Raw genomic sequence first — 1,086,701 nt, 5'->3', positions numbered from 1 at the left:
AAAGGGATTAGATTTAAGTTTACCTTTGATCCAGTCTGTATACTATTTCTATGGATTTTCTGCACGTGTGCAAAAACTACACTAAAACACTATTGGTGGGTTCATACAGCCAAATAAAATAAAATAAGAATAAAATAAAATAAAATAAGAAAGTTGGTTATATGGGATACCGTACATGCGTTCATACTGCCAAATAAAATAAGAAGTCTTTATCTTTTAACTTCTTGTTTTATTTTATGTGAAAACGGCTTTGCGCACGCTTAATTCTAACCTACAAATATTTTCAGTTTGGATTTAATTTATTTTATAATTTCACATAAGTAAAATGTATAATATAGTAGGCAACGAATAAATAAATATACTATAAATAGTAAAATTACTATAAACAATCGTAAAAGTTAACTTTTATCCAGCCTCATCGTTCTGCGCATGAGCAAATATATATTTCTTATTTTATTTTATTTGACTGTATGAACGCACACAAATAAGAATTCCTTATTTCTTATTTTATTTTATTCTTATTTTATTTTATTTGGCTGTATGAACCCACCATATATCTTATAGAAAATAAAATATTGTGCCTTGAATTTGAGGGATTTCATCTGAAAAATTATTAATTTGGAAGAAAACCGGCAACAAGCGACAGAAAACAATAATATTTCCGTGCAGTCTTCTGGTCGCAACGACCAACGGACGGCCAGGACGTTAGTGTGCGCTATTTCATTTGATTTAATGGTTTTAGAGGTAGGTGCGGCCTGGCCGGTGCGACCTGGTCGTCAGTGTGTTTGAGCCCTTAGTCCCACCCTGATGATGATGTAAACGAAACGTCGTATCCAACTTTGCAGGGTGGGACCGTGTGCATCGCCTACCCACCAAATTTGGTCACGATCGAACGACATCACCATTTGAAGTTTTACGTCAAAACTAATTCTCACAGTGACACGTGTCGTACACGATCAAATCGCTCTTGGTCAAATATATAAACATACCTAATTTCATTTAAATCGAACTATTTTTGCGCCATTGATGATGGGGTACCATAGTGCACGAAACGTCGCCAAAATACCATGAAAAAATATTTTGGGTCCTATCTTTTCGAGCCCCATCTACATTACGAGTTTCAGCCCCTTAGCTCACATAGAGCTTGTAGCATTCAAGTAAGTTGGAAGCCAGTCTACTTACTTCGACGTTAAAAGTCTTCCAACTTGACTTTAATAAAACAGTCAACACTATACAAGCAGCGTACAAGTGAGACGCGCGCAACATTATTATAAGTACTGCAGGTATATGGCAGCATCCACTTGAACCAAGTACACTTTGACCGTTTCATCCCGCTTTTACCAAAATAAGCATATAGAAACGTCATTAGTAAATTTCTACACAGTAGTCTTGAAACCTGACAAGAGAGCCAATACGTAAATAGGTAAGAAAAAAGTCTCTACAGAAATAAGAGGCCAGCAAAAAGCACTGAGACAGTGCAAGGGCTCAGTGACAGTGACGAGAAATTATTCTAGCAAATGTAGATACACTAATCAGTTCATAACGTTCTTTGAAGTTTTCTGATTTCCAGTCTTCATTGGCCTCTGTCTGTTCAAAGGTTTCCGTCAATTCCTCTTGTTCCGATGTCCCCATGTATTTCTTCTCTCCTTCATTCAACCCCCCTCTCACTCATTCTGCTCCATCCTGTGCGTACCATTTCTTACTCCATTTATTTCCCGGCCGCGCGCCTCCAAATGTTCATTCCTGTAGCCGCGAGTGACTTGAGGGTTATATATCCATCCAAGCAACACAACATAAAGTGGTCGGAAGTGCAGGTTGTTTACAAGGAACTTCATTGGAAACAGTATAAAACTAAAAAACATCTTTAGCAGTAATAATATAACATCATTAGTAATTCATGTATGGAAATATCGACAATATGGTTCTGACTTGACTGTAAACAACTCCTACAGGTGAAGGCCTTGCTCGACTATTTGTATAAACTCATTATAAGCTCAAGTTTTAGGATTTAGACTAGTTCATACTTGATGACGTGATACATATATGTGAAACATTGAGTAAAAAAATCCAAGAAGATATTGTGCTTTATAATTGTCTACTCCTTTCAATCTTCTAGATCTAATTTTTATTTAATTATATCATTCAGCCTATTTTTATTGTACTAAATTATTAAGTAAAGTATTGTAGTATAACAACTCAGGGTCGTTCAACAAAGTTGAAAAGATAATATTTTAGCTCTTATGAATTATTTAAATGAAATAAAGGAACCTACGTCGTGTTAAAAAATAAAATATTTTTATTCTGACTTACCTCGAGTGCGCTCGACAGAAGCAATAATAGGGAAATTTGAGGAGAATAGGTTGTGTAAATGAAACGCTAAATTTGTAAACAGCCCTACTTAATTTATTAAATAAAATGAAGGAGTGCCGTACTCTGCCTGGAATTCATAAGTAAAAGAGCACGGCAGAGAAAACTTTATCACTATTCCAAAGATTCCAAGCTGTTCTGAACTTTAATAAAAGAGAAATAATAATAAATCAAATACTGTCTTCATACCAAGGTTTGAGCTTTAACACACTTATTACAGTTGAGGGTTGGAACCTTTGGTGTTACACAGCAAAATAAAAACACTAAATCACCACAATACACCAATTACAGTAGTTTATAATCATCTGCTGATGATGGTAACATGGTTAGCGAAACGCGCGTCCAGTGTAAAAGTAAAAGTGTTTTGGTGTATTGTGGTGATTTAGTGTTTTTATTTTGCTTTAACACACTTAAAACATTCATAACATTTGTTTTGTGCCAGTATCTTTAGACTATGAGTTATACCATTCTTTGGCTTTGATTGCTCACTAGTTTGATAAGATATTGGTTCAAAATTATTTATACACTCAACAAGGTCTTTATTGTTACACTATACTGAACCATAAACATCGGCACGAATGGACAGTAAACGATTGGATTAACATTTAATTTTAAACTAGAAATTATTCACAGCATAAATCGAGTCCATTAAATACACACACACATGTTATACAATATAATTCTCAGATGAAATAAATCAGAAAAATCTTTAGCACAGAATATTACAACAGAAAAATAAAATATATATGTAAATGCTTTAGATAACGTTAGTTAAATAATGAGGAAATATTTACTTTATCTTTAATAACCTTCTTTGTTTCAATAACCAAAACTGACAAACCAAAAATAACAACAACGTATCTCGAACGGTAGTCTTAAAGCTATTATTTAACACCTATCATCTCTGTTTGTTGTCTGATTTCCCCCTCCCTAGTTTGCGAATAATATTTTAAAAATCAATAATGATTTTATTTATGTATACAGACTGTCTTAAAACTGAATGTTTTGAATTTAAAGAAATATATGTTTATTTTTAAATAGGCGGTTTATCTCATTATATTGAAAAAGGTTATTTTAAAAAAGGTTTAGATCCGGACCTGTAATCAGCCCTTTTGTCCCTTATACGAGGAGGGACGCTTGCGCCATTGGCGACAACCCCTTCTAAAAGCGACCGCCATTCATATGTCTTCATTTCATTTCAGATCATGACGATAAGGAATAGTTTTCTCTTTATCTATTACCCAGAAAAATGTTTGCATAGTAGGAAAGTTCAAGGGGCTAGTGTAATAGACTAAGTTTTCATTCACTGGGTTAGTGGTGCAAAAATTCACAAAAGGAGACAACTATTAATCTAGTTGAAATTTTTTCTTGGGTATTTACTAGTACATACAATGTTCAGTATGTTCAGACAGCTAGCTAGCCGTCAATCTTTTTATCATAATAATTTTTTTGGTGTTTAAATATATAATGTTTGATTTAATTATTATATATATTTGCTATTTTTGTCAGGAAATATACTATTTTTATTCATTCTCTAGAAATCAATCTGTATTGTATTTGTTATTTTATGTTATAGTACTCTTATATCTTTGTATATTCTTATTAATATTCCTATAATAAATAAAAGAATTTAGTTTTCTAAATATACAATATCTCATTTATATTTTTGATATATTTCTCTACGATATTTTACATTTACAATGGCCACAAAACAGCGTACAAAATGGTGAAGGAATGTTTTTAGAAGATTTTTTTTTATATTCTGCCGAATGCGACAGGCTATTTTAAGCCATTAAAGGAAATATAGTATATTGTCTGTGGAAATATCTAATAACGTTTTTATTCTTTATTGACTAACTAAATTTTTTTACACAAAATCTCCTTTTATTTACTTGCTTATTAGAACATCCAATTTAAAATCTGATTAAAGGAATGAAAATGTTTTTATTTTCTAAGATATTAAGGAATACTCAAAAATCTTGTTAAAACGTAAAACTTACTGTAAAACTAATCTACAAATTAGAATTATATATTTCTTGTAATCATTCGTTGTATTGATAATATACCAGTTGTAGTATTATACAGGGGGTTTCAAAAAACATGTGCCATCTCTCCTGGGAAATTTTCTCTCGTAAAAATAAGATTTATTTTTCATATCAACATAGGTCTGATTCTGCTTTGTTTCGTAGCTACAGGGTGTTAAAGTCTTAATATTTTTTCGATTTATAATAATTTTCTTCCAAGTGCTTTTAGCGATTCGTATGAAATTTTGAGGGTAAAAGTTACTATAAATGCGACATATTTTAATGCTAAAAAAAGTATCGACATATTTGCCAGGAACGTGCATATGGGTTATTACTGGAATGTTTTTCTAAAAATAATATGTGCGCCACTCACTTTTTTTCTCTTGTTAGCAAAATTGTGTAGACCGTTAAATGCTGATTAGAAGTGTGATTGTCTCTTGATATTTTATAGATTTCTCCTTGATGAGATAAACGCAATTTAATTAATTTGCCTTAATCCAATTAATTCTAATAGCAACCTTTAAAAAAATTATTGCCATAAGTACTCATTGATTTCTCATCAAAAAAATATGAAAAAAAGTTCCAATAAACATGAATGCATAGTTTTAAAGTTACAATATGTTAAAACTTTTAAAAAATAGGTCTTTTATTGTAATTATCTTAAATACCATTATCTTTGGGGAAAATTTGCAGTAAGTAGCACTGTACAGGGTGGATCAAATTGGACGCTTTTAAAGGGAAACACCCTTTTCTATAGGAGATTGACGAAAACTAATATAGGTGTCTGGAGTTCAATTTTTATCAAAAACATGATGGTGAAACCCGCATATCGATATTTGTTACCGTTTCGGAGTTACTAGTTGTTTTTCAAAAATATGAATTTTTAACAAATCGCTGTTCTTTTGCTATGGAAAATTTTTGTATTTATATGAAAATATTTCCAAAGCACCTTTTTACGTAGAATTTAATGGTTTAAGTATAATTTTTTAAAATTAATAATTTAAGAGTTATCAACAGAAAAATTGATTTTTTGCTTTGGGACACTCTGTATATTTTTAATTAGCTGAAAAGAACTTAAAATTGCCTTTCCAAAAATATAGCACATTGATATTTTGTTATAATTCCTTTTGAAATACAGGATTTTTAAAAGTTCGCCACTTTTAACTAGTAGCAAAGAATATTATAGTTAACACAGTAGTAGAATTATCTTTGCTAGTAGGCTTTGGACCTCTTATTGTTGTTGTCTCTAATGGAACTCGAAAACATATTTTTCCAGCAAGACGAGGCATCGCCTCAGAACGCTGAAGTTATCAGCAAATTTTTGCAGCCAATTTCAAGAATAATTGATTAGCTAACCAAGATCCCAGCCGTTGGCCGTCGAGGCTACCGGACGTAGTGCCTATGGATCTAATTCTATGGATATCTTTGCGGACGAATAAAGATTTTTATTTTTAAATTGCACTTATAATCTAGACAATAATTAGAAATAGTTAGAAGTTATGAAAGGGTATCTTTCACCCCCACTGGTTTCTTTCGCCCCCATTTTCCACAATAAATTTTTATGAAAGCCACCCAATGATTTTTCTCTGATATTTTACCATTGAAAGCGCCATATGAAATAATACTGCGTGTATCCGGAAAACTATTAAAAATTTTGAAATACTTTAAATACAAAAAATGTTAAATTTTTAATTCTCCATCAAATAAAAAATAATATACAGGGTGTTCCATTTAAAAAAAACGAAGTAAAATTATTTTATATTTTTGAAAATTTGGCGTAAAATATTGAACATCCTGTATGATTTACGATTAGCATATTTATAGTAAAGTAAGAACAGGCCATCTAAAGTAAATATTTAATATAGTTTGATTTCAGAACAGTTCTTGTATTTTTAATATTTTTTTAAGAAGGGTTGAAAAATATATATTTTTTATTTATTTTTTAATATCTCTGAAACTATTGAAATAGATTTACTCATATCTTAGGATTATGTAAAGTAATCTGAAAGGAAGCCAAAAATGCTATAATATACAGGGTGTTCCATTTAAAAAAAGTCATCCAGATCTACTCACACTTTTTTGAGCCACCCTATAGAAGTTAAAATATTTTCCGGAAATACATCCTGGTACATACTTTAGGTTTGCACTTAAACAAAATTCTCAAGTTTTTTATTCTAGGAGCACTATTGCCGGACCCTGTATATTTATGTTAACCAGAAATCCTGAAAACATCTAGAAGTGTGGATTCCTCTTCTAATATACAGATTGACTTTCCTACGATGTTCTCTATGGGTATTTTGGAAACTACTGGAGATAGAGAGTCGGTTAAATGGGGAAAGAATTGCAGTTTTGTGGGGTCATAAATAGGCACCTTTCAGATTTTTGAAAAAGTGCATGGCTTACTAGATATTACGAAAAAAACAAATTTTGGCTATTTGGAAAATAGTCCCTAATTCCATTATAATCTATTTTAGACAAGATGTTTTCAGATAAAAGTTGTAGATAATCACATCCTTAATGAGATTGTGTCCTCCGTTTTTCTCTAAAGCCTGTCATTTTTGACATATGATACAAACATATGTTTTTTTAAATGGAAACCATAGTTGGCCATAACTTCATAAAAAGCGCCATTTTTTAATCTTTTCAGTGATATAAGCTATAATATGTTTTCTTCGAAAAATTACTGAGTTATAGCCAATTCTTATGATTTTTAAACAAATTCACTTAGTTAGCCATGGAAACAAGTTCAATCGCCATTGCTCTCAGAAATGTGAAGCTGTCACATCCAAACTTTGTAAATTAAAATAAACAAAAATTGTAAATAGAAATTTTTCAAATGAAGAAAAGCGTGTAGATACTCGCGCATCAATAGAGTAGTTCCAACATGACTTTCATTATGACCCCCCCCCCATAATGAAAGAAATGTTAAACATTATTTATATCATAATTGTGTACTCAGGGATAGAAAGAGGTGGATGAATTATTGCATGGGCCTCCTCGATCACCTGACCTATCCATTTTAGATTTTTTATGCGGTATGGTTAACAAGAAACCAACGAATTACACCAATCAACGGTTATAGAAAAACCTTATGAATTAAGAGAGGCACTCCAAATGGCGACACGAGAGAAGTTTAGTTAAGTCGACCGGTCCTTCTGTGAGAATAGGTAGTAATTCAGTTTTAAAAAGATGCAACTCAAAATAATGGCGGATTTTTTGAACATTTTCTAAAATAACTTAAAGTGTATGTAGTGATATTATTTTTTTAAGTTTTAGTTTGTGTAATGTAAATTGCAAAGAACCGTTTAATAAAATATTCTGACTTTTTATAAGTTATAAATCATAACAGAATAAGAATACCATGCAGTCTAAGTGAAATTAGTCAAGAAAGATAAGAATTTGGCAATAACTGATTTAACTTTTCTAATACGTCTTGAAACCCGTTCTCTAAAAAACGCAACATTCACCGGTCAACGTATCCTCGAAAATGTATGGTCAAGAAAAGTTGAACCAATAATCCTACACGTTTTTCTTCAGTTGAAAAATTCATATTTACAATTTTTGTTTATTTTAATTTACAAAGTTTGGATGTGACAGCTTCACATTTCTGAGAGCAATGGCGATTGAACTTGTTTCCATGGCTAACTAAGTGAATTTGTTTAAAAATCATAAGAATTGGCTATAACTCAGTAATTTTTCGAAGAAAACATATTATAGCTTATATCACTGAAAAGATTAAAAAATGGCGCTTTTTATGAAGTTATGGCCAACTATGGTTTCCATTTAAAAAAACATATGTTTGTATCATATGTCAAAAATGACAGGCTTTAGAGAAAAACGGAGGACACAATCTCATTAAGGATGTGATTATCTACAACTTTTATCTGAAAACATCTTGTCTAAAATAGATTATAATGGAATTAGGGACTATTTTCCAAATAGCCAAAATTTGTTTTTTTCGAAATATCTAGTAAGCCATGAACTTTTTCAAAAATCTGAAAGGCGCATGTTTATGACCCCACAAAACTGCAATTCTTTCCCCATTTAACCGACTCTCTATCTCCAGTAGTTTCCGAGATACCCATAGAGAACATCCTAGGAAACTCACTCTGTATACAGTATGATCGATTACGAAATTAAAATAAGAAAATATTGTAATCGATGGCTAATAAATGGAATATTTGTTATCTAATTATCATATAACTTTATTTTCTGTCTGGTGTTAAGAACTTTCTGAGATAAAATTTTAAATTGCTAATCAGCTTCCGAACTGTTTTATAGCATATTTATTATAATGGATTAAGTAAGGTCGACACCTTTTTGCATTAATATTAAGAAAGCAATCACAAGTAGTGATCAGAGAAACGTGTTTGAAAAATGATTAAAAGAACTAATAACCTGGCCTGCAAGATGTAGATCGGTATGAAAACAAGTTAAATATCAAACAAGTTATTCAATGAAATTTATAAGATTTGCGCGAGGAATATGGCGTATGACGTATGATCGAAAAGATAACAGCGTCCAGTTGGCTGGGAAATGACGATCGATGAAATTTCCCATATATATTTATCGATCTTCATTTCATAGCATTTTCATATATTTAGCGATCTTCATTTCATAGCCATCGCTGAAGTTTTTTTTTTCGATCATACGGTACATATACATATTATGTATTTACTTCACCATCATCATCATCCTTTTAATTTTTCAATACTTTTATTAGTCATTAGTCCTAAATACATTTTGTTCAGACTTAAAAAATCATTAGGTTGTAGGTATTTGAAACATTATGAACAATATTATAAACATTTTATTATGTTAAACAACGGCTTAATAAAATTAGATTAGAGAAAAAAAATTAGTTAAAATCGACAGTATAGTCGATCATATTTAGAACATCCTCCACAATATTGTCGAGATGTGAAAGTTTAGAATAACGCAATTCCTAATAGACCATATTCAGTGAATCGTCTGGTGGATTTGAAAATTCACATACCACTTTCATCTGTTTTGATTGACAGACGGCACTATTGGTGCATTCTACAGATAATGTGATTTCTTCATTTCATTGCATAAATTTATTAATATAAATGAGTGTTAGTTAAGAAGATGATTGCCATCTTCACACGCAAATTAAGAAATATATAGAATTCTAAATCAAAAAACGTATTAAACAGTACCTATTATAAGTATTTCAAACAAGTTTTAAATTACAAAAATGTATTTTGGGCACATTAACAGTAGGTACCTAATATAACGTAGTAGCATAGATAGCACAACAAATTGCATTTAACATTTAACGCGTTTGCTCTTTATTGCTTATAAACCCACTTTACGAATGTACCACTAAATTTAGCAAATATTTTTGAAAAAAGACGTTTATATTCTAAAAATATCATTTCAAACCGCACCCTTCTATCTTTACTAATAACGGAGATACCGTATGATTTTAACAAAAATGGGACACTCTGCACACAATTACATACCGGCAAAGTAATATTTAAAAAAAAACAGCATACCACTGAGTTCTCCGTCATCTAACATTTCTTGAAGATTTTGATGTTAAAATATATAAAATTCTAATATTTATATTTCTTTAAAGTTGTTAGTACTGTGCTTTCATGTTTTTTTTTACATTTTCTCCAATATTTCTTTTATTAATATTCTTATTTTCTTCCACGTGAAGTAAATTATCCAGATATCAACAATAATAATGATCCTCGGTCCTTCGTTTTTATTCTCGAAAGCTCGAATGGCTTAAGTCATATCTTGGCAACAGAAGGCAGCTTGTGAGGATTGATACGTCTGTCTTCTTGTAAGCCCATAGAATATGGTGTCCCTCAGGGTTCAGTACTTGGCCCAATTTTGTTTCTGGTGTTTATCAACGACATTGCAAATCTAGACATTAGCGGTAAAATCTGCCTCTTTGCGGACGATATACGATACTAGTTTCTCTTGGAGCGGCACTATATAATACTTATAGATCCAATAACTTACGCACCATTAAATCTTGGTCCGATTCTAATCTCCTATGCCTCAACCTATCAAAAACTAAAGTTTTGTCATATAAAAGTGCTATACCTTTGTACTTAATAACACCACTGTTGACGTCGTGGACTCTGTGAAATTCTTAGGACTTGTTGTAGACAACTCGTTAAAATGGGACTTGCACATCGAAGCTTTATCAAAGAATCTAAGCGCTGCCTGTTTTGCGCTAAGATCAGTTTCTGAGGAACTTAACTTATCAATGTCTAGAATAGCCTATTATGCCCTTTTTGAGTCACATCTTTGTTATGCGCTTCCATTCTGCGGTACTTGCTGCGCGACAAAATTTGATCGTATTTTCAAACTTCAAAAGAGAGCAGTTCGATATTTATTGGGACTGAACAGTAGAACTCACTGCCAGAATTTCTTTAAAAATTTCAAAATAATGACTCTTCCTTCTTTATTCATTTTTGAATCCGTTTACTTAATCCCCAAGCACATACTATCTGCTATTCCTGAAAGGCCATCTCACAACTATCCACTTAGGAATGCGGAGCACGATCTTTATCTGCCAACCCGCAGCTCAGAACTAGTTAAAGGCTCAATATTGTACAATGCAAAAAAAATCTACAATCATCTGCCTTTAAATATCAAGTCTCTTTCATTCTTCCCCGCATTTCGCAAAGCTCTGAAATCATACTTACTGGAGAGAGCCCTATATGCGGTAAACGACTTTTTTGTTGATGTTTAATCATGAACAATTTTGAATTTTAAAATTTTGACCATATCACATACTGGTCAAAGGTCGAGTATTTAATATTTTATAACTCTTAAAATTATATCCATTTACTTTGATAATTGATACGCCATTTTTTGTGTTCTGCAATGTCCATGTATGTTCTATTTGTAATTTTAATGACTTAATTTTTTTTGAATTGTATGTTTTGTATTGTATATTTTTTATTATTTGTATATTTTTTGTGCTTTTGTTTGTTTTGTAAATGCTTTGTCGATGAAGCTATTTTGGCTTATTGCACAATAAAAGCGTTATTTATTGTTTATTGTTATTTACTTTTACTTGCCACTTTTTATTAAGGATTCTTTTGCTTCAAATATCAATAACTTTTTGTATTGGCCACCTCAAAGGAATTGGTTACTCAAGAAAATTAACCGAAAATATATCAGATACACTTCCTATAATTTTCTGATATAGTAGAAGAAGATAGATGAAGATATTTTCTGGCATAGTAGTATTTTATCATGGATAATTTTTTCTTCAGTTATTGTGTAGGTATCTCATAATATGTATTTACAATATAATATGAATCACCCCTATATTAAATAGAGCTTTGAGCTTTATTGAAACTTCGTTTTAAAAAACTATCAAAACTGGTGCAGTGCCTGCTGGCATATGTCTATGAGACTATGCGCAGTAGGTGGCACGTGGATAATCGAAACTGGATGACCAGCTGATACCAAATAAGTTGTGATTATTATTAATAAGCAGTATTTAATTTTTGTTTACATAGATTTTGAATGTGCTCTAAAAATATGTTAGAACATTCATGAGAACATATATAAATATATTCAATATGTGGGTGGTATAGTGGTATAGCACAAAATAGATACCTTACTTAAGAACTAACTAGACTGTAAAAAGAAAAAGAACATTTCAGAAAAAGAAACATTACTACCGCTTAACTGTACACAGATTTCACTCTTACGCAATACATATTTAATTATCTTCCTTATTTAATTAATATAGAATGGAAATGTTTACGTTATTGCCAGACAAAAGTTAACACATTTCCTTCTTATAGATGACGAAATGATGTTAGGAAAAATGGATTATTATAATTCGTTAAATCTTTTCCATACACAAAAAGAAACTAACTAAAATTGATTATTCATATAGACCTGAAAAAAACAAGATTATCAAAGATATATTTAATATTTCTCAAAAAATGTCTCTAGTTACACAGTATACCAGTTATTATCAGGTTTTTAGATTTCCAATATTTCTTAACAGTTTTTTTTTTAAATCCTCCATCATTCATAATATGTATACCTACCATGTGTTTTCCAAAAGTAGCTCATCCCTACCACGTTTTGATTTTCTCAGAGATTTGGTATGTTAGTATATCACATAAATTAGGGTTGACCAGAGAATAGGTACATTAAAGAAATGCTAACTTCATGTTAAAAAATGGAAACAGACGCCACCTGGTGTCGCCTGGCAGTACTAGCTGAATTGAGGGGAATTGGAGGGGCGGGGCTTAAAAGAGGGGAAATTTTTTAAAAAATACTTTTATAAGTATCACTGACTTACTCTTTAAAATTAATAAACATATTTTTTATTACTTTAATATAATTTAATGTATTAAAAAATATGTCTATTAACTTTACACAGCAAATCAATGATATTATTAAAGACTTATTATTTTCAGAGAACATTCATAGTAAATAAATTACACATTAGTAAACAATATCATTTATTTTTTAGAGCTGCGATTTATATTACAATAATATTGAAATATATATATTTTTTTACAATGAAAAAGAATATCCCGGAACCTGAAAAAGAAAGATGACCAATTAATGACTTAAATTAGTTCAAAATACATTTTGCAAATAACTAGTGAATTGGAAAGATAAACATACTATTAAAAAGACATTTTAGTAGTATATTATCATCTATTTACTGATAATACATTACATAAGTATATAATAGGTAAATAACATGCATAAGGCACTATGATACAACTACCTGTATCATGATAACACACTAATATGACAAAAAAAAATGCTAATTTAAATTTCTTTAATGGTCTAATGAAACACTATCTAGCCTCAATGCATGCCATTCCAAAGGCAAAAAAAACTGTTATACAAATAAATATAAGCTGAATAAAACATAAACCAAGCCAACGTGCATAAAAAACCAAAAAATGCATCAAAAAATACTTTTATCAGATCATACCCTTGGATATATTATGTATTTTATATATCGCACATCCCGTTCAAAAGTTTACTAACTCAAAATAGAGAATATAGAGAACATTGTCAAGAGAAGTAAAAGAAAATTTAAGTTAAGGCAATATGCTCCTTTTTGGATATTAATGGCCAAATAATATAATGTTGATTTAATAAAATTTTACTGGCATCCTTCTGAGGTATAAATCAGATTAAAAGGACATTGTTTTTGTAATAATTGTTTGTTTTGTAAACATTTTTTGAAGACAATACAGTTTTGAACGGGCTGTGCGATATAAACAAGGATCTTACTATTATTTGAGGTTAGAAAGTATTTAAATAACATAAAACATAATCAAAATCATTTGTCATCATAAATTATAGAGGTACTTACGTGTTTTGATATTATTATCAGGAAATAATACGTTTAGTTAAACAGGTACGCTGCCAGGCAAGTTCTATCGGCGGGTCTTTGCAAAAGTTGAAATCTAAAAATACAAAACTACGTTTACATCTTAGTTGTATTTACGAATAAAGTATTTGTGTGTAATTTCTGACTTACCAGTTAACTGAATAATCGCATTAAATACATCCAAATGGTAATTTAATATTGTAAAAAAGCAAAATTGTTTTAAATCACGTGCCAGGACAGCCCGGCCAGCTTCTTTGTTGACAAAATGGCCGCGGTATCATGATTTAAGCAATGCGAGTGACAAAGAAAGCCAATGCCTGGCAGATGTTGCTTTCTTTGTCGTTGGTCCTGGCACGTTTAAATTTGATTGTTGCCTGTTTTCCCATACAAGTGACACCCCCGTGGGGTTGACTGACGTATTCAATTGTTTTCTGTCACTTCCTGTTTCACCGGAAATGACTACAACTTTTGATTTTTAAATGACACCGCCGGTATTTTTTTACTTCATTCGATAGAAAATTACATTCTAAATAGAAAAACGGTAACTTTGACACTTTCAATTAAAAAAAAGTATTTTAGATTTCAATATAGTGGATCTAGACAATGAAATACCATGATCATAAATGTAACAATTTGACTGGATATACCAAGTATGCTGTACCAAATTATTCGTAAAAAATAATAATTCTTTTTCCAGTAGCGTAATTTGAAATGTGAGACCCCCCCGCAAGATTTTTTTGGGGCCCTTATATGAAAATAAAAAAACACACTAAAACATAATATAGCTTTATGGAGGTACCTATATCAAGTCATTTAAAATATAAAAACGAAAAATAAACTTATTCCACATAAGAAAAATAATAATAAAGGAACATAAAAAATAAAATTGTTAGTCAAATTTAATAATACATAATTAAATTAACTTGGTTAAAAAATATGTATTTAAAATTAAAATATACTACATTAACAATGTAGCTTAAAAATTAAATTAAGTCAAAATTTAAATATTAGTTAAAAATTTTTCATTTTTTCCCTTTTATTTTTGGAAACTGTAAGGGACACTGTTCATATACCGGGTGCGTCTCAACAGTGGCTCACCCCTATAACTTTTTTATTTTTTCAGATAAAAAAACGAGATTTGGTATGTTAGTATATTCATAAATTAGGATTGATTTGTGTATTCAGTTGTTTTTGGTCACTTCCTGTTTCACCGGAAATGACTACAACTTTTGATTTTTAAATGGCACCCTCGGTATTTTTTTATTTTATTTGATAGAAAATGACATTCTGAATAGAATGACATATCATATGTCAACTTTTGACATTTTCGCTTAATAAAAAATTGTATTTTAAAATTCAATCTAGAGTGCCATGGCTATGTTAAAAAGACTAATTCTTCATCAAGGAGCCTTGGAAAAATTGATTTGTTCGTCTAATGTTTTTAGTGTCTTGTCCTGGCGTGTTAGAAAATGCTCAAATCGTATTTTTAATCATATCTTGATTTTTTCAAATGGAACGAGGGTGGCTCATTAGCATAGGTATATGGAAAAAGCATTTTTTTTTACGAATAATTTGATACCACACACTTGGTATTTCGAGTCAAATTTTCGTTACGAACCGCAAGTTATAATTTCAAATAAACCATATGCGAAAATGTCAAAAGTTGACATATCATATGTCATTCTATTCAGAGTGGCATTTTCTATCGAATAAAGTAAAAAAATACCGGGGGTGTCATTTAAAAATCAAAAGTTGTAGTCATTTCCGGTGAAACCGGAAGTGACCAGAAACAATTGAATACGTCAATCAATCCTAATTTATGTCATATACTATCATACGAAATCTCGTTTTTTTAACTAAAAAAATAAAAAAGTTATAAGGGTGAGCCACTTTTCACACTGACCCGGTATATAAATGTATTTAGTAAATAAAATTGGAGGACCCTGCGGGGCCCCCAAAATCACGAGGCCCCCCCGCCGTTGCGGGTGCTGTGGGGCCTACGCTACGCTACTGTCTTTTTCCAAATATGTTAATGAGCCGCCTTCATCTCATTTGAAATATTTGAGTTTTTATTAAAGATACGATTTGGCGATTTTTTTAACCGGCCAGGACAATACACTAAAAAGAATAAATCTACCGTATGATCGAATAAAAACGGAGTCAGGGATGGCTATGAAATGCAGATCGCTGTCATTTTATATGTAAAATTATATGGGAAATGTCATCGATCTTCATTTCATAAGCTCAGCGATCGCCGTTTTTATCTAAGGTATTTTTCTCACTCTAGATTAAAATTTAAAATATTTTTTTTAAGCGAGAGTGTGAAAAGTTGATATGTGATATGTCATTCCATTCAGAGTGTCATTTTCTATGGAATAAAGTAAAATAATAGCAAAGGTGCCATTTAAAAATCAAAAGTTTTAGTGATTTCCGGTGGTAAAACAGGAAGGGACCGAAAACAATTGAATACGTCAATCCATCCTGATATATGTCCCATACTAACGTATCAAATTTCATTAATTTATCTGAAGAAATAAAACATTCATAGGGGAAAGCCACTTTTGAGAAACACCCGGTGTACAGGGTGGCGCCTCTCATACGCCGCGGAAGCTCCCAGGAGAACGCTGGTTTACATCGAAATGAAATTTTGGCAGCATATGTATGTTAACTGAAAGCATTTTATAAAAATATATACAATTATACAGAGTGTCCTCAAAAAAAGTTACACATCAAGTTGGTTTTTTTTAATGGAACACCTGTATATTAATTGATTTTCGGGTTCATGGAAAACAATAAAGGTGAGTTTTATTAAAGGATTTTATACAGTAAAATAAGTTTAAAAGTATAATAGTTAATTTAACTATATACATATTAAGCTATACCGGGTAAATTCCAATTTAGTTAGCTTTTATTGTAATTTAAAAATTGTTCTTTATTTCTAGAAAACGTTAAATATGACAAAAACCTTACATTTTAGTCCTATACTTCTCTTATAACTCACCTCTATTTTTCTCCCAGAATCTAAAAATAACTCTGCTATACCAGTCCTGGAGCTTTACCATGCAAGAGGTAAGGAAAGAGGAGGGATCGAGGAGTAACACCTCGCTAAAAAACCGGGGCTCATCTGGCTCCGGTTGATAGAACCCTGTAAGGGCCCCTTGTCCAGGGTTACGGATGAAGACCACACCGGCAAAGAAGGCGGAGAATATTATATTCGGCACGGCGAACTTGGCGCAAGTGGTACTCTTTCACAGAGGAACCTAAAGGAGGGATAGACAGAGTCCCTGAGCCCAGCAAGGCAATCGTCTAGTGGAAGAAAACCACAAATAAAAAAAGTATGGTGGATACTTGGGAAGACAAGTCTCTTTAGTCGTAGAGAAGACAACTTGTCTAGGAGAGAGACACTCCGAAAGCAAAGCTCTGGCCCTCCTGGATGGGGGTTGAGGCATCGGGCTAACCACTTGGTACTCGTTAAAAAGATAAGGGTTAAAAATTCCAGAAATTCCAGAAAGAAAGACGACACAAGCTAAGAAAATGGATTACGAATATTGGTACTTGGAACGTCCAAGGTCTCTCTCAAAAAAATAATGATATTCTATCAGAATTAAAGAACGCGAACATGGATATTGTGGTGCTGTCCGAGACAAAGAAGAAGGGACACGGTTCAGAAAATTTGGGACAGTACGATCACCTTTTTTCAGGAGTCTAAAAAGATAAAAGAGCTCAACAAGGAATATCTATTCTGGTTAGGAAAAGTCTGAGACGATGTATCACCTCCTGGGAACCAGTTAGCCCACGCCTCATCAAAATGAATTTGAGTCTGCATGGAAAAAATATCACGATAATAGGAGTATATGCAGTTAACGATGATACCCTAGTTAAAGACAAAGAGGAGTTCTTTGAGCAACTTTCCTATGAAATTTCAAAAATAGGACAATCCAGAGAAATAATACTGACAGGAGATCTAAATTCTAGGATAGGAAAGAAACTACATGATAAAATAGTAGGCCAGTTCAGAGAAGCAACTCTTAACGATAATGGAAATAGACTTATCAATATATGCGACCAAAATAACCTCCGTATTTTGAACGGATTTTTTCAGCACCGTGACATAAGTACACCTGGATACAACATTCTAGAAATTTGAAATCCGTCATAGATTATGTGATAGTCCGACAGTATACAGCGTTAAAGATTCAAGACCTACGAGTCTACAGAGGAGCGACATGTGGCAGTGACCATCATCTTGTCAAGTCCAAAATATTACCCTTTCGAATGGTAAAAAAGAAAATAGACGAAAGAGAACAGGAAGAAAAGACAACAGAAGTAAAATATAATTTAGATAGCTTCAACCACGAGAGCGTGAAGGATTTATACAAACATCGACTGGATGAAAAACTTGTACAAGAAAATTTTGAAAGTACAGAAGAACAGTACAATTATATTATAGACTGCATGAGAAGTGCATCAGAAGAAGCTTTGGGAAAATACGCCAAACCCAAAAGAAGAGTACCATACTGGTGGGATGAAGAAATTGAGGAAATGATAAAAGCTAAACGAGAAAAGTACAACAAATTTCTAAATATAAAATCGAACGAAAGTAAGCATGAATTCAAAACAGCACAAAGAATTGTACCGACAGCTATAACAAAAAAGAAAAACGAAAGCTGGGAAAGAAACTGCACAAGAATTAATACATATATAGGAGGTAGTAGAAGTACCGAAAGCTGGAGAATATTAAGGTCCCTTCGAAAAGAGAAGACTAAAGATATCATCTCACCAATTACATTACCAAAATGGGACGAATACTTTGCTAAACTGTTGACCGAAGAAAGGGCCGAATATCAACAAACATTTCAGCCACAATCCGACATTCAAATAAGAACCGCAGCTTCTCCACTGAGGATCAATACCAAAGAAGTAAAACAAATTTGCCAAACCCTGAAAAATAGAAAATCGCCTGGTCCAGGTGAAATTCCTTCACAATTACTCAAGTACGGCACGGATAAATTATATAAGCAGCTCGCTAGTCTTTTCCAAAAGTGCCTTAATGGTGAAAATATACCGAAAGAATGGAAGACATCATATATAACAACAATACACAAGAAAGGAAGTAAAGACGATTGCGATAACTATCGAGGAATCTCCGTGCTGAGCTCTGTTTCAAGGGTCTATGGAAAATTGGTCAAAAAGAGAATTGAGGAAGAATACCGGGATATGGAGGCTGAAGAACAAGCGGGATTTAGAGCTGGTAGATCCACGGTCGGCCATTTATTTACACTAACACAGATAATTGAGAAAAAGATGGCAAGAAATCAAGAAATACATCTCCTCTACATAGACCTCAAGAAAGCATATGATGTGTACCCCAGTCTAAATTGCGGGAAGCCCTCGAGAAAACGAATATCAGCATAACATTAATTAAGGCTGTCCAAGAACTTTATAAGAACAACATTAGCCAAGTAAAGAAAGGAAAAACAATATCAAAGGGATTCAGCATAAACAAAGGTCTTAAACAGGGCTGCTGTCTATCGCCCACACTGTTTAAAATCTATTTGGAACAAGCTCTGAAAACGTGGAAAAGGAAGTGTGAACAGATGGGGATACTATTAAACGACTCGATACTTTACACTCTTTGTTTCGCTGATGATCAAATAATACTAGCTCAAGACTACGAGGATCTGGAATATATGACCCGCAAACTAATTGAAAAGTATAACAAGTGGGGGCTGGAGGTAAACCTTAAGAAGACGGAATATATGTGTATCGGCGGCGAACAACAGAACATAATCCTAGAACAGCAACAGCAAGAAATAAAACACTGCCAAAAATATAAATACCTTGGCATGCACATTACCACCCTTGGTAGCCTTGATGAAGAAATTAAGTGCAGAAACAACCATGGAAGACAAGCAATTAGACAACTCAACAGTATTTTATGGGATAAGGCCGTATCAAAAGAAAACAAACACAAAATTTATAACAGCATAGTTAAAAGTATCATTAGTTATGGTAGTGAAGTATGGCCTTTGAAAAAAAGAAACCTTAAGTTACTCGAAGCTACAGAAATGGACTTTTGGAGGCGCGCGGCCGGAAAATCGAAACTGGATAGAGTTAGAAATGAAAGAATTCAGAACATCATGGGCGTTAAACACCGAATATCAGAAGACATCAAAATTAACCAACTCAGGTGGTACGGGCACGTACAAAGAATGGAAGAGAACAGAATCCCGAAAAAAATACTCAATTGGACACCACAAGGCAAACGCAATAGAGGTAGACCTAGACGGAGTTGGAGAGGGAATAGACGGGGACATCAGAACAAGAGGAATAGACGAAAACCTCTGGACAGACAGAGACCAATGGAGACTGGAAATCAGAAGACGTCGAAGAACGTTATAAACTGATTTGTATATATATCTAAAAATATATTAATATATAGGGTGTTCCATTACAAAAAACACAACTTTGATATGTAACTTTTTTTGGGGACACCCTGTAGAACTCTCTATATTTTTAAAAGTGCTCTGAATTAACCTACATATGCTCACAAAATTTCATTTCAATACAAACTTTCGTTCTTCTTGGAGGTTCCGCGGCGTATGAGAGGCGCCACCCTGTATAAAGTTGATATTATTATGATCAGAGAATCTTTAGAATATTTTTTCGAGATTTCAGAAAATTATAAAAAATTCGTTAAATGCACAACTATCAGTCAACTTAAAATCAGTGCTGACTTCGCGATCAATAATTAGTTGATCATTTGTAGTCAGGACATGGTCAGGACCTGGTATTTTAAAAAATGTATTTAGGTCTTTATGTCAAAAAAAAAAACTGAACACCCTGTACCCTGTATATATATATATATATATATATATATATATATATATATATATATATATATATATATATATATATATAAGTTTTAATTTTCAAGTGACAATGATATTTCTTCTTAAAGGAAAAATAAATATACCAACAACCATCGAACCCGTCCTTAGCCCATTTAACGTGTGGTTGAAGACGCTCAATCGATAATTACAGTGTGTCGGTTTAATTATAGTTGTCACTGCAAAGAGCTTTACAATGTGGAAATACGCTTTCTATTTCCCAATCACTGCAGCATTGAAAAAAAAAACATCGTGCAAGAATAAGTTAATGGCAGATAATAAATACCATTTAATACGATTTTCGTACAGGAAATTTGATATAATATAATTATTGTAATTAACCTTAAATTTGCTGTTATATCAGTCACTGGAAAACACTGAAATTTTTATCTAAACTACGAATCAGTGAACAATAGACATATTAATCATCGGATACTATAGTGATGATATCTATCAACATATATAGGGTGAGCGAGAGAGTGAGTCTTCAATAAGTGCAAATTTTTTTAGGGGTTGTATATTTCGACCCCAGAAACACGTCCATGAGGATTTATTTTGCGAAAAAAATTTTTGAAAAATTTGAAATTTTTTTGAATTTTTATTTAAAAAGCAGAATATCTTCATAATATGGTAAAACATAGATAGTAGATTAAATTTACAAGAAAGAAAACTCATAAAAGATCCAATGGGTCTCAAAATATAAGCGGAAAATCATTTTTTTTATTTAGTAAAATACACACAACCGAACTTATACGGAATCATCAATAATTTTTCATAATTTTTGAGACGTATGAAAATTTTGTGTTTATAAATAAAACACAGTCCTTACCAATGACTTTTAATGAAAAATAATCCTAGCTATAAAAAATCATCAGATCCCAAAATAAACACATGTTTTTTTTTGGTTTTTGAAACGAAATTAAGATTTAAGCAAAAACCAAAAGAAAATTGATAATTTTAATAATCCTTGTTGCCATCTCTAGCCCTTATACAAGCTTCTATCCTCGATGACATGCTTCTTATTAAATTATCAACGTTGTCTTGCAGTATGTCCCATTCTGCTAATGCTGCATCTATAAGTTGTGCGAGATTTCCTGGATTTTTTCGACGTACTCTAACCCTTCTTTTGAGCTGGTCCCACAAGTTTTCGCTAGGGTTTAGATCTGGTGAACATGCAGACCAATCCAAAATTATGCCACCTTCCGTTTCAAGACATTCTCTAGACACTCTGCTGATATGGGGAGGTGTACCATCGTGCATGAAGGTAAGGTTGTCCCCAATTGTAGCTCTCCAAAGCCTAACGATTGGTCTAGCACTAAATCAACATACCTCCGACCCGTTAAAGTTTGTTGAAGTGGTAACAATGGAGTTTTTGCTCTCAGCATAATTTCATCATTTCTCCCCAGAACATTACATTTCCTCCTTTATATATTGGTACAGATTTGGCAGCCTGGAGTCTCGCTCGTGTTCCTGAAGCTTTGAGAACCCGAATTCGATGGTCATCTGATTTTAGGCCAGTTCTAGCCTCATTCAAAAAAATAACATTTCGCCAGTTCTCAGTTGTCCAGTTTTGATGTTGAAGGCATCAATTTAGCCGGTCAATTTTATTTTGCCGAGATAACCGTGGGATCCGTAACTGTCTCCTGCTATAAGACCCTCGAACACGAAGCCTTTTTCTTATAGTTTCAACTGAAATGTTCACACCTGTAGCTGCCAGAAGTTGTCTTTGTAGCTCTGGATGAGAAACGTTGGGATTTCTGCTAGAAATTTGACACACAAAGCGGTCTTGTTGTTCTGTTGTGACTCTTTGACGACTTTGTCTGGGCCTGTTCTTGTGTGTTCCTAATTACAAGTACCTTACTAGCTTTGCTACGTCTCTTTGGGACATATTCTTTCTTGAATAAGAGCAATAATTCTTCCCCTGTATACATCTGTTAATCCAACATAAGGCATTTTTTTATTTTTTAGATTAAATGAAAATTACCGGACAATCGTGATTTTACCACTGAACACAAAATTCAAAATAAAATAAATCGCAGCAGTCGTTTATTCTTTACTATCATGTTTATTTACAACAAAAAATCTTATCTTTAAGTTGTATACCAATTTTTATCCTTGCAAGAAATTTAGTCAGAAATAAAGAGTGATTCCATATAAGTTTGGCTGTGTGTCGGTTATTTTGGACTTATTTGAAAAACGATAAAGAGAAAATATGTTTCTTTTATCGAGATCTACAAGATCAAATATTTGCGCTTATTTCATACTAACCCTGTACAGTGCTTTTAAAAATGAACTGAGATTTATATTATTTAGGAAATTAGCAGGAATAACTAATGCAGTAATTGTTGTTTGCACAAAGGATATTAAATTAGGGGTGCACTGCACAATGTGCAGTGAACCGCAAGTAAGCAAGAGAAGCTCTGGATCAGTCCTGGGCAACAAAAAGGAGACGTTAACTTAAAATACTTCACTTTTTCAAGAATACTATTATTCGTACACAAATAATGCTTGTGCGAAACCGTCGTAATACAGTGCTATTTAATTTTTTTAATAAACTTATTTATTGTTATGTTAGATTATTTTCGTTAAAAGGCTTTTACTTGATATTTGGCTAGCTTGTTAGAAAACAGATTTTTAATCAAACTTTTAATTAGTAAAAACTACTCATCCCTGTTGATATTAGTTGCATTAAGCAGCAGTTATTAAAACTTACAGATTGACATTTATTTAATAAATGTATTATTAATATAACCAGTCGACTTTTATAATCTAGAACCTAAAACTTATTTCAAAATCACACCGTCAGCCCTGACATTCTATCATTAACAATGATTAATAGCAGTATAGCAGGGTTGTCAGATTTTAACTGGCTGACCAAATTTTAAATACCGCGCTTTATAAATATATTATAGATTCTAAAAAATAATTGCCGAATTTAATAATGAAACAATAAAAAAAGTATTTTAATATTTTGAAATCAATAGGTAATCATACATCTTATAGTGAATATTTTTAAAGGTTCTGGATCTCTACTACCAAAAATCAACAGAAGAATTAAGATTGCAATGGAAGAAACTCAATCATATTGAAGTCTAGGATGTCACTTTATCCAAAGAAGAAAACATTGTACTTCCCGTCATGACCTGTGCATGCGAAACCTGGACACTTAAAACGTTTTATAAGGAAAATGCAGGTCGCACAACGCTCAATGGGACGAATAACCAAGAAAGACCGTAAAAAATATAGTGGATACGACAAATATCCAGGTAGTAGATATCATCCACAGAATCAAATTCCTCAAATGGCAATGGGCAGGACACCTGGCAAGAAGAACGGACAACAGATGGACCTTAAAAATTACAGCATGGTACCCACGAGGAATTAAGAGACCTGGAAGAAAAGCCAAACCAATCCTGAGATTGGACCATGATATTAGGAAATTAAAAGGGGTTACTTGGGCCCGCATAGCCAACATTACAGGGAGTTTCGACAATTTATTCTTTACCGTTGTTTGGTTGGCTTTCTGCCACCAGGCAACTGCACCATACGTGATAATAGGTCTGATGGCTGTCACGTATTGTATTTGACTAAGAGTGGGTCCCATAGGGGACCCTCCACTGAGGCCGCGAGGGCCTATTGTGGCTCAGTTTCTACAAGCTCTAATTTACAAGAGCGTCAAAGGTCATCCTCAAGACCCAGCCTCTTAATATAGGCCGTTATGTCTGAGGGCGATATGTCTCCTAGGTCTGATAGGTCTAGCATGGGTTTGCCAAACATCTCAAACCTGGTCCTGCTCCCAGCGGGGCAGGTACACATAACGTGCTTCATTGTTTCATCATCTTCCATACAGAGTCGGCATTCGGCGTCTTCCACCAGTCCCGTCCTCTGTAGGTGAGATCTCAGCCGGCAGTAGCCCGTGTACACTGCAGTGAGCACACGCGTTCCATTCCTACCGGCCTTTAGGAGTTCTCCTGTTCTATGTTTGGATGGCCCTGCTAGGATTTTCTTGGCATGCTCCATTCCGGGACTGTCATTCCAGTCTCGGAATGTCTCACCCCTAACCCATTCACAGAGCCTGTCTCTTGCGAGATTTTTGGGAACGCTAAGTGTTGGTTCTGGGCCCACGAATGGCGAGCCTGCACCAGTTTTGGCGAGGGAATCAGCACGTTCATTTCCCTCTAGGCCGACATGTCCCGGTATCCATATTAGCGACACTTTGTTCCTATCTCCCAGTATATTGAGTAGTTTCTTACAATGAAGAATCGTCATAGACGTGCTTTTCGTTGCCTCAAGTGCTTTCAGCGCAGCTTGACTATCCGAAAATATGCATATTGTTTTCCCGGTGTATTGCTGTTCTACCAGCAGTTGCACACAGGTTTCAATAGCATATAGCTCAGCCTGGAAGATCGTGGTGTGTTTTCCAAGACTGTGGTAGATCTCAGTCTTTGGACTGCTGCAGTAAATTCCTGCGCCAGATCCTTTTTCGTTTTTGGATCCGTCCGTGTACCAACACATTTCCGCATGTAATAAGCCGTTTCCCGGCTTATCCCACTCGTCCCTGTTCGGAAACAGGACGTTGTAGGTGCGTCAAGAGTTGGACTGGTGGTGTAAGATCCGAGATCATTCCCATAATCTCATCCGACTGTAGTTCTTCTACTAGCCGGTTTTGTATGAACATAATTGTTCCTTGGCTTCCTCGTGCTATATTTAGAAACCTATATGTAGCCCATCTCGCCTCTCTTTCCAAAAGAATTTGAAGAGGAGGTAGATCGAGTAGGGTTTCCATAGCTTTTGACGGCGTGGAATGGAAGGCGCCAGTCACCGCTAAGCAGCTTGTCGTTGTAGTTTCGACAATTTATTCTTTGCCGTTATTTGGTTGGCTTTCTGCCACCAGGCAACTGCACCATACGTGATAATAGGTCTGATGGCCGTCACGTATAGCCAGTACATATTTTTGGGGTTTAATCCCCAGTTTCTACCACAAATTCGGCGGCATGCCCATAGAGCATAGCAAGCCTTTTTTGATGTTTTTTCCAGATGAGAGGTCCAGCTAAGTTTTTTGTCCAGGTTTAATCCCAGATACTTAACTTCCTCCGCAAACGGAATTGTCTCACCAAGAAGAATGGGCGGTTTCAGTTTGTCTGTTTTCCTTCTTCTGGTGAATGGTATGATCACGGTTTTCTGTGGGTTTACACTTAATTGTTCCAGTGTGCACCAGCCGTGAATTGCATCTAGGATTTCCTGTATTTTTGAGGAGATGTCCTCCTCTTTGTGTCCTTTTACTAGGATCACCAGGTCGTCCGCATATGCCTGTGCTTCAACCTCGTATGCATCGATGATTGCCATCAGGTCGTCCGCTAACAGGGTCCACAGAAGAGGAGAGAGAACTCCTCCTTGCGGGCATCCCCTGCCCGGAACAAACCTAACGGACTCACCACTGAGCGAGGTCGTTGCTACTCGATTTTTGAGCATTTGCTCAATCCATTCAGTTATGGTAGCTTCGACTCCTCGTGCTTTCACAGCGCCTAGGAGCGATTGAGGGGTGACATTGTTGAATGCTCCCTCAATATCTAGGAATATCCCTACCGCAATTTCTTTGCGATCAAAGGTACTCTTAATTTCCCCTACCAAATTGTTGAGGGCCAGTTCTGTTGATTTTCCCTGTTGATAAGCATATTGTCGGACATTCAGGGGATTAGACGTAAGAATCCTCCCCCTAATGTGTCCATCCAATATCTTCTCCAGAGTCTTCAGCAGAAATGATGTAAGGCTTATTGGTCGATATGAGCCAGGTTGTAGGTTTTGTTTCCCCACTTTCGGTATGTATACCACCTTTGCTCTCGTCCAGTCAGCTGGCAGGTGTGACCATGCCAGACTTGCCCTAAAAATTCTTAATAAGCGAGGGACGATAATGTTCTCAGCCTTCTGCAATAAGGCCGGAAACACTCCGTCCTCTCCTGGGGATTTGAATGGGTCGAAACTTTCGATCGCCCCTTTAGTCTCCCTATAGGTGATTACTTTCTTCGCTATCTCCCAATCCTCTTTTTTGGGCCGGTTTTTACGACGCATGAGTATCGGGGGGGGTAGCTCTTCATCACCTAGTATCAAGCAGCCTGGGAAGTGTTTTTGGGCCAAAATCTGTAGCGTTTCTTTCCTGGACTCTGTGAAATTACCGTCGGGGCGCTGTATCGTCCCTAGCTCATTCACTGGTTCTTTTGAGAGAATCTTGTGAATTCTGGTGCTTTGAGGTAGATCGACCAGACTCCCACAGAACCTTCTCCAGGACTCTCTCTTCGCCCGTCTTATTTCCTTATTGTACTCCGCCAACGTCGCACGATAAGTTTCCCAGTTACCTGACACTTTAGCGCGGTTAAAAAGCTGCCGCACTTCTTTTCTTCTTTTGTCCAGTTTGTTGTTCCACCAAGAGGACTTTCTATTATCCTTCTTTGTTTTAAGTGGACAGTTTTCACTATAAGCCGTTATAATTGCACATCGCAGTTGCTCCGCTGCAATCGCGATCTCTCACTTTTGCAATTGTGGGTTCCAGCAGATGCACGAGTGAGCGGTTGTATCCTTCCCAATCTGTGCACTTAGGATCCCTATATTGCAGGAGAGTTCTTTCACCTACGCTTATTTCAAACTGTATGTGTCTATGATCCGAGCACGATGGCTCAGATGATACCCTCCAATTGGATATCCCTGTCACATATAGCCAGTACGTATTTTTGGAGTTTAATCCCCAGTTTCCCAAAGAGAGTATCTAAATATGTGGAATGGTTGAAATAGGTATAATTAGAAATGGTTGAATAAGCTGAAAATGATGATGATGAGTTCTTAAAGAATTTAAAAAGATATATGAATCAGCCGCCAGTAACAGATTTGTGAGAATCAAGTTTATTGAAATAAACTTATAAAAACTTAACAGCATTATACTTAGCTTCCAGGTTGAGTTTTAAATATTTATTGTTGAATAAAATACTTGTCTGTAGTTACATTCGATGGAAAACTAGCTTGTAGTAACTAAGGATAAGTCAGATTCACCACCGGTCCAGCTTCAGTTAATAAACTTGACCCAATGTGAATTCATTATCAATAACTATTCTCACTTGGGGATATCTTCTTCGATAACAAATGTTTAAAACTCAACCTAGAACCTAATTATGTTGCTGTGAAGATCTCAAAACATCAGATAGATTTTAAGGCTTGACGATAAGATGTAATGGTCTCGAAACTTGTCGCCCCCTTTGTATTTTTTTATAGAATATTGTAAGAATATATGCATTTTATTCCCTTAATTGAGGCTAGTTATTTATATTGAACTCCCATTGTATCAATGGACGTTTTTTAACTGAATGTGTATTCTGATCTGATGCCTTTAGTTATTAAAAGATAGCTTTCCATCGAATGAAACTACAGTTAACTGTAGTTTACTAAGGTCGTTACTGACGATTGATTCAAAAATTTCAAAATACTGACTGTTCCTTCTTTATTCATTTTTGAATCCGTTTGCTTAATCCGCAAGCACAAATCTGCTATTCCCGAAAGGCCATCTCATAACTATCCACTTAGGAATGCGGAGCAAGATCCTTATCTGCCAACCCCGAGCTCAGAACTAGTTAAAGGTTCAATACTGTACAATGCCAAAGAAATGTACAATCATCTGCCTTTGAATATCAAGTCGCTTTCATTCTTTCCCGCATTTCGCAAAGCTCTGATATCATACTTACTGCAGAGAGCCCTATATGCGGTAAACGACTTTTTTGTTGGTGTTAATCATGAACAATTTTGAATTTTAAAATTTTGATCATCTCACACACTGGTCAAATTTAAAGTAATTAATATTTTATAACTCTTAAAATTATAGGTATCTATTGTATCTTCCTATTGTAAAATTTTATTGATACGCCTTTTTTGTGTTCTGCAATAATTGTCCATGTATGCTCTATTTGTAATTTTAATGAATATGCAAATTTTTTTGAATTTTATTATTTGTATTGATATTTTTTATTATTTGTATATTTTTTTTTTGCTTTTGTTTGTTTTGTAAATGCTTTGTCGATGAAGCTATATAGGTTTTTTGCACAATAAAGCGTTATTTGTTTGTTTGTTGTTGTTTGAGACGTAATGGTCTCGAAACTAGTCGCCCCTTTGTAAAAATAAAAAAACATAATATTAGATAGTGAGAATACGTTCCTTTTTTTGTCCTCGATTAAAGATAGTTATTTAATTAAAAATATTTTTTGTAGATTAATAATATAATCACTAATTAATTTCAAGATTATTTTTTAAACTTAAATAAGCTAAAATATTGTATACGAAAAATAATTACAAAAATGTTTGTCAATCCTAATTAACCGATATTTGTCATATTTTTAGTCATTGCCAAATCCAAAAAACGGAAAAAACAGAATTCCGAATACCTTGTGATAATGACCTCAATATTAAACAAAACACGAATATCTATTATTCCATTGTTTTCTCTCTGAAAAGATCGTTTTAAGAGTTTAATGATGCTAATTAAAATAATCCTCGACAGTTTACATGCCACGGTCCAGTAACAAATAATACATCACATCAAATTATTAGGTCGTAAAAAGATCTTTTCTAATTTCAGAAAAGAGAAAACACTCTGACATATACTTTTTAGGATTCATTGATATTGCTCCATAGTTAATATAGCTATGCAGGGTCTCCTAGAAATAAGTATTTCAACTGGTAGCATAGTTCGTAAAAAAATGTTGAAAATTTTATATTTTTCTTGACATTTTCGCGAAAATATGGAAAAACTTTTGAGTGCCTCTGGTTCAGTTTTCGGAAATTTATTTATAGCGAGAGAATGCAATGTTGCTACCTCGTACGTAATCCACAATCTGTGTTTTTATAAGTTATAACTTCAGATTTTTAAATTTCAACAAAAGTTCACTTGAAATTTTAAGAGATGTAAGGCAAGTCTGTAAAAACACTTTTATTATTCAAATAGAAATATCAATTATTTTGGTGTTTATTCACAAAAACAAGAGTGTAAAAATAGAAAAACAAAGGAGTTTAAATGCTCAAAAAATAATCTTAAATAATTCAGATGTCATATGAATGTATTTTGTGCTAAATACACATGGGTATTTTATTTTAGTGTTGTCAAGAATCGTAGTGAAATGAAGTGTTGTTAAGTGGGAAGTTGCGATTTTAGGTAAGGTGGTAAAACGACGCTCTAAGCTAATTACATCGATCTGCTATCTATCGGAGTCCAGTTGTCTAATGTTAGATTGCCATTATTTTTTAAAATTTTCAAAGTTAAATAAATCGGTTATTATCAATTCAGTTTATAAATAGTAAAGTGAAAATATGTTTTTTTTGGCCAGATCGACCGACCCTTAAAATACTTGCAATAATTTCTGGGACACCCTATATAGTACCTATTTTGATTATATCTATAAAGTTAATATCAGTTAATATGATTATGATCAGAAACAACAAGAAAGTTGATGATGGTCGCCAGAAGCCGAAACGTCAGAGTCAATATTTAATCACACAGAGTTATAGAGCAGAAGAAGTGGCCATGAAAATGTGTATGTGTATCTTAACAAATAAAGCCAGGAAACAATAGAAAACAAAATTGAAAATTCCGGTTTTTTTTTCGAATATATTCCGAAGCATTCGGAACTTTTCAAAATGCAATACGGCATTTTATTGCGCAACTTTGCCTCCATTTAACCGATCCTCTATATCTCTTACGGTTTCCGAAATCTCAATGATGAGCGTCGAATTCGAGCCACCCTGTACATTAAATGCTTAACTATCAGTTAAGTCAGTTAAATCACCAAAAAATCTCGGATAATAAGCCTAAAAACATTGTTGTGTAGCTGGAAAAAGTGGCAATAAAAGTGTACAGGGTGGTCGGAATTGGTCTGTTTTAACAAAGAAAAAACCCATTTCCTGACTAGATAGAGCAAAACCGACATAGATGTCATGGGCTCGATTTGTGAGACACGTTTAATGGCATAAACCGCCTGTTGATATTTTCACTGCCAACTGACATACGGGGTCTTTTTGAATTTTTTACCATTTTGAAAATTGCCCATAACTTTTTTATTTCGCGGAATAGTAAAATTCTGTAAAGACGTTCTTAAGGCACTTTTTTAAGCACAATCCAGTGGCGTAATGCGTTTTTTTTCTGTGCTTGCTCTTTTTGTCAGAAATAATAAAAAATAAAATTTTTTAAATAGAAATCATAGTTGGCTATGAACTTAAAAAAATGCTGGCATTTAACAATTTCGAACGATATAAAGTTATGGATACCTATTTCTAAGAATCAGAGAAATATTAGGTTTTTTATCTTTGTATCGAAGTGTACCTTGATTTTGTGTTGACCTAGTTGTCTAATTATTTTTTATCGCAATTTAATATTCTATATTATTATTTATCTGCACAATTAAAGACTTTTTAAAAGGCAAATTAACATTCTATATTAGTTTTAGTAATTACAATTGAAATCGATACAATAAACATAGAACAAAGCTAAGAAACGTATTTTTTGAGTGACGAATATAGTTTTCTAAAGAAAATCATTTAAGGTGTTCAAACTGAGCACCTCCTTGTTGAATACATAATAAACATCTTTTTCGCACAGAGTTACAGCGATTTATTAGGCGAACTTGTGTAACAAGTCCAAAAGCTTGCCTAGTAGCCTTCTGCAATTCATCTCTCGTCCCAATGATTCTTCCCTTATATATAAGGTCTTTTAATTTTCCCCATAAAAAAGGCGAAATAAGTTAAATCACAGGACCTATCAGGCCAAGATATGGGACCCCTTTTTCCAATCCGATTCTCTCTAAATTCTCCATTCAATGGCGTTTTGATTGTAATTGGTAAAACTAATATAGAATGTTGATTTTTCTTTTCAAAAGTCTTTAATTTTGCAGATAAATAATAATATAGAATATTAAATTGCGATAAAAAATAATTAGGCAACTAAGTCAACATAAAATCAAGGCCCGCTTAATATTTCTCTCATTCTTAGAAATAAATACCCATAACTTTATATCGTTGAAAAGAGTTATAAAAAAAGAGTCATCAGCATTTTTTTAAGTTCATAGCCAACTATGATTTCCATTTAAATAATTATATTTTTTATTATTTCTGACAAAAAGAGCAAGTATAGAAAAAAACTGACTACGCCACTGAATTATGTTTAAAAAAGTGCAAATAAAAAAATTATGGACAATTTTCAAAATGGTAAAAAATTCAAAAAGACCCCGTATCTCAGTTGGCAGTGAAAATATTAACAGACGGTTTGTGACATTAAACGTGTCTCAGAAATCGAGCCCATGACATCTACGTCGGTTTTGCTCTATCTAGTCAGGAAATAGGTTTTCCCTGTTAAAACAGACCAATTTCGACCACCCTGTACATACTTTTAGTTTCAGAAAAAATGAAAGAACTTTTTAATTTTCGGTTTTGTCCAATATCTCCGGAACTACATAGGTACTGTGAATTTCAAACATTTCTAAAGGGCATATTATTTGGCACAACCTAAATGAACCATCCACGTACCTTTTATAGTCAAGTGATCCCATTGATCCTATTCGAAATTGAATTACCCTGTATAATTCATTTAAGATACCAACATAGGTCTTTATTTTGCAAAATAATGTTTAAATCGTCTACGAATATAAATCATTCAGAAGCAGATAATTAGATTAAGTTAGTCATATTTCCTCAGGGTTAACTACATTACTTTTTGTTCATTTCAAAAGTGACATAATAATTGCAACAGGTTTATAACAATAAATGGCTAATATTTGTTCTTGAGCTATATTTTGTATCTATTGTTACCTCGTGAACATAACTAGAACAAAGCTGACGAGTTAAAGTAGCCTATATTACCAAAAAAAATGAAGCTGTGACCTTTTAGTTTCTGCTACAAAATTTATTGTTAGCAGAAAAAACATATAAATTATGTTTGTTAAAAGTTGATTAATTCAGTTCTTAAATTTATAACAAAATTAGGACAATATAACTACTTGTTCACCAGTTATACTTGCTTTTTTGAAATGCTGGGCCTGATGAATAAAGAGAAGCAATTGCTTTTTCTATAGAACTATCTTTGTTGGTTGTTTACAAATTGTATAAGTCTATTTCAAGAAATTTAAGTAAAAGCATTTGCTTAACTTTTATTCATAAGACCCGCTATCTTGAGTCAGTACACCGATTAAATGTATGACCTAACAGTTGTCGTCAAACATTTTAATTCAAAAGTAAATTGCATTTTCTGTCAATTTTTGGAGGTCTCCATCATTTCGTCGAAATCGTCTCTAACTACACTCATTGGACCGACTTTAAACTTTTAAACTAGTAATTCTGATTTTAATTTAATGAGCAAATCTTTATGTATACCAGGTGGCCCATTAGTGCGAGGAAGACCAATATCAACTGTTGTTGTCAAAGATATCAATAAAAGTTTTATAAAGATGTTCTTCTTCTTCTTCTAGTGCAAATCCATAAATGGATATTTGCGATAACATTTTCCATCGCTTCTCTCTTCCTGACGATGTTTATTAACGAATGAACATCGTGTAGGCCTGTCCACTGTCTACCATTCCTCAGCCAAGACATTTTCTTCCTTCCGATACCCCTCCGGCCTTCGATCAACAGATGCAAGAATTGATATTTGGGGTTTCGCATATGTGCCCCAGGTATGCGGTTTTTTTCTTTTTAATCAATTCAAACAATTCTGTTGTTTGTTGACACGTTTCAGAACTTCTTCATTTGTTAACCTAGGCCATCCAAGGTATCTTCAGGATTCTGCGATATAGTCACATCTCGAAAGCATCTAGTTTATTAATGGCAGCTGCTTTGGGGATATACAGGCAGCTATTTGGGGGCATACAGATGTTACAGGGTCCATAATGCTGCATATCGTAAAATTATTTTGTTGTATACAAGGTGTCACAAAAAAAGTTATGATAAAGTAAAGTTTTTTTAAATTGCAAAAAATGAAATATAGGATTTTAAATATTAGGATGTTGGTGACACAACATTAACTCTATATAGGAAATATTCGAAATATTTTAAAAAAGACACTAACATTCCTTCGTAATTTTTACATTAAAGTCATGTCTTTGTTTTTGGTCCTAGTCAACAGAGCTAGTAAGTTGTGACCCCGAAGCAGCCTATAAGATTTGCTTCGTTTAAGCTTCTTCTTGCAGTTCGTTCGCTTACATGTACGTTCTTTAGATTCCATTTGAAAATCTGGTAAACGAGGGTTTCTCAGCGATAAACTCACAATAAGTCGATCGTATAGCATATGAACTTGTCTTGAGGAAGCGACTTCACTGTACTTCGTACACATCTAAATCTGTTAGCGAAATCATTTTGATCTCTACCATCTTCAGTTAAAGCAACTATAGCGGATACAACTTCTGGACTTTAAACCATCTCTGTTAGAATAATTTCCAAACAGCCAACAGACATTAGTAATATAATTTTTTCAATAACAGTGACATTACATAAATCATAAACACTATTTCATAGGTCTCTTGACTGGGATCAAAAGCAAAGGCATGGTTTTAATGTAAAAATTGTGAGAAATTGTTAGTGTCTTCTCCAAAAGCGAATATCTCCAAAAAAATAAAGCTACTGAGATGAACCAAAAAATAAATTATCGAAAAAAGACGCACTTAGATGATAAAATGATTTTCAAATTCCTTGCTTTTTTAACATCAAACATCAAAAAAACATCAAACGACTTACATCAAAATAACATTTTAAGCTCCCTCGTCTAATTGACAGATAGGAACTTTCATTATTAAATTAGAAAAAAGTACAAAGAAGCTAAATAATGTAGCTACAAATTGCTTAAAAGATCATCAAACTAATTCGGTCCCACTAGAACTCGATAAATAAAACTTTAAAATGCATAAAATTTTTAAGGTGGTCGTTTTTCGTACCGGTGTGGTAAGTGTATAAAGAAAGTATCATCTGTAGTCAGTCTGTATAGGAACCATATGACGGTTCCAAATAAATAGGTAATTTAATTTTAATGGTTTTGAAAATATGCTACAGTAATATTTCTTTCTGAAAGATAATGTACAAAAGTTTCCACTACGGTTTTTGTGTTTTGATATATTTAAAAGTAATATTCGTCAAAACCGATTGTTTTAAATTATTTTTCGATTTGAAATTGTAATTTTAAATATAAATATTAAAATGTATTGCAGCCTTGCATAACAGTTCCTTAAAATAGAACCATTAGTTGGCTATTTCACAAGCCTTATAATAACATTCGATACATATGTAAACGATTTTTTATTAGATTAATTTTAAAGTTTATATGGTTTGTGTGCTTGAGAGACGTCTTTAGAATACATAAAATTGTTTACTCGCATACTGACTCAACTTTAGTTTTGTTTGATAGGTCTAACCACGTAGCAGAATGTATTTTAGTCCAATACATTTCCAAAATAGAAATGTTTATAGGCTTGATTGTTATAGATTACTGTATTGCCGAAACTGACTGGGCTAACACCAAATCATTTAGGCCTATTAGTCTCACATCGTTCATATTAAAAACGATGGAGAAAGTAGTGGACCACCATATTAGAGTAAATCATCTACCGGTTAAACAACTGCACGATAGTCAGCATGCATATAGAGCGGGCAGATCCACAGAAACTGCTCTGTACCAGTTAACTGAGCTAATACAGGCAAGCCTGGATAGCAAAGAAACAGCACTTTGTGCCTTCTTGGACATTGCAGGGGCGTTTGACAATATACCTCACAAGGTGGTCAAACGATCTCTTGAAACAAGAGGGGTGAACAGTACGATAATTCGCTGGTTTTGGAAAATGCTCTCAACACCAACAGCAGAGGCTGAGATAGGTACCAAAACTGTAGTTGTTAAAACAACGCAAGGAACTCCACAAGGTGGAGTGACCCCCCCCCCCCTACTGTGGAGCTTGGTAGTGGATGAACTACTGGAAGAATTAACTCTAGAGGGAATACACTGCATAGAGTATGCAGATGACATAATCATCATTACACGGGGGAAGTATGAAGGCACCCTGTGTGATATTATCCAAAGAGGACTCCGCATCATTGAGAGATGGTGCAGGACTGTCGGGCTGAGTATTAACTCAGATAAAACCGTAGTAGTGCCATTCACCAGAAGGCGAAGTTTGAAAACTTAAAAAGAATCCATCTAGATGGAAAAGAAATACTGCCATCACAGGAAGTGAAATATCTGGGAATAACCTTGGATAGTAAACTTCTCTGGAACAGGCATATTAAGAACATTACCAGCAAAGCCACAAAGGCTCTCATGATATGTAGAAGACTGGCGGGAAATAGGTGGGGCTGCGCCCCTAACATTTTGCGCTGGATGTATACTATGATAGTAAAGCCCATGATTACTTATGGAGCAGTTGCTTGGTATACAAAACTAGAGCAACGTACAGCAAGGCAAAACATGTGCAAAGTACAGAGACTGGCATGTATCTGCATCACAGGTGCCATGAGAACATGTCCAACAGCAGCAATGGAGGTCATTCTAGACATAACACCACTGCACATTGTCGTCGGTAGCTATGCCAATGCGACAATGATTAGAATGGTCATTGACGAAAACAGTACTGGGAGAATTTTCAGGTCAGGGGCTTGGAACGCCTCCAACATACCAAGAATTTACAACTTTGAGAAACACCTCACTGTAGTATTGAGTAATAAAAAGGATTGGAAGAAAGAAACGCTTACTCAGCATATAAAAGACCATATCATAACGTGGTATACTGAGGCTTCCAAAACCAAAGCAGGGACAGGGATAGGAGTATTTGGGCCGAAAACTAAATACTCCGAACCCAATGGGCACCTACCCCAGTATCCTTCAGGCAGAAATTTACGCTATCGAAAGATGCGTACAATTTATCTTAGATAGGAACTATCGAAAACAGGAAATTGCCATTCTATCCGATAGTCAAGCAGCGCTTAACGCGATCGACTCAGTAACCATCAATTCGAAGTTGGTCAAAAAATGCCTAGAAAAGCTCAACAAATTAGGCAAAGAAAATAAAGTCCTCCTACTCTGGGTGCCTGCTCACCAAGGGATAGAAGGCAATGAAAAAGCAAATGATCTAGCTAGAAAAGGAGCGAACACTCCACTAACTGGACCAGAACCGTTCTGTTTTCCAAACGGGAACCAACTGAAAGCGGAACTGAAGAATCTGGAAGACTCCATCCGTAACTTGGAATGGGTGTCCTCCAACGGTCTAAGACACTCGAAAAAGTTCCTCAAAACTTACGACCGAGAAAAATCAAAGGTTTTCCTTGATTTAAGTAAAAACAATCTTCGGATTTTCACGGGGTTTCTAACAGGACACTGTCTCTTCAACGAACACCTCAGTAGGCTGAAACTGAGAAACAACGGCGAATGCAGATTTTGTAGTGAAAATGGGGAAACACCAGAACACCTTATCACTGACTGCGCCGAGATAACGACCATTCGCGCTATGAACCTTGGTACGTCTGATATCGAGGATGGAGAGCTGGCCTCAGATACTGGCTTTTATTAAAGCCCTGAGACTGTATGATGAGTTATAACTCGTTATAACTCAAGAAAGGGGAACACACAATAGTGCATAAGGTCGCGGTGATTAACTCCCCTCCTAAACATTCTACATTCTACTGTATTGCCAGGAAGGCAATGATTTGAGAAAGCACTAGAAGCGCGTTTCTTCGCACTTCTAGGGCATTCTAGGGCGTTTAGCCGATCTCCTACCATCTGGTTTCTCTCAGTATACGGTACTCATAAGAACGATAAAAAGGGCACTGTATAAATCTAAATTTACATATGTTGCCCATAAATCATCATCATAATACTCATTTTCAGCTTATTCAACCATTTCCAATTATGGTGTAGCCTCCAGGTACTCCCTTTGTAGATGGGCCCATTGTTGTCTATTGTTGGCTATGCGGGCCCAAGTTATCCCTGCTAATTTCCTAATATCATGGTCCCATCTCAGGTTCGGTCTTCTTCTAGGTCTCATAATTCCTTGAGGATACCATGCTGTAATTTTTCTGGTCCATCTGTTTTCTGTTCTTCTTGCCAGGTGTCCTACCCATTGCCGCCATTTCAGGGATTTTACTCTCTGGATAACATCTATAACCAGGGTCTTTTGTCGTATCCACTCTATTTCTTTTCTAGGTCTCTCCTGGTTATTCCCAGCATATTTCGTTCCATTGAGCGTTGATCGACCTGCAGTTTTCGTGATGATGCAGTTTTAAGTGGCTAGGTTTCGCATGCATAGGTTAATGGCTGGTAGTACACATTGGTCGAATGTTTACTTCTTTAGATAAAGTGGCATTCTAGATTTGAATATAATTGAGTTTCTTCCATAAGTACTCCATGCCAAATCCATGCTAACTTAATTCTTCTGTTGATTTCTGGTAGTAGATATCCCGAGGTGTGTATTAGTTGTACCAAATATATGTACCATAAATATACTGTTTTATATTTTTTATTATTTTGCAATAATAAAATTTTGAGCGATATGAATTTAATTTCGTTACTAATTAATTAATGCATTTTCTCGATTTTCAAATGACCTTGCTCTTTAAAATTCTCAGTCAATAATGTATTACCAAAGAATAATATTTGGAATTACTCATGCACGTTACGATACAATATATCTCCCACATAAAAAAGAAAGTCGATGGTGCCAAAAACAAACAAAAACAATGACTCCGAAGACAAAGTGAAAATACGTTCATATGTATGTATATTTTGAAACTCTCTTTTTCTTGGAATCTTTCTAATAGAAATAAATACCTTATTATGTAATAATGCTAAACCAAAAAGTAAATTTATTAGAAACAGTCAATATGGTTATTCATACTGAGAGACAGAATTTTTTATATCTAGATTATTTTAGCATAATAATAGATGATACTTCTTGTAGTGAAGCTGTACGTTTGACATTACAGGGGAAACAAATAGTTATTTTTTATACAAGACGATAATGCAATTTTATTATTGTGTATAAAACAATATTTTTTTCCATAGCGAGTTACGTTTTAAAAAATATTCAGAAATTAAAAATTATTTCAAGGAATTTATTACGAGTAGAAAAAATATTGTGCTGGGTTGGCGTTGGTTTCTATGTAATTTGACAAATTAATAAAGCTGTCTCTTTAGTAGTCAGTTTTGAGTCAATATTTTTTAATTCTCTTTCGTGTCGATTGCTGATTGAATTGGAGCAAAAAAATTCACAGTCCTTTACAAAGATGCAACCGGGGGGGCATTGAAAATGATGAATAAAAACGTAAAAATATGACTAGTGTTAATATGAGTGTATTACATACATATATTTAAATAACGAACTTAACAAAAAACAACAGATTTAAAGATTCACTGAAAAAGTAGTAATGTTAACATTAAATATAACATTATCAATAATAATTATGCGATCGCACCTATCCGTAAAACAAGCAAGCAAAAAAACCTCGAAAAAAACAATATAACATACAAAACATCAGGTTAACATGATGACAGATCATGATCAATGACAAATAAAGAATTCTTACGGAAAGTTACACTTTACGATATAACTTTTTACCTGTTAAAGGCAAACCCCATTTAAACACAAAACTTTTTAATACCTACTACTTATCTAAAAGACTTTTTTTTTAAATTACTAAATTCTTAGCCACGCTTCTGTTTTTCTTGGCTGTTGTGCGTCACGTCACAGATTAACAGGCCCACGTTTGCACCACAAGGCGATGCTGCAGACCACTAGGTAGACCGGTCGTTTATATCGTTTATGCATTGATTTAAATGATTTTTTACTTCTTTATAGAGAGCTAGTGAGCATATAGATGTTTTTTATTTTTCATCTTTTTTTATTTATTAAGAGCACTAATACTCTCTTTATAGGTTATTTTTTATTCTTTGAAGGATAATTGAGGAAGATATATTTCGTTATGATGTCACTAAATAAACCTTTGTATAAAATTTTATACTGTCTGGTTTATAATGTTATAGTATTGTATTTTCGTACAGCAAACTTTCATTCCCTATTCTACTCCCCAAGGGTATAAATTTCATAAATCCGCTTTACCTTTGTGCCAATTTTTCTGTGTATAATCCAGAGGTCACCAAGTTTTATATAAATTTTTACTAACTTTACCCATTTGGTTGATGAGTTTCAAAAATTTCTTCTAATTCTTTTTGTAGGATTTCATTCTTCTAGACCAAATAGTAAGGAATTTTCATACAACAAACTGTTCGGAGATAATTTTACTCTCTAAGAGGATGAATTTCTTAAAATCGCTTTGTGTAGCTAATTCACTAATGTCGTTTAAACGAACCTTTGTGCTAATATTTATGTATCTAAAGCTGGCGGCATGAACTCACTCTAAAATATCTAAAAACGTAATATATAATCTAACTGACACACCACTAACATTGACAAATAATTTATTTCTGGAGGTATTGAGTGTAGGTGTTTTTCAGGTATGTTTTAGTATTTAGTCGTTTTACACAAAGAAATAGCCATTAAGCACTATAAAAATACTTCATAACAAATCTACACATATACACCTTTCATTTAAAAAAAGAATCATCAAGATTGGTAAAGCGGTTTCGGCGGGATGGATGCAACAAAAAAAAACCTTTTGAGCTTTTATGTATGGATTTATTATATGTATGGATTTTATGTTTGGATTAATTATTTTTCCAACATATTTTACTTTGCAAATTTTTATAAATATCGTACTCCACCGTGTCCAGCCTGTTTAGCCAAACGTAGGCCGATTCCTCTTCGACGGCGTCGTGACCCTGGCCGAAGGAAGAGTCTTGAAGACGCTCATCTGCGCATAGGAATAAGTTGACTGCGTAGCGTATTGCGTATTAATCGATTCTGAAACTTTCTATCTCGTGTATAACATGTTACGCAAGTTTATTATTTTAATCTCGATTTTAATAGATAAATGTGTGAAATGCCACCTGAATATCTTCCATGACATGTTTTTACTTTTTTGTTATGGTAAAGTGATTTGTATAAACTTTATTCAATAAGGTATATTTTCCTCCATTTGTGATTTTTTAATTATAAGCGAAAATTAAGTATAACATTTAAGGAAAAAGAAACACTGTAATATTTAAAAGAATAAGAAGAAATTAGTCTTATTTTGAAAGAAAAATATAGAAAAAACTCTTTCTATAGAAAAAAGTCTTTATACTAACCAGAATCCGGTGACATATACGCGGTCTCACCGGAAACATTACTTATTACTTCACATAACTTGAAGAATATCTACTTTTAATAATGAACACTTCAGAAATACACCAGTAAAAACATTTATTATTTGAGATTAAAACTCGAATGACATTATAAATATTAGTTACCTATGTTGTTATAGCTTTTATAGGCCTGTTTAACGACTTAAAAAGTTACCTAGCGAAAAAATCTGTGCGCGTACCTACCACTATTGTTACAGGTTAATTCGTTAAAGAAATATGTTACACAAGTTAAAAACGCTAAAATTTTAATGGTATTACTTGTGCATTATTGGCCTTATAATGTAATTTGTTGGAATTATATCTTCTTTAAATATAATTAGACTTTTTAACGACTTTTAAGTTACCTAGGAAAAAATCTGTGCACGTACCTACCAGTATTGTTACAGGTTAATTCGTGAAACAAATGTGTTACATGTTATTCGTAGTATTAGTGGTATTATATTGAAATCAGCTTGGCATTAGTGGGGCATTATATGAGAAATTTTTGTATTTAATTTGTATTTTTGGCATTACTTTGGCATTAGTATACAGATATTTGTCAGCGGTTTACTCCTTGTAGATAATCAAAAAGTTTTTTGATAAAATTTGCTTTTTATGTCAGATCATTTCTATGAAAAATTACATTAGATTTTCATTAAAGACGCTGGGTAATTAAAACATTGACTAATAAAGCTTGTCCACTTTAAATAAGGGGTCACGAAATATCCTTTTTGGAGTGTTTGGGTTAAGGGGTGTATAATAAATTAATCGTTGTTTTATAATAAAAACCATAAAACATTTATTTATGAGTAAAAATAATGCAATGGTTGGATATCTCTCCTTTATAATTAGGTGACTAAAAATACACTAAAATAATTAGAAAAAAAATCTTGTACTTATTTAGTAATTACGTCAATATTAATTAATTGACTTTCTAGTCTATTTTATTTTATGTACAAATATATTATTAAATTTTAAGCATTAAGTAATAAAACACTTTGTGCCCTCTTATATCGTAAGAGGTTACGAAATATACTCCTGGTTACGCCCCTTACAGAAAACAGTGTAAGGGGTGTAAATAAATTGTATAATCACTGTTTTTTATAATAAAAACTATAAAACATTTCTTATTTGTGAGATTAAAAAAAACAATGCATTGGTTAAAATAAGTACATTCAATACATATGTATGTGTTATAACATAATATAGCCATTACTATTATACTATTATTATTAAAATAATATGTGTGTAACATATTTCTTTAACGAATTAACCTGTAACAGACATTTATATGCCCAGTATATTTGTTTAACAAACCAATCAGGAAAAATCCAAAACCTACCGTTATAGGAGGTATAAGATGATTAAAACTTATATAATGACAACTACTTATCGGATAACAAATTAATTACTACTGTCAGCTAGTTCAGCTACTGTCTAGGTAGAATATACCTAGAGTACCTACACCTACCTATGATGTAGGTAGATTAAAGCTTATTTTGACGTTACCTCTCACTTCGGTGTCACAAGCTGAATTTTTCAGGGATGGAAGTACAGTACATTTGCAGTACATGATATGGGGACCCTTATTCCGAAAGTAGTACAAAATTAGACCGGGTAAAAGGCACTATCATCAAAAATCGATATATTAATACCACCGTATAGAGAAAACAAATACTTATTTTTTGATCCAGTACACAATAAAGTCTTCGTAGGGAGTAATTTTTTATAATTATTTACAAAAAAACATTTCCATTAGCGGTTATGACCAAAAAAACTTTAAACATGAATAATCATTTCAATCATGTGAAAATTTGGTTTAAAAATAGATTTTTTAATATAACTTTCATTTAACGAAAAACGAAGGCCTAAATGAAAAAAAAACAATTTAAAAGTTTCGCTTATGTCTTGACAAGGTATCAAAGCAAACCCCATATTTTTTGCTTTTAAACTAATAAAGATATATCAATAAACAATTAGCGATGTAATGGTTTTTGCGCGCGCTGGCCGACTGCCGCCGCTGCGCCGAGATTTCCTATACCCTTGTATATATGACGTCACGGTGTGGCAAATGTAGCATTTTAATTCGATTTGGGCTCCCTTATATAGGATAATAGAAACATTTTCAATGTTAAAAACGAAATAAGTAAATTACCAACAGATATTCAGGCTGAGGCGACAAACGCCATATCCAAAATACTTCCATTTAAATCCCGAATAACTTATGAAAAGGAATACAAAAATTTTCAAAAATGGAAGCAATTAAAAAACGTGCGAGAAGAAATAAAGTTTTTAACCTATGAAAATGCTGTTAAAGTATCATGTAATCTACCCTTGCGGTTAAAATATATTTTGTCTACTATTTTTGATAGATATAAGGCAATTTTAACAGTTGCTATGGGAAAAAGGCATTTTTACTTTGAATAGAACATGCTATTTGTTTTCACATGTCACAAATAACTTTTTAAACACATTTAAACACAAATTAGAGATGGACCATTAGAGATTATACACAAGATGAAATATACTGGGAATCATATATTAATTCTGAGAAAAAATGTCTAGACCTATGTGGCGGATACATTACATTCTATAAAAAAATAATTCTAAGTATTTTAAATTGCAGATTTTCATTTAGCAACTGCATATATTCCTCGAATTTAAAAATGCTGTTACAAGATTCTCTCAAATTGTTACATAATACGTTTCTTGACTTATTTTGATCAGGCTCTTCTCAGAAATGATTGAAAGTTTTTTCTTAAAACTGAAAATATTTTATACAAATTAAAATATGAAATGCATGTAATGAATATATAAATATCAATGAACTGGATATACTAGAAACAATTTAATTTAAAATTTGGTTGGAACATACAGAATGTTTCAGAATTAAGCCATAAGATATTTTTCTCTTTCGAAACAGACATATTAAGAAAATTACCAGCAAACCCACAAAGTCTCTCACATATGCAGAAAACTGGTGGAAAATAAATAGGGTTGCGCTTGTAACATTTTGCGCTGGATGTATACCATGATAGTAAGACCCATGATTACTTATAGAGCAGTTGCTTAGTGCACAAAACTAGAGCAACGAAAGTACAGAGACCGAACATGTGCAAGGTACAGAGAGTGGCATGCATCTGCATCACAGGAGCTATGAGAACATACCCAACAGCAGCAATGGAGGTCATTCTAGACTTAATACCACTGCACATTGTCGTCGGTAGATACACTAATACGGTGGTCGAAGGCTGGTAAAGGATCTCAAGGAGATACTCTAATGTCGAGTAGGAGTATTTCATCAAAAACTGAGAAATGTCCACTGTTAAGAAGCTCTGCCAGCAAGTCCTATGTCCTACGTCCTCGAAGGCTCATGAGAGCCGCGTGACCACTGGTAATGTATGGCATCCAATGGATGAGAGTTATGCAGCTAACAGGAAAAGGGCGAAGGCGAGATTCCGGCGCCTCAAAACCGGTTCTCTCGGCTAAGGATGGGCATCCCTACAGAAAGGCCCCTGGTCCTCCAGATTGGGGGTTGAGGCAACGGGCTAACGACCTGTTACTCGAAAAAAAACTTAATTGCTCAAAGAACTCTAAAAACGCCTAGGAATTTGGACAGATTTTCTTTACGTCGACAAACGAGCTCAAGCGGGTGCTCGGTACTGATAGCGAAAAAGTTATCTAAATTCTACAAGAATTACAACGCTGTCAGCGAAAGAATAGTAACTGTCACCTTGACTATTTTCAGTTTGGAAAGAGTAATAATAGGTACGTATGCGCCCACAGATGATTCGAATCAAGCAGAAAAAGACTCTTATTATGCCACACTCTCAAAAGTTTTTACAGAAATAAAACCGAGTCAAGAAGTTCTAATCATGACCTTAACGCAAGAATAGGCAAGACAGAAGAAAGTAAAGTGGTTGGAAAACACGGAGAGGATGTCCTTAACGATTCCGGAGAGAGGTTAATTGACTTTTGCGAACTGAATGGTCTGCGGATACTTAACGGCTTCTTTCCACATAAATTGATTCATCGATACACCCGAGAAAGGCCCTCTCTGCAACAAAAATCTATAATTGATTACGTAATTGCTAAACAAATATCGAAACTGAAATTCAAAGACTGCAGAGTTAAGAGAGGAGCAAATTGTGGATCCGACCACCGGTTGGTTGTTGCAGAATTAGTAGTACCATTCCAAATCAGAGCCAGGAGTTTTGAACATACAGAATCACAAGAACTGGAAATCGAGGAATCTGAACGTGTTAAGTACAAGCTTCACTTACTACACGATGCCAGTATTAAATGGCTGTACCAAAGAAGATTAGATGGAGCCCTAGAGGAAGTGAATGCCTGTAGTGATGTAGAAATAGAGTATACTAACTTAAAAACCTTAATTAAAAAAGTAGCCTTTCAAGTGTTAGGTGAACAGAACATGCAGAAGAAAAGGGATGAACCAGCCTGGATAACTGACAACATAAAGACCTTAATAAATGAAGAACAAAAATTCTATCAAAAATGGCTCTCAGACAGAACAGAGACTAACTGGGGTCATTACAAGCAAAAAAAAACAGAGAGGTACGAGCCGCTATTAAGGTAGGAAAAACGGATATGTGGGAAAGAAGATGTCAGCAAGTGGAAAGTCTACTAGGGGGCGCACGGAGCACTGTGGTCTGGCGAACAATCCGACAAATGAAAACCAGTCAAACGGACAAGCTCTTGAATAAAATTGATATAGAAAATTGGCGCAACTACTATGCAGAATGACTAACAGAAAACCGACCAGAATTCCAATCTGCAGAAGAGGAAGACAACCTTGCGGGCACTTTAACGATCAGCGAAAGAGAAGTACATCTAAGTCTCAAAAAAATGAAAAATGGACGGTCACCAGGTCCTGGTAACATTGCAGTAGAATTGTTAAAGTGTGGGACCGAGAAATTGCGCTGGCGCCTGGCAAAGCTGTTCAACCAGTGTTGTCTGCAAAATAAACTACCCCAAGAATGGAGAGTGGCTCATATAGTGTCTATTTTTAAAAAGGGAAATCGCAACGACCCCGGTTGTTACAGAGGCCTGAGCATTAACAGTTCAGTGAGCAGGCTTTTTGAAAAAGTTCTGCAGGGTAAGCTCAGGGATAATATTGGTGACAAAATCTCGGAAGATCAAAACGGATTCACACCGGGGAAATCTTGCACAGATAATCTCTTTGTCCTACAGCAGGTGATGGAAAAAAAAGATAGCAGTAGATCAAGAAGTCCATCTAGCGTTTATTGATTTGAGGAAAGCGTACGACTCTATTCCTCGCAACAAGATATGGGAAGCCTTGAATATTTTAGAAGTAGATAGATCCCTACTTAAGATAATAAAAGAGCTCTATAAAGAAAATAAAGCGTACGTTAAGATAGGACACAGGATATCCAATCCAATAAATACCACAAAAGGGTTGTGACAAGGATGCAGCTTATCACCTCTAATCTTCAATGCTTACGTTGAAGTAGCCCTTAGGGAATGGAAGAGGAGATGCCAAGGCATGGGAATACCCAATGGAGAAGATACACTGTTTACTCAGAGCTTTGCAGACGATCAGGTCGTGATTACGCAGGACTCTTTCGATCTGGAGTTCATGACTAAGAGGCTTTACCAAGAATATAACAAATGGGGACTTCAGGTTAGTCTAAAAAAGACAGAATACTTAGCTGTCAATTCCAACGCTTGTTTTGAAATCTTCATAGATGATAACGTCCAGATTCAACAAGTAGACAAATTTAAATACCTGGCTGCTACTATCAACAAAGAGGGTTTGGGCAAAGAAGAAATACAAACCCGAATTCAGAAGAGCAAACAAGTTATTGGATGTCTTAACAGCCTCTGGTGGGACCGAAACTTGTCTGCAACAACTAAAAAGAGACTTGGACGAACATTGGTGGAGTCAGTTCTTTGCTATGGTTCAGAGCTATGGACTTTGAGTGCAGATACGAAGCGCAAAATCCAAGTTGTTGAAATGGACTATCTTAGAAGGAGCGCAGGTATATCTAGGATGGAAAAAAGACAAACATCGAGGTCAGGCGTATCATGAATACATCGGAGGAGACAGTGCTAGATCGAATTGAAAAATCCAGCTTAAAGTGGTTTGGACATGTTCTACGTATGTCGGAGAACAGGTGGCCAAGAAAAGTTTTTCAATGGACTCCCCAGGGTAGAAGAAAGAGAGGCAGACCTAGAAAATCCTGGAACGGAACGGTTAAAGAAGCAATGGAAGCTCGTAACCTAGAAGCTGATGACGCACTAAATCGAGACGTGTGGCGTAGGGTAACGGGAAGGCAGCAATAGGCTCTAGTTGGAGAAAAGTATCATATACTTATACCAAATCCCGTTTAATATATATATATATATATATATATATATATATATATATATATATATATATATATATATATATATATATATATATATATATATATATATACAGGGTTTTTAACAAGACACTAACTCCTCAACGAACATCTCAGTAGATTGATGTTAAGAAAGAACGACGAATTCAGATTTTGTGGGGGAAATGGGGAATCGCCAGAACATCTTATCACTGAGTGCGCCGAGACGACAACCATTAGTGCTATAAATGTTGGTACGAATGATATCGGAGATGGAGGAGAACTACCCTCTGTAAAACCGTCTCAGATACTGGATTTTGTCAGCGCCCTGGGACTGTGTAATGAGTTATATATAACATTTCTTATTACTCAAGAAAGGGGGACACAATAGATCTGTAGGGTCGCGGTGATTAACCACCCTCCCACTCATTCTACATTCTACCTGGAATGGGTATCCTCCAACGGTCTAAGACACTCGAAGTAATTTCTCAGAACTTACGACCGAGAAAAATCAAAGATTTTTCTTGATTTAAGTAAGAACAACCTTCGGATTGTCACGGGGTTTTTAACAGGAGACTGTGTCCTCAATGAACTGTAATGGAGAACTAACCTCTGTAGACCGCCTCAAATATTGGCTTTTGCTGAGACTGTATGATGAGTTATAACTCAAAAAAGGAGGACACAATAGATCTGTAAGGCTGTGGTGATTACCCTCCCCCCCCCTCCCCCAATACATACGAAAGGTAAAAGTAATAAATTCATTTTCTTTAAAATACTCATACTACTTTCCAAATTTTCTGTCTTACACCAGTGAAACAGATTTTGCGACAAAATTTGAACTCTAGCTGCTTTCGCTTATGCTCTACATACGAATTTAATTTTTATTACTTAAATATCAGTTACTGAAGTGAGTCACGATTTCACGACTACTTTAATCTAGATCCACCTACAGCTAACGACAATAGTAATTGTCAAGCCTAGTTTAACGCATGCCAGTTTTTATATATCAGGTCTTTAATGCGAACCGTCTGATTTTTACCGCTTAAGTCATCCGCTATTTGCCAAAGTCACTAATTATTTACTTTTATGAAAATATTTTTTTTATTTTTATTTTCAATTGTATGGGATTATTAATTTTGGCATTCTTCTTCTTACAGTGGCATACTCTATATAGAGCGTCGGCTACCTCTCGCATGTACTTGTGATGTGTGTCATCAGTGTTTCACAAGTACACGGGACCTACAGTTTATCGCAGAATCCGAACGGCACTATTTGAGAGGCTGTACAAGGCAAATATACTCAAGGTGGTTTGCCATTGCCTTCCTTGAGGTGGCGGCTCGTTGGTCGCTCTATTTAGATAAATAAATATTTATATTTAAATAAATAAAGCGACCGTCCTGGCTGGGGATCGAACCCAGTACCTTCCGCTCTGCAGATCGACACACTACCGCTGGAGCTACGGCCGGCCACAATTTTGGCATTAAGAGCCTCTTTAATAATTATCTTTGCTACAAAAAAATCGATTTGCTCCAACTTGTGGCTCCAATGTGGTGGATTCATCAAAAATCGATTTGCTCCAATGTGGCGGATTCATCTCTCCAAAAAATCCTTTAAAATCGTTTTTTTTATTTTTTTTTAATTTTTTAATTTTAATTTTTTTTTAATATTAAATCTTTTTAAATCGTTAAGCATTTTTTTCTTTGCTAGGCAAATTTTTATAACTGTAAACATAACTTCTGACAAGAGTGTCCGTTTAGGTTTAACGCAGAAGTGTTTACAGAAAATAACTATTTTATTTTGTAGATTTTCTTGCAGTGTAGTAGCGAAATATCCATAAAGGATTTTTTCAGTTATGATGTGTTGAAAAAATAGTCAATTTGTCTATTTTTATTTCTTTGGTATTTTGTAACTGATATCGACTTTAAGATGATTCAGTAATTATGAGATCAATCGACTTACCTGTAAGGAAGAGTGATCCTAATTATACGAGCAGCCTCGTCGAAAGATTATAAACACCCTGTAGTAGCAGCGTGACTATCCTATCTACGACGTTCAATGAAAAATAACAATTTTTTGCTTCCCTGACTCAGCGCATCGGGCCACGTCGAGCCTCGCTGCTGATAGTTTATTCATTGTAGGAAAGGTCTAGATTGCCAAGGGTAGGGATCAACTCAACATGTGATGTCAATAAGGGCTGGGAAGTTTATAATCTTTCGACGAGGCTGCTCGTATAATTAGGATCACTCTTTCTTACAGGTAAGTCGATTGATCTCATAATTATACTTCGCAGCCTCGTCTCAGATTATAAACACCCTGTAGATGTTTAAAGAATATGGCAATCTAGACTGAGAATCCCTATGTTGAAAATAAGATATATTTATTTTATTCAAAGGAGAGTTTACATCCTTTGTATTTTCTAACAATATGATATCAAATAATCTACATAAATATTGATGATAGTATAATAAGAATATAACAGAACAATAATAATAATAATAATAAAGATATTACAAACGAACGTACTATATGACTATGTAGTAAAGACATTTGTAATAATAACATAACAAATGAACGTATATCTAGGTAGTAAAAAACACTTATTTTCTATTTTTAGTAAAATTATGTAAATAATCCCTGAACTTTTTAACATACTGTTTGTAAGGTCGGAAATGTTTGGCAATATTAGTTTATTGTAAAAGAAAGCATTTTTGACCGTTCAGTCCTCCTACTGCTTTTCTTATGGACTCAATATTCGCACCGCCCTTAAAAAGACGCAGATGTGGATGCATGTCTCCACCAATAGGCAGAGAAAATACTAGTGCCTATTCTACAGATACCTAAAATATTCTTAATCCAATAACCAATGGTTTGACTAGAGACCGATCTATTATTTTTTATCTGGTCGTAACGATATAGTTACTTTTAAATATTCAATAATTACAGAAGCTAAACAGAGTTCTGGCTTTTCCTTAAAAACAATGGTAACATTAAAACTGGTCGAGGTTTGTCTCACCCCGATATTTTAATATTTTCTATTACAAAAACTTGTAAATTATCTTTAATCTTATTAATATGTTTAATATTGATTTTTGTCAAGGTCTGTAACCTTTGCCCGGATATTAAGGCCAACAATACTACCATCTTAAAATATAATTGTTTAAGGGGTACCATTTTGCCATTTTTATTAAAACCGGGTGTGGATCCCATGTAAAATTGTATTTAGGTTTTTGGGGATTACCATTATACATTCCTTTTAAAAATATTTTTATGATATACTGATCTTCTTCCTTGAAGGCAAGTATCATTCCTATGTATTAATATTAGATTAAAAAATTCCCGAAATGAACACCTCAAATGAACACCTCAGAAATTTTATAACTATGAAAACTATATGAAAAATAATTATGAAGACTATATGAAAAACAGTCAAATATATTATTACCACAGTAACTCCATCATATTCTAAAGATACACTCTTACTGTCGGTATGTACTTTCATTTATTGAGACAAGAATGGCTTTTATACCAACATCAGGAACGGATCTCTTGAGAAAAGATGTTCTAATAACCTCCCTGCAACCCCGATAAGCTCTTTGTCCAGAGAGTGAGGTTTTCTGAATGGAGACAACCTAAGTTTTTGTTGGACACAAAATAAAGCCTTTGAAACAAGGGATACCAGGATTGACTTTAGGGCCATATAGGAACTGTTAGAATTCCAGTTGCTTTATAATGCTAGTTGCGTTCCTTTTTTTTTTGTATATATGTCTTTGTAATAAGCATAAAATTAACGATCTGCCAATAATACAAGAAAGGCACCAACTGCAATGGAATGGTTCAGTTTCCATGAAATATATAAATTACATTTTGTATTAAGTCTCTCTAAGCATATAAATCTATTTATGGAGGCTTAAAAATACTGACATACTTTAGCATTCTGGATTAAGACTTGGTTGGGCTTCCATTGTATTATGATTTCTGTTGATATAGGATGCGAAAACATATATATTTCGAATCACGCCCATTTCCAAATATCCTGTGCAATCTTGTTAAAGTTTTTATACATATATATATATATATATATATATATATATATATATATATATATATATATATATATATATATATATATATATATATATATATATATATATATCGCTTCTTGCCGTAGTGTTGTACTACCTTTAACATAACTTAAGCAAAGACTTAAAGAGCGTTAAATACAGCCTTTAATTCCAAAATATGTTATGATAATTTTTCATTAGTGTTCCAATATCCTCTAGTACGCGTAGAAGTGCATACGGCCCCCACCTATCCCGAGAAAATTTCTAATTGATATTTTATTTCATTGATATTATTCATTGATATTAATCAATTAAGCCACCACGAAATATCCTTGTTAATAGATAAAGGAATTTCAATCTTTTTATTATAATTATTTATAGCGCTAAATATTTTGCCCGTTCTAAGAGTTTTACGGGTGCCCAACCATATTGTGTTGCAGGACATGCTGCCACTAGCACACCAATATAAGTTGCCATTTCACGAACAGAACAGGACTTTCGATTAAGCATTTCAGCAATTGTACAACTTTATTAGACATTTTTAATGCCCTGCTCATAAGTTGATGATATTAATAGAATATCATCTAGGTATCCCACACATACAATACCTAAATTTCTTAAGTATGTAAGAACTGGTCCTAATAGGTTGGTTAAAATATAAGGTGCAATAGAGAGCCCAAATGGTAAGCGATTAAAGAACAACTGTCCATTGTATTCAAATTTAAGATACTTTTTATATTGATTGTCAATCTTCACTGAATATTAAGCATTCTTTAACTCAATTTTGCACAAAAATGTATTTTGATGAATAAAAACTTCAACACTTCTATAATCCTCTAACGTAAAGTATGGTGGGTTTACCAAATAGATGAACTTTTTAAGATTTAGTATAAACTGTAATGACCCATAGGTTTTTAATTATAAAAAAAAACTTGAAATAAATTAATCTGTCTCAAGGTGAGACTTAGATATAGCAACAATATCAAGAAGATCAGCAATAGTCTACTGAATTCTTGATGTGAAAATTGAGTAATGGTATTTCGACCCAAACTATCCTTGTAAAGGTGTTTTACGGATAGGAAGTCTGTAACTTTAATCCATTCTAAGACTAGAGGATTTTTGGTAATATTTTGCCAATTACTATAAAACTAACTATAGATAACCAATATTATTTACCTCAACTACTTCCTGAAATCCATTCTCTTCCAACTCTTCCTCAGCTTCTGGTCCCTCCTGCTCACCTCCGACTTTTTCCGGTGACTGAATTTGAACCGCTTGACTTTTTTAATTCTTGAGCAGATTTAATGTGACAGTTCATTCCCAAAAAAGAAGGCTCGCAATGGGTCTGTCCATAAAAAACATTTTAATATTTTATTTAAATAACCCTTTACTCATAGGACAATAACAATGTTGCCCGCCTATGAGCTGACCTAAAGAAACTGCATATTTTAATTTATTCTTTATTTCAAACTGCGATAAGCGTTTGTTTATTTTTTTTCGTGCCTGCCGAAAATATTTATGGCTCCTTTGGCCCTTATTTACAAGAGACAAGCATGAAATGTTTCAGCTTGATTCTCAAGGCCATACTGAAAAATCCCATATTGGAATTCGGGAGAACAATAATCATATAATATTCCTTTGTAATATTCTAATAATTTAAACCACACAGGTGTGTGATTAAAATCTATAAGTATACTTATAGAACAATTAATAAAAAGTATAAAAAGTAAATAGTTAAAATAATTATATCCACAAATTACTTTTCTTAATTATTCGTTATCCATAGGCATAAACAAGATTGGCTGCCTATAGATTAACCCAAAGAAATCGCATATTACAGATAAAACACTGCCGTGTTTTTCTTTTGTTCCTGCCGTAAAGATTTACGGTTCCTCTGATCTTTGCCTCTGCGAGATAAGCATGAAATCTTTCAGCGTTAATCTCATGGTCATACAGAAAAAACCAAGATTGGTATGAGGGAGGAAATAATACTTGCTATTATTGCACTAAGATGTTTTTATTCTGTTCCTGCCGTAAAGATTTACGGCTCCTCTGACCCTTGCCTCTGTGAGATAAGCATGAAATAGGTAGGTGTCATTAATCTCAGGGTCATACCGAAAAAACCAAGATTGGTATTCGGGAGGAAATAATACTTATTATTATTGCACTACGATGTTTTTATTTTACACCTGCTGTAAAGATTTACGGCACCTCTGACCTTTGCTCTTTTAGATAAGCATGAAATAGGTATTTCAGCGTTAATCTCAGGGTCATACCGAAAAAACCAAGATTGGTATTCGGGAGGAAATAATACTTACTATTATTGCACTACGATGTTTCTATTCTGTTCCTGCCGTAAAGATTTACGGCTCCTCTGACCCTTGCCTCTGTGAGATAAGCATGAAATAGGTATTTCAGCGTTAATCTCAGGGTCATACCGAAAAAACCAAGATTGGTATTCGGGAGGAAATAATACTTATTATTATTGCACTACGATGTTTTTATTTTATTCCTGCTGTAAAGGTTTACGGCACCTCTGACCTTTGCTCTTTTAGATAAGCATGAAATAGGTATTTCAGCGTTAATCTCAGGGTCATACCGAAAAAATCAAGTTTGGTAATCGGGAGAAAATAATACATATTATTATTGCATGCCACTTCTAATCATCATATAATAAGGCAGATAAGACATCAATAAATTAATGATTTTAAACACAGAGAGCATGCGTTTAAAATTTGTATTAAAAAGCTGATTATCAAATCGCCTTTTCTAAAACAAATGGAAGCGTTAGTATAACTCATATACTTACCACTGTTATACGCCTTAAGCTTTTTATTAAGTTTTCCTCAAAAACTCATCACTTTTACGTTTAGGCATTTTGAACGCACTCTCCGATAGGATACGACACGATACAAATGAATAAACTATCAGCAGCGAGGCTCGACGTGGCCCGATGCGCTGAGTCAGGGAAGCAAAAAATTGTTATTTTTCTTTGAACGTCGTATGGTGGGTTCATACAGCCAAATAAAATAAAATAAGAATAAAATAAAATAAGAAATAAGGAATTCTTATTTGTGTGCGTTCATACAGTCAAATAAAATAAAATAAGAAATATATATTTGCTCATGCGCAGTACGATGAGGCTGGATAAAAGTTAACTTTTACGATTGTTTATAGTAATTTTACTATTTATAGTATATTTATTTATTCGTTGCCTACTATATTATACATTTTACTTATGTGAAATTATAAAATAAATTAAATCCAAACTGAAAATATTTGTAGGTTAGAATTAAGCGTGCGCAAAGCCGTTTTCACATAAAATAAAAGAAGAAGTTAAAAGATAAAGACTTCTTATTTTATTTGTTATTTTATTTGGCTGTATGAACGCATGTACGGTATCCCATATAACCAACTTTCTTATTTTATTTTATTTTATTCTTATTTTATTTTATTTGGCTGTATGAACCCACCAGTAGATAGGATAGTCGCGCTGCTACTACAGGGTGTTTATAATCTGAGACGAGGCTGCGAAGTATAATTAATATTTATTTTTATAAAACGTATTGCCATAAGGAGGTTCAAGCAGTAAATAATACTTACATCACTACTTGCGTTTCTTCATAATTAGCTATTAACCGTAATAATAACGACAATTGCTGTATTGTTCTTGTGTTTTCAATTGTATATTGTTACCTTTCTTTCCCTCGTTCTGTCTTTCTCTATTTCTATTAATTCTTAGGAGACGATTAATATATCAACTTCGAGAGGGTTAATATTGTTGCGGATTATATCTTATATCTGCAGAATGTGCCTAACGTAAAACAAATGCTTAATGTATTCTATTAATATACGCGATTCATAAGATATAGACAACTCTTTGTAAAATCCACCCAACGCAACGGGTCATATAAGATTTGAATAGACGACATTCGCAAAGTAAAAAAGAAATCAATAATTTTCCCTGCATGACATCCTTTTCAAATTCAACAAGACAGAACACATAAAACAAATCGTTTTGTTTTTGAATGTTTTAGTAATTTAAAACTCACTCATCAAGAAAAAAACTAGCCGCAAATTTGAAATGTAATAATCACATTTTCTTGATATGCACAGTAATTATTGGGACTTAGAGCTGCTTAGTACTCGTCGTATGCATGCATAACTGAATAGTCGCAGAGCTTACAGCAACCTGTTTAATAGCCTCAATAATTCTTAGTCGTTAAGAGAGATAAATCAGTAAAGACCCATAAAACGTGACCACCCAGAAAAAAGAAAAGCAGAAAAGTACTTTACCAGAATGGCCCTGGCAGCCTAGGAAACGCAACTCTCTCCTGAAAAGAGTGAAAAGGAGAGTTTGAGAAGAAAGAAGAAGAAAAATAAAACAATTAAAATGACAGATAGAACTGTGACTGGCATGTATCCACTTGTTGTATAGACTATATTCCTATTTCATCTATACTCTGTTTTTTTTTCTCAGGTAAGATTTCGACAGACGACAGAAGAAAAGCAGATGACGTCCTATACCAATCTATTTATTTTACTAAAAAAAGTTTCTAATAATTAAGTTAACTATGGACGGGTTTAAATTAAAATATAAAGTTAAAAATTAAATATAAATCCGTCATGCGTCGTCTCTTGTTGTTTTTAACCAGTTTTATTGGTTTATTTCAAAAATGACAGATCGTATTTCAATTTTATTAGTTTGACGGAACGATGAACGACAAACTGACGCCGATGCGTATGAACTTGCCTTTAGATCTTTGACGCTTGTCAAAGTCTTGCCAAATTATAGGTTATAATTTTGTGTCAAATACCCAGCGTTTTGGAAGATGATGCATTTTGATTCGTGTTATTACGTGTGTTTTGTGTCTTTTGAAGTCAAGTAGAGGAAAAATCGAGTGAAAATTAACTGTAGACCCAGAGCACAGTTTATGGTTAATACTCGCTGCTCAGGCAGAAAGTCTTATACACCAATAAAGTTACAAGTTACCATCAATAAAGTTTGTATACCATCTCGTCGTAGATAAGTGCATCTCGAATATGGTAGGACCATATACTAAACACATACTAAAAACTAGAGTAGTAGTAAATAATGGATTTTAGTACTGCAGAAAAATAATGTCAAAAGGTACTGGTTTAAAAAAATTAAGATTAAAGGCCAACCTTTCAGATTCAAGATTAAAGTTCAACCAAAAATCAACCTTTAACCCTTAACTGGTCCGGTATTAGATATGTATCATACACGGTCCGGCGTAGTCTGTGGGACTACGCTTTCTAAAAAGTGAAAAAAAAACACTAAAAAATAACACATTTTTATTTTATTATATATTATATTATGCATTATTGAACTAATATAGACAAAAATGGGTTCAATTAACATTAACTTTAAGAAAATATAGTACAAAATAAAATAACATACATATAAATTTGAAAAAAAACAATTAGATTTTTACTAAGCTAAAAAATAAAACCAAATTACTGTCATTACAATATAGAAATATGTTTTTAGTACTATATATAAAAAAAAATAAGCTATAAAACTGAAATTAAAGAAAAGGTTTTTAGTTACAGCATGAGGCAAAGTTCATTCTTTCCCTGAACATGTTTTACAAAATGAATTCGTACATTCTAGGCATTAAAAACAATTAAACTAGGGCATAACATTGTCTTTAACTAGGATAAGAACTCTGGGATAAGAATATCTCCGTGGGCGTGTTCTGGTTGTACAGGAATTGCAAGTATTCTACCAATTGTAAAGTATATTTCTCTTGGAATATTTGACATTGTCAAACGCATTTGTCTGACAGATTGTCATATTGTCACTGTCACAGTCCTCATCATATCATTTTAATAGAGTTTCTTCATAACTAGAGTCTCGTAAACACACTCTTTTCGAAGGCCCGGCCATATTTTACAAAAGTTTGTCAAACACAAAATCTTACGCAAACGGTCCGGCGTCGTTTGAGAGACTACGACTTAAGTAACTTCTGCCATAACTTCTAAAAACTTAATCCAGTTTGGGCATAAATATGGCTATCAGTATCAAATTGACCGAGAGGGGGAGGATTAGCTGGAACGCCAATTGTGTGGGCGGTCCCAGTAACTAATGGGAATGAGTTAATTATTTGGCGTAGTCTGTCAGACGACGCCGGACCAGTTAAGGGTTAAGGTATAAAATTTGGTAAGTGTTATTATTAATAAAATAGTTTGTTTTGTTGATGTTGTTTTATTTATTCCTGTGGAATATTACAAATTTATATTTGTACATAAGTTATATTGATAACTATAATCATAACTGCGGGAAGTTTCATAAAGTTAAACATAAAGTTTCATATACCTTTACTATACTGTCTTGTTCTTATTTGTTTTGTATTAACACATACCGTTTTTATTAAATAAAATAACTCGATTACATTTTTTCAGTTTTATACAGTTTTTTTCACAATATTTGGAAGTAATCACTTGTCAGTCAAATTTTAAATATTTCCTGTTATGCGTTCCAGTTGTACCAACTTATTTCTTTGTAAAATAAAATAAACTACTTTGAAATTAAAATGACAGACATATCTATCACTGTCAAGGATCTTCTCGTTGGACAGGCTATAACTCTAGTTTGATCATTTTTGCATTGAACAACACCATTATCTGAAATCAAAATACTTATATCATCTAACAAGTGTTGTGGTAGGACCTTAAAACACTTTGAATATTATGTTCCAAATGTAGGTAGATATTTATTTTGACGCTCTTAGGATATCGATTTTGTTTTGATACAATAATGTTTTTACTACATTATTTAATAAAAAATACAATCATTAGAATTATCGACTAAGGCTAAATACTGTGTGTAAGGTATTTAAAGCCTAACGTTCTCTTAATTAATTATTTCCTCTTATGGCATCAAAAATGTCATTATTTCCAGTTAATTACTTTATGATGCAACTGTCTGTTTTAAATTTATGATAATAGAAAGAGATAACTGCTGGAATGTTTATATATTTTCAGTTGCTCATTATTCCCTCTCTTCTTATTTCTGATTCCCTCCATTTCTCATAAGATTATTCACATTAGCCTCGAGGGTGCTAAAATTCTATATTATCAAAAATATGCACCAATGAATAAATCTGGCGATTGTATCTGGCCCCACAGTAAATTAGCAAAACGTTCGTTCCAACAACTGTATCGAAAAACGGGGTTTTCAGTATGTCATATTCTTCGAATTTTTATATTTTTATAATATTTTAATTTTTTATTTATCCAGATTTAAGTTTGAAGAGAATGACCTAAAAATATTTTTGAATTTACATCTAAACCAAATGAAGATCTCTATTAAATGATTAAAGCTGAAAAAATTAAAAACAGCGAGATATACTTTTGCTATGTTGTGGGCAATGATTTGAACTAAATAGTAACTCTAAAAAATCGTACTCGTATAGTAAAAAGACTAAATAGTTAAGTAGCCCATTAATCGGGTATTGAATTGTCGCTTGCTGTAATTGGATTGTTAAATAACAATGGGCTAATGCTTAAATTGATTTTGATGAGTCATTGGTTTCTTTCTTAAAATAATGACGGGTAAAATGGCGAGATTGTAAGTAATTTGCCGTTACCTTCAAATTATCTTATAGGAGCCTTCGATAATTTAGGAAATCAAAAGTAAAAAGTAAAGTGGTTCTCTAGCTAAATTAAAGTTAACTTTGTTAATATTTTACTTACGTGTTCGTGTTAATATTATATTATTTATAATTTTTTCTTCTAAAATGTTTCTAAAGATTTTGCACAAATAGAAATATTTTATTTTAAACCCTTTAAATCTATATCATATTAAAAAATCAGAACTGAAATGTTTAGCAGGATTTTTTCTTATTTTAGTTTCTCGTTTTTGAGTAGAATTACAAAGATGCGGTTTTCTATGATTTTATTTTCGATTACTACGTAACTTACATAACCACGACCTAACAGCGCTTTCAGATGGAGCGGAGCGTCCGCGACGGACCGTCCGCAACTTCGAGCAAGTACCATGAGCTTATATGAACAATTTCACATGGGTCGCGTATGCTCCGTCCGGATGAGCTATATTGAAAAAACATACGCGCTGACGCTTCGCTCCAGCTGAATGCGCTGTAAAAGGTTCCCCTTTCTTGAGTTATAACTCAGCATACAGTCTAACAGATCATATATGGGGATTTTCTTGTTGTAGGAGAACAAGGGATTTCCCATCCTCCTCTGTTCATCTGAGCTTTCATACAAACTGTTCATCCTCCGAAGAATGGACATTTATTTCCTACAAGGGTATACATCCTTCCACCGTTGGAGTTTAGCCCTCCATGCTCTTAACAGTCGAGGAGCTTCTCTTCGGCTGCGGTACCCTTGAGCTGGAGGATTAGTCTCCATTTTCTCCACTCTTTAACTTGGTCTCTCCTTAGACCTGATACCGGTGCCGGTGTTGTCCCGGATCTATAATAGAGGATATATATCTTTTTCCTTATTGCCCCCTTGGATTTGAACTCGCCAACTCGATCTACTGACATTAGAGTTTTGACAAAGGTGGTGATACAGCGCAAGGATTAGTCGGTCCACTTCTACAGAGCCCCGCATGGTAGAAGTAAGGAAGACGAGAATACAATGGGTTCCTAGTACCGCAAGGTTGAGACCAGTCTTCTATCTAGCCACGCATCCCTTTGACCTGGTCCCGCCATCATGTTAAAGTTGTCTCCTGTTGGTCCCGGTGGTTAAGCCAAGATCCCCACACCCTCTGCCCGTGATACATGACCATAGACAGTAGGGGGTGTAGTCCAGACAGGGTAGTCCACGGGTAGATGGACAGGGTAGTCCCATCCGGCATCGTTATACGTCTTGGTGTAATTCCCTGGACACGACATTACAGCCAGGAACAAGAGTAAAATTGCCAGAGGGGCCAGAGGGGATTCCCCTTACACCTTACTAGGAGCTTCCCCACCAACGACAAGGTCTCGCATCTCCTAGAGGAAGGAATACTATGTTACTTTTTTATGAAACTAGTTCTCTTAATTCCTGAAATACAATGTGACATTGAAAATATTGCATTTTTCGATCCTCTTCGTATCTGATGCGTACATTGGTGTGAAAATCGCATCTTGGTATCTCTATTTATAAACAAAAAACCCTGTAAAACACACGAAAATGGGACACCTTGTAGAAGGTTCATAAAGACCGTGAAATAAAAATATTCTTAAGTATAATCGCCTATTTATCTATTATAACCAAAAACAGCGAACTGCTTTAGTTAATACGATATTGTCCTTCAGGGTCCACCGGATTTATTTGTTTTTTTTTTACTTCTTTATAAGTGCAAAGGAACACCATTAGCATAAACAAAAAATAAATCTTTGAAAAATTAAAGAAGCAGGAAGTCAATTAAGTCACATAAGATAATACAAAATAGCGTCTGGCATTGACATTTGTTTATTTTCCCAAAAATAGGGTAGGTACAATTATTAGAATATATACAATATGATCGAAAAAAAAAACGGTGTTAGCGATGGCTATGAAATGGAGATCACTGTCATTTATTTATACGTAAAATTATATGTGGAATATGTCATCGATGTTCATTTCCAAGCTGGAGGCCGTTTTTTTCGTTCACACGGTACTATTATAAATGTCTAAAAAGAAATTATTTTAAAATATATAGGTATTACCAATAATTCTTTACAACAAATAATATTTCATTTCAAAACAAGTTTGATGTTCCCTAGATCACGAAATTTAACAGCGCTGTGGAACTAAGTTATAATATGGATAATGATGCCTTGGGAAATGGAAATTACATAAAGAAAAAACGGAAACCCTGTTTGTTAGGCCTGGTTATTAAATTTCAGCTAATAAGTTGACAATTAAAAAAATATTTTCAGCAAACAATATATCTACAAGGTGCCCCAATATTCTCTGAATATAGAACTATTATATTATTCTTGTAAACAACACATTTTTTCGAAGCTCACTAAGCTGACTTACAAAAAATGTTTGTTGCCACATCTAGCTATATAGGCCATAAAATTTCTAGTAGGTATGCGCTATTAATTTAGTTGGGGATAATATGAAATTTTATGCTAGTATTACAAATGGGTATTTGAAAATAAATAAATTTCAAATTAATTAATGTTCGGATTTATTTTTGATCGATGCCCTCTAACGGGCAAACGAAGCACTTTTGTATAGAAGTAAATTGTGTCCAATTAACTTACTTTGACTCAAAAAATACTTAGTTGTTCTATGTCCACGGAATATGGGAACTCCCTGTATATTCTATAGATCTGCTTTGGGAAAAAAATCTCCAAATTTTTTTTCTCAAAAACTTTACGATATGGAATTTTTTACAAAAGACAGAAAATGTAGTAAATACTACTTCATTTATCTTTCTTTTGCGAAAAAAAGCCTCATAGACGTGTTTCTTTAGTCGAAGTATACCACCCACCACCCCTAAAAATATTTGCACTTATTTAAGACCCACCCTGTATAACTGTTTCTTTAATTATAATGTTGAAACCACAGAGCAAAAAATATAAGTTGAAACATTCGTTGAATTTTAATACTATATATTTGTTACAATTAACTGCAATTTTTGTACTTTCCGAAATAAAAAAAATACGTATTTTAGATTTAATAGAGTGTAAATGTATTATTTAAAATATATATTATATAGGTAATTATGAGAATACTATTGTTTTAGATACTAATAAAAACAGAATATTCGTCATGAGATGTCTTCAATCGCTAATCAAAAAATGTACATAATATTGTGTAATTTAAAATAATAAACTAATAGTCCAGTCATCTTAGTCGAAATTGAGTAGGAATCTCGGAATTCAAGATAACCGGCTGTGAACTCGTATAAACCTTTATTTTAGCATAGAATAAGAGACCTTTTTTATGTAAAAAAAGTTGTAAATGTATATTTTTTTACTCAATAGTTTTATACAGGTATGGACGAAAAGTTATTACTCTTCAAACCAGTTAAAACATATGTGGCGCCCTCTACAAGTAGGAGTCATATTGACATGAAAATCAAATTTCTCACGTCAAAAAACTCCCAGACACCAATTTTCATCCAAATATTGATATTACTTCAGAAATTATTTGAAAAAAATCGAAATAAAAATGAAACTTCTACACCCTGTATCTCCGAAACTAAGCATTTTAAGACATACATTTATTCGAACTTTTTTACATATTTTTATCTACAGAATATGCTGCCGAAGTTTCCGGAATACAGTTCGGACCACCCTGTATAACGTTATTTAGGTCGTTTTTATGACTTAGGTAAGTCAATATTTTTGACAAATCAAGATGATCCGCAAGCTAAGTCAATAAAGTGACTAACATTTTATTTGCTAGTGGTATTGAGAATTTTTTATTCTGCTGCTTGGTTGCCACCGAAAGGTACATTCAGGGTGAGAGCGGCGAGCGTCGCGTCACTTCTTGTTTCACCGGAAATGACTACAACTTTTGATTTTTAAATAACACCTTCGGTATTTTATTACTTTATTCGATAGAAAATGACATTCTGAATAGAATGGCATATCATATGTCAACTTCTGACATTCTCACTTAATAAAAAGTCGCATTTTAAATTTCAATCTAGAGTGCCATGGTTATGTTAAAAACACTAATTTTTAATCAAGGAGCCTTGGAAAAATAGATTTGATCGTCTAATGTTTTTAGTGTCTTGTCCTGGCCGATTAAAAGATGCCCAAATCGTATTTTCAATCATATCTCAATTTTTTCAAATAGAACGAGGGTGGCTCATTGTCATATTTGGGAAAAGCATTTTTTTACGAATAATTTGATACCACACACTTGGAATTTCGAGTCAAATTGTCGTTACGAATCGCAAGTTGCGATTTCAAATAAAGCATATTCGAAAATGTTAAAAGTTGACGTATGATATGTCATTCTATTCAGAGTGTAATTTTCTATCGAATAAAGTAAAAAAAAATCGAAGGAAAAATATCAAAAATTGTAATCATTTCCGGTGAAACAGGAAGTGAGCGAAAACAATTGAATACGTCAATCAATCCTAATTTATGTCGTATACTAACATACGAAATCTCGTTTTATCTCAAAAAATAAAAAAGTTACAAGGGTGAACCACTTTCGAGACGCACCCGGTATAAAGACTTAAATCTTTTTTTTATGACTTAAGTTTTTTCTAAAAATATCTATTTTTTTTTTCTATTTCGGAATGAAGATTTAAATCACAAGTCATTTTGAAACAGACTCAAATTTAAAGTCTTAAGTCAGCTTTCGAAAAATAACTTAAAATCAAGTCAATAAAATGATTTAAATAAAAAAAAGACTAAGCGTAGTTTACACGGGCAAGTAAATTATCGCAAGTATATGTCTGAGAGCACTCCTACCAAACTTGCATAATGTAAACAGTATCCGAAAGCACTCTCCCAGCAAGTCACAAAACTGGCGGGGAAGTGGTTGCGACGAAAGACGCTTGCAAGTGTAAACAGGTTGGGAGAGTGCTCTGGCAAGTTAAAATTAATTTCCGTCTTGTTGAAAGTTTTTGGTGCAAGTGATTTTCGAAGGAGTGTTAAATATCGATATTAAAATGGAGAATGTGGTCGAAAGAAGAAACCATCACTTTGATTAATTTATTTGAAGGATTTCCGGAATTGTGACAAAAAAATCGAAAATTTACAGAGATAGAGCTAAAAAGCAAAAAACAATCAAATTTATAGCTAACAAATTCAACACAACTGAGGCTGAGATTCAGCGGAAGCTACATAATATTCGTACCCAAGCAAATCAGGAGTGGAACAAAATTATAAAAAGAAAAATTAAAATCAACTTCTGACATTCGCAGAAAATTGTTTAAATGCTTTGGGTCTTCATTTCTTATTTTTTTTTAATAACATCGCGTAAGCTCCAAGACTATGTCTTCTGGCAATCCATTCTTTAACCCATACTCTTTTTCTAGATTTTCTTGACTGTTTGCGTAAAATTGCAACAAGAAGAGCAGTGGCTGCTCTTTTTACGGCGCGACATTTTTCTACTAAACAATATACTTGTGCAATATACACCATACCGTGTATACGTGCATGCAATTTCTTGCTCAAAGCACATGCTTAGAAAGTACTTATTGCAAGGAATTGATTTAAAATTTGCTTAAATGTAAACAAGTTACAATTATTATAGTTAACAATCGCAAGTTACTCTAGCGAGTTCTATCGCAATTTTCTATCCCTATATAAGTTTTCTGTGAGCTTGCAGCTATGGACCCAACACACCCATACACTGACGTTTTTAACTGTCTTGTCCGTTCGGTTAAAACCGGGCAAAATAACCGAACTGTATGGGGGATTCTTTACGATTCCATCCCGCTCTCACCCATGCTACTACCTCTCACCATCACACGCAAACACACGTACCCACACACCGACGCACAGAAGCTATAAAAGTGACGGTGGCGCGCTACCGATTCAGTTGGTATAACAAAAACCTCAGTGGTCAAAGAGACAAGCGGGTTCCAGTGGTGGCACTCATCCGACCGAAGAGAATCACAAAGACCGTCCAAAAGTCGAAATAAATAGGCAAAATGAAGAGCTTCATCGTTTTCGGGCTTCTGGCTGTTCTCGTGTTCGGTGCCGAAGAGAAGAAGAAGGACGATGCGGCGGCCGCGGCTCCTGCAGACGAAGATAAGCAGAAGACTTACAAAAGATTGATCCCAGCTGATGTATTGAGAGGTACGTGAATTTTTTAGAGCAAAACTGATTCAGAAATATTTATGGTGTTTCTTAGCTTAGAACCTTATAAGAAAAAAATTATATGAACATTAGATTTAAAGTGCTTTCTTTTTGATCTAGAGGGTGTTAAAAATTTAAAATTTAAAAGAAGTCGAATTTAGTTAACTTAAAAAAATAGTACGCCATTGAGTTTTTTTTAGAATACAATTTCTGTTTATTAATTGTCAATACTTTTGTAACAAAATTGATCTCTTGAGTTTCTATTGTGCGTTGAACGGTTTTCGAGAAAAAAAAAGAAAAAAAATTAAACCCGCTTCGATATTAAAGAATAGGTACTCGTTTTCCGCTATTTTGAGTTACGCAATGTAGTTGATTTTTTTTTCTCGAAACCCGTTCGATGTACAAGAAAATTTTAAGAAATCTAACTTGTTAAAAAAAGATGAGCAATCAGAAAAAAAATTGTTTTCTCGAAATTAATCAATAGCGTACCATTTATTTTAATCAAATAATCCAGGGTTGTATATGCACAGACGCCATTGGTTCAAGAAGAAAAACAAAAGTTAATGGAAATGAAAAGGAAGTTCGTTTCTCTCTCTCTCTCTCTCTCTCCCATTTAGGGTATCACTTTCCATTAGGGTAGAAAGTACTACTGGTGGTACTTCTTTTATCCCTATAGATACAGTAATTTCAACAAATGACATAAAAAGCTAGAACTTTTTTATGTAAAACAGGTGCTCTTCGTTTAGTTCGAAACGGTGAAAGGTTGTCAAGATATTTGCGTTTAAAGATTACGATGTTTCAATTTTAGTATTAGTGAAATGATAAAATGTAAAGAAATTTTAAATAAATTAACCTGAGAGGGGCGCGCAAAGGTGTATTTTTAATTAACACCTCCAAACTGTTTTCTGAAGGCTGAAAATTTGTAGATAACATTCGAATGCAATATAAAACAAAAATATAAGTCAGACAAAGCAGTATAGGGGACACAAACCGTCAGCGCTACCTCAAACACGCTGTCAAAAAATTTGGTCACTCAAAGTGATTTCTGAATACTGAATACTTTGCAAGGTAATAGTGAAAACAATATATTTATTAATAAAAACAGTCAGACTCGTCGATAATAGAACCCCGTCAGTCAGCAGCTGATGGAAGTGAGAATAGTGATAGCGCTCGTATAGGCGGGTCTTTACTCAACAATATACAGGGTGGTTCAAACTGTATTCCACTTCAGCACTATAATTTGCAGATAAAAATAAGTATAAAAGTATGTCCTAAAACGATTGGTTTCGGAGATACAGGGTGTAGAAGTTTCATTTTCATTTCGATTTTTTCCAAATAATTTCTGAAGTAACGTCAATATTTGGATGAAAATTGGTGTCTGGGACTTTTTTGACATGAGAAATTTGATTTTGATGTCAATATGACTCCTACTTGTAGAGGGGGCTACCTACATATTTTTTAATTGGTGGGAAGAGTAATAACTATTCGGCCGTACCTGTATTAAACTACTCAGTAAAAGAATATACATTTACGACGTTTTTTACGTAAAAGGTATCTTGGTAAAAATCGCTACGAGTAATGCTTTTCAAGACATTTTGAATCTAAATTATCAATACCTGTCATCATTGACATAAATTAAACCTACGCGTTGACTAAATAGTTATTAGACTGAAATCATAACTTTGAAAGTTTGTGTACCAAAAGTTCAACAGAAACTGTTTTATCATCATTTTTTCGAAGAAAAATTTATGATTAATTTACAAAAATAAAAAGTTCCCAAATATATCATTTCAGTCAAATAACTATCTGATCAACATGTTTATTTTATGTCAATAACGAAATGTATTGACTATTTCCACTCGAAATATCTTGAGACCTACCTATTCCTCGTAGCGATTTTTACCAAGATACATTTTTTACTGAACGGAAATGTATATGTTTTTTCTCAGTAGTTTTATACAGGTACGGACAAAAAGTTATTACTCTTCAAAACAGTTAAATCACATGTAGGTGGCTCCCCCTACAAATAAGAGTCATACTGACATCAAAATCAAATTAGTTATGTTAGTTTAGCGACAGTTGTTAAAATTTTTGAAAAGGATAGGGCTGAAAAGGTTACAGTAAAACACAAGAACAGTTAACCTAATAGGACTGCTCATTCAGCCAAAAGTGTCCGCCAGGTGCATGCGAAAACTACTCGCTATGTGACGTCATTGTAGTCCTTGTCATGGTTATTAGTCCTTATCCGGCAACCATTAATACACACACGTGCATTATTGGTTGCCGAATGCAAAACGTTTATTATTTAGTTTATTTATTTAAACACCTTATATCTATGCAGTATAGAAAATTAACTGTATAAATCGTATTAAATACTCGGATAATGCATTTTTAAGAACAGCAGTTCCCAGCATCACCTTGTGCAAGCATTCTTTTTAGAGTACTTTCATATTTTGCTTTAAAATAATTAATAAACAATATCGTAGGCACTTAGTAAGCACTTTGTCACAATCCACAACACAAAATGAACGTATTTATACACTTTATAGCTCTAAAAACTTTATTGACACCTTTTCACTTTTAAAATTGACAAAATGATTAACTCAACATTTCTCAGCTGTTATTTTTATAAGTTTACCATAGGCAACTAATAATACACACTATCATGACAAGGACTACAATGACGTCACGACTGTCAGCTGAAGCGCGGGAAGAGGCGAACGTACGTCTTATGAGGATGAGCAATCCTATTCATAGATCCTATTAGTTTACAGTTCTTGAGTGAAACAGTCCTATTGACCCTCAAAAATCTAATGTAATGTGTAATGTAATCACTGTCCACCTGTGTTTAGCAAGTTTTTTTGACCCAACTCAAAGTAATAGAGCAAATTCCAAATTATATATGGAACAAAAACACTTCACTAATAAAAAACTTGACTAATGCAATTCTTTTCAAAGCTGTTGACTTTTCAACACTTCTGGAATTTTCTAAACTGCTAGATACATCATAGATATTTCATTAAAGTGCCAAACCTGAAAATACTCACCTATTGATCTAGAAAACAAACAATTTTTAACGCAAACAGTACGGGCGATATGCCGTTACGTTTGCCAACCACCCACACGTCTTGAATCAGAAATTAACCATGATATGAACTTAATTGTTTCTTCTTTATTATTGTCATTTTCAATTTAAATGCGTCGTTGCATTTATATGATCCGATTGCGAGATAGGTTATTAAAAGAACTTTTATTTTATGTCTCAAGGTGGTGGGTCGGCTCATTTGCATTTATTCCTCTGCAATAATAACATTCCTGGAATTATAATGTTTAGTAAGCAAGTGCGTGTTGGTGCATTTTATTCGTAGTAACTAGAGCAATTAAAATAGAAGCTAACATTTGCTACATTGTTAAAATTAAAATAAAAATAATAATCTTCTTTTATTTTTATTTCTAGAATTATATTTTTATTTCTTTAGTTATTTTTATTGTTGATTCATTATTTTTGTTATAAAATTTTTGGAGAATATGCAACGTTATGATATAAAAGTATAAAATGTACTTTTGATTTATAAAATTTATACATTACATTTTTTTAAATTAATTAGGTCTCTTACCTAAATGTTTTTATCCAAAACAATACTAATATACCAGGTGCGTCTCAAAAGTGGCTCACCCCTATAACTTTTTTATTTTTTTTTCAGATAAAACAACGAAATTTGGTATATTAGTATATGACTTAAATTAGGAATGATTAACATATTTAATCGTTTTCGGTCACTTCCGGTTTCACCGGAAATTACTACAACTTTTGATTTTTAAATGGCACCCTCGGTATTTTTTTATTTTATTCGGTAGAAAATGACACTCTAAATAACATGACGTATCATATGTCAACTTTTGACATTTTCACATATGGTTTATTTGAAATTGTAACCTGCGGTTCATAACGACAATTTGACTCGAAATACCAAGTGTGTGGTATCAAATTATTCATAAAAAAAATCTTTTTCCAAATATGCTAATGAGCCTAATGCTAATGCCACCCTCGTTCCATTTCAAAAAATTGAGATATGATTAAAAATACGATTTGGACATCTTTTAACCGGCTAGGACAAGATACTAAAAATATTAGACGATCAAATCAAACTTATAGACCAAACCAAAACAGTTCTACTGATTTTAGTCCTTTTGTAGTACATGTTGCATAATAGTTACTATATTGTTGTAATTTTTTTTTATACTACAAATAAATGATATATTATTATTATATTATATAAATCTATTTTTTCCAAGGCTCCTTGATTAAAAATTAGTGTTTTTAAAACATGACACTCTAGGTTGGAATTTAAAATACAATTTGTTTTTGAGCGAATATGTCAAAAGTTGACATATGATATGTCATTCGATTCAGAATGTCATTTTCTATCGAATAAAGTAAAAAAATACAGAGGGTGCCATTTAAAAATCAAAAGTTGTAGTAATTTCCGGTGAAACAGGAGTGACCGAAAACAAAACAATTATTGAATACGTCAATCAATCCTAATTTGTGTCATATACTAACATACCAAATCTCCTTTTTTGTCTGAAAAAAAAATAAAAAAGTTATAGGGGTGAGCCACTTTTGAGACGCACCCGGTATATTCGATACCAATTAAACTTTTAGTTACGTATTCGAGGGCGCGATTTTTAAGTTCATTATTGCTAACCATGGGCACATTCGGCGCCGGGCTGACTAACTGATGTGGTAGCTCTGCCGTAAAAGTTGCCAAAAGATTAATAGCAACTTTATTGGATTATTTTTAACGGGAAAGCGGTAGTAAAAGCCCTTTATGTCCGTTAAGTGCTGTTAAGGGGGTGAATTTTTTTATGTAAATAATAGCTGTTTTTATATTTATAATTAATTTATTTTTGTTTCCTAAAATATTTTGATTAAAAGAAAATATGTAAAAGTGGGCAGATCAAGTTTAATCACGTGACTAAAAGTTTATTAATAAATAAATAATAAATAAACAACGCTTTATTGTACAAAAAGCCAAAATAGCTTCATCGACAAAGCATTTACAAAACAAACAAAAGCACAAAAAAAAATACAAATAATAAAAAATATCATACAATACAAATCAATTCAAAAAAATTTACGTCATTAAAATTACAAATAAAACATACATGGACATTGCAGAACACATGCGTATCAATAAAATTTTGCAAAAGGAAAATTGTAAAATATGGGTAAAATCATGTAAGAGTTACAAAATATTAAATATTAAATACTAGAGCTTTAACCAGTGTGTCAGATAATCAAAATTTTAAAATTCAAAATTGTTCATGATTAAACATCAACAAAAAAGTCGTTTACCGCATACAGGGTGCGTCTCAAAAGTGGCTCACCCCTATAACTTTTTTATTTTTTCAGATAAAACAACGAAATTTGGTATGTTAGTATATGACATAAATTGGGATTGATTGACGTATTCAATTGTTTTCGGTCACTTTCGGTTTTACCGGAAATAACTACAACTTTTGATTTTTAAATGGCACCCTCGGTATTTTTTTACTTTATTCGATAGAAAATGACACTCTGAATCGAATGACATACCATATGTGAATTTTTGACATAGCCACTCAAAAACAAATTCTATTTTAAATTTCAATCTAGAGTGCCATGGCTGTGTTAAAAACACTAATTTTTAATCAAGGAGCCTTGGAAAAATCGATTTGATCGTCTAATGTTTTTAGTGTCTTGTCCTGGCCGCTTAAAAGATGCCCAAATCGTATTTTTAATGATGTCTCAGTTTTTTCAAATAGAACGAGGGTGGCTCATTAGCATATTTGGAAAAAGCATTTTTTTACTAATAATTTGATACCACACACTTGGTATTTTGAGTCAAATTGTCGTTATGAACCGCATGTTACAATTTCAAATAAACCATATGCCAAAATGTCAAAAGTTGACATATGATATGTCATTCGATTCAGAGTGTCATTTTCTATCGAATGAAGTAACAAAATATCGAGGGTGCCATTTAAAAATCAAAAGTTGTAGTCATTTCCGGTGAAACCGGAAGTGACCGAAAACAATTGGATATGTCAATCAATCCCAGTTTATGTCATATACTAACATACCAAATATCGTTGTTTTATCTGAAAAAGTAAAAAAGTATAGGGGTGAGCCACTTTTGAGACGCACCCGGTATATAGGGCTCTCTGCAGTACATAAGTATGATTTCAGAGCTTTGCGAAATGCGGAAAAGAATGAAAGTGACTTGATATTCAAAGGCAGATGGATATGAACATATTCATTTAGAAAGGCATATTGGATATGAACTATAGATAGATTTTTTCAGATATATTTACTGCAATACCTGCAGGCTCACCTCTTGGAATTAGTAAAATTATTCGTATTTAAATGTAGGACGATCAGAAATTTAGATAAAATGTATTATTTCATGTTTTTTTTTTAATTTCTCTAAAACGGTATGGAAATTTGGAAAAGTATAAACGGGATTAGCCATTTTAGAACAAGCAAAATTTTTTATGAAGAATGCATTTTTCTCAAATTGTCAATAATAAAAAGTTGTTTTCCTCTTGTAAAGACAATCCGGGGACATACTGTATAAATAGAATTTTCAAAAAAGCTTAAAAGATACAGGGTGATTTATTAAAAACAATAACGTTTAAACTTTTATTTAATAGAAATATTTTTAACACAGATAATAGATATTTAAATAATTATTTACAAATAAATTAATATTGATTATTTAAAACAAAAATAGTATAAGAAAAGATTCAAACAATAATCCAGCAGATTTGTTCTACCTTGCATTATCTTTTAAAAACAATGATATTTCGAAATATATTACCATCATTACTCAATACCAAGATCAGTTAGTAGCTTTAAAACCTTATAACTAAAAATAAACATATCCTTTTGCGGTTGATTACCGTAGCCGTGTCGTACAATCATTATAAGTAAGTTTTTCTTGAAAGGTGTTAAATGCACAAAAAATGCTTATGATTCAATCGAGAACAAATTACACAGTCTGATGAATATGACCTTAACTTTTTTTGTAAATTCATTTTCCACATTTTTTAAAGCCTCCTTCTCTTTAATAACATATAGTTTTATGGCTAATAGTGTTATGAATCAGATTTATCCGTAAAAAATGTTAAATTACATTTTAAAACCGCTGTCAAAGTACAGACATATAGTTCATACCAAATAAACTTTTAGCCGCGTGATTAAGCTTGACCGGCACAGCGTTGCCCACTTTTATATAAACAAAACCGCAAAATCTAGGGATATTTTTTCAAAATTGCCTCTAATGGCACATTTTTCTTCGATTTCTTCTTTTTATAAAATTTAATGTTTTGTGGGATAAAATAAAATAATTTTATATAAAATATTGTTTTATTCTAATCCAAAACCAAACTTTTGAAAAAAAAACATAAAATATTAACTAATTAAGTAGCAAAAACATTATTTATTGTGTCACAAATGTTTATTTAATAAGTTGTATGACCTCCTCTGTTATTCACAACTGCCCGACATCGCCTGGGCATGCTCAAAATCAAGTTATCGATGTCAGGCTGCGGTATCTCAATCCAGGCATTTTGTAGAGCTAAAAAAGATTTCTTCTGTTGTCCCTTGGTATTCCCATACGTAAAACCCTTCGTTGCAACATATCCCACACCTGCTCAATGGGATTTAAATCTGGAGATTGCGGTGGCCATGGTAAAACATCGATATTGTTGTCTTCCAAGAAGTCTATTGCAATCTAAGCTGTATGAGGTCTGGCGTTGTCATGCATGTATAGGAAATTGGGACCCATAGCTGCCGCATATGGAATGACAACAGGTCCAAGTATCTGATCAACATATGACCTACCCGTTAAAAAGTTCTCCAATAAAATGAGGCCAGTTCTCCCACCGGTGCTTATTCCACCCCAGACCATTATTGTTCCTCCTCTCTAAAAGTGAAACTCTTGAACATTTTGAAGGCGAATCAAATTACCATCAGGCTCTCTCCAGACACGAACCCTCCTTGAATCAGGATGTATGCCAAACCGAGACTCATCCGTGAAAAGAACTGTAGCCCAATTTTAATTTTACCAAATTAAATGTTCCTGTATACACTGAAGTCGAGTACCTCGATTGCCCCAGGAAAGAGGTTGAACTCTCAAAGGGCGTCGACTACGAACGCCATTCACGTCTACGCCCAGTATCATCCGAAATGACAATGCCATGAACTTGTTGCACCATTATTTGTAGCTCAGGTGCCGTAATATTGGGATTTCTCAGAGCATTAAGTTGCAGAAATCGGTTATGTACTGGGTTGGTAATACGCCCACGTCCCCTGTGCCTTTCTGCCACAGCACCCTCTTCTCGATATCGTGAGCGAATATGTGATATCACGCTTTGTGAAGTACCCATTTCCCGCTCAACATCAGTTTGTCTCATACCACCGTCCAAAAGACCAACCGCTCTAATCATTTCTTCTCGAGTTAAATGCCTACGCTGCATGGTTAACTGATGTTTCAAAAATAAAAATTGAGGGACTAGCTTTCAAGTTATGTTGGAAGCTCAAAAACAAATGGCCTCTAGTCCCGGGCAGACCTTAAGTGGTCAAGAGGTGCGAAGAATCCCCCGGTTCCAACTAGATAAGATAACAAAAATTGCGACTTGGAATGTGAAAACATTTTTTGCAGCTGGAAAATTTGACAATTTAATACAGGAGATGAACAGGATGGAGGTAAATATCCTTGGAGTCAGTGCAGTCCATTGGCCTGGCACTGGAATGATTAAATCGAAAGGTAAAGTCTTTTACTATTCCGGCAATGGCAGTATTGATCAAAATCATCAGCGAGGTGTTGGTATTTTAATGGATGAGAATTTACAAAAGTCAGTGAAGAATTTTATTCCTCTCTCAGAAAGGGTAATTCTAATTCAGTTACTGGGCAGGCCTATTAATATCAATATCATCCAGGTCTATGCTCCAACAGCAGAAAAGGCAGAGGACGAGATTGAAGACTTTTACAGACAACTGATCAGGTGCTAAGACTCACAAAAGCTAATGAAATAAACTTGGTTTTGGGAGATTTTAATGCCAAAGTCGGTAAAGGCAGGTTAGGCAGGCATCTGTGGTCGGAAATTATGGTTTAGGTGAAAGAAATGACAGAGGTGAGAAATTGATACAATACTGTGAAGAAAATAATCTTACAATCACAAATACATGGTATAAACTCCCATCTAGACGACTTTATACCTGGAAGTCTCCACAAGACAATGATTACCATATTGTTCGTAATCAAATAGATTATATACTAATTAATAATAGATTTAAAAACCTGATAACAAAAGTAATTACAATGCCAGGTGCCGATATTGAATCGGACCATAATCCATTACGTGCCAACATCCTATTGCGTTTTGCCAAACCTAAACGAAAAAGCTTGAGAAAGAACTTGGATCCAAAACTTCTCAGAGACCAGCAGGCAAGATCAATGTATGAAAACCATATAAATAGAGAATTGGAAAATATTGTCAGTACAAATGACATTGAGAAACATTGGCTGGGCATTAAGCAAGCTTTTAAGAACACAAATGAAAACCTCCTCACGGCTAATCGAACAACAGCGAAAAACGAGTGGATGAGTGAAGATATTTTAAAAATGATGGAACAACGAAGACAATTTAAAATCCAGAATAATCACAACGAATATAAATCTATGTAAAGAAAAATTCGTAATAAAATAAGAACGGCAAAAGAGACATGGTTGAAGGAGAGATGTATAGAGGCCGAAAATCTCAGTCATCTTGGAGACAGTTTCCATCTTCACAAGAAAGTGAAAGAGATAGCTGGGTTACACTATAATAAATCAATAACCCTAATTAAAACTGACGAAAATAAAATTAGAACGGAAACAGAAGAACTATTGCAAACTTGGAGAAATTATACCATTAATCTTTTCAACGACGAAAGATCAGAAAACCCTGCAACTGAGATTCCCATGCCATCAGGACCAAGCATATTGGAAAGTGAAATTATTCATACGATTAGATTAATGAAAAACGACAAAACTCCAGGCCTGATGATATGTATTCGGAAACGTTCCACTTAATTAATGAACAAAACTTAAAAACTATAGTACAGCTTTTCAATAACATCTATGACACCGGTTACATCCCTGAAGACTGGCTTCGTTCTACGTTTATCACGCTGCCCAAGTCAAGTAACGCAACTTCATGTAAAGAGTATCGTCTTATTAGTCTAATGAGCCACTTTCTTAAGCTCTTTTTACGGGTACTGCATACAAGACTCTACAAAATATGTGAGGAAGTAAGTGGAGAAAGTCAATTTGGATTTAAGAACGGCTTTGGTACTAGAGAAGCCATATTCAGTCTTCAAACTTTAGTACAGAATTGCCAAGATCAGAGAAAAGATGTCTTCATGTGCTTTATAGACTATGAAAAGACGTTCGATAATGTTAAACATAACCTCCTTGTATCATACCTCAGAAACTTGGGACTTGATGGAAAAGATATAAGGCTCATCAGTAATTTGTATTGGAACCAAAAAGCTGAAATTCGTATACATAGCGTAGGAGTAACAGAAGATTTTGAAATAAAAAAGGGGGTAAGGCAAGGGTGTATTCTGTCTCCAATGTTGTTCAATTTATATGTGGAAAGAGCATTCACTGAGTCAATCTCCGATAGTCTCATTGGTTTGAAAATAAATGGCATTCCAATTAATAATATCCGATATGCGGATGACACAGTGATATTGGCAGACAATGCAAATGATCTCCAAATCCTTCTAAATAAGGTTAACAGTGAAAGTCAAAGACTGGGTTTAAATATAAATACTATAAAAACTAAATTTATGGCTGTTAGCAAAAACAATATTCCGAACACTAGAATTTACTTAAATGGAGAGGTCATCAAGCAGGTCACAAAATTTAAATATTTGGGATGCATGGTTAACGAAACGTGGGATCCGGATCAGGAGATCAAATGCAGGATCGAACAAGCAAGATCTACTTTTCTGAGACTGCGAAGATTTCTCACAAATAGGAATTTGAACTTCGGCCTTAGATACAGAATGGTGAAGTGCTATGTCTGTCTGGTCCGTTTTGTTATATGGTGTGGAAGCATGGACACTGAAGGTAGCAACAATAAACCGAATTGAAGCCTTCGAAATGTGGACCCTACGACGAATGCTAGGAGTGCCCTGGGTCGACCGTGTTAGGAACGAATACATTCTCAGAAGAGCTGGTCTGGAACAACGTGAACTCTTCGAAATCATCAAGAAGAGGAAAATAGCCTATTTGGGACACATACTACGTGGAGAACGCTATCACTTTCAGCGTCTGATTCTCCAGGGTAAAATAGAAGGGGGCAAAAGGGGGATAGGACGAAGGAGGCTATCCTGGCTGAGAAATATTCGTCATTGGACAGGCATACAGGACTTCCAAGCACTCCAAGTCGCGGCAGTTAACAGAACCATCTGATGAGGAAGAAAAAGATGAACGCCTACGCAGGAATCTGCACGGCACCTTAAGAAGAAGCTTTCAAGTATGCGTACACAAAAGGTACCATAACTTTTACTTAAAAATATTTTATTTATGTTTTGCAAAAATACAGCAAAATAGACGCACTTAGTAAAGGTAAACGAACTGAAATATCGATAAGGTGTTCTTTTTTATATTTGAAAGAATTCATGAATTTTCGCAGCTACAAAATAAAAATATAGGCAAAAATTAAAATATCCCTAGACTCTGCGGTTGTGTTTATTTTCTTTTAATCAAAATATTTTAGGAAACAAAAATAACTAATTATAAATATATAAACAGTTATTATTTACAACAACAAGATTCACCTTTTCTTAACAGCACTTAAAGGGACATAAAGGGACATTACTACCGCTTTCCTGTTCACAATATTCTAATAACGTTGCGATTAGATTTCTAGGGCTATTAAACTATCTTGTACACTTTGCACTAAAGAGGTTCTAAAAAGAACAATGTTCGACTGAAAAGTCTGCTAGTAAACATTTTCATGCTTAAAGTATCAACAAACACTATTTATTTAAACCAAAAACTCGTTATACAAAACTAAAGTGACAATGTGGGGAAATAAATAAATAAATGCGGCAACTTGGCATTTTTTTGCAGCAGAGCTATCACCTGAATCTCCAGCGCGAAATTTAAATTCCAGTAAGTCTGTGACCATTTATCTGTGACTCATTGGATTGGACACACTTTACTTCGATATATTAATAATTCGTAGAAAGTTCTTTCTTCTATTAAATCTTGTATTGTTTGTTTTTATTTTCTCTATTTGCTTATTTCTTTTTTGTGTGTTAAATAAAATAATACAGGGTGAGTCAATTTGGTATGTGGTATATTTCGACCCCAAAAACAGGTCTATGAGAAAACGGTAAAGAGGAAATATGTTTTCTCGAGATCTACTAGCCCTGAAAATATGTTCACTTATTTAAAACTCACCCTGTATATCAAATGTAAGTAGAATACGACAAATTCAAAGTGATGTTTCTTTAGAAATGGTATATAGAAATTGGCGGATGCCAGTGATTGGAAACAGTTGGTTCTTCGCTATTACTTAAAAGAATTAATTATTTCGAAACGTAATCGCTTTGATATAACGATGATATTACTATTTCTACTTCTAGATTGTTCGTTTGTTTTATTACACTAACATATTATTGCGAAAAAGTTAAATGCGCTTTTTAGTTTTCACTTTTACAATTACACTCTAATGTAATACATATGTTAAGAATTCTTGAAGCGTGTTATAGTAAGAAATAGAGGATATTAATAATGCATTGCTATAGTGATATGAAATGAATATTAGCATTCGCATTCGCAAATATGTTGGCAAAATTTACGCAAATATTTTGCTTGAAGATCAATTTTATTTTTTCCTGTCGGTACTTTTTAGAAAATCAAAAAACTAATTGCACATTCTCATAGCCGCTTAATAAAAAAATACTGTAAGATAGCCCTAATCTTACAGTATTTTTAGACCTGCATGTTTTATTTCGCTTTTTGAAAGTACTCGGTGTCCTAAGTACAATGATAATATGCCACACTTTATACTTTTTTTTGTTCCGGACATTTGAACACAATTTATCTCTGGCTCTGTTTTTTTTAAATATTTTATCTATTCATCGTTACAATATTGATAAGCCTTCAAACTAAAACAATGACGTGGGGTAAAAAATTGAATACGGAAAATGACATGCAATAAATCAATAAAAAATAAAAAATATAAATATAATGTAATATAAACAATCAAATCATCTTCCCGGAAGACGAGTTGGAAATGGTAAAGCTGTATAATGGCCAGCGAGGCTCCTGGACCTATAGCCAAGGGGGGGGGGGGGCATTACTTGACGTCATTTGTAAATGTAAAATCAATATTTTTCAACATTTACAATAAAGAGTACAAAATGCATTCGGAAATATAAGAAGAAGATATGTTCAAAGAGCTATAAACAAAATTGTACGAGTAATAAATTTGTGCAATAGGGAAGGTGGTAACCCTTTCGAACATGTAACTACGATTAATATTATGCATATTATTAGATCGTACACTGAGATTTCAAATTCACAATAAAAATAATATCTTTAAATTACTGACCTGGATATTATTTATTTGAATCTTTCAATTGGCTCGATTTTCTTTATTTAATGTTAATTAGCACTGATCAATATTGTTGCGATGATTATAATCAGATTAAATATTTAAAAAACAGAGTCGGACTTGAAAATATTTTAAATAATAATTAAATAGTTTTGTTGTTGTTAAGGTATCCAAAACAAAAAAAGTATTAAGTGTGGCATATCATTGTACTCAAGAGACCACGTTCTTTCAAAACGTGAAATAAAAAATGCAGGTCCGTATTTAAAAAAATTAAGTCGGCTTCTGTATTTCACAAACTATCAGCTCATTTGAAAATCTAAAAATACTATCAGAAAACCCTAATAAAGTGGCTATGAGAATGCGGAATTAGTTTTTTTAATTTTCTAAAAAATAACGACAGGAAAAAATTAAATTATAATAATAATAGCTCCCGTGTATAGCATTTAACGCCTTGGGAGTAGCAAGGTAACAGCTTGCTAAACTAGAGCCGTTCGGTATACAAGGAAGGTAATGTGGCTAGCACTACGCTTCAACCGCCTATTATCAAAATTGATATTAAAAAAAATTGATATTCAAAAAAATCCGATTTTTCCAAAAAAACTCAGCAATCCTTGAAATTTTTAAAACATTTTTGATAGCATCTTGATGAACATCTCAAGGCACAACTTTGCCCCAATTTAACCATCTTCGTATCTTTTACCTACAGTTTTCGAGATACCAATGCTTGTACCTCGAATTTGTAGCACCCTGTATCTATATAACTCTGTATTATTTATTCTAAACTATGGTTTCGTATGGATTTCAACTAAATTTTTATTAAAATTTAAAACAAATTAAAAACCTAATTTCTGTATGTTTTAAATGTCTGTTTATAAAACGCCAAAAAAATATATAGGGTCTGAATAATAGTCAAATATTTTTCAAAATGCCAATTTCTTAAACTAATTTATTAAAAAGTACGACTTATTGCAGAAGGTTGTATGATTAATTGATCTAAATAATAAAATAATTATATCGGTAACACGGTGTATGAAGCAATTACTTTTTTCTTCTGCTCCTAATAAATTGTGTATTTTGCAATATTGGTAATAAAGGATAATAAAACAATTAAATATTGACATTGAGGTTGAACATTGCATAACTATGGTTAAAAACTAAAGTTTTTTTACCATTTAAAACTTTTATATTAAAACCACAGCTCATTTGCTACCAGCTGGTCATCTTCTCCAATTTTCTCGTACACATCTTTATATCAAACACCGTTATGCTCCTGTTTTATGCGATTTATCTTTTGCATTCATAAAATAGTCCCCAGGTACATCTAGGCGGGTTGACACTTGGATGCTACCATATACAGGATGTCCCAGAAATAAGTGCAAGTATTTCAAAAACTAAAAAAATTCCAAAAATTTTTTCAAAAAATTCCGAATTTTAATTTTTTTTTTCGCGAAAAAATTCTTATATGCGTGTTTCTGGGGTGGAACTATACTAACAGGGAATAATGCTATACTAGCATTATTTCTGGGACACTCTGTATAACTGTACTTAATAATGCTTCGCGCATCTCACTTGTACGCTACTTTTATCGTATTGTTTTATCCAAGTCAACTTGGAAGGCTTCGTAACATCTAGAATATAGAATGTAGAATGAGAGGGGGGGGGGTGGTAACTGTGCCCCCCTTCCTTGACTCATTACACAGTCTATAACCCATCATACCCCTGTTGTAGAGGGGCAGGGACTTTCCAGCCTCTTCTGACAACAGATGTTCTTCCTTCGAGGGTGCACACCCTTCAACGGTTGGAGCTTGGTCCTCCGTGCCCTTCACAGTCGAGGAACTTGCCTCCGGCTGAGGTACCCGTGAGGTGTAGGCTGGAGAATCTGTCTCCATTCTCTCCACCTCTTTAACTTGGTCTCTCCTTAGACCTGACACCGGTGTTGTCCCGTATAGAGGATAATATGTCCCTCTTTCCCTATTGCCTCCTTGGATTTAAGGTCAATTCCTATTGTGAGGACCTGACCATGACCCTCCTCCCTCGAGTTAATGACTCGCCAACTCGATGTCCTTACATTTAAGTTCTGACCCTGGATAAGGTTCAGCAGGTAGGTGGTGTTTCCTCTTGCTCCTCGGCAGAAAAACCTTGATGCCTCTTTAGGGATGTTTTATCCCTTCACTGCAACCAGTTCCGGCCCTTGCCAATTTTTAAGCTTAGGTGCGATTTCCACCAACCAATTCGCCGATTCTTGAGATACACAATCTATAAGGATCATGCCCACTAGAAAGTGTATCCCCGCAAAACGAAGCAGCCACTACTTCGTCCAGTATAGCCTCTTCTAGAGACGTTTGCTGGTCAGTGGTCAGAGCAACCTCTGGGAAATCCTTTGGTAGCACCGCCATTTTCACTTGTCCAGCAATGTCCCTGCTTGCCTCCCAGTGTTGGACGGCTTTCCATCCTGGCTTTTTTCTCTCCCGCCGGAGAAGAGGTGAGAGGTTTTCACTCCTTCTCTTTCCCTTTGATAGAGATGAGTCATGTTGTTTCTTGGTTTCTTTACTCTCCCCTTTTCGGAGGAGTGTTTTCGCTTTTGCTTCCTCTGGAGCAAGTCCTTCGTGGAGCAGTCGGAGGTATCTCCGCTAAGACCTTATAATATAGACCTTATATTATATTATCTATAAGGTCTATACTAATATATAAAATTCTTAAGTGACTGACATACTGATTAATCACGATCCTGCTCAAACCACTCAACGTAAGAAGCTCAATTTTGGCATACAGGTTGATTCTAGGGTGTAGAGGTTTGATAAGAAGGGATTTTTCGAAATTCCAGTTCCAAGAGGGTGAAACCACCCCTCAAATATTACAATATTTTTTATTTAAAAAACGGTCAAGTGTCCGAAAAAACGCTTAAACATGTATATTTTATTTTGTTTTTTTTTACATATTTTAAGATATTTATAAAATGTATACAGGGTGTTTCGAAAAATCTGGTCATTGATTAATCACGATCCTACTTAAAGCGCTTGACGTTCAAAGCTGATTTTTGGTAAACGGATTGACTGTGGGGTGTAGAGGTTCGATAAGGAGGGGTTTCTCGAATCTCAAATTCCAAGAGGGTGAAAACGCCCCTCAAATATTACAATATTTGTTATTTAAAAAACGGTTAGTCTTTCGGGAAAACGCTTGGACAAGCATAATTTATTTGGTTTTTTACATATTTTGAAATTTTTTAAAAAATCATACAGGGTGTTCCAAAAAGTTGGGAATTTCTTTACCACGATTCTGCTTAAACTGCTTGATGTAAAAAGCTTATTTCTGGCAAACGGATTTTTCGAAAGTCAAATTCCAACAAGATGAAACTACCCCTCAAATATTACCAAGTTATATAATAATCTCGCCATATTGTTTTTTCTCATGCTGACATAAATGTGAGAAAATTTATCCAGTTTGTATGTTAATGGAAATTCTTGCTTTGCTTTATCATCACCTTTACGAATGATTAATTCGACGCGAACGAAGTCGCTGGTACACGCTAGTATAATATATAAGACTATTATATAACCCTAATATAATAGGGCTTAAATATTATTCATCATAAAATTTTTATTTTTTTCTTCACAGAATTGAAAATTTCGTGAGGAAAAAGATGACACAAAACGAATTTGATAACACTAATAATTAGTAAAGATTTAAATAAATATTACATTCCCGTATTGAATAATCCGCTTGGAAATTTACAGTAGGATGAATTTTTAATTAAGCAACCAGCATTTTATTGGCAAATTATTCATATCAAACAAGTATTATCTGAAATAACGCATCGTTCCTATTAAACGACTGTCTGCTTCCAGTCCATATACAATGGCTTCATTTTCGTTTCGATGAACGCTTTCACTTATAAACTTTTACTTTAAAAATCGCACGCTTTCGAATGTGGGACGATTTCGCCCTACGGTCTTCTTCCTTTTATGTAAGCTTCGTTCTATACAAAATAATACGACAATAAAGAGAAGAGAATGAAAATAACTTAACTGAAAAGTTACAGCATCGTATACAACTAGGTGGTTACATAGTGGCAAAAGAATTATAACATAAAATAGTGGATGATTATTTCAAAGGCGTAGATTATACCGTGTGATAAAAAAAACGGCGTCAAAGACTGCTGGGGAATGATAATCGATGATAATTTTAGCGAGGTCAATCTCTACAAGCCATTTACTAAAAATTGGCATAAAACTTGTGAAAAATTGACACTATTTATAGAAAGATTCCTAACACAGGCTTTAAGTGGCCGCGGACTGGGTGTTAAGGTAAATGGGGAGAACTCAAACAACATAAGTTACGCTGATGAATGATGATTCGGTTCTATTAGCTGCCAGCGAAGATTCCTTACAAAAGCTGTTGAATAATGCACGGAGCTCAAACTCCCCTTGTTTTTATTGATGGCACAATGACAGGTGCCTCATATCTTAGAGGCGTTTTAGAGCTTATTATTGTGCGTCCATTTCGAGGGGCAGTGGGGGATGAATTTGTTTACATGGACGATAATGCTCCTCCCTATCGCACTTTAGCGGTTCGCGAATTTTGTGAGGAAGAGGGTATAAGAAAACTGTGGTGGCCACCGATGTCTCCAGATATGAATGTGATCGAGCATGCTTGGGACATGCTGAAACACCATATTGCCAAAAGGCATGATGCCCCCCGTATTTTAAATGAGTTGAAAATTGCTGCGCACGAAACATGGGAAGCCATTCCTCAACATCTTCTGGACAACTTAATTGAGAGCATGCCACGTCATCTCACCGCTTGCATTGAGGCTCGAGGAGGCAATACAGACTATTAGTTGTGAGAAATAATTAAAATTGTTTTCAATATTTTTTGTTTAAAATAAAATTTGTTTTTGTTGATTTTCACTCATTATGAAATAAAATTATTATAACAGCTAGTTGCAATTAGATTTTTAATTTTATATTAGTTAGTCGTGTAGTAAGCCAATATGTCCAAAAATATAAAAAGAATCATATTAGGATCCAAATAAAATAAAAATATAATAATAATTGTAATATAGCAATAATTTTGGCCATGTGTGTATGTGTGACTGTGATCATTTCAATTGACTGGTCGATTATTCATCATGTCAAATTGACTGATAGATGTTATTTAAGACTTTAATATCAATGTAGCGTATATGCAAAATTTTGAACTACCAACGTTTATACGTTGCTTTATAGCAAAACAAAGAATTGACCAACCAAACGCTAAAAATCGAAAGTGAAGGCAATCGAGTAGGGTGAGGCTGAATTGCATTAGGTCGATAAACCAGTTCGGTATGGCAGATAGGCTACTTTTGTAACAACTGCATTATGGACAATGCAAAAGAGGAACTCGTTTTTATTTTAAGGCATTTAAACATGTTATTGTGGATACAGCACAGAATCTTACAAAAATTTTAAGAAAGCATTATTTTACCAACAATTTAGAAAATTTGGAATACGTAACTGAAACAGAATAGTTAAATAATGAAAATACGTACAGGTTGTCCCATTTTCGTGTGTCTTATGTCCTATGTCTAGTCTCTTTTATAAGTTGAAATACAAAGATGCGGTTTTCTTAAAAATAATAAAAAATTAACAATTAACGATAAATGTAATAGTCAAAACAAAATACAAGAGAAAACATAAATAGAGAATAGATCCAAAAATACAGGGTGTCCCAGAAATAAGTGCAGATATTTTAAGGGGTGCTAGATCTGGTCAAAAGAAACATCTTTTCTCTTTACTCAATTGTAAATATCCGAGTTATTTAACTTTTAAAATTTAAAAAAAGAATGGCAACATTTTGAGAACCGCTGGCGATAGCCGGCTATTAAGGATTTTTTTAAGAGGTTTTTAAGCTTATTCGACGACTCAAGTGAATAAACAAGTGGCACTAAAAAGTTTTTTAAAATTTCTCGGAAAATTTAAAGAAAAATATAATTTTCGCAAAAAAACCTCATAGGTGTATTTCTTGGGCCGAAATATAGTTAAAATATTTGCACTTATTCCTGGGACAGCTTGTATAATGAAGACATTTTGAATAAATTAAAATTACGTAGGACACGAAAAATGAACCCAAGGCAATGGAATAATATACCCCATGCGGATATCACTAGATGTAATAAAATAACTGGTCTAATTTTCATTGTTATAACATGGCATTTAAACAATTCTAAAGCGTACTTCCTCTTATTCTCACATTTAGTTCATTAATTTTTTGGCGTCAGGACTTGGCAACATTTCTTTATTGTGATTTTGACAATTTTTGGTTGTAATAAGTTTATATTATCGGTAATAACTATCATTACTATTTAAAAAAGATAATAGATATTTACGATACAAGTGAGTTAACAGCATCATTAAGATACGCGTGTAAAAGTTGCACGAGTGCGTAGCACGAGTTGTGTAACCACACAAGTATCTTAATGGAGTTAACTCGCGTGTATTGTACAATATTTTATCTACGTCTATGTAACTATAAAAACACAAAATGAATTTTAAAAATTATTGTACTTATTGTACTATATACCAATCCTAAAAATCAATTACCTTATTACCTTTGTTCAAATAACACCATGCATGGCAATGTCAATATGACAGTAAATAATATTGATGTCACTAGTTTAAAAAATGAGCGATTCGAAAAGTATTCCCTCTGACATTGAAGAAGAGGCATTCAGAGCCATTTCTGGATTGCTTCCAGCAAGATCGAAACAAAAGTATGAATATACATACTCTAAATATGAAAAATGGTGCACCGAAAAAAAAGTACACAACTATGGAAATGAAAAGGTACTCATAACATATTTTTCCAATTTAGTGCAAAATAAATGTTTTACAAAATATTTTTTCTCTTTGGTAGTCATCTAAACAAGGAGTGCGGTAATGAAAATGCGTGTTTTTGCGAATTTTATCACTGGCGTGGATAAAAGTATTGACGGATTTATTTCCGGAAAAAAAAATTAAAAAAAAACAAGAATGCTACAAAATTTAAAAGTTTTTTTTTTATGAAATGAAACTAGTTTTTTGAAGGAATGCGACCCGCATCAATGGAAGCTTCGCCGCAGTGTGCGACCCTGATTAGTGTTCTGTATTTTTTTGCTATTTATTTCTATGATGAGTAAACCATAAAAACGACGGTCTATGGTCTGGCTGAAAAAAATATTGAAAAGGAAGTATGATTCAGGGACCGCTACGTTTCCATTCACGGATTAATCACGCGGTAGCGTTGAAAAATCCCCATTGTCGGAAAGCACCCATTGGAAAATTCTCTTTTTTTACTAAATCACTATGATTTTTGATTGTGTATAGGTAGTACTATATCGCTCATTTTCTGGGAGTCGAATTTTCATTAAATTATCGGAGAGATTAAATTAATATAGATTTATTTTAAATTTGATTAATAAGAAGAATAATTAATTTAATTAATAATTTTATTATTATCATTATTAGGGTGCACCAAAAAATTCAATATTTTTTTTTCTTTTAATTAACCGTGAAAATATTGTTCAGGATGATAATGCAAGCTTTAATAATAAAGTACAGTTGAATCACTGTAAGTAAAGTAAATTTTAAGTTAACGTCTCCTTTTTGCTGCTATTGCTACAACCCTGAAATCGAAATCAAATTTTTCATTTTAAAAAAGTTCCAAACACCAATGTTCGTCCAAATATCGACATTAGTTCAGGAATTATTTGGAACAAATTGAAAGCAAAATGAAACCTACACCCTGTATCTCCGAAACGAAACATTGTAGGACATAAAGCTTCATGGAATAAATTAGTAGTTTCAATTAGCCGTAGAGGTTTGTTCACCTAATTTTAATGTAAGCATTCAGAACGTCATAATTAGTGGTAGTAATTTTCAATTATTGGAAAAAATTAACAAACTTTTGACTTTTCGTCTAATTATACTTCAAAATTTGCGAGGAATGTAATTTTGGCTTTTGATTATCACCCGTCATGATAAATTTTGGTTAGAAATCAGAAGTTTTTTATTTTATAAGCAAAATATTAGGATTTCTCTATATTATATACAACAAACTACCATCGTAGAATATCCTAGAAACAGCTTGCGTGTAGCTTGCGTTAGCCAGTTGCATCCATAGAGAGAGCCCAATATTCATCAGCTTATAAAACAATCAACTTTAGATTTCTAACCACAATTTCTCTAGACGGATGATAATCAAAGGCCAAAATGACATTCCTCGCAAATTTTAAAGTATAATTAGTGGAAAAGTCAAAAGTTTGATAACTTTTTCTACGAATTAAAAAAGACTACCACTAATTTTGACGTGCTGAATGCTTACATTGAAACTAAAGCAACAAACTTCTGCGCTAATTGAAACAACTAATTTATTCCACTAATTGCGAGGTTCGGAATGAATCTTAAATGTGTATACAAATTTTTTAATTACTTTTACATGCATAATATGCTTCTGCAATCTCCCGAACACAATTCGGACCACCCTGTATATTTTCTTTTACTGTAAACACTTTTATCTATTTTTTTAAGAGGTCTTTAACATATTTAATTAGGAAAAAATCTTTTATGTTCTAGATTTCCCTGGAATGTGCTTCGCCTCCACCAAATGCGCCACCGTCGAGCCTGGTAAAACTTGGGACTTGACCCCATTCTGTGGTCGCTCCACCTGCGTGGTCTCCGAAGACCAACCCCCAAGACTTTTGGAACTCGTCGAAGACTGTGGTCCACTGCCACTCGCCAATCCCAAATGTAAACTGGACGAAGGTAAAAAGCAACAAATTAAAGAAGATACTAATGCCAAAAACTAAAGGGCTTCCACAGACTTCGCTCTTTTTTGTCATATTTAATCTCCGCGATTAACAACGACGATTAAAACTGATAGTCTGTGGCACAACACGGATATCATCATCGTCGGTTCGTCCATTTTCGTGAAAACTGATAATGTGTGCGCCGTTCCTTTTAATCGACGGTCTTTCACATTGGTGCACGTGTACATGTTGCATTTAGTATTTGTTATTGTCTTATTTGTATGGTTCATTCTATTCAGTTCGTAACTTTTAAGTTCGTAATGGTTGGTTCTATTCAGTTCGTAACTTTTTTTTAACCATCATGAACTTACGGTACATAAATAAAGAGTTTTTAATACAGTTTATAAACGTCTATAGGTACTTGCCTGGTTATGGAAAATTAAGACTGATGATTACAAAAATCGCGATAAAAAAATAAATCTCATGAATTCTACTTGAAAAAATTGGCGCCGGGAGGCACGTATAGCCGCCCATAATAATATGTTAATAAAAAGTTGGTAGGCAGTTATTTTAGTTTCAAAGCAGGTAAAGGAATTTTTCCATTTTTTTTTATCTCAAAAACTGCGACTTTGACTGATTTTGTTGTTATTACAAATTTTGTTGCAAATATTATTCCTAATCTTAAATTGAACACAGCGTTTCGCTAGCTACTGTAATTTAGGAGTTACGATTTTTTAAAATTTTTAACCCCCTCCAATCCCCTTACCAATCCCCCTCCCCCACCAAAAACTAATGGCCAGATTCTCGGGTGCCACAGTATTTTTGTGCCAAATTTGGTTAAAATCGGTTTAGCGGTTTTTGGGTTATCGTGTTACAGTCAGACGTACAGACGGACAGGCGGACTAACGGACAAATAACTCATTTTGAGTGAAATTAAAAAACTTTTTTTTGCCGATCTTAATAGCCTACCATACCTATTGGTATGGTCCTACCTGTTGGTATGGTAGGCTAAAAATGAAGGAGGTGGATGTGGAAGCTTCTCTACAAAGGGTAAAAAACAAAATATACTCTTTTCGTAGCAATTTCCGGAAGGAGTTAAAGAATATGACAGATTCTGATATATTTTAAATAAACTATTTTTAGCCCACTTTTATCTATTTTTCTTCTTTTTTACTTTTAATGTTGCTATCGTTGCCGCCACTGCAAGTAAATCGACGCGTTTCATGTTGTTACCGTTTTACACTGACGTAGTGCGTGTGCAAATACAGTTTTACTTGTCTAGTCCAGCAGTGGTCATCGACGATTAAAGGATGCTTCACGCTACACCGTAACGGGTCCGAGCCGTGCGTCGGTGAAGACACGGCCAAACATTGTCAAGTGTTCTTTACACATAAACATTCATGCCAGGCCGAGCACGATCCGAGCTTCGCCGGAACTCGTCCGTGCCCCGTCCCAGAAATGTCGGCGTACATTTTTTTCTCGGATCCGGTCCGTTCCCGCCACATTGCGGAAAGCATGAATGTATTTCTCCCGGTGCCCCGACTGCAATCTGCAGTCATGATATAAACAAAGTACACTTTTTATCATGTCTGTAGTAAGTATTAGTGAATCTTACAGCAGTATTTGACGACAGGCGTAAAACTGGACAATGAAAGGATGTAATGAAGAAGATCGGTCCTTCATCTTTTCCTTTGAGCAGGTGTTTCCTCTGCAGATGTTGTTCTTTATTCATCAACTGCAATTGGTACCAATTCCAATTGCGAGAACTTTGGCATTGTTCGTATTAAATCTTCGTGTGTCTATGGGGCTGTGTTTTATAATATACTCAGAACTAATACGAGCCCCGTTATCAACTCGATGTAGCATAAACAGAAGGCCCGGACGTGGCTCGGTGTCTATTTCACGAAACGTGCCCGGCTCGGGTACGGTCCGGTGTACCGTGAATCATCCTTACCACTGCTAAAAAACAACGAGCTCTGTGGCTGCTTTAACAGAGCCTGAATTCTGTTACTACTATGTTAATTAGTACAATATTGTTACGGATTCCGTGGGTCCACTATTTAAACTCACGATAAAATACTTAACGAATTTATTTGTTTCACTCTGTACACACAACTTATACTATTTACAACACAACTTAGGCAACTACTATTACTCTAACGGTATTTCGCGGTATTTTCAAACTTTAGACTTCAAACTTCAAACTTTTAAAACTTCCAACTGTCAAAGCGCGGGCCTTATATACCCCCTGGCGGTTGTTTCTAGATTTTTCTAAAGAATTCTATAATTTTCTTTACTTTCTGGCGAATGCGCCAGGTTCCTTAAAGCACATTGCGATTTTAGCAGTATGCAGTTATGCAACCAGTAATACACCTTGACAATATGATCGAAAAAAAAACGTTACTAGTGATGGCTATGAAACGAAGATCGCTGGCATTTTATTTGTAAAATACAAAGGTAAAATAATATGGGGAACGTCATCGATTGTCATTTTCAAGCCACCTGGGCACCGTTTATTTTTCGATCATATGGTACTTATTACTCATTCGACATAATATTGCCATAATAACACTAATTTCATAATTTAAATTTGTTCCAGAAAAAACTAACAAAACTGCACCATTCCCAAACTGCTGTCCAGCTTTCAAATGCGAAGACGGAGCTAAATTGGAGTATCCCGAAATTCCAACTGTCGCTCCAGTTCCAGCTGATGCAGCTGAAACTACCACTACTACTGCCAAAACTTCTTAAACTCAATAACAGCAACAAAAAAACATATCTATGTGTTTAGTTTCAATCTTGGTGTTACTTTACATTTTCATCTAGCTCTCTATTACTTATTGTTTTTTTAAGTTTCTTTTATTTAATTTTTTTTATATTATTTTCTCAAACTTTTTCTTCTTCTCCAAAAGGATTGAATTGTTTGTAACGCCTTTCTAAATGTGATAATATGTGACGTATTTCATAGTGTAAATGTATTTGGCAAAAATATAGTTTATAATAAGTTTTTGTGTACACTTTGAGTTTTTATACCAATTCAAAATTAAATTAATTTATTTAATACTGCATTGTTTTTTTTATTAGTATTTTTTTATTCGTGTTTGAAATATTAGAAGGTCTTCTTCCATCATCAGACTAACTGAGGAGCAGACTTACTAAATGCATTTAGTCCATTTTTTAAGATTTTCAACTGGCATCGCACACTACACACACATACTATTTTTATGTTTTTTTTATCAATTTTTCAAGTAAGTATATACTAGTTTTTCGGTAAGTTTCTTACAAAAAGCGTGGCAGTTTTTCTTTGTTTGCCAAAATTCTAAAAAATGGATAAAATGCATCTAGAAAGTCTGCTCCTCAACTATTATAGTCTGTCCAACGACAAATCCTTTTGACAGGTGTTTGTAATTTTAATATTTAAGTAGTTCAATTTATTTAAAAAAAATAAGTTGGTACAATTGGAATAGGTACCTAAGCAAATAGAAAAATTAATATATTTAAAAATTTAATAACAAATGATTACTTCAAACATATTAAAAAAAAACTACATTTATGACATCTAAAGCTGAACCTCGCTAAAATTATCATCCATTGTTATTCCCCAGCCGTCTTTGACGCCGTTTTTTTCGATCGTACGAATTTATGTTATCTTTTTATAGGTATTTGCCTTTTTAGCTGAAAATGTTTTTTTCAAATTTAGTTAAATTGGTTTATCTTGTTTGATGTATATTTTAAGCTACATTATGATTTTTTTTGTTTTTTTTTTCGCTTGTGTTCATGTTAATTTTCTCATAACTGATTACTTAATAATTTCATATTATTTTCATAAATCTTAATTTCTATCGATTTTAACTTTTGAAAACCATTCCTTCCTACACAACAATACTGATTGACGAACTGCACCATCAGTGAACGAATATTTGCTAGGACCAAAAGTACCGAAAAAAAAGGGAAATCCCGGTTCTTTAGAGGCATGGTACCGAAATTCCGGTTCCGGAAACTCTAATCCAGGGACACTGAATATTTATCTAAAAATTAATTAGAATTAAATCTTATGTGGTGCCATCTCGTACCTCAACGGAAATTTATCTTAAAAACGTAAAGATATCTATGTAACATATATCTCGCCTTCCGCCATCTCTTGAGATGCTTTAAAATTAAGTTGTGTTGTGTTTGTTTTTGTCAAATTTGTGGTTATGTTTGATTATATTGTGTTTTGATTTTGTTCATAATATTTTGTTTTATTTCAAGATTATGTTTTGTTCAATGGTCTAATCAGTGAACTTGATTTATACCTAACAGACGAATTTTATTTGGATATGAGTTCTGCCCATTTCCTAGTAATTTCAAAAGTTCTTACAAACTGAAAAATGGAAAAAGCAAATTCTAGTGTTCCTAAACCAAGGAAAACATCAGTTCTCTCCAATTATGAGATTTCAGTTTCAATTGCTTTTAAAAGAGACTGTGAAGTATTTTTAGTAGAATTTGCCAAACAAAAAACCTTAAGTTATGCTAAATTTGCTAATATCTGGCAGTTAAAAAATATGTCTTATATATTTGCGTAAGTATTCCAGTTTTTGATCAAAATATGGCCTAATTAAAAAGCATATATATTACCGTGATTTCTCCAAAAGAGAATATCTAGAGATATGTAAATTTTTTTCAGGGACCAAACCTATGTATCACTCTTGAAAACTCTCTGCGAAGAATGTTTTGCCATTTTAACACAATGTATTATTCATCAAAAAAATGTTTATATGAAGATAGGCGCTCTGTACTTATTATATGGTTTATATTATAAACAACCGATTGAGTAAGTTTTATAATCAATTTTTATGTCCTATTACAACAATATTTCTTAGAGGAATGGTTAAGATTCGTGTATCATATGATGAATATACTATAATAAAGGATCTCATGGATGAAATGGCCAAGGAGAAATATATGGAACCTTTATTTATATTTGCTAAATTAAAAGCAGATGTAGCTTTTAACTACGTTGGATGCTCTATGCCTAGATGTAATGAGTTATTGCAAATAATATATTAATCTCTAATAAACTTCTTTCTTTATACAGTATGTCCCCGGATTGTCTTTAACAAGAGGAAAAACTTTTACATTTTCAGAAATTTCTATGGTGATATAATTTCGTTTGGATTCTTCGATTATTGATAGAATTTTAATTGATGTCATTTTTTTTCTGTTTTATAATTAAAGAAGCACAAAATTTATATAGTTTAAGGTTTTTTTTATATAGTTTTTTTTTTATTTTTATTTTTTTTTTATATCCTTTCCTTAGGGAAAGGTGATAATAATTATCGGAAAATGTGATGCTAACAACAGCAAAAAATATGACGTTAATCAAAATTAATAATAACCATCTATCAAAGAATGAAATTGACATTATTACCACAGAAACGCTTTTCGATTTTTAGGACTTGAAAAAAAGTCAACCATATTTTCATGTTTTTTTTTTAATTTTCTCTAAAACGGTATGGAAATTTGGAAAAGTATAAAAGTATAAAAAAAACACTTTTATCAAAATGTCAATAAAAAGTTTTTCCTGTTGTAAAGACAATCCAGGGACATACTGAATACATTATACACAAACAAAATTATACGGTATGATCGAGAAAAAACGGCGCCAGCGTTGGCTATGAAATGAAAATCCCTGTCATTTTATATGGGAAATGTCATCGATCGTCGTTTCCCAGCCAACTGGACGCCGTTTTTTTTCGATCATACGGTAGTTTATACCGAGTCTCAAAAGTGGCTCACCCCTATAACTTTTTTATTTTTTCAGTTAAAACAACGAGATTTGGTATATTAGTATATGACATAAATTAGGACTGATTGACATATTCAATTGTTTTCGGTCAGTTCCGGTTTCACCGGAAATGACTACAACTTTTAATTTTTAAATGTCACCTTCAGTATTTTTTTACATTATTCAATAGAAAATGACACTCTGAATAGACATATCATATGTCAACTTTTGACATATTTTCGCATATCATTTATTTGAAATTGTAACATGCTGTTCATAACGACAATTTGACTCAAAATGCCAAGTGTGTGGTACCAAATTATTCGTAAAAAAATGCCTTTTCCAAATATGGTAATGAGCCACCCTTGTTCCATTTGAAAAACTTGAGATATGATTAAAAATACTCTCCAAAAAAATCCTTTATGTTAAGAAAATCTACAAAATAAAATAGTTATTTTTTGTAAACACTTCTGCGTTAAACCTAAACGGACGCTGCTTGTCAAATCCGCCACATAGGTAGACATTTTTTATTAAAAATACTATTTGGGCATCTTTTAACCAGCCAAGACAAGGCACGAAAAACATTAGACGATGACATCTATTTTTCCAAGACTCCTTTTTTAAAAATTGTTTTCAACACAGTCAGGGTGCATCCACATTATCCTAAAAACGGCGTATCGGCGTCACGGCGTAACGATCTTGAATTGATTTCCAGTAATTCTATTGGCTGAAATTTTTGACAGATAAATTTTTCCGCCAATAGAATTACTGGAAATCTATTCCAGGTCGTTACGCCGTTACGCCAATACGCCGTTTTTAGGATAGTGTGGATGCACCCTCACTCTAAATTGAAATTATAATACATAATTTTTTAAGCTAAAATGTCAAAAGTTGACATATGATATGTCATTCTATTCAGAGTGTCATTTTCTATCGAATAAAGTAAAAATATACCGGGGGTGCTATTAAAAAATCAAAAGTTGTCATTTCCGGTGAAACAGGAAGAGACAAATAACAATTGAATACGCCAATCAATCCTTATTTATGTCATATACTAACACACCTTTTCTCGTTTTTTTATCTGAAAAAATAAAAAAGTTATGGGGGTGAAACATTTTTGAGACGCGCGCACCCGCGGTATGTATTGTATTGAAATGTATTTATAATTTAATTAAAAACGATTTTTAGCAATCCGATTTATTAAAAATACAAAAAAAGCTTTCACAGCTCATACACTGAATGCTAATTTTGGTGAGAATCCATTATCAAAATTTGAGGGCATATTGCAAGATGAATCGGTTGTAAAACTCCAGGATACCTGTAAGAGATATGAAATGGCTTTGAAAAAAAATTCAAGTAAGTTATTCAATTTCTGTGTATGTTGATATCAAAAAAATATGTTTTCCTTGTATCAAAGGCTGATATCTGACTAAATATTTAAATACTACAGATACATATAAATCATACAGTAGCAAAATCGTTATGGAAACGAAAATATAAAATGACACCAACGTATATCCAATATATAAACGGAGGCATGCAAATGCAATAAATTTAAAAGCTGCGTTATTTTCTAACCAATCAAAGTCTTTAAATTCTACCAATAAAATTAATATCGCATCAACGTATCGTCGGAAAACGGATGCATGAAAATCAAGCTTATAACTCTACACAAGACTTATGTATTACAATATCATATAGTCCTGATAAAAAGAACATACTAACAACGTTTTCAACATATTTCTCAATTGTTTTTTAGGTATATATCCAAATATAGATCAATTTAAATCAACAATTATGGACGACTTAAATGCAGCACATAAAAAACTGTTTTCAGAGGACCATAGTACACCCAGTGAACAAATCGAAACAGACTTGAAAATACTTAATAGCAGACAAGAGATCAAGCTTAGAGCTTTGAAATCGGAAAACGCTACGTATAGGGGTGCAAAACAAGTTTTAACTGCAATTGATTTAGAATGATAAAATTATGAGAACTGTTTAAGTTACATATCTGTACCCCAGAAGCAAACAATATTAAGTCACAAAACATATAGTTTTGAAAAAAAAAACAGATTTAAGGTTCTTTTTTGAAATTATTTTCTAATTACTCGGTTATTTTTAAACCTATAATTGCAATATTAGGTTACTTATTTTGAACTTAAATGAATTCTAAACCTTTTTTGAGTGACAACATAATTTGTATATTAGAAATAAAGTTACCAAAGTTTATGCCCAAATGATTAAAGCAAAACAATTTTAAGTCCAAATAAAAGTATATTACTGATATAATAAGAAAACATTTAACAGGAAACTGTAAAACAGGAATTTGTGTTGTAATTTGGAACTAATTTACCATCTTTATTAAGTTTAAATCATGTTTAAATCGACTAACTTATAATGTCTGCAAAACTGTCAAATCAGAGGGAACCAGAGGCCCGATTCTGTAAACATATTTCCTCTCTAGTGAATCATCAATTGTATACAAATACCATAGGCTAGACAGGAAATTTCTTGCTACGGAGCTTTACCCACTGCAGATAGAACATAAAAAGTTAAGTAACTTGACGTATATTTCTCAAATAATCTATTCATTGTTTGCTTATAGGATACAGATATAGATATCATAAGTTATAACCATTGTGATATTATGTACAGGGTGGGTCAAATTCGACGCTTTTAAATGGGAACGCCCTTTTCTATAGGAGATAGACAAAAACTAATATCGGTGTCTGGAGCTCAATTTTTGTCAAAAACATGATGGTGAAAACCACATATCGATAATCTGTTACCGTTTCGGAGTTACGGAGTTATTATAGTTTTTCAAAAATATGCATTTTTAATAAATCGCTGTAACTTTTTTGCTATGGAAAATTTTGTATTTTTATGAAAACATTTACAAAGTACCTTTTTACGTAAAATTTAATGGTTTAAGTATAATTTTTTTTAAATTAATAATTTAAGAATTATCAACAGAAAATTTGAAAATTTTTTATATGGGACACCCTGTATATTTTTAGTTTGAATTTGAAAATATACAGGGTTTGAAATTGAAAAGAATTTAAAATTACCTTTCCAAAAATATAACACACTTGCTATTTTGCTCGATTCCTCTTCGAGATATAGAGTATATAAAAATTTGCCCGCTTTAAATAAGTAGGCTTTGAACGGCACCGGCTATAATGCAAAAAATTCAAGCTGTGAGCATCAATTAAAACGAAAATAATATTTGTTATGAGAGATGCAGAATTTTATAACAATTTAAAATATATTTAACCAACATCAACACATTTAAACTATATCTAATAACAAGAAAAATAAATAGCAAACCAAGACATGAGATTTTGCTACAGGTGTTCGACATATCGACCGTCTTCTGCTATGGACAGACGGGGCAGTTTTTGAACATTTCTCGCGGAATTCATTAACTCAGTGAAAGATACCCTCTCATAACTGCTAAGTATTTCTAATTCTTGTCTAGATTATACAGAATAAGGAACCTTTATTCTTCCGCAAATATATCCATAGGATTAGATCCATGGGCACTAAGTCAGGCGGCCTCGACGGCCAACGGCTGGGATCTTGGTTAGCTATTCATTATTCTTGAAATTGGCTGCAAAAATTTGCTGATAACTTCAGCAAATTTTTACAGATATAGATAGTTCAGAGGCGGTGCGTCGTCTTGCTGGAAAAATATGTTTTCGAGTTCCATTAAGGGCATATCAGCAAAAATGGGTTCAAAGCCTACTAGTTAAAAGTGGCGAACTTTTAAAAATTCTGCATTTCGAAGGGTATTATAACAAAATATCAAGTGTACTATATTTTTGGAAAGGTAATTTTAAATTCTTTACGTTAATTAAAAATATAGAGGGTGTCCCAAATAATCAATTTTTCTGTTGATAACTCTTAAATTATTCATTTAAAAAAAATTATACTTAATCCATTAAATTCTATGTAAAAGGGTGCTTTGGAAATGTTTTCATAGAAATACAAAATTTTCCATAGCAAATAAATAAGCAATTTGTTAAAAATGCACATTTTTGAAAAACACCCCGTAACTCCGAAACGGTAACAGATATTGATTTGCGGTTTTCATCATCATGTTTTTGATGAAAATTGAGCTCCAGACACTGATATTAGTTTTCGTCTATCTCCTATAGAAAAGGGTGTTTCCATTTAAAAGCGTCGAATTTGACCCACCCTGCACTTAATTTGAAAAGAAATTATTATAATTTCTTTTTAAATTAAGTACAGGGTGGGTCAGTACAAAAATAATTTGAAAAGAAATTATTATAATTTCTTTTTAAATTAAGTAGAATATGAAGGGCCCAGGGAAAAAAACATGATAAGCTTCAATTTCTTAATTTTAGAGTTTAAAATATTGTAGTAGGTCCAACTGTTCCATACAAAACGAATAAAATCTATAGTGCAATAAGCTGTTAAATGACTTAAATGCTATATTATATGCTGAAAGATCTCCTGTAAAATTGCGCTTATCATGTTTTTCCCCTGAACACTTCATATAATTTTAATTATCATATAAATAAACTATTATAATATAGCAAAATAAAATATTAATTTAATCACAATATATATTTTGAACTGAAATTATAGTAAAAACAAGTAAAAAAACTATTTTTACGTGTCTTCAAGCATGTTCTTCAAATCCTTCAATTTAATAGCTGTAGTAAGAAGTTGCAATTTAAATATGCGCACATAGTGCACACACAATTTTTTACGTAAATTTATGTATAGAAAAGCAATTAAGTCATTTGATGATTAATAAGTTTTTATTAACGTATTTAATATGATACACATTATAAGTCTAAATTGAAATGGTAAATAATCTTTTGTACCAAAGATGTTACAAAAGCAACGTACACAATTCTGGAAAACAGAATACTACACACTTAAAACATTAAACCAAAAACATCGTCAACAAAAGTGTAAAATTTAAATTGTATAGATGTACCAATATATTATCATAAATTTAGAAATACATAAAAATTATGAGATTATTACTTACTTACAGAACCATAAGTTTTTTCACTGTGTACTAAAAATAAACCCACAACCATAAAACTATATCTTAACTAACAATTAATAAATTTTAAAACAAGGAGCAAATGTATCGTGAGATCTCAACAATAAAAACTCCACTTCAGTCTTACCAAAATTTAGATTAGCAACATAATTTTATTTACAAATGTCAAAATATGTGGAAATATGTTTATGCTTTTAGAATTTTATATAGAATAAATTTATTATAGACCTAAATTTAAAATCTGTGTCATTCAGACTTTGAACTTTAAAAATAGTCATCTGTCCATATAAAAACAAGAGTTTTTAAATTAACTTTTGTATCTATATTTAATACACAATGAAAATACCTTTCATGTACACCAAAAGAATTTAGCAAGTATAAAAAATATAACCAACGCAATGAAGCCTAAATAATGTTTTTTTTAAGTTTTTACTGTGGTATTTTTAAGTTGTGATCATATATATTTATTTAATTTATATTTTTTTCTCTCTATATAGACACATTAATTCTATTGCAACAAATGCTATCACAGTCTTAACAGTATAAACCTACTGTTTGAAAATGTAATTGTTATATTTAATAAGTTTTAGCATATTTTACATAGCAGTTAGAACATAATATATTCCAGAAATAAAAAAAGATAGTTATAGAATTATGTATCTTAGAAGAAAAGTTATATTTTTCTAAAAATTATAGTAATCTTAATAGAGTTGTACAATGGCAAGAATAACTTTTATGAACAACGATATACTGTATTATCAAGGGGACTCTAGCTATGACAGTTAAAAGAATTCTAATGCTATTTACTGCAAAATTTGTTTTTCTGTCATCATATAAAGCAAAATTGATACTATAACTTTTTGATTGCATTGTTGGAATTTTAGTTGCATTTTTTTCTAAATAGAATAAACTTGAAATAAATAAAACATATAAACTTGAAATCTTGATAAACTTATTGGTAACTAGCTTGTAAAGTCGAATATCTTTTACTGAAGGATATGCTAAATACTTTCTTACATTTTTCTATAAATTTGTTAATTTTATATATAAACAAATAAAGTATTTCAAATAATAGGACTTTCATTTTGTTTTAATAATTAAATTTATTCTAGGTCTTTGAAATAAGTACTCGAAATGGTATGGTAAATTACTCATTAGTACTAATGAGTCACAGCATTTACTGTTCAAGGAAAGATGAACAAGAAATTATTTTTTGATATTCTACAATGTGTGGCAATATTGGACAGCCTTATAAAACAATGCATAGCACATACAAAACATTACTTATCTATTACATGTAATAAAGTAACCAGAAATAAACTAAAATTATATATTTTCCTGTCATGAAACAGTACTAATGAATCCATAACTATATATGGTTTTAATAGTCTAGTATTTTATTCCATAGTTAATTTGTAATTTGTGGGAATATTAAAACATCAAATATTGCCAAGGACATTGCAATAATGTCCTAATTGCACATTTATGTTACAAATTTGACACTATGACTTTTTAAATAACTATTTGAAAAGCACACAATAGTTTTTGCTATTTTCTACAGTTATCACAGTAAAAAGAGAATATATTTAAGAATAAACAATGCCAAATTTATAAGAGGTTGTGGTGTGTGATATTAATAATTACAAAAAAAAATTAACATCTTATAAATTTGAAACAGTTCTCAGTCTAATGAATTAATATCACACACTTTCAACATTACTATCAAATCTTTCCTTGTAAATCTTGTTCCGATGCTGCAGATCAAATATATATTTTATTTCTTTTTCGACCCTGTTAATTCTATCTCTGAACCTAGATCTATCCCTTGCATACATTTCCCAGGGGCCTTTCCTTGCAGCTTGATAGGCAAAAGACCATTTTATCATAGGATGGACCTCACAAAGGCTGTTATCAGGAGCAAACTGGACCTGCAATCATATAAAATACCCAGTGAGTGATATCTTTAGTATCTAACAAAATGTAGAAAGAAATCATTATATATGTTAGAGGACTTAACTAGGAATAATTAGGAACAAAAGCTCTTTACTGTTATACCTTATGTTCGAATAGAAACGGCGTCAGCGATGGCTATGAAATGACAATCGATGACATTTCCCATATAAAATGACAGTGACCTTCATTTTATAGCCATCGATAACGCCGTTTTTATTCGACCATACTGTATATTATATATATCCAATAATAAATTATATTGCCTGGATATAATAATTATAATATAAGGGTAAATATGTGGAATGTGATAAATAAAAATTAATAATTAAAACTAAAAGTTTAAAAGGTAATTACCAATTTATTCCTTAAAAATAACAAAAATTTACTTTAAATATACTGAGTAAAATTTCAGAGTAAAATTTTAGTATTTTAGAGCAAAAAACCTTTTAATACCTATATAATATATAGAAAACAAAAATTTATGTGTTGGACAAAATAATTCGGACTAATAAATGTTAATGCCTGGATGTGATTACTAATCTAAATGTGAAGTACTTAGTTGAAATTTATGTTCAATTATGATTATATATGGCAGAACAAATAATAAAATAAATAATTAAAACTAAAAGTCAATAGGATACCAATTTGTATGTAGAGTAAAATTTTTAATATCTAACAAAATATAGAAAAAGATGTATACATATTAGAATAAATAACTGGGAATAATTAAGTAAAAAAATGTTTGCTTTTATATGTAAGCAACAAACTTTAATGCCTAAATACGATAAATAATCCTATATCAGTTTAATTATAAGATAAGGGTCTACCCTTATCTTATAATTAAACTGATATAGGATTATACCAAACCAAGCCACCCTTATCTTATAAAACTGATATAATAGTGATCTTTAATAATTTAGAATGGAATATAATAAATACTCAAAATGGGAATATTCTGAAATTATTATATGGGACAGCAAATAATAAAATGAATGACTAAAAGTAAGTCAATATTTACCAATTTGTTTCTTAAAGGATGACAAGAATCTACTTCTGATATGTCATCATTTTGATTTTGTAAACTTGTGCTTTCGTCACTGTCATATTCACTGTCAGAACTACTATCTTCATCTGAGGATTCATCATTATTGTAACTTTCATTATCACTCCCTTCAAAAACAATAAAACTATCCTCGCTCTCACAAACTGATGGCATTTTAGTCCTACGTGATCGTCCTTTTGTTTCACTCCTATCCAGCTTATCAAGCATACATCTATCAAAATTATCAAGAGGCAGCTTTTTAAAATTTAATAGTTTAAAATCCATTTTGTCTGTTTCCCCTTGACTTTCATCCACAAAATCAGTCTGATGTTGATCTGAAACAATCTCTTTCTCCTGCATATCTCCCAGATATTGATTTCCTGTATGGTTTGTTGTATCTTTAACAGCCATTATACCATTTTTCATATCTGTATGAGGAATAACTTTTGGACAATTTTCTTTTATTGATGTAATTAAATTTGGGCTTTGAGACTGTTTATAATTCTTGGTTAACGAGTCTGTAGGTATTCTGGTACAGTGTGATGTATTGTTGACGAAATTCGGATTCGTAAATGCTTTTCTTGGTACTATCGATACTGTAGGAACCCACGTTCGAAAAGGTCTCTCAGACTGCTTCAAATGGGGGGCGGGATATGGCCCTTTATCCGTTATATTAATCCACATTGTTATGATATATTTATGGTCAGATTATATACCACAATTTCTTCTGAAACCTGTTGTAAAAGACCAATTTTTGTAGTTTGTACCGTGTAATCTCAATTTTTTTTTACAATGTCCTTGAGATTTTAAACAGAACGTGACTTTTGTATTACCTCTTCTGCTCAAAACTGTTGTAGCACAAGAACTATTTTTCACAAATTTATTTGCATTAAAACCACTTGAAATTATTACAGCCATTTTAACAATATACACGAGAATTTATCAAAAACAATTCACTTTAGACGGCCATTTTGTACATTAATAAACGATTGGAGAGGGGCAAAATTGCTTTTATAGTACAGTTTGCATTGATGCCAAATCAGTTAATAATATCCAATAATATCTTTGAGTGGGTAATCATGTATGTATAACGAATTATTTTTCTTTTCTAATATTTTTAAATTATAAAGAATAAAGAAAATGCATGAAAGTATGTACAAAAATATTGATAATTATTAGTATTCTACAAATTAAGAGAAGTATAAAAAACACAGAGAAATAGAAGGGATAGAGAATGAGCGTCAACATGCGCAGAAGGTCTAATCAAGTTGGGCGCCATATTCCAGGTCTTCCTGTCATTTTGTATATAGGTGGTAATCTATAAGTAATCAAATATCAATTTGCTGTTTTCAACCATACGGGGGGCAATTTAAATTTAGTGAAATTCTATCATTTATATGGTTAGTTAACATTAATATGATTTATTTAATTATCAGTTTCAAAACTGCGTACAATATTGGTATATAATACACTAAATATACGAATATTCTGACAAAAGACGCTACGGACAGATGACCTTTTCGTCGTAAAACACTCGAAATGATATTAAATAAGTATTTACAATATTTCATGTTTACTTGTACTGAATTACGCGTTTCAATTTAAAATTTTTGCAAATTTGGTAAAAATTGTTCTAAACAACTTTTTGTTCAAGTTGTATATTCATAAAAAACATTTGGTTCATAATTATTTTTGATGATTATCTACCTTGTATTTTTAATATAAACCTAGAAAAAATATGTTTTTGTTTTATTTTTTTTATTCGTCCCTTCAAATTATGTTTCAAAAACTGTTACATAACATGTCCTCTAACAAATATTTTCATAATACATAAACATCATTGATTTTATTAAGGGTATTATTATTAGTATTTATCCTGGTTTTTGTCGACAATAAAAACTCAATCTTGTAATAGAACATCAATTTTATATTTCGTAAAATTATTTTGATACAAATTCGATTTGTCAAAATTCAAGTCATTAATATATTGATAAACAACCCAAATTATTCCTAAATATTTTATTATAAACAAAAACTGTTACCGGTAAGTTTGTAAAACACATTATGGTTTGTCGTAATACTAGAAAAAATCATTTATTTTTTGCACAAAAGAAGCTTGTCGATCCTTATTTGTCCATAACAAAATTCTGTATGTACATATACCTAATTTATTATTAAGAAAATTAGATTATATGATCTCAGAATTTTAAGAAATTTTTTTTTAAGATAAAATAGTTTCTTCTCAACTGTAATATTGTCAACTTTGGCCTGTATTTTATCTATTTAAAAACATGGGATTGACAATCCCCTTACTAAAATACATACTGGAAGGTACCGATTAAGTTTCATTGCATCAAATACCTTTACTATAAATCCTGGCTCACAACTCACAATTTAAGGCCATTGCAAAATGCTTTTGAACTTCATCATAGATTTTACAAGAATAAAAGTGTAATATTGAAACAAAGTAACACTGTAAGCTTCATGACTAATAGTCTCATTTTTAACACTCTTTAAATATCATCTCGTTAACAATTATGAATATTATATGATTTTTCTCAGTGATTTGTGGCACAGATACAAATTAATATATGCCCCATAACAGTTTTTAAATAAGAAACTTCTGCCTACAGATTTAATTTTCTTATTGGCATAATACCCTTTCTTCTTCCTTGTTTTTACAGTTGTAGGAATACTAAAAATGTTGACTATAGAACTTGATACTATGTTTGAAAAAACCTTCATACCTGTAACTGTGCATAAATCTAATTAACTGAATTCTCCTCCTCTTGACACTCTGAACACTGCTGCTGCTGTTAGAAATATTTAGCACAAAACTACAACTACCTACAACAAACTTTACAATAAAAATGTTAAATTTTCACTGTTCGATTAAAATACCCTATCTTATGTTTTCTTTTCCTCCAAATAATCTTCTTGTCAAGTGGGACCAATCTTATTTGACATATTGGTACACTTGAACTTGTGCTTTCATGGACACTATAAGAGTGCACTGTTTTACAGAAGCACGAACATTGATTCCAAGTATCTTCTTCCTCCACACGTAATAAAAACATCCTCCTTAAATGGCCACATCATACACTTATTTTGACCATTCCCAATTACAATCACGATTTTTACAAATCGCCTTTAGGAAAACTAAAAATAAACAGTTTTGGATCATCTGTAAACACGATTATTTTGTATAAACTTACACATGAAAACTAATCATTTTTCCCGGCGTATTAGCTTTCTTAGAATGACTATGACAATATACAATAAGCCTTTTTGAATTAGTGTTTAGAATAATTGAGACTCTGATTGAGATAATAGGTAATAAATTTTAACTAGATAACAACACGAACGAAAAAAAAACAAAACAAACAGATGTCAATTAAAGAGGGGAAGTGACAGCGAGACCTGGAAGATGTCTGCCATCTTGCCGTCGACAAAAATTTGGATGCGCACTCGTCGAAGCTCATTCTCCCACTTCCATATCTCTGAAAAAACACAACCTGCCTTGTATTTTATAATTTGGCAACATTGCAAATGTAATGCTAAATGGGAGTTGCCAAATGCTACAATATGTTTGAAGGTTTAATAATTTCTGAAATCCGCCTGACAGAAATAAGAACATTTTTTCTTTCATACACATTCTCTCGTCAAATAGACTATATAAAAAAAGCTCCTGTAATTACTATTGTGTATATATTTTGTATTCAATACAAGTTTCTGGATATTTTTCTATGAAGTATTCCTATGAATCAGAATACTTAAATCTTGAAGGATTTTCTTTAGCACGCACTTGGCAACGCTGCTCGATATACTGGGAACAGTGGGAACTTTAAAATTTGGAATCCAAACAAAACACTGACGTCATGGAATTATTGTTTAATGTTTAATTTTATAGATTCAAATAAATAGATACTTGACAAATATTTTTATGTATTTTAAATAGAGAATTAGGCTCTTAAGATAAACGTTATCATTATAACAATGTAATTTAACCGTATTTTAAAAATACATGCAAGTAGGTACCTAATTTATAATTTTATAATAAGCAGGTATAAATAGGTACCTAAGTACATCACGTAGGTAGGTACCCACCTAAGGTACCCACCTAATAAACTCAATAAATGACTAGACTGGACAATTATAAATGAGGAATAAAGCCAAACATTTCCAGGAAATATAAAAGCTTATTGCCTTTTTATTATTTTTTTTTCATCATTACCTATACAGGGTGGCGCACCTCATTCGCCTCGGTTGATTATACGAAAATGGAAAGATGTAGAATCAAAATATTTTATGGCTATATGTGGGGAGGTAATGTGCACAATTTAAAATAATTTTGAAATGTACAGGGTGTTTCAGAACTAAGATCCATACCAAAGTTATATTTTTTCTTATGGAACACCCGGTATTTTATTTCATTTTTGGATTCTTGGGCCCAAAAAAAGGTATTTATTATAAGGGTTAAATATGTTTAAAATCTTTGGTTTTTAAGATATTTAAAATTGCATGCTACAATAGAATAGTAATACCCTGTACATTACTTTTCAGAATTAGATCTTGTACTGAGTAGAGAAATAAACTTTACAGAAAAATTTTATTCCTTCCTTAAATGTATACAGAGGTATCAAAAATTGCTGGTATATTTTAAATATTTATTTTACATAAAAACTTCGTTATTTCTAATGCAACACTATGTATTTTTTTAAATAAGTCGAAGCAGATTTAAATGCTCTTTCAAACTATATTAGGGTTTCCTATACCTATCTAGCTCAGATTTTGAATAAAAAGCGATTTTTCAATAAAATTGTAATCAAGATGGCTAGTGTTGTCATGGCAAGTTTCTAGTGACAGTTAGTAGCTATTTTCAAAATCGAAATTAGTTTATGGACTTATTTAAATTTATACCAGTTTACTTTTATTTAATTTACCTAAAATAGTTTAATAAATAATATTTATTAAATATGTGTATATTATTCTGTTAAGAAAAACGAAGAAGTAGTGCTTTGAATTATTTTACGATGACTTGTAGATATATGGATTTTCTATAAAATAGCCAATTACGAAACATTCATTTTATTCACTTCCAATGACAGGTTTCTGCCTAATACGTTTTTTTATAAACCACACGCTCTACCAGCTCTGCGAAATATGACAAGAAGTTTTTCAAAGAAACGCTTATCAGGAAGATTCCTATTTGGACATCTTTGAGCATAAGCCCCTGAGGCCAAGAAGCAATTTTCTTCACAAAATAATATCACTAGTAACATAATCTATTCGTTCCGCCAGCAGATACTGCTTTTTATTTTTCTTGATAAAATAATGAATACTTGCTTATTAAACTATTGTAGGTAAATTTAAATAAACTGTTTTAAATTATAAATAATAATGTCCATAAACTAATGTCGACTTTGAAAATAGTTACTAACTGTCACTATAAAATTGCCATGGCGTCACCAGCCATCTTGATTGCAATTTTATTTAAAAATCGCTTTTTATTCAAAACCTGAGCTAGATAGGTATAGGAAACCCTAATATAGTTTGAAAGAGCATTTGAATCTGCTCCGATTTATTTAAAAAAATACAGGGTGTTGCATTTGAAATAACGAAGTTTTTATATAAAATATATCCTTAAAATAGATCAGCTACTTTTGATAGCCGTGTATAAATTTAAGGAACCAATACCATTTTTCAGTAAAGTTTATTTCTTTACCTTTAAACTCAGCATAATAATTCATTCTGAAAAGTAATGTACAAGGTGTTAATAGTCTATTCTATTGTAGTATGCAAATTTAGATATCTTTAAATATCTCAAAAACTAAGGATTTTAAACATATTTAACCTTTATTAATATATACATTTTTTTGGGCCCAAGAATCCAAAAATAAAATAAAATACCGGGTGTTCCATAAGAAAAAATATAACTTTGGTATGGATCTTGGTTCTAAAATACCCTGTATATTTCAAAATAATTTTAAATTGTGCACATTGTCTCCCCATATATACCCATAAAATATTTTGTTTCTATATCTTTCCGTTTTCGTATAATCAACCGAGGCGAATGAGGTGCGTCACCCTGTATACAGGGTGCTACAAATTCGAGGTACAAGCATTCGTATCTCGGTAACCGTAATAGATACGAACACGGTTAAATTGGGGCAAAGTTGCACTTTGGGAAGTTCACCAAGATGCCATCAAAAAAGTTTTAAAAATTTCAAGGATTGCTGAGTTTTTTGGAAGAAATGGATATTTTTTCCTGTCTTTACTTTTTAGAAAATCAAACAGCTAATTGCACATTCTCATAGCCACTGTTAGGGCTATCTGATAATATTTTTAGATTTTCAAATTAGCTGATAATTTGTGAGATACATAGACCAACTTAATTCTTTTAAATACGGACGTGCATTTTTTATTTCAGATTTTGAAAGAACTCGGTCTCCTGAGTACAATGATGTACTAAACCTTATACTTTTTTTGTTTTGGGTACCTTAACAATAACAAAACTATTTAATTATTATTTAAAATAAGTCCGACTTTGGTTCTTTTAAATTATTTAATCTTATTATATGCATCGCAACAATATTGATCAGTGCTAATTAACATTGAATAATTAAAATCGAGCAATGGAAATATTAATCGTAGTTATTATAAATAAATCAACTTCTACAAACTAGTTTCTAATGCTCCACATGTTCAGGGAGGATTACCACCCTCCCTATTGCTCAAATTTATTTTTCGTTCAATTTTATTTATATTTCTTTGAACTTTCTTCTTGTGCTCCCGGATGCATGTTGTACTCTTTATTGTAAATTTTCAGATATGTATTGATTTCACTTTTACAAATGACAAATATCTGTCTTTTGGCGTCAGGTCCAGGAACCTCTCTAGCCATTATAGGTACTGCTCTACCATTTCCAAGCCATATTCCGGGGAAATAATTTGATTGCTTATATTATATTATATTTATATTATTTATTTTATTATTTTATTGCATTTTAATTTCCGTATTCAATATTTTATTCCATGTCATTATTAAGTTCGAAAGCTTATCAATATTGTAACGATAAATAGATTAAATATTTATAAAAACAGAGCCGGACTTGAATTTAGTTTAAATAAATTGTGTTCAAATGTCCAAAACAAAAAAAATATTAAGTGTGGCATATTGTTGTACTCAGGAGGCCGAGAGTCTTGAGAGATCTTGAAGAACATCCCAAAGCGCAACTTGGCTTCAATTTAACCATCTTAGTATCTATTACGGTTTCCAAGATACCAATGCTGGTACCTCGAATTTGTAGCACCCTGTATATAGGTATATGCGTATTATATTGATTAATTTCTAGTCCACGATATATCGGTTTTTATCTTTAGAAAGTAGCAGGTGTTTTGTATTTTTATGATTTGTAACAATAATGACAATAAAAAGCAAATATTAAAGTGGATAAGACAGATTTTGCTGCAGTAATGTAATTTGTAGTGAATTTTGATATAGGGTCCACTATTAATATATGTCATTAGGCCATTTTTTTAAAAAAATCGATAAGGCGGGTTTTTCAACTTGACGATGACGCCTCAATTATTAGTTAGGAAAAGGTTAGTGTACTTCAAACATTTTTGAGAAATTACTCATAGTATATAATGAAAAATTAAAATTGAAGATATTAAACCACCCTTCGTTGGCGAACGATCTGTAAGCGGGGGTGTTTGAATTTTTGAAATATAGGTACCTGGATCTGAACAACACTCTAACATGATTCATTGTAAATAGGTATGCCCACGCGAGGTATTCACTTATATTATATACTTTTCTGTTCAGCTGTGGTACCCTTTCAATTCTTTGAAATATACCGTGTGGCAGGTACACAGTACCCGGTACTTCAGTACTTCATGCACACACTCTATTTTCGTTAATACTTTTATTAATACCTATTATTGTCAAAATCGACAAATCCAACCTACACTATGTAACATATTGAGTAAAAAAAACAACCCTATAAACTTTTTCACACTACTTATACTGTATGATCTAAAAAAACAGCGTCCAGTTATTAGCTTATAAAAGAACATCGATGACATTCCCCGTATAATTTTGCATATAAAATGACAAAGATCTTCATTTCATAGCCATCGCTGGCGTCATTTTTTTATTATTATAATATTGAGTAGTATATCTTTTTCTAAAGAATTGATATTGTAAAATATAAGAATTGTTTTTAACAATTAATACAATAATACATGGATTATTATATATATATAAACTAAATGATATTGCCTTAACCGGCATTTCTCTGATACTATAGTCTTCGGGCTTGTGGCAGTTTTTAACCTCTTACAACAAACGCTAAGAAACACAAAACCCATGTCCGCAGCTGTATTTGAACCAGCGACCCTCCTGTTCAAGGAAGGACTGTGAACCATGTGGTCAATTTATTTAGCTATATATTTCTCCTTTAGGAGTCTTAGGTATATAACTATAATGTACTATACCGGGTGCGTCTCAAAAGTGGTTCACCTCTATCACTTTTTTTATTTTTTCAGATAAAAGATCGAGACTTGGTATATTAATATATGACATAAATTAGGATTGATTGACGTACCTATTCAATTGTTTTCTGTCACTTCCTCTGTTTTACCGGAAATGACTACAGCTTTTGATTTTTAAATGGCACGATCGGTGTTTTGTTGCTTTATTCGATAGAAAATGACACTCTGAATAGAATGACATATCATATGTCAACTTTTGACATTTTCAAATATGGTTTATTTCAAATTGCAACATGCGATTCATAACGACAATTTGAGTCGAAATACCAAGTGTGTGGTACCAAATTATTCATAAAAAATGCTTTTTCCAAATATGCTAATGAGCCACCCTCGTTCCATTTGAAAAAATTGAGATATGATTAAAAATCCAAACCAAACCACAAGACACGAAAAACATTAGACGATCAAATCTATTTTTCCAAGGCTCCTTGATTAAAAATTAGTGTTTTTAACACAGCACTCTAGATTGAAATTTAAAATTCAATTTTGTTTTAAGCAAAAATGTCAAAAGTTAACATATGATATGTCGTTTTATTCAGAATGTCATTTTCTATCGAATAAAGTAAAAATACCGAGGATGCATTTAAAAATTAAAATTTGTAATCATTTCCGGTGAAACAGGAAGTGGCCGAAAAGAATTGAATACGTCAATCAATCCTAATTTATATCATATACTGACATACCAAATCTCGTTTTTTTATATGATAAAAGTTATAGGGGTGAGCCACTTTTGAGACGCACTCGGTATATGGACATATTCACCAACTTTCTAATATTTTTTGCTCTGCATGCACTTCAGCACGTTTGACTTGATTTGAATATTATCATATTGCCAAGTCGGGTGCGGTGCTTTGGATTTTATTACCAATAGTACAAAGATAAAATAAAATTGAATAAAATGAATGAAAATATTTATGAACTGTTGTGGCATGTGGACTTGTCCTAGTTAAATATATATTTAATTTCTTATGAAATATTTCATTTACATTACAACAGAGAACATAACTATATATTAAGATCAATTATTATACGTTATAAATAGCAATAGCAATATAGGAATAAATTAAACAATGTCGAATAGCAACTAAAATTAAGATGCTGTATATCATTAAGTAGAGGTAGATATAGGAAAATAGACTATGGTATATAGAGGTTAAAGAGGCTTTTATAGGGTTTTTATCAACACTTTAATAAACCCAATGTAAATTGTTTGAATAAAAACACAGACGTTCATTTGTCCCCAAGTTAATACAAAAATACAAATAGAAACAATACCAAAACATAATTCAACTACTACATTTTAGTAGTATTTTTTTTAAATTATAAATATTAAAAAAATAAATTATAAAATATTAAATATTTTAATTTATATTTATTTAAATTTATATATTAAAAATTTCGATCATACGGTATTAAAATATAAACCTATACCCTTGTGTGCCCTTGTCCTATACCCTTGTATATGACCTATACCTACTATTTATATACAGGGTGGCGCACCTCATTCGCCTCGGTTGATTATACGAAAACGGAAAGATGTAGAAACAAAATATTTTATGGGTATATGTGGGGAGACAATATGGGCGTAATTTAAAAATATTTTGAAATGTACAGGCTGTGTCAGAACTAAGATTCATACCAAAGTTATATTTTTTCTTAGGGACACCTGGTATTTTATTTCATTTTTGCATTCTTGTACATAAAATAAGGCATTTATTATAAGAATTTGATATGTTTAAATGCTTTGGTTTTTGAGATATTTAAAGATATTCAAATATGCATGCTATATTAAGAAAGTTTGTCGACACCCTGTACTTACTTTTCAGAGTTAATTCTTGTGCTCACTTTGAAGCCAGAGAAATAAACTTTACTAAAAAACTGTATTGCTTCATAAATGTACACAGGGGTATCAAAAATTGCTGGTCTATTTTAAATATTTATTTTACATAAAAATTTCGTTATTTCAAATACAACACTATGTATTTTTTTAAATAAGGCGAAGCAGATTTAAATGTTCTTTCAAACTATATTAAGGATTTCCTATACCTATCTGGCTCATATTTTGATTAAGAAGCGATTTTTTAATAAAATGGCAATCAAGATGGCTGGTGCCGCCATAGCAATTTGCTAGTGACAGTTAGTAGCATTTTCAAAATCGACATTAGTTTATGTACTTTATTTAAATTTATAACAGTTTACTTTTATTTAATTTACCTACAATAGTTTAATAAGTAAAAGTATTTATTATTTTATCAAGGAAAATAAAGAAGTAGTTCTTTTTGATTTATATTACGATGACTTGTAGATATATTGGATTTTCCATATAAGAACCAATAAAGGCAAGTTCATGTTCTTCACTTCCAATGACAGGTTTTTGCCTATAGGTTTTCCATATACCGCACTATCAGCCCTTCGAAATAGAAAAAGTAATTTTTCAAAGAAACGCTTTTCAAGAATATTCCTATTTTGATATCTTTGAGCATAAACCCTTCAGGCTACATAAAATATGTGTCCCCACAAAATGTTTGTGTGTTCTCACAAAATAATATTACTAGTAGCATATCCATTCCTTCCACCAGCAGATACCGCTTCATTTTTCTTGATAAAATAATAAATACTTACTTATTAACCTTATTGTAAGTAAATTAAATAAAAGTAACCTGTTATATAAATTTAAATAAAGTCCATAAACTAATGTCGATTTTGAAAATAGCTACTAACTGTCACTAGAAAATTGCCATGGCGACACCAGCCATCTTGATTACAATTTTATTGAAAAAATCGCTTTTTATTCAAAATCTGAGCCAGGTAGGTATAGGAAACCCTTATATAGTTTGAAAAAGCATTTAAATCTGCTTCGACTTATTTAAAAATATACATAGTGTTGCATTTGAAATAACGAAGTTTTTATGTAAAATAAATATTTAAAATAGACCACCAATTTTTGATACCCCTGTATACATTTAAGAAAGCAATCAAATTTTTAAGTAAAGTTTATTTCTCTAGCTAGAAACTCAGCACAAGAATTAATTCTGAAGAGTAATGTACAAGGTGTTGACAAATTGTATTATTATGGCATGTATATTTAAATATATTTAAATATCTCAAAAACCAAAGCTTTTAAACATATTAAACCCTTATAATAAATGCCTTATTTTATGTCCAAGAGTCCAAAAATGAAATAAAATACCGGGTGTTCCATAAGAAAAAAATATAACTTTGGAATAGATCTTAATTCTGACACACCCTGTACATTTCAAAATAATTTTAAATTATGCACATTGCCTCTCTACATATATCCATAAAATTTTTTGTTTCTACATCTTTCCGTTTTCGTATAATCAACCGAGGCGAATGAGGTGCGACACCCGGTATATTAACATTTATTTTTCACACTACAAACCAGAGCTACAAACTATATAAATAACCACCACAATAACCACCTAATATCCTTTAATATGTAGTATTAAAACAAAAAATATTATAAAATAGATATCTTTTTAACATTACCATTACGCATTACAAGGCATTACGCTCAAAACTTTACCTTCACCATATTGTCAAGATTTTATTTTAACGACAGTAAATTGCGAAAAAATATCAAAGCACACACACACACACACAGGTTATTCAGAGCCTCCTTTTCATCTGGTCGGGCCCTCTTTTCCAATAAAATTCAAAAATTCTCTTGTTAGTTTGGGTTAAAAAATAACAACAAACAATTATTTTAATTTTTTTAATAATTTTAAACAAAGTTTACAAACAAAATTAATAATGAAAAAAAAAACAACAATTAATTAATTCTAATTTTAAAAAATAAATATTTTTTTAAAATTATCAGCCCCCCCAGACAACCGGGCCCAAGACCCGGACCTTATGAGCCTTATGATAAAATAGGCCCTGAGGATGTAATGTATTCTACGACATAAACCTTCTAAAAGTAAAATATAAAACATAAAGCTGATTTGAATCCTATTACTATTCTTCGATAAAATATGTGCCTATAATAAAATCACTCCTTTCAAAAACGACATAAGTCACGCAATTTTACAGGAGAGCCAAAAAGTAGATAATTAAATAAAATGGATAAATAATGTACCTACACTACTGTAAATTGATTTTTAAACATATTTTTAACATACATAATAATATTGTCAAGAAAAATGGCGCATCCGCCAGAAATTAAAAATGTATTACTGGTTGCCTGCACAACCGCAACGTATCCGCCAGAAATTAAAAGACTTTTTCAGGCGCCATCTTTTAGTCAAGTCGAGAAGTAAGGGAATCAGACAATAGAATTGTCTGGTATGAAGAAGTACGCTTTCCGAGAATTGGGGAAATTTCGAGAAGCAGTCAATAGAGTATATAAGCCGGAGCCATCGACAACTGGGACAGTTTTTGAAATTTGAATATACCGCGTGGAAATTGAAAATCGGACAATTTGGTGAAGGAATAGTTAGTTTGTTGTGTATAAGTTAGTAATTGTAGTATAAAGTGAGAAAATAAATTCGTTAAGTATTTTATCGTGAGTTTAAATAGTGGACCCCACGGAATCCGTAACAATTGGTGTCAAGAAGGGATCTGGGTGAGGATTTTAAGAAGAAATTGCGGATTGGACGATTTTTACACCGAATTTGGGAATTTTCATGGTTGGTACGAGACAGCATTCAAGAGGATTTTAAGAAGAAATTAAGTGGATTGGACGATTTTTACACCAATTTGGGATTTTTATGGTTGGTATGAGACAGCAAGCGAGGAAAATGGAGGAAGTAAACAAACTATTGGGCGATTTTATGGAGAATATGAGAAGAGAGAAAGCTGAAGAACAAGAAAGACTACGTAGAGAAAAGGAAGAGGAAAAATTACGACGTCAACAAGAACAGGACCGGCTTGAGAACATTTTCGAAGACTTAAAAATTCAACGACAACAAGATAAACAAGAAGAACAGGACCGGCTTGAGAAAATGTTGATAATTTGGAAATTCGTTTGAGGAGCGACGTCAGAGAGAAAAGCAAGAAGAACAGGACCGGCTTCAGAAAATTTTAGAAAATCAGGAAATTCGACTTCACAAAAACTTCGAGGATATGAAAAATGAGCAACAAGCAATGTTGGAAGTACGTTGTCAGGAACAGCAGAACCACTTCCAAGAAGCCGTAGAAGATCTTGAGGAACGCCTTCAGCAGAAGATAGAAAGATTGGAGATGGACCTACAGAAAACCAAGGTACAAGTAAGGGACACCTGGCGTTCATGGAACTGCGAACCTCAAGGCCCCGACCTACGATGGACAAAACCACCTGGACGATGTACCACCGCCAGTTTGAAGCAGCGGCTGCTGCCAATGGATGGACTGACCAGGAGAAAGCAGCGGCACTCGTCATCGCGCTGCGTGGCCCTGCCCTGAATTGCTACAAAACTATTCCTGCAGCCCAACAGCAGGAGTACGAAACCTTGGTTACTGCATTGGACCGAAGATATGGCGACCAACATCGACGTCAACTTTACCAGGCCCAGATCAAGACACGCATGCAGAGGTCGGAGAGAGTCTGCAGGAATTTGAAGCAGACTTACGTCGGCTGGTACACCTGGCATATCCAGAAGCACCGGAAGGATTTAGGGAGGAACTCGCCGCTCAGTGCTTTATCAGCGGACTGAGGGACAACGAATTACAGAGGGCGCTGCAAATATCCCGATTTTCTACCAGCAGCGAAGCATTGGTCAGGGCGCTGGAAATAGAAGCTGTTTTAGCGCCATCCCTAGACCGAAAATAAGATCAGTAACAGTCGAGGAACAGCCCGAGAGTACCCACAGAAGTTTGGAGGAGATGTGTAAAAAGTTCGACAAACTATGTGAATTACTAGTGAACAAGAGAGTCAACAACACCCAGACAGAGAACCAAAGAAGATTCCAGGATATGAGGTGCTATGGATGCGGCAGGAATGGCCACATCAAACGAGATTGTCGCATCCAAATGCGATTCCATTCACCATCCAGAGAACATCGGCACATCGGAAGATCCCAGGACATAAGTTGCTATAGATGTGGCAGGAATGGCCACATCAAACGGGATTGCCGCGTCCAAATGCGATTCCGTTTACCATCGAGAGAACATAGGCACCAGGAAATCAACACTAATGAGCGAGTATTGGCTGAAGAAAACAGAGCCCTAGGATGTTTTCCGTTAGAGTTCTAGGAAAACCGCTGACAGTTTGGTGATCAACGGAAGGTCAATGGTAGAAGAATTCGAATGACTGTGGACACAGGCGCTATGGTATCGTTGGTGCGGACTAACTCGGTGCAAGGATTGAAGATGATGCCTCTTAGAAGAAGAGTGTATTTACGTACAGTTACGGGGGGAAATGGCTGCTGTACGGGGAGAGGCTTTCATGGAATTGGAGTTAGGGAATTTGAAGTTTCGGCATAGCGTTTTAGTGGCTGACATTGAAGATGATTTTATCATGGGGATGGATGTGATCAGTCAACATGGTTTTCGTTTGATCACCATAGAAACATCCTGAAAATCGGAAATGAGGAATTTTCTGTATCTAAAGAGAAGAGACCAGAAATATGGAAGAAAGATCATCGAAAATTGTGATGATACCTGGTGATACCAAGAAGACTGTGTTCGGGAAACTAGAGAAAACCGCTGGGTGCCGTGTAGGACGGGTACAAATTATCGACAACGAGCCAGATCGACGACGAGCTACTTTGGGCAAGAAAATGAAACATCGCGCAAGCACTATCAGAGTAAGGAATTTTAAACTGAGAACTGACGAACAATGGACGACGATACAGTTGAGGAAAGATCAAATGGAAGATCCAGCCATCGGAGCAATACTACGGCTCAAGGAAGGTAACGGCGAGAGACCACCGTGGCAGGATATTGCGGACAGAGGGCTCGTTTTCAAAGCTCTCTGGGCTCAGTGGAATTCACTGGTGATTGAGAATGGATTGATAAAGCGCACGTGGGAAAGTGCGGATGGCAGGACAGTAACAACTCAGTTACTGGTACCAAGGAAGAAAGTCACCCAGGTATTGGAAGAAATTCACGGTGGTAAAACTGGAGCCCATCTTGGAGTAAACAAGACCTTGAGTAAGCTGAGAGACCGTTTTTACTGGGTGGATTATTGCGAAGATGTTAAGAAATGGTGTCAACGTTGTAAGATTTGCGCAGCTAGACAAAGACCAAGTACTCGATCTGGGGAAGAAATGGAACAGGATAGCGTTGGACTGTCGTTCGAAAGAATCGCTAGGAAGGAAAGATTATTGGACATTCATAAGGCCGTTAGAAGTAAGATTGCGCTAGCCAGTGACCGGATGAAAGCTCATTACGACCTCAGAGCTAATTCTACGGGATTTCAACAGGACGATAGGGTATGGTTGTATAACCCACAGCGCAAGAAAGGAAGGTCCCCAAAGTTAACTCCAGCATGGGAAGGTCCTTATACAGTCATCAAGAGGATAAATGATGTTGTGTACCGGATTCATCGCAGCCCTAGAAGTAAGATGAAAGTAGTTCATCTGGATCGATTGAAGAGATACCAGACAGGAAACCTTGATCGGGAGATCAAATTTGAGAAGGGGCAATGTCAAGAAAAAATGGCGCATCCGCCAGAAATTAAAATGTATTACTGGTTGCCTGCACAACCGCAACGTATCCGCCAGAAATTAAAAGACTTTTTCAGGCGCCATCTTTTAGTCAAGTCGAGAAGCAGGAATCAGACAATAGAATTGTCTGGTATGAAGAAGTACGCTTTCCGAGAATTGGGGAAATTTCGAGAAGCAGTCAATAGAGTATATAAGCCGGAGCCATCGACAACTGGGACAGTTTTTGAAATTTGAATATACCGCGTGGAAATTGAAAATCGGACAATTTGGTGAAGGAATAGTTAGTTTGTTGTGTGTTATAAGTTAGTAATTGTGTATAAAGTGAGAAAATAAATTCGTTAAGTATTTTATCGTGAGTTTAAATAGTGGACCCACGGAATCCGTAACAATATATATATGGTCTTTCTGCTTTCTGCCAAAGACGTTTTTAAAAATGATATTTTTAAATATTGACTTATGCAGTGTAGTTTCACTTCAAATATGCACACATAGTGCACAGCCCCCCCCCCCATTTTTTTAACAGTTATTTCGAAAACAGTATAAATCTTGATATTTACACTTTAATTTTGCTTGTTGGGTATAGCAGATAGTATACCTACTATATGTATACAAATAAAAATCTTGTCCCTAATTCGTGGTACGAAAATTGTTTTTTAAGACTATGAGCCTTGTATGAGCAAACGAGTAAAATTTCTTGTGCGCAAAAATAAATTCGCGTTTAAAAAGGCGTAATAACTGGGCCGGTCAGGCGCTCTGCACAATTTTAGAGGCCATAAATGGGCGTGCTATGTACGCAAACTAGCAACCTCACTAGTGCGCGACTCCAAAAATTGGAACCACCAAAGCAATGTTTTTGACGATAAGTTCATAATCTGGTATAATCTGTGGTATAACCATATTAAAACACATTGTTAATTAAGCTAATATTTTTTATTTTGAATAATCTTATATTTTACAAATATATTACAATTTTACACTGACTTATAAATATTATAGAAAGATATATTAAAAACTGTATAAGATTCGTAACGTGAAATTAAAGAAAGAATTCGTTATTATACACCATCCACGTTTCACTTTAATTAGGCTCATAAAAAAATCACAAGCACATTTTTATATTAGGGCAAATAAAATATACTCAAATCGATAATGCAAATGTCAAGAAAAACTGTAAAAGCACAAATTCACTTTGAGTATATTTTATATTACACGATTTATTAAAAAAAAATATATAGGGTACTATACATAAAGGATATGGAATGTTTTAACATTGTAAGTACAAAATACAGGGTTTATATTAGATTAGCCATGTAAAAACGAATACATTTTAGATTTGTATTAAAAAAATTTATACTGAGTTTTCTTAGTGATTATTTGTTTTTAGGAATCTGAAATTGTGGAAATAAGCAATTTTATGGCACTGTGATTTTAGAGTTTTCGAAAATGTACTTGTTTTTAACATCATACTCAAAAAAAACTTCAAGCGATAGGCATATTACAAACATTTTGAGCAGTATAAGTAAATTATATAAGTATAGTTTATACAAGTGACACTGAATAATAATAAAGACAGGATAAATTTATTCACTATATTTTTCGAACGTTATCGAAGAGGCAGAAATTTACGAAAGAAATGAAAAAACATCGATTTATTGCTATCCGTTTTATTTTTGGTTAAACGCTTACTTTTAGAATTATATTTTAGACAACAGTCTCTTTATATTTTAAATCTACGGACAGTTAGTTTTACATTAAATTGAACTATCTAATATTTTTTCTTTATAAAACGCAAAACTTTACAATAGGAGAATGTAAATGATGCTATCAAACAGTGGCGTAGCGTGAGTAAGGGGCGCCCGGGGCGGAGAGCAAGTTTTCCGCCCCTACAGAATCAAATCCGCCGCCTTTGTAACAATTTTTTGCCACCTTGCCTGTCCATGGGGGGTTGCCGCACGGGGCGGACCGCCCCCCTCGCCCCCGCCTTGCTACGCCACTGCTATCAAAGAATATTTTACTGTATTTAAAGGAGTAGGAGTTGTTTTGATTAGTTGTTATGTTGATTTAACTATTGTTTTGATTTAGAACTTTAGTACTTGACCTTACTTTGAAAATTATCTAGGATTGTACTTACGTAGTATTTTGATTTATTTCACATAGGAAGACTTAACTATTGACAATACAGGGTGACAATTTGAAAACGAACAGTATTTAATATTCCCTCTACCGATGATACCGTATGATCGAAAAAAAACGGCGTCCAGTTGGCTGGGAAATGACGATCGATGACATTTCCCATATAAATTTACATATAAAATGACAGCGATCTTCATTTCATAGCCAACGCTGACGCCGTTTTTTCTCGATCATACGGTAGTATGAACATTTGGCGAAATATGCCAATTTACATATCAAGGGGGATAATTTTTGAGGCATTTGTTGTCGTGTTACTTTCAACCCCTTGACCCCCAGGGCACCTACCCCTAAAATTTTAAATAGCAACCCCTATTTCTTTTACCATTTTTGTGTTTCTTATAGAATTCTACATAAACTGCATTATTTTTTTGAAAATTTTATAAGGAACACAAAAATGGTAAAAGAAATAGGGGTTGCCATTTAAAATTTTAGGGGTAGGTGCCCTGGGGGTCAAAGGGTTGAAAGTAACACGACAACAAATGCCTCAAAAATTGTCCCCCTTGATATGTAAATTGACGTATTTCGCCAAATTTTCATACTATCATCGGTAGAGGTAATATTAAATACTGTTCGTTTTCAAATTGTCACCCTGTATACCAAATACATAAATTATTTGATACAGATAATTATAATAACAATAAAAGACAAAAAATGATAAGGTGTTTTAAATTAAGACACGTAAGTTATTATTGAAAAATACAAGCCATGACATGAGCTTCCGACTGGCATATTCTGATTAAATTTTTAATATTCTTGCAGTGTACCTAAAAAAAATACTTTGATATTGTACACGTATTATTTGTTGAATTTGTAACATTATAACATAAAGTTATGCGACAAAGTAAGGTCAATATTTTGATATTTAATATATGAAATCATATTTTTAGTCAACATTAATTATTTACCTACAACACTTATTTAAAACAAAGAAGACTTTTTGATTTTAATGTTAAGAGCCACACACATATTTAGTATACTTTTTGATTATTTTATTTCGAGATGCCGCAAAATCAACAAAATATCCTCCAATAAAACATCTGCTATAAACATCTTATTTATTAACTTGATATGTGAAAAAATAATGCTTTTTATTTTTCTTTAGTTACATCTACGTACGTTTGGTGTTTTGCCTTATTTTACTTTGTTCCGTACAAACATGTAGTGCAGGGGCGTAGCCACAGGCGGTCATGAGGGCTCAAACAATACACACTCAATTTTTTTGACAATTTGGTTTTTAAAAGTAGAAGAATATTAGGTTATTATATTTCAAGAATGTAATTAATTCAATACCCCTCCTCAAATTCCTTTTGGCTACGCTCCTGATGTAAGGGGTGACAAAGAACATTTAAACAAATCAAAAATAAAAAAAGTCTCTGTTATAATATTCAGCCATATACATACATATATTGATAGGTATTTAAAGTGCTTCATTTTAAACTATATTTCAGACAAAAATAGTTCCATAAATATACAGGGTCGTTTTTATGTATGGAAACGGTCGATTATTAGGTAAAATATAGGAGGTACCGCAAAAAGTTTAATACAAAAGTTATAGGATTTTTAAATACCTATTAGCGAGTAATAAATTTAAGTATACAGGGTCGTTCATAAAGTCGTGGCACATCAAAATAATTTTTTTTTAAATAGAACACCCCGTATATTATTACATATTTCAATTTTTCCTTCAATTCTAAGCAAAAATCGAAATAAACATAATGTACTTCAAATCAACCGTTTCCTAGTTATTGACTTTTGAAAATATCACTTAAACAATTCGATTTAATTAATTTCGATGTGTTTGGTTTGATTTAATGACGCCATTCTGCCGAAATTGTGATGCTGTTGTAATGGGTTTTTAAATTCCTATTAGCTACTAGTAAATTTAAGTATACAGGGTCGGTCAAAAAGTTGTGTCACATCATTTTTTTCTAATGAAATCCCCTGTATATTAATGCATCTTTCAATTCTTCCTTCAATTTTAAGCAATAATTGTAATACACAATGTATATAAATTGAAGAATTGAAATGTTAAACCAAAATTTTGTAATTTCCAGACTTGATATACTCTCGGAAACGGTTGGTTTGGGGTGTATTTTTTTGTATAACATTGTGTGTACCTATTTCGATATTTGCTTATAATTGAAGGAAGAACCAAAATATGCAATAATATACACGGGGTTCCATTTAAAAAATGAAACTTTGATGTGCCACGACTTTATGACCGACCCTGTATACTTAAATGTATTACCCGTTAATAGATATTTATAAACTCTATAACTTTTATATTTAACTTTTTGCGGTACCTCCTATATTTTACCTAATAATCGACCGTTCCCATACATAAGAGCGACCCTGTATATTTTTTCCTCGAGCTTACATCTTGAACTCAACATCCAATTAAACGATTTTATAAGTGAGATAGTTAATTATTCAAAAATATCTTCCCTCCATACCATGTCTATTACATTCAAGTGGTCTAAAATGAAACACTTTATATATTACATTTTTAAGATATACCTAGGATCTATGACAGTAGCGATGAAAAAAGTGTTAAACATAATATAATTAATCTAATATTTAAGATCACATTAAAATCTCGTAATATAAACGAAATACGTCCGTTATTCGAATCAGTCCAAGAGATGTGGTTTACAATAAATTAAAGCGCAAGCTGCCGCAATATTATCTTATAGTTACAAGAAAATAATATATTGATTAATAAGTCCATAATAGTTTAATATGCGGCACAGTATAAATACAAATACATATAACCACTTAACGAGGTTATTACATATTATAGGAATGTAGAGTAGTTTATTCCTAGGTATTAAAAAAATCGAAAATATTAAAAAACCAAATAAATTATAGTTTCAAGTCTTAGTTTAATTTTTCAATAACTAATTATTTACCTAACTAAAACGTATCAATGGTGAAGCTAAGAAATAATGCATTTAAATAATTGAAGGGTCCAGGGGAAAACATGCTAAGCGCCATTTTACTAATTTTACAGGAGATCCCTGGACGGCTGGTGGTTACCAGGCTCTTTCCTTGTATGTATTATTTTGTGATAATTTAACAGCTTATAACAGCTACTAGCCCTGCAGAGCTTATAGGTACATTTTGTAGGGACCAGTTAGACCTACTATAATATTATAAAACCCTAAAATTAAGAAATTGGAGCTTATCATGTTTTCCCCTGGGCCCTTCAATTCTATTTTTAAATCTATAGGTTTAGTAACTACAATATTGCTGTCCTCCATTCGCGAATTTCAAGTTCCAGAGCTTTACACCCTGGGCTACTCGAGAACGGTTCTGAAAGGAGCTGTGCGCAATAGCCTGGTGCCGCCATATGGCGCGGAACAGTTCTGAACTTTATGACTCAATTGAATGGAGTGAGAGTATCGTATTCTTGAACAGTTCAGAGCTGCACAACTGCGTGAATAGAGGACTGTAAATGTAGCACAGTTTGGTAAATGTGTTTTTCTCCAAAACGATTTTTTCCTCATTTTTTTTATACACACGTTTCTCTATAAATTTAGCAACTATAAAGTTGAGAATTTTGTTTTTGCCCGATTGGCTTCAAGTATTAATTTTAAAAATTAGGTTTCTTAGATGTCTCACTGTCCAAACCTCTAGAGATAGAGAAAATAATATATGAAAATTGTTTACAAAAAGTGGATGGCATGAGTGTGGAAATTCCGATGATATGGTTGTGAAAATATACAGGGTGAGTCTTCAATAAGTGCAAATAATTTTATGGGTAGTATATTTTGACCCCAGAAACACGATAATGAGAATTAGTAGAAAAAATCAATTCAATGTTTTGAAAAAAAAATTGGAATTTATTTTTGTTTTTAGGCAACATTGGTGGTAGATTAAGTTTACAAGAAAGAAAATCCTGAAAAGATCTAGTGGTTCTCAAAATTTTGACAAAAAGTTTTTTTTGGAAATTTTTGAAGTAAAATAACTAGGTTATTTTGGATTTATTTGAAAAATGGTAAAGAGAAAATACGTTTCTTTTATCCCGATCTACTAGCCCTAAAAATATTTGCACTTATTTCAGACTAACCCTGTTATAGTTTTAATGACGTCACATTGTGTAAACTTTTCGGATTTGTTATTGTAAAAATTGTAGAGATAGAGAACCGAGTAAAAAGAACAGTTTTATATAAAAGTTGTTTAAAAATGTGTCCCTTCAGATTATGATCAAATATGGTATGGCTTATGGCCCAAGAAAAAAAATTGATGACGAATCGTCAAAAAGACTTTTTGGCAATTGCAAAATTGCAATTGTCCAAAAAAAGTTTTTAGACAATCCTTCAATTTTTCACCACAATTAATATGATCCAACAAAACCCATATATTTTAATCTGCAATCAAGAATCTGAAGTCCAATGAATATTCGATGTTCTATTCAGTATTTATACTATGCCGTCATATTTCTATTCATATTTAAATTAAAACCGAAACTAGAGAGTCAGAGTTCTTTACACGCATTACGTCACTCTATGCTAAAATTTGACACAAATGAGATTTGTAACAGGTGTCCGCGTTGAGCTCCTCGACCGCCTCATCTTACACTAGGAACCCTTCGTTACCGTTGACGCGTATCTGCGCCCGAATGTTCTGTACACTATTCATAATTTTCTTCTGGTGGCCCACCAGGGTGATGCCCAGCTCCGTCAGCTCCTTCACCGTCAAGTTGACCACGGCGTCCATGCTGTTGATGCCGCCCGCGTGGAAGTTCTCCAGGTAGCGGGTCATCTTGATGGAGTTGAGCCATTCCTCGACGGAGGTGAACTGCGTCAGGTCGGGAGCGTCGGCGGACAGGGGATTGGCGGAACTGCAAAAGGTCAAACCGTCCGATTAGATGGACCTAGAGTAAATTATATTAATACATTCGTTTAATGGTACGGTTTTGTATATTGGTAGGAATGACACGGGAGTTATTTAACATACTGGATGACCAATTAGTGCGAGGAAGTCCAATATTGTCGTCGTTTTCGAAGATAGGAAAAAAAGTTTTATATGCATGATGCATGGTTTATAAAGGGGCATATCCTAAAAATATCTTATTTTATAGAGCGATAGGGGGTATCCGAAAAACAAGTTATGATAAAGATTTTTTATCTCTCCAAAAATATCCTTTATGGGTATTTTGCCACTGTACTGCAAGAAAATCTATAAAATAAAATAGTTATTTTTTGTAAACACTTCTGCGTTAAACCTAGACGGACACTGCTTGTCAGAAGTTATGTTTACAGTTACACAAATTTGCCTAACAAAGAAAAAAATGCTCAACGTTTCGGAAAGTTTATCACTTTCCGTTGTCGAAAGCAAAAAAATACAAAGAATAAAGAAAAAAACTAATTAAAGTATTTAAATTTAACTACTCGAGAACACTTTACTTTTTTAAAACAGATACGTCTACAAGAAACCGTTGACGTTCTGTTAAAATGACGTTATATCCCCCAAGTTAAACTTCAAAATTAAAATTAACAAACCTGATAACAATTACTTAATATGATAAAAACAAAAAGCCCAAACTTTCTGTATGATTATTTTTAAATTTTACGTATGTTATGTTTATTTATGTTATGTTCTTTAAAATCAAAGAAACAATTGCCATTCTACTGCATTTTAACTGAAACTTTGGTTAAAAACACTGTATCCCAAAAGTGGTTAAAAACTAAAGTAAACCTAACTTTTTATTAATACTTAAGTAGATTTTTCTAAACACCAAGAATAAAAGAATAAGCTTCAGAAGAAAACTTTATATTACCATATGGCCATTAATACTACCCTGTATAAACACGTGGATAAATCAACGCCATAAGTTTAGCATTAAAAAATATGTCTCCAACATCACGATATGCAATTTTCAAACCTTCTTTATTGCACTTATGAAACGTTCAGTAGGTTTGTCTTTCTCAAGGACATTACTTTGCGCCATGCGCATGAAATGTTACTTCCAAAATAATCACAATTTTATACGGTTTAGAAAGTACAAATTATACATTGTTATGGGTTATGGAAACCAACTTTTCATTATCATCATATTGTCATAATCATATGCATAATCATATGTCATAATCTTATTCCCATTGTGTAATGACGCTTGTTTTTTGTTTTTTATTTTAAAAGTTGTATTAATTACTATTTTATCAACTGCTTTTATATAGCCAAGGATGCAAGTGTTGTCAATGAGAAGTTAATTTTAAGTTTGTGCAACTATATTTCTATTTTTCGTTGGGCTTTCTAAATATTCGTAAAAATGACTAGAAAGTGTTTAGTGTGTGAAAGTTCTAATATAAAGGTCCCCAAATTATCTTTTCATAGGCAAGTAAAGTATTCAGTTGTTATTTTATTTATATTAAGCCACATGCATACTTTCTGGTTATAGATTTCCTAAGAATATTGATATTCATACAAAGTAGCTAAATGTATTTTTTATATAATTTAATTTTTGTGACAGTAAACATTCAATTTATTGTTCAAATATAAGCATTATATAAATTAATTTTTTAAAATTAATGTTCAAATTTGGCGCGCGGACGCTAGGTCCGTGACAAGGATAGATAGAGTAGAAGCACCGAGTGTGCAGCAAAGAAAGAAGATAAATGGAAGACGTTGATATGTTTGCGCCAGTTTCCATAGTGATTACTTATCCATGTAAATACATATTATATGATCTAGGGTATAAACAGGGTAATATTTATGGCATCTCCAATATTTAAAATGTCATATCTCTTTTTTTTAAATGCAATATCTAGAATATTATTTTTCTTTTAGATACAAAATTAAAAAATGAACATTTTTTGTATTTAAAATGTTATCTACATTTTCAAAAGTTTCGCAGATATTCGCGGGATTATATTACTTATGGCTCTTTCACAGTAAATTTTTATCAAAGTCACCTAATGATCTTTGTCTAGCAGGGTTGGCATGATTTAAATCAAGTGATTTTTTTAATTTTAGTAATGTGATTTAAATAAAAAAAAATAATTTTATTGAAACTTTATTATAAATCAAAAAATAACTGTAAAAGTTATAAAAATGTGTCCTAGAAAACTATAAAAAATATTTCTATAACAGATATAACAGATAATAAATCGAAAAATAATTGTAAATGATATAAAACTATATAAAAATATCTATTCATCAATTTAATTGTTAGACCGATTTTTGAATTAATTTCGTGTGAATCCATTAGACCGCTAAACGCAGGGATTTATTTTAAAAGTGACACAAATTCGCTGTTCGAATACCTATCATTCGCAAAGTCTAGTGCAGAACTAGGTTCTTCTGATGTAGAGAATATATCTTCATTTCCGAGAATCTATAATCGTTGTCAGAAAATATATTGTTTTATATTTATTTTGAAACGGTTGTATGTTTCCAAATTCCTATTGACATTTTGATCTGCAGTAAGCACTTTGACATTAGATAGATAATACATACTAATTTCATTCTCGACTTAAGACTATTTCCGAACAATAGTGTATTGTTTTATTAGGAATAAAAGTTATACTTTTTTGACGATGTTGTATACCTGTGGACCTCATGGTCCTTATGAGACAAAAAAGTACATTTTTACTCCAAATAGAAAATACTATTTTTTTAAACATTGCAAAAAATAATTTTTTAATAAATTTTAAACATTGCAAATAATATAAACAGTAATCGAGCAACAATTTGTACACTCGTTGAATTTGACACCTAATAATCAGTTTTCTCTTCCTTTTGACTTGAAGCGAACGACTTTTTTTGCGGAATATATTGGTGACCGATGTGGAAAAATCACAACGCCCCGTAAAATTCTTAATGTTATCGGTATCGGGGTATAGATTTAGCCATTTAGGATAGGAGTTTAATTGGAAAAAAGTCCTAGTCATTTGGAAATCCGATTTAAATATTGTTTTGAATTAAAATCAAAAAAATCTGATTTAAATAAAAAAAATCTGATTTTTTTGATTTTTTAAAAAAAATCATGATTTTTTCCAACCCTGTTGTCTAGTATTAACCTAACTGTTAAACCTAACCTAACTGCTAAAAATTTAGGAACATTTTAAATGAAAAAAATGTATATTTTTTAATGCCGGATCTAAAGAAAATATAATATACAGGGTGTTGGTTAGGTTGCCATAAATAATACCCCGTATAGGATAATGTAATTTTTCCTACGTGAATTAATTCTGTTATTCCTGATGGTGTTTAGGAAAATTTAGCTAAGAACTAATAAAGTTATATTCACTCCAATTTATATCCACTTTTCGGATATAGTGCTGAATCCAATTATGCACAGTTGGATATTACCACCATTGCACCATTATAAACCATACAATATCTGTCTAAATTTTTTTTTCATATATCTTTGTCAACAACGACGATATTGCACTAATGGGCCACCCTGTATATTAAAAGAACACCATTAATAAAAAACAGCTCTACTTTTACGAGAATATGAAATCGAGAAAAATACTAAATAAGAATATACCGCAATGTCGACTCTTAAGTTTTAACATTTTAAAAATGTATTTATGATATATTCTTTATAGATATCTCAAACAAGTATTACCTGTATGGCAACGTCGACCTGAATATACCATATGATCGAAAAAAAAACGGGGTCAAAGATGGCTGGGGAATGACAATCGATGATAATTTTGGCGAGGTTCTTTTAGGGTCCCTAGACGTCATTTACTTGATCCGTACTCTTCTTTATTTATAACGGCGTTTATATTTATTGGCCTTAAGAAGGTTGGAATTATTTTTATACTAAAAATTATTTTTAAATGGTGTAGTTTAAAATTCGAATTTTTTTTGAACTAGTTTTGGTGTGTCTGGAAAAGTTTTATTCATTTTTAATCTTTCTATAAATAGTGTTAACTTTTAACAATTTTTATATAAATTTTTAGAAAATGACGTCTAGAGATTGACTTCGCCAAAATTATCATCGATTGTAGTTCCATAGCCGTCTTTGACGCTGTTTTTTTCGATCATATCACAGATTACAATATCTACTATGTTATCTGTGATCATACCGTAGAAAATCTCATGTAAATTTTAAAGATGATCAATAAAAGTTTCCCATTTTATTTTATAGAAAAACTTATTTAAAACATTTTAAAGAAAATTCAAATGAAGAAAAACGATCATTTGGAAAAATGTATACGAATTCGTTTTTGAGTTATAGGAGATACAAAAATACTAATTTAACCAAAAATAATCTGGTCCTAGTCATATAAACATAACAATCACAAATTATGTCAGAATATGAGAAATTTATTATGATTTTCTTCTAAAGGATCTGCCAATATCCTAAATTATATATTATCCATGAAAAGTTATAAAAACTACACAGTAAAAATAATAGTATAATAGAAATACACTACTTCATCATTTATAAATTATTTTTGACAACAATACCGTCAATTTGACATTAAAATGTTGAATTTAAAGGTGACCTGGGTGACATGTTTGTTATTCCAATCAGATTAGGATAATCTTTTGTATGAATTTAGATTTTTTTTTGGAACTAAAAAGAAAATTCGTAGAAACTATCGAAAATAAAAAAATTGCTACTAAATAGTTCTTTAAAAATAAAAATTTATAATAAATCCTTGTGTAAAATAAAATGTTAAACTTTTATCATTTCAAAAATTTACGTGGGATTCCCTACATTCAGGTCGGTAATGCAACATACTGTATATGACATTGTGTAATACAAAAATAAACTCACCTAGAACAAATAAAGATTAAAAAAATCTCGCAAACAAAATTAAGTATTTAAAAGATATTTAGAAAGATACATTTTCTACACATATGAAAAACCTTGTACCAATTGAAAACCTAAGTTCTAAGATTAATAGGTGATAAGTGATAACAATTCGGATTAGTACAAGCAAGCAAAAGTAAAAAGCAAACAAATACCTTAGATACAGGTGGGACCCAAAACAAAAAAAGCATAAGATACTAATTGTCAAAATCGACCCAAGATTTTGACTGATATGTGGCTCCGCCTTCCCCATCTTTATGTTTCTTGAACAACTCTGTCGAACTACCAGCAGTAATGTCTATGTTGTCATCAAAGTTGCTAGATACATTGTCGGAATTTTCAAAAATCATCTCTAAGTTACTTTCGAAGCTTTTCGAAGTTTGCTGCTTGATTTCTTCTCTCGGCAGAATCTTCTCATAGATGTTTTGTACGAATACCTCGTCTGGTCTCTTATTAAGAATAACATCTTTGTGATTTTGCAAGAAATTGGGATCTAGGTTGGGATAATAATTTGATCTTTGATTGAAGTAATTTGAAGACAGACTACTAGCCGCTCCGCTGTAAAATTGCGTATCGAACGAACTATTGTTAATCCAATTCTCTGTATTGATATCTTTCATTTGGTGACAGTCAAAAAATTTATCCTCGTGTATATTTAGTAAACTACTGAACCTCTTCTTCATTTCATGATCTGCAATTGAATTTCGATAGTGCATCTGATTCTGCCTGTCCACGTCTTCTTGAGTGAGAGTATAAGGAGCAAACGTATAATTCTGTAGAAGAATTACGTCGGGTAGATACTGTGAGGAACGGTTGCTATGACCGACAATTTGTGGCTGCGAGCACCTTTGAATCGAACCAAAATAAGGATTACTGCTGGTTAATTCGAGAGCTGACTGGGGATGCAACAAATGGTGTTGGGTGTTTAGTTGCCAGGGATTTGGGTGATTAAGCAGTGGTGGATTTCTAAAATGTAAAGTTAAATACGAGTGTAAGTGAATGGTGCGTGTGTTAAGTGCATTTATCTAATATTCTTGAGCTATTTTTTTTTGTAATGGGTGATTATGCTCTAACTGTGCTAGTTTTATTGATATTCGTGTTTTAATTTTATATTTAAACTTTTCTTTTCCTTCATGCGTATTTTTATGCTATTTTATACCAGAAATCAAAATGAAAAATTATTTACCGCCGTGCATGCTTTATGCCGTGGTTTTACTGCAAGTTTCAAATTTTCATAACGCTACGGTGATGAAAGAAGTATGAAATTGATAAAATAATAAAAAAAATATGTCTTTTAAGTTTAATTATACCAAGGTGAGCCTTCAATAAGACTAAATACCGTATGTTCGAATAAAAACGGCGTCAGCGATGGCTATGAAATGAAGATCGCTGTCATTTTATATATAAACTTATATGGGAAATGTCATGATCGTCATTTCATAGCCATCACTGACGCCGTTTTTATTCGATCAGACGGTATTTTTAGTGACGGTATATTTCGATCCCCAGGAGAGTTTTGTTTTGCAAAAAAATGACTTAGAAAATCGTGTATTTTCTTTTAAATTTTTCTATATATTTTATAAAATTTTTTAGAACTGCATGTTCACCGCAAATTTTACCACGGCATAATTTGTTAATCTTTGATATTACCATAGTTACGGCATTAAAAGGGATGCAAATACATCAAAGCCAATACAGAAAAAATCCCGCGGCTCACAATTTTTTTACAAACAAATATTTTTTTTTAATTTTCAAACTTGAATAACTCGGCTATTTTGTACTCATTTGAAAAACAGTAAAGAGAAAATATGTTTCTTTTTGTGGAGATCTACCAGCCCTGAAAATATTTGCACTTATTTAAGACTCACCCTGTATATTATAGGTTTAATCAGTCGATTAGTTTGAATTATTCATTACGACCAAAAAACAGACAATTTACAGAAAACCCATAGAAAAAAGCATAGTATAGGTAAATAATGGAACATTGTACGGTCCTGACATGGTACGGTGACATTTATGTAAAATTCGAGTTACTTATTCTATGAGAAAAATATTGCGAGTTTTCTTCGACTGCAAGCTATATTATACAAAAGAAGTGATGAAATATGTTCTTGAGAATTGAATTGTTACAAAAATACTAATACATTTAAAAATCACAGTTAAAATGGAATCACCCGGCGAAAAAATAACTCAAAAATACTAAAACTAACAATAATTACAGCATGAAAATATTGTTACAAGTGTGGCCAATAAACCATAAAATAGGTAAAGCAATGATAGGTGTACATATTTACGGTTACTATGAGCTCTAGAAGCATATATGAATGTGCAAAAAAACAGAAGCAAAAACATGAAGGCGGGCAAAAATATGATGAAATAAAACTTACAACATGTAAAGCATAGAGTTTCTCATGCTGCAAATAAAGATGTCGAAAATTATTAAATAAATCGAAATATATATTTTTTTAGTTCGAAAGTAGAAATATAGATAATTAAATTGTGAGCTAAGTTTGACAGCGAAAAAAATCAAATTATTCAATAATATTTGAGAAACATAACTTATACATTTATTTGGAGAATTAATGATGCAAATGTCAAAACATTTAATTACTTACCGATTCTGAGCAATTTTTCTTAAAGTATCTGGGACGCGAATTAACTTATCTAAAGTTTTTACGATGGATTGGAAGGAAGGCCTGTGGGTTCTTTCTTTTTGCCAACAATCTAACATTAATTGATAGATGGCTTCTGGACAATCCATAGGGGCTGGCAGTCTGAAACAATAAATAATATAAAGTTCATCATTGTAAAGTGATGTGTTTGTGTTAAGTGTAAAATTAATGTTATAAAACACTTTGTAGTATGACGTATACAAAAATATCATGTTTTGAATTTAGTAAACATCTCGGCTTCTAAGTGTCCTTTAAATTCGTTATTATCAATTTTCTTCTCTATTTTTTTTTCTTCCTCTATGCTTATAATTAAAAAAATTGTGTGTGCAACATGTGCGCATATTTGAAGTGGAACTTCTTACTCGCAGATATTAAATTGAAGGACTTTTGAAAAAGTATAGTTTGAAGTGTTGGCCTACCCAGAAAATTTGGTCGCTATCGGACGACATCAACTTATGACATTTCTTACATCAAAACTATCACAGTGACACGCGTCGTACACGGTGAAGTCGGCCTTGGTCCGAACCAAAGTCCGAACTACGGACATATCAAATTATATTTAAATTGGACGATTTTTTCTGACCGCTAGGCTGTCCTTAAGAGTTTGCCTTTTGCGTGTCGTGTCTCGTGTCGTGATACGGTCTTGAATTTTTACTACCAGCTCGCGTAAAGTTTCACTTCAAAAAATAAAGCTTATAAAAAGAAGAGAGAAGTTGATTTTAGTATTTTTTTTTGAAATATTAAAATAATTAATGCCTTTTGACATAAATCAATCCCCATATAATCAAACCTACCAAATAAAGCATCATTTATCAGATATTATTGTATACGTAGTATATGTATTTGTAGAGATAATCTCTTAAAAAGTAATGTTATGTACCTGTAGCCCTTTTCTATGCTCTTGATGACGTCTTGATTGGACCAGTTCCAATATGGCCGTTCTCCATAAGACATAACCTCCCAACACACAATACCCATCGACCATACGTCACTGGCAGATGTGAATTTGCGGAAAGCAATAGCTTCTGGAGCTGTCCATCTTACTGGAATTTTACCTCCCTAAAAAGAATACATAAAATGTGAAAATAAGGAAAACATATGTAAAACTTTAAAGCTGTGACGATGATATTAATGACAACAAAACAACAAAATGTCAATAATAAATAAATAAATGCCTTTATTGTCAAAAAAAAAATTTCAATTTGTAGACAAAGGTAAACTAAACAAACAAAGTAAACAAACAAGGTACACAAACAAACAAACAAAAGATAATACAAAACATTATACAAATAATATTGTCAGTCTTATTGTTTAAAATAAATATTTATAAATGTTTACAATGTCAACGAACAAAAAAATAAAAATAATATTCAAAAATATTTAGTTAGTTTATAGTAAATATCAATGACATCTAAATAAATTTATTTCGATGTCATTAGTAAATATAGCAATAGCAAACATTAGACCAGTCTTTACAAGATCAAATTCGATTTTCAAAATATAATTCATTTACGGCGTAGAAGGACCTAGTACGCATAATTGTAGGTGTCGTCACTGGAAACTGTCCCACGGGGGTAAACCTCGTAAGATGGAAGGTTTCCGACGACGACTACTGCAGAGAATGCGGAGAGAAAGAAGAAACCATAGAGCACCTGTTGTACCACTGTCCGGCACTGGAATACCGACGCTTTAAAACTTTAGGGCAAGGTTTTTTGGAGGGGCTAGAGGAAGCAGCAGAAGCCAACATCAGCGACATCGGGAACTTTGCAAAGAGCTGGAAGTGATTTAACGCAAAGAAAGAATGAGAGGAAGGTTTGGTAAAACAGGGGTATCGCAATGGGCCCAAGACCACCGAGTGAGGGATCAAATATGATCCCAAACCCCAGCAACCTAACTAAACCTAACCTACGGCGTAGAAAGCCTTGTCTAGTAAATAAGAGTTCAATGCTTTGCGAAATGAAGAAAATGATGTTATGGATTTGATTTCAAATGGCGGGTGATTGTGCATTTTTTTCGAGTTGTATAATATTGAACTTATAACTAACTCTGAGCGTGGGGTAGGTAGATAAAGATCTTGCTCCGCGTTCGTGAGTGGATAAGTGTGAGATGGCCTTTCTTGAGAAGCTGATACATGCTTACGTATTAGGCAAACGGATTCAAATATAAATAAGGAAGGAAGAGTCAATATTTTTAATTTTTTAAAAAAGTCCTGGCAATGAGTTCTGCTGTTTAGTCCCAGTGAAATATCGAACAGCTCTCTTCTGGAGCTTGAAAATGCGGTCAAACTGAGTCGCACAAGACGTACCCCAAAATGGAAGGGCATACCTGAGGTGCGACTCAAAAAGTGCATAATAAACAGTTCTAGCCACTGACAAGTTAAGCTCCTTAGAAACTGACCTTAATGCAAAACAGGCAGAGCTCAGTTTTTTCGACAAAGCTTCGATATGTATGTCCCATTTCAGAGAATTGTCTACAACAAGCCCTAAGAATTTTACAGATTTTACGACGTCAATGGTGGCGTTGTTAAGTACAAAAAGCTGCAGCGAGTTTTTATACGACAAAGCTTTAGTTTTAAAAATGTTGAGAATCAGGAGGTTCGAATCGCACCAAGATTTAATGGTGATTGAGTCATTTGATATGATCCTATAAAGTGTCGTGACGTCTTTGTTGCTCCAAGTGAAGCTAGTGTCGTCCGCAAAAAGACATATTTTGCCACTGATGTTTATGTTAGCAATGTCGTTAATAAAAAGAAGAGACAAAATATAGGGCCTAGTACTGAGCCTTGTGATACTCCACATTCTATTGGCTTGCTAAAAAACAACGTGGTATCCACCCTCACAAGTTGACTTCTGTTGCTCAGATACGACTTAAACCATTCGAGAGATGATCCCCTGAACCCATAGTGCTGCAGTTTATTAATTAGGATATTATGATTTACACAATCGAACGCTTAGAAAAATCACAGAAAATTGTTGCTGTAGAATGATGGTTATTTAGGTTGGAGTAAACTTTATTAAGGAGGGAAAACATAGCGTAATTTGTGGACTTGTTGCTTAGAAATCCAAATTGATATTCAGTAAGTATTTTGTATTTAAACAGACAAGATACCAGCCTTCTTTTAACCAACCTTTCTATGATCTTAGATAGCGTTGGAAGGAGTGCAATTGGGTGATAGAAGCTTCATCTTTGTCTCCTCCTTTATGCAGAGGAATGATTATTGCCGTCTTAAGACATTTTGGAAAAATATCATTTTGGAATGACATGTTTATTAAAGTAGTCAGGTGATTCAGAGTGCTTTCTGGCAGATTCGAAAACATTTTTAAAGTTAGCCCGTCGGTCACAGAAGAGGATTTATTTTAGATGGTATTAATTGTACTGCGAAGCTTTTCTAAAACTACGGGCGAAAAAAAGTGTGTACTTACTCTTGTGGTGTAAGCTCCTTCAGTAGCGCTTTCTATTTCCCTACTTAAACCAAAATCAGCTATCTTACAGACTAACTCCGAATTTACTAATACGTTCCTAGCCGCCAAGTCTCTATGCACATAATTCATCTCACTAAGATATTGCATTCCTGAAGCTATGCCTCTCAGCATACCGACCAACTGTATCACTTTGAATTTGCCATCATTTGCCTGAAAATAAAAAGAAAATTAAAATGTGCGAATTATGTCCATTCTCGAAGGAAAGTTATTGGACTGAAATTTATAATTTAATATTTCATATAAGTAAACTACAATATATCCATATGGATGAAGTAAAATATCTCCAGTATGGTACCTACACTTAGATAAAATACAAGATGCAAATATTATGGTTTTCAGTTTTAAATAAAAGTCCGTTTCTAACCCTATTTTTGTAACTTTGTCAGCAGAGCATCGATTGCCCTTATTTACACAGCGCAGCTTCATGAACCCCACATTATACTTACTGTATTCTAGTTCACCTTCAAAAGAGTCTCTAATATTTAAATTAATTAAAATACAAAAGCATAATTTCTAATTGCCAATTTGCTTCTGCAAGACCTCATCTCCTTTGTCAGTGCTATAACCTGGCAAATGTCCAATTCTTTGTTAAAGAGAAATAATCAACTGTTATACCGTATGATCGAAAAAAAACGGCGTCCAGTTGGCTTCGAAATGACGATCGATGACATTTCCCATATAATTTTACATATAAAATGACAGCGATCTTCATTTCATAGCCATCGTTGACGCCGTTTTTATTCGATCATACGGTATAAGTGTTTTAGGGTATTGTGGTTATTTAGTGTTTTATTTTGCTGTTATAACATTAAAGCTTCCAACCCCCAACTGTAATCATATTGTTTTATCTATGGTAATCGCAAAACATTTTCCGATGCACGTGATCAACTTTGAGTAACAAGCGATGGCGATAGCGCTGTCAGATTGTGATGGATTTATGAGATGAATCTTAATTTAAAAGTGACAAATAATATATTTATTATATCATTTTTTAAAGATTTTTACGTTTTATTTTTAATTTAATAACTAATATTTTAGTAATTAATTGATTTATTTGTTTTATAGATTATTTTAGTTATTACATATTGGCAAAAACTAGCCTATTATGAAGATTATTCTAAGCGTTATTATGACTTATTTATTTATTTGTAAGTATATCTTATAATACCATAAGTGGTAATAACAAGTAAGACGGTGCTATTAATGCACGAACTAATAATCACAGAATTTAATAAAAAAATAACGTAGAAATAACTTTGAAAGTGGTGTAATGTGCTTATCAATCAAACTTACTTCTCTGACTGCAGTCAAGGGTAATAAAGGACCTTTATTGTCACATTCTCGTTCAAAATAGTTTATCAGGGAAACTCTTTGCTGACTGTTTAAATGCTTCGGCATATTATCGATAATTGACCAACCAAGCGATAATAAAATTCGGTTTAAACTAATTTTTGCAGCTTTAATCTAAATAAAATATCTGTTACAATCATTTGATCTATAAAGTAAAATGAAGAACTGCTCGGTATCTTAAATTATGCAACAAACCCAAGCAGCATTTGGACGTCAGGACAACGCTGTGTCACGAGACCAAACATCGGGGCGCATCGTCGGCACAACCTCGTGCCAACCCTAGTCTGCACTAGTTTGGAGAATAATTTTTGGGTCGAGACGACGTTGGATACCGACGTTGGCTAGCAGCCTAATTTAGTACAAACTGCAACGTTGTGTAAAATCCTAATTCACAGAAATACAAAACTATAATAATATGGCGTCTAAGTCGCGTTTTATCCTAAATTGGGAAAATTATAGTAAAAATATTATTTTTATGATTTAGTTAGAGACATATGCCAGATGGCAGTAAAGGAAAACAAAACAAAAGTATTTAAGTGTGGAGGATGTTTGAAGATCATAATTATTGAAACACTTTAACCGATTCTGTAACTCGTTATCCAAGGCAAAAAAGTTAAACGCAAACAACTTTATTGATACATGTATTGTTTCTACTTTGAAAAATACTAATGGGCCTTAAAATTAAAGAAGTTTTAAAAAATGTCTTGAATTTTTTTTAGTAAAATGAGATTAATTTATTCGCAGTCGAGAAAATGTTTCTGCGTGTTGTTTAGGGTCAAATATTTCAAGTTAATGTATTCAAAAAGCAGGAATTGCTATTTTAGGAACGAAACATTTTCTTATTCAACAACATGGCGGCTTTCACTTTGTTGTTTTTGAGATTAAGATGGAGTAGTTCGAGTAGTTGCATACTGGACTAATAAAGTTGCAGTTCAGCGTTAACAGGTAGTATACTAGTCGCAAGATTGCCTAATTTAGTCATCCTAGAGTCTAGCTTGTGCCGCCCTCTATATTCTAAATAAACGAGGAAGTGGATAAAGTATCGGTAATATGTCGATGTATATTTAAATTTAGTTTTATATGTACCTTTCTTATGTCCCATTTTAATTCAGTTTTTTTTATAAAAACAAAAACAGCACTGAACTGTCTGACTGAACAGAACAATGAAGTGAAAATTTAAGATTTAAGTTTATGGTTCAATACAGTTGCAAAAAGGTAGTGGCTCGACGTCCTACGGAAATCTAAACAACGTTGGGATTAGTAAAACAGACGACGTTTGCATAACGTTGGAATAGGTCCTGAAAGTGACGTCGGAAAACTTTATTGCCCAACATTATAACTACGTTGTCCGAATCACCTAAAAAACACTTAAGCAAAAAAGGTTACAAGACAACGTTTATTCGATGTCGCAGAAGCTTTTACTTTGTTGCAGTACTAGTTCAACGTCGGCACAACGTTACAACAACGTTTACATTTATTTTAATACCCAAGGTACGGAGCTAACTATTTTTTGTAACTAATCCACCGTTGTGTTTAGTAACCATGTGGTCGCAAGTCGTGAAAATGCTACTTGGGAATATAAACATTTTTGTCAAAATTTTATTTAGTCAGGTTTATAGACTTAGTGTCAATGTCGATGTGATTGATGACATGCATCGGAAAACATTTTGCGATTACAATATACCCTAATTACACATAATGTCAGTTCTAAGAACAAAAAATGAAAAGTTCTTCATAAAACCATAGAAAGGCGTATTTGTATCTGGAATAAAATATCGCTTACCCTTAAAAACGTGTCCAGAGATCCGTTCTCCATATATTCGGTAATGATCATGACCGGATTGGATTTGGTGACGACCCCTTGCAAAAATATTACGTTCGGATGTTCGAATTGGCCCATTATGGACGCCTCGGTCAGGAAGTCGTTCCGGCTCTTGTCCAGCGATCCGGCCTTGAGCGTCTTGATGGCCACGTCGATTTCCGCCCCGTTCATTTTCAGTTTGCCCTTGCACACGTCGCCGAACTCGCCGCCACCTTGAAAGTAACAACCTTTGAAGTTTGAAGAAAATAAAATAGAATTATTGGCAATTATCGCAATTGGTTGAAGAGAAACGAACTAGTGTGAAATGGTGTTAATTGAAAAGGTTCAAACGGTGCAACAACTAAAGTGTGATATTTATTTAAAATTCTAATTTACGTACGTATATATTACGAGCAATAAGAATATAGTATTTCAATTAGTTTACATTTGATCTAAAATAGTTAAAGAACCACATACGTATAAAATAATAAAACCACAAATCATATTTTATAACGAAGTAGAACGAAAAACGTATTTTATTATGAGCTAACAGCCCCTACTAGAGATGGCTGGATCCGGTATTTTAAAAGAGTAGGATCCGGAGTTACATCAAGCTTCATGGACCTGCATCCAGGTTCCAGTTCCGCCGGATCTATATCATTCTAACTTTTAATTAATTTTCCGCGTTCAAAAGTTTTGTAGTCCGTTAGGGAAATCTGTTGTTTGCGTTTTACAAAATCCTTATTACATGATATTTGTTGTTCTATTTATTTAGTAAAAGTATCTTAAGGTTCAAATTTATGACTACGAGGCAAAGCATTACGATGTTTTTTTTTTACGAAGGAGGCCGAAATAGACAAAATATCAAGAGACAACTTTTAATCGGTATTAAACTGCTTACACTATTCCGCTAACAAGAGAGAAAAAAAGTCAGTGGGGTACATGCTTTTTTTAGAAAATATTCCAGTGATAACCCATATACACGTCCCTGTTCAATATGTCGACACTTTTTTAACTTTAAAATATGTCGCATTTATAGTAACTTTTACCCTCAAAATTTCATTCGAAACGCTAAAAGTACTTGGAAGAAAATTATATTAAATCGAAAAAATATTAAGACTTTAACACCCTGTAGCAACGAAACAACGCAGAATCGGATGTATGTTGATATGAAAAATAAATTTTATTTTTACAAGAGGAATCTACACACGGGACATGGCACATGTTTTTTGAAACACCCTGTATAAACCTTTTTTAATTTTTTATTAAATACTTAAAATACTATACTCATTCATTTTTTCAGGTACGTAAATTAGTTTTTAGTTAATTATTCTACCATAGCTTCCATCTCAAAGTGTTAAAAATATGTTTGTATAAATAATGTTATTTTATATAATATTATATTTTCAATTATATGTATATAAATAAATATTGCAATATATGTACAATAATTCTCAGCTCTTTTTTGCTATATTTCTTCTAATTTAAGTGTAATTGGTATTCATTATTAAATGATAGAAACTTTTGAAAAACATAATAATAATTATAAAAATTTTTAAAACATTTTTTGAAATTTTTTGAAATAATAATAATTAACTTTCAGCTTAATCAGCTCTAAGAATCTTATTAGATGTTTTTTAAACACTTTGGTTATGGAAAATTCATATTAATACTATTTTGAGGCCAGTACCAGGGGGCTACTTTATAAAGGTTACCTACGTGCACAGACCTTTCTATTAAAAAAAACGAGAAGAAATATATAAAATAAAAATTCACAATTTAGAAGATTTTTTTATTGAACCCTTCCAATTAATCAAAGAAAAAAAGAAAATAAACAATAATGTAAATTTATAAATTATCATAATTTAATATATTATGATTCGCTTTTTATTAACTCACATTGTGTTTATATTAATTTCGATTTTACCTTACAACTTCCTTTAGATAGACCTGCTACAGCTCATAATAGATCTAAATTTAAATTCCTTGCCTTTTTTTTGTAATGAAGAATATTTAATGTAATAATAGAAATCAATAAAAGATATTTAAATAGTAATATAATAAAAATTAATGAGAAAAAAATTAAAAAAATAAAAACGAACGAAAGAATACAACAGACACTAAATAAACAGAATGTGATTAGGTGCTCTTGTAATAATAAAGTGAATTTCTAAACATCTTTAGTAACAAAAATTTGTTGAGTTTTACAGAAAAATATTCAAGACATGTAAAAATTCACTCAGTTCTTCACATCATGTATGTGTACTATTACTAGCTAACTTTAATAATTACGCTATGGGAAAGAATTCTAGAAAAATTAATCTCTTCTATTCATATCGTTCCTCTATCATTTCCATCTAAAACTAATTATCTTGGTAACTTTAATTTCAAAAAACCCTTACCTATTATAGCTTCGATGGTAATGCATTTTGCATCAATTTCCCGAGCAAATTCTCTAACAGCTTGGTTAGGATCCTCGTACGTATGAGGATCGATATATGTTCTTGAAGAACCACTAATTCCAGTGAAAAGTGGTGTAGTCACTAGAAGCGAAACCAACATTAAACTTTTCTCAAAAACGAATAATTAAACTATTATATTAAATGAGATCTTATTATCAAAACAACCTTTTTAACATTACCGAGATATAATTTCTATATATTTGGGTAACATAATTAAATTAAAAAAAGAAACAAAAAAGTGAATTACCGTTGGTATGGGTAGTGACAATTGGGGGATTGTCCAAGCTGGAGTGATGAACTAAAAATAATTCGAAAAAAAAATAAAAAAATAAAACTAAATTTTTACTGAACGAGTTAGATTTTCTAAACTAAACCCACACCAGAGGTAATGTTAAATACAGAGAGTTTTGATAGTGGTAACTACCTTGAACGAGTATGGCAATTTTTTTATAGAATATAAAATAATGTTATTGACCTGTCTATAAAAAAGTGGCAAAACTTATTCAAGTAAATATGATCTCACTCTCTGTATATGTATATTAACACCACTATAAGTAGATTAAACAAATATAATTTCAATTTATGAGCGACTTGGTAATATGAAATTATATTCACATATTAAAAAAAAACATAGTAAAGTTTTCCTAAATAGGGGTGTTAATATGTTAAATTAAACTAGTGTTATATGACTTAATTCCTAAAAACTACTTACTGTAAGTAACTACCAGTCCTGGGTTAGGGGGTAGCGTGAAAGTGCATTAAAAGGGGTGTGTTAGAAATGGAGTTAGGGAACTGTGTGTGATATTATGCATTTATGTAGTCTCTAAAGGTATGTGACTAAATAATGCTCTCGTTAAACTTTTACATGAAGTTGTTTCCACTACATAGTGGTAAAGTAATTTTCGAAGTAAGATCTTTATTTAATATTATTTTAAGGTACATACAGGTGTGGAACAGACTTATAACTAAATAACTTGTAAGTAAAATGTTTAATTGTAAATCCAAATTAAAAATGGTTTAGATTTTACTTAAAAAGGGTTAATACTAAATTTGCAGTCCACAATAAAGGTTATAAAAACATTACATATTTATAACTCACGAACGGCTGAATCTATTTTTTACCTTAACTCACTTTTACCTTTTAACTCTTATTAAAGTAGAGGAAAATGTACTAATACTAGGGCGACTTTCAACGTTGTTAATATACAGGTTGTTAATTTGTTTATTACTCGCGGCAACAGCTTTATGGTTGAAATATGGCAACCTCGGCCCGCTCGTCGAGAGACGACGCGACGCGACGAGTCGGCAGCTTAGCTTAGTAATCATTTGGAATGTAGGCATTGTTGCCATTCTGTTCCCCAATAAGTAACCGTCCAGTTAACAATCTGTATATAATAAGCTCCCGCTTTATCAACAAGCCCTGAAACTAATACGGACTAGGGTATTCAATTCAACTCTGCACCAAACAAAGCAACTGAAGGATTATACAAAGATTTCAAAACAAAATACTATGAGGTATTTTTGATGCACTGTGGTACATTCGCAATGACAATGTACATAAGGACTTAGAAGTGGATGATGTCGACAAGATCATCAGGAAATATGCCTTAAGACAGGAAGAGTGGCTCCATCAGCACATCAACATCGAGGTACACCACCTCCTAGATAGGGATGGCAAAAGATCGAAAAGAATAAAACCCTTTCAACTAGTGGAGTGAAAAGTGTTACTACAGCCCAGTGCATTATAAAATAGTGCTAAATAAAACCGATAGAATCAAAATTACTATAATCGGATTAGTGTTTTGTATTTTAACCGCAGCAAATTAAGTCAGACACAAATAACTTATTAGGGTAATTTTACTAGACTGCCTATTAAATTGTCGAAAAATATCTTTCGCAAATGACACGTCACACACATGCTTATAGCTTATTTGTAATAATTGATATCCACCGCAAATCAGTGACATACTGGAGACATTACAGAAACCATTATATTCAAAGCATGGAGAGTTTTATTTTAAGTCTGTTTGTACCTTGATAATATATTAAATATTTCTCAGATTATTATTATGATGCATTATTATCTATTATAATTAGTTAAACTAGTTAGTGCAAAAAATTGATCTATTTTTACCTCTATTTCTGTCTAGCATTTAAATTCTACTAGTATGTGCACCCTAAAACCCAATGTTTCGTGAAAAACCAGCTTACCTTCTCCATTTCTGTATTCGAGGGTATCGCAATCGCTGGGTTGCTTCTTGTTGCATTCGTCGTTTGATCTGGATCTGACGAATACGACGGTGAGTACAATAACCGCTACGAGGACCACTACAATAACGACAATTGCTCCTGCTACTAGCTGTAATCTGAATCCTTCTTGTGGTCCAACAAAAGCTAAAACACAATCAATTTGAAATCAAATATATAACATTTTAGGTAGTGTCTATAGTTTGTCCTAGTAACTGTAACGAATATTAATTTTTAAATAAAAAATACCGCTGATATTTGTGACTACGAATTTCAATGTGTTGTTAAAAATATTATACACGTGCTTATGGATGTTATAATTAAAAAAGAAAAGTAACTTTTAAATGAACATTTTCTTTGTAATTCAAAGTTCATATACCATCTCTTGATGGACAGACTTTACAATTGACTCTTTATTCAGAATTAATAAAACTTTTAATTTGGATATCCGTTCCAGCTTTCGATTACTGTTTCCAACGAATAAAATGTATTTTGACAGATAGATATGTCAATAGAAGCACTAATAATCTATCGAAAGACAAACATTACTAACAGTTGTCTGTAATTTTAATTCTAAAGTGCGGTGATACTTTCTGTATTTTTTTTTAAATTTATTACGAAATATTTAAATTGTTTTGCGTTTTTCCTAATTGATATTTACCTGGATTTAAAACTTGTCCAGTGGTATGGAATATAACTGGAGACCATGCTCCCCATCCTCTTGGTGTTTTGGCTCGAACTTGGAATCCATATTCTGTTCGTTGCTGCAATCCGGTGATAGTTGCTTTTAAAGTCGTTATTAGAAAACTAGTGGAATTGCTGTATTCCTCATTCCTGGGGAACCACCTGCAGGAAGAAATATTAATGATATATTTTCGAAAGATGTATTATGAAAAAGTTTGAAGTGATGATCAGAGTAAACAGAGTACACATAATCTGTGTTTATTTTTTGAAAATCAGACAGAAATTTGCGATAGATGTTTTTAATAGTCGAATTATTCTAGTATCAAAACAACATATTAATATTATAATTGAGGAAACTTGTAGGGCTTCTTTAATATAGGATGAATGGTAAATATGTGCAAATATTTTCAGGGCTGGTAGATCTCGTTAAAAGAAACATATTTTCTCTTTACCGTTTAATAATTCCAAAATAACCGAAATATTTTACTTCAAAAATTACAAAAAAAATATTTTTGGCTTAAATTTTGTTTTCTTTGTTGTAAATTTAATCTATTACCTATGTTGCCATATTATCAAGAAATTATGTATTTTAACTAGAAACTAAAAAAATCCAAAACCATTTTTCAAAAAAAGTTATATTTTTGCGAAAAAAACTCATAATCGTGTTTCTGGGGTCGAAATATACTACCCCTAAAAATATTTGCACTTATTTAAGACACACGCTGTATAATACAGCCATACATTTATGATTACCACACGGGCATAATTAAATTGAAAAGAATATTATGGATTTTAAAAGTTATTCTCTATGATGGAAGTAGATTTAAAGAAAGATAAATCATAGATTATTGAATTATGCAGATAACTGATCACCACACAGGCATAATTTAAAAAAAAATGGAAAGAATATTATAGTTTTTAAAATTTGAAGAGTCCAAGGGAAAAACATGATAAGCGCCAATTTCTTAGTTTTAGGGCTTTACTATATTGTAGTAGATCTAACTAGTCTCTACAAAATGTATAAACTCTGCAGGGCAATAAGCTGTTAAATCCTATAATATAAACATACCTAGTAAACATATTCATACATGCAAACAACATAATAACCACAAGCTGTCCAGTGCTCTCCTGCAAAATTAGTAAAATCGCGTTTATCATGTTTTCCCCTGGACCCTTCGGTTATTAAGTTATGCAAGTAGACTTTAAGAAAGGTAAATCAGAGAATATTGAATTATGCAAATAATTGATGTAATAACAGATAGTAACATTTTTTGTTGATATTTTTACAAATAATATTAATTAATTTCAGAAAATATATACATTTAGTATGATATGTCAATAGTGATGTTGCTGAAAATATGACTCAATTGTTATTATACCAATCAATTTTTCCACATTTTTAATTTGAATGTTTTGACTTTCATAAAACTCGCTCCACCGGTCACCAAATCGAACGTTATTTATGAAGAACTATCTTACCTGACTTCATATGTCTCCACTTGATCGCTTTCTAAATCCCCATCCGTAATGGGCGCGTCCCATTCCAAAGTAATCTCCGTACTTTTAACCGAAGTTACCTTAATATTCGATATACTACTAACCACCGAGGCTTCGGTCGTAACAACTATATTAGCATATTCGGCATTGGGCCTCAAACTGAGATGAGAGACGCCGTTTTCGGCAAACACCTGAAATCGGTACGTGGTGACCGCGTTTAGGCCGCTAATCTGGATTCGTGTTTCGTTGAAAGTTTCCTGGAAAATACATTAAAATAAGGTTATGTAATTTAGAAAGTTAATGCTACTTGATTGGATCGTACCGTTGACGGATTATACTGTACGAGACCTCCGCTACAGGCGTCGCATCTTAATCTGTACACTGTATCGTTTCGGCCACCTTGATTTTCTGGAGGCTGCCACGTCAAAAATACGGTGGACTGGTCGACGAAATTTACAGTTAGATTTAAAGGAGCTGAAGGAGGTTCTGAAAATTAAAAATAATTTAATCTAACATTATAATACGAAAAGTGGAACATTATTTATATACAGATTTATTCTGTGCAGTCAAGAAATATATTTCAACATGTGAAACAGACATTTTTTTTCAACAAACGTCACAAAAGTATTAATTTTTGCGACGTAATTGACTATATAAAAAAGTAATTACATATGACGCCTAGGCACAAAACTAAAGCACTTTTACGCCTAAGCATAAAAGTACGAAAATATATTATTAAACTGATATAAAGTGTCAAATTCAACGGGCGTAACCATAGTTTCTCTATACAGGATGTTAATTTGTTTATTACTCGCGGCAAGAGCTTTATGGTTGAAATATGGCAACCTCGGCCTGCTCCTCGAGAGACGACGCGACGGGACGAGTCGGCAGCGTAGTTTAGTACTCATTTGGAATGTAGGCAGTGTTGCCATTCTATTCCCAAACAATCAACCGTCCAGTTAACAATCTGTATATAATTACATACAAGATATGTCTTTTAAATCTTTTTATATTATTTGAAATGTTTGAAATTGTTTAAAAACTTATTTCGTGGCGTTTGAAAAAAAAATAGCATAGTCTATTCGGAGTAAAAATTACTTTTTGTGCCTCAATTGTATGCGGGACTCGCTAATGCTCGTCCGTCAAACATATAGCCGAGTGTTCATTTTTACACATAATAATCTAACCTATACTATATATATTAGATTTAGAAGGAATACAGAGCATCAAAAGTGGAATATGTATAGCAGTAATGAAATAATAGTTTTAATAATTAAATAATTTTAATATTTAAATCATTTTTCGATACACAAAAGCTATTTAGAGAGCAAAAATAAGATAAGATATTTAGAAGATTATTATTTTAATTTTATATTTAATATGTTTTTTTTAACACAACAAATTACAAAATGTTCTATTAAAAATCCTCTTGAATGACACAACAATTTTGTACATATACAGCATAATCGAAAAAAAAAACGGCGACGAATGACGGCTTGGGAATGACAATCGATTATAATTTTGGCGCGGTCAATCTCTACAGTATGCTCTCTACAGTATATATATAAAAATTTTCACTTGTTCCAAAATGGTTAATCCCGTTTCTTAGTAAACTTTAGAAACTTTAGATAAAACTGTGAAAATATGGTTATGGAAATTTGGAAAAGTATAAACGGGATTAATCATTTTGGAACAAGTAAAAATTTTCTCATAATGTCTGCAATAAAAAAGATTTTCCTCTTGTAAAGACAATCCGGGGACATACTGTAGACGTCATTTTCTAAAAATTCACATAAAAATCGTCAAAAATTAACAATAATTATAAAAACGATAAAAACGGATATATCGATTTCAGACACACAAATCTATTGACAAAAAACTATTTTTTCCCGAATTGTAAACTACACCATTGAAATAGTATTATTAATTACAATTTTTTTAAGACCAATAGGCCGTAAGCGCCATTTAAAATAAATAGTACGGGCCAAGTAAATTACGTTTAGGGTTTGACTTCGCCAAAATTATCATCGATTGTCGTTCCCCAGTTGTCTTTGACGCCGTTTTTTTTACGAAGAACATTTTAGAGCTACTTACGTGTACATGACATGTTCTTCGGATCAGTAGGTGCCCTGTAATATCCCTGATTGCATCGACATTCGGACAATCCATAATCTTGTCCTTGCGAATGTTTTGGACATGCAAGACACGGTCCGTCTCCTACCTCGGACTTGTAAGTTCCTGGTTGGCATACTAAAAAACAAATACGCCAATTATTTATGCTAATATTATTGAAAAAGTAAGCAATACGTACAATTACAAGTTTGTTTTTCCAAGTCAGGCTGAAATCCGGACTTGCACTTGCAACCACCAGTTGGTAACGTCCACTTGCCATCACCTTTGCATAAGTAGATTGGGGCTCCCCCAACCACCTCGGCGTTGTCCACGCAAGTGCCTTGAGCTTGTTCTATAATGGTTATTTCTTTACCAGTTGGAGTCGCTGGAAACCTGGCGAAGTTGATAGTCACTTCTGGGCAGGTAATATAATATACCTAAATAAAAACAATGAATATTAATAATCGGAAATTTAAATCAACTATGCCTACTATTTGAATTTTTTTTTTCGTATAAGAGTGATTTTAGCCTCATTGTTCTTACTTTATAATAAAACAATCAATTACGTTTTATTTCTATTTACTAAGAATTCACTGCGGCCACGAGCGGATATTGTGGCTCAGTTCGTAACTTTGTTTTGTTTTGCTTTTTATTCAGTAATTTACCTTTTAATCCAGTTAATTAATTACCAACTTTTTATACAGTAAATAATGAATTTGAATAACTTTAGGAAGAATCGGAAATACGAATGCTACTCTAAAGACTATTTACATAGTACTTTACTTGTTACTATAGGCAGTATATTCCAGAGATAAAAATTAGTAAAAAAGTTCGTATAAATTTATGTCCTAAAATTGTTCGTTTCGGAAATACAGGGTGTAGAAGTATGATTCTTATTTCAATTTTTTCCAAATAATTTTTAAGCTAACGCCACATCTAACGCTTTCATCTAAATGAAAATGGAGCCTGGGTGTTTTGACACGACAAATTCGATTTCGAGTCAGTATGACTCCTACCTGGAGAGTAATAACTTTTCGTCCGTACCTGTATAAACCTATTCAGTAAAAAAATATACATTTCCGTCATGTTTTACGTAAAAAAGGTCTGTTGGTAAAGATATATGGTTGTCAAGATATATGGAATCTAAATAGTCAATAGATTACAAAAATTATACATATTGACTGAAATGTTATTAGTCTGCTATTAATAAATTTAATATGTTTTTGTGCGAAGGATTCAACAGAAACTGTTTTATCGTATTTTTTTCCAGAAAAATTCACGATTAGCTTAAAAAAATAAAAAAATTCTCAAATTTATCAATTCAGTCAAATAACTATCTAGTCAACGTGTTTATTTTTTGTCAATAATGCCATGTATTGACTATTTCCATTCCAAACATCTTGAAAACAGTTGCTCGTAGCAATTTTTACCAAGACATATTTTTTACGTAAAAAATTACGAAAATACATATTTTTTTGTAGTTTTATACAGGTACGGATGAAAAATCATGACTTTTCAAATCAATATAAAATTATGTAGGCGGCGCCTCCTACAAGCAGGAGTCATATTGACAGCAAAATCAAATTTCTCATGTCCAAAAGACATCAATTTTCATCTAAATATCGATGTTACTTTAGACATTATTTGGAAAAAACCAAAATAAAAATAAAACTTCTACACCCTGTATCTCCGAAACGAAGCATTTTAGGACATACATTACTATTTAATACATAAACTTTTTTCCTTATTTATTCCTTTTATCTGTAGAATATATTGCCGAAGTTTCCGGAATACAATTCGTACCACCCTTTATATGTGGGATATAAACATTTACCATACCGGTACAAAAAACAAGCTCAAATAATTTATAGATATCACAATTTCAACTTACAAAAAAATCTATATTCGTATTATTAATAGTTTCTTTTATGCGCTCAAAGTTATTTAAGCATGTTAGAATTTATACAGAACCATGGTCTATCAGCTTTGAGAAATTAAAAATGTACTGATATTTATTTACACATAGGCTAAGTACTGTATGCTTACCTTAATAGCTAAAAGTGATATACAGGCACCCTGGTCTCTAAAAGCGATGTAAACTCCTCTCTTAGTGACTGGAATGCTTTTGACCTCGGTGTTTATGTTCACTTCGCTGTTGGAGTTGAATCGACCTTCTCCAGCTGCTATACGTCCTGAAAAAAAAGAAAACAAAATCAATCTTTGACATCCTTAAATAATCTGACAAAATATAGTACTAATACGTGAGAATGAACCTTAGAGCGGAAAAGATAAGCGGATCCGGAATCGCACACTCGGAGGCTACCGCTTCGAAAATATTGAAGATGTTGCCGGGAAGTTAATAACGTAAGTCAGCCGTTACCACAAAGTTACCGAATGGTTATAAACACTTAACAATCTAACTTTACCATCCCTATAGATAAGGTTTCAGAGTGAGTGCACTGTATAATTTACATTAATAATAATACTAAGAGGAAAGAAAATTGTATGAAAAAAAAAATAAAAATTGTGTTCGAAAAGGGAGAACCAAGCAACAGCCTGGTGTATCCTCATCAAAGGGCAATAGAGTACCAGGATGGAAAGCCGTCCAACACCGAGAGGGTCGTGTCACGAGCTTTGCCAGAATCCCAATGTAAGGACATCGAGTTGGCGAGTAATCAACTCGAGGGAGGAGGGCCATGGTCAGGTCCTCACAGTAGGAATTGACCTCATATCCAAGAAAGTGAGAAAGAGATATCCTCTATTATAGATTTGGGATAATAGCGGTATTAGGTCTATAGAGAGACCAAATTAAAGAGCCAGCATTTGCCTCACGGGTATCTTAGCCGGAGACAACCTCCTCGATTGTGAAGGGCACAGAGGACCAAACCTCAACCGTTGTAGATGTCCACTCCTTGGAGGAAGAATATCTATTGTCAGAGGAGGATGGGAAATACCCTGTCACCCCTACAACAAGAAAATACCCATGTATGATGAGTTATAACTCAAGAAAGAGGGACACGATAGATCTTTAAGGTCGCGGTGATGAAAACCCCCCTCACATTCATTCTACATTCTACATTCGAGAAAGGAAATTGCTGATATCTGTCTGTAAAATAGTTTCATTCTTACATGTAATTCGCAAACAAATACATACACTACGAATTTTGTTACCCTTTGGGTATGTATTGTTTGTGAAAATCTCATCGCTAGGGAGACTAGAGTTCTCGTGTTTTCAACGAAATCGGGCAATTTGATACGAGGAAAAATGCAAAATTTAATATTCAACCCTCCGGGTCGTTAAAGATTTTGTTTACTTACACACACGCGAGAGTATAAAGGATTTATCGCCACTGATTTGCTTCTTGAAAGCTTTTTTCCAATAAACCGGGCGATTCGTAATGTTTGAAAGTGTTTTTATTAGAAACAGAAAATAATATTTTTATTTGCCCGACGACGGAGCAGCATATAAATCTCCGACCATTTCTATTTGCATAGTTCGATTATAGGAGCTCTCAGACAGTAAAGTTTTATGGTGCCCTTTATAAAGTCTTATAAAGGCGCGCCGCGTATAATAAAACCTCGCTGAAAGAATATGGAAACTTCACCACAATAATAATAAAAATATACATAGTTCCGATAGAGTTCGGCTTCGCTATAGCTGCTTCGAGAAATTATTGCCGAATTTCAATATCACTGAAAGCCACGGTCTGTCTACTGAAAGTCAAAATTTATGTCGCATATTTGAATAGAGCTATAGAAACTGATCACAATAAATTTACTTTAGAAAGTCTTCTTATTTCGAATTAGCACCAAAAATATAGTAACAATATTTTTGGTGTATATAATAACAATACAATTTGCTACAAGTAGTCATGGGGTCACTTGAGCTAGACAGACAGCCAAATATCCGATATGGATAAATAGGAGTGTGACGTAAATCAGGTAAGAACGGTTAAAATACGCTAATAAACAAGAATAAACAGGTTTTAAAAAGAAACAACTGCTTTAAAACAGAAATAATCAGGTTTGAACAAAAAATGAACAGGTCTGTTGTTTTAAGCTAAAAAGCGGTTCAAAACAGCTCAAAAGCGGTTCAAAGTGGTTTAAACCTGTTGATTCTTGTTTATTAGCGTATTTTAACCGTTCTTACCTGATTTACGTCACAATCCTATTTATCCATATCGGATATTTGGCTGTCTGTTTGCCTCAAGTGACCCCATGCCTACTGCTACAAAAATATTACTAATTCCAAGTACTTAATACAGAAAACTTATAATTGTGTTCGTCGTTTCTTCTTCAGATTGACAGAACCTGCACCAAGCTTCTTACAATGCCCTGTTAGTAAACCCACTACAGCTTTGACCCTCTTTCTGTCTTGGCTTTTCAGGTCTGTTGTGAATTTTGGCCATTGTTCTATGAACTTTACACACACGCGTTTAAACACCCACCGCTTTCTAGCCATTCTCGTGAGTGCTTTTGCAACTTCACAGGGGGGTTCTGGGCATTGATGAACCTTGCTTGTTTTTTTTGTCTACTTTCAGTTACCGCCATTTTGTCTGCCTTTTTGTTACCCTAGTGACCCTGGTATACTGGTACCCAGGCTAACGTAACATTTAGGTTTCAGAACCGGAAAATCCCGGTTTCGAAAGTTCCGAAAGCTTCCGGTTCTTTTAAACCATCAAAAAAACGGAATTCGAACTTTCGGTACATTGGTCTACACCTATGAATGCCATTGAGTCTTGTTTGGCCATTTTGTCCGGCTTTTTTGTTACCCACGTGACCCTTGTACGCTGGTACCCAAGTTAGCGTAATACACACAACCAATTATATGGAAAATCATCTATTATTTTTCATAATTTTTGAGACGTATGAAAAAATGTTGTGTTTAAGAATAAAACTCAGTCCTTACCGAAGATTTTTAATGAAAAATAATCCATCTAGTAATAAAAAAAATTAATCAATTCCCAAAATAAACACACTGGTATTTTTTTGTTTCTGAAACGAAATGAGATTTTAAATTTTAATCGTCAATAAGCAAAAACAAAAAGAAAATTGATAATTTTAATAATCCGTGCTGACACCTCTAGCCCTTATGCAAGCTTCTATCCGCGCTCGCATGCTTCTTATTAAATTATCAACGTTGTCTTGGGGTATGTTTTCCCATTCTGCTAATGGTGCATCGATAAGCTGTGCGAGATTTCCTGGATTGTTTCGACGAGCTCTAACCCTTCTTTTGAGCTGGTCTCACAAGTGTTCGATAGGGTTTAGATCTGGTGAACGTGCAGGCCAGTACAAAACTATGATACCTTCCGTTTCAAGACATTCTCTAGCCTCAATTGCAGCTCTTCATCAACATACCTCCGACCCGTTAAAGTTTGTTGAAGTGGTAACAATGGAGTTTTTGCTCCCAGCATAATACCTCCCTAGAACATTACAGTTCCTTCTTTATATTTTGGTACAGATTTAGCAGTCTGGAGTCTGGCCAAATCTTTTTTTTTTAATTCATCTTAGGCCAATTCTGGTTTCAACTGAAACGTTCGCACCTGTAGCTGCTAGAAGTTGTCTTTGTAGCTCTGGATGAGAAACATTGGGATTTCTTCTAGCAATTTGGTACACAAAGTGGTCTTGTTGTTCAGTTGTGACTCTTTGACGATTTTGTCTGGGCCTGTTTTTGAGAGTTCCTAGTTCCAAGTACATCGCATAAATTTTCGATATAACACCCTGGGTAACGCCTACTATTTCTGCTACGTCTCTTTGGGGCATCCCTCATCCAGTGAAAGTAATAATTCTTCCCCTCTGTACATATATTAATCCAACATAAGGCATTTTTAATTTTTTTTGATCGAATGAAAATAACCGGACAATCGTGATTTTACTACTGAACACAACATTCGCAAAAAAATACATCGCAACAGTCGTTTATTCTTTATTATCCTGTTTGTTTTCAACAAAAAGCCTTACCTTAAAGTTGTATACCAATTTTTTCCGTCTGCAAAAAGTTTAGTCAGAAATAGTGATTCCGTATAAGTTTGGTTGTGTGTATTTAGAGCTCAGAACCGGGAAATCCTGGTCTCGAACATACCAGGACTTCCCGTTTCTTTGGAGCCATCAAAGGACCGAGTCTCGAAATTAAATCCTGGTACTGTCGGAACTCGATTACAATAATTAAAAAAAAATGGCGTCGGGAGGCACGTATAGCCGCCCATACTAAAATATGTTAATAAAAAGTTGGTAGGCAGTTCTTTTAATTCCAAAGTAAAGGAATGTTTCCATTTTTTTATCTCAAAAACTGTGACTTTGACTGATTTTGATGTTATTACTAATTTTGTTGCAAATATTATTCCTAATCTTAAATTGAAAACCGCGTTTCGCTAGCTACTGTAATTTTGGAGTTACGATTTTTTAAAATTTTTAACGTCCTCCCATACCCCCTTATCAACCCCCCACCACCACCATAAACTAATAGCCAGATTCTCGGGTGCCACAGTATTTTTGTGCCAAATTTGGTTAAAATTGGTTTAGTGGTTTTTGAGTTATCGTGTTACAGACGGACAGACAGACAGACTGACAGACAGATAGACACCAAGAAAATATTTTGTATTTAGGTCATTTATAACTCAAATAACTAATTTTGAGTGAAATTAAAAGATTTTTTTTTGCTGATCTTAATAGCCCAAGAACGGTAAACTAATAGGATTGCTCATCCTCATAAGACGTACGTTCGCCTCTTGCCGCGCTTTAGCCGACAGTTGTGACGTCATTGTAGTCCTTGTCATGATAGTGTATATTATTAGTTGCCTATGGTAATCTTATAAAAATAACAGCTGAGAAATTTTGAGTTAATTATTTTGTCAATTTTAAATGTAAAAAAGGTGTTTTTAAAGTTTTTAGAGCTATAGAGTATATAAATACGTTCATTTTGTGTTGTGGATTGTGACAAAGTGCTTACTAAGTGCCTCCAATATTGTTTATTAATTATTTTAAAGCAAAATATGGAAGTACTCTAAAAAGAATGCCTGTTAGAGGTGATGCTGTTCTTAAAAATGCATTATCCGAGTATTGAATACGATTTATACAGCTAATTTTCTATACTGCATACATTGGTCGGCTAAAAACATAATAGACGTCTTCCTGGGGTTCAAATATACCACCCCTAAAATATTTGCACCTATTTAAGACTCACACTATTTCTCGCTAAAACAATAAAAATAGTTCGTATTAAAACTTAAGCGACTAATCCGCAGTTGTGTTGTTTGTTTCATCCAAGTTTAGCCAGAATAATGTTATTAGTTCACCCACCGCCCCCGCCACAAACGATCGCTCAAATTTTCCAACAAATAAATTCCCAATGACAGCGTAATTAAACAATTATTTTGCGCATAAAACGATGTCAACGTTTATTTTCGGTAAAATTCTAAACCGAAACGTTAACTCTTCGAAACACGCGTGGTAACTTCGTTAGAGAGCAGCCGGCTTTCCCGTTTTGCTACTAAGCGCAATTTTCAATTTCCATTCGCTGTTCTCGTGCACAGTATGCTTTCCCTGATTAATTCGACTGTATAGCCCGTTCCCGTTCGTTAATTTTTGTTTAAATATTCACCAATTTAATATATATTTTCAAAATTATTTGTATACAAAAGGCTCGCTATTCATTTAATTTAAACAGAAAGAATTAAATTAATTTTTATATAATGAAAATTCCGTTTTAAGATTAATAATTTTATTTTCAAGCTCATATGCGTATTATTCCATTTGGATAGACCGATACTGCAGAACATTCTGCAATGGAATACTTAGTTGTTGTACCCAAATTTTATACTGCGATTTTACGTAAGCCAATATTATTATTTGTCCTCAGATATAAATGCTTAGTGATAAATTAAAACTCTTCTTGGGATAGTCAAGAGTGCTAGTAAAATAAAAGGATACGTTTGGGTTACGTTATATTTCAATAGTGAGTGTTCGAAAAAAATAATTCTACATTCCTCAGAAACATTCTCGATATTCATTTTATATTGATTATTTTTACTACAGTTTAACAATTTTTTAACTCTTTCCTAAATTTTTGTTCAAAAATATCTCCATTTTTATGTTGTAAAACCCGCCTTATCCATTTTTAAAACAAAATGTGTAGTGACATATTTATATTAATAGTGGATAAAAAATTCCATTATAACCGAAATAGTCCCAATTATGACCCCACTAGCAAAACCAATGCGCAAAACCATTGATTATTAATAGATAATGATAAATTTATGCTCGCTACCGTAGTTGAACTCTTCTAAAGAGTTTTTTAGCTGGAATAATAATTTATAATACAAGTTATCATATATTTTCCGTAACATTGAACTAAATAAATTTGGTCCTCCTAAAAATTTTGAATCAAAATTAATAGTACTCATTGTCCAAAGACTAAAAACGAAATGATATTACCATAGAGACGTGTTTTGATTTTTAGGACTTTTTAGATTTCCTTTTCAGTGGTGAAATGAACTGAACTTACCGCAAAGGTTGTATAATAAACATTTAAAACACATTTTGCAAGAGTACTTTACTTTACTGTCTTCCAAAAATTCGGAAAATATCTATTTTAATCCGTTAATAATGCTTATCGAAAAGAAGCAGAAACATGAAAAACAAGAAAAACAGATATGCATTATTTACAATTTCTTACAAGCGGCAAGCGTTTCAATTGACATTATAAAGGTAATTTCTTTTTCCTAGTTGGAAACTTCAATTATCCATACAAAGAAAATTTTTATCGACCGCAAAACAGGCCTTAATCCGCCCTTGATTGTTACTTAACACGTCAGGAATTATTGAGTTATTAGCCAGGCGGTAACTGGAAGAGGGAAAAATACGTCGGACGCCAGGCAAATGGCCATTTACGTTTTTACCTGCATAATAAACGGGGGTGATTTATTCCAGGGCATGAGCCGGATTCCAATTTTTTAAATCGAAATTGAAGGAGTAGTTTTATAGAACAGTAAACATAGTCGAGTATTGTCGGTAAATGTTGCTAAATGCAATACTATTAAAACGTTTGTGGATCAAACCAAAGTCTCCAAAGGAGAACGAATCAAATAAGTTTTTGTTGTTTCTGTTTATTTTTATATTTTTTATTAGATTATACTCATAATCGAAAAAATGGTTTATAAGCTATCGTATCTTTCTTCATTATAGTTATTGTGTTGTTAAAATCTACTCTATGGTCTGTCAGCCACTGTTCCGTATTCATCATCCTCCTCATCATCAATTTCAGTTTAATTAACAGAAACAATAAACAATAAACATCAACAAACAACACACTTCTATGCAACTGCTTCAGTTTGTTCAACCATTTCCAATTATGGTATGCTGTAGTTGGACCACCCATCATTGTTGTCTATCGTTGGCTATGCGGGTCGTAGTTATCCCTGCTATATTCCTAATATCATGGTCCCATCTCAGGTTCGGTCTTCTTTTAGGTCTCTTAATTTCTCGTGGGTACCATGCTGTAGTTTTTGTTCCGTCCTTCTTGCCAGGTATCCTGCCCATTACCACTTGAGGGCTTTGACTTTGTGGATGACATCTATTACCTGGGTTCCCCCTTTTGTCGTATCCACTCTGTTCCATATTAGGAAATTCAAATAAAATATCTCGTTAAAATCCAGACTAAAATCTTGATAAAGGTTTCACATCATACATAAAGAATATTATTATAATATAATTTTTTCGACACGTTTGGAATATCGATATTAGTATATTATAGTTTCGAGTATTTCTGTTTGAGAATCGTGAAAATATTTCCCCCTTTTATTGTGAATTTAAAATCGACCGTTTTAATAAAAAGGCAGTTCAGAAACAGAGAACAATAAATTCAGACATTTTGCAATATTCAATACGAAGTCGTTGTCACATGCGCTCAATTTCGTGTGACATAAATAAATAAAATATATGCGAAACGGGTAGAGGACGCAGTATAATTTGAGTCTATTCAAATAAAATTTGTTATATGGCATATGAATTATTGAAACATGTGATATAACGAGACGCAATAACTGAGATTCGCTTGAAATATTTATAATGTTATATACTCGTAGTGCCTCTTTATTTCTATACTACAAATATTCATGTAGAAATCTTTTTTCGATAGTGTAATAATCAAATAAATATACCTATAGTATGTATGTTTAATAGTAATCAAAAATCAAAAAATGTAGTCAAAAAATTAGCTCTTAATTGATTTCAGAAAATAATTATAACCATAGACTTAAAATAAAATATAGACTACACTATTTACATCTCAACGCGGTCAAACAATCTTTTTTGTACACATGCTTACTTCTGGGTACGGTCGACCGAGCCTTCCTCATCCAGCCTATGTTGTCACGTCTTTAATATTATCAATATTTTTTTTCTTGTTATACACATATATTGAGATATTAATACTACAGTTTAATAAAGTAGGTTTTAATATTCCATAGATGTATTAAATAGTCCTTATACTACTAAATTATAAGTCGGATACTGTTTAAAAAGGATAAGTTCTTTACAATATGACAACACCGATTAGAGGCGAGGGAGTCTATTCATTCATTTATTACCTTGTAGTACGTGTCGCACGTGTGCGGTAAAGCTTTGTTGCCGCTATGTCCCCGGCTGTATTAACGCATTTTCTTAGCTTGTAGTCCTTAAGTGTTTATTATTACAAGAAATTTGTAAAAATAAGATATTTTTGCGTAATTTCCCAAAAAAAATAATTTTGCAAAAGTTTTTTATTTAATATTAAATGATTATTACTAAATGATATTATTTTCTCAATGAGTTTAAAAATGTGTGAGTTTAAAAATTAAATTTAAATCAGAAATACAATCTTGTAGTAAAATTGTATGTCTCTAAACATATTCACAAAACTTGTGTGAATTTACCATAATATATTTTGTAAAAAAATGATGCCACATCACGTGACTTCTTGTGAAGCTAATGCGTATTAAGTAATCGACGTAGTTAGAAGAAACAACGAACGACGAAGAACAATTTTTAAAAGGTTCGATTAAATTTATATCTCCGAAACTAAAGTTTTAAAAAAAAGTCATACTATATCTACAAATTCATTTACCCAGTTGTAGATATAAAAAAAAACGTTTTTGGTAAACTCTGTCTCAAATAGTTTCTGAAATAAAAATAATGTTTTTAAAATGTCCGATTAAATTTATATCTCCGAAACTAAAGTTTCAAAAAATGTCATACTATATCTACAAATTCATTTACTCAGTAGTAGTTATTTTTTCTCGATCATACGGTAAGATGTGTATGATACAAATTTATATTAATCAGCTCATATGCAGGGTGGTCCGAACTGTATTCCGGAAACTTCGGTGACATATTCTGCAGATAAAAATAAGTAAAAAAGTTCGTATAAATATATTTCCTAAAATGCTTAGTTTCGGAAATACAAGGTGTAAAAGTTTCATTTTAATTTCGAATCGAAATTATCAATACCTGTCATCATTGACATAAATTAAACATGTTCATCATAAATTTGAAATGTTTTTGTGCCAAAAGTTCAACAGAAACTGTTTTATCATTATTTTTAGCAGAAAAAAATATTATTAATTTAAAAAAATAAAAATTTATCAAGTTTATCATTTCAGTGAAATAACTATCTACTTCCATTCTAAATATCTTAAGAACGGTTGCTCGTAGCGATTTTTACAAAGAGATATTTTTTACATAAAAAGTCACAGAGATGTATATTTTTTCGCTCGGTAGTTTTATACAGGAACGGACAAAAGGTTATTACGCTTCAAAACAGTTAAAACACATGTAGGTGGCGCCCTCTACTAGTAGGAGTCATATTGACACCAAAATCAAATTTCTCATGTCAAAAAACTTCCAGGCACCAATTTTCATGCCAATATTGACGTTACTTCAGAAATTATTTGGAAAAAATCGAAATAAAAATGAAACTTCAAACCCTGTATCTCCGAAACTAAGCATTTTAGGACATACATTCTTACGAACTTTTTTACTTATTTTTATCTGCAGAATATGCTGCTGAATATTACAGTTGAGAGTTGGAACTTTTGATGTTACACAGCTAGTGATGGGCAAAACTGATATTTTTAGATAACAGTTGAAACTGTTATAGTTATTTATAAAAAACAGCTTAAAATAACAGCTTAAAAATAACAGGTTTCTTTATTTTACTGCTAAATATCTGAAAGAGTATGAGACGGTCATCGCCAGGCGTATTAACGCAGTTGCAAGTTGCAACAATGACGTGCTCGGTGGTAGTATTTCCAGGGTGTCAAAACATTTCTAAATATCGATTGTTATCTAAAATACCTCTCTAAAAACGGTGGTTATTTACAAATAAGAGCTGTTTACAAATTGCGATATAAAAAAAGCCAAAATTCCGCCACTCGTCTATACCTACACATTGCGATCTACCTACGCCCTGCCCCTCGATCCGCGTAGATCCTGAATTGCGTAGCAGTGTACAGGGTGCATCTCACTCGACGGGCGAGAAGCTCTTAGTTATGATTTTACCATTTGCGGTCAAAAAATAGCAATATAAGAAAATGAGTAGTATATTCTTCATAAGTAAACCAACTGCACACTAGAGTTCGAATTAATTTTACACTTAAACTAGCGTGTACCCGCGACTTCGCGTCGAATTAATAATTTCTAATGGTGATGATAAAGCAAAACAAGAATTTCCATTAACATACAAACTGGATAAAATTTTCTCACATTTGCCAAAAATAAGCTTTCTAACGTCGAGCAGTTTAAGCAGAATCGTGGTTAATCAATTACTCAACTTTTTGGAACATGCTGTATGATTTTTTAAAAAATTTCAAAATATGTAAAAAAAACAAAATAAATTATGCGTGTCCAGGCATTTTCCCGAAAGACTAACCGTTTTTTAAATAACAAATATTGTAATATTTGAGGGGCGTTTTCACCCTGTTGGAATTTGAGATTCGAGAAACCCCTCCTTATCGAACCTCAACCCCACAGTCAATCCGTTGCAAAAAATCAGCTTTAAACGTCCAGCAGTTTAAGCAGAATAGTGATTACTCAATGGTCATATTTTATGAAACACCCTGTATATATTTTTAAAAAATCTTAAAATATGTAAAACAACATAATAAAATATACGTGTTTTAAGAGTTTTCCCGAAAAACTCACCGGTTTTTAAATAACAAATATTCTAATATTTCAGAGTAGTTTCACCCCCTTAGAATTCGAGTTTCGAAAAATCCCTTCTTATCGAACCTCTACACACTAAAGTCAATCCGTTTTCCAAAAATCAGCTTTTTACGTCAAGGGCTTTAAGCAGGATCGTGATTAATCAATGACCAGATTTTTCAAAACACCCAGTATACATTTTTAAAAAATCTTAAAATATTATTCTGAAAATTTTTCTGTCCGTTGTCTCGCCGCCTGTATCGATGGTTGACGAAATAACATGTTTTCCATCCATACTAGTTGTTTTTTGGAATTGCTTCGAGCAGCATAGAATTTTGTGATGATGCAGAGCGCCGACTTCGTTTTTCCTTTCACGAGCGGCCGATCTCTACGTGTCGTTATTTTATATCTGTTATTTTTTAGAAGTAGTAACGGTTGCGTTATGTTATTTATAAATAATTGTTATAAAATAACAGATAGTTAAATAACAACCCATCACTATACACAGCAATATAAAACACTAAATCACCACAATACACCAAAACACTTTTACTTTTACACTGGACGCGCGTATCGCTAACCATGTTAGCATCATCAATGTTTATAATCATCTGCTGATGATGCTAACATGGTTAGAGAAACGGGCGTCCAGTGTAAAAGTAAAAGTGTTTTGGTGTATTGTGGTGATTTAGTGTTTTATTTTGTTTTTGATGCTGCTGAAGTTTCCGGAATACAGTTCGGACCACCCTGTATATTGGTCGTTACAAAATATCAAAGAAAATCATTCGTTTCTACGACATCTCATTAATTATTTATTCGTTCATAAGCACTCTTGAACATCTACCGTCAGTTAAAGGTGGTTAAGGCTAACAAAATAACATAAACGAGTTTCGAAAAATGCTCTCGTATTTATTTAATCCGCTACCGGCAAATTAAGAAGCGAGAGCCGGAGGCCGACCGCGACATTTCCAAGTTAAGACATCAGAAGCGGTAGTAGCGAGGCAAGGCCCCCGCCGCCGTAAAAATAAACGCAAGTGTTAAGTCGAAAGATAAGAGTCGCTCTAACGACCAGTTAGCGAACGCACTGTTTACCACCGTCGGGCAAATCTAACGAATGAACCCGCAGCGGAAATTCGAAAAAGGCCATTTTCCACATGGTTTCATGCCGGCCGCGATCGCGATTATTTGCGATAGCGACTCTGTAATTGGTCGAATTATTATAATTACGCCTCGAGAAAAAGAAAAGGAAGGAAAGAAGTGAGCTGGCCGGGGCTAGTTTATCACATTTTTATGGCCGGCGCGGTAAAAATGGCGATTTTATGCAATGTCGCCTCGGCTGGAGCGCCGCTTTTTGCCGCACACAAGAACTTGACGCGATAATGTGATTGGTATTATAAGCTTAGTAATTATAGTTGAAAACAAAAGTTGAACACGGTTACATAAAATAAAAGATTTATCGTATCCGACCTGCAGTATAAGAAATATAGATATACACACGATCGCGTATACAAAAGCACATAAATAGTACATGACAAAAAATACAAAGAAAAAAAGTACAAATTACTCCAATGTCGCAAGTATAATAATTGGGTTAGTGTCATTATGCCCTAGGCACTCAATGGTAATTTTATAGAACTACAAATTTAGTTTCTTCTGCATCGCCAGACGGCGCAAAAGACATAGAAAAAATATTGTGCGACTAGAGATAGAAAAAATATTGTGCTGGGTTGGCGTTGGTTTCTATGTAATTTGACAAATAAATAAAGCTGTCTCTTTAGTTGTCAGTTTTGAGTCGATATTTTTTAATTCTCTTTCGTGTCGATTGCTGATTGAATTGGGGCCAGAAATGGCTCAAAACGAAATAAGTAAATTACCAACAGATATTCAGACTGAGACGACAAACACCATTTGCAAACTACTTACATTTAAATCCCGAATGACTTATGAAAAGGAATACAAAAAAATTCAAAAATGGAAGCAATTAAAAAACGTGAGAGAAGAAATAAAGTTTTTAACTTATCCTCGCTGTTAAAGTATCATTTAATCTACCCTTGCGGTTAAAGTACTATTTTATCTACTATTTTTTAAAGATATTGTTACGTTTTTCGTCGGTTCCGTGTGGATAGAAAGTCACAATTTATTTAAACACTATTTATTTAACACTAATTAACAAAAATAATAACGATAAAAGACTTATAGAACTATTTACAAACGATTTATAACTAAGAATTTATTTTGAATTTTAGCGCGTCAACTGTATATTTATAACTCTCTACGGAACAGCATACGGCCAGTACTGGCTGCTGATACCCGTTGCGTTCACTACTGCGCATCGAAAGAAGATCCTATATTTTTTATTAATTTAGTCCTATAAATTCTAGTATTGAATATAAATCGAACATGTCTCCATAGCGCAGCGTGTAGAGTTTCCGACCACGAACCGAAGATTCAGAGTTCGAATCCGGGTCAGGTCAAAGACTTTTATTTTATTTTCGTTTCTATTCTGATAGTAAAGTATTAAATAATTCTGGTAATTAAAAAAAAACAATATTTAATACTTTACTATCAGAATATAAACGAAAATAATATAAAAAAGTCTTTACCCTGACCCGGATTCGAACTCTGAATCGTCGGTTCGTGGTCGGAAACTCTACACACTGCGCTATGGAGACATGTTCGATTTATATTCAATACTAGAATTTATAGGACTAAATTAATAAAAAAATACAGGATCTTCTTTCGATGCGCAGTAGTGAACGCAATGGGTATTAGCAGCCAGACTGGCCGCATGCTGTTCTAGAGAGCATAGTAAAATATATATAAAATGGCCAGACGTCTTAAAATACTTGTTTTTCCGACGTTGCTAGCTCTCGTACTAATATAACATTCTATAAACGTATAAAGACGATTAGCTTAAAATAGTAGAAAACTGGATTTGATCCATTTTAATTCTGACCACTCCATATGAACTTTGATATAAAAATTTTAAATTTCAATATTATTGATAAAACTGACAGTGAAAAATATAAAAACACGGAGGACATGTGATATTCATGTAAAATTTACAAACCTATCGAAATTTAAAAGTAAAAAAAAATCCATGACATTTTTTAATTCGAGTACATGCTTCCAATATGTATATTTCCGATATCGAGTTAGCTTATCCTTCGCCTAACGGTTACACAGACAGCGACTACATTTGTACATTATTCAAAAGAAATAAATACGAACGCGCTGGATGTTACAAATACACTTTACTTATCTAAATAACACTCTCTGTTTATTCTTCCGACATTTCCTAATGCATTATTAAGCGTCGGGACAATAGGTAGCTAAAAGATTTATGGATGTTTTAATATCTCACTGTTGTAGCCTCGTAAAAATACACAAAACCTTCGTTGCCTTTCTTGTTCGTTTTGCATTTTACGAGGCAACTGAAATTTGTCGTTTGAATACGACGCGTCTTGTCATTTATTTTACAACCGCTAATAAGAGTGTTTATTTTTCGTAAAACGAACACTATCTTCGGACATAAGACTAGATAAGATGTTTGTTTCGAACTTAAATTTTCTAATTTAGAATTTAAGACATACTTTCTGTGTAGATGTTCTTTTCCAACATGGTTTTCACTAATGATAAAAAAATATTTCTCTTTTGGCGACAATTTTGTAAGTATTTAAAATCGAAATTTAAGTAGCTTTTCTAAATATTAGTAACAATTTATAGTCAAGTTGCCGTACCCGAGAACATGTTATAAGAATTAAAAATTAAATTGATCAACAGACAATAAAGTGAGATGAAAGAAATTTCAAGTTTAAGAGTCCATTTCACTAGTCCGAAAAAGTAGCAAAATAAGCGTTCGGCATTTAACGTTTTATATAAAACTGACTAGGTATTTTTACACAAATGAAGAAGGAAATTAATGATAAAGGATTATACTATATCCGTATTGTAGCACATTTTAGACAACTTCCTTATTTTTAAGATTTTGATGGTCAAACATCATCAAAATATTCCTTATGTTTGGACTAAATCTTCTCGAAAATAAAACCATAATTTTAAATTCAGTTACAATACGGAAATAGATTGAAGTTTTGTGATTACGATATATAATTTATATGGTTTTGTAACAAATTGCTCGCTATATATTATGGCAAATGCTGAAGCTCTGCAAACCTTAATCAAGCCTTAATCCAAACACGTGTGTTTGGAATATTGGGTGTGGTTTAACACGACAGGAACGGGCTAAGCCTTAGGCAGATTTATGAAATATAATGGTATGTATACATTGGTGCGCTGCGCCGCGAACGCGCAGAGCGCGCGCCGAGCGTTGGCCGCGTGTTACTTTTATTGTTTTAACGAACATCCCGCGATCCATAGAAATCCCGTGAACATTCGTTTAGTCGGTAATCATGTTTCTATCGTCCGAGAAGAACTACGCAGTTTTAGTGATGAGTAGTGCAACTCTTTAAACACACCATTAACAAATAATGTACAAAGAAAAACACAAAAAAAGGTAATTTATTCAAAGAAAACACACATAGCCACTGATAAATGCGCGCGGTGTCTTCACCGGCCGTCTCAATTGAACAACGAACATAGAAAGCGAAGCGTCGAAAAACCGACTGGAGATGGTTCGCGGCAAGCTGTTTGCGCGCAGAGCGCGCGCGAAAGGCGAATCGGTGCGCGCGTGCCGCGCGTTCGTGGCGCAGCGCACCAATATATACGTACCATAATATATATTTCCTTCAGCCGCACAACCGCTTTACCCGACCCCTGAGAGCAACCCGAACAGTACAGCGTAATAGACTCTTAATACAAAAAACAGGTACAATAAAAATTTACACATAAACCCAAGTTTTATTGTTCAAGTCAGGAATAGGTTAGTAATAGTAGTACCCGGACAAAATTATGGCATTACAGTTGGAACTGTTGGTGTTACAACAGCAGAATATAATACTAATTCACCACAATACACCAAAACATTTTACTTAAATCACTGGACGTGCGTTTCGCTAATTATGTTAGCATCATCGGCAAATGATTAAAACTAAACTAATATCTATAAATTACATAGACACTCGGTTGATACTGGACCAAGCGTGACAAAATTAACCAAGCAACTCAAAACAAATCCATCGTAACAATTTAATTACCGAGTCTAGAGTAATAGGGACACAGAACTGGAAAGAATGGGACCATTACTTTAGTTCATACTATCAATACATTTATTTATTTTGACGCTCTCATCTGCTCTACCTTATGTTATTTGAGCCATATATTCTTTAAATCTAGTTAAAATAATATATCTTCCAGTTAATTATTATGTAATTTATCAGTGTACAATCAGGATTTGCTTTTATACCGGGTGCGTCTCAAAAGTGGCTCACCCCTACAACTTTTTTTATTTTTTCAGTTAGAAAAACGAAATTTGGTATGTTAGTATATGACATAAATTAGGATTTATTGACGTATTCAATTGTTTTCTGTCACTTCCTGTTTCACCGAAAATGACTATAACTTTTGATTTTTAAATAGCACCCTAGAATTTTTTTTACTTTATTTGATAGAAAATGACAATCTGAATAGAATGACATATCATATGTCATTTTTTGACATTTTCAAATATGGTTTATTTGAAATTGTAACAAGTGGTTCATAACAATTTGAATCGAACTACCAAGTGTGTGGTATCAAATTATTCGTAAAAAATGCTTTTTCCAAATATGCTAATGAGCCACACTCGTTCCATTTGAAAAAATTGAGATATGATTAAAAATACGATTTGGGTGTCTTTTAACCGGCCAGGATAAGACACTAAAAACGTTAGACGATCAAATCTATTTTTCCAAGGCTCCTTGATTACAAATCAGTGTTTTTAACATTGCCATGACACTCTAGATTGAAATTTAAAATACAATTTTTTATTAAGCGAGAATATCAAAAGTTGACATATGATATGGCATTCTATTCAGAATGTCATTTTATATCAAATAAAGTAAAAAATACCGAGGGTGCCATTTAAAAATCAAAACTTGTAGTCATTTCCGGTGAAACAGGAAGTGAACGAAAACAATGGAATACGTCAGTCAATCCTAATTTAAGTCATATACTAACATACCAAATCTCGTTTTTTATCAGAAAAAATATAAAAGTTATAGGGGTGAGCCACTTTTGAGACGCACATATGAAAGGGGAAATGAGCAGATTTATTGCAATCTTTGAATCCTTGTAGGAAAGAAACAGTAAAAAAATAGACATGAGTAAGGTATTTTCTGGCGCAAATACTCAACCGTATTTCAGGCAGAACTCTTAGTTATTCTATAATGATTAAGAGAAAACAACAGAAGAGGTTACTGAGGATCAGGAAAGCTCATCAACATATGCTCAGACAGTCAGGTGGCACTTGAGGCGCTCATGACCTCATGAAACTCAATCTTGGAATTTCCAAGGCAACGAAAAAGCCGACAAATTAATAAAACAAGGATCCTTCGAGTCTAATCTTCCAGAGCAAGTACTGGGAATACCTAAATGTAAAACCCGACTGGATCAGAAACACTGGCGAAACACGCAAGAGCACAGGCATAGCAAGGTCTTTATCCAAGATTCAGCAAAAATAAAGTGCTGATTACAAGAGGTCTGTTGACAGGACACATGGCTGTCGTAATCGTTATCATATATAAATGGTCACATTATGTATGTTCGAACATATAATTAAAATACAAAATCAAAATTTGAACAACCAGAGTGTCAAACCTAATGTATTTTGCTTAGCAAGATAGATATTAATATGGCCTTGACAATTAGAATACTAAAACAAATTAAAAATAACAAAAGTATCCTTTCTTCTCAAGGTAATAAATACACGGTTAAGAATGTCGAAATACCTACAATAAATCCAGATAATAAAAGTTTCTATTTCAATAAATTGGAAAGTACCCCCAATAAAGTCGGATTAGCGTCTAATTTGAAACAACAATTTACACAAGGCAATTATTTAAATTTATCGCTAAGTATCTACAGGCACTTGGCAATTATGTATTTAATGAGAACGCGTAAAATATATACTATTATGGTATTTTTATCGCTTTAACTGTGGGTATTACATCCCGTATTTGAACAGTATAGCTATTATTAGATTAAGTTTGTAATCGAGAAAACAGGCTAAGATCTATGTAAATACACCCCCAATAATTACTGTATTTCACTTATATAGACACTTTTACGAGGGGAGTTCAATATTATATAACTGAATTTTTAATTTGTCTAAAACTTTAAAGAATTAAAAAATATAAAGATAGACAATGATTTCTGGGAGCATTAACAATTTAATAGAATATCTAGATAGTAAAACTCTACTTTATATAAATAAATACGTAAAATTGTTGATTATAATTTATAATTAGTAATGAAATTTTTTAATGGGCTAATCGAAAACAACACAAATACTCAAATCACAGTTATATTTGGTTTAGTGTACTAAAAAAAATATTGATACGACTACATAGTCAAAACGAACAATTATCACTAATGGAAATAACACACATTACAAACCACTTAAACAAAATTAAATTAATTTAAATTAATTATATTAATTTAATTTTATTTTAAGTACCACAAATTATTATATCTTTATGTTTTTATCATAATAGCATTAATTATTGTGAATAAACTTCAGAAGATGCTAACATGGTTAGATAAGCATATTTGTTGCAAATTGTATTTTTTTGTTGTATTTTTTTAAATTAGAATTATTAGTAAATATCTATTCAGTGAAAATATTCGGGCAAGCCACTGGTGGAAGCACACTAAGCTCGTTCAAACTAAAATTTGATATAAACCAATTCCACTTGGCAATAAAGGCGGTAATAAAAAACGATGAGGCCGGAAAAAATCCATCTGGCGTTTTCTTGCCGAATTTAAAAAAGGGAAAAAAACAGTGACCGGGGACGCGTAATAAATCTATAAAAATAGAGAAAGCCGAAACGGTGTAAAATTCATCTTTTTTATCTCCGTTTTGGAAAAGGAAAAGCGGCAGGCAGCTCTTTCAGATAACTGGATACAGCTGACACAATATAAATTTCGTGAGCTCGACGTGGGGTCTCCATAGCAAAAAGATCCAAAGAGAACCTCGATTTGGAAGAGGTGGAAAATGGAAAAATCTATATTCTAGGAAACATGATTTTTGCTTCAGCGGTTAAATTTAAATTCAATGTGTATCATGGACTTATTTGTTTCCGAACTTTTAGCTGTTATTATAATTATTGTATTTCACAATGAGTGAAAATCAACAAAAACAAATTTCATTTTAAACAGAAAATATTGAAAACAATTTTAATTATTTGTCACAACTAATAGTCTGTATTGCCCCCTCGAGCCTCAATGCAAGCTGTGAGATGATGTGGCATGCTCTCAATTAAGTTGTTCAGAAGATGTTGAGGAATGGCTTCCCATGTTTCGCGCACAGTAATTTTCAATTCATTTAAAGTACGGGGGATCATTCCTTTTGGCAATATGGCGTTTTAGCATGTCCCAAGCATGCTCGATCACATTCATATCTGGAGACATCGGTGGCCACCACAGTTTTCTTATACCCTCTTCCTCACAAAACTCGCGAACCGCTAAAGTGCGATGGGGAGGAGCATTATTGTCCATGTAAACAAATTCATCCTCCACTGCCCCACGAAATGGACGCACAATAGGCTCTAAAACGTCTCTAAGATATGAGGCACCTATCATTGTGCCATCAATAAAAACAAGAGGAGTTCGAGCTCCGTGCATTATACCTGCCCATACCATAATGCTTCCCCCTTGAAATGAGATACGGGGTTGAGCTGCATTTAAGCGTGCTCGTCTTCCAGATGCTCTCCAGACTAAAGTTCGTCGCGAGTCTGACACTAGGCCTATTCTTGTTTCATCACTAAACATGACGAAATTCCAATTAGGTCCATTTGCTCTCGTCTCCTCAGCCCATGGTAGTCGTGTAATTTTGTGCTGTAAATTAAGCTTCGGAACACGTAGAGGCGTCCTTAAATGTAATCTTCTGTCATGAAGTCTTTTTGCTATGGTCTTTCTTGAAACATTTACTCCTGCAAGGCGAGCTAACACATTTTTTTTAATAGCAGTACTAGAAAGCAGGGGATTGCGTCGTGCAATTAGAGATACTTCACGGTCTTGCACGGCAGTAGTAACTCCCTTTCTACCTTTTGCAGGCCGGTCTGTAACCTCGTTTGTCTCCCTGACTTTTTTTAATATTCGCGAAACATCGCTGTGGTTAACTCCTACAATTTCATTCAGCTATTGCAAATTGCCGGTAGCCCCGTTGAGACAGTGTTACTATTCTGACTCTATTAAACTGTGAAATAATGTTTCTAGGCATTTTAAGACCAAAAAAAATGGTCAAATTTCTTCTGGAACCCAAGGGACTACAAATCGAAATGTGTAAGAATTTGTAATAATATTGGGTCTGAACGATAAACATTGTTCACCACATCCATTTTAACAAAAAATGTTTATTACAGATTATCAAAGCTATTTAAAAAAAAAAGGTTTTTTAAATTCCTTTCCATATATTTTTAAACGATATATGCAATAATTTTGGCCATGTGTGTATAAGTATGTATACCTATATGTATACCTTGTAATATACAAGGATTTAAGTAATGTATTGTACTTTTAGTCGTGTAATAAATAAAGTAATAAATGTTTTTATCGTGTGTGTAAATCTTGTTTAAATTAAGGATCCACCAATTCCGCAAAAAATTAACAATTTATAAAAATGACCTTTATTTTATTGCTTAAATCTAGCAACTAAAAACCTTCGCACTTTTCTAAATTAGCACGGTACTGAAAGAGAACCACCCAATAAATCTAATCGAACGGTACCTATTTGTAAGCGTTCAGGAAAATATTTTTCCACGTGTACCAACCGAACAGGCTATATTTTCCAATTAGTTTTTATCGTACATAGTCGCACGTAGGTACTTCCCGAACGCCGACACACACCATATTAAGCATCTTAGTGGAATAAGCCTAAATCAATGTTTAAGTGCACTTAAGAGTCGTGCATTTTTTAGCTCTCTGTTTCGGCTCAATAGAATTCCTGCCCCGATTGGTTAGTCGAGTTCAGACAGCAGATACGGATATAATTACCACATTTTAAATGGAAAAGGATGATACAAAGCTCAAAGATGTTCTAAATGAAACTAAACCAAGAAATTGATTGTTATCAGCAGTGGCGGCTCGTGGTTATTATTGTAGGGCGGTCAATACCTAAAAATATTGCGTCGATTTTTTTTAAGATGCGACCAAATTTAATTGGTTTCTTACACGTGTAGTGGGTACTTGTACGTGTAGTTAAAGGAAAATAAATCTCAAAATAAATAAAAATTATGTTAAAATGAAACCTACCCTTACATTTTTAAACAGGTGGTCTAGTGCCATTTCACTAAAAATCCAGTCAATGTTCTTTACACAAATTTTCCACGGTAGGATTTAAAAGACACTTAAATAATAATGTCACAAAAATATAAATACACATACACGTTTCTAAAAGTTTTATTTCACATTTTTTTATATTTTAAGTCATTTCTTTCTCTAAACGTTTTTCGAAATTTAAGCAATAATTGTTTTCTTTTAACCGCACGATTTTACAAACTAAACACCATTTATGTTGTCTATATGAAAATTATCTATTACAGTATTTATCCAGAACCAGAAAATTATCAGTTATTACCTACATAAATTTCGCGCTGATCTCAAACCCTACAACAAAACTCCAGCAACTAAAACTAAATTTTTTTTCGATATTGAAATTTAAATATTGATTTATACTGACTAAACCAAACATTATACGCGATACGCGATAAACGATACAAAAACCTAGGTTGTTTATAATTTGAGTTTTTATAAACACCCAAACTGCCCAAACGGCGAGATTTTTCCAGCGATATGACTGAAATCCTGTAATATATTTATATAGCAATAAAGACTCGATATTTCTTAATCAACTCTATTGATTCTCACTAATAAACAATATTACAAATTAAAATAATATCGCCCTGGTTTCTAGACAAAGACTAAAACCGCCACTATTTATATCGTCTGTCAGTAAACTACCAAATACAAGTGTATATAAAGTTGCCTAGCTTAGAAATCATTCTATGAATGACGCGGTCTATGGCCAATATAAACATTATAAACTATATATCTAAATATCGCACCTTAACCCTTAACCCATTATATTTTCTATACGTAGTATACCTTACTTTGTTGGCGTCACGAGTCGTAGCACTTGGAGTTTAATACGTGTAAAACATAGCGGGAACGAAGGACAAAATGAAACTTTGACAGGCAGTAGAGAAAATGGATAAAATAAAATGTTTTCAAGCGACAATTGGATAAATTGGGAATAGTTTTGAATATTTTAGGATGAAAAAAAGTGATTTAAAAAAGTATAATTTAAATAAGTTTTTCTAATTTTCTCCTGATTTTTTTTAGGGGGCATTGACCATTTGACATCATGGTTAAGCCGCCACTGGTTGTCAGTTAAATTTATAAAATAAATGCTAAAAACTGTGGAAGCCTAGCATCAAGGGATTACAAGCAAAATAATAGTAATGTTTATGTCCAAATGCTTAATGATGAAAACTGCTTACATTATGAATAATTAAATTATCGTCGTCGTATCCTTTTTTCGGTTTAGGCACAGATAACATAATCTGTTATCTGTGGTTTAGGTTTAAAAAAACCTGTTTCGCTTCACTATCTATGTATTGGTCGTCCAATACTGTCATTCTTTCTACATGTCCCTTCCATTTGTTTTTATATACTTTTACTTTCTCTTCTAATGGTTGTATTTTTAGTTCATTTCTTATTGTGTCATTTCTTATTCTATTTTCTCTACTTATTCCTGTAGAAGCTGAAATGAGATATTTGCTGTAGTGGTTTATTTCTTAAAACTATTTTTGTGTGGATTCCGTCTTTGTCCCAGTGTGCCACCACTTTCGTTTTTTCGGTAGATATTTTTCCATCATATTTTATTATTATCTTGTCTAGGAGATGAACCTGCATTTGTGAGGTATCCTCGTCTTGTCCAAACAGTAGTATATTCAGAAAATATTGTCGGTCTATTTGGATACCTCTTGGTGCTATATCTTTCCATTCTCTTATAACTTGGTCCACATATACAGGGTGTCCCAGAAATAAGTGCAAGTATTTTAAGCGGTTGACGCTCTCGATAAAAGAAATATATTTTCTCTTTATCGTTTTTCAAATAAGTCCAAAATAACGGAGTTATTTTACTTTGAAAATTTCCAAAAAAATGATTTTTTGCTCAAATTTTGAGAACCACTGGATCTTTTCTGGATTTTCTTTCTTGTAAATTTAATCTACTACCTACATATGTTGCCATATTATCAAGAAATTATGTTTTTTAACTAAAAACTAAGAAAACAATCAAAACATTTTTCAAAAAATTCCGAATTTTCAAAAAAAAAATGTCGCGAAGAAACCCGCATAGGCATGTTTCTCGGGTTGAACCACTTAAAATACTTGCACTTATTTCTGGGACACCTTGTATATTAAAAAGTGTAGGGGAAAGGGGACATCCTTGTCTTGTATCTCTATTAACTTCTATTGTATTATCCTCTTTTACCATCTTAATATAAGTTTTATGATAACAGCTCTTTAATACATAAATTAAGTGCATGGGGATTCCTTTTTTTATAATTAAATCACGTTAATAAACGTTGAAAAACAAATTTCAAGCAAAGTTTCTGGAATTTTCTCATGACTTTAATTATTTATGGTAAGTAAATCTATCAAATATTATGTATATTAATAATGTGTGGTTACTTGAGTGTAGCCTAATACTGCATAGTGACGACTGGGTTAGTCAATATTATAGTAGGAATAAAATAAACGAACAAAAGAATAAAAAAAAAAAGATAAATAAAACGAAGAACCGGCAACAATTTAAGCCGAAGCTTTCGACTGTTTTATGGGCGTAAAATATCGCTAACGTTCTGAATTTTAAAGTAGAAATGAGACTTTTTATTGGCGCAGACACATAGGATCTGTATCTCAATATCGATTCAGGTGCATTTAACGATTACTCCATATTATCCGTATGAAGTCAGACGGGTACAAAGGAAAAATAACGGATAGACATTCAAAAAACGTCTCGTTTTAGACGGATATTTAGATGTGGAACTTAATATTTGTTCCGCTGCTAGAGATATGATTTAAAAATCTATTCTGCTTTATACAAACCTCATTTATTATGTATTAACTTTCAATATGGGTAAATAAAACAACATTTTTGTTCTTTACTATCGAAACCAGATACATTTTCGTGGACCCACACTTACAACTTGTAAACCCCCGTCGAGTCTCCCGTGGACCACTGGTTTCTACGGGGACCACTTTGGAAATCATTGGTTTAATGTTTTTTTGAATTTGAAATTTTCATCTTCTGTCAAATTATTAACATTATCCTACTTTAAAGCATTTTTTTCATCTAGCTGATATATTTAACGCTCATTTCAATATTTCTTGCTTTATTTCAATATTAAATACATTGATCATATACGAATCATTGTTAGTGATTTCGACAATCATTACTGGAATGTAAGTTAGCAGAAAACTTTGTCGGCACACCAAAAATGACATTTATATATATATTATAATAATAATAATAATAATAGCTCCCGTATATAGCGTTTAACGCCTTGGGAGTAGCAAGGTACAGCTTGCCATACTAGAGTCGTTCGGTAGGATGGTAATGTGGCTAGCACCGAGGCTAGCACTAAGCTTCAACAGCCTATTATTACCTCAGGATTGTGAATCCCAAGTACTCATTTAAGGCTGAGTCGTACTTACCCAAACTATTTTTATTTAATTAAAAATAGTCGGCTGTAGGATTCGAACACACAACCTTTGAATTGGTAGACGAGAGCTGTACCTCTACGCCACCAGGCACCCAAAATGACAGGTAAATTAGTCATTAAAAGAATATATTGACATCATAAATTTACTAGAAACCATAAAAATGATCAAATCTCAAGTCATATGCAAAAAAAGATATAAGACGTTACAGTTTCGACATTTAAATCAGAAGTTACTAGTTCTCTTCAAAGTGAATTTTAAATTATACCAAAAAGTGATAACACATGTTCGCAATATTGTATTGGTATGAAAATTCTACTAATAAGTTTATAATGTATCTATAGTTCATATGAAATAAACTTTTAAACACGTGATTAAGCTTGACCGGCACAGCGTTGCCCACTTTTACATATTTTCTTTTAATCAAAATACATATTTTACGAAACAAAAATATATTAATTATAAATATATAAACAGTTTTATTTACATCAACAAAACTCACCTTCGTAACAGCACTAAAGGACATAAAGGACGATTACTACCGTACAACATATTCTAATAAAGTTGCTATGAGTTTTCTACGGCTATTAAGCTATCTTGTACACTTCACACTAAAAGAGGTTTTAAAAAGAACACTGTTCGACTGCAAAGTCTGCTAGTAATCATTTTTAAGCTTAAATTATCACAACACTATTTACTTAAACCAAAAACTCATGTCATATATAAAACTAAAGTGTCAAAAGGAATGACAATGTCAGGAAACAAATAAATAAATGAGGCAACTTGACATCTTTTACAGCAGAGCTACCACCTGAATCCCCAGCTGGAAATTTAAATTCCAGTTAGTCAGCCCGGCACCGAACATATTGGTTGGCAATAATGGATTAAACTATATAAAAGTTCAATTGGTATCAAATATATCGGGTGGTCCGAATTGTATTCCGGAAACTTCGGTAGATTATGCTGCACATTAAAATAAGTAAAAACGTTTCTATAAATGTATGTCCTAAAACGATTAGTTCCGAAGATACAGGGTGTAGAAGTTTCATTTTTATTTTGATTTTTTCCAAATAATTTCTGAAGTAATGTCAATATTAGGATGAAAATTAGTGCCGGGGGGTTTTTTGACATGACAAATCTCATTTTGATGTCAATATGACTCCTAATTACAGAGGGCGCCATCTACATATTTTTTAACTGGTTTAAAGAGTAATATTTTTTTGTCCGTACATGTATAAAACTACTGTGTAAAATAATATACATTTACGACGTTTTCTACGTAGAAAAGGTATCTTGGTAAAAATCGTTACAAGTAATAGTTCTCGAGATATTTGGAATCGAAATTATCAATACCTGTCATCATTGACATAAATTAAACGTGTTGAGTAAATAGTTATTACACTGAAATCATAAATTTGAAATGTTTCTGTGTCAGAAGTTCAACAGAAACTGTGTTATTATCATTTTTCTCGCAGAAATATTTATAATTAATTTAAAAAATAAAAATTTCTCAAATTTAATTTTTCAGTCAAATAAACATTTTATTGCCAATAATGACATGTATATATTTTTTGCCAATAATGACATGTATTGACTATTTCGATTCTAAATATCTTGAGAACGGTTTCTCGTAGCGATTTTTACCAAAAGACATTTTTTACGCGAAAAGTAACGGAGTATATTTTTTCTCTCACTAGTTTTATACAGGTACGGACGAAAAGTTATTACTCTTCAAAACAGTTAAAACACATGTAGGTGGCGCCCCCTACAAATCGGAGTCATATTGGCATCAAAATCAAATTTCTCATGTTAAAAAACTCCCAGGCACCAATTTTCATCCAATTGACGTAAATTCAGAAATTATTTGGAAAAAATCGAAATAAAAATGCAACTTCTACACCCTGTATCTTCGAAACTAATGGGGCCAACAGACGATACAATCGGTTGTACAACTGATCGTACGATAGGTTGGACGAAAAATCGTTCAGACAGACTATAGATACTTTTGGCCACAAACGTAACAACATTCTAGAGCGACTTGTAGTACGATTAGTTAAATGTTTTAATGAATTAGTTCAATGACTCAGTGTATGTTTGACTATGCCACAAACCATGTAAAAAACCGTAGCTGCTTTAGTAGTCGCTCTTGATATTATCAATTTTCTTTTTAAGAAGTGCTAAAGTTGCATCTGGATTTATTTCTTTCATTTTTCTCAGCAACACTTCGTAGCTGGAGTTCCGTTTGTGTTTATTGGAATATTCCTCACTTTTAACATTCTATAAGCACGAATGATCTCGATAAATTTCAATAAATTCTGTCCAAAACTGCCTATTTACCTCCATGATGAAACACCACAATCTCACTACACGATGTATTTTTGTATTAACATAGTAGCAACAAGTCGATGAAAAAGCCACAAACGTTAAAACTTGTCGTTGATCCAACCAAGTTGTACGACATATTTTTAAACATGCTGAACTACCAAACGATCCAACCGCGTCTTAACGACAAGTTGGACGACAAGCCCACAGACGTTACGATTATCGTTCAAACAGTTGGATCAAACCAAATCCTCCAACTTGTTGTACAACAGATTGGATCGTCTGTGGGCCGTTTAAGCATTTTAGGACATACATTTATACGAACTCTTTTTTACTTATTTATATCTGCAGAATATGCAGTTCGGACCACCCAGCAAGAGGAAAACTATTTACAACAAAAATCACAGTTAGGAATAGAAAATAGAATGACCCTTAGCTGTAAAACCGTGGCTGTTAAAACCGGGTGTTAGTGTGACATAGTTTTATTTTAATACTAGTGGTGTATGTTAGCGACTGTGGTTTGTTCAATTGATACCTCAATTTGCGTCACCATTAAATTCTACTGGAAGCACGCTATAACTAGAAGCGATAATATAACGTTTGAGGTCTCTTTGATGTTTTGGATGCTATTTTCTGTTTGTCCCCAAAGCTGTGGAATATAGGCAGTTAGCCAGACAATTTAAACGGTATATGATCAAACGGAAAATATAAATTTCAAAACAAATACTATTTAGCGTTAATTCATATTGTTATGAGGGAGTTTCTAGATGCAAAGAGATATATTTGAAGGCTTATGTCCCAAAAAGAGTTTTTTATGAATTGGTTATGGCAGATTTGATAAAAGAATTAAATATGTCTGCATATATTCAAAGTAAGAACAAATTGATGTTTGATTATTTTCGCTTTAAATAAGACTTTTGAGAGTTGAGAGTTTGAAAGAAGCATAAAGAGCTCGATATAAAATTTTGAATATGGATTGGCTGTTGAGATGTTGCTCTAAATTGTCAACATCTTATAACCAGGTACTTAAATCAAATTTATTTAAGTATTATTTAATTAGGTTCTGTCATAAAGTCGTGGCACATCAAAGTTTCATTTTTTTAAATGGAACACCCTGTATATTATTACATATTTCGGTTCTTCCTTCAATTCTAAGCAAAAATCGTGATACACACAATGTACCTCAAAGGCTCAAACCAACCGTTTTCGAGTTATTGACTTTTGAAAATATCACTTAAACAATTCGATTTAATTAATTTCGATGTGTTCGGTTTCTTTTAACGATGCTATTCTGCGGAAACTGTGATACTTAATAATATTTGGCATTAGTTTTCAATTTAGCATTTATAAGTGTAAAAAATGAGCCTGAAAAAAAATGGAAATTACAGTTATTGTAGACAATGAGACTGGAAAAAAAGTCTGGAAATTACAAAATTTTCGTTTAACACTTCAAAATCAAAACTTCATAATTCGGAAATGGTTGAATTTAAGTACATAATAGTAATATACATAGCGTACTTAAATTCAGCGATTTCCGAATTATGAAGTTTTGATTTTGAAATGTTAAACGAAAATTTGTAATTTCCAGACTTGATACAATCTCATTTTATCTATACTAATATATAAAATCCTTAAGTGACTGACATACTGATTAATCACGATCCTGCTCAAACCACTCGACGTAGGAAGCTCAATTTTGGCATACAGGTTGATTCTAGGGTGTAGAGGTTCGATAAGAAGGGATTTTTCGAAATTCCAGTTCCAAGAGGGTGAAACCACCCCTCAAATATTACAAAATTTTTTTATTTAAAAAACGGTCAAGTTTCCGAAAAAACGCTTAAACACGTATATTTTATTTTGTTTTTTATTTTACATATTTTAAGATTTTTTAAAAATGTATACAGGGTGTTTCGAAAAATCTGGATTAATCACGATCCTGCTAAAAGCGCTTGACGTAAAAAGCTGATTTTTGGAAAACAGATTGATTTTAGGGTGTAGAGATTCGATAAGAAGGGATTTTTCGAAACTAGAATTCTAAGGGGGTGAAACTATCCCTCAAATATTAAAATATTTTTTATTTAAAAACCGGTGAGTTTTTCGGAAAAACTTTTAAACACGTATATTTTATTTTGTTGTTTTACATATTTTAAGATTTTTTATAAATTTATATAGGGTGTTTCATAAAATATGACCATTGAGTAATCACGATTCTGCTTAAACTGCTTGACGTTTAAAGCTGATTTTTGGCAAACGGATTGACTGTGGGGTGTAGAGGTTCGATAAGGAGGGATTTCTCGAATCTCAAATTCCAAGAGGGTGAAAACGACCCTCAAATATTACAATATTTGTTATTTAAAAAACGGTTAGTCTTTCGGGAAAACACTTGGACAAGCATAATTTATCTGGTTTTTTACATATTTTGAATTTTTTTTAAAAAATCATACAGGGTGTTCCAAAAAGTTGGGTAATTTCTTAACCACGATTCTGCTTAAACTGCTTGACGTAAAAAGCATATTTTCGGCAAACCGATTTTTCGAAAGTCAAATTCTAACGAGATGAAACTACCCCTCAAATATTACCAACTTATGGGGAAATTAAAATAACTTTCGTTGCACATCATAATACGACCACCAGCAAACTCCATAAGACGACGCATGGTGTCATTGATGACGTGCAACGAAAGTTGTTTTAATTTCCTTTTATATAATAATATCGCCATATTGTTTTTTCTCATGTTGTCATAAATGTGAGAAAACTTTATCCAGTTTGTATGTAATGGAAATTCTTGCTTTGCTTTATCATCACCATTACAAATGATTAATTCGACGCGAACGAAGTCGCTGGTACACGCTAGTACATTTATAAATGCTAACTTGAAAACTAATGTCAAATATTATTCACATAATATTATCACAGTTTCCGCAGAATGGCATCGTTAAATGAAACCAAACACATCGAAATCATTTAAATCGAATTGTTTAAGTGATATTTTCAAAAGTCAACAACTCGGAAACGGTTGGTTTGAAGTACATTGTGTGTATCTCGATTTTTGCTTAGAATTGAAGGAAGAACCGAAATATGCAATAATATACAGGGGGTTCCATTTAAAAAAATGACACCTTGATGTGCCAAAAGATATGATGGTGCTAATAGATATAGGTATTTGAAAACCCTATAACGTTTATATTTAACTTTTTGCGGTACCTCTTATATTTTACCTAATAATTAATCAACCGTTCCCATGCATTTCAGCGACCCTGTATAAATCATAATGTGAAAATAGAATTATTAAAAATGCTTTAAGCTTCTCTAGTTCAGCTAACCCTCGTATATTTGAGTACAATAAAATATGGCAACTGAAGGAATAAATAAATAAATTTACATGGCTTATCGGTGAGGTCGTGGAACGGCAGCGCCAGTTGATTATTAGCGTATTAAAACAGCCTCCGGTATTAATAACGAATGAAAAATATACAAATAATTTTTACCGGCTATTAATTTTCATATTTATTTATTAGATCGAGGTACCGAATTGATTTCGGTAAATAAATCTAATTTGCAATCTGTTAATTTATGTACGTATTTGAATGTTTTTATGTATGATATTGATATTTTTTACCTCTATTTTGTAGTTTATATTTTATTTCTACAGGATATTACCATACTCTACTCCGATTTAAAATTCGCTAAAATTGTAAAATATTTATTTGACAAATTATTGAAAATGCCCTGTTTTTGTGGTTCATCGAAATATTTATATCATATCTGTTAAATTTAAAAGTATCGATTAAATTTGTAATATACATAAATTTTAAAAAACATATAAAAATTTATACACACAATAAACTTTTGAACTCTAAAGAATATTTAATCGATTTATAGAAATTAAACTTATCCAGCTACAAGAACGGTAAACTAATAGGATTGCTCATCCTCATAAGACGTACGTTCGCCTCTTCCCGCGCTTCAGCTGACAGTTGTGACGTCATTGTAGCCCTTGTCAAAGCCTTCGTGGCCTTGTCATGATAGTGTGTATTATTAGTTGCCTATGGTAAACTTATAAAAATAACAGCTGAGAAATTTTGAGTTAATTATTTTGTCAATTTTAAATGTGAAAAAGGTGTCTTTAAAGTTTTTAGAGCTATAGAGTGTATAAATACGTTCATTTTGTGTTGTGGATTGTGACAAAGTGCATACTAAGTGCCCACGATTTTGTTTATTAAATATTTTAAAGCAAAATATGGAAGTACTCTAAAAAGAATGCTTGCAAAAGGTGATGCTGGGACCTGCTGTTCTTAAAAATGCATTATCCGAGTATTTAATACGATTTATACAGTTAATTTTCTTTACTGCATACATATAAGATGTTTAAATAAATAAACTAAATAATGAACGTTTTGCATTCGGTAACCAATAATGCACGTGTGTGTATTATTGGTTGCCGGATAATGACTAATAACCATGACAAGGGTTTGACAAGGGCTACAATGACGTCACAAAGCGAGTAGTTTTCGCATGCACCTGGCGGATACTTTTGGCTGAATGAGCAGTCCTATTAGGTTAACTGTTCTTGATCCAGCTATATCAGTTTTTGCAATGAATTGGACGTTGGAGGGGGGCTTCCAAACCGGGATCCCGAAATCCCTAATTTCTTAATAATTTCTGAAGTAACGGCAATATATGGATGAAAATTTCACACCTCTACTTTTCAACCAATAACATGCTTTAATGTTGACTAGTTACCATGGCAACTGAAAAAATTTCCGGAAATTTTTTCGAGGCGCCACGAAACTTTAGTGGAAATTTTTTGACAGTTGAAAAGGTAAACATAAGATCTACAATCATAATGTGAATGAACTACAATGTCTATATATTGAAATATTACCCATTTGAGTTTTAGCATTTGATGTAACTAAGGTTGGAAATATTTTTTATTTAAGGAAATATGTTAGATATACCTACATATGAATTTCTTCGAAATTGCCATGTTCTAAAAAATATAGTTCTGCCGCCTTTATTTAACTAAAGCTGGTATTTTTCTATTTAACGAAATATGATGGATATACACTTGATTTTGATTTTCGGGTGTTATCTGGTTTTATATTTTCAATTTCTTCTTTAATGACTTGTTGGTTTACTTTTCCAAATCGCGACATTTCGCTATACACTTCTTACTCTACGTACAGACGTTTTAAAACTAGTAATAGCTTAATGACAGAATCGCAAACAAAAATGACAAAACACATAATATGTCAAAAACATCAATACCTTGGCCAACTTAACAAATTGAAATTATTTTAAAATGTCATGTTGGATTAATATTTTTTTCAAATTTAGGTGTGAAATTTTCTTACCGAATACCACGCAAGCTTAAATTATTCCTGGAAATTTTCTTTCGGGCACGAATATTTTAGGAAAATTATCCCTCGTCTTCGACTCGGGATAATTTTCAAAATATTCGTGCCCTCAAAAAAATTTCCGAAAATAATTTAAGCTCTTGTGATATTATAAGTGAAAATTGTTGTCTGGGAGTTTTTTCATATGAGAAAGTAAAGTAAAAGTAAAGATTTCAGTTAACGTCTCCTTTTTGCTGCCAGGGCTAATCTGGACTGGGCCTACTTTGTTTACGCGGAATCCGAACCGCGGTCCCCGGCCATATCATGGTCAGTGCCTACCGACTTAGGAAGTGTCTAAATGAACTCTTACTCGCGAGATATCTGATCTCATCCGACCTCGAACCGGCGTGAATGAGCAGTGTGTATCAATAGATTTTACACTTTTCCCTCGGACAGCACGATACAGAGTTTCGAACCGGTCACCCGTCCATCCACCAGTATCGCCTTACGTCGCTTAACTTCGGTGTTCTAATGGGAACCGGTGTTTCAACGTAGCTAGGCCGTTGTCTTTCACATGAGAAATTTGAATTTTATGTCAATATAACTTCTACTTGTAGAGGGCGCCACCTTCATATTTTCTAACGGGTTTAAAGAGTAATTTTCGCCACTTTTCATCCCTATCTGTATCGAACTTATCAATACCTATCATCCTTGACATAAATTAAATATATTGACTAAATAGTTATTAGACTGAAATCATAAATTTGAAATGTTTTTGTGTCAAAAGTTTAACAGAAATTGTTTTATCATAATTTTTCCAAAAAATATGATTAATTTAAAAAAATAAAGTTTCCAATTTTATCATTGCAATCAAATAACTATCTACTCAACATATGTTTATTTTTTGTCAAAAATGACGTGTATTGACTATTTTTGCTCGTAGCGATTTTTGCCAAGAGATATTTTTTACGTAAATGTATATTTTTTCACTCGGTAGTTTTATACAGGTACAGACGAAAAGTTATTACTCTTCAAATGAGTTAAAACACATGTAGCCCTCTACAAATGGCAGTCATATTGACATCAAAATCAAATTTCTCATGTCAAAAAACTCCCAGACACCAATTTTCATCCAAATATTGCTGGTACATACTTCAGAAATTATTAGGAAAAAATCGAAATAAAAATGAAACTTCTACACCCTGTATCTCCGAAACTAAGCATTTTAGGACATACATTTATACGAAATTTTTTTCTTATTTTTCTTAGTTTCTTCTTCATGCTAATTCTTCTCATCTTACTAATTTCTACTTAGTTTCCGGAATACAGTTCGGACCACCCTGTAGAACAGACAGTATATGATCAGGCTTGCCCAAAAATATATATCACTCTATATTTATTTTCGCTATTTACTGCCATATTTAAAATTTTTCATTAAAAGATTGTAATTTTAAAGTATATAATTTTATTATTCATAAAAGAGTTTTGCATATTGTAAAAGCTTTAATTTTGAATTAACTATTAGGTTAGCGTAATTCTATAATAAAAATTAGGTTTTAAGTTAAATCAATTTTTTGTCAAAGCGGCTTCTAGTTACGTATGCATATTAGCGACAAATAATGCGCGTATTAATTATACGCGCGTATGTAAATAAAGGCCATAGATCAGATCGGCCTAAAAGCCAATAAAAAACGCCATATATGGAATCGACTTCCAAAAACTAATTATTTATTTAAATTGATTTCTGCGGTCGTCGCCGCTTCGATAAAGAGTAAATACGAAAATTAATAACGTTGCCGCCGTTATTTGTATATTTTTAATATTCTTTTAATAACTCGATTAAGACGCTGCGCGTTTAATGTTACAGAAGTTTTCAGAGCTAATTAAGGTAGAGAAGTAATTAATTTTTTTATCTCTTTGGTTCATCGTGCACTTGTTAACAGCCCGTTTACGTATGCCTGTCGGAGGAAGATTGATACTTCTTCACAGAAGGGGTTTTTACCTCTCTAAATAATTCAGGCGGGCCGGGCTGGCGATCCTAAGGCCGTTCTTCAAATAATTTAATAAAAGAAGATGTTTTTTTAATATATACGAAACCCCCTGTAACTTTTTGGAAATTAAAATGGAATGAAGATTAATGTATATTTTTAGAACTTTTCCACTGATATGATTGACCCCGCTAAATTCGTACCGTTAAGGCGCGTTTACACGATTATTCTCAATTCACTTGACTCGTGTAAAAGCACCTTAATAGTGAATTGAGTTTTTTGTAAGTCTTGGTACAAATAAACTAAAATGATTGAGACTACTCGATTTAATAGTTGTCATTATTTGTTCTATATATTTTTGTTTACATTTCGATTCAAGTATTTTCTATATAGGATGAGTCTTAAATAATTTTTTAGGGGTAGAATATTTCGACCCCAGGAACACATCTATCAGTTATTTTTTTTTTTTTTTGAAAATTTGGTATTTTTTCCACAGCAACTGTTAAATTTACCTTATATCTATCAAAAATAGTAGATAAAATAGTACTTTAACAACCGCAATGGTAGATTAAATGATACTTTAACAGCGAGGATAGGTTAAAAACTCTATTTCTTCTCGCACGTTTTTTAATTGCTTCCATTTCTAAAAATTTTTGTATTCCTTTTCATTTCGTTATTCGTGATTTAAATGGAAGTAGTTTGGATATGGCGTTTGTCGCCTCAGCCTAAATATATGTTGGTAATTTACTTATTTCGTTTTGAGCCATTTCTGGCTCAAATTCAATCAGCAATCGACACGAAAGAGAATTAAAAAATATTGACCCAAAACTGACAACTAAAGAGACAGCGTTATTTATTTGTCAAATTACATAGAAACCAACGCCAACCCAGTACAATATTTTTTCTACTCGTAATAAATTCCTTAAAATAATAATTTCTGAATATTTTTTAAAGCCTAACTCGTTATGGAAAAAAATATTGTTTTATACACGACGATAAAATTGCATTATTGTCTCCCGAAATTAATTCACTCGCGATTTCGTCGCTCGTGAATTAATCTTTTCGGTCGACGATAAAATACCATTTTATCGTCTTGTATAAAAAATAACTATTTTCGTATTGATATTTCGATATTATGGTAATATAGGTAGTAGATTAAATTTACGAAAAAGAACACCCAGAAAAAATCCAGTGGTTCTCAAAATATGAGCAAAAAATAGTTTTTTTTGATCTTCAAAGTAAAATATTTCGTTTATTTTGAACTTGAAAAATAGCAAAATGTCTTTTATTGAGAATATGTTTCTCTTATCGAGATCTACAAGCCCCTCTAATGAGCATCTCGCTGTCTCGTTGTCGATGAAAAGCTGTCCAACACCGGGTGGCAAGCGGGACGTATCACCAGATTTGCCAGAACTCTAATGCAAGGATATTGAGATGGCGAGTCATCAACTCGACGGAGGAGGGCCATGGTCAGGTAATCACAATACGAATTGACCTCATATCGAAAACAGTGAGAAAGAGAGATATATCCTCTAGTATAGATCAGGGACAACACCGGTATCAAGTCTATGGAGAGACCAAGTTAAAGAGGTGGAGAAAATGGAGACAGATCCGCCAGCCTCCACCTCTCTTGAACCTCAACCGGAGACAAGCTCCTCGACTGTGACGGACACGGAGGGCTAAATCCCAACCTTCGGAGGGTTGCGAGGCTTTATACCCTTGTAGGAGGTAGATGTCTACTCCTCGGAGGATGTACATCTGTTGTCAGTGGAGGATGGAGAATACCCTGTCCCCTCTACAACAGGAATATTCCCATGTATGATGAGTTATGGACTGTATGATGAGTTATAACTAAAGAAAGTGGGACACAATAGATCTTTGAGCTATCAATTGTGCAAGATGGCGAAGTTCCAAACCTAATTTATTTAAAGATTAATTTTTTAAATATTTTTCCGATATTTTAATAACAATTATTACCTACTAATACTGTTAATAATCATTACTGATGTCCTCTTCAAAAGCGAATATTTCCAATATAATAACAGCTACTGAGATGAATAAAAAGCTATCGAGAAAATATACCTATACCTTGATGATAGACTTGTTTTTAAATCCCATAGATTGTTAAACCATTCCACAGGGTTGTTCAAACTTTCGTCAAAATAAAATTTTAATTTTCGCTCGTATAATAAAAAGATCAAGTTAAAAAATCAAACAATTTGACTAAAAATGGGTTAGATAATAGCCAAAATCGGCCAACTAGGACCAAATATATTGAACTTTAAAAAACTCAAAAATTTTACGGTTTTAAAGAAAGCAACGAAAAATTGTTTAAAAATCAAGGCGCAATTCAATCTAAACTGGAGCCTCTGTTTGATGACGTAACAGATTTGCACGTCATAGCTGTTTGGCCCTCTATTAAAGCCGGGTTGCGGCGTGGGTGGTACTACGAGGTAGGTTATGTAGGCAGATATTTCAATGAAAAAGCTCTATTTTTAGAGACTGTAATTTAGAAATGTTGTGTTTCCTATCGCGCAATAATAGCCAGAGACCCACTTTCTCCTTTGCTTCTCATCCCGACCGCGATGTTGATTTATCGCTTTTCGTACCCGGCTATCCGACGAGGAAAACGTGAATTTTCATACATATATTTAGCGCGTTCGCTTAGTTTTTACCTGGGTTAATTGAGTGGCCTCTGGCGATCGTTAGATGAACGACTTCGAAACAAGTTCCGCGGGAGGATAAATGACAGTGGCGCGCTCTCGAGACCCGGCGAAAAAATCGCCAACTAAATCAAACAGAACGCCTCGGAGCATCTGTTCATCAGGGTTGTTCGGTGCAGTAAAATTATACTGATTTTACCACAGTTACGTGTACTCTAGTACATTAATACAACAAAGTTACAGTTGATTTTCGTATGTACGAAAAATACAGTCAATGTGTTTAGTTAGTTAGTTGTTTCAATAAGACAAAAAGATGTACTGAACAAAGAAGAAAAGCAGGTATTTTCCCAAGCCACGGATTAAGGCTTTTAATTACATACTTTGTAATACATACATCGCATTTTTTTCTCTCCGGCATACAAGTTTTGCATAGCAATTCACTCTTGCGAACATGTAAATCCGACCCAAGACTCTGTGTTGCCGACAGTGTATAGTAAACTTTTATATGTCCGTTAGGTTAGGTTAGGCAAATTTGTTTATTAGTGAACCACTGCTGATAGTTAAGGCGGAATTACATTACTGTCACGTCACGTGAGTTCACATTCTATCACAGTAAAAGTAAGTTCACGTGTGGTTTAAAGGAAACACATTAAGGCGGAATTACATTACTATCACGTCACGTGAATTCACGTGAACACACATGAGCAGTAAATTTAATGAGACCGATGTTTTGCATTTATTTTATTAATCAACATATCAAGGGTGAACACATTATTGTCACTTGGGGGATTCATGTGAAATCACGTGATATTGCGAGTTGTTTCGCGCTCAAATATTCTGTTTTAACATCAATTTCGTGAGGCGTGAGAACGTGAGGGTTGGAAAATGGAAGAAATTCTAATAGAAAAAGTGCGTTTACACGAGGTGCTTTATAATAACCGATCAACAAATTACTCCCTTTTCAAATTAATGTCATGAACCCATTGCCTAATTTTAATATTATCAGCAACCACAAGTAAAACACATGCGTTTTGTAAATCTTCTTCAAACTCAGAAGATGAAGATGAAGAACTATTTATTTGATTCATTATTACGTTAAGTATAGGACCTAAGTTGTTAAACTTGAGAAGAACGCTGAACGAACGAGAAATGGCTTTCGGTCCGTTAGGTTAGGTTAGGCAAATTTGTTATTAGTGAACCACTGCTGATAGTTAAGGCGGAATTACATTACTGTCACGTCACGTGAGTTCACATTCTATCACAGTAAAAGTGAGTTCACGTGTGGTTTAAAGGAAACACATTAAGGCGGAATTACATTACTATCACGTCACGTGAATTCACGTGAACACACATGAGCAGTAAATTTAATAAGACCGATGTTTTGCATTTATTTTATTAATCAACATATCAAGGGTGAACACATTATTGTCACTTGGGGGATTCATGTGAAATCACGTGATATTGCGAGTTGTTTCGCGCTCAAATATTCTGTTTTAACATCAATTTCGTGAGGCGTGAGAACGTGAGGATTGGAAAATGGAAGAAATTCTAATAGAAAAAGTGCGTTTACACGAGGTGCTTTATAATAACCGATCAACAAATTACTCCCTTTTCAAATTAATGTCATGAACCCATTGCCTAATTTTAATATTATCAGCAACCACAAGTAAACCACATGCCTTTTCTAAATCTTCTTCAAACTCAGAAGATGAAGATGAAGAACTATTTATTTGATTCATTATTACGTTAAGTATAGGACCTAAGTTGTTAAACTTGAGAAGAACGCTGAACGAACGAGAAATGGCTTTCGGTTCATAATAAAATGCGCATAATATGAAAGAACGACGTGACACTAATGTGTTTCCTTTAAACCACACGTGAACTCACTTTTACTGTGATAGCATGTGAACTCACGTGACGTGACAGTAATGTAATTCCGCCTTTAGTATCACGTCGTTCTTTCATATTATGCGCATTTTTATTATGAACCGAAATTGAATATTTTTTTGAAATCCGTTATATCGATTGCTTTGATGAATACTTGATGATGCTGATTTTTTTATATCGTTGAAATTACCACCAATATTAAATTAAATATAGACACTGAAATATGACAGAAAAGTTATACAATATAATTTATAATTTATTCATCAGCTGTTTATTTAAATTGATATGTATCCATTCAGTAGACTACAGATTTAGTGTTGGACTAAAATATACTTGATTTTTATGTCGTGTGAGTATTTGTTGTTTTGTTCAACATTACATCTTATGGGACTTTTAGATATAAGATTTGAAAATAGCTACAATTCTGATAAAATGTGAATATATCCCTTTTTGAATGGATGCTCTATGCTCCCACACAACAAGGACTCCAGTTGCTGTAAATCCATTATCAAATGTCATCGGCACAACCAACGCGGTTTGGCGATTTGTACCAACTTATGTAATTAAACTTTTGCGCTAAGGTTTAGCAGACCGTGTTACCGTGAATATTCGAACACCCATAATATGTTAAATGGATGTGTTAATATTTTTTTACAAATATGAATAGTTAAAGAACTTAAATTTGAATTATGTTTCAAAATTATTTTGTTGAACTTTTTCGATTTGTGATTTTTTTTAAATTAGCATTGTATTAAAAGGAAATATATAAATTTCTTAAAATAAATATCGATTAAATGTACTATATTTCTAATTTATATAAGGCTGCACCATAATGATAAATTTTGTAAATAAACCAGTTACAGGTTTTGCGTGCATTTGGGACATTTCCCTGGAAAATATGGCCAATTACACAGACTGATATTATAGGTACCCGTTTTAATATAACCAGTTTCTAAAATTTATGCGAAATTATCCTTATTTAACCTTTATTTATTGATTCAATAAGTTATAAGTACTACAATAAGTTATAAGTACTCAATCCAATAGTAGTAATAGTACAATCTAGAATCTAAAAGGATACGAAAAATGAGCTGGTTCTATTAAAAAAAACAAGGAAATTGTTGACACTTCCGGTAATAATATTTGTAATTAAATATAAGCAAAAAAAATCTCGTTAACCTAAAACTTTCAAATTTGTATCAAAATAATTATATCCTAAAATACTTTATACAGTATACATATATATATATATATATATATATATATATATATATATATATATATATATATATATATATATATATATATATATATATATATATATATATATATATATATATATATATATATATATATATATATATATAGGTTGAAATTAGAGTCTACAGATCAATCAAAACTAACGAAAAAAAAAGCTTAAACTTACCAATTAGCTTGTATCGTTCGGCGTCCCAAGGTGGGGGTTCGCGCGTCGCAGCGTCGAACTCGTAGTACAACAGGCTGAACGTTTCTTTGCATGACAGGGCGTTTCCTGTAAATACAATTAAAATGTTATTTTTAACAATCGTCTGGGTCCTAATAAACGAAACGCAGTTAGTAGGGATACAGATGAATGGTTTTAATTTCTCACGATTGCCAAATCTCTAAATGTGTTTCTCATTTTCTTTACAGTGAAAAATTTAAGTCTCTGACGAAAAACATTTAGATTGTTTGTGATTTTTAGTGCAAGTGGTGTAAAGAGGGTATTACTTGTCAAATTTCATAGTTTTCGCTTGAGAATGTCGAAATAGTCTTTTTTGTCCGGTATAAATTATTGTCGTATCTTTTTTTACGTTAACTGAGAAGTGTGAATTTTCACAGCTTCATACCCCAGTCAAATTAGGTAAAAAAAGGCCAATCGGTGGAAAAAATTCCCACAGTTTTGAAAATGGTTTTAAACGATTCCTCTATATAACTGATAATATGTGTTAAAAGTCCCCGAAGATAGACGATGAGCTCGAGGAGTGGGGAGGAGTTAAATGTGAATTTTTTCACTTTTTTGCTTATATGTTGGAAACTGTGATATCTACCGAAAAACGCTCTATATATAAAAATAAAGCTAACAAAATTTTCTATAAAAATGATTCTGTACATTTTTGTTCCCGGACTTATGGTTTCCGAACTGTACCCTTTATAAATTTGAACACTAAATCAAATGGCCTATTCCAAATCCATACAAACAAATTTCATTTCATTGCACGTTTTTCGATCAAATAGCGTTGAAGAAGTACGATATCATAATTTTTAAGTATTAAAGATAACTTTTAGTATATCCTGTGGTTTTATAAATTTTAGACGTAATGCTTTCACACATAAATCACTCCTTGACTGCGCAAGTTATTTTATGTTAGTTATAGTTAGTTTAGTTATTTTATAAGTTATTTATGAATGTTTTCTGTTCATTTATTTTGCTTTATATTTCTTTAATTTAATTTTACTTTTTTATAATTATTATTGTACACAATATATTAAAGAAACAAAATAAATAATAATATATTTATAAAATAATAGTGAATTATTATGTTTCTAAATTAATTTTTTGTGGTTTGGTCGGAAATAAGAAATACCTTCATAAAATTCTTCAATTCAAAAGACCTATAATAAAAATGAAAGCACCTTATCTTTAATAACATAGATTTCTTGTAATTTAAATCTCTTAATATATTATACAAAATTAAAAAAGAATTTGAAAGATTTACAAAATTAAAAAAGTAAGCGATACATGCATTATTATAAATAGTAAATTAAAATCACTTTTTTTATTGAATACAAATTACTTACCTAAAACGGATAATGTGGAATAACATAGATAATTTTAAAGTCTGGGGACTCATGTTATATGTATGTGGATATCATTATTGTATTCAATTATTGGTAGGTTGAGAAGATTCAGAAATCACACATTCATATGCGTTTATAAGACTCTTTGAAATTCTGCGAGGGGATTCTATATTGGCGAAATGAATTGGATAGTGCAGATACGCAAATATTACAGTTACGTTAACTGTATCAACAGGAAGAAATCATGTAGAATATCATCGCAATATACAACCTCAGGGAACCAGACCTCAAATGATAAAGCCTCAAACGATTCATGCTACTTTAACATTAGAAAAATCTACTACAGACAAGGATAGAAATCTTTAACTCTGAGCAATCATGGACCATAAATCACGATTTTTGGTTTTCGTATACCTTGTAGAATATTTGGAGCTGCGCTAAATGCCGTGGTATACTTTTTTTACCGTAAAGCAGGCATGCATTAATGTTTAACTTTCAGTTATTGGTTAAGTCCTGTCTGGCACTAGTGCACTCCAACGGAAGACAAAGAGTCACGATGCAATGAAGACTTGAAAGATAACATAAGGACCCCTTAATATTAATATTATTAATATGAAAGGTTAAATTTAGACTTTAATTAGATTTTAAATGCGGAAATACAATATGATAAACCGTGTTAATTTTGTAAACCCTATAACTCTTAAAAAACTCATAAAAGTGACATTTAACCCCTCCCCTCTCCTCGAGCTCATCGTCTATCTTCGAGGACTTTTGACACATATCAACCAGTCTAGAGAAATCATTTAAAACCATTTTCAAAACTGTGGGATTTTTTTCCACCGATTTCTCTAATTTGACTGGGCTATCAAGGGATTGTAGTCATAAGAATATGGTTTTAATTTGAACCTGATGCCTCCACGCGTTCCCGAGATAAAGGATCTTGACAAGCGGACGGACGAACGGACAAACAACAAACTGATCCTATAAGACTTCCGTTTTTTCCTTTTGATGTACTGAACCCTAGAAATTACCAAATAAAAATTCTTAGATTAATTACAACACATTTTTCGTGTTAAGTCATTGGGAGCGGTGTAGTAGTGCACGCCTGAGCCGAAATTGAGCCAGTGTAAATTACAGGCCCATACATTCGAGCAATGCACAATCCATTAAATAATCTCGGGAAACGGCGTCGGGGAATTATAAATTTTCAACGCTACCGCATAGCGGCCTCACCTGCATCACACGGAGTTCGAGCCGACTCCGTACCAACGCTTCTATTAACTAACGCGAAAATTACCAACAATAAGGAGGACGCGTACCGTGAAGGCACAACTTTAAATTGCCACGGATGTTTTCAAAATGTGTACGTTACTGAATAATGCCGCCAGACGTAAGTTGGAAAACTCGATAACACGCTATTTTCACATCGAATTCCAGAAATACAAAAGGACTATATTGTAATCGCAAAACATTTTCCGATGCACGTCATCAATCATATCGACATTGACACTAAAGTCTATAAACCTGACTAAATAAAATTTTGGCAAAAATGTTTAAATTTGTTGTATAATTTAAGATACAGAGCAGCTCTTCATTTTACTTTATAGAGCAAATGATTGTAACAAATATTTTATTTAGATTAAAGATGCAAAAATTAGTTTAATTTTATTATCGCTATGTTGGTCAGATTGCGACGATCAGCAATGTCGTCCTTTATTATTTGACAATTATCCTAGTGTCAGTCATTATTTTGTATAATATTGTATTGTTGTTGAATCTTTCTGAGTAATTCTCACGTTCATTTAAATTGCACTTTAAATTTTCGAGTTTTGTATGTACTGCATTTCTTGAAATTGTGTGTTGAAAATATGCCGAAGCATTTAAACAGTCGAAGCAAAGAGCTTGTAGCTTCCCTGTTTTTTGAAAACTATTTTGAACGAGAACGTGACAATAAAGGTCCTTTATTGCCCTTGACTGCAGTCAGAAAAGTAAGTTTGATTATTAAACTCTGTGATTATTAGTTTGTGCATTAATAGCACCCTCTTACTTGTTATTACCACTTATGGCGTTGAAAGATGTACATCAATAAACCATAAATAACCCATAATAACGCTTATAATAATCTTCACAATGGAATAGTTTTTACCAATATGCAATAAGTAAAATAAGCTATAAAAGAAATAAATCAATTAATCACAAAAATATTAGTTATTAAATTAAAAATAAAACGTAAAACTCTTTAAAAAATGATATAATAAATATCTTGTTTGTCAATTTTAAATTCAGATTCATCTCATAAATCCGTCACAATCTGGCAGCGCTGTCGCCATCGCTTGTCACTCAAAGTTGATCACGTGCATCGGAAATTGTTTTGCGATTACCATATGTATATGGCCTGATGTAAGACTAAAAGTCGACACAAAATGGTTGATGATTACGGAAAAGGGAACAAGCTCCATTTTATGGTTCTGAGTAAGCGACTGGGGTTACCTGATTTAGGATCATTTATTTTTATGATGATCTTCTTAATAAACCAAAAAATATCTGAATAAAAAAAAAATGAAATAACCAATGTGAGATAAGTGAAGTGTAGATTATTTAATAAGCAGCTGTCATTTGCCTTATCGATTACAACTAAGCATTTGACTGGCTAGAATCTTGCTTTATTTGTCAATTGCTTTTGCATTTTGGTTTGGTGTTTTTTTGGGGGGGGGGGCATTGACTATTTGACCTTATGGTGACGCCACTGGTCATTTGGTAAACTTATGCTTTTTTTTAATAAAAACGCATTACGATATGAATGTTTTATACCTTTTGAGAGTAATAAAATAACGAAAAGATGGACATAAGAACAATCTTAGCCTGTCGTCAACTGTTTTCATAGAAGCATAAAATCGAATATTAATTTTATAGATACTTAACTGTCGCCTGGGAAATTTTACATAGAAAAATCTTCGAAAAATCTAAAAAATGCAACCGACACACGATACTTTGGCGATAATAATCTTCAGCCGACAACATATGCAATGTATGCGGATGCAATTTTTGCATCAACGCAGCCGCTCAACTTTATGTGCGATTAAACATAAAATTTTAAATATACCGTTAAAAGTTTATATTCGTATATTGGGTGTATATTGCCATATCCTTATTAGTTGATACTGAAAAGTGGCAGAGTAATAAAGCTATAATTAACCCGCATATAATTATACGTTGTAGTAAAAAAGTATACGTACAAAACGAGTACTAAAAATATGAATATACATACACACATGGCCAAAATTATTGCATATATCGTTTAAAAATATACGGAAAGGAATTTAAATAATATTTTTTTATACATAGCTTTGATAATCTGTAATAAAAACATTTTTTTGTTAAAATGGATATGGTAAACAATGTTTATCGTTCAGACCCAATATTATTACAAATTCTTGCACATTTCGATTTGTGGTCTCTTGGGTTTCAAAAGAAATTTGACCATTGTTTTGGCCTTAAAATGCCTTAATATTTCACAGTTTAATAGAGTCAGCAGTCCTGTCTCAACAGGGCTACCGGCAAGTTGCAATAGGTGAAATTGTAGGAGTTAACCAAAGCGATGTTCCACGAATATTAAAAAAAATCAGGGAGACAAACGAGGTTACAGACCGGCCAGGAAGAGGTAGAAAGAGAGTCTCACTGCTGTGCAAGACCGTCAAATATCCCTAATTGCACGATGCAATCCCCTGTTTTCTAAGAATTGCTATTAAAAATGAGTTAGCGAAGGAGTAAATGTTTCAAGAAAGACCATAGCAAGAAGACTCCATGACAGGATTACATTTAAGGAGGCCTCTACGTGTTCCGAAGCTTAATTTACAGCACAACATTACCTAACTGGAATTTCGTCATGTTTAGTGATGAAACAAGAATAGGCCTAGTGTCAGACTCGCGAAGAACTTTGGTCTGGAGAGCATCTGGAAGACGAGCACGTTTGAATGCAGCTCAACCCCGTGTCCCGTTTCAAGGGGGAAGCATATTATGGTATGGGCAGGTAATGCACGGAGCTCGAACTCCTCTTGTTTTTATTGATGGCACAGTGCCAGGTGCCTCATATCTTAGAGACGTTTTAGAGCCTATTGTGCGTCCATTTCGAGGGGCAGTGGGGGATGAATTTGTTTACATGGACGATAATGCTCCTCCTAGGAAGAGGGTAGAAGAAAACTGTGGTGGCCACCGATGTTTCCAGATATGAATGCGGTCGAGCATGCTTGAGACATGTTAAAACGCCAGATTTCCAAAAGGAATGACCCCCCGTACCTTAAATGAATTGAAAACTACTGCGTGTGAAACATGGGAAGCCATTCCTGAACATCTTCTGGACAACTTAATTGAGAGTTGTGTCATGCCATGTCGTCTCACAGCTTGCATTGAGGCTCGAGGAGGCAATAGAGACTATTAGTTGTGCGAAATAATTAAAATTGTTTTCAATATTTTCTGTTTAAAATGAAATTTGTTTTTGTTGATTTTCACTCATTATGAATAAAATTATAATAACAGCCTAGTTGCACTTAGATTTTTAATTTTATATTAGTTAGTCGTGTAGTAAGCCAATATGTATAAAAATCTAAAAAGAATCATATTAGGTCCAAAATAAAATAAAAATATCGTTATATGGCAATAATTTATGCCGGTATTTAATAAACGGCATCATGTACCTAGTAGGTCAGAATTTCCAAAAAGATAAAATAACTTTTTGTAACTTTAACAGACAATTATAAAGAAAAAAAAATCTGGAAATAACTTTGAATTTATTTCGCCACTAAACCAGAAAACAAAAATATAAAAATATTTTATTATTGCAAATAACATAATTAATTTTTAACTCTTAAACTAGATAATTTGACTAAGAAATAAAAATTTGACACTTTCGCAAGTTAATGATCTTAAACATGTTTAAAGGTTGCTTTAGACTTGGATTGGAAGGCAAATTAATAAAATTGCGTTTATCACATAAAGGAGGCCAAAATCGACAAAATATTAAGTGACAACTTTTAATCGGCATTAAACGGCTTACACTATTTCGCTATCAAGAGAAAAAAGTCAGAGGCGTACATGCTTTTTTTAGAAAAATATTCCTTATATATCATAATATATAACTCAAAGGCACGTCCTGGTGAATATGTCGACACTTTTTTAGCATTAAAATATGTCGCACCTTTACCTTCAAAATTTCATTCGAATCGATAAAAGTACTTGGAAGAAAATTATAATAAATCGAAAAAAAAGACGTAGATACGAAACAATTGACATAAAAAACAGTTGATATAAAAAATGAATCTTATTTTACATGAGGAACCTCCCCACGAGAGATAGCACATGTTTTCTGAAACAGCCTGTATATTTTGTAATCTGTATAGGCTAAAAAACTTTCGCAAACTGATGTATAGAACAGCATACCATAAAATAGGCATCAAGGCAATCGTGTACTAATATGGTAACACTATACGAAGTAAAAAAATATATTTACAATATGTAACTAACATAAAATACTGCGCACCACTGAACCTTATCTCTACAAAAGTAGGAAAACCTCTTTCCACGTGGATTCGGTTACATTAGACTAAACACAAAATCAGATAAACCCTGTAATTACTGTCTCTAAGTGAAGAAATTAAAACACTATAATTTTCCCCGTATCTACAGAACAGATTGGCTCGATTACAATTTATTTATTTTGCTAAACTACCAGCGTTCCGTTTTAGTTCCGAACTTGATTCAAACTACCGCGAGTATAAAATAATTGCTGTTTTAGAACTACATTTAGCTTTGAGTGTTCGAATATTGAAATTCAATAATGCGACATTAACGATCGTTGGATGCAAATGGAAATTAATTGCCATATCATTTTGATCGCAGGTTTTGCAGAAAAAGAAAAAGTGGAGTAACTAATTAGATTAGACAACAGAAGAAAACAAACACCCCAAAAACGTTTGTTTACCAAAAACTATTGAAATAATTCTTTTTTTTTCCATAGCAACTGTTAAAATTGCCTTATATCTATCAAAAATAGTAGATAAAATAGTATTTTAACCGCAAGGGTATATTAAATGATACTTTAACAGTGAGGATAGGTTAAAAACTTTATTTCTTCTCGAACGTTTTTTAATTGCTTCCATTTTTGAAAATGTTTGCATTCCTCTTCATAAGTTATTCGGGATTTAAATGGAAGTAGTTTGGATAATATGGCGTTTGTCGCCTCAGCCTGAATATCTGTCGGTAATTTACTTATTTTGTTTTGAGTCATTTCTGGCTCCAATTCAATCAGCAATCGACACGAAAGAGAATTAAAAAATATTGACTGAAAACTGACAACTAAAGAGACAGCTTTATTTATTTGTCAAATTACATAGAAACCAACGCCAATCCAGCACAATATTTTTTCTACTCGTAATAAATTCCTTGAAATAATAATTTCTGAATATTTATTAAAACGTAACTCGCTATGGAAAAAATATTGTTTTATACACGACGATAAAATTGCATTATCGTCTCCCGAAAGTAATTCACTCGCGATTTCATCGCCCGTGAATTAATCTTTTCGGTCGACGATAAAATGCCATTTTATCGTCTTGTATTAAAAAACAATTATAAAGCTCCGTCTACACATAACAGGAGATTTTGGGCGTCTATGTTTTGCTAAGGACTCAAGTAGTCAAAGTATATTTAAAAAGTAACTTTAAACGTTATAGATTTTGATTAAAAAATAGGAACATTAAATTAAAGCTTTAACACCATGCATCTCAAAAACAAAAACTATAAAGATCATGTAGATTTTTAGGTACTTATGTTTATTTTTGGGTGCTGATATGTATTCTGTTTATATAGGTTGTCCCAATATTCCGTGGACATGAACTACTACTTATTTTTAGAATGAAAATAAGTTTATTTGGCACAATTTACCTCTATACAAAAGTGCTTCGTTTGTCCACTAGAGGGCATCAAATTTTAAGACGGGAAGACTGAAAACTATCCCTACAATTCTACAAACAATTTTTCTCCAAAAACTATGCGATGTGGAGTTTTTTACAAGAGACAAAAAATGTAGCAAATACTAGAGGGACCATTTCAAGAAAAGAAAATCTGTCGTCATTGGAGTTGGAAAATATTTATACTAAAATGTATATTTATGTGTGTTAGGTGTGTTAGTTTTCACCTTTCCAGTACTGTTTCTTGATTTTTTGTAAAAGTCAAGTGTTAGCAAAACATAGACACCAATCTCATTCAAATCAGAATAAATGTTCTTAAAATATCTGAAAAAATGTGTTAATTTTTTTAAAGTTTGATGCCCTCTGACGGACAAATGAAGCACTTTTGTATAGAGGTAAATTGTGCCCAATGAACTTATTTTGATTCGAAAAATAAGTAATAGTTCTATGTCCACGGAATATTGGGACATCCTGTATATCTTTTTAAATGAAAAATGCTGAATTTTACTCTAGAAAGAAGTAAATGAAGATTTTTTGACACCAATTTGAACATAAAATACTGTGTATAACGTTTTACCATAAAACAGAAGCTTTGCGGGTTATCTTATGAATTATAAACTGAAATTTGGCAACTGCTAGCAAATTGCTAATTCCTTTAACAAACTTACCTGGGAACAAGCTGCAGTCTCTGATTGTAAATTTAATTTCGATGTAAATCCTATTTGCGTCCCCTCGATCGATGAAAGGTGTCCACAGCCAATTGTTGGCGTTGTTATAAGCCACATCGCAAACTACGTACGATCGCCAGTTAATGCCTTTTTGGAAATTGGTGAAGGATTCTTCGACCCACTGAAAAAAAAAGAAATACAAATTATAAACATTTACATATGTATATAGGTAATACTATCATATATAGATTAAATATAATCACATCGCATATCATTACTCCAGTACTAGCTCCAGTAACTAGTAACACAGGAGTATTTTTTTCCTTATAATATTTAAGTAAGTGAATTATTAATAAAATGACTATTTAATAGTCATATAACTTCAATATAAATATTATTCATATTATTTGTTTGTAGTATATTATTATTATTTTTCCGTCAAAAATTATCGTTATTCTTGGCTAGACTAGAAAATGGCGATCAGAGATGGATAAAACTAGTAGTGGGAACTATCGAATGAATACTATCGAAACATTCGATAGTTGCAATTCATTCGAATAATTCGATAGTAAGAAAACATTCGTTGAAAACTATTCGAATAAAAATTATCGAATAGATCCGTCATCTGCCTTGAAATATTGTATTCTAGTAATTCGGCAGCAAAAACCATTCATTTATAAAATTCATTCATTTATGAAATTCATTTATTCGTCAGGATCGATTATAATAAAATATTAACTGAATTTTAGTTGTCGCCCGGCGACGTAGGTTTCTTTCCGAGAAACCCGACAGCGGTCGGTGGCAATGCTATGAAAGAAGCCGGCATCTTTGATTTTTTGCGGAGTCAGATATAGATAAAGACACATTATTTTTTTTATTGAGGTGCTAGTATTTACACAGAAAATACCATAGATTTAAAATAAAATATAGACTACACTATTTACATCTGAACGCGGACAAACAACCTTTTTTGTACACATGTTTACTTCTGGGTACAGTCGACCGAGCCTTCCTCATCCAGCCTATGTTGTCACGTCTTTAATATTACCAATATTTTTTTTCTTGTTATACACATATATTGAGATATTAATACTACAGTTTAATAAAGTATGTTTTAATATTCCATAGATGTATTAAATAGTCCTTATACTACTAAATTATAAGTCGGATACTGTTTAAAAAGGATAAGTTCTTTACAATATGATAACACCGATTAGAGGCGAGGGAGCCTATTCATTCATTTATTACCTTGTAGTACGCGTGGCAAGTGTGCGGTAAAGCTTTGATGCCGCTATGTCCCCGGCTGTATTAACGCATTTTCTTAGTTTGTAGTCCTTAAGTGTTTATTTTATTGACTTTTTCTGTTCAAGAACTATAAAATATGGTTCGCCAGTGCCAAATTTGCAAGAAATTTGACTTAAATAATCCATTTAAGTCTTGAAACGACTTTCGACCGGTAGACAACTCTCAATTTGCCCATTGGGAGCCAGTGGCGTTGTTGTAGAAAGGCGCTTATTTAGATAATATTTTAGTAAAATGTAAAATCTGAATTTTTTCTCATTACATTATTTACTTACTTACATTGTAACAAAGTCATAATTATAACCCTGTTAATAATTAATAATGATTTTATTAAAAATATGGTTTATTCTAAAATTATCTTGAGCATATAAAATAACATACAAGAATTTTAAATTGATATTACATTATGAAACAATATTTTTTAATATACCGGGTCGTCTCAAAAGTGGCTCACCCCCTATAACTTTTTTATTTTTTCAGATAAAAAAAACAGATTTGTATGTTATAGGTATATGACATAAATTAGGATTTATTGATGTATTCAGTTGTTTTTGGTCTCTTCCTGTTTCACCGAAATGATTACATCTTTTTATTTTTAAAGGCAACCTCGGTATATTGCTACTTTATTCGATAAAAAATGACACTCTGAATAGAATGACATATCATATGTCAACTTTTGACATTGTCGCTGAAAAACAAATCGTATTTTAAATTTCAATCCAGGGTGCCATGGTGTTGTTAAAAACACTAAGTTTTAATCAAGGAGCCTTGGAAAAATAGTTTTGATCGTCTAATAGGTTTCGTGTCTTGTCTAAGTCGGTTAAAATATGTACAAATCGTATTTTTAATCATACATATGTCAATTTTTTCAAATGGAACAAGGGTGACTCATTAGCATATTTGGAAAAAGCATTTTTTTATGAATATATGATACCACACACTTGGTATTTCGAGTCAAATTGTCGTTATGAACCGCGTGTTACAATTACAATTAAACCATATGCGAAAATGTCAAAAGTTGACATATGATATGTCATTCTATTCAGAGTGTCATTTTTCTATCGAATAAAGTAGAAATATACCGAGGGTACCGTTTAAAATTAAAAGTTATAGTCATTTCCGGTGAAACAGGAAGTGACCAAAAACAATTGAATGCGTCAATCAATCCTAATTTATTTCATATACTAACATACTAAATCTTGTTTTTATTTCAGAAGAAGTTCAGAAAAAGCCCTACGCGTTATGTTAGGCATGAAAATTAGGGAATCATGTAGAAATAAGTTTAAAGAGAATAAAAAAAATTATGGGGATGAGCCACTTTTGAGACGCACCCGGTATAATAAAGACAGTACCGAGTTAAATAAATGTAGTTTTTATTTTATCCACTTCCTATCACCTTCCTTGCTTTAATGGAACATATTTATGTTTTCTCTAATTTACATAATAAGAAATCCTTAACCAGAAAAAATTACAACAATCATATTTTTTTTTTCTCTCCTGTCACCGATTCTATTATATCTGTGGAATAGACCCTGTTTTGATTAATATTAGAGGGGTTGTAAATGTTTGACTAAAATTAATAATTTATTATTAATTTCAAAAAATTACCTAATTTCGATTATAAAATTTCTTCTATAACGTGTATTTTATTATTTTTATCCTTTTTGGACTCTAAATTGTTTTTTCTAAACTTTTATTTAAAAAACCTGTCCTAAATCTTAATAAAATATAAAAAAGTTTAAATACGATATATTTTTAATTTAATTATAGCTTCATTAAAATAAAAAAAATACCCGGCTATGATACGGAGAGTTCAGGCACAGAATATACACCATACAGAAGCGACAAAGAGCTTTGAATAGCATTGGTCAAATGGGAACTAATTGCGTGACGTCACGTTTGACATCCGTGCGCCTTGAACAGCATTTCACACTGAAAGAAAATTGTTAGATTTTAATAGAAAATGATGAAAGGCAGGTTTATTTAATTTTTAAAAACTAGAGGGATTTAAATCAAGTATTTTTATTTAGAATTAAAATAAATAAATAATTATGAAATATATTTTTTAGTCTTTTATGCATAATATCTAGAAATAATTATACTTGCGGTCGTGAATTTTTTTTTGGTGTATAATTCTTTGACGTCACGTTTGACAGTTAACCAGCATTACCCCCTCCTAAAAATTTTGAAGCAAATCTCTTTGTCGCTTCTGTATGGTGTATATTTTGTGGTTCAGGTGTACTTGAGAAACGAAAGACAGTGTTGTGTTTCTCGGCAGAGTCGTCAGGGAACGACCGTTACCACAGACACAACCTATCTATCGCTCGTGTCGCACTCGTTATAACCTAAAACAATAACACAACAATAACAAGACAGTGTCTGACCGCATGTTCCAGCTATTTATGAATAATGAGATGCTCAGTCTATATTTTATTTTAAGTCTATGGAAAATACATTATGAAGGGCGCTGTTGCCATATTTTGTTGTTAGTTGATATTAGCAAAGAATATTATTGTTTGGCTTTAGTTAGTTAGGGATAGTATGTCTATATATTCTGCATTTTTTTATTAATATTCTGTTGTTACACTGCAATAATACTTGTTATTTTGGATGTAAGAAAATGATTTTTAATGTTTTTAAGCAAAGACTGGTTTAAAAATAATAATAACAATAATAATTTGTTATACCTATTAACAACAAAATTTAAAATGATTTAATATAAATATTTTTTTAAGTAGTAGCAAAATATAAACAACAAATTAGATGTCAAAATTATTTATATTAGATCCTATTTAGAAATAATATAGTCTCTAAATTTTTTGTGTGTGGCAACGTTGGTTTATTAAATAATAATAATTACAGAACTAATTTGTTATATTAACAACAAATTTTAAAATCATGAAATATAAACATTTATTAATTTTCTAAGCATGCAGTGTAATGGAAGGAAAATATAAATAAAAAATTACAAATCAAAATTATTTATATTAGGTGCTTTATATTACTATTTAAAAATTATATTTACTTTTACTGGCATTTACTTTAAAAAATAAATGAAATATTTCTTCGCAAAAAACTACATGTAAGAAAATTAGCATAAACAAAATACAAACATCGTTAACTTTTTTTTTTAAATTGGCACGTGTAAAACTTTTATTTTAATTTTCTCACCCCATAGTTTGAGTTCGATAACCATTTACTTAACCACATTACTTAAATATGATTATTAAGTTCAACTAATTCATATTATTAAAACATCTAAAATACAAATATGTATTTTTAAAATTAATTGTAAGTTCATCTCATCTCTCTTAAAAATTCTACTTCTCAAAATTTCCCATTAAAAAAAATAAATCATATACCATATAAAATTAAATAATTGAAAGATCGGACTACGGAAAACCATACAAATTTTTCGGAAAAATTTTGACCACCTGCACATGCACACAATCGTCAATAAATAAAATTAAAAAATAACTACTATTTTAGTATTTTAACTATTTTAATAAACGCAAAAATAGCACAGTATTTATACGGCGAAGTTATAAAAATTTGGAAGAACTAATAATGCACTGACGCATACAAAAATCAAACGAATAGTAAATTTCATTTTTCATTTATCAAAAGCATTCGATCGTGGCGCAACGATAACCATTTGGTCGCACGGCGAGGTTTTCACATATGCTTTAGTATAAAAATAAATGAATGATTTTATTCGAATAAAACCATTCGATAGTTGAAATCATTCATTCATTAACCATTCGATAGTCTAATTCATTCGATAGTTCCCATCGCTAGATAAAACATTTGTTTCGGGTAAAAATAATATGTTCAGAAAATAATTCACTAAACAGAGATATAAACCACATAAAAATACATTAATAAAAAACGACTATCCACCATTTTTTATTGACAAAACATTAAACGAAATACAAACCCCAAATCATAGACATAATACACTCAATGATAACAATATACAATATACTCGTATACAACTTACAATTCCATACATACGAGGCGTTTCGGAAAAAAATAAGAAGGATAGAAAAACAATATAGTATACAAACATCCCTCAAAACATAAAATACACACACTTAGATCCATTTTAACCCAGACTAAACCAATGAACATTGGGCAACAAACAAAAATTGTAATATACAAAATACCATGTGAATGTGATAAATTTAATATTGGTGAAACATCTAGGCCCTTAAATGTTCAAAGTAAAGAACATAAAGATTATTTAGGAAAGGGCGATTTTCGCAGATCTAAGATTTGTCAGCATTCGTTGGACACAGGACACTGAGTAGATTTTAACAACGTAAAAATTATAATGAAAGAAGCGATAGCCTCTAAAATAAAAATAAAAGAGGCTTTTTTAATACAATCTAATAAAAATAATTTTATTGCTTATAAGTAAAAATTAAAAGCAAATTAAAAAATAGCCATACAGAAAGTTTGAAGTATTTTTTTTATTAAGTAATTGTTAATTTTGAAGTTTAACTTGATATAATGTCATTTTAACAGAACGTCAACGGTTTTTATAGTTCTTAAGACCACACACGCTTTTAAGTCCAAAATATATCCTGGATGTTTATTTTTTATTCATTAGGATTATCTTCTATGAACCAATCCAAATGTTAGTATTTCATTAATTCTGTATCTAATTATTCTTCGGCATGAATCTGAACGTACATACTCGTAAGTATGGTGCCGATATGCCTGCAAAAATATTTTTACTAATTTCCAGATCTTAATTGGAAATCTGCCCGAGGCTCTTTGTACAGTCGGAGACAATCCCATTCTAATTTGCCATTATACCTAGAGGATACGATAGACGAAATTATTACTTTGAATTATTTCTCTTTAATTTCGCCCCTGCTTTGGAGAATATAACGAAGAGGAGATGCGAATATCTGGATCGGATTGTTGTTCCGTTTTTATTGTTCTTTTAGATTTGCAGGCAGCATCGCTTGTTATTTGTTTTGAAAGAATTAATAAGGTTTAAGAAAAATTAATTGGATCTTTTTAAGCGACTGTTGTTATAAAAGAATGGTTGTGCGGTTGAAAAAGGAATAATTATTACAATACCTAAATGGAATGGTAATCCGGAAAAACTATAGATAGAATTTTTTTTTCCTTTTGGATATCTGATTACACTGTTAATAGTTATAATTACTTTGTTTGTAAAATAAATGTGAACAATATTGTACATAGTGGTCAATTTCAGAAATCGTTCAGCAACCGATAATGATAGATGCTAGAGAAAAACTACTAATACTGCCATTACTCGCTGGCGAGTATTTGACACGCATCAGAAGATGGTTACGCAAGGCGTTTTCTTTCATGAGCTTTTCTGTGACTGAAAAGCCCGATACGTGATATTATCTCTCTTCCGCACTCCGGGCATTCAAAAATCTCATTAATTTTTTGTTAATTTAGTTTGTTTCCTCTTTACTTTTTGGTTGTGGTTGTTAACTGAGTTTACAATTCTTTTCCATTGCGTTCTATTGTGCGCTGCTTCCTCCCACTGATTCTAGAGGTGGTGTAAAATTTTATATATGTAACATCCGGTATGCTAAAAATAGTTACTATGTATTCTTCAAATAATTAGGCACTTTTTTGCTTCAAACCATGTTTGTCTATTTTCAGAAATAGTGATGGGAGAAGCTCATACCTTTTTATTTTTAAATGTTGATCTCTTTGTTTTAACTGATTATATTCAACTGAGAGTAAAAAAACGCTTAATTGCTTTACATATTATAAAATGTATTAAAATTAGTTTGTTAGTGGTCACCAAATCGTGATATTCCAGAACTAACCATATATTGCTGCTTTTCTCCAAAAATTAGTACGTATAACATTTTAATTCAGTCAGGGGCCTTATTCCGGAAGTTTCTCAAAAATCCTGATTGATTGACGTATTCAATTGTTTTCGATCACTTCCTATTTCAATTCAAAGGAAATTACTATATTTTTTTTTAATTGGCACCCTCGTTTTTTTTACTTTACTCGATAGAAAATGACACTCTGAATAGAAAGACATGTCATATGTCAACATTTGACATTCTCGCTTAAAAATCGTATTTGAATTTCAATCTAGAGTTTTGTATGTAGGCTTTGTTAATGTAGGTTTTGTTATTAAAGCTTCATTTAGAACCTCGAAATCATTGGAATAAATTAGTAGTTTCAATTAGCCGAAGAAGTTTGTTCACCTAATTTTAATGATTCAGAACGTCATAATTAGTGGTAATAATTTTCAGTAATGGAAAAAGTTAACAAACTTTTGACTTTTCCACTAACTATACTTCAAAATTTGCGAGGAATGTTATTTTGGCCTTTTGATTATCACCGGTGCAACAGAAATTTTGGTTAGAAATCAAAAATTTATTGTTTATAGGCTAAATATTATGCTTTCTTTATGGATACAACAGACTACCGCAAGCTGTTGCTAGGATATTTTATTAATTTTAATTGGGTTTTTTAGACATTGTGAATGATCTTAAACTAAAAAGTATAAAGTGTAATTGAAACCACTAATTTATTCCACTAATTGGCAGATTCAGAATGAAGCTTTAGTTGTTTGCAGGCTTTGTTAAAAATACTAATTTTTAATCAAGGGGCCATAGAATGGTTTAATATTTTTTAGTGTCTTGTCCTGGCCGGTTAAAAGATTCCTAAATTTTTTCCCTAGTATTTTTAATTATAACTTATTTTTTTTAATGAAACAAGGGTGGCTCATTATTCGCATATTTGAAAAAAAAATTAAGAATAATTTGGTACCAAATACTTGGTATTTCGAGTCAAATTGTCTACATTTATGGCCATGGCACTTTAAATTGAAATTTAAAATGCTATTTTTTTTAATTGAAAATGTCAAAAGTTGACATATATTATATGTCATTCTATTCAGAATATAAGTTTCTATCATAACTGAAGTAAAAAATACCGAGGGTGTCATTTAAAAATGAAAGGTTGTCGATGACGATGTTGGATATGAATCCCGTGAAACAGGAAGTAACCGAAAACAATTGAATACGTCAATCAATACTAATTTAGATTATACCCTAACATCCAAATCTCGTTCTTTTATCTGAAGAAATAAAAAAGTTATAGGGGTGAGCCACTTTTGAGAAACACCCGGTATAAATTAATAAAATTGACGATGCTTTCTAGAAGTCATTGAGTAAGTTAAAACAAAGTTCATCACAGTTAAAACTTCTGATCACTAATTATAAAATAGTATTGCCAACTATTTCAACCATTGTTGATCACTCCATATTATTCACATTATTACATATTTTCAATTATCTACAAGATAGTTTTATACTTAGTTTTATACACTCTCTTTATACTCGTTATTGCTTCAATTACTTCTCTAACGCAAGAAGCAAATGTTCCTTTATAACTGTGAAAATAGCAAATTGCTGAAATTTTTGTTGGTTCAATTCCCAGCAATAAATGTCAGAGCGTGGTGGTAGCGCCGGATTTTACACAAAATTTGCTGCTGTGTTTAACGGTAAGCACCAGACGACGGTATTTGCTAATTAAACCGACACATTTCCTCCATAAGATCCATTCGAAATTAGCAATTAGTTTTTGCGTGGTGGTGCTAGTAACACGTCCGAAAGAATTTCCTTTAAATTACCTTTGCCATTACCCGGCGCGATTGATTTCACTCGGCAGCAGGAATTTCTATCGTTTAGCCGAGCCGATAAATTTCCAATGTAAATAATCGACGAAATGTCAAGCTACTTAATGGACATTTATTATTTGAAATACTGTCTAAGTATAAGAATTTTTATTAATAATGTTTTTTGGAGACGACCGACTGATATGACTCATGTATTTTTAGATACATTTTGTGTGCAAAGTGCAAAGTACAGAGACTGGCATGTATCTGCATCACATGTGCCATGAGAACATGTCCAACAGCAGCAATGGAGGTCATTCTAGACCTAACACCACTGCACATTGTCGTCGGTAGTTATGCCAATGCGACAATGATTAATTCCTTATGGATCGTTGACGGAAACAGTACTGGGAGAATTTTCAGGTCAGGGGCTGGAACACCTTCAAAAAGAAAATTCCACTTCCGCAACTCCCAGTGGATGACATACCAAGAATTTACAACTCTGAGAAAAACCTCACTGTAGTATTGTGTAATAAAAAGGATAGGAAGAAAGAAACGCTTACTCAGCATGTAAAAGACCATACCATAACGTGGTATACTGATGTTTCCAAAACCAAAGCAGGGACGGGATAGGAGTATATGGGCCGGAAACTAAATACTCCGAACCAATAGGCACCTACCCCAGTATCCTTCAGGCAGAAATTTACGCTATCGAAAGATGCGTACAATTTGTTGCATTCCTTATTAATTCCTTATGGAAATTGCCATCCTATCCGATAGTCAAGCAGCACTTAACGCGATCAACTCAGTAACCATCAATTCGAAGTTGGTCAAAGAATTCCCAGAGAAGCTCAACAAATTAGGCAAAGAAAATAAAGTCTTCCTACTCTGGGTGCCTGCTCACCAAGGGATAGAGGGCAATGAAAAAGCAAATGATCTACTTAGAAAAGGACCGAAAACTCCACTAACTGGACCAGAACCGTTCTGTTTTCCAAACGGGAACCAACTGAAAGCTGAATTGAAGAATCTGGAAGACTCCATCCGTAACTTGGAATGGGTGTCTTCCAACGGTCTAAGACACTCGAAAAAGTACCTCAGAACTTACGACCGAGAGAAATCAAAGGTTTTCCTTGAGTTAAGTAAAAACAATCTTTGGATTGTCACGGGGTTTCTAACAGGACACTGTGTCCTCAACGAACACCTCAGTAGGCTGAAGCTGATAAACAACGGCGAATGCAGATTCTGTGGAGAAAATGGGGAACACCAGAACACCTGCATGTTATACGCATGTTATACGAAAAATGGGTAACTTGTAAAAAAAATAACTTGTAATAAAAAATATAATATATATATATATATATATATATATATATATATATATATATATATATATATATATATATATATATATATATATATATATATAAATATAGTAATATAAAATATAACTTGTAAAATAATAACTAAGTTTATAATCATCTGCTGATGATGCTAACATGGTTAGCGAAACGCGCGTCCAGTGTAAAAGTAAAAGTGGTTTGGTGTATTGTGGTGATTTAGTGTTTTTATTTTGCTGTGTAATACCAAAGGTTCCAACCCTCAACTGTAATATTGTAGAATTAAAATAATATACATCATGTTTTGCGCATTTTTGCGATTTTTGTTAATTTTCTATTTTTATACCAAAAATGCCAAATATTTATTTTTAAATTTATAATATATTTTTTTAAGTTTCTAGCACATTTTCAAAAATACGTCAAATGTATTAAACCATAGCAAATTCTTTAACCCTCTAAGTGGGGGTATCATCCCCCAATTTATTTCCAATGGAAATAGGAGTCAAGTAATATTTTATTAAGAGGACTTTAATTTATCTATATAATGCTGGTTATTTTTTGAAAATTATACAACCCCTTAGGAAAATAGTGGGGTTTGAAATTGGGGGATGATACCCCCACTTGAATGTTGAAGATTTCTCTATGGATTTTACCCTAAAATAACGTATTTTTAAAATTTGTTTAAAAAATCTTCCAAATTTCTTGATATAATTTATTTTGCATTTTTTTCCTTATTATTGATATTTCAAACCTCCATATTTTCAATAGGGGCTTATCGATTTTGGAGAACTATACACCAATATTTAGGTAAATAAAAGACCTTTTCAATAAGGTATAAATTGGTCCCTCTTTCCATGTGAAAAATTTTGGGGGATGACACCCTCGCATAGGGGATGACATTTTTGCAATCATTTTTGGAGCAAAAGTTGGCTCTCTTATAAACAAAATAAATAAAAATAGTCGCAATAATTAATTTTAGTTTGTTTTCAAAATATGAATTTTGACCCAATTCCCCTATAAGGTGCAACACTGTGCGACGACCATTCGTGCCATGAACTTTGGTACGGCTGATGTCGAGGATGAAGAGTTGGCCTCTGAGGAGCCGTCTCAGATACTGGCTTTTGTTAAAGCCCTGAGACTGTATGATGATTTATAACTCGATATAACTCATGAACGGGGAACACACAATAGATCTGTAAGGTCGCGGTGATTAACTCCTACATTTAACATTCTACATTCTAGATATATTTTTATACGATTTGGACTTTTATTACACATACAGCAGCTTAAAAAATACCATAACGATATTATGTCAAAAGTTAGGTAACAATTACTAGGTTTTCAAAAAATGATTTTAAACATTTATATCTGATATACTAATTGTATCTACGATTTAGGTAGTGCTGTTAACCGTCCTCTATTCCAGAAGACAGAAGACAGTCCTTTTTTTGATCGTACTGTACTCATTTCTCTCGCGTGTTGAAAAAAATCCTTTTTTTACCACAACAAACTCAAAATCTATAAAATAATCGTCACGATGCTTAATATAATTGTTAATTAGGGAACAATGAGTATTTTACTACTCCCACTTGAACGTTCAAAAAAAAAATATTTACGTACAAGACATTTGTGGATGTGATAAATTTATATGTTTAGCTTTTTTATATTTACTTACTGTTAGATTATGTTTTGAAATAAAAGTTTTGTAAAAAATCGTTGTTAAGAAAGATCATTATCCGCATAATCTTTATATACTTTTAAGTAGTGATGGGAAAAACCGATTAATTTCAATAATCGAGTATTCGCGTTTCAAGCGATTGCAATAACCGAGCGAACGCTCGAACGAAATATCGCTCATATTTAAAGATACGGTTTTTCGTCCGTCGCTTGTTGTAAGTACTCGTTAATGCCAAGCGCCAAGCAGTAAGTTGCGTGCGCAGGGCAGATATTATTTCGGTGATGAATGGCAAGTAGCAAGCGATGATCCATTCGCTTGATCGCTTGATTTAATTTATTTCAAAGCATTGTCGAAACGGATATATATATATATATATATATAGGTCGTATAGTTATATGTCCCTATAGATACGCATACGGATATATATATATATACAGCATCGTATAAATTTGCCACCTGCAATGTATGTAGAAAATTCGCTCGGCTTTTTATCGAGTATGTCATATTAAAATCGGATTTCAATTTATTTCATTCTAGGATCGCTTGCATTCGTCGCTCGTAACTCGTCACTTGCATCGCTCGTTCATAATCGAGCGATGTCGGTTATTTCAATAACCGAGTACTCGAGCAAATTTTCTCGTCACAACTCTCGTCCTCTATGTTGGTGGCCATAGATTTAGGCCTGGTCAAGCATATTACTTACAAGACTGGTAAATTGTATAAGGTGTAACTTTTCATACACTTAAAGCATAATGAATATAAATATGCACAGCGCACAGCTACATGTTCATTTATTATGTCCCCTTTACCTTGGCAATAAAATCAAAATGAAGAATAGAGCGAAACGCCATTATAGTAATCAAAAATACATAATATAAAAATAAAATCAATTTTAAGAATAAAAACTAAAATGTAGATAGATATATCGGCAAAATATAAAATGTTCGTTTCGTTTGTTCCTTTTAAATATTATTTCTGCTTAAAGCAGAGCTGTAACAAAACTACCAAAAACTTCTGTCACTCGTTACTCGCTGTTGTGTCATCTCTAGAGACGGCAGTACAAAAAATTGTGTTTACTCTGAAATCTTAAGGTAATGGTTCTGTTTATTTGCATCACCCATCTTTCTGAGAAGAATAATAATGTTGATGGTATTTTTCGTACCTTAAATTCTTTAGGCATAGCCGTAGAATAAGGGTAAAAATAATATTTTATACAATTTGTCGAATATACATATACATATAACCATATTAAATGTATGTTCACAACAGTATTGTTTTATTGGGACAGGGGAAAATACATAGCATTTTCTTTATATACCGAATTTTAGAAAAGAATCGTTTTATGTATTTTCAAACTTTTATTCAAGTAGTATATTATGGTACAGGGTGTCCCACTAAGAATAGCTCTCGGCTGTATCTCGGAAACTATTAGCCGTAGGGGTTGCGGAAAAAATATTTATAACTAAAGGGGCTATGAGAAATTGCTGGAAATTATTTGCAAGTTTGTAAAACGGCCGCTAGAGGGTGCAACTGCTAAAAAAAATAAGAAAATATAATTTTTACAGAATTTTGCCTAGATAATGGGTACTATAAATAATAGCTTCATAATCTTCAGTAAATTTTGGATTTTTTTTTGTTAGAACCATTTTCCCCTATCTGCTAAAATAAAGTGGTGGGGCAAGGTTAGATCTGTCTTTATTTAAATGTTAATAACTGGATGATCAGAATCCAAAAAAGAGCGTTTCTTACTCTGTATTATACCATAAAAATAAAAATAATAATGTTTTGAATGTAGACGCTAGGGGGCGCTTTCTTACAATTTAACAAACAAAGCGCGTTTTTTCGCCTACCATGACTTCTGAACCGAATCATCGTTTCTTCTTCACTGTTATTAATATCTTAATTATTAGATATTAATACATCTGGTATTATGGTATTCTGGTATTTCGTGGATTTTAAAATAAATTAACTGTTTCTATCTTATTTTTTTGTTAGAATAGGCATAATCAAGAGGGCTACTGATACCGTGTTGTAAAAATAAGGTAATTAAGGGCTTATTTTTTGGTATTTATTATAATTTTGCTAATATCTTCGATTTGAAAGAAGATATCACGATGCGGTTTTCGCTGACTTTTTAAGCTTTTACTACTCTTTACTATCAGCTAAAATTACATATACTATCGTATTTAATTTTTTTGAAAAAACGCGCTTTGTCTGTTAAATCGTAAGAAAGCGCCCCCTAGCGTCTACGTTCAATACCTTATTATTAGTATTTTTATGGTATAATATAGAGTAAAAAACGCTCTTTTAAACGAGCCCTCGCCTGTTGGATTCTGATCATCCAGTCCGGAGTTATTAACATTTAAATAAAGATAGATCTAACCTTCCCCCACCACTTTATTTTAGCAGATAGAGGAAAATGGTTCTAACAAAAAAATCCAAAATTTACTGAAGATTATGAAGCTATTATTTATAGTACCCATTATCTAGGCAAAATTCTGAAAATATTCTATTTAGCCATATACATTATATTCCATAGCAGTTGCGCCCTCTAGCGGCCGTTTAACAAACTTGAAAATAATTTCCAGTAATTTCTCATAGCCCCTTTAGTTACAAATATTTTTTTCCGTAGGCCTTACGGCTAATTTCCTGCTTTTTTTAAAACTTTCCGAGATACAGCCGAGAGCTATTCTTAGTGGGACACCCGGTACAAGGAACTCGATAGTTAATGGAAAATCGCGAATGGTAAACGAAAAAGAATATTTAATTTTAGCAGTATTGGAGATCAATTTTTGTTAAAAATTTAATACGCTCTATTTTATTGTACAGTGTTATTTTATTATATCCACTGAATAATTAATATGCATGTAAGGTATTATTAGCCTAGATTAAAACAATTTATGTCTTCCGTTTAAAAACTTTCGATCTCACTATTCTATTATTTTCCTCAGCTAACATGCCGTTTCACTTTCGTGTTTTTAAAGATATTTTCGATGGCAAGCACGGCCTAACAGGTGTAACATATCGACCAATAACGAATAATGACGCAGTCTATACGGCTCTAAAGATATTAACAAGTCCATTAGTTACGTATGTCGCTCATAGCGAACGAAACTGGGAAAAAGTAATCTGAAAAACGAAAATAGGTTAGCAACACAGTCGCGTTTCGTAACTCTGTGAACAACAATGCCTGTAACTTGTTTCCCCCTTGTCTAAACCCATAAATTTCAAAGAAAAATATATAATACCTATTGGCGAACGTACAAGGCTAATAGCTCTGCTTTGAGTACCGGACATTTGTTAATTGAGAGGCTGATAGCAAAAGTGGGTTAAAATTTTACTCTCGGCAAAAACGGTTTGCGTTTTTCAGAGGGCAAAAGCGGTTTAAGTAGCAATGAGAGCAAAAATGAGAGAAAGAAACTTTACCGTAAAAATGGGTTATAATTATATGCCACTTTTACTCTAAGATTAAAAATATTCCAAATCTGTTTGCGTATTTGCCAGTCAGTTTATTCATGTTCCTCTAGTTTTCTATACAAAAATAACATTTGCACCATATGCAACAAGTAGTGTAAAAATCAACTTTTTATAAGCTTTTATTTAATTTGCTTTGTATGTATGTTTGTTCGGGGCAAATCTTGTAAGCTAAATTAGAACCACTTCCTTTGATTGTAGGAAATTATACATTTTTTACAAGGCATGACCAGAATTTTTGACAGCTGTTAAAATGGCGGCCAAAATGGCGCCATTTTGAGGTTTTGATTTTTAAAAAATCTATTATAAAAAAATTTATTATAATATAGGTATATTGTGGGTATATACATATGAAAAAAATATGTGGGCGGCTATCTTGAAAAAATGACAGTTTAATGACATGTCAAAATTTCGAAGTGAACCGATTTTGATAAAATCGACATAATATATATATATATATATATATATATATATATATATATATATATATATATATATATATATATATATATATATATATATATATATATATATATATATATATATATATATATATATATATATATATATATATATATATATATATATATATATATATATATATATATATATATGGATGGCCATGGGCTAAAATGAAAGAAGAAAAAATTCAGCTGTCAGAATTGACAGCTGTCCAAAAAATTTTCAAAGTTGTCCGATTTTGATAAAATCGATATATTGGATGCCCCCTACCCCATAGTCGGTTTTCGTTTTATTTGTCTCACATTTGAACTGTCAAATTTGACAGCTGTCGTTTTTTTAAGTTCTCCTTTGTTAATGAAAATCGATATACATATTATTAGGATGCCCATAGAAAGTTATTTAAGAAAAACCAGCATAACTAAAAGTAAAAAATAAATTTTAAGAAAAAGAACTTTTTAAAAACAAACAAGCTTTTTATTTAAATACACAAAAAAGAAAAAAAAAGCTTTCTCTTTAAAATTTTATTATGAACTTTATAACGTCATTACATAATTTTAATATTATATTAAATCTTGTCGCGAGATTTGAGTGTACAGTTGCACTCATAAAAATCTGGTACGACAACTTTACTTTAAGTATATACAACATACATGACAATCTAAAACCTGTGTCTACCCTGTCTCATTTTGAAAGTTTGTCTTATGATACACCACTAGAAAAGGAATTACAAGATAAAGTTGTCGTACAACTGTACACTCAAATCTCGCTACAAGCTTTTATATAATATAAAATTATGTAATGACGTTATAAAAGTTCATAATAAAATTTTAAAGAATTTTTTTTTCTTTTAGTGTATTTAAATTGCTAAGGGCATAAAATCAGTTCTATGAATTGATTTTTACAACGTTGTAGCTGGGGGGGCGTTGTGACTCCGCCCCATAAAAGTATAAAAATATTATATTCTTCCGTATTACACGTGCGGACACAATCAATGCAAATACGTATGTGGTCCCAGTCCGCATTTTCTTTTCGAAAATCGCATAAAAGAGGGAGTAATTTAATTTTTCTATGAAATATATTTTTCTTCAAATGGCATCGGCGGCGGCGGTCCGTGTGTGATATCAAAGCGCGTGCCGAAGTCAAAAGGTGCCGACCAGATATAAACTAAACAAGTTATATTCGGAAGTGCACATCTAGACAATGGAAATAATTTTTGTATAATTATATTCTTCACTTTTGAAAATTTCCGAGCCGTTAGGCTTTTATATTTTCCTATAACTAAAATACTGTGTTTTGTAATATCAAACTCATTATCTTATAGGTATAAAAATGTGTGTGAAACACAAAAAAATTATATAAACAGCAGTACAGCAGTGTGAAGCAAAAAATATAAATAATTACTATATCAATAGGTATATACCGTATGATAAAAAAAAAACGGCATCCAGTTGGCTTGGAAATAAACATCAATGACATTCCCCATATAATTTTACATATAAAATGACAGCGAACTTCATTTCATAGTTATCGCTGACGCCGTTCTTTTTTCGGTCATATTGTATCTTTTAAAAGATTTAAATTTTTTTTAAAATAACTTAAGTCGTTAAAAAAAGATTTAAGTATTTTAAGTCATCTTTCGAAATAAATGAAATGACTTAAGTCATTTGATTTATCGACTTAAAATCAAATGACCTAAGTCACTAAAATGATTTAAGTCAAAAAAAGACTTAAGTTTTCTGTGAGCTTGCAGCTCTGCTAGAGATGCTTTGCCATACTGAACAACACCATAGACAAGAAAGATAAACAACACACTAAAATAGGTGCAAAAACACGAAATAAAATTTAGTATGAAGTGCAGTTTTACACGGAGCGGAGCATTCGCTCAAACCGTCCGCGCTGATCGTCCCTGTTGTGCCGTTTCACATGGAGCGGGCCGTCCGGCGTCCGCGCGGACCGTCCGTTTATTGAAGAGGTACTATGAGCTTGTATGAGTATTTTGACATGGGCGCGGATGGTCCGCCCGTATGATTTCGTCAACAGCCATCCGTCGATCCCTTGCTTCGACGGATCATCCGCGCTCTATGTGAAAGTATTCATACATTCAATACTCATGGTACTTGTTCAACCAATGGGCGATCTACAGGTGAAAGTACTCCGTCAATTCTTAAAAATACACACAATGGTCTACGATGGTCCGCACGTCCGCTCCATGTGAAACAGCACTCAATACTCAATAGTATTATAAAAACGTCCCTTCGATAGTACATAAATACGGCAGCGCGCAGAGGTAAAAAGAACCATTTTCTTATCGTCTATCGAATCTACGTATTATTTTCTTAGCGCAAAAACGGGTTAATATTTTATAGCTTTTTTGCCCTGAATATTTTGTCGAACCATTTTTGCGCTGATTAATATTCGATTCACTTTTGCCCAAAGTTGTGATGTATATGCTATTTTTGATCTTAGAGAAAATTTAAACCCACTTTTGCTTTGAACAAAATTTTATCCCACTCTTACTTTCGACCTCTCAATTATTGTTTATATTATAATAACTTTAAAAGAGCCATAACTTTGTATTTACGTCGGACTGGATCTGGATGGAATTAATTTATTCGGTACGGAGAGGGAGATGAAGAAACAAAATGTAGCGTGTAGTTGCAACGGAATGTTCGTATTTTACGTAAAACGATAAATTTGTGACAATGCGACTTGGCAAGGTTGGTGTAATGTTACATTGGAGATAGCGTTGGCGTTCTCCACTTCCATTTTCTTAGTTCAGTTTTGGTTTCTCAGATGACTAAAACAAATTAAAGGGTCTTGGGTAAATAACTAAATTTAAAGTATTATACACAAAAACATCCTTTTTAAAATGGCTATAGCACGTTTAGATGATTAAAATTAAATTTAAGAGCATAATTCAAATCATTGAGGTGTTTTATACAGCAAAAACTAAATTACATGTAGGTTCCTTGTACTTTTGAAATATTACATAAGTAGGTACATCACAAGTATATTTCATACCGAGGGGTGTCTCACTTGGGTAAAAAAAGTACAGCTGGTTCCAAAAAAAATGAATACGACTCTTTACACATTTTTTTCGAATAGTTGGGCAGTGTATATTTATGTGTCAGTATTTGTTGACATGTTAAGGTTATTGTGACATTGTATAAAACAACTTTGCTTTTGACAAAGTGGCAAATAAATTTTTCAGAACGTCAGCATGATATGAGTAGGGAAATGGGGGAGTGGTATCATAGAATATACTGCCCGAAATAATAAAAATATGTTTTAAATCGTATTCAATTTTATTGGAACCAGCTGTACATGTACTGCCAACATATCGTTTTACTGCCAAGCGACTGCCAATGACTGTGAAGAAGACTGCCTATGACTGCCATGTAATTATTATAGGCGACTGCCGTAAGACTGCCAATGACTGCCAGCGACTGCCAAGAAAATGTACAGGTAATTCCAATAGTGATACACCCCTCGTTTCATACCAATTAAACTTTTAGTTACGTAATCGAGGTCGCAATTTCTAAATTCATTGATGCCAACTATGGGCATATTTGTCGCCGGGCTGATTAACTGGAATTTAAATTTCCCGCTAGGGATTCAGTTGGTCGCTCTGCTTTCTGCTAAGCGCAAAACAGGCAGCGCTTAGTTTCTTTGATAAAGCTGCGATGTGCAGGTCCCATTTAGCGAGTTGTCTATAATAAGTCCTAAGAATTTCACACAGTCCACGACGTCAATAGTGGTGTTATAGTACGATATAGTAAAGGTTGTATAGTACCTACTTTTATATGACAAAACTTTAGTTCTTGATAGGTTGAGGCATAGGAGATTAGAATCGTACCAAGATTTAATGGTGAATATGTCACTGGATATAGTAAAGTAATATGCACCAAGCCTATAGAATATGATAGTAAAAAAGAAAAAGGAGAATGTCCTGCTAACATACCAAATTAGTGATTTTTACAACTAACTGGCGAAACGATAGTACACTTTGCAAATGTACTCGTATTCGCACAGCTTTCAACTTGGCCTTCACCATACACGAACTCCTATTTCGAAAGCGACAAATTGACAGTTATTTATTTGCTTTCGGACCGTGCCCGCCTCTAGGGCAGATTTCCACCCTCGGCGGCCAGTGCGGGGCGTCGATCCTTCGTTAGTTCCCTACCTCGCTTGTTTGGACGTCTCGGACGTTTATTAGGTCCACTATTAAATTTACGCCCTGTGCAAACATGTGCGGTGCGCCAGTCGTCGTCGGCGGCAAGCAAACACGAGATAAAAATACTTGTTCGGGAAAGTACACATGATATACACAATACAAGGCAAACATAGATAGGAGCCGAGAAAACGGTTGAACGTTGAAGCTGGGGTTATTGGATTTTGAGATTTACTTCGGACATGAAAAATAAACTTTCTCTAAAAGCGTCTTGATATTTTCAATATAATTATAAAAAATTGGCACCGGGAGGCACGTATAGCCGCCCATACTAAAACATGTTTATGAAAAGTTGGTAGGCAGTTCTTTTAGTTTCAAAGTAAAGGAATTTTTCCAATTTTTTTATCTCAAAAACTGCGACTTTGACTGATTTTGATGTTATTACAAATTTTGTTGCAAATATTAATTTATGCGGGAAGTTTCTTGAAGCTTGAAAGTAAGAAATAGTTCTTTTTATATTTTTTGGTATGTGGTGTTTTGTTCTTGTTTGTTTTATATTAACACATACCGTTTTTTTAAAATAAAATAACTCGATTAAATTTCAGTTTTATACAGTTTTTGTTCACAATATTTTAAACTAACCACTTATCAGTCAAATTTTAAATAGGTACATATCATGGTACAAAGAAAACAAGGTATGATCGATAGCGGCTCCCAATTTCGTTCAGTTCGCGCATACCACCTGTGACGTCACTAGGAAAATAAGGAATAATTAAAAAATAAAGTTGACAGGAGATCTGCATTTTTTGGGGTTATGGTTAAGAATTGTTTATTTTTAACGCTTTTTAGTTCGTTTAATTTAATAATTACTAAAACCAGCAGTTCCGAAAATATATTTAAAAATAAAATACAAAAATCCAAAATATTAATTATCTATTAACATGGATTTGGACGATAATAGGTAAAAATACTAAATTTATTTCTATATTCGGTATAAAATTGTTTATTAGGTTTTTAGTTTGCGATGTTTATGGTAAATAATTTTCAAGTTCATTGTCTCTGAATTCACATGAGGACAGAGATGAGGATATCTATGGAAAAGTAACCACGGGGAATTGTTACATCGTTTAAAAAATGTTGGAAAGTTGATTGTTTCCCATCGAAAAGTAGAAAATGCCAATGCAGATGAATGTATTGTAATTGTGATAGAAGTAATTCCAAGGGTGAAGTTTATTATAATTAGTGGAAGTAATTCCAAGGGTGAAGTTTATTATAATTAGTGACCTAATTTAGAGGAAGTATTTGCATACCCAGAATATGCCCATCAAGAATTATAGCTCAAATTTCCTTTAATGGTAGGCAATTATTCAATGCAAATTAACTTAAAAATAACACTTTTACCAAAACACTTTTACTTTTACACTGGACGGGCGTTTCGCTAACCATGTTAGCATCATCAGTAGATGATTATAAATATTATAAACTAAAGTACAATCTACAAGTTGAGCGTTTATATATTCGCCCAGTAGGCACCGAGTGGGCGTGACAAAATCTAGCTAACCGAGTCAGAGCCCACTGAACCACTGAACAATTATTAGGTAATCCAAAGGATAAAACACCTCCACTGGAAAGGTCGGGTATTTATGAAATTTCTTGTAAATATTGTAATCAGAAATATGTTGGGCAAACTAGATGATCAATATTAACTAGATTTAAAGAACATTTAACTCAGATAAGATATGGTAGACCGGATAAATCTTGCGTTGCCGAACATATTGTTGATAAAGGTCATTGTATAGATCTTAATAATTTAAAATTAATTAAACAAGTCTCAAATTACAGGCAAATAGATGCATATTAAAGCATCAGAATTAATAAATATAAAGATAGTATGAACAGAGACAACGGTCCAATTCCTTCAAGTTCTTTGTTCCTACTACTCTAGTGGCGGAAATAACTGTTACGCTCAGTGGGCTCTGACTCGGTTGGCTAGATTTTGCCACGCCCACTTGGAGCCTACTGGGCGAGTATATAAACGCTCAACTTGTAGATTGTACTTTAGTTTATAATCATCCGCTGACGATGCTAACATGGTTAGCGAAACGCGCGTCCAGTGTAAAAGTAAAAGTGTTTTGGTGTATTGTGGTGATTTAGTGTTTTTATTTTGCTGTGTAACACCAAAGGTTCCAACCCTCAACTATAAGCAAATTAACTTTTTAAGTGACTGAAATATTAAATAGTTTACAATATGGTATACCACTGTAAAAATATATTACTTTTAGGTACAATTAGAGCCCGATACATTTCAAAAAGTAGATTATTATTTTATATTAAATGAGGTATTGTACCAACAATCAATTTATATTAATACCGGAGATTAAAAAATAACAGAATAAATAGTTCTTTTTTTATATATTACAAAAATAAACTATAGAATACAACAGTATTTAAAAAATTAAATAAAAAAGTTATGACCCGACCGAGATTCGAACTCCGCTCTCTCGCTTCCTAGCCTGACTCTTTACGCACTGCTCCACAGTAACTTGCTTAGCGATAGTTCAATGACGGTGTGTAAACAAAAAAACAGGTTTATTACAATAGCCTGACGATTTGAACTGGCGCGCGGAGCGTGCTGACCAATAACGCCTGTTATCACCTGTGACGTAGTGACCAACCTGCGCAATATCATACCTTGTATTCTTTGTACCATGGGTATATATTAATTTCTTTTTTTTTTTTTTTGTTTCGTTTCTTTGACCTGTATACTATATATTTTTTTGTTTTTCACTCTTGGCTTTAGGTCGTTGGGGTTGCAAAGATGTTTCTAGATTTTGTTCATTATTTTTTTATTTTGTGACGACGTTTCGACAGTATATGTCTTTTTCAAGCCTCTTGAACGTAGATTCTTACAGAGTTAAAATTTGTTAAACTGGACAACACAATAACACATATTAACTATTGTTTTTAATTGTTTTTGGACATTACACTTTACTATAGAGCACGTACGTATTTCCTTGCAGATCGCTCTGTATATTAATTTCCTGCTATGCGTTCCAGTTGTACCAACTTATTTCTTTGTAAAATAAAATAAACTACTTTGAAATTAAAATGACAGATACATCTATCACTGTCAAGGATCTTGTCGTTGGACAGACTATATTAAAATATTACGGACATCTCAACAAATTTAAAAAAAAATCGCAGATACCAACTAATTTTTTTTTCAATTTTCATTCCCGGTCACGTGCCATTTAATTTTCAACTGCCAAAACCTGTCCAAGCGGACATAAAAAAATAATATCCACGTTCTACCGACTGAAATCTGTCCTCAAACAAAGCTTTCCAGCTTTTACAACCTTTTTCGACCTTTCTGTCTCTTCCTTCCCGCTCCCCTATTGGCGTCAGTCCACCCTTTCGTGCACAGCCTCAACTTTTTACCCAATTTCGGACGTTTTTGCAACCCCTCTGTTTCCAACTGTTATTTACTGTTGATTTTTTGTCAACGAGCGTAGACGCTTTTGTTACAGAGGGCGCCTCTATTAACGATACGTCTTACTCGGATAGTTTTCCAGGCAATAAAGCGAAAGATGGCCGTTGTTTTATAGGCAAAATGACAAAATTTACTGGGGGGCTTCGAAGTATGTGCAATATAGTCGGTGGCGGCTAATCGTTTTATATGGTATTTTATATTATGTTAGGAAATCTCTCGCTAGTAAAATAACTTATAAAAAATTAAGGATCGCTTTAATAGTATTCGAGGAAAATAAATTTTATAGTATAATTAAGTGGCGATTTCTGCTTTGGCTATATATTGAAATTTATTGCCGAGTTTCGAATGGCACTATCATCAAATAATCGTTTTGTTTTTTAGCCGACCATACCAATAGGTATGGTAGGGTTTTAAGATCGACAAAAAAAAGTTTTTTTAATTTCACTCAAAATGAATTATTTGGGTCATAAATGACCTAAATACAAAATATTTTCATGGTGTCTGTTTGTTCGTCTGTAACAGGATAACTCAAAAACCGCTAAACCGATTTTAACCTCGATTTTAACCAAAATGGCACAAACATACTGTGGCACCCGAGAATCTGGCCATTAGTTTTTGGTGGGGGTGGGGGGTTGGTAAGGGGGTATGGGAGGGGGTTAAAAATTTTAAAAAATCGTAACTCCAAAATTACAGTAGCTAGCGAAACGCGGTTTTCAATTTAAGATTAGGAATAATATTTGCAACAAAATTTGTAATAACATCAAAATCAAAGTCGCAGTTTTTGAGATAAAAAAAATTGGAAAATTTCCTTTACTGTGAAACTAAAAGAACTGCCTACCAACTTTTTATTAACATATTTTAGTATGGGCGGATATACGTGCCTCCCGGCGCGCCGATTTTTGGTATCTATAATCACTTCGGGACATCGATTAAAGAAATAAATTTAAACCTAATAAAAATCTATAATTATTTTTCCTTTTTTGAGAACCCCTGGATATGTTCTGGGTTTTCTTTCTTGTAAATTTAATCTACTACCCATGTTGCCATATTATGAAGATATTATGTTTTTTAACTAAAAATTAAAAACATATCCAAATTTTCAATTTTTTTTACGAAAAAACGTCATAGAAGTGTTTCTGGGGTCAAAATAAACAACCCCTAAAAATATTTGCATTTATTTAAGACATACCCTGTATGATAGATACCATAGTTGTGATTGAAAATCTGACGTGAGACATTCAATTTCTATTAGTAAATTGGTATAAATAAAAAAATATACCAGAGTATTCAAAACTCATTTGTTCAACTTTGTGATGATCGATAGCGATAGAAATTAAGTATATATGCAAATATTTTGATTTGGTACATTTGGTACTAACGGGTAGTATTATATATTACTGTTACCACAAACTTCTAACGATTACGTGTAAAGCTTCATTTTGAACCTCCAAATTAGTGGAATAAATTAATGGTTTCAATTAATGTGGAAGTTTGTTTCTTTAATTCCAATTTAAGCATTCAGAACATCAAAATTAGTGGTAGTAATCTTCAATTTGTAGAAAAAGTTAACAAACCTTTGACTTTTCCACTAATTATACTTCAAAATTTGCAAGGAATGTAACTTTGATTATTTCTTGACGTTTGATTATCATCCGTCAAGAGAAATTATGGATAGAAATCAAAAGTACATTGTTTTATAAACTAAATAATATTCTTTTTTGCTTTCTCTATGAATACAATTGATTATCGCAATCTGTTGGTAGTACCGCAATCTGCAGAATTAGACATTGTGAATGATCGTAAACTAAAAAGTATATAAAGTGTAATTGAAACCACTAATTTATTCCACTAATTGCGAGGTTCTGAATAGAGCTTAAATGTGGACAAGTTTCTATAAAATTTGACATTCGCTGTTCCAGTGCGTAATTGTGAACTCTGTCAGCATTTACTCGATTTACTCGATGCAAAAATGCCAAGCTATATTTTAAAGAACCCAGTTTATTTCTAGGTTAATATGGAAATAGAGACAATGTCCAAAGTAATTGGCCAGTCAGAATAAAACGAATCTTATATACCGAGATATATGGGTATCCCAGATCACAAAATTGATGACTCCATTACCAAAAATAAGCCAGTCTTCTTTTCTACATAACCAAAGCTGCCATTGGTCGCTGTTGTAAGCGCCATTGTCAGAATTACCAGTGTCGAGATTAAGAGAGTAAATTGATCAAACTTAAAAAAAATTAAGGCACTTTACATGTCTCCAAACAGAGTACTATATATATAGTCCGCCTAGAAAGTATCGGGAACTTTATATTTTTCCTAATTTTAATGTATTTTTTTTCTGTAACACTCTGAGACAACAGTAATCCATCACGTAGGTTATGCCGATAGTAGGCTATGACCAAAATTGCATGGCAACACCATGTGTCAAATATTGTTGATTGTAAACCGGCTTAAGATTTGAGAAATAATGTCGCAAGTAAAAAAAAGAGAAACGGTGGAATATTTACACAGAAAAGGTGTCCAAAACGTTAAAAAATTAGTGCAATTGACTGAACTCGGAAAAAGTGCAGTATATGAGACAATAAAGAGGATAAAAAATGGCACAGATATAAAGCATGGACCAGCTTCAGGAAGACCGCGTAAGATTCGCGAAAACAATTTAAACGCTTTAGTGGCATTAGGACGACAGAATCCGCGCATAGGGTTTCGCAAATTGGCTAACAGATTTGGAAGTCAGCGAAAATTAAAAGTGTGTCCAGAAACCGTCCGCATGTCACTGAAAAGACAAGGCTACATATCAATGCAGCCAAAAAAAAATCCCTGCAATAACACTTTTACAAAGGCAGCGAAGAATGGATTTTTGTCAACGTTTTCAAGATGATAATTTTAATATTGTTTTTATTTCTGACGAAAGTTGTTTCCACCTTGGTAGAAACCACCTAGAAATCCTATCAAAAGAAAATGTTACCGTTCAAGTTTCAAAATTTCCCACTAAGATAATGGTTTGGGGAGCAATATCCTAGCGTGGTGCTACACCTCTATGTATAGTTGATGGAACTGTTAATAGTGCAAAATATTGTGATATTTTAAATGCTTTTCTTCTTGAAACGGCTCATGTTTTATATCCAGAGGGGTGGCGTTTTTAGCAGGATAATGCAAGATGCCATACGTCTGCATATACTAAAGCTTGGATGCAAGAACACCATTTGGCAACAATTCCATAGCCAGCAGCTTCACCAGACCTTAGTCCCATTGAAAACATATGGGGACTCATAAAGATTGAAGTGGAACGAGCAGCTCCACGAAATAAACAAGATTTGATTCGCTCAGTTTTACAGGCCTAGACTACCGCCACTGAATATTATGGTGTGGACCAGTTTCGGTGTATCTGGACGTTTAGTTAAGTGTTTGGAGTTAAATGGAGGTTGTATAAGTAAATAAAATTAATAATTTGTTATATTTTGTTTAACTCAAGTCCTAAAAATATATATCGATAATTGTAATTTTGCTTTCTTTTTTCCGGATACTTTCTAGACGTACTATATTTGGATATTACCTGAAAAAATAAAAGCTACAACAAATCCTTGTTCATTTCTAAAAAGAAATGCAAAAGCATTCTTGCAAATAAGAGGAGCCCCAGTTTTGGAGCCGACAAATCAAAGGAAACGGAAAATGTACGTGCGACGCGCTCTGAAGGGCCCAACGATCACCTATTGGAGGGTTGATCTATCGGTCGGTTCGATCGGAAAAGGGCGAAAGCGTCGCCCGCCGAGGCGGCAGAAAAATTAACTGTGCCGGTACGTGCCCAGTGTGTGCGATATGCCCTACACTGCTCTCCGGTCCTGCGATAATATTTGAACAAAGCAGGCTGATAAATTGACGTTCATTTATTCGATTTATATACTCTTTTAATGAAGATTAACAAGCTATAGAAATAAATCAATTCTCTACTACTTGTCTTCTTACTGAATATGGAACATTAGTCAACTTTTATAAGCAAGTTACTTCTTTATTTTAAATGGAACACCCAGTGTATTTTTCCGTGGTTCAATGGGGAATTTATATATCTTCAAAATATTATTTAGGTTGCCTACCCTTCAGACAAAGATTTTCCTAGATATTTTAATTTTTATGATTTTGCGTCAGTAAATCTTTTTTATTTGAAAAAATCTAGATGGCTGTGTGATATACATTTGGTTAATTTAACAAAAATTAAAGATTGTAGAGTAAAATACTCAACGGTAATAAAAAGATACACGTTTAAAACATATTTTAATTATTATTACAGAATTAAAACTAGATATAAACCTATAATTATGTGAAAAAAATTAGCTAGATGAAATCACATACTCAAAATGCTTCCTTTCCTTTTAACTACATAAAATGATTGTCTTTTCACAAGAATATTTTCATTTTAAAAGGCATATGTGGAGTTCTAGCTCGAAAAGCAGCTATGATAATTTCTCTCATGTTGTCGACAATAGTTGGTTGTGTTTTGTGAAAGTGTTTTAAAATATCCCCATAAAAAAACCAGACTAGATAAAATCAGGAGCATTTAAGTATTTTATTAATTGGTGAATGCACACTGCATTCACCAACTAATAGAATCATATCAATTCTTTCTGATGTAGGATAAGTTTGCATTTTCGGCAAATTTCTGAGAAATGTTTTTGTTTTAACCGACACAAAATGATAACTAGTTGTTAAAGTTGGACTAATTAGACACCTATGTTGAACTAACGTCAGACATATCACAGCCACCTAGATTTTATCCAATAATAAAGATCTACTCAGATCAAATCATGTAAATTAAAATATCTAAGAAAATATTTGTTTGAGGGGTGGGCAACCTTACTAGTATCTTGAACAGATATGAATTCTCCATTGAATATCGGAATAATATACTGGGTGCTGCATTTAAAATAAAAGAGTAACATACTTTTAAAGGTGACAAATGTTCAATAACTTTTAGGATCAAGTTTTAATTTGATTTAAAGTACAATAGTTAGTTTAACTACATATTACACTATACCGGCTAAATTATAATTTAGGTAGCTTTTATTGTAATTTAAAAATTGTTCTTTATTTCTGGAAAATGTTAAATATGTCAAAAACCTTACATTTTAGTCATATACTTCTCTTATAAAACTCACCTTTATTTTTCTCACAGAATCCGAAAATGAATTAATATATAGGGTGTTCCATTACAAAAAACACAACTTTGATATGTAACTTTTTTGGGGGACACCCTGTAGAACTCTCTATACTTTTAAAAAGTGCTCTGAAGTCGCCACCCTGTACACTCTTTAATAATACAAATATTGTCCTGGAATATTGTACGTAGGTGTATAAATAAAAAGACAAAAACAAGGGAAAAGCCTGCCTATGTATAGACAATCACTCCCATGGTTATTAAGTTTATTACAAAAGCCCTGCATCTCATCTGCAATAACAAAATAAATCAGGAGCTAAGCTCCCCGACGAAATTAGATTCGGCTTAAGAGCAGATATTGACACGTTGCTCATGGCGGCGCACTTAATCCTATTAACTTATAATCGAAACCAATAAATTCTCATTACCCCCGAGGCCGATGCCGCTGCTTGATGCATATACGTTTCCCCTAAAAACGGTGGAAGATTACACTCGGCCGTAACAATGGCCAGATTATCCCAAAGTCCGAAATAAGTTGCGACCGAATGTATGAGGCGCATTATTATCGCTCGGCCTTTTGCGAGATGGAATAAAAATCGAGGCCGTGTTGCCATGATTTATAGCTTTTACGATATGTAGTCGTTAAGGTAAATATTTTTTGGGTTTGAAAATTTAAGCGTGGAGTATATAAAAAAAACGCAACGGAAAAATTTTTGCTCAAATTTAAAGTGTTATTTTAGCCCCATTTCATGAATATTTTAGTAAGCTGTATATAAATTTGTCAACTTTAATTCGTAAACTCAGTTTTTTATAAACTTTAGTATTTGGCATATTATACAGGGTTAATCGAGGGGTTGTTTTTTACCCTAACTTTAAAACACCCTGTGCAATAATTTCGTGTGTGTAAATTTTTCTAAAATATAATTGTACGGTGAGAACCGTGTCTCCTGAGCATTTTGTTTTTTGGATCATGTCAGTACAGGCCTTAGATAATTTTTAAGGGCAAAATGAACTTGGCAACAAGAATTTACATTTTTTTCAATTATTATTTCTTTTTGAAGTTATTTTTCAATATGACAAGGCAGCTTTGGTGATTATTGTGAACTATATACTACTATGAACTACCCATAATGTTCGACGTTTGGAAAACGCTTGGCAGAAGGGTTAGAGGTCGCAAAGCGGTACTAGCTTCATTAATTATTGAACTTCACTTGGTCCTTAAAGAAGAATTTTTGAAATGCAACACAAACAGGGTATATATGTATATTATAATATTTAGATATAGTTTAGATGCAGACTTAAATGATAAACATTTTTTTATTTGAAGCATTCCTAAATTTTTAGCGGCTTTGCAGATATTCGCTGTATCGTATTATGGTGTTTTCAGCGGTAAAATACTAGATAAAGATAATATTAGGTGTCTTTGATAAAAATTAACTATTGAAAAATTAAGAAAAAAAGTCAAATTAACTCCAATGTTCAACCACGTTAAGGATTTCGTGTTTTTAATAAAAATTTTAGTAAATATGAAATAGAGTTGCAACACCACATAGTGCTTGAACACCGCTTTCTGCTGAATTCTATTCTGGACTTTTATATTTGGGACACCCTGATACAACAAAATATTTTTAGGATATGGACCTTCATAAACTTTGCAACATTTATATAAAAAATAATATCTTTTATAGCCCTCTACACCCTCATAGTAATAATACCAGGTGCGTCTCAAAAGTGGCTCACTCCTATAACTTTTTTATTTTTTAAGATAAAATAACGAAATTTGGTATGATGGTATAAGACATAAATTAGGACTGATTGACGTATTCAATTATTTTCGGTCACTTCCTGTTTCACCGGAAATAACTACAACTTTTGATTTTTAAATGGAACTGGAAGCGTTTTTTTTTGACTTTATTCGATAGAAAATGACACTCTGAATAGAATGAAATATCATGTGTCATCGTTTGATATTTTCGCCTAGGAAAAAAAATCGTATTTTAAATTTCAATCTAGAGTGCTAAGGCTGTGTTAAAAAAAACTAATTTTTAATTAAGCAGGCTGGGAAAAATAGGTTTGATTGCCTAACGTTTTTAGTGTCTTGTCCTGGCCGGTTAAAAGATGCCCAAATCGTATTTTTAATCATATCTCAATTTGTTCAAATGGAACAAAGGTGGCTCGTTAGCATATTTGGAAAAGGATTTTTTTACGAATAATTTGATACCACACACTTGGTATTTCGAGTCAAATTGTCGTTATGAACCGCATGCTACAATTTCAAATAAACCACATACGAAAATGTCAAAAGTTAATATATGCTTGGTCATTCTATTCGAGTATCGAATAAAGTAAAATGATACCGTGGGTGTCATTTAAAAATCAAAAGTTGTAGTCATTTCCGGTGAAACAGGAAGTGACAATTGAATACGTCAATCAATCCTAATGTATATCATATACTAACATACCCAATCTCAGTTTTTTAACTAAAAAAAAAGTTTTAGAGGTGAGCCACCTTTGAGACGCACCCGGTATACTTATAAAAATATGTTTTAATTGTAGCCCTAGCGTCAAAACTCACGATTTCTAAAAATATAATCATTCAGTTTCAACACCCCGCTTCAACTGACGTGAATATTTTTCATACTGTAGATTCAAAAACGATAAGTAAAATATAAACTCATACAAACCTCCTATGCTATGAAAAAGTAACTTCTTTGTTATACTGACTACTTAAACATACCTTTATATTAATTTGTTTGTGTTTTCGAACGAAAGCAAACACGATACGTATCTGTAAAAAATGTTTATTTATAAATGTTTTAATTAATGACCACACACATGGCGGTACACCCGTCACGTCAGATGATTAATCTGTAGCCACGTATTCGTGTAGAAAGAGTTACAGAAAGTGCACTTCACCAAGCACATTTTATCATTCTTACCGTAAATAAACACTTCAATGGACGTTCTCTTGTACATTGAGGATAATTATATCAGACAAATAACCTACTGTTTTTTTTTCAATTTTTATTCATTTGTTAAGCATACGTCAATACTACAATGACAATGTTAGGAAACAAATAAATAAATGTGCCAACTTGACACTTTTTACAGCAAAGCTATCACCTAAATCCCCAGTAGGAAATTCAAATTCCAGTTAGGCAGTTTGGCGCCGAATATATCCATGGTTGGCAACACCGAATCTAAAAATCGCGCCCTCGATTACGCAACTGAAAGTTTAATTGGTATCAAATATACCTTCTGATATGTTAAGCATTTTTTCTCGGTTAAGCAAATTTGCTTTTTGAAGCCACTGATCAGTTGGTTTACATTTGTATCCAAAGCAGTAGTGCTTAAAAAAACTTTTTTATTTTATAGATTCCCTTCCATTGGTGTAAAATCCAATTATTGAAGTTTCTTAAATGAGTCAAACAATGATCAAGAAATGCAAGACCAAAACACCATTGGTCTTCGTCTTGTTGCAAGACTTCTGCAAAGTCTTGAGATTAAGTAGATTAACACTTTGTGTTTATGGAAGAAGCTGTGGCTGGTGTTAGAAAATATGGGAGTACCAAAACATGTTATATTTCTACTTAAAAATCTTTACGAAAACAGCTCAACAACGCTCTCTCTAAGTCTTTTAGTCCGAAACGTGGTGTGAGAGAAGGTTATATAGTATCACCCATACTCTTCAACATCTATGGAGAGTACATAATGAGAAAAGTCTTACAGGGCTGGCGAGGCGGACTAACGAAAGGTGGAAAAAAGATCACAAACCTTAGGTATGCCGATGACACCTTAATTCATGCATGCCCTGAGGAAGAACTTGTTCAAATAATGAGAAGGTTGAGCAAGATCAGTGCGGAACATGGCCTTATGCTAAACAAAAGGAAAACGCAAGTTATGATAATAGACCGAAATCCTACTAACATCTGGGAGATTGATGGTTTTGAGGTGGTTGAAAAGTTCAATTATCTCGGATCCCTCATAACAAACAAGGGAGGTTGTGACGAGGAAATCAAACGCAGACTAGCAATAGCTCGTAACTCGACTATAAAACTAACACGAATATAGAAAGGCTCTGCAATGTCCCATCACAACAAATTAAAATTAGTAAACGCATTGATCTTTCCTATCGCTACTTATGCATCAGATACCTGGACTTTGAAAACTACAAATAGACGAAAAATAGATGCTTTCGAAATGTGGGCCTACAGGAGAATGCTGCGAATTTCATACACAGAACATCGGACCAACGTATCAATTCTAAGGCAGTTAAAAGTTAACACAAGACTCTCAACCAAAATAAACCAGTCATACCTTAGGAACTTCGGGCACATTACGAGAAGAACAGATGGACTGGAAAAAAGATCAAGATAGAGAGGGATGGAGAACAACGATCCGAGCAATTGAGACATTATGTCACCATACTCTTTCGAGAGTTAACGGGACGAGAAGAAGAAGAAGATTAACCCTTTATAGGTTGCTGGTCGCTAAATCGACCACTTGAATTTAACCAACTAATCAGCGGTGTGGAAGTGTATTATCGCCCAGTCTGTTTTGGCCTATGCTTATTTCTATGCGCGGTTTGGCCATTTAATCAACCATATCTATACGTTGGCCGAATTAGTACGAAAAGTTAACGTAAGCGGTCGTATATTCGACCAGTGAGCATTTGGTGACACTGAGTTTGCTGTGTATCATATAGGTAATAATTGTCGTCTAAGCATTTTCTATGCAAATTTCGTGTGATAAAAATTTAAAAATACAGAAACAATTGTATCTGCGACGTTTATTTCTTTTTATTTAGTGCACCATATTTACGGCTCGGATGATATTTTCTAAAATCGATAATATATCCTGTATATTTCCGATCATTTCTCATAGGATGTGAGTTTCTCGAAAAACTGATTACCTCAATTTTTTATCGATTTTACTTTTGACAACCATCCCTTGCTTGCTGTTTAACGAACTGCACCATCATTGAAAAAAATTTGCTAGTACCGAAAATACCAAAAAAAAACTGGAAATCCCGGTTCCTTAGAGGCATGGTACCGAAATTACCAGTTCCGGTTCCGGAAACGATATAACGTACCATAACCGTCAATCGCCCTATACAGGGTGAATCTTAAATAAGTGCAAATATTTTTAGGGGTAGTATATTTTGGCCCCAGAAATATGAGGATTTTTCTGCGCAATTTTTTTTTTGAAAAAAAAAATCTGGAAATTTTTTTAGTTTTTAGTTAAAAAACTTAATTTCTTGGTAATATGGTAACTAGGGTTCAGAACCGGAAATTCCCGGTTCTTTTGAAATATCAAAGAACCGGGACTCGAAATTATTAACTCCTGGTTCTTACGGTACCTTTAGGGCTCGGTAACAATAACTAAAAATTATTCTTTTATTACGCAAGGAAGTAGTGATGCTATTTCTCATTGTTCTTGCTTCTTTTCTCTTTTGAAATTTCTGTAATGTTTATTAGCAATTATTGAAATTTAAATATGTTATTTTATTATTTAGTACAATGTGTTGTTCAATGTATTAGTTATCCAATGAAAATCAACTAATATATTACTACAAAACAAACACATTAATGTTAAAATTAAACTTGTTTTAAATAAAAAAAAAGTTGTAGAAAATCTTTCAAATAGATAATAATATAAAAATATGTTATTATATATTTTTCCGCATTTCTTCCCAGCAGAAGATTTTCAGATACAGAAAAATTGTTACTTACACGAAATGTGAAAATATTCTGTTTTCAAGCAAATTTTTACTCGATGATCATTTTTTTTATTTTATGTATTTTATTGTGAATTCATATTTTCCTAAATACATATTTGTGAAACTATGGCGAGTGCCACGACTATACTTTGCCTAGTTATAAATCATGACTATACAGCTAAGTCAGTGATCACGGGATGCGAGAACAAGGTCATATAAAGTGGCAGAAAAAGAACAAAGGATTTGACAAGAAGTAAAGCTACTAGTTTCCTTTATAGTATGTCTCTACTGTCACTACGCCTTACTTGTCACTGATACCTTTTTTAAACTCGTTTTATTCCAAACAAGCAATCAAACATTTTTTGGTTACAACTCCGGTGATTAATAAAAATGTGATTGGTGCACCTGCGTCTCTGCTGCAGCTACTTTCCGATTGGACAGTTTGCCCAGGGGCGATTGCTGATAAATGCTCTCGGATTTAATTGCAAAAACAAATCTGGTTCTGTGGCCGACTCGTTGCTGCCTGAAAAATCGAACTGCGCAAAAATAAACAGACGCCGTGTGTGCGTGCGTGTATGTGCGTGTAAATTACGCCGGTAACTCGACACACTTTGATCGATTCCGATTAACTTAATGGCGAATTAAAGTAAAATGGTGGAACAGCGACAACTATATTTCGTTGGGCTATTTATTAGCATGCGTTTAAGCGTTATTTATTTTCTCAAAACACGTCTTCATAATCCCGGTTTGCGTTTTAATGTCACCAAGAAACTGAAAAAAAGTAATCGAGGTGCACTTTAACTTACCTTTTCGTAATTTACTTTCACTAGATTAATCAGAGAATCCAATCTGTGGAACCAGATCAACTATGGTCACTCGAGGATATTGACGATAGGGAAAATCATGATGAATACGAGTCCACATCTGCTAGAGCAGAAAACGGACATATGGACATCACCAAATATGATTTTGTAGAAAAGATAAGGATACTGCTGCTAAATATAAGATACTACTGCTTCTGTAACTTCAGGAGGCACAGGTATAGGCATGTTCTCAGAGGAACTAAACATCCGACGATTTTTAAGGTTATTGGATGGCTATAATGTTCTACAAGCAGAGGTTTACGCAATAAAGGGAGCGGCCAGTTGTATAACAGAGAAAATCACTGATAGACGAATAGGAAATATCGTGATATACTCTGAGAGCTTGGGTGCTTTAAGAAGCATCACCATGCAATCAGTGAGATGGAAAACTGTGATGGACTGGTGAAGCCACAGCAAAGGACTCGCCAAAGAGGGGACCAGGGGAGAAGCCGTGGCAGATAATCCACCATTTGTGACGATCAATACACTGAAGGAAGCCAGAGAAACTACCATTAAGATCAAACAGCAAGAGACGTGGCAACGCCGTGAGGACTGCGCACAGTTCAAAGACTGTGGTCAGTGGTAGACAGCAAAGACGAAATAATTACTAGAGCACAAAAAGAACCTAGTACGCATAATTGTAGGTGTCATTACTGGAAATTGCCCCACGGGGGTAAATCTGGTGAGATAGAAATCTCCAACGACGACTACTGCAGAGAATAGAGAATGCGGAGAGGAAGAAGAAACCATAGAGCATCTGCTGTGCCACACAAACTTTAGAGGGCAACACTTTTTGGAGGGACTATAGGAAGCAGCAGAAGCAAACATCAGCGACATCGGTAACTTTGCAAAGAGCTGGAAGTGCATTAACGCAAAGACAGGTTTGGTACAATAATACAGCAGATCTCAATAGGCCCAAGGAACCAGAAAATCCCATGTAAATTTTGAACTGTCCAAATATTGGCTCCCTTATTTACGTTACAGCGAAATCCTAAATAAGTTTTTTAAAGGTCTGCGTATGCTGAATACGCATACCATATTTGATCGATATTGTACAGGCTGATTTAATCTATTTGACAAAAAACTGCATCTATTGTGAGACTGTATATTGAAATGAAAACTAAACTACACTGACTTATAATAAAGTGTTTATCTTTCCTGCAAACCTGTGTTATAAGATTTTATGTATACATTCAGTGGAGTTGAATTAATAAAATCTAACGATTGAGAATTAAAAACTACGTTTATAGAGCTTTGAAATCTACGTTACGAAAAGGGTAACTATCGCAAATTTTGCATTTTCAATGGAGCTAATATTTACAATTCAAATTTGCTAACAAAGAATCCTTTGAAAGCATTTACCGATATTAATACACGTATACAATGTGGAGCAGTTCAAGCATAGAACTAACGACTCCATTGTATTCGACATTTTCCGAAAAAACAGGCGGCGAGCAGTTTCGATAGATTTTCATTCTTCTTAACAAACTAAACAAAGAACGTGTAAACTTAAGGAAGAATACGGTTTGTTCGATGTTAACATACTGTACAAGGGAGAAAAAAAACCGCTACAGCATTATCTCTTTATATCGGGTTAGTTCTTTTGTAGTTTTACAGAAAATCATTATCTCCGCCTATTGTTTGTTCATTTTATGTGGTCGTAAGTTAGAGAAGGTTTGGCTTCTTTATATTCAGACAAAAAAATGAGAGGATACGTAGGACAATTTAAAAGTTTGTTTATTTTTAAAAGTACTTTCATCTAAGAAGTACACCAAAAAAATTATAAATAAATATAAAAAAATGTAAAAATGTTATATAAAATAACCTTATTGTAATATATATGATTATTATATACAGGGTGAGTCTTAAATAAGTGCAAATATTTTTAGCGGTAGTATATTCGAATTACGACCCCAGAAAGACGTTTATAAGGTTTTCTTCGTAAAAAAATAAAAATTTCGAATCTTTTGAAAAAACGTTTTAATTTTAGGTTAAAAATCATAATATCTTGATGATATGGCGACATAGGTAGTAGATTAAATTTACACGAAAGAAAACCCACAAAAGATCCAGTGGTTCTGAAAATTTAACCAAAAAAACCTTTTTTTTTGTAAATTTTCAAAGTAAAATAACTCAATTATTATTTTTTTGTTATTTGAAAAACGGCAAAGAGAAAATATATTTCTTTTATCGAGATCTACCAACTGTGAAAATAGTTGCACTTATTTAAGACTCACCCTGTATATTTAATAATTAACTTATTCTTATCTAAATCATTAGTGGTGTATGTTACAGAAATACTCATGTGGACAACGACTACATACTAAAGATTTTTAATTATTTGTTTGGTTTGCAAGAAAGAGCAAATCTAATGGAAAAGATTACATCCAATGTCTCTTCTAATTTGCTCAATAAAGTTGACCGGGTGGCTGAAACAGTTATTCAGCCAATTTTCATTATATTACCGTTTTTCGGCAAGGGAGGGGTGACTTCTGATTACTCACTGTACCATTTTGTGCGAATCTTGTAATTTCGGCTTTTATTACACTCTGGGGCAACTTGGAAATAGAGGTTAATACCAAGGGGGAGTTTTCGAACACGAAGCTTTTTTTTCTCCACAAAAACTAGTTATATTTGGATGAAAGTTTACGCATTAATTTTATATGATGTACTATCAATATTTTTGAATAAGCTCCATGTTAAAAATACCGATTGATTTTTCTAACTAGTTGTATTAGTAGTATTTCATATTAAGGTGCGTATACATATGTGTTGTGCTCGTTGTTCGCCGTGAGCAGCAAGAACAGTGAGATCATAGTCCGAGCCAGCAACGATCCATATGAAATGTAAATGGCTCGCGAGCAAACAATAAATATTCTTTTTTCAGTGTCAGTGCAGTTTTTGACGCGACTTGGTTCAGATGTTCAGATAAATAAAGTTAAATATTTTAATATAAATTATATGTTATTGAAAGTACAAACGAATATTATGTAAATAATATGTAATGTACTCTGTACCTACAGTCAGTACAAAAAGTCTCCGTACGCCCCTTTTTTTTCAAGCAAATTTATAGCCTTTTTTTATGTTTAAAAAAAAACTGAAAAACATTTTTTTTAGTGGGTTTAGATAAAAATGGTTGGTACCATTCAAAAGAAAGGCAAAAATTATAAACCTCCTAAAAATTACACAAGGGTTCAACAAAAAATAGTCCAGATATAAAATTTTCAATTTGGCAAAAATAATCATTTTTTTTGCAAAATCTTAAAAATTTTATTATTTTTAGCAAATTTAAAAGATTTAAAATTGTATATTTAGATTATTCTTTGTTCAATCGTTGTGTACTTTTCAGGAGGTATATAATTTCTGCCCCTCTTTCGAATAGTACCAACCATGTTTACCTAAAACCACTCAAAACATTTTCATCTTTTTTTTTAAACATGAAAAAAAGGAGCTATAAAATTTTTTGAAAAGAATTGCAGACCCACGTGAACTGAGAAACGTATTGAAGATTTTAAATGTACCATTAGTTTTTTTCGAGTTTTTTTTTAATTATGGTAAAAAAGTCGCTACAAGAAAAAAAAAGGGTGTACTCAGACTTTTGACGAACTAAGAGAACTACGCACTAATATGTTGTTCAGATGGTAGTTGAATAAATGTCATTCTATAAATAAACATACTTCTTTTGCAAAGCACACCTTTAGAATAGAATAGAATAGAATAGAATAATTTATTGATGTCAATACCATACAAATAGTGGCGTACATAAGTCAAAATATAAAATAAAATACATATATAAAACACAATTAACTTAAAAATTAACACAAAAGACATAAAGTTAAAACCATCATATTAGATGGGTATACAATGACATATATTCTAGTTAATACATCCTATTGAAGTGGCGATTTCCTTCCAGGCATCTATTATTTTGGTTTTTTAAAATCATTTTCGTCTTTGGGGCCCCACAAAATAGTATGCGTCCTATACAACTCAACTAATTGAAGCAAAATATCCTCCGATTATGTAGGCTCCATGCTCGCCGATCGGACCAGAACGACGAACCTGCGACAACTCCGTCCAAATCATAACTGCGAGCTCCTTTGTGTTCGTCGCAAAAACCGATAAGAAGTGGATCGCGACGATCACACTGTGAACGGCTCGCGAGGCGCTCGCGGGAGGCGTACACATATGACGAATTCAGCTTGTGGCTTTTATGTCTGCCTTTTTTGCAAAAGAGCATTGTTATAACTCACAAAGCGTTAATACTCTTGATTTTAGTTGCAAAAAATCAACTGTCATCTGAAAAGAGGAAGCAAAAGCAGCCACAAATACACCATTAAGTTGACATCGGCCGTAAATCCGACAAGAAATCCGGGATCTATCACGACAATATCAACAATAGCGAACGACGGTTTAGATAAAGCGTTTCAGTACCTCACGAGAGGCGACAGCGACACTTGACTCCGACAGCGACTAGGCTCGAGACCTTATCGCGCCTGGCGAAAACTCCTCATTATTCTCGAAATAGTTCCGAAACCGATGATGGCGCTCTTGGGGAGTATTGGGGAGCCATTGTTTTTGCCGCCGCCGACAATAAAGGCCCGATTGTTATGGTAATTTTTTAGGCGAACGACTGAGGAGACTTTGACCTTTCGCAGATGATTTCTGTATTGTTTATATGCAAAACTGTCACCGATTTGTTTTATTTTTCTCTAATAAATGACTAATATTTACGGTTTGTCTACGAAGAAAAACTGTTTATTTACATTACATTAGCGCATAAAATAATAAAAAACAGTTTTATAGATACATAGCAATAAACCAGTGCCTTCCCATAAGATTACAGAAAGAAAACAATATTAAAATTCAAAAAGCGTTAATTTTCTGGATTTTCGTAGCAGGAATTAAACCTTTATCTGAATAGAGGAAATAAAAACAGTCACAAACACACCATTAAGTTGACATAGGCCGTAAATCCGACAAGAAATCCGGGATCTATCACGACAATATCAACAATAGCGAACGACGGTTTAGATAAAGCGTTTCAGTTCTCACGAGAGGCGACGGCGACACTTGAGCCCGACAGCGACTAGGCTCGAGACCTTATCGCGCCTCGCGAAAACTCCTCATTATTCTCGAAATAGTTCGGAAACCGATGATGGCGCTCTTCGGGATTATTGGGGAGCCATTGTTTTTGCCGCCGCGGACAATAAGGCCCGATTGTTATGGTAATTTTTTAGGAGGACGACTGGGGAGACTTTGACCTTTCGCAGATGATTTCTGTATTGTTTATATGCAAAACTTTCTATCAATTTGCTTTTTTTTTCTCTGGAAATTGACTAATATTTATGGTTTGTTTTTATGGGTTGTTTTGTTTTAATTACGTTAGAAAAAGAAGAGTTTTCGCTAAAGAAAAATTTGACTTCTTGCAGTGCAGTGGCGAAATACCCATATTGGATTTTTTTGGAGAGATATACCTATATATGATAATACCCAGAAAATTAAAACATTATATGGATATTTATGTACCTTATTAGTAGAATATTGTATGTAAATATAGATATTGCCCCTCATAATCATAATAATATATAAACAGAACATTTAAAATTTAATTCTATAGCCATCGGCGACAACAAATACTCATAATCGAAATTATATAAATAAATAAATTGGTAAAATTATTGGATAGTAATGATTGCATATATAATTGCTTTGCGATATGTCAATTCAGATAGTTAAAGCATAACAACTATTATACCGTATGATCAGAAAAATTAGTAACCTCTGAAAAACTTTGAAATTATTAAAAACTGAGAGTCGAGATGACATTCTTTTAGGTACTAGTATCTAAAAGTGACACCTGTTTAGGCACTAGTGCCTAAAAGTAAAAAATGGAACGTTAGAAACAATGAAAAGTGGTCTCGTATAAGTTTTTCGACTTCTCGGGCACTAACGTGGATAGCGCAGTTTCAGCAGCGTGTTGAATATCCAAAGACTCGTCATTATCAGTGGCGTAACAACAGACTCACGGGCCCCCTATTACACCTACATATTTCAATGCTTCTATACTAATCTGATTTTCTCATCTGAATCACTCATATTTTAGGTCAGAAATAACATTATCAAATTAATTTTTATATAGTATTATTTATTATTGCAACACAGAATATGTAACCCAAAACATATAAAATATCAAATAAAAATATCAAAAACAAAACAAAAAACAACAACAAAAATAACTAAATTAAAATAAACAATGTAAATAGGAACATGAACATGTTAAAATTCTTTTTTACTTGCTTTAGCATGGGCGAAAGTTGACACAATATTACCAATGTCTATTGTTTGTACGAATAACTTCATTTTCTATTGAAATAATTGAGTAATCACTGGTGTCGGTGTAAAGTAAACACCGGTGTCGGTGTTGACACCGGTACACCGACTGAAACACCGGTGGTCATCAACACCTAACACCGGTGTTCAAATCTCAACACCGAAGAGGTCTAGTTTCGGGCAGCTCTCGTAACTCAGCTACCTCATCGTCCCCTTAATACAACCATTAGGTAACTAGAGTTTTTGTGATTTTGAGTTAACTAGTTTTGCCAGTATAATTTTTCATGCCCTTTTTGATGCTACAACTAGTTTAGTTCTATTTCTATTCGATGGTACAGAAGTCCAGTGACAATACAGCAAATTTCCTTTTTTGTCAAATTTAATGCTCTAATGACAAATCACATATTTCCAGTTATTTTTATTTTGCAAAATAAAAAGGAAAACACAGCTACAAAATGCTGGTAAAAGTAATAAAATATTTTCGCGATAGCGTGTGCTAGTTAAGTAGTTAAGAAGACATGTGATAGATAAGAACTTAGTTGGGGATCGCCCGATTCTGCTTGATTCGCGATAGCATGTGATAGATATGGGAATGCTTGCACACACGGCACATCGATAGTTACGCCACTGGTCATTATCACTCATTTTTTTTACAAAACTTTGTAGGAAATACGGCGACGTTTGAACCTGACAGAACTTTGTCATTAAACAATGCATATTTAACACATTTTAAAAAATGTTTAAAAATAAATAATAATAATAGCATGAAAATCTCAAATTATCCGCTTTCACAAAAAATGTTGTATGAAATTCGTTGCGAAAAGAGCGTTTTAAGCACTCGATGCATTGTACAATTTTGCGTCCCGTGCTTAAAACATTCATTTTGCAACTTGTTCCATAAATAGCTATTTCACTATTAAACATAAATTGATTTATTATCTAGGTGTTGTGCTTTGCTCGTTGCTTCTGACAAGCGACATCAGAGGAACTGAAAACAAAATAGGCCGTTTCTGTGTGTCGTTACTACAAATGCCTCTATTAAGTAATATTCCGTTGACGTTATCAAGAAATTAACGCTCGTAGCGCTGCTCAATTGTGTTATGGTGTCATCAGCCGATGTATGCAAATTAGGCAATAATTCGATTTCTGATAAAACGTGCTTTATTAACAATTATGCTCGCTTGAACAATGCCATCGCAATTTTAAAGGCTTTATTGGCAAAAGCTTTCTTTATTAATTGAAGCTTTTAATTAACAGGCCTTATTTTAATTTAAGCGAACTCAAGTGCTTTTAGTAAAAATAAAATAATTAATTACTTTTAGGGTTCTCTTTTACTTAATAATAATTAGTTTACAATAATTAAACTATGCACTATCAGAATATTTTTTTTATACATATTTCCCTATCAAATTCACATTATTTTTTCAAGCGACTCTGAAATTATGTGAAAATTAGCAATCTCTGTATAATTAAAATTTATCTTTTACAGTGGGTTTAAAAAACTATTAATATTACTTTAAGCATGCATCAGAATCATACACACATTTAATCGAGTGAAATCTTGGTAAGTTTAATGAACTGGAAAAAAACAACTGTATAGAACTGATATGCGTGTAAGTAAAAAGTTAATGCAGGTAAATCACGCCAATCAATTTTCCTAATGTAATGGTAAGTTAAACTTTACAGTGCAACTGGAAAATAGCTTTAACTGTAGCTCCGTAGAACCACCATCTGAACAGTTTATAACGATGTCGTGTAGTAATATTAATCCTGGTTGTATTAAATAAAATTTATATAAAATTGACTATTAACTATGATAATTTGCGTTAAGTTCAGGTGGTAGCTGGTTTTACATTTTCTTTTCAAATAAAACTACACACACTGGCACGAAAAGTTTGGCGCAGAATTTTGAACACCCTGTATGATCTTGTATTATTAATAATTTTTTTAAGGAAGGCTATAAAAAATATATATATTTTTATTTATTTATTAATATCTCTGAAACTATTGAAATATGTTTATATTATAATATAAAATAAAATATATAAAAATCATAATAAATAATAAAGGGACTTTTAATTTTAATATAAGGGATAAATATACAGGGTTGTTCACCACATACGACACGGGGTATTGTAGCTAAACGATTAGATTTTTACAAAATGTAAGTTTGGGGTTCGTTGAAGGAATATTAGAGCTACCATTTAAAAATATTTTTGCAAGATACAGAGTGTCCCAAATACATAAAAATATCAAAGTTGTATTTTTTTACAATGGTATATTATGTATATTATTACATTTTTAGTTCCTATATGATTAAAATAAGGATAAGTTTGATTAAGGTTTATCACACTTAAACTTTACCGTTTTTGAAATATTTTTACGAAAAATGAAACGCATTTTCTACGAAAACTTAAAAAGGTAGGTAAAAAATGGTATAATACAATTTGATAGACAATTAAATTGGGCATCTGATTCTCATAAAATATACAGGGTGTTCCGTTTAAATTAAACAAGTTATAGCCTTTAAAGCTAGTATTTATTTAAAATAAAATTTTAGACACTCTGTATGAGGTAGTATTATTTTTATTATTGCAACACTATAACTGATCAATAAATAAACTTCAGTAAATATTTAGTATTAAAAACTTTGATACCCTTGGAGAAATGAAGCCTCAAAATTTTTACTGTAATTTTACAAAATTAGAAATATTTCAGAAACGTTAAGGTTTAACCTTAATCAAATTCACCTTTCTTTTAATCATAGAAAAAAAATGTAATAATATACAGGGTGTTCCATTTAAAAAAAAATATAACTTTGATATTTTTTATTTATTTGGGACACTCAGTATCTTGTAAAAATATTTTTAAATTGTAGCTATAATAGTCCTTCAACGAACCCAAAACTTACAATTTGTAAAAATCTAATCGTTTAGCTGCAATACTCCGGGTCGTATGTGGTGAACATCCCTGTATATTTTACATGTCAATGTTAGTTTTAGTAAATACGTTTTGAAATTAGACTTTATCTTTAATTTTTGATCTTTTATATTAAGATAATCACATTTCTAGGGTCTGGGAGGTGCTAGATGTAGGTGGCATTCGAATGAATAATTTGCACTGTCGGTTGAGGTTAGATAAGAATCGAAACTGATATAATTGAATCCAGTGGAAGAGGGTGAATATAATGGAGTATGTAAATGTGACTAAATTGTCTAGTTCGAAGGGAACATACATATTTATTATTGTCTACAGTTTCAATTATAATGCAAAACTGTTAAACTCGGTGGTATTTCATCACGCATTATCTAAGAAAAAAAAGTCTACATGTTTGATTTTGAATTAATTTATATTAAAAAAATTGGTGCCGGAAGGCACGTATAGCCGCCCATACTAAAATATGTTAATAAAAAGTTGGTAGGCAGTTCTTTTAGTTTCAAGGTAAAGGAATTTTTCCAATTTTTTTTATCTCAAAAACTGCGACTTTGACTGATTTTGATGTTATTACAAATTTTATTGCAAATATTATTCCTAATCTTAAATTGAAAACCGCGTTTCGCTATCTACTGTAATTTTGGAGTCGCAATCAAAAATTAATGGCCAGATTCTGGGGTGCCACAGTATTTTTGTGCCAAATTTGGTTAAAATCGGTTTAGCGGTTTTTGAGTTATCGTGTTACAGACGGACAGAGGGACAGATGGACAGATGGACAGATGGACAGATGGACAGACGGACAGACAGACAGACAGACAGACCCCATGAAAATATTTTGTATTTAGGTCATTTATGACCCAAATAACTTACAACGGCTAAACAACGGCTAAAAAAAGAAATCAGAGAAAATACAGAAAATAAATTTCACTTTAATTTTCAGGTTTCTCTACGGTTTCAGTTATACGGTAGTTTAAGCAAAAATATTTAGTTAACACAAATTATCTTTGGTTTAAGTTATGATTTACAGTTCATTTTTTTTGTTAAAACGATTTGAAAAAAAAATATACAATATATAAATATACATATACAAGATGTGCACTAAATTTTTAACATTTTTCTAGTTTAAAAATCATTATCTTTTAGATTTTGGCATATAAGTAAAAATGTATAGAAATATTAAAATTATTAAAACAGATTACACCCATAAAAGACTAAAGTTACAGTTTTTGAAAAGTAAAATCAGTAACATTTATGCAAGAAGTTGTACTGACATATCACAACTGAGGAGCAGACTTTCTAGATGCATTTTGTCCAATTCTGTGAATTTTGGCAAACAAAGAAAAACAGTCTTTTTGCAAGAAACTTACTAAAAACTAGTACCTATACTTGAAAAATGGATAAACAAATCATAAAAATAGTACACCGACATGTAAAAAATGTAGTTTTAATGATAAGCGGTAGCTGCGGGATGGATGCGGGACCAAAAAACCCTTTGAGCTTTTATATACATATATATTGACGACATAAAAGTCACAACCAAAAGGTAAAGAGGCAACAAAGCAATGAGATTTTTAATTGTCAGGAGTTCGGAAGAGAGATAACATCACGTATCGGGCTTTTCAGTCAGCTCATGAAAGACAGAAAAGCTCATGAAAGAAAGCGCCTTGCGTAACCATCTTCTGATGCGTGTCAAATACTCGTCAGCGAGTAATGTAACATATTAGTATATATTGTATGGATTGCGTTTGTTGTTATGGTAACAATGTTATGTAGTACCATGATACAAAGAAAACAAGGTATGATATTGCGCAGCACTACGTCACAGGTCATAAACGGCACCATTGGTCGGCAATCTCTGCGCGCCAATTTCAAATTGTCAAACAGATGACACATAATAAATGTGAAAATAATTTTTCAAATGTCAAGCTCGATGATTTGACAATACATAACTTTTGAGGTTAAGTATGTCCTAATTCTTCCCTATTTTAGTTTTTTTTTATTAGTGGCAATTGAACAATATGGATATTTTTTATATGGCATATAACGTCACAGGTGATATGCGCAAACTGAAAGAAATTGGTGCCGCTATCGACCATACCTTGTTTTCTTTGTACCATGATGTAGTACTGATAAAAACAAAAGCTTGACAAAAAGTAAATTCGAAGCTTGTGTCATAAGAATTTGCAAAGGTTTTTTTTTTAAATCAACTAGAAAGTGCAAGGAAGATTATTACAAAAAAGCGCATTACAAAAAAGCGTTGAATTGTTTTTTTTTATCCATTAATGTTAAGTTAATAAATAAAATAAAAATTTCTAGTTGCAAACACGTCGAAAAGTTATTTTAACACACCAGTCGATAAAATATCACATTAAGTGCTTCATATGAGTGGATAATACCCCCATTATCGTATGATTGTGGATAAATAATATTATGTTATATTCAAAGAACAATAAATAATTTTAAATTGGCGCGCCCGGAAGTAGACTGCAAAGGAAGTCATCATTTTTGGCAGTTGAAATGGCCCTATAAACAATTGCACCTTTTTCAATCACTCGTTAATACTTTCCTGGCAATATTTCGCCAATCAGTCAGTTTATTACCAAATTTCAAAGGCTTTTCGCTCTATTCGATTTTTGTCGCCCGTCTAGCCGCAAAATCGAAATCGAATTACTTGCGGCTCTGTTGAAATTTTGACGCAAAAGCCATCGGACAATTTTCGGACCAGATTCGATGGCCCCAAGGCAGACGACCGAATCCGCCAAATTGGCGAAACCGCCGCCACTGACCAGCGGCGTTGCGTAGATAAAAGCGACGCGGGCGAACGATAAAACTTTTATTTCCGGGGGCTGTTTATCAGGACCGGACTTCGCGCGCCCGTTCAAACAAAACAAATTAATCGTTGTCAAATATTTGCTTTCCAAATTATTATCGGAACGGACTATCGGGCAAATAGCGCTGCTCCGCGCCATGTTAAATAATGGCACACCCTCCTTGGCAGTTCTAAATTTAGAACGATTTCGAGGGGTTGATTTCTGTTATTCCTTGTTTTTTTTTTCTGTTTCCCGTATTTTGTTTGTCCTGTTTGGTTATGTCGAGGTTGCTAGTAATTACAAGAAATTGACATAAAAATTATAAATTATACTTCCTGGTCCGTTCCTAATAGAACACCCTGTAGTTGCTGCAAAGCGCTGACAGTACACTAAGTTGAAAGAGAGAGAAAACATATACCATATCCACAGCCCACACAGCGGGTCCATTCATTACGCTTCTTAGTGTCGACAGTGCAGTATATATTTTTTGTGAACTTTTTACTTGGTGAAAAATGAAAGTTTCCGGGTTAAAAAACAAGAAAAGAGAGAAGGTGAAGAGAAAGTTGGAAAAATTGTTACAAGTGTTTTCTTCAAGTTCTTCAGGTTCTTCAAGTAAGTACATAGATAATAATATGTAGATTTTTTGTTAGAAAATAACGCCAGATAAAGGGATTCATTCGTCTCTTGATATCACATCTTGAGGTTAAATCACCTCTTACGTTTCTTAACAATTTTATTATTCTCATAAAAACCGAAAAACTTCAAAGCATTGCGGGGTTAAATCACCCCAAGGCCAAAAAATGTGCTTTATGTAATATAAGTGCGGGTTTACTCACCTCACAATGCCAAATTATGTAATATATGTGCGGGTTTATTCACCCCACAAGGCGAAATTATGTAATATAAATGCGGGTTGAATCACCCCATAAGGCCAAATTATGAAATATACGTGCGGGTTTACTCACCTCACAATGCCAAATTATGTAATATACGTGCGGGTTTATTCACCCTACAAGGCGAAATTATGTAATATAAATGCGGGTTGAATCACCTCATAAGGCCAAATTATGAAATATAAGTGCGGGTTTATTCACCCCAGAAGGCGAAATTATGTACTATAAATGCGGGTTTTAATCACCTCACAATGGCAAATTATGTAATATAAGTGACTGTTCAATCACCCCTCTCATTTTCCCTAATATTATATTTTTCTTTTTTCAATACAAAACATACTTAAAAAATCATACTACAAAAATCAAGCTTTATTAAATCTGTCTTCAAGCCGGTGTTATCTCGCGTTCGGCGCTGCGTCTCGGTTAAAAATATCATATTTCAACCGTCGCGTCGTCGGTTGTTATTATTTAGTCTGGAATTGACTGAAGTTATTGTTACAGGCGAAAGTGATTCGGACACTTCAGCTAGTTTATCACCTCCAGTAAGGAAAAAAAGGCGTCGCATTATTTCATCTTCTGACTCAGCTTCAGATAATGAAGCACTAAATATTTCGCAAACTCAACCCTTGAAATATGCCAACATTTTGGGCCTTACTCCCGAACAAGAAAATCCGAAAGGTGTACCACTTAATAAAGAGATCATGTTAAGGTGGTCAAGTTACTTATCTGAGGGGTTATCTAGCGAAATTAAACAAGATTTAAAGAAAAAATGGGCCATACCGGAAGACTTCCCTATTTTAAATGCCCCGAAAATTAACCCAGAAATTCAGCCTTTGCTCAACGCTACAGAAAATACCAAGGACTCAATTTTTTCGCATATTCAAAATGAGTTGGGCTTGGGTTTAGCAGCTATGGGCACAAGTCTAAACAAATTGTTAGACAATGATTTTTCAAATGTTAAAGACGACATACTGCCTGGTCTGATAGATTCTGCAAAACTAATTTCTCAAGCTCATTTCTTATTGACGCAACACCGTAAACATCAGATCTACCCAATATTAAATACAGCTATGCAAAAAGTTGCACGAGAATGTCAGTCAGACAGTATCTTGTTTGGTAAAGATTTTGCCGAAAGATGTAAGTCTGCTACAGTACTTAAAAAGTCAAGTTTGGAGTTAAAAGCTGCAGCCAAGCCAGGAGACACATTTCAATCAAAGCAATTTCGCAATAATTTAAACTGGAAGCGTCCCTTTACCAAAGCTCGGTTCAAGAAAGGTCAAACATACAAGTACCCGCGGAATCAACGGGGGGGGCAGGACCGTCCTCAGTGGAAGTATCGGAAGGGCTCTTACAACCAACCTCGTCAACGTCCCTTCAATCCCTAAAGGTAAAAGGGAAATATGCTGGTAGGCTTAAGAAATTTTCTGATAGATGGGAAGATATTACTAATGACCCATTTATTTTACAATGTGTTCAAGGCTATTATTTACCATTCACTTGTACTCCAATTCAAAGAAAGTCTCCAAAGCCAAAGCTTTTTACTAGCATAGAAATATGTAAAATAAAAGAAAGTATTCAACAATTGGTAACAATAGGCGCGATACAGCCCTGTACATCAAAAAAGGGTCAATTTATCTCACCTTATTTTTTAGTTCAAAAGCCTAATCAACAGTATCGCTTTATATTAAACCTAAAGGGTTTAAATAAATTTATTTTGCCACCACATTTTAAATTAGAGGATTACAGGTCTGTTAAAAATATCATTTCTCCAAATGTTTTTATGGCTGCGATTGATCTTAAAGATGCCTATTTCCTTATTTCAATTAATAAAAAACATCGTAAATATTTACGATTTAAATTTGAAGGCAAACTCTATGAATTTCGTTGCCTCCCATTTGGTTTAAATACGGCCCCTTTTTTGTTTACAAAACTTATGAAACCACATATAAAATACTTAAGATCAAAAGGTCTAATGTCAATAAATTATTTGGATGATTTTTTGTTGTTAGGATCCACAAGGCAAGAGTGTTTAACAAATGTAGCGACTACCATTTCTTTGCTAGAAGGCCTAGGCTTTATTATAAATTATGAAAAAAGTAATTTAACACCTGTGAGGCGCTGTAAATATTTAGGTTTCTTATTTGATAGTGAGAAAATGACTATCGAATTACCTTTATCAAAAAGAATTCAGGGTTCAGAGGCTATTATTTCTTTCTTAAAATTAAAGTCATGTAAAATAAGAACCTTTGCAAAACTAATTGGAAAACTAATATCATTTTGCCCTGCCACCAAATATGGTTGGTTATATACCAAGATATTAGAAAGACACAAATTTGTGGCTCTAAAAAATAATGGTGGGGATTATGAAAAGAAATTAATTATAAATACACTTATAGTTCAGGAATTACATTGGTGGTTAGCACATATTCCTCTTAGTAAACATAATATAAAAATCGAAAAATATGAATATGAAATCTATTCGGATGCATCTGCTACAGGTTGGGGTTTATGTTGTAATGGAGAAAAAACGCACGGGTTCTGGAGTACCGAAGAGTTAAAGTATCATATCAATTATTTGGAATTATTAGCTGTGTTTATTGGCCTTAAATGTTTTGCGAAGGACAGCACTAATTGTGCCATATTGCTTAAGGTAGACAACACCACAGCAATTTCGTATATAAATCGCATGGGCGGAATAAGATACAAAAATCTGTCAAATCTTACTAGGGAAATCTGGCAATGGTGTGAGGCCAGGAATTTATGGATTTTCGCTACATATATTGAATCAAAAAATAATGTTGAAGCGGATTTTGAGTCTCGATCTAAATACATAGAGACTGAATATAGTTTAAATGATAAAACGTATCAGAAAATAATTTCTTTACTTGGTTCTCCGGAAATTGATTTATTTGCAACACAAATAAACGCTAAATGTAGTCATTATATTTCTTGGAAGAGAGACCCAAACTCCATTGCTATAGATGCGTTTACAATTAGTTGGAAAAATATAAATTTTTACGCTTTTCCGCCATTTTCCCTAGTGGGAAAGGTTCTTAATAAAATAATTGCAGATCAGGCCGAGGGTTTGGTAGTTGTTCCATATTGGGAAACGCAACCTTGGTTTCCGGTTTTTAAAAGACTACAAACCTCTAGTCCTCTTTATTTCCGTCCAAATAGAAACTTATTAACCTCCCCTTTCAGGTGCAGCCATCCTCTCTGGAAAAGGATTACCCTGGTGGCAGCGAGGTTATCAGGGAATCTTTTTTACAACGCAACATCTCAGGGGAGGCATGTCTAATATTACAATCCTCCTTAAGCAAAAATACTTTAAAACAATATGATACAGCATTTAAAAAATGGTGGGTTTTTTGTAAAGATCATAAGATAAAGTTATACCAGCCATCCACTGATAAATTTGTGGAGTTTTTAAACGAACAGTTCAAGAGGGATGTAGGTTACTCAACGTTAAATACATATAGGTCTGCTATTAATTTCATTCTAAATACGAAAGTAGACGAAAAAATAATAAACAGGTTCTTAAAGGGTGTTTTTAAACTTAGGCCCGTCTTTCCTAAATATAAAACCACCTGGGATCCTTCAGTTGTGTTAAAATATGTAGGTACGTTTTTTCCTTTGGACTCATTATCTTTAAAACTTTTAACTTTTAAATTGGCGACATTACTGGCACTTTGTACTGGTCATAGGCTTCAAACTTTGTCTAAAATAAAAATTAGTAACATTGTAAATCTTAATAATAGAATTGAAATATTGATTTTTGATATTTTAAAAACATCTATGCCCTCAAAACAGCAACCTAAAATAATAATACCTTTCTTCCCAGACAAACCTGAACTCTGTATAGCATCAACACTTTTATGCTACATCGAAAAAACTAAAATAATTAGAGATCAAGTTTCCAGTCTTTTTATTACACATAAGAGTCCACATAAATCTGCTTCAGTACAAACAATATCAAGATGGATAAAAACTACACTAAAACGAAGTGGGGTCAATACAGATGTTTTTACAGCATATAGTACACGACATGCTTCCACTTCGGCAGCCTTCAAGGCAGGTACTAGCATTGATACTATCAGAGCTACAGCAGGTTGGTCTGAGGAGTCCGAGATATTTTTTAAATATTATAATAGACCCATTGTAGATCAGGGTGATTTTGCCAGAAATATCATAGGATTAAGTTAACTGTTTGGTTTTTTAAATATTATTACCATTAGATTAAGGTATATATGTTTTTTGTTTTTACTATTATTGTTATTTTTATTGATTATGATTATTATTTCGCTTCAAAAAATATATCTATTTTTAATAAAAAGATATTCCAAGAACAACATTATATCATTATTTTCCATAGCATATTATGCTATTGTATTTTGCCCATCGTAAATCGCTAAATAACTTTAAACAACTACAGGGTGTTCTATTAGGAACGGACCAGGAAGTATAATTTAAGATTAAACGACTTACCTGTAAGGAAGTTCAATCGTAATTATACGACTGGTCCGTTCCGTATAGAACACACCCTCCTCTTATTTCTTTTTTACATCTACTTATATTATTATTTTGAGTTGCCCACCCATTTACGCGATTTCCTCTTTTACACGAAGCGTAATGAATGGACCCGCTGTGTGGGCTGTGGATATGGTATATGTTTTCTCTCTCTTTCAACTTAGTGTACTGTCAGCGCTTTGCAGCAACTACAGGGTGTTCTATACGGAACGGACCAGTCGTATAATTACGATTGAACTTCCTTACAGGTAAGTCGTTTAATCTTAAATTATTTGATTCTAGTTTAAAATTCCTCTAGACCACATTGTTATTGTTTTAAATATACACAGATTTTAAGAATTTCGTAGAAGAAAATTACTTACAAGTGTTGAGTCTATTTCATTTACGCAAATTCATGTTTTAGACATATTATACACTCAGATGCAAAAAAATGCAACGAAGAAATTTTTGGTCAAATTTAGCATAATGCGCATTTCATAGTTCATAGTAGTATATGCCGGGTGCGTCTCAAAAGTGGCTCACCCCTATAACTTTTTTTTTTCAGATATAAAAACGAGATTTGGTATATTAGTATATAACATAAATTAGGATTGTGATTGGTGTATTCAATTGTTTATGGTCACTTCCTGTTTCACCGGAAATGATTACAATTTTTGATTTTTAAATGGCACCCTCGGTATTGTTTTACATTATTTGATAGAAAATGACATTCTGAATAGAATGTCATATCATATGTCAACTTTTGACATTCTCGCTTAATAAAAAATTCTATTTTAAAATTCAATCTAGAGTGCCATGGCTATCTTTAAAACACTAATTTTTCATCAAGGAGCCTTATCAAATAGATTGGATAGTCTAATGTTTTTACTGTCTTGTCCTGGCCAGTTAGAAAATGCTCAAATCGTATTTTTAGTCATTTTTTCAAATGGAACGAGGGTGGCTCATTACCATATTTGGAACAATCATTTAGTATTTCAAGTCAAATTTTCTTTACAAACCGCAAGTTATAATTGGAAATAAACCATATGTGTAAAAGTCAAAAGTTGACATATAATATGTCATTCTATTCAGAGTTACATTTTCTATCGAATAAAGTAAAAAAATCCCGGGGGTGCCATTTAAAAATCAAAAGTTATAGTAATTTCCGGTGAAACCGGAAGAGACCGAAAACAATTGAATACGTCAATCAATCCAAATTTATGTCAAATTCTAATATACCAAATCTCATTTTTTAACTAAAAAAATAAAAAAGTTATAGGGGTGAGCCACTTTTGAGACGCACCCAGTATAGTTCGAAATAATAACCAAAGCTGCCTTGTCATATTAAAAATAACTTCACAAAGAAATGATAGTTGAAAAAGTGGCAAATTTATCGTGATCAGTTTGCAACTGTTGATCAACAACCCCTCGATTAACCCTGTATAATATGCCAAATATTAAAGTTTATAAAAAACTTAGTTTACGAATTAAAGTTGATATAAATATATACCGTTTGCTAATGAAAATAGGGCTAAAAATAACAAAAATATAACACTTTAAATTTGACCAAAAATTTCTCCGTTGCGTTTTTCTTGCATCTGAGTGTATTTTAAGAACCATTTACGATAAAAATTACTAGAATAAAAGTATATTAGTGATATGTAAATACAGGGTGAGTTTCCTACGATATTCTCTATGGGTATCTCGGAAATTACTGGAGATAGAGAGTCGGTTAAATGGGGAAAGAATTGCAGTTTTGTGGGGTCATAAATATGCGCCTTTCAGATTTTTGAAAAAGTCCAAGGCTTACTAGATATCTCGAAAAAAACAAATTTCGGCTATTTTAAAAATTGTCCTTAACTCCATTATAAGCTATTTTAGACAAAAAGTTTTCAGATGAAAGTTGTAGATAATCACATCCTTTAGGAGACTGTGCCCCCCGTTTTTTTTAAAGCCTGTCATTTTTGACATATGACACAAACATATGTTTTTTTAAATGGAAACCATAGTTGGCCATGACTTCACAAAATGCGCCATTTTTTAAGCTTTTTAGCGATATAAGCTATAATGTGTTTTCTTCGAAAAATTACAGAGTTATAGCCAATTCTTATCATTTTTAAACAATTTCACTTAGTTAGCCATGGAAACAAGTTTACTTGTTTTTTGTCTAAAACAGCTTATAATGGAGTTAGGGACAATTTTTAAAATAGCCGAAATTTGTTTTTTCCGAAATATCTAGTAAGCCATGAACTTTTTCAAAAATCTAAAAGGCGCATATTTATGACCCCACAAAACTGCAATTCTTTCCCCATTTGTAACCGACTCTCTATCTCCAGTAGTTTCCGAGATACCCATAGGGAACATCGTAGGAAACTCACCCTGTATATTGTTTAATTATTAAATGCTACATTATATTACCAAAACCTTCTGCTTCTCCACATTGACACTTTCCAGTAGCTAGTACTCACCTGCAACAAAAAAACAATTAAAATAATGAATGAGCTAACTAAACTTAGTGATAAAATATTATTAAAATGGTTTAACATATTTATTATTAAATAATTACTAAATTTTAAGGTAAAGTTTAATAATTAAATTATTATTAATAAACTATAAAAAATAGAAAGAGGACGTGCTATAAGAATTATGACTAAAATTTTGCAAAGAATCCAAAACTTGCATAATATACCGGATATTATATTTAAAATATGAAAATTAGTATCAATCATTGACACAGGACACAGAACATACAGGGTAGTCCGAACTGTATTCCGGAAACTTCGGCAGCATATTCAGCAGATAAAAATAAGTAAAAAAGTTCGTATAAACATATGTCCTAAAATGCTAGTTTCGGAGATACAGGGTGTAGAAGTTTCATTTTTATTTCGGTTTTTTACAAATAATTCCTGAAGTAACATCAATATTTGGATGAAAATTGGCATCTGGGAGTTTTTCGACATGAGAAATTTTATTTTGATGCCAATATGACTCCTATTTGTAAGGGAATTTTCGGAAATACATGTGTTTTAACTGTTTTGAAGAATAATAAATTTTCGTCCATACCTGTATAAATCTACTGAGTGAAAAATATACAGTTCCGTGACTTTTTACGTAAAAAATGTCTCGGGGTAAAAATCGCTACGAGAAATCGTTCTTAAGATAAACTCTAAATATAGAGTGGAAATAGTCAATACATGTCATTATATTGACAAAAAATAAACACGTTGACTGATATAATAAATTCGGGAAAGAAGAATTTTTTTTAAATTTATCATAAATTTTTCTGCGAAAAAATAATGATAGAACAGTCTCTGTTGAACTTTTGGCACAAAAACATTCAAATTTATGATTTCAGACTAATAACTATTTAATAGTCAACATGTTTATGTCAATGATGATATTGATAATTTCGATTCCAGATATCTCCAGAACCATTACTCGTAGCGATTTTTACGAAGGAATCTTTTTTATGTAAAAAACCTCATAAATGTATATTTTTTTACTCAGTGTTTTTTTTACTCAATAGTTACGCCCTCTACAAGTAGGAGTCATATTGACAGGAAAATCAAATTTCTCAAGTCAAAAAACTCCCAGACGCCAATTTTCATCAAAATATTGAAGTTGGTAGAGAAATTATTTGAAGAAAATCAAAATATCAAATGATTCATATCAAAATAAAACTTATACACACTGTATCTCCGAAACTAAGCATTTCAGGACCTACATTTATACGAGCTTTTTCATTTATTTTTATCTGCAGAATATGCTGCCGAAGTTTCCGGAATACAGTTCGGACCACCCTGTAGAAAAGGATTTTTCTTGAAAAAGAAACGCAACTAAAAATACAAATCGACGGCGACTTGCCCTTGTTGTGAATTTACTTTATTTGGCTGATGACTTTACGATAGATCCCAAAAGGTATTCAGTCCATTGAATCCCAAAATCAATCTAATTTAATGCCCTAAGTCATCGGCCATCAAAACGAAATAATTGCATCGCTTTGAGGGCACAGTCAATGGACGCAAAAAAATATTTTTTCCGATTTGAAGTTTTTCTAGTACATAAAACTGATCGGCGAGACGAAATAATTTCCGGATTTTCGGTGGAATTCTTATGCGGGGAATCGGTTGCGGCTAAATAATAGCCTTGAGGGAGGTTTTGCACGCTTGGAGAGGATCCTGCGTGAAAATTGGCCTCCCGAATTATGTGCCACATTAGGTATCAATATTAACCGAAATTAGTTTCCGAAAATTGCCAATTTGCCACCAGAATGTAGGAGAAGAAACGTTTACGACTATAATTGTGATTTCTATATGCTTTTATTGATTTGTATCTTCTGTTTCTATATCTATAGTTATATTTATTATATATGTAAACCTAAAATGATTACCTGACTAGTTAACTAGTTAATGAAACTAACCAGTAATTATGTAAACTACCTAAAACGCCCATTCTTGGAAAATAAACGGTAACCAGTAGCTAGTTTAAAATCTAGCTGGTTAGTATGCAAGCTAAAAACAAAATTTGATTAAACTGTTTTTTTAAATATGTCACTTTATTAAAATTGCTGTTAATTTTGATACAGGTAGTTTCCTGATAATCATTGAGTTGGATATTAATTAGTTTAATCTACTGTTTTCAAAACAGTAGATTAAATTATTTAGGGTGGCTGCAACGACGTCCTGTCGATGTCGTCCTGCTGTTAAAACTTAACAGCTGGTTTTAATATATAAAAATCAGTTGTTTTATTTTAACAGCAGGATTACGGGATGTCGTTGCAGCCACCCTTAATCTACTATTTACTGACATTTTTCAATTTTTTAGGAAGATACTTATACAGACTTACTAGAGTAAGTACAGTAACACACAGTAGACACTAATCAGTATTAAGAGAAACAGTAATCAGTATTTCCACTAATGTTACTCATTATGTCGCAAAGTGAAGTTTCATAAAAAATTGCTAAATACCAAAGAACCATATTATAAATAATTAGTTTAAGTTGACAATAATAGTTACTGAATAAGTGCACCAGCACAGGCATCTTTACATGACCTCACACTTACATTGCAAGCAAAGTTGCATGTTGCTAGTATGCTAAAAAAGAGCTGGTTTTAAAACTATAGTCAAGTAACTTGGCTAGTTTTAAACTCAAGATTTCATTCATTCTATTAATACATTCTTTTATACAGGGTGTCCCAGAAATAAGTGCAAGTAGTTTAAGGGCTGGTAGATTTCGTTAAAAGAAACATAGTTTCTCTTTATCGTTTTTCAAATAAGTCCAAAATATCGGAGTTATTTTACTTTGAAAACTAAAAAAAATATATTTTTTGCTAAACTTTTGAGAACCCCTGGATCTTTTCTGGATTTTCTTTCTTCGAATTTTAATCTAATACCTATGTTGCCATATTATCAAGAAACTATGTTTTTTAACTAAAAACTCAAAAAATTTCGAATTTAAAAAAAAAATTCGCGAAAAAACCTCATAGGCGTGTTTCTGGGGTTAAACTATACTACCAGTTAAAATACTTGCATTTCTGGGACACCCTGTATAAGAGGTAGACAAAATTTGGTTAATTATTAAAATCGTTAGTGTACTATAATATCATAAATCAATCTCACCCAAATGAAATATATAACGTAATTTCCAACGTGCGTGGTTCTTGCGAAAACTGCCCCATTACCTTTATAAGGCCTATTTAACATACATAAGGAAACATTCCGAAGAAAGCGACATCTTTATCGTGTTTTTTATCTTGATTTGGAAGTTCGAAAAGGCTGGGCCGGCCTTTCAATCTCCAACGCCAAAATTTATGGTGTTTTTGTTGTTAGTCTTTTTTCCTCTCCGGATGCCCTCGTGCCGCATTAATATTGTATAAGAAAACCGTTTTGTGCTGAATGGGGAAATTCTTTGATTAAATAAATGTAAGGCACAGCAGGGACAAAAATTACTCTCTTTATATTTCCACATCGGGAAAAAAAATCTTCGTCAGTTTTTGTAGCTACGTATAACAAAAGACAGAATACATTTTAAAAAAAAATATTTTATACTGGATACTCGCTATAGTAAATAACACATCATTGTCGTCCACATTAACATTTAAAGCAAAAAATACAAATTTACAGGCTTCAAGTTCTAGATACTGATTTTTAAGTGAGATATTGTAAACTTTCTTTCAAAAGCATGCGACGAAAAATATAATATTTGGTGAGCATTATGTTGATACAAAAATTCCATGAATATATTGAAAATGTACAATCAGTATGAGCAAATCATATTATAGAACATAAAAAAATATACAGTTAGAATGGAATCATCTAGGTATATAACAAAAAACTGAGATCTAACCTAAAACAAAATAGCATTACATACATTTAAACATTAATAAAAAAATCAAATTGTTAAACTTTGACCCCCCCTTAAACAAGGGATACAATTACTCTGTTGACTATCAGAAATCAACAGAAGAATTAAGTTAGCATGGAGTACTTATGGAGGAAACTCAATCATATTCAAATCTAGAACGTCATTTTATATAAAGAAGAAAACATTCGACCACAACCAGTCATGACCTATCCATGCGAAACCTGGACACTTAAAACGGACGTTATAAGGAAACTGTAGGTCACACAACACTCAGTGGAACGAAATATGCTGGGAATAACCAAGAGAGGCCGTATAGAGCCGTATAGAGTATATATGTTAGAGGCAGATTCGGCCTATGTCCGAAATAATTAGACACATGGCGATTATAATTAAATATACCTACCTATATCCACAAAGTTACGCGAAAGAATTTTGATTGCATTGGTTTCAACTTCTATGCGGAGGGTGTTAATCTTTTGTTGTTATATTATACCAAAAAAAGATTAACCCCCTCCGCAAAGAAGTTAAATAAAGACTATTTATAACCACGAAGTTGCACGCATCTGGCAAGTTTAGTATGGACAAATCGCCATATATCTAATTATTTCGGACAGGCCGAATTCGGCATCTGCCTCCAACATATATACATAGTAACTTATGTCATCCACAGAATCAAATCCCTCAAGTGATGGGCAGGTCATCTAGCAAAAAGGACGGACAACAGATGGGCCACAAAAACTACAACATGGTACCCACGAGGCATTGAGAGACCTAGAAGAAGACTAAACCTGTGATGGGACGATGATATATTTGGGTCTTACGAATAAAAGTTAAGCAAATGCTTTTACTTAAATTTCTTAAAATAGACTTATACAATTTATAAACAACCAACAAAGATAGTTCTATAGATAATCAACTGCGTCTCTTTATTCATCAGGCCCATTAAGAAATTAGCAGGGATAAATTGGGCCCGCAAAGCCAACCATAGACAACAATGGGCCCAACTATAAAGAGATGATAGATATGGTTGAAAAAGTTGCAAATGATGATGATGATATATAAGGGAAGCTTCAAAACGTAAAATTCATTTTGGGAAACGGATATTGTGGTCTAATTTTACAAAAATTACCCTGTAACAGTCTTATTAGTAGTTTAATATGAACAAGTATTTTTATACAAAAACTTTTTCTTCATGTGTATCTATATATTTTGGACAAATAAGCATGATTGGGTAGTTAAAAATAATTTATCTATATTTACAACATACAATGGAAAAAGATCTCCAGCATGGTTCTAGTTTAATGCTCTAGTGGATCAAAGGAAAAGTAATAAATGTCTTGACAAAACCAATTTTGTACGTAAATGAAAGAGCTCATACATTTCAAGTAAACGTTTCAAAAATTTAAATGTCAAGTAACATTACATAATAAAACTGACTATGCATCAAAACATTCCGGCATTTACAACTTGCGTCCTTTAACATCAAAGAAACGTACGAAAAAGATATTTAATTAGAAGTGATATGACTGATGCAGGCTTCTTGTTTCCTTCAAAATATCTTCTATTTTATATTTAGAACTAGCATACACCGTATAAAAGTAAATCGACAGAATTTGTCATAAATTAATTGTTTATTAATCGGTTTTGAAATCGTTGCAGAATTCCGTGTACAAAATTCTCAGATTTAGACATTACCATATCAGAAACTACCATAAATAAAACCTACAATAAGAGTCGTAATTATTAAAAGCTTCTGACGTTAAATACTTCAATCGCCGTCTTGTATGCATGATACAGTAGTATGTTCAAAGTTGAAACATGTGGCAGGCGATCACTTAAAGCACCTACACAACAAGAAATGTGTTCTTGAGGTCGCAATAAATAAATAAAATGGCAGATAACCGCATAGTCTTTAATATTAACTAGCAGTAATGTAGTAGCATAAAATCTTTACATATGGCTTACACAGTTTTGTGATTTTATAGCTAGATAATCATGTAAGAAAAATAATCGATTTAATAATGTATAATATATTCTTTATAAAAGTAAAATAATGAGGGTAAATATTTATAATATTTTTGATTTATAATATTGGTCAGCATGGAGTTTCCTTATTTGTGGCGTTTTAGCAAGCATTAATAAATATTAACAACTATTATACACTTTTTATTTCATTAAATAACACAACCGTAAGTACCAAAAACTTTTCTTAGAATCATCCACACGCGAATTTACCAGAAGTGTGAAAATCAGATGGACAACATCCAGTTTGGCTTCAGAAACGGACTCGGAACGCCTAAAGCACTATTCTCCCTAAATGTAATGACACAGAGGTGTAGAGACATGAATGTGAATGTATTTGCATGCTTCATAGACTATCGTAAGGCGTTCGATTGTGTTAATCATCAGAAGATGATCAAAATTCTAAGAACAACCGGAGTTGACGAACAAGACCTACGTTTCATATCAGAACTTTATTGGCATCAAACGGCGGTAGTTGAGATGAAGCAGTCAACATCGGAAGATATACAAATCAGACGGGGTCTTCGGCAGGGTTGCGTCTTGTCTCCGCTCCTGTTTAACCTCTACTCGGAGATTATATTTAGAGAAGCACTGGATCGAATCCAGGGCGGAATCAAGTTCAATGGAATTCCAATAAATAATATCAGATATGCCGATGATACGGTTATAATAGCCAACGATATACAAGAACTGCAAAGCACTATAGATTCCGTAGTCCACTATAGTGAGATGTTTGGACTGCATCTCAATGTCTCCAAGACCAAAGTATTGGTCTTTTCTAAGACTCCAATAAATGCACACCTGCGTGTCAAGGGACAAACAATCGAACAAGTAACCTCAAAAGAGTTTTTAGGAGCTAACATCAATAGTCAGTGCGACCCGAAAAGAGAAATATTTTCAAGGATTGAGCAAGCGAGAAAAATCTTCGTGAGAATGAAATTATTTTTTACAAGACGAGACCTCAGTGCGGAACTCAGAACTCGAATGGCCAGATGCTACGTATTCTCTGTATTACTCTATGGATTTGAGAGCTGGACACTGGATTCACAGACCGAAAAAAGAATAGAAGCCTTTGAAATGTATCTATACAGACGGATGCTGCGAATCTCATGGGTACAAAGGACCAACGATGCGGTACTCCAGCGTATGCAGAAACAAAAAGAGATACTGAACACCATCAAGGGAAGAAAAATGCAATACCTGGGTCATGTGATGAGAGGTGGTAGATACGAAAAACTGCGCCTCATAATAGAGGGCAAAGTGCAAGGGAAAAGATCAGTAGGAAGACACCAGAACTCATGGCTAAAAGATTTGAGGAGATGTCTGCAGACGCTCGTCTGCAGAAATCTTCCGGGCTGCAGTTTCCAGAGCCACAATTGCCATTTGGATCGCCAACCTTCGACAGGAGAGGGCGTGATAAGAAGAAGAAAGTACCAAAATATTTGCTTTTCTTAATAAAAATGGTGTCTAAACTTGGCTAATGTATTTACTTACCAAGGTTGTGACTTACTAACTTTAGGTTATAGTTGATAATTCTTAAAAAGATGTTTAGTTTTACTCAGGGTTGTAGTGGAAAATCACAATAATTATAGACTGGAAATTCTACGTCGCTAGTTCCAATAATATTTTCTTCATAATGATTCCTTAATATATTGCTAAAACTTCCAATAAAAATAAGTAGGCTTTATACATTTTATCAGTACCAAAATGTAGAAATATAATAGTTATTTTTTATACAAGACGATAAGAAGGTATTTTAGCGAGTGAATTAATTTCGGGAGACGATAATGCAATTTTATCGTGGTGTATAAAACAATATTTTTTTCCATGCGAGTTACGTTTTAAAAAATATTCAGAAATTATTATTTCAAGGAATTTATTACGAGTAGAAGAAATATTGCGCTGGGTTGGCGTTGGTTTCTATGTAATTTGCCAAATAAATAAACCTGTCTCTTTAGTTGTCAGTTTTGAGTACAATGTTTTTTAATTCTCTTTGTTGTCGATTGCTGATTGAATTGGAGCCAGAAATGGCTCAAAACGAAATAAGTAAATTACCAACAGATATTCAAGCTGAGGCGACAAACGCCATATCCAAACTACTTCCATTTAAATCCCGAATAACTTATGAAAAGGAATACAAAAATTTTCAAAAATGGAAGCAATTAAAAAACGTGCGAGAAGAAATAAAGTGTTTAACCTATCCTCGCTGTTAAAGTATCATTTTATCTACTATTTTTGATAGATATAAGGCAATTTTAACAGTTGCTATGGTAAAAACAACGTAAAATTAATTTAAATCCATCAATTTAATGTTATCAATCAGGAAATATTATAATAATAGTTTGGTATATTTTATTGGTAGATGGTCACATTCCCGAATGATGCATTTTCAGACGCATTCAGAGGCTCCTAAAATTCCTCTAAAGTCAAAACAAAACAATTATTAAGACCATAACTTTCTCTATAAACAGAAATACTATAAACATCGGATGAGTAATTAAATTACAATTTCTCTAGTTGTCAATGTAGAGAACGCCCTGCCAATTTGTCATATTTACTTTTTGCTCCCAACTTGAACGCCGAGTAAACACACTAATACCGAACATTCCTAAGTTTGCCGAAAATTTCGCCATCAACGCAGTCAATTTGAGCGTTCGCTCATTCGGAATATATTAAGCAACAAAAGGGCGACTGTACATGTTGCTAACTGAGTTACAACTATTTGAACCTTTCAATTTCGCTAACAACTTAACCCTCCTCAACGCCATTTTGCCGAATTTCGCGTAGCATTGCGGTAAATAAGGAGATACTAAACTCATCAAGGCTGGGGAGAGTTCCTCCTTGTCTCGAAGCCTTCAAGACGGTGTAGCCTTTGGCGGCCGCTAATTCTCGCTGGAGGGGGATCTGGACAGAAGGGGAGAGGGATATAAGATGGGGAAGACGATGGTGAAGAAAAGTTAGGGTATGCGAGGGGAAAGGGGTCGAGTTCACGTGTTACACCGGTGGAATTTCCCCAAGCGCAGAGCTGTTATTTGCTATTATTTACCATATAAATCAACGTCAGGTACCTAATCATATTATCGTCTACCCTCGTGTAAAGAGGGCGCGCGAATTACATCGGGATGCAGGGTTTTGTCAGGATCAAACCAGTGCCGGCGTTCCAAAATAAACGCTAAATTCAGAAAAAATATAGTAGTGCTAAACAAAAAAATATTCATTTAACCATATTGATTGTTTCAAGTCTATACCGGACGCGTCTCAAAAGGGGCTCACCCCCTATAACTTTTTTATTTTTTCTGATAAGAAATCGAGATTTAGTATGTTAGTATATGACATAAATTAGGATTGATTGACGTATTCAATTGTTTTCGGCCACTTCCTGTTTCACCGGAAATGACTACAACTTTTGATTTTTATTACTGATTTTTGCTACCCTTGGTATTTTTTTACTTTATTCGATAGAAAATTCCACACCTGTAATTTTTAACCAATCAAAACGTGTTTTTTTGGCAAATCACCATGGCAACGGATAAATTGTAGAGAACATTTTTTCCTTGTGGTCACCCAACAGCGAATTATAATGGAAGTTTTTTGACGTTTATAATGACAGAATATCTTTTTGAGAGTCTGGTTTTTATTTGTTTACATGATCATTTTGATACATTTCAATTACAAAGCTGAGATAAAAGTTTGTAAACTGCTTCCATACGCTTGAGTTCGATTTCCTAGTATTCGCGGGTGTCAACTGCTTGATCTCTTGGCGAATATTTTCTTTGCTTTCATGACCGAAACGAAACATTTTTTTAAGCCGTGTTTTTTTTTGCTTGACAGCTTCAAAACTGAAATAGTTTTTAGGTTTGGGTGTCAATTAGTTATCATAGTAACTAAATAATCAATTCGACCAAAAATCGAAAAATACATTTTAATTATTTGATTTTCAGACACAATTTGGTGTGGAATTTTCTTACCGAATACCACACGAGGTCAAATTAAATCCAATCAATTTTTTAGAAAATTATCCCTCGTCTTCGACTCGGGATTTCAAAATATTCATGATGTCGAAAAAATTTCCGGAAATAATTTGACCTCTAGTGGTATTACTAGTGAAAATTATTCTCTGAATAGAATGAGATGTCATATGTCAATTTTTGACATTTTCGCTAGAACAAAATTGTATTTTAAATTCCAATCTAGAGTGGCTATGTTAAAAATACTAACTTTTAATCAAGGAGCCTTGGAAAAATATATTTGATCGTCTGATGATTTTAGTGTCTTGTCTAGGCCGGTTAAAAGATGCCCAAATCATATTTTTAATCATATCTCAATATTTTTAAATGGAACGAGGGTGGCTCATTAGTATATTTGGAAAAGGCATTTTTTTACGAATAATTTGGTACCCCATTCTTGGTACTTCGAGTCGTAATTGGTAAATTGTCGTTATAAACCGCATATGTTATAATTAAAAGAAAACATATGCTATAATGTTAAAAGATGACATCTGATATGTCATTCTATTCAGAGTATCATTTTCGATCGAATAAAGTGTAACAAAATACCGAGGGGCCGTTTAAAAATCAAAAGTTGTAGTCAATTCCGGTGAAACAGGAAGTGACCGAGAACAATTGAATACGTCAATCAATCCTAATTTATGTCTAACATACCAAATTTCGTTATTTTAGAATTATAAGAATATTATTTTTTTGAAAGTAGTGTTCCAAAAAAGTGGTTTCTGGTTATAATACATTTTTTTATAGGTTGTTATCTTTTTATTTATAATAATTATAAAATAATAATTATAAAATTAATGTAGAAAAAATTAATGTAGAAAGAAGAGATAATTTGGTCAGACGACCTCCAAAAAATTCAAAACTTGTCAATCTATCTAGTTTTGTTGTGCTATTAAGTCAGTTACAGAGATATACATATATTTCGTAGCTTTAAGAAAGAAGAAGATTTATAAAAAAATATATTTTAAATTATTTTTATCATTTCAGATCTTCGTTAAATACTCTGAGGCTGACATTTTTTACTATTTTAAAGTAATTTTGACTTAAAGGTATACTTACTATTCCCACATTATTAAAATTACGCCTGGGAATAACTTTATACAATATTCAACTAAATAATTTAATGCTACAGTAATTTCGACAGTATTTTTCATGATAGTACAGTTATGTATGTCAACAAAAAGGTAGAAAGTAAAATTACCGGCCCATTACGCGTAGTTATTGACGTGAATTAAATATTTCCAGGACTCATTCAGCATTTAAGTGCTGAAAGTAGCAGCTCTTAACTACTATTATTTACCACTCGACCTATTTAAAATGTCAGTTAATTAGGAGCACTATACTAACGAGCTCAGCTTTGTCACTTGCAGGTAATGCAATTTTATTTAAGATATTTCATTTAATGTGTGTGTCTTACATGCTTTTTACTGACCTATTCAAGTGGTTGTTCTCATATTATTTGATTTATGTACTTATACTGATCTGGTCATTGAAACTGCGTGGTCTGGAATTTAAGGCGTAAGACAGTGATGTAGACAGCTTAATATTTCAAAAAAAAAGTTGGGTTGATATATTTCTCCTAAGGATTTTACCGGATTTTGAATCAAAATTTCAAACTGCACAAGGAGGCGTTTACGAGAAATGTTGCATCTAGAATTGGAACCTTATTTTTAGCAATTAGTTACTCATTTTACCACAGCTGTAATTGATTATATTTAGCTTAGATATATTATTGTCATTTCAGTAGTATATATAGGTACATGAAAGTTTTTAAAATAGTTTTATTTTTTTTCTACGCACATTTTTCTACACCCGCAAAAACCGGCAACATTGTATGCCGCTTTTTATTTTGTCTCTCTGTCTGTCAACCGGTCATTTATATTTATCTCTGTCCCATGCATTAAAATACAGACCACGTAGATAAAGAGTCCAGGATGGTATATATTTTGACATAACTTTAGAAAACCTATATTCATTTCCATCATTAGTTAAATTCGTTAAATATAACTAATTATGAAAGGAGGTACGGAGGATGTAATTTTTAGCTAACAATGCTAACTGAAGATGTAAAGAAACGTATTAAAAGGTAGGTAGACAAAGATCTTGCTCCGCGTTCCTGATTGGATAAGTGTGAGATGGCCTTTCTTGAGAAGCTGATACATGTTTACGTAACTATTAGGCAAACGGATTCAAATATAAATAAGGAAGGAAGAGTTAATATTTTTAATTTTCTAAAAAAGTCCTGGCAATGATTTCTGCTGTTTAGTCCCAGTGAATATCGAACAGCTCTCTTCTGGAGCTTGAAAATACGGTCAAATTGAGTCGCACAACACGTACCCCAGAATGGAAGGGCATACCTGAGGTGCGACTCAAAAAGTGCATAATAAACAGTTCTAGCCACTGACAAGTTAAGCTCCTTAGAAACAGATCTTAATGGGACCCCCATTTTTTGTTCACGCCTACGTAGACCCCCAGCAAGTCTCCCGTGGACCCCTGGGGGTCCACCTGGACCACTTTGGGAATCACTGGTCTACAACAAGCCCTAAGAATTTTACAGATTTTACGACGTCAATGGTGGTGTTGTTAAGTACAAAAGGCTGCTGCGAGTTTTTATACGACAAAGCTTTAGTTTTAGAAATGTTGAGACTCAGGAGGTTCGAATCGCACCAAGGTTTAATGGTGATTAAGTAATTTGATATAATTCTATGAAATGCTGTGACGTCCTTGTTGCTGCAACTGAAGCTAGTGTCGTCCGCAAAAAGACATATTTTACCACTGATGTTTATATTAGCAATGTCTTTAATAAAAAGAAGAAACAAAATAGGGCCTATATACCACCCTTAAAATGATTAGCACTTATTTAAGACTCATCCTGTAAATCATTAAATTAAATTTTGGTAATAATCTCAAACCTTATTGAAATCAAATTATTATTCCATTCGATAACAATTTTGAAAATGTTTTTTCGTAACATTAAACCTTATGTGTGCCGATAAAAACTGCGAAATAGATTGCAACGATGAAAAGAAACGCGTGTGTAATCGTTACATGTCGCTTATCGCCCTCCTTCCTAAACCGTCCCCTTTTCCTTTATTATCTAGAACATCTGTTGACTTTGGATCATTATATTCGCATTGTCCTTTCTTACTTTGCACCGTGACAGATGAAATATTGCCAGTGCAATCTATGCACCAGAACGTCAAACGTAAATAGGAAAAAAAAACGATAAAAAGAAATATATTATGCAGCAAACGTTTCCCTAAGTCTAGGAAGAATGACACTCGTAATGAAGTATTTGGGGATAAACGTATCAGAGTACATGTTTAATGTATTTATTAATTAGTTTTGTACAGTATGTTCCCTAATCATCTGTTGATGGCATTCTCTAATGAATGAGGATTCTAAAAATTCTTTTTTTTTAAAGTCATAAAAGTATTAATTTTGCGACGTTATTGACAATATAAAATAGTATACTAAACAACGAGTTTCGAAAACGACGTTTTGCACACGAGTTCGACAGTTTGTTGGCTCGGGCCGCGGGCAAGAGCCACTAGTCGAACGAGTGTACAAAGAAGTTTTCGAACGAGTTTTTTACGCTATTTTTTCTACTACTACAATTAGCAGCAGACTCACTCAGTTTTTGCCAGTTTTGTGAAATAATTTGCGACGTAATGATGACACTTTTCTGACGGCTGCGTTGCGTTTGGCGTTTCAACTAAACATTGGAGGTTAAAAATGTTAAAATTGGAACATGTCGAGTGCAAAATGACACATGTCGTGCGCTAAATCCTTAGCACACAACAGTTTGCAAAACGCCAATTTCAGATCGAGTTTTCCGTGTGTCAAACTACATTTTCTAGGCTAGTCGTAGAAAAAAGTCATTTTAACACATAAGCATAAAAGTAAAGCACTTGTACGCCTAAACACAAAAGTACGAAAATATATTAGTAAAATGACTCGAATTGTTAAATTCAACGAGTGTAATCATAGTTTCTCCATATATAATTACTTACAAGGTATTACTTTTAAATATTTTTATATTATTTGCAACGTTTGAATTTGTTTCAAAAATTATCTGTGACGTTAAAAAGAATAGTATGTTCTATTCTGAGTAAAAATGACTTTTTGTACCTCGCCTGCAATGTCAAAGGGTACGGCTTTGCTACAAAAAGGATCACTTTTACTCCTAATGAAACAATACACTATTGTTTTAAGAAAAATACAACACTACTAGAAACTGAAAAAAATGTCTCATCATCAAAAAATGCACTTTGCTATATGAAAAACAAGTATCAAATTTTATGGAGAATATCTATAATAGTACAACAAAAGAGTTTTTCGTTACTCATTATTTTACTACCTAATATCTTACACGTTAAGGACATTTATGATTCATAGGAAGTTTTCTACCTCAAATTAACCTAGGAATCGTCCTCTTAAAAATTAGTAAACCCTTAAAAAGCTTGTATAGTTATTAAAAATTTATTCTAATATTTCATCACATAGGTCAACAAAGTAATTAAAAATTTTACTCTTCATAATAATTCTACATCATTTCCAATTGTGGTGTAGCCTCCCTCACATATTTAGTTACTACCTTTGTAGTTGGGCCCATTTTTGTCTATTGTTAGCTATGCGGGCCAAAGTTATCCCTGCTAATTTCCTAGTATCCATCTCAGGTTTGGTCTCCTCCTAGGTCTCTGAATTCCTCGTGGGTACTACGCTGTAATTTTTGTGATGCATCTGTTGTCCGTTCATCTTGCCATGTATCCTGCCCATTGCCCCTTGAGGGATTTGATTCTGTGAATGACATCTATTACCTGGGCCTTTTGTAGTATCCACTCTATTCTTTCACTATCTTTGTTGGTTATTCCCAGCATATTTCGTTCCATTGAGCTTTGTACGACCAGCAGTTTCCTTATAATGTCCGTTTTAAGTGTCCAGGTTTCGCATGCATAGGTCATGACTAGTAGTACACATTGGTCGAAAGTTTTCTTCTTTAGATAAAGTGCATATTATAGTTTTAAGTAAATGCGATATTAAAAAAAAACATTAATTACAGCAAAAAATATTAAAAACACATTAACAACGATATTATAAATAAGATTGTAGGCAGGAAAAGACAATTAACACAATATAAAAATCTAAGGATAAGTTAAACAACTAACACATCATGTCTACTCAGTGTTAATACTGTTAACCATCTGCTGATGATGCTAATATGGTTAACGAAACGCGCGTCCAGTGTTAAAAGTAAAGTGTTTTGCTATATCGTGGTAAATTAGTGTTTTATTTTCACTTTTTTTGCACATGAGTTCAAGATAAAATAACTTTGACTGTTAATCTAGAGTTTCTAATCGTCTTGATCCTAAGGCAGATTTAATAAAAATATAATGTAATTATTTTTATTTGCTATCTACTTAATTGCATGCAAATAATACAATAAAAATCGATTTGGCAGGTACAAAAATAAATTTTAAAATATAATGAAACCTAAAGGATGTCACACAAGGCGATATTGTTGGTAATCGATGCATTGTCTTTATTGGTGTAGGATATCATTAATCTATATATCGGTGTATTGGGGAAGACACTAGTACAATAAAGCTGTCACGTGACAATTTACTGTTTCATATCTACCAAATAATAGGAGAGTATGGTGAGGTATATCGGTACGAGGAGAATAAACCGACAGTTTTATCCAATCGATAGTTTTTTTTCAAAATAATCAGTCAAATATGCAGAAATAAGAAAAAAAACATATAATTTATCTTTTGTTATCAATTACTAAGTTCATTTTTAAAGAAAAAATAATAAATTACACAAAAGGTTAAGTAACCGAAAATTACTTAATTTGAAAGGTTTTTAGAACGTTGCCTGCTCCAGACGTTTCTATTATTTAAAACAATATTAATTGAAACTACGAAATATACTCCGCACAATCCCATTGAATTAACCTACGCTCCTGAATTCGATCTAATGCCTTAAGACTTCCATTTGAATTATCCGTTCGAAATACAATTTGCAAATTATTTCAGTTTAACGGGAAAGGACCTCGACCGAATTAGTTAGTATATTCGCTTGCTCTGTTCCTGTGTTGTTTCTGTCTCGCTTAATCGTATTTCAACTGTATTTACAATATTATTACTTGAATAATATTGCTTTCCGTATACTGCTTCCCAGTACTTCATATTTTGATTACTATATCGCTTCCAGCGTAAGAGTAGTTTTTTACTGTTACCATATATCAACTCTACTCTACTCTACTATATATATATCAACCTCTTAATTTGAATAGTAAAGTGATGATGACAGTATTAAAATGTCATAAATGAATTGGTGAGATTAAAAACAGTATCTATTAGGGTGTAGTCCGTTGCTTACCTTGATTAAGGTTTTATGTTCTGTTTCTATCGGTTTCATGAAAGTTTTCTTATTACGGAACACGGTTCCTGAAAAATTCGGTTACAACTGTCACCAAACTAACCAGCGTGAGAAGGCTGGGTTTTTCTGGTTTTGTTTGTCAATCAATATCTTTTATGTGACAGAAATCAAGCGAATATTGGAAGTTCGAGTGAAATTCTCATTTAATTTCTAAAATTTGTAATAATATTTTGTATTTACATCCAAAAGCAATGGAGGTAGGCAGTAAAGGTAAATAAATATCATTAACTAAATAGAATTACTTTTTAGGACCACTTAAACTTATCATGCAACCATTGTTTTTTAAAGTTAGGAACATTTAAAGAAAACATGAAAAACAAGAAATCGTGAATGTTTTGTAAGCTATAACCATATAAATATTGATTAGGTTTGTTTATTTATTTTTGATCTCTCTCAATATTGGACCTGCAAATCTTCACTTGAGCTGTGTAACGAGTTTAACAGTTTATTAATAAAGTACTTTTCAATATTAAACTGCACTGAAAAGAAGAAGCAAACGTAAAAGCTTTAATAGATATATTAAAAATGCATAAAAAATAAATTTTATAACAGAGGTATTGAAATTTAGAAAACGTCAACATTTGACGTTTCCTGTATTTTACCAAACCGTTCCGTATCAAACCGATATTTTTCAGCAACCGCTCTTTACCGTAGTTTACCGGTCTGGTTCGCCTGGTTTTGCAACGGAATACAGCCTGAAGTTCAAAATTTGACGTTTTGTGTTAAGATATGCCAACTATCTTAAAATGTCAGTCCACATCGAATGAGTCTAAAAATCGTATGTTAAAAATTGCCTGCTGCAATGTAGAAACTTGTCCTTGTAAAAAAGAAAGTTAGAATACTCATAGAAATGTGTTCAAAAATAAATTCAACTTTATAAAAAAATCTTTCAATAAATAGGGTCTTTTGTCATATCCACTCTATTCCTTTACGGTCCTTTTTGGTTATTCTCAACATAATATTTAGTTTCACTGAGCGTTGTGCGACCAGTTTCCTTATGATGTCCGTTTTAAGTGTCCAGGTTTCGCAAGCACAGATCATGACTGGTAGTACACATTGGTCGAATGTTTTCTTCTTTAGATAAAGTGACATTCTGGATTTGAATATGACTGAGTTTCTTCCATCAGTACTACATACTATTATACATTATCAGTATACATACTATTTCCTACTAGTATGTTGTAGATTACTTTAATGTTTGCTAAATTCATTTTGAGGTCTACTTTATTGCTGGTAGTGTTTAGTTCATTAATTTGTGCTTTTATGTAGTTCTTCAGGACTATTGGCAATTAGGACTATGTCATCAGCCAATCTTAGATGGTTAAGATATTCTCCATCTATTTTCAACCCTTGGTCCAGTCCAGTCGACGGAAGATTTATTCTAGCGTTGCCTGTAAACAACTTTGGGAATATCGCGTCTCCCTGTCGTACTCCTTTGCCAGTTGGGAACTCTGAAAATTTTACATAGTTACAAGTTAGGAATTTTACATATATTAGATACCAAATGATTACAATTTTCGCCAACCTTAAGAAACGTTAGAATAACGTCTCGGCTTTAGTTCTTGCTTTTATCTGAAACAATCCCATTAAAGCTGCGTTCACGTACGCTCCTGAATTCCATTTAAAGCCTTAAGACTTCCATTTAAATTATCCGTACGAAATACAATTTGCAAATTATTTTAGTTTAACGGGAAAGGGCCTCGGCCAAATCTAGCCCGGTCCTTCCATCTCCCTCTAGCCCATTTATTCCGTCCCATTCTAACTCATTCGGACTGTGTTTATTTCGTTTTGTGCATAATTTTCCGAGTCGCTCGAATGGAAAATATGAATATGACGCGAAAAGCGGCGGCTACGGCAACGGCGGTATCTTTTGAGGTAAATCCGTAGTCGACACGCGATTTAATTTATTTTTGTCCAATGCGGTGAACGATTAGATTTGTCTTAGTCGTTGGGGATTTTGAACCGACGCGGTGCGCTCTTACTCTTACTGGCGTTGAAACTGGTTTATCGAACGGAAAATGCGAGTCGATGTTTTCTTTCCCAAGAATGTTTCCTTCCATTTTCAATCATCTATACTTCATATGAAAGTGAACATTAATAATTAACAGTAATTTTTTACGTTATTTGATAGAAAATCATATGTCATATTTTGATATTTTCGCCAAAAAAAAGAGCATGTTAGATTTCAATGTAGAGTGCCATGGTTGTGTTAAAACTATTAATTTTTATTAAAAGAGTTTAGGTTAGGTTAGGTTGCTTGGGTATGGGATCTTGTTTGATACCTCACTCGGAGGCCTTGGGCCCATTGCGATAGCCCTGTATTGCTGTACCAAACCTTCCTCTCATTCTTTCTTTGCGTTAAAGCACTTCCAGCTCTTTGCAAAGTTCCCGATATCTTTGATGTTCGGTTGTGCTGCTTCCTCTAGTCCCTCCAAAAAACCTTGCCCTAAAGTTTTAAAGCGTCGGTATTCCAGTGCCGGACAGTGGCACAGCAGGTGCTCTATGGTTTATTCTTCATCTCCGCATTCTCTGCAGTAGTCGTCGTTGGAAATTTTCCATCTCACGAGGTTTACCCCCGTGCGACAGTTTCCAATGACGACACCTACAATTATGCGTACTAAGTTCTTTTTGTGTTCTAGTAGTTATTTTGTATTTTTGCTATCTACCAGTGGCCATAGTCTTCGAGCTGTAGCGCAGTTCTCACGGTGTTGCCACGTCTCTTGCTGCTTGGCACTGATGGCAGTTCCTATAGCTTCCTTCAGTGTGTTGATCGTCACAAGTGGTGGGTCGTCTGCCACGGCCTCTCCCCTGGACAATCAGGAAGCAGGCAGACTCGCCAAAGAGGGGACTTTGGCGAGTCTGTCTGCTTCCTAATTGTCCACCACATTGATGTGGCCTGGCACCCAGCACAGAGTAGCCCAGCCACGACAGTAATAAAAGAGCTTTGTGATCTTTAATTAGATTTATTCTACATACCGTATCATTTCACTCATTGGTCAATGGAATAGTGGATCCTATTGGTCAAACCCTTACCGCCGGCACCCTTTGTTACCAGCAACACTTTAGTGACGTTCAATGTATTAAGCTGGCTTGTGTGCACATTGCACATCTAATCCGTGCATTTTTTGGATAGCTTGCGATTGGAATTATCAGCGTCGTAATGAGTCATCTGATTTCACGAATTAAAAAATGACAATTTATTATTTTTTTCAAATAAGAGATACACTAAGCGAATTGATTGAATTGCCAAGTGGGCTAAAACACACACAAGCCAGAGACAAGACGTCCAGTTAGTCGGCCCCCAAAGCGTTGGTATGACAGCTAAACTATTTTTTTAAGTGAAAATTACAAAAGGGTAATAATTGACAGAATTGACAGGACCTCGTCCTATTACAAGAAGAAGAAGAAGACTAAGAGAATTCGGAGTATAGGACATGTGTCAGATGCGTAAGAACAAGACGTCGGCGTCGCAAGGATAGGTCCAGAACGAATTGCCATTGATCGAAAGTGGGCCAAAACACAAAAACCAGGAACAAAAGACGCCCAGTGGATATCAACGTCACACGAAGGAAATTGACAGAGTTGACAGGACCTCGTCGTATTAGCAGGAGAAAAAATATATAAATAGAAACAAAACGCATCGTCAGAAAAAAAGGAAGTGATTTCTTTTATTACTGTTTAATGCGTAATTAGATTTATCTCATCTGTTTATCCGATTTTGGAGCAGCGGTTTATCGAACGGAAAATGTAAGTGGTGCCCGAGGCCGACGTTTAGTTGGTAAAGTTCGTCAGCAGTGCGCACTTCTTTGGCCCGTATTCACTGCAGATATTGCCAGTGGAAAGTTTGTATATTTAGTGCTATAGAAGAGCACTTAAGCTAGTTTGGATAACAGTTTTATGCCCTATTGTGTAACGAAACCGGTTAGTTGCAAACTCCCGATGCTTATTTATGTAAATTTCGGATCGCTGCTGTTGCGTTTTATTTCTTTTCCGAAACACATTTCGATTTTGGTTTAACTAAATTACTAAACTTAATTAGTTACTAGTAGATAGTATTTGGATATAATTACATTCATATAATTTATTATATTACCTAGATATTTTAATTATAAAATTCGAATAATTATTAGGTTCGTTCCAACCGGACCGAGTACCGATCCTGGGACGGTAATTTCTAGTCGCCCACTTATTGTTTGAAAAGTTTGATCGTTTGTCAAGATTAATAAATGATTTGACTGATAGGAAATTACCGTTCTAGGACGGTGCTCTCGTCCGGTTGAAACAAACATATTATTTTGCGAAACTCGTCAGTAAAGTCAATTGAAGTTCAAAATCTGTCTTTTATTACCCAAAATTTCAGGGGTCAAGTCCTCACAATAGGAATTGGTCTCAAATCCAAGGAGGCAATAGAGAAAGAGGGACATATCTTCTATTATAGATACGGGACAACACTGGTATCAGGTCTAAGGAGAGACCAAGTTAAAGAGATGGAGAAAATGGAGACAGATCTTCCAGCCTACATCTCTCGGGTACCTCAGCCTGAGGCAAGCTTCTCGACTGTGAAGGGCACAGAGGGCCAAATTCCAACCGTGGAAGGGTGTGTACCCTCGGAGGAAGAACATCTGTTGTCAGAGAAGGATGGGAAATACCCTGTCCCCTCTACAACAGAGGTATGATGGGTTATAGACTGTGTGATGACTCAAGGAAGGTGTGCACAATAGATCTTTAAGGTCGCAGTGATTAACCCCCCCTCTCAGTCATTCTATATTCTACAACTAAAATTTATATTCTGTCTAAAACATTTTTTGTTTACAACCTAAATTATGCTGTAGTCTTTCTACTGTAAAATTCAGGTACTAAACATTTTTATACCATTTTTTTTACTAGTCAGTCAGCAGCCTTTACAAGGAACTATTTTTTTTCTCACTGATGGTATTGAAATATTTTTAAAACACATCTGCTGTTGATACTATATTACTATACTATTTTTTGTGTATACTAAGGGTCGGCATTTCTGGTCTTGGGTGCCGGTTTTCATGTGTACGAAGAGTACGGTCAACATGCTTAGTAAAATAAGATGTACTGAATAAAGACAGAAGGCGAGTATTTTCCCAAGCGCATGGAATCTAGCATCAGATTAAGCAGTTATGTAATAAATACTTCGTATTTTTGCTCACTCCGATTTACTAGGTTGCCATAACCACTCACTCCTATACATGTAAACGCCGACCTAAAGGTTCGCTTGCCAGCAGGGTATTTGTATGTATGTATGTATACTGGTTTTTACGTTCAAAATATATTCCTTATAAAAATCTGACAAAAATCCTTTTGTCTCAACATATGTATTTAATTATAAAATTTTCATTTGTATTTTTAGGCAGGGTCAAGGCAAATTAAGAAATTTGGTTAGGATCAACGGCTTAGCTACCTCGAAACATCCTGAAGACGATGACCAAAGTTAAGCGACGTCATACGACTTGGGTATTTAGACAGGTGAACGTTTGAGAAACTTCCGTCATGTTGTTGTGTCAAGGCAAGAAGAGCGGATATCTAGCTAGCCGATTTGGACACTCGGTAAGCCTGTAGGCCATATGGCTATGAATTGTAGTTTGGAAACCGGGCTGTCAAAGTAGGCCCGCCTAAATTAGCTTTGGAAGCAAGAAGGTGACGTTTAACTTGAAAGACTTTAGTTAAAATTGGTTAATAAACAATCAACCGAATTCATTTAATATGCCTGCTTTTACCAATAAACTAAGTACAAACTGTAGGCTCATTGCATAATTTAATTTTTATGATGGGAAACTCGGGCATTATAAACTTATCTCCTTCGCAATAAATCTAAGGAATAAATTGCTCCACCTAGGATATACCCCTGAGAGGAACATTAACTAAAGCTCGGAAGCGGCTACTATACCTCTCGGAAAATAAACGAGAGTGAATTTTAAAGTAAATACGGCATTATCTCAGATAACATTTCCCCGGGCAGAGAAAATCTTAATTACCTATTTATTAAATTAAATTTTATCAGCGAGAGGGCAAAAGGAATAATGCGACCCCGGCACCAGCACAGACGAAATCTTCAAACGAGAAATCCGACAAAGAATATAAGCTACTTAAACAACTTTCGGCGATAACAAACCTCCAAAGAGCCCAAAAGAGATAGTTTACGGGGCGGAAGAGTGAAAGGGACGAGCCGAGGGAGATTATTAATGACAAAAGGCAGTGGCAGCTCATCAAGGTTTGCAGATGGGGTACAAAAAGTCTAAAATTTTGGTTTGGTTTAAAATACAGGTTCATTGGCCAATTTGAATAGGAACAGAACGTAGTATCTAGAATGTATGGGAGGCCGGTTAATCACCGTGACCTTAGAGATCTCTTGTGTCTCCCTTCCTTGAGTTATGACTCATCATACACTCTCAGGGTTTTGACAAAAGCCAGTAACTTAGACGGTTTTATAGAGGTCAGTTCTGCATCTCCGACATCAGTCGTACGACAGTTTATGGCACGAATGATTGTCTACTCGGCGTACTCCGTGATGAGGTGTTCTGATGTTTCCCAATTTTGCCCACAGAATTTGCATTCGCCGTTGTCTCTTAGCTTCAATCTACTGAGGGGTTCATTGAGAGGAGTCAAAAATCCCGTGACAATCCGAAGATTCTTCTTAATTAAGAATCAAGGAAAATATTCTATTTTTCTACTTGGGAAGTAGAACGGTTCTGTTCCAGTTAGTGGAGTATTCTCTCCTTATTGCCTACTCTTGGGGTGGTACCCAGAGTGGGAGGATTTTATTTTCATTGCATAACTTCTTAAGCTTCTCTAGTCATTCCTTGACCAAATTCGAATTGATGATTACTGAGTTGATCGCTATATTTAGTATCTAAGCCGCATCAACATCTAGGTCTATTTAGCGGCGTTTCATCAATACCTTTTTATAAAAATAAATAAATTAAAATGATTCTAATTATATAAGTACCTATATTTAAAGATAAAATATTGATTAGATTAGAACAGATTACTGAGGATACTAGGTATCAGATCTTTGACATAATCCGGACATTTCAAGAAAGTTTAATAAGATTTCACGTTCTCGTCTGAGGAACATCATGTACAGATCAGGAACCAGATTACAAATATTTACATATTAGTCAAGGATCAACAATCTAGCAAAATATGCCAAGACACTTAGATTTCACAGACAGGGACAGAATGGCATTTGAGCAGGAATACATGAGAAATGTTGGCAGGAATGTAAAATGGTGAATTTTTACATGGATAGACCACACTTAAATTGTTGGTTCAGTCAAGCATTTCGGATAAACTGATTTTATTCAACTTAGTCTCTAATAAAAACGTTTTGTTTCTTACTTCTGGAGTCATAAATTGATAGTGGCCACTGGATAGTTTAGATATAATTCAAATACCTAATGCAATTTTTCACAAAAAAAAACAAATGGTAAGACTATTATATCACAATTAATATTATAGTTATGATTCGCAATGCATAGTGAAATAAGCAAAATGCTGGTGCGTATTAAAATTTAAAAAAAATTATGATGCTCTTTTGATGGTGGAAATATCAAACGATTGATTGGAAAATTTACTTCGCTATTTTAAAATTTCAAGATTTGAGATTGTCACATCAGTCATGATGTCTTAGAGGCTTCCTCATTAAAAGCGAATACAACTAATTTAGAGCCACAAGACATTGGCATATTTATTTATTACTTTTCACTTCTGTTATGATATATTTATTTACTTATTTATTATTATTCCAACGGTAAACCATTTTACATTCATAAATCCAAAAAGTAAAAAATATAAATATAAAGTAAAAAAATAAAATAATATAGACACTTCAACACTCTTAAAAACATTCAAAAATGTATACAACAAGATGTAATACATATACTTTTAAGACAAGAAAAATATACTTTTACACATTGCACTCAGAGGATACTTCCTCCCAATCTGATTTTAAATGTATTTAAGGACACCCCCCAAAAGTCAAGGTCTTCTTTGGCATTTACATATGAAATAAGCCGATTAAGAGGCATATTCTGGGAATGCCTCGTGTTAAATCTACCACTAGCCAACACATCATTATGCCTAATTTCTTAGGTTAGCTGCAAAGTTTATTCGCTGTAGTAAGTGAGGAGAAATTATAATATTATTTAACAATTTGAACATAAAACACATATCTAAAAACACTCTCCTGTCCTCCAACGAACTCAACCCAAAGTGCTCTCTCAATGCACCCACCCCCATATCTGAATGTCCTGGCCCACATCTATATCGAAGATGTCTCAGAAACCTGCTCTGCACGGCCTCAATGCGGCTTTTATGTGTAAGACCATAGGGGCACCAAATGGTTGAACCATACTACAACACTGAGCGCACCTGGGAAGTGAAAAGCACAACCAAAGAGCGCAAATCCCTAAAATCCCTAGATATTCTAATAATTAATCCCATTATTCGACATGCCTTAGCAATAATATGCTGGTAGTGGTCCGAAAACTTAAACTTACTGTCTAAGAAAATGCCCAGATCCTTAATAAGATTTACTCTGAGTAGCGCAAAGTCACCCATTCTATATTTGTACTCAGTGTAGTTTCTATGGCGAGTGAATACAATATATGAGCACTTGTCTCTATTCAGCTTTACATTATTCAAGTCGCACCATTCCATTAACCCATTTATATCTTTCTGGAGTAGTTTACAATCCTGACTTGATCTTATACATGTAAAGAGTTTTAGATCATCAGCAAAAAGCAAATAATTCGAATTAAAAAAGTGACCAATATCATTTATTAAAACCAGAAACAGTCTAGGGCCAAGATGAGATCTCTGTGGTATGCCTGATTTAACGTTAAAAGTTGACGAGAGGTATCCATCAACCTTCACTTGAAGAGAACGTCCTCGCAAGTAGAACGCCGACCATGACAACAATGAGCCACTAATACCATAATTCTTTAGTTTATTCAATAAAATGTTTTCATCTAAAAGATCAAAAAATCTTGCCTTGCTAAAATCGGTATATATGGAATGCATCTCACAACCTTGATCCAAAGCGTTGCTAATAAAATCAGTATATACAAATAGATTTGTCACAGTTGACCTTCCACTCACGAAGCCATGCTGATGTTCAGTTATAATATTCTTAAAGCTATTCTCAAGAACAGGCATCACCATCCTCTCGAGCACCTTCGATACAGAAGATTGAATGCACACAGGCCTGTAATTTACTATATTACACTTATCCGCGCTTTTAAAAATGTGAGTAACAAATGAGTGTTTCCACCTAGTAGGAAAAAAGCCTTGCTTAAGTGATCTATTAGAAATAAAAAATAAAGGGTCACAGAGGGACACAGCACACTCTTTAAGCATCAAATTTAGCAACTTATCAGGGCCCGGTCCCTTTTTAATGTTGAGAGATAATAACAAATTTAACAATACCTCATATTTCAATTCAGTTCAATAATGTTGATTCCATCAACAAGACCGCCACTCAAACCGGTGACAGAAAGCGCCCATCAAACCTCAAAAGCTTCGTACACAGAACCAAAGTGAGAAGCAAAAAGATCGGCTATCTGCTCTCCACCATTTCCTAGTTGTTCCGCTGAAAACATTGTCTGGGGAAAATTGCCGTGTTCCGCTTTTTATCCCTTATAAAATTCCAAAACCGACTCGTGTTTTCATTTATCTCTCTTTCGATATTGATACATAGTTTTCATAACAGATACGAGTCAATTCCTTACATTCTTGCCGCAATGAGTCAAAGACACTATAACCCTTACCCGCGACTCTGTACCTCCTGTGCGCACTCTCAACAAGACAAGTAATCGTGAATGTTTTGTTAGCTATAAAAATATAAATATTAATTAGATTTGTTTATTTATTATTGATCTATTTTAATATTGGACTTGCAAATCTTCACTTGAGCTGTCTAACGAACTTAACAGTTTATTAATAAAGTACTTTTCAATATTAAACTCCATTGAAAAGAAGAAGTAAATGTAAAAGCAGAGAACAGGTACATTAAAAATGCATAAAAGATAAATTGTATAATAGAGGTATTGACATTTAGTAAACGTCAACATTTGACGTTTCCAGTATTTTACCAAACCATTCCGTATCAAACCGATTTTTTTCAGGAACCGGTCTTTACCGTAGTTTACCGGTCTGGTTCGCCTGGTTTTGCAACGGAATACAGCCTAAATGAGATATTAATATTATGGTTTTAATATATTTTGTATTTAAAATTATACGAGCCTAGAATAAATTTTAATATAATTACTCATAAGATTTTTTGTGTTATCGTTTCTGCTTGATCAAACAACTAAAAATCTTATTAAAAATATTGTTAAAGTAATAAAATGATGTATTCATCCACTCCGTCTTTAGATAAACCGAAGGCAAGCTAATATATCTGTATACTTCGTGTAAGCAAACTATATAAGATTTTATACAGGATTTTAATATCTCTATTAGTTGTGAAGCGTATAAAGGGGGAGCACGTGCGCCGGCACCCGTTACGACCAGCCGCCACTGCAAGAGACGGAAAGGCTCAAGGAAGAAGAGACGGGCTGGAGATAAAGAGGAGAGGAGAGGAGACGAGGGATAGATGCTGCATATCGAGGGTTTTATGTTCACAATAAACTTGCACCACCGTCTAAACAGATTAATAAGGCTTACTGGGAGAGAAAGAGGAGGAACGGGCAAGAGGGAAGAATAAGCTATTTGGCCGTTTAAAATTGATCGGCGCTCGAATTTACTTCGGCAGCGTTACACGATTTGTTTCGGAGATTTAATGGAAGTTTAAAAAAAGAATACTAACGTGTACCAACAATAGAAATAGATAAAACAAGTATAAGACATAAGAACATTTTTTAAAGATTCGTTGTATATGGTGTTCGGTTTTATATTAATTGACAGACTTTTTTTATTTAAACTTGTATATTATCACTGTTTACGTAATTTTCATTTTATCACTGTCATTATCACTTATCCAAGATTCATCCACTGGTAAGTATGGTTCTGTATGGTCATTACCGAGTTTGTGTTACATGCAGAGATATAATACAAACTGGTTAATAACCATTCAGACCACATAAAGATTGTTAGTCCATCTAGTAGGCGGCCGATTTTTTTTGGCCGTTTCAAGGTTGATTCTCACTATACCTTCCGTTTCCATTCCATATCCCTTCCATATCCGTTCCGTATTTTTATTGTATTGACGCTATATGTAAGCTTCCGTTCCGTATCAGTTCCATAGTTTTTATGGTACAATTTATATCATTACAAGGTGGTCTGAACGGTATTTTAAAAAAATTGTATCTTTTGAACAAGGTAATAGATTTAATTAAGAGGTGAAAAAATAAAAATAAATATCAGTAAAATTTTAACAGGGCTGGTATAAATGTAAGAACTTGACAACTCTGTTTCCGATACGCTTCAGTCTGAGAGTCCGCCAAAAAAATGTATGGAAGGAAAGGATATGGAACGGAAGGAAAATGGAACGGATAGTGTGCATTGTCCTATTCATTTACATGATGTAATATTTTATGTAAGCGGAAGGGAAACGGAGGGGAGCTGATATGGAAGGTATAGGAGACTCAAACTTTAAGCTGATTTTCATGCGTCCATTATCCGTTGATCCGACGGCGCTCTGATTGGCCATAGCGTTTTCGCGCCACTTTTCGTAAATTTTTTACTCCTGCCCGTCAACGGAGAAAGATCGTACGATAACCCTGACACTTTTTTGACAGGTTTAATCTAATCTTAATATAAATATAATAATACAAGAGCTAGCACCGTCGGGAAAACGAGAATTTTTAATATATATTTTGCTATGCTCTCCTGACCAAAGTGCGGGCCGTCTGGCTGCCGGTAGACTAGTGGGGTTCACTACTGCGCATCACATCTGTACAGGGTATCCCATTTTCGTGTGTTTTATGGGATTTCTTGTTTATGAGTAGAAATACAATGATGCGATTTTCACATTACTTTGCTACTTTTTTATGAAACTAAATATGCTACACATTAATGTTTGTCCTAGCCTCCTTAGTTCCTGAAATACAGGACGAATTTGTGACGCGCAGTAGTGAACAGATGTTGAATACAGATTGATGCACAGTTAGTAGTGAACGCAACGTCTACCGGCAGCCAGATGGTCAAAAAGATATAATAAAAAACCAGCTAAAAAAATAAAACTTAATATCGACAAATATCTTATAAATAATAGGTTCTCATTAAAAAAATTGTATACAAAAATTGCACGACCAAAAAAGCTGCAGTTATACTCACGAGATATTCAATCCCATTCGACCTATATCCCGAGTGGAGAGTTAGTCTCTTTCTAGAGAAACTTTAATTAAGAGGGGGGGAAGTTAAAAAAAAGAATACTAACGTGCACCAACAATAGAAATAGATAAAACAAGTACAAAACGTAAGAACATTTTTTTATTAAAGATTTGTTGTATATGGTGTTTTGTTTTATATTAATTGACATTATCGTTGTGATTACATAGTGTAAATAAAATTATTTAGTGAGACAAAATGATATTTGCAGAATGAATTGCAGTGAATTGGTATTATTTGCAGATATAACTCTGATTATAGCATATAGATACTGCAGATATACATTAATATATGCGAAACAATATTCAGTTTAAATATACCGAGTTGAATATTGCATACATGAATATCATTTCTATACAGCAGCAAGTTAGAAAATTTTAATTCAGTTTCTTTTAACTATGATATCTTAAAACAAGTTATACTAAATGCTAAATGGGACTTGTGTCGTGACTAATTTTAAGACTGATTGATCAAAGACTTTTTTAAAGAATGGATGTTATTGGTAAATACTCATATATTAAATAACATGCAATAACATATAATTCAAATATTATAATAAATATTTTGAAAGTCCTCCCCATCAGTTCCCACCTATTACTGTTTTAATCAAATCCGTTCAAAATCCACGGATCTCTCTTAACAAATCCGCACACAATTTTCCCCATCGCCCATATACAAGCGAGACCTCTTATATCATCTCGTTCCATCCTAACGACAACACCGTCCCATCTATAGCGAGCACATTCCACCCTCAGATTTCGAAACGCGGGGTGGGTGGCTTTAGACGCAACGCGGGCTGCTAGTGACAGTTTGTCAAACGTCGTCGCCCCGATCTAATCCCGATGACGATCTGGCGACGCAGACGGTTCGAACGGGACAGACCCCGATTTTAATTCCATTAAAAAAATGGAGGATTAAGAGGGTACAAACGACACCCGACGTTGCTACGGCACTAAGATAGATAAGTTTGACAAAGTCCGTTCTGTTGATAATAAATAATTGAAACGGCCTAACTGGCATTTTTTTTCACCTAAGTAATTATCGCACCAAACAGAACCGCACTCGTAGAACACGAGTACTTACTTAGGTTGTATATAGTTCATTTTCACCTAAAATGTCACTTAGGCTGTATTCCGTTGCAAAACCGGGCGAACCAGACCGGTAAATTACGGTAAAGAGCGGTTCCTGACAAACATTGATTTGATACGGAACGGTTTGGTAAAATACTGGAAACGTCAAATGTTGACGTTTTCTAAATTTCAATACCTCTATTATAAAATTTATCTTTTATGCATTTTTAATGTACCTATTCTCTGCTTCTACGTCTGCTTCTTCTTTTTAATGGAGTTTAATATTGAAAAGTACTTTATTAATAAACTGTTTAAACTCGTTAGACAACTCAAGTGAAGATTTGCAGGTCCAGTATTAAAACAGATCAATAATAAATAAACAAATCTAATCAATATTTATATTTTTATAGCTTACAAAACATTCACGATTACTTCTTGTCTTGTTTTTCATGTTTTCTTTAAATGTTCCTGACTTTAAGAAACAATGGCTGCATGATAAGTTTAAATGGTCCTAAAAAGTCATTCTATTTAGTTAATGAAATTTATTTACCTTTACCGCCTACCTCCATTGCTTTTGGATGAAAATACAAAATATTATTACAAATTTTAGAAATTAAATGAGAATTTCGCTCGGGCTTCCAATATTTGCTTGATCTCTGTCACATAAATGACATTGATTGACAAACAAAACCAGAAAAACCAGCCTTCTCGCGCTGGTTAGTTTGGTGACAGTTATAACCGAATTTTTCAGGAAACCGGTAGAAACGGAACATAAAACCATAACCAAGGTAAGCAACGGAATACACCCTTGTCACTTTTGATTCTGATCCCTTCAGTTATATAAAATCTTTAATGCTAGAAAAAAAGCTAATTAAATCCTTGTCTCCTCTCTGTACTTCGACGTCTTCCGATGCCATTGCTCTCTATCTAGGCAAATTTCGTCTTCGAGCCCTCTTTCTTTCATCTCCTTATCTATTCCTTCTCTCCAGCTCTTGCGTACTGTACCCCTTTTTCAGCTGGTGCCCAGTTGAGGATCTGTTGAGGATCTCCATCGAATTCTGTTGCTCGTACATCTTTGTCTTCTGGATTTACTAGCAGTCCGTTTCCATAAATCCATTTCTGTCGCTTCCAGGGCGCGCACAGACTTATTTATTAGCTGCCATACCTCGCTGCCATATCAAACGATGCTTTTAACCATTGTGCTACTTGTATATTTGATGTTTGGTTTGGTTAGGATTTAAGATTGTTAGATTTAAAGATGTTACTATCCCACAAGACCGATTAACATAGAGATTACGTTTCTTCCCGGGGCGTTTCTGTCTCGAATGGCTTCATCCAGAGTGACATCATTTGAAATTTTGGCTCCCAAGTATTTATAATTTCTGCAGCCGTTAATACTTTTACCGTTCTCAAGTGAGTTTTTCTTGGAGTCCGACGCACATATATTCCGTCTTAACTAAGTTCACTTCCAATCCCCATTTGCTGTATTCCTCGATTACCTTTCTGGTCATATATTCAAGATCGTCAAGGTCTTGCGCCAATACTACTTGGTCGTCTGCAAAACTTAAGGCATAGATGGTGTTGTCGTTTAGTAGGATACCCATGGGGATACATTTCCGTTTCCATTGTAGCAGCGCTTTCCCTAAAAATATTTTGAAGAGCCTTGGGGATAGACACTTGCTTTAACCTTTTATTTTTTATGAACCCACTGGAGACTGAATGTTTAATTTTTATTTTAATATGAGAGTTTTTCTGAATGAAATTCTTTTTACACTAATAAAAGTGACTTAGAAAATGATAAATTAAAGTATTCTAGACACCAATCATAATGCAGAATTTATCACACATCACATTTGTGTTCACTCTGTTTCAGTATATTTAATTGTGATTCATTCAACCTTATATTGGATTTCTCATTATGCTCCTCATAGGCCCAATAGGTCCAAAACCGTAGCCGAAAAACAGTAGGTGGCAAAAAAATCCCTAAAATGGTGGAGACATTCCCCAGGACAAGAACAGGCGAAAAAGTTCACAGTAGAACATAGTAGAAAAATTTACGGCGGACCTAAGAAAAGACAGAAACAAGTGGTTTATCTGATCTATAAAGAATAATATAAATTCTACTTTATTTATATAAATTAGTCTGTCTAGATGGCAACACTGGCAGCCCGTCATCTATCAAAAAACCCAGCTCGAAAGCTTTAAGCCTTCACCTAAGACATATTAGCGCCGAAGATTTAGTTCGGAAATCAGGGAAAGCTCTTAAGGTATCTGGTTATTAAATCTTTGGGGTCGGCCGACGACAAATTCGACTTTATTTCGGAGATGTAGTCGTTAGAACGTATTACTGTCACCGGCGTTTTGTCATTATAATTTGAGAGATCTAATATACCGTTTATTAGAAGATTATGGGTCAGATAAGAGGATAGAAAAAAAAAACTGTTAAATTTTAAGCCGTTAGAATTAGAGAAGAATATTTAATATATGCGTTGATATGCATCTTTATTTATTTGTACCATTACTAACAATGTCAACGATGTCATGTGTCTACATATATTTTTCACAATAGTTTAAAAAAAAAATAACAAAGTACAAAATATCAAACCGTAACCTATTAAATATAGCCCATTTATACTTCAAAGTAAGAGAAAATAATTTTTATAGCAATACGAATATGCCGTTTAATTAAATCTTATAACTAGGGTAAGAGCTAAACCAGAACTCGCTTTTTGATATCAGATTATATATATCTACGTTAATTGACGAGGCTTAGCAAAATCCTAACTGACCGTGACAGTTCGTCTTTTCTATACTTCAAACGGCTTAAAAATAATTGGTCATAGCTATTTAATTATGCGTAGAAAATATCTCCGCATGAATTCTTAGTGTATTTTTAATTATAATATAGTATATAGACTTTTATCGGCAAGGGAAGTCTTGGGTCGGTACTGTCATGCCTGGGAAAGTCGGAGAAAGAAAATGCGAAGCGTTTATTACATAACCACTTAATCGAATGCTGGATTTCATACAAAACACTTGCTCTTCTTTCTTTATTCAGAACATCCTATTGTAATGAGCGTAAATACGAAAATCGGCATCTAAAACCTGAAATGCCAACACGGTATACACATTCGTAACAAAATAAAGCTACAAATTTAGCATAATATACCGTATGATCGAAAAAAATGGGGTCCAGTTGGTTGGGCAATGACGATCGCTGACATTTTCCATATAATTTTACCTATAAAAGGACAGCGATCTTCATTTCATAGTCATGGCTAATGCCGTTTTTATTTGATCTTACGGTATAATATTCGTTAGAAGACTAGTCAATAAAACCCACTGTTTTTCCAAAAGTTCCAGATCATCTTTTTAGCAGCATCAGCGGATGATTAAAACTGATATTGTAATTATTGTAAATAATGCATGAGTACAACTGTTGCGTGTTGATTGAAGAAATAAGAAGATGCGCTAAATCAAACCTTATGGGCCATTTCGTGGAACAAAACCTGTCAGAGATGTATCTGGCGTTACCGTCAGCCTGTCCGAGAATTCCGAGATTTAGTTTAGCTCTGTGTTGCCAGAACTACTGATTAATCCGTAGTTTTAGGGATTTTGGATACAGTACGTTAATAATACGGATTTTCTATCATTAAACAATTTAATATAATATTTTATGATAAAACAAATAACGGCGTCAGTTGACTTTGTAAAGTAGTATGGTAATATTATAAAATAGTATAGTAATATCAACAATCATCATTTCCAAGCGAACTAAACGACTTTTTTCGATCATACGACATATTCAGTACCTATAAAAGAATTTTTATTTTTGTTGTTTATTATACGGTTAACACGAATAAATGTTCAATACATAAACGCGGATTTTTCGTCCAAAGTTATTTTCGTAAAAACGTATTACAGATATTACACATCTTAATATGGCAACACTGTCGTTTTCAGATCCACACCCTTTTCGATATGCCTTCCCTGGTCGAATTATTGAAAATAAGTGTTATATGCGTTGACCGCACATCGAATGGTGTCTCCACCGTACAGCACTAGAGACGTAAGGGGAAATCAAATGAGCCTTGTCACGAATTCGCCCATTAGGTTGTGCATCTTCCCAATTCTTTCAAATAATTCTTAAAAACTTAAAAAAATCGTAACTCCAAAATTACAGTAGCTAGCGAAACGCGGTTTTCCATTTAAGATTAGGAATAATATTTGCAACAAAATTTGTAATAACATCAAAATCGGCCAAAGTCGCAGTTTTTGAGATAAAAAAATTGGAAAAATTCCTTTACTGTGAAACTAAAAGAACTGCCTACCAACTTTTTATTAACATATTTTAGTATGGGCGGCTATATGTGCCCCCCGGCGCTAATTTTTTTATTCTAGGATCTACAGATGCCCGACGCGACGCACTATTGCCGAACCCTGTATATAGAAAATTTAGTTAAAAAAAATTATTGAAGCAAATTAATAAATCCGTTAAGTACAAAAATGATACGTAGGGTCTCATTTCCGGTAGATACATATCCGATATGCCGACATTAAATATTGACCAATTTGGAAAATCAGTAGAGGCTTCCCGGATATTCTGGATATTAAATCTTTTGGGCATTGGCCGGACGTTTCTGGCTTTATTTGGGAAAACTGGTCGTTAGGAGGTATTAGACTAAATGTACATTTTGTAGTTCTAGACTAAATTATGGCCGGTACTAAGCGTATTAGACATTTACGTGCATTATACGATACATTTAACGTCTAATATAGTTTAATGTATATTTAATTGTAGTTTTAACAAGCCGAAGAACTATTGATTTCTAAACCTATAAATGTCAATAGCTAATAGCTTACAGTAAACCATTAATACTGTATCACAAATAATGACATTCCAATTCAAACAAACGGTTATTGTTTAAAGTAGTTGCTTAACTAAATAAATGTAAATATTTATAAAGTTGTTCCATGCAGTTATATATTGTTGGGTATAGGTATTTAAGTCCATTTTGAATAATTTGAGTTGTTTTTCCTCGTTTATCGTATTTATTGTACAAGAATGTATTACAGGATATACAGGGTGAGTTTCCTACGATGTTCTCTATGGGTATCTCGGAAACTACTGGAGATAGAGAGTCGGTTAAATGGGGAATCACATCCTTAATTAGACTGTGTTCTCCGTTTCTCTCTAAAGATTGTCATTTTTGACATATGACACAAACTTATGTTTTTAAATGGAAACCATAGTTGGCCATGACTTCATAAAAAGCGCCATTTTTTAAGCATTTAAGCGATATAAGCTATAATATGTTTTTTTCGAAAAATTGGCTATAAATTCTTATCTTTCTTGACTAATTTCACTTAGTTGGTGTGGTATTCTTATTATGTTATTTATTTAATTATTATAATTTATGACTTATAAAAAGACACAATATTTTATTAAACAATTCTTTACAATTTACATTACACAAACTTGAACTTAAAAAATAATATCACTACATACAGTTTAAGTTACTTTAGAAAATATTCAAAAAATATACCGCATAAAAAAATCGAAAGGTCAGGTGATCGAGGAGGCCCATGCAATTGGTCCGTCTCTTCCTATCCTTGAGTTTAAATAATTATGATATAAATAATTTTTAACACTTTTTTCATTATGGGGGGAGTGTCATAATGAAAGTCATGTTGGAACCACTCTATTGATGCGCGAGTCTCTAAATTTAACTTTTCTAACAAGTCTTGAAAACCGTTCTCTAAAAAGCGTATTGAACGTATCCTCGAAAATGTATGACCAAGAAAAGTTCAACTAATAATCCTACACGCTTTTCTTCATTTGAAAAATTCATATTTACAATGTTTGGTAATTGTAATTTACCAAGTTTGGATGTGACAGTTTGACATTTCGGAGAGCAACGACGATTGAACTTGTTTCTAGGGCTAACTAAGTGAAATTGTTTAAAAATTATAAGAATTGGCTATAACTCAGTAGTTTTTCGAAAAAAAAACATGTTATAGTTTATATCACTGAAAATCTTAAAAAATGGCGCTTTTTATGAAGTCATGGCCAACTATGGTTTCCATTTAAAAAAAAACATAAGTTTGTGTCATATGTCAAAAATGACAGACTTTAGAAAAAAAAGTAGAACACAATCTCATTAAGGATGTGAATATCTACAACTTTTATCTGAAAATATTTTGTCTAAAACAGATTATAATGGAAATAGAGACCTTATATTACAGTTGAGGATTGGAACCTTTGATGTTACACAGCAAAATAAAAACACTAAATCACCACAATACAACAAAACACTTTTACTTTTACACTGGACGCGCGTCTCGCTAACCATGTTAGCAGATGATTATAAACTAAAATACAATCTACAAGTTGAGCGTTTATATACTCGCTCCCAAATAGGGACCATTTTTAAAATTGCCAAAATTTGTTTTTTTCTAAATATTTAGAAAGCCATGAACTTTTTCAAAAATCTGAAAGGCGCATATTTATGACCTCACAAAACTGCAATTCTTTCCCCATTTAACCGACTCTCTATCTCCAGTAGTTTCCGAGATACCCATAGAGAACATCGTAGAAAACTCACCCTGTATATATAAATGTACAGTGTATCCCAATATTCCGTAGATAGAGAACTATTAAGTGTTTGTGGAATCAAAATAAGTTCATTGGACACAATTTACCTCTATACAAAAGTGCTTCGTTTGTCCGTTAGAGGGCATTAAACTTTAAAATAATAAACACATTTTTTCAGATATTTTAAGAACCGTTATTCAAATTTGAATGGAATTTTGGGTGTCTATGTTTTGCTAAGTGCTTTAATATTTGGCTTTCACAATAATCAAGAAAAAGTACGGCAACGGTAAAAACTACCCTCACCCCTACATAAATTTTAATATAAATATTTTCGAACTCCACCGACGACCGATTTTTATTTTACGAAAAAATTAAGTTGGTCTCTGTCTCTGTATCTCACAAATCATCAGCTAATTTGAAAATCTAAAAATACTGTCAGATAGCCCTAATAAAGTCGTTATGAGACTGTGCAATTAGTTTTCTAATTTTCTAAAAAGTAGGTAACGACAGGAAAAAAAAAATGATTTTCAAAAAAATCCGTTTTTTTTCAAAAAAACTCAGCAATCCTTGAATTTTTTTTTATTAAAACTCTTTTGATGGAATCTTGGTGAACATTCCAAGGCGCAACTTTGTCCCAATTTAACCATCTTCGTATCTATTACGGTTTCCGAGATACCAATGCTCGTACCCCGAATTTGTAGTGTATATTCCACGGAATATTGAGACAACCTGTATAACCACAGTTTTTGCCATTTTGTTTTTGCCCTTTTTTAAAAAAGCTGCAAAGTACAAGAATAGATAAGCTTTAAGCCAATAACAATAAATGTTAAAGGAATGATTGTAAACATTCGCAGGAAATTTTTCTATTATAATTTTTCCATTAATAATAATATTCCAGAGTCTTTAACTAAGATTTTCTAGATTTTTCAAATCTATTACCTTCATAAATCTATAACTTTATTAAATGCGTTTTAAAAGAACCACCTTAACTGTGATATGTTTAGATTGTTAAATGGTAAGATGTCATAGTTTCATTAAACTTTAGTTTCAAGCATTATAGCTGTTTCTGTGTTTTGAACTAAAATTTTTCGATTTTTCTTTGTTTTCCTATTATTCGCAAGTCGAGTAAACTTTTCCTATTTTCAAGGAATTATTGTTTCAGTTTATAAAATTACATTCGGCGTCCTAAGTTAATAAAACAATTCCCAAGTTTGATAAAATTTTAACAATTCAATTTTGAAAAACATAAATAACTCGATAATGTTTGGAATTGAAAGATAACGTACATACTAATACTAACTGAACAAAAAAGAAACGACGTCACGGTGGCTATTGAAATCAAAATCGAGCTAAATTCTGTTTTGTCATAAAATATTTTCAAAAAATAATATTTAATCATAGGGTATCACTGTTGGGTTTTATTCCAGTTACGTAGATATTTATTAGTAAGTCTTATTACTAAGTAGTCTTGGCTACAAAATAATATCTATCTAGAACTAATCTAATAAAAATAAAAAATTGGTCAAGTGCGAGTCGGACTCGCGCACGAAGGTTTCCTTACCATTCATTATCTATACAAGATTACAGTTGAGGGTTGGAACCTTTGGTGTTACACAGCAAAATAAAAACACTAAATCACCACAATACACCAAAACACTTTTACTTTTACACTGGACGCGCCTTTCGCTAACCATGTTAGCATCATCAGCAGATAATTATAAACTAAAATACAATCTACAAGTTGAGCGTTTATATACTCGCTCAGTGGGCACCGAGTGGGCGTGGCAAGATCTAGCCAACCGAGTCAGAGCCCACTGAGCGTAACAGTTAAATTTTCGCCATTAGAGTAGTAGGAACAAAGAACTTGAAGGAATTGGACCGTTGTCTCTGTTCATACTATCTTTACATTTATTAATTCTGATGCTTTCATATGCATCTAATTGCCTATAATTTGAGACTTGTTTAATTTTAAATTTATTAAGATCTATACAATGTTCTTTATCAACAATATGTTCGGCAACGCAAGATTTATCCGGCCTACCATATCTATACAACATTAGACGCTATATTATTATACACGTTTTCTCAGATTTAGCTGAAATTTTGAATGCGCGTATAAGTAATTTAAAAAAAATGAAGAAACACGTTACTTAAAATTGTATTAATCAATAATAAATATGTAAAAAGTAAAAAAAAAACGATTAAAAAACATCGACTTGACTAGGATTCGAACCTGCCTTACTACGGCTCCAACGTCATAGCAGCGTAACGTCCTAATGTTTTAACCACGCGGCCACCGAGGACTTGAAGGATTCTATGTAAAATTCTTGCTTAAAAGATAATGTTTAGTGAAAGTACTTTTTTATTTATAAACATTTATTTAATTCTGTTTTTAGTATTTGTTCTTATAGCGGCAACATAGATACATTAGCTGTGAAAATTTCAACTGTCTAGCTATAACGGTTCATAAGATAGACCTTTGTGACAGAGGGACGGACGGATGGATAGCGAAGTCTTAGTAATAGGGTTCCCGTTTTTACCCTTTGGGTATGTAACCCTAAAAACATTTGGTCCATTATACACTTTATTAATAATGGTGCAGTAGATTTGTGTTGTATATCCATAATATGTAGTTTTGAAGTTCAATACCGTTTATAATACAACATATTGAACAACTATATTAGGTAGACTAAAAACTTGTATTAAAAAATGTTAACAATTAAAGTCACCCATATTGTAAGCTTGAAAACGTAACATATTCATTCTGTAGCAATATCAGTACAAGAAAACGCAATAAATTTGAAATTGGCACATTCAAAAATATGTTATGGTAACATTTTTACAGATGTATTTTCTCAAAATTTGCGGTTTACGTCCACAAGCATTTTCCTTTTAAAGTTTCCATATTCCACTAAATTTCTAGAATTCCCCAAATATATTACGCCAATAAATCTTAACGCCTTATAAAATGCGTTCAGAAATGACCAATTGAACTCTACACTAAAATATTATAGCATTTTATGCTATCCACTTAGGACATTTTGAAAAATTGCATCCACTATAAATGTAAATATTCTCATTATATTATATGGGGTGGCAATTTCAAAAGCAACAATCAGTAATATTCCATTGACTATACATTCTATGAGGAAATACCATACGATCGAAAAAAATGGCGTCGAAGACTTCAGAAAATCAGCATAAAAATTACAAAAAATTGTTAGTGTCTTCTTCACATGCGAATGTCTACAACAAAAATAAAGCTATTGAGATGGACCAGAAAACAAACCATCAAGAAAAGACGTACCTAGGTTATAAAAGGAGTTTTAAATTCTTTGCTTTGTTAACGTATTCTACCGGGCTTTTCAAACTTTCTCCAAAATATCAACATTTTGGTTTCCCTTGTATAATTAACAGATAGGAACTTTCATTTTTAATTTAAAAACATATACTAAAAAGTCAAATAATTTAGCTACAAATTGCTTAAAAAATCATAAAAATCGGCCCACTAGAACAATATACAGGGTGGTGCGAATTGTATTCCGGAAATTTTGGCAGCATATTCCTCAGATTAAAATAAGTAAAAAAGTTCTTATAAATGTATGTCCTAAAATGCTTAGTTTCGAAGATACAGGATGTAGAAGTTTCATTTTTATTTCGATTTTTTCCAAATAATTTATGATATTTGGATGAAAATTGGTGTCTAGGAGTTTTTTTTGACATGAAAAATTTGATTTTCATATCAATATGACTCCTACTTGTAGAGGGCGCCACCTACATATTTTATAACTGGTTTGAAGAGTAATAACTTTTCGTCCAAACCTGTATAAAACTACTGAGTAAAAGAATATACATTTACGACTTTTTTTAGATAAAAAAGGTCTCTTGGTAAAAATCGCTACGAGTAATGGTTCTTGAGATATTTGGAATCAAAATTATCATCACTGACATAATAAATATGTTGACTAAATCGTTAATAGACTGAAATCATAAATTTGAAACTTTTTGTGCCAAAAGTTCAACAGAAACTGTTTAATCATCATTTTTTCGCAGAACAATTTATGATTAATTTAAAAAAAATAAAAATTTATTATTACATTCAAATAACAGTTACTATACTAACCGTGTGCTTATTTTTTGTCAATAATGACATGGTATTGACTATTTCCATTTTTAAATATCTTGAGAACGGTTGCTCGTAGCGATTTTTACCAAGAGACATTTTTTACGTGGAAAGTCATGGAAATGTATATATTTTCAGTCAGTAGTTTTATACAGGTACGGACAAAAAGTTATTACTCTTCAAAACAGTTAAAACACATGTAGGTGGCGCCCTCTACAAATAGGAGTCATTTTGACATCAAAATCAAATTCCTCATGTCACAAAACTCCTAGACATCAATTTTTATCAAAATATTGACGTTACTTCATAAATTATTTGGAAAAAATCAAAATAAAAATGAAACTTCTACACCCTGTATTTCCCAAACTAAGCATTTTAGGACATATATTTATACGAACTTTTTTACTTATTTTTATCTGTAGAATATGCTGCCGAAGTTTCTGGAATACAGTTCGGACCACCCTGTATATTAAACTTAAAAATACATCAAAATTTTAAGGTGCCCGTTTTTCGTGCCCGTGAGTGTATTTATTAGATTACGATGGTTGAAACGTTACATTCTCAATGTTTATCTATACCTATCTCAAATTTTATCACATTTTATTAAACAAATAACTTTTAAACTTTTTATTAGCTCATTAAAGTATTATTTATGTTAACCAAAAACCGAACGCTGTAGATAAATTGTTAATTACTAAATTAAAATATATTTAAGGGTACTTGCCTCGACGAACTTCACATCTCAATTTAAATAAAATAATAATATTGCATAATATAATACCATTCATTACAATTATTATTAAATGAAAATCAACAAAATGCACAAAGTAGACCTAATACGAGTTTAATGCTGTAATTCAGCCAGCATTAATTTGATTAATTTATATTTTCGCGTCCGCAGAATTATTTTAACGTGAAAATTGTTCTCTGCAGATCCATATATAACGCACAATAATTGTAGTTAAATATCTGCGATAATTGTTTTATTGTAAATGGCATCGGCAACTTAATGGCAAATGCAGGTTTCAAATGCCTCATAAATTTTGTATAAGGCTTTGTTGGACCCGAACAAAAACAATTTATAATCTATTTTATGTTCGAGTTCTGTAAAAACTAGTTTTTGATTAATCGATATCATTCGCGAAATATAAATTCTCTAAATGATTTATTTTATCAATGGTAAACTTGAAACATCATAATTAGAGAACATTTTGCTATGAAAAATCTTGTATTAATATGGAAACATTTCCAAAGCACATTTTTATTTAGAATTTAGTGGTTTAAGTACCTATATTTTTTTTAATTAAAAGCTTAAAATATAATAATAGAAAAATTTATTTTTTATTTGGGACACCCTGTATATTTTTAGTTTATTAAAAAGAACTTAAAATGATTTTTAAAATTGGCACACTTTGAATAAGTAGGCTTTGAACGGCGCTGGCCGTAATGCAGAAAACAAATGCTTACCGGTAGCTGTGAGCAGCAAATAAAACGAAAATAATATTTATAATGCATTACAAAGATGCAGAATTTTATAATAATTTCCAACTATATTTAACAAAAACAACACATTTAAACTATATACAGACGGGACCGTTTCTGAACATTTCTCGCGGAATTCATTAACTCAATGGGGTGAAAGATACCGTCACATAACCGCTGAGTACTTCTAATTCTTGTCCAGAGTATACGGGCAATTTAAAAATAAGACTGTTGCATCTTCTTCAAAGATAAAAATTCATAGGCGCTAACTCCGGTGGCCTCGACGGCCAGCGGCTGGGACGTTGGTTAGCTATTCAATTATTCCCGAAATTGGCTGCAAAAAATTGCTGATAATTTCAGCATTGTGAGGCAATGCCTCGTCTTGCTGGTAAATATGTTTTAAAGTGCCATTGGGGGAAGATTATCAATAAGGGATCCAAAGCCTCCTAGTTAAAAGTGGCGAACTTTTAAAAATTCTATATTTCGAAGGGGATTAGAACAAATATCAAGTGTGCTATATTTTTGGAAAGGAAATTTAAGTTCTTTTCTGTAAATTAAAATATACAGGGTGTCCTAAATAAAAAATCAATTTTTCTATTGATAAATCTTAAGTTTTTAATTAAAAAATATATTTAAACCGTTAAATTTTACGCAAAAAGGTGCTTTGGTAATAATTCATAAAAAAATTTCAATGCAAAAAAGTTATAGGAATTTATTAAAAATGCACATTATTGAAAAACACCCCGTATCTCCGAAACGGTAACAGTGTATATGTATTTTTTACTTATTTTTCATGGCATACTTCAAATATATATTCCTAGTAACTTGGATGCTCTGTTCTATTTCTATTTAAGTGTATTTTTGCAATAATTGTTTAGCTTATTACCGCACACATTTATCATGATCATCAACTTAGGCAGTTTTATTCTATCGCTGTTTTGGTTAAGGATCCTATTTACTTATTGTTCCTTCATTTAATGCCAGGTGGGTCGATGTTTTAGATGTTGATGCCATTTTGTCCCTATTCTCTAATGTATATTAGAGCATTGTTTTGGTCTTTTCCGTCTCTCGGGTACCACTGTGTAATTTTGGTCAGCCCCCGCACATTACTATTTGAGGGATTTAATTCTGTACTGTAGATGGACATCGCATGTGCAAAACCATACCATAACTTGGTATACTTATATGCTTCCAAAACCAATGCAGAGACAGGGATTGGAGTATTTGGGTCGATAATCTATATCATCTGTAGAACACCTTAGAGCAAAATTTATTACCTACATACTTATAAAGGTAACAAAATTTTTTTGCACCAGTAACTAAATACCAGTAATTATGTAATTTACAGATTTATGTGAATAATGCAATTAGTATTTTTTATAAAAAATATTAACACGCTTTTGCAAAATTGAGCCGTTTTTTGAATAATAAATAATTGAAGACAGTAAGTTGAATGAGTCTGAATGACATTAGTATAGTAAAAGTTCCTATTATGAAGCTTAAAAAACTAGAAGCTACATAAAGCATAGTATAAAAGGACTTAAGTCATTAGCACTTCCAATAAATTCCGATTATGTTGGATAATGTGATTTATTGAAGGATTTTTCAAATGTATTTTATCGGGAAAATCTATCTGCCTGTTAAGGAGAAAATACAAATTAAAACATTCCTTTTATTTAGAAATTTTAAGAACAAGAACGAAAAGATATTAATAATAAATTTTCAATTTCAAGTCACTATAAATTCCTCTCTTCGATGCGTGATGCATAATGTAATATCATGTCGTAGTTGTTGTAGAAGAAGTTAAAGAATTTTATTTCTATCAAATATGGAACTTTATGTGCTAATTATTGATTAATTAATGTGCGACAGAGAATTTCATTAATAATACATGATGAAGTAGATAGATATATTTTGTGTTTCTGGAAAAGTCTTTATAATAAATGTTTATTAACAAGTTTTGTTTCCCGTGCAACTGGTTTAAGATATTATTGTTTTTTATATGTATTCTTTGTAAAAATTATTTATGAATAAGTCCATTAACAGAAATTACAAACGGTAATACCATGGCATTATTGGCTGGTATATTATCTTTAATTCATATAGAAGATCTTGATATTTCTATTTTTTTCTAATGGGGTTTGTACCTCTTCGGATTGTCACGGGGTTTCTAACAGGACAATGTCTCCTCAACAAACACCTCAGTAGGCTGAAGCTGAGAAACAACGGCGAATGCAGATTCTGTGTGGAAAATGAGGAAACACCAGAACACTGGAAACAATGACCAGTGTATTCAATGGCGTTGGAGAGTCCCAGAAATTCCTCTATCTTTTTTGGCATACCTCCAATAATTGTATTGATTCCAACTGGCAGGGTACAGCATTGATTTTTTCGATACGCCAAGAAAAATCGCTGATGTGTCACATTGAGTGGTCGAAGTTTCGAAGTTTTGCGTACTTACGAAATACATGTAAGAAATTGATACCATCTATTGGTCCCTCAGTAATCGTAAACACTCTTGAACTTTTTGTATTCGGAATCTTCACACTAATAAATGACTGACAATCTATAGTGGCATTTCTACGGTCAAAAACGTGATTTCTTCCCTCCTACATGCTCCAAATACTCCAACGATATTGACAACTTTAACTAACAGGAATTCTTTGTCATCGACTTATTTCATAAAGCGTTCTATTTCCAGTTTTGTAAATAATTTTCATTTCTTTGCCTGATATCCGGAAGTTTTTCTTTTTAAAAATGCTTGTGAATTTGCTAATATCTACGTTTCTGTTCAGATAAATCATGGTGCGCAGAGCATCGAATATTTACTCCACAGAGTTGACGGCTTTAAGGTAGTGGATAACTTCAGGAAATAGGCTAGCAATACCTTTTCTGTGAAATTCTCGAAATGTTTTTCTTTGATCCAGGTTTCAAAGTTGTTGTAGGCGGTCTCCTATAAGTTTTTCGACTTCTCGGGCACTAACGTGGATAGCGAAGTTTCAGCAGCTTGTTGAATATCCAAAGACTCGTCATTATCACTCATTTTTTCACAAAACTTTGTACGAAATACAGCGACGTTTGAACCTGACAGAACTTTGTCATTAAACAATGCATAAACAATGCCTTAGAAACAGATTACCAAAACATTTAAAAACAAAATTAAAAATAAATAATAACAATAGCATGAAAATCTCAAATTATCCGCTTTCACAAAAAATCTTGTATGAAATTCGTTGCGAAAAGAGTGTTTTAAGCATTCGATGCATTGTCCAACGCGGCTTGGACAATTTTCCTCGTTGGACAATTTTGCGTCCCGTGCTTAAAACACATTCATTTCGCAACTTGTCAAATAAATAGCTGTTTTATATAGTCAACCACGTCGCAAAAATTAATACTTTTGTGACATTTGTTAATACTTTTTTTCAAAAAAATCGAATAATTTAGTTATTTTTTAACCCTGCTCGTTTTTCAAAAATAATTTCAACCATAAAGAATAAATTGAATAACAGGAATTTATTTATAATTTTATCAAGTATATTTTCATTGTTAAAAATTCACCGATCAGTGTTAAATTCCATTATTGTTTAGACCCCTGCAAATAGTTTTATAATCCTCCAAACCAAAATCAATTTAAACTCGTTACATGGCACCATTATCAAGTATTCCTTAATTTTATTTAAATGCATTTCGAACCGCATCGATATATCAGCGCTATATTTATTTCAAAACGAGCGGCTTTCGTAAACTAGGATTAGTTTAATTACCACCAACGACAGCTTTATGTAATTGTATGTTTTGGGAACCGCCTAGGAACGAGGCGGAAAAAATAATCAACCGACCATTTTAATATAAACTGAGGCTAATAGTACCGACGATATCGGTACAACAATTTGATTTATTCCCTCAGATTGGACCCGAGCGTAAGTGAAATACGAGGTGTTAATGGGTCTTTAACAGGGCAGTTTAGAAGTGCTCCTAAATGAGTCGTTCTAAGCATTTAAACGGAGCAATAGAAGTTAAAAGAAAAATGCGTTTATCCAGTTTATAGTATGTCCTTTATGAGAAATTCTTAAGAATTTTTAATCAATTCCATCATAAAGTATTAAAGTAAGTGAAATTTTATGGGTATTAATGACATAATAATGATGAGATTAATGCAGTTTTAATAATTCATAGTCTCGAAATGCATATTTTCAATTACTACTTAAATTTTTTTTCAATTTGAAAAATACCGGGTGCGTTGTCTCAAAAGTGGCTTACCCCTAAAACTTTTTTAATTTTTCAGATAAAAAACGATATTTGGTATGATAGTATATGACATAAATTAGTTTTACCGGAAATAACCACAAGTTTTGAGGTTTAAATGATACCCTCGGTATTTTTTTACTTTATTCGATAGAAAATGACACTCATATTAGAATAGACATATCATATTGTCAACTTTTGACAATTTCGCATATGGTTTATTTGAAAACATGCGGTTCATTACGACAATTTGACTCGAAATACCAAGTGTGTGGTATCAAATTATTCGAAATTTAATGCCTTTTCCAAATATGCTAACGAGCTACTCTTGTTCCATTTGAAAAAATTGCGATATGATTAAAAATACGATTTTGTCATCTTTTAACCGGCCAGGACGAGACACGAAAAACATCAGATAATCAAATCTATTTTTCCAAGGCTCCTTTATTAAAAATTGTTGTTTTTAACACAGCCATGACACTCTAAATTAAAATTTAAAATACAATTTTTTAAGCGAAAATGTCAAAAATTGACATATGACAATAAAGTAAAAATATACCGAGGGTGCCATTTAAAAATCAAAAGTTGTAGTAATTTCCAGTGAAACGGGAAGTGACCGAAAACAATGGAATATGTCAATCAATCCTAATTTATGTCATACACACATGGCCAAAATTATTGCATATATTGTTTAAAAATATACGGAAATGAGTTTAAAGAATTTTTTTTTATACATAGCTTTGATAATCTGTAAGAAACATTTTTTTGTTAAAATGGATCTGGTAAACAATGTTTATCGTTAAGACCCAATATTATTACAAATTCTTGCACATTTCGATTTGTGGTCTCTTGGGTTTTAGAAGAAATTTGGCCATTGTTTTGGCCTTAAATTGCATAGAAACATTATTTCACACTTTAATAGAGTCAGAATAGTAACACCGTCTTAACAGGGCTACCGGCAAGTTGCAATAGCTGAAATTGTAGGAGCTAACGAAAGCGATGTTTCCCGATATTAAAAAAATTCAGGGAGACAAACGAGGTTACAGACCGGCCTAGAAGAGGTAGAAAGACTGTTACTATTGCTGTGCTAGACCGTCAAATATCCCTAATTGCACGACGCAATCCCCTGCTTTCTATAGTACTGCTATTAAAAATGAGTTAGCTCGCCTTGAAGGAGTAAATGTTACAAGAAAGACCATAGCAAGAAGACTCCATGACAGAGGATTACATTTAAGGAGGCCTCTACGTGTTCCGAAGCTTAATTTACAGCACAAAATTACGCGATTACAATGGGCTGATTGGAATTTCGTCATATTTAGTGATGAAACAAGAATAGGCCTAGTGTCAGACTCGCGACGAACTTTGATCTGGAGAGTATCTGGAAGACGTTTGAATGCAGCTCAACCCCGTGTCCCGTTTCAAGGGAGAAGCATTATGGTATGGGCAAGTATAATGCACGAAGCTCGAACTCCTCTTGTTTTTATTGATGGCACAATGATAGGTGCCTCATATCTTAGAGACGTTTTAGAGCCTATTGTGCGTCCATTTCGAGGGGCAGTGGGGGCTGAATTTGTTTACATGAACGATAATGCTCCTCCCCATCGCACTTTAGCGGTTCGCGAATTTTGTGAGGAAGAGGGTATAAGAAAACTGTGGTGGCCACCGATGTCTCCAGATATGAATGTGATCGAGCATGCTTGGGACATGCTAAACGTCATATTGCCAAAAGGAGATCCCCCCGTACCTTTAATGAAGTGAAAATTGCTGCGCGCGAAACATGGGAAGCCATTCCTCAACATCTGGACAACTTAACTGAGAGCATGCCACGTCGTCTCGCAGTTTTGCATTGAGGCTCGAGGAGACAGTACAGACTATTAGGTGTGAGAAATAGTTAAAATTGTTTTCAATATTTTCTGTTTAAAATGAAAAAATTGTTTTTGTCCATTTTCACTCATTATGAAATAAAATTATAATAACGGCCTAGTTGCACTTAGATGTTTAATTTTATATTAGTTAGTCGTGTAGTAAGCTAATATGTCCAAAAATATAAAAAGAATCATATTAGGTCCAATATAAAATAAAAATATCGTTATATGCAATAATTTTGGTCATGTGCGTCTAATATTTGTTTGTTGCTAAGTATGTAGCATGGGGACTCTTCTTAATTAAAACTATTTCAGTTTGTTATACATTCCATGCAATTACTATAAAAGCATCATCTGAAGAGTTAAAAATGATAAACTATGTATAATCAGTGTATATGTAAATTTGCATATACCCATTTTATAAATCCGGTTTAATTATCCGCACATTCCACAACGAGAACTTAATTTATTCATATAGGAATATGTGTTTCAGCAAAAGTAATAAGTAATACTCTTGTTTTTCATTAGTAGCAAATATTAGCTCTAAACGTTTGAACATATTATAAGTGTTTGAAAGGTAAACTCACCAGATATTTAAACTGTTAATAAAGTAAACTTCCGCCATGAAATTTAATTTTCTCATATATAATTTCTAGAATATAGCATTTCTAGGATATTCCGACACTAAAAGTGAACAAAATACAATTACTGCGCTGTTATGTAATATCCAAAATATATTTTAAGGGTCTTTCGAACTTGTGGATGGACTTTTTTTAAGTTTTTTAAGTATTAACCCATTTTTAATATTGATAGTAGATATTTATCTCTAAATAACTTATCTATCACAAAAATTACATCATGGTACCCACGAGGAATTGAGAGACCTGGAAGAAGACCGAACCTGAGATGGGACCACATGATATTAGGAAATTAGCAGGGATAACTTGGGCCAACAATAGACAACAATGGGCCCAAGAACAAAGAGAGTATGTATGGGAGACTACACCCCATAATTGGAAATGGTTGAATAAGCTGAAAATGGTGATGATTTCTCTATATCTAAATGAAACTCAAATAGTCAAGGACAGTCCTGTCTTCTAATGTATAAAATATGTTAGATTACAGTTTAATTGCCGTACTCCTCCGAAACGGCTTGATTTGGCCGATATTGATGAAATTTTATATGCATATTCAATAGATCTGAGAAACATTTTTTCCCCATTTTTAGCCAAACCAAACTAAACCTGAAAATTAAAGTGAAATTTATTTTCTGTATTTTCTCTGATTTCTTTTTTTACCCGACCAGACCAATAGGTATGGTAGGCTATTAAGATCGACAAAAAAAAAGTTTTTTTAATTTCGCTCAAAATGAGTTATTTGGGTCATAAATGACCTAAATACAAAATATTTTCTCATGGTGTCTGTCTGTCTGTCCGTCTGTAACACGATAACTCAAAAACCGCTAAACCGATTTTAACCAAATTTGGCACAAAAATACTGTGGCACCCGAGAATATGCTCATTAGTTTTTGGTGGGGGTGGAGAGTTGGTAAGGAGGTATGGGAGGGGGTTAAAAATTTTAAAAAATTGTAACTCCAAAATTACAGTAGCTAGCGAAATGCAGTTTGCAATTTAAGATTAGGAATAATATTTGCAACAAAATTTGTAATAACATCAAAATCAGTCAAATTCGCAGTGTTTGAGATAAAAAAAATTGGAAAAATTCCTTTACTTTGAAACTAAAAGAAACTACCCACCAACTAACTTTTTATTAACATATTTTAGTATGGGCGGCTATACGTGCCTCCCGGCGCCAATTTTTTTATTATTTTTTTTATTTTTATTTTTTTGTTATGTTGTGGCATTAATAAATGCATACAATCCTAAATTTTCACCCTCCTACCATCAACCCCTATTTTTTAATAGTGATATCAATAATTTTAAATTTCACATAAAAAATATTTATATGGCAAAACAACGTTTGCCGGGTTAGCTAGTTATTTAAGAAATTCAAAGGTCTGTTAGTTACTGATAGACTAAACCTGTAGATATTAACAGGAACCAAGTATTGTGCAACGTCTACTATACTGTAAATACTTTTTTACAGTTTTGTAAACTGAAATAATAAAACTAAATAAGTTCAGAATCAGCGACCTCTATTGGTTATGTAAATAACGTCATGTCAACGATTGACCTACATTTAAACAGATCAGCTGATTGAATTTTTAGATTATATAATTCATTTGAGATTTTATTCAAAACAGTAACCTCTGACAAAACTAAAAAAATAGGCAAATGTAAGATAAGCCTGTAAAAATACTTTTATTATTCAAATACAAATATCAATTATTTGTATTTGAATTGAACAAGAGTGTGAAAAAACATGAAAAACAAAAGTATGAAAAACAGAGGAGTTTAAGGTCTCAAAAAATGATCCTAAATAATTTAGATGGCATATGAATGTATTTTGTGCGAAATATACGTGTAAGAGTAATGCTGTTAAGAATCACAGTGAAATGTTTTTAAGTGTAAAGTTGCGGTTTTAATCTAATTACATCGATCTGCTATCTATCGGAGTCCCGTTCTCTAATGTTAAGTAAGTTTTTGACGTTTAGTCTGAATTTTCCAACTTGTTTTTAAATCTTTCTAATTGATGTGCCAAAACTGGGCGGCGAACAAGCTGAGATTCTGGTAATTGCTTGGTATTTGCGGTTGATTATCGATCGTTGCCGATGCGCGGCGGCTCTTAAAATGTTCCCATAATTTTTTTAAATTTTCAAAGTTAAATAACTCAGATTCCTTAGTCCATATAGTGAGATGTTTGGACTACATCTCAATGTCTCCAAGACCAAACTATTGGTCTTTTCTAAGACTTTAATAAATGCATACCTGCGTGTCAAGGGACAAACAATTGAACAAGTGACCCCAATAAAGTATTTAGGAGCTAACATTAATAGTCAGTGCGACCCGAAAAGAGAAATATTTTCAAGAATTGAGCAAGCGAGAAAAATCCTCGTGAGAATGAAATCATTTTTTACAAGACGAGACCTCAGTGCGGAACTCAGAACTCGAATGACAGATGTTACGTCTTCTCTGTGTTACTCTATGGATGTGAGAGCTGGACACTAGATTCACAGACCGAAAAGAGAATAGAAGCCTTCGAAATGTATGTATACAGAGGGATGCTGCGAATCTCATGGGTACAGAGGATCACCAACGATGAAGTACTCCAGCGCATGTAGAAACAAAAAGAGATACTGAACACCAACAAGGAAAGAAAAATGCAATACCTGGGTTATGTGATGAGAGGTGGTAGATACGAAATACTGCGCCTCATAATAGAGGGCAAAGTGCAAGGGAAAAGATCAGTAGGAAGCCGCCAGAACTCATGGCTAAAAGATTTAAGGAGATGGTTTCAACGCTCGTCTGCGGAAATCTTCCAGGCTGCAGTTTCCAGAGCCACAATTGCCATTTGGATCGCCAAACTTCGGCAGGAGAGGGCGTGATAAGAAGAAGAAGAAGAAGAAATAACTCAGTTATTATTAATTAATATTAAAAATGGTAAAAAGAATATTTTTAAATGCCGGTACTGTTCCCACGAATACGTTCTAAACTAATACCTAATTGCATATCTACGAATGTGGAAGTGCAATTAGTTTTCAGGTAAATTTCGTTAAAAAAAGCACCCGTCATAGTGGAATCGTTTTTTTTTTCATACCGGAAGTGATAAATTATTTTATAATAAACAGGCAACACACAATTTATGCCGTAAATCAAACGGTAAAAGGAGTGAGTCGCATGGCGTATGCCGACTGCGTGTCGCGCCTTGTGTTCAATTATACGCGCGAAATACGTTTTGCGGTGAAATTTATGTCCGCGCGGAATCATTCGCGTTTCGCAAATAAATTTTGCTTTTTATAGAAAAAAGAAAACTTGTACTAACGAGTCGAGAAGAATGGATTAGCCGGGGTACGCGAATGAATAGGCCTTGCCGCGGCAAACTGTCAACGGCTTATTATTGTCCCTACCCACTCCTACGGATATTACGGACTGGATATGTAGTGATTTCAATTCTGTGAAGTCATTACGCTAATAAGGTTTCCGTTGATCATGTACTGAACCAGTAGAAGACTCTACCAGACTATGAATACTTACTGGTATTTCATAAATTTTTCAATTATTTATCGAATACTGGGTACTTTTCAGATCAATCTTTCTCTAAATCAATTTTCAATCTTTTCTCGAGATGTCTTCTTATATGAATTAATCTGCACATGGCTTTGTCTGGTAAACCCACCAGCTTTAAAAGTACCTATATTAAGCTTGCAGTAGTAGATCGACTATTAGATTATATTTTTTGACACAGGAAATACCCATCTTATCCGATAGTCAAGCAGCACTAAAAACGATCAACTTAGTAACCATCAATTTGAAATTGGCCAAAGAATGCTTAGAGCACCTGAACAAATTATGCAAAGAAAATGTCCTGGCTGCCAGATCACCAAGGGATAGAATGCAATGGAAAAGTAAATAATCTAGTTTAGTCTCGAATGTTGACTAATTGGACCAGAACCGTACTGCGTTCCAAGTGGAAACCAACATAAATGTCTAATTCGCCATTCTAAGACACACGAAGAAATTTCTCAGAATTGGATCGAGAAAAATCAAAAATTTTCCTTGATTTAAGTAAGAACAATCTTAGTAGATTGAAGCTGAGAAACAACGATGAATGCAGATTCTGTAAGGAAAATGGGAAAACACCAGAACACCTCATCACTGAGTGCGCCGAGACGACATAGATACGACTCCCCACATAGATAGACCTCTTTTGACAGTTTTCCAACCTTCGCTTATCAGGTCTACCATAAATTTTAGCGAGTGTTCTAACTGTTCTAACCCTCCTTAAATTTTTTTTAACATATTCATCAGTGTATTAGAGAAATTGAGCTAAACAATTTTGGAACTGATAAAAATAAAATAGAAATAAAAATAGCGATTTTTTATCGAAACTCAACCATTACAAGATTTGTAAGGAAAATAGATATATACATAGACTTAAAATAAAATATAGACTACACTATTTACATCTCAACGCGGACAAACAACCTTTTTTGTACACATGTTTACTTCTGGGTACAGTCGACCGAGCCTTCCTCATCCAGCCTATGTTGTCCGTCTTTAATATTATCAATATTTTTTTTCTTGTTATACACATATATTGAGATATTAATACTACAGTTTAATAAAGTAGGTTTTAATATTCCATAGATGTATTAAATAGTCCTTATACTACTAAATTATAAGTCGGATACTGTTTAATAAGGATAAGTTCTTTACAATATGACAACACCGATTAGAGGCGAGGGAGCCTATTCATTCATTTATACCTTGTAGTACGTGTCGCACGTGTGCGGTAAAGCTTTGTTGCCGCTATCTCCCCGGCTGTATTAACGCATTCTCTTAGCTTGTAGTCCTTAAGTGTTTATTTTATTGACTTTTTCTGTTCAGGAACTATAAAATATGGTTCGCCAGTGCCAAATTTGCAAGAAATTTGACTTAAATAATCCATTTAAGTCTTGAAACGACTTTGGACCGGTAGGCAACTCTCAATTTACCCATTGGCAGTCAGTGGCGTTGTTGTAGAAAGGCGCTTATTTAGATAATATTTTAGTAAAATGTAAAATCTGAATTTTTTCTTTTACATTACATTATTTACTTACTTACATTGTAACAAAATCATAATTATAACCCTGTTAAAATTAATAATGTTTTTATTAAAAATATATTCCGGTTTATTCTAAAATTATCTTCAGAATCTAAAATAACGTACAAGAATTTTAAAATGATATTACATTATGAAACAATATTTTTTTAATACACCGGGTCGTCTCAAAAGTGGCTCAACCCTATAACTTTTCTTATTTTTTCAGATAAAAAAACAGATTTGTATGTTAGTAGGTATATGACATAAATTAGGATTTATTGACGTATTCAATTGTTTTTGGTCTCTTCCTGTTTTACCGAAATGATTACATCTTTTTATTTTTAAAGGCACCCTCGGTATATTGCTACTTTATTCGATAAAAAATGACACTCTGAATAGAATGACATATCATATGTCAACTTTTGACATTGTCGCTTAAAAACATATCCTATTTTAAATTTCAATCCAGTTTTTTTTCAATCCACTAAGTTTTAATCAAGGAGCCTTGGAAAAATAGTTTTGATCGTCTAATAGGTTTCGTGTCTTGTCTAGGCCGGTTAAAAGATGTACAAATCGTATTTTTAATCATACATATGTCAATTTTTTCAAATGGAACAAGGGTGACTCATTAGCATATTTGGAAAAAGTATTTTTTTATGAATATATTGATACCACACACTTGGTATTTCCAGTCAAATTGTCGTTATGAACCGCGTGTTACAATTACAATTAAACCATATGCGAAAATGTCAAAAGTTGACATATGATATGTCATTCTATTCCGAGTGTCATTTTCTATCGAATAAAGTAGAAATATACCGAGGGTGCCGTTTAAAAATTAAAAGTTATAGACATTTCCGGTGAAACAGGAAGTGACCAAAAACAATTGAATGCGTCAATCAATCCTAATTTATTTCATATACTAACATACTAAATCTTGTTTTTTTATTTGAAAATATAAAAAAATTATGGGGATGAGCCACTTTTGAGACGCACCCGGTATAATAAAGACAGTACCGAGTTAAATAAATGTAGTTTTTATTTTATCCACTTCCTATCACCTTCCTTGCTTTAATGGAACAGATTTATGTTTTCTCTAATTTACATAATAAAACATCATAACCAGAAAAAAATTACAACAATCATATTTTTTTTTTCTCTCCCTGTCGCCGATTCTATTATATCTGTGGAATAGATCCTGTTTTGATTAATATTAGGGGTTGTAAATGTTTGACTAAAATTAATAATTTATTATTAATTTCAAAAATTACCTAATTTCGATTATAAAATTTCTTCTATAACGTGTATTTTATTATTTTTATCCTTTTTGGACTCTAAATTGTTTTTTCTAAACTTTTATTTAAAAACCTGTCCTAAATCTTAATAAAATATAAAAAAGTTTAAATACGATATATTTTTAATTTAATTATAGCTTCATTAAAATAAAAAATTACCCGGCTATGATACGGAGAGTTCAGGTGTACTTGAGAAACGAAAGACAGTGTTGTGTTTCTCGGCAGAGTCGTCAGGGAACGACCGTTACGACAGAGACAACCTATCTATCGCTCGTGTCGCACTCGTTATAACCTAAAACAATAACACAACAATAACAAGACAGTGTCTGACCGCATGTTCCAGCTATTTATGAATGAGATGCTCAGTCTATATTTTATTTTAAGTCTATGGATATATATGTATAGTCGAGATTACCACTATCACATATATATGTATATGTAATATATACTGTATATTACATATACAAGTGTTTATGCTGCTAAATGTTATTTTTTATAAGTCTTATATATCAAGATCCAACTCAAATTAAAGCAAAAGAAAGCGCCCTTATTATAAGCGATTTTTTGGTCCATAGCACAGCAGTAATAGACCCAATAAATTATTTTTTCCCATAGAAACTGTTAAAATTGCCTTATGTCTATCAAAAATAGTAGATAAAATAGTACTTTAATCGCAAGGGTAGATTAAATTAATGATACTTTAACAGCGAGGATAGGTTAAAAACTTTATTTTTCTTCTCGCACGTTTTTTCATTGCTTCCATTTTTGAAAATTTTTGTATTCCTTTTCATAAGTTATTCGGGATTTAAATGGAAGTAGTTTGGATATGGCGTTTGTCGCCTCAGCCTGAATATCTGTTGGTAATTTACTTATTTCAGCCATTTCTGGCTCTAATTCGATCAGCAATCGACACGAAAGAGAATTAAAAAATATTGACTCAAAACTGACAACTAAAGATACAGCTTTATATTTATTTCTCAAATTACATAGAAACAACGCCAACCCAGCACAAGATTTTTTCTACTCGTAATAAATTCCTTGAAATAATAATTTCTGAATATTTCTTAAAAGGTAACTCGCTATAGAAAAAATATTGTTTTATATACGACGATAAAATTGCATTATCGTCTCCCGAATCATCGCTCGTAAATTAATCTTTTCGGTCGACGATAAAATACCATTTTATCGTCTTGTATAAAAAACAACTATTAGACTATATTATAAAATGATGTAATATTTCCGTACAAAAAAGAAAACATTCCCCTATGACGGGCGCTTTTTAACCGAATTTATTTGGAAAACTAATTATTACGTTTGCACATAGTTTGTAGTTTCGGCGCTTGGAAATGCTTGGCAGAGAAACAAACACACGCACGCATACACATGCTGATGACGATTCGCATGGCGGACGAAAACCATATTTTACGTCCGGTGTTCGCTACAAGTTTGTATTCGAGCGATCGACACAAGCTGGAGTCGGGCTGCGAATTTAAATAGGTTCTTGTTCCGAAACTCTGTCACTGTCGGGACACAGCAAATATTCACGATTATACGATACGCAGGGTATCTGATAATTTCTCACAATGAGAACAACCAACATGAGAGTCTTAAATAAGTGCAAATATTTTTAGGGGTAGTATATATTTCGACCACAGAAACACGATTATAAAGTTTTTTTCGCAAAAAAGAAATTTGAAATATTTGGAATTTTTCGAAAAAAAATTTGGAAATTTCTTTTAGTTTTTAGTTAAAAAAACATATACATAGAAAACCGCCTACCGAAATCTCTTCTTTACGGTGAACTTGTAGAGGGTAAGAGGAAACCGGGTGGACAACTCAAAAGATACAAGGATGTTTTCCATGAAAACTTAAAGGGGATATGTATGCAGCATCAGTGGGAGGAAGCAGCGCACATTAGAACGCAATGGAGGAGAATTGTAAACTCAATTAACAATGACAACCAAAAAGTAAAGAGGCAACAAAGTGATTTGATTTTTGAATGTCCGGAGTGCGGAAGAGAGATAACAACACGTATCGGGCTTTTCAGTCACAGAAAAGCTCATGAAAGAAAACGCCTTGCATAACCATCTTCTGGTGCATGTCAAATACTCGTCAGCGAGTAATGGCAGTAAGTAAATAAGTAAAAAACATAATTTCTTACAGAAAAAACCAGCGGTTATCAAAATTAAGGAAAAAAACGATTTTTTTTGAAATTTTCAAAGTAAAATAATTCGGTTATTTGGACTTATTTAAGACTCACCTAATAGTATAGGAATTTAATTAAGACCACCAGTTTAAAATAAACACGGAAAGAGATTAATAATAGTGCTATTTAGAAACTTTGGCCCAACTTTAGATATAAGAAAATACTTTATTCTGGAACATAGTGCGAAGTATTTCATTAAAAAGTTAAAATTAAAAAACTTATTTCGAATTAAATAATGAAAACCCTCGGTCGGAAAACACTTGTTAATCGTCGGCAATTTACTTGAGGGAATTTTAAATATTTTGCATTTACTTGAAGAATTTTCAATCGGCTCCTCTTGAAAACATCAACAAACTTTCAAGGGAATTTCTTTGAAGTTCTTGTTTACATCGCATCGTTTGCGAACTTGCCCCGCTATTTTAGAAAATTTCTTTTTAGAAGTCGATAATTTTGAAAGTGCCCCAGCTTGATTTTATTGAAACGAACGGTTCTAACGTTTGATGCTAAATAAATTATATTAAAATTCGCTAAAATATTTAATATGAATTAGAGTAAATCACACGTCATTTTTGATACGTGTTCCTATAAAAAAAAACAGCGCTTTTTTATTTATGCATGGTATCAAAAGATTTCAGAATTGTATCATTAACATTTATAATAAATAACTTTTCATGTTTTTATAATTATTATCAATAGAACAGTTTATTTGTATTTAGTAGATATTTAGTGCAAAATAAATATTTTGCAAAATATTTTTTCTCTTTGGTAGTCATCTAAACAAGGAGTGCGGTAATCAAAATTCGTGAGTTAAGAAGCTCTTAACTCACTCAAAATGCGTGAGTTAAGAGCTTCTTAACTCACTGACGTAAAGTAAAGATTTGAAGTTAACGTCTCCATTTTGCTGCCAGGGCTAATCTGGACGGGGCCTTCTTTGTTTACGCGGAATTCGAACCGCGGTCCTCGGCCATATCATGGTCAATGGCCTACCAACTTGACAAGTGTGTAAATCGACTCTTACTCACAAGATATCCGATCTCATCCGGCCTCGAACCGGCGTGAATGAACAGTGTGTGTCAATAGATTTTACACTTTTGCCTTTTTTTGGACAACAGCACGATACAGAGTTTCGAACCGGTCACCTGTCACTAGTATCGCCTTACGTCGCTTAACTTCGGTGTTCTAATGGGAACCGGTGTTTCGACGTAGCTAGGCCGTTGCCCTCACTGACGTAGATAAAATAATTGTTGTTGTAAAAGCGATAGAAATACCAATCCAATAGAATAAAACTAACAAGAAAGTAGAGGATGACATGACGACGTCAATAAAATTTCTACTCATAAAAATATCACTCAACTTCCAAAAAGTTAGAGAATCATTCTAGTATCCGGCGTCCTTATAATATATTCTGTTTCCTTCATCGTCTTCATTTGTAGATGACAAAGTGTGTGTCTGTGTGTGCCTTACATGCCGGTGCGTCGCTTTTTCCGAAGGGCGGAGGGGATCAAAGGGGGACCGACGAGGATTTATGTAATATTTCCATGGGCCGTCTGAGGGCGCGCGCGTGAGCTGCATATCGCCGGGCCCCAATTTAAAATACCGCAAATAGTAACGAGACGCTGACGGAATTTAATTTCGACTCTTTGTTTGACTTGGCGTCGCCGTAGCTAGCGTTCGACGTTTTTTCCAAAGTGAAATTCGTAACGGAACGGGGTGGAATTTGGGGGGCGAATTGCTTTGGTGTCGGTTCGGGATTGGCGGGCTGTATCTGGATAGTAGTATTTATCGATTTCCAAATATATCGGATACAATTAGCGCATTTAAAAACTAAATCGGTTGATGGTATCTAAGATATAAAGGGTGGCGCACCTCATTCGCCTCGGTTGATTATACAAAAACGGAAAGATGTAGAAACAAAATATTTTATGGGTATATGTGCATAATTGCAGCAATGTGCATAATTTAAAATTATTTGGAAACGTACAGGGTGTTCCAGAACTAAGATCCATACCTAAAGTTATATTTTTTCTTATGGAACACCCGGTATTTTATTTCATTTTTGGATTCTTGGATATAAATAAGGCATTTATTATAAGGGTTTAATATGTTTAAAAGATTCGGTTTTTGAGATGTTTAAAGATATAAAAAGCGATTTTTGAATAAAATTGTAATCAAGATGGCTGGTGTCGCCATGGCAATTTTCTAGTGGCACTTATAAAAATACTTTAAAAATCGAAATTAGTTTATGGACTTTATTTAAATTTATAACAGGTTATTTTTATTTAATTTACCTACAATAAAGTTAATAAATAAGTATTTAATATTTTATCGATAAAAATGAAGCAGTATCTGCTGGCGGAAGGAAGGGATATGTTACTATTTATTTTATTTTGTGAGGACAATTGCTTGTTGGCCTAAAGGGTTTATGCTCAAATATATTTAAATAAGAATTTTCTTGACAAGAGTTCCTTTGAAATACTACTTCTCCTATTTCGCAGAGCTGATAGTGTGGTATGTGAAAAATCTATTAGGCAGAAACCTGTCGTTGGAAGTGAAGAAAATAAATTTGCCTGAATTGGTTCTTTTATAGAAAATCCAATATATCTACAAGTCATCGTAATATAAATCAAAGAACTATTTTTTAATTTTTCTTGATAAAATAAATACTTCTAACTTACCATAAACTAATGAAGATTTTGAAAATAGCTACTACCTGTTACTAGCAAATTGCCATGGCGACACCAGCCATCTTGATTGCCATTTTATTGAAAAATCGCTTCTTATTCAAAATCTGAGCCAAATAGGTAGAAGAAACCCTAATATAGTTTGAAATCTGCTTCGACCTATTTTAAAAAATACATAGTGTTGTATTTGAAATAACAAAGTTTTTATGTAAAAGAGATATTTAAAATAGATCAGCAATTTTTGATATCCCTGTATACATTTAAAGAAGAAATTATTTCTTTTAGTAAAGTTTACTTCTCTGGCTTCAAAGTCAGCACAAGAACTGACTCTGAAAAGTAATGTACAGGGTATTGACAAACTTTTTAATTATATCATGCATATTTGCATTATGATATATCATGCATGCATATTAAATATCTTTGAATATTTCAAAAACCAGAGCATTTAAATATATTAAAACCTTATAATAAATGCCTTATTTTATGCCCAAGAATCCAAAAATGAGATAAAATACAGGGTGTTCTATAAGAAAAATATAACTTTGGTATTGATCTTAGTTCTGACACACCCTGTACATTTGAAAATAATTTGAAATTATGCACATTGTCACTCCACATATACCCATAAAAAAATTCTTTCTACATCTCTCCGTTTTCGTATAATCAACCGAGGCAAGTGAGGTGCGCCACCCTGTATATGGTATACAGATAATTTCGATTTATTTTAATTTAATATAATAATGGATACATCTACATCATAAACCTGATAATAATTTATAATTGAAAATTAGTCTTAATTAGGCTTTCCTATTTTCGAGATCGGGATCCCGTTTTGAAATCCTTGTATAAGAACCTATAATCCAGGGATCCCGGGATTGACTATCAGAATGAAATATTAAGTCTAAAGAAGTATTTAATAAAAATGCACCCCTAACTTTTTTATTTTTTCAGATAAAAAACAACATTTGGTATGTTAGTAGGTATATGACATAAATTAGGATTGATTGACGTACTCAATTCTTTTCGGTCACTTCCTGTTTTACCGGAAATGATTACAACTTTTGATTTTAAAATGGCACCCTAGGATTTTTTTTTACTTTAACCGATAGAAAATGACACTCTGAATAGAATGACTATCATATGTCAACTTTTGACATTTTCAGTTAAAACAAAATAGTATTTTAAATTTCAATCTAGAGTTCCTTGAAAAAATAGATTTGTTCGTCTAACGTTTTTAGTGTCTTGTCCTGGCCGGTTAAAAGATGCCCAAATCATATTTTTAATCATATTGTCAAGACTTAAATATAGGCCAACTTGGGTTTGTATCAGATTGGGAAAAATTATGTAAAATATAATTCCAGTGAACCAATTTGATGTAGATCCAAGGGAATCGTTTACGTATACGTTGACCTAGACATGTTCTTATAGTAAACAAGAGAGAGAACCTGGTATATAGCTACCCTAGCGAACAACCCCCAGGTAGGTCGCGACAATATCTCAATTTTTTCAAATGGAACTAGGGTGGTTCATTAGCATATTTGGGAAAAGCATTTTTTACGAATAGTTTGGTACCACACACTTGGTATTTCGGGTCAAATTGTCGTTATGAATTGCTTGTTACAATTCCAAATAAACCGTATTCGAAAATGTCAAGTTGGCATATCGTCCTATTGCTGCCAAAAGTCACTAACTTACTTTTTATTACTTCCGAAAAAAATGCGTCTAAAGATAAATTGCATTGCATAAAGATGTTATAGTTAGTAACTATTCGGTATTAAAATAAAACATAAATAGCCAGAAATCGTAGTTAATGACTTTTGCAATCGATTCTCCGCTTCAAAACATAGTTAGTGATTGAATTTGGTTATTCGGAAAAATGTCAGTTAGTGACTTTTGGCAGCAATAGGACGATATGATATGTGGCTTCAAAGACAGTTCTGATAATAGATTGTCTCCCGATACAGCGGATTTGCTCACAAATAGCTTTAACGCAAAATTTTCATGAGCAAAAATTGAATTAGTTGTATTCTTTACACTGCTTACCACCAAATATTTCAAAATATAGACAGAAATTTAAAGCTTTAAAAAACTATTAGCAAACTTTCTTTTTGTATTTTAAATTGACGATTTGAGGTCTTTGGTTACTACTCCATTATACCCGGGAAAATATTAAAAGAAGTCAAACAACATTATACCACTATAATAAAGAGAGATACTAAATAGCACATTCAGTGGTAAGAGGTTAGAGTTGTTGTTCATAGGAAAACACATTAGGTAGTCATAGCCGCACTTGAGTCCAAGGTCCACCCCTATTTTTTCCCTAAATTTAGGCAAATTTTCCCGTCCATCAGGTAAGAACGGTTAAAATACTCTCATAAGCGAGAATAAACAGGTTTGAACCGCTTTGAACCTCTTTAAAATAGAAATAAACAGGTTTCAACAAAAAATGAACAGGTCTGTGGTTTAAAGCTAAAGAGAGGTTCAAAACAGTTCAAAAACCTGTTAATTCTTGTTTATTAGCGTAGTTTAACAACAGTTCTTACCAGATGGAAGGGAAAATTTCCCTAAATTTAATGAAAAAATAGGGGTTGACCTTAGTCTCAAGTGCCGCCATGACTACTCACATTGAAGGAACGCAAAAATTGTTGATGTGAAAATGGTTGATGATTTTTTTACTCTTGAATAGTTACGTCTTGAAGTCTTCTATTGTGAAGCTTGGCTCTATGATAACATGCCATACGAAATTTCGTAACTGAATAAATGAAAGTAAAGACAATAGACAATAATTCTAATTGAACATTTCCAAACAAGAGAATATATTGCGTAGAATACTCGTCATTTTAAAAAGATAAATAATTGTAAAACAAAAAAAGATTAAAAACATCATTCTAGCGTAAATGTTAATTAAGTGTTATTAATATTTGAAAAATTGTACATTTTATAAAATGAATGTTTGTCTTGCTCTCAGAGTTTGCTTGGCAAACAATTTAAATATTATATTCGAAATGTACTCGACAAATTTGCCCAAGCTAGATACAAAACTAATATTTGTTATGTTCGCGGAGAAATTATTTTATATTTAAAGAGAGGCGTTTTGCCAGCCTCCCTCTCTGTTGATTTTTTTTATCTGAATAGTTTATTAAATTAGTTTTATGAATAATTTTAAATTATTTGAACTTTTTATTCAACCAGGGCAAATAGTTGTTTTCAAATATTCTTAATATACAGGGTTGGCGCCTCTAATACGCCGCGAAGCTCCAAGGAGAACGGTAGTTTATATCGAAATGAAATTTTGACAGCTTATGTAGGTTAACTGAAAGCATTTTATAAAAATATATAGAATTATACAGGGTGTGCCCAAAAAAAGTTACACATCAAAGTTGTGTTTTTTCTAATGGAACACTCTATATATTAAGTGATTTTCGGATTCTAGAAAAAAATAAAGGTGAGTTTGATTAAAGAAGCATATACCTAAAATCTAAGGATTTTGACATATTTCACATTTTGTGAAAATGAAGAGTAAATTTTAAAATTTCGATTAGGTAGCTGTTACCTAAATTTTAGTTGACCTTGTATAGCCTGATATTTAATTAAAGTAATCATTGTATGTTAAACCAAATTGAAATTTTAAACCGAAAAGTTATACAGGGTCAGACAAAATTTATATGGAACATTAGTCACATTTAAAAGCAAGTTACTCCTTTATTTTAAATGGAACACCCAGTATATTTTCCGGTGTTCAATGGGGAATTTATATATCTTCAAAATATTATTAAAGTTGCCTACCCCTCTGACAAAGATTTTCCCAGATATTTTAATTTTTATGATTTTGCGTCAGTAAATCTTTATTATTTTAAAACATCTAAGTGGCTGTGTGATATCTTTTGTTAATTTAACAAAAATTAAAGATTGTAGAGTAAAATACTCAACGGTAATAAAAAGATACACGTTTAAAACATATTTTAATTATTACAGAATTAAAACTAGATATAAACCTATAATTATGCGACAAAAATTAGCTAGATGAAATGAAATGCTCAAAATGCTTCCTTTCCTGTTAACTGCATAAAATGATTGTCTTTTAAAAGGATCTTTTCATTTTAAAATGCATATGTGGAGTTCTACCTGGAAGCTACAATAATGTCTCTCATGTTGTCGACACTAGTTGGTCAAGTCTTGTAAATACTGTCTTTAACATATCCCCATAAAAAAAAAAACATATTAGGTAAAATCAGGATCATTTAAGTATTCTATTAATGAAAAACTAAACTAATAGAATCATATCAATTCTCTATATATTCTCTCTGATGTAGGACAAGTTTGCATTTTCGGCAAATTTCTAAGAATTTTTTTTTGTTTTAACTGACACAAAATGATATCTAGTTGTTAAAGTTGAACTAATTAGACAGCTATGTTGAAGGTAACGGCAGACATATCACAGCCACCTAGATTTGGTCAAATAATAAAGACCTACACAGATCAAATCATGTAAATGAAAATATCTAGGAAAATCTTTGTTTGAGGGGTACCTTAATAGTATTTTGAAGAGACACGAATTCTCCATTGAATATCGGAATAATATACTGGGTGTTCCATTTAAAATAAGAGAGTAACATGCTCTTAACGGTGACCAATGTTCAAAACTAATTTTGTCACACCCTGTATAACTTTTTGGATCAAGTTTTAATTTGATTTCAAGTACAATAGTTAATTTAACTACATATTAGGCTATACCGGGTAAATTTCAATTTAGGTTGCTTTTATTGTAATTTAAAAATTGTTCTTTATTTCTAGAAACTGTTAAATATGTCAAAAACCTTACATTTTAGTCATATACTTCTCTTATAAAACTTATCTGTATTTTTCTCCCAGAATCCGAAAATCAATTAATATATAGGGTGTTCCATTACAAAAATGACAACTTTGATATGTAACTTTTTTTGGAGACACCCTGTAGGACTTTCTATATTTTTAAAAAATGCTCTGAATTAACCTACAAAGTTTCATTTCAATATACTTGGAGCCTCCGCGGCGTATGAGAGGCGCCACCCTGTATATATAATAATTATAGATGTTCTTGAAAAAATTACAATAATTATAGAATTGAATAATTTTATGAATATAAGACATAAGAAGTGCATAAGACGTACAAGGGATTCCTGGTTCGTTGGATACCTGCTGGAAACGTGCATAGGAAGTTTTCATAATATTATAATATCTAGAATAAAGAATTTTCTTTTACAAGATGTGACAGCAATTTTCTGATATTACATTTCTCCAATTTAACTTCTGGATTTAAATTACTTGAATAATACGAGGAATTTTGATATGAAACATTCTATATCCGATAAACAATCTATGAGAAAGAAGTTTTTGAAGCTAAACGAAACGTCATAATATCCATAATAGATCAATCTAAAAAAATCGACTTAAAGACAAGGTTTAATAATGACTTGCTAAATACCCGTAAAAATTGCATATTATAATTGATAGGTTAATTTTACGTTAGTATTACTCTAGGAATGAATGTCCCTGGGGTATGACAATAAGAAAATATACCAGATAAAACCGCTGCAGGATATCTCTTCAAACTCTGACGGTATCATCAAGAATATTACGCCGAGCAGCAAGTCGACTCCCTACGCAACAATAAAACCAGTCGACAGATCGTTTTCATTACTCCAACTTAAATTACATTATTATTTTTCCCGTGAAAGATTCTACTTAACTATCCTGTAGTAATAACTGGTTTGTGTTTGATATCCACAACGCTCTTCTGTTTATTTGTGAAATAAGGAATTATATAATTATAATTAAAATTCAAAAAATTTGAGGTCATTGTTATATGACGTTTATATCATAATGTTGAGACGACTAAATTATTTTATTAAGCAAATTTAGCAACTAAGTAAACATTAAACATGACCCATGTAGAATGTAGAATGTTTAGGAGGGGAGTTAATCACCACGACCTTACAGATCTATTGTGTGTTCCCCTTTCTTGAGTTATAACGAGTTATAACTCATCATACAGTCCCAAGGCTTTAACAAAAGCCAGTATCTGAGACGGCTCCACAGAGGCCAGCTCTCCATCCTCGACATCAGCCGTACCAAAGTTCATGGCACGAATGGTCGTCGTCTCGGCGCACACAGGGATAAGGTGTTCTGGTGTTTCCCCATTTTACCCACAGAATCTGCATTCGCCGTTGTTTCTCAGCTTCGGCCTACTGAGGTGTTCGTTGAGGAGACAGAAATAATAGAAACCCCGTGACAATCCGAAGATTATTTTTACTTAAATCAAGGAAAACCTTTGATTTTTCTCGGTCGTATGTTCTGAGGAACTTTTTTGAGTGTCTTAGACCGTTGGAGGATTTTATTAAGTAAGTTTTTCTGTATGAATTCTCCCTTTAAATATTTAAAAGCAGGGTTGGAAAAAATCATGATTTTTCTTAAAAAATCAAAAAAATCAGATTCTTTTTATTTTAATAGAAAACATTATTTAAATCGGATTTTCAAATAATTAGAACTTAATTCCAATTAAAGTCCTGTCCTAAATGGCCAAAACTTCATAACTCTGTCCAATACTAATAACATTAACAATTCTACGGCGCGTGTCATTTTCCCACATCGGTCACCAATATAGTCCGCAAAAAAGTCGCTCGCTTCAGATCAAAAGGATTTTTTTTTGAAACGTCATAAGAGTATCGATTTCAACGAGTGTACAAATTGTTACTCGATTATTTACAAGGCATTACTTTTTATATTATTTGCAACGTTTGAAATTGATTAAAAATTATTTGTAATGTTTAATTTGTAAAATTATATAAAATGTACTTTTGTGCCTCCTTTTTGTATCATGCGTCAAACGTACAACCTTGTCAAAAAAAGTACAATTTTTACTCGTTACACACTATTGTTCGGAAATAGTCTTAATTGGAGAATAAAATTAGTATTATCTATTGTCAAAGTATAAAATAAAAAGATATAAAACAGCATATTTTCTGACAACGATTTGAAGATATAGTCTAACATCAAAAGAACCATTTTCTGCACTAGAAGTTGCGAATGAAATGTATTCAACAACAACGAACAACATTTTTTTGTCACTTGCACATAAATTTCAAAATAAAACCCTGCCCTTTAGAAGTCTAATGGATTCACACGAAATTACTTCAAAAATCGGTCCAACATTTTAATTGATGAATGGATATGTGTAGGTATATGTGTTCTACATTTTTTATATGGTTTTATAACATTTACTATTTATTCTAGATTTATTAAACGTATTTAGACGTTAAAATGGCAAGTGTAACATTTTATTTAATGAATAGATATAGGGTATATCTGGTTATAGAAATATTTTTTTATAGTTTTCTAGGACACATTTTTATAACTTTTAAAGTTATTTTTCGATATATTGTAAAGTTTTAAAAAAGTTGATTTTTTGATTTAAATCGCATGATTAAAATTAAAAAAATCACTTGATTTAAATCACGATTTAAATCATGATTTAAATCATGCCAACCCTGTTTAAAAGTATTAGAAACTGAATTTCAATCATCAATCAAAACATTTTCAAAGCACTCAAATAGTGGTTGTCAACACTTTATTTAAAATGATTTGATGACAGCGTCATCACCATTTTATTTTATAAAGGTGTCTCTAAAATGGCACCAGGTATGAGGATATAAAAAATAATGAATTGACAACATGATGATATTTCAAAACAGCACAATATAAAGTGGTCGGAAGATTGGGTTGTCCAAAGGGAACTTCATTGGAAAAACCGTAAATTTAAGGAGTCCGTTTTTATTATATAGATATGACAACCACTCATAACGCACCAGTGCAGATATTAGCTTACTTTGGGTTTTTCTTATTACTGATTCTGAACCGTCCTAGAACTGTGATACGCATGCGCAGAAGGAAATACGGAGAAATTATTTCATTAGCGCATGCACGGCAGAATTCTAGGACAGTTGAGAATCGGTAATAATATGAACCCGAACAAAGCTATTCTAAGAGGATAGCCTCACGGTTAACTGCACGTAACTGCACTCAACTTCAAAACTTGTCAAAAAACACAACACTAATTATAAAAATATTAAAAAAGTATATGACGTTTCCTTACACACAACTCTATATATTATATCTAAAAAATTATGTTTTCTCGATAAACTATACCATTTAAAAGCAGGGGGCAATGATTTAAATCGTGATTTAAATCAAACGGATTTTTTTAATTTAATTATGGATTTCTTGTTTAAATCAAAAAATAACTGTAAAAGTTATATACACTTTTCCTATAAAACTATAAAAAAGTATTCCTTTAACAAATATACTCTATATCTATTCATCAAATAGAAAGTTTGACTTGCTGTTGTAATGTTTAAATTTAAATACTTTAATAAATCGAAAAATAATTGTAATAGATATATAACATATAAAACATATATACCTACTTAATATCTATTCATCTATTAAAATGTTGCACTGGTTTTTGGGGTTATTACGTATGAATCCAAATGGCAGAGATTTATTTTGAAATTATATTTTTATTCCCGAGGGCCATGATCGACTTCAAAAAATATGCAGGTGTCAAGGCTGTTTTATATCTTTTTTAAAAAAGCTCAATGTTGATCCAGCTAACTTCTGCCATTTTCATTCCTCAGCTGCATTTGAAACCGTTTTTTTTTCGATCGTATGGTCTTTCAAAAAAGACCTCAATGGGCATGTTCCAAAAAATATAAATTCGCAAATAAATCATTGTATTGCATAGATTAAGTTTTCATTACTCACAATACATAGGAAATTAGGAAAAAAATCATGATATATCATTTTAGAAATTAAATTATAATTTCAAACTTCAACATTCCCGGTTGAGTTGTGACGTACATAGCCTTCACCAATCACGTTTCAGATCGTAGAAAAGGAAGTTTCATATCATATGTTGGTATGACTGATTGCCTGGCTGATGCGTATCGGGCGCAGTCATTTTGGATTTTGTTATTGTTTTTCTTCGTGCTTTTTATCCAACAATAGAACAATTAATTTTTCAGCATTATTGGAAATAGTTTAAATGCAAATTTAATTTAAAATCAAAAATAAACAATTGTAAACAATGTCATTTTGACATTGAATAAACAGCAATGCTGCCAACATCTTAAAATTCACCAAGTTTATTTCGAGATGAAAACCAGCCAATCATATTGGCGAGGGCTACATACGTCATCGCAGCGCGCGTAACTGTGAAATTCAAACTTTTACCCCATTTTTTGGCATAATATTATGTTTTATATAAAAAAGGCTAAGTAGCAAGCACTAATTAGGTTGAAATCTGCATAATTACGTGGAAATTGAAAAACATGAAACATGCCCATTGGTCGACAGGATAGGACACCATCTGAAACGACTACAATATAGGAATGCAGACTCTAATGGGCCGAGAAAAATGACGAAAGGGTACTAGTCGAAACGACTCCACATTACATCTACTACTATAATAGTAATTAAACTGTGCTTTAGTTTCGGTAATATAGCAACCTAACTTTAACTCCAATCGACGTATTAATGAACCCTTCATCGTAGTAGACTTAGAGGGCTACCCGACCACCTCGCTCCCGCCCAATTCGCGGCGTATCCCGAAATTCTCATAAATCAAAAAGTTTGGTTTAATTGACCCGATGATGTATCGAGTTTCTAATTAAAGCGGATGTTTGAGATTTCGATGACAAATGGTGCGCGGGGAATTAGGGCCCGAATTATATTACGTCGTCGGTAGAGGGAGCTGCGAGAGCGCGGCGCGGCTCCCGGGAAAAGGCAATTAAATGTGAGAAATAAAAGAACTTTTCATTCTCCCACCTCCTGCCTCCCCTTCTCCCCTCCTTGCTTCCTTTTGGCCCGTCGAGATAGTTAAATTGACTCTTTCGCAGGAAAAATAATAACGTAATTTAAGTTGGAGAAGGGAGGCTGAAAATGATCCGTCTTGTTATACCGCCGCCGAGCCGTCGAAATGGCCAATTTAAAAAAGGCGGTTTGTTCTGTTTTAATGGAAGTTTCTCAATTAGTCGCTGATAGAGAAAGAAACAGAGGTCAAACGGTATTTGAACTGCGAAGTCTCAGTTTCACCTTTTAATTGAAAAAGTCGGGAAATAAAAAAAATTGTGTGCGCGCTATGTGCGTATATTTGAAGTGACTTCTTGTTAACAGCTATTAAAGTAAAGGATTTGAAGGACATGTTTGAAAAAGAGTAGTTTGAAATGTTGAAAATGTAATAAATTAAAAATTAATAAATATGTTGATTCACTTTCACAAAATTTGTATTAAAATGACTATCTGTCCCTCTGAAAACTCCATTCGAGTACCTCTATCCACGTGCCGAGTTTAGTTTAAATCGACCCATAATTAAGAAAAATCCTGACGATTCCGTCCAAATTATGCCTAAATCGACCCACGTTTTGATGAAGATGTAAACGAAACGTCGTATCCAACTTTGCAGGGTGAGACACTGTGCACCGTCGCTTACACAGCCTACTGAGCCTACCCACCAAATTTGGTCGCGATCGGACATTAACTTTTGAAGTTTCTTACGTCAAAACTAACTGTCACATTGGCACGTGTCGTACATGGTCAAGTTGGCCTCGGTCCGCTCTACCGACAAACAAAATTTTATTTAAATCGGACGATTTTTTCTTAGCCGTAGGCTGTCCTTACCACTTTTCCTCTTGTTAATAATTTTTTCCATAAAATTCGATGCTCTAGATGAACAAAATAACTTCTAAAGAAATATATGTTCAGCAAAAATTCACTCATCTCTAAAAATAATAATTGTAGTAAAATCTCATTTCAAATCGAAACTTGAAGGATTATGTCAGTTTTATCATCCGGTATTAAGATGTGAAATTTGTTTCCCTTGCAATAATTACAGTACTTTTCCCATTTATACATTTTGATATTATCTAAACCACATTAAGTTAATTTTGGTACTTAATGAGACTGTTCACGATTAAATGAAGTAATTTTTATGCTAATAATAAAATATAATTTCTGGAAATTTTATTATTCAAACAAGGCGCACCGTCTGCAATGGGGGGTAAGTAGGCAACCAAGCAGATACTCGAATTAACGCAACCGGCACCACCGTCCGTAAAAAAGTATGATTTACGTCTTTAAAACGCGTTGCAGGGGCTCATAAAAACCTGTAATAATCCGCAAATATCTCGCCCTAATTCCAAATTACCTCGTCGTCCAGTAAAATAAGGGGTTAAAAAAAACTTGATCGGTGTTGCCAGTTATTTTAACTAAGAAAATACACTTATATAGAAACAAAATTTACAAGAAAATATATTTTCTGCTTGTAAATTAGATACCAAACAATTACGTGTTAACATTAAACAGATTATTCTTAAATAACACTTGAATCAGTTCCGTGTTAACTAAGTCATTGAGGTTAAATGTTGAGATTTTTTATAAGTGAGTCAGAACTCAAACTCCTCTGGTATCCTTATCAAATGGGATTTATAGCAGTAATCGAAAAACTGAGCTCTGATCATGACACTGGGCTGAGATCACATCTGCTCAGTTATTTGACTTTTTAGTATCTCTATATAAATTAAAAACGAAAGTTCCTGTCTGTGAATTATACGAGGGAAAACAAAATGTAGATATTTTGGTGAAAGTTTGAAACACCCTGATTCATCTCAATAGCTTTATTTTTATTGGAGGTATTCGCTTTTGAATAAGACAGTAACGTTTTACAGCAATGAAAGCATGCCTTTGCTTTTCAGCTACTTTGCTAATCAAACATACTTATAAAATAGTGATTATTGTTTTTGTACACAAGTTTACTCTAGTAAAGATCAGTTTAAGTTCTGAAGTATGGATATTGCTGTTTTAATTGATCATGGTAGAGATCAACTTATGAACTTAAAACCATCTCTGTTAGAGTAACCGCCCGCAATAACTATAAACAATATGATTTTTCAAAGTCAAACATTACATAAACCATAAACACTATTTTATAGGTCTGTTGACTAGGACCAAAAGGCAAAGGTATGGTTTTAATGTAAAAAATACGAAAAAAAATTTGGTGCCTTTATTTCCTAAAAAGTGAATATCTCCCAAAAATACAGTTATTGAGATGAGTCAAAAAGCAAACTATTGAGAAAAGACGGCAAAACTGTTTTTAAACTCCTTGAATTGTTATCATACTCCACAGGGTGTTGTAAACTTATACTAAAATTTTAACATTTTGTTTTCCCTCGTATAATTGACAGATGAAAACTTTATTTTTAATTTTAGAAAGAGATAATAAAAAGTCAAATCATTTAACTACATATTGCTTAATAGTCTAAGAGCTAGCAACGTTTTAGAGAAAGTATTTTAAGACGTCTGGCTCTATGATATATCTTTTACTATGGCTCTCTGGAACAGCATGCAGCCCGTCTGGCTGCCGATACCCGTTGCCTTCACTACTGCGCATCGGAAGAAGATCCTATATTTTTTTATTAATTTAGTCCTATAAATTCTAGTATTGAATATAAATCGAACATGTCTCCATAGCGCAGTGCGAGTTTCCGACCACGAACCGATGATTCAGAGTTCGAATCCGGGTCAAGTCAAAGACTTTTTTATTTTATATATTCTGGTAATTAAAAAAAAAACAAATATTTAATACCTTACTATCAGAATATAAACGATAAAATGAAATAAAAAAGTATTTGCCCTGACCCGGATTCGAACTCTGAATCATCGGTTCGTGGTCGGAAACTCTACGCACTGCGCTATGGAGACATGTTCGATTTATATTCAATACTAGAATTTAAAGGACATATAAATATATATAGAATTTTCTTTCAATGCGCAGTAGGGAACGCAACGTTTACCGGCAGCCAGATGGGCCGCATGCTGAGAGAGCATAGTAGAGAGCATCGTAAAGAGAGAGAAATAGAGAGCATAGTAAAAGATATATCAAAGAGCCAGACGTCTTAAAATACTTGTTTTTCCGACGTTGCTAGCTCACGTACTATAAGAAATCATTAAAATCGGCCCACTATAACAAAATATATTAAACTTTAAAATACATCAACATTTTAAAGTGCCCGTTTTTCGTGAATAGTGTATAATAATAGTCAACTTAGTTACAACTCAACAATCACAATTAAAGCCAAAAGTGCTCATAATAAAAGAAGAAAACTATAATCTGGCAGCGTCGGCTCCCCCCTCTCCGTATTCCGGTACGCCATGACGGCGCGCTGGTCTTTTCATTCTCCGCCGCTATACATACAAATAACTCTATAAATTTTCCGCTAAGGAGTTTTCCGTGTTTCATTATAAATTGGAAAACGAAACGTAGCCGAGAATTAATTAGGGCTCTCCTACTACGCCCCAGTCCTAAGAGGTGAGATAAGGTACATAAGCCGAAAGGGAGTAACGTGAAATATTAGGGCGGGAAGGGATAACTCGCGGCCCTAATATAAATTTGAAGCTTGGTTAAATGTAGAGGCTTTTGAGGCCTATTACGGCCATGAATAAATTCGTACACTTCCGCACGTTGTTTTTAATATATCGAGAAAAAACATCACTGAAATAACAACTAAATTATTTAAAAGTTAATACTATTAGTAATTAGTTAGTAATTAAAAGTTAATACTATTAGATCTGCACCAACAAAGGATTAAAAATATTGTAATCGCAAAACATTTTCCGATGTCCGTCATTGACACTAAAGTCTATAAACCTGACTAAAACAAATTTTGGCAAAAATGTTTAAATTTGTTGTACCGAGCAGCTCTTCCTTTGACTTTATAGAGCAAATAATTGTAACAGATATTTTATTTAGATTAAAGCTGCAAAAATTAGTTTAAACCGAATTTTATTATCGCTATGTTGGTCACATTGCGCCGTGTTCAGCAATGTTGTCCTTTATTATTTGAGAATTATCTTAGTGTCAGTCATTATTTTGTATAATATCGTGTTGTTGTTAAATCTTTGTGAGTAATTCTCGTTTTTTTTGCCTATTTTCATAGTACTTTTTTAAAAAATGCACTTTTAAGCACAAACGGTTCTTTAGAAAACTAAATTTTCGAGTTTTTGTATTGCATTTCTTGAAACTGTGTGTTGAAAATATGCCGAAGCATTTAAACAGTCGAAGCAAAGAGCTTGTAGCTTCCCTGTTTTTTAAAACTATTTTGAACGAGAACGTGCCAATAAAGGCCCTTTATTACCCTTGACTGCAGTCAGAAAAGTAAGTTTGATTGATAAGCACATTATACCACTTTCAAAGTTAGTTTTTATTAAATTCTGTGATTATTAGTTTGTGCATTAATAGCACTCTCTTGTTATTACCACTTATGGCGTTGTAAGATGTATACATCAATATAAATAAATAACCCCATATTAACGATTATCTTCATTATGGACTAGTTACTAGTTACTACTAGTGAACCATGCTGGTCATTGTAGTCAAAATAAAAAAATATTACATTATGAACAATGTAAATCATATCATAAATAATCCTATTTCTTTTGAAAAAGATCGACTATATCGAGCAATATTCTTCTTTAAAAGAGAAAAAAATGTTAAAACATTTTGAGAACTGCCATATTTCGGAGCCGGCAAATGGATGTAACGGTATAAAACACTGTTGATTTAGAACCAACTGGCTGTGGGTATGATTACTCGCTATCACGGCATGCTATTTGGGTTTGCCGTTTTTTTTTTTATAATAATATAGGTACGTTTATTAGCGCAAATTATTATTTGTAATGTTAGGAAATGCAGTATCATTAAGCTAGTTACCCACAGAAGTAGAAAATACCCCAAATTGGCATGCCCTTCCAAGAATGTGTCGATTATTATGTGGCAGATGATGGTCGCAAGACGCAACGAATAATAATAATTAGAAACAAGTTGATTTGTACCTATCATCATGATCACTTTATCATCAGCTTATTCAACCATTTCCAATTATGGTGTAGCCTTCCTCACATATTTAGATATTTTCTTTGTAGTGGTAGTATACATTAAACCCAAGAAATACGATTGCACATTATGCATGACTTTTTAAAAAAATATCTTTCTTAAAGGAAGCTGCCGTGAGATTATAAAATTATTATGTTGAACTTCCATTGTTTTTACTGTAACAAGAACCACTTAAATCAATCCTAAATTTTAAACCGTTATCAAGTAGTGTCTCGTAGACATGGTAAATTTCTTGTTGAATAGACTTATGATATAGCAGCTCCCAAAATAAACTTTTTGGTGCAGTCTTCTTGTGTGAATATTGGCTATTCTGAATGTAATTGTTTATTATTTTTTTGGTTTCTCTGACTCTTGTCAATCACAAAACAGCTGCGTTTTGTTTCATCAACAGACATTTTCAGAAATACTTGATCCAAAGATCCTTTTAAAATTAAAATTTGTAACTACAATTCTGATAATCCATTTGATAGTACTTTAATATAATAGATAAGCAACACACAATTGAAAGAAGATATTTTAATACATATATCTGATAACAGTTAAACTTTTCGTTACGTAATCGAGGGCGCGATTTTTAAATTCATTGTTGCCAACCATGGACATATTCGGCGCCGTTTTGACTAACTGGTATTTAAATTTCCCTCTGGGATTTCAGGTAGTAGCTCTGCTATAAAAAATGTCAAGTTGTCGCATTTATTCATTTATTTCCTGACATTGTCATTCGTATTGACACTTCAGTTTTGTACTACGACTTTTTGGTTTAAATAAATAATGTTATGATTTATTATGCTGTAAGTTTAAAAATGTTTACTAGCAGAACTTGCAGTCGAACACTGTTCTTTCTTGAACCTCTTTTAGTGTGAAGTGTATAAGATAAGCTTAATAGCCGTATAAACTCATCTCAACTTATTGAAGTTGAATATTTTGAACGGGAAAGCGGTAGTAATGGCTCTCTATGTCCCTTAAGTGCTGTTAAGATGAGTTTTGTCGATGTAAATGACAATTGTTTATACACTTATAATTAATTTTTGTTTCCGAAAATATTTTGATTAAAAGAAAATATGTAAAAGTGGGCAACGCAATGCCGGTCAAGCTTGATTACGTGACTAAAAGTTTATTTGATATGAACTATATTTTGTAATTTTAATTTCCTAGAGTGTAAGTAGGTGAGTAAAACATTTCGTTCTGATATTAGAGGTTAAATAAATTCTTATTCCTCGAATTATTGTTATTACAAATTTTCGTTTCTCTCTCATTAATGCCCTACAAGACAAGACAACATTAAATAGCGAGTTTGAGCATTTATAAATAAATTTATAATTTTTTTTATAAAAATTGATAATTGCAATAATCAAAATGACTGTAGGTGACTTCTCATTTTTCGAATTTCTGGATATTTTTTTAAGATATAAGGTACGAATGAAAAATTGGATGTCGAGGACCCCCTTTCGCAAACAGTGGTGTAATTAAAAGTTAAAAATTCAACCCTTTTGTTGGAGCATTCGTGATAAGCAGATTTATGTTAATAACGCTATAAGCCGATAAAGATAACTAGCCTCATAATAAATCGACTTAGAAATAATTGCCGTCTAAATTAGACCTAAGACTTTTTATTTGTCCTTACTTTGCATCGTATATACGTATCACGAAACAAAGACCGGCCCCTTTCTTTGATATCCCTCTGTTTAATTTAATTCTGTTAATACGACTACAAAGAAAATTATCTATCTTGCTTGTAGACGAAGACGGACGATCGGGGTATTGCCCTTGCGAAAGCCTTGCGCCTTTTTAATCCATCGCGGGCTTTTTTAATGAGATCTTACTTTTATTATGCCGAGTACATACATTTCTGGAATCTTGTGTACGCCAAGAGTCGAAATAACCTTACTTGAAAACATAAGGAACGGAGTAATAAAACGGCTTTCTTTTTGCCCTTATTTTTATAAAACATTAATGCTTCAGTTCTTCTAAACGATAAAAAAGAAACATTCCAGGCCCAGGCTCACCTGATGATGGAGTAAGGCTCCGCAACCGGTAGTGAGAGCAGGTTGATCCACATTATGACAAACACAGCGTAGAATTAAACTTCTATATCAGCAGTTAAGTGGCAAGAATCCTTATATAATTTTATTATATACCTATACTGCAAGAAATTTGTTTTCTATTTTATAATTTGGCTCGCCTGAAAAAAAGCCTTTTACCATCCTTTTACTATCGATAGTTGCGCCTCGGTGGTACGAAAGTACTATCATTGCACGCAGGCCGCTATCTCCCGTTCGGGACTTAATATTTAACCGACACTTTCCGACAAGTCGGAATTAACTATCTCTGCGCTGTGGTTGTCATTTTGCGGATCTGCCCGGGCTCACCTGATGATGGAGTAGGGCTCCGAAACCGGTAGTGAAAGCAGTTTGATCCACATTATGACAAACACAGCGTAGAATTAAATTTCTATATCAGCAGTTAAGTGGCAAGAATCCTTATATAATTTTATTATATACCTATACTGCAAGAAATTTGTTTTCTATTTTATAATTTGGCTCGCCTGAAAAAGCCTTTTACCATCCTTTTACTATCGATAGTTGCGCCTCGGTGGTACGAAAGTACTACCATTGAACGCAGGCCGCTATCTCCCGTTTGGGACTTAATATTAAACCGACACTTTCCGACAAGTCGGAATTAACTATCTCTGCGCTGTGGTTGTCATTTTGCGGATCTGCCCGGGCTCACCTGATGATGGAGTAGGGCTCCGAAACCGGTAATGAGAGCAGGTTGAACCACATTATGACAAACACAGCGTAGAATTAAATTTCTATATCAGCAGTTAAGTGGCAAGAATCCTTATATAATTTTATTATATACCTATACTGCAAGAAATTTGTTTTCTATTTTATAAATTGGCTCGCCTGAAAAAAAGCCTTTTACCATCCTTTTACTATCGATAGTTGCGCCTCGGTGGTACGAAAGTACTACCATTGCACGCAGGCCGCTATCTCCCGTTCGGGACTTAATATCTAACCGACACTTTCCGACAAGTCGGAATTAACTATCTCTGCGCTGTGGTTGTTATTTTGTGGATCTGCCCAGGCTCACCTGATGATGGTGTAGGGCTCCGAAACCGGTAGAGAGAGCAGGTTGATCCACATTATGACAAACATAGCGTAGAATTAAATTTCTATATCAGCAGTTAAGTGGCAAGAATCCTTATAGAATTTATTTTTTTTTAATAGAAACTAAAAAAAAATTCAAAAAATTCCGAATTTTCAAATTTTTTTTTCGCGAAAATACTTGCACTTATTTCTGGGACACCTTGTATACTAAATATATTAAGTTTAAATTTCATTTGAAAATGATAAAAATGGAAGACAGTACTTTAAAAGAAGCTGAAGATGTTTAGATTTCTACTAATACCATACTATCAAAAAGAATGGCGTCAAAGATAACAAAACTCACCGAATAAAATCTGTTTCCTAAATAAACAAAAGGTGATTAAACTTAAAACTATATATTGAGTGTACAGTGTACAGGGTGCCCCAGTGTGTTTTATAGGGTTTCTCGCTTATATGTAGAGGTACAAAGATGCGGTTTTTACATTACTGTGCTACTTTCTTTATGAAACTAAAGATGCTATACACTGATTTGTCCTCTTAGTTCCTCAAATATACAGGGCGAATTTGAAAATGTTGCATTTTCGACCCCCTTCGTATCTCAGTTATCTTATAAATTATCGAAAATCTGAAAGCTGAGAGTCCCACAGTTTTTCACGTCAAATCAGTTGCTATAGATTTTTGCTGAGAGCTGTCATACTTGAAATATGACCCCAACTTATACATATTTTTTTTTAAATGGATTTCTTATATATTATTTTTTTAATTTTATTTGTCCTATTTTTGAAGCTTTCTAAATGTAATATCCCCTAAACTTATTCTCATAAACAAGGTCAAAAATGCATTATTTAACTTTTTAACATAGGCGGCCTATTTAAATTATGTAATCAAAACAATAAAATAATTTATTCCACGTCAAATTTTGGTTATTAGCTATTCCACGTTAGTGTCTGTGTGTAGAAATTATAGAACAAATGCATAAAAAATATCAATTACTCACTTAAATATCTCTACTCATAAATGAGAAATCCAATAAAATACACGAAAATGGGACACCCTGTACAACGAAGATGCTGTATTGTCTTTAGAAGACGGTACTTAGTTATTACCGATACCGATACTATATTTACCTTTATACAAATAAAAACAAAATTTTTACTACGATCTTCTATGAAAAATTAGTTTAAGGAAGTGACTAAATAAGAAATTGTTAATAAAACATTTTATTATGCATGTATACCTATATTCTTTACTTCATGATTTTCTTCTTGAAGACTTACCTGAAACAAAAAAAAACATTAGAAATGTTATTATGTTGTATCAAGAGAAACCAAAATATATCTATCACTATTCCTAAAACAATCAAGAGAATATAGCATTTTTCAGTAGGAAGATATTATGATTACCCTGATTTATAATACATAACAATGCATTTTATAAGGACTAAGTATCTTTAGGCTTCAAAAAAAAGATCATTACATGCCTAGTATAACATCAAAGTTACGTTGTAGGCCAAGTACATGTGACAACTGACGACGTTCATCACAAGTGCAAGCGAGAGTTCACCGCTTAAAGAAAAACGTCTCCTTCGTTCTAAAAGCATTGCTTAAAAGTTAAAAGCGAGATTATTCTAGAAAAAGTTTGACATTATCTGTATTATTCGCAAGTGGAGTCGGACGAGACCCAGACTGTCTTCGTCGTGAACGCCGCCTTTTTTCTTAATCGAACACGACCTCTAAAATGAGTTTTCTGCTTTTTTGTATCGAGAACAAACATCCTCGTTCCGATTTCGTTCACACTCGACTAACTTTAACATCATCTCCACTTTCATGCTCTGGCCCGGAAAATTAGAGATGTATTTTGTCAAAAAAATATCGATAAGCGGGTTTCTTTGTACACAGCAGAAACAATTATTGTTTTCAAATAATATACTAATAAGTAAGTGCAATTTTTTGCAAATTAGCACTTCAATTAAAAAAAAAAATTAAAATGTATACATTGTATACAACGCAAGTGAGTTCCTGATACAGTAGAAACATTTCAATCAATTTCATTTACATATTTACAGATATACATAAGCAACAAAAACTTTTAGTCATGAGCGAGACTGGGCCCGTAGTCTGTAACTTTGAAAACGCTAAGCGCTTCTAGACGCTCAGCGTATATGACGTTAATTTTCGCTGAGCGCGCTCTTAATTAACGATTTCGGTATTCTTGTCTGACGCGCTTAGCGTCTTTACTAATTGCGCTGAGTGCTTTGAAGACGGTTGCCTTAAAGGATCGTTTTGCTTGTCGAACTGTCAGTGAAAATCAAAAAACTTGTGATTTTGTGCGTTACCTTGCTCTTTAGTGAAAATTACTACTTCTTCTATAAATTCCTCAATAAATAATTGATAATTTACGACTTGGCAGCTATAAATATTGTTCAAAACATCGAAAATGCTGAGAAGCGTCTTCAACACCTCCCTTGTATAATAAGAATAATGACATATCCATAGAAAAATAGCTTGACTTAACTCAACAATAGGTTATAAAATTCACGTAACATTGACATTTTTCATTGTTACATCCGTCAGTTATCACTTTTGACTATTACCTACATTAGAAATTGTGCTGTTGCCAATATGTGCTCAACGCGTATCCAGAACACGATTCGCATGGCAACGAGAATACCAAAATCGACTGCCTTGCGTTTCGCTGATCGAATACTTGCGCTCACCGCTTTGAAAGCGTAACGTTTTTATGTCAAAGTTACAGAATACGGGCCCTGGTCTTGCTCTTGGTCTTGGTTTTGCTCTTCGTGTAAGACTAGCATTAGATCTGCAAAACCAAGAACGAAACCGACCAGTGCAAGCTTTGCAGAAAATCAACGCTCAGCATGCAAAACTCTCGCAGTCTTCCATTTTTTAACGTTTTTTTTATTTATATTTCATTTTTCATAGATAATAATTTAAAAAAATATATTTTAATTTACTTACCCCTCCCTCAATAAAAAAGTTATTGTTTTAATTTATTGCAACTAGTGTTTTCCCGACTTTTGCGTAAAATTTTAGAGGAAGCAATGCTGATAATAAAAAAAATCAAACGAATTATGTTTCTTTAAAGTTTCATTTGCATTAAATTACTTAAAATATTATTTATTGAAAGATTTTCTCTACAAAGAAATTCTTTGTAGAGAAAAGTGCTTCTAGTAAAATATTTTAAAAAATATTCTCGCGAACAATACCAAGAGAACTTATCCTGAAAGACCAAGACCAAGGAAGTATTGATTTTGCATTTGCTTATCATTATTCAAGAGATGTGTCTACTGGATATATGTATCCAGGTAAAATCATAGTAAGCCAAGCAAGATTTTTTTTTATATAAAAAGAATCAGATATAATTCCAGATATTGATAATAATTTGCAAAACTTAATTTTACATGAATCCCCAAGTTATATTCGAATCAGTATATACTGCCATCTATTCTTCTACGAAAACAAATAGTATATTGTTTTATTAGGAGTAAGACATCATTTCTTAAGCTAAATCATCCATATATATAGTATAAAAAATCGATATTTTGATACATCGATAGTTATTAAACATCCCTATAGTTCATTCCCTTTTGTTTAAAAGCGAGCCGGGTCGCACCAGATCGGTGTGACGTAATAAAAAGTTCATCAACTCTGAACACACTGAGAGCCAGCCACGTCGATAATTGGTCAATTATCCCCTGGAAATTATAGTAATGTGTCTCCTTAATGAGCCTTAATAAACTTTCCGATCGCTTTACGGATGGAAGACTACTTTGGTCGACGATGACCCGAAACATGGCTGCGCCGCGTATGACCATTACGGCTTGAAAGAAAATAATAGTGCCTCTATTCATCGGAAGGTGTGAAATAGGCAATGCGCCATAAGATGTTCGTATATGTGTAACACATCGAGATAGTGTACGATCAAGGGACTGAAACCGCCTTAAAATAGCTTCTACAACAGAAAAAACAGTGTGTATAAGTTTATTTGGTACACTGATTCGATCATACAACAATGACGAATTGTCATCGATTATTAAGCCGAGGACAGACCTGATGACGAATGTTACCATTTGTTCGCATTCGTTCGCATTGCAACCATTACTACACGTTTACGGCGTTTACACGGTGTGGCGAGAGAGACCGTAAAAGAATAGAGTGGATAAGGCAAAACATCCCCCGCCCCTGGTTATAGATGTCATCCACAGAATCAAAGCCTTCAAGTGGCGATGGGCAGGACACTTGGACAGAAGGACGGTCAACAGATGAACTACAAAAATTACATTATAGTACTCACGACGAATTAAGAGACCTAGAAGAAGACCGAACCTGAGATTTCCATGATATTAGAAAATTAACAGTGATAACTTGGGCCAACAATCGGCCCAACAATAGACAACAATAATGGGCCCAACTACAAAGAGAGTATCTAAATATGTGAGAGAGGCTATACTATAATTGGAAATGGTTGAATAACCTGAAAATGGTGATGATACATTAGTAGTCTTTGACTTAACTACTTAAGTATTATCGCCCCGATAGGCAATAAACTGGAGTAGTTGAACCAAATTAAAAATATTAATAGGTTATTCAATTACTTCTTATCGTTGAACTTAGATCAAAAATTTGGTATCTAACGACTAAAATATTGCCAGCCCTTTTCCAGAATGAAACTGGTTTAAATCTACAAGAAAAATATACCTAAGCAGAATTGCCGAGTTCAGCGTTTCTCAGAGTTCACTTGAATTCGAGTTTAAGCTATGTTTGTACAACAACAACAAACAAACAACAATTATTCGGTTTACGACGTTCTACGACGTTTTCCGATTCTTAACCGCCACTCTTCTCTGTCTTGCCACATGTTATCATTAAGCTGTTATCCTGTGATTTGGTCCATTTTCTTCCTTATTCCTTCTCTCCTGGTTCTTGGTCTTCCTCTTCTTCTACCTTGGGGCATCCATTTCAGCAATTGTTTTGGAAGCCTGTCGTCTGACATCCTTTGTACATGCCCGTACCATATCAACTGTTTTGATATCATCAACAATCGTAGATTTAGCTCCCATTACTTCCCGTATTCTTTCGTTCTTTAGCATATCTCTTCTTGATTTTCCAGCGTCTCTTCTCCAGAAATTCATTACATTTCTGTTGTTAACATAATTTTCCATACTTCGCTACTATATCTAATTATAGTTTTTACTATAGTATTATAAATTAGTCTTTTATTTAACTTAGATATATTTTGGTCCCATAGAATTCCGGTCATCATGGATATATCTTTTCTACCTTGTGAATTTCGATCTTTGATTGCTGTATCGAAGACTCCTTAAACCTAAATATTTATATTCTCCGCAATTTCTAATTTGAACGCCATTTTCTAAAATTATATCTTCTGGTGTTCCTCCGATACACATACACACTGTTTTTTTTAATATTTATTTCTAGGCCCCATTTCGTATATTCTTCGATTAGTTTTCCTGTTATATATCTTAGGTCATCGTGATATTGAGCAATTACAACTCGATCGTCAGCTATGTTTGTACAACTAAATGTTATGGCTGGTGTTGTTAAGGTGTCTGTTCCTTTAACATGTTAAAACAAAGTTAAACTGATCCTGTATGTTTAGTTTTCTATTGACCATATTTTACTCTTTTATCTAAAATTCAGAGCAATGTTTGAGTTTGAGTTCTCTTCTATAAACTTTCACTTTGATGTCACTAAAAAGGAATATTTTCTAATGCAGAGGAAACAGCTTATTTCCCAAATCCTCCTTATACTACATAAACATAGGACAAATTTTCTTTATTCTAAAGAACAAAAGTATTATTTTTCTTCGGAGAAGCGTCGTTTGATATGCGAAATCGAAAGACTTTTTCACCAAGATTTTTTTCCATTCTTTCTTTTTGGGCTAGAATAAATATTCATCAGTAATTCCGTAACATTCGATTCTTTTGCTTGGGAAAAGATTAATGCTGGGCGATTTAAATAAAATCCGTCAATTGAGTTTCCTCAATGTGCCGGCTTAGCTCCCTCCATCTGTTAAGGAAAACACGATAAATTTCCCGGGTTTTTATCGGTTCAGGTCTTAGGTGGTACATAAAAATCAAATTATCGTTTGTTACTTCAGCGAAGTTGGCCGAGTTCTCTACAAAGTACCGTAGAATTTATACGATAATAATGCTAATTGTGCATTAAGGGTTGGAGCTAAATACATTTATATTTTTTCACGGATCCGGTAGAAAGGAATACTCTATACAGGGTGATCCGAATTGTATTCCGGAAACTTCGGCAGCATATTCTGCAGATAAAAATTAGTAAAAAAGTTCGTATAAATATATTTCCTAAAATGCTTAGTTTCGGAAATACAGGGTGCAGAAGTTTAATTTTTATTTCGATTTTTTCCAAATAATTTATGAAGAAACGTCAATATTTCGATAAAAATTAGTGTCTGGGAGTTTTTTGACATGAGAAATTTGATTTTGATATCAATATGACTCCTACTTGTAGAGTGCGCCACCTACATATTTTTAACTGGTTTGAAGTGTAATAATATTTTGTGCATACCTGTATAAAACTGCTGAGTCAAAAAAAATATTCATTTACAAAGTTTTTTACGTAAAAAATGTCTCTTGATAAAATTCGCTACGACTAATGGTTCTCGAGATATTTGGAATCGAAATTATCAATACCTATCATCATTGACATAAATTAAACATATTGATTAAATAGTTATTAGACTGAAATCATAAATTTGAAATGTTTTTGTCCTAAAAGTTCAACAGAAACTGTTTTATCATAATTTTTTCGCAGAAAAGTTTATGATTAATTTAAAAAAATAAAAATTTCTCAAATTTATTATTTCAGTCAAGAAGTATCTACTCAACGTGTTTATTTTTTGTCAATAATGACATGTATTGACTATTTCCATTCTAAATATCTTGAGAACGGTTGCTCGTAGCGATTTTTACCAAGAGACATTTTTTACGTAAAAAGTCACGGAAATGTATATTTTTTTACTCCATAGTTTTATACAGGTACGGACGAAAAGTTATTACTCTTCAAAACAGTTAAAATACATGTAGGTGACGCCCTCTACAACTAGAAGTCATATTGACATCAAAATCAAATTTCTCATGTCAAACCAATTTAGACACCAATTTTCATCCAAATATTGACGGTACTTCAGAAATTATTTGTAAAATATCGAAATAAAAATGAAACTTCTACACCCTGTATCTCCGAAACTAACCATTTTAGGACATACATTTATATGAACTTTTTTAATTACTTTTATCTGCAGAATATGCTGCCGAAGTTTCCGGAATACAGTTCGGACCACCCGGTATAATTGATAGAACGTTTAACATTTTGAGAGATTAAAAACTTTTTGCCATTTGAAAAATATAAGTGGCGTATTTCATATAAAATGTTTCCATTTGTTTGCAATTTCTCCTACAACGCTATAGGGCCAATCCAAATCATAATAATCATAATTTCCAAAAATTATTAAAAAAAATTGTAGGACTTATTACCGCTTATTTTTTAAAGTCTGTCACCTCCTGAATAATTTAGCACCGATTCAAACTTTGTTTATGTTTGTGTATACAGAATATCCCAATATTCCATGGACACAAAACGATGTATTTTTCAATAATAACACTTCACTGTTTATTTAAACAAACTGATAACACACACCGATTGGTCTTCGTTTTTAAATTCAAATGTCATATTGACATTTAAAATTGGATACTTTTATGACATTATATTACTTGTTACGGTTCTGCATCGCGCCAAATAAGGATTAAATAAGATATCAGATAGTGCAAATGATACTATTTAACTCTGTATTATTTTCTTGTTAATGTCTAACGATTTGATATATATTGCAGATATCCAATTTAGTACTTGTATATGTATATTTAATACTTGCTTTCTTCTAAGCAAAAGCATTTAATATATGATTAAACAACCTGAACTAATAGCTGTTAGCATTATTTAAAATACAACATTTCAGAAAACTCTTCAAGCGTTAAGTTATTTAAAGTATTAAAAACGTTTTATTTTATATTATATCCTTAATATCTCACAATAATTATTACTTACAATTACAGTAAATCTATTTATAATTAACACACGATATTGATTTGATTTGACATACATAAACTGCTAAATAGATAATTATGTGAATATGCATATTCTGAACTTTAAGATGTGATGTCTCTAAATAATTCATTTAAAAAACGTGGAATTTCTATAGATATCCAAAATTTGACGTAGGTATTTGACAGTGTTTAACAGTGTCCTAATATATTCTAGTCCTAATATATTTTTTGTATTTAAAGTATTTCAAAATTTCTAATAGTTTTCCGGATACACGCAGTATTATTTCATATGGCGCTTTCAATGGTAAAATACGGGAGAAAAATCATTGGGTGGCATTGATAAATACTATTTATTGTGGAAAATGCCATATGAAATACAAAACCGGGAATATCTGCGAAACCGTTAAAAATTTTGAAATACTCTGAATGCAAAAAATGTTCATTTTTCAATTCTCTATCTATTGAAAAAATAATATACAGGGTGTTCCATTTAAAAATACAAAGAAACATTATTTTATATTTTAGCAAGTTTGGCGTAGAATTTTGAACATCCTGTATGATTTACGATTTCCATATTTATAGCAAAGTAAGTACAGACCATCTAAAGTAAATATCTAATATAGTTTTCATTTCAGGACAGTTCTTGTATTATTAATAATTTTTTTAAGAAAGGCTGAAAAATATATATTTTTTATTTATTTATTAATATCTCTGAAACTATCGAAATATATTTAGTCCTATCTTAGGATTGTGTAAAGTGATCTGAAAAGAAGCCAAAAATGCAATAATATATAGGGTGTTCCATTTAAAAAAAATCATTCCGATCCACTCACACTTTTTTGAGCCACCCTATAGAAGTTAAAATATTTTCCGGAAATACATCCTGGTACATACTTTAGGCCTGCACTTAAACAAAATTCTGAAGTTTTTTATTCTAGGAGCTACAGATGCCCGACGCACTATTGCCGGATCCTGTGGGGATAATAGGGAAAAAAGGACTAAAAATATCTACCTTCTAATTTCTAATACTGGCCGTCTCTATTCCTGCCCGAGTATAGATTTGATCACGTTCAGGTCCGAAAGTTCGGCAATTTGATTTCCATCAACCCTCCCTCATCTTCTCCAAAAGCAAACTCTCCGACATTTTTGTTCTATCCTGACAGACCGGCCGGAAATAACAGAAAAATACATTATACGCGGGCCGAAAATAAGTAATTCTTCAGTCGCCCCGGCAACTAATCATTCTTCTTGATTACTGCGTAACCATTTTTCCACAAAGTTCGCCCTCCGTACGTGACCGACCCTTTCAAATGACCGTCGTTCGTTTTTCACTGTTAGTATGTGACGGTGACGGCCCTTCTACGCTGTTCCAGACTTTTTTTAGCCCGAGACAGATATAATAGAATGGGGAGAGAGAAATAAATTTGGAATTTCTCACAGTTAAAATAATTCTTTTTTTTTCGAATAAAAGGTCGATAAAACATTCTTGAGTTATAAATGGCAAAATGTATTTTTTTGTTATACACATTTTAATACTTGTAAGTTTAGTTTTAGATAAGCTATTATAAAAATGTATCTCTTCAAAAAGTCCTATGGATTGTTCGTAAGAAAATTTGTCAGTAGTGATTTACTAATAAATAAATTGGCCTAACGGACAAAAAAAAGGCTTAACGTTTCGGGAGGTATATCTCTTCCCGTCGTCGGAAGCAAAAAAAAACATAAAGAACAAAGAAAAAACTACTTAAAATACCTAAATACAGGGTGGCGCCTCTCATACGCCGTGGAGGCTCCAAGGAGAACCACAGTTTGTTTTGAAATGAAATTTTGTGAACATAATATGTAGGTTAATTCAGAGTACTTTTTAAAAATATAGAGTTGTACAGGGTGTCCCCAAAAAAAGTTATATATCAAAGTTGTTTTTGTAATGGAACACCCTATATATTAATTGATTTTCGGATTCTGGGAGAAAAATAAAGGTGAGTTTTATAGGAGAAGTATATGGCTAAATTGGTATATGACTAAAACGTAAGGTTTTTGACATATTTAACATTTTCTAGAAATAAAGAACAATTTTTAAATTACAATAAAAACTACCTAAATTGGAATTTACCCTGTATAGCCTAATATGTAGTTATATTAACTATTATACTTTAAATCAAATTAAAACTTGATCCAAAAAGTTATACAGGGTGAGACAAAATTAATATTGAACATTGATCGCCTTTAAAAGCATGTTACTCTTTTATTTTAAATGGAACACCCAGTATATTATTAGGATATTCAATGGAGAATTCATGTCTCTTCAAAATACTATTAAGGTTGCCTACCCCACAAACAAAGATTTTTCTAGATATTTTCATTTACATGATTTGATCTGAGTAGATCTTTATAATTTGATAAAACCTAGGTGGTTGTGATTTGTGGAAATCTGGTTGTCAGTTAAAACAAAAAAATTTCTCAGAAATTTGCCGAAAATGCAAACTTATCCTAGATCAAAGAGAATTGATATGATTCTATTAGTTGGTGAATGCAGTGTGCATTCCAATTGTCAGATAATAAAATTGGTGAATAAGGTCTAAACATTTGTGGAGGGTTCATTTCTTGAAGAGAGGTCTTTATTCCTCCTGTTATACTGAAAATACCTATATTTTGAAGAGATATACAGTAGAATTATATTTGGATATACCTCCTTAAACTTTAAGCATTTTTTAACCATTCGAAAAATTTGTTTTATCAGTAACATATCGCTGACAAATTGGTCTCTGTTGGATAAACTCTGGTGTTTATAAAAAAATAACTATTGGCTTGGTGCATTTCAGTTGATTTCAACAAATTCCGACCGCAGCGCACTCTACGACAGCAATCATAAATTATCAATATATAGTTCACGGCGCCGTCGCGTCGCGTCATATCAATCACATTAAAATAATATTGAAATCGGGGTTTTGTCATAATATTTAAGTATTTTAGTTTTTTGCTAGTGCAGTTATTGAGACTATAAAACACTCGAGGTACGATGTTTGTGTGATGTAACGCTGTTTCGGCTGGTTAAAAATAAGTGAAAAAGAATTCGAACTAGGCGTCTTGTTGTGTTGTGACAATTTCAAATGTTAATAAAATTGCCTAAAAAAATGTTAACGCGTAAAGGAGAGCGAAATTAGGGCGTTGTGGGGTGCAATAACATTCAATAATTTAACTTTCCCGGATACTCTTCCGAAACAACATTTTATAGCTTCATAATTTCTTACACAGCACCGATCTGATCCATAGCAAAAATGGATTCAAGCAGTTCGACGAAACAAGTGAGTAAACAAAGTGCTCGTTACAAAATCAAAAAATTAAATAGACATTATTATATTAATGGTAGATATATTTTTTAATCAAAATCTTTTAACCAAACTAATGATTAAATATTTTATGAACATCTTCTAAAATTATAATTATGTACCTTTAAAATTTTTTGTTATAGCCGAAAGAGCTCCAATTATGACCCACTAGCAAAACCGGTGATAACCCTGAATAATAAATTATAATGCAAGTTAGACCTTCTGAAGATAAAAATATTTACCTTTTTATTTTTTTGTTTAGAATTTCCACAAATTTTACTTTCTAACAGTTTTAGAATAATCATATACTAATTTTTTCGTTTACTCGCCATTTAAACTCGTGTATTCGTATGTATTCATTATTTACTATATTCTCCGGCAGTGGCAGCACCGGCGGAGAATGCACCAAGTCTATACTGGACGATAGAGCCTATAATGTAATGTTAAATAACATTAAATTTCAACTTTTTGTCCTAATCAGACAGAATATTAAAAATAACTTTATTCTTCAGATACGATAATTTTTAATCCTAATGCTCCCATTTCCACCTTAATCTTCAACTTTCAATGATCTTTTAAAGCCGATTTTATAGTTTTTATTTTTATTTCAGGCACTTATCTTAAAAGCAACTCATGGTTTTTAGACGATAGACAAGAAATAAAAACCTCATTTACTATCATCGATAGTAGTTACAGGTTTATATTTATTTTATCTTTATTTTGTATTTCTGACTAATTGATGATAGACCTAAGCTGTGTGTGTGTGAAATTTTAATTGCTTTAGAAATATAAATTTGATGTATTTCACAAAATAGAAAGAACTTTTTTTATTTTCATAGTTTGGTTTAATATATTTGACGTTGCTCATAAGGTTTTTCTATGCATTTTTGTAAGTATTCTTCACATGCAACACACACAAACGAGTCAAGGTTCAATAATACACACAAAGAGTTAGTTGATTAATGAACTGTTTGAGGTTAAAACTAACTCCAAACTCGCTTTTTAATATGCAAATAGCATCTATCGTAAACAAATTTCGATGTTGGCGATAACTAATTCATGCTAATGAAGAAAGGCCGTAATATATCATTCCGGTATTGTCGGATATGTTACATGTTGATTTTTATTTACATGATATTCTAAAGTTGGTATACACGTCATTCATTATATTATTTCCCAGTTTATCGATGAACATGAAATTATTAATATCCTTATCTTTTATCTCTATCAAACAAAGATATATCTTGAGATACCTTGTAACTTTTCGTATACGTTTTATAATATATTAACAGTTTAACTACTAACACCTTTTTTAATTCAATGCATAATTTAAATATCCCCTAATAAATCACCAGCTCCTAAGAACTTGCCTGACTGAAATATACTATTCTAGCTTCATTGGATAGTGATATAGAAAATAAATCTATAAATCTTGATAGACAAACATTAAAGTCAACAATTAGGGAAAACACTAACAATTTTCTTCAAAAGACTTCTGGATTTTTCGTCACTAGAGGAAAATCTACAAAATAAAAATCCCTTGACGTTCTAATATGTTTATAATAGACATATCTGTTAAAGAAACTATAAAGTGTTCTTCAATAGTTTATATATTTTAAATAGTTTTTTTTTCTGACGATGAAAAGAACCTCCTAAAACGTTAAGCATTTTTGGTATTTTTTTGTTTTATTAGTAAAATACCACTAACAAATTAGACTCGTAATAACGTAGTGGTATTACCTCTTTATCAAAGTTTCAGGCTTTAACAAAGTTATTTTCTACAAATTTTGAAATACTAAAAAATGCTAACCATATAACCAGCCTTATTATTAAAACTAACGAACTGCCATTATTACCATTATTTATTTTTTAATATCTATCTTATTCTATATCGTATGTGTATGTACTCTTCTTATATACAAACAGTACAAAGAAAAACGATGATATTAATCAATAATAGCTCCGTCCTTAACCTACAAACGACAAAGTACACCAAATTAGAACAATCGGCAGCAACAAAGGATATTCCTCTAAAGCCGATATTATTGCCCATTTACTCCCCCAATTTCGACAATTCCATTCATAGCGGAAATCTCCAAAGCTCCACGAAATGCCTATTTCAATCGTTGGCGGTGTTTTAAAGAGCGACGGGCGGTAAACTTAAATTTTTAAAATCTTATTCCATTTATTATAGGTTCGAATGTGCCCGAAATGCAGAGGGTGGCTTATATCACCAACGGCGTTTCAACTAGACGTAACGCATTATTTAAATTGCTGGAATCATTTCGCATCTTCCAAATCTAGACGGATGATGTTACTGCTACTGCTGTTGCTGAACTTTTATCCTGTTTTCCCTTCCAAGCACGCCAGTCGTCAGGAGGGGTTAAGACGGTAAGAAATGATAACCAGGGGCGGTCATATCTACTGTGAGAGGAAGGTGTAAAATATTGTTCACTAGGTATACTCTCAATTATAGCTTGGTTACAAAGGAAAAGCAAAATCATTAAGAAAAATTACATTAGGTATTCAAATATTCGAGTTTTTCAACTGCTAGATAACCAGAGTTAAGTACAACTCAACAGGTTATTAAGTATTTTATCTTGTATAATAGGTTTAAGGTTCGTCAAAAACAGAACAGTGTAAGTTCACTAGCAACACGAAGAGAGTGGGCAACGATTAAGAAATACTATTCCACAATGACCCAAGTCAAACACATCAAATTTTTCATAAAACAAAACAAAAACACGATAGTTAAATAATTCCTCAATGAATCTGTTAAATATAATAATAATAGCTCCCGTATATAGCGTTTAACGCCTTGGGAGTAGCAAGGTACAGCTTGCTATACTAGAGCCGTTCGGTATACAAGGAAGGTAATGTGGCTAGCACTACGCTTCAACCGCCTATTATTACCTCAGGATTGTGAATCCCAAGTACTCATTTAAGGCTGAGTCGACCTAGGTACCCAAACTATTTTTATTTTAATAAAAATAGTCGGCTGATGAAATGCCGGGTGTGGGAATCGAACCCACACCTTCAGATTGGTAGACGAGAGCCTGTACCTCTACGCCACCGGGCACCATCTGTTAAATATATTAACAATTAATACCGTGCATGTTATAGAAACAGTAGAAGGAAGACGTTAAAAAAGTATGGCAAAAATTAAGAGCTTCAATTTTTGTTTTAATATACCGGGTGGTGCATCGTCTTTGGAAACATAGGAAATCCAATGCAAATTTTGAATTGGCCAAATATTGGCTCCCCTCTTAATTTTATAGCTTCGTAAATAGGTTTTTTTAAAGGTCTGCATATGCTGAATACACATGCCAATTTAGAACAATTTTGGAGAAGCCGATTTTAGCTAATTTAAAAAAAAACTGTATCTATTTTTCTATTTATTAAAACTGAATAGGTAACAATGGAAAACCAGTCAAATGTCAATATATCTTAAGTTGTGAACCTATGATTTTATCATTTTCAAATATAATTTGTTATGCTGTTACTACTACGTTATAATACCTATGGTTAGTGTCCCTGAAATGCATTTTTGTAATTTAAACTGGTTCGAATGAGGCAAAAGCCTAACGTTTAGAAAATACAATTTGACATTGACAAAATTATAGCATGACAACTTAAGGGACGTTGGCATTTGCCTGATTTTCCATTGTTACCTGGTCAGATTTAATTTTAAAATAGGTGCATTTTTCAATTTTCAAAATAGGTGCAATTCAAATTTAGAATGTTTTCATTCAGCATACGCAGACCTCGAAAAACCTATTCACGACTTAGCTGTAAAATTAAAATGGGAGCCAATTTTCGACAGTTCAAAATTTGCATGAGATTTCCTATGTTTCTAACGACGATGACACTCAGTATACAATAAATCTACTGGGATAAGTTTGTTTATTTGTCTTTTATGAAAGAAAAAAAAAACATTTACCCAGGCTTTAGATTCGCTTTACTGTTTGTTGCGATGTGTGGTATTGTTTAAATAACAAGGGCAATTTGGCATATTCCAAGTTTTAACGTATGATATTACCGTTGCTGCTACATCTGGAGCTGAAGTTTCCTCCTGTTTTCTTTTCCAAGCACGCACGTCAAGAGGGGTTACGGCGGGGAGAGGGTTCGGTTGATAACTAAAGGGCGCTGAGCATTGTGGCGGAAAGTTGAATTTTATTTGGTTTGAGGATGGATTAGAAAGAGAGTTGTTTCCTAATGAGCTATATATACACAGCATATTTAAGCTAATCCAATAGCATATTTAAATTCGGTAGAAATTTAATTTTAGTCTAAATCAAGCTATAATCAAACACTTTGAATTATATTGTTTTCTAAAAAGGTAAAGTTTTTAGGCAGAATTTCTATATGCGTTAAGTTTTGTTTTTTGGTAACTGGTTGAAAGGATAATGCATTATATAAATAACTAAAATCAGCTCAAAGTTAATCGATGATGTACTAGTTGTTGCAACCGAAGTTGAGAATCTGGGTAGAAACCGGGAACAACTGGGTAGAAATTTCACTAAGGTACTCACTATAGGCATTGAGGTTTAATACTGAGAATTTCAACTAAATATAATGTATGTTTAATATATTATTATCTAAATTACCACACAAAATCATTTATATTTCTTCCAATTTGAACGTATGATGTAGTTATTGTTGCTACTGAAGTTCTCTAATATTCTAGTACAAACCCCAATTTTCGATGGCAGCGGAGTGCTTGTCCGCTAATAGATTAAAAATGTTTAAAAAAAATCTCTCAAAATCGGAAACCAACTTAAAGAGGAAATCAAGAACCTGGAAGAGTCCATCCGTAACTTGAAATGGGAATCCCCAACGGTCTAAGACACTCAATTTCACAGAAGTTACGTCCAAGAAAACTCAAAGATTTTCCTTGATTTAAGTAAGAACAATCTTTGGATTGTCACGGGGTTTTTAATAGGGCACTGTCTCGACAATGAAGTAGATTGAAGCTAAGACACAACGGTGAATGCAGATTTTTTGAAGAAAATGGGGAACACCAGGACACCTAATCAGTGAGTCGCCGAGACGACAACCATTCGTGCCATAATTTTTGGTACGACTAATATAGGAGATGAAGAGCTAAATTTTATAAAACCGTTCCAGATACTGGCTTTTGTTAAATCCCTGAGACTGTGTGATGAATTACAACTCAAGAAAGCTAAACTCAAGAAAGCCAAACCAACTCAAGAAAGCCAAACCAAACCAAACCAAACACAATAGATTTATAAGGTCGCGTTGATAAACTTCAACCCTTCCATACAACTACAATCTACAATCTAGTTTTAATTAAAGGAAATTACAGCTAAGATATCATTAAAGACAAAGAAGAGCCATAAAACCGTCTATACGTTAATCTTCATCAACATCGACGGAGATCAGAAAGGGAAAAATTCAAAGCTGCATGTCCTCCATTAACTGGAAAGCAACGAAAGAACGCACAGTTCTTTTTTATTGCGACGATAAATATTTAAAAGCTCGTACAACACATACATACACAAGGACATACGTACATATCCACACACACACGTAGGGAGAGACAAATCGAGAAAGAGCGAGAGAACCGTTTTAATTCGACGGCGTATCTCGGAACGGCGCGACGATATTCCGCAAAATATTATCGCCTTTCGCAACAGTTAAACGCTTTTGTGTCATCGTATACCACCCGATCCTGCCAGCTAGCCCGCCCGTGTGCCTCGTCCGTTTCGTCGTTTTTACCGTTCGTCCGTTTAAGCGAAATAGCAGGGGCGTGCCCTTCGCTCACCGGCTATACGGTTTCCAGAAAGTTCAGGCCATTGGTAAATTTGGAAAAAATGCAGCGCTAAAAATACCAAATTTCCTTTTAACATAAATGACAAACAAAGAAACAAAAGAATAAGAAAACTAAGTGGAAAGAGATCCCTCAAAGATGATGTAGGTCATCGAAACCATAAATTCTCTTAATAACAGCTCTAATTTGATAATTTCGGTTTAAATCAAGCATAAGTTACGTGCATCAAAACTGAAATAATTTGAATAATGTTCTTTTCTAAAAACGTAAAGTCTTCAGACAGAATTTCTATAAGCGCTAAATTTTGTTTTTTGGTAACTGCTTGGAAGAAAGGATTGTAAACGCTTCGACCAAATATGATGCATTATATAAACTACTAGTAATAGATGTCATACACACAGTCAAATCCTTCAAATGACAATGGGCAGAACACATGGCAAGAAGGACGGTCAACAGATGGACCAAAAAAATTACAGCATGGTACCCACGAGGAATCAAGAGACCTAGAGGAAGACCAAACCTGAGATGGGACCATGATGTTAAAAAATTAGCGGGGGGCTGCATAGCCAACAATCGGCAACAGTGGGCCCAACTACAAAGAGAGTATCTAAATATGTGAGAGGGGCTACACCATAATGGGAAATGGTTGAATAAGCTGATAATAATGATGATGATGATGATCAAAAGATTTCAGAATTATCCAGTACTCCTCTACATAATTTGATAAAATTCTAATACAATAACCATCTTTGCTACTTAACTAACCCAATTTACACTATACATATTATAAATATCTTTCTCTAAAATTTCAGTGTAATAATTGTATGAACACTGGTTATAATGTCGAAACGACCTTCTAATAAACTCACCGGCAAAAAAACCGGCCACTAAAAACTAGTCCGAATTTCAAAGTTGGATTTGTCGCGAACCACTCATTAGATTTTGATGACTTTTTTTTAAATTGTAAATTAATTCCTTCTTAACGGATGCTACGTCAGAAATTTCTATTCCGAATTTATTATGAGCATATACAGGGCACAACAATAAGACGAAGTTTTTTGCCCGAAGTTTGTAACACCCTGTAGGGTGTAGCAGCTGTAGTAGCTATTGCTTTGCTATTGCTAAATCAAATCACATTGTAGCCTCGTATTTTGTGAGCATTTTGTTTTTTTAATCACGACATTATCTCTGTTTTTATTGGAGCTACGCTGCTTTAAAACGAACGTCTCGGAAAAATGCTTCGCAGGCAGAAAGTTTTATCTATAAATGATCAAGGCGACATAGACGAAAAGGGATTTATGAATATTGGCAATATATGACAACGACGGTTGTCAAATTCAAAAATGTTATTATCTGTGACGGATGTTGCTCGAATTGTGGCTTTAATTGAAGATGGCCGAAGTCAAACGTTATGTGTCCGATACCCTGGGTATACCTACAGTCCAGGATGCCTGGAATCGGTATATGGAGACGGGAAATTTCACCAGGCAAGTGGGTTCTTGGAAGAAAACGGAAGACAAATGCAATTAACGACCGCTTTATTGTCCTGAATACTTTACGAAATCGTAGAGCATTTCATAATCAACATCTGTTACAAGCCGTGCGTAGAACTCAAGTCAGTGAGAGAACAATCCGACGAAGACTCAAAGAAAACAGCTTGTCTGCAAGGAGGCCTGCCACAGGACCTCAACTACTTCCAAGACACCGTCGAGTACGTCTTCAGTTTGCGCGTTTACATGTGAATTTGAATATTGAGTAATGGACTAAATCTTTTTTCGAGGCATTTGTTTTAAAGCAGCGTAGTTCCAATACAAACAGAGATAATGTCGTGATTAAAAAAAACACAATGCTCACAAAAGATGAGGCTACAATATGATTTGATTTAGCAATAACTACTACAGCTGCTGCACCCTACAGGGTGTTACAAAGTTCGGACAAAAAACTTATTGTTGTGCCCTGTATATGCTCAAAATAAATTGGGAATAAAAATTTCTGACGAAGCATCCGTTAAGAAGGAATTAATTTACAATTTAAAAAAAAATCATCAAAATCTAATGAGTGGTTCGCGAGAAAACCAACTTTGAAATTGGGACTAGTTTTTAGTGGCCGGTGAGTGTAGTAAATATTGAAATATACCTTTGTGCCGGGTTCCTTGATATCATTTCTAGAAACACAAACATGGGACAAAACAAAGAAATACAAACTCATGGGACACAAGCCATAAAGAAAACTTTCACAAGATACCGATAACTTCAAAAAAAAACTTCTAACACAGCGGAATTTTGTAATTTTTTTGCGATTTCCGGTTAGAACCACACTTCTATCATAGTTTAAGGAAAAGAGTAGTTGCACTCTCGCAAATATTTTCTGCCAGTTTTTGCAAGCTGTCGAATATCGGCAGGTTGCAAAGCGTTTCAGTTGAATTCTGTCCGTCGAGCTGCGAGGTTCGAGCGTTGCGTTCCAGCACAGAGACGGATTGATAAAAATTGAGTGCATTACTGTGTGCTGCTATTAATTGTAGTAATAATTCAAAAAATTGTTCTTTGAGTTTTTTTAGATTTCCATCGGATATAAATCGGCAAGCTGATAGTAATTATCAATTAACATTTAATATTTGGTTATTTTAGAAGCTGAGATATTATGTAATTAATTAAATGTTATTATTTTTTTAGCATGTGGGCAGATTTTAAAAATAGTTTTTTAGATATACAGGTTGTCTCAAATATGCGCATGAAAATATTTTTTGGTCAGGGGATTTGCCATAAAATTTTCATTCCAATAATAGTTTACGAGATAATTTATATAGATTTATTTTTGAAACAATTTTAGAGTAAATATTTTGTACATCTAAAGTCTCCGCAAATTATTCATATTTTTTAATTGAAAGAATTTTATAATAGCATAATCTCTTATAAATTTAGTGGACTGTATTTTTTTATGTTTTTTTGTTTATTTTTTATTATAAGTGGTCGTAATATAACAATATTCAAAATATTATAGACAAAATATTGAGTTTATATTTGAGGGAAGAAAAGTGCCACACCTAGCTTTAAACCACCTTAAATATACAGGGTGGCCCATTAGTGCGAGGAAGCCCAATATCGTCGTCGTTGTCGAAGATGTGAAAAAAGTTTTATTCATATGTTTCAAGGCTTATAAAGGGGCGCATCCTAAAATATTTTGTTATATACAGGATGTCACAAAAGAGTTATGATAAAGTTAGTTTTATTTTTTTTAAATTATTTTACATCATTCTATATACATTATTCTATTTCGCACTCATTTTACCGTTGAAAGAGGATTATTTCACCGGATAGCATAGCTGCTGTGTTGGATTGCTGCACTCATTTCTGGGACACCCTGTATAGGGTATTTTTTATGGCATCACCAAAATCGGAATACTTAAAATGGTATATCTCATTTTTTTTTAAATGCCACATTCTGTATATTATTTTTCTGTCAGATGCAGAATTAAAAAGTGAACATTTTTTTTATTTAAAGGGTTTCTAAATTTTTAACGGTTTCGCAAATATTCGCAGTATTATATTACATATGGCTCTTTAAACAGTAAATTTTTATCAAAGCCACCTAATATGATCTTTGTCTGATATTTTATCGTTGGAAATCCCATATATAATGAAATACAGAAAATATTTGCAAAACGGCTAAAAATTTAGGAACACTTTAAATACAAAAAATGTGTACCTTTTAATTCTACATCTGAAAGAAAAATAATATACAAGGTGTTGCATTTAAAAAAAATGAGATACAATATTTTAAATATTACGACTTTGGTGACGCCTTAAAAAATATCCTGTATACGATAAAGTAAATTTTTCTACACGAATTTATTCTGGTATCCTTCGTGTTTAAGAAAACATAGCTAAGTATTAATAAAGTTATATTCACTCTAGTTTTTTACCACCTTTCGTATATAATGTTTTTAACCAAAGTTTTAGTAAATAAGAAATAGAATGGCCACACCGCAGTGTGCTTTAAATAAAGACGGTGTACTATTTGCAGAATTTTATACCGAATCCAGTTATGTACAGAAAATTAAACTTGTTTTAAATCAAAAAAAAGTTGTAGAAGATCTCTGAAATAGATAATAATATAAAAATATGTAATTATATATTTTTTTCCGCATTTCTTCCAATCAGAAGATTTTCAGATACAGAAGAATTTTTACCTACGCGAAATGTGAAAATATTCTGTTTTCAAGCAAGTTTTTACTCGATGATCAATTTTTTTATTTTATTTTATTGTGAACTCATATTTTCCTAAATACATACCTGTGAAACTATGGCGAGTGCCACGACTATACTTTGCCTAGTTAATAGACCACGACTATACAGCAACGTCAGTGGTCACGGGAGGCGAGAACAAGGTCATATAAAGTGGCAGAAAAAGAACAAAGGATTTGACAAGGAGTAAAACTACTAGTTTCCTTATACTATGCTTCTATATACTCGTTTTCCTTGCATGTTTTTACAAAAAAATCCATAGGAACTTGATCAGGGATTATTTCTGTTTGTTTTTTGTCTTTTTTTTTTCTTTTTTTATAATATTGTGTTTGTAAATTTCTTACCCAATATCCATAAAATCGAATGAAACCAAGATGCAGTTAGCAGAAAACCGTATAAAACAATGGCAATGACTTTGGTACCGGTACCTGCATGCGGCCTACGCGCCACTGGCAATACAATTTTGTATAATAACGTATTTTTATTGTTAGCTCATTTAATGAGAAAACAAGCGCGGACATTCCGTATGTTTTTAAACGAAAGTGTTTATGTAGGCCCGTTCTTGCACCAAGATAGTCCCATACGCGAAATGGCGGTGTTAAAATAGTTTGTTTTAGTTTTTTTCTGCGGTCGACAACAGTATCGCCTTCATCGCGATCTTTATCGACATTCTTGAATAATCTCGCGATAAAAGCAAAACTTATAGAGTATTTACCTCGGGTAGCTTTAAAATGTTAATGCAAAGTGTTAATCCTAAAACTCTGTTTTTACTGCGGACTGTCTTCCTTGAAGTTCCTAATTAATTCCCATAAATGGGAAATTAACTAGCGCCATCGTCCTCTAAAACAAGTTACCACCAAGGGGCGAACAATTAAATTTAAATCAGCAGATTCCGATTTACATATTTTCGATTTTTTGTTTCGGATTATTCATCTATGAGCTTTCCAAATTTTCGAATAAGAAATTTACAGATTGGATCAAAACTATTTTTTATATGCAGGGTGGTCCGAACTGTATTCCGAAAACTTCAACAGCATATTCTGCAGATAAAAATAAGTAAACAAGTTTGTATAGATGTATGTCTTAAATTGCTTACTTTCGGAGATACAGGGTGTAGAAATTTCATGTTTATTTCGATTTTTTCCCAATAATTTCTAAAGTAACGTCAATATTTGGATGAAAATTGATGTCTGGGAGTTTTTTACAATATGATTCCTAATAGTAGGAGGCGCCACCTACATGTATTTTAACTGTTTTAAAGAGTAATAACTTTTCGTCCGTACCTGTATAAAACTGCTGAGGAAAAAAATATACATTTCCGTGACTTTTTACGTAAAAAATATCTCTTAGTAAAAATCGCTAAGAATAATGGTTCTCGAGATATTTGGAATCGAAATTATCAATACATGTCATCATTGATATAAATTAAACATGTTGACTAAATAGTAGTAGTGGGAACTATCGAATGAATACTATCGAAACATTCGATAGTTGCAATTCATTCGAATAATTCGATAGCTAGTAAAAAAACATTCGTTGAAAACTATTCGAATAAAAATTATCGAATAGATGCGTCATCTGCCTTGAAATATTATATTCTAGTAATTCGGCAGCAAAAACCATTCATTTATAAAATTCATTCATTTAGAAAATTCATTTATTCGTCAGGATCGATTATAATAAAATATTAACTGGATTTTAGTTGTCGCCCGGCGACGTAGGTTTCTTTCCGAAAAACCCGGTCGGTGGCAATGCTATGAAAGAAGCCGGCATCTTTGATTTTTTGTGGAGTCAGATAAAGATAAGGACACATTATTTTTTTTATTGAGGTGCTAGTATTTACACAGAAAATACATTATGAAGGGCGCTGTTGCCATATATTGGTATTAGTCTCGGTATTAATCTATGGTATTAATTGATATTAGCAAAGAATATTATTGTTTTGCTTTAGTTAGTTAGGGATAGTATGTCTATATATTTTATATTTTTTTATTAATATTCTGTTGTTACACTGCAATAATACTTGTTATTTTGGATGCAGGAAAATTATTTTTAATGTGTTTAAGCAAAGACTGGTTTAATAAATAATAATAACAGTAATAATTTGTTATACCTATTAACAACAAAATTTGAAATCATTTAATATAAACATTTTTTTTAAGTAGTAGTAAAATATAAACAACAAATTTGATGTCAAAATTATTTATATTAGATCCTATTTAAAAATAATATAGTCTCTCAATTTTTTGTGGCAACGTTGGTTTATTAAATAATAATAATTACAGAACTAATTTGTTATATTAACAACAAATTTTAAAATCATGAAATATAAACATTTATTAATTTTCTAAGCGTGCAGTGTAATGCAAGGAAAATATAAATAAAAATTAGAAATCAAAATTATTTATATTCGGTACTTTATATTACTATTTAATAATAATAATATTTACTTTTACTGGTATTTACTTACTAAAAAATAAATGAAATATTTCTTCGCAAAAAACTACATGTAAGAGAATTAGCATAAACAAAATACAAACATCGTTAACTTTTTTTTAAATTGGCACGTGTAAAACTTTTAATTTAATTTTCTCACCCCATAGTCTGAGTTCGATAACCATTTACTTAACCACATTAATTAATATAATTATTAAGTTCAACTAATTCATATTATTAAAACATCTAAAATACAAATATGTATTTTTAAAATTAATTGTAAGTTCATCTCATCTCTCTTAAAAATTGCTACTTCTCAAAATTTCCCATTAAAAAATAGACCATATACCATATAAAATTAAATAATTGAAAGATCGGGCTACGGAAAATCACACAAACTTTCGGAAAAATTTTGACCACCTGCACACGCACACAATCGTCAATTAAAAAAACTACTATTTTAGTATTTTAAATATTTTAATAAACGCAAAAATAGCACAGTATTTATAAGGCGAAGTTTAAAAATTTTGAAGAACTAATAATCACTGACGCACACAAATGAAAATTGATGTCTGGGAGTTTTTGAAGAACTAATAATGCACTGACGCACACAAAAATCAAACGAATACTAAATTTCATTTATCAAAAACATTCGATAGTCGTGGCTCAACGATAACCATTTAGTCGCACGGCGAGGTTGTCACATATGCTTTAGTATACAAATGAATGAATGAATTTATTCGAATAAAACCATTCGATAGTTGAAATCATTCATTCAGTAACCATTCGATAGTCTAATTCAATCGATAGTTCCCATCGCTACTAAATAGTTATTAGACTGAAATCAGAAATTTGAAATGTTTTTGTGTGAAAAGTTCAACAGAAAAATTTATGATTTCGCAGAAAAATTTATGATTAATTTTAAAAAAAAATCCCAAATTTATTATTTCAGTAATAATTATCTATTCAATGTGTTTATTTTTTGTCAATAATGACCTGTATTGACTATTTCCATTCTAAATATCTTGAGAACGGTTACTCGTAGCGATTTTTACCAAGAGACATTTTTTACGTAAAAAATCACGGAAATGTACATTTTTTCACTCAGTAGTTTTGTACAGGTACGGATGAAAAGTTACAACTCTTCAAACAAGTTAAAACACATGTAGGTGGCGCCCCCTACAAGTAGGAGTCATATTGACATCAAAATCAAATTTCTCATGTAAAAAAAACTCCCAGACACCAATTTTCATCCACATATTGATGTTACTTCAGAAATTATTCGGAAAAAATCGAAATAAAAATGAAACTTCTACACCCTGTAATCTCCGAAACTAAGCATTTTAGGACATACATTTATACAAACTTTTTTTCATATTTTTATCTGCAGAATATGCTGGTGAAGTTTCCGGAATACAGTTCGGACCACCCTGTAGAATATGTTTGTAATCGCAGTTGGGGGTTGGAACATTTGGTGTTACAACAACAAAATAAAACACTAATTCACCCCAATATACCAAAACACTCTACCTTTACACTGAACGCGCGTTTGGCTAACAATGTTGGGAGTTTAGTTATTGGGGGTATCATCTGTGCTGCTGAAATGTTTTGGTGTATTGTGGCGAATTATTGTTTTATTTCGATGTTTGTGATTAGTATACAATATTTATTGTATATTTTGTTAATGGCTCAAGGAATTTAGACTGTCGAATTACAATGTTTACAACTCTATTACCTAATTTATAATATCTTGGAAAAAAAATTGGCGCCGGGAGGCACGTATAGGCGCCCATACTAAAATATGTTAATAAAAAGTTGTTAGGCAGTTCTTTTAGTTTCAAAGTAAAGGAATTTTCCCAATTTTTTTTTATCTCAAAATCTGCGACTTTGATTTTGATGTTATTAAAAATGTTCTAAATATTATTCCTAATCTTAAATTGAAAACCGCGTTTCTCTAGCTACTGTAATTTTGGAGTTACGATTTTTTAAAATTTTTAACCCCCTCCCATACCCCCTTTCCAACCCCTCACCCGCACCAAAAAAACTAATGGCCAGATTCCCGGGTCCCACAGTATTTTTGTGCCAAATTTGGCTAAAATCGGTTTAGCGGTTTTTGAGTTATCGTGTTACAGACGGACAGACAGGCGGACAGACGGACAGACAGACAGACAGACAGACACCATGAAAATATTTTGTATTTAGGTCATTTATGACTCAAATAACTCATTTTGAGTGAAATTAAAGAAACTTTATTTTGCCGATCTTAATAGCCTACCATACCTATTGGTATGGTCGGCTAAAAATTAGTAAAATTATCACAATCATAATTTTAATTTCATTTACATTTCAGTGGAGAAAAACTTTATCCCAAATGATATAAAACGCTTGTTTCACAAATTATACATTTTACAGTTTCCTCATTAAGAAAATCACCTTTTGTTTTTTTATCAAGGGTCTTAACTTAATTAATTGCTAATTTAGAAAATGATGCTCAAAGGATTATTTTTCGTCGTTTCTCGCCTAACTCAAAAAGAGCTCTTTTTCTTAAAGAAAATATATATCTAAATTTCTTATTTTTCTCATGATGAATCGCGATCAATGCAAGCAAATTAAAAATGTCAATGAAAAATTATACCGTTTGATCGAAAAAAAAGGGGTCAGCGGTGGCTATGAAATGAAAATCGCTGTCATTTTATATGTAACATTATATGAGGAATGTCATCGATATTCATTTCCAAGCAACTAGGGGCCGTTTTTTTTTCGATCATACGGTATATCAAGAGTAGTCACCATTTTCTAAGTGATGATCTCCACTGACCATTTATGTAATGTTAGAATAATATTACGGTCATTTTGCTTAATAGTATTGTATTTTCAATTTAGGGGTGAAACGATACAAATAAATACATTTTAGAAATACTAAGCGTAGGTACTATAACGTAGTACTGTAGACAGTACAACAAATAAATCGATAAAATCATAGATTGACAACTTAAGGTGCCTATGCCTATGTTGACATTTGATGGTTTTGCATTGTTCAGTTTTAATTTAAAAATAGATGCAGTTTTTCTTAAATTACTACTTAAAATTGGCTTGTTCAAAATTGTTCAAACTGGCATGTGTATTCAGCATAGGCAGACCTTTAAAAATCCAATTTACGACTTGAAATGAATAAGGAACCAATATTTGGACAGTTCAAAATTTGCATGGGATTGCCTATGTTTCCAACGACGGTGCACCACCCGGTATATAATTTGAATTTTGATAGAGAACAACATAAAATTCCATAATCAGCGAGATCATCACATTGCAAGTGATTACTTTACACTTTTTTCTTGTAAGCTCCTTTAATATCTGTGAGAACTGCAGATGCAGTATTTATATTACATGTAATAAAAGAAGCAAAGAAAAATACGTTCCGAAACAAATCTTTTCTTCGAGAACGGCAGCTTTTCTCTTATCAAAATCAGTTTTAAATGACCAGACTTGCGGGTCGTTGCTGATAATGCGCCAAGTTCGGAGAATCGCCACATTAAAACGAACGACTATTGCATTTTACGCTTCGCTAGACCACCGAATATGCCACCTTTTTCTTCTGTATATTTTGCGGCTTTTGTAAATTTAAGGCTAACTGTCAGTTCTAAATGGTATTAGCTTCTTAAAATGGACTCTTTTTATTCAATTATTCTATCCTGTATTAACAAAAATATTAAAATTATTGTTACTGGTGTAACACTACAACTTAAAATGTACAGTCCTATTAGTTAACTGGTTTAGAAGCATATTACTAGACTATTTTTGACAAGTTTTATATCAGGTTTTTTATAAGGTCAGTGACCTAATTAAAGCTAGGTTCCCAATTACGTCATTCGCCATTTTTGGCGATTCTATAGTAAAATTGTAAAAAAAACAGTACATTACAATTTTGTAGATTCATATCAGAGAAAACCACCAGATATATAATTTTTTTCTACGCTTGTTGCATTATTTTGCCGGTAAAAATAACTACAACAATACTAATAAGACTATTTCTATTTAATTACCTTTAAAATTCGGTTTTGTGACATGAAGGTACCCTCTGGCAAGTTCGCAACATTACTTTATAATAGTTTTAATGAAAACAGGACAAAATTATTCCCACTCAATAACAGATCATTTTAAATCACTGGCACCTAATAATGCCAGATGTCAGTGAAAAAATCTTCCATTGGCGTTGTTAGGAACTAAACTGAATTAAATGAAAACAAAATAATATCCAAGAAATTTGATTTGGCTTCATTTATCAAGACCATGTCCTCGACATGCGTCGTTGTAATGTTGTATGTTGTATGAAATAATTACATTCACGAGGGATGTGTATGTGTAGGACTATCTAAAGGCTATAACTTTTCATTTGGTTGTTTTGAATATGAATGTTAATTTACAAACTCGTGTTATTGAATTTTTGGGATCAGTAGGTATTATATCCTTTTTTTATTCTGAAATTTAATAAAAACAAAACTTGTATAGCCTCCTGGTGTGTTTTTCTTGATCGAAATTACAACCGGCGTTATTTGGGACAAGATGTTCTTAATAGTGCCAATAATTGCAACCAAATTTTTTTTCACCAATTCACATTCTTTAAAAAGATAAATCAAAATTGAAACTATTTTGAAGAATATTTAAAAGACTACGGCCGTTCAAACTTTAATATGACGTTAATTCGGTAACTGACCTTAAATGATATACAGGGTGGTTCGAACTGTATTCCGAAAACTTCGGCACCATATTCTGCAGATAAAAATAAGTGATATGGAAAATTTGATTGTGATGTCAATATGACTCCTATTTGTAAAGGGCGCCACCTACATATGTTTTAGTCAATACATGTCATTATTGAGAAAAAAATAAACACACTTTGTAGGGTAGATAGTAGTTATTTGACTGAAATAATAAATTTGGGAAATTTTTATTTTTTTAAATTAATCATAAATTTTTCTGAGAAAAAATGATGATAAAACAGTTTCTGTTGAACTTTTGGCACAAAAACATTTCAAATTTATGATTTCAGTCTAATAACTATTTAGTCAACATGTTTAAATTTATTTATATCAATGATGATAGGTATTGATAATTTCGATTCCAAATATCTCAAGAACCATTAGGTACTCCTAGCGATTTTTACTAAGAGACCTTTTTTACGTAAAAAAACATAAAAAAAATTATATTTTTTTTACTCACAGTTTTATACAGGTACAGATGAAAAGTTAAGCTCTTCAAACCAGTTAAAAATATGTCGGTGGCGTCCTCTACAAGTAGGAGTCACATTGATATCAAAATCAAATTTCTCATGTCAAAAAACTGCCAGACACCAATTTTCAACCAAATATTGACGATACTTCATAAATTATTTAGAAAAAATCGAAATAAAAATGAAACTTCTACACTCTGTATCTCTGAAACTAAGCATTTTAGGACATACGTTTATAAGAACTTTTTGACTTATCTGTAGAGTATGCTGACGAAGTTTCCGGAATACAGTTCGGACTACCCTGTATATAGGGGATAAACTCCACAGAAATTATCATCGACTATAATAATTTCAAAAACCACTGAGAGTCCGTTTTATTCATAGATCTAGTACAATTCCAAAAAAAATGGTTAATGAAAAAAGAACATCTGAAGCTATCAAATGAAGTTTTTGAATATTAATTTGATAAAATACAATATAAATCTAAATTTACTAATATTAAGGTAAACATCTCGCAAGTTGCCTCTTTGAACTCCACAACCACCGATATTCATGAAGGAGACTCTTCTCATTACCTCATAACTAACTCCACAAACTTTTATTAATATTCCCATAAAACTGTTATAAAAATCTGAGATCAAACTTTGGCCACTTTAGCCTGTTTACGTTGCTTTTTTAATTTCTTTTTAAACCTCATTAAAACTTTAAAGTTTTATATAAACTAATTATAAAAAAAATACTGCAAAATTGAAAAACGAGGTAATTTTAATTATTAATTTAATAAGTTTATAGCAAGTTTGAAAATCTACAAAGTAATTTGTTTAGTAATCAATACTGTTATTATTGTAGAGGCATGCGTCGCGTCGGACCATCGTATCAACCGATAATGGACGCATGAAAATCTAGCTTTACTTCAAAAAAAGCAGAAATCATCTTCCCGTCTGGTGGCAGAAGCACAAAAAACGAAAACGAGCTCTAATGGTCCAAGTATACACTAGGCGAGGCGACCCGAGACGCTACAAAATTAACGATTTGTACATTGTTATTGGTTAGGACCGTCCTTATTTGTCATTTCTCGGGTCGCCTCGGCGAGTGTGTACTTCCAGCATTATAATTTCTTTATTTATTTTTAATAGCTAATATGTTGTAGCAATATTAACAGTTTATTACGCTGTACTGTTCGGGTCGCTCTCAGTGGTCGGGTAAAGTTGGTGTGTGGCCGAAGAAAATATATATTATATTTCAGAAATCTGCCTAAGGCTTAGCCCGATCCTGTCATGAAGCCACACACAAAATTCGAAACACACGTGCTTTGATTAAGGCTTGATTAAGGTTTGCAGAGCTTCAGTATTTGCCATAAAATAGCGAGCAATTTGTTACAAAACCATATAAATTATACAGGGTGGTTCGAATTGAATTCCGGAAACTTCGGCAGCATAATCTGCAGATAAAAATAGGTAAAAAAGTTCGTATAAATGTAGGTCCTAAAATGCTTAGTTTCGAAGATACAGGGTGTAGAAATTTCATTTTTATTTCGATTTTTTCCAAATAATTTCTGATGTAACGTCAATATTTAGATGAAAATTGGTGTCTTCTCATGTCTTTTTTGACATGAGAAATTTGATTTTGATGTCAATATGACTCCTACTGGTAGAGGGCGCCACCTACATGTGTTTTAACTGTTTTGAAGCGTAATAACTTTTTGTCCGTACCTGTATAAAACTACCGAGGGAAAAATATACTCTGTGATTATTTACGTAAAAAATATCTCTTTGTAAAAATCGCTACGAGCAACCGTTCTGAAAATATTGAGAATGGAAATAGTCAATACATGCCATTAATGACGAAAAATAAACACGTTGAGTAGATAGTTATTTCACTGAAATAATAAATTTGGGAAATTTTTCAACATATTTTTCTGCAAAAAATGGTGATAAAACAGTTTTTGTTGAACTTTTGGTACAAAAACATTTCAAATTTATGATCTCAGTCTAATAACTATTTAGTCAACGCATGTTTAATTTGTCAGTGATGACAGGTTTTGATAATTTCGATTCCAAATATCTCGAAAACCATTACTCGTAGGGATTTTTACCAAGAGACCTTTTTTACGTAAAAAGCGTCGTAAATGTATATGTATATGTATATTTTTTTACTCAGTAGTTTTATACAGGTACGGATGAAAAGTTATTACTCTTCAAACCAGTTAAAAAATATGTAGGTGGCGCCAAACCTCTACATCTCACAACCAAACCTCTACTAGTAGGTCTCATATTGACATCAAAATCAAATTTCTCATGTCAAAAAACTCCCAAACACCAATTTTAATCCAAATATTGACGTTACTGCAGAAATTATTTGGAAAAAATCGAAATAAAAATGAAACTTCTACACCCTGTATCTCCGAAACTAAGCATTTTTGGACATACATCTATACGAACATTTTTACTTATTTTTATCTGTAGAACATGCTGCCGAAGTTTCCGGAATACAGTTAGGACCACCCTGTTTATTACTGTAATCACAAAACTTCAATCTATTCCGTATTGTAACAGAATTTTAAATTGTCTTTATTTTCGAGAAAACTTAGACCAAGCATAAGGAATATTTTGTTGATGTTTGATCTTCAAGATCTTATAAATAAAGAAGTTGTCTAAAAATGTACTACAATACGGATATAGTACCTATAATCCTTTATCTTTAATTTCCTTCTTCATTTGTGTATGCCATAATGATGTTAGAAATAATTATAAGCTACCACCAAATAAGAATTTCGTGAAAGGATCTCCACCGATCTTAAGATTATATTCCCGATAAAGTCACAAATCGATACTGTCCATATACAACGACGTCAATTTTTCAACTGGATATGTATATTCGGCAACTATAAATTTAGTCATATTGTCGAGCGTTTTCGAGAGGCACTACAATACAAAATAATGGCACTCGATTCGCTTAAGAAGGCAAATAAAATCGAAAAGCGTTCAGAGCCGGCTCCACCGTCCCTTTATTTATGGCCCGTAAGTTTTCCGAGTCAACTTGAAATTTTAAAGTTTGCTAAGCAAAACAGCGAACCGGACGGATCTTTTAGATTTGTACCGTCGATAAAAGAAGTGGAGGATAACGTACGGATGTTTTTATTGGGGAAACGGGGTAGGGATGACTACTTCCCGCTGGACATCGTCAATTTATGATGTTTTCATTCTGGTAATAAAAGTTTATGAGTTTGCTCGACTTTAGGTAATAATTTAATGTTCGTTTTATTTGTCTTTCCATGAAGATTACTAGTTATTTCCAGAATTATGAATTATGTTATTTTTATTGTTTGCTGTTCATAATATTCAGAACAATCACTATCCAGACGAGGAAGTCAATAGTCAAACAAACAAGTACGAGCTAACAATTAAACTAGCCATCGTAAATTTTGAAAAATCAGCCAAGTGGTGCATCGTCGTTTGAAACATACGAAATCGCATGCAAATTTTGAACTGTTCAAATATTGGTTCCATTGTGTAAATAGGTTTTTAAAGGTATGCTTAATACACATGTCAAATTTGAACAATTTTAAACTAGCCAATTTTAGCTAATTTACGAAGAACTGCATTTATTTTTAAATTGAAATTGAACAGGTAATAATACAAAACCAGGGAAACGCCAACATACCTCAATTCAAGTCAATCAATGATCTTGTGAATGTCAAATTATATTTTCTATACGGTAGGGCTTCTGCCTAATTTTATCAAGTTTTTATTTACAAATTTCGGGCACTAATCGTCAGTGTAACGTAGTAATGTAGACAGCACAACAAATTACAAAATTATAAAATCATAGGTTGACAACTTAAGGTATATTGACATTTGACTGATTTGGCATTGTTACCTGTTCAGTTTTAATTTAAAAATAGATGCGGTTTTTCTTATATTAATTAAAATCCGGCTTGTCCAAAATTGTTCAAATTTAGCACGTGTATATTCAGCATTTGCGGACCTTTAAAATACCTATTTACGACTTATAAATTAACAAGGAGCCAATATTTGGACAGTTCAAAATTTGATTGGAATTTTTTGTTTTCAACGACGATGCACAACGCGGTATACCAACACAACAATTCAAGCTCTTAGAGCCCAAGGAGATTCTTGCTTGTCAACATATACTGAAAAGCCATAGTAACTAATACATTACTTAAATATTGTCACTAACCCTTCCAGAGTCCATAATGTTTAGAAGCGCCACTGTTATCAATTAGTATTAATAATTTAAAATTATATATTCTATAGAACTTTTAGGGTGCTATTCGGAGCTCTAATCAGAACTGTTTCTAAATATTATATATATAGGGTGTTGACAATTTCGATGCTCAACATTGATTATCTCAGAAACTACGGGAGATACGAATTCGGTTAAATGGGACAAAAGTTGCGTAATTAGAAGTTTGACAAACACCTATGAAGAAAACCCAGGTATCTTGATTAGTTTCGGATTCACGTCAAAAAAATGAAAATAATACGTTTATATTAACTGGCAATATCTTCAGAACTATTGTATCTATTGGAACTTAAGTTGGTAGTTTTATATTTTTAACCACGGCCACTTTTAAAAAATGCCCGGTAAATAGAAATTAAAATTACTGGAATATATTCTGTCATAAAAGAGTCGAATTTGAAAAAAAATCAAACCGAATAGAATGAGCGCAAAAACGGGGCATTTTTTATTAACTTACATTTCCAGCGTTCTTATTTAATTATGACTGTTCCCGTATTAAACAGTTTTAAAAACTCCGCCTCTTGACAAATACAAAAATTCAAAGGAACTACTCAAGCGACTATGTAAAGAAAACACAGTTTTTCAATTATTTCCATAAGAAATTAAGTCCTGAAAGAATAATCCATTTCATTTAAAATTTTGGCTGCCTCTTTTCAACGTTCTCTCGGAATCTTTTTTAATAATATGGACCTGTTAAAATTTCATGATGTTTGACCTGGAAAGGGCGCAAATCTTTAGAAATATTTTGTGATTGTTCCATTTTAATGCATTTTGAAAAAAGGCTCTCGTTTAAAGCAATGAATTATTTTAGATTTTTTTTAGTATAAAATAGATTGTTTTTCAAACGTCATAAAAATATTAATTTTTGCGATGTGATTGACAATATAAAAAAAGTAATTTTAACGCCTAGGCCTAGGCATTAAAGCAAAGTACTTTTACGCCTAAGCATAAAAGTACGAAAATTATTATTAAACTGACATCAATTTAAATCTTGGACCCATTTTTTAAGTAATTTCGTGTGAATCCATTAGACCGTTAAACGCAGAGATTTATTTTAAAATTTATGTATAAGTAACAAAAATTCGCTGTTCGAATATATATCATTTGCAAAGTCTAGTGCAGAACTAGGTTCTTCTGATATAGAGACTATATATTCATTCCCGAGAATCTATAATCGTTGTCAGGAAATGTTGTTTTATTTTTTTTGAAACGGTTGTATGCACTGCAGCTGCAGTAGTACTTTACACTTTGACATTATAGATAATACATACTAATTTCATTCTCGATTTAAGACTATTTCCGAACAATAGTGTATTGTTTTATTAGGAGTAAAAATTATACTTTTTTTGACGATGCTGTACCTTTGAAGAACCATCGTAAAGCTATTCCAACGTTACAGGGAGGTACAAAAAATACATTTTTACTCCGAATAGAACATACAATTTCTTTTAAAACATTACAAATAATTTTTTAATCAATTTCAAACATTGCAAGTAATATGAACAGTAATCTAGCAACAATTTATACACTCTTGAATTTGACACTTAATATCAGTTTAATAATATAGCTTAGGCGTAACATTGCTTTACTTTTATGCCTAGGAGTTAAAATGACAAAAGTTAATAATTTTGAGATGTTTGGAAAAAAATCCTTTTGATCTAAAGAGAGTGATTTTTTTGCGGAATATATTGGTGACCGATGTGGAAAAATGAGACGGCGCCGTAGAATTGTAGAGTTATAAAGATTTAGCCATTTAGGATAGGACTTTAATTGGAAATAAGTCCTAGTCATTTGGAAATCCGATTTAAATATTGTTTTGAATTAAAATCAAAAAAATCTGATTTAAATAAAAAAACTGATTTTTTTTATTTTTTTTAAATCATGATTTTTTCCAACCCTGCGAAATACCCATAGGATTTTTTTGGATAGATGAACCCGCCACATAGGTATAGACATTTTTATTAATGTATATTTAACATTAATATATTTAAAATGCCAATGAATAAAATTACCACACAATTACTTAATCCATCTACAACATTAAAAAACCTATATTAGAAGTAAACCTAAATATTAGAATCAAAGAGTTAAAACTAATTACGAATATACGAAAGACGTAAACAAAAATTAATAAAGTCAAAACAGATGAGTGAAAAAAGAGAAGTGGAGACGGCCAGTGAAAAAATTACACGGTAACGTTCGCATTTAAGTCAACAGAGGGCTGATGTAATATGTGTTTTTTCGCGTGCGAGGTCTTGAAACGTCCGACGTTCCGAAATGAAATATTTAATTTCTTCTGGAAAACGATGTATCTGGCCGAAATAGCATTTCGGTCCGTATACGAGCAATATCGCAAGCCGACCGAAAATAATTACGAAAATATACATCCATGCGCCATCAAATTGATGATAAAGCAACGGTATATAGGACGGTCTAAGTATAACCGGATAAACATTAAAAGATATTGAGAAAACTAATTTTGAGAAAAATTTTACCAAATCTTGGTCTCTGGATTGTCTTTACAAGAGGAAAAACTTTTTAATTATTGATATTTTGAGGAAAGTGCATCTTGTAAGTCTGGAAGGAAAAAATGGCAAGTTTTTATTACATAACCGCTTACTTTGATTCTATATTTCATGCGTTTGCTGTTGTTTCTTTGATCAGTATATCTTATTATTCTTATTGTGCTGGGCGTATTGATTCTACTCTTCGTACAAAAGAAAATCGGCACTCAAAGCCAAAAGCCTGACCTCGCCGTACCAGAATGGATATAAAATAAAACATTGCATACTAATGTAGATGACAATATTGTTTTGTGGATACAAAATGTGACAACACAGCTATGGATAGGTCATTAACATTTATCCTCAATGAATCAATCACTGCAATGATTTTAATTAATTACTGAAACAAACTAACAAGACATGATAAAATAAATGTCTTAACAAACGTTAGTTTAAAAAAGAAAACAGTGTGTGCACTATGTGCGCATATTTGAAGTGACACTTCTTACTAACAACTATTAAATTGAAGGATTTGAAGGACATGCTTGAAAAAGTGACATAATGCTGTTTTAATATAAATGTCACTGTAAATGTCCGAAATGCGGTAAAACCTAGGATAAGCGCGCTAAACCTAGGATTTACCAAAAGCAAGTGGTAAAAGCTCGAAAACTTCTTCATTTTGCTTCCATTTCGGACTTTTACCGCACCCAAACAGTAAATCTTATGATTTACCACACCGCATTGGTAAAAGTACGAATTATTTTTCTTATAGCAACAATATCGACCAATTAATGCATTGGTTAGCCCGGTTATCTGGGGGGTGTTAATGCATTGGTTAGGTGGTTATTTGGTGGGGTTGTTTGGTTTTTACTACCACTTGCTTATTCATACTTTTACCAATGCGGTATGGTAAATCCTAAGATTCACTATTTGGGTCCGGTAAAAGTCCGAAATGGAAGCAAAATAAATAGTTTTCGGGCTTTTACCACACGGTTTTGGTAAATCCTAGGTTTAGCGCGCTTATTCTAGGTTTTACCGCATTTCGGACATTTACAATAACATAAATATTATTTTCAATTTATTTCTGCCCTTTTTCTGTTTCTCAATAGCCTACAAATTTTGTGAACTACCACCCAAAATACAAAATACACACTTTTATGCAAATGCCTATAATAATGTTAAACCCTTAAATTAATTTAAGAGGAGAAAAAGTTTGAACCTATCTTCGTCGGCCGGATAGCCCCGGCAGCTGTGGCCATTAAACCAATATACTACTACTAACCTAACTTCGTATTGTAGCGTTTTTTATAAAACATTACCACTGCGAACGGCAGCTTTTCATTGGAGAGCAGTCGTGGATACGGTATTTCACTAGAGAGAATCAATAACAATAAACAAAAAAAATATAGATATTGGGCGCCAGGCATGTACAGAGAAAGAAAACACAGTTATATATTACTTAAAACTAATGACTATATTTATTCATGATGTTCTTTGCTGATACATGACATTATAGAGTTCTAGTGAATATATAGTGGTTATATGTCAAAGAAAGTGGTGTTAAGAGTTGTACTAAATATCTATAAAAGTAATACCATTACAAGACGTAATGTAATGAAACCTAAGATCTAAATCATATTTTAAATATTAAATCGACATGAATGTTCTTAACAATCTAACAACTAAACATAGTCTGTACGATATTACTTAAGATGTACGTTACTGTTTAAGACTGAAAATGTTTTAAATGTTAAATGTAAAACTATAACTTAAATCTACACTTAGCTGTTCTTTAGGTAATCTTGCTTCAAACAGTAACAGCATGAGGTGGGCTTGCATCTCTGTACTCGGCCATCCAATACAACAAAAGGGGTCAGAATGAGGACACCATGAAATGATACAGCCGTAACTACTAACTAGCTTAAAGATGGGAACGAATCAGCATGGGGCTCAAGCTACATCCACGCTGGGGCACTTTATATGTAAGAAAATCATTCCTACTGGGGACACTCGTCCACAGGACATCCGTACATACGATAATGGTACAGGGGAACACTACCCGTACCTTGGATACTACTAGGACCTTGGATAATGCCCGTACCTTGTAAATAGTCCATACCTTGGACAATGTCTGTAACTTGGACCATAACCTTGGACACAGTCCGTCTATAAGACCCTCGAAATACTTCCGAGGGTTCAATAATAAACAAAGAGACTGTCCTTTCTTCTATGTAACATTCTGGAGGACAAAAACAGAAGAACACCAATATGCCAGCAAAATACAAATACGAGTTAAGGTGGGTCAATCCAAAACTCTACCCTGTTGCTTCGAAATAGCAGCTGATTCAGATTTTGCAGCAAGATTTAAATTATTACCATTTCTAAAAGCCGGGTGAACAAAAGTGAGGTTAAGCGCGGAGAGCGACCTAACCTTGGAGCGATGTTGACAGCGCCTCTAGAGAGCAGTGAAACGATAGCAGGGTTGCTGACTAGAGAACGTAAAAATTACGCTAAGCGCGTCAAATAAATTATCCGGCCTGAACGATACGGAATCCGATGACGATACGTCAGACATCATATATATCATATATAAAAAATACATGTAACGAACTAAAAACGTTACAGTATTTATAGTGGTTTACAGTAATTTAATAAATTATACGAATATTCTCGTTGATTATTGGTTTCAAATAAATATGACAATGTCCTCCAATGAAAATGCGAGTTACTAACTCTAATAGTTATAATTCTAATATGACAAATGAGCTAGATACTTTACCTAGACCGTTATTCAGAAGTTACAAACCTATCGATGAAAATATGCATGAAAATTTACTTCCTAGCACACTAGCACACAACTAGAGGATATTAGTACCAGTGCCGGACTTAGACATCCAGGGCCCCTAGGCACTTGACATTTGCCCCCCCCCCCCATGTCATAGCCAATTTGGAGTTTATATATAAAAGTTGCGCGCCACTCATTGCATGGGGCCTCTAGGTTGGCTAGGCCCATAGGCCCGGGCCTTGCAGACCTAGGCGGTAATCCGGCCCTGATTAGTACACAGGTACAGTATCAAGTTTATTATAGTGATATTCTTATATATTTCAATAAAAACTGTCTCGATCGTGGATTAATAAATGTTTTAACCGATATTCTACATTTAAAACAGATATTCGCACAGCTTCGTATGGCACAGATCGATACCCAGTGTTGCCACAAACTTATTTTTCATCGGGGTAGATTATAACGAGATAGTGGTGTTAAATTATTTTACGAAGGGGTAGTTCTACCCCGAATTAGGTAGATGTGCCAACACTGCCGCTATCACTTTTCTTCTCGTTAGCTCATGCATCACGGGCGTCATTCAAGGCCGCGTAAAGAAATTTCACTTCCAAAATATATAATATATTTTACAAGATAATAATAGCATAACTAACAGATACTATGTAGGACTCTTAAATAAAAGTATCTATATCGGTGTCGGTTGAATAATGTAATTATTGATAGCTGAGCGGCGGCGGCGGGCTTTGCCGTTCTTTGTACTGTTTATGTTTATGTTACTGATATGTTTTGGAATGAGTAAAATGCGAAGTTGTTAAAAGTGTCAAGTTAGGAGTTTGGGAATAATGATAACTAATATGTAGATTATTCTTGCAGGTGCAAGTTTTGCAGGAAAGTAAAAAAGGATTGAGTCAGTCTGTTTGTAATCGTTGTCGCATATACATTTAAAGACTTATAATAAAATAGTGTTTTGAGAAACAGACGAGTTTAATTTCTATTTTCTAACAACTATAACGTGAGTTTATTTTCCCAATAATATTTCTTTTAACATAGGTTTTAAAACGACACATATTAAGAGTTTGTGCCTGTTAAGTATTTCTGCGTCTCAAGCATGTCACGCCATATCTGATTTATGGGCGTCCTGCGCTCCGTTTTAGGGGTAAAAGTATTCCTAGAAAAGCGTTCAAAATCGAACGATGATTGGTCGAAACAATTCTGTTTTAAGAGCAAACGAGAAAGATAGAGTCCGATGAATACGAAAACGTGATACTGCGAGTTTATGCACTGCGTACGTTCGTTTGCGATGCTCGCCGACAGATAATAACGATGACAATTATATATTGTAATTTGCAAAACTACTGAATTATTGTGACCCGGGTCATAGGGCTTAAAAGAGTATATTTTCAAAATGTTTTAAAAATAAAAGTTATATTAAATGGAATAGAAAACTTTTCAAGCAATTCTATATGTTCAATATATCATTAAATAATTGTAAATCAATTATAGCATAAATATAAGTAGTAGTAATATCTAAGCCGACTCATTTTCTTGTTTTAAAAAAACAGACTTCAATTTATGAAAGGTACGTCGATATAGACGTGTTGAGAAATCAATTTAATACAATCAATCAAGAAAAATATAGAATTTTGTGTCCTCTTCAAAAGAGGAATCTAAAGGTACGCGCACACTGACCAGCGCCGCACTCGCCGCACGAATCGCACTTTTTCTTCTTGTCGCGCACACTGACCCGTACCGAACGCGCCGCATTATTCTCTATTTTGTTTCTTTTTACCCCTACTACACCTGTATTTGCCAATCGAGTTTCTCATCACTCCTGTCTGCGGTGATAAGCGTGTTTTTTAATATTTCTCGACAATGAATGACCACAAACAAGAAATAATTATGAGCTCCTTGCTAATAGAAGAAGAAGAAATCACGAGAAAGAATCGAAATTTATAGGTTCACAATATTTGCAAAAATTCACATTATTTCCATATTTAATTGAGGATGAACTAAAAATGTTACAATAGGAGCCATGAAAACTTTCTTAGCATATTAAATGTCTAATCCCGGCTACCTACGTAGAGTGGAAGGAATTGCGTGTGACGTCAGCAGCACTACCTTTACGAGGGGAATTCCACATATTATTACCATATTTAATTGAGGACGAACTAAAAATTTTTCAATATTTCAAAATTAGCCATAAAAAACTTGCAAACTTTCTTAGCATATTGAATTTCTAATCTCCTCTTCGGCTAGATCGATTCGGCTACCCGCGTAGAGTGGAAGGAATTGCGTGTGACGTCAGCAGCACTAGCCGCATTTACCTAAAATCATTCTGGCCCAACAATGCTGGCCGCATTTTCGTCGATGCGATTCGTGCGGCTCTGGCTAATGCGTGCGCACCTTCATTGAAAGTAACACAAACAATATTTTTCTTCGGTCGATGAGGCGCGTGCGGCTCTGGTCGGTGTGCGCGTATCTTAAAAGCTCGCTCGGTACGCGCACACTGATGGCACGAAAAATATTGTTTGTGTTACTTTCAATGAAGGTGAGCACACACTAGCCAGAGCCGAACGAATCGCATTGACGAAAATGCGCCCAGCATTCTTGGGCCAGAATGATTTTCGGTAAATGCGGCTAGTGCTGCTGACGTCACACGCAATTCCTTCCACTCTACGCGGGTAGCCGAATCGATCTAGCCGAAGAGGAGATTAGAAATTCAATATGCTAAGAAAGTTTGCAAGTTTTTCATGGCTAATTTTGAAATACTGAAAAATTTTTAGTTCGTCCTCAATTAAATATGGTAATAATATGTGGAATTCCCCTCCTAAAGGTAAAATTTTTACAAATATTGTGAACCCATAACTTTAGATTCTTTCTCGTGATTTCTTCTTCTTCTATTAGCAAGCAGGACATAACTATTTCTTGTTCGTTGTCATACATAGACGAGAAATATATTTAACAGATAATACTTTTTTGACAAGTTGTACAAAGTATTACTTGAATAATTAAATTAATCCTTGTAAATTCATCTAGTTACACCAAATAATTTCATCGTTGAGATTCTTGTCCTTATCCTAAGATATCCGATCGGGGATATCACAACCCCGAGACGACCTTGTCATCCTGATCCGAAGTTAATTTCAGACACCTCTCGTAGCGAATTTCATCTCACAGTCCGAGGGATATCGCTTCGACGTTTTGTTACGAAAACTTTCAAGCCCCGCACAGATAGATGGTGAGTCGAGCCGAGTCGAGTCGAAAGGGACTCGAAACTCAATTATACGAACCCTCCATTACGGACCTGATTTAAATTCAAGAACGGCCGTTAGTCCTTCTTCCCCGACTTTCCTTTTCTGTGGTGAAACGCAGGCCCGTTTTCAGAAAAGAAAATTCGGTTGTATTCTAGAAGTCTGATAAGAATATAAAAATGTAGTGATGATAAACGATCTTAATTGAAAAAGCTTAAAGAATATTACACAATATCCAAAAAAATCCTATGGGTATTTCGCCACTGGAAGAAAATTTACAAAATAAAAGTGTTATAAAAAGTTTATATAATATGGCAAAAATAATATGTTCAGACGACATTTCACTAAACCGAGATATAAACCACATAAAAAATACATTAATAAAAAACGACTATCCACCATATTTTATTGACAAAACATTAAACGAAATACAAACCCCAAATCATAGACAAAATGATAACAATACACAATATATATACAACTTACAATTCCATACATTCGAGGCGTTTCAGAAAAAAAATAAGAAGGATAGGAAAACAATATATCATGCGAACATCTTTCAAAACGCAAAATACACTTAGATCGATTTTATCACATACTAAACCAATGAATACCAGAACAAACAAAAAATGTAATATATAAAATACCATGTGAATGCGATAAATTTTACATTGGTGAAACATCTAGACCCTTAAATGTTCGAATTAGAAAACATAAAGATTATTATTTAAGAAAGTGAGATTTTCACAAATCTAAGATTTGTCAGCATTCATGGGACACAGGTCACAGATTAAATTTTAATAACAACAAAATTATAATGAATGAAGCGATAGCCTCTAAAATCAAAAATAAAAGGGGCTTTTTTAATACAATTTAATAAAAATAAATGTATTGCTAATAAAAAACAAGTTTTGCTATAACAGTGTATGTTCAAATGAAAGATTGTTTCTAATCGTAAAACATATTTAGAACCACTTTCATACCATCTTCGGGTTGATGATTTTTTTCTAGTAATTATCATATTGCTCAGGGGTGTTAGTTGAAAACAAAGTTTTATATGTAAAGTAGAAATTTAACGCTAAAACGTTTCACTTAATGTGCATGATTTAATATTTCTGCATATTCGGATCTGATCGTTAGGAGATGGGTGATACCCACTTATGGTAGGGTAAAATACCATACCACAACGTGGTATACTGATGCTTCCAAAACCACAGTAAGAACAAGGATAAGACTGTTGGGGACAAAAACTAAATATTCCAACCCAATAGGGTCCCCAGCATCCTTCATGCAAAAATCTACGATATTGAAAAATTCGTAAAAATTATATTAGATAGGCACTGTCGGAAACAAGAAATAGCCAACTTATGCGATAGTCAAGCAGCATTAAAAGCAAACAACTCAGTATCATCAATTTGAATTTGCTCAAAGAATACCTTTTAGAATTAGGCAAAGAAAATAAAGTCCTCCTACTCGGGGTGGCAACCCACCAAGGGATAGAAAGTAATGAAAAAGCAAACGATCTAGTTAGAAAAGGAGCGAATATTCCACTGAACCGTTTTGCTTTCTAAGTGGATACCAACTTAAAGCGGAACTCAAGAATCTGGAAGACTCCTTCCGTAACCTGGAACCCGAATCCTCTAACAGTCTAAGACACAGGAAGGAATTTTTCAAAACTTACCTACGTCCGAGAAAAATCTAAGATTCTCCTAGATTTAAGTAAAAATAGTATTCGGATTGTCACGGGGTTTTTAACAGGATACTGTTTTCTCAATGAACATCTCAGTATATTAAAGCTAAGAAACAACGGCAAACGCAGATTGTGTAGGAAAAATGGGGAAATACCAGAACATCTCATCACTGAGTGCGCTAAGACGACCATCAATCGTGCCATAAACGATTACGATTGATATCGGAGATGGAGAACTAACCTTTGTAAAGCTGTCTCGGATAATGGCTTTTGTCAAAGCCCTGAGACAGTATGATGAGTTATATTGGAGGAAATTGTGACAGACTGCATATTCTTTGTAACTGCCATTCCCAATCTCAACGAGTAATAATCTAATAGTCTTTTGAGATATCTAGATGGGAGATTGTAGTGGACTCTGATGTCAGGTACTCTTCTTTCGAGATGATTGAGTTTTTTCGGACTAAGGCAGGTCAGAAGTGTGAAAACCTCTTTACATTTATTTCGATTGCGATTATAAGTCGTTATTATGAATGAAAAAATATTACTTTTGAAAAATGTTAAGTGAAAAATATTGCAACACAATAAACAACCCAACCGACAAGTCCGACCCTGTCAACTCTGGTTCTTCTTTGAAAAAAACTTCCTACTATGCGAGTTGTAATCGGCGAATAAATATAATTGAAAGCCGCATTTGAGGCGCGTATCTACCGCTCGCCACATCGCAAGCATTCTTTTCTTATCGCGTCCCTTCCTCAATTATTTATTTACGATTTCGACGCCACTCTCCGCCATAATCCCTAAATATGGTAATTTGTAACGACTCTTCTTCCATTTGGGGGTAAAAAAGATGCAGGAAGTGAGTTTTTTATTCGGCGCGTGTATCGCAGAGAAAAATAAATGCCAATTCTGGAACAGTTTTCGATGACGACGACAGTTTTCGTTCGCCCTCTGCTACTTTTCAGAATTCGCATCGGATAAAATGGCTCTTTTTGTGCCCAACAATCGGACCCATTTAAGAAATGAGAATTGAAATTTATATGGTTAAATTCTCAACAGAAAATTGGATATATCTCCTGATAAGAACTTTTTGTCATCTAAATAAGATAGCTTTCTGATAAAAGATATACAATGGTTTTATGTGGACTGTAAACATATACGACATATGATTTATAACAGTATTTTTAAAATATGTACCTTTAACCAGATGTATCAGGACAGGAAGAAGTCACGGAAAAAATACCGGGTGCGTCTGAAAAGTGGCTCATCCCTATAACTTTTTATTTTTTCAGATAAAAAAAAAACGAAATTTGGTATGTTAGTATATGACAAAAATTAGGATTTATTGACGTACGTATTTAATTGTTTTCGGTCACTTCCTACTTTATTCGATAGAAAATAACGCTCTGAATAGAAAGACGTATGACATGTCAATTTTTGATATTTTCGGATATGGTTTATTTAAAATAGTAACATGCGGTTCATAACGACTCGAAATACCAAGTGCGTGGTATCAAATTATTCGTAAAAAATACTTTTTCCAAATATTCTCGTTCTATTAGATTTGAATAGAGATATGATTAAAAATACGATTTTGGCATCTTTTAACCGGCCAAGACAAGACACGAAAAAGACTAGACGTTCAAATCTATTTTTCTACGGCTCCTTGATTAAAAATTAGTGTTTTTAACACAGCCATGGCACTCTAGATTGAAACTGAAAATACGATTTTTTTATTTTTTGAAGTAAAAAATTTACGGCCGCGACACTCGGCCTTGAATGACGGCCGCGAGACGGCCAGACAGTACGTGTCATGTGCGAGCTAGCGAGAGGATGCGAGGAGCTAGTGAGGAAGTGACAGCGCATCGTTGTCACAGCTACCCCATTCGGGGTAGATCTACCCCTTTGTAAAACAATGTAACACCGCTATTTCCTGATAATCTACCCCGATGAAAAATAAGCTTATGGCAACACTGGGTAACGATCTGTGCCATACGCGGTTAAAAAATCACTATAATAAACTTGGTATTGTACCAACCTTGTGGCTAGGAAGTAAATTCTCATGCCTATTTTTATTGATAGGTTTGTAGCTTCTGAATAACGATCTAGGTAAAGCCTAGCTCATTTGCAAATGAATTGCTTGTAACTAAACTATAATTTCTGGATTATTAATCCGATAAATGATGGAGAAAAACAATTGTGATTGATTAATGTGAATTCGAATAATGAATTAAATTATGACAAGACAAGTGACATATGTCTAAAAAAGACAGCGATTTAGAGTGACAATTTGTTTATATAAAATTTAAAGTGACAATTTTAATTAAGCAAAAGAAATACATATTCTATGAGTTTACTGGTTACCTGATGATTAACATTAATTTAAAAATAGATCCCTTACATGAATAATGAACAAAACGTTTAAACAAAAACAGACCACAGACAACAACACAAGTTGTTGGTTAGCAGCTATTAGCTATTCGTTTTGGAAAATATATTAGTACTGGAAAAATAGCATTTTCAAATGTAGAAAGATATTGAATTGTATATAGTGCCGAAGTAAACACTATGACAGGCATTTTTTGGCAATCTCTACAAAAAAAACTTTTTAGAAAAATTAAATTTTTGAAAATGAAATGTATTTACAACCAATAATAAGTTTTTATATAGAAATTTATATTTCATTAATTCCGCAATATCCCTTATAAATTTCTTGGAAACATTGTTCAATATAGTAGCTCTCTATCCCCGTAAAACTACGATAGAAACGTTGAAATCAACTTTTCAATTTCAAATACGTCGAAATATCTCGGATAAAAAGCAAAATGATTGCATAAAAATAAGTTTCATCTTTATAAAGGCCATATAAAGTTCTCAGGCGCCTCTATGTACCGCTGATAACTTAAAGCTAAACTTCTAAAACTTCTAGAACGAAATATATTACTTTCGGCATTACCGCTGACATGCAGCGCTTTTTACCCTGGTGGCGTACGTGTACATCAAAATTAACCTTTTCCGGGCCCTTTATATTGGCCGTAAAAGTTGGCGGAATATTATAAAAGTTAACTTCTCTCCTTTGTAGCAAAATTAAATTAAAGAAGTTTTTAAAGACCCTTAAATATTCGTTTTATACTCTTTTTTAGTAATAATGGGCAAATATGTCGCTAATTAAAAACTTCGATAGTTATATATGTCATAGATAGGTATATATGCCAGGCGGCAAATATCATGGCTGTAAATTAAGAAAATTCTCGGTCTCCTTTACAAGAAAAAAAGAAATTCCCAAAATTGAGAATAAAACTAAACTAATTTGGGAGTTAAAAATAGGTTAACAGATTGATGTCTTGTATGAAATATGGGCTATGAAGTCAAAAATAACCGACCTGAGGTCATAACATGGTAAAATTAGAGGTGAATTTTACTAAAAATAGTCCTAATTTGTACTACCTACATTTTAACATGGAAAAGAAAGAGAAAGAATAAGGTATTTTTCTTTTTAATATGCATGTGTAAATGAATTTCCCAATAATGAACCAGGAAGACAAATAAGTGTAATAATTGGCATGGCCGTTTGAACATTAATCCAATATGGATGAAATCAAACCTATATATGTATATGCACTTCCTAGTAAATAGTAAATGTAAATAAGTCATTGGTAAGAAGTGGATTACTGGATTCTCAAGATAATTATGTCTGTGGAGAAAATTTTTCTGTGAGATGTAAATATGATAGGCCCTAAAAAATTATGCGCCAATAAAATTTTATGTATTGTCACCTATTAATTTTAGAATAAATCGTTATTTTCAAGGTTCTAACATAACTTTTTTTCAGCTAACTTCCTTGGTACACTTTTAAAGTTCTTAATTAGTTAATTTAACTTGTGGTAGGTAGTATTATTCATAAACGTCTGTTTATTTTTCTCAATAGTTTAGAACAATATCACAAAAAAATATTTTTTGAAAACAAATTGGATAAGAAAATGGCCGTTAATGGCGTTTTTAACTATTCGTCTATGAAGTTAGGTTTTTCCATAACTTTAAAGTCCGTTTTCTTTGTATAAGGTTAAGATTTCTTTAAAGTAATAACCTCAAAGGTCAAGATTTCTTGCTCAAGGTATTTTTCCTTCGAGGTGCAAGTTAAAAATGGGCTAAGGTCGAAGCTCATTTCTCTTGACTACATTGTTGGAGTATCGCCGGTAAAATAGAAAACTTTTGAAATAGTCTAATTACAAAAAAAAAATAATTTTTTAATTCTCCCTCTAATAAAAAAAAATAAAATACAAGGTGTTCCATTAAAAAAAAAACAAAGAAAAAATGTTTTATATTTTAGAAATGTATGATTAAATATTACGATATTTATAGCAAAGTAAGTACATTTAAAGTAAATACCTAATACACAGTTTTGATTTCATGACACTTCTTGTATTTGTGATAATTTTTTTTTAAAAGAGGCTGAAAAATACATTTTTTATTTATTTATTAAAATCTCTGAAACTATCAAAATATAATTAGAATATCTACTCATATCATAGGATTATGTAAAGTAATCTGAGAGGGAGCCAAAAAATCCAATAATATACAGGGAATTCCATTTAAAAAAAATCATCCCGATCCACTCACACTTTTTTGAGCCATCCTATAAAAGTTAAAATATTTTCCTGATATAATCCTATAGTACATACTTTAGGTTAGCACTTAAACGAAATTCCTATGTTTTTGATTATAGGAGCTACAGATGTCCGACTCACTATTGCCGGACCCTGTATCAAGAGAACATTTTTTAATTTGACGCCATAATAGTTGTCATATCAGATATTATATCAAAATGTTTTCTTCTGCTATTGGGTATGCTGAATTTGCACATGCAAGAACTGACAGATTTCTTAAAATTTTACTTCCAATTGAAAAGTTACAGAAGAACGCAAAAAGAACATAGATAGAATAGCACATAAAGTTTATGCAATTCTATCGATGTTTTTTGCCGAAAAAAACATCTCTACAACATCAGGGAAAAAAATAATATAAAGAATTAATAATGACTTCGCAAAACGAAACTTTACGATATTGTTTTACAACTTTTTTTATGAATCCGAGCGAAACTGCTATCCGATGTCAACAATAAGAAATTTACAGTTTTATCAAAGCGTCTTACGATTAGACTGCTGTTACTCTTGCTAAGGAAATTCATCTAGCGCAGTCTTTATCTGAAGCAGGTTCTGTTAGCTAATGGTGTTAATTAATTTATCCAAAAAATACGAGTTCCCGAGACATCTTAGAATACTAAACCGGCTTCTGATAATTTATCTACTTCAGTGCTTCAAAGCGTCTCTGATTAAAAAGACTTTAGTTGAAAAATAAAGGTACAGCTCAATAAAAAAGAATCTATCTTTGTTTAAGACATTTATTGGGTCATAGAAACCAATCTGAATATACATACTGGTTATACTGAGATTGCGAGAATTAATTTAAAAATACGAAACGATGCAGTAACCAGAAATTCGAAGTTGGTCAAAGAATGCCTAAGAAAGCTAATAATAATAATAATGCTAACAAATTAGGTAAAAGTCCCCCACCGCGGGATAGAAGATAATGAAAATGCAAACGATCTAGCTAGAAAAGGAGCGAACACTCCCACTAACTGGACCAAAACCGTTCTGCTTCCCAAGTGGAAACCAACTTAAAGCGGTCCTCAAGAACCTGGAAGACTCCATCCGTAACCTGGAATGGGAGTCCTCCAACGGCCTAAGATACTCGAAAAAGTTCCTCGGAACTTACGACCGAGGAAAAAGAAATATTTTCCTTGATTTAAGTAAGACCAATCTTCGGATTTTCACAGCAAGCCACAGTCTCTTCAATAAACAACAGTGGATTGAAGAAACAACGGAAAATGTACCATTGGTCCAAGAATAGTTAACCTAATAGGACTGCTCATTCAGCCAAAAGTGTCCGCCAGGTGCATGCGAAAACTACTCGTTTTGTGACGTCATTGTAGTCCTTTTCATGGTTATTAGTCCTTATCCGACAACCAATAATACACACACGTGCATTATTGGTTGCCGAATACAAAACGTTCATTATTTAGTTTATTTATTTAAACACCTTATATGTATGCAGTATAGAAAATTAACTGTATAAATCGTATTAAATACTCGGATAATGCATTTTTAAGAACAGCAGTTCCCAACATCACCTTTTGCAAGCATTCTTTTTAGAGTACTTCCATATTTTGCTTTAAAATAATTAATAAACAATACCGTAGGCACTTAGTAAGCACTTTTCACAATCCACAACAGAAAATGAACGTATTTATACACTCTAAAGCTCTAAAAACTTTAAAGACACATTTTTCACATTTAAAATTGACAACATAATTAACTCAAAATTTCTCAGTTGTTATTTTTATAAGTTTACCATAGGCAACTAATAATACACACTATCATGACAAGGACTACAATGACGTCACAACTGTCAGCTGAAGCGCGGGAAGAGGCGAACGTACGTCTTATGAGGATGAGCAATCCTATTAGTTTACCGTTCTTGCCCTTGAAAGAACCATATGATTTTCATATGCCGATAATGTTCTGATATATTGCTTTAAAATTGATTTGTAACTTCTAAAAAGAAGTATCATGTTTTATTCGGAGTAAAAATATACTTTTGTGCCTCGCCTGTAACGTCTGGCCCTAATGCTCGTCCCTTAAACCTATGTAGAATGTAGAATGTTTAGGAGGGGAGTTAATCACCGAGATTGACCTTATAGATCTATTGTGTGTTCCCCTTTCTTGAGTTATAATGAGTTATAACTAATCATACAGTCTCAGGGTTTTAACAAAAGCCAGTATCTGAGACGGCTCCACAGAGGCCAGCTCTCCATCCTCGACATCAGCCGTAACAAAGTTCATGGCACGAATGGTCGTCGTCTCGGCGCACTCAGTGATACGGTGTTCTGGTGTTTCCCTATTTTCCCTAAAGAATCTGCATTCGCCGTTATTTCGCAGCTTCAGCCTACTGAGGTGTTCGTTGAGGAGACAGTGTCCTGTTAGAAACCCCGTGACAATCTGCTGTACGTTGCTCTAGTTTTGTATACCAAGCAACTGCTCCATAAGTAATTAAACCTAAAAATTACCGATACATTAGTTCTGTAGTCATTTTAACAATATACTACTGTATATGTATGGGCCTTTGTTTAGACGTTAGAGATACCGCCAGAATAGAAAAAGTTCAGAAATCTTGTTTGCGTTATATATATGGTATTCGGAAATATGATAGAATATCTCATAAACTTAAGGAGACAAAATGGATGAACATTGCAACTAGGCGTAGACTGCACTCTCTGACTCTGTTCCATTCAATTATAATAAATAAAAGTCCACCTTACCTTTATGAAAAAATACAGTTTCGTACTGCTATTCACAATTTGAATTTGAGGCAGAGGGGTCTCATTTCACCCACTCCGCACCGATCTGCATTGTTTGAACGATCTTTTACATTTAATATTTATAGTATGTACAACAATCTAGATGTTAAGTGTAAGAACTGCTCTTTGGGTGAATTTAAGATAAAAGCAAGAAAAATACTTTCTGAATATTGATTAGGTTGCATGTTGCGTGTAGGTGCTGTTTTCTATCTGATTTTTGTGGCAAATTTTAGATTGCCTTTTAGTTGTTTTGTTTTTTATTATATTTAAATTATTATTTTTTATATTACTTTTTTAACTTTGAGGCTGGAACTTGATCAGCAACTGTTGTTTATCCAGCCTTTTTGTAGTTTGTAAGATTATATTGTTGTTTTTTGTATGATAATGTTTTTAAACTCATCTGTATAAATTTTGTTGACATTGTATATATACAAACTTCAATAAATATATGATTATTATTATTATTATAGTTTCGTCTCTAAAAGTATAATCTGTACTCCTAATAAAACAATATACTACTTTATATCAAAGAAAACCTTTGATTTTTCTCGGTCGTAAGTTCTGAGGAAGTTTTTCGCGTGTGTTGTTTGGTTCCATTGGTTTGGTTGTGTTCCGCTTTCAGTTGGTTCCCGTTTGGAAAACAAAACGGTTCTGGTCCAGTTAGGAGTGTTCGCTCCTTTCCTAGCTAGATCATTTGCTTTTTCATTGCCTTCTATCCCTTGGTGAGCAGGTACCCAGAGTAGGAGGACTTTATTTTCTTTGCCTAATTTGTTGAGCTTCTCTAGGCATTCTTTGACCAACTTCGAATTGATGGTTACTGAGTTGATCGCGTTAAGTGCTGCTTGACTATCGGATAGGATGGCAATTTCCTGTTTCCGATAGTTCCTATCTAAGATAAATTGGACGCATCTTTCGATAGCGTAAATTTCTGCCTGAAAGATACTGGGGTAGGTGCCCATTGGTTCGGAGTATTTAGTTTTAGACCCAAATACTCCTATCCCTGTCCCCGCTTTGGTTTTGGAAGCATCAGTATACCACGTTATGGTATGGTCTTTTATATGCTGAGTAAGCGTTTCTTTCTTCCAATCCATTTTATTACTCAATACTACAGTGAGGTGTCTCTCAAAGTTGTAAATTCTTGGTATGTCATCCACTGGAAGTTGGAGAAGTGGAATTTTCTTTTTCGGGGTGTTGTTCCAAGCCCCTGACCTGAAAATTCTCCCAGTACTGTTTCCGTCAATGAAGTTCTTTTTGCATTGTCTTTTGAATCATCGCATTGGCACAACTACCGACCACTATGTGCAGTGGTGTTTGGTCTAGAATGACCTCCATTGCTGCTGTTGGACATGTTCTCATGGCACCTGTGATGCAGATACATGCCAGTCTCTATACTTTGCACAGGTTTTGCCTTGCTGTACGTTGCTCTAGTTTTGTATGCCAAGCAACTGCTCCATAAGTAATTAAACCTATAGTTTCGTCTCTAAAAGTATAATCTGTACTCCTAATAAAACAATATACTATTTTATATTATTGGGTTACGTATGGAAATCTGGACAGTATGGAAAACAATGGAATTAAGTCAATATTTTGAAGTCATTTCCAAATAGAAAAAAAAACACTACATTTTTATGGAAACAGATTGATGTATATTGACGTTATTTTGCGGCAAAGTGAGCATACATCAAACGATTTCAATAAACTCGTTGCGTAATTTTTTTCGGTATAAAACAAAGTAGGAACATTTATCTCGCCTATGGGCAAAAAATCGCGATAATCATTTGGCCAATAGTTCATGATTAAAAAGAACAGCAATTTGGGCATGACGATCGAAAAAAAAAGAGGAGCTTATAATGCCGCCGGGATTGGTTTTCGCAGTGATTTTCCAAAGCAACCGATTTTCAATTCGAAAATGTAAATTTTTGTAATTGACGCTGCCAGATATGGGACCGGATGGAGAGGCTCTCTCGCTCAACGCGTAAATCTAATTTTCCTACGAATCAATAGTATGTCTCCGATTTTTAATATTAAAAATAAAAAGAATCACTTGTGTTAAATATATACAGGGTTATTCACCACATACGACACGGAGTATTGTAGCTAAACGATTAGATTTTTACAAATTGTAAGTTTTGGGTTCGTTGAAGAACTATTAGAGCTACAATTTAAAAATATTTTTAAAAGATACAAGTGTCCCAAATAAGTAAAAAATATTATAGTTGTATTTTTTTAAATGTCTACCACCCCTGTATGTACAAATACATTTTTTGTATTATTCTTTAAGATCTCTAACTTTATATCAAAAAAAAAATTGATATAAAGAAGTAATAAAATTCTTCATAATATCTCTTCATTATTATTTTTTTCTATGCTGTCAGTTAACATGATTTGACGTTAAGGAGTATATTTTTTTCAATTTTCTGCTATCACAGTCTCTCACAAAATATATTTTTTTGTTGTTAGGCATGTTGAATTGTCACAAAAGCTTTTTTTCCATAATTAATTTTATTCCATTTCTTACACATTTCTTTGAGATGACATATTGTAGGATACTTACATTTGTCGATTTATTTTCTTTTTTCCACAGCCACTGTTAAAATTGCCTTATATCTATCAAAAATAGTAGATAAATTTAACCGCAAGGGTAGATTAAATGATACTTTAACAGCGAGGATAGGTTAAAAACTCTATTTCTTCTCGCACGTTTTTTAATTGCTTCCATTTTTGAAAATTTTTGTTTTCCTTTTCATAAGTTATTCGGGATTTAAATGGAACTAGTTTGGATATGGTGTTTGAGCCTCAGCCTGAATATCTGTTGGTAATTTACTTATTTCGTTTTGAGCCATTCTTCTGGCTCCAATTCAATCAGCAATCAACACAAAAGAGTATTACATAGAAATATATTGACTCAAAACTGACAACTAAAGAGACAGCTTTATGTATTTCTCAAATTACATAGAAACCAACGCCAACCCAGCACAATATTTTTTCTACTCGCAATAAATTCCTTGAAATAATAATTTCTGAATATTTTTTAAAACGTAACTCGCTAAGGAAAAAAATATTGTTTTATACACGACGATAAAATTGCATTATATTCTTGTATAAAAAATAACTATTGTTTCAAAATGTAAAGCTATTTTCCGCTATTTAATTTCTTAAGACAAGTAAAAAAGAACGAGTACATTTATATAGATCGGATTAAAAAAAATGATATGGAAATGAATGCCGAATTTATCAACTTCCTCATGACAATATTAAAAAATAAATGGCTGATCACTTTTGAATAATTAATACCGTATATTGCGTAACGCATATCGTATGCAAAATGCAAATCCTACGGCTATATGACAAATTGCTCAACCTTGCAAGCAAACACAAGCAATAAGCGACTCGACTATATATAAAAAAATAAAACGCAAATAAAATGATAAACTAACCAGCATAGAAATGAATATCTTTCATCTCTAATCGTAAATTATAGGCCCAGATATAATCTTCGCAATTTTGCAACGTGCATTACGCATTCGAGTTCCTTAAGCAACTGTCGTTTTTCTTCGTTCGTTTAATTACGTTTACATAAATTTTATTTGTAAAAAAATCTATTATAATTAAATTCCTGAAGTAACACTAAAATATCATCAAGGTAATGTTTTTAATTAATACTTGCATTTTATGAAGACATAAAAATCCCGTTAGGTTACATCTCAGAACATAATTCATAATAGATTACGAAATCAATGAATGAGTATGCGAAAAACTACTTTTATGTGGCAGAATGTCGAACACAGTAATCGATTTTGAAAGTGATTAATACAATGAGAAAAGATTGAAAACTAAACGCATCAAACATGCATTGATGCAATATCAATTTAAGAATATATGAATACTAGCGTGTACCCGCGACTTCGTTCGCGTCGAATTAATCATTCGTACCATTACAAAAAAAATTCTCGCTTTGCTTTATCATCACCGTTTTCCAAAAACCAGCTTTTTACGTCAAGCGCTTTAAGGAGGATCGTGATGAATCAATGACCAGATTTTTCGAAACACCCTGTATACATTTGTAAAAAATCATAAACTAATTTTTACGTATATTTATGTATAAGAGAACACACTTTTCACAGGGTGCCATCAAGAAGCTGCCGCAACTATATGCTTAATGAATAAAAATAATAACTGATTTTGGAGACGACATTACGCTCATAAAATGTTTTGTCATCATGGATTTGATTTTCCTTGTTCAGTGTTTTACCCCACGTCATTGTTATGTTTGAAAGCTTATCTCAATATTGTACCGATGAATAGATTAAATATTAAAAAAAACAGAACACAAATTATTGTGTTCAAATGTCCGAAACAAAAAAAATTAGTGTGGCATATCATTGTACTCAAGAGTTCTGTCAAAACCTGAAATAAAAAATGCAGGTGCGTATTTAAAAAAATTAAGTTGACCTCTGTATTTCACAAATTATCAGCTAATTTGAAAGTCTAAAAATACTATCAGATAGCCCTAATAAAGTGGCTATGAGAATATGCAATTAGTTTTTTGATTTTCTAAAAAGTAACGAATGGAAAAATTAAATTAATTTTCAAAAAAATCCGTTTTTTCCAAAAAACTCAGCAACCTTTAAAAATTTTAAAACTTTTTTGATGGCATCTTGGTGAACTTTGCAAATTTCGCTCAATTTAATCATGTTCGTATCTATTATGATTACCGAAATACCAATGCTCGTAGTACGAATTTGTAGCACCCTGTATAGCACTTACTTAAGACCCTGTATTATATGAAGTTGATAGAATTATCATGTAAATATACAGTATGTCCCCGGATTGTCTTTACAAGAGGATACACTTTTTTATTATTGACATTTTGAGAAAATTGCATTCTTCATAAAAATTTTTGCTTGTTCTAAATAAAATGTTAGAGAAAATTTGAAATATAACATGAAGATATTGTTGATTTTTTTCTAACTCCTAAAAATCGAAAGGTGTTTCTATGATAGATGGTTATTATTAATTTCGATTAACGTCATATTTTTTTTGCTGTTGTTAAAGTATCACATTTTCCAATAACTATTATCAGTCTTTTCATAGCATTGAACTAAATAAATTTTGTGCTTCTTTAACATTTTAAAACAATAAAATAACTTATTTTTGCTTGTAAAACATATTTAAACACAGTCTGAGTAATATGCAAAAAAAATATCATGCAACTCACCCCTGGTGTGCTCGATAGTGGTCCATATGGATATCTCGTCCAGTCTAACATTACTTCTTCGGCCGTGGTATCCAAAAGAACAACTGAAATAAAGAAAAAATGTTGTAATGATACTACAATAACGGTCATAGCTGTAAATAACCATTTGTTACAAGTATAAACTTTTATTCTAAAATAATAAAACTAGACGATAAATGACAATCATAAAACACAAAATTGAATTATCGCTTGATTGATCTTCTTTTGAGTTTTAATGAGGGACTCCGATATTAACCTAAAAAAGGTTTCTTTTACAGAAATAAAAAAGAACAATGGACGACCACTGGATTAAAAAAGACCCATTAAAAAAACACCAGGATTAGAAACAGTGCAGGTGCAATAGCACCGTATCACTGATAGTCACGCCACCGTAACAAATTGTATAAATAAAATCAGACCCTCGCCTGGCTTAAAAGAGTTCACGCAAGTTTAACGGATACAAAGTAAAACGACATAATGGCTTTCTTCTCTAATAAAAAATAAAGAAAACAGTTCTCTATAGACTAATTTTAATATCAAGCAGTTGTTGCTGTTTGTATAACGTAGAATTATCCTTAAACGACACATGTTATTCAAAAATTAACAAATTCACCAACTTCAAACACATTTGTGTTCTAAAAAATGAGCGTATTGTATTGTAAAAAAATTAGATTATTATCTGTTATATATGATATATGTATTTTATTGTAAAAATCAATATATACCGGGTGCGTCTCAAGCTCACCCTTATAACTTTTTTATTATTTCAGATTAAAAAAAGAAGACTTGGTATGTTAGTATATGACAAAAATTAGGATTGATTGACGTATTCAGTTCTTTTCGGCCACTTCCTGTTTCACCAGAAATTACTATAACTTGGAATTTTTAAATGGCATCCTCGGTATTTTTTTTTACTTTATTCGATAGAAAATGACCCTCTGAATAGAATGACATCATATGTCAACTTTCGACATTTTTGTTTAAAACAAAATTGTATTTAAAATTTTAATCTAGAGTGTCACTGCTGTGTTAAAAACACCAATTTTTAATCAAGGAGCCTTGGAAAAATATGTTTGATCGTCTAATGTTTTAGTGTCTTATCCTGGCCGGTTAAAAGATGCTCAAATCGTATTTTTAATGATATCTCAATTTTTTTAATTGGGACGAGGGTGGCTCGTTAGCATATTTGGAAAAAGCATTTTTTTGCGAATAATTATATAGGTACACACTTTTGGTATTTCGAGTCAAATTGTCGACTCGAAAATATCAAAAGTTGACATACGATAATACGTCATTCTATACAGAGTGTTATTTTCTATAGAATAAAGTAGAAATATACCGGGGATGCTATTTAAAAATCAAAAGTTGTAGTTATTTCCAGTGAAACAGGAAGTGAAGAAAACAATTGAATACGTCAATAAATCCTAATTTATGTCATATACTAACATACCAAACCTTGTTTTGTAATCTGAAAAAAATAAAAAAGTAATAGGGGTGAGCCACTTTTGAGACGCACCCGGTATACTTGTAATTGTTGATTTTCCATTTAATCGATTCGACTGAAAGTTACTGAAGGTTAAAGTTTAACTTAAAATCTTATATGGCAACTTTCACAATATTTCATATTTTATCACAAAATAATGGCTCAAAAACATAAAATACCCCATCTTTCGTCAAGATCATCAAGTGGTGTTCTTTGGTAAAACATTGAAATTACAAAAATTACTAATTATCACTAATTACAATAATTTGGAATCATCTTCATTCAATATAGTTATTTATTTTTAACTATGACTGTATGTTTTTTTGAATCTTGTCGGGCGCCCAATACTTTTAGTTTTAGTGTAATTTGGGTACCTCCAGTGAAATACAAATTCATCCATAGAGCAGAAAAGCTGCCGCGCCGTACACATGGGACACAACATAGCTTTTTAGATAATAATTTTTTTGTTAACTAAATCTGCTACACCTTCAATAACTCGGTGGTTTTACCGTAAAAGGCACTATGTCGAAATCTTATTGCGATATTATTGTAACACGAAAAACGTGTTTTCGGCAAAATTTCGAATTCTATAAAAATTATATCGTTTCACTTGGCTTAAAAAGACTCCATTGGGACCATTCTATGGAACCTTTTTGCCACAAATTCCCCACGATGCATGCATCAAAAATCTACATATGGTTAGCGAAACACGCGTCCAGTTTTTAAGTGTAAAATGTTTTGGTGTATTAGTGTTTTAAAGTAAATTAAAGTAAAGATTTTAGTTAACGTCTCCTTTTTGTTGCCAGGGCTAATCTCGACGGGGCTTACTTTATTTACGAGGAATCCGAACCGTGGTCTTCGGCCATATCATGGTCAATGGCCTACCGACTTGGCAAGTGTCTATATCGACTCTTACTCACGAGATATCCGACCTCATCCGGCCTCGAACCGGCGTGAATGAGCAGTGTGTGTCAATAGATTTTACACTTTTGCCTTTTTTTGGACAACAGCACGATACAGAGTTTCGAACCGGTCACCCGTCCATCCACTAGTATCGCCTTACGTCGCTTAACTTCGGTGTTCTAATGGGAACCGGTGTTTCGACGTAGCTGGGCCGTTGCCCTATTAGTGTTTTATTTTATTATTATAATCTTAGAATAAATTTATACTAAACTAAAACACTTAAAATGGAAATATCTGTTGCAAATAAAATCAAGTATAGCTTCAAAATTGAGGTTGTTAAATATCTACACACAAATTTGTTTAACAAAATAAGACAATTTTTTTAACTATTTTAACTTCCTTTTAGTTTATCTCTTGGGTCACATGAGTGTTAGCACATAAATTATTTAATAGTCTGACACAATTTTCTTTCAAGTTTTTTAACGCTACATTTGTATTTCTGACTATTTTTCTATAACATGCAAACAAGAGAATTAGCATTATATTTTTTTCAGCCAAGTAACGCAGAGACCGTAGTATAGTCGGTGGTACTAAAACCCCAGGTGTAAGTAGTTTTGATACATATAATTATGAAATCATACCTGCGGGACATACGATACAATTGCACCGCTACCAGTTTTCAATGGTGTTATTACACAGCTTAACGCTGGCTACTAGAAAAAAGCTGCAACTGACTGTTGTAAAACTGCCGTGACTGACACGTTAAGTAGTCGCCATTAAAATGCATAGTTATTTAACAGAGTAGCTCGTTCCATTTTCTAGAATGGGAAGTATATAGATTGAAAAATTGCATTATGAATAATTATTAGAATTTTATATTTATTTGAAAGAAAATATGTTTCTGGTTTTATTGGAGTAATATTTCAAGTATGTTTATGGGGGTGATTTTGTGCTGTCGTGTTTCTATACTGATAAAATATATACAGGGTGGTCCGAACTGTATTCCGGAAACTTCGGCAGCATGTTCTGCAGATAAAAATAAGTAAAAAAGTTCTTAAAATGCTTAGTTTCGGAGATACAGGGTGTAGAAGTTTCATTGCTATTTCAATTTTTTCCAAATAATATCTGAAGTAACGCCAATATTTGAATGAAAATTAGTGTCTGGAAGTTTTTTGACATGAGAAATTTGATTTTGATGTCAATATGACTCCTATTTGTAGGGGGCGCTACCTCCATGTGTTTTAACTGTTTTGAAGAGTAATAGCTTTTTGTCCGTACCTGTATTAAAGTACTGAGTGAAAAAATATACATTTCCATGACTTTTTACGTAAAAAATGTCTCTTGGTAAAAATCGCTACGAGTAACCGTTCTCAGGATATTTAGAATGGAAATAGTCAATACATGTCATTATTGACAAAAATGAACACGTTGAGTAGACAGTTATTTGACTGAAAAAATATATTTCGGAAAATATTTTTTTTTAAATTAATCATAATTAAATTAAATTATTTTTTACGAAGAAATGATGATAAAACAGTTTCTGTTGAAGTTTGGTCAAAAAACATTTTAAATTTATGATTTCAGTCTAATAAGTACTTAGTCAACATGTTTAATTTATGTCAATGTTGACAGGTATTGATAATTTCGATTCTAAATATCTCGAGAACCATTACTCGGTAGCGGTTTTTCCTAAGAGAACTTCTTTACGTAAAAAATGTCGTAAATTGATATTTTCTTACTCGGTAGTTTTATACAGGTACGGACTAAAAGTTATTACTCTTCAAATCAGTTAAAAAATATGTAGGTGGCACCCTCTACAAGTAGGAGTCATATTGTCATCAAAATCGAATTTCTCATGTCAAAAAACTCCCAGACACCAATTTTCATCCAAATATTGACGTTACTTCATAAATTATTTGGAAAAAATCGAAATAAAAATGAAACTTCTACACCCTGTATCTCCGAAACTAAGCATTTTCGGACATACATTTATATGAACTTTTTTACTTATTTTTATCTGCAGAATATGCTGCCGAAGTTTCCGGAATACAGTTCGGACCACCCTGTATATATTAAATAAAAAAATTTAAATACTATAACTGGTACAGTATGGTTAAGGTACGCGCACACTGACACTGACCAGCGCCGCACTCGCCGCACGCGCCGCACGAATCGCACTTTTTTTTCTTGTCGCGCACACTGAGCCGTACCGAACGCGCCGCATTATTCGCTATTTTGTTTCTTTTTGCCCCTACTACAGCCGTATTTGCCAATCGAATTTCTCATCAGTCGCTTCCGGAGTCCTGTTTGCGGTGATAAGCGTGTTTTTTAATATTTCTTGACAATGAATGACAACGTACAAGAAATAATTATGAGCTTGTTGCTAATAGAAGAGGAAGAAATCACGAGAAAGAATCGAAAGTTATAGGTTCACAATATTTGCAAAAATCCACATTATTCCCATATTTAATGAACTAAAATTTTTCAATATGAGCCATGAAAAATTTGCGATCTTAGCATACCTAATTGAATTTCTAATCTCCTCTTTGGCTACCTACGTAGAGTCGAAGGAAATGCGTGTGACGTCAGCAGCACTAGCCGCATTTAGCGAAAATCACTCTGGCCCAACAATGCTGGCCGCATTTTCGTCGATGCGATTCGTGCGGCTCTGGCTAGTGTGCGCACCCACCTTCATTGAAAGTAACACAAATAATATTTTTCTTCGGTCGATGCGGCGCGTGCGGCTCTGGTCAGTGTGCGCGTACCTTTAGTGTTTTATTTTGCTAGATTTTGAGAACCACTGGATCTTTTCTAGAAGAAGCTGCTTTCGGTTTGGATTCTAGACAGTGGCGTTTTACTAAAAAGAAGTTGTTGTTTAACTGTTGTTATAATTGCATTCCCAAATAAAAGTAAGCTATAATAGTCATTGGTTATTAATGTTTTAATTAGCCTTCGAAATACATATAAAATTTACGTTAATAACAGGCATGAGCCTCTATCTAACGATTAACAGTTACTAAAAAAGATATACTCCCGTTAAACGGTTTAATACCATAATATACATATCTTCTTATTAACACTGAACGCCTCATTAAAATAGTTTAAGATTCCGTTACCTACTGAATAAATTTCTATAATATGCTATTGACTTATTACTGACGCATGATAAATGTTGCTAGAAAATAGACGTTTCTATTGTATAAAACCATTAGCATTAATAAAACATTTTTCATATTAGGGTAATTTAAATAATTGTACGGTTTTTGTGCACAGTAAATATTTTAGAAACTAAAAGAGCCTTTGCCTAAAAAAGAGATAAAAAATAGGACGATAAAGGCATTCTTCAATTTCCTGTTAATTATAACGTAAACTATGACGAATCACTAAAAGAATCCCGACAAGAAATCCCAGTAAAAATAATTATTAAGTGAAAAACAGAAAAGGCTTTCTACTAATTCATCACGATGTAATTTAAGATGGGCTTTTAGATTTTGCTTTTTTATTTCGGATTTAATTAATAAAATGTAATGAGTACGAAAGTAATGGTGAAAAAGTTAACCAGATGAATGTATATTTATATTTTACTATTAAATCTTATTTTAACACAACACATTGTATGCTTCATATTGGAATTTTTTTATATTCAAAATGAGTTTAGTGAAATTATACAGGGTGTTTCAAAAAACATGTGCCATCTCTCGTGGGGAGATTCCTCACGTAAAAATAAGATTTATTTTTCATATCAACATAGGTCCGATTCTGCTTTGTTTCGTAGTTATAGGGTGTTAAACTCTTAATAATCTTTCGATTTATTATAATTTTCTTCCAAGTACTTTTAGTGAATCGAATGAAATTTTGAGGATAAAATTTACTATAAGTGCTATTAGTACATATTTTAATGTAAAAAAGTTTCAATAAATTCATTTATCACTGGAATTCATATCACTGGAATATTTTTCAAAAAAAAATTGTGCGCCACTGATTTCTTTTCTTTTGATATGAAAATTGTGTAGACCGTTTAATGCCAATTAAAGGTTATCTCTTGATATTTTGTCGAATTCGGCCTCATGAATGAGATAAACGCAATTTTCTAAATCACTATAATTAATAAAATTAAAATTAAAATAAAATTAATAAATGAAAAATTTTATCTAATTTATTAATAAATATTATTATTACTATTAGTCCAACCTACAGCAATTTCAAATAAAAAAATAATGGTATTTAAGATAATTACAAAAAACCTAATTTTAAAAAGTTTTAACATCCTGTAACTCTAAAACTATGCATTTCCATACCCATGTTTATAGGAACTTTTTTTCATATTTTTGATGAGGAATCAATGAGTACTTTCGCAAGTTAATGATTTTAAATTTTTTTAAAGGTTGCTATTAGACCTGGACGGAAGAGACAACTTTTAATCGGCATTAAACGGCTTACACTAACAAGAGAAGAAAAAGTCAGTGGCGTACAAGCTTTTTTTAGAAAAATATTCCAGTGATAACCCATATGCACGTCCCTGGTGAATATGTCGACATTTTTGTAGCTTTAAAATATGTCGCATTTATAGTAACTTTTACCCTCAAAATTTCATTCAAAACGCTAAAAGTAAGAAAATTAAAATAAATCGAAAAAATATTAAGACTTTAACACCCTGTAGCTACGAAAGAAAGCAGAATCGGACCTATGTTGATATGAAAAATAAATCTTATTTTTGCGTGAGGAATCTCCCCACTAGAGAGGGCACATGTTTTTTGTAACACCCTGTATAAATTCAATCTTCACACAATAGATGGCGCTACTAGCACAGAAACATTTTTCAGTGACGCAGTATTCCTTATTTTTTAAAGTGAAACTTCTTTACCCGCGCTGCGAATAAAAATACAAGGCCGTGACACGACACGCGACACGACAGGCGAGACAAAAAGTGGTAAGAATAGCCTACGGATCGTTCCATTTAAATGAAATTTGGTATGTCGATTTGTCGATAGATTGGATCAAGGCCAACTTGAACGTGTACGACCCGTGTCACTGTGACAGTTAGTTTTGACGTAAAAAACGTCAGAAGTCGATGTCGTCAACCAAACAATGTGTATGTTACATACCATATAAAAAAAATTATACAAAAAACATATACAAAAAATTTAACATAAAAAATATTGATTTTTAATAAAAAAAATACCTAATATTTTTATCTACAATATGTTTAAAAAAACAGTATAATCTCAAATAAAATTATAAAAAGCAGATAATAGTTATGATGTTAAGACACGATCTGGGCTAGGCTTATGCGCATACAAACCTTGACTATAAGCCAACACATAATAAATACTTTTGCGTAAATCCGCATCGTATATTACATCAAAGACCAAGATAATTGATTAATGTATTCGATTAAGAAAATCCATAACAATAAACAACGATTTCGATAAGAATCAACAAAATGAATAAACAATTCACTTTTAAAATTTTCCTATTTCTGTAAAGTAAATTTTAACGCAATTTAAGCGACTGCCGTAAAGCAAATTATTGTTTTTCTTCGTTTCTTCGCTTTAAATATTACTTTGTTTTATTATTTCATTAAACGAGGAAAAGGGAGACATTATAGCGTATTGAAATCGTAATTACGATTTTGAATTGTTAATGCAATTAGGCATTTATTGATTTCTTAAACGAAACGCCTGAATAAAACAGATCCGTCTTTAGTAATTAATAAAACTTATTACCAAAGTAATGAATTGCACTGAAGCCTTTTGATTACGGTATAAAAAGTTTTAATGATCTGAGTGTTTTTAAAAAAAAATCTTAAGCGTCCATTCCACTAGTGCGAAAAAGGAGCAAAATAAGCGTTCGGCATTTAATGTTTTATGTAAAATAGGCTATAGGTATTTTGACAGAAATGAAGAAGCAAATTAAAGATAAAGGATTGTACTATATCCGTATTGTGGCACATTTTTAGAGATAACTTCTTCATTTTTAAGATTTTGATGGACAAACATCAACAAAATATACCTTATGTTTGGACTAAATTTCCTCGAAAATAAAGACATAATTTAAAATTCCGTTACAATAGGGAAATAGATTGAAGTTTTGTGATTACAGTGATATACAATTTATATAGTTTTGTACAAATTGCTCAGTCTTTTATAGTAAATGCTGAAGCTCTACAAGCCTTAATCCAGCCTTAATCAAAACACATGTGTTTGGAATTTTGGATGACAAGATCGGGCTAAGCTTTAAGCAAGTTTCTGAAATATAATATACCCGAACAGTATAGTGTAATAGACTCTTAAGCAGGGTTGGCATGATTTAAATCAAATGATTTAAATCAAATGATTTAAATCAAATGATTTAAATCATGATTTAAAACGTAATTTAAATCAAGTGATTTTTTTAATTTTAATCATGTGATTTAAATAAAAAAAAATAATTTCATTGAAACTTTATTATAAATCAAAAAATAACTGTAAAAGTTATAAAAATGTGTCAATTTAATTGTTAGACCGATTTCTGAACTAATTTCGTGTGAATCCATTAGACCGCTAAACGCAGGGATTTATATTAAAAATAAGTGACAAAAATTCGCTCTTCGAATACATATCATTCGCAAAGTCTAGTGCACAACTAGGTTTGTCTAATATAATCTAATGTTAATAATAATTATAATCTAATCTTCATTCCCGAGAATCTATAATCATTGTCAGAAAATATGTTGAGACATTTTGATCTGCAGTAAGTACTTTGCACTTTGACATTAGATCATAATACATACTAATTTCATTCTCGACTTATTTCCGAACAATAGTGTATTGTATAGAAGTAAAAATTATACTAGCTATAACAGGGAGGCACAAAAAGTACATTTTTATTCCGAATAGAACATAGGTACTATATTTTTCAAACATTACAAATACTTTTTTAATCAATTTCAAACATTGCAAATAATATAAACAGTAATCGAGCAACTATTTGTACACTCGTTGAATTGGACACTTAATATCAATTTAATCATATATTTTTGTACTTTTGTGCTTAGGCGTAACAGTGCTTTACTTTTATGCATAGGCGTTAAAATGACAAAAATTAATACTTTTGAAGCGTTTGAAAAAAAATCCTTTTGATCTGAAGCGAACGATTTTTAATGCGGAATATATTGGTGACTGGTGACTGATGTGGAAAAATCCGATTTAAATATTGTTTGAATTAAAATCAAAAAAATCTGATTTAAATCAAAAAAATCTTATTTAAATAAAAAAAATCTGATTTTTTTTGATTTTTTTAAAAAAATCATGATTTTTTTTCAACCCTGCTCTTAAGTTATATTAAAAATACTTTTATTGCTCATGATATGATGAAATATAATTACGAAATTTTATAACAGCTACTAATTTAATTTGAATTCTTAATTATTTGTGGCCGAATCATATTATTAAAACTATTTTCAAATTTATTAAACAAAACGAATATGAATAACAAATTACTTTATCAATATACATCTTAAAAACAAATATCATTAAAACAAGTCCTACTGGACGATTGGCGATCAGCCTGACTGTGACTAAACTAACTATACTAATTTGCATTAAAGTATCACATGAAAACACATTTAGTCAAAAAAGTTTTTGACTACGGTTTTGCTCTTCTGTCTGTGTTCGTGTAGTGTTTTCTTATAACTGAGACCTCATTTATATACCCATGGAATATTGACATTTTAGATTTTTTAAAGCAACAAATGTACAAAATGTACAAGTGCTAAATATGATAATATTGCTAGAAAGAGACGATTAAGATAACTATTTAAATATTTGTAAAAGAGTATACCAATTATACCACCATTATATTTCCAACCAAATATAAATTAATTACTACTAATTTTGTTTGTTAATAAATTATTCTAAATAAATGTGGATTTGAATCAGAAATCTCAATTAAATTAAAAATAATTAATCAATTAAATAAGTTATGAATGTGAACGTCTCTGTTGTTATAAATAAGCAAATGCTTATTTATAATAACAGATGTTCGCATTAATAACTCATTTCTTTTAAATAAAAGGTATTACTTTTTACCACACTGTCTAATACACATACAACATTCTGTTTTTTTAGTATTTGAAGCAATTTTTAAAAATAAGCAAACTATATTGACAATATTAGTATCTGTACTCTTTAAAAATGTGTTACATGTTTAAAAATAATCTAAAATGTCAATATTCCATGGATATATTAATAAATGAGGTCTAAATTATAAGAAAATGTATTTTCTACGAAAACTTGAAAAGATAGCTAAAAAATTAGGGGAAATTAAAATAACTTTCGTTGCACATCATAATACGACCACCAGCAAACTCCATAAGACGACGCATGGTGTCATTGATGACGTGCAACGAAAGTTGTTTTAATTTCCCTTTATATAATACAATTTGATAGACAAGTAAACTGTGAATCTGATTCTCGTCAAATATACAGGGTGTTCCATTTATATTAAACAAATTATTGCCGTTTAAACCTAATAATTATTTAAAATAAATTTTTAGACCTTCTGTATAAGGTAGTATTATTTTTATTATTGCAACTCAAAATTTAGTAAATAGAAAAATTTCAGAACAATATTTGGTTTTAAAAACTTTAATATGCATAGAAAAATGAATCATTAAAACTGTTACTGTATTTTCACAAAAACTGCGGTAAACCCTAATTAAATTTACCTTTATTTTAATCGTAGAAACTAAAAATTTAATAATATACAGGGTGTTCTATTTAAAAAAAATAAAACATTGTTATTTTTTATTGATTTGGAACACTCTGTATCTTTTGGGAATAATTTTAAATTGTAGAAGTCCTCATACACACTTATTACTCACAATTCCTAAAAATCTAATCCGCGTCGAATGAAGTGAATAACCCTGTATAGTTAAAACTTTAGGTAAATTCATTTACATTGAACACTCGTAAATGCGATATAGATAGCAGAAAAAAACATAAAGGGTTGATACAGTTTTTACCTCTTTTCTAAATGAGTTTGATTGGTAGATAAACGTCTGTGCGTTTTCCAGGATAGGATGCACAAAGAAACTAATGAGACCAAAGTGCGGGATTTCTTTTGGATTATACTCCCTCAATAAAATATAACAGAGCGCGACAAAGAAATAAAAATGGTATTTGAAGGTTTTCTCACTGCCACCGTGTATATAGTTGAAACTTTATGTAAATTCATTTGCATTCAACACTCGTAAATAAAAAAGAATAAGAAAAAACGTTACGCAGCGCCTGCATAAAGCTGCCCCTTCTTCAGTTTTATTGCGGCAAGTAGAAGGAGCCTTTTCGTTGTATGAACATTACTGTCTCTTGTACGTTTTAGTTCGTAAATACAATGACTAAACGCAATATCTCCGTACCGGACTTTACAGTCATTATCTTCTTCTTTTTCTCCTTATTTACTACCGAACACCGTCGTTCATTCCGTAGCTCTGCTCCACAGAGGCGAAAATCAATTCGTTCCGCTGCTAAAATAAACCCGCGCCATCGCTAAAACTTCATTCGGAATTCCCCTTTTTCTTATAAATCGTTTTCGTCGTCGTCGTCGATGCTCGTCCTGAGGTACGCCGTAACTTTTCTTTTTGGCATATTTTTCCCCGTACGCGTCGTATGATCAACGACTGGTTGGCTGACTGGATGTCTGGCTGGGTTGGCAAGAAAAACCAATTCGAGGAATAATGAATGCCGCGCTCGCTCGCGGTACATCCAATATAGGGCAGCCCACGCAACATTTTACATATTATTATAATGTTCAGTGATGGTATTATTTGTAGGATTATTCCAATACTTTGAAAGCTCAAAATAAATTTGTGGAAATCTAACAACACTAATTCAATAACTTAATTAAATTTGCTTTTTTATTATAGTCTGTCCTGTATTATAGAATTCTGAGAGTGACAATTGAGGGGTTTCTGACAAAAACCCCTTTAGTCGAAAAATGAGTAAAATTATAATAATTTTTATATTATTAAGATTAATATTTTAATGGCCCTATCCGACAGTAATTTGTTAGTCATAACGTTCCTACCAAACGAACTCGAGAAAAGTGCTACAAGTCAGCCCGTGCATACGATCAAAAATACCGTAATTCCGCAAGAACCCCACAAGTCTCAAGTCTTAACGGCAAAAACCCCACTAGTCCGCTACTTGTTGTGGTTTGGTCGTTTGTCGTTCGTAATCGTTCGAACAGTTGCTAAGAGGACTTGGTTGTTTCCACGGTTTTTGCCAAAATTCCAGCAAAAACCCCACAAGCCAAACAAATTCACGCCCTTCCTAACTTAAAAATAAGAAATAAATACAGAAAACTAGTTTTCTGTAATTTCAGATTATAACCAGAGCTCACACAAAAAAATGACAATTTAAATTTAAATGGGAGCAAGATATACATTTTTATAGTTTTTCCAAATTTCGAAATATCTGAATAATGGGGTTTTTGCCAGAAAGCCCTCAATTGTTTTCGGTCACCTTAATTCGAGGCAGGGAAAGATATTTTTGTGAATTTTGTATAGGGTCCGTCAAAATCATCAATTCTCCGGTTGAAAAGAAACTTTATATTGTTCCAATTCGATTCAATACACCAAAACATTTTGTATTTTAACAGGGACACATGTTCCAAATGCTGCTATCACAACTAGCAGATGATTACAATTATAATCATCTGTTGACGCTAACATGAATGTATGGGAGGCGGTTTTATCACCGCGGCCTTATACATATATTTATTGTGGCCCTCTTTCTTGAGTTATAACTCTGTCTATTATAACTATACTGTCTCAGAGCTTTGACAAAAGTCAGTATCTTGGATAGAAGTAAGTTCTCCATCTCTGATATCTGTAGTACCAAAGTTTATGGTACGAATGGTAGTCGTCTCGGCGCATTCAGTGATGAGGGTGTTATATCTATTAAACACAACAGATTGTTATATCTATTAAAAATGTCGGCTTATACTAGTAACGCCTTGTAGACAGTACTTTACGATTTAACTGTTTTGTAAACCTTTGGGCTCTGAAGCAGGGGTGGATGGGGAAGTGGAAACCGGCCCGGGAATAACAGGCCACCGGCCCGAATCCACAAAAACAAAATGACCATAACGAAGAAACATATTTTATTTATTAATATACAGGGTGTCCCAGAAATAAGTGCAAGTATTTTAACTGGTAGTATATTTCGGCCTCAGAAACACGCCTATCAGTTTTTTTTGCGAAAATTTGGAATTTTTTGAAGAAATTTTTGGAAAGCTTCACGATTTAATTACGTCTCATGATATTTTATTTGTTTATTTATTAACGAGTCGTTGTAATTTTCCCTATAGCTTGAAAATTTTTAAGTGCAAGTTATAAACACTTGCATTTTTGGTAAAAATAAGGGGAATTGAGTTGGTGTTCGACAGTGATCGCGCTATTAGAACTCTGGATTCAAAAATCGTTATCCCGAAATCTATTAAAAATAATTCATTGTAGTTTTTCAAAAACTTTCTTCGTAGACAGTATGTAAAAATCTTTCTAAATTAAAAAGTTACACGATTACTGAAAACTGCTATGCACTAAAAGTAAATGGATGGGTTGTTTAAAATTTTAGCATGGAAAAAACAACCTTATCGAATTTTTCTTATGTAAACATATTGTAAATGATCCGATCAAAATAAAAAAAATCTTCAATATCTAAAGTGGTTCTTAAGTTATAGCGTGTTATGTGTTTTTAAATTATCGCAGTTACTGACGTTTTTTCGTTATTAAAAAAATGGACACCCTAACGATAATATCCTTATAATTCCATTTCAGATGCCCAGAAACATATCTAATGATTTTATCTAGTTATCTTTTCGAAAAAAAAGTCTTTTAAAAATAAGCGGTTTGCCATCGTGATTTTACTTTACTTGATAGGGAAAGGCTGCCGGTACGCCGCAACAGCACCCCGTCGCATTACCCTCAATCTGACTTAATAAGATCCCTATGCGATTTACTTCCACACATGTAAATACCGACCCAAAAGTAACAGTTGCCAGCACGGTATACTCTCGTAGGTAGTAGATGTCCACTCCTCGGATGATAAACAGTTGATGTCAGAGGAGATGGAAAATATCCTGCCCCCCTACAACAGAAGGATTGCCATGTATAATGAGTTATAGACTGTATGATGAGTATAACTGTATAACTCAAGAAAGGGGGACACAATAGAACCCCCTTCCACTTATATTTATTATAAATTTATCAGGGAATAGAGAAGATCTATACAATCGATCAACAAATAGTATTGCTTCTGAGATTTCTCGTTAGCATGGCTCGATCTCGTTAGCATGGCTCCAAACCAAACTACACTAGACATTAAAAAAAGACAACGAAAAAAAATCAAAGGAATAAGGAAGAGGAATAAGGAAAAGTAGAAAGGAAAGCAGCAAAAAAAAGAAGAACAAAACATTAAAATATTAGAGCAGTCCAAGCAGTTACCTCTGCATCGATTAGAGTACCGAAACCATAAACACAGATGGAATAAATTGTGGTCAACTAGTATTTTAAAGAAATATTTTAGAATCTCTCTAGGTTTACTTATTTCCCTGAGCCGCTCTGCGGCTTCCACACGCAGCCAACGGCCAGGAATCTGCATATAATTACGATGTTATAACTCCATCGATTTTATGAATCCAGAGTCCGCATCGGGCGGGCCGCAGCCTTTCCGAGGCCGTTTTGCATAAAAATAAAAAATAAATAACTTGTCGCGAGTGACGGGGCCATCTAAATAAGTCTTATAACTGTCAGGCGAAGCGCGCGCTCGATGCAGGGTGACAAATGACCTTTATCTCGGTCGTCCGATGACGTACGTCCGTGCGGATGCGGTCTATACGTCAATCCGAGCACAGTTTTGTTTTAGGTTGGTATCGGTTACGAGACAGCGCGATAGTTCCTAACTTATGACGTAATTCGTAAGACTTCTGGTTTTCGACATTTGTATAGATTACTTTTATTTGTATAGATTTAAAATAAATTAGACTATATTTCAAAATTAGTTCCTAAAAAACATCTATGTATTTTCTTGCTTGCATCTAAAGGTGCGTCCATACTGCTCGTGATCCTGCTCGCGCTCTTGCTTCTGATTGTGCTTGCGTTGCTTGCGCTTCCTGTTTTTCGTGTTTCTCAAGATCCTTCGGCTCGCAAGCAACGGCGCCGGTGTCCACCTTGTAATGTAGTGCTTGCGTTCGTGCTGTCCGGACATGGATGATACCGAAGCATTTTTAATAGCGGCTGCTAGTGTGATCATTATTGCAAAACGAAGGAGACAAAGAGAAAAAAAGGCGATGTTGGATGTCTAATAATTTCAAAAGTAGATTCCAGATCAGTGAAAGTAAACATCTACAGATTTACAAACAGACAGACTGTTTTTTAATATTTTTTATCTACGTCAGTGAGTTAAGAAGTTCTTAACTCACGCATTTTGAGTGAGTTAAGAGCTTCTTAACTCAAAGAGAAAAAATATTTTGTAAAACACTTATTTTGCACTAAATTGGAAAAATATGTTATGAGTACCTTTTTATTTCCATAGTCGTGTACTTTTTTTTCGGTGCACCATTTTTCATACTTAGAGTATGTATATTCATACTTCTGTTTCGATCTTGCTGGAAGCAATCCAGAAATGGCTCTGAATGCCTCCTCTTCTAGAGGGAACACTTTCCGAATCGCACTAGCTACATCAATATTATTTACTGTCATATTGACATTGCCATGCATGGTCTTATTTGAACAAAAGTATTAAGGTAATTGATTTTTAGGATAGGGATATAGTTAAGTACAATAATTTTTAAAATTCATTGTGTGTTTGTATAGTTAGACGTAGATAAAATATTGTACAATACACGCGAGTTAACTCCATTAAGATACTTGTGACACGTGGAGCACCGCGAGCGTCGCGAGCATCTCGCTCCGAGTGTTTGCCATGTTTTTCGTGTTTCACGTGTTCGCCTGCTCGCGAGCTATGTGGACGCAGCTTAAGACAAACCACCATTTTGGTGTTTCTAAAAGCAGTCCCAACAATATACAGGGTGTCGAAAAAATAGTGTAAATATATAACTTCGGTGGGTGATATTGGTAAATTAAAATAACATATTTTGATATTTTTAAGAATATTGATAAACCGTTTTTCTTGAAATTTGGTACTATTACATACATTTTAATGCCAAAGCGAATAGCGATACTGTAAAATTCCGTAGCGGCACTGAAAGGGTACTTTCCATCAGAGTAGAAAGTTCTACTGGTGGTACTTTTTTATGTTTATAGATACAGTAATTTCAACAAATTTCATAAAAAAACTACCACTTTTCTACATTAAAAAGGTGCTCTTCGTTTAATTCGATATGGTAAACAGTTTTCAATATAATTGCATTTAAAAGTAATCACAGTAAAATAAAACACTAAATCACTACAATACACTGAAACACGTTTATTTTTGCACTGGACGCGCGTTTCGCTAAACAGGTTAGCATCATCAGCAGATCATCAACGCATCCTAACCTTTAAACGCAAATATCTTGAAAACTGTTCACCGTTAAAATTACTTTTTTATATGTTGTCAATCACGTCGCAAAAACTAATACTTTTGGGACGTTTGAAAAAAAAATATTTTTTTTATATTATTGTCTTGTTGATATTATTTTTTAATGTCCTTTGTATGAACCACGCTCGTATGTCACATCCCGTTTTTTTCCGCAGTCATTGTACTTTTTAAATCTGCCCTTGTACAGCAGTTGTTAATTAGTTAAATGAAATGCATTAACAAGTGCCCTCCTTTTCGCATTTTACGCGTATACAACGGAATTAACAGGAATATTCCCATTTATGGTGATTAATCATGAACAAAGCCATAACTGGAACGCGGAAAAATATTCGCTTGTCTGTACCAAAATGTTAATCAAAACGTTGTTCTAATTATTCTGTGGCAGTAATTCGACAATACTTTGATTTGAAGATAAGCTTGTTCGTAATAAACAGATTATTATTTTTTTATAATATAATCATTGTAAAGTTGTTATTATTAGACATATTAGTTTATATCAAATAAACTTTCAGTCACGTGATTAAGTTTGACCGGCATCGGCATAGCGTTGGCCACTTTTACATATTTTCCTTTAATCAGAATGTTTCAGGAAACAAAAATAAATTTACCTCAACAAAACTCACCTTCTTAACAGCACTTAAAGGACATAAAGGACCATTACTATCGCTTTCCTCTTCAAAATATTCTAATAAATGATTTTTTATGGCTATTAAGCTATCTTGTACACTTCGCAAGGTTCGAGGTTCTATAAAGAACAATGTTCGACTGCAAGATCTCCTAGTAAACACTTTTGAGCTTAAATTATTAAGCGATACGCTTGCCTAACTTTGCTCATACTGTACTAAATCGAATATACAGGGTGTCCCACAAAATTTAATTTTAAATTTCAATCTAGAGTGCCATGGCTGTGTTAAAAACACTAATTTTTAATCAAGGAGCCTTGGAAAAATAGATTTGATCTTCTAATGTTATTCGTATCTTATCCTGGCCGGTTAAAAGATGCCTAAATCGTATTTTTAATCTTATCTAATTTTTTTCAAATGGAACGAGGGTGGCTCATTAGCATATTTTGAAAAAAAATTTTTTTACAAATAATTTGGTACCACACACTTGGGATTTCGATTCAAATTGTCGTTATGAATTGCATGTTGCGGTTTCCAATAAACCATATTCGAAAATGTCAAAAGTTGATGATTCTATTCAGAGTGACATTTTTTATCGAATAAAGCAACAAAACACTGAGGGTACCATTTAAAAATCAAAAGTTGTAAGCAATTCCGGTGAAACAGGAAGTGACAGAAAACAATTGAATACGTCAATCAATCCTAATTTATGTCATATTATTGTCGTTATTATTATTGTCATTTTAATTATTGTCATATATTAAAATACCAAATCTCGATTTTTTATCTGAAAAAATAAAAAAGGTATAGGGTGTGAGCCACTTTTGAGACGCACAAAAAAAAGTTCCAAAAAAATGATTTTTTCCTCAAATTTTAAGAACCACTGGATCTTTTCTAAATTTTCTTTATTGTAAATTTAATGTTCTGCCTATGTTGCCATTTATTAAGAAATTATGTTTTTAAGTAAAAAGTAAAAAAATTCCAATATTTCAAAAAAAAAATCATGAAAAAAAACCCTTATAATCGTATTTCTGGGGTCGAAATATACAACTCCTAAAATATTTGCACTTTAAGACTCACCTTGTATGGTATTATTAGACATTGAATAATTCTTCGAGCGTTTAGGTCCTGAAATTTAAATAAGCCTAGCTAAGATTTAATAATTATGAATTATTATATCTTATATTAATATGGACTTTTACTACTTCCCATGTCACGCCACTGAACAGTACATAGACATAGACCGAGTCCTACCGGTCCGTCCAATCAAGTACTGCCCACGCGTGGCAGCACTTGGTTAAGAGAGCACACATTCTTCTACACAATGCATATCATTACGCGTATTTACAATGTTGGCTTTGTGTTCAGATTGATTTTATTGATTCTGACAAAACATTTTATGTAAAACCGAAACTTTGTCCGTCCGTTACCATATTACCATACAAAAAGTTTTTGTGGGAGTCGAAACGATTGAATTCACGCAGGGAACGTATATTAGATTTTTTCTCTTTTCTTTCTATCTCTTTCGGGCGCTATGGGATGTTCGCCGAAGAAAAATATCGGTGATTGGATTACGCTTGCTATGATAACGAAGTAGATAATAAAAGTCCTGTATGTATATTAGTATTAAACGTCGAAAAGCTATTTATACGAGTGAACATGTGTAAAGAGCTTAAAGTAACGGTTAGGAGATGTTGGAGTGTTTGAATAAAGGTCTTTGATGACATTATCATAAAAGTGGTTTATTATAGATGTTCATTGAATATTTAATTAACATACGAATAGTTGGATGCACTTCCTTCTAAAAGCTTTGACAGTACAACAAAACTTTAATTGTTTTTTAAAGATAAATAACTAAAAAGAGATTTTGGAATTTTGAATATGATTTATATATTTATACATTAACTATATAGGTAAGCTTCATTCAGAACCTCTCAATAAATGGAATAAATTAGTGGTTTCAATTACACTTTATACTTTTTAGTTTACGATCATTCACAATGTCTAAAAAAACACAATTAAAATTAATAAAATATCCTAGCAACAGCTTGCGTCAAGTATTATATTTTTTTTATCTTTAGCCTTATTTTCATAAATTTTAGCAAACTGTATATAAATCTGTGAACTTTAATTCATATACTCAGTTTTAATAAACTTTAGTATTTGGCTGATTATACAAAGTTAATTGAAGTGTTGTTTTTCACCCTGAATGAACCCTGTGTAATAATTTCGTAAGTAACTTTTCCTAAAACATTATTTTTCGATCAGAACCATGTCTCCTGAGGATATTGTTTTTTGAGTCATGTCAACACATGCCTTGGTTAATTTCTAAGAGCGAAATGAACTTGCCACCAACAATTAACATTTTTTTCAACTATGATTACTTTATGATATTTTTAAATATCACGATATCTACACCGCATTAAAACTCTATATTAAAATTTAAAAAACGTTAAAATGTACGTTAAACGATGCAGGCTTAGTTTTAATAAATATGCTAACACTAACATAATTAAGGATAGTAAAAAAGCATAACCATAATAAATAAGTGTACAAACAACCAAAAAACTTGTAAAAAATACTCTAATACTTTGTATTACATCCCCCGACTGTTATGACTGTCTGTAGACGTTGGTTCATACTGCCAATGAGGCTGCAAATATATTGTGTTATGTTTTCCCATTCTTCGAATTTTATGATTTCGGTCATTTTCAACAAAATCAATGATTCTTGCACTATCTTCGACACTAAGTCCCATATTCAATCGTACACGACAATAGTTATCAAAGCCACCTTGTCATTATGAAGAACAACATCAAAACGAAACGATATTTGAAAAAATTGCAAAATGTTTGTGTCAAGTTCATTTTGCTCTTAAAAATTAACCTAGGCATATAACGAAATATTCAGGAGACATGCTTCTAATCAAAAAATGATGTTTTAGGAAAATTTGCTCACGAAATTATTGCACCAGAGTGTTTTAAAGATAGTATAAAAAGCAACTCTTCGATTAACCCTGTATAATAAGTAAAATACAAAAGGTTATAATAAACTGAGTTTACTAATTAGTATATATAAGTATATATATTTATATTCAGTTTGCTGAAAAAATTCAAGTACAAATCAATCAAATAAAAATGATTTTTTAAACTATGAAATCTGCTAACTGATGACATTTTTTTCTCTGTTTTAATGTCGATTCAAAACCCACCTAATTGCAAATTGCCTTCTATTATTTACGTCTTTTTATTTCGCAACTTCCGCCGGTTATTTCCATTTCTATAAACGATCCGAACGGTCCGTATTTATCCAAAAATCCAGTCGGACGATGGGTAATTTGGCATTCTGGCAAAAATTCGCGTTGTTCGCTCCACGATGACCCAATCATAATTGTAAATTTTGCCGAAATTAAAGAACAACACTGGCGGCAATAGAACGCACGACTAGCGGAGAGGGAGTTGCCAGACCAGGCAACTGGTAAATTAAAAATACACAATATTGAGTCATTTTAGAATCGTCGAACAACAGCCAGCAAAGTAAATCAGAAATGCATTTCAGACTCTAAATAAAAACGACATTGCTATTAATTTAAAAATTTATATGATTACATTTATATTATAGACACCGACGTTTATGAAGTGTGAACAGTTAGTGATACAACTGTCCAAGACGTTATCTATATATCAAAATTATTTATATTAAAATCCCCACCATGTTATATGGAAGCGAAACCTGGATGCCGTACACCCGGCACACGAACGCATTAAACAAGTTGCAACAGAGACACCTTCGACAACTGTTAAGAACATCGGTCTTAAAAAAATAGCTGCGGGAGCGCTGAATTCATGATTACTAAATCCCATTTAAGCTGGGCTGGTCATATATATATATAGGATGCAAGAAAAAACATCCTACCAAAATCTCTCCTTTACGGTGAGCTTGTAGACGGTAAGAGGAAACCATGTGGAGAACCCAAAAGGTACAAGGATATCTATATAAATAAAAATGATAAAAACTTAAAGGGGATAAGGCATGCAGAATCAGTGGGGGAAGCAGTGCACAATAGAACGCTATGAAGAAGAATTGTAAACTCAATTAACAACGATAACCGAAAAGTAGAGTCAACAAATTAATGAGATTTTTGAATATCCGGAGTGCGGAAGAGATATAACATCACGGATCGGGCTTTCATTCATGCAATAAAAGCTTATGAAAGTAAACACCTTCCGTAACTATCTTCTGATGCCTGTCAAATACTAGTCAGCGAGTAATGACAGTAAGTAAGTAAGGAATATCAAAATTAAACAGAATGTTTTTCAAAGAAGATATATTATTTCATCATTGTCTCTCACTGTCAAACTCTATATAAAGTACTAAATGTAAGAAAAATATTTATTTTATTCAATTATTCAAGTGAGATATTTCTCAGTAGTTTGTTAATTTAATACTGGTATATTTAGGTCTGTCACACCATGGTGAAATTATAAAACTGATTGTTTTCTTGTTATTTGATTAATATTAGTCCAACAGTTAACACCAATATTTTATTGCTTTCAAAATAAGCCAGTGTATGTAAGGTTTGTTTTATTACTCTATGATTGTAAAGAGATGGTCATCACTGAAACATATGCAAAAAATGCATATAAAACTCGATCTACTAATGAATAACAATAAATTAAATTTAATTCAATCTGCATACCATCATTAAAGAAGCAGATAACTATTCAGTGTAAATACCAACTTTAGGTTCAAAAGCGGACAGAAATTAGTTAAAAAAAGATAAGAATTGGCTATGAGTCAGTAGTTTTTCGAAAAAAAGACATCTTTTAGCTTATATCGCTGAAAAGCTTAAAAATGACGCTTTTTATGAAGTCATGGCCAACTATGGTGTCCATTTAATAAAACACATATTAGCGTCATATGTCAAAAACCACAGGCTCTAGAAAAAACCTAACCAACACCGCCTCATTAAAAATGTGATTATCTACAACTTTTAACTGAAAACTTTTTGTCTAAAATATATTATAATGAAATTAGGTAGCTTTTATAAAATAAAAATTTTGACATTTGTTTTTTACGAAATATCTAGTAAGCCAAAAACTTTTTCAAAAATCTGAAAGGCGTAGACGTTTTTCTTCACAAAACTGCAATTCTTTTCCCATTTAACCGTCTCTAATTCAAGAGTTTTCGAGACAACCATAGAGAACATCGTAGAAAACTCTATATATAAAATTCTTATTAGATATCACTAAAAATTCAATTTAAAATTCAAACAATTCTTGTTTGCTTTTACTCTAAGCTGATTTTCCCTTTTTGCCCATAAATCTTTTCCATTTCTCCCAGCTAGAGTTTGACGCCGCGCGAACGAAAGAAGCCTAAGAAAGATAGATGATGTAATTTGTTGTTTTTAATTAGTCAATTAATTAGCGGAATGAATGGCGTCAAAAGAATTCCGGTAGTGTATAAAATTTAATGCGAAAGCCATTTAAAATGCTTTCACAGGTCTAGCGACATTTTTTTCAACGGTTGGCGTGCCATGATTTTATATCGGCCCAAATGGAATTCTGATTTATCTCTTAGATGACCGTCAAATGGGATGGACTTTTAATGACTTAATATTGCGTATTTGTAATATGTAATAATACGTCAATATATAGTTTAGTAGGTCGGAATGCTCTGATGGTTATGCATATTGGTATGAATAGTAGTGAAGATTGTATTGAAAAATGTTTATCCTCTCATATATATTTAATTTTTTGATTATGTAACGAGCACTTTGTTTACTCACTTGTTTCGTCGAACTGCTTGAATCCATTTTTGCTATTGACCAAATCGGTGTGAGAAACTATGAAGCTATGTTGACTAGCATTTTATGTGGTTTCGGGAGAGTTGAATATTCGGGAATGAAGTTGAGTCATTGAATCTTAATGTACCCAACAACGCCCTAATTACGCTCTCCTTTACGCGTTAATATTTTTGCGGCAATTTTATTAACATTTGAAATTGTCACAACACAATACAACGCCCAGTTCGAATTCTTTTTCACTTATTTTTTACTATTCGAAACAGCGTTATATCACACACATCTCGTACCTGAGTGTTTTATAGTCTCATTAACTGCACTAGCAAAAAACTAGAATACTTAAATATTATGACAAAACCACGATTTCAATATTATTTTAATGCGACCAACATGACGGCGGCGCGGCGCGGTGGCGTGAACTATATATTGATAATTTCTGATTTTTGCCGTTGAAGCGCTGCGGTCGGAATTTGTTAAAATCAACTAAAATGCACCAAGCCTATATATTATTATGTCACCAACAAATTATTCTTCAATGACTAATGTTTAATAATTTTAATGGATACAAAGTCCGTATCCTCGATAAACTCAAAACTACTAGAATTTATTAATTGATGGTATATTAATTATTTTCTTTCTCTTTTGCTTCAATTACAGCAAACCCTTTAGATATCAATATCGTTTAAAGCGCAGGTACATAAGTTGCCACTGTCGCCTGGTAATTAAAGCTCTAACATTGTCTGGTAAAAAATCGTCTTCTCGAACAAAGGTAAATGGAATTATCGATCTACCGAGAACAAACCGCCGCTGTGCCACCGACGGACGGACCAACCAACCGATCTTCACACAAATCTATCAGCTTATCTTTTTCTTGGACGTGAATAGGAAGAGAACGAACCGACCTGCCGATAACAGAGCCTATTCATCGGCCGAACTAGTCGCTTTTATCTAGACGCGACCTTAGTTTTTCAGCGCGGCGGCCCTCGTGTAATTAAGAAGTTAGACTTTTACGTTATCTGGGCTCCTGATCGCTGCCGGACAGACCGCTCCGTCGACCTCCGCACAGTAATGGCACTACTTTTTTATAATTTCGTCGTTATTTTTTACGGTTTCGGACTGCTTTGATGATAACCACCGGACTAAATGGCTTTTGCCTCTTTCGATACGAATTAAGAGGCCGGAGATGGTTGCAACTGAGTGACGGTTTCGATTTTTCAGAATTGGGTTAAGATGGCCAATTTTAAACGGTTTCGAATGCCTTCTTCGACATGTTTGTACAGTTAGGTTAAACGTTTAAATGGTTCAGACGGCTTTATGTCTCTTCCATCATTTAATTTATAAATAACTTCTGTTTCTTTTACGAGTAATTGGTTAGAAGAATTTTGTGTTAAATCTGCTTGAGGTGGTCCTAACAAAAATTGGCATTATGGATTTAATGTTTTGTAGTATTTTCGAAATATTCAGTAGTTAGCTACTTTTCCTATGGAGTTAAACATAATGACACAAATAATATGACAAATATGGATCTAAATTAAAAAAAAAAGCATAAAATTCAACTGAAATAAAATTCAATGCATCTTACGGGCAAAATTGCGGCAAAACAGAGACCCTTTCTTCAACAAAATATCAACTGGAGTTCCAAAAATGAGAAACATTTTTAAGATTTTCGATTGCCAACGACTACTTGACTAATTTGTTAGTGGTGAAGTACCAATGACTAATTGCTCTCCGTTGGATCAACGCACTGGTGTTGACGAAAAATAATATTTTTAGTTTGTAAAGTTACTTCTAGTGGCAAAAAAACCAGGAAACTTGTCAAGGAATGAAGTATGATGTATAGTTTTGACGGCTGGTAATGTTTAGAAAAAAAAAAGTTTTTTAAAAATGTATCATAAAGAATAAATACATATAAAATATATACAGCTCATATTTCATATTAAATAAATTTTTAGTCACGTGATTACGCTTGACTGGCACAGCGTTGCCGACTTTTACATATTTTTAATCAAAATATTTTAGGACACAAAAATAAATTAATTATAAATATGTAAACAATTCTTGCTTACATCAACAAGACTCACCTTCTTAATGGCACTTAAGGGATATAAAGGGCCATTACTATCACTTTCCCGTTCAAAATATTCTAATAAAATTGCGATGAGTTTTTTTACGGTTTCATGTACCATATATCATAGAACAATGTTCGACTGCAAGGTCTGCTAGTAAAAAATTTAAGCTTAAAGTATCACAACAAAATTCATTTAAACCAAAAACTCGTAATACAAAACTAAAGTGTCAAAACGAATGACAATGTGAGGAAATAAAGGTAATTATTAGGAAAACTGGAAATCGTCAGATTTTCACCAAAATTGGTATACACCTTTTTTTTTTCTTGGCGGTCTCTTACCGTTTCTCAGAAAAACGGAAAATTATTTCCACATCGAATTTTTCTTAATTTCTCATATTTTTAAGGTTTTCTAGCATATATTTTGTTAGGTATTCAATAAACAATGATGTTATTGCTATTTTTTGTTACTTTTTTAACCAATTCTATGCATAATAGAGGAAAATTTGCTAAAATAAATTTGTAAACAATCTGAAAATGTTAGGTTATGTGTTTCTGGCATTTAAAGCAACGTTGCCAATGCTAAACCTAAATTTAGCGTGTTTTTTTCGTTCATTCTGGGATTACGAAAGGCGGTCGCCAGAAGAACGGCTCTTTCCCATAATTGCTATTTTACCAACGAGATCTTACTATTTATAAACACGAAGTTGCACGAAAGAGTTTTGATTGCATTGGTTTCAACTTCTATGCGGAGGGTGTTAATCTGTTGTTATATTATATCAAAAAAAGATTAACCCCCTCTGCAAAGAAGTTAAAACCAATGCAATCAAAACTCTTTCGTGCAACTTCGTGATTATAAATAGTCTTCATACCGTATGATCGAAAAAAAAACGGCGTCCAGTTGGCTTGGAAATGAACATCGTTGACATTCCCCATATAATTTTACATATAAAATGACAGCGATCTTTATTTCATAGCCATCGCTGACGCCGTTTTTATTCGATCATACGGTATAACTTCTTTGCGGAGGGGGTTAATATTTTTTTGATATAATATAACAAAAGATTAACACCCTCCGCGTGGAAGTTGTAACCCATGCAATCAAAACTCTTTCGTGCAACTTCGTGGTTATAAATATAATAAATATAACAAAAAAAACGATTAACCCCCTCCGCATAGAAGTTGAAACCAATGCAATCAAAACTCTTCTGCGTAACTTTGTGGATATAGATAGGTATATTTAATTATTGTCGATCTCATAATAAGTAATTTATTTAAAATCCCTAATCACCTGAAAAAATAGAAGATATGGCAACGTTGTAAATTTTCAAATTTCTAGATTAGGTCTAGAATATATTTGCCTGTCTCATTACATAGGAGAGAGAAAGAAGGATATATGAAATGTCAAACTTCAATTTTCTTTGTTATTTTGTTAAGAAAAGTGTTTTTCAGTAAAATTTTGGACATTTTTCTATCCCCAATAAAGTTTAACTTTTAGATAAACAATAATATAATGAAAATATAGTGAAATTATTACTTTATAGGGCCGAAATAAAGAAAAATTCAATGTTGAAAGAATTTTCCGTTTTTCTGAAAAACGGAAAGAGGCCGCCAAGAAAAAAGTTCAGATTCGTAATCTACGACCTCAAAATAGTGTGTATACCAATTTTGGTGAAAATCGGACGATTTCGAGTTTTTCCAATAATTACCGAAATAAATAAATAAATGTGACAACTTGAATTTTTTTAAGCAAAGCTACCACCTGAATCCCCAGCGGGAAATTTAAATTCCAGCTAGTCAGTCCGGCGTGGCGTCGAATATGTCCATGGTTGGCAACAATGAATTTAAAAATCGCGCCCTCGATTAAGTAACTAGAAGTTTAATTGGTATTGAATATACTTAAAATAAATCGTTTTTTAGTTAAGTTCATTCAAAAAATATATAAGAATTGCATGAATAACAATTTCTAACGCGAATTCTACATTCTGTTAGACTAGTATGAAACAAATAATATAATAGGGGTCTATACCTTAGTGACGGGTTCAATTCTTGAAAATACTTTTGGGTTTTTCGCAACTAGAAGAAAATCTACGAAATACAAAAGTTATTTTTTGTAAACACCACTCTGCGTTGATCCAACGTTACTATAAACGTAAATTAGAACGGCAACGGTTTATATTAGCTTTATCTGCCTAAAAAAATTAAAGTGTTTTTGTATAGTTGTTTTTAGATATTTTAACAGTTTTTCCCTTTTAGTTTTTTTTTTGTTTTTTTTTGCTTCCGACGATGGGAGTTGCTATACCCCCTGAAACGTTAAGCATTTTTTTAATTAGGTAAATTTGTTTTATTAGTAAAATACCACTGACAAATTGGTCCTCGTTGGATCAACGCCCCAGTGTTGTTTACAAAAAATAACTTTTATATTTCAGAAGATTAGATTTTCGCCTTCTATTGACGAAAAATAACAAGTCTTTTCCCGTAATAAGACATTCTTCTTACAGTGCCATACTCTATACAGAGCGTCAGCTACCTCTCGCATGTACTTGTGATGTGTGTCATCAGTGTTTCACAAGTACACGGGACCTACAGTTTATCGCTGAATCCGAACGGCACTATTTGAGAGGCTGTACAAGGCAAATATACTCAAAGTAGTTTTCCATTGCCTTCCTTGAGGTGGCGACTCGCTGGACGCTCTATTTAGATAAATAAATATTTTTACTTAAATAAATAAAGCAACCGTCTGGCTGAGAATCGAACCCAGGACATCCCATCTCTTGCACCGCAGATCGACACACTACTGCTTGCGCTACGGCCGGTCACCAATGTCAATAAGGCACAATTGGATATAATAAAGACATTTTAGATATAATAAAGAAAAAAAATAGTTCAGGAAAGCCACTTTGAAAAGAATTGATCATGCTTCGACTACGACTAGTCGGTATGTGCAATATCATTTTTAACTACCCTCATCTTAATTTAAAATTTCAAAACGGCTTCTTTTGTGTTTCGGGCGAACAAGACTCGGCACGATTTTGGAATTTCATTATTTTTGTCGCCGCCGTCGCTTCGCATCGACCGACCACACACAGGTGCTCATTTTTAATTAAAAGGTGCCACAACCACAGCAAACTAAATTCGACAGATGTCTCGCCTGCAACTTGACTAAATAAACAAAAAATAATAAGTAACGGTGATTTTACATGCACTTCTTTTATTTTTGTCTTCTTGATTACTTACTTTGGGTTTTAACGAATTCAGGGTCCAAGATAGATAATAACTGGAACCATTTGGGTATAATATTTATTTTAATTATTATTTTAAAGAAAATTACTACGAGTAATAAATAATTATAGCAATAAAGATCAGTCGAAGGTATATATAGGCACCTATCATCTGAAAATAATAACGGTTTTTTGTTACTAAGACAAATTTATTTAATTAAAGAGTAGAAAGCCATTAACAAGCTGGTTTCTACTGAGATTTTATTCCGTTCTAAAACTGGGTTACCCAGGATGTTACTGCGGTAAGGAAACCACTCAGTAGCTCCTTAAAAGTATTAGTAAAATATGGAACAGTTTGATAAAATTGTAGAAATGTCAATGTATTACCGTTTATTAAATAATATCAATATTCTTATTACAGAGTTTTTATTTCAAGCGTGATTCATTTTCAATGGAGTTTATGTCGATAAAATAATTCGTAAATCACCTGTTACACATCCTCTACACTATTCCGAAAATAGTTCGAAGCTGGTCAAGGTCGTGTTTTGTCGCCTAACTGTGTTGTGTTTAGGCTTATCTCCGGCTGTTTTGACCTATTTCAGTTTGTCTTAACCTAATTTCGTTTCTTAAAATCACCTCGAAACCACTCGTGAAATTGGCGAGGTGTCTCATTCAATTTCGTTTCATCTCCAACTGTTTCCACGACTTGTCGGTATCTATACCCGAGGCAAAGGACTTTTTTTCATAAATCTCAGTGAAATAATTAAACCGAGAGGTTTTTAAAATATTTGTTGTTGCGATGATGTTACGTTAATACATCTCATTTTATGTTGATATATATTCCACAAGATACTTACTTTGAACTTGATATATTATATTCCACAAGATACTTACTTGATACATACTATAAATGCGTTTAAACACGCGTTTATAGTATGTATACGTAGTAGATATTTAATTAATTATTAAATTTCATATTATTTCTTCACCCGTCCATCCACTAGTATCACCATACGTCGCTTAACTTCGGTGATCTAAGGGGAACCGTTGCTTCGACATAGCTGGGCCGATGCCCTTTGCGCTAGTTAGTTTAGGGACAATAATGACAGATATTTTCCAAAAACCGTGTTCCATAATAATAGTGTATAGTAATAATAGAAAATTCCAGTAAATCTTATAAACGAAACAAGTGAGTAGCATTTAATAAAATATACCTAATATTTTTCATTATTAGGGATTTTTTCAAGAAATGTATTCATTATAACAACAATAATCCCCTTTAATTTTCCCACTTTAAAATATTGAAACTCTTTAGTAACATGAAAAAAATACTAGTGATGTCTTACAAAATTAATAAACCTTGCTAAAAATATTTAAACATTTAAAAATTAAATCAATTTTAATTTGAATAAGTCTATTCATATCTCGCATAATTCTTAATACTATGATACACAAATTGTTTATTATTCTTTAAATGAAATAGAATACGAATCAATAATACACGTGGATTAAATATTTTACAGCAAAAATATCTCTCCTTGTGAGATATAGTGGTAATCAATTAATCAAGTGAGACTTGATATTGATATTTCCTTTTCAAAAATCCTCTTTTTAAAATTATTTGTTTATTAATGAATCACCACCCTTCATAGCCATAATGCGATGAACTATACCATTGCTAAATCTTAAACAGAGAAATAAATATACCTAAGTTCTTATAGTATGTCTCGTATAATATGTCTATGTTTTCAAATTTAATAAATCCGTCAATATCTCATTAAACTGTTACAAAAATACAATACAAAATAAGATACTTTTGTAAAATAACTTATCTATAAGAAACTAAAATAAGTAAAAGGATTGTTTCGTGCTTGCTTTTCGCCCTTTTTCGTTCTTTGGGGCAACAGGAAAGATGCTGAAATATTGTTTTCGTATAAAAAGTTCCATTAAAGAGGGCAACGAAGGAAGAATCGATACTGCTCGACCGGGACCATATGGCTAATATTTTTCTTTCTATATTAGCCTCTTCCAATCTCAACTAGAAGATTACGATTTGCCGTTCAAGAATCGACAAGAAAAACAATCGACACGTGTTATTGACAACGATCTGACCTTTAGTAGAGATAAATTTTATCTAACAATTTTAAGAATGCTATTAGAATTAGTATTTATGTCAAAGTATAAAGAATATAATCACTACTAAAATACCGTATGATCGAATAAAGGCGGCGTCAGCGATAGCTATGAAATGAAGATCGCTGTCATTTTATATGTAAAATTGTATAGGAAATGTCATCGATCGTCATTTCCAAGCCAACTGGACGCCGTTTTTTTTCGATCATAGGGTATTACGAGTGTTTAAGCTATACAAAGTCAGCGATTTGTATCCAGAATTGGTAAAATTAGTAGATATGCTTATGCAAACAGCAGATAAAAAACTTGCGTAAGTATGCCTACGAACATTCTGGGTATCGCAAAATAGACAAGAGATCTTCTTATACAGGGTGGCGTCTCTCATACGCCGCGGAAGCTCCAAGAAGGACGGTAGTTTATAACGGTAATTTTGGCAGCATATGTAGGTTAGGGTAGGTTAGGTTATATAGGGCTATAAAACTTACCTTTATTTTTCCATTACAAAAACACAACTTTGATATGTAACTTTTTTTGGGGACATCCTGTAGAACTCTCTATATTTTTAAAAAGTGCTCTGAATTAACATACATATGCTAAAAAAATTTCATTTCAATACAAACTATCGATCTCCTTTGAGCCTCCGCGGCAGTGGCGGATACAGAGGGGGGCCCTTGGGGCCCGGGCCCCCCCCAAAAATCTGTAAATTGTGTTAAATATTAGGCTTTTGGGATAAAAATGGTGCCCTAAAAAGCATATTCTACATTACTTTTTATCAAAACAAAATTCAAAAGATCTGATTCGATATGTTAATAATTATAAGGATAGAAACATTTTTTCTTTCCCTTAAAAAATAGAACTTAAAAAATCTTTCACTTACGAGATACATTCATTTGATTTTCGGAAAACCATTGGTCTTACATTGGTTTATCACTAGTTTTACTACGCAGAATCCAGCGGATTTTAATGACATAATACTAGATATATAATGTAATTGATATAACATTCCTTTTAAAATTTCTGACTCAAATTTTAAACTCTTTACGATGTATTACAGCAAAGGTAGATGCATGACTTTAATTATTAAGACTTATTCTTTAACCTCAAATAGCTTAAACACTACAACAGTGCTTCCGATTACCTCGTTAGAACTTCAATTTTAAGCCGTTTTCTATGCTAATTACTACTTTTACAAAGCAAAAAACAGTTCCATTGTGTCTCAAAGAAAAAGCAATTTACCTGAACTTAAAAGAAACAGATTCTTTAAACAGAATTTTTTAATTTTCGTTCGTTAATAAAAAAACATATTAGTTAATTTGCAAAGGCTTAATTACGAAAGGAAATATAATAAGCGTAAACATCCGCGACAATAGCATTTTAATAAGGGAAAAAGGCGGTGCCCCGGATCAACAAAACCGAAAATGAGCTAAACTCGCAAGTAATATTCAAATCAGAATCAGACTTTCCCGTTGTCTGCGGAGACGCTAAACAAAAACACTTTCAGCAAAAAGAAAATGCAAAATCAGCGTCCAACGAGTACGAATTTCCTATTTTATGGCCAAAACTAACATAACATTGAGGAAATTGTTCAAGTAACACTACCTGTAGTTATTAGAATATTTATAATAATAATAGCTCCCGTATATAGCGTTTAACGCCTTGGGACTAGCAAGGTACAGCTTGCCATACTAGAGCCGTTCGGTATACTCATCACTACGCTTCAACCGCCTATCATTACCTCAGAATTGTGAATCCCAAGTACTCATTTAAGGCTGAGTCGACCTAGGTACCCAAACTATTTTTATTTTAATCAAAATAGTCGGCTGATGAAATGCCGAGTGTGGGATTCGAATCCACTACCCACTACCTTGAGATTGGTAGACGATGATTAGAATATTTTAATTGCTAATAATGTCTCTACATTTGCGGCGGATTTATTTTTGAAGTGAAACTTCTTTACGCGCGCTGGGAGTAAAAATTCAAGGCCGTGACACACGAGCTATCTAGATGACACGCGAGACGAAAAGTGGTAACGATCGAAAAAGTGGTAAGCCAATGTTAAGCGAGTGTTTGGAGCGTCGTAAAACACGTAAGTCGGCTCCTACGTGAACAAGGGGGCTGAAACTCGAAATGTAGATTTTGATTTTTCATGATATTTTGACGATGTTTCGTGCACTACAAAACCCCATCATCAATAACGGAAAAATAATTTGGTATGTCCATTAGCCAAATTATTTAATTTGCTAGTAAAAAGCCACTGGCAAGCTGGTTTCCGTTCGGATTCTACGCAGTAATGTTGATAAAAAATAACTTCTTTATTTTGTAGATCTTTTATAGTGGCAAAAAACTGACACTCTTTTCAAGAGATTTTATAAATCTCCGATTTATATATTTTTAAATATCTTTTTACAAACATGAAACTTATCGCCGCCAAGCCTTAGTATTCATTTGTTATAACTCATATCTAATTCACGTATCATTATTTCACAAAATTACTACATAAAAATGTTGGTATTACAAATATCTTTCCCTCAAGCATGTTGTTCATCTGTTAAATCTTAAAATTGGCGTTAAATTAACCGATTAGAGGACGTATAAAATATGAAGAAAAAAGTACTTTTGTCCAGCCAGACTATTACACCAACCACCCGCGATTTGCGGCGCGCGATGTTAGCCGAGAAACCTCCAATTATCCTCTTTTCTATTACACCTAATCACGACCGTAGCTCCTTTTGTATAATATCGCCCTGGTCGACCGATCACTGTGAACCATCTTTTGCACTCGTTCCTGTGAGCAATGAAGAGTGACGTCGAAAATGATGGGAGAATAATTTTCTCTCGGACGACTTCGAGAGAAGAGTGCAAGTGTATTTATTGGCGGCGGCGTTGCCAGGTTCTTGACATTGTTTTCTCTAAGTTTATTCGAAATATGCAATTTTTTTTTAAATATAAAATATATTAATGTAATTAACATAATTTTAATTTCTTTCAATTAATGCTTTTCCTCCATCATCAAATATCATTAAATTTAAGATCTAAGAGATAATTCTTAAACTTGGCATCACCGATTCCAACAGAATTTATGGTTCTCATTGACGTCTGGTTAAATGAAAAAGCGCAACCAAAGATGACGATTGCTTCGGAATTTGTCGGTTTAAATGTTGCGTTTTCGTGCCGTATCGCGGCGTTATTGGGCCGTTAGATTTTTAGTATTGGGCCATTTATGTCTATTGATCGATAAGCAGTAAAATTTTACTGTTTTATGTTTCTTTATCTATCCTAAAACTAATATACAATTTAGTTTAAAATGTTAGTGGTACCAATAAAAATTTTCAAAAATTATCACAAACTATACCAAAATATCTATTTATTGAATATACTTCTGGAACTCTGGATCACATTTGCGATATTCAGAGTCTTAAATAAAACTTTTTATATTAAGATATTTGGCAGGATACTATACTAGCATTTTAGTTCTAGTTTCATATAGGTTAGTTCTAAACTAATGTGGGGTCGTGTGCGTGATTAAATACACTGAGTAAGTGTAGCAATGTTACGTTATCCTGGATACCAGGACACGAAAAAAATAAAATGCTTAGTTTTGGAGATATGGGGTGTAGAAATTTCATTTTTATTTCGACTTTTTCCAAATAATTTATGAAGTGACATCAATATTTGGATGAAAATTTATGTCTGGGCGTTTTTTGACACGAGAAATTTGATTTTCATGTCAATATGACTCCTACTTATAGAGGGCGCCACCTACATATTTTCTAACTTGTTTGAAGAATAATAACTTTTCGTCGGTACCTGTATACAACTGAGTAAAAACTACTGAGTAAAAAAATATACATTTGCGACATTTTCTACGTAAAAATGGTCACTTGGTAAAAATCGCTACGAGTAACGGTTCTCGAGATGTTTGGAATCGAAGTTATCAATACCTGTCATCATTGACATAAATTAAACATGTTAACTAAAAACTTATTAGACTGAAATCATAAATTTTAAATGTTTTTGTACCAGAAGTTCAACAGAAACTGTTTTATCATCATTTTTTCGCAGTAGAATTTATGATTAATATAAAAAAATAAAAATTTCCCAAATTTATTATTTCTGTTAAATAACATCTACTCAACGTGTTTATTTTTGGTCAATTATGACATGTATTGACTATTTCCGTTCTAAATATCTTCAGAACGGTTGCTCGTAGCGATTTTTACCAAGAGACATTTTTTACGTAGAAAGTCACGGAAATGTATATTTTTTCGCTGGGTAGTTTTATGCAGGTACGGACGAAAAGTTATTACTCTTTAAAAGAGTTAAAACACATGTAGGTAGGCCACCTAAAAATAGGAGATATTTTGACATCAATCCCAATTTTCTCATGTCAAAAAACTCCCAGACACCAATTTTAATCCAAATATTGACCTTACTTTAGAAGTTATTATGAATAAATCGTAATAAAAATGAAACTTCTACACCCTGTATCTCCGAAACTAAACATTTTAGGACATACATTTATATGAAGTTTTTTACTTATTTTTATCTGCAGAATATGCTGCCGAAGTTTTCGGAATACAGTTCGGACCACCCTGTATATTGTTTTCCTATCCTAATTTTTTCTGAAACGCATCGTAAATGTTTTTGAAGAGATGAATCCGTTACAGAGGTATAGAATTTTTTACAACATAAAATCCTCACACCTTCATAAAATTATAACCACATTATTTTTATGAAATTCTTTGACCTAAAAGAAATATGAAGATGCACCACTGTCCCGATAAATAATATTTTTAATTAAGCCTCTTTATCAAATTTGTCAAACCTCATTTTATTGGAGAAACAAACAAGTTACGCGCCGACTTGGCCAGATTTTTCACGGTTTTCTTTCGCCGCCGATACGCTCATGGATGCGCTTATTACTTTTTGCCGCTTCAATGGTCGCTAAATTTTTTACCGATTTCCGGAACCATTAGACACGCTCGAACTTTTTTCATAATTTCGCTTTTAACGCTTCAAGATTCATCGTTCGTCGCCTCGGTCGATCGCGGTGACAAAACGACTTTTAAAAAGTGGCGAAGATCAAAGTACGGTCGCGAAAAAAGAACGGTCACAGTCGAGAAGCGAAAAGCTTCTGCTTTTTATCGAAGTTTACCAAAATTGTACGGTAATATACCTTCATCAGCAGTATTAACTAAAAAGTCTTCAAAGTATACCGCTCAACGAAAACATCATCAATCAACAATATCAGATCGTGTTTGTCCTTTCAATGAACTTGCCATATAATAACACTGAATTTCTTAAAAAATGTCTGTACCTATGTGGCGGATCCATCTCTCCAAAAGATCCTATATGGGTATTTCGCCATAGGATCCATAGGTAGTTACTTAGCTGAAAAATTAATAGGGGAGCCAATACCAGTTCAAAATATGCATGGGATTTTCTATGTTTCCTACAACGATGCATCACCCAGTGTACGTTCTTATAAGCGAGTTCCGTTTTTTCAGCATTTATCCATTTTTTCTTGAACTCTTTATCAATTACGATCCATTTAATTCCAATCCTTTGGATTGTTGAAATTCCTATTTTTAAAGCATCAGCAACTCGCTATATAATTAAAAAACGCTACCCTCAGATGTACCCTCGAAAACTTTTTTTTAATGATGGAGAATATAGGTGCAACACTGTAGTCTGAAGATTTATGACTTATCAGTTCCTCATTAGCATACGGGTTATTTTTATACCGTTGCAAATATAATACTACGTCTCAAAAAAACAATCCTTCCTAAGCCCTCTAAGAATGGCCTCTATGAATACCACATGTAAAGAATTTTCTTTTTTCTAAATTTTAACATGGGCAAAGATGTAACGATCAAGAATACAAGATTCAAGTTCAAAATAAAAAAAATAAAATAAAGCAGCTCTGGCGATGCAAAAAAACCGAAGCAATTTCTCCAGAGATATTTTAAATTTGTCTCGTAGTAGGTAGACAAAGATAATTTGTCTGAGGTAATTGCCCGTCCTCTCCGATCTGGCATTAACGCCATATATCAAAGCGCGCTCGCGTAAAACACCATGCTGTTTTTGTCAAGTTTACAAACATAACTTTCCCAGCACGATACTTGTACAAGTGCATGTTGGTACAGCGCGGCGCAACCTTCACTTTCACGTATCCACTGCCCGGAGTACTACTACCGACCGAGACGTTAACCTACCTACCATTAGCTGACAACAATGCAGAAAAGTAAATCGTTTAATTAATGGCGAGTAATTGCTCAAACAGCCGCCACCGATTAATTGCTGGTAAAATTTAATTGTAAAAATTCCTAAACGGTTTCAAAACACTCGAGACTGTACCTCGACAGTCTAAAACTGAAAAATTACTAGTGCGCTTTTTGAAATATGGCTCTGTCATAATTACTCGAGGTGAACCCACACTTGAACAGCCTATTGTTGTTCTGAAATGTTTGATTAATTCTGAAAAGTCAGTGCAGCATTTTATATACATAAAGAAATTATTGTGTGTGCACTATGTGTGAATATTTGAAGTAAAACTTCTTACTACCAGCTATTTCGACCCACATTTTTCTTCAATATCAAATCCTTAGTGCCACCCTGATGAAGATGTAAACGAAACGTCGTATCCAACTTTGCGGGGTGGGACCGTGTGCACCGTCACGTCGCGTCGCGTCACGTCGCGTCGCGTCACGTCGCTCACATAGCCCACCCACCAAATTTTGTCGCGATCGGACGACATCACAAAACTAACTGCCCTAGCGACAGGTCTCGTACCAATTTTTTCACCATTGATGGAGGGGTTTCATAGTGAACGATAGTGATCTACATTCCAAGTTTCAGCCTCTTAGCTCGCATAGGGCCAGAGTTACGGCCCTCCAAAGACCCACCTCAACTTCCTCAGTAGCTTAACACTTTTTCGATTGTTACCACTAGCTCGTATGTCATGGCCTTGCATTTTTACTCCAACCGCGCGTAAAGAAGTTTCATTTCAAAAACTACTTATTTGTTAGTTTTGTATATTACGTAAAAAATAAGAAAGATAATGATAATAATGTAAACATTACAATTTCACAATTTTTACATGATAGTTCATCTCAAAATCATTCTTCGTTGTTCTACCACCTCAAACAGAAATTTACATAAATAATTTCGAAAGAAAATTTACATAAACTAGCACTACAGTGTGTGTTATGTGTAATTAGCTGCTATGCCATTAAATACTTTACTGATGCAAATTAATGATTTAGTATGAAATCTAATCTAAAGATATAGCAGACGTTTTAAACTGGACTGCAAAAAGCCACTGGTGAAGCATATGATATTAACTTTGAAATACCAATAATTAAGGATGAATATCAAAAAATCTCACTATTTGCTTCATATTTTCTGTATGATTATTTTTAATTTGTTTTTAATTTTTACGTATATTATGTTTATTTATGTCTTATTTATTTATTCTTTAAAATCAAAGAAGCGATTGCCATAAATTACTAACAACTACATGTGCATGAGAAATAATTTATTTTTATCAGGCTATACAGGGTGGTCCGAATTGTATTCCGGAAACTTCGGCAGCATATTCTGCAGATAAAAATAAGTAAAAAAGTTCGTATAAACATATGTCATAAAATGCTTAGTTTCGGAGATACAGTGTGTAGAAGTTTCATTGTTATTTCGATTTTTTCCAAATAATTTCTGAAGTAACGTCAATATTTGGATGAAAATTGATGTCTGCGGGTTTTTTGACATGAGAAATTTAATTTTGACGTCAATGTGACTCCTATTTGTACGGGGCGCCACCTACATGTGTTTTAACTATTTTGAAGAGTAATAACTTTTCGTCCGTACCTGTATAAAACTACTCAGTAAAAAAATATATATTCCCGTGATTTTTTACGTAAAAAATGTCTCTTGGTAAAAATCGCTACGAGCAACCGTTCTCAAGATATTTAGAATGGAAATAGTCAATACATGTCATTATTCACAAAAAATAAACACGTTGAGTAGATAGTTATTTTACTGAAATAAGAAATTTGGGAAATTTTTATTTTTTTAAATTAATGATAACTTTTTCTGCAAAAAAATGATGGTAAAACAGTTTCTGTTGAACTTTTGGCACAAACATTTCAAATTTATGATTTCAGTCTGATAACTATTTAAGTCAACAAAAGTAATTTTACGTCAATGATGACAGGTATTGATAATTTGGATTCCGAATATCTCGAGAACCATCACTCGTAGCGAGTTTCCAAGAGACCTTTTTTGCGTAAAATACGTCGTAGAATGTATATTTTTTTACTCGTTAATTTTACAGGTACGGACGAAAAGTTATTAGTCTTCAAACCAGTAAAAAAATATGTAGGTGGCGCCCCCTACAAGTAGGAGTCATATTGACATCAGAGTCAAATTTCTCATGTCAAAAAACTTCCAGACATCAATTTTCATCTAAATATTGACGGAACTTTAGAAATTATTTGGAAAAAATCGAAATAAAAATGAAACTTCTGCACCCTGTATCTCCAAAACGAAGCATTTTAGGACATACATTTATACAAACTTTTTTACTTGTTTTTTTTTTTGTGCAGAATATGCTGCCGAAGTTTCCGGAATACAGTTCGGACCACCCTGTATATTAAAAAGTCCCTTATATCCTATTATTATAGAACTAGCCTCTTATTATAGAACAGATAATTACCGTTCTAGGGACAAATTATTGTTAAACATGGTTCAAGCTAATAAAAAAATGTTAATGACATTACGATAAAAATTTGTAATATAACTTAATTCACAACTCTGACTTGTAATTATTACTTCTACGTGTTTATTTAAAGAAAAAAATACCATAATTGATTACTTAATTAAAATGGTAGCTAATGATTCAGGTGGCTATAATAAATCAATAAATGCTCAAACAGTGCAAATTAAGAAAAAAAAAATAAACAGCCTGAAACACTCAAGACAACCAAGGTAATAAAGATTGGAAAAGTACTTGCAAGTATTTAAAATATGACAGTGCAAGTGGCTTTATTTACTTACTGGTTTAAGTGAGTTAAGACCCCTCCATTTGCGAGACAATTTATTGGTAGATTTCATGTTGTAATTTTCAAGCGACTCGCTTAGTTCCAAAGTTTATTTTTCACTTAAAACGGGTTTAAATTTATTTAGAAGCAAATTTGAATAAATCAGTTTTTTGCTCTGCCTATATACTGGATAGTTCTTCAAGACCAACAGATTTTCTGTTTGAATGTCAAAAGAATTTACTATTTTCACAGCTATTTTTCAGCATTATGATATTCCATTACAAACATTATTAGTCCAATAATTGGTCATGCTAATATTAACAGCCATATTGTTTTACTTCATTGCACGGGAAAAAATCGAGCAGAAAATTTTGCTACACAATTGTAGCACGGTAAAGGTATTATCAACTGATTATCAACTGCTGTTACTTAATTTAATCAAAAAATTCATGTTTTGTTATAGCAAGAGCCTTATATATTATTAAACAACGCTAGACTGGTTAATGTTTTTACGAAAATAGAAAATTCGGTGTCGACATCATAAGAGCGAGTATCCCAGTTGGTTGTTTTACATAAGTGGCTGAATTTTTGAGCATTCTTTTCGGAAAAAATACGGCATAATTTAGGAGGGGCATCTTTGATTTTGAAATTTACCGAAAATTTAGTTAAAACTGCTTCATGATCAGAGAGACCCGAGCTAAAGACGTTGCAGGCGATGGAGTTAGGATCAAAAGAAGACACAACTTAGTCTATAGTACTAGAACTGGTTTTGGATATTCTGGTAAGTGAGCATCTTGATGTATGGCTATTCCAAAAGAATCAAAAATAGACTGAAGAAACTCCTGAGCAGCACATACACTAAGAAAGTCACTATTAAGATCACCACATAAAATTAATTTGCTTTTTAAGGGTAGGGACTCAAGCAAGCTTAGTAGATTATGACAGAATAATTGCACGTCAGAGTCAGGTGTTCTATAACTACAAATAATGTAAAGGTCATAAGCATTATGGTGGACAATGGAAAATTCGAATACTTATTCAGATAACAAATCATTGTACTTAGTTACATCGGAATAGTCGTTGTTTAGAGACATTATCATAGTACCTCCATGAGATAAATTTGTTTTGTTGATGAGATAAAATTGTCTTACCATCACCTTAACGCTCTTTCATGCTGTGTCACTTTTAGTTACCTGAAACAAATAAAAATACATTATTACAATTAAAAATAAATAATATTGCAATAGTACAGAGCACCATAATGAAAGCTTAAACAGTTGCATGACTCAATTAGAGTCTATATAGAACATTTTCCAGTGTCGTGATGGAAAATTTAGTTGATATTTATTTCGTAAATTTGAATTTAAAACTGACATTTAAATTGCCCTCTGTTAAAGTTTCAAATGTTTAAACTGTCCTCAGGATTTAATATAATTTCTAAAGTACTAATATAACATCAGTATGAAAATTGCTGCACGATATGACCAATAAAATTATTAAAAACTAAATTAGAAAAATTATAATATAATAAATATATTAGTGAGGGCATAAAATATTCTAAAATTAGCACAGCCAAACAATTAATTCCGTTCAATATTTTTAAAATTATAATTTCAGCCACATGGTACACGGAGTGATGAATATTATAAAAGAGAAAATCGATAAGAATAAAAAATTAGTAATTGCCAACAAGGCAATAGAATAATTTTCATGTTAAAATTATAATTTTCAATGATTGTGTTAAATTTTATATTTATATGTATTGATTATTTGGATCATAAATCTTGCATTTAACTTCAAAATGAAGGAAATGTATCACAAATATTTTTCCTTCGGTTTTTATAAATATATTACTTGCTATATTGCATAATACAAATTTTTACCACACGAATATTGATTTTTACTAGCTTTATTTCCATTCCATTAGTTAAAATAATATTTATTTAGACTAATGATGGGATAACTCGAGCGAAAATTCGCTCGAGTACTCGATTATTGAAATAACCGATTTCGCTCGATTATGAACGAGCAATGCAAGTGACGAGTTACTAGCGACGAAAGCAAGCTATCGTAGAATGAAATAAATTGAAGTCCGATTTTAATGTGACATACTTGATAAAAAGCCGAGCAAATTTTCTACGTACATTGCTGGTAGCAAATTTATATGACGCGGTATATATATTTATCCGTTGAGTATCTGAGGGACACAATTTTACGACCTACATCGACAATGTTATGAAATAAACTAAAGCAAGCGATCAAGCGAATCGCTCGTCGCTTGCTACTTGCCATTCATCACCGAAAGAATATGTCCCTGCGCACGCAACTTATACTGCTTGGCGCATGGCGTTAACGAGTACTTACAAGAAGCAACGGGCGAAAACCGTATTTTTAAATACGAGTGATATTTCGCTCAAGCGATCACTCCTTTATTGCAATCGCTTGAAACTTGAGTACTTGATTATTGAAATTAATTGTCTTTCCCATCACTAATTTAGATTTTCTATTTCTATGTAGCAAGTACCTCTAGTGAAAATTTATTTAAAAAGTGTGACTTGTGAAGCAAGACCACCAATGTTTATAAACTCCAAAACCAAGACCAAAGGGGCTTTGTTCTTGTATTTGCTCATCACTGTTTAGGTGTATTAAAAGTAATAAAAATACTGTAAATATATTCCTGCACATTAAACCAAAAGTTTTCTCATTAAATCTCTACTGTTTTTAATACATTTGTGTTGATTCTTGAAAAATAATTATTTACTAATAATCCTATTTTTGACACACAGTATTTCTTTCCAAGCATACAAATAAATGGTTAAAATACTTATTCTTCAACTTACACAAGTCCTACCCTTCAAAGTTTGCCCCAAAAACATATTAAGAAATCCTTAACGTTAATAACACGGAAACTTCCCTAACTATTGACACCATTATACTCTCACAAAAATTAATATACCAAGTTCCATTTCTTCGTCGTAAAATTTTCATTAGAGTCAGAAATTTTGTTTGTGTGCGCTTTAATAGTAAATAGTTTTCCGGGGGCCATTGTGGTCGAGGGGAAGCGTTATTAACCCCGTTGACATGCTCCAGTACAATGGGTTAGTTGGTTCTCGCATTATATTCCCTTTTCCTTAATGCTATTAAGAGCGCGGTGCTTAGTCATTTGATAATATCGTTGGTTAATGAAGAGCAACGTCTCTATTTTGTCGTTGCGTGCAAAAAATATGGATCGGATTGAGGCGGGTTTATTAAAACATATCATCAGGGGGTGAATAATTATATTATTGTACCCTATGATCGAAAAAAAAACGGTATCAAAGACTGCTGGGAAATGACAATCGACGATAATTTTAGGAAGACCAATCACTAGACGTCGTTTACTAAAAACTAACATAAAACTTGTCAAAATTGAAATAATTATAGAAAAATTAAAAAGGACAGAAGTTTCCAGGCACACGAATCTGTTTCTTATTTTTTTTACTCTAATTTTAAACCACTCCCTTTAAAACCATTTTTACAAAACACTTTTACAATAAAAAACAGCGCCGTTTTTAGGGTTCCGTACCCAAAGGGTAAAAACGGGAACCCTATTACTAAGACTTCGCTGTCCGTCCGTCCGTTTGTCACAAAAATCTATCCTATGAACCGTTATAGCTAGACAGTTGAAATTTTAACAGATAATGTATCTATGTTGCCGCTATAAGAACAAATACTAAAAACAGAATTAAATAAATGTTTATAAATAAAAAAATACTTTTAAGTAAAAAAATTACATAGAATCTTTCAAGTCCCCGGTGGCCGCGTGGTTAAAACGTTAGGACTTTACGCTGCTATGACGTTGGAGCCGTAGTAAGGCAGGTTCGAATCCTAGTCAAGGCGACTTTTTCCTAATCGTTTTTTTTTTAATTTTTACATATTTATTTTTACTTTTTACATATTTATTATTGATTAATGCAATTTTTAGTAATGTGTTTCTTCATTTTATTTAAATTACTTATACGCGCATTCAAAATTTCAGCTAAATCGGAGAAAAAGTTTATAATAATATAGTGTCTAATGTTGTATAGATAATTAATGGTACACTGATAAAAAAGATAGACTTGAACTAAAGTCGTCATGGTTCTTGAAAAAAAAATAGAATAGAATTTATTTTAGCGTAAAAGAAAATATTTTGCCTGAAGAAAAACTCTCTTAACTCAAGAAAACTGGTTCTCTTGAAAAATTTGAAAATTTCTCTTGAATCTATTTTCATTCAACCAAGTGCAATTTACTTTGTTTTAAGATAATAAGAAAATACGCTTGGAAGTACTTCATTCAAGAAACATGGCCATTTTTCCAATAGCTAAATCCTCTTTTGATAAAAAATAATAACGACACGCAAAGACGATGACGAAGGACGGTATATACAATCAGTCGGCAGTCCGATCAGTCGTATGTCGCATTTTATAGGTCGCACATCATAGTACGCACGGGTTTTGTTGCTTGGAATTTTCCACTTGGAATTTTGCATAATTTGCTTTTTAAGCGCATATCGTATAACAAATGAAAAGTGATCGTTATTAACATGCATTTGTCATTTTTTATGGACAAATTTTAGGATATATGGATTCTTTAAAGGAGTTTCTGAAAAAAAATAGAAATTAGAGCATTTATTTGCTATATTTGAAGGTAAGATACATTTACCTAATGCACCTGTTTAGATAATGCATGCGTGACTATAGATAGAATAAGAATAATAAATAAGCAAATAATTACAAAAATTTTAGAATTTCAAGTCGTCGTATTATAAAATTCAAAATGTGACCAAAGCTTATAATTTTAATAATTTGTTTGCTTTACTTTGATTAATCGTGATGTAACATTTTTTTAACATTCGCTATTGGTTTAAGAAAAGCGTCTCTTTAATCAAGAAATGTCCCTTTTCAATCAAGAATTTTTGCATGAATCAAAGAGACTATTGTTCTTGTAGCAAGAACTTCTTTGCATATTCATTTTGGGTCAAGAGTGAAATACTTTGGGCAGATAGATTCTTCTATTCTCTAAAGTAATTTATTAAAGCTTATGAAAAGATAGTTAATGCTTTGGGCAAAGAAACGTCGTTCTTGGCCCTATTGAAAAGCGCCAATCTTTTGGGTCAAAGTCATATTCATTTCGACTGAGAGATCCTTTTTTTCAGTGTACGGAACCATTCGTGCGCGAGTCCGACTCGCACTTGACCAATTTTTTTTCCATAGTATAGGTACAATTATTGTATACCCTGCTGGCAAGCGAAAGCTTGGGTCGGCGTTTACATTTATAGGTCGAGTTTACTTACTAGTTTGCCATAGCCAAATACGTTTAAATAAAATATACGACGGCCTCCCCATAAGAGCAATGAGAGGATTTACGTCCCAGTATTGAAGGAGGACAGAAAATCGAGTCGAATGGTTTCAAGACAGGTTCATCCTTGTTTAGTCAAACCTCCTACAACACAAGGATAGACTTATGTAGGAAATGCATTGAAATTCTATAGCCATCCTTCAATATCGGGACAGGAATTTAAGCGGTACCCTCCGTATACTTTATTTTAAACGTATTTGGCCATAGCGAATCGCCATTTGCTTTGCCATTTGAGGGATTTGACATCTATTACCTCGATCTTTTGTCGTATCCACTCTATTCTTTTACGGTCTCTCTTGGTTATTCTCAGCATATTTCGTTCCATTGAACGTTGTACAACCTGCAGTTTCCTTATGATGTCAGTTTTAAGGGCCTAGGCTTCGCATGCATAGGTCATGACTGGTAATACACATTGGGCGTATGTTTTCTTCTTTAGATAGAGTAGATAAATTATAAATATAAACATTGTTTGGTCAAGTAAAGTATATCGAAATATAAATATCCTGTCATTAGTTAAAAAGAACAAAGCCAAACTTACACTAATAAATTTTATAAGACTTTCCTTGTTGGTCAAATTTCAATAAATTAGCATTTTAATTTCGTCCGTAATATCTATATAGGAATATCGTAAAAAACAACAAAATATTTTTAACGATCGCGAAAAACAAGGTAAGCGATGCCGACGTAATAAATTCTTTATGTCGTTTTTGTAATTTGGCTGTGAAATTTTTACGAGAGGCGGCAAAAATTGGTGTCGGGAAACTTCCATACACAAGTAAACCGTAAAAATACTAGCTTCTAGAAGTTTTTTACGAGCTCGGTGCTTGCCGTTAAATTTGTCTATCCTATGTAATCAGGTGAGTTTTGAACAAGAGCTTCACTAAGTTTATCTCCTGCATCACTTATTTATGTAGGTATTTTGCTCCTAAAACAGACATCTAAAGAAAAAAAGATATTATGTGTTAAATGCTACTGATTTTTTGAATATTATTGTTGACATTAGATTAGATTTGTTGAGGTGGCTTGTGCAAGGTACTGTGACTCTTTTCTGATTCCTCGGTTACATTATTCAGTCTTATTCTTATCAACAAATTGGAGACTATATCCTCCATATAGCTCTTTAGCAATGGTTTAACAATATCTAATACAAATAGCCGCACATTAGCCAAGCTATACTTACATAAAAAGGGTTCTATCGATTCTTCTTCAGATTGATAAAATCTGCGCATGGCTTCGCTCGTCAATCCCATCACTTTTAGATATATATTAAGCTTATAATGATGTGTTAGTAGATCTACTAAATCTTTGAAAGTCTTTCTGCCTTTGCTTATTAGATCTGCAGTAAATTTTGGCGAATGTTCTACTATGAAACTTTTTGCCTGTAACTGCAGTTGTAAATTTCTTCACCGTTTTAGAGATTTGTTTTTTTTGCCATTTAATCTACCGTTTCATGACAATTGTAACCCTCGTGCTCCGGTACCCAGGCTAACGTAACATTGCTATGCTCATCCAATGTAGTTAGAGCACGCAAGCAATCCCACACTAGTCAAAAATTGACCTCTGAATTGTTGCTATGATGATAGCTTTGTTGTCTAGTAAGCCTACGGTCATCCACAGCGAGTAAAGCATTTTAGCGCGCTAATGATTTAAAGCGTCTTTTGCGACTAAACGCTTTACACGCTAAAGCTCTTTACTCGTTTTCTGTATGTCTGTAAACTAATGTATTTTTCGTGCTTCTTCTTCTTCATCTTTCTCAGCCTGGTTCCATCCAGTGTTGGATATAGGTTTATTCTCTAGGTTTTTGCTATGCGATCTCTAGCCAATCTCATCCATTGTATTCCTGCCACTGTTTTGACGTCATCGATCCATCTTTTTTTTGGTCGGCCCACACTTCTTGTAGTTCCTCTTGGTCTCCAAAGCATGAACTTTTTGGGTCTAGATACTGTCGTGCCACATGTCCGATCCATTGCCACTTCAGACTTGCCACTCTTATTGAGCAATCTTTATTACTTTTGTTTTTTACGTATGTATGTGAGTGTTCCGTGTTTTTGGTTTGGGTTGGGTGACTTCTAACTCCATGGCTCTTTGTGCAATTGTAGTTCGCAATCTGCTGTTTTTCATGTAATTGCCATAGTATTGCCTTTTTCCTTAGGTTGATGGGCACCTTTTACGTTTTGCTTACCTATGCTAGTATGTTATAAGTAATTTTGTTCACGGGTAGATCCGTAGATCCTGCTTTTTTATCTTTTTTGCATATACAGGGTGGTCCGAACTGTATTCCGGAAACATCGGCAACATATTCTGTAGATAAAAATAAGTAAAAAAGTTCTTATAAATGTATATCCTAAAATGCTTAGTTTCGGAGATACAGGGTGTAGAAGTTTCATTTTTATTTCGATTTTTTCCAAATAATTTCCGAAGTAACGTCAATATTTGGATGAAAATTGGTGTCTGGGAGTTTCTTGACAAGAGAAATTTGATTTCGATGTCAATATGGCTCCTATTTGTAGAGGGAGCCTCCTATGTATTTTTTAACAGGTTTGAAGAGTAATAACTTTTCGTCCGTACCTGTATAAAAATAGCTAGTTAAAAAATATACATTTACGATGTTTTTTTACGTAAAAAAGGTCTCTTGGTAAAAATCGCTACGAGTAAATGGTTCTCGAGATATTTGGAATCGAAATTAATCGAAATACCTGTCATCATTGACATAAATTAAACATGTTGACTAAGTAGTTATTAGACTAAAATCATAAATTTGCGATGTTTCTGTGCCAAAAGTTCAACAGAAACTGTTTTATCATCATTTTTTCGAAAAAAAAAATGATTAGTTTAAAAGAATTCAAAGTTCCCAAATTTCTCATTTCCGTCAAATAACTATATCTACTCAACATGTTTATTTTTAGTCAATAATGACATGTATTGACTATTTCCATTCTAAATATCTTGAGAACGGTTGCTCGTAGCGATTTTTACTAAGAGACATTTTTTACTTTAAAAATCACGGAAATGTATATTTTTTCACTCAGTAGTTTTATACCGGCACAGACAAAAAGTTATTACTCTTCAAAACAGTTAAAACACATGTAAGTGGCGCCCCCAACAAATAAGAGTCATTTTGACAATAAAATCAAATTTCTCACATCAAAAAACTCCCTGATGCCAATTTTGATCCAAATATTGACGTCACTTCCGAAATTATTTGAAAAAAATCGAGATAAAAATGAAACCTCTACACCCTCTATCTCCGAAACTAAGCATTTTAGGACGTACATGAACATGAACTTTTTTACTTATTTTTATCAGTAAAGTCAATGTCGAAGTTTCCGGAATACAGTTCGGATCACCCAGTATATTTATAGTATACCTGTTGTTAATCTCCTATTAATTTAAAACTTATTATAGCAAATAATTTTTGTCATTTTGTCCGATTTTTGGTGTCCCAAATTGCGATATATTAACACACGGCCAGCCGAAAAAAGGACCCTCGACTCGTTTTTCGTCGGCTATTTCATATTTTCCACTCAATTTACAGCTCTTCACCGGGGCGAATGTGAGTTTTCCGTAACAAATAAGCAATAAATAATAACGCAATTGCAAAAATAGCTCGTATTTTAGCCGGAGAATAACGAAACACGTCACAGATGTAGAAAACCCTTGATAAATGTAACCGCAGCTGTGGCGTCAGCATGTTGAAAACTGAAATTTCAAACGGGCGAAAATATTGAAAATTCCCTCGTACCCTCTTTCACTCGTTGCCGTTTCCACTCTCCTTTTTTAATTCGGTTTGTTTTGAGGAAAGAGGAAAATATATATGTATGTGTGTGAGCCGGGCTTCGGAGATGAAAACTTGTTGTCTTTTGAAAACCTTAAGGAATATAAATTTTCGGGAAGAGGAGAAAAAACAAGACAATTTTTAGCGCGGTAAATCATTTTGCATAACACGTCTGATTTATATTCCTATTCCGTAAATTAATACACGGATGCTATGTGTATTCCATAATTTAGAAGCTATAATAAATTCTAGAAATAGGTAGGTACTAGAAATCGGATGAGGAATATTTCGATTCTGTAATGATTAATTTCCTTTAAAGCTCTAGAGAAGACAGTACCGGTGTCAAGATGGTTTAGAAAATAACGATTAACGACATTCCCATTTTCATTTTTTAAAAAACGAAAATTTTTTATACTTTATTAAAAATGTAACTTGCAAATTAATTTTAAGCAAGTTGCTAAATTTATTAATTTGAGACTGTAAATTTTAAAATCACTAAAATAAATTGTGATCCTTCTAAATAAATGAATGGGATAGAAAGTACACTCAAAGGATGGGATTGTTTAAATATTATTGAAAAATTACTCGAAATATTATTGAAATATTTAAAGCTAAGTTCGTTTTCATAATGTACCCATATGGGTCTATTCCTTATTAGCTGACTCGAAATTAAGAAATGCTTTATAAAATATACTAGACAGGGTGGTCCGAACTGTATTCCGGAAACTTCGGCAGCATATTCTGCAGATTAAAATAAGTAAAAAGTTCGTATAAATGTGTCCTAAAATGCTTAGTTTCGGAGATACAGGGTGTATAGAAGTTCCATTTTTTTCGATTTTTTTCAAATAATTTATGAAGTAACATCAATATTAGGATGAAAATCGGTGTCTGAGAGTTTTTTGACATGAGAAATTTGGGATTTTCATATTAATATGACTCCTACTTGTAGAAGTCGCCACTTACATATTATGTTTTAACTGGTTTGAAAAGTAATAACTTTTCGTCCATACCTGTATAAAACTAATGAGTAAAAAAATATACATTTACAACTTTTTTTACATAAAAAAGGTCTCTTGGTAAAACTCACTACGAATAATGGTTCTCGAGATATTTGGAATTGAAATTATCAATACCTGTCATCATTGACATAAATTAAACATGTCGACTAAATAGTTATTAGACTGAAACCATAAATTAGTTTTTTTTTGTGCCAAAAGTTCAGCAGAAACTGTTTAATCATATTTTTTTCGCAGAAAAATTTATGATTAATTTAAAAAAATAAAAATTTATTATTTCAATCAAATAACTATACTTACTCAAAGTGTGCTTACTTTTTGTCAATATAATGACATGTATTGACCATTTCTATTCTAAATATCTTGAGAACGGTTGCCCGAAGCGATTTTTGTCAAGAGACATTTTTTACGTAAAAAGTCATGGAAATGTATATTTTTTAGTCAGTAGTTTTATACAGGTACGGACAAAAAGTTATTACTCTTCAAAACAGTCAAAACGCATGTAGGTGGCGCCCCCTACAAATAGGAGTCATTTTGACATAAAAATCAAATTTCTAGTGTCACAAAACAGACACCAATTTTTATCCAAATATTGACGTTACTTCAGAAATTATTTAGGAAAAATTGAAATAAAAATGAAAACTCTACACCCTGTATGTCCGAAACAACGTATTTTAGGACATACATTTATACGAACTTTTTTACTTATTTTTATCTGCAGAATATGCTCCCGAAGTTTCCGGAATAGAGTCCGGACCACACTGTATATTACGTTTTTATAACAAAAATATAGCTTAAGGTGAGAGAAAATTTAATTTTTCGTGAAATGAAAGAGATTTTTTTTTAAAATCAAACCAAAAAAAATCTACTAAAAATAAACGGTGAGCTTACCACATTCATCATTTTTCGAATGCTTTTATTATTACATTCATTATTCCATTTCTTCCAAAAATGTTATAAAGAATATGAAAACTGGGAGGAAATTTCATTTCCCCCATCCACAACAAAATCAGACTCGATTTCGATTACACACAAAAAATTACCAATAAAGCAGAAAGATCGGCCAGATTTTCGGAATATAAATACGAAAGAAGTCGTCATTATTTTTATTCGTTTACTTGGCCCATAATAATAATGTCATAAGCATTTTCGGAATATCCGTTTCCATATTTTCATAAATATACTGTGTTGCTTTGTGAAAAAAATGATAGTGGAGTCACAAATTAATATAATACATGTTAATTTGTGATAGAATAAATTATAATATAAATATTATAAAAAGAGAAGAGATATAAAATAAATCATTCAATAAAGATAGTATCGTCTTATTTCGTTTTACAGGAACCTTAGCACAATATCTACAGATTGTGTGTCAACCTTACGGATGTTGTTCAATGATTCATGTAGAACGAAAAAATATGATATTTATCTTCACTGCCTGCTTTATTGCCCTTCTGGTTCATTTACAATATCTATATTTTAGTTGACATTCTCTAGATAGGTTTTATGTTTCTTTGAATGTGGTAGGACAACGACTCAGTATTGAATCTAAAAGAATTTCGGTCTTTTGTCTTTACTGATTTTATCTTAACTTACATATCGTTTCGGTTCAGATGTATCACTGAGCCTTATCAAGTATAAATTAATATAAAACGCCAGCCCACCGAAGGATAGATGGCAATGGGAAAGCAAACGTTCTAGCTAGAAAAAGAGGGAACACTCCCACTAACTGGACCAGAACCGTTCTGCTTCTAAAGTGGAACACAAGAATCTGGAAGACTTCATCCGTAACCTGGAATGGGAATTCCCCAACGGTTGAATGAAGTCCAAGAAATTTCCCAGAACTTACGACCAAGAAGAATAAAAGCTTTTTCTTGAAATTTAAGTAAGAATAATCTTCGGATAGTTACGGGCATTTTTAACAGGACACTATTTGCTCAATAAACACCTCAGTAGATTGAAGCTAAGTAACAAAGGCGAATGCATATTCTCTGGGGAACTGAGGAAACACCAGAACATCTCATTACTGAGTGCGTCGAGACGATAACCATTCGTACCACACACTTCAGCACGACTGATATCGAAGATGGAGAATTTTTGCAAGACCGTCTAAGATACCTACTGGCTTTTGTCATAGCCCTGAGACTTTTTTTTTGATGAGTTATAAATCGAAGGGGAACACAAAAGATCTGTAAGGTTGCGGTGATTAAACCTCCTTCCATACATTCCACATCCAAAAATGAAACAAAAAAGAATCAGACTAGACCTTATTCGTGAAAAATATAAAATTTTCTCAATTTCCGCCAATACCGTAACAAAAAGCTGGCAATATAAAAGTAGAAAATTCGGAAGGGACGGTGGAAGATCCGAACGAAAATAATGGTGAGTCATTCATTAGGGCCGTGATTCCGCGACGTTATCTGCGTAGTATTCTCGTCAGGAACGCAGCGGCGGGCGGCTGCCTCTCGGTGGTGGTGGTGGTGGCGGCGATGGCGGCAGAAACACACTCGTGTCCCCAGGGCATTCCGGCGAATCGATACGCGGGCGGCAGTTTTGCGCCGCCATCGTCTTTAGCGACGCATTTCCGCTTCCCGAATTCGTGTATTTTTGGACAACCAAAACTCTGCCTCGTCCATTAATTGTTATTTCCCGTCGTTCAGTATTAATGATAGTATGCGTTTTATCTCCAAGCGTAAGTTTAAATTTATGATAGAACCAAAAAAGAGTGTAAATTCAGCCGATATGATCTTGATATATTTAAATATTTAAAAAAATTGAGAAAAAAGAGATCGTGAAGCAAATGAAATGTGCTCGAAGATCTCGCAATTATTTCCATTGTTTTAATTAATTATCAATCTCTCAAGCCTATTTTTTAATTTAATTTTTAATGAAGGTTTTTTTATCAGGTTGATGTCCTGAGGATGGAATAAATAAATTCCGAAAGCTTGACTATTAACAAAGCGTATTAATTCTAGTCCAAACCCTTCCGACTGCAACCCCACTAGTTCCTAGATTTTCTTTCTCGCTAGTCAGTCGATACTACCATAGATTAGGTATACTATATGTATACAGATAAAAATCTTGTCCCTAATTCGTGGTACGAAAATTGTTTTTTATGACGATGAGCAAACGAGTAAAATGTCCTGTGCGCAAAAATAAACTCGCGTTTAAACAGCGTAATAACTGGGCCGGTCAGGCGCTGTGCACAATTTTAGAGGCCATAAGTGGGCATGCTATGTGCGCAAACTAGTAACCTAACTAGTGCTCTACTCCGAAAACTGGAACCACGAAAAATAATGCTTTTGACGATAAGTTAAGAAGATATTTTAATATCTATGTATTCCGGAAACTTCGGCAGTATATTCTGCAAAGAAAAACAAGTAAAAAAGTTCGTATGAATGATACAAGGTGTAGAAGTTTCATTTTAATTTCGATTTTTTCCAAATAATTTCTGAAGTAACGGCAGTATTTGAATGAAAGTTGCTGTCTTGGAGTTTTTTGACATGAGACATTTGATTTTGATGTCAATATAACTCCTACTTGTAGATGGCACCACCTACGTATTTTGTAATTGATTTGAAGAGTAATAACTTTTCGTGCGTACCTGTATAAAACTACTGGGTAAAAAGTATACATTTACGACGTTTTTTAAGCAAAAAAGGTCTCTTGGTAAAAATTGCTACGAGTAATGGTTCTCGAATTATTTGGAATCTAAATTATCAATCCCTGTCATCATTGACACGGTTTTAAATGTAGAGTCTTGCCGGCGATAACCCGGAACCTACCAGGTTTTTATATGCCACGTAAAACACGGTGTGCGTTGAACAGAATAAGGACAAATCATGGGAGGTGTGCTGATTCTATGTTTAAATGGGGAAAAACAGCTTTCCAAGATTGTGACTGCAACACCGACAGACAAACTAACTGGCACATAGTAGAAGCATGCCTATTAAGATCCTATTCCGACCCCTTTAATGATTTCCTGGAAGCTACAGACAGTGCAGTCAAATACACCCGTAATTTAGTTGTTATTATCCGTAATTTAATTATTATTATTATTTATTTGTTTGTGAAATTGGTTATATTGTCAAGGATGGAATTATTCGATATATAAAATAACATATTTAATATTAATATATTTCGTAAATTAATAATTCGATTGAAAGGAAGTATAAAATAATTAAAGTTCATTGGCATTTACGCAACAAAAGTAAAGTTTTAAAAATCAAAGTTATAAGCATAATTGGCAATTGCGAAAATATTTCCTTTCAATACTACGAATTTGTAAAATCATCAAATCAGCACTAACGCGGTCATCGCACCGGTCATCGCACCGATAGACCAATAATGCTGATTCGATGATTCGACGTAACGAACCAATAAATACAAAAATGTCACCTGTTGGGGGCACAGTCGACAGTCGATAGTCGATAATAAGTTCGATAAGGTCGCGGTCGAGATTCCGGCATTGGCGTTACACTACCCTGACACTACCCCCGAGCCAGTGATGATGTTCGTCCATAAATATAATATGTAAGTACACATTTAGTTTTATAATTATTTTATTATTCGTAGATTAATTAAATTGATTATTAAGTTAAATTGAAGTATTTATTATTTGCTATGCCCCTAGTCATAACCCACAAAATGGGCCGTGACATATGTGGTGGAGGCGCCGGTTTTTATTAAGTAACAATTTCTTACACATCTCCATATATGATGGAGGCGCCGAACCCGGCGATAATATGTAATTTTTTCTATAAAACTATTAAAATAAAACTATGCTTTTTTAATAACAACTTTTTATACACCTCCATATGTGGTGGAGGCGCCAAGCTCTCTTTTTGAATAATTATAATAAAATAAAAATTATATAATTAATTAAATAAATATTATGACTATTGATGTTAGTTAATTTACGAATAATAATTATGTTTATGTTTATTGATTTACAAATGCTATTCTTTCCAAATTATAACTATAATGTTTTAAGATAATTTAATTACAGTATACTACTCCAGTTTTTCTTATATATTTTTTTTTAATTTTATTTCTAAACACGTATTTATAACTTCATATTATCTATGGCAAAAATAAATAAAATTAAGGCTTTAGAATATCTCCGAGATAAAATTACCTTTTATATAAATCAAGGGAATGAAAAAAGAATAGTTAAAATTCTCAAGAAACTCTTAAAAATTAAAATAGATATACAATGTTTAGAAAGAACGTTAATAGGAAAGACCGTATACAAACTGAGAAAATTAAACGGAGAAATTAAGTATTATGCTGACATTTTAATTGTAAATTGGAAGGAAATAGCACGAGCCGACTTCGAGTTAGAAAACTTCATTAATACAACTGTGCGAATCAGGGTATAATATCTTTTTTAGGTTCCTCGAATCTTATTTTAATTTTTTTTTTACTCCATATTTTTACTGTGTGTCTATTTTACTATGTTTCTTGAATATTTTTTACTGTTTATTTTTTACCATTTATAAATTCAATGCGTAGGAACATTTTTTTTTATTAAATGTCCAGTATTTTTTACACTATTTAGATAGAAAATGCTGTCGAATCCTTATTGTTTAATTTTTCTTTACTGCATATGGTAATAATCACTGCATATGGTAATAATTTTTGTGAAGGTTGAGAATTTTTATTATTGAGAATAATTTATTTATTTTTATTCTATACGAAACATAAAACGACATCCAGTATATTGATGATATATATTTTAAATTATTTTTAGTGTTGCTATGATAAATATATAATGATAAACATAATTTTTTAATGAGAATTTTATTATTTCAGTTATTTTTAAACTGTACAATTTAACCTGTTGGTTGAATATCATTATCAAGGATGACACTGACCTAGAAAATATTATTCTTGTTAGGAATATTTTGAAATATGAGTGCTGAAGGAGGCGACCATATTTATTTAATTCGTGTTACAAATACTGCTGACTTAGTTGGAACTGCATAAAAAGTATATGTCTGTGTGTGTTAAAAAATGTATTTCATTACATGATATACTGAGCGATAATTATTTTAATGATAGTTTAGAATTTATTTATTTTATTATTATTTAAATTGATTTTTTTTAAATATATTTATGTCTTTTGTAAAAGCACCTGTTCTACCGGAATTTATACCGCCACCTACTTTTGACCCTACAATCGACTGCCCAATTTCTTTTATTCGAGAATATGATAAAATAACTAGTAAGAATGGCTGGAATTATGCTTTTAAGATAAAATATTTAGAATGCTACTTAGAAAACGCTGCTTTTTATTGGTATAAGGAATATTTAATGACAAAAATAATTTTAATAAAGTCTGGAGCGATATCAAAAAAGATTTTATTTTAGAGTTTGGAAGTGAAATATCACTACGCAAACTAAAATCTAAATTCCGTACACGGAAACAGGGAAAAAATGAAGATATAAAATCTTATTATTACGATTTACTATCAATTGCACATGAAATCTATGGTAAAATAAATTTTGAAATATTTAAAGATCAATTCGAATATGGTTTACATGAATCGTATGATTATCATTATTATCTTCTGCTTACTGAAAATATGAATTTCCAGAGTTTGAAAAATATAATCTATAAAATAAGCGATTTAAAAGATATATTATTAGAATCCAAAACATCAGCATATTCCAGAAATTCTTATCATTCTCAAAATTCTAACATAAATAAAAGACAATCACAGCAAGTAAATTCAAATATCAGTCAGAGGCGCTATGATTTTCAATACGAATATTTTACTAATCATTTAGATTCGAACTTAAAGGGCAGAACTAGTTTTATAAATAATAATAATAATAATAATTATGGTTCAGATAGAATAAACAATGCAGGTCAATCTAAGTACAGTAATTTTTCACAATCAACTAGGTCGTCAAATAATATATGTTGTGATAATCAGGATACTCTCCCATACGAAATGTATAGTAACCAGGAGGAAATATTTTAATGATGTCAAAAGAGGATATTTTTAAAAAAGAGGATGATTTTGTAAATGACTATAAAGAGGAAACGTTGGATTTCCTCACTTTAGAAAATGCGCAGGCAGAGGAAGATGATAATACCCTCCCTGTAGCGTTGAAATATGCACAGGCAGAGGAAGACTATAATACCCTCCCTGTTGCTGGAGAATATTTGCAGGTAGAGGATGGGGATAATACCCTCCCTAGCAAAATAGAATGTACGAAAATAGAAAATATTCAGAATGAGCTCTTAGAAGTAGAATGCAATTCCTCAAGTTTGCCTATATTAAGTAGAGATAAGGCAAAAAATAGATTTATTTCCTCTGACAATATTCCTGGAAGAAGAAGAAAAAGACAGTTTCCTGAACCTCAATCGATAATTGAGTCAGAAAACATAAATGAAGAACTACCATTTACAAGAAAGCGAAAGGTTTTAGAATATAAACCTGAAACAGATAATACAATGCCATGGAAAGAGCATACATCGAGAAGAAGACATAGGACAAAGATAATATCTAGGAAGCGAAACGTCATGATGGCAAAGGATATTATTATCCACCCTAGCCACCCTCCCTGGAATTGCTGTAGATAGTCAAATTTTACAGTCAAAATTAAATGTAAAATGCGAAGAATAGGTACCCGAAAAAGGAAAACCGATAAAAGTAGAATTTAAGTTTACATTTTCGTTCTAATTATCTAGTCAAAAGTCTGAACATACACAAAATTTTTTTTAGATTTCTTAATTCAATATATAAAATAGGTAAAATCGAGTGATATATTTCTAATTTCTATATATACCATTAGCTGACACAGTAATTTTATGTGACAGAAGTATAAATAATTAAAAAAATCGTAATTTTAATCGTAATTATAATAGGTATAATCTCAGGTTTGAAGTAAAGTTTTATATTCAAAACCGTTATACCACAATTTATAGCAAAAATTAAATTTAGTAGATGAAACTAGGAAACGTAATTCAAATGATTTAAAGTTAAGCTGTGAAACATGATAACGATACGTCTCATGACATACTTTTGTGATAGTTTGCACTTTTTTATTCTTTTCTTTTATGTTTAATTATTTATAGTATTTGGAATCACTTTATAAAGTTAAAAAAGACGAAATAGTAGGCGTTTAAAACATTTAAATAGATGTAATTTTTAAAATGAAAATATTTTTTTTAACTTTCTTGCGTGTCTAACTAATAGAATATTTCACACAAATTAGGTAGGAGTGTTCATAAATCCTACAAATTTGCAATGAAAATATAAGTTTATTGTTTGTTTTACGCCCAATCATATAAAAATTTTATATTCTCTCTTGCCGTCAAGAACAAAAAAAAATGATATTCTGAACTAAGTTGAAAAAAAGAAATTAAACAAACAAACTTAAAATAGGATTAAGTTTGATATACTTTAAGAACTAGTTTATAAGACATAATAATTTAATACAATAAGCTGTAAGTAAGAGCACATATTTACTCTTTGTTCTCTTTTTTCATGTAATTACTGGTCAAAACTGCCAATACCAAGCAACAAGTCAAGGAACACCACTGAGAAGAATCGACGTATAGACTCAACCCCAGGAGAAAGAAGAATGTAGTACCACAACATCATGCCTATACTATGCAAACTGCCTACCCTTGTTTATGAAGCTTTGTGAACAGTACACTATGGTAATGCAGTTCGAAGCAAGTAGTCCAATTCAAAAATGGGTTCAGAACGTGCTGTCGATATTTGGGTTGGTGATATAAGCAGCTACAGGAAGACTTATTGTCTTTAAAAACTGGTCTCTTCTTCGAAAGATGAGTTCGACGCCAATCCAGATGACAAACAAAATCATACTGGAATTTTGTTTCCATTATCAGCCTACACCGATGTCAACCAACAACTCCCTAAGGACGCAAGAATTGAGAAACAGCTTACCAAAACAAAGAGCTTTTCAAAGTGCAGGGAACGGGAGGCATGTGTGCATTCGTTAGGTTTATGATGTGAAGGTGATACTACAATCAAAACTTCAGTTTTCAGCCTCCGTGAGCAGCCGACGAGATTTGTGGGTGGGTGTTTTATGAACGAAGTCAGTGCAAAGTATTGAAACTTAAAAACTATATAGGTATTGTGCAGTTCACGTTAGTGCCAGTATTAAAAGACATTTTTTTTTGTCTATATGTAAACGGCTAATCGCCATCCTTAAACTTATAGAGAAGCTTTTTTTTTATATTTTTTTTAGTTAGTAATTTCTTTAAAAACATTTTTTTAATTTTTTTTTAATATTGTATACTTAAAACATTTTTTTATTATGAAACGTTAAGCACAATTTATTGCAATGTATAATAATTATTGTTAAAAAAGTATAATTTCATAAATCTTGAATTATCGCTGGGTCCAGCTTTAGAGGTGCGGGGAAGTGTCAAGGATGGAATTATTCGATATATAAAGTAACATATTTAATATTAATATATTTCGTAAATTAATAATTCGATTGAAAGGAAATATAAGATAAATAAAGTTCATTAGCATTTACGCAACAAAAGTAAAGTTTTAAAAATCAAAGTTATAAGCATAATTGGCAATTGCGAAAATATTTCCTTTCAATATTACAAATTTATAAAATCATCAAATCAGCACTAACGCGGTCATCGCACCGGTCATCGCACCGATAGACCAATAATGCTGATTCGATGATTCGACGTAACGAACCAATAAATACAAAAATGTCACCTGTTGGGGGAACAACAGTCGATAGTCGATAATAAGTTCGATAGGGTCGCGGTCGAGATTCCGGCATTGGCGTTACACTACCCTGACACTACCCCCGAGCCAGTGATGATGTTCGTCCATAAATATAATATGTAAGTACACATTTAGTTTTATAATTATTTTATTATTCGTAGATTAATTAAATTGATTATTAAGTTAAATTGAAGTATTTATTATTTGCTATGCCCCTAGTCATAACCCACAAAATGGGCCGTGACAATATGTATATTTATCTGTACATTTTAAACTCTGTCCGATTTTATTATTTACACGCATATTTATTTTTTTACTTTTATTTGTATCCATGAGTTTTGTTGTGATGTTTAGCCATAAGATAGATAGATTGACATAAATTAAACATATTGACTAAGAAAAATAATAGTTATTAGACTGAAATCATAAATCTGAAATGTTTTTGTGTCATATTTTGAACTGTCCAAATAGTTGCTCTCCTGTTAATTTTACAGTGAAGTTGTACATAGTTTTTTCAAACGTCTGCGATTGTTGAATACACATGCGAAGTTTGAACAATTTTGGGATGGGTTGGTTTGTGACAAGGCGATTTTAAGTAATTTAAGAAAAACTGCATCTATTTTTAAATTAAAAATGACCAAGGTAACAATGCAAAACCAGGGAAATACCGACGTACCTTAAGTTCATCCTATTTTTTCAATACAAATGTATTTTCGAAACTTTCGGCTTTTGCCTCATTCAAACCAGTTTTAAATTACAAAAATACATGTCAGGAAAACTAAGCGTAGGAATTATAACGTAGTTGGTGCAGACAGCACAACAAATTGCATTTGACAATGATAAAATCATAGATTGACAATTTAAGGTATGTTGACATTTGATTGGTTTGGCATTGCTACCTGTTCAGTTTTAATTTAAAAATAGATGCAGTTTTTCTTAAATTATGAAATCCGGCATGTCCGAAATTGTTCACATTTGGCATGTCTTGTGTATTCAGCATAGGTAGACCTTTAAAAATCCTATTTAGGACTTGCTGTAAAATTAATAGGGGAATCAATGTTTGGACAGTTCAAAATTTGCATGGAATTTCCATGTTTCCAACAACGTATATTATAGGTATAGTAATTTAAATTATAACCTTAAATCTACTAGTGTTATTTCTCTTTATGAACCATATTGCCACGATGTAATTCGAAATATTCCTTCGAGCCACATCCTAACCGACACCCTACCAATCCACCGCATTTTACCGAACAAAAGTGAGCCGTTTTGCTCAAATTATGTCACTTTCAACTGTGCCAGTCATTATTACGCCCAATTCGAGCACAACCGGTTCATGCACCCCTACATGCCCCGGGCCAGACGGGGGCCCTGCACTTATCTCCGCTCCCCTGCCTTATTCTCTTTGGGGAAATTTTGGTCTAGGTCCCTTTGAAGTCGGCCGACGCATTTCTTAGGAGCAATTTGGCTCGGCGAAACTATAAAAGCTACAAAGCAAAACCCTCCAGAATTTTGCGCACGTTACGCATGAGGAATTTCGCTTGTTTCGGGCGCCTCCTGTTTGTATATACAATCGGCCGCCCCTTAACGAGAGATACGAAAACGAAAGAAGAACCGAAATGGTATTATCTCTTTTTAGAGATGGTGTAGGTGCGTCGGTGATTGCCTGTAGGGGAAATCATATCGATTTTAGGCAAGTACGCGAAGAGAATTGCAATTATTTGTAAATGCGTTATGTGACCTAATAACGAATGAAAAATTTTGTTATATTTAAAGAAAAATAGATGACTGGCTTTCACTTGCAATATAATTAAAGGTAGGTTGTAATATACAGGGTGTTTCAAAACAAATGCGAAAAACTTTAGGGGGTGATTCCTTGTTCAAAATAAAGGGTAGTTTGCTTTATAAACGTTGGGTCAAAAGTCAACCATTAGGGAGATATCGCGGTACAAAGATGGCGGAAAAATAATGTTTTTATTTTTTATCTTGAAAACGAAAAGAGATAGACTAATGAAATTTTATGGAAGCATTACTGTTATGAAAACACACTTTCAGGTAATTTTTTTACTTTTTTAAAATGAGTGGAAGGAGTTGAAATAAACTACCCCTATCATTCTTGTTAACGAAATTTAAAGAAAAATCTTATCATTAATCTTATCAACACATGCAAATGCTTTAATTTGGATAGTTTAGTTTGTTTAGAAACTTTTTTACCTCTTGGGTTTTTTTGATAAAACTCACCGATTGGAAATTAAAATATAAAATATTAAGCATTACATGTCAGGACAAAAAACATTTTTAGATTAAGAATCTAGTGAAAATAACGATAATAATAATCATCTAGATAATAACGTATTGCAGTAGAGTAATGTCAAATAAAATAATATTAGGAACATCCTAAAAAAGTAACAGCGGCCGACTAGATTTTTTCCTAAAAAAATTACAGCAGCCCACTAGATTCTTTATCAGAAAATGTTTTTTGTCTGACATGTAATGCTTTATATTTTATTTTTTAATTTCAAATCGGTGAGTTTTATCAAAAAAATACAAGAGATAAAAAAGTTTCTAAACAAACTAAACTATCAAATTAATTTTTTTGCATGTGTTTGATAAGATTTTTCTTTAAATTTCGTTAACAAGAATGATAGGGGTAGTTTATTTCAACCCCTTCCACTCATTTTAAAAAGTGAAAAAATTACCAGAAAGTGTGTTTTCATAACAGTAATGCTTCCCTAAAATTTTATTAGTCTATCTCTTTTCGTTTTCAAGATAAAAAATAAAAACATTATTTTTCCGCCATCTTTGTACCGCAATATCTCCCTAATGGTTGACTTTTGACCCAACGTTAATGAAGCAAACTACCCTTTATTTTGAACAAGGAATCACCCCCTGAAGTTTTTCGCATTTGTTTTGAAACACCCTGTATAAATACACGCAAATTGCGAAACGCGAATTTCGCAAAATAAATCCGTCTATTTTTATGTTTTTAAACAAAAAATGTTGAAAATGTCACCTGATTAAAGAATTTTATTTATAGGTTTATTTTTGTAAGTATATTTTTGTGTAATTGATGAAGCTACTTATTTTTGGCGTAGAAGTCGACCTATTATTGTATATTTATTAATAAAAAAAATAACAACAAAAGTAAAGTACCTACATAGAACAATGGAACATGTGAAATATTTAAAAAGTGAAAACAGCAAAGAGCATATCACAAATTTGTGCACTGGTATAAATGTGTGTTCCTATAAATCAATAGGCAGAAACGACCAATATGTTTTTTTTTTCAAAACAAATCATGAAAAGATAGACCCAATTGGTAACTTTTCTTAAGATTTAATGATATTGAACTGTTTTTTTGGACTTGTTGATTACATTTTTTTAAAAAACATATTTTTCAATGTTCCTTTAGAACTATGTACATGACTACAGATGAAGGAAAGATAGAAAACAATGATTCTCAAAAATTTTAAGCAACACAGAAAGAATGGGTGTGCATTTTTTATAAACGTCCAAGATATGCAGCTAATGCGGCTTTTTTTTTCATACAGGGTGTCCCAGGTTGAGCGTGCATTAGAAGTTTCTAGAGAACTACAATATCTAGACCAGAGATTTTTTGCACATCACTGTTTCACAACGAGATCTATCGATTAAAAATATTTTCAATATGGCGGCACTTCCGAAAATGCCGGAAGTTGACAGCAACTTTCTTATTTTAAATGGGTACCCCCATATTTTATTACATACTTAAATTATGGGTAAAATTTTATGAATTTTGATATCAAACACTCTACACTTAACATTAATTGTTTTTTGAGAAAAAAACATAAATATTTAAAAATTTTAGCGGAAAAAAACTACCTGTCATAAAATGGGAGGGGGGGGGGTTATAGCCTAAACAACAAATTTAGTGATTATCACAGCCACTGGTTTGATACTTTAGGTCAAAAGAAGCTAGATAAAATCAAGAAAAAAATACGCTTTAAAACTAAATCTTAAATAACTTAAAAACGATTTATTTTAGGTATAGGAACATGTATATTCCAAAAGTAACGAATTGGAAAACCTTTTCACTAGTGAAATAAAAAAGGGAGTTTCCATTTGAAAAAAAATTATTTATGATAATTTTTTAATTGCTCAATTCGGCCCCCCGCCCTTCACAGCTATACGGTCAATATTATACAACAAATGATCAATTTAAATTTTTGAAATAGATAGCCACATGTCTTCTCTTTATGCCAGAGTAGCTGTAGTAATCAATAAATTTGTCGTTTAAGCTATACCGATTTTTTTGACAGGCTGTTTTTTCCCCCAAAATTTTTTTTTTCTAAAAACCGGTTAATGTTAGATATAGAGTGTTTAATATCAAAATTTATATAATTTTACAGAGAATTTAAGTATGTAATACCAAACCGGGGTTTCTATTTAAAATAAGAAAATTGCTGTCAACCACCAAGTTGCTTCAATTTCCGGAAGTGCCACCATATTGAAAATATTTTTAATCGATAGATCTCGTTCTGAAACAGTAATGTGCAAAAAATCTCCGATTTAGATATTGCAGTTCTCTAGAAACTTCTAATGCACGCTCAGCCTGGGACACCCTGTATATCACGTACCAGAAAACAGATGAAGCATAGTTGAATTTAAAGAAAGCTCTATATCGTCATACTTTAAAATATGACAAAAGAACTGGAGTAGCATTTTAGTTCTTTCTATGCTACTAGGACCCTGTGTGTTGGGAGACGCGTATCGATTTTAGGGGAGACACGGGTTGGACGTGCAGAGAAACGGAATTAAGTTCAATTGTGGGGATAATTTCTTCACATAGATAAATATTTGAATAGGGAAGTTGGAGTTAGTGTTGTGATAATATGTGCCATACGCCTTATATTATGTACATAAAATAAATATGTTATTGGTGTAAGGATGCGTACTTTGGTCAAAGGTTTTAAAACAACTTTGTGAAAATGCTTCCAGTGAAAGTATACACTAGATTCAAAAATATATTTAGCTTTATATCTTCCTTATTTAATTATTAAAACTTAATAAATTTATCTATAAACATGATGATTCTTCCACGATCTTTGATCATTTATAGAGGAAATGAGCGATGGATAATGAATTTCTCTTTTTTTATTATATTCCGATTTTATTACTTCGTTTAAATTTATTTAATTAATATCCGTATTATTTTTTAACGTCCTAAATAAACCCATGTTGTATTCCATTATGATTATTGTTAGCTCCCAGTAGTTAATATGCAGATTATGGCAAAAACATTGTTTCCTTTCAAGCCCTCCCAAACACCCACGATTTTTTTTTCTGCGTTCTAAATAAAATCGATACCCAAACTATATATACAGGAAAAATAACGCTCTAATCTGAAAGAGACTTATTAAAGTATTTTAAATTATTATTTGTTTAAATTTCAGGTAAATTCACTTATAATACCTACTTTGGGTAAACTTTTCACCCCTGTTTTGTTATTTTTAGCCCTATTTTCATGAATTTTTTAGCAAGCTGTATATAATTATATCAATTTTAATTTGTAAACTCGTGATGTTACGACAATAGTCACCAAAAACCATCTCATCTTTTTAAAAAATTACTTCAAAAGTAATGATAACTGAAAAAATTGGAAATTGATCGTGATCAGTTCATTTCGCTCTTAAAAATTAACCAAAGCTTGCACTGACGTGATCCAAAAAATAAAATACTCAGGAGACATGGTTGTTACCGTAAAATTATATTTTAGGAAACTTTACACACGAAATTATCGTACAGAGTGTTTTAAAGTTAGGGTAAAAAAACAACCCCTCGATTAACCCTGTTTAATATGCCAATTACTAAAGTTTACAAAAAACTGAGTTTACGAAATAAAGTTGATAAAATTATGTACAGTTTGCCAAAAAATTAAGCAAATAGGGCTAAAAATAACAAAAATATAACACTTTAAATTTGAGCAAAAAGTTCTCTGTTGCGTTTTTTTGCATCTGAGTGTATATACTATACGATTGAAAAAAAACGGCGTCATGAAATGAAGATCGTTGTCATTTTATAAGGAAAATTATATGGGGAATGTTATCCATCGGTTATTTCCAGGCCAACTGGAAGCCGTTTTTTTACGGTGTAATGTTGATAAAATCTTTTTTTTGTCAAATATCGGTAGAGTAATGATGATATAGTTTTTGTACTCTAATTTAAAAATTTCAATAATATTTTTCATTATTTTTTATTTGTCTCTATAGTGTTCATTTCTGACAGATTACTGCCATAATATGAAAGAAAATCTACAATATATATCGGATATAATACATTTTCTGTAATATAAAATATCGGTTTACTTTACGTAAAAGATTTTTATTAAAGAATCCTCTTTCGCTTTTCCACCAAAATACAGTGTATTGAAGAAAATCATTATAATTTTTCCACGCGCCGAATAATCTTAAAAGGTCCCTATCAACCCCGACCAGACTGCAATCGCTCGGAAAAAAGCAATTGCGCCAAATACAAAGTTCCTAAAATGAATTCAATATGGCCCGGCCAAACGTTAAGCCCATTACAGATTTAACTTTAACCTTTATTCCACCCGGGCGCTCATCGAACGAGAGAGGAAAAAAACTTCAAAAACGGTTTTCTTTTCACGCGTTTATCAGTGAGATTGGAGGCCGTCGACGAGCCCAAGTTCAATAAAGGGAAAGAACACCTCGCCCCTAACGAAAACTCTTCCAACTTTTTCCCAGCGCCCAAAAGAAAATTGGTCTCGATCAAAAGCGCTGCAGAGAGAATTGCGAATTACCCAACAGGTCGATCTGGACGTCTAACCCCGGCCTAACCTCCGCATTTTTCCACAGAGCGTGAGCCATTAGGGATGAGACTAAAAATCGATATCCTGTAGAGGCATAAAAAACACTGAACGAAAGTCAAAGTTATAGAGAAAAATGCTTAATTGAGAGCTTCTTAACTCATTGACGTACATATTCTAAAGATCTTATTATATGTCCTTAAAATAAAATCTGTGTAAATCATTTTTTACTTAAAAACTTCATATTTTAAAAATAATAGCATAAATATTTCACGATGACAGATAAATCCTAAGAAATTCTGAATGGAAACAAACAATTGCAAATGAGCTAGAGGCACTTTGCAGTATACCAGTAAGGAGACAACAAGGATATTTGTGGCGACAGAGTGAAACATGCTTCAGCTCATTGAACACATTTTCAAAATAAATCTAAAGTGACACTAATGTATCACTGAGATTTACTTAAAAGTTTCTATATTGTACTATGCAACTGCTCCGCCCTGTAGACATTGAGAAAGACATTTTGGATGAAGTCCCAGTTTAGATGAAGAGATACCCTTGAGTCGTTTTGCCACCTTCTTTTGCAAGTTAGGTTGTCTGGTAATAAATGTTTTCGAAAAAGTCCAATAGGGTCTAAGTACCATAGTCCCAACTTGGACTCTTTGTTGGTTCCTTCCTCCACCGATCATATCAGATACTGCCTACCGTTTCTGGGTTTTCCTCTCAGTAGAAGCTGTGGATCCATTAGCATCTCTGTATATAGAGAAACAACACACGGGACAATATGTAAGTTCTTAGTTGAACCATTCTCATTCAACTAAAATAGCAATAGTCAAAATATTATGTCATCGAATAAACATGAAATGCAGTGACCAGGTAAATCTTAATAACATAACATCTCTATAGGCTGTGGTCATACAGCTTGTGTTACATCCTGCATTTATATCGCCATTTCTTCCTGTCCTTCGTTATTCCATTCCCCCTCTTCGATGACTCGAATCTTTCACCTATTTTACACTTTCTTCCATCCAGTATGCTATTGGTCTTCCTTTTCATCTTTTTTTATGTAGTATATACCATGCTCTCTTTGGCCATCGTGTCTCGTCTATCCTCACTACATAAATTGCCATAATAACTGCTTTTCTTCTCATGTCTTCATTTTGGACATACTGTATCCTAGAAATATTACTTGATCTCCTTAGGAAGTCCATTTCTATTGTTTCTATCATCTTCTCCTCCTTTGAAAGTTTCCAGCATTCATAACCATAAATTAATCTACTTTCCACAAAACTTGTGTAAATTTTTATTTTTGTCTGAAATTTTATTTGATACGACTAGAGCAAATACAATATAATCGAAAAAAAAAGCGGCGTCAGCGATGGCCGATCATTGTGGGCGGCCGTAGCGCACGCAGTAGTGCGTCGATCTGCGGTGCGAGAGATAGGATGGTACTGGGTTCGATCCTCAGCTCCGTTTTAAATGTCCAGGTTTCGTATGCATAAGTCATGACTGGTAGTAGGTACACATTGGTCGAATGTTTTTTTTCTTTAGATAAAGTGGAATTCTAGGTTTGAATATGATTGAATTTCTTCCACAAATACTCCATGCTAACTGAATCCCTTATGTTTTTCATTAACAAGTGGTGCAAATACAGATCTGGATCTTCTTCATGCCTGTCTACGTATATTCTGTTTTAGCCATGTTTCTAGCTAAACCCTAAGTTTCGTATTCCTCTTTCAATTTTCTAAGCATACTTATAGTCTGCTTCGTGTTCATCTCCCGCTACAATTACCTGGCCATCTGCGAATATGAGTTCTTCCATTTGACTTCCCAATTCCTGATGCTGTTTTTCTTTTCCACTTATAGATGTGGTAGGGCATGTGATGCGTATTGATAAATATCAACTTATCCAACTAATACTGCAGGGCAAAATAGATAGTAGAAGAGGTCAGGGATTGAAGAATTCAGGGCGGCTGTCAATAGGATTATATGGGCCAACATCCATAGAGGATAGGCACTGAAAGAAGAAGAAGACTTATAGATGGCTTCTTGGATACATAAATTGAACATATAACATATATCTTGATGCTGAACTAAATAATAGTTACTAAGACGGATTTGCTTCAGACTGCTGACTCTAAAAAGTCCCTCGACAAGATTATGTCCAATGGCTCTTCAAAAAATATCAAGTAAATAGCCACACAGTACATACAACATTAAAATTATGTTTTAGCTACTCTAAAACGGGTATAACAAAAACAAAACTGGTAACATCAAATCAAGAGAAAGACTCTGTTTACACGAGAAAAAGTAATCCTGTAAATGTAACAAATTTAATAAAATATGAATATACAAATATATCGAATAATCAAAATAGACACAAATTATCAGAAGCAAAATCCAAAAATTTCAAATGTGTTCTGAACGTTTATTACCTTTGGGTGTTTTTATCGCCCCAATAAACAAAAATGCATCGCCATTCAACGTTTCGAGTGCATCCAGACCGGCTGGAGGGAGTGAAAAAATCGATCCCGTAACAATGCTCCTTTAATAGTTTCTACCCCTTCTCGAGGCTGACAAGTGTGTTTCGTATAAAACGTGTTTTATCTCGGCTTCCCGTCGTACTACACACATGAATTTTCCTCTGGACGGCGCGGCGGCGGCGATGGCGGTGCTTTACGGGAATGCCCGGAAAATGGGGGGCGGCAACCCGGATCGCTGTAGGTGTAGGAGAGACGGAAATACCGACATGGCCTATCGATAATAGGGATTTTAGGGTTAAGTCAATTTCCGAATGGAAGGGTATTTTTCTTTCGATGTTTGACGAGGAATTTCGAAAAATAGAGGAAAAATCTGTTTACATACAATACGATGGAATTGGATTTGGTTGGCGTAGAAAAATGGAAATACTGGCATGGACAATGGATAATAGGGATTTTAATGTTAAGCCCTATTTTCTGAATATCGATGTTTTCGGAATGGGCTCTTTCACAAAAAATAAAATACCCAATTCAAGGACAAAATCTGAAATAGAAGACTATCGCATTTCAGTATATTTATCCAAAAAAAAAATAGTTCCATGACATTGAATAATTTTTTATAGGCCCTCAATATCGCTTTAATTTGGAATAATTTTAAAGTGCCAATTGATGACGTATGAACGTGAAAACCGTGCTCGTGCGCCAGTCAACAACTGGCAACATTGCGATTTGATTTGACGTGCATGTTGAATAATAAATTTGAGGTTAATTTTTTTGTTTACTCCGTTTGTGAAAGCTTGTAATTCAATTTTAAGTTTTAAATTGTTATTTTTAGATAATTTGTCGCATCATGGTCGTACCAGAACCTGGATTCGAAAAGGCGTCATCATCTGATAACCTTACGCAGGTCAGCATGGTGGCCCGACGGTGTTGCCGCTTTTCAACTTGCCAGGTGTGACGTATTAAAAATAAAGTGCGGATTTTTATTCTGGGCTTTTTTGTTTTTATTTATTTTCTTAAGAACGACTTCAAGTTTTTCGAAAGTGAGATAGCAGAACATTCTATAATTATTTGCTTTATTCAATTATGCGAATTCCAAAATATAGTGAAAGAGCCCATTGTAAATTAGGAGAAATGGAAAAAGGAAATCGATAAATATTTGAAGATTGATTTTGTAACTGAGATAATAATTATAAAATAAGTGCAATCGATAGGGCTGACTAAAGTCTGATGAAATGCGACGACACTAAAGTAAAATTATGTACTTACAAACTTGATGATATTCTTGAAAATTAATTGATGCCATTTTCTTACCTGAAACAAAAAATAACATTAGTATTGTGATAAATACATTTCAAATTCATTTCTATTAAGTATTTATTTAGATGATCTTTGGTAGGTTATCCGATACATTACATTTAATAACATTATACATAATAAAATATAGAATATCATTTTTTGTATTGAGTATTTTTTAGCCTGGATATAGTTAGGTCTGTAGTCGTTAAAATGCAGTTAAATCCCATTTTCTAAGTTTCTACATCCTCTCATGTTAAATTTTGTTTTATTAGATTATACTTCAATTGCAAATATGCAAAATTAGTTGGCTTTGAGCTTTAATTCAGAAGTTTCTTGTATTTTTTGTGTTGGAAAATTGAATATATCAAATTTATTATTATCATTATTACGAATAAAAAAATAAATAAGCATCTAACAAATTTATTTATCAGCTTATCTATTTGCCTTGAACATCTGTAATATAACCAGAAAAGTATACAATATGTGCTTTCAAATACCTTTATGCAAATTCTAAAGAGCACCTTAAGATCATTGACTTTCAATTTGAAGAGTTTGTTCACAACATACTAATACATTCCTAAACCAATATGCAAAAATATCAAGACAACGGAAAAACATATTTGCTCAGTTATATTTTTTTAGAAAACTATAGAATTACAAGCCAATTTAGAAACAAAAAACATATTTTCTTTCTGCAAATTTTTAGTAAAATAGTTTAATGAAAAAATTTCAGTTATACAGGGTGAGTCTTAAATAAGTGCTAACATATTTGCTATTTGCCGTTTTTCAATTAAGTCCAAAATAACCGAGTTATTTTACTTTGAAAATGTTCTTGCTTAAATTTGGAGACACGCACTGAATCTTTTCTGGGTTTTCTTTATAGTAAATTTAATATACTACCTATGTTGCCATATTATCGAGAAATTATGTTTTTTTAACTAAAAACTAAAAATAATCCAAAAATTTGATAAAAAAAATCCAAATTTTATTTTTTTGCGAAAAAAACTCATAATCGTGTTTCTGGGGTCGAAATATACTACCCCAAAAACATTCACACTTATTTAAGATTCACTCTGTAGAGAATAGAAAATAATATATAATTCAATATATGTTGTTATGCAGTAATCTTTGCTTAGAGTCAGACTATGTATTTCATCGTTCTCGAGTACAAACTACGAAGATACGAGCTTTGGTGAGGTCATTTAAATTTTAGAGCGTTTAATAAGCTCTTAGAGCTGCCTGCAACAGCTCTAGAATACTGTTTAATTATATAAACTGAATTTGTCCAAACCACATACCGTTTGTGCTTGAACATCTCCGAACTCTATAATCCTAAACAGACACACAATGCTATTTTCTTGTTCAAACGTATCCAAAATAAGAAAAGCCATATTTAATGATTAATAGACGTAGTTAAATTAAGGAAATAATGTTTTCCTTTTGTAAAGCTACACTGTGTTACACAAATAAATTAAAAATAAAATTGGTTAATCAGTAACATATATCAATATTTGAATGTAAAATGTTTGACCATTGGCGTAGCAAGTTTTAATTTAGGATGGTACAAAATATGATCAAAGCAGGTACCAAAATCTCTCTTTTTACCCTAACTGTGTCATAACGTTACTCAAACTTCGATTTAAAATTTAACCTGCCAGGGCTAAACCTTAACAAAATTTCGATTCCAAATTTATTCTTCGCTCCTTGAATCAAACTGAATTCCATCTACAGGGTTGTTCACCTCATACGACACGGAGTATTGTAGCTAAACGATTATATTTTTGCAAATTGTAAGTTATGGGTTTGTTGAAGGACTATTAGAGCTACGATTTAAAAATATTTTTACAAGATACAGAGTGTCTCAAATAAATAAAAAATATCAAAGTTGTATTTTTTAAATGGAAAACTGTATATTAATACATTTTTAGTTTCTACTATTAAAATAAAGGTAAATTTGATTAAGGTTTACCGCATTTTAATCTTACCGTTTTTGAAATATTTAAATTTTTGTCAAAATACAGTAATAATTTTAATGCTTCATTTCTCTAGGCGTATTTAAGTTTTTAAAACCAAATATTGTACTGAAATATTTCTATTTACTAAATTTTGTGATGCAATCATAAAAATTATACTACCTTATACAGAGTGTCTAAAATTTTATTTTAAATAATTACTAGCTTTAAACAGCAATAACTTGTTTAATTTAAATATGTATATTTTATGAAAATGAAATGCACAATTTAATTGTTTATCAAATTGTATTAAACCATTTTTACCTATCTTTTGAAGTTTTCGTAGAAAGTGCATTTTCTAATAATTGTGACCTCATTTATCAATATACCCATGGAATATTGACATTTTAGATTGCTTTTAATCATGTAACAAAATTTTAAAGGTACAGATACTAATATTGTCAATATAGTTCGTTTATTTCATTAAAATTAAAAAATAAAAAAAATTGTTTAAATATTTTTTAAAAAGATTCGTCTTTTTTTTAATATAATTCTAGTATTCAAACTACATTAATTGACTATTTGCGTTGATTAATAATATAATAATTGCTCCAAATACTAAAAAACTGAATTTTGTATGTGTATTAGACCTACAGTCTAATACACATACAAAAACAACCTTAAAAATTTGATTTAATTTTTTGACGAATGTTTATTTTTATTATTATATTAATTTCTGATTCAAATCCACATTTAATTAGAATCATTTATTAACTAACACAATTAAGTAAGTAATAAATCAATATTTGGGCGGAAATAATGGTGGTATATTTAATTAATGGTATACTCTTTTATAAAGATTTAAATAGTTTTCTTTTTGTATACAAATGGGCTAGTAATATTATCGTTTTTAGTACCTGTATATTTTGTACATTTGTTGCTTTAAAAACAATTTAAAATGTCAATATTCCATGGGTATATTGATAAATGAGGTCTAAATTATAAGAAAAGGCATTTTCTACGAACACTTGAAGGGATAGGTAAAAATGGTATAATACAATTTGATAGACAATTAAATTGTGCATCCAATTATCCTAAAATATACAGGGTGTTCCATTTAAATTAAACAAGTTATGGCCCTTTAAAGGTAGAAATTATTTAAAGTAAATTCTTAGACACTCTGTATGAGGTAGTACTATTTTTAATATTGCAACACAATAAGTAATCGATAAATAAACTTCAGTAAATATTTAGTATTAAAAACTTTGATACCCTTGGAGAAATGAAGCTTTAAAATTTTCACTGCAATTTCACAAAATTGAAAATAAGTATTTCAAAAACGGCAAGGTTTAAGTGTGATAAACCTTAATCAAATTTACCTTTATTTTAATCGTAGAAACTAAAAATGTAATAATATACAGAGTGTTCCGTTTAAAAAATGCAACTTTGATATTTTTTATTTATTTGGGATACTCTGTAACTTGTAAAAATATTTTTAAATTGTAGCTCTGATAGTCTTTCAACGAACCCAAAATGTAAAATTTGTAATCTAAATCTAATCGTTTAGTTACAATACTCCGTGTCGTATGTGGTGAACAACCCTGTATAAGACTTTGATCTGTTGACTTTAGACTTTGTTAATATTTGTACTTAGGGCACTCTTAAGGCAGGCGGCCCCTGCGAGCGTAACTAAACTAAGCTAAAAATATGAAAACAAACGGTAACTAAATGGGAACTCCACTGGGAACGATTTTCGCGCAGTAGTTAGCTAAGTTTTTGTATTGTGTCTCTGCTATCATAGAACTAACCGCTGCGAAAAATTCGCTGGAACCTGTCACGAACTAAAACGAGCGAAACTAAACTACGATTCGAATCTTCGTTCATATATTTTCGTTTTGTTTCGCTCAAGTAGCCGCTGACGCATTAAAAAGTATGGAAGCTGATTTTTACAAATCTTATTTTCGCTTAGTTTAGTTTTGCTCGCACTCTTCTCTATAAACTATTATATAATTATAATTCTGAAATCAAAACCACTTTCCTTCATTTATAATATAAATCAAATTATCTTTTTTCCATAGCAAATGTTAAAATTGCCTTATATCTATCAAAAATAGTAGATAAAATAGCACTTTAACCGCAAGGGTAGATTAAATGATAATTTAACAGCGAGGATAGGTTAAAAACTTTATTTCTTCTCGCGCGTTTTTTAACTGCTTCCGTTTTTGAAAATTGTTGTATTCCTTTTCATAAGTTATTCGGGATTTAAATGGAAGTAGTTTGGATATGGCGTTTGTCGCCTCAGCCTGAATATCTGTTGGTAATTTACTTATTTCGTTTTGAGCCATTTCTGGCTCCAATTCAATCAGCAATCGACACGAAAGAGAATTAAAAAATATTGACTCAAAACTGACAACTAAAGATACAGCTTTATTTATTTGTCAAATTACATAGAAACCAACGCTGACCCAGCACAATATTTTTTCTACTCGTAATAAATTCCTTGAAATAATAATTTCTGAATATTTTTTAAAACGTAACTCGCTATGGAAAAAAATATTGTTTTATACACGACATACACGACGATAAAACTGCATTCCCGAAGTTAATTCACTCGCGATTTCATCGCTCATGAATTAATCTTTTCGGTCGACGATAAAATACCATTTTATCGTCTTGTATAAAAAATAACTATTAATCCCTATTGTTTATGCTGTCAACTCTTGTGCATTTTTATAACCTTATATTAACATTAGGAAGAGTTCTGTTAGTTCTGTTAATAATATTTCTTTATTTACCTGAATTCAAAACACCGACCGGCTTTACCTTACACTTTATTGGGGTGATTTAACCTGTGCGCCTGTTGTTAATTCTACGCCGCTTTTTTCCTGTTTAGTGTTTTTAACAATTAACGTGATTAAATCGACGATCAAAAGCTCGTCCCGTATGGTTTGGATTAATTCTTGCGTGCAAATCGACGCTTTTTAATCCTGCAAATTTAATTACACTATTTGCAGATGGGCGGCAGCGTATTTGCCTGGGCGAATATTCGTGTATTTTTTTTTCTGTTCGGCCCTTATATGAGAAATGGCTGGAAATTTGGGGGGAATAAGGATCCCCTTCGCCGAGCGTCGAGGGTCTTTGCGGTACCGGTTATCCCGAATTCCGTAATTGAAGAGAGGGATTTAAATTGATCTGAGCCTCTTGGTGATATCGGTTTATGGATTTATTATTGTAAATGGGTTTCAATAATCGTTGATTGATAAAGTCAAAACTTGATAATTATTATTATTTGTATTGATATATTTCTATAATTTACAGGGTTGTTCACCACATAGGACACGGAGTATTGTAGCTAAACGATTATATTTTTACAAATTGTAAGTTTTCGGTTCGTTGAAGGACTACTAGAGCTACAATTATTTAAAAATATGTTTAAAATATACAGTGTTCCGAGTAATTAAAAAATAACAAAGTTGTATTTTTTTAAATGAAACACCCTGTATATTATTACATTTCTAGTTTCTACAATTAAAATAAAGGTAAATTTGATTAAGATAAGATACATTTAAACCTTACCGTTTTTGAAATATTTTCAGTTTTGTGAAATTGCAGTAAAAATTTTAAAGCTCCATTTCTCCAAGGGTATCAAAGTTTTTAATACTAAATATTTACTGAAGTTTATTTATTGATCAGTTATTGTGTTGCAATAATAAAAATAATACTATCTCAAACAGAGTGTCTAAAAATTTATTTTAAATAATTTCTAGCTTTAAACGGCAATAACTTGTTTAATTTAAATGGAACACCCTGTATTTTAGAAGAATGCACAATTTAATTGTCTATCAAATTGTATTATACCATTTTTAGCTATCTCTTCAAGTTGTCGTAGAAAATGCATTTCTTATAATTTATACCTCATTTATCAATATACCCATGGAATATTGACATTTCAGATTGTTTTTAAAGTAACAAATGTACAAAATGTACAGACGCAAAAGACGATAATATTACTAGCCCATTCGTATACAAAAAGAAAACTATGTAATCTTAATAATAGAGTATACCATTAATTAAGTATATCACCATTATTTCCACCCAAATATTAATTAATTACATACTTAATTGTGTTAGATAATAACATTATTCTAAATAAATGTGGATTTCAATCAGAAATCAATATAATAATAAGTTTTGAAAATTAACGTTTCCGTTGTTATAAATAAGCATAATAAAGTTTTTAAGGTGTTACTTTTGACTACACTGTCCAATACAGATACAAAATTCATTTTTTTAGTATTTGGAGCAATTATTATTAATCAAAGCAAACAGTCAATTAATGTAGTTTGAATACTGGAATCCTATTAATTGGCCCTCTTTAACAAATATTTGATGAAAAACGAACTATATCGACAACATTAGTGTCAGTACTCTTTAAAAATTTGTTACATATACTACGATACTTTCTACGATAACTACGAAACATTTTCTACTAACTAAACTTGAAACGATAGGTAAAAATGGTATAATACAATTCGATAGACAATTAAATTGTGCATCTGATTCTCCTAAAATATACAGGGTGTTCTATTTAAATTAAACAAGTTATTGCCGTTTAAAGCTACTAATTATTTAAAATAAATTTTTAGACACTCTGTATAAGGTAGTGTAATTTTTATTATTGCAACACAAAATTTAGTAAATAAGATGTACTTCAGTACAATATTTGGTTTTAGAAACTTAAATACGCCTAGAGAAATAAAGCAAAATTATTACTGTATTTTGACAAAAACCTAAATATTTCAAAAACGGTAAGAGAAATGCAGTAAACTTTAATCAAATATACCTTTAATCGTAGAAACTAGAAATGTCATAATATACAGGGTGTTCCATTTAACAAAATACAACTTTGATATTTTTTATTTATTTGGGACACACAGTAGCTTGTAAAAATACTTATGTTTATACAAAACTTACAATTTGCAAAAATCTAATCGATTAGCTAAAACACTCCGTGTCGTATATGGTGAACAACCCTGTAAACCTTAGAAAAAAATAGTTTGTTTTCATTTCTATGGCTAGAGAAATGAAAACACTGCTGTAAACACCTTACCTTAGTTATTATACATTCAAGTAAATTAGTATTAGTTTCTTCTTTCAGCAGAAGAACATAAAAAAATTTGAATTTGAAAACACAGCTCTAAATTAATCAGTCACAATGCTAAATTTGTTCTCTAAATTCCAACGCCAACAAAACAACACCCGACAAAAGGTCAAGAGGACTGCGTCTAAAAACGACCCAATTTATAGTAGATTTATCGAAGCGGCAAATAGCCCCCTAAAAATGTTTGCACTCCCCCGAATCTCTTCTCAACCGACCCCTCGAGCCGAAGTACAGTTATCCCACACTTTAATTTCGAATTCGCCGTGTCCCAAAAGTTTTCGGAATAATAAGAGATGTTGCCGGTTAGGGATCTAGACGTTTTAGGAGAGAGGTGTGCGTTCTAAATGCGGTAAACTTCAAGATTAAGTTTAAACTAGCGTAGTCGAAACGATATTCGGCCTCGTACAGTTAAGCGGAATGGCCTGGGATCCGACTGTGTTTGAGAGGAAGGGTCTCTGGAGGTAGGAGTTCAATTTGATACACACTTACGCCTGCATATATGTGTAGTTACGTGAAACCCGAATTTGATGCTATCTGTTTTGCAAGCGAAGGGTACGTTTATAGTATATTTATAGGAACGATGTTATCGGAGAATGCAATCTTGAAAATGGGATCCAGACAGATATTTTTTTTGGGTGTGGTACCTTTAAAGAGCTAAAAGAAAAACAGGAATCTGATACACATACTCTGATTCTTTTCTCAGGTAAGATTTCGACAGACGATGACAGAAGAAAAGCAGATGAGGTCCCATACCAATCTATTTACTTTACTAAAAAAAGTTTCTAATATTTTTTCAGTTAACTATGGATGGGTTACTTCACTACTACTACTACCACTCTTAGACAAATACAAATACAATACAATGGATGGGTTTAAATATAAATCCGTCATACGTCGTCTCTCTTGTTGTTTTTAACCAGTTTTATTGGTTTATTTCAAAAATGACAGATCATATTTCAATTTTATTGGTTTACCGGAGCGATGAACAACAAACAGCCTTTAGATTTTTGAGGCTTGTCAAAGTCTTGCCAAATTATAGGTATTTTGTGTCAACTTATGTCAAATATCTGCGATTTAGAAGATGATGCGTTTTGATTCCTGTTATTACATGTGTTTTGTATCTTTTGAAGTCAAGTGGAGGAAAAATCGAGGGAAAATTAACTGCAGATCCAGAGCACAGTTTATAGTTAATACTCGCTGCCCAGGCAGAAAGTCTTATACACCAATAAAGTTACCTGCAGAAAAGTAATGTCAAAAGGTGCTGGTTAAAAAAAATTAAGATTAAAGTTAATTAATCAACTTTTGGTATAAAATTTGATAAGTGTTATTATTAATAAAATAGTTTGTTTTATTTATGTTGTTTTATTTATTCCAGTGGAATATTGTATTTGTATATAAGTTATATTGATAACAGGCATTCTATATGTGGACAATCTAACGGTTGACGGTATACAACTTTTTCACGGGTGAGCCTCACCGCAGTATACAAGCTCAGTAGTTTTATGAATTAGTTTATTTTACTTTATTTATTTTTATCAAAATAAATAAAGACAATGGAATTCCGAAATTCTTTTATTTTCAATACCGAATCATTGTCTACTACATTCAAAGATACTTAGTAATTCTTTTTCCAAATGCAAATCTTAGACAATAAATTTTTCAAAATGCTTAAACTGGTAAATAAAGAGTTATTTGGTCATAAATTCAAACAAAATTTATGCGCCTGAATCCAAAATTGAAACTGGCTCTTGACAATATGTTATTTATATAGTCCTGCCGGTGATTAGCATAATGACAGCCCCATTACCGAAATATTAATTCAAGTTTGCGTGTATCCGATCAACGGCTGTCCATTAATTTCGCTTAGAGCATCTTAGCACGCAATACTAATTAAAATGTGCTAATTTGCACGTTTGTTTTGGCGAACCATAACACCGGCCTGTTATATGTAACGCCAGAAAAAATGACATCGTTTATAAAAATTACTGACAATATGCATGTATTTATTACTCTAGAAAACTTGTATAAAGTGGCTTATACACGTCCAACTTGGTTGACATAACGGTAGGGCTAACAAAATTGGATATTGCTTCCACCTTACTGTAATCAGCAATTGAATTTCATTTCTTGTAGTATGTATGCCCCATATTTTGTTAAAAATGTAAAAATCGGTGTTGCCTTTGCATTGTCGTTACTTATTGTTGTAACAAAAAAAATGAAGACTATGACATTATTTTGTGGAATGTAGAATGAGTAAGAGGGGGGGGGGGTTAATCATTGCGACCTTAAAGATCTATTGTGCCCCCCTTCCTTGAGTCATCACACAGTCTATAACTCATCTCTACCCTTGTTGTAGAGGGGACAGGATATTTCCCATCCTCCTCTAACAACAGTTCTTCCTCCGAGGGTACACACCCTTCTACGGTTGGAGTTTGGCTCTCCGTGCCGCCCTTCACAGTCGAGGAGCTCACCTCTTTAACTTGGTCTCTCCTTAGACCTGACACTGGTGTTGTCCCGTATCTATAATAGAGGATATGTCCCTCTTTCTCTATTGCCTCCTTGGATTTGAGGTCAATTCCTATTGTGAGGACCGGACCATGACCCTCCTCCCTCGAGTTGAGGACTCGCCAACTCGATGTCCTTACATTGAAGTTCTGACCCTGGATAAGGCTCAGCAGGTAAGTGGTGTCTTTCCTCTTGCTCCTCGGCAGAAAGTCCGTGATGGCCGCCCCGTTAGGAATGTTTCCTCCCTTCACTGCAACCAGTTCTGGTCCTTGCCAATTTTTAAGCTTAGGTGCGATTTCCACCAACCAATTCGCCGATTCTTGAGATATACAATCTATGAGGATCATGCCCACCAGAAAGTGTATCCCCGCAAAACGCAGCTGACCCACATTTTGTAGATCGCTGTGTTGCGATCCGATCGCCACTACTTCGTCCAGTACTTCTAGAGACGTTTGCTGGTCGGTGGTCAGAACAACCTCTGGGAAATCCTTTGGCAGCACCGCCATTTTCACTTGTCCGGCAATAACGGCAAAGCTGGACATTTTTCTACATTCTACATTCTACATGACATTATTTTTCGGTCAGAGCCATGTCTCTTTGTTTTTTGACTCATGTCAACACATGCCTGGGTTAATTTTTAAGAGCAAAATAAACCTGCCGAAAACATTTTACAATGTTTTCAAATATCGTTAGTTTTTGATGTTATTCTTCATAATGACGAGGTGGCTTTGGTGATTATTGTTATGTACGATTGAATATGGTTCTTAGTGTCAAATATTCTGCAAAAGTCATAAGTCTTGTTGAGGATGGCCGAAATCATAAATATTCGCATGGTCCTTGAAGAGGAATGGAAAAACATAATACAATATATTAGCAGCCTCATTAACAGTACATACCAACGTCTACAGACAGTTATAGCAGTCGGGAGAGGTAATACAAAGTATTAGAGTATTTTTTGCAAGTTTTTGTTTGTTTGTACACTTGGTTATTACAGGTCTTGTTAATATCCATAGTTTTGTTAATGTTATTTATTAAAACCAAGCCTGTATCGTTGCTTCTTAACATGTTTTAAATTTTAATATAGAGTTCTAATCAGTGGCGATATGACAATACGACAAAATAGTGACCAAAGCCACCTTGTGATATTAAAAAATAACATCATAGAGTAATGATAGTTGAAAAAATCGCAAATTGTTGCTGGCAAGTTCATATCGCTCTTAAAAATTAACCAAGGCATGTGTTGACATGAGTCAAAAAAGGAAATGCACAGGAGAGATGGTTTGAAAAATAATGTTTTGAAAAGTTACTCACAAAATTATTGCACGGGGTGTTTTAAAGTTAGGTTAAAAAACAACTCTTATGAATTAAAGATAATAGATTTATAAAGAGTTTGCTAAAAAATTCATGAAAAAGGGCTAAAAGTAAAAACATTTAACACTTTAAACTTGACGAAAAAAATGTTCCGTTGCATTTCTTTTTGCATCTGAGTGTATATGGGAAATATCCAGTGATAAACCTTGAATCTAAAACCAAAAGCTACAAAAAATACCTATTTCCCAGACGTACATAACGAGAAAAAAGTAAATTAAGATTATTTGTCGTAATAAGAAAGATTTAGGATTTCCAGACTACATTTGCCGGTAAAAAACGAACAAAAAAGCTGGAATAGTTAGGGAACTCTTCCGTAGATATTATTTAAATGCGTTCTTCTCTATAACGGTCGGAGAAAAATTACACTCGAAGAAAAATTAAGTCATTTAAAGGAAATATCGCGTCACGTAATCTAAATAATTTAGTAAGGGGAGAAAAAGTAAAGTTTTTATGGCTTGTGAAAATTTGTTAGGGGTGATATATCGGGGGTGGAAACGTAACTGGCGATATCTTTTTACAAAAACGTGACACGCTTGAATATGACATTTAGAACTGATTGGGTCATGCTATTTTCTTTTTCTAGCTGCGTATTTCTGTTCTTAAGACACAGTTAATTTAATTAATAACTAGCTGAGCAATGAAGGAGAGGTTTTTTGATCAAGATCATTTGACCGGCACGAAAAACGGGCACCTTAAAATTTTCATGTATTTTAATGGTTTATTATATTGTGTTCTAGTGGACTGAATTTAGAAGTCATTTTAACATCTAGGTGTATCTTTTCTCGATTTTTGGACTGATTTTGATGATTTTCTAAGCATTTTTAGCTAACCTATTTGACTTTTTAGTATCTCTTTATACATTAAAAATAAGAAAATTGCCATGTGTTCATTATACAAGGGAAAACACAATGTTGATATTTTGGTGAAAGTTTGAAACACCCAATGGAGTACGTTAACAAAGCACGGAATTTAGAAGTCATTTGTAGAATGTAGAATATTTTGGAGGGAAGCCAATCACCGCGACCTATAGATCTATTGTGCGTTCCTCTTTCTTGAGTTATAACGAGTTATAACTCATCATACAGTCTCAGGGCTTTAACAAAAGCCAGTATCTGAGACGGCTCCACAGAGGCCAGCTCTCCATCCTCGACATCAGCCGTACCAAGTTCATGGCATGAAAGGTCGTCGTCTCGGCGCACTCAGTGATAAGGTGTTTCCCCATTTTCCCCACAGAATCTGCATTCGCCGTTGTTTCTCAGGTACAGCCTACTGAGGTTGAGAAGACAGTGTCCTGTTAGAAACCCTGTGACAATCCGAAGACTGTTTTTACTTAAATCAAGGAAAACTTTTGATTTTTCTCGGTCGTAAGTTCTGAGGAACTTTTTCGAGTGTCTTAGACCGTTGGAGGACACCCAACACCAGTCTAAGACACTCGAAAAAGTTAGAGGAGATAGATAGAAGTCATTTTAACATCTAGGTGTATCTTTTCTCGATTTTCGGACTGATTTTGATGATTCTTTAAGCAATTTTTAGCTAACCTATTTGATTTTTTAGTATCTCTTTATACATTAAATATGAAAGTTGCCACAAGGGAAAACACAATGTTAATATTTTGGTGAAAGTTTGAAACACCCAATGGCGTATGTTAACAAAGAAAGGAATTTAAAAGTCATTTTATCATCTAGGTGTATCTTTTCTCGATAGTTTGTTTTTTGATTCATCTCAATAGCTTTATTTTTTTGTAGATATTCGCTTTTGAAAAGGACCTTAACATCTTTTCAAATTTTTACATTAAAACCACGCCTTTGCTTTTGGTTCTAATCAACAGACCCATAAAATAGTGTTTTTAATTTATGCAACTTTACTGTTTTTGAAAAATCATATTATTATTGTCTGTTGGGCAGTTACTCTAACAGATATGGTAAGCGCAAAAGTTGATCTCTACGATGATCAATAAAATAGCAATATACTTCAGCAGTATTCTGCAATTAAGCAGCAATAGCCGATATTTCAGAACTTAAAACCATCCCGACTAAAGTAAACGTCAATAAACAACAATAACAGATAATAATATGACTTTTCAATGACAGTGACATTACAAAAACAATAAACACAAATTTTATGTATGTTGATGAGGACCCAAAATCAATGCTAAAATTGGTGCAAATCATTACTATCAAAGCAAATATCTCCAATAAAAATAAAGCTATTGTGATGAATAAAAAAACTATCGAGAGAATACTTACCTAGATGATAAAATTATTTTTAAACACCTTGCTTTGTTAACCTATTCCATAGGGTGTCTCTTTTACCGAAATATTTTGTTTTACTTCGTATATAATTGACAGACTAGTAAAAAGTGATACTAAAAATCCAAATAATTTAGCTACAAATTGCTTAAAAAATCATCAAAATTAGCCCACTAGAACAAAATATATTAAACTTTAAAGACATCAAAATTTTAAGGTGCCCGTTATGCCGATGCTGGTGAGTGTATAATAATGTTATTTTAAGTTAAAACAAGCAGTTAGTTTAGACCACTAAAAATCTCTATATAATTGTCGTATAAAGCACCATTTCGCAGATCTGTTGCAATAATATTATTAGATATACTCTTATTAGATTAGATTCTTCAAAGTGTCTATCGGGTTGATCCACTGCGACCACTGCGACTTACATTCTCCAGTCTTATCCTTTTAAAAAAGTCTAGTAACTTGGAGACTTCTCTACTAATGGCCTATCATTGCTTATTACAGAGAACCGCACATTTGCCAGAATCTGCACATGGATCCGTCGGTCAATCCCATGCATTAGCCTTAGATGCCTATTCAGCTTACAATGCCCTGTTAGTACATCCATTTGTTTGACGGTAAGAGGAGGCCGGGTGGACAATTCAAAAAGTACAAGGACATTTTCCACGAAAACTTAAAGGGAATTAACATGCAGAATGAGTGGGAAGAAGCAGAACTCAATGGAGAAGAATTGTAAAATCAGTTAACAGCGACAACCAAAAAGTAAAGAGGCAACAAAGCAATGAGATTTTTGAATGTCCGGAGTGCGGAAGGCAGATAACATCACGTATCGGGCTTTTCAGTCAGAGAAAAGCTCATGAAAGAAAACGCCTGGCATGACCATTTTCTGATGCGTGTCAAATACTCGTCAGCGAGTAATGGCAGTAGTACATCCACTACAGCTTTGACTGTCTTTCTGCTTTTACTTATCAGGTCTGCCGTGAATTTTGGCGAATATACTGTATACTATGAACTCTTTCGCCTATCTCTGCCCTGGTTACTTTGTCCACCATTCTAGAGACTGTTTGGCCATCTATGGTTATGTGCCCATTCATGACTGCTTTTGAAACGCCGCAAAAGGGTTCTGGGCCTATGAATAAGCCTTGTTTGGCCTCTTCGTTAGCAGTGCGATCCTACTATTTATAGTATCATTTCTATCATTTTTAGTTCAGTGGTCTTTCGCTTGTAATTGCCGTAGTAGATAATGACTGAAGCAAAAGTCTGCAAGTGTTCCCCAAAATAGTAGCAAAAAATATATGTCTGGTGAAATATATTTCGTATAAAAAAAAATAAAAAAATACATACTAATCATTTAGTGTAATAGCGAAACAATTAAATAAAAATACATACTAATCATTTAGTGTAATAGCGAAACAATTAACAAGGCAAATAGTCACCAAAACCCGTTCTTTTACATGAAATAAACGCTTATTAAATTTCAATCATTACAACCCCAAAACTCTCGGAAACGTATTAAACCAACTTTCGGTTAACCTTTTGTAATAAATCCCTTCGTTACAATATCCTTCCAAGGATCGATCGGAAATGGTTTGATGTATAAAAGGCCCCATAACTTTTAGAGAGAAGAAAAAAATAGAATAATTATTCAAATGGACGTTTTCCGACGTAGATGTATCGATCCAATAAAAGATATTTGAAGAGAAAGCATTGAGATAATATGAGAATATCGATAAGTGGAGAAAAAATAATATTTTCTGGAAAATATATATTTCTTTTATATTTGTTTCTACTCTCTTTATGTTGCAGTGTTATATAATATGATATATATCAAGTTAGTAGTCTGAGAAAATAACAGTATATATATATATATATATATATATATATATATATATATATATATATATATATATATATATATATATATATATATATATATATATATATATATATATATATATATATTTATATATTTATATTATTATATTTATATATTTATTAAAATATGTATATAATTTCAAAATAATTAGCTTAAGTTTTTTAAATATTAATATAATATATTTTTCTAGTAAATACAATGATCTTTTTTTTGTTTGATTTTAAATTGTGGTAGTATAAATTGAATGAAGTAATTGCTCACAAAATCTCATTTCATATTAATAATAATAAATAATGCTTTATTGTTCAAAAAGTCAAAATAGCTTCATCGACAAAGCATTTAAAAAACAAACAAAAGCACAAAAAATATACAAATAATAAAAAATATACAATACAAATCATACAATTCAAAAAAAAACATTGCAGAACACAAAAATGGCGTATCAATAAAATTTTACAATAGGAAAATTGTAAATGGATATAATCATTTAAGAGTAATAAAATATTAAATACTAGACTTTTAACCAGTGTGTGAGATGATGAAAATTTTAAAATTCAAAATTGTTCATGATTAAACATCAACAAAAAAGTCGTTTACCGCATATAGGGCTCTTTCCAGCAAATATGATTTCAGAGCTTTGCCAAATGCGGGAAAGAATGAAAGCGACTTGATATTCAAAGGCAGATGATTGTACATTTTTTGGCATTGTACAGTATTGAGCCTTTAACTAGTTCTGAGCTCGGGGTTGGCAGATAAAGATCGTGCTCCGCATTCCTAAGCGGATAGTTGTGAGATGGCCTTCTGGGAATAGCAGATATGTGCTGGCGGATTAAGCAAACGGATTCAAAAATAAATAAAGAAGGAAGAGTCAGTATTTTGAAATTTTTAAAGAAATTCTGGCAGTGAGTTCTACTGTTCATTCCCAATAAATATCGAAATGCTCTCTTTTGAAGTTTGAAAATAGATCAAATTTTGTTGCTCCGCAGGTACCCCAGAATGGAACGGCATAACGAAGATGTGACTCAAAAAGGGCATAATAGGTCATTCTAGTGGTTGATAAGTTAAGATCCTTAAAAACTGATATTAGCGCAAAACAGGCAGTGCTTAGTTTCTTTGATAAAGCTTCGATGTCCAAGTCCCATCTTAACGAGTTGTCTACAAGTCCTAAGAATTTCACGGAGTCCACGACGTCAATAGTGGTTTTATTAAGTACAAAGTTATATGACTTTTGATATTTCACTTTTATATGACAAAACTTTCATTTTTGGTAGGTTGAGGCATATGAGATTAGAATCGCACCACGATTTAATGGTGCGTAAGTTACTGATAATCTCTGGCATCTTAACAATACTTTCCGCCATCTTATAAAAAAAGATTAAAAAATAGAAAAGTATTAGCTCCAAAACATTGGTAGATAGAACAATAGAAAATAAGGTGTTAATTCTATAGAGTAAAGAATCAACACTTATGTTTTTACAGAGAACCTCTTTGTATTTAACGAGTTACTTTAAACCAAAAGTGAAGAAATAAAAATGAAAATCTGTTAAGAAAACAGCTTAGCGGTCTAACAGTCGAAATGATTTTGCTTAGTTCGAAGTTACCGTTCCGCAAATGAAAATATATTTCTTTGAGGTAAAGCGGTCGGTTTTAAGCGGAGCATTTAACAAAAAGCATCTTATAATTTCACCTTTTTATCTTCTTCTTTCTCGGCTCTTTCGAATTCCTTCCGCTCCGCGCAAAAGAAACAACACAAAAAAATCGGTTAAAACTTATACAAAACATCCGTAGTCCTTTTTGCCGAGCGGGAGGAAAGTTGTAATCCCCCTCAGAATTTATGATTAAAAAGGTTTTGTAATTACATTTGAAACGGACGAGAAACAAAGATACCTAATTGTGTTTCGTTATGGAAGCTTAATTTAATATTAAAAGAAGATAAAAACAAGTCGGTAGCAAGGAACTTTTCGGTAGTTAGGACTGTCAGTAGCGTACGGAAATTAGACGGACGAAATGCGACTTTTTCGAATTTAAAACTTGTTGAAAAGTTCCTGTGTTGTTAAATTCGTCAACAAAAGAGTAATTTGTTTGCCCTGTCTTACTTGTTCGCGTTTAAGCTTGCCGTTGCGATTCATTAATTTCCTATTCAACTTTCTTTTTAATACAGCAGCATTCTTTAGTTTCTATAAAACTAAATGGAATCTTGATCTCTTTTATTAATTTTAGTGTATATACTGTTTAGATCTCCGAAATAAGAGGCTATTGTAATTTACCACATTGTCCCATTTTGGAGAGATTTGTTATTTTATATTTTAATCAGTGTCGATATAATATTACATCTTTACAGCAACTACAAGAAATGGTGAACACAGGCTTGGGCATACGAGGCGTTGGGCCTTAAGCTGAACATCGATAAAATAAAATCATGTGAACTCCCCCGGAAGATCACAACAATGCTATAAAAATCGGAGAAGAACTATTGGAATATGTAGCGGAATTCAATTACCTCGGCCGTTTAATTTCGGAAAAAGCCAATATCGACTCTGAAATTCAGCACAGGATTAGCAGCGTTTCAAGAGCATTCTGGAAATTAGAATAGAGGGTTTTCTGCAATCATGACTTGAGCACAAAATCGAAGCTTGCAGTGTACCGAGCAATAATAATCCCCACCATGTTATATGGAAGCGAAACATGGATTCCGTACCGCGGACGCGCGACGGCGCCGACACATGAACGCATTAAGCAAACTGCAACAGTGACACCGTAGATAACTCTTAAGAATCAAATGGTTCTACGACGTCTCAAACGTATCGATCCTTGAAAAGGCTAGTGCGATAGCGTTGAAGTCATGATTACAAAATCCCGCTTAAGATGGGCTGATCACGTATGCAGAATGCAAGAAAACAACCTTCCAAAATCTCTGCTTTACGGTGAGCTTGTAGACGGTAAGAGGAAACCGGGTGTATATTTTCAACGAAAACTTAAAAGGGATAAACATGCAGAATCAGTGGGAGGAAGCAGCGCACAATAGAACGCAATGGGGAAGAATTATAAACTCATTTAACAACTACAACCAAAACGTAAAGAGGCAACAAAGCAATGGTATTTTTCAATGTCCGGAGTGCGGAAGAAAGATAATATCACGTATCGGGCTGTTCAGTCACAGAAAAGCTCATGAATGAAAAGCTCCTGATGTATGTAGTCACCAAAGTCACCTCGTGATATTAAAAAATAACATCATAAAGTAAAGATAGTTGAAAAAATTGCAAATTGTTGGTGGCAAGTTCATTTCGCTCTTAAAAATTAACCAAGGCATGTGTTGACACGAGCCAAAAAAGAAAATGCTCAGGAGACATGGTTCTGATCGAAAAATAATGTTTTAGGAAAAGTAACTCATGAAATTATTGCACAGGGTGTTTTAAAGTTAGGGTAAAAAACAACCCTTCGATTAACCCTGTCTAATAAGCCAAATCCTCGAGTTCATGAATTAAGGTTGAGAGATTTAAATACAGTTTAATAAAAAAAATTATGAAAATAGGGCTAAAAGTAAAAAAATACAACACTTCAAACTTGACGAAAAAATTCTGCGTTGTGTATTATTGCTTCTAAGTGTATAAACGTTTAACCATTTTCATCGATACATATACAAAGTAGTAAACTTCCTGATATCGACAGATCGCGATTGTGTCCTCGGTATTATATCGAAACCACTCAATTCGAATGCCATAGAACGTCGGAATTGTTGGCAATATTAACACCGCTCCGCGAACGAAATTAAACACTAAAACGGCAATTTCCCCGCCAAATCCATCCGAAAATCGTAAATCCTCTCTGCCGCAAGCTCGCCTTTAAATAATGCGGTGCCGTGACCTTACGGCGGCGTAGGGCGTTGTTTCAAATGAACCCATCGATTTGGTGAACCCATGGCAACGTGAAAGGGAATACACGGCAGATAGTTATAAGAAAGTGGAGCGTGAACAGAACATTCGTATTTAGCTATTGAACTAATCTGAATATATACGTCTGTTGAACGTATAACACAATGTTAAACAATCATTCACTTGGTTACCAGGCAATGTGGATATTGAAAGTTACAAGTTGGTTGTTTAGAAAAAGATGGTAATATTCCTTTCCGCGTAGACCTCAATCTTTCATAAAAACATTTCACTAAAAACCATTAAAAAAATATACATATTTGAGAAAATGGCTATTTGGAAAACTGATGTTCTTCTGAACCTAGGCCGAAAAGATTACAAAAACCTTCGGTGCAAAATACTAAGATTCTTCTTTTACATTTAAACAAAATCAATTTACGGATCGCACAGACTTTCTAACTGGACACCATCTGAATATCATCATCATCATCATTTTCAGCTTATTCAACCACTTCCAATTATGGTGTAGCCTCTCCCAGATATTTAGATACTCTCTTTGTAGTTGGGCCCATTGTTGTTAGCCCGCTATTAGTGGCAATGCGGGCCCAAATTATACCTGCAAATTTCCTTATGTCATGGTCCCATCTCAAGTTTGGTCTTCCTTTGCTAGTTGAGGGATTTGATTCTGTGGATGACATCTGTTACCTGGGTCTTTTGTCATATCCACTCTATTTTTTACGGTCTCTCTTGGTTATTCCCAGCATATTTCGTTCCATTGAGCGTTGTGCGGCCTGCAGTTTCCTTATAGTGTCCAGGTTTCGCATACATAGGACATAGGTTATGACTGATAGTACACATTGGTCGAATGTTCTCTTCTTTAGATAAACTGGCATTCAATATTTGATTATGATTCAATTTCTTTCATAAATACGACATGTTAACTTAATTCTTCTCTTAATTTCGTTCTACGTTACTTTAGTTTTTGCTAAATTCATTTTGAGACCCACTTTATTGGTGCCTGTATTTAGTTCGTTAAGTTTGTAGTTCTTCACGATTATCGGCTATTAGGACTAAATCATCAGCGAATTTTAGATTTTTAAGATATTGTGAATATATGCCATCTGTTAAATGTGACCTTATTAGAGATGATAGAGATCACTTGCGATAATGCAGTTAAATCAAAGAGGCATCTTCTGTTGGAATGCCTGTTAGTTTTCTGAAAGCTTACTACCTCTTGAAAGTAAAAATCACTAGATTAGAGTTTTTGATTTGACTATCTTCTCACTGCGTCCTTTTCAGTATATAATTCAATTGTAATTCATCTATTCTGGCCCTCTTCTGTTCTCTAGGCTACATTCTCTAGTCCTATCAAAAAGTCTAGCCTGTATTGGTAGACTGAATCCATATAGCTTTTTGTTAATGGCCTATTAATGCCTAGTACAAAAGAACTACATATTTGCCAAGTTGTCGCACCAACTGTGACGAGAAAACGTGTTATGTCGTTTCTTCTTCAGGTTTACAAAATCAACTTTAACTTCACTTTTGGCTTTAGCTTTAGAGGCTTTTAGATGCACTACAGGTTTTCAAAAGATTATAATCCCAATATAAACTAAGTGATTTATTTATAAAATAGATATATTATTGCATAAATAACCTTAGAATGAGACAAGAGTCTATGATAAACAGCTCAAGAAATTGTGTGGTCTGGATTTTAACGTGTAAAACAGTGATGTACACAGATCAATGGAAAATCAAATGTAAAGAGATAAAAGCTGGCTTGATACATTTCTTCTTTGCGGTATTGCCGGATTTTATATCAAAATTTCAAACCGCACAAGTAGACGTTTATGAAAAATGTTTGGTTTGGTTTTTTTCACAATTTTTCACAATTAGTTACTCATTTTACTACAGCTGTATTAGATTACATTTAGCTTAGATATATTATCTTTAGTAGTATCAGTAGTATTTTCCCACAAACGTAAAAACCGGCAACACTGTATGCCGATTTTTATTTTGTCTCTCTGTCTGTCAACTGGTCACTTTTTGGTCATATTTATATCTGTCGCATGCATTAAATACAGACCACGCAGATGAAGTGACCAGGCGTAGTATATCTAACAAATTATTTTTAACTTGTTAATGATCTATACAACAGAATCTCGTGCATAACACCAGTATATTAACCATATGAAGCAGCCAGTTTAAATATCATTATAACTCTAATTCATTGTCTCTCATTGCCTTCCACAGGGATGATAGATATAATTGAAGACATCAAACTGATCTAAAAAACTTGAAGAATGGAGTATGTTTCATCCAAAGTATAATGAAATGAAACAGAGAGTAATAAATGGACAAAAGAAACTTTGTAGTAATCTAATAAGGAATGAAAATGACAGCCCATAAATAGACTTAGTACTGCAGCCTGAATTTTAACCAGATATTGCCAACTAAATAGAGTCCATCACAATATAAAGGTAACATACTACCCTGTAGAAAATGTGAACAGACAGAGGAGAAAATTCAGCATGTGCTACGCGACTGTACAGCTCTGCCGCGTCAATGAGGGAGTCGAATGAAACCATGTGTTTCAGAAAAGTGCACAGGCTTTACTATCTATCCTCTCTATTTTGCTCAATGGTATTGACTAAAAAAATTAGAAACGACAGTAAAGTTAAATCGAAAGCATAAATTCTTCACCAGGTATATTTCCGACTTAAACAGTGACACCCTTTAAACATTTCTATCTTAAACGCGCAAAGAACTCTAAAATGCACTATTGTTACTTCAAATAATCCACGGATTTTATACCGGAGGCAACGTTAAAGAGAACTAGAAAAGATAACGAACGGCAGAATGTGGAAGTAAGAATCGGCGCTCTGTAAACCACTTAGATAACTGTAATACCGGTACGTTCTCTGGGCAATAAATTAAAATACAAATAATATAAAAGCACGCGGCCGCGCTCAGATAAAGTCTATGGGCGAGAGAGCAAAAACGGGCGTGTCCAAAATCGTCCAAATTCCGGCTTATCGTGGGTATATGTGTAGATTATTGTTGAGCAAAATTGTTTCTATTCTCGGGCTAATGGAGAAAAATTGGTTTAGTGTAAACCTACAATGACCTTTCGTAACGCTACATTATTATTTAACCTGAAAAATTCGTTTGAATTGAAACTTGTTCAAGTAGTCATTTATAATAAAACTGACATCTAATTTATTGTTACTTGTGGATAATTAATTAAAAGTTATTCATGTGTATAAAATATAAAATAAAAACTCAACAAGTGAAGTTGGAAATTCACTCTATATTTATTATTATAGCTCCAATTTCCTGTAATTAGATACATGCTTCACTAATTTTAAGTTGTTATCATCTGTGCAATGATTTGTATCAAAAATATAACTAACGCTCTAAATTTATCTATTCTGTCATATACAAACTCGTATTACTAGGGCCATTTGCTTTTTAATCTACTTACAATTAATTACAACACATCCTTTAGTCCAAAGTTTAAAATTTTGCGGTGTATTGTGGTACACTAATGTTATTTTGCTTAAAAAGAATTACAGTTGAGGTTTGGACCCTTTGGTGTTACAATAGCAAAATAAAACACTAATTCACCACAATACACCAAAACACTGGACACGCGTTTCGCTAACCATGTTAGTAACATCAGCAGATCTTTATTTCATGAAGCTCATCATTTTTAACAAACCGTTAACGTTCTATTAAAAACTTTAACAGAACATCAACGGTTTTTATAGATTGTTGTATTAACGCATCAGTGTTTACAAAAAATAATTATTTTATTTTGTACATTTTCTTACAGTACAAGTAACGAAATACCCATTGGACTTTTTGAAGAGATGAATCCACCACAGAGAAGAGACATTTTTTTCATCAGCATGATTAAATCTTATTAGTTTTAATTATCTGCTGATGATGCTAAAATGGTTACCTAAACGCGCGTCTAATGCAATAAATAAAGTGTTTTGGTTTGTTGTGACAAATTAGTATTTTATTTTCCTTAAAAAGAATTATTACATCAGAATCATATCATAATTTAGGGAATCTATTATAATCAGACTGTTACTAAATTTTTATGTAGGTAAACGTAAAGCAATAATACAAGAAAAATTGGTAACATTTTACAAAACTGTAAAATATATTTAACAAAGTAAGATAAATACCATACAGGGTGTCCCAGAAATAAGTGCAAGTATTTTAAGAGGTGGCAGATCTCGATAAAAGAAACATATTTTCTCTTTATCGTTTTTCAAAAGTCCAAAATAACGGAGTTATTTTACTTTGAAAAAATCCAAAAAAAAATATTTTTTGCTAAAATGTTGAGAACTGAAACACTGCATCTTTTCTGGATTTTCTTTCTTGTAACTTAATCTAATACCTATGTTGCCATATTATCAAGAAATTATGTTTTTAACTAAAAACTAAAAAAAAATTAAAAAATTCCAAAAAAATTTTTCAAAAAATTTCGCATTTTCAACTCATAGGCGTGTTTCTGGGGTTGAACTATATACTTGCATTTATTTCTGGGACACCCTGGATAATTAATTTAATTCCTGTGTCACCCTAGATTGTACTTACTTAATCACAATGTTTAGAAAAGTAAACATACCGATATTTGCAGAAGTTTTTTCTTACCTGAAACAAAAAAAAAAGAATTAATTATATTATATATATTCAACAATTCAAAAAATATGAAAAATAAATAAAAATGGATAAATTATATCCATATTTAGCTAAAACATGCATTCATGTTCTAGAACTATAACAACGATCTTTTGCGTTGGAAGAAGCAATTGTAAACTGTAATATAGGTGAACAGCAACAATTCTAGGTACGAATATCGATCCAGTTCCATCCTCGTACCAATCTCCAAATTAAAATTTATCCCGTCGAAAGCCTAGTATGCGGCCGTAATTTGAATCTTAACCCTCTGAGCTTTATTTTGACCCCGCCAGCAAAGTTCAGTGCAATTTAGACAAGCACAAAAGATATAACATTATCTATCCATTAACTACCATGTATAATATTTCATCTTCAGTTCAAATCATCGCATCGTATTGCAAAAATTCACCGTTTATATTAAATATTAAGTGTTGACCAAAAGATACCAGAAATGAGTGCCTGATACATAACTGTTAGTCAGTTTCAAGTTTCGAAATAAGTACCGTAAGTGTTAAAAGTGATAGCTTACTACCTGTCAAGATTTTTGTGCTTTTCTTCGACATATTTCTCTGGCTACCATAGTTTATGGTGGCCTACTCAATTTATATACGTATTTGAAATCACTTAGTATACATACACGTATACATACACGTATTATGATAAAATTTGAGAACGAACGAAAGGTAGAGCATGCGAAACATCTAATTTCGTTCCAGTTGTGTTAAAAGTGGTATTGTACTGGGCATGAAAGATATACTCTGTGGAGATCAAGACTATATAAAACTGTTGGACGACACGCAGAAAATGGATTAACGCCATGGACTGTACTAGAAGTAGGCCTGTTGTACTTGTATCTAAAATTAACGAAAGAAAGAAGAGAGATCTATAATAATACTAAGAAGAAGAAAAGTATTATCACAGAAACTTCATCAAGCTTTATAGATCTTTCACAATCCAATATAACGTATTTGATATTATGATACACACGTCCAATTGTGTGTATCATAATACTGGAGGAATCACAGAAATAATTTTGTTTATTATAGAGATTAGCCATATTCTCATCTCAGTTATCACATCGGTTGTTCCAGATATTTCACAAAGTGTGTTATTTGATGGTATATCTCAGTGATATACCTTTCATTTTCATGACTAAATACGCCATACAAGTCTTTTTGTCGGCAGTCGTAAGTTACTAGAAAATTACATAGAAACACTGATTGAATGATAAAATATGTCTATACATATGTGGCGGATTCATCTCTCCAAAAAATCCCATATAGGTATTTCGCCACTGCAAGAAAATCTGCATAATAAAATAGTTATTTTTTGTAAACTGGCTGCGTTAATACAAACGGAAACTACTTGTCAGAAGATAGGTTTACAGATATACAAATTTGTCTAACAAACAAAAAAATGCTTAACGTTTCGGAAAGTTTATCTCTTTCCGTCGTCGGAAGCAAAAAAATACAAAGAATAAAGAAAAAAACTATTTAAAATATTTATATTCAACTATTCGAGAACACTTTAGCTTTTTAAAACAGATACGTCTACAAAAACCGGTGACGTTCTGTTAAAATGACATTATATCAACTTCAACTTCAAAATTAACAATTACTACCTGATAACAATTACTTAATAAGGTAAAACCAAAAAGCCCCAAACTTTCTGTATGATTATTTTTAATTTTTACGTATGTTATGTTCTTCAAAAACAAAGAAGCGATTGCCATACATTACTAACATCTATAAATGCATGAGCATTACATTTATTTTTATTAGATTGTATTAAAAAAGTCTCTTTTATTTTTCTTTTAAAGGCTATCGCTTCTTTCATTATAATTTTGGCGTTATTAAAATTTATTCTGTGCCCTGTGTCCCATGAACGCTGACAAATCTTAGATTTGTGAAAATCCCCCTTTCTTAAATAATCTTTATGTTCTTTAATTCGAATATTTAAGGGTCTAGATGTTTCACCAATGTAAAATTTATCGCATTCGCATGGTATTTTACATATTGAATGGATCTAAGTGTATTTTTTGTTTTTTTTTGGCATAATATACCTACACAATATTGGCTTTTTTTAATTTTTTTTTATTAACTGCTGACAAGTAGTTTCCGTTTGGATTAACGCAGCAGTGTTTACAAAAAATAACAATTTTATTTTGTAGATTTTCTTGCAGTGGCGAAATACCCACATAGGATTTTTTGGAGAGACTGATTGAATGTTTGATATAGAAAAGTACAGTTTTTCAAAAGCTGTTAAAGAAACTGGAATTGAAATATCCAACCGCTGGCGCTGAGAAGTTTATTGATTCCCGCTGACAATTATACTACGTTTATTAAGATAGACTCTGTTCTTTGGAGCTATAAAAATAATCTATAAAGATTATCAGTCTGTGAGTATCACTGTTTCAATTAGACGATGAGATATATGTTATGCAACTAAGTGTAATCGATATCGTCTAGCCTACCGCAGTTTATGTAAGATTTTACGCCAGACGCTGGATAGGTAATAAAGTGGAATCGTAATAAAAACAACGGGAGAAGCTCAGGCAAAGAAATCGGTCCCTCCCTCTTATACCCATTCTCCAAATTACGCCTTCTCGCGCCGTCGGTCCAGGTGTGTAGTCGTAACCTGAATGTTAACCCCTTGAGCTTTATTTTGACCCTGCCCGTGCATGCACTATGTGGCGACGTTGCCACGTGGCCCGTCCACCGCTGCCGCCGAGAAAATGCCCTTGATCTAGTATTGATTTTTCCACCCGGCGGAGGCCGGAAGGGGCTCTTATAAAGTTTCATTTTTAGTCGCTGAGAGTGCACATCTTGTGTTTTTGAAGAGGGTGCGCGCCAAGCGAGGGACCAGGGATGCAAAATGCATTCCGATTTAGGAAAGTGCAGTGTTTTCCAAAGACGCGATGTACTGCTAAACAGATATCAATATTGCTGGTGATTCAGTGTTAAAATTAATCGTAGAACTTATGACACCAATGAGTCTAATAAACTCACCGGCAAAAAAACGGCCACTAAAAACTAATCCCAATTTCAAAGTCGGATTTCTCGAGAACCACTTATTAGATTTTCATGATTTTTTTTTTATTGTAAATTAATTCCTTCTTAACGGATGCTACGTCAGAAATTTCTATTCCGAATTTATTTTGAGCATATACAGGGCACAACAATAAGACGAAGTTTTTTGCCGGAACTTTGTAACACCCTGTAGGGTGTAGCAGCTGTAGTAGCTATTGCTAAATCAAATCACATTGTAGCCTCATCTTGTGTGAGTATGTTTTTTAATCACGATATTATCTCTGTTTGTATTGGAGGTACGCTGCTTTAAAACGAACGTCTCGGAAAAATGCTTCGCAGGCAGAAAGTTTTATCTATAAATAATCAAGGCGACATAGACGAAAAGGAATTTATGAATATTTGCAATATGACAACAACGGTTGTCAACGGTGAAATAAGAAGAATAACGAAGAAAGAGATCACCATCATAGAGGAAATCCAAAAAAAAAACAATTAATCAGGTATGGGCATGTAAACAGAATGGGAGAAGAGAGGCTACCAAAGAATATAATTAAATGGATCCCAACTGGAAAAAGAAAACGAGGAAGACCCCGAGAGACATGGTTAAAGGAGGTAACACAGGCAATGTCATTGCGCAATTTACAAGCCGATGACTGGAGGGACAGAAGGCAATGGCGGAAAGGAACCGGAAGGCGGATCACGCTGTAGAACCGGACATATATATACAACAACGGTTGTCAAATTTAAAAAAATTCCATTATCTGTGACGGATGTTGCTCGTATTGTGGCTTTAATTGAGGGTGGCCGAAGTCAACGTTATGTGTCCGATACCCTGGGTATACCTCGAACAACAGTCCAGGATGCCTGGAATCGGTATATGGAAACGGGAAATTTCACCAGGCGAGTGGGTTCCGGAAGAAAACGGAATACAAATGTAATTGACGACCGCTTTATTATCCTGAATACTTTACGAAATCGTAGAATTACAGCGTTTCAGAATCAACATCTGCTACAAGGCGTGCGTAGAACTCAAGTCAGTGAGAGAACACTGCGACGAAGACTAAAAGAAAACAGCTTGTCTGCAAGGAGGCCTGCCACAGGACCCCAAGTACTACCAAGACATCATCGAGCACGTCTTCAGTTTGCGCGTTTACATGTGAATTGGGATATTGAGTTATGGACTAAATCTTTTTTCGATGCGTTTGTTTTAAAGCAGCGTATCACCAATTCAAATAGAGATAATGTCGTGATTAAAAAAAACAAAATGCTCACAAATGACGAGGTTACAATGTGATTTGATTAAGCGATAGCTACTACAGCTGTGGCACCCTAGAGGGTGCGGGCAAAAAACTTTTATTTTTGTGCCCTGTATATGCTTAAAATAAATTGGGAATAAAAATTTTTGACGTAGCATCCGTTAAGAAGGAATTAATTTACAATTTAAAAAAAAATCAAAATCTAATGGTTCGCGAGAAATCCAACTTTGAAATTGGGATTAGTTTTTAGTGGCCGTTTTTTTGCCGGATAGTATAAGAACAATAAAATTATTAATTTCGTTATGTTACTTGAAAAAGCTAGATGAAAGTGAAACAAGCAGTTGAAGGAAGAATTCATTTCCTGGATTAAATGAAAGTAAAAATGCTTCCGTTGCTTATCTGCAAAAATAAATTTTAGTTACTACGAGTGCACATCTTGTGATTTCGAATAGGGTGTGCAGTAGGTAAAAGACCAGAAATGCAAATTGAATTCTGATTTAGGAATTAAGTGCAATAAGCCGAGAACAAAATGTATTTTGATTTAGAAATGTGTAGTGTTTTCCAAAGATGCGAAGTAGTGCCAAAATGATATTGATATGCTAGTGATTCAGTGTTAAAATTAGTCTCGTAAAACTTATGATACTAATGAGTCTAATACATACCTATAAGAACAATTATTAATTTCGTCATGTTACTTGAACGAGTTAGATCAATATGAAACAAGCAGTTGAAGGAAGAATTCTATTTTTTGGATGAAATGAGTAAAAATGCTTCCGTCGCTTATATGAAAAAATAAATTTTAGTCACTACGAGTGCATAGGTTACCAGATGAAAAGTTGTCCATCCCGGGCAAGCCTTCCTAAAAATTCGGTCAAAATGATATAAGAGCAAAAATAGTATATTGTTTTATTAGGATAAAAATGATACTTTTGTGACGAGGCTGTAAGACATACAAGCGAGGCATCAAAAATAATTTTTACTAAAAACCATATTACCAAACTAACACCACAGATATATTTTTAAATAATTTTATCTACGTCAGTGAGTTAAGAAGCTCCTTACTCACGCATTTTGAGTGAGTTAAGAGCTTCTTAACTCACGCATTTCCATTACCGCACTCCTCGTTTAGATGACTACCAAAGAGAAAAAAATATTTTGTAAAACACTTATTTTGCACTAAATTGGAAAAGTATGTTATGAGTACCTTTTCATTTCCATAGTTGTATACCTTTTTTTCGGTGCACCATTTTTCATACTTAGAGTATGTATATTCATACTTCTGTTTCGATCTTGCTGGAAGCAATCCAGAATTGGCTCTGAATGCCTCTTCTTCAATGTCAAAGGGAATATACTTTCCGATTCGCTCATTTTTTAAACCAGTGACATCATTATTATTTACTGTCATATTGACATTGCCATGCATGCTGTTATTTGAACAAAGGTATTAAGGTAATTGCTTTTTAGGATAGGTATATAGTTAAGTACATTTTCACACGCGTATCTTAATGATGCTGTTAACTCACTTGTATCGTAAATATCTAAAAACACTAAATCACCACAATACACCAAAACACTTTTACTTTTACACTGGACGCGCGTTTCGCTAACCATGTTAGCATCATCAGCAGATGATTATAAACTAAAGTACAATCTACAAGGTGAGCGTTTATATACTCGCCCAGTGGGCCCCGAGTGGGCGTGGCAAAATCTAGCCAACCGAGTCAGAGCCAACTGAGCGTAACAGTTAGATTTCCGCCACTAGAGTAGTAGGAACAAAGAACTTGAAGGAATTGGACCATTGGTCTAATAACTAATATATCTAGAAATGGTAATCTGTCGTTGTTCTCAATTTCATGCGTAAATTTAATGGAAGGAAAACGATTATTTAACTTAGAAATAAAATCGTTTTCCTTCCATTAAATTTACGCATGAAATTGAGAACAACGACAGATTACCATTTCTAGATATATTAGTTATTAGACCAATGGTCCAATTCCTTCAAGTTCTTTGTTCCTACTACTCTAGTGGCGGAAATCTAACTGTTACGCTCAGTTGGCTCTGACTCGGTTGGCTAGATTTTGCCACGCGCACTCGGGGCCCACTGGGCGAGTATATAAACGATCACCTTGTAGATTATTAGGTATTTATTTTTTCCTCGACAACCGTTTGATGAACAAGAAAAACTCAAAAGACCAATTTTGTTGAAAAAGGATGGCCAGTCAAGAAAAAAAATTATTTTCTTTAAAAAAGCAGTGGTGTACCATTTATGTTAAGCAAAAAAATCGATTTTTTTAAATTTTTAACACCCTGTAGATCAGAAAGGAAGTACTTTAGACCTAATGGTTATATAAAAATTGTTTTAAGAACACATGAGGAATTACACCATAATTTTTTTAGACTAATTCGAAAACACCCTGTATATTGTCAACTTGACAATGACTGCTGATAAATCAAAAGATACATTTTCAGTGAAAAAAGCCTGATTTTCGCAGGAAAAATTTTGATTTTTATTGAATTTGGGCCTGCGTTTGCAAATACTCGTTTGTTTTTTAATTTTCTATCTATCTAAATTTTAAATATCATAGTCAGAAATAGTTTTATTGTTTATTAACTGTAAAAATGGTGTTTTCTTGTTGTGTTGCATCTTGCAAAGAAACTAACAAAACTGCAAAAATGTACGTGTTTCCAAAAGACGATAAGGTATGTATCTTAGATAAAAGAAAATATATGGTATGTATTCGTTGTTTCATTTTGTTTTTCGTCCGCTTTAAAATCTATAAATCTCGGTCTATTCATTAGACAGCCAGTCGACTTACGATCATTTACATGAAACTCTGTAAAATAAATAAAAAAATAAATTGTAAAATATATATATTCTTATGTTTTATTAAAGTTACTCTGATATACTAATATATCAGTGTAACTTTAAAAATAAATCCTTTGAATTCAAATATAAACATAAAAAACATTTACGGCAGAAAAGGCGAAGGCGCTGGGTTAAACGTAGTCTCCATTAAAAACACGGAGGAGCGCTTTGACCCAAAATTTTACTATTAAGTTTCATATCTATCTTAATAGTAGATTATTTTCTTTTATCTATGGTTTAGTAATATATTTTCGTTCTTTTGTGCTTAGGCGTAAAAGTGCTTTACTTTTATTGCTAGGCCTTAAAATTACTTTTTATGTTGTCAATCACGTCGCAACAAATAATAGATAGTTTTTTGACGTTTGAAAAAAAAATACATTTATAACTTCCAAAACTTAAAACGTACGAAGTAAAAGAATGAATTTACACTTTCATGCTTATCTGAAAAAAAATAATCACTACGAGTGCACATCGTGTGATATCGAATAGAGTGTGCAGTATCGTAGACAAAAGATCAGAAATCTGAATTCTGATTTAGGAATTAGTGCAGAATTCTTCGAAAATAAGGTGAAATGTGAAATTTTGTAGAAATGTTTAGTGTTTTCCAAAGAAGCGATGTGGTGCCAAAAAGATATCTAGCCTAAAAAAGTTGGATTGAATTAATTTCACAAATATGAAATATATTTTTTAATAACTCTCAGATTTTTCAGGTAAAGTTTATGTATGCTACCGTCGTACTGTATTTAGGTTCAAAGTAAACTAGTTCAAATATTGATTATTGCGGCATAGCAGCTGTCTAACAGAAAGAGTTAGATAAAAGTTTGAAAAACAATTTATTTACAAATGCCTTATATTAGAGGGTTAAAATACATACATAGGGCATTATAAAACTAAGTTCTTTAACCAAAATAAATATACTTTATAAATAAGATCTGACAATGCTCAGTCACATCCATTTCGAGGGGAGGTCGTCGACTTCAAAGAACTTCCTGTGAAGTGCTAATACTTTTGTAAGCGGTAAATCTGAAAATAAGATAAAAAGCCAAAAGCCGCTCCCACATTACTGCCATTTTACAACCGCATCTAAAGTTCTCAGTGTTTTAAATTATTCCAGTTCCAGAAATAGAGGGTGAGTCTTAAATAAGTGCAAATATTTTTAGGGGTAGTATATTTCGGCCGCAAAAACACATCTATGAGTTTTTTTCCCGAAAAAAAAATTCTTCGTAAGATTTCGCCTAGGAGATATATTTCCGATTACTCTATTAAAACTATGACCCTGTATAGAAAAAAAAATCTGAATGTGTATTGAAACTGTGAGATTCAATTGATTTTGAATTAAAAGAATATATTAATTGCAGAAATACTGCAAAGAGTATTATTTAAAATAAATGGTTCGACATTTAGTTTAAGCTTGGTTGACACGATCCAAGTATACACACATGGCCAAAATTATTGCATATATCGTTTAAAAATATACGGAAAGTAATGTAATGAATCATTTTTTATACATAGCTTTGATATTCTGTAATAAATATTTTTTTGTTAAAATGGATATGGTAAATAATGTTTATCGTTCAGACCCAATATTATTACAAATTCTTGCACATTTCAATTTGTGGTCTCTTGGGTTTCAGTAGAAATTTAACCATTGTTTTGGCCTTAAAATGCCTAGAAACATTATTTCACAGTTTAATAGAGTCAGAATAGTAACACTGTCTCAACAGGGCTACCGGCAAGTTGCAATAGCTGAAATTGTAAGAGTTAACCAAAGCGATGTCTCGCGAATATCAAAAAAAAAATCAGGGAGACAAACGAGGTTTCACACCGGAAGAGGTAGAAAGAGAGTTACTACTGCTGTGCAAGACCGTCAAATATCCCTAATTGCACGACTCAATCCCTTACTTTCTAGTACTGATATTAAAAATGATTTAGCTCGCCTTGAAGGAGTAAATGTTTCAAGAAAGACCATAACAAGAAGACTCCATGACAGAGGATTACATTTAAGGAGACCCCTACGTGTTTCCAAGCTTAATTTACAGCACAAAATTACGCGACTACAATGGGCTGAGGAGATGAGAGCAAATGGACCTAATTGGAATTTCGTTTAGTGATGAAACAAGAATAGGCCTATTGTCAGACTCGCGACGAACTTTGGTCTGGAGAGCATCTGGAAGACGAGCACGCTTGAATGCAGCTCAACCCTGTGTCCCGTTTCAAGGGGGAAGCATTATGGTATATGAGCAGGTATAATGCACAAAGCTTGAACTCTCTTGTTTTTATTGATGGCACAATGACAGGTGCCTCATATCTTAGAGACGTTTTAGAGTCTATTGTAGGTCCATTGCGAGGGGCAGTGGGGGATGAATTGGTTTACATGGACGATAATGCTCCTCCCCATCGCACTTAGCGGTTTATATGGTATCTGACTTGACTTTTATAAAACTGTCAATATTATACAAAAAGCGTACAAGTGAGACGGGTACAGCAGTATTATAAGTACAGTTATATGGCAGCATCCACATGTACTTGGTCCAATTTAAAAAAGGCATCCATTGAACCCAAAGAGACCTGATTTGAAATACAAAAGCCAAAGCAATAAGACTCGAAGTCTCGGTCTCAACATGTTGTTGAGACCGAGACTTAGAGTCTTATTGCTTTGGCTTTTGTATACTTGGTCCAAGTAACTTTGACCATGTTGTCCGGTCTTTAGTGAAAATTATTAACTATTGCATCTAATAGTAATGTTAGAACTCAAATGTCAATATCATAGAAAATAATCATCGTATAAAACAAATATCTTTTTTTACTACATTATTCTCTCTTGTTGAAATTTAGAACTTCGATTGATTGAAAATTGTTCGCACTATAGCGAGAACAGAGCTAGCATCTTGTAGAAAATGGAAAATCAACGATAACTAATTAGGAAAGTTAACCACCTCTCAAAGTATGAAGACAACAAACATTTGTTTCCGTGTCGATTCGACAGCCAAGCTGCGCCGAATATATTAGTTTGCAGAAATTTCCAATTATCGATATGTATTTTAGTCGAAGTTCTATCGAAGAAATACTGAAGATGGTCTTGAAAGTTTAGAATGTTCTCTTTACTTGGATAACTTTTAAAGCAAATCAATAAGATATGCGAATATGGAGAGATTAAGCATACTACCAGTTGTTTTATTGTAAACTTAGTTTTACCAAATCAGAAATCAATAATTTTTGTTTGATTTTTGAAATTTCTCATAGCTGGTACTCATAAAAAACACAAAACATTTTCACAATTTTCGATTTCATGGGAAGTAAAATCTTTACGCAAAAATATTCATTTATTTTTTGTGACTTTTTTAATTTGCGACACATTTTACATATATATGATAATAACATAATATGGTATTCAGGATTTATTAAAATATTGGTTATTCAAATAAAAGAAATTAAAGTTTGAGTGAAAATATTTGCATGTACGAGGAAAACGGAACTTCCAACATCAAAATATTATTCACTAAGCAACCTGAATGTATTTTTACAAAAAAATTAAATTGAAGTGGAAACACGCAGTTCACGCATGCAAAAAATAGTAAACATAGCACGCTAGAATAATCTTGATAACGATACAAAAAATTAAGTCATTTATTATGTATTAATACGTAACAAAAAAAATCGAGTAACTACAAAGATAAAATTTTTCTTGACACAAGACCATATGAATTTCGTATAGGTATACCGATGTTCTGACAAATTTTGGTTTTCTTAAGTAAAAAATACACATTTACCCTTTCCGTTTGAATTCGACGCATCAGTGGTGTTTACAAACAGTAACTTTTATATTGTGTAGATTTTCTTCTAGTGGTGAAAATCCAGAATTCTTTTCATGAAATGAACCCGCCACAAGGCTCCGAGTTTTGGATATGTTACAGTGACAGTCGGAGATTCAGTGAACATTCACTAGGAAATGCTAGCAATTTCGCATTGGACCAGTGAATGTGGTGTTTTAAAGAGATTTGTCGCCTTTTCCTAGTAATTTCTAACATTCCCTAGTGAAAGTAACATTTAGTAAAGGTTGCCAGTAGTTATTCTATTGTACAGGGCGAGTGTGGTGAGGAAGAATGTTGGCAGAAGTTAGAACAAACAAAACTTTTACAATATTGGATCACCTCAATATTCAAGCTGATCCACATATCTTAAAATTAAAATTTATTTCTTTAGTATATTTATTAAAAATTATAGAATATCACGACATATTATAACCTTCTAAATATTAAAAGGAAAAACATAGTAAACATTTTAAATTGTACAAAACAATTAAAAAAAACATTCATAAACATAAGATTACTTATTGGTACAAGGTATTTTTAATAAAGTTCTTCATCCTGGAACAAATAAAGTAGGTATGCCCGAATTTTCTTCAACGTTTTTTCAAACCCGCTACTTGAAGCATATCAAAAAATTTAATAAGTTCATAGTCACTAGGTTCCTTGATATTTCTTTCTCATGCATGCTTAACTTTTGCTATGACTTCATTATATGGCAAAAATAAAAAACAAGCATTATTACATTCTTGCCAGTGCCTAGTTTACCTTAATTTTTCACAGAAAATTTCTTCTATATGGAAAATACTGCACAGCACTTTTTACAGCGATAACAAAACAAGCATACATAACCACAAAAAACAAAGCGAATTTACGCCAGATGTCTGTCAACGTTACCAACGTTTAGCCCAATTTAATGTTATCCTTATATTGCCTATTATTCAACTTATCTTTAGTTATCCATATATTTTACAAGATGTGGAATCTTTCAAACTCACTACTATCGTCCAGGGAATGCTAGCATTCGCTAGTAAAAGTTGGTTTCAAAAGTAGCTGTTGAACTTTTACTGGCGTAGTCTTTGCAAATCAGTGAAGGTGAGCTTTTACTAGTAATTGTTAACAAACACTGATTTCCGACTTTTACTGTAACAGATATATCAATTAATTGAATAAATATTGGTAATTATTTATCCAAATTATAAATCCAATACCTATTTAAGAAGCTGAATTATTATTAAATATCTATTTTATTGACAGTACTAGCGAGTACACCGCAACTTATAATGGTGATGAGAAAGCAAAGCAAGAATTTCCATTAACAGAATATACAAACTGGATAAATTTTTCTCACATTTATGTCAGCATGAGAAAAAACAATATGGTGATATTATTATATAACTTGGTAATATTTGAGGGGTAGTTTCATCTCGTTGGAATTTGACTTTCGAAAAATCCATTTGCCAAAAATAAGCTTTTTACGTCAAGTAGTTTAAGCAAAATCGTGGTTAATCAATTACCCATCTTTTTGGAACACCCTGTATGATGTTTTAAAAAATTTCAAAATATGTGAAAAAATAAAATTATGCGTGTCCAAGCGTTTTCCCGAAAGACTAACCGTTTTTTAAATAACAAATACCTATTGTAATATTTGAGGGGCGTTTTTACCCTATTGGAATTTGAGATACGAGAAACCCCTCCTTATCGAACCTCTACACCCCACAGTCAATCCGTTTGCCAAAAATCAGCTTTAAACGTCAAGCAGTTTAAGCAGAATCGTGGTTACTCAATGGTCATATTTTATCAAACACCCTGTATAAATTTTTAAAAATCTTAAAATATCTAAAACAACAAAATAAAATATACGTGTTTAAGAGTTTTTCCGAAAAACTCACCGGTTTTTAAATAAAAAATATTCTAATATTTGAGGGGTGGTTTCACCCCCTTAGAATTCGAGTTTCGAAACATTCCTTATCGAACCTCTACACCCTAAAGTCAATTCGTTTTCCAAAAATCAGCTTTTTACGTTAAGCGCTTTAAGCAGGATCGTGATTAATAAATGACCAGATTTTTGGAAACACCCTGTATACATTTTTAAAAAATCTTAAAATATGTAAAAAATAAAATAAAATATGCGTGTTTAAGCGTTTTTTCGGAAACTTAGCCGTTTTTTAAATAAAAATATATTGTAATATTTGAGGGGTGGTTTCACCCCCTTGGAACTGGAATTTCGAAAAATCCCCTCTTATCGAACCTCAACACCCTAGAATCAACCTGTATGCCAAAATGAGCTTCTTACGTCGAGTGGTTTGAGTAGGATCGTGATTAATCAGTGAGTCAGTCACTTAAGGATTTTATATATTGTGATATTAGTATAGATATGTCGAAACTTTTTCATGATGAAACTTTTCAAAAAAACGATCACCATCCAAAATCCGTTCGACATTTGGCAACTCTGCGCCGCCAATAAATTAAAAACCGAACGAGCCGCAGAAAAAAGACAGATCGAGTCGAGTGACGTCGTAAATCTTCGGTGGCGGTTATTGTTTAAAGTTATTTTACGTGGGAGCTAATCAAAGTCAATCAGCATACAATGCGATCCGTACACGAAAACTGAGAAGCGGATCTTTTTTGTCGATGAAGGTCCGTTTGTAGTCGATCGCTCTCGATTTATGGCCACAAAAAATTAAATAACTCGACCGTAAGGGTAGAGACGTCCAATAATTATCGATATAACGAAAAATCGATAAAGAAAATATCGATATATTATTGTCAATATACAGGGTGATCCGAACTGTATTCCGGAAACTTCAGCAGCGTATTCCGCAGATAAAAATAAGTAAAAAAGTTCGTATAAATGTATATCCTAAAATTCTTAGTTTCGGAGATATAGGGTGCAGAAATTTCATTTTTATTTATGAAGTAACGTCAATATTTGGATGAAAATTGGTCTGGGAGTTTTTTGACATGAGAAATTTGGTTTTGTTTAAATTAATCATAAATTTTTCTACGAAAAAATAATCATAAAACAGTTTCTGTCGTATTTTTGTCACAAAAACATTTCAAATTTATGATTTCAGTCTAATAACTATTTAGTCAACGTGTTTAATTTATCTCAATGATGATAGATATTAATAATTTCGATTCAAAATATCTCGAGAACCATTACTCGTAGCGACTTTTTCAAATAGATCTTTTTTACGTAGAAAACGTAGTAAACATATATTTTTTCATTCAGTAGGTAGTTTTATACAGATACGGACAAAGAGTTTAAACCAGTTCAAACGCATGTAGGTGGCGCCCCCTATAAATAGGAGTCATATTAACCTCAAAATCAAATTTCTCATGTCAAAAAAATCCCCGACATCAATTTTCATCCAAATATTGACGTTACTTCAGAAATTATTAGGAAAAAATCGAAATAAAAATGAAATTTCTACACCCTGTATCTCCCAAACTAAGCATTTTAGGGCATACATTTGTACGAACTTTTTTAATTATTTTTATTTGCAGAATACGTTGCCGAAGTTTCCGGAATACAGTTCGGTCCACCCTGTATTGGATCTTATCAAAAATACATTTGGCGATGGAACCAGGACCTGATGGAACCTTGTTGGAAGAAAGAAGAAGCAATGATTAACTAAACTAGGCTAAAATTCTGGGATTTTCGTCACTGGACGAAAATTTACAAAATAAAAGGATGCTTTTTGTAAACACCACTGCTTTGAATCTATTTTGAGGACTTCAAGAATAAATGAATCAGCCACAAAGAATTTATTGTTTTTTTTAATTTAATTGCAATTTTTAATTTAATGATATTTATTTTCTTGACTATCAAAAGTTTATTTTTTTTTAGTTGCTTAACATCTGATTAAAAATGAATCTCAATAAGCTTGAATTTAAGCAAATAATTTAAATTATCCATGCTACATAACCTTGCTGTCCATCTTGGCATTGAGAAGTTGCGAATTGACACAGATAAGAAGCTTTCTCGATGCACATGAACTGCTGTAAAAGTCTAAAAACTTGTGACATGTTCACGCATGCCATGATTTTATCCGACTGGCCGTCTGTAATGATTGATGGTCCGACTCATTGTTTAATTCTATTTCATGCGTTCCATATCCGATCAGATAAAAGTCGTGACGTCTATTACTTCATTTTGAACAATCTACATATGCACAAGAAGTGCATTGTTTGTTTAATAAAACAATTATTATACAGGGTGGTCGAAATGGTCTGTTTTAACAGAGAAAACCTACTTCCTGACTAGATAGGGCAAAACCGACATAGATGTCATGGGCTCGATTTCTGAGAAACGTTTAATAGCGTAAACCCCCTGTTGATATTTTCATTGCCAACTGAGATACAAGGTCTTTTTGAATTTTTTACCATTTTGAAAATTGCCTATAACTTTTTTATTTTGCGGAATAATAAAGTTCTGTACAAACGTTATTAAGGCACTTTTTTAGGCACAATCCAGTGGCGTAGTCAGCTTTTTTCTATGCTTGCTCTTTTTGTCAGAAATAATAAAAATATAGTTTTTTAAATGGAAATCATAGTTGGCTATGAATTTAAAAAAATGCTGGCGTTTTACCCTTTCCAATCTAATCTAAAGTTATGGAAATCTATTTCTAAGAATGAGAGAAATATTCGGTTTTTGATCTTTATATCGAAGCGGGCCTTGATTTGGTGTTGACCTATTTGCTTAATTATTTTTTATCACAATTTAATATTCTATATAATTATTTATCTGCACAATTATTAAAGACTTTTAAAAAGGTAAATTAACATTCTATATTAGTATTAGTAATTACAATTGAAATCGATACAATAAACAAAGAATAAAACTAAAAGAAAGTATTTTTTGAGTGACGAATATAGTTTTCTAAAAAAAGTCAAAAGATGTTCAAACTGAGCACCCCCTTGTTGAATACACAATAAACATCTTTTGCGCACAGAGTTACAACAATTTATTAGGCGAACTGGTGTAATAAGTCCAAAAGCTTGCCTAGTAGCTTTCTGTAATTCTTCTCTCGTCCCAATGGTTCTTCCCTTATATACAAGGCCTTTTAATTTCTCCCTTAAAGAAAGGCGAAAGGAGTTACATCACAGGACCTAGCAGGCCAAGATATGGGATCCCTTGTTCCAATCCAATTCTCTCTAAATTCTCCATTTAATAGTGCAGTCGTGGTAAAAAATAATTAGGCAACTATAGGTCAACACAAAATCAAGGCCCGTTTCGATACAAAGATAAAAAACGTAATATTTCTCTCATTTTTAGAAATAAATACACATAACTTTATATCGTTGGAAAGGGTTAAACGCCAGCATTTTTTTAAGTTCATAGCCAACTATGATTTCCATTTAAAAAGTTATATTTTTTATTATTTCTGACTAAAAAAGCAAGTATAGAAAAAACTGACTACGCCACTGGATTGTGCTTAAAAAGTGCCTTAGTCATGACATCAATGTCGGTTTTGCTCTATCTAGTCGGGAAATAGGTTTTCTCTGTTAAAACAGACCAATTTCGACCACCCTGTACATAACTACATACCAGGAAGAGGAAAATCGAAAGGTATTTTTTGTTGCTATAAATAAAATATTCAGTCTATACTGAGTAAAGAGGGAACCGTAACAGGTTTGGATTAATTCTGAATCAGTGGATGTTTTTTATCAAACAAGTCGATGGGAAAAAAGCAATTTTCTATTGTCAAACGCAAATTTTACGAAATAAACAGAATAAACGACAGTCCATTTAGGAGAAATGTTATTTTTTTCATTCTCCGAATTTTTTATGATTATATTGTATACTATACTGGGTATCAAGGTGCACCAAAAAAAGGTTTTTATCTTTTTAGTCACAGTGAAAATATCGTTCACGATCATGAAAAAAAAATCTGGTGAAGTTTGAGCTCTTAACGAAAAACATGGTGGATATTGTTTTAATGTATGGTCCTTTGGGAAAATTTCCATCTGGTTTGGTTGGTAAAATGCATTTAATGAAGTAGTCACGGTAATGGAATGCCATCAGTCATGTCACTTCAATAAACAAAGCAAAAGATTTTGGGTTCTGCTTCTTAAAATGTCTTATAAAATTGATATTCGTCGAGGAGTTTATAATCTTGTTAGGCGAAACAAGATATTGCCGTCATTTATCGGGATCAAAACAGCAAATCGACAATTTATCGCACAATCAAAGAATGTGAAGAAGGGATACCATGTGTAAATTTCTCTAAATCCAGTCGGCTGCGGCTTTTGAACCAAATAAGAGAAGGAATACTAATTGAAGCAGCAAAACACAAAATTGGGATCTCACAGCGAAAACTGGCCAGGAGATTTAATATTGGAAAGACTACGGTGTTTAGAACCCTATCAAGTAACAATTGTCTTCCGAAAAAGGAGGAAAGCTCCAAAATATACAGAGGGCCAGCTAGAGAGAATTCCGAGATGTTGCCGCGCGCTGAGGAGAGTGCATTTCGTCAACAAGTTGATCGTGATGAACGATGAGAAATATTTCACATTGTCCAACTCTGAGATGAAGGGCAATGATGCGTTCTACACGGACAATTATGAGAATGTCTCTAATGATGTGAGATTAAAAAGTAAGAAAAAGTCTGAGGCCAAAATCTTGGTATGGTGTGCCATTTCTGAGGCTGGCTTCATCTCACATCCTTACATAGGCGTTGTTCGGGGTGAAGCCTTAAATGCAGAGCTTTATATCGAGAATTGTCTCCCTAAACTTCTTCAGTTTTTGAACACGCATCATGTGGATGACGAAATAATATTTTGGCAGGATCTCGCTTCATGCCATTACGCGAGAATCACAAGGGCCTGGTATGAAGTATGAAGCGAACAACATCAACTTTGTACCGAAAGTAGACAATCCCCCTAACCCCCTAACCTACCTCAGGCTCGCCCAATCGAAGAATTCTGGGCAATATTGAGTCGGAAAGTCTACAATAACGGGTGGAAGCACAAAACGAAGAACAGAATAATTGCAACGCCGTATATTCAGAAAAATTAGAGAAATCGACGCCGAATTTGTCCAAAGGATGATGCAACGCTTCAGGGTAATTCTTAGGCAAATCGAAAATAACAGTCTCGTGTCCACTGTTTGAATTTTATTTTACAATTAGGATAGTAAACATAGGTTGTTCAAAAATATGATAAAAATATAAAATTATTTTTATAAGAGTTGTCAATTTCCGAATTTTTTCCCAAAACTTTAGAAAACCATACGTTAATAGACGTGTCTGTGCTTAAAATCTAAACGAAACATAAGTTACCTTCGGAGTCGCAATAAAGTGGTGTAAAATCAGTAATTTTTGTCGGTGCGATAACTATATGCGATCACGTATAATCATAGAACCACAGTAATAACCACAGAAGTCACAAGACAAGAAAAATAAATGTTAGCCTTACAAATATCTACAGATGACATTATATCATACTATAACAGATGGGAATTGAAGTATTAATACCACATAGATTCTCAAAGCTGGCTTGACATGAGAAGTCATACGGGAAAGATGGCAAAGGTCAAAGTCATATATCTAAGATTACCTAGGTATCGGGCTTAATACAAAAGTCATACAGACCGACAAGCCTGTCCTTTTTACTGAAGATGCTAAAGAGGCTCTTGGAGACGGAGTACTACATGTTAAACCCCTAAGCAATCTATAGGATTGTATTTCTATTAATAGTTTTAATGTTGCAGATACTTAACATTGTTAACTTACTTTCGCATTTTGATAATATTAAATTATAATAGTCCATTGACCTAAAAAGAACCCCACTAACACAAAGTAATAAGATAACGAAGTAATAAAATAAATGTGTCATATTTTAATGAAACGCCATCCAGACCCCAATTTAAGAAAAAGAAAAGATATCCCGTCAAAAGAAAAAAAAAAGATATACCCAAAAGTTGGGTCCTATAGGATTAAGTTTGAAATTTATGAAAGAAAGTAGCCCCAAATCTGCTTATGTGCTTTCATAAACATCTAGATTTTATCACTGATATATCTCCAAATTGCTACGGTTTATGAAACTAAGCCCATTAAACGCTCTTAAGTCAAACCCTATGTTTTATTTAGGTAGGATTAAATAGATATTAAGAAAGTTTTAATAATACTTTACTTAAATAAACTAATTAAGAGATAAATGATTATTATTATAACGATATATTATAATTAAATAGGATGAATCTTAAATAAATGCAAATATTTTTAGGAGTAGTATTTTTCGACCCCAGAAACACGATTATGAGTTTTTTTGCAAAAAAAAATTAAAATTGGGAATTTTTTTGGAATTTTTTTAGTAATTAGTTAAAAAACAAAATTTCTTGATAATATGGTAATATAGGTAGTAAATTAAATTTACAAGAAAGAAAATCCAGAAAAGATCCAGTGGTTCTTAAAATTTAGGCAAAAAATATTTATTTTGGAAATTTTGGAAAGTAACTAAGTAAGTAAATTACTCGGTTATTTTGGATTTATTTGAAAAACGGTAAAGAGCAAATATTTTTCTTTTATCGAAATCTACCAGCTCTGCAAATGTTATACTTATTTAAGGCACACCCTGTATAATATGTAAAAAAATAATCAAAAAATTAATCTTCAATATTATATTTTCGGCTAATATTCTATTTAATGACATGAAGATAAACTAGGCCTATGTACTACTTTGTATATCACTTTTTTAAACATAAATTTGTTGTGATAATCTGGAAAATCGAGATAATATCAAGATAATATTTTTTTATAAAAAATACTTAATTTTATATAAACATATTATCTTCTTAGGTAGAGGCTAGCCTGCATGATTGGGATTATTAAAATACTTCTGTAACTTTTTTTGTTGATTGATTATGAGTCTATCCATTTTTTCCTCTCCAAAAATTTTCAAGCAAAAAAGTTTCTGTATTTAGCCATATTTATTTTTATTTAACTGGGTAACTTTATTAAAATTAAGAATCCTTTTCAAAAAATTATATTCGTTGGTTGACGTGCAGTTTAAGTAGGTAAATACATTGTAGTTTTGTAGCTTTATTCATAATATAAATAATGACAGTAAAACCTCTGACGAGGGGTAGGGGCAAAAAACTCACAATCTTTTAAGATGTTTATTTCAAATTTAATTTGCTTCAAAATAAGAAGGAGGCGACATGTTTCGGGACTTAATAATTCCCATCTTCAGGCCCAGAAAGCTAAAATAATTACAATCAGAATAGTAAACAAATTCTAATAAAGTCATATAGAGGTCAAAATATAAAATACAATCACAAACAAATTAAAGGGTTAACATTTTTTTTAAAAAGGATAAAAAGTTATTTCTATCACAATTATTCAATCACAGATAACTTATGGCAAGCCTACTTTGAAAATTAAAACAACTAAATTACAATCATAAAGGGTAATAATACTAAATTTAAATTCAACAAAAAACGAAAAAGTTTTTAGAACTTCCCACGTGAGGGGAGCCATATAATCCATTGTAATTAGTTTAAATGACAGAAAAAGAACACAATAAGACAATATTTATATCATATTCCAATGCACAATTTAAAGAAATTTACTTAAACATTAGTCAAATGTATTTTGTAGGATAAATTTTCTGTGTTTAGTTAGTTAGAGTAAGTTAAGAATTATAATTATTTTAATTTGTATATATAGATATTTAATTTTTATTTTAATTTAATTATAATTATGTTATTTAAAATAAGAGCATATTCACACAAACGTCACTCCAAGAAGTCATACCACTCGGAAGAATTAAAGTAGTAAAATAAATAATGACCTTTGTTTTTATGAAAAAAATATTGTAAAATAAAATAAAATACTTAAGTCAAATGTCAATAAAACCAACGGTAATAGTTTCTCTTTTTAGCAATCAGAAATTATCCCTCTAATTGGTTCTAACGATTCCGCCACGAATGACTTCATTGTGCGGATGTTCTACATCATAAAATTTTTACTGGCTAGAAGCGAAATGAACCATTAAATAAAAGATAGAAGATGGGAATCGGTATATTGGGTTAAATAGCGCCATAAAAGAATAATAAAATAAAGCGTTGGGCAATTCAATTCAATTTAACCGTGATGCCTATCTGCGGTTGTAAATATCTCAAGAATGTCAAACGCCAAGATATACCTTCCTACTGTTCTGCGCTGCATAAAATATGTCTCTTGCAAAAGCAGCCGAAATTCCTCGGAAGAATTCCGGGGGCGAATCGTCGCGTCGTCGCGCTCCTGACATGGAAATGTAATAGGGGCTATTGTACGTTTCGTACCGGATCAAATTAGAAAGCTGCTGGCATTTTTCTCGTGCCGGAAAAGCGCACCAGTCTTTTTTTCCCTGCCGGCAACGTTGTAGATTGTATGGGAGGGGGGAAGTTAATCACCGCGACCTTATAGATCTATTGTGTCCCCCTTTCTTGAGTTACAACTTATCATACAGTCTCAAGACTTTGACAAAAACCAGTATCTGAGAAGGTTTTACAGAGGTTAGTTCTCCATCTCCGATATCAGTAGTACCCTTTAGTACCTAAGTTTATGGCACGAATGGTTATGGTATCGGCGCACTCAGTGATGAGGTGTTCTGGTGTTTCCCCATTTTCCCCACAGAGTCTGCATTCGCCGTTATTTCTTAGCTTTAATCTACTGAGGTGTTCGTTGAGGAGACAGTGTCCTGTTAAAAACCCCGTGAAAATCCGATGATCGTTCTTACTTAAATGAAGGTAAATATTTCAAAAATCGGTCTAAAGCCTTAGAAATTTCTTAGAGTATCTTAGACCTTTGAAAAATTCCCATTCTAGGATCCGGATGGAATCTTCCAGGTTCTAGAGTTTTGCTGTGAGTTGATTTCCACTTGGGAAGCAGAACGTTTCCGGTTCAGTTAGTGGAGCGTTCGCTCCTTTTCTAGCTAAATTGTTTTCTTTTGCATTACCTTCTAGGCCTTGGTGGGCAGGCATCTAAAGTAGGAGGACTTTATTTTCTTTGCCTAATTTGTTCAGCTTCTCTAGATATTCTTTGACCAAATTTGAATTGATAGTTACTGAGGTGATCGCTCTGAAGCTGCTTGACAATCGGATAGGATGACTGTTTCTTGTTTCTGGTAGTTCCTATCTGAGATAACTTTTATGCATTTATCGATAGCGCCTGGAGGATATTGGTTCAATTTAGAAGCATCGGTATACCACGTTATGGTATGGCATTTAACTGTTGAGCAAACGTCTCTCTCTCTCCAATTATTTTTTTTGCTCAAATTGCAGTGAGAGTGTGAAAAAAAAACAAGTATAATCTTATTAATAACTCTAATAGCGCCAAATGAAGTTATTTTTGATGGTGGTTTGCCATTGTTGTCGGTGTTAAGCCATCTTAACGGTTTGTTTTAGAGTTTACGTCGTGATATTACTTATATCAGATCTTTGTATATTGTAGGAGACTTTTCTCTAGCTCTATCTTTCTTTTAATTATATTATCCAAATTTTCAGTTGTAACACCTACATATTTTTATTAGGAATTTGTAAAAAGTTATTGGAAATACATAAAATTAACGTAAAAACGTTTATTTTGTACCACTCGGTGGTTTTATGGCAAAAGCTCATATATCGAAATCTTATTGCGATGTTATTATAACACGAAAAACGTGTTTTGGTCGAAATTTCGAATTCCATAAAAATCATATGGTTTTATTTGGACTAAAAAGGTTCCATTTGATATTCTAAGCCAAATGGAATCATATGATTTTTATGGATCATCGAACTTATTGCCATATTAAATGTAACAAGAAAAACGCCAAAATTTCGATATAGGACCTTTTGTCATAAAGCCACCGAACTGTAAAAAAGAGCAACACAAACACGGTGTTTCATATGCAAATGCACACTACAGGAATATACACTCGATAAATTACAAAAGTGATTCAAATACAAAAAAGTTGCGCTTTGCTGAATACGTCAATGTCAAGTTTGGAAATCTTACAAAATCTAATTTCTTCTGAAGATATTTAAGAAAAAAACTCTATTTGATATGACAATCTAAATTTTACATTTGCATTGCTAAATTTCCTGCTTTATATATATAATCTGATGTTTCGTTCATTAGCAATCAGCAAAAATTATATTCCATTAAACATAAACTTAGATTTTTTTAAAAAACTTACAGCTTCTTAAAATCTAAAATATATCACACTTATCCAACTCGATAAAGCAGACAACCAAAATTTAGGAAAACAATAGTATATTTGACATACAAATAAGAAAACGAACATCTAACTATAGTATGGAGTTTTTCTAAGAGTCTGTTACGGCTGTACTGTTCGGGTTACTCTCAGGGGTCGGGTAAAGCGGGTGTGTAGCCGAAGGAAATATATATTATATCTCAGAAATCTGCCTAAAGCTTAGCCCGATCCTGTCGTGTCAAGCTACACCGAAAATGTGGCACACCCAATACACGTGCTTGGATTAAGGCTTGATTAAGGTTTGCAGAACTTCAGCATTTACCATAAAATAGCGAGAAATTTGTTACAAACAATATATAATTATATATCACTGTATTCACAAAACTTCAATCTATTTCCGTATTGTAAGGGAATTTTAAATTATGTCTTTATTTTCGAGAAAATTTAGTCCAAACATAAGTAATGTTTTTGTTTATGTTTGACCATTAAAATCTTAAAAATAAAGAAGTTGTCTAAAAATGTGTTACAATACGGATATAATCTTTTATCTTTAATTTCCTTCTTCATATTTGTGTAAAAATACCTATCCAATTTTACAAAAAACGTTAAATGCCGAACGCGTATTTTGCTACTTTTTCGGACTAGGGAAATTGACTCTTAAACTCCTGTTGTATAAAAACCTCGACCAAATTACTTTGAAGAAACTGTTGTAAAACTTTACAAAACAGAAATACAGAATTTTTAAAAGTTCGCCACTTTTAACTAGTAGGCTTGGGACCCTTATTGATGATATGCCCTTAATGGAACTCGAAAATATATTTTTCGAGCAAGACGACGCGCGACGCGCGACGCACCGCCTCTGAACGCTGAAGTTATCAGCAATTTTTTGCAGACATTTTCAAGAACAATTGAATAGCTAACCAAGATCCCAGCCGTTGGCTGTCGAGGCCGCCTGACTTAGTGCCCATGGATCTAATCCTATGGATATATTTGTGGAAGAATAAAGGTTCCTTATTCTTCAAGAATTAGAAATACTTAGCAGTTATGAGAGGGTATCTTTCACTCCCACTGAGTTAATGAATTCCGCGAGAAATGTTCAAAAACTGCCCCGTCTGTCCATAACGGAAAACAGTCGATATGTCGAACATCTGTAGCAAAATCTCATGTCTTGGTTTGCTATTTATTGTTATTAGATATAGTTTAAATGTGTTGATGTTGATTAAGTATATTTTAAATTGTTATAAAATTTTGCATCTCTCATAGCAAATATTACGTTCGCTTTAATTGATGCTCACAGCTAGATTTTTTTTGCATTACAGCCGGTGCCGTTCAAAGCCTACTTATTTAAAGCGGGCAAATTTTTATATACTCTATATCTCGAAGAGGAATCGAGCAAAATACCAAGTGTATTATATTTTTGGAAAGGTAATTTTAAATTCTTTTCAATAAATTAAAAATATACAGGGTGTCCCATATAAAAAATCAAATTTTCTGTTGATAATTCTTAAATTATTAATTTAAAAAAAAAATATACTTACACCATTAAATTCTACGTAAAAAAGTGCTTTGGAAATGTTTTCATAAAAATACAAAATTTTCCATAGCAAAAAAGTTACAGCGATTTGTTATAAATGCATATTTTTTAAAAACACCCCGTAACTGCGAAACGGTAACAAATATCGATTGCGGTTTTCACCATCATGTTTTTGACAAAAATTGAGCTCCAGACACCGATATTAGTTTTTGTCTATCTCCTATAGAAAAGGGTGTTGTGTCCATTTAAAAGCGTCGAATTTGACCCACCCTGTACACACTGTATACTAAAAATTTACTTTATTTTTATAAAACAGCTAAACAGATAATCGTAAACCCCCCCAATTAGATAAACAACAATTTCTGCCATATTCCGACAATGACGTATCAGTTAGTTTTATTGATTTCAACCTGAAACTTATTAATGATAGACCTTCGTTTAATTTCGATCAGATACAGCTCGCGTCTGATTTATAAGCGCATATAAGTCGCAGTTCCCTCTTTAATATTGTCAATCTCGATCTCTATCGTTTACAGTTATATTAATTTATTACGGAGATGTTATGGGCAGTTTACAGTTTCTAGAAATGCGCAGTTTTTTCCACGCGCGCAGCAATAAAATAATTCAGAGCAGGTTATTTCTTCTACCGCTGGGAAAAAAGTGAACATAACTTTGATTTGTATCTTCGAAGATTTATGTAACAATTTATTTGCGATATATCAGTTAGAATTACGACGAAAAAACGTAGTTTCCTGCAATTTATTTCTTATAGTAAGTACTATTAAAGTTTGTCTTCATTTGGTCAATAATTACATTACAGTTGGAGTTGAAACTTTTAGTGTTACAACAGCAAAATAAAACCCTAATTCACCACAATACACCAAAATACTTGTTTAAACACTGCTAATGTTTTCAGTGTAGTACTTTCAGTGTTTAAAAAAAGTGTTTTGGTATATTGTGGTGAATTAGTATCTTATTTTACTGATCAATACTCAATTAATTACAACCTTTATTTATTTTATTTTTCTCATCATTTCACACTGGAAAATTGGAAAATTTACGTTATCAAAAAGTTATCATGGTTTTAAATACTTTAATCTAGAAAGCCTGAAAAAATCAGCTTAATAGTAGGCATTACCCAGGTTGTTGTAACCAAAACATATGCAAGGTACACACACTTGGAACTAAGAACTCTTAAGAACAGGCTCAGAGAAAGTCGTCAAAGGGCTACAACTACTAGACAAATTGCTAGAAGAAATCCCAATGTTTCTCATTCAGAGCTACAAAGACAATTTCTGGCAGCTATAGGTGTAAACGTTTCAGTTGAAAGCATAAGAAAAAGGCTTCGTGCTCTAGGATTGTACAGTAGGAGAGAGTTACGGGCCCCACAGTCTAAATAGGTCCCTTCAACATCAAAACTGGACAAATGAGAATTGGCAAAATTTTCTTTTTTCAAATGAGACCAGAATTGAACTAAAATCAGATGACCATTGAATTTGGGTTCTCAGAGCTCCAGGAAGACGAGCGAAACTCCAGGCTGCCAAATTTGTACCAAGATATAAAGGAGGAACTGTAATGTTCTGAGGAGGTATTATACTGGGTGCAAAAACTCCATTGTTACCGCTTCAACAAATTTTAACGGGTCGGAGGTCTGTTGATTTAGTGCTAGAACCAATCGTTGGGCTTTGGAGAGCTGCAATTGGGAATAATTTTAACTTCATGCACGATAATGCACCTCCCCATACCAGCAGAGTGGCTTAAAAAAAACGGAAAGTGTCATAGTTATGGACTGATTGCATGTTCACCAGATAGAAACCCTATTGAATGCTTGTGGGACGAGCTCAAAAGAAGGGTTAGAGATCGTCGAAACAATCCAGGAAATCTCGCACAGCTTATTGATGCAGCATTAGCAGAACGGGAAAGCATACCCCAAGACAACGTTGATAATTTAATCAAGCATGCCAGGGCGGATAGAAGCCTGCATAAGGCCTAGGGGTGGCAACACTGATTATTAAAATTATCAATTTTGTTTTGGCTTTTTGACCATTAAACATTTAAATCTCATTTCCTTTCAGCAACTAAAAAAATGCCACTGTGTTTATTTTGGGAATTGATTAACTTTTTTTATTGCTATAAACTATAATATGGATTATATTTTTCATTAAAAGTCTTAGGTAAGAACGGAGATTTATTCCTAAATACAAAACTCTCAAAAATTATGAAAAATAATAAATGGTTCCATATAAGTTTCGATGTGTTTATGCAGGGTGTCCCAGAAATAAGTGCAAGTATTTGAAGGGGTGGTAGATCTCGATAAAAGACACATATTTTCTCGTTATCGTTTTTCAAATAAGTCCAAAATAACAGAGTCATTTAACTTTGAAAATTTCCAAAAAAAAAAAGAATTTTTGCTAAAATTTTGAGAACCGCTGGATCTTTTCTGGATTTTCTTTCCTGTAAATTTAATCTAATACCTATATTACCTATGTTGCCATATTATCAAGAAATATTTTTTTAACTAAAAAGTAAACAATTTTCACTAGTAATACCACTAGAGGTCAAATTATTTCCGGAAATTTTTTCGAGCTCATGAATATTTTGAAAATTATCCCGAGTCGAAGACAACGTTGATAATTTAATCAAGCATGCCAGGGCGGATAGAAGCCTGCATAAGGCCTAGGGGTGGCAACACTGATTATTAAAATTATCAGTTTTGTTTTGGCTTTTTGACCATTAAACATTTAAATCTCATTTCCTTTCAGCAACTAAAAAAATGCCACTGTGTTTATTTTGGGAATTGATTAACTTTTTTATTGCTATAAACTATAATATGGATTATATTTTTCATTAAAAGTCTTAGGTAAGAACGGAGATTTATTCCTAAATACAAAACTCTCAAAAATTATGAAAAATAATAAATGGTTCCATATAAGTTTCGATGTGTTTATGCAGGGTGTCCCAGAAATAAGTGCAAGTATTTGAAGGGGTGGTAGATCTCGATAAAAGACACATATTTTCTCGTTATCGTTTTTCAAATAAGTCCAAAATAACAGAGTCATTTAACTTTGAAAATTTCCAAAAAAAAGAGATTTTTGCTAAAATTTTGAGAACCGCTGGATCTTTTCTGGATTTTCTTTCCTGTAAATTTAATCTAATACCTATATTACCTATGTTGCCATATTATCAAGAAATATTTTTTAACTAAAAAGTAAACAATTTTCACTAGTAATACACTAGAGGTCAATTATTTCCGGAATTTTGAGCTCATGATTTTTGAAAATTATCCCGAGTCGAAGACGAGGGATAATTTTCTAAAAGTATTCATGAGCGAGAAAAATGTCCGGATTTAATTTGACCTCGTGTGGTATTCGGTAAGAAAATTCCACACCAAATTGTGTTTGATAATCAAATAATTAAGATGTATTTTTCGGTTTTTGATCGAATTGATTATTTAGTTACTATGATAACTAAGTGACACCCAAACACAAAGAATATACCTAGCTAGAAAAGAATGGACTCTGCCATACTGAAAAATGGTACTGCAGAAGTGGCGCCATCTATCAAGTAGGGCTTGTTTTAAATGGTTCGAAGCGCGGGCTTTTAAATGAGCGTATTTATTGAATTTTGCTATAAAATAATTAAATTTGCTTATTAAATCTTTAAAGGGCTTAAAAAACTATTTTATTTAATATCGTTGTGATGAGTAAAAAATATGATTTAACAGTATAATTTATATAATTATTAAATAAAATTAAAGCCAAACATGTGTAAATATTATTTATTATTTAAAGTTTTTATTTATAAGTCAAATATTTAAACATCGTTTATTATAATAAAACAAGACCAACGTAATACGCCCAAAGTTTTGTAAATGGACTAAATATAAATAGGTACTTAAATGATGGCAAAAAAAGACTTACATTATATTTTTAGGGCCACAAACAAAAGGAATTGTCTAATAAAAACACATACAACAAATTATAGTTTGAAAAACGTTTTGATAATAATTTTTGATGATTGGCGCTATGACAACGACAATATTTTTTGAGAATTTGACAATAGTATGACAATGGCCGTTGGAAACTATGGAAACTACAAAAAAATCTGATTGAACGCCATGTGGCAATAACTAATAGCAATTTCTTAACCTAAAATTAATTGCACCACCACCTAGCGCCCGAGGCTGGAACTATTTTATTTGAAATTTCCGTGGAAACGGTGGAACCGCTTTTGCTATTTCACTTTCCGGCCCCTGCCCAAACATAAAAACTATTTCAGTTTTGAAGCTGTCAAGCGGCAGGGCTTAAAAAATGTTTCGCTTCGGTCATGAAAGCAAAGAAAATATTCACCAGGAGATTAAGCAGTTGACACCCGCGAATACTAGGAAATCGAAGTCAAGCGTATGGAAGCAGTTTACAAACTTTCACCTCAGCTTTGTAATTGAAATGTATCAAAATTATCATGTAAACAAATAAAAACCAGACTCTCAAAAAGATATTCTGTCATTATAAACGTCAAAAAATTTCCAGTATAATTCGCTGTTGGGTGCCCACAAGAAAAAAAAATTTCACTTATAATATCACAAGAGCTGAAATTATTTTCGGAAATTTGAGGGCACGAATATTTTGAAAATTATCCCGAGTCGAAGACGAGGGATAATTTTCCTAAAATATTCGTGCCCGAAAGAAAATTTCCAGGAATAATTTAAGCTTGCGTGGTATTCGGTAAGAAAATTTCACACCTAAATTTGAAAAAAAAATATTAATCCAACATGACATTTTAAAATAATTTCAATTTGTTAAGTTGGCCAAGGTATTAATAATTGTGTTTTTAATATTAATAAAACCTATAATTACTAAATGTGTTTCTGTTATTATTTTGCTATATTAGTCGATATCATTAAAGATTTGGCATTGAAGATAATTCAACATGAAATAAATTCTAAAAAATCATATAGATATATCCATCATATTTCGTTAAATAGAAAAATACCAGCTTTAGTTAAATAAAGGCGGCAGAACTATATTTTTTAGAACATGGCAATTTCGAAGAAATTCATATGTAGGTATATCTAACATATTTCCTTAAATAAAAAATACCGTATGATCGAGAAAAACGGCGTCAACGATGGCTATGAAATGAAGGTCGCTGTCATTTTATATGTAAATTTATATGGCCAACTGGACGCCGTTTTTTTCGATCATACGGTATTACTAACCTTAGTTACATCAAATGCTAAAACTCAAATGAGTAATATTTCAATATATAGACATTGTAGTTCATTCACATTATGATTGTAGATCTTATGTTTACCTTTTCAACTGTCAAAAATTTCCACTAAAGTTTCGTGGCGCCTCGAAAAATTTCCGGAAATTTTTTCAGTTGCCATGGTAACTAGTCAACATTAAAGCATGTTATTGGTTGAAAAGTAGAGGTGTGAAATTTTCACTAAAATTTATCCGTTGCCATGGTGATTTGTCAAAAAACACGTTTTGATTGGTTAAAATTACAGGTGTGGAATTTTCAAAAAAAATTTCAAAATTTTCGTATTTTCAAATTTTTTTCGCGAAAAAAAACTCATAGGCGTGTTTCTGGGGTTGAACTATACTACCAGTTAAAATACTTGCACTTATTTCTGGAACACCCTGTATATAAAATATATACATCTGTACACGAATTAAGGTGCCACCCGATATAATTCCTATACTGTCGAATTCTACACCGTGAATCTAGAGTTCACATAATACTGCTGCTGTAATATTTTAATACATTTTATTAGCGACATTACCATGTTGCTTTATAATGGCGTTTATTATGGATTGCAACTGGAAAACTCCCCGGATATCTAATTAATTGCCCTAACAAGGTTCCCTGCCAACTATTTCTGACCATTTCACACCTGGAGATCTATTCATGACTGCAGTAAACTATTAAACTGTACGAGTGTCGCAAATAAAACAAATCGTATGGTAGTGCGGTCGGAACCACGGTTGCTTTCGTGAAAATACTGTAGCAAGTATGCAGGGTTGTGATCGTAGAAAACGAAGCTACAGTAACAATTTTTTGTGATTATATGTGTATAAATTTAAGATTAATGTGCGATATACTGTAAATGTTAAAATAAATTAACACTATCTTCAAAAAATCCTATATAGGGTTTTTCGCCACTGCAAGAAAATCTACAAAAAAAATAGTTATTTTATGTGTTATTTTTTTATTTTATACACTTCTGCGTTAATCCCAAACGGAAACTAATATCTGACAAACGAATTAAAACAGCGGAAGGAATTCGGGCAAAAAAAGTCGATGTTGTCACGTTTAATTATAGAAAAGCAAAGTTGCTCGATATTACCTATAAATTGAATATATTTTAGTTCATTTCAGCATACATAATTATATATATGCTAATATGTTGACGTAGTTCTTATTGTAGTAATGTATATTTAGCTAATTAACAGATTTCGTTCATTCTGTCTATTATAAAAGGTAAAGTATTTCCTTAAGATAAAGTCCGCTTAGGGTAAGCTGGCAACGCTGACAAAATTCATCATGGCATCCCGGATTCAACCAGTCTGATTGGTCGAGATTCTCTCACGTCTTGCCGCCATTACCCCCCAACTTTATGCCCCTCTCTAGGAATAGTAGAAACAGTCACTACTATTGAAAAATCCAGTGGCGGTGTTATTGTATTGTGTTTTATATCTTTAACTTGATTTGTGGTTATTGTAATTAGTACACGCGTTTTAACAAATATTACTATATTTGGCAAATGACTAAACAAAATGTAGGTACATTTAAAGTAAAATAATATTATAAACTTTACTGGAAAATATTATAAAAATTCCTGATATATTTTTATGAAACACCGCACGCTCGTGGATATTTTATGAATGAAATCGGTCATGATTTTAGAAAATTGCGATCCCCTCACCGTTGCCCCGTTGTTTCAGATCCGTTTGTGAGACTGTACTTGTCAGAAGTTAGGTTTAAAGATATACAAATTTGCGTAACGAACAAAAAATGCTTAACGTTTCGGAAAGTTTGTCTCTTTCCGTCGTCGCGTCGGAAGCAAAAAAAATACAAAGAATAAAGAAAAAAACTATTTAAAATATTTAAATTCAACTATTATTCGAGAACACTTTAGTTTTTTAAAACATATACGTCTACAAAAACCGTTGACGTTCTGTTAAAATCACATTATATCAAAAGTTAAACTTTAAAATTAAATTAATAATTACTACCTGATAACAATTACTTAATAAGGTAACACTAAAAAGCCCAAACTTTCTGTATGATGATTTTTAATTTTTACGTATGTTATGTTTATTGATGTTATGTTCTTTAAAATCAAAAAAGCGATTGCCATACATTACTAACATCTACAGATGCATGAGCAATACATTTATTTTTATTAGATTATATTAAAAAAGCTTGTATTTTTCTTGAAAAGGCTATCGCTTCTTTCATTATAATTTTGGCGTTATTAAAATTTATTCTGTGCCCTGTGTCCCTCGAATGCTGACGAATCTTAGATTTGTGAAAATCTCCCTTTCTTAAATAATCTTTATGTTCTTTAATTCGAACATTTAAGGGTCTAGAAGTTTCACCAATGTAAAATTTATCGCATTTACATGGTATTTGGTATATTACATTTTTTGTTTGTTGTTCTGTATTCATTGGTTTAGTATGGTGATAAAATGGATCTATGTTTATTTTGTGTTTTGAAAGATGTTCGCATGTTATATTGCTTTCCTTTTTGTCAATAAAATATAGTGGATAGTCGTTTTTTATTAATGTATTTTATGTGGTTTATATCTCTGTTTATATCATTATGCATTAATAAGTATATTTGTTAAATTAGACATTAGACGATAAGAGGGGATGGAATTTTTAGTGGGTGACTGTCTGGAATCTCTGTTGTGCTGTTGTTCCAGGGCAAGAGTTTAGAATCGATTGACACACACTGCTGATTCTTGCCGGTTCGAGGCCAGATGAGACGGTAAAGACGGTCCTACACGATGCGTCCAACGTTGGAACCAACATTTGACACAGTTGTCGACAATATTGCAATTGGCAAATGTGTCTCCTACGCGATGCTTAACTGGACGCACAGAGGGCGCTACATTTATGAAGTCAACTCAGTGTCGTACGTACTCTTGGCTTGAGCAGATATGGATAATATATTAAGTGCTGGGATTGCCGTTGATATGATAGTTTTAAGTTGCGCTAAACTCTTGCAACAGAAGCAAAAAAGACGTATTAGGAGATGGTGGATGCTATTAAAATATTTTGATTTAATAACTTCTTATTTTGATAAAATAAGTGTAGTTTACCACTAGAATTCATCAGTCTTTCTTGTAGTATGTATTATAAAAATCAGGATAAAAATCTATCAAAAGAACTTCAAAATTCTTGCTCAAAACTAGTGATCTATCAGTTATTTTTCAAGCTATCGGAATTAGATTGAACAATAAGTTGTTACGCCTTTATGGCTTATATTTACTACGTAGGAAATAGGTGGTATACGTAAATATAGTAATATAAAAATGACCCATCCCTGGCGGCGAGGCTTAAAAATGGCGACGGCTTTATTTATTATTTAGCCGCGTAATTGGATAAAGCTCAGGCGCTATTTACGGCATACCGGAAGATTATATAATGGTACCGAGATATATATTCGGTATAGGGTCTGCTTTCTGATTGTAATTTAGCGAGTGTTATATATTTTTCTTTCGCGAGTCCGGGAATCGGCTAAAAGGTTGAACATTAAAGGAACCGTTCTTCGACAACGGAATTTATATATGATAAACTGTTTACTTTGTATTTTATTACAGTCGGTGTTCACAGGTACAGAAGTATTTAAAACGAATTGGACGAAGAAAAATATATGATAGAATATGAACTCAACTACTTAGGTATATATTTTTACTCATTCGAATATATAGAATGTCATATTACTAAATAGTGTCAGAGACGGCTGGAGATTGACAATTATTGATGATTATTTTGGCGAGGTCAGGCCCTAGGCGTTATTAGTTGGCCAGTATTCTTCTTTATTTTTAATGGCACTTACTGCCAGTAGTGACCTAAGTGGCCTTAAGTGGCTGTAAGAACTTAATAGTAAGTTATTTTTATATTGCCTAAAAATTATTTTAGATGGTTTAGTTTAAAATTCGAGAAAACCTATTTGTTTGTCTGAAACCTTTCTATCTTTTTTTAATCTTTCTATAATTAGAGTTTATTTTTGACAAGTTCTATGTAAATTTTTAGTAAATGACATTTAGAGATTGACCTCACCAAAATTATCATCGATTGTGATTCCCCAGCTGTCTTTGACGCCGTTTTTTTTTCGATCCATTTAGCTCCAAAGTTTGTTCAAAACAAGTTACCTATACACACCAGGAATGGGTGATACATTAGTATTAGTAACTCAGTTATATTTTTCTAAAAAACTATCTGTCTCCAATATCTCAATATATTCAAAGTTGGTAGATAACATACTTAACGTTGACTTGTTAATTAATCTTATTTTTTTTTTACCTACCAACAGAGTACTGACATAAAGATTACATCAATTAAAAGTCCTAGTTGATCAAAAGAACTTAAGTTGATATTCGTTACAGGTCATTACAAATCATTACATATTTCATGTATTTAACGTATAATGCTTAACTTAAATGTATATACTTATTTTAAGATTTTGTATTGAATAGTATACTCTTTGTAAAAAAAAGTTAAACATTAAAGCCCTTTTTCTTGATAATTTCTTAGACTGAAACCTTCATTTTATATCATTATGAAGGACCATCAGCTTGATGACATTTTAAGTATAGGTTGTGTCGTTTTCAAGTTCAACATCTGAAGCTGTTGACATCGTTAGTTCTTTTTATCGTTAAAGTAATAACAGATAATTGAATTATAATTATTATTTTCCGTACAGAACTTCCACACACCACTCCCACAAATTACAAGAACCACGAATTGAAACGGAGACATTCTTTTGGGATTCGGACAAGTCGAATGTTTACGCAATATCTCATTAGCTGACATATCAAACAGTCATACAGAATGAAAAAGAAAACTGTTCGGTGACTATAATTCCCACAAATGTATGCAGTCGCAGTGAAACATTTGATGGTTGGAAATTTGTATCTAGATTACATCAGGAGAATTGTATTACCTATATCGCATATAACGGTACATTTATGTTCAGCCTATAAAGTTTGATAGAGTAATAGTTATTTAATGAAACATTAGTGTCGTATGTGGTACTTAGAATAATTTAAACCAGTTGTTGAGAATCTCTGATATAATCGATGATATAGGATTTTCCCATCCAGCTTACTTTTCCGTATTCTACAGTATTAAATACACTAACTGGCACGAAAAAGGGGCACCTTAAAATTTTTATGTAATTTAAGTTTAATACATTTTCTTCTAATAGATCGATTCTGATGATTTTTTTTGAAGCAATTTGTAGCTAAATTATTTGACTTTTTATTATCTTTTTCTAAATTAAAAATGAAATTTTTCATCTGTCAATTATACGAGGGAAAACAAAATGTTGATATTGTGATGAAAGTTTGAAACAACCTGTGGAATATGTTAACAAAGCAAGGAATAAAAAAATATCATCTACGTACGTCTTTTTTCGATAGTTTGTTTTTTGATTCATCTCGATAGCTTTATTTTTATTGGAGATATTTGCTTTTGAATAAGACAGTAACGATTTTAACGCAATTTTTAGTAGTGATTTTTGGTCCTAATCAACACACTTATAAAATAGTGCTTATTGTTTTTGTCATGTCACTGTGATTGAAATGGCATATTATTATTGTTTATTGACGTTTACTCTGGTAGAGATGGTTTGAAGTTCTGAATAATTGGCTATTGTTGCTTTAATTGATCATGGTATATAGAGTTCAACTTTTGGACTTAAAACCATATCTGCTAGAGTAACTGCCGTAACTAACAGACAATAATATATGATTTTTCAAAAACAATAACATTACATAAATCAAAACTACTATTTTCGTAGGTCTGTTGACTAGGACCAAAAGCAAAGACATGGTTTTAATGTTAGAAATACGAAAACATGTTGGGTTGTCTTCTTCAAAAGCGAATATTTTCAAAAAAAATAAAGCCGTTGAGATGAATCAAAAAACAAACTATCAAGAAAAGATACTCCTGGATGATAAATTAATTTTTTAATTCCTTGCTTTGATACCTAACGTACTCCACAGGGTGTTTCAAACTTTCACCAAAATATCAATATCTTGTTTTCTCTCGTATAATTGACAGATGGAACATTCATTTTTAATTTAGCAAAAAAACACTAGAAGGAGTAGAAAGTCCAATAGTTTAGCTTGCTTAAAAAATCAGTTAACTAGAACACAAAGTTAAAAAATTGTTGCAATTTTAATAAGTGCTCATCAAGATAAAGTTTCACAAAACTACTGTTTTTACATCAAAAATTTTACTAAAAATTAAAGTTGCAATTATATTATCTGTACTTAAGAGTCCATTTCACTAGTGCGAAAAAACAGCGAAATAAGCGTTCGGCATTTAATGTTTTATGTAAAACTGGCTAGGTATTTTTACACAAATGAAGAGGGAAATTAAAGATGCAGGATTATACTATATCCCTATTGTAGCACATTTTTAGACAACTTTATTTTTAAGATTTTGAATGGTCAAACATCAATAAAATATTCCTTATGTTTGGTCCAAATTTTCTCGAAAATGAAGACATAACTTAAAATTCCGTTACAATACGGAAATATATTAGAGTTTTGTGATTACAGTGATATACAGGGTGGTCCGAACTGTGTTCCGGAAACTTCGGCAGCATATTCTGCAGATAAAAATAAGTAAAAAAGTTCGTATAAATATACGTCCTAAAATGCTTGGTTTCTGAGATACAGGGTGTAGAAGTTTCATTTTTATTTCGATTTTTTTCAAATCATTTCTGAAGTAACATAAATATTTTGATGAAAATTGGTGTCTGGGAGTTTTTTGACATGAGAAATTTGATTTTGATATCCATATGACTTCTACTTGTAGAGGGCGCCACCTACATATTTTTTAACTGGTTTGAGGAGTAATAACTTTTTGTCCGTATCTGTATAAAACTACTGAGTAAAAAATATACATTTACGAAGTTTTTGACTTAAAAAAGGTCTCTTGGTGAAAATCGCTACGAGTAATGGCTCTCAAGATATTTGGAATAGAAACTATCAATACCTGTCATCATTGACATAAAATAAACATGTTGACTAAGCTTATTTTTTTACTCAGTAGTTTTATACAGGTAAGGACGAAAAGTTATTACACTTCAAACCAGTTAAAAAATATGTAGGTGGCGCCCTCTACAAGTAGGAGTCATATTGACAACAAAATCAAATATATTAGGCACCAATTTTCATCCAAATATTGACGTTACTTCAGAAATTATTTGGAAAAAATCGAACTTAAAATAAAACTTCTACACCATGTATCTCCGAAACCGAGCATTTTAGGACATACATTTACACGAACTTTTTTACTTATTTTTATCTGCAGAATATGCTGCCGAAGTTTTCGGAATACAACTCGGACCACCCTGTATATTTCCTTCGGCCAAACACTCGGTTTACCCGACCCCTGAGAGCGACACGAACAGTACCTACAGCGTAATAATGTTTTTCTAAAGTGTTTGATTTTCTTAAAGAAGTAGATTCCTTTCAAATGACTGAATAAACGGTATGTTCATATATTAGCCATCGGATCTTATCATAGCGATCTCCTCTCTACCAGTAATTAATCCGATAGATACTAGAAACAAAAAGGTTTCGCCAAGTGTGCGTACCGTTACACCGCATACATTTCGTTGCCATCTGCCATTAAACATCTAACTTTACTTGGCGCAAATGTATTCCTGGTTATGCTAAATCGAAGCCGGCTCATTACGCGCATATCAAGTTTCAGGATTGGTCGAGGAAAACGAACAACAACGCGCGATTACTTATTTTCCACGGTGGAAGAAAAGCCGCGGAGGAAAAAGAGGCGATGCAAGAACTTACTTGAAGTAATTGTTAATAAATTGGCGTTGATGAATATCGCATACGCTCTAACTGTCAGTAGTAACAAGCCCGTTTAATAGTTTGAAAAGTGAAGTTAATAAAGTGAGATTTAAGTGTTGCGGAATTATTGCAAAGGAAAGGCTGTAGACGCAACGGGAAATGTATAATAATAATAATGAATATAAATTGTGCAGCATTCATAACAAACATTTATTTTGAAATAAGACATTTCGTTATTAACGTTTTTTAACCATCTTTAACTGGCTTTAATAATATTCGTAAAAAAAACAAAAAAAAAACGAATTAAATGTGAACAAAATTAAATGAAAAATGTAAAACTGTTCATCTCTATACCCTGCTGGCAAACAAAACCTTGGGTCGGCGTTTACATGTATAGTAAAGTAAAGTAAAGTAAAGATTTCAGTTAACGTCTCCTTTGTGCTGCCAGGGCTAATTTGGACGGGACCTACTTTGTTTACGCGGAATCCGAACCGCGGTCCTCGGCCATATCATGGTCAATGACCTGCCGACTTGGCAAGTGTCTAAATCGACTCTTACTCACGAGATATCCGATCTCATCCGGCCTCGAACCGGCGTGAATGAGCAGTGTTTGTCAATAGATTTTACACTTTTGCCTTTTTTGGACAACAGCACGATACATAGTTTCGAACCGGTCACCCGTCGATCCACTAGTATCGCCTTACGTCTCTTAACTTCGGTGTTCTAATGGGGACCGGTGTTTCGACGTAGCTAGGCCATTGCCCGTTTACATGTATAGGAGTGAATCGCTATGGCAATCTAGTAAGTTGGGAAGAGCAAAAATACGAAGTATTTATTACATAATCACTTAATTTGAGGCTAGATTCCATGCGCTTGGAAAAAATAATTGCCTTCTGTCTTTATTCAGTACATCTTATTTTACTAAGCGTGTTGACCGTACTCTTCGTACACAGGAAAGTCGGCACCCAAGACCAGAAATGGCGACCCTTAGTATACAGGGTGGTCCGAACTGCACATTCTGCAGATAAAAATAAGCAAAAAAGTTGTCCTAAAATGCTTAGTTTCGGAGATACAGGATGTTTCATTTTCATTTCGATTTTTCCAAATAATTTCGGAAGTAACGTCAATATTTGGATGAAAATTGGTGCCTGAGAGTTTTTTGACTTGAGAAATTTGATTTTGATATCAGTATGTCTCCTATTTGCAGAGGGCGCCACCTCTCTAGTAAAAAAGTTCAGAACTCAGTAGTTTTAGGATTTACATTCGTTTATACTGTTTATACTGCTTGATAATGGTCAGTGATATTTCTGACCGAAACTTTGTGCAAGTTAAAATAAATAAAACAATGGAAGCCCGAAATTCCCTCTTAGTTTCAACAATAATATTTAATATGCTTCAGTAAAGCTTCTATGAAATATGATATATTCTTATTTCTTACCATGACCTTTATGTTCTACTGGACTGTAGTGTTTTAGTTACCTGAAACAAAAAGAGTAAAATTTAAATTATATTTATTACAATATTTAGAAATATACTTAGATAGAATATATATAAAATTGTTCCAAAATACAAGCAGCTAGAAAAAAATATAACAAATAGAATTCTTAGATAGGTACTACTCATAGATATAATAAGTACCATTAGTAATTGATATTTATGATATAAAGAAATACCATACCAACATTAGTATAAAAAATAACTAAATTAAAAGTAATCTGCTTGATTAATATATTTTATGTATGGTAACTTAAAAAAATTGGCGCCGGGAGGTACGTAGAGCCGCCCATATTAAAATATGTTAATAAAAAGTTGGTAGGCAGTTCTTTTAGTTTCAAAGTAAAAGAATTTTTCCAATTTTTTTTTATCTCAGAAACTACGACTTTAACTGATTTTGATTTTATTACAAATTTTGTTGCAAATATTATTCCTAATCTTAAATTGAAAACCGCCTTTCGCTAGCTACTGTAATTTTGGAGTTACGATTTTTTAAAATTTTTAACCCCCTCCCACACTCCCTTACCAACCCCCCACCCCCACCAAAAACTAATGGCCAGATTCTCGGTTGCCACAGTATTTTTGTGCCAAATTTGGTTAAAATCGCTTTAGCGGTTTTTCAGTTACCGTGTTACAGACAGACGGACAAACAGACAGACAGGCAGATAGACAGACACCATGAAAATATTTTGTATTTAGATCATTTATAACCCAAATAACTCATTTTGAGTGAAATTAAAAAAAAAAATTGCCGATCTTAATAGCCTACCATACCTGTTGGTATGGTCGACTAAAAAATATATGTTCTCTCGTTAAAACTCTTAAAAACTAGCATCAGAATAAGTTATACAGTGTGAGTCTTAAATAAGTGCAAATATTTTAAGGGGTAGTATATTTTTAGACCCAGAAACACGATTATGAGGTTTTTTTCGCAAAAAAAAGGAATTCTTTGAATTTTTTTTAGATTTTAGTTAGACAAAAAAACATAACTTGTTGATGAAATGGCAACATATGTAGTAGATTAGTGTGTCTTTTAGTGGGTCTCGAAATTTTAGCAAAAAATATTTTTTTTTTTGGAAAATTTCAAAGTAAAATAACTCGGGCATTTTGGGTTTATTTGAAAAACGGTAAGGAGAAAATATATTTCTTTTATCGAGATCTACCAGCTCTGAAAATATTTGCACTTATTTTAGACTCACCCTGTATAGTTGAGGTTGGAATCCCCCTTTGGCGTTATAACAGCAAAATAATACACTATGAAACAGTATTAAAAATAAAGTATTTCGGTAGAATTAGTGTTATATTTTACTATCTGAATAAAATGATTAGCAATTCAATTTCAGTTATTGGAAGAGAAATTTCAGTTATTTCAGTTATAGAAAGAGAAAAATCTTGCAAATCCTACGAATACCATCGAAAATCAACGATATCTCATTACACAGGACGGCATAACATATGCAGCTTTCGAGAATTTCCGTTTTTTACAGGATTTTTTTCCAACGAAAGTAATAAATAGGCTTCGAAGATAAAATTGACAAGCTGACACTCTAACGGTAAGCACATATGCAAAAGTTGTTGTTTGACTGGTAACATTAGTTTTCAGCTTGTTTATATGCGACAGGAATGGGTAATAAATTAAAATAGACACAGTTTTTTTGCTGAAAAACTGTATAGAGGAGACAATACCCTAAACAAAAGACATGACATTTATATGTTTTCTCGTAGATATAATAGAAACTTTTCAATATTATATCAACCTAAGGCTTTATTTAAAGAAAACATCTGAAGTAGTTAATAATCTTATTTGTTTGTTGATCAATATCACTTATTATTACCATCTTGATTTTTACCATAAGCATTTTAATACCGTTTTTCTATTATGATCAAGTTCTATTGCTTTTTTTTCTTAAGTATATATCAATCCTTTTGTAAGCTGTTAACACCTATGTATACCGGGTGCGTCTCAAAAGTGGCTCACCTCTATAACTTTTTAATTTCTTCAGATAAAAAAACGAGACTTGGTATGTTAGATATGACATAAATTAGGATTGATTGACATATTCAATTGTTTTTGGTCACTTTCTGTTTTACCGGAAATGACTACAACTTTTGATTTTTAAATGATACCCTCGGTATTTTTTACTTTATTTGATAGAAAATGACATTCTGAATAGAATGACATATCGTATTTGACATTTCGTGACATATCGTACTTTTGACATTCTCGCTTAATAAAAAATTGTATTTTAAAATCTAATGTTATTAGTTATCGTCTAATGTTATTAGTGTCTTGTCCTGGCCAGTTAGAAAATGCTTAAATCGTATTTTTAATCATATCTCAATTTTTTTCAAATGGAACGAGGGTGGCTCATTAGCATATTTGGAAAAAGCATTTTTTACGAATAATTTGATACCACACACTTGGTATTTCGAGTCAAATTTTCGTTACGAACCGCAAGTTATAAGTTCAAATACACCATATGCGAAAATGTCAAAAGTTGACATATGATATGTCATTCTATTCAGAGTGTTATTTTCTTTCGAATAAAATAAAAAAAATACCGAGGGTGCCATTTAAAAATCAAAAGTTGTAGTCATTTCCGCTGAAACAGGAACTGACCGAAAACAATTGAATACGACAATCAATCCCAATTTATGTCATATACATACCAAATCTGTTTTTTTTTTAACTGAAAAAATAAAAAAGTTATAGGGGTGAGCCACTTTTGAGACGCACCCGGTATATACATTCTAGAGATGATAAAAAATGTATGCACTTACAATTCCCAAAGCAAACAACAAAGGTGTATAAAGTCAGTGAACTTGAATACACCATATCATATTTAGTGCGATTAAAATATTTTCTGTCGGATTTGACAAATAACTAAATATCTATTGTATGCTAATTAGAAAGAATATTAAAAACAAACTTTTAAGAATACATTCAGCTAGCAAGCTTATTTCAGCTTATTTCTATAGGCTCGATTGCAAAATATGTAGAAAATAATAAAATGAATATCAATTGTTGTTATTTATATTTCGTTTCGTTGTCATTATTTATAAAAAAACAGGTTTGAATGAAAGTTGCGAAGCAATGATTGACGCATAGTATTATGCTTTAATATAAACTGAAATATCTTACAATTTACATAATGGAATTCTATGCAATAGCCTATACCATAGCCTTGCAACTTCAAAGAAAATAATGGTCCAAATTTATTTTTAATGTTCAAAACCACCCACGAATTTTGTGATATGGCGATCAAGTATCATAATTTCGAAATACCGAAACAATAGGTTTAAGAACACAATTCTAGTATACAAGTTTTTGTTAAAAAATCGTGTTCTAATATTACCTTCACATTTTTAATAATCTTGATAATATCTATTTCCAAATTCTCTGCCAAAAAGAATTACCAAGTGAAAAAATATTGCATACCTATATACACTGACCGGCAAGACAAACGGACACCTAAAATTTTCATGTACTTTATATACAGGGTGGTCCGAATTGTATTCCGGAAACTTCGGCAGTATATTCTGCAGATAAAAATAAGTAGAAAAGTTCGTATAAATGTATGTCCTAAAATGCTTAGTTTCGGAGATACAGGGTGTAGAAGTTTCATTTTTATTTCGATTTTTTCCAAATAATCTCTAAAGAAACGTCAATATTTGGATGAAAATTGGTGGATGGGTGTTTTTTGACACGAGAAATTTGATTTTGATGTCAATATGACTCCCATTTGTAGGTGGCGCCACCTACATGTGTTTTAACTGTTTTGAAGAGTAATAACTTTTCGTCGGTATCTGTATAAACCTGTATAACAACTGGTAAAAATCGCTACGAGTAATGGTTCTCGAGATATTTGGAATCGAAATTATCAATACCTGTCATCATTGACATAAATTAAACATGTTGACTAAATAGTAATTAGACTGAAATCATAAATTTGAAATCTTTTTGTGTCAAAAGTTCAAAAGAAATTGTTTAATCATCATTTTTTCGCAGAAAAACTTATGATTAATTTAAAAAAATAAAAAATTATTATTTCAGTCAAATAATTATACTCAACGTGTGCTTATTTTTTGTCAATAATGACATGTATTGACTATTTCCATTCTAAATATAAGACCGGTTGCTCGTAGCGATTTTTAGCAAGAGACATTTTTTACATAAAAAGTCATGAAAATGTATATTTTTTGGTCAGTGGTTTTATACAGGTACGCTCGAAAAGTTATTACTCTTCAAAACAGTTAAAACACATGTATGTGGCGCCCCCTACAAATAGGAGTAATTTTGACATCAAAATCAAATTTCTCGTGTCACAATACTCCCAGATACCATTTTTCATCCAAATATTGACGTTGCTTCAGAAATTATTTGGACAAAATCGAAATAAAAATGAAATTTCTACACCCTGTATCTCCGAAACTAAGCATTTTAGGACATACATTTATAAGAACTTTTTTACTTATTTTTATCTGCAGAATATGCTGCCGAAGTTTCCGGAATACAATTCGGACCACCCTGTATATTTTGTTTACAGTGTGTCCCAGAAATAAGTGCAAGTATTTTAAGGGGTGGTGGATATCGATAAAAGAAACATATTTTCTCTTTACCGTTTTTCAAATAAGTCCAAAATAACAGAGTTATTTTACTTTGAAAATTTCCAAAAAACTGAATATTTGCTAAAATTTTGAGAACCACTGGATTTTTTTCTGGATTTTCTTTCTTGTATATATTATCAAGAAATTATGTTTTTTAACTAAAAACTAAAAAAAATTTCCAAAAATGCTTTAAAAAAATTTTGAAAAGTTAAAAGTTTCAAAATTTTTTTTTCGCGAAAAAAAACCTCATAGGTGTGTTTCTGGGGTTGAACTATACTACCAGTTAAAATACTGGCACTTATTTCTGGGACACCCTGTATAGGTACATACGTATAAAATACACATAGTCCTCATTTCTGTCTATTTGTCAAAGTTAAAAAAATGTGGTTATTTAGCGAAAGTTTGAAATTTGAAACACCATGTGGAATTATTTAACAAGACAAGTCATAAGCACTTAAGTGCCTTTTTTCTCAATAGTTTCTTTTTTGGTGCATTACATTAGCTTTATTTTTATTGGAGATATTCGCTTTTGTTTAATAAGACATTAACGAATTACAGCAATTTTAGCATAGCATGCCTTCATTTTGGTTCCCATCATATGAAATAGAGTTTATATTTTTTTTAGTGTACTTTTTCATGAGTGCTTGAAAAAGTCGCCAACAATAGCCGATACAACTTCTGGAGTTAAAACCATCTCTGCTAGAGTAACTGCCAACTGTCAACAAACAATAATAATGTTATTTTTCAATAACAGTAAAAATGAAAAATAATAAATTCAGAGGTATGTTGATGAGGACCACAACAAGCATCCTTTAAATGCTAAATAGTTATTAATTATTGTTACAGTCTTCTTCAAAAGTGATTATATTCAACAAAAAACTATTGAGTTAAATCAAAAAAGAAATTATCGAGAAAAAAATAAGCCTTAATGATAAAGTATTTCCTTAATTCCTTATTGTGTTCAACCATTCCAAATTTTCGCGCTGGTCAGTGTAGTTATTGTTATTTACATCAATAAGAATATATAACATGTGTAAATTGAATATTTCTTTCTTTCTTTCTAAACTGAACTTTCTCTACACTATAATTCAAAAGTAATTTCTCTAGACAAACTGTAAAGCATTGAGCAATAACTCACCTGATACACATGTTCCTTTAACGTAAATTACGAAAAAAGTCTCGGCAAATTTACTTACTTTGCCACCCTGCAAAGCTTTTAAGCGCGCTTCCGCTGCAAAAACTTGTAAAACGGCAATAAATCTCAACTTTTACTGTTTTAGGTAATTTTAACGCTATACCATATAAAATGGCATTTGTATTAATAGAAATTACTGCCCCATTTTCAACGCAAAATTTACTTAACGCAGTAAGCGATTTCCTTAGTACAAATTTTATTTGAAACAGCTGAAATATTATTGGAATAAGGTTATTTCTAGATTACTGATAGAAATGGATTTTAAAATTGAGTAGAGCTGGAATAAAATGTTTCAACTAAAAATTCGAAAAAGCTAATCTAAAAGCAAATCTACATCTTATAAACGTGAAAATCGCAAGAATCTTACATGCTTGGTTAAAGCTTGGATAAAAGCATATACAGGGTGTCCCAGAAATAAGTGCAAATATTTTAAGGGGTGGTAGATCTCGATAAAAGAAACATATTTTCTTTTTATCGTTTTTCAAATAAGTCTAAAATAACGGAGTTAATTTACTTTGAAAATTAAAAAAAGATTTTTTGCTAAAATTTTGAGAACCACTGGATCTTTTCTGGATTTTCTTTCTTGTAAATATAATCTAATACCTATGTTGCCATATTATCAAGAATTTATGTTTTCTAAAAACTAAAAAAATTTCCAAAAAATTTTTCAAAAAATTTCGAATTTTCAAAATTTTTTTCAAAAAAAACCTCATAGGCCTGTGTTTCTGGGGTTGAACTATACTACCAGTTAAAATATTTGCACTTATTTCTGGGACACCCTGTATTAAAAAAGGGTCTTAATATTCAAAACAATGAGAATAAACTCAACCAACCAATCAGTGTAGTACCAAGAGCTTGGAAAACTTTTGAAAGAAACGATTGGAGCATCTTCTTGCGCAACATTTTTTCACAGTATCCAACTTATGTATAAATTGTGTAGCTTTGGTTATTTATTTTTAGTACTTGCATAACAGAAAAAGTTAAATAACTATCTTGTAATTGTATAAATCAGAAAATAAAGACAAGTTCGACAAAGCACTTGTTTTAAATGAAACATCACCCACCCACCTTCAAACAGTCTAGTTAGTAGTTCAAAACTCTTGCAATGTATTATTGGTTTACATTGTAAATGGAAAATATTATGTATTCTATAAAAATCTGTTTAATTCTATTCAGCACCAAATAAAGTACTATAAGTATAAAAGTTTATGGACACTGCCATTTGGTACATAACACTAAAATATTACCGACAAGGTCGAACAAATAGTATGGAATAAATGTTTCAATTTGAAACACGAAAAGTTGGCTGACTTCAAAGACAAGCTCACAATCTGAAATTCAAATCTATATTCAGTTTGTATTTGTTTACACCCACGATCCTGAATACATACACAAACGTACGGATCGATAATATAAAACGTTTCTTGTAACTATCTACACTCTAGTATTACTATATTGCCATTCGTGACTTTATTTAACATCATTAGTATTTGAAAGTAAGGTTGTTATAATTATAAATAGAATATATTATTTAATTTTCATTACTCAAGTCCGTAAAGACAAAACTGTGGAATAAAGGAAATAAAACTGAAAAATTAGGAAAAACTGCTGCTCATGCTAACCAGATCAGATATACAATACCTGCATTAAACTATTTTTTTATAAGTTTGATTTATAGATACGTGGAGTTCGAAGGAATATTGTAATATTATAAACAAAAATCTGGAACAACAGATGCCAAACAGACTTTCAGAGAGACTAAACAGAGAACTCTTCCTTTAAAAAGGCATTAGAACGGACAGCATTTTCGAAGCCATTTTAGATTTTAGTGAGGTTTCGGATTTTAATATTTCAGATATTTAGACATTATTATTAGAGGCAAGTTTTTTACTAGCTGGCGATTAATTTGCGGAGCTGGAGTCTAATTTTGTAAATTCTTGAGGTTGGAAAATAACTTCGACTTCATACACATGAGGGCAACGGTCCAGCTACGTCGAAACACCGGTTCCCATTAGAACACCGAAGTTAAGCGACGTAAGGCGATACTAGTGGATGGATGGGTGACCGGTTCGAAACTCTGTATCGTGCTGTTGTCCAAAAAAAGGTAAAAGTGTAAAATCTATTGACATACACTGCTCATTCACGCCGGTTCGAGGCCGGATGAGATTGGATATCTCGTGAGTAAGAGTCGATTTAGATACTTGCCAAGTCGGTAGACCATTGACCATGATATGACTGAGGACCGCGGTTCGGATTCCGCGTAAACAAAGTAGGCCCCGTCCAGATTAGCCCTGGCAGCAAAAAGGAGACGTTAACTGAAATCTTTACTTTACTTTTTCGTACACATGAATATGATCAATTTCCCTGCAATTTCCCAAAAAAAGTCCCATTGTTAAGTGTATGTTTTGAATTACTTCCCATCGTGCTTGTTTGAAAAAACATCTCTAAAGCCAATTGCTCAACCCACAAAAAAAATTTGGCATGTCACGCTTATCAAATATTTCAAATAGAAAGTATAATCATCAGTAGATGATCGGCAGAACTTTAAAACTCTGAATCAGTGTTTTACTTTGCTGTTGTAACACTAAATGATTCAACTTACAATTATTGTAAATATATCGAATACTGGACTACAGAGAAAATTTCAAAATTTAACTTCAACACACCTGTATGGAACTGTTGACGTTTTAATATAATCATCATCACTCTCAGCTTATTCAACCATTTCCAACTATGGGGTAGCCTTATTCACATGTTTAGATACTTTGTTAGTAGTTGGGCCTATTGTTGTCTATAGTTATTTTCCTAATATCATGGTCCCATCTCAGTTTTTTTTTCATAACAAGAGGCCGTCCTCTGCCGGAAACACTGCGACCTGTGAGGCCTATTGTGTTTGTCCCCTTCCTATATTTATCCTCACCCATTCTCCTATCCCTGTGCCAGGCACTAACTTATGCAGGTCCTTGATAGGATGGGAGCGTTGTTCCTCCTGTTCTAGACTAGCTTTCCCAAATAAAAAGTGTCACTTGCGATCCAGAGCCTTGCAGTGACATATTATGTGCTCCGCTGTTTCAGGATCTTTATCGCAGAGTCTGCAGCAAAGACTTCCTTGATATAGGTTGAGCTTGTTCAGGTAACACTTTACAGCCATGTGTCCTGTTAAGAGGCCTGTTGTAAACCGCACTTTATTCCTGCTAAGCATTAGCAGTTCTTTTGCGGCTTTCGAGCTAGGTATAAAAGCCTTGCTGTGCCTGTGCCCCTGTCTGTTTCTCCAATGGACATTGTGCTTTTCCCTGATCCAGATTTTTAGTACACTACGGGTCATACATTAGGGTATTCCCAGTACTGGCTCTGGACCAAGATAGGTCGAGAGTTACTCCCAAATATTTTGACAAGGGCGTTGTACATACATTAGATATTGACTACCGAATTTAACTCTCGGCTCATAGGTTGTGTCGTTAGCAATCCAGTTGTAGTTCCAGTGGACATTCTGGTTTTCCCTGAAGTTTCTTAATTATTGCTCGTGGTTACCATGCTGTAATTTTCCATCTGTTTGTGATTTGATTCTGTGGTTGACATCTATTACCTGGGTCTTTTGTCGTATCCACTATATTCTTTTACGGGTTTTCTTGGTTATTTCCAGCATATTTCGTCCCGAACACTTTCCAGCATATTTCGTCGTCGACACATTAGTTGAAAGTTTTCTTGTTTAGATAAAGTGGCATTCTAGATTTGAATATGATTGAGTCTCTTCCCATATGTATTCCATGCTTATTTATTCCAGCCAAGTTAACTCTTCGATTGATTTCTGATAGTAGACATCCCAAGCTGTGTATTAGTTGTCCCAAATATATTTATTCTTCTACTATTTCCAGTTTTGTGTTATATATTAGAATGCCTAATATAGTATCATTATTAATTTTAAAGAATTTATTTCTTTAATCAAAATTAAAACAAATGGAGATTTTTTGCATCTTTTTTATAGGAATCTGTTTCGTTAAAAAAATAGGTTATTCACAACTAGGACGCGCGTTCCGTGTAGGATAAAACCTAGCTAATGACTTTCAGAACGCTTTATGTTGAGTCATATTTTTTTTCTCGATCAATATCGAGTTATTACTGCGAATAAAGCAAAGTTCGAATGGACGTGACTCCGGTCGAGCTGTCGAATCTAATTTGCATCTGGGCCCGTTCGTCCAGAAGACATAATTTCAGACGGTCCTTCGAGCCGATGCACACACGTCGGCGGCGACCGGCTAAAATATTTATATTTGTTTAAGGACGCGGCCGTTTTTTATTCTGCCAATTTGCTGACTTTAATGCGCCAGATAAGGCGTGATTAATACTATCAATGCGTTGCGGCCCGAACACCGTTCGCACAGCGACATGCACCGGACGTGGGAGTGAACAAATCAAAACGGCCCGCAGATTTGAATTTCAGATTGCGATCGAGCTTCTCGGCGCAAACTAACATTTCGTATTTCTCTCCGCTCTCGGACCTTTTTTTCCTATATTATTTATACGTCCTTGTCGATAACATTTTAGGGCTTCGTGTAACGAGCGGTTATAGTTTACTTAATTTCTTACGAGCAAATTCTCGGACTCGTGCTTTAATTCCTCCTTCACGTGCGTATCTCTTGGACACTTATTTATATAGCTGGGTATATAGACTATATAAGCTTTTATTTTTAAAAATGCAATAAGATTTGTGAATTTGCTAATATCTACGTTTCTATTCAGGTAAATCATGGTGCGGATATCTAATATTTCGAAAGAATATATAAGGATCGAATATTTACTCCTCAGAGTTGATTGCTTTAGTCAAAGTTTACAGAATAAAATATAAGTTCGGTCACTTAGCATCGGCACTTTGAAAATCGCGTATCAGAAGCCAGAAGCCGCCTCGTCCGATACGCCGGATTTCGATGAAAACAGGAGTGGAAGCCGGGGTAAATAGAAACCGCATTTTTACCGATCGCAAGGTGCGTCAAGGTGCAGGGGAACGTGGGGTATTTCAAAATTAGTTTATTGGTGTATTACATATAAATATTTAGACATGGCAAGATAAAAAAGATAGCAAAAATAAAATAAATTTTAAAAACAAACACAAAAAATAAAGCTACACAATATCAACAGTAAATAACGTAAAAGTATATTACGTAACGAGTGTTTTGGAAAAAATAATATTACGCACGAGTGCAGTATTTCATGAATGCGTAATATGGTTTTCCAACACGAATTACGTACACTATAAAATTCAAAGCTGAAACTATTAAATGTCAACAACTTTTGATGTTTAAATGGTATCCTCAGTATTTTTTTACGTTATTCGATAGAAAATGATACTCTGAATAGAAAGACATATCATATATCAGCTTTTAACAGTTTCACATATGATTTATTTGAAAGTGTAACACGCGATTTATAACGACAATTTGACTCGAAATATCAAGTGTGTGGCATGAAATTATTCGTAAAAAAATACTTTTTCCAAATATACTAATGAGCCACCCTCTTTCCATTTGAAAAAAATTAAGATATGGTTAAAAATACCATTTGGGCATCTTTTAACCGGCCAAGACAAGACATGGAAAACATTAGACGATCAAATCTATTTTTCCCAGGCTCCTTGATTAAAGTTTTGTTTTTAAAAGAGCTATGACACTCAATATTGAAATTTTAAAAGATTTTTTTTAAGCTAGAATGCCAAAAGTTGACATATGATATGTCATTCTATTCAGAGTGCCATTTTTTATCGAATAAAGTAGAAAAATGCCGAGGTTGCCGTTTAAAAATCAAAAGTTGTAGTCATTTTCGGTGAAACCGGAAGTGACCGGAAAAAATTGAAAACGTTAATCAATCCTAATTTAGGTCATATACTAACACACCAAATCTCGTTTTTTTTTATCTAAAAAAATTAAAAAGTTATAGGGATAAGCCACTTTTAAGACACACCCAGTATATGATTTTTCGTGTAAAAAAATAAAGTGTTCTTGAATAATTATAATTAAATATTTTAAATATTTTTTTTCCAGTGGCAAAAAACTCAATATTATTTTTAAGAAATAATAAAAATAATTATGCTTTTTTTATAATAAACTAATAAATGATTAACTAAGGCTAATGTGATCAGTAACATTTTGCAATGAAAATTAAATAATCACTTGAAAAATAATTCCATATGCATGCGAGACCACTCTGTAATAACGCCAAAATCAGAGTAATACGCCGAACGTGATCCGCCGTGTATGCTGGGTCCAAAGTCCACACAGTGAAACACGTGCGTGAAGCGGCTTTTGATTCCTGCCGCCGGCACAAGTGACGGAACTTATATTTTATTCTGTAAACTTTGCTTTAGTGGATAACTAAAAGTAGTGGATAACTTCAGGAAATAGGCTAGCAATACCTTTTCTGTGAAATTCTCAACATGTTTTTTTTACCCAGGTTTCAAAGTTATTGTAGATGATCTGGTATAAGTTTTTCGACTTCTTGGATATAGTTTTTCGACTAACGTGGATAGCGCAGTTTCAGAAGCTTCTTGAATATCCAAAGACTCGTCATTATCACTCATTTCTTCACAAAACTTTGTAGGAAATACGCCGACGTTTGAACCTGACAGAACTTTGTCATTAAACAATGCATAAACAATGCCTTAAAAATCGATTACTAGAACATTTTAAAAAATGTTTAAAAATAAATAATAATAATAGCATGTCTAGGGTAGATTTTAGACTGCCACCGCGACTTTATAGATCTCTGGTGTCACCCTTTCTTGAATTACAACACATCATACAGTCTCGGGGTTTTGATAAAAAGAGACGGTTTTATAGGGATTAGTTCTCCATCTCCGATATCAGTCGTACCCAAATACGTTAAATTCCTATCCCGATATTGAAGGATGGCTATAGAATTTCAATGCATTTCCTACATAAGTCTATCCTTGGTTTGTAGGAGGTTTGACTAAACAAGGATGAACCTATGTCTTGAAACCATTCGACTCGATTTTCTGTCCTCCTTCAATACTGGGACGTAAATCCTCTCATTGCTCTTATGGGGAGGCCGTCGTATATTTTATTTAAACGTATTTGGTCGTACCAAAGTTTATGGCACGAATGGTTGTTGTCTCTGCGCACTCAGTGGTAAGTTGTTCTGGTGTTTTCCTACTTTCCCACAGAATCTGCATTCGCCGTTGGTTCTCAGCTTCAATCTACTCAGTATATTTCTTCGGGTGTCTTAGACCGTTGGACAATTTCCATTCCAGGTTACAGTTTGAGTCTTGCAGGTTTTTAAATACTGCTATAAGTTGGTTTCCACTTCAGAACGGTTCTGGTCCAGTTAGTGTGAGCATTCCTCTTTTCCAGCTAGATCTTTTCATTACCTTCTATCCCTTGGTAAGCTGGCAGACTAGGAGTACCTTATTTTCTTTGCCGAATTCAGCTTCTCTAGGTGTTCACTGACCAACTTCGAATTGATGGTTACTGAGTTGAAAGCTCTTAAGTCTGCTTGACTATCGGAGAAGATGACTATTTCTTATTTATGATAGTTCCTATCTAATATAAGTTGTATGCATATTTGGACATCGTAGATTTCTTAATGGAGACATTTTCTTAATGACTAATTAGTTCAGAGTATATAGTTTTCGGCTAAAACTCCTATCCCTGCTCCTTCTTAGTTATGGAAGCATCAGTATAGCACGTTATAGTACAATCTTTTAACTTCTGAGCAAACATTTCTCTCTTCTTTTGTTGTCCAATACTACAAGCCTATAAATATTTGCGGTTTTATATTTTATATGACATTTTCCATAGTAAATTTTTATCAAAGCGGTCCAATGATTTTTTTGCATTTTACCGTTGAAAGAGCCGTATGAGATAATACTGCCGTATGAGATAATACGTTATAATAATCCGTGAAACCATTAAGAACTTTGAAATACTTTAAATACAAAAAAAAACAAAGAAAAATTGTTTTGTTTTAGTAAGTTTGGGGTAAAATTTTGAACACTCTGTATGATTTAAGATTATGATATTTATAGCAAAGTAAGTATAGACCATCTAAAGTAAATACCTAATATAGTTTTCATTTCAGAACAATTCTTGTATTTGTAATAATTATTTTAAGGAAGTAATATCTCTGAAATAATCCAAATATATTGCCTTATATTTTAGGATTGTGTAAAGTGATCTGCGAAAGGAAGTCAATAATGCAGTAACATTCAGGGCGCACAATGCTCAATGGAACGAAATATGCTGGAAACAACTAAGAGAGGCCGTAAAACATTAGAGTGGATATGACAAAAAAGATCCAGGTAATAAATGTAACCCACAGAGTCAACTCCCTGAAATGGCAATGGGCAGGACACCTGGCAGGAAGAACGAACAACAGATGGACCACAAAAATTACAGCATGGTACTCACGAGGAATTAAGAAACCTAGGAGAAGACCTACCTGAGACGGGACCACGATATTAGGAAATTAGCAGGGATATCTTTTTGCCCGCATAGCCAATAATAGACAACAACTGGCCCAACAACAAAGAAAGTATGTGAGTGAGGCTACACCATAACTGGAAATGGTCGAATAAGCTGAAAATGAAGATGATGATGATGGCATCCCTGTACATACTTTAGGTTTGCACTTAAACAAAATTCCCAAGCTTTTTCTTCTAGGAGCTATAGATGCTCGACGCACTATTGTACAGAGACAAAGATATTATGAATTTTATATCTGTAACTTTTTGAAATCATGACAAAACGTTTAAAGAAAATTGAATAAAAAAAGAAACAACATTAAAGCTGTATGAAAAGTTTCAAGGCATCCAAGTTTTAATATAATCTAACAAAATATATTTAAACTTAATGTTAGCGGTCATGTTATTTTCCACTCTCTTCGCCAACTTTACCAAAGTAAGTTCATACGATACCACCAGATGCATATGCATACAATGGCAATATAAGTTTCCTCATTTTTCTCGAGGTATCGGTCGGAGTTAGCTTCTTCTCCGCCTAGCGTTTACGCGTGAAACTTTAAAACTTCCATAGTTACGTAATCAGTGTCGGGCGTGAAACTTATTTAGTCCTCGCAACGGCGACAGATTGTTAAACAGAATTTCGCATCTCGGCCGCCCGATGCCGACTACATTCAAGTTCGTTATGTTTAAAGTTAATCCTAAAGTTAGGTAGTTTGCCATTGAGTGTGTTCCCGGGTAACGGCTCTAGTTAGATATTGTCTCTCGGCCAATCCAATGGGGGTGCTAGAGTAGAAAATGGAATACGTGCGAATGAATAATACCTCCTACCTGAACATAAATAGCAATCCGAGATCTAATATAAAAAATTACTCAATCTCATCAAGTTAGCCAGTCAAAGAAGATAATATGTCTAGACCTTCCAATTAGTGATGGGCATTAGTATTCTTTTTATTGAATCGAATCACACGATGCAATTGCCCAAAATGAATTGACTCTTACGATGACTTACGATTCGTCCATTTGAACAAACACATTTTGCCTATGACAGTTAAGGTTGCCAACCGTCCTCTATTCCAGAGGACAGTATTCTTACTGTCCTCTTTTCTCTCGCGTATTGGTATGTAAAAGTCCTCTTTTTTACATACCAAATTCAAAATCTAAAAAATATTCGTCTCTAGCCATATTGCTTTTGTGAAACTTGGAAAATAAGTTCGTTATAATAATGGTTTTATTATTCACTATTCTAATCAAAAATATGCATTCCTTCGGAAACTCCCTATTTATTATGCTAAAACACTCTATTTGAAAGTCGATTAGAGAAAATAGTATGATTCATTGGCAAGCGATGTAAATATTTGCGATCAATTTTGTGATGTGAGAGGACAGGCTTAGCTTGCCGGCGGGTCAGTAGTAGACAGGCCGGCCGGCTGTACTGTACTGTAGTGTAGTGTTGTGTTGTGTTTTGTCACAGAACTGACATTTGGAGGTTGCGAATCTTTTGACTAAGGTTGTGAGTCTTTTTGACTACTACGATGCGAGTCTTTATGATTATTAAGGATGCGAGTCTTTTCACTAAGGTTGCGAGTCTTTTTGACTATTAGGATGGATGCCCGTCTACTACTGACTATTAAGGATGCGAGTCTTTTGACTATTAAGGATGCGGGTTTTTATGACTATTAAGGATGCGAGTCTTTTGATTATTAGGATGCGAGTCTTTAAGACTATTAAGGATGCGGGTCTTTATGACTATTAAGGATGCGAGTCTTTTGACTATTAAGGTTGCGAGTCTTTTTGACTATTAGGGATGCGAATCTGTTTAGCGGCAGATTTGCGTCCGGGGGAAGGCCCTATACATATTTCCGGTGACACCAGCTAGTTGTTGAAAATTAACCAATAGATCCGAACAATATTTGAATTAGATGGAAGATATGGAATGCGGGATATCTTGAATAGAATGTCAGTGGCTAGGGGGCGGAGTACCCCCGGGTGAGTTTTACTATTTAACTATCAATTTTATCCAGATCAGTAAATGTTTGTTTTGTTATTTTCATGTACAATGAGAATCTGCTTGTCAATGACCAACTAAATGGATATTTGAGGTAAATTTGCATTGTGAGACCCGGTTAAGTAAGCCCAGAAATAAGCGATTTTACACTTTAAAAAATTGTTAATCTGTGTCTTTTGCTACTCCCACTCGACAGTTTATTATTTTTGTTCAAATTATTTAAATATAGATAATATAATTTAGAAATATACTAAATTAGAATTAAACTTCTATATGATTGAGAGTACTATGTACTATTAAGAGAATGCCGTAACTAATATTATTTAAGAGTAATTACTGATGATCTAAATTCAATAAACCAATCCTATCCAAATTAGTACAAACCGTAATGGTAATATTGACAATAACACAAATTGTATTGGTTAGTTAATAGCAAATCAACTTAATACTCCCATCTAAAACGATATTGTGTTAGCAGATTTAAGTATAATACGTAATTATAATAAATCAAATATTCGTGTGAAATATGATTGGTAAGTAAGCAATAAATCTCTAAAATTGGAATAATTTCATAGCTATAAATAAGCATTCTTTTCAAAATCGCCAGCTATTAAATTCTGTTATTGTAAAACCAACAATTTTATGATTTAAAAAAATATTCAGTTGAGATAACCTTAAAGCCTTTCTTTCAAAGTTTATATACATATTTTGTTTATTTTTACAGGGTTGGTAAGTATACTTGGTACATTTTAAATGTAAATTTTAATAATTTTATTTATAAATTATTATTATTATTATGTATATATTAAATATTTTATTTTGTTCAATAAATACAATATGAATATAAAAAAGAGCTTGTATGACACAAATAATGTCTAATTTTATTACAACAGCATTTAAATATCAATTCTTACAATTCTAATAAGCTGAATAAATATAGCTCACATTACAGAAAACCCATAATACCAAGAAATCTTCGCAAAAAGTAAATATCCCCATTTATATTAAGCCATCCAAAGTAAATACTAAGTAACTTTTATTGCAATCTTGGTATTATTACCAACACCATAAAAATGTAAGCAAATACTTAAAATCAGTTAGCAATAATAGGAAAAAATACAACTTAAAAATTACAATGTGTTGATGTTTAAATAAAATATATCTAAACTGTGTCGGCAAAACTTGTTTTAATTTAAGGTTTTAATAGGAAATATGATTTCTCTCTCTCTCTCTCTAAATTTCTAAATAATTTCTAAGACTAATGCGACGCCGTTTTTCTTTTGCAATTCAATATCATTACTTCCATATTAAACTGAAATAAACAGATAGTATCAATAACAAAATACCGTAACAATTTACAATACGACCGAAAAAAAAGGGCATCAAAGAACACTGGGGAATGACAATCGATAATAATTATAGCGAGGTCAAGCCCTAGACGTCATTTACTTGGCTCGTACTCTTCTTTTTTTAATAGAGTTTACTGCCATTTGACTTTAAGAAGGTTGTAATTTATTTTTATATTGAGTAATAGTTATTTTTTATACAAGACGATAAAATGATATTTTATCGTCGACCCAAGAGATTAATTCACGAGCGAGTGAATTAATTTCGGGAGACGATAATGCAATTTTATGGTCGTGTATAACACAATTATTTCAAGGAATTTATTATAGAAAAAAGATTGTGCTGGGTTGGCGTTGGTTTCTATGTAATTTGACAAATAAATAAAGCTGTCTTTTTAATTGTCAGTTTTGAGTCAATATTTTTTAATTCTATTTCGTGTCGATTGCTGATTGAATTGCAGCCAGATATGGCTCAAAACGAAATAAGTAAATTACCAACAGATATTCAGGCTGAGGCGACAAACATTATATTCAAACTGCTTCCATTTAAATCCCGAATAACTTATGAAAAGGAATGCAAAAATTTTCAAAAATGGAAGCAATTAAAAAACGTGCGGGAAGAAATTAACTGTTTAACCTATCCTAAAATTTTTAACATATTCTCGCTGTTAAAGTATCATTTAATCTACCCTTGCGGTTAAAGAACTATTTTATCTACTATTTTTAATAGACATAAGGCAATTTTAACAGTTGCTATGGAAAAAAATCATTTTTAAATTATGTAGTTTAAAATTCCAGAAAAAATATTTACTTGGAAATAAGTTCGTGTATCTGAAAACGCTCTATGCTTTTTTAATCTTTTTATAATTAGCGTTAATTTTTGACAAATTTTATGCCAATTTTTAGTAAATGTCGTGTAGACATTAACCTCGCCAAAATTATCATCGATTGTTATTTTCCAGCCATCTTTTTTCCTTTTTATCGTACGGTAAGTACATATTCAAAAGAGTCTTGTTATTTAGAAATGACACATACAATGAGAATATTTAAAAAACTGTAATTAAAATAATATTTAAATTATTTTTTTCAATTTTACTTTGCCGGAATCACCAGGTATAAAAGCAGTATACGTCTTTATATCATATCATATTACCTGAAATAAGGACAAAATGGACAGTGTGAAACGCAGGCGTGATGGCGGTGTTCGCTGTTAAAGTCAACTCTATGCTCCGTACACCTACTAAAATGTTCATCTGTCGACAAGTCTATTCTTTATTCGCCGTGAGTTAGTTCGCCCATAACCGCTGACATGACAAATGTATGTAAATAGGGAGTAAGTATGGAAATGGAAAATTCAAATTTCTTCATTCTCGAAACGGTTGATTTGATGCCAAGATGACATGCGTTGGTGCCGAATTGAATATTGTTATTAACTGATTTTCATAACATTATTGAAATAAAACTAATATTGCCAAATAAAATTATCATAATTGTACAGTGGTGATTGATTGTACAATGGTGATTACTATGATACTAATATGATACTAATTATTACTATTAACTGCACTTGATCTACGGAGATATTTAAGAAATAAACAAGAAAAGATGATACTAGGTAATGAGAAGTTGTCCTATATGTAGACATCTGTCCGAATTGAATAAATGGGAAACATTGGCAGCATGTTCTGCAGATAAAAACAAGTAAAAAAGTTCGCGTAAATGTATGTCCTAAAATTCTTCGTTTCGGAGATGCAAGTTGTAGAAGTTTTATTTTTAAAAAATGTCTATACCTATGTGGTGGATTTTTTTTCTTTGTTAGGCAAATTTCTATTACTGTAAAAATACCTTCTGACAAGCAGCGTCCGTTTGGGTTTAACGCAGAAGTGTTTACAAAAAATAACTATTTCATTTTGTAGATTTTCTTGCAGTGCAGTGGCGAAATACCCATAAAGGTTTTTTTGGAGAGTTTTATTTTATTTTGTTAAAATGATAATGATGCTGACTCCTACTTCCAGAGGGCGCTACCTACATCTTTTTTCAGAACAGTAATAACTTTTTGTCCGTGCCTGTATAAAATTACTAAGTAAAAAAGTATACATTTTCATCTTCTTGCGTAAAAAAGGTCCCTTGGTAAAAAATCGTTATGATAAATGGTTCTCGAGAAATTTGAAATCGAAATAATCAATACATTTCATTAAATCATCATTGACAAAAATTAAACATGTTGACATAATATAGTTGAAAGACTGAAATCATAAATTTGAATTTTTTTGTGTCAAAAGTTCAACAGAAACTGTTTTATCATAATTTTTTCTAGACAAAAGTTAAAATTAATTTAAAATAAAATAAAAAGTTCCCAAATTTGTCATTTTAGTCAAATAAGTACCTAGTCATTATGTTTATTTTTGGCCAATGATGACATGTATTGTTAATTTATATTCCAAATAACTTGAATATTTTTTTGAACGGTTCCTCGTAGCCGATTTAAAAAAAAATACATATATACGTAAAATATTTTTTCACTCGGTAGCTTTATAGAAGTACGAACAAAAATTGGCGCCGGGAGGCACGTATAGCCGCCTATACTAAAATATGTTAATAAGAAGTCGGTAGGCAGTTCTTTTAGTTTCAAAGTAAAGGAATTTTTCCAATTTTTTTTATCTCAAAAACTGCGACTTTGACTGATTTTAATGTTATTACAAATTTTGTTGCAAATATTATTCCTAATCTTAAATTGAAAACCGCCTTTCGCTAGCTACTGTTATTTTGTAGTTACGATATTTTTTAATTTTTAACTTTTCCCGTACCCCCTTACCAACCCCCCACCCCCACCAAAAACTAATGGCCAGATTCTCGGGTGCCACAGTATTTCTGTGCCAAATTTGGTTAAAATCGGTTTAACGGTTTTTGAGTTATTGTGTTACAGACAGACGGACAGACGGACAGACAAACAGACAAACAAATATTTTGTATAAGGTCATTTATGACGCAAATAACTCATTTTGAGAGAAATTAAAAAATCTTTTTTTTGCCGATCTAAAAATCGAAATAAAAATGAAACTTCTACACACTGTTTCTCAGAAGCATTTTAGGACATAAATTTATATCAACTTCTTTACTTATTTTTATCTGCAGAATATGTTGCCGAAGTTTTCCGAATACAATTCGGACCACCCTGTATTATTCGTTTTATTTAATTATATATTTTGAACTGGAGCGCTTTGGATGAAAATCTATTCGTTTTAAATTTACAGGCCATGGAAATTTCAGAATCTTAAAAACTGAGTGTAAATGAAGTACTGGCGCAAGCTTTTTAATCTCGCCGCGTGCAGAAATCTACGACGGGCCTCGAACAAATACAAAGCCAGAGTTCACGACCTAATTTCGGAACTTTCGGTACTCCGACTTGTTATCGTGAAAGCATAATAAAAGTTTAATGTTCCTGTCAGTTTTAATTTGTAAACTTATCCCATATCTGTCCGACTAAGTCGACGATGCAAAAGTAACCAATTTGTTTCTGTTCGAATTTCAAATTAGTCGATCTAAAAACGCAAATTCATTGTCGACCGTTCGGTTCCTGGACAGGGGCGGATCTATAGGAGGGTCTCCTGTGAATTTAATCCTACTAAAACATGAATAAGTAAAGAAGAAACTTGAAAAAGCCATTGAAATTATTGAGAAAACAAACCATCCAGAAAAGATGCACCTTGATAATAGTTATTTAGAGTACAAGTGTGTTTATGAACATGATTATAACAACGAGTGTGACCGATTATAACTGTGAACGATAATTAATCACACGAATGTTGTAATTTGTAATCATGTTTAAACGCACGTGTCATGTACAACGTTTTATCTACAACTGAAAAATAAGAAAATGCTGTTTTAATTTTCGTTTATTGGTCGCCCACCTTTAACACCTTTAACTATGACATTTGTCACATTTGACCTGCTTCAGACTATAGTTACAAACGTCATGGAGATTGGAGAAGTAGTTCAAAAGAAAACAAGAAAATTGTTGGGCAGCACATTTTGGGATCAAGAATCGCTGAGGAAGCATGCCAGCCCGAGTGCGAGCCAAACCGATCAACAGCCCAATCTATTTCATCATCAGCAGCAGGAATTGTTTTGAAGAAGTATAAAAAATGTGTTATTAATATTTATAATAATTGGTAGTAGGAATTTGTATCAAAAATTAATATAATTAGATGTTCGTAGTTGTTTTTCATTATTATAAAAACTATTTGTGTTATGAATCTCATAACGTAACTGAAATACTAAAAAAATAGTGATGTAAAAACGTTATAACTAAACGGTTGTAGATAAAATAGTTTTTATACTCTGTTTTAGGACTCAAGTAATATTTCGACAGACGGTGGACAGGAAAAAGGCAGATGACCTCTATACCAATTCATTTATTTCACTAAAAAAGTTTATAATAATTTTTAAGTTAACTATGGATGGGTTTATACCGGGTGCGTCTCAAAAATAGCTCACCCCTATAACATTTTTATTTGTTCGGATAAAAACGAGATTTGGTATGTTAATATATGACATAAATTAATATTGATTGACGTATTCAATTGTTTTTTGTCACTTCCTGTTTCACCGGAAATGACTACAACTTTTTATTTTTAAATGGCACCCTCGCTATATTTCTACTTTATTCGATAGATAATGACATATTATTAGAATGACATAATTATAAGTCAACCTTTGAATAGAATATTATTAGAATGACATAATCATAAGTCAACCTTTGACATTTTCGCTTAAAAACAAATCGTATTTTAAATTTCAATCTAGAGAGCTATGGGTGTGTTAAAAACACTAATTTTTAATCAACGAGCCTCGGAAAAATAGTTTTGATGGTGTAATGTTTTTTGTGTCTATTCCTGGCCGGTTAAAAGATGCTCAAGTCGTATTTTTTTATCATATCTCAATTTTTTCAAATGGAACTAGGGTGGCTCATTTTACGAATAATTTGGTACTACACACTTGGTATGTCGAGTCAAATTGCCGTTATGAACCGCATGTTACAATTTCAATTAAACCATATGCGGAAATGTCAAAAGTTGACATATGATATGTCATTCTATTCAGAATGACATTTTCTATCGAATAAAGTAGAAATATACCAAGGGTGCCATTTACAAATCAAAAAATTTGTAGTCATTTCTGGTGAAACAGGAAGTAATCAAAATATGTCATATTACTAAACTATTTACTAACTTACTAAATCTTCTTTTTTTTCTGAAAAAAAATTATAGGGGTGAGCCACTTTTGAGACGCTCCCGGTATGCCATCCCTTGTTGTTTTTAACCAGTCTTATTGGTTTATTTAAAAAAAGAAAGACGCACGAATGCAGATACGTATGAATCTGACTTAAGATTTTTGAGACTTGTCAAACTCTGGACAAATTATAGGTTATAATTTGTGTCATATTATGTCAAATAACCTGCGTTTTGGAAAATCATAAACATTTGCAAATTGCTTTTGTATTTTGGTTCGAGCTACTACGTGCGATTTGTGTTTTTTAAAGTTAAGTGGAGGAAAAGTCGAGGGAAAATTAAGTATAGACCCCGAGCACAGTTTACATTTGGTGCCTAGAAAGCTCTATTAGCAAAGATGTTGTCTCTGGTATTAGCCACCAAAAAAGTTGGTATACCATCTCGTATTTAGTACCAAAAACTGGAGTTTTCGGAGTAAATTTTAGACTGTAGAGCAAGGTACTGGTTTAGAAAATGGCACTGGTTAAAAATATACATATAATATTGTACTTAATCGTATATAACTCTCTTATTCAAAACCGAATATCGCCAACCAAAGTTAATACAACTACTCCTATATTATGATCAATATAATTGTGTCAGAAATTGACTTCCACAGAAAAAATCTATATAAATCCATTTATATTTCCCAGAAAAAAAGTAAAACACGTCACTGTCCCTGGCTGTATGTCATTGTTTGCGAATGGCCAGTGACGAATACAAAATAGTATACTTTATATATTCTCTTATTGGTGTGATTAAAAAGGACTTTACGATCCAAAGGAACAATAGAATCGTGCGAATTAGGTTATGTTTGAAATATACGGCCGACGAAACCGTAAAATTCGAACTAATATACCAATCGAAATCTCATTCCACGACAAAAAGAATAATAATGATCCTTATATGTAGGCGATTTAAATGTAATCTAACCAGGATGTAGAATATTATACTGGGTATTTCAAAGGGGGCTCAACCTTATAACTTTTATATTTTTTCAGATAAAAAAAAGAATTGGTTTTTTAGTATAAGACATAAATGAGGATTGATTAATACTAGTCCTTAATACCAAAAAATAAAAACTGTAATCAGACAAATAGTATTTACTTGTTTAAAGTTTAATTTGCAAACAATTTATTTCAAAAATTTCTATTTGAAAAGTGCCTCTAGTAAAAATCTACTAGCAGAGCAAGATCACAACTACTCACTAGATTGCAAGACCAAGACTAAGTAGGCCTTGGTAACGATCTTGCACATGCTCATCACCTTCAAAAATGGTGTTAAAATATACAGTGGCGCTGATATGAATTAAAATGCTGAAAAATACGAGGTACCGCAAAAAAATTATAGAGTTTTTAAATGCCTATTAAAGAGTAATAAATTTAAGGTCATAGAATATAAAAAGTCCTGGCACATCAAAGTTTTCAATTCTAAGCAAAAAACGAAATCACGCAATGTACCTCAAACCAACCGTTTTCGAGTTATTCACTTTTCAAAATATCACTTAAACAATTCGATTTAATTAATTTCGATGTGCTCGGTTTCATTTAACCATGCAATTCTACGGAAACTGTGATATTTGATAATGTTTGACATTAGTTTTCAAGTTAGCATTTCTAGATGTACAAAATGAGATTATATCAAGTCTGGAAATTACAAAATTTTCGTTTAACATTTCAAAATCAAAACTTCATAATTCGAAAATGGCTGAATTTAGTGAATGTGTATTACGATTATTGCTTAAAATTGAAGGGTGTCGTATTTAAAAAAAAGATGTTCCACAACTTTATGACCGATCCTGTATACTTAAATTTACTATTAGATAATATACATTTAAAAACCCTATAACTTTTGTATGTAACTTTTTGCGGTACCTTGTATATTTTATCTAATAATCGACCGTTTCCATACATATCAGCGACTCTGTATACCGGGTGCGTCTCAAAAGCCCCTATAACTTTTTTATTTTTTCAGATAAGAAAGAAAACGAGATTAGGTATCAAAATCAAAACACTAAATCACCACAATACACCAAAACACTTTTACTTTTACACTGGACGCCAGTTTATAATCATCTGCTGATGATGCTAACATGGTTAGCGAAACGCGCATCCAGTGTAAAAGTAAAAGTGTTTTGGTGTATTGTGGTGATTTAGTGTTTTTATTTTGCTGTTTAACACCAAAGGTTCCAACCCTCAACTGTAGAGATTAGGTATGTGAGTATATGACATAAATTAGGATTGATTGCCGTATTCAATTGTTTTTTGTCACTTCCTGTTTCACCGGAAATTACTACAACTTCTGATTTTTAAATGGCATCCTCGGTATTTTTTTACTTCATTCGATAGAAAATGACATTCTGAATAGAATGACATGTCATAATAGGTATGTCAACTTTTGACATTCTCGCTTAAAACAAAATTAAATTTTAAATTTCAATCTAGAGTGCCATGGCTGTGTTAAAAATACTAATTTTTAATCAAGGAGCCTTGGAAAAATAGATTTGATCGTCTAATGTTTTTAGTGCCTTGCCCTGACCAGTTAGAAAATGCTTAAATCGTATTTTTAATAATATCTCAATTTTTTCAAATGGAACGAGGGTGGCTCATTAGCATATTTTTTATTTTATTTTGGAAAAAGCATTTATTTACGAATAATAATTTGATACCACACATTTGGTATTTCGAGTCAAATTTTCATTACGAACCTCAAGGTATAATTTCAAATAAACCATATGCGAAAATGTCAAAAGTTGACATATTATGATATGTCATTCTATTCAGAGTGTTATTTTCTATGGAACAAAGTAAAAAAATACTGAGAGTGTAATTTAAAAATCAAAAGTTGTAGTCATTTCCGGTGAAACAGGACGTGACCGAAAATAATTGAATACGTCAATCAATCCTAATTTATGTCACATACTAACGTACCAAATATCGTTTTTTTAACTGAAAAAATAAAAAAGTTATAGGGGGTGAGCCACTTTTGAGACGCACCCGGTATAGCCATTTCATTTTCAACTTTTTTGTAACTACCAGATAAGCGTTCTGTGAATGAATGACGTACCTCCTGTAATATTTTTGGTTAAAGGAAAAAAAATCAAAATTGTTGTCCAGAATCTCATTATAAGACAAAAATAGAATATTCTCGTAGAATCTGTGACAATCAAATTGAGTTTAAGAATAACATGTTTAAGAACAACAATATATCAAACTTACCCGTTACAGCCTATCTAGTGGCACATGCATAGTATGGTTAATTACCTGAAACAGAAACAAAAAATATTATTACTAATGCAAATCGATCAGGTTATGGTCGGTACTTAATATAATCCCTTTAGAAACGCGCATTTAAAATCTACATTTAAGTAGCTGGCTGTCAAACCGTAATTCAATGTGCGTTTATTTAAAAATATAACTACTCCAGAAGATAAAATTACATGTGGGAACCGAATACATTATATCTGATACATAAAGCATCGCTGTTTAAATTTTTCCACTTTGAAAAATAAACGTTGCATGTAGATTAGCTAACCAGAAGCAAAATGAAAAAAAAAACGGCCGGTTCTACAAATAGAAAGAATATTATGGAACTAATTGATGATAACGGTGTAACAACCCACCAGAACAACTTTGTCGCCAATGTAAAGTCGTACGTTATCTTGTCGTGGCCGATCTTGTAAATCAACTATAAAATTATATTTCTTAGATGTAGCTTTAACTACACGTCCATTAGTCTTTGCAACCAGCTTGCATTAGTATGTAAATGACTGGCGAACAATTATTCAAAAACACCACTCGTTAACTGAAACATCCGGCAGGGTTAATTTAATTTTCTTTTTTTCTTATATATTCGTTTTTAATTGGTGATAATGGCTTTGACTAGATTTTATAGGTTTTTTTATTATATTATTTTAACCATCATTAATAATCGCGCGCCGAACTATTACATCTTTTTTATTCATCGATGCATTATTATTCTATGCATACATAATGTCTTTTGGTTGCAAATAATGCCTCCTCTGTCGTTTTTTTTTTCTAGTAAAAGCATTTAATGCGCTGTAGTTTTGACGTTGATGTTTATTTATTTTGACTCGTTTAGTGGCATAGATGACTTCATTGTATAATTTCCTTCCATAATTTTGCAACGTAAATTAAAATTGTATGATGTGGCCTTTAATATATTCCATTGCAACTTTTTCAGATCTCTTATGGACCTTCAATTTCTAGATTATATTTTCCAGTATCATTTTAACAAAGTCTTAATAACTCGAGACAGAAGTTTCCATATAACTTTTTGCTTATCACAAACAGACTCAAAAATTTCAATTTGTACGTAAAAAGAGACCACTTAAAATTTGAGCTCTTAATATTTATATTAAATAAATGCCTTTATTGTTTAAATTTTTACAATTTGTAGACAAATGTAAAGTAAACAAACAAAGTAAACAAACAAACAACAAAAGAGAATAAAAAACATTATACAAATAACATTGTCAGTCATATTGTTTAAAGTAAACATTATAAATGTTTACAATGTCAAAGAACAAAAAAATAAAAATAAGATTCAAAAATATTTAGTAAGTTTATACTAAATATCAATGACCTCTAGATAAATTTACCTCGATGTCATTGGTTTGGTTTGGCATTAACAAACATTAGACCAGTGTTTACAATATCAAATTCGATTATCAAAATATAAGTCATTTACGGCCTAGAAAGCCTTGTCTAGTAAGTAAGATTTCAATGCTTTGCGAAATGAAGAAAATGATGTTATGCATTTGATTTCAAATGGCAGGTCATTGTGCATTTTTTTCGAGTTGTATAATATTGAACTTTTAACTAACTCTGAGCGTGGGGTGGGTAGATAAAGATCTTGCTCCGCGTTCCTGAGTGGATAAGCGTGAGATGGCCTTTCTTGAGGAGCCGATACATGCTTACGTATTAGGCAAACGGATTCAAATATAAATAAGGAAGGAAGAGTTAATATTTTTAATTTTTTAAAAAAGTCCTGGCGATGAGTTCTGCTGTTTAGTCCCAGTGAATATCGAACAGCTCTTTTCTGGAGCTTAAAAATGCGGTCAAATTGAGTCGCACAACACGTTCCCCAGAATGGAAGGGTATATCTGAGGTGCGACTCAAAAAGTGCATAATAAACAGTTCTAGCCATTGACAAGTTAAGCTCCTTAGAAACAGATCTTAATGCAAAACAGGCAGAGCTTAATTTTTTCGACAAAGCGTCGATATGCATGTCCCATTTCAGAGAATTGTCTACAACAAGCCCTAAGAATTTTACAGATTTTACGACGTCAATGGCGGTGTTGTTAAGTATAAAAGGATGCAGCGAGTTTTTATACGACAAAGCTTTAGTTTTAGAAATGTTGAGACGCAGGAGGTTAAATCGCACCAAGATTTAATAATGATTAAGTCATTTGATATAATCCTATGAAGTGCCGTGACGTCCTTGTTACTCCAAGTGAAGCTAGTGTCGTCTGCAAAAAGACATATTTTACCACTGATCTTTATGTTACCAATGTCGTTAATAAAAAGAAGAAACAAAATAGGGCCGAGTACTGAGCCTTGTCGTGGTACTCCACATTCTATTGGCTTCCTAGAAGACAACGTGGTATCCACCCTCACAAGCTGACTGTCCTCTACATATAGACATAATATATGATAAATTAGAAAATATGCAAAAAAAACCCTCCTATTTTCTAAAATAGCAATAATCACGTGTGAATCTGTGCATTGTGTATACTTTCTGTGTACACTGTATATTTTATTTTTAGACTAGGCACTCCAAGAAACTTGCTTGCTACTGAAACTTGGCCTAATAAATTTTGCATATCGATTACCTGTCGTCTTGTCCCTACACCAGTAATTTTCTAACGTAGTTATCATCATCTTTTGTCCTGATTTGCATTGAATCTCATAAATAATGAATAAAACCGATGTGATTAATTAGTCATTTTTTCGTCTTGTAATTAGCAGTTTAATAATTCAGTGATCGAGTCGAGTATCGAATTAATAATAAGACGACGAGCCAAGACTCGCAATTTAGAACATTAAAAAACATACTTTGAAGAATCAATTTGTATCAAATAAGTTTTATCTTTTCACACTAATGATAAATTACAGATTTTTATAGTGGGTGTACCTTGGTAATTGAATGGAAACGACGTTACGGTAGGCGTGGATAAATATTTCAATTTGAAGTTTACAGTGTCTATCGCTAAGTTCTTTATCCTCTGAAACGTTAAGAGTTTGTTGATGATTTCTGTTTCAGAAATGCCTATTTGATCACGCCACAAAGGTAGGTAATGTATCTAATTTATTATATAATATATATCGTTTATGATTTGAATATGATATGATTGAATTTCTGCCACAAGTACTCCATGCTAACTTAATTCTTCTATTGATTTCTGGTAGTAGAGATCCCGAGCTATGTATTAGTCCGAAATATATGTCGCTGCTTTCCGACAAGAGTGGCAAAACTCAAAATTACTAAATTTTACAGTAGAGGCAAAAGAAAGTTTTTGAATCATGTTATGTTTTCTTACACAACCAATTTTTGACACGGTGATTACCCTAGAATATAGAATGTTTAGGAGGAGAAACATTCTACATTCTATATTCTAGTAAGTATCGGTTGAAAGATCTCGGTAAAATTAGACGAAGATCGGTAAAATCTCGGAGAGATCGGTAAAATACGGAATAGTTTGATAAAATAGTAAAAATGCCAAATATTGTTTTTTTAAAGTTCAATATACTTATTACAGAACTTTTCTTTTCGTGATTGATTCATCTTTTTTCATCTGCCATTTTTTTGAAAATAATTGACAAACAAACCAGAAAAAAAGCATTTTGAGGTGGTTAACTTCACAAACAGTGTTTTTCTTCACTACGTTTAACATTAACACTTTCATTTTTAGCAGGAACACAAAAAATGGAGTATAAATTTTCTATTAAATTAATTATTCATACCGACAATCTGTCATCCTGTCTTATTATTAGCTATTTAAGTTATTTTTCTTGTTCTGTGTGATATTTAATAATAATTACTTATAAATGTAGAATAAAATCAAAGCAAGTCAATTACAAGTTTTTTCCCACATCATAATTGCTGCTTGTCGGTAATTTAGTAATTTTTTGTTTAACCTTTAAAGAGATAAGTTTACGATCACTAATTAAAGAAAGGAGCAAAGAAATGACATAAATTATCGGTGGAAATGGATATAATTACATAGAATTAAACGCCATTAGATCTAATTAGTCAACAAACACATATCCTTTTATATATTGAAAAAAATAGCATTATAAGAAACACTACAACATTAAATCTGGCAAGAAAGTATATAGAAATTATTCACCTTTAGGTATCTAATTTATATATCTTCATTTCTAACTTTTCTGCTAAGTGATATCAGTATTTCAATTACTTCTTTTTCAGCAAACCGATGATATGAAGCTTTCATCCATTTGGAAGTCATTTGAAATTAGTAAAAGCTTAAAAAATTCTACAAAAAGATTTGGTCACCCATACAATAATTATGATTGCGCATACCGTTTCTTAACGCGATGATAATTGACTTACTTTAAAAACTATATTTTTTATGATTTAATTACAAATAAAATAGTAGATTTTTTCCTATATCTATTTGAAGTATAAGACGGAATTACTTGCCAAATTTCATAGTTCTAGATATCTATAGTTACTTGCCAAATTTCATAGTTCATAGTTCTAGACTATCAATGACTGTATCTATTTTTAAGTTTGAATAAAAATATATATATAGTATATCGACTGGGGGCCTGTAAGTGTTTTTCATAACTATCTTTTAAGAGGACGAAAATCAGTGTTTGTTTTTCTAATTTCCCATGTTATAGAATGGAGTTCTTATGGAAGAAACTCATTCATATTCGAATCTCGAATGCCAGTCTATCTAAAGAAGAAAACATTCGACCAATGTGTACTACCACTCATGACCTATGCATGCGAAACCTGGACATTTAAAATGGACATCATAAGAAAACTACAGGTCGCACAATGCTCAATGGAACGAAATATGCTGGGAATAACCAAGAAAGACCGTAAATGAGTATATGACAATAGACCCAGGTAATAGATGTCATCCATAGAGTCAAATCTCTCAAATGGCAATGGGCAGGACACCTGGCAAGAAGAACAGACAACAGATGGAACACATAAATTACACGGTATCCACGAGGTATCCACGAGGAATTAAGGGTAAGACCGAACATGAAATGGGACCATGATATTAGGAAATTAGTAGGGATAACTTGGGCCCACATAGCCAACAATAGACAACAATGGGCCCAACAATAAAGAGAGTATGTGAACATACTGAACCAACTACACCATAATGGGAAATGGTTGAATAAGCTGTAAATTATGATGATGATGAAATTAACATAATATGGTATTTTGACTTAAAATGTCATTTAGAAGATATTGCAGGATACGAGTCGACATAGTAATGTAAATTAACTTAGAAGTTTGATTTTAATTTCCCAACTCGATACCTCCATGATAAAAAATCCAATAGAGCATGAGAGTAATGAAAAATACAAATTAAATTAATCAAATTCCCGGAAATTCATAGTCAGCACTATGTCGATCTGGTGGAAACTATTTTCATTTAATTCACCTTCGGCGCCGCGAAAAGTCGGAAAACATCTCAATTATTTATATTTGTAGGGGCGATGTCGTCACGCCGGATTAGGGGACGCGCCACCGGAAGTTGAGAGCAGTTCGCACCTCTATTTCGAATAAAATACCGCCACCTCCTTGACAGGTTATTAATAATGTAAGATATGAACTTGTTGAATGGAGAACCGCTCCCCTTACTACCACACTTAAAGAGAATATCGAATGAAACGGGAAACTCTTCAGGAAAAAAACTAATCAAAGGTGAGTAGTTTTATTATTAATGGAGCCTTTTTATTCTTTTTAGCACGATATCACTAAATAAATAGGCCGCCTAAAGATGTTTTTGTATTAAAAGGCAGTTTTAAAATAATATGTCAAATGATTATAAAAAAAATATGACAAAGTTTAATTTGAGATTTAAAATTATGTCATTAGATGTAGGTATGTAATAGGTTCTTCAGAAAAAATAGCAATCAAACCCTTTTGTTATTATATTAGTAGAACTATTTGTTCTTTATCCGTATGATCTTACAAAAATCTTCCTAAAACTTTTTAGCATTTGAGGGCAGTTTTAGAATTTGTGTATTATACAGGGTGAGCCTTAAATAAGTGAAAATATTGTTAGTGGTAGTATATTTCGACTCCAGAAACACGTCTATGAGGTCCTTTTCGAGTTTTTTTTTGAAAATTTGGAATATTCAGAAAAAAAATCGTTTTTTTTTAATTTTCAGTTAAAAAACAGTATATCTTAATACTATAGTAGCACAGGGAGTAGATTAAATTTACAAGAGGGAACACCCAGAAAAGATCCACTGATTCTCAAAACTTAAGAGCCTATTACGCTGTACTTTCGGGTCGCTCTCAGGGGTCGGGTAAAGCGGGTGTGTGGCCGAAGGAGTAATATATATAATATATATGTTACGGTTAAAGTCCGATGTCTGGTTAATGTTGACATTAACATGTTAATGTTTGGTTTAGGTTATGTTTTTGGTTGTTTTGTTGTGTGTTATTCTCGAGATTAACCGGGTAATGTCGACATTAACCGGACATCGGACCTTAACCGTAACATATGCATATTATATTTGAGTAATATGCATAATAGTCTAAGAGCTGGCTACATAAAGAACCTTATCATCGTTACATGGCCAATTTTTTGTGTGAAGTATCCTTTTGTATAATCATTATGAAATAGTCATGTGTGCCAGCGCGATCCCGGGGCTTAAAGCGGTGGCGGAAAATCGAAAGGGCGAAATTTGGACACTAAAAATATTATAAGGTACACGAGTTATAATTGCAAAAATAGCTTTTATTTATTATTAAGAAACGTGGAGAATTGTTGGCAGACATTTTTCTGGTCGCTAAAATGCCCACAGACAACGCGAAAGAGGCATGAAATTTTAAAAATTATCTCGATAATTGTTAAAAAATGAAATTTGAAGAATGAAAAAAAGTATGGCATACATGCATGCCGATTGGTGGAATGTCATATTTATTTATTTTAAAAGACGTATGCAAAAGGGCAGACAAAAATATCGTGGCTAAATCAGCTGCAGACAGCTATCAAAAGCGCGATATTACTCTCTAGCGCTTTCAGGGAACGCTAGCAGCCTCATCCATTTAAGTATAGATAAATTATGTATGTATACGACTATATTATAAATATATTTTTTTATTATTTCAAAACAGATATCATACATTTACTCTGATTTTAATTATTCTGTCTCACTATTTGTATATGACTCGTACTGCAGATCCCCGCTCTCACAAACGAGTCTTCCATTATTACGGTGGTTCCGGTCAGAGAATATACTAACGAAAAAGAAGCCCAAGTTCCTTGTAATAAATCGGTTCCATTTTCGTAACGCCATCTCTCGACATAGCTGACATTATAGGTTAGCCAAAGGGGTGCGGGGCCGGGGGGAATTGTAAAATACACTTTTTTATTTTAATTATTTTTATTCGCTATTTTTAAAACATATTATGTGAAACAATCACATAATATGTCTTAAAAAATAAAATTACAAACAAAACAAAAGGAATTAAATAATCTGAAAATCTACAAAGTCTATTGATAAAAAAGTTAGGCTATGCAAATTGATAAGTATATTAAAAGTATAACCTCTTTGGTATAACATTGTTAAACAAACATTAACAAATCATAACATATCAGATCATAGAACTAAAAAAAGTACTATTACATAAAAACAGGTGATACAATACTTCAAAATTAATTTTAACATAATATCAAAACCGAAAAATCAAACTGCAAACACAACCACACTTTTATCACAACAGAAATTAACACACACTTTCGCGGCAAATGTCCAAGAAAGACTGATCATTCTGATTGGTCCTGGTCCGGTCGTAGCTCACGTCGTATTGTCGGTAAGCAAAATCCCTGTCCAAAAATTTTGACGATCAGCGCCATCATCCGTCATAATTGGGAAACTTTTGCTGGAACCATTTTTAATATTTCACTTACATGGCCCTGGTTCCGGTCTTCTTCTGAGTCGATATCTGCACCGTAAAATTTTTATAGACTTATTATGTTTCAATTGATAACGCTTATACAGTGTGAGTCTTAAATAAGTGAAAATACTTTTAAGGGTGATATATTTCGACCCCAGGAACACGTCTATGAGTTCTTTTTCGCAAAAAAGATGTAGAAAATCGTGCATTATTATTAAATTTTCCTATATATTTTAGAAAACTTTTTAGAACTGCCTGTTCAGCGCAAATTTGCCAACGGTACAATCTTATAATTATTTCTTAACCTTTCATGCTTACGGCTTTACTCTATGGTTATAACAACACTAAAATAATGGATGCAAGTACAGAAAAAAAAACAGGTGTCTCGCATAATTATTTAAAAATAAATCAATTTCTTTTTAAATTTTCATACTTGAATAACTCGGTTATTTTGGACTTATTTGGAAAACGGTAAAAAGAAAATATATATGTTTCTTTTATCGAGATCTACCAACTCGAAACTATTTGTTGCTGCGAACAACTGCGAAAATATTTACACTTATTCAAGATTCACCCTGTAGAGTAATATCGCGTTTTTTATAACTGTCTACCGCTGATTGAGCCACGATTTTTTTGTTTGTCCTTTTGCATACAGCTTTTTAAATAAATAAACATGACATTCCACCAATCGACATGCATGTATGCGATGATTTTTTTGTCAAATTCCATGCCTCTTTCGGGTTGTCTGCCGGCATTTTAGCCACGAGAAAATTGTCTGTCAACAGTTTTACACTTCTTAATAATAAATAAAAGTTTTTTTCGTAATTATAACAAGTGTACCTTATAATATTTTTAGTGTCAAAATTTCACCCTTTCGATTGGCCGCCCGCGCCCCCGCTATAAGCCCCGGGATCGCGCTGGCAGACAAGACTATTTCATAATGGCTACACAAAAGGATATTTCACACAAAAAAATAGCCATGTAACGATGATAAGGTTTTTTATGTAGCCAGCTCTTCGTCTATAAGGCTTAGCCCGATCCTGTCATGTTAAGCCACATCCAAAATTCCAAATACACGTACTTTGATTAAGGCTTGATGAACGTTTGCAGAGCTTCAGCATTTTCCATAAAATAGCGAGCAATTTGTTACAAAACAATAACATTATATATCACTGTAATCACAAAACTTCAATCTATTTCTGTATTGTAACGGAATTTTAAATTGTGGCTTTATTTTCGAGAAAATTTGGTCCAAACATAAGGAATATTTTGTTGATGTTTGACCATCAAAATCTTCAAAATAAAGAAGTTATCTAAAAACGTGCTACATTATGGATATAGTATAAACCTTTATTTTTAATTTCCTTCTTCATTTGTGTAAAAAATACCTAGCCAGTTTTACATGAAACGTTAAATGCTGAACGCTTATTTTGCTACTTTTTCGGACTAGTGAACTCAGGAGTGAAATAGACTCTTAATATTATTTTCATTAAAACTGGCTGTAAATTAACTTATTAACTTGATTGATAATATTATACATTCCCAGCTAGTTTTATTTTTTGTTCACGTTATTTTATTGTACTAATTATTCATAATTAAATTAAATGTTCTACAAAATCCCCGCTATCATTTCGAGAAGTATAAAAAGAGAACAGTTTCTTCCCATTTAAATGCAACGCTAATGTGTCTGCGTCAAAATCCACATGTGGAAATAGTTAAAATAATTTGTTCATGTCTACTAAAACGCTCTTTTTTATACCGACTTAAAGTTGTTTCTCATTAACGCAATTTAAAGGAATAACGAGCACGGTAGACGTTTGCCATCTATCCTTTATAAATTATAGCGAAGGTTGTTACATTAAGAAATAATAAGAAGAGTCTAGTTAGACTCGATAAAAATTTCCGACTAATATCTGTAATTTAAAAAATGTAAAATTTTCCGAGTCAAAATTGTTATACGGATTATAAAATATATATTGCAAGGTTAGGTTATAGTTAAATGTTATGTCCTAGATTTTGAAATGGGTAGATAATAATGCATAAAATCAATGAAGTGTAATAATTACTTCAATAAATAATGTCTATACTGTGGCAGATCCATCTCTTTAAAAAAGTCTTCTGGTTATTTCGCTACCTGCACTGTAAGAAAATCTACAACATAAAATAGTTATTTTTTGTAAACACCGCTGCCATCTAACGGAGACCAACTTGTCAGCGGAATTTTATTGATAAAACAAATTAGCCTCTCATTACAACATTCACTAGTGAAAGTAACATTTACGTTATTCTATTGTACAGGGTAAATGCGGTGAGGAAGAGGGTTGGTGGAAGTTAGAACAAATAAAAATTTTAAGAATATTGTATCACCTTAATATTCAAGCTTAAGAGTGTAATAATCCTTCAGGGAATTCCCCCAGCCTTCATTAGTAAAAGTTGTTTTCGAAAGTAGCTGTTGGACTTTTGCTGGCGTAGTCTGAGGCAAATCAATGAATGTGAGCTTTTACTAGTAATTGTTAGCAATCACTGATTTCCGAGTCTTACTGTAACATATACATCTAATTACTGATACAATTTTCATTAATTACATTTAAGTTATAAGTAAAAAAAAATACAAATTCACGGTGGTTTAACTTTAAGAAAAACACCACTCTAATCCGAAAATTTATGACTAGGCGTCCGTTAAAAAGTAAAAGTCGCCGAAAAAATAATAAGCTGCCATTAAGTTTAAGGCAAAACCAACAGAACTCTAGCTCTAGACACAAAGCGCTCGTGTAAAATTAATGGCTGACAATTTTTCAAAACTTCGTGGATAGAAAATAGTTGCGAAAGTCGGGGTCCGTTGCCGGAATAACCTCGATAAAATTAGTCGCCCGGCAATAGATTTATTGTTGCTAGTTTTTTAGACATTCAATTTAATAAATTGGGAAAGGAGTAGTAGCAGACACTTGCTCGATTTGGATAATTTCACAATCAAATCAGGTGGAGATTGAGATAAAAACGTTGTCATGATTTATTTGATCTATAACCATCAAAATAGGCAACCATATATTATATTCAGACGATATATTAGTACAGTATACAGTACACACCGATATGAATGTAGTTGGTTTATAATATAGAAACGAAAAAAAAAACTAAAACTGAAAACTACGATGCTTGTTGTGTTTTATAAATAAAATACTAAAATGTTTACCCATTTTTTTTCGTTGCTTTTAATTTATTTTAGTAATTTTAGTAAATTCTTAGTAATTTTAGTAAATTCTTAGTTATTTTCTTCATAATTTTTTGATTTTTTAGATTTTTTTCTAAGTAAATTTATGGAAATAAATGAATCTAATGCATAAGCTATACCTATTATTCTGCTTATGTTCTAATCATTGAAATTTTGATTGAAATTATACAGGGTGGTGCGTCATACTCGACGCGGTTTTTGCAAGGAGAACAAAAGTTTGTATTGAACTGAAATTTTGTGAGCTTATGTAAGTCAATTTAAAGCATTTTCTAAAATTATATAGAGTTCTATAGGGTGTCCCCAAAAAAGTTACACATCAAAGTTGTGTTTTTTTGAAATATGAAACACTCTATATATTAATTGATTTTTGGATTCTAGTAAAAAAATAAAGGCGAGTTTCATTAGTATATGACTAAAATGTATAGTTTTTGAAATACATTCACCAGCACAAAAAATGGGCACCTTAAAACTTTGATGTATTTTAAAGTTTAATATATTTTGGTCTAGTGGACCGATTTAGATGTTTTTTTAAGCAGTATGTAGCCAAATTATTTGACTTTTTAGTATCTCTTGTTTTTTGGTTCATCTGATTAGCTTTATTAACATTTTTTCGTAATTTTTACAATAAGACCATGCCTTTGCTTTTGGTTCTAGTCAACAGAGCTAGTAAGTTCTGAGTAGTCATTGGGCCACTTGAGCCAGACAGACAGCCAGATATCCGATATGGATAAATAGGAGTGTGATGTAAATCAGGTAAGCCATTAGCCAACAGTTAAAATACGCTAATAAACCAGAATAAACAGGTTAGAACCACTTTGAACCGCTTTAAAATAGAAATAAACAGGTTTGAGCAAAAAATGAACAGGTCTGTTGTTTTAAGCTAAAAGCGGTTCAAAGCAGTTCAAAAACGGTTCAAAGTGGTTCTAACCTGTTTATTCTTGTTTACTAGCGTATTTTAACTGTTCTTACCTGATTTACATCACACTCCTATTTATCCATATCGGATATCTGGCTGTCTGTCTGGCTCAAGTGGCCCAATGACTACTGTTCTGGTCCCGAAGCAGGCTTTCTTGACATAAGATTTGCTTTACTTTTTAGTATTGTTCTTATAGTCCGTTAGTTAATATATACGTTCCTTAGGTGCAATTCATTATAAATTTGAAAAGCTGGCAAACGGCGGGTTCTTAGCGATAAACTTACAATAAGTCGATGGTCTCGATTACAAGTTCTCATACGAAGGTTCATGAACGTCTAGATTGGCTTCCTCATGGACATGGTCATAATTCAAAAACCACTCAGTATACTCTATGGTATTAAGGTATTTTTGGAACCGGAATTTTATAGCAAATTCGCTGAACTAAACAAATATAAAGTATTTCATTTGAAAAACTAAAACTTAAGTGTAAAAATATATTTGACTCACCCTGTATCTCTATAAAAATATTTTTGAAACGTGAAGTATCATTAAACATACCTATATTTTGTAAAAGGTTGGAGTGAAAATCTCAAATAGGAATCCTGATACAGAACTTTTTCGGAACACGGAGCCATCTTGTATGTTTGCATTTGTATATATGTATGTTTATTTAAATACTAAAGTGAAAACAACGAATTTAAATGCAAAAAGTTTTATAAAAATTCGTTCACAGTAAATTAATTCCCAGATTTGTATCCCATAAGGGCTTAAAGCACTCCACTATCTTTATTTCAAACTTTTAATTGTTTATATACTATAAAACCAAGTCAGTTACTTTAGTTGGCGTCTATGCAAGCACCTATTAACAACTTTGTAATAATTTTTTATCTAATCAATTACCTTCCAGCATCAATATTAGACATGTAGAATGTTTGGGAGGTTATAATCAGCTCGACCTTACAGATCTATTTTGTGTAACCCTTTCTTGAGTTATAACTCATCACATAGTCTCAGGGCTTTGTCAAAAGCCAGTATCTGAGACGGCTTCACAGAGACTAGTTCTCCATCTCAGATATCAATTATGCCAAAGTTTATGACACGAATGGTAGTCGTTTCGGCGCACTCAGTGATGAGGTGTTCTGGCGTTAAAACCCTAAATATAATTAACATGTGGCAGTAAACACCTCTATCTCCTTCTGTTTCTAATTTGATGTGAAGCCTATTAAAACTATTTGCAATTATAATAATAATAACTTTTAATTATATTGTATACAACTTATAAAAAAATACGTTTGCGATTGTAATTCAAACATTTTATCCGGTATGACACAGTCAATCAGGTTCAAAGCAATACTAACGGTGCCGATCAAGTGTAGGTTGATAAATATCCCTGGCTGATAGGATTTAAATAATAAATTTAATAATTAGCTATTGTCGGCAGTCTCTAATTCTAAAATATTGCGGTGACTGCAGATGGTAAACCAACCGAATTTAAGGTAATTCTTGTTCCTCATTGAAAACAACTTTTGCGGAATTTATCAATGCAAGAACCAGAATTTAACAGTTGTAACCGTTACTTATACATATAAGTAAGTTATTTACTTACCACATACAATATCACCTATTTAAATTTTGGTATATTATACTATATACCTACTTATAGCTCATGTTCATACCAAATAAACTATTAATCGCGTAATTAAGATTGACCGGCACAGCTTTACCCTCTTTTATACATTTTCTGTTAATCAAAATATATTAGGAAACCAAAATAAATGAATTATAAATATATAAACAGTTATTATTTACATCAACAAAACTCACCTTCTTAACAGCACTTAAGGGACATAAAGGGCCATTACTACCGCTTTCCCGTTCAAAATATTCTAGTAAAGTTGCTTTAAAAAAATATGAAATACATTTGAAGCATATGAACTGCAGCAAAACATATTTTATTAGAGAGAAATGCAATTTACTTGAAATTAAGAGAGATAGAGACAGATAAACTAACGTGACATGACAATATTTCCTTCCTAGATAAACAGAGTATATAAATAAGAGGTTACTATCATGCCAGCAGAAGAATTTGACGAACAAAACTGTTATTCATGCCAGTACACCATTACAACTACATACTTGACGTCAAACTCATCAAGGGTATTCTCAACGAGAATTTACCGCCCATGTTTTATTTACATAAAATCAAACTTTCAAATTTCGGATCGCTCACACATAATCGGGCCGCTCTGCATCTACCAGCGATGGTTTATACAGGGTCAACACAGTTAGGCATAACTGGATGTTCTATTGCTGGTGGATCAGAGTCGTTAATATTTTTTTGTATCCCACCAAAGAGAATTTTCCCTTTTCGAAAAACTTTTAATTTTAATTTTACTTTTTTGTTTCTAACCTACATAAAACATACAATATTTCTTAGTATTCTCAACTTGCGTGACCCTGTATACGCAGATCCTATAACTCAACCGTGCCTACTAAAATAACCACTGATATCGGCCGATTTGAAATTTAAATGAGACGTAGCTTTTCAAATTATCCAATTATCATTGCTAATTTGTTTTATATTGATGCAGTTCGTCTAGTCGCTCGTTTGAGGAATATATTCACGTACGGCAGAGCATCATGTCGGCTATCTAAAATGGGAGAGATTAAGAATAAATTTAAATAAGAGGCTGTCCGGCCGGAGTACGTTAATAGAAACGTCGAAAGCAGTGTTGCCAAAAGAAAAAAATATATGTCAGACTTCAGAATATACCCAGATTTCCCTTTTTAATTTGTTATTATAATGAAATTTCTGATGATTATGAATAATATAATGCTTATAAATAATAACAAATAACAAGAATGTCAATAAATTGATAATATACAGGGTGTCTCAAAAAACATGTGCCATCTCTCGTTGGGAGATTCATCACGTAAAAATAAGATTTATTTTTCATATTAACATAGGTTCGAATCTGCTTTGTTTCGTAGCAGGGCGTTAAGTCCTTAATATTTTTTTTGATTTATTATAATTTTTTTCCAAGTACTTTTAGCATTTCGAATGAAATTTTGATAGTAAAAGTAACTATAAATGCGACATATTTTAAAGGTAAAAAAGTGTCGACATATTTGTAGCGTTTTTTATAAACATTACCACTGCGAACGGCAGCTTTTCGTTGGTAGAGCAGTCGTGGATAAGGTATTTCACTGGAAAGAACTAATTAATAATAATAACTCGAAATTAAATATCGGGCGCCAGGCATGAACAGAGAAAGAAAACACAAATGTTTATTACTTAAAACTAGTGACTATATTCATTCATGATGTATCCTGATGGTAAATAGCATTGTACAATTTTAATAATTATTATAGTGGTTATATGTCGAGTAAAAGCTATGTATGTAAATAATATTAAATATGTTCTATGAAAGGGCTATGAAAAAATACAATGCGTGTAACGTTATAGAAAATATAGGAAAGGTAGCATTACTTTATTTAAATTGTTAAATTTTATGCGGTGTTAAATCTGATATGTTGCAACCTTTAGATTCTAGAATCTATGTCTCGTTATTCATCTGTTAATATAGCGCAATAATAATATCTATAGAAAGTAATACTATTACAAGGCGTAATGTAATGAAACCTAAAATCTAAATCATATTGTAACAACTAAATCGACATAAATGTTCTTAATAATCTAACCACTAAATATAGTATGTACGATATTATTTAAAATGTACGTTAAGTTAAGACTGAAAATCGACTGAAAACCAGAACCTAAATCTACACTTAGCTGTTCTTGAGGCAATCCTGTTTCAAAGAGTAGCAGCGTGAGGTGGGCTCATATCTCTGTACTGTCTGTCGGCGATCCTGTTGGTCAAAACAACAAAAGAGGCCAGAATGAGGACATCATGAATCAATACAATATAAGCTACTGACTAGGCTTAGAAATGTGGGAGCGAAGCAGCATGGGGCTTACGCTGCATCCATACTGTGGCAATATGGGGACACTACCCGTACCTTGGAACACTACTAGGACCTTGGATAATGTCCATAACCTGGACCATAACCTTGGACCATAACCTTGGACACAGTCCGTCCATAAGACCCTAAAAATACCAAACTCTTGTTTAAAATCAAACAATGTCTAATAAACAAAATGAACCTGTCCTTTCTTCCATGTGACATTCTGGAGGACAATATGACCATGTGACATTCTAGAGGACAATAGAAAAAGGACGCCAACGTGCCAGCAAAATACAAATACAAGTTAGGTTGGGGCCATCCGTAACTCTACCCTAAAAATACGCAGTAATAATAACGAATCAAAAAAGATAATATCTCATTTTACCTGTAACTTTGAAATAGCAGCTGATTCAAATTGTACAGCAAGATTTTTATAATTGCAGTTTCTCGAAGCAAGGATTTTTTGATGGTGACAGTAGGATGGTCAAAGCCAAGTGAAGTTAAGCACGGAGAGAGTTGACAGAAGTGATGTTGACAGCGCCTCCACAGTGCGATAACAGGGTTGTGTCAAACGATAACAGGGTTGTGGACTAGAGAACGTAAAAATTACGCCAAGCGCGTCAAATAAATTATCCGGCCTGAACGATAGGGAATCCGGTGATGATACGCCAGTCATCATATATCATAATCAAAGACATGTAACGAACTAAAAACGTTACATATTCACCAGGGACGTGCATATGGGTTATCACTGGAATATTTTTCTAAATAAAAGCATGTACGTCACTGACTTTCTTTCTCTTGTTAGCAAAATAGTGTAAGCAGTTTAATGCCGATTAAAAGTTGTCTCTTGATAGTTTGTTGATTTTGGCTTCCTTGCCTTGGTGAGATAAACGCAATTTTATTAATTTGCCTTGATCCAAGTCTAATAGCAACATTAAAAAAAAATTAAAATCATTAACTTGCGAAAGTCTTAAATAAGTACTCATTGATTTCTCATAAAAAAATATGAAAAAAAGTTTCGATAAACATGGGTATGGAAATGCATAGTTTTAGAGTTACAGGATGTTAATTTTTTTTTTAAATTAGCTTTTTTCTAATTATCTTAAATACCATTATTTTTTTTTTATTTGAAATTACCTACTGTATATTGGACTAATAGTAATAATAACTAATAGTAATAATATTTAATAATAAATTAGGTAAAATATATATTTTTTAATTTTGTTTTTATTTTAATTTTATTAATTAATTGTGATTAATAAAATTGCGTTTATCTCATCAAGGAGGCCGAATTGGAATTGGGATCAAGAGATAACTTTTAATTGGCATTAAACGACCTACACAATTTTGATATCAAAAGAAAAAAAGTCAGTGGCGCACATGTTTTTTTCTTGAAAAATATTCCACTGATAACCCATATGCACGTCCCTGATGAATTTATTGACACTTTTTTAGCATTAAAACGCATTTTTCATTTTTCATTTCACATTTGTTGACATTTTATTTAATGTGTATTAAAATGCGTAGTTACTTAGTATGGATATTGCAGTAAGTAGTAACTGAGTTATTCTATTTCATCTTACCGTTATTCGTTAAATAATTAACACCAAACAAATTCGTAAAGTAAGAAAAATATCAACTGCTCTTTTCTGTATAGCACAAATTTAGTAACTGTCAATAATTTGATTAGTAATTCACCAAAAAAACTATTTTCCCCCTAGTTTAAGAAAATATCGAATGCCAATGTTCTACAAATCTGGTAAAACACTGTCAAACTTGGCAACAATGGTTGTGATGATCGCAGTACCTCTAGGCGTCCGGCATAGGACAGCGCTCTCTTTCACGATTTACAGCTTATCTCTTATTTCCTCGATTGAGCGTCACGACGTTTACTGACCTCTCTCTTTCTCTCTCACTCTCCTCTCTTATCTGATATTCGATGTCGTTCTTTTTGGTAGAAAACGATACAAAAAGATCGGAGTTTTGTTCCTTCTAACTTCAATGGCCTAGGCCACGAGATGAGAACTAGATAGAGTTAAGAAAAACGGTTTTTCTGGGACAAAATCGGACGGTGTACCTAAAACATTGAGTCGACAAGAATTCTTTCGACATTACAGTGTATTACACTCAGAACCGCCGAATGAAATATTCAAAAATACATTATGGTGATGTTGCTTACTGTTAATACATTAAAAGAAATTTGATAGAAGGGTGTAGATTAAAAAAAAACAGTCATAATAAAAATGCTATTATGAAGTTTCCTATATTACATACATTACTTTATAACCTACAACTGTTTTTTTTTATATTTTATCAGCTGCACATTGATATTATGCATCTGAACAACTTCTTAGAAACACACTACTGCATAATAGGTATGTCAACATACAAGGTAAGAATTTGAAATGTATGTCTTAGGATCGAAAAGATATTACATTAGGTTGCCCAATATTTATTTGATACCTTTCCGTCACAATTTATTGTATAAGACAAGTATAAGACAAAGGCAAAATTACTAGTATTTTGCTTACCTTTGAATACATCGACATCTCAAAAACTAATCAGACGATTTATTTTTTTTTTCTAAAACTGTAAAGGGAAATCAGCGATATGCCAAACAAAGTGATTCATATTAATAAAACGCGTTTCCTTCCAAGAGGTAATAGTCGAGGGTTTGGTGTTACCTTGGTTCTTACAACAGTAAAATAAAACGCTAATTCGCCAGAATACACCAAAACACTTTATTTTTGCACTGGACGCGCATTTCGCTAACTATGTTGCATCATCAGCAGATGATTAAAATGCGGTAAGGCTAAAAGTACTTCAATTTGGCTTTCCCTCCAATTCACCGATATTATTTGATGATATTTTTTGTCTAAAAGATATTCTACATTTCTACTTTTCAAATGGTATCTTTGTATATCTAGTTATAATAAGTATTACAATTGAGTTTTAATCATCTACTGATGACGCGCGCGATAACATGGTTAGCCAAATGCTTGGCCAGTGCAAAAGTAAACTGTTTTGGTTTATTGTGGTGAATTAATATTTTATTTTGTTATGGTCTATGGTATGTCAGAATATAACAAAAATGTATGGTAATAAGCTTAGTCATGAACATATTAACAGACTTACTGATACAATTTCAGCGTTTTGTCATGAAAATATATATATATCGTCGGTGAAACGTGATAAACTGCTAACTCAATTATTCCTAATTTTACAGGAGAGCAAAAAAACGGTACAAAATAAATGTACACATGTGGGAAGTATTTTGATGCGTTAATATGATAAAGAGATAAGAATTTTATTTACTGGGGAACAATAAAACTCAATATTTCGTGTTACGTCATTTTTTTCAGACACAATAGGGAGATAGCAGATATTCGTCTTGCAGAAATAAGAAATAAAAATATACTTCTGGAGATAGCAACCTTTATTGTTTGAAATTTTGAAAATGGAAATGAATATTACCCAAACAGATTTATAAATAATCAATTAAATTTAAAAAATGATATTCATAACCATATATTTATAATATCGTCGGTCTAGAAGGAAAACATACAAGTCTAAAACGAATAAATTTTTTAATGGAAATTTTAAAATTTTTGCATTTTTAAAGAACTGTAAGCAAATTTTGGACTTAATGAATATAAAATTAAACTTATTATTCTTAGAAGATATGGTAGAATCCTTCCATGCTTATCCTAATTTTTATACAACGGTAGTAGACCGAGCTTGGAAGACAGTGCGTGATTTTATTACATTTTTATTACTTTTCTCTTTCTTTTTTTAATTTTTATAAAAATTATGTATCATTTACGTGAAAAAACGTTGAAAAAAATAAAACTGATTACAGTACGTCTGTCCGTTCTGTAGCTACGGGGTATCAGTGAGAGGGGAAACGATATTCTCTCCATGTTTTTCGTAAAAAATTGGACGACGCGGCCCATCAATAAAAATTCGACAAATTTGCAAGTAGCCAATAAAATGAGTGGGCGGAGCGATTTGCGGTGACGTACTCGTCAAGTCGACGTATAAAATATATTGTTGTTTATTTAAATGTTTTTTGTCCGCATTCCTTTCATAGACACAGATCCAGCAGACGAGCTGTAGGTATTATGAAAATTCTTGTACAAGTAAGTAATGGTTATTTAAACTATTTATAGCATGCCGATGAATTGCTCGTATATAGAGAATTTCGTTTTCCCCCTTACCCTTTACGGATACCCCGTATTTACAGAACGGATCGACGCACGGTCGGACTGGCCATATTATATAGATAACTATTAGGAGGGGCCTAGCCTTCGCGGGCCCCCTTTATAGTTCATTATTTATTCTTAACAATATTTGCTTTTGCATTGCATTATGGAATTTGCATTGCATTGGTTTACCTTGCATTAGGGTAGTTCCCTGATTTCTATACAGGGTGAGTCTTAAATAAGTGCAAATATGTTCAGGGCTGGTAAATCTCCATAAAATAAACATAATATTTTCTCTTTACCGTTTTGTCAAATAAATCCAAAACAACCGAGTTATTTCACTGTTAAATTTTCCAATTTTTTGCTATAATTTTGAGAATCATTGGATTTTATTTCTTGTAAATTTAATCTACTACCTATGTTACCATATTACAAAGTATGTTTTTAAACTAAAAATTAAAAAAAAATCCAATTTTTTTTAAAAAATCCAATTTTTTTTTTAAAAATCCAAATTTTGAAAAAAAAATTTCGCACAAAAAACCTCGTAATTGTGTTCCTTGGGTCGAAATATACTACCCTAAAAATATTTGCACTTATTTAAGACTCACCCTGTATATAATAGGGAAAAATTGACCAAAACGTAAGGCGAAAAAATACGCCAAAAAAACACACGGGCCTCTTTTTACATTGCCACCCGGGCCCCTTTTACCTAGTGCGACCCTGGATCGACGTACTGTACTAAAAAAACATGCGACTAAAAATCTGTGTGTTTGCTCTAGCGTGATCGTAACGGAAATTATGGAGATAGCAGCATTTCGGTGGCTATTTCAGATCACTAGGAGTTAGCAGATATTATTGAGTTAAAATAAAAATTTTTCTTTAATGGGAAAAAATGTGTTTGCTTTCCCTACTTATAGAGTATTTTTTTCTCTTTCTAATGATATAAAAAAACTTATTAACGTAAAAAATGGAGTTAGCAGGTTATCACGTTTCACTGACGATATTTAGTGGTGGTGGTGGTATTCTTTTGATAATACAAATACAAATAAAACATTTACACACCGTCTAAAAAATAATAAAATATAAAAAGCGACACATTTCTACAAAGTTTTTTAAATAAACAAGTTCTAAAAAAAAGATTCAACAACAAACTATTATAAAATGAAATTGTAACTAAACATTCAATATGACCAATAATATAATAAGCAACGGATGCCTTAAGATGAAGAATAAATAATGTTTCGTGAGGATGTTAGGAATGCAATAGCCAATAGGTAATGCAATAGCTAATAGATGAGGTATTTCTTGCGAACATTTTTTTTTGAAAATTTGGAATTTTTTTAAATAAATTTTGAATTTTTTTTAGTTTTAAGTTAAAAAACATAATTTCTTGATAATATGGCAACATAGGTAGTAGCTTAAATTTACATGAAAGAAAATCCAGAAAAGATCCAGTGGTTCTCAAAATTTTAGCAAAAAATATTTTTTTTTTGGAAATTTTCAAATTAAAATAACTAGGTTGTTTTGGACTTATTTGAAAAACGGCAAAGAGAAAATATGTTTCTTTTATCGAGATCTACCAGCCCTGAAAATATTTGCAGTTATTTCTGGGACAACCTGTATAATAGAACCTAACCTAATAAAGTTTGCGCATTATTATTATGTTACTACTAATAGAGAATATATGTAAACACATATTATTATTTAAAAACAAAATAAACAATTTAAATTGTTTTAATAATATTTCAAAAAACACCAGGGTAACATACAAAAACCTTCATGAATTAAAATACCGATATCCAACCGGTAGACCGAAAAAGATCAGGTCTATTCAATAAGCACCGCTTAAAATCCACTCGGATTAAAAAATAAAGGACACGAACGACATCAGGTAATTAAAAACCGTATTGTACTAAACAATGGTCTTTTGGGCAGACGATAATTCCAAGACGAATTCCCGACCCACCGCTTGTACCATTTAAGCGGACACAAAACCGCCCTGTATAATTAGGGACAAAGTTTCGGCCGTGCATGCCACGTCCATGCAAATTAATAATGGTACCATACGAGACCTGGGCCGTATTGTATGCAAACGATAAAAAACAAATATTGAAAAGAAATTACCGAAGACGCCCCATAACTCATACACCCAATCAAAATGTTAAAGAGGACCGGACCAGTATCACAAGTTCGCATTTGCATTTTCGCTCAAACACAAAATGGGCAATAAATTCCGAACCCGAAACTCATTTCCCCCAACCAGAAAGGTAAAATGGAAAAAGAGAACGTTTATATTTGTTTAAACGGGGCCCATTTTTTAATGTTGTAATTGGCAGGTCTATTTGGAGGCTGCGAGTCTCTCTCCATTCGTGCGGAGGGTCAGAGAAACGCTGCGCCATATGAAACGGGTTGCCAAAATCCGTTTTGGTCGACTCCGACTCCACCCACGAGAAATTAATTAAATTTTTGGTATACTCAACGATATGTTTTCTGAATATTACATTTGTAAAAGTAATTGGATTAATAAATTACAGTAAAGAAGTTTAATTTCTAAATAATCAATAAAAATGTATATGTTAAAGATATTCTTATAACTTCTTAACTCTGTGTTTAAAATGCATACTTAATTCTACCAACCAAAAATGATGTAAAGGTGTGTGTTATAAGCAAAAAGATAATGAGTCAAATTTGACTAGCTGGAAAAATCCATTCAAAATGAAAATTCAAACCCATATAGACTGTATTTCCATCTGGGAAGAATTTTCGGATTACAGGGTTACAAGCGAGGGTACAAGTGAGGTTACAAATTGGTTTACAGGGTTTTTACAATCGGAAATTTCTTTTCAAAATCTATTTTTATCTCTCTAGACAAAAATACTTTCGGAGGAATGGAAGAGAAACATTGGATTCCCCTTCGGGTTTCCCAATGTATATTTGCAGATCTTTACGCAAATTTTTTTCTCCAAGAAAACTGAAAACTTTCTCCAAGATTTTCAGTTTGCAACTGAAGATTTTCAGTTTGCAAAAATGTTGCTGTCAAAATGTCAATAGTTATTTGTGTGACTAGTGCAAAAAGCACATATTTGTTGCACGACGCATGAGTTTGTGAAAGTGATTTGTTGCTCGACTTCGTCTCGAGCTGCAATCATGCTGAGTGCAACAAATATGCTTTTTGCACATGTTGCACACAACATTTTTTCTACGATCGAATTGAAATTCCTATTTAAATTCTAACCATTAATATTACCAGTAACAATGACTCTCTAAACATATATTATTTTAATTTTATTAATTATATAAGTTTTTTTGGATTGATTTTAATTTTAATGTCGCACTTTGAACAATTTACTAAGGTAATTGATGGACATACTTCATTTCCAGTAGTCTTTTTAATTTTATTCTTATTTCTGCTCGTGGAGGTCTCGGGTTCTTGTTCTTCACTTAAAACTCTTTTCCGGAATGTTGCTGCGAGGTATCCAGTACTGGTGCTAGGTTTAACTTCCAGGATTTGACAATTTTTTACGAAAATTTACAATTTTTTTCTCTTTAGTTCAACTCGTTGTTAGTAATATGGTAATAGTGTCAAGGTGTTTTTTGCACTAGTGCAAAATATTTGACTTTTAATACAATAGATAGTGTAAAAAATAGCTACTTTTTGCATGATAGTAGAAAATAGTTATTTATGATATAAGTGCTAAAAGTGGCATTTTATTTCGTGAGAAGGAAACCTTCGAACCTTCGAACAAAATAAAATCACTTTTAGCACACATATCATACACTCTTTTTTCTCCAAACAAGTTTATGCTCGTATATATCACGGTATTATAGTAAACGCCACGAATGTTTGGGAGTGATTCATCAGTCGCTACCATGTGAACTAATATGTTCAAGGTCACATAAAACTTAATTCCAGTGCCGTGGTGTTTCAAGTCATATAATAATCAATATATAATCTGTTGTAATTTGTTGTTTTAACTGTCAAAGTCTTGTCAAAACATATATTTGGTTATAAATATAAAACGGAATGCTCCATTGGTCGCACTGCAAGCACACCAATGGACTGATGCACAAAAACGAATCAATCAAAGAAACGCGATATAGTATCGTCTTTGTTAATCACGCTAACATTTTAGAATAAGTAGGAGGAGCGCAGGCAGATGATTAGACCGGGCCTTTAAAAACCTATGTCTGAGGTAAAAAATTACGTTTTTAATGTAAAAATTATAGCGCGCGTGTCGATTCTAACTTCATCAAGCGATGAATCACTCCCAAACATTCGTGGCGTTTACTATATTACTTTTTACGTTAACGAATAATTCATAATATGTCATTCTGAAATCAAATTAATTATGAAGTTTATGGTTGCTAGGGTAATTTATCGCTTCAATGTTAAAGTAAATCACGTGACTTACTTTTAGCACCAGTGCTAAAAGTAAATGACTTTTACCATCAGTGACATAATGTCACATTTTAGACACTGACAGCATGCGTTAAAAATTACATTTTTACTGACGTTTGTAGAAAAAAGATATTTTCCACATAATGCAGACGGTTCGCATTATAAATGTTGAAGTAGCTGCGATCTAAAGAACGAAGAGAGGTTGGTCAAAAAGTGACTAATTTGTGTTCGCCCTCCAATCCTCCGATATGTATTTGAGGTCTTACTTATACAGGGTGAGTCTTAAATAATAGAAATATTTTCAGGGATGATAGATCTCGATAAAAGAAACATATTTTCTCTTTACCGTTTTTCAAATAAATCCAAAATAACCGAGTTAAAAAGAATTTTTGGCAAAATTTTGAGAACCGCAATGGATCTTTATTGGATTCTTTACTTTACTTAACGCAGTAGCTTTCTTGTACCGTATGATCGAATAAAAACGGCGTCAGCGATGGCTATGAATCGCTGTCATTTTATATGTAAAATTATATGGGAACTGTCATCGATCGTCATTTCCAAGTCAACTGGACGCCGTTTTTTTTTCGATCATACGGTATATTTAATATACTACCTGTGTTGCCATATTATCAACAAATTATGTTTTTTAACTCAACTAAAGAAATTTCCAAAAAAATCCGAAATTCCTCATAATTGTGTATCTGGGGTCGAAATATACTACTCCTAAAAATATTTGCACTTATTTAATAGTCACCCGGTATATTTTGTCTATAAGATATTCCCAATTGCTATTTTTTGTCAAAAAAAGGATATTCCTTCCAAAGCGTGCAGGTAACAAAAAAAACTTTAGTTAAGTGGATTTTTAGTGTGATAAATTATCAATGCTTTGAAAATAATGCTTCAGATTTTCATTTAAATTTCCGCATCTTTCAACAAAATAACTTCATTAACCCTCAACTGGCGTGGTGGGGTCCAGCGGATCCCAAGCACTATTTAAACCTCTGTAAAATGTTTACGTTTAAAAATTAGGCCTTGTCGCGCCATTTACCTTTAAGTTAGGGTACAAATATGCAACTGTTAAAGGCGCACTTGATTGTATCAAGTATGGTTCCTACCAGCGGGGGCTAAAGTTTCATTGGGGTCTAAAAAAAGTGTGCCCCACTGGGACGCTAATTTTGAGGAAGCATTAATTGAGTGGTTTGATGAACTTAAAGAAGCTTAAGTGAGATGAAGACCATAGAGACTGATATACCATAGATTGATTTTTACTGACCATAGATTGATTTTTATCCGAAGAGTAATCATAACTCCGATTCTGAATCTCTTACTTATAGAAGAGAGAAAATTGAATAATCAATACCAGAAAACCAAGAGATGTGGCATATGGCAACCATATGTCAATGAAGGAATGACAAAAAATAAAAATCTCATGAATCAAATGTGCACGATCGGCAAATGCAGATTCTATATTAGCATGAACTGTATTTGAAAAAGTTATGTACATTCAAGGTTTGCAGTTTTGTTGAAAATAATTTATGATTATTACTTTAGCTTCACATTTCAGTTGTTTGTAGGCACTTTTAATAATACGGTAAAACCATAAAATATATATATGTTTTTAATATCATGGGTTTCTTAGCCAATTTATATTTCTGTTGTCAAAAATTCCTAAAAAATGCGTTTTACTTTATTTTTGTGTCCTTTCTTATTAATTTGTTGAAAATTTTATTGTTTGTTCACAAGTTTGAATATATTGTAAACAGTGTTAAAATAACAAGCTTTTTATAAAATCTCTTCATCATGTATTTTAAACTGAAAAAAAAAATTGGGGTCCGGAGGTCCCCAGCACGCCATAAGTGTTAACAAAAATTCACCACGCCAGTTGAGGGTTAAGAAACATCTAATTAAAAAAAATAAACAGAGATTATCAAAATAAATAGTTCCTCCACATCAAAAATAGCATAACTTAGATAAAACTTTTCTATAATAGTAGAACATTTGTTTTAATTAAATAAATTAATGAGTTTATATACAAGCGGCTTAAACTCTTTAAAGCTATTTTAAGCGGAACATTACTGTAAATCTGTCATTTATAGGATGTCAACACACGACGAAACGACTTGCCAAAATCCATTTGGTCTGGTCCCTCCCACGTCAAAATTAATTAATTTCTCCATATGCCACGCGATGTCTCGCCATCAAAGTTGTTCTTCTTTTTTGTGCAGAGGGAAACGTAAAATAATAAACTAACTTTTAATCCGAATGGAATTTAGAGTATTAAAAATCAAATATAAATCATTAAAAATAATCAAAATAGTAAATAAAAAGTTTCAAAAGATTAGTAAATGTTGATTTAAATTCTCTAATCCAATGCCTCTTAAATACCCTCAGCAACACGTTATTTAATATTTATTTACAGGAATAAAACGGAAATAAGATTTCTAAAATTAAATTCGCCTATATATAGGTACATAAATAGTAGTGTAACAGTGAAAATTGAATTTTTAAAGTATTTCTGCGAAAATATTTTCACGAATTTCCGCCTTCTAAGGTAAAATTCACGTAAACTAATTTAAATGTAACTTTATAATCGCAATAAATTTTAATGATATCTGAATATTTTCTGGCTTATTTTTCTGCAAAAATATGGAAGTAAATGCATAAGAGTTATTTCTGAATTTATTATAGAAGTAAGCGAATAAAAAGTTTATAAAAACTATAAATAATCCACATTTTTTATTTATTTATACTGAATTATTCAATATTTCTCTTTAAATTACCTTATTTATTTACTGGGAGTGCTTTTTAATTAAGTACGAAGAATTAAATGAAAGATATTATAGTCATAATACTAAATAAATAGAAAATTTACTTTATATCAAACAACTAGAACATAAATAATATAAACTTCCTTCAACCAAAGGTTTTGTACAATAGGGTTATCTTTGTAACCAGAAGAAAAACACTATACTATACCAGATAAATAAGAGAAAAAAAAATAGAAATACCGTAGACCAACAGTAGAAATGTTAACGTCTCTAGCGATTTGACGTGACTGATAAAAAGCTAAACTATTTCGTATCGCAGATCCTGACTTCCGAGACTACTGATTGAACGAATTCACTTTAACGAGAAATAGTCACAAAGGATCCCTTAAATTTTATTAAAAAAAACTGATTTCTGACCTTCAAAGTCTGTCTTTACATTTTTACATGTAAGCAATAAATATGTTTGCTTATTACGTCCATAACTATTAAGTAGGTACTGTACAACGAACTAGTAGACACACTGATAAAAAAGATAGACTTGAACTAAAGTCGTCATCGTTCTTAAAAAAAATTTAGTGGCAAGAGAATTTATTTTAGCGTAAAAGAAAATATTTTGCCAGAAGAAAAACTCTCTTAACTCAAGAAAACTGGTTCTCTTGAAAAATTCGAAAATTTCTCTTGAATCTATTTTCATTCAACCAAGTGCAAGTTACTTTGTTTTAAGATAATAAGAAAAATACGCTAGGAAGTACTTCATTTAAGAAACATGGTCATTTTTCCAATAGCTAAATACTTTTATGATGAAAAATAATAACAACACGCAAAGACGATGACGAAGGACGGTATATACAATCAGTCGGCAGTCCGATCAGTCGTACATCATAGTATGCACGGGTTTTGTTGCTTGGAATTTTTCACTTGGAATTTTGCATAATTTGCTTTTTAAACGCATATCGTATAACAAATTAGTGATCGTTATTAACATGCATTTGTCATTTTTTATGGACAAATTTTAGGTTATATGGATTCTTTAAAGGAGTTTCTGAAAAAATGGAAATTAGAGCATTTATTTGCTATATTTGAAGGTAAGAGACATTTACCTAATGCACCTGTTTAGATAATGCATGTGTGACTATAGATAGAGTAAGAATATAGGTATCGATTTGTTTATGCAAATAATTACAAAAATTTTCGAATTTCAAGTCATAATTTTAATAATTTATTTGCTTTACTTTGAAATCGTGATATGTTACATCATCATTCTTTGTAATTTGTAGAGTGATGAACCACCCCAAAAAATACCAAGGAGTGAAGAAGCAGAAATAACTACTATCGAGGAAAATAATATCACTTTACTTACTACAGACCAGGAAAACCTAAATTTATCAGAAAATAATATAATATACATTGTAATATGCCTGTATATGATGTATAGACTTCTCTTAGATCAAAATAAATTTTAGTTGAGTCAATAGTATTCGCTATTGGTTTAAGAAAAGTGTCTCTTTAATCAAGAAATGTCCCTTTTCAATCAAGAATTTTTCCATGAATCAGAGAGACTATTGTTCTTGTAGCAAGAACTTCTTTGCATATTCATTTTGGGTCAAGAGTCTTTGGACAGATAGATTCTTCTATTCTCTAAAGTAATTTTTTAAAGCTTATGAAAAGATAGTTAGTGATTTGGGCAAAGAAACGTCGTTCTTGGCCCTATTGAAAAGCGCCAATCTTTTGGGTCAAAGTCATATTCATTTCGACTGAGAGATCCTTTTTTTCAGTGCAGAAAGGATATTCCAATAAAAAACAGTGAAAATAGTAGAAGAATATATATATATTTGGGACACCCAATACACAGCTCGGGATTTCTACCACAAGAAATCAACAGAAAAATTAAGTCAGCATAGAGTACTTATGGAAGAAACTCAATCATATTCAAATCTAGAATGCCACTTTATCTAAAGAAGAAAACATTCGGTCAATGTGTACTACCAGTCATGACCTATGCATGCAAAACCTGGACAGTTAAAATGGACATTAGAAGGAAACTGCAGGTCGTACAACGCTAAAGGGAACGAAATAACCAAGACCGTAAAAGAATAGACTGGCTACGACAAAAGACCCAGGTAGGTGTCATCCACAGAATCACATCCCTCCAATGGCAATGGCTAGGACACCTGGTAAGAAGGATGGACAATAGATGGACCACCAAAAATTACAGCATGGTCCCCACGAGGTATTAAGATACCTAGAAGATGGGACCAAACCTGGGCCCGCATAGCCAACAATAGACAACCAATGAGCCCAACTATAAAGGGAGTATCTAAATATGTGAAGGAAGCTACACCATAATAGGAAATGGTTGAATAAGCTGAAAATTATGATGATGATGATGATTATGTACTTATTCGATATACCTAATAAAAAAATGAACTAAAAAGAAATATTTACATTTTAATTTATTAAAAAAACAATAACCTTTTTCAATTCGGTTTAATTTAAATTTAGCCCTGTTCTGTACCTCGCAAAGAGAAAAATTAAGCGAAAAAAAACTCACAACATTTAATTTTCCCATAATATCTACTTGTAAAATACTTATCTATAAGAAACAACACATCCGGTCAACTTCTTTACTGGTTCGCTGGTCAGCAAACTATGATTTTCCGGTCTTGTTTCATTAATAACTATAATAAAGCGTGGTACCTTACTAATATTAAACCGTTCATTAAAATAATTTAACGTGCAATCTCGCGTAAAACATCGCAAAATATTGTAATAAATTACTGTTTGTATTCGATCAAAGAAACCTGTAAAACATCAGCTTCAATTATAAAGCGCCTTGAACCAATTATGTCACTTTCTCCTAATAAAATGAGACTAACTAAACCTATTCAAAAGTATACTTCAAATCGTATTCTTTGTTTTAATACAAGGTAACCGCATTGTTTAAAGATTACAAGTTAAGAATGTCATAATTACTGCATAGTTATAAATCCGTTTATGCTTTTAAAATATCTATTGCGCAATTGACGTTTTAGCAATTTATATATTTAGCAAATAAGTGTGTTAAAAGCGAAAAAGAGTTTTGTTTCATGTTAAATAGACAATTTTGATTATAATTCAATGCCAGATATGTTAGAAATTAAATTTGTTCTACGTAAACGTTTTTTATAAGATTCGCTATTTGATTCCAAAAAAAAATCAGAAATTGCTGAGGTATAAAATACAAAACTGCCTAATAAAAAGAAATCAAATTTAAAAAGGTCAAGTTTCAAAAAAAAGTACCGTTTTATATAAAAAAAACTCTAGAACTGTAGAACTCTAGACTGTAGAACTGGATTCTACAAAAATTAACTCAGTATCTTTATGTTTTTATAAAAACTCTAGAACTGTAGAACTCTAGACTGTAGAACTGAATTCTACAAAAATTAACTCAGTATCTTTATGTTTTTATAAATTACTTTAAACTTAATTAATCATTATCTATCTCCTATTGGTCTATCAGCGATTTTCCCTCTTATACAAAGGAAGCAGCCAGTTGTATACGAAGAAAAATCGCTGAGAGACCAATAGGAGGTATCGTGATATACTCTGACAACTTGGGCGCCTTAAGAAGCATCACCATGCAATCAGTGATATCGAGAACTGTGATGGACTGCCGTGTAGCACTGTCCCGGCTGCGTCACGGCAAAGTTTACAGATATTTTATTCTGTAAATTTTGGTCAAGGCGAGGCCACTCTGTGCTGGGTGTCAGGAGACAGCAATATGGTGGGCAACCAAGACGCGGATAGACTCGCCAAAGAGGGGGCCACAGGAGAGGCCGAGGCAGATGACCCACCACTTGTAACGGTCAAAACACTGAAGGAAGTTATTGAAACTACCATCAACGCTAAGCAGCAAGAAACCCGGCAACACCGTGAGCACTGCGCTGCAGCTCGAAGATCGTGGCCAGTAAAAAGACAAAACAGCTACTACAGCACCAAAAGAACATAGTAGGCACAATTGTTACTGGAAACTGCCCTACGAAGGTAAACCTCGTGAGATGGAAGCTCTCCAACGACGACTAGTGCAGAGAATGCGAAGAGGAAAAAGAAACCATAAAGCATCTGCGATAGTGCCACTGTCCGGCACTGGAATACCGACGCCTTAAAACATAAGAGCACGGTTTTTTGGAGGGACTAGAGCAGCAGAACTTTGCAAAGAGCTGAAAATGCTTTAACGCACAGAATGGCCAAAAGGAAGGTTTGGTACAATAATACAGGAGTATCGCAATGAGCCCCAGGCCTCCGAGTGATGAAACAGGATCCCAAACCCCAGCAATCTAACCTAACTAATTATTATCACAATTTGGGTTGGAACCTTTGAAATTGAAACAGAAAATTATATGAATATTTTGCAAACCATTTCAACATTATTAAAATTTTTATAGTTACACTCCAGAATCTCTGTAATCTTTGGGAATATATTACACTAAAAATTAGTAGATAACAGTAATATGACATACATTTTGATACTAGCCCATAAATGGCTATGATAATAACCCATAATAAATTTGGCTTAAAAAGTTTTTGGAAACAAAATTGGTTGGCTGCTTTAACTTACATCACTTTGTGTTTCTTTAAAAATAGACATTTCCTAAACACTTTCTTATTTTACTATAAATGCTACTTCAATACGTACTATATACGTTCTACCCCTAGCTATAAAACCAAGACCTGTAACGATCGCTCAAAACCCAACACCCGCTTAAAAAAGCTGAACTTGTTAGCTCAAAAACCGCCCAAAATATAAACACGCCCCAGAGAAGCAAATGGACCGTTAAATTCGTCACAAAAGAAAAATCTGGCGCCCTTAAGGTTGCGCCGGCTGCACCATTTTTTCTTCTCAGATTCTGTGCAAGGGCGGCAAAGTGAAAAACTCTGTCGCGATACGTTCACGGTCGGCGGTTCGTAAAGTGGATCGAGCGAACGCCAAGTAAAATGCGGGATTGGAATGGCGACAATTTTTCACGATATAAAAATATTTCGACGAATGCACAGCCATTTAGATTTTTTTCTATTAGAATACGGAATTAAAACAAATTCCATGTTTCGTTTTCTCGTATTTTCTTCTCGCATATGTTCTTGTTAGATTCATTTACCTCCTCTATTGGATGTAATATAACGTGGAATGAAATATAAGACATAAGACCTATATACTAACTTGTTCTACACTATTCTAAAATCTATCTATCTAGATCTAAAAGTATAGGATAACTAAACGAATAATGGTATTTGAAATAAGTAAAATATCTAATTTTATCTATTCCCTATTCTTGGAAACATAAAATACATATGAAGAACATCTTAAATTCCCTTGTATTCCAACTTCACAAAATATAAGATTTCTCTTAGAACTTTGTATCGGAAGATCTTTTGCATTTCAAGATTTTGACAAATTGGATACTATAAAAGAAGTTAGTGTCGTTATTTCACACTCTCTTCAGTCCTTCACCTACGTGAGAGTATGGTGATATCATGTGTTGATTCCCCTCACTTCCTCGGCCCAAGTTGTTCGACACTGCGCCATATGTGAAGCTTCGGGGAGGTTGTGGCCCACTAGGGTTTTGACTTGGTCCACCCACCTCTTAGGTGACCTTCCACATGATCGTCTTCCGTCTACCTTCCCCTCCACCATCAGTCTCTCAATTGAGGTGCCACTCCTGGCAATATGGCCAAAATATCGGAGGATTGACTGATTTAATCTGGTAACCAGACGTGTCTCAATTTTTAGTTCCTCTATAATGAAAATGTTTGTTCGATGAGCTGTCCATGGTATTCGCAGTAGCCGTCGATATAGCCACATCTCCAAGGCATTTATTCTTTGCTTATCAGTTTCCTTTAGTGTCCATGTTTCGAAGCCATACATAGCTATGGGGAATATGAGGGAGTTCGCAATGCGCAGTTTAGTTATTCGTGTGATTGCTGAAGTCTTCCACATCTTAGTCAGCTTTGTTGTTGCATTCCTCGCCATTGCCACTCTGCGCCTGATTTCAGCCTCGCATTCTCCAGAGTTTGCTATCATGGAACCTAAATAGTTGAACTGGCTCACAACCTCGTATCCAGCCACGGTTCGGACATCAGGTTGGTTATTGCGGAGGCGGTAAACAATCATCGTCTTAGTTTTCCGTTTGTTTAGTTCCAAGCCATATTCTGCACTAATAGAACACAGTGCAGTCATGACTTCCTGCAACCCTTCTTTGCTGGCAGCTATAATCACGGTATCATCCGCGTATCTCAGGTTTATTTATCCTCTTGCCCCCACAGATATTCCACCGTTCCATTCTATGATATATTCATTCATGATCATATTCATCATGGTCATTTCACAACCATGCCGTAAATTTAATAATACCAAAAATCCAGTCAGATTTTTCCGAATTTAGAATGACTGGAAATTGATTAGTTCATATAGGTGTAACTTCTTACATACACTAAGAGAAACTATCAGCCGAACAAAAGAATACGAACTTCCACTAACCATAGCCTTTATAGACTTTGAGAAGGCATTCGACTAGATATCCTAAGATAAAAAATAGAAGAAGCCCTGGCGAGACAAGGTATTGACAGGCTTATATAGAAGCTTTCGCCAATATATACAAAGAAGCCAAAGCAAGAGGATGATATATAAAACAACCCCAGAGTTCCCAACTGGCAAGGGAGTACGACAGGGAGACACAATATCCCCAAAGCTGTTTACAGCAAGACTAGAAGAAATTTCCGTCTGGACTGGACCAAGAAAGGATTCAAAAAAGATAGATATAGCAATAAAGTGGGTCTCAAAATGAATTTAGCAAAAACTAAAGTAATGTATAACGAACTAGTGAAAATAAAATACATTCTAATAAATAACACGACACTGGAAACAGTAAAAGAATACATATATTTGGGATAACTAATTCACAGCCGGGATCTCTACTACCACAAATCAACAGAAGAATTAGTTAGTGCGGAGTACTTGTAGTCTAAGAGCTAGCTACGTTGTCGAGAAAGTATTTTAAGAAAGCTGGCTGTTTGATATATCTTTTACTATTTACTACATAATATAAAATAAAAAAGTTTTTATCCCGACCCGGTCTCGAACTCTCTACGCTGGATAGGCGGAACCTCTACGCGCTGCGCTATGGAGACTCGCTCGGTTTACATTCAGTACTAGAATTTAAAGGACTAATAAAAATATAGGATCTTCTTTCAATATGCGCAGTAGGTTCCAGATGCTGTTGCAGAGAGCATAGTAAACAATATATTAAAGAGCCAGCTTTCTTAAACCGATGTTGCTAGCTCTCGTACTATTATAGAGGAAACTCAATCATATTCAAATCTAGAATGCCACTATATCTAATGAAGCAAACATTCGACCAATGTGTATTACCAGTAATGATCTATGCATGCGAAACCTGGACACATAACACGGACATCATAATATGCAGGGCGCACGAAAGGGCGAGGAAAACAACTCAATAGAACGAAATATGCTTGGAATAACCAAGGGAGTCCGTAAAAGAATAGAATGGATATGCAAAAGACCCCGGTAATAGATATCATCCACAGAGTCAAATCCCTCAAACGGCAATGGGCAGGATACCTGGCAAGAAGAACGGAAACATATGGACCACAAAAAATACAGCATGGTACTCACGAGGAATTAGGAAACCTAGAACAAGACCGAACCTGATATATATATATATATATATATATATATATATATATATATATATATATATATATATATATATATATATATATATATATATATATTTCCTAATATCATGTATATATGTATATATACATGATATTAGGAAATTAGCAAGGATAACTAGGGCCTGCATAGCCAACAATAGGCAACCAATGGGTACAACTACAAATAGAATATCTAAATATGTGAGGGAGTCTCTCTCTCATCTTTGACTACACCATAAGCTGAAAAACCTGAAAATGATGATGATGAATACATACCTGTGAATTTCTCATGTTAGGAGATCATGAGTTGTAGAATAATTTGCACTTAATCACTTTAATTTAGTAAATAGTAATAAAAAAAACTATATACTGATATACTGGAACCAAACGGCACAAATCAAATTGTCCAGTACCATGTCCAAACCCATACAAGTTAGAAGGGGAGTGCGCCAGGGTTGCGTGCTATCTCCACCGCTATTTAATTTATACTCAGAAGCTATTTTCCAAGAGGCTCTGGAGGACGTGGAAATGGGAGTCAAAGTTAATGGAGTGTGGATTAATAATATCCGCTACGCCGACGATACGGTCATAATTGCAGACAATATACACGACCTACAACAACTGGTCAACAAGGTAGGAGAACAGAGCAAAGCAATGGGTTTAAAAGTCAACATCAAGAAAACTAAATTTATGATAATATCCAGAAACCCAGATATGTTTATAAACTTCATCCTAACATTTAACTCAAGGCCCATAGAAAGAGTAGATAAATTTAAGTATTTGGGCATCTGGCTCTCGGAAGATTGGACATCAGACAAGGAAATTAAATGTCGCATGGAACAAGCTCGGCAGGCATTCTTGAGGTTTCAAAAAGTACGTGTCTGTTCTGATTTTGAACTTAGCCTTAGATTAAGATTCGTAAAGTGTTATGTGTGGTCGGTGCTCCTTTATGGTATGAAGGTTGGACATTGAAAGCAGCTACCATCAACAAATTGGAGGCTTTCGAGATGTGGCTATATTGCAGAATCCTGAAGATACCTTGGACGGCTAGGTTGATAAATGAGTTAGTTCTCACACGTATTGATAAAGAGCGTGAATTATTTGAATTGATTAAAAAGAAAAAAAAACGCATACCTGGGGCACATAATCACATAATGCGAAACCCCAAATATCAATTCTTGCATTTGTTGATCGAAGGCAATATCGAAGATCGGAGGGGAATCGGAAGGAAAAAAATGTCTTGGCTGAGGAAAATTAGACAATGGACAGGGCTACACGATGTTCAGTCTTTAATACACACCACTCAGAACAGAGAAGCAATAGAAAATGTTATAGCAAATATCCATTAATGGATCTGCACTAGAAAAAGAAGAATAAAAAAACGAAATAAAAATGAAACCTCTATATCCTGTAACTTCAAAACTAAGTATATTAGAATGGACCACCCTTTATAATATAATAACGTTTTAAAATTTTTATTAATAAAAGTCATTGTTTGCTTTTGTCATCTATAAATATCCGAAAGTCACTTCACACCTGTTAGGCCTCCGTCTAAAGATCGACGGAATCAACAACTGGCCAAGAATTAATGCGGTGACTTTCAACGACATCTAATTACGCGAACATTGAATTGTTATGAGGAATATTGCGTCACGCCGCATACGGTTTATTTAACGCTGAACAGCGCTCCGTAAAGTGCTCTTCACTCCTTGAGCACGTCCCTATTATATACAACTAATTGCGCGATTTTATGCAATTTCGCATTGTTGGTTCCGGCCAACGTCGGCCGCTTAGAAAAGCCGTTTATAAACTTTTCACCGTGAAATTCTTCCACTAAAGATATTGTAATTATTGAAATTTTTCTCGAGAACGTTTCGTAACATTTTACAGCTTCATAATAATAAAGAAAAAGAAAATGATGGTTTAGTACTTTACGAATAGAAAAAATATCGATAACAATCAGAAATTAGTAATTCTGAGTTTTGGTTACTAATAATTATCAGTTCATGCTCTAGTCCCTTGATATCTGTTTAAGAACGAGGTAGTATTTCTTGTCGAGATATTGCTAGTACTATCAACAGTATATCCTCAAATTGGCTTTACAAGTGGAAACACTTTTTTATTATTTTGTTTTATTTGTTCCTTTTCAATATTATTTTTTTTATTTGTACATAACTTATATTGATAAATATCTACATATATAAAATGCTAATGTTTATCTGTGTCGTCTCTACTGAAGTAACGATATGCTCTAGAAAGCTGCTTTTTTACTAAAAGATAGATAATTGGCTCTCCTAAAATCTGTCGTCGCCGGATTTTTTCTTTTTCATTTAATTAAATAAATAAAAAGTATTTTTTTTCTGATGTGGCCGATGCGCCAGGCTTCAACTAGTAATAATAAATGCAGGAAGTTGCTTGAGCTTGAAAGTAAGAAATAGTTCCTTTTTATTTTTATTTTTTGGTATGTGGTGTTTTGGTTTAAAATATAGGTACCCTTGTTTGTTTTTTATTAACACAAACAGTATTTTTTTTAATAAAATAACTCGATTAGATTTTTCAGTTTTATCAGGTTTTATACAGGTTTTTTTTTCACAATATTTTGAAGTAATCACTTGTAACTCAAATTTTAGATATATTAATATTCTGCTATGCGTTCCAATCACGGAGGAATAAGAGAGGGGAGATGCTACAGCTGTTGCAAAAAGAGGTTCACCTAGCCGCCCGCCATCTTAGATTGTGGTACTTTTTGTAATTTGTGCATTTTTCTCGAAATTTAATGTTTTTCATCGATAATTTGAGTGTTTTCTATTACAAAAACATTTAAAACCATGGTGTTGTGTGCTGTACGCAGTTGTAGGAGCAGGAAAGGAATCGACTCGAAGAAACTCACCCGCGTAACATTTCACAGGTTAGATAAACAGTGTGCAGGTCCGTAATGACCGAATTAACGAATGAACATTAATTAGTATTTTATGCGTATTTTAAGTTTGGTGTAGTAATGCCAAGTAATTTGTTCATTGCGATACACACTATTAATATTACACAATAATTTTACATTAGTTCAAGGCAAATTTTCATCATTGTTTGTTTTTATTATTTGAAGTTTTACTCAATCAGGTCCTGTCCAAAGGGTACACTTTTGGCCCCGCCCAAACAACGAAGTGAGACTGTTTTTATCCTACAGAAATACGTGTAGTAGCGACTCCGCTTTCTTATTCCTCCGTGGTTCCAATTGTACCAACTTATTTCTTTGTAAAATGAAATAAACTACTTTGAAATTAAAATGACACATCTATCACTGTCAAGGATTTTATCGTATTTTTTATGAAGATTACATTTTTCTCAAAATGTCAATAATAAAAAGATTTTTTCTCTTGCAAAAATCATCCGGGGATATGCTGCATATATAATATACCATATGATCGAAAAAATAGCGTCAAAGACGGCTGGGGAATGACAATCGACAATAATTTCGGCGAGGACAATATTTAGACGTCATTTATTAAAAATTGACTAAAACTTTTAAAAAAATAATACTAATTATAGATTACAGTTGGGGGGTTGGAACATTTGGTGTTACAACAGCAAAATAAAACACTAATTCACCACAACACACGGGCGTTTTTAACTATGTTTAAAAGTAAAGTGTTTTAGTGTATTGTGGTGAATTAGTGTTTTATTTTACTTTTAATTATCAATAGATTAAAAAAGGATAGAAAACAAACACATTTATTTCCAAAAATTTCTTATTTCTGCAACTTTAAACTACATCTTTTAAAATTCATAAAAATAAATTGCAACGAATTAAGCGCCATTAAAAAAAAAGAAGATCGCAGGCCAAATAGATGATGTCTAGTGCTTGATCTCGTTAAATTATTATCGATTGTCATTCCGCAGGTGTCTTTGATGCCATTTTTTTCCGACCGTATTATATTGTAACCTCTAGAATTTTTCTTCGATATCAGTATTTTATAAAAATCATATTAAAGTATCTGGATATTTTGAGCCAGAAATTTGAGTAAAGTAAATTAATTCCAGTAACTAAATTTGCATTTTATCCCTGTTAAGCAACAGTTAGATTGTATACCTAAACACACTACTATTTATATAGACACAAATATTACCAATTAATTATTTCATGTATAATAAATTAGATTTTAATATACCTCTAGATTATAATTTACAACAACCTATACTTCACATAACGTACTTGAGCAATTTAAAATATTAAAGATATTTTAGATTTCTTCGGCTAAGTACGAACAAGCAAATATTTTTCTTTGTCCGTTAATGATGTCGTGTTCTAAACACACCTTTAGCAGATTTATTGTAATATTAAACAAAACATAACGTATTTGAATGCCTTTGTATGAACAAATCAACTTCTAACACGAAATTTAATATTGCAGGTGAACTATTAGTAATAAAAACCGTTTAATAAGATTTCTGTCACTAAACAAGATAAAAACACAGAGCGTGTACATGTACAAGCATTCGAACACTACCTTAACCTATTAAATCATCTATAAAGTTCTACCTTTAATTATAAAAATACACAATACAAGCAGCTATAGCCGAGAGCGCTTTCCTATTTTGCAATAACCTTTGTGAATGGTTATTATAAATCATCTTGTTTTTTTTTATTCTGAATAAGATGAACTAACATCATAAGACAATAATTATTATAGAATTTATCAAGGAGAATTTTGATAATCTAATCGTCGTCGGATCGTCGTATCCTTTTTCGGTTTAGGTTTAAAAACCTGTTCCGCTTCACCATCTCTGTATTGGTCGTCCAATACTTCTCCTTCCTGGATGTTGATATCGTAACATTTTTTGTGGAATTCTATCATCTGACGTTCTTTCTACGTGTTCCTTCCATTTGATTTTATATAATATACTCTCACTTTTTCTTCTAATCGTTGTATTTTTAGCTCATTTCTTATTGTGTCATTTCTTATTCTATCTTCTCTACTTATTCCTTTTATATTTCGTAAGAACGTCATCTCCGTTGTTCTGAGTCTTCGTTCTTTAACTTTTGTGGTAGTCCAGGCTTCACTTCCGTATAATACTATCGGTACCGCTAATGTATTATATAGTCTTACTTGCGTTTCTAGCCGTGCTTTGTTTTTAAAAGTTTTTGCGATAGTTCCACACACTGACTCAAATTTATTTATATTTTTCATGTAGTCATTATCTTTATCATAGGTTATGTGGCATCCCAAGAAGCTGAAGTGCGATATTTGCTGTAGTGGTTTATTTCTTAAAACTGTTTTGGTGCGGATTCCGTCTTTAACCCTTCAGTGTACCATCACTTTTGTTAAATATATTAAAAATTTTATGAAATATATTAAAAACTTCACCAGTAGCCTCAGAAATGATGGATCAAATGTTCTAATATAAACCTTTTTTTATAAAATCTTTATATACATTTTCATACAAAATTATAAAATAGTTCCTCTGAAATATTGTTTTAGCTTTAGTTAAATTAGTTTTTTAATCCAGTAAAATGAAGGTTTAGGTTCCAGACGTAGTAATAATTTTTAAATATTTGGTATGGACGGCAAAGTCAATTTTCCAATACCACTTTTTGGATTTCATAGAACCATCTAAGTATAGTTTCCCCGGTTGGCAAGGTCCAAGTATACATGGGCCAAGTATAGTTATAGATTACAGCTGCCATGTAAGTATGTGTGGATGCTGTGAGCGTCTGATTTTTGGTATGATGGACCAAGTGTACTTGGACCAAGTCAACGAGAGTCTACCTGGACCAAGTACACTTGGATGCTGCCATATATCAGTACTTATAATACAAGTACGCTGCTTCTGTCGTATCCAACTTGACTTGGATAAAACAGTTGATACGATACTCGTCGTTGTCTTGGTCCAAGTACACATGGACCGTGCCAATCCCGTCTTATTTTAAAATAGGATTCATTGCCAATATTTTTAAATATCGTTTAAGTAAACGTTTTGTTAGAAAAAATATCATCTTTATTAGTTTAAAATGAATGACGTCACAAGTTATTATTTAATCACTACTAAGTAATAAAAAACATAATCCGCTCCTAACAAAGCCACTAGCAAAAGCTAAACAGAATTTTCCTAATACGTCAACGAAATTGGCCATTATAAAGTCGTAATTGCATTTATTGGTTTTCCCTATCGCCTTCTATTGGGTAAATTGAGTGTCAAGGGCCGTTTGTCTTTTGTGTGCAGATGGTAAAAACGCCACCAGAGGGCCGATAGACGTCAGACGTCGTCAGAGGGGTGATGCCGAGATACCGCAATGGGTTCGATAATGGATGGTGATATTCGTTCAGTAACAGCACGAAATTAAATGGTAATATACTCGAAAGGAGATTCTATATATTGCGGCAAAAATATTGTTAATACGTATAGACATAAGACATATTACTCATAATAGTGTTATTGATACGACTTAAATATTGACAGATACTTCTAAATAATGTTTAGCAAGATTTTTAAATAAAGAACTTTTTAAATAATAATGTATATACCTTAAAATGCTAGGAATAATCAAGAAAGGCCGTAAAACAATAGTGTGGATATGACAAAAGACCCACGTAATAGATATCATCCACAGAATCAAATCCTTCAAGTAGTAATGGGCGGGACACCTGGCAAGAAGGACGGACAACAGATGGACCACAAAAATTACAGCACCACGAGGGATTAAGAGACCTAGAAGAAGACCAACCTGAGACGAGACCTAGATGCTATTAAAAAATTAGCAGAGATAACTTGGACCCGCATAGCCAACATAATAAACAAAAATGGGCCCAACTACATAGACATTACATAGACAATATATGCCGGAGGCAACACCATAATTGAAAATTGTTGAATAGGCGAATGATGCTACCTTAAAAAAGTAACTTCTATTTAAGTTTATACATCTGGTTTAAGCCATTACTAACTACTAAAAATAACTTAACAAAAAAAAACCTTTAGATTTTTGTTTCAGTCGCGAAATAACCAGGATTCTTTCAAGAAATATATTTTTTATGAGGAATGAATTCAGTTACTTGACAAAATAATAAAAAGCATCATAGAGAGAAATTAATTTACTTTTATTATTAAGATTAAATTATGTTAAATGCACATTAGCATAGTTAAATTATATATTTGCCTTGCGACAGGAAAACCTAAATTTGAGCTCCCCTATGATGGAAATAAAACCAACTATAAAAATTTTAATTCAAAATGTAATTCTCCACTTTTACGACCCATTTTGTTACTACCTGTCAGTCGTAATTTTTGTTGTCCGTATATAAAACAAAAGAAATATATTAAACAAGATATATGAGCAAAAATAAATTAGAGTTTGGACAATTTTATGATAAAAATAATTTTCATAAAATACTAGATAACCGAGTATAAACTTCAAGGCATTCTAATAAAATCGAGTAATAAAAAATATATTACATAAAAATAAAATATAAAATACATGTAGTAGGTATACCGAATTTTTCACGCCAACGCAACGCAACCGTTCATGAAAAGCTTTTAGAATTTAATGTAAATTAATATAAAATAGTTCTGCGTTTTTCTAAACGTAATTCTATACATTTTCCCTATATATCGCTTCAAAATTCATCCTTAGAGACCAAACTCTTTATCTAACTGGTTTTATGTAGTATCTGTTGCAAATATATATTTAAACCAAAATAATTCAAAAAAGTTTCACCCAAATATAAACAAACTATACATCATCATCATTAACCAGCCACTAAAGTCCACTGCTGGACATAGGCCTCACTCGTTTGCTTCCATAACTCCCTATCTTGAGCTATTTGCATCCAGTTACTGTGGATACGCCTTAAGTCGTCATGCCATCTGGTTGGAGGACGGCCTCTGCTCCTGAATGCATCGTGTCTTGGTCTCTATTCTATCATTTTCTTCGTCCGTCGGTCATCGTTTAGCCTTGCAATGTGCCCTGCTCAATTCCATATCAAAGTGGTTATTTTCTCTATGGCATCCATGACTTTTGTTCTGAAGGCACCTTGTGTGATATTATCCAAAGAGGACTCCGTATCACTGAGAGATGGTGTAGGACTGTCGGGCTGAGTATCAACTCAGACAAAACCGCGATAGTGCCATTCACCAGAAGGCGAAGTCTGAAAAACTTGAAAAGAATCCAACTAGATGGAAAAGAAATACTGCCAACACAGGAAGTTAAATACCTGGGAATAACCCTGGACAGTAAACTCCTGTGGAACAGGCATATTAAGAACACTACCAGCAAAGCCATAAAGGCTCTCATGATATGCAGAAGACTGGATGGAAATAGATGGGGCTGCTCCCCTAACATTTTGCGCTGGATGTATACCATGACAGTAAGACCCATGATTACTTATGGAGCAGTTGCCTGGTACACAAAACTAGAGCAACGGATGGCAAGGCTAAACCTATGCAAAGTCCAGAGACTAGCATGTGTTTGCATCACAGGAGCCATGAGAACCTGTCCAACAGCAGCAAAGGAGGTCATTCTAGATCTGACACCACTGCACATTGTCATTGGTAGATATGCCAATGCGACAATGATTAGAATGGTCACTAACGGAATTAGTACTGGGAGAATTGTCAGATCAGGGGCTTGGAACACCCTCAAAAAGGAAATACCACTCCTGCAACTCCCAGTGGACGATATGCCAAGAACGTACAACTTTGACAAACATGCCAATGTAGTATTGAGCAATAAGAAGGATTGGAAGAGCGAAACGCTTGCCCAGCAGTTAAAAGACCATACCATAACTTGGTATACTGATGCTTCCAAAACCAATACGGGAACAGGGATCGGAGTGTTTGGGCCGAGAGCTAATTACTCCGAACCAATGGGCACTTACCCTAGTATCCTACAGGCAGAAATCTACGCTATCGAGAGATGCGTACAACTTATCTTAGATAGGAACTATCGGAAACAGGAAATAGCCATCTTATCTCTCTTATCAACTCAGTATCAGTCAATTCGAAATTGGTCAAAGAATGCATAGAGAAGCTGAATAAATTAGGCAAAGAAAACAAAGTCCTCCTACACTGCGTGCCTGCTCACCAAGGGATAGAAGGCAATGAAAAAGCAAATAATCTAGCTAGGAAAGGAGCGAACACTCCACTAACTGGACCAGAACCGTTCTGCTTTCCAAGTGGTAACCAACTCAAGGCGGAACTCAAGAACTTGGAAGATTCCATCCGCAACCTGGAATGGAAATCTTGCAATGGTCTAAGACACTCGAAGAAGTTTCTGAGGGCTTATGATCAAGAAAAATCACAGATCTTCCTGGGTCTGAGTAAGAACAATCTTCGGATTGTCACGGGGTTTTTAACAGGACACTGTCTCCTCAATGAACACCTCAGTAGATTGAAACTAAGAAGAAACGGCGAATGCAGATTCTGTGGGGAAGATGGGGAAACACCAGTACACCTCATCACTGAGTGCGTCGAGACGACAACCATTCGTGCCATGAATTTTGGTACGACTGATATTGGAGATGGAGAACTACCCTCTAGAAAACCGTCCCAGTTACTGACTTTTGTCAAAGCCCTGGGACTGTATGATGAGTTATGATTCAAGAAAGGGGGACACAATGGATCTGTAAGGTCGAAGTGATTAACCCCCCTCCCACTCATTCTAAATTCTAAATTCTAATGACTTTTGTTCTGTCTCGTACTTCGATATTCGGTACTTGGTCTCTCAAAGATAGCCCCAACATTGATCTTTTCATTGCTCTTTGCATTGCTCTTTACTCTTACCAACCAAACTCCAAACTATACAGGTTGAGTCTTAAATAAGTGCAAATAATTTAATGGGTAGTATATTTCGACCCCAGAAACACGCCTATGAGATTTTTTCCGCGATTTTTTTTAAATTCGGATTTTTTTTTATATAAATAATAATAGATTAAATTTACAAGAATGAAAACCTAAAAAATATATTTTTTGGAAATTTTTAAAATTTAATATCTCGGTTATTTTGGACTTTTTTGAAAAACAACAAAGAGAAAATGTGTTTCTTTTATCGAGATCTACCAGCCCTGAAAATATTTGCACTTATTTAAGACTCATCCTGTATAGGTATATTTACATTCAGAAGAAAAATATTTAAAAGAAGAATTAAAATATACCGGGTGTTCCATTAATAAAAGTTGATATAATTTTCTTCTTAAGAGTCTATTACGCTGTACGGTTTGGGTTGCTCTCAGGGGTCGGGTAAAGGAAGTATATTATATTTCAGAAATCTGCCTACGGCTTATCCCGATCCTGTCGTGTTAAGCCAATACCACCTAGACAAGAAGGCCTCGGAACAAGACGCGCGACCGCTCCTCAGTAGGCCATTAGATACACATTGCGTATATCGAGCGTATACTAAAATAGGTTTATTTTTCACAATATTTTGCTATTTTTTTTGCAGCATTTTTTTTTCAGCATTTGCCATAAAATAGCGAACAATTTGTTACAAAACCATATAAGTTATATAAATATCACTGTAGTCACAAAATTTCAATTTATTTCCGTATTGTAACGGAATTTTAAATTATGTCTTTATTTTCGAGAAAATTTAATACGAAGGAATATTTTGTTGATGTTTGACAATCAAAATCTTACCAATTTTTATACCAATTAGCAGGTATTGAACTAAATATCTCTGAAAACAGTGTACCTACGTACAATAAACTAGCTTTCTTTTAGTAAAAATTCAAGACTGTCACATAAGAGCTAATGGTAACGATCGAAATAGTGGTAAGGACAGCCTACGGTCTAGAAATACGTAGTGAAGCGACGTGTACCGGGTGTCCCACTAAGAATAGCTCTCGGCTGTATCTCGGAAAGTATTAGCCGTAGGGTTTACGCAAAAAATATTTATAACTAAAGGGGCTATGAGAAATTGCTGGAAATTATTTTCAAGTTTGTAGAACGACCGCTAGGGGGCGCAACTGCAACAAAAAATATGAAAATGGAGTTTTTACACAATTTTCCCTAGATCAGGTGTACTATAAGTAATAGCTTCACAATCTTCAGTAAATTTTGAATATTTTTTGTTAGAGCCATTTTCCCCTGTCTACGAAAATAAAGTGGTGGGGGAAGGTTAGATCTATTTTTATTTAAATATTAATAACTCTGGACTGGATTATCGGAATCCAACAAGCGAGGGCTCGTTTAAAAGAGCGTAGCGTACTCTATATTGTACCATATAAACAATAATAATAAGCTTTTGGACGTAGACGCTAGGGGGCGTTGTCTTACAATTTAACAAACATTGCGCGTTTTTTCAAAAAAATTAAATGCAATAGTATATGTAATTTTAGCTGATAGTAAAGAGTAGTAAAAGCTTAAAAAGTCAGTGAAAACCGCATTTTAATATCTTCTTTCAAACCGAAGATATTAGCAAAATTATAATAAATACCAAAAAATAAGCCCCTTAATTACCTTATTTTTACAACACGGTATCAGAAGCTCTCTTAATTATGACCATTCTAACAAAAAAATAAGATAGAAACAGTTAGTTTATTTTAAAATCGACGAAATACCAGAATACCATAATACCAGAGGTATTAATTTCTAATAATTCAGATATTAATAACAGTGAACAAGAAACAATGATTCAGTGAAGTCATGGTAGGCTTTGGAAAAAAGTTGCTTTTGATGTAATAGTATAAACGTCAAATTGTTATTAGATCAACATTTTGATAGTTTTATCAGCGTTATTTATCTTTTGATTGCTTTTTCAAAATGCCAACAACTTCAACTATTTCAAATAATAAAGGCAATTTCCCATAGCCACTTTAGATATAAATATTTTTTCCCGCAGCCCCTACGGCTAATACTTTCCGAGATACAGCCGAGAGCTATTCTTGTGGGATACCCTGTATTTGTGAGAAGTCCACGTGTTTATCAAAAATATTGATATTTTAATACAAATTTTCGGAAAGAGAATCAAATTATTACGTGTAAAAAACTACTTGTAAAATTATTTTTTACACACAAAAAAAATTTGCGTGTAAAATACTATTTGTTACACGTAAAAAACTATTTATTATACGTAAAAAACTACTTGTTACACGTAGAAAACTATTTGTTACACGTAAAAAACTATTTTTACACATACTTTTCAACATTTCATGTCCTTCAAATCCCTCCATTTAATAGGTGTTAGTAAGAAGTTTCACATCAAATATGCACATTTAGCGCACACACAATTTTTTTTTGTTAAAATAGTGTTTCTACATCATTATCTAGAAAAAAATAGCGTACCAATTTAATAATAAATCGCGTTAAGTTTATTTTCATAGAGAACTCAATTCCGTGCTCCCTCTCCCCTACCAGGGGGACGTCCATTTCCGTCAAATAAACGGCCTTAATACAACCACTCTCCCTTGCTAGGTAGGGTTTTTAACAAACAATATAAATTTCCTTTAACAGGGCGATATTTCATTTGTAAGCTCACTATTATTTTTTCGCTTTTTTACGGTCCTCTCGCCTCAAGGTTTTTCCTCCCTCTCGTATGCTCCGCCACCTTCTTTCACCTCCCCATCCCCCCCGGTTTTTTTCGTCTTTTTTCTCGCTCCTAAATACAAAAGTTCGTGCGCTGGATAGCGAAGATAAGCCGGATATAAAATGGAAAAGTAAGAAATAACAAGAGAAACAGCCGTAAAATAATTTTATATGTAAGGGTATGATGGAAACCTTTATTTGTTCCGTATAAGCCCCCCGGATCCGACATTAAATCACGGAACAGGGTCGGGGGTGTAAAACCATTTTATTTATATTCTTAGTGCGTCCGATTTAAGAAAGAGCAACATTTGTTGGATTGCGATAAGAAGATTTTGGCGAGCGGACTGCATGCGTAAGATGTTTCGTAGGCAAATTGAATATTTCCTGAAACAGATCATCCGTTTCATACAGAAAGTTTCTTCAAAATGTGAACATGTACAGGGTGTCCATTTTGGTTGAAATCATACGGTATCTCCGTTATTCGTGAAGATAGAACGATCCGGTCGTTCTATCTTCACGAATATCACGTTCCGGTTCGCAAAACTGTTCCACTTTTTTGTCAAACGGAAGATGCTGTCAACAAAATTTTCATAGCTCTCTTCGTTTTTGAGCTACAGGGTCTTTTCAAAAATTTTGCAATTTGGGACAGCCCCCGTATCTCCGTTATTATGGATGATATCGAGAAGGTGAAAACTGATTCTTGTAGAACTTTTTACGTAGAATACACTGACGTAGTCAAAATGGTATTTACTAAAATAGTCATACATATATTAAATTTTTATTTATTTGATATATTTTACTTTCGAACTGTTACCACTGAATCTCTGAATATATTTTTTTTATAACGGAATTTATTATAACGGGATGGAGTTTGCAAATATCTAAAAGCTTGCATTATTAAAGCATTTTCGAGCTGTTCGACGTTGTATTAGTCGCCACGATATATTTCATATTTAAAAAATCCCCAAATTCAGAAATCGAGAACGGACAAATCCGGGAATCAGGAAGGCCATCATATAGGTCCATAGGTTCCAATTCATTGATTTGAGAAATAATAATTTAACAAAATTCTCATATTTTCGTTGAAAGTTAAGTTGTGAGGGGCACACCTTAACTAATGAAGTACTTTTGTATAGAAGTAAATTTTGGTCAATAAACTTATCTTGATTCCAAAAATACGTAGTAGTTCTATGTAATATCGGGACACCCTGTATATTAAACTTTAAATTACCTAGAAATTTTAATCTATTTGTAATTTTACCTATATCTCATACAAAAATATATAAAACTTGGAAACAACCAATTTTTAAACACGTTTTATTCCAAAAAAAAATTCCAAAGTTTTATCCTAGTTAAGTTTTTTATAAATTATAACGACAGTTATTAGATTAGTTACTTTCCTGCAAAAATGAAAAATTACCATTTCAAATTTCCTCCGAATTATATTCTTAACTTTACTACTAACAATTTTAAAATTTAATTATAACTGAAAGTACTTTTTAAGACAACATTTGTCTTGTACGAAAATTTCATAAAAGTTTACTTTCTTGTCGGCGCAATTTAAACATTTATTCTAGTTTTTATTGTTTGATAAACATTCAGAAAATAAAAAGTATAATGAACGTTCTCGATAAAGCGTTTGCAGCAGCAATTTTGTAATATTACAATTCTTTCTGGAAAGTACCTATATTAAAAATGTATCTGAAAATCGAAACGATATCCATTAAATGTAGATTATCTTACAAGAAATGGTTTAAAATGACATTTAATTCCGCTTGGATAACAGTGAAATATTTACATTCCAAGAAAAGAAAATATATAAATTTTCTTTCAAGTCTTTGAAAAAAAGCATCTACATTTAAATAAATTATTAGTTATCCATAAAAATTGTAGACAATCATGTTGTCAAGTTCTTGCATTTGTACCAGCTCTGTGAAAATTTTGCTGATATTTATTTATTCCTTCGCCTCTTAATTAAATCTATTGCCTTTTTCAAAAGATACATATTTTTAAAATAAAACTTTTGTAATAATAAATTGTACAATAAAAAGTATGGAACTGATACAGAATGGAAGCATTACGTATAGTGTGAATACAATCAAAAATACGGAACGGATATGGAGTGAATATGAAATGGAAACGAAAGATATAGTGAGAATCAACCTTAAATCGGACGATTTCTTCACCTTTGACGATTGAGTTTCATAGTGCACGAAACGTTACCAATATAAAGGTGAGTCTCTTCGAGCCTCATCTACATTCCGAGTTTTAGCCCCCTAACTAACACAGAGCCAGAGTTACGACGCTCCAAGATCGTTACCACTTTTCCTCTCGCGTCTCGTGTGTCATGGCGCGTAAAAGTTTCACTTCAAAAAAGCATTTGAAAATTAAATCTAGAGCATCATGGCTATGACGAAACAACTACTTTTTAATCAATGACAATATAATTGGATTGTTTAATGTTTTTCGTGTCTTTTTTGGTCGGTTAAAAGACCCCAAATTGGAAACAGTTTCTTTATAAAGTATAAAGGTTGTAAACCCTGGTGTTAAAGGGTGGTTTTACTGCTATTTTTCACAACATCAGATAAATATTGTTTAAAATTAGGATTTTTTTCTATTGCTTTTCCTTCATCAATTGATACAAATCCAAGAGTATATGCTGTATATGTACAGGGTGGGTCAAATTGGACGCTTTTAAAGGAAAACGCCCTTTTCTATAGGAGATAGACGAAAACTAATATCGGTGTCTGGAGCTCAATTTTTATCAAAAACATGATGGTGAAAACCGCACATCGATATCTGTTACCGCTTCGGTGTTACGGGGTGTTTTTCAAAAATGCCCATTTTTAAAAAATCGCTGTAACTTTTTTGCTATGGAAAATTTTGTATTTCTATGCAAACATTTCCAAAGCACCTTTTTACGAGGAATTTAATAGTTTAAGTATATTTTTTTTTAAAATTAATAATTTAAGAATTATGAAGAAAAAAAATGATTTTTTATATAGGACACCCTGTATATTTTTAATTGGTTGAAAATAATTTAAAATTACCTTTCCAAAAATATAGCACACTTGATATTTTGCTCGATTCCTTGGAGATATAGAGTTTATAAAAATTCGCCCACTTTGAATAAGTAGGCTTTGAACCACGCTGGCTGTAATGCAAGAAAATTGTAGCTGTGAGCAGCAATTTAAATGAAAATAATATTTGCAATGCTCTCATTGCAAATATTATTTTCATTTAAATTGCCAAATCTCTATTTAGAAGTTTATAACAATTTAAACAATATTTGACAACATCAACACCAAACCAAGACATGAGATATTGCTACAGGTGTTCGACATCTCGACTACCGTCTTGTGTTATGGAGAGACGGGACCGTTTTTGAACATTTCTCGCGGAATTTATTAACTCAATAGGGGTGAAAGGTATCCTCGCATAACCGCTAAGTGATTTTAATTCGTGTCTAGATTATACAGGCAATTTAAAAAAGAACCTTCATTCTTTCGATAAAAAATCCATAGGCACTAAGTCCGGCGGCCAACGGCTGGGATCTTGGTTAGCTAATCAAATATTCTCTAAATTGGCTGCATAAGTTAAATGATAACTTCAGCGTTCTGAGGAGATGCCTCGTTTTGCTGGAAAAATATGTTTTCGGGTTCCATTAGGGCTAGATCATCAATAAGGGGTCAAACCATACTAGTTAAAAGTGGCTAAAAATTCCGTATTTTAAAGGGGATTATAACAAAATATCAAGTGTGCTATATTTTTGGAAAGGTAATTTTAAGTTACTTTCATTTAATTAAAAATATACAGGGCGTCCCAAATAATAAATCAATTTTTCTGTTGATAACTCTTAAATTATTGATTTTAAAAAAATTATATTTAAACCATTAAATTCTAAGTAAAAAGATGCTTTGGAAATGTTTTCATGAAAATTGGAAATTTTATATAGCAAAAAAGTTACAACAATTTGTTACAAATGCACATTTTTTAAAAACACCCCGTAACTCCGAAACAGTAGCAGATATCGATGTGCGGTTTTCACCATCATGTTTTTCATAAAAATTAAGCTCAGACACCGATATTAGTTTTCATCTATCTCCTATAAAAAAGGATGTTTCTCTTTAAGCATCGAATTTGACCCACCCTGTACAGTTAAATTAATAATAATAAATACTTTACTTTCAATATAATATCAAATACCTTTAAATAATATTCTGAATGCCAAAGTATCTTTCTACGTAGGATAATTAAGACACCCTGTTCTTTTTTGTAATAAATTCATTTCGAGTTTTTCTTCCCCAACGCCAAACAAGGAAATATATTTTTAAACGAACCCTTATTATTCATGAATAAAATAACGAAAATTAAAATGCTGTTGTTCCGGAGATACCTCTTAGGGCCCCTTAACAGCCAGTTTACCTTTAGATACAAAACCGTCGTATTATAGGGACGACGGTGCATTAGGGAGCATAAAACGTACGAAATTTGAGTTATGTTCGAAGGGCAGTGTTTTAAGGCCGTTTTTACATTACAGGACGCGGGCAATATAGGGGACGACTACTATCCCCGAGATATAATTTAGATATATGGCAGCTATTATAGTAGAAAGGCCTAAAAATGGAAGTTACTCACGGAGCGGCAGACATCTGAATCCATTAAGGTCGGGAGTAGGGAATTTTCTTACCTGAAACAAAAAAAAACGATCAGATCTCTCAGTCGATAAAACAATAATTCTATATAATTTTAATAGATGACGGTGGAAAATGTGCTTTAAAGTTTTTTAGAGATCAAAATTGAACTTTATTGGTCAATTTTATTCAGCTCCTGCTACTAATGATGAAGCGCAATGGACAAGAAATAACAGAGGACTCTTCTATAAAAAAACTAGTCATTGTAAATATGAGCTAGTTCTTGGCAGTTATTTAATAAATTGGGCAGTAATTTTTTATCAAGCCAATATACTTCAGCTTCTCTTTCTATAAAAAAATTTAAATAACTCATTAAAATCTGAGGATACTTATACTTTTGGAAATAAAATATAATCTTGACATATTATTTAAAATATCATTATTAATATCATTTTTTTGTCAATTTTTATTTTTATTTTATACGTTTTTTTGTTCAGAATAACTTAACAATCATTAAAAAAGTAAAACAATAATAATACTTAAAACAAAACTAATACATAAAAAATAACTGTTATTAGAAAGAAATATAAAATTCTATTAGAAGGCTATTCTCACGCTACTCCGTTTGAAATTATCGTCCATTAGACATTAAAAAGAAATAGAAAAAAATAGGACAAAGTCATTTCATTCATGTTCTCTCATCTTTAACATCATCTATTATTAAAAAATGGACGTCATCGTATTGTACGGCCCGCGATATAATTGTTAAAATTACTAGAATCCGTTAGGTAAAAATATAATCAGAAGCTGTAGTTCTTTAGAGCCATTACTATATGAAGATATGTCCAGACCTAGAAAAACATCTATATTATTAGCGCTCTATATTATACTAATTACTATCTTATAAGATTTTTTTTTTTTATCAAAAAAGCAAAAAGCTTTTGTTTGGAAAAACAATTGTGTCTAAAAAGAGACAATTGTGTTTTTTCTGTACCTGACTACAATTTATTGCTTAATGTAAAAACCCTTTCTGTATGAGCATTAGTAGAGATAAATAGGAAGATAGATTAGCAGGAAAGCTTTAATTCATTATTTTTTTAAGTAGGGAAAATTTCATAGCATACTATTTTGAATTTTGTGAGAAAATCAACATAGTTTGGAGAATTTTGTCATTTAGAGAAATTTAGTGAGAACTAACAAAGTTATTGGGTGCGGTTATCGGGTCCACGTGTAGAGCAAATAAAGCAGTTATTTCAACACCAATTTGATTAAAATTATCTATAATAACAGACATATATCAATATTCAAATGTAAAAATATTTAGTCTTCATCTACTATTTTTGACAATATACAAAAATGGCCAATTAGGAAATTTTAAGAAAATGGTGTTCTCGATTATGCTCTTCTAAGCCCCCCCCCCCCACAGTGTACTAACTTTCATAAATTTAAAAATAATTTGGCCGATTTACTCATAAATATATTTTTTTCAATAAGTTCTATCATTACTGATGCCTAAGATGTACAGACGACATTTCACTAAACAGAGATATAAACCACATAAAAAATACATTAATAAAAAAAGACTATCCACCATATTTTATTGACAATACATTAAACGAAATACAAACCCCCAATCATAGACACAATGATAACAATACACAATATATACAACTTACAATTCCATACATACGAGGCGTTTGGGAAAAAATAAGAAGGATAGGAAAACAATATAACATACGAACATCTTTCAAAACACAAAATACACTTAGATCCATTTTATCACATACTATACCAATGAATACAGAACAACAAACAAAAAATGTAATATACCAAATACCATGTGAATGCGATAAAATTTACATTAGTGAAACATCTAGACCCTTAAATGTTAGAATTAAAGAACATAAAGATTATTTATGAAAGGGAGATTCTCACAAATCTAAGATTTGTCAGCATTCATGGGACATAGGGCACAGAATAAATTTGAATAACGCCAAAATTATAATGAAAGGAGCTATAGCCTCCAAAAAGAAAAATAAAAGAGGATTTTTTAATACAATCATGCATCTGTAGATGTTAGTAATGTATGGCAATCGCTTCTTTGATTTTAAAGAACATAACATAAATAAACATTATATACGTAAAATTTAAAAATAATCATACAAAAAGTTTGGGGCTTTTTGGTTTTACCTTATTAAGTAATTGTTATCAGGTAGTAATTGTTAATTTTAAAGTTTAACTTCATATAATGTCATTTTAACAGAATGTCAACGATTTCTTGTAAACGTATCTGTTTTCAAAAAGTAAAGCGTTCTCCAATAGTTGAATTTACATATTTTAAATAGTTTTTTTCTTTATTCTTTGTATTTTTTTTTGCTTCCGACGACGGAAAGAGGTAAACTTTCCGAAACATTAAGCATTTTTTTCTTTGTTAGGCAAATTTATATAACTGTAAACATAACCTCTGACAAGTAATGTTCGTTTAGGTTTAACGCAGAAGTGTTTACAAAAAATAACTATTTTATTTTGTAGTTTTTTCTTGCCGTGCAGTGGCGAAATACCCATATAGGATTTTTTTGGAGAGATGAATCCGCCACATAGATATAGACATTTTTTACGGCGTCTATTGTTAGACCACTATGATTCGCAATTATGAGTAACCTTTCTGCGTTATTGATAAGTTTGGTTATAGATATTCATATAAAATCATTTTTTATTGAGAACTAAAATTGATTTATAAATTTAGCAATATTGAAAGAACACTTTTTTAATACCGTAATATGCCCAGTCATGGTAACGTTATTATTTGCTATGGCGCTTCTCGATATTCAATTTTGTCACGGCAATATATTGTTTAATCATTAAATAAATATTAAATTGATATAAAACTATGTACATAAAATCTTTTTTGTGTTGTTTTTCATACTTTGTGCTAAAATCAGTAATTGTTTTATAAGAAACATGTTGTTTCCTTTTAATATCGTAGATACTTTTTACTATTTTAAACGGTTTTACTTTTACATGAACTGCGCAGTTATGTTAATAAATCCAATAAGGAATAAAATAATATTTCTAAAAACAGAAATACAAAAAAAAACATGTTTTCCATTCTGAGTAAGAACGTTATTACAATTAAAAAAATACATATAAAGTTCAAGAAGATTACGTGGTACATGGAGATTGAAAATTTTCCCTCCATTATTACCATGAGCGATTAACAATATGAAGTGTAATCACTACCTAATCCTATGCTATAAGGCGTTAAAACGTTGGTCTTTCATTGGTATTAAATAGACTTCACGCGCATTACAAACAATTTTTGTGGCCACACTAAATCGGAATCCTTAACGCTAAGTACTGTTAGCTGCCACAATATTTGTCCCAGTTCGTTAGTTTTCAATAGAGACGAACGATGTTGGTTTCGCGTGAAACCGCCTTAAAAAACATCATTAACGCGACATAAAAGATGAACGGTTGCATAATATGCGGTAAATGTGCTAAAAAAGCGAAGCTAGAATGTATATTACTAGGTATCTGGCTAACAAAACACACATTTTAAGCGTTAAAAAAGTCGAATCAATTACATAACAGAGAGGCTCTAAATTGATTGGCCATTTTTTATCCGCCAAGATTAAATTATATTTTATTAAAATATTTGCTTAATAGACATAAAATTCGCAATGCAAGTAAATATTTTTTTATTAATCAAGGAACTTGGAATTAATTGGAATATCCCCCAACAATTTTTTTTGTATTGTAATTAAAAACGAATATTTTGATCTGTTGTCGACAGGCATTCCCTCATTGGACAGGCTTTAATAATACTTTGTATACAAACTAACATTGAAGCGAAATATATTTCTTAAAATGTACCTATATTTGCAAAGCTACAACTTAAGTTACAGCGAATGTCCTTACGACATTAACATAAAAACATAAAGTTTTTCCTTAGAAAAGTAAGAATTATATTCCACCTTGCTGACGTTTCAACTGCGATGTAAATATAAACGTGGGGTCGTTGAAAGTATGTCACAATAACATATTTGGCACGTTTTGGCCACTAACTATTACGTCGAAAGCGGCAAGCACACGATTGATTGTTTATTATTTTGAGTTGCTATTCAATGCAAATAAACCCTTCGTGGTTTTATATTTTCCACTTAAACCAACGGGAAATGATAAATTAATGACTCTATGTTAAAAGACAATAAGTTTGAATGATGGTGCATAAAAATATATAATTGGTTTTATTCCTTTCTAGTGTTAAACTTGACTCTCTGTAAAGATTATGATACCTTTACTATTATGTTTCTATTTTATAACAATAGTTTTCTATTAGTAGTATAGTATAGTTTCTATATTTCAAGTTTTGTGAAAATCATGTTTACATCACTGTTGTTTTATACAGGGTGGTCCGAACTGTATTCCGGAAACTTCGGCAGCATATTCTGCAGATAAAAATAAGTAAAAAATGTTGTATAAATATATGTCCTACAACGCTTAGTTTGGAAGACACAGGGTGTAGAAGTTACATATTTATTTCGATTTTTTCCAAATAATTTCTGAAGTAACTTTAATATTTGGATGAAAATTTGTGTCTGAGAGTTTTTTGACATGAGAAATTTGATTTTGATGTCAATATGACTCCTACTTGTAGAGGGCGCCACCTAAATATTTTTTAATTGTTTTGAAGAGTAATAACTTTTCGTCCGTACCTGTATGAAACTACTGAGTAAAAATATATACATTTACGACGTTTTTTACGTAAAAAAGGTCTCTAGGTAAAAATCGCTACGAGTAGTAGTTTTCGAGATATCTGGATTTTAAATTATCCATACCTGTCATCATTGACATAAATTAAACATGTTGACATTGTTGACTAACTAGTTATTAGACTGAAATCATAAATTTGAAATATCTTTGTGCCAAAAATTCAACAGAAACTGTCTTATCATCATTTTTTTGAAGAAAAATTTATGATTAATTTAAAAAAATAAAAATTTCCTAAATTTATTAATTCATTGAAATAACCATCTACCTTAACGTGTTAATTTTTCGTCAATAATGACATGTATTGACTATTTCCATTCTAAATATCTTGAGAACGGTTACTCGTAGCGATTTTTACAAAGAGATATTTTTGACGTAAAAAGTCACAGAGATGTATATTTTTTTCCTCAGTAGTTTTATACAGGTACGGATAAAAAGTTATTATGCTTCAAAACAGTTAAAACACAAGTAGGTGGCGCTCTCTACTAGTAGGTCATCTTGACATCAAAATCAAATTTCTCATATCACAAAACTTCTAGACACCAATTTTGATCCAAATATTAACGTTACTTCAGAAAATATTTGGAAAAAATCGAAATAAAAATGAAACTTCTACACCCTGTGTCTCTGAAACTAAGCATTTTAGGACATACATTTATACGAACTTTTTTACTTATTTTTATCTGCAGAATATGCTGCCGAAGTTTCCGTAATACAGTTCGGACCACCCTGTATAGCACAACATGAATATGAATGATATACTGTATGATCGAATAAAAACGGCGTCCAGTTGGCTTGGAAATGACGATCGATGGCATTTCCTATATAAATTTACATATAAAATGACAGCGATCTTCATTTCATAGCCATCGCTGACGCCGTTTTTATTCGATCATACGGTATAAAACAACCCCAAAGTTCCCAACTGGTAAAGGAGTATGTTAGGGAGACGTGATATCCCCAAAGCTATTTACAGCAACACTAGAAGAAGTTCAACTGGACTGGAGCAACAAAGGATTAAAAATAGATAGAGAATATTTTAATCATCTAAGATTCGCTAATGACATAGTCCTAATTGCCAATGGTCCTGAAGAACTACAAGCACAAATTAATAAACTAAATACAGCCAGCACTAAAGTGGGTCTCAAAATCAATTTAGCAAAAACTAAAGTAATGTACAACGAACTAATAGAAAGAAAAAACATTCTAATAACTAACACAACAATGAAATAGTAGAAGAATAATATATATTTGGGACAACTAATACACAGCTCGGGATCTCTACTACCAGAAATCAACAGAAGAATTAAGTTAGCATGGAGTAGTTATGCAAGAAACTCAAACATATTCAAATCTAGAATGTCACTCTATCTAAAGAAGAAAACATTCGACCAATGTGTACTACCAATCATAATATATGCATGCGAAACCTCGACACTTAAAACGGACATCATGGAAACCGCAGGTCGCACAACGCTCAATGATACGAAATATGCTGGGAATAACCAAGAGAGATCGTAAAAGAATAGAGTGGATACGACAAAAGACCCAGATAATAGATGTCATCCACAGTGTCAAATCCCTCAAATTGCAATGGGCAGAACACCTGGCAAAAAGAACGGATAGACCACGAAAATTACAGCATGGTACCCACGAGGAATTAAGAGACCTAGAAGAAGCCCGAACCTAAGATGGGACCATGACATTAGGAAATTAGCAGGGATAACATGGGCCCGCATAGCGCATAGCTAACAATAGGCAACAATTGGACCAATTATAAAAAGAGTATTTAAATATATGAGGGAGGCTACATCATAATTGGAAATAGTTGAATAAGCTGAAAATGATGATGATGACGTTACTGTACAGAACTTTTCTTATATTTGTTATACAAAAAAGTTACTAAATGTAAAGAAGGCTTTTAATTTATATTCCTTCTGTAAATCACTGTCCGTAACAGACAATTCTAATATTTTGTATTATGAAAAACCTCGAATTGGTACAAAGTTTTACTAAATCGAATCTCGACAAAAGCGATGCTGGATTTTCACAGAAAATAATAATTCAGACTGTTCGCTGACGATATCAAACGAAACTTGAAATAAACTAAAGTCCTTTATTTCCAATTAATAAAGAGCACGATATTTCTGCTCTGTTCTCAAAATAAAACACGATTTTAATTTCGAGCCAAGATACGACAAAGTTTTAATTTAAAATTAAGTCTATGAAAAACCAATTTTGTTGAGTTCTGGTTAGTTCCGGACTTAATTAAAAGTATTCTGATTGAATGCTCTCGCTTTGATCTCGCAGATTATCTGACAAAATTATTCTAAAGGATTGTTTAAAATCTATCGGACTTCGTAATAGGTTGAAAATAAGCTAAGGCCTTTGTAAAATGTATTAAGCGAATACTCTTTGGTTTGATATTTAAAATAATATTGATTGTAAAATTACTATAACGTAATTCTTTACTTTTTGCATTATTTTATATTAATTTTTCGGCGAAAAAAATAAGGTATATACAATATGTGATCAATCAAGACTGACATTTTTGTAAAAGTAAACACTAATTCACTACAATACACCAAAAAACTTCTATTTTTGCACTGGACGTGCGTTTCGCTAACCATGTTAGCATCATTAGCATATAATTAGAACTTTTTCATTGATCGGAATTTTAATCATCTGCTATTTTATTAAATGCTGCTACTAATTTTTTGTAAACACCGCTGCTTTAAATCCAACGGATAACAACAGCTGTATTTTACTAATATTAAAATAAAGCTAATAATAATAATGTTTAACTAAAAATAATGTGTTATTTAAAAAATAATGTTTATTTAAAAAACATAATACGTTTGTTCCAACCAGCATTTCGGGATCGTTTCGAAATCGTACTCGAATCGGTTTTCTTGCACTTTGTTAGCATGCGCGGACTTCGAATAGTTTCGTGACGGTGCAAAAAGTATCAACGTTGGAACGCTTTGTGGATTGTTTTCGGGACTGTCAAAAGTGTATCGATCGGTTTTTTGTTTTTGTTTAGAATTTCATGGCATAACCTTATTATTTTTGTTTGCAATTTGCAATAATAATAATTATTATTCTTGAAATGGAGAATCAGAATCCAGTAATTGTTGGTAAGTGTTGTTTCAACTGTATACTCACTAACTCACTTACCTATCTTCTCTATGATCCTGTTATGCGTAGTTTCCTGTTATTTCATTGCAGTGGAATCTTTGAACATTATTTTATAAATAAAAAATTAATTAAAATTTCTGAACGATTTACTCCACATAAATTCACAAGCAAAAGTATAACGCACACGTATTGGAATTTGTAAAAAATAACCAAGACAGAAGCATCAGCCGGACGCCGGACCAGAATCAGCTGTTAAAAATCGATAATCCCTGCCAATATGCTTTAATGCGCAAGTCAACCCAAACAGTTCTCAATTTGGACCATGTACCGAAATTACCGTTCTGAAATCGTAACTAATCGATCCCAAGGTAGGTTGGTACGCAAATAGGATCGTCCGATAACCGTCAAATCTCGGTTGGAACACATTTGAATTACTATGATCGTTCGGTGGCGGTTCTGCGGCGGGTTGGAACAAGCCTAATATATTCATAATATGGCAACATAGGTATTAGGTCCAATTTACAAGAAAAAAAAAACCGGAAAAGATCCTATGATTCTCATAATTTAAGCAAAAAATCAATTTTTTTGAAATTTTAAAAGTAAAATATCTCGGATATTTATTTTGGACTTATTTGAAAAACGGTAAAGAGAAGATATGTTTCTTTTATCGAAATCTACCAGCCCTGAAAATATTCACACTTATTTACGACGCACCCTGTATAGTAAATGTTTAATCATACCATCTACAATCTGATATAAATATTTTCTAAAATACAAAAGCGTAAGCTTAGCAACACTGACTTTACGCTTGAATCATAAACCACTCACCGTAATAACTCCGTCGTAAATATATGTAAACGAAGCATACACGCTCCCCAAAACCGACCGAATATCAAAATTAATACCGAATCTCAATGGAAACATCCCTTTGAACGGAACCGATTAAAACCGAACGGAAAAAAATCACCCCTCATCTACAAGCGACGCTCTCCCTATCCATCGTTCCGTCACAGAGGTCTGTCCGAATTTTTTTGAATATTTCATTCGGTTTGACTCCCCCGGGTCCCCCAAATGCACCGGGAATTTAATGAATAAAATATGGCGACCGGGCTGCACCCCACCGAATTCTTCTGCGACTTAAAGAGCAAAGATCAATTTTATTAACATCTCTCGGGAGGCGGGATGGTGCCTGAAGAACGCCAAGAAATTGAATGAATGCCTTCTGGCGGTTGCTTCGATATTTTATGCCTTTTTAACTGAAATTAGATGCTAAAAAGAAGCGCGATTAAAGAATTTCGGATAAGAAAATATTACTTCGGGAGAGAGTTCAAAAAGTTTTGAAATAAGTCTAGAGTTCATGTTTATACAGGATCAAACCAAGCAGCATATTTTATATTGTTTTAGAATAATAGTATATTATTATATTAGGAGTAAAAATTATACTTTTTGTGGCCAGGCTGTACGTTTGACCGACATACAGGCGAGGCACAAAAAGTCATTTTTACTCCAAATAGAACATGCTATATTTTTTCAAACCGCCTGTTGACCGCGACAGTCAGGTTGATAAACTTGCTTGCTCAACGTTTGCTCTGGTGTAATGAAAGAGCTAACTGGAATGATGAGTGGCATACTGCGATGTTCAGCGATGAATGGCGGTTTTGTCTTCGTACTGATAGACGTACAGTTCGTGTGTGGAGACTAAGAAATACAAGACTTAACGACCGATATGTTCAAGAAGGGCATCTCTTTGGAGTTAGAGCTGTAATAATGATCTGGGGTGGAATTTTCTACGGAGGCCGAACGGAATTGTATATCTGTGAAAGTACAATGACAGGTGAAATTTATGCTGACGACATCATTGCAGGATCACGGAAGGCCTATAGCAATGTAAACCTGCTTTTTTTTAATCGATTTAAGACCGTCCGAGGGGTAATACGTACCCTGCTGGCATCCAATAGGTCCTGGCTGAGCAACGTGTAGTTTCTTGCAGGATCCATCCTAGCTCCTCTCATTAAGCTTCGGTCCTTCCTAGCATTTGGCGACCTTGGTCTACCCTCCTTATGCCTTACCATGACAGATCCAGTCTCATTAAATCGGTTTTTAAGTCTAGAAATTACACTTTAGGTTGTGACTTTAAATCGATCAGCCACATCGATCTGTCGCGCACCGCCAAGAAGCAACCTAATGGCTTGATTTGCTTTCTCTCTGTTAAATGGCGTCTGTTTATATTATCGATGACAGAATAACCACTATATCGAAAACTGCCACATAGCAACACGCAAACAAATTATATTCTAAACAAAAATTAAATGTACATTTTTGATGATAATGCTTTTTATTTTTTTGGGTACAATTTTTTATGTTTACGAACAGTATCTTTTTAAACACAAACGACATAGGTATTAATAGCTATAACACATTTTTTCTAACAGCGAAAAATTTTCTTCCAGCGAAAACACAATATCCTTAACTTTTTTCGATTAGTTTATATAGGATTCTATTGAAAGCAATAAAATATAAGTTGTCTCCATTCCCTATAATGAAGGGAATAAATGTTGAATGTATTCAATAATAAAGTAAATTTAGGTTAGGAAGGACCACAATATGCTCCTTTTTTTATCCAATCACACACACAGAAAAAAATAGCAAAATTACAACCCGTTTTAAGAAAATATTAATTCAATATTCCTCTTTATCCGAAGAAGTTATTTAAAAAATATTCATAACCGTTATTATAATTTGAAAATTAAAAAATATACATAGTTTTTGCATAAATTTTGAGAACTACTGGGTCTTTTCTGGATATTCTTCTTTGTAAATATAATTGACTACCTATGTTGACATATTATCCAGATATTATGTTTTTTTTTAACTTAATTTAAAAAACTCCAAAAAAATGCGCAAATCAGGTTTGACAGGGGCTAATGCGAAAACTGTGCGTCTGTGAGGACCTTAATAGATGAAATAATATTTACTTTATTCAATATGCATTATAAATTGTATACAGTTTACTTGCTTACAGTAAAAAGTAAAACCTAGAAATTCCATGCAACAAGATTTCAACTACAATATTTTTATTTAACTAAAAAATACTTTTTTATATAAAAATAGATAGTTATTCATTCTTTTATTTTCTATTCAATCTTCTACATTTGTTTTGTTGTTGTTGTCGTAGCAGAAAAAGATTGTCATTCAAAAAAATTAGTTTTTTGCTTGGTAGGCAACTTTATTATATATGTCACCAATATTTCTTTTCGCAAAAAAAATATTGGTGACATATATATAACAGAAAATATATTTTACCAGAATTATATAAAACTTTTTTTCGAATAAAAGTAAGACAAATATATTTTACTGGAATCTTAAAAGTCAAATAACAATAAAAAATATACACATAGGAACAAGATTTTAGTAGCTGTTAATTATTTGTAGTTACAGAATTTCTAGAGACAGCATCGACAAAAATAGGCGAGTTTTGTGATATCTACAAATTATTGTTCAATTTTTAATGTCCAACGGTGAATTTAGAATTGAAAAAAGATTGGTGAATTAGAAGATTCTGTCGAGAAAATGGGGAAACACCAGAACACCTCATCACTAAGTGCGTCTGGGCGATAACCATTCGTGCCATAAACTTTGGTACGACGAAAAAAAAAAAGAAAAATGAGCAAGCAAATTTAAAGATCGGAACGACAGCTTCTTTGTATTTAGTAAAGTTGGTGTCGACCTTTTCCCCTCATGATAGATCGTCGTTTACCGAACTTTTCATACATTTTTATTTATTTTCCTCACATGTGCCTTTATGTCCATCACTCAGACCTTTTAGTTTTGAGACATGAAATAAAAAGTGGATTATGAGGGATATTTTGTTACTTGTCTTCATCGTTCATGCGATGTTTCTGTATTTTAGAGTATAATGTTATTATATTAATAAATTTATATTTTACTAAAGTAATTATTAGTTGATTACCCGTATTCAAAAAGGGGGACAAGAATGATATATCTAATTATCGTCCGATTTCACTGCTTCCTGTTTTTTCAAAAATCATTGAGAAATGTATGGCCTCAAGAATGGCGTTATTCCTTGAAGAGAATTTATTGCTGGACGACCAACAGTTCGGCTTCAGGTCCGGACGCAGCACTGTGCTGGCTATTCTGGACCTCGTGTCATTCATCTTGGATGGCTTTGAGGGTAGGGAACATGTTGGCGCGGTATTTTGCGATTTAAGTAAAGCCTTCGATTGTGTGTCTCACGAGTTACTCATTAAAAAACTCGACTATTATAATTTTAGTGAGGGTAGTGTTGCCCCTTTGAAATCCTACATGGAGGACAGAATACAGAGAGTGGTCGTTGATGGTGTGTGGTCGAACCCAAGACCTCTTAAAAATGGTGTCCCACAAGGCTCAGTACTGGGCCCTTTACTTTTTTTGATTTATATAAACAACTTACCACATATCCGACGTGACGACCACTACGTTTTATTCGCAGATGATACAGCGGTCTCGGTCAGAGGAAAAGAACTAAAAGACCTAGAGGGAGGCGCGGATGACGCTCAAGCGAGGGCGGCTGACTGGTTCCGGAAAAATAACCTAGTTTTAAATGAGGCCAAAACAAATCGTGTAATTTTTTCTTTGAGGAGTGTGCCTGAGGACTGTCGCTTCTCCAGGGAATCTGTTCCATTTTTAGGGGTTCAGTTGGACAGTGAAATGAGATGGAATGCTCATATTGAGCAACTATGCAGAAGTTAAGAAGCGCGCTCTTCATTCTGCGTAATTTGTCAGGTACTGTTTCCTGTTGCGTATTGCGGACGGCTTACTACGCTCTTTTTCATTCTGTGATGTCCTACGCTGTTTTGGCTTGGGGTCACGCACCTCAGTGGCGCAGGGTTTTCGCGCTTCAGAGGAGGGCTGTGAGAGTTGTCGGAGGTCTGGGCTACAGGGATGATTGCAGGGAAACCTTTAAAATGTTAAATATACTTACTCTCCCAAATCTTTATATATTGGAAAATCTATTATATGTTAAAGCCAATACGAAGAAATATCCCACAAATGCTCAGCACGGCTCTCATGACACTCGTAGGGCGGAGCACCTCAGTATCCCTATACATAGATTAGAAAGGTCTCGAGATGGACCTAGATACTGGGGTGTGAAGTTTTACAATAAACTCCCGGATGGGTATAAACTATTGTCCGATAAGGTGTTTAAAGGCAGGGTTCGTGGTTGGTTACTTGAAAATCCACTGTATGACACGACGGAGTTTCTTTCAAGTGATATACATATTAATCTCACTTGATGGAAACTCCTTCTACAACAGAATGTGGGAACTGGAAACTCCCACCCTATATTTATATTACAATGTATTAACTAGAATATATAACTGTCATTGTATACCCATCTAATATGATGGTTTTAACTTTGTCTTTTGTGTTAATTTTTAAGTTAATTGTGTTTTATATATGTATTTTATTTTATATTTTGACTTATGTACGCCACTATTTGTATGGTATTGACATCAATAAATTATTCTATTCTATTCTATTCTGATTTTTTTTTTGTCATACAGGATGAGTCTTAGATAAGTGTAAATATTTTCAGGGCTGGTAGATCTCGATAAAAGAAACATATTTTCTCTTTACCGTTTTTCAAATAAATTGCCCTGTTTGTTAAATTTTTATAATTATTAAAGACTATTTTACCCTTTTAATGATTTTTGAAATAAATAATTTTGCCCAGAAGTATGATCTGCAGTAGTTCTATTATACTTTTTGCTTAATCTAATTATTCTCTCATCCAAATGACTATGAAATGAAAAATAATAGCTCTATTTATTCATGCATGCATGCAAAGGTAGGATATACGGTCATAAAAAAGGTCCCAAATTCAACGACTACAAGCGTTTTTTTCGGATATTTTATTTATACCTTCCAGTAGATATCCAAGGGAGAAAAAGGGCAAGTAAGTCTGGATAGGGTCATTTTCCAAGAGAAATGTCGTAAACGTTGCAGAAAAACCACACAGAGTCGACGACTTTTTAAAGGAGCTTGGGCGGGTAACGAGTTTCGAAATTTTCATCCGCTTAAATCTATAAATTCGAAGCTTTCGAACGCCAAGACTACTGTTGCTGCTGAGTGGGACTTTTCCTGGATTTCCTGGAAGTTTCTGATTTTGATTTCCTCTATCGGAGTAAAACGAAATTAGATGTTTTTTGGTACAATAATGAAACTTGGATTATATTTTGCTTTATATATTTCTTTCCTTAACTATTCTAGTTGTTTTAACGCTGTGTGTATGTAAATTTAAAATATCTGAAGTGCAGACGCAGTATTCTTTATTTTCGACCATTACCACATATTTTGATCGGGAGACTTTACCAACAACACAAACACAATAGTCAATTCCATACAGACTGTATCCACAAAGTTAATGATATAGATATGATTTCGTAATTTTATAATAATATTATAATAATAATAATTTTTATAATTCTTCTAGGTATTATTACAGTTCATTGAATGTCTCCACCCTAAAACTTTTTTTAATTTTTTCAGATAAGAGAACGATAATTGGTATGTTTGTATATGACATAAATTAGGATGGATTAGCGTATTCAATTGTTTTCCGTCACTTCCTGTTTCATCTGCAATGACTACAACTTTTGAATTTTAAATCACACCCTCGGTATTTTTTTCAATTCATTTGATAGAAAATGACATTCTGAATAGAATGCCCTATCATATGTCAAGTTTTCAATTTTCTAGTAAAAAAATAGCGTCTTAAATTTCAATTTATTGTGCCATAGCCATAAATGTAACGACAATTTGATTCGAAATACCAAATGTGTGGTACCAAATTATTCATAAAAAATAATTTTTCCAAATTTGCTAATGGCCACCTTCGTCCCACTTGAAAAAATTGAATTATGATTAAAAATACGTTTTTGGCACATTTTAATTGGCCAGTACAAGACCCAAAGACAAGATTAAAACATTAGTGTTTTTAACACAGCCATGGCACCGAGCATGGCACTCTAGATTGAAATTTAAAATGCTATTTAGTTTCGTTTATTTATCTGAAAAATAAAATAAAAAAGTTAAAGCGGTGAGCCACTTTTTAAAAAACCCGCTATTATAAATAAAAAATAGATAAAAACCGAAACAGAATCTATTCTATTCTAGCATTTAAATAACATCTCCAAAGTTGTTTATGTAGTTTCCTTGTATACATCCATTACCTCTTTAAAAATTGCCTAATACGTGCCTCGCGTTAATCTCGGGGTGAAATGAGGGGATGAAATACTAAGAAAAATAGTAAACGTCGAGTATATTGGAAAATAAATTACCCCGTAAGAGGGTTATATTTTAGTAAATGTGTGTGCCCGACTCCTTTCCGGAGTGTGAAATGGAGTTAGGAAGTCATACTAATAACTTCTTATTTTGCGAGTGCCGCACTAAGAAGGCGTTGAAGTCGGAAATGTAGAAAATTCGAAAACAAATTGCCTGAGTGGAAAGTTTGAAATTAATTTGTAACTATGGGGTGGTATTTACGTGAAGTGAACCAGCACACAATTCGTTCACCAGAATCATATTTATGTTGCAGTGGAATGTATACATATACATATATGCAATGAGAAAATACAGAGGCACTAAATCCATATTTGACATTAGAATGTAAAATGTATGGCAGGGGCGAAGTTAATCATCACGAACTTACAGATCTATTGTGTCTCCGTTTCTTGAGTTCTCATCATAAAGTCTCATGGCCAGTATCTGAGACGGTCTTACAGAGGTTAGTTCTCCATCTCCGATATCCGTCGTACCAAAGTTTATGGTACGAATGGTTGTCGTCTCGGCGCACTTAGTGATGAGGTGTTTCCCTATTTTCAAAAATTGAACCATATGGTAGATATCACAAAACTCGCCTATTTTTGTCGATTCTGCCTTTAAATTTGTGTCTTACTTTAATTCGAAAAATATAAGTTTAATGTATATATATATATATATATATATATATATATATATATATATATAGTTATATATATATATATATATATATATATATATATATATATATAATCAAAAACATTTCTACCCGAAGGTGTAAGGTATACTTAAGTTTAATATAATTCTGGAAAATCGATTTTTTGTTATACAGGGTGGTCCGAAATGTATTCCGGAAACTTCGGCAGCATATTCTGCAGATAACAATAAGTAAAAAAGTTCGTATAAATGTATGTCCTAAAATCATTAGTTTCGGAGATACAGGGTGTAGAAGTATAATTTTTATTTTGATTTTTTCTAAATAATTTCTGAAATAACGTTAATATTTGGATGAAAATTGGTGTCTGGGAATTTACTTTTTAACATGGCAAATTTGATTTTGATATCAATATGACTCCTATTTGTAGGGGGCGCCACCTACATGTGTTTTAACTGTTTTGAAGAGTAATACATTTTCGTCCGTACCTGTATAAAACTACTGAGTGAAAAAATATATATCACCCTGACTTTTTACGTAAAAAATGTCTCTAGGTAAAAATCGCTACGAGCAACCATTCTCATGATATTTAGAATGGAAATAGTCAATACATGTCATTAATGACAAAAAATAAACACGCTAAGTAGATAGTTATTTGACTGAAATAATAAATTTGGGATTTTTTTTATTAACCATAATTTTTTCTGCGAAAAAGTGACGATAAAACAGTTTTTGTTGAACTTTTGTCACAAAAATATTTCAAATTTATGATTTCAGTCTAATATCTTTTTAGTCAACATGTTTAATTTATGTCAGTGATGACAGGTATTAATAAATTTGATTTTAGATATCTCGAAAACCATTACTCGTAGCGATTTTACCAAGAGACCTTTTTATACGTCAAAAGTATATTTTTTTACTCAGTAGTTACAGGTACAGATAAAAATTTATTACTCTTCAAACTAAAATGTAGGTGGCCCTCTACAATTAAGAGTCATATTGACATCAAAATCAAATTCAACATGCCAAAAAACTCTGAGACACCAATTTTCACCCAAATATTGATGTTACTTCATAAATTATTTGAAAAAAATCGAAATAAAAATGAAACTTCTACACCCTGTATCTCCGAAACTAAGCATTTTAAGGCATACATTTATACAAACTTTTTTACTTATTTTTATCTGCAGAATATGCTGCCGGAGTTTCCAGAATACAGTTCGGACCACCCTGTATACGTTACCAATTTTTTTTTGTAAAAAAGAAATATTGGTGACATATATATAACAAAAAATCTATTTTACCATAGTTACATTAAAATTCGGATAAAATATGACAACAAACTATTTTACTAGTATCTTAAATACGAAAGCGTAGAGCTGCCATCGCAACATTGAAAAATAATTTTACCAAGATTTACACTTTTTCTGTAAATTTACAGATTTTCTGTAAATTTATACTTTTTTCTGTAAATTTACACTTTTTCTGTAGTTTCTACCCAGCAAGACGACGGACGTCTCGGCATCAACCTGTTCGTTACTCAGTAGTTACAAGTGAGCCTTGTTTCCCCTGGTTAAGTTGCCATTGTGTGTGTGTGTAACTTAACCAGAGATTATGGACGAATACATTAAAGTGTACTTTCAAATCAGTCGCGTCGGCTACCGACAGGTCTCAATAAACTATCTTTCTCGCGCTTTTAGATGCTCATTTAAAATCCTTATTCGCGTCTGGCAGGTATTAAAAACCGTGGAATTCGTCTGGCGATTAACACATATTTTTTAATATTATCTAATAAACACGCTATAAAATTTTTGCCTAAAATTGCCTAAAGTATATTTTCCAGGTATAATTATTAAATATGTTTAGAATGGTCTGGTTACACTTTAAAACCAACTGGCATACTTATTTCTGGGTTAAATATATGCTAAAATTTAAGAATAAACAAATTTCAAGTTGCCTAAAAAATATTTTTTGGATTGTTTTTTAAATGTCATTGGTTGCGCAGTAGCTAAATAATCACAAACCCTCTGCCAGACTTAGGGTTCCGGGTTCACCAGTTAATAAACGATAAATTTTTGTTGTTCTATCTTGCCTAAATTATGTTCTCTAAATATGTCGTCAGCTCTTAGACTAAGAGTACTCTTAATATAAAAACGCAAATAAAATCAATAATTATCCATCTAAATATCAACGAACAATTCAATGGGAACTACTCGTAGAATAACGCACCACTGTCAACGCAGAAATTGACAGAAAAAGTGTGAATTTACAGAAAATCTGTAATTTTACAGAAAAAGTGTAAATTTACAGAAAAAGTGTAAATTTACAGAAAAAATGTAAATTTTGCTAAAAATATTTTTCAATGATGCTACTCAGTTAGCTCTACGCTTTCTTACTTAAAAGTCAAATAATAATAAAATTGTTTCGGTATAGGACGAACCTATAAAATCGAATAATAAATTTTAAGGACAGAGATTTACTTAAAATGGCTTTAACCGAATTAACTAAAACATTCGACAAAAATTGTACTAAAAAAGAAAAGGTTCGACACCAATTGTACTAAATACAAACAAGTTTTACACTCCTCGTTCATCGAGACACTCGTCGTCTCGATCTTTAAATTTGCTTGGTCGTTTTTCTTAAATAAAAATTCTTCGCTTTCTTTCCGTTGTTCCCAAACGAAAATCAATTTATTTCCTTTTCTTGACACGACCAATAAATTCGGCACCTCCCTCGTGTTAGCGCTTCTCCACTAATTAATTTTCCGATATGTTGTTGTTGTTACGAAAATAACATCGCAGCGAAGACCGTAGAGGAGAACCGTTAAATATTAGATCTCTGGGGTATTCGATTTGTCACGGCTGACAATTATTTTTATACGTCTTGAAGGATTTAGTGCTCGTGGGACTGTTCTTCTCTCTAACAATGCGATGTGTCGATCGTTAGATGGGATTTCGTGTGTGAGTATTGCGTTTTGGGACTCGGCATCAGGGTGCCGATTTACTGTAGATTTTCTTTGACATATTTTTTTCTTTTTAGAAATAATAAAGGATTTGGACAGCATCAAAAAACTACAAGGAAAGTTCTTGCATTTACTAACGTCATTTTAACCCTCAAATGGCGTGGTGAATTTTTTGTAACGCTTATGGCACGCTAAGGTAAATTTTCAGTTTAAAATACATGATGAAGAGATTTTATAGAAAGCTTGTTATTTTAACACTGTTTACAATATATTCGAACTTGTGAACAAACTATTTCATTAATTTTCAACAAATTAATAAGAACGGACTCAAAAATAAAGTAAAACGCATTTTTAGGAATAGTTGACAACAGAAATATAAATTGGCTAAGAAACCAATAGAAATTAAAAACATATATATTTTATGATTTTACCATATTATTAAAAGTACAAACAACTGAAATGTGAAGCTAAAGTATTAAACATAAATTATTTTTAACAAAACTGCAAACCTTGAATGTATATACAGTTCATGCTAATCTGCATTTGCCGCACATGGATCGTGTACATTTGATTTATGAGATTTTTCTTTTTTGTCATTTCTTCATTGACATATGGTTGCCACATACCACATCTCTTTCTTTTCTGGTATTGATTATACAATTTTCTCTCTTCTATAAGTAAGAGATTCAGAATCGGAGTTATGGTTACTCTTCGGAGAAAAATCAATATCTCGATGGTCTTCATCTCACTTAAGCCTCTTTAAGTTCATCAAACCACTTAATTTAATGCTTCCTCAAAATTATCGTCCCAGTGAGGCACACTTTCTAGACTACCCACCATCCTAATAATGAAACATTCCTGGCGTGATCGTGCCACACAGACCCCAATGAAACTTTAGCCCCCGCTGGTAGGAACAATACTTGATAAAATCAAGTGCGGCTTTAACAATTGCATATTGGTACCCTAACTTAAAGGTAAATGGCGCGGCGAGACCTAATTCTTAAACGTAAACATTTTACAGAGGTTTAAATAGTGCTTGGGGTCCGCAGCTGGACCCCACCACGCGAGGGTTAACAATCTAGACGAATATTTCGCTAACTACACTCACCGGTACGAAAAACGGACACCTTAAGTTTTGATGTATTTAAAGTTTAATATATTTTGTTCTAGTGGGCCGATATTGATGACGTCATAAGTAATATGTAGCTAAATTATTTAATTTTTCCTCTTTCTAAATTAAAAATGAAATTTTGGTCTCCCTTGGATCAACGCAAGGGTGTTTACAAACAAAATAACTATTTTATTTTGTAGATTTTCCTACAAGTATCGTAAAGCCCAGAAAGTTTTTTTTTGATGAAATGAATCCGTCCATATTTGTCATTACCTCTGTTTCTTTAACGATGATAATAACAAAGACTATATTTATAATCATTCATAATTTGGTAATTTAAACCTTTGAAACGGATATATATACCTAAATATTTTCCGGGCTAAATAACATCTTAACCATCTAAGATTTGCTGATGACATAGTCCTAATTGACAATAGTTCCGAAGAACTACAAGCACAAATTAACGAATTAAATACAGCGAGCAATAAAGTAGGCCTCAAAATGAATTTAGAAAAAAACTAAAGTAATGTACAACGAACTCATAGACAGAAAAGACATTCTAGCAAATAACACAATACTGGAAATAGTATATAGAATATATATATTTGGGGCACCTAATACACAGCTCGGGATCCCTACTACCAGAAATTAACAGAAGAATTTAGTTAGCATGCAGTGCTTATGGAAGAAAGTCGTTCATACTCAAATCTAGAATGCCACTTTATCTAAAGAAGAGAACATTCGACCAATGTGTTCTACCAGAACCATGCGAAACCTGATCACTTAAAATAGACATTATAAGGAAACTGCAGGTCGCACAACGCTCAATGGAACGAAATAAGCTGGGAACAACCAAGAGAGACCGTAAAAAGATAGAGTGAGATACGACAAAAGACCCAGGTAATAGATATCATCCACAGAATAAAATCCTTCAAGTGGCAACGGGTAGGACACCTGACAAGAAGGAGAGACAACAGATGGACCACAAAAAATACAACATGGTACCCACGAGGAGTCCGGAGACCTAGAATTTTTAGAATTTAGAATTAGTGGGAGGGGGGTTAATCACTGCGACCTTACAGATCTATTGTGTCCCCCTTTCTTGAGTTATAACTCATCATACAGTCCCAGGGCTTTGACAAAAGCCAGTATCTGGGACGGTTTTATAGAGGGTAGTTCTCCATCTCCAATATCAGTCGTACCAAAGTTCATGGTACGAATGGTTGTCGTCTCGGCGCACTCAGTGATGAGGTGTACTGGTGTTTCCCCACTTTCCCCACAGAATCTGCATTCGCCGTTTCTTCTTAGTTTCAATCTACTGAGGTGTTCATTGATGAGACAGTGTCCTGTTAAAAACCCCGTGACAGTCCGAAGATTGTTCTTACTTAAACCCAGGAAGATTTTTGATTGTCCACACTGATAAAAAAAGATAGACTTGAACTAAAGTCGTCATCGTTCTTGAAAAAAAAAAATACTGGCAAGAGAATTTATTTAAGCGTAAAAGAAAATATTTTGCCTGAAGAAAAACTCTCTTAACCCAAGAAAATTGGTTCTCTTGAAAAATTCGAAAATTTCCCTTGAATCTATTTTCATTCAACCAAGTGCAAGTTACTTTGTTTTAAGATAATAAGAAAAATACGCTAGGAAGTACTTCATTCAAGAAACATGGTCATTTTTCCAATAGCTAAATACTCTTTTGATGAAAAATAATAACAACACGCAAAGACGATGACGAAGGACGGTATATACAATCAGTCGGCAGTCCGATCAGTCGTACATCATAGTACGTACGCGTTTTGTTGCTTGGAATTTTCCACTTGGAATTTCGCATGATTAGCTTTTTAAACGCATATCGTATAACAAATTAGTGATCGTTATTAACATGCATTTGTCATTTTTATGGACAAATTTTAGGATATATGGATTATTTAAAGGAGTTTCTGAAAAAATGGAAATTAGAGCATTTATTTGCTATGAAGGTAAGAGACATTTACCTAATGCACCTGTTTAGATAATGCATGTGTGACTATAGATAGAATAAGAATATAGGTATCGATTTTTTTATGCAAATAATTACAAAAATTTTAGAATTTCAAGTCGTCGTATTAAAAAATTCAAAATGTGACCAAAGCTTATAATTTTAATAATTTATTTGCTTTACTTTGATTAATCGTGATGTAACATTTCTTTGTAATTTGTAGAATGATGAACCACCCCAAAAAATACCAAGGAGTGAAGAAGCAGAAATAACGACTCTCGAGGAAAATAATATCACTTTACTTACTACAGACCAGGAAAACCTAAATTTATCAGAAAATAATATACCTCGTAATATGCCTGTATATGATGTATAGACTTCTCTTAGATCAAAATAAATTTTAGTTGAGTCAATAGTATTCGCTATTTGTTTAAGAAAAGTGTCTCTTTAATTAAGAAATGTCCCTTTTCAATCAAGAATTTTTGCATGAATCAAAGAGACTATTGTTCTTGTAGCAAGAACTTCTTTGCATATTCATTTTGGGTCAAAAGTGAAATACTTTGGACAGATAGATTCTTCTATTCTCTAAAGTAATTTTTTAAATCTTATAAAAAGATAGTTAATGCTTTGGGCAAAGAAACATCGTTCTTGGCCCTATTAAAAAGCGCCAATCTTTTGGGTCAAAGTCATATTCATTTCGACTGAGAGATCCTTTTTTTCAGTGCAGAGACCTAGAGGACGACCAAACTTGAGATGGGACCATTATATTAGGAAATTAACAGGGATAACTTGGGCCCGCATAGTCAACAGTATAGACAACAATGGGCCCAGCTACAAAGAGAGTCTCTAAATATTTGAGGGAGGCTACACCATAATTGAAAATGGTTGAATAACCTGAAAAAGATGATGATGATATTCTGGGCCAGCATGAGGCTTCTGATTTTAGTTCAGCAAATCATACAGGATGAATTTGGTGTGTATATTTAAGGAATATTATATCATTAATTTTTATTGTATTTTCCCATAAGAATGTCGGCGGCATGGTCCGGCGCGGCCTTTCGAAAAAGTGCAAAGACATCGACGTCGTCCGGCGAAGGAACGACCGAACGAACGGCAGGCCAAAAAAGTGGCCCCGTTCTCCGTCACCGATCGCTGATGTACGACAAGTCGTATTTAGTTTTTATCCGCTAGGAAAATAAATTGTTTCGACCGAGACGAGTTTAACGTTCCAGCGTCTGTTCGTAAACTGGCCGCATTAACCAAAACAGAAAAAAGAACAAGAGAGAGACAGAGAAGAGCGACACAGAGAGAAAAAGAAAGCGAATGAGGGAGAAAAAAACTCGAATTTATTGTATTCATTTAGGTCTCTTGCAGTCGCTATTGCGAAAACGCCCATATAAATTCGCTAGTTTACTGCTCCGCTGCGCCGCTGGAAATAAAAATGCCTTGAAATGCAAACGTCTGCGATAGAAGGACTCCTTTTTCCATCGCTCGTTTTCCTTGGCGGACCACCGCAGAGGGGTGTCCCACTGATTCTTTTCTTACCATTTCCAGTGACGATCTCAAACCGTTTTTCGAAAACGCTGATTTTTGAAGCAGACTTAAGTCAGTAGCAGCAGAAGTATGTCTCCGGATTAAAAGAGGAAAAACTTTTTTATTATTGGCATCTTGAGAAAAATGCATTCTTCATAAAAATTTTTGCTTTTTCTAAAATGGTCCTAAAAATAAAAGGAAATATAATTTCGATTTCATTCTTTGATAGATGGTTGTCAGGGGTGGATACAGGAATTTATTTTAAGGGGGGGGGCAAATAAAATGTATCTAATGATCACTCAGATGCAAAAAAAAAACGAAACAGAGAAATTTTTGGTCAAATTTAAAGTGTTATATTTTTGTTATTCTTAGTCCTATTTTTATGAATTTTTTACCAAACTTTATGTAATTAACTTTAATTCGTAAACTAAGTTTTTTTTAGTATTTGGTATTATTAGTATTAGTAGTATTAGTAGTATTTGGCATATTTTTACATATTTAGTAGTATTTGGTATATTATACAGGGTTAATCGAGGAGTTGTTTTTTTACCCCGAACTTTAAAGAACCCTGTGCAATAATTTCGTGTGTAAATTTTCCTAAAATATAATTTTACGGTCAGAACCATGTCTCCTGAGCTTTTTGTTTTTTGGATCATGTCAATACATGCCTTAGTTAATTTTTAACAGCGAACTGAACTTGCCACCAACAATTTGCAATTTTTTCAATAATCATTTCTTTTTGAAGTAATTTTTCAATATGACAAGCCCGTTTTGGTAATTATTGTGAACTATAGGTATATGCTACTATGAACTGACCATCATGTTCGACGTTTGGGAAATGCTTGACAGGAGGATTAGAGATTGCGAAGCGATACCAATTTCATTAAATGAACTTCGTTAGGTTCTTAAAGAAAAATGAGAAAGCATAAGGCAATATGGTATATGCAGCCTCAATGACAGTATGATCAGACATATACAGGCAATTATATCAACCAAGGGAGGCAATACAAAGTAGTAGGGTATATTGTACAATTTTTTTTTTCTGTTTGTATACTTGAGTATTACAGATGTTTTCTTTAATATCGTTAGTTCTGTTATTAATGTTTATTAAAACCAGGACAGTATCGTTAATCTTTAACGTTTTTTTTAAATTTAGTATATAGAGTATTTAATCAATGCAGCGTAATACGACGTTACGACAATAGTCACCAAAAGCATCTCGTCATATTAAAAAATTACATCAAAAAGTAATGATAATTGAAAAAATTGTAAATTGATCGTGATCAGTTCATTTCGCTCTTAAAAATTAAACAAAGCATGTATTGACATGAATCAAAAAACAAAATGCTCAGGAGTCATGGTTCTGGCCGTAAAATTATATTTTAGAAAAATTTACAAACGAAATTATTGCACAGGGTGTTTTAAAGTTAAGGTAAAAGTTTTCGTGTTATAAGTTTGATTTAGATGATTAGTCACATAACCCAAGTTACGATTGGAACACTTAATTCTTATTGATTTCAAGCAGTTTCAAGATGATCAGAGACAAAAAATAAACAATGAACATTATGGGGACTATAACAACGAATTGATTGATGACGATTCGAGTTAATTCAGTTTAGTAAAGGAATATTACATGACTTGTGTGTGTGTGTGTATAGTGCCAGCTGCCTGTTGATATTTGACCACCTTTCCAAATCTTTAAAATAGCGCCAACTTATTTATTATTCTTTAATGTTATCGTCATTAATCTATCTGATTAACTGCAATATTATCTTCTGGAGACATGTAGCCAAACTAAAAAAAAATCAGAATTTTTCTAGAATCTTGAAAAATTAGCTGCAAACTTCCTTTTTTCGTTGAACTTGAGGTACATTCATTAACTAGGAATGGCGTGGGCATTATTCTTCTTGGCCGTGATATAAAATTATCAGCTGGTCTCTCTGTGTTAGTACAACCGGCTTATCTCCCGTTGAGCACGGCCTATCGCCGAATACACCCGATGATTAATAACGCTACACCTTAATGACCTCTGTCACCGTGTTTATTTATTTCCTAGCTAGCGTATGGCTCTTTTTTCAATTGCCATTTTCGTCAAATGACATTCCCGGTCACTGAAACCACCGGCCGCACTGCTACGCCCTATGCACCGGGCTAGGATAAAATATTCCAGTTATGTTGTCGGCGTATCGAACACCGTATTGCTTGCCGGTAAAGAACTTCTAGATAACTTTATGCTATTTTTTGAAAAAATAATTTTATTTTCATTCCTTTCTTTGTATTACCTTACACGTTCACCGGAAAAAAGTATGCAACAGGTGCAAAATATGATTTTATTGATAATAAATATTTTCGATAAAAAAATGTTTTAAAAAATTAGTTTCATAATTTTTCGAATTCGCCCCTTTCCACTCTGTCTTTTATGTTGATGGAAGATTCTGTCTTCCTCGTTGGCGAGAAACGTCGAAGGCCATACTATATAAAAATCAGTCGTTTAGATTATTTTTGTTTGTTACTGGTTTGAAATAGTTTCAGGCAGCAGGTTTGAAATAGTTTGAAACAGCCTTATAGGCAGCCGGAAGCTGCCAGTGTGGGAGGGTGAAAAACATGATTTTGATGAAGATAGAAAATTTTGAAATCTGATTTTCAGGGAAAAAAAAGAAGAAAAAATAGTTATTTTTTATACAAGACGATAAAATGATATTTTATCGCCGACCGAAACGATTTCGTGAGATGATAATGCAATTTTATCGTCGTGTATAATATCGTCGTCACAATATTTTTTTTCATAGCGAGTTACGTTTAAAAAATATTCAGAAATTATTATTTCAAGGAATTTATAACGAGTAGAAAAAATATTGTGCTGGGTTGGCGTTGGGTTCTATGTAATTTGACAAATAAATAAAGCTGTCTCTTTAGTTGCCAGTTTTAAGTCAATATTTTTTAATTCTCTTTCGTGTCGATTACTGATTGAATTGGAGCCAGAAATGGCGCAAAACGAAATAAGTAAATTACCAACAGATATTCAGGCTGAGGCGACCAACCCCATATCCAAACTACTTCCATTTAAATCCCGAATAACTTATGAAAAGGAATACAAAAAATTTCAAAAATGGAAGCAACTAAAAAACGTGCGAGAAGAAATAAAGTTTTTAACCCATCCTCGCTGTTAAACTATCATTTAATCTACCCTTGCGGTTAAAGTACTATTTTATCTACTATTTTTGATAGATATAAAGCAATTTTAACAGTTGCTATGGAAAAATATACATTTTAGTGACAAACAGAGGGTATGGGGTTTTTCAATTCCAGATGTATGTGAAGACGCTATCTCTCTCTCACTCTCTCTCTCTGTTTAACTATTATAACGAAGAATGTTAGATTTTTGACTCGACGAAATACACGGTCATTTTAGTCACAAGAAAAAGATTCGTCGTTATTCAATATCATTCCTCAACCGTTTTTGATGCCGTGTTTTTATTGTATAGTACTAAATGAAATCTACATTTCTAAATAACGGAAAAAAGTTTATTACAAACTTTTTTTTCGCAGCAAATTTTGGATAGATCTGTGGTTTATTAAAAAGTTGGCGGTTAATTTTATACGGCGGGCGCGATGGGATAATGCACTCTTTAATTAAATTCGAACGACGATCGTACAAGGTTATGGCTGCGGCTGGCTCGAAACTGGAGGAGGAAAACCAAGGAATGTTAATGGTCGAGCGATGGAAGGAACGAACGGAATAATGGAATCGTTTTATGAGAAATTCCTTTTTGGATATTGTCTCGTCGTCGTTCGCTCTAATTTGCTACTTTATGTAAAGTCGGAATTACTTTACAAAGTAAGTACTGTCTATATTCTCGTGCCGAGTCCCTTACTATTATTCTACTGGATATACAAAAAAGGTTGTACTTTAACAAAATTCTAATTCTATTCTCTTCTGTCTAAACAACTTTGAGGATATAGCCTCTCCCTGTGGTACTCTTTCAGCAGGAATTTTTATACGTATAACAATATAAATTATCAAATACTGTTATCAAATTATGTATTATTTACGACTAATTTCGAATTAAATATCTATATAGACCTTCGACAGTCCCTATTCTGTCTATTCATACACGCGCTTAAATATTGGCCCAACTAAGTGTCTTGAATTTGCGGAAGTCGACATAAATTGATCGGATCCAATTTGTTTCACTTGTCAGCCACGGTTACGATCGCCCATTCGTCCTAGAACAACTCCGGAACTGTTCCTGTTCGATATGAGCTCTCGGCATGTGCGTTTCTTCTGCGAGGGTGGGAAAAGTTTTATTACCGAAGACACACCACTCATCGATATATCGGAAGTTTCTTTTTAATGGACCTAAGTTTTCGGATTTATGTGCAGCTTATGCCCTGCAACTCTCCAGATTGGGAATTACGTGCGGGAGAAAGGAAATATTTTTCTTTCGAATTTAATCGTCTTAGCCGGGAAGAAGTTTTCGGGAATGGTGGGTTCGTAAATCTCATTTCTGACGGGTATTTTTTACCGATAGAGAGAGACAGAGAGAGGGAGATCTATACCAAACCAAACATATAGATAAATTATTTTTAATATGTACGATTGCTGGCATTTTGATGAAAACATTAATAGAGGTAAGCCAATCAAAAATTTCCCAACAAAACATTTTTTTTCGTTATGGTGTTCTTGATAAATTATGCAGAATCGGAAAATAGTGTAATTAAAAAATAGATGCAGAATATAAGATATAAGGTCGCATCTGAGATAAAAGCTGTTTAGAATGATCTTACACATACCGGGTGTTTCTCAAAAGTGGCTCACCCCTTTAACTTTTTTTATTTTTAAACTAAAATAACGAGATTTGTAGGGTCCTGGGAAAGAGCGTGGTAAGCGTCATTTCACTAATTATACAGGAGAGCACTAGACGGCTGGTAGTTATCAGGTTCTTGCTGTGTATTCTATATTTTTACTAGGCATATATCATAGGATTTAACAACTTATTGCTGAGTTCCTGCATAGTTCATACATTTTGTAGGAACCAGTTAGACCTACTATAATATTGTTAAATCCGAAAATTAAGAAATTGGCGCTTATCAAGTTTTTCCCCTGGACCCTTCATTTGGTATGTAACCAAACCCTACATTGAAATTGATTGACGTATTCAATAGTTTTCGGCCATTTCCTGTTTCACCGGAAATTACTACAACTTTTGACTTTTATATTTTATTCACTATATCTTTTTATATTATTTGATAGAAAATAACATATATCATATATCAACTTTTAACATTTTTGCTTAAAAAATCGTATTTTAAATTTCATTCTAGAATGTGGCTGCATCCATGTATCCATTAACATAAGGAATTTCTCATAAAACGATTCCATTATTCCATAGCTGTGTTAAAAATTAAAAGCACTAATTTTCCATCAAGGAGTTTTGGTAAATAAATATTATCGTCTAATGTTTTTCGTGTCTTATCGTGGCCTGTTAAAATGGGGGTGGCTCATTAGTATATTAAAATTCATTTTTTTACGAATAATTTGGTACCACACACGTATTTCGAATCAAATTGTCGTTATGAACCGTTACAATTTCAAATAATAAATATGCCAAAATGCCAAAAGTTGATATATGGTATGTCAATATATTCAGAGTGTCATTTTCTATCCAATAAAGTAAAAAATACCGAGGGTGTCATTTAGAAATCAAAAGTTGTAGTCATTTCCTGTAACAGGGAGTTATCGAACACAAATTAATACGTCAATCAATCCTGATTTATGTCATACTAACGTACTAAATCTCGTTTTTTATCTAAAAAAATAAAAGTTGTAGGGGTGAGAGAGATGTGCTTTTGAGAAACATCCGGTATAGTTTCACAAGATTAAAATGGAAAAAATTGGGCAAAGAACTGAAGCAATTAAATAGTTAGATTTAAAACAGATACGTTTTAACGTACGGAAACATAATTAAAATTGGTCTTAACCGGTACTTTTATTATTACTACTCGTATTTACGATTTCATAAAATTATGAAAAAAGTTGCATTAAACGAGTAGGTAGTGTATTTTTCTCTCGAGTAGGTAGTGGTATTTTTCTCTCAAAGCTTAATTTCATTGTGTTGGCTATATTTATGGTGATCTTGAATGTTAATTACTTCACTAGATGTAGCTATCATTCGTTTCGTAGATTTTTATAAATATTTTTAATTATAGTTAGAAATAGTATGTCATAATATACCTATTGATTGCATAATAAATTTTTATGTGTATTTTAAGTTTTAATTGGCTAGTTAGCTATAATTTTATTTGGTATTTTTAGGCGTATCTTGATAAGTTTGGCAATTATATAATAAAATATATAGAGCTTATGAGAATTTTCACTTAGTGGATTGTGAGCCCAGTGGCTGTTTACATGAACCTTATTTAAAAAATCAAAATATTGAAGCTTCACTTAAATCATCACTATTCTAAAATCTTGGTACCGCAAATCAAATTCATGTTAAACAACACAAGTATAATCTTTTAATTCACAAATTTAGACATTAAGTACAATTCTCTAACAAAGCTCAAAAATAACTTGTTATAAATTATATGTTGTTTTAAAGTATCCTAAACTATATTATTAAATAAATAATTAAAAAATAATAATTACAACATCGCTTTTAACAAATAGCAGATTTTATAAAATCGATATGTTTAATATTACAATAGTATACAATAACGCATGGTTCAACATAATAAGTAAATCAAACAGTTTGCTTTAAGAGTTGTGTTTAAAAAACCTAAAACCTTTTAGAAGGTCAAAAACGTACTTCTTCCAAAACAAACATGTCTAATGTCTTCGACAAATACAGAAATGTGAAACAAAGTCAAAGCTTTTATTCCTTATTGCTTTATTTGAGGTAACATAAAGCACAGTTCGCAGGTTGCGGTAATACGGGGTAATATGATGCTTTTATAGATAAAAGATTGAGGGGTAGATAACAGGTATACGTTTATAACTTGGTTGTTTTCAGTAGGTGGTCACAGTTCTCATTACAGTATTTGCAGTATGAATAATCGTATTTAAATTTCAATCCCCTATTTGAACTTTATCTAGTAGAGATTACACTTGGTGCTAAAGCTTCCCGAATTCTAAATACGATGTACTTTTTTTCGATAATAATACTAATACGTTATTTCATAATGTATAAACCAAAAATTAGTAAGGAAGTCCAAATAAAGTACAGTCCTATGTTTTTTTGCAATAATGTAACTCACTGGCATGCTTCATTAAAAATAGACTTGAAAAAATCTTGGGGCAAAAATACAATTATTGTATTTAATTCAGCATAAATAGAAAAAGTTGATAGATGTATTATATATTTAGTTTTTATTAAAATTAGTTTCTTTCCAAAATTCCAATTTGTTGTATATATTTGTATAAACTGTTATACTAACTAATACTGTTACACTAGCACATACTGTTATGCTCTATGCAACCTTTAAATATCTACTCTCTAGATATTCATCAAGCCAGTTTATTAATGAACAAGCAACTGAATTATAATCCAATAAAGATAAAGCAAATACGAGAAATACTGTAATAAAAATGAATTTATTTAATTTACCAAACTAGATTACCAGATTTTTCAGACCCTCCAGACTTTTGCAGAAGCTCGACACTCACCTGAAACAATAGAGAAAATTATATATTTACAATTAATTTAAATAGTTTGATTTCATAGTAAAGTAGTTATAACAAAATAGTTAAATAAAACAATCATATTTGGAATTTCTAGTTATACCTAGATTTTATAAAAAAAATAAATGTTCATTGTATAAAATAAATCGCTGAAATCAAATAAAATCCATTAGTCGATAACGTATAAATCAGTAAAAAACTGATATGTTTATTAGTATAACCTTGACGTGATTTACGATGAAACACTTGTTATGTGAGAATCGACAACAAAAATGAACATATTTGTCAAGTGTCTTGAAAGAAAAATTCCTTTTAAACACATGCCAGCTATGCATCATGCCAGCTATGCTTGTCAAGCGTGTGTTTATAGAAATAAGTAACACGTGCACCCAGGCGTAACTCGTTTCATATTGAGGAACGAACGGTAAGGTCGTATTGGGTAGTTAGAAAGGGCTTTGATAAAAAATGGTACAAAGAAAAGCTTTCTTTTTTATTGCGTCATAACAAAAAAGAGAGATATTTTAACATTTATAAATGTGTAATTGTGCAAGAAAAGAAATGTTTTAATCAGTATATGTATTTATCTATGCGTTAAACTTTAAATACCGTGTGATCGGAAAATAAACAGCGTTAAAATGGCTCTTGAAAGGATAATCGATAACAGTTTTTGACGATCTCACCTTTATATTATGTATTTATAGAAATTGATAGAAACTTTTTTTTTCATTTCTCAGTATTTTTCCATTTCCAATTCGTGACAATTTTTATGCTAGTTTTAATAACTGTTAAATAGGGGTCGACCTAAATAAAATTAAGTGTGGCTTGGTTTTTTTTAACAGTAACACAGATGAAGTCCATATCATATAGAAATTTTTGTTTATTGCTTTAGGTAAAATGTGATTTTGGCGTTAGTTTTGCTTTGAATGAGATTAACTATGATTAAAACAAATTTAGTAGACTACTCTCGGGTTTCTATCAAATAAAAAAAGAAATGGAAAAAAATGCGGTTGTTATCAAATAAAAAGTATTTGAAAACTCGGTGCTTTAAATTTCATTTAGGTGAAACATTTGTTAATTGCTTTTAAACAATAGCAGTCGATTTTTGCAATTAAAAAATTAAAACATTATTGGACGATGGTGGAGATTGGTTCTTTTGATGATGGAAAAAATGTTTTTTTTATTCCACAAAGGTGCACGCATTACTTTTTATCTCATAAACAAACCTAACAGCGCTTTCAGATGGAACGGAGCGTTCTACAATTTCAAGATTCGATACTTTTGACATGGGTCAAAATCAATCAGCAATACATGAAAATAGTTAATATTTATTTAAAATTGACAACTGTGTCAAAAAATATTCTCTGGATCCGAAATATATTCCCCGTGTGTTATTTGAATTTTGCTTAGCAACCATATTTTTGAATAATATTTAATATACAGGAATCATACATTTTGGAGCGAAAAAATGCATTGGAAATGTATAGTTTATAGTCCCAAAAGGGACAGAAAAAAAATTTAAGCATAATATAACAATTCATGATAACCATTTTGTAACCATTTTTAATAGATACGTTAAAATATTTAACCGTACAGAAAAAATTCTGCACATAAAAATCTTGATTGTTCACTAAATAAATTCCCTAAATTTCTAGAAAACTATATGGTAAGCTACAAGCCTTACTACACAAAATATTTTCTGCGTTTCTATTGTGCCATTATCAAAAAAAATGATTACATTATAAAAATCATTTTTAATAAGCAAAATCGGCTTACCTACATGTATTCCTAACAAAATAATTTTACAGGTAATAAAATTGGAAAATAACTTGCTAAATAACTTGCTTTTACGAAAGCTATTCCTTAAATTTCTAAAAATGTTCGAAAATTTGATGGTTCAATATCGCCACGATAAATAGTATACTGATTTATTAGGAGTAAAAATGATACTTTTTGTGGCAAGGCTCTATGTTTGACATTACAGGCGAGGTGCAAAAAGCCATTTTTACTACGAGAAAACAAGCTATTTTTTTAATTTACAAATAATTATTTGTGGCGTTAACAATTTTTTTTTCTACGACTAGCCTAGAAAATGCAGTTTGACACACGGAAAACTCGATCTGAAATTGGCGTTTTGCAAACTGTCGTGTGCTAAGAATTTAGCGCACGACATGTGTCTTAGTGCACACGACATGTGTCACTTTTAACATTTTTAACCTCCAATGTTTAGCTGTCAGCCGTCAGAAAAGTGTCATCATTAAATCGCAAATTATTCCACAAAACTGTCAAAATCTGAGTGAGTCAGCTGCTAATTTGTAGTCGTAGAAAAAATAGCGTAAAAAACTCGTCCGAAAACTCCTTTGTACACTCGTTCGATTTGTGGCTCTTGCCTGCGGCTCGAGCCAATAAACTGTCGAACTCGTGTGCAAAACGTCGTTTTCGAAACTCGTTGTTTAATATACTATTATTTCATATAAAAAAAAGGTTTAAAAGTGATACCTTGTAAGTAATTATAAGTATATCGAGAAACTATGGTTACACTCGTTGAATTTGACACTTTATGTCAGTCATAGATAAAAGAGCTAAAGTTTAGATAATAGTAAAAGTTATAGTAAAAGTTTAGTTTGGGAAGTGCCCATAAGGACAATGTAAATACTATTTGGCGCTATTCTTAGAACGGTCGCTCTCCAAAGCTTTTGATAATTATTTCCGAGCGGTTCGGCTTTTTCCGGAGTCATGTCGCCAAATATTGTTTATTCAAATTTATTATTATTTTCTTTCAATTTTTTTAAATAAAATAAAGTGTGTTGCATATAAGAAACTTTATTTGATATAAGGACATGTATGAAATACCTATGAAACATTAGAAACCGACTTTATGCTACGATCCACGACGGTTTTTGCAGTTCACAGTTCGCACACCTTTTTAAGTTTTTATAGTGCCACTTTTTCTCACAAGATAGCAATAATTACTTTGAAAATGGACTTAATTGGAATGCTTTAAACACTTTTCTGTATTTTTTCAATGAGGGCGGTTTAAATTTTGAAAGATTTTATTAAGTTTTGAAGATTCTGACTTCGACAAGGGATAATTATTTCTGTTCATGTTTGGCGATTGCTTTTAGCAACTGCTACAGCACAACGTATGCGCTCCAGAACAAGTTTCCTTTATTCTATGTTGTTAGTTTAAAAAAAACATTGTTGTACTTTTGTGCGTAAATGTGCTTTACTTTCATGCCTAAGCGTTAAAATGACTTTTCTTATATTGCCAATCACGTCGCAAAAATTAATACTTTTGTGACGTTTGAAAAAAAAACATAATAATATTCTTTTCGTCATTTACTAAGCCATTTTCCACCACCTATCAAACAATCATCTTTAATAGGCTGACGACACAAGCGACTCTTTTCATCGTACACTTTTCCTATAAATATTTTATAGCACAAAAACTTTACTGGCAATAAAAGCGGGTATTCGAGCGGCTGTTTCTTCTATAAACTGTTTAAGTTTTCACGTAATGGCTGTTAATCTAAAGAAACCATCGTTGTCGAGACCTAATATATGGCCGAATTAAAATCATATTAAAAAACCATCACCGGAATAATACGTTTTAGTCTTATTTTTCCGTTGCCCCACGCTTTATTATAGATTTTATAGTCATAAATTTTCTAACAATATAATTATTAACCCCATAAACGTCTATCTTTTCCTAGGTCATTTCGAAAATAATGGAAAAAAGGATGAACTGGATGACCATTAAGAATTGTTTTAGATAATAAAAGTTAAATTTTTACGAGCGGTTTCTTACAATCAATCGTAATTATGACGCACGTTAAAACAGCTATTTATTGTTCCAGACTGACATTTAATACAAAATATAAATAACCGAAACTGGATAACTGAGCAATTTTCGTTTTATTAACTTTTCAGGAAATTCCTGAGTATATTTGCTAAATATTGGATACCTAAAGCTCAGAGCATTAACCATTGGTCCGGTGAATCTGATATTTTTAATAATTGTTAAATATTTAATTTTTTTAAATTCTACGATGCCAAATTTATTGGTTTAAATCTATCTTAATATATCTACTTTCTTATTTTTTTATAGAAAGATATAGGGAGTTTAAAATTTAAGTAGATAAAATACGAAGATATGGCAGATTAAAAAATGATCAAACTTTAGTACCTAAGCTATGAGTATAAGCATATTGCATAATTTACGCTTTAATAAAAATACCCCATATTTTCCTATAAAAAATAAATATTTTTTGTCAATATTTTATTTTGTTTAGACGAAAACAACTTGAACCCTATTTCATAAAATATAATTATAAGCAACATAATTTTGAATACAAGTTATATTAAAACCTTAATATTAATATCTCATTTAATTCTCTGTAATTCGATTCAGTGTACAGGGCTGCTTCTTTGTGGAACTTTGCTTTCCTGTGGAACTATTAATCCTTTAGAATAAAATTAATTTAGATATTTATAATAATCGTCCATAATCTATTTAACAGAATGATCACTTTTTTGTGCTATTATTTCCTAATTTTGAAAGAGAAGTTCAAGAAATGTTGGATAAATTTAAGTTAGTTTTACCAATCCCGCGTAAAATGTTTTGTGCAATATGACTAGTTTTCATTAGGCATTTTCCAAAGCGACTGAAAACAGATAGGCTCTTTGTAAAATATCCTTCTGTTGTTAAAAACTTATTTTATAATTTGCCTAGTCTTTTTGCAAAATGCCGAGCTATTCCATACGCTTGCGACATATATACATACCTATATAGATATAAATGTGCAGTCAACGACAATTCAAGTAATTAGATGCCAAATTAAACAAAAATACACCCCATTAATAAAAAAATGCTAATTAAATAACCAATCATTAATTTTTGTATTTGAAAAAATTAATTTTAAACAAATATAAATAATACAAGTTTAAAAAAAAAAAAACAAATGTGTTATCATTACATTTGAAATAAAAAATGCCCGTTACCAACGTGCAAAACAAACACATAAATATAAACGTTTAACGAAAAATTTAAATTCCAGAGGTTTTTGTTACATATTTTCAAGCGCGTTGTTCCCAAATGATAATACTGAATACACTACTTTTTTAACAGAAACATTGGAGATGAATAACCCATTTTAATTCGAAAATAAAAAATATTTTTTAACATTTATTTCATGTAAAGTAAAGAATACAATTTATTCTGATCATAAAGGATGGTATTAAAGTTTCATATCAATCATAATTAAGGTTGTCAGATTGTTATAGCTAAATTTCGGAAGGACAAAAAAAGCAAGATCAAAAAACCGCAACGCAACGCTCTAAAAAATACACACTACCACCCCATGAACCTCTTCCTATTTCAGATTTGCGGGAATGGTGTATGGAAACTAAAAAAAAATAAATCATAGTCTAAACATGTATAACTGGGCAGTAATTGACCGGTAAGGAGGATTTTTGGAAATTCGCCCTTTAAGGGTGTGAAATGAGGGGTTGGTGAAATAATAACAAAATGTAACAAAATATACAGGGTGGTCCGAATTGTATTCCGGAACCATAGTCTGCAGATAAAAATTAGTAAAAACGTTCGTATAAATGTATGTCTTAAAATGCTTAGTTTCGCAGATACAGGGTGTACACATTTCATTTTTATTTCGATTTTTTCAAATAATTTCTGAAGTAACGTCAATATTTGGATGGATATGGATTTGTGTCTGGGAGTTTTTTGACATGAGAAATTTGATTTTGATGTCATTATGGCTCCTACTTTGTAGAGGGCGCCACCTACATATTTTTTAACTGATTTTAAGAGTAATAACTTTTCGTCCGTACCTGTATAAAACTAGTGAGTTAAAAAATATACATTTGAGACGTTTTCTACGTAAAAAAGGTCTCTTGCTAAAAATCGCTACGAGTAATGGTTCTCGAAATATTTGGAATCGAAATAACCAATACCTGTCATCATTGACATAAACATGTTGACTAAATAGTTATTAAACTGAAATCAAAAATTTGAAATGTATATTTTTTCACTCGGTAGTTTTATACAGGTACGAACAAAAAGTTATTACTTTTCAAAACAGTTAAAACACATGTAAGTGGCGCCCCCTACAAATAGGAGTCATATTGACATCAAAATCAAATTTCTCTCGTCAAAAAACTCCCAGACACCAATTTTCGTCCAAATATTGACGTTACTTCAGGAATTATTTGCAAAAAATCGAAATAAAAATGAAATAACTACATGAGAGGAATTGGAAGAGAAAAACGTATGCTCAGCAGTTAAAAATATACATAAAAATTATAACCTTACAATATATAATTATACACATAGAAATTGGCAAAAAGGTTCCTTTTGAAGACCTGATTTAATGAATTGAGTAAAACAAATTTAGATAATTAATACCCTTAAATTTTCCGATTTTTTAAAATACATAATAACGTAAAAATATTCGAGGCGTATTTTTTTCTATAAGTGTATCTTATATATCTTGAAATCTCAAACAGGCTACGTTGTGTTATATTTAACAAAACAAACAACCAATCAATTTTAGGTCTAGGCGCCGGCATATTTAATAAATAGCTCTTGAAGGCCATTTCTCGTTCATTTACCCCCTATCCTGACAAATTATTACAAAATTTTATTCGAAAATTATACACCTATCTTGGCCGGGCCCCGATATCCCGAACGCCACACACCGGCCCTATAATATTTGTTTTCGACTATTTAAAATAAAATTTATGCATAAGCGATCCGCATGTGGTCCACGAAAACCAGCCGGTGAAATATCAGCTCCATTAACAATAAAATATAATAAAACACAGGTGGTCAAAACGTAAAGTCGCCAGTTAGAGAAAGAAATGGAATCGGAAAGAAAAACAAAATCGAAGCGAGAGAGAGGCAGGCTCCTCTTCGCTCTGGGCCGCTCTTATAAAAATGTTAAACGATTCGAGATAGCGAGCGACTCGAAAATATTGGCTATTACCGGTAGAAAAGATAAAATAACATGTTATTAACATAAACGTAATCTCTATACGGGATATAAAACTCGCTATATGATGTTCTTCCAGTGAGTTTCTATGGTACGGTATGTTATACTGTTCAAAAGCTCGGATCATTAGAAAGCAAAGGTCTATAAGTTTGTGAAAATTACTGTTTTTGTCACAATAAATATAAATAACTACTATATTCGATCGAAATTAGTGCATGCACTTTTGTGCTAGCTTCATTATACTACATAAATTCTTATACTTCATTATTATACATAAATTCTTATACTACATATCACGAGCATCCACTCAGATACTGCTCAAGTTCACCAAATAGTGCTAGACAATCGATGAATTAAACTAAGAGAAATAGGAAAGGTCATCAGCATATCCAACAAACGAATTTACCACGTACCTACTCCATCTTATAATACATACATTACGCCCAATAGTCGAATTCGGGCAATGCCCGAGAAAAATACGCAAATCTAGTTTTAAGCAAGACATATTTCCCAAACCCGAAAAATCAATTTTATTCGATTATTTTTTTTTTGCTTATAGTGTGATTTGATTGCATTGGTTTCACTCTTTTTGGTTGGATTGGTTTAGTTATTTGGCGAGTTGGTTAGCGTGGTTATTTGGAGGGTGTTAATTCATAGGTTAGTTGGTTTTTTGGGTTTGGGAAATATTCCTTGCTCAAAACTAGATTTTTAACAGGCACATTAAAATTTTGATGTTTTTTAAAGTTTAATATATTTTGTTCTAGTGGGCCCATTTTGATGACATTTTAAGCAGTTTGTAGCTAAGTTATTTGACTTTTTAGTATGTCTTTCTAAATTAAAAATGAAAGTTTCAATCGGTCAATTATACGAGGGAAAACAAAATGTTGATATTTTGATGAAAGTTTGAAATGCCCTGTGGAATATGATAACAATGTAAGGAACTTAAAAAGCATTTTAGCATCTTGATACGTCTTTTCTCGATAGTTTGTTTTTTGATTTATCTCAATAGCTTTACTTTGGTTGGAGATATTCGCTTTTGAATAAGACAGTAACGATTTACAGGAATTTCAGGATTGATTTTAGGTCCACATCAACACACTTATAAATTGTGTTTATTGTTTATGTAATGTCACTGTCATTGAAAAGTCATATTATTATTGTTTATTGACGTTTACTCTAGCAGATATGGTTTTAAGTTCTGAAGTAATAACTATTAAGCTTCATTCAGAACATCCCTATTAGTGGAATAAATTAGTGGTTCCAATTACACTTTATACTTTCTAGTTTACGATCATTCACAATGTCTAAAGAACACAATTAAAATTAATAAAATATCCTAGCAACAGCTTGCGGTAGTCTGTTGTATCCCTAGAGAAAGCATAGTATTTAACTTATAAAACAATAAACTTTTGATTTCTGACCAAAATTTTTCTTGACGGGTGATAATCAAAAGTCAAAATGGCATTCCGCGCAAATTTTGAAGTATAATTAATGGAAAACTCACAAGTTTGTTAACTTTTTGCACTAATTGAAAATAACTACCACTTATTATGACATTCTGAATGCTTACATTAAAATTATGTGACCAAACTTCTACGGCTAATTGAAACTACTAATTTATTCCACTGATTTAGAGATTCTGAATGAAGCTTTAATGCTTTAATTGATCATTATAGAGATCAACTTTTGGAATTAAAACCATATCTGCTAGAGTAACTGTTCAACAGACAATAATAGTATGATTTTTCAAAGACATTGACATTACATAAATCATAAAAACTATTTTATAGGTCTGTTGACTAGGACCAAAAGCAAAGACATGGTTTTAAGGTAAAAATAAGAAAAAATCTCCATATCTCCAAAAAGAAATAAAGCTATTAACGTGAATCAAAAAGCAAGCTATCTAGAATATACCCTAAATGATAAAATAATCTTTAAATTCCTTGGTTTGTTAACGAACTCTACAGGGTGTTTCGCACTTTCACCAAAATATCAACATTTTGTTTTCCCTCGTATAATTGACAGATTTTCAGGCAATTTTCATTTTTAATTTAGAAAGAGATATTAAACGTGATAACGGTTAGTGATCCTTCTGACCGAAGCGTTGTGTTAATCGCAGTCCGAAATTCTTTTAGTTACAACCATGTATGATATTGTACAGTCAAATACTTAAAACTGGAAGATGTTTTGATCTAAATAACACATCATTAAATGATTAGAAGCACGAGTTATGCGATGAGAAACTTAATGGAGGAAGCACTAAGATAAGAAAGTAGTTCTTATTTCCAATAACAAACAAAAATTAACACATCTATCCGAAAATGGGGGCAACGGCGTAGCTACGTCGAAACACCGGTTCCCATTAGAACACCGAAGTTAAGTGATGTAAGGCGATACTAGTGGATGGACGGGTGACCGGTTCGGAACTCTGTATCGTTCTGTTGTCCAAAAAAGGCAAAAGTGTAAAATGTATTGACACACACTGCTCATTCACGCCGCGCCGCCGCCGCCCCCGGTTCGAGGCCGGATGAGGTCGGATATCTCGTGAGTAAGAGTCGATTTAGACACTTGCCAAGTCGGTAGGCCATTGACCATGATATGGCCGAGGACCGCGGTTCGGATTCCGCGTAAACAAAGTAGGCCCCGTCCAGATTGGCACTGGCAGCAAAAAGGAGACGTTAACTTCAAATCTTTACTTTACTTTATCCGAAAATGTTTAAAATTATAAAACAGAATTAAAAATGTGTTTAATAGTAATTAAAGACATTACTAGTAAATATATCTAGTATCTAGTATCAGTTATTATCAATTTTATAAAAATATCAAAATAAATGGTTTTTGATTCGAATAACAGTTCCACTGTCTAAAGACTGTCTATCCTAGCAGATAATAACAATCAGTTATAAAGATACTGAGTTTCGAGCACATCAAATTTACTTCACACCTCATATTCAACTATAAATAGTTCCAATTTCCAAGTCTTTGAACATTAATATTTCCGAAACGGACTTAGCTGCCTTATCTTTTAGCCCAGAGGCCATGCGTGAAGTTCGCATTAGAGGCTACAAGTCCAAGACGTCCAAGGGACGTGGTTCTAACATACTTCTCTAGCTAGTCGTTCTCGTTCCTTCATAAATATTAAATTCTACTTTAATCTTAGAATCGACGTCGAAGCCGGGGCATTCGCTTATGAATAGTATTTTATCTTTCGGTTTTATCAGGGAAGGTGACTGCAGCTTGTTGCGGAAGAAAAAGATCATCCGCGACGAGATAACGTTTCAATGAAAAGTTCGTTGGCGCGCGGTGGCTAAAAGAAAAGCTACTTTCAAAAATATTTCACAAAAGTCGAGTGATTTTTTTTTTCTTCGAGCGTCATCATGGTGACCTAGGTAAGGAGGAGCCATGACCTCTAACATATATAGTAAAAGAACTAATAATGAGATACATTCTTTTATTATAAATGGTAAAAAAGATAAAAGTAATTCAAAAGTAGTAATTTAATTATTTTTTTTGTCAGAAAAATTTGAAAGGTATGGTAAGAAAAAATCGTCTTTCAAATGGCCAATCCATGATAAAATTGATATAACAACTAGCACCAAAACATATAAAAATTGGTTAAGTGCGCGTAGGACTCGCGCACGAAGGGTTCCGTACCATTCTAACTAACAGCTCAGCTGAATTTCGCCGAGTTAAAAATAAAGGCGTTTTTATTTATTTATTTATTATTTATCATTCATTATCTATACAACATTAGACACTATATTATTATAAACTTTTTTCCGATTTAGCTGAAATTTTGAATGCGCGTATAAGTAATTTAAAAAAAATGAAGAAACACATTACTAAAAATTGTATTAATCAATAACAAATATGTGAAAAGTAAAAATAAATATGTAAAAATATATAAAAATAAAAAAAACGATTAAAAAAAAGTCGCCTTGACTAGGATTCGAATCTGCCTTACTTCGGCACCAACGTCATAGCAGCGTAAAGTCCTAACGCTTTAACCACGCGGCCACCAAGGACATGAAAGATTCTATGTAAAATTCTTACCTAAAAGATAATGTTTAGTGAAAGTACTTTTTTATTTATAAACATTTATTTAATTCTGTTTTTAGTATTTGTTCTTATAGCGGCAACATAGATACATTATCTGTGATAATTTTAACTGTCTAGCTATAACGGTTCATAAGATAGACCTTTGTGACAGACGGACGGACGGACAGGGAAGTCTTAGTAATAGGGATTCCGTTTTTACCCTTTGGGTACGAAACCATAAAAATCAAATCACAAAAAAACGATCATTCTTTTTTGTCACTTCATTCGTCGTCATTTCCGAGCCAACTGGACATCGTTTTTTTTTCGATCATACGGTATAATAAAAGACGTTTCTACTTTCAATTTTTAACCCAAATAATTAGTTATGAAATATTTATTACTAATGAGCTTATCACTGAAAAACAATTTACTATTTTTTTCTTACTTGAGAGTTCAACGATAATAAAATACCAGTTCAGTAATAAATTTCTTATATTAGATTTTTTTTAATGAAAAATCGTTTATTTCAATCTCGTTTCCAATGCTTATTTACCACTATAAGAAACGCGTAATGGCAAATAACTGTCAAAACAGTAATATAAATAATTTAAATATATTATTTTATCGCAAGTATTTATAATCAAGTCAAACGATATACACCAATCAGCGTTATTTACAACGCTATTACGGAGACAATCAACAAAGCATGTATGTTTTTTTCGTTTGGTTAGTTAACCTGTCTCGTAATTCTAAATCCTTTGATTTCTTATTACCTTAGTTAATTAACAATAAAGAATGAAATGTTATTCTTAAAAAATATATACCATTATTCTATCCAGAGGCGTATCGTTTATATTTTTTTGATTGAATCTTAGACCTTAAAATTTTAGTTTCAGTTGCTATTTAACTATCAGTTTTCTATACAGGATGTCCCAGAAATAAGTGCAAGTATTTTAACTGGTAGTGTAGTTGGACCCCCCAGAAACAGGCATATGAGGTTTTTTTCGCGAATTTTTTTTTTGTTTTTAGTTCAAAAATATAATTTCTTAATAATATAGCAACATAGGTATTACTTAGATTAAATTTACAAGAAAGAGAATCCAGAAAAGATGCAGTGGTTCTCAAAATTTTAGCAGAAAATCATTTTTTTTTGGAAATTTTCAAAGTAAAATAATTCCGTTATTTTGGACTTATTTGAAAAACGATAAAGAGAAAATATGTTTCTTTTATCGAGCTCTACCACCCCTTAAAATACTTGCACTTATTTCTGGGACACCCTGTACAAATTTAATATACCAAGTGTTTCACATTCGACTACTTAATGTCGATGAGGCTAATGATAATCCGTCGAGTAATTGAACTTATTTTTATCATTTCCGGAAATACGGCGTGAAAACTGAAATTTCAGGTATTTTAGTTTCTATTTTTTCCTCGCTTTATTTGAAGAGATATTTTAAAATAAATGGCACTTTATAAATGATACATTTTTCTCTTTATAAGATGGTGAAAGTGAATGTTAAATCTGTCTGGAACTTCTACAATAACGGACATTTTTGGATAATTATGATGACATCATTGCATTGGAGAGGTCATGAGGTTTTAAAAACGGCTATAAAAATCCAGGTAAAATGAAATGTTAGATTTAAGATATAACTGTACCATCTTCTCAAGAGAAAAAGGAATGACGAGAGGTTTATTTTAAAATATCTCTTCAAATGAAACTATTCCAAGATAATCCAAGATAAACGACAGAGAAAAATCAAAGATTTTTCTTGATTTAAGTAAGAACAATCTTCGGATTGTTATAGGGTTTTTAACAGGTTGAAGCTAAGAAAAAACGGCGAAGGCAGATTCTGTGGGGAAATGAGGAAACACCAGAACACCTCCTCACTGAGTGACTACCATTCGTGCCATGAACTTTGGTACGACTAATATAGGAGAGGGAGAACTAACCTCTGTAAAGCCGTCCCAGATACTGGCTTTTGTCAAAGCTCTGCGACTGTATGATGAGTTATAACTCAAGAAAGGGGGACACAATTCTGTAAGGTAGTGGTGATTAACCCCCTCCATTACATTCTACATCGGAGCTAATTAGAGATAACACCTATTTAGGGTGAGTCTTAAATAAGTGCAAAAATTTTCAGGGCTGGTAGATCTCGAATCAGAAGCATATTTTCTGTTTGCTTTTTCGTGGTTTTGTTTTTTTTGCGGTAAAGTCCAAAAATATCCCAATTATTACACATTGTAAGTTAAAAAAGATATGTTTTGCTTAAATGTTGAGAATCACCGGATTTTTTTAGGTTTTCATTCACCTATGTTGCCATATATTATCAAGATATTATTATGTTTTTAACTAAAAACTTTAAAAAATCTTTCCATGTCAACTAGACATCGTTTTTTAGATCATACGGTATAAATTCTTCTTTATATTTTTTAAGAACCGCCACTGACTATACTAATACTTCATTACGCACCGACAACTATTAGCAATGAGGCTTATTATTATGCTGCATCGAATGCAAAACATCTGATCTAAGCCACAATGCCGTTGCGAAATCGAATTAAAAATCACAAATCCAACGGCCTTGTACGCTTATAATCTTCACGATAATCCTATCCATCGCTCAATTAATGTAATTAAATCACTTTTCACGTCGCACTTGAGGTCTATCGTTAATTAAAATAAATGTTAAAAGCCTGCCTGCCGGCCTATTGTTCCGAGCTGCTCTCTGAAAATAATGACTGGACGGAATTATAAAAATTACTCTCTTCTCTTTCCTAGGAATTCTAATATTCTAGAGTATTTATTTCACACTTATTAAAGTAGTCGAAAAGGCCCAATTCTGAATAAGTTCACACCTTGTTAATTTTCACGGAAAGGATTAGAGTATTATCTTGATTAAATATTAAAAATGCATTAAGGTAGATTTGTTGTTCTTTTTAGAATTAGTTATGCATTAGGCTTGGATTTTAATTACTACCAAATTATTTATTAAATAATTATACTTTGTAATTTCCTTTACTTATACAGGGTGAGTCTTAAATATCAAAGTGCAAATTTTTTTAAGGGTGGTATATTTCGACCCCAGAAACAGGTCTATGGGATTTTTTTCGCAAAAAATTATGTTGAAACTTGTGCATTTTCTTTTATATTTTAGAAAACGTATTAGAACTGCCTGTTCACCGCAAATTTTCCCATGATATAATTTCTGAAGCTTCATTCAGAACCTCGCAATTAGTAGGATAAATTAGTGGTTTCAATTAAAGTAGAAATTAGTTCCTCTAATTTGAATTTCAAAATTAGTGGTAGGAACTTTCAATTAGTGGAAAAAGTTAACAAACCTTTGACTTTTCCACTAATTCACTTCAAAATTTGTGAGGACTTCACGACTTCAAAATTTGTGAGGAATATCATTTTGGCCTTTGATTCATCCGTCAAAAGAAACCAATTATCGATATAAACCAAATCATCTGTCAAAATAAAATGTGGTTAGAAACGAAAAGTTTATTGTTTTATAAACTAAATATTAGGCTTTCTCTATGGATACAATTGATTACTGCAAGCTGTTGTTAGGATATTCTATTAAATTTAATTGTGTTTTTTAGACATTATGAATGAACGTAAACTAAAAAGTATAAAGTGTAATTGAAACCACCAATTTATTCCACTAATTGCTAGGTTCTGATATTGCCATGGTTACGGCACTAAAAAGATGTATTTACAGAAAAAATTCGGTGGCTCTCAACATTTTTTAAAAATAATTTTTTTTTTTAATTTTCAAACTTGAATAACGTTATGACTCAAAACAATTATTGCATATTTTTTAAAAGACATATAATAATTTGAAAAACTTTGAGTTCCCTGATTTACGATTTTAAATAGTGTACGGACACTGTGAAGGGATATTTGATCAATAAGCCTATGCGCTGAACTGTCAGTTTTACTCGGCCGACTATTTAGTTGCAAAAGTGAAAACAATACATACTTATGAAGTCGATCGGCCGACTATTTGATTCCCTGTCAGCGCGGCTCCATAAGGATATATCGGTTTCAAATATCCAACTAAATAGTCGGCCGATTAAAAATTGCCTGATGTCAGCGCATAGCCTAAAGCTACGCAAATATTGGGCCGATCGGCTCCATAAGAATGTATTGTTTTCACTTTTGCGACTAAATAATCGGCCGACTAAAAACTACCTAATTAATTAATTAAAAGAGAAAGACAGAAAAATGCATGCTTCATTTAGAAATATGTAATAATTACTTTTATTCAAATATGCGATAATTGTTTTGAGTAGTGTATTTGAAAGGATGATAATATTTAGCAAAATATTCAAGAACAAATATTTATTTAATACCAAATATATATAAGATGCTTTTGTTATTGGCTTCTCATATCTGTGAGTAAATTAAAATTTCAATTAGCTCTCTTATGACTGGGAAAATGTGAGTTACTTAATAAATTACTCTTCTATATTTTAAATTCTAATATTTTAGATTATTTATTTTGCACTTAACGAAATACTCAAAAAGACCCTTTGAGGGTTTCAATGTTGAATAACTTCACACCTTGTTAATATTCACGGAAAGGATTAAAGAATTATCTTGATTAAATATTAAAAATATATTCAGGCAGAAGTTCGTTTTATATTATGCGTTCTTCCCTAAATTAGTTATACCCACAGAAGGATTAGAATTTAATTATGTACTACCAAATTATGTATTAACTGTTACTTATTTTATCATATTTTATTACTAATCATAATTATTTCAAAAACTGTACAAAAATCAACGGTTTTTGTTTTATAAAATTTCAGGATTAAAAAAAATGAGGGAAGAAAATAATTTCCACTTTGTCAGTTAAGGGTTGGAACATTTGGTGTAGAATGTAGAATCTTTAGGAGGGGAGTTAATCACTGCGACCTTACAGATCTACTTGTGTTCCCCTTTCTTGAGTTATAGCGAGTTATAATTCATCATACAACCAGTATCTGAGACGGCTCCACAGAGGCCAGTTCTCTATGGGTATCTATTTCTAAGAATGAGAGAATTTATTAGGTTTTTTATCTTTATATCGTTGGCCTATTTGCCTAATTATTTTTTATCACAATTTAATATTCTATATTATTATTTATCTGCATAATTAAAGACTTTTCAGAAAGTAAAAATTAACATTCTATATTAGTATTAGTAATAACAATTAAAATCTATACAATAAATAAAGAACAAAACTAAAAAGTATTTTTTGAGTGACGAATATAGTTTTCTAAAAAAAATCATTGAAATCGTCAAGAGTTACAACGATTTATTAGGCAAACATGTGTAATAAGTCCAAAAGCTTGCCTAGCAGTCTTCTGCAATTCTTCTCTCGCCCTAATGGTTCTTCCCTTATATATAACGTCTTTTAATTTCATAAAAAAAGTCGAAAGTAGTTAAATCACAGGATCTACCAGACCAAGATATGAGCCCCTTGTTCTAACCCAATTCTCTACAAATTCTCCATTTAATAGTTCATTTGTAACCCTGGCGTTTTAATTATAATTGGTAATACTAATATAGAATGTTGATTTCCCCTTTCAAAAGTCTTTAATTATGCAGATAAATAATAATATAGAATATTAAATTGTGATAAAAAATAATTAGGCAACTCGGTCAACATAAAATCAAGGCCCGCTTCGATACAAAGATAAAAAACCTAATATTTCTCCCATTGTTAGAAATAAATACCCATAACTTTATATATTTGGAAAGGGTTAAACACCAGCATTTTTTTAAGTTGATAGCCAACTATGATTTCTATTTAAAAAATTATATTTTTTATTATTTCTAACAAAGAGAGGAAGCATAGAAAAAAACTGACTACGCCACTAGATTGCGGTTAAAAAAGTGCCTTAAGAACGTTTTTACAGAATTTTATTGTTCCGCAAAATACAAAAGTTATGGGCAATTTTCCAAATGGTAAAAAATTCAAATAGACCCCGTATCTCACTTGGCAGTGAAAATATTAACAGGCAGTTTACGCCATTAAACGTGTCTCAGAAATCGAGCCCATGACATCTATGTCGGTTTTGCTCTATCTAGCCAGGAAATAGGTTTTCTCTGAAAACAGACCAATTTCGACCACCCTGTACATACTCGGGTCAAGGTGAGTTCAAATTTCCAAGTTCAAAATTTTAATAGGTTATTTTACTCGAGTTCGTGTGAACTCGAGTTTAAGCCATGTTTGTGCAACCGGGCCTTAGTATTTTAATTTTCTTACTTCCTAAAACGCAATGTTATCTAATATTCCAGTCTGACAAAATTGAAATTTGAGAGAAACCAGATTATTAACCAGAATTATGTAATAACCTAACCAGAATTATGTAATATATTTACAAATTGTTTTTGTTACAAATCTTTGCCACAATTATTTGTATATTTAAGCGATACTTTAAAAATCTCAAGTGGTTAATGGGCAATTAAATATCGATTTAGGACTTAATAAGCTGCTTGAAAATACAAATGAATCGCTCAAGTGTTACCCTTTTGGCTCGGCCCTAAAGTCAAAATTGCGAATTCATATACGGTGTGAAAACGGCCGGACAAAAAGCCGCAACGACCGATAACAATCAGGCTAAAAGATCCGGCGTATAAATGGACGCACACATCCACACTATTTAAATCAATAAATAAACTTTAATTGAATCATCGGGCCGGGGCCAAATGAACCTGATATGAAAGGATCGAAACTCAACATTGAAATTTAAACAAGCCTCTCGTTTGAAGAGAGGCGAGCGGATCGAAGGAGGCGGAATTCTGCAACTCATCCCCGGCACACACAACGTTCTACTCTCTTTTTACAACGCCAGCCGGATAAAATACGGTTGTTTATAAATAATACAGAGCCTTTCAGACAAGTGAATTTTATAGTACGGGCCGAGGGTTGAGGATTTTCGGGACGACTTGTCAGTTTTGAAGAATTCGTTCGTTAGACTTTTAGATAAACGACCAAGCTTATAAATCCGGTCGTGTAAGTAACGTCTATAACTTTGTGGCGGGCTTATTATAACTGCAGCTTTTCGGAATACTTTGGAATAATATAAATCGGCAAGACAAATCACTTCATCGTTTTTTGTTACAACACAAATTTGCCTGTTTTTTTTAATCAAAGATTTCCCTTGGCTTATTTCCCGAATTTTCAGATTATCACGGGGTTTTAACAGAATACCTCAGTAGATTAAAGTTAAGAAACAACGGCCCAGATTCTATTTGGAAAATGGAAAAACACTAGAACACCTGATCACTGAGTGTGCCGAGACGATAATCATTCATGCCATAAACTTTGGTACGAGTGACATCGGAGATGGAGAACTAAGCTCTGTAAAACGTCTTAGATACTGGCTTTTGTCAAAAACTTCCCGGTTATTCTGAGGAGGTCCCGGTGATCAATTTTCCCCCTTCCCATACAATCTACAATCTCTATATCATGTTTGTATCGATAATTCAAACCAACTTAGCTGTTCAAGCGTGTTTGAGATACTAGAAATACATGGTTTCTAGATTATAACAGTAAACTTCATAAAAATATTTTAAATTTTAGCTGCAATATGATTTTTTTAAGAAAGAGTATAGCCGGATTAATATGGGAAATCTGCTTCCGCGGCTTTTTTCACTCGCACTCAAGGGATCGATTTGGTGTCCAATCAAAATAATTCACCTAAATTTTTAACTCTTTAACTCAAACGGTTTTCGAGATTTTAAAAAAAACTGTTTTTTTCAATTTTATTTTTATTTTTATAGTAAAATTCAAAATTAATTAATGATGATTTTTTTTCTAATTCTTAGAAGCCTAAGACATGAAAAAATAATATGATCATGATTCTTAAACGAAAAGCCGATTTTTAGCCGAGGAAAGAAAATTAAAATCTTCATTTTTTTAACCTATGTGAAATATATCACTCACTAAAAATCGTCAGAAAATTTCTTTTATACTCCTTTACACTCAAGAATTTTTTAGAATTTTTGGAAGTGGTGGAACAATATGAAAAAAATTAAAAACTCATTTTTTTTCTAAAATCTTCTGTTTTAACTAACTTATATTTTTGTTTAGTTTAAAAAAGTGAGTAGAAAAAAAAAGTATTTTCATTAAAAATACGTTCTTGGCAGTAATAAAATAAGGATTATTAAAAAAAATCAGTCAAAATTTTTGAAAAAAAAATTGAGTTTTTAATTTTTTTCATATTGTTCCACCACTTCAAAAAATTCTAAATAACTCCTGAGTGTAAAGGAGTATAAAAGACATTTTCTGACAATTTATAGTGAGTGACATATTTCACGAAGGTTAAAAAATGAAGATTTTAATTTTCTTTCCTCGGCTAAAAATCGGCTTTTCACTTAAGAATCATGATTATATTATTTTTTTATGTCTTAGACTTGTAAGAATTAAAAAAAAGCATCCTTAATTAATTTTGAATTTTACTATAAAAATAAAATTGAAAAAACAGGTTTTTTGAAAATCTCGAAAACCGTTTGAGTTAAAGAGATAAAAATGTAGGTGAATTATTTTGATTCGACACCAAAACGATCCGCTGGGTGCGAGTTAAAAAAGCCGCGGGGGCAGATTTCCCATATTAATCCTTTAAAAATATATTTATCTTTCATAGTTGTTGAAATGAAGGACGAAAAAATCGAGGTATTGGTACGTCTTTTAATTCAGCATTAAATTATAATATGCATTCATTCATTTTGTCCTTTACACCTACGTGGAGCATAGAGCTTCAATAAATGTTCTGCATCAGGTTCAACTGTTTGAAATTGATTTAACATCTCGCCATGATCGGTTTACTGTTTGGATCTCCTTTTTAATTAATTAATAATACTCTAGTTGGTAAAGATTGTTGTAATCCTCGTTTCTAAAAGTGTTTGGCCAAAATATTTTCATATTTTTTTGCAGACAGCGGTGTATGAATACTTGGAGTTTGTTAGTTAACGGAGGTGTAATTTTCCAGGTCTCTGCACCATCAACACTGACTTATGACAATACCGATTTTAAAATTTTCGGTTTGTTAAGTTTGAGAGTACTGAGTTTGAGATCTTCAAATATTTCAAATATTGTTGAGCATTCCAAATGTTAATCTGGTTTGACTCATCCAGAAATGTAAACCAGCTGAATTTATTGTTGACGAAAATCGCTACAAAAAGGACTCAAATAGGAACATGGAATATTCGTACTATGATGGAGATATCCCGCTTACTAGGTAATCGGGGATATACAGGGTGGCCGAGCTTAAATGAATATTCGGTATTCGGCTAAAATCACGATTAGTGGCATATCTACTGATGATGACTGACCATCAATGAATCCGGGTAATAGATGTCATTCGCAGAGTTCACAGAGTTGGAATAAATCTCCCAAATGGCATTAGACAGGACACCTGGCAAGAAGAACGGACAACAGATGGATCACAAAAATTACAGCATGGTACCCACAAGGAATTAAGAGACCTAGTAGAAGACCGAACGGTATGAGATTATAGGGACCATTATATTATGAAATTAGCAGACATAACTTAGGCCCGCATGACCAACAATAGACAACAATGGTCCCAAATACAAAGATAGTATGTATGTGAGGAAGGCTACACCATAATAGGCAATTTTGAATAAGCATCATCAATAATGATGATGAGGAGGATGACACCGTTACAAAAAGTAATCATTATTATGCCATGTTCCGTCTTATTCTTGATTATTTCAATATCTTGGTAAAAGCCGAATTAGAAAACTATAATTCGAAGGTACATTTTTTATTCCCCTTTCCTCAATGGATTTAAAGTTTATTTTTTTTCAAATATTCAAAGCAGGGATGCTACTGTTTAATTAGCTTAGCATTTAGTAAATAGAAAAAGAGACAGTAAACCCATCTAGATAAATATAACGAACATTTCAAGGAAGGTTTATTACGTGTCCGTTGCATTCTAACGCTCCACACATATTATTATTTCTGCCTTTTAGTAAAACAATACGATGTGCCTCTATCTGATCGCGAACCCGGTACTTTTGCCGATTACTTAATTCATAAATATTGCATGTGTGCGATCTGCGCATATAAAGTAGATAGGTATTCTCTATAGTCGTTATTATTAACTATTGATTTTTTATCTATGGCCAGGCTTATCGCTTGAAAATCTCGAAGGCAGGCTGGCTATGAGAAATGTTACGCCGGTATTCTGAACACACTTTAAAGCAGACAGTATACCCTCGCTTGAATTATATTAATAAATTGTTTGTATTGTATACAGAATGTTGTAGAATTAATTTTATCTCACATTGAAATGTCCCTGCGATATTGTTTTTACACAATCAGCCTCTATGACCTTTAATGCAATTTATATGACTGCTTGACAAATTAATGTAGCCATTAAATTTAATGTATTAATTTAAAATTGTCTCACAAATAAAGACCGTTTTTTAAATTATATTTTAATTTTTAAATAGTTCTCCGGCTCTTTAATAATCAAAAGATTTGTATAGGCTTGGCAAATTTCAGGCTGATTTTAAAATATTCCGACCGCAGCGCTCAAACGGCAGAAATCAGCATTAATATAATATTGAAATCGTGGCTCTGTGATAATATGCGTTTTAGTTTGTTGCTAGTGCAGTTATTGAAACTATAAAACATTCAGATAGGAAGTTTGTGTGATGTAACGCTGTTTCGGGTAATAAAAATTAAGTGAAGTAGAACTTGATTTGGGCGTCTCATTGAGTTGTGACAATTTCAAATGTTAATAAAATTGTCGAAAAAAATATTAACACGTAAAGAAGAGCGTTATTATGTGGTTGTTGGGTGCAATAACCTTCAATAACTCAACTTTCCCGGATATTCAACTCTCCCCAAACATTTTATAACTTCACAGCTTCTCACACCGATCAAAATTTTTTTATGAATATCTTTTAAAATTATAACTATGAACATTCAAAAAATATCATTATAGCCCAAATGGCTCAAGTTATGTCCTTACTAGCAAAACCGGTGCGTAAAACTATGCTCTCTACCGTAGTTGAACTTATCTAAAAACTTATTATTAGTTTTCATAATAAATACTTTTATATACATTCATTATATACTTTTTTATTTTGTTGTATCCATAGAGAAAGCCAAGTATTTAGCTTATAAAACAATCAACTTTTGATTCCTAACCACAATTTCTCTTGACGGAAGATAATAAAAAGGCCAAAATTACATTTCTCGCAAATTTTGAAGTAAAATTAGTGGAAAAGCTAAACTTTTTTCTACTAACTGAAAATGTCTACCACTAATGTTGACGTTCTGAATGCTTACATTGAAATTAAAGGAACAAACTGCTACGCTCATTAAAACCACTAATTTATTCCACTAATTGCGAAGTTCTGAATAAAATAATTATATAAACTTTTTTTCGTAAACCCGTGTATTTGTATATGCCGATTGTTTACTATATTCTCCGGTGGTGGCAGCACTGGCGAAGATTGCACCAAGCCTATAGTCATCAAATACCCGTAACGTTTAAAATAATATAGTCCTCACATCCACTGTCACAAGCAATAAAATGAAAAAAGTACTTCTACATTTTATGCATAAATAATTATATTATTTAAACCGTTGACTTTTGACGTCCTGAGTCTGTCATTAGATATTGGCATTTTAAAACAAAATCAACTGACTAATCTATTGTCAAAAAAATATTCTTGCAATTTCTATCCAATATCGAAAAATGTTTTCTGCTTCAATAGAGAAATTCTGTTTCCAATAAATAATTTTTATAGATAAGTCTCTCAAATTAGATATACCATCTTTAGAATTTTCCATTATTCTTCAAGCTCTTGGCTTAGTTTCGGCAGAAACAGGACAAAATATAGGTACTGCTTTTTTTTGAAATTTGTATCAGGCAAGAAAGAAAAATAGATGACGTAAATATCCTGACCTACTTCAAGTTCTGATTCATTTTGTGAGGCATATAAACAATTCCTAGCTGTAAATTCACATGGTGCAGTATAGCTAAAAATTCCGATGTCTCATAGAATATTTGCATCTAGTAGATAATTAAATAAAAAGAACAATACATATGTTGATTCAAAAAATAGCGATAATTACACATAAGCGAAACATTATTAAAAAGGTGTTAAACCTGATACTTTCTTCGAGTTTCACAACGTTGTTTTACTTCTTTTTTTTCTCACAGTAATTGTACAAAATAAGTTACTCGAAATAAGCTTTACCGAATCTGGGGTACCCTTTATAAGAGCTGACAAGGTTCCGTTGTCAACAGGCATTTCGAAACGTGTCGATGTGTATTGCGCAGCGTTTTTTTTACGATTTGTTCGCCAAGAAAAAAGTGGAGCGAAATCGTGATTCGAAAAGTGGTGAAGGTGCAACAGCGCCAAGCACAGCGGCAGATTGTTAACGAAAAAAACGCATGTCTTTAATTTATTTATAGGTTCCTTTATTTCTTTTAATTGGCTTTAAATCTAAACTTGTAATACCGCAGACAAGACATATACAACTCTCCAATTATTAATATCTTATAGTATTTTATAATTTAACGATTTCACCGGCTTAAATATTTATTTATGAGATCAATCGACTTACCTGTAAGGAAGAGTGATCCTAATTATACGAGCAGCCTCGTCGAAAGATTATAAACACCCTGTAGTTGCAGCGCGACTATCCTATCTACGACGTTCAAAGAAAAATAACAATTTTTTGCTTCCCTGACTCAGCGTACCGGGCCACGTCGAGCCTCGCTGCTGATAGTTTATTCATTGTAAGAAAGGTCTAGATTGCCAAGGGTAGGGATCAACTCAACATGTGATGTCAATAAGGGTTGGGAAGTTTATAATCTTTCGACGAGGCTGCTCGTATAATTAGATCACTCTTCCTTACAGTGAATCTGGATTGATCATAATCATACTCTCGCAGCCTCGTCTCAGATTATAAACACCCTGTAGATGTTTAAAGAATATGGCAATCTAGACTGAAATCCCTATGTTGAGAATAAGATATATTTATTTTATTCGAAGGACAGTTTACATCCTTTGAATTTTCTAATAATATGATATCAAATAATCTACATAAATATTGATGATAGTATAATAAGAATATAACAGAACAATAATAATAATAAAGATATAACAAACAAACGTACTATATGACTAGATAGTAAACACATTTGTAATAATAACATAACAAATTAAGGTACAAATCTATGTAGTAAGAACACATATTTTCTATTTTTGGTATAATAGTAATTATTTAAATAATCCCTGAACTTTCTAACATACTGTTTGTAAGGTCGGAAATGTTTAACAATATTGGTTTATTGTAAAAGAAAACATTTTAGACCGTTCAGTCCTCCTGCTGCTTTTATGGACTCAATATTCGCATTACCCTTAAAAGATACAGATGTGGATGCATGTCTTCACCAATAGGCAGAAAAAATACTAGTGCCTATTCTACAGATACCTAAAATATTCTTAATCCAATAACCAATCGTCTGAGTGGAGACAGCATTTTTTTATTATTAATTTTTTTTTTTTTTTTTTTTTTTTTTATCTGGTTGTAACGATATAGTTTCTTTTAAATATTCAATAATTACAGAAGCTAAACAGACTTCGGGCTTTTCCTTAAAAAAAATGGTAACATTAAAACTGGTTGAGGTTTGTCTCCCCGATATTTTAATATTTTCTATTACAAAAACTTAAATAAATTATCTTTAGTCTGATTAATATGTTTAATATTGATTTTTGTCAAGGTCTGTAACCTTTGCCCGGATATTAAGGCCAACAATACTACCACCTTAAAACATAATTGTTTAAGGGTACCATTCCGCTATTTTATTAATACCGAGTGTGGATCCCATGTAAATTCATTGTACCTATTTAGGTTTTGGGGATGGCCATTATACATTCCTTTTTAAAAATATTTTTATGATATACTGATCTTCTTCCTTGAAGGCAAGGTATTAATATTAGATTAAAAATTCCCGAAAAATAACTATGAAGAACTATATGAAAAAACAGTCATATAGATTATTACCACAATAACTCCATCATATTCTAAAGACACACTCGTACTGTCGATGGGTACTTTTCATTTATTGAGACAAGAATGGCTTTATACCAACATCAGGAACGGATCTCTTGAGGAAAGATGTTCTGATAACCTCCCTGCAACCCAGATAAGCTGTTTGTGCAGAAAGTGAGGTTTTCTGAAAGGAGACAACAATAAGTTTTTGTTGGACACAAAATAAAGGCCTTTGAAACAAGAGATACCAGAATTGACTGTAGTGTCGTCTAGGAACTATTAGAATTCCACTTGCTTTATAATGCTAGTTGTGTCAAGATTTTTTTTTTTTTTTTTTTTTTGTATATGACTTTGTAATGTAATAAGCATAAAATAACGATCAAGTAAAAGCATAAAAATAACCATCTATGCCAATGATACAAGAAAGGCATCAACTGCAATGGAATGGTCAGGTTTCCATGAGATATATAAATTACATTTAGTATTATTTTGTATTAAGTCTCGAAGCAAATAAATCTATTTCTGGAGGCTTAAAATATTTATACTTTAGCAAAACTATATTTTTTTTATTTTTTTTTTTCAAAGTTCATATTTAGTCTGAATTTAAAGATTTCTGGATTATAACTTAGATTGGACTTCCATTGTATTATGATTTTTGCTGATATAGGATGCGAAAACATATATTTCCGAATCTCGCAATATTCCCAAATATCCTGTGCAATCTTGTTAAAATTTTTATACATATATGGGTTGTTAACTGGGAACAGAATGGCAACACTGCATCTAATTCAAATGAGTACTGAGCTAAGCTGCCGACTCGTCCCGTCGCGTCCGTCGTCTCTCGACGAGCGGCCCGAGGTTGACATATTTCAGCCATAAAGCTCTTGCCGCGAGTAATAAACAAATTAACAACCTGTATATACGCTCTTGACGTAGTGTTGTCTACCTTTAGCAATAACTTAAAGCAAAGAGACTTAAGAGCGTTAAATACAGCCTTTAATTCCAAAATATTTTATGATAATTTTGCATTAGTGTTCCAATATCCTCTCGTACGTGTAGAATTGCATACGGCTACCCACCCATCCTTCGATGAATCCAGAGAAAATTTCTAATTGATATTTTATTTCATTGATATTAATCAACTAAGCCACCACAGAAATTTCCTTGTTAATAGATAAAGGAATTTCAATCTTTTTATTATAATTATTTATAGCGCTAAATATTTTGCCCTTTCTAAGAGTTTTTTGCCCAACCATATTGTGTTGCAGGACATGCTGCCACTAGGCACCACCAATAATATAAGTTGCCATTTCACGAATATAACAGGACTTTCGATTAAGAATTTGATCAGAGATTATTACAATCTTTTCTTTTTCTCGAAATGTAACGACATTTTAATTGTAACAGTATTAAAATGAAAACCCAGACATTTAAATTCCTGTGTGGGAAATAATATATTTTCTCTTAATTTATAACGGAACGTATGTGACGTCAGCAATTGTACAGCTTTATTAGCATTTTTTAATGCCTTACTCATAACTTGATGATATTAATAGAATATCATCTAGGTATCCCACACATACAATACCTAAATTCTTAAGTACGTAAAGACTGGTCCTAATAGGTTGGTTAAGATATAATGTGCAATAGAGAGCCCAAATGGTAAGCGATTAAAGAACAGCTGCCCATTGTATTCAAATTTAAGATACTTTTTATATTAATCGTCAATCTTCACTGAATATTAAGCATTCTTTAAGTCAATTTTGCATAAAAATGTATTTTGATGAATAAAAACTTCAACACTTCTATAATCCTTTTTTTTTACATAAAGTGTGGCGGGTCTACCAAATAGGTGAACTTTTAAGATTTAATATAAACTGTAACGACCCATAGATTTTTAATTATAAAAAAAAAACTAAATAAATTAATCTGTCTCAAGGTAAGACTTAGATATAGCAACAATATCAAAAAGATCAGCAATAGTCTACTGAATTCTTGATGTGAAAATTGAGTAACGGGATTTCGACCCAAACCACCTTGTAAAAGTGTTTTACGGATAGGAAGTCTGTAACTTGAATCCATTCTAAAACTAGAGGATTTTTTGTAATATTTTGCCAATTACTATAAAAGTTACTTAGATAACCAATATTATTTAACTCGACTACTTCCTGAAATCCATTATTTTCCAACTCTTCCTCAGCTTCTGGTCCCCTTGCTCCCCTCCGGCTTTTAAATTCTTGAGCAGATTTAATGTGACAGTTCATTCTCAATGGGTCTATACATAAAAACATTTTTTAATATTTTTATTCAAATAACCCTTTACTCATAGGACAATAATGTTGCCCGCCTATGAGCTGAGCTAAAGAAACTGCATATTTTTAATTTATTCTTTATTTCAAACTGCGATAAGCGTTTGTTTATTTTTTTGTGCCTGCCGTAAATATTTACGGCTCCTTTTGGCCCTTATCTACGAGACACAAGCTTAAATGTTTCAGCGTGATTCTCAAGGCCATACTGAAAAATCCCATATTGGAATTCGGGAGGACAATAATCATATAATATTATAATAATTTAAACCACACAGGCGTGTGATTAAAATCTATAAGTATACTTATATAACAATTAATAAAAAGTAAATGGTTAAAGAATATAATATCCACAAATTACTTTTCTTAAATATTCGTTATCCATAGGAATAAACAAGACTGACTGCCAATTGATTACCTTGATTAACACAAAGAAATCGCATATTACAGATAAAACACTGCGATTCTTTTATTTTGTTCCTGCCGTAAAGATTTACGGTTCCTCTGACCTTTGCCTCTGCGAGATAAGCATGAAAACTTTTAGCGTTAATCTCATGGTCATACCGAAAAAGCCAAGATTGGTATTCGGAAGGAAATAATACTTACTATTATTGCACTACGATGTTTTATTCCGTTCCTGCCGTAAAGGTTTACGGCTCCTCTGACCCTTGCCTCTGTGAGATAAGCATGAAATAGGTATTTCAGCGTTAATCTCAGGGTCATACCGAAAAAACCTAGATTGGTATTCGGGAGGAAATAATACTTATTATTATTGCACTACGATGTTTTTCTTTTGTTCCTACTGTAAAGATTTACGGCCCCTCTGACCTTTGCTTCTTTAAGATAAGCATGAAATAGGTATTTCAGTGTTAATCTCAGGGTCATACCGAAAAAACCAAGATTGGTATTCGGGAGGAAATAATACTTATTATTATTGCACTACGATGTTTTTATTTTGTTCCTGCTGTTAAGATTTACGGCCCCTCTGACCTTTGCCTATATATTATTATTGCATGTCACTTCTAATCATCATATAATAAGGCAGGTACATCAATAAATTAATTGATTTTAAACACAGAGAGCATGCGTTTAAAATTTGTATTAAAAAGCTGATTTTCAAATCGCCTTTTCTAAAACAAAAAGGAAGCATTAGTATAATATACTTACCATGTTGTACGCCTTAAGCTTTTTATTAAGTTTTCCTTAAAACTCATCACTTTTACGCTTAGGCATTTTTGAACGCACTCTCCGATAGGATACGACACGATACAATGAATAAACTATCAGCAGCGAGGCTCGACGTGGCCCGGTACGCTGAGTCAGGGAAGCAAAAAATTGTTATTTTTCTTTGAACGTCGTAGATAGGATAGTCGCGCTGCAACTACAGGGTGTTTATAATCTGAGACGAGGCTGCGAAGTATAATAATAAATTATATAGGTTCCACGAAAACGGTATCGGATTTGTTCTGCTGTTCTAAATAACCGCTTGAGTAATGTCCTATTATATGAATTATTGCAGTTCGAGATAGCGAATATTGCGCGCCCATTTATATTTAGGTTATGAAAATTTATCGTATTATACGTTAAATATATCGTTTGTATGTTTTTTCGAATGGATTTAGACATAGATTAGTGTTATTCCTACTGGAACTATTGACATTACCAACATTACTCTCATATTATATCAGTTAATCAACTTGTTTTGCTACCTACCTATATATTAATTTATATATTATGTTTTAATTAATGTAAACTTAATAGAATAATAAATATTACAAATAATATTATAATTATTTATTAGTAAGCCACTGCTGACAATTAGTTTCCGTTGGATTAACGCCAGCAGTGTTTTCAAAAAATAACTCTTTTATTTTGTAGATTTTCTTACAGTGGTGAAATACCCATAAGTCCTATGGGTATTTCGCCACTGTAAGAAAATCTACACATACATTTTGCAGAGATGAATCCGTCACAGTGGTATACAGGGTGTCCTAGGCTGAGCGTGCATTAGAAATTTCTAGAGAACTGCAATATCTAGATCGGAGATTTTTTGTACATCATTGTTTTACATCGAGATTTATCGATTAAAAATATCTTCAATATGGCGGCACTTCCGGAAATACCGTAAATTGACAACAATTTTCTTATTTTAAATGGGTGCCCCCATTTTTTATTACATACAAATTCTCTATAAAATTGTATGAATTTTGATATTAAACACTCTACAGGGTGCTACAAATTCGAGGTACGAACATTGGTATCTCGGAAACCGTAAGAGATACGAAAATGGTTAAATTGGGGTAAAGTTGCGCTTTAGGATGTTCACCAAGATGCCATCAAAAAAGTTTTAAAAATTTCAAGGATTGCTGTGTTTTTTGGAAAAAACGGATTTTTTTGAAAATCAATTTTATTTTTTCCTGGCGTTACTTTTTAGAAAATCAAAAAACTATTTGCACATTCTCATGGCTACTTTATTAGGGCTATCTGATAGTATTTTTGGATTTTTAAATTAACTGATAATTTGTGAGATACAGAGGCCAACTTAATTTTTTTAAATACGGACTTGCATTTTTTATTTGAAGTTTTGAAAGAACTCGATCTCCTGAGTACAATGATATGTCACACTTGATATTTTATTTTGTTTTAGGTACCTTAACAATAAGAAAACTATTTAATTATTATTTTAAATAATTTCAAGTCCCACTCTGGTTTTTTAAATTATTTAATCTGATTATATTCATCGCACCAATATGGATCAGCGCTAATTAACATTGAATCGAGCCAATTGAGAGATTCAAACAAATAATACCCAGGTCAGCAATTTAAAAATATAATTTATAACTTTTTTTATTGTGATATTGAAATCTCAGTGTACGATCTAATAATATGCATAATATTAATCGTAGTTATTATAAATAAGTAAACTGCTACAAACTAGTTTCTAAAACTAGTAATGCTCTACATGTTCGAAAGGGTTACTACCGCCCCTAATGCACAAATTAATGTATTTTTTGTTCAATCTTATTTACAGCTCTTTGAACATCTTCTTCTTATACTTCCGTCTGCATTTTGTACTCTTTATTGTAATGTTGAAATGTATTGTCACTTTTAAAAATGACATCAAGTAATGCCCAATAATTTTATATTATTTTTTATTATTTAATTGCATTTGATTATCCGTATTCAATGTACTCCACGTCATTGTTAAGTTTGAAAGCTTACCAATATTGTAACGATGAATATATTAAATATTAAAAAAAAAACAGAGCCGGACTTGAAATTAGTTTAATTAAATCGTGTTCAAATGCCAGAAATAAAAAATATTAAGTGTGGCATATCATTGTATTCAGGAGATCGAATTCTTTCAAAACATCAAATAAAAAATACAGGTCCGTATTTAAAAAAATTAAGTTGACCTCTGTATCTCACAAATTATCAGCTAATTTGAAACTCTAAAAATAGTATCAGGTAGCCCTAATAAAGTAGCCATGAGAATATGCAATTCGTTTTTTGATTTTCTAAAAAGTAACGCCAGGAGAAATTAAAATTGATTTTCTAAAAAATCCGTTTTTTCCAAAAAACTCAGCAATCCTTGAAATTTTTAAAACTTTTTTGATGGTATCTAGGTGAACATCCTAAAGCACAACTTTGCTCCAATTTAACCATCTTCGTATCTCTTACGGTTTCCGAGATACCAATGCTCGTACCTCGAATTTGTAGCACCCTGTATACCTAACATTAACCGTTTTTTGAGAAAAACAATATTTAAACAGGCTGTAAAAAAAATTACTGCCTGTCAAAAATGTGTGTATAGTCTAAACGTCAAATTTAGTGATTACCACAGCTACTGTGCCATAAAGAGAAGACATGTGGCTATCTATTTCAAAAATTAAATTGTTTGAATGTCATATAATAATGGCCGCAGCTGTCATGGAATTGAGCTATTAAAAAAATATCATAAATAATTTTTTTCAAATGGAAACCCACTTTTTTATTTCACTAGTTAAAAGGCTTTTCAATTCGTTACTTTTTAAGTATACATGTTCCTATACCTAAAATAAATCGTTTTTAAGTTATTTAAGATTTAGTTTTAAAGCGTATATTTTTTTGATTTTAACCACTAGTCTATGACTTTAAACGTCAAGTTAGTGATGTAAAACTTGTGACGCTTTGTTAAAAAAGCAGCATCATTTCCGAGCCAACTTAGCGCTATTTTTTTCCGATCATACGAAATATTATTAATAATATCAACTTTAGATATCACTAAAGAGCGTAAATGCGGGATATAGTTTTATAAATACACTTTTTAAACTCTTAAGGCAAGCAGCATTTCTAATATAGGAAATTCAAATAATTCGTTTTCTGACAGATTATTTTGACAGGTAGTTTTTTCCTCCAAAAATTTTAATCTTTTTTCTCAAAAACGACATTCGACAAGCAAAGCGATCCTTTAGGTATCCGTTTTCGAATCGCTTAGCGCAATGGGTAAAGACGCTAAGCGCATCAAATGAGAATACCCAAATCGGTAGTTAAGTGCGCGCTAGGCAAAAATTACCGTCATATACGCTGAGCGTCTAAAAGCGCTTAGAATTCGAACTGCAGCGCTCCACCATATCATTGATCTCGTTTCCAGTCCCTTATCCGTCCATTCACTCGCATTGTCTAACGTCGCTTAACTTCGGTTATTAAAAGAGTTGATGATGGTGTCTCGACTTCAAAATGTCAGATTAGAAAAATAACCTTGTTGTTTTATAAAAGGAAAAAAGTTGCAATTGTAAACTAATTATTCCTAAAATTTTAAGACTTAAAAATCTTCTTATTTTCCATATATTTGGCTTTCTTTTGTCTCATTCGCTTCTAACAAATTTACTACTAATAATAGAAATAATTCAAACTATAAAAGCTATAATGCTATTGTCAAGTTACATTTCCGAAGAAATGCTTAAATTAAATCATTCGGCGGAATAAGATAGATAGATCGCTTTTGAATATCATATCGATATGTATAAATAGCACGTGAGAAAATGCTATTCGAGTTAAATTGTCGGTAGAGTTTTCTTTAGTCGATAAATTTGTTCGCACTTCTCGAATTCAGTACAAAGACGTGCCAATTTCCACCTGCATTGAAGGAAATGTAATTCGAATACCGGGTTTTGTACATGACTCCGATATTTGGAAAATCCAATTTGTCATTGTAGGAACCGCTGTATTGGGAACATTACCCTAGGTATACGAATTATGCTAATGTTACGTTACTTGAATATACAGGGTGACAATTTGAAAACGAACAGTATTTAATATTACCTCTAGATGATCGTATGAAAATTTGACGAAATACGTCAATTTACATATCAAGGGGGACAATTTTTGAGGCATTTGTTGTCGTGTTACTTTCAACCCTTTGAAGGGCACCTACCCCTAAAATTTTAAATGGCAACCCCTATTTCTTTTACCATTTTTGTGTTCCTTATAAAATTCTACATAAACTGCATTATTATTTTGTCAAAATTGTGATAGTTAACCTCACAAACGAATGAAATGTATTTAATATCTAATTTTAAAAAGGATTGCATTCACCGTCTCATAGAACATCATTTAAAAATGTTTGTACCTACCAATACATTCCAAATTCCTTTATTTATTTACATTTCGTCTTCGATATCGCCACTACAAAACATAATGTAATTTAGTTTTTTTGCCGTTTTCGACAAAACGAGATTCTCGTTTTGCTTATTCCTGATATTTCGAACAAATGATAGGTAGGTACTTGTTCTTTATTTTCCGACTCCTGGTGTTCATTATTTATTTCATGTTTTTCCAGAATCAGTGAAATAAGCTGTGAAAGTTAATTTCATAAACAATTTCAATAATTTTCAATTATTCGTGTTGTTTCTTAAAATGGTTTACATTATTGCTGAACGCGTAGAAATGATTTTCATTTATGGAGCTGAAAATCGCTGCTTTGCAAGAACGGCGGCCGCATTCAACGAAAGACATCGTGAAAGAAATGTTGGACACAAGTACAAGAACGCCTCCGCATTTTGTACGCCCAGTAAGAGAGTGGTTGGATAATCATTACCCAGAGCAGTGGATTGGTAGGAGGGGACCCATATTATGGCCACCTAGGTCACCAGATCTGACACCGCTGGATCTTTTCTTATGGGACCACTTGAAATCCGTTGTATTTAAAACTCAACCAGACTCCATTGAACAATTATAACAAACAATTGTACAGGAGTGTAGAGCTATTTCACCTGAAATTTTTCAAAACGTCCGAGAACAGTTTAATACCGGTTGTACTTGTCCTTGGAGAAGAATGGAACCCATTTTGAAAAATTCATAAAGTAGTAAAGGTAAGCCTCCCACTATTTCATTATCGTTATCATAATTTTTCAAGGAGATGCATACATAAATTACATTTCATTCATTTTTGAGGTTAAACATCACAATTTTGACAAAAAAATAATGCAGTTTATGTAGAATTCTATAAGAAACACAAAAATGGTAAAATAAATAGGAGTTGCTTTTTAAAATTTTAGAGGTAGGTGCCCTGGGGGTCAAGGGGCTGAAAGTAACACGACAACAAATGCCTCAAAAATTGCCCCCCTTGATATATAAATTGACGTGTTTCGCCAAATTTTCATACTATCATCAGTAGAGGCAATATTAAATACTGTTCGTTTTCAAATTGTCACCCTGTAGGTATAGATCACTAAAGAAATGAATAGAAGTTTTAATATAAAGAGTGTTAATTGGCCAAATTATTATAAACTTTTATTTTACATTTCTTATTTCTTCTTAATATTCATGGTAGTTGTAGCCTCAAACCTATACCTAAATGTAAATAAGCTAAAATTAATTATTATACCACAGGATAACTTAAAAAATATTTTTCAAGTTGTTTAGTATCAAAATTAGATGTCATTTTTGAAATAACTCACGCACCATGCATAATTTTAGCCATGTATTATTATTATTAAATATTTTTACTACTTGACATGAACCTAAAACTTGAAAAACATATAATATTTTAAAGAAAGTGTAACAAAGCCCTTCTTGTATGTGGTTAGTCTCACATAACCGTTAAAGAGAGCCGAATTTTATTTTTAGTTGCTCTGTTCTAAACTGTTTTAGACAAAGCCATCTCTCTGACGTCTGTTTATAAACCTTATTTGTAAAAGTTAAACCGACTTCACAAACTATTCCCATTTAACACACCCGTATAGGCGCTGTGAAAAGTAAATAATTAAAAGACAGCGCGGGAAGATAGCTAGGTAGATAAAATACATACAAAAGAAAAGAGTTTCACAGACCATCGCAAGGAGGTTTATAACTATCTCGTCCAATGTGAAACAATGTATTTTCAGTATTTTGTGATCAGATTTAATAAATTAATATAGAAAAATAAATATTATCTTGTCAGAAATAAAAAAATAAGTATAATACAACTGACTATTTTACTAAAAATCTATTTGTTATTGTATGGGGACAGATATATTAGATTCCCCTTTCTTGAGTTACAGTTCATCATACAGCCTCAGGGCTTCGACAAAATCCAGTATCTGAGACGGTTTTACAGAGGCTGGTTCTCCTTCTCCGATATTACTTCATGGCACCAATGGTTGTCGTCTCGGGACATTCAGTTATGAGGTGTTCTGGTGTTTCCACAGTTTCCCCACAGAATCTGCAAATTCGCCATTGTTTCTTAGCTTCAATCTATTGTTCGTTGAGGAGACAGTGTCTTGTTAAAAAAAAACCTTAAAATCCGATGATTGTTCTTACCTAAGTCAAGGAAAATCTTTGATTTTTCTCGGTCGTAAGTTCTGAGAAATTTCTTCGAGTGTCTTAGACCGTTCGATATAAATGCATTAGGTGCCATTTAGAAATGACAAAGTTTAAAGTAGAACGCGCCTCAACAATTGCCTCTCAATTTAAGCATTTTGCCTTAGTCGCCTCTATTAAATGCTTTGACGGTCTAATAAATTAGCTTTACATAGAGGCAAACTTCAAATTCACAATTGCTAGGTAACGACAGTTACATAATAAAAAGAAAACTGAGTGCGAAATATCCAGCCTTTTTTTCAGAAATATACAAAGGTATAAACTAGCTAAAAATGTTCTTCTTCTTAAGGCGCCGTTTCTTCATCAGATGGTTCTATTAACTGCAGCGACTTGGAGTGCTTGGAAGTCCTGTATGCCTGTCCAATGATGAATATTTCTCAGCCAGGATGCTTCCTTCGGCCTATTCCCCCTTTTCCCCCCTCTATTTTACCCTGGAGAATCAGACGCTGAAAGTGATAGCGTTCTCCACGTAGTATGTGTCCCAAATAGGCTATTTTCCTCTTCTTGATGATCTCGAAGAGTCCACGTTCTTCTAGACCAGCTCTTCTGAGAATGTTTTCATTCCTCACATGGTCGACCCAAGGCACTCTTAGCATTCGTCGTAGGGTCCACATTTCGAAGGCTTCAACTCGGTTTATTGTTGCTACCTTCAGTGTCCATGCTTTCACACCATATAACAAAACGGACCAGATATAGCACTTCACCATTCTGTATCTAAGGCCGAAGTTCAAGTTTCTATCTGTGAGAAATCTTCGCAGTCTCAGAAAAGTAGGTCTTGCTTGTTCGATCCTGCATTTGATCTCCTGATCTGGATCCCACGTTTCGTTAACCATGCATCCCAAATATTTAAATTGTGTAACCTGCTACTAAAAATGTTAACTAGCTATAAAGAAAACTGATGGAGTGGAAAATAAAGTTAAATTCAGAACGAAAAAATGAATCGTTACTCTCTAATTATTTAAGAAATATATATAAAAAAATATTTATAATGTCTCAATTTGTATGGTTTAAAAAATACTCTCAATATTAACCACTCACAAGGCCATAAAATATTCTTATTATTCAACAGCAATCAAACAAAAATCTATCCCCTTTTCCAAAAAAAAAACAAAAAAGAATAACGGTGTTTGGAGCAAGGGTAACTAAGCCCTCCTTGTACGTGGCAAACTTCACATGACAGGCGTCTGGTTTTATTTTTAAACGCCCAGAGCCAATCCGTCTTAGGTAAAGTGAAGCCGCCGACGTATGTTTACAAACATCATTTGTATGGGTTAAACTGGCATCGCAAACTACTCCCAACAAACATACCACTACAGGCGGCAGAAGAAAATTAAACGATTAAAGGATTCAACATATTACATACACATAGAAAAGTATGCCACAAATAATATAAATGTGATTCATGTAAGCCTAAATAAGTAGAAAATCGCATTGAAATATTTTAGTTTAGCAACAAAATGTTTTAGCTTCAAAATGTTTTACTATTCAAAGTACAAAATGTGTTACTATTCAATATTTTTTTTAATGTAATTTTTATCATATTTATCTAATCCCGCATAGATCACCGTAGTTAAGCGATGTTAGTCGATGTGAGTGCATGGACGGGTGACCGTCTGGAAACTCTCTTGTGCTACTCAGCGAGCAAAGCTTTGTCACATTTAGGGAACATTAGGGAACAGTTACGTATCTGCGTTTTATTGCTCTTTATCAGGCACAAGAAGGGCCTAATGGTAACATAACAACTACGTCACCTGGAACACATTTGTCCCAAGTTGAGTGTTGTCCCATAGCTAGAGTGAAAGATCTATTGACACTCACTGCTCATTCAGGCCGGTTCAAGACTGGATGAGATCGGATATCCCGTAAGAGTCGAGTTAGACACTTACCAAGTCGGTTGACAAATGACAATGATATGGCCGAGGATCGCGGTTTGGATTCCGAGTAAACAAAGCAGCCCCGTCCAGATTAGTCTTTGCAGCAAAAAGGAGACCTTAACTTCAAATATTTTTTTTCTTCAAATATCACTAAAAAATTACCTATTTTCTGATCTGCAAATGTCAATTTTGGCTTAAATATTAAAATATTTCATATTATTATGTAATATATTTACAGGTAAAAAACATAGCGATGGTAATAATTTGATTATAAAAATACTAAATTGTAATTCAAAATTATTATATTATTTTTACACTAAAATATCAAGCTTCCATTAAAGACCATTTTGAGTTAATGAATGCATTCATTTATTTAGTTTATTTTTATGTAAAATCCATTCCATTCCACATGTACAATTAAATTCTCTTCAATTTAGACATTTTATGTGAGAGAGAATTATACACCAACTTTTATATTTTAGGTACAAAATATGTTTTTAAGCAAAGAAAGGAAGACACCCACAGAAAAATAATATTGTTATATTGTAATAATGTTCCCTAAATGTGACAAAGCTTTGCTCGCTGAGTAGCACAAGAGAGTTTCCAGACGGTCACCCGTCCATGCATTCACATCGACTAACATCGCTTAACTTCGGTGAACTATGCGGGATTAGATAAATATGATAAAAATTACATTAAAAAAATTCGTCGTCAAATTGAATAAATGAATTTACCCAGATATAAAAATTTTAATACATCCAGAAAAAGTACCCAATTTGAAATGTTATTTCTGAAATTAATTCTCACTTCTTTTAATATTTTACGTGCATGGTTTCTTATTTTTGTACCCAAGGGAAGTTAAAGAAAGAGAAGTTAATGAAATAAATAATAACAAAAAAGATTATTATAATAAACCTAACAACAAAGTTACGAACATTATTTAAAATATTGTTTGTGCACAATAGATAGAGCGTAAACAATCTCTTACATGTGCTTGTAATGTGTCTCATTCTAAGTTTTTGACATAAGACCTACGATTTACCAAATCCGAATACTACTACTTAAGAAGGACTAGACAGATAGTCACTCTATTTATATTAATAATGATTCCAATTAAAAGATTAAATATAAAAACAAATAAGAAAATAAGAGCGACGCAGCGAAAATAGTTGGAGTACGACCAGAGAATGATATCGAAAAGATTCCTATATTATAAGACATATTGAAATGGATACATTGTTCTATCTAGAAGGAAAAGAGTCCAAATAGACTGCAACTAGGGTTGGCAAAATCTGGTATTTAACTTTTACTAGTTTTATACCAAGTTTTTATTTATATATACCATTTATTCAATAAAACTAAATAAAAACAATTATTATTCTTAAAAAAATGTAAAAACAAAACCAATAAACAAACAAAGCAAGTCAAACTGCCTTTTTTGGCTTGGAATAAAAAAGTTTCGTACTAATTTCTGCGAACATCTAGCTCCAGAAACCTTAAATTGTGTTCTACGGCAAGCAGCTTCTCAACAGTTTCGTTAGAAAGTTTATTTCTATCCTTGGTATGTATGCGAGACTGACGGGAAGACTCCCGTTCAACAGATGCACTTGATGATGGAACCGACAATATTCTAATAGCTATTGTTGCAAGGTCTGAAACCTCTGAAAAATGCTGGAACATTTTCCACCACGTGACTGGATTAGACGTGTTCTTGGCATCCCAGTATAGACAGGGTTTAAAAGGGCCTTCTTTTTGTATGTATTTAAAGTATGAAGAAAATATATTTGAACGTCGTGCTTCATTTTCCCAAAATCCATCTTTTATATAAAATTCTAAATTCGAAACGGCCTCGGTTTTATCTGTATCGTTAAGCGACTGTCCACCAAATCTGGGATCTAAGCTATTGGTCAAATTGTGCGTGGATGTAACTACAAAATCTTCCCAACAACAAAGGCAGTGAGACAATGTTTTGATATTTAATAGTTTAATACAATTTAGTATAATACTGGATAAGTTAAATATAAAGTATAATACTAATTTTACCATTTTTTTATTTTATACCATTTGGTGTAAAACCTTTGCCAACCCTAACTGCAGCACATAGGATGTTACATTATATGGACATATTTACATTATATGGACATCCTGAGCTTCTGCTTTGCAAGAATAACACCGTCTTTTCTACCAACCAACCTAGTTTAAAAAAGAAGATGGCAATGTGACCCTGGGATGTCTCCAGGAAATCGACCACAGTATGTCCAGAAGTTACGCAGAATACAGTCTCTGACTGAATATGGCGTAAGGTAATCGTGTAGGAATGGATGTAGTACTGAAATGGAATAATGGAATAATTGAAACTGTAAGATGCAGGAGAACACTATTAACTAAAATTTTATACAAAAAAGTAATAATTACAAAAAGTAGTTACAGTGGCGTAATACCCAGAAGGCTATCTAGAAGAACTGAATCTGCCACAATGGTATATACATACATGGTATAGACATTATTTATAAAAAGTAGGTACGACATGTAGGCAAATACTAACTCTTACAGAACTTTTTTTCTGTGTAAACCAAGAAAGAGAAAATGAGAGAACCGACTAGAGCTTTTTAAGTTTTATTTTCGGGAGTGTAGCAACGAAGCGGATTAAGATTTTTAAATGAAGGCTTTAAAGTTACACGGTCGAAATTCACCGACCCACCGTCTAAGATCCGTTTTTTTTCTTCTTGTTGCTTACACGCTTCGTGACCTGGCGAACTTTGACTTTTCCCGGTTTATAGCTAAACTCGATTTTATTCATTCTCGACAAGAGAGCCCGTTCTCAAATAATAAAGTTCATTTTCTAGCGTAGTTCTAAAGGCATTATTTAAGTAACGGCAGGGGTATGAATGTTTGCCCACTAAGTGCGAAAATTTGACGTCGTTACTTGAAGGCGCTAAAGGAAATAAACACATCATTTAAAAAACTAGCTTTTTCACTCGACTTCGTCCGTGTTACCTATACCTCGAATCGTTCATGCATTTCCTTCATGGTTTTTCTTTCATGTGCATATTTTAAATAATCGTTTACTCCTTTATGGATTGAAAGAATTGCACTATTTAAAGTATGTTTCGAAAATTAATAGTTTTAAAGGTATTTCAGATGAAAGTTTTCAATATTCGATCTTCTGGGTATTGATAACCTTTCAAAAAAAATCTATTTTTTTTTACTTAAAATTTATAACAAAAGCCATCTATATCACAATACTAAGAGCATTTTTATCCTATTTATACGTTATTATGCAGTGAAATAAACCCGAAAATTTAAAAACCGTTTATTTTTTCATCCCCTGTAATATGACTTTATAACTGAAACTTTGTATACGAAATATATAACTTTTGATTATACTGTTACGGTTAAAGTCCGATTTCCGGTTAATGTCGACATTAACAGGTTAATGTTTAAGTTTGGTTTTGTTTTTCGTTGTTTTGTAATGTCGACATTAACCAGGTATTGGACCTTAACCGTAGCAATACCACAGTACCACATTATACTCTTCTAAAATAAATAATCTTCAATTTTGGCCTGAAAATAATTTTGAAATCTTGCTTTTTTACACATTTTTTTCAAATTTATTTGTTATATGGTTGGATAGAGAGTGTAGGATGGGGCCCTTCCATAGCAGTTTGTTTATATCTTTATTATGTATAGGGTGTTTTATAAACCGTATTTCTAAAATGAATTGTTTTGACATATTTAAGATAAAACTGTATTAAGATCCAATTGTCGATTTTCTTGATATAATCCCCATAAAAATGTTTTTCAAAAGACCTCAATATAAGATAATATACACACCATTAACAATGATAAAAAATTGATTTCTGAAGGTATTGTGTGGCAGGTTTTTCATAGGTATTTATTAATATTTATTCGTTTTACATAAAGAAATAGCAACAATATAAAAATGTTTTATAAACAATCTGGAAATATAATACGAGTATAGCTTTCATTTAAGAAAAGAATCATCAAAACTGGTGAAGAGGTAGCCGCGTGGTGGATGTGTATTCTGTAATAGCTACTGTGGCCAAAACAAAAAAATCTCGTATTCGTCTCCTAAAAATGTTTTTTTTTAAGAGGCATAAAACTTTTTGCACAATGGCGACAATGTAACAGCCGTTCTGCAGTTCGAAAATATTGTTTTGCTATATTGGCGACTTATCCAAAAGACATTAAATTTTCATCGATACAAAGGCACAAACTTCTTACACGGAATAGCATTTCAAACTTTTCCTTCTAAATATAGAACTAAGTAAATTCTTAATTTTAACAGAATATCTATTTTCTAAATCTATATACCGGGTGTTTCTCAAAAGTGGCTCACCCCCAATAACTTTTTTATTTTTTCAGATAAAAAACTATATTCTGTATCCTAGTATATATGACATAAATCAGGATTGATCTTCTTATTCAATTGTTTTCGGTCACTTTCTGTTTTACCGGAAATGACTACAACTTTTGATTTTTGAATGGCACCCTCGGAATTTTTTTCTTTATTTGATAGAAAATGACACTCTGAATATGATGGCATATCATAATATGTGAACCTTTGACATTTTTGCATATGGTTTATTTGAAACTGTAACATGCGGTTCATAACGACAATTTGACTCGAAATACCAAGTGTGTGGTACAAAAGTATTATTGGTAAATGCTTTTTCCAAATTGGCTAATGAGCCACCCTTGTTCCATTTGAAAAAATCGAGTTATGATTAAAAAGGCGATCAAGACGCGAAAAACATTAGATGATCAAATCTATTTTTCCAAGGCTCCTTGATTAAAAATTAGTATTTTTAACAAAACAAAAAAAAATAAAATTTAAATTAAAATATAAAATATGACTTTTTTGTAAGCGAAAATGTCAAAAGTTGTCACATGATATGTCATTCTATTCAGAGTGTCATTTTCTATAGAATAAAGTAAAAAATACCGAGAGTGCCGTTTAAAAATCAAAAGTTTTGACATTTTATATTTTGCACTTTCCAATCAATTTTTTAATGTAATCCATAAAATGTAATCAAATGGTGATTTAAACAACAATTTCCTTATCACCCATTATGTAGTAAACTAAATAAAAATAAAAAAAAATATATATATATATTGCCTAATTATTGATACATACAACTACTATATTTAATTACTGAATTGCGTATACTACATGTTTTAGATATTAGTTTTGAATCCAAAAAAGGTAAAAAAGCTATTTATAAAAAAACGCTTTTAATTATTATTCATGAAATGACAGTAGAGCATAAGATTTAAATCGACCTATAAATTCCGACTAAAAGCACAAATAAAGCATTAATTAAAAATAAATAGCAGAAAACTACTATAAGAACTTATTTACGATCGTTTTGCAAATGCGTTTTGCTTGTTTGCGTTAACACACGTGGAAAGCTGAACTATTTCGATTAAGCATAAATACTGTAAACGAGGCGTAGCTGAGGTGAACAAGAAAACCAAACCGGAAAAATATATTTCATGATAGGATTTTACATACGACATAGGTTTATTACACAAAAAGGTATTAACTACACTATTAATCACTATTTACTACGTAACCGATTTGATGCTAAATATCTTGTTAATCTAAAAGTAATTCCATGCTATGTAATTTTTGTAAATGCTGCCCATAAAGCCCCATACACACTATGCGCTGATGCGGTTCATCAATGCGTAGATTTGATGCGCCAATGCGTAAATACGAGGGGACCCATGGCGGTTCGGCGGAATGTCGAACCATCAAAAGAAATATCACAACAATGAATGGACGATGGAATTTTCTAACGAATCGCTTCTACATAGCGCATCATACTCACTATGCGTGCATGAACACATAGGCGAATCAAATCGATGCATAGTGAGTACGAGGCTGGAGATAAGACGATGACAGGAGATAAGAGGCAGGGTTTATTTTTTTTAATTAGTTGAAAAAATTAATAAAATAAACGTTTTTAATCGCATTTTCATAAAACACATAACTTTGTACTAGGTCTGTTCACTTCATCTGCGTGGTCTGTATTTTAACGCGACAGAGATAAATATAAATGACCGGTTGACAGACAGAGAGACAAAATAAAAGGCGGCATACAGTGTTGCCGGTTTTACGTTTGTAGGAAAATGTATATAGAAAAAAAATATTTTAAAAACTTTCATGCTAAATGTAATCTATTACAGCTATAGTAAAATGAGCAAGTAATTGTGAAAAATACAGTTATAACCCTGGATGCAACATTTTTCATAGACGCCTACTTGTGCGATTTGAAATTTTGATGCAAAATTCGGCAATACAGCGCAGAAGAAATGTATCTACCCAACTTTTATCTCCTTTTAATACATTTGATTTTCAATTGAGCTGTCTACATCACTGTCTTACACGTTAAAATCCAGACCACATAGTTTCGATGACCAGATCGGTATATAGTTCATCCAATTGCGGGCATGCACCTTTCAATACTTTTGGACGGCGCAACTAGAAAGGAAATGGTCACACACCCATGCTCAAAAAGTACGGTTTTTGGGCTGTCAAATCGTAATGATTTTATTTTATTAAAAGTTTAATAACATGTCTACTAAAATTTACTGTAAATAATGAAAACTATTGTAGTTTTGTTCGTGAAATAATAAGAACCAATAAGATGCTTATAATTCCTATAATGAGCTGTAAGTGCATGGATTAAGGTTGATTCTCACTATACCTTCCGTTTCCCTTCCATATCCGTTCCGTATTTTTATTTATATTGACGCTATACGTAAGCTTCCGTTCCGTATCAGTTCCATACTTTTTATTGTACAATTTATATCAATAGGAAAGTTTTATTTTAAAAATCTGTATCTTTTGAAAAAGGTAATAGATTTAATTAAGAGGTGAAAAAATAAATAAATATCAGCAAAATTTTAACAGAGCTGGTAAGAACTTGACAACGCTGTTTCCGATACGCTTCAGTCCGTCCGCCAAAAAAATATATGGAAGGAAAGGATATGGAACGGAAGGGAAACGGAACGGATAGTGTGCATTGCCCTATTCATTAACATGATATTATATTTTATGGAAACGGAAGGGAGCTGATATGGAAGGTATAATAGTGAGAATCGACCTTTATAAGGACCACCTTAGAGTGCGGAAGGCAAGGGTATGACTAATTAGAACTAATGTAATGTAATACGGAAGAACCGCTACTGAGTTCATCATATATTTAAAATAATGTTCTGTCATTAAGAGAGACTGATCCATTAAATGCCATAAATTTATCTGCAAAGGGCACAATACATTCAAGAGATATAGTTTTGTTATAACAATAAGCCAAAGTAGAATTTAACGCTTCACTAACTATAAATACATAACGGTTCTTAATTAACGTTTGATTATATTTTATTAAGCACTGGCGCTGCACCTACCTCAAGAAATCAAACAGATGAAAATTAATCACGACCTCATCCGGAAAATCGTATACCACCCTCGACTAGAGATGTTCGATGTGAATCGATCTACAGAAAACATCGATATTTAATTAAGGTACTCAATGATTTCGAAGTATCGCAACCTGTCGCTTTAAGGCTGCTTGAACGTTTTTTTATAACAGATCTAATTTTCGGTGTATTATTTGACATTTTAATGACTCTTTCTAAATTAAAAATAAAATTTGCCAACTGTTAATTATACGAGGAAAAACAAAATGTTGATATTTTGGTGAAAGTTTAAAAAACACTGTGGAATACGTTAACTAATCAAGGAATTTAAAAATAATTTCATCATGTAAAAGTATATATTTTCTCGATAATTTGTTTTTTGATTCATTTCAATAGCTTTATTTTTTTGGACATATTCGGCGCTTTTGAAGGAGACACTAACATTTTTTCGTATTTTTTACATTAAAACCATGCCTTTGCCTTTGGTCCTAGTCAACAGACCTGTCAAATAGTGTTTATGATTTATATAATGTCACTGTCTTTGAAAAATCATATAATTACTGTCTGTTGAGCAGCTACTCTAGCAGATATGGTTTTAATTCTAAAAGTTGATCTCTATCTCTATAACGATCAATTAATGCAGCAGTAGTCCGATATTTCAGAACTTAAAACCATCCCTACTAGAGTAAACGTCAATAATCAATAATAATATGACTCTTCAATGATAGTGACATTGCAAAATCAGTAAATACTGTTTTATAAGTGTGTTGATGAGGACCCAGAATCAATGCTAAAATTGCTGTAAATCGTTACCTACTGTCTTATTCAAAAACGAATATCTCCAATAATCGAGAAAATACGTACTTAGATGATAAAATAATTTTCAAATTATTTGCTTCGTTAACATATTCCACAGGGTGTTTCAAACTTTCACCAAAATATCAACATTTTGTTTTCCCTCGTATAATTGACAGATGGAAACTTTCATTTTTAATTTAAAGAGAGACACTAAAGAGTCAAATAATTTATCTACAGATTGCTTAAAAATCATCAAAATCGGCTCATTAGAGCAAAATATATTAAACTTTAAAATACATCAAAACTTTAAGCTACCCGTTTTTCGTGCCGGTTTTTGCTGCTTCAAATTAGTTAAATTTGAATCCAAATTTTTAATGAGGAATTTACTTTTAGTCACCTATTATTATCCTCTTATCGGTATTCGTTATTTATTGGTTTATATTTTATAATAATTATAAAATATTGATGCAAGTTTGCGATACTTTACATCTAAAACACCGACGTGTGTTTTTCTATGCACATCTCTACCCTCGACCTATCCATCTCTAAGTACCAGTTTAAAAGCAAACTCGATGCATATCCCACATGTTTAACGGACCGCGAAATAGTGATCAATATTTGTCCCGAGACCCTAATGAAAACCTTTTTAGCAGTTCCTAAATATTAATGCGCCTCTTAACCTTTTAGTTAATTAAAAGGGAAGGCACTTAGTGCACGTTATATCCCTTAACTTGCTGCGAATATGGCAGAATAAATAAATACGCGCCGCGCACAGCTCTATATACACGTCGTCGGAGCAAAGGGTGCGCTATAGGGGTGGTTGAAAAATTACCGTCGACTTAGGACCCTCGCGAAAGTGACGGTGCGAGAGAAACTGTGACACGATGACTGAGACCGGTCCAAATTGCTACAAGTAGCCAACCGGCATATAAAGTAGCGGAGGAAATAAATAGTCCCTTAAAAAGGGTCTTAAAATACGTATTCTCAGAGTAGCTGTAGTTAATTTGAACATTAAAAGATAACAGATGAAATAAAGCTTCTTGAAACGATGCTTAATTTAAATTTTAGTAAATTAAGTCCAATTTTGACTTTACCATTAGGAATTATAAAAAGATAAAATAATAGTAACTACGTTGTGTTTAATGCGATGTAATTTAAAATTATGTATATGTTACAGTGAAAGTCGGAAATTCAGTGATTGTTAACATTCACTAGGAAATGCTAGCAATTACGGATTGGACCAGTGAATGTGGTATTTTAATGAGATTTGTCGATTTTTCCTAGTAATTTCTAACATTCACTATAGTGAAAGTAACATTTACTAAAGGTTGCTAGTAAAAGTTATTCTATTGTACAGGGCGAGCGTGGCGAGGAAGAATGTTGATGTTGAAGTTAGAACAAGTAAAACTTTTAAGAATATTGAATCACGTTAATATTCAAGCTGATCCACATATCTTAAAATTACAATTTACTGCTTTGGTATATTTATTAAAACTTATAGAAAATAGCGACATAACCTTCTAAATATTAAAAGGGAAATCATAGTAAACATTTTAGCTGTTGAGCTTATACTATCGTAGTCTTAGCAAATCATTTAACGTGAACTTTTACTAGTAATTGCTAACAATCACTGATTTACAACTTTTACTGTAACATAATACATTTAATGCTTGTAAAGATAATGTTTCGGGTTACTAGATTAGCCTTTTAATCAATTTCAATTCTACATATAGTTCATATCAAATAAACATTTTGTCACGTGATTAAGCTTGGCCAGCAGGGCGTTGTCCACCTTAACATATTTTCTTTTAATCAAAATATTTTAGTAAACAAAAAAAATTAATTATAAATATATAAACAGTTATCATTTACATTAACAAAACTCACCTTCTTAACAGCACTTAAGGGACGCAAAGTGCCATTACTATCGCTTTCCTGTTCAAAATATTCTAATAAGGTTGCGATGAGTTTTTGCAACGTCCAATATTAAGTATATCTTGTACCACCTTGCACTAAAAGAGCGTAAGTATCACAACACAATTCATTTAAACCAAAAACTCGTAATACAAAACTAAAGTGTCAAAACGAATGTCAATGTCAGGAAATAAATAAATAAATGTGGTAACTTGACAGTTTTTTACAGCAGAGCTACCACCTGAATCCCGAGCGGGAAATTTAAATTCCAGTTAGTCAGCCCGGCCCACAGTAGGCGAAGGCGGATGATACGGCGAGACAAAACCTCCTATTCTTTTAGCCCCTTTTCAAGACTTTATTACTGAATTAAAGTTAAAAAACTTTATCCTGCTCGATACATCTCGAAATATCTTCGTAGTAGGCTTTGAGCATACCATAAACAATTGAAAGTGACAGCAACATTTTGACACTAATTTTTGAGAGGAAGTTATTTTTAAAATAAAACATATTGTGGTGGTTGAATATAATAGAGGTAAGTTAGCTTCAGATCATTATAGATTTTAATTATTATAGTGGTTGCCTAGTTTACACTCTTGCCTTTTTGGACTGATATATAATTACTTATTTTTTAATAAATTTGCCAATTGACAGAGGTGGAAATACAAAGTAATCCAAAGTACTATTTAATTCTCATTTTAAATAAAACTTTATAAATCGCTCTTGAACATAATGTCAAGATCACTTGCCCGTTCTTGCCCGTTTAGCCATTTTTAACGATATTGCACTGTTGCTGCTGTGAAGCTAATCAAATCTTTTAGTGCATTTGTAAAAGGAATAAATTCATAACATTCGAACCAAAGCAGATATGAACATACGGTTTTCAGATTTATGATTAGTAAAATATGTTCTACTTTTTAATATGCTTTTTTTTGTTGGTAAAAATTAATGGCGGATCCAAATGGCAGACTTTTTATTTATCAATCGATTTGTTTCAAATTTGGGGTATGAAATATTACTTTATTAAAAAAGGCTTACAACTAACAGCATAAAAATAAAATAAATAAAACACTTTTTAAGTTAACGAGTTTGTTAAAGAATTCCACTAAAAAGTACAACTTAAGGTACAATCAAGTTTCATTTATAATGTGCCTCCCTTTAACTTCTTTGTTTTTCTAATTAGAAAAAAATGTTCTAGACAAAAGTTGTAGGGTTAAATGTGAACTATTTGCACAATATATTTTTTCATATACAGGGTCTTGTATAAACGCGTGACAGGTCAAAATTGTATATTTTTAAATGGAACACCCTGTATGTTATTACATTTTTAAAACCTTCACAAAATTTTAATTATTTTTTATATAATTATTCTCAGGCGGATATATCCGAAATTATTAAATTTAAGCATATGTCATATTATATAAAAAGTATTTAAAATTTTGTGGATGTTTTAGAAATGTAATAATATACAGGGTGTTCTGTTTAAAAATATATAATTTTGACCTGTCACACGTTTACGCAAGACTCTGTATATGAAAAATATACGCTGCAAATAGTTTACATTTAACCCTACAATTTTTGTCTATAACATTATTTTCTAATGCGAAAAACAAAGAAGTTAAAGGGGGGCACATTATAAATTAACACCCTGTACTTGATTGTAGATTGTAGATTTGTATTTAACTTTGTAGCCTTATACTTACTTAGACTGTAGATTGTAGCTTTGTACTTATAATTAGCAGCTTTAGTTTATTTTGCAAATTTTTTAAACGTGTTAATACAACATGAGTTCATTTCACTAGTATTTTATGTATTTAGTCAGCTTTTATTTTCCACAAAATCAATAGTTTTGGCATATTTTGAAAATAATAAACATAACTAGATAGTTTTATATAGAAATTATTAAGTTGCGTTGAATCAGATTGTCCTAGAAGTTTCGTCTTACTAGCGCCCAGTCTCCGGCCCACTGTGCGGCCTGAATATGTCCATGGTTGGCAACAATGAATTTAAAAATTGCGCCCTCGATTACATAACTAAAAGTTTAATTGGTATCGAATATTAAAAGAGGAGAAAATTTAAAAAAATCTTAATTTTGAATCATTGATCGTTTTGATGCATTTTTTTAATAATAGACTAAGTGAAAAGTGATACTGGACTATTATTTTCTTCTTGTCTTAAGACTAAAAGTATTTAGTATATTCTACAAAAATATCTGTAAATATGTCCACACAAAGATTTTTTTTTGATTTAAGTAAAATTTTTGTGGTCAATTTAACGTGATAATTTTTCTCTTTGTGGATATGCCACAAAAACCAAAATAATCAATTACCTATTTGATGATTCGGTATTAATTCAATAATTAAATTACAAGACAGTCTAGATTATAGGATTTTAACTTAAAAAGAATAGAATAAACTAGAATGAGCGGAAGATCTATTATGTCCCCCTTTCTTGAGTTATAACTCATCGTACAGTCTATAACATATTATCATACATGGAGATCTTCCTTTTGAAAGGGGAACAGGGTATTTCCCATCCTCCTCTGACTGTTCATCCTCCAAGGAGTGGGCATCTACCTCCTACGAAGGTATACACCCCTCCAAGATTGAGGTTTAGCCCTCCGTGACCTTCACAGTCGAAGAGCTTGTCTCTGACGGACCTCTTGGTCTCTCCTTAGACCTGATACCGGGGTTTTCCCGAATTTATAATAGAGGATATATTCCTCTTTCTTTATTGCCTCTTTGGATTTCAGGTTAATTCCTATTGTGAGAACCTGACGTTGGCCCCTTCCCTAGAGTTCTTCCCTTAGATAAAATAAACTAACTTAGGTCGTCATTATTAAAACATATTTTTTTAATAAACGTTTTATTTAAATATCAAAGAAAAAAAATAACTATCTTATTATTGTTATAAGTTTAACGTATAACAATATGTTTTAACAAAATATTTTATTTTGTGCAATTTAATGCTTACACCCACCAATGAACGAAGCATTTCGAGTTCAAAATAAATTATCGAAAAGACGTAATGTGTAATAATGGTTAATGCATATGGGATGACGGGCATTTAAGGCACGTTTAAATATCGTCTTTGTATTTTTGTGGCACCGTATCGAACTTTGTATGACTCCGATATTTTCCGCAATGTCCTCATTCGACACGCCTCCCATTCTTTCGGCCCATTGTGTCTCGCGTTGCATGAGACCTACGCTGACAATTTTTCAACGACCCCTATAAGACCCCTTTCGTATTTATTTATTCCGCCATATTGGTCTCTCATTTAAAGAAAACGCACACCAAATGTTTCGATTTCTTAATATCCCCTTTCCTTATCCATTTTCGTTGTTTTGTGAAACATTTTTCGCAATGTTTTTGTTCCTATTTGAATGTGTTGTTGATACTAGCGACATAATCAATATATTCAAACATTACCATTCACATTAAAAAAATAGAATATAAATAAAAATGTAAACTTAAACAAAAACTATAATGTTGGTAGTTCAACTATAAGATTCTCTACTAGCATCTAATCTACTATGGACTCTCTAACTCCAAAGCAAGATTCCAACTTTCTGGTTAGCTATCAGAATTATCTATTATTTAATGACTCATTAATTCTATATCCATTGATTAATAATATTAAAAATATTATCAAATCTGATCATCATGATGTTCAGCTTATTCAACCATTTCCAATTATGGTGTAGTATCCCTCACATACTCTCTTTGTAGTTGGGTCCATTGTTGTCTATTGTTGGCTATGCGGGTCCAAGTTATCCCTGCTAATTTCCTAATATCATGGTCTCATCTCAGGTTCGGTCTTCCTCTAGGTCTCCTAATTCCTCGTCGGTACCATGCTGCAATTTTTGTGGTCCATCTGTTGTCTGTTCTTCTTGCCAGGTGTCCTGCCCATTACCATTTGAGAGATTTGACTTTGTGGATGACATCTATTACCTGGGTCTTTTGTCGTATCCACTCTATTCATTCGCGGTCTCTCTTGGTTATTCCCAGCATGTTTCATTCCATTGAGCGTTGTGGGACTTGCAGTTTCCTTATAATGTCCATTCTAAGTGTCCATGTTTCGCATGCATAGGTCATGACTGATAGTACACATTGACCGAATTTTTTCTTCTTTAGATAATATTTATAATCACCAGTATTATTCTTCTTATTTAACTATATGCATTTTGATTTATAATAATCTTATTTAAAACAAATTTCAGAACCACATACATCATATTATTTTGTTCCATTATAGCAATAATTTTCTTGAATAAATGTTCAATATTATTTTCGTCTCTCCACAAGTAAACTCAATTTCAAGATTGATCGAAATATGAAATCCTGATGAGTGTGATATTTTGGTTCTGGAAACATCGATCCAAATTCTTAAACCAAAACCTTCTATGGGAATATTATGAATCAAATCAACTTCAAAATAATTCAAGATTGGCAATGCAAAATCATTCTGCTGAACGGAATTGCTGATACTCTGTAATATTATGCTCTAAATGTTTAATGTTTACATGTTTACATTTTATTCTACATTAGTTTTTATAATAATCAACAAAATAAATTCAGAGAAAAAGCAAAATAAAACACTAATTTACCACAATATACCAAAACAATTTACTTTTAACGCTGGATGCGCATTTCGCTAACTATTTGCATCATCAGCAAATCGTCTAGTGATAAAAGTAAAGTGTATTGGAGTATTGTGGTGAATTAGTGTTTTATTTTGCTGTTGTAACACCAAAGGTTCCAACCCACAACTGTAATAATTTAATTAAGGTTAACAAACGAAACAAATATGGATATTAAAAATGAAATATCCCCGGTAGACTCTTGAATGAATAATTAATAGGTTTATTAGTAACAAACGAACAACATACCTGCGATTAAATTTTGAAACCCCCCTCTTTAATTATTCACGGTAGATTATGGGGCAATTTGACGCCGAGAGAGACTATGTTGGGCCCCAAATAAACTGTTAGTAAAAGGGTTTTGCAATAATACCACAAGGGATGAAAAATATGATGGGAAACAATGCGGCATTAATAACGCAGCAGGCTTCATGATTCACATTAGCATAGCGGATAGATGTAATATTTAGCAAATAATACAAATTTATTAATTAGACATGAAATCTCTCTATGCACTAAAAAAGGTATTAAAACCATAAAACTGATTTTTTTGTATTGAATGTTCCGTCATGTCAGAACACAAAGTGTTTCATACAATGAGATGCAGAAAGCATCCCAACAGGCAAATACTCCAGAATACAATAAATTCGCACATTCAAAAATATTGAAAAAGGGTAACAACGCACTGCATTTAAGGGTTGGAATCATTCCGAATGGGGTGAAAAGTAATTAGTTTACGAATGAATAATTCATCAAAGTTTTATAAACGCGGACATGTTTTATAAACGCATAAAACGAACTAGTCGACCGAAAATACATTCTGATACTGGAAATAGACACAACATTGGAAATACATAGCACTGGAAATAGTAGAAGAATATATATATTTGAGACAACTAATACACAGCTCGGGATCTCTACTACCAGAAATCAACAGAAGAATTAAGTTAGCATGGAGTACTTATGCAAAAAACTCCAATCATATTGTATTATATAAATCACATTATATAAATCTAGAAAGCTACTTTATCAAAAGAAGAAAACATTCGACCAATGTGTACTACCGCAGTTGTGACCTATGCATGCAAAACCTGGACACTTAAAACGGACATTATAAAGAAACTGCAGGTCGCACAACGCTTAATGGAACGAAAGATGCTGAGAATAACCAAGAGAGACCGTAAAAGAATAGAGAGGATACGACAAAAGACCCAAGTAATAGATGTCATCCACAGTGTCAAATCCCTCAAGTGGCAATGGGCAGGACACCAGTCAAGAAGGACGGACAAGAGATGGACCACAAAAACTACAGCATGGTACCCACAAGGAATTAAGAGACCTAAAAGAAGACCGAACCTGGGATGGAACCATGATATTAAGAAATTAGTAGGGATAACTTGGGACCGCATAGCTAACAATAGACCACAATAGGCCAAACTACAAAGAGATTATCTAAATATATGAAGGAGCCCGTACCATAATTGGAAATAGTTAAATAAGCTGAAAACGATGATGATGATGATGATATATTCTTACATAATACAAACTGTATCTATTCATACTACAATCCCAGACTTTTTTCCCAAAGAATATTTTCTCCTAAAAGTTTTCGATGTTCTCCTTTTAATTTTACTAAAGGTGATGATGAAAGGGCGTACGTTATTGAAGGCGACAATTCAAGATCATTAAAATGGATCAGTATTATTCATTAGAATACTGTTGCTTATCCACTAGTGTCAAAAATTTTATACCCAATTACAAAAAGCAACTATCCATCTACTTATTTGTCCAGTTCTGGATATCATCGATAATTTTGTAGACTCTAATGGTTTCTATTTTTGCAATCTAACGATTAGCAGTGACATATACTAAATCAGAATATGTGACATATATAATATAGAGAAACAATTGCTTAAGATATTAGATAGTTCCTTCATATTCTTTACTAAATACTGTCAAAAGTTCATTGTGTGTTACAAGTATGCTCGGTTAAACAGCTATTGATACAATGCAGTCAGTTTATTGCTTTTACGAATCACCCTACACGAAGCAGCAGGATTTATCGGAATCCTGTCAAAGGCTCATCAGACACACGCCGAGATAAACTCTAAAACGCATTAAATTCGCACGTTTCCATATATAGAGGGCGCCATTGCCGCTCCACCGCAGGTAAGGGTCGGAATAATTCGGATGGGATCGGGGTGGCGAAATAATTAGTGTGTGAATGAATAATGCGTCGCGTCGGTGTCCGCCGGTGCATGTGCTGCCGCCGCCGACGGAGACGTTCCCATGCGCACTTATGCGTGCCTAATACCTTTTTGATTAAAACGGTATTAAATATGAGCGACCGGGTCCATAATTAATGCCTTTATATTAGGATATTTTTATCCGGAAGTCTTATAAATTTCGTTTTAATAACTCGCCGACATTCTCCAGAAGGAGGGATGGTTTGAATTATTAATGATGAAATCAAAATTAAAATTTTATAATTAACTCTAAAATATTAAAATATTAACGGTGTCCGGTATTCCGATTAAAAATGAATCATTTATTTATTAATTGTTGGGTTATTTTTTTACTATTACTACGGTTGGGGGTTGGAACCTTTGGTGATACAATAGCAAAATAATACTGAAGTTGACTTAGTTTTAATCATCTGCTGGTGATGCTAACATAGTCACGCGCGTCCAGTGCAAAAGTAAATACAAATCTTGATGTATGTTTTTTACTTATGAATTAGTGTTTTATTTTGCTCTTTTTTGTAGGTTTATTACATCACCTTTGGCGATATTTATGAATATATAGGTACATAATAATAAATATGTTTTTATTAATTTAGAAGCCAGAGATAGAAGTAGAAATTTATAGAATCCTGACTAAATTTAATTAAAAGTTGACCATATTGCGATTTGCATTAGCTATGTAATTGTAACAGTTGCCCACCTTTTACTTAATTGCAAATCATTTCATTCGCTAGCACCATTAAAAAAATAAAACCCTCAATTCCAAATTGTTAAGATTTTTTAATATATTTTTTTGGCTGTGATTTAGAACTCTAATCCGAGCCATTGTTGTAGATTTTTTTATCTTACAAACCCACATAATATGTCTTTCTATGAAGTCTGCTATATCAATGAAACTTAAAATTACTATTATCCCATCCCTAACGAAATTTTTGGAATATATTCAGCACTACAAGAGTTCTCTAGCCAAAGATTTTCTTATTAGTTCTAAAATCGCTCATTCTTTTACAGACAATAATTTAATTCTCAATCTCTCATCATAATATTCAATAATAAAAGAAAGTGCCACATGAAGTTGGCAGCATTAAGTGGAAGTATCAAGAACTCGAAAATGTAAATCTATAACTTTGAAGTGTCTTTTCAGCAGAGAGGCTGCTCACAATTTCTCTAGAGTATTATCGCAAAAAAATTAACCCAAAAATGTTTAACAGAGATACTTGCCTGCCAATTGATTCAAATTTATATTATATTTTCTATCAATTTCTGAGTGCCGCCTATCTTCGTTCTCACATAATTTATATTTCTCTAAGTCTCTTTTTCTTATTACAGTGTCTTCGTCTCTTGCACTCTCCTTTCTGAATGCGAAGACAGTTAATCTTTGCCATAAGATATTTAAACTAGCGAATGTGTATTGAATATCCTGTATATCCCCGGATTATCCCCAGATATCAGAAGAGGGCAATGACTAAAGAATCCAAGGACAAATAACACCCGAAAGCAAATTGTGACGATGTCACCACACAGTATCGTGGCACATATTTTTCTTAACCCAGCTGTTTGAAGAGATATTTATATTTTTTGATAAATGTTTTGACTACGCCTATGGTGTATATGGTGGTATCATACTAATTAATTACGAAAAAAACGTATTAAAATGTTAACAAAAGGTACAAAACTAGTATCGACGTATAGCACACATCAAAATATCAGAAAAATAATTATCGAATTCAATAAGAAAACTAAGAAAACGCTAAAAAGATGGAGCGGACTGTTTATTTACCTATGAATCGTAACTACTGGCTCGTTCTTATCGCTGCTGCTTTTACGCTTGAAAGCTGAACAACTAATCACCATTGTAATAAAGTTTATACAAAGTTCACTACACACACACTATTAAAAATCGCTAAAATTGTCGCTGCATGGTGACCAGATGATGACTCATTCTTTGCCATCAAAAGAATGGCGTCTAAGCTCACAAATTCTGCTGCAGCCCGTATATGGGCGTTACATGTCCTTATATTCTTTAGTCATTGGAAGAGGGCCACAATAGATCTGAAAAGGTCGCAATGGAATAGACTACAGCCACCTGTGAAATCTAATCTACTTATAGAACATATTCTAAATTAATATGAAGATGTTTTTTTTTCTTATTTTACGTCAATCATGATATAGGTGCGTTCGCAATAAATCGTTCGTGATACATTCGGAGGCAATTTGAGGCAATTCAGAGCAATTTTACTCGGTTGTGCGTGCGTGAAAGAGATATTGCTCGGTGCGTCTCCACTGTTGTGCCTCTTATAGTGGATACGCGGAAAGGTGCTCGTCCCATTTATAGAAATACGACTTGATGCGAGATAATTGGCAGCGCTTATAAACGGTCGATTAGAATCGAATCTGATTAGAATAAGATATCGATTGGCCACTTCCTGATTCCTCCCATCGTCGGCAACGGACGGTGCTGCTACGCGAAACTTATTACGCTTTCTTTTTTGCTTGCCAGCGCCGCGCCGCCGTTTTGTTTTTACCGCTACGCACGTACGATCTTTCTAACGTTTAAGGACGTTCTAGCCGCATGGGAAAGTGATTGGAAAAGTCATTAGCATGGAAATAATCTCCGGGAACGTTCTTTAATAATGATTCCTGGAGGAAAACGCGTTCGGTATGAAAATTCCAGAATAGTTGGTGAGAGCTCGACAAATAATAATCCTATAAATAAATAATCGAGATGCTACGAATATTCGGCTACTGTTCGGTATTCGGCTACTGTTATTCATATGCAACATTTGGCCGAATATTCTTACTATCCGGTCAAATAACGTACAGTGCACAGATAAGGTGCGCACCATATTGAACTTTTAATTAGTATGATCAAAAAAAAAGCGTCCAGTTCACTTGGGAATGAATATCGATAACATTCCCTATATAATTTTACATATAAAATGACAGCGATCTTCATTTCTTTCTCGGTTTTTTTCCGATCTTACGTCGATAGTTTTTGCTTTGATTTATATTAAAAATTACATAAGAAAATGTACGCTGTTATTCACGGGTATCTGTCAAATCCGACATTTAAAGTAATAAGTGGTAGTAATTTTGATGTTAATATGAAGGAAAATTTATGATTAATATAAAAAAATAAAATGTTCCCAAATTTATCACTTCAGTCGAATAACTATCTACTCAAGATACTTATTTTTTGTCAATAATGACATGTATTATTTTCATTCATTCTAAATATCTTGAGAACGGTTGTTCATAGCGATTTTTACCAAGAGACATTTTTTTACGTAAAAAATCACAAAACTGTATATTTTTTCACCCAATAGTTTTATGCTGGTATACGGACGAAAAGTTATTTCTCCTCAAAACAGTAAAAACACATGTAGGTGGCGCCCCCTACAAATAAGAGTCATATTATCATCAAAATCAAATTTCTCCTGTCAAAAACTCCCAGACCCCTAATCCCGTTTATACTTTTCCAAATTTCCATACCGTTTTAGAGAAAATTAAAAAACGTATGAAAATATGGTTGATTTTCTAAAATCGATCCTAAAGTCGAGTCCTAAAAATTAAAACGCGTTTCTGTGGTAATGTAGGTACCTATAACATACGGTGGCATACTGTAGATGGCTAAAAATTCGTAAGCTTATATAAAATTAAAAAACAAACAACTTTTTCAAAGAAAAATTTTCGAAATTCCACCAGAAAACCCATTTTTAGCCATTTGTTATTTAAAACGTCAAATTTGAAAAATTTTAAATCAAAATTCAAGAAAACTCTTGCAGTTTCTTGTTTTTTCCGTGTCCTATCCAGTTCAGCTTTGTTAAATTGCGTTTTTATCAAAACAAATATCAAGTTCCGCGTATATATCATCTTCGGCGGCCGACATTATTCAACCCGGACATTAAAAGGGACATCTTGCGGCAAGTACAGTAATTAAGGGCAATTACCGACGTAACTGTGCTTGGATAATTACTAATTACGATCTGATGCGAAGATGGACTTACAAATACACTGATATCAAACAATAATAGGCACTTATTATGGTTGTTGGAATGCCGCGGCCGGTTTGCTCTTCGGGAGTTTTGCCAATGCCCACAAAAGCGGAGGTGTTCAGTTCTAACACCAAGCGCATTTCTATACAGTGTCGACAAAATCATCGAACGATAACGAAACATTTTTATTTTATCCAAATCATTTCTGAAGTAAAGTCAATAATTGGATGAAAATTGGTGTCTGGGAGTTTTTTGACATGAGAAATTTAATTTTGATGTCAATATGACTCCTATTTGTAGTGGGCGCCACCTCCATGTGTTTTAACTGTTATGAAGAGTAATAATTTTTCGTCCGTACCTGTATAAACTACCGAGTGAAAAAATATAAATTTCCGTAACTTTTTACGTAAAAAATGTCTCTTGGTAAAAATCGCTACGAGCAACCGTTCTCAAGATATTTAGAATTGAAATAGTCAATACATGTCATTATTGACAAAAAATTAACACGTTGAGTAGATAGTTATTTGACTGAAATAATAAATTCGAATTTTTTTTTTTAATTAATCATAATTTTTTTATGCAAAAATGATGATAAAACAGTTTCTGTTGAACTTTTGACACAAAAGCATTTCAAATTTACGATTTCAGTTTATTAGTAAATATTTAGTCAACATGTTTATGTCCAACATGACAGGTATTGATAATTCCGATTAAAAATATTTCGAGAGCCATTACTCGTAGCGATTTTTACGAAGAGGCCTTTTCTACGTAAAAAACGTCGTAAATGTATATTTTTACTCAGTAGTTTTATACAAGGTACAGACGCAAAATTATTACTCTTCAAACCAGTTAAAAAATATGTAGGTGGCGCCCTCTACGAGTATAGGAGTCATATTGGCTTCAAAATCAAATTTCTCATGCCAAAAAACTACCAGACACCAATTTTCATCCAAATAGTGACGTTACTTCATAAATTATGTGGAAAAAATTGAAATAAAAATGAAACTTCTACACCCTATATCTCCAAAACTAAGCATTTTAGGACATACATTTATACGAACTTTTTTACTTATTTTTATCTGCAGAATATGCTGCCAAAGTTTCCGAAATACAGTTCGGACCACCCTGTATAATGAAATAACGAATTTTAGTGACGCCTACACACATAAATTTCATTTTTAATTTGTTAGTAATATCTGCAGAATCCAAAATCTAATAATCCATACATTTTTTTTTTAATAAAATACCAAAATTAACCGAAGACATTATAGTATCTAGTATCTACAAAAAAGAATTATAAACTCACCTTGTTCAGCGTTGATCCAGCTGATCAATATTGCCAGAAAAGGCAACGTGTGCAGCACGAATCCCATTTTGCTGGTAGTCAGCCCGTTTCAGCGGGCCGAATTTAGTACTGACTACTTCATTCTGAAAACGAAAGAAAAAACACATTAAAATCTGCTCTTTGAGGCAAAAATGCTAAAGAAATTATAGTAGAATATACAACTCAGAGATACTATATCTACACTGACAACTGAGATGTATTATTGGCGACGAATGCTCAGAATTCGCTGGACTGCCCGGCGAACCAATGAATCCATAATCCAAGAACTGAACATCACAGAACGCCTCTCAACTTCTATACAGTTACGTATACTTAAATATTTTGGTCACGTTATGAGGAGGGATACTGACTGTATGGAAAAACTGATTATACAGGGTAAGGTTACAGGAAAAAGACCAAGAGGCCGCTCGCCCTCCCAATGGATAGACCAGCTATCAAAGATCACCCACAAGCACACGCTTGTACATGAAGCACAAGACAGGGAATTATGGACACAAACATCACACATCACCTGACCACTACATTCCTCTTGTAGGAATAAAGACAGAGAGAGAGAGAGCGAGATACAACTCAGAAACTTATAAATATATTTTTAAATAACCCTTTTGTTTTTATGACAGAGTATATTAAGTTATTAAATGATATCACCATGTCAATGTCATGTAAAATGTATGAGAGGGCTACAACCTAACCGAGACTTTACATATCTATTGTGTTCTCCATTTCTTGAATTATAACTCATCATATAGTCCCAGGTCAGTCTCTGAGACGGTTTTATAGAGGTTAGTTCTCCACCTCCGATATCAGTCGTACCAAAGTTTACATGTCAATATCACAACACACTTTAAATATTGTTATACACTGGTAAAAAAACAGCTTTCAATTTGAAATAGATGTAAATTGGCATATTAATATGTTACAGTCCAACGTTAGAATAAAGACGGCGATATTCGTCACTTTAGTTCAAAGGTAGAATTTTTTATTTTCTCTGTAACATTGTCTCTTTTTTTTAAAGAAAATAAACTGTGGTTCTATTCAAATAAGAATCAGCTTTAGATTAATGACTTGTTTCAAAAATTAAACTCATTGAAAGTAAGTAGTTATGATTCCTTTCAACTCCTTTTGCTTCCATTTTTTGTTAATATCGATCTTTGTTCAAACAAAAGCCGAAAATGTCGGCATTACAAAGGAAGCACGCTCTCTTTCCCTCTTCTCATATTTAGCCTTTTTTTTGAAGTCTTGTATCACGTGGAGACATTGAGGCAGGTCCTACTCGTCTCCGTATCTTCCGCATATCCAGAGCAACTCTAAAAATCTGGAGAGCACTCATCCGTTGCCGCGAGCCGGGCACTATAGCGATTATTAAAAATGCGCTAGGGTTGCACGAGCCCGGCCTCACGAATTTTCTTTGACGAGGGTCAAATTTTTTAGAAGGACCCCTGGATTTAGATGAGCCGGCTCTATGGTGCACGCGAGGGCCGCTTATCGAGGACTTAAATCTCTTTGCGATGCACGAAGAGACAGACCTCTCCGAAAAATTAGTCCTTCTCGACTCGAGACTCGTCCTGTCTGTTTTTCGAAAGGGTGGATTCATTAAATTAGGGATTTCTTCGTTGCGACGTTGGCATCGGATTTGGCAGAGGACAAGTGTGTCTTTACGGAGCTTAAGTAAGACGAGATTCGATGGCAAAAGCGTCTTTCAAAGACGTTCGTTTCTCTATCGTCTTTCAGGATGAGACGCTTTATAGGAGTTACGTTTTAGAGTTTTAGACGGACTAAGAAGTAAGGACAGCTATAGATTATTCTAAGTTTGAAAATATTTAGCTTCACTAGTCGATATTGTAAATTAATGCTGATATATGTCATTTTTTAATTGCGACTGGAGATTTATGATGAAAATACTTAGTTATGATTCCTTTCAACTCATTTTGCTTCCACTTTTTGTCAATATGGATCTTTGTTCAAACAAAAGCAGAAAATGTCGGCATCACAAAGGAAGCCCTTCTGGACTGGAGAATTATAAAATTCCATTTATAGGTATATAAACTTTAAAATTAAATAAAACTGATATTCAGCAAACAGCAAACAATGTAGTTTTTGAAATCAGTTGCAATGATACAGAAAGATGAAAAATATAGGATTTGCCATTAGGTTGATTAAAATGACAACTAACTCCTCAGTAGTTTTTAGATTTTAGACAAGTCTGCTTAAAAAATATACCTATTTGATATTTCGGGAGTTTTATCTACCACTATTGTCAAAACCAAAAATACTAACAAAAAAAAAAAAAATTGCAATATTTAATTATTTCTAGAATACTTATTTAGTTCACATTGGTAAAAAAACAGCTTTCTATTTGAAATAGATGTAAATACGCGTATTAGATCAAATATGCTACTACTGTTGTGGAGCAAACGTTTCTCTCTTCCATTCGTTTTTTTTTGCTCTACATTAACCATTTTAAATAATTATAAAATGTCTGGAGAACAGAAGAATAAACAAAAATAAATAAAAACTTGAAAATTTTAAATTGCTTTACTTTAACATTGTTACAAACAACGTAATTCCGTTTAACAAGAGAATTAACACCTTCTTACGCCATACATTTCCAAACACCATCTACAAAGAAAAGTAAAATATTACTAAAACATTAAACCTTATCATTGGTGCCTTAAAGCCACACCATAACGCTCGACCCATTACAGTTACAACAATAAATCTCAATAGCATCATTACGATGTAATTATTTTTAGAGCGTCTTTTTGCTCTTGTACCCCCTAGGTACCGAAGTCTCATGCATATTTATCTTCTCCAACGTTAAGATCGTATAAAGTAAATTACAACGAGAGGAGAAAAAACTGGCGGTTTAGAAACAGCCGTAGCGGTACTTCCATTTTTACTCGATTCCCGGGGAATAGAAGTTTCGGGAAAGGCAAGAAGACGAGAGAATAACGTTGGAAAAAAAAAACACGAAATCTTTCAGTTGACCCGTATCTCGACCTCAATAAAGAGGGTCAATGGGGACGTAATTTATTAAAAGGCGGTGTAAAAAGATCTCTGGAAATTGAACGAGATTTATTTGGCTAATGCGGATTTTGAATAAGGTTTATCTAACTATACCCGAATCATTTAGAACAAAATCGGAGCTAAAGGTAGAGGACCAAAGATCGATATTACAATTTAAACAAAATTTTAATAATGTCTCATACTTATACAGTTCTTTTTATATTGCATTAAACAAAAATTAAAGCCATTAAATATTTTAGAGATGATAAATAGTTCTTTACTACTCAAGTTTCAAACCGCTTTAAGTTTATAAGCTCAAAAAGTTATCGGAAAACCGAAAAAGTTATCTGAAACAATAAACTTATTAAACTTATTACATTCAATAAAAACATTCTCGTTCTAGGTAGATAGTTTAGATATTCTGGATAGATTTCTTGTACTTCTAGCCGACAAAGGTTATAAAAAACAAACTTGTTTGTCAGTAAAGAACAGAAAAGATATTTTTGTTCATAGATCCAAAAACGATAGTCCAGTGAGTCAAGTCTCGGCGTAATTCGTCGACTTTGACTTTTTAGGCGGATTCACACTATGCTCGGTCAGCTTTGGCCGAAAATATGGCTCCAAATGGCCTAAAAATCGGGTTTTCGGAAATATCTGCCAAAATATGCAATTTACAAAAATTTTCTTAGAATAAAAATGAAGCTTAGGTCATTATCTACAAAAAACAATTGTACTTCTTTACGTAAAGTCCCAGGATATCGGTTAAAAACGGCCCTAAAAGTCAACGGCCGGGTTTTCAACCAATATTTGCCGAAATAGGGCATGTAGATGATTTTCATGGTTGCCAAATGGAAGAAACGGAAAAAATACCATTGGAAAGGCAAAGAATTAAGCTTTCCATTAATGTAAAATAGAAACTAATTCGACTATTCGTAATTATGTAATTTTCTTTTGTTTACGACACTTTCCGGAAATCCTAAAAAAGGGGGAAAAGCCACTCACGATATGTTTTTTTTATTAAAATGAGACTAAACAAATACTGAGTTGCTTAAAGAGACTCTAAGAAAAACTGTTAAAAAATCTTGACAAATAAGCATGATTAGTGAAAATATGACTAAGTTTGCAAAAATCTGAAAATTGTTGGGCTAAGGTATGTTTGCCCGGTATTTTTAATATCATAAAATCTGACAAAATTCAAACAAGTTCCAAAATGTGATAGCTGTTGATTCTACCTTTTAAATTAACTTTGGATTATCAAAAAATATTAAATTTTAACTGAGTTATTAAACAATTTGTTTTATCAATCAATGATACGCTTATAAAATCTATCTTCGGAGCGTTAAGACTTGGAAATTCAGAGATTTTTAATTACTAATTCTAAGTAAAAAATGATAAGGATCTTTTTTGTAAATAACCTAAGCTTGATTTGTTTCATTCATTTCATTGCATTTTCTTCCAAGATAAATTTTGTAAATGGCATATTTTGGCAGATATTTGCGAAAAATTGATTTTTGGGTCATTGGGGACCATTTTTTGCCGAGCACGGTATTTTCCCCTAAAGGATACTCAATCCGCCTGAAAAGTCCCGGTCGCATATTTGTAAACGACGTCCATGATCGCGATTCGGTTCTAGGCCGAACGATATCGCGTAAACAGCATACTAGATCGCAAATCCGTCTGGTAAATTGCATCCGTGATTCCAAATTTTAACTGGCGATGGTAACTAACTTTGGTGCTGTTGAGTCATAAAAATTTCGATTATTATAGAGGACTATAAAGTAAAACCTAAAATTGTGTCGAAAAATCAACAGAAAATAGATTCCCAGATGACACTATTTTATGTTCATCCAACTTACATACGTATACAAATTACTTAAAACAAAACAGAGATATAATCTCGGATATAATATATTTTCCATAGAACTCAATATAAATTTATAATACCTAACTTTTCTTAAAAGAAAGATGTGTCCTTAACTATGAAAAATATTCAAGAAGGAACTAATTTACAATCTTCTTGATCTTCTTCTATCTACTTCTATCTACTAGAAAAAGACAAACTTTATCTCCAAAGAAACTACAGAAAGTGTTTTTTTAAGTGGTTTTATTTTAATTTTTCGAAGTAGGTTAGGTTAGGTTAGGTTAGGTTGCTGGGGTTTGGGATCATATTTGATCCCTCACTCGGAGGCCTTGGGCCCATTGCGATACCCCTGTATTGTTTTACCAAACTTTCCTCTCATTCTTTCTTTGCGTTAAAGCCCTTCAGGCTCTTTGCAAAGTTTTCGATGTCGCTGATATTGGCTTCTGCTGCTTCCTCTAGTCCCTCCAAGAAACATTGCCCTAAAGTTTTAAAGCGTCGGTATTCCAGTGCCGGACAGTGGCACAGCAGGTGCTCTATGGTTTCTTCTTCCTCTCCGCATTCTCTGCAGTAGTCGTCGTCGAAAACTTGCCATCTTACGAGGTTTACCCCCGTGGGACAGTTTCCAGTGAAGACACCTACAATTATGCGTACTAGGTCCTTTTTGTGCTCTAGTAGTTGTTTTAAATTTTCGAAGTAAAGCTGGTCATTCTCTATATAAGCATTGGGTAAAGTATCCTGGAAATTTATAACATTATGTAACATTTCAGTCATTTTTTTGTTTCGATTTATAATCTGTTTTTTTTAAGTTAATTTGTTTTGACTAATTACTCTTGTTAATTTCTGTAACTTATCTCAATTTCTTCCTTTTTAACGAAACGTGTTCTAATAGTTTCTTTATCTATTAACTTATATACTCGTGGTTTGGGGGCAAAGTATTTTTTTGCAAAATATTATTTAGTACTATATGCTTTGGTAGACATCTTGCACTTGCGAATTTTGCGATCTTGAATGCTGATTACGTAGCAACCAATCAACAAATTTCGCGATATCGTCTGCTGTTTATAGCAGGAGTTAAGATAGTTAAAATTTGGAATCACAGATGCTATTCACTAGACGGATTTGCGATATTGGTATGCTGTTTACGCGACATCATTCGGCCTAGAACCGATTTTTTTTTGGTTTCAACCTTAATTTACTAGACTACGAGACAAAAAAATCTTCTCTATCAAGATATAGGAACAATATTCTTAACCCATTTCATAATTTTTAAAGAAGGAGATCGTTTACAGAATGTTTTCTGCTAATTTTGCTTGTCGATTAGGTGTGTACGGTGTGTCGTTGGATGTCCAGGCCAAACAAAAAAACTTCAATGGAAAGGACCAAAGTCCGGAAATCGTCATAAAGGCCATCAAGTTCCAGGACCGAATTAAAAAGGGGTTTTGTTTGCGCGTTCGGTTAACTAACTGGGATGCTGTCGACGACAGCGAAATTGACGTCCTTTATTAGGGTCCTTTACGAGGCCGCCAGGTCTCTTTGTAATAGCGCTGATGATGGGACAAATAGAAGACGTGCCGTCGCATTCGATATTACTTTCGTTTTGGGATAGTGAAAGTTCGGCCAAACGACAAAAATGCAGCTTTGGCAGATATTTTCGGTCGAATTAAAAGTGTCCATAAAAGCATGAATCAGCAACCTTTTGTACCCTAGCTTTAGTAAATAACTAAAAAAGTCGTAACTTTAAAACTTATGAATAAAAGTGAAAAAAACACCTGCATTTGTATACTTCTTTTACAATATTAAATAGCAATATGGAAGCTATTTTTTAAATAATTAAAAATAACGCATAAAGATTTTAATATGATCCATCTAATGAGAGAAGATTGGCTATGACAGTTATCTGAAATATTAATTCAAAAGTCATTTGGCAATTTTTAAAACTAATCACTCCTCAGGTCGGAGGCTTTAATCAGAATTAACGAAATTCCCAGCGGTTTATAATAAACTGAGTGAATATCAAATTGTTCCAATCAATTCCAGTTACGTGCAAAAAGCAAAAACTCGGAGGCAATTGTTTCTGTAAGTAAAAGATATGTAAATGTTATGTGTTAAGATGGTAATTAAAATCATACTCTTAATTCCTATTGTCAAGTCCACTATGATTTTTGTAAAACTTGGAAAATAAGTTCGTTATAATAATGCTTTTATTTATTCACTATTCTAATAAAGAATATGCATTCCTTTGGAAACTGTCTATTTATTTATCTAGTAATGCTAAAACGCTCTATATGAAAGTCGATTAGAGAAAATAGTATGATTAATTGGCAAGCGATGTAAATATTTCTGATCAGGTAAAATTGTGATGTAAGAGGAGGCTTAGCTGGCCGGCGGCGGATCAGTAGTAGACGGGCCGGCCGGCTGTTATGTTGTGTTTTGTCACAGAGCTGATATTTGGGGGTTGCGAGTCTTTTGACTATAAAAGTTGCATGTACTGTAAGGCAACGGGTCGTTTGACCATTGAGAAGAAAACCTCTTGTGACGTTTTGACTTCGAGGTTGGTCTTGAGACAAAGGAGAGGTCTTAAAAATTTTCACAGATTGTCTGTACAGGAGTTTGATAACTTGGTTGAAAAATTGTCACCATATATCAAAACATATTATGCACGAGAACCCATTTCACCTGGAGAAATGCTTTCAGTTACTTTGTGGCAGCGTCGTCAAAATAATCGATAACCGGATCACAACACTGTTCTGCGCAAACGCAAACCTTAAAATCGCGCGAATATCCGCAAAAAGTTGAACACACTTTAACTTTCCCGCCCCCCAAATTTTAAATTTTGCGAATGGCCAAAATCTTAAAATTTCTGACAGCGCCGCCATGATCATTAAAATTGGACCAATGAGAGCAGTTTCGCAAAATCGCGATCCGCGATTCGCGTCTACATGAACAAGGCTTAAGTATATCTAGCAGGAAAAAAATAGCATCAAATAGTGCCACATCGAAATACATAAATGAAAATAAAAGAAGAATATGCATCACTGTAATTGATATGGTTGTAGAAAAACATAAAAATCAAAGAATAAATGTTTTTTCCATAAAAAAAACACAAACAAAAAAATAATAAAAAAACATAAATCCCCTGTAATTTACTGAATAAAAATCATTTTTCTCGTCAATTATAAAAAAATAAAACTCCGAAATTTCGCACGGTCTAGCGGTAAAGCGACTGAGTTTTCAGTAATTAAATCGATTTGTGAAGAATGAAAAATGTTGGGGCAGGTGCGGGTTGGAAATTTAAGACAAAGCGCGGCTCGACACCGTCGACGGCCCAATACGGCTTTATAGAGCTCGACACTAACGTAAATGTCATGTAAACAGTGTCTTGAAATCTATACTATTCAGTTAAAATATTCTCAATTTACTATTACTGATTTTTAGATATGTTATGATAAAATACAGTAACTTTGTGGTTTTATCTATAATCGTCAGTTTACTTATGTTCTAATATCCGGTGCAACCGGACTTACTTAATAAAAGACGAGACATTATCATCTGAAGAGCAATCAATCAATGTTTCATACAAATCGCATATATCAAGTTCAATGTGCATATGTTGCCTCATATATTTGAAAAAAATTGGTCAAGTGCGAGTCGGACTCGCGCACGAAGGGTTCCGTACCATTCATTATCTATACAACATTAGACACTATATTATTATAAACTTTTTTCCGATTTAGCTGAAATTTTTAATACGCGTATAACTAATTTACAAAAATGAAGAAACACATTACTAAAAATTGTATTAATCAATAACAACTATGTAAGAAGTAAAAATAAATATGTAAAAATATGTATGAATTAAAAAAAAAAACGATTAAAAAAAGTCGCCTTGACTAGGATTCCAACCTGCCTTACTACGGCTCCAACGTCATAGCAGCGTAAAGTCCTAACGCTTTAATCACGCGGCCACCGAGGACTTGAAAGATTCTATGTAAAATTCTTACTTAAAAGATAATGTTTAGTGAAAGTACATTTTTATTTATAAACATTTATTTAATACTGTTTTTAGTATTTGTTCTTATAGCGGCAGCATAGATACGTTATCTGTAAAAATTTCAACTGTCTAGCTATAACGGTTCATAAGATAGACCTTTGTGACAGACGGACGGACGGACGGACAGCGAAGTCTTAGTAATAGGGTTCCCGTTTTTACCCTTTGGGTACGGAACCCTAAAAAACAAAGAGATAGATATATATATATATATATATATATATATATATATATATATATATATATATATATATATATATATATATATATATATATATATATATATATATATATATATATGGCTGTTAAATATAAATGATGTTAGAGAATTTTACATTCCATGGACAGCCCATATCACAAATACCTAAGTCTACAACACAATAGGAAGAGAAAGAGAATTACTCAATATAATAAAAATAAGAAAAACATCATACTTAGGGCATATATTGAGAAATGAAAAATACCACGTCTTACAATTAATAGTTAAGGGTAAAATTGAAGGAAAAAGAGATCTCGGCAGGAAGAAACTATCTTGGTTGAGAAACATCAGAAATTGGACTCACCTAACTTTTGAAGAACTCATAAGGAAAGTCGAGAATCGTGAAGATTTTGCCAATGTGATCGCCAACCTCCACGAAAGAGACGGCACGTAAAGAAGAAGAAGAAGAAGAAAATTTTAGAACATATTAAAAAATTAAGCATATTCGAGTACATGGTCGAATACAAAAGTAACATTGGAAGAAGACAACATAAATAAATTTTAATTCATAATCTTCAGACATACCAATATTATAGAATTTAAAATGTTTGGCGCAAAATAAAACCACTAATTTACCACACTACACCAATACACTTTACTTTTATCACTAGACTTTACTCTTGCACTGAGCGCGCGTTTCGCTAACCATGTTAGCATCACCAGCAGATGATTAAAGCTGAAATCGTTAGAAAAACGCATCAGATTTTAATCAACAATATTAATAACAAAACATTAAAAATGTTTTTTGAAAAAAATCGCTACGAATAATGATTCTCGAGATATTTGGACTCGAAATAATCATAGGCTTTGACATAAATTAAACATGTTGACTACAGTTAATACCAAATAAACTTTTAGTCACGTGATTAAGCTTGACCGACACAGCGTTGCCCACTTTTATATATTTTCTTTCAATCAAAATATTTTAGAAAACAAAAATAAATTAATTATAAATATATAACAGTTATTATTTACATCAACAAAACTTGTTAATAATACTTAAGGGACATAAAGCGCCATTATTACCGCTTTCTCGTTCAAAATATTCTAATTCTAAGTTGCGATGAGTTTTTTACGACTATTAACCTATTTTGTACCACTTCGCACTAAAAGAGATTCTAAAAAGAACTATGTTCGACTGCAAGGTCTGCTAGTAAACATTTTTAAGATTAAAGTATCACAACAATATTTATTTAAACTAAAAACCCCTATTAGAAAACTAAAGTGTAAATCACAATATCAGGAAATAAATAAATAAATGCGGCAACTTGACATTTTTTACAGCACCATCTACCATCTGAATCCGCAGCATGAAATTTAAATTCCACTTATTCAGCACGGCGGCGGCGCGGCGCCGGTGTCGAAAGGTTGGCAACAATGAATTTAAAAATCGCGCCCTAGATAACGAAACTAAAAGTTTAATTGATTTCAATTATAGATAGTTATTAGATTGAAATAATGCAGAAACTGTTTTCTCATATTTTTTTCGAAGAAAAATTTATGATTAATTTAAAAAAACAAAAAGTTCCCAAAGTTATCATTTCAGAGAAACACCTATCTACTTAACATGTTTATATTTTGTCAATAGTGTGACATGTATTGCCTATTTCCATTCTAAATATCTTAAGACCGGTGACTCTTAGCGATTTTTACTAGAGACTTTGTTTACGGAAAAAATGACAGAAATGACTCAGTACTTGTATACAGGTACGGATGAGAAGTTATTACTCTTCAAAAGAGATAAAAACATTTAGGTGGCGCACTCAACGAGTAGAGTTCCCAAATATCGACTATAGTTCAGAAATTCGTAAAAAAAACCGAAATAAAAATGAAACTTCTACACCCTGTACCTTCGAAACAAAGCATTTTAGGACATGCATTTATACGAACTTTTTCACTTATTTTTATGTGCAGAATATGCAGCCAAAGTTGTCAGAATACAACTCGGGCCACCCTGTATATCACCGGCTAATTTTAAATAATATTGCCAACATTGGAAAAGTGATAATTTTTAATCTGATTTTTCAAATTTGGCGTTACCTCGTTTAGGACTTTACATACAAACATCGACAAGGTAAAAATGCGAGACAGACGGTGTCATTTACATCCTGGTCTGGATCGCCAACCTACTGCTTTCTCGGGTTTACGTAGGGCTTGCGGATTATAATGGCCGGCAAAGAAATGTGCATTTAATTCTTAAACGCATGGAAATATATTCCAGTTTTTAAAGAGGGAAATTCCAGCCCGACGACGTAAATAAAACCCGGCGACGATAAGGACATTCTAGAATTACGATTCATACCTGCCATATTTGCACGAGCTGCCCAGTCCGATATAGGCACAATGGCCGTTACGTTGCTGTTGAAAACGCACTCTAGCTAATAAATAACGCGGGCTAGGATGTGTCACAACAGCTGGCGTAAAAAATCGCTCATAATTTATTTGAAAATTCGAAACAATTAAAAAAGGCCTTTGTGGTGCAGAAGTTACGTACCGAGCTAATTTAGAAAAGTCAAACTATGCGTAAAATGACGCGAATGTAACAATAGCGATTCGCAACGTGATTTATGAACTTCACTTGACAATTATCTAAAAACAAGTGACTTTCCATTGCTATTATTCATAGCAACTCGATCTATCTACTATATACAGGGTGTCCTAGAAATGAGTGCAAGTATTTCAAAGGGTGGTAGATCTGGCCAAGTATATTTTCTTTTTATCATTGTTAAAATAAATTCATAATAACCGAGTTATTTAACTTAAAATTAAAAAAAAATAATGGTAACATTTTTTGATATTTCTATTTTAATAATAAAAGTATTTTTACAGGCTTAACTTATATTTGCCAATTTTTTTGAGTTTTGTCAGAGGTTTACTGTTTTGAGCAAAATCTCATATGAATTGGATAACCTAAAATTCATCAGCTAAACATAATATCAGCTGATTAAATCAGCTGGTCTGTTTAATAAATGTAGGCTAAACTTTGACTATCTACGTATCAAATAGCAGGCGCTGGCGCAGATTCAAAAAAATTGAAAAGAATTCTATGTGCCTTCCTGCGCCGCCGGTAGATAGTGTTTAATGTTTTTATGTAGAACTTTATGATGTGTATAATTGTTAATTATACAGGGTGGTCCGAACTGTATTTCGGAAACTTCGGCAGCTTATTCTGCAGATAAAAACAAGTAAAAAAGTCAGTATAAATATATGTCCTAAATGCTTCCTTTCGGAGATACAGGGTGTAGAAGTTTCACTTTTAATTCGATTTTTTCCAAATAATTTCTGAAATAACGTCAATGTTTGGATGAAAATTGGTGTCTGGGAGTTTTTTGACATGAGAAATTTGATTTTAATGTCAATATGACTCCTATTTGTAGGGGGCGCCACCTACATGTGTTTTAACTGTTTTGAAGAGTAATAACTTTTCGTCCGTAACTGTATAAAACTACCAAGTGAAAAAATATACATTTTTGCTATTTTTTACGTAAAAAATGTCGTCTCTCGGTAAAAATCGCTAAGAGCAACCGTTCTCAAGATATTTAAAATGGAAATAGTCGATACATGTCATTATTGACAAAAGATAAACATAATATATGCGAGTAGATAGTTATTTGACTGAAATAATAAATTTGGGAACTATTTATTTTTTAAATTAATCATAAATTTTTCTTCGAAAAAATGATCATAAAACAGTTTCTGTTCAACTTTTGGCACAGAAAAATTTCAAATTTATTATTTCAGTCTAATAACTATTTAGCCAACATGTTTAATTTATGTCAATGATGACAGGTATTGATAATTTCGATTCCAAATATATCGAGAACTATTACTCGTATCGATTTCTACCAAGATATTTTTTTACGTAGAAAACGCCGTAAATGTATATTTTCTTATTCAGAACGAAAAGTTATTACTTTTCAAACCACTTAAAAATATGTAGGTGGCGCCCTCTACAAGCAGGAGTCATATTGATATCAAAATCAACTTTTTCATGTCAAAAAACTCCCAGACACAAATTTTCATACAAATATTGACGTTACTTCAGAAATTTATTGGAAAAAATCGAATTAAAAATGAAATTTCAACACCCTGTATCTTCGAAACTAAGCATTTTTGGACATACATTTATACGAACTTTTACTTACTTTTATCTACAGAATATGCTGCCGAAGTTACCGAAATAGAATTCGGACCACCCTGTATAGAGTTCCATTAACTGTAAAAAATGTATTGAAAGTAGTAGATGTTGCACTATACTTAATAGTAATCTACAATAATTCAAAAATCTACAGTGAATAAAATTAATTTAAGTATTTTTTTGTAGAAATTTAAAAATGTAAACTTATGACTTGCGGATAACGTAGGAGATGGCAACTTTGCATTCTCTCAAAACACTATAAACAAATTTCCGAAACCTGAAGAAGTACACTCAAAAGTTTTTCAATATTTTCCGGAAAATGTCAAGAAAAATATAAATTTTTTAACTTTTTTTTCGTAAAAAAACACCATAGGCGTGTTTCTGAGGTCGAACTATACCACCTGTACTTGTACTTATTTCTCGGACAGCCTGTATATAAAAAAAATGTTATAAAATACTTTACTTTTAAACACTGATGGACGCGCGTTTAGATAAGCAACCATGATGCAAAAGTAAAGTGTTTTGTGTATTATGGCGATTTAGTGTTTTATTTTGCTGTTGTAACACCAAAGGTTCCAACCCCCCAACTGTAATAATCTACCATTTCGATTACTAAGTAAATCTAAACAGTGTTCTTAAGAATAAAGTTTATTAATTAGTAAAGAATATCATATCGTGCAATTGCCAAGTTCTAGTTATTACAGAAATAGTTATTACATGCCATTCTAGTTATTACAGAAATAAAGATATTAACAATTTATCATAAAATCGTGGAATAGGTGCTTAAAGAGAAACTAAATAAAATAAACTGACTTGTTTCTATAGTATGAGATCTCACGACTTTTTATAGTGGAAGAACTTTGTTGGGACACATTTTTTACATTCTATGTTTTTAAAGACTATACACAAATAAAAACGTCTTTACCGTGACCTATATGGCTTAGACAACGTAGTAAAAAGCGTCATTATGTTCTGGATGTGGACTCAACAAAGCAATAACCTAAGTGCACCTCTAGAGCGCAGAATATATCCCAAGATTCTTATCAGAATTATTACGGTCCATTCTCAAAACTATCCGAAACGTGTTCAAAAGGCTTTTCCGAGCCGGAGCGCACAAAGCACTATCACATCACTCCCCGCCACGCCGCTAACCGCTCGCATCTCTGTTTAAGAATTTCCTTCCTTCCTCAAACGAAAAGGGAACATTAAAATTCACCGTAAAGCAAGTGCACCCCGAAAAAAAAAGTTGGGAAAAAAGATCGCGAAATATTCGGGGGTAAAGACCTCGCTCAGGTCGGCGTAGGCTCAAGAGGGAGTAATGCCTCATTAGCGGACTAGTTCCTTTTTTGTCCCTTTTTTGTCCCTTTTTTGTCACCTAGATACTCTAAGACCTCAAGTTAAAATCGATTCCAGGCGCGCCTGAGTCGACGTCTTTTCAATAGGCGTCGGTGGGTGAGTTTTTTTGTTTTTCTTTTTTTTTTCTCGTCACGTCTTTTTCTAATAGGGATTTACAGGTACGCTTTACAGGTAGGCTTACATAAACTGGAAAAGTTCGTGGAAAATAAGCATCCTGGTGGATTTGAAATAATTCTTAATTAAGACCTAAACACATGGCCAAAATTATTGCACATAACGATATTTTTATTTTATTTTGGACCCAATATGATTCTTTTTATAATTTTGGACATATTTGGCTTACTACACGACTAACTAATATAAAATTAAAAATCTAAGTGCAACAAGGCTGTTATTATAATTTTGTTTCATAATGAGTGAAAATCAACAAAAAGAAATTTCATTTTAAACAGAAAATATTGAAAACAATTTTAATTATTTCTCACAACTAAGTCTGTATTGCCTCCTCGAGCTTCAATGCAAGCTGTGAGACGACGCGACGTGACATGCTCTCATTTAAGTTGTCCAGAAGATGTTGAGGAATGCTTCCCATGTTTCGCGCGCAGCAATTCTCAATTCATTTAAGGTACAGGGGTACATTCCTTTTGGCAATATGGCGTTTTAGCATGTCCCAAGCATGCTCGATCGCATTCATATCTGGAGACATCGGTGGCCACCACAGTTTTCTTATACCCTCTTCCTCACAAAATTCACGAACCGCTAAAGTGCGATGGGGAGGAGCATTATCGTCCATGTAAACAAATTCATCCCCTACTGCCCCTCAAAATGGACACGCAATAGGCTCTAAAACGTCTCTAAGATATGAGGCACGTGTCATTGTGTCACCAATAAAAACAAGAGGAGTTCGAGCTCCGTGCATTATACCTGCCCATTTTTCCCCCTTGAAACGGGACACGGGGTTGAGCTGCATTCAAGCGTGTTCGTCTTCCAGATGCTCTCCAGACCGAAATTCGTCGAGAGTCTGACACTAGGACACTTCTTTCATCACTAAACCTGACGAAATTCCAGTTAGGTCCATTTGCTCTCATCTCCTCAGCCTATTGTAGTCGCGTAATTTTGTGCTGTAAACTAAGCTTTGGAACACGTCAAGGCCTCCTTAAATGTAATCCTCTGTCATGGAGTTTTCTTGCTATGGTCTTTCTTGAAACATTTACTCCTTCAAGGCGAGCTAACTCATTTTTAATAGCAGTACTAGAAAGCATGGGATTGCGTCGTGCAATTAGCGATATTTGACGGTCTTGCACAGCAGTAGTAACTCTCTTTCTACCTCTTCCAGGCCGGTCTGTAACCTCGTTTGTCTCCCTGATTTTTTTTAATATTTGCGAAACATCGCTTTGGTTAACTCCTACAATTTCAGCTATTGCAACTTGCCGGCAGCCTTGTTGAGAGTGTTACTATTCTGACTCTATTAAAATGTGAAATAATGTTTCTAGGCATTTTAAGGCCAAAACAATGGTCAAATTTCTTCTGAAACCCAAGAGACCACAAATCGAAATGTGCAAAAATTTGTAATAATATTGGGTCTGAACGATAAACATTGTTCACCATATCCATTTTACCAAAATAATGTTTATTACAGATTATCAAAGCTATGTATAAAAAAAGATTCTTTAAATTCCTTTCCGTGTATTTTTAAACGATATATGCAATAATTTTGGCCATGTGTGTATTTTATCTATGTTCGATCTGATACTAGTGCAGTATTTCAGAATACTGACCTTTCCTTAAAGCTAAATAGTTGCATGGTCCAATCCACTTAAGCGAGACATTCGACAATTATTTTGATAGTGAAAAATATATATCTGTCTATACTACGTTGTTACAAATTTAATTTCTCTCTCTATCAATACATATTTTAAAGCAAAAAAATTTCTAAATTGACAAAAACAAAAATTATTATTTTTCCAGATTTATACACATTGCATAAAACAAATTCTAAAATGAAATAAACATTTTCTAGAGCTTTTATTTAATGAATTCTAACAATATCTCGGATACCTTGGAATATTTATCTAAAATCATTATACCTCCAGTCAGATTTAGCCTTTAGTGACTATCTTTAAAAAATAGACCTTCGCCCGTTACCGAGACCATACACGACGACAATTCCCTATTTTTTCGGACATCCGACTTTCTATTTCCTCTTTTTGCTTCTAGTTTGTAGATTCCGAACGAGCTTCTTGAAGTATATCCGACGCTTTTTGCGCTTTGAGCTTTAACGTTTTTTCTTTTTTTTTTTCTCTCTCTCTTTTATTTTTTTTTCTGTTTTATTACTGTAAAATGTGTAAAAGAAAAATCCCTTCTTTCTGAGCTGGAAATTTAAGCGAAAAATGAATTACCAAACAACCGAACTTGAAAGTTAATCGCCTAAACGCTTTTTTGCTAAAAGTTTTTCACCCTTATTTAGAGAACTCTTTAAAAAAATAATTATTTTGTATACTATAGGTACTCGGTGTTCTTCAACAGTGGCTCAACCCTGCTACATTTGTATTTCTTTAAATAAAACGTATGTTACTAAATGACATAAATAAAACAAAATTTAGAAAATAAAAACAGAATTTCTAAATTCTTTCTATTGTATTATACCGTATGATCGAAAAAAAACGGCGTCCAGTTGGCTAGGAGATGACGATCGATGACATTTCCCATATAATTTTACATATAAAATGACAGCGATCTTCATTACATAGTCATCGTTGACGCCGTTTTTATTCGATCATACGGTATATTTGCTCTAGAATTAACTTTTTTTCAGAGAAGGTAATTAACTATTTTCATATACCAAAATAATTTTACAGTTATTTAATATTTTTGTGAGAATTTATGTTAATTTGTGTTTTTTACGATCCTTTCATATAAACTTAAAAATTACCCTAAAATATTTTATGTGTTGTAGTGTAAAGACTATACTATTTATACCTAAAATACTTATTCATAACCTAAAATACTATATTGATAAGAGAGATAAAGATGTAAACCTACGATGGAAATAACATATAAACACAAAGAATAATCCGTGCAATAATGTTTATCTATCCTATAGATATCTATCTAAATCTAATATAATTAATCTGTATTTTTAATCCTAAATATCTAATAATTTGATTCTTTAATTATTAGTTTAATATTTTACTTGAAAATATCGCATATTAATAAATCTAATTATCAAAAGGCTTAAAGATTAGAGAAATATGCCTATTTAGAAAAACATCTACGAGTATGTCACTAATTAAATTTGTTAGTTTTGTTTTCTATGCTATAATATAGATACATTAAACACCTATTACGCTGTACTGTCCGGGTTACTCTCAGGGGTCGGGTAAAGCGGGTGTGTGGCCGAAGGAAATATATATTATATTTCAGAAATCTACCTAAAGCTTACCCCGATCCTGTCGTGTTAAGCCACGCCCAAAATTCCAAACACACGTGCTTTGTTTGATTAAGACTTGCTTAAGGTTTGCAGAGCTTCAGCATTTGCCATAAAATGGCGAGCAATTTGTTGCCAAACCATATAACTTATATATCACTGTAATTACAAAACTTCAATCTATTTCGGTATTGTAACGGAATTTTAAATTATGTCTTTATTTTCAAGAAAATTAGTCCAAACATAAGGAATATTTTGTTGGTGTTTGACCATCAAAATCTTAAAAATAAAGAAGTTGTCTAAAAATGTGCTACAATACGGATACGGATATAGTATAATCCTTTATCTTTAATTTCCTTCTTGATTTGTGTAAAAATACTTAGCCAGTTTTACATTAAACTTTAAATGCCAAACGCTTATTTTGCTACTTTTTCGGACTAGTGAAATGGACTCTTAAAAACTGATATTATAACGTATATCAAAGTCGAATATTGACACGGATGATTGATACCACGATATTCAAAACGATTTTCGACAAGCGAAACCGCATTAAACCATTACACTTAACTTAGTTATGAAGATAGTTATTTAGTTTAGAGGAAAACTAAATAACCAAGATACAATCCATATGTCTGGCGGGGCCGCAATAAACTGCAAGACAATAAAATTGCACCCTCCGAGTCGTAAATCCTCGTTATATCCACATAATTACACATCACACACGCATAAAACGACCAAGTTTATAACTTAAATGTGCATTCGCTTTATTTACTCACCAATTAGGAAAAAAACGATAAACAAACACAATTAGTCCGTGCCTTGTCTAAGTATTTTTAATGTACACACTCCAAACTATTTGAATAACCGTCGAAAAATATTAGGATTCCGTTGTAATAATTTCGGGGAAATGATAGTTTTAAAAGTTTTTAATGTCGCCGACGAACTAACAACGCGAGCTTTGTGAACTGCAATAAAGCATCGATTTGTATTTGAGGTAATATGCGACTAGTGATAAAAAATCCTATTGCCAAACATCTAGCGGGCTGGGGTAACGTTGTGTATCGATCAATCTGACGCATATCCGAGATATCTGCATTATACACGGAACACGACATTGTTTTTGTTATCATCCGGCACTTAGTAAGTCTGTCAATATTGTTTCCTGGAATATATAAATTCTACCTTTTGTAGTGAAAAAAAATGTATGAAAACTTCGTTGAAAATTAATAAAAATGAATCATACACAGATAAGTTAAGAATATATTAAGGGCAATCCCATTCTAACCGTAGTTTTTATGTCATGTACTTACAGTCTGATTGCTAATACAAGTTGCAGTAGATAGAAAATTATTAATATGTTTTGAATTGAATGTGAATTTATACGACTGGTGAGAAATCTAGCTTAAAATTATATATTAAACCTATGTCAAATCAGTAATGTTATAAGACAAATATATATCACACAGATGAAATAGTGCAATTAGTTTAGATCATTTTAAAAATTCACAGTCCTTTACAAAGATGCAACCGGGGGGGCATTGAAAATGATGAATAAAAACGTAAAAATATGATTAGTGTTAATATGAGTGTATTACATACATATGTTTAAATAACGAACTTAACAAAAAACAACAGATTTAAACATTCACGGAAAAAGTAGTAAAGAAAAGTAGTTTAGAACTCGACCTAACCTAACCTAACCAAAGATTTTGCAAAATCTCAAAAAAGATCTCTCGAAAATAACAAATAGTGAAATGACATTTACCCTCTATGGATAGAACCCTACCTATGGTCCCATATAAACTGTATTACTAAAATAAATAGCTTTGACATATAAAGTTTTTAATTGTCGCTTTTCTTGATATACTGCCCTGATTTTATTTTATTTTTCCAGAGCACTAATACTCTCTTTATATGTTATTTTTTATTCCTAGAAGGATGATTTGAAGAAGAAATATTTCGTTCATATTATTGATGTCACTATAAATAAACCCTTGTATAATATGTTATACTTCTAGATGTTATAGTAATACATTTGCGTACAGCAAACTTTCATTCCCTATTCTACTCCCTAAGGGTATGAATTTCATAAATTCCTATGTTCAAATAATTAACTCATGTCTTTTAAATCATCCTTTGTGCAAATTTTTATGTGTATAATCCAGAGGTCACGAAGGTGTATATAATTTTTTACTAACTTTACCCTTTTGGTTGATGAATTTCAAAAATCTCTTCTTATTCTTTCTGTAGAATTTCATTCTTCTAGACCAGATAGTAAATGATTTTCATACAACAAATCGTTCGACATAATTTTACACTTTAAGAGGATGAATTTTCTAAAATCGCTTTGCATAATTAATTCACTAATCACTAATGTTCTTTAAACGAACCTTTGTGCTAATATTGATGTATCTTAAGCTGGTGGTATGAACTGACCCCTAAAATATCTAAAAACTTGATATATAATCTCTATAATCTAAGTGACACACTACTGACAATGACAAATAATTGATTTCTGGAGGTATTTTGTGTAGGTGTTTTTCAGGTATGTTTTAATATTTATTCGTTTTACATAAAGAAATACCGATTAAATGATATAATAATACTTCATAACAAATCTAGACATATATACCTTTCATTTAAAAAAAGAATCATCAAGATTGGTGAGGTGGTTTCGGCGGGATGGATGTAACAAAAAAACCCTTTGAGCTTTTATATATGTATCCCCCTTCGATGTGACAAGCTGAATTTTTCAGGGAAGGAAGTACAAGTACATGATATGGGGACCCTTATTCCAAAAGTAGTACAAAATTAGACCGGGAAAAAGGGCACTATCATCAAAAATCGATATATTAATACCACCGTATAGAGAAAACAAATACTTATTTTTTGATCCAGTACAAAATAAAGTCTTCGTAGAGATTAATTTTTTATAATTATTTACAAAAAAACATTTCCATTTACGCTTATGACCGAAAAAAAACTTTAAACATGAATAACTCTTTTCAATCATGCGAAAATTTGGTTTAAAAATGGACTTTTTTAAATATAACTTTCATTTAACGAAAAACGAAGGCCTAAATGAAAAAAAGAAACAATTTATAAGTTTCGCTTATGTCTTGACAAGGTAGGCTTCGACTGCCGCCGCCGCGCCGCTCTGCGCCGAGATTTCCTATACGTATACGCGTGATGACGTCATGGTGTGGCAAATGTAGCATTTTAATTCGATTTGGGCTCCCTTATATAGAATAACAGAAACAGTTTCAGTGTTAAAATCAATTTTCAAAAAAATATGTCTAAAACTTAGTTATCAGTCCGTTGTAATGGTATACTAAACTAACAGTAACGTAATCAAAGTCTCTATACTCCATATCATCATCATCATCATCATGTTCAGCTTATTCAACCATTTTCAATTATGGTGTAGCCTTCCTCACATATTTAGATACTCTCTTTGTATAGTTGGACGCATTGTTGTCTATAGTTGGCTATGCGGGCCCATGTTATCCCTATTAATTTACTAATAGCATAGTCACATCTCAAGTTTGGTTTTCTTCCAGGTCTCTTAGTTCCTCGTGGGTACCATGCTGTATTTTTTTTTGGTCCATCGCTTGTCCCTCTTTCTGGCTGGGAATCCTGCCCATTGCCACTTGAGGGATTTTGATTCTGTGGATGACATCTATTACCTGGGTCCTTGTGTCATATCCACTCTTTTCTTTGATGGTCTTTTTTGGTTATTCCCAGCATAATTTCGTTCTATTGAGCGTTGTGTGACCTGCAGATTCCTAATAATGTTCGTTTTAAGTGTCCATGACTGGTGGTACCTACACATTGGTCGAATGTTTTCTTCTTTAGATAAGGTGGCACTCTGGATTTGAATATGATTGAGTTTCTTCCATAAGTACTACATGATATCTTAATTCTTCTGTTAATTTCTGGTAGTAGAGAACCCTATATATGTATACTCTATGTACGTATAAATAAATAAGAATTATAAATTCTTTAATTATTAAATATTTGTCGCAACTGTAATACACATTTTTAATACATTAAAATATACATCAAAAATAGATTTATACAAATGCACACTGGTTTGCAGTATTTGTTCTGGAATTGCAGTATTTGTTCTGTTGCATTTCAGGAAAGTAATTTAACATGAAATTAATATAAATAGAAAATGTAATGGTAAGTAAATTCAAATAAAACCCACCATTATACAAATATGGAGACGATTTAATAAATTATTCATTGCACTTTATAAGTTAAAATTGCCCGTTTGTACATGTACGAGTATGTATTTTATTTCGCAATATATTCTTACTAGTGAGCTAAACAAAATGAAAACAATTCTTAATTGCACTTTCGTACAATGTAGAAGAAAAACTTTATTATTTTTTTTAATTAATATAAATTTTGGTCGATTTTTATAGCATTACATGCTATTCTGTGTACTGTAATGATTCAGTGTTCCATGATTAGTAGTTTTCGAAAATTAAATGATATTTATATAAATATCATGCCGCATGATATAAATAGGATATAATCCGATATAAATATCATAATTTATGTAAAAATTATATTTTTACACAAAAATAATAAAACAAAATACCTCTAATTCAGACGAAAAATAAAAACTATTGAATAGATATACAGATTGTTACATTATTTTATTTACACTGATATGGTCATACCCTCATCTAATGAATTATTAATATCAATAATGTTCTCTATCAGTGACACTATCTTCAGAATCAACAGATATAGATAGTTCCCCAGAATAAAAACATATATAATTTAGTAAATAAATATTATCGAATATATCGGATATATATAAAACTATAAATATCATAATATATGTCTTGATATACATATATCTTTCGAACCCCGATAATTAAGTCCTAAACCTTTCACGTTCTAGACATGGAGAAAATTTTAGCGAATCAATGGAAAATAGTAGCAGAAGTTCGACAAGAATGAAAGGCAATACTAAACAAACCAAAGACCACAATGTTTACCGCAAAAATAGAGGGAAAACTGACAATGTCTATTTTATAGAATTTTTTAAGTAATTAACTCAATTTAATGAGAATGCCAAGTCCCAAATGCATGTAAAACTGTAATTGAATATAACAGACGATATCGAAATAATAACCCATACAGTAATAAATTTTTGTACCTTTAACATGTTATTCGGCAATATTAAACCATGGTTTTCTCCGTGAGTCAGTTTTGTGACGGTTTTTCCCTTGCTCTTCATCTATTAAAGTTCAAGATTTCGACTATTCCAAATCCAATTCATTTGGTGGATTCAAAAAGTTATGTATTAAATCGTATAAATACACAAAATAAAACAAGCATAATAATAAAAGGGCTGGCAAACTATCTTCGTGCCACCTATATTGCAGACACTAATAAAACGATTTTTTTTTTCTTAACGATCAAACAGGGACCATTCAGAACCTTTCTATTTCGTACTGTTTTCAAAACAACGACATCTTTTCTCAGTCGTATACCTATATATTCCAAGGGGATTATTCAGAATTTATATCCAAAAGCGGCAATCTTTTCCCCAATTTTCCTTCCTTTATTTAAAGAACCGATTACCTTTGTACCCGGTAGGTGTCCGTCCGCCACCCTCAAAACCGCACAATTTGTTTTGGCCCCATTCTTCCCCTGTGCCCCACCCCTGATCGTAAACCCACCCCTCTTTTATCTGTCTCCCTGTTTTCCCTCTTTTTCTCTTTCCAGCTTTCGGCGTAACTTTTTATTGCTTCCATCCACCGAAGGTGCTTTGGTGGAAGTCCCCCAAGACCGTCCGACCGGGAACAACAAAACTTTGCTCCTCGTCCTGGTTCGTATCCTCGGGGAGACGCTGGGCGTTTTTGTATATGTAGTTTGTTTTTGGCAAGTTCTAGTCGCACTCTTTCCTTCCGCTTGTGTTAAGATCTGAGGCGCGTTAATATTAAGAGGTATATTACAACTATTTATAATAGAGAAAAATACGCAAATCTAGTTTTGAGCAAGGAATATTTCATAAACCCGAAAAATTAATTTTATTCGATTATTTTTTTTTTGCTTATAGTGTGATTTGATTGCATTGGTTTCACTCTTTTTGGTTGGATTGGTTTAGTTATTTGGCGAGTTGGTTAGCGTGGTTATTTGGAGGGTGTTATATAATTCATTGGTTAATTGGTTTTTCGGGTTTGGGAAATATTCCTTGCTCAAAACTAGATTTGCGTTTTTTTTTCGGGCATTGCCCGAATGCGACTATTGAGCGTAACATGTATATAAGCTAACTATAGCAGTTATGTAGAAACTACACTTTTTGAATTAACGTTGTCTTCAATTTTAGAACAGGAAACAACATCACATACATACATATACTGCCATTACTCGCTGACGAATATTCGACACGCATCAAAAGATGGTCACGCAAGGCGTTTTCTTTCATGAGCTTTTCTGTGACTGAAAAGCCCGATACGTGATGTTATCTGCCTCCCGCACTCCGGACATTCAAAAATCTCATTGCTTTCTTGCCTCTTTACTTTTTGGTTGTCGCTGTTAACTGAGTTTACAATTCTTCTCCATTGAGTTCTATTGTGAACTGCTTCTTCCCAATGATTCTGCATGTTAATCCCCTTTAAGTTTTCGTGGAAAACGTCCTTGTACCTTTTGAGTTGTCCACCCGGCCTCCTCTTACCGTCTACAAGCTCACCGTAAAGCAGAGATTTTGGTATGCGGTTTTCTTGCATTCTGCATACGTGACCAGCCCATCTTAAGCGGAATTTTGTAACCATGACTTCAACACTCTCGCAGTTAGCTTTTTCAAGGACCGATACGTTTGAGACTTGATGGAACCACCGGATTCTTAAGAGTTGTCTAAGGTGTCTCTGTTGCAAATTGTTTAATGCGTTCATATGTTGGCGGTACGGCACCCAGGTTTCGCTCCCATATAACATGGTGGGAATTATAATTGCTCGGTACACTGCAAGTTTCGTTTTTGTACTCAAGTCATGATTGTAGAAAACCCTGTCTTTTAATTTCCAGAATGCTCTTGAGGCGCTGCTAATCCTGTGCTGAATTTCAGAGTCGATATTGGCCTTTTCCGAAATCAAACTGCCGAGGTAATTAAATTCCGCTACATATTCCAATAGTCCTTCTCCGATTTTTATAGCATTGTTATGATCTTCCGGGGGAGTGCACATGATTTTGGTTTTGTCGATGTTTAGCTTAAGGCGCAAAACCTCGTATGCCCAGTTATATGTGTTCAACATTTCTTGTAATTGTTGTAACGTGTTTGCAACTAGGGCGCAGTCATCAGCGTATTTTGCCCTCAGTCTTTTTATGTTGAACAGACCGCCGTCATATCTGTATCTAATGCCCAATCCTCTCTCCTGCAATTTGCTGTCCACTATAATGGAGAGCGCTGCCATGAATATGTTGAATAGGAGAGGCGCTAAGACACATCATAACATCAAACTTCCAAACAACATCAAACTTCCAAAGAAGAACCATGAAAAAATTGCAGTTACAAAATTAAAACACTTACGGTACTTATTTTTTGGGCAAAACAAAACATGAAAATACTACAGACCAAAGCAATTGCATTTACAAAATTTCATGGTATTTATTAATATGAGCCAAGGAACATATTGAAAAAAATGTATTTTTCGTTTTTTTTTAATTTAAAATCGTTTTCGTCAAATTTACAGTGTTATATTTTTTTGTATTATTTATAGCCCTATTTTCATGATTTTTTTTAGCAAACTGCAAACTGTATATAAATACATATATCAACTTTAATTTGTAAACTAAGCTTTTTATACATTTTAGTATTTGGCTTTTTATAACATCTTATCACTGAGTGCGCCGAGACGACGACCGTTCGTGCCATAAACTTTGGTACGGCTGATGTTGAGAAAGGAGAGCTGGCCTCTGTGGAGCCATTCTCAGATACTGGCATTAGTTAAAGCCCTGAGACTGTATGATGAGTTACAAATTCGTTATATCTCAAGAAAGGGGAACACACAATCGATCTGAAAGGTCGCGGTGATTAACTCCCTTGCTAAACATTCTACATTCTAGGCTTTTGCCTGTTTTTTAACAAGTTTTAAATTAGAGAAATGTATTTCGGGTACACTAATGTAGGTACTATAACGTAGTACAACAGTACAACAAATTGACAAAATCATAGCTTGAGGACTTAAGGTAGGTTGACATTTGTTTGGTTTTGCATTGTTAGGTACCTGTTCAGTGTTAATTTAAAAATAGATGCAATTTTGAATTACAATTAATATTAATAGTATATTTGATAAAGAAATAAAAAAAAACTTGAAGTAGAGAGACTAAAACAAATATCTAAAAAATATATTTAAAATGGCTAAATAATTATCTATTCAGTATTTACAGTTATACTATTTATCCAAGTTTTTGTATTCTATTTTCAGCTGACGTGAATAAACCAGCAATCTTAAAAAGTAAAAAGGCCCCGTAATAAAATGAAAAATACAAAATACTGTTATATTTCCCATTCGTAGATATACGCAAATATTTATTTCGTTATTCTAAAAAGGCATTTTATGGAATTATATGTTTATTAGGAATGCGATGGAAAAAGAAGGGTTGCTTGTCGGCTCTTTCGTAGCCGGAAGCCGAACAATCGAAAACGCTCCAATATTTTTATTAGTTTTGCTTACCACCACCGCCTGCAACTCCGTCGGGAAATTGAAATACCCGGAGATATACGTAAAGTTTTCCGCGTGTTTCGTTTACAAATATGCGGGGAAAAGTCTACGTGATAAAACAATATAATAAAATCCGCTTGCTTCTCTTAGAACGGTAAGTAGATGTGACAGGCGTGTTTTACGAAATTCATATTGAAATTCTCGATAAGTCAGTTTACATTGAGAAAATAATGAAATACAAGTCCTTGTTACAATTTTAGATAATTGCAGTGTTGTAATAGAGAAAAAAAAAGAAAATTGTGTTACGGATTAGTGATATAAAGGGTAATATTACCGCGGTAACATTACCGTTAATTTTGATAATATTACGTAATATTACCGCAAGAGCGGTAACATTGGAAATATTGATTTTTTCACGCTCAACTATTTTCCTTTTTTTTGTGAGAACGAGATGGAGCTGCTTTGTTTCTTGTCTAGAAAGCCTTTTTGGACACTAGTCACTCATTAAAAAGCTTCGCAATTAATGATAGCCGAAATATTTCTAGCTCGGAGCACTCTATTTCGGAGCACCAACATTCAAGAACTAAACACCATGCTAAATGAGCTAAATGACCAATCCCAGAAAATTGGCCTTAAAATGAACTTGAAGAAGACCAAGATAATGAGCAACAATATCCATAACATTACCGTTGACAACGTTATTATTGAAAACGTAGACCATTATATATATTTAGGTCATAAAATCAAGCTGGGCAAGGAAAACCAAAATACGGAGATCAAACGCAGGATCCATTTGGCATGGGTAGCATTTGGAAATATGAGCAATATTTTCAAGGATAAAAAGGTGCCCATGAACCTAAAGAAAAAGGCTTACGACAGCTGCATTCTACCTGTGCTTACGTATGGCTTAGAGACTATGGCACTTACCCGAAAAACAGCAGAACAACTACGAGTAGCACAAAGAGCCATTGACAGAATCATGTTGGGAGTCACCATTAGAGAAAAAATAGGAATACCCACATACGTCAAAAAACAAAATTAATAGATGTCGTTAAAAGAGTGGCAAGTCTGAAGTGGCAATGGATAGGACATGTGGCAAGACAGATCCAGACCGATGGCCCCAAAAAGTAATCCTATGGAGACCTAGGGGAACAACAAGAAGTGTGGGCCGACCAAAAAAGAGATGGGTCGATGACGTCAGGGCAGTGGCGGGAAGACAATGGATAAGATTGGCTAGAGATCGCGAAGCATGGAAAAACCTAGAAGAGGCCTATATCCAACACTGGATGGAACCAGGCTGAGAAAGAAGAAGAAATATTTCTGTTAAAAGATAACGAATAACGAATTTATATTAATGGCCGGCCGTAGCTCCAGCGGTAGTGTGTCGATCTGCGGAGCAGAAGGTACTGGGTTCGATCCCCAGCCAGTACGGTCGCTTTATTTATTTAAATAAAAATATTTATTTATCTAAATAGAGTGACCAACGAGCCGCCACCTCAAGGAAGGCACTGACAAACCACCTTGAGTATATTTGCCTTGTACAGCCTCTCAAATAGTGCCGTTCGGATTCGTTGATAAACTGTAGGTCCCGTGTACTTGTGAAACGCTGATGACACATATCACAAGTACATGCGAAAGGTAGCCGACGCTCTATATAGAGTATGGCACTGTAAGCAGAACGAATTAATCTATAATATTCTTGAATGAGTATATAATAATTACTTACGAATATTAGGTATTTTAACGTTAGAAAATAAAACACATCGTATATTTAATCAGTTTTAAAGGAAATCGTGAACGCAGTTGTTCCCATCTCGGCATACACAAAAGACTTCTGACGTGTAAAATTTCGTTTTAGGGGGGTCGCCGCTGGGAGGGTTAGGGCCAGAGGACCCTCTCGCCATCTCTGTCTAGCCTTCATTCCACTCGGTGTATTTTCGTCTTTTCTTCTTCCTGCTGGCTGCCTCTTCGGTCGGTGCTGACGACAACCGACGACAGTTGTGGGATCTTATTAGCCGTGGCGCGATACCGAAATCTGTTCTGTCGTGAAGGGCCACGGACCTGTGTGATATTTGATGGGCTTTCAAAAGGAAATCGGAGAGTGCGCGCTTTGTATCGGGTTTACTCGCCGGTGACTCCGAACTTGCCTCGAATGTACAAGTATTATGCGGTGTACGATTCGAGTTTATCTTTAAAGCAGTTTTATAGAAAAAAGATTACTTAAATAAACTCTTACGTTAATTCAGGATGGTTCCATGTAGTACGAGAGCTAGCAACGTCGGAAAAACAAGTATTTTAAGACGTCTGGCTCTTTGATATATCTTTTACTATGCTCTCTAGAACAGCATGCGGCCCGTCTGGCTGCCGGTAAACGTTGCGTTCTCTACTGCGCATTGAAAGAAGATCCTATATTTTTATTAGTCCTTTAAATTCTAGTATTGAATATTAATCGAACATGTCTCTATAGCGCAGTTCGTAGAGTTTCCGACCACGAACCGATGATTCAGAGTTCGAATCCGGGTCAGGACAATGACTTTTTTATTTTATGTTTGTTTATATTCTGATAGTAAAGTATTAAATATTTGTTTTTTTTTTAATTACCAGAATTATTTAATACTTTCCTATCAGAATATAAACGAAAATAAAATAAAAAAGTATTTGACCTGACCCGGATTCGAACTCTGAATCATCGGTTCGTGGTCGGAAACTCTACGCACTGCGCTATGGAGACATGTTCGGTTTATATTCAATACTAGAATTTATAGGACTAAATTAATAAAAAATATAGGATGTTCTTTCGATGCGCAGTAGTGAACGCAACGGGTATCGGCAGCCAGACGGGCCGCATGCTGTTCCAAAGAGCATAGTATAATATAAATATATCAAAGAGCCAGACGTCTTAAAATACTTTCTCGAAAACGTTTTGCTAGCTCTTAGACTAATGTGAATAACCATCTAGGCAAGTAATTTATTTCAAGAGTTATAACATTTATATTTTATAATTTCTAATTTCTATTATAATACTTCTGACTAAACTTCTTAAACTGTGTTTTCATACTAACTCGTTAATTGGGCGCTTTTGTATATGTAGTTTGCTTTTGGCAAGTTCTAGTCGCACTCTTTCCTTCCGCTTGTGTTAAGACCTGACGCGTTAATATTAAGAGGTATATTACAACTATTTATATGTATAAGCTAACTATAGGCATTTATGTAGAAACTACACTTATTTTTGAATTAACGTTGTCTTCAATTTTAAAACAGGAAACAACATCGAACACCTTTGGTCAACGAAGCATTGCCGGCAGGACAATGTGGAATTCCGTCATCGTTACCATTGTAAAAACGGATGTGATGGCAAGCCTCTAATCAGTCTCACAGCTCAATCATATCTTATCTATCTTTTAGAAATACATCTCCAGCTGCAGAATATTTATAGTAAAAGCATTAAAAATCTTAGCACATTTAAATATCAACAACTGAATTATTTATCCAGAATTTTTTTAGCCAAGCAACTTTTTCTGAAAATATTACAAGCCACAATATATTGTATAATACCGTATGATCGAATAAAAACCGCGTCAGCGATGGCTATGAAATGACAATCGATGACATTTCCCATATACATTTACATATATAATGACAGCAATCTTCATTTCATAGCCATCGCCGACGCCGCTTTTTTTTGATCATACGGTATATTGTACAAGTATATGAATATTCGTAAATAAAAAAAAAGCAAGAGAAACATTTTTCGTCAAATTTACAGTGTTATATTTTTTTTGTATTTATAGCCCTATTTTCATGATTTTTTTAGCAAACTTCAAACTTTATATAAATATATCAACTTTAATTTGTAAACAAAGTTTTTTATACATTTTAGTATTTGGCTTTTTATAAATCCTTATCACTGAGTGCGCCATCCGTTCTGTTTTTCAAGCGGAAACCAACTAAAAGTGGAACTGAAGAACCTGGAAAACTCTATCCGTAACTGGAATGGGAGTCCTCCAACGGTCCAAGACACTTGAAAAACTTTCTCAGAAACGACTAATATCGAATCTGGGGTTCTCAGAGCCCCAGGAAGACGAACGAGACTTCGCAGGCTGCCAAATCTGTACCATATATAAAGGAGGAACAGTAATGTTTTGAGGAGGTATTATACTGGGAGCAAAAACTCTGTTGTTACCACTTCAACAAACTTTAACGGGTTAGAGATATGTTGGAGAGCTGCAATTGGGGATAATTTTAACTTCGTGGACATCCCCATACCAGCAGAGTGACTAGAGAATGTCTTGAAACGGAAGGTGTCATAGTTTTGGACTGGCATGTTCACCAGATCTAAACCCTATCGAACACTTGTGGGACTAGCTCAAAAGAAGGGTTAGAGCTCGTCGAAACAATTCAAGAAATCTTGCACAGCTTATTGATGCAGCATTAGCAGAATGGGAAAACATACTCCAAATCAACATTGATAATTTAATAAGAAGCATGCCAGCGCGGATAGAAGCTTGCATAAGGGCTACAAGGAATACTAAAATTATCAATTTTCTTTTTGTTTTTGCTTTTTGGCCATTAAAAATTTAAATCTTAATTTCGTTTTAGAAAACAAAAAAATACCTTTTTTTCTTTTGGGATCTGATTATTTTTTTTATTGCTATATGGGTTATTTTTCATTAAAAGTCATTGGTAAGGACTGAGTTTTATTCATAAACACAACATTTTCGTACGTCTCAAAAATTATGAAAAATAATAGATGATTTTCCATATAAGTTTGGTTGTGTCTACATGAAAAATAGACGCTTTCGCTTGGCACTTGTAATTTTTGCTAGGACATGCAATATGGTATTGGTTACGTTTCTAATGCAATAACTTAATATTGAAAAATTTGGCACTGACTTATTTTGGTATTTCCACTCTTCAATTAGTATTTGCCCTAGTGAGTGTTTCCAAAAAAAAAACCAAGTCTAAAACAACAAAACAAATGCAATTTATATTCAACCAATCGATTACCTTCTGCCATTTCGAGCCGATCGAATGTAATAATCAGATAAAGCAAATCGAACCAATCAATCTCATAATATAAACCGAATCAAACCTTATTCTAATTGTCTAGCAGGTCTCGTTATTCTACGAGTGTTTACAGTTAGGAGCAACAAGAAAAACAGATATATTATATTAATATTCAAAATATCTAATGGGTCTTCATTAAATGAAGTTATTATAACCGGCATGCATGCATTACGCGCAATTTATCGGGTATTTATTCTTGTTCTTTCAAACGTGTTGCAAAACGGTTATGTTTACGTATTGTTCTGAGGACTAAACAATAAAAATGATTAGCTAGTTTGTATCACCTGACGTTGCAGAAAGTATACATATAAATATTCGAGTAACTGCACTATAACCAACTTAGGTATAGAAGTTGTAATGACAAGCATTGGTCAGTGTATTCCTGCTGCTATTGTAATATGGCTCTTTTAAAGCTGATAGATACATATATCGAATTGTGGAGCTATGATGTGCTACTTTTTATCTAGTAGCATTTTGTCTAATTGATATATTGTTGAAATTGCAGTTGAATTGCATTAAAATGATAATAACCTAATTTTTAAAGACTATTATATGACATTTCATACTGGCATTCACAATATTTCAATTAGACATTATATTTTAGGACTTTAGGTAACAGCATTTTTTCCTGTTTATGGCGAGACCAACGTTTATTACATATCAACAAGTATCTAGAGACAAATATCATTAATCTTTTACTTGATATTAATTCGCAATTTTTACATTAAAACCATGCCTTTGCTTTTGGTCCTAGTCTTTTGGGCTTTAATCCATATTCCACAAGGTGTTTCAAATTTTCACCAAAATAACAACATTTTGTGCATCCTCGTATAATTGATAGATGGGAACTTTCATTTTTAATTAGAAAGAGACATTAAAAAGTCAAATAATTTAACTACAAACTGCTTAAAAGATCATTAAAATCGGTCCACTATAGAACACAATATATAAAACTTTAAAATACATCAAACAAAGGTTGATAAATTTTTCTTTTGGGGCTTTTATTCTTAGTTATCGTAAACGACAGGTTGGAATTAATTTCTCACTGTTATGGTTCACTTCATAGTTCGTTAGAAAATTCAGCTGGTGTAAACTTCGTCATATTTCTGAATCGAACTATAAGAACACCGATAATATGTAATTACATACAATAAATTTTAAGAACCTATATCTTTGCCATTATTCTAGTAGGAAATGAATAAAGTAAAATAAATTGAATTACATATGAATATAGCAAGAAAATTTGTTGCACCTGTATTTGATATATTGCAGATTATACATATTCGCCCATCTCTACTATCATATAATCTAAATCGCGAGGTGGCGGAAAAATGCTAAATTAACAGATTTTATGCGCGCGATATGTTTACCGGCGGCCAGTTCCGATCAGAGAAAAACATCTACAATCTATTAACTATGGAATATCGCTTGGAAATGCTTTAAAACTAGTCGACACATGTGTGCGCAATAAACGCGACGAGTAATATCTCTAACGATTTATTAATAAGATTTATATCGATAATTGCATCTCGTAAAACTAAATAACCTTATCGGAGATTCTTTTAACAATAATCGAGTACTAAGATTGTAAAATTCGTAGAAATAGCTAAATCAAACTTCATAAAGTTAATTGACATTTGAAAAAACAATTATTTAGTTTTAAGTGTCGTAGATTATATAGCTTTTGTAGCAGGCGATGATAAGCCATGGCAAAGAGCTGCTTGTATGGAAAGTTCAGTCTCAAAGTTATTAGACTTTTGACATGGATACGACTGGAGAATGTAAGTTAAGGATCAGAAGAGGACCACAATAGACATGAAAATATTTCAGTAGAACAGGACAATAGCCCCACCTCAAAATTTAATCTAATCTATATAACACATTTTTTTCAAATTAAAACGAGTTGTATAGATGCTTCAATCTCCAAGAGGTTAAAGAAATCTATACATCTAATCTTTAGATCTCTAGATTGTTTTGTAATCTAGAGATCAGAGGAATAGGTCACAATAGGATCCTCAAAAAATATAACGTACAGAACACCATTTTTTTCAAATTAAAAACAAGTCTATAAAATATGCACCATAACTTACGAATCATCAATTGCATTAATGAATGGTAAAATACTTGAACTTTACTACTGAACTGTTCTTTTTACTTTATTGAATTTGGTAAGAAAATACCATTCCCGACAAAATCTATGTATTAATACAGTTCAATAACCTTAGTGCTGTCTATTTTCATTCAATTTCAAGTCAACGAAAATCGTCAAAATTTTAACGTGATGCTTTACCTATTCAGAACTGATTTTTGACCCGGCTTTATATGTATTTTATATATGTAATTTCATTCTAGTCAATTCCCCTAAAAAGATCAAACTGATTTCAGTCAACAACCGGTAATCTACTCTTGAAATATATTATAACATTTACTAACTAAATTGTCTCTAGTTTCTGTCACTTCATCCAAATTAATTTTCACTAAACTTTATTCACTCACCATTTTCTTTTTAAAACAGTTATATATTTAAATATATTAGTTCTCTTTTAGTCTTATTATTTAAATCCAATTTAAGCATCTCAATTATAAAGAAAAGAATCGTAACGCGTTTGATGTTATGATCTGCCAAAAATATTTATACTGTCTTAAGCTTCATTCAGAACCTCCCAATTAGTGGAATAACTTAGTGGTTTCAATTACACTTTATACTTTTTAGTTTACGATCATTCACAATGTTTAAAAAACCACAATTATAATTAATAAAATATCCTAGCAACAGCTTGCGGTAGTCTGTTGTATCCATTGTATCCATAGAGAAAGCATAATATTTAGCTTATAAAACAATAAACTTTTGATTTCTAACCAAAATTTTTCTTGACGGTGATAATGAAAGGCCAAAATGACATTCCTCGCAAATTTTGAAGTATAATTGTGGAAAAGTCAAAAGTTTGTTAACTTTTTCCACTAATTATGACGTTCTGAATGCTTACATTAAAATTAGGTGAACAAACTTCTACGACTAATTGAAAATACTAATTTATTCCTATTCTATTCAAAATTTGTAAGGAATGTCATTTTGGTCTTTGATTATCACCCGTCAAGAAAAAGTTTGGTTAGAAATCAAAAGTGTATTGTTTTATAAGCTGTTTTGAAGCTTTAAGACTAAACATATCCTGCATTGTATCTTAAATCATTGTATCTGATGTATCTATGCTTGGCTCGTCGCATAGCATCAGCTGGTGGCTAGTATCTCATAATCACAGAAAATATGTGCAAACCAACTAGTACTTGTAGAAGATCTGCTCATTATCTAGAAGCATGTACTAAAATCCATATTAACATAATATAGTGATGGTCTTCTCTAAACATGCCCATTTGATACAGGAACGTCCTATTCAATGGCAGCTGTCAACTTATCGTATTTTGCAATGAAATTTGCGATCCTATTTACACTCAGTTGCAAAAAAAACGTAACAGAAAAATTTTTGATCTAATTTTTAAAATGTTATATTTTTTTCTTTTTAGTCCTATTTTCTTGACTACTTCAGCAAACTGTATACAAATATATCAACTTTAATTCGTAAATTCAGTTTATTATAAACTTTAGTATTTGACTTCTTATACAGGGTTAATCGAAGAGTTGTTTTTTTACCCTTATCTCTAAAACACCCTGTGAAATAATTTCAACACAATAGTTTTCGGTCAGAACCATATCTCCTGAATATTTTGTTTTTTGACTCATGTCAACAAAAAAAAATGCAAATGAAAACTTGCCACAAATATTTTGCCATTTTTTCAATTAATATAGTTACTTTTTGATGTTATTCTTCATAATGACGAGATGGCTTATTGTATTGATGGTTGATTATTGTTGTCTACGACTGAATATGGTGCTTAGTGTTGAAGATTGTACAAAAGTTATTGATCTAGTTGAAGATGGCCGAATATTCGCTTGATCCTTGAAGAAGAATTGGACAACATAACACAATATACTTGCAGCCTCATTAACAGTATGAACAGACGTTCGCAGACAATTATAGCAGCCGGGGGAGGCAATACAAAGTATTACAGTATTATTTACAAGTTTTTTGTTTGTACACTTACTTATTACAGTTTTTTTAAATATCTTTGGTTCTGTTACTGCTACTAATATTTATTAAAACCACACAAGCCTGTATCGTTACTTTTTTTTTTTAAGTTTGGTTTACGACAATTAGTCACCAAACCATAATATTAAAAAATAACATCACAAGGTAATGATAGTTGAAAAAATTGAGAATTGTTGTTAGCAAGTTCATTTCGCTCTTAAAAATTAACCAATACCAATCTCGCCCATCACTTTATAAGGAACGTGTTATGATAGATATCTAGTCATATGTAAGTGCTACTAAGAGACGAAGGAATGCAGTTTTTCGGTCATATAATGACGTGTGATTTTCACGTACAAGTAGTAATATAAAGCAAGGGAAAATCTCATGCGATTAACATACATAACAAATAGTAACACATTAGTAAAGTAATTTAGCAGAAACTAGATTTAATAATACATATGTTTCGTTATTACATAAATTCCCTCTTCTCATTAAAGGACAGCGTACTCCTCGCAGAACAGCACAATCGGCACAAACTGAAACGGAGAAAAAAACGTCGTTTTTTCCTGAGCCATCTATCTCGGTCTCGCAGGTACGTGCACGTAGAGACATACGTATTAATATACATATAGTAGTACGTAGGGCGAACAAAAGCGTTCGAAAAAGGAAATAGAGTTTCCGCATGTACGCGGGCTTCGCAGGTACACTCGACGCTACTCGCGGCAAAAAACCGTCTCCCAATTTCGCGGTGACTTGGCGCGCAAATTCGAAACAGGAGAGCTCTGACCCAGATCGCATTAATTAAAAATTTTATGGCGTTTCGCGAGGGCGGGCCCGGTGCCCCCAAAAGGGGGGATTTAAAGCACACCCCGCCGGTTTTTTTTTGCGAACTCGCTCAAATGAAATTAATCCCGGCTATAAAAATGCATAGGAAAATCGGGTCAGGAATCTGTTCCTGAATTGGTGGAGAATGACGTTTTAAATTTGACGATTTTTTTAATGCCTGAATTTCAGAGGAGAGCAAGTAAGATCATTGAAGTGTTATAATGTTATTGTTGCCATTATATGCAACATGCAGTATTGAACTTAAACAAAGAAAAAATGCTTTGAATTGGCTTTTAAGATTTGATAAGTTTGAATGGTACATAATATAGGGGGTGGTCCGAACTGTATTCCGGAAACTTCAGCAGCACATTCTGCAGATAAAAATAAGTAAAAAAGTTCGTATAAATGTATGTTCTAAAATGCTTAGTTTCGGAGATACAGGGTGTAGAGATTTGTGTAGAAGTTCGGCGTAGAACTGTTTTGAAGAATAATAACTTTTCGGCCATACCTGCATAAAACTCCTGATAAAACTACTGAGTGAAAAAATATAAATTTCCGTGATTTTTTACGTAGAAATTGTTTCTTGGTAAAAATCGCTACGAGCAACCGTTCTTATGATATTTAGATTGGAAATAGTCAATACATGGTCATTATTGACTAAAAATAAACATGTTGAGTAGATAGTTATTTGATTGAAATGGTAAGTTTGGCTAGTTGTAGTAATGGTTTTAGATAAAACAGTTTCTATTGAACTTTGGACACAAAAACATTTTGATTTTTCAAATTTATAATTTCAGTCTAATAACTATTTAGTCAACAAGTTTAATTTATGTCAATGATGACATATGTATTGATAACTATGATTCCAAATATCTCGAGAGCCATTACTCGTAACTATTTCTACCAAGAGACATTTTTTACGTAAAAAACGTCGTAAATGTATATTTTTTACTCAGTAGTTTTATACAGGTACGGATGAAAAGTTATTACTCTTTAAACCAGTTAAAAATATGTAGGTGGCGCCCTTTACAAGTAGGAGTCAAATTGACATCAAAATTAAATGTCTCATGTCAAAAAACTCCCAGACGGCAATTTTCATCCAAATATTGACGTTACTCCTATACACCCTGTATCCTAGAAACTAAGCATTTTAAGACATACATTTATACGAACTATTTTATTTATATTTATCTGAGGAATATGCTGGCGAAGTTTCCGGAAAACACTTCGGACCACCCGCTATTTTAACTAATCTCTAATAACCACCTTCTTGGCAGTTTTATTAATAATTATATAAAAAATGAAATATTTTATGTTTACGTCTCCTTTTTCTTGCCAAGGCTGATCTGGACGTAGCCTGATCTGCTTGTCTAGAGATCTAGCACTCGCTACTAACAACCTGCAACGCTCCCATACATGCGGAACCACTATTTCCTTTTTTAACTTTTTTTATTCGCCATCGGTACTATACAAATACGTACGTCTCCGCGTACAACGTACCTGAGAGACCGAGATAGATTGCTCAAGGGAAAAAAGGAAGTTTTTTTCTCCATTTCAGATTGTGCTGATTGTAAATTCTGAGGAATGAGTGTTGTCCCTTAATGAGACGCGAAAAGCTTTAAATAGCTATCTCAAATAATAGCGAGTCCTGGTGTAGATAATATTAAATCCTACAATACTAATCCACAATCTAATTTTTTATATATACTAAATAATACCAAGATAATACTAAATCCACAATCTAATTTTTTACCAACTGCTGCACAGAATGGATACATATGATATACATACCGTGGACAATAGGATAACACTTAATATCTACAGAATAGTTGAAAGTCATTATGTTTTGGTTTGAAGTTGAAATTAAGCCTTAATTTAATAACATTATATAAGACACATTTTAAATATTCATATATGGAATCCAGTAAAAAAATATTAATTATTTAATATAATCACAATTAAATGATTCTATTTCATACAAATACTTTTTTAATGATTGATAAACTGTAAAAAATTATTTATTATTAATGTCAAAGATGTGTAAATTTAACCAGCAGAATAAAGTCAAAGAAGGCAAGATTGAAATTAAATTGAGAAAATGATAAACGTTTAAATTGATTATTTATGTAAATATTGTTCTGTTGTTAATCTAGTCTAATTTATTTCGGATTAAAGTAACACATTTTCACTCGACTGCAATTTAATATGGGTAATAGTTTTATCGAAATATACGGAATATTCAAATTTTTGTCACTGTACGACAACATGATTAGCCGCACGCACCTCAGAAAAATAACTATTTCGTGTTGAGATCGAAATGCGATTGCTCCATAGTTTTTTTTTTACCAAAAAACATAGTTATGCTAATCGATATAAGCCACATCGGCGCAAGTAAATTAATAAGTTAAATAAAGTATAAGCATAAGTTAAATAAAACAGAATGCCGCGATATTTCTTATAAATGGAAATAAAATGGTTTGTATTAATTTCACAGCAAATAAACTAATTTTAAATGATTATTCCTGATTTAACAAAAAAATATTTATAAAGTTGTATAAATATGCAATATAACGGATACGGAGCGATCAACAATGATGGAAAAAGTTGGCAATTCTGTATTAGAGGATTGTAAGATTAGTGGTTTGTATTGATGCTGAAACAAACCATCAATGGATAAAATTTTTATTAAATTATGTATTTACGTGTAGTTTCTTTATCTTAATAGTAATTCAGAAGTTTCGACTTTGTAAGTTGTGAAATCAACTTTCAAAGTCGATAAAATCCGACATTTTTTCAAAGCAACTTTACCTTGCGGCTTAATTTCATCCAGGCATTCAATAGAAGAATGGAAATGGCAAAGTAAGTTTTAGTCAATACAGATAGCAGTTATGAGTACCATTTAATTATATCTATTAAGTATCACTTAATAGACAGTATCTATTTTGTCCATTGTTATATGTATACAGATACAGCGCATCAATAGAGTGGTTCCAACATGACTTTCATTATAAAGCTTGATTTTCATGCATCCGTTGTCCGACGATACGTTGATACGATATTAATTTTATTGGTTGATTTTAAAGAATTTGATTGGTTAGAAAAGGTTAACCAATTGAAGTCTTTAAATTCAACCAATAAAATTAATATCGTATCATCGTATCGTCGGACAACGGATGCATGAAAATTAAACTTAACTCCCCTCCTCCCATAATGAAAGAAATGTTAAAAATTATTTATATCATAATTATGCAAACTCAGGGATAGGATACCAATCAGGAATACTCAGGGATAGGTGGACCAATTATTGCATGGGCCTTCTCGATCACCTGACCTATCCATTTTAGATTTTTTTATACGAATGGTTAACAATAAGGTTTACAAAAAAACTTATGAATTAAGAGACGCACTCGAAGTGGCGGTACGAGAGAAGTTTAATTAACTACAACTCAGTAATTTTTCGAAAAAAAAAACATATTATAGCTTATATCGCTGAAAAGCTTAAAAATGGCGCTTTTTATGAAGTCATGGTCAACTATGGTTTCCATTAAAAAAAACCTATGTTTGTGTCATATGTCAAAAATGACAGGCTTTAGAACAAAACGGAGGGCACAATCTCATTAAAGATGTGATTATCTACAACTTTTATCTGAAAACTTTTTGTCTAAAATTGCTTATAATTGAATTAGGGGCAATTTTTAAACTAGCAGAAATTTGTTTTTTTCGAAATATCTAGTAAGCCATGAACTTTTTCAAAAATTTGAAAAGCACATATTTATGACCCCACAAAACTCCAATTCTTTCCCCATTTAACCGTCTCTCTATCTCCAGTAGTTTCCGAGATACACATAGAAAAACACATCGTAGGAAACTCACCCTATATATACGGCTGTGAGACATCGGCGTTTAAAATGAACACCATGAGACGGTTGGAAGCTTTTGAAATGTGGATCTACAGAAGGCTCTTGAAAATACCCTGGACATGTACGCAATGAAGAGGTTCTTGGGGGGTTAAACCAGGAAAGGGAATTACTTGCAAATATAAAAAAAAACGAAAGACAGCATACCTGGGCCATGTCATGCGCAATAGCAGAGCAAAGCTTCTGAAGTTGATTATAGAAGGAAAGGTAGAAGGCAGAAGAGGACTTGGGAGACGCAAGCACTCTTGGTTGAAAAACTTACGAGACTCTGGACCGGACTGAACTCCCACGAACTGTTTCGAGCTGCACAGGATAGATAGTGTTTCGCCGCCATTGTTGCCAACCATCATTAGAAGATGGTACTATAAGAAGAAGAAGTATCACTCGGTATCAGAAACGTATAGTTGAATAAAATAAAATAACACTTGTACATATTAATCTTAAATCGTGATCATAAGTAAATTTTTAATGTTTGAATTAACTATAAATTAGTCAACAAGACTGTTCGTCTGAAATTTCCTTATAAATGTAAAGCTATTTATCACGACGATATATTGTATGTGCCCGCCGAACCAACTTTTTACCACGCATGCAAGTATATTTCATGGACGAGCAAGCAAATTCCCTCGGTGCTTAAAAAATAAAAAACATACTTAAAAAAATAGTTATGTTATTAATTAGAACTTCACACGTGCTCAACTGTAATTTCATTTTTATTCCTAAAGCGCTAAGTACTTAGTACAAACACGTATTAGACACAATAATAAAAGATTAAGATAGGATTACCCCCAAAAAACTATGATTTGGGATTCAGTTAGTCCCTAGATAATATCTAGGCTATTACAATTAACTTAATATGGTGTATGCGTATAGCAATTGAAGGGTACAAAGGTAAAAACATGATAAGCGCCATTTTACTAATTTTACAGGAGAGCACTGGGCGGCTGGTATAAGTTATCGGCTCCTTCCGTGTATTCGTTATTTTTACTAGGCATATATCATAGGACTTAACAACTTATTGCCCTGCAGAGTTTATACACTTTGTAGGGACCAGTTTGAGTTACTATAATAACGTAAAATTCTAAAATTAAGAAATTGGTTTGAACCCTTCCATTGGTGTGTCCGTTACTTTAGAGTTAAATAATGGCCGTTGGTGACATTAAAATGTCAGAAATATAATAGTTATTTTTTATACAAGACGATATAAAATTAATTAATTTTATCGTCGACCGAAAAGATTAATTCACGAACGTTGAAATCGCAAGTGAGTTAATTTCGGGAGACGATAATGCAATATTTTGGTCGTGTATAAAACAATACTTTTTTCCATAGCGAGTTACGTCTTAAAAATATTCAGAAATTATTATCTCAAGGAATTTATTACGAGTAGAAAAAATATTGTGCTGGATTGGCGTCGGTTTCTATGTAATTTGACAAATAAATAAAGCTGTCTCTTTAGTTGTCAGTTCTGAGTCAATATTTTTTAATTCTTTTTCGTGTTGATTGCTGATTGAATTGGAGCCAGAAATGGCTCAAAACGAAATAAGCAAATTATATATATATACAGCCATTACTCGCTGACGAGTATTCGACACACATAAAGAAAATGGTCACGCAAGGCGTTTTCTTTCATGAGCTTTTCTGTGACTGAAAAGCCCGATACGTGATGTTATCTGCCTACCGCACTCCGGACATTCAAAAATAAGCAAATTACCAACAAATATTCAGGCTGAGGCGACAAACGCCATATCCAAACTACTTCCATTTAAATCTCGAATAACTTATGTAAAGGAATACAAAAATTTTCAAAAATGGAGTGCGAGAAGAAACAAGCGAGAAGAAATAAAGTGTTTAACCTATATCCTCGCTGTTAAAGTATTGTTTAATCTACCCTTGCGGTTCAAGTACTAACTATTTTATCTACTATTTTTTATAGATATAAGGCAATGCAGTTGCTATGGAAAAAAGTTGTAAATTTTTCATTTTATCCATAAATTGTGTATAATTTCTTTTTAGGATGTTTTATGCAAATTATCAGAATTGTGGACTGTTTTGGTTGCTGTTTGTAAACATATTTGTTCTTGTTTTTAACATTTGCGCCTCTAAAAGGAGCTTAAATAGAAGCAATTGTGGTACTGTGTAATATCTATCTACAATCAGTTGCTACAAAAGGCATTACAAAACCAGTCCATTGCTTCAAAGTTATAGAAGTGATCCAGAGTCATAATCAATGTTCACAAATGCGACTGAAGATGTCTAAAATAATAATAAAAAAGTTAAGAGAGTGAAAAAAGAGAATATGTACATATATTTAGATATAGAATTCTCATTTATTCAAATTAATTATAAGTCAATCTTCTGCAGCAATCAGAGAGCAGCATTATATCCAGAGAAAAATTACAGTTAATAAAATAACCAGCAAGTTATCCTACTTAAACAAACAGAAAATTACATGCAATTTTCAAAGGCCTCTGGCATCAGTTAATACAATATTAATCACTCATAGTCTTCTGATCTCCTAAGAACAATTATAGTATAGTTTACTACAGCTGTTTTAAGCATCCTTTGAAGATTTTTAAATTACATACCTATTTATTTACTGTTTACTTTTATTAACCAACTTTATATTGCATGATATTCCATACTATACATTAAAACACGCATGTGTATTATGAAAACTGAGAAAATATTAATAAATTTTAAATTTTAATGTGTTGTTCTGACAAATAAATAAAAAAAACTCAATACATATAATTAAGAATTGTGTTTTCATTATTATATTAAATATTTAGAAAAGCGACATTCTAACGTCATCCGTATCTAAATAAGTAATCAAAGAAAACAGGTTATTCGATGACAGATTTTTTAACATAAAGAACCTGTTGAAATTAATTGGATTACAAAAGAAAGAAATTAAATCAAGCATAGAAAATTTTTGAGCAATTCCTTTCCGAGTCGTTAATTTTAGTTTCAAGAAATAAATCTATTCACCTAAACAGTGGATAACAACTAAAACATCCGGTCGTTGGCCGTAGAATTCTAGTTATTACGAAAAAAACAAACGTAAATTGGCGGTATATAGTTATAGTTTAATAAAACATTTCCTCCATCTTTTACAAGTATTACTTTTATATTTTTAATTAACACGAGAGAAATGTTTAAAAACAATATCAATTCGATCTGGTCAATTATTTCGAATTATAGCACTCACGTTATACTTAATATGAAAATAAGTATATACTTTAGCGGAAATGTGCGAAGTATGAAGAAGGCTACTATACAATTAAACAGTGTTTTTTTGTTGCTTTTCAACTTCTTAACATGGCGTAATAAGTGACAGGATATGTCGGTAAAATTAATTTTAACTGCAATCTTATATAAGAATTATGTACAGAAAAAACGATAGTGTGAAATGATCTAGTAAAAACAGTTATTAATATTTGTTTCCAGACTTTTAAATTAAATTTTACATGTTTGGAAATGTTTGAAAGACATATTAATCTTCTCATCAAGGACAAGAATATATACTTTTATACACTAAATCGGCGGTTCCTAAAGATTCAAGCGCGGTTCACCAATTCACAAGAACAATATTATCCGATCCACCAAATATTTTATTGCCTAGAATGTATGACTAGGAGGGGGGTTAATCACCGCGACCATACAAATCTATTGTGTGTTCCCCTTTCTTGAATTATAAAGACTTATAATTCATCATACTGTCTCAGGGCTTTGACAAAAGCCAGTATCTGAGACGGCTCCGCCAGAGGCCAGCTCTCCATCTCCAACATCAGCCATACCAAAGTTTATGGCACGAACAGTTGTCGTCTCGACGCACTCAGTAATGAGGTGTTCTGGGGTTTCCCCATTTTCCCCACAAAATCTGTATTCGCCGTTGTTTCTCAGCTTCAATCTACTGGAGGTGTTCGCTGAGGAGACACTGTCCTGTTAGAAACCCCGTGACAATCCGAAGATTGTTTTGAATTAAACCAAGGAAAATCTTTGATTTTTCTCGGTCGTAAGTTCTGAGAAACTTTTTCGAGTGTCTCAAACCGTTGGAGGACTCCCATTCCAAGTTACGGATGGAGTCATCCAGTTCTTGAGTTGGACAGCAGAACGGTTCTGGTCCAGATAGTGGTGTGTTCGCTCCTTTTCTAGCTAGATAGTTTGCTTTTTCATTGCCTTCTATCCCTTGGTGAGCGTGTATCCAGAGTAGGTAGACTTTATTTTTTTTATTGCCTAAGATTTACAATTGAATGTTTTAAGAAGGAAGACCAACATGTGAGTGCTATATTACTTGTAAAACAAATTTAAAAACAAAAAATACTTAACGTCTCAGGGTTCAGAAAGTCATGAAATCAAACTTGAGATTAACAATTACGTAATGAAGTAAAACCAAAAAGCCTAAACTTTCTGTATATTGATGCCTCTACAGAAAATCCAGAGATAAAAAACTCTTTTATTTATCATATAAAGACTCGTAACTTTATCGTAATTTTTGCATTGTTAGAATCCCTGTGTCCTGTAAACCATGAATGCTGTCAAATCTTAAATGCTTTTTTTTAATTTCTGATACACACTATTTATACACTATTACAATAGTATTTTTACGACTACTATTTATACAATAAAAGTTAAAATATATGTATGTCCATTAAGTATAGCTTCATTTCGTTCCTAAAGTGTATTATATTAAAATAATAAATACACTCTCTAAATTCTATTTCTTAAATATTAACTTCGAATTTATGCAAATGTATTCGACATTTTTACTTTACGTTCGAACAGAACGAGTATATATCTTATGAGATCGTTATCTCCGACCTGATTATAACGTTTTTTCATTTCTTTTTATTTCTCTTTACTATTCGTGAGGATGGTTCAAATAAAAGGAAACTTTTTTTTCGGGCGCTAGATATCCGAGTATAATGATAACGTGTCGGTAATAATGCGTAGGGAACCCTGTAATTTGGGAGGCAAATACGGGTAATTTACCACACGGTGATAGTTTCGAAGGCATCAACGCGTATCGATATGCGGGAATGATGGCTGTCTGGCTACGTCGAAAGTTTATAAACAGTTTGAATTGTTAAAATTTCGTTAATTTCTAGATAAAATAACAAATTTACGATATCGTCCTGGTATTATTAATAGACTTTATCATTTTAGAACCTAACTTATTAATATTAAAATTTAGTAAAAGAAACCAAGTAAATACTGGGTTGTTATTTTTTTGTGTGAAACATTGATATAAAAAATTTCACACAAAAAAATTACAACCGAAAAATTAGTTGAACATAAAATTAGTGATGAGCAAATGCAAGAGCAAGGCCAAGACTGTCTTGGTTTTGTTGCAGTCTAATAAGTATTCTTCTTGCTGCAAGAGTCTAGCCCGTTGCACTTTTTTAATACATTTGCATGGCATACAATTGATTGGAAACAGACCTTGTATAACTTGTCACATTTAAGAAAGCAGCCGTTTTAAATAACGCAGCGATGACATACTGGGTGGTGCATCGTCATTGAAAACATAGGAAAGCGCATGCAAATTTTGAATTGTTCAAATATCGACTCTCCTGTTGATTTTACAGCAAAGTCGTAAATAGTTTTTCAAATGTCTGCATTTGCTGAATACATATGCCGAATTTGGATAATTTTGACAAGCCGATTTTAAGTAATTTAAGAAAAAATGCATCTATTTTTAAATTAAAACAGGTAACAATGCAAAACCAGACAAATGCTAACTTAAGTGGTCAACCTATGAGTTTGTGAATGTCAAATTGTACTTTCTCTACTTTAGAGTTTTGCGTTATTTTAACAAGTTTTAAATTACAAATTTGCATTTATGTGAGACTAACCGTAGATACTATAACATATAACATAGTTAGTGTAGATAGCACAACAAATTTAATTTGACAATGATAAAATCATTGGTATACAACTTAAGGCATGTTGACATTTGCTTGGTTTTGCATTGTAACCTTTCAGTTTTAATTTAAAAATAGATGCAGTTTTCCTTAAATTATTTAAAATCGGCTTGTTCAAAGTTATTCAAATTTGGCATATGTGTATTCAGCGTATGCAGACCTTTAGAAAAACTATGTGCGACTTCGCTGTAAAATCAACAGCTGAGCCAATATTTGGACAGTTTAAAATTTGAATGGGATTTCCTATGTTTCCAATGACAATATAACACCCGGTATATACTCAAAATCAGTAATCTACTAAACTTTAAGAAAGGCTGGGATGAAATAGACAGTTATAAAGCTAAATATTTTTTTTTCTAAAATGGCCTTTGTGTCGTCGTTGTCCAGAATGCATGTCTCCTAAGCTCGATATACGATTACTAACCAGACATTGACGAATTAATGACCACCTTTGAAAATAAAACTAGGAAAAACATTAGGTAGTCTGTAAGTAACACGAATCAACATAACATAATATGAGTGCCCAGTTCATATACATATCAAATATATACAGATTATCGCCTATCCCTGCAATCTGTTGGAGTTGAAGCCGAGTTAGAGACAACTAGAACCAAACCAGTCCATGTATATTTCACATAAGTTCTTCTGTTAGGCAGATACTGGCGCAACAGCGCAACTCCAAAATTCCGAATATCGATTAGCCTTGCTCTGAATAGTCTAAGAGCTAGCAACGTTTTCGAGAAAGTATTTTAAGACGTCTGGCTCTTTGATATATCTTTGACTATGCTCTCTGGAACAGCATGCCGTCTGGCTTCCGATACCCGTTGCGTTCACTAATGCGCATCGAAAGAAGATCCTATATTTTTTATTAATTTAGTCCTATAAATTCTAGTATTGAATATAAATCAAACATGTCTCCATAGCGCAGTGCATAGAGTTTCCGACCACAAACTGATGATTCAGAGTTCGAATCCGGGTCAGGTCAAAGACTTTTTTATTTTATTTTCGTTTATATTTTGATTGTAAAGTATTAAATAATTCTGGTAATTAAAAAAAAACAAATATTTAATACTTTACTATCAGAATATAAACGAAAATAAAATAAAAAAGTCTTTGCCCTGACCCGGATTCGAACTCTGAATCATCGGTTCGTGGTCGGAAACTCTACGCACTGCGCTATGGAGACATGTTCGATTAATATTCAATAATAGAATTTAAACGACTAATAAAAATATAGGATCTTGTTTCAATGCGCAGTAGAGAACGCAACGTTTACCGGCAGCCAGACGGGCCGCATGCTGTTCTAGAGAGCATAGTAAAAGATATATCAAAGAGCCAGACGTCTTAAAATACTTGTTTTTCCGACGTTGCTAGCTCTGGTACTAGAGGATTAGCCAATTGTGATTGGTCTAGTTATCCGATGGATAATTCAAAATCCAAGCTTGCGCACTACGCTTGAACAGAGCTAACTGAGCGACTTATGCAAATTCCTTCAGAAGATTTATATACCCATTTCACCAGCTTGGCTTCACAGAATGTAGTTTGGAGTCAATATGGTTACTTTATAAATATATAGCCCAGTCCTGTCGTCCATTAAAGGCCAGCTTCCAATTTGCGGGAGACTTCCTGAGTCACATTGCCATCGTCATTACAAATTAGCTTAACTGATAACTTATATGATGTGTATCTTCCGGGGAAGGTGCTCGAGAGGCTCAATGAGACCTATCTAACTAGCACTTAGTTATCTTAACAATCGTTCTAGATTGTACAAAAAAACATGCATGGAAATTTCTTGGAACCTCTCTTATAAAACAAAATTAAGTAATCTTCAGTAAATCAAGTATTAATATTAATAATATGTGAAAACTGTCATCAAAATAATACAAAACTAAAGTTTCCGAACTAATCATATTTCGATATAAATATTTCTCCACTTCGTCTAGTCTTGGAATAAAGCTCGTGTATGAAAAATTAATATTAATGTCGCGGCGAACGAATGTTTCTATTTCAAAAGACAGCGCGCGAGTGAAAAGGCCGTCGAATGACGGACACGTCAATTACAGAAATCGAATGGCAAAGGTCTCGATGGAGAAGACGAGAAAATAAGGCGATTTCCCGACCGATGATGAAAATCGTTTGTTTGGACGAAGCCGTGACGGGCGGCGGACTGCTCGTCTATCGGCGAAAGATTTATACATTCTGCGTGATTTTGAGTGAAGGTATCGAGATAATGGGGTGACATTAGAATATAACTCTATCTCAAGCAAAGTACGTAATATAGGCGAGGCGTTGGAAGGATCAATGGGGAAAGTTTAAGGTTATCATCGTATGTATATGGTACTGAGTGGAGCTTTAAAGAATTATATAGTTGTTTCTCATTTGAAAGGTCAGGGGAAAAAAGTAAATTTCTCTCCAGACTGAGAAAAGCGCGATTTAATGTTCAAAAAGTTACAAAATCTTCTTCAAGTGTCATGTTCCTAGTGAACGTTGGCGACTGCCATGTTAACAACTATATCTGTATCGCTCTCGATCTTGCCCTGTATGGAGTAATTCATCCGCGCCCAAGCCTCTCCATTGTTGCAAGTTCCTCAACCACGAAAGCCTCTTGGGCCCAATCCATTTCTTTCCTTTGATTTTTCCGCTAAGGATCAGTCGGAGAAACTCATATCGAGGTCCACTGGTTATACGGCCAAGAAGCTTCAGAAGTAGCTTGTTGTGCTCCATTCTTCGAAGAACTTCTTCATTTCTTCTACATTTCAAATGCTTCGATTCTATTTATCATTTCTTTATTAAGTGTCGACGTCTCACATCCATAAAAAAGAATCGACCACACATAGCACTTCGTAAATTTCTCCCGTATTTTGATGTTTAGTGAACTATTTGAGAGCAGCGACTTAAACTTCTGAAATGTATTTCTTACTTGTTCTACGCGATATCTGATTTCGTATGAAGGATCGATATGTTGGTTAATCCAACAGCCTAGGTAATTAAACTTCGCCACTCTCTCCAACGTTTCTTCATTCAACAATAATGAGGTCTCGCCGACATCTAGTTTACTCACAACCATATATTTAGTTTTATTTATATTAATAGATAGCCTCCAATTCTTACAAGTTTCATTGACTCGACCTTAAACTTCTGAAATGTATTTCTTACTTGTTCTACGCGATATCTGATTTCGTATGAAGGATCGATATGTTGGTTAATCCAACAGCCTAGGTAATTAAACTTCGCCACTCTCCCCAACGTTTCTTCATTCAACAATAATGAGGTCTCGCCGACATCTAGTTTACTCACAACCATATATTTAGTTTTATTTATATTAATAGATAGCCTCCAATTCTTACAAGTTTCATTGACTCTGTTTACTAATTCTTGTAGATCTACGACATTTTCTGCTATAGTTATGGTATCGACGGCATATCTGATAGTATTGACTATTTCTCCTCCTATTACAATTCCTTTTTGGCCACATACGGATTATCTAAATATGTTTTCTGAAAAAACGTTGAAGAGGGTGGGAGAGAGTATGCACCCCTATCTCACACTTAGTTACAAAATTTGTAACTAAAAGAGTATAAATGTAATTTATAAAAATAGCCTTTACAAGTTAGTTTTACAAACCCCGATTTATGCAGAAAATCTCTTGAATATACTGAGAAGATAAAACAAGCTTTTGATGTTCGTCATTCAATTTTTGGCCAAGAGTGCAGCTCTAGCAGACTTACAAATCCAGACGCTAAGCCTTTCTAGATCTAGACGTTCCCTAAGCCACGCTCTGGATGAACCCCCCCAGAAATGGGGTGGTCCCAGTAAAATCCAATCTAATCAAATAGGGTTTGCTGGACAGGAATTATGACAAAGGCGACTGCGGTGCCTTTCAGGACAGGAAACATCTTCTTCAATGTCCTGCCTGCCCCCACAGATGTACCCTCGACGACCTACGGCTAACTAAACGGAAAGCATTGGAGGTAGCCCATTATTGGGCTAACAAATATCCGGATACGTAAAAGTAAGTGTAAAAATAGCGTAATAGAGATTTGTTAGAACTTGGTAAAGGTATTTTTTTATTAGATTTGTTAGATTTACGAACTCAACAATGAGTTTTTGGTAGTTACAAGTACGGCTTTGGCAGTTACGAAACCATAGAGCACCTGCTGTGCCACTGCCCGGCACTGAAATACCGACGCTTTAAAACTTTAGGGCAAGGTTTTTTGGAGGGACTAGAGGAATCAGCAGAACCCAACATCAGCGATGTAGGGAACTTTGCAAAGATCTGGAAGTGCTTTAACGCAAAGAAAGAATGAGAGGAAGGTTTGGTACAACAATACAGGTGTATCGCAATGGGCCCAAGGCCTCCGAGTGAGGGATCAAACATGATCCCGAACCCCAGCAACCTAACCTAACCTAACCTAACGGCCTTACGCACTGTTGCCATTTTGAATCAAGTAACAAAGCATTTTGACATGAAACGTGTAAACTCGCAATATGCTTTCAAGCAAATTAAATTCAAGTGACTTGATCAATGCACTTGTAAACGCGCCTTTATTCTTAAATTTGAAAGTATAAAAATAACATTGATTATTTGTACATCTTAATCCGTCTTGATGTATTCTAATGGAAATAAACATCTTAAGTCAGTTGTCACCCATTACGATGGACGTGACTGACTGACGTTAATGAGAAATCCCCATCGGAAGGATTATAAAAATGAAACGAATCGGCGATTTAATAAAAAATATGTAATCCCCGAGATCCTGCCACTTGATATATGGAATCGTTTGCATAATTAAACGAAAATAAACAAAAATCAAAGGCAGTCCTCATTTTTTTCGTAGACCGACAACGAAATATTTCTCCATGATTATTTTGCCTAGCTGGAAATTAATGTGGGTGTCACCTGCGCAATTTAATCTTGCCATTAATCTTCTCTCTAATACGATGTAAAATGTGCTGTGATGGCCGATTCGAACGGTTAGTTTTGTTTATTTAAATAATAAATAAAAACGATAAAACAAAGTGTTACAGCAGCAATAACAGTGTGACTTGTGACAAATATTCGGTGGTATCTATGGAGGGTAGGGGTAAGAAGAATGCTCTTCGTTCCGCTAAGTTCTAACCGTTAAGTTCAGTTCGATCCCTTAAGCTGGATTTATAAACTCGGAAGTTGGCGTTCAGTTGAGGTTCAGTTGCAGTTGGATGTTCGCGGCAGTTGAGGTTCAATATTTTTGCATTTATAAACTGTCAGTTTCGGTTGTAGGTTAGGTTTAGATTTGTGAAGATTTCGAACGTTTTTCTTTCGATTTAAAAATACTTCTGGTATTTGTCAAAGTTCAAACACAGTAATCCACGATTACGCAAAATATAAACATCACATTAACAGAAATAATGAAACAACAATAAGGGTCATTTTCCAATGCATCGGCGTCCTGTGCTTCACGTGATCGACAGGCGCTTATTCATTGGCTGTCGCCGAACGTCGCCAGCGGTCGCCAACTGCCCGCAACTGCCGACATAAACATTGACCATCTTTGAACTCCGCTGAACGTAAAACGAACTGCCAACTTTTCGACCAACTGACTTTATAAATGCGCGCGTTCATTTCATAGCGTTGAACATTTTGAACGGCAACTGAACCTCAACTCCCGAGTTTATAAATCCAGCTTTATTGCTTATTAGCGCCACTGTGGTTATTTAGTGAACCTTATTTTCCCCTTTCCGGTGACCACTTTTTCAAACAAAGTCCCATGAGATGTGTCTCGTTACCTCTACCTTTCATAGTGCTATCGCAGTAAAGAGCTGTAACCTTGCATTCCTCCTTATCTATCCATTGAATAATAATTTTATATGTGTATCCAAAGTTCACAGTATTTTTTTAGTTTTATCAACTTTGCTGTAACTGCTTTATTAGCTTTGCCTTGCCAAACACACAAAGAAAAAAGAAACTAAGCTACTGATAGGTGTACTTGTAATAAGCGCTAAGTGGGCAATATTATTGTAATTTTGACTTTGGTTTTGTATTTCAACATACATATCACGTTAAAATTTCTGTGGTAGTATGTGGTATGTGATCTTTAAAATGGTGCTCTATCAGCATTTTTTTTTGCTTTCATCCTTCTGAATAAAATCGCTACGGTCTACAGAAATGCCGACATCAACTATTACATGTAATCTAACAATTTTATTTTGTTTTGTTAAGTATACACATTTTTTTGATATTTTGCTGCTACATATTTTTATAAAAATTGTTGCTAAACTTATAGTATCTATGTGCTAAATTACTCAGATTATAATATAAAATAAATAGGAGTTTTATTAAAATAAATATAGACTATCAAATAATTAACACCTATTTATAGCATTCAACGTTCAGATCCATCAAGTTGATTATCTGCAATTATTCAAAATGATAAATAGAATGTTTCATTCACACTTCAAGACGTTACCCCCTTTCACTTTTATTATCTATTTAAAAAAGCTAACGTTTTTTGGGCCAAACTGTCAATTAGATAATAGTAGAACCTTTTGGATAATACGAATTAACCTGCCATGTTATGTAAGTGTTACAATAAAATTCCTTCTGAAAAAATAAACTACCTATTTAAAATATGTTACAAATAATGGCCTAATAAAATTTGAAAAGAAAACACTATTATGCTGGATGTATCTAAAAAACTAACACTAAGTGGCGTGCAAGTGGTGTTTCTTTAATGGATCACGGAATCTTTATAAAAGTAAACTGAAATCATAAGTTAACTTACCGGTAGTCAATTCAGTGGCCCATATCTAAAAAAAACAAAGAAATATAATTAATACATATGTACACACCGATAAAAAAATAAAAATGATTTTATCCTAACCTAACCTAACCAACTCTATTCTGAATGTATTTTTATACATGCCAGAAATATCAATATTCGAAAAAATATCGTAAGCAATAGAATTTAACTGGTATTTTTCTGTCATGTATGGTTAATAATGGAGGCTATAAGTGATAATATTTTTAGAGGTGGTATATTTCGACCCCAGGAACATATCCATGAGGTTTTTATTTTTATTTTCGCAAAAAAAGATGTGAAAATCGTAAGTTTTCTTTTCAATTTTCCTGTATATTTTAGAAAACTTTTTAGAAATGTTCACCGCAAATTCTCCTGCGGTATAATTTCTTAATCTTTGATATTACCATTGTTAAGGTTAATTGTTAATTAATGTTAAGTTAATTGTTAAACATGTTTCTTTTATTGAGATCTACCAGCCATGAAAATTTTTGCACTTGTTTAAGACGCACCCTGTATAATTTACTTTAGTAATGGGTATGTAATTCATACGTTTCAGACTTTTACCCTTTTATTTATAGGTAGATTCACCGAAAACCGTAAGTATTTTATCTAGTACAAACTGAGACGAATCAAAACACCATTAATTATGTCAAAACATTTAGAAAATATAATTTTTTAATCCTCCTCGCCTATTGCAAAACCTAATAGGAAGTGGGCAGGCCAATTTCTAAAATTTCGACGAGACACTGACAAGATACAAGATAATCTGGCTGGGAACCAACTCCATACTACAAGACCGGTGTGCCACTCTCGTTTTGCAAACCGTGTAACGTATTTCGTAAAACCGGCCTTTTCCTAGTTTTCTGTCTAGCTAAAAAAAACTGGCGATTAAGCAAAAGAATAAAATATTCGCAACAACAAAAACCGCAAAACATTGTCTCGACGTTTTCACTTACATTGTGGATTCTAGAAGGCGTTAAAATCGGTTATATTGGCCATGCAATTAGTGAGTCGTGCGCAATTACATGCTGAATTACCGATTATTTTTTACAACTCGGCCGCTGCTTTCCACCGAGTTTTTGTCTCATTAGGTAACGTGTTATTTTCACAATATTTATTTTAACACCAATATTATGTGGCCTTTACCATAATAATTATTTATCACAATACAGGTTACATTTTTGCATGTAAAATTCTTCAGCATAGAAGTGAAGCATTTAAAAAAAATTGTGTTTGAACTATGTGCGCATATTTGAAGTGAAACTGCTTACTAACAGCTATTAAACTGAAGGATATAAAGGACATGTTTGAAAAAGTGTAGTTTGAAATGTCGAAAAACAAATAAATTAAGAAAATTAATAAATAATTTGATCCACTTTCACAAAATTTGTATTAAAACGTCTACATTGTATAGTAATTATGTATAGTCTATAGTATCTATCACGTGGAGTGTGTGTGTGTGTGTGTGTAAAAAATACAGGTCGCGTTACTACGTCTTTCTATGCCCATGTATCGTGGGGACTGTAATAAAAAAAAAGAACGAACTTTTTCAGGATCACTAATTCATTGTTGCTAATTCCTGACGTATTGATGAAGCCGGAAGGCAGAAACACTAAGTGTCTACAGGTAGTCATATTTTAGTCATGTTTTCATGGCTAATCTTACTGTAGATTTTGCCCAATAATTTCGTTCATTTTTTATTTCTATGTCCTTATCACTTTTCGTCTCGCACTTGTGTGTCACGGCCTTTAATTTCTACTCCAGCGCGCGTAAAGAAGTTTCACTTCAAAAATTCTATTATCTATTCTACCAGTTAAAAACTTCCCCTGTATGTATTAAACTACAAACATATTATTTGTACAAAATCCATGCTTTGGTATTTATTTCTTAATACCTACTAAACAAATACACTAGCTGAAATATATTTACTATTAAATATAGTTTATTATTCACTAATTATTAGTGAGATTGTATAGAATTTTATTCTTTCTGAACCTCATAGAGAGAAGGCGCAAGTTCCATTATAATTAAAAAAAGAATTGTATTAATATAGAAATACAGCAAATATTATAGATATTTACGATACAAGTGAGTTAACAGCATCATTAAGACATGCGCGTGAAAGTTGCACGAGTGCGTAGCACGAGTTGTGTAACCACGCAAGTATCTTAATGGAGTTAACTCGCGTGTATTGTACAATATTTTATCTACGTCTAACTATAAAAACACACAATTAATTTTAAAAATTATTGTACTTAGCTATATACCTAACCTAAAAATCAATTACCTTAATACCTTTGTCCAAATAACACCATGCATGGCAATGTCAATATGACAGTAAATAATATTGATGTCACTAGTTTAAAAAATGAGCGATTCGGGAAGTATTCCCTCTGACATCGAAGAAGAGGCATTCAGAGCCACTTCTGGATTGCTTCCAGCACGATCGAAACAGAAGTATGAATATACATACTCCAATTATGAAAAATGGTGCACCGAAAAAAAGTACACAACTATGGAAATGAAAAGGTACTCATAACATATTTTTCCAATTTAAAAAAAAAATTGCAAAATAAATGTTTAAAAAATATTTTTTTCTCTTTGATAGTCATCTAAACAAGGAGTGCGGTAATAAAAATGCTGTTAACTCATTCAAAATGCGTGAGTTAAGAGCTTCTTAACTCACTGACGTAGATAACTAATATTACTGTATTTCTCAACTATAATATCAACTGAAATGTGTTCGAAGCACATAATTTAAATGTAAAAAATATATTATGTGTAAAAAAATAATATTGACTATTTTAGTATTAAATACCTGACATTTAATTTCTACGCTTAATAATGAAAGAGGAGAACATAATTGATTCAACTCACGTGTATTCGACATGTATTGATATAGAAAGATGACGTAAATAATCAGATAGAATTGCAAAAGGAAGAAAAGGAGCAAAACCAAAGAAATAGAATAGAATTGATTTAACTTATATACTGGCATAATAAAAAAAAGGTCATTGATGGAGAAAGGTTTAAATAAGGTCTGTTTTTTTATTTAATTGGTATATCTGCAGAAATTTGCTTAACTGTATAACTATAAAATGGATAGATGATAGAAATACCGGGTGAGTCTCGAACGTGGCTCATCCCTATAATTTTTTTTATTTTTTCAGATAAAAAAAAACGAGATTTGGTACGTTAATATATTATGACATAAATTAGAATTGATTGACGGTATTCAATTGTTTTTAGTCACTTCCTGTGTCACCGGAAATGACTACAACTTTTTGACTACAAATATTTCTACTTTATTGGATAGAAAATAACACTCTGAATAGAATGAAATATCATATGTCAACTTTTGACATTTTCGCTTAAAAACAAATCGTATTAAAACAAATCGTGTAAATTTCAATCTAGAGTGTCATGGTTGTGTTAAAAACGCTAATTTTTAGTCAAGGAGCCTTGGAAAAATAGTTTTGATCGTCTAATGTTTTTCGGGTCTTGCCATGGCCGGTTAAAAGATGCCCAAATCGTATTTTTAATCATATCTCAGTTTTTTCAAATGGGACAAGGGTGGCTCATTAGCATATTTGAAAAGGAATTTTTTACGAATAATTTGATACCGCATACTTGGTATTTCATTCATTCGAGTCAAATTGTCGTTATGAACCGCATGTTATACAATTCCAAATAAACCATATGCAAAAATGTCAAAAGTTGGCATATGACATGTTATTCTACTCAGAGTGTCATTTTATATCGAATAAAGTAGAAATATATTGAGAGTGCCATTTAAAAATCAAAAGTTGCAATTATTTCCGGTGAAAGAGTAAGTGACCAAAAAAATAGAATACGTCAATCAAGCCTAATTTATGTCATATACTAACATACCAAATCCCGTTGTTTTTGTCTAAAAAAAATATAAAAGTTATAGAGATGAGCCACTTTTGCTCTGTGATAATTGTTAGAACTAATTTTCAATCTGGATATTATGGAGTACCGCATTTAGTTTGTCGAATATTCATTAGTTAAATGGCACACAGTAGTGACATGTTATAGGTATTATCTCTGATTAGCACTAAATCAGTGGGGATAAAATATAATAAACAACATTCATAAAAAACGACACAAAAAGTATGCCCTTATTTTAAAATCTCGCCGCTAAGTGAAGTTAAAATGGAAGTATATATATAATTTCAACACTGAAAACTACCTAAAAGTTAGTATTCATATAACAGTATAAATTTAGTAACTTATATAACATTATAAAGAACATCTGCAATAGAAATACTATGAATACTAAACCTTAAATTTGAATGTTAATTTCTACCCTCACTGTAACGTGGTTTTCACTCGATACAAGGTAATTCTATCTAAAATGTTCCGCAAAGGAAAATGACCAGAGCCGCCGATTGAAATGCCCTATTCTGATTGCACACGTCCTAGGTGACGAGTAACCATCCATCGTCGGTCGAGCTTCCGTAAGATTATGACATCAGTCAGTTCGCACTCTCCTGTAATTACCTGCAGCAGCAGCAGCAACTAACAGACGCAGTAGATCAAGGAATGTGTACGTGATTCTGCAAAGCGGTTGGTTAGAGTGAAGCCGACCTCGGCAACCTTCAGGAAGCCAAAGCGGAAAGGAAAAAAGCCGAAACCGGTAATTGAATTATCGCACATTATGTATGTACTTCGTACCTTCTGGTGCAAATGATTAGAAACATTTTTTTTAACAAAATAAAGATGTTACTATTTATTCAGACTGTTTTATAAAATATACAGTATTGACAGTAATTCTGGTATTTTCGCCACTGGAAAAATATCTTATTATACAGGGTGTTCCAGAAATAAGTGAAAGTATTTTAAGGGTTGATAGATCTCGATAAAAGAAACATATTTTCTCTTTATCCTTTTTGAAATAAGTCCAAAATAACGGAGTTATTTTACTTTGAACATTTCCAAAAAAATGATATGATTTTTTTCTAAAATTTTGAAAACCAATGGATTTTCTTTCTTGTAAATTTAATCTAATACCTATGTTGCAATATTATCAAGAAATTATGGTTTTTAACTAAAAAAAATCAAAAAAAAATTTCCAAAAATTTCGAATTTAGAAAAAAAAAATTTTCGCGAAAAAAACTCATAGGCGTGTTTCTGGGGTTAAATTATACTACCAGTTAAAATACTTGCACTTATTTCTGGGACTGGAGATATACAGGGTATCTATATTTTTATTAGTCAAAGAAATTTCCTTAACCGGCACAAAATGCATGTGGAACTGATTTTTCTATATTTTCAAATTCAAATTTTCTATTAAATCCAAATTAATTACAATACATAAATTAGGTACCTACTAATAAAAAGCGCGGGTGAGTGAAAAACGACACGCAGTTCCAGGGTGAATTTTCATTCCTCTAAATTAGATCTATTGCCACATTACTAAAATATTATATTTTGTAACTGAAATTAAAATTTTTTGCATTTTTTTTGCATTTACATAGATCCAAATTTGCTCCTTCTAAAAATATCCACAATGATTTCAGACTGGATAGCTGAAATATATCTAAATTTCTCTAAAAGAGGGGAACAGTATACACAGGATGTCTCAGAAATAAGTGCAAGTATTTTAACTGTTAGATATACAGGATGGCGCACCTCATTCGCCTCGGTTGATTATACGAAAACGGAAAGATGTAGAAACAAAATATTTTATGGGTATATGTGGGAAGACAATGTGCATAATTTAAAATTATTTTGAAATATACAGGGCGTGTCAGAACTAAGATCCATACCAAAGTTATTGATTTAATATTTTTTCATATAAAACACTGGGGATTTTATTTCATTTTTGGATTCTTGGGCATAATATAAGGCATTTATTATAAGGGTTTAATATGTCTAAAAACTTTGGTTTTTGAGACATTTAAAGATATCTAAATATGCATGATATAATAAAAAAGTCAACACCTTGTACATTACTTTTCAAAATTAATTCTTGTGCTAACTTTCAGGCCAGAAAAATAAACTTAACAAAAAAATCTGATTGCTTCCTTAAGTGTATACAGGGGTATCAAAATTCGCTGGTCTGTTTTAAATATTTACTTTACATAAAAACTTCGTTATTTCAAATGCAACACTCTCTATTTTTTTAATAAGTCGAATCAGATTTAAATGCTCTTTCAGACTATATTAGGGTTTCCTATACCTATCTAGCTCAGATTATGAATAAGAAGCAATTTTTCAAAAAAAAATGTAATCAAGATAGCTGTTGTCGCCATGGCAATTTTCTAGTGAGTTTCTTAGTAGCTATTTTCAAAATCGACTGTAGTTTATGGACTTCCTTTAAATTTATAACAGGTTATTTTAATTTAATTTACCTAAAATAAGGTTAATAAGTAAGTATTTATTATTTTATCAAGAAAAATGAAGCAATATCTACTGGCGGAAGGAATGGATATGTTACTAGTGATTTTATTTTGTGACACGGCGTCGTGTCCCAAGCTTCCCTTCTCACAAAATAAAATACCACTTTTAGCACTTATATCATAAATAACTATTATCTACATTCAAGACACTTCAAATTTATTATATTGATGTTATTTAATTGTACTACATGTCTGTAGTTATATTGTCCATAATGATAATTAATTTTCAAATGGCTGTGCTGGGTGTAAATGACTTTCGCGCTCCACCTTTGTGCAAGGCTAATGCTCTTCCCTGAAAGTTCGGACTCCATCAACTTTCAGTAGCACTTGCTCCGTTCTAGTTGCTTGGAAAAAATTATAACATTTAAAATTATATCCACAGATTTTATAAGAACGACAGTGAGTGGATGAACATACGAAAAAAATATTTCTAATTTCGATTTTTGTCAAGTTTGTCGTGTGTGCGGCGGCTCTCAAAATGTTACCATTATATTTTTGAATTTTCCAAGTTAAATAACTCCGTAATTATTAATTTATTTTAGGGCAACGGCCCAGCTACGTCGAAACACCGGTTCCCATTAGAACACCGAAGTTAAGCGACGTAAGGCGATACTAGTGGATGGACGGGTGACCGGTTCCAAATTCTGTATCGTGCTGTTGCCCAATAAAGGTAAAAGTGTAAAATACACTGCTCATTCACGCCAGTTCAAAGCCGGATGAGATCGTATATCTCGTGAGTAAGAGTCGATTTAGACACTTGCCAAGTCGGTAGGCCATTGACAATGATATGGCCGGGGATCGCGGTTCGGATTCCGCGTAAACAATATAGGCCCCGTCCAGATTAGCCCTGGCAGCAAAAAGGAGACGTTAACTTCAAATCTTTACTTCTTTACTTTAATTTATTTTAAAAATGGTAAAAAGAAAATATGTTTCTTTTGGCCAGATCCACCACCCCTTAAAATACTTGCACTTATTTCTAGGATAACCTGTATAATATTCACCCTCCAGTCTGAAATTTACTTGCAGTGACACAATTATTAAAAATTAATTCCTTGAAATCAGAGGACTGGGTTATTCTATATTTTATTCTTTATTTAAAAGACACAGTTACCCATATCATCGACGACGATTTACGGTAATTAAACCGTAGACATCGATTCCACTCGAAACGAAATAATAGATCCCCGGCCGGCTACAGCGACCGGCGTCGTTTCAATGCGACCTTTCTGTAGATCGAACATAGAAACTGATGACCCGCCGAACAAATACGCGAAGCGAAGAACAAAAACCGCGGAACAATAACCGATAAATCTACGGCCGAGGCAGCAGCGGCAGCGGTGGAATCGGCAGCGCGCTACGCTCTCGCCATTGAACTTTTTTCGAAACGCGTATCGGGCGATTTATGTGCCGCGGCTCCATGTGTGGCAATTACAATTATGCGATTTTTGAAGATGACGGGGCCCGATTGTTCGCTCGGGCGTACGGTGGCATCGCGCCGCCGAATAGATGCGCTTCATTATTAACACGTTCGGCGCAACGGCGTTGTTGCACCCGAGGCGCAGGAAGGTCATTACTCAAAAAGGAATTTGATAAATTAACTTGAGGTGGCGTTCGAAAAGAATCAATTAAAAATTGTAGCTACAGGATGATTTGGGCTTACATAGGTGGACAAAATATCCTTACTTACTTACTGTCATTGCTCGCTGACGAGTATTTGACACGCATCAGAAGATGGTTACGCAAGGCCGTTTTCTTTCATGAGCTTTCCTATGACTAAAAAGCCCGATACGTGATGTTAGCTCTCTTCCGCACTCTGGACATTCAAAAATCTCATTACTTTGTTGCCTCTTTATTTTTTAGTTATCGATAACTGAGTTTACAATTCTTCTCCATTGCGTTCTATTGTGCGCTGCTTCTTCCCACTCATTCTGCATGTTTATTCCCTTCGAGTTTTCGTGGAAAATATCTTTGTACCTTTTGAGTTGTCCACCCGGTTTTCTCTTACCATCTACAAGCTCACCGTAAAGCAGAGATTTTGGTAGGTGGTTTTCTTGCATTCTGCATACGTGACCAGCCCATCTTAAGCGGGATTTTGTAATCATGACTTCAACGCTCTCGCAGTTAGCTTTTTCAAGGACCGATACGTTTGAGACATGATGGAACCATTTGATTTTAAAGAGTTGTCTAAGGTATCTCTGTTGCAACTTGTTTAATGCGTTAATGCGTGTTTCGCTTCCATAATATAACATTGTGGGGATTTTTGTTGCTCGGTATACTGCAAGTTTCATTTTTATGCTCAAGTCATGATTATAGGAAACCCTGTCTTTTAATTTACAGAATGCCCTTGAGGCGCTGTTAATTCTGTGCTGAATTCCAGAGTCGATATTGGCCTTTTCCAAATTCAAACTGCCTATATAAAAACGAATATCCAACGAATAGATATTAAGAAAAATTGATAATGGAATAAGCATCATGGACTATAGCGAGCATGACGCTTGTTTCACTTTAATTTTCGAGCGAAAGATGCCTACAACTTATCTTAGATAAAACTATCGAAAACAGGAAATAGTCATCTTATCTGATAGTCAAGCAACGTTAAAAGAAATCAACTCAGAATCAATCAATTCGAAGTTGGTCAAACAATGCATAGAGAAGCTCAACAAATTAGGTAAAGAATAAAGTCTTCCTGGATGTCAGCTCACCAAGGGATAGAAAGTAATGAGAAAGCAAATAATCTGGCTGGAAAAAGAGCGAACACTCCCAGTAACTGGACCAGAACCGTTTTGTTTTAAAATGGAAACCAACTGAAAGCGAAACTCAAGAACATTCTTCGGATTGTCAATGGGTTTTTTACAGGACACTGTCTGCTCAAAGAACACCTCGGTAGATTGAAGCTAAGAAGAAACGGCTAATGCTGTGGGGAAAATGGGGAAACACCAGAACACCTCATCAGTGAGTGCGCCGAGATGACAATCATTCGTGTTATAAACTTTGGCACGACTGATATTGGAGATGGGGAACTACGCTCTGTAAAACCGCCTGAGACTGTATAATGAGTTATAACTCAAGAAAGGGGGACACAATAGATTTGTAAGGTCGATCGCGGTGATTAGCTCCCCTCCCACTCATTCTACATTCCAAACCAAAAAGAAAACTATCGAGAAACATATACCTAGATGATAACATTTTCCTTGCAGTCTTAACATATTCCACATGGTATTTCAAACTTTCATCAAAATATCAAGATTTTGATTTCCCTCGTATAATTGGCAGGTTGCAACTTTCATTTTTAATTTAGAAAAATATACTAAAAAGTCAAATAATTTAGTTACATATTGCTTAAAAGATCATCAAAACGGACCCACTAGAACAAAATATATTAAACTTTAAAATACATCAAAATTTCAAGGTGCCCGTTTTTCGTGCCGGTGCGCGGTGGTGAATGTAATATGTAAAATTTGGAATAATGCAGTAAATGTTGTATCACAGTTAGTAAGCATAATGTTAAAATATTTTTTTGAACACTGTTAATTTTGGTCTATTGGAAAAAATAAAATTCAATAAACTGTAATTAATTTAATTATACACTACCAAAGCAGTGACAATACCAAGCAGACATACCAATTAAAATTAGATTACTTTAATTCTTGTTGGTTGTCACCACCCTAACAATTATTGACGTTTTCGATCCCGTTCCGAATAAATTCCATTCGAAATGGTGCACTTCCACTCCGAAAAATCTAAACCCTATTTTTTTAGTGGGAAATATGCGAAACGTCGATATTTTTTCATCGCGCCTCGTCGCGTCGCTCCAACTATAAGCCGTCGTTTTATTAAATTAAACATGGGAACATTTGCAGATGCAATTCGTAACTGAATTATTCAAAACAAATAGATTAAAACGAAACAATAAGCTGAAAGCGCCAGCCGTGCAGCTTGACAAAACACCAGAAACCCGATTAGAAACCAAACACAGAACGCGGCTGAATTTATCAGCTCGGATCCAGCCGAATCCGTTTAAATAAATAAGCAGTCGACGACGTGAAATCGAATCACCACCAATAAGGTAATATCGAATTTTCTATTATTTATTATAGAAATACCCGTTGCTATTATTTTTACCACTGCATTTCTCCGGTTTTAACGTTATCTGGTTTCGATATTTCTAGTTCTACTAAATATTTAAGTGCATTATATTTAATTTATCAATATTTGGTGTCTCTCGCAGAGGCTCACGCGCTCTACTCTAGGTTTCACTTGTCCATCCGTTAACCTGATCCTAAGAATATATCTGGCTCACCGCCCTTTTAGGCTTCATTGTGGTGTACGTTAGATCAGAGATCTCTTCTCCACTTCTCCAGAACTTCTCCACTTATTCACTGTCCCTCCAAGTGATACCAAACAAGATAAGTGTATTCCATTTTGTGTTGTGTTATTTTCCATTTTTTTCAATATACCGGGTGGTCCGAACTGTATTCCGGAAATTTCGGCAGCATATTCTACAGATAAAAATAAGTAAAAAGTTCGTATAAATGTATGTCCTAAAATGCTTAGTTTCGAAGATACAGGGTGTAGAACTTTCATTTTTATTTCGATTTTTTCCAAATAATTTCTGAAGTAACGTCTATATTTGGATGAAAATTTGTGTCTGGAAGTTTTTTGACATGAGAAATTTGATTTTGATGTCAATATGACTCCTATTTGTAGGGGGCGCCAACTACATGTGTTTTAAATGTTGTTAAAAATGATAAAATAGTTTCTATTGAACTTTTGCCACAAAAACATTTCAAATTTATGATTTCAGTCTAATAACTATTTAGTCAACATGTTTAATATATGTCAATGACGACAGGCATTGATAATTTCGATTCCAAATATCTCGAAAACCATTAGTCGTGCCGATTTTTACAAAAATACCTTTTTGACGTAAAAAAACGTCGTAAATGTGTATTTTTTTTACTCAGCAGTTTTACACAGGTATGGACAAAAAATTATTACTCTACAAGACAGTTTAAACACATGTAGGTGACGCCCTCTACAAATAGGAGTCATACTGACATCAAAATCAAATTTCTCATATCAAAAAACCCCAGACACCAATTTTCACCCAAATATTGACGTTACTTAAGAAATTATTTAGAAAAAATCGAAATAAAAATGAAATTTCTACACCCTGTATCTCCGAAACTAAGCATTTTAGGACAAATTTATACGAACTTTTTTACTTATTTTTATCTGCCGAATATACTACCGAAGTATCGTTCGGACCACCCTGTATAGGGAATTAGGAAAAAAAGAAACATCCGTTTAAGATATCAAAGTTGTGATGTTTAAATTGTGTTGTCATATTGAAATTGAAGGGGAATATCTTAACCGTCTAAGATTCACTGATGACATAGCCCTAATTGCCAATACTCCTAAAGAACTAAAAGTACAAATTAACAAACTAAATACAGCCAGCAATAAAGTAGATCTCAAAAGGAATTTAGCAAAAACTAAAGTAATGCACAACGAACTAGTAAACAAAAAGGACATTCTAATAAATAACATAGCACTCAAAAGAAACATATCAATCAATTCATCATCAATCATATTCAAATCTGGAATACCCCTTTATGGGTTTAAACCTGGACACTTAAAACGGATATTAAAAGGAAACTGCAGGTCGCACAATCCTCAGTGGAACGAAATGTGCTGGAAATAAGACCGACCAAAAAAGACCGTAAAAGAATAGAGTGGATACGACAAAAGACAATCTACAAGACAGTCCACAGAACCAAATCCCTCAACCTGGCAAGAAGTACGAACAACAGAGAGACCACAAAAATTACAGCATAGTACCCACAAAGACCAAAAACCAAGGGGTGGGACCATGATATTAGGAAATTAGCAGGGATAACTTGTGCCCGCATAACGAACAATAGACAACAATGGGTCCAACTATACAAAGAGAGTTTCTAAATATGTGAGGGTTAGGTTAGATTGTATTGGAAATGATTGTAACCATAATTGGAAATAGTTGAATAATAATTTAACAATTTTACTTTATTTGTGTGGGGCGACGATATGTAGCAACGTTATTGGACCTCTACCTTGCTATCTGTTTGCAGAAAGAACTGGACAGCTATTAGAACTGTCTGGTTTGGCCAGCAAAATTTGTGAAAATGGAGCTGCCTGGTTATTGCAGCAAGCTCTTCAATTACTTTATTCTACTCTTAGACTATAATGGTATATTTGGGATAAAGGCTTCCATGACCGGTAACTGTAAGATCATTTCCCACATTTGTACCCAGTTGGGCAACGGCCTAACTACGTTGAAACACCGGTTCCCATTAGAACACCGAAGTTAAGCGGCGTAAGGCGATACTGGTGGATGGACGGGTGACCAGTGCAAAACTCTGTATCGTGCTGTTGTTCAAGGGAAAAGTGTAAAATCTAATGATACACACTGCTCATTCACGCCGGTTCGAGGCCGGATGAGATCGGATATCTCGTGAGTAAGAGTTAATTTAGACACTTCCTAAGTCGGTAGGCTACTGACCATGATATGGCCGAGAACCGCGGTTCGGATTCCGCGTAAACAATGTAGGCAGCGTCTAGATTAGCCCTGGCAGCAAAAAGGAGACGTTAACTGAAATCTTTACTTTACTTTTACTTTGTACCCAGTTGTGTTGAAAAATAAACTCCATGTTTCTCCTACTTTTATGAGGGACTTCTTCAAGTTTACAAACCTATTATAGAATAAAGAAAATTTTCTATAATAGATTTAAAATAAATAGATTTTTACTACAAGAGTCTAAGCTTGAATATTTAATAATTTTAAATAATAATATTGAGTATCAAGAAAATGTAATTATAGATTACAGTACAGCATTGCCGTAACACCATTTTAGGATTTTCCGAAAGAAAAAAACTGTTGTTTTTTTACCTCGTTGCCAATTCGATTAATGCGAACGCTCGTTGTCGATTCGATGCACCAAAATAATCAAAAACAAAAATCGGTCGCAGTAAAATTTTTATTTAACGATCAGATCTTCTTTTTTTGTCCGGCTGTATTTTTTATCGTCCATCATTCAGAGTAAAAATAAACGGAATACAGGTTTTAAATGACAGATATAATAGACTGATTAATAGTCCAAAATTTTTTAAAGATTACGTGAAGGTGACAGTATGCCGGGTCCGTCTCATAAGTGGTTCACCTCTATAACTTTTTTATTTTTTCAGTTAAAAAACGAGATTTGGTATGTTAGTGTATGACATAAATTAGGATTGATTGACGTATTCAATGTTTTTTGGTCACTTCCTGTTTCACCGGAAAAGACTACAACTTTTAGTTTTTATATGGCACCCTCGGTATATTTCTGCTTGATTCGATACAAAATGACACTCTGAATAGAATGGCACATCATATGTCAAATTTTGACATTTTCGCATATGGTTTATTTGAAACAGTAACACGCGGTTCATAACGACAATTTGATTCGCAATACCAAGTGTGTGTTGCCAAATTATTAGTAAAAAAATGCTTTTTCCAAATATGCTAATAAGCTATTTGAAAAAATTGAGATATGATTAAAAATTTGATTTGGGCATTTTTTAACCAACCAGGACAAGACACGAAAAACATTAGACGATGAAATATATTTTTCCCAGGCTCCTTGGTGGATATATATAAGTATTTTGGAATATTTTTCCAAGGCTCCTCCTCAAGTGTTTTTAACAAAGCCATAGCCCTCTAGATTGAAATTTAAAATATTTTTAAGCAAAAATGTCAAAAGTTGACGTATGATATGTCATTCTATTCAGAGTGTCATTTTCTATAGAATAAAGTAGAAATATACCGAAGGTGCCATTTAGAAATCAAAAGTTGTAGTCATTTCCGGTGAAGCAGGAAGTGATCAAAAATAACTGAATACGTCAATCAACCCTAAGTTATGTGATATACTAACATACCAAACTCGCTTTTTATCTAAAAAAATCCTCTGACGGACAGACGGTCATTTTAATACAAATTTTGCGGAAGTGAATCAAAATATTTTCAAACTACACTTTTTCAAACGTGTCCTTCAAATCCTTCAATTTAATAGCTATTTGTAAGAAGTTTCACTTCAAATATGTGTGTATTTTAGAATATAGTATATTTCATATATTGATTCGATGTATGCAAACAATGTCTTTTTATTACTCTGAGATATACACTGCCCAGTTTTATATTTGTTTAGATCGCCGCGCCAGTGAATATATTATGCGACTTTTTCGGTCAGTTTATGGCAAAAATTTTATGCGCGCGGTCCCAACTCTTTAACGATATATTTATGCGCCTAAAGTACATTGTTAGGACCGGCAAAGCTGCGTGAGTTTTTTATGTACTATTGTGGCCCACTCGTCGTGCCCGTTGTCAGTTTTTATAACCGATAAATTTAATTTAGTCGGAGGGAAATAACAATTTTGAGCATTGTTTTTTGTCGATTCGTTCTGTTTTTTTTTCAGTTCGCCTGTTTGTATTCTGCCTCGGTCTTTTACGGGGCCCGAACAAGCGGTGTACGCTGTGGCAGTTATGGGCTATGGGTGTGCCGGATGAGTTAATATTGCGACAGTGTTTGTAAATTGTGTGCGTTCATAATCGTTAATTTTTCCAACATATTTTTAGCACTGTTCGTTTTGTTTCATTTTCAAGTAATATATTGGTGGTATATGTATATACCACCAATATATTACTTGATATGTACTTATAGCGTATGCATAAATGGTACATTGTTAGCGTATCTTTGTTAATGAAGATGTGAAACTTAATGATGTGAATGTTAATGATGAAACGGAACTCAAGAACCTGGAAGACTCAATCAGTGATCTGGTATAGGAATCATCCAACGGTCTAAGAAACTTGGGCAACGGCCCAACTACATCGAAACACCGGTTCCCATTAGAACACCGAAGTTAAGCGACGTAAGGCGATGCTAGTGGATGGACGGGTAACCGGTTCGAAACTCTGTATCATGCTGTTGTCCAAAAAAAGGCAAGAGTGTAAAATCTATTGACACACACTGCTCATTCCCGCCGGTTCGAGGCCGGATGAGATCGGATATATCTCGTGAGTCGATTTGCCAAGTCGGTAGGCCATTGACCATGATATAGCCGAAGACCGCGGTTTGGATTCCGCGTAAACAAAGTAGACCCCGTCCAGATTAGCCCTGGCAGCAAAAAGGAGACGTTAACTGAAATCTTTACTTTTTCTAAGAAACTCGAAGAAATTTCTCAGAACGACCGAGAAAAATCAAAGATTTTCCTTGATTCAAGTAATAACAATTAATTATCGGACTTCTGAGACGGTCTCCTCAAAGACCGTCTCAGAAGATTAAAGCTAAGAAAAAACGGCGAATGCAGATTCTGTGGGTACCAATGTGGAAGCACCAGGAACACTCTCACCACTGAGTGCGCCAAGATGACAATCATTCGTTTCATAAATGTTGGTAAGACTGATATCGGAGATGGGGAACTACCCTCTGTAAAACCGTCCCAGATACTGTCTTTTGTCAAGGCCCTCGATCTTTACGATTAGTTACACAATTTTCGATTGGAGCTAAGAAACAACGGCAAATGCAGATTCTGTGGGGAACAATGGGGAAACAACAGAACACCTCATCACTGAAGGTGCATCCACATTATCCTAGAAAAAGCGGATCGGCGTAACGACCTTGAATAGATTTCCAGTAATTCTAGTGGCTGAAATTTTTGACAGATGAATTTTTCAGCCAATAGAATTACTGGAAATCTATTCAAGGTCGTTACGCCGATCCGTTTTTTCTAGGATAATGTGGATGCACGCTGAGTGCGCCGAGACGACAACCATTCGTGCCATAAACTATGGTACGACTGATATCGGAGATGGAGAACTAGCCCCTGTGAAGGCGTCTCAGATACTGACACGTACCGGTGCAATCTTGGCCAACGCACGGCCTCGCCACAAAAACTATCATTTTTACCCCTAATAAAACAATATACCCCCTATTGTCTTTTTAATGAAGTAGTTTTGTTCATATATAAGATTTTTATTAGCTTTACCAACTAAAGAATTTTTACATGGGAAGAAAATTAATCAAATATCAATAAGCTAGATTTTTGACACTTTATCTAAAACCACTTTTTGACAAACATAATATACACTTAAAATATGTATAAAGAAACCATATGATCAAAAATAAATGGCAATAATATTTAAGTAGAATCGACCTCAAATAATGTAAAAATTAATATAAAAAATTGGCAATGTTTTATAATATAGAAAAAAGAAAAAACTATATGGATCGTGATTTGTTAAGGCTGATTCTCACTATAGCTTCCAAATCAGCTCCCTTCCGTTTACATAAAATATTATATCATGTAAATGAATAACAATGCATACTATCCCTTCCGTTTCCCTTCCGTTCCATATCCTTTCCTTCCATACATTTTTTTGGCGGACGGACTGAAGCGTATCGAAAACAGCATTGTCAATTTTGTACCAGCTCTGTTAACATTTTGTTGATATTTATTTATTCTTTCACTTCTTAATTAAATTTATTACCTTTTTCAAAAGATAGAATTTTTTTAAATAAAACGTTCGTAATTATATAAATTGTTCAATAAAAAGTATGGAACTGATACGGAACGGAAACTTACGTATAGCGTCAATACCTACAATAAAAAATAAGGAACGGATATGGAATGGAAATGGACGGTATAGTGAGAATCAACCTTTAAATGGACATCAGTCATCATTCAGCCATTTTTGAGTTTTTAATTTTTTTAGATATAGAGACATTATATCACAGTTTCTCCTTAAAAGGGCCATAAAAAGTGACTTTTTATAATAATTTCCAATTATAAACAAGTATATGTGTCGTCCGTTTCAATAGCAATGCTTCACAGTCATCTCCGCACCAGTCATCTCTTCTCTAAACAGGATATAACCACAACTACCGTCTACTGATTAAATACTTCCAGTTTCAATTTCTCTTCCAAAACACAATCTATCCTAGCAATACGTCTTCTATTCGCGCCGCCTATACGTGCTTCCGCCGCTTCTATTAAGGCGTGTATCTTTATTTATTTACTTAAATCTGCATATCAAACATACACCAGCCTCTCAGGTGTTTCGCCATAAACAATAGCAATCAACCCGTTAATATCCTCTGTTCGCTACACATTGTCACTTAAGGCCTATTTCATAATAAATAAGGTACACACATACGCGGCGTTTAACATGGGAATTGCCCTGGGGTTCCGAAAACTTTAGAAATCGTTTTGAATTTTTCTGTAGGGATAACAGATTAAGGCAGCTGAGGACGGCCTATAGCTTGCCTAAAGGAATCAAGTATGCGAAATATTCGCTAATGTGCATTTCTCGTGATGCCTGTTTCTTATATATCCCTGATAATTTCTAATTATTTTAAATCTTTACAAGAACTACTAAAAATTACACGAATCAGAATATGACTTTTTTTTGTCATTCCTTTTCTTGAAAAATAGTCGTATAAAAATTCCTAGAGGGTTTTCAGAAATATTTAGCGAGAGCCACAGGTTTACCTATCGGAAAAAAATTAGCTTCGGTATTCTTCTAGGTCTCTTAATTCCTCGTGGGACCATACTGTAATTTTTGTAGTCCATCTGTTGTCCGTTCTTCTTGCCAGGTGTCCCGCCCTTGGAGGGATTGCCATTTGAGGGATTTGACTCTTCGTATACAATCTATTCATTTACGGTCTCTCTTGGTTATTTCCAGCATATTTCATTCCATTGAGCATTGTGGGACCTGTAGGTTCCTTATGATGTCCATTTTAAGTGTCCAGGTTTCGCATGCATGACTGTAGTACACATTGCATGAATGTTTTCTTCTTTAGACAGAGTAGCATTCTAGATTTGAATATGATTGAGTTTCTTCCATAAGTATTCCATGGTAAAATAATGTACAATAAACTAGTGGAAAGAAAGAACAAGCAAAGAAGTGACAAGAAGAACGGCCAACAGATGGACAACAAAAATTACAGCATGGTACCCACGAGAAATTAAGAGTCGAAGACCTAAAAGTAGAAGAACCTGAGATGGGACAATGATATAGAAATGAGAGACCACGATACTAGGAAATTAGTGGTGATAACTTGGGTCCGCGCATAGGCAACAATAATCAACAATGGGCCCAACTTCTTCTTCTTCCTGTGCCTTGTGGTTAGCCGCACGTTGGTGATTGTCTGTAGTCTTCATACAATGTGTAGAGTGCCGTTTTCGGCTGTTCGAATTATGGTGGCTGCGTTGCTAATGTTACACCAATCCCGTATGTTTCTTAGCCAGGAATGTTGTTTTCTTCCTGAGCCTCGCCGTCCCTCTATTTTTCCTTGTAGAATGAACTTAGGAATGTAATATTTGTCTCCTCTAGGATATGGTCGAGGTAAAAAACTTTTCTTTCTATATTAAGCATTTCTCGTTCATAGCCTGCAGTTCTTAAAACTTCTTCGTTGGTGGCATGTGCGGTCCATGGCACACCGAAGAGTCTCCGAAGAGTCCACATTTCGAAAACCTCGATGCGGTTCAGGGTTCTAGCCTTAAGAGACCACGTTTCTGCGCCGTATAGTAAGATGGGCCATATGTAGCATTTTACTACCCGTAGTCTAAGTGCTAGCGGGAGACTGCGTGCTAATAGAAAGTTTTTAAGTTTAAAAAATGTTGATTTTGCACAATTCGTTCTAAGTTTAACTTCCTCATCGCAGTCCCATCGTTCATTGATCATGGCACCTAGATATTTAAATCGTGGTACTCGCTCTATAATATTTCCATCCACCGTCAATGCCGTGTTGATTATAGGCTGGCGTCCTATTACCATAAGTTTGGCCTTGGTAGCGTTGATTTTAAGACCGAAACGATTTCCCATGTCCTCTATCTTATTTATTATTTGCTGGAGATCCTCTAAAGTTGGTGCTAGGATTGCCGTATCATCTGCATATCTTATATTGTTAATTGGAACTCCATTAATCCTAATTCCTCCATTTCCTCCTTCCAGGGCCATTTCAAATATCTTTTCGACGTATATATTAAAAAGCATTGGTGGCAGTATACTGCTCTGGCGGACTTCTTTACACACATTGAAGGTGTCTGTGGATACATTTTTGTTAACCTTATCTCCGCGGTTTGGTTCCAATAGAGCTCCTGTATGATTCTAATGTCTTTGGCGTCTATTCCTATTTCGCGCAGTCTGTTTAGGAGAATATCGTGTTTAACGTTGTCGACTACAAAGAGAATATATGAGGGAGGCTACACCATAATTGGAAATGGTTGAATAAGCTGAAAATGATGATGATAATCATTAATTATTATATCCAAAAGATATAATTAATAGAATATCTATAGAAGTTCTAGCATAGAATATATAAAATCATATTTACTTTTTACTACCAGGTGGTCAGATCCATTTTATTACGTACAAATGGGAATTGCAATATAAAAAATGCTTTTGTAAGGCTTTCGGTTGTAAAACATGCGACTTGTAATTTGGTACCTACCCAGCGTTGTTTTGCCGTGGGCAGTATTTTATACTTGCACAAGAAATATGAGACGTTAACTATCTGTATAACAATGCATAATATATAAAACATCATCAACAATAGACTTTTATATTAGATGATTTAAAATAGCTCCAATGTAAGTTTAATGTTGTTTTAATGCAGAGGTTATTGCGTGAAAACGCTCATATTTAATATTCAGAAGACACGAAAGGATGTAAATCATCTTACGTTGTTTTACAGCACTTTTGATGTTCATTCTTCTGCTAGAAATAACCAGCTAGCTTAAAAATACTTAAGTATAAGGTGTGTCTCTGAAGAGCGAGGCAAAATAAATAAAATGAAATTTTATGAATTATTTTTGCATTATACCGGGTGCGTTTCAAAAGTGGCTCACGCCTGTAACTTTTTTTTCAAATAAAAAAACGAGATTTGCTATGTTAGTATATGACATAAATTAGGATTTATTGACATATTCAATTGTTTTTGATAACTTCCTGTTCCACCGGAAATGACTACAACTTTTGATTGCTAAATCGATATTGTTTTACTTTATTTGAGAGAAAATGACACTCTGAATTCAATGACATATCATATGTGAAAGTTGAAACCACGGCCTAATTCGTCGACCAGGATTTTTCAGACAGATTGTGTACTTTTTGGGGAGTAAAGTTCGGGGCAAAAATTTTAACCCCGTGCTCGGCCAGCTTTCGCCGAAAAATTGTCCCAAATGGCCAAAAAATCAGATTTTCGCAAATATCTGCCAAAATATGCAATTTACAAACTTTTTCTTGGAGTAAAAAATGAAAAATAGGTAATTACCTACAATAATGGTCTTTATATTTTTTTACTCAAAATTAATAGTTTTCGAGATATTCCGCCTCGAAAATCCCTGAATTTTCTCTCAGTCTTAACGCTCCGGAGATAGAGTTCATAAGCTGTTATTAGTGAAAATATGAATAAGTTTGTAAAAATCTGAACATTTTTGGGCTAAGGAATGTTTGCCCGTTTTTTGTTATCATAAAATAAAATAAAATTCAAACAAGTTCCAAAATGTGTTGATTCTATCTTTAAAATGAACTTTGTATCATCAAAAAATAATAAATTTTAACCGAGTTATTAAACAATTTGTCCTATCAATCAATGATACGCGTATGAAATCTACCTCCGGAGCGTTAAGACTTTCAGGAAAATTAAGGACCATAATAGGTAATTAACTAAGCTTCATTTTTTATTTCAAGAAAAATTTTGTAAATTGCATATTTTGGCAGATATTTGCGAAAAACTGATTTTTTGGCCATTTGGGGCCATTTTTTCGGCCGAGCATGGTGTTATATTTTTTTTCCTTAAAACTACTCACCAAAAGGTGCACAATCCGCCTTAAAAGTCAAGGTCGACAAATTACGCCGAAACTTAGGTCTTTTCATGTCCTTATTTACTAGACTAAACTAAAAAAATATTAAAGAAAATGCAATATTTTTTTACAATATATTTTATTATAAAAAAATCCTTTATAGGTATTTCGCCACTGCACTGCAAGAAAAATCTACAAAATAAAATAATAATAATAATGCCATTTTAACAGAACGTCAACGGTTTCTTGTAGACGTATCTGTTTAAAAAAAAAGTGTTCTCGAATAGTTGAATTTAAATATTTTAAATAGTTTTTTTTTCTTTATTCTTTGTATTTTTTTTTGCTTCCGACGACGGAAAGAGATAAACTTTCCGAAACGTTAAGCATTTTTTTCTTTGTTGGGCAAATTTTTATTACTGTAAACATAACTTCTGACAAGCAGTGTCCGTTTAGGTTTAACGCAGAAGTGTTTACAAAAAATAACTATTTTATTTTGTAGATTTTTCTTGCAGTGCAGTGGCGAAATACGCATAAAGGATTTTTTTGTAGAGATGAATCCGCCACATAGGTATAGACAGTTTTTATGTTTTATTATATTTTCTACTGATTAGAAGAGCTCTAGCCAATTTTGCTTGTAACCTAATGAAACTGATTTACAAAACAATAAAATCCACTAACGAGACAACGTTCTAGACAATGACTGATTTTATCTCAAATTCGAAGAAGATACAGATTAAGGATCTCACTTTCCGATACCGTGGTATAATTGCTAAGGAAGACTTGTTTAAGATTTATTAAGATCAACATAATTCATTGACACGACTCTAAAAAAACTATGTAGCCTCTAAAAAAGCCTCTCTAAATGCTTGCAAATAAGTAATATACCGAAAAAAATCATCAATGCAAAGAATGGAAGATTGTAAAATATCACATCAATGTTATAGGCATAAGAAAGTAAAGTTAAATAATGTATCCATAAGAAGAGAGACGGTATAGGAAACAAACATGATTTATGACTTAACATTCCTATATTACAATGAAAAATAAGAGTTTGACCGGCGCGGCGTCTTGAGATTATAGAGAAAGTGTATCTATCTCTTTAAAAAGATTTGAATACACAAATAATTTGTATATGGGTGAAAGTTATTGCAAAACATTTTTTTATTTGTGATTTATTGCTCCTCATCCTATAACAGCCACTGAATACCATTGATAAGTGACAAACTAGTAAGTAATTGCTATTTAAAATCTTATTGGAAAGTTTTATTGCATGTCGTATTGATATCATTATTGTAAATTCCAAATATATACAGTGAAAATGAAAAATATGTTGATATTTGCAAATATAGATTTTTGAGGTGAACTTCTTTACGCACGATGGTAGTAAAAATTGAACTAGATGATGCACAGTGGTTCCCCTTAATTAGCTGCGCGGTCATAACTGGTAGATATCTAGATATAGATTGACTGCACCTTTTTAATAGAAATTGGTAATGTAATATGTATTAAAAAAATTGGGCCCAGTTCGTGTGATTTGCATTTTAAGTTCTAACTATTCGGAAAGGTATACAGATTATGTTTGCACATATGTACATGTTTTTTCATATTGAAGAGGACAAATTTATTTTAGATGTTGAAAAAATAAAAGAGACTGTTGTTTCATTTTATAAATATAATTTTATTGTCAATTGATGTACAGTGTGTCCACGAAATAAGTTGACACGAAGAGGAAAAAGTCAATCAGACACGAAGACGAAAAGTCAATCTTTAACCACCCGGTATAAGATCCAGCGGTAATTCGCGGCAGCCAGTGGCAATTAATTTATATGCAATATACTTTAAGCAACAAGTATTTTCATGCCGTTTAAGATGATTTGAAAGGGAAAGTAGTTAAAAGTCTTAAAGAGTGACAAGCAAAAATGTAAAAATAAGTACTATTTTTGTTGCCTTTAAATAAATTGCCATAAACTAATATTACTTAGGTTTAATTAAGTGCAAAAAAAAACAGTTCTTTTTACCTTCTTTTCGAACGTCCATTACAGAAAAGGCAACAGCTTTTATCAATTTTAAAAAAATAAGTAATTAATTGGCGTTATCTGAAAACTGTTTATGTCAACTTGATACCAGTAGCAAAAATGTGACATTTCTAATAAAAAAGCGCTACACTAGGCTTACTTGATTTTGTTATTTATTATGTATCGTTTACAGGGGAATATAAGAATAGTATTAGCAACAGTTTCATGTAAACATTTTGAAATTATTATTTCTAAGTAATGACCTATCTGGGAACCACTGTGCGATGGTAGTAAAAATTCACACGACGCAGCCTTGACGCACGAGCTACCGACAAAAAAAAGTGGAAAGGATCACGCAAACACCAAAAAACATTTGATTTAAAGAAACTTGATGCTTAACCTGTGTACCAATATCCTCTGGTTGTGTACTATGAAGTAAATTTTCATGCATATTTTCATCGATAGGTTTGTAGCTTCTGAGTAACGGTCTAGGTCAAGCATCTAGCTCATTTGCTAGCTCAGAATTAGAATTATTAAAGTTAAGCAACTCGCATTTTCATTAGAGGACATTGTCATATTTATTTCAAACCAATAATCAACGAGAATATTCGTATAATTTAACAAAATTACTATATTTTTATTAAAATAAAAATAGTTTGGGTACCTAGCCAATTTGAACCTAACCAACAATTCGTATTTATAGTGGATTACTAAGGACGAATTGTTGGTTAAGTTCAAAATTCTTAATAATATTAGCTCCCGTATATAGCGTTTAACGCCTTGGGAGTAGCAAGGTACAGCTTGCCATACTAGAGCCGTTCGGTATACAAGGAAGGTAATATGGCTAGCACTACGCTTCAACCGCCTATTATTACTTCAAGATTGTGAATCCCGAGTCGACCTAAGTACCCAAACTATTTTTATTTTAATAAAAATAGTCGGCAGATGAAATGCCGGGTGTGGGATTCGAACCCACTACTCCACTACTCTTACTCTTTCTCTTCTTAAATAAATTTAAAGATTAACATTATTAGGCATTTGCATAAAAGTGTATTTTGGGTGTTATTCCACAAAATTTGCAGGCTGTTGAGGAAACAGAAAATTTACAGATTTCAGAAATAACTTGAAAATAACATTTATATTAAAACAGCATTATATTATGTCATTTTTTCAAATATGTCCTTCAAATCCTTCAATTTAATAGCTGTTAGTAAGGAGTGTCATTTCAAATATGCGCACATAGTGCACACACCGTTTTTTTTTGGAATACCATTTAGCTGCATAGTTTAGATACTTAAGGTTCATTCAGAACCTCGAAATCAGTGGAATAAATTAGTAGGTTCAATTAGCCGTAGAAGTTTGTTCACCTAATTTTAATGTAAGCATTCAGAACTACCATAACTAGTGGTAGTAATTTCCAATTATTGGAAAAAGTTTTGACTTTTCCACTAATTATACTTCAAAATTTGCAAGGAATCTCATTTTGGCCTTTGATTATCGCCCGTCAAGAAAAATTTTGGTTAGAAATCAAAAGTTTATTGTTTTATAAGGTAAATATTATGCTTATATGGATACAATAGACTACGCCTCAGCCTCAGCACGAATATCTGTTGGTAATTTACTTATTTTGTTTTGAGTCATTTCTGGCTCCAATTCAATCAGCAATCGACACGAAAGAGAATTAAAACATATTGACTCAAAACTCAAAACTGACAGCTAAAGAGACAGCTTTATTTATTTGTCAAATTACATAGCAACCAACGCCAACCCAGCACAATATTTTTTTTTCTACTCGTAATAAATTCCTTGAAATAATAATTTCTGATTTTTTAAAACGTAACTCGCTATGGAAAAAAATATTGTTTTATACACGACGATAAAATTGCATTATCGTCTCCCGAAATTAATTAACTCGCGATTTCATCGCTCGTGAATTAATCTTTTCGGTCGACGATAAAATACCATGTTATCATCTTGTACAAAAAATAACTACTAATTATGTTTTTTAGGTATTTTGAATAATCGTAAATTAAAAAGTATAAAGTGTAATTGAAACCACTAATTTAGGGTGGCTGCAACGACGTCCAGTAATCTTGCTGTTAAAATAATACAACTGATTTTTATATATAAAAACCAGCAGTTATGTTTTAACAGCAGGATGGCAGGACGTAGTTGCAGCCATCCTTATTCCACTAATTGGGAGGTTCTGAATGAATCTTTAGTTTTCGAAACAAGTTAGATGTCAATAAAGTCAACTTTATAGGTTTAACATTTCCATAAACATTTGACTAAAATCATTTTAGAGTTATGGATGTTACTTATATCCAAAAAGAAAATAAAGTTTTATACATATTTCTCTAACTCTAAGAAGATAACTAAATAAAATGTGCAAATACAGTTACATTACTTTCAAGACTTCCCTGTTATTAACCCTGTTAATAATATTGAATCTAGAAGTCTTAACAACATTATTTCTACTCAACAAAAACGAATAATATACAATTTAATTAAGCCATCCATTTTGGACATAATACCAACCGTTTCCAGAAATATATGCGTAGATAAAACGGAGCGGATATCATAAAACTTTCAAAAGTTACGTTAATTGTAATCTAATGTTAATAACAGCTTTTATATTTGTCATTAAGATGCTCTAATCAACGCGCTGAAGTAAAAATGTGTAGTTAATTATTTTCAATTATTTATAATTCTCACAAATTAACATATATTTAATATTATGTTAGAGAAAAATGAGTTCACACGAGGTGAATGCTTAATTGCCTGTCCTAATAGAGTATTAACGTCTTAAAACTTCCTAAATGAGCCATTAAACTTAACGACGTAAAAAATAATAATAATAAATTTATAGTGATCCATTTCCAAACGCTTTTGTGTTATTTAGAATGGATAATTTTTTATTCATATTTTTTAGGTTAACCGGCATTTTACAATGAAAGCTATATTTAAATGGGATTGATTTATAAAAGTTTTAGCATTACATATTAGAGAAAGCTTAATTTATGTAATTAAATTGTGTGAATGTGAAAATTAAATTAGTTTGAGGAATATATAGTACAATTCTTTTAAAAGTTCCTCAATATGGCCGACCTAGTTACGAAAATTGGTATTTTTTTTTAATGAAAAATAAGTTGGTGTTAGCGTATTCAGAATTGATTTACTCTTTGGTTAACAACATTTTTCAGGATTGTCAAGTTGACGTTAAAGTTAGGTTGTTAGGTTATTAGGTGGTTGTCTAAAATAAAAACATAGATTATTGAAATTATTTAAATAAGAATAAAGGTATTTTATCGCAGATCGGAAGAGATTTTACTTAAAGGTATTTTATAAACTTTTCTCAGTGAGAATATTAACTCCCCTGTTTCTTATATCTCAGTTAAACAGACGTAAGAACTATAGAAAGTGAATTTTTGTTTTCATGTTTTGACGATATTCGAGAGTTCCTAGAATTATCAAGATTATTGAATAATTATAGATGTGATAATAAGTTGTGTTTATTTCAGTACAGTTAATCACAAATTGAATTGAAGTGTGCAAAAACAGCTATATATTTTTAAAAATCTTATTTAGATAGTTTTTTATATACTGTTAAACTGTATCATCTACAAAGTCTTTAACAAAAAGTTATAAGGTAATACATTTTGTAGATATAATTTTCGAAAATTTATATATAGATTAGAACACAATCCTCTGAGGAAAAAAAGAAATATTCAAAACCTCATTAAATACACTTTATTAAAAATAACAACATACAAAAATAGTCATCCATGCAAACTGTAATAATCAGAACATTATCCACTCCAGAAATGTTTATTTAAATATTAACTTATTTTAAATTGCCAGAAACACATCAGAATATGTCACAACCACAACTATAGGTTTGGACTCAGTACTAAATTTTATACCTAGTAAGTGATGCGTCAACTAACAAGTATAGGATAAAAAAGAATTATTAATATACGATCTGCTTCTGCTTATTTATGAAGTGACTTTCCTTTCAAATGTGAGGAATACCGGTAAAATAAAACATAATTTTTGGTTTGGTTTGGTGTTTGATATTCTAACTACATCTATTACAAACCTATTACCGACATTACCTTCTTGAGGTCTTCTCTACTAACTCAACTTTTAAACCTTCTTTATATTTTAAAACTGATTTACAAACAATCTTTAATGCCCGCGCTGTTTCCTGAAATATAAGTTTTAATCAATTTATTATCATATACATATTACAAACCTGAAAATTACTGATTCGAAGAAACCTCTCAAAATAATTAGAGACCTTTTTACTAACATCTGGACTGATTTATTTTCACGAATTTGTGGACGAGTCAATGTTTTCTAATATATTTTAAGCGTTTTACACATTTTGAATATCTTCCAGTCTATTCCTCAGTTCTTGATCAGTGAAAATATTATTGATAACTATATAATTAGCACTGCAGGTTAAATAAAAGAACAAAATCAAGTAGAATCTGTGAATAGAAACTCAAAAAATAATGAAAATATTTAGAAAAAGGGGCCGTAAACGTCACTGTCAGCTAAGTGTCAGAGTTCAATTAAATTTAACACAGATTATCAATTTGAGCGATTTGAACTACAGTCGATTCCAGTCTAGATATTTTCGTTTTTTAAGCCTCCCATACTGAAGTCCGCCATATTGGGAAGTTTTAAATGAATATAAGTATACCAACCCATCAAAAAGTTTAATGATCAAGCGTGCTTTGGAAGACGACGAAAGACAATTTTTGAAAACATTACATTCAAAAATTAATTAAAAATTTAAATTAAATAAATTCCATTATACTTAAACATATATAAACTGATATATGTGTGTGGTACAATGTTTGTTTAAAATTTTAAAAAACTCTTTATTGAAATACAAGGGATTTGAATGGAAAGCTAATACGGCTTAGGGTTTAATCTAGCAGGCTCTGAAAGGATCACGCGACAAATGCATGAACGGCCATGGACAATAATTTCTGTTGCATATTACAAAACCGAAATTGTAATGCAATGCGTGTGACAACAACTTGAATTCTGTCATCTCTGGGAATGGAGCAAAATTAATTAAAATATTTAATTCAAATAATGGATTTTCCCTCAACTTAGATCTCGTTTATTCAAAATATATATTTCATAATTATTCGCCCGATATGCTAAGTAGATAAAATTATACAATACAGATTAAAAAGATTGTAAAGTATTTTAAGTTAACGTCTAGCGGAAACCAACTTAAAGAGGAACTCAAGAACCTGCAAGACTCCGTAACCTGGAATGGGAATCCCCCAACGGAAAGTTTTCGATAATTTACGATCGAGAAAAATCAAAGCTTTTCTTTGTTCTTGATTTAAGTAAGAACAAACTTCAGATTGTCACGGGTTTTTTAAAATGATCTTGCTAGAAAAGGAGCGAACACTACACTAACTGGACCAGAACCGTTCTGCTTGCCATCTCAAGAACCTAGAAGACTCTGAGAGAGTTTACTCATATTTTTATACTATTTTTTACACGAAAAAAATTACGTGATAAGTATATATGCCGAAATTCTTCAAGATTTAGTGAGATACGGCTTGACCCCTTCCCCCCGTCATTCCCTCACGTAATTAAAAAACGCTCCCTAAGTAACGTTTAAATTGCTAAAGACTTTGGTTATAACGATACAAAAATATGTTTTGAACATTAAGATACTTTCAAAGATTAAAGAAATAAGAGGTTTGTTCCAACCAACATTTCGGGATCATTTCGAAATCGTACTCGAATCGGTTTTCTTGCACTTTGTTGGCATGCGCGGACTTCGAATATGCTTGTGGCGAAAACGCTTTGTGGATTGTTTTAGGGACTGTCAAAAGTGTCAAGCGTGAGTGTATCGATCGGTTTTTTGTTTTTGTTTAGAATTTCATAACATAACCCTATTATTTTTGTTTGCAATTTGCAATAATATAATAATTATTATTCTTGTAATGGAGAATCAGAATCCAGTAATTGTTGATAAGTGTTGTTTCAACTGTATTCTCACTAACTCACTTACCTATCCTCTCTTTTATGATCCTGTTATGCGTAGTTTCTTGTTATTTCATTGCAGTGGTAGGATCTTTGGACATTATTTTATAAATAAAAAATTAATTAAAACTTCCGAACGATTTACTCCACAGAAACTCACAAGCAAAATTATAACGCACATGTATTCGAATTTGTAAAAAATAGACAGAAGCTTCAGTCGGACGCCGGACCAGAATCAGCTGTTAAAAATCGATAATACCTGCCAATATACGCAAGCCAATCCAAACAGTTCTCAATTTGGACCATATACCGAAATTACCGTTCTGAAATCGTAACTAAACGATCCCAAGGTAGGTTGGTAGCAAATAGGATCGTCCGATAACCATCAAATCTCGGTTGGAATACATATGAATTACTGCGCACGAGCGTGATCGTTCGGTGACGGTTCTGCGACGGGTTGGAACAAACCTAAGATAAAAATAATAAAATGAATTCGTACACATTTGCAAGGTATAATATCAAAATTCAGCGACTAACCAAATGAGCAAAATTTTCTTCACATTATTTGTGAATAGGCCAAATGTGTGAAACAATTTAATTGGAATAATGTTGGGTGTTCTCTTGAAATTAATTGGTGAATGACCGAAAACTGTTACAGTAGCGTAGCCCACCTACAGAAAGCTTAATAATTACCGTCATTTATTTTAAAATCCTCCTAGTCTTTGTGTCTAATAGAGGCAATTACACCTGGCTAGATAGAATAAAAAATAGATAAACACCGGACCTAATCATTGGAATGCGATAACGGTGGACAAGGACGTTTAATTCTATTCTAAAGGGAGATTCTCATTTATTTCAACGCTTCGGACTAATGCTGAATTTTACCCAGGTATATAATACATAACAGATTCACTAGATATATATTCGATACCAATTAAACTTTTAGTAACATTTAGTTTATTTTTAAATTCATTGTTGCCAACCATTGACATATTCAGCGCCGGGCTGACTAACTGGAATTTAAATTTCCCGCTGGTGATTCAGATGGTATCTCTGCTGTAAAAAATTGCTTTTAAATTGTTGCCACATTTATTTATTTATTTCCTGACATTGTCATTCGTTTTGACACTTTAGTTTTGTATTACGAGTTTTTGATTTAAATGAATTGTGTTGTGATATTTTAAGCTAAAAATTTTTTACTAGCAGACCTTGCAGGGGAACATTTTTTTAGAACCTTTTTTAGTGTGAAGTGGGGTACAGGTTAATAGCCGTAAAAAACTCATCGCAACTTTATTAGAATATTTTGAACGGGAAAAGGCTAGTAATGGCCTTTATGTCCCTTAAATGCTGTTAAGAAGATGAGTTTTGTTGATGTAAATAATAACTGTTTATATAATTATAATTAATTTATTTTTGTTTCCTAAACTATTTTGATTAAAACAAAATATGTAAAAGTGGGCAACGCTGTCCGGTCAAGCTTAATCACGTGACTAAAAGTTTATTTGATATGAACAGGAACTATATTGTTGTCAAATCAACCATAGCAAAGTTTATAATTCTGGAAATTTGTCCATAGTTTGAGGATAGGTAAAAGAATTACTAAATTATATTTACATTCCTGAATTAATATACTTGCATATTAACTAAATCACAGAATAAAAAATAAAAAAAACGGTGTCAGAGTTGGCTTGGAAATAATAATAACTCTCATGCAATACTATTTTCTCAATCAATTCTAGTGGAAACCACGCAGTAACAATAGACATTAATTAACATTATAAATAAGCTATCATTAGTTTAAATTGTTGAAACCTGTTGATAGTTGACATATTGTTTGTTGTAGTAGTGTTCTAATTAACCACCCGCATTGTGTTGTTTATTTGTTTATTTTCCATAACAAACTAATAAATCGGAGGGAGTTCGGTATTGATTAATTCCGAAAAAATATATTGGTGCAGCTGTTGCCTGTGTCATAAATATCACAAAACCTTGTAAAATACTAAAGTTCTATTCCACGTTATTGTATCGAAAGTTTGAGATGAACATGCTTCCTTTGGGTTCTATAGTTCCAATCACGTTTTTCTACCTGCATCTGAAAACATTTACTTTTAGAAGAAAAGATCATCCTATCAACGGGTTTGTGTATTTTTATATAGAATGCCAAATCCGTACCTGCCCTATCGTAGTTTTTTTTTCTATTAAAAATAATCCCTCTAGCCAGAAAAACTGAAAAAAAAATATATGGAATTTTAAACATAATACTAAGATTATAAATAACTTTGTAAACAAAAAAATTTCATAGTTCAAAATTATTGACAAATATTTGATCTTATTAAGGATAAAACATAAACTTAAATAAAATATCTGTTTCATGGAATAAAAGTTCTCCATTTTATTTCAGAGAAAATCCGAGAGAAAAACTTAGTTTCGAATTTTAAAGAACTTCTTAAAATAAAGCAAATTTGTCATTTTGAAAGGTTTATACGAATTCGTTGTTGAGTTATCAGAGATACAGAAATATGTACTAAATCAACTAAAAACAAAATAATCTAAACGAAGAACATTAAAAAATCACTGGAGGAATTTGCCTCTTCATCATTTGAAAATAGAGACATGGCCTACGTTTTTCATCATTGTCCCATAATTCATAGTTTTGAAATATTCAAATGACTTACATTAATGCTATTTCAAAATTCGCTAAGGAGTGTTACAATATTTTCGACTATTTCTCCAAGCAATAATTATGGGAATTATTTGTTTTTCTTCTTCAACTTGTAATACAATATTTATTTAGTTTTCATTTATTAGTATTTTATGCTTTCTATCAATATTACCCTCTTTTTTCATCTTTTTCATTAAGGAGCCTTTTAAAAATACATTTGATCATCTAATGTTTTTCGTGTCTTATCCTGGCCAGTTAAAATATGCCCAAATCGTTTATTTAATCATATCTCATTTTTTTCAAATGGAATAAGAATGGCTCATTAGCATATTTACAATAAGTATTTTTTTACGAATAATTTGGTAATATAAACGTGGTATTTCGAGTCAAATTGTCGTTATGAACCTCGTATTGCTATATGATACGTCATTCTATTCAGAGTGTCATTCTTTATCGAATAAAGTAAAAAAATACCGAATTATATTATATTCAATCCTAATTTATGTCATATACTAACATACCAAATCTCGTTTTTTTATTTGAATAATAAAAAAAAATATAGAGGTGAGCCACTTTTGAGACGCACCCGGTATAAATTATTTTTGACATGAATAAAATCCATATAACTTTAAACAAATAATATTTAAAATTATTTTTGGCAACAATAACGCGAATTTGATATTAAAAAATATGTCTCGAATATGTAATAAAATTATAACTAGCGGAGAATCAAATATAGAAAAATTATGAATGAGCCAAAATTATATAAACAGATAATTTAGAATCATAAACAACTGATTTATTTTGGAAAATATCATCATCAATTAAAATAGTAATTAAAAAATATCAAGTAAAGGTAAATTTGCATTAATAAAGAAAGATTAAAAAAATAACTAAAAAACTGTAAATTGATGAACTTCTTTGAAAAGGTAATTTCATAATTATTTGTAAAATTAATATCAAAAACAACAAATATTTTTAGAAACGTAGGATTCGTTATTCTAATACCAAGTTTAAACATTTGCTACAGAAAATATTGTTGCTTAAACCGAATAGGCATGAAAATTAATAAATGGCATTAAATATATTGTGGAACTAATTTAACGAGAGCTATAACTACTAGTGTAATAATTATTTCTGAAAATAATTATGGCCTCAGGTTCATATAAAATTAAATTTTAACGATTTGATAGTCAGATAACATTAGCGTTGTATGTTAGCCCTCTCCATCGTAATAATTTAATGCTATATACGGGCGACACTTTATTGTAATGTCTAATAAAACATACCGCTAGCATTCCGTTCAGCTTTATCGTATGATAAACAACCTTAAAAATACATTTACCATGTCGCGTCGTTTGCAATGTTGCCTCTAATATAAAACAATTATTATACTGGAATTTGCGGATTTTAAAATAATTTATTCTTAAAATTTATTTTTTAACTTTGACCTAAAGATTTAATAAATAGACTTAAATATAAAATTAGTTAAAATTTTTCCTAAAGGTTTTATTTCTACCAAGTCCTAAATATACAGGATGGTCCGAACTGTATAACGGAAACTTCGGCAGCATATTCTGCAGATAAAAATAAATAAAACAGTTCTTATAAATGTATGTCCTAAAATGCTTAGTTTCGGAGATACAGGGTTTAGAAGTTTCATTTTTATTTCGATTTTTTCCAAATAATTTCTGAAGTAACGTCAATATTTGGATGACATTTGGTGTCTGGGAGTTTTTTGATATGAGAAATTTGATTTTGGGCGCCACCTACATATTTTTAACGTGTTTGAAGAGTAAGAACTTTTCGTCCGTACCTGTATAAAACTACTGACATTTATGTCATCATTGACATAAATTAAACATGTTGACTAAATAATTAATAGACTGAAATCATAAATTTGAAATGTTTTGCGCCAAATCATCAATCATCATTTTTTCGAAGAGAATGTTATGATTAATTTAAAAAATAAAAAATTCCCAAATTTATCATTTCAGTCAAATAACTATCTACTCAACATGTTTATTTTTTGTCCATAATGACATGTATTGACTATTTCCATTCTAAATATCTCGAGAAGGGTTGTTCGTAACGATTTTTACCAAGAGACATTTTTCACCTAAAAAATTACGAAAATGTAATTTTTTTCACTCAGTAGTTCTGTACAGGTGGGGACAAAAAGTTATCACTTTTCAAAACAATTAAAACACATGTAGGTGGCGCCCTCTACAAATAGGAGTCATAATGACATCAAAATCAAATTTCTCATGTCAAAAAACTACTAGACACAATTTTCATCCAAATATTGACGTTACTTCAGAAATTATATAGAAAAAATCGAAATAAAAAAGAAACTTCTACACCCTGTATCTCCGAAACTAAGCATTTTAGGACATGTATTTATAAGAGCTTTTTTACCGCTCTTTATCTGCAGAATATGCTACCTAAGTTTCCGGAATACAGTTCAGACCATCCTGTATAATGCAATTTTAAAAAAATAAATTTTAATCAGGGTCCAAAAATATCATAATTTTTCTTAAAAATAAAAAAAAAAATTTATCAGATTTTTTTTATTTTAATTGGATTTTTTTGACTTTAATAAACTTTCTGTTAAAATCAAATTTCCAAGACCCATTTCCGGTTCCAAAATCTTCATAAATCTGCCTGATATCGATAATATTAACATTTCTACGGCGCGTGTCGTTTTTTCACATCGGTCATCGATATATTTATATATTGAGTACAAAATATGTAAAATTTGCCAATGGCTCTATTTCCACTAAAAAAGTCGCCCGCTTAAATCAAGGGATTTTGTTTGAAAATAGTCATGACTCTCTTAAATCGAGAATAAAATTAGTACCATCTAATGTTCAAAGTGCAAAGTACTTATTGCAGAACAAAATGAGGTCAAGTTGATTTAAATTTTTGCATCCTGATTTTAATAGAACACACATCAAACAAACTTATAGACTGACGTAAGTATATATAGGGTGGCCCATCGAAAACGTTCCGCAAGGCATAACGGCCAGGGTAATTTTTTTTCAGAAAATTCAAAAACACTTCAACTTTGTTTGTGAGGGGGACAACTTTTGCCCCAAAAATTATTCTAAAACCTTCAACCCTCTAAGCGGGGGTGTCATCCCCCAACTTTTTTCAAATGGAAAGGGGGGTCAAGTGGCGCCGCAATGAAAAGGGCTTTCTATTCTCTATACATTCCTGCTTCGTTTTTGAAGATCGGTCAAGTCGTTGGGAAAATATGAAGGATTGAAATTTGAAAAGTTTTTAAAACATTTATCAGAGTAAATGATAAGGATAAATTCCTTCGACTAATTTTCTGTTTTTTTTTATTATTTCTAGATGTTTGCAATCGGGTTGCGCAGATATTCAATGAACGCCATCCTGACAAACACCTTTATGGCAAAATTGTTCGCCAGATAGTAGCAAAATTTCGCGAAACTGGTTCTGTTATGAATAAAAAGAGGCAGAGGGAAAATCCTGTAGTAAATGAAGCTATGGAGGTATTCGTATTGGGTCAAGTTGCCATGTACAGTATTCTGAGTACAAGAAAATTAGCCAATGAGACCGGCGGGAATCGTACAAGTTTCCAAAGGATATTAAAAAAAGGCTGTACTTAAACTGCCGTTAAACGGTAGCTTACTAAAAATCGTTAAAAAAACACAAGTTCCACCCGTACAAAATTCAGTTGGTACAAGAACTCAACGAAGACGATTTTGATCGTTGCTTGCAATTTTGTGAAGCTATGAGTGAACGAGTGGCGAATGATAATAATTTCCTATTTAATGTGTGTTTTTCGGATGAGTGTACTTTCTTTTTGAACGGTGTAGTTTATGCCTCGCGGAACGTTTTCGATCGGCCACCCTGTACGTTTGTTTAATGTGTCTTGTATTAAAATGTAACTATACAGTTTTATTCCCCCCTTTTGATGTCCAAGTTTATAACAATATCTTGTTTTGATAAAGATAGGATAAAGATCGAAACGTCAACACTGATGAAATGCTTTTGACTTAAAATATTTATGTACGAACCACAATCCCAAGAATTAAAACCTTCGAAAAATGTATAGATTTATAATTATATATTTAGCCCACCACTGAGTATAGCGATTTGTACTACCTACGCTATTGTGTTTCTCCTATTAAATGGTGGCTCAGAACAGTTCACATTAAAACGAAATTGCTCTATAAATTAATAAGATTAAATAAGACTTTATCTGGCGGCCGCAGCTAGGTGTCTGATGTATTGCCTTAATGCACCCCGCGACACACTCTGCTAGCTTTCTTGCTTGCCCCGCAGAAAATAAGCACTTAAGTGGTTCGAAAAATTTATTCGATAGCGCAACGAACGTAGCGAATAAGAATTGGCTGATTATTTTTGAAATATACCTTCCAGACGAGCCTAGACTCATCATACAAAACAAGAAGAATATTTAGGAAAAAATATTTTAATTTGGCTTGTTTCAATGTGCTCCTTTATGGGCATTAATTGACTAACTAATTTAATAGTATAAATAATTTTCATAATTCAATTATAAAACTAATAACTTCATACTTGACTAGCTAAATCCACTGTATTTCAATTTTTTAGGTCATCGTTTCAATGACAGAATTTGAATCTATTTCGCTTATCTCTGGGAGGTCTTCATTCTAAAGTTCTTTTGGTCCACTTTAATTTGACCATTCAACATTAGTCATTTTAATTTTGGGCCTTCGGTCCTCATTTTTCGTAGGTTCTCAGATGGTTATTCCAAGCAACGAACTACGTATTTTCCTTTGATCTATATTTTTGCGTGGTCATGGTTGAAATAACTATACCATAGGTCAAAACGGAATTGATTGAAAAACAACTTACTTTTGCGGCCTTGTGGTAGCAGGGACACTCCTTGGCAATTTCATCAGAGGACAAAAAATATTTTATATATATATTAGTCGGTTTAGAACGTTTTTCTACGTTGTCCGATACCCAATTTCCAGCCTGTTCTATTCGTACAATCCTCTGTTGACAGGTTTCTTTCACTCATCGCTTTGTGTACGCTTTTTTGCCATTCCAGTTTCGGTCTTCCCTGTTTTCTTCTGCCCTTTGGTTGCCAATTGATTATTTTCTTGGGCCATCTAGTGTCCTTCATTCGCTCTACATGTCCGTACCAGATCAGCTGCTTTTTCTCTATATCCTGTGTTATCGTAGCTTCTATACCCATTTGTTGTTTTATGGTATTATTTCTTATTCGTTGTTGTCTTGAAATTCCCATTGATCTTCGAATGACATCCATTTCTACGGCCTCTATCCTCTTCTTGTATCTCTCAGTTATTCTCCATGTTTCTGCTCCATACAGGAGGTTGCTCTTTATCATCGTTTCATATATATTGAATTTTCTTCGCTTTGTTATTAATTTGCTCCATAAGATTCCATTTAGACATCCGATTATTTTTTTCGCGTTGATAATCCTTTTCTCTATTTCTCTGCCATCAGTTTCAGTGTTATCAAATGTAATTCCCAGGTACTCATACTTTTGACACTGCTTAATTTCGTGACCGTTGTCCAAGTTCAAGTTTCCTTCTTGTGCGCCTATACATAGATATTTTGTTTTGGGTATGTTAACTGTCAAGCCCCATTCTCCGTATCCTTCAATAAGCTTTCTTAGCATATATTGCATATCATCTTCGTCAAAAAATATTTTAACGTTTAAAGTTTAAAAAATTAAATGTCCCAAATTGTGTAATGTTGGTGAATGATGTTAATACATATATGAGAAAAAATATTATTGATGATACAACAATAATTAATTTCAATTTCTATTCCAGTCTGCCTATCCCATAACATCAAAAATAAAGACTCAAAAGTAAGACTAAAATGTAATGTATTTACTCTACATTTAAAAAATAAGAGTGGTATTTATAATAACATTGCAACTCCCACCAACTGAATCGTTTACATTACCATAAACCAACTATAAATTTATTCTTCAAAGAAAATAATTCTTTTTATTTAAGTTTATTGCTTTATTGCTGTATTCTCGGCAATAATTCTGCTGTTTAGTTTAAAGTACGATCACGTCTAGCGTCGTTCGAAATTGAACGAGTTCACCTTTGATTCAATGGCTTTAGTCAATTTTCAAATTACCTGCAGCTAATACAAGTTAATGCGGTATAATGGTGGTTTGGTTATTTGCTTCTTTGTGCAATCATCTCGTCCGCTTCTTGTAGACGATTTCTGCAATGCGTTTGCTCGATTTTCTTTTTTGTTTGGCAAATAAAGTATACAGCATTTTCTAAAAATTAAACTGCGGATATTTGGATAATTTGCTGTATTATTAATTATTATAATCATTATAAACAGGGTTTTCCGAATTGTATTAGGAAAAGTTTGGCAGCATACTCCGCAGATAAAAATTAGTAAAAAAGTTATTAAATTTATAAAATGTCTAAAATGCTTCGTTTTGGAGATACAGGTTGTAGAGGTTTCATTTATATTTCAGTTTTTTCCAAATAATTTCTGAAATAAGATCGATATTTGGATGAAACTTGGGGTGTGGGTATTGCTTGGTATGCGATTTTGATTCCACATCAATATGACTCTTATATGTAGGGGGCACCATCTAAGTACATATTTTTTAACTGATTTGAAGAGAAACAACTTTTCGTCCATACCTGTATAAAACTACTGAGTGAAAAAATATATATTTCCGTAAAAAATGTCACTTGGTAAAAATCACTAGAGGCAACTTTTTCACGATATTTGAAATGGAAATAGTAAATACATGCCATTATTGACAAAAAATAAACATGTTGAATAGATAGTTAATTGACTGAAATGATAAATTTTGGAAACTTAATTTTTTTTAAGCCAATCATCCTAGAAGAAAACGACAAACAGTTTTTGTTGAATTTTTGGCACAAGCACATTTCAAATTTATTATTTCACACTAATAACTTTCCAGTGTGCACATGTATTTTTGTAAATTATAACATATATTGACTATTTCGATTCAAAATATCTTGAGAACTAATACTCTTAGCGATTTTTACCAAGAGACTTTTTTGAATATAAAATGACAGGAATGTATATGTTTTCACTCAGTAGTGTAATACAGGTACGGACTAAAAGTTATTCCTCTTCAAAACAGCCAAAAATTACGTAGGTGGCGCCTCCTACAAGTAGGAGTCATACTGACATCGAAATCGAATTTCTCATGTCAAAAAACACCCAGACACTAATTTTTTATCAAAATATTGGCGTTAATTCAAAAAAATAATTGAAAAAAAATGAAACTTACACCCTGTATCTCCGAAACAAAGCATTTTGGAACATATATTTATACGAACTTTACTTTTACTTTTTTTATTTTTATCTGCAGAATATGCTGCTGAAGTTTTCCGAGTACAGCTCGGACCACCCTGTATAATGTAAATTGCCATAGGATGGATGTTACTGAAAAGATACTAAAAACACAAAATGTCGCGTTAAAATACTTTTTTTAATTCATTATTTTCTAACTTAAAATTACTATACTATACTATACTCTTACTTTTTTAAAATGTTAAAATGACAATGGGGATGTATTATTTAAACTTAATTTTATACGGCGCTAAAAATTTTAAGGGAATAAAAGTAACAGTTTATATGTTGAAGATGAATTTGAAATAATACTAGTATTTTTAACAACCCGAAGTAGTTTGAAATTTGACCTAAATCATTATCGAATTGAATTCCAAAGCAATCCAATAGCAACATCAAATATAACAGAAAAATGCAAGAACAACAAGTTACAAACACACAGAAAATATAGGCAATAATTGTCTATTAGCTGTAATAACACCAATAAATGTATAAAATTAGGTATATCAAATATCGTCATTGAAGAATCAAGAAAAGTAAGTGTTCAGTCAGTAATACAGAAATTGAAGAATGTGAAAAAAAGAAAGTATTTATTAATGTCTCCTTTTTGCTGCCAAGATTAATCCACAGACGACATATTTTATTTATATGGAATCCGAACTGCGGACCTCAGCCATATCATTGTCAGTGGCCCACCGACTTGCCGAGTTACTCGACTCTTACTCACAAGATATCCGATCTCATCCGGTCTTGAACCGGCGCGAATGAGCAGTGTGTGTCAATAGATTTTACAATCTTGCCATAGAACAACAGCAGGACAGAGTTTCCAGACAATTACCTAGCCATCTTCTCGCATCATCTAACGTCGCTTAACATCGGTAATCTATCGGAAACCGAAAAATGGTATTTGAAAAAAAAAAATACTGTATTCAAAAAATACAGTAATTACATCAAATACGATATCAAATTTGCTGTTTCCATTATCTTCGTTGAAGAAACCAAACAGCCAAATTATTGGTCAAGACAAAAATAGCCGGTGAACATCAATTACCAAACAGTCATTATACCACATTAACTCGTACAAACTCGAAGTAATTTGAAAATTGACCGAAGCCATCGGATAAAATCGCATCGGATCCAAAAACAGTACGTGATCGTACTATCGATTGGGCCCCGGTAGAATTCTCTTCGGAATCCACACGAAAACGTAATAAAAGCCGGTAGCAATTTAAAGTCTTCCCTCTCTACATCTGTCCCTATCTCGTTCCTCGTCTCGCCCGCTCTTCTAGGCAATGACCGATTTTATAATTTGAATTCGGAGAAGATAAAGGAGGCCATCAGCCGTCGCCTCCGATCGTTTTAAGGTGGAACAGGCGGCCCATGCGAGCAAAACTCAACTTATTCCAGCTCTCAAATTGAACTGACACGTTGCTGCGAGGCCTCAATTAATCAAGATCCTTATCCATACAAAATCAATATTGTACGCCAGTGTCTTGTGAATAATGCCACTCTTATACAATCAGTTTACGCAAACTCACGACGAAAATGGAAATCTTATTATTTTTTCCAACTTTAGCCTAATGGTTCGATTTATTTTTGTTTCGATTTTTGCATCAATACAGGGTGTCCCAGAAATAAGTGCAAGTATTTTAAGCGGTGGTAGATCTCGATAAAAGAAACAATTTTCTCTTTATCGTTTTTCAAATAAGTTTTCAATTTCCAAAAAAAAATATTTTGTGCTCAAATTTTGAGAACCACTGGATCTTTTCTGGATTTTCTTTCTTGTAAATTTAACTTACTACCTATGTTGCCATATTATCAAGAAATTATGGTTTTTAACTAAAAACTAAAAAAAAATCCAAAATTTTTTTTCCAAAACTTTCGAATTTAAAAAAAAAATAATCGGGTAAAAAACCTCATAGGCGTGTTTCTGGGGTTGAACTATACTACCAGTTAAAATATTTGCACTTATTTCTGGGACACATTGTAAGTTCGCCACTTTTAACTAGTAGGCTTTGAACCCCTTATTGATGATCTGCCCATAATGGAACTCGAAAATGTATTTTTTCAGCAAGACGAGGCACCGCCTCAAAACGCTGAAGTTATCAGCAAATTTTTGCAGCCAATTTCGAGAATAATTGAATAGCTAACAAAGATCCTAGCCGTTGGCCGTCGAGGCCGTCGAACTTTATCTTTGCGGAAGAATAAAGGTTCTTATTTTAAAATTGGCCGTATAATATAAACAAGAATTAGAAGTACTTATCGGTTAGGCGAGGGTATCTTTCACCCTCACTGAGTTAATGAATTCCGCGAGAAATGTTCAAAAACGGTCCCGTCTGTCCATAACAGAAGACGGTCGACATGTCGAACACCTGTAGTACCCTGTAGCAAAATCTCATGTCTTGGTTGGCTATTAATTTTTATTGTTATGAGATATAGTTTAAATATGTTTATGTTGTTAAATATAGTTTAAATTGTTATAAAATTCTGCACCTCTCATTGTAAATATTATTTTCCTTTTAATTGCTGCTCAGAGCTAGAACTTTTTTGCATTACAGCCAGCGTCGTTCAAAGCCTACTTATTCAAAGTGGGCTAATTTTTAAAAACTCTATATCTCGAAGAGGAATCGCGCAAAACATGAAGTATGCTATATTTTCGGAAAGGTAATTTTAAATTATTTTCAACTAATTAAAAATATACACGGTGTTCCATATAAAAAATCAATTTTTTTGTTGATAATGTTTAAATTATTAATTTTGAAAAAAATATACTTAAACCATTAAATTTTACGTAAACAGGTGCTTTGAAAATGTTTTCACAAAAATACAAAATTTTCCATAGCAAAAAAGCGTTATATTGTATGTTTATAGCGATTTTTTTAAAATGCACATTTTTGAAAAACACCCCATAACTCCGAAACGGTAACAGATATCGATGTGCGGTTTTCGCCATCATGTCTTTGATAAAAATTGAGCTCAAGACTCCGATATTAGTTTTCGTCTACCTCCTATAGAAAAGGGTGTTTCGCTTTAAAAGCGTCCAATTTGACCCACCCTGTACAGAGTGAATAATACGTGGATTGTAAATGGATAATGCGTAGTGAATATACCAGAGAAAGAATTAGATAAAGAAAGAAAATTATAAGCCATCACGAAGCCATGCCACAAGCCTGAAACTGAAGGACACAGTTATCCATATCTTTGACTCTACAGTGCAGTGATTTAAATCAACTTCTTCTTACAGTGCCATACTCTATACAGAGCGTCGGCTACCGCTCGCATGTACTTGTAATGTGTGTCATCAGTGTTTCGCAAGTACACGGGACCTACAGTTTATCGCCGAATCCGAACGGCACTATTTGAGAGGCTGTACAAGGCAAATATACTCAAGGTGGTTTGCCATTGCCTTCCTTGAGGTGGCTGCTCGTTGGTCGCTCTATTTAGATAAATAAATATTTTTATTTAAATAAATAAAGCGATCGTACTGGCTGGGGATCGAACCCAGTACCTTTCGCTCCGAAGATCGACACACTACCGCGGAGCTACGGCCGGCCACTAAATCAACTTGATGATCAAGATTTAAATCAACGGATTTTTCTTTATTTTAATCAGGGATTTAAATAAAAAAATCAACTTGTTTAAAAAACTTATAATAAACCGAAAAATAACTGTAAAAATTATAAAAACTTTTTCTATAAAGCTATAAAAGACTATTCCTATAACAAATATACCCTATATCTATTCATCAAATAAAATATTACGGTATGGTTTAAATACTTTTGATAAATATTCGTAAAAGATATAACACATATTACACCCACTTAATATTTATTCATCTATTAAAATATTAGATCCATTTTGATTTCCTGTAAATCCATTAGATTTCTAAACGGCAGATATTTATTTTGAAATCGTGAAGTGACTGAAATCCAGTTCTCGAATACTTTTCACTCGCAAACTAGTGCAGAACTAGTTTCTTGTGATGTTAAATTATATTTTTATACCAGAGTATGTGTAATCAATGTCAAAAACGGTCAAGGCTGTTTTATTTCTTTTTTGGAACAGATGTATACTGATCAAGCTAAGTTTTGCTTTCTCCAATGTATCTTTTAGTTCGTTCCAAATTTCTACCGCATAAATCTACTGACATTTTGTTCTTCAATAACTACTTTGCACTTTGGACATTAGATGGCACTAATATTATTCTCGACTTAAGATAGTCATGCCTACTTCTTGACTGAGTTGACTTGACTTCCTGACTGACGTTAAGAAGATTTAGTCATTTAGGATAGGACTTAAAAATATAAGTATTTTAATTATTAATTAGATACAATCTGATGAGATTGACGAGTAAAGATTTGATAATAAATTACCCATTTTTCACCATCCAAATTTAAATAAATATAAAACAGATTTTCCTTCAATGTTTCGACGTAGCTGTGCCAAAAAAAATAATCATTAATATAGTATTATATGAACCAATTTTATATTGAAACAAACATTATATTTAACCAACGTCTGCATTTCTATGAAACAGCAATTACTAAACCTCATCTGACAATAATCCAACAAATTGAATTTGAATATTGCCTCAGTTACATCGCATGTAACGTCTATGGAATCCCTGAAATTGATTTTATAAACCCAATTAAAACATAACAGTTCTTGTAAGCTTTAGTTAGATATATAGTCCTTTTAGATCAATAAACTTGAAGCATAAAAAAGAGCAAAAAGTTAATTAGCCACTTCTAATCCTATTTTACGAACAGTTATAAATAAATTACTTTCGAGCCGTCTTATTTTAATTTAATGAATTTATTTTTTGTCGTGATAACTGCATTAGTGAGATGACTTTCTTTGGCAAATTTTTTTCGGTATTTTTTTAGGAAGCATGAAGGATACAGTTGTTCAGATGGTAGACTAAGTGAGAGACAAGGATCACTGTAACCTAGCCGTTCTAAGTTTTCCAACATAACTACATTTCAGTTTTAATAAAACATGATCATCAAGGTCTACCATTTTTTAACCCAATCCAGCATAATGTTTTGCTATATGCAGCACTGCTGTGTTTGTTTTGGTTTGGTTAATTGTGCTCTGTTATATTTAACCAACTGAGTAAGATTAGTGCAGAACATGGCCTTATGCTAAAATTGATAATATGATAATAGACAGAAATCTTCATCAACAATATACATCTATAAAATACTAACATCAAGGAGACCGATGGTTTTGAGGTTTCGAAAACAAACCTGATTCGGATTGAAACGGATTCGTTGAAACGGATTCCTCCAAACAAACAAGGAAGGCTGTGACGAAGAAATCAAACGCAGACTGGCAATAACTCGACAATAAAACAGATTCGAATATGGAAAGACTGCAATATTCTTATCGCTACTCATGCATCTGAGAACTGGACCCTAAAAACTGCAAACAGAAGAAAAAATAGATGCTTTTGAGATGTGCGGTTACAGAAATATGCTGGGAATTTCATATACAGAACATCGGACCAACGGCAACGTCTCAATTCTAAGGCGGTTAAAAGTTACCACAATACTTTCAACCAAACTAAACCAGTCATTACCTTAGGTACTTTGGGCATATTTCGAGAAGAACAGATGGACTGGCAGGTTAATGACAAACGACCAAGAGTAAGGTCTCCGACGCCCTGAGTAAACTAAAGAAATTATTGATCATGGTTTACAAGGAGCTTCTTCTTAGTCGCTCAAGAGAGGCAATGAGAGAGATAGACAATGAAGTCATCATACTTTTTCGGGATTTAACGGACGAGAAGAAGAAGATATTAACCAATCCATATAGGACAGCAGCAAAATGTATAATCCTCCACTTTTTTTTATTTTCTGAACATCATTATGTCAAGTTGTATAATCAGTCGCAACCAAGATAGACCATATAAGGATACGACAAAAGACCCAGGTAATAGATTTAATTTTAACAATAAACAACAATGTGTCCAACTACAAAGGGAGTTAATATTATACATAAGGGAGGGATTAATATATGTGAGGGAGGCTACACAATAATTGGAAATAGTTGAATAAGCTGAAGATGATGATATTGGCTACACTAAATGATAATCTTTATTTTTGATTAAACAAAATTCAAAACTTCAACCGTTCTCTCACGGGACTTCTGAACTAATAGCGTCACGTTACACTGATGCCAAATTGTTTGCTTTCCACACCGCTTCGCGCGCAAACACAATCGCCCTTAGTATAGGTAATTTGTGCACCATAAAGCTACCTGAAGGACAGTTACCTTTGACGCATTAAGTCCATTCATCAATCCTACGTCCAATTAATAAATATACTGGGGTGGGTCCCCTTATTTATTGTTAAAGGGGTGCCCGGGAAAGGGAGGGCTGACCAAGGGGCGGGACCCATTAACCGCGCAGGTGGTATACGTTGGCAGTGAATGTTGGTGTTAAGTTTAAAAAGGAATCTCAAAATGGCGACAGGCATACCTGTAGTGGGAGAGAATTAAATATTTGGTAAATATAACAATAAATGGGGAAATAAGTTTATAATACTTAACTCTAATTATCAGAACATTTAAATACAAAAAAAAGATCTAGTTTTAGTTAGATTAAGATATTTAAAATATATACTTATATATTCTGGTTTTGATTACGTGGAATGATATCTACACCACCTAAAGCAAATTTTAAAAATAATTTCTTCGGCATATAAAAATTTACCATAAAATTTTTATTTCTTAATCATTAATCATGGTTATCATATTTTCAAAAAGAAGTTTGTTTAAAATTGACTTTATTTTATAAATTTCAATTTCTCCTCAATAATTTAAACATTTTATTTCTATCTGCTGATTGACTTATTTTAAAGATAGACACTTAAAGAGTTTGAAAAATATTCCCGAGCAACGCAACGTTCTTTTACCTCTCTTTACAATAAATTGTATGACTAAAAATTATTAAATTAACTCTAATTCTGACCAATATATTTCATTTGGTATTATTCTTATAATCGCAAACAAATAATTTCTGAATTGAAAATAAGTACAGATGAGAGTTTTACGTTAATATTGATGTTAAAATAATTGTTAACTTAGTAACTACTGTCGTCGATACATAAATAGATAGTAGTGAGAAATGTGTTATTTAATGTAAAAGTACGTTATTTTCTGTGTTATTTGGATTATTGAATTGTTGCTAAACTATTACATACATTTCCTAATAGTCGTACAGTTACAATATACATAATAATCTAGAGTTAAAAAAATACATTATCGCAATACATATCCGCCGTCTGTCACAGTCTTGGCATTTGAATGCTTATCTTGCCTACACTAAATATAATTTCTATAATAACACCATTAGAAAATAAATTAATTAACAATCAAAATTAGAAAAATATAATTATAGCTTTTAAATAAAATTAAATGCCTCTGGGACTATTATCTTGTTAAATCATTTTTTCTACGCCTGTGTGTCGATAATTTATGCAAAATATCGTTGGACCGTATAGATAGATACCTGTTATGAAATATATATAACAATTAAAGTTACTGTAGCATAAAGCAAAATACAGAAAATAAAACACCTTAGGCATTATTTCGTAAAATTACAAAATAATTAACAAATTTTCAAATAGACAGTAAATTAAGTAAGATCAGTATTTTGTGATTTCATATAAAGTTACAGGTATATCACATCATCCTGTTTGTGTTTTGATTTCTAGGAGTAGTTATCCTCCAAATCAAAAACTCTTTTCTAGAAATTAAATCTCAATGTTACTGAATACAATATACTACATAATTCCTTTGAAAAGTTTACTTAATGTCCCTTAGATAAATTTAGCGTCTGATGTTGATCATAAAAACAATAAAAGGAAAACAAACTTACCCACTTTATAAGTATATCTTTCTTTTTTTTGCGTTCTCGAAGTTCCTGAATACATTCCTGAACCTTTCTAACAAAAAATTAAATTCCAAACGATTTGGAATGTAATTCTAACAGAAAAAAAATCCTTTAAAAAATGCTTAGCCATCTGCTCCTCAATTCCCGAAATTTATTCTCTACGATATTTTTTATTCATTTCATCGAACTCGCCGTTAAATCACCAAAATAAACAGACCTCTCCAGATCCACCACAAAAAAAGAGAGACTCAAATAAAATTCAGCCCAGTCCTAAGAAGAAAGGCAAACAATATTAAAAGCTGGGTTGGATATTTGTATTTGATTTTGAGTGTGTGTGTACATCTCGGTGTGTGTATATGTATAGACTCTCATCCTTTTAGTGTCTGTTTTATTTGTTAATATTTTTCGAAAACAATGAAATAGGTATTGTGTCAAAAGCACTCCACTCGACGGAATTTTTGTAAAGAGGAATCGCCAGCATCTAAGGACTGATCATCTTTTACTATACTGAACAACAAACAATCTCGATAAATCTAAAATATGCTCTAAGTATCGTTTTCAATAAGGGAGTGAAAAGATACAGAATCCATTTGGTATTTATCCATCGGATTGTACAAATTCTCCTAGTGTATCTAGTGTAAAAATGTTATTACTTAATATTATTATATCGTTATCATCATCGGCTAGTCGGGCTAACAGCTGTATTTATACAGTTGACACCCAACTCAATGATACTATTAGGTTATTAACAGGAACTATTATAAATCGATCCCAACCCAGTGGTTACCAGTCCTCTCTAACATCCCTCCGCCTCATGTGAAACGAAACCTAGCACTAAATCAGAAACAGTAGAAGTGCTCTAAAAACGACTAACTACTATACACCAAGACTGTACGGATTCCACACTAACATTGATATCCAGGAAGCCAGCATAGAGATTGAGCGAAGACTTTGTCGATACCAATTTCACTGCAGAAAAGAGGACTGGGTGTTAGGTACAGGTATGACGCGGCGGTCTTTTCAACATTAAAAGACTCAAGGCGAAAACACTCGACTGCGCTCCGGGCACTTTGTGTTAACTGAAGATTTTGTATCAATGTCCAGATTTTCTAGCCATATATTATGGCTGGAAAATGATGTTTTATAACGGTATGCTATGGTTGTATGAGTTATTCGAATGCACTTGTCTGTAGATGAAGTTAACTATATTCTAGACGATTTCAAGATGGTTTGGAAATGACGGTCGATTGAATTCGCCATTATATTTTAAATATAAAATTCTCAATAAAATTATAACTACCTCTATTTCCATAGAAAGTCTGACGGCATTTTGTTTTTCGATCGTATTGATAACACAATTTAGATGTAGTTTATTTTCTTAATACAAACCGCCGTATTTTCACAATTACATAGGTTTATGATACACAAATTCATGAATTACTTGCTTATTATCTCAATTTATAGCAGCTTTTATGACCAGAATTGTGCCTACTTTATTACCTGAAGTTATTAATGCCACGAAATTGCAAGCCCGTTTTTTGATACTTAGGAGTTAAAAGCTCGAACAAAGTGTCGTCATAAGAGGTAATAATGAAGTATTAAAAAACTCTCTTACACAGCTGTAAATGTTTTTATATTAATTGCTTTTTTTCGATGTACAGATATGTAATCTGAGTGCGAGCAGAAAAAATGTGAGAGAAAAATATTTATGTCCGTTTTAATACACGTGGTAATGATTTAACCGTTTTATGATTTAGCTAGCAACGGTGCATGTGCGGCATCAAGTCAACCATACAAGAAATTGTGTCCAATCTTTCAATTATCTGCTTAAATAACAAATAATTTATTTTCCCCATCTTTGATATAACTTATTACAAGAAATAACGTAAAACCATTTTGTATATACCATTCGCTATCAAAAATAATGAAAAATTAAGACAAGGTAAAATAAAATTATTATAAAAAATGTATATATATATATATATATATATATATATATATATATATATATATATATATATATATATATATTATTACATATATAAGGTTATATATATATATATATATATATATATATATATATATTTTTTTTGTTCTGGCTCTTTGACCTGTATTATATATATTTTTGTTTTTTTGTTCGTAGCTTATTTTGTTCATTTTTATTTTAGACGACGTTTGATATATATCTTTTTCTGTTATAAACAGTCGTTAACACAGAGGTCGTCTGGGCTGTCTTACCTGAACGATTTTCAGCAATTGGACAACACACAACATATTACCATTGTTCTTAATTGTTTTGACATTACATCATTCGCGCGTATTGCCGATCGCCTCTGTATAAACGCCACTCATCGGTGCACACGATGTTCACGTGAGATCGACAGATGGCTTAGATTTTGTCTTTTTGTCGCGCACTCCACCACCATAGGCTCTTGGTGATTTCTGTTTTTAAATGTCGAATGTAGCGATTGTTGACACATGAGTCATATTCATATTGTTCTTTCAGTCTTTCTAATGCTTGTTTGCTGAACATGGAATTAGCAGGAACATTGTTGCTTGTTTAACGGTGTTACAGATTTTAGTTTAGAGAAATTATTAGCTAACAAGTTATGTGCTTTATGACAAATCGTTATATTATACTTTTTGTGTAACCCTATTGGCTTGGCGGACAGATCAATTCGTCTATCCGACCCAGAATATAGAGATGCTGCAATAAAAAAAGCAAAAAATGCATTAAAAGAAAATACCCATCCACAAAAACTAATAAACAAAATATTCAAAGATAGACTCCAAAAATTCTTAAACACAAAAAACAATCAAAATCAAATAGAAAATAAAAAGATTAAAAAAGATATACGATATATTGCGCTCCCCTTCGTAAATGGGTTGTCTCAACAATTACAAGGGTTACATAAAAAGTATAATATAACGATTTGTTATAAAGCACATAACTTGTTAGCTAATAATTTCTCTAAACTAAAATCTGTAACACCGTTAAACAAACGAAGCAATGTTATATATGAAATTCCATGTTCGAACTGCGCCCAAGTTTACATAGGACAAACTTCTAATGGTTAGAAAATAGACTGAAAGGGCACAAGTATGATAAAAAAATGTAACCGCCCTCACAAATCATGTGTCAACAGAAAATCATACATTCGATTTTAATAAAACTAAAATTTTAAAAACAGAAAATCACCAAAAAAAGAGAGGATTTTATGAAATGGTGGAGATACAAAAAAACGCTACAAAAACGCGGTAAATGATAAAAAAGACCTAAAAAATCTAAGCAAAATATATCTGTCGATCCTCTACGCACTAAAAACAGTAGACATCGGGTTTTGAAATGATAAATGTGTTTTATACAGAGCGATCTGCTAGGAAATACGTACGTGCTCTATAGTAAAGTGTGATGTCCAAAAACAATTAAAACAATAGTTAATATGTGTTATTGTGTTGTCCAGTTTTAACAAATTTTAACTCTGTAAGAATCTACGTTCAAGGTAAGACCTTTTAGTTTGACATTTTATCTTATTGATTTTAACTGACTGTTTTTATGTACTTAAAGAGACTCTTGAAAAAGACATATACTGTCGAAACGTCGTCACAAAATAAAAAAATAATGAACAAAATCTAGAAACATCTTTGCAACCCCAACGACCTAAAGCCAAGAGTGAAAACAAAAAAAAAAAAAAAAAAAAATATATATATATATATATATATATATATATATCTGAATAAAATATACAATGCATGCCCATGACAACCAATATATTGTGTGATATTTAGATATAAACCAACAATTTAGTTTTCCTATATTAACATCTATGAAATTCTATCGATAAAAGCAGTAGCCGTTTAAATGATATTTTCCATTACCAGTCGTATTAACTGGAGTTTTAAAATAATTCCAGCAATAAATGCAATTAACATAAGCCTTAAAGAAGTCAAAGAAATAGCTTGTTCAACAGTTGCGCTCGTCGCTAAATCAACATTAAACACACTCGAACGGAACAGAATATTTTATTTGTTCAGCATTAACAGTCGGTAAAATGTCGTACCATCACCATCTTAAATTGGCTGCGCTTGTTTTAAAGCTGGAATTATTACTATATTTCAACTGTTCAATTTATCTATATTCATATATCTATATTCTATATTCAACAACAGTTTACGAGATATGTTAAACAATTGTGATTTCTTTTTAATTAAATCTATATAAAATTTATATTTTGTGTAGAGTGGAAGAAGCTGAGGCTGGTGTTGGAAAACATAAGAGTACCAAAACATGTTATATTTCTACTTAAAAATCTTACGCAAAGAGCTCCGGAAAGATCACAGTCAACAACACTCTCTCTAAGTCTTTTAGTCCGAAACGTGGTGTGAGACAAGGTTGTATAGTATCACCCCATACCAAAGTTTGCAGTATAAAATATACCCATACTCTTCAACATCTATGGAGAGTACATAATGAGAAAGGTCTTACAAGGTTGGCGAGGCGGACTAACGATAGGTGGAAAAAAGATCATAAACCTTAGATATGCTGATCACACTTTAATTCTTGCATGCTCTGAGGAAGAACTTGTTCAAATAATGAGAAGGTTGAGTAAGATCAGTGCGGAACATGGCCTTATGCTGAACAAAAGGAAAACGCAAGTCATGATAATAGACAAAAATCCTACTAACATCAGGGAGATAGTTTTGAGATGGTTGAGAAGTTCAATTACCTTGGATCCCTCATAACAAACAAGGGAGGCTGTGACGAGGAAATCAAACGCAGACTAGCAATAGCTCATAACTTGACTATAAAACTAACACGAATATGGAAAGACTCTGCAATATCCCAGCGCCAAAAAATTAAATTAGTAAACACATTGATCTTTCCTATCGCTACTTAATCAGAGACCTGGACTCTGAAAACTACAAACAGACGAAAAATAGATGCTTTCGAAATGTGGGCCTACAGAAGAATTTCATACACAGAACTTTCAACCAAAATAAACCTGTCATACCTTAGATACTTCGGGCACATTTCGAGAAGGACAGATGGGCTGAAAAAAAACATAATCGAAGGGAAGATTAATGGAAAACGACCAAGAGGAAGATCTCCGACGCACTGGGTGGACTAAACCAAAGAAATTATTGGTCACTGCCTGCAAGAGGCTTCTATAGCTGATCAAGATAGAAAACAACGATCCGAGCAATTGCGACATGATGTCACCATACTCTTTCGAGAGTTAACGGACGAGAAGAGAAAATTTATTCGTATGAACAAAGTAAGCCTTCAAAGCTAAAACGTCATCATCAGAGAAGGATCGGTTATGCGCGATGGAATTAGTCAAATCCAAAAAGAATGCAGCACTTGAACCCCATTCATCAAACCCAAACTCCTTCATGAGAAAGACATCGTCTAAGACACCATTCAAAAATGTGTGCCAGAATTCATCCAGAATGATTCTGAAGAGAGAAATTCCCTCCCTGATTGACATCAAGGTCAGTGTCACTTAGCGTAATTTGTATTAAGTTATTAATGTCCAGTTAGAATTCTAGTCGCGGTTCGAACACTCTTCGACACCGTTTTACTGTTTATGCCGCCCACAAAAAAGAACACCTTTACCATAGAACCTCATCTGTTTTAGGTACGTATAAAAACATGTTATGTGTTAGAAATTAAATCTAGAAATTCCTATATTTCGATGTTTTACTCGACGGGCTCATTATTTACGTCTTTCTAGTTGTTATTTATGGATGGGCCGTTTTTTCTACGTAAATATTAATAATCGGAGCAGTGGTGCCCGCTGGGTCGGGCTTTCGTGCGCGCGGAGGAGCGCGCGTGGTCGCCGCCGAACGAGTTATGGCATTTTTCGAGGAAAAAACACGCGATCGGGAATCTCTCGTTAAAAAAGGGGGTCTCTTTAATGAGACACGCCACAGATGGAACCAAAAAGACGCTGATGCGGCACGATACGATTGAGAGGAACAAAGACGAGACCGTTCAGAAGACGACGATACATTTTCTTAGAATGCATAAACAGAACAAATAAAATATTTCTTCTGCAGTGTTTGGATTTAATTTTACCTTTTCTACTGATGTAGAATGTAGAATATATGGGAGAGGGGTTAATCACCGCGACCCTATAGATCTATCGTGTCCGCCTTTCTTGAGTTATATTATAACACATCATACAATCTCAGGGCTTTGACAAAAGCCGCTACCTGAGATGGTATTACAGAGATTAGTAATCCATCTCCGATATCAGTCGTACCAAAATTTATGGCACGAATGGTTGTCATCGCGGCGCACTCAGTTATGAGGTGTTTCTCCATTTTTCTCACAGAATCTGCATTCGTCCTTGTTTCTTAGCTTCAATCTTCTAAGATGGTCGTCCAAGATTGTTCTCACTTAAATCAAGAAAAGTCTTTGATTTTTCTCAGTTGTAGGTACTGCAAAAATCCTTCCAGTGTCTTAGACAGTTGGAAGGTTCCCATTACAGGTTATCAATGGAGTCTTTCAGGTTCTTGAGTTATTCCTCTTTAAGTTGGTTTCCACTTGGAATGCAGAACGGTTCTGGTCCAATTAGTGGAGTGTTCAAGCTCCTTTTCTAGCTAGGTCGTTTGCTTTTTCATTGTCTTCTATCCATTGGTGGGCTGGGATCCAGAGTAGGAGGACTTTATTATATTTCCCTAATTTGTTCATCTTCTCTAGCATTCTTTGACCATCTTCGAATTAATGGTTACTGAGTTGATCGCTTTAATGCTGCTTGACCATCACATAAGATGGCTATTTCTTGTTTCCGATAGTTCCAATCTAAGATAAGTTGTACGCATCTTTCAATAACGTAGATTTTTGTCTAAAGGATACTGTTTTTTTTGCTGATAACTCACATTATTTTGACTAACATTTACCGCAAACCATATATTTAACTGTTTCCCTGGTGAGATGAAATGTTAAAATTAGAGTTAGTTAAAAAATAAAATCTTAAATTCATAGATCTAAAGAAGCATGTCTTTGGTTCAATACATAATCAGCAATTACAAGGTTAATCTTCCACCAAAAATAAATTCCGCCAGTAAAAAATTTAAACTTTTTTTAACGGAGGGGTGGGGGCTAAACTTGCACAAAAAGTTTGCACCAAAATCATAAACTCATCGACTGTCAAAAACGGCTCAACCTAGAAACAACATCATACTCAGTTCAAAGGCGCCGTTTCCCGTCTTTCAGTACTGATAATGACTCCAAGCTCCTGAGTTAGAGTTATTCCACTTCATGTACACATATTAGTTATTAAAATGTTACGAATATCAATTCAATCGCCATAATATAATTAAATTTAGTTTAAATAACTTCCACGATAAAAAAAAACCGGTTACGTCAGGCCAAACTTATGCGAAAAAAACGACCTAAATGGTATTTATATTTCGCCATCAATTCCCATCCGACAAAAAACCTCATACATTTCGGTAACTCCCTGATGGACCGCAAGACGCGACAATCACGCCCATCGTACATACCCTTCGATCAACCGTAACCGGACCCATATTTCTTCGTATAAATCTTCGACCATATACAGTAGAGTAGCAATAACTTCAACAAAATAATAGCTATGTTACCTTAAACATTGGAAGAGTCTAGACCATTTATACTTCGTAGATACTGATATATCATATGTAATATAAGATTTTTTTTACTGTTGTCCATCGTGACATTATAATGCTTTTTATATTGCAAAATATAAATTACAGTATTTTGATTTGTGAAACAATTTTGGTTTAATATTGTTGAATAAACATAAATAATGACACCTTGAAAATTAAAATTTATTCATATTGAAAATCAATGTTTGAAATGCATACTTGAGTATTTTAAACACATTGCTCAAAGATCTACTGGCAACATGGACATAATTATTATGACTGGTGATGTGCAAGAAAAACAGCGTAGAAGTGAATCCCCAGAAAGAAGTGAATTCCCAGAACAAATAAGGGTCTACTCCTACACTCAACTATCCATCGAGCTGAAGTCTATGTAGAAGGATGTAGTGGAAGCTACATGTTTACAATGGCAAACTTGAAGGGAGATACCCCAATCTTGGTTATTAAATAATTTATTATTTAATGTCTTTAATTATTTGATGCAAGAAATTAATTATTTCATAATTTTACTATATCTCTCTCTCAATATACCAGGTGGTGGAATGTCGTTGGAAACAAAGGAAATCGTATGCAACTTTTGAACTGTCCAAATATTGGATCCTCTGTTGATTTTACAGCGAAATAGATTTTTAAGGCCTATGCTCGGGCCTATGTATAACAAGCCCGTTTTATCTAATTTAAGAAAAACTGCATCTATTTCTAAATTAAAACTGAACATGTCCTATAATTTTATGAATGTCCAATAATATTTTCTATACGTTTTTTGGCTCACCCTAATATTCAGCATACCTTTAAAAACCCTATTTACGACTTCGCTGTAAAATCAACAGGGGAGCCAATACTTGGAAAGTTCAAAATTTGCATGGAATTTCCTGTTTCCAACGACGATACAATCGCCCGGTATATATTTATATTTTAAACAAGAGAAACAAGATTCAACACAAAAAAGATACAAACTTAAAGGCTCGTCTAGCAAAGAAACTGATTATTCAATAGAAAATGTACTCTTTCATATTGGACAAAATCAGAATAAAAATGCCTTCTTTCCCTGATATAACGCTATACCATAAATAATGCCTGTTAAAGGATGTTGATGAAAAAGCGTCTCTATGTATTATATCGTCTAAGGTATAAATTCAGACCGGTTTGGTAAAGTTGACTGGAGCCTGCACACGAAAGCGGCCTTTTCTATATTTAACTTGGTCTTTTTTTTGAGGAAGGCTATGCCATCGCGGGATGCTCTACGTTTACCGAGCCGGGGCACGCAACGTGTTGATTTTACTTGTAAATTTCAATTAGTTCCTTTAGAACTTTATTTTAATGTGTCTCAGCCGTTACATGCCAATTTACATGCATTAAGACGGAGGGGTGAGGGGCTGGCAGAAGAACGGTCGCTGGACATTCGAGTTGGGTTCATTAGAGCCATAGTTGCCAAACATTCTGAAGTTAATGGAATCTTAATGATTTATGGAAGATATTATGTACCAGAATCAAAAGGCGAAATATCTACAGTTCATACCAAATAAACAATTAGTCACGTGATTAACCTTCAACTGGCGTGGTGGGGTCCAGCGGACCCCAAGCACTATTTATACCTCTGAAAAATGTTTACGTTTAAGAATTAAGCCTCGCCGCGCCATTTACCTTTAAGTTAGGTAGTTAGAGTATCAATATGCAACTGTTAAAGTTTTCCTTTTCAGTTTTCAGCAATTGATTTATATCAAGTATTGTTCCTACCAACGGAGGCTAAAGTTTCAATGGGGTCTGTGTGGCACCACCACGCCAAGAGTGTTTCATTATTAGGATGGTGTAGTGACAAAAAACAAAAATCTCATGAATCAAATGTGTACGATCCATGTGCGGCAAATGCAGATCCTATATTAGCATGAACTGTAATATTTGAAAAAGTACAGGATGGGTCAAATTCGACGCTTTTAAATGGAAACACCCTTTTCTGTAGGAGATAGACGAAAACTAATATCGGTGTCTGGAGCTCAATTTTCATCAAAAACATGATGGTGAAAACCGCACATCGATATCTGTTACCGTTTATGAGTTACGGGGTGATTTTCAAAAATGTGCAATTTTAAGAGATTGCTGTAACTTTTTTGCTACGGAAAATTTTGTATTTCTATGAAAACATTTCCAAAGCACCTTTTTATGTAGAATTTAATTGTTTAAGTATAATTTTTTTAAAATTAATAATTTAAGATTTATCAACAGAAAAATTGATTTTTTATTTGGGACACCCTCTATATTTTTAATTAACTGAAAAGAATTTAAAATTACCTTTGCAAAAATATAGCACACTTGAGATATTTTGTTATAATTCCCTTCGAAATACAGAATTTTTAAAAGTTCGCCACTTTTAAGTAATAGGCTTTGGACCCCTTATTGATGATATGCCCTTAATGGAACTCGAAAACATATTTTTCCAGCAAGACGACGCACCGCCTCTGAACGCTAAAGTTATCAGCAAATTTTTGCAGCCAATTTCAAGAATAATTGAATAGCTAACCAAGATCCCAGCCGTTGGTCGTCGAGGCCGCCTGACTTAGTGCACATGCCATGTGCACTAAGTCAGGCCACATGTGCCACATGGATCTAATCCTATGCAAAAATATCTTGTCTTGGTTTGCTATTTATTTTTATTGTTATTAGATATAGTTTAGATGTCTTGATATTGGTTAAATATTTTTTAAATTGTTATAAAATTCTGCATCTCTCATAGCAAATATTATTTTCGTTTTAATTGATGGTTACAGATAGAATTTTTTTGCATTACAGCCGGTGCCGTTCAAAGCCTAATTATTTAAAGCGGGCGAATTTTTATATACTCTATATCTCAAAGAGGAATCGAGCAAAATATCAAGTGTGTTATATTTTTGGAAAGGTAATTTTATATTACTTTCAATAAATTTAAAATATACAGGGTGTCCCATATAAAAAATCAAATTTTCTGTTGATAATTCTTAAATTATTAATTTAAAAAAATATATACTTAAGCCATTAAATTCTACGTAAAAAGGTGCTTTAGAAATGTTTTCATAAAAATACAAAACTTTCCATAGCAAAAAAGTTACAGCGATTTGTTAAAAATGCATACTTTTGAAAAACACCCCGTAACTCCGAAACGGTAACAGATATCGATATGGGGTTTTCACCATCATGTTTTTGACAAAAATTGAGCTCCAGGCACCGATATTAGTTTTTGTCTATTTCCTATAGAAAAGGGTGTTTCCATTTAAAAGCGTCGAATTTGACCCACCCTGTCAAGGTTTGCAGTTTTGTTGAAAATAATTTATGTTTGTTACTTTAGCTTCACATTTCAGTTGTTTGTACTTTTAATAATACGGTAAAATCATAAAATATATATATATATATATTATATATATATATATATATATATATATATATATATATATATATATATATATATATATATATATATATATATATATATATATATATATACAGAAAGTAGTCTCGACTGACTAGTGAGAAAGAAAATCTGGGATTTAGTGGGGTTGCAGTCGGAAGGGTTTGACAAAGAATTAATACACTTTGTTAATTGTCAAGCTTTCGGAATTTATTTATTCCTTCCTCAGGACACTAGAATGGAAATACAAGTTAGACAATTGCTGTTATAAAAGTTAAGAATAAGACTTACTTAACGTGGTACAGAAAATACCTTCATAAAAACTACATTAAACATGGTGTGTGTTGATAACTCCACCGTGAAAGCATCGCTGACCAGTCAACCACAAGGACTCTTATAAGGCGGTTAAGCCGCCAAATATAAGTTAGAACATTAGAATAATTAAGAGATGTTAGAAATTTTTAAATTAAAGAATTTTTTGCGTCTCAATCCGAAGCGTGGAGGCGCAAAACAATTGACAGGCGACAACCGCGACATCCAAACGTCAAAAGTCAATTGTCAGAAGTCAAGTTAGTAAAAGTGATCTATGGATGTCGAACAAGGCTGTGGCATGTCCATCATTGTATTCATGTAAAAAACCAATGGTGTGGGTGGTCATGTAGAAAAGTGGAGTGATCAAGGCACAACACTAAAAAAACACTAAAAAACATTAATAAAACACCCTTACTCGTGCAACGAGAGCAAAAAACAATTAGGTGGTAAAAATACAATTACATTTACAATTCAGAAAATGTCACCAAATATCTGCAACCAGAAATACACCGAGCGCAATCAGAAAAAGAATTTTCTTATAAGCAATTGAATAAACATTAGGATGTGCTAAAAATTCTGAAAAAAGGACAAGAGGTGCAATGCAAACACTTAGAAAAGGCCAAATGTGAAGAAGGTAATGAGGAAAATATGACAATAATGTTCATATTAATCAATGTGAAAAACTGTCACAAAAAATCATTAAATTGTACAAATTTTTTTCCTTCACAATTTTTTATATTAAATTCACAGGAAATTCATGAACCAAACCTTTTCATAGTATTGGCAATACTTCCAAAATTACAAAATTACATAAGGTGTAAAAAACTACAGAAACACACTCCGCAAAAAGGGGGGGGGGAACAAACAAAATCAGCAAATTAAGACAGTTGAGTGATAAGGTAAAGACAATGTGCGGCTTGGACAATCCAAGAAAAGGCAATGCACCAAACTGACAGTGCACTCCACGCAAATTGCTTATTATCATTAAAAAAACATTTAATCAAAGGTAACCACCGTTGGTTCTGAAGGAACCAAGGAGGGTAAAAACTTTTTTTATATATATATATATATATATATATATATATATATATATATATATATATATATATATATATATATATATATATATATATATATATATATATATATATATATATATATATATATATATATATATATATATATGTTTTTAATTTCTATGGGTTTCTTAGCCAAGTTATATTTCTGTTGTCAAAAACTCCTAAAAAATGCATTTTACTTTATTTTTGTGTCCTTTCTTATTAATTTGTTGAAAATTGATGAAATTGGTTGTTCACAAGTTTGAATATATTGTAAACAGTGTTAACATAACACGCTTTTTATAAAATCTCTTCATCGTGTGCTTTTACTGAAAAAAAAATTGGGGCCGTAAGCGTTAGAGAAATTGACCACGCCAGTTGAGGGTTAAGCTTGACCGGCACAGCGTTGCCCACTTTTATATATTTTCTTTTAATCAATATTTTAGGCCGGTTGAAATCGGATATCTTGTGAGTCGATTTAGACACTTGCCAAGTCGGTAGGTCATTGACCATGATATGGCCGAGGACCGCGGTTCGGATTTCGCGTAAACAAAGTAGGCCCCATCCAGATTAGCCCTGGCAGCAAAAAGGAGACATTAACTGGAAATCTTTACTTTCTCTTAATCAATATTTTAGAAAACAAAATTAAATTCTGAAAATTAACAAACATTTAAACCTCAACAATTCTTTTCTAGATTAAAACGAAAAAGTTGCCATGCCAAACATTCTAAAATTAATGACATAATAATGATCTCCAACAAAGCAGAAGAAAGCTACGGACGTTATATCCTTCTAATCCTAAGATATTTTAAATTATATCAGAAAGTTTTGCCGAAATGTGGTCCGCCATCGATCGCAGGTAGTACCTAACCTCAAAGCAATTATTTTAATGATAAACTGCCCTAATTATATTGTCCAGGTAGAATTATTTTTTACCTGTCACTGATCGAAAGTATTCAGGTAAAGGCACAGAAGAAATTCTCATGATTTTACTTGAAAGCAACAAATCATTTAGTGTAAATCATGTTCAGTTATATTGGTTCAACTGATTAGAGACTCTAAAAAATATGTCAAGGTAAGATAAATTTTTAAATGGTATTGAAGCTGGAAACTGGAATTTTTATATGGATATTAGAAACTTACTTTATTTTAGTCGTGTATGGCATACTACCAAATAATATAAACGTATTAAGAAGTATAATTAGTATCCTCTATTGGCATAGAGTTCACAAATAATGCTTTATTTTGATATATTTTCAAATTTATGGTTGCAATAGGTCAGATCAATGTCAATACAGACAATCGTTCATACATCTTTTAAATAATTCAATTTAAGTTACTTTATTAAATCCACTCCTCTGTAACGTAAAAAATAGTTAACTGTAAGGAATGCCGTAGAAATCAGTAAATGAAGTACCATAACGCACTATTCACGACGTTATGGCAACATTGGTCGTGATATTAGACGAGTCATGATCGTACCACCTTTTAAAGTCGTGTCTTTATTAAATTTTCATTTTCTAGTTAGTCTACATTTAAATTTCCTGCCTAATTATCTACCTCATCGTGACCGGTGTTCAGTTTTTTGTTCTTTGAAAGAAATTAATTTTAAGTTTGACATGTTGGAATTGAAATCATTTGTATGCTTAAAGCAAACAATTTTCTAAGGGACCTAAGTAGTTGGCAGCCTTAGCACGTATGCTACGGTTTTCTCAGAAATCGTAACAGCGGGTTATCGCAGTGGCATTGTCAAGCTTTTTATAAGGGTACCCTTACGTACTTAAATACCCAAATTATATTCAACTACTTTTAAAAGCATCCGGAAGTAATTAGATTCAGGTGACATATTTAACATACAAAAAATGCAGTAAAGAATTGTCGTTTTGGAAAATGTATATTTACCAACGTTTATCAGAATAAGATGATCGACAAAGCTGTTATATTCTGTTTTTTTTTTTCTCATGTAAGATTTCGACAGACGATGACAGAAGAAAAGCAGATTGTTTTTAAGTTAACTATTATGGATGGGTTTAAATATAAATCCGTCATGCGTCGTCTCTTGTTGTTTTTAACCAGTTTTATTGGTTTATTTCAAAAATGACAGATCATATTTTAATTTTATTGGTTCGACGGAACGATGAACGACAAACGGGCGCCGATGCGTGTGAACTCGCCTTTAGATTTTTGAGGCTTGTCAAAGTCTTGCCAAATTATAGGTTATAATTTTGTGTCAACTTATGTCAAATATCTGCGGTTTGGAAGATGATGCATTTTGATTCGTGTTATTACGTGTGTTTTGTGTCTTTTGAAGTCAGGTGGAGGAGAATTCGAGGGAAAATTAACTGTAGATCCAGAGCATAGTTTATAGTTAATACTCGGTGCCCAGGCAGAAAGTCTTATACACCAATAAAGTTACCATCAATAAAGTTTGTATACCATCTCGTCGTAGATAAGTGCATCTCGTATATGGTACAAGGATCGTACTAAACATATACTAAAATCTGGAGTAGCTGTAAATTATCGACATTACACGATAGAGAAATAATGTCAAAAGGTACTGGTTAAGGTATAAAATTTGGTAAGTGTTATTATTAATAAAATAGTTTGTTTTATTTATTCCTGTGGAATGAAGTTTCTTGAACCTTGAAAGTAATAAATAGTTCTTTTTTATATTTTTTTATATGTGGTGTTTTGTTCTTGTTTGTTTTGTATTAACACATTTTTTTTAAATAAAATAACTCGATTACTTTTTTTCAGTTTTATACAGTTTTTTTCACAAATTATTTAGAAGTACCTAATCACTTATCAGTCAAATTTTAAATATATTAATTTCCTGCTATGCGTTCCAGTTGTACCAACTTATTTCTTTGTAAAATAAAATAAACTACTTTGAAATTAAAATGACAGACACATCTATCACTGTCAAGGATCTTGTCGTTGGACAGACTATAGGTACTATTTATAACATACTAGTTGAACCTGGCGCATCCGCCACGACATGCGACATCAGGAAAAAAAATACTTTTTATTTTTTTTTAATTAAATGAAAAACAAAAAATTCGGCGACGACAGTTTTTAGAAGAGCCAATTAGCTATCTTTTAGTAAAAAAAAAACAACTTTTTGTTCAAGCAAAAAATCAACAGGTACGAGTCCAGAACGGGAATAAAGGTGAGTGCCCACAGTCCTGATACCTTAACTCACCTTAATGAACTGAGCCCCTTAATTCTCGCCCGTAACATAGATACTTAGTAACTTAAAACCCTTTTGATTTTTCCTCATTAGGTAATACTTAATAATAACATAAATGACTACTTTATTTATTGAAATCATGGAAACTTATCATTAGAAATAATTAATTATAAGATACATTAAAAAAACTGTCCTAAAAATTCTTGATTTTTACCTTATTTATATCGTTCCTAAAACTATTCCCTGTAAACTCAAATTTATGGCCATAAACTTTTAACGACCAAGTCTATTCCATTAATATTCTAATTCAAGAGAGTCGAATAACATTTCATTACACATTTCAGCCATAAAAATCCCACCAACAAAAAGAAAACTACATTCGTTCTGACAGCCCGAATCGTGGTTAGGATTTTTGGCTTTGAATGACATTCCTTTGGGACCTCTTTCGCGCACAGGAAGTCACAGAAATACTCTGTACGAAGCGTCAAACGACGTTCAAAAATAAAAATCGGAGGTATTTTTATAGCGAGCTAGATATTTAAAAGGTCAACTCGGATTTTGTCAATGGTCTCCTCGAGATGTTTAAATACACTCAGATGAAAAAAAAACGCAACGGAGAAATTTTTGATCAAATTTAAAGTGTTATATTTTTGATATTTTTAGGCCTATTTTCATGAATTTTTAATAAATGAAGTTTTTGCATGAATTGAAGCAAGTTGTATATAATTATATCACGTATTATTCCTAAACTCAGTTTTATATAAGCTTTAGTATTTGGCATATTATACAGGGTTAATAGAGGGGTTGTTTCTTTACCCTAACTTTAAAACACCCTGTGCATTAATTTCATGTGTAAATTTTCCTAAAATATAATTTTGCAGTCAGAACCAAGTCTCCTGAGCATTTTGTTTTTTGGATCATGTCAAACTATGCTTTGGTTAATTTTTAAGAACGAAATGAACAATCAAATTGATAACAATCAATTTGCAATTTTTTTAATTATCCTTACTTTTTTATGTAATTTTCTAATATGACGAGATGGTTTTGGTGACTATTGTCGTAACGTCATATTACACTGAATTGGAAATTCTACACTAAATTAAAAAAAAACGTTACAGACTAACGATACAGCCTGGGTTTTAATAAGCATTAATAACGATGACAGAACTAACGATATTAAATAAAACATCTGTAATACTCAAGTGCACTAAACAGAAATTTTTTTTGTAAAAATACCCTAATACTTTGTATTGCTGCCCTTGGCTGCTATTACTGCCTTTATACGTCCGTTCATACTGTCATTGAGGCTGCGTATATCATATTGCGCTGTGTTTTCCCATTCTTCTTTAAGGACCAAGCGAAGTTCATTTAACGAAGTTGATACTGCTTCGCGACCTTTTACCTCCTGCCAAGTACTTGCCAAACGTCGAACATGATGGTCAGTTCATAGTAGTATATAGTTTACAATAATCATCAAAACCGCCTTGTCACATTGAAAAATAACTTCAAAAAAGAAATGATAATTGAAAAAATGGGAAATTGTTGGTGGCAAGCTCATTTCGCTCTTAAAAATTAACCAAGGCATGTATTGACATGATCCATAAACCAAAATGCTCAGGAGACATGGTTCTGACTGTAAAATTATATTTTAGGAAAATTTACACACGAAATTATTGCACAAGGTGTTTTAAAGGTAGGGTAAAAAAGCAACCCCTCGATTAACCCTGTATAATATGCCAAATACTAAAGTTTATAAAAAACTGAGTTTACGAATAAAAGGTGATATAATTATATACAACTTGCTAAAAAAATCATGAATATAGGACTAAAAATAACAAAAATATAACACTTTAAATTTGACCAAAAATTTCTCCGTTGCGTTTTTTTTTGCATCTGAGTGTATGAAGTATACCTCTACACTTTCATAAATCCGATACACATCCTTAAATAAATAAAGAATTTAATGCATTTTTAATGTCTAGTTAACAGAACCGTTACCGAGCGAGGCTCGTTTCTTCCCACCAGATGTATAACCCATTCGAATAAAAAAATATCATTACCGTAATTCAATGAATAAAAAAGTACTAATCATACCATCGCCGAACACATAATCAATCACCTTAATGAAAAATTACCTTTTTTACCGATAAAAACTATTTGTAATAAACTTTATCGCTGCCCATCATTCAAACCCGAACGATCGGAAAATTATGCTACATCTTCGGTCTAGATGTTACATTACGTCAGAAATCTATTCCTTCCTGCTGAGGACCGAGCGATTATAAAAACATATACTGAAACAAACCAGCACCATAATTAATCTACGGACAAAAACAACTTGTCTCGAACTGACGGCTAGCTGCTCACTTCCGAGTCCGTATGAATCTTGGTTCAATAACATTCAGCGCTGCTGCGTACGCACGAAAAACAATCATTAAGGGAGTGTTTGTTCAGTTAGAGATACAAGTAACAAATTCCCTCTGTAACTTGAAATATTGACAATTTTGAAAAAACTGCTTAAATAATTAATTATAGTTTTCCTGAAGTCAGTCAATACATTAAATAAATAAATAAATAAATGCCTTTATTGTCAAAAATTTTTACAATTTGTAGACAAAGATAAAGTAAACAAACAAAAGAGAATACAAAACAAGTATACAAATTACATTGTCATTCTTATTGTTTAAAATAAACATTTATAAATGTTTACAATGCCAAAGAATAAAAAAAAAATATAAATATGATTCAAAAATATTTACTATACTTATAGTAAGTATAGTAATAGCAAATATATAGACCAGTGTTTACAAGATCATATTCGATCATCACAATATAAGTCATTTACGGCGTAGAAAGCCTTGTCTAGTAAATAAGATTTCAATGCTTTGCGAAATGAAGAAAATGATGTTATGGATTTGATTTCAAATGGCAGGTGATGCATTTTTTGTCTAAGTTGTATAATATTGAACTTTTAACTAACTCTAAGCATGGGGTTAGGTAGATAAAGATCTTGCTCCGCGTTCCTGAGTGGATAAGTGTGGGATGGCCTTTCTTGAGAAGCTGATGCATGCTTACGTATTAGGCAAACGGATTCAAATATAAATAAGGAAGGAAGAGTCAATATTTTTAATTGTTTAAAAAAGTCCTGGTAATGAGTTCTGCTGTTTAGTCCCAGTGAATATCGAATAGCTCTCTTCTGGAGCTTGAAAATTCGGTCAAATTGAGTCGCACAACACGTACCCCAGAATGAAAGGGCATATCTGAGGTGCGACTCAACAAGTGCATAATAAACAGTTCTAGCCACTGACAAGTTAAGCTCCTTAGAAACAGATCTTAATACAAAATAGGCAGAGCTTAATTTTTTCGACAAAGCGTCGATATGCATGTCCCATTTCAGAGAATTGTCTACAACAACTTTACAGATTTTACGACGTCAATGGTGGTGTTGTTAAGTACAAAAGGCTGCAGCGAGTTTTAATACGACAAAGCTTTACTTTTAGAAATGTTGAGACTCAGGAGGTTGGAATACCTCCAAGATTTAATGGTGATTAAGTCATTTAATATAATCCTATGAAGTGCCGTGACGTCCTTGTTGCTCCAAGTGAAGCTAGTGTCGTCCGAAAAAAGACATATTTTACCACTGATGTTTATGCTAGCAACGTCGTTAATAAAAAGAAGAAACAAAAGTTTGTCCCAATATACTCGTAATTTCGGCACTGTCTTTGTCGGTGTCATCTGGACAAGGGACTTAAGAGTTTCAGTATTTCCAATTGCCTTTGGAAATACTATACATGATGAAATTCAGTTTAGAATATTTGGCGTTAAATAACTAACTGCAAACATAATAACATTAACTGCAAAACATCACTACCTACTCTACAACATTACAGCAAAACACTTTTTATTTTGAATTTACATATATAAGCTTATAATATACATGAGCGATCCATGAGTAAGATGCTTTACTTGAATTTTAGATTACAAACCAAACCAAACCAAACCAAACCAAGCCACTGAAAATGATATATGTATATGGCCGAGGACCGCGGTTCGAATTCTGCGTAAATAGTACGTCTCGTCCAGATTAGCCCTAGCAATATAAAGGAGACATTAAGTTAAAATACTTTTATTTTTGATGTGACTGTAGGAGGTTGAGAAAGCTTAATGTGTTTTTTTTTCGGTGTATCAATTATTCCGGCGCAATTTGCTCTTTGACGACCTAAAAGGAAACAATTTTCTTTTTCTAATTGCGCCCGAAGGACGGAGCCTGACTGACAATCGACGTTACGTATTGAGACAGTTCGAATACCACGTAATAAGCCCCGCCAATAATTAACTTGCCAATTACAACTTAATTAAACTTAATGTCGAGTTACATAAAGATGCTTTATCTTAATTTTCCCATTTGCTTTTTTTCTTGCAACGAACGCGTCATCGCTACAAGAGAATGAAAATTGTTCGGATAAATTAATTTAATCGGAGAAGCCTTTCGCATGTTCATATTTATCTGATAAATATCAATATTATGTTGTCATCTACGAAGTGAGAAAATGGTTTTTATTGAATTTGTCGGTAGGAAAGTGGTTAATAAAGGTGGGAAAATTGAAGTTGAAGATATTAGAACATAATAATTAAATATTCTATATTAATTAATTAGTATTATGCCAATCAAATTAAAGGAGTCACTTGGAAAAGTATTGGAAGGCTAATTATTATTTTGATTCGTTCATTTGACGTGAATAGTTACCTAGGTTTGCACGATTTCGGAATCGAAAATCTGAAAAAAGTTCAAGAATTTTACCATCTTTTGCAACAGCAAACGTGCGAACCTAGCAAAACTCCTCTTTCACGTTTCACAAATGAACCCATCAAACCAATTCAAATTCAAAAGCTTTGCAACACTTTTTTCCAAGTGAGCCCTCTAATAAATCTTAGATTCTTAGAGGTGGCTTCGGCTTGATCCACTGCGACCGTCTCAGATCTATTGTGGGCCTCTTCTGATCCTTAGATTACATTCTCCAGTCCTATCCTTTTCACAAAGTTTAGCAACTTGGAGACTGAACCCTCCATGTAGCTCCCTGGTATTGGCCTGTCATTGCCTATTACCGAGTTAATAAATCTTACTTGACTGCTCTGTACAGCGTTGGTTACTTGACTGCTCTGTTGGCAACCCTAACCTAACCCTAGTTTACTAATATATCTTCGTACTTTTTGCTTAGGCGTTAAATTTTTTTCATATTGTCAATCACGTCGCAAAAATTAATACTTTTGTGACGTCTGAAAAAAAAATTTCCAATGTCAATTAACCATTGGTATACATGTTATCATTTACATACAACTTCAATTCAAGAATCACATATTTGATTTATGAATTAAAATAATGTGATTACAAAATTTAAAAAGAAATGTGGCAACAATAATTGCATTACAAATTATTGACACTATTGTTGATTCCCGACTAAAAATAAAGCCAGAATTACATTACCTATCCTCTATGCAGCGTAATCTATATTACTTGTTAACATAATTCCCTACTCAACACCGAATACGATGGAGCTAAAACATTTGTAGGGTCTATGTCCAGAGGCGACTACACACACCCGACCACTCTGTTGCGACCGCCTCTCTGTGATGGATCAGGGCCCGTATTAATAAACAAATAAGTGTTGTTTGAGAACGTATCGTCTGTGTGTAATTTAATGATGTGGTTTAATTGATTTAATTAACCGGAGCGTTATTATGGCTGTGATTGTCCCTATTGAGCAAGATAAATAGAGAGAGATAAAATTGGTATAGCAGAGAAAATTCTACATGATACGTTGGTTAAATCAATTAAACTCGGAATAACTCAACTTTTATGGCTGTAACATAGATATGATTAATGTGCGAAAAGTCAATAATAAATAATTTTTATTGCTTTTAGAAAGAATTGCAATTAGGATTATACAACACTTCCAAAATAATGAATTAACACCTTAACAAATGTAGTTGGAAATACCCAACAAACATAATATCAAGTGTAATAAAATTCATACCCATAGTGCCAATAATTATGAATATGCTATATACAGGGTGGTCCGAGTTGTATTCCGGAAACTTGTAGGGGGCGCCACCTACATGTGTTTTAACTGTTTTGAAGAGTAATAACTTTTTGTCCGTAACTGTATAAAACTACTGAGTGAAAAAATATGCATTTCCGTGATTTTCTACGTAAAAAATGTCTCTTCGTAAAAATCGCTACGAGCAACCGTTCTCAAGATATTTAGAAAGGAAATAGTCATACATGTCATTATTGACAAAAATAAACACGTTGAGTATAGATAGTAGATAGTTACTTGACTGAAATGAAAAATTTGGGAACTAAACGTATGATCGAAAAAAAATGGCATCTAGTTGGCTTTCCAATATAATTTTGCATATAAAATGACAGCGATCTTCATTTTATAGCCATCGCTGTCGCCGTTTTTATTCGATCATACGGTATTTAGTCAACAAATTTTTTTATTTCAATGATGACAGGTATTGGTAATTTCAATTACAAATATCTCGAGAACCATTATTCGTAGAGATCTTTACCAAGAGACCTTTTTTACGTAAAAAAGCCGTAAATGTATATTTTTTTAACTCGCTAGTTTTATACAGGTACGAACGAAAAATGACTACTCTTCAAACCAGTTAAAAAATATGTAGGTGGCGCCCTCTACAAGTAGGAGTCATATTGACATCAAAATTAAATTTCTCATATCAAAAAACTCCCACACATCAATTTTCATCCAAATATTGACATTACTTCAAAAATTATTTAGAAAAAATCGAAATAAAATTGAAACTTCTACACCCTGTATCTCCGAAACTAATCGTTTTAGGGCATTTAAATGAACTTTTTTACTTATTTTTACCTGCAGAATATGCTGCTAAAGTTTCCAGAATACAGCTCGGACCACCCTGTATATACATGTTTTACTATTTACGACTTATTTTTGTTTTAATTTCATATTAAAATGAGATATTAAAATGCACTGCGAGCTTTTCAGGTCTATTATGGTCCTCTTCTAACTTCTAGGTTATGTTCTCCAATCCTATCCTTTTGAAAAAATCTATTAACTTGGTGACTGAACCTCCTTATAGCCTTTGTCGACGTTGGAAACATAGGAAATCCCATGAAAATTTTGGCTCCCCCATTAATTTTATAGCTAAGAGGTAAATGTTTTTTTAAAGGTCTGCGTATGGAGAATAGATATGCCAAATTTGAACAATTTTGGACAAGCCTATTTTAATGTCAGGCGATGTCAAATTGTATTTTTTAAATGTTAGGCTTTTACCTCATTCGAACCAGTATTAAATTCCATTTTTCCTAAATTACTTAAAATCGGATTGTCCAAAATTGTTCAAATTGAGCATACGACGATACACCACCCGGTATGTGTGTGATATATGAACCTAAAGAAACCAAAAATAAATCAATTTATATGTATGCTTAAAATGCTATGTATGCTTAAACTTAAAATGAATATTAAATCTAATATTTGTCATATTTTAAACTAATTTAAGTAGTCTATACAGGGTGAGTCTTACGAGTTTTTTTTTGCAAAAACAGATGTTGAAAATCACGCATTTTCTTTTAAATTTCCCTGTATATTTTTCGAAAGTTTTTAGAACTGCCTGTTCACCGCAAATTTTCCCACGGTATATAATTTCTTAATCTCTAATATTACCATAGTTACAGCTTTACTCTATGGTTACGGCACTAAAAGGAATGCAAATACAGAAAAAATCCGGTGGCTCTCAAAATTTTTTCAGAAAAAATCAATTTTCAAACGTAAATAACTCGGTTATTTTGGACTTATCGGAAAAATGGTAAAGAGAAAATATATGTTTCTATTATCGAGATCTACCAGCCCTGAAAATATTTGCACTTATTTAAGACTCACCCTGTATAGTTCCTGATAATGTCATCTATTAGAAGTATTTTTTTCAAACTAAACAATAGCAAACCTATAAAACAACAATTGACTTTCATATATTAAATAATGCAATAAAACATAATACTATACAGATATTCCAAGGTTTTTACGTTTTATATTAATATGACGGATTAGCTATGACAGGAACATGCTCTTTCATAAAATACAATTGGCAATAAATATACATCAAAACCAGAAAAGTTAAGACATAAATATTCTTATAAAAAATTATATGGCAAACACAAACCCAGAAATTTTTATATTATAATTTTATCTGCACCTTATTTTTTATACTACTTCGAAATGTCGCATGTCGCGTCGGCGACGAAAAAAGCCCTTTGCATATAGCAGTTTATGTAGCATTTGTTATAGGTAAACAGAAGTTTCATTCAGACCAATCTGAGAATGATATAGCAAAAAGTATATTTTAGAAATGTTTAAAAACATCACTAAGAGCCAGCCGGATAAAGTTAATGTCGAATTCTAAATACAATTTATGGAATATATTAGTTGTTAAAAAGTAGCTTTTACGAAACTACTGTTAAAAAGTAGCTTTTACGAAACAAAAGTATGAGAGTTCTTGAAAACGTGGCAAAGCATGAATTTTTACAACTTTTTTTAGAAGAAATGTAATTATTTAAAATTCTTTTTCTTCAGTATGTAAGGTACCTAGAATAAAGCTTCATTCAGAACCTCCCAATTAGTGGAATAAATTAATGGTTTTAATTACACTTTATACTTTTTATTTTACGATCATTCACAATGTTTAAAAAGCACAATTAAAGTTAATAAAATATCCTAGCAACAGCTTGCGGTAGTCTGTTGTATCCATGGTAATAATCAAAGGCCAAAATGACATTCCTCGCAAATTTTGTATAATTAGTGGAAAAGTCAAAAGTTGTTAAATTTTTCCAATAATTGAAAAGTACTACCACTGATTATGACGTTCCGAATGCTTACATTGAAATTAGGTGAACAAATTTCTACGGCTAATTAAAACTACTAATTTATTCCACTGATTTCGAGGTTCTGAATGAAGCTTAAGCAAATTGAATTAAATCTTCCTAAGTGTATTTTACAACGGAGTCTTATTTTGGCCTGAATTTAAATCCACTGAAAAAAAAAATTAATATACAACTAAAAACTACAATTTAAATACAACAACTTTTTTATGGGTTAAGAAGAATATGTGATTAGGAGTTAAAATATACATATGTATTGCAGAGATTTTACATTACTTAATAAGACGAATTCAAATACTTGAGCTCATCGACGATTTTCGATTACTTATCCAGAACAACCATTGACCGAAAAAGTCTCCTCGCTCGTCGATATTCCGGATTAAGAAACGATAATTTCCAGAGTCAATATTGTCCCGATTATTAAAGCTTTCAAGGCTTGTCAGAATTTGATTAAGATTTAAAATGTAAAGCGGGCCAGAAAGAGACAGGGCAGCGGAGGACGAAATGAAGAAAATAAGAGGATGCAGCGAATGGAACAGGGCGACAGAGAGAGACGGGCGTAGAGCGGTTGGAATAATAACTGTTGTCGATCGATGGGGCACGTTTTTGCCCGAGTGTTCGTCCGCTTGCTCGGTCGAGTTTAGTTTTTGAAACGCGTTCGTTCGCCGAGAACTTCTTCTTCGGTTCGTTTTGCAAATAAAGAAAGAGGACCGGTGTGCCGAAAAGGCTTTTAGAAGGCATCGCTATTTTTTATCGGTCCAATAATTTATGTTGAAATATTCCAATATAGGATAAAAAGCCAGAACAAGACATTTACGGATTTACAAAAAAACTACGCCAAGACGGAGGCTGTATTAATCAATTACATTATTTTTTTCACGTTATCGTTATATATTATTTGAATCACGTTAGTAGTATGTCTTTAATTTTGCTATGAGAAGCAGAGTTTGAAGAGGATTCGGAATAGCCATCAAATTTATCTTCCATTCTATCAACTATAATTATATCTTTTCTGCAATTACAACACCGATCAGGAAAAAAGGCTCATACATATAAGAAACCAAATGTAGACCCATTTCATCATCATCGTCATCATTTTCAGCTTATTCAACAATTTCCAATTATGGTGTAGCCTCCCTCACATGTTTAGATCTCTCATTGTAATAGTTATTAAAGTAGATGTCGCCGAGACCTCATTATTGTTGAATGAGGAAACGTTGGAGAGAGTGGCGAAGTTTAAATACCTAGGCTGTTGGATTAACCAACATATCGATCCTTCATGCGAAATCGAAAATAAAACACTATAAAATAAACCAAAGTCAGTAAAAAGTAATGCTGATCATGCTTTTGGCAGTACTGCTCGAAAGGCGTTATTTGCATCACTATGAGTATGGACAGATACAATAAGAGAGAAGTTCATTTTCAAAATACTGTTGGGAGACTGTTAAATAACTGACCGTGATAAAATTGAATATAGACTCGGATATACCTATAATAATTAACCAGAATAACATAAAATTTCTCCAACGCAACAGAAAAGAATTTGACAAAGAGATTTTAAAAAATGCTGTCACTCTCAGATATTCTCTTACTGGGCAGACTTTACTCAAATATTTGGACTTGTTCTCTTTCATGAACTTCACCAACAAGCAGACTGGTATAAACTTTCGTCAATGTTTATACTAGAAGCCTAAAATGTTATAAATCTATATCTTTTTAATGTTGAAGTCGAGGTTGAAGTATTCCAATGAAAAATAAAAATCGAATACACGACGTTTACGGATTTGCAAAAAAAGTTTTATTCATTGCCTTCTCTAATCTTTGCTGCGATGCGGGCTGGCATAAACCAATTTCATCTATGTCCATCTAGATTCTACGTTATTACAAGCAGACTAGAGACATATACAGGTATAAATTCATTATAATGTTATTTTCGAGGTCATTTCTTTTTCTATATCTCTGTTTTTTATTATAATTTTTAAATGTTATTTTTTACTAATTATTTTAATTTTTAGTGTTTCTTTTTGGTTTTCGTTATTTCTACGTTGTTGAGTAGGTTGTTTGAAATAGATTATTAGCTTTAATTTATTTGATTTTTTTATTCCTCTAAATATTTTTAGTTCGGTTTTATATCGAGGTCTATACCATCAGAAAAAAATAAACCACCAGAATTTCTCATATTTGTATATATATTTTTTATAATCATAAGCCTGTATATGTGTTATTATTTTTCTATGCATTATTGTTGATTCTTTTCCTTAAAATTTGCTTTACAAGTAAAACCGAGGTACAAACACAGTAACAAAGTAAGCTTTTATTTTATAGATTTGTTTCAGTGGGGAAATTTCTCAAAAAGTGTTTTTTAGGTTAGACAAATTTATGTTCATGTAAAAAAACCTGAGAAACATACTCTAAAGATTAAATTACAAATTAATTATGTATTAATAAAAAATGACTGATGAAATTACTTCAAGTTGATAAAACAGAAAATAGAAATTTAGAAGAAATAAACATAAAATAACAACTGCTAATATTATAAACCAAACGTCAGTAATACAAAACAAAGAATAAATTCGTATTTATAAAAACATTCCATCATTAAACGTGAAAAGCTACAGCCCCGTCGACGTATTAAACTGCGAGCAGAAATTTAAAGGCGATAAAATCGCATAAAAGTCAGAAATCTCTGGTAGGATCAGCGTGCCTGAACCCGGGCCAGATTTAACGAAGGTTCGGTCAGATAACGAAATTGTCGCACGGAACCGTATCTTCAGAATCGGTAGGAACCTGACCTACACGCTAAGAAATACCTAAAGAAAATCAACATTTTTTCAACAACATTTAATCAGCCTTTTGTACTTAACACCACCACCATTGACGTCGTAAAATCTGTAAAATTCTTAGGACTTGTTGTAGAAAATTCTCTGAAATGCGACATACATATCGACGCTTTATCGAAAAAATTAAGCTCTGCCTGTTTTGCATTAAGGTCTGTTTTTAAGGAGCTTAGCTTGTCAGTGGCTATATAGAACTGTTTATTATGTACTTTTTGAGTCGCACCTCAGATATGCCCTTCCATTCTGGGGTACGTGTTGTGCGACTCAATTTGACCACATTTTCAGGCTCCAGAAGAGAGCTGTTCGATATTCACTGAGACTAAACAGCAGAACTCATTACCAGGACTTTTTAAAAAAAAATAAAAATATTAAATCTTCCTTCCTTATTTATATTTGAATCCGTTTGCCTAATACGTAAGCATGTATCAGCTTCTCAAGAAAGACCATCTCACACTTATCCACTCAGGAACGCGGAGCAAGATCTTTATCTACCTACCCCACGCTCAGAGTTAGTTAAAAGTTCAAAATCAAACACTAAAAAAATTCACAATCACCTGCCATTTGAAATCAAATCCATAACTTCATTTTCTTCATTTCGCAAAGCATTGAAATCTTATTTACTAGACAAGGCTTTCTACGCGGTAAATGACTTATATTTCAATAATCGAATTTGATCTGGTAAACACTGGTCTAATATTTGCTATTACTATATTTACTATGAACAGAGTAAATATTTTTGAATCTTGTTTTAATTTTGTTATTCTTTGACATTGTAAACATTTATAAATGTTTATTTTAAACAATAAGACAATGTAATTTGTATACTTGTTTTGTAATCTCTTTTGTTTGTTTACTTTACCTTTGTCTATAAATTGTAACATTTTTTGACAATAAAGGCGCTTATTTATTTTATTTATTTATATATATATGCTAAATACTAGAATTAATAAATATTTAGAATTTTTTAATTGCCCTCCCCAAAAGTTGTAAAAATCGAGATACGCCTTTTCGTTATAAAGCCGGCGATATATGGAACCCGTCAGCACTCGGTTTTTTATTTTAAAGTTGCAACCCTAATTTAGTCACAAGATAAGAGAAAATTTTCACAAAATTCACAAATTCACAGTGCTGTTCTCTCCGTGTAAGAACCGGCGAAGAACCCGTTTGGGAGAGAGCGACGCGCGCGCAGGCCAGAAGCCGACGGCAAAGGCGGTTCGAATTTGTTTTGGGTTCGGCAGACGTCGCACAATTCTGGGAAAACGGCCTTTGAGAAAGAGGGCCTCCAGCAGCCACCGCCACAGGCCGCTCCGGCCCATTAGTAGTCTATCCGATATGTTTGTTTATTCGTTTTTATGGACCTTGTAAAACTAAAACGAAAACAAAATTCTAATGCAGCTGGAGAGCGCATCCACAGTTTAAAGGAAAGTTCTTTTAATGTTAAACATAAATGTCTCTTCTTACTCTAGGGTTGCCAACTTTCAAAATAAAAAATAGAGGACGAGAAGGTAAAAAAGAATGTGAAACATTTTTGAAACGTAATGACTAGAATTTACCAAAAAGTTTTGTCAACGGTATGCGATTAATGGTCTTTCTTACTTTCTTAAAAATATTTATACTCAAAACTTGTTAAAATAAAGCAAACCATTTTCAACAAAATTTTTTGTTCTAAAACATAAGTTAACAGTAAATAAGTATAAAATAGTTAAACATGTTTATCGCTTCCACAAATATTTCTTGTACATAAATATAAATATGTCTTCGTTTTATTTTCTCTTCACAAATGAGTGGGCGTAGCGAAAGACAAAGATGGACAATTTTTTAAGGCATTGTGGCGGTAGACGAATCTTTTTTTTTCGACGAAAAGATTTTGAGTTTGGTACGTAAAAAAGAGGACTTTTTCAATACGTGAGAGAAAAGAGGGTACAGAGATCAAATATTACAAAATATTTTAGGTAACAAAAATGAATTAATTATAAATATATAAACAGTTATTGTTTACGTCAACAAACGGCACATCCTTAACAAAGAGTCATTATTATCGCTTTCCCGCTCAAAATATTCTAATAAGGTTGCGAAGAGCTTTTTGCAATGGCCCTCGCAATGGCTGTTAAGCTGCTTCAGCATCTTGTACACTACAAGCGATTCTAAAAAGAACAATTTTCCACTGTAAGGTCTCCTAATGTTTAAACTTAAAATATCACAGCACAATTCACTTAAACCAAAAACTCGTAATACAAAACTAAAGTATCAAAGCAAATCAAAGTGTCAGGAAATAAATATTATCACATCTTTAACTATATATAAAAAATGAATAGTTCACATATTAGTATACCTAAGTATAGTTAAATTTGCATTTCACTGTCACATTTTATATTATTTCTAAGCTACAATGTATTTGATATGAAATTTAATTTTTAGGTTATTCACTAAAGTTAATAATAAAAGCAATAAAAAAGTAATTACTTATTTAGCGATTAGCGGATCATTAAACTTTTTGACCTTTTATTATCTCTGGGTTTTTTTTGAGCTGATTGCAATATTTCATCTGTTTGTCATATTTATGTATGTACTGCACATTAAAATTATTTTTCCGGTGAATTTAGATTTTCAGGCACTTTTATTAGTTGAAAGAGTCTTGTCAAGATAATACCTATTATGATAACCGATAAAATATGTTTCTTGTTGCAATTGCTACTCATGTATGAGTGAGGTTTTGGTAAGAACTCAGGTAAGAATAAGTTTTTCCAAAGCACTTATAATTGCAAGATTCTTCCTCGGATTCTTCATTACAATAAAAATGTATCACATCCAACAATCGTTATTTATCTTTACAATAAAAAACATACAATTCAATTCATTTAGCTAACTTTTTTTGCGTTTTATTTACAATGACCGTTATACCCAATGGCTAATCAACGGCTTAAACGAATAACTGTATCGACTATAACGGATTAATATTCAATTTTGCTTAAAACTTCATTAAAGGCTTTGAGACTTCAATTTACGGAGCTTATCAAGCGAAGATGACAATAAAGGATATTAACCGAGCGATATTTAAAGATTCTCATTTCACCTCTTCTGCATCATTTTCAAACTTCATATTCTATATCACTTCAACTCTTTGGGTTAAAATCGGTCGAAAAATTAAATTACACAAATATCTTCATTAAAACATGGAAAAGGGTTTAAAATCAATCTCCTAATCCAGTCACTTCACCATCATTCGAATATTTTCAGTAAAATGAAAGATCGACTTTATCCCAGGAAATCTAATTTTAAAAATAATTTTGAAGAGAAAATATGTTTTGATGATTTAAGCCACAAATTAATAGTTATTTTTTATACAAGACGATAAAAAATAAATAAATGGTATTTTATCGTCGACCGAAAAGAGTTAATTTCGGGAGACAATATTGCAATTTTATCGTGGTGTATAAAACAATATTTTTTTTCCATAGCGAGTTACGTTTTAAAAAATATTCAGAAATTATTATTTCAAGGAATTTATTACGAGTAGAAAAAATATTGTACTGGGTTGGCGTTGGTTTCTATGTAATTTAACAAATAAATAAAGCTGTCTCTTTAGTTGTCAGTTTTGAGTCAATAATTTTTTAATTCTCTTTCGTGTCGATTGCTGATTGAACTGGAGCCAGAAATGACTCAAAACGAAATAAGTAAATTACCAACAGATATTCAGGCTGAGGTTGTAATATTATAATATTTTTATAATAATTTTCTTCTAAAAAACAAGGACTTTTTATCTTTAAATATGTACAGAATAGAAAACAACCAAAATTTAAAATATACCTAATTAAAAATTTAAAAGTATTCTTCTATGCTGTGGATTCTAATGGAACCAATTGTAAAGCTGGACTAATCAAGTCCAACACAATTAGCAGGTAAAACAATAATTTCAAGCCGCAGGAAGAATGTGTGAAATCCACCTGCTAACCGCAGTCCTTACCGCAGAAACGCCAGAAAAGATCGGAATATAAAAACAAAACACAACAAAAAGTACTTACTTCTGAACATCCGCTAGTGAGAAATGACGGTATCCAATTTAAAATACAATAATACACTAGTGCGATTTATCCGTATAATTTTGAAAATCACTGTCACAAAAAACAACTATTGATTGCACCACAGAACTGCTGATATAATCCTAGTACTCGCAAAAATGTCAGTTATGTAGAAGAGCAGGTAGATGCACAAAACACAATGTATGGGTAGGTATACAAAAACTTTCAACAAAAAGGCACGTTCTTAAACCAAAAAATGTCCTGTCCGAAAACACTGAAATGGGTTTATATTTTCGGATGATTAAAGTCGATTCTGAAACAAACGTTCTAAACTGCGGACGAATTTCGAGTGAATACGTGAAATTTCGGTTGATATTTACGGATTTTCAGCAGGAGCGCGAGACGCGAACAAATCTGAAACCGACCGTCGCGAACCAACTTCACCAATACTCTGCATCCAGCGCGACTAGCGGACCAAGCGAAGATGTCATCAAGCAGGCTCTGAGGGCAGAAGGAAATCGGGGCCGATCGTCACGATTCGGTCGTTTCCGGGTCGCCGGCGTGTAGCGCGGCTCCACCCACATTTTACTTCGTGAACCTTGTGGACGAAAAACTGTGAACCGACCCGCTCTTATCAGATTGTAAAGGTTAGGTTATTATAAAGATAAATTTCTGTCGGTCACTATTTTGAGTCGATGGGGATGTTGAGGAAATAGCTTTATAGTGTAAATTCCGTTATGAAGGTGTTTTCGGAAGCTGTTATTGCCAAATTTTATAGCCAAATGCTTTTTATATATCTAACATTATAAATATGCGTACTAAAAAGTAAGGTATATTTTGAATGCGGTAGACAATGATTCAGTATTGAAACTAAATGATTTCGGACTTCCATTGTCTTTAGGTATTTATTTTGCTTACACAACGTTTCGGTCAGAAGTATCACTGATCGTTATCAAGTGTGAACTACTTGATAACGTCTACACTTGATAACGGTCAGTGATACTTCTGATCGAAACGATGTGTAAGCAAAATAAAGACAATGGAAGTCCGAAATTATTTTAGTTTCAAATCAAGGTATGGTTTAATACCATTAAATTAGCTTAGAACAATCCTACTTCAAAATATATAAGTTCTTTCGAATGATTTAGGGCAGCATCATGAAAATCAACATTAACAATTATTAGTACAGACTATTAATAAAATGATTTGTATGAATGTATTGTGCGATTTTTAACTTCTGCTTATTTAATAGCATTTTTGAAACTTTTTTTTATGAAAAGATTTAAATTAAATTTATTTTATTCTTTTCAGGCACAATTATTTCTTTCACGTATTCAAATTATTCAATTTAAATTTTCATAATTCAGTTGTACCTGACTCGCATTTTGCTTTATGTTTTATTTTTGGATTAATGTTAATTTTTGTGTCGTTTTTAACCATATAAAAATTAAAAAAATTGTCAAGCTATAAATTATATACCATATGGTAACAATATTATGCTATATAAAGTTGTAAAAATTATATTAGGTTTAATTGAGAAACTTATTTACGTAATGTTCTTCTTGATCAAACTTTCTTCCTGAGCAACTCCTAGTTACGTGATAACACCGTCTGCCGATAGATCAACGACATTAAGCGACGTTAGACAATGCGAGTAGATGGACGGGTGACCGAAAACTCTGTCGGGCTGTTGTTATATGGCAAAAGTGTAAAATCTACTAAAAGTCTAAAAAGTTGGTAGGCATTGCGCAAACTCCCCAAAAAATTGAATTGATAGCTAAGAAAATCATTATAATAAACTTGATACTGTGTTAGGTGATAAAAAGTAAATTTTCATGCATATTTTCATCGATACGTTTGTAGCTTCTTAAGAACGGTCTAGGTAAAGCATCTAGCTCATTTGCTAGCTCAGAATTAGAATTATTAGAGTTAAGCAACTAGCATTTTCATTGGAGGACATTGCATATTTATTTCAAACCAATAATCAACGAGAATATTCCTACAATCTAACAAAATTAATGTAAACCAATATAAATACGAATTGTTGGTTAGGTTGAACATTTTTTCTCTTCTTAAATAAATTTAAGCGTTAACATTATTAGGCATTTGCATAAAAGTGTGTATTTTGGGTGGTATCTGACAAAATTTGCAGGCTATTGAGGAAACAGAAAATGCATAGATTACAGATATACTTAGAAAATTAGAAAATAATATTTATATTAAAACAGCATTATATGTCACTTAAGCATGCCCTTCAATTCTTTCAATTTAATAGCTGTTTCTCAATTTAAAGAAGTTTCACGTCAAATGTGTGCACATAGTGCACACACTGTTTTTTATTCTACCAATTCCAACATATATTTACTCTTAAAAATTGGCTATCTTTGTCAGTGAGTGTTCGGTACAATTATATCGGTTGATATTTACTATAAACTAACTAAATATTTTTGAATATTATTTTTATTTTTTTATTCTTTGACATTGTAAACATTTATAAATGTTTATTTTAAACAATAAGACTGACAATATTATTTGTATAAAGTTTTGTATTATCTTTTGTTTGTTTGTTAGTGTACCTTGTTTGTTTACTTCGTTTGTTTAGTTTACCTTTGTCTACAAATTGTAAATTTTTTTGACAATATAGGCTTTTATTTATTTATTTATTTATTTACAATTAGTTTTATATCTAAATTGTTTTTATGTGTAATTATTACGTGTACAATAATAAAACTAAATATATGAAATAATATGCAAATAATATTTACTACAGGTGTTGTATGTGTATTTATTTTTAACTAATGATTTCAGCTTTTTTGTCAAAGTAGCAAATACGTAAACAAACCAATAGTATACATAGTCTATTATAATCCATTATTACATGGCATTACGATTTACAATAACGTATATCACACTAAATTATTTTTTACAAAAGTTTCTTTGAAAAAGTCTCTAACAATATTTTCATAACACAAAGCACATATTGTACTATACTCATCAAATATTCACTAAAATGTTATAATCATTATATTTTCGTATAAAAATTTTAGTGAAAAATACTGAAATAACGACGAAATAGAAGTAAAAATTGTAATATTAACGCTTCTTTTGATATTAAATTTAATATATTAGACATTTAAATAGAGCTAAAAAAATTTGTTTTCCTTATACTTTTAGAAAATTAGTTTAGTGTATCCTGCCCAGACCAGTGGCGGATACTGAGGGGGGACCATGGTGCCAAGCCCCCCCTATAATCTCTACATTGGGTTAAATATTAAGCTTTTTTGTTAAAAATGGCGCGCTAAAAAGCATATTCAACATTACTTTTTATTTGCCCCCCCCCCTAAAATAAATTCCTGTATCCGCCACAGCCAGTCCTAGTATATAAAAGACGATTTATATCAAAAATACTCTCTTAAAACCAGAGAATATAGAAGATAGAAGTATTTTGTCATATAAATATGTGCAGTGCCGATAACACCGACACATAAGTAGCTTTAGTAAATTTATTCTTAAGAGGCCTTACCAAAATCTTCTTGCCCTCTTTCAGGTAACTCTCCCACCGAAAGCGTACAAAAATAACATCAATCATTCCGCAGGCTATCTTTTATTTATTCCGCATTTCTTATATTTAGAACCAATTTACATAAACCATTTATTTTATCATTTCGCAAAACTTCTTGGTGTGGCACAACACTTTTGGAATTTTAAAAAGAGAAGCCAGACGTACAAAAGCAGGCAAAACTTTATTTGGTTAAAACGATACCCCTCAAACAATTTTATATTAGTCTTTTTTCTCTATCGGCAGAGTGATTTTTAGAGCTTTTTAAGAAACATAAATAGGTGCTCAAGAAATATGAATTCAGGAAAGAGTTTTTAAATATTTGTTTGATTGCTGACATTACTATGTGGGATAGGTATCAAAATATAATTAGGCTATGAGAAGGACAAAAAAGATAGAAATCCGTTAAGTTTTTTAAATAGGGATTTATTACTTTTAAGAAACAATATCTACAATAGCTTTTGTAAAAGGTTTCGTATAGATGCGATTATTGGTTGAAAACATTTAACAGATATCTATTTGAGAACATTCAAATATAATTTCAATTTTAAAGTACCACAAATCGATAAACTTTTTTAGGTTTATACATTCGTGAAAACTACTTTTTTATATAATTTTTGTAGAAACGAAACCTCACAAAAATTACAATAGTCATATGCAATTATTTTGCGATCGCATAATTATTATTGATAATGTTTTATTTAATGTTCACACTACTACTTTTTCAGTGAATCTTTAAATCTGTTGTTTTTTGTTAAGTTCCTTATTTAAACATATGTATGTAATACACTCATATTAACACTAATCATATTTTTACGTTTTTATTCATCATTTTCAATGCCCTCCGGTTGCATCTTTGTAAAGGACTGTGAATTTTTTAATTTTATTTAGTATTCCATTTCTGTTAATGCATTTTAGACAAACTATGGTATTACATCATGGTTATATAGAATGATACAGCCAGACAGCTGTAAATAATGGTAGTTTAAACCAGTTAGTAAATAAACAAGCATAATCTATGTAGGCTCTAATATCGGGAGCGTTCTATTTGCATATTAATTATATGACATTTTACGCCCTGTATAATAAAATTTTTGAATAAATTTTAGTTGGTTAAGTGTCGACAATCTTATCTGGTAATGCGTAATTAGTATAAATTCTGACCTATTTCACTAATACAGTAATTTTGTTTAAGTGCAAACCTAAAGTATAAATTAGGATGCATTTCAGGAAAATATTTTAACTTGTACAGGGTGGCTCAAAAAGGTGTGAGCGGATCGGGATGATCTTTTCAATAGTAACACCCTGTGTATTATTTAAATTGGCTTTCTTTCTGATCACTTTACATAATCGTAAGATATTATGAAATGTGTTTTAATAGTTTTAGAGATATGAATAAATAAATTTAAAAAAAATATATGTTGTACATCCTTTTAAAAAAAATATTAAAAGTACAAGAAATATCTCGAAATCAAAACTATACTAGGTATTTACTCTAGTTAGTTTGTACTCACTTTCCAATAGATATCGTAATCTTCAACCATATAGGGTGTTCAAAGCTATATGCGAAATTTTCTAAAATATAAAATAGTTTTCCTTCGTTTTTTTTTAAATGGAACACCCTGTATATTCCATTGTTAGGTAGATAATTAAAAAAAAATGTATTTAAAGTATTTCAAAAATTTTAGCGGTTTCGTAAATATTCGCGGTTTTATTTCATATTATTGCTCTTTTAACGGTAAAATACCAGAGAAAAATAATTGGGTGGCTTTGATAAAAATGTACTGTTGAAAAATGCCATATGAAATATAAAACCGCGAATATCTGCAAAACCATTAAAAATTTTGAAATACTTAAATTTAATAATAAAAAAATTTAATAAATACAAAAAATGTTCATTCTTTAATTATCCATCTAACAAAGATGGAAACGGAGAAAAACTATTTTATATTTTAGAATGTTTGGCATACAATTTTAAACACCCTGTATAATTTAAGATTACGATATTTACAGTAAAGTAAGTAGAGATTAAACTATAATAAATACCTAGTATATTTTTTTTTATTTCAGGAAATCTCTTGTAATTTTGATATTTTTTTAAAGGAAGAAAAAAAAAGTATTTTTTTATATACATTTGAAAAAAATCATTCCGACCCACTTACACTTTTTTAAACCAACCTGTAAGAGTAAAAAATTTTCCTGAAATACACCCTAATACATACTTTATGTTTGCACTTAAACAAAATTATTAATTTTTTATTATAGGAGCTACATATGCCCGAAGCACTATTGCCGGACCATGAATGAGGCAAAATAGCATATTAGGTGGCTTTGATAAAAATTTAGTAAAGTGAAGAATCATCAGTCAGTGGAATTCCCCTCATTTTTAGGAGATTGCAAAAAAAATTTACAAATATTGTGAACCCATAACTTTCGATTCTTTCTCGTGATTTCTCCTTCTTCTATTAGCAAGGAGTTCATAATTATTTCTTGTTCGTTGGCATTCATTGTTGAGAAATATTAAAAAAAAACACGCTTATCATGCAGACAGGACTCCGATGCGAAAAGCGACTGATGAGAAATTCGATTGGCAAATACGGGTGTAGTAGGGGCAAAAAGAAACAAAAGAGCGAATAATGCGGTGAGTGCGGCGCGTTCAGTACGGGTCAGTGTGCGCGACAAGAAAAAAAAGTGCGATTCGTGCGGCGAGTGCGGCTCTGGTCAGTGTGCGCGTACCTTAAGGCGATACGAGTTTACTGGGTCAGCTAGTAGCGAATAAAGTAATTTACCAGATAAAATGCTTAAAATTTAACAGGTAATTTTGTGCGGTCATCACAATCTGTAGCCGACCAACCCAGCATTAACGACACCCGCCACTGACCAACTCCATCCAATAAGTCAAATAATCCGGATTTCAGTATTAATACAATACCGCTAACGGCATATTCAAATCGACGTGTCGCATAAGTAATGTGGAATAAGGCAACTGGAAAATTGTGCACCTTAATTGGAAATACAACTAAATTATTGACTGCGTTTGGTCCGAGCGCGGAGAGATACGGAGTACGGGAGCGAGAAGGAGACGGAAACGTCGCAAGTGGAAGATGGTTCGCCGGTGATTGATGGAATCTTTGTCCGCCGTTGGACAGATGGTTACCTGTAGGAAGTCCAAAGAAGCACTTTGTTTAAGAGTTTCCAAACGAATCTGAATTCCGCGCCATTGTTATTCGACAAAGTAAACACAAAGTCATTTTTATTAGCTTCTTGGCGCGTTCACCGATTCCTGTAGTCGAGATGCCCCTTAAGTAGCAATATTTCAACTTATCTGTGCGGAAAATTTAAAGTTCAATCGAAGTACATAAAAAATATACTGGCAAGGTCTAAATAGAATTTCAAATAAGTATTAAGTCTATTACGCTGTACTTTTGGGTCGCTCTCATATTATATTTCAGAAATCTGCTTAAGGGTTAGCCCGATTCTGTCGTGTTAAGCCACACCCAAAATTCCAAACACACGTGCCTTGATTAAGGTTTGCAGAGCTTCAGCATTTGCCATAAAATAGGGAGTAATTTGTTACAAAACCATATAAATAAAATTATATATCACTATAATAACCAAACTTCAATCTATTTCCGTTTTGTAACGGAATTTTAAATTATGTCTCAATTTGCGAGAAAATTTAGTCCAAACATAAGGAACTTTTTCAAAATCTTAAAAATAAAGAAGTTGTCTAAAAATGTGCTACAATATGGATATAATATAATCCTTTATCTTTAATTTCCCTATTCATTTGTGTAAAAATACCTAGCCTGTTTTACATAAAACGTTAAACCAGACCGCTTATTTTGCTACTTTTTCGGACTAGTGTAATGGACTCTTAAGTTATTTTCTACAATAATACTTTTAGCAACTTGTAATAATCTAAAAATAATTAACGTACACACCATAGAATGAAGCAATTGCCATTAGGAAACAAAAAATTAATGTAGAATGTATAATGGATGATGGCATCGTCATTGAAAATATAGGAAATCCCATGCAAATTTTCAACTGTCCCAATATTGGCTCCCTAGTTAATTTCATAGCAAAATCGTAAATAGGGTTTTTAAAGGAATGTGTGTGTGTTGAATACACATACCAAATTTGAACAATTTTGAACAGACTGATTTTCATATCGGCTCAAATTTCGTGTTTATAATACGAATATGATAGGTTAGGTTAGGTTAGGTTGCTGGGGTTTGGGATCATATTTGATCCCTCAGTCGGAGGCCTTGGGCCCATTGCGATACCCATTTATTGTTTTACCAACCCTTCCTCTCATTATTTCTTTGCGTTAAAGCACTTCCAGCTCTTTGCAAAGTTCCCAATGTCGCTGATGTTCGCTTCTGCTGCTTCCTCTAGGCCCTCCAAAAAACCTTGCCCTAAAGTTTTAAAGCGTCGGTATTCCAGTGCCGGACAGTAGCACAGCAGGTGCTCTATGGTTTATTCTTCCTCTCCGCATTCTCTGCAGTAGTCGTCGTCGGAAACTTTCCATCTTACGAGGTTTACCCCCGTTGGACAGTTTCCAGTGACGACACCTACAATTATGCGTACTAGGTCCTTTTTGTGCTCTAGTAGTTGTTTTGTCTTTTTGCTATCAACATCTTTTTGCTATCAACAACTGGCCATAGTCTTCGAACTGTAGCGAAGTCCTCACGGTGTTGCCACATCTCTTGCTGCTTGGCTTTGATTGTAGTTCCTATAGCCTCCTTCGGTGTGTTGATCGTCACAAGTGGTGGGTCATCTGCCACGGCCTCTCCCCTGGCTCCGTCTTTGGCGAGTCTGTCTGCTTCCTGATTACCCACCACATTGCGGTGGCCTGGCACTCAACTCAGAGTAGCCTCGCCCTGACGCAGCCAGGACAGTGCTTCTCGACATTCCATCACAGTTTTCGATCTCACTGATTACATGGTGATGCTTCTTAAAGCGGCCAAGCTGTCAGAGTATATCACTATATCCCCTATTGGTCTATCAGCAAATTTCTCTCGTATACATCTAGCTGCTTCCTTTATGGCGTAAACCTCTGCTTGTAGAACATTACAGCCATCCGATAGCCTCAAAGATCGTCGGATATCTAGTTTCTCTGAGAAGATGCCTACACCTGTGCCCCCTGAATTTGCGGAAGCATCTGTGTAGACTGCTATCTCTTGAGTGTTCATTACTCGGTTGCTTTCCCATTCTTCTCTTGTCGGGATGCGAATCCTTATCTTTTCTACAAAATCATGTTTGGTGAGCATATAGTCCGTTTTCTGGTCTAGCAGATGTGGACTCGTGTTCACCATGATTTTTCCTATCACTGGCAATATCCTCAAGTGACCGTAGTTGGTCTGGTTTGGGTTCAACAGATTGGGTTCCCTTAATCTTAGGGCACCCTTAGCGGCCAGGTCCTTCTCGAGCCAGTCGATTGATTGCAAGTCCAGAATTGCTTCTAGCGCAGCTTGCGCTGTGCTGTTCCTTGCTCCAGTTGTACCTAGAGCTGCTAATCGCTGTACTTTTGTGAGGCCTTTTCTATTAGTCTCTTTAAGTACCGCTTCCCACCATACTAGTGCTCCATAAGTGATGATTGGTCTAACTATAGCAGTGTACATCCAGTGTATAATGTACGATTGCAGACCTCATCTCTTTCCAAATAGTTTTTTTTACATGCATAGAATGCATTTATTCCCTTTATCATCCTTTCCTCCGTGTTCCTATTCCAGGAAAGCTTCGAGTCCAGAATGATTCCTAAATATTTTGTCTCCTTAGCAAGTACAAGTGTCTTCCCTTCCAGCTTTGGTAGCGTGAACTTGGGTATCTTGTATTTTCTTGTAAACAGAATGAGTTCGGTTTTGTCTGGGTTGATGCCCAAACCGTTCCTTTTTGCCCATTCCGTTAGCTCCTTCAGAGCAGATTTCATGATGTCACTGATCTTCTGCAAGTTTTTGCCAACTATCAATATTACCACGTCGTCTGCATATGCCTTTATCCTAATTCCCTTCATTGTCAGAGAGGTCAGGATCGGGTTCATTACAATCAGCCACAGTAGAGGTGATAATACCCCTCCTTGTGGCGTGCCTCTTGTTGCACACTTTTTGGCTGAGCTGTTTCCCATCTCCGATGTGACAGTCCTGTTTCCTAGCATTTCTAACACCCCGTTGATGGTTAACTGCTCTACCTTTAGTTCCTCCATGGCTTTTTTTATCGCCTCTATCTTTACATTATTGAAAGCACCCTCTATGTCTAAGAAAGACACTAATGTGTATTCCTTATCCCTGAGTGATTTTTCAATTGTACCTACTACCGAATGCAGAGCACTTTCGACTGACTTGCCTTAAAGGTATGCGTGTTGCGCAGCACATTGCTTCTCAATATCTGTAGTCTCCTTAATATGTAGATCTATCAGCCTCTCTAGTGTTTTCAGTAGAAACGATGATAGGCTAATAAGTCTGAAGTCCTTAGTTAAAAAGTGGCTTGGTTTACCCGCTTTATATGATAGGTAACTATTACATAAAATATTATTTTTGCCTTAGAATTACTTATGTCAATATCAAGTTGCATATTGTATTTTTGTTTATCTATACAGATAAATCTCGTGAGAAGTTTTATATGATATAGGGTACATTTTATAATGTAATAAATTGAAATATTTAATTTAGTTCCAAGTTCGTTTTCTTCTTTGTAAAGAATGTAAACAAAAGAGCTTGTTTTGTAGTGTTTTTGTGTTGCTGGCTGAATGCTGTAAGGGCAAGTGGCCATATCTGGATTGGATCGGGAATTGGATGTTTCCAGAGTCACTGATCCTTTCCACAGAAGAAGAAAAGAGCTTGTTTTTTCAAAAAATTTTAATTAACAGTTTTATTTCTTTTGATCGTAAAATTAGTTGTTACTCCATTAAATAATAGAGCTAAACAATAAACTTTTTATCTTACCTTTGTGTGTTCAACGATAGTCCATCGAGAAAATTATCTTAAAATGATAAATCTATTTTAAAAGAATCCTCTTCAGTATTGAAAATCCATAACTTCGTCAGTTCTTTAACCTAAAAAAAGAAAACATTAAAATAAGATTTTGTCATTAACTGATTGAGACAAATTGTCATTAAATGTGATAAAATCAGAAAATAATATACTTTACTACCTATTGTAGGTAAGTATTGAAATGAGGTAAACACAAAAGTGTTTAAAGTTTTTTTATAAGAGATAGTGGTTTTCAAAGATATATGTTACATGTGCGAATGTTCACTCACAGAGGAAGAAACATCAGAGGAAGAAAAATCAGAGAAAGATGGGAAATACCCTCTCCCCATTACAACCGGAAAATCCTCATACATGATGAGTTATAGATTGTATGATGAGTTACAACTCCAGAATGGGGAACACAATAGATCTTTAAGGTCGCGGTGATTAACACCCCTCTCACTAATAATTCTACATTCTACATGTTGTGTGATTTTGAAGTAATTATAAATACCAGAGCCATATAGGTAACATATTCAGATGCCATAACATATGCAAACGCTCTTAAAATGTTTTATGTTAAATAGTAAAGAACTAGAAGCACAATTAATATTAAAGAAATGTTTTTTAGAAATATATATATTTAGGTCATAAAATCAAGCTGGGTAGAAAGAACCAAAATACGTAGATCAAACGCAGGATCCATTTGGCATGGGTAGTATTTGGAAATATGAGCGATATTCTCAAGGATAAAAAGGTGCCCATCAACCTAAAGAAAAAGGCTTACGACAGCTGCATTCTACCTGTGCTTACGTAGGTCTTAGAGACTATGGCAATTACCCGAAAAACAGCAGAACAACTACGAGTAGCACAACGAGCCACGGAAGAAATCATGTTAGGAGTCACCATTAGGGATAAAATACGGAACACCCACATACGTCAAAAAACAAAACTAATAGTTGTTGTTAAAAGAGTGGCAAGTCTGAAGTGGCAATGGATAGGGCATGTGGCAAGACAGCATCCCGACCAAAGAAAGAGATGGGTCGATGACGTCAGAACAGTGGCAGGAAGACAATGGATAAGATTGGCTAGAGATCGCGAAGCATAAAAAAAACCTAGAGAATCCAACACTGGATGGAACCAGGCTGAGAAGGAGAGTCTTTTGAAAGCCAGCTCCTGCATTCCTACAAGAAATAAAATAAGAAATGATCTTTAAAATCAATAAAATATAAATAATTATTGCATAAAACTGCACACAACACTAATGTTCCTAAAAAATAGTAGAATAGAATACTAATAGTTGTCTAAACATAAATCAATTACATACAAATAAATGTGGGTCCAAGTTGCTTTCTAGATTTGCTGTCCACGTAAACAATTACGTTTTAAATCTGTGTATTACGTTTCTAAATCACCTTGTAATCCTACCTTAAATTAATTTATTAAATGATATTTTACCCTACTTAGTCATTAAGTCGGTCGTTAGGCACATCTGACTACGACTTTTGGGGATCCAGATATGAAGGCGAAATCGTACCGTCTGTGGCCAACACACTAACTTTATCGATCGTCGATAAAGGCTCTTAAGCTTAAGACTAGTAAATTTCCCTTTATTAGTGACTTTTATTTATTCTGTTATTGATGTTCATTTCCAAACCAACTGGACGCCGTTTTTTTTCGATCATACGGTAGTACAACGTACTCACATTTTTATATTTGTCAATCAAAAGTCTATTTAAATTCTTTTAAATCTCATTAACAAAATACTGTTCCTTTTATGTGTTGAGTCTTAAAAAAGTGCAATTTTAAGGGGCTAATATAATAAGTGCATTTTTAGGGGTGACGTGTTTCGATCCCAGGAACAAGTCTAAGAGTTTGTTTTTGCGAAAAAAAATTGAAAATTTTGTATTTTTCCAAAATTTATTTGGAAAGTTGAGAAGAAAGAACATGGCAAGATAAATAGTAGATTAAAATTAGATTAAAAATTAGTTCTCAAAATCTTAGCAAACATTTTTTTTAATTTTCAAAGTATAAATACTCGACTATTTTGGACTTTGAGAAACGAATTAACGAAGAGAAAATATATATCTCCCTAATCGAGATCTACCAGCCCTAAAAATATTTGTACTTATTTAAAATTCACCCTGTATATTTCGATGACAATTATTAGTGCTACCAAAAATACTTTGATAATTTCAATAAAAATTGAGGTAATATTTTAATATCTCTTCAGTAAATTTAAACAATACAATAAAAAAATGCGCTTTGTAGTAAATTATTATCTTCTTATTATCATCTAAATATTTATATTCTTAAAGCTATTTTCCACATTTAATAAAGTTAATGCTGTTTGTCAGATGGTCATTGCAAGTCATTATTTATTACCATTATCAATAAGAAATCTCTCGGTCTAATTGGATCTGGTTAGTATAACTACGTGAAGAATTTAGTTAATGCGAAAAATATGCATCATCAAACATACGACTTGCCATGTTTAGGTCATCATCAGGAGTTAACTACTTTAATTAACAATATTAAGAGGTAAAAAAATATGAAAATATATTTTTAACTAGAAAAATCTTTGTTATATTTTTTAGTTTTATTCTGCAGGTTTTTTAATTTTTATGTTAAACATTATTTTTAAAATATATGTTTGTGTGTTTTCACTCAAATACCAATAGGAATAGGAAAGACCCTTTTCCCTTAAATACCAATAGCGAGACCATCTAGAGAGATGGCAGAAGATAATCCACCAAAGAGACATAAAAGGGAGAAGGAGATGCCCTAATCTGAGATGGAACTACACAACGTTAGCAAATAAGCAAAGATGTAGTGGATCTACTAACAGAGCTATGAATAATAGTAGCTAGTAACAGAGCTAATGGTACGCTGAATATGCATCTAAAGCTGACGGGATTTTTTCAATCTGAAGAAGAGATGACAGGACATAATTAATGCGGTGCTACAGCCTAGCAAATGTACGATTCTTTGTACCGGGTGGCCAACTAAGAATGGACGCCGGCTGTATCTCAGAGACTACTTATCGTATAACTTTGGGGAAAAAATTCTAGTAAGTAAATCGACCAAGAGAAATCACTGGAAATTATTTTCAAGTTCGAAAAATGTCCCCTAGGGGGCGTTTCTCTGATAGCCAATCAGAAAACAGGGTTTTACTCAAAAATATGCAGGTGAACAGGTATTTTAAATATTACTGTTATAATCATCGAGAAATTTGTAATTTGTTTGATATAGAGTGTTTTGCTTCAACTCATAAAATAAAGTGGTGGGGGAAGGTTAAACTTGCTTTTATTAAAATAAGGATAACTCCGGTTTGGGTTAACCGATTTAAACAAACTAGGGCTCGTTTAGAAGAGCTTTTCTTCCTTAATGATCTTCAGTATAATGTTTGTTTCCGTAATTTTTTCGTGGTAGCTAGAGGGCGCTGTTTGACATCATAATAGATATTGCGCTTTTGCATCAAAAATTTAAATAAGAGGCTATATTTCTCTTTGCACAGTTAAATAGAGCACAAAATTTCCAAAATATCAGAGCAAACCGCAACTTTCTATCTTGTCTCTAACGGGAGATATTAAGAGAACAAATTATGTTAGGCTGCCGCTTAGGATTATAAATATAGTCTAAAAGTTTAGTAGTAGGCTCGGAAACAAAAAGAGATAAATTGGTTACGTCAAAATATCAAAACGTTTAAATTCAGTTTTCATGCATCCGAATTTCTGGCGTTTTCTTAAAAAAGATGACGTCATAAATTTTTAAACATGTTTCTGTAACATTATCGTCCATCCACATAATTTTTACAAATTTCTTGGTTAATTATACATAGGTATAGTTCTCAGATTATAATGTCCGAAAGTCGGACAGTCAATAATTTTATTAAAATTTCTAGGAATTTTGTGCCGCCATATTGATTTTAACAGAAAACGGCCAAATTTCGTATGGCTGAAAACTAGGGGTTTATTTCATGTAACGTCATTAAGCTATTAATCCAAGTTCGTCCTTGGTTTCACTTGTTTTCGTGTTTTACCTGTTGTTTGCGTTATTTATTATTATATTATAAAGTTTACGTCGTTGGGGTCACTTTTCATATAGCCCCGAAGGTGCAAATGTTAACAATATGCACTACTGGTCCAAATCTGGATGCAAGTAATTCAGCACCAAAACTCTTGGTCGGTACATGTTTAGGCAGGAATTCTAGGGTGGCCGAATTATTATCTGAATGAAATGAACTATCTATAATTTTTGAGATGAATTGCCTATTTTGTTAGGAGATCCATCATGATGAAATTGCATTCGTTGCAATTTCATCAGCATGAATGCAGTTGGTGTAGATGATGCAGTTGGTGCAATTGTGTCGCTTATTTTGTTATGAATGTGTGGGGCTTCTTGGATACCACTTACTTTAGTAGATAGAGACGCTGGAGAGGCATTTTTCCATGGCCAGCTAGATCTTCGAATTCAATATGCCTGGGTTTTAATTTAAGTGGTCGAATCAAGAACCAACATGGATAAATAACATTAAATTCTATTAAAATTAAATTAAAATATATGTTTTGATATTTTGATGTAACAAATTTGCCTTTTTTTGTTTCCTAGCCTACTACTATAATTTTTAGACCATAATCCTAAGCGGCAGCCTAACATAATTTGTTCTCTTAATATCTCCGGTTAGAGACAAGATAGAAAGTTGCGGTTTGCTCTGATATTTTGGAAATTTTGTGCTCTATTTAACTGTGCAAAGAGAAATATAGCCTCCTATTTAAATTTTTGATGCAAAAGCGCAATATCTATTATGATGTCAAACAGCGCCCTGTAGCTACCACGAAAAAAATTATGGAAACAAAATTTACACTGGAGATCATTAAGAAAAAAAAGCTCTTTTAAACGAGCCCTAGTTTGTTTAAATCGGTTAACCTAAACCAGAGTTATCCCCATTTTAAAAAAGCAAGTTTAACGTTCCCCAATCACTTTATTTTATGATAGAGCAAAACACTCTATATCAAAAAATTACAAATTTCTCGATGATTACAATAGTAATATTTAAAATACCTGTTATTAAACACCTGCATATTTTTGAGAAAAACCCTGTTTTCTGATTGGTTATCAGAGCGCCCCCTAGCGGACATTTTTCGAACTTGAAAATAATTTTCAGCGATTTCTCTTGGTTGATTTACTTATTAGAATTTTTTTCCCAAAATTATACGATAAGTAATTTCTGAGATACAGACTGGAGAATGTAGGATCTAAGGATCCGAAGAGGACCACAACAGATCTGCAAAGGTTGCAGTGGAAAGTAGAATAGCCACCTCGATTAATCTAATCTAATCTAGAAGATAATCAAGAAGGAAGTGGCGTCAAACAGTACGAGAAACAATACATATACAGGGTGTCTCAATATTCCGTGAACATAGAACTACTACGTATTTTTGGAATCAAAATAAGAAAAATAAAAAAAAATTAAATGAAATAAATTAGACACACTTTACCTCTATACAAATTTTCGAAAATTTCGGTGTCTATGTTTTGCTAAGTGCCTAATCGAACGCCTTAAGAACATTTGACTTTCACAAAAATCGAGAAAAGGTCCGGAAGGGTCAACACTACCCCCACCTCTACATACATTTTAGAATAAATATTTTCCAACACAACCGACGACCGATTTTTCTTTTCGTAAAATGGTCCTCCTGTTATTTACCACATTTATTGTCTCTTGTAAAAAACCCACCGCGCAAGCTTTTTGAGAAAAAAAAATTTCCGTAGCTAATTTCCAAAAAATGTTTTTGTCACATCAAGCTATAGCAGCGCATAAAATCTATTATGTTCTAATAATCTAGTTGGCAAAAATATGGCAAATATACCTATATAATCATTTTATGTTAGTGTCACAAATTATATTTGACAATAAGCTTCATAAAAAAACTTAAAAAAATAATAAAGTTATAAATAAATAACGTTCGAATTTATTTTTTATTGATGCCCTCTATCCGACAAAAGAAGTATTTTTGTATAAAGGCAAATTACGTGCAATTAACTTATTTTGACTCAAGAATACGTAGTTTTTATAAGTCCACACAATATTGAAACTCCCTGTATATTTTGTACGTCTGCTTTGTAAAAAATATAGTAAATACTAGAGGGACCATTTTATGAAAAGAAAATCTGTGATCGGTAGAGTTGAAAAATATTTACACTAAAATTTATGTTGAGGTGGGGGTAGTTTTCGTCCTTCCCGTACTTTTTCTTGATTTTTGTGGAAGTAAAATGTTAAAGCAAAACATATAGTAACCCAAAATATCAATCAAGTAGTAATAACGGTTCTTAAAATATCTAAAAAATGTGTTAGATGATATTATAATAATCTAATATACAGGGTGGTCCGAACTGTATTCCGGAAATTTTGGCAGCATATTCTGCAGATAAAAATAAGTAAAAAAGTTCGTATAAATGTATGTCCTAAAACGTTAAGTTCGGAGATACAGGGTGTAGAAGTTTCATTTTAATCTCGATTTTTTCCAAATAATTTCTGAAATAACGTCAATATTTAGATGAAAATTGGTTTCAGGGCGTTTTTTGACATGAGAAATTTGATTCTGGTATTATTATCCTCCTACTTGTAGAGGGCGCCACCTACATATTTTTTAACTGGTTTGAAGTGCAATAATTTTTCGTCCGTACCTGTATAAAACTAATGAGTAAAAGAATATACATTTGCGACGTTTTCTGCGTAAAAAAGATTTCTTGGTAAAAATTGCTACGAGTAATGGTTCTCGAGATATTTGGAATCGAAATTATCAATACCTGTCATCATTGACATAAATTAAATACGTAAAAATAGTTATTAGACTGAAATCATACATTTTTTAAATGTTTTTGTGCCAAATGTTCAACAGAAACTGTTTTATCATCATTTTTTCGAAGAAAATTTTATGATTAATTAAAAAAAATAAAAAGTTCCCAAATTTATCATTTCAGTCAAATATCCAACCAAATAAACTATATTTTTTACAAACTACATATTTTTTAACTGTTTTGAAGAGTAATAACTTTTTGTCCGTACCTGTATAAAACTACTGAGTGAAAAAATATACATCTCCGTAACTTTTTACGTAAAAATTGTCTTGTGGTAAAAATCGCTACGAGCAACTGTTCTCAAGATATTTAGAATGGAAATAGTCAATGCATGTCATTATTGACAAAAAATAAACACGTTGAGTAGAGTTAGTTGTTTGACTGAAAAATACATTTGAGAAATTTTTATTTTTTTAAATTAATCATAAATTTTTCTGCGAAAAAATTATGATAAAACAGTTTCTGTTGAACTTTTGACACAGAAACATTTCAAATTTATGATTTCAGTCTAATAACTATTTAGTCAACATGTTTAATTTATGTTTTGATAATTTCGATTCCAAATATCTCGACAAGCACTACTGGTAACGATTTTTACCAAGAGACCTTTTCTACATAAAAAACATCGTAAATGTATATTCTTTTACTCAGTAGTTTTATACAGGTACCGACAGAAAGTTATTACTCTTTAAACCAGTTAAAAAATATGTAGGTGGCGCCCTCTCCAAGTAGGAGTCATATTGACATCAAAATCAAATTCCTCATGTCAAAAAACACTTATAACCAATTTTCATCCAAATATTGACGTTACTTCAGAAATTATTTTGAAAAAATTGAAATAAAAATGAGACTTCTACACCCTGTATCTCCGAAACTAAGCATTTTAAGACATACATTTATACGAACTTATTTACTTATCTCAATGTGTACAATATGCTGCCGAAGTTTGCGGAATACAGTTGTATATTACCACCCTGTATATTAGATGATGATGCTGATAATGATATAACTTTGTCAAGATCATTGATTTTGCCACTATTGCTTCTATTGGCGCTACCATACCATTTACATTTTCTATATTATTTGCGTATTTAAAACCACAAAAAGGATTACAATGAATGTTGACAATGCAGTTGAGAGAGAGAAGATGATGATGAATGAGAAGACAATGCAGTTGAATTCAGCATATTATTTCAAAAAACAACCTTTTTGATGTTTCAATTTTAATGAGAATAGTTTTATCTCTACATATGTTTCGGATTGCTAGAGTTGTTTCTAAAACAACAGGTATTTCTTAAACTTAAACGTCGCGTAACCTAACCTACCCACCAAGCAAAAAACCTCACATTACATTTGCAACATTGCAGTCAATCCCAAACAGTTTGCTTTGTAATGTTAATTTCTAAACGTTGTGTCGTGATTGATGAAACCTTGCTACAGAAACTTTGTTTTTGAATGGTGATTAAAACGTTTTTTCTGCAACATTGCAACAAAGATTCAAATGAAAGATCCGCGCAAGTTAATAATAATTAATAATATAACAAATATACCATAAGATCGAAAAAAACGGTGTCTATTTGGCTTGGAAATGAATATCGATGACATTCCCCATATAATTTTACATATAAAATGACAGCGAAGTTAGGTTAGGTTAACGCACTTGTTTTTTTACGTTTTTGGTATCACGTTTTATGCTTTTCGAATGAGATTTTAATGAATGTAAATGTAAGTATAATTTCATTTTCATGTGTGTTTTAATAATGCTTAATAATCCATGAATAAGTATAACAAATTTTGTTTAGTTTGTTTATAAGCTCAATTTTGACTTAGGTTAGCTTTTAGCCAACTGAAAATTGAAGTAGATAAAACATGGATAAAACCAGGATACGAGTATATCAATCTAATGATAAAATCACAAATAATATTTAGTATTAATTATTCTCAATAATATATTTTTAATGATGTTTTAATCATTTGAGATTTTTAAAATAAGGACAACTTCAAAGATTACTGTCACAAGAGGTAAGTTACTCATTGTTTTATTTATTACAACTGATTGTTTTTATTTTTACTACTTTAGAAATGATTGGATATAGATTTCAAAACTTTAGCGAAGAGGAATTTGAAACCATGAATAAGACAATTCAACATGCGAAGACAAAATATGAAAGATCCAAAAAATCAATTAAAATATAAGTTTACCTTTCCTTGTACATATATTTAATGTTATACTTTCCTTTTGTATTTTTGAATAAGAAATATATAATAATGTTTATACTGTACCTATATTATATTTTGTATTATTTCAGACATTCAACTTTCAACAATTCAAGATTTTTTTTAGAAATTCGACTCAGAGGTCGGAGTTGTGTAATTCCTTATTTAATGAGCAGCCGAAAAGATCAGTAAGTTCTCAGTACTTGACAGTATTTTTGTTATTTTTGAAACAAGTAAGTGATAAATTTTTAATTTTTATTTGTTTTTTTCAATTTGTTTGACAAATTCGACTTTCTTGGTAGGGATATATTTATACCGAGCATTTTTAATTTTTCTGAGTCAATGGATATAAAGATATGCATATTTTTATCAATATTGTTTGTTTTTCGTCTATACAATATTAGTAAAAATATATTATACCTACCAGAAAGTCTACAATTTAAAACCCATTAATGTTTCTGTTGATTATAACCTATTACTGATGTATTATTGTTAACAGAAAATTGCTAATGTTCGTAAGAAAAAACTTTTTCATTAATTGATAAGTAAATATTAAAAAATCATTTCTATGTATACTCTCCGATGAATGAAATGGTTTTTTATTGCGAACATTATGAATTTTTTGCTATATTATTTGGGCAATAAGTCAGTTAATAAGTTATAACAAAATAGAAAGTTTAATGGACAATAAGTTTTGAAACATAGGTACAATATAATTTTACCAATATTGTATTGACATAAAATTAACAATATTGCTAATAAATCACAAATTAGTACTTTCTTGAACGTTACATTAGCAACGTTTTCAATAATATTGTGAAATCTTCTCACGAGGTTGTGACAAGGTTTCAATAAACTTGCATCAACATTTTTTTCAACCTTGCACTGCAATGTTATTTGGCGGAAGATTAAGCTAACCTGCTACCTTGCATAAACCTCCCTACAATGAAAAAAGCAATGTTACATCTTGCTTTGCGAAGTTTTGGCAATGTTCCACCAATAAATTTTGCTTGTTGGGTAACCTAACCGAAATATATTTACTATGGGCTGTGGGTGCGGGTTTAAGTTATCCCCGGCAGATCGAGATAATACAAATATCTTTACAATATTGAATTCAGCATGATGGCTTTCAACTTTCAACTCTGTATTAAAACTCTACTACTGTTCACATTTAACTCCATCTATTTAGATTTACAATAAATATTGTATTTGCAGAAATTTAACATAAAAATAACGCAATATGTAGGAATACATTGAGTTAATTAACTCCGACCCGATTGTACTTATTTCACGGTCTAATTGCAATAACAAGCGCCACAGAGAAATTGTTTTAGCACGGCAAACATTTAAATGGACCAAAGAATCCGTTTGTTAGAAGTGGAACAATTCAAAGTTCGAGAATAACATCATATATGTAACTAAATCTAATTAAATTCAACAGTCAGCTGCAGTATTACAGGTAGTTAATGTTATGCAGCACTTGAAAAGCACTTAAAAAGAACACCATTGCGGTAATTTGCGTCGAAACTGCTCTTGAAACTTTACCTTAACAACTCACCTACATTTAATTTGTAAACAAAGTTGTCGGCTTCGATAACAGATTGGTAATTTAGGTCTTTGCTATCGTGCGCGTTTTGCGGCATTGTACTCATGTTGTATGGTTTGTTTGTTTTAAAATCTCTATCTATTACTGTTTGTTGTTCGTATTCCGTTCTGATTCAAATCACTCTGATGCATTAAATGTAGAAATAATAGCTTCGTTCCAACACAGAAATGTGTATCGTTTTAAAACTGTAATTGGTATCGCTAGTATGGAATTTGTGCGCATGTATCGACTAGGACAGTTCCGTCATGATACCAAAATTAAATGCGGTTGGAACGGGTTTGTGAACCAATTTTAGATTCCGTCCTGGCAACTGTGGTCTTACACTTGAATCCAATTCATAACTTATTTTTTTTTGTATTTATTATTATTATTGGTAAGACAGATTTATACGATTTTCATTTTCTAAGGGATTCAACTAGGATCACACAACGTAAATAAGAATTACGCAAACTCCCATGTATTTTTTATGCATATATTAATTTGTTCATTTCGCTATTAGGCAATTAAAATAATAAACGTAAAAACCAACTTTTCAGCTATCTTACAATTCCCCACTTTATAAACGCTGAACTTATAAAGCTTGATTTTCATGCATCCGTTGTCCGACGATACGATGATTCGATATTAATTGTATTGGTTGAATTTAAAGACTTCGGTTGGATAGAAACGGTTAACCAATCGAAGCCTTTAACTACAACAAATGAAATTAATATCGTATCAACGTATCGTCGGACAACGGATGCATGAAAATCAAGCTTAAAACTTATAGACCTAAAACTTATTTTTTACTATCTACAAAGACTTTTTAAATTCTCCAAAAAATCCTATATGGGTATTTCGCCACTGCACTGCAAGAAAATCTACATAATAAAATAGTTATTCTTTGTAAACCTAACAAAGAAAAAGATGCTTAACGTTTCGGAAAGTTTATCTCTTTCCGTCGTCGGAAGCAAAAAAATACAAAGAACAAAGAAAAAACTATTTAAAATATTTAAATTCAACTATTCGAGAACACTTTAGTTTTTTTATAACAGATACGTCTACAAGAAACAGTTGACGTTCTGTCAAAATCAAATATATACAACTTACAATTCCATACATACGAGGCGTTTCGGAAAAAATAAAAAGGATAGGAAAACAATATAACATACGAACATCCTTCAAAACACAAAATACACTTTAAACCAATGAATACAGAACAACAAACAATAAATGTAATATACCAAATGCCATGTGAATGCGATAAATTTTACATTGGTAAAACGTCTAGACCCTTAAATGTTAGAATTAAAGAACATAAAGATTATTTAAGAAAGGGAGATTTTCACTAATCTAAGATTTGTCAGCATTCATGGGACACAGGGCACAGAATAAATTTTAATAACCCCAAAATTATAATGAAAGAAGCGATAGCCTCTAAAAGAAAAATAAAAGAGGCATTTTTAATACAATCTAATAAAAATAAATGTATTGCTCATGCATCTGTAGATGTTAGTAATGTATGGCAATCGCTTCTTTGATTTTAAAGAGCATAACATAAATAAACATAACATACGTATAATTTAAAAATAATCACACAGAAAGTTTGGAGCTTTTTGGTTTTACCATATTAAGTAATTGTTATCAGGTATTAATTGTTAATTTTGAAGTTTAACTTGATATAATGTAATTTTAACAGAACGTCGACGGTTTCTTGTAGACGTACCTGTTTTAAAAAAAAACTAAAGTGTTCTAGAATAGTTGAATTTAAATATTTTAAATAGTTTTTTTCTTTATTCATATTATTTACTATTATATATATATATATAGTCATATTATTTACTTTTTTATACATCTAATCCAGGGACTCAATCCTAGGATCCCCGGATCGCCATCCCTACTATATACCTAATAATTTTACAGCTTTATTTCTTTAAATAGCATAAAAATTAGGTACATACTTTAATTTATATTATTTCTATTTTGTGAATAAAAATCGCTATATACTTTCATATTAAACATTCAAATTTTCAATTTGCTTTTGTGCTAAATATTAGGCCATATTTTTTTTAAATTTATGTTATGTCAAAATATTTATTATTGAAAAATAAACAAAGCCCAAAATACCACCGCTTCCACTGTTTAGCGCCGTTCATTAAAATAAATGTTTGGTGACGTTCATTACAACGTTTTAAACAAATTACGGCATTATTTTAATCTTAATTCTGATTTGATGGACGAGTATAAAAAATAAACATGAATTTTTGAATAATTTAATTTGAGAGTTAATAGATAATTTAATTTCTAGTACGTTTAGACATAGAAGTTTATTACAATTTACAATGTGCACATTTACTTCGTTTAAAATAAATCAGAGATTCTTCAGAATATTTGCAATTTTTGATGCAAAAAATTTATAATACAAGAGATATTTTCTATTTGGGAAAGCCAGGCTAGAACATAAGGTACTCTTAATAACCTGAAGTTTACGACGGCGATATGATATTGAGAAAATTAAGAATCAATCTGAAGAATACATGCAGTGGAGGGAGAAACTCATGTGCATATTTTCAAAATACAAAATTAGTTAAAGTTATGTAGTACTTTTGAATTAGTTTGAAATGATGTACCTCTTTTGTCACTTTAATTGTTATTAACAAACTATCAAACAAGCAGCTGTTCCTCAAACAACCATTATACTTAACATCTGGACGACCGTCATTACAACGTTGTAACAAATTACAACATTATTGTAATCTGGGATCAAATTTAATATATGCGGACGAAATAAGAAGTAAATTTGAATATCTGAAAAATTTGCATTATCTCTGAAAAATTACGTCAATTTAAGTGAGGCTCCTGAGCGGCCGCGCTCGGCCAACATCTCCGGATAGAGCCAGTGACAAATACACGATTCGAACCAGTCTAAACGCCATAAACAAGATAAAAACGTTGAAATAAAACCGTCAATCCGGTGGCATTTTAATTGAAAGCAAATAATCGAAATGTTATCTTGGTCCAGAGCCAGTACTGGGAATACCCTAATATATAGCCAGTAGTGCAGTAACATGAATTCTGAATCAGGGAAAAGCAAACTGACTACTAGAGAAACAGATAAGAACACAGGCATGGCAATGCCTTCATCCAATGACCTAATTCTAAAACCACAAAGGAACCGCTATGCTTAGCGAGGAAAAAGTGCGGAGTATAGCGGGACTCTTGACAGGATATATGGCTGTCAAGTGCTACCTGCACGAGCTCAACCTGCATTAAGAAAGTATTTGCTGCAAACTCTGTGATAATGATCCTGAAATAGCGGAGCACATACCAGTATACTTTGTCACTGCGAGTAGCAGTAGTCTCTTGATCACAAGAGATACTTCCTATTTGGAAAAGCCAGGCTATAGAACAGGAGGTACTATGAAGAACCTGCACAAGTTTGTGCAATGTACAGAGATAGGAGAGTAAGTGCAGACATTGAAAGAGGACAAACACAATACGCCACAGGTCGTAGTGTTTCCGGTACAGTACCTTATTATTGAAAAAAAAAAACCTTTACTGGCATCAAGTCGTCGAAGTAAGAGTTGAAAAAAGACGTCAGACCTTGTGCAAATAAAGAGATGAGTGAGACAGACTCTCTATAATCCTTTTTAATATCTACTAAAAAGCTATACTTAAAGAGGTGCTAAACAGTGCGAATGGGGACACCAAGTCAATTGCAATACTAATTAAATGTACTATAATACAAAAGGTGGTTTCTTACAAATATTTGGACACACTGATAAATTCTCAGACTAAATGTTATACCTTTTATGCTACTTTAATTGTTATTAACAAATTAACAAACAGGCAGCTGTTCCTCAAACAACCATTATACTTAACGTCTGGGCGACCGTCATTACAACGTTGTAACAAATTACAACATTATTGTAATCTGGGATCAGATTTAATATATGCGGACGAAATAAGAAGTAAATTTGAATATCTGAAAAATTTGCATTATCTCCCATGAAAAATTACGTCAATTTAAGAGAGGCTCCTGAGCGGCCGCGTTCGGCCAACATCTCCGGGCAGCACCAGTGACAGATACACGATTCGAACCAGTCTAAACGCCATAAACAAGATAAAAACGTTGAAATAAAACCGTCAATCCGGTGGCATTTTAACTGAAACGGTCAGGCGGGCAGCGATGGCATTTCAAGATGCGTCGTGTCCGCCGACCAAAGAGGACGACAGGACGTCCTATAAATATATGACATCTTGATAGTAGAAATCGAGCGGCCTAATGGACCGACCACGCCGACGGGCCAAAAATTAAGCTTTATCGCCGATTCGGCAGGAGGAATTGGACTTTCGCAGAGTGTTTTTCTCTCGACGGCGCGATGAGACATAGTTTTATCGATACGCCGGAGAGCTTGTTCAGAAATTGAATATCGTTTTTGCCGAGTGTTAAGCCCGGATTCGCTGCCAAAGAAAAGCACTTTATAAACCGGTAGTATCAACAAAACATAGCTCATTGATATTCAATATTTAATGAATAATAAATACAATGCCAGCTAAAACAGATGGACTTGAAATGACCATTAACAAAAAACAAACCAATTAATCTGAGCTGGAAGAAGTAAATTTAGTAAGTCTAACCATTAGGTTAAACAACCATATAATAGACAGTTAAAGCAAGGCACAATACGTATACGTATCTCTCAACACGTAACGCAGAAACCTACGTTACGTCTGCCGTTGCGTTGTCGTGTAAACAAGAGTTAAAGCAAGTATCTTGACGTACGTAACGCAAATGGTACATTTGTAATTCTAAATTATTTTGTGAAACAATTTATTTAATTTTAAAACTAAAATGGATATATATATATATATATATATATATATATATATATATATATATATATATATATATATATATATATATATATATATATATATATATATATATATATATATATATATATATATATATATATATTATTCCATTGATTCCACATTAAATTTATAAAAGTAATATCGAAAAATGAAGAAAATTATAAATGGAAATTATTTTATTACAGAAAGTAGTCCTTACAACTTAAAATGCTCTTAGTAATAAAAAATAATGGAAAACAGATACAGTTTTATGATTATTTATTAGATTCCATCTTTTAGAATCCTCATATGGATTTTGGCTAAGAACTAGCATTTTAAATAGATTCCAAAATGAGTTTATTATGATGCTTAATATTTTCCTACTAACTTATTGTAATAAAATAGGCCCAGTCCTGTTACACTCGCCCAAAAATTTATGATTATTTTACATCATTTTCAATCATTTTTCGAATTATAAAACACACTTTTAGTTATTTCAAGAACTTCTTAAAACTAATCGTCTAACTTCAGTGTAACAAAATATATTTCCTATGATGTAAATTTAGCCTACACCAGCATCTTTCATGCTGAAATCTACGCTATCGAAAGATGCGTATTTTATCTTAGATAGGAACTATCGGAAACAAAAGATCTATACTAATATATAAAATCCTTAAGTGACTGACATACTGATTAATCACGATCCTGTTCAAACCACTCAACGCAAGAAGCTCAATTTTGGCATACAGGTTGATTCTAGGGTGTAGAGATTCGATAAGAAGGGATTTTTTGAAATTCCAGTTCCAAGAGGGTGAAACCACCCCTCAAATATTACAATATTTTTTATTTAAAAAACGGTCAAGTTTCCGAAAAAACGCTTAAACACGTATATTTTATTTTGTTTTTTACATATTTTAAAATTTTCTAAAAATGTATACAGGGTGTTTCGAAAAATCTGGTCATTGATTAATCACGATCCCGCTTAAAACGCTTGACGTAAAAAGCTGATTTTTGGAAAACAAATCGACTTTAGGGTGTAGAGGTTCGATAAGAAGGGATTTTTCGAAACTCCAATTCCAAGAGGGTGAAAATGCCGCTCAAATATTAGAATATTTGTTATTTAAAAAACGGTTAGTCATTCGGGAAAACGCTTGGACAAGCATAATTTATTTGTTTTTTTTACATATTTTGAAATTTTTTAAAAAATCATACAGGATGTTCCAAAAAGTTGGGTAATTTCTTAACCACGATTCTGCTTAAACTGCTTGACGTAAAAAGCATATTTTTGGCAAACGGATTTTTTGAAAGTAAAATTCCAACGAGATGAAACTACCCCTCAAATATTACCAAGTTATATAATAATATCGCCATATTGTTTTTTCTCATGCTGACATAAATGCGAGAAAATTTTATCCAGTTTGTATGTTAATGGAAACTCTTGCTTTGCTTTATCATCATCATTACAAATGAATAATTCGACGCGAACGAAGTCGCTGGTACACGCTAGTAAAAAAATAAAAATCTTATCCGATTGTCAAGTAGCATTAAAAGCGATCAACTAACTAACCATCAATTCGAAGCTGGTGATAGAATGCATAGGGAAGATGAACAAATTAGACTAAGAGAATAAAGTCCTCCTACTCTCGGTGCCAGCTCACCAAGGGAGTGAAATGAAAAAGCAAACGATCCAGCTGGAAAAGGGACACACTTTAATAAAAAAGGAGAACACCCCACTAACTAGACCAGAACCGTTCTGCTTCCCAAATGGAAACCAACTTAAAGTGGAACTCATGAACCTGGAAAACTCCATCCGTAATCTGGAATGGAAATCCTCCAACGCTCTAGGACACTTGAAGAAATGTCTCAGAATTTACGACCGAGAAAAGTTAAAGATTTTTCTCGATTGTCCCGGGGTCCTTAACAGGACATTGTCTCCTCAATGAATATCTCAGTAGATTGAAACTAAGAAACAACGGTGAATGCAGATTCTGTGGATAGAGAAACACCAGAACACCTAATCACTGAGTGCGCCGAGAAGACAACCATTCGTGCCATAAATTTTCGTACGACTGTCCCATGCAATCTACATCTACATGGGTGTGGGTTTAAGGAGTTTACAACGGAGGCAATAATAAAATATATTTAAAAGTTCTTATTGATCGTTTAAACTTTCATCGTTGTAACCAATTTTAACATTATAAATTAAATTACCTCGAACAGCTAGAAATATTAAACTAGCATTTTATTGTATTGAAAGTGTGTAAGACATTTACACCTTTGTAAAACATCCAATAGAAAAATAAGTGTCGGCACCCGATTCTTTTTACATTTACGACAATACAGTTTCACCGAACATCAAATCTAAATCTTCAAAACAATGACTCCCACACCGAAAATTTTCAATTAACGGCTTCGTACTTCTAACCAGAACATTCTAACGGCACAGGCTCACTTAAAATGGAGAGATAACAACGAAACTTTTGTTCTAGAAACGTTGTGGTTCCTGTAGGTTGACGGTACTACGACGCGACTAGATAACTCCAGCGTATTAATATAGTTGCTTAATATACACCGTTTTTTTTTCCTATTCTATTTGGGATCCCACTAAGATGCTTGTAATGGAGCCAAGAGGGCGTATACTATACCGTAGAAGCATAGGTATAATGAACAAAAAAATAATTTAGATAAAATAACTGATGTTGTTGACGGGTTGATAGAAAATAGATAAAACTTAAAGTTAGTTCATATCACTTATTTTAAAAAATATATTAAATATTATATTAAGTTCCGAATAACTCTATATTGGGATAATTTCTGCATTCCCTTTATACAGATAATTCTTCTACACAACCGATTATATTCTCTCCTTTATCGGAGTTCCAGAATGCTGAGATCATACGTGATTATATACAGCATTACTTATACAGGGTGGCCCATCGAAAACGTTCCGCAAGGCATAACGACCAGGGTAATTTTTTTTTTCAGAAAATTCAAAAACATGTCAATTTTGTTTGTGAGGGGGACAACTTTTGCCCCAAAAATGATTGCAAAATCTTCAACCCTTTAAGCGGGGGCGTCATCCCCCAATTTTTTTCAAATTGGAAGGGAGGTCAAGTAGTACCGCAATGAAAAGGGCTTTCTATTCTCTATACTTTCCGGCTTCGTTTTTGAAAATCGGTCGAGTTATCGAGAAAATACGAAGGATTGAAATTTGAAAAGTTTATTTAAACATTTATCAGAGTAAATGAGAAGCATAAATTTCTTCGACCAATTTGCTGTTTTTTTTATTATTTCTAGATGTTTACGCATTTTTTCACTTGTCACAAGGTTGGACGATCAGGTGCGGTAGTTGCTAGATAGCTGTTCTGTGACTTATGCGTTGAAGTTCTGCTCAATATCGTTAAATTTTTTAACAATTATTATGGTGTACTAACTTGCAGAAAAAGTAGAAATAATCGAACTTTATTTTAAAAATAATGAATGTGGCAATCGGTTTGCGCAGATATTCAATGAACGTCATCCTGACAACCACCTTTATGGCAAAATTGTTCGCGAGTTAGTAGCAAAGTGTCCAAAGGATATTAAAAAAACGGAAGTTCCACCCGTACAAAATTCAGTTGGTACAAGAACTCAACGAAGACGAATTTTGTGACACTATGAGTGAACGAGTGGCGAATGATAATAATTTGCTATTTAATGTGTGTTTTTTGGATGAGTGTACTTTCTTTTTGAACGGTGTAGTTAATCGGCACAACTGGTCGGTACTGGACTGAAGACAACCCCAGGGTTTTTCACGAGGTGCACATGTACACAAAACCCTCATAAATTGAACGGTTGGGCTGGTATTTTTGGAAATTCTATTGTGAGTTTAACGATATTGAGAAGAACTTCAACGCACAAGTCACAGAACAGCTATCTAGCAACTACCGCACCTGATCGTTCAACCTTGTGGCAAGCGAAAAATGCGTAAACATCTAGAAATAATAAGAAAAAACCTCAAATTGGTCGAAAGAATTTATCTTTATCCTTTACTCTGATAAATGTTTCAATACACTTTTCAAATTTCAATCCTTCATATTTTCTCAATGACTCGACGGATTTTCAAAAACGAGGCGGGGAAATACAAAGAATAGAAAGGTCTTTTCATTGCGGTGCCACTTGACCCCCCTTCACATTTGAAAAAAGTTGGAGGATGACACCCCCGCTTAGAGGGTTGAAGATTTCACAATCATTTTTGTGGCAAAAGTTGTCCCCCTCACAAGCAAAATTGACGTGTTTTTGGATTTTTTGAAAAATAGAATACCCTGGCCGTTATGCCTTACGGAACGTTTTCGATGGGCCACCCTGTATATAACCCTTATCGTCTTTTTTATTCTATTTAATCCAATTCATAAATTTCCTATTTTTATTTTTAACTTTTTCCTTGCGTTATTTCCTAACAACCAAATGTATGAAAGCAATAAACTATTACTAATTTCTATGTTTAGGTTTTGAAACTCTTAATTTTTACAGTTTGAAACGAGGTATAAAATATATTTAGCTAAGTATACTCGCATACTGACTGCAGGTCGCACAACGCTCAATGGAACGAAATATGCTGGGAATAACCAGGAGAGACCGTAAAAGAATAGAGTGGATACGACAAAATAACCAAGTAATAGATGTTATCCTCAGAATCAAATTTCTCAAATGGAAATGGGCAGGACACCTGGCAAGAAGAACGGAAAACAGATGGACCATAAAAATTACGACATGATACCCACGAGGAATTAAGAGACCTAGAAGAAGACCTGAGATGGGACCATGATATTAGGAAATTAGCAGGGATAACTTGGGCCCGCATAGCCAACAATAAACAGCAATCGGCCCAACTACACAAAGAGAGTATCTAAATATCTGAGGGAGGCTACACCATAAATGAAAATGGTTGAATAAGCTGTAGATGACGATGATGACGATACCCGTATATGTATTTAAAATAACGACACTAAGCACAATTTTATAAGTACTCTCCTAAGAAACATTTGGAATCTATTTGCATGTTCTTTACAGGTAATAAATGTCTCGATGTGAAATGATTCAGATATATCAATCTTTATCATTAAAAATGCACACATGTATCAATTCTATAGAAGAAATAGAACTAAATAGCTGAGAATCGAGAGGTGTGGTGAAACTAGAAAGAAATTAACATCTATTATCGGTCTATACCAATTAATAAATTTAATTTATGTTGTTTACATCGTTTATATTGATATTTCAACACCATTATATTACATACGATATTTATTACTGCTTAATGCAAGAATTCCTAAACATCTAGTCCAAACATAAGTCCTTTGTAACAGATTCAGTCAATACATGTACTCCATGAAAGAAAAAAGGCGTCAAGATAACTTGGAAAAGAGGACTGGTATTATAATTTTAAACATAAAATGACAGCGATTTTCAGTCAAGACACTAAACTCTATTTTTTGGCAAAAAAATTAATATTGCAAACAAAATACGTTACTATGTTTGACTGAACACTTACATATGTCGCTGACTGGGGGAAGTATGATAGTCTATGAAAGGAAAGCTTTTAGTAACTGGAATGGATTTCCTCAGAAGAACTGCCAAAAATGAACAGAAAAAGTGTAAAAGAAAAAAAATTTTTTTTTTGATCGTATGGTATATGTACATAGTTGTTAGTTGTAGATTTCAACCAAGTATTGACTAATTCGATTAAATTAAAAAAAAATACTTGTGATATTAACAACAACAGACCTGAAGATGTCATATGACACACTATTTAAATACTTCTAATTCACTTTTAGTGATGGGATATTTCCCTCCAAAAATAGTTGCTATAATGAAATAAATTGGAGACATTAAAAAAATCTGTGAGTTTATGTATTTTTACCGATTTTTTTTTTGTAAAATGATCCTTCTGGTATTGTGAAAAAAATACTATCGCGTATACTTTTTGGGGAAAAAATATTCTCCCAAAGCTGACTTCCAAAAAAGTTTCTTGTCACATCAAGCTTTGTAGGCGCATCTATTATGCGCTAATAATATAGTTGGCGAATAATGTTCACAAATAATATTTGACGATAAGCTTCATAAAAAAATAAATAAATTTTATATTAAAATTAATGTTCTGGTTTATTTTTTATACCTTCTAACAGACAAAACGTATAGCACTTTTGTATATATAGAAGTAAATTGTGTATGTACAATTAACTTAATTTGATTCAAAAAAATATGTAGTATACTCTGTTTTTTTTCTCAAGTAAGACTTCGACAGATGATGACAGAAGAAAAGCAGATGACGTCCTATACCAATCTATTTATTTTACTAAAAAAAGTTTCTAGTAATTTTTAAGCTAACTATGGATGGGTTTAAATATAAATCCGTGCTTCGTGTCTTGTTGTTTTTAACCAGTTTTATTGGTTTATTTAAAAAATGACAGATCGTATTTCAATTTAATTGGTTTGACGGAACGATGAACGACAAACGGACGCCGATGCGTATGAACTCGCCTTTAGATTTTTGTCATTTTTGACGCTTGTCAAAGTCTTGCCAAATTATAGGTTATAATTTTGTGTCAACTTTTGTCAAATACCCTGCGATTTGGAAGATGATTCGTATTATTACGTGTGTTTTCTGTCTTTTGAAATCAAGTCGAGGAAAAATCGAGTGAAAATTAACTGTAGACCTAGTGACCTAGAGCACAGTTTATGGTTAATACTCGCTGCCCAGGCAGAAAGTCTTATACACCAATGAAGTTACCATCGATAAAGTTTGTATACCATCTCGTCGTAGATAAGTGCATCTCGTCTCGTATATGGTAGAAGGATCATACTAAACACATACTAAAAACTGGAGTAGCTGTAACATATCGACATCACATGATAGGTAAATAATGGATTTTAGTACTGCAGAAAAATAATGTCAAAAAGTACTGGTTTAAAAAAATTAAGATTAACGTTAATTAATCAACCTTTAAGGTATAAAATTTGTAAGTGTTATTATTAATAAAATAGTTTGTTTTATTCGTCTTTTTATTAGTGTCTTGTTCTTGTTTGTTTTGTCTTATCACATACCGTTTTTTGTTAAATAAAATAACTCGATTACATTTTTTCAGTTTTATACAGTTTTTTCCCGTTTTTTCACAATATTTTGAAGTAATCACTTGTGAGTCAAATTTTAAATATATTTTCAGCTATGCGTTCCAGTTCTACCAACTTATTTCTTTGTAAAATAAAATAAACTACTTTGAAATTAAAATGACAGACACATCTATCACTGTCAAGGATCTTGTCGTTGGAGAGACTATAGTTCTATTTCCACGAAATATTGGTACTCACTGTATATTTTGTAACTCTGCTTTGGAAATTTTTCAACGATCCATTTTTTTTCCTTAAAAACTATGCGATGTGGCGTTTTTTACAAGGAACTTCGTTTCCATTTGTAGAAAAATACAAGGAAAACCGTTTTACAAAAAAAAAATAGTCGTCGATGGAGTTGTAAAATAGTTTTACTAAAATGTATATAGGGGTGGGGATAGTTTCCACCCTTCCCGTACTTTTTCTCGTTTTAATGAGAATCAAGTGTTAAGGCGCTTAGCAAAACATAGGCCCTGAATCTCATTCAAATTATATCAGTTCTTAAAATGCCTTAAAAAATCTCTTTATTTTTTTAAAGTGTTTTTTTAAAGCCCTCTAACGGACGACCGAAGTACTTTTGTATAGAGGTAAATTGTGGCCAATAAACTTATTTCGATTCCAAAAATAACGACGTCCTCGGAATATTGGGACACCCTGTTATATTTATGTATTTTTTTAGATGTCGTCTGTCGCCTAAAAGTAATTTATTCCAAAAAAAATCATATTTTGGTAACAGATAAAATCTAGAATTGTTGGCAAATTTCAAGCGGTAAACAAAGCATTCATACATATATTTAATTTTAAAGTCGTCCTTTTATCGAGTCATGTCCGGGTGATAATTTAGCGCGCCCAAGGGAAACTGGCGATTCGGGCGTATCGTCCCCCAATAAAATATCGAAACAAACGATATTCGCCGATATTAGAAACTGTTTGCAACTGTTGCCAATTCCTCCTTATTGTTGGGCTCTTTATTGTGTCTAGGGCCGCTGGGACAGGACTGTACGTATTTGTTCCTAGCAGATGGAGGTCATTGATTGCAGTTTGGTACATGGGGGTTGGTCATTTGTCAGCTTTAAATAAATCTCTAACTATTAAAATGGAAATGAGAAAGGCGAAGTTGTTTGTTAATAATACTGAAGAATATTAAAACATTATACATGAATAACTTAGGGTGTCAATATGTTAGTAATCATAGAAGAGAATCACACACACACACACATTGATTGGTGAATATGCTTTTAAAGCATCTAAAAATGTTACTAAAAATAAATCTTGTAAGTATTCTTACGATTGAATTTATTTCCAAGCACCTAATGATAATTAATAGGAACAGAAAGTATTAGGCATTTCCATTTCCATTAGATTAAAAACAAACTTTCATAATGTAAAGTTATGATAAAAATATCTAACTCCGCAACAACATTTATATCGGTGAAACATCTAGACCCTTAAATGTTCGAATTAAAGAACATAAAGATTATTTAAGAAAGGGAGATTTTCACAAATCTAAGATTTGTCAGCATTCATGGGACACAGCGCACAGAATAAATTTGAATAACGCCAAAATTATAATGAAAGAAGCGATAGCCTCCAAAAGAAAAATAAAAGAGGCTTTTTTAATACAATCTAATAAAAATAAATGTATTGCTCATACATCTGTAGATGTTAGTAATGTATGGCAATGGCTTTTTTTATTTTAAAGAACATAACATAAATAAACATAACATATGTAAAAATTAAAAATAATTATAGAGAAAGTTTGGGGCTTTTTGGTTTTACCTAGTAAGTGATTGCTATGAGGTAGTAATTGTTAATTTTGAAGTTTAACTTGATATAATGTCATTTTAACAGAACGTCAACGGTTTTTGTAGACGTATCTGTTTAAAAAAAAATAAAGTGTTCTCGAATAGTCGAATTTAAATATTTTAAATATTTTTTTTTCTTTATTCTTTGTAATTTTCTTTTGCTTCCAACGACGGAAAGAGATAAACTTTCCGAAACGTTATGCATTTTTTGTTCGTTAGGCAAATTTGTATATCTTTAAACCTAACTTCTGACAAGTAGTTTCCGTTTGGGGTTAACGCCAGAAGTGTTTACATAAAATAACTATTTTATTTTGTAGATTTTTTTGCAGTGGCGAAATAGCCATATATAATTTTTTGGAGAGATGAATCCGCCACATAGGTATAGAAATTTTTTAACAACATTTATGTATCACTAAAGATATAGTTTATAAATATTAATATTTCTTTATGAACCTGTAAAAATTAATATTTTATGGATTTACTATGAATAAGTAAATTAATTTTTTATAATAACTAATTTTTAAATGTTTATTTAGATATTTTATATTTGTAAAAAGTTGCAATTTCTTTTCCAAATGTCTAGTTCTATTTAGTATCTCATTAATCTCCTCGAAGTATCTGTTAATAACTTTATACATTTCACTTCATCTTCATACCTTTTGCTTTAGTGTATCTAAAGTTGTTTATTTATTATGTGACTAATTCAACCTAACGCATAATCGTATTGTATGTTTTATGTTGATGTAGACATATAGTACATATACTAGAGCGTCTTGCATATTGTTGCGAGCCGGTGTGGACTCGACCTAACCTCACAATATGGCCCGCCCTCGGATGACCTTAACATCGCATAGACACCGCAATGATTCATTCGTTCGAGAAGAATCGAGACCCACTAGAATGGACGCGTACATACGAGAACATTCGAAAACCTTCTCTATGCGCCTAACGATCTTGACTAAAATCAGTTAATAAACTAAATTCGGACATTGTCAACTCAATGGACACCTTCAGACAATAAAACTAAACGACTAAAAGTTGATTCTCACTATACCTTCCATATCAGATCCCTTCCGTTTCCTTTCCCTTTACATAAAATATTATATCATGTAAATGAATAGGACAGTGCACAACTGCACACTATACGTTCCGTTTCCCTTCCGTTCCATATCCTTTTCTTCCATACATTTTTTGGCGGACGGACTGAAGCGTATCGGAAAGAGCGTTGTCAAGTTCTTACATTTGTACCAGCTCTGTTAAAATTTTGCTGATACTTATTTATTCTTTCACCTCTTAATTAAATCTATTACCTTTTTCAAAAGATACAAACTATTTAAATAAAACTTTCGTAATGATATAAATTGTACAATAAAAAGTATGGAACTGATACGGAACGGAAACTTACGTATAGAGTTAATACAATAAAAATACGAAACGGATATGGAATGGAAACGGAAGGTATAATATAGAGAATCAACCTTTACTGTTTGGAAGGAAGACGAGTTCGTTAGATATGTCCTATATGAGACTACATCGACTTCATCGCCAATTAAAGATCCATTATATTACGCTTCATTATAAATTATGTTTGCTAGAGCCCTAAGCGAATACTTATCCTGATGAAAGATGAACAAAAAAAGCCACTGGAGTTTTAATGTTGCAGTCTTTATTAAGTGTCCTCCCTCAAGCGATCAAATCAGTTCAGAATTTTCAGTTCAACGATATCTTTAACTGTATCAATATATTTATCTGAAAACACTGTTTGTCTTGGTTGGTTGATTTTGTTTAAAATTAGATATGTCTATTGGCTCGAAGAAACAGGGAAAGTATTAAATATATTTTTTGTTAGACAAATTCGTGTTCAAATATAAAACAACCTAGAAATGAGTCTCTATAAATTGTAAACTCAATGGCTTTTTATATACACCAAGTACCAATACCATACACTCAACGGTACGAAAAACGGGCACCTTAAAATTTTGTTGTATTTTAAAGTTTAATATATTTTGTTCTAGTGAGCCGATTTTGATGAATTTTTAAGCAGTATGTAGCTAAATTATTTGATTTTTTAGTATTTCTTTCTAAATTAAAGATAAATGTTCCCATCTATAGGGAGAGGGAAAACAAAATGTTGATATTTTGGTGATAGCTTGAAACACGGGAATTTAAAAATTATTTTATCATCTAGGTATATCCTTTCTCGATAGTTTGTTTTTTAGTTCATCTCAATAGCTTTTTTTTTTATTGTAACATTTTTTCGTAATTTTTAGATTAAAATCATGCCTTTGCTGTCGGTTCTAGTCAACAGACCTAGTGAATGCTGGTTCCAAAGCTGGCCTTCTGAACATAAAATTTGCTTCGTTTAATCTTCTTCTTACAGTCCGTTCACTTAGATGTATGTACGTTTCTTATGTCCAATTCATTATAAATTTGAAAAGCTAACAAACGGCGGTTTCTCAGCTACAAATTTACAATAAGTCGATCGTCGCAATTCGAAGTTCTTATACGAAGGTTCCTGGACATCGAGCATATTAACTTGTCTCAAAGAAGCGACTATACTGTACTTTGTGTAGACCTAAATCTGTTAGCGACATAATTTTGATCTCTATCATATCTGATTAAAGGCACTATAGCAGATACAACTTCTACATCTCTACCTACTAGAGTAACTGCCAAACAGCCAACAGACAATAATATTATTATTGTTGTAGACAACTCGTTAAAATGGGACTTGGACATCGAAGCTTTATGAAAGAAACTAAGCGCTGCCTGTTTTGCGCTAAAATCAGTTTCTAAGGAACTTAACTTATCAACCTCTAGAATAACCTATTTTGAGCCACATCTTCGTTATGCCCCTCCATTCTGGGGTACTGCTGGGCAACAAAATTTGATTGTATTTTCAAACTTCAAAAGAGAGCAGTTCGATATTTAGGTATTGTTCTACTGAACAGTAGAACTCACTACCAGAATTTCTTTAAAAATTTCAAAATACTGACTCTTCCTTCTTTATTCATTTTAGAATCCGTTTGCTTAATCCGCAAGCACATATCTGCTATTCCCGAAAGGCCATCTCACAACTATCCACTTAGGACGCACGATCTTTATCTGCCAACCCCGAGCTCAGAACTAGTTAAAGGCTCAATACTGTACAATGCCAAAAAAGTGTACAATCATCTGCCTTAGAATATCAAGTCACTTTCATTTTTTCCCGCATTTCGCAAAGCTCTGAAATCACACTTACTGGAGAGAGCCCTATATGCGATAAATGACTTTTTGTTGATGTTTAATCATGAACAATTTTGAATTTTAAAATTTTGATCATCTCACACACTGATCAAAGGTCGAGTATTTAATATTTTATAACTCTCAAAATTATATCCATTTACAATTTTCCTATTGTAAAATTTTAGAGATACGCCTTTTTTGTGTTCTGCAATTGTCCATGTATGTTCTATTTGTAATTTTAATGACTAAATTTTTTTTGAATTGTATGATTTGTATTGTGTATTTTTTATTATTTGTATATTTTTTTGTACTTTTGTTTGTTTTGTAAATGCTTTGTTGATGAAGCTATTTTGGCTTTTTGCACAATAAAGCGTTTTTTTTTATTTTTCAATAACAGTGATATTACTCATAAACACTATTTATTATAGGTCTGTTGACTGGGACCAAAAGCAAAAACATTGTTTTAATTTTAACTATCGAGAAAAGATGCACCTAGGTGTTTGTATCTCCGCATATAATTGACAGATGGGAGTTTTCATTTTTAAATTTTTATTTTGGTATAGTTAAGAGAAAATAAAATATAATCTTATTATGTCTATACGGTAGATGTATAGAAATAATCCGGATAAAGAGTAATATATCAACTGTTAATGATCAGTTTACCTACACGTGGCATCTCAAATTCCCACACCTTTCCTCTACTGACCCCATCAGCCTCCACCGGTCCACCTTAAAAATTCCTTTATAGGCCCTCACACGCGTGTCATGGTCTATCGTTTATCGCTTAATGATCCGCCAAATTTTGTCTCGATCCGACCCTGAATAGTCTGGCCATCATTATATATAGCAGCAGATGTGCCGCACAAAAGACTGCGATGCTGTTTAGCTGTTCGCCGTAAAGGCGCGCAGCACATACAGACATCGTTCGCAATTTAGGAAGCAGCCCTTTGAACGTGATAGCGTGGTGGGGTCGGGTGCTAGATTAAAAACGTTGAGAAGAGGTTTAGCCAAAACTTAGAAAGCCTTCATCCGTTTACTAATGTGTTTGCGTATAATGTTAAAGAATAAACTTATAACTTAATAAATATCTTAGTTGATTCAAATTTGATACAAATATTGCATAAAATGGATCGAAAATATGTTTAAAATGGTTTGTAAACGAAGATTACTGTCATTTTGTATGTAAAATTATATGAGGAATGTCACTGACACTCATTTCTAAGCCAACTAGACGCCAATATTTTTCGATCATAAGATATTTATTAAGGCAGTCAATGTGGAGTCGTCGACTATCTTCAGATAAACACTAACTCTTTGTCGGACAATCAAGGTATAAGATAAAAATAGATTTTCGTTTTTCGTCATTTAACGACGTTAAAGATATTTAGATTATCAAAAAACTGTCGGATAGGTACAAAGAATCAAGGTATTGCATTAACTGAGAGGCAATTTAAACAAATATTGTGTTAACTTAGTCGAGATACTATACCTAATAAATATAAAAAAAGTAAAATAAACACTAAGATAAACTTATAACATTTTGATAGAGAAAAACCTATACTAGCCATATATAGTCTTCTCTAGAAAAATATCATGCTTCCCTAGCAGAATATCTATTTAAAATTTCATTAATTTCTTGAATGAATTAATTGACTTTATTTATTCTTATTCCATCTAGAGTTACGTCTGAATTGTTCGTTCTCCGAAACAAATATAGCGCCTAGCTAATGGCGGAAGACTCCTTCGGAAGGTTAGGTTCTAGAGAACTGGTTGCCTCTACGTGTTTTTCTCAACTTGTGTTTCTAAGTCAACATCGAATATCCTTCATTAGTTGATACAGAAAACGTACACCGATACATATTCTACAAAAACTGCAGAATGTTCTAACCAATAAGTCTACAAACTCGACCCACCAATAGTACTGGTATCGTTGGATATCGGATGTATAAAAATCATGCTTAAGTTGCTTCTAGCTAGTGATATAAGTATAGATCTTACTAACAGAGACTATAGGGCTAAGCATCAACAAAACCGCGGTAGTACCATTCACAAGAATTTTCCATTTCATCTAGATGAAAAGAAAATACTGCCATCAGAGGAAGTTAAATATCTGGGAATAAACCTGGATTTGGGTAACCAGTAAACTTCTATACATAACAGGCATAACAAGCATATTAAGAACATTACCTCATGATATGCAGAAGACTGGCGGAAAATATATGGGCTGCCCCCTAACATATTACGCTGGATGTATACCATGATAGTACTTGATATGCCCATGATTACCTATGGAGCAGTTGCTTGGTACACAAAACTAGAGCAACAGACAGCAAAGCAAAACCTGTGCAAACTACAGAGACTGGCACGCAACTTCATCACAGTTGCCATGAGAACATGACCAACAGAAGCAATGGAGGTCATCCTAGACCTAACACCACTGCACATTGTCGTCGGTAGATATGCCAATGCTACAATGATCAGAATGGTCATTGACAGAAACGGTAGGTGCTGGGAGAATTTTTAGATCAGAGGCTTGGAACACCCTCAAAAAGAAAATACCACTCCTCCAACTCCCTGTGGATGACATACAAAGGATGTACAATTTTGAGAAACACCTCACTGTAGTATTAGCAATAAAAAGGAGGATCGGAAGGGAGAAACGTTTGCTCGGCATGTAAGAGACCATACCATAACGTGGAATACTGATGCTTCCAAAACCAAAGCAGAGACGGGGATAGAAGTATTTGGGCCGAAAACTAAATACTCCGAACCAATGAGCACCTACCCCAGCATCCTTCAGGCAGAAATCTACACGCTATCAAAATATGCGTACAATATATCTTAGATAGGAACTATCGAAAACAGGAAATAGCAATCTTATCCGATAGTAAAGCAGCATCAATTCGAAGTTAATCAATAAATGCATAGAGAAGCTGAACAAATTAGGCAAAGAGAATAAAGTCCTCCTACTCTGGGTGCCCGCTCACCAAGGGACAGAAGGCGATGAAAAAGCAAACGATCTAGCTAGAAAAGGACCCAACACTCCACTAACTGGACCAAAACCGTTCTGCTTTTCAAGTGGAAACCAAGAACCAGCAAAACTCACGGACCTGGAAGACCCCATCCGTAACCTGGAATGGGACTCCTACAACGATCTAAGACACTTAAAAAAATTTCTCTGAACTTACGACCGAGAAAATTCAAAGATTTTCCTTGATTTAAGTAAGAACAATCTTCGGATTGTCGCGGGGTTTCTAACAGGACAGTCTCCTCAACGAACACCTTAGTAGGCTGAAGCTGAGAAACAACGGCGTATACAGATTCTGTGGGGAAAATGGGGAGACACCAGAACACCTTATCACTGAGTGCGCCGAGACAACGACCGTTGATGCCATGAACTTTGGTACGACTGTGGAGCCGTCTCAGATACTGTCTTTCGTCAAAGCCCTGAGACTGTATGATGAGTTATAACGAGTTAGGGGAACAGACAATAGATATGTAGGGTCGCGGTGATTAACTTCTTCTAAACATTCTACAATTCTACAATAGACCGTAATAAGACATCGGTTTTGTTTGTCAATTAGTTAATTAATTTTCTATCAAAAAATAGAAAATTGGCAAAATAATTTATTTAATTCATATAATCATGTCTCACTACACATAATGAAAAATACCAGCTGCTTGGTGCAGTAAATATAGAGAGCAAACCCATCCGTTAAACTGTACTTGACCGGACGAATCCAAATTGTCCCAAGGTATTTTCCGTAATTTTTTCTTAATAACGCTAAATCCGAAACGAAACACGGATCCAGTTATGTCGAACACGAAATTTCTCGCACTCGTTCCGATTCAACGGCGTAGTTACGGCCCTTTCCACGTCGACCATAAAATTCTTTGTCTTCCAAATAAAGGTTGGCCCGACAAGCAATTGATTCTTGTTTAATTTCGTTCGAAAATGGCGGAAAACGAGCGCGCGGTGACGGCCGCCGCCGCTTGATGACCGAAAGATACGGGATGTCGCACATGCACGGACCTACACAAGATACGAACATAATTTTTGATACGGTCGGAATTTTAATTAACGTGCGCGCGGTTCTTATTTTTCGTCGTGTGTTTGTTTCGTTTAAATTAAAGATCAGCCGGGGAAGAGATAATCCCTTTTGAATACAATTACGTACTATATATACATTACTTTCCGAATGATTAAGAAGACACGAATGGATATCGAGCAGATCCAGATTTACTGCGTAGGTAAGCTATTTTATTTCCCATTCCCTTTTAGGTGCTTTGAGTAAATACTACCTGCTATGTTCTAGATGGGCATGCTGTTTCTTATGGTCTATATTAGTCCAAGTAAATAGGCCTTCAAATACGAAGTTTTGATAAAAAAATACGATTTACTAAATATTTATAATACGTCCCAGAGAAAGCCACAATTAAAATACCTACTAGCAATAATATGAACTTGTCATTGTTAAATCCGATGTTATATTTTGTTTATAATAATTTGTGTCATTTGGATAGGGTTGTTAATATATTTTCTGGATTGGAATGATCGATCATCTAAAAATAAATTATTATATTATCCTTATTCCGATCAGCCCCGGATCTACAATTTTTTTGAACCGGGGCAAAAAATCGATAGTAGCGCCCCCTCTCTCCAGCGTTTGCAATAAATTAATTTAAAAAACTTACAAATATCTAGATATAGGTAGGTATTTTTCGTAAACGGGACAGAATGAGCCCTTAAATTTCATTCAGAACGTCTAAATTAGTGGTAGGCATTTTCACTTAGTAGAAAAAGTAAACAAACTTTTAACTTTTCTACTAATTATACTTCAAATTTTGCGGGAAATGTCATTTTCGCCATTGATTAGCATCCATCAAGAGAAATTGTAGTTAGAAATTCGTGGTTAGTTTATTGTTTTATAAGCTAAATATTTGGCTTTCTTTATGGATACAACTGACTACCGCAAGCTGTTGCTAGGATATTCTATTAATTTTAATTGTGTTTTTTAAACATTGTGAATGATCGTAAACTAAGAAGTAAAAACTGTAATTATTTGAAACCGCTAATTTATTCCACTAATTGCGAGGTTCTGAATGAAACTTTAGAGTGTGAACTTTAGAAGCAATTTTTTTTATTTTCAACCATATTATATTATGATTCTGGCGCCCCCTGACACTGGCGCCCGGGGCAGATGCCCCGGTTACCCCCCTTAGATTCGGGGCTGATTCCGATAAACATTTATCTACCGGTGACCCCTATAACTTTTTTTTATTTTTTCAGATAAAAAAAAGATATTTGGTATGTTAGTATATGAGATAAATTGGGATTGATTGACGTATTCAATTGTTATTGGTCACATCCTGTTTCACCGGAAATGACTACAATTTTTGATTTTTGAATGGCATCCTCGGTATATTTTTACTTTATTCGATAGAAAATGATATTCTGGATAGAATGATGTATCATATTATGTCAACTTTCGACATTCTCGCTTAATAAAAAATCGTATTTTAAATCTCAATCTAGATCTAGAGTGCCATGGCTATGTTAAAAACACTAATTCTTAACCCTATGCAAAAATGTCCATAGTTGACATATTATATGTCATTCTATTCAGAGTGTTATTTTCTATCGAATAAAGTAAAAAAAATAACGAGGGTGTCATTTAAAAGACAAAAGTTGTAGTCATTTCCGATGAAATAGGAAGTGACCAAAAATAACTGAATACGTCAATCAATCTTAATTTATGTCATATACTAACACGCCAAATCTCGTTTTTTTAACTGATAAAATAAAAAATTGGCGCCGGGAGGCACGTATAGCGGCTCATACTAAAATATGTTAATAAAAAGTTGGTAGGCAGTTCTTTTAGTTTCAAATTAAAGGTATTTTTCCAATTTTTTAGCCGACCATACCAATAGGTATGGTAGGCTATTAGAGCACACTATTAGGATCGGCAAAAAAAAGGTTTTTTTAATTTCACTCAAAATGAGTTATTTGGGTCATAAATGACATAAATACAAAATATTTTCATGGTGTCTGTCTGTCTGTCCGTCTGTCCGTCTGTAACACGATAACTCAAAAACCGCTGAACCGATTTTAACCAAATTTGGCACAAAAATACTGTGGTACCCGAGAATCTGGCCATTAGTTTTTGGTGGGGGTGGGGGTTGGTAAGGGGTAGGAGGGCTAAAATTTAAAATTGTAACTCAAAATTGTTAGTTGCAGGAAACGCCGTTTTCAAATTAAGATTAGGAATAATATTTGCCACAAAATTTGTCATAACATCAAAATCAGTCAAAGTCGCAGTTTTCGAGATATTAACATATTTTAGTATGGGCGGCTATACGTGCCTCCCAGCGCCAATTTTTTTATCACAAAAACTGAGACTTTGACTGATTTTGATGTTATTACAAATATTATTTATAATCTTAAATTGAAAACCGCGTTTCGCTAGCTACTGTAATTTTGGAGTTACGATTTTTCAAAATTCTTAAACCCCTCCCATACCCCCTTACCAACCCCCCACCCCCACCAAAAACTAATGGCCAGATTCTCGGGTCCCACAGTATTTCTGTACCAAATTTGGTTAAAATCGGTTTAGCGGTTTTTGAGTTATCGTGTTACAGACGGACAGACAGACAGACACCATGAAAATTTTATGAAATCCTTAAGGAATCCTTAAGGTTTTTAAATGACCTAAATACTTTTGTATTTAGGTCATTTATGAAATAATTCATTTTGAGTGAAATAAAAAAACCTTTTTTTTGCCGATCTTAATAGCCATGGTCGGCTAAAAAGTTATATGGGTGAGCCACTTTTGAGACGCACCCGGTATATAAAAACTGCTATAAAACGTCGTCATTTTGTGGTCAACATTGTCATTTGTTGTGTCATCTTCTTCAATGGAAGGCTATTCACTGGGTTGGTAAGGTATTTTGTTTCAGATTACTCTAAATACCTCTACCAAAATTTTATGCGTTATACCAAAAATTCATAAGCCGGATAAGTCTATGCGCCCAATTGTTTCGGCTGTAGGTTCTCCGACTTATAATTTGGCAAAATCGTTATCAAGGGAGTTCGAAAGTTTAGCTGTTCATGAACCCTCTTTCTCAGTTAAAAATAATATTGAATTCATTAACAAAATTAAAGATATAACATTGCATACTTTAGGCTACTTGAAGGAATTACTGAACGCAAATGGTCTCGACAACAAAACTGTGATTGAATATATTGAGCTTTGAAAATATATTTAACTTAGAAATAAAATTATCTATGGTGTCTGAATGTGTCTCCTTTGATGTATGTTTGGTCTCCTTGGATGTATCTTCGTTGTTCCCAAGTGTTCCAATTCCACATACTTTAGGCTACTTAAAAGAATTACTGAACGCAAATGGTCTCGACAACAAAACTGTGAGTGAATATATTGAGCTTACATCGTTCTGTATGAAACAAAATTGTTTTCAATTTAATAACAACTTTTTTGAACAGCGGGAAGGTACAGAAATGGGTAATCCATTGTCTCCATTTTTGGCTAATTTATTCATGAGCAGGTTTGAAGTGGAGGCTAAGAATCAGTTTGGGTATTTTCCAAGAGTATGGTTTAGGTATGTGGATGATATTTTTGCTGTTTTTGACACACATTCAGACACTATAGATAATTTTATTTCTAAGTTAAATAATCGTTTTCCTTCCATTAAATTTACGCATGAAATTGAGAACAACGACAGATTACCATTTCTAGATGTATTAGTTATTAGAAATACTAATAATTGCCTGGCATTTGATATCTATAGGAAAAATACAACTACACGCAGATATATTCCTAATGAATTATATCATAGTGTTGAATATAAAATGGCTAGTTTAAATTTCTTAGGTAATAGATTACTTAGTTTTCCACTTTCCAGTGAAAGATATGAAATAGAAAGAGATTACATTAGGAATGTACCTGAGTGCAATGGATATTCTCCTTCACTAGTTGATAAAATAATTAGAAAACGTAGGTATAGGTTAATGATTTCTGAAAATTCGACTTTTCAAGTGGAGAAAGATACGTCAAAATATTTTTGAATGCCGTCTGATAGAGAGTTATCCCGTGGTCTAAAAGGAATTTTTAAGAATGTCAATTATAAACTTGTGTATAGTGCTAACAATAAATTACAACAATTATTAGGTAATCAAAAGGATAAAACACCTCCACTGGAAAGGTCGGGTATTTATGAAATTTCTTGTAAAGATTGTAATCAGAAATATGTTGGGCAAACTAGAAGATCAATATTAAGTAGATTTAAAGAACATTTAGCTCAGATAAGATATAGGTAGACCGGATAAATCTTGCGTTGCCGAACATATTGTTGATAAAGAACATTGTATAGATCTTAATAATTTAAAATTAATTAAATAAGTCTCAAATTACAGGCAATTAGATGCATATGAAAGCATCAGAATTAATAAATGAAAGATAGTATGAACAGGGACAACGGTCCAATTCCTTCAAGTTCTTTGTTCCTACTACTCTAGTGGCGGAAATTTAACTGTTACGCTCGGTGGGCTCTGACTCGGTTGGCTAGATCTTGCCACGCCCACTCGGTGCCCACTGAGCGATTATATAAACGCTCAACTTGTAGATTGTATTTTAGTTTATAATCATCTGCTGATGATGCTAACATGGTTAGCGAAACGCGCGTCCAGTGTAAAAGTAAAAGTGTTTTGGTGTATTGTGGTGATTTAGTGTTTTTATTTTGCTCTAAATAGTAAGTACTATAATGTTCGATAATGTGAATGTGGATATGAAGATTTTATAATCTAACGCTCGGTCTAACTCAATTGAAGAAGTTGCATATCAAATTCTAAACCTACACGTGTTTCTACAGAAGATCTATGAATTTAGAAAATGAGTTTATACCATATTTTTGAATACCATGTAGAAGAACTAACTATTCACTAAGTGTATTTTTATAATAATAAACTACGTTTAAACGCATAATCTTTACAGCCTATAAGGAATATTGTCGGTAATACGAAGACAGTTATTATATTCCTTATCAATTTCCTTTTCTGTGATCATTTTGGTTAAACTTTATGTATGCTATATTATACAGCTACTTTTAGTTTAATAAGTAACTACAGTTCTATTTTAAAGAGAGGAAATATTCAACTGAAAAATGGAAATAATTTTTATTATGTTAAATTAAATATATGCAAAATATAGGTACTTACAAAGGGGATTGTATTCGATATTAATCGGAAATGTTTTCAAATATGGAATTGTACCAGAAAATGAAACATATCACTGTATTTTTATGCTGCTATTTAGAATAGTGGCGATTCGAGCAAATAACAGCAAATTTATAATTATGTGCGAAAATAGGAATTATTCACGAACATATTGCGTGTTTCAACCGCAACTTTAATGAGATCAGTTAACAAATTTTAAATTTTGGAATAGATTTCAAACCAAAAAATTAATGGTAAATATTAAACGTTTCAAAAATAATAGTATCTTGTGATATACAACTACTTGTAGAGCGTTAATGCTTAATACATTAATAAGATAATATTAGATAATACATTAATATTCTTGCTAATTTAATAAAAAGAAGACTTAGTACTGGATTCTACAGGGTTGTTCACCACATACGACACGGAGTATTGTAGCTAAACGATTAGATTTTTACAAATTGTAAGTTTTGGGTTCGTTGAAGGACTATTAGAGCTACAATTTAAAATTATTTTTACATGACACAGAGTGTCCCAAATAAATAAAAAATATCAAAGTTGTATTCTTTTAAATGGAACACCCTCTATATTATTACATTTTTAGTTTCTACGATTAAAATAAAGGTAAATTTCATTTTTCAGTTTACCGCACTTTAATCTTACCGTTTTTGAAATATTTTCAATTTTGTGAAATTGCAGTCAAAATTTTAAGGCTTCATTTCTCCAAGGATATTAAAGTTTTTAATACTAAATATTTACTGAAGTTTATTTATTGATCAGTTATTGTGTTGCAATAATAAAAATTATACTACCTTATACAGAGTGTCTAAAATTTTATTTTAAATAATTACTAACTTTAAACGGCAATAACTTGTTTAATTTAAATAGAACACCCTCTATATTTTATGAGAATCAGATGCACAATTTAATTGTCTATCAAATTGTATTATACCATTTTTTACCTATCTTTTCAAGTTTCCCTAGAAAATGCATTTTCTTGTAATTTAAAACTCATTTACCCATGGAAAACTGACATTTTAGATTATTTTTAAAGATGTACCAAATTTTTAAAGAGTACAGATCCAATATTGTCGATATAGTTTGTTTATTTCATTAAGAAATAAAAAAACTGTTTAAATATTTGTTAAAGAGGACCAATAATTAATATGATTCCAGTATTCAAACTACATTAATTGACTGTTTGCGTTGATTAATAATAATTGCTCCAAATACTAAAAAACTGAATTTTGTATGTGTATTAGACAGTGTGGTAAAAAGTAACACCTTAAAAATGATATTTCATTTTTTGACAAATGCTTATTTATAACAACAGAGATATTCATTTTCATAACTTATTATTATATTGATTTGTGATTCAAATCCACATTTATTTAGAATAATTTATTAACGAACATAATTAAGTATGTAATTAAATAGTATTTGGGCGGAAATAATGGTGGTATATTTAATTAATGGTATACTCTTTTATAAAGATTTAAATAGTTTTCTTTTTGCATACAAATGAGCTAGTAATATTATCATTTTGCTAAAAACGATAATATTACTAGCCTGTACATTTTGTACATTTGTTGCTTTAAAAACAATCTAAAATGTCAATATTCTGCATGGGTATATTGATAAATGAGGTCTAAATTATAAGAAAATGCATTTTTGACGAAAACTTGAAGGGATAGGTAAAAAGTGGTAATACAATTTGATAGACAATTAAACTGTGCATCTGATTCTTCTAAAATATACAGGGAGTTCCATTTAAATTAAACAAGTTATTGCCGTTTAAAGCTAGAAATAATTTAAAATAAATTTTTAGACACTCTGTATGAGGTAGTATTATTTTTATTATTGCAACACAATAACTGGTCAATAAATAGACTTCAGTAAATATTTAGTATTAAAAACTTTGATACTCTTGGAGAAATGAAACCTTAAAATTTTTACTGCAATTTCACAAAATTGAAAATATTTCAAAAACGGTAAGGTTTAAGTGTAATAAACCTTAATCAAATTTACCTTTATTTTAATCGTAGAAACTAAAAATGTTATAATATACAGGGTGTTCCATTTAAAAAAAATACAACTTTGATATTTTGTATTTATTTTGGTTACTCTGTATCTTGTAAACATTTTTTTAAATTGTAGCTCGAGTAGTCCTTCAACGAACCCAAAATTTACAATTTGTAAAAATCTAATAATTTAACTACAATACTCCGTGTCGTATGTGGTGAACAATCCTGTGTATAATATACTAAAATATAACAACAAAAAATCTAAATATAACAAAGACAATTAGAAAGAAATGCATACTTTCTAACCATAACCTAAAAAAAAATTGCCATTTTCTGGGGATATCGACACTGAAATAAGCACTTTAATGTTTATAAATATTTCTTTTTTGTAATTATGCATTTTGTATTAGCAATTTCACCCTGAAGAAAAATAATTTTAATTTTTTAAAGCCAAAACTAATTGAAATTAATGTTTATTTTAAGAGAAGTCAGTGGCGTACCATTTTTTTCTTGGAATATATAAATATTCAATATAAATACCGTATACCGGGTGGTGCATCGTCGGTCGTTGGAAACATTGGAAATCCCGAGGGGTGTCTCACTAGGATAAAAATAAATATATAATACGCTGACAAACAAGAGTGACTTATAAACTAAAATATTTAAAATTAAGTGACAAAAACTTGAATTTCTTAAACCGTTATTTTCAGGTGGTAAATTGTTTTTTTCTAGCTTTTGCCTCCGCAAAATTTTTTATTATCTGAGTATTATCCATTTTTTCCGCCTCTTGTGCCTTCTAAGTTACCTTGGCTGAGAGAAACTATTTCGTAAATAATAATAATTTTTCATGATTTTCAATTTGGAAAAACAAATTGGTCATAGCTAAAGGCTTTCCCGGACCTCAGAGGTTTCGGGCCCCCTTTGGGACTAGGCCCCCCCCGCAGCTGCGGGGGTTTGCGGTAGTAGCGCTACGCCACTGGTCTACAGGGTGAATCTTAAATAAGTGCAAATATTTTCAGGGGTGGTATATTTCGACCCCAAGAACACGTCTATGAGGTTTTTTTTCGCAAAAAAAGATGGTAAAAATCGTGCATTTTCTTTTAAATTTCCCAGTATATTTTCCGAAAACTTTTTAGAACTGCCCGTTCACCGCAAATTTTCCCACGGTATAATTTCTTAATCTCTGATATTACCATAGTTACGGCTTTACTCTATGGTTACGGCACTAAAAGGGATGCAATTACAGAAAAAATCCGGTGGCTCTCAAAATTTAAAAAAAAAAACATTTTTTTTTAAATTCTCCAACTTAAATAACTCAATTATTTTGGACTTATCTGAAAAATGGTAAAGGGAAAATATGTTTCTTTTATCGAGATCTACCAACCCTGAAAATATTTGCACTTATTTAAGACTCACCCTGTATAGAATAATATTAAACTTCCTATATTTGAAAAAAAACTTTTCCATTGCAATTGTTTTGTTCGTGCACATTTTATTAAAACTGTGTAGATTTGCATATTGCAGCGTTCAATTTCATACTGACTAAATTATATTTTGTAAACTACCTTTACATTGCGTACTAGTGCGCTTCAATAAATAATATTTATTTTATTTTTAAATGCAATAAACTCTGCATTCTCTTTTATAATTTAGAGCAAGCTAAAAGCATTTCTAGGAAATATCTGTAAAATTATAACGGTGTGCGAAATCTATTCAGCCCACATCGAACGATGCAACCGCAGACTAATGGGATCAATTAACAAATTCAAGGTTTCGCTATGGATCGCATCCAGCAAAACCAAAAAATAATTAATAAATGCCAAAAAATTACCTTTTTTCAGACGATCGGTATGCTTGATAATTTTTTTGTAGAGGAATAACTTGTGCATTAATATTTTGGGTCCTAGAAAATTGTTGGTTAGTCATAAGTAAAAAATTGTAGTTTCGATATAAGAAGAGCCGGTTGAATACCTGCAGAGTATAAAAATTTTAATACTTAAAAGCCTTGACAGAAAATTTATATAAAGTAAAATATTATGCAAAAATGAGACACGAGAGATTATACAAGTATTATAATATAAAAGATACTGAACAGAAATAATGCCATATATGTTTCTTAGAAAACACTTCAGTATACTACATTTAATTTTAATCTTGCCTAAAAAGGTGTAGTTTTGTTTCAGTGTTTTATTAAAAAAAACAGTGTGTGCACTATGTGCGCATCGCATAATTCAAGTGAAACTTCATACTGACAGCTATTAAATTGAAGGATTTGAAGGACATGTTTAAAAAAGTGACATACCGCATCGTCGAGCGAGACATAGGAAATCCTATGTAAATTTTAATGGGGTCAATTATTGACTTCCCTAATTATTTTAGAGAATAATTCTATTTAGGTTTATTGGATTGCACTAAAACCCACATTCAAAAGAATAACTTAGATATTTTTTATTAGCCCGTTTACGAGTTATCGCCCATTCCTTTTTAAATATTTCTCCTTTTTTATGGTTTGGTTTGGTTACCAGTCAAGGTAATAGATAACTGTCAAATGAAGTTGTCATTTCAGAAATTTATCTATTTAGTGCTTTATTATTATTATTAAAAACTCATACCTACATCGAAAATATTAGCCATGCATTACACTACCGAAGAAAAAATATTGGTGATTAAATGGTATTATCAAGGAAATAGTTATCAAAAGGTGTCGGACATGTTTGCTGCTCTGTATCCGAATAGACCGATACCTGGAAAATCTACAATCGCAAGGAATATCCAGCGATTTGAGAGCAAAGTTACCCTAATAAATAACTGCAGATGTGAAGCAAGGCAGGAACAAAGAGAAGATGCAAGAAATGATACCGACTTGGAAGTTTTATTGTGCGTGGAAGAGAACGATGGAAAGATCAACACGGAAACTTGAGGATGAAATAGGAATAGATCACTCTACAGCGTTTCGAATTTTGAAACGACATAAGTACTATTTATATGAAAAGCACCAAGAGCTACGAGATGAATATGAAAAGCACCAAGAGCTACGAGATGGGGACGAAATACGGCGACAGGCGTTTTGTTTTGATATGATGGAAAGAGCAAACACGGATAGGGAATTTTTAAAAAACATATGTTTCACTGACGGATGCACGTTTACCTTAAATAATGAACCCAATGTTCAAAATTATCGATATTGGAACAAAGAAAACCAACGCAGGTTTGTCGAAACAAGGACGCAATATCCACAGAAAGTAACTATTTGGGCAGGGATATTCGGACACAATATTATCGGGTCATTATTTCTTACGCGAAATTTAAATGCAGAATATTATTTGGAACTACTCGAAAATTATATTTTACCTGCTTTACATGATGCCGCTAGGGAAAATCAGAAAGTTTGGTACCAAATGGATGGCTGCCCGGCACATAGTACCCTGGCTGTTCGGGAATATTTAGACAATAATTTTAACGGAAACGTTATTGCCCTAAATCACACAGTAAATTGACCAGCAAGGTCTCCTGATATTTCGCTAAATGATCTCTTTCTCTGGGGCCATTTAAAAACAGGATATACAAGGATAAAAAATACCCAAATCTAGACGAGTTAAAAAATGCTATTTCTGCCGAATGCAATAGAATTTCAGTTTACCAACTAGCGAATGTAAGAAGAGAATTTTATTATCGCCTGGGTTATTGTCTAGCAGTCGATGGAGGAATATTTGAACATCTTCTTAAATCCTAAAGTTCTAACAATTTAATAGTACCTAAATTAATAAGTTATTGAATATTGTAATAATATTATAATAAACCTTGTAGTTGATTACTTTATTTTACTTTAATTCATATTAATTTGTATTTATAAATACATCTTTAAGATTTTCGATGTAGGAATGAGTTTTCAATAATAATAAAGCACTAAATAGGTAAATTTCTGAAATGACAACTTCATTTGACAGTTATCTTTTACGTTGACTGGTGCTCATAAGTAAATACAGGGCCATAAGAAAGGAGAAATATTTAAAAAGAAATCGGGCGATAACTCGTAAACGAGCTAATCAAAAATATCTAAAGTTATTCTTTTGAATGTGGGTTTTAGTGCTCTTCAATAAACCTAAAAATAGAATTAAATAATAGAATTAAATAATAGAATTATTCTTTAAAATAATTAGGGAGCCAATAATTGACCCCTTTAAAATTTACATGGGATTTCCTATGTCCCGTCCGACGATGCAACACCCGGTATAAATTCCCTCTCTATTTTCTACACAAAGTAGGCGTGGCTTGACGAATGGAGGTTACTTTGCTGGTCCGCTGTAAAATTCGCCTACATGACAAATCTAACGGAAAAATTTGCCTGGCGCATTCGCCAAAATGTAATTTTCACATTTGCATTGTTTGTCGCATCTGTTTAGGTTAGTCTGTGCTAATAATGTTAACGCTTAAATTTATTTAAGAAAGGAAAAAAATTTTGAACCTAACCAACAATTCATATTTACAGTGATTTACAGTAATTTTGTTAAATTATACGAATATTATCGTTGATTATTGGTTTGAAATAAATATAACAATGTTTTCCAATGAAAATGCAAGTTGCTTAACTCTAATAATTATAATTCTGAGCTAGCAAATGTGCTAGATGCTTTACCTAGACAGTTATTCAGAAGCTATGTATAAACCCCTCGATGGAAATATGTATGAAAATGTACTTCCTAGCACACAGCCAAAGTATCAAGTTCATATACAGGGTGGCCCACCTCATTCGCCTCGGTTGATTATAGGAAAACGGAAAGATATAGAAACAAAATATTTTATGGGTATATGTGGGAAGGCATTTGCTTCCTTAAATTTATACAGGGGTGCCAAAAATTGGTGATCTGTTTTAAGGTTTATTTTACATAAAAACTTTGTTATTTCAAATGCATCACCCTGTATTTTTTTTTAAATAAATAGAAGCATATTCAAATGCTCTTTCAAACTATATTAGGGTTTCTTATACCTATCTATCATAGATTTTGAATAAAAAGTGATTTTTAAATAAAATGGCAATCGAGATGGCTGGTATCAAGATTCCATGGCAATTTTCTACTGACAGTTAGTAACTATTTAATCGAAATTAGTTTATAGACTTTATTTAAATTTATACCAGTTTACTTTTATTTTATTCACCTACAATAGTTTAATAAATAATATATTATTATTTTATTAAGAAAAACGAAGAAATAGTTCTTTGTTTTATTTTAGGATAACTTGTAGATAAGTATATGGATTTTTTATAAAATAGCCAATTACCGCAAATTCAATTTCTTCAGTCCAACGACAGGTTTCTGCCTAATAGGTTTTTTTTTTATAAATCTGTTATAAACTACATTACCAACTCTGCGAAATAGGAAATAGGACAAGTAGTTTTTCAAAGGAACACTTATCAGGAAGATTCCTATTTGGATATCTTTGAGCATAATCTCTTGAGACCAAAAAAGAATATTCCTCACAAAATAAAATCACTAGTAACACATCCATTCGTTCCGCCAGCACATACGGCTTTATTTTTCTTCATAAAATAAAGAACACTTACTTATTAAACTATTGTGGCTAAATTTTGTAAACTGTTTAAATAATAATGTCCATAAACTAATGTCGATTTTGAAAATAGTTACTAACTGTCACTAGAAAATTGTCATGGCGATATCAGCCATCTTGATTGCCATTTTATTAAAAATCGCTTTTTATTTAAAATCTGAGATAGATAGGTATAGGAAACCCTAATATTGTTTGAAAGAGCATTTGAATCTACTTCAATTTATTTAAAAAAATACAGGGTGTTGCATTTGAAATTTCAAAGTTTTTATGTAAAATAAATCCTTAAAATAGATCACCAATTTTTGGTACCCCTGTATAAATTTAAAGAAGCAATAACATTTTTCAGTAAAGTCTATTTCTTTACCTTTAAACTCAGCACAAGAATTAATTCTGAAAAGTAATGTACAGGGTGTTAATAATCAATTCTTTTGTAGCATGCATATTTAAATATCTTTATATATCTCAAAAACCAAAGATTTTAAACATATTTAACTCTTATAATAAATGCCTTTTTTGGGCCCAAGAATCCAAAAATGAAATAAAATACCGGGTGTTCCATAAGAAAAAATATAACTTTGGTATGGATCTTAGTTCTGAGGCACCCTGTACATTTCAAAACAATTTTAAATTGTGCACATTGCCTCCCCACATATACCTATAAAAAAGTTTGTTTCTACATCTTTCCGTTTTCGTATAATCAACCGAGGTGAATGAGGTGCGCCACCCTGTATATTATAATGCTTTTGTTAGCTTTAAATCAAATGTTTTTTGGTGTTTGCGCGATCATGCGATTCTTACTACTTTTTTCCACTGTCAAGGCCACCATTCTTACCACTGTCAAGGCCGTGAAGTGTCAAGTTCGCGGCGTGTCACGGCCTTGAATTTTTAGTCCCATCGCGAGTGAAGATAATAACAGTGATGATAAAACATTTTGGAAAATATGGTCACCGTTTGAAATAACTGAAGCATGGTTTTTATTATTATAATATTCAAATACGATATACATTGTGTGCCTTTCATCTTAAGATAAAAAATAATTTATTGCTGCAAAAATTAATGCCGTATCTTAATAAATGCCTCCGACGTTATTGCGCTTATTTTTTCTTCATCTATCGAAAAAAGTCATACATTATTGCCTAGTCATCAACTAAATACTCTCTATAGGCATAGTCGCTCCTTTTGCGGGACTTTTTGCTTGTTTGCCGCATCTTCGATGACGAGCTGTCCATCTCCCAACGGTCCGATAAATATCTGTATCCCGATCTCGACTTTCGCTTTTTGAGCCCATATTTTGCACCGACTTACACAACGACCATGCAGGTAGTAGTACCACCTGAGGCTACGTGGCCACGAACGCTATGAATAGCTAATCTTTATACTTGTAATAGGCGTATAAAAATTTTCCCTTTCGGCCGCTCGTATAACTACTTGTTTATACAGGGTGGCTGTATAAATTGTACAGGCACCACTTTTTATCGGAAAAAAATAGGTAGGTAACTATATTTCTTGTTAACGAATACATGTATAAATAGTTTGTTTTCGTTTATATAATTTACTCGTATCTTCTTATAAAGACATACACCACCGCACATATTAATATCAACTAAGATTCTAAAACCATACCGTAGTTTATGTTAGGGCTTTGGAATTACGGACAATCAATTGTCAAGACTTACGAAAGATTGCTGCCCCTGCCCCTATATTCTCGTGGCTGCAAGCCTATTGCAAACTTGAATAAAGGGAGGTGGTGTATTCTGGCCTCACACCTCAGAACTCAACACTAAATCTGCCAGGATAAATCGATACTAAACCACTGATCATCATCATCACCATTTTCAGCATATTTAGATACTCGCTTTGTAGTTCGGCACATTATTGTCTATTGTTGGCTATGCGGGCCTAAGTTATCACTGCTAATTTCCTAATATCATGGTCCTATCTCAGTCTTCTTCTAGGTCTCTTAATTCCTCGTGGGTACCATGCTGTAATTTTTGTGATCCATCTGTTGTCCGTTCTTCTTGCCAGGTGTTCTGCGCATTGCCATTTGAGGGATTTGATTCTATGGAGGACCTCTATTACACGTGTCGTATCCACTCTTATCTTATTCTTTTACGTATTTTAAGTATTCATTATTTAATCAAGAAAAATAAAGCAGTATCTGCTGGTGGACCGAATGGATATGTTTCTATAGTGATTGTATTTTGTGAGGGAAATTGCTTTTTGGCCTCAAGAACTTATGCTCAAAGGTATTCAAAAATATGAATCTTCCTGATAAGCGATCCTTTGAAAAACTACTTGTCCTATTTCGCAGAGCTGGTAGAGTGGTTTATAAAAAACCTGTTAGGCAGAAACCTGTCGTTGGAAGTGAAGAAAATGAATTTGCCGTAATTGTCTCTTTTATAGAAAATCAAAGAACTACTTCTTCGTTTTTCTTGATAGAATAATAAATAAATATTTAATAATTATTATTTATTAAACTATTGTAGGTAAATTAAATAAAAGTAAACTGGTATAAATTTAAATAAGTCCATAAACTAATTTCGATTTTGAAAATAGCTACTAACTGTCAATAAAAAACCTGCCATGACGACACTTACTAGCCCTCTTGGTTGCTATTTTATTGAAAAATTGTTCTTTATTCAAAATCTGAGCTATATAGGTATATATATATATATATATATATATATATATATATATATATATATATATATATATATATATATATATATATAGGAAACCCTAATATAGTTTGAAAGAGCATTTGAATCTGCTTCGATTTATTATAAAAAAATACAGGGTGTTGTATTTGAAATAACGACGTTTTTGTGTAAAATAAATCCTTAAGTTAAATCAGCAATTTTTGACACCCCTGTATAAATTTAAGGAAACAATAACATTTTCCAGGAAAGTATATTTCTTTACCTTTAAACTCAGCACAAGAATTAATTCTGAAAATTAATGTACAGGGTGTTAATAATCTATTCTATAGTAGCATGCAAATTTAAATATCTTTAAATATCTCAAAAACCAAAGATTTTAAACATATTTAACCTTTATAATAAATGCCTTTTTCTGGGCCCACGAATCCAAAAATGAAATAAAATACCGGGTGTTCCGTAAGAAGAAATATAACTTCTGGAATGGATCTTAGTTTTGAAACACTGTATATTTATATTTCTGTATATTTCAAAATAATTTTAAAGTGTGCGCATTGTCTCCCCATATATACCCATAAAATATTTTGTTTCTATATACATCTCTCCGTTTTCGTATAATCAACCGAGGCGAATGAGGTGCGTCACCCTGTATATATTTATTAGAATGTCATTTCTTTCCATTAGTTCGTTGTACGTTAGTTTTTCCTGAATTCATTTTGAGCATACTTGTTTTTGACATCAGAACCTTTAGGATAAGAAGGATAAAAATCCACTTCCTATTTTTGTCTTGAGAGGAAAATATTTCCTTAAATTTTATCACGGGAGAGACAGAAGGAATGGAAATAGAAGCTGAGAACGATGTGCAGTGTGCAGTGCACCTACAATTGTCACATTTTTATCTTCAAAACCGAGCTAAGGATCAATAAATCTCACCCTACAAATAACAAGTTTCCAGCCATCATATGTACCTGAAGTCCAGTCAAGAAGACATATTGCTAAATTTTTGGATTGATGGAGACTTTTGGTTATCCAATGTCAATTGCTATCAACTTTTGTTCTGTATTGGCAAAATATGACTATTCCAAAAATATAGATGTGCAATATTAAATTAATTTTCTGGGCTCTGAAAGTTATTTCTTAGTTAATCTTTATCGGTTACGGAGCTCACAGTGCTTTAGGAGGATGTAATAAAAATGTGCGTTTACCATAATGAAATTTGAATATATTAAATTGATTTTTGGTTAATATAAATATAATTTGATTGTAACGCTCTATTTTTGGCTAATTGGTTTACTGCTGATGGATCCATTCCTTAACATTCTCTTCTAAGTTTCCAAGTATTCCGCTAAATATACAGCTTAATTAGGTTTGTCATAGTTAGACTTGAGTGTTTTAAATAAAATTTTATCTGACCATACTTCCTCAGTTAATGGTTCAATGTTCATTTGTAATTATTAGCTAATGGAAATTATTTTTATCTCCAATAGAAGTATACAATAATTAAAAATGTATCCAATTAAAATACAACAATAAAAATATATCCCTCCATATTTTTAAGAAGTCAACAAGAATAAGTAATGACTCGTCAAACCAATCTTAATCAAAAACTTAAAAATTATACAAATTTTAAGTATTCAAAATAGGGCTAGCTGAGAATTGACTCTTTTGTTCTTCTTTTACTTATTTGAGATATTTCGATCTGTTAATTTTAAGATTACCTCTGTAAGAGTTCTTGGGAGATGGATTGCCAACTGTCTTGCCATCTTTTTGGAGGTCTTCCCGGCTCTCTCTTACCTATGGGTTTCCCTTCAAGGGCTATGCGTGGTAGCCTGTTTTTTTCCATGCGTTTTACGTGTGCGAACCATTGCCTTTTTCTTTGTCTACCCCATCTCACTACGTCCTGTATTCCACATTGTGGGCTGTTATTTGTGTTTCTAATTCTGTCTCTTCTAGTCTTCCCCATTATGGTTCTTAAGTTCTTCATTTCAGTGACTCTTAACATGCTTTTGATCTTGTTTGTTTCCTCTCGGATTTCTATGCCATATGTCATTATTGGTCTGATGCAGGTCTTATAAATTATTTTAATTTTGCTGTCTGTTCGCATGAAGGGGTTTGTCCACACTATTTGCCTCAGACATCCTGACATGGCCGTTGTTCTCTATATCTGGCTTCTCAGATCTTTCTCTGGATCATGGTACTGCGACATATCTATTCCTAGGTATATGAACTGTGATACCTCATCATAGACTCTTTTGTTAATTGGATAAAATGTATCTATAGAAATCTGTTAATAAATACTGTTTAATAAATTTTATAGAAAAATATGAATCGTGACTTTAATGTCGTAGAATATTGGAAATAAAATTAATTGGTGTTAGGCCTCTAATTTATAATAATTAGTGCCCTAACAACGAAAGTTATCTTATTGGAGCATTAATATATTATTATTAATAATAATTCACTACAAGGTCTACTAACATACTTACAAAGAATGTCATTTATCAACAAGAACAAAAATAATATCAGAATAATAAATCCTACATAATAGATACAATAAACAACATTATTAAAATGTATACCCATTTAACATTAACGCTTCGCTTGCTCTGGTGGCAGTCTATAAATTAAACAATATCTTTAATCTCTTAAAGGGTACATGCAGAATCTTAAAGTACACATTGTCTGCTTTGTTGTTTTAACATACTGATGTTCAAATTAAAATTTTCCTGTCCGCTATCGTGTTGCTAGAGCAATTTTCTGTAAATATTTGTAAGTAAAATGCTTTGTTCTGTATAAAGTAATTTTAATTATTAATTAACGTGTATAAAGTATCTTTCAATTTATAATGTAGTATGAATTTCATCATTCATATGTAAGCATCATTATCACGTTAATATAATGTATTAAGAGGTAAAACGTAAAACACTAGGAAGTATGAATTATATATTATAATATTATTATTATTATTATTATTATATTATAATATTCTTATTTAAATTATATTATAAATGGGTTTCATATACAGGGTGCTACAAATTCGATGTACGAGCATTGGTATCTCGGAAACCGTAATAGATACGAAGATGGTTAAACTGGGGCAAAGTTGCCTCTTTGGGATGTTCACCAAGATTCCATAAAAAAAGTTTTAAAAATTTCAAGGATTGCTGAGTTTTTTAGAAAAAAAGGATTTTTTTCAAAATCAATTTTATTTTTTCCTGTCGTTACTTTTTAGAAAATTAAAAAACTAATTGCACACAAAATTAAAAAACTAATTGTATTTTCAGATTTTTAAATTAGCTAATAATTTGTGAGATACAGAGGCCAACTTATTTTTTTTTTAAATACGGACGTGCATTTTTTATTTCAAGTTTTGAAAGAACTCGGTCTCCTGAGTACAATGATATGCCACACTTGATCCTTTCCTTTTGTTTTGGGTACCTTAACAATGACAAAACTTAAAATAATTTCAAGTCGGACTCTGGTTTTTTAAATTATTTAATCTGATTATATTCATCGCAATAATATTGATCAGCGCTAATTAAAATTGAATACGGAAAATCGAGAAAAATTGAAAGATTAAAATAAATAATATCCAGGTCAGCAATTTAAATATATTAATATTTTTAACTTTTCTTATTATGAATTTGAAATCTCATCTAATAATATGCATAATATTAATCGTAGTTATTATAATTAAATCAATTTCTACAAACTAGTTTCCAATTCTCTACATGTTCGAAAGGGTTACAACCCTGGTTACAACCCAAGAAATAATAAGAGAAACATATTATGTTTCTCTTATCGAGAGCTACCAATACTGAAAATATGTCCACTTATTTAAGACTCACCCTGTATAGATAGTTCTTCCATATTTGGTCTCGTATATTGCATTATTCTTAAGTAACCATTGTGATGTCTTATAGACTTTATATGTGATATTTCAATTTTTATATCATCTTTGTATTAAGTTTTGAAGCACTTCATTAATGATACTTTTGAGGTCATTTAAGTAAATTTCTTTTTATAAATTGGACGTAATGAGAACAATAAACTTTTAAAACATATAAATATTTGTATTTAAATTAGGTCATTTATGGACTTGTTGTTATTCAAAGCTACCATAATTAATTATTTTGGTATTATCTATAATGTTTTTATTAAGAAAATCCAACTTTGGCAGTAATGTAAAAAATTATGATCAAACTTGTGAACTAAGAATACAACGGAAAGAGATGAAAGAAACCGAAAATTATGTATAACCAGCCACGGAAAAAATAAAAAGAATTAAAGATTAATAAATACATAAAGTTCTCTGCGTTAAAAGCAATAGCCACTTTGTGCATCATATAGTGTGTTTATCTCCAATATTGCTTCTCTTATGCAAATGCCGACATAAACTTGTGCACCTGAGTGGTCATGGAGACAGGGCAGTGGCCAGTGTGTTGGCACAGCACTGCATATGTTGATATTTCGGTCGACAAAACGATCAAATCATTTAATGAAATATATGTGTTTAGGAAATATTGAAGCCCTCGACGACGCACAGTGCTTCGATCATATGGCTCTAGAGGACAAAAATGCAAAACTTCTCTTTTATTGTAGGCAATTTATTCAAACTAGGTTTATTTGACACATATGATGAGTACTCTCATTGTACTAAAAGGTGATGTTCTTAGTCCCACGTTTATGAAAAAAAATCTTATAAATAATAAAAACGTTGGAGCTGTGTTCCATCTAAGGAAATAATAATTTATAGTATGAAAACGGTGTAAGTATTAAAAAAATCCCTGTGATAAAAAAGAATTGAAATAACATTAGAACATGATTCCTACAATATAAGCCTAATATAAGATAAAAATGTTTTTCTTTAATGAAAAAGAAACATTAATGCTATATTTAATTAAAAAAAAAACTTAAGATACTATAAATTTACTTTAGGACAAAAAAAATGCATAGATCGTAACTACTCTGATTCAGAAGAATCACTGCTGACAGAATCTTCCAAATTTATAGTATCCAAATCACAGGTAGATGAATTATCCTCACATATTATAAGATGTTTCTCTACATCATTTTCTAATATGTTACTTTTTCGCGTTGTTTCGCGTGTTCCCTTTGTTGGTATGAGGGGTTCGGATGTTAATAGTTACCTCTTTAAGAGACCATATCCATATATTATTTTTTCCTTTTCTTGGGTATGAGTTCTTATAATAAATTGAAAGATGGAAACTTTTTTTATGCGACGTTTCGCTCCAACATAGTGGGCTATTTCAGGCACAAGTGGTGTCTTATTTGACTGGAAAGTTCATCAATATCTAATAAAGAACACATTTTTTGAAATACAAATAATTTTGAGTTCTTGTCCTTATGATCAAGCTAAGTATTAACCAGATCGGCATTGCTTATCAATTTTACTCCATTTGAAAAGTATTATAAAATAAAGTTCGTCGCAAGCAGACGCAGGTGAACTATACAAAAATTAAAAGTGTATGAATATGACAACAAATATATTCAATAATTACGATATGTTTTGATATGTTTTTTTTTAAATGCCTTTTTGAAGTTTGAAAACGTAAAATTTTTATACACATTTAAGATTCATCTTAAAAAATAAATAAAAACTAAACAATCACGAACTTGTTTAGAAATAAATTTAAAGTACATACCTTGTTTAACAATATCCATAGTGGCTTTCAATTAAGTACGTACCGTTTAACTCCATATACAGAACTACTATGAATGTTATTCTTTTCACTGATATAAGATAATTTCACTGATATATGATCGCAAAACTTATTTTTAGTGAAAATATTTGCTAACAAAAAACACTGATTATGAAAAATAATATACAGGATGATTGAACATTGCTATAAGTATAAAATTACATATACAGATATTAGTAAATTTTAACTTTTTTTTCGATTTTTGTCCATGGGACGAAGCACTGTGCGACGATTAAATTACCGACTTATGTTATGGCTCTTTAGACCTATTAAGTGATTGAAATTGATTTGTTTGAATTTCTAAAAGAATGTATTCTATTTTGTTTGTTTCGAGACTTGATAGATCACCAAATGTCTATTACTAGAGCATCATAAAAATATAATTAAAATATAGTAAACGCCGCAGAGTTCACAACAAATGGGATTTTTTTATCAGTGAATAATTATTGAATAAAACAAGAAATAATTGAATTACATATTTAAAATAAATTAAATATGAATAAAGTAGATATAGGAAAAATATAAAAGAGAATTTTTGAGTTTTCTTCTGAGTACTATTAAAGGGGACTTTTTTATTTAGCAAACGGTTCTTCTCATAGAACTGCATCAAAAATAATTTAACTACAGTAATTTTTCATAGAAAATATTTTCTTCGCTATATAAAAATTATCAGAATCTGGGGACCCTGCAATGTCCCCGCCAATTTCGAATACAGCCGTACCTACTATCTCTTTTTCGAAGCAATCAATCAAGAGGACATACTGTATCTACATTGCTAATATATTTAGTAATAATACCTCATAGTTTATGAATAATCGCATGGTAAATTTCTTTAATTTTGACAGTGACTCACTGACACATCCTCAAAATTCTTAGGTAGGTCCTTCTAGAAGTGCCACAAACTTCAAATTAAGAAGCTTATAGAAAGCTTTAAGCTTATAACGAGAGGATAAAAAAATGAAGAATTTCAAAATATCCTTATGGTTAGGTATCTAGCCACTATCGGTAACTGACTCTCCAGTTGTTACAAATCTAGAATTATGTAATCGATTTGATATTGTCGGATTTTATTTATATATGAAGGATCTAGAGGAAAAACATGATAAGTGGCATTTTACTAATTTTACAGAAAAGCACTGGACGGCTGGTGGTTGTGTATCTACTATATTTTTACTAGGCATATGTATATCCGTAACATATATAGAGTATATATGTTAAAGTCCGATGTCCGGTTAATGTCGACATTAACAGGTTAATGATTGGTTTTGGTTTTGTTTTTGGGTGTTTTGTTGTGTGTTATTAGGTAATGTCGATATTAACCGAATATCGGACCTTAACCGTAACATATATACATTTTGTAGGGACCATTTAAACCTACTATATATATTGTAAAATCCTAAAATTAAGAAATTGGCGTTTATCAAGTTTTTCCCCTGGACTCTTCATATCAATGTAACAACAATAATAATAATAATTACAAGTTTGTGAATTATTGCTAGTCAAACTTCTTTAATTTCGATAGTTACTCACCAAAATTCTAAAAGTTCCAAAAAATTTAAGTTTTGAATTTCATCAGCATCATCATCATTTTCAGCTAATTCAACCATTTCCGATTATGCTGTAGCGTCCCACACATATTCAGATACTCACTTTATGGTTGGGCGCATTGTTGTCTATTGTTGGCTCGGCGGGTCCAAGTTATCCCTGCTAATAATATCATGGTCCGATCTCAGGTTTGGTCTTCCCTAGGTCTCTTGACTCCTCGTGGGTACCATGCTGTAATTTTTGTGATCCATCTGCTGTCCGTCCTTCTTGCCAGGTGTCCTGCTCATTGCCACTTGAGGAATTTGATTCCTGTGAATGATATATATATTACCTTAATTTACATTATACATATAATAATTCCTTAAAATAACATAATAATTCTTTAAAGAGAAACTAAATTTAGATTGACTAAAATGAAGCAAAGTCATGAAATTGAAAATTGTACCTACTTGAACCTTATTTCCACATTAGTAAATATCAAAATGTATTTTTATTTTTCTTCTTACAGCTCAAACGCACTGACAACCACGTCGCAGCGACCAGCATTTGATTCAATGTTATTACTGGTCGCAGCTGCGTTTCCTAATAACGTAGAATCAAATGCTGGTCGCTGCGACCTAGTCGTCAATGCGTTTGAACTCTTATTTATTCATTTTTTCCTTGGCTATTGACTTAGTAGATAGTAGATACAAGCTACGAACATCTAATGCCGGGTCCAGACCAAGGCGACAAAAAGTTAACACGATTTTGAGACAAAAACAAGACAAACTTGCGACAAAAAATGGGGAATTCTGACAAGACAAACTTGAGACAAATTGTCCATACCGCAAGGACAAAAGTACCACAAAGTCAAAAGTTTATTATAGTTGTTGCGAATGACTTTTATTAACCATGTGTGATTTCACTGGTCTCCTACTGGTGGCAGCACACGCCATCCACACTGCGCCGACAACTTGTCGTAAAATATACGAACAAAACATAGACACTTTGAACTTTACCGGCTCGAGACGGGACAACGGAAAGTCTCCGAATTTTGAAACAAAACAAAAATGAGATAAAAATGTCGCAGAAATGTATTGGATTTCTCCAAAAAATCCTATATTGGTATATCGCCACTGCACTGCAAGAAAATCTACAAAATAAAATAGTTATTTTTTGTAAACACTTCCAAACGGAAACTACTTGTCAGAAGTTTTGTTTACAGTTATACAAATTTGCCTAACAAAGAAAAAAATGCTTAACATTTCGGAAAGTTTAATTCTTTCCGTCGTCGGAAGCAAAAAAAAATACAAAGAATAAAGAAAAAATAACTATTTAAAATATTTAAATTCAACTATTCGAGAACACTTTAGTTTTTAAAACAAATACATCTACAAGAAAACCGTTGACGTTCTGTTAAAATGACATTATATCAAGTTAAACTTCAAAATTAACAATTACTACCTGATAACAATTACTTAATAAGGTAAAACCAAAAAGCCCCAAACTTTCTGTATGATTATTTTCAAATTTTACGTATGTTATGTTTATTTATGTTATGTTCTTTAAAATCAAAGAAGCGATTGCCATACATTACTAACATCTACAGATGCATGAGCAATACATTTATTTTTATTAGATTGTATTAAAAAAGCCTCTTCTATTTTTCTTTTAGAGGCTATCGCTTCTTTCATTATAATTTTGGCGTTATTAAAATTTATTCTGTGCCCTGTGTCCTATTAATGCTGACAAATCTTAGATTTGTGAAAATCTCGCTTTAACATTTAAGGGTCTAGATGTTTCACCATTGTAAAATTTATCGCATTCACATGGTATTTGGAGAGATGAATCCGCCACATACGTATACTTAGACATTTTTTGTATTGGATTTGTCGCAATTTTGTCGTAAAACATAAATGTTTCTGTCTTGTCGTTGTTTTGTCTGCTTGGTCTGGACCCGGCATAAAAAAACAAAAATAAATATAACCTCCAAAAAACTATGACTTATTTCTGTCAGTTTAATTTATATTTAATAAAAATCTTATCTATATTAAAAAAATACAAATTTTATTAACTTAATACTAATAATACTAAATAAATAAATTTATTAACTTAATAAGCAATATTGAAAAATCTGAATTTTTGTGCTACACTCTATAAATAAGATCAGATCAGTTTTATGTATCTCAAATTCCGAAGACGATCTTAATAAGGGCGGCAATTTTCTAGAGTGTGCGCTCTTTTTTCGAGAGAAAATCATAATGGCGAAATTACTATTTGCCGGAGCATATCATTTGCATAATATTATAGGAAAGGTGTTTTATATATGAACTCGGCGCCCAGTACCGTGTAGACGGGTAACCTTCACTCTATCAGATACGGCCGGTACGCTTAAATGAAAATATTAATATGACTGTTTTCATATCGAGGTACCATGTTCGATAAATTCATACGAAACCTGTCCAGTAGGGTTAAGAGTTATTATTATGTTGTAGAAACTATTTATTCGACCGAATGAAATATGTCTGCTGGATAATATTACGTTATCGCATTTCGAATTTATGCAATGTTAATAGAAACGTAGTGTCAGGTGTCTAAAATAACCCAAAGTATTTTACCAACAAAGGAAATTTCTTTATGGTTTATCTAAATTTATTGATATGTATATAGCGATATATACAAAGCTGAGCTATTTTGTAGTATGTTTTGATCCTAAATCATATATATATTCTTACGTGAATACGTAAATCACTATGGAATCTGTCGCAAACATATCAGCGACATACGACATACATTTATCTTTTTTCTTTGTTGCATACGCGGTGCTTCTACTCCATCTATCCTTGTCGAGGACCTATCGTCCACGCGCCAAATTTGAATATTAATTTTAAAAATTTAATTTGTAAAATGCATATATTTGAACAAAAATTGAAAGTTTACTGTCTCAAAAAATTAAATTATATAAATAATACATTAAGCCACTCCGAACGAATATCAATCTTGTGTGGTTTAATATAAATAAATGAACAACTGAATACTTTACTTGCCTATGAAAAGATAATTCGGCGACCTATATATTAGAACTTCCACACCAAACACTTTCTAGTCATTTTTACGAATATTTAGAACGTCCAACGATAAAAAAATAGAAATATAATTGCACAAACTTAAAATTAACTTCTCACTGAACACACTTGCATCCTTGGCTATATAAAAATGATCGATAAAAGAGTAATTAATACAATTTTTAAAATAACAAACGCAAAAAAAGCGTCGTTACGCAATGGAAATAAGATTATGACAAGATTATCACAATATGAGGACAATGAAAAGTTGGTTTCCATAACAATGTATATATACATTCTACTTCAACATTTCAAATAACATTATATGTATAGTTCTATGTCGATGGAATATTGGGACATATTATTGGGACATATTGTATACTTACAAATAAGCACTCCAAAAAAGTTGGTTTTATAATAATGTTCCTTAAATATATCTTGTTGTATATTATGTATCTCCAATTATAAGTACCATACGATCGAAAAAACGGTGTCAGAAAAAGATAGTTTCGAAATTACAATCATCGACATTCATCAATCATCATATATCATATATAGAGATTTAACGCTTCGGAAAAAAATGGGAAAAATTGGAAAAAAACACGGTTTTTTACCATTTTTTTTTCACATACCTTCGAAAAATTGGAAAAAAAAACGGAAGAATTAAAAAAACCACAAATTATATTTATAGAAGCACAAATAAACATAAATTAACCAAATTATACATTCTTGCGGGGTCGATAGTCAAAATCAAATAAAATTTTTCTTTTTATAATATAAAAATAACTTTGGTTTCAAGTTTTTAAACAAAATAAATGTAAAAAAATATAAAAAAACAAACTTAAATTATCATTTCAAAAAACAGAAACATTATTTAGCAAAAAAACTAAGAGGAAGATCTTCCTACGAGTCCGATCCTGAGTCTTCGGCTTCTGAGTAAGCATTGGCATCTGAATCTGCCTCCACATTACCCTCTTCTTCATCTTGAATTAAATCCACAACGTTTTCAGACTGTTCTAAAAGCGGAAATGGTCTGGGATTATACATATATTTGCCATTTTCATATAGATTTAAGCACGTTAAACTAGATTGAATAGCAACCAATTTTTGAACTTTATCCTGTGTCAATCTATTTCTTTTGTTAGTATGTATAAAACCATGTAAGGACCAATTTCTTTCTGAAGAGGCAGAGGATGGAGGCCCATTTAAAATCCGGGAGGCAATTTTCGTAAGCGGCTGTGATGTACACAAACCTTTCCACCATAGGTATAACTGGCTGAGTACTGGTGGCACTTGTCCATAATGAATTTCAACTGAAAAATCATGTTTCTGTCCTTAAGTGGGCCAGAGTAGCCACAACTTCTCCTACATCTAAATTTGACAGATCTGCCAATTGCGAAATGATATTGCTATCATCACTTCGTCATCATTTAATTGTTTCCCTTTAAAACGAGGATCAAGAAGATTTGCAGGAAAATGAATGGGCTTACAACAAAATTTGAAACGGTTTTCTAAATATTCCAATAATTTTTCCTTAAAATTACCTTCCTCTGATTCCACTATTGTATTCTTAATGTAGTTAAATATATACATCACTTCTGATAACAGAGAACTATCTGACTAATATTTTTATTGATATGGCTATAAGATGGAGTATCTGTTTGAAATATTGTAAATTGGTCCAAAAAACGTCGTCTAATATTACTTCATTAATATTTCGTTCCACGCCAGGTGTTTTATTAGTACAATAGTGTGTCTACAGAGCTTCCTTGTTTCTCAAAAGAGAATCCACAGCCATAAACAAACAAATCCACCTCGTTTTGGCAGGCACAAATTTTTTATTAAAAGTACTTAAAATGATTTAAAAAATTTTTTATGAGGCTTATATAGGCTAATTTCCTTATCAGACTATTCTACACTGATTTTTAACACAATTTCATTTTTTTTCTGTTTTTCCCCCGAAAAAAACCGTTTTTTTTTCAATGACTCAATTTTTCCGGAAATTTTAAATCACTAATCACATATAGAGAAAAAAAATCGTTGGTATTCGGGAAGGCTCAAAAGGAAACAAATATGTTTGCGACGTTTCGCGACTTTATTGTCGCTTCTTCAGGCACTAAAACATACCTATAACATACCTAAAACATACTATACATAAAAGAAGCGACAATAAAGTCGCGAAACGTCACAAAAAAACATATTTGTTTTCTTTGGAGCCTTCCCAAATACCCACGATTTTCTTTTACATATTAATTACTGGGTATAAACAATAATCATAATTCATCATATAATTTTACATACCTATAAAATGTCATGGGTCGTCATTTATGTCTTCATGTAACTTGATGCCGTTTTTTTTGATCACGCGTTATTAGCATAAGACTACACATATCTAAAAATATTGATTTCAAATGAATCTGGAAATAAATGTTTTAAATTTTTACTAATCAGAATATTTATTATTTAATTATTATTCATCCTTTTATACTTGAAAACTTTACCGAAACCTAATAAATCAATCGGATATTAAATCCAGAGATATTAATTTTTATTACGACACAAATTGGAAAAATTTATATGTTTATTGTATCCACGATTTTCGATTACAGTAGATCTTCTCACGCATCGTCCAGTCACGAACGATCATAAACCACTTTTATGTATTTAGTTACCTCTTTTTATACGGACCTATTCTCGTTTCTAATAGTCTATCGGACGATTAAAACAAACATGTAAATCATCGTAAAATTTAGGAAACAGATAGGCGCTCCGCGACTGGCAGCGGTTGGGGCCCATGGAGATCGGCATTTTCGACTCCGGTCATTTTTTAAACTGGTCACCAGGGTTGGGTGTGTAGTAATTTAAAATGTATAATAATACAGTATCTACGACAATGTAGAATGAGTAGGGTTACCTCACTACATACTGCCATTACTCGCTGACGAGTATTCGACATACATCAGAAGATGGTCACGTAAGGCGTTTTCTTTCATGAGCTTTTCTGTGACTGAAAATCCCGATACGTGATGTTATCTGCCTACCGCACTCCGGACATTCAAAAATAGCATTGCTTTGTTGCCTCTTTACTCTTTAGTGGTCGGTGATAACTGTGTTCTATTTTGGGCTGCTTCTTCCTACTCATTCTGCATTTAAGTTTTCGCACCCTTTAAATTTTCGTGGAAAATGTCCTTGTACCTTTTCAGTTGCCCACCCAGCCTCCTGTTACCGTCTACAAGCTCATCGTAAAGCACAGATTTTGATATGCGGTTTTCTTGCATTCTGCATACGTGACCAGCCCATCTTAAGCGGGATTTTGTAACAATGACTTCAATATTTTGAACTCGTAAAAATTGTACTCGTCATGATTATAGAAAACCCTCTCTTTTAATTTCCAGAATGCTCCTCTTGAGGCGCTACTAATCCTGTGCTGAATTTCAGAGTCAATATCAGAGCCTTTTCCGAAATTAAACTGCCGAGGTAATTGAATTCCGCCACATATTATTGTGATCTTCCGGGGGAGTGCACATGATTTTGATTTTGTCGATATTTAGCTTAAGGCCCAAATCCTCGTATGCCCAGCTATATGTGTTCAACATTTCTTGTAATTGTTGTAACGTGTTTGCAACTAGAGCACAGTCATCAGCGTATTGAAGTTCTATGTGATAAATTTTGTACGTGTTTTTGCCCTGAGTCTTTTTATGTTGAACAGACCGCCGTCGTATCCGTATCTAATGCCTAATCCTCTCTCCTGCAGTTTGCTGTCCACTATAATGGAGAGCGCTGCCATAAATATGTTGAATAATGAGGCGCCATAGAGAAGACACATCCCTGCCTAACCCCTGTTAGGAAGTTGTGATCCATGATGGTGACACTCTTGACTTGTTGTTATGGAGGCTTTTACACACTGTAAGAAATTTGTTGGGTACCCCGAAATTTTTCATAATTGCCCAAAGCGCCATCTCTGTCTGCGACCTTACAGATCTATTGTGTCCCCACCCTTTCTTGAGTTACAACTCATCATACAGTCCCAGGATTTTGACAAAAGCCAGTGTCTGGGACGATTTTATAGAAGGTAATTCTCCATCTCCAATATCAGCAGAAATGGTTGTCGTCTCGGCGCACTCACAGATGATGTGTTTTGGTGTTTCCTCATTTTCTCCACAGAATCTGCATTCGCTGTTTTTCCTTAGCTTCAATCTACTGAGATGTTCATTAAGGAGACAATGTATCCTGTCAAAAACTTCGTGACAATCCGAATATTGTTCTTACTTAAATCAAGGAAAATCTTTTATTTTTCTTGGTCATAAGCTGTCAGAAACTTCTTCGAGTGTCTCAGATCGGTGCAGGATGCCAATTCTAAGTTACGAATGGAGTCTTCCGAAGCCATCTTGAGTTCCGCTTTTAGTTGATTTCCGCTTAGAAAGCAGAACGGTTCTGGACCAGTTAGTTGAGTCTACAATACCTGCGACAATACAGTCTACACGCATCTACGACAATACTCAATTAGGCCTTGCCACATTTTTAGAGTGTCAATTTTCAATAGTAATGCAAGATTTATTAAAACAGGTATTATTAACGAAAGAGTCTATAGGCTGTAAATGATTTATGTTCTGTGCATTTTACAAATAGACAATAATAATTACTAAAGACTATAAATATGAAAAGAAAGACCAACAGGAATAATTATTAAAGACTGTAAATATAAAAAGAAGAATACAATTGATAAGGATCATGGATAAATACTATAAAAGAAAATTAATTAAATATATTGTTACAAGTAGAAGATAAAAAAAGTAAGTATCAGAATACTTGGAAAAATAGTCGAAAAACACCGTACCACTGCTTGACGAATTTGGAAGACGCATAATTTTAAGTCATTTAAATATTTAGAAACACCAAGAATTATTGGACGGGAGGTGACGAACGTAGGGCAAATTTTCCCCATTTTATAATTTATAAGTAAAATAAAACACTGAATCGCCACAATACAGCAAAACACTTTTACTTTTACACTGGACGCGCGTTTCGCTAACCATGTTAGCCTCATCAGCAGATGATTAAAAATTTTAATGTGTTGTGGTGATTTAGTGTGTTATTTTGCTGTGTAACACCAAAGGTTCCAACCCCCAACTGTGATAATTAATTAACAAGTAATAATTAATTAACAAATACTTAATAGTGAATTTGTTTAGTGTTTAATAAATAAATTTTCCTAGTACGAATAGTAGGAGTAAATTTCCCTACTAAGTAGTATAGGGATCCTAGTAGTGTACGTATCTACGAAATATATTTGATTTTTTAAAGATTCTATTATGTTTGCAAAGTACTTTTTGTTACTCTTCATAGAGAATATAACTTAAGATATTTTTGACAGATCTCTGTAGAAGATTGTATTCAAATTGAACAATGTACATTTTTCTTCCTTTTAAAGAGTTCTTTAAAAAAAAGAAAAGAACTTTCGTGCGTTGGTATATGTTAATCGCAGTAAGCAACTGCAATTAACCATTTTGTTCCTACATGTTTTTTAATATCGTACACCCATTTTTGATTAGGGCTTCTTTGTTGATTTTTGGTTGACAAATACTGACAAGTAATATAGGTCAACCAAAAATCAACCAAGAAGCCCTAATCAAAAATGGGTGTACGATATTAGAAAACAGGTGGAACAAAATGGTTTAAATAGCATATTACGATGGTAAGTAAATAAAGTCTGCAATTTCTCACTGGTTTATTATTATCATAGAACACTAGATTTGTCGAACAAGCTTTCTAACATTTAAAAGTATTATTATCATTATCAATTCATGTTCTGTTTATTCATTTACTACGGTTAATATCAAAATAATTAGATGAATGTAAAAAATGAAAAAATCGAAACGATTCCCCATCCCTGGGTGTCACCCCGACACAAACACATACACAGAGCCAAGCACACCGTCCAGACAACATGCATTATTTATGGAAAGAATGGACTGGTCCGATTAGTCAGTTTATACGCAGCTTAATTTGGGATTACGTCGTAGTCGGTTATTTATTTTACCGTATATATTTTGATGGCGATTTGTCGTTTGCTTTACGCGTGCAATAGGACCACACAGATATTTTGCGACTACAACATTTTCTTTGTTTGTAATTTTTAATCAATTAAATATTACTAATCCTGGAGGAATCGTCTTAACATATATTAAAAATGATAATATATAACTAAATACTATAAAAATAAAAATAATCAAAAATACTATATATAACAGGGTGCGGTTTGCACAAACCTGTCCAACTTTTTTGTCAAACGGAAGATGCTGTCAACAAAATTTTCAAAATGACGTCCTAGGATTTTTTTTAGTTTATTCGACAGAAAATTACATTCTGAATAGAATGACATATCATATGTCAACTTTTGACATTTTCGCTTAATAAAAAATAGTATTTTAAATTTCAATCTAGAGTGCCATAGCTATGTTAAAAACACTAATTTTTAATCAAGGAGCCTTGGAAAAATAGATTTGATAGTCTAATGTTTTTAGTGTCCTGACCGGTTAAAAGATGCCCAAATCTATTTTTAATCATATCTAAATTTTTTCAAATGGAACGAGAGTGGCTGATTACCATATTTGGAAAAAGAATTTTTTTAAGAATAATTTGATACCACACACTTGGTATTTCCGAGGGTATTTCAGTCAAATTTTCGTTATGAACCGCCATGTTATAATTTCAAATAAACCATAGGCGCAAATCTCTAAAATTGACATCTGATATGTCATTCTATTCAAATTGTCATTTTCTATCGAATAAAGTAAAAAAATACCGAGGGTGTCATTTAAAAATCAAAAGTTGTAGTCATTTCCGGTGGAACAGGATGTGACCAAAAACAATTGAATACGTCAATCAGTCCTAATTTATGCATATACTAAAATACCAAATCTCGTTTTTTTAACTGAAAAAGTAAAAAAGTTATAATGGTCAGCCACTTTTGAGACGCACCCGGTATATTTCTCTTTTGTATAAGGGAATTTATTATAACGGGATGAGTTTGCAAAAATGTCTAGAACCTTGCATTATTAAAGCAATTTCCATAATAGAGGTAAAAGAATAAATAAATATCAGCAAAATGTTAACAGAGCTGGTACAAATGTAAGAACTTGACAACGCTGTTTCCGATACGTTTCAGTTCGTCTGTCAAAAAAATGTATGGAAGGAAAGGATATGGAACGGAAGGGAAACGGAACGGATAGTGTGCATTGTCCTATTCATTTACATGATATAATATTTTATGTAAACGGAAGGGAAACACGGAAGGGAGCTGATATGGAAGGTATAGTGAGAATCAACCTTAACTGTGAGAAGAATCACCTCATGACAACAGCATAACCGAAAAGCGAAGATTATCATAAATGGTATTATTTAGATTTACATTATTTCCATATTTTAAAGGAAAAATAATTATGTAAAATTAAGAGATTTAACCCTTTACCAACCAAAATTTTTCGAAAACATTCCTCGGTACCCCCCTGTCGATTTTGTCAAAAACCGAAATCTCTCAGATCGCAACTAAAATATACCCACTGATAGTTCATTTTATGTAGAATTGAGTGCTAAAAATAGTTTCCGATATCTGTAACAGATTTCGAGTTATTTGAGAAAATCTACAAAAGAAATATTTTTTTCTGTTTTTCGAAACATTTATCACCAAATATCTCTGGAACAAAAGGTGTGAATCTCAAAAGCGATACCGTTTTTGTAAAGTACACATTCAGCGCTACAACATATTACGAAATAAGCAAAATCGATTTTCCAAAATTTTTCGAAAACGTTCCTCGGTACCCCCCTGTCGATTTTGTCAAAAACCGCTATCTCTCAGATCGCAACTAAAATATACCCACTGATAGTTCATTTAATGTAGAATTGAATGCTGAAAACCGTTTTCCGATATCTCTAACAGATTTCGAGTTATTTGAGAAAATCTACAAAAGAAATATTTTTTTCTGTTTTTCGAAACATTTAACACCAAATATCTCTGGAACAAAAGGTGTGAATCTCAAAAACGATACCGTTTTTGTAAAGTACACATTCAGCGCTACAACATATTACGAAATAAGCAAAATCGATTTTCCAAAATTTTTCGAAAACATTCCTCGGTACCCCCCTGTCGATTTTGTCAAAAACCGAAATCTCTCAAATCGCAGACATTGTTGTAGTGGCCACGATATATTTCATATTTCAAAAATACCCAAAATCAAAAATGATAACGGACAAATCCGGGAATCAGTGAGGCCATCATATGGGTCAATTGGTTCCAATTCCTTGATTTAAGGAATAATAATATAATTTAACAAAATTTTAATACATTCAAAGTTTTGAGAGGGAGCCCCATCTTGCTGAAAGTATATTTCCCGTAAATTAGCTAAAGGAATATCTAAAAGTTCCGGTACGATAGCTTCCAAGATTTACAAATAGCGGTAGAGAGTTAAGTGTCCCTAATACATAAAGAATTTATTAGTGGCTCCCCAAATAAAACAAGAGACAGGTAGCAGTATACTTTTAATAATTCTTTAGTTTCTTTCATTACCTTATTTACTCAATTAACTTGTTTGCAGTTTTGTTTGAATTTATTAAATAAAAATAAATAATCACCATGGGGTTTCACTAACAGAGAGCGTTAAAAAGTTCACCATGTCGTTAGATCTGGATAGCATATCAACTCGTATCCTGCAATATATCTCCTAACTAAAATTTTTAAAATACTATGTTAATTTAACTCATTATTTAATCCGTTTTTGTGAAATAAACATAGAAATAATAACAAATTCCCATAAATGCAAAATATAACATGGAAAATTAGAAAAACAAACACTTATTTTCTTCTCCTGAAAAGTTGGTCTACCAACACTTTGAAAGAAGAGAGAAATTGCAGGTTCCAAGTCCCTTTGTAGGAAACAATAAAGAAAAAATAATTTAGACACATTGCATTGGTATTACACTACTAAAGGATATTGAAATTCTTGTATGTCATCAGATGTGGATGGAACATGATAGTTAAGGCTAACAAAGGACTATTTTTGAAAAACAACTTTTTTGAAAAAAGAAATTATAAATTATACACAATTATTGTATTACACTACTAAACTGTGTTAATTTATTGTTGTTTACATATTTTGTCATGCCAACAAAAAATTCAAAATTAATTTAGAACTTCTAACCAATAAAATAAGACATTCTTAACATCTGATGATTATCTTTTATTACGTAAAAATGCTTTTACTCAAATATAACTAATGACCAGCACCGGTCTTTAGTCCAAAGTATTTTCATAAGTCTTAATAGACCCAAATACTACCCTTATATTAAAAACCCGCCCTTCAAAAATTAACCCGTCGCCGATGCCTATCTCTCGGTTAAGTGAATTTAACCTAATAACTTCCATGTGATTAATGATGGCCGCTGAAACGTTACAACCCTCGAAATAATAAAAAAGTTACGCCTTTGCTCTTTTCAGTTCATTTTTTATCGTTGACATTAGCGCAGCGGCTGCGGCCGACTCGTTTATGATAAACCGTAAGAGGATAGAGGGAAATAAATTAACGTAGGATTAAAGAAATCCTCTGTTATTTTTTCTATTTTATGTTATTATGAATTCTTATGATTTAATACATAAAAAATGCTTCCTGTTTTCAGTTGTCACCATTAATTTTGCTTTTAGGGCGGTAGGGATTGCGTTACGGTACGCGCACATTGACCAAAGCCGCACTCGCCGCACGAATCGCAGTTTTTTTATTGGCGCGCACACTGAGCCATACCGAACGCGCCGCATTAAGGTGTACGCGCACTGAATCGGTACCAGTCCGGCGAGAAACGGCGAAGGCGGTGACTCGACTATCGTAGATAGGTAGAGGTAGGAATCTTGCCTCTAGAGGCCGAAATGTTTTAGTGGACGCCGGCGCTGTCTATATGTACGATGGTCGCAGTCGCTTTTGCTGGTCGGTCCGATCCGATGCAGTGCGCGCGGAGCCTTAAGGTGTACGCGCACTGAATCGGTACCAGTCCGACGAGAAACGGCGAAGGCGGTGACTCGACTATCGTAGATAGGTAGAGGTAGGAATCTGGCCTCTACAGGCCAAAATGTTTTAGTGGACGCCGGCGCCGTCTATATGTACGATGGTCGCAGTCGCTTTTGCTGGTCGGTCCGATCCGATGCAGTGCGCGCCCTCCTTTATTCGCTATTTTGTTTCTTTTTGCCCCTACTACACCTACACCCGTATTTGCCAATCTGAATTTCTCATCAGTCGCTTCCGGAGTCCTGTCTGCGGTGATAAGCGTGTTTTTTAATATTTCTCGACAATAAATGACAATGAACAAGAAATAATTATGAGCTCATTGCTAATAGAAGAAGAAGAAATCACGAGAAAGAATCGAAAGTTATAGATTCACAATATTAGCATAAATCCACATTATTTCCATATTTAATTGAGGATGAATTAGAAATTTTTCAATATTTCAATATGAGCCATGAAAAATTTGCGAACTTTCGAAGGAATTGCGTGTGAGGTCAGCAGCACTAGCCGCATTTACCGAAAATCATTCTGGCCCAACAATGCTGGCCGCATTTTCGTCGATGCGATTCGTGCGGCTCTGGCTAGTGTGCGAACCTTCATTGAAAGTAACGCAAACAATATTTTTCTTCGGTCGATGCGGCGAGTGCGGCTCTGGTCGGTGTGCGCGTACCTTTAAAATGTACTAAAAGCTCGGTAAAATATTACCAGTAAATCGTCTTCAAATACCGATAATTTCGGTCATCTTTAAAAAGAATATACACCAGTGTAGAAGCCAAATTGGCCAAAATTTGCCAGAAAATATTAGAGGCCGAAGCCTTTATTTCGAACTGTTATTTATGATTGATTACAATATGTAATAATCAAAATCATCAAAAAAATAAAATAGTCATAATTTTTATTCCTGTTTTCAAGAAATCTCGTAGAAAATAAAATACAGGGTGTTTCTCATAAGTGGCTTACTTTTTTAATTTTTCAGATAAAAAAACGAGATTGGATATATTAGTCTATGAAATAAATTTGGATTGATTGACTTGTTCAATTATTTTCGGTCATTTCGTGTTTCGCCGGAAATGACTACTTTTGATTTTTAAATGGCGCCCTCGGTATTTTTTACTTTATTTCATAGAAAATGATACTCTGACATAGAGATGAGCAGAAAATCGCAAACTGAGATTTAATCGCAGCGATTGTAAATTCGCAATCGCAACCTGCGATTTCTTTCCATAGCAAACTGCGACTTTTTAATCATAACCCATTTTTTTGGAATTTTTGAATGGAACGAGGGTGGCTCATAAGCATATTTGCAAAAAGCATTTTTTTACGAATAATTTGTTACCACACTTGGTTTTTCGAGTCAAATTCTCCTAACGAACCGCATTTTACAATTTTAAATAAACCATATACAAAACTGTCAAAATTTGACATATCATATGTCATTCTATTCGGAGTGTCATTTTCTATCATATACAGTAAAGAAACATGGAGGTTGTCATTTAAAACCCTATGTTGTAGTAATTTCCGGTGAAACAGAAAATGACCGAAATCAATTGAATACGTCAATCAATTCTGATTAATGTCGTATACTAACGTTCCAAATCTCGTTTTTGTAACTTTTCCCGGTATATTATTTAGAGTTAAATTGGCGCAGAAAAATAAACAATAATTTTTAACCGCAGCAGTGCAACTACTAAAAGATTTAATAGTAATAACTGTAGTTAAATTGTGTGTAATAATAATTGTAGTATAACATATTTTGTTTTAAAATGTAGGATCACTGAGATAACAAATCAGAATGCAACTTTAAGCATCGAGTGTCGATGTCCTTCAATACTGACATAATCCTCCAAAAAAGTGGCGAAATGTTCGGAAACATTATGTCTAGTTTAATGCATCTTAAAGTTCAAAATAAAAAATCGGGCACGAACACTGTTGATATTGATGAATTTGTTAATTCTAACTCAGTCTCTAAATAGGTCAAAGTTGAATTGCCCTAATATTTTGGTTCCTTCATCATCCGCAGAAACTCCTGTTAAAGAAAATCTGTTACTTTCAAAAAGAAAAAAGCAATAGCCAACCAAGCTTAAACTGTAAAATAAATAAATCTAACCATAGATGGTATTGCCCAAACTTTGCAAACAGAAAAAACAGTTCCGATTACTAAGTAGATACGGTCACTATAAGTAATTGATTCGATAATGATTCTTAACAAAGTTGTTAAATAGATTCTTCCATAGAGACACTATTTACTAAAGCAACTGACTTGGGTTTACATGAGATCCCAGAAATTTTTGTAGTGGATGAACTGCATTGTTAGACTTGGCATTTTTTAATTTTTTTTATGGGATACTACTTAGAACTACTTATTACGAATTCTTACCGAGTTAGTAAATGTTTTTAATACTACCAAAATAATCAGTTGAATGTTGAGTGACATAAATTGCGATATCTTATTACGTCTAACCAATTAAAAAAATCTATAGGATAGAAAACAATATTCACTACAGTATTTCTACTACAATGTTCCCTACTCTCATTTTGAATTTAGATTTTTTCGGATTTTCGAACTTTTTTGGATATACGAAAAACAATCATTATTCTTTCAGACTCCAATTTTTATTTCTGGATCTTCTTCTTCTCAGAGTCCCGTCTTAATTGTTCATTGAAGGTTGGCAACAATCTCGGCGAACTTCTGACGATCTTGGGCAGCTCGAAATAACGAGTGTGCATCCATACCCGTCCAATCTCTGATGTTTTTCAACCATGAATGTTTCTTTCTACCTATACCCCGCTTGCCCTCAATTTTTCCATCCATTATCAATTTTAACAGCTCATATCTACTTCCACGCATTATATAACCCAGATAGTCTGTCTTACGTTTCTTGACTATGTGCACTAATTCTCTTTCGCACTGGGCTCGCATCAGCACCTCTTCGTTTGTGAATATGATGTGCCGTCCAAGGTATTTTGAGAAATCTATTAAATAACATTGGTGATAAAATGCAACCCTGTCGGACACTTTTTTGTATGTCTTCTGGTTCAGTTGTTATATTGTTATATTTTACTACAGCGGTCTGATCCCAATACAAGCTTTTGATGATTGCAATATCGCTTTTATCTAGACCTCTTGACTCTAATATTTTTAAGAATTTCACGTGATCTACTCGGTTTCTCGGTATATTTCTGGATAAAAAATACCTTTTGCTTCTCTGCATTTTAATACAAATATGCGGTTTTCATTGTCCCTTTACTACATAGATTCTCCAGAATTTTCACATCAATTGCATCCTTCTCTTCGACCGGTGCATCCTATCGTAAGAAGACCGGCGCGTGACAACCTCCAATTACCAGACAAACGGTCTGTCTACCTCCCCCTCGAAAACTTCATTAAGCACGTTTTCCTTTCATTAACCCACGCAACACACGAAGCTTTTCGTTCGGCGAAAGACCGGGATCTTTTTTTTTTCGTGTTTTCATAATTGCATCTATCAATATTGTCCATAATTAGACGTGTTTCAGTAACGATAAGTTTAAAAAATTGGTAATTCCTTTTTAGTTGAGCCGAAAAAAATAAAACAAATCTGATAGCGTTTTTTCCTATTGTATAGCATATGAACATGGAACAGTTTAGAGTGAGAATCCTCCATAAACCAAAATCAGCTTAGTATCAAAAATGGCGTCCAAAAGGGAGACGAAATGTCTCCAAACAATTTTATAACACCCATAAAATAACGGTTTAAAAAGATTAGACGTGGATAAATTAAACAGAAATAGACTAAATAAAAATAATAAAATAAATAAGTAATAGACTAAACTGATTAGTGATGGAAATGACGTACTCACAAAACTGTTGGCTTTGAAGTCAACTTTGTGAAGAACTAACTCATGACAAATATGTTCTAATTTGAACCAAAATTGAAAATAAATTCAGAACATAACATCCTATATATACTCACCGGCACGAAAAAGAGGCACCTTAAAATTTTCATGTATTTTAACATTTTATATATTGTGTTCCAGTAGACCTATTTTGATGATTTTTTATCAGTATGTATAAATACCAATGTAATGCAATTATGTACAAATACCAATTTGTAATATTCCACAGGAATAAATAAAACAACATAAATAAAACAAACTATTATATTAATAATAACACTTATCACATTTTATACCTTAAAGCTTCATTAATTAACTTTAATCTTAATTTTTTTAAACCAGTACCTTTTGCCATTATTTTTCTGCAGTACTAAAATCCATTATTTACCTATCGTGTGATGTCGATATTTTACAGCTACTCCAGTTTTTAGTATATGTTTTTTTTTTGGAGGTGCAAAATACCTTTACGTACGGAGTGTGGGACTCAATCTCTCCTTAAGCTACCTGGAGGACACTACCCACTAAACATCACCCCCTCGCTCCTACCACGTCTACCTGGACCCGCTGGACGCATCTCCTCAAGTAGACGCCGCGCCGGACTGTCCCTTTTTTTTCATTACCCCTGTTCTTCGCTGTATTTTGCCTCTAGTATATTTTGGGCCAGTTTTGAGATGGCTTCAAAGTTTTCTCTTCTTTCTGTTACCGATTTTAAGAAGGTACCTGCGGAGATGTTGCCACCAATCGTCATGCGTGCCTCACATCTTTCCTGTTCCCATCTTGGACAAGCAAACATTGTGTGTTCTGGAGTATCATTGGGTTCAGCACAGTATCGGCATTCCGCGACTTCCCTCTTTCCAATTTTACACAGGTAACTGCCAAAATTTCCGTGACCACTCAATATTTGAGTAAGATAGAAGTTTACCTCTGCATGCTTTCCACATATTTAAATTTGGGATGAGTTTATATGTCCATCTTCCTTTTTGTGATACTTCCCATTCTGCCTGCCACTGCTGCACTGTGCGGTTTCTCTCCATCTCTCTGCTTGCCCTGGTTTGTACTTCACCCTTGAGAAAGAGTCGTTCTCTTTCTCTTGAGAGAAGATGCAGGCGCACCAGACCCGATATCACCAAGGCTGCCTCAATTGAAGTTGTCCGATACGCCGAGCAGACCCTCAAAGCCATGACTCTCTGTGCACCTTCAAGTCTTTTTTTATTTACGTGCATATTGGTTGCTTCGTTCCACACAGGTGCTCCATACATAATAATATTCTGGCACGCATATGCTAACACTCTTCTCTTTGCTGGTGTTGGGCCCCGAACGTTTGGCAGTATTGCTTTTAGTATATGTGTTTAGTACGATCCTTGTACCATATATCAGATGCAATTATCTACGACGATATGGTATACAAACTTTATTGTTGGTAACTTTATTGGTGTATAAGACTTTCTGCCTGGGCACACATTAACTATACTGTGCTCTGGATCTACAGTTAATTTTCCTTCAAAAGACACAAAACACACGTAATAAAACGAATAAAAATGCATCATCTTCCAAAACGCAGGATATTTGACATAAGTTGACACAAAATTATAACCTATAATTTGGCAAGACTTTGACAAGCCTAAAATATCTAAAGGCGAGTTCATACGCATCGGGGTCCGTTTGTCGTTCATCGTTCCGTCAAACCAATAAAATTGAAATATTATCTGTCATTTTTGAAATAAACCAATAAAACTGGTTAAAAACAACAAGAGACGACGCATGACGGATTTATATTTAAACCCATCCATAGTTAACTTAAAAAATATTAGAAACTTTTTTTAGTAAAATAGATTGCTATGGACGTCATCTGCTTTTCTTCTGTCATCGTCTGTCGAAATCTTACCTGCGAGACTGAGAGAAAAAACAGAGTATAGTTGATATAAACGTTGTTTCACAATGGTCAGAAAGATATCATATCTCCTTCCCCTCAAAAATTTCATGAAGCATGTTTCCTTTAATTAACTCGTATTTTAACTAATATATTCAAAGTTCTTGATCCAGCGAGTGAAAAAGTGGACCTACAGCTCTGCTGAATTCTAAGCTACTTTTTGAATATGTTTGTGTTTATAAAAATAACGTCCAATTAATAATTTTATAAACAATTTAAGCGCCTCCCTTCATATTATCTTACAAACATTTAAGACCTTAATTTTTCTTTGCATTAACCATTAAGCTTTGATATAAAGACTGTAGCACAATCAGTCAGACAAGCGATCCGTCTACCTCCCCCTCGAAAACTTCATTAGGCACGTTTTCCTTTCATTAACCCACGCAATATACGAATCTGTTCGTTTGGCGAGAGAAAAAGTGGACCTGGACGACCCGTTCCCGGCTCAAATCCCGGACCTAATTGCGCTCCCGGAAGTGGCCAATTTGTTTCGCAGACGGCGGTGACTGACTGACAGGTAAACGAAGCAGCGAGTAGGGCGGAGGGAGAAGAGACAGGTTCAGGTAGAAAGATATGGCCAATATTAGAGCGGTTGAAAAGCCAGACAAGTAGGTTTCTAGCGGGTAGAAGGAGGCCTTTTTCGAAGAGGGCATATTGAGCTACTTAAGGTTCGTTCGAATCACGTAACCGAGTGCACATAAAAAGATTTATGGGAGCATTAAGTTCGCAATTTTAACATGAACTGTTATGTTTACCATATGTTTGATTTGTAAAGAATATGAACATAAAGATAAGATATGGATGCCTGGGAAATATTTGAATCAAAAAGGTGAGTTGCCTAAAAAAACATAAACTCCCAATTACAATTGCTTAACATAATCTGAAAATATAGCTTTTCCACTATCATTGTAAAGTGACTAATATTAGATGCCCACTGTTTTGTGGTCATTTTTGTGGCTGCTTTTGCACCTTGAAGAATGATCGTGGGCATATGAATAGCATTGATGAGCCTTATATTATATGGTCATTTCATCTTCTTTTTTATGACTTTTGTGACCCGATATCTAGGCCAACGTAACTCTGTTACACTCATCCAATGTATTTAGAGCACGCACACAAACCCCACTGATATTAAGTCACATTCTGTTTTTGAATAAACATTCTGAATAAGCATTTCCTTTCATTTTTCATTCTAATCTCTTATTCAGCTGTAATGATTTTTTCATTGGTCTTTCTGCAGTTTATACAAAACACACATTGAAGAGTTTACTTACTTTTTTATATCATTATATATTATATATAATACCAGTTTCTTCCCGCGACTTCGTCCGCAAAAAATTCGAATTTTATTATTATAAAGTGTAATATTTATTATAGCATCTAATGGCAATATTTGAAATACTATTTAATATATTATATGTGTTTAATTGTAATTGATAGTCCATAAATAAAGATAGTCGTTTGATAGAGTTTAAACTAACTCTTATATGTTACTTTACTGTGGTATTTATGTTTTTATTTTTTTATAATATCTTTATAAATTATAGCTTATATGTTATTCTAGAGTAAGAACATCTCTAGAAGTTTAAAAATCAGAATGTACCAAACAATGATATGACCAATAGTGCTGTATGCATGTGAGACGTGAACGTTCAATGCAACGGAAAGTTCGAGGCTAGAGATTTGGAAAAGAAAAATACTGAGGGAGATTTTTGGAGGAAAGAAGATAGACAAGATATGGACCAGAAGAACAAATGAAGAATTAAAACAACTATATCGGGCACCCAGTATAACAGGAGTAGCAGGAGCACAAGGACTGAGATGGCTGGGACACATTGAAAGAATGGCTGAAGCAAAAATTCCTAGTATAATAATGAAACGTGAAATAGGTGGAAAGAGAAGGAGGTGTAGACCGAGAACCAGAATAAAGGCGAAAGACAGAAACAAATGTACCAATCAAGTCATGAGCCTTTTAGGCTTTTAGAGTCATTATATAAATATATTATTCTGATGTATAAGCTATATTATTGTAAAGTTTCATTAAAATCAATTCGGTAGTTTTTGCGTGAAAGACGTAATAAATTCACCCATACATCCAAACAAACTTTCGCGTTTATAATATTAGTAAGGATGTTCCACTTGTTTATATCCTAAATATATTTATAATCGAGAACTTCAGATAGCTAAACAAATGTCAATTAATTTGGGTCTTAATTCATTGGAATGAAGAAATCTAGTGAACATAAAATTATTTATGGAACAATTAAATTCGTATTTTTAACTGCTATATATACCATATGTTTTATGACTAAAGAATATTAGCATGGATGAATGGGTGCAAGATAGCCATATAATATGCCTGGGAATATTAACATTGAAAATGTTTCTATTATCCTATATAAGGGAGCCCAAATCGAATTAAAATGCTACATTTGCCACACCATGACGTCATATAACCTACACAAGGGTATAGGAAATCTCGGCGCAGCGGCGGCAGTCGGCCAGCGCGCACAAAAACCATTACATCGCTAATTGTTTATTGATATATCTTTATTAGTTTAAAAGCAAAAAATATGGGGTTTGCTTTGATACCTTGTCAAGACATAAGCGAAACTTTTAAATTGTTTCTTTTTTTCATTTAGGCCTTCGTTTTTCGTTAAATGAAAGTTATACTAAAAAAATCTATTTTTAAACCAAATTTTCGCATGATTGAAGTGATTATTCAAGTTTAAAGTTTTTTTTGGTCATAGCCGCTAATGAAAATGTTTTTTCGTAAATAATTATAAAAAATTACTCCCTACGAAGACTTTATTGTGTACTGGATCAAAAAATAAGTATTTGTTTTCTCTATACGGTGGTATTAATATATCTATTTTTGATGATAGTGCCCTTTTACCCGGTCTAATTTTGTACTACTTTCGGAATAAGGGTCCATATAGGGAATATCATGTACTGTACTTCCATCCCTGAAAAATTCAGCTTGTGACACCGAAGTGCTCGTCAAAGGTAACGTCAAAATAAGCTTTAATCTACCTACATCATAGGTAGAGGTGTAGGTACTCTAGGTATATTCTACCTAGACAGTAGCTGAACTAGCTGACAGTAGTAATTAATTTGTTATCCGATAAGTAGTTGTCATTATATAAGTTTAATCATCTTATACCTCCTATAACGGTAGGTTTTGGATTTTTCCTGATTGGTTTGTTAAACAAAAATATACTGGGCATATAAATGTCTGTTACAGGTTAATTCGTTAAAGAAATATGTTACACACATATTATTTTAATAATAATAGTATAATAGTAATGGCTATATTATGTTATAACACATACATATGTATTGAATGTACTTATTTTAACCAATGCATTGTTTTGTTTTTTTAATCTCACAAATAAGAAATGTTTTATAGTTTTTATTATAAAAAACAGTGATTATACAATTTATTTACACCCCTTACACTGTTTTCTGTAAGGGGTGTAACCAGGAGTATATTTCGTAACCTCTTACGATATAAGAGGGCACAAAGTGTTTTATTACTTAATGCTTAAAATTTAATAATATATTTGTACATAAAATAAAATAGACTAGAAAGTCAATTAATTAATATTGACGTAATTACTAAATAAGTACAAGATTTTTTTTCTAATTATTTTAGTGTATTTTTAGTCACCTAATTATAAAGGAGAGATATCCAACCATTGCATTATTTTACTCACAAATAAATGTTTTATGGTTTTTATTATAAAACAACGATTAATTTATTATACACCCCTTAACCCAAACACTCCAAGGAGGATATTTCGTGACCCCTTATTTAAAGTGGACAAGCTTTATTAGTCAATGTTTTAATTACCCAGCGTCTTTAATAAAAATCTAATGTAATTTTTCATAGAAATGATCTGACATAAAAAGCAAATTTTATCAAAAAACTTTTTGATTATCTACAAGGAGTAAACCGCTGACAAATGTCTGTATACTAATGCCAAAGTAATGCCAAAAATACAAATTAAATACCAAAATTTCTCATATAATGCCCCACTAATGCCAAGCTGATTCCAATATAATACCACTAATACCACGAATAATATGTAACACATTTGTTTCACGAATTAACCTGTAACAATACTGGTAGGTACGTGCACAGATTTTTTCCTAGGTAACTTAAAAGTCGTTAAAAAGTCTAATTATATTTAAAGAAGATATAATTCCAACAAATTACATTATAAGGCCAATAATGCACAAGTAATACCATTAAAATTTTAGCGTTTTTAACTTGTGTAACATATTTCTTTAACGAATTAACCTGTAACAATAGTGGTAGGTACGCGCACAGATTTTTTCGCTAGGTAACTTATTAAGTCGTTAAACAGGCCTATAAAAGCTATAACAACATAGGTAACTAATATTTATAATTTAATTCGAGTTTTAATCTCAAATAATAAATGTTTTTACTGGTGTATTTCTGAAGTGTTCATTATTAAAAGTAGATATTCTTCAAGTTATGCGAAGTAATAAGTAATGTTTCCGGTGAGACCGCGTATATGTCACCGGATTCTGGTTAGTATAAAGACTTTTTCTATAGAAAGAGTTTTTTCTATATTTTCCTTTCAAAATAAGACTAATTTCTTCTTATTCTTTTAAATATTACAGTGTTTCTTTTTCCTAAAATGTTATACTTAATTTTCGCTTAAAATTAAAAAATCACAAATGGAGGAAAATATACGTTATTGAATAAAGTTTATACAAATCACTTTACCATAACAAAAAAGTAAAAACATGTCATGGCGGAAGATATTCAGGTGGCATTTCACACATTTATCTATTAAAATCGAGATTAAAATAATAAACTTGCGTAACATGTTATACACGAGATAGAAAGTTTCAGAATCGATTAATACGCAATACGCTACGCAGTCAACTTATTCCTATGCGCGGATGAGCGTCTTCAAGACTCTTCCTTCGGCCAGGGTCACGACGCCGCCGAAGAGGAATCGGCCTACGTTTGGCTAAACAGGCTGGACACGGTGGAGTACGATATTGGCGAGTCTGAATATTTATAAAAATTTGCAAAGTAAAATATGTTGGAAAAATAATTAATCCATACATATATAAAAGCTCAAAGGGTTTTTTTGTTGCATCCATCCCGCCGAAACCGCTTTACCAATCTTGATGATTCTTTTTTTAAATGAAAGGTATATATGTGTAGATTTGTTATGAAGTATTTTTATAGTGCTTAATGGCTATTTCTTTGTGTAAAACGACTAAATACTAAAACATACCTGAAAAACACCTACACACAATACCTCCAGAAATAAATTATTTGTCATTGTCAGTGGTGTGTCAGTTAGATTATATATTACGTTTTTAGATATTTTAGAGTGAGTTCATGCCGCCAGCTTTAGATACATAAATATTAGCACAAAGGTTCGTTTAAACGACATTAGTGAATTAGCTACACAAAGCGATTTTAGGAAATTCATCCTCTTAGAGAGTAAAATTATCTCGGAACAGTTTGTTGTATGAAAATTCCTTACTATTTGGTCTAGAAGAATGAAACCCTACAAAAAGAATTAGAAGAAATTTTTGAAATTCATCAACCAAATGGGTAAAGTTAGTAAAAAATTATATAAAACTTGGTGACCTCTGGATTATACACTTAAAAATTGGAACAAAGGTAAAGCGAATTTATGAAATTTATACCGTTAGGGAGTAGAATAGGAAATGAAAGTTTGCTGTACGAAAATGCAATATTATAACATTATAAACCAGACAGTATAAAATTTTATACAAGGGTTTATTTAGTGACATCATAACGAAATATATCTTCCTCAATTATCCTTCAAAGAATAAAAAATAACCTATAAAGAGGGTATTAGTGCTCTTAATAAATAAAAAAAGATGAAAAATAAAAAACATCTATGCTCACTAGCTCTCTATAAAGAAGTAAAAAATCATTTAAATCAATGCATGAATGATTCGAGGTGTAACGCGAACGTAGTCGCGAGAAAAAGCTAGTAATTTATTAAATTATTTTATTTAGCTCATTAATTTTCATTGAAAAGGAATTTTTGTAATTCGCCACTATATTAGTTAAAAACTAAGAAACTCATATCAAATTTAAGTTTTGGGATTTTGACTTATACTTTTTACAAAATCTGAACACATTTTAAAAGAAAAAAAGTTTTTGATAATATTTGTGTAGATTGACTACAAGTTGTATAACATAAATTTCTACGACCGGTCTACCTAGTGGTCTGCAGCATCGCCTTGTGGTGCAAACGTGGGCCTGTTAATCTGTGACGTGACGCACAGCAGCCAAGAAAAACAGAAGCGTGGCTAAGAATTTAGTAATTTAAAAAAAAGTCTTTTAGATACAGTAGTAGGTATTAAAAAGTTTTGTGTTTAAATGGGGTTTGCCTTTAACAGTTAAAAAATTATACCGTAAAGTGTAACTTTCCGTAAGAATTCTTTTTTTTGCTTTCTTGTTTTACGGATAGGTGCGATCGCATAATTATTATTGATAATGTTTTATTTAATTTTAACATTACTACCTTTTCAGTGAATCTTTAAATCTGTTGTTTTTTGTTAAGTTCGTTATTTAAACATATGTATGTAATACACTCATATTAACACTAATCATATTTTTACGTTTTTATTCATCATTTTCAATGCCCCCCCGGTTGCATCTTTGTAAAGGACTGTGCATTTTTTTTAAATCAAACAGTAGGTACACAGAAAAAATAATGTCTTAGATTGAGTATACGAATATCTTCAAACTTATTTGCTTGAATTTAGAGTGTATATTTTCATTTTAAGCAAATATAATACATTATTTGCTTTATTTTTGTTTATTTATTATATATACCCTACCTAAGTCTTCTTAGCTCCATCTACGATAACGTGGATGAAGCAAGCAAATATATTACAATTAAAAATATTCGTAAATTTAAACCTATATTCCACTATTCCATTTTCTCAAGAAATATCTTTAACTTTAGTTTGATGAAATTATAAGTTTCTATTTAAAAATTGCATTTTCCCCATTAGAGCAGGAAATTTTTTTTAATATTAACTTAATTTTGAAATAAAATTTTGGAATCTTAGTATAAAATTATGATTTTACATATTTTATAATGACGCGTACCTAATATCTGCATTATTTGTCATCTTTTTAGTAGAACCCTGTAGAACACAAAGATAGTAAGATTTTTCAGCGTAGATGTAAGATGTGTTACAGCATATCAATCAAACTTAAAAATCTTTAGTTGGTATTAGTGAGAGCTAGGGCAGAGATAGCGTCACAAAAGATCGGTCAGGGTACTTTGAGGTTGTAATCCTAAATAAATGATAGGTGATGCAGTAGAAAGTACCCTCAAAGAATGGGGTTGTTCTCAAAATATTATTGAAACATTTAATGGTAAGTTTGTTTTTATTCAAGTCTATTTCCTATTAGCTGACTGGAAATTAAGAAAAGCTTTAAAAAATAAAAAAGTATATAGTTTTTTAAGAGAAAAATAAAGCTTAAGGTGATAGAAAATTAAATTTTTCGTGAGAAGAGAAAAATTTTCTAACCTCAAATTAATTTAAGCGGTTTTTTCGACTAAAAATAAACGGTTATAAGTAGGTACGTTGTTTTATTTAAATTTCTTGTGAGAATGTAAATTTTAAGAATAAAAATTTTTGCTAAATTAAATGAGAAAAAAATTCAAACCTCGTATTCTTGTTTACCTAATCTTATATTAGAAATATTGGATTTTCCGATTTCAGCTCTGAAAATTCAAGTTAAATTTGCCAAACGCATAATTCGTTGCCAAACGCATAATTCAATACCACAGCTTAAGTAAAAACCAGCTCGGACAGTGTAGCGTGCCGCTTTGATCTTTTTACGCTCAGATTTGCGATTCGAAAGGGGGAGAACACTAGAGCGGCGAGGTCTCTCGCCACAACCAATAGCCGCGTAAGCGGCAGTCAGCCCAGAGATGTATTAAAAAAAATTTTACACGTGACGTAAAAAATTATTCGACTGGTACTAGAACATAATTTAGATACACGTTTTTTAAATTGTTGACTTTAAATAAATATGCATTCTCAAAGAAAAACATTTAAAAAACAAATTAATTAATTTATTTCTAGAAATAACAGCAAAATGAAATAGGTACATTGATTACTTATAGTTATTTACGAATGTTTCCAAATTAGGAGCTTTGTTTTTGTTTGCTACATTTAAGTTCTTATTAATATTCTTTAAGGTATTAATAAATTAACTTTTGCGTATAATTTTAACAAAAAATACATTATAGGAAAATTTTGACAAGGATGGTTGAATTTAATTGTCTGAAATAATTTAACGAATTTACATAATATATTTTCATTTAAGGAAAGTTCTTCAAAATTGTTCTGATAAATTTTATAAAAAAACTTTTTTAAAAACAAGTTTTTATTTAAATACACTAAAAAGAATAAAATAAACTTTTATTATGAACTTATAACGTCATTACACAATTTTAATATTAATATATAAAAGCTTGCTACGAGATTTGAGTGTACAGTTGCACTCATAAAAATCTGGTACGACAACTTTATCTTGTAATTCCTGGTCTAGTGGTCTATCATAACACAAACTTTGAAAATGAGACAGGGTAGACACAGGTTTAGTTAATTTACTTGTTAATCGATGTAGAGAAATCTCGCGACAAGCTTTTATATAATATTAAAATTGTGTAAAGGCGTTATAAGTTCATAATAAAAGTTTTAAAGAAAAAGTTTATTTTATTCTTTTTAGTGTATTTAAATTTAAATAAAAGCTTGTTTTTAAAAAAAGTTTATTTTGTAAAATTTATTTTCTACTTTTTAGTTATGCTGGTTTCTCAATGCCACACATTTAAACTCAATTTTTTTCTTAAATAACTTTCTATGGGCATCCTAATAATATGTATATCGATTTTCATTAAAAAAGGAGAACTTAAAAAAAACGACAGCTGTCAAATTTGACAGTCCAAATGTGAGACAAATAAAATGAAAATCGACTATGGGGTAGGGGGCATCCAATATATCGATTTTTATCAAAATCGGACAAATTTGAAATTTTTTTGACAGCTGTCAAGTTTGGCAGCTCAAAATTTTTTTCTTCCATTTTAGCCCATGGCCATCATCGATTTTTATCCAAATCGGACAACTTTGAAATTTTTTTGACAGCTGTCAAATATGACAGCTCAAAATTTTTTTCTTTCATTTTCGCCCATGGCCGTCCTATATATCAATTTTTATCAAAATCGGACAACTTTGAAATTTTTTTGACAGCTGTCAAATTTGACAGCTCAAAATTTTTTTCTATCAATTTTTATGAAAATCGGTTGACTTTGAAATTTTGACATGTCATTAAACTGTCATTTTTTCAAGATGGCCGTCCATATATTTTTTTCATATGTATACAGGTTGTTAATTTGTTCATTACGTGCGGCAAGAGCTTTATGGTTGAAATATGGCAACCTCGGCCCGCTCGTCGATAGACGACGCCACGGAACGAGTCGGCAGAATAATCAATAATGCATGCGTTCTCAATAGGCAGTGTTGCCATTCTGTTCCCCTATAAGTAACTGTCGAGTTAACAACCTGTATACCCACAATATACCTATATATATAATTTTAGCCCGATCCATTCATAAATAGAATTTTAAAAAATCAAAAACCTCAAAAATGCCGCCATTTTGACAGCTGTCAAAAATTCGGGTCATGCCTTGCAAAAAATGTATTGTCATAGGGTCTGAACCTACATGCCAAATTTCAATCTCCTACAATAAAAGGAAGTGGTTCTAATTTAGCTTACAAGATTTGCCCCGCAAAAACATACATACATACATAGATAGTTACATACAAAGCTTATAAAAATAGCCTCCAATGAGGACACTAAAGAAAAAAATGGTCACTTAGCATTAGCAAGCCTCCAAATAAGTGGTCTTTATCGTTTTGAAAAGCTCTAAAGTGTGAATACTTTTGAATTGAACATTAATTTTGAATTGAATTGAAAATTAAACAGACTATATTTTGAATTATTTCCATAATTATTTGTGTAACCAGCAGCCGCACATCCCGGAAAACCTTTTCCCATTCCAACAATAAAAATAAAATTGAAATAAAAGCACAAATACCTATGGTTAAATATAAGAAAAAATCGAATTAAAATCTTCCGTAATACGGCCCTACACGTCACCGGTGGAGGTTATGCATCGACTGAATGAGGCTGACTGTCGCTCGCTTAATTCAGTTAAGCATCGTCGGAGTGGGGCGTTTTAAATTCGAGCGTGGGAAAAATTGGCGAGTGTCCAAGCTATATTATTCTGTAAGCTGTGTCAATACTATATCATTTTGGAGCAAACGATTCCATTTCTCGAAATGATGTAGCAATCTTTTCAAGACAAATATATATTGGATCGATTTAAGAAATTATATAATTAATAATAAAAAGGTCAATAATTACATATTCTACATTTAAAAAGATATCTACTTGAGTATATACAAATCTACCATATGCTCAAATTAAAATTAATAACATTAAACCAGCTATTTTCTGTTTTCCATGTATATGTATAGTACTCGTACTTTAGCAGCAATAATTCTTAAACATACCTCATTTCTTATGACTCATTTCTAGGTTAAGTTAGGTTAGGTTGAAGGGATTTGGCATCATGTTTGATCCCTCACTCGGAGGCATTGGGCCCATTACGCTACCCCTGTATTATTGTACCAAACATTCCTCTTATTTTTTCTTTGCGTTAAATCACTTCCAGCTCTTTACAAAGTTTCCGATGTCGCTGATTTTGGCTTCTGCTGCTTCCTCTAGTCTCTCAAAAAAAACCTTGCCCTAAAGTTTTAAAGCGTCGGTATTCCAGTGCCGGACAGTGGCACAGCAGGTGCTCTATTGTTTCTTCTTCCTCTCCGCATTCTCTGCAGTAGTCTTCGTTGGAAATATTCCATCTCACGAGGTTTACCCCCGTGGGGCAGTTTCCAATTATGACAACTACAATTATGCGTACTAAGTTCTTTTTGTGCTCTAGTGGTTGATTTGTCTGTTTGCTATCTATGATTGGCCACAGTCTTCGAGCTGTAGTGCAGTCCTCATGGTGTTGCCACTTCTCTTGCTGTTGGCCTTGATGGTAGTTCCTATTTTCATTTCTAAGTCACACTAAAGATTTATACAAAAATAATAGTGCATTAGGTATTTATTTCATCAATCCGTTGCGGGCTTATGATTAAAAAAAGGTTGTTATCATTTTCTTATATCCAACTGCCAATGAGTGATAACTTTTGTGTAATAAAGAATTAGTAATTTCGCAAGACTAAAAAAAATGACGGCATATTTGGTTTTCGTGCGACTTTTCTCTGGTTAAGACCAATACCAAATTTTCCATTTATATTTAGTAAACTTCTACGGAAACCAAATATTCCCAACAACGATACTTTCAAGCTTTGTCATTGGGTTGGGAATAAATCAAAGTTCCGTCCCATCTTAAACGTTTAAAAATCGGTACCCACAGCATCCTTTCAGCCAGACAGTCCCGTAAAAGAAACGCGCGCTTATTATTTTTCACTCAACCCGCCTTGTGTCAGTGCACAACAACATATAATTATCTCTATACACACAGACACAGTGAGGGGAGGAGACAGGAGAAGGAGAAAGAGCGTCCGGCATTTTAAATTGTACGTCCAAAATCACAAAGAATTATACACCGGTTTGCGTCGATGATTGATTATAATTGATTTAACGAAGACGAGGGGCAGACCGACTTGAATACTATCACTTGACTACGCTAAAAGTAAATACCAGATATTTATTTAGAATAGAATATGAGTGACAGGATTGTCCATACAAATGATATTGGTAATTTTTTAATGTTTAAGATATTATGTTTAATCATATTATATTCTTTTAGATATGTCTGTAGAAATTTGAGGGTACCAGTTATCTCCGGATTTACATAGAATTGTATAATATAATTTGAGATGAAAGAATGAGATATTTTTTCTTGAATTAGAGATTAAAATTTATATGAAATCATTGCAAATCTAGACATTAGCGGTAAAATCTGCCTCTTTGCGGACAATACTAGTTTCACTTGGAACGGCCCAGATGTTACGGTACTATATAATACTATATCCAGTGACTCACGCACCATTAAATCTTGGTGCGATTCTAATCTTCTATGCCTCAACCTAGCAAAAACTAAAGTTTTGTAATATAAAAGTGCTATAGTACTATACAACATTTTGTACTTAATAACACCAATATTGACGTCGTGGACTCTGCGAAATTCTTAGGACTTCTTGTAGACAACTCGTTAAAATGGGACTTGCATATCGAAGCTTTATCAAAGAAACTAAGCTCTGCCTGTTTTGCGCTAAGATCAGTTTCTAACTGAACTTAACTTATCAACCTCTAGAATAGCCTATTATGCCCTTTCTGAGTCACATCTTCGTTATGCCTATCCATTCTGGGATACTTGCTGCGCAACAAAATTTGATCGTATTTCGATATTTATTGGGACTGAGCAGTAGAACTCACTGCCAGAATTTCTTTAAAAATTTCAAAATACGATCTCTTTCTTCTTTATTCATTTTTGAATCCGTTAACTATCCACTTAGGAAGGCCCAGGCCTTTGGCCCGTGGTCTGGGGGGCCCGTTAAAGGTTGTAAAATATTCATAATTTCAATAGATTTACATAGCAGAGAATGCATTTACATAGCAGAGAAAAAAAAACAGTTACCTCTGATAAGGAAAATAGAATTAAATGAAATAAGCTTTAGATTGATATAATTAATGCATTTTAGAAAAAAAAAATTCTTTAAAATTATAATTAATTGTTGTTTTCTTTTTCATTATTTATTTTGTTGAATATAATGTTTATTTATTTTTTAAAATTATTAAAAAAATTAAAATAAAAATAATTGTTTTATTTTTTTAACCCAAACTAACAAAAGAATTTTTGAATTTTATTGGAAAAGAGGGTCCGAATTTTTGCTTTGGCCTTAGAGCCCGACCAGATGAAAAATAGGCCCTGCTGAGGAAGAACAATGGTGTGAAAAATTGTGTCACGATAAGCAACATCCGTTAGAAACCCCTCGAGAAAAACGAGGTAAGTCCGTCGGCAAATTCCCAATACAGCCCAAACCATAATGGTTCATCCCTATTTCCGATCGACCTCATGGTCAGTTTCCAGACGAGTAGCGTTTCCTGGCCGTTTTCATGCCTTTATTCTTCTGGATTCTGGTCCCAAACCACATCTGTATCCATCAGTGTAAAGCACACGAGTCCAGTCTTATTCTTCTTAATTAACATGATCTTCGATCCATTCTAATCACCTTCTGCGCTTTCCACGCGCCAACACAGGAACACTAACGGGACGGTCAACATGCAATCTGTCCCTATTGTCCACACTGACGTTTAGTTAGAGGACATTTAGCAGCCCATTTCTTATCTGAGTAGCTGTAAGGTTTGGGTTCCGAAGTGCTTAAATCAGGATGAGTCTGGTATGTACAAGCTAACAAAGTTACTCTTCTAGGGTCGAGATGTCTTTCCCTCACTTCACTAGTATCCCTATAACGTTTCCACAAACGACCTATGGTAGTTCTGGTTGAGTTTACTGCGGGCTGCCTTGTCCCTTATATTCCCACTATTCTCACACATATCATGCTTATGACTCTCGACTGAGTTCAGTGACGCATATACGGGGGGGATTGGGGATAATTAAAGGGGTATTGGGGTAATTAAATTAAATGTGTGTATAAAATAATATTACAACAAAAATAATACCAATCAAAATAGAAAATCCAGACCAATACAAGTTTATTTTTTCCAGTCACAATATATTTCGGGACAAATTTAATTTAAACTTAATACTTTCTTTAAACACTGCTACCACTCGTCCCAATCAGACTCATTCTCCAGATTCCGTTTACATAAAATATTATATCATGTAAATGAATAGGACAATGCACACTATCCGTTCCGTTTCCCTTCCGTTCCATATCCTTTCCTTCCATACATTTTTTGGCGGATTGACTAAAGCGTATCGGAAACATCGTTGTCAAGTTCTTACATTTGTACCAGCTCTGTTAAAATTTTGCTGATATTCTTTTGCCTCTTAATTAAATCTATTACCTTTTTTTAAAGATACAAATTTTTAACATAAAACTTTCGTAATGATATAAATTGTACAATAAAAAGTATGGAACTGATACGCATACGGAACGGACGCTATATGTAGCGTCAATACAATAAAAATACGGAACTGATATGGAATGAAACCGAAAGGTATAGTGAGAAAACCTAAGAGTGAGAATCGAGCTTTCTACATCAATTTTACCTTTGTCCCCTAGACCATTTTGATGTATTTAGTTAAAATCGTATACAATAATTATAACAGTAAAGAAAGTTAACTTATCATCAATTGGAAAAAGTTTATTTAAATATTTTGCAAGCATTCTCCATTAAAAGCAACATATATTTTTAAATTTCAAGGTATAAGTTTATAAATTCCGATATTTTATTTTTCCGTATATAAATAAATATATGTAGTTTCTTTAAAAATGTACTCAAGGAAATAGTAATTTAATATAATATTTATTATTTATTAAGTGAAACATTGATCTCCTTGAACATCTATTGTCACAATACGATTACCAACAAACTTAACAAAAAAAAACACAGTCATATAACATTTGTTCTTAACTATTACCTTAATTAATTAGATATAACTATAATTATCCCATTAGATCCCAACTAATACAGGTTTCTCGTATATATGGATTGTTGTCTAAACAATAATAATTATTCAAGTTATTTCGGCGCATTCGACCAAACTGAAGTTGAAGCTGCAATTCCAGCCGCCACAGTATATCACTAAGGAAACTTAACAATAACAAATTTCTAAACTAATTATGGAATCAGAAATTTCATATAATGTAGGTCAACATAGGGACTGTAATACTGTAATATCAGAATTGTTTGTAAATTTAGTAGTGTTTACACTCACATTATTGAGAATATTCCAAGAATATTAATTAATGATTTCCAAATAAATTTGTGAAAGTCGCCCTTTCATAAATAATATTTATGTTCATTAATTCGAAAATTTAAGGATATAGATGTTTCACCAATATAAAATTTATTATAGATATCCACATGGTATTTTGTATATTACATTTTTTGTTTGTTGTCCAGTGTCTATTGGTTTTGAACCGAGGAATTTCACTACTGGCTATCGGAGGAAAAATTCTTGCAAAAATTATGTCAAACCGCCTGCACACACATATAGAAAAAATCCTCCTAGAATCGCAAACGGGTTTTCGCACCAACCGCGGTACCGTCTATTCCATATTCTCCATCCGCCAACTACAGGAAAAAAGAGCAGCAGTCTAAACTTTACGTTGCATTCATCGATCTAACAACAACAAATTAAGAGTGTCATTATCAACACAGGCGTTAGGCAGGGATGTGTCTTAGCGCCTCTCCTATTCAATATATTCATGGCAGCGCTCTCCATTATAGTGGACAGCATACTGCAGGAGAGAGGTTTTGGCATTAGATACAGATACGACGGCGGTCTGTTCAATATAAAAAGACTCAGGGCAAAAACACGTACAAAATTCATCACAGAACTTCAAGACGCTGATGACTGTGCTCTAGCTGCAAATACGTTACAGCAATTGTAGAAATGTTGTTGTAATATATACATGGGCATACGAGGCTTTGGGACTTAAGCTAAACATCGATAAAACTAAAATCATGTGCACTTACCCGGAAGATCACAACAATGCTATAAAAATCGGAGAAGAGCTAGTGTAGCGGAATTCAATTACCTCGGCAGTTTGATTTCGGAAAAGGCCAATATCGACTCTGAAATTCAGCACAGGATAGCAGCGCCTCAAGAGCATTCTGTAAATTAAAAGACAGGGTTTTCTACAATCATGACTTGAGCACAAAAAAGAAACTTGCAGTGTACCGAGCAATAATAATTCCCACCATGTTATATGGAAGCGAAACCTTACCGCCGACACATGAACGCATTAAACAAGTTGCAACAGAGACATCTTAGAAAACTCTTAAGAATAAAATGGTTCCATCATGTCTCAAATGTATCGGTCCTTGAAAAAGCTAACTGCGAGAGTATTGAAGTCATGATTACAAAGTCCCGCTTAAGATGGGCTGGTCACGTATGCAGAATGCAAGAAAACCGCATTCCAAAATCTCTGTTTTACGGTGAGCTTGTAGACGGTAGGAGGAGGCCGGGTGGACAACTCAAAAGGTACAAGGATAGTTTCCACGAAAACTTAAAGGGAATTAACAAGCAGAATGAGTGGGAAGAAGCAGCTCACAATAGAACGGAATGGAGAAGAATTGTAAAGTCAGTTAACAGCGACAACCAAAAAGTAAAGAGGCAACAAAGCAATCAGATTTTCGAATGTCTGGAGTGCGGTAGGCAGATAACATCACGTATCGGGCTTTTTAGTCACAGAAAAGCTCATGAAAGAAAACGCCTTTCGTGACCATCTTCTGATGCGTGTCAAATACTCGTCAGCGAGTAATGGCAGTATATATAGAAATATATTGGTTTAGTGCGTTTTAAAATGATCTAAGTGTACACTTAGATCATTTTAAGACACACTATAATACTTAGCTTTTTTCTTTGTTTGTATTTTTTCCTGCATTTTTTGCTTCCGAGGACGGAAAGAGATATATCTACTTTCCGAAACATTAAGCATTTTTTTGTCCGTCAGGCAAATTTGTTCATTAGTAAGCCACTGCTGACAATTAGTCTCCGTTGGATTAACGCGGCAGTGTTTACAAAAAAGAATTATTTTATTTCGTAGATTTTCTTCCAGTGGCGAAATACCCATAGGACTTTTTTGAATGGATGAACCCGCTACATAGGTATAGAGATTTTTAATAAAAATATTTGTATATTGATTACATATCTCGTCGACGTCATGCCTATATCAAATTGGTTGACTTGGATTATATTTTACATCATTTTCCTAATTTGATATAAACACAAGTTCGTCTAAATTGAAGTGTTTCGACCCAAACGAAAATCGGCCCAAACAAACGGATTGTTTGAAACGCGTCAAACCGGCCGGCATGGCACCAGTGCAACCGCTGCTGGCCCCATTCAGGCTTAATTTGCACAGTAAGGCTATTGTTCTAAGGCCTGAATCGTCGACGATTGGCTTGTTGAGAGCGTGGAATGCGCCCCTCAAAAGGTCGATGCAAGAAAGGAGAAGGGTTGAGCCAATTAGATGGGTCTTGCAGTTTATGCAGCTGAACGACGCACTCGACGGAAAAAAATGGGAGGCTTTGACTTAAGGGAACGGAAAATCAGTTTATAAAGTAAAAATGTATATCAGTTGAATACTCAAGTTATACTGGGTATCCCAGAAATAAGTGCAAGTATTTTAAGGGGTGGTAGAACTCGATAAAGGAAACATATTTTCTCTTTATCATTTTTCAAATAAGTCCAAAATAACGGAGTTTTTTTACTTTGAAAATTTCCCAAAAAAATATTTTTTGCTAAAATATTGAGAGCCGATGGATCTTCTCTGGATTTTCTTTCTTGTAAATTTAATCTAATACCTATGCTGCCATATTATCAAGAAATTATGTTTTTTAACTACAAAAATTTCCAAAAAAATTTTCAAAAAATTTTGAATTTTCAAAAAACATTTTTCGCGAAAAAAACTTCATAGGCGTGTTTCTGGGGTTGAACTATACCACCAGTTAAAATATTTGCACTTATTTCTGAGGCACCCTGTATAAGCATTAAATTCAAAATCACCATATTTAGTCAATTACAGTACAATAGTGTTTGTAATGTATCTTAAGATAAAAACGTCTCTCTTGTCTCTTAAAATTTTGGGTACAATTTTATTTTTCTATTAATTTCTAGAAAAAAAAAGAAAAAGTACTGTGTATCATTTGAAGAAGAAATGCATGTATGTACAGGGTGGGCCAAAATGGACACTTCTAAAAAACTCTCTGGAGCTCAACTTTTATCAAAGACATGATTTTAAAAATCGTACATTGATATCTCTTACCTTTTTGGAATTACAGGGTGTTTTTTTTTTCAAAAATATGCATTTTCAACAAACTCGCTGTAATTTTTGTGCTTTCGAAAATTTTATGATTTTATGAAAACATTTCCAAAGCACCTTTTTACGTAGAATTTAATGGTTTAAGTATAATTCCAGCCGTTTGCCGTCAATATCTTATCATGGTTTGCTGTTTATTAATATTGTTATTAGATATAGTTTAAATGCGTTGTTGTTGGTTAAATATAATTTAAATTGTTATAGAATTCTGTACATCTTTCATTATTTTCGTTTTAAGTGTTGCTACCAGCAAGCATTTGTTCTCTGCATTACCGCCCGGCGCCTTCCAAAGCCTACTCTGTATTTCGATAATGAATCAAGGAACATAACAAATATGCTATATTTTTGGGAGAGGTAATTTTAGGTTCTTTTCAATAAACTAAAAGTATACAGGGTGTCTAATATAAAAAATCAAATTTGTTGTTGATAACTCTTAAATTATTAATTTTAAAAAATTATACTTATACCATTAAATTCTACGTAAAAGGTAATTTGGAAATATTTTCATTAGAAACATAAAATTACATAGTTTAATTAATTATATAGAAACACAAAATTTACATATTAAAAATAGGTATATGACATACTTAATAAAAGTTGAAGAGCGTTGCAAAATCTACCAGTAAAAATGAAAATATATAATATAATATTTAAAAAAATTGAGATGTTTTAATTTTAAGTAGTTGAAATTCATAAATATATTTTGAACACCCTGTAGGGCATTTAACTAAAATATCTTAACATATATCTTTTTTTTCATCTCTATATAACTCTCATACCAAATTTTAGTATTCACTGACAATTTTTTACCACACTGCAATTTGACATTTGTTTAAACAAATTTAAATATTACAAAAACTATTAATTTTAGGTATATAACATTATATATAAAAAAGTTATAGAATTTTACACAGAATCTAAAAATGAAATAAAAAATAGGATGTTGTATTTAAGAAAACATATGTTATATTTGCCAAACTTTTTTGAAGCACCCTGAATACTCTATAATAATTTTAAAATATGTACCTTAACCTTCCCTATAACTTTTGTATTTAACATTTTTTTGTAAACCTCGAAACAAATGAGATAATGGACTTTACTCTATTGTTGACTAACCCTCTACAATTGTTCTATACACCTTACGATTAGCAGGCAATCGGAAAGGAGAGCAACACGATTGCATTGTATGGACTGAACATCCAACTAACCAATGTAGAATGTAGAATGTTTAGGAGGGTTGTTAAGGTTGTCGCCCACTAGACCGCGGCGCGACGCGGCGCGGCGCCATGTGGAAATTTCTTTTGTCTGCTTGCCATGTATTTAAATGGACCAACGCACATTAGAGCGCGCAGCGCAGAAGCGCGCCGCGGGATTTCCGTCAAGAAGTCGGAAGACTTCTCTAGCAACTTTTTTCCGTCTCCCGCGTTTTGGCGCGTTGCAGTGTGCGTACTCACAAGGGAAATAATTTTGCATTCGAGTCTTTTCAGTTGGCTTTTTGACTAGGAACTAGTGATACGTATCACTGGTAGAATTGTATTTTTAAAGGTAAATTAGGCAAATCGATTTTCATAAAATAATATGATATTTTTTTTAGTCTTCCCTCACTAGAGACAAATGGACGAAATGCCTTTCTATCAAAGATTTAATATAATTGAGGGATGTAGAGGCAAAACCGGCAATCTCCACTTTTTAACAAAAGTGACAATATCCAATTTTTAAATTCTAATTACCTAAATACATAAAAAAGATCAGGGTTTTTTCACCACATAACTAATATACACATCAGAATAAATAAGAATTATCAAAAGTATTAGCAATTTGTCTCTTCTGAAAAAATATGATGAGTAGAGATATCCGGTGTTTTGCTTCTAAAACCCTCAATTGAGGAGTGCGTAAAATATTTCCTTTATATTTTGTAATACTGAAAAAAATGCTCTTGTCTTTTATTAAATAAGGAAAAGATGGTAAAATTCTCCAAACTTCTTCCTTTTTTGCTAATCTTATGAGTCCAAACTTTCCTTTTCTTCTTCACCTGCTCTTCCTCCGTGTTAGAAGAGCACAAAAATACGCCTCGTCCGTACATGAACTCATTGCTTTAAAAACTAAACTACAGTAAAGTAAGTAAAAAACACTTCGACTAACTAAATAGCGTTTCCGCGTTTCAAAAGCGCGCTATAGTGGGCGCAGTCCCTTCGCAGCCGGAAAAAAATCTCTTCCCAGCGCCGCGCCGCGCCGCGTTCTAGTGGGCGACAACCTTTAATCACCGCGACCTTGTAGATCTATTGTGTGTTCCCCTTTCTTGAGTTATAACGAATTATAACTCATCATATAGTCCCAGGGCTTTAACAAAAGCCAGTATCTGAGATGGCTCCACAGAGGCCAGCTCTCCATCCTCGACATCAGACGTACCAAAGTTCATGGCATGAATGGTCGTCGTCTCGGCGCACTCAGTGATAAGGTGTTCTGGTGTTTCCCCATTTTCCCCACAGAATCTGCATTCGCCGTTGTTTCTCAGCTTCTGCCTACTGAGGTGTTCGTTGAGGAGACAGTGTCCTGTTAGAAAACCGGTGACAATCCGAAGGTTGTTTTTACTTAAATCAAGGAAAACCTTTGATTTTTCTCCGTCGTAAGTCCTGACGAACTTTTTCGAGTGTCTTAGACCGTTGGAGGACACCCATTCCAAGTTACGGATGGAGTATTCCAGATTCTTCAGTTCCGCTTTCAGTTGGTTCCCGTTTGGAAAACAGAACGGTTCTGGTCCAGTTAGTGGAGTGTTCGCTCCTTTCCTAGCTAGATCATTTGCTTTTTCATTGCCTTCTAGGCCTTGGTGAGCAAGCACCCAGAGTAGGAGGACGTTATTTTCTTTGTTTAATTTGTTGAGCTTCTCTAGGCATTTTTTGACCAACTTCGAATTGATGGTCTCTGAGTTGATCGCGTTGCTGCTTGACTATCGGATAGGATGTCAATTTCCTGTTTTCGATAGTTCCTATCTAAGATAAATTGTACGCATCTTTCGATAACTAACCAATGCAGGGAGTCCATTAAAATTTTGTCCAATATGATAATAATAAACTAATTCATTTTCTCTATACTTTTGGTATTAAATGTAATTTATGTAGTATCTTGTACTACTAGGCAAAAATTCCACTTTACAAGTGAACATTTCAGTAAATTCTTATTTTGAGCCAGCAGTCATTAGAATTTCTCTACTTAAATAGATGTTTACCGTTATGCGTCTAAAAAACTAGACTTTATTAATGCAATAAAAAATCGTAAGCATAAGTAAGTGTTCATTTCAACGAGATAATCAGAATAAGTTTTCTCAAGTAAAGAGAAATATGAGACAAAAGGCATTACTGTTCGTTCATTAGCAGGTTCTTGAATTTTAAATTCATTAGAACTGCAAAAGCACTTCGAAATAAAGAGCGTATGTATCATAATGAAAAGATCGCTGTGAAATACTTGTGGTTTGCATATATTTTCCGTTGTCAGTCAATGTCTGTTAGACAGACTTGGAAGTTTGATACAATGTAAATAAGAGTACATATTTTGTGAAATAACAAGAACTGGAACGAGAATTAATAGCTACATTTGCTTCATTATACAATACTGTTTATAATAGCATTCTTTAGATTTTGTTACTTAATGAATTGTTTCATTTTAAAAAAGTATATGGTTTAAAAATATTCTACATCTACGTTAGTTCTTTATGTACGTCTCCAATCTATTTACTAATGTAACTTTCCCTCTTTAGGCCTGATACCGGTGTTGTCCCCAATTTATAATAGATGATGCATCCCTCTTTCTTTATTGCCGCCTTGGATTTGAGGTCATATACACTGTAATGGTTAGTCGGTTCACTTCTACAGAGCCCCGCATGTAGAAGTACGAGAGAATACAATGGGTTGCCCCTGGTTCCCCAAGGTTGAGAACAGTAGAGGCTAGTCTTCTATTTAGCCACGCATCCATTTGACCTGGTCTCACCATCATAGGATTTAGGTTTTTGGTGAGGTTGTCTCCTCTTGGTCCAGGCAGCTAAGCTAAGACCCCCCCACACCCTCTGCCCGTGATACATAACCACAAACAGTAGAGGGTGCTTGGTATGACGGACAGGATAGTCCCATCCGGCATCGTTATACGTCTTGGTGCAATTCCCTGGCCACGAAACTACAACTAGGAACACAAAATGAGATGCTCCATAAACACAGCTAAAGTGCTAGAGGGGATTCCCCCTAGCACCTGACCAGGAGCTTCCCCACCAATGACAAGGCCTCGCATCTCTTAGAAGAAGAATAAAGGTCATACTAATATCAAAATTGAATTTCTCGTGTTAAGAAACACCCAGACAGTTCATTTTCATCCAAATATCGACGCTAGTTTAGAGATTATTTAAAAAAAAACGACATAAAAAATAAAACCTCTACGCCCTGTATCTCCGAAACGGAGGATTTTAGAACATAAATTTATACGAACTTTTTGACTTATTTATCTGCAGAATATATTGCAGAAATTTCCCAATTAATATTCGGACCACCCTGTTTATTGAAAAATATAAATTTTCGTTGGAAAAATATTATTTCTTCCTTCAAAAAGTTTCATTCTGTTATTTAAATCCTATTTCTGCTTACTTTACTTTACTTTTTCGTATCCGGATTATAGTTTGTTAGCCCAGTAATGGGATGCGTCCAATGCTTCCCGTTTAGCCAGCCATAGGTCATCGAGGGTACATCTGTGGGGGCAGGCAGGACATTGAAGAAGATATTCTATGTCCTGAAAGGGCGCTGCAGTCGCATTTGTCGTCATTTCTGTCCAGCAAACCCCAATTGATCAGGTTGGATTTTACTGGGGTCACCCCAATTCTGATACGGATGAGCATACTCCAGGTTTTCCAATCGCTAGAAACACCACTTGGTGGGTCCTCTCTAAGTGGATAGTGAGAGGAAGGTTCATCCAGGGGGTGGCTAGAAAAAGGTGTCTGGATTTAAGTACCTGGGCCGCACTCTTGGCCAAAAATTGAGTGACGAACATCAAAGGTTTTTTTTAGCTTCTCAGTATGTTCATGAGCTTTTCTGCGTAAATTGGGGCTTGTAAAACCTGCGGCCTTGTAAAGGTTTTCTAACGGGGTGGGTTTCATACAACCTGTCACTATTCTGCATGAATATGCCTTGAGCAGTTGAGAAATATAGAGCTTGCCCATAAGTTCTGACCACGATAGGTTTGGCTCGCCATTCACTCATCACTATTGGTCAGCTTCCTTATTAGGGAATTTCGTGCTTCTACTTTTTAGCGTGTTTTTTTGCAGTGATATTTGCAAGACAATCTCCTGTCCAGCACGACGCCAAGATAGGTAGGCATATCTGTATGCCCTAGTGACATTAAGTCTGCGGCTCGCCTGTCTCGAATTCAGGTGGAATGTACTCACTCTAGTTTTGGTGGGGTTGGGTTTTAAATAATTCTTTTTGTAATAAGCTGACATTGCTTTTAGGGCGGTTTCTAGTTTCTCCTCGATATCTTCGAATCCTTTGCCTTTAACTGTTATTGCTAGGTCATCTGCATAGGCAAAGGTTCTAGTGTTATCTGGAATAGGTACTATTTATTTAATGATTTTCTATGTAAATGTGTTTTTAGTAAAAATCCATAAAAAAAGACTTAGAAGAGACTTGATGCTAGACCAAGACTGGACACTGCAAACCAAGATCAAGACTACTATTATAATGCAAGACCAAGACCAAGCAAGTCTTGGTATTGATCTTGTATTTTTGCCCATTACTATCTATCATTCATCACAGTTCCCTAGTAATAGCCTACGAGCTCTATTATTGGGCCACCTTGTACTTTGTCGCCTTTAAATCTGAATCGATTCGTACATTATTTCCGAACTTCTCACAATAATTAACACGCCTCGACTCGACGTCTTCAATATCCTTTAATGAAGACAATTCGACCGAAGGCCGAGCGAGCTCTTTGTCCGGTGGTCGACATCTCGATTGCCGGCCGCGGCCGCCCCTATTAAAGCCTTTATAAAAATGCGAAAATCTCGTTCTGCTCCACATCGAACTGATAAGGCGAGCGCAACGACTCGCCCATATTCTTCTTTAAGTAGACGAAGGTGATACCGACCGACCAAACACTAGTAATTACTTATGTAAATCGTTAAATTGCATTGTGGTCAATTTATAATTATGCAGAAAATATCCACTCTTTCTCTCAGTTAAAACACTTGGGGCTATTAATATTTATGAACGTCGACCGAATAGAAAGATTATTCTCTACGATCGTCCGTAGTTTTTCGATAGATTTTTACGAGTTTATTAATAAATGATTTATGACCGTGGTCCGGTTTATTGCGGTAGACTCTGGATATGATTGGACGTGAGGTAAGAGGATAAATATAAATTAAAATTTAAATGAGAAAGTTAATCATATTATTATGCACGGCATAATAAATTTATATAATTTTTCCAAATTAACAGATAATAAATTACAAAAGCATTTAAATGGAGTATGATAAACAGGTATTAAGTTTTATTAGAAAATGCCGATCGCTGATATCCTTACCAATAATATAAACGCCAAAGTTTGTATGTATGAATGTATAGATGTTTGTTACTCTTTCACAAAAAAAACTACAGAATGGATTTTAGTGAAACTTTACAATAATATAGCTTATACATCAGAATAACATATATGATATAAAAAGATATTAAAATATTTTTTGTTTCGTTTCTTTGACCTGTATACTATATATTTTTTTGTTTTCACTCTTGGCTTTAGGTCGTTGGGGTTGCAAAGATGTTTCTAGATTTTGTTCATTATTTTTTTATTTTGTGACGACGTTTCGACAGTATATGTCTTTTTCAAGCCTCTTGAACGTAGATTCAGAGTAGACATCTTGAACGTACATGAGAGTAGACATCGGGTATTGAACCGATAAATGTGTTTTATACAGAGCGATCGGCAAGGAAATACGTACGTGCTCGTAGTAAAGTGTAATGTCCAAAAACAATTAAAAACAATAGTTGATATGTGTTATTGTGTTGTCCAGTTTAACATAATATTTTAACTCTGTAAGAATCTACGTTCAAGAGGCTTGAAAAAGACATATACTGTCGAAACGTCGTCACAAAATAAAAAAATAATGAACAAAATCTAGAAACATCTTTGCAACCCCAACGACCTAAAGCCAAGAGTGAAAACAAAAAGATATTAAAATATATAGATACCAGTAGAGCGATAAAGTAACACAAGGTTCGGTTAAACTCTGCCAAAAGATCTCTATTGTATCAATTACAACTAGACACATAGAATAGATACTTTCGAGTGCTAGGAATAGGAACTTTCAAGTGCTAGGTGCTATAATAGACTATCAATTGCAACTAGACACATGTACCTTCAATTATTCAAGCCAAAAAAAAGTAAAAGGTGTAAATAAAAATAAGACGTTTCCTCTCGGAAACGGTAAGTAGCTAAACGACCGGTGAAGCCTCTATGGTTGAAGCTAGTGGAGATCCATATTCTTCTTCTTCTTCTTTACGTGCCATCTCTTTCTTGGAGGCTGGCAATCACATTGGCAAAATCTTCACGATTCTCGGCTTTCCTTATGACTTCTTCAAACGTTAGGTGAGTCCAATTTCTGATGTTTCTTAATCAAGATAGTTTCTTCCTGCCGAGACCTCTTTTTCCTTTAATTTTACCCTTAAGTATTAATTGTAAGACGTGGTATTTTTCATTTCTCAATATATGCCCTAAGTATGATGTTTTTCTTATTTTTATTATATTGAGCAATTCTCTTTCTTTGCCTTTCTGTTGTAGACTTCGGTATTTGTGATCTGGGCTATCCATGGAATTTTAAGCATTCTTCGATATCTCCATGTTTCGAACGATTCGAGGCGATTTATATCTTGAAGTTTCACTGGCCATGTTTCTGCTCCGTATAATAGTTCTCAACTCAAGGTCTGGACCTGAGGTTCTGGAAAACGTTCTTCATTTTTAAAAATGCATTTCTTGCTTGTTCTATTCCGGTTTTTAACATTGAAAATGTTTCTGTTATCCTATATAAGGGACCCCAAATCGAATTGAAATGCTACATTTGCCACACCATGACGTCATATATACAAGGGTATAGGAAATCTCGGCGCAGCGGCGGCAGTCGGCCAGCGCGCGCAAAAAACATTATATCGCTAATTGTTTATTGATATATCTTTATTAGTTTAAAAGCAAAAAAATATGGGGTGTGCTTTGATACCTTGTCAAGACATAAGCGAAACTTTTAAATTGTTTCTTTTTTTCATTTAGGTCTTGGTTTTTCGTTAAATGAGAGTTATATTAAAAAAAGTCTATTTTTAAACCAAATTTTCGCATGATTGAAATGAGTTATTCATGTTTAAAGTTTTTTTTGGTCATAAGCGCTAATGGAAATATTGTTTTGTAAATAATTATAAAAAATTACTCCCTACTAAGACTTTATTGTGTACTGGATCAAAAAATAAGTATTTGTTTTCTCTAGACGGTGGTATTAATATATCGATTTTTGATGATAGTGCCCTTTTACCCGGTCTAATTTTGTACTACTTTCGGAATAAGGGTCCCCATATCATGTACTGTACTTCCATCCCTGAAAAATTCAGCTTGTGACACCGAAGTGAGACATAAAGTCAAAATAAGCTTTAATCTACCTACATCATAGGTAGGTATAGGTACTCTAGGTACATTCTACCTAGACAGTAGCTGACAGTAGTAATTAATTTGTTATCCGATAAGTAGTTGTCATTATATAAGTTTAATCATCTTATACCTCCTATAACGGTAGGTTTTGGATTTTTTCCTGATTGGTTTTTCTTGATTGGTTTGGATTAATTTATTATACACACCTTAACCCAAACACTCCAAGGAGGATATTTCGTGACCCCTTATTTAAAGTGGACAAGCTTTATTAGTCAATGTTATGTATGGTATATATGTGTAGATTTGTTATGAAGTATTTTTATAGTGCTTAATGGCTATTTCTTTGTGTAAAACAACTAAATACTACCTGAAAAACACCTACACACAATACCTCCAGAAATAAATTATTTGTCATTGTCAGTGGTGTGTCATTGTCAGTGGTGTGATTAGCACAAATGTTCGTTTAAACGACATTAGTGAATGAGCTACACAAAGCGATTTTAGGAAATTCACCCTCTTAGAGAGTAAAATTATGTCGGAACAGTTTGTTGTATGAAAATTCCTTACTATTTGGTCTAGAAGAATGAAATACTACAAAAAGAATTAGAAGAAATTTTTGAAATTCATCAACCAAATGGGTAAAGTTAGTAAAAATTTATATAAAACTTGGTGACCTCTGGATTATACACATAAAATTTGGCACAAAGATAAAGCGAATTTATGAAATTTATACACTTAGGGAGTAGAATAGGGAATGAAAGTTTGCTGTATGAAAATGCAATACTACAACATTATAAACCAGACAGTATAAAATTTTATACAAGGGTTTATTTAGTGACATCATAACGAAATATATCTTCCTCAATTATCCTTCAAAGAATAAAACATAACCTATAAAGAGAGTATTAGTGCTCTTAATAAATAACAAAAAGATGAAAAATAAAAAACATCTATGCTCACTAGCTCTCTATAAAGAAGTAAAAAATCATTTAAATCAATGCATGAACGATTTGAGTTGTAACGCGAACGTAGTCGCGGGAAAAAGCTAGTAATGTATTAAATTATTTTATTTAACTCATTAATTTTCATTGAAAAGGAATTTTTGTAATTCGCCACTATATTAGTTAAAAACTAAGAAACTCATATCAAATTTAAGATTTGCGATTTTGACTTATACTTTTTACAAAATCTGAACACATTTTAAAAGAAAAAAAGCTAGATAAGAGTTGTATAACATAAATTCTCTACCTAGTGGTCTGCAGCATCGCCTTGTGGTGCAAACGTGGGCATGTTAATCTGTGACGTGACGCACAACAGCCAAGAAAAACAGAAGCGTGGCTAAGAATTTAGTAATTTAAAAAAAATTTCTTTTAGATACAGTAGTAGGTATTAAAAAGTTTTGTGTTTAAATGGGGTTTGCCTTTAACAGTTAAAAAATTATATCGTAAAGTGTAACTTTCCGTAAGAATTCTTTATCTGTCATCGATCATGATCTGTCATCATGTTAACCTGATGTTTTGTATGTTATTTTGTTTTTTTGCTTGTTTGTTTTACGGATAGGTGCGATCGCATAATTATTATTGATAATGTTTTATTTAATGTTAACATTACTACTTTTTCAGTGAATCTGTTGTTTTTTGTTAAGTTCGTTATTTAAACATATATATGTAATACACTCATATTAACACTAATCATAATTTTACGTTTTTATTCATCATTTTCAATGCCCCCCCGGTTGCATCTTTGTAAAGGACAGTGAATTTTATTTCCACGTCGTTGTTCAAGGTGTTAACTATCCAGGATCCCAAATATTTGAACCTAGTAGATAGTAGATTGAATAGTAGACCTGTTCTAAAATACCCTCTATTTTAATAGGAATTGGAACATTTTGGTTCTTTCCAAATACCATGATTTTGGTTTTAGAGGAATTAATCTTCATCCCGTATTTCTTACAGGAGCCTTCAAGTCGCTCCACTAAACTCTGGAGTCCAGTATCAGAGTCAGCAATATGAACTGTGTCATCGGCAAATCTAATGTTGTTAATGACTTCGCCAGTGACTTTAATACCACAATCTGTTGAAGCTTCCCGAAAAATCGCCTCAGAATAAACATTAAACAACGAAGGAGACAACACACATCCGTGTCTTACTCCTCTCTGTATATTGACAGGATTGGAGATACGCCCTGTTAAAACTTTTTTTCGAAAATTTCCAAAGATTTTCCAGGCCAAAATCGAACGTTTTTCACTTATTCGGATTTGAAAGATTTTTGGGCGTGGACCGATGAAGATTGATTAGTTAAATTTTTTTATTATACACAGTCAAATATCACTTGTCAAAAAAAGTACATACAGGGTAAAAAAAATAAAAACCGATTTTTTCATTTTCGGCAATTTTTTAAACCTAAAAAGGGGACAAATTGGTCGCTTCTAAATTGCATTTAGAAATCTTACATAAACATTTTAAAAAACCAGGCGAGAAAAATGGAAAAAGTTAATAAATAAAAAATTCTATATTTTTCAAAGGAATATCCAGAAAACCGACAAATCTTTCAACTTAAATGTCTGAGAAACTATGAATTTTCAGAGCAATTGACAGGCAATTTTTTTTTGTAGTTCGTTCAAATCGTAAGAGTCAATTCATTATGAATAGTGCCTAATAACTATAGTAACAGTAATTTGTCTCAAAAAATTTAGATAGTGGTGCTACAATTTGTAATAATGGTTTTCATTTAGATTTCATTTTTTATTCGCTATTTTCGTTAAAATCAAGCATATTTAACTATTTTGGAGATGATACAAAATACAAAACGATAGAAATAAAAGCTACAACGTAATGCCTAGTACCATTTTAGATGGAAAATGCCGCAGTGTTTTCTACAATTGTGGGGTTTACATTTTTTTCTGTGTTGTTTATTTTCAGTATACTATTCTGCTGAATGCCAATATGTTGAATCTCTTATAAAAATATGGTGTCGAAATAAAAATAAATGTAACATGTCCTCCATGGACGGTATAATAAGCCCATCAATATTGCAATCACGATTCTTCAAAAGAAAAAATGCTTAAACCAACCATTTATAGCAAACAAATTCAAGTTTATAAAGTCATTAAATAAGTAATTTAGCATGCACCGTCCATTTACGCTTACTAACGTTTACTAAACCGTTCTAATATCTCAATTTGCATACTGTTATGGTATTTCGATTTAATTGTCGTTTTACGCCGAAAAAATGGTTCTTAACAATCCGTAATTGTGTTATTGCAAAGTTTTGCCAATTTGCAGAATAGAATTTAATAGCAAAGACGTATTAAGCCAATTATCCGTTCAAAAGCTCATTTCGAAATGACCCTTTTCTTGTCAGGTGCTTATTACAGAACGCGCCGTACTAAATTATTTAAGTATACGATTTGCCGTGTATTAGCAAACTATGGCGTAAAAAATTAGGTACTTAACGTAAAGGCCAGGGTAATTGTGATTTCGGTCTTGCGATTAAGGTCATTAACCGAAAAGCAGCGTCGATACAATGTTGAGAGCTGTTACACTGAAAATGATTTGGTTATTATCTATATGTTAAGAAGTAATGATTCGGTTATTTTAATTTAAATTTTAAGCTTATCAATAATATCAGTCTGTATGTATGGATGGATGTATAAATATTTGTTACTTTTTCACACAAAAACTACTGCATAGATACATCATAATAGTAATATATAGGCTATAATTTATAAAGATGTTATAATAGTTATTTACAGTACAAGTGTGTTTATGAACATGATTACAACAACGAGTGTGAATGATTGGAATCACTATTAATCTAATCACACGAGTGTTGTAATCATGTTTAAACGCATGTGTCTCTCACACAACACAACGTTTTATCTACAACCGAAAAATAAGAAAATGCTGTTTTAATTTTCGTTTATTAGTCGCCCACCTTTAACACCTTTAATTATGAGATTTGTCACATTTTTTTAATTATGATTGTGGGGAATTGTGACCTGCTTCAGACTATAGTTACAAACGTTGTTTATCAAGTAGAGAGTTTTTTGTTCTGAAAAGTCAGTTTGCCCTGTCAAGTAAACGCGAGCACTTTTTGCCCAGAAAAATAATTTTAAAAATTACGATGAGCGATTCCGAAAGTCTCCCTTCAGATGTAGAAGTTGCCGCAGTACGTGCCACGGAATCATTATTGCCGGAAAAGTCGCGATCAAAATAGGAAAAAAACATACAACCAGTTTTTGACATGGTGTGATGATAAAAAGGTGAAAAATCAATGCTATGAAAAAGTAATTTTAGCATTTTTTGAAAATCTTGCACGGAAATACAGCGCATCAAGTCTACGGACGTTTTATTCTATGTTGCGAACCACAAAGAAAACAAGGAAATTGTTGCGCAGCACATTTTGGGATCAAGAATCGCCGAGGAAGCATGCCAGTCCGAGTGCGAGCCAAACCGATCAACAGCCCAATATATTTCATTAGACCTTCACTATATCATCGTCATCATCATCAGCAGCAGGAATTGTTTTTAAGAAGTGTAAAAAATGTGTTATTAATATTTATAATAATTAGTAGTAGGAATTTATATCAAAAATTAATATATTTAGATGTTCGTAGTTGTTTATCATTATTATAAAAACTAGTTGTGTTATAGATAACACCTCATAACACCACTAGTTGTGTTATGAATCTCATAACGTAACTGAAATACTAAAAAAATAGTGATGTAAAAACGTTCTAACTAAACGGTTGTAGATAAAAAAAATAAAAAGATAAATACCAGGAGAGCAATAAAATAACATATTGTTAGGTTAAAATCTGTCAAACAACATTTTTATAGCCTATCATTTTTTATAGAGGTAGGAAAATACATTTGCGTACCTCAGAGCCAGATGATTGGCCTGGTATGTCGGACTCAGGTTTCAATACCGACTAAAAACCTCCTCTTTTTTCGGCCTCTGCACTCTCCGCGGAAACCGGCGTTAGGCATTAGCAATTACTTCGCAGGGAGAGGATCTAGCTTGATCTGTTGATTGCTTTTCCTCCCATTAATTGAAGTCAATGCTTCTCCTCTAACCGTTCTTGTTGCTGGCTCGTTTCCTCTCTATAGAACGCAGGTATTGGAGCACTTTTGTTGCGAAAGTATTGGTCGCGTTCTAGGATGCCTTCGAAGAAAGCATCGCAGCAATTAGTGTCTCTGTTCGAGGACAATCTCCAGATGATTACGAATTAAGTTGAAACATGCGTGCTCCGCGTCTTCAGATGAAGATATGCTCGGAAGCAACAATGTCTTGAGATCATCTATGTCAGGTAGTAGTTGACCTCACCATGTTTTCGATTCAGCCAAACATTCAACTGAGGTAGAAAACGGTACGTCCACCTACCCTTTGTTGCGGCCTTCCATATATAGACTATCAATTACAACTAGACACAAATGTAATAGGTACTTTGAAATATTGCCACTACATTGTAAAATAAGTCATCATCATTATCATCACTCTCAGCTCATTCAACTATATCCGATTATGGTGTAGCCTCCCTTACATGGTTAGATATTCTCTTTGTAGCCATTGTTGTCTATTGTTGGCTATGCGGGCCCCAGTTATCCCTGCTATTTTCCTAAATTGGCCTTCCTCTAGGTCTCGATACCATGCTGTAATTTTTGCGGTCCCATGTGTTGTCCGTCCTTCTTGCCAGGTGTCCTGCCCATTGCCATTTGAGGAATCTGACTCTGGGTCTTTTATCGTATCCACTCTACCCTTTTACGGTTTCTCTTGGTTATTCCAAGCATATTTCGTTCTATTGAACGTTGTGCGACCTGCAGTTTCCTTATGATGTCCATTTTAAGAGTCCAGTTTCGCATGCATAGATCATGACTGGTAGTACACATTGGTCGAATGTTTTCTTCTTTAGATAAAGTGGAATTCTAGATTTGAATATGATTGAGTTTCTCTCATAAGTACTCTATGCTAACTTAATTCTTCGGTTGATTTCTGGTAGTAGAGATCCAAAGCTGTGTATTAGTTGTCCCAAATATATGTATTCTTCTTCTATTCCCAGTTTTGTGTTATTTATTAGAATGTCTTTTCTGTCAGCTAGTCCGTAGTACATTACTTTAGTTTTTGCAAAATTTATTTTGATACAAACTTTATTGCTGGCTGTATTTAGTTTATTAATTTGGACTTGTAGTTCTTCAGGATTATTGGCTATTAGGACTACATCAGTCATCAGCGAATCTTAGATGGTTCTTAACCATGGAAAATATCTTTATTTTCCATCTATTTTTAATCCTTTGTTGATCCAGTCCAGTTGACGGAAGGTTTCTTCTAGTGTTGCTGAGGGAGACGCGATACAGCTTTCGGGATATCGTATCTCCCTGTCGTATTGCTTTGCTAGTTGGGACTGATTTTATAACATATTAAATTAAATTTGCAAAATGTAAGTAACTAATTAACATTCCCACTGATAAAGTGTATCCAACGAGACAACAAAAAATTAGGTTTGACATAAAATTACATACAACCACTGGAATTGCCATATATCCTCTCTTTGGACCAGACTATAGCATTAATTAATTTTCTCAGTAATATTTCACAAATTTGATTCCCATGTTAAAAGATCTACTAAAAAGTAAAAATGTAAAAAATTAAAAAGAAATTGCCAAAAATGTAACTTTATCTACTCAAAACAGCATTCAAATAAAGCAATTGCTATAATTTGGTAAAAGCTAATAAGCGTAAATGAACCGTGGATGGTAAATGACTTATTTAATGACTTCATAAACTTAAACCTGCTTTGCCTATAAAAGGACCGATTCAGAATTCTTTCTTTTAAAGTCTTCGTGATTGTAATGTTGATTTTCCAATTAAGTTATCTAAAGGGGATTTTTTTACATTTTTAATGATTAGAAGAATGTTTAATGAATATTTTTCGATCTTTTATATGTAAAAAGAAGATTTACAACGTTTCTCGTTTATTTGCTAATTATTTATTTAATGCAATTATATTATATACTTACATTATTTGATTAGCTGTAACGTTGTTACAAACGACGCAATTAAATCCAACTGATCTACAGTGTGTCCCCGGATTGTCGTTACAAGAGGAAAAACTTTATTATATATTATTATTGAAATTTTCAGAAAAAAGCTGCTAATAAGTAGTTTTAACAGTAAAAAAAAATATGATGTTTATCAAAATTAATAATAACCATGTATCAAAGAATGAAATCGAAATTATATTACCATAGAAACGCCTTTTTAGGACTTAATGCTTTATAAAATTCAACCATAAGTTCATGCTTTTTAGCCGACCATACCAGTAGGTATGGTAGGCTATTAAAATCGGCAATTTTTTTTAATTTCACTCAAAATGAGTTATTTGCTAAATCGCTAAACCGATTTTAATCAAATTTGGCACAAAAATACTGTGGCACCATGGAATCTGGCTATTAGTTTTTGGTGGGGGTGGGGGGTTGGTAAGGTGGTATGCGAGGGGTGTCTCACTATTGGAATTACATGTACATTTTCTTGGCAGTCGCTGGCAGTCATTGGCAGTCTTATGGCCGCCGCCTATAATAATTAAATGGCAGTCATAGGCAGTCTTCTTCATAGTCATTGGCAGTCGCTTAGCAGTGGAAGGATATTTTGGCAGTACGTGTACATTTTTACCCGAGTGAGACACCCCTCGGGGGTATGGGAGGGGATTAAAAATTTTAAAAAATCGTAACTCCAAAATTCCAGTAGCTAGCGAAACGCGGTTTTCAATTTAAGATTAGGTATAATATTTGCAACAAAATATGTAATAACATCAAAATCAGTCAAAGTCGCAGTTTTTGAGATAAAAAAAATGGAAAAATTCCTTCACTTTGAAACTAAAAGAACTGCCTACCAACTTTTTATTAACATATTTTAGTATGGGCGGCTATACGTGCCTCCCGGCGCCAATTTTTTTAATTTTCTCTAAAAGTTATGGACATTTGGAAAAGTGTAAACGGGATTAACCATTTTAGTGCAAGCAAATATTTTAAAAAAGAATGCATTTTCTAAAAATGTCAACAATAAAAAAGTGTTTCCACTTGTAAAGAAAATCGGGGCACATGCTGTATAAAAATGCATTTTTAAAACAAAATACGTCCAATATTTTTATTACTATAAGATTCAACAACCGAGATCTAATAAGGTCAAGTGAGTAAATTTACAATAAAATATGTGTTTGGTTGAGATTTGAAAAAAAAACAGATCTAGAAATTGAAAAGCTAAACATTCACTTTGTCTTAACCTAAAAAGGATAAGATAAACCTGTCACATAAATACGTCGTTAATAGCAAAAGATGTCAAGATATTTGTATTTATTATTGATAAAAATAGTTTATTAATAATTAATAACATAATTAGTTGCATATTTGATCGTTATTGTAGTAGTATATCATTATAACACACTTTGTCTTGATAATCTTATCATTTAGTCCAGTAAATGAAGGTTGAAATGAGACTTTTCAGGCAGGTTGTGTATCTTTTGGGGAGTAGTTTTAGGTTAGGGGAAAAAATTGTGATAAAACACCGTGCTCGGCCATAATAGCTCCAAATGGCCTAAAAATAAGTTTTTCGCAAATATCTGCCAAAATATGCAATTTACAAAATTTTTCTGGAAATAAAAAATGGAGCTTAGGTCATTATCTATAAAAAAGGTCTGACACTTTTTCGTAAAGTCCCAGGAAAACGGTTAAAAACGGCCCTAAATGGTCAAAGAACGGGTTTTCCGCCAATATTGGTCAAAATATGGCATGTAGATGATCGCCAAATGGAAGATTGAATTCTTAGCTAAAAAAAAAAGATCCTGACATTTTCTTTTCGTTGTTCGTAAAAAGAAACCAATTCGACTATTCGTAATTATGCAATTTTCTTTTGTTTACGACATTTTCCGGAAATTCCAAAAAAAGCGACTCACGAATAGTTGTTTTTTTTATTAAAATGTGATAAAATCTGCTTTATCTACGTCAGTAAGTTAAGAATCTCTTAACTCACGCATTTTGAGTGAGTTAAAAGCTTCTTAACTCACGCATTTTCATTACCGCACTCCTTGTTCAGATGACTACCAAAGAGAAAAAAAATATTTTGTAAAACATTTATTTTCCACTAAATTGGAAAAATATGTGATGAGTACCTTTTCAATAACATGTTGTGTACTTTTTTTTCGGTGCACCATTTTACATACTTAGAGTATGTATATAATATTCATACTTCTGTTTCGATCTTGCTGGAAGCAATTCAGAAATGGCTCTAAATGCCTCTTCTTCAATGTCAGAGGGAATACCTTCCGAAACGCTCATTAAACTAGTGACATCAATATTATTTACTGTCATATTGACATTGCCATGCATGGTGTTATTTGAACAAAAGTATTAAGGTAATTGATTTTTAGGATAGGTATATAGTTAAGTTGTTAAGTACAATAATTTTTAAAATTCATTGTTATTTTAAGGTTAGACGTAGATAAAATATTGTACAATACACGCGAGTTAACTCCATTAAAATACTTGTGTGGTTACACAACTCGTGTTACGCACTCGTGCAATTTTCACACGCGTGCCTTAAGGCGGGTTCCCACTTGTCAGTTTCGCTGACGCAGCCTGACTGATTCATTATCAATGAAAAATAAAAAACAACGATTGTATTCACACGTTTCATGTTTTGCTACATTCAGTATTCAGTTGGTCCAAACATTTTAAGTAATTAATAGTAATTTGTTCTTATCGTTTTGATCTTGTTTTTAACATCAGCGACCGTTAACTCTGGTATTTGCATGTCGTTGCGAAGTTGGACATAGGCATTCTCTCGTTCTACCCTATTTTTGTATGAGTCGTTAGTGATATTCCAAAGGCACTCATATTTTCTATAATTGTCCAAAAATGCATCCATGTGTTCATTACGCCATCGGAAAACCATTTTGAATAACGATGTGCGATGTGTTAACGCGAATTATTAATCTAACCTCAAAACTTGTGAACTGAACAAATCACGAAAATGTAGTTCTCACGCTTCAGTTTCTATTCATTATTCGATAATGATCAGTCAAAAATGAAAAAAGTAGAACTGGTTTTCACTTTAACTGAAAGTACGAATGTACTGATCATTTAACATGAAAATATGTTCTGACGTTCATTATTTGTTCAGTATCACAGAATCAGTTGGACTGCGTCAGCGAAACTGACAAGTCAGAACCCGCCTTTAATGATGCTGTTAACTCACTTGTATCGTAAATATCTATTAACACATTCAGTTAGTTGGTGCTATATGTCTGACAGTTTTTATTTAAATAACGACAAAAAAGACATTCGATAAACAAATCTTGACGTTAAATCTTAACCAAAAATGCTGAGTTAAAAATTAAGACGAGACAGCTAAAACAGACTTTACTCAAGCCAAATTTTTGAACTGCACAAACTAACGATTTCAGTTTATACTTGACAATTTACTAGTACAATTTGGCTTGCACAAGCCAATTTCAGCCAATTATCTGAGAGTTTAAACCTCCCTTTATAGACTACTAGCGTGTACCAGCGACTTCGTTCGCGTCGAATTAATCATTTGTAATGGTGATGATAAAGCAAAGCAAGCATTTCCATTAACAACAAACTGGATAAAATTTTCTCACATTTATGTCAGCATGAGAAAAAACAATATGGCGATATTATTATATAACTTGGTAATATTTGAGGGGTAGTTTCATCTCGTTGGAATTTGACTTTCGAAAAATCCGTTTGCCAAAAATAAGCTTTTTACGTCAAGCAGTTTAAGCAGAATCGTGGTTACGAAATTACCCAACTTTTTGGAACACCCTGTATGATTTTTTAAAAAATTTCAAAGTATGTAAAAAAACAAATAAATTATGCTTGTCCAAGCGTTTTCCTGAAAGACTAACCGTTTTTTAAATAACAAATATTGTAATATTTGAGGGGCGTTTTCACCCTCTTGGAATTTGAGATTCGAGAAACCCCTCCTTATCGTACCTCTACACCCCACAGTCAATCCGTTTGCCAAAAATCATAAGCAGAATCGTGATTACTCAATGGTCATGTTTTATTAAACACCCTGTATAAATCTATAAAAAATCTTAAAATATGTAAAACAACAAGATAAACTACTACTGGATAGATACTTACTGGAGAAAGCCTTTTACGCGGTTAACGATTTTTTTATTAATATCTAGGGTTCTAAATTTAACACACATTCACTAAATTTAAGAAATGATTTTGTTTTCTATCCATTTAAATTTAGTATTGACATTATATACAGTTGTTTATTTACATGTATGTTTATATTTTATTTATATTTAATTAAATAAATTTTTGACAATGTACAATTTCTATAATTGTATAAAGTATTGTTTTAGTTTTGTATGTTTGCTGTTAGTTTTATATGTTTTTCTATTGGTAAGTGAAGTTTTGTATGTTTTTTATATTCTTTTTTTTTAAGCTTTGTCAACAAAATTGTAAAATTTTTTTATGACAATAAAGCAATTTCTTTCTAAAATATACATGTTTAAGGGTTTTTCCGAAAAACTCACCAATCCTTTCTTATCGAACCTCTACACCCTAGAATCAACCTGTATGCCAAAATTGAGTTTCTTACGTTGAGTTGGTTTGAGCAGGATCGTTATTAATCAGTATGTCAGTCACTTAAGGATTTTATATATTAGTATAGATCTAATTTATAGTTGGACTGATATGGGATCAAAAACCTAGTCCCTATTGAGTTGCAAATCATACTTAAGGTTCAATAATAAAAAAAATTAAATATGTCAAACTTAAGATGGAAATAAATAAAATGTATTATGCAAATTAACGATGAAAGATGTATATCAATCAGTTTTGGCCAGTGACCAGGGGGATTAGTTTTAATAAGATTGAAAAACTTGATAGGATATTTTGCGACAAGATACATTAATCCTATATTTTTCGGAACATTATTCGGCCTTATTAACTTACGTATGTATATATTTTTGGGGAGATAATTATCAAATAAACTTGTTTAGAAAAAGATATATATTGAACTAATACCGAAAATATTTTATAAAATATATTATAGGAAAGCAAACGAATCTTATTAAACGATGTTTCCAAGAGCTTTCAATAATTAAAATCTGATATTGGGTTTAATATAACTGCAAATGTAATAAAGCAAATTGCTATAAACAGTAGTTATCGAATTAGCTATAAAAACATTATTACTAACACATGTTAGATTTTAATTACGATTTGTAGCATTATTAGAAGGTATAGAAATTACTTTTTCCTGTGTCCTAATTAACTTGTGATTATTATTGTGTTTTATACCTAACCTGTGATTAAACTGACAGATTGTCAAATTCAACGAGCGTAACCATAGTTTCTCGATATATGTATAATTACTTACAATGTATTACTTTTAAATCTTTTTATATTATTTGGACGTTTAAAATTGTCTAAAAACTATTTGCGACGTTTGAAATGTTGTATTCGGAGTAAAAATGAGTTTTTGTGCCTCGCCTGTAATGTCAAACGTACAGCCTCGCAAGAAAAAATGTAATTTTTACTCCTAATAAATAAATTAATTAATACTCCGAATCAATGGGCACCTTCAGGCAGCGTCGGCGTATCGAAAGATGTGTACAAAAAACTAAACGCGATCAACTCAGTCGACACCTCATCAGTCAAACCCAAGAACAGTTAACCTAATAGGACTGCTCATTCAGCCAAAAGTGTCCGCCAGGTGCATGCGAAATCTACTCGCTTTGTGACGTCATTGTAGCCCTTGTCATGGTTATTAGTCCTTATCCGGCAACCAATAATACACACACGTGCATTATTGGTTACCGAATGCAAAACGTTCATTATTTAGTTTATTTATTTAAACACCTTATATGTATGCAGTATAGAAAATTAACTGTATAAATCGTATTAAATACTCGGATAATGCATTTTTAAGAACAGCAGGTCCCAGCATCACCTTTTGCAATCATTCTTTTTAGAGTACTTCCATATTTTGCTTTAAAATAATTAATAAACAAAATCGTGGGCACTTAGTATGCACTTTGTCACAATCCACAACACAAAATGAACGTATTTATACACTCTATAGCTCTAAAAACTTTAAAGACACCTTTTTCACATTTAAAATTGACAAAATAATTAACTCAAAATTTCTCAGCTGTTATTTTTATAAGTTTACCATAGGCAACTAAGAATACACACTATCATGACAAGGCCACGAAGGCTTTGACAAGGACTACAATGACGTCACAACTGTCAGCTGAAGCGCGGGTCGTTGAAGCTCAAACGTACGTCTTATGAGGATGAGCAATCCTATTAGTTTACCGTTCTTGAGTCAAACCATCAATTCGAAGTCGGTTAAAGAATGCCTAGAGAAGCTTCAACAATTAGGCAAAAAAAAAATAAAGTCCTCCTACTCTGAGTGCTCACCAAGGAATAAAATCATAGACTTAAAATAAAATATAGACTGAGCATCTCATTCATAAATAGCTGGAACATGCGGTCAGACACTGTCTTGTTATTGTTGTGTTATTGTTTTAGGTTATAACGAGTGCGACACGAGCGATAGATAGGTTGTCTCTGTCGTAACGGTCGTTCCCTGACGACTCTGCCGAGAAACACAACACTGTCTTTCGTTTCTCAAGTACACCTGAACTCTCCGTGTCATAGCCGGGTAATTTTTTTATTTTAATGAAGCTATAATTAAATTAAAGATATATCGTATTTAAACTTTTTTATATTTTATTAAGATTTAGGACAGGTTTTTTAAATAAAAGTTTGGAAAAAACGTCTTAGAGTCCAAAAAGGATAAAAATAATAAAATACACGTTATAGAAGAAATTTTATAATCGAAATTACGTAATTTTTGAAATTAATAATAAATTATTATTATTATGCTATTGATTGACGCATTCAATTGTTTTTGGTCACTTCCTGTTTCACCGGAAATGACTATAACATTTAATTTTTAAACGGCACCCTTGGTATATTTCTACTTTATTCGATAGAAAATGGCACTCTGAATAGAATGACACATCATATGTCAACTTTTGACATTCTCGCATATGGTTTAATTGTAATTGTAACACGCGGTTCATAACGACAATTTGACTCGAAATACCAAGTGTGTGGTATCAATATATTCATTAAAAAATGCTTTTTCCAAATATGCTAATGAGTCCCTTGTTCCCTTGTTCCATTTGAAAAAATTGACATATGTATGATTAAAAATACGATTTGTACATCTTTTAACCGGCCTAGACAAGACACGAAACCCATTAGACGATCAAAACTATTTTTCCAAGGCTCCTTGATTAAAACTTAGTGTTTTTAACAACACCATGGCACCCCGGATTGAAATTTAAAATAGGATTTGTTTTTAAGCGACAATGTCAAAAGTTGACATATGATATGTCATTCTATTCAGAGTATCATTTTTTATCGAATAAAGTAACAATATACCGAGGGTGCCTTTAAAAATCAAAAGATGTAATCATTTCGGTGAAACAGGAAGAGACCAAAAACAATTGAATACGTCCAATAAATCCTAATTTATGTCATATACCTACTAACATACAAATCTGTTTTTTTTATCTGAAAAAATAAAAAGTTATAGGAGTGAGCCACTTTTGAGACGACCCGGTATATTAAAAAATATTGTTTCATAATGTAATATCATTTTAAAATCTTGTATGTTATTTTAGATTCTGAAGATAATTTTAGAATAAACCGGAATATATTTTTAATAAAAACATTATTAATTATTAACAGGGTTATAATTATGATTTTGTTACAATGTAAGTAAGTAAATAATGTAATGTAAGAGAAAAAATTCAGACTTTACATTTTACTAAAATATTATCTAAATAAGCGCCTTTCTACAACAACGCCACTGACTCCCAATGGGTAAATTGAGAGTTGCCTACCGGTCAAAAGTCGTTTCAAGACTTAAATGGATTATTTAAGTCAAATTTCTTGCAAATTTGGCACTGGCGAACCATATTTTATAGTTCTTGAACAGAAAAAATCAATAAAATAAACACTTAAGCAGTACAAGCTAAGAAAATGCGTTAATACAGCCGGGGAGATAGCGGCAACAAAGCTTTACCGCACACGTGCGACACGTACTACAAGGTAATAAATGAATGAATAAGCTCCCTCGCCTCTAATCGGTGTTGTCATATTGCAAAGAACTTATCCTTTTTAAACAGTATCCGACTTATAATTTAGTAGTATAAGGACTATTTAATACATCTCTGGAATATTAAAACCTACTTTATTAAACTGTAGTATTAATATCTCAATATATGTGTATAACAAGAAAAAAAATATTGATAATATTAAAGACGTGACAACATAGGCTGGATGAGGAAGGCTCGGTCGACTGTACCCAGAAGTAAACATGTATACAAAAAATATTGTCTGTCCGCGTTGAGATGTAAATAGTGTAGTCTATATTTTATTTTAAGTCTATGAATAAAATGCAATGAAAAAGCAAATGATCTAGCTAGAAAAGGGGCGAACGAACTCCACTAACTGGACCAGAACTGTTCTGTTTTCCAAGCAGGAATCAACATAAAGCGGACTAACCTAACCTAACCTAACTGAAGAACCTGGAAGACTTCATCCGTAACCTGGACTGGGTGTCCTCCAACGGTCTAAGACACTCGAAACTAAACTAACTAAAGTTCCTCAGAACTTACGACCGTGAAAAAAAAAGATTTTCCTTGATTTAAGTAAAAAAATCTTCGGATTGTCACGGGATTTCTAACAGGATATTGTCTCCTGAACGAACACCTCAGTAGGCTGAAGCTGAGAAACAACGGAGAATACAGGTTCTGTGGGGAAAATGGGGAAAAACACCAGAACACCTTATCACTGAGTACGCGCGCCGAAACAATGAACGTTCGTGCCATGAACTTTGGTATGGCTGATGTCGAGGATAGAGAGCTGGCCTCTGTGGAGCCGTCTCAAGTACTGGTTTTTGTTAAAGCCCTGAGACTGTATGATGAGTTATAACTCGTTATAACTCAAGAAGAGGAACACACAATAGATCTGTAAGGTCGCGGTGAAAAAAAAAGTTTCTAAAATACGCTCAGTATATTCCGGCTGCTTTAAAACATCGTCTACCCTGTTCGCTAGAATCTCATAAATATATAACTAGGCATTTTTCGTGACCACCGTCCATACGTACCCCCGTCCGTTCGTCGTAAAGACCAAACACAATGGAAATATGTAAACAAACAAATTTAATAAATAAAATATCAATTAACGAGTGCGAGCCCCGGAGCGAAGAACCGCGCAGCATGCGGCTCCAGATTCGTTTAGGCATCGGCGTCTCTGTTAAATATTATTAATTAACTTCCAGATACCGACAGCGAAAATATATTGTTTAAAGTTGGGCAGGTATTAAAATACGTTTTGAAAGTATTTACATAAATATTTTAGTTTCATATAAAAGAATGTTGAAGAGATTTAATAAAATACTTTGATTCTTTTAATAAATATTGTAATTCACCTTAAAATGGTGGCCAGACATAAGCCTGTTATGTCAACATGAACTTGTCACCAATATTTTTCGTGAAACAGACAAAGTATGAAAATAACGACTTATAAATAGAGAGGATATAATAAATATACTAATCACATTTAATGATTAGCCAATTTTGAGATACGTCACGTTTCTGCATATTACAAAACAAAATATGCTCATGAATCATGCCAATAGTGGGGCGAGATGATATCATATCAAAATTGCTGGAAACAGGAAAGTTGTTCAGAATTAAATTCGTACCTGGAAGACTCCACCGTAACCTGGAATGGGAATCCTCCGACGATTAAAGGCAATCGGAAAAATTTCTCAGAACTTCGGACAGATTTCCCTTGATTTAAGTAAGAACAATCTTCGGATTGTCACGGTGTTCCTAACAGGACATCTCAGTAGATTGAAGCTGAGAAACAACAGATTCTGTGGGTAAAATGGGCGAACACCAGATCACCTCATTGCTGAAGGCCCCGAGAGGACAACCATACGTTCGTGCTATAAACTTTGGTACGGCTGATGTTGGAGATGGAGAGCAGGCCTCTGTGGAACCGTCTCTGATACTAGCTTTAGTCAGAAGTTCTAAGACTGTATACTATACGGTAAGAGAAAACCGGGTGGACCACTCAAAAAATTCAAGAATATTATCCACCAAAACTTAAAAGGGATAAGCGTGCAGAATCAGTGGGCAGAAGCAGAAGCACTATAGAATGCATTGGAGACAGTGGCGGATACAGAGGGGGGGCCTATGGGGCCCGGGCCCCCCCTAAAATCTGTAAAATGGGTTAAATATTAAGCTTTTGGGTAAAAAATGGCGCCCAAAATAGCATATTCTACATGACTTTTTATTTCGGCCCCCCCTAAAATAAATTCCTGTATCCGCCCCTGATTGGAGAAGAATTCTAAACTCAGTTGACGTCAACTAAAAAATAAAGAGGCAACAAAGTAATGAGATTTTAGAATGTCCGGTGTGCCGAAGAGACATAACATCGTATCGGGCTTTTCAGTCACAGAAAATCTCAAATATATACAAAAATGTTTGAAGAAAATTTCCCCCGAATTTCAGAAAACAGAGCAAAACAAAATTTCCAATTCAATAATTTTGGGGGCAATGGCCCAGCTACGTCGAAACACCGGTTCCCATTAGAACACCGAAGTTAAGCGGCGTAAGGCGATACTAGTGGATGGACGGGTGACCGGTTCGAAACTCTGTATCGTGCTGTTGTCCAAAAAAAAGGCAAAAGTGTAAAATCTATTGACACACACTGCTCATTCACGCCGGTTCGACGTCGGATGAGATCGGATATCTCGTGAGTAAGAGTCGATTTAGACACTTGCCAAGTCGGTAGGCCATTGACCATGATATTGCCGAGGACCGCGGTTCAGATTCCGCGTAAACAAAGTAGACCCCGTCCAGATTAGCCCTGGCAGCAAAAAGGAGACGTTAACTGAAATCTTCATCTTCACTTCAATAATTTTGGCAAACATAAATGAAGGCAGATCTTCATCTTCACCATCAAAGATTCACTGATGAGGTCCAAATCACTAACTTATCACTCTCGAAAATCAAAAATCAAAATAAATAAGCCTAATTGGACAGCTATTATAAAGGGGCCCAAATTAGTCTCATTGGCAAAATTGTGACCATCCACGCGGATATGTCAATAAGGCAACTTGACAGAACAAACTCTTGAGCATTAATTTATAAGAGTACTATTGGTAACACAGAGGACTAGAGTAAAAAATAAGGATATAGTTGAAATGAGCCCAAATGAGCAGTATTTGATTCGCAAACACTTCGTGATAAATTATTCCTTATAAAATTTTCTCAGTAATAAAATTAACCAAAATATTGTATAAAAATGATTGATTCTACGACTTTTGACCGTACGAAATAAAAAAATGTGTTTTTGTCTTCAGCATCGCCCCTCTTTGATGAAAATATTATTAGTTACGCTTCAATAATATACTACGGTAACGCATAATGTAATTATAAAAAACAAAGAATCATTAAAACACAATTTGTGCCGAACAACTCTGTTACTTTTCCTGCACGCTATTCAAAGCTCGTATAAACTCATAATTAAAAGAACAAAAGGAAACTGTAATATTAATTTATGTTATTAAAAAAGATAATAATAAAAATGAGGACGTTTTCGTCGGGCAAAAATTTAATGGCATCAAATAAAAACAAATTGAAAATTAGCTGTTATTTTTATGTTTGAACAATGGCACGTTAACTAGATAACGCGATCTTCCCACGCTTCGCAAGCCAATCAGGATTTAGATGCCCTGGTGACGGATTTATAACTCGCGAATGACGTAAAATCTTATCGATAAAATTACGGTTAGAGAATTCAATTTCCGAAACGTAGCTTTATATTTCTTCCCGGTTTTATGTCTCGAGTTTCGATTGAACAAGATAATTTTTAAGGGTTAGGTTTTCCATTTGCACATTTTGTAATTGTACATCGTTCATGACTTTTTAAGATGGTGTACAGACAGAGCTGCAAGCTCACAGAAAACTTAAGTCTTTTTTTTTATTTAAATAATTTCAATAACTTAAAGTTTGACTTTGGACTTAAAGTTTAAGTCTTTTTCAAAGCGATCTTTATTCCGAAATAGAAAAAGATTTAAGTATTTTCAGAAAAGACCGAGGAAAAGACTAACTCGTTAAAAAGATTTAATTATTTTTACAAGACGTAAGACAAATTTTTGTATATTTTATGTCAAATTTTTAACAGCAGCATTTGTTTTTAAAAAGCAACTTTTTTCCAAAGCCTACCATGACTTCACTGAATCATCGTTTCTTGTTCACTGTTATTAATATCTTAATTATTAGATATTAATACATCTGGTATTATGGTATTCTGGTATTTCGTCGATTTTAAAATAAACTCACTGTTTCTACCTTATTTTTTTGTTGGAATGGGCATAATTAAAAGGGCTACTGATACCGTGTTGTAAAAATAAGGTAAATAAGGGGATTATTTTTTGGTATTTATTATAATTTTGCTAATATCTTCGGTTTGAAAGAAGATATCAAAATGTCGTTTTCGCTGACTTTTTAAGCTTTTACTACTCTTTACTATCAGCTAAAATTACATATACAATTGCATTTATTTTTTTTTAAAAAAACGCGCAAAAAAATGTTTCTTAAATTGTAAGACAACGCCCCCTAGCGTCTACGTTCAAAAGCTTATTATTATTGTTTATATGGTACAATATAGAGCAAGCATCGCTCTTTTAAACGAGCCCTCGCTTGTTGGATTCCGATCATCCAGTCCATAGTTATTAATATTTAAATAAAAACAGATCTAACCTCCCCCCACCACTTTATTTTGGTAGATAGGGGAAAATAGCTCTAACAAAAAATATTCAAAATTTACTAAAGATTGTGAAGCTATTACTTATAGTACACCTTATCTAGGCAAAATTGTGTAAAAACTCCATTTTCATATTTTTTGTTGCAGTTGCGCCCCCTAGCGGTCATTCTACAAACTTGAAAATAATTTCCAGCAATTTCTCATAGCCCCTTTAGTTATAAATATTTCTTTCCGTAAACCCTACTACTAATACTTTCCGAGATACAGCCGAGAGCTATTCTTAGTGGGACACCCGGTACTTAGACTACTTAGTCTTTACGAAATTGACTTGGCTTGAAAGCAAATGATTTAAGTCAAAGATTTCAGATTTAAATAATTTAAACTTTATGTTGAACTTGACTAAAGATATAAATCACCTGTTACCTGTGCAGTTTTAATTTAAAAATAGATGCAGTTTTTCTTAAATTACTTAAAATCGTCTTGTCCAAAATTGTTCAAATTTGACATGTGTATTCAGCCACAGGCTAAGTCAGGGGTCGGATAAAGCGGGTTAAACAGGACGGATTCTGTAGGGGCGGCAAACCTCCCTCCTAGAAGCTCTCCGCTTATTATATTTCAGAAATTTTTGATTATATTTCAGAAATTTGCCTAAAGCTTAGCCCGATCCTGTCGTGTTAAGCCACACCTAAAATTCCAAACACACGTGCTTTGATTAAGGCTTAGTTAAGGCTTGCAGAGCTTCAGCCTTTACCACAAAATAGCGAGCACTTTGTTACAAAGTCATATAAATTATATATCACTGTAATCACAAAACTTCAATCTTTGTCGGTATTGTAACGGTATTTTAAATTATTTCTTTATTTTCGAGAAAATTTAATCCAAACATAAAGTATATTTTGTTGATGTTTGACCATCAAAATCTTAAAAAAATAAGTTATCTGAAAATGTGCTACAATACCGACATAGTATAAAGTATAATTATAAGAACAAACGACTTACCTGTAGGAAGTTCGTTCTGAATTATATGAGTGTCCTCGTCCAAATTGATATACACCCGTAGTATCATTATCATACTTTATCGAGCACATTTTATTCCCAATTACGTAAAGAATGCATTTTTTGTTAGCCATAGACCTTAGTCATCCGTACCCGACCGTCAGCCTTCTCATAACATTATTTTGCTTTTAAATCAAAAAAGAATTTCTTGGGAGGGCTAGTATCGGTACCAACGACGATGCACCACTCGGTATATTTTTCACCTTGCATGTTCTATTTACTCAATGCCGCTGGCTTTAATTCCATTTTTACGTACCCAAAGTTAAACAAATGTTCTTTACTCTCAGGTATATTAAAACAAGAAAAACACATTCTTTTAAAAGTATTCGCCTGAAAATGAATAAGTTTTTGTTTGGCACGGTATTTTTGAGTATACGACACAGCCGAAACAAACAAAAAGTTCGCCCGCTTTCAAACAAGTCAAGAATAAATACATCAGTCCCCATACAATTTCGCAACAACGAGAACTTTTTGCCTTAAAGCTCAATAAGTCCCCGTAGCACAGACTGCGGTAACCGCCACCAAAAGATGAACATTCTAGACAGTGAAAGAACTCTCCCATGCGTGCATGTCAATTAAATCATCTCCGCCGCGTCTAATTAATTTTTGTCTTACTTTTCGCGTCTCTCGCCTTTTCGCTCATCTTTCCACCTCGCCTCTATCCCCCTCCCGTCGTCCTAATAAAGTTTCCAACTCCTTTTCCAGTCCCGAAAGCATCACCGTCAAAAGAGGTCTCCTATTCTCATTAAATTAATTAAATGTTCGGTTTTCATTTAAAAATAGATGCAATTTTTCTTAAATTACTTAAAATCGGCTTGTCCTAAATTATTCAAATTTGGCATGTGTATTCAGCATAGGCAGACTTTTAAAATACCTTTTTACAACTTAGCTTTAAAATTAATAGGAGAGCCAATATTTAGACAGTTCAAAATTTGCATGGGATTTCCTATGATTCCAACGACGATGCACCACTCGGTATATTTTTCACATTGCATATTCTATTTACTTAATGCCGGCTGGCTTTAATTTCATTTTTACGTACCCAAAGTTAAACAAACGTTCTTTACTTTCAGGTATATTAAAACAAGAAAAACACATTTCTTTAAAAGTATTCGCCTGAAAATGAATAAGTTTTTGTTTGGCACGGTATTTCAGTATACGATACAGCCGAAACAAACAAAGATTTCGCCCGCTTTCAAACAAGTCAAGAATAAATACATCAGTCCCCATACAATTTCGCAACAACGAGAACTTTTTGCCTTAAAGCACAATAAGTCCGCGTAGCAGCGCGCAGACTGCGGTAACCGCCACCAAAAGATGAACATTTTCAACTGTGAAAGAACTCTCCCATGCGTGCATGTTAATTAAATCATCTCTGCCGCGTCTAATTAATTTTTGTCTTACTTTTCGCGTCTCCCGCCTTTTCGCTCATCTTTCCACCTCCTCTATTCCCCCTCCCGACGCACAGTGATGCCGAAAACGCTAGAAATGGCAAAAAATAATTTCCCAACTTATTACTACATTTTTTAAAAGTATTTTTTGTTAAATGTGGTTTTCTAAGTATATAAGTAAGTGATGTTTTGAATTCAGAAAATTGAATTAAGTACAAAAAGAGTGTACTTAATTGGCTGTAAAAAATGTATGTGTATTATTTTGTCTGTAATAGCATATTAATTTGATACTCTATTCTTTGTAAAGTTTAGAAAACAAAAAAAAGGTTTATTTTCAGCCCATTACAATAGAATTAGCATTTCGTTTTTAATATAATTAATCCTTTTTAAAAATATATTTATGTTCATATCCATGGAAAAAAAGAAAAAAAAAGAAACTAAATACATAGTATATATTTTATGTAGTTACCTATTAATGAAAGTAACACCAAGATATCTAAAAGACTGAGTGCTCTTTTCGGATTAGATGTAAAGAGTTGTTTACTTACAACCATTTAATTTTAGTTATATTTCTAAATGTTCTATAATTTAGAAATATCTGTAATTATCTGTGGTAAAAATATTATACTTAGATTATAATTAGAACTTAGTTACAAGAATTTAATGCGTAAGAAAAAGAAACTAAAAATTATCCTTAAAGCTTCTAGATAAGGTAAGTACCAAATGGATCAAAAAAATAGAATAATTTAATTTATAATAAGTTTTAGAGCTTCAGGATGCTGTTCTATTTTTCTTGATAGAAGAGGTATTGGTGATCTCTTACTACATCCGAGAAAATTAGCAGACGGTATATGACATTTTTGCTAAAAGTTATTGACTGAATGTTGATACATCATATAGGCACATTAACACATGTGTGACACATCTTTGTAGTAAATATTAATAATAATTAATTATTCAAAATTAATGAGGTTTCTAATAATATTAAATTTAATGTCATATAAGCGCACAACGAATAAAAACTTAGGCTTATAGCTGGGAAAAACTAGTGAAAGTTAAATTATTTTTAAATTTGAATACCTTGTATATCGAAAATTAAATTGAATAAAATAAAATATATTACCATAACTAATTAAAAATTCTTTTTTAATTAGTTCTTTTTTTTCTAAAACTAATCAAAAATAACCAACAGCAATATTTTACAGCTCCTAAGAAACACCCAGTAATATACAGGGTGGCGCCTCTCATACGCCGCAGAAGCTCCAAGGAGAACGGTAGTTTATATCGAAATGAAATTTTGGCAGCATATGTAGGTTAACTGAAAGCATTTTATAAAAATATATAGACTTATACAGGGTGTCCCCAAAAAAAGTTACACATCAAGGTTGTGTTTCTTCTAATGGAACACCCTATATATTAATTGATTTTCGGATTCTAGGAAAAAAATAAAGGTGAGTTTTATTAAAGAAGCATATACCTAAAATCTAAAAATTTTGACATATTTCACATTTTGTGAAAATGAAAAGTAAATTTTAAAATTCAATTACAGCTATCTAAATTTTAGTTGACCCTGTATAGCCTGATATTTAATTACAGTAACCATGTATGTTAAACCAAATTGAAATTTGAGCCAAACAGTTATACAGGGTGAGACAAAATTAATATGGAACATTAGTCACTTTTAAAAGCAAGTTACTCCTTTATTTTAAATGGAACACCAGTATATTTTTCCGGTGTTCAATGTGGAGTTTATATATCTTCAAAATATTATTAAGGTTGCCTACCCCTCAGACAAAGATTTTCCTAGATATTTTAATTTTTATGATTTTGCGTCATTAGATCTTTATTATTTGAAAAAATCTAGGTGGCTGTGTGGTATACCTTTTGTTAATTTAACAAAAATTAAAGATTGTAGAGTAAAATACTCAACGGAAATGAAAAGATACACATTTAAAACATATTTTATAATTATTACAGAACTAAAACTAGACATAAACCTATAATTATGTGACAAAAATTAGCTATGTTCAAAATGCTTCCTTTCTCGTTAACAATCAAATGTTCAAAATGCTTCCTTTCTCGTTAACTGCATAAAATTATTGCCTTTTCAAAAGGATCTTCTCATTTTAAAAGGCATTTATGTGGAAGTCTACCTGGAAAAGCAGCTACAATAATTTCTCTCATGTTGACAATAGTTGGTCGAGTTTTGTAAACACTGTCTTTAACATATTCCCATAAAAAATCCAGACTAGATCAAGTCAGGAGCATTTAAGTATTCTATTAATTGGCGAATGCATACTGCATTCACCAACTAATAGGATCATATCAGTTCTTTCTGATGTAGGATAAGTTTGCATTTTCGGCAAATTTCTGAGAAATTCTTTTGTTTTAACTGACACAAAATGATAACTAGTTAGCAAAGTTGGACTAATTAGACAGCTATGTTGAAGTAACGTCAGACATATCATATACACCTAGATTTTATCAAATAATAAAGATCTACTCAGATCAAATCATGTAAATGAAAATATCTAGGAAAATCTTTGTTTGAGGGGTAGGCAACCCTAATAGTATTTTGAAGAGACATGAATTCTTTATTGAATATTTGAATAATAGATTGGGTGTTCCATTTAAAATAAAAGAGTAACATTCTTTTAAAGGTGACCAGTGTTTAATATTAATTTTGTCCCACCCTGTGTAACTTTTTGGATCAAGTTTTAATTTGATTTAATAGTAAAATAGTTAATTTAACTATATATTAGGCTATACCGGGTAAATTCCAATTTAGGTAGTTTTTATTTAATTTAGAAAATTATAGAATTCTTTAGAAAAATCTAGAAACAACCGCCAGGGGGTATATAAGGCCCGCGCTTTGACAGTTGGACAAGTTTTAAAGTTTGAAGTCTAAAGTCTGAAGATAGTCTGAAGTTTGAAAATACCGCGAAATACCGTGAGAGTAATAGTAGTTGCATAAGTTGTGTTGTAAATAGTATAAGTTGTGTGTACAGAGTGAAACAAATAAATTTGTTAAGTATTTTATCGTGAGTTTAAATAGTGGACCCACGGAATCCGTAACAATATTTTTAAAAAGTGCTCTGAATTAACCTACATATGCTCACAAAATTTCATTTCAATACAAACTGTCGTTCTCCTTGGAGCCTCCGCGGCGTATGAGAGGCGCCACCCTGTACTGTTATAAGCAAATTATTTTGGGAAACTACCTATATCATGGTTTTCGGAAGAGTTAGGCAAACTAAAGGGTATTTGTGGAAAAATGTTGGTCATGAAAAAAAGTTGTGAAGAAAAAAGGCTAATAATTGTAACCTACATCATATTTTTTTGGAGCAATTTAGAGCATTTTGTATTAGCTTGCCTAAAATGTGATTTTAGATTAAGCAGTTCTTAATTATATCAAGGTCATTATTGAATTTTTTATGGTACCAGGGAAGTCAAAACTAGAATTACCATGAGGCAAAACAGTTGAAAACATTGTCCTTTCTCAGAGTACCATCAGTTTTTAGTTAATTTATCACCAACGTTAAACGCACTAATTTTATTTAATCAAAATATTTTAGCTGCTGTTAATAATCTTATAAGCTCGATCATTTCTTACGAGGGATTAATAAAGGTTGATTTGGTTTGGTTGGCTGTCAGCTCCCTTCCGTTTCCATTTCTTTTATACAAAATATTATATCATGTAAATGAATAGGACAATGCACACTATCCTTTGAATAAGAAGACTATGGAAGGAGCATATCAAAAATCTTAGGTCCAACGCGATGGGCCTCAAATATTGCCGACATCAATTCCGGTTTATCAGTGCCGTTCTAATTTTATTTAAAAAATGTAAAACTATGATGTAGGGTAGACGTGGGGTAGACTCGATATTTTTTTTATTTTACGTTGTGAATAAATGTTGGTAGTTATTAAAATTGTTAGGAACATATAAAATTCTAATAAAAATAGATAAGTTATAATAATTATTTATTAACACAAACATCCGATACGCTACTGACGCAGGTAAGTCAAATTGACGTATCTAAATTCTTTAACATCTAATCTTTGACAAGCAAAAATGCAAGAAAAAATATATAATTTGTTAATTTAAGTGTATTTCATAAATGATCGGTTTACTACACGTATGTATATTATATAGTCACTTAACTCACGAAAAGTTGTTCCATTATTTCACTCGATTTTTGCCGAGATCTACCGCACGGTACACAACCAACTATGTTAGAGTCTTTTTCGATAAATCGCGATAGTGTCACTGTTAATTTAAGTTCTGCCACAATATCCATCTAGATTTACTACCTTTATACAACTATCAGTAGTAGAATAAATAATAAATAACATAAAATAAGCTTCGTAAAGACTGACAAATTCACAAAATTTCAAATCAAATTCAAATGTGTCAAATGAATCGTCAAACAGAACTGTCAAGGATCCCCACCCTAGAGTCCTTTTTCCTCCCACCGTGCATGAATACATGGATAGCATTATGCTCCTTTCTTAGTTTTCTTATTCAAAGACACTATCCGTTCCGTTTCCCTTCCGTTCCATACATTTTTTGGGGGACGGCGTATCGGAAACAGCGTTGTCAAGTTCTTACATTTGTACCAGCTCTGTTAAAATTTTGCTGATATTTATTTATTCTTTCACCTGTTAATTAAATCTATTACCCTTTTCAAAAGATACAAATTTTTAAAAGCAAACTTTCGTAATGATATAAATTGTACAATAAAAAGTATTGAACTGATACGGAATGGAAGCTTACATATACCGTCAATAAAATAAAAAAAATACGGCACGGATATGGAATGGAAATGGAAGGTATAGTGAGAAACAAACTTAATGGGCCCGTTTTTATTCATAAATCTTCACGATTCTGAAAATATGGACTATTAAAAAGTATACGGGTGAAATTATAATTAAATAAAAACTTCTGATATTTTGATTTTTTGCCGCTATTGGAAACTTCTGCATCACTGTGCGACGTCCTAATAAAGTTTCCAACTCCTTTTCCAGTCCCGAAGGAATCACCGTCAAAAGAGGTTTCCTATTCTCATTAAATTAATTACTGTTCAAAGAAGGCCGTCGACGTTCTTTTTGTCACGCCCGTCATGGAACCGTCGCTGACGAGCCGCTATTATTTCGCTTAAGTATAGGTTAAGAGTTACACAGACGTGAAAAGGCAGACGCCGGGCATATTTCGTTCGAAACGCAATAAATGCCTGAAGCTAGAGCGCGTCGAGACGTTGAGCGACTGCTCAGATGATTAAATGCATGAAATTCTTTCTCGTTATTGACTTAAACTTTCATGACAATCCGGAAAGTCATAGCATAGCAGATATAAAGCAGATTCTTAGTTACTGTCAGCGAAAAAATCCGTTTAAGAGGCACTCGTTCTTAGTAAACGAGCTCAGATTCTGTGAATCGCCTTTAAACTGACTACCTACCTCTTAAAACTTTTCCATTGGCTATGGTCTCTTAAGAGTCTATTACGCTGTACTTTCGGGTTGCTCTCAGGGGTCGGGTAAAGCGGATGTCTGGCCGAAGGAAATATATATTATATTTCAGAAATCTGCCCTAAGGCTTAGCCCGATCCTGCCTTGTTAAGCCACACGTAAAATTCCAAACACACGGGTCACTTAATTTTCTTAAATAGGGACCTGCATTTTTTATTTCAGGTTTTGAAAGCAGTCTCCTGAGTACAATGATATTCCACACTCTATATTTTTTTTGTTTTGGGTACCTTCACAACAACAAAACTATTTAATTATATACTATTTAAAATAATTCCAAGTTCGACTCTGATTTTTCAAATTTAATCTGATTATATTCATCGCAACAATATTGATCAGCACTAATTAACATTGAATAAGGAAAATCGAGCCAAATGAAAGATTCAAATAAATAATATCCAGGTCAGCAATTTAAAGATATTATTTTTAACTTTTTTTTATTGTGAATTTGAAATCTCAGTGTACGATCTGATAATAAGCATAATATTATTCGTAGTTATTATAAATAAATCAACTTCTACAAACTAGTGTCTAATACTCTACAAATTTATTATTCGTTCAATTTTATTTATAGCTCTTTGAACATATTAATTTCACTTTTACAAATGACGTCAAGTAATGCCCACCTCCTTCTGGTTCTTGAGGAGGGCTACTGAAACCTCTCTGGCCATTATACTGCTCTACCATTTCCAATCCATCTTCCGGCGAAATGATTTGATTGTTTATATTATATTATGTTTATATTATTTTTTATTGCATTTGATTTTCCGTATTCAATGTTTTACCCAACGTCATTGTTAAGTTTGAAGGCTTATATATATTGTAAGGATAAATAGATTAAATATTAAAAAAAACAGAGCCGGACTTGAAATTAATTTAAATAAATTGTATTTAAATGTCCGAAACAAAAAAATAATAAGTGTGGCATATCATTATACTCACGAGACCGAGTTCTTTCAGAAGCTGAAATAAAAAATGCAGGTCCGTATTTAAAAAAATTAAGTTGACCTCTGTATCTCCCAAATTATGAGCTAATTTGAAAATCCAAAAATACCATCAGATAGCCCTAATAAAGTTGCTATGAGAATGTGCAATTAGTTTTTTGATTTTCAAAAAAATAACAACAGGAAAAAATAAAATAAATTTTCAAAAAAAATCCGTTTTTTTTCCAAAAAAACTCAGCAATCCATGAAATTTTTAAAACTTTTTTCATGGCAGCTTGGTGAACATCTTAAAGCGCAAATTTGCGCCGATTTAACCACGTTCGTATCTATTACGGTTACCGAGATACCAATTCGCGTACCTCACCCCTGTAGCACCTGTAACTTGTAGCACCCTGTATGTATTTCTTCTATATATTTAAATATATAAAAATTCATACCATAGCTAATTAATGAGCGTTGTAAAGCATCTCAGGCATGCTAAACAAATCCAAGTGCCCGGGGAAAACGAAACGATGTATTGTCAAGATCGTCGATTAGATGCATCAGTTCGAAATCCTGAAATAATTTCTTTAGTCTTGAGAAATCGACTTTTACCAGTCACAAAATTAAAGATGTTTACTAGATAAGCTTCAATTTATATCAATTAAACCCTTTAAGAAACACACAAATAATAAAATAAGTACTATTATTTGTAGAAAATTACATGTCGAAAATGTTGGTCTAATCCCTGAGACAGTGCAGAAAAATAACGCCACTAAAATAATCTCTTGATAAAATAAGATTATTAGCAAAACATGTATATTAGGGTGGTCGTTAAAAATTAATTTTTTGTGTCTCTGGTTGAGATACTCATGAGGTGCGGGGTGGAGTATCTGTCTCTATTTCTGCTTTGAATTTGAGGTCAATTAATGTGAAGACGGTCAATTAATGTGAAGGAACCAAACCGCGGAGATAAGAGTCAACAAAAATATATCCACAGACACCTTCAATATGTGTAAAGGAGTCCGCCAGGGCTGTAAACTCTTACCAATAATAAAATACTTTTTAATATATACGTCGAAAAGATATTTCAAATGGCTCTGGAAGGAGAAAGTGTAGGAATTAAGATTAACGGAGTTCCAATTAACAATATAAGATATGCAGATGATACGGCAATCCTAGCACCAACTTTAGAGGATCTCCAGCAAATAATAAATAAGATAGAGGACATGGGAAATCGTTTCGGTCTTAAAATCAACGCTAACAATACCAAACTTATGGTAATAGGACGCCAGCCTATAATCAACACCGCATTGACGGTGGATAGAAATATTTCAGAGCGAGTACCACGATTTCAATATCTAGGTGCTATGATCAATGAACGATGGAACTGCGATGAGGAAGTTAAACTTTAATTAAATTAAAGTTTAACGAATTATGCAAAATCAACATTTTTTAAACTTAAAAACTTCCTATTAGCACGCAGTCTCCCGCTAGCACTTAGACTACGGGTAGTAAAATGCTACATATGGCCCATCTTACTATACGGCGCAGAAACGTGATCTCTCAAGGGTAGAACCCTGAACCGTATCGAAGCTTTCGAAATGTGCACTCTCCGGAGACTCTTACGTGTTCCATGGACCATACATGCCACCAACGAAGAAGTTTTAAGAACTGCAGGTTACGAAAAAAGAAGGCAGGACGAGAAATGCTTAATATACAGTACATCTGCTGGATCTGTGTCTATGAAAGGAATGCGGACAAAAAACATTCAAATAAACAGCAATATATTTTATACGTCGACTTGACGAGTACGTCACCGCAAATCGCCCCGCCCACTCATTTTATTGGCCACTTGCAAATTTGTCGAATTTTTATTGATGGGACGCGTCGTCTAATTTTTTACGAAAAACATCGAGAGAATATCGTTTCCCCTCTCACGGATACCCCGTAGCTACAGAACGGACAGAGGTACTGTAGTTAAATAAAGAAAAGTTTCAGACCTCGGCCATATCCTTAGAGGAGACAAATATTACATTCCTAAGCTGATTCTACAAGAAAAAATAGAGGGACGGCGAGGCCCAGGAAGAAAACAACATTCCTGGCTAAGAAACATACGGGATTGGTGTAACATCAGCGACGCAGCCACCATATTTCGAAGCGCCGAGGACGGCACTCTACACATTGTATGAAGAGTACAGACAATCGCCAACGTGCGGCTAAGCACAAGGCTCAGGAAGAAGAAGAATGCGAAAACCTGACTATGACCCTTCTCCCTCGACGTGATGACTAGTCAACTCAATATCCTTACATTGGAGCTTGGATAAGGGTCGGCAGGTAGGTGCTGTCCTTCACTTTGCTCCTCGGCAGAAAGACCCTGATGGTCGCCTCTTTAGGGATGTTTTCTCCCTTCACTGCAACCAGTCCCGGCCCCTGCCAATTCATAAGCTTAGGTGCCGTTTCAACCAAACAATCCTCCAATTCTTCAGATGCAAAATCTATGCCCACCCGAAAGTGTGCATCCCCGCAAAATCGACAAAACTTATATACAAAAATCATTCTGTTCAGTAAAATAAAAACACTAAATCACCACAATACACCAAAACACTTTTACTTTTACACTGGACGCTCGTTTCGCTAACCATGTTAGCATAATCAGCAGATGATTATAAACTAATCGATGAAATAACGAATTTTACTTAAACAAACAACCAGCTTAGCTTATAATCATCTGCTGATGATGCTAACATGGTTAGCGAAACGCGCGTCCAGTGTAAAAGTAAAAGTGTTTTGGTGTATTGTGGTGATTTAGTGTTTTTATTTTGCTGTGTAACAACAAAGGTTCCAACCCTCAACTGTAATCATTCTGTTCATCCAGATTACCCAAAAGTCATAAAAGACCTATTTTTGGAATTGTCTTCCAGTCTTTATCGAACAATCTGCGTCAACTACTAAAACCGATCCCATTCTATCGAATTCCGTGCCGGCAATAAAAAAATAATTATTAAACAGGGTGTTAACTGGTCTGGCATGTTATTTATTACTAACTGCTTCCGTTTTTTGTTTAGCTCCTAAATTTATGACATTTTAATGGCGTCGTTGTAAACGACTCGGGCCTTAGTACTTACTCACGTGTTGCAGTCTAATTTGTTGCATAGCTGTCATAAAATGTTTATTTCTTATTATAATGCTAATCAGATATGTGTCGCGGTTGGTGTTGGGATATATTAGTGTGGCATACTGTAGGTATGTTAAACATGTCTTTAATATATATGGTACTAAATATAGTAATTATTTCACGCAGAGAGATAGTTCTTATATAGGATTCTAAATTTAAACATTTGATTTGTTGAATCAAAACATATAAATATATAAATATTACAGTCTTTGATTAGTCAGTAGGGTTTCCGGAAACAAAACTGTTTTTCTTTTGGTACCACGCCTTTAAGGAACCGGGATTTCCCGTTTTTTTTTCGATACTTTCTGTACTACTATTTTTATTCAATGATGGTGCAGTTTGTCAATCAGCAAGCAAGGCTTAGTTTTTGAAACGTAAAATATATAAAAAAATGAATTTTTTAATGAAAATAACATAAAAGTTTATTAAGTAATCGGTCATGAGAAAATTAACACGACTAACGGCAATAGGTCACTTCAAAAATTTATTATAGGTAATATGGCAACAGAAAGCTATATTTAAAAAGTGTAGATGCATATCTATAATAGTATCATGCTTACGAACGCTCCGCCACCCCATATTTCAATAAATAATGCCCACCCGCATGTTGCTCGGTTAATTTTAAAATAACGTTTATGTAAATCTCCTACCTTGACCACAGAAATATCCAGATCTAAGACCTTACGCCATAAAATACAATTTCCATAGGAGGAAATACCACAAGGAGACAGACAAGCAATGAATGTATACAACTTCAAGGGAGCCCAACACATTATTAAACAATATGAAGGGTCCAGGGGAAAAACATGATAAGCATAATTTTACTAATTTTACAGGAGAGCACTGGGCTGCTGGTGGTTATCAGATACATTCCGTGTATTCTAGATTTTTACTAGGCATATATCATAGGATTTAACAACTTACTGCATTGCAGATTTTGCACATTTTATAGGGACCAGTTAGGCCTACTGTTCGAATACAACTCTAACGCATTTGTTTTTTACTATTTTGATAAACACCTAGTATTAGTTTTGTAAATATGTTAAAATTATCCTACTACCTAATGTATACAAAATAGAAAGTTGATCACGAAGGGATGCTTTCACACGCTTCGCTAAGTTGACCTGCAAAACACTTAAAATACCACCCTTGACGGCCATGTGTTTTTTTTGTCTTGTTCGAATGGCAGATCTTAACTTTCTATTTTGTCACGAAGAGACGCCCGTGAATCCTCTCAGGCAGCATCACACCTATTAATTTAGTCTCTGAATTGTACATTTTTCGCTAATTCTCGCAATATTACTCTCGCCTCAGTTAGGCAATGTTATTTCTCTCTCTCACCTATTTATTGTAGGTATTTTATATATCAAGTTTACCTTTAAGTTAATGGGAAGCTGCAGTGATTTTGTTTAATTTCAGTTTGATTTACCGTTTTTAAAGTTTTATCATTTGCCAATATACGTGTTGTTGTTGACCCTAGTAGTTTTTTTGCGACGTGTACTGGATCCACTTTGAAAATAATTACACATTCGAGAGTAATTTCAATATTACTCTCAATTTTGGATTTGGTGCTCTCGAGCAGTAGTACCGATACACCTACTATGATATTGTAAAACTCTAAAATTAAAAAATTTGCGCTTATTGCGCCAATTTATTATATAAGTTTTCCCCTGGACCTATGTACTAGGCTTACAGGTCCCGGTATAAATAGTAGCAACACTTTGTTCCTATCTCCTAATGTATTGAGTAGTTTCTTACAATGAACAATCGTTATAGACGTGCTTTTCGTTGCCTCTAGTGCTTTCAATGCGTCTTGACTATCCGAAAATATGCTTATTGTTTTCCCGGTGTATTTCTGTTCTACCATAAGTTGCACACAGGTTTCAATAGCATAAAGCTCAGCTTGGAAAATTGTGGTGTGTTTTCCAAGACTGTGGTAGATCTCAATTTTTGGACTGCTGCAGTAAATTCCTGCGCCAGGACCTTTCTCGTTCTTAGATCTGTCCGTGCACCAACACATTTCTGCATGTAATAGACCGTTTCTCGGCTTATCAAATTCGTCCCTATCCGGAAACAGGACATTGTAGGTGCGTATCAAGAGCTGGACCGGTGCCGGCGGTATGATATCTGAGACCATTCCCAGAATCTCATCCGACTCAGGGGCGGATACAGGAATTTATTTTAGGGGGGCCCAAAATGAAAAGCAATGTAGAATACGCTTTTTAGGGCGCCATTTTTATCCCAAAAGCCTAATATTTTACACAATTTACAGATTTTAAGGAGGATCCGGGCCCCATGGGCCCCCCTCTGTATCCGCTACTGCATCCGACTGTAGTTCGTCTACTAGTCGGTGTTTCGTTTGGTATCTTTGTTTGGTATGTTTGGTTTGGTATGAATTTGATTGTTCTTATTCGCGTGTCATATTTATAAACCTATATGCACCCCATCTCGCCTCTCTTTCCAAAAGAATTTGAAGAGGAGGTAGGTCGAGTAGGGTTTTCATAGCTTTCCACGACGTGGAATCAAAAGCAGCAGTCACCGCTAAGCAAACTTCTAGTTGTAATTTCGACAATTTATATTTTACCGTTGTTTGGTTGGCTTTCTGCCACCAGGCAACTGCACCATACGTGATAGTAGGTCTTATGGCTGTCACGTATAGCCAATACATATTTTTGGGGTTCAATCCCTAGTCTCTGCCGCAAATTCAGCGGCATGCCCATAGAGCATGACAAGCCTTTTTTGAGCTTTATTCTATATGGGAGGTTCAGCTAAGTTTTTAATCCAGGTTTAATCCTAGATACTTAACTTCCTCTGTAAACGGAATTGTCTCACCAAGAAGAGTGGGCACCGGGCGGTTTCAATTTGTCTATTTTTCTTCTTCTGGTGAATGGCATGATCACGATTTTCTACCGCAAGTGTTAGTCGGTACACTTCTACAAAGCCTCGCAAAGTAAAGAGAAGACGAGTACTGAAGTCGCTGAAGTAAGGGAGACGAGTACAATGGGTTGCTCCCTAATGCCCCATGGTTGAGACCAGTAGAGGCTAGTCTTCTATCTAGCCACGTATCCCATTCACCTGCTCCCGCCATCATAGGATTTAGGTTTTTGGTGAGGTTGTCTACTCTTGGTCCAGACAGATTAAGCTAAGAATCCCCCACACCCTCTGCCCGTGATACATGACCACAGAAAGTAGAGGGTGCCTGGTATGACGGACAGGTAGTCCCATCCGGCATCGTTATCCGACTTGGTGCAATTCCCTGGCCACGACACTACAGCCAGAGACAAGACAATGCTCCTTAGACCCTCCTTAGACCACTAACAAACTGCAAGAGGGGAATCCCCCTAGCACGTGACCAGAAGCTTCCCCACCAACGACAAGGTCTCGCATCTCCTAGAGGAAGTATATTGGTGTATAAAAAATTAATAATATTAGACTACTTTTACTGGATGTTCTATTTGTAATGTTCTCTGTATAGAGATACGGGGTACTGGAAGAATATAATCTCCTTCCATTATAAGCCCTAAAGTCCCATATACATATTTGGATCACAAGTTCTCTCTACAATGTTGTATTCTGTAAATACTTGTGTCTTTATACTTAAAGGTTTTCGTTTACTTTTATGTTTTGAAAAAATATATGTCCATAAAGCGCCCTGAAAGATATATTGTCTAATGTTTCTACTGATAATATAGCACTAATATTAACAATGCCAAATATATTATCCAATTTAAAATTATAAAACAATAAATATTGGAAACAAATCATTCGATTATAAAAATATTTCAATTTTATTGGTTAAAGAGATATTTATACGCTGCATTGATATTGGGAACGCAATTTGATATTACTATTAGAAATAATTACCAGCTGTAATACTGCATCATAGATTACATCCGAAACAAAGTAGATAGAACCAAACTGATTTAAACAGAACTTCTATGAACCAAGAATCTCGCTGAATAACATCAGAAAGCTTCCCAAACTACGTTGTTACTGTATCATATTGTCTGCGAGCTATATACAACCGAAAATAAAACAGTATTTGTCGAAATGCAACTCGCTTCCCCCCTAAAGTCCCGCAGGGCGCCACCGTGCCAGCAGACGTCGTTTCTCGCTCGTATCGGATTTCTCATCCCGGTTATACGATGTTTATAAAACGATTAAAGCAGTTTAAAAGATAAATATTAAACGCCATTAAGTTTCGACGATGCGCAGAACCGTACAGTTTGCTCCCTAAACGGCATATATATTTCTAATTTTAATTAGTCTTTGTGTTGTCGGCGCCGATACGGGAGAAATTTACTTCTATTTACCATCGAAATAAAGATAAATATTGATATAAAGTTAAGCTCCGCTTTGTCCTTTTTTCTAATTAGGGTGTGTTTGAGAAATGTTGAATAGAGCTCTTGTTGTGCATTACTTGATCAATAAGAGTCTAAGATCCGTCTGCAGGAATATTACGCTCATCATGTTGTTCATTAAAACTAATCAAAAGCTCCTTTTTATGTATATTTATGAAATACACTTTTAATATGGTGCCAGATCTGAAGTATATGTGTTAGGATGTAGTTCAGGAGAATATTTTAACTTCTACAGGCTGACTCAAAAAAGTGTAGGTGGATCGGAATATTTTTTAAGATGCTCTTTAAACCTAGCCAAAGTGCTAGAAGGAATTCCCCGTAGCACCTGACTATGAGCTTCCTATCCCACCAACGACAAGGTCTCGCATCTCCTAGAGGAAGTTATTACAGATAATCGTATATATATCGTAAATCAACTTTTATTTGCTGCTGAAATAAACATAAATGTTAGTATTAATTTAATCTCAACTTTATTGCTTTTTCAAATTGAAGATTTTCTCGTAAAATTTAATGCAATAATATTGGGTTGTTTTTCAACTTTCATGAGATGATTTTGTAAAAATTATTTGAACCTATGTTTTTTTTATGTCGTTCTCTCTTTTCGGAGATACAAAGTACAAATGTTCTATAATATGTTCTATATGTTTCATACTTTACTACCCTCAATAAAAGGCAAAACGCAAATGAGATTAAATGAAAAAAAAAAAATAAAGTCATAATTTTATTAATGTGCCATATGTTTGGTTTATTGGTCAGAGGCTTGGCAATTTCTTAAGTTGGGTAACGAATTCAAGTTTACGTTTCAGTGGCTCAATATCCAGATGTTTTTTTATACAAGAAAGCCAACTTATTTTATAAATAAAAAAATATTATTTAGATACAGAAACTTTACGTGGGATCTGTTTAGATCCACAAAATAACAATTTTTTTGACATATGTCATGCGACAAATGTATTGGGAACAATTTTAAAGAATGGCATTTAAACATGTAATCATCATGTAATAGTGAGGTTAGATCATAAGATCGAAAAGTATCATGGGAAAAGTTATTTATAGTTTTATTTTATACTAGTTTTTTATATTAAAAAACTACAATAGTTATTTATGATATAAGTGCAAAAAGTAGTATTTTATTTTGTGAGAAGGGAAGAGTGTCCCATCCCTTCGAACAAAATAAAATAAAAAGTTTATACTCGTATATATCAAGGTATTATTACATTTTACGCTAATGAATAATTCATAATATATGTCATTCTGAAATCAAATTAATTATGAACTTTATGGTTGTTTATGGTTTATTCCAAACATTCAATTATCGCTTCAATGTTAAAAGTAAATCACGTGACTTATTATTAATCAAATGACTTTTACCATCAGTGACATTTTAGGCACTGACAGCATGCGTTAAAAATTACATTTTTACTGTCGTTTGTAGAAAAAATATAATATATTTTTTAGCAGAATTTCATAAAACAAAGTAAATCCGAGAAAAAAACACTTACAATACATATTTTACCGGTATTGTCCAGTAAATGATTGTAAAAAATGAAAAATATTAATTTTTAAGATATAAAAAATATTGCAATAGTCAATATAATAGAAAAAGATAAAACAAACAAATTTTCTTTGTATCTAGTATAAACAACAAAAATAGCAAATAAAACGTTCAGTATATTCAAGAAACAATATATTTTCAGGAGTAATTTAATGTACCCAGCAAGAAACTATGTACACGATTACGCTATACACGGTTAATTGTAACAGTTCGTAGACTCAATAGATCAGAAACATCCTGACAACAGCGAACATCTGCAAATGTAAATAAACAGTCTTACCGACTGTCTGTGGCCTAAAATTAACTCATATCTCTGGAGAACCCTGCAGGCATACAGAGGGTTTGTTTGATAATGTTTCTCACTAAAATAATCTTTCTATTTCTGCGTAGTATATGAATAAAAATTCAATTCTTGAATTAAATTACTTTAAAGATTATACTATTCCATAAAGGTGTCTGTGAACTGTGTGTTAAACTGGACTACGTTACTGACTACACAACTTTATCACTACGTCAGTGTAAGTTGTAAAAACCTGGTTAACCTGATTTTACAATAGCCACCCATACACGCAAGGGATTTTTAAAAGATCATTAATATCTCTGCGTTAGTGGACTACCGGGGAGAAATATTGGATATGTGGCAGTCCCAGGCTAACCTGATAAAAGATCCGATATGCGCGATTATGAATACCAAAATATCTACTCTAAACGACCGGGTCGGCGGATACGGAATGTCATATCTGAACTGCGAGACCGATCGCTTAAAAATCCCTTCCGTGTATGGGCGACTAATGGTATGCAGAATGTCGTCTAATAATATACGTCTAAGTACACTATAACATTAAGAATTTAGTCGCTATTTTATATTAGAAAATTAGTACTAAAATAATTAAACTTTATTACTCCGGGGTAAAGGCAACTTATTTATTTTGATTAAACATTTAATTATGGTTATTACTCGTTTCCCCGTGTAAACTATAATTAAATTAAATAACGGCTTTAAATTTAAATGCCTTATATATGTAATGATTGGTTACTGTATTTTACGTTAAATATTGATTGAGTGAGGTAATAATTTGTTTTATGTACCTACCCATTTATTGTATTAAGTGTATTATGTTAAAACAAAACAAACATAGATAATACCATCCAATATTGTAACATTGCATTGCATTTTTTAAGAATATTACGCCATAAAGAGAATATTATGTTTTTCTTTTCCTGTTAATTTGTTTAAAGCAGATTTAAGAAAAAATGAGTAAATTCTGAAAAATAATAAAAATACATGTCTGTCAAAAATAAACTTGAATAATGAATTACTCTAATAACGAATTACTAATACTTATTATAGTAATGTGAGTAATGTGTAAGTAAATAGTATGTTTTCTAATTTTACCACAAACTAAAACATAGCTTAGTCAGCAGCTCATTTGTTAGCTCTCAAACGGTGCGTTACAGAATTTGTCGTGACATTTTAAGAGATATTCAAAAAAGACACGTTTATGACCAAGCATCATACAAATTTATTAGGTAGTCTCTATGAAAATATGACATGGAAATATTAGATTTCGCATAAACATTTCTGTATGCTGAATAAAATTGGTGCTCTTTCACCAATATGCTTTTTCCATAATACTTCGCATATAAAAGTATTTTTTTATGTATTACTTAATTGTCCTCAGATAATTTATATAATTTTATTTCATATATAAAATTCTTCAAATAAGCAACCATTTTGCCGAAATTATTCTATGGCAATTTTTTATAATATACAGAGTGTCCCAATATTCTGTGGACATAGAATTACTACGCATATTTGGAATCGAAATAAGTTAAACTTTAAAAAAATAATTCATTCATTCATTTCTTCAAATATTTCAAGAACCGTTATTGCCGACCTAGTATAAAAAATACTTCAATAAAAACGAAAACAAAAATAAAGAGAATAAATTACATCAATAGGTAATTCGTAGATTGTAACAAAAAAAGCTCCCTGTTAGACGTTACGAACTTAGAACACACAACAACGAACTAAACAAACATATCTCAAAGGGCGGTTAGAGGGACGATTCCGTTATCACCCAGTACAGTCTCTTCTATTTTAATCTACGATGTAGATAAAAGAACTAATTCTTTATGTATATACGCTTATAAACATTATCACTAAAAACTAGTTTTCGTGCATGTCTATCTGCTACCTAATCATCATTGTTGACACAGAATAATAAACAAGCGACTCTCGCAGTAAGCTGACTGTAAACATAATATACTATAGTATTTGTTAAGGTATAAACCCAAACAAATATTATTTTAGTCAGATTTAACATGTGATAAATCTGGAAATACTCGAAAATGCCACGAAATTGATCGGAACCGAACAAATATTATTAATGACGGTAATCAAATATTTTTATAATATAGTAGGTAAATAATTTATTAAATATAATAATTAATAAAACAGAAATAATTAATATGTATTACATGCACTGGAAATGATTTTTATTAATTCTTTCTTGACTCGTTTGAACAGCTGTTCATAATAACATGCATATTCTACAGCATGTAGTACACCTGAGATTTTCCAAATTAATAAAAAAGTGCCACTTAAATGCTATAAATAAAAATTAGCAACTAATTATGAAACAAGACATAAAATTCAATATTAACAAGTCTGTAAAAATAATAGATAAAAATACAGTCAAATATTATGAGACGCATGTGCTTGTTTTTTTGAACCTAGTAGTCTTTCAAATCTCGACTGTGTATTTGAGATACACCTTAATTATATCGTTTTCAAGTACGAGAAGGTTTTCAACTTTTGTTTTAATGGTAGTCATACATAAGAAACTTATTCACATAAATATGATGTTATAAAAGAAACCAAACATTTAACCAGCTCCATTCGTATACATTCCAAAACGTTAAGCATTTTTGTCCGTTAGGTAAATTTGTTTATTAGTAAACCACAGCTGACAATTAGTCTCCGTGGGATTCATGCAACAGCACAGAGAACATAATACAGGGTGGCCCATCGAAAACGTTCCGCAAGACATAACGGCCAGAGTTCTTTTTCAAAAAATCCAAAAACACGTCAATTTTGTTTGTGACGGGGACAACTTTTGCTCCAAAAATGATTGCAAAATCTTCAACCCTCTAAGCGGGGGTGTCATCCCCCAACTTTTTTCAAATGGGAAGGGGGGTCAAGTGGTGCCGCAATGAAAAGAGCTTTTTATTCTCTATATTTCTCCACTTCGTTTTTAAAAATCGGTGGAGTCATTGAGAAAATATGAAGGATTGAAATTTGAAAAGTTTATTTAAACATTTATCAGAGTAAATGATAATGATAAATTCCTTCGACCAATTTGCTGTTTTTTCTTATTATTTCTAGATGTTTTTTCATTTTTTCACTTGCCACAAGGTTGAACGATCAGTTGCGGTAGTTGCTAGATAGCTGTTCTGTGACTTGTGCGTTGAAGTTCTTCTCAATATCGTTCAACTGACCCACAATAGAATTTCCAAAAATACCAGCCCACACGTTCAATTTCTGAGGGTTTTGTGTGCATGTGCACCTCCTGAAAAACCCCGGGGATGTCCTCAGCCCAGTACCGACAATTGTGCCGATTAACTACACCGTTCAAAAAGAAAGTACACTCATCTGAAAAACACACATTAAATAGGAAATTATTATCATTCGCCACTCGTTCACTGATAGTTTCACAAAATTGCAAGCGACGATCAAAATCGTCTTAGTTGAGTTCTTGTACCAACTGAATTTTGTACGGGTGGAACTTGTGTTTTTTTAATATCCTTTGGACACTTCCTTGTACGATTCACGCCGGTCTAATTGGTTAATTTTCTTGTACTCAGCGTAATATCCATGGCAACTTGGCCCAATACGAATACCTCCATAGCTTCATTTACTACAGGATTTTCCCTCTGCCTCTTTTTATTCATAACAGAACCAGTTTCGAGAAATTTTGCTACTAACTCGAGAACAATTATGCCATAAAAGTGTTTGTCAGGATGGCTTTCATTGAATATCTGCGCAACCCGATTGCTACATTCATTATTTTTAAAATAAAGTTCGATTATATCCAATTTTTCTGCAAGTGAGAACACCATAATTGTTAAAAAGTTTAACGATATTGAGAAGAACTTCAACGCACAAGTCACAGAACAGCTATCTAGCAACTACCACACCTGATTGTTCAACCTTGTGGCAAGTGAAAAAATGCGTAAACATCTAGAAATAATAATAAAAAACAGCAAATTGGTCGAAGGAATTTATCCTTATCATTTACTCTGATAAATGTTTAAATAAACTTTTCAAATTTCAATCCTTCATATTTTCTCAATGACTCGACCGGTTTTCAAAAGCTAAGCGGTAAAGTATAGAGAATAGAAAGCCCTTTTCACTGCGGTACCACTTGACCCCCCTTGCCATTTGAAAAAAATTGGAGGATGACACCCCCGCTTACAGGGTTGAATATTTTGCAATCATTTTTGGGACAAAAGTTGTCCCACTCACCAACAAAATTGACGTGTTTTTGAATTTCCTGAAAAAAAAAATTATCCTGGCCGTTATGCCTTGCGGAACGTTTTGGATGGGCCACCCTGTATAATGTGGCCAGCAGTGTTTACAAAAAATAACTATTTTATATTGTAGAGTTTCTTACAGTGGCGAAATACCCATAGGACTTTTTTGGAGAGAAAAATATTTTTGTTTGAATGTGATAGTTGGACATTTCTGAGAGCAACAACGATTGAACTTGTTCCATGGCTAACTAAGTTAAATTGCTTGAAAAATATAAGAATTGCCTATAACTGAGTAATTTAAAAAAAGACATATTATTGAATATGTCACTTAAGTCAACTATTGTTTCGATATGAAAACAATAGTTGTGTCATACGTCAAAAATGCCAGGCTCTAGAAAAAAACGGAGAATTATCTACAACTTTTATCTAATAACTTTTTGTCCAAAATAGATTGTAATGGAACTAGGGAGCATTTTTAAAATACCCGAAAAATGTTTTTCCTAAATATCTAGCAGGCCATAAACTTTTTTAAAAATCCGAAAGGCACATATATGTTTATCCTCACAAAACTGCAATTCTTTTTCCATTTGAACGAGTCTCCAGTAGTTTCCGCGATAGCCATAGATACCCTGTATAATATAAGAGACAGTCAGTTTTGGAAATCTTAATTCGTTAGACACAAGTCGGTACTTATTAAGACCTATTAATTTCCATTAGACATACATCTTAAATAAATTGCAGGTTGCTTAATTCGGTTTTATCAAACTTTTGAAATTAAAGTTAGGATAAAAAACCTTTTAATAATAAAAAAATGGAAATAATTCATTTTAAATATCACTCTTCCACTCTATCTCAGCCTCACCAGCTAAATACATCCTATATTATATCTCTTGTCTCTTTATATTATATCTATATCTCATCCCTTAAATTATAATACATCATGAAAAGTGGTTTCCTTTAATTTTAATGCATAACAGACTAAAAAAAATTGGTCAAGTGCGAGTCGGGCTCGCGCACGAAGGGTTCCGTACCATTCATTATCTATACAACATTAGACACTATATTATTATAAACTTTTTTCCGATTTAGCTGAAATTTTGAATGCGCGTATAAGTAATTTAAAAAAAAAATGAAGAAACACATTACTAAAAATTGTATTAATCTATAATAAATATGTAAAATAATAAATCAATTTTAAATTAATCAATTAAATTAATACCAATAATAAAATGTAAATATGTAAAAATTAAAAAAAAACGATTAGAAAAAGTCGCCTTGACTAGGATTCGAACCTGCCTTACTGCTGCTCCAACGTCATAGCAGCGTAAAGTCCTAACGCTTTAACCACCGAGACCGGCTACCGAGGCACAAATTACCTATAACAGATGCGAAAGAACACCGAATTACACGTTCAGGTTTCTGTGACCTTCAGAAAGAGTTCATAGACAATCCGCATCAATGTATAGTTTGGGTTATTATTTGTTTGGGTGAAAATAATCTGCACCAATATGTTATCGAGGCATATAATCTCACAGTAATTTAATAGATTGCTCGTCATATTATATCAGTTCGTAGGAGATTAGAAAAAAAAGATATTTATAGTATAAAAAATTAATTTATTTAACAAAATTTAATTCAAGATGTGACGAAATAGTTACTTTTCTATTGGTTCTATCGGACTTTTTTCGACTATATAAATCTTTATTTTTTGTAAACTTTAATGCATAAAATATTTTCAATCTAATAAACAATTTAATGATGTAAATAAGAGGAAATTTCTCACATGGGTGGTCAAATTCTATAGTTTTCATTATATCAAACAGCCTCTGAATGTTTTCTTCAGTGCAAAACTCATCAAAATTTAATATAAATAACTTTTCCATTTCCAGTAAATAAAATGAACAAATTTTTCCACTTTCATGATCAAAGGCTTTTAAATGGGTAAATAATTTCGAGTTATCCAGAGATTCGGATTCTTTTGCAAATTTTAGACAAATATCACATTGATGTATTTGAAGACCCTTTTAATTGATGTAGTCAAACATAATTAAAGGCATTTTGAGTTGAAAACATTTCTCAGAGGCTGTTTGATATAATGAAAACTATAGAATTTGACCACCCATGTGAGAAATTTCCTCTTATTTACATCATTAAATGATTTATTAGACTGAAAATATTTGATGTATTAAAATTTACAAATAAAGATTTATATAGTCGAAAAAAGTCCGATAGGACCAATAGAAAGGTACTATTTTGTCACATTTTTAATTAAATTTTGTTAAATAAAACCAAACCACGCACTATGTCATTCCAGCAAGCGAATACGACACAGCATAGGCTTCCGGACTAAACGACTGGTGTATTTACACCACTCAATAGGCGCGTGGGGTTTGCCGAGCGGTTTCCGATGCAGTCGCTTTCTTTCGCATCTGTTATAGGTAATTTGTGACCGAGGACTTAGAAATTGTTATGCAAAACTACTATGTAGGGGAGATCGGGGACGATTATAAACAAATGTCGCAGGTATATGTGCCATCTTTTTCGTAGGCTGTGCACGACTTTTGCCACCAACTCTCGCACGTGTTACATTGAATCCAGTCTTCTGTAGGAGGCTCAATATAGGATTCCTGGTAGCCAGGACAAAAAATCTCATTAGTTTTCTTCTTCTTTCCTACCTGCTTTTCACGATTTTCTTGAAATACATTTCTCTTGACTTTCACAGAATCAACCTTCCTTGTTTTAATTTCTTTTAAGTTTTTTTCATTGTTTTTCGTTTCCTGTTCTTCTTTGTTGGGTATATATACTCTCCTAGAACCAGTGTGTGATAAAATCTTTGGCTTTTTATTGGGAACCGTTGATAATCCCGATTCATCTGCATTATAAATGCGGTCAGCAGTAAAATTGTATTCTAATCTAGTTTCTCTAAGTAACTCAAAAAATCTAGTTACTTCAACTTTATTAAATCCGAATAATCGTCCCAGTGAAGTCGACTCTGGGGTCCTAAGGCTCATCCTATGTCTACTCATGAACGACTTAAGCCAGTCCGTGCCTGCCAATTTTGTGGTTTTGCAGAACCGATGGTTTATGTTGTTAAGTTTAGCGAATTCGTAGGCTAGTTTTCTAAATTATACTGACGTAATTCCAAATGCTCTAATACTCAGGTCAGTTAGGTAGGTCACAAACTGAGCTTCCTGAGCATCAGAAAACGTTCTTCTGAATCTCCCACCACTAAGAGGGATTGGTTCGTTGTTATTTTTCTTTTTTTTATAACGTCTTAATGTTGCTTCCGGGATTCCATGCTCAATACTGGCAGCATTAACTGACTTACGGTCATGCAAAATACAGTTCTGACCAAGAGCGTCTATCTGTACTCTGTTTATAAGTTCTGACCATGTAAAAACATCAAAAAATGAATTTAACTAATTTTATACACAGTGGGGCAAGTTGACGAATTCGTCATTTTGCCTCCGTCAACTTGCCCCAGGAAACATTTTTTAGGAAACGGCAAACATTAAATTATTAATTAAGTGAAATTAGGTTATATCTTACATTCTAATGTTTAAAATGTGTTCAATAATCAAGATTAACTATGAAAGGGGCTTCTATTTTTCTTTAAACCTGCGAAATTGCTTATTTTCTGAAGCTGGATGTTTACATCTAACAAGTGTGAAAAGCGGTTATGATTTTTTAAACCCGATGCAAAACTGATAGCTCCATTTATGTGTAACCCGACGTATTATACACCTAAAGGAATTTATAGAAAAATAAATGGGATTTTTAGGATGTACAGTTTTCTATAAATCAGTACTTTGTCATCTTGCCCCGTTCGTCATCATGCCCCGACCTCCCCTATGATTCTTAAAATATAATGCATATTATTAATTTATAAATATTTATTTTTATTGTGTTTTTAGAATTTGTTCTTATTGCGGCAACATAGATACATTATCTGTGAAAGTTTCAACTGTCTAGCTATCACGGTTCATAAGATAGACTTTTGTGACAGACGGACGGTCGGACGGACAGCGAAGTCTTAGTAATAGGGTTCTCGTTTTTACCCTTTGGGTACAGAACCATAAAAAGTAACTTTTTTCTTAATTTTTTCTCTCATCACTTTCCTTATAATTTTGTAAGAATAACATTTTATATGGCCACGTGTTATAATAATATACACCCACCTGCTCTAGAAATATCTGTATGACGTAGTTTTCTATTTTAAGAGACACGTTATATAATATCAGTCCATTAAATTTCCACCCTATTTTATGATACAGCAGAAAACCAACTTTTAAAGAAAAAAAAATCGATTAATACCTATAAAGATAAAATAAGACTGCTGTTCAGGTACTACTTTATTTTATCTCCCCCAACCTCGAAATTCCTTCCTGTCTTTAGTGTTTTATTTCCGCAACGGTAAAATTTAATTATCACATCTGCGGAAATAAATAAAAACGGTTTGCCGCGCGAAACTGAGAAAGGTAAAAAGAAAGAAACACAAATGAGACTTTTTAAGCACTGCATGTGACGTACGAATCGAGGTTAAAAGAATTTAAATGAAACAATTTTCATTTTATCTATGTTCAGGGGTATGCAAGTAAATGTGTTTCGAAACATTTTAGAGTAAAACTAATTTGATCTTGGTTAAGATGCTATGGTGCATTTCGACAATTTAATGTTATGGTTTGTAGAATGTAGAATGTTTAGGAGAGGAGTTAATCACCGCGACCTTACAGATCTATTGTGTGTTCCCCTTTCTTGAGTTATAACGATTTATTATAACTCATCATACAGTCTCAGGGCTTTAACAAAAGCCAGTATCCTCGACGTCAGCCGTACCAAAGTTCATGGAACGAATGGTCGTCGTCTCGGCGCACTCAGTGATAAGGTGTTCTGGTGTTTCCCCATTTTCCCCACAGATTCTGCATTCGCCGTTGTTTCTCAGCTTCAGCCTACTGAGGTGTTCATTGAGATGACAGTGTCCTGTTAGACACCCCGTGACAATCCGGAGATTGTTTTTACTTAAACCAAGGAAAACCTTTGATCTTTCTTGGTCGTAAGTTGTGAGGAACTTTTTCGAGTGTCTTAGATCGTTGGAGGACACCCATTCCAAGTTACGGATGGAGCCTTCCAGATTCTTCAGTTCCGCTTTCGGTTGGTTCCCGTTTGGAAAACAGAACGGTTCTGGTCGAGTTAGTGGAGTGTTCGCTCCTTTCCTAGCTAGAACACTTGCTTTTTCATTGCCTTCTATTCCTTGGTGAGCAGGCAACCAGAGTAGGAGGACTTTATTTTCTTTGCCTAATGTTATTAAATTAAACAAAAGCAAGAAAAATAAATACTGCTGTTCAGAATTTAAAAACTTTACTTTTACTTCAAACTTCTTAAAATAATGGTTTATTACCTTATGATATCTGAAAAAAGCGCCATCCTGTAGTTGGCATACCTCTTTTTCATATACACACACATTAGGTTGCATAAAACAAAAAACATAATAAAATAAAAAAAAATAAAATAAAATAAACATTTAAAAGTTAAAGTTAAAATATTTAAGATAAAGTTAAAATTTACATAAAATACTAAAAGTTATGAAACTGCGATTTTAGTATGGTTATAATATGGTTCTAATATTTAATAGCAAATTTTAAAACTATTATAAAATAACAATACAGTATGTCCCCGGATTGTCTTTACAAGAGGAAAAACTTTTTTATTATTGACATTGTGAGACCAATTTAGAGAAAATTAAAAAAAGATGAACATATAGTTGAATATAGTTGTCAATTTTTTTTTAATTTTCAAAGTAAATAACTCGGTTTTTACTTTGAAAATTTTAAATTTTTAGTGGTACAGCTATGTCGATTAAGTGGCTTTCTTTTCGTTTTTATCTATGCATACAATATCCGGCTTATTATGAACAACTGATCCGTCTGTCTGTATTTGCTTATTCCAGTATAGTTTATGCTGTTCGTTTTCCTCTAATTCTTGTAGCCTGTATTCATAATATTTCTGTTAAGGGTTCTTGATTTTTAGGTACATTTCTAGGCGAATAATCTTTGCTATGTTGTCGTGTAGTGGACTGACGCAAGACTTTCACATCCAGAGCTGATGTGTTGGATGGATTCGCTAATCTTATGGCATACCGTAAAATGGGGTGAATAGAAACATAGGGGTGAATAGAAACAAAATTTCTGAAAAAAATCAAATCACGATTAAAAATATTCAAAGTAAAAAGAGTCGACATATCTAATTTTTCTATCATTGGTAATACCCAATAAAATGTAAAAACTATATTTTTATCTGTGGCAGCACTGTTTCTGTCAATCAGCTGATCAATAAATGTGAGATCGGTTTATCACCTATTTTGTATGGCGCGAAAACTTTATAAATAAAATATTTATTTTTAAAGTAATACTTAAGCTGGTACATGTAAGTTGTTATATTATATGTATTGTTAATTATTGCTAAACCTACTTGAATATGTAATAATTATCTGTTTCTAATCACCTTGTTGGAAATAGAATAGATAAAAACCTTAACATCAATGTGTGTTTCTATTCTCCCGAATAGCAGGTGAATAGAAACACAAAAGTTATTTTTATTTAATATTTATATGCATATTTTTCAAAAATCAAATTATATGTATACGCAAAGAACAAACAGAGACCCATGTTTTAAAATATTCGGGAACATAATACCACATTTTTATCAACCGGTATATCGCTAATAGCCTACGAAACTGTTTCTATTCACCCCATTTTACGGTACTCTAGATTTGTCAGTTGGTATGTTTTGTTTTAAAATGTGCCTCCTGTGCTAATCACTTGACCTTGTATTGCACATATCCCTCGGTCTCTCCCATGAGGTTAATGTTTTTAAGGAATTGTATAGATTCACTTTTATCAATTCCTTTTGCCTGGCATACCTTCCATGCAGAGCCTTTCCGCGAAGCTGTTCCTGAACCGGTCCAAGTTCAAGGAAGAGTAGCCTCGGACAATGTCGCATATTGCTCGATGAAGGTAAGTATCCCTTTGCATAAAATAGGTTGCTAGTTTGTTATTTTGTCTGTTGCATGCTCTTTCAACGTTGATAAGTCTTTTAGTTAGTATTAGTTATTATTTTTTTTGTCTTCTAGTATATTATACATAATTTTTAATATATCATACATAACACGTATATATAATATACTATATATGTTTAATGATTTCTTCCACAAAAAAATACACAAATATTATAAGTTATTTTATATCATATATAAAATGAGATCGGTAAAAAACAACCATATAGATAAACTAAAGACCAGACTAATAATATAATGCATATTGTACGGAAGTTCACTAGAAATTTTTAATAAAAAATTGTTAAGCCTTGAAATTATATCAAGTAAAAGTCCGCTTTCCTTGAGATGAATTAAGACGGAAGACAACTGCGATCGGATCATTCAGTTTTCCAACAAAATTGTCAATTTGCCTTCCACTAGAAAAATATAGGTAAGAAAATTTACAAAAACTAATACGGATAGCATCTTCCATAAGCGAGTTGTAAAAATCGGTCTTTCTGTTTACCTGACACAAAACTAACAGCTAAAAACTTTTATGCAAGAAAATTATAGTATTCCATTTCTCCATGTAATTTAAAGATCACTTAATTCTGGGCACAATCACAATTACACCAACAGAAAATATATATGGACCTCTTACTGATACAACACCTAAGCGTTGTAAATACTGACTTTAATTTAAAACTTTTTATTTATCTTTTACCATGTTTTATCTCTTTATGTGAGTTAGGTAAGTGTACACTTTATATCAAACTAAAACAGTTCTGCGCCTAGAACACGGGGGCCATAAATTTCAAAATTATACCGGAAACTCCAACTTTGCCCCAACTATTCCTCTGTTGTCTGAAATATGTGTATGCACAGCGCGTCCCAAAAAATGTGAGATTATTCGGCGGTAAGGGCATTAAAAGGGCTTCTGTTTCACTATTTCGAAACTTTCTTTGATAACAGGGTTTGATATCTCCTTTTTAAGGAAAGGTGGAAATTTTTATTTACCTAGAGCAACGACGACCAGATTTATACTGTTTGAAAGTCTAGGTGCTTATTTGTTTTCAAGAAGGACGGCTTTATTTTGACAAGAATTATAAGATTTTGTTTACACGCTGTATGTTAGATAATCATATATCCAGTTATAAAGTTTTGAGAGAGATTGTATAAAAAAAGATTTCTAATTTCTTTGGTTTGCTTGGGATATTATCTAATATTACCATATACTCTATATAGGATTTTTAGTGAAATGGCACTAGACCACCTGTTTACAAAAAATGTAAGGGTAGGTTTCATTTTAACAGAATTTATATTTATTTTTAGATTTATTTTCCTTTAACTAAACGTACAAGTAGGTACCTTGTAAGAAACCAATTAAATTTGGGAGCGTCCGAGGGCGCGTCTTAAAAAAAATCGACGCAATATTTTTAGATATTAACCTCCCTACAATAATGACCACGAGCCGCCACTGCAGACTGTATATATATCTGTTCCAAAACCAGAGTTAAAAGATTTCAAAATAAATAAACAAACATAAATATGCAGACGCCTCCGGAAGACTTTTGAAGCGACATCTATTGCCAAACTGTCGTCAAAATAAAAATCGGAATAATTAGACCACCCACCTCAAGCCGCCACGCTACCACCATTCATTCTTCAAAACAGAAATCGGCATGGACCATTTATTTTCAAAACGAAAGACGAACGGCCAAAATAGAGCTGTTAATTAGGCGTGACAAAATGCGCCAGTGTGCGTGCGAACCGGGACGGGAAAAAATAGAATTATTTCTAAAATTAATGTACTAATTTATTTCCTATTGTCGGCGGAGATTGTTAATCCAACATTGAGTTACTACTGACTCCTAAAAGACTTGCTACTTATTTAAAAAGTTATTTCTGTCATCTCATTAATCAACGGTTTCTACGAGGTGCGAGTCGAAAATACTGTTAATTGATTCTGTCCATTGGGGTTCTCAATTATCCATCCTATCAAATACTTTTGTAACACTCCTTAAAAATATTATATAATAAATAATCTATTTAATTTAATTCTATAGATCATACCAAATAAACTTTTAGCCGGGTATTAAAAATGAAAAGTGAGATTCGATTCATTGCTTGCAATACGGTTGTTTCAATTGAACCGTAGCCAGCACGGATCCATCAGATTTGAACGATGAGCCGTAAAAAAGAATCTTGAGAATTGAATCGGATCACAATGCGATCGTTGGTTCAAAGAGTCGTGAGAATTGATTCATTGCTTACATTACGGTTCGTTCAATTGAATCTTGGCCAGCACGAATCCATACGATTTGAACGAGGAGCCGTAAAAAAGAATTGTGCATGAGAATTGAATCGGATCACAATGCGATCGTTGCCGTTGGTTCAAAGAGTCGTGAGAATTGATTCATTTCTTACAATACGGTTCGTTCAATTGAATCGTGGCCGGCACGGATCCATAAGATTTGAACGATCAGCCGTAAAAAAGAATCGTGACAATTGAATCGAATCACAATGTGATCGTTCGTTTCTATGGTGCGGCGCCGGCGGTGATATAGGCATAGAGTCAGGCACCAATATTTAGACTTGAACAAAAGCCCTAAACAAACATCTTGGGTATAAAATGCAAACGATAAGAAAGTTATTTACAAGAAAAAAACTTATTCATACTGTGCTTAGTACGGGAGTATCTGTAAGGTATTTAATTTTCACATTAATATTTTTGTTAAAATAATATTACCGACTATAAACCATTTAATGTCTCCATATAAATATTGTTGGCCTCTGCTCAATATGATAAAAAACGTCGTCAGCGATGGTTACAAAATGAAGATCGCTGTCATTTTATATGTAAAATTATATGGGGATCGATGTTCATTTCCAAGCCAACTGGACGCCATTTTTTTCGATCATGCGGTATTTACCTGCGGTTTTTAGTATATCATATACTATTTATTATGATTACTAAATCGGAATTAAAATATGACTCTAAAAATATTAAATTGGTATTAAGAAGTCGTTAATAAATAAAATATATATGAATTGGATTGATAATTTAATATTATTGGTAAAATAATCTATCCAATTACCCCAGTGTCATAAAGTATTGAAAAACAAATGAATGAACAGTATATTTTTTTTGGTCCCTTAAGTAATTATCCGACAAAATTATGCCGGTAGTACCAGTTACTATTCTTGTTTTTATGAAACGTAAATTATGCATGTGATTCGTTGAAAAAGACAAATGAACGAATCATAGGAGTCGATTCAATATGAGAAATTGAATCGTGTGATTCGATTCACTAAAAAGAATCGTAATGCACATTAATAGTCATGACCCTTTATCCCGCGAACGCGTGTACAGTTGTACAAATATAGGAAGAGACTTGGGGATAGCACCGGTCGCGTGTTATTTTATATTTCTCACGTCTCTAGCTATACTTGTTAAGCTGTAAGTATCGAGTTGAAACTAAACTCATAAACTCGCAAGTCTGCAGTCTACAGTCTCTTGGAGCAGTGAAAAAATCAAACTTCTAAGTTAACGTAAAAAATGATACTACCTGTATTCGACACTCTCAAGGGAATCAAAATTTATAGGGTATTTTCCGTTGACCTAGAACTACGAATTTTTTACAAGTATACCATATTTTACAACCAAGTATAGGGAAAAATCTATAAACTACACATTTGTGATTAAATCATAACAAAAATTAGTCTTCATAAACTCGGTTGGCGAGTACGAAAAAACATTTTATCTTTTTCTATAACTCCTTATGCTACAGCATCTCAATGTGTAGACATAATTTTATTATGAATAAATCTGTAATTTCAAAAGAATTGAAATAAGAAGCAGATGAAATAATTTAAAATTACTGAAATTTAAATTAAAATAAAAATCAAAATTTAGTGACATTTATTAATACAGCTGATTTATTTCCTAAATTTCAACCTCCATCGAATGAATTATCTCTGCTCGTTTTAATTGTGCCTTAAGAAAGACAGAACGAACGTCGATCAAGCAACCTGAAATGCTATAAAATGCTAATAAAATTTCAACCTCGCACAATACCACTTTTTCTAACGTGGAAAAAGTCAAACTCGTAGCCAAAGAATTATGGTAATTCGAAGTAACAACAACAGAACTGCTCACGATAGGGCGTTAATATTTATATTTCTTTCATAAGCTTTAAAGCCAGTAAATACTCCGTGTACGTATATGAAACCGGCTGTGTGTGTCTAGAATTCAGGGATGGATAAATACTAAAATCTTTATGTTAGCGTATGGTTTGTTTATTGTTCTTAACTTACTATGTAAAAAAAGTAATTTTTAATATTATTAAAAATTTTAAATTAATTTAGTAATTGTTCAAGAGAATTTTAACAATAAAAAATCACGGATAAATATTATCATTTAGATTGCTCCTTTTGATCTACAATGCCTCAAACATTAAGCAATTACCCCAAAGTAAAAGAGACCCCCCCCCCTTCAATTAACTTGACTTGGAGCCTATATATAGTTTAAGGTTTTAAACTATAAGTCTTATCGCACTGGTGGAAGATTTTTGTATATTACCCGTGCATTAGAAGAAAATTTGACAAGAAAGATACAAACTGGTAGTCATTTTAACACGTTAAGAGCAATAAATATCAAGTGCTACATGATGACGGGAACTCATCAAAAATGAATGAATGCTGGAGAATACAATGGCAAAAAAATGTTATGTAGGTAAAAATCCATATGCATTGCAACAAATTTATTGTAATTACTAAGCTTCCGTTTTGTAATTACTAAGACTTATAGATACGTCCCACAGTGCTTCGAACATATGGCTCTAGAGGACAAAAATGCAAAACTTCCCTTTTATAGTAGGCAATTTATTCAAACTAGGTTTATTTGACACAAATGATGAGTACTCTCATTGTACTAAATGATGATGTTCTTAGTCCCACGTTTATGAAAAAGAATCTTATAAATAATAAAAATGTTGGAGCTGTGTTCCATCTAAGGAAATAATAATTTATAGTATGAAAACGGTGTAAGTATTAAATAAATCCCTGTGATAAAAAAGAATTGAAATAACATTAGAACATGATTCCTACAATATAAGCCTAATATAAGATAAAAATGTTTTTCTTTAATGAAAAAGAAACATTAATGTTATATTTAATTAAAAAAAACTTAAGATACTATAAATTTACTTTAGGACAACAAAATGCATAGATCGTAACTACTCTGATTCAGAAGAATCACTGCTGATAGAATATTCCAAATTTATAGTATTCAAATCACAGGTAGATGAAGTATCCTCACATATAAGATATTTCTGTACATCATTTTCTAATATGTTAATTTTTGGCGTTGTTATTTGTTGGTATGAGGGGTTCGGATGTTAATAGTTACCTCTTTAATAGACCATATCCATATATTATTTTTTCCTTTTCTTGGGTATGAGGTTTTATAATAAATTGAAAGATGGAAACTTTTTTTATGCGACGTTTCGCTCCAACATAGTGGGCTTTTTCAGGCAAAAGTGGTGTCTCATTTGACTGGAAGGTTCATCAATATTTAATAAAGAACACATTTTTGAAATACAAATAATTTTGAGTTCTTGTCCTTATGATCAAGCCAAGTATTAACCAGATCGGCATTGCTTATCAATTTTACTCCATCTGAAAAGTATTATAAAATAAAGTTCGTCGCAAGCAGACGCAGGTGAACTATACAAAATTAAAAGTGTATGAATCTGACAACAAAAATATTCAATAAATACGATATGTTTTGGTATGTTTTTTAAATTCCTTTTGAAGTTTGAAAACGTAAAATTTTTATACCCATTTAAGAATCATCTTAAAAAATAAATAAAAACTAAACAATCACGAACTTGTTTAGAAATAAATTTAAAGGAAATTCCTTGTTTAACAATATCCATAGTTCCTTTCAATTAAGTACGTACCGTTTAACTCCATAATATACAGAACTACTATGAATGTTATTCTTTTCACTGATAAGATAATGATCGCAAAACTTACCTTTAGTTAAAATATTTGCTAACATAAAACGCTGTTTATGAAAAATAATATACAGGATGGTTGAACATTGCTATAAGTATAAAATTACATATTCAGATATTATTAAATTTTAACTTTTTTTTCGATTTTTCTCCTGTGGTCCTTTCCAACGAAAGGACGTATTCCAAAAAGAAGTAGTTGAAGTAGAATATTAAAAAATCTTCATCATTCTCAGTGTATTCAACCATTTCCAATTATGGTGTAGCCTGCCTCACATATTTAGATACTCTCTTTGTAGTTGGGTCCATTGTTGTCTATTATTGGCTATTCGGGTCCAAGTTATCCCTGCTAATTTCCTAATATCATGGTCCCATCTCAGATTTGGTCTAGCTCTAGGTCTCTTAATTCATCGTCGGTACCATGCTGTCATTTTTGTGGTCCATCTGTTGTCCGTCCTGCTTGCCATGTGTGCTGCCCATTGCCACTTGAAGGATTTGATTGTATATGGATGACATCTATTACTTGTATCTTTTGTCGTATCCACTCTTGTCTTTTACTGTCTTTCTTGATTATACCCAGCATATTTTGCACCATTGAGCGTTTGTGCGCCCTGCAGTTTCCTTATAATATCCGTTTTAAGTGTCCAGGTTTCGCATGCATATATGACTGGTAGTACACTTTGAAGATCTTATTAATAAATAAATAACTAACCTTAGGTACTATCGAGAAAATTTCTGAAACTATTTGTCCATAATATATCGATAGAGTAGATGCCGAAATGGAGGCAGTGAGAAAGAAATCCAAAAGCCAACATTAACAGCTTGCGTAATGGAAGCATTTAATCAGTTCGTCACTTAGCTAAATTAAAAATAAAAATAGTTTATTTGTTATTACACATATGTAGCACGCTTGATCATAATACTTTATAATCATACAAGAGACACAGTTTGGTCCAAAAATAATTATTTAAGCGCTATTTGTGGCGCTATTTGCTTTACAATTTAATAACTTAAGCCACATGCTTTGGAATTTTTAGTCAATATCCATCGCGATTCTAGAAGTGATTCCTATTGGTATTTTTATTAATATAAAGCTCTCAAGACACATTGAGTGATAATCTATACTAATACATATACCCCGCTGGCAAGCGAACTTTTAGGTCGGCGTTTACATGTATAGGAGTGAGTCGTTATGGCAATCTAGTAAGTCGGAGTGAGCAAAAATACGAAGTATTTATTACATAACTACTTAATCTGGCTCTAGATTCCATGCGCTTGGGAAAATACTCGCCTTCTGTCTTTATTCAGTACATCTTATTTTACTAAGCGTGTTGACCGTACTCTTCGTACACATGAAAACCGCCACTCAAGACCAAAGATGCTGACCCTTAGTATAAAATCCTTAAGTAACTCACTGATTAATTACGATCCTGCTCAAACGACTCAACGTCAGAAGCTAGGGTATAGAGGTTCGATAAGAAGGGATTTTTCGAAATTCCAGTTCCAAGGGGGTGAAACCATCATCAAATATTACAATATTTGTTATTTAAAAAACGGTCAAGTTTCCGAAAAAAACGCTTAAACACGTATATTTTATTTTGTTTTTTACATATTTTAAGATGTTTTAAAAATGTATACAGGGTGTTTCGAAAAATCTGGTCATTGATTAATCACGATCCTGCTTAAGCGCTTGACGTAAAAGGCTGATTTTTGGCAAACGGATTTTTCGAAAGTCAAATTCCAATGAGATGAAACTACCCCTCAAATATTACCAAGTTATAATTGCCATATTGTTTTTTCTCATGCTGACATAAATGTGAGAAAATTTTATCCAGTTTGTATGTTAATGGAAATTTTTGCTTTGCTTTATCATCACCATTACAAATGACTAATTCGGCGCGAACGAAGTCGCGGGTACACGCTAGTCATGTATAAATCCGTTTTTGCTTTTTCATTTTTGATTTTTTTTGAATTAATGTTTTTTTTTTTCTTTTAACGGATGCAGTTTATTGCCGAATCCTAACGAATAATATGAGGGACTCTCATAGACAAAAATTCTCAAGGTGGTTTGCCAATGCCTTCTTCGATGTAACGGCTTGATCGTTAGCTTACTTAGATAAATAAATAGCGTTATTTTAGATAAACAAAATGGCTATACGGGCTGGAGGTCAAACCCGGTACTCTCGAATAGCTCCCAAACACATTTGCCACTAATGATTTACAGTCGTCACATTTAAGTATCAATGCATCATTAATAATTATCATTGCATTATCGCTTCAAAGGCCACTGTTTTAAGGTTGATTTTCACTGTACCTTCAATATCAGCTCCATTCCGTTTCCCTTCCATTTACATAAAATATTATATTATGTTAATGAATGGGACAATGCACACTATCGTTCCGTTTCCCTTCCGTTTCATATCATTTCCTTCCATACATTTTTTTGGCGGACGAACTGAAGCGTATCGGAAACAGCGTTGTCAAATTTTTACATTTGCACCCAGGTTTGTACCAGTTAAAATTTTGCTTAATATTTATTTGTTCTTTCAACTCTTAATTAAATCTATTACCTATTTCAAAAGATACAAATTTTTAAAATAAAACTTTCGTAATGATATAAACTGTATAATAAAAAGTATTGAACTGATACGGAACGGAAGCTTACGTATAGCATTAATACAATAAAAAATACGGAACGGATATGGAATGGAAACGGAAGTTATAGCGAGAATCAACCTTTATTCTATCTTCTAGATTGTTTTATTCTATCTGTTAACTGATGTCTTTGACCTTATGCCGACTGTTTCGAAGTAAATATATGTAATTTATTATTAGCTATACGAGTAGCTACGAACCCAACCCTGCTTGAAACCTTATATCAAAATAAGCAAGTCATCGGATTTCACACCGTCCGATATGTATACTGTTTCCGTCTTCGTCTTTCTCGTGCCGTCGAACTGGGAAGTGCCTTAAATATTCGTTTGCGCTTCTAATGCCCCTTTAAATGAAATCAATGAACATCGGACTGATTTGCTGTCAATGTGAGTTAAAGTTATCTGCCTTGGTTCGGGTTCGGCTTTCGGTATTATGTACCGGGACAGTCGACTAGAAACAAAGTTTAATTTGCTTGGGTGCTAATTAATTTTTTCCTTTTTCGTTGAAGGTTTGATTTCCAATTCGATATTTTCTGGGCCAATAAACTCGAAAAATATATTAATATAAGTATTTGTTTATTAAATAAAATACAGTTGAGGCGTCAAGTTGCAAAACCCGTCTTATCCCAAAAACTTTGTTTCGAGATAATAAGCAAAAACTGTTTTAGCAAATGTTTGAAGCGATATTTTACACAAAACCAGTGATGAGATAACTCGAGCGAAAATTCGCTCGAGTGCTCGATTATTGAAATAACCGACATCGCTCCATTATGAACGAGCGACGAACGCAAGCGATCCTATCGAGCGAATTTGCTACATACATTGCAGATTGGCAAAATTTTATCAGTATTTTTGGTAAAATATCTTCAAACAACAGATTGTTCTTTTAATTGGGACCGCATTGTTAATTATAGGACTATACGAACAAAGAGAAGATGCAAGAGATGATTCCGACTTGGAAGTTTTATTGTGCATGGAAGAGAACGATGGAAAGATTAGCACAAGGAAACTTGAGGATGAAATAGGAATAGATCACACGACAGCGTTTCGAATTTTGAAACGACATAAATACTATTCCTTCAAATATGAAAAACACCAAGAGCTACGAGATGGGGACGAAATACGGCGGCAAGCGTTTTGTTTTGATATAATGGAAAGAGCAAACACGGATAGGGAATTTTTAAAAAAAGTTTCACTGACAAATGCACGTTTATATTAAATAATGAACACAACGTTCAAAATTATCGATATTAGAACAAAGAAAACCAACACAGGTTTGTCGAAACAAGGACGCAATATCCACAGAAAGTAAATGTTTGGGCAGCGATATTTTCGGACACAATATTATTGGACCATTATTTCTAACGCGAAATTTAAATGCAGAATATTATTTGGAACTACTCGAAAATCATATTTTACCTGCTTTACATGATGCCGCTAGGGAAAATCAGGAAGTTTGGTACCAAATGGATCGCTTCCCGGCACATAGTACCCTGGCTATTCGGGAATATTTAAACAATAGTTTTAACGGAAACGTCATTGGCCTAAATCATACAGTAAATTGGCCAGCAAGGTCTCCTGATATTTCGTCAAATGATTTCTTTCTCTGGGGCCATTTAAAAAACAGGATATACAAGGATAAAAAATACCCAAATCTAGAGTTAGAGTTAAAAAATGCTATTTCTGCCGAATTCAATAGAATTTCAGTTTACCAACTAGCGAATGTAAGAAGAGAATTTTATGATCGCCTGGGTTATTGTCTAGCAGTCGATGGAGGATATTTGAACATCTTAAATCCTAAAGTTCTAACAATTTAATAGTACCTAAATTAATAAGTTTATTGAATATTGTAATAATACTATAATTAACCTTGTAATTGATTACTTTATTTTACTTTAATTCATATTAATTTGTATTTATAAATACATCTTTAAGATTTCCGATGTAGGAATGAGTTTTCAATAATAATAAAGCACTAAAGAGGTAAATTTCTGAAATGACAACTTCACTTGACAGTTACCTTTTACCTTGACTGGTGCTCAGAAGTAAATACAGGGCCATAAGAAAAGAGAAATATTTAAAAAGAAATCGGCGATAACTCGTAAACGAGCTAATCAAAGATATCTAAAGTTATTCTTTTGAATGTGGCTTTTAGTGCTCTTCAATAAACCTAAATAGAATTATTCTCTAAAATAATTAGGGAAGCCAATAATTGACCCCATTAAAATTTACATGGCATTTCCTATGTCCCGTCCGACGATGCAACACCCGGTATAACTAGTTTCATGACCAAAGTAGGAAATTATTTTTGATCACTCCCGGTATAACCCACTAATCCTTTTAATTATTGGATTAAAAAGAGCGAATGATATGTTTAATACCCTCAAAAACAAAATAAAAGACATGCTCTTTATTTAATTAGGTACAGGCTTCAGTTGCACGTAAAATATATTAAAACAGAACTTTTTTTTCTATTTTTCGTGAAAACTATTTAAAACTGTCATTAAGTAATTAATTGATGTAGTTAGTTTATTATATTTATTATCCAATAAAAGTTTTAAATTTTTTAATTTAATTAATCTTTAATTGTTAGTTAAAAAAATACGATTCTCCTTAAAAGCAATTAGAACATACTAAAGACGATAAATAAAATGGCCAATATGTTTCCAAAAAAAAAAACAAAAAATACATTTGTCTCTTTGTAAAGAGAAAATATTAATATCTTTAAGAAAAGAAATAATATTTTAAATAAGTTTTCGTGACAAATTCCCAACAATTTCTATAAAAAAATGCGTAATTGAAAAGAGCGTTTTGTATAATAAATTTAAATAAGACACTTACCTACCAAGTATTTAATACAAAAGTATACGAAAGAATGGTCCTTCTCCATCTAATTCGTGTGGGGCCTACACCCAATTTCTTACCTGAAAATCAAAACTATTTTATTACAACAACTATTATGTCTTAGATTTCTTGTTACAGATAGGAATCTGAAACCTCTAGGCAAGGTGTTTAAAAATAAAATTATATGCTAAATACATATTATTTAATTTGAATAACAAAAACATAACCGGAATAAATTACACTACTTACATAAATATTTATTACTCTTAACATTCCTACGAATAGATTAATTGGCGAGAAAGAGATGGGGCCACCCATGAATTTTTATATTGGTAGAAATTTATATGCTTCAATTTAATTCATATTAAATATTATTTACCGATACAAAGTGGGATATAATTATTTATAATGGTTTTTGGCATAACCTGTTTATTAAATGATTCTCACCATCTAATTTATTTTAAATGAAAACCTTCATTATTGTTTTATTATGTTATTCAATGGTAAATCAAAGCTAAGAAGGTTACATCGGATGCGAATTCACAGAATTCATAGTGAGCAAAGTTTTGTCACATTCAGGGAAAAGTTAGTTATAGATATGCGTTTTACTTATGGCACTTATTTCTTATTAAATGGCTTCACATAAAAATAAATTTATTACTTAACTTAGTATTTTAACAGTAAGTTAGGCGTATACTCTAGACGAGAATTAGAAGTACTTAGTAGTTATCCAAGGGTATATTTCTCCCCCACTGAGTTAAAGAATCCAATGGGGATGAAATTTGTGCATAAAGAGAAGACGGTCGAACGGCTACTGTAATGTCGAACACCTCCTGTAGCAAAAGCTCATGTCTTGGTTTGCTTTTAATTATTATTATTAGATATAGTTTTAATGTGTTGAATATAGTTTAAATTATTATAAAATTCTGCGTCTTTCATTGCAAATATTATTTTCGTTATAATTGCCGCTAAGAACTATCATTTTTCTGCATCACGACCGGCGCCGTGCAAATTTTTAAAAAGTTTTATATCTCGAGATCGCATAGAACAAATTGAAAAGGAACCTGAAATGACCAGTAAAATCATAAAAGCTATCCACAAACTTAAAGATAATAAAGCTTCAGGCTCAGATGAAATAACTAGCGAACTTTTGAAAAATTTGGGTAATGAGGCAATAAGAAAGATCTGTAACATCTGCAACAATATCTGGCTCAAAGAGGACAACTTCAGTTATCATACCTCTACAACATAACAAAGGTTCAACCAACAAGTGCAACAACTATAGAACGCTCTCGCTTCTGTCACATCCAAGCAAGATAATGTTAAATGTAATAAATGAGCGTTTGAATTATTACCTCGACTCCCAAATACCTAAACAACAAGCAGGATTTGTCAAACGCAGAGATACCCGTGAACAAATAACCAATGTGTGACATCTGATAGAAAAGTGCAGAGAATTTAATGTACCAGCTGTCATTTGCTTTGTTGACTACAACAGAGCATTTGACTGTGTGAAATGGATAAAACTCTGGAGGATTTTAAGAAAAATGGGGGTACCAGAACATCTTGTAGCATTGATCGAGAGCTTATATACTAATAACACAGCAATGGTAAAAGTTGATGAACACATGTCTGAACACTTCCAAACACACAAAGGCATCCGACAGGGGTGTATACTCTCACCCATCCTTTTTAATATATACATATACATATATGGGAAATATATTATGCGGAGAGCTCTGGAAGACTGTGATAGAGGTATCAGTGTAGGAGGAGCTAAAATCAACAACGATTTGCAGACGACACAACATTAATTGCGACCAGTGAAGAAGAAATGGCGGGTCTACTGTTGCGAGTAGAAAATGAAAGTGCTGAGATGGGACTAACTATCAACCGCCAAAAAAAACGAAATGTATGTTCGTGGACGGAGGAAAAACCCTACAACGATCTTTCCAGCTTAATGGTATCGATGTGGTTCATGATTTTGTTTATCTAGGATCAAACATAAACGCCGAAAGCAATTGTAAAATAGAAATTAGACGCAGAATACAGTTAGCAAAAACTGCCACAACGCGTCTTACAATAATATGGCAGAGCAGAGTGATAACAACCCACACAAAAAGGAATTTGCTGCATATGGAGTGGAATCCTGGACCATCAAATCATCGGACAGGCGCATGATAGACAGCTTTGAAATGTGGTGCTACAGACGTATGCTGAGAATACCCTTGGACAGCTAGAAGAACTAATGTGTCAATAATTAATGAGCTTAACATAAGCACCCGACTGTCGGCTATCTGTCTGAAACGAATCCTCAATGTGCCCAAAGTAGCACATTGCTCGAAGACCCGCCGACAACATGGAAAATATTATTATAACTGGTGATGTCCAAGAAAAAAAATGTAGAGGTCGGTCCCCAACAAGATGGATCGATCAAGTAAGACAAACAACGGGTCTACCCCTACACTCAGCTATCCATCGAGCTGAAGACAGTTTAGCCTCGAAAGATCTTATAACACAAAAAGTATTATTCTCATAGAAGTCACGACTCGCAGCTATGAGGAACGATTGGAGAGAGATATATAACTCGAGAAGGAATCGAGGAACATTTCAAATATTTTACATTTTTGGAAAGGTAATTTTAAGCTATTTTCAATGAATTAAAAATATACCACATAACAAAATCAAATGTTCTATTGATGACTCTTAAATTGTTAATTTTAAACAAATTATACTTAAACCATTAAATTCTACGTAAAAATGTACAGAGGAAATATTTTCATAAAAATACAAAATTTTTCATACACTGAAAAAAAGGATCTCTCAGTCGAAATGAATATGACTTTAACCCAAAAGATTGGCGCTTTTCAATAGGGCCAAGAACGACGTTTCTTTGCCCAAAGCATTAACTATCTTTTCATAAGCTTTAAAAAATTACTTTAGAGAATAGAAGAATCTATCTGTCCAAAGTATTTCCCTCTTGACCCAAAATGGATATGCAAAGAAGTTCTTGCTACAAGAACAATAGTCTCTTTGATTCATGCAAAAATTCTTGATTGAAAATGAACTTTTCATGATTAAAGAGACACTTTTCTTAAACAAATAGCGAATACTATTGACTCAACTAAAATTTATTTTGATCTAAGAGAAGTCTATATATCATACACAGGCATATACAGGCATATTAATACGAGGTATATTATTTTCTGATAAATTTTGGTTTTCCTGGTCTGTAGTAAGTAAAGTGATATTATTTTTCTCGATAGTAGTTATTTCTGCTTCTTCACTCCTTGGTATTTTTTGGGGTGGTTCATCACTCTACAAATTACAAAACAATGTTACATCACGATTCATCAAAGTAAAACAAATAAATTATTAAAATTATAAGCTTTGATCACATTTTGAATTTTTTAATACGACGACTTGAAATTCTAAAATTTTTGTAATTATTTGCATAAAAAAAATCTATACCAATATTCTTATTCTATCCATAGTCACGCATGCATTATCTAAACAGGTGCATTAGGGCATTAGGCATTGGACTGCCGACTGATTGTATATATGGGAAAAATTCCAAGCAACAAAACCCGTGCGTACTATGTACGACTGATTGGACTGCCGACTGATTGTATATACCGTCCTTCGTCATCGTCTTTGCGTGTCGTTATTATTTTTCATTAAAGAAGTATTGGAAAAATGGCCATGTTTCTTGAATGAAGTACTTCCTAGCGTATTTTTCTTATTATCTTAAAACAAAGTATCTTGCACTTGGTTGAATGAAAATAGATTCAAGAGAAATTTTCGAATTTTTCAAGAGAACCAGTTTTCTTAAGTTAAGAGAGTTTTTCTTCAGGCAATATATTTTCTTTTACGCTAAAATAAATTCTCTTGCCACTAATTTTTTTTTCAAGAACGATGACGACTTTAGTTCAAGTCTGTCTTTTTTATCAGTGTAGAAAAAAAATTACAGCTGTTTGTTAAACATTTACATTTTTAAAAGCACCCCGTAACTCCATTTTTGACAAAAATTGAGCTCCAGACACCAATATTAGTTTTCGTCTATCTTCTATAAGGCCTCCTAAGCGTCTAATTTGGTTCACCCTGTGCAGATGCTAATCGCAATTATTCGTTATTAATTTAACCTATTCTATAAATCTACTATTAATCTCTGAACATAAAATGATATGAAAATAATATTTAATTTTTTAGCGGTTAATTTTCGTTTTAGGAGTCGTTGAGTGCGTGAAAATAAAATAATTTCCAGGCCGAAATATGGTTCCGAAATTACCCCGTAACCAATCACTGTTACATTAAATTTGCGATCGGTAATAAACCCATAAAATGATGCCACCGTCCCGTGATTTAACGATATTTTACCGGCTTAATGGCCTTAATAATAGTAACTTTTTCAAATTTGGGCAAGTTCGATGCAATTTGGGCGATTTATATACGTTACGGCCCGCCGAAATCAAGTTATTATGGGCCTTTATCATTTTAACGGGCCAGATTTTATAAACCAAGCGAAAAGTGTTTATAATTGGTCACGATATTAAGGACTAATTTTAGAGATAAGGTGTTAAACGTGCTAATATATATTAGAGAACAGAGCGTTGAAAGAGAAGATTAAGTATGAGGTCGCCAAGTTCTTGAAAAAAAAATTGATGTTCTTCAAAATGTCAAGATCAAGACAAAAAGTAAGTTTAGATTTCAAGACAAGGCAAGAAAGTTTAAGTGAATACAAAGACTTCTTATCAGGAAATCTTGAAATCCCTTGACGTAACAATGAAAACGCTTAAATGCATTTATTTGTGAAAAGTTTTGTCACATTATCAGCGAAGTCTTTCAAATATAAAAATATTTTGATTTATTGAACACATTTTTTATTCTGAATTAAAATTAATTCAGAATCTAAATCGAATTCGTTAGTATCTTCTTTCTGAAACCTCGGTGCTGTTCCTGGTATTGGATTTTGCAGATTATTCTGAGAGCTATCAAAATAACTAGTTTTAAATGTTTCTACAAATTTTTGTACCTACTGCGTCTGATTGTACGTCTTCGTATAATAAATATACTCAGCCTAATCTCTAAAAAGTGAAGTCAAACGGCAAAAGAGAAATATGGAATTCTGCTTAGTCTATTTCAAAACTAAATCTTAAATAACTTAAAAACCATTTATTTTTGGTATAGGAACATGTATATTCAAAAAGTAACGAATTAAAAAACCTTTTCACTAATGAAATAAAAAAAGTGGGTTTCCATTTAAAAAAAATGATTTATCATAATTTTTTAATCGCTCAATTCTATGACAGCTATGGCCATGATTATATGACATTAGAACAATTTAATTTTTGAAATAGATAGCCATATGTTTTTTCTTTATGGCACAGTGGCCGTGGTAATCACTAAATTTGACGTTTATTAACGCACCCATTTAAAATAAGAAAGTTGTTGTCAACTTCCGGTATTTCTGGAAGTGCCGCCCTATTGAAAATATTTTTGATCGATAGGTCTCGTTGTGAAACTATGATGTGCAAGAAATCTCGGAGCTAGATTTTGTATTTCTCTAGAAACTTCTAATGCACGCTCAGCCTGGGACACCCTGTATACCTTTAAATTAAATAAATAACTATTTATGGTATTTCCATACCGGCAACTTTCCCAAATAACAGTAAAATCGTCACAAAAAAATAAAAGAATTTTAATTCAATAAAACAATCACCACGAATGACTGAAAGCGTATTTACATATTACGTTAGTTTGTGATAGATTTATGATGTCGAACTACGGTTAATATATTTAACTTATGTTTAAATGGTCGTAAAATTATCTGTATTCGTGTATAAATCGTTTTATGTAGAATAAAATTTACATGTACATAATTTCAAACATTTGTCGATTTATTATACGTTCATGATTAATACTAATAAAAGCTGTATTTATGTTAAGTAAATGCTTAGCAATGTACCTGGAGTTTAACTTTAAAAATAGCAATTAAATTAATTATACTTTTATATTGACAGTGATTGATTTGAATAAGGGTAATTAATCATCAAATCTAATTAGAAGTTTCGCGACGTTATTTACACTTTTATTCTCTTTAATTATTCATTATATCTAATTCTTATAAATATAATAAAGGCAACCGTAAATTGACGTTGATGCATTCTTTATTATTAAGACAATATCCTAAGATTGAAATTTCAAATACTATTTTTTTAAGCGAAAATGCCTAAAGTTGATATAGGATAGAGGTGAGTCACTTTTGAAAAACACCCGGTATACAACAAAATACATTTGAATATAGTAGTAGGAAGTTCTACACATTTTTATAGATTTGAAAGGCAAAATGTACTTTTTTTTATTTATAAATTTATATAGGCTTATCATATTGTTTCATTTTCGTTTGTTACCTCCTGGTAAACGATATTTTAAAATCGTCCAATCGAACCGGTCCAAATGTATTTTGTTATTTTTTTTTTCCATGGCAACTGTTAAAATTGCGTTATATCTATCAAAAATAGTAGATAAAATAGTACTTTAACCGCAAGGGTTGATTAAATGATACTTTAACAGCGAGGATAGGTTAAAAACTTTATTTCTTCTCGCACGTTTTTTAATCGCTTCCATTTTTGAATTTTTTTTTATTCGTTTTCATAAGTTATTTTTTCATATTTAAATTAAAGATGTTTGAATATTGCGTGGCGTTTGTCGCCTCAGCCTGAATATCTGTTGGTAATTGACTTATTTCGTTTTGAGCCATTTCTGGCTCCAATTCAATCAGCAATCGACACGAAAGAGAATTAAAAAATATTGACTCAAAACTGACGACTAAAGAGACAGCTTTATTTATTTGTCAAATTACATAGAAACCAACGCCAACCCAGCCCAATATTTTTTCTACTCGTAATAAATTCCTTGAAATAATAATTTCTGAATATTTTTTAAAACGTAACTCGCTATGGAAAAAAATATTGTTTTATTCACGACGATAAAATTGCATTACCGTCTCCCGAAATTAATTCACGAGCAATGAAATCGTCGATCTTTTCGGTCGACGATAAAATTGTATAAAAAATAACTATAATAAATAATTAAACGGTGCACAAAATTAACACATACTTCGCAGATTACGTTCAATTTCTAATCGGGTTTTGAACACCGACCGGGATGAAAATAAGTCATAGTTGTATTGAAAAATAATAATATTTTACACTGAAAAATATTTCCATTTCATAAATGAAGGGTCAGGGGAAAAAGGCAGGCAAGTCAAATTTTTTGCTATGTTGTGTGTCAGCATCTTTAAAAGCCGCTAAAAAACAACCTAGTGAGAAGATATACAGGGTGAGTCTTAAATAAATGCAAATATTTCTTTCAATTCAATATTTATTTTTATTATTTTTTTTAACAAAAACTAACCTTCCTAACAGCACTTAAGGGACTTAAAGGGCCATTACTACCTCTTTCCCGTTCAAAATGTTCTAATAAATTTGCGATGAGTTTTTACGGGTATTAAGCTATCTTGTACACTTCGCACTAAAAGAGTTTCTAAAAAGAACAATATTCGAATGCAAGGTCTGCTATTACACATTTTTAAGCTTAAAGTATCACAACACTATTTATTTTAACCAAGAACTCGTAATACAAAACTAAAGTGTCAAAACGAATGACAATGTCAGGAAATAAATAAGTAAATATGGCAACTTGACATTTTTACAAGAGAGCTACCACCTGAATCGCCAGCAGGAAATTTAAATTCCATTTAGTCAGCCCGGCGCAGAATATGTCCATGGTTGGAAACAATGAATTTAAAAATCGCGCCCTCGATTACGTAACTAAAAGATTAATTGGTATCAAATATACACAACCAAACTTATATGGAATCATCTATTATTTTTCATAATTTTTGAGATGTATGAAAATTTTCTGTTTATGAATAAAACTCAGTCCTTATCAATGACTTTTAATGAAAAATAATCCATATAGCAATTAAAAAAAATTAAACAGTTCCCAAAATAAACAAAATGGCATTTTTTGGATTCTGAAACGAAATTAAGATTTAAATTTTTAATGGCCATAAAGCATAAAAAAAAAAGAAAATTGATAATTTTAATATTCCTTGTTGCCACCTCTAGCCCTTATGCAAGCTTCTATCCCCGCTGGCATGCTTGTTATTAAATTATCCACGTTGTCTTGGGGTATATTTTCCCATTCTGCTAATGCTGCATCAATAAGCTGTGCGAGATTTCCTGGATTGTTTCGACGAGCCCTTCTTTTGAGCTAGTCCCACAAGTATTCAATATTGTTTACATCTGGTAAATAGACAGGCCAGTCCAAAACTATGACACCTTCCATTTAAAGACATTCTCTAGTCACTCTGCTGGTATGGGGAGGTGCACTATAGTGCATGTAGTTAAAATTATCCCCAATTGCAGCTCTCCAAAGACTAACGATTGGTTCTTGCACCAAATCAACATATCTCCGACCCGTTAAAATTTGTTGAAGTGGTAACAATGGAGTTTTTGCTCCTAGTATAATACCTCCTCAGAACATTACAGTTCCTCCTCCTAGTACAGATTTGGCAGCCTGGAGTCTCGCTCCTCTTCCTGGAGCTCTGAGAACCCAAATTTGATAGTTATCTGATCTTAGGTCAATTCTGGTCTCATCCGAAAAAAGAACATTTTGCCAATTCTCAGTTGTAGAGTTGTGATGTTGAAAGCATCAATGTAGCCGGTCAATTTTATTTTGCCGAGATAACTGTGGGGTCCGTGACTCTCTCCTACTGTAAAACCCTCGTGCACGAAGCCTTTTTCTTATGGTTTCAACTGAAACGTTCACACTTGTAGCTGCCAGAAATTCTCTTTGTAGGTCTGGGTGAGAAACATTGGAATTTATTCTAGCAATTTAGCACACAAGGCGGTCTTGTTGTTCAATTGTGACTCTTTGACGACTTTGTCTGGGCCTATCTTTGTGTGTTCCTAATTTCAAGTACCTTGCATATGTTTTCGATACAACACCCTGGGTAACGCCTACTATCTCTGCTACGTCTCTCTGAAGCATTCCTTGTTCGGTTAGAGCAATAATTCTTCCCCTCTATACATCTATTAATCCAACACAAGGCATTTTTTAATTTTTTTGGATTGAATAAAAATTACCAACACACAATCGTGATTTTACTACTGAACACAACATTCAAAAGAAAATAAATCGCAGCAGTCGTTTATTCTTTATTATCATGTTTATTTACAACAAAAAGCTTTATCTTAAAGTTGTATACCAATTTTTATCCTTGTAAGAAATTTAGTCAGAAATAAAGAGTGATTCCATATAAGTTTGGTTGTGTGTATATTCTATTAATACTATTAATGAGAATAACGTAAAATATATTCTATTAAATATAATTCTATTTATAGTATAGGTACTCTGTGTATACCTATTTTAAAGTTCTGTTATACAAACTTGTTCGGTAAATTTCCATTACAGTAAATTCAATACCTCCAAAAAGTTAAATTTTCATCGTTATTGCAAATATATTTAATTTTGCTTTTTCATTACGTATTATACCGACGAATTAAATTTTATAACGAATCTAATTATTTGTCCGTCGAACGCAAGGCTCGAAACAAAGAACCGCAAACTACTTTAATTACAGAAACTGCAAAGTCCGAGATGTTTCTCTCCTAGTCGATCCATCCCGGCCGCATTTACCAGAAGCGACTAGAAGCCGAAATTAAAAAACAAACTTTGCGCCCGAGAAAGAAGTTAGAGTGGGACCCACCGACACACATGAATAATGCATTAAAGGAGATGTTAAGCCAAAAATAATGGATGCAGAACGTGTACCAAGGTATAGAAGTTTTCAAAATAGGCCATAAATTCGGCCCATGAATAAAAATTGCCGCGCATTTCTGGACCGCGGCCAAATCATCCGCGAAACTTTATAAATGGCAACATATAGACGCAATATTTAAAACTAAACAATAAATAGTTGTCACTAATGAAATATAAATGAAAAACTTGTCATAAGAAAAAAAAATAATAGAAAAAAAAAGAAAAGAAAATAAGATAATAAGAATAGAAAGAAAGAGGTAACTTAAAAATCTATAAAATTATGTTTACTGATACAAAAAGCTCTATAAAAGGGGGTGTCAAAATATCAAAACCTTTTTTCTCTTATGACAACAGAAAAACTATAATTTATATTATAGCTGTGTTAAATTAAATAAAACTATGTTACGGTGAGATAATATGAATCAAAAGATAAAGAAAAAGAGACAGTAACAAACTAATAGTTATTATTTAATTATTTAACTCTTACTCCTCAAACAGGTCAATGCCCAAATCGGTACCTTCTACGGAGAGTAGGGGGGGTTGTAACTAAATGTGTCTAAATTAAATATAAATAAGCGCCACCCACTTTCTGGGCCCTAAGAGTAAAAGTGATATTTCTGAAAGAAAGTGGGAAACAAAATACTAAATAAAACAATAGGAATCACTTAACTCATTTAATAAAGAAGGTTCAGCAGCAATCACGATAAAAAGGTAAAACTCTAAATATTGTATGTATGGCTCAAAAACAGGAAAATTAGTTGTCAATATATCAAATTAAATTATAGAAATCTACCAATATATCAAATAAAACTATTTAAATCTTATACTGGAATAAGCTTAATAACTCAGTACATTTATACTAAGGCAAATAATGAGAAGTAATTAACTACAAAACAGTACAGCTCAAAAGGTATCAGCAGTACAGCAGTGGTAACTTGAACAAAAGTGTCTAAACTCAAAACAATTAAATCGATATCCTAAATCTCAGAATAGTTATATAACAAACGCTATAAATTACTAAAACGGAAATACGTACTCGCGATACTTACTAGTAAGTTCACAGATCGAGCCGCAAGAAAAAAATCTAAAGAAGTTAACTATAACTATCTCAAATACGCAAATTAAATAGTTAAACTCAATAAACAGTAAAATGAAATGAAATGGGTACTTATCAGGACATTCCAGAATCTCGGTGGTCGGTGACTCAGATGGTTGCTGACTTTTTGACTGCTTATGGAGACGGCGGACGGTGAGCTGGCTTCAATATCCCATAGTGGTCGGTCTCAGAAGGTCTTCTGGGTCAAATGAGCTAGGTGATGAGGTGATGGTTAGCTCAGAACCACATGGTGAAGAAACTGGATACTGGTTGGCAAGAAAACGGCAGCATACCAAATAAAACGTAACCAAATGTTACAAAATGGTCAAAACCAAAATCCAAAATGAATATAGAATTAAATAGGAATTAAATTAAATCCAAATAAATCCAACTAAATTAAATTAAATTAAATTAAATTGCCTGAGATGTCATGTGGCCATTCATTAACTCTTTTCTTCAAATTCTTGCTGTTAAAATAATTGGGAAAATCGGAAAACTCCACTTGAATAGTGCAGAACGGCAAAACTATTCACAAAGTAATTATTTAACAGAATTTGCTAGAACTTAAATCAGCACAAGGCTTTGATCCCAAAACGTGTCTACACACCGGACGGATCGTTCTAGAAGAAAGAATCATGGATGAACACCGGACAAAAGGGCAGTAAAAAAACACAGCAAATCAATGTTGCCAATAAACCAAATAACATACTCCCTAAGAGCAAAACATGAAATACGTAAAATATAAAAAATGAATAAATCGAAAGTATTGAAAGTAAAGGAAAATCGAAGAATGAAATCGAAAGTACTACAGAAAATAATATTACGCAACCAATATACAATGTAAACAATCAAAAAGTCACCATCATATATAAATGTCATATATAACTGTCAATCAAACCCTATAATTCGGTAACTAATGCTAATATGCTCGATATTTACGTTGCCGCAGAATAAGAAATTACAAAATAACCTCAAATATTATTCCGCTGTAAACACATCGCTGTCAAAACACTACTCAAGCTAATTTTAATAAAATTACGATTTTGCAAGCCTTTAAGAGACTAAATATCAGCCACACATCGTAAGTAATATTTAAGTAAAAGTACCTATTAATAATTACTAAACGTTTTATTTACTTTTAGTTTATGATGTTCAACAATTGAATGTGCTACACTGATATCAACACTTGTTCGATTCAAAATAAAGTTAAATGCGTATTATAATCATGGAAAAAACTATAGCATTTTTATAATAATGGTACATTCCAAGGAATTTGTGTAAAATATGATAATATAAACCAAATTTAGCTTGTTGAAATAGAAGGCATCGTATTTAGCTTCGAAGAACTATAAAGCAGTACGAGACAGAGAAATTTACAGTAAAATTAGATCCTTTTTTTTATGTTGTTAAAAGAAAAAGTGTAAGGCAACAGTAAATAAACATATTTTAGACTAGAAATTATATTATTTACCAATTTGTTTTTAGATTTTAAAGAAATGGCGAATGTTCCAGGTTTGATAAAACAATAAACTAAATTCAAGAAATGTCTCTAAAATTGCAATATTGAGCCCAAAATAAATAAAATTATAAAAGAAATCTATGAGAATATAAATCCCGTAACAAACTCTGTTATAAAATAAATACCGTATGACCAAAAAAAAACGGCGTCATAGACTGCTGAGGAATGAAAATCTATGATAACTTAAGTCCTAGAGCTCAGCTATGACAAGATAATTAACTTTATTTTAATCAATTAAAATTAAATATCTCCTTGATAAAAAAGAGTAGAAAATTTGAACTTTAGTTGTTATACCTCTATTTCTCCTCAATATAAAAACCTATTTCAAAACCTCCGAATCTTCCGAACAAATTTACTAACACTGTTGCAGTAAACAGAAATGTGTGTTCAATACCAGTAAATAACTCGTTAGTTGGTGGAAGAGAAGTGGATATTTTGAAGCAAATTTTAATATTATAATTTTAATATACGAGTATTATTTTTAACACAATAGATGTGTAAGGTCGCAGTGATTAATTAACTCCTCTCCTAAACATTCTGAACATTATTTTTAACATGATATTTATTAACGAATTTCACAAGCCTAAAAGGTAGGTATACAGTATAATACAGGACGAAGTAGTAGCGAGCGGATTGCAACACAACGATCCACAAAATGTGGGTTAGCTGCGATTTGTGGGGATACACTTGCGGTGGGCATGCTTCTCATAAATTGTACATCTCAAAAATCGGCGGATTGGTTGATGGAAACGTACCTAAGCTTAAAAATTGACAGGGGCCGGGACTGGTTGCAGTGAAGAGAGAAAACATCTCTAAAGACGCGACCATTACGGTCTTTCTGCCAAGGAGCAAAGGGAAAGCGACCACCTACTTGCTGATCCTTATCCATGCTCAGAACTCCAATGTGTGGCATGTTGTCGAGACATCAACTCGAGGGGGGAGGACCATGGTCAGGTCAAAATCAAACTTCACAGAGAAATATAGATAGGTATATCCTCTGTTATAGATTCGGAACTACACCAGTATCGGGTCTAAGGAGAGACCAAGTTAAAGAGATGGAGAAAATGGAGGCAGATCCTCCACCTCACGGGTACCTCAACCGGAGACAAGCTTCTCAACTACGAAGGGCATGGAAGGCCAAACCCCAACCGTGAAAGGTTGTATCACAGTTGTATCCTCGAAGGAGGTAGATGTCCACTCCTTGGAGGAAGAACATCTTCCGTCAGAGGAAATACTCTGTCCCCCCTAAAACAGAAAAATCACCATATATGATGAGTTTATATTTATTACTCATTAAAAGGGGACACAATAGATGAAAGGTCGCGGTGATAAACCATACTCATGCTACATTCTAAGTGCAGTATAATGAGCGAAACATATTAATATGTACGTTTAATAGAGAAAAATATATTAAGGAAAACTTTTTTTTCTTTCGTGTCTTATAAAATGAATCAAAATATATTACTACTTGGTTTGACAATTAATGCGGGATGACAAGATCCAAGCGTCCTTGACCAAATACTCTTCGATATAACTGAATTTATAATAATACCACTGATAATGCTGCGCGCGTTTCCTTTGTATGCTGGTTAGTATTGACTGTTTTATCCAAGTCGAGTTGGAAGGATTTTTCACATCAAAGTAAGTAGGTTAGCTGTCAACTTAGGAAAATAGTCAATACTATACAAGCATTGAAGAAGTAAGATGCACGTAGCTAGTGATTCCCACGAGAGTCTCGTTTTCGAGAGTCTCGTATGGTCTCGTCTCGTTTTCGAGACGATACTTGGAGAATACGAGACGAGACTTTTAAGGCCGATTTTCACTAGGCGATCAGGTCACAGTACGTTCATGGCCGCTCACGGTCAAGATTTTTCGACAGTATTTACACTCTTCAATCAAACGTCGTTCAATTTTGTGTGGTCGCGAAGTTGTAAAACTGATTTTAAAAAATGTTTAAAAGCTTTTCGAATAGTGAATTGGCTGCTATTGCAATATGTTTGGATGAAGAAGAGTATGAAAATAAAAAGAAACGGAAGATATGGATCCATGATATGTTAAAAAAAACCGAAGGTGAATTTTTCACTTTACATAACGACGAAATAAAAGTTTTTCAATACTTTTGTATGAAGAAATGCGCATTTTATTATATTTTAAATAAAATTTCGTCGGACTTGATAAGAAAAAATACCACCTTTTGAGAATCTATCACACCACTGGAGAAATTATGTGTTTGTTTAAGGTAAGAAAATAACTTATTTTAATAAATAAAATTATTGTTAAAAACTAAATTGAATACAAATCGGATTATAGGCCCCTACAAAACCCTTTTATTTTTAATAATACCTACAAAGCTGTGAAATTATATTTGTTCTTCACACGAGAAATTTTCATAATATGATGAAGCTGCTGAGGAAAGTGGGGTAGACGTAGTTACAGTACCATCTGTGTTTGTTTGAAGTGGTAATTTTTGGTATTCTCTTTGGGGCTGCTCGATTCTATTCAAACTAGGACCAGAAGTAGACTGAAAATCATGGAGAGAGTCTTGTTGGTGATCGTCGTTAGACGCTCGATGCTGTTAAAAGTTCGACCGGAAGTGGATTGAGCAATATGGAGGGAGTCTTGCAGATGTCTTTGTGGCTGCTCGATGCAAATGAAACTGGAAGTGGATTGGAAATCATGAATGGAGTCTTGTTGGTATCTTTGTGGCTGCTCGATCGTATTAGAAGTATGACGGGAAGTGGAATTTGAAGCAGGTTGATCAGCACAGCCTCGATCATTATTAGGGCGGTCACGCATCCAAATATATTTGTCTTCAATATCGGACACATAATTAAATATTTGTTTTTTAGTCGTGTGAATATCGGCGGGTGAAAAATTACGCACCGTTGCCTTAATACTATCGAAAATTAGATCTAAATGATCTTTTTCTGTTTCTGATTTTTCCGAATTTTTGCGTTCAACAATTCAATACAATTCGGCATTGTCACGCACTGCCTCTATCATTTGTTCGTCCATTTTATATTGAAAATTTGAAAAACACATTCACGGGGACGAAAGTATTTACCCCAAACGCAGAATCAGAACTGAATTTGGCCGGCACCTGATCGCACTATATTCACACTGCCGTCCAGTCATCCGACAGTCAGGTCTCGATCTGTTCAAAATATTGTCTCCGAGAAATTCCGCGGTCAAAGAGCGTGAGCGTACCGTGAGCGGATTTGCAAATGTGGATGCTCCGTATAAATTACATTGAATAATAAATTTTGACCGTGAGCGGACAGTGAGCGTACTGTGACTTGAGCGCCTAGTTGAAATCGGCCATTAATGGTCTCGTCTCGAGTCTCGTGCGAGACTTCTCGTGTCTCGTACGAGAGTCTCGCAGGTGAACACTTGAAAAACCTTTACTTAAAAACCAACTTTTACTTAAGTTCCGAAGCGCGTTTGAAGCAACTGATAATTCTCGGCAATTGACACTACACGCTGGAATTCCAATGATGATATGTTGCAAGTAGCTCTTCAAGGCAGACATGGACTCGGTATATTATCTCAAAATGTTGTTGATTTAAAACCATATGCTCTTAGAGATGAAGAATGGATACTGCTAGAAGAAGTGCACAAATTATTAATCAACTTTCAAATACTTACCTCTGGTGGTTGTATGTATCAATATACTAATAGATAATCTTGAGAGCAAAATATATGAATGGGACAGAAAAACAAATCGAACCCCTGTCGAAGAGCAGCTTATTGTTGGTTTTCAGGCTGCGAGAGACAAAATACTAAAGCATTTACGTAAAACGAACTGGATTTATGCTGCAGTTTTAATTCTCGATCCACGTCATAAGTTAGAAACGTTTGATATGACAAAATGGAGCCAAGAATTAAAAGATAATTCGATTCAGAAATTTCAAGATATTTGTAAAGTCTATTTTCATCAATTAGAGGGACAACGTTCGACAGAAACAGCGGTGGCGCAACAAGAACGAGAAAATCCTGGACCTGAAAAGTCGGACTTTGTAATTGATTTTGACGCCATGCACGCAGTAAATCCTACCCCTGCCGAAGGAGAATGGATGCGGGAGCTTCAAAAATACTATTCAATTCCCCGGTGTAATAAAGACACAGGTATATTACAATGGTGGAGAACTCATATTTCTGAACTTCCCATTTTAAGTTTGATGGCGATTTTAAGTTTGATCTCTTGAGTATACCAGCTACCTCAGTCCCGGCGAAAAGGTTATTCTCTCGTGCTGCGTTAACCATTAGAAAACACAGAAATAATATTACGCCTTAATAATCTGCACGATGTTTGTTATGCCTAAATGACTGGGTGAAAAACAAAAACGTTTGCGACCGAGAAGGCTATTAGGACCTATATTATTGTTTTTACATATTTTTAAAATTAATGTTAAGTTTTTGGTTTTTGTTTTGTGTTTACGTATTACTATGACATATATGATCTTTATGTCCAACAAAAACAAAACCAAACCAAACTTTGGGAACACGTGACTTGAGATCAATCTTTTTTTACACAAGTCCGCACACTGAATGTTTAGTAGTAGTTGTACCCTAATACATATGCTAGTTGTAGTCTAATAATTGCTAATATGCTAGTTGTAGTCCAATGCTAGTTGTAACCTAATAAATATCGATTGGTTAATAAAAAATAAACAAGAAAAATTAGATAAATTACAAAAATGTTCCGGTTTCTTTACAAATGTCACGTTATTAAGGTTATTTTGTACAAACTATAAATACATATCCCGTACTGAACTGGAACAAGGATTATGCATGACGAAATTTCGATACTTTCACGAGACTCTCGAGACGAGACTCGATAAGAGACTTCTTATTTTATCGGCGAGACGAGACAAGACTTTATGAAAGTCAATAATCCTGGTAGGTAGACCGAGAGCAGATAAGCTAAGTAACATTAATAATAATTAATGTTACTTAGCTTTAACAAAAACTCCTAAAAAGTGGACCAATGATATCAAAATAACACGAAAAAATTAGACCACAACTGCTTCGACGAAACTGAATATATTTCGAGAAGGTCTAAGGGCACTAGTGGTTTATAAAAGGCTTAATAATGATGATGACAATGATTATTATTGTTTTATAAATCCCATTTTATACATATAGAATAGACTTAAAACCAAGGCTTAAAAATTGACCAAACACTTTTAAAAAATTTGTTTTAAAACTAATTTGTACTAATTAGTATGTTGAATTTTTATCACTTATTTCTTAAAAATTCGCCAAAAATTTGAATAAAAATGATTGTTGTTGTTAAACTTATTTACTTCATAACTCATCTTTAAACAAAACTGTAAAAATATACATCTACACCTTCCCATTAAACCATATTTGGTATTCAAATACATGATTAAACATTTAGTGAGTCAATAATCCGACCAAGAATTCCATAGATATGAGATTGGACTAATTTATTCCACATTCTACAGCTAATAAGTTCTATATTGTTGACTGATGCCGGCGATTTAGGATTTTAATTGAAACTGTAATGTGTGTTGGTAATTCAAACTATCATCTTTCTTTTTTATTTTGTCATGTTGCCGCATGCAGACACTATTTAGTCTATCATGAATGGTCTAAATGTAATATGGGAGTTAATATAATTTTAAATTCAAGGTCAAAACGTTACGAAAAGCACATTCTCTAAATTTGGATGATACAATTTGAAGAAAGAAGTCTTGCAATTTATTTTGCATTAAAATGTTTCGTCGTTAATAAATCTTCATTATAAATAAATGAAGTATTCTGATTACCTTAGAAAACTTAATATATTTTATTGATTTACAGGAATTTCAATAAAAAATGTATCTATTTTGATTTTTTGGTATTTTTTTCAGAAACATTTCCCAGGAACCCAAGAAAAGTCTTCCATAATACTATTATTTAGCCATCTCATAGTAAGTACCATAACAAATGTCAAATTTCAAGATTCTGAAACTGTAGAAATAAGATAAGATTCATCATTTATTTTTTTTTGTATCATGACATTTAGTTTTAATTTTATAAATATTATTAATATACATTATTTTTTTGTAAGAATGAATATTGTAAATAACATTTATTGTACAATAATAATATTTTATTGTGTCTCGTGCTTAACAGACTTAATTTTTATATTTTTGAGTTTAGAGAGGTACTAAAACGTGATACCAAAAATGGCATAGCTTTCGAATGTCACAGTAACTAATAATAAGGACTATTTTTTTACAAGAAACATATTAAAAGTGGATTAGATAGCACAAGGGTCGGAGTGAGGGGCCCGGGTGCATATTTGTAAACGACGTCCATAATCGCGATTCGGTTCTAGGCCGAACCACGCCAAACGATACCGCGAAAACAGCATACGATATCGCAAATCCGTCTGGTAAATAGCATCCGTGATTCCAAATGCTCGTAATCAGCATTCAGGATCGCAAATTTTGTTTGTCAACACAAATTAAACAAGCTAAAAATAAAAAAGAGGGTTTTCAAGCGGCCACCCCTTCCAATAACAACCACGCATATTGCTGCTTAACTTTAAGTAAAACCTAAAATCGTGTCGAGAAATCAAGAAAATAGGTTCCCAGATGACACTATTTTATTTTCATCCAACTTACATACGTATGCAAATTATTTAAAACAAAATAGAGATATATTATATTTTCCATAGAAATCAATATAAATTTCTAATACCTAACTTTTCTTAAAAAAAGATGTGTCGTTAACCATAACAAATATTCAAGAAGAAACTTATTAGTTAAGTTACAATCTTCTTGATCTTCTTGTACTAGAAAAAGTCAAATTTTAGCTGCAAAGAAACTACACAAAGTGTAGTTTTTATTTTAAATTTTTGAAGTAAACGTTATTCTCTAAGCATTGGGTAAAATGTCTTGGAAATTTAAAACATTCTGTAACTTTATTCATTTCAGCCATTTTTTTATTTCGATTTATAATCTGTTTTTTTAAGTTAATTTGTTTTGAATAATTACTCTTTTTAATTTCTGTAACTTACCTCAATTTCTTCCTTTTTAACGGAACGTGTTCTAATAATTTCTTTATCTATTAACTTATATACTCCTGGTTTCGGGGTTAAAAAATATTTTTTTTGCAAAATATTATTTAGTACTATATTCTTTGGTAGATATCTTGCACTTGCGAATTTTGCGATCTTGAATGCTGATTAAGAGCAACCAATCAACAAATTTTGCGATATCGTCTGCTGTTTATAAGAGGAGTTAAGGCAGTTCAAATTTTGAATCACGGATGCTATTTACCTAACGGTTTACCTGTTTACGGGGCATCGTTCGGCCTAGAACCGAATCGCGATCATGTTTACAAATTGTTTACAAATATGCGGCCTGGATAGCATTGTGAGGAGGGGCCATCAGGGTGACGTTTTTTACGTATTTTTTCGCCTTGTGGTTTGCACAATTTTTCCTCTTGATTTGTTGTTAATGTTTGAAATCAGAAAACTACCCGTAATGTAGTACAAACTAAAATGCAATGCAAATGTAAATATTGTTAATAAAAAAAAATCGGGATAACCTCAGAATATTACCGTCAATTTTTTCTGTTTCACTTCTATCTAAAAATAAATAATGAGCTATTTTACATGTAGGTCCTAAGACAGGGGGACCCGCGAAGGCTAGAGCCAGGCTGGCTATCGCCACCCTGACTACCCTGGACAGCACTTTTTTATTTAAAGTCCGACACTGGATAGAATATTTTTATTTAAAAAAAATGTGTTACCCATGCCCTTTCTTTTTAACTTAGTTATATCCAGCTTGATAAGAATAAATATATTATTAACATTTGTGCATGCTTTTATCAAAATTCGATATTATAACATGTTTTCATGTTCAGGCGTAATGGAAAACATTATGTTCCCGTGTCATGTTATAAATAATGATATCTGCAAATTAAGCACACCGACCCTATTTATTCAGTTTGTACAGCTTCGCTGTGCTTATCGGTAGGACACGGCACAGATTAGTGAAAATCGATTAAGATTAAACGGGTCTAAATAAATGGAGTACGGCAAAGTTACCGACACAACACGAACCACATTTCTAACCAGCGACGACCATCTCACTGGGTCCGACATTTAATTAATTTCCCAGATAAAACTAAATAAATTAAATGCTCTTTTATGTTCATTAACTTTCCTATTTTAGGTAGAATTCTAAAAGAAATGGGTTTAGTTTTTTAGAAGTTAAAATTACGATCCCGAAAGTGATAAATATTTTTAAACTATACCGGATGACAATCGTTGACTAGACCACTATTTGATATTTATTGAAACATCACATCACAGTGCAATTAAATTATTCGAGTAAGAATCACCTTGATACTAAAAAAATATCGGCTTTCAATGTCTCTATCTAATTTAACTTGCACAACGTTGTTGTTAGATGTATCAATGACTGTTGTCAAGAATGAACTCCAAAAGGAAATCAAAATCCTGGTATATCAATACTCATTCATTGTCTACCACATTCAAGTATCCTCTTGAAGTTGGTTGCTCACACTAGCTTTGATCTGATCTGTATATACTTATATTTACTGGTGGTAGAATGCTTAAGTGGGGAGTTAATCACCGCGACCTCACAGATCTATTTTGTGTTCACCTTTCTGGAGTTATAACGAGTTATAACTCATCATGCAGTTTTTGACAAAAGTATCTGAGACATAGAGGCCAGCTCTCCATCTCCGACATCATTCATACCAAAGTTTATAGTACAAACGTTTGTCATCTCGGCGCACTCAGTAATAAGGTGTTTTGGTGTTTCCCCATCTTACCCACAGAATCTGCATTCGCCGTTGTTTTTCAGCTTCAATCTACTGAGGTGTTGGTGGAGGAGACAGTGTCCTGTTAGAAACCCCGGGATAATCCGAAGATTGTTCTTAAAGTACGTCTACTAGATCTGCGTTTATGAAACAAATGCGGACGAAAAACATTTAAATAAACAGCAATATATTTTATAAATCGCAAATACCCAAATAGAAGCGGCAGAGAGTCCACGTGAACTTGAAGAGTATGTCACCGCAAAACACTCTTTCATTTCATTGGCTACTTGCTAAAAACTAAATTTGTGGAATTTTTATTGATGGGACACGTCGGCTAATTTTTTACGAAAAGAGAGACGGAGAGAGAATAGATACGTACTGTTAGACGTACTGTACTTAAATCAAAGAAAATCTTTGATTTCTCTCGGTCGTACGTTCTCACAAACTTTTTCGAGTGTCTTGGACCGTTGGAGGATTCCCTTTCCTGGTTACAGATGGAATCTCCAGGTTCTTGAGTTCCGCTTTAAGTTGGTTTCCGCTTAAAAGCAAAACCGTTCTGGTTTAGTTAGCGGTGTGTTAGCTCATTTTCTAGCTAGATCGTTTGCTTGTTCATTGCTCTCTATCCCATGGTGAGCGGCCAGCCAGAATATTACCTATCGGGGGTCGAACTATACTACCATCAGTTAAAATAATTGCACTTATTTATGGGACACACTGTATATATGTGAACCGTATACCTATTTTGTAGATCTGCTGTGGAAAATAATCTCCATTTTTTTTTCCTTAAACTCTGCAATGTGGCGTTTTTTTAGAAATGTAATAAATACTAGGAAGACCATTTTACAGAAAAAAAAATTTCTCATCGGTATGTGAAACTGTAAAATATTTCTACTAAAATTTATGTAGGAGTGGAGATTTTACACCTCCCTGTACTTTTTCTTGTTTTCTGTGAAAGTCAAATGTTACAGCGCTTAGCAAAACATAGGCACCCCAAGGTGTTATTCGATTCCGAATATCGGTTCTTAATATCTTAAAAAATGTATTTATTTTTTTAAAGCTTGATGTCCTCTAACAAACATACGAAGCAATCTTGTAGAGATAGACTGTGTCCAATGAACTTATTTTGGTTCCAAAAATACATAGTAGTTCTATGTCCACAGAATATTGGGACACCCTGTATGTGGAACGCTGTAGATCTTTATCCATACCATAGCCACATTTTTGTTAACAGGTTCAAGGGTTACAGAAGTAAGTTTTTTGGTGTATTTAATATTACCTACCTATTCTAACATCAAGAACTTTTCACAATATTTGCAACAAAATACTAATTCATAATAGTAATATAATATTCATATTTCAGTAACTAAACATAAAAAAGCTAAACATGCATGCTTCCACAAATATTTCTGGTACATAAATATTTCGTTCCTGTACGAACAAGTGGGAGAAGCGAAAGACACATTGTCGCCAAATAACAACTTTATTAAGCATTTTTTTGATATACGAATATTTTTTTCAATTTTGTGTTTTGTGTGTAAAAAAGGACTTTCTCAATACGTGAGAGAAAAGAGGACAGTACCATCAAAAAGAGGACTGTCCTCTGGAATAGAGGACGGCTTGCAACCCTACCTTAACAGCAGTGGCGTAGCTAGGTAACCAAGGGCCCTGGGACAAATTAAAAAATGGGGCCCCACTGCTATGTATACTGATTAGATTTACAATTAATACTTGGTGTAGGTTTGGCTAATAAAACGAAATAGAGAAGATTCAAGGGTTTATTATACAGGGTGTCCCAGAAATAAATACAAGTATTTTAAGGGGTGGTAGATGAAGGAAACATATTTTCTCTTTACCGTTTTTCAAATAAGTCCAAAATAACGGAGTTATTTTACTTTAAAAATTAAAAAAAAAATGATTTTTTGCTAAAATTTTGAGAACCATTGGATCTTTTCTGGATTTTCTTTCATGTAAATTTAATCTAATATTTATGTTGTAATATTATCAAGAAATTATGTTTTTTAACTAAAAACTAAACAAATTTCCAAAAATTTTTTCAAAAAATATCGAATTTTCAAAAAAAAATTGCGAAAAAAACCTCATAACTTTACTACCAGTTAAAATACTTGCACTTATTTCTGGGACACCCTGTATAAAGGTCGGGCCTACCAACTTACTAAATAACAATTATATTTACAATTTTTTCCTACCTTTAGTTTTCGCAAAAGTATCAATGACTTCGTTTAAATCCAGGCTTGATGCGGTTTTATTTTCAATTGCTATTAGCGATAAATGTCGGAGTCGAGTTTGGCCCATATCATTTCTTAAATAATTTTTTATTATTTTTAATTTGCTAAATGACCTTTCAGCTGATGCAGAAGTGCCAGAAATTGTAAGGAATAATAACATTGCTGTAAATACTCCCGTTAGGTCGCATTCTAGCACTCCATATTTGCTCATTATTTCCTTACATAATTGGTGAACAGTCCATGCTTGAGTTAGTTGAAGTAAAACTAGGTGGTAAATATTAGTAAATTGAAGTGAAAAACTAACGGCAACGGCCCAGCTACGTGGAAACACCGGTTCCCATTAGAACACCGAAGTTAAGCGACGTAAGGCGATGCTAGTGGATGGACGGGTGACCGGTTCGAAACTTTGCATCGTGCTGTTGTCCAAAAGGGAAAAGTGTAAAATCTATTGATACACACTGCTCATTCACGCCGGTTCAAGGCCGGATGAGATCGGATATCTCGTGAGTAAGAGTTAATTTAGACACTTCCTAAGTCGGTAGGCCATTGACCATGATATGGCCGAGGACCGCGGTTCGGATTCCGCGTAAACAAGTAGGTCCCGTCCAGTTTAGCCATTGCAGCAGAAAGGAGACGTTAACTTGAACCTCAAAAAAAAAAAAAGTGAAAAACTAGGGCCTATTATATCTGAATATTTTCTTTGGAATTCGTCACACTTTTGTAATAAAGTTGCATCAACATGTAATAAAAATGTTGGTGTTAGAAAATCGAATATATGACAGACTGCATTCATACCAATAAAACGTGTATCTAATTGAGATATTACTGTGTGCAGTACATTATTGAAAATCTCAATTTTAAATATTTTTCTCGGTTTGGAAATCGGTGAGGAAATCTATAGATTTGACACGATTTATTGACTTAACGGACATCAATATGAGTGGTAAAATCAAATAAAATTGAACCACTATATTAACCAGTACAAAAAAATTTATTGAAATTGGCTTACTTACTCCTAATAAAGCATTAATTTTTTAACCGTTCTCGAAAAAAAAATCTTAACTCGCATTCACAATAAATCGCACATTGATGAATAATAAAACGCACATATCACTATCCGTCAAATTGACAACACTGCCAACCTATAGAAAGAATTTAGGGGAATTCCCTAGGCATAACTTTTTTAAATTTCTCTCAACTGAGTTGTCATGATTAAAGTGGGGTTGCAACCTGTCATATTTATTTTGAAAATGGGAGAAATTTCCAAAAGTTCAGTTCGATCAAGATATCTGGTAAGGATTCGAGGGCCCCCTGAGCTTGAGTGCCCCGGGGCACTGCCCCGCCTAGCCCCTAAGTAGCTACACCACTGCTTAACAGCACTTAAGGGACATAAAGGACCATTACTACCGCTTTTCCGTTTAAAATATTCTAATAAAGCTGCGATCATTTTTTTACGGCTGTTAAAATATCTTGTATCACATGGTTCAACTGCAAAGTATGTTAGTAGACATTTTTAAGCTTAAAGTAGGTATCACAACACCATTTATTTAAACCAAAAACTCGTAATACAAAACTAAAGTGTCAAAACGAATGACAATGTAGGAAATAAATAAATAAATTTGGCAATTTGCCATTTTTTACAGCAGAGCTACCACCTGAATTCCCAGCGCGAAATTTAAACTCCAGTTAGTCAGCACGACGCCAAATGTCCATGGTTGGCAACAAAGAATTTAAAAATTGCGCCCTCGATTACGTAACTAAAAGTTTAATTGGTATCGAATATAGAAGGATCAGCTATTACACCAACATAACTTTTGTTAGTCCACATTTAATTAAGTAGGTAAATAAAACCTAAACTACAAAAAAAAAACTTTTGTGTACATTTAATCAGAGTCGGCGAAAAAAGAAATAGGAAAGTTATTAATTGTCTGCTTCTGGTCTAAACTAACACAACTTTGCTAAAAGCTCCAAGTTCGAACTCGCCCATAGAAACTCAATCGCTTTATTTATTGTGTCTCGCGCGTCTGGGATCTGGCCCAAGCCGATGATGACGACGACAACGATGGGGCGGAATTTTGATGGATCTGGAAATTGTTTGTTTAGCGCTGGGCCGGAACTAAAGAGTTGGATTTTAAATGTGAGAGAAGGTGAGATCGACCCGAACGAACAGATCGACCCGAACGATAAATGGGAGATAGACAAGAAAAATGGAACGTAAACATGCATGAGTCTTAAAAAATATGAAATATAGATTATTTTGCGATAAGTAAAAGTCTAAGAGCTAGCAACGTTTTCTACAAAGTATTTTAAGACATCTGGCTCTTTGATATATCTTTTACTATGCTCTCTGGAACAGTATGCGGCCCGTCTGGCTGCCGATACCCATTGCGTTCACTACTGCGCATCGGAATAGGATCCTACATTTTTTAATTTAGTCCTATAAATTCTAGTATTGAATATAAATCGAACATTTCTCCATATAGCGCAGTGCGTAGAGTTTCCGACTACGCACCGAGGATTCAGAGTTCGAATCTGGGTCAGGGCAAAGACTTTTTTATTTTATTTTCGCTTATATTCTGATACTAAAGTATTAAATAATTCTGATGATTCAAAAAAAAATATTTAATACTTTACTATCAGAATGTAAACGAAAATAAAATAAAAAAGTCTTTGCCCTGACCCGGATTCGAACTCTGAATCCTCGGTTCGTAGTCGGAAACTCTCTGCGCTATGGAGACATGTTCGATTTATATTCAATACTAGAATTTAAAGGACTAATAAAAATATAGGATACTCTTTCAATGCGCAGTAGGGAACGCAACGTTTACCGGCAGTCAGACTGCTGTTCTAGAGAGCATAGTAAAAGATATAAGGTATAATTTTTTAAAACTACAATAATTAAAACGTATGCTATTAATTATTAATATACTAAATGTATTTAATATACCTACTACGAGTTAATGATCAATTTACATTATTTTGAAGAAAACTTAGGTATGCAGTGACCGATATACATTATGATCTTAAAAACTGCGACAGCAATGGCTATGAAATGAAAATCGCTGTCATTGGTTGACTAATGGTTCATTTCCAATCCAACTGGACGCCGTTTTTTTTCGATCACACGGTGTATCTCTGTTCAAATGTAACAGATAATATACTATAATGTTAGATTTATATTTTGTCCTAAACATAATAGGTTTTGCCTTTTTCTTTTTTTGAGCTAGTAGATTTATTAAAGAAACAAATTATAAGGTTTTTAATCAAGTTTTACTACATTTAAGGCAATTTTTTTTAAGGCAATAAAGGGAAATTAAAATAACTTTGGTTGCACATCATAATACGACCACCAGCAAACTCCATAAGACGACGCATGGTGTCAATGATGGCGTGCACCGAAAGTTATTTTAATTTCCTCATACTAAAAGGGTCGTACGTGCGTTTTCAAATGTCACAGGTATTTATATAAACTATATATTTTATTTAATTTTTACATCTTCAAAAAATGAGGTCGAAAATGCAACATTTTCAAATTAGCCCTGTATTTCACGAACTAAAAGGGCCAGATCAAATCTGTGTTTAGCATTTTTAGTTTCATAAAAAAATAGCACACTGTACAGGGTGAGTCAGCGATAGAGTAAAGTCCATTATCTCATTTGTTTCGAGGTTTACAAAAAAATATTAAATATAAAAGTTATAGCGACGGTTAAGATACACATTTTAAAATTATTACAGACTATACAGGGTGCTTCAAAAAAGTGCGGCGTATATAACATATGTTTTTTTAAATAGAACACCCTATTTTTTATTTTATTTTTAGATTCTGCGTAAAATTCCATAACTTTTTTATATATAATGTTTTATACCTAAAATTAATAGTTTTTGTAATAATTAAATTTGTTTAAACAAATGTTAGATTACAGTGTGATAAAAAATTGTCAGTGATGGTATTGTTTCTGAAATTGGAGAACTAAAATTTGGTAAGAGAAGTTTATAGAGATATAGAAAAAGACCTATGTAAAGATATTTTAGTTAGATGCTACAGGGTGTTCAAAATGTATTTATGAATTTCAACTATTTCAAATTAAGAAATTTCAAATTTTTAAATGATACACCCTATATATTATCACTTTTTCTGATAGATTTTACAAAACTCTTCAACTTTTATTAAGTATGTCATATACCTATTTTTAATAGTTTGCGATTTATTACAATTTTTTCTATTTTTACCCATATTTTTAATACAATGACCCTATAACATCATAGTTACCATGCCAAAAAGTAATAATTATCAAAATTTCTTGTCTGTTAAGCAAGTTAAGAACAAAATTTGAATTTTAGTTTAATTTGTTGTAATAAGTATAAATTGTAGAGATAATAAGAGATTTTCCTGAAATTAATTAGTCAATGTGACTGGTGACTGATATACACGAACAAGCCAAAAAATATATTTCTTTGTTCAGTACTATATATTATATAGTACTTTGCTAAGTAGTATAAGAATAGATGTAGATTATCTAGAAAACATCTTCAGTGTGTAATGGGACAGTTTCGCGGCAGTAGTAATGTTGGCTTTACCAAATGAAATATAAACCGGAATTACTACGAGAAAAAAAAACTTTACTGTATGTCGAAGAAAATTCCTATATCAGTAGTCTTCAACAATTAGGTAATCTAGTATTACCCTAATCTGGGTAGTGTCATCTTTCATGATATAGAAATACTTACACCAAGAAATTCACGACTGCGATTTTAGTTTATTTGAGTAAAGATAATTAATTTTAACTAATACCAACAATTGTAACTAATTATTAAGCTACTTGTTAAAGAATAAATAAACTTGTTAAGTAATAAATAGTTTGTTTTGTCATGGCAACTATGATTTTATAGGGTAATTGTATTAAAAATATGAGTAAAAATAGAAAAAATTGGAATAAATCGCAAACTATTAAAAATAGGTATATGACATACTTAATAAAAGTTGAAGAGTTTTGTAAAATCTATCAGAAAAAATGATAAAATATAGGGTGTCCCATTTAAACAATTTGAGATTTTTTAATTTTCAGTAGTTGAAATTCATAAATATATTTTGAACACCCTGTATCATTTAACTAAAATATCTTTATATATATCTTTTTGTTCATCTCTATAAAACTCTTCTACCAAATTTTGGTACTCCGACTTCAGAAACAATGGCACCACTGACAAATTTTTACCACACTGCAATTTAACATTTGTTTAAACAAATTAAAATATTACAAAAACTATTAATTTTAGATATATAACATTATATATAAAAAAGTTATGGAATTTTACGCAGAATCTAAAAATAAAATAAAAAATAGGGCGTTGCATTTAAAATAACATATGTTATATCCGCCACACTTTTTTGAAGCACCTTGTATACTCGATAATAATTTTAAAATTCAATTTCAAACCAAACCAAACCAAACCAAACTTTTTTTGTAAACCTCGAAACAAATGAGATAATGGACTTTACTCTATCGTTGACTCACCATGTACACACTAAACAATACACAATTAACTTTAATCTTAATTTTATTAAACCGGTACCGTTTGACATCAACTTTCTGCAGTACTAAAATATGTTATTTACATGTCGTGTGATGTTATTTTGCAGCTACTCCAGTTTTTAGCACCATATACGAGATGGTATACAAACTTTATCGGTGGTAACTTCATTGGTTGCTAATAAAACTCGACGTTTTCCTCTACTTAACTTCAAAAAACACAAAACACACATAATAACACGAACCAAAATGCAAAAGCAATTCGCAAATATTCATCATCTTCCAAACGCAGGTTATTTGGCAAAATTTGACACAAATTATAAGTCGAGTTCATACGCATCTACGTCCGTGCATCGGTCATCGGTCCGTCACTCCAATAATATTAAAATATGATCTGACATTTTTAAAATAAACTAATAAAACTGGTTCTAAACAACAAGAGAAGACGCATTTCGAATTTATATGTGAATTTACCCATCCATAGTTAACTTGAAGAATATTAGAAATGTTTTTTAGTGAAATAAATGGACTGAAATGGACGTCATCTGGTCATCGTCTGTCGAAATCTTACCTGAATAATAAAACAGAGTATAACGCCTCCATAACTTTAGCCCTTTTTATTTTATCTCACACTAAAAAAGATACAAAAAAGTTTAAAAACACGCAAGCTACGCTCACATGCTAATTTAATGCCAAATTCCGCCGGCAGTCTCAATAAACAGTGCTGTTACGGAGGCTAATTTTAACTATCTAACATTGCTCATCGATTCAAGTCTCTATTCTGCAGGCAATAATTTCTCCTTTAAAGCGCATAAACTAAACAACAGGATAGGGCGAAACTCGGAGATGGATGGAATTCAAAGAGCGGCGCTGTACAAATATAGATATTAAATGCGATGTAAAATAGGGGTTATATAGCGGGCTAGTTCGGCCTGATAACAGTCGTATGTTTAATTTTCGATAAACGGTTAAGTGTTAACATTAATGCTAATACCAAAAGCGCGTAATTAGCTGCTATATGTAAAGGACATTAACTGACCGACAATTGTAATTTGATTACATCGAAAATAAGCAATATACGTATTATTTATTTTTTTAAAAATTTTATCCCAATATAAAATGATTCTCCCAATATCCAACTTTATTAGAAACTTAGTTGATGAAGAATGTAGACGGTAGAATGAGTAGGAGGGTGGTTAATCACCGCAACCTTAACGTTATATTGTGTTCACATTTCTTGAGTTATAATCCGTCATACGTCTATAACATCATAAATGGGGATTTTCAAACTCCTCTGACAACACATGTTCTTCCTCAGAGCAGTGGACATCTACCTCCTACGAGGGTACACACTCTTCCACGGTTGGGGTTTGGCCCTCCGTGCCCTTCACAGTCGAGAAGCTTGTCTCTGGTTGAGGTACCTGTGAGATGGAGGCTGGAGGATCTGTCTCCATTTAATCCACCTCATGGCACGACGACTATTCGTGCCATGACCTTTGGTACGACTGATGTCGAGGATGGAGAGCTGGCCTCTGTGGAGCCGTCTCAGATACTGGCTTTTGTTAAAGCCCTGAGACTTTATGATGAGTTATAACTCGTTATAACTCAAGAAAGGGGAACACACACTGTAAGGCCGCGGTGATTAACTCCCCGCCTAAACATTCCACATTCTACATTCTAATCCACCTCTTTAACTTGGTCCCTCCTTCAACCTGATACCAGTGTTGTTCTCTATTGCCTCGTTGATTTTAAGGTCAATTCCTATTCCGAGGACCCGACCATGGCCCTTCTCCCTCGAGTTGATGACTGGCCAATTCGATGTCTTTACATTGGAGTTCTGGTAAAGCTGGTCATACGGCCCTGCTTGCTTCCTGGTGTTGAACGGCTTTCCATCCTGGCTTTTTCTCTCATTACAGATTCGGAGCCGAGGTGAGAGGTTCTCGCGCTCTCTCTTACTCTTTGGTGGAGATTTGCCAGGCTGTTTTTAGGTTCCTTTTCTCTCCTCTTTTTCGATGAGTGTTTTCACTTTTGCTTCCTATGGAGCAAATCCTTTGTTGAGCAATCAGAGGTGTCTCCGTACTCCTGCTCCGCTGAGATCCATATTCAGCGGGTCGTCTAGCCCGCCTAGTTGACCCAGGCTGGGTAGAGGAAACGGTCTAGAGGTACTTACTAGAGGAGGTGGTAACTTTTGGAGACTGGTCTCGCGCAAGTGTCAGCTGCCTCCCCTGTAGTTTCGTTTGGAGTTGGTCCCTTGGAACTTGCACTGTTACCTGTGTTTACTGTTCTCAGTGTTGTGAGGGTGTTTGCCTCCAGCTTCACAGCAAGGGTTAGTCGGTCCACTTCTACAGCCCCACATGTAGAAGTAAGGGAGAAAAGAATACAATGGGATGCCCTTGGTGCTCCAAGGTTCCGACCAGTAGAGGTTAGTCTTCAATCTAGCCACACATAGCCCTTTGACCTGGTCACACCATCGTAGGATTTAGGTTTTTGGTAAAGAACCCGCACCTCCCCGTCCCCCTCCAAAAGCGAAAATTATCTAGCAATAATAACATCTTTAGCTCTCAAAGCATGAAAATCACAAGATTAAACGAACTTACCTGAAGTGAAGTTCAATCTTGATTATATGAAGGTCTCGTCGAAATAAATAAGTACAATGTAGTTTGGTTTGGTTTGGCCCCTTTTCTCCGTGCGGCGACCCCTTTTCTCCGTGCGGCGACCACACATTTTAAAGCCTAAACAAACAAATTTCAACATGCCCCTCGCTTCCCTGCTCCCTTACCTCATTATATGCCCTTGCATCATTTCTTATTTAGTCAATTTAAAGATACTTATTATGTTGTTGTAAATTGAGGTTGAGGGTGGGAGGGAACTTATTTCATGAGACCTTCATATAATCAAGATTGAACTTCTCACTTCAGGTAAGTCTGTTTAATCTTGTGATTATATAGGTCTCTGTCTCCATAAATAAGTACAATGTAGATTTTTAAAGTAATAACAACAACATATCTTTTCTCCTTATATTGAAATATATAAAGATTAATTTCAGCAAACTATTCTCATTATCCATCAAGGATCTATTGTGTAGTAGCGAACATTCTAGAATTTTTAGACCAACCAGCAGCGAGTCTGATGGTATCAAAATTTAACCCTTTCCTGGCAGCTGCTGAAGTTACAGCATGCCGTGTACTATGAGCGGTAAAATGATCCGTATCAATCCTACTCTTATTTAGGACAATTTTAATCCAGCTCCCCAAGGTTTGAGTGGATGTTTTCTTATGCGGTTTCTTGATTGTTACGAAAACAGAAGTTATACTTCCTCTAATGCTCTCTGTTCGTTTTAGATACTCTACTAACGTGCTAGCTACGCATAAATTAGCGTCTTTCTTGAAATAAGGTAAGCGTAAAAAGGGTTGCGGCTTATTTCTACCGAATGTTTTTAATCTTGCGCTAATTTTTATATGTATTTCCCCTAACTTCCGAAAAATTTCCCTTATATCAATAAGCGATAGTGTTTGTAAACGTTGACCCGATGCTAAGGCCAGTAATGTCACTAATTTATGCGTAAGCCCCTCCAAGGTTAACTCATAATTATTTTTTATTTTTAAATAATTAAGTACTACGTACGTAGGATCCCAGGTATTTTCGGACTTGGGCTTATTAGGTCTCAACATATATATTCCCTTAAAAAACCTTTGCATACGAAAATCTTGTAAGAGGTCTGGGCCCGCTATCTGTGCTATGGCTGCTCTATAAGAACTTAATGAGCTAAAAGATGCGCCTTCGTTAAAGAGTTGAGTCAAAATATTAGAACGTTGGAACCCGAAACCGAGAAGGGATCTAAGTTCTTAACGCTACAAAATTCCCACCATTATTTAAGCCCTGAGTTAGACTGTTTTAAGGTGTTACTTGTTATTGAAGACATGCAAATTTCCAGCGCTTCTTCTGGAACATTCCCTAAGAGCAAGGCTTGCCTGATAGCCGGACCTCCCGTCAGAGAAAGATGTTGGCTAACGGGTGGGGAGATCCGCTAAAAGAAGTAAATATTTATTAATTTAAAAAAATAATCGGCTCATCTATTAACATCGCCCTTAAAACCGAATACCAAGGTTGCGAAACCCAGTTGGGTACAACCATTATACCTTCTGCCTGATCAGAAATAATTTTTTTTCTTTTTGCAGAGCCTTTGGGACCATTGAAAATGGAGGGAAAGCAAAAAATAAAATGTTTCCCAGTTTGTTGTAAAGGCATCAATGGCGTACATATCTGGGTCCCTGTGCCACGATATGTATTTCTTGCATTTAGCATTTATATGCGTAGCAAACAAATCTATTTCCGGTAAACCCCACTTATAGTGACCAATTTCCCAAATGCCCAGCTCGCTAAACTCCATTCTGTCTCGACCTTAAATTCCCTGGAAGCCCTGTCAGCTTCCTTATTCTCTTGAGATCTAATATAAGAGGCTACGATAAATAATCTCCTTTCCTCACACCATTGCCAAATTATTCGAGGGATATTGTTTAACTTGGAAATTGAACACATTATGTTCTATGTAATATAGGTATATGCCAGTGCAGTAACACTACTGCACTGGCATATAGGGTAGACAACACTGTCTACCTTGCACAAGCTAGAAACGTTAGATAAGTCATTAGCAAAGCCTTTCAAGCCAAAATAAACAGCTTGTAACTCCCTAAAATTTATGTGTTCTTCTCATTCGTAGGTAGGCCAGAGACCTTGAGAACTTATGTTATTGCAACAAACACCCCATCCAATATCTGATGCGTCAGAGAATATTTCCATAGAGTATTTACTATATGATAATAAGTTTTTGCTAATAGGTATGTTTCGAATCCACCAATCGGTATCAACACATAACTTCTTAGAAATTTTCATAGTTCCGTTATAATTTCCTTTATTACTCTTTAACGCTAAATTTTTTTCTCTCTCGAAACAATTTGGTATATAAATAACCGTACTTATGGCTGGACATATGGATATCAACTTCCCTGTTAGCCTTACAAACTCCCTTGTAGTGCATTTCTTCCATCTTAAAAACTTTTTTAAATGCAAAATTATTTTTGTGATTTTTTCCTCTTGAACAGAAATAGTCATATCCATAGAGTTTAATTTAAACCCCAAAAACGTCACAATTTTTTGTGGAGATAATACTCTTTTTATAGTTTACAATAAACCCCATATTCGAGTAGTCCAATTGTTTCTAATACATTTGCTAAACATGCATCATAAGAATCTCCTAGTAATTAAAAATCATCTAAATAAACAACTGAAACGTGAATATCTCTGTAATAAACTGATTTTTACATGGCTGTGCCTTAGAAATAGCCCCTATACTAAGCAATCTCCGAACGTTGCCCTCAATTGTCTTATGTTGTTGCACCGACCATTTATGTCTACCTGAGATTATGTTATGTGATGGTCTCGTCACAAACGGAATTTTAAAACCTTGCAACCATGCCATAATACATCTATTATCCCTATACATCTTCCCTGAGAACGCGACCTTACGCCGAAGTGTTGTATTCGGTTCCAGGTCCGCCTTTGACGTGGGCGGTTGTAGGAAGTTTCTCGAACATTGAGTCTGTCCCGTTTCCCTCCCTGCTGATGTTGAGGCAGACTTTTGAAGTTTAAATGCGGCGTGGACCGAGATCTGGCTGCATTTGATACGATTCTTCCTGGAGTACTTCTGACAGTCTTTAACTGACTGGATGACAGTTAAAGGCGGACAACTCTTTGCCCGCCTTTAATCTTCCTTCCAAATCCTCACCAAATAACCAGGTATCCAAAGGGGATTCCGTTAGAGTGGTTTTCCAATTTTTATTTAAATCGAAAGACACTAGTTCCCTCCTCGATATTGACTTGGAATGGATAACACCAGTTATAAAACGTTCTGTGTCGTTTAGGGTCTCTATATAATGCTTTATATTCCTTTCTCCCCCCTTTCCCTTTTCCTCTAAAATTTTTGCCATTACTTGGCCTATAGCCGACAAACTGGCTGCTAATCTTGATTGAATTTTAGCCAATTTCATCTCTGCACTCCACATTATCATGTATGGCCTGTTTCCCCATTAAATTTAACTGTGGTGGTCCTAAAGAGGTGGCATTCTCTGGAGAGGGGTACTTTTCCATTAATAGGTTAAGAACGGGTTCTTCAAGGCCGGTTTTTGCGATGTGTATGTATCTTTCTGCAATTTCCGGTTCAATCGGTGGTGTCGTGGTATTTTTCCCGTCTACCTTATCTCCTAAAACCGCTAATAAACCTTCCTAGAAAGGTTTAGGTAGGCTCTTTCCAATACCTTTTTCAATAAGTGTACTAGCGCTTTCACCTATAAGAAAATATCTGATATGTAAACACATATTGGGGCTAACTCATGCTTAAGGAGTTTATAAATCTTATACAGCTAGCTTAGCAAAACGTCACTCCATAAGGACAACCACCAACGTGCCCTTATGGGACTACCAACTTTGAAAATAAAAGCAAGACAGCCATGCGATAAGTATTCACCAATAATACATATATACCAAGCTAGAGTAACCACCAACGTACTCTGCTGTATTAATGTAATAAGTGGGAAAAACTAGGTAATATAAGCATTCACTGAGGTATTCGCCAACAATACCTACACACCAAGCTAGAGTAACCACCACTGTACTCCGCTACAATTAACTTGAATAAATTTAATGTCCTATAAACCAAGCTAGAGTAACCACCAACGTACTCTGCCATATTATTGTAGTAAGACAGCCATGCGATAAATATTCACCAATAATACATATATACCAAGCTAGAGTAACCACCAACGTACTCTGCTGTATTACTGTAAAAAGTGGGAAAAACTAGATAATATAAGCATTCACTGAGGTATTCACCAACAATACATACCCACCAAGCTAGAGTAACCACCACTGTACTCCGCTACAATTAACGTGAATAAATTTAATGTCCTATAAACCAAGCTAGAGTAACCACCAACGTAATCTGCCATATTATATAATAAGACAGCTATGACAAGTATTCATCAATAATACATATATGCTGCTAGAGTAACCACCAACGTACTCTGCTGTATTAATGTAATAAGTGGGAAAAAACTAGGTAATATAAGCATTCACTGAGGTATTCACCAACAATACCTACACACCAAGCTAGAGTAACCACCACTGTACTCCGCTACAATTAACGTGAATAAATTTAATGTCCTATAAACCAAGCTAGAGTAACCACCAACGTACTCTGCCATATTAGTGTAATATAAGGATAAGTGGAAAAATCTAGATAATATAAGCATTCACTAAGGTATTCACCCACAATACCTTAGAAGAAACCCAAGCTTAGAAGAAATTTCCCCCTACTATTCAGGTATTGTATATGTATATGTTATATGTTTATTTACCTTTATTTCTAACATCTCAAACACTGCTTCTAATCTCGTCCTCAGAATCTTGCGAATAATCACTACTATTCGCCTGCCTCTCAAAACTTGTTACACTTTCCTCTTCCGAACTTGTCACTAATCTTTTTCTTTTATGCATGTTTTTATTTTCTAATAACTTTAATCGCTTACCATCCGTTTAAGATAATCTAAAACACTCCGCTCTACGGAGCGAGAGCCGATCGATATCTTTTACGCGACATTCGATGTGGGTCGTACCGCACACAAAAAAAGACTAAATAAGAAATGATGCAAGGGCATATAATGAGGTAAGGGAGCAGGGAAGCGAGGGGCATGTTGAAATTTGTTTGTTTAGGCTTTAAAATGTGTGGTCGCTGCACGGAGAAAAGGGAACTACATTGTACTTATTTATGGAGACGAGACCTATATAATCTTAAGCATATAACGAAATGTTAATGTATCAGTGATACATTTGACCAAAACGTTATGTAAGTTAAAATAAATAAAGACAATGGTTGACAATGGAAAACTCCAAATTTGTAGAATCATTATCAGACCGATTCAGGCATCAAACGGTTTACTGTAAGTAGCAGTAAGTATACTTCTTGTGTAGAATACATGTAAGAAGAACAACTGAGTAAGTTAAAATAATTAAAGGGAATGAATGTCCGAAATTCTTTATTTTTCAGAATGAAAATAATTTTAAACAGAAGTACAGAAGAATTTCCATATACTATATATTCAACTAAGCAACCCAATTATAGTTTGAGTGGAAATTTTAAAAATGTCTGGCCCTTTGTCTGGCTATATTCAGATTTTAAAAATATCTCCATAGTTACTCATATATTCTCGTAAAAAAGAACACTAAACATTGTCTTTACTTTTACTAACCCTGGCTAATTCTATCATTACGAATCGTAAAAACAATGTAATGCCGAAGACGAACGTATTATTATGCAGCCAAAACAAAAGTTAATAGTTTAATTCGAGTGCAGTAAAGTTCTCGCCCTGTAATACCAAAAGTTTTAAAGCGGCAAAATATAGTAATAAAACCGCAACAAAACAACGAGCCGCCGCCGACTCCGAAAGAGAACTCGAGAATACGATAAGCACGTCGCTGGAGAAGCCGTAAAAGATCAATTTTTTACGTCTTCGGCAGTAAACGGAAGTCGGGCTATACTGATGCAAGATATTTACTAAGCCGTTATTTATTTCAAGTAGTTCAGTAATTAGGCTATTATATTAATAATTATAAATTGAAGATATGGAATAGAAAGAAGATTACTAGAGCTAAAACATAACTTTAAAATAAATTGAAACATCTATAGTTATAATGGAAATATAAGGGTGGTCCGAATTATACTCGGGAAGCTTCGGCAGTATATGATAGTGTTGCACAAGAGTCTTGAAAAAGTCTTGAAAGACCAAGACTCTTGCAAGAAATTCAAGACAAGACTTTAATATGCAAGAAATTTCAAGAGTCTTGCAAGATTTCTCGAAAGTTAGAAATGATACATTTTTTTAAGTGATAATTAGGTCTTTGCTTAAGTTATGCCGGGTTTATACAACATTTACATAGTCGTAATCACAATCATAGTCATAATCATAAAAGTTAAACTATCCACTTCTTATAAACCTGTTGACATCTACCATGAACTTAGCCTTTAATTATGTTACCCAACTTCACTGAGATATAAAAATTATGATTATGAAAATGTTCTATAAACGCACATTAAAACTGCGTTGTGATTGTGACGATGATTAACACTATGATTATGATTACGACTTATGCAAATGTTGTATAAAACCGGCATTAATATTGACCAGTGGTCATTTTTTTTTCTATCAAAGCCAGTGTTTTAGAGTTGAGAATGAAATAAAATAAAGTCGAGGCAACAAACCTTATATTGGTATAATGGTATTATAAAAAAAACAAACGGTAGTTGAAACTAATTGTGGCTTCGTGGAGCACGCTATTTGCGCTATTTGGTACTACTTTTCATGCACAAAATTGGCCCGCGAACAAAAAGTAGTATCAAATAGCGCAAATAGTATATACACTCTAGCAAGACCTTTTCGTATACCCTGTGTCCAAACTTTTCCAACAAATCTTCCATAATAAAAAAAATAAAATAAATACCATAAAAAATTAAAGTAACAAACAAGAATTAACAGCTTTTATTTGGTAATGGCTCCTGTTTCGTCAAACGGGCGAGTTAACATAGTTCGTTTGCGGTCCGTTAAGATTTTTTTGTGCTAAAATTAGCTTAAAATAACATTTTGTATACGACGCTTTGTATGAAATAAAATATAGAAATATTATTACCTTTTTGTTAGAATGTAACATTTTTCAATACAAGAAATTTCAAGAGTCTTGCAAGACAAGACAAGACTTTGCCATTCAAGAAATCTGGAAGACAAGACTTTGAAAATTTCTTGTCTCGAATTTCAAGACAAGAAAAGAAATTGATTTTCAAGACAAGAATTCTTGTCTTGTGCAACACTAGTATATGATGCAGATAAAAAAAGTAAAAAGTTCTTTTTTTACATAACAAAATTCTCTTGGTAAAATGCTGTACGGGTAATGATTATTTGATTATTGTATTTGGAATCGAAATAATCAATTCTTCTTCTTAGGTCGCTGTCTCCCTTCTGAGATTGGCGATTTAACTGGCTATGATGGTGCGTGAAACTAAAAAAGAAGATAAGATATATAGATGTTACGGTTAGTATACGGTATGCGCAGTTCGAGGCTTAGATTAAAAACATTTTAAGTAGCGCCCTCTTCAAATAGGAGTCATATCGACATCGAAATCAAATTTCTCATGTTAAAAAACACCCAGAGAATTTTCATCCAAATATCGACTATAGTTCGGAAAGTATTTTGAAGAAATCGAAATAGCACTCTGAAACACAAGGTATTTTATGACATAAATTCATACGAACCTTTTACCTATTTCTATCTACCGAATATGCTGCCGAAGTTTCCCCAATATAAATTGGACTACCCTCTATAAACCGAAACAGTTTTTATACCAAGTTTTATCGCTAAATTATTTGCCTAAAATGATTGAAAAATATGTACTCATCTAACATTGTAATCAAAGCGACATTCCCAATGAAGCATTAAAGATAAACGACTGAAAAGACATCCATGGAATAGTCTTCAATTTTCCAAGTATCTCTTTGTATTATTTCTAATTATCTTAATGTTTGTTTAAAGATGATAGACAAAGATGAAAGACATGTTTGTGTCAAGAATTGTATGACAAGGGCTCTTGCTTTTATTGTCATTAAAATATTTTCTAAACTGTTGATACTGGATACTGGACGAATTTATTATTATTGTTTGTGTGTTATTATTTATTAACAGTCTCTTTAAAATTTCGTTTCTTCCATTGCACTCCTTTATAGACAACTCAGCCTCTACTACTTACTTCTACTACTGCCATTACTCACTGACGAGTATTTCACAAGCATCAGAAGGTGGTTACGCAAGCTGTTTTCTTTCATAAGCTTTTATGTGGCTAAAAAGCCCGATACGTGATGTTATCTCTCTTCCGCACTCTGGACATTCAAAAATCTCATTAATTTGTTTACTTTTTGGTTGTCGTTATTAACTGAGTTTACAATTCTTCTCTATTGCGTTCTATTGTGTGCTGCTTCCTCCTACTGATTCTGCATGTTAATCCCTTTAGGTTTTCATGGAAAATATCCTTGTACCTTTGGAGTTGTCCACCCAGTTTCCTCTTACCGTCTACAAGCTCACATAATAAAGAGATTTCGGTGGGCGGTTTTCTTGCATGCTGCATACGTGACCAGCCCATCTTAAGCGGGATTTAGTAACCATAAAACTCAAGCCTCTGACCTACAACAAACGTAACACTGATTTAATTTTGATTGAACATGGTCTGCCACAAAACTTTTTAACTTTATCAGAACAATGTTCTAAGGTAAGGTAAATGCAAAACATCAATGAAATGACTATAAAAGCTTTAAAAGAAAATATAATAACTATGTGTGTATTAAATTACCTCGAAATATATCTTTCTCGGTAAATTTTCCGAAATAATAAGAATTTATTTAATTATGGTTGATATAAACACAATTAATTATTACAGCTACTTACTTTTCCAATTAATTACTCTCCAGAGTTCTTAGTTACCTTTTACTTATCATATACAGTTTCTAATATTCCTAGAATTATTCTTTTTCTTTTATTATTCGATGTTCTAATATATTATTAGCATAATCAATTTACATTGCAACGATAACAATTGTCCATGAAGTTAATACTTCTATAAAATAGTACATTATGAATTACGTAGTTCTCGCAAATCGCTCAAGGCTTGTAACTTAATGCTACGCATACACGCACATATCAGCCAGTCTTCTCGTTTCAACTGGAAACGGCAATAGAAAATCAAATATTGGTTATAACTACAATCAACAAATAAATTACCGTGGTAGATTTTCAGACACGCATGCCAACAAAGAGCAACTCCGTAAGACCAATAACCCTATTGGTTCTTCCTTATGTGTTATTGATCTGTATAAAAAAAATATTCGATTATAGTAAAATGTAAATTCGAAAATGTATAACACGTATGGCGGTTGGAAATAATATTATATTTCCGTTTTAAAATAATTCTATATTATTTCTGATTATAAGGCTGAAAATAGTTTAATTAAAATAACCAATACAGTTCATCTACAATAGTTCCAGTACTTTCCCTGACCAACTAATATTGGATATTGGATGCATCTTTTTTAATACCACTTATCGTCAATGTCGTCAATATCTTTTGATAAATATATTGTTGTAATTTTACACTCTATACAGGGTGTATCAAAAAACATATGCTATCTTGCGTGGATTGCGAGATTCCTCACATAAAAATGAGATTAATTTTTTTATATCAGCATAGGTCCGATTCTGCTTTGTTTCGTAGCCGCAGGGTGTTAAAGTCTTGTTTTTTTTCTTCGATTTATTATAATTTTCTTCCGAGTACTTTTATTGATTTGAATGAAATTTTGAGGGCAAAAGTTCTTAGACGTGCTATTTTATTTCTAAAAGAGTGTCGGCAGTTTCACCAGGGAATTATTGTAAAATCTGAAGGAAATTAGCTTGACAAACAGGAACGTGATGCTGCTTATAACATTAGATGTTAAAAATGCTTTCAACACAGCATCCTGGAAAGTAATAATAAATGAACTCACGTCATATTAGAATGTTAGCCAGTATTTAATTGAATGCATCAAGAGTTATTTAAGTGATCGATCGATTTTGGTGGCCGACTGCGACATGGAAATGACAAAAGGCGTGCCCCAGGGATCCATACTAGGTCCGCTTCTCTGGAATATTCTATATGACGGACTTCTCAAGCTTCAATTCCCCTATGGAACTGAAGTACTGGCCTACGCTGATGACATCGCTTTAATTATTAGGGCTAGAAGCGCAGAGGAAATAATTGCGATAGCAGAACAGACAACGTCCCAGGTATGTTTCTGGATGGAGGAGGTGGGATTGGAAATTGCCCCTAAAAAAAACAGAATATGTTGCACTCGTAGGAGGTCGCAAATTGTCAAAGCTTATGCCGAACTGGTCCATTATGGGGGAAACCAAGCGCAGAATGTTGGCTGCCGTTCAGACGTCTACCATTCTGTATGCTTCCGAGGTCTGGGGAAAGGCCGTTGAAGTGAAGACGAATAGGGAAAGGTTAAGGGCAGTTCAAAGGTGATTGGCGCTGCGAATATGTCGAGGGTACCGCACTATATCAGCAGATGCGGCAGAAGAAATTAGTTGCATAATACCGATAGATCTTCTAATACAAGAGAGGATGCAGAGAGAGGCGTGTCCGGATAGATCGCGAGAGTATAACCGAGAAAAAATACTGAACACATGGAGCGACAGATGGAAACACAATATAGACGGGAAAGCGCAGTGAACAAGACAACTTATACCACATATAAGAAACTGGATAGATCGGAGCCATGGAGAAGTTACCTACGCTATGACACAATGTTTATCAGGACACGGATGCTTCAAGAATTATTTATATAAAATGAAACTTACCGATAGTCCAAAATGCATCTACGGTGACCACGATAACGACACCTCAGAGAACACAATCCTGGAGTGCAAAAGGTGGACCTATGAAAGAAATAAATTATTAATGTAGAGTCTAAATACAGAGGAACTAACTTACACTAACTTGGTTCCAACGATGCTTAAGTTAAATGAGAACTGGAAAGCAGTCCGGGAATATATGGAGGCGCTAATATCTGCAAAGGAAAACGAAGCCAAAAAGTTTGAAAAGTAAAAAAAGAAGAATAATTTGAATGTACTTACCATACTGCTCTAGTGCTGCTTTGTACTTACCACACTCGCTAGTGTCCAACTTTCACTGAAGTGCTCAATTACATGCAATATCACACTAAAGCTGCCTCCCCCAGAAGTAATGCCGAAAGGTAGTTCCTTGGGGAGATACTCAAAGCGATTTGTGGAGTTTTTTTTAGTCGGTAAGATACCTCAACCACCCCGACAGTACCATTTACGGTCTCCGGTTTGCAGATTTTCCCCCCACAAAAAAAAAAAGTTTCACCAGGGACGTGCATATGGGTTATCACGGAATATTTTTCTAAAAAAAAACATGTGCGCCGCCGACACGTTTTCTCTTTTTAGCAAAATTGTATAGACCATTTAATGCCGATTAAAAGTTGTATTTTGATATTTTGTCCATTTACATCTCCTTGATGAGATAAACGAAATTTTATTAATCAAAATTAATAAATTTAAATTAACAAATTTTTATTTCATCTAATATATTATAACATTTTATTAAATTGTATATCATTGACTAAATATAATGTAAAATCAAAAAAAATATAATAATTCAACAAAAATAATGGATTTAGTTTTAAAAATAATGGTATTTAAGATAATTAGAAAAGATCTATTTTTAAAAAGTTTTAACATCCTGTAACTTTAAAACTATGCATTTCCGTACCTATATTTAGACACTGTTATGTTGTAAAGATATGTTTTCATATTTCTTGATGAGGAATCAATGAGTACTTATTTAACTACTACTACTACTGCCATTATTCGCTGACGAGTATTTGACACACATTAGAAAATGGTTACGCAAGGCGTTTTCTTTCATCAGCTTTTCCGTGGCTGAAAAGCCCGATACGTGATGCTATCTCTCTTCCGCACTTCGAACATTCAAACATCTTATTGCTTTGTTGCCTCTTTACTTTTTGGTTGTCTCTGTTAACTGATTTTACAATCCTTCTCCACTGCGTTCTATTGTGCGCTGCTTCTGCATGATTCTCTCGCATGATTCTCTCGATTCTTCGCATGCTTCTGCATACTGATTCTGCATGCTGTTGTACCTTTTGAGTTGCCCACCCGGTTTTCTCTTAAACGGGATTTATTAATCATGACCTCAACGCTCTCGCAGCTAGATTTTTCAAGGGCCGATACGTTTGAGACATGATAGAACCATTTGATTCTTAAGAGTTGTCTAAGGTGTCTCTGTTACAACTTGTTTAATGTGTTCATGTGTAAGCGGTACGGCATCGGCACCCAGGTTTCGCTTCCATAAAACATGGTGGGGATTATTATTGCTCGGTGCACTACATGTTTCGTTTTTGTGCTCAAGTCATGATTGTAGAAAACCCAGATTTTAATTTCCAGAATGCTCTTGAGGCGCTGCTAATCCTGTGCCGAATTTCAGAGTCGAAATTGGCCTTTTCCGAAATCAAACTGCCGAGGTAATTGAATTCCGCTACATATTCCAATAGTTCTTCTCCGATATTTATAGCAGTGTTGTGATCTTCTCGAGATAATGCACAACAATGATATAAACTTATTTAACAATGACTAACTTTTTATTTAATGACATTAAAAAAAATTAAGGCTACTATAACTTAGGATTAGTTTCCGTTCCGTTTACGTACAATATCTTATCCTTCCATATGATAAAACCAAGGATAAAACGTTGTGTAAAAGGAACGGAAAATGTGCATATTATGTCATCATCATCATCATTTTCAGCTTATTCAACCATTTCCAATTATAGTGTAGCCTCCCTCACATATTTAGATACTCCCTTTGTAGTTGGGCCCATTGTCGTTATGCGGGCCCAAGTTATCCCTGCTAATTTCCTAATATCATGGTTCCATCTCAGGTTTGGTCTTCTTCTAGGTCTCTTAATTCCTCATGGATACCATGCTGTAATTTTTGTAATCCATGTGTTGTCCGTCCTTCTTGCCAAGTGTCCATTGCAACTTGAGGGATTTGACTGTGGATGACATCTATTACCTGGGTCTTTTGTCGTAAGTAGCGAATATTTGGAATACACTCTTCATTTGAAAGAGTATCTCAAGGATCCTGTAACGTTTTTAGTTCGTTACATGTCTTTTGTATATGATATATGATGTCTGGCGTATTGTCACCGGATTCCGTATCGTTCAGGCCTGATAATTTATTTGACACGCTTGGCGTAACTTTTACGTTCTCTAGTCGACAACCCTGTTATCGTTTCACCGCTTCTGTGTTGGGGTGTCAACATCGTTTCAAGGCGTCCCTCTGCGCTTTAACCTCACTTTTTGGTTTGGCCGGTCTGTCGCCATCAACATCCCGGCTTAGACAAATGGTAATTATTTAAATCTTGCTGCATAATCTGAATCAGCTGCTATTTCGAAGCTACAGGTGTAAAGATGAGATATTATCTTTTTAGATTCGTTATTATTACTAAGTATTTTTAGGGTAGAGTTTTGGATTGGTCTAACTTAACTCGTATTTGTATTTTGCTGGCACGTTGGTGTTCTTTTGATTTTGTGTGAATGGAAGAATGTATGTGCAATATTGTGTGAATGCCAGAATGTTGAATGGAAGATAGGACAGTTGCTTTATTAATTATTTCGAGATAGGTTTATAGTCTTTTTCATAGAGCATATTTAATACTATTTTTAACATAACTTTACTCGACATATAACCACTATAATTATTAAAATTGTATAATGCTACTTACCATCAGAATCCATCATGAATAAATATAGTCATTAGTTTTAAGTAATATACAACTGTATTTTCTTTTTCTGTTCATGTCTGGCGCCCAATATTCATATTTTTTTATTTTTTATTGTTAATTAGTTTTTCTCCAGTAAAATACAGTATCCACGACTGCTCTCCGATGAAAAGCTGCTGTTCGCAGTGGTAATGTTTAAAAAACGTAATAATCCAATAGCGTAAGAGAGTGTTCACTCAATAACGACGTAAAAAAATATCGATATACAACAATTCCATTCAATTCTTTTACAGTCTCTCTTGGTTATTCCCAGCATATTTCATTCCACTGAGCGTTGTGCGACCTGCAGTTTCCTTATGATGTCCAGGTTTCGCATGCATAGTTCATCACTGGTAGTACACAATAGTCGAATGTTTTCTTGTTTAGATAGAATGGCATTCTAGATTTAAATATAATTTTCTTCCATAAGTACTCCATGCTAACTTAATTGTTCTGTTGATTTCTGGTAGCAGAGATCCACAACTGTGTGTGAATCCTGATTCATTTACAGGATGTAATATTTCACGTACACTGATAAAAAAGATAGACTTGAACTAAAGTCGTCATCGTTCTTGAAAAAAAAATTTTGTGGCAAGACAATTTATTTTTGTGTAAAAGAAAATATTTTGCCTGAAGAAAAACTCTCTTAACTCAAGAAAACTGGTTCTCTTAAAAAATTCGAAAATTTCTCTTGAATCTATTTTCATTCAACCAAGTGCAAGTTACTTTGTTTTAAGATAATAAGAAAAATGTTTTAAGATAATAAAAAAACGCTAGGAAGTACTTCATTCAAGAAACATGGCCATTTTTCCAATAGCTAAATACTCTTTTGATGAAAAATAATAACGACACGCAAAGACGATGACGAAGGACGGTATATACAATCAGTCGGCAGTTCGATCAGTCGTATGTTGCATTTCATAGGTCGCACATCATAGTACGCACGGGTTTTGTTGCTTGGAATTTTCCACTTGGAATTTTGCATAATTTGCTTTTTAAGCGCATATCGTATAACAAATTAGTGATCGTTTTTAACATGCATTTGTCATTTTTTATGGACAAATTTTAGGATATATGGATTCTTTAAAGAAGTTTCTGAAAAACATGGAAATTAGAGAAGTAGTTCTTTGATTTATTTTACGATGTCTTGTAGATATATGGATTTTCTATAAAAGAGCCAATTATGGCAAATTCATTTTCTTCACTTCCAACGACAGGTTTCTGCCCAATAGGTTTTTAGAAACCACACTACCCGCTCTGCGAAATAGGACAAGTAGTTTTTCAAAGGAACGCTTAACAGGAAGATTCCTAATTGGATATCTTTAAGCATATAAACCAAGAAGTAATTTCCCTCACAAAATAAAATCACTAGTAACATATCTATTCGGTCCACCAGCAGATACTGCTTTACTTTTCTTGATAAAATAATGAATACTTACTTATTAAACTATTAGAGGTAAATTTAAGTAAAATGTTATAAATTTTAAATAATAATGTCCATAAACTAATGTCGACTTTGAAAATAGCTACTAACTGTCACTATAAAATTGTCATTGCGACACCAGCCATCTTGATTACAAATTTACTTAAAAATCGCTTTTTATTCAAAATCTGAGCTAGATAGGTATAGGAAACCCTAATATAGTTTGAAAAAACATTTGAATCTGATTCGATCTATTTAAAAAATACAGGGTGTTACCTTTGAAATAACGAAGTTTTTATATAAAATATATCCTTAAAACAGATCAGCAACTTTTGATAGCCCTGTATAAATTTAAGGAAGCAATACCATTTTCTAGTAAAGTTTATTTCTCTACCTTTAAACACAGCATAAGAATCAATTCTGAAAAATAATGTACAGGGTGTTAATAACCTATTCTATTGTAGCATGCAAATTTAAATATCTTTAAATATCTCAAAAACCAAAGATTTTAAACATATTTAACCCTTATAATAAAAGCCTTTTTTTGGGGACCAGGAATCCAAAACTGAAATAAAATACCGGGTGTTCCATAAGAAAAAATATAACTTTGGTATGGATCTTAGTTCTGAAACACCCAGTATATTTCAAAATAATTTTAAATTGTGCCACATTGTCTCCCCACATATGCCCATAAAATATTTTCTTTCTACATGTTTCCGTTTTCGTATAATCAACCGAGGTGAATTAGGTGCGCCACCCTGTATATCAATTTTTTGACATATACAGCAGTATGTCCCCGGTCGTCTTTACAAGAGGAAAAACTTTTTTACATTTTGAGAAAATCAAAATAATTTTTCATAAAAAATTTTGCTTGTTCAAAAATGGTTAATTCCATATACAGGGTGTCTCAGATTTTAATCGGGAAAATTTAATAGACGATAGAACTTGCAAAAATAAAACAAAAAGTTCATATCAACTTGCAAGACTTAAAGCTTCCTTTTCGAGATACAGGGTACCATTAGAATACCAATTATAATATTAATTACCATTTAATTTTGTTTTTCGCAAGAAGTAAGCAAGATAGAGAAAAAAGCCAGGAGACAAAAAAAATAAAATTTTTAATTACCTACTAAATCCAAAAATAATATTAAACTTCTAAAAAAGCAGTGGCGTGCCTATTTTTTCCTTTTAAAATAATTTAACAGTGATGCCCCACCGCCGCCCCTGGCCATTAAACTTAAATCTAATTACATCAAATTAAGTCCCATAGTAAGCATTATAAAGGGGTCAAGTTATATCAAAATCGATTAAATAGTTTTTCAAATATCTTAATTTTTTTTCTTTTTTAAGTAACTTTAACACCCTGTATCTCGAAAAGGAAGCTTTAAATCTTACAAGTTGATATGAACTTTTTGTTTTATTTTTGCAAGTTCTATCGTCTATTAAATTTTCCCGATTAAAATCTAAGACACCCTGTATATACTTTTCCAAATTTCCATACCGTTTTAAAGAAAATAAAGAAAAACATGAAAATACAGTTGATTTTTTTTTCCTAAAATATGATTGATTTAAGTCCTAAATATCAAAAGGCGTTTTTTTTTTAAAAAAAAATTATTGAGAGAATTTTAATTAACGTCATATTTTGTGCTTCCCCAATCATCTGAATTTTTTCAAATGGATAATTACGAAGATGATTTTTGGAAAAACATTTTTTTACGAACAATTTGGTACCAATATATTTAACATTTAAAAAAAATTTCAAATTGTCGTCATGAACTGCATGTTACAATTTCAAACAAACCATATGCGAAAATGTCAAAAGTTGACATATGATATGTCATTCTATTCAGCGTGTCATTTTCTATCGAATAAAGTAAAAAATACCGAGGGTGCCATTTAAAAATCAAAAGTTGTAGTAATTTCCGGTTGACAACAATTGAATACAATCAATCCTAATTTATGTCATATAATGACATACCAAATCTCGTTTTTTTTTATCTGAAAAAATAAAAAAAGGTATAGGGGTGAGTCATTTTTGAGACGCCACCCGGTATAAATCTTTATAAAATAAGAAGAATAAGTACTTATTAAAATTAATGAATATTAATGATTCACTTTATTATGTGAGAAAATATTATAATTAATACAGCTTTACTAACTCTAAAGTATTTATTTTTACTCTTTATCCTCATTGATATTTTGAAGAACTTATTTACTTTATTCCGACAGAAAAAAACTTTTTTCTCAAACCTCTGTAAAAGTTTTCAGAACAATAATAATTAATTTACGAAAGCTGTAAAAAGTCATCCAAGTAAAGCTCACTCAGATGAAAGCTCATTAAAAATAAGTCTTTTAAATGGACGTAATTAGCTAGGTAATTAGTATTTGACAAATAATGAAAACCCTTGCTTTTTCAGAATAGTATTATTTTATTGATATTTTTTTTATTTTAAGATATAGGGTTAAAACACGGTTGATTTATGGTGTGTATATATTAAGCATATAACATGGCGATGTATTTTTCAATGTGGCATTTTGGTGTCGAAGTCAAAACAAGTTATGTTTAAATCCTGAGGGAAATTGAATCTATTCCCATATGTTACGAGAATCAAGCCAGTTTATAAACAAATAGTATCCAACAACACAGTATGTGGAAATATCTTAGATAACAGAATGATAAACTCTCTATGGATCGTATTTCATAAACTTAGAAAGAAATGGGTGTCATACATAAAATTTATGACCAATTCAATATATAAACTATACCTACAGCTGATATTTCAGAAACTACGGCTACTAAAACAAACAGTTATAGATCAAAATTTTCTAATAACAATCACCTATCCTTAAAAATCCACGAAATTTCTGACTGTTTTTAGTATTGAAAATACTACAGGGACTGGGATCATTTTTATGTAAAATGAATATTGGCTGTCGCGACCTCGACATCGCAAATCAACACCGAAACAGCGATATCGCTTGAAGTAACGTAAAACCTCATCCATACCTCTTATCATCCGTATCTTAGTATGGAGTGATTCGCATAATAAACAAGATTAATTTAAATAAATAAATAAATAAATAAATAAAAATGATTTATTGTGTAAAATGCATTACAGTACATAATTATACACAAAGGGTAAGAGATTTGGCGTAAAGCCACTCTTCCACTCCACCCAGAAATAACAAAATATACAGCAAAGTAAATACCTAATATAGAAATACAAAAAAAATACATACATTATAAACCCAACCACGTCTCTATATTAATAATAATGTACAATAATATCCAAAATACAAATGAAAACATAATAAAAAAGTAATGGTAGTTTAATAGTAAGAAAAAATTAAATATATCCACTAGAAACGAAATCCAAACAAAAAAAGACTACACCTTCATGTAAATTGACGACACCTAATCTCTTTTTTAAAGAATGATAGTGGCAACACCAACAATTCCAAAATTTTGTTAAGGCAACGAGGTGCCATATACGAAAAACAACCCTTATATTTAAATGAAAAGTGCCGCGGTATATTTTGTGAAGCGGTGAATGAATGAGTTCTAACGCATCTTTCATATATTTGTGATCTTTTTACAACTAGCTTATACCAAAGACATTATAAAGATAGACCGAACATCTCATTCATAAATACTCGTTGGTAGTGTATCAAACATTCCAATGTGTCAAACAAGGACAGAAGAGACAGAGAAGTCTAAAATTTCCGACCCCGGCAACTAGGCGCATTTGGATTGTTCTAATGGCCAGTGGCGTATCGTTTTTTGGAACGAATTTAATTAGTAAAGTAAAAGTAAAGTAATTAGTAAAATTTTTACTCCATACTAATATACTACATTAACACTTTTTCGTTAGATGAGTTTTGTTATAAGGTCTAATATAATAATATAATTAATATCCCACATATACTTATGTTGAAACGTTAGTAGATAGTTTTCGAAAATCGCTCCAAACGTCGATATTCAATTTAAACTTTCAGTTACTTCTATATAAACACTCAGTTACTTTTGAATACTTACAGGGTGACTCAGGCTTCCGAAACAGTTCTATATTAGGTTTGTGGTTAGTGACTTTTCTTTCAATTTTTTTTTAGAATATGGAGGCAATGGTAAAGCACGTTTTAGACATTTTTGTAATCATAGGTGGCCGGAACATATTTTCAAACTAAAGTTGTAGATTTGCCATTAAATTTCCATTCCAGAAATACCTAGGGTTGCCACCTGTCCTTTTTTGAAAAGGACAGTCCTTTTTTGGAATAACTTGTCCTTTTGACTTTTTTGACTTAAAAAGTCATTTTTATTTACGTATTTTCCCTGAGAGAAGAAGATAACTTAGAACTTCCCGTTTAATCTCTGAGAAAATTACCTACAGCAAACAGAAATATTCTTTTCGTCCAAATTTAATTAGAGGTGTTATAAAACTTATAAGTAAATTTTTCTTGTTTAGAATAGGCAACATCATTCGAATATGATTAGAATTTCCCGTTTAATCTCAAATGATAGTTTAGGTTTTAGTTTTACCTTTTTTGATCTTAAAAAGAACTTTTCAAAACTAGTAGTTAGTAACGATTTAGTTAGTTCGCAATCGATAGTTTCCTGTGAAGTACTGTGTAATAGTTGTTTAATCTTGTATTATTAATAACTTCCTATATCTAAAATCAATATTTATTTTAATCCTTTTAGTCTCTCAATAGAGGGCATTTATCATTAAAAGTATCAAATCTGTGTGCTACAGTATGGGATTTCTGTCGCATAATAATGAATATTACGTTTATTTACAAATCCATTACTTAGGTAGCTTAATCAGACAATCAAATTTTAGTTAAACGTCCCAATCTTCATGAACTGTATTAAGCATATGTATTGAATCACCCTGTATGTTGACAAAAATATTTTGAAAATGTGCGTTACAATGGCCCCGATCTTATGTAAAGATTGAAATAAAAATCACAAACCAAAAACGTAATAGGTAAAAAGCTTTTTTGGAGGCCTGGGTCACTCTGTATATAGGTATGTATAAAACTAGTAGCCTAAAAATAAAAAGGTAAACACACCGTACAAATAACTCTAGGAAGAGGTATTTGTATTGTACGGTGGTAAAAACTTGTCTAAACAAGACCGAAGGGGCAGATACAAGATATAATTAAGCAATAAAATGTAAAAAAGGTCGGGTAAACACCTTTGTTTATTTGTTGAGCAAAATTCCTTTAGAATATCGTATATAATGACCAAAATATGACGCAATTTAAAAAAATGTCACTTTCTGGTATATAATAAAGTTTCAAATGCAACGTTTACATTCAAATTTGTTATGATCTACAACAGTTAGGTAGTAATTGAGACGAATTATAATTCAATTACCGGCTACTACGTTCTTGTTTTAATAGATCAAAATTCAACAAATATAATTAGAAATTATTATAATTTTGAGAGGCTCCCTTGTAGGACGCCTATGTACGATTACGGCGGAAAAAATACCTACCTGTGAAAAGACAAATTCGGGTAATTTGAGCTTATTTTTCTACACATTTGACACTGTCCTACCATATGGAAAATTCGCAGATTCAAAAGTACGTTAAACAAAAACAAAAACTACTGAAAACCACTGAAAAGTTCACTTCGGCCTTGATTCCGACTTCAAACACACCGTAAGCTAAACGTAGTACGCTATAACGGACCAAGGGCCGTCGCGAGGGGTAGTGGGACGGACGGCTCATTTCATTCTGGAAGACAAGCAGCGACGTTGCCAATAGTTCTAGACGTTTCAGCACATTAAACAGTAAACATGTCCTTTAATAGTAACGCATAGATCCTCTGGTTAATAACATATTATTATGCATGCTTCTTTAAAGATAAACTATTAATTTAATTAAGAAATTGAGATTTATTGATATCCGGTGAAGGTTTTAAAGTCACCTTTTCTGCAAATCAAACTAAGTAGATAGGCGCAAATTTGAGATGTGGCAATGTCGCCTTCTCTATCTCAGTTGGTTTTTACAGTACGTAGTCAACCTCCGGTTGTTTGATCGGGTTAAAATGCACAATGTGATATCTGTTCTTACTAAATCTATGGCTTATACAAATCATCAGAAATACAATTTCAAAACACTTTATACAACAATATCATATACAAATATTGACATCGCAAGGAAATTCGTGGTTCTTTTAGTTGTTCCAAATAGGGAGATATGTGTAACCCTTAAGGCAAGTCACACACAAACCTCACACATGCATTTTGAATTTTTTGTAATTTTATGCAACTATAGTTTGGCAAAAAGTTATAGTAAACCTGGCTACAGTAATCAATGTGTGGATAGATAAGTGATTTAACCAATAATAATTTGGTTTGTTCATCTAATTGATGTTTCAGACTAGAGACATTTTAATCTATACATTAGATCTTTTATACACTATTATATTTATTTATATTATTGTATTCAGTACAATATTTTTGAAAGTTAAGACTGCTATCCAAATAAACTCCCAAATTCTTTGCCGATTCAACCCATTCGATAGTGCAACCATTAATACTTAACTAAAAGTTATTTGAAATTAGTGTACTATTAGTTAAACCACCAATGCAAAGAGCAACTGTTTTGCTAAAGTTGACCACTAGCCCGTGATTTTTACACCACGAATCAAAAGAGAGTAGATCGTCATTAACTATGTTTACAGTATGCTCAATTTGTGTGTATTCTTAATGTTTGGCAAATGAATAGTGTTTTGTTGGACGATTCTAATTGTTTGAAAATTAAATAATTTGTGTATATTTCTATGATATATTCTAATTGTGTGTTTAGCAATCCTTACTAATATTAGCTTTGTTCCAACGCAGAAATTAGGGCCGTTCTAGAACGGTTATTGGTACATAACGGGATCGAATTTGTGCGCATGTGTCGACTAGGACAGGTCTGTTACGATACCAAAATTAAATGCAGTTGGAACGGTTTGGGAATCGATTTTAGAATTCGCCCTGGCCGCTGTGGCTACGCTGGAATCCAATTCATAATTCATAATCCTTATTTTTTGTTATTGTTATTGGTTAGATCTAAGGGTTAGATATAATTTTTTTTACGATTTTTATTATCTAAGAGATTCAAAATGAGTAATATACCGTATGATCAAAAAAAAACGACGTTAGCGATGGCTATAAAATGAAAATCGCTGTCATTTTTTATATGTAAAATTTATATGGAAAATGGCATTGATTATCATTTCCAAGCTAACTGGACGCCGTTTTTTTCTCGATTGTACGGTATTTATGTGCTTGAACTATACACTATAAGATTCAAAATAATTAATAAATTGGGAGGGAGATTTATTTATATTTGTACGTTTGAATCGTTAGTTCAAATCATTTTCACTGGTATCCAGCAAAGACTCGATATCACTGTCCACTTCGTCACTCATCATAGTTCAAAAATAGAGAATTATTTAAAATAAATACACGATCGACATCAAATAAAACTTTAAGCTTCAAAACGTCGTCAAAACAACAGATAAATAAACTGTCAAAATTAAAAAGAGTCCACAAAAAATCAATAATCTGCTGACACACTCTTAATGCGCAGGTCAGTCCCCATGATTCTTGCTTTCAGGCTGGTATCAAAATTACGCTTCCGGAATCGACTCACTAACGGTAGCTTTGTTCGGGTTCTTGTTATTACCGATTTTGAACCGTCCTAGAACCCTGCAGCGCATGCGCAAATGAAATAATGTCTTCATATTTCCTTCTGCGCATACGCGTCACAGTTCTAGGACGGTTCAGAATCGGTAATAAGAGAAACCCGAAGTAAGCTGGTGACAACTCTTGTTGGGACGCAAAAGTTATCGTTCACTAAACGATTCTCTCGTGACTGGAACGCATTTTCTCCACTGCGCAGAAGAGTACGGTTCTCTCCGTCGCGCGTCGTTGGAACGAAACTATTATAAACGCGAAAGTTTGTTTGGATTATGGATGTATAGATCTTTGTCACTCTTTCACGCAAAAACTACTGAATGGATTTTATGAAAATTTACAATAAAACATATACTTATAAAATGACAAGGATCTTCATTTCATAGCCATCGCTGATTCCGTTTTTTTTTTCGATCATACGGTATAAAAATATTTTTGTGCTGACTGTTTTACATTCATATTTTAATTAAGTGAGATTTTGGTATTGTATGGTCCTACTTATTGTCGAATTGAAAAAATACTAAATGAATTCGCTCTGTAACAGTGAAAATTTCAGTCTCGTTAATTCTACCTATTCATTGATAATCTGATATTTTTTTTTCAAACCGTATTGCACCCATTATACATGCAGGTTTTATTGTTAGATATATATAGTTAATTTTAAAAACTTCATATAAATATAAGTGGAAAATCAAAACAAATAAAAATATTACAAAAACAAAATAAAATTACCCATTTTTTCCCAAGGATCAGATTGATATTCCAAGCTCGTTGCTTACTTTTAAATGAAGATTGATGTCACTCGAGAACTTGAACGCTTACTCGGACTAAAGAAAAAGATGCATTCATCACAGAAGTCAAAATGTCGAGTAACGGACGATTATCATTAAAGTTAACGTGCCGAAAGTTCCAAACACCTATTATTCTATTCAAAGGTTCAGTTTTTTAGGTTTAGCTTCATATCGTAGTTTGTCATAGCAAATATTTCTTACGTTTTTTTTACACTATAAGTACATCATAACTTTACTTGTTGAATATTGTAGACAATGATACATTATTAAAACTGAAAGAATTTCGGACTTCCATTGGCTTTATTTATTTTGCTTACACAACGTTTCGGTCACAAATATCAATGACCTAAACGTTGTGTAAGCAAAATAAATAAAGACTATGGTCTTAATGACTAAGTCCGAAATTCTTTTATAGTCCAAAAAAATAGGCCTTCAAATAAGAAGTTTTGGTAAAAACTAATTTTTGATATAAGTTACTTTAAAAGATCTAAAAACGAATTGTGCAAGATTTTTTAAATCCACCCGAAGCACAGGGGTGAAATAAATAAATAAAATTATTTTTTCAAAATTTCGGAGAAACGGTAAGGACTTGAAAAAAAAGTTCAAATAAAAGTTGTAGAATATTAAAAATGGTCTCAGTCCTTTTTTTGCTCAAATCAAAATTCCTTACCGTTTCTCTAAAATTTGAAAAAAAACACTTTATTTATATTTTTCACATTTAAAAAAATCTTAATTGAAATTTATAGTTTTCCAAACAAATTGAATAAAAATGTTAAATATATGAATTTGTCAGCAACTTATATTTTCTTTTTAAATTTCTACTATCATCCCCTAACTTTTAGCCACCTTACAGCTCGAACTCATTAGAATCGACCCTCGATTAGATTTAAGTTTCCCTTTGATCCAGTCTGTACACTATTTCTTTGGATTTTCTGCACGTGTGCAAAAACTACACTAAAACACTATATTCTTACAGAAAATAAAACATTTTGCGTTGAATTTCATGGATTTCTTCTGAAAAATTATTAATTTGGAAGAAAACCGACAACAAGCGGCAAAAAATTATAATATTTTCCTGCAGTCTACTGGCAAAGATAATTCTACTACGAAAACTGGCTACTACATGTTAACTATAATATTCTTAGCTACTGGTCACAACGACCAGCCAACGACAAGGTCGTTAGTGTGCGTTGTATCATTTGATTTAATGGTTTTAGCTGTAGCAGCGGCCTGGCCGATGCGACCTGGCCGTTAGTGTGTTCGAGCTCTTATCTGGGTTAATTTTGATCTGAGCAAAAAAAGTAAATAGATCATTTCTGTGTAAAATTTGACGCTCCATAATTGAACTTATTTGAACTTTTTTTTAGTTCTTACCGTTTCTCCGAAATTTTGAAAAAATAATTTTATTTATTTATTAGAGGTGAATATTAAAAAAAATCTTTCACAATTCGTTTTTAGTTCTTTCAAAGTAACTTAATCAAAAATTCAAGTTTTTACCAAAACTTTGTATTTAAAGGCCTATTTTCTTGGACTATTACTTTTTTGTATCATAACTTTTACAGTACTTTAAAAATTTAAAATATTAAATTTTATTGAAAACAAAATTTACAAGATATCAGAAATAAATTCTGAGGTATACCAATAAAAATGTATTTCTCCCCTGAAGATTTATTATATACTAGCGTGTACCCGCTACTTCGTTCGCGTCGAATTAATCATTTTTAATGGTGATGATAAAACAAAGCAAGAATTTCCATTAACATACAAACTGGATAAAATTTTCTCACTTTTATGCCAGCATGAGAAAAAAACAATATGGCGATATTATTATATAACTTGGTAATATTTGAGGGGTAGTTTCATCTCGTTGGAATCTGACTTTCGAAAAATCCGTTTGCAAAAATAGTTTGCAAAAGCTTTTTACGTCAAGCAGTTTAAGCAGAATCGTGATTAATGAATTACCCAACTTTTTGGAACACCCTGTATGATTTTCTAAAAAAATTCAAAATACGTAAAAAAACAAAATAAATTATGCGTAACCTAATCGTTTTTTAAATAACAAATATTGTAATATTTGAGGGAAGTTTTCACCCTCTTGGAATTTGAGATTCGAGAAACCCCTCCTTATCGAACCTCTACACCCCACAGTCGAAACACCCTGTATACATTTTTAAAAAATCTTAAAATATGTAAAAAACAAAATAAAATATACGTGTTTAAGCGTTTTTCGGAAACTTGACCGTTTTTTAAATAAAAAATATTGTAATATTTGAGAGGTGGTTTCACCCCCTTGGAACTGGAATTTCGAAAAATCCCTTCTTATCGAACCTCTACATCCTAGAATCAACCTGTATGCCAAAACTGAGCTTCTTACGTTGAGTGGTTTGAGCAGGATCGTGATTAATCAGTGAGTCAGTCACTTAAGGATTTTATATTATTATATTAGTATAGATATCAAGACAGACTATCATGATCTTCAAACCTTAAGGACCGCCTTAAAAAAACTAAAAGTATTGATCAAATGAAATAAGATCTTTAGTGAGAAAATCTTATACAGAGAAAATGGAAAGATCAGTAGAACATATGACATTATACCAACATAATCAAAACCAACACCAGATCTAGTAGGCCTTGAAAAATAGTTTCCAGAGTGTACCTCATTGAAAGAATCGCAAATTTGAAGTAGCTGTTTTATTCAAATAATATTTTGAGGCAACCATATATTCCACATTTATAAGTGAGGTGACAAGGATAGCAAAATTGCGTTGTTGTTGGGTACAGTAACTGAGTAACACTTAATACAACTCTCCTGGAACAAGATTTTACAACTTCGCAGCTTTATCACTCCGATTTGAAAGTCAAAATGGATTCAGGCAATTTGACGAAAAAAGTGAGTAAACCAAGTACCCGTTACTCATTACATAATGTAAAAATTAAGAAGGCGTCTCTCTTCTCGTCTGTTAACTCTCGAAAGAGTATGGTGACATCATGTCTCAATTGCTCGGATTGTTGTTCTCCATCCCTCTCTATCTTGAGCGGTCTCTTAGAAGCCTCTTGCAGGCCGTGACCAAAAATTTCTTTGGTTTGGTCCACCCAGCGCGTCGGACATTTTCCTCTTGGTTGTTTGCCATTAATATTCTCTTCGATTATGATTGTTTCCAGTCCATCTGTTCTTCTCGAAATGTGCCCCAAGTACCTAAGGTATGACTGGTTTATTTTGGTTGAAAGTCTTATGTTAACTGCCTTGTGTTAACTGCCTTAGAGTTGATACGTTGGTCCGATGTTTTGTGTATAAAAATCGCAGCATTCTTCTGTAGGCCCACATTTCGAAAGCATCTATTGTTTGTAGTTTTCCAGGTCTCTGATCTCCGATGCATAAGTAGCGATAGGAAAGATCAATGTGTTTACTAATTTTAATTTGTTGTGCTGGGATATTGCAGAGTCTTTCCATATTCGTGTTAGTTTTATAGTCGAGTTACGAGCTATTGCTAGTCTGCGTTTGATTTCCTCGTCACAGCCTCCCTTGTTTGTTATGAGAGATCCGAGGTAATTGAACTTTTCAACCACCTCAAAACCATCAATCTCCCTGATGTTAGTAGGATTTCGGTCTATTATCATGACTTGCGTTTTCCTTTTGTTCAGCATAAGGCCATGTTCCGCACTGATCTTACTCCACATTATTTGAACAAATTCTTCCTCAGAGCATGCAAGAATTAAGGTGTCATCGCCATACCTAAGGTTTGTGATTTTTTTTCCACCTATCGTTAGTCCGCCTCACCAGCCCGTAAGGCCCAAGTAGGCGTCTATGAGGATAAAATATAATTTAATCAATATTAATACTTCTTTTTAATCAACTCTAGTGCTTAATTTTTTTATGGACGTGTTCTAAAATTATAATTGTGTAGGTACTTTTAAAATATTTCAGATAGCCTTAGTTATGGCCCAACTAGCAAATCCGGTGCATAAAAACTATGAACGCTACCGTAGTTAACTACTCTTGTAAAGAAGTTCTATTTTTTTATTTCGTTCGTTTATATACCGTTATTAATCTTTTGACAATCAGGTCTCCGTGGAGCAATGGTTAAGCTTTAAGCTAGGAAGCGAGAGACGAGAGACCTGAGTTCAATTCCCGGCCGTGGCAAAAATACTTTTTTATTTTTATTATTTAAAATACTGTTCATGTAAATTTATAGTTTATTACTAATATAAAAATGGAACTGTTTATTCTATTTTTAAACTGCAATATTAATGTAAATTCATTGTTTATTGGCTATACTGTATGTAACTAAGATAATAATATATTTTTAGTTATTGTCACATTGCTATAAAGTTATTAATTATTAATTAGACTAAGATAATTTCTTATTTGCTATTAATTAATAATATATCCCATGGATGAATAATTAATTTATTTGTTAGAAATAATATTAGATGTTTCTTCATTTTTACTGTAAAGGAATTTGCAATACTTATTTATTTAGCGAATAGATTTTATATAAACAAATGTGTAAATTTAAAAGAACTATTGTCTAATTTTTAACAGAGAAGCCTGACTGGTGCTTGCCCGAGTTTAACCGAACTCTCTTTCGGAAGTCCCAAAAGCCCTTTTTCACTACTATTTAACGCGAGACGAACGCCACAATTATGAGATACTGATACTACCGTACACCGATTAACCAACAGTATCTCCTGATAACCGCACCTACCGACCTACCTACCGTCCTATATACCGTCCTATATACCGTCCTACATACCGTCTTACCTACCGTCCTATACCAACCGTCCTACCTACCGTCCCGTCTACTGTCCCACCTATAATCTCGGCTGTACACCGCTTGTGCCGGCGATATATTTAAAGGTATATTAAATTCTAAATAAACCGGCCACACTTCTCTCTGATTTGTTTTCATTAATAAATTAAAAATATTAAGATTGATTAATAGCATTGATTACACCCCTCTGAATCACTTATTTATCGCATTAAGACTGATAGAATATATTTTAATTTAGTTAATTAAATACCTTTTGTGATTTCTTTATTAAATAAATACATTTAAAACCGTTTGTTGTCTTACTGGCTTTCACCCCAACTTCCTGGATTCTCCACTGCCTAAAAGTTACCCGTACTGGCAAAAGTGGTGCCTCTAAACCACTTTAAACAATTTAGAGGTGGCGCCCGAGAACTACAGTTACCATAACTAGGTAATTTGTGCCATAACTACAAACCGTAAGAAATCTTGGCGTCAGTGAAGATCTCCAGAGAAAGACCGTCACAATCTAAAAAGTTTATTAGCTTGAGCAATAATTTATAATACACGTTACACGTTTCTCAGAAGATTTTCAATCATCAGAAGATATCAAAAGATTTTTTATCAAAATACTTTTAAAACATTAACGAAAATTTTATTAATTAAAAAATATTTTTTTCGACGCCACTGCTTCGTGTAGTTTTTTCCTGTATATGCATGTGTATGTACACCTCCATATCGTACATGCCGTATACGAATATGCTCGTTGAAGTTCAAAAGCTTTCAAAACCTAATCAAAATTCCGTTTTTGTACAAAAATAAATTAATCTCTATATTCTGGTCAGCGCTTTGGGTTATAATTGTGTGGTATATACGGCTCCACAAAAGCGTTTATTTGTCGGACGAAATATTATATTTTCGGAACGTGCACTCTGTTATATAGTGTTTGTTCTTTATGTCGACTATACGTACCTAACTGTTTAGACGGCCAGAATTCTAAATGCCCGGATTTTATTTCTGCCGGGGAAATTCTACAGTTTTCAAACTTTTAAGGCGAATAGGTATGTCTGGAAAATGAGAAAATTTATACTAACGTACTTTGCAACGCTATTTTGAGAACTTTACATTTGTTTATATAAATATTATCCAACTTTTTAATTAAATATCATAATTTTGAAATATGTAATAAACTTAACAAAAAAAGTATTAAAAATGATATTAATTATGTATATACAGTTTACACCAAATAAAATTTTAGTCACGTGAAGCTTGACCGGCACACCGTTGTCCGCTTTTACATATTTTCTTTTATTAATGAAAATATTTTAGGAAATAAAAATAAATTACTTATAAATATATAAACAGTTACCATTTACATCAATAAAACTCACCTTCTTAACAGCACTTATGGAACTAGGCCAGTAAGCGAGGATTTTAGAGTCCGAATTCTGAACACATTGCATACGGCTTTTAAAATGAATAAATATGACATTCCACAAATCGGCATGCATGTGAGCCATATTTTTTTTTTCAAAATTTCATGCCTCTTTCGCGTTTTCTGCCGACATTTGAGCGACAAGAAAATTGTCTGCCAACAATTTTTCACGTTCCTTAATATTAAATAAAAGCTATTTTCGCAATTATAACTGGTGTACCTTATAACATTTTTAGTGTCAAAATTTCACCCTTTCGATTGGCCGCCCCCGCCCCCCGCTTTAAGTCCCAAGATCGCGCTGGCGGACATGACTATTTCATAATGGCTGCACATAAGGAGACTTCACAAGAAACATTAGCCATGTAACGATGATAAGTTTTTTTTTGTAGCCAGCTCTTAGACTATGAGCAATATCCTCTACAACCAAAACGTATTTATTAATTGCCTTTTTATACAACTACGAGTAGTGTAAAAAATTATGTTAAACCACCTATAACGGATACGATTATAAACTACATACTATTTAGTAAAAAATTGGGTACTTATACTGTATAAAAAATTATTAACATCAGTTCTGAGAACGAACCGGTAATTATATGTGAATATCGCGGCCATCATTTATACTCTGGATTAAATTATAGGCAATAACAACAAAGAGAAAAGAATCAATTTTAAAGAAGGTATCATTATAAAAAAGATGCCACCAATTTAACAACAATCAGGGATGGGTAAATATCAGAATATTTTTATTTTCGATTTAACATAACGAATATTTGATTTTTTCTATTTTGCAAACCATTACGTAGCTTTTTTATTGTACTATTATAATATTTCTGAATCTAATTCCTAGTAATATTTTAGTAATAATTTTTAAGTATCCTAGTAATAGCCCGATGGACGGCTATTCCAGCATTGCTAGATAAAGTTTACTACTAAGCGTTTACTCTAGAGTAAACAGAACTGCAACAAGTCAGTTTCAAAAAGACTTAAGTCTTATAAAGTAATTTACTAGTTGATGTAAATAATAGTTTATATTATATTTATAACTAGCGTGTACCCGCGACTTCGTTCGCGTCGAACTAATCATTTGTAATGGTGATGATAAAGCAATGCAAGAATTTCCATTAACATACAAAGTGGATTTGCGAAAAATTTTGAAATATGAAAAAAAATATATTGAAAACTTGGTAATATTTGAGGGGTAGTTTTATATCGTTGGAATTTGACTTTCGAAAAATCCGTTTGCCAAAAACAAGCTATTTACGTCAAGCAGTTTAAGCAGAATCGTGGTTAATCAATTACCTAACTTTTTGGCACAACCTGTATGATTTTTTAAAAAAATTCAAAATATGTAAAAAAACAAAATAAATTATGCGTGTCCAAGCGGTTTCCCGAAAGACTAACCGTTTTTTAAATAACAATTATTGTAATATTTGAGGGGCGTTTTCACCCTCTTGGAATTTGAGATTCAAGAAACCCCGCCTTATCGAACCTCTACACCCCAGAGTCAATCTGTTTACCAAAAATCAGCTTTAAACGTCAAGCAGTTTAAGCAGAATCGTGATTACTCAATGGTCATATTTCATGAAACACCCTTTATAAATTTTTAAAATATGTAAAACAACAAAATAAAATACACGTATTTAAGAGTTTTTCCGAAAACCCGGTTTTTAAATAAAAAATATTCTAATATTTGAGGGTTGGTTTCACTCCCTTAGAATTCGAGTTTCGAAAAATCCCTTCTTATCGAACCTCTACACCCTAAAGTTAATCCGTTTTCCAAAAATCAGCTTTTTACGTCAAGCGCTTTAAGCAGGATCGTAATTAATCAATCACCAGATATTACGAAACACGCTGTATACATTTTTAAAAAATCTTAAAATATGTAAAAAAACAAAATAAAATATATGTGTTTTTTTCGGAAATCTGGCCGTTTTATAATAAAAAATATTGTAATATTTGAGGGGTGGTTTCACCCCCTTGGAACTGGAATTTCGAAAAATCCCTTCTTATCGAACCTCTACACCCTAGAATCAACCTGTATGCCAAAATTGAGCTTCTTACGTTGAGTGGTTTGAGTAGGATCGTGATTAATGCGTGAGTCAGTCACTTAAGGATTTTATATATTAGTATATAGATTAATTTATTTTGTTTACTAAAAAATATTTTGATTAAAATAAAATATATAAAAGTTGGCAACGCTGTGCCGGTCAAGCTTAATCACGTCACTAAAAGTTTATTTGGTCTGAACTGTATATTTTCAGATTTTTATATTCTTCTTTAAAACGATATGAAAATTTCGAAAAGTATAAACGATATTAACATTTATCTCAAAGTGTTAATAAAAAAATTCACAGTCCTTTAAAAGATGCAACCGGGGGGGCATTGAAAATGATGAATAACAACGTAAAAATATGATTAGTGTTAATATGAGTGTATTACATACATATGTTTAAATAACGAACTTAACAAAAAAAAACAGATTTAAAGATTCACTGAAAAAGTAGTAATGTTAACATTAAATATAACATTATCAATAATAATTATGCGATCGCACCTATCCGTAAAACAAGCAAGCAAAAAAACCTCGAAAAAAACAAAATAACATACAAAACATCAGGTTAACATGATGACAGATCATGATCAATGACAGATAAAGAATTCTTACGGAAAGTTACACTTTACGATACAACTTTTTACCTGTTAAAGGCAAACCCCATTTAAACACAAATCTTTTTAATACCTACTGCTGTATCTAAAAGACTTTTTTTTATATTACTAAATTTCTTAGCCACGCTTTTGTTTTTCTTGGCTGTTGTGCGTCACGTCACAGATTAACAGGCCCACGTTTGCACCACAAGGCGATGCTGCAGACCACTAGGTAGACCGGTCGTAGAAATTTATGTTATACAACTTGTAGTCAATCTACACAAATATTATCAATTGTTTTTTTTTCTTTTAAAATGTGTTCAGATTTTGTAAAAAGTATAAGTCAAAATCGCAAAACTTAAATTTGATATGAGTTTCTTAGTTTTTAACTAATATAGTGGCGAATTACAAAAATTCCTTTTCAGTTAAAATTAATGAGTTAAATAAAATAATTTAATAAATTACTAGCTTTTTCTCGCGACTACGTTCGCGTTACACCTCGACTCGTTTATGCATTGATTTGAATGATTTTTTATTTCTTTATAGAGAGCTAGTGAGCATATAGATGTTTTTTAGTTTTTATCTTTTTTTTTACTTATTAAGAGCACTAATATTCTCTTTATAGGTTATTTTTTATTCTTTGAAGGATAATTGACGAAGATATATTTCGTTATGATGTCACTAAATAATCCCTTGTATAAAATTTTATACTGTCTGGTTTATAACGTTATAGTATTGCATTTTCGTACAGCAAACTTTCATTCCCTATTCTACTCCCTAAGGGTATAAATTTCATAAATTCGCTTTACTTTTGTGCCAATTTTTATGTGTATAATCCAGAGGTCACCAAGTTTTATATAAATTTTTACTAACTTTACCCATTTGGTTGATGAATTTCAAAAATTTCTTCTAATTCTTTTTGTAGGATTTCATTCTTCTAGACCAAATAGTAAGGAATTTTCATACAACAAACTGTTCCGAGATAATTTTACTCTCTAAGAGGATGAATTTCCTAAAATCGCTTTGTGTAGCTAATTCACTAATGTCGTTTAAACGAACCTTTGTGCTAATATTTATGTATCTAAAGCTGGCGGCATGAACTCACTCTAAAATATCTAAAAACGTAATATATAATCTAACTGACACACCACTGACAATGACAAATAATTTATTTCTGGAGGTATTGTGTGTAGGTGTTTTTCAGGTATGTTTTAGTATTTAGTCGTTTTACACAAAGAAATAGCCATTAAGCACTATAAAAATACTTCATAACAAATCTACACATATATACCTTTCATTTAAAAAAAGAATCATCAAGATTGGTAAAGCGGTTTCGGCGGGATGGATGCAACAAAAAAACCCTTTGAGCTTTTATATATGTATGGATTAATTATTTTTCCAACATATTTTACTTTGCAAATTTTTATAAATATTCAGACTCGCCAATATCGTACTCCACCGTGTCCAGCCTGTTTAGCCAAACGTAGGCCGATTCCTCTTCGGCGGCGTCGTGACCCTGGCCGAAGGAAGAGTCTTGAAGACGCTCATCCGCGCATAGGAATAAGTTGACTGCGTAGCGTATTGCGTATTAATCGATTCTGAAACTTTCTATCTCGTGTATAACATGTTACGCAAGTTTATTATTTTAATCTCGATTTTAATAGATAAATGTGTGAAATGCCACCTGAATATCTTCCGCCATGACATGTTTTTACTTTTTTGTTATGGTAAAGTGATTTGTATAAACTTTATTCAATAACGTATATTTTCCTCCATTTGTGATTTTTTAATTTTAAGCGAAAATTAAGTATAACATTTTAGGAAAAAGAAACACTGTAATATTTAAAAGAATAAGAAGAAATTAGTCTTATTTTGAAAGGAAAATATAGAAAAAACTCTTTCTATAGAAAAAGTCTTTATACTAACCAGAATCCGGTGACATATACGCGGTCTCACCGGAAACATTACTTATTACTTCGCATAACTTGAAGAATATCTACTTTTAATAATGAACACTTCAGAAATACACCAGTAAAAACATTTATTATTTGAGATTAAAACTCGAATTAAATTATAAATATTAGTTACCTATGTTGTTATAGCTTTTATAGGCCTGTTTAACGACTTAATAAGTTACCTAGCGAAAAAATCTGTGCGCGTACCTACCACTATTGTTACAGGTTAATTCGTTAAAGAAATATGTTACACAAGTTAAAAACGCTAAAATTTTAATGGTATTACTTGTGCATTATTGGCCTTATAATGTAATTTGTTGGAATTATATCTTCTTTAAATATAATTAGACTTTTTAACGACTTTTAAGTTACCTAGGAAAAAATCTGTGCACGTACCTACCAGTATTGTTACAGGTTAATTCGTGAAACAAATGTGTTACATATTATTCGTGGTATTAGTGGTATTATATTGGAATCAGCTTGGCATTAGTGGGGCATTATATGAGAAATTTTGGTATTAATTTGTATTTTTGGCATTACTTTGGCATTAGTATACAGACATTTGTCAGCGGTTTACTCCTTGTAGATAATCAAAAAGTTTTTTGATAAAATTTGCTTTTTATGTCAGATCATTTCTATGAAAAATTACATTAGATTTTTATTAAAGACGCTGGGTAATTAAAACATTGACTAATAAACCTTGTCCACTTTAAATACGGGGTCACGAAATATCCTCCTTGGAGTGTTTGGGTTAAGGGGTGTATAATAAATTAATCGTTGTTTTATAATAAAAACCATAAAACATTTATTTGTGAGTAAAATAATGCAATGGTTGGATATCTCTCCTTTATAATTGGGTGACTAAAAATACACTAAAATAATTAGAAAAAAAATCTTGTACTTATTTAGTAATTACGTCAATATTAATTAATTGACTTTCTAGTCTATTTTATTTTATGTACAAATATATTATTAAATTTTAAGCATTAAGTAATAAAACACTTTGTGCCCTCTTATATCGTAAAAGGTTACGAAATATACTCCTGGTTACACCCCTTACAGAAAACAGTGTAAGGGGTGTAAATAAATTGTATAATCACTGTTTTTTATAATAAAAACTATAAAATATTTCTTATTTGTGAGATTAAAAAAACAAAACAATGCATTGGTTAAAATAAGTACATTCAATACTGTTTTCAATTGTTAATTCAATAATGTGTTATAACATAATATAGCCATTACTATTATACTATTATTATTAAAATAATATGTGTGTAACATATTTCTTTAACGAATTAACCTGTAACAGACATTTATATGCCCAGTATATTTTTGTTTAACAAACCAATCAGGAAAAATCCAAAACCTACCGTTATAGGAGGTATAAGACGATTAAACTTATATAATGACAACTACTTATCGGATAACAAATTAATTACTACTGTCAGCTAGTTCAGCTACTGTCTAGGTAGAATTTACCTAGAGTACCTACACCTACCTATGATGATGTAGGTAGATTAAAGCTTATTTTGACGTTACCTCTCACTTCGGTGTCACAAGCTGAATTTTTCAGGGATGGAAGTACAGTACATCACAGTACATGATATGGGGACCCTTATTCCGAAAGTAGTACAAAATTAGACCGGGTAAAAAGGCACTATCATCAAAAATCGATATATTAATACCACCGTATAGAGAAAACAAATACTTATTTTTTGATCCAGTACACAATAAAGTCTTCGTAGGGAGTAATTTTTTATAATTATTTACGAAAAAACATTTCCATTAGCGCTTATGACCAAAAAAAAACTTTAAACATGAATAATAATTTCAATCATGCGAAAATTTGGTTTAAAAATAGATTTTTTTTAATATAACTTTCATTTAACGAAAAACGAAGGCCTAAATAAAAAAAAGAAACAATTTAAAAGTTTCGCTTATGTCTTGACAAGGTATCAAAGCAAAGCCCATATTTTTTGCTTTTAAACTAATAAAGATATATCAATAAACAATTAGCGATGTAATGGTTTTTGCGCGCGCTGGCCGACTGCCGCCGCTGCGCCGAGATTTGCTATACCCTTGTATATATGACGTCATGGTGTGGCAAATGTAGCATTTTAATTCGATTTGGGCTCCCTTATATAGGATAACAGAAACATTTTCAATGTTGAAAATAATATTTCCTTTTGTAAAGACGATCCGGGACATACTGCATAAACGGCATTACCACAGATTAGATATACTACATGTATACAGATAAAAATATTGTCCCTAATTCGTGGTACGAAAATTGTTTTTTATGACGATGAGCAAACGAGTAAAATTTCCTCTGTGCAAAAATAAACTCGCGTTTAAACAGCGTAATGACTGGGCCGGTCAGGCGCTGTGCACAATTTTAGAGGCCATAAGTGGGCGTGCTATGTGCGCAAACTAGTAACGTAACTAGTGCGCGACTCCGAAAATTGGAACCACAAAAAACAATGCTTTTGACGATAAGTTTATAATCTGTGTTATTACTTGCTCGAATTTGTTTTTTTTTATATTAAGACGCAATACAATTATCAATTTACCGATTAATAGTTATTTACAGTACAAGTGTGTTTATGACCATGATTACAGCAACGAGTGTAAACGATTAGAACGACGAGGTCGTAGACCGAGTCGTTCTAATCACACGAGTGGTGTAATCATGTTTAAACGCGCGTGTCATGTACAACGTTTTATCTACAACGAAAAATAAGAAAATGCTGTTTTAATTTTCGTTTATTAGTCGCCCACCTTTAACATCTTTAACTATGACATTTGTCACATTTATGCTGAAAAGTCAGTTTGCCCTGTCAAGTAAACGCGAGCACTTTTTGCCCAGAAAAATCATTTTAAAAATTACGATGAGCGAATCCGAAAGTCTCCCTTCAGATGTAGAGCTTGCAGCAGTACGTGCCACGGAATCATTATTGCCGGAAAAGTTAATATATTTAGATGTTCGTAGTTGTTTTTCATTATTATAGCAACTAGTTGTGTTATAGATTCATAACACCACTAGTTGTGTTATGAATCTCATAACGTAACTGAAATACGAAAAAAATAGTGATGTAAAAACGTTACAACTAAACGGTTGTAGATAAGCTATGTAAAAAATTATTAATTACATTAATCTTGGATCCAACCCTAGTGTCATTATTAAACAAGCTGCCACCAATTTACCTACAAAACTTTCCCGCTCTTAATATTTAACTTTAAAACAGAACATCATAAAACTTAAATAGACCATATTTCTTTTTAAAAGGTAGACTTCATGATTACATCCAATAATATTTTTATGGGAGCCATAAAAGATTTAAATAGAAAGTTACAATTATGATGGGCCTCCGCATATTTATAACCTGTGGCTTTTTTACGGTTAGCTATAAGATCGTCGGAGCGGAGGCCAGCTCCACCGAGGCAATTTATTAATTTATTTTATAAACAACAATAAAAAATGAATAAATTTGAATCGGTTGACGTGAACATAAATATCACAACACCCAGTCAGGCAACAAAAAATATGTTATTAGATCTTCGGTATTATGGTATTAATCAATTCGATTATCGAATGAGATTGATGCTCTTGTAAATCTATAATAATTTAGAAATACTTATATACGTATGATGGGGCAACAAGATATACGGTTTATCTATTAACACACCACAAATTCTCTGTAACTAATAAATAAACATCTGTAGTATTGTGCACATAAATATAAAATGGTGCAAAATATTGCAAAATACACTAAAACATTTCATTTTTAAACACTGGACGCGCATTTCGCTAACAATGTTAGCACCGTCAAGAGATAACTAAAACTAAACTAATATCTACAAAACAAAAGAAGCATTGAACGTTTATAAGCCCTTTATAATTCTCCCTCTTTTTTTTCAAAATACTGCAGATTTTTTAAACGATTTTTTTAATCGTAACGAGCAACACACACTTAGGGCTCGAACACACTGACGACCAGGTCGCACCGGCCAGGCCGCAGCTACATCTAAACCCATTAAATCAAATGATATAGCGCACACTAAAGCCCTGGCCCTCCGTTGGTCGTTGCGACCAGAAGACTGCACGGAAATATTATTATTTTCTGCCGCTTGTTACCGGTTCTTCCAAATTAATAATTGTTCAGACGAAATCCCTCAAATTCAAGGCACAATATTTTATTTTCTATAAGATATAGTGTTTTAGTGTAGTTTTTGCACACGTGCAGAAAATCCGAAGAAATAGTATACAGACTGGATCAAAGGTAAACTTAAATCTAATCCCTTTTTTTATCAAGGGTCGATTCTAGTAAAAACTGAAAACATTTTTATATGACATACCTACTCTATTTATGGTTGGTATGATACCTGTTACTATACCTTTGAGTTTCGATGTTAAAAAATAAAAAAAAAATAATATTTAAAGTTTTTCTACAACCACTTGTTTTTTTTATTAAATTAGTTTTTTTAATTGTATTGTAGTCATGTACAAGGAGGACAACTGTATTTTAAATATTATATTTAATTTAACGTTATTCAAACAGGGTTCACTAGACTACATTCTACTAGGTACATTATTTTGAAAAAAAAATAAGAAAGTAACTTAAACATTCATAAAAATAGAAGTAATTACTGTTGTAGATTCTTCGTTATATTGTAAACATTGAAATAACTGGAAGCTAAACTTTCTACCTGCTTATATTTAGAGCCAGTGTGTGTCTGACGATCTTTTTTTACGATGGCCCTAATATTTTTACTTCTAAAGTCGATAAGGGCGCCATATCAGTAGAAAAAAGAAACAGAATATCTCCCTTTTTGTCGGTCGCGCGTACACAATGCTTTTTGTTTGTTGTGAATAGCAACTTCGCTTTTTAGTTAACTTGGATATTTTAACATTTCTGAAACAATATTTTCTAATTGGTAAAATGTAAAAAATAGTTAGATTTGACAACTCTGTTGAAACTGGTCGTTCATCTGGCCGCAGCTAAAAACGCAATACATCCGGCCAGCCGACGGCCAAGTCGTTGCGACCTGGTCGTCAGTGAGTTCGAGCCCTTAATGAAAGTGAATATTTCCAGTTATTCGTTAAAGTGCTTAAAAAGGTCGTTCACATTATATTTAGAATCATATAAAAATCAATAATTGGTTCGGCAACTATAAAATTGAAAATCTTGGCTTATAACGAATACCGGCGAAAAAATAATAGAATGTTCTATTCTGAGTAAAAATTACTTTTTGTGGTTCACCTGTATGTCAAACGTACAGCCTCGCCACAAAAAGTGTCATTTTTACTCCTAATAAATCAAGTCACTATTTTTTAATTTTCGAAATAAGATAACTCGGTTATTTTGGAGTTATTTGAAAAACGGTAGAGAGAAAATGTGTTTTATCGAGATTTACCAGCCCTGACACTTATTTAATACTCACCCAGAGCACCTGCTATGCTACTGTCCGGCGCTGGAATACCGACGCTTTAAAACTTTAGGGCAAGGTTTTTTGGAGGGACTAGAGGAAGCAGCAGAAGCCAACATCAGCGACATCGGGAACTTTGCAAAGAGCTGGAAGTGCTTTACAGGGACGCGCCAAGTATTTTCGGCGCCGTCGTGCGAAATAAGGGTAGGCGCCTTTCTCCAATATTATAACATTAAGCCAAAATTTCTAATGACCAGCGGTGCGGCACTCGACATTGGTGGATAATATATTTTCACCACTGGCGTTCATAGATAAAAGTATTACTTAAATTTTATGTTAATTTGTTGATAAGTTCCAAAAAATGGTTTTATTATTATTTAAAGTCAGTGACCGCAGGCGCCTTTGGGGCTTTGGCGCCGTCGTGCGCCGCACGACCTTGCCCATATGGACGGCGCCCTATGCAATTGTCCCTAGTGCTTTAACGCAAAGAAATAATGAGAGGAAGGTTTGGTAAAACAATACAGGGGTATCGCAATGGGCCCAAGGCCTCCGAGTGAGGGATCAAATATGATCCCAAACCCCAGCAACCTAACCTAACCTAACATAACCCAATACTCACCCTGTATATTACCTTTGTCAGATCAAAAAAATAAGGTAAGATAGAAGGCTTTAGAACAGAATATTATAACAGGAAAATAAAATATTACTATACAGTTTGCTTTAGTTAACATTAGATAAATAATAAATAATAATGAGGAAACATTTACTTTACCTTGAATAACATTCTTTGTCACAATAACCAAAACTTCCAAACCTAAACAACATCTATGCGTTTTGAACGGTAGTCTAAAAGCTATTACCTAACAGCTCTCATCTCTGTTCATTGTCTGATTTATCTCTCCCTAGTTTATGTATAATATTTTAAAAATCAATAATTACCTATTTTTTTATACAGGGTGTCCCAGAAATAAGTGCAAATATTTTAAGGGGTGGTAGATCTCGATAAAAGAAACATATTTTCTCTTTATCGTTTTTCAAATAAGTTCAAAATAACCGAGTTATTTTACTTTGAAAATTTCCAAAAAAAAAAGATTTTTTGCTAAAATTTTGAGAACCACTGGATCTTTTCTGGATTTTCTTTCTTGTAAATTTTGTCTACTACCTATGTTGCCATATTATCAAGATTTTTTTTTTAAATAAAAACTAAAAAAAACCTTTTTCAAAAAATTCCGAATTTTAAAAAAAAAACCCTTGCAACCTTAAAATACTTGCACTTATTTCTGGGATACCCTGTATACACAGAATGTCTTAAAACTGAATGTTTTGAATATAAAGAAATTTGGGTCATCTCAGCCCCTTATTTTTTGTAATCAAATTCCTCATTTTATTGCTTGTTTTAGTTGGCCAGAATGTTCATACTACCACCTTTCTATTTACTTAATTATAACTGTTTTTATAGAACCACCGAAAAATCCACCGGATATTTCACATAATTGTATCAATTTCCCCTCATCCGAATCAGGCATTTAACCGTACCATACGCTCCCTGTCTAAACAAAAGAAGCAAGCCCGAGCCTGTGTATTTATGTTTGTTTATAATTAGTTTTTATGTCCCAGATGGGGATGGGAATAAACATGAATTATAACGTCGTAAATCTAGATTCCAACTTGTGACCCGAACTCTTTATATGCGCAAGAACGGCCCTACTTAGAAGCTCTCGGCCCAAAGACGACATTTATGAAATAATTATCTAATAATCAGGTAATAAATTATATGTCGGGAATGTCAACCGGTCCCCCATCTTGATTAAGGACTTCCTGAGACTTCACCAAATATCGAAAATTAAACTGTTTAAAACGGTTACATCATTAAGAGATTCCTGTAACATCTTAAGTCGTCAGTATTTAAAAAAACTTATCTTTATATGCATTAGATGCGCTGCAGATATGGAAAATATTTACGACAAATTGGATATATTAATACGTATTCAATAACAAAAACAGAATATTACATATTTTATTTTCCGTGAAACATAATTATGGAACATAAGAATTCAATTAACAATAAATAATTACTTAATATAGGTGGTAAAGTTTAATTAGATGCCTATTTTAGATTGTTAACTGTCTATATTTCAACTTTATGTGTTTATTATATTATCACAATAATAATGATTCTCTGGTCCATCTCAAGTCGGGATAATCAATAAAAGTTGGCGTACCTACCAGTGGCGGCTCGTGACCCGTGTGACTGGGTAGGCGACAGAATTTTAGTTGTGTCTATTTGCGCCCCCCCCCATTTCATAAAATAAAATTCGCAAAGATATTTGACTTAACCGCTTTTATTAACATATCGAATTGAAATAGCACACTGAGACTTTTCTGTAATATCTGTTGTATCGTCTTCTTGCACCGAATAAAATAACGCGCTTTTTTTCGCCTTTTTTATTTCTGTGGCATGTTATTCTAAAATACAACCGGTTATATCATTTTTAATAATCTCGGACAAGCTCGAAAGATGTTTCCAATTTGCTTTAAACTTTTTTTCAATTTTCATATAAAAGTTTTAAATGCTACGTATAATGAATCATATGAAATATCCCCTTAATGAAATGTGATATATCCCCTTATGAAATATCGGGAAAATCCCCTTAACTTCCAAGCCTACCGAGCCTCCACGACTTCATGCGAAGGCGACCGGAGAATTCGCCTAAGCCCCGCCTTAATACGATACAACTCCAACTTACATCGCGTCGCTACCGCACGATGAGTTAGATAGAGACAGAAGACTTCCGTACGTCGTACATCGACTCTGATAGTAGGCGATGTAGAAATCGCCGAACAAAAGCACTCCAACGGTCAAAATTATTTTGTTTTCTAAGTGTGCGAACACAGTGCAAGCAGGTTTGCCGCTTACCGGTAGTCGGCGCCAATCTGGGTACCTATTCTTGACATCGTTCGCAACTGTGCGTATACCCATCACGTGTATTGTTATAAACAGGGTATCCCAGAAATAAGTGCAAGTATTTTAAGGGGTGGTAGATCTCGATAAAAGAAACATATTTTATCTTTATCGTTTTTCAAATAAGTCCAAAATAACAGAGGTATTTTACTTTGAAAATTTCCAAAAAAAAAGGAGATTTTTTGCTAAAATTTTGAGAACCACTGGATCTTTTCTGGATTTTCTTTTTTGTAAATTTAATCTACTACCTATGTTGCCATATTATCAAGAAATTATTTTTTTTAAATAAAAACTAAAAAAAATCCAAAAAAATTTTCCAAAAATTCCGAATTTTCAAAAAAAAAAATTCGCGAAAACACCTCATAGGCGTGTTTCTGGGGTTGAACTATGCTACCAGTTAAGTTAAAATATTTGCACTTATTTCTGGAACACCCTGTATATGGGTACATAGTAGCGCCGCGCCGCCTCGCGCTTATAACCTTGAAAAATTAAAGCGTGTTATCAAATCGGCTAGTTCACAGTGAAAGCAGGTAGGCGCCGTCAACCAGCGTTCTTCGGCGTTCTCGCTTTTACCGGAACGAAAATTTATTTATTTCTGTTTTTGCACTAAAAGTTGTTTAAGAACTAAAAGTTGGCCAAAATTATGTTTTATGATTTTTTTGCTAGTAATATTAATTATTAGAGGAGAGGGTGCTAATATGGAACCCCATTTTGTTTTTCCTACACAATATTTTTTCCTCTACTCTGAAACCCTTTACACCGATCAAATAGGGCCATTCTGAGCAAAACCAAGCAATTGGATGAATATGCTAGAACAAGAAAGTAAGTTGTATATTATAGACGATATTTGAGCGAGGATGGGTGTTATAGTGTAGAATTAGAATGAATTTTAGAATGTTATAGTGCAAAGGCTATTTCCTTTAAGAATCTATTTAAATCAATGTTTTTTTTGGCAGTGGCAAATATTGGCAAGATTTTTGTACATATTCCAAAGCTGGAGACTTTAAGCACGGATACTAATTTCCATGCGGAATATTGCCGAATAGTCTTACACCTTATAAAAATGCCTCTGATTTTTTAAATATAAAACATTATAAAGAAATAGAATAGAAAGAAACGTTTCAAAATAAAAATATGGCATACAACAGGACTTGCCAGCTGGCTCTGTATCCATCATAACAGTTATTATAAACAATATGCAAAAAAAAAGCACTACAAACAATTCCACTATTTTATAATCTTAGAAATATTCAGAATACACTCAAGATAAATACCCCTATGTGGGCGCCGGCGCGGCGCGGCGGGCGCAGCGTTTAAATATGGTTAGGTTAGGTTAGGTTAGTTAATCAAGTAAATTTCCTCTTAATTAACTACTTCCGAACCCTGCTCGCATCTTCGAAAAAGCCATATAACAATACACGTGATGCATATACGCAAAGTTACGCATCACGTGTATTGATATGGCTTTTTCGGAGATGCGAGATGTGAGCGATATTTGAAGATGCGGATGATCAAGAATAGGTACCCTGAGACTACGCTGGTTGCCGGTAAGCAGAAACCTGCCTCCACTATGTTCGTACCCTAACGCAGCGCCACAGTCATCGTCCGCCAGCTGTAGTGAATATTTTAATATACAAGACCACAAATATATTAAAATAATATTGATTATTAAAACACACTTCCGTGTATTAACAGTATTTTTATGTATTGACAACATCAACAGTAAATAATGTAATGTAATAAACCGCTTAAATTCTGCCAAAATCTTAGGGTAGGCGCCGCCTACCTCGCCTACCCTGACGAGCCGCCACTGGTCATCAAAATAGCTAACGTTGCGGCGTGCAGCATTGTTGCCAAGGCTACTTTTTCTCCTTCTATTTTTGACAAGTGTCAAATTGAATTCCTAATTTTGTCACCAATTTTTCACTGCATTTTTAAAGATGACATCTACATTATTACTTTTACTATGATTATTACACAAACAAATTCTAATTAAATAAAGTTATAAGCAAGTTTTCTGAATGAAAGCTGAAAAATGTAAAGTTCTAATTTGTTATCATTAGGCTCACTTTTTGTGAAACTCTACTTACAGTGCGTAAACTGTTATTGACTGAGCATCTCGTTCATAAATAGCTGGAAAATGCGGTCAGATAATGTCTTATTCTTGTTATTGTTGTGTTATTGATTTAGGTTTTAACGAGTGCGACACGAGCGATAGATAGGTTGTCTCCGTCGTAACGGTCGTTCCCTGACGACTCTGACGAGAAATGCAACACTGTCTTTCGTTTCTCAGTACACCTGAACTCTCCGTATCATAGCCGGGTAATTTTTTTATTTTAATGAAGCTATTTATTTTAATGTGGCTATATTTTATTCAGATTTAGGAGAGGTTTTTTAAATAAAAGTTTAGAAAAAAACGTCTTAGAGTCCAAAAACGATAAAAATAATAAAAGACATATTATAGAAGAAATTTTAATAATCGAAATTAAGTATTTAATTTTTGAAATTAATATTAAATTATTTTAACATTTACAACCCTAATATTAATCAAAACAGGATCTATTCTATCGGGTGTTGCATAGTCGGATGGGACATAGGAAATCCCATGTAAATTTTAATGGGGTCAATTATTGGCTTCCCTAATTATTTTAGAGAATAATTCTATTTAGGTTTATTGAAGAGCACTAAAACCCACATTCAAAGAATAACTTTAGATATTTTTAATTAGCTCGTTTACGAGTTATCGCCGATTTCTTTTTAAATATTGCTCCTTTCTTATGGCCCTGTATTTACTTATGAGCACCAGTCAAGGTAAAAGATAACTGTCAAATGAAGTTGTCATTTCAGAAATTTACCTATTTAGTGCTTTATTATTATTGAAAACTCATTCCTACATCGGAAATCTTCAAGATGTATTTATAAATACAAATTAATATGAATTAAAGTAAAATAAAGTAATCCATTACAAGGTTATAATTATAGTATTATTACAATATTCAATAACTTATTAATTTAGGTACTATTAAATGACAACTTCATTTGATAGTTATCTTTTACCTTGACTGGTGCTCATAAGTAAATACAGGGCCATAAGAAAGGAAAAATATTTAAAAAGAAATCGGCGATAACTCGTAAACGGGCTAATCAAAAATATCTAAAGTTATTCTTTTGAATGTGGGTTTTAGTGCTCTTCAATAAACCTAAATAGAATTATTCTCTAAAATAATTAGGGAAGCCAATAATTGACCCCATTAAAATTTACATGGGATTTCCTATGTCCCGCTCGACGATGCAACACCCGGTATAGATATGATAATTAAAGGCAAGCTTTTAGGAAGTGGATAAAATGAAAACTACATTTATTTAACTCGGTACTGTCTTTATTATACCGGGTGCGTCCCAAAAGTGGCTCACTCCCACGCTCACCCCCATAATTTTTTTATTTTTCAAATAACAAGATTTGGTATGTTGACTGAGTGAGAGGGGGTTAATCACTGCGATCTTAAAGATCTATTGGTATGTTATTTATTATTTAGTCATGTTAGTATATAAATTAGGATTGTGATTGACGCATTCAATCGTTTTGGTCTCACTTCCTGTTTCGCCGGAAATGACTATAACCTTTGATTTTTAAATAATGCCCTCGGTATATTTTTACTTTATTCGATAGAAAATGACACTCTGAATAGAATGACATATCATATGTCAACTTTTGACATTTTGTTAAGGTCCGATGTCCGGTTAATGTCGACTTTACACCCGGTTAATCTCAAGAATAACACACAACAAAACAACCAAAAACACAACCAAATCTAAACATTAGGTAACCTGTTAATGTCGACATTAACCGGACATCGGACTCTAACCGCAACATATACACCGTCATTTACATCATTTGTGTTTTTGAGATGTTGATTTTTAGTCCCATTTGTTCAGAGGTATTGGAGCAAATTATTGAATCATTTTGGAGAGATGGTGACGCCTTGCCGAACACCTTTTTTTATGTGGAAGTTGTTAGTATCTTCACTCCCCCCCCTCTTCACACGCTCGGTATTTTTTTACTTTATTCGATAGAAAATGACATTCTGAATAGAATGACATATCATATGTCAACTTGACATTCTCGCTTAATAAAAAATCGTATTTTATTATTCAATCTAGAGTGCCATGGCTTTGTTAAAAACACTAATTCTTAATCAAGGGACCTTGGAAAAATAGATTTGATCCTCTAATGTTTTTAATGTCTTATCCTGGTCAGTTAGAAAATGCTCAAATCGTATTTTTAATCATAACTCAATTTTTTCAAATGGAACGAGGGTGGCTCATTAGCATATTTGGAAAAAGAATTTTTTACGAATAATTTGAGACCATACAAACTTGGTATTTCGAGTCAAATTTTCGTTACGAGCCGCAAGTTATAATTTCAAATAAACCATATGTAAAAATGTTCAAAGTTGACATACGATATGTCATTCTATTCAGAGTATTATTTTCTATAGAATAAAGTAAAAAAATACCGAGGGTGCCATTTAAAAATCAAAAGTTGTAGTCATTTCCGGTGGAACAGGAAGTGACCGAAAACAATTGAATACGTCAATCAATCCTAATTTATGTTATATACTAACATACCAAATCTCGTTTTTTATCTGAAGAAATAAAAAAAGTTATAGGGGTGAGCCACTTTTGAGACGCACCCGGTAGCATTTTTCCGTTTCCTATACGGCTAGCGCAATCGATTGCGTTAATCGCATAGGGAACGGACTCGAGACCTGCAACTCCGTTTACTAAGTGGTTAACGCAACCAATGCAAATGATATTATTATAATGAGTCATAATATTATTATTATGACAGGTGGACCTGCATAGGTGTTAAATTTAATAAATGTAAATTAATAATGAGGTATTTTTATTCTGGATTCCAAAAAAAGCAACATTATTGAGAGATAAATCTAATAGGTAACTTTTAACGTTTTATATGCTAATATTAGCAAGGCAGTTCGGCAACACCGCTTTAAGACGTGGTTGATATGTCAATCTGTTTTTTTTAATAAATAGTGCTGAGTCGGTGGTTGGTTCCTTGTGAAACATCGTTGAAATATAAGAATTTTAATAAAACACGGTTTTAGATGTATCAAAAAAAAAATTAAAAAGAGTAACTTAGTTTGGTTTGGTTTGGCTGGTTGAATTTTTAAGAGTTCTTTAAAAACTAACCGTTTAACTACATTTTAAGGATATATAATATATTTGCTATGGTGGCGGATTTAAGGAGTTTACAACAGAGGTAATAAAAAATGTGTTTAGAAATCCTTGTCGTTTACATTATTGTAGTTTTTAGCTGATTTTAATATTTCTAACTGTTCTAGATAAGTTAAGCATCTGCCTTTTGTTTCTCTATCTAATAACTTAATTGAATTTTCATTAACTGTGTGACTATTTAATATACAATGAGTTGCTAGACCGGAACTTTGCTGGAGATTATTAATAGATTTTATATGTCCTTTAATCCTTATATCTAAATATCTACCTGTTTGACATACGTACATGGCATTACAATTATCGCAATCCACCCTATATAAATCAATAAATGGAAATATTATGATTTTCGTTGTTGGAATAATATTTTTGTAACTTTATTTATTTGATTAATTGTCAAATTTAATTGTTTAAATCTTATTTCTTAGAGTTTTGTTATAGTGTAGTGGTTACAAGTAATATTGAGTATCCCATTTTCTGTGTCCTAAGTGACTATAAATAGAGCATACCTAGAAAGTTCATTGCAAGCGCTTCTTTGCATGGGTTGCGATGACCACTTAGTAAACGGAGTTGCAGGTATCAAGTCCGTTTCCTATGCGATTAACGCAATCGGTTGCGCTAGCCGTATAGGAAACGGAAAAATGCCACCCGGTATATGTTTAATCATTATCATGTACCGATGATCTATACTAATCAACTAGAGATTTGAACATTTTTTGTTGGCTGATAATATAAAATGCCTTTTCGTAACCGACGAGCAACAAAAAAAAACGGTTTATTATATTCGCAAGGACTAATACGCCAAAATTCACAAAAAAACTATTTTTTACCTTTTTGTGCTTTTTTGTATTTTGAGTAGAAAAAATAACATAATACAGAACATTTTAGAGGACTCCCAAAATACAAGACAGCAGACCAAAATAAAGGTTAATCCCATAATAAAAACAGGACAAATGGTCAGCTATTGTTACATTTTATTAGAAACATTTGATCTCATTTCGAGGTCTTAAATTGTTCATCGTCACTAATGTCAAGATGTTGAAGTAAATCTATCTTAAAATTTGTAGCTTCACCCTGTATATTTTACTACTGACAGTCAAATTTTTCAAAACTCTAAAATAAAGTATTGGCTTGTTACCAACCAATAAATTGTGCATGTCGACAATCTGTCATAAATCCAAATGATTTAAATTACTAAGGAAAATTTATACGGGCCCACATATTCTTGAATGAACACATTTATTTATAGCTCCCCCGAAAATTTTGTCACATCGGGAATTCTGCCACGCCTCAACGTTCTGACGTAAAGTGGATTTTAAATCAAAGTGTCGTTAAAACTTTCAAGTCAAACGACCCGATTTTTCACAAATTAAAAATGAATTATGGCATAATTTCCTCTCTACACTTTAAGCTTTGCCTTCCCAGCGACATCAAACGTTTCTTTTTTCTTTCTAGTTTGAGGCGCTTAAACTCATTTTTTAGTTTACGAATCTGGCTAGAATAACCGCTTAAACATTACAGGTAGTTTGAATATTTCATTTAGACGCGGTTGTAGATACTCGGTTCAGGGTGATTACGGTTGAGGTTTGGAACCTTTGGTGTTACAACAGCAAAATAAAACACTAATTAACCACAATACATCAAAACGCTTTACTTTTGGACTGGACACGAGACGCGCGTTTCGCTAACCATGTTAGTATCATCAGCAGATGATTAAAACTAAACTAATATCTACAAATTGAGCGTTTATATACTTTTATATACAGGGTGTCCCAGAAATAAGTGCAAATATTTTAAGAGGTTATAGATCTCGATAAAAGAAACATATTTTCTCTTTATCGTTTTTCAAATAAGTCCAAAATAACGGAGTTATTTTACAAATTTAAACAAATGTAAAAATTTCCAAAAAAATGATTTTTTGCTAAAATTTTGAGAACCAATGGATCTTTTCTGGATTTTCTTTCTTGTAAATTTAATCTAATACCTATGTTGCCATATTATCAAGAAATTATGTTTATTAACTAAAAACTAAAAAAAATTCCAAAATTTTTTTCAAAAAAATTAGAATTTTCAATTTTTTTTTGCGAAAAAAACCTCACAGGCGTGTTTCTGGGGTTGAACTATACTACCAGTTAAAATATTTGCACTTATTGCTGGGACACCTTGTATATAGATTTTGTTTTTCGTGTCATGTCTAGGCCGGTGATCTTTTACACAAATCGTATTTTTAATAATATGTCAATTTTTTCAAATGGAACAAGGGTGACTCATTAGCACATTTGAAAAAAGCATTTTTTATGAATATATTGATACCGCACACTTGGTATTTCGAGTCAAATTGTCGTTATGAACGCGTGTTACAATTTCAATTAAACCATATGCGAAAATGTCAAAAGTTGACATATGATATGTCATTCTATTCAGAGTGTCATTTTCTATCGAATAAAGTAAAAATATACCGAGGGCATTATTTAAAAATCAAAGGTTATAGTCATTTCCGGCGAAACAGGAAGTGAGACCAAAAACGATTGAATGCGTCAATCACAATCCTAATTTATATACTAACATGACTAAATAATAAATAACATACCAATAGATCTTTAAGATCGCAGTGATTAACCCCCTCTCACTCAGTCAACATACCAAATCTTGTTATTTGAAAAATGTGCTAATGAGTCACCCTTGTTCCATTTGAAAAAATTGACATATTATTAAAAATACGATTTGTGTAAAAGATCACCGGCCTAGACATGACACGAAAAACAAAATCTATATACAAGGTGTCCCAGCAATAAGTGCAAATATTTTAACTGGTAGTATAGTTCAACCCCAGAAACACGCCTGTGAGGTTTTTTTCGCAAAAAAAAATTGAAAATTCTAAATTTTTTGAAAAAAATTTTGGAATTTTTTTTAGTTTTTAGTTAATAAACATAATTTCTTGATAATATGGCAACATAGGTATTAGATTAAATTTACAAGAAAGAAAATCCAGAAAAGATCCATTGGTTCTCAAAATTTTAGCAAAAAATCATTTTTTTGGAAATTTTTACATTTGTTTAAATTTGTAAAATAACTCCGTTATTTTGGACTTATTTGAAAAACGATAAAGAGAAAATATGTTTCTTTTATCGAGATCTATAACCTCTTAAAATATTTGCACTTATTTCTGGGACACCCTGTATATAAAAGTATATAAACGCTCAATTTGTAGATATTAGTTTAGTTTTAATCATCTGCTGATGATACTAACATGGTTAGCGAAACGCGCGTCTCGTGTCCAGTCCAAAAGTAAAGCGTTTTGATGTATTGTGGTTAATTAGTGTTTTATTTTGCTGTTGTAACACCAAAGGTTCCAAACCTCAACCGTAATCACCCTGAACCGAGTATCTACAACCGCGTCTAAATGAAATATTCAAACTACCTGTAATGTTTAAGCGGTTATTCTAGCCAGATTCGTAAACTAAAAAATGAGTTTAAGCGCCTCAAACTAGAAAAGAAAAAGAAACGTTTGATGTCGCTGGGAAGGCAAAGCTTAAAGTGTAGAGAGGAAATTATGCCATAATTCATTTTTAATTTGTGAAAAATCGGGTCGTTTGACTTGAAAGTTTTAACGACACTTTGATTTAAAATCCACTTTACGTCAGAACGTTGAGGCGTGGCAGAATTCCCGATGTGACAAAATTTTCGGGGAGCTATAAATAAATGTGTTCATTCAAGAATATGTGGGCCCGTATAAATTTTCCTTAGTAATTTAAATCATTTGGATTTATGACAGATTGCCGACATGCACAATTTATTGGTTGGTAACAAGCCAATACTTTATTTTAGAGTTTTGAAAAATTTGACTGTCAGTAGTAAAATATACAGGGTGAAGCTACAAATTTTAAGATAGATTTACTTCAACATCTTGACATTAGTGACGATGAACAATTTAAGACCTCGAAATGAGATCAAATGTTTCTAATAAAATGTAACAATAGCTGACCATTTGTCCTGTTTTTATTATGGGATATAATAATAATAGCTCCCGTATACAGGGTGGTCCGAACTGTATTCAGGAAATTCCAGCAGCATATTTTGCAGATAAAAATAAGTAAAAAAAAGTTCCTATAAATGTATGTTCTAAAATGCTTTGTTTCGGAGATACAGGGTGTAGAAGTTTCATTTTTATTTCAATTTTTTCCAAATAATTTTTGAAGTAAAGTCAATATTTGAATGAAAATTGGTGTCTGGGAGTTTTTTGGCATGACAAATTTGATTTTGGTGTCAATATGACTCCTACATGTAGAGGGCGCCACCTGTATATTTCTAACTGATTTGAGGAGTAATAACTTTTCGTCCGTACCTGTATAAAACTACTAAGTAAAAAAGTCTACATTTAAGACGTTTTTTACGTAAAAAAGATCTCTTAGTAAAAATCGCTACAAGTAATGGTTCTCGAGATATTTGGATTCAAAATTATCAATAACTGTCATCATTGACATAAATTAAACATGTTGACTAAATAGTTATTACTGACTGAAATCATAAATTTGAAATGTTTTTGTGTCAAATGTTCAACAGAAACTGTTTTATCATCATTTTTCGCAGAAAACTTATCATTAATTTAAAAAAATGAAAATTTCCCAAATTTATTATTTCAGTCAAATAAAACTCTATCTACTCAACGTGTTTATGTTTTGTCAATAATGACATGTAGTGACTATTTCCATTCTAAATATCTCGAGAACTGTTTCTCGTAACGATTTTTACCAAGAGGTATTTTTTACGTAAAATGTCACGGAAATGTATATTTTTCACTCAGCAGTTTTATACAGGTACGGACGAAAGTTATTACTCTTCAAAAGTGTTAAAATACATGTAGGTGGCGCCCCCTACTATTAAACATATTGACATCAAAATCAATTTTCTCGTATCAAAAACTTCCAGACACCAATTTTTATCAAATATTGACGTTACTTCAGAAATTATATGGAAAAAATCGAAATAAAAATAAAATTTACACTTTGTATCTCCGAAACTAAGCATTTTAGGACATATATGTATACGAACTTTTTTACTTATTTTTATGTGCAGAATATGCTGCCGAAGTTTCCGGAATACAATTCGGACCACCCTTTATAGCGTTTTGCGCCTTGGGAGTAGCAAGGTACAGCTTGCCAGCTAGCACTGCGCTTCAACCGCCTATTATTACCTCAGGATTATGAATCCCAAGTACTCATTTTAAGGTTGAGTCGGCCTAGGTACTCAAACTATTTTTATTTTGATAAAAATAGTCGGCTGATGAAATGCCGGTTGTGAGATTCGAACCCACAACCTTGAGATTCGTAGACGAGAGTCTGTACCTCTACGCCACCTTTATTATTTATGGGATTAGCCTTTAGTTTGGTTTGCTGTCTTGTATTTTTGGGTGTCCTCTAAAATGTTCTGTATTAAGTTATTTTTTCTACTCAAAAGACAAAAAAGCAGAAAAACATAAAAAATAGCTTGCATACATAAAATAGCTATTTTATTTTGTAGATTTTCTTGCAGTGGCGAAAAACCCATATAGGATTTTTTGGAATCATGTTGTACTTCATTACTAAACTTTTAAACTACGTACGCAATATAAATAGGAGTCAGTGTTAGGGTTGTACACAAACTACTATGTGAGTACTTTATTGTCAAACAGTTACACTACCCATTTTATTTAGCTTCTTAATTATTCCATTAAACATTTATGATCGCAACCGAGGCTAATTTTGAATTCGATTTTTATTGTTCGAGTCTAACCTTGTCAAAGAGCTCTCTCCCAATTACAAAAGACGTGAATGTTTAATTGTTTAATTAAAATAATGGCCGATATGCATCTAACGCATCTAAATCTTCGAAACAGTAAAAAATGTCAACGAGATGGGGCGGAATACGGCCGAATACACGGCCACTTCGAGCTCACATAAAATGCATTTCGATTTATCGTTATACCGTATTATGTAGTCTTTACTTGTGACTGAATAGCCCGCCATACACGCAAGGGATTTTGAGCGATCAGTTCAGATATGACACTCCATATCCGCCAACTCGGTGGTTCGAAATACAGATATTTTGATATTCATTCAAAAATCACATAATATGTATGTTACTGTAAATGTGTCGAAATGCGGTAAAACCTAGGATAAACGCACTTAAACTAAGTTGCAAAAGCATGCTAAAGCCGAAAACTATTTATTTTGCTTCCATTTCGGACTTTTACCGGACCCAAACCTGGTAAATCTTAGGATTTACCACATCGCATTGGTAAAAGTACGAATAAGCAAGTGGTAGTAAACCAACCAACCCCTCCAAATAACCACCTATCCAGATTCAATAATTTGCTCCAATACCTCTGAACAAATGGGACTAAAAATCAACATCTCAAAAACACAAATGATGTAAATGACGGTGTATATGTTGCGGTTAGAGTCCGATGTCCGGTTAATGTCGACATTAACAGGTTACCTAATGTTTAGATTTGGTTGTGTTTTTGGTTGTTTTGTTGTGTGTTATTCTCGAGATTAACCGGGTGTAAAGTCGACATTAACCGGACATCGGACCTTAACCGTAACATATATATTAACCAATATCAAATAGAAGAAACAACTTCTTACAAGTACTTGGGATACGAAATATGCATAAGCCGCGATAACCAAACTTGCGAGCTGAACATATGAATAGGACTGACTTGGACCGCCTATGTTTGAAATACATTTCCAAAGGGGCACTTGTTGGGCACCGATATGTTTGAAGATAAAGATTCAATCAATGCATATTACCTGTTCTAACGTATGGTGCGGAGACCCTAACATTAACCAAGAAAACAGTAAGCAACAGAATAATTCAAAGAGCAATGTAAAGATCAATGTTGGTCAAGCTCTAAGAGACAAAGTACCGAATATCGAAGTAAGGGGGGGGGTGACAGAACATAAAATGGAATTGGGCAGGGCAGTTTGCAAGGAAAAACGATGACCGATGGAGGAAGAAAATAACAAAATGGAGACCAAGACATGATGTATTCAGAAGCAGAGGCCGTCGTCCGTTGACTTAAGGCGTATCCACAATCACTGGATGCAAATAGCTGAAGATAGGGAGTTATGGAAGCAAACGAGGGAGGCCTACGTCCAGCAGTGGACTTTAGTGGGTGGTTGATGATGAGTGCTGCGGAAAATGTTTGTGTGGCTGTTGGATCTATTCACTTGAACACAGAAGATGAGAATGCATGTCTACACCTGAGAAAGATTTTTCCGCAAATGTGAATCAATGCGAACAAATGGTAGCTTTCGCTAGGTCTGTCCTCGGCTTAGTATTATTTAAATTATTAAATTGTACTTTTTACATGGCCTTAATTTCTCCATCTCTATAGAATTTACGACCGAGAAAAATCAAAGATACGTATTAATAAATCGTTTGCAATAAGTTATTATTCAATTTAAATTTTACAGTTTATTATAACAGTTCGTCATACATTTCTGTTTAATATAAGCTATTTAATTACTTTTGGGTCCATATCTCTGGTGCTTATTAACAGCAACTCAGTTTTTACATCATGTTGTACAAAATGTCTATATCTATGTGGCAGATTCATTTCTCCAAAAAAATCCTATATGGGTTTTTCGCCACTGTAAGAAAATCTGCAAAATAAAATAGTTATTTTATGTAAACACTTCTGGGCGTTAATCCCAAACGGAAACTACTTGTCAGAAGTTAGGTTTAAAGATATACAAATTTGCCTAACGAAGAAAAAAATGCTTAACGTTTCGGAAAGTTTATCTCTTTCCGTCGTCGGAAGCAAAAAAAGACAAAGAATAAAGAAAAAAACTATTTAAAATATTTAAATTCAACTATTCGAGAACACTTTAGTTTTTTAAAACAGATACGTCTACAAAAACCGTTGACGTTCTGTTAAAAAAAATAAAAAATAATAAAAAAAAATAAAAAAAATAAATAAATAAAAAAAAATTAAGTAAGTGTTTACATAAAATAACTATTCTATATTTTCTTGCAGTGGCGAAAAACCCATTTAGGATTTTTTGGAATCATGTTGTACTTCATTACTAAACTTTTAAACTGCGTACGCAATATAAATAGGAGTCAGTGTTAGGGTTGTAACAAACTACTATGTGAGTACTTTATTGTCAAACAGTTACACTACCCATTTTATTTAGCTTCTTAATTATTCCATTAAACATTTATGATCGCAACCGAGGCTAATTTTGAATTCGATTTTTATTGTTCGAGTCTAACCTTGTCAAAGAGCTCTCTCCCAATTACAAAAGACGTGAATGTTTAATTGGTTAATTAAAATAATGGCCGATATGCATCTAACGCATCTAAATCTTCGAAGCAGTAAAATGTCAACGAGATGAGGCCGGAATACGGCCACTTCGAGCTCACATAAAATGCATTTTCGATTTCTCGTTATACCGTATTACGTAGTCTTTTACTTGCGACTGAATAGCCCGCCATACACGCAAGGGATTTTTAAGCGATCAGTTCAGATATGACACTCCATATCCGCCAACTCGGTGGTTCGAAATACAGATATTTTGATATTCATTCAAGATCACATAATATGTATATGTTACTGTAAATGTCCGAAATGCGGTAAAACCTAGGATAAGCGCACTAAACCTAGGATTTACCAACAGCATGTGCTAAAAGCCCGAAAACTATTTATTTTGCTTCCATTTCGGACTTTTACCGGGCCCAAACAGTAAATCTTAGGATTTTCCACATCGCATTGGTAAAAGTACGAATAAGCAAGTGGTAGTAAAAACCAACCAACCCCTCCAAATAACCACCTATCCAATGCATTAACACCCCCCAAATAATCAGGCTAACCAATGCATTAACACCCTTCATATAACCAGGCTAACCAATGCATTAATACCCTCCAAATAACCAGGTTAACCAATGCATTAAGACCCTCCAAATAACCAGGCTAACCTAATTAGTTAGTGCTTTTGGTAAATCCTAGGTTTAGCGCGCTTATCCTAGGTTTTACCCATAGACTTAAAATAAAGTATAGACTACACTATTTACATCTCAACGCGGACAAACAACCTTTTTTGTACACATGTTTACTTCTGGGTACAGTCGACCGAGTCTTCCTCATCCAGCCTATGTTGTCACGTCTTTAATATTATCAATATTTTTTTTCTTGTTATACACATATATTGAGATATTAATACTACAGTTTAATAAAGTAGGTTTTAATATTCCATAGATGTATTAAATAGTCTTTATACTACTAAATTATAAGTCGGATACTGTTTAATAAGGATAAGTTCTTTACAATATGACAACACCGATTAGAGGCGAGGGAGCCTATTCATTCATTTATTACCTTGTAGTACGTGTCGCACGTGTGCGGTAAAGCTTTGTTGCCGCTATCTCCCCGGCTGTATTAACGCATTTTCTTAGCTTGTAGTCCTTAAGTGTTTATTTTATTGCCTTTTTGTGTTCAAAAACTATAAAATATGGTTCGCCAGTGCCAAATTTGCAAAGGCGCTTATTTAGATAATATTTTAGTAAAATGTAAAATCTGAATTTTTTCTTTTACATTACATTATTTACTTACTTACATTGTAACAAAATCATAATTATAACCCTGTTAATAATTAATAATGTTTTTATTAAAAATATATTCCGGTTTATTCTAAAATTATCTTCAGAATCTAAAAATAACATACAAGAATTTTAAAATGATATTACATTATGAAACAATATTTTTAATATACCAGGTCGTCTCAAAAGTGGTTCAACCCTATAACTTTTTTTATTTTTTCAGATAAAAAAGAGATTTGTATGTTAGTAGGTATATGACATAAATTAGGATTTATTGACGTATTCAATTGTTTATGGTCTCTTCCTGTTTCACCGAAATGATTACATCTTTTGATTTTTAAAGGCACCCTCGGTATATTGCTACTTTATTCGATAAAAAATGACACTCTGATGATATGTCAACTTTTGACATTGTCGCTTAAAAACATATCCTATTTTAAATTTCAATCCGGTTTTTTTCAATCCACTAAGTTTTAATCAAGGAGTCTTGGAGAAATAGTTTTGATCGTCTAATAGGTTTCGTGTCTTGTCTAGGCCGGTTAAAAGATGTACAAACCATATTTTTAATCATACATATGTCAATTTTTTCAAATGGAACAAGGGTGACTCATTAGCATATTTGGAAAAAGCATTTTTTTATGAATATATTGATACCACACACTTGGTATTTCGAGTCAAATTGTCGTTAAGGAACCGCGTGTTACAATTTACAATTAAACCATATGCGAAAATGTCTAAAGTTGACATATGATATGTCATTCTATCTAGAGTTTCATTTTCTATCGAATAAAGTAAAAATATACCGGGGATGCCTTTTAAAAATCAAAAGTTATAGTCATTTCCGGTGAAACAGGAAGTGACCAAAAACAACTGAATACGTCAATCAATCCTAATTTATTTCATATACTAACATACTAAATCTTGTTTTTTTTATTTGAAAATATAAAAAAATTATGGGGATGAGCCACTTTTGAGACGCACCCGGTATAATAAAGACAGTACCGAGTTATAAATGTAGTTTTTATTTTATCCACTTCCTATCACCTTCCTTGCTTTAATGGAACAGATTTATGTTTGCTCTAATTTACATAATAAGACATCACTTAACCAGAAAAAAAATTACAACAATCATATTTTTTTTCTCTCCCTGTTGCCGATTCTATTATATCTGTGGAATAGATCCTGTTTTGATTAATATTAGGGGTTGTAAATGTTTGACTAAAATTAATAATTTATTATTAATTTCAAAAATTACCTAATTTCGATGATAAAATTTCTTCTATAACGTGTATTTTATTATTTTTATCCTTTTTGGACTCTAAATTGTTTTTTCTAAACTTTTATTTAAAAAATCTTAATAAAATATAAAAAAGTTTAAATACGATATATTTTTAATTTAATTATAGCTTCATTAAAATAAAAAAATTACCCGGCTATGATACGGAGAGTTCAGGTGTACTTGAGAACGAAAGACAGTGTTGTGTTCTCTCGGCAGAGTCGTCAGGGAACGACCGTTACGACAGAGACAACCTATCTATCGCTCGTGTCGCACTCGTTATAACCTAAAACAATAACACAACAATAACAAGACAGTGTCTGACCGCATGTTCCAGCTATTTATGAATGAGATGCTCAGTCTATATTTTATTTTAAGTCTATGGTTTTACCGCATTTCGGACATTTACAGTAACAAATATAAGACTGAATACTGTTACGACTGTTACAAAAATCGATATCGTAAAACGGTAATCGTTAAAATTTCAATGCCTAAGTAAAGAAAAACAGAGATGTCTTTGTATATCGACATCCTTAATTTGTCGATATTGTTGCTATAAGAAAAATAATTCGTACTTTTACCAATGCAGTGTGGTAAATCCTAAGATTTACTGTTTGGGTCCGATAAAAGTCCGAAATGGAAGCAAAATAAAGAAGTTTTCGAGCTTTTACCACTTGCTTTTGGTAAATCCTAGGTTTAGCGCGCTTATCCTAGGTTTTGTCGCATTTCGGACATTTACAGTGATATATACATATTATATGATCTTTCATATCTGAAGTTCAAGGATATTAACCTTTAATTTAACGTCAAAATAATTTGTTTTGTGGCGGAATTCATCGTGCTATCGAACTGTCACATATCCCATATTTATCCGTGGTAGTCCATTAACCGACACACATCTATTAATGAAAGGTATAGACTGCGGCGGAACAAATCTTTCAAACATCCCTTGCCGTGTATGGGCAGCTAAAAACTAAAGTTTCTTGAGAG

General features: G+C 32.8%; 6 protein-coding genes across 12 annotated transcripts; 4 read left to right on the top strand and 2 right to left on the bottom strand.

Annotated features, from left to right (window-relative positions):
* Positions 1 to 17,380: 17,380 nt before the first annotated feature.
* On the top strand, positions 17,381 to 17,908 carry LOC115875783 (craniofacial development protein 2-like). The gene is made up of 2 exons (XM_030891287.1): positions 17,381 to 17,442; positions 17,512 to 17,908. The coding sequence occupies exons 1-2, from the start codon at positions 17,381 to 17,383 to the stop codon at positions 17,906 to 17,908; spliced, it is 459 nt and encodes a 152-aa protein (XP_030747147.1).
* Positions 17,909 to 64,799: 46,891 nt separating this feature from the next.
* LOC115876066 lies at positions 64,800 to 90,523 on the top strand. The gene is made up of 3 exons (XM_030891749.1): positions 64,800 to 65,082; positions 87,336 to 87,524; positions 90,108 to 90,523. The coding sequence occupies exons 1-3, from the start codon at positions 64,935 to 64,937 to the stop codon at positions 90,257 to 90,259; spliced, it is 489 nt and encodes a 162-aa protein (XP_030747609.1). The 5' UTR covers positions 64,800 to 64,934; the 3' UTR covers positions 90,260 to 90,523.
* A 1,176-nt stretch (positions 90,524 to 91,699) lies between these two features.
* Positions 91,700 to 95,335, top strand: LOC115876065 (snRNA-activating protein complex subunit 1-like). Its single transcript, XM_030891748.1, has 5 exons — positions 91,700 to 92,069; positions 92,175 to 92,321; positions 92,371 to 92,528; positions 94,464 to 94,631; positions 95,035 to 95,335. Exons 1-5 carry the CDS (start codon positions 91,879 to 91,881, stop codon positions 95,256 to 95,258), a joined length of 888 nt encoding a protein of 295 aa, XP_030747608.1. The 5' UTR covers positions 91,700 to 91,878; the 3' UTR covers positions 95,259 to 95,335.
* Positions 95,336 to 98,045: 2,710 nt separating this feature from the next.
* Positions 98,046 to 102,307, bottom strand: LOC115876064. Of its 2 annotated transcripts, XM_030891747.1 has the most exons (3): positions 102,148 to 102,307; positions 101,291 to 102,048; positions 98,046 to 100,247 (listed from the first exon to the last, which is right to left on the bottom strand). In XM_030891747.1, the coding sequence occupies exons 2-3, from the start codon at positions 101,996 to 101,998 to the stop codon at positions 100,020 to 100,022; spliced, it is 936 nt and encodes a 311-aa protein (XP_030747607.1). In that variant the 5' UTR covers positions 101,999 to 102,048; positions 102,148 to 102,307; the 3' UTR covers positions 98,046 to 100,019. The 2 variants fall into 2 exon arrangements, with proteins under 2 accessions (XP_030747607.1, XP_030747606.1); XM_030891746.1 differs by having other exon boundaries at positions 101,291 to 102,307.
* A 19,657-nt stretch (positions 102,308 to 121,964) lies between these two features.
* On the bottom strand, positions 121,965 to 823,796 carry LOC115876062 (ephrin type-A receptor 4-A). 6 transcript variants are annotated; one of them, XM_030891738.1, is made up of 21 exons: positions 823,344 to 823,796; positions 744,693 to 744,717; positions 691,290 to 691,411; positions 389,049 to 389,131; positions 199,468 to 199,648; positions 190,441 to 190,545; positions 149,802 to 149,947; positions 147,955 to 148,192; positions 147,738 to 147,893; positions 145,966 to 146,129; positions 145,626 to 145,900; positions 144,124 to 144,308; positions 143,427 to 143,609; positions 141,463 to 141,513; positions 141,156 to 141,296; positions 138,736 to 139,001; positions 135,543 to 135,752; positions 133,001 to 133,179; positions 132,064 to 132,222; positions 131,836 to 131,862; positions 121,965 to 124,513 (listed from the first exon to the last, which is right to left on the bottom strand). In XM_030891738.1, the coding sequence occupies exons 3-21, from the start codon at positions 691,354 to 691,356 to the stop codon at positions 124,246 to 124,248; spliced, it is 3,084 nt and encodes a 1,027-aa protein (XP_030747598.1). In that variant the 5' UTR covers positions 691,357 to 691,411; positions 744,693 to 744,717; positions 823,344 to 823,796; the 3' UTR covers positions 121,965 to 124,245. The 6 variants fall into 6 exon arrangements, with proteins under 6 accessions (XP_030747598.1, XP_030747599.1, XP_030747600.1 ...); XM_030891739.1 differs by lacking the exon at positions 131,836 to 131,862; XM_030891740.1 differs by lacking the exon at positions 131,836 to 131,862 and having other exon boundaries at positions 138,736 to 138,986.
* On the top strand, positions 247,169 to 250,524 carry LOC115876063. The gene is made up of 2 exons (XM_030891745.1): positions 247,169 to 247,443; positions 248,226 to 250,524. The coding sequence occupies exons 1-2, from the start codon at positions 247,344 to 247,346 to the stop codon at positions 249,107 to 249,109; spliced, it is 984 nt and encodes a 327-aa protein (XP_030747605.1). The 5' UTR covers positions 247,169 to 247,343; the 3' UTR covers positions 249,110 to 250,524.
* Positions 823,797 to 1,086,701: the final 262,905 nt, after the last annotated feature.

This window comes from Sitophilus oryzae, unplaced genomic scaffold (assembly GCF_002938485.1).
Source record: "Sitophilus oryzae breed Bouriz unplaced genomic scaffold, Soryzae_2.0 scaffold_1396_pilon_pilon, whole genome shotgun sequence".
NCBI classification, from domain to species: domain Eukaryota; kingdom Metazoa; phylum Arthropoda; class Insecta; order Coleoptera; family Curculionidae; genus Sitophilus; species Sitophilus oryzae.
Note: the sequence above shows the minus strand (reverse complement) of the source record. Positions and strands in the feature narration are given on the sequence as shown.

Excerpts from the sequence above, each read along its gene's own strand:
- LOC115876065 (XM_030891748.1), top strand. The coding sequence starts at position 91,879 with ATGGAAAAAGCAAATTCTAGTGTTCCTAAACCAAGGAAAACATCAGTT. Across the intron at positions 92,070-92,174 it reads AATATGTCTTATATATTTGC|GGACCAAACCTATGTATCAC; the intron begins GTAAGTATTCCA and ends AATTTTTTTCAG. Across the intron at positions 94,632-95,034 it reads GGCTTTGAAAAAAAATTCAA|GTATATATCCAAATATAGAT; the intron begins GTAAGTTATTCA and ends ATTGTTTTTTAG.
- LOC115876063 (XM_030891745.1), top strand. The coding sequence starts at position 247,344 with ATGAAAGTTTCCGGGTTAAAAAACAAGAAAAGAGAGAAGGTGAAGAGA. Across the intron at positions 247,444-248,225 it reads AAGTTCTTCAGGTTCTTCAA|GCGAAAGTGATTCGGACACT; the intron begins GTAAGTACATAG and ends TTATTGTTACAG.
- LOC115875783 (XM_030891287.1), top strand. The coding sequence starts at position 17,381 with ATGGATATTGTGGTGCTGTCCGAGACAAAGAAGAAGGGACACGGTTCA. Across the intron at positions 17,443-17,511 it reads GGTTCAGAAAATTTGGGACA|GAAAAGTCTGAGACGATGTA; the intron begins GTACGATCACCT and ends TATTCTGGTTAG.
- LOC115876062 (XM_030891738.1), bottom strand. The coding sequence starts at position 691,356 with ATGGGATTCGTGCTGCACACGTTGCCTTTTCTGGCAATATTGATCAGC. Across the intron at positions 147,894-147,954 it reads GGAAAAACAAACTTGTAATT|TATGCCAACCAGGAACTTAC; the intron begins GTACGTATTGCT and ends TTTGTTTTTTAG. Across the intron at positions 135,753-138,735 it reads CTCTGGACACGTTTTTAAGG|GCAAATGATGGCAAATTCAA; the intron begins GTAAGCGATATT and ends TTTTATTTTCAG.
- LOC115876066 (XM_030891749.1), top strand. The coding sequence starts at position 64,935 with ATGAAGAGCTTCATCGTTTTCGGGCTTCTGGCTGTTCTCGTGTTCGGT. Across the intron at positions 65,083-87,335 it reads CCCAGCTGATGTATTGAGAG|ATTTCCCTGGAATGTGCTTC; the intron begins GTACGTGAATTT and ends TTTATGTTCTAG. Across the intron at positions 87,525-90,107 it reads CAAATGTAAACTGGACGAAG|AAAAAACTAACAAAACTGCA; the intron begins GTAAAAAGCAAC and ends AATTTGTTCCAG.
- LOC115876064 (XM_030891746.1), bottom strand. The coding sequence starts at position 101,998 with ATGTGGATTAATATAACGGATAAAGGGCCATATCCCGCCCCCCATTTG. Across the intron at positions 100,248-101,290 it reads ATCCTTTAAGAAACAAATTG|GTCCAGTTTGCTCCTGATAA; the intron begins GTAAATATTGAC and ends ATATGATTGCAG.